At 33.9% G+C, this 1,072,543-nt stretch overlaps 38 protein-coding genes and 2 long non-coding RNA genes across 60 annotated transcripts; 21 read left to right on the top strand and 19 right to left on the bottom strand.

Moving 5' to 3' along the window:
- Positions 1-6,276: 6,276 nt before the first annotated feature.
- Positions 6,277-8,550, bottom strand: LOC129945605 (tether containing UBX domain for GLUT4). The gene is made up of 6 exons (XM_056055439.1): positions 8,371-8,550; positions 7,875-8,290; positions 7,483-7,813; positions 6,958-7,312; positions 6,701-6,893; positions 6,277-6,650 (listed from the first exon to the last, which is right to left on the bottom strand). The coding sequence occupies exons 1-6, from the start codon at positions 8,455-8,457 to the stop codon at positions 6,476-6,478; spliced, it is 1,557 nt and encodes a 518-aa protein (XP_055911414.1). The 5' UTR covers positions 8,458-8,550; the 3' UTR covers positions 6,277-6,475.
- A 1,288-nt stretch (positions 8,551-9,838) lies between these two features.
- LOC129945630 (protein-L-isoaspartate(D-aspartate) O-methyltransferase) lies at positions 9,839-11,306 on the top strand. Its single transcript, XM_056055473.1, has 5 exons — positions 9,839-10,074; positions 10,140-10,276; positions 10,339-10,579; positions 10,636-10,799; positions 10,860-11,306. Exons 1-5 carry the CDS (start codon positions 10,020-10,022, stop codon positions 10,944-10,946), a joined length of 684 nt encoding a protein of 227 aa, XP_055911448.1. The 5' UTR covers positions 9,839-10,019; the 3' UTR covers positions 10,947-11,306.
- Positions 11,307-14,836: 3,530 nt separating this feature from the next.
- LOC129944386 (serine/threonine-protein phosphatase 4 regulatory subunit 2) lies at positions 14,837-36,133 on the bottom strand. Of its 2 annotated transcripts, none has more exons than XM_056053767.1 (3): positions 35,710-36,133; positions 35,124-35,312; positions 14,837-17,350 (listed from the first exon to the last, which is right to left on the bottom strand). In XM_056053767.1, the coding sequence occupies exons 1-3, from the start codon at positions 35,924-35,926 to the stop codon at positions 15,369-15,371; spliced, it is 2,388 nt and encodes a 795-aa protein (XP_055909742.1). In that variant the 5' UTR covers positions 35,927-36,133; the 3' UTR covers positions 14,837-15,368. The 2 variants fall into 2 exon arrangements, with proteins under 2 accessions (XP_055909742.1, XP_055909743.1); XM_056053768.1 differs by having other exon boundaries at positions 14,837-17,347; positions 35,710-36,132.
- An 8,071-nt stretch (positions 36,134-44,204) lies between these two features.
- On the bottom strand, positions 44,205-44,753 carry LOC129944438 (uncharacterized). The gene is made up of 3 exons (XR_008781442.1): positions 44,548-44,753; positions 44,348-44,471; positions 44,205-44,284 (listed from the first exon to the last, which is right to left on the bottom strand). It is a non-coding gene; the product is annotated as an uncharacterized LOC129944438 (long non-coding RNA).
- Positions 44,754-62,650: 17,897 nt separating this feature from the next.
- Positions 62,651-63,406, top strand: LOC129944890 (uncharacterized). The gene has a single exon (XM_056054552.1). It carries the CDS (start codon positions 62,651-62,653, stop codon positions 63,404-63,406), a length of 756 nt encoding a protein of 251 aa, XP_055910527.1.
- Positions 63,407-63,763: 357 nt separating this feature from the next.
- Positions 63,764-67,641, bottom strand: LOC129944891 (uncharacterized). Its single transcript, XM_056054553.1, has 3 exons — positions 67,591-67,641; positions 67,237-67,502; positions 63,764-63,860 (listed from the first exon to the last, which is right to left on the bottom strand). The coding sequence occupies exons 1-3, from the start codon at positions 67,639-67,641 to the stop codon at positions 63,764-63,766; spliced, it is 414 nt and encodes a 137-aa protein (XP_055910528.1).
- An 8,228-nt stretch (positions 67,642-75,869) lies between these two features.
- Positions 75,870-76,639, top strand: LOC129944892 (odorant receptor 42a-like). The gene is made up of 2 exons (XM_056054554.1): positions 75,870-76,450; positions 76,492-76,639. The coding sequence occupies exons 1-2, from the start codon at positions 75,870-75,872 to the stop codon at positions 76,637-76,639; spliced, it is 729 nt and encodes a 242-aa protein (XP_055910529.1).
- Positions 76,640-78,441: 1,802 nt separating this feature from the next.
- Positions 78,442-80,378, top strand: LOC129947618 (odorant receptor 42a-like). The gene is made up of 3 exons (XM_056058248.1): positions 78,442-79,017; positions 79,076-79,436; positions 79,762-80,378. Exons 1-3 carry the CDS (start codon positions 78,473-78,475, stop codon positions 79,846-79,848), a joined length of 993 nt encoding a protein of 330 aa, XP_055914223.1. The 5' UTR covers positions 78,442-78,472; the 3' UTR covers positions 79,849-80,378.
- A 1,992-nt stretch (positions 80,379-82,370) lies between these two features.
- LOC129946760 (uncharacterized) lies at positions 82,371-87,635 on the top strand. 2 transcript variants are annotated; one of them, XM_056057074.1, is made up of 6 exons: positions 82,371-82,528; positions 82,602-82,835; positions 82,901-83,025; positions 83,132-83,223; positions 86,824-87,037; positions 87,117-87,635. In XM_056057074.1, exons 2-6 carry the CDS (start codon positions 82,633-82,635, stop codon positions 87,497-87,499), a joined length of 1,017 nt encoding a protein of 338 aa, XP_055913049.1. In that variant the 5' UTR covers positions 82,371-82,528; positions 82,602-82,632; the 3' UTR covers positions 87,500-87,635. The 2 variants fall into 2 exon arrangements, with proteins under 2 accessions (XP_055913049.1, XP_055913050.1); XM_056057075.1 differs by lacking the exon at positions 82,602-82,835 and having other exon boundaries at positions 82,385-82,528.
- Positions 87,636-89,404: 1,769 nt separating this feature from the next.
- LOC129947393 (integrator complex subunit 7) lies at positions 89,405-107,576 on the bottom strand. Its single transcript, XM_056057928.1, has 13 exons — positions 107,364-107,576; positions 107,176-107,305; positions 106,953-107,099; positions 106,745-106,882; positions 106,086-106,673; positions 105,812-106,020; positions 97,839-98,196; positions 97,208-97,774; positions 97,041-97,148; positions 90,199-90,286; positions 89,839-90,132; positions 89,611-89,774; positions 89,405-89,543 (listed from the first exon to the last, which is right to left on the bottom strand). Exons 1-13 carry the CDS (start codon positions 107,461-107,463, stop codon positions 89,456-89,458), a joined length of 2,979 nt encoding a protein of 992 aa, XP_055913903.1. The 5' UTR covers positions 107,464-107,576; the 3' UTR covers positions 89,405-89,455.
- A 2,985-nt stretch (positions 107,577-110,561) lies between these two features.
- On the top strand, positions 110,562-113,213 carry LOC129945345 (probable ATP-dependent RNA helicase DDX10). Its single transcript, XM_056055022.1, has 2 exons — positions 110,562-110,996; positions 111,049-113,213. Exons 1-2 carry the CDS (start codon positions 110,673-110,675, stop codon positions 113,173-113,175), a joined length of 2,451 nt encoding a protein of 816 aa, XP_055910997.1. The 5' UTR covers positions 110,562-110,672; the 3' UTR covers positions 113,176-113,213.
- Positions 113,182-123,417, bottom strand: LOC129945346 (oxygen-dependent coproporphyrinogen-III oxidase). Its single transcript, XM_056055023.1, has 5 exons — positions 123,191-123,417; positions 114,129-114,673; positions 113,792-114,058; positions 113,560-113,729; positions 113,182-113,492 (listed from the first exon to the last, which is right to left on the bottom strand). The coding sequence occupies exons 1-5, from the start codon at positions 123,274-123,276 to the stop codon at positions 113,376-113,378; spliced, it is 1,185 nt and encodes a 394-aa protein (XP_055910998.1). The 5' UTR covers positions 123,277-123,417; the 3' UTR covers positions 113,182-113,375.
- An 8,480-nt stretch (positions 123,418-131,897) lies between these two features.
- On the top strand, positions 131,898-655,039 carry LOC129944143 (syntaxin-binding protein 5). The gene is made up of 25 exons (XM_056053342.1): positions 131,898-132,053; positions 213,150-214,163; positions 529,096-529,193; positions 572,326-572,514; positions 572,827-572,961; positions 602,428-602,491; positions 602,576-602,783; positions 602,994-603,069; positions 607,682-607,836; positions 607,989-608,170; positions 608,264-608,428; positions 609,337-609,651; positions 609,727-609,869; positions 610,138-610,318; positions 616,854-617,910; positions 625,576-625,635; positions 638,454-638,570; positions 643,000-643,122; positions 643,187-643,306; positions 643,534-643,815; positions 643,879-643,987; positions 648,360-648,446; positions 649,639-649,734; positions 653,510-653,634; positions 653,798-655,039. Exons 2-25 carry the CDS (start codon positions 214,041-214,043, stop codon positions 654,052-654,054), a joined length of 4,467 nt encoding a protein of 1,488 aa, XP_055909317.1. The 5' UTR covers positions 131,898-132,053; positions 213,150-214,040; the 3' UTR covers positions 654,055-655,039.
- An 8,090-nt stretch (positions 655,040-663,129) lies between these two features.
- LOC129945660 (vacuolar protein sorting-associated protein 16B) lies at positions 663,130-664,813 on the bottom strand. Its single transcript, XM_056055504.1, has 3 exons — positions 664,700-664,813; positions 664,353-664,633; positions 663,130-664,282 (listed from the first exon to the last, which is right to left on the bottom strand). The coding sequence occupies exons 2-3, from the start codon at positions 664,623-664,625 to the stop codon at positions 663,197-663,199; spliced, it is 1,359 nt and encodes a 452-aa protein (XP_055911479.1). The 5' UTR covers positions 664,626-664,633; positions 664,700-664,813; the 3' UTR covers positions 663,130-663,196.
- Positions 664,814-667,463: 2,650 nt separating this feature from the next.
- Positions 667,464-684,412, bottom strand: LOC129944728 (adhesion G protein-coupled receptor A3). Its single transcript, XM_056054367.1, has 4 exons — positions 683,886-684,412; positions 683,593-683,808; positions 672,699-672,912; positions 667,464-672,636 (listed from the first exon to the last, which is right to left on the bottom strand). The coding sequence occupies exons 1-4, from the start codon at positions 684,086-684,088 to the stop codon at positions 667,960-667,962; spliced, it is 5,310 nt and encodes a 1,769-aa protein (XP_055910342.1). The 5' UTR covers positions 684,089-684,412; the 3' UTR covers positions 667,464-667,959.
- A 4,553-nt stretch (positions 684,413-688,965) lies between these two features.
- LOC129945872 (uncharacterized) lies at positions 688,966-689,759 on the top strand. Its single transcript, XM_056055821.1, has one exon. It carries the CDS (start codon positions 689,180-689,182, stop codon positions 689,672-689,674), a length of 495 nt encoding a protein of 164 aa, XP_055911796.1. The 5' UTR covers positions 688,966-689,179; the 3' UTR covers positions 689,675-689,759.
- An 8,837-nt stretch (positions 689,760-698,596) lies between these two features.
- LOC129944894 (uncharacterized) lies at positions 698,597-699,434 on the bottom strand. The gene is made up of 3 exons (XM_056054555.1): positions 699,203-699,434; positions 698,921-699,144; positions 698,597-698,851 (listed from the first exon to the last, which is right to left on the bottom strand). Exons 2-3 carry the CDS (start codon positions 699,077-699,079, stop codon positions 698,597-698,599), a joined length of 414 nt encoding a protein of 137 aa, XP_055910530.1. The 5' UTR covers positions 699,080-699,144; positions 699,203-699,434.
- Positions 699,435-699,732: 298 nt separating this feature from the next.
- Positions 699,733-704,369, top strand: LOC129947269 (protein SLC31A2-like). Of its 6 annotated transcripts, none has more exons than XM_056057777.1 (4): positions 699,733-699,824; positions 700,477-700,660; positions 703,265-703,631; positions 703,695-704,369. In XM_056057777.1, exons 2-4 carry the CDS (start codon positions 700,517-700,519, stop codon positions 703,880-703,882), a joined length of 699 nt encoding a protein of 232 aa, XP_055913752.1. In that variant the 5' UTR covers positions 699,733-699,824; positions 700,477-700,516; the 3' UTR covers positions 703,883-704,369. The 6 variants fall into 6 exon arrangements, with proteins under 6 accessions (XP_055913752.1, XP_055913747.1, XP_055913749.1 ...); XM_056057772.1 differs by having other exon boundaries at positions 699,765-699,979; XM_056057774.1 differs by having other exon boundaries at positions 699,765-699,938.
- A 6,082-nt stretch (positions 704,370-710,451) lies between these two features.
- Positions 710,452-727,877, top strand: LOC129945563 (delta-aminolevulinic acid dehydratase). Its single transcript, XM_056055373.1, has 5 exons — positions 710,452-710,755; positions 710,826-710,973; positions 711,046-711,495; positions 711,558-711,674; positions 727,533-727,877. Exons 1-5 carry the CDS (start codon positions 710,649-710,651, stop codon positions 727,689-727,691), a joined length of 981 nt encoding a protein of 326 aa, XP_055911348.1. The 5' UTR covers positions 710,452-710,648; the 3' UTR covers positions 727,692-727,877.
- A 17,719-nt stretch (positions 727,878-745,596) lies between these two features.
- LOC129944167 (choline transporter-like 2) lies at positions 745,597-806,788 on the top strand. Of its 5 annotated transcripts, none has more exons than XM_056053401.1 (10): positions 745,597-745,755; positions 768,688-768,738; positions 790,769-790,891; positions 791,027-791,383; positions 798,274-798,629; positions 804,497-804,662; positions 804,739-804,964; positions 805,034-805,376; positions 805,438-806,095; positions 806,436-806,788. In XM_056053401.1, exons 2-10 carry the CDS (start codon positions 768,705-768,707, stop codon positions 806,537-806,539), a joined length of 2,367 nt encoding a protein of 788 aa, XP_055909376.1. In that variant the 5' UTR covers positions 745,597-745,755; positions 768,688-768,704; the 3' UTR covers positions 806,540-806,788. The 5 variants fall into 5 exon arrangements, with proteins under 5 accessions (XP_055909376.1, XP_055909375.1, XP_055909374.1 ...); XM_056053400.1 differs by lacking the exon at positions 745,597-745,755 and adding an exon at positions 751,616-752,479; XM_056053399.1 differs by lacking the exon at positions 745,597-745,755 and adding an exon at positions 773,537-773,604 and having other exon boundaries at positions 768,721-768,738.
- Positions 773,169-773,864, bottom strand: LOC129944168 (uncharacterized). The gene is made up of 3 exons (XR_008781401.1): positions 773,698-773,864; positions 773,464-773,596; positions 773,169-773,388 (listed from the first exon to the last, which is right to left on the bottom strand). It is a non-coding gene; the product is annotated as an uncharacterized LOC129944168 (long non-coding RNA).
- Positions 806,789-812,222: 5,434 nt separating the features above from the next.
- On the top strand, positions 812,223-813,179 carry LOC129946249 (protein lethal(2)k10201). The gene is made up of 2 exons (XM_056056375.1): positions 812,223-812,473; positions 812,539-813,179. The coding sequence occupies exons 1-2, from the start codon at positions 812,322-812,324 to the stop codon at positions 813,095-813,097; spliced, it is 711 nt and encodes a 236-aa protein (XP_055912350.1). The 5' UTR covers positions 812,223-812,321; the 3' UTR covers positions 813,098-813,179.
- Positions 813,180-813,719: 540 nt separating this feature from the next.
- Positions 813,720-815,813, bottom strand: LOC129946685 (mitochondrial DNA helicase). Its single transcript, XM_056056957.1, has 4 exons — positions 815,438-815,813; positions 814,942-815,370; positions 813,902-814,884; positions 813,720-813,844 (listed from the first exon to the last, which is right to left on the bottom strand). Exons 1-4 carry the CDS (start codon positions 815,682-815,684, stop codon positions 813,734-813,736), a joined length of 1,770 nt encoding a protein of 589 aa, XP_055912932.1. The 5' UTR covers positions 815,685-815,813; the 3' UTR covers positions 813,720-813,733.
- Positions 815,814-816,150: 337 nt separating this feature from the next.
- Positions 816,151-822,659, top strand: LOC129946686 (RNA-binding protein 42). Its single transcript, XM_056056958.1, has 3 exons — positions 816,151-816,311; positions 816,374-817,104; positions 822,452-822,659. Exons 1-3 carry the CDS (start codon positions 816,271-816,273, stop codon positions 822,571-822,573), a joined length of 894 nt encoding a protein of 297 aa, XP_055912933.1. The 5' UTR covers positions 816,151-816,270; the 3' UTR covers positions 822,574-822,659.
- Positions 822,660-826,371: 3,712 nt separating this feature from the next.
- Positions 826,372-829,312, bottom strand: LOC129946586 (mediator of RNA polymerase II transcription subunit 16). Its single transcript, XM_056056833.1, has 2 exons — positions 827,587-829,312; positions 826,372-827,531 (listed from the first exon to the last, which is right to left on the bottom strand). The coding sequence occupies exons 1-2, from the start codon at positions 829,007-829,009 to the stop codon at positions 826,450-826,452; spliced, it is 2,505 nt and encodes an 834-aa protein (XP_055912808.1). The 5' UTR covers positions 829,010-829,312; the 3' UTR covers positions 826,372-826,449.
- A 1,666-nt stretch (positions 829,313-830,978) lies between these two features.
- On the top strand, positions 830,979-843,601 carry LOC129947760 (zinc finger protein 836-like). Its single transcript, XM_056058440.1, has 4 exons — positions 830,979-831,307; positions 831,376-832,510; positions 842,919-843,154; positions 843,215-843,601. Exons 1-4 carry the CDS (start codon positions 831,158-831,160, stop codon positions 843,374-843,376), a joined length of 1,683 nt encoding a protein of 560 aa, XP_055914415.1. The 5' UTR covers positions 830,979-831,157; the 3' UTR covers positions 843,377-843,601.
- A 5,311-nt stretch (positions 843,602-848,912) lies between these two features.
- LOC129948071 (dmX-like protein 2) lies at positions 848,913-877,261 on the bottom strand. Of its 3 annotated transcripts, XM_056058889.1 has the most exons (24): positions 876,980-877,261; positions 871,871-872,088; positions 871,674-871,813; positions 870,011-870,217; positions 868,324-869,951; positions 865,763-868,240; positions 864,514-864,600; positions 862,221-864,386; positions 862,012-862,144; positions 861,650-861,882; positions 860,768-861,584; positions 860,456-860,704; positions 860,243-860,359; positions 859,920-860,177; positions 859,572-859,839; positions 859,409-859,505; positions 855,961-856,044; positions 855,352-855,621; positions 855,213-855,282; positions 855,078-855,152; positions 852,342-852,475; positions 852,198-852,281; positions 851,900-852,107; positions 848,913-851,448 (listed from the first exon to the last, which is right to left on the bottom strand). In XM_056058889.1, exons 1-23 carry the CDS (start codon positions 877,064-877,066, stop codon positions 851,907-851,909), a joined length of 10,101 nt encoding a protein of 3,366 aa, XP_055914864.1. In that variant the 5' UTR covers positions 877,067-877,261; the 3' UTR covers positions 848,913-851,448; positions 851,900-851,906. The 3 variants fall into 3 exon arrangements, with proteins under 3 accessions (XP_055914864.1, XP_055914866.1, XP_055914865.1); XM_056058891.1 differs by lacking the exon at positions 864,514-864,600; XM_056058890.1 differs by lacking the exon at positions 855,961-856,044.
- A 3,156-nt stretch (positions 877,262-880,417) lies between these two features.
- Positions 880,418-888,212, bottom strand: LOC129947814 (polypeptide N-acetylgalactosaminyltransferase 35A). The gene is made up of 8 exons (XM_056058513.1): positions 887,733-888,212; positions 887,453-887,594; positions 881,820-882,325; positions 881,450-881,760; positions 881,193-881,392; positions 880,977-881,123; positions 880,758-880,896; positions 880,418-880,692 (listed from the first exon to the last, which is right to left on the bottom strand). The coding sequence occupies exons 1-8, from the start codon at positions 888,037-888,039 to the stop codon at positions 880,558-880,560; spliced, it is 1,887 nt and encodes a 628-aa protein (XP_055914488.1). The 5' UTR covers positions 888,040-888,212; the 3' UTR covers positions 880,418-880,557.
- Positions 888,213-893,928: 5,716 nt separating this feature from the next.
- LOC129947089 (cell cycle control protein 50A) lies at positions 893,929-900,335 on the top strand. The gene is made up of 7 exons (XM_056057524.1): positions 893,929-894,178; positions 894,317-894,588; positions 894,655-894,844; positions 898,490-898,689; positions 899,056-899,191; positions 899,269-899,434; positions 899,512-900,335. Exons 1-7 carry the CDS (start codon positions 894,124-894,126, stop codon positions 899,555-899,557), a joined length of 1,065 nt encoding a protein of 354 aa, XP_055913499.1. The 5' UTR covers positions 893,929-894,123; the 3' UTR covers positions 899,558-900,335.
- Positions 900,336-944,427: 44,092 nt separating this feature from the next.
- LOC129946467 (acyl-CoA:lysophosphatidylglycerol acyltransferase 1-like) lies at positions 944,428-950,585 on the bottom strand. Of its 5 annotated transcripts, none has more exons than XM_056056653.1 (7): positions 950,428-950,585; positions 948,407-948,473; positions 947,893-948,098; positions 947,585-947,799; positions 947,186-947,429; positions 945,358-945,500; positions 944,428-945,152 (listed from the first exon to the last, which is right to left on the bottom strand). In XM_056056653.1, exons 2-7 carry the CDS (start codon positions 948,421-948,423, stop codon positions 944,895-944,897), a joined length of 1,083 nt encoding a protein of 360 aa, XP_055912628.1. In that variant the 5' UTR covers positions 948,424-948,473; positions 950,428-950,585; the 3' UTR covers positions 944,428-944,894. The 5 variants fall into 5 exon arrangements, with proteins under 5 accessions (XP_055912628.1, XP_055912631.1, XP_055912632.1 ...); XM_056056656.1 differs by lacking the exon at positions 950,428-950,585 and adding an exon at positions 950,093-950,284; XM_056056657.1 differs by lacking the exon at positions 950,428-950,585 and adding an exon at positions 950,081-950,284.
- Positions 950,586-956,054: 5,469 nt separating this feature from the next.
- LOC129944224 (acid phosphatase type 7) lies at positions 956,055-980,820 on the top strand. 3 transcript variants are annotated; one of them, XM_056053522.1, is made up of 5 exons: positions 956,055-956,343; positions 966,526-966,683; positions 966,748-967,091; positions 967,161-967,719; positions 967,782-968,138. In XM_056053522.1, exons 1-5 carry the CDS (start codon positions 956,241-956,243, stop codon positions 967,926-967,928), a joined length of 1,311 nt encoding a protein of 436 aa, XP_055909497.1. In that variant the 5' UTR covers positions 956,055-956,240; the 3' UTR covers positions 967,929-968,138. The 3 variants fall into 3 exon arrangements, with proteins under 3 accessions (XP_055909497.1, XP_055909496.1, XP_055909498.1); XM_056053521.1 differs by lacking the exons at positions 966,526-966,683; positions 966,748-967,091; positions 967,161-967,719; positions 967,782-968,138 and adding exons at positions 979,304-979,473; positions 979,595-979,938; positions 980,003-980,564; positions 980,625-980,820 and having other exon boundaries at positions 956,056-956,343; XM_056053523.1 differs by lacking the exons at positions 966,526-966,683; positions 966,748-967,091; positions 967,161-967,719; positions 967,782-968,138 and adding exons at positions 972,439-972,596; positions 972,668-973,011; positions 973,090-973,648; positions 973,716-973,949 and having other exon boundaries at positions 956,057-956,343.
- A 3,563-nt stretch (positions 980,821-984,383) lies between these two features.
- Positions 984,384-990,344, bottom strand: LOC129947392 (nucleolar protein 58). The gene is made up of 6 exons (XM_056057926.1): positions 990,173-990,344; positions 990,024-990,100; positions 985,770-986,207; positions 985,361-985,530; positions 984,757-985,297; positions 984,384-984,685 (listed from the first exon to the last, which is right to left on the bottom strand). Exons 1-6 carry the CDS (start codon positions 990,215-990,217, stop codon positions 984,481-984,483), a joined length of 1,476 nt encoding a protein of 491 aa, XP_055913901.1. The 5' UTR covers positions 990,218-990,344; the 3' UTR covers positions 984,384-984,480.
- A 3,322-nt stretch (positions 990,345-993,666) lies between these two features.
- Positions 993,667-994,838, top strand: LOC129947173 (uncharacterized). Its single transcript, XM_056057621.1, has 2 exons — positions 993,667-993,847; positions 993,919-994,838. The coding sequence occupies exons 1-2, from the start codon at positions 993,772-993,774 to the stop codon at positions 994,728-994,730; spliced, it is 888 nt and encodes a 295-aa protein (XP_055913596.1). The 5' UTR covers positions 993,667-993,771; the 3' UTR covers positions 994,731-994,838.
- On the bottom strand, positions 994,780-995,693 carry LOC129947174 (PRA1 family protein 2). Its single transcript, XM_056057622.1, has 2 exons — positions 995,059-995,693; positions 994,780-994,995 (listed from the first exon to the last, which is right to left on the bottom strand). The coding sequence occupies exons 1-2, from the start codon at positions 995,495-995,497 to the stop codon at positions 994,856-994,858; spliced, it is 579 nt and encodes a 192-aa protein (XP_055913597.1). The 5' UTR covers positions 995,498-995,693; the 3' UTR covers positions 994,780-994,855.
- A 4,322-nt stretch (positions 995,694-1,000,015) lies between these two features.
- Positions 1,000,016-1,019,519, top strand: LOC129944123 (sortilin-related receptor-like). The gene is made up of 9 exons (XM_056053317.1): positions 1,000,016-1,000,383; positions 1,010,911-1,011,466; positions 1,011,530-1,011,660; positions 1,011,721-1,011,986; positions 1,012,052-1,012,327; positions 1,012,421-1,015,958; positions 1,017,716-1,018,211; positions 1,018,295-1,018,820; positions 1,018,885-1,019,519. Exons 1-9 carry the CDS (start codon positions 1,000,180-1,000,182, stop codon positions 1,019,387-1,019,389), a joined length of 6,498 nt encoding a protein of 2,165 aa, XP_055909292.1. The 5' UTR covers positions 1,000,016-1,000,179; the 3' UTR covers positions 1,019,390-1,019,519.
- Positions 1,019,520-1,025,690: 6,171 nt separating this feature from the next.
- Positions 1,025,691-1,028,763, bottom strand: LOC129947655 (protein Red). 2 transcript variants are annotated; one of them, XM_056058288.1, is made up of 3 exons: positions 1,028,728-1,028,763; positions 1,025,919-1,027,411; positions 1,025,691-1,025,855 (listed from the first exon to the last, which is right to left on the bottom strand). In XM_056058288.1, the coding sequence occupies exons 2-3, from the start codon at positions 1,027,404-1,027,406 to the stop codon at positions 1,025,787-1,025,789; spliced, it is 1,557 nt and encodes a 518-aa protein (XP_055914263.1). In that variant the 5' UTR covers positions 1,027,407-1,027,411; positions 1,028,728-1,028,763; the 3' UTR covers positions 1,025,691-1,025,786. The 2 variants fall into 2 exon arrangements, with proteins under 2 accessions (XP_055914263.1, XP_055914261.1); XM_056058286.1 differs by having other exon boundaries at positions 1,028,611-1,028,752.
- Positions 1,028,764-1,029,823: 1,060 nt separating this feature from the next.
- Positions 1,029,824-1,038,703, top strand: LOC129946325 (mitochondrial tRNA-specific 2-thiouridylase 1). Its single transcript, XM_056056462.1, has 5 exons — positions 1,029,824-1,030,000; positions 1,035,681-1,035,846; positions 1,036,493-1,036,677; positions 1,036,813-1,037,039; positions 1,038,207-1,038,703. Exons 1-5 carry the CDS (start codon positions 1,029,925-1,029,927, stop codon positions 1,038,696-1,038,698), a joined length of 1,146 nt encoding a protein of 381 aa, XP_055912437.1. The 5' UTR covers positions 1,029,824-1,029,924; the 3' UTR covers positions 1,038,699-1,038,703.
- A 21-nt stretch (positions 1,038,704-1,038,724) lies between these two features.
- On the bottom strand, positions 1,038,725-1,044,487 carry LOC129946323 (cell division control protein 45 homolog). Its single transcript, XM_056056461.1, has 3 exons — positions 1,043,826-1,044,487; positions 1,039,925-1,040,436; positions 1,038,725-1,039,865 (listed from the first exon to the last, which is right to left on the bottom strand). The coding sequence occupies exons 1-3, from the start codon at positions 1,044,165-1,044,167 to the stop codon at positions 1,039,049-1,039,051; spliced, it is 1,671 nt and encodes a 556-aa protein (XP_055912436.1). The 5' UTR covers positions 1,044,168-1,044,487; the 3' UTR covers positions 1,038,725-1,039,048.
- Positions 1,044,488-1,048,026: 3,539 nt separating this feature from the next.
- On the top strand, positions 1,048,027-1,049,584 carry LOC129945475 (actin-related protein 10). The gene is made up of 3 exons (XM_056055255.1): positions 1,048,027-1,048,229; positions 1,048,294-1,048,446; positions 1,048,501-1,049,584. Exons 1-3 carry the CDS (start codon positions 1,048,159-1,048,161, stop codon positions 1,049,402-1,049,404), a joined length of 1,128 nt encoding a protein of 375 aa, XP_055911230.1. The 5' UTR covers positions 1,048,027-1,048,158; the 3' UTR covers positions 1,049,405-1,049,584.
- Positions 1,049,585-1,051,913: 2,329 nt separating this feature from the next.
- On the top strand, positions 1,051,914-1,052,954 carry LOC129945809 (uncharacterized). Its single transcript, XM_056055738.1, has 2 exons — positions 1,051,914-1,052,047; positions 1,052,111-1,052,954. The coding sequence occupies exon 2, from the start codon at positions 1,052,113-1,052,115 to the stop codon at positions 1,052,566-1,052,568; it is 456 nt and encodes a 151-aa protein (XP_055911713.1). The 5' UTR covers positions 1,051,914-1,052,047; positions 1,052,111-1,052,112; the 3' UTR covers positions 1,052,569-1,052,954.
- Positions 1,052,955-1,072,543: the final 19,589 nt, after the last annotated feature.

Raw genomic sequence — 1,072,543 nt, forward strand, 5'->3', positions numbered from 1 at the left:
AATTAAAATTACTGTTGCCGTAATTAAAATACAAAAATATTAAGATTGAAAAACAATTGTTTCTTTTTTAAAAAGTATTTAGTTGAACAAAAGAAAAACACAAAGGACTGATTTTGTCTCCAGTGTTCGCAGGATCTGATTGAATTTCACGATGGGCACGATTTAATTTTCGAATGTTGGAAAAATTGCAAGGGACGTTTATGCACTTAGTTCAATTATAAAATTATCAAAAGTTTAATTGTGAGTAATGCTAAGGAAATAAAAAAACATACTTTTTCTCTATACGTGGAAATAGCTTTTCTAATTTTTAATAAAATTATATTATTAGTTTAGTTTAATTTATTTAATTCATTGATATGCTATACACATTAAGATACAATATCTTATTAAAAAGTGATAGCTTAAATAATCAGGCTGATTCTAAATAACTATTCCCCGGGAATTTGTTCCCATTTTCCCACTCTCTTATTAGAAACAAAAAATCCCCGGGAATTATTTAGTTCCTCTTTCCATTTCCCTTATTACAAACAATCTTCGAAAAAGGGAAAAATTCTGGGGGAAAAAAGTAGGCATTGTAAATGTCAAAAAAAGGGAAAGTTTTTACTCGTCTCCCGCCGAATTGTTCCCCAAAAATTTGTTGGAGAAATAGAAACAAAATATGTAAGTTTTTGTTTATTGCATCGGAAATAAATTAAAGTTTTAATAATTTTATAGGTTCAAAACAACTAATAAGTCGCAGCTGCGAATGTTGCTGAATTTAATGGAGGAATGTCGGGATATCGCCTGTGGATTCCAGAGCAGGCTAAAGGAAGAAGTGTTACAGTTTTGGGAGAAGACAGAGAGGGAATTAAATTCATGTGGGCTGCCGATAAAAACAATCCCAGAATGGAAAAAACCTTATTATCAAAGGTGTGGAGTGATCAAAAAGAATATGTCCGAGCAAAGGCGGCTGAAAATTTAAAATAGAAAAATGCCACTAGTGGTGGGCCTAACAAAGAATACAAATTTTCCGATTTTGAACAGGCCATATATGATTTAGTTGGCATGGAATAGTCTGTGGAAGGTGTTGCTGCAGCAATGTTTGGTTTGGGCGCCGTTCCAAAGAGGAAAGAAAATAAAGAAAATATAGGGCCACTCGAAAAAGTTTTGATTTCATCACCAGTTGAGTTTCTTGAAGGAGTGCAAGGAAGTTCTCACAAAAGTTCTGCATCCGAAGCTTTCCAAAAGGAATTGGAATTTCAAAAAGATTTATGTCACACAATGAAGGATATGAATGAAGGAGTTAGAGTGAACTTTACAGTACAAAAGGAACTTTGTGAAGCACTCAAAGCTGTATCAGAAGAAGCAAAAGAAATCCGTCGGCACACTTCGAAAATTTACCATGCACTTGATCTGGGAAATAAAAAGAACCAAGAACTTTTTAACGTAAAAAAGGAAAAATTAAAAGAAATTAAACGACGATTTGGTTTTGGTTTTTTCTAAAATATTTTTTAAACCTAAAAACCAAAAGGTTTATTAACATGCATTGTATATATATTTACTATAGTACTCCTATGGAACGAACATTTTTATTTCATCTCCACGCCGTTTATGGCGCTGCGTGTATCAAAATGCTTGGTAGGAAATCAAGAATGAGGAGAAAATTACTAAAGAAAGAATGAGAAAAGTAAATTTGTTTAGGTTCCATAAGCATTAATATGTTCGAGGGAGATAGCTAAAATACAAATTTCAAATCAAAAAGGAATAATATTTGTTTACATTTTTTTTTGCTTCACGTGTGAATGTAGAGGAGATGTGCATATGTATTCATATGCTTGTAGCTATGTATACTTTAACGTTGTAGGTATTTTGAATTTAAAAATTGTCGTTAGATTTTAAATTATCAATTTTCAATTTTTGTGAAAAATGAAATGTTGCCATATTTGGCATATACAAATACATATGTTTGTAGCTATGTATATAATAACGTTGTAGGTATTTTGCAATTAAAAATTCTCATTTCATTTTAAATTTTCAATTTTTGTTAAAAATGAAATGTTGCCATATTTGGCATATGATGCATTGAAGATTTTAAATATATTCAGTTATTTTGTTGTTGTTATTCTTGCGTATTATTTGTTATTTGTACGCATCAAGTATAAACACAATCAAAAATTAAAATTTATTCAAAACTTGCATGATTTTTGTTTTTTAACGGCTAAATAGGGTGTACTGAATTGAATTTTAAAATTTTATATAAAAACATTCAAATAAATAAATACAATATAATATAAAACTAGGTTCAAAAATTAACCTTACAGATATCAATGCCTTAATTTGAAAGATATAAGCCTAATATATATAAGATATCGTGATTTTGACAGAATGGAAGTGTTTCTTGTGTGGAGATATCATTATGATAACATTAATTGCTTCTATGGAACTCTTCGATTCATATAGTAAAGAATATTTTACTTTTTTCGGTTTTAATCTTTTAAGGGATTTTCTTGTAAAAGATACAAACATACTTGTAAGTGCATTGTATGCCGAGTTTGCACCTTGTTTCAAGAGTTTTTTTTCGGCGGGCATTTTAATTAGCATGTCTAGGAATTTAGCAACAAAAACTTCTCAAGTACTGACGAAATCAAAATTATTACCGAAAAGCTAATCAAGAAAAAAAAATCTTTTTGAAAACAAAAAAGTCCCTTTTAAAGTGAAGGGAGATTTTGTACCTGTTATCTTTTTGGCAACACTGGTTTAAACAGCTGACGCACGTTTCGTGTTTTGTTTCACTGTCAAACATCTTCAGTTTGGTCTATAATTGCACCATAAATCGTCTTACAAACGAACAACGCTTGCAATTTGTTGAATTAAAATATTGGAAATTGGACTAAGCGATTGGACCCCTTGAGGCGCGGTCAAGTTCAACATCTGCATGAAATAATATTCAAAAATTAAATTATATGGATCGTACTATCCATTCAAATAAAGATTTCATGCATTTTTCCGAATTGTATGTGTTTGTTTTTAACTTTCATGCTTTCATATGACTTTTAAAAATTCACCTTTTATAAATATAAACATATAGAATTATACATATAAAACGAACAAACTGAAGGAATTACGTGAAACTACATTTTTGGTATACAAAATATAAAATATAATTTTTTTTTGATTTAAGAGTCATATCAAAAATAAAGACAATTATCAGGAACACCCTATTGAATTGGAAAACAAATATATTATATTCACTACCTACCCCAAAAAAAATACTCTTGCAGTACTGTTTTGCGTTGTTATTGTTTCTCTTATAAATACTTTATTTCTATTTCTTGCCAAAGCATAACCGTAAAAACTTTCCTCTTCAAGTATAATATGCATACACACATATAATGTCAAAACATTGTTGCTATTATCTCCCTCGATCTCCTACTACATTTGCATATGTTCTTCTCTATTTTCTATTCTTTAATTAATGTTGAATTTTCACTCATTCTCAACTATTGAGGGGTATAAAAAAAGGGATCAAATTCAATCATCTCCACGCCTCTCAGATGTCGCTTCGATCGTTCCTCTTCATGAGAGTACTATAGAAAATATATATACAATGTAACATGTCGCCCAAAAACAAAAAAGAGCCATTGTGGCCACTCCAAAGGATTGAATGAATCCCTTAAAGATCTTCTGATAGCTCTTGGCTATCGATATCGGCTTTCTTCAACCTCCTCTTCATGTAAAATTCTGCGTGCAATGCTGAACATTTTTGTTGAGTTTTAATTTATTTGTTAAAAAAATTATAAAAGAATTTTAAGGACAAATGTTCACATTCAATAACACTTTTTTCTTTAAAATTTGTTTCATATGTCAAATATTGCAAAACAGCTGTTTCGAACATTCATAATTTTCTTTCCCGCATTCGAAGGGAAAAAAAATCTCCCGGGGAATTCATAATAAGAGAATTCTGTTCCCGGGGAACACATCTCCCGGGGAGAGTTTTTCTCGGGGAATATTTAGAATTTGTCTGAATGTACAAATTTGATAACAAAAGCTAACTTTAATTTAATACAGTAGCAAGCAAGTATATGTATGCAAAATTATTCAATAGAAATTACATTTAATGGAAAAAACTGACAAGTTTAATTTAATTGGTATCACCATTGATTTAAATTAAATTATTAAAGGTTAAACCTCACAAATAACTAAGACGAAGAAAAGTAGAGTTAAGTTTGTTTTCAAATATTTTAACAATTTCAAGTCTTCTTATATCTCTTTTGCAAGGAGTTCCAAAGGCTAATGGCGTTGACAAAGAACTGTCGCCCGGATGTAAGGCATGAATGTGTATTTGATCTATTAGAAATGGGGAATTGTAATCTATAAAAAAGGTACTGTGGTTGACGCATCTGCATAAGGTTAAAAAGAAGAAGGGTTCGGTAGTGAAGAAAATGCTTGAACTGCATATTGTATAAAAAGTTAACATAGCCAGAGATGTGGTCATATCTTTTTAGACAATATACGTATCTTATTGTGTTGTTGAACGCAACTGTAAGTTTTCTCTCAGCATCACAGTTACAATAGATTTCACAACCATGCGTGAGTATAGGGATGATCAATGTTTTTGCTAGCATCTTTCTAGTATTTATAGACGTTATGTGTTGGGAATTTTGAAGAATTCTAAGAGCTCCATATACCTTACCAACAGTAGTAATAATGTGATTTTTCCATGATAACGACTTGTTAAAAACTACTCCAAGATTCTATGCTGTCTCTACAAATTCAAAAGCGGCATTATAAAGCATTAATCGAGGTAAATAAGAGAGATCCAGAGACCGTTCAGAAATAACTAAGCACTTAGTTTTGCTGGGGTTTATGAACAGGCCATTTTGCAGGGACCATGTGTGAATGCTCTGAAGGTCCTGGTTTATGTTATGGGTGCGATTTTCAATAAGACCAAGCGAACTACTCAAATAAAGTTGCACATCATCTGCAAACATGTGTGTGAGGGAGAACTTCAAAATAGATGGCAGTTCATTTATATAAAGTGAAAAAAGAATTGGGCACAAAATCGAACCTTGCGGAACACTTTTCAAGACTGGCAAAAACGGAGGGAGCGAATTGGAAACGGATACAGTCTGCTTTCTATCATTTAGATATGAAAGTACCAGATTTGTTGCAGAAGACGAAAAATTAAATTGGTGTTTTAGCTTACGTATAAGAAGAGAGTGGTCAATTGTGTCAAAAGCTTTTGAAAAATCCAATAGAACCAAAAAATTCACCTTATCGTAATCAATAGGTTGCTTGCCTTAGGTCTTCAGTCACAGTGATTAGTGTTGTCGTACAGCTATGCTTACGACGAAAACCAGACTAAAAAGGTGTCAGTAAATTGGCTACACTAAGATGTATACTTATTTGCTTTTGCATAATCCTTTCCAAGACCTTGGAGAGAAAGGGAAGTAGAGAAATTGGACGAAACTCTTTGCTATTGGAAGTTTTGGATACAGGAACTATTTTTGCTAACTTCCAAAGCTTGGGAAAGATGCCACTTGTTAATACAGTTTAAAACACGTGTGTGACGTAAGGCCAGATCTGCGTTCTAGCCATAGTAGCTTTAACTTAGTTCATGGCAAAAAATATGAAGCACGCATCTTCCGGTATTTAGGCTTTCTTTATGGAAGAAGAGGAGCTCGGAGTGGGCTCTTTGTATATAGACAAAAATAAAATCAAGATGTTTACTTTAAGAAAAGAAGAGTAAACAATTACTATAGAATACAAATGTAAATATGATGATATGATGTTGATGTGGTTTTGATAAATTTGCAAAATAATTTACAAACAAAAGTTTACAAAAATTATTAAAGAATGTAATAGGTCAAAATTATAAATGATTATTCAAAATTTTAATTTTTTTTTGAAAAAATAAAAAAACTGAGGATAAGAAGCTGGAGGAATATTGACTTTTCTGAGAATATAGACTTTTTAGTTTACTTGAAACAGAAAAAATTGGACCGATCAAAACATTCTGCAAACGAAAAGAAACTTTTACAAAATGGTACACATTTTCGTTTTGGTTTGAGTTGCAGAGTGAACAAAGAGCGTTTATGTCTATTCTATTGTTCTATATGTCACTGTAGTAAGGCTGAGGAATTCCAGTTCGTATTTTTAATATTAAACTTATATCTGAAGCTAAAAGGTTTTCTCTGAAATAACTTTTACCATCTAATGTAATGTTAAGAAAGCTGTACCTTGTTTTTGAAACCAATTATTACCAGCTGCATTAATTTATGCATTACTTCAGTAAAATAGTTTGCATGTAGGAATCATATTTACGTATTTTTGTTTAAGTTCCTTGCTTTATTTTTGTTTGTTTTGTTTAGAACATTAAAAGCTATGTATGTACATTATGGATAAAATATAAAACAACTTAAAAAAATGATGTTAAATTGCTTTTTGTTTCGCTTTAATTTTTTTTTGTTGAAACCAATTTAAACAATTACCACCTTTAATTAGGTCTAAACCATTTGGGAATATCACTATCATTTCGACTTGGCGATGAAGACTGTCCAACATTATCATTTCTTGGTCGTTTAGGTATGGCTCCAGTTGATGGTCCTGGCGCTGTAGAGCCCATTATCTTACTGCTTTTACTATCACTTTCGTCTGCACCTCGTATTAAGCTAAAAATACATTTTTAAATCTCACCTACAAAAAATTAAAAAACGCTTACCGTGATTTGGATGCAATATAGAATGCACCTTCTGGTGAGGTTAGTTGCAATAGGAATTGTTTTTTCAAATAAGACAACATAGATGGCAGAGCATCAGTCTCGCTTACACCAAAATGAAGAACAGCAGTTGGAATGCAATTCACTTCGAGAAGAGTTTTGTCTTTAGGTAAAAGCTTTTTTGGTGGAACAGTAACTTCAAGGAAAAAAATACTAATATGAAATAAAAAATAGACAAGCTTTATAAGGCCTTTACATACACAAATGGAAATCTAAATCTTCATTTGTTATAAATTTTCGAACAAAACTTATAACATCTTCGATTTTATCAGTTGGTTTAAAGATGCCTTGGAGAACATTTCTATCAGGAAACTGGATGCGTATTATGCATTGTTTATATTGTGCTATTTTTCTTAGTAATGAACTGTTTTCCTCTATCTCACGCATCTTAGCTGTTACTAGTGGAGCATCGTCATTGCCTTCGGTGATTTTTTTTAAATCTCGCAAAACTAATTTTAAATCATTTACTGTTAAATCAAAGAAAGAATCTGGGAGGTCTTCCATTTGTTTTTGAGTGGAATCCAAAGAGTATATTACTGCATTTCGTTCACCAATCTGAAAAACCAAAATTTCTACATATTACAAAATAGAGAAGGATACACAAAAGTATCTGTTTCAAACTTAATTCGGGTTGGATTTTTAAAAGAATGTTTGTTGAAAGTTAACATCCAACGCAAAATTAACTTTAGGTTCACGCATGCCAATTGTTGAAGTCGATAGCTTACCACATTAACTTCTGGTTCAACCTCCATTTCATTTTGATCTTGTTCTTCCATTTCAGTTATTTCATTAGAGTTAATACTTCTTCCAGAACCCGTGCCCCAATCATATACAACTCCCGGCTTTTCGACTTTCCTTTCAATCTTAGGAATATCCACCGGTTCTTCTGTCTGCTTTGACTCGTCGACAGTCTCCTTTTTTTTCAATGATTGAACTAGCTCAGAAGTAATAGAAAATCCTCCCTTGCTCGGCTGCTTACTCATCACTTTGACTTCATCCGTTTTAGATTCCTTTGGTTCGTCCTTCACTTCCGGTGGGACATACACACCTGCTTGTCTGAAGACAAATACAAAATTGGATATATATGATACATAATTCTACAAATTATATGAAGTACGTTTTGATGTCGTCGGGATTTTTATTAACCAAACGCATCATAGTTCTGCCTCCAGTAATGCCTAAGGTCTTAAGTGTTGTTTGTTTCAGATCATCACCAAATATTTCCTTTCGCATGTAAATGACAACCGGACTCATGTCTGTCGTAATCTTCTCTGGACACACGTTGCTCAAAACATCCCAAAGAAAATTACCTGGACTGAATCGTCCCTGACGCCGGCTACCATCTTCTAATTGGATACAAATTTCCGCCGTAGATTCAACTCGTTTTTTTGAACATTCAAACATTTCTAGAAGACAATTGTTTGGCAATCCTGTAAAACGAAACATCTGCATGAGGTCTTGCTCTTTGTTGTGGCTTTTTAAGCCATATTCATCACAAGCAAATCCATGCTTTGCACAAGCTTCCTCCAGAATCTTTGATTAGAAGAAGAAAACCAAAGGATGACATGACAATTTGTATTATGACTTTTTTGTGTATATTTTTAAAGACTCACCTGTAGCAGCGTTGTACTGGGAGTAATTTTAATATTTTGGCGTCTTCCATTAGGAGTGAGGACGGTAACTTTTTTATTTAAATCCATTTAATTTATTTTTTAGGTATGAGATCCACAAAAAATGTATAAAACCCCAAATATACGAAAAGTAACTATTTTTTTGTATGTTTTTGACTTTGACAATTTGTTGACATTAGGATAGGACCGGTCGAATCGTATTGTTCAGTAAAAAAAGCGTGCATTCAGAGCTTGAAAGCTTTAAATGAACATTTGTCAAATAATTTTTAAAATGGTATAGCAATTCCAGTGGAAGGAATTATAATTTGTTTCTGACGGTTGAAAAATGTTGGTATTAAAGTTATTTCCAAATTATTCATGATTTCTTGTGTTCGCGGGACGTATATCTTAAATAATTTGTATACGTTTAACTTTAATTCGTTTTGAATATATCATGCGAAATATAATCTCTTAGGAGGTAAGTAGGATATTGCATAGTTTATATATTATTATTAATGATCTAACGATTTTTAGGCAAGTTTTTCGCTATTTTCCCAATTATCAATGTATGGCAAAAACCTTTCATACAACTAAAGCTGTTTGCATTAAATTTACTTGATAACTATGATATCAAAATAACAAAAGTTGTTAGTATTCAAGGACGCAACCGACATTTTAAAAAAATTTACCATAAGCAGTCACTGATATGGGCTCAACTTTCCATTACCGCAGCACAAATTTCGACTTGCGGTTTTTTTATTTGATAGATATGTGCAAATAAATAATAACTATAGCAGTTTTAGAGCAATTTCTATTTTAAATTAATTTTCAAAGTTCACTTTTTTACATACAAAACACGCAAAAATGGTTGATTTTGACATTTCTTTCATTTTTTTTTTGTTCAGTGTTGCCGTACTTGCATTTTTTGTTGTTGGAAATTTCTTTGATTTTAGTGCTCAAATGCAAAAAGTACTATGCATATACCCAAACTCACACCCACCAAAATCCTATAGTTATCCCAACTAGGGGGGTTGCAGGGAGCATGATGCCCCGTTACATTCCAAGCTCTTAGTACGCCGTCTTATCAATTAAAAAAAATATGTTTTAGGCTCAAAAAATGAAATACAAAAAAAGTCCGAAAAAGAAAATATTTTTTTCTATTACTTAAAGGTGTTTCCTAGCCTTTATATTTAAAATATGTTTTATTGAGACCCCTACCTAACTGTAAAAAAAAACAGAAGGAAATTCGTGCTGCGGTAATGGAAAGTCGCCCCAAAAAAATGTACCATAAGCAATCACTGATATGTATTATTATTTATGTATTATTTGTTTTCGACTACCCTATCTGGCCTTAATCATCAATTAGTCAGCAGTGTGGTGGTGACCTCAAAGTAAAGAATTTATTGTTCAACTATCTGAATACACTCATTTTCTCTTGTTGTAATTTTTGTAAGCGACTGTATCTAAGTGTCATCACTATTTTGCCCAAGGCTCATCTCAGCTGTTTTTTGTGCTTTCTGTTTTGTAACTGAACTGAAATTTAACTCCAAAAACCAAAAACATTTTTGTTTTATTAAATTTTCAACAATCTGAACAAGCTGAAGCTATTTAAGTCAATTGTTCACAAACATTTTACATCCATTGGTAGGACAATGGCTTGGAGATCAAATGGTGTCAGCAATGAAGATTTGATTCGTCAACTGCGAGGTACATAATTTACTTTTATTTACAGAGGAGCAGTCTGTCTCAATCGATATTGTTTTTTATTGTAGAGTTTGGAATTATCGCTTCTGACCCTGTTGCTCTTGCTATGGCAGCTACAGATCGAAAACATTATTGTCCATCAAATCCATATGTAGACAGGCCACAGAGTATCGGAGGTGGAGTTACAATCAGTGCTCCACATATGGTATACTAATCGACTGATAAACGTTTCCAATTATTAAGATATAAATCCTATTTGTTTCAAAGCACGCATTTGCCCTCGAATATCTAAGGGATCAGTTGAAACCAGGTGCTCATGTACTTGATGTGGGTTCTGGTTCTGGATATCTGACTGCGTGTTTTCTTCGATTTATTAATGGAAAGGGTGAACATGCCGACACAAAAGTTGTTGGCATCGAACACCAGTCTCAACTAGTAAACCAGAGCAAGGCAAACCTAAGAGCAGATGATCAAAATCTTTTGAATTCTGGAAAACTAGTTATTGTTGGTAGGTCAAATACTTTTGCTTGTTGAGTTGAATTGTTATTTGCTTAATTTTTTTAGAAGGAGATGGCCGTAAGGGTTGTCCAGAATATGCTCCGTATGATGCGATACATGTCGGAGCAGCCGCCCCGGAAACACCAACAGCTTTGATTCAGCAATTGAAAAAAGGTGGACGATTAATAGTACCCGTCGGGCCAGAAGGTGGAACTCAATATATGGAACAAGTTCGATAAAGACTAATATCTACAATCCAATCAAACTAACTGATGGTATTTTTGTTTCAGTACGATAAAGATGAAGCCGGAAATGTCCACAATACACGGTTAATGGGTGTCATGTATGTTCCTTTAACCGATTTGAATCGCTCCTGATTGCTGTTGGCATTAAAATTCGCTGTGGTTGTCGGTCTCGCATTGGTGCTTGTATGGCGTGTAGCCCATTTGATAAATTGGATTTAAACTAAATTCTTATTTTCAGCCTGTTCGAATAGTGTATATTTTTTGTCGATTGAATTGAATATTGTATTAAAGATAACGTTTATTGAAGTGTCTTATACCTTTAATAAAAATCAGTGATTTGAAAAAATGTGTATTTTCTAATACAAAAATCAATCGATTAATGCCTTTGCTAAAATAATATTGTGCAGTTTTTGTTTTTTTCATTTATTATTTTTAATTATTAGCAGCATACAATTTTATCTTTGAAATATATATACAAGTTATTTAAGACTACATTTTGAGTTTTCTTTTATAATATTGATATTATATCAATAAAGAATTCTTTTTGTTCTAATTATATTAACACTCTTTCCCAAGGTTTTGTTACTGCCATAATACAAGGTTATTGATGAAATCAGGTCGAATCTATACCTATATTACACCAGATTTATTAGATACTGCCTCTTTAAATTTGAACAAAAACATAAATTAGGCTTTTGTCAATTTAGGAACAATTTTTTTTGAATAGTTTTCTAATCATTAATCCCGATCTTCAATATATAGTTAAAATGTTTCATGTATCCAGCATTTTTTGTAAGTAATTAGTCTTCTTGTCTTTAAAGAAAAGCTGAAACATTTATGCTTAGTTTTTAAGTTTTTTTTCAAATAACGATCGAACTAAACAAGGATATGTCATCCCGTTTTTAAAATACGTACACATTTGCAAATATTGACATTTAGTTTCAAAGAAATATTCCGTTTCAGTTTTCCAACTTTTACCCCGCGTATTTACAGACAAATTTGCTTTTAAAGTTCGAGCATGGATTTCCGTTCATAACTTTTTATAAAATGTATCTTATTCAAAGATGGTTATTTCGATGGAAAGGGAATTATTCCTAAATAACAATGCAGGCCTCTAGGTGGTCAAGGCCAAGGAATATTCGAGTTCAAAAACTTACTCTAGAAATGATTTTTATTTTCGAAAAAACCGTGGGACAATTTTTCAAAAGGAGCATGGTTAAAAAGTAAAGTTAAAGAATTTCGAACAAGTCCATCACAAATTATCTTTGATTAGCCCAATATTTCTGAAACGAGAGCTGAAGGGCTGATATTTTGTAACTTTACTTTTTCACTAATATTTCCGAAATGAGAGCTCGCAGGACCTTTTGGTTTGGAGTAGGGGTAGAGCATAAAAATACCTTTCTTTTTATGTGTATTTCGATTCAGTGAAAATACTTTTGAAAATAATTTTTTTTTTCGGCAAGGGGTTAGCCCACGATTTTTCGAAAAACTGAAAAAAAATAATTTTTGAAATTTGTGCATAAATTGAAGTTGGGCCGTTGATCTTATTATAGTGGACACCGCAGCTTGTTTGGTTGAGGAAATAAACCAGAAGAAAGATAATTTGTGAAGGACTAGGTCGAAAATATGTAATTTTACTTTTTGACGAATTTTTCCGAAACCAGAACTCGCACAACCTTTTGGTTGGGGTTAAAGCATTAAAATACCTTTTTTTGACGTGTATGTCGATTGGATGGGAAATAGTTTTGAAAATAAAACTTTTTTTCGGCAAAAAAAACTGAAAAAAATAATTTTGGAATTTGTGCATCAATTGAAAGGTGGGTCAATGCTCTGTATTATAGTGAAAACCGCATCTTTTTTAGGGCCTTGGTTCAGGCAATAAACCAATCGAATGACTAAGTAAGTAAGTAGGTAATTCATTTATTTACAAAATTGTATAAAATTTTTTAAATTTAGATGTTATGACTATGCCGTCAGCCAAAAATTAATAATATTCAAATTTGTGTATGTTTTGAATTTAATAGAATTCTCTTAATAATAAAAATCTATACTTGTAAATATCTTTCAAAAATGTACTTAATGTTTTCCAATCATGCTCGTTAAGGATGTTTATAGTCTCTTGTAGGGTAAGAGTATTTTTCCCAAAAAAGTAGCGTCTTTGAGTTTTGAATATTTGACAGATACCAATGAAATGTACACAATCTTTTTTTGATTTTAAGTTGCACAGCGTACAGAATTGGTTAAAACTACCATTATAAGGACTTCCATTTAAGTTGAGAACTTCATATCTTGCTTTAAAGATTAGATAACTCAGTAAATCCTTAAAATAATTTCTGGCACCAAGATAATAGTTGAGCCGACTTTAGATTATTCTACTGAATGAGTCTTCTATCAGTGAATGCCTCATTATGTCCTCATTTTTCTCTATGATGCTGTACATTTGTTCTTTCACATGGTTTACATGGCTGAAATCATCATCGAATTTCACTCCACATTCATTGCCAACAGATTGCCACCTTGTAAACCACCAGTCCTGGTTTCTCAGCTCATATAAAAGAAGTTTATTCGAAGGTCTTGTGCTCTGGTTGCTGCAGACTTTGATGATGTAGTCAGCTTGAGACTTCAGGGTGCTTGTTAGAAGTTTTGGAAGTCCTGTTTCTAAATATTTTGCATAACTAGGCGTATTCAGAGGTAGGTTGAAAAGTTTCTTTATAAAATTCCTATAACAAGATAGATTTCACTATTGAATTAAATATTTTGTATTTAGTAGATAAATTAATTTGTTAGGGAAGATATTTTTCCATGTTAAATTTATCAAACTTAGTGAGCTTTGGACTTTCTCCGATAAACGAATTTTAAAATTTAATGTTGGATTCAATTCCAAGCCTTGATATCTCTTTTGCTACCTCCAATTGCGTACCATTATATTCCAACTTCTTCCATTATAAGCGCTTTTTGTCATGTTGATAGAAAGTACCCATCTGTAACAATATGCAGTTAACCGATTAATCATCAATTGCAAACCTTCGGGTGATTCTGAAAGTATAACGAGGTCATCGGCGTATAGTAACACATTCACGGTACAGCTAGCTGTTCTTATTCCCCAAGGAAGTTCATCCGCAACATCATTAATAAATAACGAGAACAAAAGAGCGCTAAGTGGGCGTCCTTGTTTGACTCCTGTGCTGGTGCTAAACCATTCTGAAAAGCTCACTCCATCCCAAACAGCAGCCTTCGTCCCCGTGTACATCTCTCTAATTACTTCCAGGAACTTTGTAGATAAACCAATTTGTGTCAACTTATAAATAAGAGTATTCTTATTAATTAAATGCGAAGACTCTTTGATACGTGCTTGAAACGCTTTGACTATAGATGATAGTGTAAAAATGTGATCGATCGTTGAAAAGTTTTTTCTGAAACCAGCCTGTAGATCAATTAATGAAGGGCTGGGTCAAAGATCTGTAATTTTACTTTTTGACGAATTTTTCCGAAACCAGAACTCGCAGAACCTTTTGGTTTGCAGTTGGGGGTTGAATATAACAATACCTTTCATTTGATGTGTATTACAATTGGGTGGGAAATAGTTTTGAAAGTACAACTTTTTTTCGGCAAGGGGTTAGCCTACAATTTTTTCGAAAAACTGAATAAAACCACTTTTGAGATTTGTGCATCAATTGAAAGGTAGGTCGATGTACCTTTTAACATAGTTGAAAAAGAAAACAACTTCGACTTATGAGAAGTAGGTCTGCCTCTACCCTCTTCTTTTCATAGGCTTCGCGCGCATCTCTCGTCCTTATATGCAGCGCAGCTTAGCGTACATCTTGTTTGGCCAATGTATTCTTGTTGGTAGGTATATGAAACACAGCACCTCAAAAGCAACCTATTGCATTCGCGATTACTATTAATATCAACTCAAATGGTGTTAAAATCTTATCACTTCACTTCAGATATTCCAGCGTCTATTTTTACTTACTTTATTTTTTACTAATCATGGCACATCACCTTTAAGAACAAAACTACAATTCTGGTGAGTTGCTGATTTGACCTTTAATTGGTCCTCAAGAGCCTTCCAAACTTCGTTCGAAGCTGAAACATTATCTTTCAATAAAATTCAAACAACTCAACTTCACATAAGGATTTACAAATACATGTACGTTTATTTTTAATTAAACTTTTTTGTTTTATATGTGTACGAAAATTTCACAGATAATGTTTCAATCGGAACGAAAAACTAAATTGAAAAGATAAAAACAGATAACATTCATCCAATTGTGTAAAAAAAATATCTACGTACTGATTAATACTAGAATAGTTTAATATATGTATGTTCGTTAATGTTTCGAATATAAGTTAATACGTTATAAATATGTATGTGAGAATTACCGCCCGAGCATCCGATTCAAAGTCAATTTGGGACATATACCGAAGAGAATGTTTTGAATTGAAAAATAAAAAAGAGAACGGAAAAGAAATAGGAAATAGTAATACCCCTGACTTAAGCTGCTTTCAAATTCGATGCCGTTCTACTTATAAGGAAATAATTTGAATGGAAGTTTATTGGTCCATTGCCTCCTGACTGGTATCATCTACTTCCATGCCAGCTGGTTCGTCCTTGACTGGTTCAGTGGCATCTGTTGCCATTTCGACACTATCACCTCCCATAACAACCTCTTCGACGGTGGCGGCAGCTTCGACAACAATTGCCGGGACAACGGGCTCAGCTTCGGCAATGGATTCGGGATTTTCTTCCATGGGCTGGTCAGCGGTGATAACTGGCTCTCCTGTAATTGCCGGTGCTTCTGCTGCTGCTACTGGTGTTGGTGCTGGTGGTGGTGCGGCCGCTGTCGTTGGTGCAGCAACCTCCGGTTTTGTATCGGAAGATGCGGTGACTGCAGGCGAGTCATCTGTAGGTGGGGTAACAGTTGGTGTGTCGACAGTGAGCGGTGATGCTTTTTCTGGCATGTCAATTGCTGATTTTTCGACAGCTTCCTTTTCAACTGCCTCCTTTTCGGATTCAGCCTTATCCACTTCTGCTTTTTCGACCTCTGGTTTCTCAACTGCCGCTTGCTCAACTAACACCTTTTCAGCTTCAACTTTTTCAACTGCCGCCTTTTCAACTGTCGCTGCCTTTTCGACAACAGAGGGTGTTGCTTCAACTGATGGTTTGTCAACTGCTTTTTCTGCTGTCGGTTCGGCGGCAACAGCTGGAGTTTCGGCTTTCGGTGCCTCCACTGCTGGCGAATCGGCTACTTTAGGCTTATCAGTCTCTTTCTCTGTAACCTCTGTGGATTTAATTGCATCTTCTTTTGCGACGGATTCGTTTTGTGGAGATTCTGTTGTTACAGTTTTAGTAGCCTGTGTAGCAGCATCAACTTCCATCACCGTTGAGCTCTCGACGGCTGATGCCTTGTTTTCTTCAACTGGTATTGATTTTTCTTCGGAAGCAGCCATAGCTTCGTCTGCGAGTTTCACATCTGCAGCTTTCACTTCTTGTGCGGCCGGTGTTGATGCAACTTCCGGCTCAACCTGTTTTTCAGCTGGAGCGATTGTGGCAGGGGCTTCAGCAGTTGCTTCATTCTCAATTTTCAAGATATCTTCAGTTTTCTTATCGCTAGCCGACTCCACGGTTTGGTCTTCCACAACCATTTCGGATTGCTTGTCGTTAGTTGATTCAGTAGTAGTGATGTTAGTTTCAGTCTTAAGTTCGCTTGGCTTTACGTCGCCGTTCTGTACTTCTTCGTTAGTAGTGTTCTCCTTTTCTGCCACATCTTTTGTCTTTTCAGCAATTTGCTCCTTGGGGCATTCTTCTTTCTTCTTATCCACCGATTCCTTGGCAGTCGTTATAATATCTGTGTCAGCACTATCAACGGTTGCGGCTAAAACAGTTGTAGGTTGTTTCGATTCTTCTGGTGCTCCTTGACCAGCTGAAGCAGGGATGGGAGTGGTTTCTTTCTCTTCGGATTTCTTTTCAGATTCCTTTACATCCGTATTGGCTTCATCCTTAGTATCGTCAATAGGAGTTGAAGAGGGTAAGTCTTCCTCCATTTTCTCTGCTTCGGCAACCTTATTGTCTTTCTTAATTGATTCTACCACATTTTCAACTGTGGCTGGTTTATCTTCAGAAGAAGGTTCTTCGTTTTGTTGTTTTTTCTCTTCAGATGAATCGGTTGTCTCTTCTGCCATAGTAACTTCAACTGATGGAATAATTGTTGTGATCTCGGATTTGCTGCTGGTAATACTTTTTGTGGCTGCTTCGGTTTCATTATCGTTATTCTCATCAAGGTCCAACTTTGCTTTTTTAGGATTTGGCAGTATGTCATCGTCAGATTTGTGGATAAGATTGGAAGAGGGTTGAGCAGGTGTTGTTTCAGATGGGGTTGCATTGTTGTGGGCATCGGCAGCGTTGAAAATAGTTTCGTTTTCCATTTCAATGTCCACATTGACATCCAACGAAACATCGCCATTAACTACCGAATCAAGAGAATCACCATTTTCGCTTTCAGTTTGCTTACGGCCGGGTTCAATGGTGCTCACTACTAAACAGGAAAAAAGGAGAAAACAAATGGATCATGGATTTAGTATTGTTTGTAATTTAAAACAAATAAAATAAATTTGTATGTCTACATTACTGAGAAAAACAAACAACAATGAATAAGGGTAGACTTTAGAGGATTTAAGTACTACGAGTAGTTTTTGTGAGGAATAATTGCTACTAAGCTTGGTTATAAGAAAACGATTATAAACCGTTTTAGACCGATAGAAACAACGCATTTCTCTTTGCGTCTGAACTAGTTAAGCTTTACAAAAAAGTGTGATGCTTTAAACCCCGATGAAGACTTTTAAACATAGTAAAAGGTTAACTTCAGAAGTTCAACATTTTTGTAAATCACGCTTTCATCACTCTTAGTTTAACTATTTTAAACTGACTATGAGCACGCATATGGTCTTTTTTTAAATGAAAAAATGGCATGACTTATACCTATATTTTAGGGTTCTGTTTAATCTTAACTTAGGATGCGATTATACCCAAGTGAGAGATCAGGTAAGTGGTAGTCACATTTACTTTCGCATGAGATGCCAAGATACAAATCAAAGCTGTCGACCAACTCAAGTGAGTATACTCCACAATGATGATGATCGTTGACCAAAAAACTATTAACTAGAGAACGACCACATGGTCACAGCAACACAACGAAATTAATTCCCTCAGATATAATCTCGGTAGACACTAACTACTGCACTCCTACTTTGAACCTTAGTAAGGGTTTTAAGGTTATTTTCCCATCGATAGAAGATTGGGAGGATGACATCGTGTCGATGGGTTTCGACACAACCAAAGATGGAGTGCGGAGTTGGTTCTGGTATCTTTTCTGAGTCCCTAAATGTAGCTAAATCCTTTAGGCTTCCTGAATTTGCTAGCGTTTTTCAGGCTGAACTGCTGGCAATAAGGTAGGCATGTAAGATACTTAAACAAAGCCCAAACCAAAACCGAAATGCGGCTATCTTTCAGGCAGCTGTCAAAGCCATTAACTCGGAAACATCCTCATCTAAATTGGTCCAACAATGTCGCGATGAGCTTGCGAGCCTGAATATTAACCTTGGTATCACCCTGATCTGGGTTCCGGGCCATAGTGGTATCGTGGGAAATGAACGGGCTAACGAGCTAGCCAGGCAAGGATCGGCCCTTCATAGCTCACTTGCGGAAATGGTTAACATTCCTGTTGGTGCTATGAAGGGTAAAATCTTTTCTATCTACCAAACTGAATCAAACCGAAGGTGGAGCAATTTACCCAACTGCATTATATCTAGGAAGATATGGCCCACCTATAATAAAACCCGTATAAACGATCTTCTATGCAAGCCAAGGCAAGACATAGCCAGGATTTTTGCGGTTTGTAAAGGACATTGGCCTATAGGAGTTCATGCGGAGAAGTTGGGTATCTCCTACAACACCTTTTGCCGTAGTTGTAATGACCAAAGAGAAAGTGAAATGATAATCCATTTCCTCTGCAAATAACCTGCTTTGGCAAACACTAGAATGAAATGCTTTGGAAAAGCATTTTTTCACGAATTTGATGAGCTATCTGAGACAAAGATTAGAGACCTAATATTTTTTCTCAATGCGACAAAATGGCTCTAACATAATCTCTTTGAAGCTTCTCTATAAATCTTTCCCTTTCTATCACAGGTCAAACGAGTTTTTGGGATCTAAACGGCGTTAATTGGATCTCTGGCTAGGTTGCCTTGAGATCGCCATTTTAACCTACCTTCCTAGAGAACGACCAACTTAAGAACGCATATTCTTCCATTATGATATTTCTTCAACATGGCTTGTTTTTATACGTCATAACAGATGCACAACAAAGATTAGAACAAATTGTATAGGTTAGGATGTGCGCAAACATTTTATTCGTTGATGTTTGGATCGAATGTGGAACGTGAATTGAGTTTGACAATTCGTAACAATTAGATTGCAATTAACGAAGAACGTTTTGTTTTCTTAAATTTCTCTTAATTTGGCAATAAAAAAGCTTATTACGCAACCTTTAGATTTACTTAAGCTGTATTTTTACCTTTTTGTTTACAAATTGCACAGAATTTATGTTTAGAAATTGGTTATCACATTTATTCATTCATTTGTTTGTTGATTGTTGGTTGCTTTCATGTGAATAGTCCTTAAAAGTACGCGATCTATGACATAATTTGCATCGATTGTTTACTATATAAAATTGTTGCTGCGTTTAAGTTCAAAACATAAACAAAAAACCTCCACAAAAATAATTCATATGACCCAAAACTAATTTTTGATAAAACCAATATTTAAGCTGGGTTTTATTATTTAAAAGAAATTATAAGTAGTGTTCGATAGGTGCTCATTTTCTTATTAAATTTGGTTTAATTCAGTTAAAAAAAAAAAACATACATAATATTTACCGTCAGAATTATGAATTGCATGTGCGAGGGGTGACTATAAAATAGAACCTACCTCAACAAAACAAAATAAAAGAAATACGATGAATACTGCCGATTATTGATAAAATGACTACAGCTGAACACTGAACACCTGCTGCCATCAAGAAATAAACAAGACAAACAATGGCTAAAGAAACATGTGTTTGTATGTACAGTGAGTGTCATTAATATTCGGTTTTTATCATGCAATTTATTTTTTCATATTTTCCACTTATAAACATTATTATAAATCTTAGTATTTGTTTATTTTATTTAAGAATGAATATATTCTTTACAATTGATCAAAAATTATCCGCCATTTACCATCTTCCGCTAAGATTATTAGATGTAAACGCTCCATTAATATTCGGTTTTTTCTTTCTCTGCTTGTTTTGACATTTTTTAAGACTAACAATTTGTTTTTTTTTTTTTTAATGTAAAATTTAACCAAACTAGTCTGTATGTTTTCTGCGTACATTTGTAAAGTAATTAGAAGTCAAACATTATAGAATTATTCAATAAATAAAACATGGGTCGTAAAGAACAAAATTCAAGTCTTGAAACAAGAAAACTTGTGATTATTCAACACGAAAAAGGTGAAACTTACAAGAAAATTTCAGAGTTACTAAATATGAAGCTAAACACTGTCGGAGATATAGTCCGGAGATAAAAAAATGAAGGAAGAATGGAGCCAAAGAAGCAGTTGGGCCAACCAAAAAAACTTACGACGAAAGAAGAACGGCTTATAGTACGAAAGATCAAAGCTAATCCTCGTTTAAGGGCCCCAAAAATAGTTGAAGAAGTCAGAATTGAATGCAAAAAGCAAATATCTGCATCAACCATTCGTCGTACCATCAAAGCATATGGCTACAATGGTCGTGTTGCCCGAAAGAAGCCCTTCATTAATATGCGCAACAGGAAAATAAGAGTCAACTTCGCGAAGGAGCATAAAAACAAGGATGCAAGAGTAAGACGACGAGAGTAAGTTTAATCTTTTTGGTTCAGACGGAAGAGTTATGGTTTGGCGGAAACCTAACGAAGAGCTCAAAAATTTAAAACCAACTGTCAAACGTGACGGCGGGCACGTTATGGTTTGGGGTTGCATATCTGCAAAAGGCATGGAGAAACTTGTTTTCATCGACGGCATTATGAATAAAGAACAATATTTGAGAATTTTGAGAGAAAATTTGAGACAAAGTGCTGAGAGAATGGGTGTTTTGCGCAGTTTCAAGTTTTACCAGGACAACGATCCGAAACATAAGGCTCTTGTTGTTAGAGAGTGGCTACTCTATAACTGTGCAAAAGTTATCCAAAAGCCTGCGCAATCCCCAGACTTAAACCCCATTGAAAATTTGTGGGATGAATTCGATCGAAGGGTTCGTGAAAACCCCGTTACTCCAATAAGTGGACTTAAAATTCGACTCCAAGAAGAATGGAACAAGATTAGTGTTGAATATCTTTCCAAAATTATAAAAAACATGCTTCAAAGACTTCAAGGAGTCCTATCAAGATTATCAGACAAAATATTAAATCATTTCTTAAAAAACGAATTTCTTAACGATGAATTTGTGTTTTTAGAAAAAACCGAATATTAATGAACTATGTTTTTTTTAAAGTTTTGTTCCTTTTCTATTTTTTTCTTTGTTTAGCTTTTAGTTAAAGTTGTGTTTTGATTTTGGAGTGAATATCAGTCGGAACCGTTGCAAGAGCTACACACAACAAGACGATGCCACATGCAACACAGCATACGCACCAATGGACTTATTGAGAGCCGAGTTCGGTGAACATTTTATTTTACGTTCGGGACCGGTTAATTGGCACCCTACATCGTGCGATTTAACGCCTTCATAAATAGATAAATTTAGCCCGTTTTGCAACCAAAGAGTGTATTTTTAATTTGTGTTTTTTTAAAAAGAAAATAATAATTTTTGAGGTAATTGAATATTTCTTTAATGATCTATATTAAAAAAATGAAAAAAAAATCAATTATTCAGGGCAAAAGGAAAATGGTGCTCAAAGGAAAAAAGAAGTCTGATCTTGAAAATGAAGTCAAAAGGCCGGACGATAGCAGACATTTCTAAATTGTTAGAATACTCCAGGAAGCTGGTTTATAATGCCCTTTGTCATTTCAAAAAGTTTGTAGTGATTGAAATAAAACTCCCGGGCCAGAAAGACAACTACAAATGAAGATAGAATTTTTCATAGGTTATCGACCAAGGATTTGTTTAAGACCTCCAGTGCCATTCGAAGCGAAGTTTCAACGAACTATGGAGTTAATGCTTCCTCAAGTACCATAAGACGCCGATTAAATGAAAACAATCTACGTGGGTGCGTTGCTCAGAGAAAACCGCTTGTATAAAAAAAATCCGAAATCTAGGTTACAGTTTGCCAAAGCTAACCTAGACAAACCAATTAGTTTTTGGAAAAACGTGTTCTGGAGCGATGGATCCAAATTCTGCCGGTTCGGATCGGATGGGAAAAAATATGTATAGCGTCCAAAAAACAGGGAATATGATCCTAGGTGTACCATTACAAGACGGTGAAACACGGTGGAGGCAACGTTCTGGTCTGGGCTGCTTTTTCATGGCACGGCGTTGGCCCATCGTAAGAATTGACACCAAAATGGACCAGAACGTGTACAGAGATATCCTGCTGGATCATATGATACCCTACGCAAAAGACAATTTACCGTTATTATGGCGCTTCATTAACTACAACGACCCTAAAACACACTTCAAAGTAAGTGAAGTGTGCCTTAGAGGTGAATAAAAGCGATGTTTTGAATTGGTTTGCACAATCACACGATCTTTACCCGATCGAGAATTTGTGGAATGATATTGAATCACATTGAGCAAAAAAAAAACAACAAATGTAACACAATTATGGCAGGAGATTCAAAATGCTTCCAAATTCCAAAGTCACGATGTGAGGCTTTGTTTGAAAGTTTGCCAAGAAGAATTGCTTCTGTACTGCAAAATAAAGGGTTCCCTACCAAATACTAAGAAAAACTTAGAATGGATAATGGTAAGTAAAATGTCATCAATAAACTGTTGAATGTGCTAAATTCGTGTCCAGGTGAAAAATTGATGATTCCACATTCCATACTTTTTTCTTCTTACAGATGTTAAAAATATTTGATGAAGTACTATGAAAACATACTGCTATGTATATGTAATGTAAATAAAATATAACTTATTTTATAATAAGAAAACAAATTGAAAATTAAATGGTTTTTATTTTCTTTAACAAGTGTGCTAAATTCTTGTCCACCACTGTATATATTCTGAATTTTGTGTTTTTTTGGTTTAAAACTTTCCTATGACTTCTAGGAAAATCACCTTTTATTATGGCCAAATGAAACAAAAAAATCAATGAAAAAAAAAAGGTTTAAGATTGTAACAGAACTTGGGGCACGACTAGATATAACTTCTTTAATGGCCCTACAATATTTAACATAAAAACAAAATGTATCATGATAACTTAACAATAAATCATGATAACTTAACAATAAAATAAACCACGTCTGGATTAAAACAACTTCTTACAAAAAATACTAATATTTTCATTTATTTACAATTTTACAAACGCAACGCTAGAGACACTATTTATAATACGATTGACTGGAATATAAAATCGCTTCTATTTACATAGATTTTTGAAATACTCATTTGATTTAGGATCTTCAATGGATTCGGCTTGTATTCTAAATTAAAGGATGGAGCCGCTCATTTTAAAGCATCAATATTTTGCAGAGTTTTAGAGCACAACGTTATGTCCTTCTTTACAAACCGATACTCATAATAAGTTGTATATGAATCTCAGCTATTAAAAATAAAACATTAATATGTAAATGTTTTAAAAAAGGTCACCAGCAGCGACAAAATCAATCAACAATGTAAAAATAAAAGACCACGATTGTGTCGAAGAAAATTGTTAGTTTTCCTTTTCAAAGTTGTTCACTGTTTTTTTTTTGATAACATTAAATTGTAGAACCTATTGAATTTACATTAGAAGACTTCGAAAAAATGTTTTTTTTTCGCAAATGTTTTTCTTAGTCTACCTTTTCTGGTATCTTCATGGTTCATCATAAATTCTACCGATTTTTAAGGCTTAGTTTTAATTTTTAAACTTTCACGTTAATAACTTTTGTAGTTGTATTATATTTTTTAGTTAATGCTATTTATAACCCTTTGGGATTATATTTATAAAATTATTTTCAATTCAAGGCTGTGTTGTAGCCTTTTTCTTTCAATTGCAAAAAAGAAACTTATGGGAAGTCTTTATCCGGCTAAATACATTTAAAATCTCTTCTACATCGTGTTGATTGTATTCCATGCCAAATCTGATCGTAAAAGCAAATATTATATTACATTTGCAAGGGGCCCTACTCTGTAATGCGTTTCGAAACCAAATACTTTCGAAAACGAATATTTTGTACTCTTTCTAATGCGGATAAGAAATCTAGTACTTACGGAATGACAAATCCGCATTTGGATGTTTCGTACCTGGCAATGCGTTTCCGAATGTCAATAGCGTTCGAAAACGAAAATTTTGTTTCTACACCAAGAGAGGTAACGAATTCGAAGGTCGTTTTTAAAGGTTGTGTGAAAAAGATAAAATATAAGTAAGAAAATAAAAATTTTATTCAAAATTTGAGCAAATAAATTCCGTTGAGCACACCAAACAAAAGAAATTTGAAATTATTGTGGAATTCGTATGACTTGAAGTAAAAAAGTATACCTTGGCAAAGGACAAATTTCAACACAAAAAAACGAAAATTCTATGAAAAAAATCAGCTTAAACTTTCTAAACTTGAGTTAAAAAGAGAGATGTGGCAATTACAAAGCAGTGAAGTGTAAAAAAAGTCATTACGATAATTCTCAAGTGATAGTAATTTAATTAAATTTTAATTTTTTATTCGTCTTCTTTGTGATTTGTTTTGATTTTTGTTTGTATTTTTGCTTTGACAGATCTCATTAGAAATACTTCGAGACACGGCAAATCTATTCCATAAATAGAAAATGTACTAGATGATTGTTTTATACTATTCGAATATTTTAGAGAGTACGAATTCATAAAGGAATCGAATATCAGAATCTGATTCAAGATTGGCTTTCGAAACGCATTACAGAGTAGGGCCCAAGGATTACTTAAGTTTCGCACACACACTCAAATTGTATTACTTAAATAAATAATAACTATTTGTGTTCTACTGGGGGGTTATTGTGAAAAACGAAACTCGTTCAAAATAACGCTTATTCGTTAAATTGCGATTAGAAAAAACGATTTGTAGTGGCACTAAATCGTCAAATTGCGATTAAGAAAAACGAGAATCGTAAAAATGACGATACTCGTATTTTTATTTACGAGTGCCTTCAGCTCTCGTTCAGCTTTCGTTTTGGGGGTAGATGTCAAATGTCATTTATTTTTTTGTTTTTGTTTGGTTGGTTTTTGTTTTGTTAAGTGCGCAAAAAAATGTAAGTAAATAATAAATAAAATAGTCAAAAACATACAAATAAGTTATTTCTAACCATCTAGGCCTACAACTAATGCTAAGCAGTCGGATTGTGTTGGATTTGCTGGTAGCTTTTATGGAAACCAATCCAAACATAGCAAAACATTACTTGCCGACGAGCCAAGCCAAAGCCAAATCCAAAATTCTTTGAAAGGCTTTGACTGATAAGCTAAATGCATGCGGTCCTCCAGAGAAACCAATGGATGGTTGGTTTAAAACAAAACTTTGCGTTTATGATTAATTCTGTTCTTCGTTAGGTATGGAAAGATTTTAGGTACAATCTTAAGCGCAAAATGCGTGGAAATTTGCTCCATCGAAGTGGCACAGGGGGTGGCAGCAGCACCAGTGTTAATGTGACTATGGAAGAAGCTGATAAAAAAATAAATAAAAATACGAGTATCGTCATTTTGGAAAAGCATGTAAGACTACAAGATGAAGTGCTCAAAATGCAGGACGAACGTCTTACATCTCTTGAAAAGACTCAAAAGGGAATTTTAAAAGAATTATAAAAATTAAACGAGTGGCATAAAGAAGCTGATAGACGGCGCAGAAAACTTTATGATCTCAAAAAAGAAACTTCCTCGACTTTATTTATATTTTGACATTTGTTAATAGGAGTGAAGTTAGTTGCTCCTTTAAAAAATTATCATTTTTCGTTTTTGCCTGGCAACTTTTTTTGCTTTCTATTTTCGTATCTTATAATCGCTCTTCACCATGACTTTCGTTTCTTCAAGTATCGTTTTTTCTCTTTATTTATTTATTTAGCTTAATACAAGCTATCATAACTTAACTTAACTTAAAACTAGCTTAACATTTTTTTTTTTTTTTTTTTTTTTTTTTTTTTTTGCAATTTTTGTTATCAGTTTTCAACATTAATTCATGTGGGCCCTAAGGCCCACATCAAAGCTCTTTAATGTACAAGAACTAACAATTTTGATTTTACTTAACTTAAAATTACAGGGGACAGGGGATTCGGACTCAAAAAGGGAAAAAGTAAAGGGTATCTTTCAGATGGGATTTGGAAATGTTGAAATCGAAAACTACCATAGCAGCGTTGCAGTGACGAAGAATTCTGGACATTGGTTCAAAGTGCCCGTAATTAGTGCGGTGATGAGGGATATAGAAAAGGGAAACAGATCGCAGATTTCGAGGGTTAGTGTTAAGATGAATATCACTCAGGAGTGCCGGGGAATCTATATTGCCCATTAACAATTGGTGAGCAAACAATATATCAGCGTTTTTGCGTCTAATATATAACGGCTGCAAGCCTATCAGTTTTAGTCGATCAGCATAAGGAGGCAAGTTGGATGTATCATCCCAGGGGAGGCCACGTAAGGCAAATCGAACGAAACGTCTTTGAACATTTTCAATTCTGAGTGAATGGTTTTCATAAAAGGGAGACCATACTTGGCATGCATATTCAAGATGAGGACGGACTAGGGAAATGTAAAGCGATTTAGTAACATAGGGGTTGGAAAATTCTTTTGACCATCTCTTAATAAAACCGAGAGATCTATTAGCTTTATTAATAATTTGGTCAAAATGGGAATGGAAATTCAGGTGTTTGTCACACATAATACCAAGATCTCTAATAGAATCGACTACGTTGACGGCGTCATTAAGGAAGTAGTATACTCTATGAGATGGAATTTGTTTGCGCGAAAAGGTCATTTGTTTACATTTACCTACATTTAACTCTAGGAAATTATGCATGCACCAAACAAAAAAGATATTAAGATCATTTTGTAAAAGTAAGGAATCAGATGGAGTAGAGATAATCTTAAAAATTTTCTTATCATCCGCAAACATTAGGATATCTGAGTTTTTTAATTTAAGACAGACATCGTTAACAGATAAGACGAAGAGAAGGGGGCCAAGGTGACTACCTTGTGGGACTCCAGAAGTTGCATGTATAGGACTGGAGACTGAGTTACGGAAAAGGACTCTATAAGTTCTATTCGCAAGATAGGAGCTTATCCAGTTTATAAATATAGATGGAAAGCCTAGAGCTCTTAGTTTGAGATAAATTATGTTATGGGATATTTTATCAAAGGCTTTGCTGTAATCAGTGTATACGACATCAACTTCTTTGCCATTCTCAAGGGCTGACAAAACTTTGGATATAAATTCAATTAAGTTAGTCGTAGTGGATCTACCTTTAAGAAAACCATGTTGAGCGGGGGAGAATAAAGGCTTGCAATGGAAATAAACGGAATCATAAACTAAGCTTTCAAAAAGTTTTGGAATGCATGAAAGTTTAGCAATAGGTCTATAATTGTTAATTTCAGTTTTATTGCCTTGTTTATGAATGGGAAATATAAATGAATCTTTCCATATATGAGGAAACACACCTTGGGAAAGAGAGAGTTCAAAGAGTGCAGTAAGAGGCTTTGACAGAGAATGCATACATTTTTTTAGAACAACTGATGGGACGCCATCAGGACCAGGGCTAAAGTTTTCTTTGAGGCTTACGATTTTGGCAAGTACCATTTCTTCAGTTATTGTAAACGATGAAAGGGAGGTTTGAGTGCAACCATCTAAATAACTAAAGTAGTGTGGATCAGGATCATGCAGATGTTCAGTATACGATTTGCTAAAGTAATTAGCAAATAGATTTGATATGGTTGTTGGATCAGAGGAGATTATGTTGGAGAAACTCATTGAAGGTGGAAACCCATCAGATTTTCGTTTGACATTTATAAACTTGAAAAATTTCCTTGCATCAGAAAGAAGGTTATTTTCCATTTGGTTAAGATATTGGTTATAAAGGGATTCCCTTAATTCAGAGAAAGAATTATAGGCGAGAAGATAGTTGTTGTGATCAGTATCAGATTTGGACTGTAAAAAGATCTTCCAAAGCTTGTTACGGGTATTTCTTAGGCTACGGAGCTCTCTGTTGTACCAAGGGGGAGCAGAGGTGAAATCTTTTCTACGAGAGAACGGTACTGATTCTTCAATACAGTACGAAAGAATCAAATAAAACCAATTTGTAAGGGACTCAACTGTTAATTGGAGGGATCTTAATTCAAAATCGGCTGAGCTAAGAAGATTGTTAAGTTTGGAGAAATCAGCCCTACGAAAATCATAACAGTAATTTTCCATTTCAAAAAAGTTGTCTTCAAATTCAATGGGGAAGGAGAGATTAAGGGGTGGATGATAGCGATCCAAGGTTGAGAGAAGATGAGGGCTCGGGGAGACAACACAGTTATCGCAATCAGATGAGAATATGAGATCGAGGTGTCTCCCCATAAAGTTTCCTACTCCATTTAGTTGAAAAAGACCACAATCAGACAGACGATCAATGAACAGCGATTCAGATTCAGAAGAGATGTTAGTTGGAAAGAAGGATGTCTGATCATCTGAGGTGGACCAATTGAGATGGGGAAGATTAAAGTCACCTAGAACGATGATTAAATCATTAGGTTGCACTAGTTCAAGCAGATAATCAATGGCATTAACAGCGGCTTGGTATGCTTTAATTTGTTGGGCTGGCCGAATGTAACAACAAAGGACAAAAAGACAAAACTTAGGGAGTGTAACCTTAGCTGATACACCTTCAAATTCGATTGAAGTGGGAATACAGAGTAATGAACTTTCAAAATTATTAGCGATAGCTAAAAGCACACCACGACCGTGTGTATTACTCGCACATTCCACGACATCCATTCGATAGATGGAAAAGTCGTTAGTGAAGAGTTCAGTACTAAGGATATCAGGTGTGAGGTTGGTTTCGGTAAGGGCAAAGATGTCATAAGGAAGGTTTTGGGAGTTGTTAAAGACGGCAGAAGTTTTAGACCTTAACCCTCTTACATTTTGATAGTAAAGGCTAAGACATTTAGGTTTAGTGGTCTTTAGGTTAGGAGCGATAGTATTTCTTCATATCTGCACGGGATTTTTGGATATGAGATAGTCGTTTTGAAGAGATAAAAGACGCAAAAGAGGTAAGGTCTTCTCTCACTTTTTGAGGAGAAATTTCAAGGCCATCATGAAATTTCAAGAAAATTTCCATAAGTGCATCACGTTTGGTAGGGAGGCCTTCTTGGGAGATTAAAACCTTAATGTTTGTATTTGTTTTACCTTCAAAGCAAACAGAATCTGGTTTGTCGTGCAGGAAAGCTAGGTAAAGACGAACATTATTGTAGATTTTGTGGTCTCTAAGACGGGACATAACATACCGATCATTAATATTGGCCTCAGATAAATGTTTAGTTAATTTAACATTTGGAGGGATCATTGGGTTAAGGAATCCTTGAGGTTCTTGGGAAACTGATGAAGAAGAAGTAGGGTTAATGGTGTGAGAATGAATGAAATTTGTATAAGCGGGTATTTTAGCAGGAGCATCAACCATCGGAGAGCAAAAACCAAGACCCGGATGAGAGGTTTTAAAAGAAACTCGTTTGGGTGGAGGCTTTACAGATGTGGGAGAAGTTTTTCGTTTAAGGGACGAAAGTTGGTTGGAGAGAGAAAAGTTTGGAAAGATTTGTGTTTTAAGGGTCCAGTGAGTTTCAATATTTTTTTTGGGATAAGGTTTGATATTAGGTTGGTGATTAGGTTGGGGATTAGGTTTAGGACTAGGTTTAAGATTAGGTTTGGGATTAGGTTTGGGATTAGGTTTGGGAATAGGTTTGGGAATAGGTTTGGAATTAGGTTTGGATTTGTTAGACTTAATTAGATTATTATTGCTACTTATACTGGAAAGCCGCATTTGTCCAATTTGTAAGTATCCTTTTTGGTGATGAAACATCCAGTTATATTTGGAGGGAATCAGGAACTTGAATCTTCTTCCAGACAATTGAAGACATTCGCAGATATTGACACAGTATTCTCTTTTGAAATAGGAGCGAACCCATGTAGCATCAGCATATCCGGGACAATTATTAAGCACGAACCATGTATTATTTGCAGATTCAAGCCTGCTTAGTCTCAAATTCCAGTCCGATAACTTCCAGGAATGGCCACATTTGTTAATTATTTCGTCCTCTGCAATAGTATTCGCTGAGGTGGTTTGTTGCAGAGAGTCAGCAGCCGGGTTTGCCGCAAGAATTTCATCACGAATGGATACGTTCGTGATATCACATGACGGTATGCCGGGTTGTTTAATGATGTCGTAGAGAAGCGATTCAATTTTTTGAGTTTTAACATTAAGGCTTTCAAGCTCGCGGTACACACTCGTATATTTCTGTTCTTGATTGCTTATATCGTAAGCAATAGATATGAGTGCCGTTGAAACCCGAGTAAGCATACAATTAATGTTTTCGAATTCGTTAACGAGTCTGAGGTTTGTCACTTCACTCATTTGATTGGAGGAGGGGGAGAGCCGTGATGACGAACTTTGCAAACAGCAATCAATATCAGATTTTAGTAGGTTTAACTGGTCAGACAAGTTATTTTTTAGATCGTTTGCCGACCAAGTTAGCACCTTTAACTTATCGTCAATGTCTACACGAAGAGAATTCAACCCACCTATGACGTCACAATATTGTTTTTCCAAAGAACGTATCATGGAAAGGCACTGCGTAGACGATTGTTGACATTGGATGTTTGAGTCCTCAACACTGTTACAAACATGATCAAATTTCTTGGAGAGATTAGAAATTTGATCTTGGCAAACCGAATGTTCGTTAGATAGGGATTCTTTTAAACATTGAATTGCAATCATAATATCCGACACAGATATTTTATTGCATTCATCGCAATAAAACGCAAAATTGCGTAGATAGTCTTTTAGGTAAACACTCGCCTTTCTGGCCAAGCCAGCACAAGAGGGGTGTAAGTATTTCCCACAAAGGCCACTGCACTTTAATAGTTCCGCGTTTGAGTCAACGATGACACACATTTTATTGGCGCACGACATAATTAATCAAAAAATAAATAATATGTTTTTTTGTTAAAGTTATTGTTTAGTTGCTTTTAATTTTTTCTATGCTTGTTAGTACACAAGAAGAAAAAAATGCTGGTGTAATGGAAAACGGCGATGGGCAGTAAAGTAGGTCGGGTAAGAATTATCACACGCGCTGCGAGTATATTGATATAAATATTTTTTTTTTTTTGATTTGTAATTGATTAATTGGGGTCGGTAAAAAGGTGGCAAAGGGCAACTGAGGAGCGAAAAGAAAATGCGACTGCACTTGACGAAGGTTAGGTAGCTATCAATGGATGTCATAAAGAACTATGCAAATGGAATTCAAAAAAAAGCTTAGAAAGTGAGAAAATTATAAAGAATTATTTTCCTTTTACACCTACCTTATGAATAAGTTTAGATAATTGAACTTATTTAGTATCAGCTAAAAATTCGTATGAATAAATAAAAAAAGCTAAACGGAATGCCTTATTTCTTTGTTTTCTTAGACCTAGAACACTACCCAGGATGCTGTACCACCCTCTGCTATTATTTGATTGATAATATTTGTGGAGACCATCAAAATAAAATGTGTGAAATAGACATTTAAAGGGTGATTTTTTTGAGGTTAGGATTTTCATGCACTAGTATTTGACAGATCACGCGGGATTTCAGACATGGTGTCAAAGAGAAAGATGCTCAGTATGCTTTGACATTTCATCATGAATAGACTTACTAACGAGCAACGCTTGCAAATCATTGAATTTTATTACCAAAAAGTTGGCAGAAAATCCGCTTTTTTATCGACAAATTTTGTTCAGCGATAAGGCTCATTTCTGGTTGAATGGCTACATAAATAAGCAAAATTGCCGCATTTGGAGTGAAGAGCAACCAGAAGCCGTTCAAGAACTGCCCATGCATCCCGAAAAATGCACTGTTTGGTGTGGTTTGTACGCTGGTGGAATCATTGGACCGTATTTTTTCAAAGATGCTGTTGGACGCAACGTTACGGTGAATGGCGATCACTATCGTTCAATGCTAACAAACTTTTTGTTGGTTTCAACAAGATGGCGCTACATGCCACACAGCTCGCGATTCTATGGCCATTTTGAGGGAAAACTTCGGAGAACAATTCATCTCAAGGAATGGACCGGTAAGTTGGCCACCAAGATCATGCGATTTGCCGCCTTTAGACTATTTTTTGTGGAGCTACGTCAAGTCTAAAGTCTACACAAATAAGCCAGCAACTATTCCAGCTTTGGAAGACAACATTTCCGAAGAAATTCGGGCTATTCCGGCCGAAATGCTCGAAAAAGTTACCCAAAATTGGACTTTCCGAATGGACCACCTAAGACGCAGCCGCGGTCAACATTTAAATGAAATTATCTTCAAAAAGTAAATGTCATGGACCAATCTAACGTTTCAAATAAAGAATCGATAAGATTTTGCAAATTTTATGCGTTTTTTTTTTTTTAAAGTTCTCAAGCTCTTAAAAAATCACCGTTTATAATAGTTGTGCGCTATTCTATTCAAATATTTAAGATTTAATTTCAAAACAAAACACATGTTAACAATGTAGACTTTTATTTAATAAAGATATTATGGAATAAGGAACTGGGTGCTCTGGAACAGAGGGTTGGAAAAATCCAACCCAAATATAGGTAGAATGCTGGGGTTAAATACGTTTAACATGGTAGTACCCTATGTTTTTATTTAGTTTTAACTAAAAAAAAAATAAATTGGCGCAACAGTCCGTTGTGAAACCAGGGCCTAGTGACTTACAACTCTCAACCATTCCTGTGTGCGAATACTGTTGTCAGGAATGGAAGGGACCTACAATTTTAGACCGAATCCGAACGGCTAATTTGAGAAATCACTTTTTCATGACAAGATTTACTCTTGAAGGATTTGTCAATTTTTCGCAAGAGGCATTACCCGCATAAATTAAGGCTGAGTTCAAAAACGCAAATAGTTGCCGAAGCCATGCCGACAAAATTCAGGCAACGTATTTATGTACAGAAAAGCTACTGCAAGAATGCGGCAGATATACAATATCAAAAACCAGTTCATAAATGCCATCAAATTAGGCGCCTCTAAAAAAGTATGACAGAAATAATTAAGTTTTCTGTTTAAGTTACGCGGATTTTGATTTTTTAGTGTCTTAACAAAATTCTTTCGAAAAGTCCAATAAAAATGTTTCATTAGGACTTATTTAAAATGTTTTGAATGGAACAAATTCATTCATTTCTATGAAGTATAAATATTATGTTTCAACTTATTAATAACAAATCATTTTATTTTTTGCCAAAAATTTTATAAATATTCAATTTATTTTATTCTGACATTTTTCTACAGAACTGCAACACAAATAAATCGTCTGCAGGTTTGATCGCATGTCAGCTGTCAGACTGTTCTTTTGAACAGAGGTGCCGACTGCAGTAATGGAGTGTATTTACATTTATGAACGCAAATCTAGCATTACTGCTGCATTATTACATTAATGAACTTACCCTAATTTTTTTTAAATTAAGGTGGCACAGGCAGGGATTGATCCCAAGACCCCTTTCATGACAGTCCAACGCACTAACCATCATGCCACGGGTACTACTATTTAGTTTTAACTAGCCCCGAGAAATATGATATCTCCTAATTATGCAATTTGTTACAAGACTCTGACAATCTATCTTATAGGACATACAAAGTATAACAATATTTGCACATTCAAGCTCTTGGCAGGACGTGGGTGGGTTGTTACATTTAGATTAGGATATTAACTAACACAAAAGTAAAACCCGACAACGTGGGCGAATTGTAACATTTGTCCGGCTAAGGATAATATCTGGCAAAAAAATAAACACATTAACCCTTCAATAAGGAACTTTGAATTGAATCGTTAGGATGAAATATCTAAATTATCCTTCTTTAAAAAAAATTCCCTTAAAACTAGAGAAACGTAATTATGTATTATGGAAAGGGTTTCAAATACAAATACATAAATTAACTCTTTAAAAAAATGGACACTTCCTTTAAAAGACTTTCCACTTTTTTCCAACATTACAACTTCGTTATTCCATTTTGGCTTCAATCCTGCGACTTATTTAAGCCGACTTTTTGTTTGGCCATTTTCGACTGCACTACCTTTAACAATTTATTTTTTATTCCACTACCACTTTCTGTGTTATACACACTTGCATTTGTTGCGAAAACCTAAGATAAGACAAGATCTACATTTCATAGTTAGTTGCTAAAACTGATAACAAAAGAAGTGGAGTGCGTTAAAGGTTTCGTGCGACAGCGACAACCACAACTTGAAGCGATTATATTTAAATAGGTCAAAGAACTTCATATAGAGATCTTCGCCATTTTCATCGTTTCCTTGTCGACTGAGATTCGTCGGCTCCTATATACATACATTAACAGAAAAAAAAAACGAAAAACATTTTCAGTCATAAAGGTGTTACAGAGCCAGAGCACACAGGAGAGACTCCAAATTCAAACTTCATGCACGTTTAGCTTTAACTGTGCGAATTGCGAATGAGAAAAGCAGTCGAAAGGGCACGACATTGGTGAAGATTAGAGATTCACTCAAAAAGAAAAATCAGCAGCAGCCAGGGAAGGCGAATAGGTATAATGAAATCAAATTAAAAAAAAAAAGAGGAATAAACTGAAAACAAAATGGTTTGCTTTTGCATCTGAAGCTGAACACCGAACCGAACACTGACACTGAAGAAATTTCGCTTCAGCTGTTCATCATCACCAGAACCTCACTACACCATTCACATGATTACATTTTGCTGTCCTCTTTTTACTCAGCACAACACTATCAGGTTATATGAGCGAAATATCACCTTAGCTCCTTTCTCATTCATTGGGGCAAGGATATAACTATGTGTACTTGCACTGTGTGCTTTTTTGCAAAATTTAATTATAGGATTTTAGGAGCAGGCAAAGGCAGAGGCAGAGGCAAAGTCAAAGGCAAAATCAGAATGGAAAGTGTACTTACCCAGAATGTTTTTCTCCAGAGCCCGCATAAACTTGTCTATGCGACTATATTGCTTGCGAGGTTCCGTCAGAAGTTCGCATAGCCTTTGAACGGTAAATGGAGCAGCATTGAAAAGCTCCAGGCGTTCCAAAAGCGACGACTTCATGCTTTCATAATTGAAAGGATCCACATTGGGGTACTGTGGAAGGTCTGAAACAAAAAAAATTACATTTTTAAAACTATACCTACAATGAAACAATTTATTAGGAAAGGATGAAAATCTGGAACGGTTTTTGTTCGTTTTTATCTCCATCATGCTTCATGCTTTTCCTCTTTGTCTGGTGGCCGTCGACGTTGTCGCTGTCGCCGTCGCCGTCGGTCGTGCAACCCCTTTTTTCGATTCGATTCGAACCAACTTCGAGTCGAGTAGTAGATATTTCATGATGAAACGAGTTTTATGTACCCACCCGTCGTCACTTCGCCGAAAATGGCCGGCCGGCTGCTGTTAATTTTTATTTAAACATGTCTGCAACGACTTCAGGGAACTGGATGGGGGAGAAATCTAAAAGAAAAAGAAAAAAGGCAAAACGAATAACGAAAAACTTACCATCTACTCGTGGTGATGTGTCGTGGAAATTCTTGATCACATTCAAGAGCTTCTCGCGGAAAAGATACTTTAAGCTGGACCACTTGAATACCGTATCACCGGTTTTTGCTACATAATGCATATAATCGTCCAGTTCTTTTGGGATTTCTTTCTGCTTTAGGCGAGTAAATCTCTCCAGGATTTGCATCACTTCTTCTGCATTTTCCATGTTAAGCATTTGTAAGGGTCTTAAGTAACACGAAACGAACAAGAAAATCCTATTTATTTCAGAGGAATAATTGGGGATTTCTTTTCTGCTTTTTTTCAGGATTCTTCTGGGTGGTAATGAAATAATTTTTTTTCGCAAAATCCCACAATTCAGCCAACTTGCAACAAACTCCAACCAAACGCAACGAAAAACTGCGAAAAAGACCGCTGCAGTCGAGACGAATTTTCTTTCGGCGGCCGGGTGAACTACACAGCTGTTTTGCAAAAAAGAAACTTGTGGCGCTTAAAGCGTTAAAGAGACCATGATTGTACATAAAGGAGTGACTACATTTGAATTACGAATTAAGCTCAGACTACATCAAACTGAATTGTACCTACACTTTATTGGACAAATCACAACTTCGCGTTCAGTCGGTAAGACGTTAATGAGGGTCTGATAGTATTTAGAATTTTGTGCGTCAAAAAGTGAAGAGACGGGTTTGAGTATTTTTCAAACAATACAGAACCACACTTTTGTTGATATAATTATTTATAAAATAACTTCAACTACTTGTTTCATATCTTACTTCTATTTCCAACTAAAGGGTGATTTTTTTTAGGTTAGGATTTTCATGCATTAGTATTTGACAGATCACGCGGGATTTCAGACATGGTGTCAAAGAGAAAGATGCTCAGTATGCTTTGACATTTCATCATGAATAGACTTACTAACGAGCAACGCTTGCAAATCATTGAATTTTATTACCAAAATCAGTGTTCGGTTCGAAATGTGTTTCGCGCTTTACGTCCGATTTATGGTCTACATAATCGACCAAGTGAGCAAACAATTAATGCGATTGTGACCAAGTTTCGCACTCAGTTTACTTTATTGGACATTAAACCAACCACACGAATGCGTACAGTGCGTACAGAAGAGAATATTGCGTCTGTTTCTGAGAGTGTTGCTGAAGACCGTGAAATGTCGATTCGTCGCCGTTCGCAGCAATTGGGTTTGTGTTATTCGACCACATGGAAGATTTTACGCAAAGATCTTGGTGTAAAACCGTATAAAATACAGCTCGTGCAAGAACTGAAGCCGAACGATCTGTCACAACGTCGAATTTTCAGTGAATGGGCCCTAGAAAAGTTGGCAGAAAATCCGCTTTTTTATCGACAAATTTTGTTCAGCGATGAGGCTCATTTCTGGTTGAATGGCTACGTAAATAAGCAAAATTGCCGCATTTGGAGTGAAGAGCAACCAGAAGCCGTTCAAGAACTGCCCATGCATCCCGAAAAATGCACTGTTTGGTGTGGTTTGTACGCTGGTGGAATCATTGGACCGTATTTTTTCAAAGATGCTGTTGGACGCAACGTTACGGTGAATGGCGATCGCTATCGTTCAATGCTAACAAACTTTTTGTTGCCAAAAATGGAAGAACTGAACTTGGTTGACATGTGGTTTCAACAAGATGGTGCTACATGCCACACAGCTTGCGATTCTATGGCCATTTTGAGGGAAAACTTCGGAGAACAATTCATCTCAAGGAATGGACCGGTAAGTTGGCCACTAAGATCATGCGATTTGACGCCTTTAGACTATTTTGTGTGGGGCTACGTCAAGTCTAAAGTCTACACAAATAAGCCAGTAACTATTCCAGCTTTGGAAGACAACATTTCCGAAGCAATTCGGGCTATTCCGGCCGAAATGCTCGAAAAAGTTACCCAAAATTGGACTTTCCGAATGGACCACCTAAGACGCAGCCGCGGTCAACATTTAAATGAAATTATCTTCTAAAAGTAAATGTCATGGACCAATCTAACGTTTCAAATAAAGAATCGATGAGATTTTTCAAATTTTATGGGTTTTTTTTTTTTTAAAAGTTCTCAAGCTCTTAAAAATACACCGTTTATTAAAACTGACAAAATGAAGTTTAAAACACATGACCGAATGAAAATAAAGTCCAATTTTGCTTTAACGATATAACGGTTTAAAGCTGTTGCAACGCATGAAGAAACATTTCAGTTTGACACATAAGAGTTCATTGTACTAGCAGTAGTGATTTATTTTTTTTCAATAATTTCAGTGTTTGGTACAAAATTCACAATAGAGCATTGGCTTTTGCCGTCAGCCGAAAATGAGTGTGTTCTTTAAATAAATATGTAAGTAAAGTTTAAATAATGTTTTTGATCATCTAGTTATATTATTAAGAATATATATAGATGTGCTTATTTAGAATGCTTTATTCATAATTTGTTGCCGGTATTTTAGTACAATTTTTAAGAAGTTATATAAAAGACTCCAGTTTTCTCAGTTGAAGATTTGCAGAATTTCGTCTAACGACAGTGTATTTTTGTCCAAGATTAAGGCCAATTTTTAAAGCGCTGGCTTTCAAATTTACTTTTAAAATTTGTAAATATTTGTTTTTATCCATTGTTGTTTCTATAAAAACTAAATTTCCCATACCATTAGACCCCATAGCTCCTCAGACCATAACATTGCCGCCTCCATGTTTCACCGTTGATTGCAAATTTTTCACATCTAATGCTGTGTTTGGTTTCTTCAACACAAATATGCGACCGTCTGACCTAAAGAAATTAAACTTGCTCTTGTCAAGGAATAACACATTCTTCCAAAAATCATCTGGTTTCGTTCAAGCGTTTTGAAACGTTTGCGACCATTATATCCCTTTGAATGCAAATAGTTCCGAACAGTTTGAGGGTTAAGCGATATTCCATAATTTGCTTGAATGTCAGCACCTATTTTAGGAGCACTTGGTATCAGCCTTTACCATTCTTTCAATTTTTTGTTCCATATGAGCGTCTAGAATTTTTTTCGACCTCTTCCTGGGGCCACTTCAAAGCTTTCATTTTTCTAAATTATTTATTAGTACATATTGAGCTGTAGACCGTGGTTTACCAATATTTGATGATATCTCAGTATAACTTTTTCCGTCGTTTCTTAGTTTAAAAATTAGTTTTCTTACTTCAAGAGTTACTTTTTTATGAGAAGGCTCCATTTTCAAAATAAACTTCGCAAAATTAAAAAAAAAAGAAAAGATCAATACACCACGGCATACAGAGCCTAGATCTCTCAATATCATTACAGTTCACAATTTACATTTCAAAAAGAACCGTTATTTGCATTTTGTTAGAGAAGAGAAAAGTGAACGAACATTTTTTTGATGTACTAGCAATTATTTGACATTCCTGGCAAAATTCTACTAATGGTAAAAAAACCATGAGGCAAAGCTCGAAAATTTTGTTGCATTTCCCATTATACATTATAATTTTATCAAATAAAGTCAATAAGCTCAGATTTGTGGTAGGAAGTTCATAGTGTAAGGGAAACCCATTTATTTTTAATTGCTGTACGTGCAATTTTTTGATGTAGTTTATTAATTTTACAAGAAATAACTAGTAACTTCAACAATTTCAAAAACGTTAATAACATAGAGACCAACGAATTAGTGTAGCATTTACTGAAACGATAGAATGTTTGGTGCATTTTTAAATTACGAGTATGAAATGAGATGCAATAGGTAGATTAATAAGGAAGGGATTTAGGATAGGATAGGAGCGCGGAGGATTCAATGACCAGTCCATAAGGGTAGGCCAGAACTAGGATGGTATAAGGGCTATGAGAGTTGGAATAAAATGTCCACTACGAAGGCGATGGCATGCTCGCGATGCTCGGCTAAGCTCGCCGGATGGGGGGGGGATCTTACTTTCGTTGATGGACCTCACCTCTTTCCAAAACTAAAATTTCATGCCATTACAAAAAAACTTAAACGATCCCAAAAAACATCACATTAACACATAACTCTTGCTTGAAAAATTGTATCTCTGGCCTCATAATATTCTTTTAACCAAACGTGTAATGGTTTTATTTCTCTTTTGTTTCCAGGTTTCTTCTCTAATTCAACATCTTTGTTTTTTCTCTAGCTAAAATTGTAATTCTTGTCTCATCAATATTGGATTTTGAATAGTCATTCTCTAAAGGTTTGTCTGGGGTGTCTGAGTCGAACGCTACTCCCCCGGATTTGTCGTGTTCCGATGGCGGTTTTCGGGATTACACCGAGGACATTTGGGAGTGATAACACCATCAAGCCCACACCTGTTACAAAATATGTTTCTTTCGTTGGAAGGACAGTCCACGAAAGAGTCACCTTGGCTCTGACAGTTCCAACACTCTCCGGCCCTGCCTTCACATTGGCCTACTGAAGTTTTCGGTCGAGCTCCCGAACGCTGAAAAGCATCTACGTGCTCACCTACTGTGAAACCACTTCTGGATCCGCAACAACTTCTAACTCATTTGCTACGAACCGGTGTGGAGCTCTGTTTGGTTTTTGACCTTCTCGGTCCTTTTTCGGAAAAGCGTACTCCGCCTCCTTACAAGCCATCCTCAGTTGGTCCATTGAGAGAATGGTTTGAGGATACACTAACGGCTCCAATTGTTCGTTCAGGTTTCTCTTAATCATTCTTACCATCTGATTTTCGGGGATATGGACTTTTAATTGAGACCGTAAACGAGTTATCGCCGCAAAATAGACGTCGCTTGACTCCCAGTTGCCTTGCTTAGGATCCCCTATTTCACCAGTTATCTCGATGTCCGATTTGGAACTCTCGAACTGACGTATTAAGGCATCACGTAGCATCGGCCAATCTGGCTGTCCATTTGAGCGAAGATACCACCAGTAATATTCACTCGCGGCCCCGAGAGTAAGAGATGAAAGTCTCTTAGAATCTCAGCCTATGATGCACACCTATACTTATCTTGCAGCATCTCGACTCTGAATACAAACTCTTCTACTCTTGGATCAGCGGGCTTCCCGTCAAATTGTCGCTTCCACTTGTCCAACCGGATGGGCGTTTTCATCACCGGTGGTGGATATACCGGAGGAGGGTTGAAGTAGAGAGGCTGAGGGTATTCGGTGTGAACCCATTTGGTTCCTGGTATGTGTTTGGATGGAACATGCCGTTTGCCTCAGACGCACTAACAGGGCCTTGGTTCAGACTCCGATCCCTTTTAGTATACGACGGCCTCGGATACTGATCGGCACTGAAATTATTAAGCTGATCGTTCGACTGACGCGTTTGCCCACCAGAATCTCCTATCAAATTCTGAACTCTTTCCCCCCTCAGTTGGTGGACCAGGTTGAGTTGGGTTTGTTTCTTCCAAAAGATCTAAAAACTGTTTTCTTATTTCATTTCTTAGCGGTTCGGTTAGTTGTCTACTAAGCGTATTGTTGTAAGACGCACACGCGTCACCTACGGCCTGATTAATAGCCGACCTAACTTCTTCAGTGATTCCGGAGTTAATGTCTACTTGAGCTCCCGCGGCATGATTGTTCGATTGACCCCCGCTATCGGATGACCTTGCCATACCATTGACCCAATTTGACGGCTCCGGTGATAATCCTTCAGGTGGAGTTAAATTACTATACGAAGGTGCCGAATCTAAAACTACTAAACCTCCCTGAATTGGGTTTGCACCTTCGGTTAGTAATAAACTCTTTGAGCGACCTTGTATTTCCTAGGGATGATGGTCTTTATTTCTGACGATATTGTCAATAGGTCCTACCCCACTAGGTTTAGCTGAAGGTACTTCTTCAATCGTTATGTTTTCGAGTAGATTTTTTTGTATGTAAAACTTAATTAAACGAATTAAAAACTAAATGTAAATCTCGTTGCGTTTTTCTTTTGTTTACTATTTGTTGTAATTGGAAACACAAGATGAGGTGCTGATTGGAATTTTCAGGGAGGTGCGGTAAGGCAGGGTGAAGGTCTTCAGCGAAGGAAACATGGACTAGTGGACTTAAACTTTAGCTTCACAGTATGAGGGGTGTTTCGGCTGAAAAGCCTTGTTATTATTTTATTTTAACTCTATATAAAATAAACTAAAAGAAATGAAAATTAAAAACACAACACGTTTATTTACTTTAACTTCACACCTTTTATTATTTCTTGAGTGAAAGAATATGACAATTCCGAATGACGTTTCTATTGACATTTTTTGATTGACATTTTATGAAAGTCTTATATGGGCTTATGTACATTTTAGTAGGCGCGTTCGATGACCGATGTTGAGTAGCTCCGTGCGTTCAACAAGGGGAGTTCGAAAGTACAGGCCAGTCGAACTCCAGGTTGGGTGGGTACGGCCATGCTGCAACAACAGCCGCAGCGTCCCCGTGGTGTGTCAGGTCAAGCGTAAATGTCGTGTTGTCTGTTGTTAGTGTGTCGGTTGTAGTGGGTCCATAGTCCTGTGTCTGGTGGTGGTGTGTAGGTTGTCCTGTGCCCAGTAGGAAATATCCAAAAATTCACTAGTGCGTTTGGTGTTCTTTACGTGTAGTGTTAGTTTGGAAGTCGTGTTTTGTTTGTAGTGTGCAAGTCTGTAAAAATTTGTTTGTTCTTTTAGAGTTATGTGTTCATGTGATGTTTTTTGGGATCGTTTAAGTTTTTTTGTAATGGCATGAAATTTTAGTTTTGGAAAGAGGTAAGGTCCATCTACGAAGGTAAGATCCCCCCCTCATCCGGCGAGCTTAGCTGAGCATCGCGAGCATGCCATCGACTTCGTAGTGGACATTCTATCTCAACTCCCATAGCCCTTATCCCATCCTAGTTCTAGCCTACCCTTATGGACTGGTCATTGAATCCTCCGCTCTCCTATCCTATCCCAAATCCCTTCCTTATTAAACCTACCTATTGCCTCTCATTTCAAGTAGTAAAATAACCTCCCAATAAAATATTTAATAACCCCGAGAAAAATTGTAGGGGAAAGGGTAGTACTTTCATATAAAATAACTCTCCATTTTCGGGGATTTAATCATACTTTTTTGGAGACTAAAACCCCAAATTAGAGAGGCCAATTTTTAGAAGTTGGTCTCTTTCATGGTAAAACGGCCAAATTGGTTTTATTTCAATTTCAACAGTTTGGTTTGGTTAGTATACATCATAAGGGCGAATTAAAAGCGAGGGGCAAGCTGTCACCCTTCGATTTATCTCATAAAAGTCAGTTAGAGAAAAGATTGGTTTAAGAAATGACGTCTCTCGAAAAAGCATTTAATTTTTAAAAAATGTTTAATTTTCTTGATCAAATTTGTTGACCTTATTTCTTTAGTGTCCAATACTAAACTTTTTTGAAATTAAATCATTTTAAGGAATAGTTTTTAATTTTTTTTTAACGGTTTTTATTTTTCTTTAATAAATTATAATAATATTAATTAGAATGTAAAAATGTTTATTAATTTAATTTAAAACTAAAAATGATAAGTTCTCCCCTCATCAATTGTATCCGTCCTGTAAACTGGATATGATGGCCGAGGTTGATTCGGAGCATCTGGATGATACTCATTGGTGCGAGTGTTAGACGAATCTAGGTTTTCTGTAAGTTGTCTCCTAAAGCGATAGATCCGTCCTTCATCGATGTTATCAGTTCGATACACAGGATACGATGGTTGGAGTTGATTTAAAGCATCCGGATGGTATTCATTTTCAGATGTTTGTCGTCTCATGCGGAACGTTCTCGGTTGATTGTTATTATTTCGCGGGCGGTAAGTTGGTTGAATGACACGTGGACGGTCACGACCTGGTCGATATTCTAGAGTCCTAGTTCTAGCTGAATCCCTGCCAGGTTTATATTCAAGTGTTCGCTGGGCCATAGTGATGCTAGAAACAGCTATGATAACAATGAAGCAAACAATAAGAAGTTTTGAATTCAAAGCCATATTATGTTAGCTGATGTGCTTAAAGTATGGAATGGCTTAAGTGACTTCGAAGAACTGATAATCTGTTTGGATTTTTCAATCCATTTTTATAATGAAGCTCGAGCATCAATTTGTGTAAAACAAAGTATACGAGAAAAAATACGTACTTCGAAATTTAAGCTGATAACGCGGGGATTCACAGATTTTAGTGTTTTTGTATTTATTTTGTTGGGGGGGATTTTATCAATTTTCATTGATTTGTTCTTCTTGTATGTTTGTAGCAAATAAACTTTAGGTATCATAAAAAAACAAAAAGCATTACAAAAATATTTCAAGATTCGGGAATTTTTTTTCTTATTTATTTAAGATCGGGTAACAATAGGTAAAAAATGTAGAAAGATTGATGTGATTCATTTTTATAAATAGGTAAATCCATTGTTATACTATTTTCTCATATGTATGTACTATGTATGCATATAAAATGATGAATGAATGATGATCAACAAATTAAAACAACACAAAGAGCTTTAGATTGTTCAATGGTACCTATAATATTTTGAGTTCGTATTTTTCGTTGTTGATTGTTCAAATCGGGCTTTGGTTATATAATTTGGGTTTCAGTATTAACTTAAGACGATTTAATCGCTGTGAATCCGTTTTGTTTTAATTTAAATTAATTAAATATCCTTTAAATAAACAACAAACAGCAGGAATGTTTAAGTTCAGGGTAGCAATAATAAGATTTTTACTTAAATTAAGACTTTGATCGAGTATAAGTTGTTCGTTTAAGTTAAGTCTTGAACCCATTTGATAAAAGAGGCTGGGATGCGACCCGCACTGATAACTTCCCATCCCGTCTGTCGATTTGTCTTGCTTAAAAGTTTGTAGTTTTTCGTGTTGGGTTAAGAAAGTTGTCAGTTGAATTATTCTTAAAAAAAATTAAAATTACCAACATTATTTTTCATCTAAAGAAATATTTTAGTTCCAAATCCAGTTTTGATAGATTTTCCTTATTTTTATAAATTGGATGAATGAAATTAATTTGAGAACCGAACATCAATTTTTACCAAATTTGCGTACTATTGTATTTTTATAAAAAAAAACTACTGAATATCGACGACAACATTTTCTGTAAAATAAAAACAAATTGAAGAAAATATTTTTAATTTTTCAAAAGCTATTTGAGTCAAAACTAAATTTTTACTAAGTTTTATTATTTTTACCAAGTTTTAGTATTGATTTTTCTCCAAATTGTTCCGACTGTTAAAAACAATATTTCTTACAAGTTAAAATTAGTTGGAAGGCATAATCTAAAAGTTTTGAAAAAATATTTGAGTGGAAAATCAATTTTTACCAACTTTTGTTAAATTTTCTTTTAATTTTTTTTTTTTGTAAAAAAAGCTGTCAATTCGATTGTTCTCAAAATTTGACTGAATGTTGACAACAATATTTGTTAAACGATAAGAGTAGTTTAAAGCCAATATCTCAAAGTTTTGAAAAGATATTTGAGTCATAAATCCATTTTTACCAACTTTTATTAATTTTTTTGTTTTGTTTATTTCGACTCTAGGGACCTTGAAACGTCAATAAATGTCAAAATTTTCAATTTGTCGAATTACCGTTGTCACGGCAAAATCATGTAGATGCAAAATTAAAAGAAGTGCAGTAAGAGATTCTTTCCACTAGTAAATTCAAGGCAGAAGCTAGGGTAAATGCTAGTAGATCCACTGTTGCTTGGAGTTGGTGTAATGGTATAGGAAACAATCACCTATTACGGGGCGGTGGAGCTGGATTTTCAAAGTTCTAAAATGAAGGAAATCAATTAAAAATCTATTCTGGAACGAGCTTTTGTGCAATGTTCTGAATTATTTGCTGAACAATGATGGACTTTCCAACAAGAGAATGCACCACTTCATACCCGCACGGGCAACAAAAGCCTGGAGACAGTGACCAAATGTGAACCTATTACTTTTTATGACCTCTTTTGAAAAAACCGTCATAAAACTTGTATTTATCAACTTAATTTCAACATTTTTGATTGGAATATGAAAGTATTTATCATTTATTCCAAACTTTGGTGAAAACTTATCATTTTATACTATTTTTAAACTTACCACTTTACATGAATACCTTTATTGACTTACTTTACTGTTATAAATGCGTCTATCTTCTATTATTACTTATTTCTGAAAAATTTAACTAAATATGAAGATTTCATTGACTACAGCATTTTTTCTTGATAACTTTTGTCAACTATAGTTTGAAGAGATATGTAAAAGATATCGATTAAAATACGTTTCTCTTACTACCTTGGTTGTTGAGGCCCTCTCCCACCTGGGTGCGCCACCTGAGTCGCAGTCTTCCTCTACTGCGCCGTCCTTCGGGATTGGATTTGAAGACCTTCCGGGCTGGAGCGTTGATGTCCATCCGCTCTACATGACCTAGCCATCTAAGCCGTTGGACTTTAATTCTGCTAACTAAGTCAGTGTCGCCCGTAAAGTTCGTCGTTATATCTTCTCCTCCATTTTCCATCTATGCGTACGGGACCAAAAATCACTCGAAGAATTTTTATCTCGAAGCAGCCTAAGACGCTCTCATCTTTCTTTGACAGGGTCCAGGCCTCAGCGCCATAGATGAGAACCGGGATGATGAAAGTCTTATTGATGGTGATTTTACATGCTCGAGAGAGGACTTTACTTCTCAATTGCCTTCTAAATCCAAAGAGGCAGCGATTTGCAAGAGTTATTCTTCGTTTGATTTCAGCGCTGGTGTCGTTGTCTGTATTAATAGTGGTGCTTAGGTAGACAAAGTCCTTAACTCCCTCAAAGTTATAGCAGTCCATGGTGGCGTTTTGTCCAAGACGTCGTCGTTCAGTGTCCTTTTTTGATGACAGCATATACTTCGTCTTGCCCTCATTGACCACTAAACCCATCTTCTTCGCTTCCGTCGCAATGCTCAAAAACGCTACACTGACATCACGCTTTGATCTTTCAATTATGTCAATATCATCTGTGTATCCGAGTAATTGGATTTAAGTTTGGAAGATTGTGCCTATAGTGTTGACGGTTGAGTTTTGCACAATTCTTTCCAGAACGATGTTGAAGAAGTCGCATGACAGTGCACCGCCTTGTCTAAAGCCTTTTTTGACATCAAAAGCATTGGTGAGATCTTTTCCGACCTTGATAGAGCAACTTGCATTCTCCATCGTCATTCTGCACAAACGGATAAGTTTGACATTGATGCCAAAACTAGACATTGCTCGGTAGAGCTCTTTCCTATAGATGCTGTCATACGCGGCTTTAAAATCGATAAAGAGGTGGTGGGTATCGATTTGAAGTTATTGGGTTTTTTCGAAGACCTGCCGTAGTGTGAATATTTGGTCTATAGTGCACTTTCCTGGTCTGAAGCCACACTGATAAGGACCAATCAGGTTGTTGACGAATGGCTTTAGACGTTCATTTGCTAATTGAGAAAGCACTTTTTCATGACAAGATTTACTCTTGGAGAATTTGTCAATTCCTCGCAAGAGGCAGTACCCGTGAAAAGACTTTAGATGGCATAGGCAGGGATCGAACCCAAGGCCTCTGGCATGACAGTCCAACGCACTAACTTAAGAGGTTATTATAGAGACTCGATCGGAAAAGGAAACGTCGAATCTTCTCACAGTACTTCCTTGTTTTGGCTTGGCTCGGGATATCTGTAGCCGTACCTTGGCTACAACGAGGTAGTGGCCCGAGTCAATGTTGGCCTCTCGGAATGTTCGGATATGTGGTCAATCTGGTTGCCGGTTGATTGACCAGGAGATTTCCAAGTCCCCTTGTGGAAATTGAGATGTGTGAACTGCGTACTAGCTACCAGAACGTCTCGCCCCGCAGCGAAATTGACCAGCCTGAATCCGTTGTCGGAGGCGATGTCTTCTCTTCCTACCTTGGCATTCAAATCTTCTAAGACAATTTTAATGGCATAGCCAGGGCACTGCTTATATGTCTTGTCCAAGAGCTCAAAGAATATGTCTTTGGTGTCTTCATCTTTCTCCTCTGTTGGGGCATGCGCGCATATTAGGCTTATGTTGGCGAATTTAGCCTTGATGCGGATTGTCGTGATGCGCTCGCTCACACTGTTGAAACTCAAGACTTTTCCAACAACAAATCCACACCCAAATAGACGCTGTCTTTGTTCTCGGTAGCAGTCGCCGTAGTACAATGCGCAGTCTTTTAGTTTGCGTTTGCCCGGTCCATCCCATCGCACTTCTTGGATGGCTGTAATATCTGCCTTGCAGCAGTTTAGGGCTTCCGCTAATTTTTCGGCTGCATATATATATATTCGAAGTTCGTTGTCCTTATTTCATTTGCGTGGGTTGTCAACATGGAATCCGTCCGTATCCGAGGCTTATTGGTGCTTCGAAACTTAAGGTATTTTTTACGTGGCGAGGAAGTCATCCCGACGGCATAATCCCCAACCTGGAGGGCCAGATCCTTACTATAACTCCAAGGAAGGGGAGCCGGATAAACCGCTCCTTACAGGCCTGGGCTCCAAATATGTCGAAGAAGCCCTATAAGGTGTTCACTAAGTAGTTCAACCTTACTGGAACTATAGACGCCACCGTTGATTCCATCTCGAGAATTCGTCCGCTGCAGCCTGGATAAGGAGAGGTGCCTTAGTGGAAACACCTCCCCCCCTATCTCGTTTGCTGCCCCCAACAACTTTCCACTGGGGTTGGAACCCAATCTCCAGTTGAGGTACTAGGCACCCCATGTTCACCGCGGGGAGGTGAGAGTAGGAGTTGATAGACAGAGGTGGGTTTTGAGAAAAACCTGTGGACGCTTGTGTCCTCTTGAATGCACATATCTACCATTTGAACATCATAGTTTCAATTAAGTGTTCAATTTAAATAAATACTTAACCTTTATCCAAAATGTGCTATACTTTCCAAAATCATTTAATAAAACAAAACAGAGAAACATTATGTTTTGAGTGTTTTATAAATAATAAAATTCAAAAATTCGTACAATATTATATACTTATAAGTATATGTCTTTTTCAATTTCAACAATAATAATTTTAACACTTATAACTTGACATAATAAATAACTATAAACTTAAATAATAAGAGGATATCGTCTACTAAAAAACACATAGGTACACCTATTAAAAATTTATTTAATCCTCTCGTTTCTAACCAATCTTAAATTTAATTCTTCTCTAATTTTTTGTCAACACAAAATCTTTACTAAATTTTGTATCTTTTACATTTTAAGAAAGTACCTATATAAATAATTTTGTTATTAAAAAATGTATCAAAAGTATTTTAATTGAATGTTTTGATGTATAAGTGTGAGTAAGTGTTTTTGGATTTTCTTGTTCAATATTTTGTCCCTAATCAACATACATTTGGTGCTGAATTGATTTAAATTTTATCGCTAGATATAAATATTATCATACTTTTTTTTTTGTAATATTTTTGTATAGTTTAAACATTTTCATGTCAACTTTATAACACTTTATATATTTTATATATGGTTTCCATTTCGTTTTTATTATTTTATAATTTTTAAGTTGAAAGAAAAAAATTATAATATATACGTTATATATAACAATTATAATGTTTTGTAAGGCATTTGGAAAGTGCATACATGGTTTCAGACATTGTTGTGTATTGACTTTAAAGATTTTTATTTTACCTATATCTAGCTTAGTTTAATAATATATTTATTTTAAATGTGTAGATAGTGTAGTTATTGTTTTGGGTTCTTAACATTTATAAATTACTAGTATATTATCTACTAGAAGAATTAAATTTCATAAACATTTGTTTTTAGAGTCTTCTGTTCATAGAAATATGAATTATTAAGTAGTTTGCTTTTTATTTAAATATTTTTTATGATAATAAAAAGTTTAAGTGTGTTTTATAGTTCGACTTGATGAATCGTAAAAAATTAAAAATTGCATTGAAGGGTTTTAATATTTTTTTAAAGATTCGTGCAAAATTCTAGTTTCAAAATGTTTCTTTTTTTTACTGTTTCAGTTATAAAACAAATGATTTATAAACTAAATATTTTTTAAACAAAAACCTAAATATAGCCTACAAAAGGACACATCTTATGTATCTACTATATTTTCCCAAAGTTTTTAATCTTTATTTTAATCATTAACACAAAATTTAAGTATCTAATTTCAAGAATTAAAATTATAGCCTTAAAAAATAAGAAAAACTTCACAAAAAGCCAGAAAACAACAATGTTCAAAGTAAATGTGTTTATTTGTAATGTCAATCGAGTTAAATAATAATAATTTAAACCATGTTTGGGCAATTATTTTATTAAAAATCCTCATTTTTAAACTTTGATTTATTTTGGTTTTCTATGGCGTATGCGTACTTTTTTTGGAAAGCGTTGAAACAAGGGTTTAAAATCAATTGTATGGTGAATATTTGATCTGGCGGTGATGGAGTTTAACCCAAATATTATTTTAAAGTAAGATAACAATTGTGTGGATATCCGAAAATTCTGAGAGGCCAACATTGACTAGGACCACTACCTCGTTGTAGCCTAGGTACGGCTACGGATATCCCGATCCAAGCCAAAACAAGGAAGTACTGTGAGAAGATTCGACGTTAGGCGGCTACAATCGCATGTCCTTTTCCGATCGAGTCTCTAATAACCTCTTAAGAAGTCCTATGCTGCCTGCATTAAGCATTGAAAACCAGTGGCAACATTGCCTTGCAGCCATCAGAGATTCCGCCTCTGAAGTGCTAGGTTTCACACGACCACCACAGCGAAACCCCTGGTTTGACGACGAATGCCGGCAAGCACACGCAGCGAAACAAGAGGCATACAAAACGGCGCTGCACAAAAGGACTAGAGCTTCTCGCGAGCTCTACGAGCAGAAGAGGAGAGAGGAACACCGGCTTCTTAGACGGAAAAAAAGAGAGCATGAGAAGCGCGCGATCGAGGAGATAGAGGGATGTCACAACAGGAATGAGGTTCGTAAATTTTACCAAAAGGTAAAAAAAACCTCCCAAGGGTACCAGCCACGAACCGATGCCTGTAAAGACGATCAGGGGAACATCGTAGTAGAACCGCAGTCGATGCTGAGAATATGGAAAGATCACTTCTCTAAATTATATAACGGCGATGACGAACCGAATTCCGCTGTAAGGGAGATAGAACCACTCAACCTCGGCGACGCAGATCAACAATTCCGCCTACCCGACCTTGACGAAGTGAAGATAGCTATATCGAAACTTGAGTCAAACAAAGCTGCTGGAGCTGATGGCATCGCTGCCGAACTATTCAAAGCAGCAGGCGATGACTTGGTAGGGCGCATGCACCAACTCATCTGCAAAATATGGTCGAAAGAAAGCATGCCCGATGAGTGGAATCTCAGCATAGTGTGCCCGATCCATTAGAAAGGAGACCCTCTAAACTGCGCCAACTACAGAGGCATCAGTCTCCTTAACATTGCATATAAGATCCTCTCTGCCGTATTATGTGAACGTCTGAAGCCATTCGTCAACAACCTGATTGGTCCTTATCAGTGTGGCTTCAGACCAGGAAAGTGCACTATAGACCAAATATTCACACTACGGCAGGTCTTCGAAAAAACCCAATAACTTCAAATCGATACCCACCACCTCTTTATCGATTTTAAAGCCGCGTATGACAGCATCTATAGGAAAGAGCTCTACCGAGCAATGTCTAGTTTTGGCATCAATGTCAAACTTATCCGTTTGTGCAGAATGACGATGGAGAATGCACGCTGCTTTATCAAGGTCGGAAAAGATCTTACCGATTCATTTGATGTCAAAAAAGGTTTTAGACAAGGCGATGCACTGTCATACGACTTCTTCAACATCGTTCTGGAAAGAATTGTGTAAAACTCAACCGTCAACACTAGAGGCACAATCTTCCAAAGGATACACAGATGAAATTGACATAATTGGAAGATCAAAGCGTGATGTCAGTGGAGCGTTTTCGAGCATTGCGACGGAAGCGAAGAAGATGGGTTTAGTGGTCAATGGGGGCAAGACCAAGTATATGCTGTCATCAAAAAAGGACACTGAACGACGACGTCTTGGACAAAACGCCACCATGGACTGCTATAACTTTGAGGTAGTTAAGGACTTTGTCTACCTAAGCACCACTATTAATACAGACAACGACACCAGCGCTGAAATCAAACGAAGAATAATTCTTGCAAATCGCTGCCTCTTTGGACTTAGAAGGCAATTGAGAAGTAAAGTCCTCTCTTGAGCATGTAAAATCACCATCAATAAGACTTTCATCATCCCGGTTCTCATCTATGGCGCTGAGGCCTGGACCCTGTCAAAGAAAGATGAGAGCGTCTTAGGATGCTTGTAGAGAAAAATTCTTCGGGTGATTTTTTGTCTCGTACGCATAGATGGAGAATGGAGGAGAAGATATAACGACGAACTGTACGGGCGACACTGACCTAGTTAGCAGAATTAAAGTCCAACGGCTTAGATGGCTAGGTCATGTAGAGCGGATGGTCTTCGAATCCAATCCCGAGAGACGGCGCAGTAGAGGAAGACCGCGACTCAGGTGGCGCACTCAGGTGGGTGAAGAACTCAACCAACTTGGCGTGCGAAACTGGAGACAGCTAGCTAGGGACCGAGCTGGCTGGAGACGCTTGTTGGTTGAGGCCCAGGTCCGCCCCGGACTGTAGCGCCACCTTAAGTAAGTAAGTAAGTAAGATAACAATTTCGACACTTGAAATTAATAAATAATTCGTTTGTTTATTTCTTTATATAAAATCTTTTCTATTACGATTAAGCAAACCGCAAGTATTTAATAGCAGCTATTTGTCCCTATGTTCGATATGAAGTAGTTGCTTTGAAAACCGGTGCTACATTTTGAAACACTTAAATTTCTCATCGGTGATTCTTGTGGCCCTTTTTTTAAATTCATGCTTGACTTTCACATCAATACGATTGTATCATGATAAAAGTCTTTCGAAAGGTATGTATCGTCCTGTGTCTTTTAGGTTCCTTTTCGCACTCATTAAGGGAATCCCTTTAAATTAATGGCTTACTTTATTTACACAGGTAATATGGCAAAGAGCATTCTGTGTAGAATCCTTTTCGTTGGATTTTTTTTGCCGCACCATTAGGACATAAAAAAAGCTATTCTTGCTGCTAAAAAAGCTATTCTTCCTGAAACGCGTATTTTTTATTTTAAGTTTTATGGTTTTTATGGACATTTTTTATTTGTTGCATATTCGTACGTGTTACGGTGTAGCTGTTTGTTTGTATTTTATACCTTCTCTAATTTTCGGTGGCCTTCGTGAGGCAATTCTGGATGGGAAATATACGTTGTAAAAGTCTCTCTTTAAAAGAAATTTTCAACAGTATTTTTTATATCATTCAACTAAGTGGATTTGTTGAAGATTGTATACAAGGTCCTTATAAGTAAAGATTATCGTAATCACTTTAAGTGATAAGTTCCTAACAAAAGTTTAATGATTTCAAACATAAGGCAGACAAAACACTTTAAAGGTGAGTTTATTTTTTGTATATTAAAGCGTAATGACTAACCTTAAAATGCCAAACAGACTTCCATTGATTTGGAGAGTGGAAAAGGATTTTAAAGAAGATATATGTACGTTGGTTTGGAATATATTAATATAGCAATATGAGTGGTCTGTTTAAGGCGTTTCACATTCGTGCAGTTTGTCTAAAAAAGTAAATTGTTAAGTCGAAACTGGACTTAATTGTAGATTGATCATCATATCCGGAAACGAGGCCTATAATATCAACTGGATGTGAATGGTGATGTTTCTCACTATATTGTTCAACAACTTTGTCAAAATATATCCACAGTATAAGGCATCTGACGAAAATCAACACAAGATGATGCATCAAAATCACTACTTAGCCCAAGCTTGCCTGCTTTGAAGACACACACAAAATTAATACTGCTTTCTACAAGATGCGGAAGAGGATAAGCAACTTCTTACAACTGTCATAAAATATAGATGCTTAGATTAAGCTATAAGAGTTTTTGTAAGGAGTATCCTTCGAATAGCCAAGAGACTAAACTTTGACGGAATCTTATCACTAACAATTCATTTTGTGAGGCCTTCGAAGTTAATTGAGAAATGCATACATTTTATTTCAAAACCTTACCTTACTACCAAAACCTACCTTACTGAGAAAATTGAAAAGGGCTATCCCAAACTCTAAAACTCAAAACTGGCAGAACATGCATACAGTTTTTGCAAACGACGTCGACGTAACCGAATTTCAATTAAAATAAATGAATTAGGTGGCGCAACAGTCCGTTGGACTAGCATACGCTGGAGACGAGACAGGTACCTAACTCTTTCAAAGAAGCTCTAGTATTTCCCATATATAAAAAAGGAGACCCAAATGATCCAACAAATTATAGAGGTATCTCGTTTACAAATGCTATAGCAAAAATATTTACAGGAGTGTTACTTTCTCGTATAACAAATTGGGTAGATGAAAACAGACATCTCAGTGTATATCAATCAGGTTTCCGCTCTGGTTTTTCGACTACTGATAATATCTTTGTGATAAATACAATTATCCAGGATTTCCAACTCCGTCAACGTAAATTATATATTTTCTTTGTAGACTTCAAGGCAGCCTTCGACACTATACATAGAAAAGCGCTATATTTTAAATTAAATCAACTGGGAATGTCGACAAAAATGCTAAGGATAATAAAGGAACTGTACAACGGATCAAAATCAGCAGTATGGGATGGAAGAAAAGCATCGGAATGGTTTGAAACCAAAACTGGTTTAAAACAAGGATGTTTACTAAGTGCCATGCTGTTTGTCCTTTTCATAGACGATGTAACATCCTGTTTACCTGCCGGAATAAACATAGCTGACAAAGTTATAAAATGTCTCCTTTACGCTGATGACCTGATTTTACTAGCTGAATCACCTGAAAGTTTACAGCTGATGATTAATAAGCTAAACGAATATTGTAATTCCTGGAACCTTATCATCAACCTTGATAAATCTAAAATTATGGTAGCAGGCTGTTCGAGAGGACGATGCTCACGAAGAGAGAAATGGTATTGCGGTAGAGAGAATATTGAAGTAGTCAAAACCTACAAGTACCTTGGAATCGATGTAACTCCAACCTTCAATATGAAACAACATCTCTCTTCAAAACTTATCACAACGAAAAATGCCATTAATATTAGTTGGAATCTCCTATTGAGAAAGAAAGAGGTACCGAATTCAGCTAAATACAAGATATATGAAGGGGTTCTACGTTCAATGATGTGCTATGGAGCTCAGGTGTGGGGCTTTCAAGAATTCGAGGAAGTCGAAAAACTACAAAGATTCTTCATCAAAAAAGTATTTCAGCTTCCTAAAAATACTCCAAATTATATGCTTCATCTCGAAACGGGACTAGCCACTCTTTATATATTCACTCTGAAACTACATGTTGACTACATCATAAAAGTTATCTCGACGTATAGTCAAGAAAGGCTGCAACACGTTCTAGGATTGTATGCTATCAGAAGGAATCATCCCTTTATACAAAAATGGAAAGAACTAGCTGAATCAGTCGACTCACCTTTGGATGTAAACATTGAAAGACCATTAGAACTCAGAAATCAAATGTATGCTATAATAAGAGAATTAGATATAAAACACAGAGAAAACTACACGAAAAAAGCACTAGAATCAGAAAACCGACTCATATACCCAACTCTAGTCCATAACCTCAACGAAAATAATTATTTCAAAGACTCGAATAGCTGCAGAAAAATATCGTTGTTGTTTAGAGCAAGAGGGGAACTCCTCAACTTGAATGGAACGTCTTTTAACAATAGCGAAACCAATTACTGCACACTATGTAATCAACATGCTAGAGAAGACACGTTTCATTTCATGGGTATTTGTCCAATATTGAGAAACTGGAGGATGCAGTATTTCCAAAAACCATCTTTAACTCTAGAGGAACTCAAGGAACTACTTAATGGACCGAATTGGGAAGCAATATATAAATACTGCAATGAAGCTCTAAATTATAGAAAACTAATTATTACGGAATTTATTTAGAATATTTAAGTTACATACAAGAACCTAGTAGATACTATAATATAGGTCCCTCCGACAGACGGCAAATTTCGCCATTGTCATTTCATTCATTTAAAAATTGTAACAAAACAAAATGTCAAAACTGTGTTAAATAAATGAATCTTAATCTAATCTAAAAAAATCAGTCCGTTGGAAAGATGTAAAGGTAGTTTTCATTCCCAAGGCGGGCAAATGCTCGCATGTTAACCCTTAAAACCTACGACCTATTAGTCTATCATCTTTCATTCTCAAAACTTTGAAACGATTGATCGATTTCCATATACGTAACAACATTGAGAAGAGACTTTCAATGTCTCAGCATGCTTACTGCAAAGGGAAATCGGTAGAAACAGCCTTGCACCCTCTGGTAAGAACTACCGAATACTCCCTAGAGCAAAAAGAATATACTATGGAGGCCTTTCTGGATATTTAGGGCGCTTTCAACAACGTTGACACATCCGCTATCACATCTGCTATGACGACCTTAAACGTCGAATACTTAATCTGTGAGTTGATTAATCTAATGCTAAAAAGCAGGATCATCAACTCTAGTTTGGGAGATTTTTGCACAAAAAGGTCTGTCAGTAGAGGCACTCCGCAAGGTGGTGTTCTGTCCCCTCTCCTGTGGAACATATCCCTTGAGAGGGAAGGCTACAGAGTGATTGTGTATGCCGATGATGTTGCTATCGCCGTCACAGGGTAACATCCTAATACACTGAGAGACCTCCTCCAAAATGCACTCAATATGCTCACTAGATGGGCTGATCACTGCGGACTTAGTATTAATCCCCAAAAAACAGACCTCGTCCTTTTCACACGGAAATACACGATCCCAGTAATTGTACCACCTTCAATAAAAGGTGTACCGCTAATTTTTACCAATGAAGCCAAATACCTTGGTCTGATATTGGACAACAAATTAAGTTGGAAAATTAATATACAGGAAAGAGTTAAAAAAGCTACAGCAGCTCTTTTCCTTTGCAAGAAAGCCATAGGAAGCAAATGGAGTTTTCAACCTCGCATTACCTACTGGCTATACACATCGGTCATCCGACCAATACTTATGTACGGGGTTGCAGTATGGTGGACTGCACTGGAGAAAGTCACATACTACGACAAAATCAGCAGAGTCCAACGCACTGCATGTCTCTGCATAAGAGGGGCATTGAGAATTACACCCTCAGCAGCGTTAGACACTCTCCTCCATCTGACACCCCTCGGCATCTTCAGTAAATAAGTGGCAGCGAGTACAGCGATAAGACTCGACGCCTCATCTCAATGGACCAACAACAATGTGGGGCACTCCATCATTTTGAACCCCTTTGCTTCTATACCAAAGTACATAGACTACACTATTCCTAAACCCCTATTTGGAAAAAAGCTTCCAGATATCCATTCCATCCAGAGATGAACGGGAAGACAAAAAGCTCCAGGATAACAAAAGTATTCATTTTTATACAGATGGATCCAAGACAAATGAGTGGTGTGTACTCAGAAAAGCTTAATCTAAGCATTTCATTCCGCCTCCCTAATCATTGTAGCGTCTTTCAAGCGGAAATTTTAGCGATCAAAGAGGTTCTCTTCTGGCTAAAAGAAAACGTGATATCAACTTCTGATATCCGCATCTTCTCTGACAGTGAGGCTGCTATCAAATCCCTTAACGGTGTCTCAACCAAATCTTTAACGGCCTTCGATTGCCGATCGTCTCTTATGGAGATGGCGCAGCAATTTATCATTCACCTATTTTGGGTGCCGGGCCACAGAGACATCACGGGAAATTGTAGAGCCGATGAACTCGCTAAAAATGGAACCGTCATGCCTATTTCACCTGAAAGGGAGGAGATAGGTATACCGATAGCTACATGTAAACTTTTGCTAAAAGAAACAGCTTTTGCGATAGCAAATTCTAGGAGGCACAACTTACCAACATGGGCAGCCACAAAACTCATATGGCCTTCACTGGACCTAAAGAGCTCTAAAGACTTGTTTCTCAAAGCAGACTTCATATTAATAATTAAATAATTTGGGTGGCGCGACAGTCCGTTGAGAACCAAGGCCTAGTGACTTACAACTCTCAACCATTCCTGTGTGCGAGTAATGTTGTCAGGAATGGAGGGGACCTACAGTTTATATGCCGACTCCGAACGCCAAATTTTGAGAAAGCACTTTTTCATGACAATAGTTACTCTTGGAGAATTTGTCAATTCCTCGCAAGAGGCATTACCCGTGAAAAGACTTTAGATGGCATAGGCAGGGATCGAACCCAAGACCTCTAGCATGACAGTCCAACGCACTTACCATCATGCCACGGGTACTACCGAATTCTAATTGTTTTCGTAGAAAAAAAACGAAATATCAAATGGGCATGTTCCGACAATATAAGGGACTTTATTTGCAGACAACTTTTTTCTTTGAACGCAAATTTTGATCACGGGAAGTAGTTAGTTTTTCAAGCGTCATGAATTTCAAATTCAGAACTTTACTTCAGAAACCGCTTCTTTGAGTTCATATTAAAAAAAAACTTCCACAAACATGAAGTTGAAGCAATAAAGTTCAGCTTTCAGTTGAATGAACAATTATAATAAGATATCATTTTGACACAAGTAGAAAAGACTTGATATTTCGGGAGATTTTTTTTGACTACTTTTCAAGTCAAAATATAAAGGCTTTCTTTTTGAATTTTTAATTATATTGTTGAAAAATAACTTATTCAGTAGAAAGATATATTTTTAATATCAAATCTCTGTGTGAACTGAGCGGTTTCAAATAATATTTTAAGAAAGAAATAAAATATCTATCTATCTATCCTTTCCAGTCAACTTTCCAATATGGTTGCTTTAATTGGAAGGCAATTTTTTGGTAGCTGGCCAAACAGATACTAGAAACTTGGTTACATTCAGGTCTCTTATGTCGTCTTAACCTGCCAAATGTGTTTTTGCATATAAGGTTAGCAGCTGTCACATTTAACAATTGAATAGAAGGTTAGCAGCTGTCACATTTGACAATTGACAAAAGACGCCATAAATAAAAATCAAACACAACTTTGTGGCGCTTTCTGTCACACACAATCCAAACACTCACAGTTTTCCAAAAATATTTCCGAACCGTGTAATTTCTCGAAGCGGTGCAAATAATTGGCCAAAGATAAGTTCTAGATCGATGCTCTTAAAAATGTATTCAATACCTTCAACATGAAATTCAAGGAGTTATTAAGGAACAGCATAAAAAAGGCCATAATTGATTTCTCTCCTTTTTTTTTTAATATCTATGGCAAACATTTTAGGACCCCCTAATTTTAAGTCTTCCATAAGATTGATGTTGATTATGTTAAAAATATTGGGCCATAACGAATCCAAAAATGTTCTGTAGTAGTATGAAACTAATCCCAAGTTAAAAAGGAAGTAATGTCACATTATTTATGTCTTGAGACCAGATACAAATAAATCAAGATTAATTAGTTTTTTTTTTTTAAATAATTTATAGGCACTCAAGGGGTAATTGGTACCCTTTATATGTTTATATTTAAACGCATTGCGAGCGTTAGGAAAATATGGAGGATTTAAAAGGAGATACCGTGCACATTGGTCTTAAAGTTCTGAACATCAAAATGGGAGGGAAACACAGAGTAGGGTAAAGCGATTTAAGAAAGAATCTCTATACTTGACAGTACGCCCGGAATTAAGCTCAAGTGTAAACTGATGAGCATTCCTAGAAGTTTTTAGGGTGGAATGCAACAGGCTAGTTTAACAGAACATTGTTTGTAAAAATATTGATAAAACAACGAAAGGTATTAACCATTGCGGCGGTGTTCTTACGATGTAAATTTTTCGATTATAGTTCTGTCGCCTATCATTTTTAAAGCCCTTTTTTTAAATTCTATCCAAGATATTTAAACTTGTTTTAGGGGCACCTGCCCAGATATGCGAATTGTATTCAAGCTTTGGACTGATGAAGGCTTTGTAAATTACAGCCAGATCAGAAGGGGTGAAAAATTTCTTGCACCGTCGCGTCGGAGAAATGCTAAGATCAGAATTCAATGAGCTTATCATACGCTGCCGTTGAAATTCCACATCCGAAGGACAAGGATGTGAATCTAGAAACCAGTATGAGAAGCTGAGGGTACTGTCGTCGGCGAAAAAGATCATTTATGAATATAAGAAAGAGCGTCGGAGACAAAACGGAGCTCTGGGGAACACCAGCATTTATTTTATGAATTTCAGACTTGTAACCATCCAATACAACTTGTATTGAACGGTTAGAAAGGTAATTTCTAATCCAACGAAGAAGAGATTCATCAATACCAAAAGCACGCATTTTCGATAAGAGAGCTTGGTGCCAAACTTTATCAAATGCTTTTGAAATATCAAGTGCAATAATCTTACTTTCTCCAAAACGATGTAAAGATTTGCTCCACTGTTCGGTGAGATGAACCATGAGATCACCAGTGGACCTATTGCTATGAAAACCATACTGTCGGTTATTAATAAGCTTCCATTCTTCGAGTTATTTCTTGAGCTGATAATTAATCAGCGTTTCCATGACCGTCGAAAGAACGTGAGTGGTATTGGACGATAGTTAGAGGGAGAGGAGGATTCGCCTTTTTTAGGGACAGGCTGGACAAATGCAGTTTTCCATCCGCTCGGAAAGGGACCTGTAGAGTAGGAAAGATGGAAAAGTTAAACTAGTGGTTTTGCCAGCGATGAAGAGCACCTTTTCAGAACAATTGGGGAGATACTATCCGATATAGCGAGGATTTCGTCCAAAAAGAACAGTAGACCACAAACAAAAAATAAAATTTTCTCATCGTCATCATCATCCCCCCTGATGAAATATGTCCTCAAGAAAACCGTCACTATGGGTCAAAGTGCCGACGCTAAAAATGGTAACCAATTGGCTGTAGATAACTTCGAAAAAACAACAAATCAATAACAACTAACGAACAATCAACCACAACAAATGTCAAAAGTCAACCCCTGTGAGCCAATTATTAATAACGAAGACAATTTTATGATGGACAAACTGAAGAATAAACTTCCAACCCGGGCTGCCACCGTGGAGGATTTCGGCCAACAGATGTGTCTGTACTTAATAACTTTCAATTCGAATCAGATCATCGGAGCTGATCTTTAACAACGATATAACATTATATCAAGGTTAAATGAACCTACTCAAATAGCATATAATAAAATGGAAAAAACTATAAAAGAATCTGCAGACAGGTATATTCTTACTGCTGTATCTCAAAAACCGTAAAAACTATCTAGTGAAACTCTAAATATGATAGCACTTAGTGATAGTATTCGAAAAAAGACCAATCTGAATGCCCAAGAAAAACAGGGTCTGAAAATATACGGAAGAACGTTGTCAAGAAGACATCCAAAAATTCAATGACAACCTCTAATCGAAGAAACGAGATCAATAAAAAAAGGCAAAGAATGCAATCCAAGATTATAAAGAGTGGATAACAGCAATGGCGGATAATGGTAAAAGAATTCGCGAAAGGAAGAATATTTACCAAATAGCTACAAACTTCTACATTGATCCATACAAAACACGCATAGTAGACACTGATGATATATTTCTAGAGCGACAAAACCAGGAGGAAGATTTTCCACCATTTCTTAAAAGTGAAATAGAGCGAGGAAACAATGGGATATTAGCTGAATACCTAAAGTTCGGCAACTTTTCACTGGACAACTGGTTGACTACTATTTTCAATCAGGTTTTGGTCACCGAGGAAGTCCCAGACCAATGGACGAAATCGGAAATAATTCTCATACATAAAAAAGGGAACAGGCACGATATCAACAATTATCGCCCGATAAGCATAATATCATCGATATATTTACAAGGTTTTTGCAAAGTGTTTATTTGAGAGAATGAAAACCACTCTTAATTTAAATCAACCTTTTGAACAAGCCGGTTTTAGTTCAGGTTTTTCGACAATAGATCATCTACAAACCGTTAATAAAATAATAGAAAAATGCAAAGGGTATAACATCACAATATACTTTGCCTTCATCGATTTTGCAAAAGCGTTTGACACAGAAGAGCAGAGATTTATTTGGAAAAAATAGTTCGATTCCTAAAGAAAATGTATGACAGGAGCACATCCCACATAAAAACGGAATGCATCGGACCAGATTTTAAAATATCGCAAATAAGGCAAGGAGATCCAATTTCACCAGCACTCTTTTCTGCAGCCTTAGAAGGAGTATTTAGAAAGCTAGACTGGGAAGACAAAGGATTGAAGATAAATGGCAAATGTCTCTCGATGACGTTATAATTATCGCAAACAGCAGAAAAAAACTTCAAACGATGCTGAACGAACCGTGCTCGGAATGCGGAAATATTGTGTTGTCAACAAATCAGCAGAAAACTAAAATTATGACAAATAGTGCTTCTGATCCAGTTAGTGTTAATAACAATATATTGGAATACGTTGAAGACTACACATACCTTGGTCAGATTATCTCATTCAAAGACAAAGAAAAAAACTATATAGAGCAGCGAATGACGAACGCTTGAAACAGTTCTGGAACGTAAAGCATCTTCTTACATTGAATATTTCGAATAAAACAAGGAAATATGTGTTTGGCTCAACAGTTCTTCCAGTCCTCACCTATGGGTGCCAAACTTAGCAAGTCACAAAAAAACACTGAAATGAAACTTCAATCATGTCAGAGAGCAATGGAGAGTGTTGAATAAAACATTGCCGAACACATCCCATGAAAAACATCAACATGAACGCACCTAGTGTGCATGTTTATTTTTAAAAAACATATCTATATCTATCTCATTCACGCGATTCAAATCTTCGTCTTCAACGAACAAGCCGCTTATATTTTTATTTATTCGCTCAATAAAATTCTTCCTACTTGGTTCTAAAATTTTTATCTTTTATTTCAACACTTTATCAGCACGAATTGTTTTGTAAATCTCTGCTGAAAAGGCTTTACTTAACCACGATGGACAAAAGTATAAATTTGCAAAAATTTAATGGAAGAGATTACTCGCTTTGGAAGTTTCAGGTTTTGGTATATCTACGTGCCCATGATTTAGATTGCGTTCTCGATGAATCCATAAAGCCAACGGAGGAGTTGGCCCTTGCTGCTTGGATTCAGAAAGGCAAAAAGGCACAACTCATAATCACTTCGTCAATGGATTTCAACCAGCTGAAGTTTTTAGTGACAAGTGACTCTGCAGCCAAGATGTGGACCAAACTTTCTTTCATATATGAGCAGAAATCAGGAGTCTCACTCAGCACACTGCAACAAAAGTTCTATGAATATCGAAAGTCGGAAGACGACAACATGGCCAGCCACATATCAGATATAGAACAAATGGCTAAACAGCTTGAGGAATTGGGTGCTCCGATGGCAGAATCGGCAATAATTACAAAAATCATCTGCAGTCTTCCATCACAATTCAAACATTTCATATCAGCATGGGATTCCGTGGCCCAGTCGGAACAAACGTTCCAAAATTTGAGCCAGCGTCTAATGAAAGAGGAGATGCTTCTATTTGAGAAACCATCAGATGATTCTGCTACAGACCATCAGGCATTGATTCATTACAACAAGAAAAAGACATCTATAGCAGATAAGAAGAAGAATTCAACGTGGGCATTGGTGGGAAGAATGTCGCACCCGACTTGCACAACAAAGAGACAACAAACAAGGTACATCATCGGCGTTAATGGCTCACTGCTGATGGTACACTGACTCTGGAGAATCGAGCCATATGTGCTTCCAAAAAGGTGCGTTCAGTAGTTTCCGAGCTGTTGATGAACGCGAATATCCAGTTTGCTTAGGAAATATGGAAAAGGTGTATGCACATGGAATCGGCAATGTGGAAATCAAATCAGATGTTTGTAGTAAGGTGCAATTCCACACGCTAATAAATTTACTCTTTGTTCCCAGCATTGGATTCAATTTATTCAGTGTCAGCTCAGCCGACAGCCAAGGTGCTGCTACGAGTTTTAAGAATGGTCGTGCGGAAGTTAAAAGAAATGGACAGACTCTTCTAGTTGGACAACTTTGTGAATCTACTCAGCTGTATAAGCTTTCTTTGAGCATTGTTCATTCAGATATTGTGAATGTTTCAGTCAGTCCTAGCATTGAAAGATGGCACAAGCGCCTTGGACATCTGAGCGTCGACACAATCAAGCAATCAGCTCTGAACAAACAATTATCTATAGGTGATCCACAAAAATTCTTTTGCAAGGGATGTGCTTTGGGAAAATCTCATCGACAGAGTTTTGTCAAAGATGAAAAATCAAGAAAGAAGGGGCCAGGTGAATTGGTCCATGCTGATCTATGCGGACCAATGCAGATTCCTTCTCTAGGAGGTTCCAAGTATTTTTTGCTAATTAAAGATGATTTTTCAAACTACACTCAAGTCTATTTCTTGCAAGAAAAATCTGATACTGCATTTAAGTTCGACGAGTTTCTGACTAAAGCACGCGCCAACTCAATCATTGTGAAAGCGGTAAGAACAGACAATGGTACTGAGTTTGTGTGCAGAGCGTTTGAAAGCATTTTGGCAAAGCATTGTGTTCATCACGAAACTTCTACACCATATGTACGTCAACAGAACGGTTTTATTGAAAGTCAAAACCGTACAGTGAAAGAGACTGCTCTTTCGATGCTTTATGATTGTGGTGCCCCACAGTTACTTTGGGCTGAAGCTGTCAATACAGCGGTGCAGATACGAAATATTTGTCCCATTCGATCAAACAATTGGAAATCGCCTTTTGAATTATGGAAAAGACTCTTTACACTTTTGGATGCAGTGCGTTCTATCATATTCAAAAAGAACATCGTAAAGGATTGGATGCTAAAAGTAAGCATGCTGCTTTTGTAGGCTACAATCATGAAACCAAAGGTTATAGACTGTACAATGGATCGAAAATTGTAATAACTCGAGACGTCCTATTTGACGAAGACAAATCATTTTTTTGAGTGTACAAATACCAGTTTAAATCAAACATCAAATCTATGTGTATTACCTTACAGCATTTTTGAATGCCAATCTGTGCAAAGCCCTCAACAAAATCAGCCAAACGAAGACCAGTGCGATGATGAAGTTACATTTCCGATGGATGATCCACAAGAAGTTACCCCTAAAGATGTTGACACCATACCACAAGAGAATGATAGCACTACAAATGAACGTTACCCATTGAGGAATAGAATGACAAGGGATATGTGTGCTATAGCTGCAGCCGAAGGAAGTCCAACTTATGATGAGGCTCTATCAGGTAATGAAAAATCTCAATGGCTAAGTGCTATGTCTGAAGAGCTAGAATCACTTCGCGAATCTGAAACATATGAAGTACTTGAAAGACAAACCTGGATGAAGCCAATTCAAAGCAAATGGATTCTCAAACGAAAGACAGATGCTGATGGTATGCCAACTCCACATGCGTCAATTTGACATACAAACTGCTTTTTTGTATGGTGAATTAGAAGACCAAATTTGCGTGACTCCGCCGCCTGATATAGAACATCACAACAAAATCTGGAAGTTGAAAAAGAGTTTGTACGGGCTTAAACAGGCTCCACGAGTGTGGAATGCAAAATTCAAAGAAACTCTCAACAAATTGTATTCTCATCGAGTATAAACATTTTGAATAATCTGATGCAACACCTAAAAATTGATTACAAAGCTTCATATTTTCTGGGACTTCATATCATATCCTCGGAATCAAAACTCATCATCAACCAGAAGCAATACTGTGAATGAGTCCTGAGGCAATTTCAATATGGATTCTTCATCACCAGTGAGTACACCTGCTGACAAAACGAAAATCACATAGACGTCAAACACGTATCTACAAAGGAGCAGAAAGCAGACATTCTCACGAAAGCGCTGCCCGCTCCAACATTTTCTAAACTTCGACTTTCTATTGGAATTAAACAACATTAGATGAGTTCACAATGAGGGAAGGTGTTGAATAAAACATTGCCGAACACATCCCATGAAAAACATCAACATGAACGCACCTAGTGTGCATGTTTATTTTTAAAAAAACATATCTATATCTATCTCATTCACGCGATTCAAATCTTCGTCTTTAACGAACAAGCCGCTTACATTTTTACTTATTCGCTCAATAAAATTCTTCCTACCTACTTGGTTCTAAACTTTTTATCTTTTATTTGAACTGAGAGAGTTATTTTGAACGTTCATATTGCCCAGCAAATTAACCATCAGAATATAAGAAGTCAAACTAATTTTGAAGACGTTAGACACAGGCTTAAGAAACTCAAATGGGAATGGGCAGGACATGTAATACCTACACCTGATAATCGATGGACAAAATTAGTAACCGAATAGATACCCTTAGAAAGCAAAAGAAGCGTAGCTGGACAACATAAACGCTGGAAGTCTATGGGAGATGGAGAAGTCTGGGGGAGGCTTATGCTCAGATAACCTAAAATTATACCTCTCTTTTCAAATAATGTATATATTTAAATTAGTTTTTAAAAATTGATTGAATTATTCGTTTCTTGTAATTTAATTAATTTTACGTACACATACTTTATTAAATGTAATTTAAATATATTCAATCAAATGGTAATTATAAAATTATCGTAAATTTTAAAGTATCAATCAGTGAATAAACCTGTGAATAATAATAATATCCGGGCCAGCGGATCTGTGTATGTCAAGGTCTTTCAGTACTCTTGCAACTGCACGAATGCGAAAGAAGATTCGTCCCATAGAATCATTTACGCTCTCAAGAACAGTATAATTTATGGCACTTTCCGGTAGCGTCAAATAAACAGCAAACTGTGCTGCAAACAAATTGGCTTTATCAATCGAGCTTACATTGTGGACGAGCGTTGAAACCGAGGATGACGTGGTGTTTCGTATGTTTTTTACAAATGACCAGAAATTTTTACTACCGTTGGGACATTGTAGCATTTTTTGCCTTAATTTCTGATCATGCAACAATTTGGTTCGACGAATATGACCATTACATGTCTTTCTAGCTTGTTTGAACTTATTATATTAGTTAATTGAAAAGCAATATGTATTGGTTAATGTATACAATAATTATATTATGTGTGTTTTGTGTATAATGCTAATAGTCTTTTATATGTTTATAAAAAATCAGTCTAGTTGTCAATCTGTATTTAAAAATAATAGCCTAAAGTATAACCACTATCTAATAATAAAAATTAAGGAAATACATTCTAAGCAAACGAAAATTTCTACATAATTTCGAATGGCTACAAAAGCAAAGCCATATACTTAGCAGAAGACTCGATAATTCATCTAAATTACAATTATATACAAAATATATCTTTATCTATAAAATTCTCCATTCTACATTACTTTTTTCTATAAACTAACTTAACTTAAAAAATACATATGCATATTCAAATATTTAAACAAAAAAAAATAAAAAAACCTTGTCAAGAAATATTTAGTTAAAAATAGAATTGACATTTTCCACACATCATACCATCGATTTGAAATAAAAAACTCATATCTTCGAGCAATTTAAAACAAACAAAAAAATCAGTTTTGTGCGGTCCTTGACTCTATACGTTTTTTTAACATTTTAAATGTCTGATGCATGGTACGCATTTGAAAGCGTATTGAAGTGGTTACATCCTTCTGAAGTTGCTGCACTTCTTGAATGTCCTTGCGTAAGTTTTGATATTCATTTTTCACTTCGGTCATTGATTCAAGGAGTTCCATAACACACACATCATCTATGTCTTCGGCACTTGTGTTATCAAGGCTTCGTTCGACTTCGCTAAGTTTTGTTGCAACCGTATAAAGCTGTGTTCCTGCGTTAGCAACCTTATATTTTTCCCATTGTCAAATTAAACAAATAATTAGATAAAAATATATCTTATCACTCTCATATCATTCATCACGTCTCACTCACCGATTTTTCAAGCCGAATCACCTCCTGGGCGCTCATGGCGTTGTACTGCATTTTGTCAATAGCACTCGCACTTTCGATGGACGTTTGTATCTCAAATTTAATTTAATTGAAATGTATACACAGAAATCAACTTCATTATTAAATCTATACAAAGGCGTGATTACGGATTTATTTAACTTCACATTATTGGGAGCTTCTTTTAGGAAACGGAATAAAAACCAAGCACAAATTTGAAACGTGAAATTATATGAAATTTTACACCGAGTAAAGTCTTATTTTTTACGATATCACGGTTTTAATGGTCAGAAAACCACATCCGTCGAGGGTTTAAATAGATTGACTTTCCTCTTATTAGTATTGCGTGCTGGCTGAGATGATCCCAGGGAAGATGAATCGATATCGAATTGTGTACTCCGCTCCGATGCTGTTGTTGGCAGGATACAATATCCTTCTTAGCGGGAGCGAAGAGACCAGTCGCCTTTGCCATTAGTCCTATTCCTATTCCCATTCCCATGTTCAACCCCATCCCCATTGCCATCGGCATTTTTCCTTTGCTCTCTGTATTGTTGTAGGTATACGTGAGTTGTGAGCAAGAACAAAGTTGGAAGGTTTACAAGAAGCAGGGTTAAGGATGCAAAGGGCAATATCAGCTGTTTCGGCGGACACTTTTTCTCAGTTATGGCTGTGCTGTACGGTTAAGAGTGTGGGAGTCAATGAGCTCTGTGGCTGTGCTGCACATCAGCTGGAGCACGTTATACCAGAAGCATACGGATTTCATCCCCATCATCCTTACCCTTGTTAATAATTTTTGCTGTGTTCGAAGTATGATTCTCAAAACCATCCAACAGCTCTCCGACTCCGGCTTTAGCTCAGGAATGCTATTCCTAAGAGTGTCTATAGGTCAGTGTTACTGCGCAGTGACATCATTGGAGTTGTTGTTCCTCTTTTTCCCAACACAGATTCCGGGTTTTTTGTTTTGTCAAAATGAAGAACAAACATCATAGCCATGTGGATGTGGAAAGGGAAGCACAACATTTATAAAGCTTATTCACAAAATAATGCTTAAGGGATGGGAAGTAAGATATTTCTGACATTTCCTTTTATTTTGCGATTGAGGAAGTTGCAGCAAGCAACAAAGTTTTCCTCTCTGGCTTTGGTGTGTGTACGTTTTGTGTGTGTTTTGGGAAATTTGTTTATTTTGTTTGAATATTTGTTTATCGGGGTTTTTCGTTTTGTTTACCTCCATTTTGTCAACACTATAAACCTACATTTGACGGTTAATCACGGGGTTAGCAGTGGGAAACAAGGCATATACGGGTACATAGCCCACGTGCGATATGTTAAGGACTTTCTCTTTTGATGTTGAATGCATATTGCATACAAGTATAGCTACCTGTCTATGCAATGCCAATAAGGAAGTCTTTAGTGAATTCTTTCAGGAAGAGAATTTCATTTCAAAGCACTCCTGGTTTTCAATGATGGTTCTTCAATATATTGGGAATGTATTTTGTGTGTGGTATTTATTTTTTTGAATACACAAATATATTTTACTTTGGGTATAATAAAGAAAAAATAGAAAAAAATCTATTGATTCTTGAGTAACTTCTTTTAAATTCTTAATTATTATTGATTGGTAAATGTTTGTTAAGGATAATCAAATTTTATCATGAAAAGGGATCTAAATAATTCCCAGATGACAGATGATTGATGTCTAAGCCGACAAGCTATAGTTTTCTGATTTAGCCTTTTTGAATTCTTCTTAGCAATTAGAAAAGTTCAATTATGAATGAAAATGAGATTAATTAATTAAAAAACAAGAAAAAAAGAGGCTGGGATGCGACTCACACTGATAACTTCCCATCCCGTCTGTCGATTTATCTTGCTTAAAAGTTTGTCTATATGTACTCGTATCAATTTTTAAAAAATTTGCGTACTATTTTATGTAGATTTAATTTTTTATGAAAAAACGTTGAATTTTTATATAAAAATTACTGAAAATCGAAAACAATATTTTCTGTGAAATGGTATTTTTATATTTGAGTCGAAAATCAATTTTTAGCAACTTTTGTTTAATGTTTTTTAGGTTTTTAATTTTTTGTACAAAAACTGTCAATGTTAACAACAATATTTTTTGAAAGATAAAAGTAATTCTAAGCCAATATCTACAATTTTTGAAAAGATATTTGAATCGAAATTCAATTTTTACTAAATTTTATACATTTTTTTTTAGGATTTTATTTTTTGTAAGAAAACTGTCAATTTTATTTTTCTCAAAATTTGTCCTAATGGTAAAAACAATATTTCTTATAAGTAAAAATTAGTCAGAAGCTATTATATACAATTTTTGAAAAGATATTTGAGTCGAAAATCATTTTTTACCAACTTTTGTTAATTTTACTGAATGTTAACAACAATATTTTTTGAAAGATAAAAGTAGTTTTAAGGGAATATCTACAATTTTTGAAAAGATATTTGAGTCGAAAATCAATTTTTACCAACTTTTGTTATTTTTTTTCCGGGTGGAATTCAGGTGGGAGTCTTTATATGGCTTTATATGTCATTAACAGCTCGCTAACCAACTCCCTGTAGCTGTCACTCTTGTGGTTACCCAACAAATTTGCAACAATATTTTTAAAAGCCTTCCATGCAGATTTTTCTAAATCGCTTAGTTTTTTAGACGATATCCTAATAGTTCTGATTGTTTTTTGGACAAATTTAGATTCCGAACTAAATCATTTAAGTCTCCTTGAGTTATTAAATGTGGCACGTTTGTGATTCCCTTAAACTGAAATTCGTCCTCGTCAATGGTCAATTTCAACAGTCGTCTATGTAGTTGCAACTAGTAATAGTTCTGGCAATTTTTTACAATTAGAGACTGGTCTTATAGCCGAAGATAAGTTAGGGTAAATAACAGTATTTTTGTTTTTGTATTTTATACCGTTTATGTCAGTGAGACAAAATAGCAATCCGAAACTTGATTGTCCATGATATGGACTGAACAGCGAGAGTTCAGTCCATATCATGGGTACTGCAAACAGCATAGGTGCGCCTTTCTTATAGTCAGTTGAATTTTTCACACACGTTATGCAACAGACATAAGGAGCCCAGGATTTGCCTTGATGGGCGACAGAAGAACCAAAACATTGGTGATACCTCTCCAACACAAGATTCGTAAAGTTTCGTCTTTGTTTTTTGAATGTCTCCGCAAACATAACATAAATAGATAGGATCATTGCTACACTTCCTCGACATGTTCACAGGGTTAACCCTGCAGTCGTCGCGCACCAAAATGTTACACCAGTCGTCGCGTGGATTACATATGTTATCCATTTTAATATTAGAATAAAACCAAAATGCTTTAATTTTTTTCAAATTTATTTTGGCTTTAAAATGTAATATTTAGTTGAATTAACTAACTGTCCTAACTATTTAACTGTAAGTACTTAAAGAGATGAAAAATCCCCAGGACTAGTTTCCTAAGAATACTCCATTTTGTATGAGTGGATTACAATAGTAATCCGCGCGACGACTGCAGGGTTAATAACAAAAAAATGCTAAAACAAAAAGGTGTTAAAATGCAACCACAAATATTTTTAAAACGGTTTACCTGGAAGTGCTTCTGTTAATTTGCTGCGTAGTACAAGTTTTGAGTTATACCGTATCAAAGTTCGTGTGACAAAACCAGTGTTGACCAGTGTAATCAGTCTACATCAAATGTGTTTGCGAGCGAAGTTTTTTTTTGACAAAGTGTAAGTAAAATGTTGAATATGAGTTGCATCTCCCACCCAATTACACCGGGAATTCGTAATTTTTGCCAAAAATAGCGTTTGTACTTTCGTTTCTCTCCCACATTCATTTCAAAATTCATCATCAGCGGGCACATGACTCTTTCGATTGAAGTCAAAACTTCGGCAAGTATTTTTGACATGGTTTGTTTTTGGTAACTCTTGTTGCCAACAAAAATTTAATGCTGCTGATTACTTAATGATAATCGGAACAGCATTTTGTCTTTTGCGAGTAGTCATGTCAGATGATAGGGTGTTAAGTAAACATAAATCCGTCTTTAGAAAGACGATAGCTCTTAACAAAACTAAAACAAAAGTATATATTTTTCATTAAGGATGCGTTAAAATATTCTATCGTATGTATATGTACATATGTACAAACCTTTTCTCACTCAACTCCATTATTTTGGAATTATCTCTTATTCTTCTGCGTTCAATTTGCTCGTACTGTTCTTCATTTCCTTGCAAATTGAACCAAATTCCAACGGTGTCCATTTTTGTAATAATTATTCTTGTCCAAAAATTTGATGTTTTAGTATTGTTTTTTTTTTTTTTTTTAAACTGTCAAACAACTCGATACTCGTTCGAAAGTAGAACATTATTTAAAAACAAGTTGGTATAATTGGCATCCGTAGTTTGATTTGAATGTAGAATCGGAAATGAGTTTCGAATAGAATCAAAAGAAGAATCGAGTTATGTACATAGTAGAGCCCCTGTTATATTTTCAAACTCGGTATTTCCTGCTGCCATTCGTTGAATTGGATGTCGAATAAAGTAAGTAAAAAAAAAAACTATTTAATAGAAAATAAAAAAAACAACGTTTAATAATATTTTAGATGAACACCAAAGAAATTATAAAATTCGCAGTCAGACATAGAACTTTGGCGGATCGAGAGGGGGGGTCGTAGGGTTCATGACCCCCCCTTGGGAGATAATTTGTTTGCTTTTTCAATTCAATTCTAAACTTATCGTATTGCGTTAATGGATATGACCTCCATTATAATTTGAATTATTTATTTTTTGTATATGAAAACAGCATTGTATTTTACTTCCTCAAACTTTGTTGCTAAAAGTACTAATTTTAACTGGGGACTATACCAAGAATATATTATAAATCGAAAATTCAGCCTATTCCAAAATCGCAGAACAAATTCATCAACTTTTGGCCAACTGACGATCCAGGGTGGGGTCATATGAGCCATAAAGTTAAGTTGTATAATTAAAAGTGGTTTGTTGTCAAAAACAACTAAAATGTTTGTTTTCACTCAATTTAGAATTTGAAAAAACTTAAGTCATGCTTCATACTATTTTCATAAAAATTTTTTCTAAGAAAAAGAGCAAATATTCAGGTTTTCTTTTAATTCCTTAAACTAGCCTTCAATTTTATTATTAAATTGTTTTGACACACATAAATAGTGAAAATTGAAGTGATTTTTACTTGCGACATATAGGAACTATATGGCAAGTTTTTTATTAGTAAACAATTTCGAAGTAGAGCTCTTAATCAAATATGACATTACGAAGGTAGGGAAGTCGAAAAAAAGTCTGTCTGTCTTTCCTGGCTTCTACAGTCCAAACAATTGTGTTGATTGAAAGTAAGGTTTTCAGCCGTTTTTTCATTTTATTAATACGAAAAATAATGCAATCCCCATACAAATTACTTGGTTAAAACATGTGATTTTTTCTAAAACTTTCTCTTAATTTTGTGTTCTTAATTTCGCTTCTTTCTACAAGAAAAACATATTTTGGTATTGCTCAAGAAGGGTACCCCTCATAAACCTTAATTTTTTTTTAATTTTCTCAAGAACTAATGGACCGATTTCAATAATCTTCTCTTTCTGTGCAAGCTCTTTTTGATGATCAAATGTTCAAATTGATGATGACTTTTTATGATCAAGAATGTTTTTTTTTTTCATTTTAAGAAAAATGATAATTTTGTTTGACGAAATTTAAATGCAAAATGTACATGTATTTATAAGCTCTTTATTTAGTGCTTACTAAAACTATTTTTAAGACAACATTTTAAATTTAAAATGATTTTCGAAAAAAATCTAATCTAATCTAAATTTTTTGAAAAATAAAATGGCATTAAAATTTTTAAGAAAAACTTATTTTGCAGGTACAGTTTTAAACCTTTAAATATAGGAACAAATTTTAAACAGACTTTTTGGAAGAAATTATCAATTTCTAGAGACCCAGGCGACCCATTTTATTTATTTCAAAATTTGTTTTCTGTTGAATACCAAAGATCTTAAAAGATTTTAAGAAATTAAATAAATCTACTTTTGAAGTAAATTTACTTTGGATGCTCTAAAACTAATATTTAAACACGAATTTCAATAAAATTCTCTAAACTATTGTGTTTTAGCTCTTAAATATGGCATATCTAGAAAACTTTTGGAATCTGGGAATGCTTTCATATGTAGGGAGTCATAAACATTAAATAGTTAGACTATACTTTGCTGGACAACAGTGTTCTAAAATAATTTGATAACTAAAGTTATCATTTTAGCAGTTAAAATGTGTATAGGTTAGGTTAATATACTCGTACACATTATGTTATTAAAATTTTGTTAGCCTCCATTACAAAACATTTTTAAGCGGAGAGTAAAAACTCATCTAAGTGTGTGACCCCCCCTGATGAAAAGTCTGGATCCGCCCTTGGTCTGAAGCCACACTGATAAGGACCAATCAGTTTGTTGACGAACGGCTTCAGTTTTTAGTTGAGTGAAAAAACGTAATCAGCTGTCATTTTGACATATGTATATTATGTACTTGACTTGATAGTTAGGGGTATTTTTCTTGACTAACTTTAAGTCCCTTATGTCGTCTGAACCTGACCAATATTAAAAAGAAGTAAAGACTTCGTATTGTTTGCTTAATTCAAATGGTAGTTTTTAGCATCACTATATGGCTCAGCGAAACACGAATAAAGACTTGGCAGAGATTCGGTCAGATGGGGTGCGACAGCTCACGTGTCATTCAACCAACTTACCGTCAACTAAATAATTACAATAAACCAAAATCATTCCGTATGAGACGAAATTCACTTGCAAATCTTGATTACTCAAGCATAATAAAAGAAAAATCTTTATTTCTTAAAATACTATTACAATAATTAATATTAATACAAGGGATAGCACTGCAACTGCACTGCTCCGCTAATGATCACCAACTGTCCACTTGGCTGTCGTACTGTTTGTTCGGAGCATGATAATGCTGATCATCACTTTTGGGTGGCAATATGGTTTGGAGATTAAGAGCAATGAAAATGCTGATGCTGCGATGGGTATTGATTTCCTTCTGTCTTAACTTCGATAAAGGACGGAGCTATTGCTTAAAGGTCAACTAACGAAAAACTTAAATTCGTTCAATGCTCGCTCCAGTTTACAGAACGGATAAAATTGATGAAGTTATATTTTAAAATTAGTTCGTATTTTTAGTTTAAAATAAATCGCCAAGGATTTTTATGGGCATTTCCACAGTATTTTTAACTTTCATGTTACCACAGTATATTGAGCCTTAGAAATGAAATTGGCACTTTCTAAGTGGATAAATTTTCGTATCATGACTTATTTCAATTATATAACCTGCTTTTGACTTGATTGGATTAATTTTTTTAATTCAAATTAATAAAAAATAGGCTTAAATATTGCAAATTTCAAGCGTACCGCAGATAAAAATGTATTAAGTTTTATAAAGAAAAAACATTTCAACGACCTTTGAAACAACTTAACATCATTAATTTATAATTATTTATAATACACACCGATAAAAAAAACTCGAAAGAAAGGTGTGCTACCATTTAACAAAATAGTACAAAGCAATTAAATTAGAGTACCTCCGTTTTTACCAATATTAAAATCTGATCTTTTTCTCTATATAACTTTCTCAACGATCGATTCTGGTAGTATTTTATAGGCTTAAATTATTCTCTATCAATCAATAAATTAACTAAAATTTAATTGGATCATGTGCCTCCATTTAAAAATAAATAATGGCATTTTAAAGTTTAAAATTGAAAACGTGATTGGTATAGAATATGTGATTTTTTTAGCGGCACACATATCGATAAGATCTTACAGAAAAATAAATAATTGTGAATGATAATTTTACGAATGATCAATAGTAAAAAAAAAACCGTTGATCGAATTTTTTAAATTTAAAAGTTTGTACGACAGTATAAAATCAAATTTTTTCATGAAATGAGGGTTTTTCATTGAATGCACACATCTCCACTGCACTGCACAAAACAGAAGATATTTATTAACGATGTTTCAAAATGAATCACGCAAGTATTTTCTTATTATTCAGATAATAAACAATCAAAAAAAAGTTTGTTTAAAGATGTGCTTAAAAATAAAAAAAAAAATTTAATTGTTGAAAATGAAAGATTCTGTGGAAATGCCTATATATGTATGCACCCAAACGAAATAATAATTTTACTATACAAAATATGCAAAATCCGAAGCATTATGTTGTAGTTTATTAAAAATGTTGTTTGACAGTTATGTCAAATCAATTCGAACAATGTCAATACCGACTCTTTTGACTTCGCTGCAAGTGGCTATAAACATTTACACTATAGCCCTGAAAGTTATTGTCGTGTATATTTACATGCCAGAACTTCGTAAGACCAGGCCGATACTAGATGAATTCGACAAAAGAATTCTTTACAAAGAAGAGCGAAATGTAGCCGCAAAAATGATAAGGTTCTGCAGAGGCTTAGTAGTAGTTTCTATGGTTTCAAACCTTACATATTCGGTAATAACATTCTTGGCTGCAATTTGGAACAGGCAACCTCCATCTGGAATTTACATTCCGTTGTGTCATTGGGAAGACTCAACAACCAAATTGACAGTTGCCATATTACTGGAGTTCTATCTTATTAACATAGCATGCATACAAAATGTCGGCCTTGATGTCTATCCGCTGACATATATATATATGGCACGAATGCATATGAAAATTCTGTGCATAAGAGTTGAAAAGTTGGGCACTGATTCCAAGACATCAATGGACGATGAAGTTGGAAACCTTGTGGATTGCATTAAGACACAAAAGAAAATTATGGAGTAAGAGGCATACATACATACATACATATATTAATTTTTAGGCTCATCGAAATTGTCCGACCTATCATAGCTAAAACTATATTTATTCAACTAGTGGTTTCAGCTTGTATCATGGTATTTCCACTAATAAACATCATGATGTTTGCTGAGAATCTTCCATCGGTATTTGGATCAATAGTGTTTCTGTAAGCGGTTATTTTGCAAACACTTCCAATGTGCTTCACTATTTATGTTCTAATAGAAGAAATTAACAATCTGCCAACTCCAATATTACGCAGCCAGTGGATGGATCAGTACAAACAATTCCGACATTTTATGGTTGTTTTCATGCAAAATTCTCAAAAATTCAATAACACAATGGCGGGAAATATTTTATCAATTGATGTTGCCACATTTTTTTCGCTGAGTACACATTATCTTATTTAATAAACTTAATGATACCACATTCATTGAAAGAGATTTCCTTAAGACATTGGTTTCTAATTCAAATTGACTCGGGTCAAGAACCTTTTCTTGAAAAACTACGAACCATTTATTATACAGAATTCTAACTTTTCCAAAATATTGTTGGAGTAAGTTTCAAGACACAAAGTTCCATGAAAAAAAATTGTCAATACACATATATGTATTTGAACTAGGAGCGGTTGCTCGTTTTGGCCTGCAAAAACTGTTGCAATATTTACTTACTAACAGAGTCTATTTTAGTCCGTCAAAGCTTTTTAAATTCGGAAAGCTTACCATACCTTCTAAGCTTCTGCTGTAAAGAAAGATAGTTCTGCAATTCTTGGATATGGGTCCGATACTTCGGTGTTTCGCAAGATTCACTCCGACCTCTTTGGCGCGTTCGAGAGAGAGGTCTTGGTTCAGAGACGCTACCTGTAAGCTAATATTTCGACAAAAATTAAACTTGCTAGGATCTGGTGGGGTAGACACCTAACTCGAATGAGTGAAGAGGAATTAGAAAATCCTTTATACTACCTTTACGCCACGGTAAGTGACAGCGCAGTGTCAGACCAATTCTTAAGCTGGAGAGATGAAGTTGACCAAAACTCCCGAAGCCTTGGGGTGCACAACCGGATAACACATGGATCGCGATCGGGATAAATGAAGAGCCGATGATGATGATTAAGTTTAACCCAACTATTTCAAAATTGATCCTCAAACTAGTTTATTCACAGTTGTCTAACTCTATTTTAATGCGGTTGCCATTAGTTCTTGTGAACTGAAGCTTATTAACTAAAGCTGAATAGTTAAATATGTCACGTTCCTCTTCTGAGAGGACGATATATCAAAAACTCATTTTTTGAAGTTATGCATTTATTATACGTAAGTCATTGTTTTTTTGTATTGTGCTTAAGCAAAAACCTCTTAAAGTAGTTTCATTAGTTTCATACCCATTGTTTCTCCTCTTCCTCATTAATTATGTAAAAGCTATAAAGGTTCTTATAAAGTAATGACAAAACAATTCAAATTAACTGTTTAAATATTTATTTATTTTCTGTGAAACTTTGTATGATTTCATTTGTATAATTTACTTTTAAAAACTAATTTTCAATATTAAAATAGTCAAAAACTAACGTTAAAATGTATATTGAGTAAGATTTAAACACTTCATAACTTCATGCCTAATGGTAATAGAAATCGTCAAGATTATAAATCTCTTTTATTATTTATAGACAGTAATTTATCGTAATAGCTTTTTTAAGGTAACCAAAATTCTTTAAATAGTCGAAAAATACTTATATTTAGTTCAGTTTCAACCAGAATCATTAAGCTTTCAGAACTTTGTCGAATTGAGTTTTGTTCCTGCAACACAAAAATTCCTTTAAAATGGTTAAGGATTTTAAGTCTTTCTCGTCACAAGAAGCTACAACATACCTCTATAGAGTATTTAGAGTTCTGGGAATGGACAACCTTAACAGGACTTGGTTGTATAATATCCATTCATTTCAATTGAATTTCGCATCTTGCTTTCTTCAGTTAATTGCATTTTCAACTAGTTACTTCAAGTCCATTCGATCAATGTCTATTCCGACCCTTTTGACGTCTCTACAAGTGGCAATTAATATTTACACGGTTGCTCTTAAGGTTATTGTAGTATTTTTGTATATGCCAAGGCTTCGTAAAACCGCTCCGATTCTGGACGAATTGGACAAAAAGATCCATGACAAAGGAGAGCAAAAAGTCGCTGAAAAAATGATAAGGTTTTGCAGAGGTTTGGTAGTGATATATATGGTTTCATATCTCAGCTATTCGGCCCTCACGTTTTTGGCTGCCATTTGGAACGGACATCCGCCATTTGGAATCTATATTCCATTTTGTCATTGGGAAGATTCGACCTTTAAGATGATTGTAGCTAGTTTACTGGAATTTTATCTTTTAAACATAGCTTGTATACAGGATGTCGGTCTAGATGTTTACCCGGTTACATTTATTTTGATGGCACGAACGCACATGAAAATTCTATGCATAAGAGTTGAAAAATTGGGCACTGATTCCAAAGTTTCAAAGGAAGATAATGTTAGAAGTCTTATTGATTGTATAAAGACACATAAGAAAATATTGGAGTAAGTTTTATTGTATATGGTCTTCAAATAGCAATCTTATTCATATATGAATTTTCAGACTTGTCGAAATTGTTAGACCAATCATAGCAAAAACGATATTTATTCAACTGGTTGTTTCGGCTGCGATTATGGGAATACCAATCATAAACATCATGATGTTTGCTGACAGTTTATCTTCTGCATTTGGATCTGCTGTTTTTCTATTGGCTGTCACTCTGGAAACACTTCCAATGTGCTTCACTATGAATGTTTTAATGGAAGAAATTAACAATCTGCCAACTGCTATATTTCATAGCCAATGGGTGGATCAGAACAAAACGTTTCGCCATTTGATGGTTGTTTTTATGCAGAACGCGCAAAAATTCAATAACATAATGGCGGGAAATATTTTGTCAATTGAAGTTGCTACTTTTATTTCGGTAAATAATGGATTAGTTTAATACACATTTATGACTTTTGAAACTGTGACATATCATATACTGTAAATATAATGATATGTCAAGGTGCTGTGTTATCTACTCTGTACATTTATGTGCTAAGAGTAGTATGTAATGTAATATAATGAAAAGTCAACATAAATGATATTTTCACAAAGTTGACATAAGCGCCACCAGTGTCAGAAAGTAAGACCAAAAGGCTCTTTAAATTTGATATCTTATATTCCAACACCATAAGCACTGGCACATCAAACAGTATTAAAAGTTATTCTATTAGTCATTATTTCTTTTAAATTTTTCGTTACAGATAGCAAAATTGGCATTTTCAATCTATGCAGTTGTGGACAAAATGGCAGAACGTAGATACGCACATGCCATTATAGAGACGCAATAAACGCTCACTCAGTTCGTCTATTACATGTTCAGCACACTAAACGATGTCATTAACTGTATAAGAGCATTTCATACGTCTTCAATTCTTGTCTAGTTCAAAACCTTGTTTAAATTTAGCTCTCACACAAAAAATATGTATTATTTATGAATTACCATTTGTTCAAAATGTCCTATGTTCTGAAATTAAAAAAAAAATATTTCATTTTCTAGATCTTAATAATTTTCACTATAACATTGCTATTAAACAGTTTGAGACGAGACTAGGCGTATTCTCAAATAACTTTTGCAGAAGCTGTATGGACGAGGAAGAGGAAGAAACGGTTCTTCATCTTCTCTTCACATGCAGTGCTCTAGCTCGAAAACGCAAGAATTACCTAGGAGAATTCTTCTTTAACGATCTAAATCATATCGGTATAATCAGCCTCTCATGTTTCGTAAGGGACTCAAGCTGGTTCCATTGAGCTTAGGAGGAAGCCTCAAGATTCATGTGGTATCACAATGGGCTATTAAACTGGCCTAAGTGTGTCCATTTCCATCTTGGACAGCCACTATAACCTAACCTAACCTATGATAGATGTTATAGCAGGCAAGCTTTAGAAAAGAGCACGATCCCGAAAACTCGAAAAAAGTTCAAAGACTTGCATGCGCTGGCATTACGGGAGCAATGAGATCCAATCCAACTACGGGACTGGAAGTTATACTTAATCTAATTCCCCTCCTTGTTGAAGAATCTGCGGCCAAAATTGCCCTGAGACTTAGTCAAACTAAAGTCTGGATAAATAGTTCCATAGGATAAGCCCAGATCCTTCATAAAGTTATGGGTAATAGCACTACAACAGACTATAAAATACCCGACCTTGATTTTCATAAACCATTCCAGGTTGCCATCCCAAGGAGAGAGGAATGGATAGATAATATACCATACTCCAGTGAGTCGTCAATAGCTGTCTATACTGATGGCTCTAAAATGGACACTGGTGTAGGGGCAGGCTTCTATTCTGAATCTCTCAAGTTGACCGCCTCGTTTAGACTTCCAAAACTACAGTATCGTCTTCCTGGCAGTGACAAGGGCTGCTAAACAGGTATCAATGATGGTGATACCACGAACTGATATCACCTTTTACATTGACACCCAAGCGGCAATACAAGCGATTACTGCAACTGCGGTAAAATCAAAGCTTGTTTCATGCTGCCGCGAAGAGCTTAAGGTTCTTGGCGCAGAGCACAATATTAAATGAGAAAGCCGATGAATTAGCACGATTAGGGTCAATGCTTGACGTAAGCCAAGCTCAGCTAGTTAGCACCCCTACCTGTTATTTAAAACAGGATGTGAAAAAAAAAATAACTATCATGGCCGATGAAAGGTGGAACCTTCTTGACACCTGGCCCTGCTTTAACAAACAAAGAACGGAAAGAATTATGCAGCAACACAAGGGATCACTTCGATCTCTAGTAAGCATAATCACCGGACATAATCTTTTAGGTTATCATATGAAAGAGATGAGAATCAGTTCAGATGATCTGTGCAGATCTCCCCCATAAAAGGAGGAACTGCTTGGCAATTATTTCTTCGGGGATTTGGAAGAACTCTCTAGTACGCCAGGTGCTAGCATTCTGAACTTCGTCAAAGCCTCTAAATGGCTTGACTAACTGAACACATAGGTTTTTCTTATTAGCTTGAGTAGCAATACTCACTGGTATATTTATTGATCTAAGTGTGATGGTAAAGACAGCAACTTTTAGCCCCTCAATCTAACCTAACCTATAGCAGGCATCAAAATTGATGTTGGCATGTCGAATACCAAAACAACAATTCATAAAAGATTTTTGACAGCTCATACAGAACACAATATCAGAATAAAAGAAATCATACATTTTTGTAAGCCACATATGTATGGTGTTTTAAAGGATTATAAATATACTTTGAACCTTTTCAAAATGTTTTTTGTTTTTATGACGACAACAATTTGAGTAGATACATACATAAGTGATTTATATTTTCGTATAATGCTCCTGCTCATAAAACTTAACAAAGATAATCCAGCAGGTAGAAATATTGCTATTTTCAATTTATGTTACAAAAATCAAAAGAAAACTTGTTTTTGGACAACATTTAAAGTAGCAAAGCTGTATAAATGTGAGAATGGTTGAATGAAGGACTTATCAGGAAGGACACAGTAGGTAAAAATCAATATACACCTGCTTATAGGCATGTTGAACCTTTATATACAAAACCGTTTCAATCGATATTCGGTATAATAATTTTGCATAATTTTTTGATTTGTAAAATGATATAACTTTCCACAAGACACCCTTATTTATAAACACCTCTCAAAAACATTTACGTGATTGGGTGATTTAAATAAGTTTTAGATGGTGCTTGATTTAATTTATGGTGCACAATGTGAACTCCCTTTATAGAAATGCAGATATGTCATACTTCGATTTTTCACATCTGGCAGTACCATTCCATATAGGCATGTGACATATGTAGTTGTCGCAATTATGAACTGTCACCAGTCAATGTCATTAAAAAAAGAAAAAAGGTAAGAACAAAACAAAAGACGAGAGGATGAAGAAAACTTCTAATAAATTTTCTTGATCAAAGTGGTTTTTCTTACAAATAGATAAGAAAATTAAATAGTGCGCATAGTAAATTCAATTCAAGTAGACTTGGGGGTGTAAGTAATCAATTTAAATAGAATTAAAATTCAAAAAAATTAATCTAAAGTTTCTTTGTGTGTGCTTCCGTAGGAGTGTAAAATAACCCTTCTCCAGCTAACAAATGTCTAAATTTCTTAGTCAAAACAGCGCAATTATCTTAAAGTTTTGTTTGACCACCACCTACAGACGTGCGCTATTAAATAATCATCGTTGTCTATCAAGCATTCTCAAGCAATCGTCAATAAATACAACAACAAAAACCCAGAACAAAAATTCTCATAATCAATTTGAAAAATTTCATTTCAGTTCAAAAAGTTTCCATAAGTAAATAACTTGCATAATTAATTGGATGAGTACAATTTATTCCACAAAATGTGTTTCTTTTTTAGATATCAATGTGAAATGGATGTACCAGAAGGAGTATTTCGAGGAAAAGCCGACAGATTTAATGGAGTAACCGTGGATTCTAGTGAGGAATATGATAAGAGTGTCAATTTTGCCGATAAACTACAAAGCAAGTGCAAAATCTAGACCACAAATAAAGAAAATGTGTTATTGTTTAGATGATATACTAACGAAAAACGTTTTTGAATTAATTATTTAAATTTTATGACCTATAGAATCCATCGACTATTGGGTTGAGAATGGACGACGAGGCATATGGTTCAAAGTACAAACGAAGCATTCACAATTAGTTCCAGAACTCACAAAGGTTAGTGCACATGTATACACAATATGATGATTATTTTTTATTTAAGACAGTGTAAGTAGGTATGTATAATTACTTGTAAAACTAAAGTGACTGAAGTAGAAATAGATACACCTTAAAAGTTTCCTTTATTTCTGATTTTATAATGTTTGTTTTCAAATGTGGAATTGACTGATTGAGTTGGTAGTTAGATTATTAAACCAAAATTGCACTTTTCTAAAAATGAAACCAAAACCACATAGGAGAGAGGCTTGAAAGCAAAAGTAAACCTTTCATAGTTTTCGTTGTTAAATAAAATTAAAAATAGCTTGCTATAAATTTTGATATGTTACAATTAGAAGAAATTCTCCCTTCATGATGTTTATCAGATCTTATAAGTTTAATGCAGTTGCCTAAGTATAAGAGCCAAGAGATTTTTTATTGCTTATACATAACGACCCCCTTTTTTGAGAGTTTTCTGTTAACGTCATACTTAAATTTCCATTCTGAAGTTATTGTAATCGTTGCGATTTGTCGAATTCAAGTTTTTGATATTTCTCGACGTTCCAAGGTCTCTAGAATCTTAATCAAAGGTTTTTGAGAAGATATTGTGTGTGCGAAATAACTTCATTTATTTAATTCAGATTAGAATTACATCACAGCTTCTTTGACCAATTTACAATACACGGTTATTAAAATAAAATGATAACACAAATGAATGTTAATGTTAGTACGTATGCTTCCTTTTGCTCTAGTAATGTATTTAACTGTTTTGAAATGAATTCACCAATTTTGTTGTTGTTTCTGGAGGTATGCTGGCCCATTCTTCAATTAAAGCAGTCTTCAGATAATTTTTGTTGAAAATGTATCGTTTTCCAAAATAGGCTAGAATTTTTCAATAACATTCAATTCAAGAGACTGGGTCGAGAATTTTTAACATAGTGACAATTAACGATAAGTTCTGAACAATTCCCAAAGTATGTGTCATATCATTGCCTTGATAAAACCGAAACGTTATGCCCAAATGTTCGCATTTTGGAGAAAATTTCCTTTGAAAATATTGACAAGAACCATTTTGTTAGTTGTACTCTCAATGAATTCTTGATTGAAATGGAAGTCCAATGCTTTACTTTGTCTCGCCATACATAAGATCGCCTGTCGGAACCGAATATGTCGAATTTTGATTCATCTGCTAATATTTTCTGGTCCGAGAAACAAGAATATTTTGTTTTGTGATCTTTTGAAAGGCATTTCCGATTCAAGTGTATTCGTTATCTTACTAGCCAGTTGACTTTACGATAACTTAGGGCTTATCTTCACTTTACGTAGAATATATTGTTTCCATTTGTTTTTGGCACGGTCCTCAAATACAGAACGGTGGATTATATAAAAGACTAGAGCTGCTCGCGAGCTCTACGAGCAGAAGAGGAGAAAGGAACGCCAAATACGTTGATTTAAAATGAGAACTCAGGTTTTTTCTTAATGAGATTGAAACATAACTTTATTCTTCAATATTTAAATCAAGACTAAAAACTATGACTAAATATAATGCTTAGTATAATAATTCAAAGTACAGTTCTTGCATATCGAGAGAAGTTGTAAAGAAAGATTATTAATCAACTGTTAGTTGCTCTACACTTATTTTGCGTTACAAAATATGAGAGAACATTAAATGTAGTATAATATATGTATTAGATATTGATAATACTATATGATAGGTATACTGTACAGTGATGATATAACTCGCCGGCTTCTTAGACGGAAAAAAAAGAGAGCATGAGGAGATAGAGGGATGTCACAACTGGAATGAGGTTCGTAAATTTTACCAAAAGGTAAAAAAAACCTCCCAAGGGTACCAGCCACGAACCGAAGCCTGTAAAGACGATCAGGGGAACATCGTAGTAGAACCGCAGTCGATGCTGAGAATATGGAAAGATCACTTCTCTAAATTATATAACGCCGATGACGAACCGAATTCCGCTGTAAGGGAGATAGAAATAGATCCACTCAACCTCGGCGACGCAGATCAACAATGCCCGATACATAAGAAAGGAGACCCTCTAAACTGCGAGGCATCAGTCTCCTTAACATTGCGTATAAGATCCTGTCTGCCGTATTATGAAACCATTCGTCAACAACCTGATTGGTCCTTATCAGTGTGGCTTCAGACCAGGAAAGTCCACTATCGACCAAATATTCACACTACGGTAGATCTTGGAAAAAACCCAGGAGCTCCAAGTCGATACCCACCATCTCTTTATCGATTTAAAAGCCGCGTATGACAGCATCTATAGGGAAGAGCTCTGCCGAGCAATGTCTAGTTTTGGCTTCCTTGTCAAACTTTTCCGTTTGTGCAGAATGACGATGGAGAATGCACGCTGCTCTACCAAGGTCGGAAAAGAAAAGGTTTTAGACAAGGCGATGCACTGTCATGCGACTGCTTTAACATCATTCTGGAAAGAATTGTGCAAAACTCAACCGTCAACACTAGAGGCACAATCTTTCAAACTTCCATCCAATTACTCGGATACGCAGATGATATTGACATAATTGGAAGATCAAAGCGTGATGTCAGTGGAGCGTTTTTGAGCATTGCGACGGAAGCGAAGAAGATGGGTTTAGTGGTCAATGAGGGCAAGACCAAGTATATGCTGTCATCAAAAAAGGACACTGAACAACGACGTCTTGGACAAAACGTCACCATGGACAGCTATAACTTTGAGGTAGTTAAGGACTTTGTCTACCTAGGCACCGCTATTAATGCAGACAACGACACCAACGCTGAAATCAAACAAAAAATAACTCTTTCAAATCGCTGCTTCTTTGGACTTAGAAGGCAATTGAGAAGTTAAGTCCTCTCTCGAGCATCTAAAATCACCATCTATAAGACACTCATCATCCCGGTTCTCATTTATGGCGCTGAGGCCTGGACCCTGTCAAAGAAAGATGACAGCGTCTTAGGATGCTTCGGGAGAAAAATTCTTCGGGTGATTTTTAGTCCCGTACGCATAGATGGAGAATGGAGGAGAAGATATAACGACGAACTGTACGGGCTGTACAGCGACACTGACCTAGTTACCAGAATTAAAATCCAACGGCTTAGATGGCTAGGTCATGTAGAGCGGATGGACATCAACGCTGCAGCCCGGAAGGTCTTCGAATCCAATCCCGAAGGACAGCGCAGTAGAGGAAGACTGCGACTGAGGCCCAGGTCCGCTCCGGACTGTAGCGGCACCTTAAGTAAGTAAGTCAGCCTCGTTTAATCTTTTATAGACGTTAGTTAGAAGATTCGATCTGAATTGAAAAAACCAAATCAAACTACTAATATAATGTTTGCAAAAAATATATATATCTCTTATACAGTTTAAAGGTATGTATGAAGTATGGTATGAAGAAATAACCAAACAAAAAGATTTGTTAAAATAGCCGATAGCCGAAATTAGAAATCATACTGAAAATTCTTTTCTATTAAATCTCTGAGCTTTTCGTTTCTTTTTTTTTTTGTAGAAAGATATCCGAAAGAAAGTTTACAAAAATAGCTTTAGGTGTCGAAGAACTTCTTTAATTTTTGTGTGTTAATTATCTTTCAGCAAATCTATATAAGTCCGATATTTTTACTTTTAGTGTGGATTTGATTTTCATCATGCTAAAAATGGTTATGTGATGCTGTTTAGATGGTTACCCACCAATGAGACCGTTAATATTCCAGTTTTTGCGCACACTTTATGTGGAGTTGGTGGATTGGTTGTCAATGATAAAAATGAGATCCTAGCTGTGAGTGACAAATATGCCTTAATACCAAATAGTTGGAAACTTCCAGGCGGTTACGTTGAACCGAGTAAGTATAAAATCATTAATTTCAATATTTTCCTCAGCAAAAGTTTATCTATTTTCCTTGTTTTTTTTTTTTCTTTTAGAGGAAGATTTCATCGATGCAGCAATCCGAGAAGTTCGAGAAGAAACTGGTGTTGAAACCAAATTCGACACCGTTATTGGCGTTCGACAATCACACGGTGGTAGTTTTGGATGTTCTGATTTATATTTTGTGATTGCCCTTAAACCAACAACTACTAAACTTACAGCTTGTCCTCGAGAAATAAGTAAAGTTCAATGGATGCCCGTGTCGGAATATTTGACCCATCCGCACGTACACGAAACCAATAGACAATTTGTTCGAACGTATTTGCATTACAAAGAATTAGGTATTAAATTTAATTGTTCTGAGGCAACACACCAAATTCTAAAACGTAAATATTGTCTTTATTTGGTCGAAAAAGAAGATAAACAAAAAAAATGTTAATTTTGTTTTTAATTTGGAAACAATATAAATTTTATGAAGAAAACGTTAACTAATTTTTATGGGTATTACGTAACAGTAATTATTATTATTTTTTAATGTTAATAAAATAATATATTTTTCTAATTATTTTTGTCAAGATGTGTTTTATCAATAAGGCGTGGTAGTTTAGGACGTTGGCATATTTCTGATGGTCTATTTTCTAGCCTGATTATAAGGAATCTTATCGATTTCACTTCACGGTGAAACCATTTGATATTTAGATAACAAATTTACTTCCTTATTTAAAAAATATATATGCATATAATACTTACTTTATTTCGTTGGGGTTATAGTTCCAAAATGATTGCAAGTGATTTAGTTTTTCGTTCCTCACGCCAAAACAAAACAATTCGTTCCAATCACATATAAAACCTTTTAACAACTTTTAAATTTCATTTTTTGTTGTACACAAATAAAATTGGTTCAGTTTTAATTCATTTAATATTAAATACAAACAAAATTATAGAAAATGAAGGCTTTACTTTTATTTAAAATTTTAAGAATAATTTAAACTTAATTCCACTTCGATTTATTCATGGTACACTTTTTTGTGATAATTGAAATTTGTACGGTGCATCGGCCAAGTATTTGTCCTTGAGTTGTTAGAATATATTAAAAAGGGTAGCTGCGCTCTTGGTCGATTTTGTCTGTACGATAGACTGGATAGGATGGTTGTGGCTGATTTGGTGAGTCCGGATGGTATTCATTTGTTCTCGTATTGGAGGAATCTAAATTATCAGTGGTTTGGCGTCTGAAACGGTAGGTTCGTTCCTGATCAATTTTGTCAGTGCGATATACTGGATAAGATGGCTGTGGTTGTCTTGGCGAGTCAGGATGGTATTCATTTGTCCTTGTATTCGATTTATCCAGATTGTCTGTAGTTTGTCGAGCTACACGAACCGGAATAACTCTTGCTCTATCCCGATCTGGACGGTATTCCAAAGTTCGGATGCGATGTGAATCCCTTCCCGGTCTGTACTCTAATGTTCGAACTTGGGCAAAGGCATATTCCAACGAAAGTGCCAAGAAACAAGCTATCAACAATTTAGATGCCATCGCAATGAATTTGTATTCAGGCTTATGAATTTGACTGATGCTGTTTGAATACAATCGTTGGCTTTTATACTTTTACATAGGTTTTTGGAAAAGATAACAGCTTGCGGGGGAGTACCTAGAATTATTAGTACTTTCCCGGCAAGGTGATTTTTATTTTGGTAGAAAGCTAGTTCCTTTTGTGTTTAAATAAATATTGATTTCAATGATTAATGAGACTTTTTTATTTTGAAATACGAGATAAGCATAAAAAATCTCTATTTATTATGAAAAAAGATCAGTCTATCAAATTTAAGTATTAATAATTTACGCTTTTCTAATAAAAAGAACATAACTGAGTTTTTGATGGGCGATGTACCTACAAGTCTGTAAATTTAAATAAAAAGTATTGCGATAAAAAATGATCGTTATGTATTTGCTTAGCGTGTAGTTGTATACGAAACATTAATTTAGTAATATTTATTGAAGGCTACAAAAACATTTTCAACAAATATGTGACACCTAGTCAAGGCTTTAAAAAAAGAAAACAATCACCTCGCTTCAAAACAAAAATTATAGGTACTCCCGATATAGTTTCAATTCATTAAGAAACTGATTACATTGATTAAGGGCGGACTTATGGATTCCAGCGAGTGCGTTGTCTGTATTGAAATCTTTCTATTAAAACTAAGGTTTTGTTTGTTTTTAAATTGTGATCGTCTTTTCTATGCATATTGAGGAAAAAAGATCATAAACATTCTCGATCAATTTCTGGCCTAAATCTAATAATTTGTATTTACAGATCTTTCATTAGAACAAAAATAAACAATAAACTCTTCTTGTCTTCTTAATTTATTGAAAATAATAAATTAAAATTCAGTAAATTTAAAATCGCCTGGCTGGAATACTACTAGTTGACGTTGATGCAGGTTGAGGTTTATTCGGGTCATCTAAGACACGAACAATCATTGAGCTAGAAAAAATCGTTATAATTAAATACATTTTATACTAAATTATTCAAAACAAGCAAAAATCTTTACCTCTTTGGACCTGTACTCCAAGTTATTCCAACTTCATCAATGACAAACGTTTCTAGTGTAACATTCCATTGGCCACCGATTGAAATAGGCAAAAGAAAACTACCAGATAAGAAATCTCTTTGTGGTTTTACTGTTTGGGTTAACGTAACTGTATCACTCGGAGGCTAAAGAAAACAAAATAAAAGATCACTTAGAAACAAGAAACAATTGTTAAAATTGATCACTTACTTTAATACACTCAGTATTCAAACGTGGTGTCATTAACTGTGATGTTAAACTAAGTTGAACCGAATCCACAGATCTAAATAAACTCGGACTTTTTCCATAGTGCTGAATTACACCTTCGACTTTGATTACCAAATTACTTCCTGACTGAACAATTATATGTTCCCCAGGTGCTCTTGGCTGTGGACTTACTGATAGTTTTATTTGTGTAGCTTGAAGGGTTTGGAAGAAGTATCTTGGCATGCATATGGGAGTTTTTACAATGAGTTCAATTTCACTTGTTATAACATCCATGTGCTGAAAGAGTAATATTATATTTATTTTTTAGTCCAAAAACGTTTTTAAAATTTATTTTTATTTTACCCTATTTGTTATGGTTTTAGCATTTTGAGGCTCTTGGGGTAGATTTTGAGCGAATATTTCCATTTTCCCACATGTATTTATAAGATATCTAAAAAAAGAATTATTCATTAGGGGATAACTTAAAAATATATATAAACATTTAAAAACGTTTTTGATGTTACAATCTCATAGACACACATAAGATCCAAAACATAATTAAAATGAGATGTAAATAAATTGAAATACTTAATTCAGATTTAGCGAAGAGTTAAGGTTGTGTAGATTGCTCAAGCGATTAAGAGCTTCATTGAGAGTTGGTTCTATGGAAGTAAACACCTACATTAATCTTTAAAAGTGAAGACACACCTCAGTTTTAGCTACGAAATACAATAATCAAATACACCTCGTATCGCATGAAAAAGAGAGAGGTTCACCGCAGTGTGCGCCGCGACAAGCGTAACAAGAAGCAGAAGATGCTGCAAACCAGTGCGACAGCAGGACCATTTACACACAGCTCAAAGCAACACCTGGTGAAAGAAGTTGACCGTACTATGATAAGTACGGTGGATGAGCAAGGTAGGAGGAAAACTTTTCCTCGGTTTTAAACCGAGTGATTGCAAACAACGTGCAGCCGATATCTTCTGAAGGGCCTGAAGAAACTAATACCCGAATCTGCACTGCACCTCCCAGTAAAGATGAGATCGTTGCCGCAAGTAAAGCACTTAAGAACAACAAAGCGGTAGGACTTGATGGAATTTTTGCAGAGCTTTAACAAGCAGCGAAAGCTTCTCACTTGAGTGGAAGAAGGGAATTATCGTCAAGCTCCCAAAAAAAGGAGATCTTACAAAGTGCGAAAACTGGAGAGGAATTCGCGTTCTACGAGCCGTTGCCAAAAAAGTAACGAAAGTTATACTGAAGCGCATCAGAGAACACTTTGAGGCCACACTCGATGCCGAACAAGCAGGATTTCGCGCTTGATCCTCCTGTATTAATCATATCGATCACCACTACATCTGCTTTTCATCGACTTCGAGAAGGCCTTTGATAGCGTTAACAGAGAGTATATCTGGTTAACGTTGCGGAGGAGAGGTACCAGAAAAACTAATTGCTATTATTGAAGCAGCATATGATGGATCCAAGTGTTACGTTCTGCACGATGGAAGGTTGTCCGATGATTTTGAAATCCGAAGCGGAGTCAGACAGGGCTGCATTCTGTCGCCCATATTGTTTTTGTTGGTGATAAGCGATGTACTGCGCTCAGCTCAGTCAGGTAGCGGAGGGATCCAATCTTTGACATCCTAATTAAAGCACTTGGATTACGCGGACGATGTTTGCTTACTCTCTCATAGGATCATGAATCAAAAATTTGGAGGAATAACTCTATCAGCTTAAGAGCAGAGCTACTACTGTTTAGCACAAATGTCGAATCTATGTGCTTCTTTATGGGTGCAGCATTCGGAAGGTTACTTCAGCCATTACAAGATAACTGCAAACCTTCGTGAATAGTTGTCTTCGTAATATCCTAAAGATTTTCTTGCCAAACTGTATATTAAATTAGGTCCTTCATAGAAGGACAGGTCAGGAATAGAATCTATAGAATCTATAATACGAAGACGTAAGTGCAGGCCAAGCAATGCAGTGGCATCCGCTCACACAAGAAGGAAGAAGAACTAGACGACCGAGTAGTACTTGTCGCAGGACAGTTGAGGCGGAATAAGCTTCACTAGGCAAGAGTTGAAAGGAGCTAGAACACATTTCCGGAAACCGTATACGATGGCGCGTAGGCGTAATAGAGACCCTATGCCCCTTAAGGGGTTCGCCTTTCGCATTTTACGAGCCAATAAGAGTATAGGATTTGGGTGAGGATATCACTTAAGCGCAAAAATGACATTACGTCTTTAATAAACATGATGAATAGGAAATGGCCAATATGGCTTCCCAGAGGAACAAGAGATTGAGCAATAAAAGGTTCTGAAAAAGGAATTTTTATAATTTTAATTGGTAAGACCTGTTTTAAAGGTAAGATTTGATCCGAGCTAAGAAAAAAGTTGGAAAACTAAGTGCTTTACGTTTGATTAAAATAATTCCGTTTCTTAGTTGGTCAAAAGTTTTAAGAAAGTTAGTGTAAACACAGTCAACTTCTTACCCTAGTCTTAAGCGTTTCAACGTTTGTTTGAAAATGTGAGCAGATTTTTAGCGGTTGATCTTTTTCTATCAAATCTGTGTCGCTTTTCGCAAATTACATTTTTATTAAGGAGATTTAGACTTTTAGATACAAAATGTAGAAAAAGTTAAGGAATGCAAGAAAGTTTTGCAATGGGCCTGTACTGTGCTATTTAAACCTTGTCACCTTTATTGAATATTGATTTTTTCAACGACCGGGAAATTAACCTGTTTTTAGGAAAAGTTTAAGTATTAACGAAAGCAGTTTAATTAAAATATTTCTACATGTAGCATAGGGATAAAAGTGTTTTGCGAAAAGGAGTTTAAGTGGTTAAGATGACAAGTTGTCAACATTTTGTATGATTATCTTTTAAAGTGGTACCCATATCAGTAATATAACTAGATTATAAACCATTTGATGAAAAACACGTCCTTTGTGTTTAAGATATTTAAAGATAATAATCTCAAATCTTTATTTTTCGTTAGAAATTAAAATATAAAAAAATTCAAGTTACATAGCAAACTGTTATAAACGAACACAACAAGTATATTTAATTTTCAATTTCAACATCCTCACTAAAATTCAATATATTAACAAAGTCCCATTAATGAATTGTTTGTTTTAATTTTAATCCAGCGAAAGGTTTTGTAAAAATTTAATTTTTATCTTAAGAAATAGTTTAAGGTTGATTATATTATTAAATGATGACGAACATCTATATGTCTAGTTCGCTGATGACAGTTTTTATTAATTGCCAGCTGAACCGCTCCATGATTATCACAAACAATATCTGTTGCTTCCATTTTTTTATTCAAAATTTCTTGTTCCAATCCTTTGATCCATAAAGCTTCTTGGACAGCTGAGCCTATCGCCATTTATTCTGCTTCGCTTCGCCTTTTTCTTTGAAATCTTCAATTTCATTATTCTTGTAAGTTTATTTTAAGTCTATTGTTCCCTTCAAGTATCTCATAATTCTTTTTGCGCTAACCAGTGTTCATGCCCATGATCGTTATTACATCTGCTCAAATTATTGACTGCATAGCATATACCTGGCCGCGTTAACTGAGCTGCAAGTAATAAATTCCCAATAAGCTCTTGTATCTTTATCTTTCGACGGACACTGTTCTTTTGACAATTTAAAATTTACATCCATTGGATTTGAAACTGGACTACAATTTGTCATTTCAAATTTATCTATCAATATTAAAATATATTGTTTCTGATTTATTGAAATTTTTTTGTCATCATCGTACTGAACATGTAATCCCAAAAATGATTTTGCTTCTTTCATTTTAAAATGTTTCTTAAGATGATTTACCAAAGAATTTCGTTTGTCCAAAAAATTAACAAATCATCTACATAAACCGTTGAAATAAGCATTTCTTTTGGATCCTTATATAAAATGTACAGTCGTGTTCATAAAAATAGCAGTGCTTTCCAAATAAGACAAAAAGGCCTTCAATATCAACGTTATAAAATATTAAACATTAAACTTCTAATAACAAACAAAAATATTTTATTCATAATAACAGAAAATAAGTACTATCGATTTTTTAGCATTAGCTTTGTCACAGTAAAAACGGTCTTTAAATATATGGCTGTTCATAAAAATAGCAGTGTATGACAAAGTACTAGATCTAATACGTCAGAAGTCAGAAAAACTGTAATAAGTTATATAAAAGTATACAAAGAATGTTAGCTCACAATTAATACTTTATTGCATAGCCATTGTTTTTTATGATGCTTCGCATCTACGGCGTATCGAGTCCACTAAAACCTAACAACTCTCGATTGGTATTGCGTTCCACGAATCACGCACTGCTTCCCACGAATTTTTCGAATTCTTCGGTTTTGCTTTATAAACTGCGTTCTTAACATCCCCCCACAAATTTTCGATGAGGTTAAGGTCGGGGGGATTGAGTGGGCCACTCCATAACGGATAACTTCTTTTGCGCAAACCATGATTTTGACTTTTTTGACGTATGCTTTCGGTCATAATCTTGTTGGTATACCCAAACCAACGGCATTTCCTCTTCAGCATAGGGTAACATTCCCTCCTCGAGATCTTTTACATACTCGGTTGCATCCCTTATACCCCGATGGAATTAATAGGGCCGACCTCGTAATATGAAAAGCAAGCCCATATCATACATTTTTCTCCACCATGTTTCATTGTTTTTATAGCGTACCGTGGATCGTATGCTGCATTTTCGGTCTTCTCACATATTCTCCACGACCCTTGGACCCAAAAAGGACGACTTTGCTTTTACCGCTCAACAGAACATTCCTCCACTTCTCTTTTGCCTAATCTCTATGCACTTTAATAAACTCCATTCTCTTTGTCACATACATTTTCGTCGAGAATGGTACCTTGCGTGGACGTCAGGCTGGTAACTTCGCTTATAAAAGACGTCTTCGTATTGTGACATTTCTTATTTTCCTAGAGCCTATGGAAGGGTTCTGTTTTGATAACTGAACAATTTTTCTTTTAGTTCTCTCAGTAGTCATCCTCGCGTTTTCTGTTTATTTTGCCATTTTAAGGCGTTACTGACCATTTTTGCTGAGCAGCCTAGGATCTCTTGAATATTTTGGTAGGTTTTTCCCTCCAAACATAGTTATCGAATTTCTTCGGTGCAGTGTCTTGACATTGTTTATTTTTGAGCTAATATTTATTAATTTTTTATATGCTAGTATGTTACAAATACTTAAAACTTTAAACTTTAGTAAAATATTTACTTACCAAAAAATAAAAATAAAATCAATTTTTAACCTTTTTAATTATCAAATCAAAAGCACTGCTATTTTTATGAACACTCTCTATCCAGAGAGTTTGAAATAATGGGTGTTCACCAGGAAAAGTAGAATATAACTTTAAGTTAAAAGTCTCTAATATGAAAACGAAAGTCGTTAGATGTAAGTAACATGTTATTTTTTTTGTAAGAATTTCTGTTATTTAAATAATAATAAAATATACATTGATTTGTTTTCAATTTAACTATAAATATATATATAGATATATTTCACATTTGTTTTTGAAGAACTTAACGGTTAACCTTTTCTTAGTTAATTCAGTTACTGATAGTAAATGCATGCAAATATCTGGCACAAGTTAAAAGTTTTGAACAACAATTTCTTCTATCGTGATATTCTTTAGAACATGAATTAGCACATCACCACTTACAATTGCTTTTAATTTTGAATTGTTTGCAACAGTTACAAACTCATCTGTTAAAAATGTTTTGAAATTAATAAAATCTTCTTTTCGTCTTGCCATATGTGCAGATGCTCCTGAATCAATTAAACTCGGCAGCAAATGTCAGTGCCATTGTCCTTTTGTTGTTCATAAAACCTGACTTAGGTTTTTCTTCGCAATATTTCGCTATGTGCCCTTCTTTCTGACATTTAAAACATATTATCTTCTTCTTTTAGTTAGCTCCACGGGAATAGTTTCCCTTATACTTCCTTATAATACACTGTTTCCAATTTCGTTTGTATCATTTTTACTGTAGTTATCATAGTCTTGCAGTAATTTAGTTTTAACAAGATCACCAGTAATTTCCTTACCACTGCTCTCTAGTGCCATTATCATAGGTTTGAATTGTTCTTGCAAACCGCTGAGTAGTAAACTTCCAATCCATTGTTCATCGACTTTCATTCCAATTTGGTTTAACTTCTGTGCCTTATCAATAATTGTATCAACATATTCTTAAATATTTGCACAATTATCCAATTGCGTCGTTGTTTATTTTCTAAGCAAACCTAACCTAAATCTGATTTCCAATACCCTTGAAGTTTTAACACATGTTCCACAGAGAATTTCCACAATTTTGTTAATCTCTCAAAAATTAGGCCGCTTTGGATAATCCTTTGCCTTTTCCTACAACAAAGTTATTGCCAAGTGAAAGCAGCTCAAACACGAAGAGCTGTAAGCCAAGTAGAGGAACACCAATTTTCTTCTAAGGAGAATCGCGAGCACATAATGATTTCAAGGACTTATAAGTTTATGAAAACCAAATCGGAGCGGAAGCCATACAATTAGATATCTGGAACTTTTCTTAGGAATTACAATGAAAAATGATTTTCTTAATACAGAATTTTTAGAAGAAGCAATCTCAGAACAAGTAGTACCCGTGGCATGATGGTTAGTGCGTTGGACTGTCATGCAAGGGGTCTTGGGTTCAAACCCTGCCTGTGCCACCTTAATTTAAAAAAAAACTAATTTTCGCGAGTACTACCTCTTGCGAGGAATTGACAAATCCTTCAAGAGTAATTCTTGTCATAAGAAAGTGCTTTCTCAAACTAGCCATTCGGAATCGGCTTAAAACTGTAGGTCCCTTCCATCCTTGATAACAGTACTCGCACACAGGAATAGTTGAGAGTTGTAAGTCACTAGGCCCTGGTTCACAACGGACTGTTGCGCCACCCCTTTGATTTTTGAATCTCAGAACAATATCCGGTCTTTTCTCTGGCAATTGTAAGCTAAGAAGTTTTCGTAACTCTTGTTCGATTCACCAATTTTATTGTTCTATATTCTACATTGTGACCAAAAAAGCCAAATGATAAGAATTATCTCATCCTGTTAGGACCCTCACAAGCTATCGAAACGATTCATACTTCGTATGCCCAAGGAATCATTTTCAATTTAAAGTTTTTCTGCAAACTTAAGACGCACAATAGAATTGTACATTTTTTGACTTACCTTGTTTCTGGATATTGTCCGTTCATCACCGATAGAGGTGGCTCTGAAGGTGTAGCATAACACACTCCCTCAATTATGTTCCCAAACAATGCGCATTGATATTCAGTTCTGAAAATAAAATAATACAAATTAAACAAAAACTTTTTTATAAAAATGATTACACTTACAATTCTAGAAATTCTAGAGTTGAAGGATCAGCATCGAATGCAGATTTATAAAGCTTCAAATATGAGTCTTCACAACCCTTTATAGACTTTACAACTTTTCTCAACTGATTGGTGACATGACCAAATTTTTGCAAATAATCTCGTGAGTTTTGTGCTAAACTCGCTGCAATAGCCGGAGGTGGAATGATTGTTTGGGCATTTTTAGCCGTGACCACACTAAATAATGTTTGCAAGAACTGAGCTCGAAGTTGAATAAATTCCAGTTGGAATGTGAGAGGACTTGTGGCAGATGAACTTGCCCGCAAGCTAGCCAACGCTTCCCAATACAAGCTTATTGCCATGTCTAGGCGTTCTATTAGAGGAATCAATTTCAGTTGATTGTTAGTGTATTTTGGATCACACAGATTGTAGTGTTCACACATTGTGTCATATTCTAGTCCGTAATTCAGAATGCATTCAGCTTTGGCCATTTGAGATACACCGATCAGGAAGAAATGGAATTTATCCATTGATGCATACTTTGCAATTCGTAAAAAGAATCGTGCAGCTAGGAAATGTTGTCCATACCTTTTTTGGAATCATAAAAAATCTGTATTTTTGGTTATTGTTGAAAGTTTCATAAAATCATTACCTAGAAGCTGATCTTCCGATGCGATATAAAGTCCAACAATTGCTTACCGAGGCAATTCGATCGAACGTATCAAGAACCCCACTTGGTACGAAACAACCAATTAGGGATTGAAGCATCACTGCTGAGAGAATTTCAATAATTCTTGACTCATCTTTGACATCGCCATCAAGGATTGAATTTAATTTTTTCAAAATCTGTGGAAGACGTTCTGCGACTGGATTCACCACCTCACTGGGCTGATGTTCTTCATCAGTGTCCATTGCGTCTGTTTTGGGAGGCGTGAACTTACGAAGTTGGAATTTCGAAGATAAGGCAGCTAATGTTTCGCATAAGAGTTCCGAATGCTTTTTCGGATATGCTGTAAAAATTAGAGTGTGTTAAACAAAATTAGGTGTCACAAGAAAAAAGTGTAAAAACATAAACATTAAAAAATCTACAAAATTCTGGTACTCAGCCTCAAGAAGCTTCTAACTAAATCTTGAGTGGACACTTTTCTTTCCATTTGTTATACACTGAAGTCATAGAAACAATTAATATGATATGGAACCATAAAAAAACATATCCAGGCTTATTGCAACATGTTCCGGTAAATGGCTTTCTTCGTTGTATATTGACAAGAGGATTAAAATAAGTTCCAGCGCAGAGATGGGAGTTAAACTCAAGTTTTGGGCTCATATTGGTTTTAAAGATTGAAGTCAGAACAGTAGGCGAGACGAATTTCTTGTATCGTCTGAGAAACCCAAAATATATTTGTGGCATTTTGGTAACATCACGAATGTGTTCGTTTCACAAGATCAAGGGTGGTGGTGCACATACCGAGAATATCAATATGTTCAGTTTCATTGATGCAAATAATACCCATGAAAAACTGGGGAGTATCTTGCCATAACGATACAAGACAGCATTGGGTTTTTGGAAGCATTAAATTCTACTTGATTTCTACTAGATCTACGGAATTTAATGAAGCTAATTTTCGATAAGAGAACCTGATTTCAAGCTTTATCAAATGCTTTTGAAATGTCATGTGCAACAATCTCTCAAGAGCGATGTAAAGATTTGCTCGACTTTTCGGTGAGATGATCCATGAGATCACCAGTGACACAATTGCTGCGAAAGCCATATTGTCGGTCATTAAGAAGCTAACGATCTTCGATATATTTGTTGAGCTGATAATTAATAAGTGTTTCCATTACCTTGGAAAAAGAGATATAGACATGTCCAAAAAGTCTCCGCATAGCTGGAATGTTTTGAAGTTTTTCTTAAAATATCGAATTTAAGCTATCAAAACTTTTTGTAAACTATCAGAAATAAAAGAAATTATATCAACAAATATTTTTTTTAAACTTAAAATAACAGAAATTCACAGAACAAAAAGAAAAAATCAGGAACAAATAAATTTCCGTAGTCGTTTTTGATTACTTTTTGTTGAAAAAAAAAACTTAATAAAAATCACTTTACTTAAGGAAAAAAATAGCTTAATTTTTAGCAGGGCTTTCTTGATAACATCCTCCAATCTGTTTCTCATCAAAAGGACAAGCTTGGGGTCGTATCTGGAAAAATGTTGTTTCATTCGTCAAGTAGGATCGTTTTGAGGTCATTCTTGTTGGCGATTGTATGCTGACGAATCTTTTTTTCTAGATGATCCACAGGTGCTCAATAGGATTGAGATCTGGAAACTAAGCGGAGTGTTTCACTTGCGTACTAACATTGGACATCAAGCGTTCCTTTACCACCTTGGCCGTATGTTTAGGATCATTGTCCTGTTGAAAAGTAAAGTTGCTGCTAAGACCAAATTTTTGGGCACTTGAATGCAAATATAAGCTGATCCCAAAACGTATTTTCTTTCTCTAGGTGTGGGACTTCATACTCCAGCCTAGCTTTTTCATTAGCCTTTCGAATGAATGGCTTTTTCCAGCACACTCTACCATTAAAACCATTTCTGATTAAAAGGTTTCTAATTGTTTGGGGTGTGGGGTGGGTGGGTTATTTCCAATGCCATCTAAAGTTCTTTTTCACGGGTACTGCCTCTTGCGAGGAATTGGCAAATTCTCCAAGAGTAATTCTTGTCATGAAAAGTGCTTTCTCAAATTAGCCGTTCGTATTCGGCTTTTAACTGTAGGTCCCGTCCATCTCCATCCCTGACAACAGTACGCGCACACAGGAATGGTTGAGAATTGTAAGTAACTAGGCCCTAGTTTTCAACGGACTTTTGCGCCACCCAATTTATTTATTTTGGGGTGAGACATCATTTTCATTACTAGTTTTTAACTTTCCTGCGAAAGTTAGGGAACTTTGCTTGGGATCCTCTGCTATACTCCTCAATAATCTTCTCTCCATAGGAGGATCAATCTTTTTTGGACGGCCTGATCTTGGTTGGTTTACGATTGTTTTCGTTTTTTATAATTGTCCAATACATTGGATTGAAGACCGTAGTCTTTTGATTTTTTTTGTTGGAAATTTCATCCAACGGCATTTGTTTATATTTAGTTGCCATTTTCAATTCTTTGAGTGAAAAGGAAGTTTTTTAACTGAAATATTATTATTATTATTTAAAAACTTACCAAAAAAAAACAAAAAAAAAGTGATCAAGAACCTTTTAACGCCAATTATAACATGATAATAAGATCTGTAAGGAAACCTTTTTGTTGTTGTTTTGCATTATAAAATTTATAACGGTATCCTTTATTCATATGAATTCTTTTAATTTTGTTTAGAGGGGTATACGATGGACGATGGTAAAGTACCCGTGGCATGATGGTTAGTGCGTTAGACTTCCCAGAGGTAACCATCTTTTTAATTTGATGAATCTTTACAGCGTTGAATATGGTGTCGACCTGCTGGCTACTGAAAAGCCATCGTATCCAAGAAGTGGCTCCTTTCTGGATCTTTTGCTGTACGACACCAGACTGACAGTTACAGACAAAGTGGGTAATCACCCTCGAAACTGCTTACAGACAGTCGAGTACGACAGTGATCACTGCGGACTGGCTGCTGTAATGCAGATTCCGAACGAACACGTGGAATTGGAAGAATACGTTGCAACGCACTCTTACAATTACAGTAAGATGCGTTGGCCTCGTTTCACCAACGCCTTAGCGAGAGAACTTCGTTCGAGTGACATAGCCCCACCAAACAACAGAAACTTGACAAATACAGAAATTGACCAACACTTACAACAGATGGACGAAATAATAAAACGAACGATGGAACGGACAATACCAAAGTACAAAGAACGGGACCAAATGGACGCATACAGAAACGCGACTATTGACGCACTGCGAAGGCACAAGAGTGGCTTACTGACAAGACTCAAAAACTTTTAAAGACGACTTACAGACCCACACGACTTGGAGGTTAGGACACTGAAGTCGTCAATAAAAAATGTCAATCTGTTGATTAAGGAGAACTACAGGTTATCAATTAAAAAGTACTGGGACCGCAAGATTCGGTCAGTTAATTCAAGTGACCCTAGTATGTTCCCTAAAATCAACAAAATATTCAGGAAAAAGAACGACAATGACCTTCCCACTCAGCGCAAATAGATCCAGAAGAAGCCATCTTTGAATATGACTTTTACATAATTGAAGATCCGAAGGAAAAAGTGGAGGCGGTTGGAGCTGCTTTCCAGCAAGTGTACAAGGTGAATGTTAGCATTCGCCCCAACCACGACGTGGAAAACAGAGCCCTACTTAATCACTTTTACCTCCGTAATGATATCACACATTGGCGATCTGAGAACCGCGGTTTCATGCGGTTCAATGACGATTCCTTGGCAAATGCCATAATCGCCGAGCAAACGGGACCAAGTCCCTTGTTAGTGACGAAGGTTGAGCTTCAGCTCATCTTCAATTCAATAAAAAACAAAAAGTCAGCAGGTGTCGATGGTATATCCAACGTTGTACTAAGACATTTACCGATTGAAGCAATTGACATTTACACCACGCTCTTCAATAATGCACTGAATAATGCATATTATCCAAGGCATTGGAAGACCGCTGTGGTTCATCCTCTCCCGAAAAAGGGAAAGGACAACTCCAACCCGTCAAATCTTCGGTCGATAAGTCTTCTTCCGAGCATCAGCAAAGTTTTCGAAAAAAATCATTAATAGGGCTCTGACTAAGTGGGCTGCGGACAACAAAATAATTCCGGATAATCAGTTCGGGTTCAAGGCGGGTCATGACACAATTCATGCTGCGTCTAAACTCGTTTCTGATATCCAATGGAATAAATCAAAACAACAATGCACAGGTGCTGTCCTGGTTGATTTGGAAAAGGCCTTTGACACCGTATGGTTAAAGGGTCTTTACCTAAAACTGAGCAGGCTTGGCATTAGCAAGCCATTGTTGTATATACTTTATGATATGCTTAACGGTAGAAAGTTTGTTGTCAAAAGTGGCAATGTAACTTCTAATACAACATTCTCAATTAAAAATGGTCTTCAACAGGGAGCGGTGAATTCGCCGATTCTCTTCAGCATTTACACCAGCGATCTGATAGGTAGTCTTACAAAGGCAATTGCTTACGCCGACGATCTAATTGCGTTCAGAACGGCCCGAAAGGTTGAAGTTATTAGAATTCTCTTGCAGCGTGATTTCGACAAGATTCAGCGATATTGCGTCGACTGGAAACTGAAAATAAATGTACAGAAGTCGGAGACAATTCTGTTCCGGACTCCGTTGGCTGGGGCCACGAGGGATACGTGCAAGAATTGGCGCAAGATGGTCGTCGTTGATCTTCACGGGCAGCCATTAGCGAGCAAAAGTGTAGTGAAGTACCTCGGTATCTGGTTAGATCAGTATTTATATTTCGACAGACATATAAATGCTGCTCTGACCAGGGCCAGAGGAGCCTTCGCTCTGACGAAACGGCTGTTTTTTAGCAGTCGGCTTGACCCCAGAGTGAAGGTAATTTGCTACATGGCCCTCATACGGCCAATGATCGTTTATGGTTGTCCTGTGTGGTTCAGCGTTGCCCCTTCCCAGATGGAGAAGTTTCGGGTGTTCGAGCGGCAGTGTTTACGACGCTGTACCGGCTTATATCGAACAGCCGAATCTTCTTATGTGCATTACTATTCCAACGAGGTCCTATACAACGGGGCTCGAATCAACAGAATTGACAATTTCGTGATAAAACTCGTTCGAAGTCACATTGCAAGAGCTATGTCTTCGACCAACAATTTAATTTTCGGGGCGTTCTATCCGAACGACGAGTATTTAGAGAGTGCACGCTTGAGCGGCTTCATTCCACCAGAGGCATTCCTCTATTTAGACAAATGTGGTCTGATACAGGATAGATTGGCAGTTCCGTTAATCTACCACGTCAGACGAAGAACCGTGGATAGGCGACTCCTGTACAATCGGGACGTCATGGCACAAGGCGGAGCAGAGCTCCTTCGGTTCAGTAGGGCTGTGTCTGAACGGGACCGAACTGATAGGGTGAAGCAGGAGAACCAGTTTTGGTGGCTTCAATCGTCACTTGATAATGGGTAGTCGGGATGGGGTTTTAAGCCTTGGCCGGCTTACATACTTATTTATAGTTTTATGGTTTACTTTTAAGTAGAATAGGCATGGTGGCACACAAAAAAAAACACAAAAAAAATTAAAATTAAAAAAAAAAAAACAAACAAAACAAAAAAAAAACAAAAAAAACGTGGAATATAAAAAAATTAAAAAAAAAATAAAAATTGAAAAAAAAAACATAAAAAAAAGACAATAAACTATAAAAACAAAAAACGTTAGATTTGCTGCTGTGGTTGTTCTAGTTTTAAGTAGTTTGTAGGTAGAATAGGTAGTTTAAGTTAGCTTTAAGTTTTATATTAAGGACCTTATTTTAAGTAGTTTTTAAGGAAAAATAAAAAAGGACCTTGATATTAGTTTTTTCTCATAATTTTCTAATAAATACAAAATAAATAAAATTTAAATTGAAGTAAAATAGATCTCAGGCCCGAAAGGCATTAGTAGTTAGTGTTATAGTTTAACTTAGAGTGTCCGTATGGGACCATTAAGTTAGTTGTAAGTTATGGATAATTAGGCTAGTGTGTATGGGCTTGTATGCGAACCGCTCGATGTTGGCGAAAATTTTCGATTTTTGTCATGTTCGTCGTATATTTCTCATATGAATGTTGTCGAGTGAACATCGCGGAAGATGGCAACGGTAAGTCACATTTGTATAGAGAAGTTTTTAGAATTGCTGCAGAATGAGGTTGCTATCTAGAATACGAAAAGCGAAAAATATAAAAATAAAATTAAGAAAAACAAAGCTTGGGAAAACCTGCTACAAAAATATAAGGATGTTGACGAAATTGCCACTTTGGACACTGTAAAAAAAATATAACGCTCTTAGATCCTCGCACAGAAGGCAGCTAAGCAAAATAAAGAAAAGTGAAAAATCGGGAGCAAGTCCCTAAGAAGTATACGTGCCAAATTTATGGTACTTCAATAACATGGATTTTTTTCAAGAAACTCAACTTCATGGTATCAACACTTACGATGAGACAGAAAAGGTAGCAGTGGCGAGGAAATAAAGTTGCAGATAACCTTTCATCAGGCGTTATGGCATCTCTCATAACAGTATCTTTTTTAATTATTAAAGGTGAAACTTTGTAAAGAAGCTCTCTATACGTTTTGGCTTTCATTCACAAAAAAATGTTTAAATCTTCGTGTGATTTTACCTCCAGTTCTCTCAATAAATTAACATGAGAACGAATACAACGTTTTTGAAGCCAGTCTTTCATCCACAACCTTTTATTGTTTTTTGTTTTATTTTTATTTTTTTTTCACATAAATAAATTGCCATAAGGGCAACTACTTGCGCTTCTTTTTGAGACATCCTTCTCTCTTGAACAATCGTCCCGAAATGAATATAAATGTTCGTCCTTGTGTTCGTCGTGTTTAAAAACAAATGTTCGATTCGATTCACCTCTTTCAGTGGGATCGGATCGAGTAATCCTATTTCGATGCGATCCAGGTCTATACGGCGCTAAATCCTGATTCAATTCGGATTCAATTCTCCTTGTAAACGCGGTATATGCCTAGCTTAACGAGAGAACCAACTTCGACGGTTGCTCTCTTTTTGCCTACAAGCTGCGATTTGCACATAAACGTATAACTCCATATACAAAATGTGGGAGAACGAATACTTATGCAATTCTTATGATTAGTTTTTTCTCTCTGGTTGTATTGCTACCTTTGAAGAACACAACGAAGCAACGAATATAAGCTTTCTCTATAGAGCTAAAAAATGGAGTGTCATTGCATTGGCAAAGAGCGAAGGAAGAACAATTCCTCATGTTTTTTTTACAAATGACAAAAATTGTTACTGCCTTTGGTGTCCTCTAACTCTAATAACATCTTTGTAGCTTGAATTAAATCGTGCGTTTTCTTTTGCTTTGATACTTTAAATCCCGTTCGGGATAAAGTTCTCAATCCTAAAAGAATCTAACTTGTGAACATATCAGCACATAATTCTGTACTTGTTAGGGTCTGGAGTAAGGCACAAGTCAAGTAAAGTTTACCGCTCGATCATTGAATTGGTATTGATATATGATATTCAATACTCGTCAGTACTAGTGTTATGCCTTAACAGTAAATTTGTTTCCAATATTCTACAGATGAACGACTTAACAATGTTAAGAAGCTCTTGTATATACATTTTGACTGCCTCTAAACCAGATCATAAGGATGCGGACTATAGAATGGTTATGGCAAAGAGATCACAAAATTACTTTGTTGAACACCAGAACCTGATGTTTTTTGAAGACCTGCATCCAATCATATTACTGGACAAGTCTCTTTTTTACACACCATCAAAATTTGTAGTTTGTGATATTATGGTCCAACTCCACATAAAGTTGTTCGAGTCAGATTGTGGCGATGAATTTATGACCTCAATTTCTATCTACTTATGTCTATTTGCCTACTGCACTAATATTCTATCTTTTATTCTTTTTCAATAGAAAGATGCTTGAAACTTACTTATTTCGTCACTCAATAAGTCACCGATCATTTCAATAAAGTCCTCTCCAAATTCGTTGTTTGCCTCTGATATTTTTACTCCACAAATAAGGTACTTCTTAAGCTCCTTGGTATGATTTTCATTGCCAACTGAAGAAAATATGAGACTTTCCAGATGTATGTTAATAAGTTCCATAATCACATCTGGGGGTGGTGTTGAATTTGCATGACTACAAAAGCAGTATTCTTTTAATTCAACTCTACAAATTTTTTAAACAAAGGTACTGTCACTTACCAATAGATTACCAATCCTTTGAGGATAGCCAGTGCCTGACTTGCTGCTGTATGATTTTCCAAATTCAAGCACGACGAACACAATTCAATTATCAAACTTTGCTCCTCGTTGAGCAGCGCATGACACGTCAATGGGCATTCGGTGAGAGTAAGAACTACAGTAAGAACCAATGCCTGTTCGGTGCCCTCAACACAAGTTTTAGCTTTGGTTATGAGATTTTTAAGTGATCCCTTGGGCCAAGAGTGTGCGCTTTTTTGAGTTGCCAAAGTTGTCAAGGACTTCAATACTTGACATCGTACTTTTTTGCGAGGATCTTGCAGATAGGTGAGGAGTAAATCTACTTGATCGGGAATTCCAATTAGAGTCTGACTCGAGAGCTTGGTTAGGGAGTCCAGAATAGCAATGACAAAACTCTCAGCAGGATATTTGGGAAGAAGATTCAAGCATAAGTCCTTTACCATGGCTGCAGTGTTGGCATCGTGATGCATGTGCCGAAGAACAGGAATCAATTGAAGTTTCATGCTGACTGGGGTTTGGAGAGATTCAATCATTGTTGCGATCTTCGAGCACATACTTATAGCAAAGGATCTAGTAATAAATTCACAATAAATTAGGTTCTTTTGTTTGCCATGAATGAAATTCGAAATGTGTGTATTTACTTCGATTGCGCAGCAAACTGTCCGCTTGCATAGATTGCAGCTTCTACTTCAACAGTATCATGGCTATCCAAAGCCCTACGAATAGAGTGATGGACCTGCTGCTTTTCGGGTATTACTCTCGATACAGCGCCCAAGGTCCTAAGGTAATAGACAGATGATAAGCGTAAAAATTAACTTTATAAAAATGGAAAGAGTGTGTATTCCTTACCGAAGCGTTAGTGCTCTTGCAACTGGATCATTTGAATGTGTAACCATGAAAATTCTCTTTACAAATCCATCAATGTTTAAGATTTTATCTAAATGATTCTCACTTTGCTGACAAACTTTTAGGACCCAAAAACGAAGAAGGTTGGATCTAAGCGAAAACACATTAAAATAGCAAAATATATATCGAGAGTGCATACATTTTAAGACTTCTTCAATCTACTTACCCACTCCAAAAGAATTCAGCCAACTTCAAGAATGATGAATTAATCAAAATGGGAAATGGATATTTTTCAAACAGTCGAGGGAATCTTACAATAGCCTCACACTGAACACCTATTTTTGTTGATCGTAAGCCTTGGAGGAAGTTGTTAAAATTAAAAAACAGAGTTTTAGTGGAAATTTGATTATTTACCTTTATCAAGTTCTGTAAGAACTGAGTTTGCATCTTGCTCGCTTTCATTGAGGAAATTTTCATTGAACATATGAACACGAATACCCGATAATGAAGACATCTTATAGTTCTTATATTTAAACTGAGTTATAAATTAATTTGAATTTGTTTATTGAAAAATAGGGAATAAAAACAAATGCAAATAATTCAAAACAAATTGCTGCTGGCGCTGGGGCCGGCTATGACAGCTACATATGTCAAACATCGAAAATTTTGAAAGGGTACGTTCAAAGAATATGTACAAATTAAATTGAATAACTTAACAGGGTGATAAATAGCATTCATTTATAGTAAAATTTACTTAGAATTTTGTGTCTCTAAAACGTTTATAACATAAGCCATATAAATGAAGAATAAAAATGTAAAAGAAATAAACATTGTGCAAAATTAATAACTCCTGTTTGGAAACTTAAGATTTACATCAAATTCCCCAGAGATCGTTTTTTTCGTTGGGTTTTGACAGCAAATTATGATAATTTGTAGACACACGTACGAATTATCTTGTTTAAATGCTTCTGTCAAAATTATTATTATTTTTAAATTGTTTGTATTGTGTCTCATTTAGGTCATCTTCAACAACTGCAACAAGTTTCGTCATATTTTCCATGGAAATCCTATATTTATTTCTGAAATCTTCGCTTAGCACTTGCACTGGATCATATTTATTTTTTTATATTTTTCTTTTTCTGTTAGTTGATGGCTGATTGTCTAATAATTTGAAGTGGTTTAAGAACTCGAAAAATCTAGCACACATTATTATAACTAAATAAATCAAATAAGCAATCTTCACTAATTTTTGTTTTATATCAGAATGAATATGACACATTTGGATCTTATTACTTCGCTAAACCACCTTCTTCCGTGGTTTAAATTAGTAAATGTCACTTAGTACGAATTTTCTTTTATTCATAACATTTTGACCTTAGTCTATGGAATAAGACCTAACCCATTGCTATTCCACGTTTATTAATTTGGCTGTAAGAGATCAAGGAACACCAACCTCAAAAAATATACTAGAAAGCAATTTATTTAAAAGAACTTATAATTTGATACATTATGGCATTATGGCAAATTTAAAGACTCCGAAAGTTCGACAGTGGATTTATACTATTCTGTACTTTCAAATAAGCACACTTATGAAGATTGAAAATATGGAAATCACATAGTTGTATAGAGATATTTAAAAAATTCAGAGATATTCATAAATAAAGATAATATATAATGTAATAATGAAGATCTAAAGACAAAAACGATCATCATTCTTTTACACATTCGGTTTTTGGCATAATCTATCCTACTCTATTTTTTCATAATTGCTGATGATAATACATGTAAATCTTCTATTGCTCCAAAGACAAACATCTTTGGGTTTTCTACATGCACTTTGGCACATCCTATAATTTGAATTTATGAAGATTTCTGAATTGCTGATCTGTCGTTATGTTATTTCAATTTTTTGCATAACTTTTTTGTGAAAAAAATGTCCACCAAAAAGGAAAATGTAAATATGAGCCTAGAGTAATGCTACGATCAAAAATCGATGATCAATGAAAATAAATGAAAGGTGGTTTAATTTTAACAAAATTTTGATTTTGAATAAAACACAATTTACTAAGGAAATTATTGTAATTTATTTTTATTATGGCAATATTGGTATGCTCCAATTATTTATGGAATAAAATGTAAGCCAAATGGCCACCGTGACCTCGCCGATGGTCAATATGGTTCTATGCCGTTAAAGGGCCGAATTATCTCAACCTTCAGCTCTTGGATTGTCATCGTATACCTTTTCTTAAAAAAAAAAAACAAAGATAAAAGTCTAACTTTGTCAAATTACATGATCACGCCACCACGTTAGATAACATGGCCATTGAATTTGTAGCGCAAAAGAACGCTTGTTTCTTCAGTTTTGTGGCAAGTGGTACCGTTCTGTAGAAACCACATATTGTCTACATCCATATCTTCCAATTTGGGCCATAAAAAGACTATTACCGTCTTACAATAGCAAACACCATTTAAAGTAACTGCTTGACCGGCCTTATTTTGGAAAAAAAATACGGCCTGATGATGCCAAATTGGTATTTTGACAATCATTCTTGGATTTATTCATTTAAAAACCCAAATTCCGCAATTCTGCTTATTGAAGAATTCATTGAAGTGAAAATGTGGCTCATTTGAAGAGGATTATCTTCGAAAATTGATAATCCACTGTTACCACAATTCTGACAGTTAATGCGCTTGCAATGTTAAAGGGGCTTAAGTTCTTAAGTGAATTGCACTCTGTTATCGAGTAAATGAAAGTTTGTATGAATAATATTATCAACAACGAGCGTGAGAGGTGGAATTGTATGGCAGGACGATGAGTTGAGGTGGACGAATCTTCAGCCACACTATCACCAACAGCAGTAATATTTTCTACAGTACGAGCTGTATGTAGTATGAGCATGCACTGGTGTTTTCACATCTTATACAGACTTGATTTGCTCAAATTTGTGCACGATTTTTCCTAATATTCGCACATTCGGATAAATTCAGAAAATTAATTTTAGAATTTAAAGTGACGTTTTATAGCAAAAATAAAATCAAACCCAATACAAAAATATTATAGCAAAAGAATTTATAATTTTCTGATGTTTCCGTAATTATTTCTTGGGGGTACTTATAAAAACCTTTGGAGAAAGATTCTAGTTTTATACTAAATGGAAATGTATTGTTTTAATACCCTTTATGAGAAATACATACGCTCAATGCAATTGAAAAACTTTTTTAAACGAAAAGATTGTACTCTGTATTCTTTTATTTTCTCATTTTTATACTTTTTACAAAAAAAATTAATTTTTTATTGAAACTTGAAAGGTAATCAAGAATTTGTTTCCCAATGAGCTTTAATTTTAAATAGTTTAGTATTTGGACAGCTATCAATTTTACATTGCAAATTTAAAATGGTAATATAAACGGCAAGTGCTTCAATAACTCATTAAAATTGTTTAAAACAATTGAAATCTTGCACGAAAAGTTTGCTGACATTGTCATTTCTCAGAAAAGTGATAAAAATAGATTAAAAACTCAATTAGTCTAACTGAATGATCGTACTTTATGAACATACATTTCTTGACGCACGTGTATAGAGATGACATTTCATCTGTCACTCATCCATATGTCACTTTTTTCTTCTTCGCCCTTCGAGTTTATTTTCAATTGAAAAATGTTTATAATTCAACACGTTTTTATAATTTTATCAATTGTTTAATATTTAATATTTTTAACATAATGCAAAATAAAAAATCAGCTAAACCTTTTCAAAAAGGTAAAAACTTCAAAAAGTATCAAAACAAATCACAAAGTGCCGCCAAACCGAAAGACGATGAAGAGATCGAACGTATTCAAGCACAAATAGATTCCATAGATCCGAGTAAAGTTAAGCATTTTAGTGATTTCCCACTCTCGTGGAAGACCCAGAAAGGTATTCGAGAATCAAACTACAAAGTACCCACAGAAATTCAACGTCAAAGCATTGGCTATGCCCTGCAAGGTAGAGATATTCTGGGTGCTGCTCAAACAGGTAGTGGCAAGACCCTGGCATTCCTGATACCGGTATGTAAGAGGAAACAAGTCTCATATGCAAAGAACTAATTAAATCTTCTAGGTAATTGAGAACTTATTTATGAAGAAATGGACTCGCTTAGATGGCATCGGAGCTATAATCATTTCCCCAACTCGAGAGTTGGCATACCAAATCTTTGAGACGCTAAAGAAGATCGGAGCGCATCATGATTTCTCCGCAGGTTTGATAATTGGTGGCAAAAATTTAAAGTTCGAAAAGAAACGAATGGACCAGTGTAACATCATCATTTGCACTCCTGGACGCTTGTTGCAGCATATGGACGAAAATCCACTCTTCGACGCTTCCACAATGCAAGTTTTAGTTCTCGATGAAGCCGATCGTTGCTTGGATATGGGATTTGAGCAGACAATGAACGGTATCATCGAAAATCTTCCCCCAGAACGACAGACACTTCTCTTTTCCGCAACACAAACTAAATCGGTCAAGGATTTGGCCAGGCTAAGTCTAGACAATGCCGTCTATGTTGCTCCAACCGAACAACAAACTGTCACCCCGGACAATCTGAAACAAAGCTATGTAGTGGTGAATCTTGAAGACAAAATCACAATGCTTTGGTCATTTATCAAGAGTCACTTAAAGCAGAAATGCATTGTGTTCCTTTCCAGCTGCAAACAGGTCAAATACATTTACGAAATGTTCTGCAAACTTCGACCGGGTACAAGTCTCCTTGCTCTGTACGGTACTCTTCATCAGGACCGCAGAGTGGCGATCTATCAAGAATTCTGCCGCAAGAGTAATGTGGTATTGTTTGCCACCGATATCGCCTCTCGGGGTCTGGACTTTCCCACCGTCAATTGGGTAATTCAATTGGATTGCCCCGAAGATGTGACCCAGTACATCCATAGGGCTGGTAGGACAGCACGTCACAAGGCGCGTGGTGAAAGTCTACTCGTGCTGCTCCCTAGCGAAGAAGAAGGAATGGTTGCTGAATTGAAAGACTCAAAAATTAACATCGACCAAATCCACATTGATCCGCGGAAGCTTTTCTCTCCCAAGGGCAAGATGGAAGGATTCCTGGCTCAAAATAAAGAACTGAAAGAGACAGCTCAGCGCGCCTTCGTATCGTACATAAAGTCCGTTTTCCTGATGAAGAATAAGAAAATCTTCAACGTCAGTAAGTTGAATACCGACGACTATGCCAAATCTCTGGGACTTGTGGTTGTTCCGAGGGTTCGATTCCTGGAGCGATTTAAGAAACGACAAGCAGCAGCCCAAAAGACAAACAAAGATGATGGCAGTAGTGAAGAGTCTTCCAGCGACGAAGATGAAGACGACCACGAAGGAACTTCCAAAGTCTCGAAAAAGGATGACGATGTCAATTTCAATCTACCCCACTCCGACGACAGTGACAATTCTGAAGCCGAAGAGGAACTGTTCAAGATCAAACGAAGGGATCATGAAATTGAAGTTGATGGTGATTCTAAAATCGATGATGCGGCGGCCAAAGCTGAACTCACTGCTGCTAGAAAGGCGAAAGTTCTAACAAAAGCAGCTCAAGCCAAACGAGTGCTCAAAAAACGAATTCAAGCCAATACAAAGGTCGAGTTCAACGAGGATGGCACCGAGGTTCTCGACACAAGAAAACAACTGCAATCCGACCTCGCTCGGGACTACATCAACCAAGACGAGGGAGGAATTGACATTGAAACAGCAAAGAAGGTTCTGCGGGAAGAGGACAAATTTGATAAGCAACGTTTCAAGGAGATCGTCAAAGCCAAACACAAAGTTCAAAAGAAGAAATCAAAATCGAAGAAAACCGACGACGTTGATGAAGATGACGAAGCCGACGACTTTGGTAGTGATGCAGATGCCGACGATCAACAAAGTATCGATTTGTCTTGGTTGCCAGATCCAAAGAAGGTCTACAATGTGGTTAATAGTGACTCTGACAGCAGTGACGATAATGAAGACCAAAACGCAGACGTTAGCGAAAGTGAGAGTTTGGTCCATCGACCACCAAAGAGATTATACGAAAAGAAGAAGAAATCTAGAAATTCAACAGAGTCAGACAATATCGCGTCTGCGTCAGATGACAATGACGATGATGGAGAAGAGGAACAACCACGAAAAAAGAAGGCGAAACAAATTGCAGATAAATTATCATTAAATGAAGCTGAAATTATTGCAATGCAATTGTTGGGCAAATAAAAGAAGTTCTATTTTTGTTTTACAAACGAAAGCCATAATTGTGCGTTTCTTTGTGTCTTTTTTCTTCTTCTCATAACTTTAACGTAGATAAATATTTACAATATATTTAAAAAACTGAAAATTAAAAAATAGGTTAAAACTGTTTGTTTCGTAACTTAAGGCAAAAAATTGTTATTGGTTTTTTTTTTAAAGTGTGATGATTACGCTGCTTGTTGGATTTTTTGTTCGAGTTTTATCCAATCACGGGGATTTTTTAGAACTTCAACGAGTTGACCTTCAGGAGATGAAGGTGATGGGTTGTGCATGTATTCCCAACGCTAAAAAAGAATGGAAAACAAATTGAATTTGAATATTATCTTTAAAATTGATATTAATAAAACTTACCGCTGTTAATGGCAGCGACATAAGTATACTCTCGTATCGAGCTCCAGGAGTGTACAGGCCGAATTTGGTACCACGATCATAGATCAAGTTGAATTCCACATACCGTCCACGACGCAACAATTGCCATTCACGTTCCCTATCTCCGTATGCATCGTTTTTATGTTTTCGTACTAAAAAAAGAACAAAAATAGTTAAGCAAGGATTGAGACTAAGATGGCTTTAAGAATAATACCAAGTGGAAGATAAGATGGAATAACAGAATGAGCACATGATGAAATAAATTTAAAAGCCTCCTCTTGACTGGGAGTGTCGATGTCATCGAAGAATATTCCACCGATTCCTCGGCATTCGTTGCGATGCGTCACTCGGAAGTAATCATCGCACCATTTTTTGAACTTGGGATAATATTCGATATTGTGTTGATCACATGAATCTTTAAGAGTCTGATGGAAGTGAACTGCATCATCTTGATCCAAGTAATATGGTGTCAAATCAGTTCCTAGGAAGAAGAATTTAGTCGAATAAATTAGTACATTAGTAAACTATTAGATCGTTCATTCATGCTTTACCTCCACCAAACCACCACTGTTTCTCTCCATCGTTGTTTTCCACTTCAAAATATCTATAGTTGAAGTGAATTGTAGGGATCATAGGATTACGTGGATGTATGACAGCACTAACACCGGCGGCAAAGAATGGCAAGTGTCCCTCGCCAAGATTCTTTCCTCGGGATCGCATTTGTTGAACAGCACCAGGTGGCAGTTGTCCAGTTACCACGGAAATATTAACTCCAGCCTTTTCGAAGATATCACCATCTTGCAGAACACAAGTTATACCACCACCACCTTCTTTACGCTGCCACCGATCGACTTTGAATTTCTGACCAAAGTTTTCTTCGTTTTCCAAAGCCTTACAGAAATCAGCTTGAATTTTTAATATTAGCAATTCTACTTTGATTCTCATGTCGTTTTCTTTTTTGAGAAGTTCATCTTTGTCTGTAATTGGATCGGCCATAAATTGAGAGGTGCTTAGTTTTCGTTTAGCTTCGGTTTGGGCAGAAGTTAAGGACATGAAAGTTGCTACCCCAGATCCAACGATAAAGGCATGAACGTGTCTTGAAAGAGAAAAAGGTACACATTTTGTTTTCATTTTATGATAATACGAATATTTTTTTGTAAAATGTTGCCCTTGGAAAATCCAGCCACGTTAACCCTAAAGACCTAAGACCTATCAGCTTATCATCATTCCTTCTCAAAACTTTTGAACGTTTGATCGATATCCACTTAAGGACAAGTATTGATAAGTCCCTCCTTTTAAAGGCTCAACACGCCTACAAAAAAGGGAAATCAGTTGAAACGGCTCTACACACCTTAGTTGCCTTCTTAGATATACAAGGTGCATTTAACAATGTCGACACATCTGCAATTGCACGTTTATTGACATCTCTGAAGGTAGATAAGTCGATCAGCGAATTGATTAATCAGATGCTGACAAGCAGGATTATCAATTCAAAACTGGGCGATTTTACTGCACAAAGGGGTGTCAGCAGAGGTACGCGACAAGGTGGTGTCCTATACCCTATCCTATGGAACTTATTAATAAATGAATTACTAATTACTCTAGAAAGAGAGGGATACAGATTGTTTGCTTATGCGGACGATGTTGATATTGCAGTAAGGGGCAAACATACCAATATACTAAAAGAACTCTTACAAAACGCTTTAAATAAGCTCATCAGATGGTCAAATCGGAGTGGATTAGGCGTTAACCCACAATAGCCCGACCTTGTCCTCTTCACAAGGAAATACAAAATCCCACTCATTGACTCTCCCCTCATAAACGGTGTACCACTAAAATTCTCTGAGCAAGCAAAATACTTGGGTCTCATTTTGGATAAGAAATTAAGTTGAAAACCTAATATTCAAGAGAGAATAAACAAGGCCACAGTAGCCATGTTCTCCTGTAAAAAGGCCATTGGTAAGAAATGGGGCCTACCGCCCGAATTACACACTGGCTATATATCTCGGTCATAAGGCCGATCCTTACCTCTAGAGTAGCGGTATGGTGGAAGGCGCTAAATATAGCGACAAATCGCGATAAACTCAGCAAAGTCCAACGAACAGCCTGCCTGTGTATGGGAAGAGCACTTAGCTCTACCCCCTCCGCCTCACTTCATGTCCTGTTCCATCTAATACGGATGGACATTTTAAGCAAGCAAACGGCTGCCATACGCCTCCTCTCTGTGGATCAATAATGGAATTGGCCACACTACTATTTTGAACTCGTTCAGAACTATAAACAGTAATATTGACTACACCATACCCCATCCTCAGTTTAATAACAATAGCTTCAAAGTGACTATACCTCCCAGGTCTTCTTGGGAGAAAACATCATTTTTGAACGATGATCCTATAAACTTTTATACAGCCGGATCAAATACGGAAGATGGGGTTGGTGGAGGCGTATACTCAGATAGACTAAACTTAAGTCTCTCCTTTCGTCTACCCGATCATTGTAGCGTGTTCCAAGCTGAAATCTTAGCTATAAAAGAAGTCCTATCATGGATTAGAGAAAACGTTATTTCAACTAATGATATACGCATCTTTTCGGATAGCCAAGCTGCATTAAAGTCCCTAGAATATGTCTCCACTAACTAACTAACAGCCCTAAATTGTCGATCATCTCTTACGGAGATGGCTACACAGTTCAACATTCACCTTCTCTGGGTGCCGGGCCATAGAGACATTCCAGGAAATTGCAAAGCTGACGAACTTGCAAAAAGCGAAACAACTTTACCTCTGCTGGCTCACAATGCTAGCATAGGTATCACCTTAGAGAAAACAAACTTCAGGTGGAATAACACCACAACCTGTTTAGCGACTAAACTAATTTGGCCTATCTTATCGCCAGGCACTCAAAACAATTAATCTCTCTGAGTAGATTGCACATTAGCTACGTTATTGGTGTCCTGACTGGGAACTGCTTGATATTAAGGCATGCTATTCGACTTGGAGCCCCTGCAAATGATTTTTGTAGGAATTACATGGACGAGGAGGAGGTGGAGACAATCTCTCATCTTCTGTGCACATGTCCTGCCTTATCACAAAGACGTAGAATCCACCTTGGAGACTACTACTTCAACGATACCAACGATCTAAAAAATTCTGACATTATTTGTCTCCTACGCTTCATCCGGAGCTCCAATTGGTTCGACGAGTTAAGCTGATCAACTGATCCATGTGGTATCACAACGGACCATACTTTGGTCTAAGTGTGTTGGACTTCCCAACCAACAGTCACTTTAACCTAACCTTACCTAACCTTGTGTATACTTTAAGTTGAATTATTTTCAATCAATCAATATTTTAAGTCATCAATATCTGATGTCAAGAGCGAGTTGGAGACCATTGCGAAAGCAAATGTTAGAATCAAGACATTGAACCCAAAACCGATGCTGTCGATAAGGACAGCTCTAGTAAGTAATTTAGTAATAAGCCTTTTTAAAGCGCAAAAACAGCCTTTTTTTTTTAAAAAAAGGAGAACTCCAGTTTCAAAAACGGATTAAAGACAGTTTTAAGCCGTTGATGAAGTATATTTTTTATTAATAGAAAGCTTCAACTTAATAGAAATAGTTTTTGGACAGTTTACTTAACAATTGTTAGGCTTCCAGAAATCTATGGCCTGATATTTCCAAAGAAAAAACAAGATACCCCTGAAAGGAAAACTGTCAATGGGTAGCCGCATGCATAGAAAAGGTATAAAGTTATCAGATTTATGTAGATGGTGTGAAGGCGAGGAGCCAAAAGATGATACTTTTAACTTCTTCTGCAAAAACCCAATACTTTTTACACAATCTATACGACTTGCCCTTTCCACTGAAAGTCATCCTGAAGTTCTCTTAAAAATCAGGATGGTACATCAAGTAGGGGACTTTAACATAAACCCTCTCCAATCCTATCCATATCTTCCACTCTAATCGAAATTTTATCATGGGGAGCACAGTGGATCAATTGAGATCCGAATGAGACTTTTTTCGGAATTAGCTGATGCCTGGAGAGAGCAAAAGATTGTTACATAAATTGATTAAAAATTTAATTCATTTTTAAGACGAGTAGAGACATAATTTTGAATTTTATTGAAATAACTGTTCCAGCTCTTTTAAAGTTTATTAACAAATCGGTAGGAACGGGAACATTTCCTTCAGTATTAAAAGAATCTGTGGTTATTCGAGTTGAAAAAATAAAAGTAAGTTCAAATGTTCTATGAGAAGGTGAAACGAGATTCACAAGTGCATAAACCTCCAACTGAAAGTTACAAAGACGAAAGTAAAAACATTAAAGTAGAACCACAAGCAATTCTGAGGATATGAAAGGACTGTATAAAGGGACGACGAGCCAAATTCCGATGTCAGGCAGGATAATCTATTGAATGTATTCGACGAAAGCCTACAATCACGACTTAGACAAAGTAGAGATTGCCAAATCTAAGCAGAAGTCTAACAAAGCTACTGGAGCAGATCCCTTAAAATCAAACCTTTTCAAAGCAGCTGGAGATAATTTTGTAAGGAGCATGCACCAACTTATCTGTAAAATATGGTCGGAAGAAAGCATGAATAAATGGAGCCTCTGCACTGTTTGCCGATTAGAGTTGGGGGTCAAACTGACTTTCATGTAGACATAGGAAAGCTATATGCTTGTCTATAGTCTGGAAGGAAGAAGCGCTTACTGGCACCTTCCCGTGGTGTCTCCTAGGAACAAGTTAGATAAATCAGTGCAGCTCGATGATGATTGATACTGTTGCAATTCATAGTTATTGAAAAAGGCACGGCTTAGAACTGCACTGAGGAAATTCTTAACTTGTTAGCGAACGCAAGAAGCACATCCTGCCTCAGGGGTTCGAGGCTGGCTTACTGATATAAATTATAAAAATATCCCCAGAAATCAGTAAATATACAAAGCGGCAATTAAGTCGGTATTCATATATGATAAAAAATCTGGAGTGGAAGTAAAAATCATTTTATAAGAATATGATGTAATTGTAGATAAAATCGGGTGACCACTTCTAGGGTTATCTTCCCTAGATGGCTCCACATCAAAGACATAAATTAACACACCATTGAAGATATGGTACAAGGGGATATGTTACAGCCCCATTGTTAATTCCATGAGCATATATGGGATGGCCTCCTTGTGAGAGTATCGTGGTGGTTGTGGTGTATTCTATATGCATAGGGTATTGGTTTTTCATTGTTTACCCTAGGAAAATCAATACTTAGGTTGACAAAACCAGTTCCAAAGGTTAACAAATTGGCAGAGTTTGTTTAGTCTTGATAGCTTAGGAAGAGGTACTCACTCGAAGAATTTTGACAAAGAAGAGAGGGTAAATCTTATGAAATACTTTTAGCGAATTTCAAAAACTAAGCGCTAAAACAATGCCAGGGGCAGCAAGTTTAAAAGCTTGCCATCAAATAGGGCTCACCGCCAGGAGTTGATGTTGTGAGCAATTATCTTAAACTGTTTGCCCGATAGAGAAAAAAAAGGAAACCGTTTAAACTGCTTCAACTATAGATGCCGTAATAAATGAATGTCTTAAGCCCATCCCCAACAACTTGATAGGTCCTTATCATTGTGGATTTACACCAAAAATGTCTACAGTATTTTTAATATTCACATTGACACCCATCATGTTTTTATCGATTTCAAGACAGCATCTATAGGGACGAACTCTATAGAGGCATCTCAAGCTGTCGTTTCAAACTCAAAATGTTGATATCTATCTCTCGACGAAAGCTCTATGTCAGAAAGTTCTAGTTTTGATATGCAAAAAGATGAGCAAACGCTCGATTGCATGAGATCGATTTCACAAATTGTTGAGGATTGGGTTTTTCTTACTCAGTTGATAAACAACTATCAAAATGGATGAGTTTCTGAAGAATGTTGATACAAATTGAACAAAAAAAGAAGATGTCCAATTGGTGAAGGTTTTTGAAAATTGTATAGATTTAGTGAAACAGGTGTGCAGTTATTGACAGATGAGTTTTTGGGCCCAACCCTTGAAACACGAGATGGTGCTTTGACTCATCAAGAAAAAATGAGGATCTTTCTGCGTTACGTAGGAGACCTTGGATTTCAAAGCGCCGTTTGTGAAGACATTAGTGTCAATCTATCAACGACATCTAGGGTGGTACAGCAAGTCGCAACAACAATCGCAAGCCGTGCAACTGATTGGATCGTGTTCCCACACATTTCTGAAGAAATAGAAGAGCACTAAGGTTATGGAGCAATAAGTATCAGTTTTCTTACACCATTGGTGCTCTGGATTGTACACATGTGCGTATAAGGAAACCACTCTATCGCCACGAGGAGTACATCAACCGCAAAGGATACTACTCAAAAAATTTACAGGCTACGTGCAACGCGGATGAAAAATGTACAAGCATCAAAATAAACAATTCAATTTCCCAGTCCTTAAGAATTATTTTTTTATTTCCATTTTTTTTATCTATTTTGCTTTTTAAGCGGGACTTCATATTTTACACTTTTTTAGTAATTTTTTTTTACTTATGTCCACGCAAAATTTGTTTTTAAATACTTCTACTTCTCCAGTAAAACTTTATTTAGTTTCACTTTCTACAAACTCACTAAGATGGTCAGCATTATTGTTTATAATTCCACTTTCATTTTCGATTTCAGAATACATTTTTTCTTCTTGACTTCACCGCACAGAAAGTACTGTTTTACCTAGTGCAGGTGCATACAAAGAGCTTTGAGATCGTTCTCATATCACTGAGTCAAAACCTAAAGAGTGAACTCGTTTTATTGCATATGAAACTGAGACCGAGTCCGAGTCTGCTCGATCGATCTCACATGCGAGTTCAAGCTCGCCAGCTCTGACTCTGAGAACTTTTTCATCTTTTAGCATATGACCCATTATCTTTTAAAAGTCTGTGCAATTACTCGCACATGCCGTTTGAGATTGACATGATTAGAAGAACTTAGCGTGATGTCAATGGGGCTGAGTATGAAGAACGAGTAGGCAAATATGGGCTTAGCAATTAATTAATGCAAAACAAAGAACATGCCGTCATCAAGAAAGGACCTTTAAAACCGAGCACACGGTCAAAACGTTACCATCAACAGACGTATTTTTGAAGTAGTTAAGGATTTTGTTTACCTAGTCACCTACAAAAAGCAACACCAGCGTTGGGATCAAACGAAGAATTCTTCTTACTAACTGCTGCTTCTTTGGAGAATTTTGTTGGAATTAGGGCCTCTAGTGCACATAGGATTGTAGCACATTAAGAAAGTAAATCAATGTTCTTTAAGTAATATAGGTACAAACACATGGTTTAGTTAATAATGTAATATTATGTAGATTGGTAGGATCCCATGATTTTAAAGTATTTGACCAACTTTCTTATAACTTATACTGCCGCTCAACTGAATAGGTTCACAAATATTTTCACCACACTTATGGCCTCCTTTCATATGTAATGCAATGACACATCTTTTTTTCGATTCGGAATGGAACTATTTTTTAATGGCTGCGATTAATGACTTTTTGTCTTTTAACTGCCTCCCTGACTCTTATACTTTACCTAAGAGAAGTCCCCACACATTCTCTATTATGTTAAGGTTAGTGGAGTATGGGGACTACACCAGCATCTCCACATTTTGGCTCTCTATCCACTGCCTTACTGTCCTCGCTGTTTGGGTAGGAGCATTATCATGTTGAAATGTCCACGATATTGGTCCAAAGAGATCAGAAATCTGTTGGAAGGCCTTTTCTAACACACCTTTATAAGAGTTTCCATTCATTCTCGATGTAACAAATTGGAGCTTTAAGGCTCCGTAGAAGAAAATAGCTCCCCACATCATAACACTGCCTTCCCAGCTATGCAGCCGACTTAAATAATGCTTTTCGAAGGTCATAAAAGTAATAATTATAGCCGTCAGGCCTTCTAAATATAACTTTTTCTCATCTGAAAAAATCACTTTTTCCACTCTGAATTGGTGACGATTTTCTTTCCTAGAATCGTTAAGTGGTGTTTTTTTTTCTTTTTTTCAAATGAGAAGCACTTTTAATAACGCGTTTTATCGTAGCTAAAGTGCAATTGACACCGGTTTTTATTTTTATTTTTAACTCGGAATCATAAGAATTAGAAGCTGTTCTGATGATAGCACGTCTATCAGCCGTTAATAAGACTGTATAAGTTCCTCCTTTCATGTTTTTTCCATTATGTTGCATATATCGCAAGTAACTGCCTACCAAATTTTGACTTCTTTTGACTTTCTTCGCTATAAGTCGTTGGCTTAGGCCTGATTCCCAAAATGGTTTTATTTTGCAAAATAGTTGAACCTATTCAGATGAGCCAAAAAAATGCTTGTTTTATGAATACATTTAGTCTAACTACCGTGGGCGATTAACCGTAAGCTTTAAGACAAATTTTTTCTCCCAAAACAAGCACATAATGATGCTCTTTCATTACATATATAAAAAAGATGTGTCATTGCAACGCATAATGAAGAGAGCCCAACAGTGAAGTGAAAATATTTGTGAACCTATTCAGATGAGCGATAGTGTATCTATTCTTGAAAATTGGAAGCCTTCTATTTGTTCTCCCAAATATTATAACCTTTTTATTATCTCTCATGTTTTAGAGATACACTTTAAACTTACGAAAATAGCTTAATTTTAACTAAACTTGCATTTTATTTATAAACTATGTACTATCTCTTTAGTTTCTCACATCTTTAATAGGAATGTTTACGATCTTGAATAGATTCATGTTCTTATATTATGTATGTTTATTTCACGTCATTGATTCATGTTTCAAAAACAAAAAAGGCGGTAGTTTAGTATCATCATAAGAGAACTATTAGCAGTCAGTCTTAAAAACACTTGTGGGGCTATCTACAGAGCTTCCTAACTTATCTACCCTTGTATTAATCGAACACGTTAGTTTGTTTGTTTTCTTTACTGAAATACGTTTACGTGTTCATTTTGTAATTGTTTGTCCAATGCTATGACTTCTAAGAACTGTAACGAATTTAAAACGCTTATCTCGAAAATACTAAAAAACAACAAACAATCAAATAAAAACAAAATCAATTATAATAATTTACCATCGTAAGCAAATCGAGTTCGAATGAAGAAAAACAATTCTACCGAAAAACAACAACAGTGATACTCTTTTCTTATCGAGCCATCCATCATCATCATCATCAGCGACTCCAAATGACGTGCAAGCTGATCCAAAACAAAAACATTGCCATTTATCGTCATCGTCATAAATGCAAGACAAAAATGTGGGCATGTTCCTACCGGACGACATAATCTTGTCTTATTTATTTATTACTTGGTAAATTTCAAGATGCCTGCTTTTTTCAAATACGGCTGATAAAAGTTATTCCTAAGATAACAAAAATATGTTGCTCAAAAGCATAGGTATCCTGAATTCTTTACTAAAAACTTACCATAATCTCAAAACAGGTTACCTATGCTTTTGGTTATAAAAAATGAGTACGCTGCAAATGGCACGCACTCCACGACCTAAGATAAGTAACTTAGTGACTTAGCAGAAAGTGAAAAGCAATTTATTAAAGTTAAGAGAAAATAAGTCAAGACTTACTGCAGTTTGGAACGTTTTCCATATTGAAAGCTACTTAAAGAAGCCAAAGTCTTTAAGCTGTATTTGATACTATTCAATATAGTCATTTTCGATTATAAGGTTATTTTATAAATAAATAAAAAGGTTTTGGTTAAGCGATGTAAACTTTTCTTTTTAATTAATTCAAATTGAAACACTCGCACTGATTAAAAGATTTTTTACAACTGCCGGTCAAATGAATGGTCAATTGGATTTTGTAGAGAAGGAAAAACAAAATTTTGTGGTTTGCCTGATGTCATTTTGACATGAATGAAATCAGCTGTGTATTCTACGTCAAACGGAACGTAATGGTTGTCAATTTATGAATACTGGTTGTGTGGAACTAGGGCATCAAGAGGCACTGCCAGGTTAATATTTTTTATTTATAAAAAAGATATAGAATATTTACAGTTTTGACCATCATCATCATTGTATATTACTTTATTATACAGGGTATGCCATAAATTAGTTAACATTTCAAAAAATCGTACAAAAAACCATTTAACAAACGATTTCTAAATATTTACGAGAAAGCTAATTAGTTGTAATTTATTTTTTTCAAAATTATATCGTCTAAATGACCAACGTTTCGGTTTTTGCACTCATCTAAGCGAGTCCTGAAGTTTTCGAAAACTCTTCTACAAAGAGACCGCGAGATCACCGACATCTCTTCGATGATTTTTTCTTTAATTTGACGGAGTGTATTCGGTTTATCAATGTAGACACGACTCTTTAAATAGCCCCATAAAAAGAAGTCTGCTGGGGATAGATCTGGACTCCTGGATGGCCATGGGATGTCACCTCGTCTGGAAATCAGCTTTTTCGGAAACATTTCTTTGACCACCGGCAAGGACTCGTTCGATGTGTGACATGTGGCTCCATCTTGTTGAAACCATGTGTTAAGATTACAGCCAACAAATTCCAGTAGCATCGGTGCTAAGAACTCCCGTAACATTTTCACATACTCGGTAGAATTAACAGTAACTGAACGGTAAGTAAGGTCCGATGATTCCTTTTGCTGAAATTGCAGCCCATACAGTTACCTTAGGAGAGTGAAGTGGCCTCTCATGTTTAGCTTTAGGATTTTCGCTGCTCCAATACCTGCAATTCTGTTTGTTTACATGTCCATTTAGGTGGAAATGGGCTTCGTCAGAGAATAAGATGTTGTCAAAATTACTGAATCGAGTTAACATTGTTTCGGCTTATGACTTACGCAAATTTAAATCATTAGGGTTTAGTTCTTGCACTACCTGGATCTTATATGGATGTAATTTCAAATCTAATTTCAAAATACTGCGTAATGATGTGCGGGATAATCCTAAGCCGAACGTTTACGTGTCGATAAAACTGGATCACGTCGAACAGAAGCAGAAACTTGCTGCACGTTCTCTTCGCTCCGAGAAGTCCGCGGGCCGCTCGGTTTGTTTCACATTTAGTGTAGATCCCGTCTCTTCGAACTTCTTCACCCATTTCTTTATTAAAGGAGCTGACTTAAGTTGTGTAAACCATATTCAACGAAATAAGCGTCTCACAGTAATGAGCGAAAAGTTTTTTAAATAAAACTGTTTCACACAGTAAGCGCGTTGCGGGACCGCGAAGCGCTCCATTGCAACTAAATTTCCAAGGAGCGAGCTAGTGCCCCCGCCCACGCCCGCACCCCGCGCGGCAATAGTTTGCGTGGTAAGTTACATTTAAATGTTAACGAATTCTTGGCCCAACCTGTATTTTAACATGCTATGAAAAAATATGCAATTACATGTATTAATTATGAAAACTTTAGTAAGATTTGAACTTTAAAAAGTAGAGAGTAGAAGTCGTTAGTTAAAAATAGACAGGAAAGTAAATCATGATGAAATGTTAAAATGTGTTTTCTGCCAAAATTGTGGTATTTTTTTAAAACCTTGATTTGTGACATTAAATTATCTTGAAGCCGATGTCGTTATATAACAGCTGTGTTCCACACATTTCTATTTTCTCGCACTAAAAGTTGGTCAAATATCACATTTGAAAAGTGGGGATGAAATGCTCTCAGAGAGAAAGCAAATTGTCAAAATGTCTGACACGGATTTCGCACCAATTTGCACGAGTTTGGACTACTTTTTTGACGTCAAACAAAAAATACACTCGAGTAGAGTTACCGAAGATCATTGATACATTTAAATCAGCTTAAGCATGAATGAGAATCTTATAAAATAAATATCAACATACATATGTAAACTTATATTTATTTCAAATAAAAATAAAATTATTCAATTTATTTTTTCAAAAAATCACGACAATTTTAAAGAAATATTGACAATTATATATAATTTGTGTGTAGTACCCATGGTAGTAGACAGAGAGGTCTTTGGTTCGAGCGCTGCCTCTCCCATCTAAAGTTTTATTCACGGGTACTGCCTCTTGCGAGGAATTGACAAATTCTCCAAAAGTAATTCTTGTCATGAAAAAGTGCTTTCTCAAACTAGCCGTTCGGATCCGACATATAAACCGTAGGTCCCCTCCATCCCTGCAATTACTCGCACACAGGAATGGTTGAGAATTGTAAGCCACTAGGCCCTGGTTCTCAACGGACTGCTGCGCCACCTAATTTATTTATTTTATTTTTTATTTTATTTTGTATATAATTTTTGTACGACAAATTTTTTCTTCAGTACTTTCATAAAAAGATTTTATGAAAATTATTTATTAATTAAAGGAAATAAATAATATTCACATTTACCAAAACTAAAATGAAAATAAAAGAATTACTTGGGCAACCCTTTGCCGTAAACGTCAAATCGAATTTGACAGCGAGAAGATATTTCTCGGGCTAAATCTAGCAAAAAAGGGGAAATGTTTTACTCTCTCCTCCTGCCACTTTTTTGTAAGAAATACCACAACTTTTGATTTTTGAAGTGTGGAACAACTTCAGAATAAAATGACTAAACCCTTCAATTTGAAACTTAGTATTGAACATACTAAATATAAGACATTTTAAGGTAATATTTAGAATTAAACTTGTTCTTAGGCCGAAAGGCAGAAGTTATAAGATAATGGATTAACTTAGAGCACCCGCATAGGGCCAGTAAGATATTTTTGAAGTTTTTGAAATGTACGCTAGTTTTTTAAGAATTTTTGTCTATCTTTAAGATAGTTTTAAGATTTTTAAAATAAAAAAAAACATTTTAAGGTAAATTATCGTCTTTCTAAAACGAAAAATTCAAATTGGAACTTAGAAATATGATGGTTATATTTTGAATTTTCAGTAAAAATCAATCACTTATTAAAGCCGTAATTCTTGGATTGCAAAGCTTACAGTTTTATGAAATAACTTTTAATGAATGGATGGATTAAGGTTTCAGGATACGAGTTTAAAAGGGAACAACCGTAAACTTTCGCTACTTATTTTTTGAAGGTTAAAAAGCATGGTCCAAACAGTAAATGGGCATGAATTACGAAATGTACTGGCTTTGTTAGATTTGTTTTTCAGCACATTTGTAATTATATTTAAAAATGTTAAACGAAAAATCACTCCCAAGAAACTAAATGAAAGACGCAGCAAACCCCTTAATTCTGTGTCATTGAATATGTGGCCCATTTTAAATTTGATTAATGGTATGGTTAGCTGTCTTTACAAAAATTTTGAATTTGTTTCTTCACAAGCACTTTTACTCGCAAAAACCTTTCAACGCAAAATTATCTATTTTTAGTGAGTTTTATTAGTTTTCAAATAATGTATTAAAATGCAAGTATCACTAAGACCATATTATTTCCTCCTTTACTTTGAAGATATAAGAGTCAAAAGTAATGTTTGGTTAATTTTGAACAGTTTTTTCAACTATGAAGTTGAGATTTTCAGAATCTTGAACCGCGAAGATGTGTCAAAATTTTCAATCCCGATAATATATCTTAAAATTAAAATAACTTAACTAAGTGTTAAATCAGAAAGTTTCGAGAACTTATCATGTTCTCGACATCGCCTAGTAAGTTTTTCTAAAAGTTCTTCTTCAACCTTAAACACGTTAATAAAGTGTTTTTTCTCACAAAAGAAGCTGTGAAAATAACTTTATTTAGTTGAACTCATCTACAAACACGCTTCGAAATTCTGACAGGCATTTTTAAGATGTTACCATTATTTAGTACTTCAAGTCCGACTGAGTACTAAAAACCAATCTAACTAAAATAATTGAGGTATTCCGATTCGACAAGATGTTGAACTTGTCAAATTTGCATTCAACCAAAAAAAGAAAAAAAAACAACTAAGGTGCTACTTAAAATAAGTTCAAAAAAGTTTTAATAGGTATTTAAATTTATTTTAATTTTTAAAATACTATTTGAATAAACATAAAGTTCGAATATTACAATATACATAACTAAGTTATCTTCCATCTCTTTCAAATAAAATTAGCAAGAAAATTTGTGTTTTTTTATTATTCGGTCCAAAGGGTTTTTTGTACCTTTAATATGCCAAAGACACAATGTGAGCATTAGGAAAAGAGGGAATTGTTGGATAGGAGGTGTGGGTGCACTTTGGTTTTAAATTTCTGAACATTGCAATGACAGGGAAAGATAGAGCGTGGCAAGGCGTTCCACATTCGCATAGTACGGCTAAAAACAGAATCTCTGTACTTCATAGTACGGCCGAAGCTGGGCTCAAGGGTAAACTGATGGGAATTCCTAGAAACGCAGATATTACGGTTAAATTGTTAAACGGGAGGAATGCAACTGAAAAATGTATTGCAACATCTCAAAAAACCTAGACATCTTGGGGCATTTTGCGCAACATCCCGTATGTGATCGCTCCACAAAATGTGGTTGCTGATGCACATTCCGAGGATGTCAAGATTTTCCGTTTCGTTGATACAAGTGCTACTCATATATAGTGGCAAAGAGGGTTTATCTCGCTTTAACGATGCAAGACAGCATTGCGTTTTCGAAGCATTAAATTCCACACGATTTTTTATTCCCCATTATACAATGCTGTGTATTTCGGAATTTAATGAGCTAATCATATTTTGCCGTTGAAGTTCCACATCCGAAGAGGAGGGTTGTGAGTCTGGAAACGAATATAAAAAGCTGAGAGTGCTATCGTTAGCGAAACAATGTATTGGATTAGAAGTAGCAGACTGGAAATCATTTATAAAAATGAGGAAGAGGGTCGGAGACAAAACGGAGCCCTGTGGCACACCAGCGTTTAATTTAAGAGTTTCAGACTTGAATCCGTCCAAAACAACCAAAACAAAAGCTTACGCAGTGGTTTTGCTAGCGTGGAAGAACACCTCTTCAGAATAATAGCGGGGATACCATCTGGGCCAGCCGATTTAAGAATGTTGAGATCTTTAAGAACTCTCGCCACAGTTAGAGTACAAAAAAGATTGGTCCCATAGAATCATTTACGCGTTCAGGAACTGGGGGAGTCATGACACTATCTGGTAAGGAGGAATTTTCGGCGAACTGCCTTGCAAATAAGTTGGCTTTATCAATAGAGCTAACTAAAGGAGTGAGACCGTCCCAGTTGGCTTTCTCGTACTGCCAAACGGATCTCTTTGGAGCTCTTTCTTTAACTGGATTTGTTTGACACGAGAAATTAGCCGATATGGCACTGTGGTCCGATGTGCCTAGAGGGGTCAATACACTGATTGTGAACTTATCAGGATCAGAAGTGAGAAAGAAGTCAAGGGTTAACGTCTGATATACGAGTAGGCTTATTGACAAGCTGCGTAAGATGGTTAAACTCAACACAAAAATCTCAGCAAACATTGTCTGGCCCGAATGGCGAAGCCACGAAGAATTGTGAATATGCTGAAAGTTGAAACTCTGTCCGGGTTTGGGCTCCGATAAAGAAAACAATAGTGAATGATGTGCTTATTCATGGAAAGTTTGACCGTATTGTGGTAAAAGTTGATATGCAACATCATTCCTAATATATACGGCGAAACCATCTTGTGAGAAGAATAATGGCACTAAGCAATACCCATGAATAAAAAATTCAGTAGAATCGAAATCTTCACCTACTTGGGTTTCACTCAATGCCAAAACAGCTGATCTGTTAGAATTAATGTGGATGTATACAGACAGAAAATTCGATCTCAGCCCATGAACATTACTATAATCTACTCTAAAATTACCAGTCATTGCAATATAAAAAAAATCTTAAAGTCAAAACAAACGAACTTCTAAGATTAAAATGAAGGCTCAGCCTTAGACAGAAAAATGTGATTTTTTAAGTCGCTAGCAAATCTCATCGAAGAGCTGGACGATGGAGAGTTTTAATCTATTTATATAGTTCGCTTCTTGGTTGAAAACCTAAACATTCAAACCCAATTACAAAACGTCAATAACAATAACAATAATAACATTTTATATTTGATTTTCAAATGTCTGAGTTATCTGATGTTTTCAATTTACAGATCCGTTTACGTTTATTTGATTAAGTATCTTTACGAACTGTCACTATTTAGACATGTTCGAATATCGGTTTTTTTTTTAAGAGAGTTAAGAAGTTACTATTTAGCATAAGGAAAAAAAACAGTTTAAAGTTTTTGATTCGCAAGTGAATTGCTGCTTTTTAAATGTTTATCCCTTAACAATAGGTTCTTTAAAATTTTGCTGCAATAATAAAATAAGTTTTATTTAAAACTTTACAACGCTATATAAATTATGCACTTCTTATAACAACTTAAAAAAAAAGTCAAGCCAAAAAGCTAACAATAAGTATGGATATATGATTATTAACTTCCCATAGGAAGTTATTGTTGTTATAAACAATAATAACAATTTGTTAATAAAAGTGAAGTGTTATAAAATGGCTTCTTTCCTTTTTTTCCTTTCTCTTATCTCTATGGCTGAGATCAGCTTGAAAAAGCTTAAAGTGAATCTCTTCTTCATCAGTAAGTCAAGCCGATCACACGCCTCTAAATAAGTATCTCATTAAACCTTCTAATTATACTTATATACATACCCATTCCTAAGCTAACTATTATATGAATAAACGAAAAAATAATTCGAAGTTTAAGTTTAATTTCATAAAAAAGTAGAACTTAACAATTGTAATGGGTTCGATTTGTCAAATTGAAAATTTTGACATTTCTTGACGTTTCAAGCTCCCTAGAGTCGAAATAAAAGATTTTTAGAAAGATGTCTGTACGTGCGTGTTTTTTTCGTCCTCCAAAAACGCTAGAGACTTGAATTAAATTTTATATAATAAACTGTAATGTGATACCAAACAAGTATATTTTTTGGAAAAATTCCATTTAACGGTTTTTTTTTTATAAATCGAAAAAACTGGAAAAAAAATGCCACCTCCAAAATTTTAAGACTAAAATATGATTTCATCTCCAAAACAATTTTGTGCAACGATGAATAATGTTTTTGACATCTGATAAAATTTTGAGAAAAATCGAATTGACAGTTTTTTTTATAAAAAATAAAAATAAAAAAAAACATTACTCAAAATTGGTAAAAATTGAATATCGATTCAAATATCTTTTTAAAAACTTGAAATTTATTTATTTATTTTATCTTATAAGAAATATTGTTTTCAACATTCTGAAAAATGTTGAGAAAAATCGAATGGACAATTTTTTTACAAAAAATAAAAACCTAAAAAAAATGAATAAAAGCTGGTAAAAATTGATTTTCGACTTAAATATCTTTTCAAAACTTTGAGATATTGGCTTTAATTTACTTTTATCTTTGAAAAAAATATTGTTGTAAACATTCAGTAACATTTTGAAAAAAATCGAATTGACAGTTTTTTTAGAAAAAATTAAAAACCGAAAAAAATTAACAAAACTTGGTAAAAAATGATTTTCGACTCAAATATCTTTTTCTTCTTCTTATTAATTTTTAATTATAAGAAATATTGTTTTCAACATTAGGACAAAGTTTGAAAAAAATCGAATTGAAAATTTTTTTTACGAGAAATAAAACTCTAAAAAAAAACAATACTAAAACTTGTTAAAAATTTACTTTTGACTCAAATAGCTTTTCAAAAATTAGAAATATTGACTTCGAACTCATTTTATTTCACAGAAAATATTTTTTTCGATATTCAGTAATTTTTATATAAAAATCCAACAGTCCGTTTTTCATAAAAAATTTAATCTACAAAAAATAATACGCAAATTTGGTAAAAATTGATACGAGTACATATAAAAACTTTTAGGCAAGACAAATCGACAGACGGGATGGGAAGTTATCAGTGTGGGTCGCATCCCTCTTTTTATTTTCTATATCATTCCATACAGCGTGTCCTATAGTAGAAGGTTATAAAACAAAGAAGAACACCACCCCCAAAACCACAGCCCACGCTCTGCAACAGATACTTCCTTTTAATGTTCACTCTTCTTGTTCACCAAATCGATCGTAATCATCAAACAGGAACCACCGTCAATTACAAGCGCTAGCCCCTGTTCCGCGGGCTTCTCACGAATTCATATGATACCAGTAATATCGCATTAAAACGTCAAACGTCTGTTGATTTCTCTTCTCTTCGGCGAAATGTCAGTTCGTTGTCAAATTCACAAAGAAAGCTGAACCGTGAAGTACATGCGCAAAAACCACCTACACACACAGGCTCTCTGATGGCGCGGTACAAAAACGAAGACGAGCGACGACGGCGACGACGTTAGCAAGGCCTAGGAGCGCGGTGTGTGGCATACGGCGGGGCGTGCAAATAGCTCTACGGATGAAGGTTTTGCACTGCGAAACCGAAAAAGCTTTCGCACATTTTCCGTGTGCGTCAAGTTTGTGGCAGTTGTGTCCGTTTGTTTTTATCTCTAAAAGAAAAATAGTTTTCCCAATATTTTTTGTGAGTGATTATAAATGCTGTTGCATCCAATGGATAACATGTCAACACTTCAAAGTAAGCCGATTTTAAGTTAGATATTATATCTTTTGTAAATTTAAATAAAGTTTCTCAATGTGTCACAACAATTATTTTTGTATTCGATTTCGATTCCTTGGAGCATAAAATCCAAATCCAATTTCGGGCGATTTTTTTTTTTCTTCTCAATGGGCTGCAACTGCAAAGTCAATGGTAAAATCGAACGTTGTATCTGGTTCAAGGATAAAATATCTTCTCGAACTCGAAGGCAAAAATATCTACAAAAACTTTAAGGTTCTCGAAATTATACTTAGTAAATTTTATGTTTCGGGGCAGTGGCGCATTGAATATTATAACATTTAAAAAAAATTGTTCGATATTGGGATTGGTGATGAATTCCCTTGATGATGATGATGATGTGGTAGGTTTTAGGTAAACGGTTTTAAGGAAAAGGATATTCGCGTGCATTTTGCTAAAATTACATCATTGTTTTTCTTTCCATATTGGTGTGTGGTGTGATGGCTCTCGTGAGTCGTGAGTCGTGAGTGTAGATACTTGCTATATTTGTGCACCTACACATGCGGATAAATTAGTTATTCCTTTTAGGAGCGAATGTCGGCGGGAGTTCTTAACTAGTAAAGGTCTTCTTTCCACATAGTTTTTCGTTCTTGTTGTTGTTGTTGTTTTTGTTGGCGGTGGTAGGTATAGCTTGAGGTTAGGTTATTCAAAATACTCTTTTGTTCAAAAAAGAGCTTTGCTCCGTGCCGTCCGTCGCTCGTCGGAGTCGTCGTCATTTTTGTTGCCGTTGCCGTTGCCGTTGCCTTTGATTTTGCCTTTCCCGTCTTCGTCGTAGTCGTAGTCGACGTCAACGTCGTCGTTAAGTTGTGTGATTTTGTTTCGAAAAAGAGAGAAAAACAAATCTTGTAAAGTTGCGACATTGATGGAATTTTGCCTCCTTTCAAGTTTATTTTACGGCAACTGCATACACCTGCTAACTACAAGTGTGTCTTATGTTTTGATGTGACATGTGAGTGTACAATAATTTTATGAAGTAATTATTGCCAAAGAAGACACGTCAAAAAAATAAAAACATAAAAGAAAAACGTGCTTTTTAAAGGGGGTTTGTGTGTGGTTGAGATATTCGAAAAGGGGGTGGTAGGTGATAGCTGGTAGCTTGAAGCTAGGTTTTTACCTACATAGTACATACTTCCGTCCTTGCATATGTTCAAACAATAATAATAGTCAAGGTGTTTTGCAGGGAAATTGTTATAGTTTTTCTTTTACTTTTGTTAGTTCCTTGGAAAAGAAAAGATAGCTACGACGCGATGACGGTACATGTTCTATATGTCAGGGTTTTCGTATTTAATCGTTATCTTGAAGGATATTTTACATTAATGGTGCGTTTAATTTATGGTAAAAAAAAATCAATTCCTCAATCAATATTTAAAGACTTTTTTTTTTGAGTTTTTAAAGTTTATTTTTAATCTAGCCGTATTTAAATTTCATTCAAGAGGGAAGGTAGTTAGGTATACTGGGTATGGCGACTGAAAAAAAAAGGATGGTGAAGTGAAAAGGAATATGTTTTTTTTTTTTAATGAATGAATGACATTTGTTTCAATATTAAAAAGAGGCTGGGATGCGACCCACACTGATAACTTCCCATCCCGTCTGTCGATTTGTCTTGCTTAAAAGTTTGTCTATATGTATCAATTTTTACCAAATTTTTTTACCAAATTCATTTCATTGAATATCAAAAATAATATTTTCTGCGAAATAAAATAAGTTTGAAGCCAATATTTTTAATTTTTGAAAAGCTATTTGAGTCGAAAGTTAATTTTTACCAAGTTTTTTTTTTGGGTGGTGCAACAGCCCGTTGTGAACCAGGCAATAGTGACTTACAACTCTCAACCATTCCTGTGTGCGAGTACTGTTGTCAGGAACGGAAGGGACCCACTATTTTAGGCCGAATCCGAACGGCTAATTTGAGAAAGCTCTTTTTCATGACAAGAATTACTCTTGAAGGATTTGTCAATTCCTCGCAAGAGGCAGTACCCGCGAAAATTAATTTTTTTAAATTAAGGTGGCACAGGCAGGGATTAAACCCAAGACCCCTTGCATGACACTCCAACGCACTTTTTTTTTATTTTTTTTTTTTAAATTCATTTTTATTAGTTCATTTTTAAACCTATCTTAAAGCTAGACAAAAATTCATAAAATTAGCCCAATTATCCATAACTTCATAACTTACAACTAACTTAATGGTCCCATACGGACACTCTAAGTTAAACTATGACACTAACTACTTATGCCTTTTGGCCCTAAGATCTATTTTACTTCAATTTAAATTTTATTTATTTTGTATTTATTAGAAAATTATGAGAAAAAACTAATATCAAGGTCCTTTTTTATTTTTGCCTAAAAACTACTTAAATAAGGTCGCTAATAACCTATTCTACTTATAAACTACTTAAAACTAGAACAACCACAGCAGCAAATTTAACTATCTAACATTTTTGTTTTTCATATTTTGTTGTCTTTTTTTTAAATTTATTTTTTTAATGTTTTTTTAATGTTTTTTTTTAAATTTTTTTTTATTTTTTTGTTTTTTTTTCGTATTTTTTTTTCGTGCCACCATGATGCCTATTCTACTTAAAACTAAACCCTAAAACTATAAAACAAGTATGTAAGCCAGCCAAGGCTTAAAACCCCATCCCGACTACTCACTATCAAGTGCCGATTGAAGCCACCAAAACTGGTTCTCCTGCTTCATCCTATCGGCTCGGTCCCGTTCGGACACCGCCCTACTGAACCGAAGGAGCTCTGCTCCGCCTTGTGCCATGACGTCCCGATTGTACAGGAGTCGCCTATCCACGGTTCTTTGTCTGACGTGGTAGATTAACGGAACTGCCAATCTATCCTGTATCAGACCGCATTTGTCTAAAAAGAGGAATAAAGCCGCTCAAGCGTGCACTTTCAAAATACTCGTCGTTCGGATAGAACGCCCCGAAAATTAAATTGTTGGTCGAAGACATACATAGCTCTTGCAATGTGACCTCGAACGAGTTTTATCATGAAATTGTCAATTCTGTTGATTCGTGCCCCGTTGTATAGTACCTCGTTGGAAAAGTAATGCACATAAGAAGATTCGGCTGTTCGATATAAGCCGGTACAGCGTCGTAAACACTGCCGCTCGAACACCCGCAACTTCTCCATCTGGGAAGGGGCAACGTTGAACCACACAGGACAACCATAAACGATCATTGGCCGTATGAGGGCCATGTAGCAAATTACCTTTACTCTGGGGTCAAGCTGAATGCTAAAAAACATCCGTTTCGTCAGAGCGAAAGCTGCTCTGGCCCTGGTCAGAGCAGCATTTATATGTCTGTCGAAATATAAATACTGATCTAACCAGATACCGAGGTACTTCACTACACTTTTGCTCGCTAATGGCTGCCCGTGAAGATATGACCATCTTGCGCCAATTCTTGCACGTATCCCTCGTGGCCCTAGTCAACGGAGTCCGGAACAGAATTGTCTCCGACTTCTGGATATTGCTGAATCTTGTCGAAATCAAGTTGCAAGAAAATTCTAATAACCTCAACCTTTTGAGAGGTTCTGTACGCAATTAGATCGTCGGCGTAACAGTCCAACGGACTAACCATCATGCCACGGGTACCAAGTTTTAGTATTGTTTTTTTTTTAGCTATTTATTATTTTTTGTAAAAAAAAACTGTCAATTCGATTTTTCTTAAAATTTTATCGAATTTTAAAAACAATATTTCTTATAAGATAAAATTAGTTTGAAGCCAGTTTTAAAAAGATATTTACGTCGAAAAATAATTTTCGCCAATTTTTGGTTAGGTTTTTAATTTTTTGTAAGAAAACTGTCAATTTGATTTTTTCAAAATTTTACTGAACGTTGAAAGCAATTTTGAAAGGTAAAAGTAGTTTAAAGCAAATTTCTCAAAGTTTTGAAAACATATTTGTGTCGAAAGTCAATTTTTACCAACTTTGAGTAATGTTTTTTTAGGTTTTTTTTTTTATAAAAAAACACTGTCACTTAGATTTTTTTAAGTCAATATCTTTTCTGGTTCTTGAGCTATGGACAACGAAAAAAACGTCGCGAACTTACGGACTTTGTAAAAATCTTTTATTTCGACTCTAGGGACCTTGAAACGTCGAGAAATGTCAAAATTTTCAATTTGACAAATCGGAACCATTACAATAACTTCCTATTGGAAGTTAAAAATATATGTATTACAAAATAATTAAACGAAATGAATTTTAAATTGTTACATCGTGATGAAGACTTCCAATTTAAGCTGTCATTCTGTGGGATTTCTATATTGGCTGCTATTTCGCAGGCTCCATTCACTCTTTGTATGAGCTTGACCTACTATGAATAAGTTTGCAGACCTGTTTTTAGGTTCTAAGATCATCGGGTATTTGAAGAACATTGCATATGCAATCGACTTGCAACTTAAGGGCTTTAATACAAAGTGGTTAAATACCAGTTTTCAACATCACTATCTAATTGGGCGCATTTGGTGGTAGTCTAAAGATCCTTTTGATAAAGTATCGTAAAAGTTTCCATTGTCTCGTTGTTATATGTAAAATGTTTTTGTCTATTAACTCTTCCAATCTCCCTTACGGAAAACCATTAGTTTTGAATTTGGTACATTTACAACTAGATTTCCCGTAGAGTGATCGTTAGTGTGTAAGGACTGTCAAGTCATATAGGTCTTGGGTTTATCCCTTCTTTTGCCATTTACATTTTTTTTCACGGGTATTGCCTCTTGCTAGAAATTGTCAAGTTCTCCAAGAGTAATTCCAGTAATTCATGAAAAGTGCTTTCCCAAATATAACTGTAGGTCTCCCTGATCTCAAGATTGCAACATTACTCGCACACATGAATGGTTAAAAGTTTAAGACCATTTATCATAAATTGCAGTGGTTCTTTGACTATGCAATCAAAAACTATGTCATCCACAAAAAGAAGAGCTAAGTGCAAGCATTAGGGAAATAGGGAAGGATTTAAGAGGAGATACCGGTGCACATTGGTCTTAAAGTTCTGAACATCAAAATGGGAGGGAAAAACAGAGTTGGCAAAAGCATTCCACATTCTCGATGTGCGGTTTAAGAAAGAATCTCTATACTTGACAGTACGCCCGAAATTGAACTCAAGGGTAAACTGATGAGCATTTCTTGAAGTGCGAGTATTACGGTAGAATCGGTTAAGGGGTGGAATGCAACTGGCTACTTCGACAGAACATTGTTTGTAAAAATATCGATAAAACAACGAAAGCATGAACCATTGCGGCGATGTAAATGTTTCGATTATAGTTCTATCGCCTATCATTTTTAAAGCCCTTTTAAGTATTATATCCACGAGATTTAAACTTGTTTTAGGGGCACATGCCCAGATATGCGAATTATATTCAAGCTTTGGACGGATTAAGGCTTTGTAAATTACAGCCAGATCAGAAGAGATGAACAATTTCTCGCACCGTCGGAGAAATCCTAAGCTCCTGGCAGCATTTTTGGCAATATGCTCGTTCCATAAAAGGTGATCTGTGATACACATACCAAGTACTGACAGTTGATTACTTTCTTGGATGAAAGTGCCACTCATAGATAGTGACATCGGGGGTGTGTTACGCTTTAACGACAGGAGACAGCATTTAGTTTTCGAAGCATTAAATTCTACACGGTTTCTGGCTCTCCATTGGACAATGCTGTCAAGATCAGAATTTAATGAGCTTATCATACGCTGCCGTTGAAATTCCACATCCGAAAGCCAAGGATGTGAATATAGAAACGAGTATGAGAAGCTAAAGGGTACTGTCGTCGGCGAAACAGGTTAATGGATTAGAAGTGGCAGACAAAAGATCGTTTATGAATATAAGAAAGAGAGTCGGAGACAAAACGGAGCCCTGGGGGACACCAGCATTTATTTTATGGATTTCAGACTTGAAACCATCCAATACAACTTGTATTGAACGGTTAGAAAGGCAATTTCTAATCCGTTCTTCGAGATATTTCTTGAGCTGATAATTAATCAGCGTTTCCATGACATTGGAAAGAAGGGACGTAAGTACTATCGGACGATAGTTAGAGGGAGAGGGGGATTCGCCTTTTTTAGGTGAATTTCTGGAGAAAAGCAAGTTTTCCATCCGCTCGGAAAGAGACCTGTAGAGTAGGAAAGATGGAAAAGTTTACGTACACCTCTTCAGAACAATTGGGGAGATACTATCCGGGCCAGCGGATTTGTGTATGTCAAGGTCTTTCAGTACTCTTGCAAATGCAAGAGTGCGAAAGAAGATTCGTCACATAAACGTGGATGTGCTGCACTGTACCGTTCCTGGCGAGTTCATCTGCCTTACAGTTACCTGAAATGTCTCTATGGCCTGTTACTTAGCAACGGTGAATAATAAACTGTTGTGCCATCTCCAGTAGAGATGATCGACAGTTATGGACTGTTGATATCACGTTTTCTTTAAGCCAGGAGAAAACTTCTTTTATCACCAATAGTTCTGCCTGGAACACGCTACAATGATTGGAAAGGCGAACTGAGAGATTTAATTTCAGTCGTTCAGAGTACACACCTCCACCTACCCCCTACATTACAAATTCTCATCGACTTCTACAGAAGTTATAGAGATTGAAGAAATTCTTGAGTTCTAAAAATTTTTCAAACCTAGTTACAAAGATTAACCGAGAATTCTAAATATAATGTATAATTGCTTTTAGAACTTTGTCAAGGCTTGAAACGTTTTGTTCATCAAAACAGAGTCTTCTGAAATTTGTTAAGGCTTTTAAATTAAGTTCTATGTTAGTTAATATTACATAATGTTATTGTTTTTTATTTTAATTTAAGAAAAAAAATATAAAATTTTTTTAAACTCGATACCTATCTTGAAATTGAAAATGTAAAACGTTTACTTATAAGCACTAAATAATTCCACACTAAAAATATTTGTTCACTAAAATTGAAAAATTATATAAACGAAATTAATTTAAAAAACGACAAGAGTATGATATAAACAGCTTTTTAGAACAGTTAAAAACAAGCATTTATTACTATGGGAAAGGGGAATATCTCCCACCGTTTAGGCTTTAGGGGTATTTTTAACAAATTATTACTTAAAATGGAAAAAATAGGTTTTTTAAAACCAACTTTTATTAGCCAGTTTTTAAATCAAGTCAAAACTGTGCAGTCTTTTTAAAATTTAATTTTTAACTAAAAAAAAATTAAAAAAAGTTAAAAAAAAAATATTTTCAATTTCAATATTTCAAAACAATAAGTTTATAAATAATTGTTTTTTATAATTTGTTGCTCTTATTGATTTTGCATACACCCACCACTCAAGCAAAAATAAATAATTAAATTAAAATAGCAGTTTTGGTTATTTTCAATTTTCTCAAGAAGACATAAAGTCATCTAGTTTTCAGTTTTTGATCAAAACAAATAAGAGCAATGAATTGTAATAAAAAACAGCAGTAGATAAGTTTTGAAAAATTACACTTGAAACTTGTTTTTTGCCTAAATTTTGAGTTCAATTTTTTTTTTCTTCAAAAATTATACATGGTTTTGATTTGATTTAAAAACAAGCTAGTAGACAAAAGTGTTGGCGTTCAATAAAATATATAAAGGCCCAACTATAATAGGCATAAGCTAGCATATGCGCGCATAAGTAAACGTGCGAATACAAAGAATCTCAATACGAGTGAACATAATGGAGTCTAGCTCCGTTTAGTTCAATTTTTCTCAGTTTCGTTAACTTAAGCAAACTTAAGCAAGAGCGATCCCAGTCGCTCGCCGCATAAGTAAAATCTGACATATAGATACGTGAGCAATTTTGCATTATGGCTATCCGCGTACTTTCACAAACTTAAGTGAATTTTCGTTGGGTTTTTGACATAAGTTATGTTTGCTTATGCCCATTATAGTTGGGCCTTAAAACTTAGTTGTAAGTATGTAAAGAACTCACTTGGGTGTAACCCTCTCCCTTATTTACTACCATTACAACCTCGGGCTACAGGCTCCCGCCGCTGATCCTGACAGCAGAAAGGAGAGGGTGTCCAGGTCAATGTAGCTTGGCATGCTTGCATACGCATGAACTAACTCGTTGGGGGGGGGGGGGGGGTTCTTGCTACCGCAGCACTGGACGGGGTTACGACTTCATGCTATTGTCCGATCGTTGGGAGGGTCGTTGATGGGGTTGACCCACTAAGGATTTACCCTTCTTGTATCCGACGGATACCACCTTGGTTACTGCAAGTATTAACATTATTTTTTAATTATTTTGTTTTCATTTAACGTACTTATTTTTTTAAATTGCCCCTATTACCTAAACGGGGGGAGATAGACCACCCACTCCTTTAGTAGTACACTCCCCAAAAAACCCTTGTAACGATTTTTAAATAAAGATTTTCAAAAACTAAGGTTTTGTGAGAAATCAATTAATGGCGCTTGTATTTTTGAAAACAAACTTTTTTGCAGGTACAATTTTTTAAACAGACTCTTTGGATACATGAGCTAATTTGCACGACCTAGTCGTGCATTTTATTAATTCCAGCAGCAGAATTTGAAAATATTAATAAAATTATACTTAAAATTAAAATAAGTAACTTTTTATAGATTTTTTAAACATAAACATGAACAACTACGTAAATCAACATATCCTAACTATTAACCGGATTTGGCATTTGATATTTTCCACCGTGTAAATAACAAATTCATAATTTACACTTTGTTTTTTAAATTGAAAACAGAATCAAATCACCCACAAACAGATTGAAAGCATTTTAAAAATCAGCGCGTGACAGATTTAATTTAATTTCCATAAAACAAAAAAATGTTAGAACGTCCGTCGCTCGCTCATTGTGACCACCTAACCATTTTTAAAAATCATTAAACTTAATCCTCAATGATTAGAAAGAGATCTATTGTGAATAAAAATATCATTGCCAACATAACGAGATTATGTCTGCATGACCAATAACCATAAATACTATGCCTAGATTAATATAGATAGTGTTGCCGTAGTCTTTTCTAAGGCTGTGTACGCACAAAAAAAGCTCAAAATAATTTTCAGATGAAATAGAAAGCAAAAATGGTTTCGTGTAAATCCATAATAACGATGATATATAAAAAAAAGTCTTTGTTTTTATTTGGTTCTTGATTTGTAAATGCGCCACCTTCCGAAAATTGTACATACAAAATATTGACGGATTCCACGTATTAAGAAAAATTAATTATGATTTTAAAAAATATATGTCGAAATATGTTTACTGAATTTCGTACTCATATTTTTCTTGTTTTTTAATAAGGGCGGGAAGATGTTGAAATGATATAAAACAAACTGTGTGTGAGGTATTAACAAAATTATTTTTAACTTCCCATAGCAAGTTATTGTAATGCGTCCGACTTGTCAAATTGAAAATTTTGACATTTCTCGACGTTTCAAGGTTCCTAGAGTCGAAATAAAAGATTTTTACAAAGATGTCTGTGCGTGCGTGTGTACGTACGTCCGTACGTTCGCGACTTTTTTTTCGTCGTCCATAGCTGAAGAACCAGAAGAGATATCGATTTCAAATAAAAGTTGTTATACAGATAATAAGGCAGAAAGTGCTCTCAAGAAAATTGTGGGTGGTTTTTTTACCATAGCAATTTGAAAAGAAGGTGAACATTTTGGTTAACCCTAAATATCATACGAACCAAAAACGCTAGAGACTTGAATTAAATTTTATATAATATATTGTAACGTGATACCAAAGAAGTGTATTTTTTGAAAAAAATCCATTTAACGTTTTTTTATAAATCAAAAAAACTGAAAAAAAAATGTGTCACCTCCAAAATTTTACGACTAAAATATGACTTCATCTCCAAAACAATTTTGGGCAACGAAGAATAATGTTTTTGACATCTGATAAAGTTTTGAGAAAAATCGAATTGACAGTTTTTTTTATAAAAAATAAAAATTTAAAAGAAACATTGCTCAAAGTTGGTAAAAATTGAATATCGATTCAAATATCTTTTCAAAAACTTGAAATTTAGGTTTCAAACTTATTTTATCTTATAAGAAATATTGTGTTCACCATTCTGAACGATGTTGACAAAAATCGAAAATTAATAAGAGTTTGTAAAAATTGATTTTCGACTCAAATATCTTTTCAAAACTTTGAGATATTGGCTTTAATTTACTTTTATATTTCAAAAAATATTGTTGTCAACATTCAGTAACATATTGAAAAAAATCGAATTGACAGTTTTTTTTACAAAAAATAAAACTCTAAAAAAAAAACAATACTAAAACTTGGTAAGAATTTACTTTCGACTCAAATAGCTTTTAAAAAATATTTAACAATATTTCATCAGTGTGGGCCGCGTCCCAGCCTCTTTCTTTATTCGAAAGGCGCATGTATGCCATCAAGTGTGGAATATGACGTCACTCAAATGCCTTTCTCAGCTTCTTACGGTGGCATCAAATCCAGTGGTCCAATGTTCAATGACTCTTCCGAATAGATCCTGCTGAATTTGAGCGATGGCCTGTGTTTTGTTCACCTTTAGGGCAACGGTCGATTTTGGTTTGTTTGGATGGACCTTAAACTTCAATAAACCCCACAGGAAAAAGTCTAAAGGGGTCAAATTGCATGACCGTGGTGCCAATTCATATCACCTCTGCGAGAGATAACCTCACCCTCAAATCTTTCGTGTAAAATGTCAATCGTGGCGTTTGCTGTGTGGCACGTAGTGCCAACCGGGTGAAACCACATGTCGTCTAGGTCCACATGGTTTAATTTAGGCCATAAGAAATTAGTTATCATCATAATGTAGTGCTAGCTGTTGACAGTAACCTCCTCAATAACGTGGTTTTCAAAAATGTACGGACTAATTACTGCACCACCGTCCAAAAATCCACACCAAATGGTAACTTTTTGAGGATGCATTATCACCTGTTGAACCTAGCGTACGTTGGTGTCGTCCCGTCGATTTTAAATGAATGCTTGTTAACACAGCAATTCATTTAAAATCGTTCCTCATCAATAAAAAAGATTTTCGGCCAAAATTGGGGTCCTCTTCCAAACGATTTGAAGCCCAGTCAGCGAACAAACGGCTGGCGTTGTCTATGGCCATGAACTTTGAGCTCCTAGGTCAGTTGGATCTTGTACAGGTGTAGGCCAAGTACTGATTCCGACGCAAAATTCGCCAAGTTGAAGGCTATGATAGGGCGAGTTCTTGTACACGGCGACGAATAGACTGCTTCGGGTTCTGCTGTACACTTTCACGGACCGCGGAGCGGTACTCGGCCGATCTTGCGTTCCTTTAACGTACGGGTGTTTACCGATTGTTTACTGAACCGGTCGTCTCAAGTTGTGAAGGGCCTCCTCTACCATAAAATGGACGCAATGCGCGCAACGTTTTATCATTTGAAGGTATGTTCAATCGTGTTACTTGCCCTGATGATTTGGCATAAGCAACTTAATAATAAACAAAAGGTTTGACAGATGTCATCAAAACAATATGTCCACCATGGGGCACCAAAGTGTACCCGCTTCAATTAAAATACCCTTAACATGCATCGTAGTCAGTAAAATATAAAAATTACAGATGTCAAGGATGAAGTTACTTTGTACAAAATTAAACTTTCAAGTCTAATAATGTCGTAAAATTTGTTGTTCTTTTTTTTGTAAACGCATAATTTGCTGATAAATAACTTTGCCTGGAATGACGCTTTTTGTAAAAACGTTGCAATATAGTCACATTCACAGCACAGTGGGAAAATATCTAAGATTTCTTAAATTTAAAAAATTCGTTTGGTTCACTGTTTTAATTTTTTAGATGTAAATTTGGGATTTCATTGAAACAAGATCATGAGAATAAAATAAATAAAAAAAAGGCCAAAAGTGAATATTGACACAGTTCCTCCTTGAAAATGGGTCTTGAAAATTTTATTTTGTGTTTGTTTTTCTTTTATTACTTCTCAGATAAAAAGCATCGTTTTGCTGATGAAATATTATGGCAACACTTTTTGTATGGAACCAACTTTTAGTTATCTTACTTTCCGATGGAAAACACAAAATTCACGCACCAGTTCCAGTTCCAACGCCTCTGCACATGAGAAAAATATGTACTTACATACTTTAAAGTTGCATGCTATAAATCTTTTTTGTTTTGTTTTATTTAACATTTTATTTATTTTGATTTTAGTCGTTGTTTTTTTGTTTTTAATTTCACTATCTCTAGCATATTCGATGAAACACTCTTCTTTACACTCTTTAATTATTGTATAGCTATTTGTTTTTGTATCTATCTGCTGCAGCACGAAAGCTTTTCCATTCTCTTTAATATACAAACAAATTAAAAAGCAACACGCTCAAGAGCCATGATTGCCAATGCAAATGAATTTGTATGAAATTATTGGGAATACCAGTCTTCTTGTTTAATATTGGGCCATCATAGTTCTACCATTGTATATTTTATATAAAATATATATGTAGTTCCCTCAAGGCGTGATGGTTAAAGTGTAAGGGTGGGTTCAATACCTGTCTGCGCCACTGCCTTTACGCCTGTAGTTGATTTGTGCAGTATTTTCTTTCATCAGGAAGAAATTGAATGAAAATAATGCAATACGATCCAGCGCCAAAAGTTCACAAATCAAATATTGACCTCATTTTTGAGTTCGGTGTATCTTAATTTATAAAAGTACCCTTCGTTTTATAGTAAAAGTTTTAGATTTTAAGTGGAATCTATTTAAACAGCTGTCATCTCAAAAAAAATTAAATAAATTTGGCATTAATGAAAGTTTAACATTGATATTGTAAAAAATCACAACAAAAATGTTGAATATTTAAAAGAAACATTTCGCATTTTTGCTATATTTTGAAGACGTTATCCCAATGGGTAACCTACAGTTCTTGTGTTAATCCCTTTAGACTTATTTTTTTGGACCACATTAGAAATAAGTTCTATGTCAATAATCCACAAGACCTTAAGGATGCAATTTATGACATTATCAATGATATATACTGTAGTTGACATTGCAGTTTGGTTTGTAGTAAGGTTAACACTGTCTAATTTGTTTACATTACAAAAAGTAATCAATCATGGGCATCTAAAAAAGTCTGTAATAATCTCGGCATCGAAGGAACTAAATTTTTGAACTCAGCAAAAGCAATGTTCTGCCGTTTCGCTTCAAGTCCCTTTAAGGCAGTGTGTAGATTTAGCGCCAGGCGTGACATTGGATCTACTTTTAGTATGTTTAATAACTAATGCAGTTGATACACAGACTACGTCATTATGGTCTCGCCATATACATTAGGAATGATGTTGCTTATCAGTTTTTGACACAATATGGTCTCTGCACCAATTCTTTTTTCAATTTTATGTGGTTCAAATTTTCCGTGAATAAGCAAATCATTCACTATTACTTCCTTTATCGATTTCAATGTAGACAATTCTTCATGACTTCAACATTCGGGCCAGAAAACACTATCAGGAGTGTGTGCTGAGATTTTCGCTGAGTTAAACCACCTAACTCAGCTGGTCAGCTAGCCCACTCGAATATCGGGCGTTGTAGGTCGAGCAGAAAACACTCTTGACTTGTTTCTTATCTCTGACCCTGGTAAGTACACTATTAGTGTTCTATCTCCTCTAGGCACATCTGGCTATTGTGTCATATCAGCAAATTTCTCGTGTAAAAACTCTTTAGTTAAAGAAAGAGCTCCTAAGAGAACAGTTTGGCAATACGAGAGAGCCAACTGTGACGATCTCAATAATTAGATTAGTATCTTTAACTGGTCACTATGCTTCCTCGATAGTGACGTTGACGCCAGCGCTGATATGAGCCCAATTTTGATTCTCCTGGGAATGAGAACTTTTATCCCGAATAGGGTTAAAACCATCAGACCTAAGGAAAACGCATGGTTTGATGCGTGCTGTAAAGAGGTTATTAGGGTTAAGAAGGTAAGTTTCCGTTATTTTAGAGCCAATCCAACTGAGGAAAACCAGAATAAGTTCAAGCAAGCTAGAAAGGCCTGCAACGTTCATATTCGACGGAACAAATTTTTACATGACCAAAAATTACGGCAAAAAATACTGCAATGTCCCAAATGCAGTAAAATATTTTGGTCATTTGTAAAAAATATGAGCATTCTTCCTCTTCCTCGGTTCCTTCGCTCGTTGTGAATGACACTCCATTTGTTAGTTCTTTAGAGAAAGCAAATCTCTTTGCTAGGCAGTTCGCCGCCAATTCAACGCTGCCAGTGAGTGTTATGACTCCGCCGGCAAATCTTTGTTCGCACTCGTACTGTAATACTACCGTAACACTCGCACTTCTAGGAATGCTCATCAATATACCCTCGAGCCCATCTTCGGTCGTACTGTCAAGTACAGAGATTCGTTCTCTAGCCGTACTATGCGAATGTGGAATGCATTGCCACACTGTCTTTCCCAGCTATTGCAATATTCAGGAATTCAAAACCAATGTGCACCGACATCTCCTTTCAACCCCTCTCTCCCTTTCCTAGTGCTCACACTGTGTCTACATAATAAGATTAATATATGCCTTTAAAAAAAAAACTCTTCGTATGTAGATGAAACGGTATGAATTGGTAATGGAACGATATGATTCTACTCAAATAACCAGTTCCAAGAACATTTCTTCTTATGTCTTTAAGAATTGGACATTTACCGAAGAAGTGAAATACATCTTCTCTCACTTGTAAATTACATAAGGTGCATAATATTCGTAAATGCTATCTATATGGAATCCTCATTAAAGAGATGCGAGTTCACCAGCTCTACCATTATCGAAATCTCCTCTACGCTGTATTCAGCCCGAAAATAGTTCTTCGCCTTCAAATTGTGATTGATTTTGTTGTCCACTTTTGTAATTAAGTGGTACAGTGACTCTTTGCAGTGATTGAAATCAAAGTTATCTATGGTTAGATCCATCTCACACTCTTTAGTAAGTTTCATCCAATCTGCATACTATCCTGACTTCCCTCAAATACTTTAAAGTGCCACTACCTTCGGTAGCCGGTAATTATCTATATTCATGATTTTGAGCAAATAATCAATCTGCATTCGAAAAATGTACGTACAAAAAAAGCTGCAGTTCCGTTTCCAACATAACTATATAGTTGGGCGTATTTAGTGGCAGTCAAAAGACTCTTTTAACATAGAAGCGTAACAATTTATCCACACCTTCATATTACTTCGCTCTACTTCATACTTAAGCTGCATACAACAAGATTGAGTCTGGTATTGAATTAAAAACAGTGTACTTAATGCTGTGCGATACTTTTGTTTGAGAAACACCTTCTCTAAGATGCGCTGCAAAATTAAAATGTTTTGTCAAGTTCACTAGAAGGTATTTGAACCCTTTGACTATCTCTATATTTTAACCATTGTAGATCCATTTTTCATTAAGGCAGTTTCTATTTCTACCTCCTCCATTCCATTTTTTAGAGTACTCAGCAATCTGGTTAATCATAAGCTGTAGTAATCTTGGAGATGACACGAGAACCATAATTTCACTCGCGAACAACAGTGTTTTAATTAATTCTCCAGAATGTTCGATACCAGCAGGTAAGAAATCGACTAAGTCTTCGATAAAGAGAGCCAATAGGCTTAGGCTCATCGTACAACGTTGTCTGACACCTGATTCCATTCTGAACCGTTCCGACCTTTCTGTACCATTCAAAACTGCTGCATTGCAGAACTCTTCAAAATTAATATTAAACAACTAAAATTGCTTTTTACGCTAATTAAAGGTATCAAAATATTCAATTAAAACAAAAATAATATTAAAAGATGCAAAAAATAAGCAACAAAAAGATAAATCGCTTATTTTAGAATTATTCGAAAAAAGAGGCTGGGATGCGACCCACACTTATAACTTCCCATATGTCTATATGTTATGTACTCGTATCAATTTTTACCAAATTTGCGTACTATTGTTTATGAATAAACGGACTGTTGGATTTTTATAGAAAAATTACTGAATATCCAAAACAATATTTTCTGTGAAATAAAATAAGTTTGAAGCCAATATTTTAACTTTTTGAAAAGCTATTTGAGTCGAAAGTAAATTTTTACCAAGTTTTAGTATTGTTTTTTTTTAGAGTTTTATTTTTTGTAAAAAAACTGTCAATTTGATTTTTTTCAGAATTTTATCGAATGTTGAAAACAATATTTCTTATGAGATCAAATTAAATTGAAGCCAATATTTAAAATTTTTGAAGAGATATTTGAGTCGAACATCAATTTTTACCAACTTTTATACATTTTTTTCGATTTTTATTTTTTATAAAAAAAACTGTCAATTCGATTTTTTACCAAATTTTACCAGATGTCAAAAACATTATTCTTCGTTGCACAAAATTGTTTTAAAGATGAAATCATATTTCAGTTGTAAAATTTTGGAGGTGACAAATTTTTTTTTTCAGTTTTATTGATTTATAAAAAAAACCGTTATATTGACATTTTTTCAAAAAATATACCTGTTTGGTATCACGTTACAATTTATTTTATAAAATTTAATTCAAGTCTCTAGCGTTTTTGGTTCGAAAGATATTTAGGGTTAACCAAAATGTTCACCTTTTTTTCAAATTTCTATGGTAAAAAAAACCACCCACGCAATTTTCTTGAGAGCCCTTTCTGCATCTTTCTGCCTTATTATCTGTATAACAAAATTTATTTGAAATCGATATCTCTTCTGGTTCTTGAGCTATGGAGGACGAAAAAAACGTCGCGAACGTACGGATATGCGGACGTACGAACGTTCGTACACACGCACGCACAGACATCTTTCTAAAAATCTTTTATTTCGACTCTAGGGACCTTGAAACGTCGAGATATGTCAAAATTTTCAATTTGACAAATCGGACCCATTACAATAACTTCCTATGGGAAGTTAAAAATCCAAGGTTTGTGTATTGTTTTTTTCAACAAGAGCAAAATTCATGGAATTAAAACACAATGCCGCTTGATTAATTTTAACTATAAAATTTTAAAATTATTATCTACCAAAATCCTAGATGAATTTTTTTCAAATTGCGTAAATTACAAAAATGTACAGTTTATTTACCAAATGGTAAAGTTATCCAGTATTTTACATCATTCCGTGAATATATTTAACTATTTTACTGAAATTTAAAACAAATTTTTGAAAAATTTAAAATTCGAAATAAATGTAAAACTAATTTTTAAGAAACTCAAAAATATTGGAGTAAGTATTTGCAAAGGTTTGTTTCAATTTCAACGTTTATCAACTACTCGTAATACTTTATGAAAATATTAATTCAAAAACATTAAGTATTAATATAGTATTTCTACCAAAGTGGTAACCATGGCCCTCAAGCCACCAAACGGTGTGGTGTAGTACACTAGTAGTAGTGATTGTATTGATCTGTCAAACGAAGCCCGCAATGCTGAGTGTTGAGTATAGTATAGGTATGTTTGAATTTTTATCTATTTTCCCCGCAAAATAACACAGTTATACATGGTGTTTTGTTCCGCGCGAGTCTGTCGTTCCTCGTATCCAAAAAAGTTATTCATTAAAAGTGCACAATTAAATAAATAAATTCAATTAAATTTAAAAACAAAATTGCCAAGAGAACGTCATCGGGTGTTTTGTGTGTCACTATTTTCTTTAAAAAAGAATTACACCAAAGAAAAGTGAAAAAATATGCTGACATACGAGTAAAAGTCCAACAAAACAAAATCAGTGAAGTAATTGATAAACGAAAGCTTTTTTTTGCTTTACATATTCGTACTACCTACAATCCTCCTATATCGACGGACGACAGACTGCAAGGCTGTCTTGAAAGTTTGGCTGGCCTAGCGTACCCCCCTTTGGCTAAACAACACACATTCCGTATCCGAATCGAAGTGGGTTTTGTTTTTTTGTCTTCATTTTCTTGTTCTTGTCTATTGTTTACGATTGTTGTAACGGTAGCAGAAGCAGAAACAGAAAAAGACCTGTCAACGCGTTGTGTGTGTCATGCAACATAGAATCGTATTTTTGTGCAAATCTCTTTTTCTCTTACAGGCGACAAGTGCTTGCAGTTTCATCGAACAAGCTGCACGGTTAACATTTTTTCTGCTCACGTAGGACGTCCGTCTCCGTCGTCGTTCGTCGTTCGTCGTCATCGTCATTGTCGTTTACATTGTTGTCTCTTGGCTCGGTCTTCTCCCTCTTCTCCGTCGTTGTTGATTGCTGTATTTATCGAAATCCGCAATCGTCGAGTTGTTTTATTTACATCGCGAAAAGGTATTTATTGCACAGTGTTTTGGATTGATGTGGAACGGTAGATTTAACAGTAAAGTAAAAAACTACAATTGCCGTTTTTTGTGTTTGGTTCGGGTGCGTTTAATAAATTGAGTTTTGTTTATTTTTCTGTGAAAGCTAATCAGCAGTAAAAAACTGGAAAGTTTAGTTGTGTGTGTTAAATCGCGAAACGTGGGCATACTATTTGACAGCGTTGCCAGATAACGAAGTTTTGCTGTTCGCTAAAAAAACCTGGTCAGTAATTTTGAGTGAGTAAGTAAATTCGATTGTTTTATAATTTTTGTATTCCATTGTAACCGGAAACTTTTGCGTATCCGTCAAAATAATATTATTTAGACTTTGCATTACCTTCTGATTTTTTTTTACCATTTGGGCAGGGGTCTAATAGAACATTTTTTAAATATCAAGGCCAGGAAACACCTTAAAGTCATAGAAACAAAATGTTTTCCTTTTCGGACTTAACCCTACTTTTTTTGTATTTCATTTTTTGAGCCTAAAACAAGTTTTTTTTTTTAATTGATAGTACCTCGGTAACCAATTTTAAGTTTCAAATTGGTGTTGCTTTGAATGACAAAGGTTTTCCAAGGTGTAAGTAGTCCTTTAAATTTGAGAAATTTTGAAAAAAGAGGTTGGAATGCGATTCACACTGATAATTTCCCATCCTGTCTGTCGATTCGTCTTGCTCTAATAATTTTTTAATAAAATATTCATAACAATATCTTTCCTTGTCCTCCTAATACTTGAGTCGAAAACTATTTCCTATCAGATTTTAGTTCTTTTTGTAGGTTTCTGTGTTTTGTTAAAAAAGCTGTCAGTTAAAATGTTCTAAAAAATTAAAAACAATATTCAGCAATCGGTGGAATAGTTTGATTTCAAAATCCAAATTTGTTAACGATTTTTGGTCGAAAACCTATTTTTACCAACTTTTAGCAATCGTGTTGTTTCAGGTTTTTATTTTTGGCAACAAAACTGTCAATTCGATTTTTCTTAAAATTTTACCAGATATCAAAAACGTTGTTCTTCGTTGCATAACATTGTTTTTGGGATAAAATAATGTTTTGTTCGTAAAATATTCGAGGTGATAATTGAAATCTTTTTTTTGAGAGTCCTTTCTGCTTTTTCTGCATTATTTTCTGTATAGTAAAATTTATTTGAATTCGATTAATCTACGAGTTCTTGAGATATTGACGACAAAAAAAAAGTAGATTTTAGGGAAGCTAGGGAAGTTAAGAAATGTGAACATTTTTAAATTGACAAATTAGACCGATTTCAATAACTTCCTTTGGGAAGTTAATAAGTCAAAATTTCAACATTTCAACATGGATTTCTTATATACATATATATGTCTAACTGTTCTATGTTTTTTTTTCAAAATATTTAAAATGTATGTCAAGGAATATGCCATAAACAGCTTAACCTTGACCAACTGCCAACGATCAGATGATATTGTGCCATCATAATCGCTTCTGTCAATGACCGCAACCACGACTTTGCCCTTCGCGACGTCACTGTAAACTAGATTGTTTCATGATGGGATTGAAGGGAGTGCTGGTGTTGTGCAACCGAGGCCGGTTTAGTGTCGGTACGGCCCCCTGCGGTTTGCTGCGGTGTCTTTTCAGCCCCCGATGATGCACCAGAGGCCTTTAAGATTTTTGCCGCTTGCCGCCTTTGTCCATTTCTGGAAGTACTCTCATTAAGTAGTGGTTGGTCCATTTTTCACAACCCTGCCACTACTGAAATTAGGTATCGCTACCTTTATATTCTCGTTGCTACCAACAGCAGAGTAGGGTCCATGATTAGCCACTACTCCCTTCTCTGTGTTGGCCGCAGGAGATACTTCAGCAGGTTTTGACGTCAAGCTGCCGCCCGGTCCTGAAGAGATACCTGTCTCATTGTTTTTTTCATTTTTGTTTTGTACATCTTGGTCCCACGAGATGCGAAGAAAAGAGGTCCATCTGCACAGAGATTCGCATGTACAGATAAGGCTCGTTAATCCGGAGGTCGCCAGGTATCCGGATACTCCGTTAGAGACTGGGCTATTTTTGAATCGGGCCCCCAGCCAGGCTGATCATCGGCACGGGTCGTTTAACACCTTAGATCCAGCCCAATAAAGATGAGCGGTGCTTGGGGAGGAAGAGAAAGGGTGAGGAGTCAGTTGATGTTAAAACATCATTGTGATATGTAAGGAAAAGATTGGGATTCGATAACAGCAATTCAGCTAGGTCACCTAGAGTGAGAAGGAGTATAGGAGATTGGACCGTTGCTAGCTTTTTCGCCATTACAACGTGGGAGGTGAGATGGGACGTAGAAATGTGGATATAGATGATGATTCTGGGAAGGTAGAGGGATAAGAACGTCCTTTAGTTTCAGGACTCATCTGGAGAAAGTTCTCGAGAATCATTGACCTTACTCAGCTTCTACAACACGACAAGTTCGACATTCACGTTCCTAAAAACGAAGCATTTTTATAACTTGTTTTTGACAGAACAACTATGTTTAATAAACAAAATGTAAAAAAAACGCCTTGGGTTAAAATTAAAATTATATTATTTTGTATCTGTATATCATTAAGCTGCGTCTTGTGGTTACAGATTTTAAAAATATAATGGCTGAAACACAAACACGCTTCAGCTTCGGCTGAACATTTGCTTTGTCTGAAAGCTCAACAGCTTTGAAAAAAGTCAACAAACAAAATACATTTGCTTTTGCTTCATAAAAAATCAAAGCAAACTTTTGAGAAAAAATAACAGCTGCTAATGACAAAAGTGCCATTTTAGAAATGTCATAACGCGACACAGCCATAAAGTATTCAACTAACTATTTTTGAAAAAAATATATTCGCACTGATCCGACATCGAACGCGGTTTAAAAATTACTTCCACAGAATCAAGTCTAACAAAAAACAACAAGATTTTTAAAAAGATAATGTTCCAAAAGTTTTGATTTCTTAACAAATAATATTCTCAAAAGAGTTCGTCCAGTACCAGCGGAGTATAATCTGTTCGGTAAATATGGAGAGCACGCTGCCTTCTTCAACCTCCCTTCCATGAAATTTGGGATATATGTACATATATTATATTATTACAGTTACATAAATGTTATGGTTTCTTTATTAAGCATTAAACGTTTTTTAATAAGTTTAATTTTTTATGATTGTTTGTTTGAAATTTTGAAAAGTTTGACCTCTGTAATAAATTGAATTATACACAAATTAATCAAGCCATGAATAACTTATTCCCAGCTGTTTATGCATATTTAGTTTTCTTATACGCTTTGACATTTCATTCACACGGTTCGCACCCGCTAATTTCTTATTAAAACGTTTATTGTGAACATAAATTAGTAAGTTTGCAGAGTGAATGCGAACTAAAATTGTGATTTGATATTTTGCCAGATTGAAATTATATTGTTCTTGTTGAAGGCACTTACAGAATTTAGCTTTAGTGAATTGGGGCATGTTAAGTAAGCGAGATATAAATTAAAGTAAGGGTTTAATGTTTAAGATAATAGTTAAATCAAATTGATATTCACATTTGTAGAAAATTGAAATAAATAAAACATTAATTTAACTATCATAAATTTTCGTTCTTATTCGTGAAATAGTTTCTTTTTAAATTTGCTTAACTTCTTTTCAAATTGTCATCAATTCATCTTCATGGTTAGCCAAGAAAAATTTAAAAAGAATGAAATGACTCTTGCTTCACCTAAAGTCATTTTTTCAGAAAATTTTCGCTTTTGACTAATTTTCCGAAGAATGACAAATTAAACTTATTATAAATACCCGTGGTTTTTTGGAAAACCTATTAATAGTATAGTAGGATTTTACACGAATAACAAAAACATCATCCGCAGTATGAATACTACCGATAAAAGCTAAAGTAGAATCTTACTACGGATAGGTTTTTGACATTTATACGAGTCTCGAATGGATCTTATGTGATTTCATTCTCAAATGTTGGTACGACTGATGTGTACTTTGAACAAGAATTTTTTATTGAAAAAAATTAAGAAAAAAAGAGAACAATTGAATGAGTTAAACCGCAAAGTTTGAAGGTTAATTTAAGTATAAGTTTATTACAAAGGTTAAAATAGAATATTCAATTATAACATATATCTTTGCGTTAACTTTAATTTGACATTGAATTCTTTTAATTTTTCGATAAGTTTAATTTTACATACAAAGGTTGGCAATACTGTTTTTAAAGTTGAATTTACTCGTACATTGCTTTTATTTAAATTTGATTGATTCTATTACTATTATTAATTTTATTATTTTCTTAAATATTTCATGTATAATCGCACAGTTGATATTGCATTCGTATCTCAATGGCTGTGTTCGTTGAGTGGTTATGCATTTGGAAACATGTGTTTTCCATTGGAGAAAAAATCAATCTGTTACTGTTGATATTATTAAGTTTTGTTAATGAAAATTGACTAGCTGGGTTTATTTTGCAAAAGAAAACTATAGAAAAGATAATTAGGTTTTGCTATGTTTCCACCAAAAGTTTATCTCAGTTTAGATTAAATAAATCTTGTTGGTGCTTCCACCGCAGAAGAAGATTTAAAAATGATTAAGTTTTACAGCACTTTCTAAGATTCAAATGGTGTTTCGATGTTTTTTTATGAAGTGGAAGTGAGATAGTTTGATTCGTGTTAAACATGAACAGTTTAGCACTATATAAAAATATGCTGCCCCCTCCATGTACAATTTTTTTTATTTAAAAAAAACTATTTTTTGTGCACAACAACATTCAAATACAGACCATAACACATTATCTGTAAAACCAACTCCTCCACACAGGTTTTTCTTCACAATTTTTGACTCGACTCCGATCCCCAAACGGAATCGAGACGAATTAAGTTCATTTCAACTCGATTCAGGTATATAAATAATTGAGGCGAGCTTGAAGCTCGCTTCAACACCACATGCTAATGTAGTAGTTTATGAACAAACCTTCTTGTTGAAGTTTTCATTTTATGTCGAAGCTGCAATTGTTAGATGAACTTTCTATATTTGTTCTATATTCTATAAAGAATATCAATTTTCAGATGTTTTCTTAAGATTTCTCCTTGAAAATTGTCCATTTTATTAGTTTTAGTTAGTTTTTTAGGCTGGAGTTAATTTTAACTTTTAATTTTCACAAAACTTGTTTATTATTATTCTGACAGGTCTTCTTTCAGTTGAACCAATTTTTAAATACAAAATGTGGCTACAGGCGATGGGTAATCTTGGGAATTTTCTATTATACTATTTATAGAATGCCAAAAAAAAAATAATAAAATCTTTGAGATTAGACGATTTAACAAATGTAAATAAATTAAGTATTTAGATACTTCGTAGTATCCGTGCAGTTATTTTTATAGCGTAAGACTATAAAACATGCCAGACGGCTTTGAGACCTACACCTATTTCACAAGTCCTACCTCTTGCAAGGAATTTACAAATTCTCCAAGAGCAATTGAAGCAATTTCTTACAAAACAATAAAGAAAACTGTAGGTCTCCTTTATTCCTTATAAACGGTGATTTCTTAAGAGCTTGAAAACTTTAAAAAAAAAAACCCATAAAATTTGCAAAATCTCATCGATTCTTTATTTGAAACGTTAGATTGGTCCATGACATTTACTTTTTGAAGATAATTTCATTTAAATGTTGACCGCGGCTGCGTCTTAGGTGGTCCATTCGGAAAGTCCAATTTTGGGTAACTTTTTTGAACATTTCGGCCGGAATAGCCCGAATTTCTTCGGAAATGTTGTCTTCCAAAGCTGGAATAGTTAAACTGGCTTATTTGTGTAGACTTTAGACTTGACGTAGCCCCACAAAAAATAGTCTAAAGGCGTCAAATCGCATGATCTTGGTGGCCAACTTACCGGTCCATTCCTTGAGATGAATTGTTCTCCGAAGTTTTCCCTCAAAATGGCCATAGAATCGCGAGCTGTGTGGCATGTAGCGCCATCTTGTTGAAACCACATGTCAACCAAGTTCAGTTCTTCCATTTTTGGCAACAAAAAGTTTGTTAGCATTGAACGATAGTGATCGCCATTCACCGTAACGTTGCGTCCAAGAGCATCTTTGAAAAAATACGGTCCAATGATTCCACCAGCGTACAAACCACACCAAAAAGTGCATTTTTCGGGATGCATGGGCAGTTCTTGAACGGCTTCTGGTTGCTCTTCACTCCAAATGCGGCAATTTTGCTTATTTACGTAGCCATTCAACCAGAAATGAGCCTCATCGCTGAACAAAATTTGTCGATAAAAAAGCGGATTTTCTGCCAACTTTTCTAGGGCCCATTCACTGAAAATTCGACGTTGTGGCAGATCGTTCGGCTTCAGTTCTTGCACGAGCTGTATTTTATACGGTTTTACACCAAGATCTTTGCGTAAAATCTTCCATGTGGTCGAATAACACAAACCCAATTGCTGCGAACGGCGACGAATCGACATTTCACGGTCTTCAGCAACACTCTCAGAAACAGACGCAATATTCTCTTCTGTACGCACTGTACGCATTCGTGTGGTTGGTTTAATGTCCAATAAAGTAAACTGAGTGCGAAACTTGGTCACAATCGCATTAATTGTTTGCCCACTTGGTCGATTATGTAGACCAGTGTTTTTCAAACTGTGGGTCGCGACCCCCTGGGGGGTCGCGAAGAGATTCTTGGGAGGTCGCGGTCGCAAGCCGGTAAGATAAATAAACAAAAGTCCTATGCTAAAAAAAAATTAAATAAAACAAAAAAAAAATTTAGTGCGACATGTGTGCCTGTTTATTTTTTAATAAACGTTGAAATCTTGGATTCATTTTGACACATTTAAGATTAAATCATTTTCCAAATTTAGTCTGTTTCTTTTTTTAGTTTTCATGTCAAACATTGAAGAGAATGTGACTTCACACAGGTATGAAGTGGTGAATGGCAGCAATAACTTCAAAGCCTCGTTTGCAAGCTCAGGATACTCTCCTCTTCTCATTATCCAGAAATTGTCAATCGTTTTCAAATTGAATTCCATTTTCAGCATTTCATCAATAAGATTTTCTTTCATCTTTACCGATGGTAGATCCGCGAGTTTGACTGACATATTCAAAAAAGGATTTAATACCCATCTTTGTCCATCTCCACTTTCAGAATCCAGTTCCGGAAAGTAACTTAATAGTTTCTTCTCTAAATTATGTAAACTCTCTTCCATGAGATGAATATGAGAGTCTAATGATATCGATTCATCTGATGAAATTTCTTCGAGCGTCTTTTGAAAGCAGGGAAAATAATCAAAACTATTTGTTTGTAAAGACTCTGACCACAAACGAAGTTTTGCGAGGAATCCTCTGATTTTATCTATTGCAGTTATAATGCTTTCTAATTCAATATGTTTAAGTGGTTGAAAAGATCAGCAAGAAATGATAATTTTAAGAGCCAGGTGGGATCAGAAAAATGATCCGAATTTCCAGATTTTGAAACTTGTAAGAACATCAATAATTCGGCTTTCAATTCCAAAACTCGTGTCAATACCTTTCCTTTTGATAGCCATCTGACCTCTGTGTGAAAAAGGAGATTTTGATGGAGTGAACCCATTTCATCACATATGATCCTAAACAGCCGACTTTGCAAGGTCTTGCCTTTAATAGAGTTCACAACTCAAATCACATCTTTGAGCACATCATTTAATCCAGAAGGTAACACCTTGGATGCCAAAACTTGTCGATGAAGAAAGCAGTGTGTCCATGAAACGTTTGGCATTATCAATTTTAATTTTGCAATGAGCCCACTTTTGTTGCCCGTCAAAGCTTTAGCACCATATCGCTACAAACAGCAAAACATTTTGTCCAATCTCTCATAGTCGCGAGAGCTTTCTAAAAACATATCGTACAAACACTGGCCAGTAGAATTAGCAGGAAGAGCTTTGAAAAATAAAATTTCTTCTTCAATGTTTTCCTCTGCTTCAAAGCGAACAAATACCACAAACTGTGCACAGTCTGAAACATCAGTAGATTCATCCAGTTGCAAGGCAAAATGTGGACTCTTCTTTAATTTTTCAATTAATTGTTCTTGAATGTCAACGGCCATGGGAGAAAATTTCATCGCGAATAAGTAAAATCTTGTGTAATAAGGCCGGGCTTGGAAGGGGTTCAGTGTATGTAACTTTTAAAATAACTGACACATTATAATGGGGGGTCGCCAAAATTTTGTTACTAGCAAAGGGGTCGCCTATTCAAAAAGTTTGAAAAACACTGATGTAGACCATAAATCGGACGTAAAGCGCGAAACACACTTCGAACCGAACACTGATTTTGGTAATAAAATTCAATGATTTGCAAGCGTTGCTCGTTAGTAAGTCTATTCATGATGAAATGTCAAAGCATACTGAGCATCTTTCTCTTTGACACTATGTCTGAAATCCCGCGCGATCTGTCAAATACTAATGCATGAAAATCCTAACCTCAAAAAAATCACCCTTTATTTCTCGCACACAGATATGGTTAGAAGTTGAAAGCCAATACGCCCTATGAGCTACGGCGTTATCCAATTTATTTATTTATTTTTTTTTAAATACTTAAATAAAATACCGGCAAATATTTTATTTTTGAAATAAAAATTGAAGTTGACAACACTGTTGCCTTTTTTACTTTCATTTACGAGTTTAAGTGTGTGTAGTAGAACTGTTTATGGGCCTAAGAGTAGGCGTATGCGCAATAGCCCGTTATTAGGATAGCTTCGAAAGCTTGAAATATTTTTGCAAATTTCTAAGTTCATTTGTTCAACGTACCTATACATTCATGTGTAGTTGTGTGTAAGTATAGGTGAGTTCTTGTCTGACACATAAACAGCACCACTTACACACAATCAGGTCTAGGTGACAACATTAAACTCTTATGCTGTTCTTGTTCTTATCGTATCTAGAAAAAGCGGAAAAGCTTGGGCATACTCAAATCTTAAATCTCAAATCCAAGTCATCTGTCTCTCTCGGTTTCTCTTAAGCAATTATCTCGAACTTAACATTGAATGTCATGTGAAGCCAAGAACCACCGCGACCGCGCAGAGCACCAGTTTGTCGACCAAGTCCAAGTGGAAGTGGTACTGGTGATGGTGATGGTGCTGGTTGGCAGTTGTAGGTTGCGGCAATCTTTTGTGGCAGCCAACATGAAGATGATGATGACATCCATACACGATACCACACCGTCATTCACCCACCATACGTCTACTTTGAATACCTTTCAGTTTTGCACTTTGCTTATGTTGGTACTTTCTTGGGGCACTAGGTACGAGTTCGAGTGGTGTCTTGATGTTGACATATATTTTCAAATTTAAGATTCTTGATTCGACTCTTGTAGAAGAAGGACGTGTTTTGAGCAGCTCTTTTAAAAGTGAACAACAAACAAGGAAAAAAAAAATAATAAAAAGTGAAATTGAAAAATCTGACCATGGAGGCGGGCAAACCTCCATATAGTGTTCCCCCTGACAAAACTTTATCAAAGTGTTTAAAAAACAAAAAAATTACGAGTTTACCCTCATCATTATTAAATAGTGAAGATAAAAAACAGATTCTAACAAATTTAGAATGGTGGTCGATGCCAATTGCTGGCGCTTCCCCATCAAGCGCATTTCCAACCTCTGAAAATGAAATGGAGACAGACGCAAGCGCGTCAGTTATTGGTGCAAGTGAGAGAGCCAGTCATTTCGATGACAAGGTTCTACTTCCTGAGAACAGCGTAGTAATCGGTAGTGCCGTTACTACAAATACTAATGCAGCGGACGGATCGTCGGCAGCAACAGATGTAGATACCGCATCTACTCTAAGAAGCATTCTTGTGAATAGTAAAGATACATTCACTAATATTTTGGCCCGAAAAAGACGCCAATACTCTTCAGAGAACAACGCAAAAAAAGTTGCCAATGAAAAAAATAATAGCAACCGCTTTATATTGCTGGATCCGGAGTATTATGAAGACGCTAACGATAACCCTTCAGCCGTACAGCAGACAGCAGACTCGTTAATCATCAATCAACCAAAAAACATCAAAGCTTCAGTACCTGTGGAGGAAAAGAACTGGTGCCCCCCAATTTTTGCTAAAGGAGTATCATCGAAGGATCTTCTCCAGTTTATAAGTAAGTCTAATTTTAATTCTGAAAATGTTAAATTTGATACTAGAGGTTTTGGCAAACTTAAAATTTTTGTAAAAGATGTAAATCTCCATAGTTATTTATTGAATGAATTTCGAAAAACTGAAATAGAAGCTTTCTCTTTCACTCCTAAGGAGCAAAAAAAATACAATTTAATTTTAAAAGGCATCTCAAGTGAGTTCTCTCCGTCAGAGATTCAGTCGGAGATTGTAAAGTTGATGCCCTCACTGAGGGTGACGGTTAAAAACTTCGAGACCAAATGGTCTAAAGAAAATGGAATCCCATTGGACATGTTTGTCTGCTCTCTAGAGGATAGGGACAGTCTCCTTCAAATAAAAACTCTCAAGTCTCTACTGAGACACAAAGTAAGGTGGGATACAATAAGAAGCTCTGGAATGAAGCAGTGCTACAGATGCCAGAGGTTTGGTCATCTCTCGGAATACTGTGCGTTTGTAACTAGATGTGTCAAATGCCTTCTCAGTCATGAAGTTGGCAAGTGTAGTCTGGGACCAAAAAATGAAACATCAGTTGCATCTTGTGTCAATTGTGGAACGGCAGGGCATCCAGCCAACTACAAAGGTTGCCCAAAAAGATCATTATACCTAAAAAAAAGAGAGGAAGTGACTTCACGTCCTGACAAAAAGAACAAGTTAGTTTTAAATAACTTAGTTAGCACCAGTGATAACAATAGGTTACCGCAAACGGGCTTTTCCTTCGCGGATATAGTCAAAAATAGTGATAAAGGGCAGAATAAACCCCTCCCTTGTTCCAGTGATGGCAATGATGTTTCAGATTTCATTAATGAGTCTCAAAAATTGTTTGGTTTGCCGATTGGGCAGCTAATTTCAAAAATAAGGTCATTCTGGCCTTCATATAAAAAAATGGATGAAAATGAGAAGCCTGGTGCTTATTTGCTTTTTGTCGCATCCCTTTCACCATGAATCTAAACTTAATTACAGCTAACGTCAATTCCCTTTTATCCTCAGAAAAACAAATTGAAATCGATGAGCTACTAAAAGATACCCTTCCAACTGCTCTCCTTTTGCAAGAAACTTGCTTTAAAAAAAATTGCTCTAAAAGTAGCTATAACAGTGACTATGATATTATTAAAAACAATTCGGTTCGAGGCACTGGAATCCTCGTTAAAAATTCCATCAATTTTTCACAGATACATTTCTCTAATCAAATCATTTCAGCAACTATTGCCTCAATCCCAATTAAGGTCGGCCAGTCAACCAAATCTCTAGCATTGGTCTCTATTTATGTCCCTTGCAGCATTGGACCTTCTTTACCCACTGCTCTGAATGACCTTCTTTCATGTTTATCCAACTATGAGTTCGTAATCATAGGGGGAGATTTCAACTCTCGCCACCCTCTCTGGGGTGATACAAAAAAAAATGTAAACGGCGAACACTTGTACAAGTGGTACTTGGATAACCGTTTTTTAGATTTTGACATAGTTGCGGCTGCAGGTCCCACCCGTCCTATCTCTGGATCTCACATTGATTTTTTTATAATTTCGGCTAATTTACGCTCACATAACCCCCCTGGGGACAATATTGCTTGCTTAACACTCGATCCTATTTCAGACCATTTTTCGGTCTTCTTGAGTATTCAACTTCGCTCTACTTCCTTATTCCCTGCTTCTCCCAGAACCTTCTCATGCTTTAAAAACACTGACTGGTCGATTCTAAACAGTTCTCTGAACTCAATTCTAAGCAACTGCAACCTGCCAACTGACAGAAATCTATCAAACGACGAAATTGACTTTCAAATTGACTGTTTTACTAACTCTGTATTAAACTGCGTAAAATCCCATAGCAAAGAAAAAGTACTTCACTCGAACCATCATAAAATTACAGATGCTACTCTTGGGTTATTTAAAATTAGAAAGATATGGAAAAAAAACCTAAAAAGAATTTTTCATCGATTGGGAGATCGTATGAATCAGGAATATAAGGATCTCTCCTCTCGCATTAGCTGTTTGAGCAAAATAATAAAGGACAGAGTTAGAATAGAAACTAATTCTCAATTTCGTTCCAAACTCAATAGTATGAAACCATCCGCAAATGTTTTTAAAGTGATTGACCAAATAACAGGTCGTAAAAGCAAACCTTCAGGCTTTGATCAGGTTCTCACGTTTGGTGATAGAGCTTTTTCATCTTCGGCGGAAAAAATTGCCGCGTTTGAATCTTACTATTCTGACCTTTTCTCTTTAAACGTTCCACAAAGCAATCTTGATAATTTATTAACAGTAGATACTACCAACAGTGCCTTTGAAGTTTGGAATGCGGACTTTAAAATAAATGATTTTGATCCATTGAACAGGTCAAATACAACTTTGAACGAGTCTTTTGCCTCGGAAAGCCTTGTCGAATCGATAATTTTCTCTCTGAATAACAAAAAATCGTGTGGACCGGACAACATATCAAACTTTATCCTCCGCAAAGCAAAACAAACTATTGCAAAGCACCTAACTCCTATAATTAACAATTGTTTAAACAATTGTTACTTTCCTAAGTCATGGAAAATAGCAAAACTGATCCCGATAAAAAAAAATAGCGATTCTAACAGCCTAGAAAATTTCCGCCCCATCTCGATGCTCTCCAACATAGGTAAAATACTTGAAAAGGTCATACTATTAAAAATTCAAAACGCTTTTGAGGACACTGAGCTTACTCAGTATCAGCAATTCGGCTTTAAACAAAAACACTCGACTGAACACGCACTTCTGTCACTTCAAGATCACATTCTTAAAAACCTGAGATTAAAAAAATGTACAGTTGCTTGCGCACTCGACTTAAATAAAGCGTTTGATTCAGTTTGGCACGAAGGCCTCATCTACAAGCTCAATCAACTCAATTTTCCAACAAAATTCATTAAAATCATCCGGTCATTCTTATCTAACCGCAGCACACAGATCTATTTTGAAAATACAAAGTCAGGTTTTATCCCAGTCCTTGCTGGAGTCCCCCAAGGTTCTATTTTAGGCCCATTCCTTTTCAATATATATTTATATGACTTTCCCATCCAAATTAATCCTTCTGAAGCAATTCTGTATGCAGATGACACATTGCTATTCAGTTCCCATGAAAGGCCCCATGAAGCTCTGAGTCATGTAAAAACCCACCTAAACGAAGTTCTTCCGTACTATAAGAAATGGGGAATTAAACCTAATTTCAAGAAGTGTGACCTTATTTGTTTTCGTAATGCTTCTGGTAGGGGGCATCATCTGGCCGTACGTGAAAGTCGATACCTAAAGTTGACTATAGAAGGAAATAACATTCCCCTCAGACAATCAATAAAATACCTAGGAGTCCGCCTCCACGAACGTCTTAAAGTAAACCCACATGCTAGAGTAGCCCTGCGCAACAGCAAAGCTGCAGCTGCAAAACTTAAATGTCTCATCAATTCAAGAGAGGTTGAAAAAAAAACTAAATTATTAATGTACAAAACACTAATTCGTCCTCTTATTTCTTATGGTTTCCTGCTGTGGTTTTATATAACCCCAAATGTCGCAATGGAATTACAAAGGTTTGAGAGAAAAGTAATAAGAAATTGTATCTCAAAAAGACGAAGGCCGTCAGGGAAGTGGCATAGCAATAAAACGTTATACGAGGAATCAGGAATTGATCCCCTCATGAATTACTTATATCTCCTTTCTAAAAGAAGAATTGCTGCACTACAGCATCATGACAACCCCATCCTCCAGAATATCTTCGCAGATAATATTAACTATTCATACTATGACAGATACTATATTTCGCCATTTAGCATTCTCAGTGAGGGTTCCAACCCGGGTTTTCAGTTCTCTGACGATGACAACTTGTTTCTTGCCCCTTTTTATAAAAAAAGATCACCAAACAATTTTAGAGGCTAGGAGATTTCATCTTGAATGTCTTTATTGCCGGTAAAAACAAAAACAAGAAAAATTTGTAATGAAAAAAAAAAAAAAATTATATTAAATAATCACAGAATATTTCAGAATTAAAGTTAGACTATAGCACTTATCTTATCATATCTTATCTTATCTTATCTTATCTTATCTTATCTTATCTTATCTTATCTTATGTTATCTTATGTTATCTTATCTTATCTTAACTTATTATTATTATTTGATACCTTTCAAAATGTGAATCATTTGCAACTTAAGTTCCTAATAATGACTTGAAATAATAATTTATAAAAAAAAATATATTTCTACATACATATATTCAAAAATGTATAAACAAATAATATATAAATCAAAAAAAAAAATACCTAAATGTACAAAACCATTAACTTAGTATACATAGCTATAAGTCTAGAACATATATACCAATTTGACTTATGAAAATGTCTAACATTAATAAGTGCCTTAACTGGGGCTGTGAACTATTATCTTAAGTTAGCTTAAACATAATATATTACTAAAATGAATTACAAACTACAAAAAGACTGACAGTACCTTATACTAGATGTAAAATTAACTTATTAAAGTATCTTTATTCATAAAACCTAAGTAACATAAACACAAACTACAAATGGATGAAAATATGATAGTATGAGTGGTGAAACAACTCACAAAAATTCTTATACCAATTAAACTTAACTTTGTATTTCAAAAATAAAAATACAGGCACTTGTACACACATACATGTTTGTGTTAGAGTAGACTCGACTTCATCGAATCTATCTCGCCTGTTCTAATTTATATTGTTATCTCCTTTTCCTCCTCCCCTACATACTTCAAAATAAGCGTGGTTCTCATTGAGTGAACACACATAAATTTTTCCCAGCAGAAGCCATTTCTTTAAATACTTAAATTAAATTGTCAAATATATTAAAAAAAAAAACAATATAAATAAAAACCTGTGTAGCCTGGCCAATTCTAAGTCGGCAATATTATAGCTAAGTGAAATAATGTAAAATTTATAAGAAAAACAAATGTGTAAAAAACAAGAAACTCAATAAAAAATTACTACTACTACTACTATTTTCAAATTTAACCTGGCTTTGGGTCTGATGACGTTTACGGTTGTGTATAGATGTGCCTACTCGTAACTCGCATAGATAAATCAGCCAAGAGCTTTTATAATTTGTTTTGAAGTTTGTGTTTTTTTGTTTGTTCGTCTTTCTTTTTCGCCTTCTTCTTCGTCTGTGAGACATTCTTCGTGTCATATCGCTAGGAAGGTGTTAATACGGTATTTTTATAAGTGTCATTTTGTGGGACTACACAATGTTATTGGATAATTGTCAAAGGTGACGTTAGTGTCAGTAATTGCCGGCTGCCTTGGCTTGGCTAGTGCTGGATGTAATGCGACCATAAAAAACATATCACGATAAGGGTTATCATTTATCATTGATATTTGTATCTTTAGTTAACAAATAAGAAATATCTAAATATGTAAGTAGATAAATCTATTTGTTTCACATTAAATTATTATTATATGTTTTGTGAAGCTTGAAGGGAATTATAAAAAATTGACAGCCAAGAATAAAGAGGCGTAGAAAAATGTCAAATCAATTTCATTGAATAGGAAAATAATATTCATGATAAGATGAGTCAGATCAAGTGATGCGCAGTATTGTTTATTATAATATTACTTCATGCCGTAGATATTTTCATTTTCATGTGAATTTATTTTGTTTCTCGAATACTCTAAAAATATACACATACATAAATAAATACCTAAGTAATTTGCATATCGCTGATGTCACTATTTTGTGCATGTTCTAGCACAAATGACAACACCATCGGGGTGTGTCATTGAACTAAGGTATACCGATAGACTTATGTAGATATGTAGGTACAATGTAATGTAAGTACGGTACGTGTAATAGTTGCATTTTCTAAAAATGTTTTTCGTTTTTTTCTCTCCATTGAAGGTTTAATAGTTATTTTTTAGTGCGGTTGATAACGTTTAAAAACAATGATATTGAGTTTCATTCAAATTTTAAAATAGTTTTAGACTTTGGAAAACTGTGGGTGGAATTGGCTAAGTTTTTAATTGACTATCACATTTTTCATAGTCAAATTGTGTTTCTAACGGTTTTCGTGGTAATCGTTTTCCCACAATGTTCGTAAATATCTGGCTCTAATTTAGAGAACGTGTCTTTCGAATTTTTTTTATAGATTTAACGACAGACCTTTCCTCTTTCATTGTTGACTTCAACCCCTCTTTTGTTATTTTCTAAGCTGTTTGCATCTTTAAACCGGTTTACAATGCTACGAACCTTTTTTTGACAATACCCCGGATCTCAAAAAATTTGTCGCGTGCAGATCTTAAATCATTTATCTTTCACTATTGGTAGTTTTCTAACCCTTTGTTGGTATTTTTTCAACAGGTTTATAAAAAAAAGCACTTAAACTTATCGATTTTTATTTTTTGCAAGAATAAGAAACTTTACTTGACAACGACTTTTATTGTTGGTTGTCTGCAGTTTCGATTTTTATTGGTGTTCAGATTTCAAGTTAACAGAACTATCAAACATTCCTTTTTGTTTAGCGCGGGTAGATTTTGGAGCCTCGTGGCGGCCATTTTGTTTTAGTGACATCTGTCAAATCTTTTTCTAATTAGTCAGTTGTTTATGACAAATCATCATGATAAATTACGCGATTGAATAACACGTTCAAATGATAAACCTCCTTTGTTATCAGAATGAGTGTTCGTTAAGGCAAACGTCCATTTTACAGCAGACGTGGTGGCCCTTCACAGTCGACTCGTCAACGTTTGGTGCCCAAATTTAAAATGACAGGTTCATCAAACAATTAGCTAACATTCGTACGTTGAAGGATTGCTGCGGTCGTGGAAGTGTACAGCAGAACCCGAGGCAGTCTATTCCTCGGAGTGCACAAGAACTAGGCATTTCACGGACTTCAACTTGACGAATGAATTATTTCCATGCTCAGTGGTAGGAAGATTCGAGCCACTCTAGGCAATACAATCGGAACACCCCAGGGTGGTGTCCTTTCGCCTCTTCTATGGCTTCTGGTAATGGATACAATTCTCGTGGTAGCCTATGCGGATGATTTGGTGCTATTGGTGCCAGGAAAGTACAACTCTGTGATTAGTGAAGCTTTGAAGAAGGTTAGCAGATGGGCCTGAACTTAACTGAGTAACTGAACTGTTACTCTTTACCATCAAAACTAAAGTACCGCCCTTCAAACTACTTCGACTCAACGGTCAAATCCTATCATTGTCTTCCAGTGCAAAATATTTTGGAGTTATACTCGACCATAAACTAAACTGGAAACTAAATAAGAAGGCTTGTGTTTCCTTCTAAGCCTGCAGCAAAACTTTCGTCAAAAAGTGGGAACTTCAGTTGAAGATGGTTTTACGGACGTACACAACCGTAGTACGTCCAATCTTAACATATGGGTCGATTGTGTGGTGGTCTGCTCTTAGCAAAGCCTATAATATTGATAAGCTAAAGAAGGTTCAGAGAATAGCTTGCGTGGGCACCACAGGGGCCAACGGACGCCTTAAACGTTATTTTGGATCTTCTACCAACCGACCTTTTTATTAAATACATAGTTTTTTCCTGCAGCGCTTTAGGTTGAAGGAATCAAACAGCTGGTTGTCAAAACCTTATGGTCACAGCAACACAACGAAATTAATTCCTTCAGATATTATCTCGGTAGACACTGACTACTGCACTCCTACTTTGAGCCTTAGTAAGGGTTTTTAGGTTATTTTCCCATCCAGAGAAGATTGGCAGGATGACATCGTGTCGATAGGTTTCGACACAACCATCTTTATACTGACGGACGGCTCAAAGATGGAGTGAGGAGTTGGTTCTGGGATCTTTTCTGAGTCCCTAAATGTAGCCAAATCCTTTAGACTTCCTGACTTTCCAGCGTTTTTCAGGCTGAACTGCTGGCAATAAGGGAGGCATGTAAGATATTGAAACAAAACCCAAACCAAAACCGAAATGCGGCTATCTTCACAGAAAGTCAGGCAACTGTCAAAGCCATTAACTCACTCCACATCCTCATCTAAATTGGTCCAGCAATGTCGCGATGAGTTTGCGAGCCTGAATATTAACCTCGGTGTCACCCTGATCTGGGTTCCGGGCCATAGTGGTATCGTGGGAAATGACCGGGCTGACGAGCTATATGGCCTATAGGAGTTCATGCGGAGAAGTTGGGTATCTCTTACAACACCTTTTTCCGTAGTTGTAGTGACCAAAGAGAAAGTGAAACGATAATCCATTTCCTCTGCAAATGTCCTGCTTTGGCAAACACTACAATGAAATACTTTGGAAAATCATTCTTTCACGAACTTGATGAGCTATCTGAGACAAAGATTAGAGACCTAATCTTTTTTCTCCATGCCACAAAATGGCTCTAACATAATCAGTTTAAAGCTTCTCTATAAATTTTTCCCTTTCTATCACAGGTCAAACGAGTTTTTGGTATCAAAACGGCGCACTTCAGCGCTAATTGGATCTCAGGCTAGGTTGTCTTGAGATCGCCATTTCTACCTACCTACCTTAGGCTTACACCCGTCCAAGATCCAACTGACCCAGGGACTTAAAGTTCATGACCATAGACAACGTCGTTTGTTCGCTGACTGGGCTTCGAATCATTTGGAAGAGGACCCCAATTTGTCCGAAAAATTATCCTTAGTGACAAGGCCCATTTTTGGATGAATGGATGTGTAAACATGCAAATTGCCCTATAATGGGAGGACACAAACCCACGCTAGGTTCACCAGGTGATAATACTTACTTACTTACTAAAGGTGGAGCCACAGTCCTGTGTGAACTAGGGCCTCACCCAACAAACTTTCCATCTAGCTCGGTCCCTAGCTAGATGTCTCCAGTTTCGCGCTCCAAGTTGGGTGAGGTCACCTTCCACTTGTGCGCGCCACCTGATCCGCGGTCTTCCTCTACTGCGCTGTCCTGTGGGTGCGGATTCGAAGACTTTCCGGGCCGGAGCATTGGTTTCCATGCGCTCTACGTGACCCAGCCATCTTAGTCGTTGGACTTTTACTCTTCTTGCTAAGTCTACGTCGCTGTACAGCCCGTACAGTTCGTCGTTCCATCTTCTCCTCCACTCCCCTTCGATGCATACGGGACCGTAGATCACACGAAGAACTTTTCTCTCGAAGCGACCCAAGGTGCTTTCATCCGCTTTTGTCATGGTCCATGCTTCTGCACCGTATAGCAGGACGGGGATGATAAGGGTCTTATATAACAACACTTTGGTCCCTCGAGAGAGGACATTACTACTCAATTGCTTTCTTAGTCCAAAGAAACAGCGGTTAGCAAGAGTTATTCTGCGTTTGATCTCAGCGCTGGTGTTGTTTTCAGCGTTTACAGCGGAGCCTAGGTAGACGAAGTCCTTGACTACCTCAAAGGTACGTCTGTCGATTGTGACGTTTTGACCAAAACGTCGGTGTTGTATGTCCTTTCTAGACGACAGCATGTACTTTGTTTTGCCCTCACTAACCGTTAAACCCATTTTTGCCGCTTCTGCCTCAATACTCACAAAAGCCCCATTGACATCACGCTGAGTTCTTCCGATTATGTCAATGTCATCAGCATATGCCAGTAATTGGACAGACTTTTGAAAGATAGTGCCTCTAGTGTTGACGTGTGAGCTCTGCACTATTCTTTCAAGCACGATGTTAAAAAAGTCGCATGACAGCGCATCACATTGTCTAAAACCTTTTTTGACATCAAAAGGTTCTGTTAAGTTGTTTCCAACCTTTATGGAGCAGCATGAATTCTCCATGGTCATCCTGCACAAACGGACGAGTTTGGCAGGGATGCCAAAACTAGACATGGCTCTATACAGCTCGTCCCTGAAGATGCTGTCATATGCGGCCTTGGAATCGATGAAAAGATGGTGGGTGTCGATTTGGTGTTCTTGAGTTTTTTCCAGGATCTGCCGTAATGTGAATATTTGATCAACTGTGGACTTTCTTGGTCTAAAACCACATTGATAAGGACCTATCAGGTTGTTGACGATGGGCTTTAGAAGTTCACATATTACGACAGAGAAGATTTTATAGGCGATGTTAAGTAGACTGATTCCTCTATAGTTGGTGCAGTTTAGAGGGTCTCCTTTTTTCAGGATCGGTCAAACAATACTCAGGTTCCATTCATTGGGCATGCTTTCTTCTTACAGATAAGTTGTTGCATGCTCCTAACTAATTTATCTCCAGCTGCTTTAAAGAAATCGGCATTAAAGCCATCCGCTCCAGTGGCTTTATTAGACTTCAGCTTAGATATGGCAATCTTTACTTCGTCTAAGTCGGGAGGACGGGATTGTTGGCTTTCGTCGTCTATCCTGCCTGACAGCGGAATTCAGTTCTTCGTCGCCGTTATACAGTCTGCAGAAGTGGTCCTTCCATATCCTCAGCATTGACTGCGGTTCCACTATGATGTTTCTACTTTCGTCTTTGCAGCCTTCGGTTCTAGCTTTATGTACCTGTGAATTTCGTTCCACCTGTTCATAAAACTTTCGATCTTCATTCCTGCTTTTAAACCTCTCAACATTTTCGACCGCACGGTTCTCATGCCCTCTCTTTTTCCTTCTGAGAAGTCGGCGTTCCTCTCGCCTCTTCTGTTCTCCTTTTATGCAGCGCCGCTTTGTGTGCCTGTTGTTTGGCTGCTGTTGCAGTGCCGCTTGGAGTGCCTGTTGTTTGGCTGCATTTGCCTGCCGACATTCCTAATCAAACCAGGGGTTCCTTGTTGGTGGCTGCTTGAAACCCAGCACATCAGAGGCAGCTTCTCTGATTGCATCTTGGCAATGTTGCCACAAGTTTTCGATACATTGTGTTGGCACTTGGCGGCAGAAAACTTCGAGAGAGGTTACTTGTAACTCGGTCGGAAAAGGATTTGGAGATCTCTGGCGATTATAGCAGCACCTCCTTGTTTTGCCTTGGGTCTTTAAATCCGAAGTGCTACCTTGGCTACAACGAGGTAGTGGTCCAAGTCGATGTTAGTTCCTCGGAAAGTACGTACATCCATAATGCTGGAAGCGTGTCTGGCGTCGATCGCAAAATAGTCAATCTGGTTGACGGTAGATTGATCTCGAGAAGTCCAAGTTCCTTTGTGGATGTTGAGGTGTGGAAAACGCGTACTGGCTACCATGACGCTTCGCCCCGCAGCAAAATCTATGAGCCTGAATCAATTGTCGGAAGTGTTGTCGTGCAGGCTGTTCTTCCCGATTATTTCCCCAAAGATGTCTTCCCTTCCTAGCTTGGCATTAAAATCGCCCAGGGAAGTTTTAATATCGTAGCTAGGACACTGCTCATATGTTTTGTCTAAGAGCTCGAAGAACATGTATTTGGTGTTGCCGTCTTTCTGTTCTGTGGGGGCGTGCGCGCATATCAGGCTAATGTTGCCGAATTTAGCCTTAATGCGCTCATTGATGCACCTATAGCTCAAGACTTTTTGCCTAAGTCTGGCTCCAATGACGAAGCCGCATCCAAATAAGCGCTGTTGGTTTTCGTTCTAGGGCCTCCGCTAATTCTTCGGCCGCACGTGGTCTGTTTAGGAACCTAATATTCCACGTGCTTATCCGAAGTTCGTTGTCCTTGATTCGTTTGCGTTGGTCGTCAACAGTTAATCCGTCCGTATCCGAGGTTTGTTGATGCTTCGCAACTTTGAAAGCTTTTACGTGGCCAGGAAGTCACCCCGACAATCATAAATATGAAAAACAGCCGCTAAGAGTATGTTAAAGCTCTATTTTCGAAAACAGTTACTGACATTTTCAATTTTCAGAAGTTCTTATTCTAGAGTCTAGACCAACTTAAATGAAAACTTAAATTTTCGGAAGCTAAACGACTTTCAATCTTTTTCAGACCTACCCAAGCTCTATGACTGAGAAAGAGAAAAAAACATTATGAAATTCTCTGTTATCTTAATGTGATAAGGATATTTACTAACAACTTTTTCTCGCACATAAAATTAATAGTTATCCCAAGACAGGAAGTATTTAAAAATGTGTTTACATAGTTAGAGCTTGTTGTATGAAAAAAAATAAATATATTTTCGTAAAACCAACCTTTTTTGGTGATTAAAGGATAACACTTTGCCTCAACACAATACCCACTTGTAAGCTGCTTCTGCTTCTGCAAAAAAATGAAAACACCAAAACGATAATTAGAATTGTTATAGAACCGTAATTATCGTCATTACTTTAAAAACAGATAGTATAGGTTAGATTAGGTAAGGAAGCTTCTGCATTACATTGAGTTAATTTTTCGATATCAATGATGAGAAAAAAGGATTTTTGAACATTCTATATCATTGTGTATGTAGGTAAAATTTCATGGCATGTTATCTTCTTCGTCAGGAGTGTTCTCATCTTGTTCATTTGGTTTCAAGTAATTCCAGTGTTAATAAAGATAATTTTAATGGAATCAGCTTGCTTTTAGATTTAATTATGTTTTCAAAATGAAGAAGTTAAATATGTTCCTATTTTTCCTATGTTTTCTTTTTTAACAGTTAATTTTATAAGAGACATTCATAAACTGAATTTGAATATTTTCCCAAGCTTGAATATTAAATTTTTTTACTTGCGACACATAGGAACTAAGTAGTATATGGCAAGTTTTGCATTCGTGCAAAATTTCAACCTCGAGATTTTAATCAAACATGATATTACGATGGTAGAGAAGCCGAAAAAAGTGGGTCCCGCGATTCCGTCCGTCTGTCCTGTCCTGTCTGTCTGTCAACGCTCCTACAACCAAAACCATTGGGTCGATTGAGTTCAAACTTGGAAGTTAAGGTTTTCAGCAGTTTCGCGTCAAGCTCTTTTTTTTAATTTTTGAACTTGGCTTCTTTAAGTAAGACTAACATTTTGTTATTGCTCCGGAAAAGTACCACTCATAGGACCGTTCTTTTGTATTTTAATTTTCTTAGCAACTAATTAACCGATTTCAATAATTGTTTTTGAACGAGCTCTTATACTGCCTTAACAATATTTGATTATCAAAAGTTAATTTTTAGTTTGTTTGGATTTTTAAAAAAATATTGAGTTTTTTTTTCAAAATGCTAAATCTCAAAAACGGTTCAACATTTTTTACTAAATGCAAATGCAGAGCGTATATTTGCAATCACTAAACAACTGCATACCAAAAATATTTTTAGAACAAAATTGTTAAATTTTATCTATACAAAATTAATTTAAAAAAAACGCTCTAACGTTTTTCGAAAAAAAAAAATGAAAATCAAGTTTTTTTTGATTTGGAAAATGGCATCTTAAAATAGTTTTTTTTGTTGTTTTATACATATTTTACTTACTTACTTAAGGTGGCTGAAATAAGAGAAATCACTCATAGATCTTATAATTCTCATGCTCAAAAGCAGGACAATGATTTCTAACATGAGAAGTTTTACTACCACCAAAGCGGTGAATCAAGGCACCCCCCAAGGTGGGGTCCTTTCGCTTCATTTATGGAACATGGTAGTAAAGGACCTACTAACATCATTGGAAGCAGAGGGTTTCAGGGTGATTGCCTATGTTGACGACGTTGCAATATCTGTATCTGGGAAACACCCCCAAGTTCTCTCGGAACTCCTACAAAATGCCTTAAATAGGCTAACAAAATGGGCTAAGCAGTGTGGCTTGAACGTCAATCCACATAAAACAGAACTAATACTCTTTTCGAGAAGGTACAAAATTCCTCAGATTAGCCCACCCAAGATTAAAGGAATACCATTAAGCTTTTCGGACCAAGCTAAATATTTAGGCCTCATTTTAGACAAAAAACTAAATTGGAAGGCAAATATTGATTAAAGAGTAAAAAAGGCTACTTGTAAAAAGGCCATAGGATCAAAATTGGACTTCTCCCCAAAAATAACCCACTGGCTATACACTTCGGTATTCAGTCCGATACTCATTTATGGAGTTGTCGTATGGTGGACCGCACTGGACAAGTTGGTAAATCCAAATAAGCTCATCAAAGTCCAGCGGTCAGCAGGTATGTGCATTACAGGAGCACTTCGCTCAACACCAACTGCAGCACTGGAAGTGCTTTTAAACCTAACACCTCTTGACATCTTCTCCAAAATGGTGGCAGCCAACTCATGTGTGAGGCTTAGAGCCACCCCTCAATGGAACACTAACAATACTGGACATACTACTATTCTAGACAGTTTCAGATCTATCCCAGATCGCTTAGACTATACCATTCCAAAAATGGTATTCGGTAAATGCTTTCATGTGTCCATCCCTTCAAGATCCTCCTGGGAAGAAGAGAGACCCCTGGAAGACGATGCCGTACACTTCTATACAGACGGTTCAAAGACCGATTACGGAGTTGGAAATGCTATCTATTCAGAACAACTTAATTTCAGTCTATCATACAGACCCAATCCTGGCTCAAAGAAAACGTTATATCATGCAAAGATATACGAATCTTCTCGGACAGCCAAGCCGCTCTTAAATCTCTCGCGTCTGTCTCCACAAACTCTCAAATAGTCCACGATTGCCGATGATGAGATGGAACAATTTGATATTCACCTCCCTAGCTAGCTGTTTCCAGTTTCTCATGCCAAGTTGGTTGAGGTTCTCTCTCACCTGGGTGCGCCACCTGAGTCGCGATCTTCCCCTACTGCGCCGTCCCTCGTGATTGGATTCAATGACCTTCCGGGCTGGAGCGTTGATGTCCATTCGCTCTACATCACCTAGCTATCTAAGCCGTTGGACTTGTTAGTGTGTACAGCCCGTACAATTCGTCGTTATATCTTCTCCTCCATTCTCCATCTATGCGTGAGGGACCAAAAATCACCCGAAGAATTTTTCTCTTGAAGCATCCGAAGACGCTCTCATCTTTCTTTGACAGATCCAGGCCTTAGGGCCATAAATGAGAACCGGGATGAAGTCCAAAGAAGTAGCAATTTGCAAAAGTTATTCTTTGTTTGATTATAGCGCTGGTGTCGTTGTCTGTGTTAATAGCGGTGCCTAGGTAGACAAGGTCCTTAACTACCTCAAAGTTATAGCTGTCCATGGTGACGTTTTGTCCAAGACGTCGTTGTTCAGTGTCCTTTTTTGATGACAGCATATACTTGGTCTTGCCCTCATTGACCACTAAACCCATCTTCTTCGCTTCCGTCGCAATGCTCAAAAAAGCTCCACTGACATTACGCTTTGATCTTCCAATTATGTCAATATCATCTGCGTATCCGAGTAATTGGATGGACCTTTGGAAGATTGTGCCTCTAGTGTTGACGGTTGAGTTTTGCACAATTCTTTCCAGAACGATGTTGAAGAAGTCGCATGACAGTGCATCGCCTTGTCTAATACCTTTTTTGACATCAAATGCATCGGTAAGATCTTTTCCGACCTTGATAGAGCAGCGTGCATTCTTCATCGTCATTCTGAAGAAACGGATAAGTTTGACAGGGATGCCAAAACTTGACATTGCTCGGTAGAGCTCTTTCCTATAGATGCTGTCATACGCGGCTTTAAAATCGATAAAGAGATGGTGGTTATCGATTTGAAGCTCCTGGGTTTTTTCCAAGATCTGCCGTATTGTAAATATTTGGTCGATAGTGGACTTTCCTGGTCTGAAGCCACACTGATAAGGACCAATCAGGTTGTTGACGAATAGCTTCAGACGTTCACATAATACGGCAGAGAGGATCTTACATGCAATGTTAAGGAGACTGATGCCTCTGTAGTCGGCGCAGTTTAGAGGGTCTCATTTCTTATGTATCGGGCACACTATGCTGAGATTCCACTCATCGGGCATGCTTTCTTCCCACCATATTTTGCAGATGAGTTGGTGCATGCTCCGTACCAAGTCATCGCCTGCTGCTTTGAATAGTTCGGCAGGGATGTCGTCAGCTCCAGCAGCTTTATTTGACTTAAGTTTAGATATAGCTATCTTCACTTCGTCAAGGTCGGGTAGGATGTTCCCCTGTCTTTCCTAGCTATCGCAATATTCAGGAATTCAAAACCAATGTGCACCAACACCTGCTTTCAGCCTCTCTCTCCTTTTCCCAGTACTCACACTGTGTCTACATAATAAGGGTAGCGTATCCCTTTGAGTGTGCGCTTATTATAAAACAAAAAAAATAAGGCAGGGATTAAAACTAAGACCCAGTCCTACACTCTATAAGCTTCGCGGGTTCTACTGTATCGATTAAAATCAAATTTATTTTCTAATGAACTTTAACGAAATTTCAGACTCAAATCATACAGAAATAATTGTTAAGGTCAGGAAGCGAATAGAGTTCATTTAATAGCTTGACTTGAATTTAGATACAGATTTCTTGGATTAATTTCTACTTATTCAGTTGATTGGTGTCCAAACTCTCCATCGAGCTTTCTTTTATGTGAAATTACTTTTACCACTTCATTTCTATATTTCGCTACAAGTCAATAATAAATCAATAAAATTGTCTTGAGAAGCAAATAGATCCCAAGTGGGTTGTTTTTTTTTTTGTCCATATACCATCAAAGTCTTAAGAGCCCTTTTTCTTTCAATGGCCCTAGATTGATTCACAAGCAAAAAAAAAAGGAAAATATCTTGTCCAAGTTCATACGCATTCATAATTTATTTGCCCTTGTGCGTATAAATGTCAGATGTAAAAATATACAAATTTCTCGAATATCTCTGTTGTTTGTTATGCACACTTATTTGCTTGAAAGTAATAAATACAAAAAAATAAATAACACTCCAAACGGATTGTTATTGCTCTGTGAAAATATGTATATGAGTCATAAGTCGTGATGACACACATTCTACGTAAGGTATACAATCATCAAGTTGGAGCTCATATTTAATATGAATTTTAATATAAATTTTATTTGTGATGAAAAATAATACAACCAAAAAATCCAACCAGTTGTATCTCTCCATTACTCGTACATATCAATTTCGAATTTCATGAAGATACATATATTCATTTGGTCATCATCAGTCTCAGTGAAGGTTTCAATATCTCTTAGTAAGCAAACAAAAAAGGGCTTGTTTTTGAATGTTAACGATATTTTTTAGTCAGTGATTTTGTTTGAGATTCGCTTAAATTAAAATTGACTTTATAAACACGTCATGTGTTAACTCTTATCTTATTTTGGTAAATATTTATAAAAACAAGAAATTGTTAAAATTGATATAAAATTATTGTTACCATAATGTGACCCCTGTTTTATTGGAAAATCTATCAATAGTAAAGTAGGATTTTACACGAATAACAAAAACAATATCCGCAGTAGGAATACTACCGATAAAAGTCAAAGTAGAATCTTACTACGGATGGGTTTTTGACATTTATACGAGTCTTGAATGTATCTTATGTGATTTCGTTCTCAAATGTTGGTACGATTGATATTGAATTCATATCTCGATGGCTGTGTTCGTTGGTAGGTAGAACCTAGCCTGAGATCCAAATAGCGCTGTAGTGCGCCGTTTTGATACCAAAAACTCGTTTGACCTGTGATAGAAAGGGAAAAGATTTATAGAGAAGCTTCATAGCGATTATGTTAGAGCCATTTTGTGGCATGGAGAAAAAAGATTAGGTCTCTAGTCTTTGTCTCAGATAGCTCATCAAGTTCGTGAAAGAATGCTTTTCCAAAGTATTTCATTCTAGTGTTTGCCAAAGCAGGACATTTGCAGAGGAAATGGATTATCGTTTCACTTTCTCTTTGGTCACTACAACTACGGAAAAAGGTGTTGTAGGAGATGCCCAACTTCTCTGCATGAACTCATATAGGCCAATGTCCGGTAGAAACCGCAACAATCATGGCTATGTCTTGCCTTGGCCTGCATAGAAGATCGTTTGTACGGGTTTTGTTATAGGTGGGCCATATTTTCCTAGATATAATGCAGTTGGGTAAATTGCCCCGACTTCGGTTTGATGCAGTTTGGTAGATAGAAAAGATTTTACCCTTCATAGCACCAAGAGGAATTTTAACCATTTCCTCAAGTGAGCTATGAAGGGCCGATCCTTGCCTGGCTAGCTCGTCAGCCCGTTCATTTCCCACGATACCACTATGGCCCGGAACCCAGATCAGGGTGACCCGAGGTTAATATTGAGGCTCGCAAGCTCATCGCGACATTGCTGGACCAATTAAGATGAGGATGTGGCCGAGTTAATGGCTTTGACAGCTGCCTGACTGCCTGTAAAGATGGCCGCATTTCGGTTTTGGTTCGGGTTATGTTTAATTAACTTACATGCCTCCCTTATTGCCAGCAGTTCAGCCTGAAAAACGCTAGCAAAGTCAGGAAGCCTAAAGGATTAAGCTACATTTAGGGACTGAGAAAAGATTCCAGAAATAACTCCGCACTCCATCTTTGAGCCGTCAGGAAAGATGGTTGTGTCGAAACCTATCGACACGATGTCATCCTCCCAATCTTCTCTGGATGGGAAAATAACCTTAAAACCCTCACTAAGGCACAAAGTAGGAATGCAGTGTAGTCAGTGTCTACCGAGATAATATCTGAGGGAATCAATTTCGTAGTGTTGCTGTGACCGTAAGGTTTTGACAACCAGTTGTTTGATTCCTTTAGCCTAATAGCGCTGTAGGAAACTATATATTTAATAAAAAGGTCGATTGGTAGAAGATCCAAAGTAACGTTTAAGTCGTCCGTTGGGCAAGTACGCATGGCCCCTGTGGTGCCCACGCTAGCTGTTCTCTGAACCTTCTTTAGCTTATCAATATTATAGGCTTTGCTAAGAGCAGGCCACAACACAAACGAACCATATGTTAAGATTGGATCATCTTCGACTGAAGTCCCCACTTTTTGCCGAAAGTGTTGCTGCAGGCGTAGAAGGCAACACAGGCCTTCTTAACCCGTACTGCAATATTTAGTTTCCAGTTTAGTTTAGGGTCGAGTATAACTCCCGAATACTTTGCACTGGAGGACAATAATAGGATATGACCGTTGAGTCGAGATAGCGTGAAGGGCGGTACTTTAGTTTTGGTGGTAAAGAGCAACAGTTCAGTTCTACTTTGATTAACTCCTAGTCCACAACTCGTGGCCCAGCTGCTAACTTTCTTCAAAGCTGACTTCGTGATTTCACTAATCACAGAGGTGTACTTTCCTGACACCAATAGCACCAAATAATCCGCATAGGCTACCGCCTTCACTCTACATCTCTCTTATTTAACGAGAATTGTATCCATGACCAGAAGCCATAGAAGAGGCGAAAGGGCACCACCCTGGGGTGTTCCCCTACTCACATGTTTTGTTGCGATTGTATTGCCTAGAGTGGCTGGAATCTTCCTACCACTGAGCATGGAAATAATCCATTCTCGAATGAAGTCTTCTACACCAAACTTAATGAGCGATTCTTTTATGGATTCGGTAAGGGCGTTGTTAAAAGCACCTTCTATGTCTAAGAAGGTGGCAAGAGTAAATTCTTTATAATGGATTGTTTTTCCTCATGGAGGGCAGTCTCCGTAGATTTGCCCTTAAGATAAGCATGCTGAGAGCTTTCGAGAAGTCGTCCAACTAGGATTTTTCTAATATGGTAATCAAGAACGCGCTCCAAGGTCTTAAGAACAAAAGACGTGACCTCGCCTATACACTTTCGGGATAAAAACTACTTTGACCTGTCTCCACGACATGGGCACATGTTTGAGAAGGAGGCATCCTTTGAAAATTTGTTCCAGCCATGGAGCTGCCACATCATGCAACTTTGAAGCATAACTGGCAGTATGCGAAATAATATGTCGAAAAAGTATTGATGGCCCACAAAATATTTTCTCTAGTTATAACGGAATTGACTTGCTCCACATGAGCTAAGTTTAGCTCTGTGGTTTCAAGCGGTCGGTGTTCGTTGAGTAGTTGTGCATTTCGAATCAAATATTTTCCATTGGAGGAAAAAATCAATCTGTTTCTCTTGATATTATTTAGTTTGATGTTTCTTTTGAAGTTCAAGTGAGATAGTTTGATTTGTGTTAAATAATGAAGAACTGAATAGTTCAGCAACATATAATAATTTGAATTTGATTAAAACAAAACTATATTTTTTGTTCAGCGGAGTTATTCTTGACCGACTTTTGAACTGGAAAACAAACTACTCAGCGAGTTCCAAGCAGGTTTCGTTAAATAATACTCTACTGTTGATCATATTTTCACCCTAACCTGCATTGCTAGATCTTATCTAGGCAAGAGAAAGAAGCTGCACGCATTTTTCGTTGATTTTAAAGCGCTTTTGATTCAATCGATAGAGACGCCTTTTTTTACAAGCTTAGCTGCCTTGGAATCTCCCATAAAATGTTGACAGTACTAGGACGGCTCTATGAAAACAATATGACAGCAATATGGAACGTTAACGAAGGATCCAATTGGTTTAAAACATCGACTGGAGTCAAGCAAGGATGCCTCCGAAGCCCACTCCTGTTTTCCCTTTTTTTATATGACATCACATCGGCTCGTCCCGGAGGAATAATGTTTGGTGATATCAACATCAAAGCGCTTATGTATGCGGACGATATTGCAATTTTAGCTGCAAATGATGATACATAAGCTTATAAAATAAATATATTGAAACCTCACAGTCAATACCGACAAATCAAAAATTTTGATATTTCGAAATGGATCTGGTAGATACGCCAGAGAAGAGAGATAGACCTGAAATAATATCGCACTGTATTTGGTTAAGGAGTCTAAGTACCTTGGAGTTATAATTACCCCAAATCTTTCATTCAAGAAGCACCTGCAGGCAAAACTAGTAGAATCGAAACAAGCCATCAACTGCAACTGGAAGGGAGTGCTGGGGAAAAAATATGTAGCACCAAGTGCAAAATATAAACTTTTCGAAGCGGTGATGAGGTCGATCTTATGCTATGCTGGTCAAGTGTGGGGATTTCTAAAGTACGAGGAGCTTGAAAAGCTTTTAAAATATTTCCTCAAAAAGGTATTCTGGCTCCCTGAGCTTACACCTACGTATATGCTGCACCTAGAGACCGGAGTCCCGCAACTATATATTTTCACGCTGAAGATGCATCTAAACTATATTACAAAAAGTTTTGGCGCTTCCAAATCCATCGACTACCTAATGTCATTGTGAGACAGCTGCTCCGAAGGAAGTCGCAGTTTTTCGTAGAATGGTCTCGTTTGGAAAGCGATTGGAGAAACTGGGACCTGACCTTCCAAATATTGTTGGAAAGAATTGATGCCAAAATTTTCGAGAACTTTACGGAAAGAGCTGAAGGCAGTGAATCTCGTAATTTGCATAAGGCCTTGCAGCACAACCTTGGTAAAAACAACTATCTCTATGACAAGTATCCGCTAAAGACTATTTTAACCATATTTAAAACCAGAGGAGCCACGGTTTAACTACCGACCGTATGGTCCTGAAGAAAACACGGAGTGTACTCTTTGCAACCATAGAACAGTGAAAGACGTACTCCACTTCATAGGGATTTGCCCTGTTTTGTCACCAATCCGTTATGAGCATTGGGGAAAGAGCGTTCTTAACCAAAATGAAACTCTCGAAGTGATTAATGGATCAGTTTTTTTTGCTGAAGTTGATTTAAACTTTTAATTTTCACAAAACTTTCTTCTATTTGTGTGTTTTTTATATTATAATTCTGACAGATCTTCTTTTAGCTGTAACAATTTTTAAATACAAAATCTGGCTACTGTCGATGGGTTTTTTTGGGAATGTTCTATTACACTATTTATAGAATGCCAAAAAAACGCGGGTATTGACTTTGAACTACAATATCAAACACATTATTATTGTTATTCTTATGATTATAATAAATTAATATGTTTATTGTTATTTATAAATAAAGTGTTGAAAACCTTGTATTCAAGAGTAGTTCTAGAAACATTAACCTGCAAAGTTTCCATTCGCTTTTGTACAGGTACCAAATCAGGGCCGGCCGTAGCCAGCTTGGCGCCGCAGGCTAGTCAAATAATCAATCATCTTTTGCTGTGGTGCTTCGAGGCCTTCCTCCTCTATGATGGCATAATACCTTTCCACTTTTGATGGTTGTACAAATTGTTGAATTTTGAATGGAATATTTCTTTGAAATTTCTTTTTGTGATGCTCCTTTTTTGAAAGCTCTTAAAATTCTGCATTTTATTTTTTATAATATTAATTTCCCGCCAGTCCCGGCTAAAACTAACTTAACAATTCAAGCTACACGTACAAACTTACCAACCTCAAAATAAATCATATTAACTGTTATCAAAATAAGACGAAAAAAAAATGGGCACTATAAAGTAGGTAAAGCAGTCTTTTCTATTAAATCCAAATCGACTGGACTTGACAACATACACCCAGACTTTTTAAAAATTCTTCTTCCTTTCATTCTTCCTCACATAAAACACATTTTCAACACCATCTTAATGACCTCCATCTATCGGACCTCCTGAAAAAAATCTAAAGAGATACCCATCCTTAAACGAGGAAAGAAAATGGAATACAGACCAATAGCTATCCTTCCTTTTTTAGCTTTTTAAACTATTGTATTGAAGATACACGTCTTCTTAACCCTCTCCAGACCGGATACCGCTGCATCTCAGGCCTTTTAAAAGTTTTTGAAGATATAAGACAAGATTTAGACTATAATTATACAACTGTGATAACCCTACTTGACTTTTCCGAAGCATTCGATTGCGTTAACTCTAGCCTTCTCTGTGATAAACTGACGACTTATTTCAATTTTTCTGAAACAACCAAAAATCTTATTTATTCTAACTTGGCTAATCGCATGCAAGCCGTATCTTGTAACGGTAAAATGTCTTCGTTTCTTCCTGTCAATATAGGTGTTCCCCAAGGATCTATCCTTGGTCCTTTACTGTCAAAACTTTGCTTTTTTTTAGCGAACTCTCGGACTAGACTGGAGAAATCAATATTTTCTGCAATTTCATTTTCAATCGACAGTGAAGCCAAGCTTGTCAGCCTTGTTTGAGACATAAGTTCTTGACCGCTAATAAGTTTTAATAAGTTTTAGTTTTGAGAAACTCCTTTCTTCACTTGCAACAGTCACTGGTATGGTTAAAATAATGCGCAGAGTAATCCAATTGCTTGCATATATTTCCTGAAAGTTGTGTTCCTTAATAAAATTCAATACTTCGATTGGTCATTGGTGTTGTTTTAGTAGCTTCGATATGATGTTGAATACTTGAAATCTCACTGCACAACAAATCTGCATCTACATATGTATATCGGTTATTGAGTTAACTTTAATTTTTTTTAAAGTAAGGCAAAATGTTGAATTATTTCATTATTATCTTAATTTATTTTGATTCCATTTTTTCCTTCGTTGATACAAAAATAGTAGCAAGAAGAACATTAAAAAATTCGACTTCAAACTTTTTTTTATTGGATCTGTAATCTGTTCATCAACAGCATCTTCTTCTGGTCTTGGTTGTGGTTTAAAAAATGGTTGCGTTTCAACTGCCGATGCTAATTCTATAGCTATAATAAGAGCTTGAACAAAGCCTGTCTGCCTATATTTTTCGAAATAAGAACAACTATTACTTAGCATTTTGGTGAACTGGAGAAAGCTTATTTTTGGTGACTGGCTTGCTTTGCTCACAATATTTAACTAAAAAAAAGTCATACCAAACTAATAAGGAATCAATAAAAGTGAAGTCTTGTATTTCTTCTGCCAAAGTGGTTGCTTCGTGTGGAGTCCCAGCATAGTTTTTGCAATACTCTGCTAACGAAACCAAAGCATCGTGTATTTGTGAGTGTTTTTTTTTTTTGTTTTTTCATCTATGTAAGTGTTTGTTATTTTATGTTTGCTTACTAACAACTAAAACTGCACTAAGTAATAAGCCGTTGCGCGTTTGAACAGAGTCTACAATGTTGGCAAACAATTGGTCGTAAGACTGTGCTTGCTATAAGCCACTTTTTGACCAATTCTTAAAGTGTAAAAAAAAGACAGCCCCAGCCGACAGCCTGAGTCACCATACCCTTAAGCCGGCACTGTGCCAAATGATCGATACGCTTGGGAAACGAAGCTTTTGGTTTGCGACATAATAAACTAAATATTCAAGGTTTATTTCTTCAATAGAAGGTTATATTTCAATCTAACATGTTAATACGAGGTTTTCCAAACTAAAATCATTTCAATATTAAAAGCTGATAACTTCTTATCTGTGCCCGTCGTCTGCTAATTTTTCTAAAACTTTAACAAAATGTTAATAACACAATTTTTTGTTGTTGTTTTTGTTGTTTTAGTTTTTTTTTTCTTTAAAAAAGTTGTCAATTAAAACTGAATATTTTAGTATGATAAAATAAGTTTGATTTCAATATCTGTTTGAGATTTTTAGTCAAAAATCAACTTTTTCCAATTTTAAGAGCATTTTCTTAAAGTTTTATTTCCTATAAATGGTGATTTTTAAGCTATTATCTTTTTGGAAACATTGGTTTAAACAGCTGACGCATGTTTCGTTATTTGTTTCACTGTCTAAGAATTTGGTTATAATTATAATTCAACCATGAACCGTCTTACAAACGAAGAACGCTTGAAAATTATTGAATTTTATTATCAAAATGCGTGCTCTGTTAAGAAAGTTATCTCGCGCTTTAGCGTGTTCAGCGACGAAGCTCATTTTTGTCTCAATGGGTACGTAAATAAGCAGAATTGTCAATTTTGGAGTGAATATTAGCAATAAACATTGCAACAGTCACCACGGCATGCAGAAAAAGTCACAGTTGGTGCGGTTTATGGGCTGGTGGCATCAAAGATGATGGGAATCGTAATGCAACTGTGAATGGTGAGCTCTACCGTGAGATGATATCCATCTTGTTTTGCCCAAAATGCAAGAACTTGACTTGCATGACATGTGGTTTCACCAAGACGATGCCACATGCCACACAGCATGCGCAACAATAGACTTATTGAGAGGCGAGTTCGGTGAACATTTTATTTCATGTTCGGGACTGATCAATTAGCCACCTAGTTCATTTAGTTCATTTCATTGTAAAAAGGAAGGTGACAATAATAATGGAAAACGATACAAGTTGTTGTTAAATCGTGTACTATTCCAATTTTAGAAATGGCAAAGTTTTTACTTTGCAAGTGTCAAAAAATGACAGCAAACCCTTTATTAAATTCCTATAGGAAGTTATTGTAATCGGTCCGATTTGTCGAGTTGAAAATGTTGACATTTATCGACGTTTCAAGGGTCCCTAGAGTCGAAATAAAAGATTTTTACAGAGATGTATGTGCGTGCGTGTATTCATACGTTTGCGAGGTTTTCTTCGTGGTCCATAGCTCAAGAACCAGTAGAGATATCGACTTCAAGTAACGTAGAAAAATGCAGAAAGGTGTTTTAAAAACATTGAGTGGGTGCTTTTTTTACCATAGCAGTTTAAAAAAAGGGGAACATTTTGTTATATTATATATTGTAACTTAATACCAAATAAATATATTTTTGGAAAAAATCCAATTGACGTTTTTTTTTTTATAAATCAAAAGAAACTGAAGAAAAATTTGTCACCTTGGACATTTTACGAAAACAAATGATTTCATCTCTTAAACAATTTTGTGCCTGTTACCTCTGACCCTGATAAAAACACTAATAGTGTTCTATCTCCTCTAGGCACATCTGATCATTGTGTTATGTCAGCAAATTTCTCGTGACAAAACTGTTCAGTTAAAGAAAGAGCTCCTAAAAGAACCGTTTGGCAATACGAGAAAGCCAACTGGGACGGTCTCAATAATTACTTCAGGATCTTTAACTGGTCACTATGCTTCCTCGATAGTGACGTAGACGCCAACGCTGATATGATCACAAGTTTAATTCTCTTGCGAATGAGAACTTTTATACCAAACAGGGTTAAAAGTATCAGACCCAAGGAACACGCTTGGTTTGATGTGAGCTGTAAAGAGGTTATTAGGGCGAAAGAGGTAAGCTTCCGTTGCTATAAAGCCAACCGTACTGAGGAAAGCCGGAAAAAGTTCAAACAAGCCGGGAAGGCCTGCAACGCCCATATTCGACGGACCAAATTTTTACATGACCAAAATTTACGGCAAAAAATACTGCAATGTCCCAAATGCAGTAAAAATTTTTAGTCATTTGTAAAAAAACATGAGGAATTCTTCCTCTTCTTTGGTTTCTACGCTCGTTGTCAATGACACTCCTTTTGTTAGCTCTTTAGAGAAAGCTAATCTCTTTGCTAGGCAGTTCGCCGCCAATTCTACGCTGCCAGTGTGTGTTATGACTCTGCCTGTACTTGAGCGAGTTAGTGATTCTATGGGACCAATCTTTTTTCGCACTCGTACTGTGGCAAGAGTCCTAAGAGGTCTTAACACACATAAATCCGCTGGTCCGGATGGTATCCTCGCTATTGTTCTGAAGAGGTGTTCTTCAACGCTGGGAAAACCAAGCGTAAGCTTTTTCATCTGTCCTACTCCTCAGGTCTCGTTCCGAGCGGATGGAAAACGGCATTTGTCCAGCCTATTCCTCACCCTCTAACTACCTACCGATTGCACTTACGTCCCTTCTTTCCAAGGTCATGGAAACGCTGATTAATTATCAGCTCAAGAAATATCTTGAAGATCGAAAGCTTCTTAATGACCGGCAATACGGCTTTCGTAGCAATAGGTCCACTGGTGATCTCATATTTCATCTCACCGAACAGTGGAACAAATCTTTACATCGTTTTGGAGAAAGAAAGATTATTGCACTTGATATTTCGAAAGCATTTGATATGTTTTGGCATCAGGCTCTCTTATCGAAAATGCGTGCTTTCGGTTTTCATGAATCCCTGCTTCATTGGATTAGTAATTACCTTTCGAACCGTTCAATACAAGTAGTATTGGATGGATTCAAGTCTGAAAACCATAAAATAAATGCTGGTGTGCCCCAGGGCTCTGTTTTATCTCCAACACTCTTTCTCATTTTTATTAATGATCTTCTGTCTGAAACATCTAATCCAATACATTGTTTCGCTGACGATAGTACTCTTAGCTTTTCATATTCGTTTTCAGACTCACATCCCTCTTCTTCGGATGTGGAACTGCAACGACAAAATATGATAAGCTCATTAAATTCCGACCTAAACAGCATTGTTCAATGGGGACTAAAAATTCGCGTGGAATTTAAAGCTTCGAAAACCCAATGCTGTCTTGTATCGTTAAAGCGAGATATACCCCCATTGCCATTATCCATGGATGGCACTTGCATCAATGAGACTGAACACCTCGATATTCTCGGTATGTGTGTCACCAACCACCTCTAGTGGAATGATCACATACGCGATGTCGCCAAAAATGCCGCAAGGTGTTTGGGTTTCCTTAGGCGATGCAAGAAATATTTCACCCCTTCTGATCTGGGTGTTATCTACAAGACTTACATACGTCCAAAGCTTGAGTATAACTCCCATCTCTGGGCTGGTGCTCCTGCAACTTACTTAAGCCTCTTGGATAGTATTGAACGTAGAGCATTTAAATTGATAGAGGATAATATCATCATAAGTTTATTTACTTCGCTTGAACATCGTCGTAAGGTCTCTTGTCTAACCCTTTTTTACCGTTATTTTAACGGCTTATGCTCTAGTGGAATAGCCAGTTGCATTCCTCCCCTTAAACAGTTCAACCTGAATACTCGCGCTTCTAGGAATGCTCATCAGTATACCCTCGAGCCCAACTTCGATCGTACTGTCAAGTACAGAGATTCGTTCTTTAGCCGTACTACGCGAATGTGGAATGCCTTACCACACTCTGTCTTTCCTAGTCATTGCAATATTCAGGAATTCAAAACCAATGTGCACCGACATCTCCTTTTAAACACTCTCTCCTCTTCCTAGTGCTCACACTTTGCCTCTGAATAATGAGGGTAGTAATATCCCCTTGAGTGTGTGTTTATCATAAAAAAAAAGAAAAATAACGTTTTCGCAACTGGTACAATTTTGAGAAAAATCGAATTGACAGTTTTTTTTACAAAAAATTAAAAACCTAAAAAAAAAAATACTAAATCAGATAAAAATTTACAGTCGACTCAAATAGCTTTTTTAAACTTAAAAATATTGGCTTAAAACTTATTTTATTTCACATTTTGTGTTTGATATTAAGTAATTTATTTATTTATATTCAGTAATCTCTCAAATTAATTTCATTCATCCAATTTGTAAAATATAAGAAATGCTACTAAAATTGGTAATAATTTGTTTTCGACTAAAAATCTGTTTAACAAAACCAGAAACTAAACTATTTCTTGATATGAAAAATATTGTTGATAGTTTTAAAATTTTTAAGAATAATTTAACTGACAAATTTTGTTTACCGAACACAAAAACCTACAAACTTTTAAGCAAGACAAATCGACAGACGGGTTTTGAAGTTATCAGTGTGGGACGCATCCCATCTAATATTTTTTTGGGAAATTGCGAAACAAATGTTCGCCCTACTTCATAAGTGGAAGAATTTGTTGTACATACGACTTTTTTCTTTTAAATAATTTATATATTTTACCTTAAGGTAGTATAAATAAACATATAAACAAATTTTACGGGGCTGACTGTTTTTATTTGGAAAACACTTAAATGAAAAAATAAACTGAGTTAAAAATAAAATAAAAAAAAACTTCCTGAATAAATAAACTATCGTCGCGAATTTGCATCTGCATATTCTTTCAGGAGTAACAAAAAAATTACTTTATAAATTCAGTTATCCAGGATATTATACAACATTAAAATATTCAAGGTCACATACATTCGGATATTTTATTTCAAAAAGTTGACTTTTTTCTTTTTTCGATTTTTCGTGTGTTTATATGAATTTGAAATGTTTGAAGTTTCTAACTAAACTTTAGCCTTATCCATGCATTTCTGTGAAGATGGTTACTTTTAAAGCGCCATAAACAATTCGAAAGTTAAGCATAAGTATTCACAATTCAACTTGAGAATGTTAACATTTTCTAACAAAAATGATAGATCAAAAAATCATAATTCATAATTACGAAATCAGTTGAACAAATGGAAGAATTCAGAAGCTTTTGTTTTTGTTTATAAATAATGCATGAAATTGCTTATCGGAATGAGTCTTTTACTCTTGTCCAACTTTTTTACTAAAAAGTTCTAATGTAAAGGGAAAAACTGGGAGAAATAAGGCCCAGAACCAACAATAAAACAAAACTCAAAACGTTTCCGTAAGGAAAAATTGCTGATTGAAAACTCATAAATTCAGGAAGAATTCGGGCACGAATAACACGTTAATTTATTCGATGGTTATAGTGTATTCATATTTTTTAGTAGTAAAAATTGTACAGTTAAATAATTGGATGAACTTGGGAAACGAAACATTTGTTTTCGATGTTTATTTCTTTTTTAGTTTTTAAGCTTTTTATGGAATATGGAATAGAAGCCAACTGTTATAAGGAACAAAGAATATTATGACTTTTTCCTTCTAAGGTTGTAATCGAATTTTAATGAGAGAGAAGTTCAATTAAAATTGTTGGTTTTAATCGGAATTTTGGGCATGTGAATATCGAGATATATATCATTTGGAATTTTATAGGTTTACTTTGCATAATTTAATGAAACTATTTAGTTTTAAAAATTTTAAACTTAAACTGAAAATATGATGTACTTATTTTTAGAGGATTTCCCAAAAGGATCGGAGCAAGAAATAAGTAATCCTTCCAGCTTACTCCATCTTTAGCTTGGCGTGTTCAGTTTCGAAAACCAAGCCAGCGTGCGTCGGTCGGCCTTAACAAAATCTCCACCGAAGCTGAGTCTTCTGGTTCCCTTGGACTTAGTGTTTAATACCCTACGGGCTGGAGCTTCAATGTTCACTTGCTCTTCCTGTCCTACCCATTTAATCTATTAAAACGTTGTTTTTTGACCAGTGGTAGGTGTCAGGTAAAGAATTTCACATTCGTGTAGTGCGGCTAAAGAAAGAATCTCTGTACTTAACAGTCCGTCCGAGATTGGGATCAAGGATAAACTGATAGCAGTAGAGGTATTACGTTTGAATTGTTTAAGGGGAGGAATGCAACTGGCTATTTCGGTAAAGCATTGTTTATAAAAATAACGTTAAAACAATGACAGACATGAGACCTTGCGGTGGTGTTCAAGAGAAGCAAATGTCTCGGAGGGAGAACGATCTCCTATCATTTTTGAAGCTCTTTTTTCAATTCCATGCTAAAGTCTCAGGTACGTTATTGGCGTTCCAGCCGAAATATGAGAGTCATACACGAGTTTAGGATGAATAAAAGCTTTTTAAATTATAGCCAAATCAGAAGGGATAAAAAACTTCTGGCATCGTTGGGGAAACCTAAACACCTAGCAGAATTCTTGGAGATGTCAAGTACATCACTCCACAACAAGTGGCTTGTGATGCACATACCTAAGACAGAAAGTTGTTCAATCTCCTCGATGCAAGTACCACCCATGGATAATGGCATTGGGGGAGGGTCACGCTTTTGTGATAGTAGACTGCATTTAGTTTTAGAAGTATTAAATTCTACACGGTTTTTGAATCCCCATTGAACAATGCTGTCATGATCGGAATTAAATGAGCTTATCATACGTTTCCGTTGGTAGTCCACTTCCGAAGAACAAGGATGAGAATCTAATAATGAATATGAAAAGCAGAGAGTACTGTCATCAGCGAACAATATAGTGGGTTAGAAGTTTCAGACAAAAGATCATTTATGAATATGAGGAATAGATTGGGAGAACAAACGGAGCCCTGTGGCACACCATCGTATATATTGTTTTTATATTTGATTTGAACCCGTCAAATACTACTTGAATTGAACGGTCCGAAAGGTAATTTCTCACCCAACAAAGAAGAGATTCTTCAATACCAAAAGCACGCATTTTCGATAAGAGAGCTTGATGTCAAACTTTATCAAATGCCTTTGAAATATCAAGCGCAATAATCTTACTTTCTTCAAGAAGATGTAAAAATTTGTTCCTCTGTTCGGTGAGATAAACTATGAGATCACCAGTGGACTTATTGCAACGATAGCCATACTGCCGGTCGTTAAGAAGCTTCCGTTCTTCAAGATATTTCTTAAGCTGAAAATTGTTCAGTGTTTCCATGACCTTGGAGGAAGGGCCTTAAGTGCATTTAGACGATGGTTAGAGGAGGAGCAGGATTCGCCTTTTTTAGGGACATGCTGGACAAATGCAGTTTTCCATCCACTCGGAAAGAGACTAGTAGAATAGTACAAGTGGAAAAGCTTACGGAGTGGTTTTCCCAGCGTTAAAGAACACCTCTTCAGAACAATAGCTGGGATACTCTCCGGGCCAGCGGATTTGTGAATGTAAAGATCTTTTAGTACTCTAGCAACTGTACGAGTGCGAAAGAAGATTCGTCCCATGGAATAGTTTAGGCTTTCAAGTACAGGAGGAGTCATGTCACTCCTGTCATTGGCAGCATCGAATTAACAGCAAATTGCTAGCTTACAAAAGGAGTGTTAATGGAAACGTGCGTAGCTACTGACGATGACGTAGTGTTGAGCACATTTTTTTTTACAAATGTCTAGACATTTATGCTACCTTTGGGACATTGCAGTACTTTTTGCCGTAATTTCTGGCCATATGTCCGTTTCAAGTCTTTCTAGCTTGTTTGAACTTATTCCCGTTTTCCTCAGTAGGGTTGGAACCTATTCGGGATAAAATTTGCCATTCCTAAAAGAAAAAGAAGTTTGTAACCATATCCGCGCTGAACTCCACGTCACTATCACTATAGTTCGGGATTGTAACTTCTCCGCCAGCTAATATCTTGTCTGTCGACACAAACTGGTCCATATATCGTACGTAGAACCTTCCTCTCGAAGATACCAAGGGATCCTGCATTCACCTGGTAAAAAGTCCATGCATCTCCATAAGAGACGATCGACAATCGACAATCGACAATCGAAAGGGTCGATAAAGACCCTTTGGTCGTGATCCTAATGTCATCTGGACAATAGGGATCTTACGGGATAGATGCGCGAGCTCTCGGCCTGCAAAGAATATCTTCCTTTGCAACGACCTCGAGATTGGCGCCTGGCCAGACTTCTCCCAGCATGCCGACAGCAAGCGTATAGAGATCGCGCGACCTCTGATCGTTACAAGCGAAGAGTTTGACATGACCTTGATGCCAAACCCAAACGTTTGTTACTGGTGGTGAACCCGGGTGCTCTCTCATGACTTTGAGAAAGCCAGCCGAGAGCCCCAGGTTCACCATCTGCCAATGGTCAGAGGTAATCGTGCCATCAATATTGCTCCTATCAATGACCGCGACTAGGCTCTTTAAGTACATCACTAAAAGGTTTAGTGAGAGGTACTCTAGCCATGTTGGGAGTGCTGGTGTTCTGCACTTTGGGCTTTTTAGGGACGGGAGTGGGCTCCTCCAAAGACCTTTGTCGTTTTGACGTGGAGTAGTACCGACTAGTTTTATCTAGAATGGATTTAGCCCACTCCTGCCTCTTGCTAAGGATGGGATTACTTCCATCTCCCAATGTTGAACCAGGCGCCGTTGTTTATAGGAGCTCCTAGGAGCATTCTAGAGAGGTTTACTTTCTTTGGTAGTGGAAAGATCATTATTCACGAACTTTCCACTACCGACCTGAGAAAGCGTTTTCGTCAGTGATACATCCTTTACCGTACCAGAAGATGGGCAGTGACTTGCAGTAACGACAGCCGACGTTGCCGCCGAACTGCCGCCCGGTGTAGCTGAAGTACCGGTACCGGTTTGACATTTTTGCTTCGGGTTTTGGTTTTGGTTTTGTTTTTGTTTAAACATTTGGATTCCCACGAGTAGGCGAAGTAAAGGGGGGGGAGTCTATCTGTTTAGAGATTCGTTTACACAGATAAGGCTAGCTAATCCGGAGGTCGCCTGATATCCGGATACTCCGTTAACGACTGAGCTATTTTTAGAAATTGGGCCCTCAACCTGGCTTATCATTGGCACAGGTCGTATAACACTTTAGATCCAGCCCAATTGGGAAGTTGAAGGGAGGGATATGTTTTGGAAAAGGAGAGACGAACAGCAACTAAGCCATAAGCGTCCCAGGAAGGAAACAGTGTATTGACAGACAGTGATACACTATACAGTCAGGGAATAAGGAGCCATCAGCCAGCATAATAGCACAAAGCCGACGTAGGAGGCGGTAAGGATTGGGAAGGTGAGGGGCGAGCGACCTTTAGTTTCAGGACTCTTCTGAAGAAATAATTCCCGAGAATCATTGACTTTACTCAGCTTCTACAAATCGACAAGTTCGACGCTCAGGTAGAAGACTGGGATGGTTAAGGTTTTGTACAGAGTCTCCTTGGTACTTCGGGATAGGGCCTTATTTGCTTACTAAGGCGAAAGAAATAGGTATTGAAAAGAGTAATTCTACGTTTGATTTCTGCGATGATGTCATTTGCAGAGCGGTACGCAGATGGAGAAATTAATTCACCACCTCAAAGTTACACCTATCAATGGCCACGTTATAACCGAGTCTATGATGGAAATCGACTGTCTCGATGACTGTAAATACTTCGTTTTGTGCTCGTTAATCACAAGAACCATTTTATTCGCTTCAGACTCGATACATAAAAAGGCGCCCGTAGTTGCTCCTTTGGTTCTTCCCATAATGTCGATCATCTGCATACTCTAGATGTTGTGTGAATTTTTGAAAGATAATCCCATTGGTATTGATATTGGTGTTTCGCACCACTTTCTCAAGAACAATATTGAAGCAGCATGGCAGCACACTGCCTTGTCGAAATCTTGTGGTGGTTTCGAAGGTTTCAGTTGATTCTCTACCAATTTTGACGCAGCAATGAGAATTCTCCAATGTCATCCTGATAAGTCGTATCAGTTAAGCAGGGAAACCAAAACTTGACATAGCACGGTGTAGTTCGTTAGGCACTGTCAAAGGTTGCTTTGAAATCGATGAAGCGAAGATGCGTAAGTCAGTGGTAGATTCTCCAGGCCTGAATCCACTCTGATAAGGGCCAGTCAGTTCTTTTGTGAATGCCTTCAGGCTGGTGGGAGATCCGTGTCCTTCTTTCCTCCCATAGTCTGTATTCCGTGCGCCGTTTTAGCTTTGTTTGCCTGAGCACATTCGGAGTCAAATCATAGCTTCTTTGGAGGCGACTGTGAGAACCCTAGCACTTCTTCCTCAGTTTTCCTGATTGGCTGTTGGAAAAGATGATCTAGGACATATCTCATCCGTTTTCGGGTTCCTTGCAAGCTCTAGGGATATTTTGTTGGCAAAGAAATTGGCGGTGTCTTCCTTCTGCAGTCTTCCAATGTTAAATCTTCTCCTGGTGTTTGATCTGAATTCCTTCTACAGATATTCTCATTCGCAGGTTTGCACCAACTAGATAGTTTTCGGATTCTATGTTGGCTGATCTGTGCATGCGAACGAAAAGTATGCCAGAGGAGTGTCTTTTTCGTCAACATTATCAGTCCATTCATACGAGGCTATTGCTTATTTTTTAATCACAATCGGGTTTTCTTTTTATGGCCGACTTGTGAAGCCTGCTCATGACTTATAGATCGTTGGAGCTCCTACTTCCTGAGAAGGTGACTTAGGTGTTACAGCTCTGGATCCAATTGATCAAAGTTTCGTCGTTATTTCACTTTTTCGGCTATTCAGCAGGCACCACCAGAAGGTGCAGCACTTACAATTTGAGCATTAAAACAAAATTCCAAAAAGTTTAGGTTTTCATCTAGTAAATCGTCCTTAACTAAATGTGGCCTTGTGATAGTAATGTTTTATCTAAATCGTTTGGATTTTACTGAAAACAATTAAGAATTTCAGTCCCAAAACCCTGATCGTCCTCAATCTATAGTGTCATAATTTTTTTTAACGTCAATGATACGAGTATCTCTATAACATTTACTAAGTCACCCGGATTCCTCATTTCATACACATGAACAAAGATTCCAAGTAGTTTCCGCTTTTTTTTTATTTAGTTGGAGAGTTGAAAATTGATTTTCTAATGACATAATTTTATACAAACTCTGGAATGAAAAAAAAAAAAAAAATGAAGACACAAAGATATTTTAATATATAATTTCAATTAACAATCTCTGACCAGAGGCTATTAAATTCTCTCTCTCAGTGTTATTTACAATTTTATAAACCACCCAATTCCCAAAGACGCCACTCTGTCGCGTTCTTTGCTCTTAAAAGCTCTTTGATGACTTCAATAACGAACGTCTTTATCGTATGTCCATAATTAATTACTCAAGAAGAGAACATCTGCAGTAAAATAGGGATTCTATCTTTTTCTATATGTATGTACATATATACGAGAATGTATGTTGTATATATGTATGTATTCAATGAGGGTATAAAAATCGCTTATCGTTATCACCTTCCCTTCTTTTTATTTTCGTTTCTAATTAAATTTATAGAATATACGTTTACTTCCTGAACTGTCAATTGCATTTCGTAAATCGAAATGTCTACCTTTTTGCCTATTGGAAGTTTTAAGGATTTATTGCTTTGTTAATTCTTATTCGAATAAAAAATCTATATTTGTATCTTTGCTTACTAAGTCCTCAAAAAGAAATCCTTACAAAAATGAAATTTTCATTATTTTTTTCATACAGAGATGTGCAGAAATACAAAATGTTTATTTCTTCACAAGCTTCAAAGTGGCAAAAATCTGTTTTAATATCGATGGTGAAGTAAATAAGAGGATTTTTATATGTTACTTAACTCCTTAAAGTTTAAAAAAATTAGAAAATATAATCAAACTTATAAAAATCTATAAAGTAAAATGAAAAACTGCAAAGGTACACTTAGGCGTATACGTTCTTTTTTTTTTAAGTTTAACTTTGAGCATGAGAATCAGGTGGAAAAGCTTTTTGCCTCGGTTTTTTACTTAACAGATTTATACATATATTGAAATAGTTTAATAAAAAAAAATAACGGGCTATACATTTCACGGTTTCAAAAGTATAGGCCTGCTATTCGACATCTGTCAAAGTAAGTTGTTAAACCAATTTGAATTGTTTTTGTTGATAGTCTGAAATGTATTTCTTAGCTATCGCACAATGCATACAAATTGTTAAAATCTAATTCAAAGAATTGGTAATTCGGCCACAGCCACATATCGTGCTCTAAGAAGAGATTATGGTTTATATAATCGTCCAACTTTGCATGCAATTGCCAAAATTGTGAATAAATTTGGTTACGAACGAAACCATGATGAAGAAGCTTTAAAATTGAGAATATCGTTGTTATAAGTGAAAGTGGGGCCGAAGACCCGAATATGTCGATTCCTCTTTGTGTGTGGTCTTTGATCCGGAGGTATGATTGGACCTTACTTCTTCGATAACGACGATGGAATAACTGTCACCGTCAATTCGGAGCGTTAAAGTCGCATGATAACCGACTTTTTTTACCTTCTATAGCAAAATACGACCTGGAGAATATGTGGTTTCAACAAGACGGTGCCACATGCCACTCAACTCAACTGGCTACCAAGATCATGCGATTTGATACCGTTGGACTTTATTTTTGTAGGGCTAGGCAAAACATCGTATTTATACAAATAAGTTTTTAACTCTGGGATACCGAAAAACCAACATTCGTCAAGTTATGCCTGAGATACCGCCAAATATGTGTCAAAAGTGGTGGAGAATTACCTCCAAAGAATCGATGCTTGCAACAATTCGCGTGGTGGTTATTTAAGTGATGTAGTGTTTCACTCATAATGTCAACATTCAAACTTTGTTACAAAAAAGAAATATCATGAAAGAAAATAGATTATTTACGTTATTGTTGAAACTGCAAAATGGAAAACCCTGTAAATTATTAACCAGTTGGTGGAATATATGATGCTTAGTTAAATAATTTATTTTGGTTTAAGGTTGTTTTTAGTTTTGTTTAACCATAAATTGAAAGATGAAGGAAATAGTCTCAGTTTATCTCACCTAACAGAGGAACAAATCTTTACATCGTCTTGGAGAAAGTAAGATTATTGCTCTTGATATTTCAAAGGCATTTGATAGAGTTTGGCAACAAGCTCTCTTATCGAAAATGCGTGCATTTGGTTTTGATGAATCCCTTCTTCATTGGGTTAAAAATTACCTTTCGGACCGTTTAATTCAAGTAGCATTGTACGGGTCCAAATATTATATCCACAATATAAACGCTGGTGTCCCACAGGGCTCCGTTTTGTCTCCGACACTCTTTCTTATTTTTATAAATGACCTTTTGTCTTCTATTCCACTAAAGTGTTTCGCTAATGACAATACCCTCAGCTTTTCTTATTAGTTTTTAGATTCCCATCCTTGTTCTTCGGATGTGGACTGCCAACGGCAGCATATGGTATTGTTCAATGGGGAATGAATTTTATGCTTCGAAAACTCATTGTTGTCTACTGTCGCAAAAGCGTAACCCTCCCCTAATGCCACTATTTATAAGTGGTACTTGCTTCGAGGAGACTGAACAGCTATCAGTCCTAGGTATGTGCATTGCAAAAATGTGTTTAGGTTTTCTCTGACGATGCAAGAAGTTTTGTTCCCCTTCTGATCCGTCCAAAACTTGAGTAAAATGTCCATAATTGGGCAGGTGCTCCTATAACCCACTTGAGTGTCTTTGATAAAATTCAAAAGCAGCTATAGAAATGATAGGTGATCGTTGTCTAACTGAAACTTTTGCATCTTTCGAGCACCGTCGCTCGTCCTAAGTTTCTATGTCTCTCCTTTTTTTATCATTACTTTTATAAACAATGCTCTAATGAAATAGCAAGTCGTATTCCTTCCCTCAACAATTCAATCGTAATACTCGTTCTTTTAGGAATTGCTATCAGTTAACCCTTGAGCCCAATTTCGGTCGTACTGTAAAGTACAGAGATTCTTTTTTTAGTCGCACTTCACGAATGTGGAATGCTTTGCCATCGATGTGCATCGGTATCTCCTTTTAAATCCTATCCTCCCTTCCTAATTACTCGCACTGTGTATAATCATTATAAGGGTATTTATACCCCTTGAGTGCGCGTACAATATAAAAAAAGGGGACGTTGTGTTGGTTTGTAAATGGTCTTTTTCATGAGCCATGACATTGGACAACCAAACTGTCGTAATCTTTAACAAATTAATCTCATTACTTAAACAACATTTGATGCATGTGTCTTTTAAAAAAATTATAAAATGTGTCAATTACGGAAGATCTAAATCAAAAATCAAATGCATATGGTTTATAAAATTTGAAAATTTTGACTAGACTTGGCATGTAATGGTAATGGCGCTATCTTAAGCTGATATCATCATGTTCATTGACAGCCAAGCAGCATTTAAATCGATTGCTGCCATAATGAACCATGAACTTACAGTACTTAGCTCACAGCATAACATTAGTCTCTACTAGGTACCAGATCACAGCACTGTATCTGGACATGAGAAAACTGATGAGTTGGGAAGGATTGGTACAACACCGAACCAATCTAGTATAGACTTAACCTTATGACACAATCTCCTGTGAATTAAATCACAGTATTGGTACTCCAAGAAACCAATAAAAAATGAAAAAGCCTTGAAACCTCTGTCATAACTCACAAGGAAACTATGCCCCAATTTTGACAAAACATAACTACGCACTTAGAAAAAAAAGTCCCTAAGACTGCTTGTGAGTATAATGACAGGTCACAACCTGATGAGTAACCATGTACAAAGAAAATCAGCTCGACGAAAAATAAGGAGACATAGTCCACTTCAAGCACTTTTCCATACTAATCTTGAAGAACTTGAAGATATTCCAAGTAGATTCCTATTAGGATTAACCGAAGCCTCTAAATAGCTCGAACAAGACAACCCATAATACCATAGGTTTAATCACTCTTTCAAGGAAGTTCAACACTTCAGGCTATCACAATGGATCTTCAATGATCTTAGTGTGGCGAATGTCATCTATCGCCAGCCCGTCAACCTAACTTAACATAATGGTCACTTAGGCGTGTACGTATTCATTTTGTCTTAAATTGTCTATTTTTTTAATAATTCTGAGACTTTTAGTGCAGATTATAACTGGAGGTATATGAACGAAAGACTAATAATTAAAAGTAATGTTGTTGTTAGTCCACTGCGATGAAGCTTTGAGGCGAACAGCAGAGCTTGCAGCTATTTGTTTGCTAAATATGTTAAGGAGTGTTAGGTAGAGCGGGGACTTTCGAAGCGATCCGCTTATACATATGCATCTCATCTCTCGGTTTATAGCTTTCTTCCGCAGTCCACCATAACGCCACACCATACATTATCATCGGTCTGATTACCGGTATAGCCAATGCGTGATTCTGGGTCGAAAGCCCCATTTATTACCAATAGTTTTTTTTTTCATTTTTTCTGTATGTTGCGTTTCCAATTTAGTTTTTTGTCTAAGACAAGACCCAGGTACTTAGCCTCGTCTGAGAATTTGAATTGGATTCCTTTAATATAGGGAGGGATGACAAATGGAATTTTGTATCTTCTCCAACATAAGACTAAACCGGTTTTGTGTGGGTTAACACCCAGTCCACACCGATCAGCCCAAATTATTAGTCTGTCTAAGGCATTTTGTAAGAGTTCTTTTGAAGTGTTAAGATGCTTTCCTGAAACTGCTATAACAACGTCGTCCGCATTGGCTATCACTCTAAAACAATTTGTTCGAGAGGAGAGGTGGTAGAACACCACCTTGCGGCGTCCCTCTACTAACGAGTCGTCTGCCAGAAAAGTTGCCCAGTTTTGAATTAATTAGTCAGCTAGTCGGCATACTCTCGAAGCGAACTCTCTACATTTAGAGATGTTAGTGCAGATGCGATTGCGGATGTGTCCACGTTGTTAAAGGCACCTTCGATGTCAAGGAAAGCAACCATAGTGAACTCTTTATGATGGAGGGAATATTCACTAAGATGTGTAACGCTGTTTCCACCGATTTACCTTAACAATAGGCATGTTGAGACGAAGATAGAAATCTTGTATCAATACTTGCCCTTAAATTGATATCAATCAATTTTTCCAAGGTCTTAAGAAGGAATGATGCTAGACTTATAGGTCCTAGATCTTCAGGATTGACTTGCGAGCATTTTTCTGCTTTGGGTATATAAACAACTTTAACTTCTCTCCATGCCGAGGGAACATGGACCAGGTAAAGACAGTTGGTAAAAATTGCCTCAAGGATTGGTGCAATTATTTCAGAAGTCTTTTGTAGCTCGGCTGGTATTATTCCATTTGGTCCTGCAGATTTAAATGGTCTGAAGCTGTTGAGAGCCTATTGAAGCTTGTCTCATGTGATCAGACCTTGTGGATATGTTGTATTGGGACTTGACCGTTCCAAGTTTCGGTAAGAGAACTACCAGGAAAATGAGTATCCAATAATACGTTCAGCGATTCATTACTTGAATTTGTCCAGGAGCCGTCTGTATTTTTCAAGCAGCTTGGCATCGCTGGATTAGTTGAAAGAATTTTCTGTTACCTAGAGGCTTCAGAAGTGTCTTCTATCGTGCCACAGAAGGATTGCCAAGAAGATCGCTTAGATTTCCTTTGTTCCTTCTTGTAAATCCTTAGGGATCCTTTGAAAGTATCCCAGTAAGAGACTAGTCTTGGGGCTTTAGCTCTTTTGAAAAGTTTCCTGCATTCTTTCCTGACCGAGTCAATCTGACAAGCAATTTCTAGTGATCTGTTCATAGCTAAGGTAAGGTCATTGACTTTGCTGTCAAGTTCATTAGCGTTAGAGGAAGGACTAGATAGTCCAGGTTCTAGTAAACTCTGTAATGAGTTCCTGTATAAAGCCCAGTCAGCTTTCCGATAGTTTCGAAAAGTCAATGGACTCGGGTTATCATCCACATTTATATTGAACTGGACATATCTATGATCAGAGAACGAGTGTTCTTTGGATACTTTCCAGTCCAAGATCATATGTATAGTATAGTATATGATAGGTGTATAGTATCTGAGACAAGAGTTATGTCTCAAGACTTCTTGTCGAGTTTTAGTTATAAAGGTTGGTTCCTTTCCAACATTACTTATTTCCCACATTAAAAGTGACTCGCCTCTGTCGTTGATATTCGTACTTCCCCATACAGTGTGATGAGCGTTAACATCGCTCCCAAAAATTAGGCGGATCCTTTGCCTTTCCGCTTCAGCGACGATTATCTCAAGGGTTTTTCCAGGAAGAGGTCCAAGGTGGTCATTGCCAAGATACGCCGACACTAGCTTGAAACTTCTTTTGGTTGTTTCCAACTTAGCTACGTGACATCCAATGCTTTAAAACCTTTTGTTTTGTCAATATAAACTGACAACGTGAACTAGGAAGAAAGTAAACAGGACGACTTTCAAAAATAAAGTTGTCAACAAATTAATATTGGCAGTAAATTGATGGTTAAGCGCTCTGTGTGATAGCTTGCGATGTTTAACTGATCACTATTGAAAACCAAAGAAATTAGTCAGAATCGCTAGTGACGGAGATTACTCCTCAATTCAAAAGAAATATGGATCCACGATGATTCTAACATGTAAACCGCTCCAAAAAAAGAAACAACTAAGGTCGATGTTATTATGATGTCAAAGTCATTTAACCAAAAACGAGCTACATCATTAAAAACTTTTGTTTAGTAAAATTGTGCCATGTGCTAGGTGCACTGATTTTTTCACAATTGGAAGCATTTTTCTGACGCAAAATGATTCATGATGAATTACCAATCCTTTCCAAAGAAAAACGTTGACAAAGTTTGACATTCTTAGCTGTTAAACTGTAGACAAAAACAACCGAAACTTCATTTCATACTTGAAATTGATTTACAGTGACGCTGACGCCTGTGCTGGTATGATCACAAGTTTAATACTCCTGGGAATGAGAACTTTTATACCGAACAGGGTTAAAAGTATCAGACCCAAGGAAAACGCATGATTCGATGCGAGCTGTAAAGAGGTTATTAGGACCAAAGAGCTAAGTTTCCGTTGCTATAAAGCCTACCGTTGGAAAAAGGTCAAACAAGCCAGGAAGGCCTGCAACGCCCATATTCGACGGACCAAATTTTTTCATGACCAAAAGTTACGGCAAAAAATACTGCAATGTCCCAAAAGCAGTACAAAGTTTTGGTCATTTGTAAAAACCATGAGGAATTCTTCCTCTTCTTTGGTTCCTACGATCGTTGTCAATGACACTTCTTTTGTTAGCCCTTTAGAGAAAGCTAATCTCTTTGCTAGGCAATTCGCCGCCAATTCTTCGCTGCCAGTGAGTGTCATGACTCCGCCTGTACTTGAGCGAGTAAGTGATTCTATGGGACCAATCTTTTTTCCCAATCGTGTTGTGGCAAGAGTCCTAAGAGATCTAAACACACATATGGTCCGGATGGTATCCCCGCTATTGTTCTGAAGAGGTGTTCTTCAACGATGGAAAAACCACTGTGTAAGCTTTTTCATCTGTCCTACTCCTCAGGCCTTGTTCCGAGCGGATGGAAAACGGCATTTGTCCAGCCTATTCCTCACCCTCTAACTACTGACCGATTGCACTTCCTTTCCCTTCTTTCCAAGGTCATGGAAACGCTGATTAATTATCAGCTCAAGTAATATCTTGAAGATCGAAAGCTTCTTAATGACCGGCAATACGACTTTCGTAGCAAAAGGTCCACTGGTGATCTCATGGTTCATCTCACCGAACGGAGGAACAAATCTTTACATCGTTTTGGAGAAAGTAAGATTATTGCACTTGATATTTCAAAAGCATTTGATAGGGTTTCGCATCAGGCTCTCTTATCGAAAATGCGTGCTTTCGGTTTTTATGAATCCCTGCTTCATTGGATTAGTAATTACCTTTCGGATCGTTCAATACAAGTGGTATTGGATGGATTCAAGTGTGAAAACCATAAAATAAATGCTGGTGAGCCCCAGGGCTCTGTTTTATCTCCAACACTCTTTCTCATTTTTATTAATGATCTTCTGTCTGCAACATCTAATCCAATACATTGTTTCGTTGACGATAGTACTCTTTTCATATTCGTGTTCAGACTCACATCCCTCTTCTTCGGATGTGGAACTGCAACGACAAAATATGATAAGCTCATTAAATTCCGACCTAAACAGCATTGTTCAATGGGGACTAAAAAACCGCGTGGAATTTAATGCTTCGAAAACCCAATGCTGTCTTGTAACGAAGGTTGTTAAAAATTCAGTTAGAGACTGCAGATACCCTTGACTAATAACCAGTGCGTAGGACTTTCATACTAGAGACCTTGGATTCAATCCTTGTCTGTACCATCTATAGTTTTTTTTCGCGGGTAATGCCTTTTTCTAGGAATTGACAAATCCTCTAAAAATGATTTTTGTCATAAAAAATGGTTTCTGAAATAAGTCGTTAAGATTCGGCTTAAAACTGTAGGTCCCATCCATCCCTGACAACGTTACTCGCACACAGGAATGGTTGAGATCACTAGGTCCTAGTCCTCAAAAGACTATTTCAATACCTAATTTATAGATACTGCTTGAGTCCGAGTTTCAAAAAGTTGACCGTTTTTTCTGAATTAATTTTTCTTCAACTTTATAAAAAAATCACCTTCTTTTCTTCTTAATTTTTGAATATCATTTATATCTTAGCCCACCACTGTAAAAGAGTTAAAGTAATAAAATCGACGAGGACGCCGCCTTAAGTCAAAAGAAAACCTAAATTTGATTTTCCTTTTTTTTATTGTCTCTTTTGTATCATTGTCAACCCAAAAATAACCTAGTTAAACAAAAAATCAATGCAAAAACTCTTCACGGACGTAATTATAAAACTTCCTCAAGTCCCCTTCATCATCAGTAACTTATTTTATGGAGGTAATCAACAAAATTATTTTCCACCCTATCAACATAAATTGCTTTATTGACTTCAACATAAACTTTAACCCCAACAAAGAAGCAAACTTAATTCCAAAGCCTTCAACTTCGAGTTTCGTTTCGGCTCTCAGTAAGGCCGACACCACTAAATAATAATGCTGTTTTGTTGTTGTTGCCTGTGAGATATATTGAGAAATTAAAAATGCACATTACCCAAGGGGGGATCCAAAAAAAAAAAAATACAAAAAAAAATACAAAAACGACGCGAGGTGACGGTTTAGTCTATTTTGGACAGGTCATGGATTTTTTTAAGACATGGATTTTAGTATATCCAAGGGACTTTTCTTGACAAAATGGTGAAGAATGTAGGGTTTAAGTAGCCGTCAAACCATAAAAATCCATGAGGCCCATTATATCCTACTGCATTGAACTTGAGGTTATTTTCGATTTCATTTTCTTTTTACTATAATTTTCTTAATCACATCTAAGTGTGTTAGAAAGGACATATTTTTCTATAGTTGATACTTATCGCCTTGAAGTATCATAATGTTGAAATGATCTACAAAGGTCTTGGTCCTTGTCATCATAAATGTGCAAAGTAGTTACCTTTTACGGCAATCCCACTACTTCTTGTCTTGCTTTTTTTTTTAAATTCTTAGTGCAATATCCTTAAGAATTCTTTTAGTATCTTTGGTTATATTTTTATTATAGGAAAGGTAAGACCTTCTCCTGCTGATTCTCTTGCGAAAGTCTTCAAAACAACTTTCATATTTCTGCATGATGTTGCAAATATTTCTCGAAAGAACTTTTTGTCTGTAAGCGTTAGTTTTATGAACTTTTCTTTCTAACACCTACTCATTCTTTTTTCCTTTAACTAACCTTTGACCTTCAAAACAGAACCTTTAACTTAATCTAGATATAACCACATTTAATTTTGATGTGTGTCATAGAGTTCTGAACTTTGATTAAATAATAATACAAGGCCAAGTTGGTTTCATTAAAACCTTATTTATTATTATAATGTAAATACATGTCGTCGGCGGCGGCGGCGGTGGCGACGACAATTTCGAAAAATGACACAATTGAGCATTAAAGACTGAATATATGAAATTTTCAAGGTTATAAGGCAAACAAAATAAAAATACCATGAAATAAAGGAAAAACTGTAAAACTAATGGTTGTAGGTGGAATAACTAAATACCCTTCCACTAAACTTAATCTGTATTTTGAATTGAAGTTCTTATTCGATTAAGGAAGGTTGATTGTCATATAACTTTTAATACAAAACAGCTGAGTATTTGAAAAACGGCGTTTTATCATCCGTTTATTGGGATTATTTACACAAGAACCGTTTTTTTACGAAAAGGCGCAGAATTCAGTAGAAATGTTTACACAAAGAGGAACTTTGGTTAACCCTAAATATCTTCTGAACCAAAAACGCTTAAGACTTGAATTAACTTTGATATAATATATTGCAACGTGATATCAAAGAAGTATATTTTTTGAAAAAAATCCATTTAACGGTAACGAACTTGACCACAAAGTCAATGACCTTACCTCAGCTATTAACAGATCGCTAGAAATTGCTTGTCCACTTATACACTTAATGGTGGGCCTCAGACTGACTCGCTCAGGAAAGAATGGAGGAAACTTTTCAAATAAGCCAAAGCCGCAAGACTAGCCTTTCACTGGGATACTTTCAAAGGATCCCTAGGGATTTACAAGAAGAAACTAAGGAAATCCAAGCGATCTTCTTGGCGATCTTTCTGTGGCACGATAGAAGACACTTATAAAGCCTCTAGGTTACAGAAAATTCTTTCAACTAATCCAGCGATGCGAAGCTGCTTGAAAAATGCAGACGGCTCCTGGACAAATGCAAGTAATGAATCGCTGAACTTACTACTGGATAGTCATTTTCCTGATAGTTCTTTTACCGAAACTTGGAACGGTTATATACGTTCAAGCTCAAATACAACATATCCACAAGGTCTGATCACATGGAACAAGCTTTAATAGGCTCTCAACAGCTTCAAACCATTTAAATCTTCAGGACCAGATGAAATAATACCAGCCGAGCTACAAAAGACTTCTGACATAATTGTACCAATCCTTGAGGCAATTTTTATCAGCTGTCTTTACCCGGTCCATGTTCCCTCGGAATAGAGAGAAGTTAAAGTCGTTTTTATACCCAAAGCAGGTAAATGCTCGCAAGTCAATCCTAAAGATCTAGGACCTATAAGTCTATCATCATTCCTTCTTAAAACCCTGGAAAGATTGATTGATATCCATTTAAGGGCAAGTATTGATACAAGATTTCTGTTTCGTCTCAAAATGCCTATTGTAAAGGTAAATCGGTGGAAACAGCGTTACACATCTTAGTGAATATTCTCTCCATCATAAAGAGTTCACTATGGTTACTTTCCTTGACATCGAAGGCGCCTTTAACAACGTTGACACATCTGCAATCACATCTGCACTGACATCTCTAAATGTAGAGAGTTCGCTTCATTTATTTAATTCATTTATTGCTTACTAGCAGACTAATTAATTCAAAACTAGGCAACTCTTCAGGCAGACGATTCGATAGTAGAGGGACACCGCAAGGTGGTGTTCTATCCCCTCTCCTCTGGAACCTAGTGGTAAATGAAATCCTAACTAGTCTGGATGCAAAGGGTTTCAGAGTGATAGCCAATGCGGACGACGTTACTATAGCAGTTTCAGGAAAGCATCTTAATATCCTAAAAGAACTCTTACAAAATGCCTTAGACAGACTAATAATTTGTGCTGATCGGTGTGGACTGGGTGCAAAAAAGCTATTGGTAATAAATGGGGCTTACAACCCAGAATCACGCATTGGCTATACACATCGGTAATCAGACTGAATTTAACGTACGGTGTGGCAGTATGGTGGACTGCTTTAGAGAAAGTTATAAACAGGGATAAGTTAAATAAAGTCCAACGTTCAGCCTGCCTATGTATAAGCGGATCGCTTCGCACGACCCCGTCTGCGGCACTGGACACCTTGCTCTACCTTACTCCTCTTGACATAATTAGCAAACAAATAGCTGCAAGCTCTGCTATTCGCCTCAAAGCTTCGTCGTAGTCGACTAACAACAACATTGGCCACTCCGTAATTGTAAGGTATTTATAATCAATTCCAAAGCACACAGACTACACCATCCCCCAACTGCAATTCGACAGAAACTTCCAGATTTCTATACATACCACATTTTTTTGGGAGGATAGGACATTCTTGGAGGATGAGTCAATCCTTTTTACACAGATGGGTCAAAAACCAAAGAAGGGGTTGGTGGAGGTGTGTACTCTGAACGACTTAAATCAAGTCTCTCATTCCGCCTTCCCAGTCATTGTAGCGTGAAAACGTGATATCAACATCTGATATCCGTATTTTTTCTGATAGCCAGGCCGCTATCAAATCTCTGGTCTCTGTCTCTACAAACTCTATAACAGTCCATAACTCTCGATCATCTTTAATGGAGATGGCGCAACAGTTTAATATTCACCTTTGCTGGGTGCCGGGCCATAGAGACATTCCAGGTAACTGTAAGGCAGATGAACTCGCCAGGAACGGTACAGTACAACCCATCCTACCACGTTTGGCAAGTACTGGTATACCAATCGCTACTTGTAAACTGCTGCTAATGCAAGACGCTGTGAGGAGGGCAGGCACCAGGTGGACCAACATCACCACTTGTCAAGCCACAAAAAACATTTGGCCAAACTGGATTTAAAACGTTCAAGGTACTGGCTCTCTCTAAGCAGATCGCATATAAGCTCGATAATAGGTGTCATAACCGGACACTGTCTAATAGCAAAGCACGCCACAAGACTAGGCGTATTCTCAAATGACTTTTGCAGAAGCTGTATGGACGATTAAGACGAAGAAACGGTTCTTCATCTTCTCTGCACATGCCCTGCTCTAGCTCGAAAACGCAAAAATTACCTAGGAGAATTCTTCTTTAACGATCTAAACGATCTAAATCATATCGGTATAATCAGCCTCTTACTTTCGTAAGGGACTCAAGCTGGTTCCATTGAGCTTAGGAGGAAGCCTCAAGATTCATGTGGTATCACAATGGGCCATTAAACTGGCCTAAGTGTGTCCGTTTCCATCTTGGACAGCTACTATAACCTAACCTAACCTAACCATTTAACGGTTTTTTTCTATAAATCAAAAAACTGAAAAAAAAAATTTGTCACCTCCAAAATTTTACGACTAAAATATGATTTCATCTCCATAACAATTTTGTGCAACGAAGAGTAATGTTTTGGACATTTGATAAAATTTTGAGAAAAATCGAATTGACAGTGTTTTTTTATAAAAAATAAAAATCTAAAAAAAAAACATTACTCAAAGTTCGTAAAAATTGAATATCGATTCAAATATCTTTTCAAAAACTTGAAATTTAGACTTCAAGCTTATTTTATCTTATAAGAAATATTGTTTTCAACATTTTGAAAAATGTTGAGAAAAATCGAATTGACGGTTTTCTTACAAAAAATAAAACTCTATAAAAAAACAATACTAAAACTTGGTAAAAATTTACTTTCGACTCAAATAGCTTTTCAAAAATTAAAAATATTGGCTTCAAACTTATTTTATTCACAGAAAATATTGTTTTCTATATTCACTAATTTTTATAAAAAAATCCAACTGTCCGTTTTTTCATAAAAAATAAAATCTACAAAAAATAGTACGCAAATTTGGTAAAAATTGATACGAGTACATATAGACAAACTTTTAAGCAAGACAAATCGACGGGATGGGAAGTTAACAGTGTGGGTCGCATCCCAGACCATTTTTTTATAAACATTTAAGGCGTTTAAATCGAGTAATAGGAGTTTAAATGTTGGCCTTCGCTCTTAACCAAGGGAAAAGCACTTATAAACGGTGATTTTTTAAGAGCTTGAGAACTTTTTTTTAAAAAAGAAACGCATAAAATTTGCAAAATCTCATCGATTCTTTATTTGAAACGTTAGATTGGTCCATGACATTTACTTTTTGAAGATAATTTCTTTTAAATGTTGACCGCGGCTGCGTCTTAGGTGGTCCATTCGGAAAGTCCAATTTTGGGTAACTTTTTCGAGCATTTCGGCCGGAATAGCCCGAATTTCTTCGGAAATGTTGTCTTCCAAAGCTGGAATAGTTGCTGGCTTATTTGTGTAGACTTAAGACTTGACGTAGCCCCACAAAAAATAGTCTAAAGGCGTCAAATCGCATGATCTTGGTGGCCAACTTACCGGTCCATTCCTTGAGATGAATTGTTCTCCGAAGTTTTCCCTCAAAATGGCCATAGAATCGCGAGCTGTGTGGCATGTAGCGCCATCTTGTTGAAACCACATGTCAACCAAGTTCAGTTCTTCCATTTTTGGCAACAAAAAGTTTGTTAGCGTTGAACGATAGCGATCGCCATTCACCGTAACGTTGCGTCCAACAGCATCTTTGAAAAAATACGGTCCAATGATTCCACCAGCGTACAAACCAAACCAAACTGTGCATTTTTCGGGATGCATGGGCAGCTCTTGAACGGCTTCTGGTTGCTCTTCACTCCAAATGCGGCAATTTTGCTTATTTACGTAGCCATTCAACCAGAAATGAGCCTCATCGCTGAACAAAATTTGTCGATAAAAAAGCGGATTTTCTGCCAACTTTTCTAGGGCCTATTCACTGAAAATTCGACGTTGTGGCAGATCGTTCGGCTTCAGTTCTTGCACGAGCTGTATTTTATACGTTTTTACACCAAGATCTTTGCGTAAAATCTTCCATGTGGTCGAATAACACAAACCCAATTGCTGCGAACGGCGACGAATCGACATTTCACGGTCTTCAGCAACACTCTCAGAAACAGACGCAATATTCTCTTCTGTACGCATTCGTGTGGTTGGTTTAATGTCCAATAAAGTAAACTGAGTGCGAAACTTGGTCACAATCGCATTAATTGTTTGCCCACTTGGTCGATTATGTAGACCATAAATCGGACGTAAAGCGCGAAACACATTACGAACCGAACACTGATTTTGGTAATAAAATTCAATGGTTGGCAAGCGTTGCTCGTTAGTAAGTCTATTCATGATGAAATGTCAAAGCATACTGAGCATCTTTCTCTTTGACACCATGTCTGAAATCCCGCGTGATCTGTCAAATACTAATGCATGAAAATCCTAACTTCAAAAAAATCACCCTCTATTTACTTTTGTAAAAGTTCACAAATTAACCAAAAGATTTATACCTAAAAATTTCTAAATCTCATACCAAATCGACCATAATATCTATACCGCCTAACCAGTTTTATCTCTTGTAAATATTTACTCAAAAATGTTCGCTTTGATCTGATTCAAGTTCATAAATGTGCCTCTTTTTTCTTCCTAAATTTTCTTCTTTATTCATTATTTGTTCTTTATGTATGTAGGTATGCCCCTTCCTAAATACAAGAAGGTTTGGGTTGTCTTTCATAAATTTTGTAGTAAACAAGTCCAATTTTGTGCCAACATCAAAAAGTCCTTACAATCCCGCGCACCGCTGCGCCCGCCGCTACCACCATCACCCATGATAGCCATTGCTTTTCCTAACGCCTTTTCAAATAAGATTTTGTTTACCCAATAAATTTTGTGAAAACTCCCAACCACGCCAACAAACTTATTGCTGCTCCTGGTTGACGATGATATGAAAGAATTAAGAAACAAAAAAACTTTCAAAGTTTACCTACCGTCGCGTAGAAAAACATCGAACAAAAATTCTTTTCAAGCTTTTATGGGTTTTTAAGGAATTTCAAAAAACCAAAATCTGTCAATCTAACTATAAAAATAATGTGTTAAAAACATAACACGGTTTACCTAAGCCATATAGATGAAGTATACCCCTACCTACATAGCTGCACATATACCTAGGTGGATAATATGCCTACCAATAACTGTATATAGCTATTTACATTTATGTTAACAACATACATGTGGTATAAATTCACTTGTTGGTTTTTATCCCTATCCACTCCCATGCGTGCTCAAAGTAAACAATAACCATCACCGCACCATATCGTACCGTAGAGGTATTTGCATTATTAGATCCTTGATGCTTTTTGCCTCATGTGCTGAATACATATACTCGTACTTTCTCCATACTCCAACCCACAACCTCGAACTCAAAAACTCCGAACCATCATCATATAGTAGAAGATAGTAAAGCCTTACCTATATTCAGCAAAAAGCTGACAACGATGATTTCATGCATAAGATACAATTTTTACTGCGCATACTCAAAAATACACAAAACTGAAAAAGGTGAAAATAAATCTAAATCTTCTTTTGAAAGATTTTTGAAAATTTCAAAAAAAAGGATTAAGCTTTCTGGTTATACCTTTAGTATGAATATTTCTCTATGTTGAGGTAAGCGTCCTTAAAATTTAATTAAAAATTATAAACTGCTAAAAATATTTGTGTCTGGGTCCTTTCTACATACGATAAAATGTGAAATGCTTTATTCGAATGCGCTTTTCATAAGAGAGCACTTTACACTACGATACACTACTAACCTACCTAGAGTTGGAGTAGGTACCTACACTAGGTCGGTCTTGAGATTTCGCATGCGCTAAGCTTTAGAAAAATCCTGCAAATTAATTTTAAAACATCCAAATTGTGTGACAGAAAAGGAGAAACGGCAGTAACAAAAAAAATAGGAACAAATAAACATCCGTTATCGATATCCTTATCAAGGATCTCCTATTATGTGAAACAGACAAAAAAAAAACCCGAATGCGATTTCAAAACAAAACCACCCTCAGGATGTTTCTCAGGATACCTATGCTAATAAAAGATGAATTGTGGCGCCAAATATGAACATTAAACGTGGGTGGAATAAAAATTCATATACATATACGTATCGTTATAGAATAAAGGATATTTTCTGATTTATTGGTATAGGTGTGTATTTTTTGTACTTCACCTATTCTATATACAAGCAAGAGAAAGAGAGCAAAAAGAAAGCTTATATTCTATCAAGTTTGTTTTGTCTTTTTGTGCCAAAAGGACATTAGTACCAACCTACCTATATTATTGTTTAGTACCACCTAGATTTGTTTTGTGTTCCACATATGGGCAGAAAGGGTATATGCAAAATGAGAGTGGGACAAGCACCTGCTTCCTGAATTTATATAGAATCAAAAATATTTTATCCTTGATTCGTTACTCTCTCTCTCTCTCAAGACACGAAACAAACCACTTTTCGGTGCGGTGTTTGAGGCAGTATTGAATTCATAAAGGACTTTAGTGTATTTGTGTGAGTGTAATATTAGAGTAGTATTACTTATTGAACCTTCAACAACACAAAAAAGGACAACAGCTCTAAGCTTTCGATGATTATGATGATAGTGATGATGTTGACGATGATGATGATTATTATTATTTTGTGGGGAAATGTGTCTCTTTTTTTCTCCGATACAGCTTTTTATACCCAACACAACACAAATAAAGCATTCACACACATACACACACACACAAATTCTCACAAAACATCCTTACTCTAGGATGTGTTAGTAGGTATTTCATTTGGTGATGTTGCTTCAAAGAGGACATTCTAGTTAACGCCGCGAAGGACAACGTATTCTATATATTTTATTTTATTTGAATTCTTGTTAAATATGCTCTTTTAAAAAGCATACATCTTGTTTTTTTATTTCAATTTAATTAAATATTTTTGGTGTTGAAACTATACAAAAAAAAAAAAAAAAAAAATTTACTCAATTTAAATAAACTTTGGTTGTCTTCTTTTATCCTGCAACGGTGTGTCCCTAATAATACAAAAAAAAACTTAAACATATTCTTTTAACTTTCCATCTGTGTTGTGTGCTTGTTTGTTTGTTCTTTTCCTTTAGTCCTGCGTGAAATGACCTAAAATAAAAAATAATAATTCTTGTACAAAAAATATAGATGGTGCCCCAAAGACTGTTTTTAAACTTTGTCTTTCTCAAAACTAAATTAAAAACAAAACACTTTTACTTGTTTTTTGTTTTTTTAGAAAACATATCTACATAAATATTGTTTTCATTCAGAAATGTGTGTGATTTCAAAATATTAATTTATTTTTTTTTCTCTCAATTTGTTTTCCAGCTGTTTGTTAATAAGATCACAAATAAAGCCTGTACCAAACTATCCGGATAATTGCACCAATCCTTCGAAATCTCAAGCCATTTAGAACTAAATTTTTCGGCTCAACTTTTCAAATAAAAATTAAACAAAATTTTAAGAAATATAAAACAAAAAAAAAAGTAACTACTAACGATAAAAAAATATAAAATAAAAGAAAAGTTTCTAACCACACTAATATTTTATGTAAGTAATAAGTGTTATCAAGTGTTTGCATAAATACATAATTATAATTAATTAAGTTAAATTATGTAAATAAAATAAAAAATAACACAAAAAATATATGCAATTAACACACACTTCAAGTAATGTGTTTGTGTTAATTATTATTGATGTGAATGTAGACGAAATTCTTCGATATATTATATATGTATGTAGTAGTATTAAATGTTTTATTTCTATATACATAAACCATTAAAAAATAATTGATTAAACAAATAACTTTACTAAAAAAAAGAAACGTAAATGATTGTAAACTCTTGTCGAACTTTCAAAAAGAAAACAAAATTTATTGTGTGTGTTGTTGTTGTTGTTAAACTAAAATAACAAAACAAAACAAAAAGAAAAAAACAACTTTTAATTATAAAAATAATAATGTTGGTGTTTTAATTGTCTATATATAAAATATAAACAAAAATATATATATTTAAAAAAAGAAAAGTGTTAGTAATACAAAAAAAAAGAAAGAAAATTAGTGAAAAATTTACCTGCATAAAATATATCAAGAAAAAAAAAATTGTTTTAAAATTAAGAAAATTAAAAAAGAAATCAATAATTAAATACATAAATATAATATATTATTACCTAAAATAACCTACGTGACAAAAAAAAAAGTGAAAATATTTTGTACGAACAATGAAGAAATTTACATTCAAAGGAGTTTTGGATGGATTCCGATCAACGGTTCAAGCACCATCTAATAAACCGGAACAGGAAATACAAGAACAGCTCAGACCTGATTATTTTACAGCAAAAAAGGTGAGTTATGTTTTAATACGTTTTTTTATTTGTATTGTGTTTTTACATTTATCCCGTAAATATCCGTGAAATTATTTATTCCTCCTTTTTTTCCGACCTAAAACAAAAAGGTGTTGGCTACCGTTTAACTTGAGTCCGGAATATTTGTAGTCCGTTGTGCAGTTTTCCTAAACACTGGATCTGAAATAATTAATTTAAACTATATTTTCCTTATGAATACGGGAATTAATAAACATAGATCGAAATTAATTAAACTTTAACAAACAAAGTGAAATAACCGAATTCTACCGTAATTAGAAAATTTTACGACTACCGAAAAAAATCACAAAATTCGTTCGCAATGGAAGGTTAGGTTAGGTTATAGTGGCTGTCCAGGATGGAAACGGACACACTTAGGCCAGTTTAATGGCCCATTGTGATACGACATGAATCTTGAGGCTTCCTCCTAAGCTCAATGGAACCAGCTTGAGTCCCTTACGAAACGTGAGAGGCTGATTATACCGATACGATTTAGGTCGTTAAAGAAGATTTTTTTCTCTCTGCTGTGCTATGGTTGGTTGTTGTTTGTTTTGCTCCTTTCAAAGAATCTTGTTTTCTTCTTGAAACAATTGTGAATTAACTTTAGATTACTTTAAAAGTGTGACAGTAAATGATCCTGAGCCTTGAGTCTGGATTTGACTTTGTGTATTTCTTTAAATTGTTATAAATCTTGAAAAACAAACATTTTGTAACATTTGGTAATTTGGCTTTTCTGTGACATTTTACTTTTTTCTACAACAAGTTTATTTCTCAGAGAAAATAATAATAATAAAATATCGTAAATATTATCACTCAAAGTTTTAAAATAATACACTACAATATATTTTACGTGTTATATTAACTATCGTTGCATACTTTGATGAGTAAAATTCAAATTCATTATCCAAACCGACAGAAAATACACGAACCATTCGCAATCCTCCAGCAACGTCATTGCTGAGCTTAGAAGCTCAATTTTCCCACTATTTTGGAAAAGTGCATTTATAACTCCGATTCATAAAAAAGGGTCTATGAATGAAATAATGAATTACCGGCCGATTGCCAAACTTTCCGTTATTCCCAAACTATTTGAGTCCATTATCTGTAAGATGTTATCCTTCAATTGGAATTCAATTGTATGTGAAAATCAACATGGTTTCGTCCAGAATAAACCAACAATTACAAACCTACTTCACTTCACTTTTTTCTGCCTTGACTCCTTCGAAGATCGTAAGCAAGTAGATTGCGTATTCACAGATTTCAGTAAAGCCTTTGACAAATTGTGTCACAAAACTTTAGTCCATAAACTTAGGGCCTTAGGGTTTAACGACAAATTCTTGACGTGGATCTCGTCTTATCTCAAGAACAGAAGTTATAGCGTTATATTCAGAAATGAATTCTCCGACCAATTTTACATCAACTCTGGTGTTCCACAGGGTAGCCATTTAGGTCCTTTATTATTTATCTTATATATAAATGACATAACGTCCGTTATAAAAAACTCCTCCGTTTTAATATACGCTGATGACATTGCTCACAGCTTCAAGAAGATCTTCATAGTTTTAGGGAATGGTACAAAACAAACCGATTTTATTGAATATTGACAAATGTAAAACTATGTGTTTTAAACGCAAAAAAAAACAATTATAGATTATAACTATTTATTAGATTCTTCCTTCCTTTGTAAGCTTTCCGTTTTCTCTGATTTAGGTGTTATTCTTGACAGTAAATTAACGTTCTGTGACCATTATAACTTTATAGTTAAAAAAGCTAACAAGATTCTAGGTTTAATTAAACTTTTTTCTCGTGACTTTCGTGACCCCTAAAGTTTATAAATTTGTTGTGGAAATAGAAACTGGTGAGGTATCATTCGACAGCTTCTTTTAGAACAAATGTTTCTGTTGATTCAAAACTTTACAATTTTTGTATATCTCAGGGCTCACGGTATTCTATATTTATAGTTTGATAGTAAAATCTAAGTACTAGATTTTTAAATACGAATTTCAATAGATTTTTTTCCAAATTACAATGGTTGAGTCAGGAACATTGTTTGATGGTTCACTTTGCTGAACCATTTTTGTTTCGTTATTCGTAAATCGTATATTTGTGTTGTTTTCTGAATAGAGTGATAAATTAACTGTTTTCAAGTAAAATTATATTAAGATTTTTTGTTTTTCAAAATAAGGAGGGACGAATTATTCCAATTATAAATCTCCACAATTGTCAATTTTTATAAGATGCACATTTAGCCAGTTTATATTTTTAACAGTGGGAAATAAGAGAGAGAGAGAGAGAGTGAGAGTGTTTTTTATTTATTTAATTAATAAAAAGTTAATATTAATTATTAAACTATATCTAGGGTTGTTTTTAAGTATAGTACCTGTTAGAACTGCTATTCCAAGAAGTCCAATTTATAAATAAGAAGTAATTTAATTCAACATAAATTAAACAAGATATTTATTGTTCAAGAAAATATGATCGAAAAATAAAAAAAAACTGAAAAATATCGAACTTCAATATTGTTCGAAATTAAAACTATAAAAATTAATATCACAAGTGTTTTTATAAAAAATATATATATAAAAATAGTGAACTATTTATAGACTAACACCCCTTCTAAATAAACACTTCTTAAGTAAAGTCTTCATCGTTCTCAGTTAGACCAGCCGGGAGTCTGAATTTTGAATGTTTTAAATTCTGTAATGGTTTCGTAAGAATTTCTGCAACCAATTCTACAATTGGACAGTAAATGAATTTAACTTCTTTAGTTTCTTTAATGTCACGAAGAAAATAGCACTTCACATCTATATGTTTAGTTCGAGGATTTATCTTCTCTGAATCCAGAAGTTTTAAACAACTTTGATTGTCTTCGAATATTGTAACATCTTCTAAATCAACTTGTAGGTCTTGAAATAATGTTCTCAGCCAAATAAGTTCTAGAGTTCTTCTTCTTCTGCTAAAGCGACAAGCTCTGCTTCAGTTGATGAAAGTGCAATCAATCTTTGCTTTTTACTTGCATAACTGATTGTAGCGTCTCCAAATTTAAATAAATATCCGCTTGTGGATTTTCGTCCTTTAACGGCTGAAGCCCAATCTACATCGGCATATCCGACAAGTTTTGAATTTTGATTGCATCCAACACAAAGCTGTAGCTGTTGAGTTCCTTTCAAGTACCTTAAAATGCGTTTAACTTTATTCCAATCACGCTGAGTATGACAGGATACTTTTCTGCTAAGAATTGAAACAGCTGCTGCTATGTCCGGCTTTGTATTTCCTGATAAGTAAAGAAGTCAGCCAATAACTTTACGATAAATTTCATTGTCGTCTAAAAGCTCACCATCCGTTGTTTGGTTTTTGAAATGGCCAGTATCCAAAGGTTTTTTGGATGTCTTCGCATCTGACATATTGAAAGTACCAAGTATTTTCTTTATGTATTTTTCTTAGTGCATATAATACTTTCCATTTCTCTTTTCAATTTGAATTCCAAGATACAACTTCAAATTTCCCATGGTTACCATTCTAGGTTATCATTCAAGAATGCAGTTTTAACATCTACATATGTGTTGTATTGTTATGTCATTCATTGATGCAATCGCTAAAAGTGTTCGAAAAGCCGTCTGCCTCACCACTGGGGCAAACACCTAATCGTAGTCCTGACCATTTTTCTGAAAGAAACCTTTCGCCACAAGTCTTGCCTTATACCTTTTTGATTCATCAGCTAATATTTTGAATATCCATTTACAGTTTATAGTTTTTCTATCTTTCGGTAACTCCACTAACTCCCAAGCATTGTTTCCGTGCATAGCCTGCAGTTCTTCCTCCATGGCACATATCCATTGCGCACTGTCAGAACTTTCCAAAACTTCCTTATAAGTTGTGGGTTCATCCGGGTAAGCAGTTTTATAGCCATATCTTTTAGGAGGTACGCCTTTTGTTGGTTGATTTTCTAACATTATCTTCAGAATCAATGCCATCTTCTTCAGAATAGTAAGTACTTCCATCTTCTGATAATTGTTCTTCAAAATCAATATTGTTTTCATCTTCAACAATTTCTTCATTTTCAATCGTATTTGTTAAGTTGTCGTTTCTTTGGTTCTTGCTGGTAAAAAGATCAATTTCAATCAATAGAAATAGAATCATCTTAATATTTTGTCAAATCAGGTAATTTTTTGAAGCCAGCATTCGTTTCTTCATTAAACTTGACATCTCTGGATTTGATTTTCTTGGCTGTTTCTGTATCCAACAGCCTGTATGCCTTTGATTCATCACAGAATCCTAAAAGTACATATTTATAAGATACATCTTCCAGCTTACATATGTCGAAGTTTCTTAATGACATGATGATATGCCACGCATCCAAATGTTCTTATATGAGTCATAACTGGTTGTCTTTGAAAATACATTTCATAAGGAGTATTCAGAGTAGCTTTCGATGGTAATCTATTTCGTAAATAATTAACATTATTTAAAGCCCAAAATTTTCTGTTCAGTCCAGATTGTGTGAGCATGCACCGTGTCATTTCATTAGACTCCGGTTCTTTCGCTCAGCTACACCATTCTGCCGTGGACTATAAGGGGCTGTTAACTGCTGCTTAATACCTTTACTTAAAAGATAATCTTTCAACTTGTGAATTCTCCACCTCTGAAAGTTCTTAGTATTTTTATTGGTCTTTCAAAATAGTTTTCAGTTTGATGTATAAACTCTACTATTTTCTCAAAAGCTTGACTCTTTTCTTTCAAAAAATAAACAGTACAGTACCTACTGTAGTCGTCAATTATTGTTAGAAAATATTTGTTCCCACTTGGGGTTATTTCTCTCATAGGTCCAAATAGATCTGCGTGAACAAGATCCAAGAACTTATCAGATCTGTTTGTGGCTTGCTTTGGAAACTCTGGTCTTATCATTTTACCTCTCAAACAGGAATCACAATGATCAATACAAGAACATTTAATAAACCTCGATGACCAAATCGGTGATGAAAAGAATGAACACATTCCTTTTCAATGTATGTTACCCTCTTTGCATACTAATCTTTATTAAGCCTATAAAGATTTTTATATAAACTAGCCGTTGCATATATTTTGTCTTGATGTGATAGTTCTCAAATCTCATCTTTAAATAGAACTTGCCAACCACTTTCGACAAGTTTTCTAACTGAAAGCAAATTTCCATCTAGCTCAGGAACATAAAGAACATTCTTGACAGGCATTGCCTTATTCTGACAATACAATATACCACTGCCAGAACCATTTGTTTAGCATTTAAACTTGAAGTTTTGAGTCTTCAATGCAGTATCTTTTAATGGTCCTTTCGATGGTTTGTCACTTTTATTCTTATATTCTTGAATCAGCTTTTCTTTAACTAATTTGAGTGTTAACTCTTCGTCTCTTCTGACTTCAAGATCAGTCACCAAAGAATTGTAGTCGTCTGGCAAACTTCCTAGGAGAAATGCAACCACAAGATGATCTGCTAATTGCTCGCCTAAGCCAATTAGACGATCCACAATGTCCAGCGTATCATAAATGTGATCTTCCATTGTTTGTCCGTTCTGAAGTTGCATGCGACACAATTTCTTTAATAGCATTACCTTATTCCAGAGTGTTGACTTCTCTTGTGCTTTCTTCAGAGCATCCCAGCATTCTTTAGCAGTTTTCAATTTCCGAATATGCATCAGTTCAGAATCTTCCACTGCGAGTCCGATTGTGGCACTAGCTTTCCCATCTGTCAAGGACTAGTTACTGCACCAGAAATAACTTCCCAAAGATCTTATTTGATTAATAACAGCTTCATCCTGTATTTCCATGTTTGATAGTTGTTGTTGTTCAGCTTCTTAAAAATCTATTTTCCTTCTTTCATCTTGACATTTTTTTTTGTATCTATTATAATTTCCTGAATTAATTCCTTAAATTATAATTGTTGGGGTTCTGGGCCCATAACTTATTCCAGGAAATCCAATTTATAATTAAGAGGTAATTTAATTCAACATAAATTAAACAAGATATTTATTGTTCAAGAAAATATGATCGAAAAATAAAAAAACTGAAAAATATCGAACTTCAATATTGTTCGATATTAAAACTATAAAAATTATATCACAAGTGTTTTTATAAAAAAATATATGTACAAATAGTGAACTATATATATACTAACATCTTGCGGCTATGCTGAGTAACAAAAAAATGTGATTGGCCGTGGCATAATCAGTATGAAATCCACCTTGAAACTCTTTCAGAAGCTTGTTTTCGTTGATCCAAAGTTGTGGCCGGTTTTGGAGAATACTTGTTAAAATTTTAGCTGATGAATTCAATAGTGAAATTTCCCTATAGATGGCTGGATCTTTGGAGTCTCCTTTTTTAAAAACCGGGTAAATTATTGCTTGCTTGAAACCAATCGGTACGATTCCAGTTTCGAATATATTATTAAATGTTTTAGTTAGTGTGTTCTTGAATTCTGTTGACCTTTATTTATAAAATTCCATGGGTATTCGGTATAATCCTGGAGCTTTTAGATAATTCGCCCTAACTAATGCTTCCTCAACTTCTGAGTTTGAGATTGGCTTATCAAAGGTTTCATTAAAATGGTTCGGTCTACTGTAGAGAAATTACGAATCCTTCATAGGTGGGCTTAAAAGGTTTTGGAAGTGACATTTAAGAGTTTCGACTGTTAACTCAATGTTTACCTTTGGTTTAATTCCTTTTATTTTATTTGCTGCTTTCCAAAAATCCGAAGGATTGTTGCAGTTTGCAAGTTTTTTAGCTTCCGATTCAAAATGTTCCTATTTTTTTTTGCTCGACATAACTTCATGTAGTGACTGTTGGCTGTATTGTAGAGTTCCTGGAAAGTTGCGGTGTTGAATTTTCTAAACGACCTAAGGTAAGCAAATGTCTTCTGTCTTGCTTTTAAACACTCATTGTCACACCATTGATTTCTGAAGTTTGTTTTTTGACTTTTATTTCCTGAAAAAGTTTGGTTTGGAATAGAGAGTTTAATTGCTTCTTTTAAGTTTGACATATTACTTGTATATCGCTCTGATAACAGGTTGTTAATATTAAGCTTATAGGTTTCAGCCATCGAATTGGCCTACACATATTTTGGCAGTAGCTTAAGCACACGCATGTTATCCAATTCGACACCTCAAATCAAATGGGGTGGCTCAACAGTCCGTTGTGAACCAGGGCCTAGTGACTTACAACTCTCAACCATTCCTGTGTGCGAGTACTGTTGTCAGGAATGGAAGGGACCTACAGTTTAATGCCGAATCCGAACTGCTAGTTTGAGAAAGCACTTTTTCATGACAAGAATTACTCTTGAAGGATTTGTCAATTCCTCGCAAGAGGCAGTACCCGCGAAAATTATTTTTTTTTTTTTTTTTTTTTAATTAAGGTGGCGCAGGCAGGGATTGAACCCAAGACCCCTTGCATGACAGTCCAACGCACTAACCATCATGCCACGGGTACTACGACACCTTCGAGTTCTATTTTTGCAATAATCAGGAGATGGTCGGAGTATGGGAAAGAACCGACTTTAAAATCTGCAATAAAGGAAGACCAGTTTCCTCCTATACAGCAATAGTCAATTCGAGTTCGATGTTTGCCTTTGACGTAGGTAAATTCTCATTTTTGGTCTGACCTTGAAGTTCCATTCACAATTCTCAAGTCCAAGGAGGCCAAGAAATTGAAATATAATCATGATTAACCATTAATTCTCACTTAGTAATTAAATTGGCTTTAAATTTCTTTTCATCTTCTTTTTTTAGTTGTGCGATAGATAATTTTTGATAATTCATTTCATTTTTGCTATCAGCTTTCTGAAAGCATAGTAAGACATTTTTGTGAGAAATTTTGTTTATATTTCCGAGAATACGGCAACCTATGAGATGTTAGAAATATAAACTGGCTACATTTCTGTTTTCAGATTTCTGACAGTGAAACATATGAGGAATATTGTTTAAAGTTCTGAGAATACGGGAATCTTTTAGATTTTAGAAAAATGCCAATTGTTTATATTTCTGAAAGCACAGAAATCTCGGAAATAGAAACTGGTTAATTATTTAACTAAGCAACTTTGAATTCCTACAACAACTCGCACACAGGAATGGTTAAGAGTTGTAAGTCATTAGGCCCTGGTTGTCTACGGACTGTTGCGTCACCTAATTTATTTCATAACTTTGAATTGAAATGTTCAATTATAAAAACTTATCAATTTGCTTGTAAATATTAATCTTTGATATTCACCAACTATCAATTTGTTGTCACTCAAAATAAAGGTGTTAAACTTAGACTTTTCAAAGCAATAGTATGACAAAAAGTTGTTAATTAACAATTGATTCTCAACCATTTAACTATTGTAGCCAACAAATACTTGCAACTGATTCGACGATATGATTAACCATCGCCATTCGTTTTGACGATTATCAACTCACATATGTGCATAGAAAAATAAGTGAACGAATTATTGTTAATTAATTTACAGAATGGCTCCACAGCAATCAGCAAATAAGGAACTTACATTATTTATAGAATAGTTTTATATTTGATAGCAAAATGAAGAAGTCCTTTAAATCAATAATGGTATTGTAGATTCACATAAAATATTCCTAAAGTTTATTTTTTCTGTAGCACAAACAAAACAATCCTTTTTTAAAAAATGAATTTCACCTCTAAATTTGTCTATCGCAACAGGTTATAAAAATATGCAATTTTGAGAATGGTAAAAACAGCAAAAAACGCAGTTTGAAGTCAAAGTCTTCACTTTCGGAGTCAAAATTCGTCTTCTTTTACTTATGTGGGCCACCTGAGCCATGATAGCTTCATAGATTTTCCTAAACTAGAGCATTTCAAACTCTTCCTTTTAACTTTTTCGACTATGTTGGCATTTTTGAAAAATTCTCTTTTACAGTTTCATCCACCTCCATTTATGTACTTAATATTCTAGATGAGCATGGGACCTATAAATCACTTGAAGAAAGTATTTTCCTGTCAAAACAACCCAAAAGTATATTCTCATCCATTCTTGGAATAGGCCGTCCATATGCCTCTCCACACTATAATAATATAATTTATTGGTTTGTTTCAATACGGGTAACAGTATTGAAGCAAACCAATAAATTATTTTTGTCGGTTTACTTGTCAATTAGATTAATTCTTGAATGAATTGTTTTTCTTATAGTTGTGGGCTAACAAATTGAAAAAAAAAATAATTGTTCATATTGCAATGGAAATAAAACCGGAAAAGAAACGATGCTAAAATCTTATATCAAGGAAATCGCTGAACTGCAAAAAAAATATTGATATTATTATTTGCATCAAATTACGGTGACTTCGACGGTAAATTTGTGTGATAGTACAATCTTAAATCAATTTTTAAATCCTAAACAAAAAAAAAAATAGTTTCCTTGCAATAAAGATCTTATGAGTCTCATGCTCAAAAGCGGGAAAATAACTTCTAGCATGAGAAGTTTTACTACCACCAGATCGGTGAATCGAGGCCGCCCCCAAGGTGGGGTTCTTTCGCCTCTTTTATGGAACATGGTAGTAAACGACCTACTGACATCATTGGAAGCAGAGGGTTTCAGGGTGATTGCCTATGCTGACGATGTTGCAATATCTGCATCTGGGAAACACCCCCAAGTTCTCTCGGAACTCCTACAAAATGCCTTAAATAGGATAACAAAATGGGCTAAGCAATGTGGCTTGGACGTCAATCCACATAAAACAGAACTAATACTCTTTTCGAGAAGGTACAAAATTCCTCAGATTAGCCCACCCAAAATTAAAGGAATACCATTAAGCTTTTCCGACGAAGCTAAATATTTAGGCCTCATTTTAGACAAAAAAACTAAATTGGAAGGCAAATATTGACGAAAGAGTAAAAAAGGCTACTGTAGCGCTTTTTACTTCTCAAAAGGCCATAGGATAAAAATGTGGCTTCTCCCCAAAAATAACCCACTGGATATACACTTCGGTAATCAGACCGATACTCATTTATGGAGCTGACGTATGGTGGACCGCACTGGACAAGATGGTAAATCTAAATAAGCTCATCAAAATCCAGCGGTCAGCAGGTATGTGCATCACAAGAGCCCTTTGCTCAACACCAACCGCAGCACTGGAAGTGCTTTTAAACCTAACACCTCTTGACATCTTCTCCAAAATGGTGCCAGCCAACTCATGTGTGAGGCTTAGAGCCACCTCTCAATGGAACAGTAACAATACTGGACATACTACTATTCTAGACAATTTCAGATATATCCCAGATCGCTTAGACTATACCACCCCAAAAATGGTATTCTGTAAAAGCTTCCATGTGTCCATCCCTTCAAGATCCTCCTGGGAAGAAGAGAGACCCCTGGAAGACGATACGTTACACTTCTATACAGACGGTTTAAAGACCGATTACGGAGTTGGAAATGGTATCTATTCGGAACAACTTAATTTCAGTCTATCATACAGACTTCCCAATCCTGGCTTAAAGAAAACGTTATATCGTGCAAGGATATACGAATCTTCTCGGACAGCCAAGCTGCTCTTCAATCTCTCGCGTCTGTCTCCACAAACTCTTAAATAGTCCACGATTGTCGATCATCTCTGAATGAGATGATAGAACAGTTTGATATTCGCCTCATTTGGGTGCCGGGCCACAGAGACATTCCGGGAAATTGCAAAGCCGATGAGCTCGCCAAAAATGGGACACTAGACAAAAACATAACATATTAACACCACTTGCTACATGCAAATATCTTCTCAAACAATATGCTCTTGAATCAACAAATTCTAGATGGTCACAGTGTACCTAGCAACCAAGCAAATATGGCTAAGCAAAGACTTAAAACGGTCAAAAGGCTTGATATCCCTGAGCAGACAAAGTATAAGCTCTACAATTGGAGTAACAACAGGACACTGCCTCATAGAAAGACATGCTCTGAGGCTAGGGGTCTATACAAATGACTTCTGTGAAGCTCTATGGACGAGGAGGAAGAGGAAACAGTCCAACACCTTCTATGTACATGTCCAGAACTCTCCATTAGAAGGAATAACTTTCTCTGTAATCCATTCTTCAAAAATACCAGTGAACTGGCAACGATTGACACAAAATATCTCTCTAACTTCATTTAAAATACAAAATGATTTGTTTAAGTTCATAACTCTCCCATGAGTAACTTCATTAGTGGTATCATAATGGACCCTTGAGGTCTAGGTGAGTCAATGACATCTGGACAGCCACTCCAACCTAACCTAACCTAACAAAATTAATCAGAAAAATAAATTAAGCAAAAAATGTCTGAAACATCCGATGAATTTAGGTCTGAAAACCAGGTATAAGAGGCTGTGTAAAAAAGTAAACGAAGAAATAAGAACAACGAAATATTCTTTTTATCAATCTAAGATCCATCCGGAAAGGTCAACATCAAAAAAGAATGGGAAGTCATTAATAGTATTTTAGGTAGGAACATATCGAATAGCAGCAATCCAATTGTACTAAAAAATGGTTTAGTTGTTTTATCGAATCCAAAAGATGTAGCGGATGAATTTAGTTCCTTTGTTGGGTCTGTTGGGCATAGTTCTTTTTCTGTAAGTGTACATACTTTATTTGACTGTTGCTATGAGATTGTTCCTCAAGAAACCAGTTCGAACAGTTTCTTTTTTGAGCCAATTACAGGACTTGAAATACTTAAAACAATAAACTCGTTAAATATTTCAACTTCTCATGGCAAAGATGAAGTCCATTCCAATTTGGATTCAGGGCTGGGCTTTCTACTGAGGAGGCTCTTCTAGAATTTTGCTGCATTTTACAAGAAGGTTTAGATGCTAAGAAAAAGTGTGCTGGACTATTCGTGGATATTACTAAAGCCTTTGACATGGTGAACCATAACATACTCTTGGATAAACTGTACAAAATTGGTTTTCGTGGATTCATCTGGAAATGGCTGGAGTCTTATCTAAAAATTAGATCACACAATGTAAAAGTTGCAGCATAAGTTCCTCTAAAAATAGTCTTGTGGGAGTCCCACAGGGATCCGTGCTGGGACCAATTTTATTTTTGGTTTATATTAATTCAGTTTTTTCACTTCGATGACCTTGGAATTGCATACTGTAGCAATAGTCCTTTGAATCTAATTTCAGATATTAACTATGATGTTCACTTGCTAAGTTTTTGGTTTTGGTAATTGTGAGCAGCAAAACAAAGTTAATGTTTTTCAGCCTAAGAGGTAGTACCTCTCCCGACATACCAATAATTTTTCATTCTCACGATTGCCTCAGTCATAAGTTACTTTATGGTGAGTGTAATGGTCATCATACTCAATCATACCATCCCAACGTTAAATGCAGTGGTTGCTGTTTTGGAATTGAAATAGTTGAAGACTTTAAGTACCTCGGCATCTATATTGATCAAAACCTTAACTGAGGCAAGCACATTTCTATTTTAAAAAACTATCTTCTCTCATCCACCCGTTGTTTTTACCACCCGAAAAAACATTGCTCTTCAAATTTGTTGAAGATGGTTTATTTAGCATTTTTCATTCCAAGTTGCAATATGGAATACCCTGTTGGGGCGGTGCATTTGTCAACAAACTACAACAACTCACCGTTATTCAAAAATCAGCTATACGTAACGTTTGTAAAACCCATCGTTTAACACCATCAATGGAACTTTTTAGGTCTTTAAAAATTCTTCCCGTTAGACATTTATATTTTTTTAAAGTTTTAAAAGTTTTTTTTTAAAAGAGCTGGATATTTGGAAGTCCGATTTCCGACACACGAAGTCTTAGAAGTAATTCCTCCTATATAGTAAATATCCCATATTTTCGTACAACAAGCTACAGGAACTCCTATTCCATTGCTTCCTGCAATCTTTTTAACAACACGCTTCCTATAGAAGTTCGTAAAATAAGAAATATTGGCGCGTTTTTAAAAGAAAAAAGAGGCTGGGATGCGACCCCCACACTGATAACTTCCCATCCCGTCTGTCGATTTGTCTTGCTTAAAAGTTTGTCTATATGTACTAGTATCAATTTTACCAAATTTGCGTACTATTTTTTGTAGATTTTATTTTTTATAAAAAAACGGACTGTTGGATTTTTATATAAAAATCATTGAATATTGAAAACAATATTTTTGTAAAATAAATAAGTTTGAAGCCAATATCTAAAATTTTTGAAAAGATATTTGAGTCGAAAATCAATTTTTACCAACTTTTATACACTTTTTTAGGTTTTTATTTTTTGTAAAAAAACTGTCAATTCGATTTATTTCAAAATTTTACCGAATGTTGAAAACAATATTTCTTATAAGATAAAATTAGTTTGAAGCCAATATTTCAAAGTTTTGAAAAGATATTTGAGTCGAAAATCAATTTTTGCCAACTTTTATTCATTTTTTTTTCGGTTTTTAATTTTTTGTAAAAAACTGTCAATTCGATTTTATTCAAAATTTTACTGAATGTTGACAACAATATTTTTTGAAAGATAAAAGTAAATTAAAGCCAATATCTCAAAGGTTTGAAATGATATTTGAGTCGATATTCAATTTTTACCAACTTTTGTTATTTTTTTTCGGTTCTTAATTTTTTGTAAAAAAACTGTCAATTCGATTTTTTTCAAAATTTCATCGAATGTTGAAAACAATATTTGTTATAAGATAAAATAAGTTTTAAGCGTAAATTTAAAGTTTTTGAAAAGATATTTGAATCGATATTCAATTTTTACCAACTTTTAGTAATGTTTTTTTAGATTTTTATTTTCTTTAAAAAAAACTGTCTATTCGATTTTTCTCAAAATTTTATCAGATTTTAAGAACATTGTTCTCCGTTGCTTAAAATTGTTTTGGAGATGAAATTATGTTTTAGTCGTTAAATTTTGGAGGTGATAAATTTTTTTTTCAGATTTTTTGATTTATAAAAAAAAACCGTTAGATAGATTTTTTTCAAAAAATATATTTCTTTGAGATCACGTTACAGTTTATTATATAAAATTTAATTCAAGTCTCTAACGTTTTTGGTTCGTAAGATATTTAGGGTTAACCAAAATTTTTACCTTTTTTTTAAACTCCTATGGTAAAAAAACCAACCACGCAATTTTCTTGAGAGCCCTTTCTGCATCTTTCTGCCTTATTATCTGTATAACAAAATTTATTTGGAGTCGATATCTCTTCTGGTTTTTGAGCTATGGACAATGAAAAAAACGTCGCGAACGTACGGACGTACGGACACACGCACGCACGTACACACGCACGCACAGACATCTTTCTAAAAATCTTTTATTTCGACTCTATTGACCTTGAAACGTCAAGAAATGTCAAAATTTTCAATTTGACAAATCGGACCCATTACAATAACTTCCTATGGGAAGTTAATAAAGTTATGGCTTCCTGCCGTTGACCACGAAGAAATAGAAATTTAGCTACGTTACACTGTCTAAAATTAAGCTTATGTAAATAACCAAATACGATTTGTTTGCTGAAACTTAACTTTTAAAAAAGATTTTTTTTAGTTTTCCAAGAGCTTTAGTACAATTTATTTATTTATTAAACTAAACGATTGCATAAAATACTTCTTAAAACCTTTCCCAATACCGAAGTATACACACAATATAAACAATTTAAGAATTATGTGAGTATATTATAAAATTAAAACCAAGAAGGTTTATGGGTTTTTGTTTGTTTTTTTTTCCAACTCGCCCTATTCTAACATCACTACATTTTTGAGAATTTAAAACAAAAGCATACTACTCACAAAGTATCTATTGCCCAATAAAATTAAACCAGATGCTTCCTAAGAAACAAAAGATACTACATGTATACGAACTTCTTAAGACAGAAACAAAAAATACAAAACAATATTAAAATTTTGAAGGAGTTTAAGCTTCTTCTCAGTAGGTAGATAGATATAAACTTGTTAAATAACATGTGTGTGTCAAAAAACCACATGATACCAGTACACTTACCTATAAAGCCAAAATGAAACCTTTGTCACTCATTTCCTATCTTTCAGATAAATTACGAGCTGATGGTACCTACCTATCTGCTCGCACCTAACGTTATTTTGAAAATAACTTCCTGTGGGAGAAATGTATTTAAACCCCCTTAAAAAAAAAAAAAAAAAACAAAACAAAACAAACTACACGAAATACAAAAAAAAGGTCCTTCTGCAGAGATAACAAGAAACCTATAAATCTTTTGTATTAAGCCTAAAACATTGTGGGCTTAGTTAAGCGAAGATACAGGAAACTTTGCACATAATGAAGGCATTTTTCCACGCTTCAGCAAACTTCAGGGTTTTTGTCAGCGCTGTGTGTGTGTGTGTTTTATTATTTTCTATTTTTCTTCTTTTTTCTTTATTTTGCTTCTTGTTGTTTTGAACTAATCGACAAAGTTAACTTTTAACGGATGTAACTTATTTTTTGTTTAATTAAAAATGTTTACCTTACCCAGTTACCCTCATAAGAGAGTGTATTATATTTGGGAATAAGTTAGTATGTCTATGTGTATTGATTATTATTATTATTATAATTTGTTTGTTAATATTTTATATAGTTTTTTTTTTTTTTGAAAGATGAAATGGTAATCTTTTTTTCATGTTCTTTACCTACTTCTACTTTAAATAAGAGGATTAAAGCTTAGAGTATATAGTTTTAATTTGGTTTTAATGGTTTTGTGCACTTAGCACTACATTTTATACACTCCCATGAAAGTTGGTCAAGTCTTACAATCTATGTTGTGTTTAAAAACTCTAAAATGTAAAGTTAAATTATTTATATTTTTTTAAAAGCTTGTTAAAATATTAGAGACAAAAACATTACTAGATGTTTGATCTTAAATGTGTCTCGTTCAGGGTTTAAAAAAAGGGAAGGGGAGTCAGTATCGCATCCTTGCAAAAAGGATACAATTTTGGAGGTGAATTTTAAAGGAAAATGTATACTGTTTTTAATATTCAAACTTAGTTTTATAGGTTAATGAATGAAATGAGGTCTTCAAGTATTGTGATGATTTTTTTGTTCTTCAAAAGCTTCAAGCTCAAAGCGTTTGAAAATCACCTTTTATTCATTGAAAACATCAATTAGTGACTTTTGAATGATTTTAAAGAGTTTTTGAATTGAATTCCAAAAAAAAAACCAATGATCAGGAATAAACTTTAATCTTTTAAAAGGTTCAAAACAAATTTGTTCCAAGTTGTGAAAGATACCTTTAACTTTAAGCAAGGTATTTTGATTTGTTTTTTAAAGGGTTGGCTCGTGGAATTATTCGTAGACAGAAAAAAAATCTCAACTGTAAATAGACGTTTGTGTATTCCCAATAATTGATACATACAAAAATGCAAGTTAGGGTAAGGGCAGGCTATTAAGAATTCCTGTTTTTCCATAAATTGTTATTATAATAGCTCGAATTTGTCATATTGAAACCTCTAAGATTTGTCAAAGTTTTAAATTCTCTAAAAATTAAATCCATAATTTTGAGTGAGTTGAAAGCTTTTTTGTTGACGACAAACCAACTTTAAATATAATTTGAGTATTAAGATAATATCAAGGTTTAGAGAAATTGGTGTCAAAATAATCCAATTAGTAATGTTAATGTAAAGTTTGGCTGACTTTAGATATCTCAAGAACTAATAATGCTATCGGGTTAATCAAATTGTTAATCAAATTGTTGTAAACTTTTAAAAATCAATTAACAGTTTGTTTAATAAAAATCTTAAATACCTATAAATAAATAAAATTAATTAAGTGGCGTAACAGTCCGTGGAGAACCTGGGCCTAGTAACTTACAACTCTCAACTATTACTGTGTGCGATAATTTCAGGGATGAAGGGGACCTACAGTTTATACGCCGAATCCAACTTGAGAAAGCACATTTTCATGACAAGAAATATTCTTGGAGAATTTGTCAATTCTTTGCAAAAGGCAGTACCCGTGAATAAAACTTTAGGTGGCACAGGCAGGGATTGAACCCAAGACCTCTCGCATGACAGTCCCACACACTACTCATCACGCTACGGGTACTACTTTTTTAAGAACAAACAAAAGCGTAACTCTCCCCCAATGCCACTATCCATTTGTGGTTCTTGTATCAAGGAGTTTGAACAACTTTCAGTCTAAGGTATGTGCATCACAAACCACTTGTTAAGGAGTGATCACATACTCGACATCCCCAAGAATGCTGCTAAGTGTTTAGGTTTTAGGATGCCAGAAGTTGCTTACCCCTTCTGATTTGTCTATAATTTACAAAGCTTTTATTCATCCTAAACTCGAGTATAACTCACATAATTGGGCTGGAGCCCCAATAACGTACCTGAGTCTTCTGGATAGAATTGAAAAAAAGAACTCTAAAAATTATGGGAGGTAATTCTCTCTCTGAGACATTTGCTTCTCTTGTACACCGCCGCAGGGTCTCATGTCTGTCATTGTTTTATCATTATTTTTATAAACAATGCTCTAGCGAAATAGCCAGTTGCATTCCTCCCCTTAAAAAAATCAACCGTAATACCCGTACTGCTAGGAATGTCCATCAGTTTACCCTTGAGCCCAATTTCGGACGTATTGTTAGGTACAGAGATTCTTTCTTTCGCCGCACTACGCGAATGTGGAATACTTTACCTGACTTGATATTTCCAGCTGATAACAATGTGCAGAAATTTAAAACCAATGTGCATCGGTTTCTCCTTTCTAATCCTATCCTTCTTTCCTAATTCCTCGTACTGTGTTTAATCATTATAAGGGTATTCATAACCCCTTTAATGAGCGCACAATATTAAAACAAAAAATCATATACATATAGATACATATATAGCTCCCAAAATAATTTTATGCAACGAAAAATATCGCGTTTTGACTTCTGGTGTACTCTTGGAAAAATTTAACTGACAATTTTACTACCAAAAATTTGTAAAATTTACCGAAAGGTTTAAAGTCCCAAATATCTAAGCAATAACCTCTAATAGCTTAAACTTGATTGAATACTTTTAAAAGTATAGTTATTTTATAGGGCACCAACCCACGGGGAGCTATTAGTACGGGTTCCATCCCAGATTCTTTTTTGATAATGAAAAAACAGAATTGTTAGTCTCCGGGCTTTACAAAAAATATATTACTTTAAAAGTTCTTTTGTGGGGTTCATATATCATTGATTTAAAAATGTGTAAAGTAAATAATTATTTCCAAAGAGCTCTTTTCTCGGAATTTAGCATAGTCCAGTGGCTTGTTTCACTAAACAGTTTTCACTTAGCAACTTTGCAAAAAAATAATATCCTGTAAAATAAATTGTAATTGTAGTTGGGGGATGGTGTAGTCTGTGTGCTTTGGAATTGATTCTAAGTACCTTAGAATTACGGAGTGGCCAATGTTGTTGTTAGTCCACTGCGACGAAGCATTGAGGCTAATAGCAGACGGGGTCGTGCGAAGCGATCCGCTTATACATAGGCAGGCTGAACGTTGGACTTTATTTAACTTATCCCTGTTTATACCTTTCTCTAAAGCAGTCCACCATACTGCTACACCGTACGTTAAAATCGGTCTGATTACCGATGTGTATAGCCAATGCGTGATTCTGGGTTGTAAACCCCATTTATTACCAATAGCTTTTTTGCAAGAAAAGAGAGCTACAGTACCTTTTTTGACTCTTTCCTGTACGTTACGTTTCCAATTTAGTTTTTATCTAAGACAAGACCCAGCTATTAAGCCTCGTCTGAGAATTTTAATCCGATTCCTTTAATATAAGGAGGGTTGACAAATGGAATTTTGTATCTCCTCGAAAATAAGATTAAATCAGTTTTATGTGGGTTAACACCCAGTCCTCTCCGATCAGCCCATATTATTAGCCTGTGTAAGGCATTTTGTAAAAGTTCTTTTAAAGTGTTAAGATGCTTTCCTGAAACTGCTATAGCAACGTCGGTCGTAAATATTGGCTATCACTATAAAACCCTTTGCATTCAGGCTAATTAGGATTTCATTCACCACTAGGTTCCAGATAAGAGGGGATAGAACACCACCTTGCGGTGTCCCTCTACTAACGAACCGTCTACTAGAAGAGTTGCCCAGTTTTGAGTTAGTTATTCCGCTAGTCAGCATACTCTCGAAGTGAACTCTCTACATTAAGAGATGTTAATGCAGATGTGTCCACGTTGTTAAGGGCACCTTCGATGTCAAGAAAAGCAACCATAGTGAACTCTTTATGATAGAGGGAATATTCGACGGGTCGTTAAAAGGTGTGTAACGCTGTTTCCACCGATTTACCTTTACAGTAGGCATATCGAGACGAAGATAGAAATCTTGTATCAATACTTGCCCTTAAATGGATATCATTCAATCTTTCCAAGGTCTTAAGTAGAATGATAATAGACTTATAGGTGCTAGATCTTTAGGTTGGACTTGCGAGCGTTTACCTGCTTTAGGTATAAAAACAACTTTAACTTCTCTCCATACCGAGGGAACATGGACCAGGTAAAGACAGTTGGTTAAAATTGCCTCAAGGATTGGTGCAATTTTATCAGAAGTCGTAGTTCGGCTGGTATTATTCCTACTGCAGCTTTAAATGGTTTGAAGCTGTTTAGAGCCCATTGTAGCTTATCCTTTGTGATCAGACCTTGTGGATATGTTGTATTGTGACTTGAACGTTGAAGTTTCGGTAAAAGAACTACCAGGAAAGTGAGTGTCCAATAGTAAGTTCAGCGATTCATTACTCGCATTTGTCCAGAAGCCGTCTGTATTTTTCAAGCAGCTTGGCATAGCTGGATTAGTTGAAAGAATTTTCCATAACCTAGATTATTCAGAAGTTTCTTCTATCATGCCACCGAAGGTTCGCCAAGAAGATCGCTTGAATTTCCTTAGTGCCTTCTTGTAGATTCTTAGGGATTTTTTGTAGGAGTCTCAATGAGAGGCTAGTCTTGCAGCTTTGGTCCGGTTGAAAAGTTTCCTGCATTCCTGAAAATGATAAGTAATAAGTAAAACAGGACACAGCTTGTAAATGTTTTTGACCATTTTCCTTTTACAGAATCGTCTGCGATTTTTAAGTTAGAATGTCAATAGGTGGGTTGAAATTAATAAGTCGAAATAAAATGGGCGAAAGTCTATTCCATTATGCAAATGACACTTGGCACGTTACATTAAAAACATCGATGTTCCCCTGAATTCTAAATCATAATTATTTAATTTATCTCTTAATTAATTTATTCTTTCAAAACCAGGCAATATCCTCATTCTTAGTTTGTACCTAAACTCTTCCCTCGGTTCTTAAATCTAAATTTAGAAAAAAAATCGGATTCTAAGAACGTAGAAGAAATTCGTTATCAAAGTAAAAACTGTATTGCAGTATTATTCCACGTGGTGCCTACCCGCAAAGCGTACCCTATCGTTTTTTCGAATGGTTCACTGTGGCGTATACGCACTTTTTTTCTTCTCTATATAACTTATATTTTCTCTTAAAAGATTAATGGGCACTAATGTTGAGTTATTACATTTATTTGATTTCTAAACCAAAACCATTTTAAATGTTGAGTTAAAAGATAGTATTTATGAGCAAGCATCTTAACAACAATTTTTAACCCATATCCAAAAGGATAGGAAATTAAATTTGGGCGCACGCTTTTCATTTCATCTGTGTACTTTCTTCAAAATATTCATGATTATACCCAATTTATAAAAAAAAGAATACCATAACCTTATAATACCCAATGTCAGTCTAATCTGATTATCCGAGGTTTTTTTTCTACTTTCAAAATCCTTGAACCGAATTTGACAGAACTTATAACAGACAGTTTGAGTACTTTGAAGTTTGAATAGAAGATTGAAGTTAGATCTACATTAAATCCCAAAAAGTATAATGGATTATTCCTTTGAATTTAAAAGAAAAAAAAAAAAAACAGTTTTCTAAAGAACTGAACAGAAACTTGTTGTTGGTTTATATTTTTAATTTCACGCAGATGATGCCGTAGGGTAGAGTACTTATACATACATAAAAATGATACAACTTTGAAACATCCAAACTTTACTGTGAACTGAATCCTAACAAAAATATATTTTAGCCACTTTGATGTTCTGTTGAAAACTTGTTTTCCAAACATACACTACACATGACCATTGAAACATAACACCCCCTCCCCTCCCCTTAAAACTTAATATTGTTTCATAGAAATAAATTAACCAACTCGACATGGAAAGTAAATTTATTCGATTTTGTATCTCGATTTTTCGTAGAATAAACCACCACAATAAGCCATTAAAACGAAGAAGGACTACTTAAATATTTTGTGACAGAAAAACATTTAAAATCAAACAAAATTTCTTCCGAAAAGTTTTTATACAATGTACATATGTACATCTATATGAAATATACCTTAGCTATAAAAATAAACAAACATATAAACTCCTTTGGAAGCATTATTTTGTCAAATTATGTAGATATTTTATTTTGTAGATACTTTCAACATATATAATTATCACTCATCCAAAACAACACCCACTCATTATCATTATTCATTACCATTACATGTTATAATGTATGCATTAGGGACTTTCATAAAGGCACAAGAAGCTATACATTTTATGAGTATGATGGGAATGTTTTTATGTATGTATACGAGTAGTATATATAGAATTGTATAGATACAAACATACATCTAGGTACTCGCATGACATCCTTAAAATTTGGTGAAGTCCTGAGATGAGTGTCATGCTGCTGCTCATGAAAAGAGCTTAAATTGAAAATCTTAATCTTCAACATTTACTTAAGTGCTTACACAAGTACCTACATAAACAATATCATACACTTATACATATCTCTTCATTGTAATTTGTCTGTCAAGTCAAAACATATAAAACAGACATATTTTCCTTATTTTTTTAAATTGAATCAATATCCTATTTCTTACCAAAATTGTGGTTAAAGAAAAAACAAAGCGGATCACTGAAGCATAATATTTAGGGAAATTTCAAATTTTCTTTTCTATAATCAGCTTTATTCCTATTCATCATGCGCCAATCGAATCATTCGATTCACTTAGTCCATTTGTTTGATTCGCTGTTAAATCCAACAAAGATGGTTTTAGAGTAAATCGAATGAATCAATTCGCCTATGAACTTAACAATTCCGTTCGCACGAATAAAAAACCCGAGGCTGTTTTTCTCTTATCCTTTCATTAAACATTACAGTGGAAGAGAAAAAGAGGTCCTTTAACCACACCAAAGTATATTTCATCATTAGACTGTGGTCTTGTAAAATAAATAAGGAATATTTTTCCTCTTTGTATCTAATATCTATAGGGTGTATCAGTATAGGAGTTAAGAAATTGAAGGGTTTAACTTTTTGATGGTCATTTTTGTCCCATTTTTACCATACCTATAGTCCTGTATATACAAACATAGTAAAGTCCTTTGTTTTCGTAATAAAAACAAATGAATTTCTAGTTATGGCTAGATGTATATAAGTATCTATCTGAAGTAGATGATGTCGTAAAAAAATTTTCTAAATGCACGTAATCTCTTGTGATCTATACCAATAATTTATGAACCGTAAGGACTCTCGACCAGAAAGTGGGGTTGTTGAGGTTCTCCTTGAGGGTATATGAAATGAAGATAGTAATGTGCCTAATAAAAATTTGTTTTTGTTTTTTTTTTTTGGCTAAATGAATGGAAAGAGACTTGTACCCAAAAAAAAGTGTCTGTTCTTTAACCAATTGCGGTTTGTTCATGTTCATGTTCAGTTTGTTAGGCTCATTTGTTATCTAGGGTAGTTATAAGGTATTTGAGGTATTTTTTTTGTTGGGAAAGATCCCTTTTGGAAGAACCTGTAATGAAAAGATATTAAATTGCAATTTCAAAGTTATCATAGTTGGATTATCTGAAATATTGTCGGTATTACAAGGGGAAACAAATTTCAACCAATATAAATTGTTGAGAAATCAGAGTACCCGTAGCATGATGGTTAGTGCGTTGGACTGTCATTCAAGAGGTCTTGGGTTCAATCCCTGCCTGTGCCACCTTAATATAAAAAAAAAAAAAATAATTTTCGCGGGTACTGCCTCTTGCGAGGAATTGACAAATCCTTCAAGAGTACTTCTTGTCATGAAAAAGTGCTTTCTCAAACTAGCCGTTCGGATTCAGCCTTAAATTGTAGGTCCCTTCCATTCCTGACAACAGTACTCGCACACAGGAATGGTTGCGAGTTGTAAGTCACTAGGCCCTGGTTCACAACGGACTGTTGCGCCACCCCATTTGATTTGATTTGAGAAATCAGAGTGGCTTTTATAGTATATGAAGAATTTTAAAAGCGGCTATTTATTGTATCTTCTATTAATCTTGAAATAATGGCGTGGAGTTGTTTGTATTAAGCAATTTACGATGTTAATTTTTAACATCGTCCTTATTTTGTTTAACATTTTACGAATGTTAAAATAGAAATTATGATTGCTTTTTCCAATATTTTACCATTATTGTCCCTTTTAGAATCCAACTCTTCCCTTGTCATCTTGACAAACACTTTCCTCCAATCATGGTCAGAAAGTAGTTAACACTATATGATACCTTAGATCGAACCTTGGTGTAATATTTTTTTTCCTTAAATCTTAAATCATCCAAGTTTTACGAATTCAATATATTTAAAAAAAACAACACAAACGAAATAATTCGTACTTTACTTACTTACTTACTTACGGTGGCGCTACAGTCCGGGGCGGACCTGGGACTCAACCAACAAGCGTCTCCAGCCAGATCGGTCCCTAGCTTGCTGTCTCTAGTTTCGCACGCCAAGTTGGTTGAGGTCCTCTCCCACCTGGGTGCGCCACCTGAGTCGCGGTCTTCCTCTACTGCTCCGTCCCTCGGGATTGGATTCGAAGACCTTCCGCACTACATGGCCTAGCCATCTAAGCCGTTGAACTTTAATTCTGCTAACTAGGTCAGTGTCGCTGTACAGCCCGTACAGTTCGTCGTTATATCTACTCCTCCATTCTCCATCTATGCGTACGGGACCAAAAATCACCCGAAGAATTTTTCTCTCGAAGCATCCTAAGACGCTCTTATTTTTCTTTAACAGGGTCCAGGATTAAGCGCCATAAATGAGAACCGGGATGATGAGTGTCTTATAGATGGTTATTTTAGATGCTCGAGAGAGGACTTTATTTTTTATTTATTTATTTATTTATTTATGAGTTGCTTACACAGTAAGATATAATATCTTATTTTTAGTGAAGCATTATAAATCATACCAAAGCTACAAAAATGTTTACAAAATGGGAAGTTTACAAATTATTTTGAAAGATACCAAATATTAAATATTAACTATTTTCTATATATTCTTAAAATGAAGTTTAAGTTTTTGTTTAAATAGTACTGTACTATCTATACTTCTAATTTCCCGTGGTAGTGTATTCCAAAGACGTGTTGCGTTGACAAAAAACTGGCGTTCAGAAGTAAGACAACTGAAACGAGGGTTCACTAAGAGGCTTGATCTAGTTGAACTGAAAAAAGTTATTTCTCTGAAGAGATCGGCAGGTTGTTGTGTTAGAAGAATATCCGATAACAAAATTAAGGTCCGAAAATTGAGCAGATTTTCAAATGACATCCCAAGAAAGTTGTGTGCGTGTTGTGAAATTCTGTCAAATCGTCGTAGTCCGTGAACATATCGTATTGCACTATTAAAAGCAACAGTGAGCTTTCGTTTACTTTCATAGTCAAGTTTGCAGAATATTTCACAACCGTAAGTGACCAAGGGTATTATAAGTGTTTTTACAAGTAATGCAAGGATTTTTAGAGGAGTGTAATACTGTGTAGACCAAAGGGTGCGGAGGACACCGTATGTTTTACCAAGAATATATGAAACGTGGTTTTTCCAAGTCAGCGTTTGGTTGAATACAACTCCTAAATTTTTCGCTGAATCCACATATTTGATAGGTGAGCCATTTAACAAAATTAATGGGAAGTAAGATACGTCTTTATTATTCCTTGACAACACTAAGCATTTAGATTTTTTAGGATTGAGCACTAAGCTATTTTGGTGTGACCAACGTTGAATTTCTAACAAATCTTCATTTATACAGGTAGCAAAGTGCTCAATTAATCCCAACGGACAACTAAGATATAACTGAGCATCATCAGCGTATAGCCGAATGGAGCAATGCTTAATAGTTAATGGAAGCTCATTAATGTAGAGGGAGAACAACAGAGGTCCAAGTATGGACCCTTGGGGGACACCGCTTTTGTTTAATAGAAAATTCGAGAGGACTTTTTTTAAATTCAACAGCTTGTGTTCTTCCAGTTAAATAAGAAAAAATCAACTCGATTGCATCAGAAGAGAAGTTATAAAATAGGGAGAGCTTTTGGCAAAGTGTTGAATGATTCACCATGTCGAATGCTTTCGAAAAGTCTAAAAGTATCAAAAAAGTAACATAATCCTTATCGATAGATTTTCTTATGTCCTCTGAAACACTTATTAAGGCAGTGATGCAGCTATTTTTCTTACGGAATCCGGATTGTTTTGATGTTAATATATTTTCGTGATCAAGAAACGTACTAATTTGTTTTTGAATAATTCTTTCGAACACCTTCGAGAGAAAAGGTAGTATTGCGATTGGTCTAAACTCGTCTCCTCTTGAGGTTTTTGGAACAGGTATTATTTTCGCCTTTTTCCATTGCGTAGGAAATTCATTTGTTGATATGATTGAATTGAATAAGTGGGTAATATACGGCAAAAGAACTGGCAAAAGAAGTTTCAAGAACGATGGATGCATTTCAGCCAACCCAATAGCGTTTGATTTAATAGACAGGACACCTTCAACCACATCCTCAGGAGATATAATGGAAAAGGAAAATGAATTATAAGTTGGGGAAATACTATTGAAAACATTGGATACAACGGGACCTGGAGTTATATTATTGGTAACAAAATTACTCGAAGATACGAAATTTTGATTCAGATCATTGACGTTAATATCTACAGTAGAGCCACTGCGAGATTTGGTTACACCTATCCTCTTAAGATTTTGCCATGTTTGTTTACAATTTAGTGTATCATTAAAACGACTGGAATATAAGGCAACCTTTGCATTGCGAATAGCTAATACAGTTCTATTTCGAAGAGCACAAAATTGTTGATGAAAACTGTCAAGGCGAAAAGTTTTCCAGCGTTTATAGGCGATATCGCGTTGTCGCATTAATGATAGAATCTCATTGGTGAACCAGGGTTTGTTTTTTGGAATACAACATTTAGTTTTTAATGGCACATATATTTCAAAGAGCCTAGATACAAAAATATTCAAGACGTTCAAGGAGTATGTAAACAACTTTTAGGTAAGTCTTTTATAATTCTTGATCTATAAATACACTCGAGAATTTAAACAAGATTGCCGGACTCAAATGTGCGTCTACTCTGTAGCTGTCATTCGACTTTACTTCTCCATTGCCTTCTAAGTCCAAAGAAGCAGCGATTTCCAATATCATATGTGTATCCGAGGTATTGGATGGAGCTTTAAGATTGTGCCTCTAGTGTTGACGGTGGAGTTTTGCACAATTCTTTCCAGAACGATGTTGAAGAAATCGCATGACAGTGCATCGCATTGTCTAAAACCTTTATTGACATCAAATGCATCGGTAAGATCTTTTCCGACCTTGATAGAGCAGCGTGCATTCTCCATCGTCATTCTGCACAAACGGATAAGTTTGACAGGGATGCCAAAACTAGACATTGCTCGGTAGAGCTCTTCCCTATAGATGCTGTCATACGCGGCTTTAAAATCGATAAAGAGATGGTGGGTATCGATTTGAAGCTCCTGGGTTTTTTCCAAGATCTGCCGTAGTGTGAATATTTGGTCGATAGTGGGCTTTCGCACTTTGGAGCAATAAATTATTGTTAAGGCTATATAAGAGCTTGGGAAAAAAATATTATTGAAATCGGTTCATTAATTCCTGAGAAATTATAAAAACAAAAAAAAACGGTTCTATAAGATGTACCCTTTTGGAGGTCCGTCAAGTTGGGAACACCACAATTGAATTTCGATGTTCTGGTGATGCAGGAATGTTGGACTCTTTTTGTGCTAATTTAGTGCTCTGATCCCGCCCGGTTTGGTTTAAAAATTTGTTAGCCTTAAAATTTGTGATGATACCAACTTGGCGTCAAGTTGAAAACACCATACCTAAAGATTCAAAATTAAAAAAAAATCATTACTCTTTTTGGATTACTAAGTTTGTGGATCTCCAGATTGGTTTCACAAGCCCTTACCCCTTAAATCAAGTTATATGGCTGACATTTTTGGAGACTTTATAAACTAAACTAAGTTTAAAAAAAAAAACAATGGTGGTGTAACTTAGGGCCATTTTTGCACTGCTTAGTTTGTGGAACTCTAGAATGGTATCTCAAGCCAATACCCCCAAACTTAAGTCGAAAAGCTGTAACTTTTGGAGATTTTCTAAACCAAACATAATTTAAAAAATTTAATGTTGGGGATTTTTAAGGTTATTTTTGGTCTTATATAATACCTGATTGGGTAAAACATACTTTTCACCTCAAAAGTAGTTTCAAAACCTCAAACATTTTTGAATGTCAATAACCTGACAGCATTTCAAACAAAATATCGAAAAAGGATTTTTGTGCTCTGATAGTGCTCTAAGTTAAGCCAATTTTAACTTTTGCTATTTATGATTTCAGCTCAATATACAACGAAATAATGATAATGGTAGTGGGAGTTAAATCTCCCTAAATCTCCGCTAGAATTGGCAGATATCAAAGCTCTAATGTTAATTTTTTACATCCGCGAACGGCTTTTAATGAGCATAGAAACTCTAAAGACGAAATTTTGAATCGTAGTGGACGGAATTTAGCAGAAATGTTTGAGTTATTTGGACTTTTCGTACTAAACGGGTCTTCTAAAAGTGATGCTTGTGGTGAATTTAGGTTTATAAGTAGACAAGGTCAATCTGTTCTTGATTTCACGGCTATTTCTGAAAACTGGTTTAATGTTATAGAGGATTTTGAAGTTGCTCTGGCCAAATTTTCGGCACATTTCCCAATAGTCGTTAAATTATATTTTCCTGATGTAATTCAACTTTCGAATCCTACTAGCTTTGATAAACTGAAATGGTCTGATCACAATGCACTTCTCTATTAAAGGCTTTTGAACCTTAATTTGCACTCGCTTCTTCAGCATCCACTCTCTATTGAAGAGACATGCGGTAGGATATCTGAAGTCATTAAACTTTCGGCCTCTTTTGCGCTCATACGTTTGTATATGCTAAAAAAAATTGGCCAATGAACTAGAACACTGCACGAACTCCAAATCCTTCTGGTAAATTGTAAACGAGTTGGGTGGGCGTAATCAGGCTATGAAGTACTCTCTAGATGCTGAGACGCTAGCAGCTCATTTTAAAATTTTGCTCTCAGCTGACGAAGACATTCATACCTTCGATTACGCGCTACATACCTCTGAAGTAAATGAGCTATATTCTGAGATCTCGCTAGTGGAATTGGAAGCTACGCTCTATACCAGTGGAATTCTGCAAAAACAGCACTTTTGAATTTAAAAATTTCCTTGTTACCTCTTTAATAGATTGTACAACGACGCTATCGCTCCAACTAGTTTCAAGAAATCCGTTATTTTTGGTATTTCGTTATTAAATACAATTCGAAAAATTCTTTCAGCCATTCTGAATGCAAGACTTATTAAATGGATTGAAAAAAGTTATCGTTTGAGTGTTTTTCAAGCTGGTTTCGGGCCAGGTTATACTACGATGGACCATGTTTTCGCTATCTCCAGTATCGCTAGACAGTTTATTGAACGTAAGAAGAAACTAACAGGCTTTAATTTATAAAATGTCCTGCATAGGTGTATCTCGCAAGTTTTTATTAATGTACGAAAATCTAATTTTCGCATCAAATGCAAGGGTATGGGATGGTTATGATTTCTCGAATAGTTTCGAAACAACAGCCGGTGTGCCGCAAGGTTGTATGTTGAGCCCTTTACTGTTTTCTATTTTCATTGATGATATTTTTGATCATCTTCCTGGTGGAGTTTATATGCCTACGATTTGTTTATGTTTGCCGATAGTACAAGTCAGCAAATTAACTGACTTTGCTTATTTTGTGAAACTTGGGGTCTGCAAATAAGGGTATAAAAAACAAAAATTATGATTAAGAAGACGCTCTGGTGAAAAGTGGTCGCTCAATAACATCGTTATCGAATTAGTCCAGGAATGCATCTCCGTTTAAAGAATGGAACCAACTCGCAATAGCAACAGAATCTTCCCTCAACCTTTTGGAAACCAATGTTGACGACTGGCAATCGCATTTCGCAGGTGTTATTGCTAAGTTTGACCAAAAGTTGTATGCAGAAAATTTTTTAATACAACTTCCTCAGCATCTAGACACGTTTATAGAAACTTAAATCATCAATTGAATTCACACATGAACTACTTCGGAAATGATTACTCAGTTGCTCAGATAAGTGTTATTTTTAAAGCCAGAGTCGAAATCTTAAACTTAAACTTTATACCACACCGAAGTGATTTGCCGCAGCTATGTGATTTGTGGAACAGAAGAGAAATCTACCACTTTCGGAAAAGTATTTTAACAATGCAAGAATTTTACGAAATTCTAAATGGAGCACTAGGTTGGCTCCATTTAGAATTTCCATTCAAATTTTGTCGACAAGCTCTTAACTACCGGAACAGTTTCACTTATTTAATTAATTTTTAGCCTATCTCATTTTATGTTGCAAATCATACAAAATTGTCTTTTTTGTGTTTCAAATCACGTAAAAATTGTCAAAAACTTTACTTTGAGTAAAGCCTACTATTCAAATTGTATTATTTTTATAAATTTTAATTTTGTGTTTGAAATCACGTAAAAATTGTTCGAATTATTCTAATATTGTTATGTCTAAGTTTTTTGTTATAAAAAATTAGTAAAGAGAAAAACAAAGATCTATCGATCTACAACGAAATAAGGAGCCTAAAAATAACCCTAAATTACATCATCATAAGTTTTTCTTTTTTAATTTAGGCGTAAGGGTTTGTGTAACCAATCCGGAGTTCCACGAACTTAAAAACCCAGAAAAAGGCCTAAATATCCTCGTCATAAGTTTTTTTTTTAACCTTTAGGTGTGGTTGGGATCACCACAAGTTACAGGGGGAAGGGATTTTTGAACCGGGATAAGAGTGCAAAATTAGCATACAAATCCCTTAATTCAGCATCATAAAAACTTCGAAATTCGATGTGGTGTTTTTAATTTTTCGGACCTATTTCAGCAAGACATTCGATAAACTTTCATGTACAATTTTGCTACGGAAAATTAGAAAGATTAGTTTTATCCTAAGCTTTATTGCGTGGCTCAAACCACATTTACTTGACATAGCCTATTCTGTAAATTTTAATGGCTACCATGCAAAAAGATTTGGTGTTAATTATGGAGTTCCACAGGGCAGCCTTTTGGGTCCAGTTCTTTTTGTATTACTTATAAAAATGATCTTCCATCAGTTTTAAAGTATTCAAACTGCCTTATCTATGCTGATGATATTAATATTTTTTAAAACCATTTCTAATGGTCTTGACTGTGGAAAGCTTCAAAGTGATTTGAATGCTTTCTACAATTGGCGTGGCACGAAATTATTTGTTAGTAAATATTAACAAGTGTAAGATTATAAATTTTACCCGAAAGTAATCTGTTTTTTTTTTTTTTCTTTTGAGAGTTTTAAAGGCGTAAATCAGCTAAATGTAAGTGAAATATTTATTCTTCTAAAAAAGCTAAATCAATATTAAGCTGGATTAAAAAAAGAATCCTTAAGTTATCGAAAAAATTGATTAACTTATTCGCCAGACAATTATTGAATAAGGTGTACTTACAGCTTCCGCAAAATAAAGATTGGACAACTTAAAAAAAAGGTTCTTAAAATGTGCCCTAAAAGAGAGATGGGCATAACCTATAAAATCTCTCATCGTATAGTTAACGTCTAATACTTATAGACCTTCATAGCTCTGGAACTAGAGTACTTACCTATGTTTTACTTTTATCGTTAATCTAATTAATGGAAATATCAATGTCTTAAACCTGACTGACTGACCCAATTTTTATTTCCTATTATCGTACCAACTACGAAAAGAATTCACCTTTAAATAAAATGTTTAATTTATGTAAGGTTAATAATAATTTATTGTTTAACTTTTCTAATGTAACAAATACTTGTCTTACACAAAAGTTTTATGATTTATAAATAAGATGAAACTATTGTCCGCTAAATATTTAGCTTAATTAAAAATAAAATAAACAAATAAATGATATTTCTACGGCGTCAAAACTTTGCGAAGAAATAAGTAAAAAATTAATTACATTTCTTAAAAGCATGATTCATACGTAAGAAGTTGGGCGTTTCTTAGATCTTTTCAAGAGTCTAAAATAATTGTTAAATAAGATGTTACATATTTTTAAAGAAAAGAAACTGAAATTTTAATTCAATTCAAATGAAATTATTTTTAATAGATTTAATTTATTTAAACAAATTTGACATCTATTAACCTTTCAAGGTCCTGACCTTACTTATCAAATTTTATTAGTCTATTTAAAAACTGAGTCTTTGTTTTTACTTGCGACGCAAATAAATTATATGGAAAGCTTTGTATTCATACAAAATTTTGATCTTGAAAGTAGAGGATTAAAAAAAGTGGGTCCCGATTCTGTTCGTCTATCTGTCTGTCCTCGTCCCTACAGCCAAAACCATTTTGTCAATTGAGTTAAAACTGGGACGTAAAGGTTCTAAGCAGATTCGCGTTAGGTGTTTTTGTTAGGACTAACAATAACAATGTTCCCCATACAAATATGTATTTAATATCTTCTTTACGGAATTCGATATCTCGAAAATGAATGCGCAAAGCTTATTACCGAAAATTGATGAGTTCCGTGATCTCATTGTTAATTCAGATGTTGATGTCGTTTGAGTCACCGAAACATGGTTGAGAAATGAAGTAAGTGACGAATTGTGCAGATTAGAGGGCTATCGTACTTTTCGGTTAAATAGACTTGATCGTGGTGTGGCAATATTTGTTAAATCTGTTATTAAATGCAAACTTAAGTTTACGTCCGACGCAGGTAGCAATCTTGAATATATATTCATTGATCTTCTGGGCAGTGACAGTAGTCTACTTTTAGGAATTATTTATAGGCCAAATAGGAACATAGACTTTTCACCTCTTTTGACAGTTATAGAAGAAGACTTCAATTGCAACTTATTGAATACCAATACTTTGACTGATAGCACGAATACCACGAATCCAACTCATTTTTTTGATAGTGGGGTAACTCTGCTTGACTTGTTTTTTGTAAGCGACATACACGATGTAGCCTTGTATGATCAACTTTCCGTACCTGCCTTTTCAAAACATGACCTAATTTTTTTAACAATCAAATTTAATCTCGAATATTCTGACAAAAAAATATCATACCGTGACTTCAAAAACATTAACTTTCAGTATCTTGAAGAGCATTCTAGACTCATCAATTGGAGAGTATATTTTCTATGCCCTCCACTAACGAACAATGGAAATTCTTAACTAAAAATATCCAAACCCTTTTCGATACGCATGTTACTTTGAAAACAAAAACTCTAAATTCTAATGATAAACCATGGTTCACGCAAAATATTAGACTGTTGATGCAACAACGAGATAATTCATATAACAACTGGAAGCGATATCGGTTGACCGAATTGCGACGCTTGTTTTGTTCACTAGGAAACAAAGTCACATCACAAAATCAACTGAGTTCTTCATTAAACGGACGTAAATTGTGGAGGAACTTGCGAAACGTTGGTATTGGTAAGGCAAGAAATATGCCTACTAACGATGTTGATGTAAACTCACTTAATAAAACTTTCATCTCAGTTCCATCAACCGGGCGACTTTCTCTGCTAATATTTCATTTAGGGAACATTTGCTGAAGATGTTGTTGAAAGTCTGCTTTCAGTGAAGTCAAGTGCTGTCGGTCTGGACAATTTTAACCCCAAATTTTTAAAAATAATCTTGCCAATTTTGTTGCCTTACTTTACATACGCATTTAATACTATTTTGATGTCTTGAGTTTTTTCGGACATTTGGAAGTCAGCAAAAGTCATACCACTTTCTAAAAATGCTAAGGGATCTAAATATAGACCTATCTCAATTCTACCCTAATTGTCTAAAGTCTTTGAAAGAATTTTACAGTGACAAATCAACGCTTACCTTACAGCAAACTCTTTGCTCACTCCAAAACAATCTGGGTTTCGGAAGCAGCACAGCTGTACAACAGCACTACTTTGCGTGACTGAAGAAATAAGACAAGCGCTGGACAAGGGTGATGTAACTTTCTTAGTCTTGCTCGACTTTTCTAAAAAACTTATGCAGTAGTTCAATTTTTCGGAAAGCTCTGCTAAGCTCGTTTATTCTTACTTGTCTGAAAGAAAACAAGCAGTTCAAATTGGTGTATGTTTGTCTATTTTTTTACCTATTTTGTACCGGTGTTCCTCAAGGGTGGATTTTGGGTCCTCTACTATTTTGTTTCTATGTAAATGAACTTCCAGGTCTAATCAAAAGCTGTTCCTGTCATCTGTACGCCGACGACTTTCAACTTTATTTCAGTTGTCCCCTAGGACTTATTGAGCATGACGCCACTGATGTCAATGAGGATCTTGATACTATTTCAAACTGGTCTCACTTAAATGGTCTTTTTTTAAACGCTGAGAAATCTAAATGCATAGTTATCTCCAAAAAAATTCTTGATCTCTCTTACTTTCCTTCGATTTTGTTAAGGAATGCCCCCATTGAATATGTTGAAACTGCCAAATATCTTGGTGTTAACTTTAATCGCTCTTTAACTTGGGAGAACCATATAAATGGAATTATAGGCAAAGTTTATGGTGCCCTACGTACTTTATGGGTAACCCAGTATTTTACACCAGTAAACACACGCATGCTGCTTGCCAAGACTTTGTTATTAATGTCACTTTTAACAATATTGTTCTCAGGATACCCAGTCATGCATAGGATAGGATTTGAACTAACTGCTTATAAATCTTATCTGAGCTTTATAGTCACAGGTAAAATTAAGAAAAAAAGTAAGAAATTTCTACGAGCAAATTAGAAATCAAACAAATTTGGTTATTTCGATAAACTAAAAATTGAACTGTTCAACGTTACCCCAAATGATTTGTACATTTTAATCTTTGGATTTAAAACTAATTATATTAAATTAAGTTGACAATAAAACGAAATAAATATACCGCAGTAATTTTGTACAAGGTTGATTGCCAAAGAAGCTCAAGAGAAAATGAACCCCGATTTTGGTTAAGTTTACAAAAGTTTTCCTCTGATTTATATAAAATTGAATTATTTCTCAGATGCTACCAAAAAATATCAATTAAAACTCAGAAAGAAAGAAAAGACTAATTAAATGACATTTTAAGTTCAAAAATTATAAAGCCACCTGATGTTCTTCATAAAGAATCTTTTGAAAAATATTCTGTCCCAGTTTCCATAAGTCGGATTAAGTGAACAGCAGCAATCACACTATCATAGCCAAAAATTATTTAAAAAAGAAAATAATTAAATACCAACCTTTTTATCACTTAAGCTTCACAGAATTGACATCTTCCATAACTTTAAAGAAAAAAATGATTAAATTGAAGAAAGGTAAGGAAAAGATAGATGGATAAAGAGTTTTTTTTCCTGCGCAGCGCTCGTCAAAAAAAATGTGTAATAAAAGTTAAATTGAAATCTTCTTTTGACACTCACCGTGGAAAAATGATTTCTTAGAAAATACAGTTATCTTTAATGAAACTTAACGCTTCAAGACTTCTTGTAAGTATTATATACAGTATTTCCACTTAAAAGTTCACTGCGATGGTGCGACTGTGACGGTTTCATGAATTTCATTCTAAAAAGTCAAGATCTTAAGTTATGTCTTTTATTTTTTTTTAAATAAAAAATGGAATCTCAATTTGATGTGTCCTTGAGCCATTTTTTGTATGTATGTATGTCCGTATTTCAATATGTGCGAATAAAATATCAAATGGTAAAAAGATTTTATAAATTTCAATTCGTTTGGTCGAAACCTTTTCATTCTAAGAATTAAGATTTCTTAACCTGAGGGTTAACATAGGATTTTGTACCTTTTCTTGAGTTGAATTGATTGATTTGTTATTGATTTTATATTCTTTTGAAATGAGATTACTTAAGATGAATGACGGGACTCTTAGTTCATAAACAAAAAAAAAGCAAACAAATACAGGTTACAAAAAGTTGTAAGGCAACCTTGGTTTATATAAATGAATTTATTATAAAACGTATCGTTTACTTGAAAGCTTTTCTTTCTATTTTTGTTTTATTCTGAACAAAATCGATTAAACATCACACATCTCGTGCTTAATCTTCATTAAATTAAAATAATAGCTTTACAAAACCATCTTCATTCACCATGAAAAAAGGAAATAATCCATGGTAGAGTCCAACCCTCTCAGAGGTGTTTTAGTAGTAATTAATGTTGAAGTCATAGCGATTAGTTTATTTTTCTGCTTATTTTTAATGTTTGTATTTTTCCACAAAGTAGAGTTGTAGGTTTTGTTCATAAAAGGTCAATATAACCATCAGAAAAAATAAAATTTTCTTTTAAATTAAAAATACAAACAAAAAGAGAGAAAAACAATTTAATGCCTGATCGCTCTTCAATGGAAATTTATTCAAATCCCAGACAAATAAAAGTTTAGGTATATAAATAATACCACAGCCGCCTTTTGAAGTAAAAGGGAGTTCTAGAAAAATCTATTATATTCTTATACAGGTTGTATTTTATCAAAAAATGTATTTTAAAGATGGAAATTATCTTTGAATTTTGCAGCTTCTTATATCCTTTAACATACTGGTGGGTTTTCAGTATAACGACACTAAAAATACATCTTTTTGTTGGTATAGACATACCCTAATTATTTATTACCACACTATAGAAAAAACTCGTACCCGTGGCATGATGGTTAGTGCGTTGGACTAAAAACCTAAAAACCTTAAACCTAAAACCTAAAGTCTTTTCACGGGTACTGCCACTTGCGAGGAATTGACAATCTCTCCAAGAGTAACTCTTGTCATGAAAAAGTGCTTTCTCAAATTAGCCGTTCGGATTCGGCATATAAACTGTAGGTCCCCTCCATTTTTGACAACATTACTCGCACACAGAAATGGTTGAGGGTTGTAAGTCACTAGGACCAAGTTCCCAACGGACTGTTACGCCACCAAATTTGTTTGATTTTTTTTATATTACTTTTAAAGATAGAAATGGTCCAATACCACTAACCATTAGAATAAAAACTACACTTTTTTTGACCCTTAACTATTTCATAAATTACTTGCTTACTTAAGTTGGAGCTACAGTCTTGTGTGAACTAAGGCCTCACCCAACAATTTTTTTTTCATCTAGCTCGGTCCCTAGGTAGATGCTTCCAATTTCGCACTTCAAATTGGATTCGGCCCTTTTTAGTTGTTCGCGCCACCTTATCCGCGATCTTCCCCTACTACACTGTTGCGGCAAATTTTACCACAACAAGTTTCACCGCCCTTGTTGCTAACCACCCTTAACGAATTCTTACTGCGGCCCCAAAATTCTGAGAGTTTAGTAGAAACCTGGAACATTAGCCAGTGACCTACTCTCCTAGCATTTTGGGAAAGAAAATTTAACAGGTCTCATCAAACTGTGCGAAAAGATTCAACACCAACGAACTGTGCGACAGTAGGCCCACGTATTGGTTGAATAAGATCATCAAGGCATGAAGACGATACCCATGCCCAACAATGTGTGCAGGAAAGTCACACCATCTGTAACTAAGTATGGCCGAGAGCCCATCATAAAGTATTAACGATGGAAAATCACCCCAAGAATATTTTAATAACTTTCACTTTAATTATAGGCTTGGCTACCGACCTTCTTCAACACGACATAAGTAGTTTTTTCTCAACCAAAATCTAGCGCGTGTAGGTACTCGGTAATGCGAGGAGTTCCACACGATTGTCCCGAAAGTCTTGGTTGGAATGGGTTCGAAAGTGAAGAGCTGAACTCACTTACAGAGCTACGCGGTGATCGCATCACCTCTTTAAAGAGTTCGCGTTAATAAACTAGATACCTGGCTTCTCGGTCGCACACCCCAATCTTATGGATGGAGAAAGTTGCGGGAACGAGACAGATTGATCACCACGCAAAACAGATTTGAGAGGATTGCCTGAGGGCAAGTAGCCGGAAGGGTCAAGCTCGCCATTATGATGGCCACTTTTTGGATTTCGTCCAAAAGCGAAGCTTAACCAAAATTGTGTGATGGAATTTTTTTTTGTACGATAGTTTTTTAAGTTTTAGTAAATTGAAGATTTTGTTCTGCTGTGGGAAAATTTTTTGAGGAAAGACTACGGTAGCTGTTGGAAAAAGTCAAAAAGAAGCTGAGGATAGTGTTTTCCTTTGTTTCTTAGAATATTGCTTTTCTTCTGGTGTCCTTCTGACCTTCGCGTCAGTCTGTTTTCTCGGTACTAAGGGAAGTTTTTGATGTTTTTTTCTGCCTTTTGTCGAACATTTTTCTTGGTTGTGTTTCTTTTTTTCGAATTTGTTTGCCTAACAATTAATAATATTCATTGATATTCTTCACACCTTTTTTTTTACCGAGATCTGACCTTCTGTCAATCTCAAATTCTCTTTTTGTAATTTCGTTGTTATAAAAGATCCTGGTTTTTAATCCCGGCGTCGGCTAAGGTTTTTCAGGCAATAAAAGATAATTTTAATCTCCCATCTGGAAAATAAAACTACTCTTATTTCATAACTCTGTTTCAAGACTAATTTTTCAGCTCCTGGTTTTGGTAAACTTCCAGTAAAAAGTTTCCTAGCGCCTACTCTAATCAATACGACTTGGAGAAATTCACCTCTTCGTATTTCGATATCATTTTGATATCAATATCATTTCAATTTTATTGATCACCTTAATTAATAAAATATTCAACTTATCGAAACCCCCTTAAGCTGAGCTACCGTGCTGGCAATACTTTTATTGCTACCTGTGGTGAATTCTTTCACCTGCTTGACATACCGACTGACGTTTCTCATAAATTGTCGGTGGAAAAATTTGACACAGCACTGTCCTGTCGATGTAGGCTCGAAGACTTTCTGGGCCAGATCATTGGTTTCCATGCGCTCTACGTGACTCAGCTATCTAAGTCGTTGGACTTTTACACTTTTGGCTAAGTCTACATCTCTGTACAGCCCGTAAAGCTCGTCGTTAGATCATCTCCTCCACTCGCCTTCTATGCTTACGGGACCGTAGATCGCACAAAAAACTTTTCTCTCGAAACGACCTAAGGTGCTTTCATCAGCTTTTGTCATGGTCCATGCTTCTGCTACGTGTAGCAATATGCTTAAAAACTAGTTTATTTATAAACTAGTCTTAAAGTTAGAATAATACCTCCGCAGACAAAAACTAGCCGATAAACGCTTGAACAAAAATATCTTCTTTTGCGGGAAAAGAAGTCGTAAGACTGGCATTTTGTGCGCACTTCACTCATTGTCCCTGTCTTAGAAAAGTAAGATAGACTCAATTCACAAACTAGCCTAAGGATCTTCATTCGGCGTGGAAGCAGTTTAAATTGGATTATTTTTTTCTGATGAATACGTACAAAAAGAATTGTCAAATTTGGGGCCAAACGAAACTATATTGACTCACTTTATTGACAAGCACCTAAAGCCAATTACATCCAAACAATCCTTGAGATTAAATTTTGCTTGAATTTATACCAGTTTAGAATCACGTCACAATGTATAATTTACATTTTTACAGAAGTCGCAAGCGACACATTTTTCACTTTTTTAAAATTGCTTTAAGAAAACCATTAACTCAACTTTCTTGGAAGTTCTTTCTGCATCTTTGGATGAGTAGTAACATAAAATTTATTTGAAATCGATATCTTTTCTTGTTCTTGAGATATGAACGATGAAATAAGATTTTCCGAAACGATTGGAAGAACGTACACACTCTTCAAGCGTTGTATTTAAATTTAATGGACTTTGAAACGAAACGACAAAATATCAAAGTTTTCAATCTAATAAAAGGGTCCCCTTTTATAGATCTACAGTTTTGGGTTAGTTAATTGTAAGCATTTTTTAAATAGCAGTCTTCTTCTAAAACTGTAGATCTATAAAAGGGGACCCTTCTGAAGAAATACAAACATTTTATTTTTTATATTGAAAAGAGCCAAGTTAAGAAAATAGTTTTGAAAGAAAATTTCATAAAAATCTGTTGAACCGTTTTTGAGAAAATGCTAAATATTTTGTACGGAGACTACTGTCAATTTTTTGTCTAAAAAAGTTATATTGTGGATGTGGTACAAACCATAACTACTAAGATTGAACTCAATCGACATAATTAAAATCGGCTTTAGGTCTTTTCGTCCAAAACCATAACGCTCAAATCCTAAAATTCCATTAAGCCCAAAATTTGCCAAAAAGCCCAAAAAGTTAACAAAAAATTTCCAAAAATCCAAAGAATAAAAAATTTATTTTTGTTTTATGACATTTATTTGGGTACGATTTTGATTACCATCGTTTCTTAAGTCATATCAACCAACGACTCGTATATTTCAAATAATAAAATGGCATAAAGCCCAAAATATCGCTTCGAAAACATCACAAAGCCCACGTCGACTAATCTCTTCTTCGTTGGATTAGAAATTTTCTTTCGAACCGTTCAATTCAAGTTGGTTTGGACTGAAACTCATAAAATAAATGCTGGTGTGCCCCAGGGCTCCGTTTTGTCTCCGACCTTCTTCCTCATTTTTATAAATTGTATCCTGTCTGCTACTTCTAATCCAATACATTGTTTCGCTGACGATAGCGCTCTTAGCTTTTCATATTCGTTTTCAGATTAACACACCTCTTCTTCGGATGTGGAACTGCAAGGGCAAAATATGATAAGCTTATTAAATTCCGACCTACACAGCATTGTACAATGGGGGCTAAAAAATCGTGTGGAATTTAATGCTTCGAAAACGCAATGCTCTCTTTTATCGTTAAAGCGAGATAACCCCTTTTCACCACTATCTATGAGTGGCACTTGCATCAACTAACGGAAAATCTCGACATTCCCGGAATGTGCAACCACCTTTTGTCTAGCGATCACATATGCGATGTTACCAAAAAAGCCGCAAGATGTCTAGGTTTTTTGAGACGTTGCAAGAAATTTTTCTCTCCGTCTGGTCTGGCTACAATCTACAAAACCTTTATACGTCCGAAACTTGAATATAACTCTCATCTCTGAGCTGATGCTCCAGTAACTTATTTAAGCCTCTTAGACAGTATTCAAAGAAGAGCTTTTAAAATGATTTGGTGACATTACCATCATTAACTCGTTTAAGTCACTCGAACATCGATGCAAGGTTTCTTGTCTCACCCATTTTTGATCCTTATTTTAACGGAGTATGCTCTAGTGAAATAGCCAGTTGCATTCCTCCCCTTACAAAATTTGACCGTAATACCTGCGCTTCTTGAAATGCCCATCAGTTTACCCTTGAGCCCAACTTCGGCCATACTCTGAAGTACAGAAATTCATTTTTTAACCGTACTACGTGAATGTGGAACGCCTTTCCAGGCTATCTTTAACTGTCGCCTTGCCACGCTATTTTTAACTGTCATTGCAATGTCCAGAAATTTAAAATCAATTAACACCTCCTCTTTTCTTAATTCTCATCACACTGTCTTTTTTGGCATATTAATGGTATACAAAACTAATTGCTAATTATGAAGAAAAAAAAATCATACCACCCAAATTCAAATTTAGAAAATTTCATAACGCTCAAAAGATTTTGGGTGGTTGGGCTTTGCGACTCCAGCTTCGGCTCACTATAGGATTTTGGGTAGCTGAGACGTTAGATGCATGAAAAGTTTCCTTGTGTTTAAAGAATCTAGACTTAAAGAAACATATTCTATATAGTGACCCCAAGATGGGGGTTTAAAGGAGCTGCATGCCCCACATACATTTTACTCTGTTAATTCGCCATAAGGGTGGGTGCTATCACTGCAAGCAAGCAAACTATTTCACTTTATTTCGTTTTATGAAAGTGCCAAAATAGTGTCAAAAATATTCGTTTCTTGACGATCCGAGTTTTTGGGTGATCTGAAATTTTTTTCGTTTAATGTTTGTCTTCGGCCGATAAAATTTCAAGCTCCAAACGCGCGCCGTAGTGCTTAATTTAAACAAAACTTTTGCCCGAACGCCCAAATGTTGAAATCTTTTGGGTGATATGTCAAAATGGTTATTTATGCGTTATGATACTTGAAAAATGATTTGGTAAATATGACATTGGTTTTGAGCTTTTTGGTATTTTCTTCTAAAAAAAATGTTTGGGCGAAAGAATTATTTTTTGGGCAAAACGATAATTTTAATACCTTTGCGGTTTTCTATTGGGCAAAAAGAATGACGAATCTTCCTTTTGTTTACAATTTCATAAAACCAAACAAAATTATAACGTCCGTATATTTGGTAATATTCTAAGATAAACAACAAAATGTTAATAAAATGGTTTGGACGTTGTGAAATTTTTAATTTGGGCGATATGGGTTTGGGCGTAAAGACCGAAGGCCATACAATTCTAGCAACTACAATGCTTCTTATTTTTGTCATTTTGAATTTTTGATATTAAACTTAAATACTTATGTATGTATTTTCTAAGGAAGAATTCAATCAATAAAAACTAAAGCCCTTTTGATTTTTGGGTTCAGTCGACAAATCCTACTGTGTCAGAAAATTTGAACCCTCTATGGGAATAGTTTCTTGTTGCTTATTTTGTTTTGTTTCTGTCATCTCGACCCTAATCTTATTGAAGTATTGCTACAACTGTTTAAAGCCCCTAATCGCAAAAAACTTGTTTTTGAAATCGCGTCCGTGAATTTAATCTTGCACAGAAATCATTTTGGTGCTGGGTCGCATCCGTCGCCATACCCCTTAGCATTTCGCCAACGCATTTGTATCTAAGTATTTAAGAAGTTGTTTGATCAAAATTCCTAAGATTATGAACATCAGTGGCGAAAAATCTTGTGTACTTTATTTCAAAAACCTACGCACCCTCAATTATTAACCACAAAATAACGACTTTTTGCAAATTTAATGTTAAATTTTTTAAAAACATTTCATTAGAAAATCCTATCATTAGACTTGCCTTGTTAATCATCTTTTTGTTTATACTTAACTTTTATAACATCAAAGTACTTATATTATCTTGTAGCCTTTCAAAGTGATAACAAATCCTTTGAATCCAATAAACGCTGTATGGGTTTTATGTATGTTCATAGGTCTGAGGAAAAGTCCACAAAAAGACTACTAACATCTTATAATGATCATAACTTTAATAAGATTAAGGCTTAAATATTATATATACTATAACGACGGTGACGGACGACATCAACGCACATAAATATTCATTAGAACAACATTACATCATCATAGAGAAATTTAAATCAAAGATAATACTAAAGCAAACACATATACCTTCCTAAACATTTATAGCCTAAAGGACTGTCTTTGATATAGAAATAACATTGAAGAAGGTATTAGGAAGGTGGGTAGTAATTATCTATCGCTTTTAAGTACCAAGTTGTAGCTGATTAATTTTCATAACCAAGAGCGTCTTTAAGCAGCCTTACCACCGGTGGCGGTACCGAACCGACACGACTGACCGTCGTCGTCGTCGTCCGTATCCTACCGACTACAGTGGACTTAATACAACAAACCCCGTTTGTATACCTAAGTTTATAAATGTAACCTAAAGTGTATTTAATGCCTTTTTTGGTATTTCGGTTGCAGAGGCCAAATACCAAAGGCGTCTCTTGTGGTCATTTTTGATATAGACTCTATTTTCTTTTATACAATTGTTGTTGTTTGTATAAAATAATAAATCAAAATAAGTGTCAACTCAACATAAAAATGTAATATAATTGCCATGATCACGTGTTCCAGGACCCTAAGTCTACGGTTTGATTTTTTTCCCCGTCCTTATTCTACTAAAAATGAAAGCCTTTTCGTCTTGATACAAATTCTCATAATAATTTCATATTAATTTGGTATTTTATTTTTTCCACATGGAATATTGCATGAATTGAATGATTTAAGCAAAGCAGAAAAGCAACGCAATAAGTTGAAGAAATAAACGTAGGTATTTTTGTAAAAATACGTGTGTTAACCTTTAAGACGGTCGTTTTGGGTCACTTCTACAGAGTTCTTATAAGTTCGGTGGTAGGTATAAGTAGTGTGTGGACGTGAGGTTGTCCTGCTCTAGTTTTTCAAATCGTATAGTATAAGTTTGTGGTTGTGCTTGATTTTGTTTATTACTATTACTTAATACCTCCTGCTCCTCGTATTTTTATTAAGGGGGTTTTGCCTTGAACTCTCTAATGGAGGTTAATATGAAAAAGTAAAAATATGTGCGGGGAGATTTAGTCTGTTTTTCCTTTTTTAGTGTTGTTGTTGTTGTTGATTTTTTGAGATATTTTGTTAAGTTCCATAAGATTCCAACTGTGTAAGGTCTGTTACTGACAGACAAGCAAATTGATGCTATTATACAGTGTAGCAAATGTGAATTGCAGAAAGAACACAATTTACATTGTATATATGTATCTTTGAAGCTCTGTACAAAAGTGTATATATTTTCATAGATACTTTCACACTGATTTATAGCTGAGTTTCTTTTCTTTGAGCAGAGGAAGAGAAAAATAAATAAGAAGAACCTTGTTTTTGTGATACAAAGAGTTGCTAACATCAGTGGTGAATGGCACTTTGTTGTTAGGCATCATCCTGGTTATCTAAGATACAAAACACATTTTATAATATTTAATTGGATATGTTCAAAAGATGTCGTAGACACGTGTTGTTATATAATTTCCTTCTAAAAATTAGAGAATCATTAATAAATGAATCACTTTTAGGCTGTGTTACTATGGTTTTGGGTTTTTTTTTGTTTCTCTTGGTGAAGTGTGGTGTAGAGCTTGTTTTGTATCTTTGTACAAAATAAGGTTTGGGGAGATAGAAGATAAATGTCTTAGAAAAGAAATTAGAGTGTTAATTGTTTTGGAAGATCAGCAAGAAATTAATAGTCGTTAACAGGTGTACTTAACGATTAAATTAAGTTTCTGGCAATCAACCATCAAAAGACTATCAAACCACTATTTTCGAAAAGAGAACAATCTGTGGGATAGAGCAAACACATTTTATAAATGAAATATTATAAAGGATTTGAATTTTGTTTAATAGTTCTTCTTGACGGTATTTTGAGCACATTGATATTCAGATTGATCTAGAATCTTATTCTCAGAAAACGTTTCTTAGTTTATAGGTTGTTTTAAAACTGAAAGAATGTCTTTATTATAACTCCGCAAAACGAAGCGAGGATTGGAAAATATTAGACAAATATATTTTAAAATTAAGTGCTGTATTTTTTAAGGACGTGTTTGGAAAAGCAGAAATCAAGCACCCACTGAGTCTGCTATACGCAAGTATTTGGAAAAAGTTCGTTTTACAACTTCGTCATCGATCTTCCCAACATTTTACTCATTCCTCTTAAGGAAAATTCTGCATAAAGATCTTAGATTATTTGCTTTCAAAGTCAAATGAACTCAGAAATTGAAGACAGTTTATTATTGCGAAATTTGGATCACCTTGAATTGGTCAAAAATGTTGAACCTAAAATATTTTGTTCTTAAAGTGGTGGCATCATTTATTTATGGGAATAAGGCCGGCAACAACGTTTCGGTCAATATTAATCATTACAGAGGCATGTTAACCGATGTTTTCAAAATAAAATTTGAGACAAAGATTTGGACCACGTCTAATTAAAGAAGTATGGCAAATATCACAATAAATAATTTGTGCACAATATTTCTCGGAGTTGCGGTTTTAATGCCTTTTGAGTTTTATTTATGGGGAACCATGTCAATCAAACACATTATGACGAAATTATTCAAGCAACTTGTGTGCCACAGTCTGAAACCAAGATTGTCTTATTCATTTTCCGTGAATAAGCAAATAACTCACTATTGCTTCCTTTATCGAAGCCCCAATCTAGAGAGAGTGTCAACTTCTGAGGAATTTGATGCTTTGTCTTATTCCATCCAAAGAATTGTTTCGTTCTATCCTCACACTGAAATCGTTGTTACGGGCGCTTTCAATGTACACATTCGGGCCAGACAACACCAGAAGGAGTGTGTGATGAGATCTTCGCTGAGTTAAACTATCCCACTCGAATATAGGACATAGGACGTGGTAGGTCAGCAGAAAACACTCTTGACTTGTTTCTTACCTCTGACCCTGGTAAGTACACTATTAGTGTTCTATCTCCTCAAGGCACATCTGACCATTGTGTCATACCAGCAAATTTCTGGTGTAAAAACTTTTCAGTTAAAGAAAGAGCTCCTAAGAGAACCGTTTGGCAATACGAGAGAGCCAACTGGGACGGTCTCAATAACTATTTTAGGATCTTTAACTGGTCAATATGCTTCCTCGATAGTGACGTTGACGCCAGCACTGATATGATCACAAGTTTGATTCTCCTGGGAATGAGAACTTTTATCCCGAATAGGGTTAAAAGCATCAGACCTAAGGAAAACGCATGCTTCGATGCGAGCTGTAAAGAGGTTATTAGGGTAAAGAAGGTAAGTTTCCGTTGTTTTAAAGCCAATCCAACTAAGGGAAACCGGAATAAGTTCAAACAAGCCAGGGAGGCCTGCAACGCCCATATTCCAAGGACCAAATTTCTACATGACCAAAAATTACGTCGAAAAATACTGCAATGTCCCAAAGGCAGCACATTTTTTTTTAATTTGTAAAAAATATGAGGAATTCTTCCTCTTCCTCGGTTCCTGCGCTCGTTGTGAATGACACTCCATTTGTTAGCTGTTTAGAGAAAGCAAATCTCTTTGCAAGGCAGTTCGCCGCAAATTTAACGCCAATATAGTTAATGATTCTATGGGGCAAATCTTTTTTCGCACTCGTACTGTAGCGAGAGACCTAAAAGATCTTAACATACATAAATCTGCTGGTCCGGATGGTATCCCCGCTATTTTTCTGAAGAGGTGTTTTTCAACGCTGGCAAAACCACTTTGTAAGCTTTTTCATCTGTCCTACTTCTCAGGTCTCGTTCCGAGCGGAGGGAAAACCGCATCTGTCCAGCCTATTTCCAAAAAAGGCGAATCTTCCTCACCATCTAATTACCGACCGATAGCACTAACGTCCCTTCTTTCCAAGGTCATGAAAACGCTGATTAATTATCAGCTCAAGAAATATCACGAATTTCGAAAGCTTCTTTATGACCGACAATACGGCTTTCATAGCAATAGGTCCACTGGTGATCTCATGGTTCATCTCACCGAACAGTGGAACAAATCTTAACATCGTTTTGGAGAAAGTAAGATTATTGCACTTGATATTTCAAATGCATTTGATGGGGTTTGGCATCAGGCTCTCTTATCGAAAATGCGTGCTTTCGGTTTTCACGAATTTCTGCTTCATTGGATTAGTAATTACCTCTTGAATCGTTCAATACAAGTTGTATATGATAGATTCAAGTCTGAAAACCATAAATACGTATTGTGTATGTATTTATGGTTTTCAGACTTGAATCTATCCAATACAACTTGTATTGAACGATTCGAGAATTTCTGGAAATTTCTGGTTTCACTCCTAAATATAAAATTCAACCAACTACTCACTATCGCAATTTAAGTCGCGAATTTGTACGTTATCAATTAATATGTAGAGGTAATGTCTTAAACTGTTTGTCAATATAAATGGTTTATCTTATGAAAATAACATTTGAACTTTCAGAAGTTGACGTTTAGCGAAAACAAACTCACGAAATGTAATATTACTGTATACATTTTCTCAGAAACACGGCCACTAAGTAGTGGTCGACAAACATTCCTCTTATAATGTTTACAAGGACTACCTTCAACCTAAATATCAACTGGTTTTCTTTCACGCCAAAGATTAGTCCTCAGTTATGGGTCTAAAACGTTTATTTCGATTCTCGACGAGAGAACAATTGAAAAAAAAGTTCAAAATTATTTCATACCAATAATGTAATATCTCTCAGTGATTGTTTTGTTCCTTGTGTTTCACGTGACGCCGCAGCCCGTCTTACTAAAAATGAATGTGGTCTCATATCCACATAAATATCTTCCAGCACGTTAAAACCTACTCGTCACAAAAAGTTGTGACAGAAAAGCTCACCTTTACATTAAATGTTATTCAAAAATGCTTTTCATTCTTTAATTAAATCCAAGCCTACATGTTTTTGGAATATTCAAACATCAATGAATTGTTCTTTCTTTTTAACTTCGAACGGATTTTATCCATCTCTAAGGGAAAATTGATAGGAAAATTCTTCTGATAAACAAAATGAAGAGTAATAGTTTAGAGGTGTTGATTCACAGGATCAAGTTATATCCAAACGTAAAATAAACTGTTCACAGAAATTGCTTCTCAATTGGCCCATTGTCTATCGTGAGTGTCGGAAGTGGGACCGTTTTGTTGAAACCACATATCATGCAAGTCAAGTTCCATTTCATCGCAACGTAGCTCTGACCATTGACAATAATATTTCGATTAGAATCAACTTTGAAGAAATAAGGCCCAATGATTCCGCCAGCCCATAATTCCCACCAAACAATCACTTTTTCTGGATGGATTGGTAGCTTTTGCAATGTTTTTGGCTGTTGTTCACTTCAAATATGACAGTTTTGTTGCTCACGTATCTATTCAACCAGAAATGAACTTCGTCGCTGAAATTCGGCCATCTTTTCTGGAACCCATTTACCAAAAATACTGCGTTGTGGTAGGTCGCTCGTTTCCATTCTTGCACCAGCTGTATTTTGAAAGGTTCTACACCTAAATCCATCCCAATCGCCTCAAACGGCAACAGCATCGATAATTAACGGTCGTCACTAACTTTGGCCGAAACAGCTTCAGTATTTTCCTCACTTCGCACTCTACTTCTACATAAGCGTGTTGGTGGTTTAATCAACAATGTAAGTTTGAAGCGAAGTTTAGGCACAATAGCCCGAATAGCCGCTTAGTAAAGTCGACGAAACGACTATAAAATGGAAGAAGCGCGTGATAAACCTTCTTAGCAGAGCTCTCCTCTTGGTATTAAATTTCAATAAACGTGATAAACTTTCTTAGCAGAGCACTCTTCTTGATATTAAATTTCAATAATTTGTAACCGTTGTTCGTTTGTAAAACGATTCATGGTTAAATTATTGATTAAACTGATGATATTTGATAATGGCACAAAATACTAAACGCAAGTGAGCTGTCAAAAAAAGTGTTCAAAAAGAGGCTTGGCCCACACTGAGTAACTTCCCAACCCGTCTGTCGATTTATCTTACTTAAAAGTTTGTAGGTTTTCGTGATTTGTTGAAAAAGTATATAATGAAATAGTTTGATTTCGAAATATCTTTTTGTTAATGAAATATTATTTTAGTAGTTTTAATTTATTATAAAAGCAAATACAAATTGGATGAATGAAATTAACTTGAAGTCAATATCTTCTATTTTTCACGAGATATCGAAAACCAAACATCAATTTTCACCAAAGTTGCGTACTATTTTTGGTAGATTTTATTTTTTTTATATAAAAAACGGAAAGTTGGTTGTGAGTTGAAATTAGTTTGAAGCCAATATTTTTCGTTTTTGAAAAGATATTTAAGTCGAAAATGAATTTTTACCAACTGTTATTATTTTTTTAGGTTTTTATTTTTTGTAAACAAAACTCCAATTCGATTTTTCCCAAAATTTTACTGAATGTTGAAAACAATATTTTTTAAAAGATGAAATGAGATTAAAGCCAATATTTTAAAATCATTGAAAAGATATTTGAGTCGAAAATCAATTTTTACCAACTTAGCGTTATTGGTTCTGGAGATATTTAGGGTTAAACAAAATTTTCACTTTTTTAAATTGCTATGGTAAAAGAAACCATCACACAATTTTTGTGGGAGTTCCTTCTGCATCTTTCTTCATTGTAATATGTATAACAAAATTTATCTGAAGTCGATATCTCTACTGGTTCTTGAGCTCGACCGACGAAAAAAACGTCGCACGCACAGGCATATCTCTAAAAATCTTTTATTTCGACTCTAGGAACCTTCAAACGTCTAGAAGTATCAACATTTTCAATTCGACAAATCCAACCGATTACAATAATTTTTTCTTGGTAGTTAAAAAGAAGTGAAAAATCTTTGTGATATCTAAAATGTTACTTCTGTATCAGTTTTTTCAGTATTGACTTAAAAACGATTTTATTTTGTGCTAAATTTTCTTAGAAAAGTGGAAACTGTATTTGTTTATATAAGAAATAAAAACTTTCAAGAAATGCTAAATTACTGGTTTTCGACTAAAAATCTCGTTAGCAAATACAGATTTTGAAATCAAACTATCTTAAATCTTTTAGAAAAATTCAAATGCCAACTTTTTTTTACAAAAACAACAGAAGACTGATAAAAATTGGTTTTCGACTCAAGTGTTTTTAAAACAAAAGACAGATATCCACTTGAAATTTGTTATTTCACAAAAAATATGGTATGAAGACTTTTTTAAAGTCTTAAGCAAGACATGGCAGACAGGCTGGAAAATTATCAGTGTGGGTCGCATCCCAGCCCCTTTTATTCTTTTATAGCAGCACACAAAGAAAAAGAAATTCCAAAATAAGGTCTCGTGAAATAAAAATTGATTTCATATTAAATTCTCTTGCTCGTCTGATTCTGACCTCATCCAATCAAAATTGGATTAGCGCCAAAGCAACAATATCTCCAAAATCCTCAAAAAATACCAAAAAGGTATCAATTTCTCTTACCTTTGCGAAAATGTTATAACGTACATACGCATCTAACTTACATAACGTAATGGATCCAAAATTACATTCCATTTACCCTGAGGAACGGAGGTTAATGGAAATCATATAAGAACAAAAATACCAAAGAAACAAACTAATATCGTATCTTTATTACTTTTTACCAAAGTTAATATGAAAAAACAACAAAAACAACAACAACATCAAGTGAAATGGTACAATTTTCGCAATCACTGAATCGAGGTGGGTTTAATTTTGGATATAAGACAACAACAACAAAAAAAAAGATATAAAAAGGGAAGAATATTGAAATGTATGGTAGACTGAATAGATTAATATTGAATGAATCTGGCTCAGTGACCAAAAATGTAATCAACATCATTCCTGGGAAAATATGTTTGACAACTTGTTTGGCTGGATATTTTCTTGTCAGTTGTTATGTCGTATGAGTGATTCTTGGACTTGCAAAAAGTTAATTATTTATTTGTTCATACATTTTAATATTTATTTGGAATGTTTACTTTCTTACTATTGACAAAAATATACAAGAAATGGAGATTCTGTACAAAGTTTATTCATTAAAACTTTCTTCAAAAACTTTAAATACCAACATAAATGTTGTATGATCAATAAAACTAAATCGATGTTTATCATGTGAGAACTTTAAAACCAACTTTATAGGGAATCATTAGACGAGCTGACTATAAAGTCGGTGTCATGAAATAAGTTCTAATCGATAAACAAAAAAAAACATCCCAAAAAAATGAAATAAATTTCAAAATGAAATTGGATTTTGTTTCACACTCAAAAGAGCAATTAAATAAAAAGCTATAACGTTCAAAAAACAATGACAGCATTATTTAGGAATAAGGATTGATATAGAGGAATGACCATTGAGCAATAACCATCAGGAGCATCATCAGCGTTATGATGATAAGTACCTATAGTAGATAAAGTGGACGTGACAAGATTAGATACACTCAATTGTATCATCGCGTGTCGTTTTCGTTTGTCGTCTTCGGTCATGTGACAAAGGTTTGATTGTAAAGTTTTTGGCTTAAAAAGTAATTCCACTAAATAATTCCTGAGGAAAATTAATGACCTTTTGATGCTTTGAGATTAAGCTTTGCTGTCTGGTTTGCAAAATGAGGACACAAAATTAACTCACATGATTTATCTCACACGTTTTAAAACAAGAAAATAAACAAACACGAATTTTCAACTCATGGAAATATAAAACTTCTGAAAGTTTTTTAAATAAAATTATTTATTTTCTTTGATAAATATTTCCTTAAGGGAAAGAATAGTTTTAATTAAAATTTTGTTAAAAATAAATAAATTAGGAAAACGAGGGAAGGTTTTAAAGAAGGGGTTGGTTTTGAATTCCTAAATATTGCAATTACTGGGAATAACAGAGTGTGATAAAATATTCTACATTCGTGAAGTACGGCTCAAGAACGAATCTCTGTACGTGGATTATCGTTAAATTGTTTGAGTAAAGGAATGCAAATGGCTATTTATCTAGAGCTTAATCCAATAAAATATGAGCATAAAAGTATGACACAAGAAACCTTACGATGGTTTTAAGCGATGTATATGATTTAACGATGATATCATAAATCAATTTAAATGTCCTGATATCAAAACTGTAAACATGACTTAAGTAAGTAGCAATTTTAAGACGATTAGGTTGAATCGGTTTTGGAACCTTTGCTTCTACAAGAGATGATTGGAGATACTCAAACCGATAATTTCGAGGTTTTCAGACTTCTTGATTCAAGTTCCACTTATGAATAGTAGCAATGGGGGTTCATTTTGTTTTACCGACAGTAGGAAACATTCTTCTCGATTTTTGATTCCCCATACATGCATTGCCGTTGAAGATCCACATCGGAAAAGCAGGGTTGCGAATCTAAAAACGAATGTTAAGAGTTCTAGTTATTATCGTTAGCGAAGCAGATGAGTATATTAAAAGTTTTAGACAGAAGACCATAAATCAAAATCAGAAAAAATATCGGAGACATATTAGAGCCCTGGGGCACACTAGCATTTTTTTTGAGGTTATCAGACTTGAATACATCAAATAATCGTATTCGTGTATTTTACAGTCAAAAAGTCAGTTCCTAATCCAAAAAAGAAATGATTCTTCAAAACTTTGGTGGCAAACTCTTTCAAATGCTTTGAAATATCAAGTGCAATAATCTTATTTCCTCCAAAATTGATGTAATAAATTGTTCTACTGTTCAGTGGAACAAACCATCAGATTACTGGTGGAACTATTGCTACGAAATCATACTGCTGGCCATTAAGAGATAATGGTTTTGAGATATTTCTTGAGCTGATAGTTCATCAGCATTTCCATAACCTTCGATAGAAAGTAAGTAAGTAAGTCTGTCGATAATTCGATCGGAAGAAGGATTAAAATCTATTTGGTACATGCTGGACGCATAGCGTTTTCCATCCACTCGGAATGAGGTCTAAAGAGAAGGATAGATGAAAAAGCTTAGGTGTTTTTTCAGGCAATTTTGACAACAAACGCAGAGACCTAGGAATAGGAAGAATTCCTCATTAACCACCTTATTTTTGAAAATTTAAACTTGCAAAGTATTTTTATTAGTTTTGGTAGCTTTTTTGAGCCAACTCCTATTTTTAAGGACAAAATACATTTTTACACTATTTATTAACTAATCATTTTCAAATGACTCATTTCTGGACACTAGATTTATCAGGTCCCATACAGTTTCGCTTGTTGTTCCTTAAAGATAGTTTAAGTGTCACGGAAATAATATCCATAGATTTGAAGAAATACCAAATTGAAAACAAGCATAAGCGAAATATGTTTAAGGCAAGAAAGGCTTAAAACCAACCTGTAAAATTTCTACTTAAAGAATTCGTACATAACACCGATACATAAAAAACATGAAATACAAAATTAACGTCCCATTACAAAACTGTCCGTCATCCCTAAGTTATTTGAGTACATTATTTGTAAAGTCATATCGTTTAATTGTAAGTTTATAATTTGGGACAGTCAACATGGTTTTGTTCAAAATAAGTCAACAGTTACTAAGGTCTTTCATTTGAGTTCTTTTTTTTTAGATTCGTTTCGTGCCTTCACAGACTTCAGTAAGGCCTTTGATAAATTGTGCCGCAAAGCATTAACTTCCAAACTTAAATTCTAAGGCTTTAACGATAAATTTGTTAGTTGGGTTTCGTCGTACTTATATAATAGATTATACAGCGAAGTTTTTGGGAATGAGCGGTCATCATATTTTTATATAAACTCTGGCGTACCACAAGGTAGCCACATAGGACCTTTACTGTTTATTTTGTACGTTAACTACTAACCTTCTTTTATAAAACACTCATGTGTTTAAATTCACGCTGATGACATTAAAATTTTCAAACGTATTGACTCACTTGACTACAGTTTACTACTCCAAGATGATCTAAATAGTTTTCCCGAATTGTGTTTAATAAATATGCTTTTACTAAACATAGACAAATGTTAATCAATCTGTTTTACAAGCAAACAAAATGTTTTGACTTTTAATTATCTATCAATTAAACTCTTCTTATATGACTGAACTCTCTACTTTTTTTTGACCTAGGTATTATACAAACAAATAAGACACTCGGATTTATAAAACGGGTTTCACATGATTTTCGCAACCCTTATGTTCTTAAACTTCTTTATATTTTATCATTTTTTAGACCAATATTGGAATATGGCTGCATAATATGGGCTCCCTTTTATTCAGTCCATATAAACAGAATAGAAGGAGTAGAAAGAAGATTCTTCCTCCGTCTTCCCATGGTCCAATAGGCTCGAACTTACACCGTACAATCATAGGCTGACGCTGATTAATCTTCCAACGCTTTCTAAACACAGAGAGTACATTAAGCTGTGCTTTATTATAAAATTAATCAATGGGTCAGTCATATCACCATCAATTTTGGAACAATTAAACTTTATTTATAGCCGTTCAAGTATTAAGAGACAAGTTCGTTTACGTCCTATATCATGCAGGTCGAACTAAGGTTAAAACAGTCAACCAATTGGTTTCAGTTTACAACAAGTATTACTTTTTGGTATATTCCGTAAGTGATGATTTTAAAAGTAAAACGTTTAAAGTAAATTTTTTCAATACTTCCGTTTAGCTTCTTTTTTTAAAGCAAGTTTTAAAAGCTTTAAGCATTGTAAATCTATAAATCTAACAATAAATGTAATATTAGTCTTAAGCTCTAAAGTTAGTTTGTTTAATGAATTCAATATATAAACAAATATCCTGAATTACTGGGAGTAGAAAAAAAAGAAAAAGAATTTGGTCATTTATCATTTGAATTATGTCAATATCATCTGCGTATCCGAGTAATTGGATAAACCTTTGGAAGATTGTGCCTATAGTGTTGACGGTTGAGTTTTGCACAATTCTTTCCATAACGATGTTGAAGAAGTCGCATGACAGTGCATCGCCTTATCTAAAACCTTTTTTGACATCAAATGGACCGGTAAGATCTTTTCCGACCTTGATAGAGCAGCGTGCATTCTCCATCGTCATTCTGCACAAACGGATAAGTTTGACAGGGATGCTAAAACTTGGCATTGCTCGGTAGAGTTCTTCCCTATAGATGCTGTCATACGCGGCTTTAAAATCGATAAAGAGATGGTGGGTATCGATTTGAAGCTCCTGGGTTTTCCCAAGATCAGCCGTAGTGTGAATATTTGGTCGATCGTGGACTTTCCTGGTCTGAAGCCACACGGATATCAGGTTGTTGACGATCGGCTTCAGACGTTCACATAATACGGCAGAGAGGATCTTATACGCAATGTTAAGTAGACTGATGCCTCTGTAGTTGGGACAATTTAGAGTATCTCCTTTCTTATGTATCAGGCGTACTATGCTGAGATTCCACTCATCGGGCATGCTTTCTTCCGACCATATTTTGCAGTCGAGTTGGTGCATGCTCCGTACCAAGTCATCGCCTGCTGCTTGGAATAGTTCGGCAGCGATGCCGTCAGCTCCAGCAGCTTTGTTTGACATAAGTTTAGATACAGCTATCTTCACTTCGTCAAATTGTTGATCTGCGTCGCCTAGGTTGACTGGTTCTATCTCCCTTACAGCGGAATTCGGTTCGTCATCGCCGTTATATAATTTGTAGAAGTTGTCTTTCCATATTCTCAGCATCGACTGTGGTTCTACTACGATGTTCCCCTGATCGTCTTTACAGGCTTCGGTTCGTAGCTGGTACCCTTGGGAGGTTTTTTTTACCTTTTGGTAAAATTTACGAACCTCATTCCTGTTAAGACATCCCTCTATCTCCTCGATCGTGCGCTTCCCATGCTCTTTTTTTTCCATCTAAGAAGCCGGTGTTCCTCTCTCCTCTTCTGCTCGTAGAGCTCGCGAGCAGTTTTTTATGCCTCTTGTTTTGCTGCGTGCGCTTGCCGGCATTCGTCGTCAAACCAGGGGTTTCGCTGTGGTGGCCGTGTGGAACCTAGCAATTCAGAGGCATCATCTCTGATGGCTGCAAGGCAATGTTGCCACTGGTTTTTAATGTTTGATGCAGGCAGCATAGGACTCCTTAAGATGTTATTAGAGACTCGATCGGAAAAGGACATGGCAGTCTCTTGCGATTGTAGCCGTCTAACGTCGAATCTTCTTACAGTACAGTTTTGGCTTGGATATCCGTAGCCGTACCTTTTCTGCAACAACGTAGTGGTCCGAGTCAATGTTGGACTCTCGGAATGTTCGGATATCCTGTATACTGGAGAAGTGTCGTGCGTCGATCGCAATGAAGTCAATCTGGTTGACGGTTGATCGATCAGGAGATTTCCATGTCCCCTTGTTTATATTGAGATGTGTGAACTGCGTACTAGCTATCAGAACGTCTTTCCACGCAGTGAAATCGACCAGCCTGAATCCGTTGTCGGAGGTAGTGTCGTGCAGGCTGTATCTCCCGATTATGCCACCAAACATGTCTTTTCTTCCTAAAATCTCCTAAGACAATTTTAATGCCATAGCCAGGGCACTGCTCATATGTCTTGTCCAAGAGCTCGAAGAATATATCTTTGGTGTCTTCATCTTTCTCCTCTGTTGGGGCATGCGCGCATATTAGGCTTATGTTGGCAAATTTAGCCTTGATGCGGATTGTCGTGATGCTTACACTGTTGAAACTCAAGACTTTTTGCCTGAGTCTAGTTCGAACAACAAATCCACACCCAAATAGACGCTGTCTTTGTTCTCGGTAGCAGTCGCCGTAGTAGATATCGCAGTCTTTTAGTTTGCGTTTACCCGGTCCATCCCATCGCACTTCTTGGATGGCTGTAATATCTACCTTGCAGCAGCTTAGGGCTTCCGCTAATTGGTCGGCTGCACGTGGTCTGTTAAGGGACCTAACATACCACGTACAAATCCGAAGAACGTTGTTCTTTTTTCGTTTGCGTGGGTTGTCAACAGTGAATCCGTCCGTATCCGAGGCTTGTTGGTGCTTCGAAACTTTAGGTATTTTTACGTGGCCAGGAAGTCACCCCGACGGCACAACCCCCAACCTGGAGGGCCAGATCCTTAGTATAACTCCAAGGAAGGGGAGTGATAAACCGTTCCTTACAGGCATGGGCTCTGAATATGTCGAAGAAAGCCCTATAAGGTGTTCACTAAGTAGTTCAACTTTTCTGAAACTGTAGACGCCACCGTTGATTCCATCTCGAGAATTCGTCCACTGCCGCCTGGATAAGGAGAGGTGCCTTAGTTGAAACACCTCTTCCAACCTCTCTCGTTTGCTGCCCCCAACAGCTTTACACTGGGGTTAGAACCCAATCTCCAGTTGAGGTACTAGGCACCCGATATTCACCGCGGGGAGGTGAGAGAAGGAATTCATAGACAGAGGTGGGTTTTAAGAAAAACCTGTGGACGCTTGTTTCCTCTTGAATGCACTAAATTATGTTCCTGTATGTTGTCAAAAATGCTGTCCAACATAAACTTTCCTTTGTGGATTCAACTTAAACCGCTTAGAAGAGCATTGAACAAATTAAAAATCTTCCTAAAGTCATATTTGTATGTATATTGAAGGATAACTAAAACCATTTAACCACTTTAAAGCTCCACCATGCTAATTGACAAACCAAATAATATGATTCTAAAAAATTTATTGCGTAATTTGTGTGATTAAAAAACTAAAAATAAATCGGTTGTTATGCTATGCCTTTCCTACCACTACCAACCTTGACCTAATTATCCTGTGTCTTTAGATATTTTCTCTTAGATTTGTCAAAAAAAGAAGAAGGATAAACAAAAATAAAGTGACATGCTTAATGAATGGCTATTTGGAACTTGATGCAATACACGCCTGGTCGAATGTCTAAATGAAAATGTCTCTAATTTGTTGTTTCCAACATACCTACATTTATACCAAGTACATGATGTAGGTATATTTATTTCAATTTAGCTCCTAGCGCCTCAAATATTGAAATTCATATATCCATTCCTTGAATATACGTCTGTAGGCCCAGGCATATACATCTGTAAATATATCTTATTGTGTGATGTGATGTATATTTTATAGAAGAAGCCCATCTGTAAATTTGTTCTCTTATTTTTAATTACGATTTCAAGGAAAAGTATAAAGGCTTTTTTTCAGAGCGAGAGCAAGAACCCACACTATAAACAAAACGGTCATTTATTTTGGCCAAAAAAGAAAATGGACTCATATCTGAAAATATATATATAAACAAAAACAACAATGCGAAACAAAAATAATAATAAACAAACAAAACTCATCCAATCAGACTTTAGTATAGTATAGGAGAGTATAAGAACGGATTAAGGAACTGTTCAACCGGCCTTTTTTGTGTTTATTTGTGTAATAACCAAGAGGTCCTGGGGCGGTGAACTGTTAGTGTTTGTTGTATATTTTTTGGTTGGTTGTTGTAAGGATTTTTTTTTTTTTGTGCTGCTGGTGTGTAATGGTTTGTGTATGGTGGTTAATGCTTTTGCGGTGTATGACCACCATTCACATGGAGAGAATAACACAGAAAGTATCTTTCTTTAACGTTTTGTTAATATGTCCCTTGGGGGTATGTAGTGTCAGGAGCAATGGTCCCTACTCAACAACGATGTTGTGTGTTTTTTGTTTCTGTTTCTATTTTCCAAAAACAAGATAGATGTATTGTAGAGTTACCAGTTTTCTGTGTGTTTATTATTGTTTTTTTTTTTTTTTCAAATGAGAAATTTTGGATAAAAATCTTCGACTTCAAAGAAATCCTTTACCCTTTTTTTTTTAAGGCTGATTTAACTTAGATATCATAGAAGGTATAGTGTGAATGTTGTGTTATAAGATGAAAGATTCAATTCGAATTGGAGGTCGTGGATTATAACACTCAATTTAAATAATATCTAGGAGAGGTTCAAAAAGGTGCGAAAGAAAACTATTCTTAACTAGGGGTATATATTTTTCTACTTAGGATAAGAGGAGGTGCGCATTCTGCAGGATGTTTATTTAATCAGGTCAGAGTTCTGCTGGCGGCTAGTAAGTATCGGTTTTATCAAAAAGGATTGTGACTTTTGTGATTGTGAATTTAAGGCATTAGTAGGTATTGGTTTGTTAATTTAAAACATAAGTTATCATCGTACTATATCGCGTTACTTTGTCTTAGACTTCATCTTAAAAATCTTGTATTTTTTAAGTTAATTTTTTCCTTAAATGCAGTGGATTCAATATGCTTTCTGAATAAAAGTTCAAATGAAATCATTCATATTTTCAGTTCGTTTTGCTTCTCTTAAGAGTGATAAGAGTGATCAATCAAAAGTTGCAGAATTCCGGTTGATATAAGAACAAGACGTTTTCAAAACATGAAATAAATAGCTAAGGGTCTTTGTAAAAAAATAAAAATTATTAAAGTAATTTTATGGAACCTTCCAGTAACAACGTGATTGTCTTACCACAACTGGATCCTTATAAATGATCCATTATTAGTTTGAATTTGCTTAGATCGTCATGAATCGAAACTCGACTAAGCTAGTTCAACGATACAACGCACATTGAAGTGCAGTAGGCCACAAAGTTTAGTTATTACAATACCTTTAAAAACCAGCAAAATAAAAAAAATAAGTAACCTCACTTAAAAAGCTCTTGAAAAATATATGAAAAAATAAATTTATGAATACAAATTGAAAATAAAACTAAAATAAGTATTTTCTTATTGGTCATTCATTTTAGCGAAACTCGTGAACTAAAAAGTCCTTGGTTTTAAGACCTATTTTCACACAGATATTTAAGTTTAACATATTGCATATTGCACGTTGTTTGAGGTATTGTTCAATGCTTCAAAGATTCTATAATTACTAACCAAAAATCATTAAAAATGTATATTGATCAATAATTACAAATTGCTTTTTAAAGATGTTTCAAAGAATTTAAATATTCATACAAAAATTATAAACTGACAGTTTCGAAAGTAGAAATTAATTACGGTGAAGAATACCAAAATCAATATTTCTCTTTATTTATTTTATTTCATTAAATACTAACGGGAACAATACTTATACTCTACAATTATTATTCCAAGCTGTTAAAGAACATAGTTTTAAATTCAATGCATTTTCGATTATCATTTATAGACTTTAAACAAAATTGAAATTTATTATAAACGGTGATTTTTTAAGAGCTTGAGAACTTTTTAAAAAAAAAAAACGCGTAAAATTTGCAAAATCTCATCAATTCTTTATTTGAAACGTTAGATTGGTCCATGACATTTACTTTTTGAAGATAATTTCATTTAAATGTTTACCGCGGCTGCGTCTTAGGTGGTCCATTCGGAAAGTCCAATTTTGGGTAACTTTTTCGAGCATTTCGGGCGGAATAGCCCGAATTTCTTCGAAAATGTTGTCTTCCAAAGCTGGAATAGTTGCAGGCTTATTTGTGTAGACTTTAGACTTGACGTAGCCCCACAAAAAATAATCTAAAGGCGTCAAATCGCATGATCTTGGTGGCCAACTTACCGGTCCATTCCTTGAGATGAATTGTTCTCCGAAGTTTTCCCTCAAAATGGCCATAGAATGTTTGGCTGTGTGGCATGTAGCGCCATCTTGTTAAAACCACATGTCAACCAAGTTCAGTTCTTCCATTTTTGGCAACAAAAAGTTTGTTAGCATTGAACGATAGCGATCGCCATTCACCGTAACGTTGCGTCCAACAGCATCTTTGAAAAAATACGGTCAAATGATTCCACCAGCGTACAAACCACACCAAACAGTGCATTTTTCGGGATGCATGGTCAGTTCTTGAACGGCTTCTGGTTGCTCTTCACTCCAAATGCGGCAATTTTGCTTATTTACGTAGCCATTCAACCAGAAATGAGCCTCATCGCTGAACAAAATTTGTCGATAAAAAAGCGGATTTTCTGCCATTGTGGCAGATCGTTCGGCTTCAGTTCTTGCACAAGCTGTATTTTATACGGTTTTACACCAAGATCTTTGCGTAAAATCTTCCATGTGGTCGAATAACACAAACCCAATTGCTGCGAACGGCGACGAATCGACATTTCACGGTCTTCGGAAACACTCTCAGAAACAGACGCAATATTCTCTTCTGTACGCACTGTACGCATTCGTGTGGTTGGTTTAATGTCCAATAAAGTGAACTGAGTGCTAAACTTGGTCACAATCGCAATTATTGTTTGCTCACTTGGTCGATTATGTAGACCATAAATCGGACGTAAAGCGCGAAACACATTTCGAACCGAACACTGATTTTGGTAATAAAATTCAATGATTTGCAAGCGTTGCTCGTTAGTAAGTCTATTCATGATGAAATGTCAAAGCATACTGAGCATCTTTCTCTTTGACACCATGTCTGAAATCCCGCGTGATCTGTCAAATACTAATGCATGAAAATCCTAACCTCAAAAAAATCACCCTTTATATTGAAATCAATTGACGGAAGAGGCTTTTTGCACCATAGTTTATTTCGCTAAATTTATGGCACAATTTTTGCCGTAGCCTTAAACTTGTACGACTAAAACTAAAATTTAACTGAATTAGAACTTACTTACTTAAGGTGGCGCTATCTTATGACTTAGAACTGATGGAGATAATATTGATGACTTTAAAACAATTGCAAATACTTTCTATGACTGGTTATCAGGTAGATACTATCTACACAGACTTTATAAAAGCATTTGATTCTATTTGTCATGAAATTATTTAAGTTAAACTTCGAGCTTTTGGCATTCACGGATTGCTTCTGAAATGGATTTCCAGCTACCTTTATAAAAGAACACAATGTGTGAAATTGGGGAAATTCTTCTCTAATATCATACAAGCTTCATCAGGAGTTCCTCAAGGTAGCCATCTGGGACCACTTCTTTTCAATATATTTGTTAATGATATCCCCTCTCTTCTTAAAAATGCATCTTGTTTGATGTATGCTGATGACATGAACATTTTTCTTTGTATCAAAAATAGAATTGATCAGCAAAATCTTCAAAATGATTTAAATGTTTTATCTGATTGGTGTGATAGGAATATCCTTCCATTAAATATCAAAACGTGTAATGTGTTTACGGCACATCGTATTTTAGTTCCCATGATTCACAACTACCATATGTTCAACCAGATTCTTGATCGCAAATCTGAGATTCGTGATCTTGGAGTCATTTTTGATCCGAAGTTGTCTTTTTCGTTACAAATAGATTATGTAATTGCAAAGGCTAATTCAATGCTTGGTTTCGTCAAGCGAAACTGCAACGAGTTTTCTAACCCTTATGCTCTAAAATCAGTGTACATGTCATTAGTTCGTCCGATCCTTGAGTATTGTTCAATTGTTTGGTGTCCTTCTACTTCCTTTGGCATACCGTATCAAATGCCCACAAATCATTTATTATTTTGAAATCTATATTCCGGAAAGAAGATTGCGTCTTCGTCATTTCTTTAACAATCCTAAACATAGATGTAATTATGGTAAATAAGGAGGGAGGATGTTTTCTGATCGAAAACAATTCATTTATAAATAAAATTAATAGAATTGGACCAAAATGGCTTCCCTGAGGGACTCCATTATGAATATGATGATAGCTGCAAGGGAGGGACTGTTTCTACTTTTTAGTTGTAGACCTCGAAAACTTTCAATGATATTGGTAAACTTTAAACACCATATTCACCAGATCAAAAAAATGTTCCGAAACATTTCAATGACTTATTGTGTTAAAAATTATGGACCTCTACAAAAATAGCGCTCGATGTTGATGTTGCACGAAAATGTGCTAGTCTAGTCAATGTAATCGTTCTCAAAGAAGTGTACAGTTATGGTGAATTAAAAAACATCATCACTAGAGTGATTTTGTTAAGCTTAAAATAATTTAATCATTTGTACATGTTAGTCAACGCTATAACTCTCCATGAACTTTTGGCCACTACTAAGACTAAAAAAATTCAATTGGAAAACTTTTAGAACCAGCAGCTCCTACAGTCTTGTTTTGCATTAGAATCATGTTTAAAGTTTAAATTCGTCTTTAATTCATTAAATTCGACCAACTTAACAATTACCCCCCCCCCCCAATGTCTTCCGTTGAATTAATTCTTTGTAAGTTAAATGTTTTTTTGTTACCCTTATTCAGGCTTAAGTTTCATTTTGAAGCTCATGTGTCAATGTCCGTTGTGTTTAGTCAACTTTAGCAACGTTTTGAATTTCACACTTTGTTTCCTGTTTGTGTTTTGTTTTGTGCAAAGAACCTTATCGCACGTAAATCATAAATAAGTTTTTTTACCATTGTTTAAAACACTTTTATTCCATATCAAATCGGTAGTACTTTAAGGCCATTAGTAACTTCATAACAAAAAAAGGTCACTTAGGCGTATACTTACTTTTTTTGGTTCATTTTGTAGGTGTTTTTGTTAAAATTTATTTTGTACAAAAAATTGCATCTGACATAAGTTTTTTAAAAGTTATACTATAACATAAATTAAACTAGTTAAATTTCTTAAAATATCTGGATGAAATATAAGCAAAAGTCATATAACACTTAACTTTTCGCTGTATGCCAACAGATAACTTACCAGCAGTCAAGACAAACGATAATAAAAAAGAAAAACCTCTACTGATGGTAACCCTTGCGTGCAAAAGCCTAAATCCTTCTTTCTAGTTCCTTGAATTGGTTAGGTTAAGTAAAAACTCGTCCATATAGCGCGAATGCCAATGGCCAAGCTAAGAATTTGAAATATGGAAGAAATACGGCCACGGAAATGTGCACAAAGTAATCGCAATAACAATAATAATCTATTTTTTTGCATACGCTATACAATCACGCTTGCCTTAAAAATACATACATACATATGTACATAAATCCATCTATACCTAAAGAACATGTGTATGTATGTATTAGTGAAAAGTATTTTTTCCTGGCTATTGTATTTGTGTGCGTGTAAGAAAAATAAAAGGAAGAGAGACCTAGAATCTAGGTCAAAGTTATTGATATACTTTTTGGGGAGGGACGCGGGGTAGGACGACGAACGATATTCGTATATTGTGTTGAGTGTTGTGTATGCGGTGCTTGGTTGGTTGGTTGGTTGTTATTTTCATGTTTCCTTTGAGAGATAGAGAGCAAGGACCAAGGACGTAGGTGGTAAGAATGTTTTGTGGTGAGTGGGTCGTGGGTGTGCTGTGGTAGAGTGATTACAACTCAGCGGTGTTTTCTCGAGAGTGATGAGCACATGGTCTATAAGTACATACATACATATATGTATATGTATAGGTACATCCTTTAGTTTGCAACATCATAAAGTAGAAAAGCAAGGAAAGAAAGTCCAATAGCCAAAAGGATACCTACAAGTACTGTTATGTCCTCTCTCTTTTGCATCCTCCTCCTGTGTGGTAAGGATGTGGTTTCCAATGGTCGATAGTGATTTGAATTGGAATCAAGTTTAAGAATTCTATGATATGCCATGTCCTTGTTAGAAATTTCGATTTTGAAATATCAAAATACTTCTGAGAATTGAGTTAGAGTGCGAACCTTGTGGATCGATTCAAGAACCCAGGGTATAAAATAGATATACATAGGTACTCCTACTATATGCGTGCTAGGAATCCTTATGTGATGTGTTTTTCATATGAGCTTGATAGTCTCTAAGTTGAGTAGGATGCATCGATGCAGAACGACATTGTACACTTTACAGATGGCTTTTGTATGCTGACAATGATCGACAGTAAAAGTTAGATTTTAGGGTGAAGTTGATTTGGAAGAGAGGTCGGTCTTAGATGAAGTATGCACATATGTATCTACTCAATACGCAACAAACAACGTACATAATAAATTAGGATCAAGTACTATAAAGTATGTTCAATTGCTCACATGGTTTATTCTTCAAAAGCCTCTTTGTTGAATAGAACTCTCTCAAGGTGGTTTGTTCAAAGTGATGAATGTATATAGTAAGACTTTTATGATACAATTGGAGTTCTTAATGATGTTTCATGTAAAATTTACAAATTGAAGGATTTTTTTAAATTCTCAAAAAGGTGTAATAAAGCAATTGAAGATTTCAGGGGCTAAGAATCCTTATTCACGCATATTCAGACAGTTTGGTTTAAAAACCAAAACGACCAAAATACAAAACTTAACTCATTTCATGTTATTTTAAAAGGTTTTAAGTATCAAAATCTGCTCTTAGGTCCAAGCTGATTTTTTAAGACACATTTTAAAAGGACGAAGTCCTTATTCACTACAAATGCAATAGTAAGAATCAATCAATTGACCGAATTGGTTTGTTGCTATTTTTTTTTTGTCAAACATGAATCCGGCCTTTCCAAGAATTTTGGCAATAGACCTTTTGGAACTTAATTAACTTTGGCAAAATGTGAAGAAAAAATCCTGTTCAATTGCTTGAATTTTTTTCTTAGCAAATTCGTTCAATTGCTTGCGTTTCTTTTTTAGAAAATTCGTTGCTCATATCAGAGTGAAGTTCGTCATAATTAAAGGGTGATTTTTTCGAAAGTACGGTCAATATAATTTAATGTTTGAAAAATATTTCATGCAAATGTTGACCTTGACTGTGCCTCAAATGGTCCATCCGCTTAGTCCAATTTTGGCATACTCTTTCCAACATTTCGGGCGGTATCTGACGAATAAATGCTTCAATGTTGTCTTCCAATGCGTCAATTGAAGCGGGCTTGTCTGTATAGACATAATTTAACATAGCTCCACAAAAAACAGTCTAAAGGCGTTAAATCGCACGATCTAGGCGACCAATTGACCGGTCCAGAACGTGAAACAAAATGTTCAACGAACATGCCTCTCAATAAGTCCATTGTTGCTCGAGCTGGGTGGCATGTGGCACCGTCTTGTTCAAACCACATGTCATGCAAGTCACGTTCTTGCATTTTGAGTAAAAAAAAGTTGGATATCATCTCACGGTAACGCTCACCATTCTCAGTTACGTTAGCATTCGCATCATCTTTGAAGAACTACGGTTCAATGATGCCACCAGCCCATAAACCGCACCAAGCTGTGACTTTTTCGATGCATTCGAAGCTTTTGCAATGCTTCTGTCTGATATTCACTCCAAAATCGATAATTCTGCTTATTTACGTACCCATTAAGACAAAAATGAGCTTCGTTGCTGAACACAATTTGCACGCGATCAACTTTTTTTTACAGAAAACGTTTGTAAGACGATTCATGGTTAAATTATAGACCTGAAGATGTTTGACAGTGAAACAAAACAAGAAACTTGTGGTGGATGATTAAACCAGTGTTGCCAACAAGATAATAGCTGAAAAATCACCCTTTATTTTAATTTTTTTATAACTACATCGATTTTAATAAAAAACTGAGTTTTGATTTCATATTTTGGAACGAAATTGTTCCATTCTTACTTCCGAACTACATTGCAAGTTTCGCAATTGTAAAAACTCCAAACTTAGGATTTCAATCAAACATGACATTACGATGGTAGAGATGTCGATAATAATGGGTCCTCTGATTCCGTCCTGTAAAATTAAGGTTTTTATCAGTTTCGCGTTAGGCGCTTTTAATTTGTTTTAATATTCAAAATAACGGTAATCTGTGTTTCAGCAAATTATTTGTATTGAATTGAATTTAATTTTTTTTTCATTACAGGGTCGAATCGGTTGTCGTCACTGCTAAGGCATAACACTAGCAGTGAAGGGTATTGATAATTATTCTGTGTTTCAATTCAGTGAATTTTATTTTTCATCTCTATCTGTATTGGTTTTAGACATTTTTTTTTTCAATGACTGGACAATTCAGAGTAGATTATTGTAATATTCGTGGGCTAACGGCAATTTTTTTGTTGGCATACTGCCATATTGTTTCATACAGGCCAGCTGTTTTGGCACTAAGTGAAACCCAAGTAGGTGAGAATTCCGATCCTGCTGAATTTTGTATTCATGGGTATAGCTTGGTGCCTTTATTCTTTTCCCACCATGGCCTCGCAATATACATTAGGAATGATGTTGCTTATCAGCTCTTACCACAATATGGTCTTTGCACCAATTCCTTTTTTAATTATATGTGGTTAAAATTCTCCGTGAATAAGCAAACCATTCCCTACTGCTTCTTTTATCGAGTATCAACTTCTCGTGAATTTGATGCTTTGTCTGATTCCATCCAAAGAATTGTATCAATCAATGTACACAATTCTTCATGGCTTCAACATTCAGGCCAGACAACACCCGATGGAGTGTGTGCAGAAATCTTCGCTGAGTTGAACCACCTAACTCAGCTTGTCAACGAGCCCACCCGAATATCGGACGTTGAAGGTCGAGCAGAAAACACTCTTGACTTGTTTCTTACCTCTGACCCTGATAAGTACACTGGTAGTGTTCTATCTCCTCTAGACACATCTGACCATTGTGTTATATCAGCAAATTTCTCGTGTCAAAACTGTTCAGTTAAAGAATGAGCTCCTCAGAGAACCGTTTGGCAATACGAGAAAGCCAACTGAGACGGCATCAATAATTACTTCAGGATCTTTAACTGGTCACTATGCTTCCTTGATAGTGACGTTGACGCCAGCGCTGATATGATCACAAGTTTAATTCTCCTGGGAATGAGAACTTTTATACCAAACAGGGTTAAAAGTATCAGATCCAAGGAAAACGCTTGGTTTGATGCGAGCTGTAAAGAGGTAATTAGGGCCAAAAAAGTTAGTTTCCGTTGCTATAAAGCCAACCGTACGGAGGAAAGCCGGAAAAAGTTCAAACAAGCCAGGAAGGCCTGCAACGCCCATATTCGACGGACCAAATTTTTACATGACCAAAATGTACGGCAAAAAAATACTGCAATGTCGCCGCCAATTCTACGCTGCCAGTGAGTGTTATGACTACGCCTATACTTGAGTGAGTTAGTGATTCTATGGAACCACTCTTTTTTCGCAGTCGTACTGTAGCGAGAGTCCTAAAAAATCTTAACGTACATAAATCTGCTGGTCTGGATGGTATCCCCGCTATTGTTCTGAAGAGGTGTTTTTCAACGCTGGCAAAACCACTGTGTAAGCTTTTTCATCTGTCCTACTCCTCAGGTCTCGTTCCAAGCGGATGGAAAACCGCATCTGTCCAGCCTATTCCCAAAAAAGGCGAATCTTCCTCACCCTATAATTACCGACCGATTGCACTTACGTCCCTTCTTTCCAAGGTCATGGAAACGCTGATTAATTATCAGCTCAAGAAATGTCTTGAAGATCGAAAGCTTCTTAATGACCGGCAATATGGCTTTCGTAGCAAAAGGTCCACTGGTGATCTCATGGTTCATCTCACCGAACAGAGGAACAAATCTTTACATCGTTTTGGAGAAAGTAAGATTATTGCACTTGATATTTCAAAAGCATTTTGCATCAGGCTCTCTTATCGAAAATGCGTGCTTTTAGTTTTCATGAATCCCTGCTTCATTGGATTAGTAATTACTTCTCGAATTGTTCAATACAAGTTGTATTGGATAGATTCAAGTCTGAAAACCACAAAATAAATGCTGGTGTGCCCCAGGGCTCTGTTTTATCTCCAACACTCTTTCTCATTTTTATTAATGATCTTCTGTCTGCAACATCTAATCCAATACATCCGGTAAAAATTGAATATCGATTGAAATACCTTTTCACAAACTTGAAATTTAGGCTTCGTACTTATTTTATCTTATAAGAAATATTGTTTTCAACATTCCGAAAAATGTTGAGAAAAATCGAATTAACTGTTTTTTAACAAAAAATAAAAACCTAAAAAAAAATGTATAAAAGTTGGAAAAAATGATTTTCGACTCAAATTTCTTTTTAAAATTTGAGATAATAGCTTCTTACTAATTTTTACTTATAAGAAAAATTGTTTTCAACATTGGATAAAATTTTGAGAAAAATCGAATCGACAGTTTTTTTTACAAAAAATAAAACTCTAAAAAAAACACAATTCTTAAACTTGGTAAAAATTTACTTTCAATTTGAATAGCTTTTCAAAAATTAAAAATATTGTCTTCAAACTAATTTTATTTCATAGAAAATATTGTTTTCGATATTCAGTCATTTTTATATAAAAATCAAACAGTCCGTTTAAGATACGAGTACATATAGACAAACTTTTAAGCAAGAAAAATCGACAGACGGGATGGGAAGTTATCAGTGTGGGTCGCATCCCAACCTCTTCTTTTATTTTGTTATTTTTCTGAGTAAGTTAGCTTCAAAGAGTCTTCTACAAACAGTTCTGGAAGTTATTAGAAGCTGTAGTTTGTTTTTTATTTCTCTTGAAGACTTCTAACGATCTTCTTTTTGAGGTGCAAATTATCTTTCAGTCTTCTCTTGGCGTTGTTTTGCTTTGTTTTCCCCTCTGTTTTTTAGCTCTTAGCGTTCAAATTGCTTTAGCAATCAATTTGAGAGTCTGATTATTCTGGCTATTTCCCTCAAAGATTTTCCCTCACTTCGCAAAAACAAATTGACAGCTTTCTCTTCTTGGGAATAATGCCATATTTTCCTTAGAATTGATTGTAATATTATTAAAATAATTTGAATTTGCTTCTTATGAACTTATTATTTTATAAAAATAAAAAAAAAATTATATTTTTGATACTAGTTAAATATTAAGGTCTGTGTTCCAATGTGTTTCTATTTTAATGTCCACCGAAAACACAGTCTTAGCTAAAGATCGGTTCATCTCTAATTAAAACTACTTCTAATGCATATTGTTGTTTTACTCTTAGCAACTGTGTCTATTTAAATGTCTATGTCTGTAAATCCGATTACTATTTGATCGCCAATAAACAATTTCACTTTAGTTTACTCAATTCGAATTCAAGAGAGACTTCTATCTATGGATATCATTGTCAGTCCAACCATATTCTTTCGATGAATCTATATTAAAAGCATAATCTTCCAAGAAAAAAGAGGACCTCAACAATTTATTTAAATTTAAATCCAAAAACAATAAAGTTTCCTCAACTTTACCTCAAGTAGTTTAATTTCTCTAAATTGACTTTATTACTATACACACTCAATCCGTTTGCATTTTGATTATGAACACAAAATCAGAGGACGAAAAGTATTGTTTAAATATACTTCATCTCATTTCTCGTTCATATATTTATCACAGTAAATTCAAGGAATCCTGACGAATCTACAAAACATAAATTCAAAATATTAGATAAGGATTATTTCCAATTAAAATATTGACCTCAGCCTGTTTGTCGGTAATATCATCATCTGCATCTGATTCATTTATATTTGCAGTCAGTCCTACCACCAGCAGCAGCAGATGCTACAGCAAATGCCGAAGCTGCATCATTTTGATTTCTGACGAATTACTCAACTGAATTGTGAAATAATTCACAAAACATCATTTCAAATAGAGAAAATATGTATGTTTCTGCTAAACAATTTATATACTCGTCTCGTACCTATACAAGATTAACAATTGAAAAACCCAGAATCAGAAATCCCCATCATTCTTGGTCTGTTATTATGTTCAGTGTACGACCCACCGACCGACCGACAGACTGACGGACTAATGACAACGAGCGATGAACGTCAAGCATTATCCTTGAACAAAATACAGTACGTAAATCTCTTTTCCAACCCTTCACAGAGTAGGAGTAGAAGTATTTCGGTAGAGGTAGGTGCCGGGTATTGTACGTGTGCATCAGATAGTTGTGTTGAAGAATGCCAATAAAGCAACTAAATTTTCAGAATTTCCACGAAATATGTACAGTACATAGGAGTACCGTACCGTTAACATCACCATCACCATTACCGAAAACTCAACTGCCCGACTGTCTCTGTTCGCATCGAAGCTAATTTGCTTGAGAACTGATGCCAGAAAATTAACATGAATATTGTTCCTGAACCGCCCACTTGTCTGTGTGTTGTAAGACCAACGCAACGCAACGTAGTTCTTATTGTATTATCTGTAAATTCAATTACACGTTATGGCTTTAGGAAGGTCCTTGTTGTTCTGAAATTTGTTACGTGCATAAACGCCAATGTCAAGCTTAAACCTGATAATGATGACGAAGACGATATATAGGGGAGACAATGGCATAATATATATTTGTTAAGAAGCAAGCTTTGTCGCAGTATAAAAGACAAACGACATATACTTGGTTAAAGTCTTTTATGGAGACGGGTTTGCTTTAGCTGGTTGTATATAATTTATAAAATACCAACGCGCCGCACCGACTTCATCCATCGGTGATGAGTTAACGCTCTCAAAATAATTTATACATGAAGACGCTAAGATAAAATGAAGAATTTAGTGATGTTATGTTTTGTGTGCGTGTTTACGCCAACAGGGCCATCACAATTGGTACTTTTTCAAGGATCTAAGATTTCAGGGGGCGATGATTTTAGCTTTGCTGTGTTGGTTACATTCTGTCTTATGACAGTTTATTTTAATACTGAAAGTTGAATTGATTTTAATTTTAAACAGTGTCTTTTGAAAAACTTATCAACTTCAATACTTGAAAAGAATACCAGAAAAAAATCCAGGCGAAATATCAGCCTTGTAAACTTTTCGACGATGATAAAATCAGTTGATTAGTGCTCTTTCCTAGCACTCGTAGCGTGACGGCTAGTGCGTTGGACTGTCATGCAAGGGGTCTTGGGTTCAATTCCTGTCTGTGCCACCTTAATTTAAACAAAATTTTGGCGGATACTGCCTCTTGCGAGGAATTGACAAATCCTTGTCATGTAATTCTTGTCATGAAAAGTGCTTTCGCAAATTACCCGTTCGGATTCGGCATATAAACTGTAGGTCCCTTCCATCTCCGACAACATTACTCGCACACAGTCACTAAGCCCTGGTTCTTCATGGAGTATTGTTCCACCTAATTTATTTATTTTTAGTGCTCTGTGGACATTTCAGAACCTTTTTGGATACTGTTTTCTTTTTTAATTCCACTTAAATTGTGGCGTCAGGTTCGAAAATTCAGTATTTTCCACAATAATGAGAACAAATGTCAATTTTAAATTTAAAATGAGCTGAAATATATCAAATTTTTAGACGAAGAATTTTGGCTGGTCAAACATTTATCTTTGATAAACGATTTAACAGTTCTGGACCTTTGTTGGATTGACAATAGAGAAATTGAAGGCACAAGTCTTATATGTTATTCAGTAATAAACCAAGAGAATTATTGCATATTCTAGATCTTAAAAATGAATGGAAAGTTGTACTGTGCTGGGATGTTGTAATTTTGTATTGCCAAGAACGTGTAAATTTGACACCACAAGGAAATTTACATTTTATGAATAAGGGTGGTTAAATTTTAAGGGCCGATGTTGTTTTTGAATAAAATAAAAATTATTTAGAAATTGTTTTTATGTCCTTTTATAATGATAATAGTGGTAATGTTCAATTTTGTATAGAACAAAATATCGCCTTTATAACCGGCCAACCCTTGACGGCACACCTCCATGCGATGGACCAGACCGATGACGCTGATGAAAAATGTATGTCCTATGCCGGTAATGTGCCGAATCATCTCATCTTTTAGCTCTGAAATTATTGCTGGCTTATCGGCGGATACCTCTTCTTTCAAATAACACCAAGGATAGAAGTCCAACAGTGTCCAATCACATGATCTTGGTGGCTAATTGACATTGCCACCCACGTGAGATAATACAGCTGTTGACTTTATCGTGCAAAAGTCATTGTTTCGTTAGCTGTATGGCATGGAAAGTCACACCCTCCTGTCAAAACTACATCTATATCTTCCAATTCAGGCCATACAAAGTTCGATATCATCTCACGACAACGAACACCATTCACTTTAATTGCCCGGCCTCATTTTGGAAAAAACTCGGCCCGATGATGCTGCCAGCCCATAAACCGTACCAAACAGTCCCTTTTTGTGGGTGCATTCGTTTTTGGACAATCACTCTTAAATTATCATTCTTTAAAATGCAGCAATTCTGGTTATTGACGAATCCATTGATGAGAAAATATGCCTCATCACTGAATATGAATTTCTTCAAAAATTGATCATCCAGTTTTTGCCACCATTCTGACCATTGACGACGCTTCAAATGGTCAAGAGGCTTTCGTTCTTCAGTCAATTGCACTTTTTTAGCGTGGAATTACAAGCCCATATGCATAATGTTCATCAAGGACGAGCCTAAGAGATGGAAGTGTAGGACACGACGACAATTTGAAGTAAACGGCTCTAGCAGCAGTATTTTCTGCTCGTATAGCTCCTGAGCATGCACTGTTTTTTTCGCATCCACTACAGTCCTAGTTTGCTCAAATTTGTTCACTATTTTTTGGATTATACGCACACGATTAAATTCAAAAAAAAAATAACGAAGTGAACAACCATTTTCATAATAAGTCTGAATTTAACGCGTTTCTCAATTGTGTATTTTTTTATTGGTTGAAATTGAATAAGTCTAAAATTAAAATCTGCCAAATAAAACGCAGACAAAAACTTGACGCTAAGGTGGAGTTCATATTCAATATCAGCCCTTAAAACTTAACCACCTTTTTAATATTGTTATACTTTCAATATACTAAAACTTCTTTTGAATCAAAAAATTATTAATGAAAAGTTCACAAAAACAAAACGACTGGAGATGGATACAATCCCCAAATTTTGCAATAAAAACAGCTTACTTACTTACTTAAGGTGGCGCTACAGTCCTGTGTGAACTAGGGCCTCACCCAACAAACTTCTCCATCTAGCTCGGTCCCTAGCTAGATGTCTCCAGTTTCCCTCGTGAAAGGACTTACCACTCAATTGCTTTCTTAGTCCAAAGAAACAGCGGTTAGCAAGAGTTATTCTGTTGGATCTCAGCGCTGGTGTTGTTTTCTGCGTTTACAGCGGAGCCTAGGTAGACGAAGTCCTTGACTACCTCAAAGGTACGTCTGTCGATTGTGACGTTTTGTCCAAAACGTCGGTGTTGTATGTCCTTTCTAGACGACAGCATGTACTTTGTTTTGCCCTCATTAACCGTTAAAACCTATTTTTGCCGCCTCTGCCTCAATACTCACAAAAGCCCCATTGACATCACGCTGAGTTCTTCCGATTATGTCAATGTCATCTCAGCATATGCTAGTAATTGGACAGACTTTTGAAAGATAGTGCCTCTAGTGTTGACGTGTGAGCTCTGCACTATTCTTTCAAGCACGATGTTAAAAAAATCACATGACAGCGCATCACCTTGTATAAAGCCTTTTTTGACATTGAAAGATTCTGTTAAGTTGTTTCCAACCTTTAAGGAGCAGCGTGAATTGTCTATGGTCATCCTTCACAAACGGACGAGTTTGGCAGGGATGCCAAAACTAGACATGGCTCTATACAGCTCGTCCCTGTAGATGCTGTCATATGCGGCCTTGAAGTCGATGAAAAGATGGTGAATGTCGATTTGGTGTTCTTGAGTTTTTTCCAGGATCTGCCGTAATGTGAATATTTGATTAAGTGTGGACTTTCCTGGTCTAAAACCACACTGATAAGGACGTATCAGTTTGTTGACGTTGGGCGTTCACATATTACGGAAAACAAGATTTTATAGGCGATGTTAAGTAGACTTATTCCTCTATAGTTGTTGCAGTTTAGAGGGTCTCCTTTTTTCAGGATCGGGCAAACAATACTGAGGTTCCATTCATCGGGCATGCTTTCTTCCGACCATATCTTACAGATAAGTTGGTGCATGCTCCTAACCAACTTATCTCCAGCTGCTTTTAAGAGCTCAGCGGCTTTATTAAACTTCAACTTAGATATGGCAATCTTTACTTCGTCTAAGTCGGGAGGACGGGATTGTTGGCTTTCGTCGTCTATGTTGAATGGATCATCCTGCCTGACAGCGGAATTCAGTTCGTCGTCGCCGTTATACAGTCTGCAGAAGTGGTCCTTCCATATCCTCAGCATTGACTGCAGTTCCACTATGATGTTTCCACTTTCGTCTTTGCAGCCTTCGGTTCTAGGTTTATGTACCTGTGATTTTCGTTTAACCTGTTCATAATACTTTCGAACTTCATTCCTGCTTTTATACTTCTCAACATCTTCGACCGCACGCTTCTCATTCCCTCTCTTTTTTCTTCTGAGGAGTCGGCGTTCCTCTCGCCTCTTCTGCTCATAGAGCTCACGAGCAGCTCTCGTCCTTTTATGCAGCGCCGCTTAAAAACAGCTAAGGCCCTGAAAAAATGAAATTTTCCAAAGTTCCGTGTCCACTGTATTATAATAATTTGATGTTTTCACTTTTATAAAAAGATCGTCTAGTAATTTTGTAATATTAACTCAAAAAATCCTTGCATATATATGTATATGTTTTCCTCCTTCCTTTGGGTTTTCGATATTTCATATTTTCCTGATTTTCGTTTTTGGAATGTTGACCGAAAACCTTAAAATACACTACGAAATTATGTGTTTATCTTGTTTATTATATTTAAAAAGGGCAATGAAAGTTTGACAGGCAGAATTCAACATTTTTTGAAATTTATCAATATCTTATAACGATGTTTTGGTTTATGATTCTTAAGTGTTTAATTTTTGAAATCAAAAACCAAGACAGATTTCATAGATTTTTTTTTCTTTTTAATTATTTCTTTACATCCTTTACTGTCAAACCCTGATGCTACGTATTATAGCGACAGACGCCCCTGAATTTATGTTTATGACTCCAGTTTTCGAGTTGAGGATAAACAAAAAACCACTTAACTGCGTGCGTTATGCACTTCATTGCTTTCAAAATTTAGTTTGTACAATGTGTACGAGTATGTAGGTGTTTTGGCGTTAAGAAAATATTCTGTTTCTATAATACGATGAAGAAAATATGAGCGGGGGCAGGGGACTGAGCCTTATGAAAAATTTACGAATTTCTATTCAAAACTACTTCACTTATATTCTCTACATTTTACGTTCCGGTTCTAAACTCTTCACCGTATCCGCCTACTGCTGCTGTTTCTGTACTGCTTCTTCTTTTGCTACCACTACTGTTTCTGGTGTCAGTGCTGGAGCTGGAACTAAAGCTGGAACTGGAGCTGCCAACCACAGCCCTACCATACGATACGTACATAAAGTCAAGTGGGTTATTTTGCAATTTTGCGAGGCAAGCAAAACAATTTATTTATTGTTATTAGAAGTTAGCGTGTGGAAAGCAAAGCACACACCGCGCCGCCGCCGCGCCGCTGTTACAAAACCCAAGCTATATTATGAGCTATAACTTTTGAAGAATTGGCATGAGTTGTTAAATATACTACGAGCACACAGACACACATATTCTTCCATACCTATCTAAGTATAAGCCAACAATGATATTAGCCAAACAAAATGAACATCAAAACAGCCTAATAAAGCAGTCCATTACTCGCTTGAATGCCTACGAACATTGTTGGAGTTAAGTTTGGTATAGTCTATCTAGTACGAGTAGGTTAGATAGGTATCTATCTATATTTCAAGACATTTGCGAATTTGTGACTCTGTGAATTTGTGAAAGGGGTGAAATCACAAACTATAAAGACACAACAATAGCACAAAAAGAGTTGGTGTGGTTTTTGCGCAATATTTTCCAAGACGATGCGACAATGAAGACTACGGAGACTACGACGACAACAACTCCACCGACGACGACGACGACAGGATAAGCAGTTTGATGAAAAGCAAAAGAAAATATTGACACGATTAGCAACAACTATAAAGTTTAACTTTGCTAAAATTATTCGGTATACATTAATTTTAAGGTAATACAAACGGGTAGGATTTTCAAAATTGTTCATTTCTACACATATTGGGTGGTTGTTGTTATTTTCTACCGCATTTGAAGAATTGCCGAGTTTAATTATTTGTTTTCAAAGCACGTACGTAGGTATTTATTTAAGAACTTTAAACTCAAATTGAGTTTTTCAAGGACTGTACACACATACCAACATATAATATAAATTTAAAGAATAGAGTTAACAATTTGCTTTTAAATATCACACAAATGATGTGCTAAAAATCCTTTAAGGTTCTTCCACTTGAAAATTAGTGAAACTAATTGATCTCTAACAAATATTAATTGGCTCAAATTAAAGCACGGGGAACACTTCCTTATGATATTGAAATACTTTCATTGATGAAATTCCATTTTTTTAAAATAAAGTTATGGTATCTCGGTAGAGTTGCCACAACAGGTTAGATTCGGTAAATAACCAGATTCATATTTCTGGTAATTCAGCTAATTGTTTGCTTAGCTTTTGTTTTTTAAGATATTTATCCAAAAAGGCAGGACACGACAAAAATGGTTCATATATACACATAGTCCAAAAAGTATCCGTACAGCACCTTTTTTTTGTTGATTCTCGGATAAAATATTTATTATTAATTTTTAAACAAGTATTTTGAAAATCACAATTTTTTTTTAAATTTGGTAAAACGGTAAAGAAGGGAATTAATGTTTTTTTTTTCAATGTTAACACTTTGGTTGTTACATTAATTCCTAGCACTTTTTTTTCAAAAAAAATTAGGCTGCTGTACGGAGACTTTTTGGACTAAGTCAAATCAAAAAAAAATCAAATGAGGTGGCGCAACAGTAAGTTGGCCTAGTGACTTACAACTCTCAACCATTCCTGTGTGCGAGTACTGTTATCAGGAATGGAAGGGACCTACAATTTTAGGCCGAATCCGAACGGCTAGTTTTGAGAAAGCTCTTTTTCATGACAAAAATTACTCTTGAAGGATTTGTCAATTCCTCGCAAGAGGCAGTACCCGCGAAAATTATTTTTTTTTTTCAAATTAAGGTGGCACAGACAGGGATTGAACCCAAGACCCCTTGCATGACAGACCAACGCACTAACCATTATGCGCTACGGGTACTACTTTTGGACTAAGTATGTATCCAAATAAGATTTGTTCCTCTTTATTTTGTTTAAAGCTCCTCGACTACGGAAGTTTTATAATTTTCTGCAAAAAGTCGATGTAAAAACTATATTGTTTTGTCCATGTTCTGAGTTTTGTGGTATATATGAGATATGTAGTTTTAGTGAGTTTTTTAGCAAAGAACAACTTGGTTTTCGTGAAGGTAGGGGTACTGACGATGCCATATTAAAGTTTTGCAGTGAGGTGAGTGAAAGTTTTAACAACAATAAGAGTGTTCTAAAGTTGTTAATTGAACTGACTAAAGCTTTTGATTTGGTCAATTAACAGATCGTTTTAGGAAAAATTTATAAAGCTGGATTTAGAGGTCCGGATTTCAATTGATTTGTTTCCTATTCATCCGCAAGACATCAAAAAGTTAGAATCTATGGAATATTTTGCGATGATCAGGAGCTTATTACCGGTGTTCCACAAGGATCTGCGCTAGGTCCCATATTGTTTTTGATATAAATAAATTCTGTCTTCAAACAATCATCAATTAGCAAAATAACATCGTTCGCTGGTTATAATTGATCGCTAAGTTACAAATAGATTTAAATGTACTAAGACAATGATTTTCTAGGCAAGATAAGCTTCATCAAAAGGTGTTGTAAGAGATAATCAACTTCTCTGCATGAACTCCTATAGGCCAATGTCCGGTACAAACCGCAACAATCCTGGCTTTGTCTTGCCTTGGCCTGCATAGAAGATCGTTTGTACGGGTTTTGTTATAGGAGGGCCATATCTTCCTAGATATAATGCAGTTGGGTAAATTGCTCCACCTTTGGTTTAATTCAGTTTGGTAGATAGAAAAGATTTTACTCTTCATAGCACCAAGAGGAATGTTAACCATTTCCGCAAGTGAGCTATGAAGGGCCGATCCTTGCCTGGCTAGCTCGTCAGCCCGTTCATTTCCCACGATACCACTATGGCCCGGAACCCAGATCAGGGTGACACCGAGGTTAATATTCAGGTTCGCAAGCTCATCGCGACATTGCTGGACCAATTTAGATGAAGATGTAGCCGAGTTAATGGATTTGACAGCTAAATGACTGTCTGTGAAGATAGCCACATTTCGCATTTGGTTTGGGCTTCGTTTGAGTATCTTACATGCCTCCCTTATTGCCAGCAGTTCAGCCTAAAAAGCGTTATCAAAGTCAGGAAGCCTAAAGGATTTAGCTACATTTAGGGACTTAGAAAAGGATCCCAGAACCAACTTCGCAGTCCATGTTTGAGCCGTCAGTAAAGATGGTTGTGTCGAAACCCATCGACACGATGTCATCCTCCCAATCTTCTGTGGATGGGAAAATAACCATAAAACCCTTACTAAGGTTTAAAGTAGGAGTGCGGTAGTCAGTGTCTACCGAGATAATATCTGAGCTAATTAATTTCGTAGTGTTGCTGTGACCGTAAGGTTTTGACAACCAGCACTGCAGGAAACTATGTATTTAATAAAAAGGTCGATTGGTAGAAAATCCAAAATAACGTTTAAGGCGTCCGTTGGGCAAGTACGCATGGCCCCTGTGGTGCCCACGCAAGCTGTTCTCTGAACCTTCTTTAGCTTATTAATGTTATAGGCTTTGCTAAGAGCAGACCACCACACAAGCGAACCATATGTTAAGATAGGGCGTACTACGGCCATCTTCGACTGAAGTCCCCACTTTTTGCCGAAAGTTTTGCTGCGGGCGTAGAAGGCAACACAGGCCTTCTTAACCCGTACTTCAATATTTAGTTTCCAGTTTAGTTTAGGGTCGAGTATAACTCCCAAATATTTTGTACTGGAAGATAATGATAGGAATTGACCGTTGAGTCGAAGTAGCGTGAAGGGCGGTACTTTAGTTTTGGTGGTAAAGAGCAACAGTTCAGTTTTACTTTAGTTAACACCTAGTCCACAACTCGTGGCCCTGCTGCTAACTTTCTTCAAAGCTGACTCCGTGATTTCACTAATCACAGAGGTGTACTTTCTTGACACCAATAGCACCAAATCATCCGCATAGGCTATCGCCTTCAATCCACATCTTTTTAGTTTAACGAGAATTGTACCCATGACCAGAAGCCATGGAAGAGGCGAAAGAACACCACCCTTGGGTGTTCCCCTACTCACGTGTTTTGTTGCGATTGTATTGCCTAGAGTAGCTTGAATCTTCCTACCACTGAGCATGGAAATAATCCATTCTCGAATGAAGTCTTCTACACCGAACTTAACATGCGATTCTTCTATGGATTCTGTAAGGACGTTGTTAAAAGCACCTTCTATGTCTATAGGAAGGTGGCAAGAGTAAATTCTTTATAATGGATTGTTTTTTCTACAGTACGCACTACTTCATGGAGGGCAGTCTCCATAGATTTGCCCTTAGAATAAGCATGCTAAGAGCTTTCGAGTGGTCGTCCAACTAGGATTTTTCTAATATGGTAATCAAGAATGCGCTCCAAGGTCTTAAGCACAAAAGATGTTAAGCTTATTGGTCTGAAATCCTTCGCGAATTCGTGACCTCGCCTACCCACTTTTGGGATAAAAACTATTTTGACCTTTCTCCACGACATGGTCACATGTTTGAGAAGGAGACATCCTTTGAAAATTTGTTCCAGCCATGGAGCTGCCACATCATGCAACTTTTGAAGCATAACTGGCAGTATGCCATCCATGCCTGGTGATTTATATGAAGAGAAAGTATTGATGGCCCACCAAATATTTTCTCTGGTTATAATGGAATTGACTTGTTCCATATGAGCTACGTTTAGCTCTGTGGTTTCAAGCGATTCGGGGTTATCACTCTCGCAACCCGAAAAGTGCGTCTTCATCAGTAGCTCAAGAGATTCGGCTGGAGGGGCTGTCCAGGTTCCATCAGGCTGCGTACTGCAGATACTTTTTTTGTTATTCATTTAAAATCGTGCTGTTCTATTGAAAGATTTTCTGACAAAACAAGGGTAATGTGTTTGCAACGCTACTGGCTTTGTGAAATATAAATACCAAATACTATGCATCGAATTTCGATAATGACATTTTTTGATCATCAAATTTTACTGAGAAAGTGAAAGAATCCAAGTTAAAAATGAAAATGTTGGTGAAAATTTAAAAAAAATCTATCGGTTTGTTTTTGAGACGATTCGAATTTCCTTTTTTTGACCAAACAATTTGTATGGGACAACTGTTATCTGTAGTCTTGAACGAAAAAAAGTCGTAACTCTAATCGTCTCAAAACCTTAATTTCCAAATTTGAAGTCAATCGACCGAGTAGTTTGGAGAAACCATTCACGTTGCAAAGCAGCATCCATAAAGAAAGCATCACTCAGCATGTTGTTTATACGATATAAGTATCAGCTTTCAATTAAATTATCTTCTACAATATTGAATCGTCTGGGTCGCCTTGCCAATAATATTGTGCAAAATTTTGGAAATTAATATTGAGGGTCTGGGACAGCTTTACACGTTAATTCTTATCGAAATGAGAAGTTTTATGTACGTTGATCTCAAACATTCAACAAATGATGTGGGTCCTCCATAAGATTAATAACACTTTTCGCAAACTTACGTTTTTTTTCAGCTGCACAAACAAAACAATACTTTTTTAAAGGATAAAGATGTCTTGAAAAGGTCTGAGTCAGAAACTGGTCAAATAGTCTCAACGAACTAAAGATGTTTATAAAAAATAAATAAATAAGATTGCACACAATAGTCCGTTAAGAACTAGAGCCTAGTAACTTATAACTCTCAACCATTCCTGTGTGCGAGTAATGTTGTCAGGGATGAAGGAGACCTATAGTTTAAAGCTGAATCCGAACAGTTTAAATGAGAAACTACTTTTTATGACAAGAATTTCTCTTAAAAGACTTGTCAATTCCTCGCTAGGAACAAATATTAATTTTTTTTATTGTGGGCGCACTAAAGGGGTTATGAATACCCTTATATTGAAACAGTGCGAGGAATTAGGAAAAAGGGATAGGATTAGAATGGAAAAACCGATGCATATTGGTTTTGAATGTCTGCACATTGTAATGAGTGGGAATGTTGAGTCAGTTAAAGCATTCCACATTCCTGTAGTGCGATTAAAGAAACAGTCTCTGAACTTAACAGTGAATTGTTTAAGGGGAGGAATGCAACTAGCTATTTCGGTAAAGCCTTGTTTATAAAAATAACGATAAAACAATGACAGACATGAGAACTTGTGGCGGTGTTTGTTTGTCTAAAGACTAAATTAATACGATATCTAGCAGTTGTTTTGGAATCAAGTTGTTAGTATTAAACGAAGTACATAAAAAAGGCCGCTACACTAAAATAAATCAGCGTTTTTCAAAGATTAGTAATAAACATTTGAAATCTACCAACACATGGAGATTTTTGTAACGTTCTATGAAATACTAACAATATTTCAACTGAATATTGAAGAAAAGGCTTCTAAATTTGGAAAATAATCACGCATCAAACCGAAAAAAGCTACATATTGAATTAAGATAGTCTCTAAAAGCCTTGCATATGTTTTTTTTTTGTTTGTTAAGGTAATATTTCAAAAACCATACGTAACTTGAATTAATGCTATCAAAAACGATTGAAAAAGTGCAATTTAATTTCGATAATAGAGAATTTCTTTAAAAAATGTTAGTGTTAAATGTTTTTATAGCCATCAGAAATAACATAATTCTCACTGGCTTCAAACAAGCTGTATTTTTTCGATTTAGTATTTGCTTCTGACGCTATTAGCACTCTTGTTCTTGAATCTAGATAAGGAATTACTAATATTGATAAATATCACCCCTCCTTGGACATTATTCTTGACTTAAGTAATCACTTTACTGAACACAGTAATTCCTTTGGTTGCTTATATAATTTTGACTTCAGAAGAGCTAATTTCCAGTTTTTGGCTGAAGATTCAACCATTTCTGGAATTGCATTTGCAAGTTTTTATAAGATCCTTAATAATTGTTTAGAAAAAAATGTACCTTTAAGAAAATACAAACTTTAGTCACCCTTGGTACACAAAAGAATTGCGTTTACTCCTTAACAAAAGAAATAAGGCATAGAAAACTTATCTCAAAGCTATGTCTCCAATGAACTTTTCTTTTTATGTTGAACTTTTGAACGAATTGAAGTCAATTTCTAATTTTGCATATGCTATTTTTGTTACTGATATGGGCACCTCTTTGAAAAAGAATCCAAACAAAATTTAGAAACTTTTAAACTTAAAGAAAAAATCAGATGGCTTTCCAGTTAACTTCACATAAAATAACCTTTCATTTGGTAGAACTGTTGATATCTGTAAGGCTTTCGCAACAAATTTCCGTGAAAGATTTGTGAATAGCCCTGAAGAAGTTGATGAAGTATATTTTCATAATCTTCACTCCTTTTCGCAAACTAGCTGCAGTCAGATCGCTGTGCTATAGAATACGGTCCTTGATCTTTTATCCGCGTTGAAGGATGACTTCTCAGCCGCTCTCGATGGTATTCCCCCGATACTTTTAAAAAAGTGTAGCGATGCTTTAGTTGAACCCCTTACGTTCTTATTCAAACTTTCTTTAAAAACAGGCACATTTCCTAGTACTCGTAAATGGAAGAAGTCATTTCTAACACCAATTTTCAAGAAAGGTAACAAGTCGGATATAAGCAACTGCAGGCCCATTGTAAAGCTTTCTTGTATTCCTAATTATTTGAACAAGTAGTTTGTGAAAGTGTAGCACTTTTAAGTAAAAATCTTACTTGTGAACAGCTGCGTGGTTTTGTGAAAAAAAGATCAACCATTACTAATCTCCTCACATTCTCAAATATATGTTCAAACGCTTTAGAACAAGGTTATGAAGTTGACTGTGTATACACTGACTTTTCTAAAGCTTTTGACCAACTTAGCCACGGAATTATTTTATTTAAATATAAGGCTCTTGGGTTTCCACCATTTTTCTTAGTTTGGATTAAATCATACCTTGAAAACAGATCCTACGAGGTAAAATTTAGAAATTGTCTTTCTGAACCTTTTGTTGCTCAATCTGGTGTTCCACAGGGAAGCCATCTTGGCCCTTTTCTATTCATCCTCCCTATTAACGATGTATGTCATGTCCACGCTTAAGTGAAGTTCTTATTTTTGCTGATGACATGAACGCTGATCGTAGTTTGACGCTTGCTATAAGCCAACTATGTACTTTATGAAAATTCTGAAGTGTAAAAAAAGGCTATAAAATGAATATTTAAATCATTGTCTAAGTTCTTATGTGATAAAAATTTATTCTAAACCAAATATTTTTCTTATTTTTCAGGTAAGCTTCAGTTTGAAATCCACAAAATATATTCACTCACGGTTGATATACAAAATTCGGTAAGTGTAACAAAAAAAATCATTTATTTCAATACGTATGAATTTTTTTGGAAAGTAATTTAAAGTTGTCAACAAACAGTTCACAAGGAAATTGTATGTCTTTCGCAATATTTTTTTTTTGCAATCCATAAAAGTTTCAAGTTGTGTAAAGTCTTAAACAAAACATGGGTGTTAACGTAACGAGTTTTTAGAGGGGTGAGAAATTGTTTGTTTTATATACATACGTTTTTACAATGTAAACAATTAGCTGTCAATATTTTATGTGACTGAAAAAACAAATGTTTTTTTAAACCACTTTTTCCAAGAAAAAAAAATTGGTTCTTATGCGTGTACATATAGAAGGTATGTATATGTGTGCTAATGCAAAAGAATGATTACGTAAATGAGTAAACTATACATTTTTAAAAGCCTGGCGTAATTGTTAGGTATTTCCAAAGGGTAAACTTCATATATAAAAATCAACCAGGCCAAGTCAATTATGTTAATTTTTAATTGGAAAAGTAAATTATATCCCACAACTTGCATCGAGGAACCTATATCCAAGTTGTTTGGCCAAAGCATCACGCTAATAAATCGACTAACTATTTACGTGATTCAATCCAATGGAACGGCATTGAAAAATCATTACTAGGCCAAAACACAACGAACTATAATATCAGACCCACTTTCATCAAAATAGTAGTCATTAAACTAAAAAGCATATTGTTGCTATTTTGTGTTTGCAGTATCAAATAAATTATGAAACGTCTGAAGAACAATATTCTAATGTTTTTACTCTACACATGTAAAATATTACACATTTATGTTTTTCCAACTTGTTGATCGTGAATAAAAAGAAAATGTATATTTACAGTATGTATGCCATTTTTTCTTAATTTGCACTTGAGTAGAAAAGGACGACAAACATTTCGAAGCAACCTCTTGAGATTTGTTCCTTTTTCTGTTCTGTTCTCAAAAAAACCATCACAACATCAGGACACATGAATCGATTGATATGGTTGATTTGTTTTATTTTTAGACTCATGGGAAATTATGTTACCGGAAACATTTTTCCCCACAATAAATAAATATATGAAAGGTAAATAGCACATCTATGTATATTTGGAAATGTACATTCTATGTAAACTTGAATTTCAAGTCAAGACAAAATCTTTGTTGGCTTGCAGCAGCAAACAAAATTATCTTTTCGAGTAATTACATATAAAAGCTGCTTTGATTTCATTTGACTGAATTAAACTGACTGCGCAAATTTTCAAATCAAAGGTAGAAGCCCGATAACAAGTTTACGGGTTTTTCAAATTATCTGTAGGACTAAGTCCTTAATTCAGAATTACTATTATAAAAATGAAACTAATTATGATCCATAAAAAAAAAAACAAAAAATATGCAGTGGGCACTGTGGCGTATGAGTTATTTTTTTAATGTTACATAATCAAAGTTATGGCTTCTATGTGTTTTTCCGAAAAGTAGTAATTTTTTTTTCGAAAACTATTTGATTTGGGGGAATTACAAGTTTGTATATTCATTACTTCTAAAGTTTCCTTGAATTTAATTCCAACCTTATAAGCCGTGTTAGGATTTTGTTGACCTGAAAAATTAAAAAAAGGCAAAACAAAACACTTAAAAAGGCAAAGAAAAGGCATTTATTAAAAAATACTAGGAAAATAAACTACTACCAAGCGTTTTTTAAAGTTCTCAGGTAGAAATCTTCTTCGGTTGTAATTTAGAAGGGCTGTAAAGGAGCTAAATGATCTCTCAACTTCAGCTGAAACGAGTTTAGCCTATTTAATACTTTTAACTTCAATGTTACCTGGAAGTTCGGAATCCACGTCGTCTTTTATTGCAGAACCAGGGCCTAGTGACTTACAACTCTCAACCATTCCTGTGTGCGAGTACTGTTGTCAGGAATGGAAGGGACCTACAATTTAAGGCCCAATCCGAACGGCTAATTTAAGAAAGCACTTTTTCATGACAAGAATTACTCTTAAAGGATTTTTGTCAATTCCTCGCAAGAGGCAGTACCCGCGAGAATTATTTTTTTTTTGAAATTAAGGTGGCACAGGCAGGGATTGAACCCAAGACCCCTTGCATGACAGTCAAACGCACTTTTTTTAAATTCATTTTTATTAATTCATTCTTAAACCTCTCTTAAAGCTAGAAGAAAATTCATAAAACTAGCCTAATTATCCATAACTTACAACTAACTTAATGGTCCCATACGGACACTCTAAGTTAAAATATGACACTAACTACTAATGCCTTTCGGCCCTAAGATCTATTTAACTTCAATTTAAATTTTATTTATTTTGTATTTATTAGAAAATTATGAGAAAAAACTAATATCAAGGTCCTTTTTTATTTTTACTTAAAAACTACTTTAAATAAGGTCCCTAATATAAAACTTAAAACTAACTTAAACTACCTATTCTACCTATAAACTACTTAAAACTAGAACAACCACAGCAGCAAATCTAACGTTTTTTGTTTTTATATTTTATTGTCTTTTTTATGTTTTTTTTATTTTTTTTATATTTTTTTTATATTCCATGTTTTTTTTTGTTTTCTTTTTTTGTTTTTTTTAAATTTTAATTTTCTTTTTTGTTTTTTTTTTTTGTGCCACCATACCTATTCTACTTAAAACTAAACCCTAGAACTATTAAACAAGTATGTAAGCCGGCCAAGGCTTAAAACCCCATCCCGACTACCCACTATCAAGTGCCGATTGAAGCCACCAAAACTGGTTCTCCTGCTTCACCCTATTAGTTCGGTCCCGTTCGGACACAGCCCTACTGAACCGAAGGAGCTCTGCTCCGCCTTGTGCCATGACGTCCCGATTGTACAGGAGTCGCCAATCCACGGTTCTTCGTCTGACGTGGTAGATTAACGGAACTGCCAATCTATCCTGTATCAGACCGCATTTGTCTAAAAAGAGGAATGCCTCTGGTGGAATGAACCCGCTCAAGCGTGCACTTTCAAAATACTCGTCGTTCGGATAGAACGCCCCGAAAATTAAATTGTTGGTCGAAGACATAGCTCTTGCAATGTGACCTCGAACGAGTTTTATCACGAAATTGTCAATTCTGTTGATTCGAGCCCCGTTGTATAGGACCTCGTTGGAATAGTAATGCACATAAGAAGATTCGGCTGTTCGATATAAGCCGGTACAGCGTCTTAAACACTGCCGCTCGAACACCCGAAACTTCTCCATCTGGGAAGGGGCAACGTTGAACCACACAGGACAACCATAAACAATCATTGGCCGTATGCCATGTAGCAAATTACCTTCACTCTGGGGTCAAGCCGACTGCTAAAAAACAGTCGTTTCGTCAGAGCGAAGGCTTCTCTGGCCGTGGTCAGAGCAGCATTTATATGTCTGTCCAAATATAAATACTGACCTAACCAGATACTGAGGTACACAGTCAAACGCACGTACTACGAGAATTTATCTGCTCAATCTTTTTGCTCCATGTCCCTCCATTTAAAACGTCAATAAACTTCTTCAAGACTTCTACTGCAGTAGTCCCTTTTGCTTTTTTTTTTTTAATTTTCTACAATGTCTTACAAATCAGGCAGCTCTTGGCCAGATGATGTTCTTTGATGAGAATATTGTAAGCTTAAATTTTAAGTAAATACAGACTCTCAAATATACCAGTTCTTTGTAGGTCTTTAAAAACATTTTTTTTTTTCGGATCGACTAAAATCCCAAAATTTACTTGAATGTACGCCAGCTGCGTTTGAAATTCTTTACATTCAATCATTTTTTTTCAAATGCAACACAGCTCGCGTCATCTTTGAGACCGTTGACGATTTTATTGATCCGAGCAAAATAGACTGCATAAAGTGCTGTTGCCTCTAACCAAGAACTCAACAGAGTTAAAACCTATGTAGTTTAAATGTAAATTTAAAAATACGACTTCAAATTCAGTTTCAAACAAACTTACAGGTTGAGGTGGCAGTGGCAATTCAGGGTTCCATATCCTTAAAAATAGCACTCCGAGATCGACTCTTCCGAAATCCTTTTTTAAAATTCAAAACGAAGGAGTCAACTTTTGAGTAGTGACTGCGTATGCTTTCACAAACTCTGTTTACACCGTGAGTGACTCAAGTTACGTGAACCATTTTTACGTACAACCGTTGCAGAGTTTTTTTTTCACTCTTCTTCATTTATACGGTGCAGCGTCTGCTACGAGCAACAAAACAATTTCTCTCTTAAGCTCATCGGGCCACAACAACCGGATAGAATCGTCAAAAAGCTGGGTTTTTAACTAAAAGTTCTCAACGGTATGCGAAAATGTTTGCATTTCTTTTAATGCTAAACCAATTATTAGATATGTCTTAACAAAATTTTATACAAAAACAATAAAGGCAGAAAAAGGGAACAATGCCGAAGAAAGGAAAAAAAGTAAATTATGGTTTAAAAAGGCGAAAAAGGGCAACATAAAATGCATATCTTCATATATTTGCAGTCACCAAGGCTTGAAATATGTTTGTCGAAAATCGATTTCATCTTCCGTTTGACCAAAAAAAGGGCAAAGCTAGTAAAATCCTATCCCTGCTTTTAAGAAAAATAACCTCTATGTGTTTAAAATTTGCAGGGATATCGATTTCAGAATACATTCCACATTTAGTTGATATTAATTATGTTTCTGGCATAAAATGTATTGTATTCGAATCGAAATAATACTTTTACCAAATACTGCTTTAGATTGAAAAATTAGCAACACATTTAGTGGCTAAACGTTTCTCTCATAAAATTAAGGATTGTAAAGTTTTAAAGTTTCACCTGACCAAATATTTTTAGAGCTAAATAACGGTAGTACCCGAGGCATGATGGTTAGTGCGTTGGACTGTCATGCAAGGGGTCTTGGGTTCAATCCCTGCCTGTGCCACCTTAATTTTAAAAAAAATTTATTTTCGCGGGTACTGCCTCTTGTGAGGAATTGACAAATCCTTCAAGAGTAATTCTTGTCATGAAAAAGTGCTTTCTCAAATAAGCCGTTCGGATTTGGCCTAAAATTGTAGGTCCCTTCCATTCCTGACAACAGTTCTCGCACACAGGAATGGTTGAGAGTTGTAAGTCACTAGGCCCTGGTTCTTCATGGACTGTTGCGCCAGCCAATTTATTTATTTATTAAATAAACTATAAGGATGCCGAATGATGTTAACATCTTTAAATTTGTCAAGCATAAAATTTGCTAGAACGGTTATCTCAATAACTTTTTTAATGTGATCAACCATTTTAAAATGAGAAAGCGTTAGGCGTTGGAGGTAATACAGAGGACCAATTCATGAAAACGGAAAGCAATCATTTTCAAAAAAAATCTTGATGCCAAACTTTATCAATAGCAGTAATCTTACTTTCTCCAAATTTAAAGATTTTCTTCACTGTTCGGTGAACTCGCCAGAAACGGTAGCCCATGCTACCACGTTTGGCAAGTACTGGCATACCAATCGCTACTTGTAAACTGCTGCTGCAAGACGCTGTGAGGAGGGCAGGCACCAGGTGGACCAACATCACCACGTGTCAAGCAACAAAAAACATCTGGCCAACACTGGATTTAAAACGTTCAAGGTGCTTGCTATCTCTAAGCAGATCGCATATAAGCTCGATAATAGGTGTCATAACCGGACACTTTCTAATAGGAAAGCACGCCACGAGACTAGGCGTATTCTCAAATGAATTTTGCAGGAGCTGTATCGACGAGGAAGAGGAAGAAACGGTTCGTCATCTTCTCTGCACATGCCCTGCTCTAGCTCGAAAACGCAAGAATTACCTAGGAGAATCCTTCTTTAACGATCTAAACCATATCAGTGTAATCAGCCTCTCACGTTTCGTAAGGGACTCTAACCGGTTCCATTGAGCTTAGGAGGAAGCCTCAAGATTCATGTGGTATCACAATGGCCCATTAAACTGACCTAAGTGTGTCCGTTTCCATCTTGGACAGCCACTATAACCTAACCTAACCAAACCTCGGTGAAAGCCATACTGTCGGTCATTAAGAAGCTTTCGATCTTCAAGTCATTAGAACAAAAACGAGGGAATATCAGCAACACTTGAATAACGCGTTGTTCGGTTGCTAAACTATCTATAGTGGTTTTCAATATGTATGCTTTGTGGCACGTATAAAACCCTCCCGCTGAAACCATATGTCGTCTAGGTCCAATAATGTAAAATTAAAATTTTGGCCATAAGAAATTAGTTATGATCGTTATGTACTGCTCGCTGTTAACGGTGCCCGTCTCACTAACTTCGTTTTCAAAACAAAAGTACGCACCAATTACACCGCTCCCTCAGATATTATTCCGGTAGACACTGACTACTGCACTCCTACTTTGAGCCTTAGTATGGGTTTTAAGGTTATTTTCCCATCGAGAGAAGATTGGGAGGATGACATCGTGCCGATAGGTTTCAACACAACCATCTTTACTGACGGCTCAAAGATAAAGTGCGTAGTTGGTTCTGGGATCTTTTCTGAGTCTCTAAATGCAGCTAAATCCTTTAGGCTTCCTGATTTTGCTAGTTTTTCAGGCTAAATTGTTGGCAATAAGAGAGGCATGTAAGATACTTAAACAAAGCCCAAACCAAAACCGAAATGCGGCTATCTTCACAGACAGTCAGGCCGCTGTCAAAGCCATTAACTCGGCCACATCCTCCTCTAAATTGGTCCAGCAATGTTGCGATGAGCTTGCGAGCCTGAATGAATGAATGAATGAAATACTTTGGAAAAACATTCTTTCACGAACTTGAAAGCCTATCTGAGACAAAGATGAGAGACCTAATCTTTTTTCTCAATGCGACAAAATGGCTCTAACATAATCGCTTTGAAACTTCTCTATCAATCTATCCCTTTCAATCAAAGGTCAAACAAGTTTTTGGTATCAAAACGTCGCACTACAGCGCTAATTGAATCTCAGGCTAGGTTGCCTTGAGATCGCCATTTCTACCTACCTACCTGGTGTTCTCCCGTATACGGAAGTTTTGCTTGTTAACACAGCCATTCATCCAAAATTGGGCCTCGTCACCTAAGACGATTTGTGTCCTCTTCTAAACAATTCGAAACCCAGTGAGCAAACAAACGGCGTTGTCTATGGTCATGAAATTTGAGCTTCAGGGTTAGTTAGATCTTGTACAGATGTAGGCCCAAGTTCCGAAGAAAAATTCTCCAAGCTGAAGTTTGCCAAAGGCCGAGTTCTTGTGCTCGGTGGCAAATAGACTGCCTTGGGTTCTGCTGTGTATTTTCTTGAACCGCGGCGATGTTCTCGGCCGATCTTGAGTTCCTTCAACGTACGAGTGTTGGCTGATTGTTTACTAAACCGGTCGTTTTAAATTTGGCCATCATACTTTGATAAGTCGACTGTGAAGGTTCACCACGTCTACCATAAAAGAGCCTCTACATATGTATCTATAGATATATAAATATATATGCATCTATGTATCTCCAATAAACTCTACACTACCTCAAAATATCCAATACTTCAGTTCACATTATTTGACGTCACGTTATTTTCTACGTACCGAAATACAATTTTTGTTTGCTCATAAGTTTATTATTTCTAAATCTATGCTCAGAAATAAAATTCAAGTTAAATTTAGCTGCTAAATCAACCATAAGAATTTTTGACTTTATAACGAAGAACTCAAACTAGCCAAATTGTTAGAAAATTTGTTAGAAACCCATACTCTATCTACCCATACGTGTAAACTTCTACGTATAAAGCTTCTGGAATCTCGAATGACGTCCTTAAGATTGTATCCATATAATAAAACCATCTCAAATAAGCTTCATGTGGAATATATGTACAAACGTAGGGTAGGTATTTGTTACCGTACCAACCCGAAAAATTCAAACCAGATCAAAACCATATTCTTTATACGATGGCTCCTCTACCATCTCCTCTTATAGATTTCAAAAATAGATTTCCAATTGAATCTATAGAAAACGAATACGTTTTTTTTTTTTTGCTGCTCCAAAGGATATATCTTGAGTACCTACATTTTGTACACTTACGACGAGCATACATTACCTTATACTCGAATCCAACGAAAGCAAAAAGTGTATTACGGACGTGTAATGAATAACCAATATATGCACTGTACACATTCGAATCCAACTTCCTACCCCATCCAAATATAAAAATAAACTCAAGTCTTCAATTTACTTTCATGATCCAACTGCTTTGAACCAATTGAATTACAACTAGAACGAGGAACCTAACCTAACCTACAAATCCTTCCATATATTCTAGATTTTCAACAAAAGCCAAAAACAAGAAGCATAAATAAAAAGAAAACAAAAATAAAAAGAAAAATAAATAAATAAAGAAAAACATACGAAAAAAAAACCGAAAAGAAGCTAAGCTCGTTTCTCTATTAGCATTTTCGCAAGCGTGTGGTTGGTTTGGTTCATGCCAAAAGCGTTGTGGTGCTGATGATGGTGGTGAAGAAAAAGAAGAAAGAAAATTCCATAACTTTGCATAAAGAGCACACTTCGTCGACAAGTGCCTACTTTCAAACTGCTCAAGACAGTTTTGAAGACTCGAAATATATCCATCCATCCATGCAAAAAGGACAAACCCACACATACACACCGAAAAGTGGTTCTCTATATGTGCTATGTTCTATCGGATCCACGACGACGCCATATCGATTTTCTAATGTGACACCAGCGCCAGCACCGTCACCATCATCGTCACAAAGTGTTTAGCCAACTTTGACAAGAGCGTTGACATATCTCTCGCATTTTGCCACCGGAAATTTAATCCTTTTGGGGGCTATCTCTGTCAGTAGAGTTGATTTTCTTTTCGAGTCTATGTGTGTATGAGTATTTATTGAGGTAAATGTATTGTTGTTTTTCTGCTTCTGCTTCTCCTGGTCCTGGCTGTTAGCTTTATAATGCCTGATGCCTAGTGCTGGTTGAGGCTGAGGGTTGACTATTGCCCGGGAAATGAGCAAGAATCGCAGCTTCAACTTTATACGAATGCGTGCAGCGTATATTATTCTTCAACAATAAAAGGGATGTCAACTGTTCTACCAGAATACTCATAGATATATGTGTAGATAGTTGTCGTTGTCAGTGGAAACTGTCATTTTAGGAAATGTCATTCAGATCAAACACAGATATACCTACCGACAGCGACAATGACAACGACAACGACAACGAGAACGACGACATCGATGACACTTTCAACTGCTGCATAAGTGTGGGGATCAAATAATTTCATCGCCAACTCGAAGCACCATTTCAAGGTGACTTGGGTGTGATTCGGATGGTGGTGTGTTTTGTGGTGGTGCGGGTTTTCGATTCGATATTCGATGCCCTCAATTCAACACCATTTTTTCATAGAAACTCCAACCCCCCTAACATTCTCATATCAATAACTATCTGATGACTTTTTAGCCAACAACACAATACTCTCTGTCTGATGCACACTTTTCGAATACGACGTAGCTGTGATTGAATAAAAATCCATTAATGAACAACAATGTCATTATGATCTGGGGCACAAAGTATCTAAAAATATAAAAACTTGTATAAAGACGCAGATAGATAGAGGTTCAGTCAGTACACGAAGGTACACCTACTATAACTTATACCTGATAGCTATCGCATCTTTACAGAAGCTTTTGCAGGTTGCTATCCGCTGCGCCGCCACCCCCTGTTGTTGTATTGTATGATATTACGTCACTATCACGTCGTCGTTGCCGCAGCCACTGAGACTGAGACTGGCGCTCGATGGTGACAAAGCACTCTCCTCTATGGCACATTGGGAAATTTAAATTAAAAATAAAATGAATTAAAAAATAACACACACACTCACAAATGTTGAAAACATAGGCACCTAGAACGTGGTGTGCAAAGAAAACGTTTTAATTCAATTTAAGACCAAGGTTAATTAAAGCATTCAACAAAGAAGCAATATTGGCTTGTGTAAAGCCCCATCATCCCCATCATCAAGCACTTGCCGCTGCTCTTAGGCCATTCAAACTTATTTCTATACCTACCATGTGTATAGATGTATATGTATAGGTCCCTAACATAGATTTGTAATCAGAGTCGGATTTAATATTATTCAAAGGCCAAATAATATGCAAAGTAAGGAAGTTGTATTGGACCACCACGAGCAGTGGGAGTAAGAATATACAAATGTATATATATTTGTATTTAATTAATACATCCTGATGATTTTTATTATCACTTTTGTGAATCTGGTTTAAGATATAAGACTTACTGTTTCGAGGCATTCGAAATGAAAACAAAGACATACATAGACGTTATAGCTTAGCTGTACTGCTCAACCGTTACGGTGTACGTTTTAAAGAAGGAATTATAAGACCATATATTTGTATGCCGAATCTAAAAATCTAAATAGCTTATTTTTAAAGATACATACAGTGATGGCCAAAACAAAATCAACTTTAACTGACTCAATCATTAAATAATTAGAACACAACTTTAGGATTTAATGGGTTTTGTAATAGTTTATTAAATATAGCACAATTAGTACAATTAGTTTAATACTAGGCTGATCAAACCAAGACAACTTTAAAAAAATACTTACTAAAGTATTGCTTATGTGTATAGGAAAAATTAGGTATATATTCATTGGTCAACACATTATCTTTTAATTTAAAGTATTGCTAGCATTTTGTAACGAACCCCTTGCTTTTAACCACTTTAGCACATCTTTGAGGCATGGACTCAATTAAATTGCTTATAATGCTATATGGGATACTTTCCCAAGCCAATTTAATTTGATCAAACAGATAATTTTTAAACGTCTAATAGGAAGGTATTGTAATCGATCCGATTTGTCGAATTGAAAATTTTGAAATTTCTCAAAGCCCTTAGAGTCGAAATACTTTCTATAAGATACTACTCAGCACATAAATGTACAAAGTAAATAGATAACACAGCACCTTGAGCGACTAGACTATGTAAGGTGATAACAACACAAGACATTAATACAAGACAGAAGGACAGAAGAGAACGAACAACAGACAGAAAGAAGACATGACAACAGCACGCGGTAGGTTTCGAGACGGTCCTTCATCTGTCTAGTAACCACGCTCACTGATGCTTGATTTTGGTGATCGCTGGGAACCGAAGCTTTATCAGTGACTATGCCGTTGCCTGAGTCGAAATAAAACGTCCGTTGAACGTACGTTCGGGAAGTCGTCAATGAATCAAGATAATATCGACTTCGAAAAAATACAGAAAGGACTCAAAAAAATTTAGTGTGTAGTTTTTTCCCCATTAAGATTTAAAAAAAGGTGAACATTTTGGTTAACCCTAAATATCTTACGAAACAATAACGCTAGAGACTTTAATTAAATTTTGTAATATACTCGTATATTGTAACGTGATACCAAGCAAAAATATTTTTTTGAAAACGAATCCGATTAAATAATTTTTTTTTAGAAATTAAAAAAAAACTGAAAAAAAATATTTGTCACCTCGAAAATTTTACGAACAAAAAATTATTTTGTTTCAAAAATAATTTTGTGCAACGAAAATAACATTTTTGACATTTGGTAAAAGTATGAGAAAAATTGAATTGACAGTTTTTTTTATAAAAATAAATTGATTTTCGACTCAAATCGTTTCCAAAAATTGAGATATTGGCTTCAAACCAATTTTAACTTATAAAAAAGTGTTGTTTTCAACATTCAGTAAAATTTTGAAAAAGATTAAACTGACAGTTTTTTTTTACAAAAAATAAGAATTTGAACAAAACATTACTATAAGTTAGTAAACAAATTTAAAAACTAAATTTTGGCACAAATATCTCTCAAAAATTTAAGATTATGGCTTCAAACTAATTTTGTTTTATAAGAAATGTTAATTTCAACAAATTTTTAAATTTTAAGAAAAAATAAACTAAAAAAAATAATACTAAAACTTGGTAAAAATTTACTTTTGACCCAAATATCTTTTCAAATTTTAAAATCATTGGCGTCAAACTATTTTTCTCTCACAGAAAATATTATTCTCGACATTCAGTAATTTTTTTTATAAAAATCCAACAGTCAGTTTAAAAAAAATTAATCTTACAAAAAATAGTACGCAAAATTTCGTATACAATTATAAGAATAATTCACCTGACCACCAAAAAAACACGAAAACCTACAAACCCTTTAAGCTAGACCAATCGACACACGGGATGGAAAGTTATCAGTGTGGGAGGTATTCCAGCCTCTTTTTAACCTCCCATAGGAAGTTATTGTAATGGGTTTGATTTGTCAAATTGAAAATTTTGACATTTCTCGACGTTTCTAGGTCCATAGAGTCGAAATAAAATATTTTTAGAAAGATGCCTGTACGTACGTGTATACCTACGTTCGTACGTCCGTACGTTCGCGACATTTTTTTCGTCGTCCATAGTTCAAGAACCAGAAGAGATATCGATTTCAAATAAATTTTGTTATACAGATAATAAGGGAGAAAAATGCAGAAAGGGCTCTCAAGAAAATTGCGTTTGTGGTTTTTTTACCATAGCAGTATGAAAAAAGGTAAAACTTTTTGTTAACCCTAAATATCTTACTAACCAAAAACGCTAGAGACTTGAATTAAATTTTATATAACGTAACGTGATATCAAAGAGGTATATTTTTTGAAAAAAATCCATTTAACGGTTTTTTTATAAATCAAAAAAACTAAAAAAAAAATGTGTCACCTACAAAATTTTACGACTTAAATATGATTTCATCTCCAAAACAATTTTGTGCATGGAAAAATAATGTTTTTGACATCTGATAAAATTTTGCTCAAAATCGAATTAACAGTTTTTTATAAAAAAATAAAAATCTTAAAAAAAAACATTACTCAAAGTTGGTAAAAATTGAATATCGATTCAAATATCTTTTCAAAAACTTTAGGCTTCAAACTTATTTTATCTTATAAAAAATATTGTTTTCAACATTCGATAAAATTGTGAAAAAAATCTAATTAACAGCTTTTGTACAAAATATTAAAAACCGAAAAAAAAAATTAACAAAAGTTAGTAAAAAATGATTTTCGACTCAAATATCTTTTCGAAAATTTGAGATAATAGCTTCTAACTAATTTTCACTAATAAAAAATATTGTTTTTAACATTCTAAAAAATGTTGAGAAAAATCGATTTGACAGTTTTTTTTTACAAATAAATAAAAACCTAAAAACAAATTAATAAAAGTTTGTAAAAATCGATTTTTGGTTCAAATATCTTGTCAAAACCTTAAGATATTGGATTTAATTTACTTTTATCTTTCAAAAAATATTTTTGTCAACTTCAGCACAATTTTGAAAAAAATTGAGTTGACAGTTTTTTTTTTTACAAAATATTAAAAACCGAAACAAAATTTACAAAAGTTGGTAAAAAATGATTTTCGACTCAAATATCTTTTCAAAAATTAAAAATATTAGCTTCAAACTTATAGAAAATATTGTTTTCGATATTCAGTAATTTTAATATAAAAATCTAACAGTCCGTTTTTTCATAAAAAATAAAATCAACAAAAAATAGTACTCAAATTTGGTAAAAATTGATACGAGTACATATAGACAAACTTTTAAGCAAGACAAATTGACGAACGAGATGGGAGGTTATCAGTGTGGGTCGCATCCCAGCCTCTTCTTATTTTTGCAATAAGTACTTACGATTCGTCGATCTACAATTTAACATACATTTTCTATGTGGTTGAGATCTGGGGACTTTGCTGGCCATTACAAGACCTCAATCCGGTTTTCTGGAAATGTCGTCTTAACAATATTCGAAGTTGCTTAAATATCCATTTTAGAAGCAACTGATCCTCAGCGTGTGGCAACATTACATTTTGCAAAATTTTACGGTACTTAAAACGAACCATTGTACTATCTATTTGATGAATCGATCCCAATTCATGCCCTGAAAAACATCCGCATATCAATACGTTACCTTCTCCGTGTTTATAGTAGCTTTGGTGTAACGTGGATTTAGTGCCTCTTTGGCTGGTCTGCGAACACGACGGAAGCCATTGCAAACCCTTGAAATTGATTTGGACTCGTCCGAGAAGAATACGTTCCTCCATTTTCTAACGGTCGAGTTGATGTGGCCATGAGTAGATTTTAATTGCATCAGCTTGTGTGTGGTTGTAAGCCCACCATCAATAGCTCGTCTCAAAATTGGCCTTACATTGCGCTTACGTTTAGGACGAATTGGGTTCTTATTTCTCTCGATGATATAAAAGGTTTTTTTTTTTAACTGCCATTATGATGAACCGCTAGGAATAACTTTTTGGATTTGTAAAACTGTTTTATTAAGCAAACCATTGAAATTGGAATGGAATAGTTTTCCGATATTTAAATTTAACTCATTCCACTTTTATATTTTTTTCTTTAATTTCGTTAAAGTAATTGTTTGCGGCATTTTAGAGGCCATTTAAGCTGAGAACACTGATTAACTTACCCTGAATAACACCTAATAAATAGATTCAACTGTACTCGTTTTTCAACACCGTCGATACGGCCAATGCAATTTGTATGTAGTTAATAGACTAAATTTCGTCTATTAATAAGAAAAAGAGAGATACCAGTAAAACGTTGTTTTTTTTTGGAGGACTTGTCATGTTCTAGAAACAAAAATTACAACAAGGAAAAATTGTTGTAATGCTGTGATTAAACTAAGAACTCTGTTGTCAGTGGGTTTTAAGCTAAGTATACACGATTGGAAGATCTTCAAATATTGGCCGATTTGTCAAAAGTCTTCTAAAAATATCTAATTAGCTGACAATTACCAATTTTTCTATCAAGTGAAGATTGTCCGTTCATAGGGTTGGTTTATTTTATTCAAATATCAGAAACTTTTGTATTAGAAAATTGGTTGACAATTCCCGAGTCAAAATTTTGGCCCTATTTTAGTCCCCAAAATTCAGGTTCACTGAGGTTCAAAGAGGATCACTTTCTCTTAAAATTTTGCTCCTCATTTGAACCTAATAGTGGCAGTTATCGGACAAAATACAATGTTTAGGATCAAATGAGGACGATAGCAAAAAGCCTCAAATGAACCCCTTTCATCTTGACCCTAGCTTTTTTCTTTGTTCATTTACTCTCTCTCTTTTTTTCTCTTTCTCTAAGACTATTTTATTAGACGATCTCTTGCTTTTTTATTTCTTTAACAAAGAAGTTTTTATTAGCATCATTGATTAAATTAAAAGTAATAATTCTTCGTCGATATCGTCTTCTTCGTCGTCGTTGTCATCCAAAATTTCGAGTTGTCGACAGTTCTTCTTAGATCTTTAGATCTTCTTTAGCTTGATGGATAGTGCATTGGACTGTCATGTCAGAGATCTTGGGTTCAATCTCTGCCTGTGTTTTTTTTCACGGGTACTGCCTCTTGCTAGAAATTGGCAAATCGTCCAAGAGTAATTCTTGTCATGAAAAGTGCTTTCTCAAATTAGCCGTTCTGAATCGGCTTAAAATTGTAGGTCCCGTCCATCTCTGATAACAGTACTCGAACACAGGAATTGTTGAGAGTTGTAAGTCTTAATGCCCTGGATTTCAACCTACTGTTGCGCCACATAATTTAATTTATTTAAGTATTTTTTTTTCATTAATTTGCCAAACGGTGTCTCATTATTTCTTTCGGTTTTAGTAGTTTTCAAATTTGTTCGAAATCGTGTAAACTTTTTTTGTTGTTTCCTCCTCAAAAACTTTCACCAATTCAAAATTGGATGATGTTCTTTGGTTCGTGAGGTATATTGGGTCAACCGATTATTTTAATTTTTAAAATTCTTCCAGTATCGTTTGTATTATTGACTGGGAAACAAAATTGATTTGAAGTCGATGTCTCTTCTCGTTCTTGAGATATTTCTCGTCAAAAAATTCAAGTTTAGATAGTTGTGTTTTGGATTTATAATGACAAAAAAATTTGGTTTGGGAAAAGAAGCAAAAAGTAGATTACTTACTTAAGGTGGCGCTACAGTCCTGTGTGAACTAGGGCCTCACCCAACAAACTTCTCCATCTAGCTCGGTCCCTAGCTAGATGTCTCCAGTTTCGCGCTCCAAGTTGGGTGAGGTCACCTTCCACTTGTGCGCGCCACCTGATCCGCGGTCTTCCTCTACTGCGCTGTCCTGTGGGTGCAGATTCGAAGACTTTCCGGGCCGGAGCATTGGTTTCCATGCGCTCTACGTTACCCAGCCATCTTAGTCGTTTTACTTTTACTCTTCTGGCTAAGTCTACGTCGCTGTACAGCCCGTACAGTTCGTCGTTCCATCTTCTCCTCCACTCCCCTTCGATGCATACGGGACCGTAGATCACACGAAGAACTTTTCTCTCGAAGCGACCCAAGGTGCTTTCATCCGCTTTTGTCATGGTCCATGCTTCTGCACCGTATAGCAGGACGGGGATGATAAGGGTCTTATATAGCAGCACTTTGGTCCCTCGAGAGAGGACTTTACCACTCAATTGCTTTCTTAGTCCAAAGAAACAGCGGTTAGCAAGAGTTATTCTGCGTTTGATCTCAGCGCTGGTGTTGTTTTCTGCGTTTACAGCGGAGCCTAGGTAGACGAAGTCCTTGACTACCTCAAAGTTACGTCTGTCGATTGTGACGTTTTGAAAAAACGTCGGTGTTGTATGTCCTTTCTAGACGACAGCATGTACTTAGTTTTGCCCTCATTAACTTAAACGCATTTTTGCCGCTTCTGCCTCAATACTCACAAAAGCCCCATTGACATCACGCTGAGTTCTTCCGATTATGTCAATGTCATCAGCATATGCCAGTAATTGGACAGACTTTTGAAAGATAGTGCCTCTAGTGTTGACGTGTGAGCTCTGCACTATTCTTTCAAGCACGATGTTAAAAAAATCACATAACAGCGCATCACCTTGTCTAAATCCTTTTTTGAAATCGGAAAGTTCTGTTAAGTTCTTTCCAACCTTTATGGAACAGGGTGAATTGTCTATGGTCATCCTGCACAAACGGACGAGTTTGGCAGGGATGCCAAAACTCGACATGGCTCTATACAGCTCGTCCCTGTAGATTCTGCAATATGCGGCCTTAAAATCGATGAAAAGATGGTGGGTGTCGATTCGGTGTTCTTGAGTTTTTTCCAGGATCTACCGTAATGTGAATATTTGATCAACTGTGGACTTTCCTGGTCTAAAACCACACTGATAAGGACCTATCAGGTTGTTGACGATGGGCTTTAGACGTTCACATATTACGGCAGAAAAGATTTTATAGGCGATGTTAAGTAGACTTATTCTTCTATAGTTGTTGCAGTTTAAAGGGTCTCCTTTTTTTAGGATCGGGCAAACAATACTGAGGTTCCATTCATCGGGCATGTTTTCTTCCGACCAAAAAAAGTAGATTAGGTAAACCAAAAACCTTGACCATCCAGAAGTTTGGTAAACCGTCCTAAAAGTATTTTTTTTTAAATTACGTTTCGAGGAGGTGTCTTACTTTATCGTTTTTATTACTTTAAATTATTGTATAAGGTTTTGAGATTCGTTTTTATGGCGAAAGGTTACATTTTTATTTAACATATAAAAACTAATAACATAGACAAATTTAACATTAAAAAATGTATGAAACTTTATTTCTGAATTATTCAAAATAAATGTAAAATAATTGTTATCGCTATGCAAAGCTGTCTTTGTCTAAAGCAAAAATGATTTGCAAAAAGGCCATTATAGAAAACTGTGGACAGTGTCTCCACACATGATTTTCTTAGATTTATAAAATCTCTATTTTATGAGTTGGTCAATTTTTTAAAAGTTGGTCTTAATTCACTTGCCTTTATTTCGTGGCATCCGAAATATATCGTCGGTTTAGGCCGCTATTGTAATAATCCCTCCCTGTCTCCAGATTGGGCGTGTCGAGAGGTCGTGAAGGCAAACACAATTAAAGTCGTTGCTTACCCTAACTTGGTGTACTTATTGTTTTGAATACACCCCTGTTTAATTGTGGTCTTAGAGCACTATTAGCAGCAGAGTAGGATAGTTTAGGGTGGGTATAAGGATGAACGAGGCAGCAAGTTATGTTTCATTTGTGTAAAGCTGTTGATTCTCTTCTTCTCATTCACCCTCCCCCCTTGGTTTGTTTCATAATTCAAAGAGGGAGTAGTATAAGGTGGTCGTAATTGTGGACTAGCATATAGTTACTATTTCTTAACGATGTATCTAGAACGCATTGATTTCTGTTTTAAGGCTCATTAGTACGCTATTCGAATGCTAAGTGATTCTGAGAGGTAAAGAGGCGAGACGGCCGCCCAATCCTAGTTGTTGTTGCTGTAACTATGAATTCCCCTCTCTATGTATATCTATCTGAATGTGTCGGTGTTTTTTTGGAGGGGTTGGGGGGTGTATGATTCAATGCTTTTTGGCACGGTATCAAATAACAAATTGGAAAATGTCATTAATTGCTTCTCGGTAGGGTTTCTTTTCGTTGTTTGCACAAAAAGGTGTAAACTGCCACACAGCCTGCCAAACCGACTTTTTGCCCAAATATTGTGTTTGTGAATGTACTTAATGTCCCTATAACTTTATTATGGGTAACTCCCCTTCTACGGAAAAGGGAATGATTTTCTGTTGCTGTTGTTCTTATTGTTTGCCAAAGTCTAGGCACAAGCACAGGATTTCTTCTTCAATTTGATGGCTTTAATGATCCAGAAATCAATTACTTTAGTTTTTTTTGCTGTAGTATATATACATATAGATTTACTTACTTATAGTTGTTGGCTTTTTAGGAGTTGTTGTTGTTTTTGTTCTATTTTTGTTTGTCTCTCTTTCAGCTCCAAATGCGTTCCATTAAGTGTAAAATTGTGTTTGTTTTGATAGCATTGAAAGACATGAGGGGATAACTTAAAGTAGATGCTAGATGCTAGGGTAAGCAAATGCTTATAGTAAAAGTCTTCTAATGGGTGTTGAAGAATATTTTTGTACACTATTCTTCTGTGTTGAATATTTCGCTTTAGCACATAAAAATGAACCAAATCGAATTCAACAGTCAGTATATACTGAAGTATACTGATCTTGGATTATCGTCGTAGTCGTCATATACATTTGAGAGCCATTTCAAACTTAAAATTTAAGTTTAAGCAATTGACAAAGATCAAAATCACATAAAATACCAAATCCTTTTTATTTTAGTTCCCTAATGTGGGTAATACTCTTATATTCTTAAGAAAATCGCTAAAGTTTTGTTTTCTTGCAATTACTGCGCTCTAGTCGTTTTGGCCCTTTTAATAAGGATGCATACGAAGAAATAGGTACTTTGAGTTTCAAAAACGTCAGCTTACTAAAAGTACATTTACAAAATTCAATATTTTGCGACCGTTATGGTTTTAAGTTGTTTGTATGATATGACTTCTGTATTATTTAGATTTACTGCCCCTTCTTGGAAAAGTGTTTGAAAGACTTGTCTTTAATAATTTATTATTTAAAACATTAGTTGTTTTTGCATCGGCGATTATCAAAATGATGGAAGAATCACACAAAAATCAGCTAAAGGTTCTCTTTTGAATAGCTTGCTATTAGGCAATTTTCAAATTAAACTGCTAGTGCTCTTAAATGTATTATTTGTAATATATTTTAATATGTTACTGATAAAAATAAATAAATAAATAAATAAATAACATTTTTGGAAGTGAAAACTAGGTAATTTTTTATCTTTAAACTTTTTCTTTATAGTCTACAAATTGAAAATCCTCCACAATTGTCAAGTTATCGAGGACCTAAACAAAACTGTACAGAAAAGATAGTTTACTGTTTTCCATTTTAAATAGCATATCTGTTTAAGATCAAATAAACATCTATTGAGTTCTCTTGAAGATCCTTATTTATTTTAAAATATCAAAATAAAACTTCCTAAAATATTATGTAGTAGTGTGTTTCAGTATTGTAATAAGCAATTTAAAAAGTATTCACTTCTTTAGTTTTCATAAAAATCATAGTAATAAAAGGTATTAAAAAGTCTGAGAAAAAGACATTTTGTATTCAAAGCCAGAAATTTTAGATTATCACCAACAATTTGAACAGTATCCTTTTGGTGCCGTGAAATAAATCCAAGTGAAATAATACACAATTTCAAAAATTGACATTATTGCACTGTTCAAAAGTGAAATAAGGCCAATTTTCAGCAGTTCCTCGCATTGAACTTTCACTTAATGAAATAAGGCCCAAATTGTTATGAGACATAAGGCCAACCTATTTTTACGGAGAGTATTAACTTTGAGTTATTTAAGGGGGTATGCTGCTACCCTCTACTTGGACACACTATAGAATTTGAAGTAGGTGCGAGGTTAAATGTATGCAAAGACAATTTGGCTTTATTTCGCATTGTTTAAGTGAAATAAGTCCATTTTTAACGTATGGGAATTTAAAATTTCAATCTGGGTACAAATAAAGGATTAATCACATCCTTTTTTAAATTTGTATTATTATAAAGAACATACAAAATTAAAGTTTTAAAAATTGTTTATTGCATAGTAAAAATAAAATAAGAAAATTTTTACAAATTATAGGGCTTTTTTTGATCAAAATAAGAAACAAAACGTATTAACTTGAACAAAACTTCTTTATTACTGATGAAAAATATTATTTTGATTACATGGAAACAGTGTAAAATAAATAAGCTTTAATTTGATTATTCTGATCAAAGTAATTATTAAGTACAGTGATATTTCATATCGTAATAGATGAAGCCTCTTACAAAATAGACTTTATATAGAAAGTATCGCATTCGTATATATTTTGAACCAATTCCATCCGTCTGCCTTTCTGTCCGTTTGTCCTCGCTCATTACATCCCGAACCATTGAGTTCAAAGTTGGAAATAAAGGTTTTAAGCAGATTCCATTAGGCGTTTTTTTCAGTAACAGAAGTTCCCATACAAATTTGTTAGTAAGAAACCGAAAATTCGAATTTTCTAAAAAACGAACCCATAGGTTTTTATAAAATGTTCTCGTTGTATCGTTCCGTAATTTTGTTTCTAAGTTTTCTAAGAAAAAAATCAAATCAATAATTTTTTTCTGCTCTGGCTTTAATACAGGGTCAGGCGAAAAAACCTCCCGTGTTTTTTTAGACGTTTATATTTAAAGCTATTTATAGATAACTGAACACCAAGTTAATGCGGATCGCTACTGTCACATGATTGAGACCTTACGCCAACCAAACTTAAATCAGTTAACTAGGAACCATATAGAAGTCTGGTTCCAAATTAAAAAAGAGGTTGGGATGCGACCCACACTGATAACTTCCCATCCCGTCTGTCGATTTGTCTTGCTTAAAAGTTTGGCTATATGTACTCGTATCAATTTTTACCAAATTTGCGTACTATTTTTTGTAGATTTTTTTAATGAAAAAACGGACTGTTGGATTTTTATATACAAATTACTGAAAATCGAAAACGATATTTTCTGTGAAATAAAATAAGTTTGAAGCCAATATTTTTAATTTTTGAAAAGATATTTGAGTCGAAAATTAATTTTAACCAACTTTTGTTAAATATTTTTTGTACAAAAACTGTGAATTCGATTTTTTCATATTTTACTGAATGTTAACAATAATAGTTTTTAAAAGATAAAAGTAGTTTTTGGCCAATATCTACAATTTTTGAAAAGATATTTGAGTCGAAAATCATTTTTTTAGGTTTTTATTTTTTGTAAAAAAACTGTCAATTCGATTTTTCTCAAAATTTGTCCTAATGTTGAAAACTCTATTTCTTATATGTAAAAATTAGTAAGAAGCTATTATCTCAAATATTTGATATTTGAGTCGAAAATCATGTTTTACTAACTTTTGTTAATTTTTTTCGGTTTTTAATTTTTTGTAAGAAAACTGTCAATTCGATTTTTTTCAAAATTTTGCTGAATGTTGAAAAAAATATTTCATACAAGATAAAATAAGTTTAAAGCCTAAATTTGAAGGTTTTGAAAAGATATTTGAATCGATATTCAATTTTTACAAACTTTGAGTAATGTTTTTTTAGATTTTTATTTTTTATAAAAAAAAAACTGTCAATTCGATTTTTCTCAAAATTTTATTAGACTTCAAAAACATTATTCTTCGTTGTACAAAATTGTTTTGAAGATGAAATCATATTTTCATCGTAAAATTTTGGAGGTGACAATTTTTTTTTCAGTTTTTTTGATTTATAAAAAAACGATTTTTTTTCAAAAAATATACTTCTTTGATATCACGTTACAATATATTATTTAATATTTAATTCAAGTCTCTAGCGTTTTTGGCTCGTAAGATAAAAAAAAAATTGTAAAAAAACCATCCACTCATTTTTTTGAGAGCCCTTTCTGAATCTTTCTGCCTTATTATCTGTATAACAAAATTTATTTGAAATCGATATCTTTTCTGGTTCTTGAGCTATTGCCTTTTAAAATATGGGATATCTTTTTCCCGGAAACTGTATTATCTAATTATTATTTCAGTAGTACCCATGGCATGATGGTTAGGTGGCTGCGGAGGTGAAATAGGCACGACGGTACCATTTTTAGCGAATTCATCGGCTCTACAATTTCCTGTGATGTCTCTGTGGCCCGGCACCCAACAGAGGTGAATGTTAAATTGCTGCGCCATCTCCATAAGAGACGATCGACAATCGAGGGCCGTTAGAGATTTGGTTGAGACCTCGTCAATGGATTTGATAGCAGTCTGACTGTCAGAGAAAATGCGGATATCAGAAGTTGATATCACGTTTTCTCTTAGCCAGGAGAGAACCTCTTCGATCGCTAAAATTTCCGCTTGAAAGACGCTACAATGATTAGGGAGGTGGAATGAGATGCTTAGATTAAGATTTTCTGAGTAAACACCACTACCAACTCCCTCATTTGTCTTGGATCCATCTGTATAAAAATGAATACTTTTGTTATCCAGGAGTTTTTTGTCTTCCCATTCATCTCTGGATCTAATGAATACCTGGAAGTTTTTTCCAAATAGGGGCTTATGAATAGTGTAGTCTATGTACTTTGGTATAAAACCAAAGAGGTTCAAAAAGATGGAGTGCCCCAAATTGTTGTTGGTCCATTGAGATGAGCCGTCGAGTCTTATAGCTGTACTCGCTGCCACTTGTTTACTGAAGATGTTAAAGGGTGTCAGATGGAGGAGAGTGTCCAACGCTGCTGAAGGTGTAGTTCTCAATGCCCCGCTTATGCAGAGACATGCAGTGCGTTGGACTCTGCTGAGTTTGTCGTAGTATGTGACTTTCTCCAGTGCAGTCCACCATACTGCAACCCCGTACATAAGTATTGGTCGGATGACCGATGTGTATAGCCAGTAGGTTATGCGAGGTTGAAAACCCCATTTGCTTCCTATAGCTTTCTTGCAGGAAAAGAGCTGCTGTGGCTTTTTAAATTCTTTCCTATATATTAGATTTCCAACTTAATTGTTTGTCCAATATCAGACCAAGATATTTGGCTTCATTTTTAAAAATTAGTGGTACACCTTTTATTGAAGGAGGTACAATTACTGGGATCGTGTATTTCCGTGTAAAAATTACGAGGTCTGTTTTTTGAGGATTAATACTAAGTCCGCAGTTATCAGCCCATCTATAGTAAGCGTATTAGGTGCATTTTGGAGGAAGTCTCTCAGTGTATTAGGATGTTCCCCTGTGACGGCGATAGCAACATCATCGGCATACACAATCACTCTGTAGCCTTCCCTCTCAAGGGATATTAGTAGTTCGTTAACCACTATGTTCCACAGGAGAGGGGACAGAACACCACCTTGCGGAGTGTCTCTACTGACAGACCTTTTTGTGCAAAAATCTCCCAAACTAGAGTTGATGATCCTGCTTTTTAGCATTAGATTTATCAACTCACAGATTGAGTATTCGACGTTTAAGGTCGTCATAGCAGACGTGATAGCGGATGTGTCAACGTTGTTGAAAGCGCCCTCAATATCCAGAAAGGCCACCATAGTATATTCCTTTTGCTCTAGGGAGTATTCGATAGTTCTTACCAGAGTGTGTAAGGCTGTGTCTACTGATTTCCCTTTGCAGTAAACATGCTGAGACATTGATAGTCTCTTCTCGGATATCGATCAATCGTTCGAGAGTTTTGAGAATGAAAGATGACAGGCTTAGGTCCTTAGAGTTGACATGCGAGCATTTGGCCGCCTTGGGAATGAAAACTACCTTTACATCTCTCCATCGCTGAGGTATATAGACCAGATTTATACAACTTTTGAAGATCATGATGGTTAGTGTGTTGGATTTTAGTGCCAGAGGTCTTGGGTTCGATCCCTGCCTGTGCCATCTTAAGCTTTTTTCACTTGTACTGCCTCTTGTGAGGAATTGACAAATTCTCCATGGGTAATTGCTGTCATGAAAATGCTTTCTCAAATTTGCCGTTGCAATGCATTGTAAAAAGCATTTCTAAAGTAAACTTGAAAACTTTTACAAATACAAAACTAATTAAAAAAAATGCTTGAATGATTAAACAAATAATAAATCTGGTTTTTTTTTGTTGATTATTCAAGTGGCAGTTGTTGAAGATAAACTTATTTTATTGATAAATTTTAAAATAATATATAAATGCAAAAAGATGAGTTCAAGCTCATTACTCACTTTTCTTAGAACTTTTTTAGAGTGGTATGCAAACAAAAATAACGGGGACCGAGATCGATCTCAAGCTGTGAGTTCGAACTCAAGATGCTAAGATCTATCTCTCGACGAAAGTTGTATGTGAAAAAGTTCTACACTTTTGATATGCACAAAGATGGGCAAATGCTGGATCGCATGAAATCAATCTCACAAATTGTTGAGGATGGTTTTTCTCTTACTCAGTTGATAAACTATCAACTATCGACTGACCGCCCCAGAAACTACTGTTTTAACAAGTTCAAGTGAATACAAGGAGCTTTGAGGTTCTTCTTATTTCACTGAGTCAGAACTGTAGAGAGTGAACTCGTTTTTTTTGCATATGAAACTGAGTCCGAGTCCGAGTCTGCTCGATAGATCTCACATGAGAGTTCAAGTTCGTCAGCTCTGACTCTGAGAACTTTCTCATCTTTAAGCGTCATTGATTGCGTATTTTACTCGCATTTAAACAAGTTTCACGACTTCGTGTCGTGGTCAACTTTATGTTTAACTTGAAAAGGTTTATTTCTTGTCAAATACAAGCTTAATATGCATAAGTTAATATGAACTTTGAACGAAGAACGTGTACGCCATCCTTTGTCATACTTTACTAAAATGAGATTAAAACTATATTATTTCAATTTGAATATGTGTACATCTAGTAGCACCTCCCCTTAATTTTAAAAGCTACCTTCAGACCATTTTGTTAAGTCAATTTTCCTGTACCTACATACATACAAAGATATGTTAATAAATCCTTTAAACGCCCCTTTATTCAAATCCTAAGACTTGAAAACCACATCGCACAAAAATGTTTTTACGAGCCAAATAATGCCCTCCATCATCAAATATAATATGCCGCACAAAATTTGTATTCATTAGGTGTTGTATATGTTACTTAAGATTTCATCATCGCCAATAATTTCTGTAAGCCCGCCTACACCGCGCCCTACCATCATTGAAAATTTACATAAATTTTCACCAAACATCAAAAATCCTGATCCGCATAAAGTAGGTCACGGCCAGGCTATACAGAACTGAAGAGAACAGGGTTTTAGTATAGTAGGTATAGAAGTTTGACTTTTTTAAAACTTTTTTGATAACACTCTTACACACCTATAAAAATGAGAAAAAATGTTAAAGTGCCGATGGCAGTACAAAATTGTTCTCAGCCAAAAATACAAACAAATACCATTTTCTCGTATCATATCGATGACGGAATGACACTTCCCCGGATCGAGTTTTCAGTTTTCACCCTTTTCAAAAAGGATTTTCATTCTCGCTCGTTGTACATAGCGCTTGCGATTGGAATATCATTTTATTTTTTGCTTACGACAAGAAGGACGACGACAACGATGACGATACCCAATAATAACCGAAAATTTAATCTCATGGCTTTCCTTCGATATCGGAAAATCGAAAAAGAAAACTAAAAAAAAGGGTTTTCGACAGTACGATTAGAGAATAGAATTTCACTTGAGAAAATTGAAATCACAACAGCACATTAGTTCTCATTAATGTAATACGCAATATGTTTGTATGTATGTATGTGCATTTATGTTGTTTGTAAGTAAGTATGTCAACGAAGAAAAGGATGATGATGACGATGATGATATGATTTCGTCCTGATGGCAAAATGGAATTGTAATCCCCAGAAAGATAACATAATATTCCATTCAGTCAATCTGATCTTCTTTCAAGTTTATTTTTTCGTCGAAAAATATTTATAAGTAATCATTTTATTTTCCATTCCAAAAAAAGGTAACATTTTGAAAAATGGAAACACGAGTTGAGTATCGGAAATAATCTTAGATAACAACATTTGAATTATTGAAAAATCACAAAAAAGTACAAACACACGCCACTTACACGTTTTCTGTAGACAGACTTAACTCAGGCTTCTAAGTTGCTTACATCCTTTTTAATATGTCCTTAAAGAAGATTGTGCACAAAAAAATATCATTTTAAAATGATAATAAGAAATATGACGAATAAAATGAAATTGTTGGGATGAGGGGGAAGGGGATAGACTGTAACAGATACATTTTCAATAAAATTTCATTGTCAGGACACTCTACACACGTGCTGAAAATTATCGAACAACCCATGTTGTTTATATACATACTCCTAGAACCTCTATAGAACCTCTTAACTTTTTACTATATTGCTGTTAAAAGTTGGTAGCAATGCTAAAGAAAAGAAAAGCTAATTTCTATTAGAAATATTGATGGTAATTGATATTGAGGGTATTAATATAATACTAGATAAGTTTACCATTTAGTGAATCAATTGTAAAATTTTGTATGGAAAAGTAATGGTTTTCAGAAAGTGGATACATTTAAGAACTTAGCTGCGGAAAATTATCAATTTAATTCGTTTATATAGTTTTTTTAAATGTCATTGTGATTTTTGGTACAGGTTATTTTCAAAAATGTTTGTACATTAATAAGATAGAATTAAAACTTGAAGTGGCGCCTATGAACGTTTGGGTTTACCCCATTTTTATTTATCGTTCTTCATTCAAAATTGATTCGAGTTCTAAAGGGTCCAATCTGTCAAATAATCTTTTTTAAATATGAAAGTCCAGAAATTTCGAAAAACGTCAATCTGGTAAAAGCGGGTCTCGTACTGTACTGGTCTCGGCTTCCTGTTTTTTTAATTGTAGTTTCGACTGGTGTAACCTTGCTCTTTGGTTTGGTTCCTTAAGGTTTTGAATTATAATTGAAATTTACTGATAACATTTAAAAATCAAGAGATTTTTTTTATAATAAACACACACTCAAGGGGATATTACTACCCTTATTATGCAGAGGCACAGTGTGAGCACTAGAAAGAGGAGAGAGGGTTTAAAAAGAGATGTCGGTGCACATTGGTTTTGAATTCCTGAATATTGCAATGCCTAAGAAAGACAGAGTGCGGTAAGGCATTCCACATTCGCGTAGTACGGCTAAAGAACGAATCTCAGTATTTGACAGTACGGCCGAAAATGGGCTCGAGGGTATGAGCATTCGTAGAAGCGCGAGTATTACGGTTAAACTGTTTAAGGGGAGGAATGCAACTGGCTATTTCACTAGAGCATAAGTCGTTAAAATAACTGTAAAAAAGGGTCAGACAAGAGACCTTACGACAATGTTCAAGCGAAGTAAATGAACTTATGATGATATTATCATCTATCAATTTAAATGCTCTACGTTCAATACTACCCAAGAGGCTTAAGTAGGTTGCAGGAGCACCAGCCCATAGATGAGAGTTATACTCAAGCTTTGGACGTATGTAAGTCCTGTAGATAACAGCCAGATCACAAGGGGTGAAATATTTCTTGCATCGCCTAAGGAAACCCAAAAACCTTGGGGCATTTTTGGCGAAATCGCCTATGTGATCATTCCACAAGAATTGGTTTGGTCACACATACCGAGAATATCGAGGTGGTAAATCTCATTGATGCAAGTGCCATCCATGGATAATGGCAATGGGGGTATATCTCGCTTTAACGATACAAGACAGCATTGGGTTTTCGAATCATTAAATTCCACGCGGTTTTTTAGTCCCCATTGAACAATGCTGTTTAGGTCGGAATTTAATGAACTTATCATATTTTGTCGTTGCAGTTCCACATCCGAAGAAGAGGGATGTGAGTCTGAAAACGAATATGAAAAGCTTAGAGTACTATCGTCAGCGAAACAATGTATTGGATTAGATGTTGCAGACAGGAGATCATTAATAAAAATGAGAAAGAGTGTTGGAGATAAAACAGAGCTCTGGGGCACACCACCATTTATTTTATGGTTTTCAGTCTTGAATCCATCCAATACTACTTGTATTGAACGATCCGAAAGGTAATTACTAATCCAGGGATTCATGAAAACCGAAAGCACGCATTTTCGATAAGAGAGCCTGATGCCAAACCCTATCAAATGCTTTTCAAATATCAGGTGCAATAATCTTAATTTTTCCAAGACGATGTAAAGATTTGCTCCACTGTTAAGTGAGATGTACCATGAGATCACCAGTGGACCTATTGCTACGAAAGCCGTATTGTCGGTCATTAAGAAGCTTTCGATCTTCGAGATATTTCTTGAGCTGATAATTAATCAGCGTTTCCATGGCCTTGGAAAGAAAGGACGTAAATGCAATCGGTCGGTAATTAGACGGTGAGGAAGATTCGCCTTTCTTGGAATCTAGTTTTTCATCCGCTCGGAACGAGACCTGAGGAGTAGGACAGATGAAAAAGCTTACGCAGTGGTTTTGCCAGCGTTGAAGAACACTTCTTTAGAACAATATCGGGAATACCATCCGGACCAGCGGATTTATGTGTGTTTAGATCTCTTAGGACTCATGCCACACTACGAGTGCGATAAAAGATTGGTCCCATAGAATCACTAACTCGCTCATGTACAGGCGGAGTCATAACAGCGTAGAATTGGTGGCGAACTGCCTAGCAAAAAGATTTGCTTTCTTTTAAGAGCTAACAAATTTAGTGTCATTCGCAACGAGCGTAGGAACCGAAGAAGAGGAAGAATTCCTCATGTTTTTACAAATGACCAAACATTTTTACTGCCTTTGGGACATTGCAGTATTTTTTGCCGTAACTTTTGGTCATGTAAAAATTTGGTCCATCGAATATGGGCGTTGCAGGCCTTCCTGGCTTGTTTGAACTTTTTTCGGCTTTCCTCTGTACGGTTGCCTTTATAGCGACGGAAACTAACCTCTTTGGCCCTAAAACCCTCTTTACAGCTCGCATCAAACCAAGCGTTTTCCTTGGGTCTGATACTTTTAACCCTGTTTGGTATAAAAATTTCTCATTCCCAGGAGAAATAAACTTGTGATCATATCAGTGCTGGCGTCAACGTCACTATCGAGGAAGCATATTGACCAGTTAAAGATCCTAATCTTATTATTGAGACCGTCCCAGTTGGCTTTCTCATATTGCCAAACGGTTCTCTTAGTATCTCTTTCTTTAACTGGAGAGATTTTAGAGGAGAAATTTGCTGATATAACACAATGGTCAGATGTGCCTAGAGGAGATAGAACACTAAAAGTGTACTTATCAGGGTCGGAGGTAAGAGTGTTTTCTGCTCGACCTTCAACGTCCGATATTCGGATGGGCTTGTTGACAAGCTGAGTTAGGTGGTTCAACTCAGCGAAAATTTCTGCACACACTCCATCGGGTGTTGTCTGGCCTGAATGTTCAACCACCAACACGCTTACGTAGAGTGCGAACTGAAGAAAATATCGCAGCTATATCGGCCAGTGTTAATGATGACCTTCAATTATCGATTTGTCGCCGTTCGCAATAATTGGGCCTCTGTTACTCAACAACGTGGACAATTTTGCAGAAAGATTTAGGTGCGATCCCTTTCAAAATACACCTGCTGAAAGATTTTAAGCCGAACGACCTCCTGCAACGTACAATTTTTGGTGAATGGGGTCTTGGAAAGTTAGCCAAAGGTCCACCTTATTAAAGAAAAATTGTGTTCATCGACGAAGCTCAGTTTTTGGGTACTAGTACCCGTGGCATGATGGTTAGTGCGTTGAACTGTCATGCGAGTGGTCTTAGGTTAAATCCCTGCCTGTGCCACTTACAGTTTTATTTTCAGGTACTGCCACTTGCGAGGAATTGTCAAACCCTCCAAGAGTAATTCTTGTCATGAAAACGTACTTTCTTAAATAAGCCGTTCGGATTCAGCTTGTACGAGTAAACTGTAGGTCCCCTCCATACCTGCAATTACTCGCACACGGGAATGGTTGAGAGTTGTAAGTAATTAGGCCCTGGTTCTCTACGGACTGTCGCTCCACCTAATTTTTAAATAAGCTGAAGTGTCGATTTTGGAGTGAATATCAGCCAGAAGCAATGCAAGAGCTACCAATACATCCAGAAAAAGTCACAGTTTGGTGCGGTTTATGGGCTGGTGGCATCATTGGACCGTAGTTCTTCAAAGATGATGCGAATCGTAACGTAACTGTGAATGGTGAGCGCTTCGTGAAAATGCAAGAGCTTGACTTGCATGACATGTGGTTTCAACAAGACTGTACTACATGCTACACAGTACGCGCAACAATGGACTTACTGAGAAGCGAGTTAGATGAGCATTTTATTTATCGTGCGCTTCAACGCCTTTAGATTATTTTTTGTGGGGCTATTCAAAAGCTCATGTCTATACAGACAAGTCCGCTTTAATTGGCGCATTGGAAGACAACATTGAAGCATATAAAGGGTGATTTTTTTGAGGTTAGGATTTTCATGCATTAGTATTTGACAGATCACGCGGGATTTCAGACATGGTGTCAAAGAGAAAGATGCTCAGTATGCTTTGACATTTTATCATGAATAGACTTACTAACGAGCAACGCTTGCAAATCATTGAATTTTATTACCAAAATCAGTGTTCGGTTCGAAATGTGTTTCGCGCTTTACGTCCGATTTATGGTCTACATAATCGACCAAGTGAGCAAACAATTAATGCGATTGTGACCAAGTTTCGCACTCAGTTTACTTTATTGGACATTAAACCAACCACACGAATGCGTACAGTGCGTACAGAAGAGAATATTGCGTCTGTTTCTGAGAGTGTTGCTGAAGACCGTGAAATGTCGATTCGTCGCCGTTCGCAGCAATTGGGTTTGTGTTATTCGACCACATTGAAGATTTTACGCAAAGATCTTAGTGTAAAACCGTATAAAATACAGCTAGTGCAAGAACTGAAGCCGAACGATCTGCCACAACGTCGAATTTTCAGTGAATGGGCCCTAGAAAAGTTGGCAGAAAATCCGCTTTTTTCTCGACAAATTTTGTTCAGCGATGAGGCTCATTTCTGGTTGAATGGCTACGTAAATAAGCAAAATTGCCGCATTTGGAGTGAAGAGCAACCAGAAGCCGTTCAAGAACTGCCCATGCATCCCGAAAAATGAACTGTTTGGTGTGGTTTGTACGCTGGTGGAATCATTGGACCGTATTTTTTCAAAGATGCTGTTGGACGCAACGTTACGGTGAATGGCGATCGCTATCGTTCAATGCTAACAAACTTTTTGTTGCCAAAAATGGAAGAACTGAACTTGGTTGACATGTGGTTTCAACAAGATGGCGCTACATGCCACACAGCTCGCGATTCTATGGCCATTTTGAGGGAAAACTTCGGAGAACAATTCATCTCAAGGAATGGACCGGTAAGTTGGTCACCAAGATCATGCGATTTGACGCCTTTAGACTATTTTTTGTGGGGCTACGTCAAGTCTAAAGTCTACACAAATAAGCCAGCAACTATTCCAGCTTTGGAAGACAACATTTCCGAAGAAATTCGGGCTATTCCGGCCGAAATGCTCGAAAAAGTTACCCAAAATTGGACTTTCCGAATGGACGACCTAAGACGCAGCCGCGGTCAACATTTAAATGAAATTATCTTCAAAAAGTAAATGTCATGGACCAATCTAACGTTTCAAATAAAGAATCGATGAGATTTTGCAAATTTTATGCGTTTTTTTTTTTTAAAGTTCTCAAGCTCTTAAAAAATCACCGTTTATATGTATTTGTGAGATACCAGACGAAATTTAGGAAAAAGTATGTCAAAATGGGACTAAGCGGATGGACCATTGAGGCGCGGTCAAGGTCAACGTTAAAATAATCGATTCGAATAGAGATTTTATTCATTTTTTTTTGAATATATGTGTTTTTTTTTGTTGAAAAACTTTCCTATAGCTTTAAAAAAATCACCCTTTACATACACATCTACAAATGTGTTATTTTTGTGAAGTAATCGAAAATTAGAACATTACACAATTATCCATGTGAAATGATGAAAACCTCAGTTATCCATTGGTCTAACATACCTACAATCTACATACATGTATACATGATTTGTGGTGGGCTTTTTATTTTTAAAAGGGTTGTCAGATGTTTCAAAAGCATTTCAAGCTCTATGACTTTGAATACTAATTGGGCAGCATTAAACTGCTATAGTTATTATGCGATTTAGTCCTTTTTGGCAAACCAAATTATGCACACAAGATAACGCTTTCTGTTTCTGCCTTTAGATATCTCTAATACCCATCGCATAATGATGGTCATTTCAATATTCTTTTGCTAATGACAGCCAATTAGCCACAAAACCCACAAAAGCCAATTCTATAATAAATCTATTATAATAGCCATGTTCACATTTGAACCACACACATACGCACCAAAATACACACAAGCTTATATATCATACTATTCATCGGTCAACTTAATAATCTTAAATTAAGGCTTAACATTAAAAGGTACTTGTGTTCAGACATCCAAAAAACACATTAATACTCTGCCACTAATTTTTCTATAGTAGATGGAAAAGCCTGGCTATCAAAAACATATGAAATTAGCTGACGTTTGAAAGGCCAGTCGATTAGAAAATCGAGTTGAGAATTAAACCAATAACACATCATTTTATATACTAGACTCGTACCTAAACAACAAATGGCCTACACACAGAATTTATTATTAAGCGTCTTTTTAGGAAGGACGAACACGAACACGCAATACAAACCATAAGCCAGGGAGGCCGGCAGCGGCGGTAGTAACGGCGACAAGGATAACAGCTCGATACAACATTCATAAAAGAATTTTCCTTCAAGCTCGACACAGCTTTATAACATATATTCTTACTTGAACTTTTAACCTTTTAGTGATTTAAGTTTAATTTTATTTATACAAATTCCGATATACACCCTGAGTCGCCAGATTGATACTCGCTTTAATTTGACGATTTTTCTGTCAGTTTCTTTTTTTTCTTATTTTATTTTTATATTGTTTCAAGGCTTTAAGGAAGATTAAAGCATTTTCTTTGTATGTTTAAGGCTTATTTAAGTGACACATAGAGTAAATGGAATTTAATATGGAAGCAACAGAAGGAAGAAAAAGAAAAGCCGGAACATGAATAATTTATGCTTGTCACGAATTTCTTCTATAAGATTCAATTAAATTCGCCTTAGGTAAAGTCATAACGTGCGTTTCCCATCAAATGTCCCCATCAGCATCAGCATCGGCATTGACTTCGGCATCAGAGCCTCGCAAAACTGTAAATCCATATATATATATAGTATAAAATCGTAACAGGTCGTTTGATTTGATTTAATTCCATCAGGTGAGGACAGAGATAGGGATTGGGATAAGGATATAGATCGGATAGGGATATAGGGACGTATACCTTCATATGTATATATGTAAGAAATTGATCAACTCCCACATCAGAGCCTGTAGGTACAGTGATGTTAGCAAGGTACATTGGTGCTTTTACCTAAAGGCCTGCCAGAGCCTTTGCCATCCATATAAATTTGCTTGCTATAAAAGCCCACAAGTCAAACACGTGGCTTATTTGTTTGTTTTTCTTTTCAATATTCAAAGGGTACATGGATTGGATACAGTTATCTATAGTAGAATAAGCTCCCTCGAGGCATTTTGTATGGGTTGTAGTGGTGAAGTCGGGTGTGGCTTGGCAGGTACATCAGGTGAGTTTGTCTTGGGTTGGTAAAAGGCTTTTGGATAGTTGTAGATATTTACATGTGAAAGTACATTGATAGCAGGTGTAAATTTGTCAGTCAAGCACAAATCCCTTCATGTTTCAATGTAATGGGAGGAGTATACTTTACCTTATAAACAACATATCGAGGCAGACGACGACGACGACAAGGAACACGACCGACGACGATAAGGACGCTGAGGACTTGGAAGACGAGCGACGCCCTTCCCTAAAGGCAAACACGAATAGGTATATGGTTGACATGTTGCTGCAATTGATTTATGCCAAAGGCTTTGGAGTAAGGATATGGCTACTTTTATTTTTTTAAGTTTTGAGTAAGCTCGAAGCTATGTTTGGTAAAAGAGTTTTTTTTTGTAACCAGTGTTTAATATGAAAATGTGTATCACATAAAATATATTTAGGGCCAATAAAAAGCTACTTTTATTTTCTATAGATCCATTTTGTGATTAAATAAATGACATTTCGTGAAGATAAATTTAAATTAAAATTGTTATATGTTATTTGTATTGATCCATAGAGAAGAGCTTTGCAAGATTTGTTTAAAATAGGAAAATACTTGAACATAAAGATTAAGGTTTCAATATAAAATTTTAAACTTTGTTCCACTAAAATCGATTGCATTCTAAGCGAATACTGAGAAGAAGTCACTTTCTAGAAATATTTAAGTAATTACAAAATGAATAAAGATTAAGTGCTTGCACTTAATTTTATTTAATTAATTAAAGTAGTACCAGTGGCGGAATGATTAGTGCACAGGACTGTCATGCCTGAGATCTTAGATTGAATCCTTGAAAGTGATGCTTAAAGTTTATTTAACGAGTACTGACAAATTGGAAAATGCTCCAAGAGTGATTCTTGTCATAAAAAGTTTTTTCTCAAATTAGCCTTTCGGATTCCTCATACAAACTGTAGGTCCCTGACACAGGAATGGTTGAAAATTGTTAGTCACTAGGCTCTGGCCGTTGTGTAACTTATTTTTTTTAATTAATTTATTTATGAACTAAATTTAAAATAAAAATGACGCAAATTTTGTGCAAGATCACAAATGTATTAACTGCAGAAGTTTTGTTCAAACTCAGGCATGTTGCAAGTAAACTAAACTTGAGTTGATTTTGTGTCGCTTTCCAGTTGTCAGTTTACAACTTTTTGTAAAATTACAAAAAAAAATCATTTTTATTATTTATTTGGTAGGTCTCCCTTCTCCTACTTTCACGCTGAATTAAATTAAATAAAGGAATTAAGACTATGCAAATGTAATTTTTTTTTATTTTATCAAAATCTTAAAATTATCTTAAAGCTGCAAATTAAAAAAAAAATAGCGTACTTTTCACAGTTAATCCATTATCTTATAACTACTGCCTTTCACCCTAAGACTAGTTTTAATACTAAATAACGAAAATTTAATCTAAAACTAATACCAAACGCCCTAGACAACTTTAAATGACATTCTCAATTTAAAGACACCAAAACTGGTTCTCCTGCCTAACCCAATCTTTTTGGTCTCTATCGAAACAGTCGTACTGAACCGAAGGCGCTTGGCTCCAGTGCGAGGACGTCTCGATTGTAAAGGAGTCGCCTATCTACAGTTTTACGGCTGACGTGGTAGATTAGCGGAACCGCCTCCCTATCTCAATTGTCTAAATATGGAAAACTTAAACTTAAACGTGCACTTTCGTAGCACTCATTGTTGTGGTAGTAAGCCCCAATAATTAAGCTCTTAGTCGACGACTTCACTCTCACAATGTGACCCCTACCAAGCTTCATCAATTTTATTCTTTTTATGTTGGCTCTGTTGTATAGAATCTGGTTGAAATAGTAATGTTTGTACTCCGACTCTGGTGTTCTGTGTAGTGCAGGGCAACGTCGCGTCGTCGCAGACAATGTCTCTCAAACACCCGAATCTTTACCATTTGAGATAGGGCAGAGTTTAACCATACTGGGCAATCATCGGCCACCTTCACCCTGCTGTCAAGACGGCTGATAAAAATAATCCATTTTGTCAGGGCAAAGTTTCCCCTAGCTTTGGCCAGAGCAGCACTCATATTTCTGCCGAAATACAAGTATTGATCCAACCAGATGCCAAAGTACTTAACTACACTTTCATTCGCCAGTGGCTGTCGATTTGGTCCAACGATCACTAGATTTTTCCAGTTCTTTCTCATATCCTTTGAGGCTCCATACAGCGGAGTTCCGAACAGAATTGTTTCGCATTTCTAAAAGTTGATTTTCAACGTCCAGTCATCGCAATATTGCTGAGTCTTATCGAAGTGACCCTGCAAAAGTTTTTTGATAACCTCAATTTTTGGTGCCGTTCTGTACGCAATTGGGTCTTCGGCGTACGATATTGCCAGAGTCAGACATGCTATCAGATCACTGGTGTAAATGCTGAATAAGATCGGCGGGTTAACCGTTCCCTGTTGAAGATCATTTTTAATATCAAAGATTTTTGATAGATGTTACATTGCCAATTTTGACAATAAACCGTCTTCCATTTAGCGTGTTATAAATCATATACAGCACTGGTTTACTTATACCAAAAGTCTGTTTAACTTTAGATACAGACCCTGTAACCATATGGTGTCGAAAACCTTCTCCAAGTCAATTCGACAAGCACCCGTACATTGCCTTTAAGATTTATTCCACTGGATATCAGAAACAAGCTTAGATGCAGCATGAAAAGTGTCATGTCCCGCCTCAAAGCGGAACTGATTATCCGAAATTATTTTGTTGTTCTCAGCGCACTTGGACAGAGCTCTATTTATAACCTTCTCGAATACCTTACTGATACTGGGGAGAACACATATCGATCGGAGATTAGCCGAACTGGAGTTGTCCTTTCCCTTTTTCGGGAGAGGATGTACCACAACTGTTTTCCAACGGACCGCATAATATGTATCATTCAGAACGTTGTGAAACAGAGTGGTATAAATGTCCACAGCTTCTGAGGTAAATGTCATAGTACTATGTTGGGTATACCATCGACACCCGCTGATTTCTTTTTCTTTAATGAATCGAAGATATGCTGGAGCTCTATCTTCGTGACTAAAAGGGTGTTAGTCCCGTTTTGCTCGGCAATAATGGGAATTGCCAAGTTTTCGTCGAATCGCCACTGCGTTATGCCGTTACGCAGGTAGAAGTGGTGCTGTAGGATTCTATTCTCCAGGTAGTGATTGGAGCGAATACTAGGATTTACCTTGTGCACTTGCTGGAAAGCAGCCCCCACGACCTCTGCTTATTCCTGCGAATCTTCAAAAGCAAAGAAGTCATCGTCCCAGACGGCGGCCGCGTCTCCTGGATCTATTTCTCCAGTCAGAAGTATGTTTATATTCTCTATCGTCCTCTGAAGCTTAAGACAAGGAAGGTGGTTCTGATAGTTTCTCCTAAAGATCTTGTTAACTTGAGGGAACATACTTGGGTCACTAGAATTAACTGCCCGAATTTTCTTGTCCCAGTACAAACTAATGTTAAATCGATAGTTTTCATTGATCAATTTGTTTACGTTTTTTATCGACGACTTTAATGTCCTAATCTTCAGATTTATTGGGTCAATAAACCTCCGGTACAAGCGTGTAAAACTTGTGAGAAGTCTACTTTTGTGTCTGTGCAATGCATCTGTAGTCGTGTTACGGTACAAGTTGGTAGTGTCACGTTCCTTGTATATCGGTATAATTATTTCCATGTTTCGTTGGATTGTCTCGTCCATTTGTTGTAAATATCAGTCAATCGCGGTATTTGTCAAGTTCCTGTCGATAGGTGGAGATATGTTTCTAGACCGGTTTTAGAATAGGTTTTTATACCATGAATCACGCGTCCTTGTCTAAGTAGATTTTTTTCAGTGGAATCTACGAAATTTTAACTAATTGGGTTACCTACAAATTTGTAGCTCACATAGTTTTTGAAAAAAAATCTTAAAAAAACGACAAAAGTTAGTTATGGTTGGCGTCCAAATTTCAAGCTTCTTAAGCCTTCCTTTTAGAACCTACAAAAGTTACTTTGTTATTAAAATATACAAAAATAATTTCGGTAACGCATAAAAACCAATTTTGTGGTTGCTTCATTGAGATATAGACTAAGCGAGTGGAAATAATTTTAAAAACGAGCTTTTAAAATGTTTAACTCTGAAAAGCAAAATTAACTGTGCAAACCCTAAATTCTTAGCTCCAACGGTTATTGGAATATTTAATATTCTCAAAAGTGGGCTTTCATAATTCAAGAAATCAAAAATGACAAAATAAGTCATAAGTCAGCAACGGCCAATATTTCCAATTTTAAAACAAATTTTCATTTCAAATTTTGTTGGTAAAAGTGTGAATTGAAAAGTGAGCTTAAAGAGCGAAAAGTCCTCGTAGCTATTGCTGTATTTAGAAACAATTGAAAATGTTATTACTTTTAGATTTGAATGAGGTTATAAAATAAAAGAACTTTCATAAAATTTGATTTATTCATGTAATACATTCAAAAACAGTGAGATTTTTACAATTCAGATGGTGGTAACCCTTAAAAATTTAACTTTGCAAAACCAAACGACGATATGGGCATTTCGAAATATCATGCCCATAGAAAAAAAAACTATTTTTATTCTCCTTTATAAAGTCATAAGAATTAATTTGTCTTTATCTAAACCCCTCCTATTATGTAAAATTTTACAAAATAGCTATAAGACTTGGTTAAAAGCTATTTGACCTTTAAAGTTTCTGAAAAAAAAAAAATCAGTACCCGTGTATGATTAAAATGGTTCAAAATATATAATATATCAATTTACATAAATATTTTATACTGAAAACGATATGTTTGTATATATTGAATAGTTATTTGACAGGGATGAATTCGGTTAACTTTCATTTCGATTTTTTTTATAAAGCACTTCGTTGTAGTGAGGATTTCACAAAATTTTTCAAGACCAATTAAGTTAAAAAAATGATAACCAAAAAATGTAAAATTTAAGTCGGAACCAAGCATCCCATAAATACATCGAAAGCTTGACCGAATTAACATATTTTTTATAAATCACGAAAGCAAAAATATTTTTTAACATACAAACTTTAAAAAAAAGAACAAAAAATACGTAGTTCTGAATTATTTAACATTAAGAAAATACACTTTTTTTTAAATAGTAAAAATAAAAGAAAAGCTTAAATCACAGTTTAAAAAAAGAGGAAAAGAAAGCCGACTCGAATATCTTAAGAAAGCTATGATAATATTTTATAAACAATTGCGGAAGAAATTCATAATAAAGTTTTTAGGCATTTACAATTTTTTTTTCTTAAAAATAAAAGATATCCAAATTTCTTTTATGTCTCGAATATCGCGAAAGAAAACAGCTTAAACTTTAGTTATGGAATGAAACCAAGACGAAAATATCACATACAAGTTCTTAGAAGTGCTGTTTTGAAGTCATCAGTGTATAAGCCACGTCGGTCGTAGTCTAATTTTATGTCCAGAATTCAACTCCCTTAAAAAGTTGTTATAGTCGGAACAAAAATTAATATTCTAAGTAGAAAAAAACTGTGTTGCTTATAATTTAAAGTTTATATTATATTTATAAAATACGCCCCTGGTAAATAACAGTTTATAACTTGTTAATAAACAAGAAATTCCTTATTCAAAATCGATTCAACCCCTAGACTTCGACCGCCTACAACACTAAAAAATTAATGGAAGGGGAAAATTGTTAAAAAGGAATTTATTTCAATTTCTGTCAAGTACAGGTACAGATAGATATAAAATACCTATAGACACATTCTTTAAAGAGGGTTCGACTTTTGAGAGATAGTAAATTTTAGCTTTAGATACTCGTACATATATTTTTTCTTTTTCATTTTCTCTTGGTTACCTTGAAAGTTTCGTTATATTAATATAAATTCCAACTGAATTCAATCTGATACCGCCTAAACCATCTGAAAAGTATTTTTGTTTTTTAAATTCTTTTTTTTTGTTGGAAATAAAAAATATATAAAAACTTTTAGTATACGATATATTTTGCCATTGGCTAAAATATATTTTTTGAAAAACCCTTCTCTATGTAGAGATTATAACCATATCGATGAAGAACTCTTCTTTATTTTTGTACATGTTTTTATATGAGTGTTTGTGTAAACCAGAGTATGTGTAGGGTTTATCTGCTAACCGAACCGATTTTGGATTAAGGAAAACTTTTTCGAGATGAGTCTCAGAGTTTTGTGCTCATGGCCCATTATATAGGACCAACAAATTAATCGACTGTCTCCATTACTGGTTTGACTTGACTTCTTAGAAGCGATCCATCGTTTTGTCAAAGACTACTAACTATAATGTCTCTGGCTGTAATGAGTCCATCCGGTTATCTAAAGCTTCATTTATGGTCGCGCAAATCCGACCCAAATTGAGCGTAACTTCTATTCCTGATTGTACTGTATGTACGAGATACCCAAAACAACCAACACAACTTCACTAACGGCTAAACGGCACCAGTATTAAAAGGACAATGACAATTTAATCATTAATTCGATTTGTCACTATACTCGTTTATTTGAACAACTTACTTAGGATCTTGATACGGGCGGATGGATATTTTGTATATCTTTGTCGGTACTTTTGCCAATGCCTGGCTTGTTGTCTGCGTCATCTTCGTCCTTGGACCGAAATACCATTGACGGCCTTAACAAGATGGTGTATTTATGCTTTTTTCGAGCTGAGATTTTCACATTTTTATTAGCAGCCAATTCAATAGGAAAGGTTAATAAATATGTGCCAAATGTATAAATCAACGAAAATGGTATACTCTATATCCTGTAACGGTTAGAAACGTTGGGCGCAGAGTGTAGGTATGACATTAGTCAATATGTCACCCTTAATATACAATCGAAAGTTGAACGAAATGGATCTCCATTTATCATTATTTATAGTTTCGATATGGCACGAAAAATAAATACTCGTATATTGAACTATTGAACTTGTTGATAAGCCATCAGCCCATTAGGACCACCGAAAATCGGAGGTCTTTTTATAGAAGTATGTTATAGAAAAGTCCAATTTAGTAAATTCGTATCCTTTTCTAAGTGAATATTTGCTTATTTGCATTGAAATTTAATCCTTTGCTGCAATGCATTTCGATTGAAATAGTCCTCGAGTAGATGCATTGATTCGATTGAATTCGATTGGGATGAGGTGGGATCGAATAGGATAAAGTGCTTACTGCTTCTATATTCCAATAGATAGATATTATATTCGTTTTTGTCGTTGAAGATGTATCTTCAAAAACATCACATCACACAAGAATCTTTACACAAAAGTTTCATATGCACCAGAATAGATATGGATATGGAATAACAATGGGTTTTTGATCTGGGATTGTACAACGAATTGATACTATGAGACATGTAAGGAATACCGACCTACATATGTGCATACATTGTTGTCTATACAAGGATTTAAGGTCAATGAAAACGTTTTTGAAGACATTGATTTTTCGTTCTAGCTGACTTTGTTCGAGATTTGATTATTATTTGTTTTGAGAGCTGCCAGATGCTTTGTTGATGTGGATGGTTTGAGATACGAGACGTTACAAAAGTTTAATTTAAAATCAAAGTTACAGTGAATGGAATTACAATAAGGACGCATGTTATGGAAGCATTTCACAAAATAAGGAATTGATCTGAAGATTTAAATCAAATATGACATTCAATTCATGTATGTACTTTTTTATATATTTTATAAGGAACAATTTGGTTTGAAAATATGTTTGTTCCCTTTGTTGAGAGTTGTAATTATTGTTTTTCTAATTTTTGTACATCAATTTTTGACTTAATTTGAAAAATTTTCAATTTCATTAACTTCACAATAAAGAAAACAAAATATTTTCCAAGCTTTGATTTTTTATATCTTGATTTTAAACAACAATTTTTGTTTTTATTACAATTGCCAAGAAATTGAAACAAGGACTTAAAAAAAAAACATTTGTGTTCTTATTTTCGGATGGTTTTACATGTATTTTTCGTTTTTGAAACTTTTTTTTCGAACTTTGTCATTATTTTTAAAAAGTTCTTTCTACCTTAAATTTTACACTTGAAGGGATTTGAAGTTGATTTAGAGTAGCTTTTTAGGCTATATAGGTTTTGAACTAACTTTTCTTTACAGTCTTCACATATAAATTTAGAGACCTTAGGGACACATGTATCCAATAAAAATTGCCCCAAACGTATTGCACGATGTTAGTTCGTCACAACTCAAAACAACCCAAGTGGCTTTCATTCGTTTTTGTCATAGTAGCAGGGCAGATATGATGGGGGTATTATAGACTTTGATTGTCCGAGAGAGGGTTTTACTTCTCAATTGCTTTCATATCCCAAAGAAACAGCGGTTAGCAAGAGTAATTATTCTTTGATGATGTTTTCAGTGTTCACAGAGAACCTCCGGTAGACAAAGTCCTTAACTACCTCAAAGTTACCCTGTGACGTTTTGGCCAAGGTCAATTATAAAAACCCTAAACTAAACTGGAAACTAAATATTGAAGTAGGGGTTAAGAAGGCCTGTGTTGCCTTCTACGCCAGCAGCAAAACTTTCGGCAAAAAATGGGGACTTCAGTCGAAGATGATTTTATGGACGTACCTACACAGCCGTAGTACGTTCAATCTTAACATATGGGTTGATTGTGTGGTGGACTGCTCTTAGCAAAGCCTGTAATATTGATAAGCTAAAGAAGGTTCAGAGAATAGCTTGCGTGGGCACCACAGGAGCCATATGTACTTGCCCAACGGACGCCTTAAACGTCATTTTGGATCTTCTACCAATCGACCTTTTTATTAAATACATAGTTTCCTGCAGCGCTATTAGGCTGAAGGAATCAAACAGCTGGTTGTCAAAACCTTATGGTCACAGCAACACAACGAAATTGATTCCCTCAGATGTTATCTCGGTAGACACTCACTACTTCACTCCTACTTTGAACCTTAGTAAGGGTTTTAAGGTTATTTTCCCATCGAGAGAAGATTGGGAGGATGACATCGTGTCGATAGGTTTCGACACAACCATCTTTACTGACGGCTCAAAGATGGAGTGCGGAGTTGGTTCTGGGATCTTTTCTGAGTCCCTAAATGTAGGCAAATCCTTTAGGCTTCCTGACTTTGCTAGCGTTTTTCAGGCTGAACTGCTTGCAATAAGGAAGGCATGTAAGATACTTAAACAAAGCTCAAACCAAAACCAAAGCCATTAACTCGGCCACATCCTCATCTAAATTGGTCCAGCAATGTCGCGATGAGCTTGCGAGCCTGAATATTAACCTCGGTGTCACCCTGATCTGGGTTCCGGGTCATAGTGGTATCGTGGGAAATGAACGGGCTGACGATCTAGCCAGGCAAGTATCGGCCCTTCATAGCTCACTTGTAGAAATGGTTAACATTCGTCTTGGTGCTATGAAGGGTAAAACTTTTCTATCTACCAAACTGAATCAAACCGAAGGTGGAGCAATTTACCCAACTGCATTATATCTAGGAAGATATGGCCCACCTATAATAAAACCCGTACAAACGATCTTCTATGCAGGCCAAGGCAAGACATAGCCATGATTATTGCGGTTTGTACCGGACATTGGCCTATGGGAGTTCATGCGGAGAAGTTGGGTATCTCCTACAACATCTTTTGTCGTATAGTTGTAGTGACCAAAGAGAAACTGAAACGATAATCCATTTCCTCTGCAAATGTCCTGCTTTGGCAAACACTATAGAAGGAAATACTTTGGAAAAGCATTCTTTCACGAACTTGATGAGCTATCTGAGACACCCTGCTACAAAATGGCTCTAAAATAATCGCAATGAAGCTCCTCTATAAATCTTTCCATTTCTATTACAGGTCAAACGAGTTTTTGGTATCAAAACGGCGCACTACAGCGCTAATTGGTTTTCAGGCTAGGTTGCCTTGAGATCGCCATTTCTACCTACCAAAAGGTCAATTCTCGATGATAGCATGTAACTTGTTTTGCTTTTAACCCATTTTTTCTCCCAGCTTGACAAAAATGATGTTAAAGAAATCTCATAACAGCGCATAACCTGTTCTAAGGCCATTTTTTGACATCAAAAGAGTTGTGGTTAAGTAGTTTTCAACTTGTATAGAGCAGCGCGAATTCTACAATGTCATATGCATGTATGGCCTTGAATTCGATGAAAGGGTTGTGGGTGTAGTTGGGATTTTCTAGGACCTGCAGTAGTGTGAATATTTGATCGTCTGTGGACTTTCTCGATCGATGACGATGGGCTTTAGAAGTTCACATATTACTGCAGAGAACGTTTTGTAGGTTTAAGGTTTAATGTTTTCCTTTCAGCTCTTGAATTATTTTTATATCTCTGACGTACACTTTGCCTTCAATATATTCCCAAAGGAACAGTTCCAGTCCTTTCAAATTAAACTTTTTTGGCAACCAATTTATATCATTATGACGCAGAATAAAAAAATCATTAAATTTCTCGAGCAAAAGTGACATTGTTTCGTTGTTTATGTGTGGCAAGTGGAACAGTTCGTTAAAACCACGCGTATCATACAACTCCATTTCCTCAATTCCTGTCCACAAAAAGTCCGTAAACATTTCACAATACAAAACACCGTCCACGCTAAATGCTTGGTTCAAAATTACGCTGTGTACATCTTGAACTCTTCAAAAAGTGAAACAATAAAATTACAAATAAATTTAGGCAAAGAAACTTGACTTTAAGGATTGACTCAAAATTGGCATTGTGTGTTATGGTTTGAAAACCTTCAAATAATGCAGAAATAGTAAATTTCATACTTAAATTATCCCGAATAGGGTTAAGGAAACGAGGAAACGATGCAGTCAACTGTTTTATGCATCAATCCTTAAATAAAAGTGCGTATACGCCATGGAGTACATATTTATAATATGTCGTATTTAAGCAATGAGCATGAAAGCATGAAATATTTCGTAGCATTTACGAAAGTCTTTAAATTCAGAAATTTCAGTAAACAACGTTATTTTACATCAATTTACAAATAGATTGATGATAATTTCGTTTAATCAATTAATTTTCTTCGTAAAATACATTCGTTACATTACGACATTTTTCATTCAAACATGAATATTTTATTCATGAATTTTTTCATAAATACGCGAAAAAACATTCATTAGCTAATGAAATTCGTTGTTATTGCTTGCATTTTTTCATAAATCGAAGAAAAAATATTCGTTAATTAATGAAATTTTTCATTAATTCATGAATTATTTTCATAAATCAACGAAAGAACATTCGTTAATTAGTGAAATATTCTGTTAATTTATAAATTATTTTCATAAATAAACGAAAAATCATTCTTAAGCTAATGAAATTTTTCATTAATTCATGAATCATTTTCATAAATGAACGAAAGAACATTCGCTAGCTAATGAAATTTTTCGTTAATGCATGAATTTTTGTCATAAATCAACGAAATGATATTCGTAAGCTTATGAGATTTTTCGTTAAATCATGAATTTTGTATTAACAAATTAACGTTAAATTAGTCATTAGTTAACGAAAATTTTCTTTCAATCATTAGTTTTTTAAAAGATCAAAGTGGCCTTAAACCATCCACAAAGTAGAAACACAAGTACAAAATATGAGAAGAATATAAGACTCGGCTTATTTTCATCATCAATTAATCATCAATTTATGTAAAATTTAAATTTCGCATTCATAAAGCAATAATTTGTTTTCATAACTTGATGAATATTTTCGTTATTTTTATTTCATAAAAAAAAAACAAGGTAGTAAATGAAAAATTTCTTCAAGCTACGAAATTTCTTCATAATATAATGAAGTTGTTTAATCAATTAATGAAAAATGTGAATTAACCAACAAATTATTTTCATTATCTTATGTAATTTTACTTAAATTTATGTAAGATTTCAATCAATAGATGAATAATTTTCATAACTTGATGAAGTTTCATTAAAGAATGAAAAATATCATGAAGTGTGTAGAATCTTAATCACTTTATGGTAAGTTTTCGTAAAATCAATTTATTTACATGATTTGAAGAAAGTTTTCGTAGATTTCACAATGGAAATTTTTCATAGAATGATGAAAACGTTAATACAATTTCTAAAACTATCTTTTAGATAGGGACATTTTTTGATGAAGCGTTTTCGTTAGATGATGAAATTTTCATATTACGAAATTATGAAATTTTTCGTTTTACCAATTGAAACTTTCGTTAAACCAACGAAAATGCATTTAACGTTCGAAATTTCATATTTCTACGAAAAATATTATTTTCAGTGTACGACGGACAGTTTTACCGTAAAATGAAAAACATGCGCACTTTCGTTTTTATTCAAACGCATTGCAAAGGATTTAAAAATACAAAAACAGTTTTAGTGGTTTTCTGATGAATTTAATAATTGTCTCTCCTGATTTTAAACATAATTAATTTCAAAAAAAACCGAACTGATTGCAAAAACTTAATTTCCATGTTATGGGATAAATTAATGAGAAAATTATAAATGTAAAGTTGCGGTTAGAAACACTTTTAATTTTCTTCCATTTATTGGTACCTTGTTCCATCATTACAAAAAAAAATTAATTAAAAATGTTTTAGCAGTTCTTGAATTAAGTTAACTTTTTCATAGTGATTCTGATAGAGGCGCCGGTTTTTCAAAGCTAAATATTCAATTTCCCGTCTTTAAATTTGCTAATATTCTAAACTAAGAAAGAATAAGGAATGTTGTTGGTGGCAGTTCGATTAATTAAAGTATCGAGTTCGATTTTTTTGCGATTCTCATATCAGCCACAACGAACCCTTACTCCAAACAGTTTTCTCTTATTATATCCTTACAATTTTGAACTCGTAAAATCCTCCCCTTATTTCTAATATCTCTTATTCCTCCATAATAAGAAGAAACACACCTGCGTTATTGTTAAAAGATAAAGAAAGAAAAAATAAATTACATAACAAATAAATAAAGAAAATTAAAATTTATAGCGATTCAAAAAGAAAAATAAGATTTTCCACCATTGTTAGGCCTTTTTAATAGGAATTTTGTTTGTACCTATGCCTCTTCAACATCAATAGAATTTATTTAATATTGGAATTAGAACTTTGGTATCTTTATTCTATTTCGAAAGACAGTGACATAGTGAAACCTGGTAACTGTCCACTTTACTTCTTCTTTTCATGTTTTTATTGTATTTTTAAGTGAGTCAAATTTATTCCGAACCGATGATAACGCAGATCTAGATTTTCACACAATCGAATCGGTCTTGCAAATTGCGGTTCCGATTCCGATTCCAATTCATTCAAATTCAATGATATATTATTGCTTTTGAAGGAGAGAAGTTGAATTCGATAGGTTACAACCTTATCTTCGTTTTATTTCAGCATAAAAAAAAAACCTGAAGCTGAGAATTTTAGCAACGAAGAAGCTCTCAACAATCCAAAAGTTAACGGCTATAGGTATAGATATTAGTTTTGCCATGATGTCTAAAATAGAAAGCCCTCGTGGCAACTTGAATATATTTTCGATTCTTCCGTTTGGTCTTCTTTTTTTGGTCTACATCAGGACTCCATCTTTAGGGAATATCTTACCTTCATTTTTTGTTTTCGTTTACGAGTGGGAATGGAAGTGTTTTAATTTAAGATGTTACAACGATTCCTTGGAAAATAATGCCCATGGGTTCAATCAGTTGAGTATATGTATATAAATACGTTTGTATTTATTTTTTGTATAACCTAGATAGGTACATGTCTACATTTCAACATTTTTATATTTTATTATTTTAAGTGTATATTTCTTGTAGAGAGAAAACGGTTTAATTAAATAAATTTCACAGCTTAGTGGTTCTTGGGCTATAGCTTTATTCTAAATACATTTTATGGGATTATTAAAATCCTTAACAAAAAATGATATCCGCTATGTAAGTGTGTATAAGTTGTACGTTTTGGCGATGTTCTTTTGGCTCTCTTTGACTGTAAAGGCAGCCTTCCCAAAAATAGCTACAAATAAGTGTAATAAATGGCCGAATATTTTATATAGAAACATGACACTAAGCTGTATCATAAATTATTTTATAACATAGATCTTAGACACGCTATACTATTATCATTCATAGCCAGGCAATTGGTCATGAAATGTCCACTCTATATATGTATGTATGAATGGGCCGTGTGTAATATATAGGCATGTATTTTTATGAGCTGAAATTTTTGTAGGTAGGTATTTATTTATATAAATTATATTATAATGTTAAGTGTTATTTTTTCTTTTAGGAAAGGTATAAATTATACAACAAAATTTTTATCAGGTATAAGAAAAGTAATAGTAACATGGTTCTTTTTATGTTTTTTTATAGTTTGTAATCAGATTACCAATAGAAGAAAAACATGAGATTTGACATGCTATTAAAAGAAAAATAGTAAACATAAAATTATTTTGTTGAATTCAAGGTCAAAGTAGTCATATAAAACAATATTGCGGAAGGTAAAGCTTGGAACGGAACTCTTTTTGATATTTATCAAATTGGCTATCAAATCCTAGAATGTTTGTACTCAACTCGGAACTCAGTGGACTTATGTACATATCATTCAGAAATATAAAAATTAGATTAAACTTAAATTGTACACCAAAGGAATTGAATTGTTACAAAATAAATTAAAAAAATGAGGTTGGTAAGCGACCCACACTGATAACTTCCCATCCCGTCTGCCGATTTGTCCTGCTTAAAAAAGGTGTCAGCTGAATTATTTAAAACAAAATTAAAAATTAACAACAATATTTTACTTATGATGAAATAGTTTGATCACAATATCTTTTTTTGGCAACGAGATTTTTAATCGAAAACCAATTTTAGAATTTTCAAAAAATATTTGACTCGAAAGTAAATTTTTACAAAATTTAAGTATTGTTTTTGTAGGTTTTTATTCTTTTTTGTAAACAAAAAGGTCTATTCAATTTTTCTTAAAATTTTACCGAATGTTGAAAACAATATTTCTTATAAAATAAAATTAGTTTGAAGCCATAATCTCTAACTTTTGAAAAGATATTTGAGTCGAAAATTACTGAAGCATCAATTTTTACCAAGTTTTAGCAGTGTTTTGTTTAGGTTCTTATTTTTTTTTTGAGAAAAGCTATGAATTAGATTTTTCTCAAAATTAAACTGAATTTTGAAAACAATATTTTTTATAGGATACAATTAGTTGAAAGCCATAATCTCTTACTTTTTGAAAGTCAATTTTTACCAATCTTTAGTAATGTTTTTTTGTTTAGGTTTTCAATTTTTTGTAAAAAAAACTTTGAATTAGATCTTCTAAAAATTTTAACCGGTGTCAAAAACGTCATGCTTCATTGCACAACATTATTTTATAGATATAAATAATTTTTTCAGTAAATAACCGTTAGTTGGATTTTTGCCAAAAATATGCTGGTTTAGTATGACGTCACAATATGGAATATAAAATTTAATTCAAGTGGCCAGCGTTATTGGTTCGTGATGTACATATTTTGGGTTAGGCAAATTGTTCATATTTGTAACTTCCCATAGGAAGTTATTGTAATGGTCCGATTTGTCAAATTGAAAATTTTGACATCTCTCGACGTTTCAAGGTCCCTAAAGATGTCTGTGCGTGCGTGTGTACGTACGTCTGTACGTCCGTACGTTCGCGACGTTTTTTCGTCGCCCATAGCTCAAGAACCAGATTTTAAATAAAATTTGTTATACAGATAATAAGGCAGAAATATGCAGAAAGATGCAGAAAGGGCTCTCAAGAAAATTGCGTGGGTGGTTTTTTAACCATGGCAGTTTGAAAAAAGGTGAAAATTTTGGTTAACCCTAAATATCTCATGAACCAATAACGCTAGAAACTTTTATATAGTATATTGTAACGTGGTATCAAAGAAGTATATTTTTGAAAAAAATCCATTCAACGGTTTTTTTATAAATCAAAAAAACTGAAAAAAAATTTGTCACCTCCAAAATTTTACGACTAAAAGATGATTTCATCTCCAAAACAATTTTGTGCAACGAAGAATAAAGTTTTTGACATTTGATAAAATTTTGAGAAAAATCGAATTGACAGTTTTTTTTACAAAAAATAAAAACCTAAACAAAAATGTATAAAAGTTGGTTAAAATTGATTTTCGACACAAATATCTTTTCAAAAATTTGAAATATTGTTTTCAACATTTGATAAAATTAAAAAATAAAGCGAATTGACAATTTTTTTTTACAAAAAATAAAACTCTAAAAAAAAAAACAATACTAAAACGTGGTAAAAATTTACTTTCGACTTAAATAGCTTTTCAAGAATTAAAAATATTGGCTTTAAACTTATTTTATTTTACAGAAAATATTGTTATCAATATTCAGTAATTTTTATATAAAAATCCAATAGTCCGTTTTTTCATAAAAAATAAAATCTAAAAAAAATAGTTATTTGGTAAATAACAAATACGAGTACATATAGACAAAATTTTAAGCAAGACAAATCGACAGACGGGATGGGAAGTTAACAGTGTGGGTCGCATCCCAGTCTCTTTTTTTTTGTAATTTGTATAGTAAAAATCCACCCACTCAATTATTTTGAGAGTCGTTTCTGTATCTTTCTTCATTATCATGCGTTTGAAAAAATTTACATGAAGTGAAATCTCTACTGGTTCTTCAGATATGCGAAAAAACTTCCCGAACGTACCTTGACACGCACGCCCGGACATCTCTTTAAAAATCTTTTATTTCGACTCCAGGGACCTTGACACTTCAAGAAGTATCAAAATTCGATAAACCGAAAAAATGAAACCGATTAAAATAACCTCCTATGCAAGGTTAAACAAATTTAGATTACTTTTGAAGCGATCTGGTTTCTAGAAAACTATTGTGCATCCTAAAAATCTATTCTATTTTTATAAATTTAATTTTAATATTCAACTATTTTTTTTATTTTACACCAAATTAGTGTTTTAGATCAATATTTTCATTTAACATTTAGATTACATTAGGTTAGGTTAGGTTAACGTGACTGCGGATTAAAAATGCACACACTTAGGCCAAGAGAAAGGCCCGTTGTGATACCACATGAATCTAGAGAATTACTTCTTACTAGTCGAACCATATTGAGCTTTTTATAAAGCGGAAAAGGTATTTGATATACTTTTTAGCTAGTTCACTGGGATTATCAAAAGAGTGGTCCCCCAGATAAAGTTTGGGTCTGAGTGAAAGAGCAGGGCAAGTGCATAGGAGATGAGAGATTGTTTCCTCTTCTTCTTCGTCCATACAGCTCCTACAGAAGTCATTTCAGGCTACGCCAAGTCGTATTGCGTGTCTGCCTGTAAGACAGTGTCCCGTAAGGACACCTATTAGGGAGCTTATATGAAGTCTGCTTTGAGATTACAGGTCTTTAGAGCGCTTTAGATCCAGTGAAGGCCATTTGAGTTTTGTGGCTGCGCATGTTGGTAAGTTGTGCCACCTAGAATTTGCTATCGCAAAAGCTGTTTCTTTTAGCATAAGTTTACATGTAGCTATCGGTATACATATGTATCTTCTCCCTTTCAGGTGAAATAGGTATGACGGCTCCATTTTTAGCGAGTTCATTGGCTCTACAATTACCTGTGATGTCTCTGTGGCCCGGCACGCAACAGAGGGGAATGTTAAATTGCTGCGCCATCTCCATAAGAGACGATCGACAATCGAGGGCCGTTAAAGATTTGGTTGAGATATCGTCAAGGGATTTGATATTTTTAAAAAGGTTTTGTGAGGTTCAATGTGGTTTTACTTCGGTATTTTTAAATTGTAGCAAATGTTAAAAAATATCAACTTACTTAATCTCTAAGACCATTGAAGCATTCAAAGTTTGTCAAAACTTTAAATAGATTCAAATGAAGGTGATGCTTCATTTTTTTGCAAAATCATCACACAAATTCTGTTGCTAAGAATTGTGTTGTGTTTTATCCTAGCCTTAACTCGTATTAGAATAACCTAACCTAATAGAAAATTTATACAAGGTGAGATTCAAGACCACATAATTCTTCAAGACAATATTGTTTGGTTTCTGTAGTAGAAGAAAAACATAATTTTGTTGTCCAATGTTATAAACTGTTGGAACGGGAAAGCGAAAACTGAGATTTTTAAACTAAAAGAGAATTTAATTTTACAGTCATTATCTAGGCATAACCACTGCTAGGCCACTTGCGGTAAGACATTGCAATTCTAAAAAAAATATATTGATGGTTCTTTCTTAGTTGAAGAGGGTGACTATTTCTTCCGGTAACTTCATGTTGCTGCCATGCAAATTTCTGCGTAATTCTTATAGAATTGTTAACTAGAAAGGCTGCAGACACATCCTCCCGATGTAGTGTTGTATTAAGCCTTATCAGTTCTCATTACCGGTGTTTTTGTGGCATTCTATAAAAAGTATAGTAGAAAATCCATCGGCAGTGGCCAGATTTTTGTATTTTAAAATTGGTACAACTGAAAGAAAACTTGTCAGAATAATAACAAATAAACACAAGTAGAAGAAAGTTTTGTGAAAATCAAAAGTTAAATTTAACTTCAGTAAAAGAAAGTAATTAAAACTGATTAAATGGACAATTTTCAAGAAGAAATGGTAAGAAAACATATGGATATTGAGATGCTATAAAAAAAAGTTGTAACCAAACAATTTGACATAAAATAAAAACTTCAAGAAACATCAAAACACCAATTTCATTTTAGATTTAATCATTTTTAAATCTTCTTGCTCGGTGGAACTACCAAACAAGATTTATTTACTCTAAGCTGAGATCTTTTCTATTGTTTTCTCTTGCAAAATAAGCTCAGTTAGTCCATTTTCATTAATAAAACTAAATAATATCAACAGAAAAAAATTGATTTTGTCTCCAATGGAAAACACATGTTTTCAAATGCACAACTACTCAACGAACACAGCCATCGAGATCCATTCGTGTAAATGTCAAAAACCCATCCGTAGTAAGATTCTACTTTAACTTTTATCGGTAGTATTCATACTGCGGATATTGATTTTTCTATTCATGTTAAATCCTACCATACTATTGATAGATTTTCCAAAAAAAAAAACACATTTCCGAAATAAGCTCTTGTTTATTCTCAGTTCGAAAGTAGTTCCGCTCACATAAATTGTGATTCATATGGTTGTACGTTCATCTGTGTACCGATTATGGACTCGACTCTAATCTAAATTTGAAATACGATTTCGGAGGTCATCATTGCACTATTTACCATTTCGATCCAATATTCAAAAGTACGTTCAGCAGTTGTAGGAATCCAATTCTTCTATCTAACTTCTAACGCCATATATTTTTTCTTCGCAATAGTTTTCAATGCTAACATTTCTGGGAGTCTCTTCTCTGACATAATATTAAAAACTTTTTTGGTTAATCAACATGAAAAAAAAACATGATGAAGAGTGGTGACAGTCCTGTCTGAATTGAGATCATGAAGTTTGGGTTAGTTTTTGGTAAACGGAAGCATCTATTGATGAAAAATCTATGAAGTTGTTTGAACCGTTTCAAACTTTTCCCATCTCTATACCTGTGTTGCATGCATTATAATCGATTCCGCCACTGCAACAAAGGCGTAATACTTAGCACGATGTGACATAGATCTAACCAGCTTTTCCTTAAGGCGTGTTTCCGTATTAAGATTAGTAGTTAAATCATTGATATTCTATAGACTTAAACAATTTCGATTGGTTCTCTGTCATAGTGTCATTTCGTTTTCCTTTTTGTTCAACTAGAATCATTCCGGAATATCATCAGCTTGGATTTTCTCAAATTCACCTTCAGATTCCATAACCGGCAGTTCACATCTAGTCGGTTAATCATCAACTGTAGTGTTTCAGGCGAGTAAGCAAACAGTATGACGGAATCTGCCAAAAGCAAGGCTTTGATGATTATTCTCGATATTTCCATTCCACCATGAAGTTAGTCAATTAGTTCCTCTATAAAGAAAACAAAGAGATTTCGACTTAGAGTGCATCCTTGTATGAGTCTTATCCATTCCATACAAGTGCCTTATTTTAATCAAAGATGCTTTCTAGCACTTGTCCAAATTTTGTCCATAATTACAAAGTTTGAAGAATGGTGACCTGCCGGCTGCTTTGAAATCGACAAAATATACAAAGAGCGTCTTTTTCTGTTCAATAGAGGATACCGCTAAAACTGGGGGGCTGGAAGATACTTTTGACATTATGATCCCTGTGTTTCTAGCATTCATAGAGATAATTCTGACTAATTTGGTGTAAGTGTCTGTAGAAATTGCATAAACTATGCTATTTTTCTTTAATTATAAATAATTCCTAAAACTACAAATTTTGTTCTAAGAGTTTTAAAGGCTGTACTCTTTTCGGATTGCTACTCTCATCTTTTGTTTTGTAACCCACATAATTATTCACCCTTAAAGTAAAACAAAAATAAAAAACCCAGCGAGGAATAAGATGGGCCCACAGGATCTTACGATTTATTGTTCTAATGAAATAGCAAGTCCAAAGCTTGTCTTTAATTTCTTCCCAATACATTTAATTTAAGTTTAAATTAGTCAAACGAAATAAAATTTAAGCAAAAAGTATTCAAATAATTGAAGTTTTGAAAAGTTTTTGTGTTTTTTTGCAATCTTAATTTACTTCCCCAAGAAATAAACTGCCCGTTTCTATATAATTAAATATTTTATCAAATTCCATCCAAGATGGAAACAACATTCTTCTAAGCTATTTCAGTCTTGATATTGCTTACTTATGATGTAAGAATAAAAGTTCCTGGAACAGTAGATAATATATGCATCGCTATTAACACCATTCTTCCGACTCTATAAGTTCAAATGTTAATTATTTTATTTTTGTTTTGTTTTGTTTATTTCTCCTGCTTTAGTTTTTGGTGTCCATTTCACGATCGATCGAATTAATGACTTTATTATTTCTTTGTCTTTTGGTCATAGATGCCTATACTTATACGTATACTAGACCTTTTCCGGATTTATTTTGTCAATTAATTATATCGTTTTCCTGTGCTAAGAATTCATTAAGGCTCAACAAACAGGACATTATTTGGAGAGTAAATAGATAGGTACAAGGGATGGAGTAGTATATATAAGACAAATTAATAGAGATTATACAAAAAATTGAACCCAACCTTTGTATCTTCAATAACGCAAATGTATAGTATTAAGGTTTAGAAATACATAGGTATAACAGGAAGGAAGGAAGTTTTTGAATTAAATTAAAGGGATGTCGCCTTTAAATCAGACCTTTTCTTCGAATTGATTATTTTGCATTAATTTGATAGTCTTGTTTTCCTTCCTCTCAAGTGCAAGAACAAAAAAAAAGGATTTTAAATCACAAAAGCAACAACAAAACAATCTGTGAAGTATATTTGGATTTTTTATTTATGTTAAACAAGAATTAGAATATGCAAAGATACTCGAAACCTCTTCAAGGAAAAAACTAATTAAGAAGGATAGATTTAAAAAAAAAATAGAATTCTGATTTACTGTATTTCCTGTACAATGATCTCAAATCATTTTATGTTAATAAACGAAAAACCGAGTGAACAAATATTTTCAATATAACTGAACAACTATTTACGAATGTGTACTGTTTTTGCTTTCAGTAAAGAAAGTTTAAGTTATACTTATGAATAATAAATAATGTCGAATTCGATGTTTTAGAGATGCAAATATGTACCAAAACGAAAAAAGATAGCCCTGAAATTCTGCCTATTTTTCTATCTAGTTGTATTGGCGATATTCTTGATAATCACTACTTAAAGATTTTTCGGTGATGAAATTTAGACTTTTTAACTCCAAAATTGTATTATAAAATTTCACAGCAAATGATACAAATTTGCTTTGAAAGGTAGTTTACCAAATAAGTTAAAACAGTTGACAATTATTTATAAGGCCTTATATTTCATGAAAACTTTTGTACATTATTTAATTTTAAGTATGTATAAAGGACAAGGTGTAAGTCCTTGATTAAAATTTGATTTGGATATTTCCAGATATTTTGAGCTCAGAGCTATTGTAAGGCAATAAAACGGAAATTAACAATTATAGACCTATTGCTAAACTTTCATGCATCCCAAAACTTTTTGGCCCCCTTCTTTTCGTCTTATCTGTTAACGATGTCTGCGTTAAATTAAATAACTCTGATAATCTAAAGTTTGGGAACGATAAGGACATTTTAAAGATTATCACAACTCCATCTGATTCATTTCTTTTGCAAATTATCTTAATATCTTTTTTGTTTGGTGAATGCATAATTTCCTAGAGTTAAATGTAGGTAAATGGAAACAATGACTTCTTTTCCCACCTCATAGAGTATATATTAGTTCCTTAATGACGCCGTCAACGTGGATAATTCTATTAGAGATATTGGTATTATGTGTAACAAACACTTGAATTTCCATTTCCGTTTTGGCCAAATCATTAATAAAGGTAAAAGATCTCTCGGCTTTATTAAGAGATGGTCAAAAGAATTTTCCAACTCCTATGTTACTAAAGCGCTTTACGTTTCCCTAGTCCGTCTTCATCTTGAATATGCATAAAAAGTATTGTCTCTCTTTTATGAAAACCATTCGCTCAGAATTGAAAATGTTCAAAGACGTTTGGTTTGATTTGCCTTACGCGGCCTTCTCTGGGATGATACATCCAACTTGGCTCTTTATGCCGATCTATTAAAACTAATAGGTTTGCAACCCTTGTATATTAGACGCAAAAAACCCTGATATATTATTTGCTCACCAATTGTTAATGGGCATTAATTGGGCAATATAGATTTCCCGGCACGTCTGAGTGATATTCATCTTAACACAAACAATCGAAATCAGCGATCTGACTTCCTTTTCTATATCCCCCATCAGCGCACTAATTACGGGTACTTTGAATGTCTAAAATTCTCCGTCACTGCAACGTTGCTATGCTAGTCTTCGACTTTAAAATATCCAAATCCCATCTGAAAGATACCCTTTACTTTTTCCCTATTTGAGTCCGAATTCCTCGTCCCTTTTAATTTTAAGTCTAATAAAATAAAAAATTGTTAGTTCTTGTACATCAAAGAGAGAGTGGGGGACTTGCGCCCACATGAATTAATGTTGAAACCTGAAAAAAAGAGGCTGGGATGCGACCCACATTGATAACTTCCCATCCCGTCTGTCGATTTGTCTTGCTTATAAGCTTGTAGGTTTTTGTGTTGGGTCAAAAAAGTTGTCAATTGAATTATTCTTAAAAATTTTAAAAATACCAACAATATTTTGTATAAAAAGAAATAGTTTAGTTTGAAAATTTAGTTTTGTTAAATAGATTTTTAGTCGACAACGAATTTTTACCAATTTTAATAGAATTTCTTAAATTTTTATGAATTGGATAATGGAAATTTATTTCAGAGATATCTAGATCCGAACATCAATTTTTAACAAATTTGCGTAATATTTTCGGTGAAATAAAAACAAGTGTGTAGAAAGTTTTTTTATATTTTTGAAAAGTAAATTTTTAACAAGTTTTAGATTTTTCTCAAAATTTTACTGAATGTTGAAAACAATAGTTTTTAAAAGATAAAAGTAGTTTAAAGCCAATATCTCAAAGTTTTGAAAAGATATTTGAGTCCAAAATCAAGTTTAACAAACTTTTGTTAAATTTTCTCTTCAGTTTTTATTTTATGTAAGAAAAATGTCAATTCGATTTTTCTCAAAATTTTACCAAATATTGAAAACAATATTTCTTATAAGATAAAATAAGTTTGAAGCCATAATCTCAACTTTTTGAAAAGATATTTGAGTCAAAACTGAATTTTTACTAACTTTGAGTAATTTTTTTTTAGGTTTTTATTTTTTATAAAAAAAATGTTAGGTTTTCTAAAAATTTGATCAGATGTTAAAAACGTTATTTTTCGTTACACAAAATTGTTTTGGAGATGAAATCTTTTGTTTTTCGTAAAATTTTCGAGGTGACACTTTTTTTCAGTTTTTTGATTAATAAAAAACCGTCAATTGAGTTTTTTTCCGAAAATATACTGATTGGTTGGTTGAAATTGAATTCATGTCTCTAGCGTTATTGGTTCGTGAGGTATTTAGGGTAACCAAAATCTTCTTGAGAGCCCTTTCTGGATCTTTCTGCATTATTGTCCGTACAACATCATTTTTTGAAGTCAATATCTCTTCTGGTTTTTTAACTATCGATGACGAAAAAAACGTCGGGAACGTACGGAAGTACGAACGTACGTACACGCACAGACATCTTCCTAAGAATCTTTTAGTTCATCTCTACTGACCTTGAAACGTCGAGAAATGTCAAAATTTTCAATTTGACAAATCGGACCCATTACAATAACTTCCTATGGGAAGTTAAAATTTGGTAAGTTAAGATAACTTAACTTATGTTAAGTTATAATTTGTATTAAGCTGAACATATAAATACATTGTAATGAACCTTGTTTCCCTAGCCAAAATGCCTTCAATGTTGCATCTTTTTGAACCTTTTCTCTTCTGCCCTTACCGTTAAAAACTACTCACTATACGTTCTTTGACTAATAGCGTCCTTACCATAATTATTTTAGCCCCATTCGAAGTTTTCTTCATATTAAAAAAAAAACTAGTCTCAAATGACAAACAAACTGATATTTTCAAGCTTCCTTGCATTTGAGATCTGTTTCTTTCGACTGCTAACTCCTGTTGTAGCTCCTTATCGGAAAACGGTGGGATCAAAATTGTACACCTTATAAAAATAATGGTATTAGTTTGTAAATAACGATAAAATACAATTGTAAACCTGAATCTGAACCTTTACATAAATCAAAAATAACTCATTATTCAACTATTTTTCATAAAAATCACCAAGAAAAATAATGGTTACCTAACTTATATCAATAAACAAACTCTTTTAATAAATGCGAACTTTAAGTCCTTCCTTCGGCAATCTTTTGGAATTTTCTTCTATATTGTCTCCAGTTGTCTTCTGAACCACAATGTTTTCATCAACCTTAACCTTCTCGTCTTATTACCCTTCTTCAACATATAAAAAAAGTGTCCAAATTCAAAGTCAGAACTTCCTTTAAAGTCTTCATTAACCTCGATCTTATCGCTTGGAACCACTTTCCTTATGCTTCTTACATTTAAAGGAAGGGTTCGCTGGATTATTCGTTCATGTCGAAAATTAATTCTACAGTTTTTATCAGTTCACTTTGTTTTCTACGTGTTTAATTGATATTCCACAAAACTTCTTCAATTAAAGCTCATCGTGTTCCTGCACCATTCTTGAAAGCATCTCAGTATTACGAAAAATATGCAGCCAGAAATTGGTGATAACTTTGTCGTCACCCTTAAGTGACTGCGTACTTTGTTTTCATTTAAATATTCTAGACTATTTCGGTAGTTTCTAGATTCTTCGATTCTTTCCATTTGATTAATGTTTACGATCCACGCTTCCTCTTTTCTCATAGTAAAATTGAGCCGCAAATGAAAATTTTGTTATAAGATCTTTTTAAGAGCAGTTACATTGTATTGTTTTGTACTTTTTCAGCAAAGACCTTACCATTTCGTGAAAGACTTGATAATATATATAAAATGCAGCCAATTGCATATTTGCAATAAGGCTCACATCCATACCGCTTTTGTAACCATTTCTTTCTGTTGCAGAAATGCGTTGAAGATTTTATATAAATTCAAAAAATTAACTGAATAAAAAACGTGCTGACTATTAAAAAAACATTTTAAATCTCTCTTATTAAATTGATAGTTAAAAGCTTCCATCAACGTCAAAATTAAAACGCTTTAAACCTATACAACTATACGGTCAACAATATTATTTCATTGCTCATCATTTAAATAAAATAACATTTAACCAACAATTTAATTTCCACCACTTTCATTTAAGGTTTGCATAATTTGTTCAATGTCATTCTTTTAAATTTAATGTTCGTGTTATGATTTAGCCAAATTATACACTTTTCTGACACAATTCAAACTCCATACGAAAAGGTATACCAAAATAATGAATATAAAATATTACTAACTCGCTCATTATGGAAAGGAAAAAATGACCTCACGTTCTAACTTATTTATATTCCCACGAAATGCAATTTCCGTCTAAAAAAGGATTAATACGCGTGAGCCAAAATGGCAATGACAACTACAACGACAACGACATGACCACAACCAACTCCAACACAAAAATATATACAAAGTACAAATCGCAAACACACACACAAAAAAAAAAGAACTTGACAGAATTTGCTGACGAGAGCAAAGCAAAAGCAAGCCAGAACCATGAACCATATAATTAGAGCCTTAAAAGCCTTTTTGCAAATGTTTTTTAATGGAAGTTCTCGTTCAACAACTCGAAAAAGGATCTACATGACAGCCTTTAAATAAAAAAGCAGGCCATCAAATTTACACACACACACACATACCCAACCCCCCACGACTATGTCATGTTCAGTATAAACTAACAGGCTTAGAGAATGTCTATGTAACGACACCGGCTCGGTTAGGCTCATAACAAAACGGCTTAAGCCTTAACTATGAAATTAAATCCTTACATAAGCCTAGGTTAGATGCTTCAAACAATTAAATGTTTCTCGCATAGTGTTTTGAATTTAACGATGAAAATCATTAGAATGCCAAAGAAAGAAAGACCGAGTGAACGAGGACCGATAAAAATAATTCCCATCTTCATGATCTCCATGGGATAGAAATAGGAAGAGCCAATAAGGTTATTTCTTGTTCTATCTACAAAAAAAAAAGGAAAGTCGTTAGAGAAAGAATTTCCATCTCCGGAAATTGAATTTCCGACCCAGGCTACAAAAATGAAAAACAAAAACTTTACAAAAGAATTTTATTAAGAAGTTTAACCATCCAGTCATCCATCAGCTATACATAGTCGTATATTTTGGGAAGCGAAGGTATCCCTACGTAACGTATAGAGCTACTCCTTTTTGCGTATCTTGTTTTCTTTCGGCGAGGCGACGACGACGTGGATCGGCATGCGGGCGGACGTTTTCAACATCGCATCGTCTCGTCCTTTGTTAATGATAATTATATTGACGAATTTGCTATGGAACGTGCTAAATTTGTATATAATTTTAGCTTTTCTTATGGAAAATTTGTTTAAGTAATTTGTATTTTGTGTGATGCTAAAGTTTGATGTTTTTGTTTTTGTTCTTTTTTAGGGTGCAAATTTGTATAGATGTTTTCTTTCAGCTTTTTGTTCTTAATGTTGTGTTCTTTTATCGGTTTCACTCCCGAAAAGCATTATCTTTTTTTACGAGTTCTTGTGGTGTGTGTCTGGCTTGAAAACTCATGACTTGATTTAATATCATTGGCAGGTTGTGTTTGTTTTTCGTCATTTGAATAGGCCTTTCTCCATATAGTACAGACATTCAGCTATTCGAGAGATAATGGCTAACGGAAATAACCAAGTTTTATGAGTGAATCACTTAAAATTAAGAGCGTTTTTTAGGACTAATTTTGATTTTAAGTACCTATTTTTTCTTCCTTTGAATAAACGATATACTTTTGGGACACATCACATTTACACAAATATAATCTGCCTTAAAAAATATTTGTTTGCATTTTATGCATACACTGAGCTCCTTTTATTAAGGCCAGACCAAAGCGATATCTAGCTACGCATATGATAGGATAATAAAATCAGTTATTACAATTTTTATGTTTGCGCTGGATCACGTATGGATTTTAATTTTTTGTAGATGGTATTTATGAAAGTTTTAAGTTGAAATATTTCAGTTTTTATGAATATAGCTGTTGCTAAGAGCATAATAATATTCTATGAATATATGATCTTATTGGGGACAGCATACACCACGTAAATAATTTGCGTGTCAATAAAATCAAAACAGTGATCTTATTGAAATTTTACTTAAATTTTTGAACTAAAAACGGTTTCACAAAAATTGGTTTTAAAAATCTGTTTCAACAGTTCTAGAACTATATTTGTTGCAACAATATTTCAATTCAACACGTTTTTCGTATCGGTCCATTTCCTGTTGTAAGATTAGTTTTCTACAAAACTGAAACATTTTCAAGAAGTCAAGTCTCTTATTATTTTTTTTCATTGATTTTAAATATTATATTATATAGCAGTTATAATCTTTTAAAGCAAAGATTTGAGGAACTATATTGAGCTACCTTAAGTGCTTTATCATGGTATAGCTTTATCCAGTTAAAAAGTCTGAAATTTAATTCTGGTCCATAAATGTTAAATAGAAATCTGCTTTTGTTTTACTCCAAAATAAACAAAAGACTAATGGAAAAGAAATTGTATTCAAACAATGACTTTCACTAAAAGTTTAAGGGGTTTAAACAACAGAAGTTGAGGTAGTAAAGGTTTGTGTACTTTCAAAAGTGTTGTTGTTGGTAAATAAAGAACAAAATTAAAACCTTTTTCATTACCATTCTTACGACAATTTATAATTTAATAATTCTTTTCTTTTTTCTAATTTCAGGTAAGCTTGATGAAATTACATTTTTGAGGATAATATTTAATTAATTGAGTAAGTACAAGAAACTTGCAGTTTTTTTTTACAAAACACTGATGTGGGAAATTTATTTCAAATACGATTTTTTAATTCAATTAAAATTCTTATATTATTTATTCATCTTCATATACATGGCAGATGTGGTAAAAGTTGGTTTTGATTTTGTTTAAGTCCGAATTTAATATGAAAATTTGACATAAAGGGTTTTTCAATAAGGGCGGGTAGATGTTAAAATTAACCAGAGGTCTTATGTTTGACCCCTGCCAATTCCATCTAAAGTTTCTTTCACGGGTACTACCTCTTGCGAGAAATTGACGAATTGTCCAAGAGTAATTTTTGTCATGAAAAGTGTGTTTGCAAATTATCATTATTTATTTATCATTAATTATTATTAAGATTGTAGTTCCCTTCCATCCCTGAAAACAGTACTCACACACAAAAATGGTTGAGAGTTGTAAGTCACAAGGCCTTAGTTCTCAACGGACTGTTCCACCACCTAATTTATTTTATTTGTATATGTTATTTGAAAGGCGCATGTATGCAATTAAGTGTGGAATATGACATCATTCAAATGCCTTCCTCAGCTTCTTACGGTGGCACACCGAGTGGTCCAATTTTCTTCCGCATGGTTTCTTTCTGGGCCTTAACCAACAAGCGTCTCCAGCCAGCTCGGTCACTAGCTAGCTGTCTCCAGTTTCGCACGCCAAGTTGGTTGAGGTCCTCTCCCACCTGCGTGCGCCACCTGAGTCGCGGTCTTCCTCTACTGCGCCGTCCCTCGGGATTGGATTCGAAGACCTTCCGGGCTGGAGCGTTGATGTCCATTCGAATTTTTCTCTCGAAGCATCCTAAGACGCTCTTATCTTTCTTTGACAGGGTCCAGGCCTTAGTGCCATAAATGTGAACCGGGATGATGAGTGTCTTATAGATGGTGGTTTTACATGCTCGAGAGAGGACTTTAATTCTCAATTGCCTTCTAAGTACAAAGAAGCAGCGATTTGCAAGAGTTATTCTTCATTTGATTTCAGCGCTGGTATCGTTGTCTGCATTAATAGCGGTGCCTAGGTAGACAAAGTCTTTAACTACCTCAAAGTTATAGCTGTCCATGGTGACGCTTTGTCCAAGACGTCGTCGTTCAGTGTCCTTTTTTGATGACAGCATATGCTTGGTCTTGCCCTCATTGACCACTAAACCCATCTTCTTCGCTTCCGTCGCAATGCTCAAAAACGCTCCACTGACATCACGCTTTGATCTTCCAATTATGTCAATATCATCTGCGTATCCGAGTAATTGGATGGACCTTTGGAAGATTGTGCGTCTAGTGTTGACGGTTGAGTTTTGCACAATTCTTTCCAGAACGATGTTGAAGAAGTCGCATGACAGTGCATCGCCTTGTCTAAAACCTTTTTTGACATCAAATGCACCGGTAAGATCTTTTCCGACCTTGATAGAGCAGCGTGCATTCTCCATCGTCATTCTGCACAAACGGATAAGTTTGACAGGGATGCCAAAACTAGACATTGCTCGGTAGAGCTCTTCCCTATAGATGCTGTCATACGCGGCTTTGAAATCGATAAAGAGATGGTGGGTATCGATTTGAAGCTCCTGGGTTTTTTCCAAGATCTGCTGTAGTGTGAGTATTTGGTCGATAGTGGACTTTCCTGGTCTGAAGCAACACTGATAAGGACCAATCAGGTTGTTGACGAATGGCTTCAGACGTTCACATAATACGGTAGAGAAGATCTAATACGCAATGTTAAGGAGACTGATGCGTCTGTAGTTGGCGCAGTTTAGAGGGTCTCCTTTCTTATGTATCGGGCACACTATGCTGAGATTCTACTCATCGGGCATGCTTTCTTCCAACCATATTTTGCAGATGAGTTGGTGCATGCTCCGTACCAAGTCATCGCCTGCTGCTTTGAATAGTTCGGCAGCGATGCCGTCAGCTCCAGCAGCTTTGTTTGACTTAAGGTTAGATATAGCTATCTTGCCTTCGTCAAGGTCGGGTAGGCGGAATTGTTGATCTGCGTCGCCGAGGTTGAGTGGTTCTATCTCCCTTACAGCGGAATTCGGTTCGTCATCGCCGTTATATAATTTGGAGAAGTGATCTTTCCATATTCTCAGCATCGACTGCGGTTCCGCATAGATCCGGATGAATTTGAGCTATGGCTTGTTTTATGTTCACCTTTAGAGCATCGGTTGATTGTGGTTTATTTGCATAGATCTGCGACTTTAAAAAACATCACAGGAAAAAGTCAAGTGGATTCAAATCGCATGACCTTGGTTGCCAATTCACAACAATCCTGTGAGAGTTAACCTTACCCTCAAAACGTTCATGAAAAATGTCAATTATGGCGTTTGCTGTGTGGCACTTATCGTTGTCCTGTTGGAACCAAATGTCATCTAGGTCCATATGATTCAATTTGGGCCATGAGAAATTAGTTATCATCGTTATGTAGCGCTCGTTGTTGACGGTGACCGCCTCACTTACGTCGTTTTCTAAAAAGTACGGACGGATTACGCCGCCGCACAGCCGGCCGGCCCAAAATCCACACCTTTGAGGACGCATTTACACCTGGTGAACCAGCGTGGGTTGGTGTTGTCCCATATACGTCAATTTTGATTGTTAACACATCCATTCATCCAAAATTACAGTTCGTCACTAAAGATAATTTTTTCGGCCAAAATTGGAGTTCTTTTCCAAACGATTCAAAGCCCAGTCAGCGAAAAAACATCGTTTTCTATGGTTATGAGCTTCGAGCTGCTGGATAAGTTTGATATTGTACGGATGTACCCCCAAGTCCCGACGCAAATTTCGCCAAGTTGAACTTTGCGAAAGGCTGACTTCTTGAATAGAATAATAGAAATAGAAAGGAATGGACTGCCTCGCGTTAGCTGTACACTTTCCGCGGCAATGTTCTCGCCCTATCTTGCGTTCTTTGAACGTACGGGTGTTGGCTAATTGTGAACCGGTCATTTCAAATTTGGCCACCAAAAGTTGAAGAGTCGACTGTAAAGGGTCAGCGCGTCTACCGTAAAATGGGCGTATTGTGCGCAACTTTTAATAATTTGAACGTGCTGTTCAATCGTGCAACTTGCCATGATGATTTGGTCTAAACAACTGAATAATAAACAAAAGATTTGACAGATGTCACCAAAACCGCCACAGAGCGCCAAAATATACCTGCGCCAATTCGAAAGCCCTTTATATACGCTGTTTATTTCTATGTGTATTACCTATTTAGGTCCTCGGACCTATTACATTCGTAGAGCTCCCCTTCTGGTTCCTGATCTTCTCTAGCATGAAGCTCTGCATTGAAGATACAGTTGATACAGAAAATCCTCAAGATGTTGCAAAGAAATCTAATAACGAAAGTTTGGAGCTTGTCTGTGACAGTTGATAATTGAAGTTAAGCTGAAAAAACTATTTTCTCCAGCCTTTACCTTTCTGATATGGCTATTTACGTCAAATTTACTTTCAATATCCGTACAAACTCTACCAACAAGATATTGGAAATCTTTTAACTACTTTATCGGTTGTCCAAAAATATTTACTTGGATTGTTAAAGAAGTTCTAAGAACCATCTTTGTAATGTTTGCTAAGTTAATCCTAAGACCAACGATTTCTGCTTCTTTCTCTAACCTTGTTGACATTTAATGGAGACGATCCTAGGTGAAAGTACGCTTTAGGCAAAATTGCAGATTTTATTGAATTACTTCTATTCCATTCGACAAAGTGAGAGTAAAGATAAGATCCAGTTCGGAATCGAGTGAGTTTTCGAAGCAGTTTCTTATTCGGATTTCTTCGACACGTCGAAATTAAAATTTCTTAAATAGTAACGCCCATATGTCGTTTAAATCAAATTTCTGAAAATCCCAGAATTTCAACCATTTCAAAATTTGTTTTGCTTCTAATTTATTTTTCAAAAACCTTAATAATGTGTTCGTGAGACTTAAGAAATACCTACGTATATCAAACCCGTTTTCAAAACAATTTCTGTGTAAAATACTGAAATTGCTATTGTATCTTTTCTTCCAAATAATTAAACAAAACTTTTTCGAGGCTAATAAGGAATACAGTAATCCAAAACCCACGAATCTCAATCATAATATTACCTGAAACCATTTCCATAAGTATTTCAAATCAGACCTGGATATTAATGAGTTCCAACAGATGCTCTTCGCCCCTCCGACAACTTTCACAAATAATTAAATCGCCAAATTGACAGAAAACCTTTTAACTGTGCCCAAAGTTATATAAACTCTTATACTTTTTTCAAATTTAATACAAGTTAATTGACAGTGAACAAAGCTATCATGATTCATCATCAAGACTAAGTGTCTTTTTGGGAAAGTTCTATTTAAGCTTTTTACACGCCCTAACCACCTTCATTACCAACATAAATATGGATACCCTAGGTAGGTTAGGTAGGTAGGTTCTCATCACCTGCCTAGTGCCGTTTTTGACTCTCTAAAAGATTAACATCACAATTCACAAAAACACAGAGGATATACCAATACATACCTGCTCGTAGTTAGTAGGAGACCATTAGGTATTCCCTCTTCAGGAGCAAATATCTCATAAAAATTTATACCATAAAGCTTTGTCCTGTCATGCCGCAAATCAATCCACTCCAAAAAAGGCCTAAATTTTCATGAATTACGTGATATTTAATCCAAGTGAGCTCATCCTCCGTGGGTCCTCACATCAGCTAGGACTAAGGGAAACGGAGAAAGATAGAGAAGAAGCCAGTGAAAGCGGATAACGAATAACGAATAGCTAAAAACAGAGAACACACAAACCCATCAAATACACACCACACAAGATTTATAAGTAAAAACAGTTGAGTAACTTTTCAAGACAATCAAAAATACGTGACCAAATCAAATTTAAAAGTTTTTGCCTTCCACGGCCCACACTAGACCCTCCTTTGAGCTTCAGGAACCTCTGTGTCAGGTAAATATGGTCGGACATATATATTCACATAGTTGTTATGGTCTATCTAGATCTGTGTACGTAGCGGATGTGTACAAAGTCGAATAAAGTATAACTGTGTTTGCCGCATAATTACGTTTATAATAGCTCTAGCGACGACAACGAACGGTCGAGCTTGGTGTTCGGTATTCGGTTTGATGGAAAACCCATTTTGATAGTCCTGCGGCAGGAAGTGCAAATGAGAATATGGCCTTTGTTCATCAACCTTTAACGACGACGACTGTTCGGCTTGAATATACCTTTGCTAGTAAAATGGTGCGGTGTGCCTGATGGTTTCTGTTGTGGGTGGTAGATATGGGTTTTAAGTTTTAGAATTTAGCATGTGGTGTTGTAACTCACGGAGATTGATAGCGTTTTGTAATCCACCTATGCACGTTATTTCTAGTTGATCAGCGGTTAAGGTTAAGAGACCTACACACATAGTTGCATATTTATTTGTAAATGTATATTCATACACATAGTTGAAAGGTAATTCACACATCCGGTGTCCATTGCTGATGATGTGATCAATTATCAACCACACTCTGACCGAATCGGTTTTTGGTTCTTGCAACTTTTGAAAGCAATTATGGATAAAAGGGTATTGGCGATATGGGATATATACAAAGTCCTTAATTGATATTGGTGGTTAAATGGTTTGGAATGGAGAAAAGAAAATGTTACTGTAAATTAAAAATTTAGAAAAACTGAAAACTGAAAATTAGTTAAATTTTTTTTCGATCAAAAAATTAGCGATCAAAATGTATCTAAAGTAATCTCAATAAATTTGAAATAGGAATTGGTGAGGAATTGGTAAATCACGTTTTGATTGATTTGTAGTATGTAGTACCCGTGGGATGATGGTTACTGCGTTGGACTGTTATGCCAGAGGTCTTGGGTTCAATCCCTACCTGTGCCACCTAAAGTTTGTTCACGGGTACTGACTCTTGCGAGGAATTGACGAATCCTCCAAGAGTGACTCTTGTCATGAAAAGTGCTTTCTCAAATTAGCCGTTGATATTCGGCATATAAACTGTGGGTCCCCTCCATCCCTGACAACAGTACTCGCACACAGGAATGGTTGAGAGTTGTAAGTTGGTAGGCTCTAGTTCTCCACGGACTGTTGCGCCAAACAATTTATTTATTTTTGATTTGCTTAAATCTAAGCTTGAATAAAAGATGCGTAAACCAGTTCTCTGTCAAACACTGTAGGCCTTATTTGATGACCTCTAGTACAACATAGTCAAACATTTACATTTAACATTTTTGATTTACCTACTAGTTTGTCAAATTCTTTAGAAAAGCAGTTTTCTCGAAAACTGTACACTTAAAAGTTATTTTTAAAATGTAACTCAACAATAAGTTTAGTTTAAAAAAATTTACTAAATTTTGTTAAAAAATGTGGACCTATTTTTAAGATACTAACCGGTTTATTAGTTCCTCAGATAATTTAAGAACAAAATAACGGTTTTATGATGCGTTTTGGAATAGTACAAAAATATAATTGTGATATTTAAAGAACCCAAGTTAAGGAACAAAATTAAAATACAATTACATACAAAACTATCATGGCATTTTTGAGCACTTTAAATTTTCCATTTTTGACCAACAAATTTGTGGGGGCTATTGTTTTTAATAATAAAAAAAAACTTTCAACATCAATCTGCTTAAAACATTTATTTCTAAGTTTGATCTCAATCGACCCAATAGCTTAAGCTGTAGGGGCGAAGACAGAGAGACAAATTAGTTAAATTCTCGAGTTCGAAATGTTTTCTTTACGTCACAAGAAAAGCAGCTTAAGGGAGGTTTGAAACATTTTTCCATCCATTAGTATTGTTCTACCAATAACCTGTAATACAACACAAGATATTGTTATTGATATGTGATCAAATTCAAAGAAAACATACTCCTAACAATTTTCTTATTACACAAAACTATTTAAAAATTTAAAAAACAATTTATGACTAAAATATTTTAAGGAGAAATGTAGATATTTCAATAACTACGAAAGACAGAGTTTGGTAAAGCATTCCACATTCGCTTAGTACGGCTAATGTACGGTTCTCTCTATTTAACAGTATGACCGAAATTCTGGGTATTGGATGATCATTAATGGAAGCGCGATTGTTACGGCTAACAACTGTCTATTTCGCTATAATTTCCAATTATGTCCAGAAAATTACAAGCTTGTGTTGCTTAACATTAGCCTCATCATGAATCCAATAATTTTAATATTTTGTTTTGCACTCTTTGAAGCCATACGTACGTTTCAGCGTTTAGGCTGGAAAACAGTTTTGAATATTAAAATTTTATTATGTACACCAAGATTTGACTCGCCGCTTATGAACGGGTATAAAATTCGTATTAAGAGATTAGTTTTGTCTATCGTTTTGGCGATATGTTTGTCGAAAGTCAGATTCTTGTCAAATGTTACACCTAGGTACTTGCAGTTTTCAGACTAAGTGATGTCAATTGAGTTTAGCTGTAGCGAGGTTTGTGGCAAAAAATCTGATTTCACTTATAAAAATAGTTTTGTAGGGTTGTAAGGGATACTCACTACTACTGACTAGACTACTGAGGGTACATTGAGGCAATAGCCTACACGAAAAAAGAGCTGTGTTGTCAGCAAACATAGCAAATTTATTGTTTGCGTCCAAAGATAGCAGTCCGAACACATAAACGTTGAAAAGTATAGGTTCCAGCACAGATTCCTGTGGAATTCCACTAACTGTATCATGAAGAATAGAGTTTACACTACCTGCGTATACAGCAAATTTTTTGTTTTGTAAAAAAACTTTTTATTAATTGAATTAGATATGTCGGAAAAGCGAACATCATAAGTTTGTAAATCAATTCGTAGTGCCAAAAAGTGTCAAAGCCTTTTTTAATGTCCAAAGAAACTAGACCAGTCAATTATTTTGAATTAAGGTTACATATGACGTGATTTTTAACTTCCCATAGGAAGTTATTGTGATGGGTCCGATTTGTCAAATTGAAAATTTTGACATTTCTCGAGGTCGAGGTTGTTTTGGAAACAAAATTTGTCACCTCCAAAATTTTACTACTAAAATATGATTTCATCTCCAAAACAATTTTGTGCAACGAAGACTAATGTTTTTGACATCTGATAAAATTTTGAAAAAAATCGAATTGACAGTTTTTTTTACAAAAAATAAAGCTCTAAAAAAACAATACTAAAACTTGGCAAAAATTTACTTTCGACTGAAATAGCTTTTTAAAAATTAAAAATATTGGCTTCAAACTTATTTTATTTCACAGAAAATATTGTTTTCGATATTCAGTAATTTTTATATAAAAATCCAACAGTCTGTTTTTTCATAAAAAAATAAAATCTACAAAAAATAGTACGCATATTTGGTAAAAATTGATACGAGTACATATAGACAAACTTTTAAGCAAGACAAATCGAGAGACGGGATGGGAAGTTATCAGTGTGGGTCGCATGCCAGCCTCTTTTTCATTCTTAAAATTTTATGGCTTGTGAAATGACTAGCTTCTAAGCCAAACTTCTCATTAGGTTATATGTTTGCATCCTTAATATGGTTATTAATCGTCGATTAGTTAGCTTTTCAAACAGTTTAATAACCCTACTTAATAAGCTTATAGGACTATAAATGTTAAGAATATTCGTCACTTTACTAAGTTTGAAGATAGCTATAACTCTTGCTTTCTTTCAATTATTCAGGAAATTCGATAGAATCGTACAGCAATTGAAAATCATTGTAAGATACTTCGTAGCTGTTAATGTTAAAGCTTTAAGTAATCTGTTGGCTTATACCATCAAGACCAGATGATTTTTTGGGTTTTAATTGTTTAATCAACTCCTTTACAGAACCTTTTTCGGTAAGAAATTGAGCTCAATAAGCTTATCTTGAATAATATATTCAGTCACAATGTCACTGAGATGATAGTAAATGATCTTGGCAAAAACAATCAGCCAACTCGGTTACCCTCTCAGATTCATTGGTCACAGCCATTGACTCGAAGTAGCGGTTTGACTGATTTTTTTATAAGGTTTGGATTCCTTTCCAAAACTGGATAAGGGGTTATTCAATTTTTTATTTTTGAAAATGTCGTTTCTCGTTCTTAATTTTTGTGTCAAAATTTTAACAATATTCTTAAAAATATCGATTCTAAAAAGAATCCATTTTGTTTTACCAAGTTACGCATGCGAATCAATCGTAAGATATATTCGGGTAAAACAATTTGATTTGAATGAAAAGATTGGGTATTACGAATAGATAATTTAGCCGCTCTGTTTACAACTTTCATAAAAGGCTCTATGATACTATCAACCTGTTCAAGAGAAGTAATGGTAATAATAATAGATATACTTTGGTTTTAAGTATAGTGTCGCACATTATACTTTGAAGTTTTTTAAAACGGCTATTTTCTGTACAGGCTTTTAAGCATTAGTAACGCTTCTATTTTCCAAGTATTTTCAAAATATTACAGCTTACTTGTGTAGACAATCAATGTTCGCTACCATAATCATTGCCTAATGCTCGCAAAGTGGCTACGTTTGAATCGCCTCTTTTGTAGGAAGTTTTACTATTTTTAAACTGTTTAGTTGTTATCGTAAATGGCTTGCCAGTAATCAAATGTCAGTGCTACCATCTTGAAACCACGAAATTAATGAACCTCTAACATTAATTCAACTTTAGGAAGCGAAAGTTCAATAATTGCCAGCAAGCTTTTCAATCCAAAGCAGCAACAATAAATCTTAGCCTCATATATTCAAATTGGTCGCAGAATATTTTTAAAACAAAAAAGCATTTTGATTTTGGTCTGATGTATAATTTTATGTCATACTCATAAACCAGTTGAGTACTTTTGGATTCAAGTTAAAAAATTGTGAAATCCAATTTATTTAAGCTTTGGTCACCCTTTGGAATCACCCTCGTTTCTAAAACGCCTATTTTCGTATACATGTTAATCTTGACGTTTTGTTATAAATGATAGAATGTCATTCAAATACAAAGTCAAATGTTGATGCTACTTCCTGTTAAAAGACATCTTTATTCAAATGGTACAAAACAATGACCAAAAATAGAATAGCATAACATAACCTCAAGGAGATCCGAAAAATGTCAACTCCTGTCACTAAATAAATAGAACCTTTGATAGTTTTTTTGTTTTGAAACACAAAAAGTGTCAGTGTGACAGAATAACCCAAGTTTCAATGCTTCCCAAAGGACATAAACATTATATACTAACTTTGAACGTTTATGCAACAAGTTTTTAAGTCTCTCTGCGAAAAAAAAAAAATTAAAACCATAATAATAATTCGAATAAGGTTTTCTGTCATATCTCTAGACCTATTGTTTGATGGATAAAGTGTCTTTTTCATAATATTAACTTTTTTTCCTTATCTCAGAACACTAAATTGATATCTAACTTTACTTTGAAGGAAAATTTTATGAAAAGATGCTATGGATTCCAAATAATACTTTTTCTCTGTTTTTTTGTTTGCTTCATGAGTGCGATGGTAAACGAGATAACCCATTAAAATGGGATAAGTCCTTATACATTGAGATTGAGAATAAAAAGAAGGAGGCAAAACATCAATCAACAAAAGCGATTTAACTCTTATAATTGTTGGAAAAAGTTTCATGTCGATGAGGGCCAAAAGTTTATCCTTTATTGAGTTAGGTGATTTGCTCTGAACACTGAATATAACACACAGCAAACACCTACACATACGTACATAATTTAGTATATTTATAAAAATCATAGGATCGAATTTATCAACAGAGTTAACTTTATTTATATTTACAAAAATAGTCCCTTTTATCACCTCCTGTACAAAAGAAGAAGAAAAAACAAACTTGAAAATAGGTTTATTTATTTATTGCTTTCATAAAATTAACGTGTTTTCAAAAAACATGCACAAAAAAATAGAGATTTCCGATAAATTATGTTCGAGTTAATTGCTAACAATATTTCTGTATCGGAAATCATAAATAAAATAAATAATTTAAAAAGCGGTATAATTAAAAAAATTGTTAGAAAATATTATAAAATAGTTAATTAAAAAGTATTTTAATATTTATGCTAATTTATTGGCTCTTTTATTGTAAAATTACAATGCGTAATACATATTGCTTGTCAGAATAAAAAAGAACTAAATATTTTTAATACTAATTAAGTTCCTTTTAAAGGCGCTTTCAGTTATTTAACTTCTATTCGATTAAGGAGGTGCTCCCAAAAATTTTAATGAAAGTACACTGTACAAATTTTTTGTGTTCTTTAATCCAGAAACCTTTCCAGAATTTCAAAACTGCTAATGGAGCGTACATAATATGAAGAAGAACTATTCCGCATGGATTGTTCTACTAAGAAAGTTCAATGGTCGTTGTACAATGTTGCATAAAACGTGTTAGATTGGAAAGGTTGCATCAAACAAGTATTATCGAAAATGTTTTATCAAACAAGTTCAATGTTCAATTTTATTATTAGTCTTGGTTAAAAACACCTCAATAAAGATATAAATCCTCGGTAGCCGTCTTGGTTTGCCTACTTACTTACTTACTTAAGGTGGCGCTACAGTCCTGTGTGAACTAGGGCCTCAACCAACAAACTTCTCCATCTAGCTTGGTCCCTAGCTAGATGTCTCCAGTTTCGCGCTCCAAGTTGGGTGAGGTCACCTTCCACTTGTGCGCGCCACCCGATCCGCGGTCTTCCTCTACTGCGCTGTCCTGTGGGTGCGGATTCGAAGACTTTCCGACCGGAGCATTGGTTTCCATGCTCTCTACGTGACCCAGCCATCTTAGTCGTTGGACTTTTACTCTTCTGGCTAAGCCTGCGTCGCTGTACAGCCCGTACAGCGCGTCGTTCCATCTTCTCCTCCACTCCCCTTCGATGCACACGGGAGCGTAGATCACACGAAGAACTTTTCTCTCGAAGCGACCCAAAGTGCTTTCATCCGCTTTTGTCATAGTCCATGCTTCTGCACCGTATAGCAGGACGGGGATGATAAGGGGACTTTACCACTCAATTGCTTTCTTAGTCCAAAGAAACAACGGTTAGCAAGAGTTATTCTGCGTTTGATCTCAGCGCTGGTGTTGTTTTCTGTGTTTACAGCGGAGCCTAGGTAGACGAAGTCCTTGACTACCTCAAAGTTACGTCTGTCGATTGTGACGTTTTGACCAAAACGTCGGTGTTCTATGTCCTTTCTAGACGACAGCATGTACTTTGTTTTGCCCTCATTAACCGTTAAACCCATTTTTGCCGCTTATGCCTCAATACTCACAAAAGCCCCATTGACATCACGCTGAGTTCTTCCGATTATGTCAATGTCATCAGCATATGCCAGTAATTGGTTAGACTTTTGAAAGATAGTGCCTCTAGTGTTGACGTGTGAGCTCTGCACTATTCTTTCAAGCACGATGTTAAAAAAATCACATATCAGCGCATCACCTTGTCTAAAGCCTTTTTTGACATTGAAAGGTTCTGTTAAGTTGTTTCCAACCTTTAAGGAGCAGCGTGAATTCTCCATGGTCATCCTGCACAAACGGACGAGTTTGGCAGGGATGCCAAAAGTAGACATGGCTCTATACAGCTCGTCCCTGTATATGCTGTCATATGCGGCCTTGAAATCGATGAAAATATGGTGGGTGTCGATTTGGTGTTCTTGAGTTTTTTCCAGGATCTGCCGTAATGTGAATATTTGATCAACTGTGGACTTTCCTGGTCTAAAACCACACTGATATGGACCTATCAGGTTATTGGCGATGGGCTTTAGACGTTCACATATTACGGCAGAGAAGATTTTATAGGCGATGTTAAGTTAACTTTACCTCTATAGTTGGTGCAGTTTAGAGGATCTCCTTTTTTCTTGGTTTGCCTACGACTCATTCATAAAGTGGTTAAATGTGTTCGTGACATTCGCTCTCAAGACTTATTAGCTCTTGACCATTTTTAGATGATTCTTGATCATTTAAATTATTAAAGTTATTTTGAATTTTTATGTTATAAGTTTTATATTGACTATTGATCAAATCTTTGTTTTAGTTACTTTGGAGAGGGGAGTTAACGAAAAAAAAGTCTATATGATTTTTTCGTTTTCAGTAATCGGCTTATCAACTATATTCATAAGGTTCTATGAGTAGGTGCTTGATGACACTAGTGCAGAGGTTCCAAAAATCGACAAGCTGTAAATGCCAAACCGAAGTTTCTCATGGTTGTTTTTTTACGCCCTTTGCTTTTCCCCTGTTAATAAATGATGTCGAAAATCACATGATAGATATTGGTGATGAAATTGTCAAAATTCTACTTTAAGCGGAAGATTTAGTTTTCTTGTTCTTTCTTTTTTTACTCTACAGCTGCAAATTATCAAGGGGCGAAAATATTGTCATCTGTACTGCAAATTAACCACTTAAAATCAGAAATTTTGGTTTTCAGATCGTGTAACTGGTCGATAGGTTAAAGTCGTAACTGTGGACCTTAGGGGATGATGCTATTGATGTAGTTGAAGAATTTAAATACCTTGGCCAGTGAAAGTGGCTTTAAACTGCATGAGGTCTTATTTTTTCAATAACTATAGCTCTATTGATCCAGCTTCTAAATTTTTAGTAGAAACCGACCTACAACAAACGTTCTTGACAAAAACCTGAAGACAAATGCAACTTACATAACCAAGGACATCTTTTATGACAAGGGTTACCTCAAAAACTGGTATGATCTAGCTATACGCACAATTTTGCAATCTCATCACGAATTGATAATCTTGAAGAATTAAAAACGTTGTTTTACAACTGCATAACCTTCATAGATGATGCATTAGTTCAGTAATGTTTAACACGATGCTCCGAATTATCATATAACAGTAATTATCGATAACTATGTAGTCGTGTCATAAATTCTGTTACAAGACTTCAAGACCATGTTGGTCAAAACATTCATTGGTGAAATTTCCTCGTTTTAAAAAACACAGAGAACCGCAATATTTTTCGGAACTTAGGTTCTTCTTCAGTTTCCTATAACTTCCAGAAAAGATGACTAGTCCAAAAAGTAATTGGCTTCGCGTTGCCCACATTTGAAAGCTTATGAAAGCAATTCGAGAACGAATGCCACTAAAACCACTTCGGAAGAGAAAGATAATGTCCACAGAATTGGATATATTCACGACGACGCGACGCTCTGCAGATCATATTTAAACACCTTGACTCCAAAAAGTTATCGAGGCAAGAGTTAAAGGGATTTTACTGCGGCTCGTAAAAAATGAGCGCGAAATAATTCTTTTTTTTTTTCAAATAAAAAGATTTTTAATGTTGACAAATTTGAATCAAAGAAAACGCTATAATTTATGCGACATCATCATTTAAAACTAAAACTATCATTCTGAGGGTCACAATTAACCATCACCACCCTTCTGTATTTATTGAAAGTCTCACTCCAAACTTTCACATAACGCAAGTTTTGTTAAAGAATGTGAAAACGGTTGACAAGTTATGCTATTAAGAATTGGTAGAGAGTTTGGTAAATTGTTTGACAAATACCCTTTTTAATGGAGATAGATGAATTCTTCTACAAGAATTTGGTGAGTAAAACAAAGCCAAAAAAACACAAAATTGTTTTATTGTCAAAATAGTAGGTTTTAAAGAAGCTTAAGATTGGATCTTGCGAAGTCCAAATTTGAATCCCCTAGTTTTTTTTGCTGTCAGAATTTTGAGAGCGTGCCTCGAAGATTTCTAACAGGAAGTTTTATACTTTTAACTAGAGTTAACAAAGGCAGTGTCAAAAATATCAACCGAAACAAAGCGTGCCACTATAGTTTGATGGCCACAATGTTTAAGGGCTTTCATTAAAGCTTAGGTCAGTCATTTCGAGTAAAACTATTTTAATTGAACTTGTATTATGACCAAATAAACAAAACAACAATAAATAGAAAACCTTATATAATTCTTATCTTATGGTATTTTATACTTGTAAAAGAACTTATGGCACGACTACGTTTCTTTTATTCTGGGGGGGGGGATTGTAACTACTTTGGAAATGAGCTCTCAGTTAGTGAAATAAGCCTTATTTTCAAAGTAAGAACAGTCTTATTCTTATAATTGAATTATAGACCTCTAAACCTGATGTTAATTGTCAACGTTTTGAATAGTATCGAAGGTTGGAAGTCTCTTATAGGATATGTGTTGTAACATAATTTTGGTTAGTAGTGTTCCAATTTATTTCACCATTGTGTACATAGCCTTAAAGTTATAGATTCGGAGTAGGTAATAACAAATGTCAAATTATTATGAATAAATCTCTCTCCTCTCTGTAAACTATCAAGAATCCAGAAGTCTTGGACCCCATCCTTTACCACTTTTAAAGCTCGCACAAGTCAATTTATAAACTTGGCATACATTTTAAAAATTTATTTCTCAATGTAAATTTGTATTTGTAATTTTCTCAAGGCAGATGCCATGTTGCCGTTTTATTGTTATATTTTTGTATAATAATTGTAATTCTGAACTCTGATTTTAAAAATAAAGAAAAATTGAATTGAAAGTAAAGTAAATGACAAACTTAAAAACATATTTGTCAAATCTACATTAGAAAGGCTCTTAGTAATGCCTTGGTATGATGGTTAGTGCGTTGGAATGTCATGCTAGAGACTAGAGGTCTTGGCTTCGATCCCTGCCTGTGCCATCTAAAGTTTTTTTCACGGGTACTACCTTTTGCGAGGAATTGACAAATTCTCCAAGAGTAATTCTTGTCATGAAAAGTGCTTTCTCAAATTAGCCATTCGGATTTGGCCTCAAACTGTAGGTCCCCTCCATTCCTGACAGCATTACTCGCACCCAGGAATGGTTTCGCCACCTAATTTATTTTGTTTAGCTTCCACAATTTTGTTCGAATGATAAATTATAACTCAATTAATAGAACCAAAAAAAATAAGAATGGAGTTCCTCAAGGGTCCATCTTTGGGTCCTTACTTTTTTATGAATTAGTAAATTAGATATCTAGGTCAGCTTCTTATTGATAAATATGTATTGAACATAATTTGTTTACATATATACCAGAAGTGATTTAGAATGATTAAAGTCAAAGTATTACAGAAAAAAGAATTACACCAAAACTTATAAGTTATCAAAGTCAAACCACCGAATTGTGTTTCATTCAATTTCAATTTTATACCTGCAACAAAGTAATCATTCATTCTTATGTAACCTTCTATAAGTCCGATGCTTTTCAATTATTTACATTTTAAATTTATACATATAAATTAAAAATGCAATTTAGATGCAAATATTTTTAAAAAAGAATATCAAGAGTGGAGCTCTTGATTCTTGATCTTTATTGTTAAGGAGTAATTTTAGAACTAAACTGGAACGTCGCAGACGACCAGTTTTGAAGTGTATCTTTATTTACATTACTGACTTCGTCAGCATTTTTGTTTCTTTGTTCTTTAAATTGATGACTGTAAGGGAATACGATATCACATTTATATTTGTTTGGAATATGAATGTGATTTCATTTCCGTTGTTCAAAAAATTCTTTTAGTTTGTTCTGTAGTTATAACTCCTCCACCTTTAGAATCTTCTAATGGTTGAAGTTCGACTTTTGGAAGATTTACATTGGTTATAGTATTTTTTGATCCTTTTTTAAAATAGAATATGAATATTATTACAACTATTGTTACAATGATAATTGTAGTTATTCCATATGTTACATGTTTTTTGGGTATTTTTACTTCTAGTACATTAAGATTCGCAATTGATTTGAATTTTAGTTCTTGTTCATATTCTTGAGAAAAGTTATAATTTAATATTGGTATTAGTTTAAAGTCATCTTGATATATTTTTCTATTATATTTTTTATTATTTATTTCAATAGTACAATCTTTTATTTCTAATATATAATTACCTTCTAATGTATATTCTAGGTTATTACAAGTTTGATTTATTCTTTGTTTCTCAAAGTTCTTTAATATAAGGTATTGGCCTTTGTTTATTACTACATTCTTTTGATAAAAAGATTGTGTTTTACAATTTAATAATTTATTTTCTTTAAATAGATTTTTGATGCATTCATCTTTTGTTTCTTTTAAATTTATTTCTTCTTTAGTTATTTCGAAAATATTTTTATTATATTCTAAAACATTCTCATTGGGTATTGTTATGATTTTATTTTTTATTGGAAATGTTTGTACATTAATTTTGTTATATAATTTCTTACTGAATTTTGGAATATTTAATATAATTAATAAGTTTTCATTATATGTGGCAAGAGTTAATTTGATTTCTTTTAATTTTTCTATATTAATATTGTATTCATAAATTTCTTGTATAGTCAGTATGTCCTGAGTTAACATTCCTGTCCTACTGGTCATGATTATGTCATTTATTTTTTCGATTATTCCTTGAACTCGTTCTAAGTTTTTGTTAAATTCTAATTCTATACGAAGTGTATTAATTTCGTTCTCTATGGATTTGTATTTGTTTAATGTCTTAATACTTTGTCTGAATATTCCTTGTATCTGTTTAAATTGTTCATTGAATTGAGTGTTTATGATTATTTGTTTGTTATTATTTTGTATTAATTCTGAATTACTTTCTTCTAGGGCTTTTAGTCTTTCTTCTATGTCTATTCTGTCATCGTCATCCATTGTGCCGTAGACTATTTTTAAACCTTTCCCTATAATATTTATCAAACCGCGTTTATGAATAATATGATGTGGTAAAATCGTTTCTATTTTAACTTCTAAGGTGTTTAATTCCTCTTTCTGAGTGCTATCTGGATTGGTTAGTAAAAGGTATTGAGATTTAAGTTGGTCAATTAGTATTTTACATTGCGTTAGATTAATTAAGTGTAAAAGAATATCGTATTCTTCTATCAAGTGTACGGATTCTTCTTGTATTACTGCGAATTCGTTATATATTTCTGTAATTCTAATGTTCTGACTGAGCACTAGTGTTATTAATAAGGGAATTGTCGTTATCACTTGGTGTATCTTCATTTTGAATTCTAGTATATTTCTTTTGTTTTCTAAACTGGTCTTTATGTAATTTTTGTTTTTTAATATTAGGTCTTATGATTAGTTTTTTATCTTTGATTTTTAATACTGTTACTTTCCTATGTTTAGTTTTTAATTTGTTAAATTTGTCAGGGTTGTTTATTTTTGTGAAATTTGGGTTTATTTCTGCATCTTTTCTATTTTTATTGATTTTTTCTAAAATTTTGTTTTTCGTGTTTTCTATTCTTTCGAATATAATTTTATCGTCTATTTTCCCTAAGTGAATGTCAATTGGTCTTTCTTTTGTTGTCAAGTGTATTGTTTTGTTGTATATGTTTAATGACTTGGTTACCAAGTCGAAGATTTTTTCTGTCCTTTCCAACAGTCTAATATGTTCATTAAGAGTACTGTGAAGACGTTCTATGTCAGAATTTCCAGTGTGCCTATATGGGGTGGAAAAGTGTATTATTATTTCCTTTTGTTTGAAATAATTTATGATTGAATAAGTTTGAAAGGATGGGTCATTATCTAATGTTATTTTACTTGGATGTTTGGTGTAACTAAATATCTTTTCAAGTGCATTTAGTACATCTTTCTGGTTTTTTGTTTTTAATTTTTCTATTGAAGCAAATTTACTAAATTTGTCTATACAAGTTAAGTATTTGTTGTCATTTGGTAGTATCCAAATGTCTATATGGTAATGGATATGAGGGCCAGAAGGGGTTTCCGTCTTTTCATAGGGTAATTTTATTGGATTGCGTTCAATTTTTAGATTACATTCTTCGCAATTATTTATAACTTGTGTCATTAATTTTTTTATGTTAGGATAATAATATTTTCTTTTTAATTCTAGGTAAAGTTTATCTATTCCTATATGATTGAATTCTAAATGGGTTTTGGAAATTATATTTTCAATTTCAGGTCGTTCGAATATATCTTCAAGTAATATTTTTGTTCTAAATAATTTTTGATTATTATGATTGTTTTTCCAGAAGTTTTGAAATTCTAAGAACATTTGTTCGTTATTGAAATATATTGCGTTTTGTCGATCTACATCAACTTCAGAGATTATCTTTTCGAAATCTTTATTATCGAATTTTGTTTTTGATATTTTAATTCTTCTCTTATGAAATGGGAATGTTATTTCAGTTTTTTCTTTTTCACTAAGTTCTATAATTATTTGTCTCATAAAAGTATTTAGTGGTTTTTCTGTAATATAAATTAAATTACTACTGTCAGAGTCGTTTGAATGTTTTGTAGATACAAGTTCTAGTATGTTAATTTCTTCGATTTTGATTCGGGATAGAGCATCGGCTGCTTTATTTTCTTTCCCTTGAATGTATTCAATTTTGAAGTCAAATTCTTCTAATTTGATTTTCCAACGTTGCAATTTGGAATTTGGTTCTTTAAGATTCTGTAGCCAAACTAGTGGTCTATGATCTGTGAGAATTTTGAACCTTCTACCGTAAAGGTAATGGCGAAATTGTTTAGTTGCCCAAACAATAGCTAACAGTTCTTTCTCAATTGTTGAATAGTTACATTCGTGTTGATTGAGGGTTCGGGATGCGAAACATAAAGGTCCGTGTGACTGGCTTAAGACGGCTCCTATGGCAAAGTTTGAAGCGTCTGTTGTTAACAGAAATTCTTTTGAAAAGTCTGGATGTCTGTTCATTAAATCGTCTGACATGACTAATTTGATTTTTTCAAAAGCTTCTTTATAGTCTTTGTCCTCAATATTTATTTTTTTATCTTTTTTCAGGAAGGTTGTCATGGGTTTTATGATTTTAGCATAATCTAAGATAAATTTACGATAATATCCAGATAAGCCTAAAAATGATTGGATTTCCTTTACTGTTTTAGGGATTGGGAATTTTTGGATAGCAATAATTTTATTTGGGTTTGGTTTGATGCCATCTTTGGTTATGATGTGACCAAGAAATTCAGATTCTCTTTTCATAAAATCACATTTGTTTAATGAAACCTTCAGATTTACTTTTTCTAATTGATTGAATATTTTCTCTAATGAGTCAACGTGTTCTTGGAGTGATGTGGAAAAAACGATTATATCGTCTAAGTAAACGTAACAAATTTTCCCAACGAGGTCTTTTAGGACTTCGTTCATCATCCTTTGAAAAGTTGCAGGAGCATTTTTTAATCCGAATGGCATACGAAGCCATTCGTAATGTCCTGATAAAGTAGAGAAAGCAGTTTTTTCTCTGTCTTTGATATCTACTTCGATTTGATGGAAGCCTTTTGTCAAGTCTAACGTACTAAAATAGTTGGCTTTTCCTAGTTTGTCAAGGATATCGTCAATAAGAGGGATAGGAAATTTATCCTCCTTAGTTATATTGTTCAGTTTCCTGTAGTCTATCACCATCCTCCATTCCTTTTTGCCGTCTTTATCTTCTTTCTTTGGAACTATCCAAATAGGGGCATTGTATGGTGAGGTACTAGGCTGTATTATTCCTTGTCTGAGTAATTCGTCAATTTGTATATTGACCTCTTTTTTATGTGTTTCAGGATATCTATAAATACGCGTAAATATAGGTTCCTCATTTATTGTTGGGATTTGATGTTTTACATGGCTAGTAAAACTTAAATTATTTCCCTTTTTATAAAAGACTTCTTTATATTTTTTAAGTAACTTTGTAAGCTCTCTTCTTTCTTCGGTATTCAAATGTTCGAGACGTTTGTCATCCAAATTTTCGATGTGTTCGATACTTTGAGGTTCCAAATTCTGTAGGGAGTTTACTTCTTTTTGGTATTCCTGTTCTTCTTTTCTCGAGAAAAACAAAGGAATTTCTTGATTGTTTATTCTTACTATTCTAGTTTTGAAGTCTATAGAAGCATTGTTAGGAAGTAGAATATTATTTCCTATCAATCCATCAAAATTTTCATTAAAATTAAATAACTGGAATACACAATCTTCCTTAACCGGTATTATAAACCGTTCTTTTGGTATTACTAGTTCTTTAGTAATGAAAATTGGGTTGCCCACCGTTTTTATTTCTAATGGCTGTTTTAATTCGCTAATTAAATCTTTTGGAGCTTTTATAGGGTTAAGTAAACTATTAGTTGCTCCGGTGTCTATTAGTAATCTTAAAATATTGTTATTTTTTTCTAATTTAACAAAGGGCAAGTTTCCTTTGTTGAATTGGATGTTTCCGAGGCTCGCTTCGGAAAAACCTGATTATTTTCTTCACTATGATTAATTTGGGTTTTCTTAAGTTGACTGGAAGTTGGGTCTACTTCCATAGGTTTGTATTGCCTATTCTGGGGTTTATAGTTTGGATTGTAATTATTTCCCTTGTAATTGGGATTAGGGTTATGGTTGAAAGGTGGTCTTATATATGTGGGGTTTTTAGGGTGGAAATTTTGATTTTGGTAATTATTTTGTTTTTGGGGAAAATTATTGTTTTGTTTGTTTTGTGGTTTGGGATTTTCATATAATTTTTTAACTGTTTCCTCAGTTCTACTTTCATTAACAAACCCGGCTTGAGTAAGCTCATGAAGGGCTTCTTGTAGGGTTGCTGGTTTTAAAGCAAATAACACGGTTCGCATGTGTACTGGCAATTTCTCTTTAAAAATGCTTAAGGCAGTTGCGTTATTGTTAGTAATTTCGTTAGGTTTTTGTTCTTGAACTGTTTTTTGGTTAAGTTCACACAGGTTTTTTTGTATATCGTTATAAAATTGAATTGCGTTTCCTTTGTATGTTGTTTGTCGTAATTTGTCGTATAATTGTAATGAAGATTCGAAACCTCCAAAATTTGTAATAAGCAGTTCTTTGATAGAACTCCATAATTCTAAGTGAGAGTGTATTTCCATACACCTTTTTGCTTTACCTATTAGTTTCGACTTTAGTATATTAATGCACATAATTTGTGATGCGGTATCATATTTATTAAGTGTCGGAATTATGCCGTCTACATTAGTTAAAAATGTGTACAGGTCTTCTCTTCGTCCGTCAAAAGGTTGTAATTTCTCAATATATTTGAGGGGGTCAAGTGTCAACGTTAGTGTCATGTTTACAGGTTTTATTGATTCTAGACAGTTATTATCAAATTTGTTAAAATGTTCACTTATATTACCAATCCTATTATAGTATTCTGGATCTGATGGGTCTTCTTCCTCGTCTGCGTATCTGGGATATGGTTTGGTGTTCTTCTTGGTGAACTTTTTCAGGATCGAGCTTTTCATTTGGTAGTTAATTTCCTTCTACAGGTTTCGTGACATTACTCTTTAAATGAGAATGAGTCACTAAATTAACTGTTTTTTGAGCACTGAATAATTTTTAATTCTGGTGTTCAATAATTTCGCACTGAATTTTTATTTATTCGAGCGTTTTTGTTTTCTTAGACTCGCGAATTGCTTAGATTTTGATGCTAAAACAAAACGACGAATTGTTTTTTTGTCGCACTGATATTTTATTTAATCGAGCACTTTTGTTTTTTCTTAAAACTCGCGAATTGCTTAGATTTTGATGCTAAAACAAAACGACGAATTGTTTTTTTGTTGCACTGATATTTTATTTAATCGAGCACTTTTGTTTTTTCTTAAAACTCACGAATTGCTTAGATTTAGATGCTAAAGCAAAACGACGAATTGTAGATTCGTATTACCGGATTGTTTTGTCTTGTATAATTTCCGTTTATACTCTGACTTACAATCCTACCGACTGCGCCAATTAAAAATGCAATTTAGATGCAAATATTTTTAAAAAAGAATATCAAGAGTGGAGCTCTTGATTCTTGATCTTTATTGTTAAGGAGTAATTTTAGAACTAAACTGGAACGTCGCAGACGACCAGTTTTGAAGTGTATCTTTATTTACATTACTGACTTCGTCAGCATTTTTGTTTCTTTGTTCTTTAAATTGATGACTGTAAGGGAATACGATATCACATTTATATTTGTTTGGAATATGAATGTGATTTCATTTCCGTTGTTCAAAAAATTCTTTTAGTTTGTTCTGTAGTTATAACTTATATCCAAAATGAATGATTCAATATTAAAAGTTCTTTTGTTGGACAGAGTTTGTTGGTCTTTTTAATCTGATTTTCTGACTCTTAAGCTTTTGACCTCGAAAATCTACAAACATTTTCTGGTCTAGTTAATCCTAATGATGATATTTATATATGTACATATTTACATTTACATTACACTAAAGGTTGATGCCTGTCATCTATAGTAATTTTAGCAGCTTTTCAATTCAAACAATTTGAAAAACGTGAACTTTGCTTCTACAAAAACTCATTTTCTTCCTTACCGTCCTTCAAGAGACTCGAATTTTTTAATATTCTTTTCATTTTTTGGTACAAATTGGAAAATATAATTCACCATCAAGTATATGAAGTCAAAAGGAATAATAAATTTTATTTTCTTGAGGCGCAGCATTTATTCTCGATAAATCATTTTCGTTGATAGAGGAGGGTAGGTGTAAGGACGGACTGAGAATGAGAATAAGAGTCCTGGTAGTGTTGAATGGTGCTTTCCTAAAAAGTCTTATATATTTATGCTTAAAAATGGTTCCAAGTCATTACCAATATTATAAGTCTGTAGGTATGTACCGTCAATGCGATGCCATAACAATAGGCTTAATAGATTCTTTTTTATTTTTTTTATTGCAGAGGTACTTTTATCGTTTAAATAATATGGAAAAAGCAAGCAAATGTATTTTTAAAAGTCATTTTAAAAAATTGAAAAATATATACCAAAAAAAAAATAAAACCGAAAATCCTTTAAGACTATTAAAAATTTTGTCACGATAGCAATAATTTTCCTCTACGGTACGGTGGTGATGAAATATTTGAAAATCGTATTCCAGGTTTTTTTTTCAGTAGATGTTGAGAGTGTTTTAAGGTGCGAGTGTAAGTTTTTTTTTTTCAAAAATATAAATCACGTGTGATTTTTGATTCACCCCAAAGCAATAATTTAATGTGGAAAGAAGGTAAAGGTGTTTGCGTACAGCATACGTACGTACACGAGACTAAGAACTTAATTAAGAAAATTGAGATTCGTAGGTCCACCCTCAAAATACACCCATCTTCCTACACCCACTATGCATGTTCCTCAAAAAACATTACTTTTATTGGATATAGTGAGTGTATACAAAGTGATTTATGGATTTTATGTTGAGGTATCTTTATTTTGTTGCTCGATAGCACGCAACGGCAACACACTCAAAGACAAATAAGTTATTAATATTAAGTGCTTATTTATGTACATCTTGGGAGGAATATAAACAACAGGATTCAAAACACCAACAAAAACATATAAGAACTCAAATCTTTCGGAGGAGGTGGTGAGTATACTGGCGTGAAACAATAAAATCCGAACTTTGATGATGAAAAAATACAAAGTTTACATCAGCCTTAACCTTTTGTTTTTTTGTTTGCTATGTGTGTATAAAGCAAATTAACTACAAATTAATTGGTTAGGAGCAAAAAGTTGAATTTGATTAATGAAGGATTCAAAAATTTCCTCTGCATGGTTGTGTTTTTTGTTTTCTCTAAAAAACGAGAAGACTCTCCATGGGTAGGGTTTTGTTTTTAAGTTTTCATTCATAACAATTTGATTAATTTTCTAGTAGAAAATTATATTCGAAAAACAAGAAGTTAAAAATCATCAAAAGTCATTTGTGTACCTTTCTTGATGAAAAATTGTTGGAGCAAATTTTATGGAAAACTGACGAAAGGTTAAAAATAAAAATTGAAATAATAACTCCTAAGATTAATGGACAATAAACCGAAATCAAATATAAAAATCTACACATAAATAATTTAAATACAAGACTTAGTCGCGAGTATCGAGTTTTCGATTCAAAATCATTTAAGGTAAAAGTAGTGTTTAGCAGTTTTCCAAGCTTAAAATATCATTAACCCTGCAATTATTCTGAGGGTAATATCACGAATGGCCACAAAAATGTTTTGAAAGAAGATTTCAAAAAATTTGAAGACACTACTTTGCAACAGTGCAATGAAATATATCCCGAGCAAAGCGAATCTCCTCCTCCTTGGATGTATTAAAATTTTAATCAGGTATAAGTTTGAAAAAGTAACTGAAAACCTAAACAATTAAGACCGAAAAAAATCGTAATTTTAGTTTTAATCGGAATTATCTATTTTGCGGTTTCAAAAGCAAACGCAAACAAAACACATACATACATAAAATATCCTTTTTCATGATATTTTTTTTGTGTGAAACACTGCAGCATTTAAATGAACTCCACGCGAATTGTTCCAAGCATCGATTATTTTGACCAGTTTTTGGCGGTATCTAAGCCATAATTTGACCAATGTTGGTTTTTAAGTGCTCAAGAGTTAAAAGAAGGTTAATCTATATAAGCACGGTCTTCCGCGTAGCCCAACAAAAAAGTTCAGCGGTGTCAAACCACATGATCTTGGTGACTAGTTGATATCACCACGACGAAAAATTACGCCGCCAGGAAATGTCTCTTCCAATAAAGCCATATTATCTCAAGTTGGGTGGCATGTGACTCCGTTTTGTTGAAACTACATACTCTTCAAGTCGTTTTCTTCAATAGCAGGCAAAAAAAGTCGGTAATCGTATGGCCATAACGCTCATTGTCCACGGCCATTCGTCAGATGGCTTCAGTTATTGTGTGAGCTGTACTCTATTAGGTTCATAGGTATAGATCCAAATGCCAAATACGCCATAATGTGCCGTAAGACAGTCCTAATTCCTGAGAACGACGAAGAGTTGATGATGCTTTGGGCTTACAATATCTTTAACCAATCTACTCTTAAAGCACGATATGTATGACTGTGGCAGAATTACCATTTTTGTAATAGGTTTTAGCAATTTGTATGCGTTTTGCGATAGTTAAGTGATCTATTTTTGTAAATGTCAGACTTTCAACTGGAAAAAAAAAAGTTTTAACAACTTAGTTTGACAGGTGTCGAATTTCAGCCCTGTACTTTTCAAACCGAAAAATTAATAATCACTACATACATATAATCGTTTTACAAAAATTTTGTTTAAGGGCTTTTATCAATTTGTCCCGCGTGTACAAAAACGGAAATTTTTGACAACTTTATGGTATAAAAAAGGCTTTAACACCTTAAAAATATTTATAAAAAAAAAGCATTAGCAAAATTTAAAATAACAGGATACCACACTGATAATAAGGTTTTTAGTAACCTTAGACGAGATGTTTAAGTATTAATTAAGTTCCTCAACAGAAATTACATTGTGAGTATTGAAAAAAAAACATACAAATCGTAAATCGTTTTGGTCTTTCATAAAGTCCAAAAGAAAGTCATCTGGGATTCCTCAAAATGTTAGTCATAAAGGAGTCAATTCGTCAAATGTTGATATTCATTTGGAACTTTTTGCTAACTTTTTTGAGTCTGTTTACTGCTCCCCAATTAACACTTTTGTTTCAAACTTGGAAGAAAAAGTTGGCATTGGTTCAATGGAATTGACTTTCAATGAGGTTTCAGTAGCGCTGCATGCCCTTAAAATAAATAATAGTTGCGGTGCCGATGGAATACCATCAAGCATTTTAAAAAATGGTAGTGATTCTCTTTGTTTGCCTCTGTTGAAATTGTTCAACAACTCATTGTCCATGGGGTTCTTTTTTCCAGAATGGAAAGAAGCATTTCTTGTTCCTATATTCAAAGTAGGTTCTAAAAATCTAGTAGAAAATTATAGAGAAATCTGCAAGCTTTCAGCCATCTCCAAACTTTTCGAAAGTTTGGTGAAAGATAAAATAGAATTTATGATAAAGGAATGCTTATCTGAGTCACAACATGTCTTCGTACCAGGTCGGTCTACTGTGACTAATTTGGCTGTTTTCTCTTCATGTGTCCTAAATGCAATGGAGAATAAATGTCAAGTAGATACTATTTACACCAACTTGTGTAAAGTTTTTGATTCGGTAGATCATATTATTTTACTGAAAAAGCTTCAATATTTTGGTTTTCATTCTGAGATGCCGCAAGGCAGTCATCTTGGACCTTTGCTTTTCATAATATATATTAATGATATAGTTGACATAATACAAAATTGTAATTATCTACTTTATGCTGATGATTTAACATTGTACTTTAAAATTAAAACTATTGATGATTGTGTAAAAGTTTAACAAGATTTGGACCATATTTCTACGTGGTGTTCTTTGAACAGTTTGAAACTTAATATTGGAAAATGTAAAGCTATATCATTTTCCAAATCTGCACTAGCTCCTAATTTTCCATATAAAATCGAATCGAATCTTTTGACTAAAGTTTACAATATCAAAGATCTAGGCGTTATTTTTGATAATACTTTTTCTCCAAAAAAGCATATAGATTTCATTGTTGCTAAAGCGAACACCCTAGTTGGTTTCATTAAAAGGAACAGTAAGGATTTTACGTATCCTTATGTTTTACTAACCTTTTATACCTCACCAGGTCAACAATCGAATATTCTGATAGAATTGAACAGGTCCAAAGGCGGTTTACTAAATTTGTGTTTCGTAAAATGCGTTGGAATTTTAGTCCAGACTATAAAGCTAGGCGCCAATTGCTCAGGATAAAATCCCTAGAATCCAGAAGAAAAATTCATGATGTAATGTTTGTGAGAGATATACTTTGCTATCATATAAAAAGTCCGCTTTTGCTTTCTCAGATTTCTATTAATGTACCGTCTACACAGTTAAGAACAAGTTGTTTCCTTTTTGAAAAACTGCATACAAAATATTATGGAAAAAATGAACCATTTCCTCGTTCAATGAAGTATGTGCTATTTTTGATTTTCATTTATCTCGAGATAAATTTAAAATTGAATTATTGTATAAATTTATATTTTAAACAAATAAGTAAAAATGTTTGTAACTGCATCTGTTAAGCAAATCGCTTGTAGATAAATAAATATATATACATATATTGGACGCCTGTTTTTTTTTTTAAATAAAAAGAAAGGTTTCAAATTTTATAGTCGCTAGTAAATTGTTAAGTAATACAAAAAATATTAGATTCCTGTATTAGAGTTAGTGTATGTGCGTATGTGTTTCTGTTGTCAACATCACGTCAACAGAAGGCTTATCTGATAACCAGAAGTTCTGCCTAAGACAAGCTACAGTAATTGGGAAGACAAATTGAAAGACATATATTTGATCTATAGGAGTACAAGTCTCCACCAACCTTTTTTTATAATTAGCGAACACTTAAAGAGTTTTGTAAACCTGTAGTATGCCAAACACACAGTGTAAGCATTAGGAAGAGAGGGAAGGGTTGGATAAGAGGTGTCGCAGTACATTGATTTTTAATTCCTGAACATTGCAATGATAGGGAAAGATAGAGAGTGACAAGGCATTCCACATTCGCGTAGTACGGCTAAAAAATTAATCTCTGTACTACATAGTACGGTTGAAGTTGGGCTCAGGGGTAAATTGATATGCATTCGTAGAAATACAGGTGTTAGGGTTAAATTTTTTAAGATGGGGGAATTCAACTGGCTATTTCACTAGAGCATATTCCCTTAAAATAAGGGTAATAAGGGTGAGGCAAGAAACCTTGCGTGATGGTGATGGTAATGTCACCAAATCATTTTTAAAGGTCTTTTTTGAATACTGTCCAAGAGGCCTTAATAAGTTACCGGAGCACCAGTCCCGAGATAAGAGTTATATTCAAGTTTCAACCTTAACAGAAGGTTGTTGAAAATTTTGTTCCTTGTTTTTTTTTTTTTTTAATTTCGCTGTCGTTAGTATTTCAACCATGGCCCATTTTGCAGCTGTAGATTCTTTAAACTAAACTTTCAACTCACACTTTGCCGGAAATGCATTCAATGTTGGTAATGAAATCTTCTAACGCCAACTTGTCAAGAAAAATTGAAAACTTAAAATGATCTTATAAAAAATGTCTTCAGGTTGAATTTTCACTTTCTGTCTTAGCGTCTTTTTGAAGCCAATGTCGCATTAATTCTTGTATCAGTAGACCAAGTTTATAATGAAAATCACACAATAAAATTTTCTTGTGGATACAATCACGTTTCTTAATGTCTTTTATTCGGTATCCATTTATTTCAAGTTAACGCTGATTAATCGTCAAATAATTAAAACTAATTGTGTATTAAACTTGTTTTTAAATGTTTTTTCTTTCTTTAAATAAACAAAATCGATTCTTACAGCGCTTGGGAAAAACAAAATGCAACATAATTGCTCTTGATGTTTTTAAACCATCGAATAAAAATCTTCATGAAAAATAGATAATTTTGATATCCAAAAAAATTCTTTTCTGTTTTTATATTTTCATTAGCTTAAAAAAAGTTTTTAAGCCTTGCTGTATAACTAGAGGCTCTATTATTTCTCACGAATTAATTTTTACGTTCAAAAAGATTGTTTTGCACTATTCTGCGAATTCAGCGATTATAGAGCTGCAATAGTGGAATTAAGAAGACCTCATTAAATTGAGATCCAAGCAGTTTTCACACATTAGTGTTAAATGTAATACCTCCAAAACCTGACCCATTGGGGTTACTATAAGTCTTTCAACTTTTCCTATGCAGAATAATCATCAGATTAAAAAATGCAAGTGCTGCTTAATGCGTTTGTCTGCTAAGACCTTTCTTTTAAATTCGCTAAAACTTATTTTTTGAAATAAAAACATAGATTCAGGGTCAAAATCGATTTCCCTTAAACTTGCGATTGTAAATTGTTAAAATATCAATTTAGTTGCATCATTCGTCGAAATGTTTTTATTTCTCCTCATTTCACTTTGTTTTTCAATAATGTCCCCAATAAAATAGTCATTGCCTTACAAAATTACACATTTTACTCCACACTTCTTTTGGAAATATACCCATCAATTGTGTATTCCCCTATACCCTTGAGCTTATCTTCGCACGTATATCACCAACTATTTATAAGGATTCCTTTTTTTTAGCATTGAAACACGAGTGTTGAATATCCCACATAACACAGTTTTTCCCATTTGTTTCCAACATCTCAATATTCAGACTTCTAAGACAAATGTTCATCGTTATCTCGTAGTAAAACGTTTTGGAAATAATTCACATTTTTTACAATATGGTTGTATTTCCTGACATAGTTTTTGTAGCCTTAAAGAAATTCAATTTCTCTAAGAAGCAAATAACTTTAGTATTTTATAAGTTTTACATAAGTTTCAAGAACATTTTTTAAACTAAAAGTTATGGCACAAACAGATAAATGTTAGATATAAAACCGGGATTCAATGTTTCGGCTTTCTCTACTGTCGTAAAAATGTTTAATATACTACATACATAAGTTCATCCTAATTTTGGTACACGTATCGCAATTCTGCAGTAGAAGAATGCAATTGCTACTGATGGACGTCCCTTTTTTTAAATTTTATTGCCTCGAAAATGGATTGGTACATTTGTGTTCAAATATTGTTTTTTACCAACTAATAGAAAAAATATAATCAAAGGCCTTTCGTCTCATTTAACATTTAATTGAAAAGAACACTTCTTTGATGCATGATTTACATATGTGAATTAAAATACAAAATCTGGTAACTCTGGGTAAAAAAAGTACGGCAACATTTTACATACATACATGTATCGTGTTTATACATACACATGTACTTATATTCAGTTCAATGATGAAGACTGAAATTGCAGATAAATAACGGTAGCTGGCAAACACAGTGCCCATAACACACAAGACCAAGAGTCCAAAAAACTATGCATAGATAGACACAAGCCTTCCGGCTAGACAACCGCAGCAGATAAAGAGGGACTAAAGTGTGCGGATGTAGCACATTCCATATTATACAGAACCGACCAACCGAGAACCTACCAAAGCATTACAAAGCAAACATTTACTTAAGCTTATATATTGTTCCAAACACACACATGTTCATACATAATACATGCTCGTACATCCATAGAAAGATATTATAGACTAGGAAAGTAAGGATAGTAAATTGTTTGCAGAGCTGGGCTTTGTGTCATGTTATTAGTTGATAATTAAAAAACAGAGCCATAGCAATACGAATTCACATTAATTAAATAAATAAAAGAAGAGGGTTATTGCCAGCGTGGCATTACGAGGCGAAAGAGGAGCCTCAGTCGGAGTTTGAGAGGTAGGTGTGTGGTGGCATAAACGTTCAGTTTGCTTATGGCAACCATAAACAACTTATACAAATTGCTTTCGAAAGTTGTGGTCTTTTTCACAGTGTAACTATCCTATACACTGTTTTAAAAATTATAGAAAATTTACGAAAAATATATATGGAACATTTTTGTGTAAATCGTACAAAAATACGAACCAATCAAAAGCCATGTTTTGTGTCAAGGTTGAAAATGGCTTAATTAAAAGAATTTTTTAACAGAACACTCGATTTCACCATCTTTTTGAGCTTTGAGTTGTATACGAGTGCGTAAAATTCCAACTCCTAACTTTTGTGTTTTATTTTGACCTAAATATTTAATTGGGGTGCTTATATTATTTATATATAGGTACCTAAAGTACGTCTTTCTCCAAAAGCTATCTTCTTTCTTATCCGTACCCTTAGAAACGATTATGGAAAACTTCAGTCAATACATTGAATGTAAGATTTTATTAGAGATGGAAGTACCTTTTAACGTTTTCTTGTATTTTATTTCTCAATAAATACCTATGTAGTCTAAGTCATGTTCTTATTGTACCTAAAAAGATTTAACATCATACAACTTCCAATCATTAAGAAAATTTATAGCTACCTTCTTGTTGACTATATCGTTATCTAACAAAATTTAGTTTTGGAATAAAGGTCGCACTCAAGTACTTGAAGTAAGTTGAAAGGAATAGCTACAGAATAGGTACTTCCAAGAATCTCGTATACTTGACTTAAAAATACCAAAAAGGGAATAATTACTTTTAAGGGTTAAGACTATTTGTACAAAGCACTAGGTAAAGTTCTGAAGAAATAAGGCTTGTTAATTCTTCTTTTTTTTTTTGTTATTCAAACCCACAAAAGAAATTCCTTTGGAGTTAATTTAAAGGATTCGTTATTATTATTATTATTATTGTAGGCAAACTTCAATTTTGTGTTTCCTTTGGGTTGAATATAGAGAAAGTACATGTCGAGACATTATTTTACTCTATTGGGTTTTTATTTCAATCGTTATTTGAAGTTATCTTCATTGGACTAAAAAAACTATTAGGCTTCAAATATTTTTAGTAAAAAAAAAATTCTTTCTTTGTTGTTTGAGAAAAAATATACATTTTTGAAACAATAATTTTTGAGTTGTTTTCTTAAAAATTCTTATTATGATTTGAACAAATGTTGGTAAAAAAATACCAAACCATTAAGCTGAATTAAAGTTTGTTAATTAAACAAAAAAAATCACAATTTCAGTTATTAGTTTTCTTTTCTTTGAAAGATAGGGGTTTCCAACAATAGCTTTAATTTTGAAGAGTCTGGTACTGAGGCAGCTATAATCTTTTGACAATAAGGAAGGCAATAGTCAAATTAAATTTTATAGCATTGAAAGTGTTAAAATTCACTACAAAACTTGTGACTGTTTGTAGTTTTTCAAGAAATTTGCGATTTGGCCATGGAAAAATTAATGAAAAGAGTATTGAACAGCAACCATAGTCGTGGTAGCCATCTGGCTAAAATATATTTTTTCGTTAGCTCATTAACCTTTTAATTACTACAAAATATGTATTGATTTTTTAAGAAACAATCGTTTTCTTTTAATATCAAAATAAATCCCCTTAGTCGCTATTTGCTATAAAGTGCTTAGTTATGAAATTTTTTGGCCAGTTTTTTTTATAACTTGGACACTTGAAGTAAAAATTATTAAAAATTTAACAGTAGACAGCAAAAGTATTAGTTTTTTGTCCTTTTCTGTTAAAAACCATTTCAGTATACAACTGTTTTTTAAGGTTTTTATAGGTAAGATAAAACACTGAAAATATATAAACTGTGAATTGAATAAATTTATAATATTATTGAAAATTGCACTTCTCCAATTTTGCAACCTCAAAAAGTCTAATATAAAGTTATTTTTCGAATTTTGTAATGTGATATCTCATAAACCCAGGGGTGGATTCGGCTAAGGTGATAGTTGACTATCATTTTCATTCCGTTTGTGTAAGATGATTCAACTCAATTCAATTCGATTGAAAAATTTCAGATTCAAATTGTCAAAATTCATTGTTGCCTTGTTAAATTTTAAATTGATTCTTATACAATATCTCAATAAAAGTATCAAATTGGCTGTGTTTTAATAAAATTCTTACTTTTCTTGCTTTTTTCGAATGTCGTGAGCTCTGTAGGTCACACGAATGTGTTTTTTTAACGAAACAAAGTGAACTAAGAAAGGTGGCTCTATTCGGAATAACATATCTGTTTGAAACTGACAATCACATTTTTTTGTGACAACTTCTTAGATATGAATTCGACTGTCACCCTACGTAGATCAAATTCGATCATTTTGATTGTCATTCACTTTATATTTACTGTTTAAGGGCTAAAGTGACATTTTTTGTTATTAAATTCTTTTAGAACACTGTTGGTCAACAAAGCTTGGTCTAACTATTTCATTTCGACTACTTTATAGGCTCTATTAAAAAGCTGGTAAAATGTTTTGAGGTGTTTTGGTAGCCATTCATGCAGATCTAGCTTTTTCCCAAAAAAAAGTATATTCTGTTCTTGTTGCAGTTTCTACAAATAGGAAAAACACTTAAAAAAATTTGTTGCAAAAACGAAAAAAACATTGAAAAGTTTGCCAAACAAATTTAATCTTTTGGAGTTTATTATTATTACCTTTCATTTTGATTCTGCTTACTCGTACATTGGTAGAAGAAAAATTCTAAAAAATTACTATTTTTGTGAACCTTTTAAAAATAAATAAAGTGGATGGCGCAACAATCCGTTGAGAACTAGAGCCTTGTGCTTACAACTCTCAACCATTCCTGTTTGCGAGTACTGTTGTCAGCTATGGAAGGGACCTACAGTTTAAAGCCGAGTACGAACGCGAAATTTGAGAAAGCACTTTTCATGTCAAGAATAATTCTTGGAGAATTTGCCGATTCCTCGCAAGAGGAAAAAACTTTAGGTGGCACAGCCACAGGCAGCGATCGAACCCAAGACCTCTGGCATGACAGTCCAACGTGCTTTTTTTTAATTCATTTTAATTAATTCATTCTTAAATTTATCTTAAAGCTAGACAAAAATTCATAAAACTAGCGTAATTATTCATAACTTACAACTAACTTAATGGTCTCATACGGACACTCTTAAACTATAACACTTAATACTAATGCCTTTTAGCCCTAAGATCTATTTAACTTCAGTTTATATTTTATTTATTTTTGTATTTATTAGAAAATTTGAAAAAAAACTAATATCGATATCCTTTTTTATTTTTACTTAAAATGAGGTCCTTAATATAAAACTTAAAGCTAAATTAAACTACTTATTCTTCCTATAAACTACTTAATACTAGAACAACCACAGCAGCAAATCAAACTATGTAACATTTTTGTTTTTCAATCTTTTTTTTAATTATTTTTTTATTCCATGTTTTTTTTAAATGGTTTTTTTATTTTTTGTATATTTTCTCCTCTGGTACTGGGCAGAGCAGCAAGTATATATCTGTCGAAATATAAATACTGATCTAATCAGATACCGAGGTACTTCACTACACTTTTGCTCGCTAATGGCTGCCCGTGAAGATCAACGATGACCATCTTGCGACAATTCTTGCACGTATCCTTCGTGGCCCTAGCCAACGGAGTCCGGAACAGAATTGTCTCCGACTTCCAGTCATCGCAATATCGCTGAATCTTGTCGAAATCACGCTGCAATAGAATTCTAATAACCTCAACCTTTCGGGCCGTTCTGTACGCAGTTAGATCGTCGGCGTACGCAATTGCCTTTGTAAGATCACCTATCAGATCGCTTGTGTAAATGCTGAAGTGAATCGGCGAATTCACCGCTCCCTGTTGAAGACCATTTTTAATTGAGAATGTTGTGGTAGAAGTTACATTGCCAATTTTGACAACAAACTTTATATATAATATCATAAAGTATATACAACAATCGCTTACTTATACCAAGCCTGCTAAGTTTTAGGTAAAGACCCTCTAACCATACGGTGTCAAAGGCCTTTTCCAAATCATCCGAAACTACACCTGTGCATTGTTGTTTTGATTTATTCCATTGGATATCAGAAACAAGTTAAGACGCAGCATGAATCGTGTCATGCCCCGCCTTGAACCCGAACTGTTTATCCGGAATTATTTTGTTGTCCGCAGCCCACAGGCAGAGCCCTATTGATGATATCTCCGAAAACTTTGCTGATACTCGGAAGAAGACTTGATATACCATCGACACCTGCTGACTTTTTATTTTTTATTGAGATGAGTTGAAGCTCAACCTTCGTCACTAACAAGGGACTTGGTCCCGTTTGCTCGGCGATTATGGCATTTGCCAAGGAATCGTCATTGAACCACATGAAACCGCGGTTCTCAGATCGCCATTGCGTCATATCATTTCGAAGGTAAAAGTGATTAAATAGGGCTTTGTTTTCCATGTCGTGGTTTGGGCGAATGCTAACATTCACCTTATGTACACTCCCACCGCCTACACTTTTTCCTTCCAACGCGCTAACCATCATGCCATCATGTTACTACAAATGTTTTTATCAAAAAGTAGTAAAAAAAATTTAAAATTGGAGAAAAAAAATGTTTGTTTCTTGAATATAAGGAAATTTTTGCATTTAGGTACAAAATTCGATAAAATACAAACATATTAACCAAAACAAATTACTTGGGAGGTATCAACAATGTGTCACTCCTAATTACAGAATTTCTCCTCGCCTTAACTCACGCGAAGCTTTTAAATTATGTACATATGTCAATTAGTGACTTGTTTAACAAAACTGTCACTATGTTGTTTTTGGTTCAATTATATTTTGAAAATTCATGATTTTTCAATTCTAGAGCATCCAAAGCAAACTCACCTCAAAAAGTTGATTTCTCCAATTTATTAAGACCTCAAAACTATTTAAATTAAATGGATAATTTTGAAAGAAAAAAAATACACTTTAGGAAAGCCTTACACTCTTAGGTCAAATAAAATGAGATGGAATTGAAGACAAGTTTCAGAAATTACATTACATTAAATTAAATTTCACACTACTCTGCACATAAAATGTACAGAGTAGAGAACACAGCACCTTTAGCGACTAGACTATGTAAGGTGATAACAACACGAGACATTAATACAAGACAGAAGGACAGAAGAGAATGAACAACAGACAGAAAGAAGACATGATAACAGCACTCGGTAGGTTTCGAGACGGTCCTTCATCTGTCTACTAACCACGCTCACTGATGCATGATTTCGGTTATCGATGGGAACCGAAGCTTTATTAGTGACTAGACCGTTGCCTAGTTTCAGAAATATCAAGGTAACTTAATATCAAAGTACTTTTATTCAATGTATTTTTTAAGAACCTCGATGTTTGCTCTTTCTCTCAGAAAACAAGAAGTTTTTCCAAATTTTCAATTTTCCTTAAATACTTTAAGATTATTAAAAATATTTTAGTAGTTTTTGACTGAAAAAAACTGTTTTTGTGAATATCGTTAAAGTACTTTACATGTTGATGAAATCTATACTTAAACAACTAAACTGTATGAGCTTTATAGTTTATATTAACCTCTCCATCTGTAGATTGTCCATTGGTTAAAAGTTAATGAATTTGAGTGGAGCGGTTGGAATATGATTAGATTTCCGATTCATATGATGTTCTTGGTCCTGTCCTCAGATAAATTTTAAAGTACTTCTTGCAACATAGTGGAAAGCATATAAAGAATTCTTACTAATCTTAAAATATATATAATTTCTCCCAGGGTGAGGAAGGGGGTATGTCAACTCCATACTGATATTTTATTAGTGAAAATAAAATGGTAGTATAATACTACAAGTTTACTTTATATAATGTTTTTCAATTCTGAAAATGAAAATGATAGATAGATACAGATTTCATTGCCAGATTGGCAACAAAACACAATGAATGATAAAACCCTCAATATAATTACTTTTCAAATTAAAAAAGGTATTATGTTTATGATAGATTACAAATAATTTAAGAAACGGTGAATAGAAACATAATCAGAAATTTTTGTTCATTATAGCACTTCTGTATCCAAGCCCAATTCGTAAAAAGATTGGCAACATTCATTTCATTCAATAAACTTATCACTTGATCTTCCGATAAAAAGTCTTTTCTGAATACATTCCTTTTGATTTCTCTGAGAATGGGGCATTTTCCCAAGAAGTGGACACCATTCTCTCTTTCTTAAAGGGTGCACATATTAAACTCTAGGGGTAAATCAGGTCTGTGTGGAATAAAATTTAAATTTATAAGTTCGCTACGTAGTCTGACCATCATAGAAATCACACGGAATCCTTAAAACAGTTGTTCTCTGCAAGGTTATGATTTAATCTGCTGTAAGTTGTTATGTACAAGGATTTAAGACGCCTCATCAACCTTTAAAATGACTTCATACAAGGTGTTTTTAGCGGTTGTTAAATCCACGATGGATTAATTAAAATTAATTTGACATTCCTGAGTAAGATCTTGCCCCTCTCGATACCAACTGTTTTTATCTTGTATGACTTTTATGACCACTTTTATCACGACCCGTGAATCATTCGTTTTAAAAACGTTAAGCATGAAGTCTGCTTGGAACTTGAATATTTGTATATACAAAGGAGATAGAACCGTTTCGGCAAATGAAATATTCTTTTTATAATGTGCCTAAGGAGTTCTTCAACCGAATTGTTCTTTTACATCCCCATACCTGCGATCCATATGAAAGTATGCTCTCAGCTACTGCTTCAAATACTTTAAACTTGCATTGTTTCCAAGTCATATTAATAGCCCTAACCAATTTTTTCTTCACGTGTTTATCCATATTTAAATTATTTTTAACAGTAATGACAATGTATTTGTATTTTCGCAAACATTCAATATTTTCGCGATTATAGCTCCATTTTTCAGTTGATGAATTACGTCCACCACAAATTTTAACAACCATAAACTTGGATTTATCTATATTTACTATTAAATTCCATAAACCCTGTTAATCATGAGCTGCAGAGTTTCCGGAGAATGCGCAAACATGGCTATATCATCTGCGAACAGCGCCCTAATTCGCATTCCTGCGAAATCCACTCCACCCTGCAGGTATTATTTAAGGTCATCAATGAATAATGCAAACAAGGAAGGGCTTTTTGTATAACCTTGTCTCACTCCCGATGAGGTTTCAAACCAGTCTGAGAGTTTTTCACCTGTCCATACAGCCGCCCTTGTTCCTCTACATAGGTGCTCAAGAACGCGACCAAATTTCAATGATATCCCAAGACGATACAGCTTATAAAATAGTGCCCCTCTATCGATTGTGTCAAAAGGTTCTTTAAAATCAATAAAAAATTACAGCTTTTTCCTTTGTTTCAAGAAATTCTCTGTCAAGCTTCTGAATATAAAAACATTTTCTATTGCTGAATATCTTAGTCTAAATCCAGCCTGGAACTCAATCAGCAAGTTTCCGACCCCAATCCAACTAACAAGACGCTTATGCATCATCGTTGCAAATATCTGGTAAGATGCATTTAAAAATGAAATCCCTCTGTAGTTAGCTGCATTGAATAACGATAATTTTTTGTGGATTGGAAATATAATAGCATCTAGAAATTTATCTCCCTTTTTATTCTCCCTCTAAAACTGTATTAAAAAGTCTTAAAAGGTGCTCTTTGATCATGGCAGACCCATATTTAAAAAAATCCATTGAATACCATTCGAACCGGCTGCTTTTCCATCTTTAAGCGTCTTCAACGTTTCTTCTAACTCGCTTAATGTAAATACGTTATCCATTCAGTTCCCTAGCCAGTTTCCAAAAATAAGCGGAGTTTTTACAATCGGGCTGCTTGCTTTTCAGCACATAACTTTTTTTTAAGTCTTACAAACCTCTTTGAACTTCTTATTAGCCTCTATATAAAAACCCTTAAATAATCCTTGGGTGGAGTTATGGATGATTCTCTTCCACTCAAATGATGTTTTACGAGCTTTTAGACATTCTTCGTCAAACCGGGATTCTTTTTTTCGTTTTTTCTTCCTTTTGGTTGAGTCCTTCTTGTGGGTATGAGCTATGAGGTTTTCACAATCCGTTCGAAAATATGAAGTGATTGCAGTTGCAAGTCTAGAGATCGTCGATACTCAATGAAAATAAAAACTGTTAAAAATCAAATTTTCGAAAATTCTTTTTGGTATCATTTTTTGCCCAATATTTCAGTCATAAACGACGAAACCGTTTTTTTTTTATTTGTAATTAAAAAAAAAAACGATAACCAAAATACGAGATTTTTAAAGTTACGATTGGCTTCAAGTCTACTAAATCTATGCTAAAAGAATCCATCTTCAAAATTGCAACCTTAAATTGTTTGATTCGTTAATGTTAGGTGTGGCATAACTTTACTAATTTTAATCTGAAAATTTCTTTTCATTTAAGATTTAAAGTACTAAAGTTGGAGGATTGAAAAAAGCAAAATAATCAAAAAGATTTCTTTATTTTATGTTCTTGAATTTTAAAATGTCATCTTGTCGTAAAAATAAGCAAAATGGAAGTTATCGTACATTTAGTAGGTACCCTCATTCATATATTATAAACTTATTGATGATGTGTTGCACGTTTGCCATTTGATCACATCATTAAATGTGACATAAACATGAGATGAAAGCGAGCAACGACATCAAGTAACAATATACTATGAATTTTTGACGTTTGTAACTTTGTAACCATCGAGAAGAGTCATTCTTATTTTAGATTATATGTGCAACAAGAACAATGTACACAAAACATATACATTCATCACCCACCCTCCGGTCCCGCCCACTTCCGTTTCCTACTCGTTGGTATATTGATTTGGATGTCATGTCAATTTACATCGACGACATTGATAAATCTTATTTCAAAATATTAAGATGGCAATGATTAAGCTTGTTAACACGAACACAAGGATTATATGCAATATTAAGACAGCCAAGACAGGTTGAACTTTTGTAATGTCTATATTCGGAGACAGCAGCAGCGGTAGAAAGGTGACGATAATCAGGTTATCAACGAACGTAAAACTCGTGGTGTGAGAAATAATGTAACACGGGTATTATTTTCCCCTGTGATGGGAGCCTGAACAGCAGCGCCAAAAATGAGGTTAAATTAATGACTCCCCGTGTTCAGTTTTGCCTCGGGTTCGGGTTTGTAATTTACATTGAAAATTAGGAGTTTCTAATTTAAATCAGATCCGAATCGCATCATCATTATTATCGTTGTCGTTTATCCAACAACGCACAACTTCTGATTCTGATTCTGACTTCGATGTGTCCTAGAGTGTATGTAAGTAGGTAGGTAGGTAAGGTACCTTATAGTCCTTGTCTCTGATTGAATTACTTAAGAAGACGCTGAAAGGTGAAGATACAAACATACATACATATATAGGAAGGTTGCAAATTGAACACGTCCTTTAGGCGGTGTTAGACTAATGTGTAATGAGCAGGCAATCGCCTGGAATTATCCAAGGTTATGTATCTAAAGAGATTATTCCCACTTGCTTTTATTAAAATAAAAAAGAAAGTGAGTGAACAAAATTACCTAAAAAAGAAAAAGAAAGAAACGTTTCCTTCTTCTCAGGTATGGTGTGCGGTACGAAGAAAGGATATTGAGGAAAATAATGATTTCAATTAAATTAATAATGATTAATTACACGACTATGAATTTCTAGATTAACACGCAAACAACTTTGATTATATAAATTGTTAATAATTGTGGGGTAATGGGACTTTGCTTTCATTAAAAAATGAGTGTTCTCTTCAATACAGTGAAGGTATTAATAAATGTATAAGAGTATACCTAGGAAGACTAAACTTTGTCAATTATATGGCGTCCGTCCGTCAGTAAAAGTAAGGTTATGGAAAAAGATATTAAACTTTAGCCGTTAGCACTGTCATTTTTAATTAACTTTTTGTGAAATCGTTATACGGTTATGAATTACATATAATTTTTTATTCAGAAGAGTGAGAAAATTATTTTATTTAATGATTGGGACTGAAATTAAAGGTTTTTACTAGGCAAAAACAGATTATTCAAAATACTTATAGAACTTGGAATAAGTTTTGGTTTTTTTTGAGTTAAAAGGGACAGTTTTTTAAAACAATTAATTGTATACTTAGTTTTTGAATTAAGGTTTATGTTGACGGTTTTTGAGTGTGTTGTTATTTTTCCTTCCACGAAAGTGTATGACGAATTTCCAACACTCAATCCAATTATCAAATTTCTTAAGTTTTTAAGTTGTGATACTATTTTGACGGGAATCTCAAAAAGTCCTTTAAATTTATTTATATGACTTATTTAAAAAATAATTTTGCGAAAATTTTCTGTCTTTTTTTGTTTAGATTTTATAAATGCTGAATTTGAGGATTGCATAATGCATATATGCAGTGTTAATTATAAACTTCACTTGAAAAGTTATTGTAATTGGTCCGATTTGTCGAATTGAATTTTGACATTTCGCGATGTTTCAAGATAGGTCAAGAACCAATAGGGAAACCGAGAATAATTCAACTGAAAACTTTTTTAACAAAACACGAAAAACTACAAACTTTTCAGCACGACAAATTAACAGACTTGATCGGAAGTTTTCAGTGTGGGTCGCATCCCAATCCCCGCTTTTAATTAATTCTGCTTTTTGATTCAATAAGTATCAAACACTTATTTTTTAAGAGCTCATTTTTGACTGAATGGGTTTCTCAATAAGCAAAATATTCATTATTGGTCCGGTAAAAATTCACATTTGCTTCTTGAATCCGGTGATGTTATTGGACCATATAATTATTTTCTTCGACGATAACGATTGAATAGCTAGAATTATTGGGCTTATTTTTACCCAAATTAAACGATATGGACATAAAAGATATATCAAAATTAACAATCGATTTTAGCATTTGTCTTCGTAGTAAGTTTACTGACATCTAAAGAAATGGGCCAGCCAATCGGTCGCCTCATTCGTGTGGACAAATCATAAAAAGTCATGTCGCTAAAAATTCAAGTTTTCCGTACGTTCTAATACGTTCGAAAAAATTCTGCACGTTTGTCATTTTTTTTTAATTAAGCGTGAGTAAATTTTGTGTAATTTAATTTTTGGCATCTGGTAAAAGAGTCAAGTCAAAAAATTAAATTTTTGATTTGGCGTAACTGCCTTTTTTTTTCTTTTTCGTTAAATACTAACAACTTGAGTCCAACTGCTAAATATCGCCAATACGATAGAAAAATTTATATTTGTTGCTGACGTAAGTCCTTTTTGCTTAACTTAAAAAATGGTGTTCTATTTGATAAATACTAAAGGGTGTCCCAAAATTAACGCAAGATTTGAATTTGCCGCCATTTGGGCAGTGAAGTGTTGGAAACCCTGAAAAAAAAGCAATTTGACAGCTAACAGTATAGGGTTATTAGAAATGGAACGTTACACGATAGTACCACAGAGAAGAGAGTTCGTTGAATGGATTATTGAACATCAACAAATGGACCCTGATTTTTCGAGCAAAATCATCCTAAGCGATGAAGCACATTTTCATCTTGATGGCTTTGTCAATCGCCAAAATTGCCGCATTTGGGGTTCGGAGAACACACATGTGATTGTCGAAAAACAAATGCATCCACAACGAGTGACTGAATGGTGTGGATTTTGGGCTGGAGGCATAATTGGGCCATATTTTTTGAAAAAGATGCTGTTCAAGACTGTTACTGGTGCTCGATATCGCGACATGATTACACAGTTCTTTCTGCCAAAATTGGATGATATTGATGTGTCGAATATGTGGTTTCAACAAGACGGTGCCACATGTCATACAGCCCGTGAAACTCTCTCGTTTCGGTGATCAAAATTGGCCTCCTAGATCGTGTGATTTAACACCATTAGACTTCTTTTTATGGGGTTATTTGAAATCACAAGTCTATGTCAACAAGCCCACAACCACCCGTGCATTAAAGGAGGAGATTCAACGCTGCATCAACGAAATTCAGCCACATTTATGCAGAATGGTCATGGAAAATTTAAACAAAAGATTGCGCATGTGCATGCAAAGCCGTGGAGGCCATTTGTCCGATGTGTTATTCCATTCCTATCCTATGTACTTTACGAGTCAATAAAAATATAACTATCAAAAGACTAAAAACGGCGTTTTCTATTTAATTCAAATCTTGCGTTAATTTTGGGACACCCTTTATTATACACTTCCAACCACTAGGATTAGGCCAGAAATTTTGCGATCGATTTTCTCTTTTTATTCTTGGTGGAAGTTTTGTACCCTTAAACATTTATTTTGTGTGAATAGGTAAGTATTTTCTTATAACAAGTTTATAAAATTAGTGGTAAATTGGAAACGGGCGTAAGACTTTTCTAAGATTAAAAAATTAACTACTCAAAAATTATATAAATGCACGAGGTCACATGCAAAATTTTAGAAATATAATATTAGAATATAACCTCTTTAAGACGGTTTTGCAATAAAATCATAGTTTTTTTTAATAATGGGAAGAAATTTGGACCATACATTTCAAAAAACATGAATTGAGATGACCTTGTCTTCAAATTGTCTGCCACCTACACAAACCTTATATGAGATACGTCATAACCAAACGTGTTCAATAATGTTTAAGTCCAGAAAATATTGATGGTTACAGCAAATGTTCGACGTCTTCTGATTGAATCCACAACTTCTAGCAACCCTGGAAGTATAGATGGGAGCATTGTCTTGTTGGAAAATCTAAGACGGAAGTCCAAAAATTATTTTAACTTTTAGAAATGACCGATCCAATAATCATTTATAATTGTTCCTATTCATTCTTCCACATAAAAGCTTAAAGTCACTTGTGCTATAATAGGCTAAATTTCACCACAACATCATTACACCTGATATACGGCTATGATGACTTGTCAAAATAAGCTCATCCTTTCTCAGATTAGGACAACTCGTTTCCATTCAATGGTCCAAGCAACATGCTCTCTTGCAAAAATCATCCGATGGTCCTTATATACTTGCCTCAGTACAAGTTTCTTTTTTAAGTTTTCTTCCATGAATAGTATCAATTTTTTGTATTATCCTTCAAACCGTTTTTATGCTAACTAATACTTTTCTGTTGTTCCATTTTTCGAGTGATGTTTCTCTTGCCGTTTGGCCTAATTTTTCCGAAATTTAGATCAGCAAGATCATTGTTTACAACTATCTTGCTTCTGTTACTCCTTGCTAAGTCTTACGTCCTGAGAGTCCTAAATCTTTGAAAGCATTCATTTGTAATCTTCCTGTAGCTTCTAAAGGCTTCCCAGAACCCATTTGTGTTTCCAATTAAATAAAAATAGTTGTCATACAAAAAACGACTCGAGAAGAAACAAGAAACAAGAAACTAATGATTACTTACTTAGAAACTGTGATGATTGCATTTTAAATTATGATAAAAGTATTGTTCCAATAGTTTTGAATTGGGCAACAATTAAAAAAAGAGAGACTTTTGCGATTTTTGTCTGTGTACCGTTCACGACCCAAGGTCTTAGATTATTATTTAAAAAAACAACTTTATTACAACTGCCGCATTTAACGCTCAGTCTGATGTGTGTGCATTAAGACTCTATTAATATTTAAATAACTAAATAAACAAGAACCTACCCATTTTTTTTCCAAAGTAATTACAATTTAATAAAGCAATAAGAACAAAAAGGCCAGCTTTAAACAACCATTAATACAACATATATGCACGTACAAGATACTCCAACCTTCAAGACTGCGTATATTTGAGTCAATTTGTTTACACAAGAAAAGTTTAATGGTCTATGAAAACCATTGAGGTGTATATTTACATACATATATTTCTGTACAAACAAAAAGCTTTACCTATACAATTTTATGCGTATTCCCAAAAGAACCGAAAAAAAATCATCGTATTGATTTTGTGTTTAAATAAGTTAATGTGTATCCAATTCAGATTTCATCTTTTACACACCGACGCGTCGCGACGCTCCTAAAACAAGAAAAAAAATATTTATTAAGTAATAAACAGGGTCGAAGGTTCTTACTGATATATTTTTGGCTGTTCTTTAAACCAAATGTTTCCAACTTTTTAAATTTAAATGTCATATGTACAAAACTCTACGTGTACTCCACTGATTTATTGGTTCGAAAGTTGTCACATCAATCAAAAGATTCTATCAATTTGAAAAATGATGGCAAATATCAATTCTATTTTGAGTTTCATCATGATTGTGACGAAAAAAGCTTTGGAAGCTATCTAATCAAACAATTTCTTAAATATCAACTTTTACATGCTTCTTAATAAAGCATTACCTGTATTTTAATCCTATGCTTCTTTAAAGGATGTGCGCTTTAGCTTTCAATCGCGACGGACGTTTTCTTTCTTTTGCCTCAATCTTTCATTATGATCTGTACCATTTGTAATAAAGCAGAGCCTATCGAATCTTTTTCGTGTGCAATCTGCAATTCATTAATGCACCTAACTTGTGCTAAAATCAAAAAATCAGATTATAATATAATTAAATCGAAAAACAACTTTTTTATAAAGTGTGATAATTGTTCCACTAATGGTTTATCTAACTATATCAAAAACATAGAAAATTTCATTGTTGGTATTACTTTGAACATTAATTGTTTAAGAAGTGAATTTCCTAATTGGTTTTCTATCAATAACAACAATATGAAAGGTGTTGTGACGCGTAGTCAAATCAAAGAAAAGGTTATTGAACCAATGGTCAATCTTCCTAAAAAGTGTTCTGTTGTGAATTCGCAGAAGAAAAAGAAGATTGATAAAAATTCTTCATCTGTGCAAAATAATTTGCCGCATAATTTAGTTTCTTTCTCTCCACCTCCACCTCCACCCAAACCTAAGCCCTCATCTAGTGCTCTCATTTCATCGATTCAGACTCTAACACTTACTTCAGTGTCTACCCCTTCTACACCTGTCTCATCCCCTTTTGTATTGTCTACGAGTATAGATAATACTGAGAGTATAAAAGGTATTAATAAACCGGTTTTGTGCACCGATGCTGCTCCCTCACATATCGCTATTGCTAACAATAACAAAATTGATGACACTTCTGCTGCATTTGGTGAAACTGGTACTGTTGATTTGGACTCTCTTCTCTCTGAAGAAGATGATGACATAATTATTGATGAGATAATAAAGATGCCATCGAATCTAACTGATGACGTCGCTGATACTGAAAATAACAATGCTGTTGCTGCTGCTGCTGCGGATTCTGCCGCTGCTGCCGTCGTCGTAGTCGTGAATAATGAAGATATAACTACTGCCGCTGATGATTTTCTTAATAGGTGCGAAGGAGAAAATTCCAATCGATTTGTTGTTAACAACTCTGCTATGCTACTTTCTGCTGCTGCTTCTACTTCTAACCAGAATAGGGAAGTAAATAAAAAAATAAATGAAATTGTAATCAAACAATCAAATCGAAGTGTACTGCATGGTCAAAAATCTAAACAAAATCAACATCGTGAACTCACTGGAACAGGCACAAGTTCTCTTAATGCTTTATTTCCTAAGAAGTGGCTTCATGTTTCTAGGTTCCATTCTAATACTCTTCCAGAAGATTTAGTTAATCATATCTCTACAAAAACTTGTATACCTGCAGATATGTTCAAGTGTTATAAACTAATTAAAAAAGATATTTCTGCATCAGACATTAGATTTGTAAACTTTAAACTGAGTGTTCCTGCAGACTGTCTTAATCAATTACTTAGTGACGCAACTATATGGCCTAGGTCTGTGAAAGTAAAACTATTTGTAAACAGGCCAAAAAACGAAGGTGGTCGTCAATCGGCAGATGTAACATAACTTCAGTTGGCTTAATCAACAACCCAGATTATAAGAATTCTTCATCATATTCAAGTGCTCCAGACAACGTTGCTGCTTCATCTTTAAAAACCTTACAATTTCCAAGTAAAATTTCTTTTTATTATCAAAATGTAGGAGGCATAAGATCTAAACTAGATTATTTATACATCATCTTTGCATCTTCTGAATATGATTTAATAATGTTAACTGAAACTTGGTTGACATCTAATCAATTTACATCTGAATTATTTGATTTAAGTAACTATACTGTATTTAGGAAAGATAGATGTAATTTATTAACAGGTATGGAAAAAGGAGGAGGTATTTTGATTGCCATACGCTCTTCATTATCATGTAAACAAGTAAATTTACTATCTAATAATAACATCAGTGAAGCAAAGATTGATATTGATCAGTTAATTGTAGCACTTTTATTTAATAATAATATTGAAGTTTTTGTTATGTTAAGCTACATTCCTCCTAGGAGTTCTCTTGATAATTTTCAACATGTTATATGTATTGGAGATTTTAATCAAGGAAATATAAATTGGATTCTAGACTTAGATGAAAAATATTTTGTTCCTTACAATGTCAATTCCGAAATTGAAGAAAGTATCATAGATTTTTACAGTCAATTTGACTTAATTCAAATCAACTCTTTTGTAAATGATAATTTAAGACTTCTTGACTTGGTTTTTGTTGATAAAGAATTTTTTATTGTTATTGAAAAGTCTGATTTGCCGCTCATACAAAATTCTATACACCATGTTGCGTTAGAAGGTACCTTTCATTTTTATGATTATATTAAAAAAAATAATGTTTATAATACATATGTTCCAAATTTCAGCAAAGCAAACTTTGATGCAATGAATGAGTATTTTCTTAACTTTCATTGGGATTCTGTTTTTTTATTTGATAGCAAAATTCAATTAGAAATCGCCAATAAAAATCTACTGACAGCCATCAAAGAAGCAATGCATCGATTTATTCCAAGTAAATACTCGAAATTGAGCTCAAACCCTGTATGGTTTTATAAGAGATTAATTAATCTTAAAAATAGAAAGAATAAAGCTTTCAAATTACATAAACAAAATTATAATAATCTTGAACTTCGATCTAAATATAAGGCTATTCAACGCGAATTTGACATATTAAACACATTTTGTTATAATTCCTACATGTTTACGATTGAATGTAATATGAGGAATAACAGTAAATGTTTCTGGAACTTTATTAATTCTAAACGTAAGACCATTGGTTATCCAAGCTGCATGAAATTCAATGATTCTACAACTAGTGATGTTCAAAAAATTTGTAACCTTTTTGCTAGATATTTCCAATCCGTTTACTCCTCGGAATTATTTTCAAACCAGGAACTACCAAGTGTTTCTAAGGTATTTGATATAGGTTCTATGATTTTGGATGTCTCCGAAGTAGAACAAGCGTTGCTTGAGCTTGATGCAAGTAAAAAGGAGGGTCCGGATGGGATTCCACCTATTATTTTTCATAAATGTGCTCGTTCACTGGCTAAACCACTTACGGACATTTTTAATGCATCTCTATCCGAGGGTAAATTTCTGGATAGTTGGAAACTATCATTTCTTACCCCAGTTTTTAAATCTGGATCTAAGCAGGATATTACCAATTACCGGCCTATTAGCAAGATTTCTGCAATGCCAAAACTATTTGAAAAAATTGTTTACAACAGGTTATCTTTTCAATTACGTAACTATATATCCGAATATCAACTCGGTTTTATTTCTGGTAAATCAACAACAACAAATCTGTCTCTAATGACTAATTACATCATAAATAAATTTGAAGATCATATACAAACAGATATTATATTTACTGACTTTGCTAAAGCATTCGATCGTGTTAACCACAGGGTGCTTCTGCATAAATTGTATTCTCTCGGTTTTCACTCTACACTTCTGAGCTGGTTAAAATCTTACCTTTCCAACAGGATTCAAATTGTTAAAATTGAAGACTATTATTCTGAAAATATTTATGTCCCATCAGGTGTTCCTCAAGGAAGTCATTTGGGCCCATTGTTATTTTTATTATTCATAAATGATATTCCGTCAATTTTTGTATCTTCTCCTTGTCTCTTATTTGCCGATGACCTTAAGTTGTATCGTGGAATTAAATGTCTATCTGATTGTCATTTACTTCTTGAAGATGTACTTAGATTAACAGAATGGTGTCAGTCTAATTTCCTCCATCTTAATGTTTCTAAATGTCAAGTTATGTCGTGTTTTAGACATACTACCCCTATTCTATTCAATTATGAACTTAATCATGTAAATCTAGAACGAGTTGAATGTAAAAAGGACCTTGGAGTCGTTTTAGACTTTAAACTTTCATTCCTGCCACACATTGACTATACGGTTAACAAGGCTAATCAAATGCTCGGGTTTTTAAAGAGAAACACAAGAGAGTTCAAAGATCCATATTCTCTTAAGTCACTTTTTAATTCTCTGGTAAGATCTGTGTTGGAGTATTCTAGTGTAGTTTGGAATCCTTTTTATAGAAACTCCTGTAATAGAATTGAAAAAGTTCAAAGAAACTTTACTCGATATTTAATCTTTAAACTACATTGGCGAATTGATATGCCAACCTACAAAACAAGGTGCTCACTATTCGATATTAAAACTCTGGAAAGTCGGCGTACTTGCTTCTCTGTTATATTCATCAGAGATATTTTAACGTATCACATAAAATGTCCTAATTTATTAAATCTTATAAAACTTCGTGTTCCTCAGAGGAATGTTCGTGAATCTAACTTTTTATATGAATATTTTCATCGCACAAATTATGGACTTAATGAGCCAATTTCTCGTTGCATCAGGGAAACTAATGCTGTATGTAATAAAATAGATATTTTTAAAAGTTGTTCAAGAGATACCTTCAAAACATATGTTTTAAATGAATTAACTATTCAATCAGCTGAACTTTAATATTTTTGTTAATTGTTATTATATTATTGTTGAGTTTTTGTTTTTCTCATTCATATAAATATTATCTATATTATTAATAAATTAAAAAAATTATGTAAATCCTAGTCTGTAAGAGTTAGCTCTCTGCTTGATGATAAATAAATAAATTAAATTAAAATTAAAGCTTACTAGCTGTGACCTCTCTACAATACCTTCTAATAATTTGTAATTGGAAGTTTGCTAATGTCGTCACTGCGCCAAATTTCTTTATGTGTTTTTTGAGAGCTTTAAAAAATGATGAATTCAATCTGCCATATTTTCTCATGCTTTTTCAACACCCTTTTGGTATTTCAAGCCTTTTCACACCAAACCCAAAACCGTTTTCAGCAAAAAGTTTTCGAAAGCCAGAAAACACACCGAACATTTACACGTTTTCATTTGAAATTTAAATAACAAATTGCTGTCAAATTTTGTATTGATGAAAAAAATTGTGAGTAAAAAGTTTGGTCGTCTCAAATTGTTTGTGAAAATAAAATGAATTCTAACCAATTCAAATTGATTTTAACGTAACACTAGCTTGTCTCGAAGAAGAGTTTCAACTGATGTACTGGGAACGGTTGGAATGGGCTCACGAAATGAACCAACAAGAACTACAATCTCGCTTGTCTGCAGCTATCCTCTTTGTTGACTTCAAGCGGTCCGAACAATTCACTAAGGAGAAGCTAATTGTCTAGAAAATATATCAAAGAATCAACAACAAACAAAACTGTTACAATAGAAAAAAGAGGATGGGATGCGACCCACACTGATAACTTCCCATCCCGTCTTCCGATTTGTCTTGCTTAAAAGTTTGTCTATATGTACTTGTATTAATTTTTACCAAATTTGCGTACTATTTTTTGTAGATTTTATTTTTTATGAAAAAACGGACTGTTGGATTTTTATATACAAATTACTGAATATCGAAAACAATATTTTTGTGAAATAAAATAAGTTTGAAGCCAATATTTTTAATTTTTGAAAAGATATTTGAGTCGAAAATCAATTTTTACCAACTTTTGTTAATTTTTTTAGGTTTTTAATTTTTTTTGTAAAAAAAACTGTCGATTCGATTTTGATCAAAATTTTATCAGATGTCAAAAACATTATTTTTCGTTGCACAAAATTTTGATTTTTATTACGTCTTATTATTCTTATTAACGTTTGAAACGTTCGGACGTACGAACGTACGTACACACTCACGCACAGACATCTTTCTAAAAATCTTTTACTTCTACTCTAGGGACCTTCAAACGCTGAGAAATGTCAAAATTTTCAATTTGACAAATCGCACCCATTACAATAATTTCCTATGGGAAGTTAATAATTTTATTTAAAACATTTTCTTCTCCTTTCACAAGAAAATTCAATCCCAAATACTGAGCTTATAACTATTGCTTCTGGTGCCCAAATGTCCATTCAGAATCGCCATATATTGTGGCCGTCCGAGCAACTTGTAGGAGGGGTTTCCTAGCCCGCTGTGACATAGCCTCCACCAGAGACTTTCTTTCATACTTATTCTCCTCCACAAATGAACTTACCGCCGTTTTCATATCTACCAAACACTTGTAATTGAACGGAGTTACCGGAAAGTCTTTCTCCAGCTAGTAAGCGAAAGCGTCGAACATATTTGTGGAGACGAGTTCGAAGACGCATCCCTTGGAAACGTTATTACGTCCTAGCGGTCGTTACGGCATTCACCATAGTAAATTCCGATCCCTCGCTTAATAAAGAGCGTTTGAAACTCTGGAGGATTATAAAAGAATGGCCAGTGCCACAAATAGTCACCGGGCTTTTATTCTCGAATTTTTGTTGCCACGCAGCTCCCCCAAAGTTTCCTTTTTTTTCTATTCCATATTCAGTTATTAAATAAAAAACAATAATTCTTATTTTTTAAGGAAATTATATAAATAATATTACTTACCACGACCAAATTTATTTCAAAAAGGAATATCTGTTCTGACAGCAGCTGTTGTTTACATTATTTTGAGCGCTGATTGTTTCGAAAGGTTTGTTTGTTTAGTTCAACTCTGAATTGCTACTAGTTTTCGGAAGGTCTTAAAGTTGTGGTTTAAAAAAAGTAGGGAAAACTTGAGTTTTCGATGTAGGTTTTCGGCCGAAAACCGGGTTTTAGAAAAGCCTATCACTTTTATGAAATCTTTAGTAAAATTTGTGATAGTTTTTGTGATCGCAAGACTCAATCTACTAGAGCCCTGTTATCTAAAGGGTTTTTCAATAGGGGCGGGTAGATGTTAAAATGAAGTAAAACAAGCTCATTGTTGTAGGTGACCGCCTCACTAACGACGTTTTTAAAAAAGTACGCACCAATTACGCCATGCAGCTGTCCAAAATCCACACCAAACCGTAACTTTTTGATGATACATTATCACTTGGTGAGTATCGTGTGGGTTGGTTTCGTCCCTAATACGGCAATTTTGCTTGTTAACACAGCATTCATCAAAAAATACGTGTCGTCACTGAAGATGATTTTTTGGCCAAAATTGGGGTATTCTTTCAAACGATTCGAAGCCCATTCAGCGAATAACTGGTGCAGTCCATTGTCATGAATTTGGAGCTCCTAGGTCAGTTGGATCCTGTACAGGTGTAGGCCCAAGTCCAGACGCTAAACTTCAAGATATATTCGCGCCAATTGAAAAACCTTTTATAATCAAGGTTTACTTCACCTTCGTCCATCTTGATAATAAATATACTTCTCTTACAGGATAGCGTATCCGCTTCGGCGTCTTTTAAATTTACATATTCGTCATTAAACTATAAGTCCCTTTTGCTCTTAATCGTACACATGTTTTGAGAATGGTCACAAAAATATAAAAACAAATTCGTTAGTCTTGAAATCATTGACAATTAATATAATCAGTGTCTATAGTTGGGGATTTGAGTTTTGGAAAAGACTTTGTAGACAAAGTTGAGTTTAAAGACTTCTGCCTGTGTAATTGATTAAAAATATGCACAGGAGCTTTCTCAAATCTCCACAGCTTAGGCCTTCCATGTTGTCTTTTCCTAAAATATTTCCTTGGCTATTTTGAACTTGATGGAATTTAGATTTTTTCTTTGCTCTATGACTTGAAATAGAAATGCAATCTATCAAGCGTCTTTAAACGTTTTAGTTCATTTTTCTAAATGCCTCACGAAGATCATTAAATATTCCAAGCAAACTTTCGTTATTTTTAAATTATTCTTCCAACTAGTAAAACACGTTCTTCTCTCGTTATGCTCAGTTTTTATGAACCCTAAAGTTACGAGTACAACTGTCAAATCGTTCTAGTTTTTAAGGTTTTTCACGTTTTACTAAACAAATAGTCTATATTTTCAAATTAAACGTTCATTTTGGAACAACCTTCGCATGAATATGTCACCTATCTTGTCTTTCTTATATTAAACTTGTAACATTACATTTCAAGCAAAAATCTGCTACGAATAAATGTTTGTCCGTATTTTCAGGACTCTGTTTTCACGGTTTGTTAAAAATTATGAGTCCTTCACTGTAGCCGGGTGAAGCAAAAGCGAATTTCTTTTATTTTGTCTTCTCTTTTTAATGTGTTTCCGACTATTAAGCGAATTGGCTGATGCATTGCGTTATTGCGTAGGTCCTTGCTTTAATAATATTTCCTTACTTTAAATGATGACTTTATTTTTATTTTTGTGCGTAGCTAAAGATTGTGTCCATTTAAGTCTTTATATAAAAACATCAAAAATTGCTTAACAGTATTCATTTGTTCAACAGAATAGGCAACCCAATGCTTTGTTATCCTGGATCCTGTACATCCTCAACCTAAACCATTTTTTTTTTTTTTTGTTATTTTGGAACCCAAATATACAAATTACCTATTATTCCCGCCTTTTGTATAACGAGAATAAGACCCTTCTCATCCTTTTATTGTTGGACGACAAGACTTTCGTTACTTTCACGTTGTTATGCGATGCGTTGTTGCTGTGCCGTGCTGCTTTCTGGTGATGTGAAATTTTATTGCTTTTATTGTAAGGACGATGACGAAAACGACGAACGACGGCATTCACGGTCCTGCGAGGTGTAATTTCTTGATGGCTGATGGTACACAGCCTTCCATGCATACGAACCCGCATATCTAGGTACGTTCAATTTGACTTTCGTGTATCATATATACTTTTGTATGTTGAATGTATGGACATGGACAGGGGGCATGGCACGGATGGGAACGCCTTGGTTTTCCTTTGGCCCCGAGCAAAGCCAACAAAGTTTCCTTTTGTTTATGTGAAACACATTTTTTCTTTTTGCTGACACTTTTCCCGCAGAAAAGCTTTTATTGTTATGTTTGTTGTTGAGAATACAGCGTTTGCAGGAGAGTGAAATAAAAATAAGTAAATAAAGGATCCTTCAGCTTTATTTTTCTCTAAAATACTTTTTTATTGTGTCAAAATGTTATTTCATTTTCCAGTCCTTGAAATCTATTCTTCTTTGCTTTTAAATGAAAGCTAAGCAAGTTTTGTTTGTATCATTTTATTTTTGTATGTTTGTATGTATGTTGATGACGGTTAGAAGGATGACATAAACGTATGGTCGTCAATGATATACCTATATACATATGTATACTTATATCAACTACCTATAGAGTGCTATTAAAAGGGCGGAGATGAGATATTCATAAAAGGATACTACACTTTTTGTATTCAAACATATCATGCAAACACATTTACAATAATAGCCTGCATATGATGAGTTAAATTGAAAAGTTTCATCTTCATTTATCGTATAAATTTCTTGCATACATATACATGTGTGGATGTATGTATATAACTATAATATGTAAAGTTTATGATTGTGAATCTTTTGTTTGTTCAAAAGAGAGTGCGATTTATCAAAAACTTTATCAATTAAATCTAAAATAATATAATTACCGCATGAGTGAATGTGTGCACCCTTTTCAAAGATGATTTAATAAATTTTCACTGTTTTGTGTTTGTTTAAAGTTTATTATTTTCTGAAAACCTTTGTGAAATTTTATTTAAAATAACACACACCTTTGTATGTTTTGAGTAATATTTACTTAAGGAAATATAAAAACAAAAAAACAAACAAGGAAGACGTTTATTTTGAACTTTAATTTTGTATTTGTTGATAAAGAATGCAATTTTAAATTAGAGGTCATAATGAGATTTTATTATTTTAATCATTAAATTAAATTTTTAACAACAGTTTTCGAGTAAATTGCGATAAATTTCACAACAAACACTGATACAAAATGTTTGCAAATTTTCAAAATTATTTTTTACTGCCTAAAAGAATTTTACGTGCTTTACTTTACTTTAGTTCGCGATACAGCGCATTGTGCTCCTGGGCCTTAAGTAATATTTTTTGCCAGCGTACTCGATCTCTAGCTTGCTGCCACAAAGTTTCGAATACCAAGTTGACGTGTGTCCTCCTACGGAGATGGGCCTGCCTTTGCTTCTTGTTCCCTCAGGCTTGGCGTTGAATACCTTACGGGCTGGAGCTTCGATGTTCATTCGCTCGACATGCCCTAGCCAGTTGGTTTTTTGATTAGGGGCAAGTCGCTGTACAGCTCGTATAACTCATGATTATATCTTCTCCGCCCGATGTTACTTTGCCTGTCGACACAAACCGGACCATAGTTCGTATGCAGAACCTTCCTATGGAGAATACCAAGAAATCCTTCATCCGCCTGAGAGAGGGTCCATGCTTCTGCACCAAACAGCAAGAATGGGATGATTAAGGTTTTGAACTTGGCGATAGGTCTTTATTCCTCAACTTCTTGCTTAGGCCAAGGAAACAGCGATTAGGAAGGGTAATTCTACGTTTGATCTCCGCGCTGATGTCAATTGTAGAATTTTACAGCAGTGCTCAGATAAAGAAATTCGTTTGCCATCTCGAAGTAATACTTGTCAATTGTCACGTTTTTACCAAGTCCACCAAGTGATGTGAATCGAGTCTATTTGACGACAGTTTATACTTCGTTTTATCATCGTTAATGTCAAAATCTTTTTCTTCGCCTGAGCCTCAATATTAGAGAAGGCACCTATAACTGCTCGTTTGGTTCTTCCCATTATGTCGATATTGTGTGGAATTTTGAAAGATGGTGCCACTTGTATTGGCGTTGGTGTTGCGCAGCACTCTTTCAAGAACAATATTGAAGTCAGATCATCGCCTTGTCTAAGTCCACTTGTGGGTTTGAAGGTTTCAGTTGAGTCTCTTCCAATTTTGACGAAGCAAAGAGAATTCTTCAACGTCATCCTAATAAGTCGTATCTGTTTGGTAGGGATACCAAAACTCAACATGAAACGGTATAGTTCGCTGCTGTCTACACTGTCATAAAATTCTTTAAAATCGATGAAAAGATGGTGTGTTTCGATGTTATGTTCTTATGTCTTTTCCAGGATTTGGTGTAGAGTAAAAATTTGGACAATGGTAGATTTTCCAGGCCTGAAACCACACTGGTAAGGGGAAATTAGTTCTTCAGTAGACGCAGAGAAGGCGGTCACCTTTTTTATGGATAGGGCAGATGGTGCTTAAATTCCATGCGTCGGGCATGGTTTCTTCCGACCAAATTTTAGAAACTAGCTGATGCATGCTCCTTACCAGATCTGCTCCAGCATATTTAGAAAGCCCCGCCTGCAGACCATCATCACCGGCCGATTTATTCGACTTCAGCCTGGTGATGGCTAGTTTGGTGTCAGTCTGGTCGGGTAAGTGGAACTCTAGATCTTGAACCAAATGGTTTTGACGTGTCCAATCGCTGGCGGAATCGTTGACTTCATCACCATTAAGCAGCTGGTTGAAATGATCTCTCCAGATTTTTAGCATTGACTGCGTCTCGGCTACGATTCTACATGCAGTGTTGGAAAAATAACAGAAGCGATCCTTACCTGTAACTTTTATTAGAATTGAATGTGTATTGAAAAGAATATAAGTAATTTTTTTTTAAAAAATTACTGTAAAACAAGGAAAGCCATGAGACATTTCGGCGGTTTTCGATAATTGTAAATGTTTCGGTAATAGTTCTATCGTCTATCATTTGCAAAACTCTTTTTTGGACCCTATCTTAAAGAGCTCCCGGAAATTACGCCAGAAGAAATTACGCCAAATTTTTTTTTGGAAAAAAAATGTTTTCTGCTTCACATTGGAAAAAGAAGCAGAATTATTTCGTGGAAAATAAGCCAGAAACATTGGAAATTGTGCCAGACAGAAATGGAAAAAAAAAACAGAAACCAAATTGGAAATTAGGCCACAAAACCAATTGATATATTCTGGCCTAATTTCCTAATATCAATTTGGAAAAAAAGCCAGAAAATGTTCTGCATTTTAAAAGTCGCTACTTGATCAATATTGTAGACATTTTATCACAACAGGAAAAAAGAGCCCCTGACATGCACCCGCGGGGGAGGGGCTCGCAACTTTAAGTTGCACTCCGAGCATATTTTCATATGTCTGCACGGCAACAACATAACGTTTGGTGGAGGGACCTGACATATAATACATAATATTACATCCGCTTCGCAACTAAACAATGATTCTTACAATAGATGACTGAGACAAAGAATGTGTATTAAAACTGTTTATTTATTACAACAATTTATACAAAATACAGTTTTCTAAACATGAAAAGGAAAAAACGCCAGAAATTTTATTTATGGCTTTTTTTGTTTGCCTTTTTTCTATTTCTGTAAACGGAAAATTTGGAATTTTTTCCTAGGAGAAAAAGCCAGAATTTTGTATGAAGAATTTTCTGGCGCTTTTTCCAAAAAAATTCTGGCGTAATTTCCGGGAGCCCCTCTTAAAGACTTAAATTTGTTTGTCAAAAACATGAGTTATATTTATTTTGGACGAATGAAGATGAAACATTTCTTGCACCGTCGAAGGAAGCTAGCAGCGTTTTTGGCGATTTCGGATATGTGATCATTCCATAAGAGGTGACCTGTAATACGCATAACGAGTACTGAAAGTTGATTAGCTTCCTGAATGCGGGCGCCATCGGGGGTGGGTTACACTTTGACGAAATGAGACAGCATTGAGTTTTTCAAACTTTAAATTCTACACGGTTCTTTATTCCCCATTGGACAATGATGTAGAGATCAGAATATAATGAGCTTATCATATGCTGCCGTTGAATTTCCACATCCGAAGGACAAGGATGTGAAATTATAAACGAATATGAAAAGCTGAGGGAAGTGTCTTCAGCATAACTGTTTAACGTATTAGAAGTATCGGACAAAATATCGTTTAGGAATATGAGTAAAACGGTTGGAGACAAAACGGAGATTTTAAACCATCCAATACAACTTGAATCGAACGGTTCAAAAGGTTGTTTCTAATACCAAAACCACGCATTTTCGAAAAAAGAGGTTGGTACTCTATCAAATGCCTTTGAAATATCAAGTGCGATAATTTTACTTTCTCCAAAACAATGTAAGGATTTGTTTCACTGTTCCACCGTTCGGTGATTTTAAGTGCACCTCACAGTTATTAAATTATTCAAAAATGTACTCTAATTAGCATTAAGTCTATTGGTAAGGATGGTTTAATTTTAAGGGTTGATGTCGAATCTGAACCACACCAGCGTGGCTGAAGATCTTTCCACCTCAACTAATTGTCGTGCCCAGCTATTGCACTTCTCACGATCTTCGTTAATAAACATTATTTATGAAGATGAATTGTTTGACTGTTAACAGTTGAATTGTTATTTCCTGAACACCGTTTAATTTACTAAATATGATTTAAAATGGTCAAGAGGGTTTAGATCTTGAGTTGATCGCACCTTGTAAGCATAAATGAAAGTCTTCATGAATAATTTAATAAATATGATTTAAAATCATGAAAAATGAATATAAAATAAACCAGCATGGTGCTCAAATATGCGTTTTGCCCCGATGTAATGGTTGGGCTCAAATGTCCCATAGCAAGGACATAAAAATAGCTACAATTTATCTTCTCTGAAGACTTGTAGCAACTATATATGTAATTCACAGTAGCTCTATGTAGCTCATATTATATGGATTCTCGATTTATTCGAGAAAATATGCGCCAAGACAAGGTGTAATTTTCATCTTCTGATGAGCCCAACCATTACATCGGGGCGAAACGCATATTTGAACACCATGCTGGTTTATTTTATAATCATTTTTCATGATTTTAAATCATATTTATTAAATTATTCATGAAGACTTTCATTTATACTTACAAGGTGCAATCAACTCAAGATCTAAACCCTCTCGACCATTTTAAGAGATATCAATGGTAAGAATTATGGTAGGAAATGGCAACAGTGGATGATCAGTTTTCGAAGAAAATTACTCGAATCTTCAGTGGGATGAGGCACTCTTACACCTCAATAGATTCCTCAATAAGCAAAATTGCCGCATTTTGAAGAATCATAATTTAAGAGCGATTGTCTGTCGAACAACAAATGAACCTACGAAAAGTGACAATTTGGTGCGGTTTATGGGCTTGCGGCATCATTACGCCGTATTTTTTGGGATTGTCCCACTTTTCACACAGCTATCGAAACAATGGCTCTTTTATACAACAAAGTCAATGGCCGTATTATCTCACGTGGTACCAATATGTCAATTGGCCGCCAAGTTCTTGTGATTTGATACCTTTGGGCTTCTTCCTTCGGAATCCAGCAACAATTCAAGAGCTAAAGTATGAGATAATTCAGCACAATAATGGCATATAACCTCAATTATGCCTCAACAACATAGAAAATTGTGTTGCAGGTGTGTTGCTGCGATCGTGGCGGCCATTTACCGAATATTTTGTTCCATACAGAATTGAAACATATCAATAGAATCATAATAAAAACAAATCAAAATAATTTGAGTTTTATTTTAAAACCAACATCGGCCCTAAAATTTTACCAACCTTTACTATGGAGATAAAGTTCTTCATCATTCCATTTCATTGGAAATGGATCATGTTAGACTATCAATTCAATCCGTGGTGTTTGTGCAGAATTCTCCTGAGGTTAATGCGTTAAGTTTTTAACTCCTGAGATCGGTGTTGTTCTTGAAGGTCAATTTTATGCTCATAATTTTTATCCTCATACTCTTGGTTAAAATAAGATCATTCTTCTTTACATAAGTGTACGAACACGAGCGTTATCCTTCATTTCGGTTGAGTTCATTTTTTCCCAATAAGTATTGTTTGGACTACACAGCACTCTCTTTGGATATACGTTTTCAAAATAGTACAAGTCTTAAAACCCAAAAAAGAAAAAAAGTCTAAAGCTTTCATTCAAGATCCAAAGCAGAAAATAAAAGAAGAAAATGAAAAAAGAAACAATGCGTTCGTTCTGAAAAACTGCTAGTGCGTAGTTCAACTCTTGATGATGACTCAACAGCACCAAATTTTCCAACTATGCAAATCAAAGGTATAACCAACAAAATGAATGAAAAAAGCTTTGTTTAAATGGCACCAATTACACCTTCCATTAAGTTAATGGATAAAAGTAAGACAAAAAAAACTGTCATCATATTCAGTCCCCGCCCGAAGGAATTTAAAAGTTGAATTTTTAATAAAGTAATTCTAAGACAGACAATCGAGTATTTTTCAACTTCAAACCAAAAATTGTACATCTTTTTTTTTAAGATTTACGAGTATATGTGTTTATGTTTTCCCTTAGCAAAATTTATAACCCAATAGAATTTTTATAAAGAACGAAATCCCTCCCTTGGGTCTTAATTCATTTTCATTTTGGGACGCAGTTCATTCCAGGGTCGTAAGACCGTTTCTTGAAATAATAAAAGTTATACTCTGTCTATTGGGAAAAAGAAAGACTGAAACCAATACGTACACATACTTCTTCCGAGGAGTATCGGGATACCTTTGAATATGTAGGTATCTCCATAATAATTTGGCCTTGGGTATGTCTGCTTTTCCTTTTCTATTTCTATTAAGATAATAATTATAACCACAAAACAAAAAAGAAGAAAAAATGTTGTGAGTTTCGTTTTAATTGCACACAAGCTTTTGTTTATTTTGTTTGACTTTAAATAAAATAAAGACAAAGTTTTTCATCAACACATGAGAAAAATCGATTTTCAACACCCGTGAATGTTGTGATACTTTTGAAATATTCACCAAACTACACAACACCACTGCACCGGTGTGTTTTGAAAAAAGTGAGTGCATTTTATTCCTTTCTAGGAATTTCGTAACTTTTAATTGTGTTTAAAGTTTACTCGTGGGAGTGTGTTTTTTTTAGTTTTTTTTTTTTTTTTTGAAACCATATTTGTTTTATTTATTTTGATGATGTTTTATTTCTTTATATATTTTTGTATACATTTTTGTATTTAAATATTTATTGAATTATCTATATTTTTTTTTAAATTATTTATTTACTTTATAACTTTGAAGGTCATGTTAATAATTTGTTTATATAGTTATACATTTGTTTGCTAATTTTTAAGTTTTTTCTTAGTGCAAATATACAATATACATATATTAATTTGTATGTTAAATTATTATGTTAGTAACGATACTATTAATCCACAAAAAAGGAAAGAAGGACCATATCGATAACTATAGTAACCTTTCGACAGTTGCAAGTTCTTCTCCAAAACGCTTAACAGGACTATAAAAGACAACAATCAATCAAGAAAATAAGCTGGATTTAGAGAAGGATTCTAAACAGCAGACCATTTACAGACAGTGCAGATAACAGAAAAATGCAATGAATTTAAACTATGATGAGAATATGAAAAGACTTTTTTTCCAATTTATATCAAACTCCAATATAAAGGAGATGTTACCATTAAACTTAGTTGACGAAGATCAACAATTCCACCTCGACGAAGTGAAGATAGTTTCCCCAGTACACAATAAAGGAGACCATCTTAATTGCGCAAACTGCAAAGGCATCAGTCTCCTCACCATTTCATATAAGATCATTTCTGCCGTTTTATGTGAGCTGTCGACAACAACCTGATAGTTCGTTATCGGTGTGTCTTCAGACTTAGACCAAATATTCACATTACGGCAGATTTTAGAAAAAACCCAGGAACTTCAAATCAATCCCCACCACCTCTGTATCGATTTTAAAGCCTCGTATGATAGCATCTGTAGGGAAGAGCTCTACAGAGCAATTTCTAGTTTCGGCAACCCTGTCAAACTTATCCGTTTTTGCAGAATGACGATAGAGAATGCATAGTGCTCTATAAAGGTCGGATAAGATCTCATCGATGCATTTGATGTCAAAAAAGGCGATGCTCTACAATGCGACTTCTTTAACATCGTTCTGAAAAGAATTGTGCAAAATTCAATCGTCAACACTAAAGGCACAATCTTCCAAAGGTTCATCCAATTACTCAGATACGCCGATGATATTGACATAATTGGAAAATCAAAGCGCGATGTCAATAGAGCGTTTTTGAGCACTGCGACGGAAGCAAAGAAGATGGGTTTAGTATGGTCAATGATGACGGCTTAGGCCTGGACCATTTTAAACAAAGATGAGAGTGCCTTAGGTTACTTCGAGGGAAAAATTCTTCGAGTGATTTTTGGTCCCGTTTGCATAGATGGAGAGTGCAGCAGAAGAAAGGGCTTTAAACCGACACTGCCCTGGTTAAAAGAATAAAAGTCAATCGACTTAAATGGCTGGGTCATGTAGAGCAAATGTACATCAACGCTCCAGCTCGAAAGGTCTTCGATTCCAGTCCCAGATTCCAGTAGAGATAGACCACGACTCAGGATCACTTTCGATCACTGTCCTGTACATTTCAGAGGCAACTGATCCTCAAAGTGTAGCGGCATTATATTTTTTAAAATGTCGTGCTACATAAAACGATCCAATGAACCATGTTTTTGGTGAATTGGTCCCAGTCCATGCCCCGAAAAAGATCCCCACATCGTTACGTTTTACAATAGCTTTGATGTAACGTGGATTTAGTTTTTCTTAACTTGGTCTGCAAACACTACTGAATCCATTTTTACAGCTTTGAAGATTTTAGTCCATTATCACAGCTCGTTTCCGTTCAATGGTTCATATTTCTCTCGATTATATAATAAGTTCTTTTTTAATTGATTTCATTACTGCAGAATCCTTTCGTTTTGTTGTTTTTTTTTTGTGTGCAACCTCGATTAAAGATTTGGAATGACTTTTTGGATTTGTAAAATTTTATTAAGCGGCAAAATAACTGAGTTCTTCGATATTTTAAATTGACTCATTCCACTTTTACATTCTTTAATATTTTTTTTTATTTGGTTAGATTATTTTTTCTGGTCATTTTACAAAAGTGAACTTAATAAACTTAAAAAATGGATTCAACTGCACTCGATGGCCAAACACCTTTAATCCACTGGTCATAGATTTTTTTTGTTAATGGACTAACTAAAGCGAAATAAAAATTAAAAGTTTCTTTTGTATTGACCAATACAAAATTGTTTTAACTGTCCTACTTTTGTCCTATTTACTGAACCGTTTTGTTAACTATTTTTTTCTTGTGGTCTATATAGAAGTACGTAGATAGTTAAATATATTTTAGACAAAAATTAAGAGGATTTGGTTAAGTTTTTAATTTTTGAAGGACATAAAGATGGAGATAGTTCTAGTTGCTAATGTTTTGGCCAAAACTGTGTGTACGTCATTGTAAATTGTGATTTTTTAGATATTATATTTTTGGTTTAAACAGCTGACGCAAGTTTCCTTGTTTTGTTTCACTGTCAAACATCTTCAGTTTGGTCTATAATTTAACCAAAAGACTTGTAATATTAAAACCACCTCTTCATCAGGACCAATCTTGAAGGATCGACTTCCGATTTTTCTTTCTTAATTTTGTACAATCACTTTGGGGGAAGTTTAAAATTTTAATACTTTCCCATGTTTTTTTAGACCATAAGCTCATGAGGCTTGGTTCTTCTTAATCTCCGAACATGGTTTCTTATATTCAAGACTAACTCCATTTCAGAATTAGTATGACTTTGCAGTCTCTGGTTGTGCGATACAGTGTATTTTTTAACAACTTCTGTAACCATTTCTATTTGTAAGTCACGATGTAGATCGGTATTTCCTATGTACCAAGGTGCATTAACTATTCCACCAAGGACTTTATCTTGAAATTTTTGGATGATTTCGGTATTTGTTTTATTTGTACAGCCCCATAATTGGATTCCATAGGTCCAAACAGGCTTTAGTACTTGATTATATCAGAGTTGTTACCAAGCAACCAGTACATTTTTCTATATTTCAAGTTTAGTTCTTCTCTTTTCTTTTTTTCAGGGTAGGACCTAGGACACTTCCTTGTGGTACACCGGCTTCTATTTTCTTCAATTCCGAGTATTCTTGATCGTACCTTACTCTAAACAATCGGTCTGAGATGTACGATTTTAATATTTCAAAGTACTGCCTGGGAAGATCCCTTTGCAGTTTGTACTCAAATCCCTCATGCCAAACCTTGTCAAAAGCTTGAGCAACATCTAAGAAAATAGCTGAACATACTTGTTTTTCTTCTAAAGCTTTTTCTATTACATCCGATATTCTATGAACTTGGTCTATCGTGGAATGTTTATTTCTAAAGCCAAATTGATAGTTTGGGATTAACCTTCTTTCTTCTATGATTTTGCTAAGTCTCTTCAGAAGCAGTTTTTCAAAAACTTTTGCCATAATTGGTATAAGCGATATTGGTCTGTAAGCCGTCACTTCTGTAGGTGGTTTACCTTACTTTGGTATGACAATTACTTCAGCAATTTTCTAATGGTGCGGGGCATACCGGTGCTTAAGGCATGCATTTATTACATATTAGAGTTTTATAAGGCTTTCAATGGCATTTCTTTCATAACCTGAGCAGTAATTAGATCGTAGCCTGGTGATTTTTTATTTGGTAGTTGATGTTAACACATAATTTATATTTCTTTAAGTCTTACAATTGGTATTTCACTTTCATCTATCTTATCAACAAACTGTAAGTTATTTTCAGCCGCGTTTGATGAGTATGGCTTAAAAACATTCGCAAGATGTTCAGCGAAAAGGTTAGCTTTTTCTTTCGGGTTACCGATCCATTTCCCATCTTGAGATTTCAAGGGCAAGTTTTGTAACTGCGGTCATTTCAGGCGCTTGGCTGCTTTCTATATCGAAAAATCAGTCGTTAAACTCTTTAGGAATGTACTGAGTGAATCATTTTTGAATTTGTAAATTTGTTTTTTAAGATTTTTGCTCATATGGTTAAGCGTTGTTTATCATCTGGAAATCTACTATTTTGTCATTTTCTTCGAGCTCTTCTTTTCTCTATTATCAACTCTCTTATCTTAAGTATATTTTATTTCATTTTGTCTTCTATTAGAAAATGTTGGAGTACTTTCTTTAGCGGCCTGTTGCACATCAGCAATAAAATGTTCCACTTCATGGTCAATTTGCTCGATTGTATCCACGGGAGATCTTAAATTTATAAAACTTAAAAGCCTTTCTCTAAAATCATTCCAGTTTGGTTTCTTATTTACAAGCTTTGGATTACTTTTTTCTAGTTCTTCCGATTCACTTAGTGATAGAATCACTGGAGTATGATCTGCAAATTATTGAATTTTACTATCAAAATGCGTGCTTTTTTAAAAAAAGTTAATTGTGCGCTTCTTCGATTTAGTGGTCAGTTTAATCGACTCACTGAAGCGGCAATTTGGGCTATTGTGACTAAATTTCTCACCAAATTTACATTGTTGGACATTAAATGACCATCACGCTTACGTAGAGTTCGAACTGAAGAAATTATCGCTGCTGTAACGACCAGTGTTAATGATGACCATCTATCATCGATTCGTCGCCGTTCGCAGCAATTCGGCCTCTGCTACTCAACAGCGTGGACAATTTTGAGGAAGGAATAAGGTGTCATGCCTTTTAAAGTACAGCTTGTACAAGAATAAAAGGCGAACGACGTATAGCAACGTAAAATTTTTGGTGAAGTTGGCCAAAGATCCAGAAAAATTGTGTTCAGCGACGAAGCTCACTTTTGGCTCAATGGGTACGCAAATAAGCAGAATTGTCGATTTTGGTTTGCTAAAATTCAAAAGCTTGATTTGCGTGAATGTGTGACGATGCCATAAGCCACACAGCACGGGCAACAATAGACTCATTGAGAGGCAAGTTTGGTGAACATTTTATTTCACGTTTGGGACCGGTCAATTGGCCACCTAGATCATGCGATTTACCGCCTTTAGACTATGTTTTGTTTAGATATGTTAAAGCTCATGATAAAGACAAGCCCGTTTCAATTGATACATTGGAAGACAACATTGAAGCATTTATTCCTGAGATATCGGCCGAAATGTTGGAAAGAGTATGCCAAAATTGGACTAAGAGGATGGACCATTTGAAACGCAGTCAAGGTCAACATTCGCATGAAATAATCTTCAAATAAACATTAAATTATAAAAACTATCTTATCGATTCAAATAAATATTTCATGCATTTTGAATTGCATGTGTTTTTTTTGTAAAAACTTTCCTATAGCTTTTAAAAAATCACCCTTTAGTGTTAAATTGTCATAATGTTTTACATCTTTTTTTTTAGACATGGAAATTAAATTGTTAATAACCTATGTAAGCAAAATACTTTAATCAATAAAAAGCTTATACAAATAAATTACTTATTTTTGTTTTTATTTAGAATTCACTTGTTTTAGAAAAATTATTTCTGTAATAATAGTTGCCAGAAATCCTTGGTCTACAAAATAAAATTTGTCCGATTAAGTCTTAACAATAAACGTTCTTTTCCTATTAAACAATAAATAGCTTACTTATGCTTTAAATTATTTGTCACAAGAATTTAAATAAAAAAACGTCCCTAGTTAATTAAATTCTTTATACATTTTTTAATAAAGAACTGTTAATATGGAAAATGTGTTTCCTTCGAAATTTGTTCAAAATTTTTGTTAGAAATAATGTCTGTTGCAATGGTTTCAATAATTTTGTAAAGAATAGTTTCTGTTGCAACCCTCTATTGAAATCTATTTTGTGTTTATGAGTGAAGTTTTCCAAAAAAATTATTAATCCAACCGTCAGTGTATCAATTATATTTCTAAAATTCTTTAAGGGAGCACAACATTCCACATCGCCACCTTCTTCCTATCATGAACATATAACAGCTCTTTTCTACTCCGGTCCACTCTAAGACTTAGAACTTTACAGTTCAGTGGAAAAAATATATTTTCCCAAAATAAGGGAAGAATTTTCTATAAAAATATACGATGGACGGATATACCCTCTACACAACAGAGTCCTTTCTTGTAAAGAAACATTTCTGTTCCACTTGTCGATTCCTGTCCGACATTTTACTAAATTTTGTTCCTTTCTGTTTTCTTGTATCATTTTCGAGTTTTTCATTTCGCATTTGTTTTTCTTTCCATTTCCTAATTGACGACCTATGGATTTATACAAAACAAAAAAAGATGAAAATAAAATCATTGGGAAGGAATTGAATCGAATTTTCTTTTAATTTACAGGGAAATACAAAATACACTCCACAAGATAAAATCCTGTTTAGATATACATATAGTATGTATTAATACAAAAATATATGTATGTATATGCGACGACGATACATTTGAAAGAAATACAAAAAATCTGCACACAAAAAAAAGTTACGTATACGCCTCGGTGTATCCTCGTAGAGTAAATGTGTCTGCTACATCATCTCGTTATGGATATATGTAGGTTAGGTACCATAACATACTTTAGATTGGTCGTAATAATTTTGTATTTTCTTTTTTAAAGGTTAGCAGTGCTTATCTTTATGTTTTTCATTTTTTTCATTTGAAGTTTAAAATAAAAACAACAACAAATCATATAACTCAGTAGGGACGACTCTTTGAAAAGAAAGTATGGATATTTTTTTAAGAAAAACAAATTTATTTAATTAAAATTTGTGATGCAGAAGAAGAATTCTTTTGATTTTACTCAATTGTTTCGTTCTTTTTTTTTTAATGCAAATATACACACATTATAGAGCTATATGTAGTTGTTATGGGAAAATGTTAAAAGTTCAGTGAAGGTGAAGGATTGACTGAATTTTGAATTAATCGTTTTTTTTTTCTTTTCAATTTATACATTTTTATAAGTAATTTAAAAAATTTTATTTATAATATTTTCTTTTCTGTCTGAGTTTTCTTTTGGTGGGTTTTTAACAAAAATATTTAGATTATGACAAAATGTCATTAAACAAGAAATAAAAATAAAATTTCAAGACATAAATTTGAGAAAAAAATAAATGAAAACTGCTTTTCTTAAGTTTAAATAAATTTATAATGCTCTTTTGAAACTGCCTTTTTAAAACTCCTGCAAATTTTTCTAAGTTTTTCCAATCCGCAATGGAATTAGATACGCCCTTTTCACCATTGCCTTATATTCATCGTTATGAAGTTACAAAGATGTAGTCAACCCATAGATATCTTGAAGTAATTCCCTCAAGTTCAAATTGTTCAGGTATCTTCCAATATTTTACAAGAACAGGTGCATTTTTAGTTTAAATTGAAAAAAATGTTAACATCTTCCAAGTTTCAATTGTTATTGAAAATGAAATATTATGTGTCATGCAATCTTGTGCGATATTCATAATGGAAGTAACATATGAGTTGAAGTTTCGCAGGAAGTAGTTGTCATTTTTTTTATTTTAGCAGGAAGTGAATGTTGAAAATATTACATCTATTTAAAAGTTGAAATAAAATAGCTTTTCAAGGTGATTTCTTTTAGGTTTAAAACTGGTGTCTCTTAAAAGTATGAAGAAAAGTTTCGTATAGATAACAAATATTTTTGTTCAATATTTCGAATAACTTTACTTATTTCATACTTTTAGTATTAAAATAATAATTAATTTCTTATAAGTTATAACTAATGTCTTTTATTTCTTTTTCTTACAGGTACGCATTTTTTGTGACAACAATTCAGGAGGGCTTATAAGACGTATCAGGTTTTATTATTAATTGACTTATATGAATTTTGTATTTTAAGTATAACAAACTTAAAGTTTGAGATCCCACACTTGTCAACTGCTTAGTCTGATTTAAAGAATTGCAATAAAGCTGAACAATGCATCTGACTTCAAAGCAACAAGACCAGCGATGCCGTCTTTCAGAACACCTAAATTAAATTACAGGGAAACTTTAACGCAGTGATTGTTGAAAGTAATGAGTTTCAAATTAACATTTATAGTTAAAAACAGAAATATTTACATTAGAATTCATTAAATTTATTGTGAATATCTAAAGCAGTTGTAGTTCTTTGTATCATATTATGATCGGCTGGGCAATGGATGTTAGATAATTTTTTTAATATCAATGTGCTTTCAAGTGAAGGATCGATTTGCTGCGATAAATTCTACAAATAAGTGATGAATTAATAGAACTTCATAGCAGGCTTTACAAATTCTGGGAGTTTGGTCGTAGAAATAGTTTTCCATTTCTGATTCGGAGTATCTATAAGTAATTTTCCTTTGTTGTCCTATTATATGGAATGCGATGCTGATGTGGATTATGTGTACGAAGAAAAGTTTTTCAGTTATTCCAATTAACTTTAGCTCCTGGAAATAGATTTTGCGCTTAAATTGATAGAAATTTGGCGAATCAATAACAAGTTCAAATTTAGTAGCTTCTCGGGATGCATCATCTTCCATTACATTGCCTTTGATACCAGAATGCCCTGATACCCAATCTAGTAATTTTTTTTCCGTCATTGTGCATCTTAATTGTTTCAGAGTAGGGCATCGGTTTGTCTTTTAATATCCCAAGGTTATCTGTCAGGATTATACTTCGTCCCAAATAAGTTTTCGCAATCGAAATAGCTCTTCGTATTGCTGCTAGTACAGCAATGTAGCTGCTTAATTCATTAAGTAGTAGTCCTTGCCAGACCGAAGAGGTTTGAGAATGCTGTTCCCACTAGACAACGGCAAACTATGAGTCGTCATATTTGTGTGAACCATCTGTATAAAAGATGTGATCATTGTTGACCTTTTCGACCATCTCTTGCTGTAGAGCTTGGAACATATCATCCGTCGTATTTTTCTTTTTAAGTACTGCTAATTTTGTATCTATTTGAAGCAGATTTCGTTTTCAAGAGGGTGGACTTTATTTGATTGAACCTGGTTTAAACAAGGAGTTTAATTGGACTCTCATCAAGCTGAATACTTTTACAAGTGCAGGTATTGAATTTTTCCGTTTCTGAATTAGTAATTGCATTGGAAATATTGTACATGGGATGCTTTAGATCGGCAAGGGCCTTGCTTGCTAAGTTATTAGTTATTTTTTTGCCAAAGTTATGAAAAGAGTGATACCCAGCTTCAAGTCTAGGAGCCTCGATCTTTGTTGATTTTAGTGCTTCTGAGGCTGAACGAAAGCAATTGTTGATCGCGGTGTCGATGTCCTTACAATTTTTTATTGTTGTCCACATGTAGTTTGTAAGTCCATGTTGTAAAGTACCTTCAACGAGTGTTGTTTCTATTTTTAAGACTATTTCAAGATGATGTTCTTTTTTCTTGGAGCAAATCATTTTTAAGAGGTTAGTATCGTTTTTTTTGAAGAATATTCCATACTAAATTAGAATTCAATGTAATACCCAAAATGTTTAATTCTTTTGAAGCCGCGACTACAGTATCGCAAATATTCAATGGCAATAGATTACAATTTCTTTTCTTGCATAGAAGCAATAAATCCACTTTTTAAGGAGGGATTATGGCGCCTTTTCTTTCGGACCATGTGTGGATAGCCCTATTTGCATTTTATAAAAAAGATTTCACCTGTATCGGGTAGGTCCGATGACATAACTAGACTATGTTTGGTTTTAGAAAGATTTTCTGAGAGTTTGTGCTCGAGCAAGTGAACAAGTGTATGTACTCCTCTGTTCTTTCTAGAAACATGTTGTCCTGAATGTGCTTTCTTATTATTTTATTTTCAAGTCGTGGAATTAAAAAAAAATCATTAGAAACCGTTTAAACACTTGTCTTTACTTTCGATTATGTTTTTAGAAATATGTGTACATTTATTACTGATTTTTAAAAGATATAGGTCTTGATCTAAAAAAAAAAACAAAGTTGTACTTAAGAATTCATTAATTTCGATAGATTTGTTTGACATAAATAAATATCTGACAGTCTTTCAATGAAAAATGTTCAATGTTTTAGTTTTAATTTTACTATTATTTTAAAGCATGCAGATATATGTTCCATTTTATTTTTACATCCACATTGGTCCTATAGTTGTTTTTTTGTTTTTACCATGTTTTTTGTGATTAATTTTTATAAAATTTCCTCAGAGTTTTTGATGTGACTGAACTTTTAATGCTACAGAGATTCCTTCTTTCACCGTACTACGTGAATATTGAATACCTTGACGCAATCTTTGTTCCTCTGTCATTGAAATATCCAAGAATTCAATATGCACCGAAAACATATGTTCAACCCTATCTTTTTGGCAAATTTTGCATTCGTAAAAAATGTCGAACTGGAGATTTTAATAAAACATGACATTACGATGGTAGGTCGAAAAAAGTGGGACCCTCAATTCCGTCCGTCTGCCTGTCGGTCAGTTATTGCCCCTACAGCCCAAAACATTGGGTCGATTGCGTTAAAACTTGGAATATAAGATTCACATTAGCCAAGATTCACAAACAGTAGTCCCGTACAAATTTTGTATTCAAAAATTGAACATTCGAACTTTCTTAAAATTGAACCGATAGATTTTTATTGAGTTTTCTTTAATTTGTATTCCCTTAACTTAGATTCTTTTATCTGAATATTTAATTTTTAAAGTATCTCAGGAACTAATGAACGGATTTCAATATTTTTTTCGGAACAGGTTCTTATAATGTTTTAATAATATTTGATGATCAAAAATGATATTGTTTCTTTTGGATTAAAAAAAATTTCTTAAACATTTTTTTCATAGTTGGATATGTCGAAAATTAAATAAAAAACCTCATACATTAATAAATTCTAAATATTTTTATACTAATAACATTTTTCACCCCAAAATTTAAAAAAATTATATTTATACAAAATTAACTTAAAAACACGCTCTTTTTCGAAAACTAGTTTTGATTAATTAAGATTTTTTCTTCCAAAATATAATTGCATTTCAATTTTTCAAGAGACATTTATTTTTTAGGTAAATTTAAAAATTTTAAAATATAGTTACTTTTACTTGTCTATGCCATCAAAAGGATACTAAAACCCTTTGAGTGTGCGATGATTATAAAAAAATGTACGTTTGTATGATCACCGCGGCTGTTGATTCCGACAGACAGACTGACGAAATAGAAGAACCCTTTTTTTTGCACTTCTCTAACATCGTGCTGCTTCGAACCATTTAAATCTGCAGCACTGATCATTGTCTCTTGGTAATATTCCCTTTGCATATAGAAAAAAGTGAAAATTGTTTTTATACCCAATGCAGGTAAATGCTCGCAAGTCAATCCCAAAGATCACCGACCTATTAGTCTATCATTATTCCTTCTTAAGACCTGAGAAAGATATGTTGATATTCAATATGTAGATGGCATTCCATATGAGTTTTATAAAAATGCGAATAATTCTTTTATTGGGGGGGGGGGTTCATACTTTGCTGAAAAGAACCTACGATAAAAAAACAATCCAACATCGTTCAAAAAATCAATTATCTTTCCGCTCTTCGAAAAAGGTGACGCTAGTCTTGTATCTAACTATCGTGGGCTTTCATTTTTAGATGCCCTCTACAAATTATTCACCTCAATTCTCCGAAACCGCCTCACTACTTGGATCGAAAACAACAATGTTATAGTATCATTGATCAGATTTTCAATCTTTCATGCCTTTTTCAGCTGCATCTAAGCCAGAAAAAGAAACTTTATGGTTGGTTCGTAGACTTAAAAGCTGCGTTCGACAATAATATCAGAGAAGCTCTTATGGGATGGAAGCAGTCCCTCTTATTTCTTTTGAACGAGCAAAGTCGTTAAACAAGGTTGTATTCTGAGTGCTCTGCATTTTGTCTTGTTCTTAAATGACCTACATTCTGAACTCTGGAAAGAATCGATATAAATGTTCTTTTGTATGCTGATGATACTGTAATTTTGACTATAAGTCTGTCAGCTTATCTTCAAACAGTTATAAACAAGTTCAGCAGCTATTGCGATAAATGGAACCTTGAAGTTAATCTTGAGAAATCTGCAATTGTTATTTTTAGGAATGGAGGCCGAAGAGCATTAAGTGAAAATGGAATTTCAAAGGTGTAGAAGTAAAAATAACAAACTAGTATAAATATCCCCATCTGCGGCACTGGAAACCCTACTCTTTATATATTTAGCTATTCACCTCAAAGCTTCGTCACAGTGGATGAACAACAACATTGGCCGCTCCGCATTTATTAAGTATTTAAAATCATCCCCCAAATGCAATTTGACAGAAACTCCCAGATTTACATACCTTCCAAATCTCTCTGGGAGGATATAGGTATACCTGGAAGCGTCTTTTCCTGGCTTAAACATAACTTAATATCACCATTTGATTGCCATATTTCTCAGATAGTCAGGTCGATATCAAATCTCTGAATTGTGTCTTTAAAACTGTATAAAAGTCCATAACTGTCGATCATCTCTATTGTAGATGACACAATAATTTAATATTCACCTTTACTAAGAGCGGGCACAGAGACATTTAAGAAAATTATGAGTTAGATGAATGGTACAGGAATGGTACAGTACAACCCATTCTACCAAGTTTGGCTAATCGCTACAAGTAAACTATTTGATAGGAAAGCGCGCCACGTAGAGAGGCGTATTCTCAAATGACTTTGTCAGAAGCTGTATGAATGAAGAAGAGGGGGAATCTGTTCTTCAACTCCTCTGTACATATCCTGCTCTGGTTCAAAAACGGGAGAATTACCTAGAAGAATTCTTCTTTGACGGTCCTAACGATCTCAATCATATTAACATAATCAGCCTCTCATGTTTCGTAAGGTACTCAAACTGGTTTCATTGAGCTTAGAAGAAAGCCTCAAGATTCATGTGGTATCACAATGAGCTATTAAACTGGCCTAAGTGTGTTCTATTTCATCAAGGACAGCCACTTTAACCTAACCTTACCTAAATATAATGTCATGTTTGATTAAAATCTCCAGTTCCAAATGTTTGATGAATGCAAAACTTACCATATTGTAAGACAAAAATTGTCCTATCTGTTGATAAAAATAATATGACATATAAAAGTAAAATTTTTGGAAAAGAAAAATATTGTTTTTTAAATTAAGCCTTTAACGACTAGAAAATGTAAGACGACTTTAGTTAATAAACAATTTTAAAAGTCAGCTATTTAATTTCCTTTCAAACAAAATGTTTTAAAAAAGAGTTGTAAAAACGGAATACAACATTTTATGTTATAATAATGTTTCTTAAATTCATCTTGTTCAAAATATGTTATGCAGTTTATTTTGCCATAAAGCCTTTCAAGTAGTAATCCACCAAAAGGCGTTAGCAAGCATAAGAAACTCCCTGTTTTTAGTTTTTCGTTGCTCCTTCGCTAAGTCGCTATTCTTGTTGTACCCTAGATTGTTATACTCAACTTATTCCAAATATGAAAACTTTGTTGGCCAAAAGTCGAACTTCAAAGGCAGGAGTAAGTGACCTCTTACAGAATTTGTTTGTTTTCTTTTTTCAAATTATTAGTAATTTGATTTCTCAATCATTATGCACATAATCAATGGTCAAAGTCAAAATATTTTAGTTAAGCTTTTCATAAATAACTTTTTATCTTCAATAAATCCATCCTCATCGAATTTTGTCCTTATACAAAATATGTATTTAGGTATTTTGAGTTCGAAAGTGTTTTTTTTTTCGTTTGTTTGTTCCCCAAAAATACGACTTGAAGAAAAGTTTCCATCTTCCACCTCACACAAACCGACTTCTATAAAGTTGTTTGAGAATTATTTGTTTTTGTATATAAAAAGGAAAAAAATGTATACGTGACCAATTTGCATTATTTAAAGTTTATTTCATTTTCTAAGAAACTTTTTGATTAGAGGCAGCAAGAGGAAAAAGCATCATGTCTATACATTTATACAAAGTTATTAGCAAAAGAAAAGATAAAACTCTGCAACCGCTTTTTTCTGCCATAAATCGTGCTGAAACTCAATGAACGGTTATGGAATTTCTAGAAATAGTGTCGATGCATAATGATGTATACCTTTTTGTAGGTATGTATATGTAATATAACGTATAATAATAATTGTTGGCTCGATTTGGCTTGGCTTACTCAACCAGTCTTAATGCAAACCAGACCATTCCACACCACGTTCACCTATAACCTTCTACTTGCCAGCCATAAAAGTATATACAGACATACAGCTTTTGCCAAAATATTAGGAACAAACCTTGATTTTGGGTTATTATGTCCTTATCACATGAGTAAGTTAAATGGTAATTTCATAAACAATATTAGTTGGCAAGATTTTGGAGTCAATTTGCTCAAGGCTTCATTAAAATTTCAAAAAACTATATATTTTCCGACAAAAAAGCCAATTAATTTTATTTTTGATAGATTTTATTTGATACTTATTGTAGTTGAAAATTAATTAAAATTATTAAATTTGTAGCCTACTAGATACTGACATTATTCCTTAGGTGCTGAGCAACATATTTCAATAAAAAGTCTCCAAAGATTGCTTTTTTAAGAAGGCTTATCAGATAGGATCTCGAAATCAAGTGAATATTTTTATATAGTTCTATCATTTTGACCGATTTTATAACTTCTAATGCTAATCTAGATCGGTCCCTAGCTAGATGTCTCCACTTTCACGCTCCAAGTTGGGGGAGTTTACTTTCCACTCCCTCTACTGCGCTGTCCTGTGGGTGTGGATTAGAAGACTTTCCGAGCCGGAGCATTGTTTTCCATGCTGTGACCCAGCCATCTTAGTCATTGCACTTTTACCCTTCTGGATAAGTCTACGTCACAGTACAGTCCGTACGGCTCGTCGTTCCATCTTCTCCTCCACTCCTCTTCTATGCAAATGGGACGTACACGAAGAACTTTTCTCTCGAAACGACCCAATGTGCTTTCATCCGCTTTTGTCATAGTCCATGCTTCTGCACTATATATCAGGACAGGGAAGATGAGGGTCTTATATAGCGGCACTTCGGTCCCTCTAGAGAGGGCTTTGCTACTCAATTGTTTTCTTAGTCCAAAGAAACAGCTGTTAGCGACAGTTGTCCTTCATTTGATCTCAGCGCTGGTGTTGTTTTCTGCGTTTACAGCGGAGCCTAGGTAGACGAAGTCCTTAACTACTTCAAAGTTACGTTTGTCTATGGTGGCGTTTTGACCAGACGTCCGTCGCTGTTGTACCTAAGTCCTTTCTTGACGACAGCATGTAATTTGTACATATTTTTGCCGCCTCTGCCTCAATACTAACATCAGCGTGTCACCACTCGGAGTTCTTCCGATTAAGTCAATGTCACCAGCATATGCTAGTAATTGGAAAGACTTTTGAAAGAAAATAGTGCCTCAGTGTTGACGTGTGTGAGCTCTGCACTATTCTTTCAGGTACGTTGTTAAAAAATCGCTTGACAGGACATCACCTTGTCTAAAACCTTTTTTGAAATCGGAAGGTTCTGTTAAGTTGTTTCCAACCTTAATGGAACAGCGTGAATTCTCCATGGTCTTCCTCCACAAACGGACGAGTTTGGCAGGGATGCCGAAACTAGGCATGGCTTTATACAGCGTGTCCCTGTAGATGCTGTCATATGCGGCTTTGAAATCGATGAAAAGATGGTGGGTGTTGATTTGTTGTTCTTGGGTTTTTCCCAGGAGCTGCCGTAAAGTGAACATTTGATGCACTTTGGACTTTCTTGGTCCAAAACCACACTGATAAGGACATATCAGTTTGTTGACGTTTGGCGTTAACATATTACGGCAGAGAACATTTCGAAAGCAATATTATGTAGACTGATGCATCTTTAGTTGGTGCTGCTTAGAGTTCTTCCTGAAAAAAAGGAGACATTTGTAACCCAGTAGGCTTATTTTATTAGACTTTCCTTATAAGAAAGATAAAGATAAAGTACAAATTATGAGATGTTCCTATTATTTTGGCGATCGCTGTATGTAGTATAGATGTGTAGAATATTAACTGATACTCGTGCATTGTATGAATGTGTAGATAATTTTGCACAGCAGACAACTAAAAAGATGATAAAGGAAAAAGAAGAAAAAGAAGTTGGCAGCCATGTGGAATAAGTAGGCCATAGATATAAACAGGACTCACCACTCTCTGTATTCAGGTTGCTCCATCGCTATATCGTTTGATTTAGTACAGCGCAGCGCCAGCACTATAGCACCAAAGCTCCCATTAGCACCCAAGCACCCCATACCCCATAATATTCTAGCCAAACAGTCACAGACCCAATCCCAGTCATAGTTATAAAGTCTATGAGAATGAGAATGAGAAATGAAGGTTTCCTTTAGCTTTTTCTGCACGTCTCCATCTATTTGGACTGGGAAAACACTACCTACTTTGCTGCAGTCGTAAAGTACACACACTTGTATAAAACATGTGCACTTTTTCTGTTCAATGCACTCGCTTGATATATTTTTAACAAACGAGCCATGTCACATACATACTTATATACCCTACCCCCACCGAATCTTGCTGCTACTCTACCCTACTTAGTGGATGCACTGAGTTGCTGAGCACATCAAGCGAGAAGGTGGGGAGGGGGGAGGGTAAACTCAAGTCTTCTGTACTTGTACTTCTCTCCACAGGAGTCATTGTATTGCCGGCATGGTATTACTTTGATGTCACATAACATAAAATCCATTTAAATGCGTAAAGGATTTGCGGTTTGTTATAAGGAAGAAAGCAAGGAACATGACGGGACGGTTCCTCATGGTGTGCCATGTAGTAGAATGGTATGTTCAGACGTACCTAACTTACATGGTGAATGTTGGCTGGCTTGAATCCTGACAACTCGCTCTGATGATGATGTTGGGTTTGGGTTATGTCTAAAATGAAGTCTCAAAATCTGATTAGCTTTTGTTTTTCTCTTTGCTGTTGTTGTTGTTACAAGTTACCCATTTGATTGACTTTCATGCGACTTAAAACGTTTGTTTGTTTTTCTCTTCTTTTACCTGTCAAAACATAAGTCTTAAAAGGTTGACACAAAAAAAGGGATATTTTATAAGGCGAAAGTCAAAAAAATTCTCTGTAATTGTAATTTGAAAAACTTGAGATTTTGTTTGTTTGAATTGAATTATTCAAATGAGAGAGAATCAAGAATTCTAGACAATTATTTTGACATTGAAAAATAAGTTCATGCGATAGAAAAGTAAAAATTTTATTCTATTTTAATTGGACAACAACTGTTTTTGGAATATTTTAGTATTGTTTTCTTAAAAACATGTTGACTAGAATTTAGTTTTTAAATAGTTTTCCTGTTTACCCATTTTTGATCTTGGTAGTATTAAACTCTTTACCGCATGAATTATTTCTAACAAAGGACAAACATTTAATAGGGTTTAAAATGCTTAATTAGATCATTATAAGACATGTTTAGTGAAAAAATTGAATTTGTTTAAACTTTTTTGAGAGAAGCCAAATTTGGTTGCGTATGAATTAAAGGTTTTACAACCTTAACATTTTCGTAAAGACATTCAAAAATTAAAAATTTATTGAGTCAAAAAAAGCTAATTCCCGTGGGTTTGAGCTCCATGAAATTTAGATAAACAATTTCTTTTTTCATTGTGCCATAAACGAGCTTTACATTTTGGGCAATAGGTAAAAGAGCCGTAGAAGCAATCGTTTTGAAAAAATTGGTCTGTTTTTTTTTGTTTAATTTGTGAGAAATGTCGAAACGAATTGAAAGTAGAGGATAGTCTTGATGCCTTTCAAGACGACTTCTCTTTGGTATTGTTCCTGCAATTGATCCGGCCCGCTTTTTAATTCGGAGGCAGATGAAGTTGGAGTTGTAGGAGACCCAAGTTGAGATACACTTTTGGGGTTGTCCATGGAGTTTTAGTGCTTCCTTTTCAGCTTTGCTTAAATGGGCGGATATTTTAAGTTTGAAATCGATCGTAAGTGCTTTATCCTTTCGTGAATAACGACGTTTCTCTTTTACTGGATTCATTCCCACTTATGGTGACATCAGAGTAACCCTTTTGTTATCGATCTAAGACACCAAACTTAGCTGAACAGTTGCCACTTTTTTGATCATGCTTCCACGTCCTTCCTTGACCAATTAATTTTTCGAGATTTTCTCGGTACACGGTCCTCAATGGCAAAATACCATTTTTAAATAAATGCACTTTTTAGTTCGGGCTGTCAAAAAATAATTAGTGGTTGACATTTTTACTGGTGACGACATTTCCACTAACTTACAAATTTGGAGCTCCATCAGGAAATGTTATACTCTGGTGTCCAGCAAACAAATCGAAATCGTAGCTAAATCCAGAAATTCCAATCAGAACTTAGTTCTTATAGCCTCATTTATGTGGTTTGGCTGGATTGTACTGCTTAAGTTCATGCCGAAATTTTGTTGTTATGATTTGTTAATTTACGCCTAGAAACTCCTGTTTTAGAATCAATAGCAATCGTTCTTGTATTTTCTACAAAACTGGATTTATCTTGAACAATTTGTCGTGTCATTCTAGCCCAAAATTAAATTATCACTGTCGTGAAAATGGATGAAGCTTTTCATTTTTGCAAATCTATTGCACGTCTTTGTTTTGTAAATGATCGATTGTCCTACATTTTCCAGTAATGTCTTGAAGATGGGAGTCGGCAAGACATAAATATTACCATTAGGATGAATTGCTTAATTTCATCTTTTTTTGTAATGCTGACCTTTACAGTACCCTGGAATGGTTTTGTATTTGATTTATCAGTTTTAAGGTTCATTATCTCATCAGTAAACAGGAAATAAACTAACTGATTCTGGTAGCTTAGACGATCCCGAAAATTTGATTTTTTCATTGACATAAGCTTGGAAACTTGGTTCTTTGATTTTGTGATGTCGTGATTGGAATGTGATTCACAAAATCGGATCTTCCGTAAAAACGACGAGTTTCTATTTCTTCAATAAATATGGTTTTCCTATTTTTCCTATTTTTTACTTATTTTTAGAAAAGACAAATATATAAGTTATTATAAATGTTCAACTTACTTTTGACAACTGGTTTTAATATTCAAAAATGTTCAAAGTTTAAAACTTCCTTTTTCAACCGCAATTGCAAGTCAACTGACTTTTAAGGTCAAATTCAACCCTAGATTATATGGTAACAGGTAGATGACTAGATGATATCATTCTCAATTAATTGCCAGATAAACTTAAAAAAGGGGTAATTAGAAATTTTACTTATTTCTCTGAAAAGCAGGGTTAAAAAAGGATTAAAATGTAAAAAGCCATAATTGGCTTCGTATGCGGTATAGGGTTTAGTAAGTGGGCATTATTCCTTCTGATCTAACATAAAATAATGTGTCATAAGTCGTCTGTTATGAAGACATCAACATTGTTTATCAAAAATGCGAATTGATCTGATTATTTCTTTGAAAGTAAAAATGTTAAATGTGACTGTTAAAACGTTTTTCCAAAAATTCAGCTGCACTTTAACCATAACACAATTTTACCAATACTTTTCGAAAGTAAGATTTGGACTACCAGTTAAATGGCAGTTTCAGTCGTTTTTTAAATCTGATATATAACAGATGTAAAAATTGTTTTAATTTTCTATAAAAGCTCAACATTTTGCGACACAGTTCGACAAATGAATGACTTTTGGGTCTTTATAAATCACCTTTTCGGTCAGCAATAGTAATACTAGTGACGAAATTTGAGCTATTGGACCACAGCCAGGTTTGTCGATTCCTTTTTGATATTTGGAATAAGACATTCAGTAGACTCGCGGTAACGTGAACAATTAAAAACCGAGCGCGTTCTCGTTATAAAAGTTGTTCATGTTGACAAAGGTGTAATTATTAAAATTTTTAAAACTAATTAAACCTTTTTTTCAACTAAAATTCATATATTTTTTTTATTTCGAATGTAAATGTACATACAAAATTAAATTGTGATTCAATTAATAAAAAAAAAAGAGACTGGGATGCGACCCACACTGACAACTTCCCATCCCGTCTGTGGATTTGTCTTGCTTAAAAGTTTGTCTATATGTACTCGTATCAATTTTTACCAAATTTGCGTACTATTTTTTTGTAGATTTTATTTTTTATGAAAAAATTACTGTTGGATTTTTATATAAAAATTACTGAATATCGAAAACAATATTTTCGGTGAAATAAAATAAGTTTGAAGCCAATATTTTTAATTTTTGAAAAGCTATTTGAGTCAAAAGTAAATTTTTACCAAGTTAAGTATTGTTTTTTTTTTTAGAGTTTTATTTTTTGTAAAAAAACTGTCAATTCTTTTTTTTTCAAAATTTTATCGAATGTTGACAACAATATTTTTTGAAAGGTAAAAGTAAATTAAAGCCAATATCTCAAAGTTTTGAAAAGATGTTTTAGTCGAAAATCAATTTGTACCTATTTTTATACATTTTTTTTAGGTTTTTATTGTTTGTAAAAAAAACTGTCAATTAGATTTTTCTCAACAATTTTCAGAATGTTAAAAACAATATTTCTTATAAGATAAAATAAGTTTGAAGCCTAAATTTCAAGTTTTTGAAAAGATATTCAATTTTTACAAACTTTGAGTAATGTTTTTTTTGATTTTTATTTTTTATAAAAAAAAAAACGGTCAATTCAATTTTTCTCAAAATTTTATCAGATGTCAAAAACATTATTCTTCGTTGCCCAAAATTCTTTTGGAGATGAAATCATATTTTAGTCGTAAAATTTTGGAGGTGACAAATTTTTTGTTTCAGTTTTTTTGATTTATAAAAAACCGTTAAATGGATTTTTTTCAAAAAATATATTTCTTTGATATCACATTACAATATATTATATAAAATTTAATTCAAGTCTCTAGCGTTTTTGGTTCGTAAGATTTTTAGGGTTAACCAAAATGTTCACCTTTTTTTCAAACTGCTATGGTAAAAAACCACTCACGCAATTGTCTTGAGAGCCCTTTCTGCCTTATTATGTGTATAACAAAATTTATTTGAAATCGATATCTCTTCTGGTTCTTGAGCTATGGACGACAAAAAAAAAGTCACGAATGTACGGACGTACGAACGTACGTACACACGCACGCAAAGACATCTTTCTAAAAATCTTTTATTTCGACTCTAGGGACCTTGAAACGTGGAGAAATGTCAAAATTTTCAATTTGACAAATCGGACCCAGTACAAAAACTTCCTATGGGAAGTTGAAAATGCGTTATCTTTTCTGAATTTTATTTTTTCTATTTGGGCGAAAACTGCCTTTTCGCGAATACTTTAAGGTACGCTGATGTCTGCTGTATTAACGTTTTCATATTCAGCCCATTCCAAAACCTTATTCAAAATGTCAATTGCTTCCTTAGGCTCTATTCTGGTGTGTGCTGTTTTCAGAATGTTGTCCTCGCTTTCGCATTCGTCACTGGTCAAAACCCCGTTCTTTTCGGTGTCGTTTGAAAGATCTTCATTCCATACATGGACATCAGAAACCGAAAAAATTATCTACTTTGAAGGGCACAAATCGAATTAAATGTTTTGCTGTGAACAAGAGAAAATGTTTAAACCTCTAGATTAATTGCGTGAAAAAGTTCTTGTGTACGTTCCTCTTGAGAGTTGATTGGTGAACAAATTCTTTCTCTCAAAACAGCTAGTGGGATTTCCTCTTCAGAGTCTTTTTCATTTCTGATTGAGCTGAAAATATTCGTCCAGCATTTTGCTATTGTTCTTTTTTCAAGACGTTGCTAACCCGAATTTAAATACCAAATAGCGTCTCTTAACGTCAATCATTAACATCAGTTTTTTCGGCCACAATTGATACCAGAAGACTATTTCTGTAGAAAAGTTTTGTAAGTCTTATAGCATTTTGGTCCATAGGCTGTATGAGCTGCATAAACATCGCAGTTATTAACCCGTCCTGAGATGTTAATTAATTAAAAGAAGAGCTTTGGTGGACAACCCTTTGTGTTTTAAAAATGTTCTGACCTACACATGAAAACATTTGAAATAAATGCAAAATTGCAATCTGTTTCCTACCTGTGATATGAAAAAATGATGAAACCAATTTTCAAAAATAGCAGCGGTCATCCATCCAAAATTCCTAAAAGCGCTAGGATTTTTTGGCTTCCCAATCACTAAAACCTTGACTTTATGTTCTCCTGTTGCATTTGTACAAGCAAGAAGAGTGACGCTGATGAAACATATGTCTTGTCAGGAAGCAGCTTCCAAAATAATCCGGATTCATCCGCATTGTCCACAAGGTCAGGTCTAGAAGATAACTTTTCACCACTTATTTTGATAAAACACACACGCTTCCTAAATCTTAACAACCATCCGTCCTTCGCATTAAAATCGCCCTGAGTTTCATTATTTTTTGAATGAACAAATTTAGCTTTTTCCTTAACCATCAATCCATTGACTGGATATTTTTTTCTCGTTTGATGAACCAATGGTAAAGAGCTTTTTTCCATTTTAGGAAGTTCAGAACGCTTCATGGTCTTCCGCATCCCAGGTTCAGAAAATATATTATTAACACATTTTTAATTGTTCTCCGATTTTTTGTTGATTTCGCAAATTATTGATTTTGTAACATTGAATTGTTTTGCTAAGCTGGTTAAGCTTGATCCTCCTTTTAATTTTTCTAAAACACTTACTTTTACATAATCAAAGTAGTCACGGTTCGGTGCAGATTTTGAACTGTCGGTTTGATTGGACCTAATTTCTTTGAAATTTTATTATTGATTGTCTTTTCAAATAGCTTAGCTAACGCTGAAAAATCTATTTAATGTCTTTGTGCACCTTAGCATTTTTTAGTTTCCTAACACGTATGTCAGATCATTGTTCAAAAACTTCCGTGTTTTAAGCCTTATTTCAACAACAATGGTTCGGGTTGTTTAATTAAATCGACAACTGCCTAGTTTTCAAACAGGTTAATAAGGATTCTCAGTTCTACGTCCAACCAATCTTTAATCTCCTGGAGTATTTTGAAGGATTATAAACATTCAATTTAATAAGATAATTAAATTACTATCATTCTTCAACAGTTATTGAAATGTTAGGTTTCATACTTTGCTTTTACTTTTAACGTGTGCCCTTAACACTACAAATAGAAGAAAGGACGAAATCACTGAAAAGTAAATTAATTAAATTTCTTAAGGAAACAACCAATTTCAATTTACGGTTTGTTGTAAAAATCGCCAAAGATGGCGAAAGGATGCTATCGGTGTGTAATTAAGTTACTGACGATGAAGACGATAACGGTATATTGACGATGCCTCTAAACTACCCAAATGAAAAGAACAAGTACCATTAAAAAATAAATCAGTATAGAAAGTAGCACTATACGCGAAACTAAATATTGTACATAAGACTACCAAGGACAACGATGAAATACTAACATTTTAATCGATTGCAACAAACCGTGACTCCACCCTTCCACCGTATACATATAGCTCTAAAAAAGCAACAAAAAAGAGGTCAGATACAAAAAACGCCTTAAACAAATTTTATACTTAGCTCCCAATCTACGAGTTCTCGACTCGTAGTATATATGTTTGTAGAAGACAAGCGCAGCACAATTCAAAGCTTATGGGATATAGAGATGCTAATTTCTTTCACTTTAAACTTTCTTTAATTTATGCATGAAAATTCTTAACTAACTTAATTGATTTTATTAAGAACTCGCGTCACACCATACAAAAAGTTTATTTTATTTAAACAATTTCTTTAAGGAGTATTTCGTTAAATGTTTTAAAACTTTGTTTATGAATTAGTATAGCAAAATGTTTTAGAGAGTGTTAAAACGTTTTAAATATAGAAATAGATTTAATTTTAAAACATTAATGTATCTAAGATATTATTGACCAGGTTAAAGAGGTAGCTTTAGTCATTTATATTAATTGATAAGATATTCCAAGAACTTCATCCCAGAAATAATAAAATGCTTAGTTTTTGTTTTTATAATATTTTAGGATTGCTTGGAATTACAGAAAAGTTAAAAGGAAATCAATAAAGTTTTGATTTGTGCCTCTTATTAAAAGTGATAATAAATTTATCAACTTCATCATCGTTTAAGTTTGGATGAAAGTTCTACCCAATTTCTATGAATTGTACAATTTATTATCAAACAATTATTTATTCGGAGAGGTCTTGGTTAAAAATTTGAAATGTGTATTCGGTGCTTGGAGAGAAGCTGGTAAAATGTAAAAGAAGTTTTTTGCGAGTTTTATGATTTTTTTTTACGATTTCCATGATATCAAATTTATAGCGAAAAGCTCTACGAAATAAAGAAATGCAATGAAAATATTTAAGTCAAAAAGCAAAATGGTTGACTAAATAAAATAAATAAGCAACAGCTGGTAGAGCTCCAAGGCGAAGTGACTTACAACTCTAAAATCCTGTGTGCTAGTCTTGTCAGGAATATAGGGGACCTGCAATTTGTATGCTAAATTCGAATGGCTAATTTGACAAAGCACTTTTCAAAAGAACTACTCTTAGATGATTTACAATTCCTCGCAGAGGCAGTACCCGTGAATAAAACTTAAGATGAACCAGAGAGGGATTGAACTCAAAATCTCTAGCATGACAGTCCTACAGACTGCTTACTTCTTACTTGGGGTGGCGGTACAGTCTGGGACGGACCTGGGCCTCAACCAACATGCCTCTCCAGCCAGCTCTAAGTCATTTTACACTAATTCTGTTAACTAGGTCAGTTTCGCTGTACAGCCCGTACAGTTCGTCGTTATATCTTCTCCTCCATTCTCCATCTATGCGTACGGGACCAAAAATCAACCGAAGAATTTTTCTGTCGAAGCATCCTAAGACGCTCTCATTTTTCTTTGACAGGGTCCAGGCCTCAGCGCCATAAATGAGAACCGGGATGATGAGTGTCTTATAGATGGTGATTTTACATGCTCGAAAGAGGACTTTACTTCTCAATTGCCTTCTAAGTCCAAAGAAGCAGCGATTTGCAAGAGTTATTCTTCGTTTGATTTCAGCGCTGGTGTCGTTGTCTGTGTTAAAAGCGGTGCCTAGGTAGACAAAGTCCTTAACTACCTCAAAGTTATAGCTGTCCATGGTGACGTTTTGTCGTTGTTCAGTGTCCTTTTTTGATGACAGCCTATACTTGGTCTTGCCCTCATTGACCACTAAACACATCTGCTTCGCTTCCGTTGCAATGCTCAAAAACGCTCCACTGACATCACGCTTTGATCTTCCAATTATGTCAATATCATCGGCGTTTCCGAGTAATTGGATGGACCTTTGTAAGATTGTGCCTCTAGTGTTGATGATTGGGTTTTGCACAATGCTTTTAGAACGATGTTTAAGAAGTCGCATGACAGTGCATCGCCTTGTCAACAACTTTTTTTGACATCAAATGCATCGGTGAGAACTTTTCCGACCTTGATAGAGCAGCGTGCATTCTCCATCGTCATTCTGCTTAAACGGAAAAGTTTGACTATACATTGCTCTCGAGGTCGGGTAGGCGGAATTGTTGATCGGTTCTGTTTGACTCAGATTGAAATAGAATCGGCAAAGAACTGATGAAAATAGAATTGTTCCATTCAGTACACCAGATATAAATCAGAACTGCAAATACCCTTTATGCCAGAAAGCGATGAGAGCTTTTTTATAATATAATTATAATGATCAGTAAACGTTATTTTTGACTCAAGTACAACACCAAGGTAAGAAAAACTGAATTCTCTTTTTAAACGTGACGTGCTTGTCTCCCATTTGTCAATATTTAAAGTCAAACTATTTTTACTGCACCATTACCAAAATTGATTTAGATCTTCCTGTAGCTCTTTACAATCCTTGATGAAGTTATTAAATTATTAAAAACAGAAGGCAAATCGTCAATAAACAAAATAAACAGAAATGGACTAAGGTGACAACCTTAAGGTACACTACAATTGACTATAAATTTTTTCAACATAAATCATGGTATTCTACCAGGATCAGGACTTGCAAGGATTTACTTGCTTTGGGTATAAAAACAACTTTAATTTTTCTCCATGCCGAGGGAACATGGACCAGGTAAAGACAGCTGGTAAAAATTTGCCTCAAGGATTGGTGCAATTATGTTAGAAGTCTTTTGTAGCTCGGCTGGTATTATTCCATCTGGTCCTGCAGATTTAAAAGGTTTGAAGCTGTTGAGAGCCGATTGTAGCTGACCTTGTGGATATGTTGTATTGGGTTTTTAACGTATATTACCATTCCAAGTTTCGGTAAGAGAACTACCAGGAAAATGAGTACCAGTAGTAGGATCAGCGATTTATTTCTTGAATATCTCCAGGAGCCGTCTGTATTTTTCAAGCAGCTTGGCATCGCTAGATTAGTTGAAAGAATTTTCCGTAACCTAGAGGCTTCAGAAGTTTCTTCTATCGTGCCAAAGAAGGATCGCCAAGAAGATCGCTTGGATTTCCTTAGTGACTTCTTGTAAATTCTTAGAGATTCTTTGTACAAATCCCAGTGAGAGGCTAGTCTTGCGGCTTTGATTCGTTTGAAAAGTTGTATTGCAGTGTCTAAGTGTCTTATTACTCCTCGAAAGATTGAACTTCAACTAAGCCTTATTTCTTTTATTTTTAAAGTTTTTAAACTTGAATCAAACCATGTTGGTCTTCCATTTAAAGCTTTTAATACACGCAGTGGAGTAGTATCTAAAAAACAGTCGAATAAGATTCGTAAAATTATTTCTTCTAAACACAAATTTAAAAATAATGCCCTTCATGAAATTTCTATTAATAAGTCAAATAGCTGAGAAATGAAAATGAAATAAATTTAATGAAATACAAAATATTATTACATTAAAAGTTGGTAGTTATATCTCGTTCGCTGCGTTTAAAAAGTAAATAAGGTCTTAGATTATAGTTTTCTCAACTGGCCAAGATAGCAATGCCTTTGGAGAAAAAGTAAAACACAATTTCCTTTTCCTATTGCTCCCAACAACTAAAAGCAATGGGAATAAATAAAACGAAATGTCCATTTTTGCTGCATGTTCCCCTATAGGCCATTATACAGTATACATTAAAGAGAGCAGTATACAGTATACATTGAATATATCCTCATTAAAGATCTCATGATAACAGACGTAGTTGGATTCTGTAATACAAATCGAGAAGATTTTAGAATTCATTCAAAAATTTAAACTTGTCACTGAGTTAGCCCATACTCATTTCCCTTAAAGCCATTTTAATCTGGAACCCAAATAAGAATCACTTGTACGTTGAGCCGTAAAAGCCTTGTAAATAGGTCTGTGAAACTATCTGTGGTTTGAGTCCGATTTGACTACATTGCATGTTCCTCTAATTGTCCAATGCACTTGGCAAAATTAATGACCTAACTCCTCATTCGTTCCTTGACTCATCTGTAAAGATGTCCTTGCGTTTCAATCGCTCGTAATACCACCATCCTCCTAATACATATTGGTTAGAAGAATTACTTTGAAATCCTTATTGAGGCTCAAGGTATGCAGGATTGCAGTAATCCGTGCTTTTTCATGCAATTGAATTAGGTTTGTCATAACAGCAGCAGTAAGTTTTGGATTCCTAAAATGAAGTTCAAATTAAAATTATTATTCACTTAACATGGATCAAGTCGGTAACATTGATGGAAAAGTTCAAACTATATCCTTCGGTGGTTGCATTACATTTTGGATGCAACATTGTTCTAGTGTGCATTATTAACTTTGATAACTATCACAACTCCAGTTTCAGGTACAGCTTCTGAATTAAGTTCACAAAGTTGGCCAACACCACACCGTTTTGCCGTTTTGTATCGAATATCTGCCTGTTCCAGATTTTCCAGTTAAAAAACTAAAATCAGGGCTAAAAAAAATTAAATTGTTTGAATTAAAAACAAATATAAATAAAAATGGTCAACTTCGCTGAAAATATAAATTTATAGAAAAAAAAAACAAAATTAATCAAAGTATGTAGGCAAATTGTAAATAAATCACTGCGTCAAATGAAAGGTAAACAGCAGGGCTTCCTTTGACATTAATATTTCGTAACATTTCTAAATAAAATAATAAAACCAAAAAAAAAAATACATTGTTAACCCCGGAGGTAGACGTAGGTTGTTGTTTAGTTGTTGTGTTGTCTTTTGTCTCAATGCACAAACCTATATCTATTTAAAAAAAAAAAGAGGGTAGAAGAACAACATCCAAAAAAAAATATTTGTAGTAATCCCTCTGGGTTTTCTAATGTCCTTTCAGTCTAAAATTATTTATCCCCACAACTTATGCTAATATTTCCTTTGTACTTATTATATTTTTTGTAAACCGGGTGACATCTAATTCTTCTCGTGTAGCTACAAAGATTGTTAGATTAATTTAATAAAAACAAAGCTTTTGCTTTTTTGTTCTTTGTTTTTGCTTCGTTATGCGAATGTGCCATCCTTCTAACTCCCAAGGAAATCAAAAATTTAAAGAGGAAACATAAATCTCGCTAGGGACGTTATTTTTTCGTTCTGGCCAAAAATATTGGTGTAGGGTGGTTTTTGTAGGTACGTATCCTGGAACCTACCATAGGATCAAATTAAATTATTCAAATGTATAAATCAACAGGACCAGGAATGAGCCCCTCTATGTTTGTATTGAGGATGGTACGGTGCAGTGGTTGTGTTGTTAGATCTAACTTCCGATTGTTATTATTTTTTTTTTTAATTCAAATTTTATTCATACATTGCATAGATATGAGGGTAGGTATGTGCCTACTGAATGCCACACGTTAACGGTTTTTGGTTTGTGGTTGTTTATTTTCTATAGCTGGAGAATCGCCAAAAATCTCACTCAAAAGTTAAAGTGTGGTACCGGTGAACCCCAATGTTTATATACGTAGGAATGAGGTCTGTCAGTTTTTAAATACTTATGCAGGGTACAAATCATAGCACATTGATTGTATTTTTGTTTGTAAATCAGTAAACAATGTGAAAAATATTTATAATATGAATTGATGATTTGAGGTTAATTTATATTTAATAGATTTTAGAATAGATAACCAAAACATGAATTATTGAAGTGATTATTTAATTTATAAATGATTGGAAATTAGATTACATCTGCATATTTGTAAACGGACAATTTTAAATATTTCAATATACATATGTAGTAGAAATTTGGTGTACTTACATATGTATGCATGGAATTTGTTTATTTGAAATAAATTAAATAAACTATAGAAAGCATATGTTTGATTGTAAAAAAGTATTACAAAACAACTTTAAAAACCATGATTACAATGTTCAACAAAACGGAATTCACAGTTTAATACATTTTTTCACAGGCAAATATATTAAATTTTATATTATTTTTCTTCTTCCAAAGCTCATAATTTTTATGACCAGACGCTGCCTTTTATAGCAGCATATGATTATAGATTGCCATCTTCTAAAGTCCTTAGAATCGTATCATCACAGTTAAAGCAACAATATTTCAATCTTTCTGTTTGTAGCAAGTTTATCCAGTCGAAGAAACTTTTATTGGTATGTGCGAACATCTATCTTCGATCTAGAATTGCCACTATGAAGTGTGAAATTATTCATTTCCTTAACACATCTCCTCCAATAAGTAGTAAAAGAAGCGATGAAATTTGAAAATCATACAATTTAGTCAAATGAATTTGAGGTATTGGGTTTTTATCTGTTTTGAGAGTAAGAGATAAGTTTAACAAATTATAAAAATGCTAAAATGTACAATGACTAGCAAAAGTGATCAAATGTTTACAATAATTTAAAAATGTGTCTAAAATGTGGGATTATACGTTTGATATAAAATTTATAAAAAATAAACTTACTTATTCAAAAATGTGGCCCCCGAGCGTGATGGTTAGTGCGTTAGACTGCTGGCTACAGAAAAGCCATCGTATCCAAGAAGCGGCTCCTTTCTAGATTTTTTGCTGTACGACACAAGACAGCAGACAAAGTGGGTAATCACCCTCAAAACTGCTTACAGACAGTCGAGTACGACAGTGATCACTGCGGACTGGCTGCTGTTTCGAACGAACGCGTAGAGTTGGAGGAATACGTTGCAACAATCACAGTAAGATCCGCTGGCCGCGTTTCACCAACGCCCTAGCGAGAGAACTTCGTTGGAGTGACATAGCCCCACCAAACAACAGAAACCTGACAAATACAGAAATTGACTAACATTAACAACAGATGGACGAAACAACAAAACGATGGAACGGACAGTACCAAAGTACAAAAAACGGGACCAAATGGACGCTTACAGAAACGCGACTATTGACGCACTACGTAGGCACAAGAGTGGCTTACTGACAAGACTCAAAAACTTGTACAAACGACTTACAGACCCAAACGACTTGGAGGTCAATAAAAAATGTCAATCTGTTGATTAAGGTGAACTACTGGTTATCAATTAACAAGTACTGGGACCGCAAAATCTGGTCAGTTAATTCGAGTGACCCTAGTATGTTCCCTAAAATCAACAAAATATTGAGGAAAAAGAACGACAATGACCTTCCGAGTCTGAAACTCCAAAGAACCGAAGAGAACAGAGGCGTACTCAGGACAGCGCAAATAAATCCAGAAGAAGCCATCTTTGACAATGACTTTTATATAATTGAAGATCCGAAGGAAAAAGTGGAGGCGGTGGGAGCTGCTTTCCAGCAAGTGTACAAGGTGAATGTTAGCATTCGCCCCAACACGACCTGGAAAACAGAGCCCTACTTAATCACTTTTACTTTCGAAATGATATGACGCAATGGCGATCTGAGAACCGCGGTTTCAAGCGGTTCGATGACGATTCCTTGCCAAATGCCATAATCACCGAGCAAACGGGACCAAGTGCCTTGAAAGTGACGAAGGTTGAGCTTCAACTCATCTTCAACTCAATAAAAAACAAAAAGTCAGCAGGTGTCGATGGTATATCCAACGTTGTACTAAGATATTTACCGACGGAAGCAATTGACATTTACACCACACTCTTCAATAATGCACTGAATAATTCATATTATCCAGTGCATTGGAAGACCGCTGTTATTCATCCTCTCCCGAAAAAGGGATAGGACAACTCCAACCCGTCAAATCTTCGGTAGATAAGTCTTCTTCCGAGCATCAGCAAAGTTTTTGAAAAGATCATCAATAGGGCTCTGACTAAGTGAGCTGCGGACGATAAAATAATTCCGGTTAACAGTTCGGGTTCAAGGCGGGCCATGACACAATTCATGCTGCGTCTAAACTCGTTTCTGATATCCAATGGAATAAAACAAAACAACAATGCACAGGTGCTGTTCTGGTTGATTTGGAAAATGCCTTTGACACCGTATGGTTAGAGGGTCTTTACCTAAAACTGAGCAGGCTTGGCATAAGCAAGCCTTTGCTGTGTATAATTTATGATATGCTTAACGGTAGAAAGTTTGTTGTCAAAAATGGCAATGTAACTTCTACCCCAACATTCTCAATTAAAAATGGTCTTCAACAGGGAGCGGTGAATTCGCCGATTCTCTTCAGCATCTGATAGGTAGTTTCACAAAGGCAATTGCGTACGCCGACGATCTAATTGCGTACAGAACTGCCCGAAAGGTTTAAGTTATTAGAATTCTCTTGCAGCGTGATTTCGACAAGATTCAGCGATATTGCGACGACTGGAGACTGAAAATAAATGTCCAGAAGTCGGAGACAATTCTGTTCCGGACTACGTTTGCTACGGCAAAAACATTTTTTTTCTACATTCACGTTAAAAAGTGTTTTGTATTTTCGTATTTATTTAACGATTTAAAAATGTGTAAAAAGGAGAACTTCTGTTCCTTTTCAAAAACACAACCTTTTCTGAATCTAATATTAAAGTTCTGGGTTATTTTTTTGTGTTGTTTAAATTTTTTGAACTTTGGCAATTTTAGATAATGTAGGTTTTATTTTTCGTATTAAAAAATTGAGTTATCATTTATGAAAATTCGACAGACATTTTGGAAGCCATATGAATATCTTAAAGTTCATCATTAGGAAATGTACACTGAACCAATTACAAAAAAATACTATTCTTCTGTAGACTATGTGAAAATTATAAAATACTGGGAAAATAATGTTGTTGTAAATTTTTCCACCGACCCAATTTGTTGTAAATTTTTCCACCGACCCAATTGATTGAATATATAAATATGTACTTTAAACACTATTGGATTTTCGAATCCAATATTCACTACTGATCAATAAAATTGATATCAAAATGATATCGAAATACGACGACGTGAATTTCTCCAAGTCGTATTGATTAAAGTGGGCGCCAGGAAACTTATATGATGAATATCAAGTATGAAAATTATTAATTGTTAAACAAATTGGGAAAAAAACAAAACCAAGAAAAATTACTCCAAGAATAAGACAAAGAAATCAAACGGTTAAACACTTCCCGTAGTACCGGGAAAACAGACTTTTTGACGCGAAGGTCAGAAGGACGAATTCGAGATAACTTCTAATCCAATACATTGTTTCGCTGACGATAGTACTCTTAGCTTTTCATATTCGTTTTCAGATTCACACCCCTCTTCTTCGGATGTGGAACTGCAACGACAAAATATGATAAGGTCATTAAATTCCGACCTAAACAGCATTTTACAATGGGGAATATGAAACCGTGTGGAATTTAATGCTTCGAAAACGCAATGCTGTCTTGTATCGTTAAAGAGAAATATACCCCCCTTATTTTATCCATAAATGGCACTTGCATCGAGGAAACTAAACATTTCGATATTCTCGGTATGTGTATCACCAACCACATTTTGTGGAACGATCACATACGCGATGTCGCCAAAAATGCCGCAATATGTTTGGGTTTTCTAAGGCGATGCAAGACGTTTTTCTGGCTGCTATTTACAAGACTTATATACGTTTAAAGCTTGGGTGTAACTCCCATATGTAGGCTGGTGCCCCTGCAACTTTCTTAAGCCTCTTAGATAGTATTAAATGTAGAGCATTTAGATTGATTTGTGATATTACCATCATAAGATCATTTACATCACTTGAACATCGTCGAAATGTTTCTTGTCTCACCCTCTTTTACCATTATTTTAATGGTTTATGCTCTAGAGAAATAGCCAGCTGCAGTTCTCCCCTTAAACAGTTCAACCGTAATACTCGAGCTTCTAGGAATGGTCATCAATATACCCTCGAAGCCCAACTTCGATCGTACTGTACAGAGTACAGAGATTCGTTCTTTAGCCGTACTATGACAATGTGGAATGCCTTGCCACACTCTGTCTTTCCCAGCTATTGCAATATTCAGGAATTCAAAGCCAATGTGCACCGTCATCTCCTTTCAAACCCTCTCTCCCTTTCCTAGTGCTCACACTGTGTCTTCATAATAAGGGTAAAATATCCCTTTGAGTGTGCGCTTATTTAAAAAAAATAACTTCCTTACAGCAGAACAAAATCTTCAATTCACTAAAAATTAAGAAACTATCGTACAAAAATTACGTCTCTTTCAAAAAAAAATTCCTTCACACAATTTTCGTTAATCGCTTTGGGCACAATCCAAAAAGTGGCCATCATCATGGCGAGCTGGACCCTTCCGGCTACTTGCTCTCAGGCAATCCTCCCGGATCTTTTGCGTGATGATCGATGTGTCTCGGTCCTGCAACTTCCTCCATCCATAAGATTGGGTTATGTCTTTCATTATGAGCTATCTTAGAATGATCTTAGCCAGTGAATGAACCGAAGCTCATGAAAAACTCATTCCTGAAACAAAAACTCATCTCAAGAAAAATGTAACAGTGGTAATAGGAAATAATCTGTTTGTATCTTTCCCATCCACGTTTCGCCAACGTTTATGAAGGTTAAGCCAGGATCAAAACAAGGCTTTTGATGAAAAGAAATAATTATTTCTATGCTCAGACTTATGTAGATTGGTAGGTATATTAAAAAAATAAAGATAAAGACGAAGATATCAAAAGGGTTTGAATACTGCAACAATAACTTGATTGTGCTACCATTAGGCTGAAATTCTACCGTCATTGGGATTTAAACCGTGACTAAGTAGTTTTTGGAGCCGATGCACTACTCATTAATATTACCTGAAAAAAACTCCTAACAGTTGACACATAAAATAAGTACTAATAAGAAGCTGTTTGATGCATTTCCCTCACGAATGTCCTAGAATTAGTTTTATTGGTAAAAAATAAAGTTTTTGAAAATCATTGTTATTTTTTGTCTGTACGGAGTCCTAATTCTGTGAGGTTCAAAATTGTTTAAATCCAATGTCTCCTACACAAAATATTACTGTTTTATACCATCACTTAAAAAAACACCAATGTTTTTGATAAAATAGTGAAATGAATAGTTTTTAAATTTAAAAATATGGTGCAACCAGGCGTATGCGTAATTTTTGATTAAAAAAAAGGTTTGTTTTATATGCTTTAGACTTTATTTCATGTATGAAGACTTAAAACCATCTTGTTAATTACTTAGTAACGATAACATTTTGTTGGAGGTAGATTGCATTTGTGATTGTTGCTTCCACGAGATAGGCTGTCTTCATATGTAAAATAATGTGAAATAATATTAAAAATGTATTTTATATTAAATTTGGATAAAGTTACAAGAATTGTCTGCAAATTCTAAACCATCGACTTTTTCACTGACTACAGTACCTCTTTAGCATTCCGTACTTATTCGACGTCATCAAAAAAATTAAAGATCTTTAAATCATTTAGTTTCAAAAATTCGAAAGTTTTCAAAAAACTTACAATAATCCACATTCTGCTCTGCCAATTCCCTTAAGTTCCCTTATTAAACTACTTCTTATATCGTAAGGTATCCATTCCCAAAAACTCACTGTGAGGAACTTTAATGAGGTAAGAATTTGTTGCATGAAAAGGGCCAACAAAAAAAAACATGCATGTTGGTTCAGCTGCATTTTTCTGCTTTGGTAAATCTATAATGATGTTTCTGACTCACAGTCAATTATAAAATATAATACATCCCTGTTTTGTGTATTTTTGTCTAAATCTTCTAATCATTTTGCAATTAATTCATATACAGATACCATAGGAACAAAATGAACGTCTATTAGATTACATCGTGCATGTTCTTCACATCTAGTCATTATCTTGTTTTTACAGAAAAAAGGAAACATCTTTTATTTCCATAATATCCTTTGGTGCTCCTAGCCAAGGATATTTTCTGAGAAAAAAAACTTCCGAACATTTACACGCTTATCCTAGATACATGATATGTGTAGAGTATGCTTCAAAGTCTTTAAAGTCTAAAGCTATAACTAAACTGAAAATAACTAGCATACACTTACTTCCATATAGTATGCTATGCATACTGCACCAGAACCATAATTTTAAATATTCCTTACACTTCCTTTTACTATGGTTAACATAATCCCTGAACTAGGTAAACAAATTAAATTAAGTCCAAAACTTTCAGTATCACGTCTCCATCGTCATCGTCGTCGTCTTCTTTTTCCTATAGTCATAGTCATAGTCTTCGTAGTCGTCGGTATAGTTAACTTGTGCTAAGTTGGAAGTAAAGTAAAAACATGTGAGTGAAAACCACCCAAGTGGATGAATGAACATTTGGCCAGCTTGTTCATTCTCAGTCCTCAGCAAGTAAGTAGGAGCTCGTTCCAAACAATTCCAACCCAGTTTTTAAATTTGGTTGTTCTTCTAAACTAAAGAATACTCCTTTATAGGAGCTATACACTCATAGAGTCATTTATATTTCTTCTGGGCAACGTCCTATTTTCTTTTTCTATTTTCTTTTTATTTTGAGAGTGCCAAGAAATTTTCTTATCGATTTGAAATGGGCGAAAAGGGTCAACCTCAGACAATAGCAAAACCTTCATTCTTCAACTTAACGTAGTTTCTGGTGGTTTTTTAGGAAACGTAAAATGTTCAATATCTATCTTCGTTCCTGGGGCTTGGGTTAGTTTTTATCTCTGCTTGTAATTCATTGACATTTATTCCTTTCCGTTTTTTTCTTCTCTTCTCGTTGCCTTTTTTTATGTCTCTGATGGTCACATATATACTTTCTTGGACTTGACAGATGACTTTGGGTCTTTCTAAGATGTTGTGTGAAAAATGAACCCCACTTTTTATCGTCCTTTTATTTGTTTTTTTTTTTTCGTTTTGAAAATAATATTTTTTGTTCTTGTTGATTTAAAAAACATAACGTCATGAACACCATATAAGCTGACGACACGCGATGACGGCAATAGCAACAACGACAACGGCGAAGATGAAGATGATGATGAAGAAGACGAAGACGAAGGCAAAGACGTCGGCAACATCATAAATACAAAGTAAGCACAAAAGCAAAGTGGAACTTAAGAGTATTAAAAATGTCAACACTCATTGTTCCATGTTCCATAAGTTTTGTGCGAACAGCATTTTTTAAGCTCAAGTTAAATCACAAGAAAAGGACAAGCACTATTGTTTGCTGCTAATTGGTTTTGAAAAGGGTGTTTTTTTTTCAATTGTTGTTGTTTTTGTGTGCATGTAAAAAGTATTTCCTGTGAATTTACTGTTTAAAAAAGTCTTTCAGAATTAGTCATTATTCAGACAGGACAATCTAAGGTCAAGGAGAGAGAGAGAAAAGCTAAAGGATTAAAAACATAATTTCAAGCACTTTTGTTTGTAATTTACTATAGTTACAGAAACACTGCAGAGGTTTGATCAAGAACAAAGATACTGTTGGAAAATAAGAAATAAAGAAAAATAAAAGATGCGCGATTATGTCCTGAACCATAAATATCCTTTTTTCCTTCTTCCGAATCATTGTCTGGTCAATTTAACCCATTTTGAACGCATGCAGTTAAGTAATCAAAAAAAGGTTTTTTAGATTTGGTTGGGTCATTTCACGTTTTGATTGTATTTTTGAGAACTGATGTGCTTATATTCCAAGTCATTAAACGTTACTTTGTGTAACACAGGGTACAAATTTTGCATAGATTTCTATTGATTTTCCAAGATTTTTCCTTAGCAATTCTGTAGTTCTAATGGACTTTTGAATTGGTTTGTTAAGGCATCCTTCCTTTGGCTTCATAAAGTTAACAAGGAGTTTCAGTGTGGCTATTTATTGGAATCCGGTGATTGATGCATTTTGACAGCATTTCCGGTGAATCGTTTTCCTGTGGGAAGAAGGTATTCTAAGGGATTGGTAGGTATGAATTCTATTAGCTTGTCCTTGTAACAGCTTCACATCAGAAACTTTATCCTTATCCGCTTCATCCACGTAGGGTTTGTCCTCTTTCTTTGTCCATATGTATGTAACGATGAGATATCAAAAATGTTTGACTGTTGCTTGATGATCGATACATCCGGAAAAAAGAACAAAAGATATCCCTTGTGTAAAAAGATGCATTCGAACGATGAGGAACAATGGTATTTTATATTATGCTTGATTGAGGTTCATTGACATCGCAACTTAAAAAATTAGGAAATTATTTGGAAAGGAAAGCCATTTTTTTCATTTATCTTTCATTATAACAGCTTTTAAAAAATTGAATATATTTTATTTTGAACATTTACAAAAACTCCTAAACCACGAAAGGAACAAACTCTCAAATTGCAGCACTTTTTTGGTGTAGTAAAACAAAAAAAAACGGAAATTGACATACATACTTTTTTTTGGTGAAAAAGTGGTCATTAAAGTAATTCCAATGTCCTGACCGATAAAAAAATTCTTTGTCTGGTAATCGCTTCAACCAGAACAATTAAAACGTCTTTAGATTTCATAAAGGACTTGAAGATATCGTTCTCCCAATGTTTTACAAATAACACTGCCGACTATGATATTTTACACGAGACAAGTTATGATCACAATTGCAGTGAATTTAACTGTTGTTGTTGAATTTACTCCATACTTCAAGGAAAGTTAAAGTCGGTGCCACCATTTCTTCGATCATTAAGCCAATCAATGCTCCTTAAATACTTGGACAGAAGCAATTTTCCTCTTCCTCTGATCTAATTGTTACTTATTTAAGTTAAATACTTTCAAGGCTTAACAAAAAAGTCTAACTTCTGAGCTGGTGTTCAAGTAACTAACAGAAGTCTATTGAACAGTATTCAATGAAGAGTGTTCCATTCCTAATGATTGGTGACAATACCGTTTTTTTGAATTCTATAAATATTATAGTAGAAAATTCCAATCGGCAGTAGCCATATTTTTGAATTTAAAAATTGGTACAGCTAAAAGAAAACCTGTCAGAAAAATAATACAAAAATAACACAAAAAGAAGATAGTTTTTAGAAAATCAAAAGTTAAAACTAATTTCAGAAAAATAAACTAACTTAAACTAATAAAGTGAATAATTTTTAAGAAGAAATGCTAAGAAAAAATCTGGGAATTGAGATTCTATAAAAAAAAAAAACGTTCAATTAACAATTGCAGCTTTGACATAAAATAAAAACTTCAAGAAGAGGGTTTGTTCGTAGACTACTATATAAACATGTGGTGTTGAACACCTCAATTCTTTATATACCTGAATCGAGTTGAAATGAGCTTGATTCGACTCGATTCCGGCCGGGGATCGGAGTCGAGTAAAAATTTGTGAAGAAAAACCTGTGTTGAGGAGTTGATTTTACAGATAATGCGTTATGGTCTGTTTATTTGCATGTTTGTGTACAAAATCAAATTTTGGTTTAATCACATTAAAAAAAATGCACTTGAAGTAGGTTGCATATTCTTATATGATGCTGAACTATACAGTTGTTCATTGTTTAACACGAATCAAACTTTCTCACTTAAACTTCATAAGAAACATCGGTACACCATTTGCATTTTAGAAAGTGCTGTCAAACTCAATCATTTTAAAGTCTTCTTGTGCGGTGCTAACACCAAAAAGATTTATTTAATCGTAACTGAGGTAAACCTTTGGTGGAAAACTTAATTATCTTTTCTATTGCTCTTGCAAAATAAGCCTAGTTAGTCCTTTTGCATTAACAAAACTAAATAATATCAACAGTACCAGATTGATTTGTTTCCCCAAAGGAAAATACATAATTCCAAATGCACAGCTACTCAACGAACACAGCCATCGAAATACAAATGCAATATCAATCGTACCAACATTTGAGAACGAAATCACATAAAATCCATTCGAGACTCGTATAAATGTCAAAAACCCATCCGTAGTAAGATTGTTCTTTAACTTTTATCGGTAATATTCATAATGCGGATATTTTGTTTGTTATTCGTGTAAAATTTTACTATACTATTGATAGATTTTCCAACAAAACACTGGTAATAACGTTTTGTATTTATTTATTTTGTTTAAATATTATGAATGATTACTAATTATTATAAAGGGTGTCCCAAAATTAACGCAAGACTTGAATTAAATAGAAACCGCCGTTTTTAGTCTTTTGATAGTTATATTTTTATTGACTCGTAAAGTACATAGAATAGGGTTATGTATGGAATAACACATCGGACAAATGGCCTCCACAGCTTTTCATGCACATGCGCACTCTTTTGTTGAAATTTTCCATGACCATTCTGTATAAATGTGGCTGAATTTCGTTGATGCAGCGTTGAATCTCCTCTTTTAATGCACGGGTGGTTGTGGGCTTTTTGACATAGACTGTGATTTCAAATAACCCCATAAAAAGAAGTCTAATGGTGTTAAATCACACGATCTAGGAGGCCAATTTTGATCACCGAAACGAGAGAGTACACGACCTGGAAATGTCTCATGCAGTAATTGATTTGTTTCACGGGCTGTATTACATGTGGCACCGTCTTGTTGAAACCACATATTGGACATATCAATATCATCCAATTTTGGCAGAAAGAACTGTGTAATCATGTCGCGATATCGAGCACCAGTAACAGTCACTGCTTGACCAGCATCATTTTCAAAAAAATGGCCCAATTATGCCTCCATCCCAAAATCCACACCATACAGTCACGCGTTGTGGATGCATTTGTTTTTCGACAGTCACATGTGGGTTCTCCGAACCCCAAATGCGGCAATTTTGGCGATTGACAAAGCCATCAAGATGAAAATGTGCTTCATCGCTTAGGCTGATTTTGGTCGAAAAATCAGGGTCCATTTGTTGATGTTCAATAATCCATTCAACGAACTCTCTTCTCTGTCCATGGTCATTAGGCTTCAATTGTTGTGTTAATTGAATTTTTTAAGCATGAAGACACAGATCTTTGGTGAGTATACGCTGTAGAGAGGTTCTTGAAATTTACAATTCTTGTCCACTACGTCGAATTGAGGTTCCTGAATTGTCAAGAACACTCTCACCCACTGTTTCGACATTCACATTTGAACGGCTTGTTTTTGGACGACCAATGTATTTGGCGTCTCCAACGGATCCAGTCTCCATGAATTTTTCAATTAATCTCTTCACAGTTGACGAAGTTAAAACACTATTCCGACCATATTTTGTATGAAATTTTCGAACTGCAGCCGCCAAGCTTTCACTATTTTTGAAATATTCTTTAATAATGAAGACACGTTGTTCTATCATGTAACGCTCCATTTTTAATAACCCTATACTGTTAGCTATCAAATTGCTTTTTTTCAGGGTAGCCAACACTTCACTGCACAAATGGCGGCAAATTCAAATCTTGAGTTAATTTTGAGACACCCTTTTCCATTTAACTTAAGTTCGGTCTACTGTTAAGAATAAAGATACGTTCTTTAGTCGTACAACAATAATGTCGAATGCCATACTCTATATTTCACTGCTATTGTAACACTTTCTCCTTTTCAACCTTCACTTTCTTCGCACAGCGTTTTAGCATAAAAACAGTACCAAAAACCCCCTGGATGCAGAAAATATAATACTAAACCAAAAATGTATCTATTTTTATCCATTTTAATTTATTTAAACTGTATCTATGTTGGGATGAAGAACAATTAATCTTAAAAATATGTTTATGAAAACAAAAAATTCTGCATTGGGATTCGAACTTAAACCTTCCGTTTTAATCTATAAATTTAATACCTGTGTTTCGAAGTTTCATAATCAATCAGAATTCCCTTTGGCATCATAATGTTTTGTCATTAAATAATAAATAAATCTAGCATCATCTAAGTTGTGTTTTCTAAGGTAGCTAAATATTGATTAAAAGTCATTTCTTGTCTAAGGAGAGGTAATGTTTTAGTCATATGCTTGCCACAAACAAAAATAAAGACAAGAATAAAGGGGAAGATGATTTGGAAAATGGAACTTTAGAATTAGCTCTCATAATCTTCAAAGATTGAAATTAGAAAAACAACATTTTAAACGTGTATTCATTGGTATAAAATTCAATTTTAATTTTATTTTTATTTTTGACTTCAATGAAAATCATCGTTATTCGGAAATATGAAAAAATATTTTTAAACTTCTATAAATACAAGTCACGAAAAATTGTAGTATCTAGACAATTTTTTCTCGCAGGATGTTCTCGATATTTCATTTTTTTTTCTTTCTCGGAAACAGATCCTAGACAAGATGAAAGTGTAAGAAAAAAAAATATTCTTTATTACCATTTAAGACTAAATTATAGCCTGACTTTAAATTGCTCACATAAAAATGTCATATTTTTGAATTTGTTGTTTCTTACAAATACTTCTACCCTCCCTAGTTGAAGTCCAAAGTAAAATAAATTTCTTTCTTCTTAAAATGTAGGTACTCTTAGGTTCTATCTTCTATAATATACAAAAGTATCTCACATTTCAGGTTATAACGTATTATGTAATTTCCTTGCCTATAATATGAAAGGATGACGAATAAAAAAGACACCGATAAGAGATTATTTAATTTCCTTTTACCTGTTAAATGGAATAAGATGCAAATAGAAATTAAATAATAGAAAAAAGCGAAGATTTTATACTTTATTTTCTGATTCACCCACTCACACAAAAACACAAACACACCAACAGCCCCACACCCACACAGCAACAACATATCAACGTACTTTAAAAAATAAAAGAGAGAAAGTATAGTCCTGGTTGTGTAATGCGAACTTCTTCATTAAATTTTATCGAGTTCCTGTTGGTGCACTTAACTTAAGAGAAGTAATCCTTTTACAAAGATGACAAGGTTGTTTTTTTTTGTTGTATATGTTATTTACAATGTTGGTACATATCATCCACTTCTATGGGATTGTCAGGTACCACCAAACAACCCCCTCCCACCCTTCACCTCCCTTAACACTATTCCCCTAGTGGAAAGTTTTTGTTTATGATATTTCATTCTCTCATTAATTTTTTTCTGCAACGAAAGCGGCAAAGAAGAGAAATGTGTAGGTACATTTAAGGAAGAGTCCTTCATCTTTTCAATAACATTTAAGAATGACTTTTACATGTATATGTGAGTGGAGATGAATATAAGTTTCAATAACGTTTACACTGGCAGAAAAAAATAAGTTAAAAGAACTCCAAACTAATGCTCCAGCCCTTAAGAGTATATCATCTTTTTAAAACCCAAAGTAAGGTTTTATGATTTTTCAATAAAACCTTAAAATGTCACTGTGGATGCATCCTTAAATCAATGACCCAGCTTTCAGTGGAAAAACATTAATTTAAAACAATTTTTAAATTTTACAATTTCACAAATCCTTTTATGAGTTTGGTTTGTCAATTTCCTTAAAAATTAAGTTTAATTCAAACTTGTAGGAGAAATACAGTAACAAAGTTAAACTATTTTGACATCATGATTAACGAAGACTACGAAGAACAAACAAATCAAATTTTTTGTCAAGAGCAGAATCAGGAAGAAGCTTATAAGAACTCCGTTTTCAGTTTAAAAGAAACGATTTGAAAAAACTGTTTGTCAACACAAATCTCAAAATATTTTCCTTTCTACAATAGCCTAAAATCCTATCTACATAATTCCCAGAAGAAAATCATAGAATTTTATCAGTTAATCTTTTATCATTTCCTTTCTGATAAGGAAAAAGTAAATATGCATGTTTCTTATCAAGAAATTAAAACCGACTTAAAAATGTTTAACATTTTGCCATAAGAGTTTAGTACTGAAATATGTGCTTTAAAATTTTCCAATTATTTTCAATAGTTATTAAAAAACAGAAAAGATGATTCACTGAAACTAGTCATAATTTCAAATTGAAGTTGGAGTGCAATTTGCATTTGTTTCAGCCATAAACCAATTAAACTTTTATGAATTCATTAGCCTAAAATAATCAACTTTTTTAGTGTCAGAAGTTTTCAAAAACTAATAAAGTTTTTTGAATTATGAAAATACCAGAAAATATCTTATCTAACACTTTTATGTACTTTGGAAAATCGCATAAAAGCAAATTGTTCGTCGTTGAAAGCAAACAAAGTTTATGTTGCACGCTTCCGCGAAACAACAAAGAAATGTTAAAATTAAATGCACGTGTGCCCTTAACTTACTTTTTTATATTTATTACATTCATTTTAATTTTAAGGACTTTTTTAACTTTGGTTTTTTGGGTTTTGAAGTGAAATAAAAACTTACTTCGAAATTAAAGAGTTAACAACGAATGTGCAGTGTATACCTTTGAAAATCAACTTTACTTTCAATATTCTTGAAAAAAAAAGTTTCACATAATTTTCTTGAAATTTTAAAGTTTTATTGAAATTTATTTTTATAATTTAGTAAACTTTTAAAAAATCATTCTTCTTGTTAGAATTTTATACTTTATACCTGTTTTGATGACTAGAGTATCCGTGGAGTGACGATAAGTGCGATGGATCACGACCTCATGCTAGAGGTCTTGGGTTCAAGTGCTGCCAGGGCCTAGTTCTTTTCACGGCTACTGCGAGGAAATGACAAATCTCCCAAGAATAATTCTTGTCATGAAAATTTCTTTCTCAAATTAAATGTTTGGATTCGGCATGGAGCTGTAGGTACACTCTATTCCTGACATGAATCGCACACAGGAATGGTTGAGAGCTTTAAGTCGCTAAGTCCTAGATCTCCACCTACCACCACCCCACAAATCAAATATAATATTATAAAATACTATGTGTACAACTACAGGGGCATCAGTCTCCTTTACATTGCATATTAGATCCTTTCTGCCGTATTATGGGAACGTCTGAAGCTGTTCGTCAACAACCTGATAGGTCCTTATCAGACTTTTCAGGCTTCAGACTAGGAAAGTCTACTATCGACCAAATATTCACACTTCGGCAGATCTTGGAAAAAAAAACAGAAGCTTCAAATCGATACCCACCATCTCTTTATCGATTTTAAAGCCTCGTACGACACCATCCATAAAAAGAGCTCTACAGAGCAATGTCTAGTTTTGGCATCCCTGTCAAACTTATCCGTTTGTGCAGAATGACGATGGAGAATGCACGCTGCTCTTTCAAGGTCGGAAAAGATCTCACCGATGATCGACAGGCTATGCACTGTCATGCGACTTCTTCAACATCGTTCTGAAAAGAATTGTGCAAAACTCAACCGTCAACACTAGAGGCACAATCTTCTAAAGGTCCATCCAATAACTCGGTTACGCAGATGATATTGACATAATTGGAAGATCAAAGCGGGATGTCAGTGGAGGTTTTTGAGCATTGCGACGGAAGCGAAGAAGATGGGTTTAGTGGTCAATGAGGGCAAGACCAAGTATATGCTGTCATCAAAAAGAACATTGAACAACGACGTCTTGGACAAAACGTCCCCATGGACAGCTATAACTTCGAGGTTTTTAAAGACTTTGTCTATCTTAGCACCGCTATAAACACAGACAACGACACCAGCGCTGAAATCAAACGAAGAATAACTCTTGCAAATCAGTGCTTCTTTGGACTTAGAAGGCAATTTGAAGTAAAGCCTTCTTTCGAGCATCTAAAATCACCATCTATATGTATGTCCCCTCCATTCCTGACAGTTCTTACGGGAATGGTTGACATTTTTCACAAGTTCCTTGTTTCTTAGGAAGTGTAGTACCAGTAAATTCATTTTACATCGGGTTTTGTAAAACTTTGAATTAATTTTTTAAAGGCATCCTTTCACGAATCTGAAAGAACTGTCACTGTCAATTTATTAAGTAAACTCAACTTTTTTATCATGACAACGAACACAAATGAGCAACGAATTAATATTCTAACTCAGTTTTTGAATTTTTAAAAAAGAATATTTTTATTTTTGAGTATAATAAAGCTTGAGAACTATATGTTCTTGCTTTTAGTGCCGTATTATAACTGAACTTAAAATATATCTTTCATGACCGATCTGATGGATACAGTCATGATTTCTTATTAATATAATGTGATCGATAGCCAATCACATTCAATGTCACTTTCGAGATGACGATATATTGCTTACCATGCAGTTCCCATGGATTTATAATAAAAAGATTTAAAGTTCTTCCGATAGGATGTTTATGTCTATCGGGAACTGAACTGAAATAGTAATTTGATACTTTGAATTGTATCGTTTATGCTTAAGGCTTACTGTGATGATTAATCATCAAATGAGGATCTTAACTCCCCCCTTACTTTGACAGTGATCGTCCCGATCGCTCTTCAATTTTAATGTTGGTTTCTTGTAAACATTTTTTCATTATCATCTCGAAAGCTATTTTGTTTTTATTTTGTTTGTTTATCTTATAGATTTTTAATAGTTTCAATACTATCATAATGCTTATGAATAATGAAATATTTATTGTGATACCCCATAACATTGGGTGTTTTTTAATATCTTCAATATATGGTTTGACAAGATCTATATTAGAGAACTTTAGTTGTTCGTTATTTGATTCTAAGTATTTTATGATATTAATTTCTATTGGTACATTTTGTTTTATATGCTTTACAATCTTTGTTTTTTTATTTTCATATTGTATAGAATTTATGGTGACATTGTTTTTAAAATTAATGAGATATGTACCCTTGTATACTTTTTTATTTATTGTGGTTTCTCCACTTACAAAAATTATGCCATCTTTAATTATTTTTACATCCGGGTTATTCTCTTTTATTTTGTGGCAGTTTGCTTTATTATTATTTAATAATTCCGTTAAACAGTTTGTTTCATTATTAACTCTACAATATATGTTATTTAATTCTATCTTACAATTTGCCATTTTATACTTCTTATCGCATAACACAACTTGATTTGGTAATTGTAGTTTTCCATCGCCTACATTAATGCTTTCCACAATAAACTTTTTATTTATTTCTTTAACTAAAGGATATTCTATGTAAATCAATATTATTTCTCTCTGTTGTAAAATTTTAAAATCTGATGCATCTAAAACATCTGTTATTGAGATTGGCATTGTTTCTGTTCGTAAAATTCTATCGAGATCTTCTATATTCAAAATTACTGTATTTAAAATGTCATTTTTACTTAGATTAATTGTATTAATAATTTCCCTTAAATCTTCAATTATTAATCTTAAAATGAGTGCATCCTCTTTGTCAATACTGTTGTCCTCACTAGATAGTTTTTGTATTGCGTTAAATATTTGTGAGTTTGTTTGGTATTGTTTGTTGTTTGAATCTATGAGCTCTTGTAATTTTGTTTCAATTCTTATTTTATCGTCATGGTCTGGACTTCCTGATATCCATTTCCATAATGTTCCGAGTTCATTTATTCCACGTCTAACTCTATCTCTGATTATTAGTTGGTTAAGCAATTTATTTGCTGTCTCAAAATTTGTTAAGGATTCTTTTGTTAGTCTTATGCCCTTTCCTTTAATTTCTTCTAATATTCCCTTGTAGTATGTTAAATTTATAACGTGATAAATTTCACCTCTGTTGTCGTATAATGCAGCAGGTCCGTCCTCTATAAGTATGTATTCCTCTAAACTATAATTTACGATCTGCACTTGAGCAGACGTTGTGGCTAGTAATGCCAATAGTGCCATGATAATATTCATAGTTATATCTGAAATTTTCAAATATATTATACATATATATGTGTTCATGAATATTTTTTTTTTTACTTCTTTATATTATCTTTGTGTATAATTCTGTCTTTATTATCAACCACAATTCTTCCCCTATCTTCCTTTACAATTCTCTTTTTATAAAGAGGCTTGACTTTACCTTGTCTACGTGTAGACTTTTCATGGATCTTTTGTCCAGGCCTAAACTCTATTTCTGTTCTATTTTTGTTAAAATAGGAAAGAGTTTTCTCTTGTTTATCTTTAAGTACGTCAGTTAGGGAAATATATTTTTCAAAATTATGAAAAACATCTATGGGTTGTAGGTTTGTCACAGTATGAATTGATTCATTGTATTTTTTTACTACGAATGGCATTATTTCTTTAGTTTCTGCTTGCATTTCTGATTTTGTAATGCGTATGAGTTCTGTAATTGTACTATGAACTCTTTCTATCATACCATTCGTTTTGCTGTGATTTGGGGCAACTTTTTCGTGTTTTATTCCTAATCTTTCTAATTCTAATTGTGCTGATGGAGTACAAAATGTTTTTTCATTATCTGTCACCAATACCTCGACTCTTCCAAATGTTGGTAAAGTTTCGATCAGTTTAATTTTTGCATCAATTTTACTATCTATATGTCTCACTATAAGAAATTTTGAAAACGAGTCTATCATAGTTAAGAATTGATCATTATCTGCATAATAAATGTCAGCATGTATTCGCTCCCCCCCTTTCTTCGGAATTGGAGCCTCTCCAATCTTATACTTAATTGGATGTCTATCATACTTATTTTCTTTACATACTGTGCAATTTTTTGCATAATCTATTAATTGTTTATAACATTCTGGCCAGTAAAATTTGCTTGAAATTTGCTTAAAATTTTCCCTAGAATCACGGTGTGCTCTATCGTGTTCTTGTTTAATGATTGAAATTTGGATATCTTTATCTGTAATGTCTTCTACTAAATTGGCAATGTAAGAAAATTGTGCTGTTGGGTATTCATATAGTAATTTGTCTTTTATTTTAAACAATAATTCTTCCGTTGAATGTATTGCATTAAATCCATTCTTAATTACTTCTTTTAATTTATTAAAAATACCGTCATCTTTATAAATAACAGCGTGTCGCCAATAACCTGTATGTACTTGTTTACTTATAATATTATTACTATTACCTGTTTGAAATATTAGCTGATTTTTAAATCTGTTGACGTTACCCCCTAGTCTTTTTATATCTTCAACTGGACTACTTTGAGTACTATGTACTGTATTTAAATCCGGCTCCATCATGTTTAATTCCTGTCTGCTTAAGGCATCAGCTACCACATTTTCCTTTCCCGGCTTGTATATTATTTCTGGAGCGTATTCCTCTATGAATGCTCTCCATCTTTTTAATTTCGCATTCGGATTCTTATCAGAAACCGCGAAACTTAATGGTTGATGGTCCGTATATATGCGGATACCCGTCTGACCATAGAGATAATTTCTTAAATTTTTCAGACTCCATACTATTGCTAACAACTCCTTCTCGTTTGTAGCATATCCTTCTTCAGTTTGACTTAATGTTCTACTTATAAAAGTTATGGGCTTATTTTCCTGACTAAGCACTGCGCCTATGGCTGAGTTACTTGCGTCTGTCGTCAACTCAAATGTTTTGCTGAAATCTGGTTGATTCAACACTATTTCTTCCATTAATTTATTTTTTAATAATTGAAAGGCCTTTTTACCTTCGTTATCTAATTGAATGTTTATTCGTTTACTGTTTATTTTTTCATTACCTCTTAAATATTTAGTCAATCCTTTACTTATCATTGCATAGTTGCGAATAAATTTTCTATAATAACCAGAAAGTCCTAAAAAACTTCTCAACTGGCGTAAAGTTTTTGGTTCGGGGTATTCTTTTATTGTTTTTACTTTTTCGGGGTTTGTCTTTATATGGTTATATGATACAACGTATCCTAGAAAATCTACTTCTTCCATAAAATATTTACTTTTTTCACAACTAATTCTCATATTAGCTTCTGATAAAGCTTTAATTATTAATTCTATGTGGTTTAGATGTTCTTCGGATGTTTCCGAGAATATGATCACGTCATCTAGGTAGACATGACAAAACTTTCCAATATATTTCCTCAATATATCATCCATCGCTCTCTGAAATATTGCCGGAGCGTTCTTCAGTCCGAATGGCATCCGGTTGAACTCGTATTTCCCGTTGTTAACTGAAAATGCAGTTTTCTGTCTATCTTGTTCTCGTAGAAGGATTTGATGAAATCCCGATTGTAAATCTAAAGTAGTGAAATACTTTGATTTACCTAAATTGGATAAAATAACTGATGTTTCTGCCATGGGGTATTTGTCCGTTTTCGTAAACGCATTAAGTTTCTTGAAATCTATTACCATCCGTAATTTCTTTGAACCATCGTCGTTGAATCCTTTTTTGTCAACAACCCAAACTGGACTATTGTAAGCACTTCTACTGGGTCTTATTACATCATTCAATAGTAATGTTTGCACTTCCTTATTAACGAACACTGCAGCGGATTGAGGATAAGGGTAGGCCCTTTGCCAAATCGGTTCCTCACGTGTCGTTTCTATGCAACACTTAACATGCGTGTTGTTTGGTAAATAATTGGGTTTTTCTGTGAAAATCCCTTGATACCGTTTTAATATTTTTTTTAGATCATCGATATATGTTTCATCTGTACTCATGCAGATTTGTAAACTATTCACTAACTCATCATTGAATACTAAAGGTACTATGCCTTTTTCGTATTCTAATGTACCATCTACTATATTTATTTTCCCTTTTATTCTCCTTAGAGTCCTCATTCCTATAATAATATCATAATCCTTTAACTCATTTATTTCGTAGAAAACATCTTTTATTCCTAAAATATTTATTTCTTGATATTTATTTATCAAACTTGTCCCATGCACGCTTTTTACTCTTGTAGTTATTTCTAAGTCTTTATTTTTAAATATACCTGGTTTAACATAGCTATGTGTCGCACCAGTGTCTATTAATATTTTAAAACAACGACCTGTCCTTGGATCCGTTCTTCTAATAAAGGGCAAGTCGTTCCTTACTCTAAAAAATTATCCTGTTCTTCTAAATTATTAATTCGTGGATTCTTATTTAATGGTTGTTGGCTACTATTCGGCCTATCCCTTTTAAAAGGATTATTGTTATTACGGATCTCGTTATTGAATCGTTGATCCCTATATTGATTACTACTAAAATTTCTATGTTGATTATTATTATTGTAATTATTGCCACTGTTATTATTGTTATTGTTATTACTTGTTTGGGGTCTTTGGTGGTAATTTCCACTTCCCAAGTCCATCCGTCGTGTAGGTGGAGTTATTTGGTAATTTTGCCGCTGAGGCCTATTTTGAAGAGAATTGTTGTTAATTAATCGTGGGTTTGAGTTAAGCATCGGTTGATGCATTTGTTTATGGGGAAAAGCCCGTGAAAAATCTATTTTATCCCTAAGTCTCTGAGATTGGTTAACCTCAATTTCTTGAGCTCGTGCCAGCGCGTTAGGCAAATCACCTGGGTTTAATGAGAACACTAAATTGCTCATTGGCTGGTTCAGACCAGTAATGAAAGTTCTCAATGCGTTTTCCCTAGCAACCTCGATGAGAACATTCGTTTCGGCTGTTCTTGGCCCATAACTCATTATAGTTTTATTTGTGATGAGTGTGAGCAGTTTGCTCACCTGATCATAAAATTGTTGCAGCGTTTGGTTACCCTGTCTTGCGTTGGTCAGTTCCGTTTGTAAAAGATAAACTGGTCTCTTGTCATTGTATGTCAAGTCCAATCTTCCTATTATAGCATCTACATGTAAGGGTGTGCCATGTGATGTCAGAACATCATTGGCCTTCCCCGTTATTTTGTTTCTTAAAATGTTAACAGCTGTAAAGTAGCTCGTGCTACCCTTACAGTGCTCATAGGCCTTCATGCAGTGTATCACTGATGTGCGCCAGCTTACATAATTCTCTCCGTCAAATTGTTGTAAACTTTTAACTAACTCTAAGCTTTCCCTAGACGTATTGTCTGGGTCAATTTCAACGTCACTATGGGGAATAATATTGTCTGTTGTGGTAAGACGTTCTAATATGGTGGTCAAGTCATTTACCCTAGTTCGTAATTCTTGCGTGGTTTCAGCAATTGATCTTGCGACCAATTCTTGAACTTGTTCGTGTGTTAGGTTTGCCATTTTTTTTCACAAAATATCTCTTTTTTTTTTTAATATTATCTAAAAATATACTATATAAATTTTCTTAAATATTCACTTATTCTGATGGTATCGTTAATTAAAATATTTATAATTTATATTATATTCCACAAACGAAAAGATATAATTTTTTTTATTATTTTTTTTTTAAATATATTTTTTCTTACGTAAATATATCTGCTTTCCGCTTCCTGCTACCTGTAACGATGTGATGATATGATGTATGTTGGTTCTGCTTTCTTTCTTCCTTCTGCTTCTTGCTTCAAAGTTTTTTGTCAAATAATTCTTTAATTATTTTTCTTCACTGTTCTTTCTTTCGTTCTAGTTTTTTCACTTTTGGATTTCAGTATGTACATACATATGTATATATAAAATTTTGAAAAATTATATTTTATTTTTTTTTTTTTTTTTACGGATTTATTTATTTAAATTTTTTGTTTAAATATATTTTTTTTTTTTTTAATTTACTTGTTTTTCATTTCACTTCGCTTTCTTTAACTTTTCATTCAAATATTTTTTTCCTCTCACTAATATTTTTATAAAAATATTTTATTTGGATTTCCTTTCTATAAAGCTATTCTGTTTGATTCACTTATATTTTCCGTTTTTTTTTTTTAAATAAGATTTCCCTTTTTTTCACTTGAAGTTCACTTTAGATTTTCGGCTTTACTTTGGTTGACTTTGGATCACTTTGGTTCACTTTGGTTCACGTTGGATTTTTCGCTGCTTATGCGCGTACTTCTCTTTATCTTGCTGGGTTATTTTCCCGTTTTGCCTCTTGGTTCTTTAAGCCAAGTAGGTCTACTGAACAATTTTTTTGTTAGTTCACGGTGTTGCACTATGAAAATTTTTTTTAAACGATTGGGTTTAATTTTACCCGTTTCAATTAATTTAATCGTAATATTTTTTCACTTTCGGTACAAACGTTCGAAAAACCGTGTCCCTGCTCTTCGGGCGCCAATTAATATTCTAACTCAGTTTTTGAATTTTTAAAAAAGAATATTTTTATTTTTGAGTATAATAAAGCTTGAGAACTATATGTTCTTGCTTTTAGTGCCGTATTATAACTGAACTTAAAATATATCTTTCATGACCGATCTGATGGATACAGTCATGATTTCTTATTAATATAATGTGATCGATAGCCAATCACATTCAATGTCACTTTCGAGATGACGATATATTGCTTACCATGCAGTTCCCATGGATTTATAATAAAAAGATTTAAAGTTCTTCCGATAGGATGTTTATGTCTATCGGGAACTGAACTGAAATAGTAATTTGATACTTTGAATTGTATCGTTTATGCTTAAGGCTTACTGTGATGATTAATCATCAAATGAGGATCTTAACTCAACGTCTGCAAACTATTAAATAATTCTACAGAAATTTAGATTCAGTAACCGTAACTTTAAAGGCGTTAACTCCAATTTTTAGTCGTAATTCTAGCTTTATAGACATTCAATAACAAGTTTAATCGAACAATTTTGGTCGAAATGTCCAAAATATCGCTGCCGTTTAGACTTTCTTGCCAAACGATCCAAATCAGTCAATTCTGTGGTGGTGTTGTCAAGAATTATGACATATTTTGCATAGAGATCTTAGATTATACCCGTACAAAATCAAGCTGACTCAAGAATTGAAGCCGATGGACCATTTGTAGGTGGTTCTCCGATTGGGTAAGTTGTCAAATCATCATTGGATAACATTTGACGAATAATTTAATCTCTTTTTTTTATAATAAGCGTACACTCAAAGGGATAATACTACCCTTATTATGTTGACACAGTGTCAGCACTAGAAAATGGAGAGTGGGGTTAAAAGGAGATGTCAGTGCACATTGGTTTTGAATTCCTGAATATTGAAATGGCTGGAAAGACAGAGTGTGGCAAGGCATTCCACATTCGCGTAGTAGGGCTAAAGAACGAATTCCTGTACTTAACAGTACGACCGAAGTTGGGCTCGAGGGTATATTGATGAGCATTCATAGAAGCGCGAGTATTATGGTTGAACTTTTTAAGGGGAGGAATGCAACTAGCTATTTCTATAGAGCATAAACCATTAAAATAACGGTAAAAAAGGGTGAGACAAAAAACATTTCGACGATGTTCAAGTGACGTAAATGATCTTATGATGGTAATATCACCAATCAATCTTGCGGTATTTTTGGCGACATCGCGTATGTGATCGTTCCACAAAAGGGGGTTGGTGATACACATACCAAGAATATCGAGATGTTCAGTCTCCTCGATGCAAGTGGCATTTATGGATAGTGGCAAGGGGGGTATATCTCGCTTTAACGATACAAGACAGCATTGCGTTTTCGAAGTATTAAAATTCACGCGGTTTCTTATTCCCCATTGTACAATACTGTTTCGGTTAGAATTTAATGAGCTTATCATATTTTATCGTTGCAGTTACACGTCCGAAGAAGAGAGATGTGAATCTGAAAACGAATATGAAAATCTAAGAGTAATATCGTCAGCGAAACAATGTATTGGATTAGAAGTTGCAGACAGAAGATCATTAATAGAAATGAGAAAAAGTGTTGGAGATAAAACATAGCCCTGTGGCACACCAGCATTTATTTTGTGGTTTTTAGCTTATTTTGTGGTGATTACTCGAACGATAATTACTAATCCAATGAAGGAGGGATTCATGAAAACAGAAAGCACGCATTTTCTATAAGAGAGCCTGATGCCAAATCCTAGCAAATGTTTTTGAAATACCAAGTGCAATAATCTTACTCTCTCCAAAACTATGTAAAGATTTGTTCCACTGTTCGGTGAGATGAACCATGAGATCACCAGTGGACATATTGCTAGCTAGATAGCCGTACTGTCAGTCATTAAGAAGCTTTAGCACTTCGAGATATTTCTTGAGCTGATAATTAATCAACGTTTCCATGGCGTTGGAAAGAAGGGACGTAAATGCAATCGGTTGGTAACTAGACACTGAGGAAGATTCGTCTTTTTTGGGAATAGGCTGGAATCATTAACTCTCGAATTAAATCTCGACTTTAATCGTTTACAATTTCAAAACTTCGTCATCAATTATCTCGAGTTATTTACATATATATCGTTTACAACTTTAAAACTTATTCTTATTATTCTTATATTTATGTGCCTTGTTTACCAGTGACGATCAAAATTTTCCTTGACACTATTAGAGCTCATGATCATATCCATGACCAAGTTCCTCTAATATTGTTGTGGTGTAGTGTATTAGGATAATTAATTTTAGTTTTATAGAAACATATCAGTGAGAGAATATTTACCAAAATTCTAACTTTTTCTAATTGTTGTTTTTCTAAAACGTATGTTTTACTAACATAATTACGAAAATAACTCTTTATGCAAATACACCATCAAATTTCTAACAAATAATATTCATACAAATATTTATATCTCCTCGTTTTTGAGGATATGTTTTTGTTTGGTTAATAAAACCAAAACACAGTGGGTTGTGTTTATGCTCTGTGTTTTTCTCTAAGTGTATATAGGGAAATATTATTGAAGGATTCTCAATTCTGAAATCTATACCCATTCTTACTTACTTCCCCATTCAAAAGAACACACACACGTACATTCATCCATAAAACTATGGTATTTTACATTGAAAATTTATTAAAATTACAATCTACCTCCGTCACACAATATACACTCTTCTTTATACAGATATTTGGCTCTTGATGTAATACTTCCTATTGCAACATTATCATACGCTTGACTTATGTTTCACTGCATTGCCGATGATGGCATTAATATCCGCTCTATAGATAGTGTAGTGCATTGTTTGCTATTTTCATTAATTAATTAAAATATTTGGTTAATTAAAATTGTGATATAGTGAGTGAGTCTAGGCTTTTGGTTGATGGGCTACATGCATCCCATTCAACTGCATGAAGCACGTATTATATGAACCAATTATAAGTGCGTTGGAAAATGAAATTCGTATAGAGACTCCTATCAGTTACCCCCTATAATATGTAGTTTTGCGTATCCTTGTTGCATGGATGGTATTTGTGAAATTTTATTGACAGAAGTTATTCAAAATATTCATCAAGAATTGTTTTCACAATCAGCAAAGGTATTCCTGGGAGAAGTATAGAGAGGTAGAAATATTTCTGCCACTATGATAATACGTAACCCAACAATGCGGGTAAGAGATATTATGAAGAAAGGTTCATCCGCCATACCAGCATAATATTGCGCAAAAAATAAACCTTTTTCAGTTTACCTTTGTAAAATGAAGCACGTTTTCTGTCTTTTTTTAACCTGTTAAGCAAAAATGTATATTTGTATTTATAAGTATCGAGATTGCCTATAGAAATATTTGAATTTTCAATAAAAAAAATAAGGTCGACACTGACAAAGGCATCCATATCTTCGTTACAATCCTTTCCATAAAGGTTATAAGACCTTTTGACCAATTTTTCATCACGAATTTTTTAAATTCAATAACTTGAATGAAGATTTTACATTTTGTACAACACACGACTTGACTGGCTCATCACAACCATCATCATCATTATCATCGTGTGAAATTCTACAGGCAAACAAAATAATGTAAATCGGAAGAGTTAAGCTTTTATACAAATGAATTGAAAATATTCGAAATCAACAGAATATTATGTGTATTTAATGTGGCAAGAGCGATAAAACGTTTTCATTTATGCAAATGATTTGTGTTATGTGAATTGGAAATATACAAAACAAAAATACGAATGATTTAATTTCTTGCATGTGTGGAAACGTTATAATGTGAATGAAATTTCCATTTTATTTTACAAATATGTACTTATATGTAGGAAGGCATCTTTTATTATATGGGAAAGTTATTGAGTGTGGTGCAATTTATCGAACCGATAATCTTTGGCAAATCTTTTCGTTTTATGGTAATTTTATTAATCTTAGCTTAGTCGTATCTTCTTCAATCCTTTCATATCGTCAAATTAAATTTACATTTCTTCCTACGAAGGTCGTGAAAACAGAGCTCAATCATCATCTGAAGAAATATGTGAAAGAACGAAAGCTTCTAATGTCCTGACTTTAATTTATGAAGCCTTCACTTATCGAAAACTTGAGGGTAATTCACACATTTTGGATATAATACAAACAAATCTTTGAAAACTGTAATAAATATATATATAAAACTATAATTATATGTAGGATCTTGACAACGTTTATATGTTTTTTGCAGTTTTAGAAATATTCTTGTAAGAAAAATTCTATCAAAAAAAACAGTAATACTAAAACGTCTATTAATGCCAACCAGTTTACTTTTGAGCTTAATTTTGAACATACTATAGTATGTATAGCATAGTCTATATAGCAAGTATAGATATTCATTCTTAACCGCACGGCAAGAATGTGAAACGCTTTAAACAAATTTAGTTTTTTATTTCAACATATTTTAAAATTCAAACTTTCAGAACATTGTGTACCCATATCTCTTTTTAAGTCCTTCCCTATTTTGTAATAACAATTCCTTAAGTTAAGTGCAAATTATTAATAACTCACAAACATCACTAATGCCAAAAAGAACAAAAGGTATGCCATTTCATCAAAAATATCTTACTTAAAAGCAGACTTGCAAGATATGCAATCTTTTGGGAATGCAATCTTCATTGAATTCAATATAGAGATTGCATTCATAGATTGGGACTTCAATTGATTGCAATCATTTGAGAATTCAAGCATTCTTTGAATTCACTTGAAGTATTTTCAATCTTTTGCATTTTTAAGTGGGATTTCACTTAACACTTTTAAATTATTATTTTAATTTCTTGGTGTACGACATCAAAAATCAGAGTCTGACATCGAAAATTTGGTGTGAGTGGTGAATATAGACCACTTTAGATTATTTGTTTGGTAAAATTTTACTCAAGATTCCAACAAAATGCAAAGACTTGAGTGAATGCAGTGAAACAAAAGAAATGATTGTAGTTTTTTAAAGTCAAATGATTGATATTTTTTAAAATATGAAGCCCCAATAATTAAGCAAAATCAATGAATGCAATTTGTAAGTTAGATTCGATTAATAATTTATAATCATTACATCCTCAAAAGATTGCATTCTTTTTTACAAACCTGCTTAAAAGTTGACATTTAGCTAAACTAATACTTCTTTCTTGTATGCCTAAACATGAGTTTATTGGCATAAAGTTTGAGAGGTATAGAAATACAGTTACAAAATAAGACCTTTTAGTGAAATTCAACATTATTCAACATTTTTAAAAATAAAAAGCAACACTTATTTTTAAACATACATATTTATATTTTCTAATTGAAAACCATTTAAAAATTAATTTAGGTCCAACCTTTCTAAATAGAATTATTTTAATTGCATAATTTCAATTAAAAACCAACTAAAAAAATACAACAAATGACAAAAATAAATATTCAACTAATAGACTTTCATTTTCCATCAAAATAATGATTGATTGTAGACACTTTCTTTACAAACTTTTCGCTAATGACTTTCAATTAGAGTTTTACAAGTGGCCTCTTAGAGAAGGTGTGTCACCAGAAAATTCGTCAAACTAAGTGTTTTCTCCTTGAATGTCCTCCATCTTGAGTAATTAAATATAGTCAATTAACTGAGTTTAATTAACAGTTTAAACAAAATGTGGCAAATTTTATTTGGGTAAAATATTTACAAGATAAACTAATAATTATGTCTCCTCTCTTTTACTTAAAAAAACTAAAGTTACGAGTCAAAACCTTTTAATTTACTTATTTAAATATAATTTAATACTTTTACCTATAGATTTCATAACAAACTATTTTTTTTCTTTTCAGGTAATTTTTTTAAAAGAGAGTTGAAGAAATCATTAAACTGTGAAAAAAGAAGATGAAGAAATCTTCTAGCACTAAAAATCGTAAGCTTTTCTTTGAGAATTTAATTTTATAATACAAAATATTCAAGTATTCTAAACATACATTTATGAAAAAACATCTTTTATACAAGTTTATATAAAGCTAAGCAAAAATAAAAACAAATCATTGGGTACGTATAGACAAGAAACATCATAGTCGAAAAATGGGACTCATATAAATTCACTTATTTTAAGAGACATTGTTCTCAAGGAACTATAACTAAAAAGATTGTTCGCTGGTGGAAAAGGTTTTGTAATTGGAAAATCCGAAGGGTTTTAATTTTCTTATTTCGAATGCGACTTTGAAATAGCTCTATAACATTAGGTCTTTAAGATTCCTTACAAGTCAACCAAAAATCCTTACAAGACTCTCTAGTGCTAAATATAACTTCATAAATTCATTATTCTTAATAAAATGATTTTTCGAAATTTTAATAACTATATTCAATATTCAGTATTTCAATATTTTATGTAGTTAACTAAATTTTTCGAACGAGCCAACATAAACCTTTTAAAAACGCTGCACTAATAATGCTAAACCGGTTTTTAACAGAAAGATGCCAAAGGGTTTAAAAGTTTTATTTTTGTTCTTATAACGAATCCGTCATCTAAATACAAGGCTATCTTTGAAATATAATATTAAATTAAAAAAATTATTATAAGAAAACGGGTTTTGTTTAATTCGAGGCAGATACCCAATATTGAATATTACCACTAAACATATTATTTTATAAGCCATGAAAGGATAAGATTAAATGTTGTTCAACTCAGCATAAAGAATGCATCCCTTCTTCGTTGAGTTAGAAATTACCTTTTGGAACGTTCAACTCAGGTAGTAGTGGACGGGTTCAAATCAGATGTTCACAAAATAAACTGTGGTGTGCCACAAGGCTCCGTTTTGTCTCCGATACTTTTCCTTATTTTTATAAATGATCCTTTGTCTGAATCTTCTAACCCACTTCATTATTTCGCTGATTACAGTACCCTCAGCTTCTCATATTAGTTTTAAGATTCTCATCCTTGTGCTTCGGATGTGGATTACCAACGGCAGATTATGATAAGCTCATTAAATTCTGATTTTGACAGCATTGTCCAATAGGGACACGGAAAAACCGTGTTGAATTTAATGCTTCGAAAACTCAATGCTGTCTATTGGCACAAAAGCGTAACCTTCGCCAAATGCCCCTGTCCAAGAGTGGTACTTGCATCGAGGAGTCTGAACAGCTTTCAGTCCTAGGTTTGTGCATAAAAAAACCACTTGTTGTGGAGTGAAATACATATTTGACATCGGCAAAATTGCTGCTAGGTGTTTAGGTTTTCTCATTCTGATCTGGCTGCAATCTATAAAGCTTATATTCATTCGAAACTCAAGTAAAATTCCCATATCTGGGCAGTTGCTCCAATAACACACTTGGGTCTTTTGGACAGAATTAAAAAAAATCCTTTAAAATTGACAGGTGACCGTGTTTGAACTGAAATCTCTTGAGCAGCCCTGTAAAGTTTCATGTCTATCACTATTTGATCGCTATTTTCATAATCAATGTTCCAGTGAAATCGCTATTTTCATAATCAATGTTCCAGTGAAATACTCAGTTGCATTCCTCCCCTCAAACAATTGAACCGTAATACCCGTTCTTTTAGGAATGCCCATCAGTTTACCCTTGAGCCCAATTTCAGACGTGCAGTAAAGTACCGATATTCCTTTTTTAGACGCACTACACGAATGTGGAACGCTTTACCAGAATCAATATTTCTCACTCATTACAATGTGCAGGGCGCAGGCATTCAAAACCAATGCTCATTGGTATCTCCTTTCCAATCCTTTCCTCCCTTCCTAATTGCTCGCACTGTGTATTATCATTATAAGGGTACTCATATCCCCTTGAGTACACGCTCAGTATAAAAAAAGCTTAATATTTTGTTTCTCTCCGATAAACATCTTCAAAAGACTATCGGTAAGATTTGGTTCCACACTTAAAATACCAGTTTTTTCAGGACTTATCTATAAAAGATCCACAAATGATTCTTCTTTCTTAGTTTAAAATTCACTTCCCCTAATTTTATTGTTGTTGTGATACTTCCCATAGCTTTTAAACCATTAGTTCATGAGGGTTGATTCTCTTAATTTTCGAACAATGTCTCGTTCATTTAAGACAGTCTTCATTGTGAAAATTATATGACTTTAGATTCGGTGATTTTTTGATAATCTGTGTTTTTAACCACTTCTGTAACTGTTTCTTTATACCAAGTGGCATTTATTATTCGCTCGGAAAACCCTTGTATATTGAATATAAAAGAATGGTCCTAGAACACTTTCTTGAGGCACACCGACTTCTTTTTATTTTAATTCCGATTAATTAGTTGTAACGTAGGTACTTTTAAGATTAGAGTTTAAATATCAGTGTTTCGTAGTATTGCATGTACTTAAGTCGCAATTGAATTATCAAAGGCTTGAGCAACATTTGAGAATATATCCTTGTTTTTCTTTAAGTACCTATTCCACCAAATCCGTAATTAGATTTACGTGGTTACCATAGAATTTGCATTTCTAAATACAAACTAATGTTTAGAATTAGTCTTCCTCCTTCTATTATTTTGCTGAGCCTTTTTCACTAGTAGTCTTTCGAAAAAACGTTTGCCTTGATTGGTATAAACGATATTGGTTTTGAAGATGTTTTTCTGCTGGTAGCTTGCCTTGGTTAGGTATAACAATGACTTCTTCAATTTTCCAATGATGTGGTACATATCCTCAGCTCAATGCATGTTTTAGAGGTTATCGAAAGTATATTTTTTTTTTTAGGCAGATACCTATGGTTGTTCTTACTTCTTTAAAAGTCACAAAAGAAATTCAGCATTCGTCGATACTATCTACAAACTGTAAGGAATCTGTAAACATATATGCTTGGGTTTTAAAAATTTTAACGAGTTGTTCAACAAAAAGTTCGGCTTTTTATTCATTGTTTTCGATCCATTTGCCATCTGAGATTTTATTGGCATGTCTTGGGACTTTTTTGAAGCTTTGCTGATTTACATAAAGAGTTTTCGGCGCATGCAACTATCGTCAGATTTTTAAGAAAACTAAACCAGTTTATTTCGTAATAATAGTTGGACATTTTTAAAACCAGAGTATTTTGTCGCTTAACATTTTCCAATTAGGTAGACTAATTTGTTTAAAACTTACAAAAAAAAATACAGAATAAATATGAAATTTCCAATTTGTAATTCATAAAGCAAAATTGTTAAAGATAACAATGTTTTTTGATTGCATTTAGTAAGTGGCATGTCCCCTTAAGAAAGGTTCTAACTAAGTTCTTAAAGATCGATACAGCTGTTTTCAATAGAAATAAACTCTTTTATAAAGTTGCAAATGGCAGCTGTTTCGTTATCTTTAAAACTAAAAAATAAACTTCAATATCTATATTTTACTTGAAATGTGTCAGAATTGACCTATTTAAATACTTAAACCAAAATATGATGTGTGTGTGGGTGGCTTGTAACCATTTCTACACAAACTATAATAAATCATCTTCTGTTTTTTTTTTTGTATTTTAAGCACTTTCAATCCTACATACATAAATTGGCTTCGGCCCGCCCTAAAGGTAATACTTCATACCTCTATAAACAACATAACACCACAGCCCCATCTTATCTTGCGAATATACATACATTCATACCCTTAACGACCTTTTCTCTGTCGGTATATAACAATAAGCAATATAAATAAATATAACATAGTTATGTATGTAAATATGTGCCTTTATTTGAATATATTATGTGTGAAGCCTAAAATGCTACCCAAAAAAAATAAAATAAAAGACCAGTAAAGGTATGCGTAAATTGACTGAACCCAATTTACTCCTTCACACATATGTATGTATGTCCTTTAGATATATAAATATATTTACATATGTGTATTTTATATTTTTATATATAAAATCATCAATAATTATTATTTATGAAATCATGGGAAAAAGGTATTCAAAATTTTATGATGGAAAAGGATTGGAAATCGGGTGCGGTATTACAAATATCCGCATTCTATAGCCCCCTGCTATCTAAGAATTCAAAATGGTGATAACTCAATTCTCTTTGAAATATCACGGAATTTACGACACGATAAATCATCAATTGACGAAAAAATAACCTAAAAGTATCCCTAACTTGATTTCAAAATCAAAATCAGTTGGGAAATGAAAACATTGTACGAAGAATGTGGCAAAAATGTACGAAGAAGAAAAAACAGGTTAAAACAATCTTAAATTGTTGTTCGTTGGTGGTTTCCGTCTTGGATCTGCTTTACCCAGTTCCATCGTTTGGAAACATGTGCTGCTGTGCACCACACCCCCTTCCGTGCTGTTCTGTTCTGTGCCGTACTGTTTATGCCTTATGGCTTGGTTCGGTTAGGTTTGGTTTTATGTCTTTGTATATGCATCTCATGCTTGACTTGGCTCACTGAACTGGAAGAAGAAATTTTAACAATTTTCTTGAGAATAAAACTCTTGAAAATGTGTCAGAAGAAAAGTTTTTCCTGCATTTTCCAATAATATGCGCTAGGTATGTGCCTGTGCCCTGTGCATTGTGCCCTGTGTGTGCCATTGCCTTTGCCTGCCTGTTTGCTATACAAGTTCACATAGAATGATTAAAATTTGCGCCTTCTTACTTTCTGCAGGAAAGGAGCTATTTTTTCCGTACTCTGTTCAAACTTTTTCGAAGTAGTGCAATAAGTTTACAAGTTACTACTAGTTGTATCAGAAGTGGTAGGTATACCTACGAGTATATGTAATTTGAGGTCTGCCAGAAAATTAAGATTTTGTTTCCGTTTTTTTTTCTGGAATTTATATTTTTTGAGTTACTCGAGCGTTTTGGCCGATAAAGTTTTTATAGTGTTTTGCCTTTTTTACTTTTCTTCATTATATTCTACGACCAGGACAGTGTTCAAGATGTCCGAATTGAATTAAAGTCATTTTGTAATTGGCTTTGCTGTTCTGTCACAAGCGAAGATATACGAGAACGTTGGCTTTCTGTGACAGTTTTATGTAGTTCGACACCTTCCTTTTTCTTTTTTTTATTTGTATTTGTTTTGCCGTTTTGTTTGAGGTATTTATACAAAAAAAAGTGTCAACTTTCTAGTCCGGAGGTAGAAAAATTTCCTTTGACTTGTTTTGTCTCTCTGGTTCACCTTCTCTTATTTGATTAATTAAAATCAAATTACAAGGACTTCGAAAGGTGTCTTTTAATTAAGTTATTTTTTCTTTTGTTTAATGTTTTTAGTTGGAAAATGCGTCGTTGGTGTTTCATTAGAGAGATGAAACATGAAAGTTAACTAAGAAAATATTTTTTGTGGTAAGGATGGATTCTTTACTTTAAGTTGATCAAAAATAAACAATTTTTCAATTATTTCAACCAAAAGAAAATAAATTACATTTTTTTCGAAACGAAAATTATTGAAATTATGTTTTTGTATAATTTAAGATTCTTAAGTTAACCAACTTATTGATAGTTATTAAAGAAAGAAAACATTACATTTGTTTGTTAAGCTTCAAAAATATGAAAGTTCATAAATAGAATCAAAAGTTTTAAGCAGGTTGTAAACATTCAACTCAAATAAACTAAATTAAGTCGATAAGTTTTGTTTGAAAGACTAAGTTTTCGAATAATTTTCTTTGAAACTATTGTGTTTCCAAGAAACATCTGTATTACGTCTTCTTTTTCTTATTTTCTTTCCAATTTTAAATATAAGTTTGTTGTCCTTTAGTTGGTTTGGTTTTATTTTAATTCTCAAAACAGAAGCCATTTGATTTCTTACAAAAAACAACACTGAATCAATAGAAAGAAAATTTCAAAAATTAGGTTGTGTTTTTGTTTAAAATATTATTTTGGAATTGGAATACATATATGTATGTATGAATCCTTTGTTCAGAAAGATGTCAATTGCATTTCGCACAAATGGAATTTTATTTCATCATAAAATCCCAAGGAATTAAGGAATTTCATGGTTTCGCAGCAAAACCAACAGGAAACTAACAATTTTTCAGTACTCGGTATGAATATTACAGATCACCTATTATGGAATTACCATAAATTAGATCCATTATTCATTAAGGTGGCGCTACAGTCCGGGGCGAACCTGGGCCTCAACCAACAAGCGTCTCCAGCCAGCTCGGTCCCTAGCTAGCTGTCTCCAGTTTCGCACGCCAAGTTGGTTGAGGTCCTCTCCCACCTGCGTGCGCCACCTGAGTCGCGGTCTTCCTCTACTGCACCGTCCCTCGGGATTGGATTCGAAGACCTTCCGGGCTGGAGCGTTGATGTCCATCCTCTCTACATGACCTAGCCATCTTAGCCGTTGGACTTTAATTCTGCTAACTAGGTCAGTGTCGCTGTACAGCCCGTACAGTTCGTCGTTATATCTTCTCCTCCATTCTCCATCTATGCGTACAATACCAAAAATCACCCGAAGAATTTTTCTCTCGAAGCATTCTAAGACGTTCTCATCTTTCTTTGACAAAGTCCAGGCCTCAGCGCCATAAATGAGAACCGAGATGATGAGTGTCTTATAGATGGTGATTTTACATGCTCGAGAGAGGACTTTACTTCTCAATTGCCTTCTAAGTCCAAAGAAGCAGCGATTTGCAAGAGTTATTCTTCGTTTGATTTCAGCGCTGGTGTCGTTGTCTGCATTAATAGCAGTGCCTAGGTAGATAAAGTCCTTAACTACCTCAAAGTTATAGCTGTCCATGGTGACGTTTTGTCCAAGACGTCGTCGTTCAGTGTCCTTTTTTGATGACAGCATATACTTGGTCTTGCCCTCATTGATTACTAAACCCATCTTCTTCGCTTTCGTCGCAATGTTCAAAAACGCTCCACTGACATCACACTTTGATCTTCCAATTATGTCAATATCATCTGCGTATCCGAGTAATTGGATGGATTTTTGGAAGATTGTGCCTATAGTGTTGACGGTTGAGTTTTGCACAATTCTTTCCAGAACGATGTTGAAGAAGTCGCATGACAGTGCATCGCCTTGCCTAAAACCTTTTTTGACATCAAATGCATCGTTAAGATCTTTTCCGACCATGATAGAGCAGCGTGCATTCTCCATCGTCATTCTGCACAAACAGATAAGTTTGACAGGGATGCCAAAACTAGACATTGCTCGTTAGAGCTCTTCCCTATAGATGCTGTCATACGCGGATTTAAAATCGATAAAGAGATGGTGGGTATCGATTTGAAGCTCTTGGTTTTTTTCCAAGATCTGCCGTAGCGTAAATATTTGGTCGATAGTGGACTTTCCTGGTCTGCTCTGAAGCCACACTGATAAGGACCAATCAGGTTGTTGACGAATGGCTTCAGACGTTCACATAATACGGCAGAGAGGATCTTATACGCAATATGGCAATTTTGCCATAAATTAGATATTGGCAAAAATTCTGCAAGCTCTTTAGTATTTTTCCGACGGTGCAAGAAAATTGTCACACCTTCTGATCTGGCTGTAATTTCAAGGCCTTCATTTGTCTAAAAACATATTTGGGCAAGTTTAAGTCTTTAGGATAGGATAAAAAAAAAAGCTTTGAAAATAATGGTGGACCAAAACTATTACATCTTTCGAACACCGCCGTAAATTTTACAAAACAATGTTCTGTCGAATTAGTCAGTTGCATTCCCCCTCTTAAACAATTCAGCCGTAATACTCAGGAATACTCATCAGTTTACCCTTGATCACATTTTCAGAAGTCCTCCCAAATACAGTGATTCTTTTTTAACCAAACGTCGAGAATGTGGAATACTTGAGCGAACTCTATTTTGTCCTTCCATTTCAATGTTTAAAACTTTAAGACCAATGTACATAGGTATTTCTTCTTAAATCCTTCCCTTTTTTCCTAACGCTCGAACTGTGTTTAAAATTAATTATGTTAAGTATTATCCCTTAACATATTTACCTTCACCTTAAGTGCTTGTACATTTGACAAAAAAAAGAGCAAAGATTAAAACAAATCTTCTCTGCCAAAACCACCTTCTTCTAGAGAACCACCATAGAGTTTTCCATATTGATATAATAAAAACGAGTATTTTTGAAAATAAATCAGTGGTTTGATTGTGGAGCATTTGCAAGGACCTAATCTTTCCAATAAATTATTTTGGTGTAATATAACAAAATTTTGTTGGCAAGAAATTCAGAAACCTATAAACTTAAATCTTTATGAAAAAAATACGATGTCGTGTTCAAAAAGTTGACAACCGTAGGTTTTCATCAACACTACAATTTTCAAGTGGTCTTGGGATTGCTGACGGTTTTAATTCTTTTAAGTACTAACTTGACACAAGAGCTCAAATTTGCCACCCGAGAAGATGCTTTTCGAATCAAACGTACCTACATTTGTTTGGGGTTGTTTTTGCATGTAATATTTAAAAACATGATAGTTTTAAAGTGAAAACTGTGACGTCACATCTTATCAAAAAACCCTTTATTTGTGAAACTGCCGTGAAATAAGGCCAAGTGAAATAAAAACCATTTCCAAAAATTGGCCTTATTGCACCATACACAATTGTAATAGGTCCAAATTATTTAACGAAATAAAACCGACTTATTTTTAAGGCGAGGTATATGTAATCCCTCTGCTAGGACGCACAATAGGATTTTGGGAAGGTTCTAGGCGTATGCAAAGTTCCTTTGAAAGTGAAGTGAAACCATAATTTTGCTTATTTCACTTTGTTTAAGTGTAATGAGACTAACTGTTGAAAATAAGACCAACTGTATTATTACAATGAAATAAAGCCAATTCTTGAAATTTGGCCCTATTTCACTAACCTTTAGAAAAGCTTATTTTTTTGTAAAAAGAAAGAAAAAATGATTGCTCACATTTCCACAATCTGCGCACACAAGTTGTACGCTTTTAAGGAATTGTAATTTAAGGCTTAAAAACATAAAATCGTTAGATATTATGTGATTTTTTGGGTAAGTTATGGAGACGACAGTTTACCTTAAAAAAACAAAGATTCTTTGATGTCACAATGTTCATGGAACTTGATTTTTTATTTAACTATTAAAAATCTTGAATCTTGAAAGTTAAGAGATATAAAGGCATTCATAGAAATTGGACCTCCAAAAGAATTGAATACTACAAAAAAATTAAATGTATTCAAATTGTTTTTGATCTTGATATTCTATTTTTGTAGTGAAGACTTTTAATATTTTAACACTTAACCACCATATGGATGTTCTAATTTTCGTTAGTGTCCGTGTAACTTTTCGTTTTCGGTGTGGCATCTGGATGGCTTAAAATATGTAAATTGCTCATATATTTACGAGGCCATTATGATCCTTAGCAACTGGAAACTGCCACTCGTTTCTTCACTTTTTTATTTATTTTTGTATTTTATAAAACAAAATAAAAACACCTAACTATCCCACTTGCGCAAAAATAAAATATACATTAACGAAAAGCATCACCAAAATGTAGTTACCGCATCTGTACGGGTGGTGGTGGATAGGATATACGCTGTTCCTATAGCTACCTATGATGTGAATTCCATATTTTCCTGATGGCACACAACACCTGTTTTTGACACGAGACTCCTCCGCACACGAGGCCCATTATACGCTTCACAGAATCAAAAAAAATAAAAACACAAAACAAACCCATTTCATTATGCATACATCAAAAAGCACAGCAGGATACGTATCCAGGATACATCATGAAGTTATTTTCCAAAACCTCTTTTCCGTCCACTGTATATACCATATATGTGTGTGTGGTGTGTATGAAGCAGTCGTCAACTTCCAGCACTTCCTTGTTCTGTTGCCACTACTTTTGATGTTTAAATTCTTTTACCAAAAGAAATCCGTGAAACGGATGCAAAGTTGTGTGCTATGTGGGTTTGCGTGGATCTATAGATGTACTGAGTCCTTGTCGTAGTTCGTGCACGGTCCCCGGTGCTCGCATTCCATCGGGCAAACTTTGCCCACACAGGAAACGTTCGGATGCTTCCTAGATGTGATTAGTTTTTTCCATTTTTATTTATTTCTTCTTTTTTTCTGTGAAAATCTCACTCACAATCGAGCCTTCCAAATTCGTTCCATTTTTATTTTGCGTTGCGTTTTTGTTGTTTTCAGACTTGTTTCGACTTTATTTGTTTCCTTTTATTTCAAATTCATTCCTCTGTTGTAGTTGCTCTCATCTTGAATCCTTAGAATTCCGTTGACAATGCAACCAAATCGGTAAAATCAACCAGGAGGAAATAGTTTGTTTCTTTGTTTTTTATTTTTAAATTCCAAATTTAGATCATAGTTTTCTCCAGTTGTTGATTGTTAAAGGCGGACTGTCTTGAGTTGATGAAGTTAACATGAGAATAAAAGTATGTTCGGTCTAATGATCAACTCTTTTATTGTACGTAGGGTTTAAGTTTATTATGTTTTTGTTTGTTCAAAACTTTGTTTGCATTTTTATTGTTTTGTGTTCCTCAAATCGTTGACAAAAATACGTATACTTTTTACATTTCGTTAAAATCGTAAAAAAATCGTGGAAATGTAGAAAAGCAATAGTTAGAAAACAATCAAGTCTTTTAATTTATTATGTGAGGGTATTAGCCAAAGAATTGAATTTGGAAAATGCAAGGACGCTGAATCATCGGAAATGTGAAAAATTCTTAAAAGTGTAAAAAAAATACAAAAATTATAAATCATTAAAAGCAAACAATAAATATTTTTAGGAATAACAATAGATCCTGATAGTTTTCAAGAACCCTAAAATTATCTACATAAGTCATAGCTGCAACTTCCATTCGACGACTTCAAAAGTAATAATTCACTGCAAAGTGTACTAAGCGCATTGGAGTATTATTGAATATTATTGTTTATTTGCATAGAAGAATCTTAGAATCTAAGAAAGTTGTTTAAAATATTATTCAAGACAACTCCAAAAGTTAAGAAGTAAACATTTTAAAAAATGTCTCAAAAAACGATAGCATACAAAAATTAGCATTGCTTATACGCCCAGGTGTACCCCTTAAGTAAACTTCGATGTGGAATCCGCTATTTAAGAAATAATTTTACAATGTATATATATGAAAGGGCCTAGAAGGACCTTCATAATAATCAAAAGGGCTGTTTGTCTAGGTCGTATTTTAGTAACATCGACTCGATTCTAGAAAAGCTTCGCTGATAATGCCCCGATTCTCATAGCTTCACTTTTCACTAGACGAAAATTATTTATTGTTTCTGTTTCGTTTCCAAACAATCCTTAATGACGTTTTCAAAGCTTATCGATCGATCTCCTAATAACAAATTTACAAAGTTTAAATTTGTAAATATCTTTATCTATCATATACTTTATATAATCTTAATCTATTTATTGTACATTCTTATTTTTTGACAACAAATTCGACATAATTGCGATTCAGAAAAATAGAAAAAATTAATAATGTGTTTCTTAAATTTGTTTGCTTTGGGTTGGAAAAAAACTTGAAATCGTTTTAACTAATTATCTTTAAAATGCTAACATTTTGGGTGTCCAAAAAAGATGTTAACTTTCCATAGAGAATTATTGTAACCAGTCCAGTCTACGTTCGCACATCCGTACGTTCGGAACACAAAATATTTCTCAGCTGGAATATTTTCCGAAAAAAAAATAATATTTATTCCAGGATACTTTGAAAAGTAACGTTTTAGACATTTGGTATGAGTTTGAGAAAAATCGAAGTGAAAATAAAAACCCACAATAAAAAAACAATACTTAAAGTTGGTAAAAATGGAATTTTGATTTGAATATCGCCTTCGACCTAGTTTTGTCTTATAGAAAAGATCGGAACACATTTCGAACATCTGAAACCTATAGTCTAAATCATTTTTAAATTCGAAGTCGACTATAGAAATGTGTTTTAGAATGAGGTTTGACTCTAAATAAGAAGTTGAAGTTGAACTTGTTAATCAACAAACACCAGATCTGTCTTGGCTTGAATTTATGGTGTATGCACCAAGTAACTATTACCACGAGAAAACAACATAACTTGACCCCCTCCCCCCAAATAGACTACTACGCCAAACAATATACAATATTCAAGTACAATAATTTTCGCCTCACAAAATCGCTTGGCATTTAAGCTAGCAATATGAATTGGCTAAAGGAAAACAAAAAAAAGAGGCTGGGTGCGACCCACACTGATAACTTCCCATCCCGTCTGTCGATTTGTCTTGCTTAAAAATGTTGAAATTATCATCAATATTTTTCATATAAAGAAATAGTTTAGTTTGAAAATCTAGTTTCGTTGAGTACATTTTTAATAGAAAACATATTTTTACCAATTTTAATAACATTTCTTAATATTTCACAAATTAGAGGAATGAAATTAATTTGAGAGTTATCAAGAACCGGACATCAATTTGTATCAAATTTGAGTCCTATTTTTTGTAGATTTTATTTTTTATGAAAAAAGGAACTGTTAGATTTTTATAAAAAAAAAACTACTGAATATCGAAAACAATATTTTCTGTGAAATAAAAAAGATTAAAGATAATATTTTTAATATTTAAAAACTATTTGAGTCGAAAGTAAATTTTGACCAAGTTTTAGTATTGTTTTTATGTCAGGTTTTCATTTTTTGTATAAAACTGTTAATTAGATCTTCCTCAAAATTTTACTGAGTATTGACAACAATATTTTTTAAAAGATAAAAGTTGTTTTAGCCAATATCTCAAAGTTTTGAAAAGATATTTGGTTTAAAAATCAGTTTTTACGAAATTTTATTAATTTTTTGTTTAGGTTTTTATTTTTTGTCAAAAAACTGTCAATACGATTTTCTAAAAAATTTGTCCGAATGTTGACAACAAATATTCTTATAAAATAAAATTAGTTGGAAACCATTATCTGAAGTTTTTGAAAAGATATTTGAGTAAAATTCAATTTTTACCAACTTTGAGTAATTTTTTTTTAAGTATTTTTTTTCTTTTATAACAAAAAATGTCAGTTCGATTTTAATCAAACTTTTTTTGAATGTTGAAAACAATATTTCTTGTAAGTTAAAATTAACTGCAAGGTATAATCTTAAAATTTTGAACAGATATTTGAGTCGAAATTTAATTTTTACCAACTTTTGTTAAATTTTCTTTTAAGTTTATATTTTTTGTAAAAAAACTGTCTATTTGATTTTTCTCAAAATTTTAACAAATGTTGACAGCAATATTTTTTTAAAAGAAAAAAGTAGTTTGGAGCCAAATTCTCAAAGTTTTGAAAAGATATTTGAGGCGAAAATCAATTTTTACCAACTTTTGTTAATTATTTTAAATTAAAAACTGTCGAGGTGACACATTTTTTTTTTCAGTTTTTTTGATTAATAAAAAAACCGTTTATTGCATTTTTTCCAAAAATATACTTCTTTGGTATCGCGTTACAATACATAATATAAAATTTAATTTAATTCTCTAGCGTTATGGGTTCATGAGATATTTAGGGTTAACCAAACTGCTATGGTAAAAAAAAACCATTCACACAATTTTCTTGAGAGCCCTTCCTGTATCTTTCAGCATTATTATCTAAATGCCAACATTTATTTTAAGTCGATATGTATTCTGGTTCTTGAGCTATGGAAAGCGAAAAAAACGTCGCGAATGTACGTATGTACGAACGTACGGATGTACGAACGTACGGATGTACGAACGTACGGATGTACGAACGTACGGATGTACGAACGTACGGATGTACGAACGTACGTGCACACGCACGCTCAGACATCTTTCTAAAAATCTTTTATTTCGACTCTAGGGACCTTAAAAAGTCGAGAAATTTAAAAAATTTCAATTGGACTAATCGGACCCATTACAATTACTTCCTATGGGAAGTTAACAAGGACAAAAGCCTACAAAAAGCCGGGTACCTGTCTATGTGCAGTGGAATACTCTACCACAATGCCCATACAAAAAAAAACATAAAAATCACGTTAAAAACCTTCATTCGTTAGAAGAGTTGTTTAAAGTATTTTAAATTAAGAAGAAGACTTTTTAAATAGAGAACTGCTTTATAAACCTGAGTACCATATAATTTCTTTATGAAAAGAATCAACAATTTCTTTTAAAAGTCAAATTGAAAATATGCACTTCCGTAATTGTAAATATTTTGTTCCAGTTTTTTCACATTGGGACATCTTAAGCCCATATTATTTGTATATTTTTTTAATTTTCTAACCAAATATTGTGTAAAGCATATCATTCTATTTTAAATAATAACCGCCATTGTACCAAAACTTCTAAAATGTATGTTAAAAAAGACTTAATTCAAAGTGAACAAACTGTCCCTTATAGAAAAGCATTAAAGTCAAATCAAATTTGAAAGCCCTTAAGCTCACATTGTTCGCCTTACACACTAACTCTGCAAATCATTCATCTGACTTGTAAGTTCTTTTAATATTGTTTTTATTTACACAAAAACTATACACACGTACACATCTTATTTCCTAGAGGTAAGTAAAAATTGTAATATTTGTATTATAGCAAATATTTATATCGAAAGTATATTCAGGACGAAAAAAAGAGTAAAAATCTGCACCAGTAAAAGAATCATTCGATAATCATTAATCACTTCCTGTTCATGTCATAGACTTTATCTTATTCCAATATATCTATATAAATGTAGATAACCAATATTTTTCCAAAACAAAAAAAAGAATACACTTGGAGTGAAAATGTATTTGGACCATTGCTACGTACCGTACATAGTCGTATGTATGTTTGAAACTACACATTATGGGTGCATGAGTTGAGTATATAAATGAATGTATAAGCTTTTGGCTTATCACAATAAAATCCAATTAAATCCAATCTGGGTCATCAATCCAACAAGCACATTTATCAAGGATAATACCCTGGCAATACTCCTGTTTATACAAATGTGTACCAACCACTACGACATTGCCATCAACATCACCATCACCATAGCCATCAGGATCGAAGGAAAGAACGAACGAACTAAAGACTGCCGCTCTACAAATCAAAGAACCAAACAATCAATCACAAGGAAAGTGTCATAGCCAGCGTCTGTCTTATTTGGTAGTTAATCATTGAATCTATCATAAGACACACGCGGCTATAGCATTTTTTTTAAATCATCGCTGGAGTGTCATCTGTGTTTTTCTTCTCTATAATATTTTTTCTTTTATATTTTTTTCCTCCCACACGCCGCATACCACCACACACCACATAACATAGACCATACAAAAGAACAAAAGCGCACGCCACCATCACAGTTAACCTCATATAATTACCCAAGTGTCCTTTATTAGTGATTTTATTCCACAAGAATACCCTCCACCAGTCCTCAATGTAAAAGTAATTAAGATTTCAAGATTCTTTCTGGCAAACAATTTCCTGCTCTCGGCTGGCACAAGGGCTTCTAGCTTCATTCATCCGTCAACATCATTTATATACTAAAGGCAGTACTCTACTCTGTGTAGTGTAGTGGGTTAGATAGGTTACCTAGGTACCTTACTACAGACCTACCTATCTACATGCAGTCAGTTACTATACCTATAGAATGGGAAAAACGAAGTAGAAGGAACGGTACATCATCGTCGTCGTAGAATGGTAGGTACTAGTACATGCCCTTGGCAGCGGCATGCACGCAGTGCACACTCTGAATACCCACTAATTAGGTTGTGTACAGGTGGGTGTAGATTAATTTATCGCTTGCTCCATCACCGACATTTCTAGAGGGATCCCCTTCCTTAATGGAGGAATAATTTTCACTCTAACGATGCGCAAAGGATATCGTTGAATTTACAAAAGAATAGCTTAGTTCTTTTTTTTTGTAAGCTTGCTTTTTTTGTTTGCATGAAACGAGAACATCATCCACCGATAGGATTATTTGATGCTGAAAGTTCGTAGACTGCAAAGAGCTACGTTAGAGACCTACCTACGTTATCTAAGAAACAATAGAACGGTCCTCTTGTCGATCTTCTCGCCTGAAACAGAAAGTTCAGAGAAAAGCGATTTTAATTTAGCTCCTCGGTTCGTCCGATGATATCTTTCTTGGTTTAGCTCTGGTCGTTTGTTGTCGTATATGTATAATCCTTGGGCTTCTCCACATCGCATAGTTGTTATAGGAATACATTACATGCATATATCCTTTGGTATACAAATATTTATGTTTGCTAGTTGCTGGCATGCAGGCTGAATCTTTTAATCGATGCTATTCACATACTCTACAACGATGAAGATGACTACAACTACGGCTACGACGACGACGACGTGGCCACCTCCTCCGCTACCGCACAATATAATGGTGCTTTAAACCTACCTATGCTTTATTATGCAATGTCCTGGTTTTTGTTCTGACTAAGGCCCGTTGTCGTCATAATTTGAAGTAGAATTTCACCCTTCCAAAAAAGATGCAGCCCTATCATTTTAGCTGTCAGAGTGAAACGAAAAGTTTTGCTAAGAGTAAGGTTCTTATTTTTGGCTTAGAGATTTTAAAGAATTGTAAAAGATTTTTAAAGATTTTAACTCAAACTATTTTTTTAATATTAGAACACATGTACTTTGTTTCTAACAACAAAGAACATAACCCATACACAAATTTTTAAAAACAGAACAGCCAAGATATATGAAAACCAAAATTAAATATTTAAACAAAATTTTAACCCAAATAGAATTCTTTTCATTAATAAGTAAGTAAGAATATGACATTTTTTAGTTAAACATTGAAAATAAGTTAAGATGTCAAAGTAAATTACTCCGTCCACTAGCAGATTACAATGGCACAACAAGGCGTATACGTAATTTTTTATTTCATCAATTTTTCTTTCTATATTTGTGAATTAATTATAATGTCTTATTTATTTTACGTTACCAACATCTCAGGGTTAGTTAGAATCACAAATACAATCATATAGTCTGAGATAAAAAGGGGAAAAGGTCCAAATAGCTAATTCATGAAACTTTATGATTGGAATCAACCCGATAGCAAATTAGCTTTTTTGGAAAATTACATTTTAAGGAGTGTTTGAGGGAATGCAATTGAACTTTTCCAATGGTTTTTAATAGCCTTAACTCAAACCCAACTTCAAATTAATGTTATATTTCAATACAATACTTTTTAAAACTCGTACGTGTAAAAGACTTTTCGGGGATATCTAAATTTATGAAGTAGGATTTTTTTAATGAAATTTGTAATGATTTCGAAATCTAAAAAGCTTCATTCAAATATTGTTTGTTTATATAATTATATATAATATTCAAAAAAAAAAAAACATCATAAGTTATTAGATTTCACCTGTCTTACAAAAATCTGAAAGGATTATGTTAAAACAGAAAAAGGCAAAACCTTTTAAAAAGTTAACTTTCTTCTTGTAACGAATCTCCTGTCTAAACAATTCTTGTATAGCAAGATTTAGATGCAAGAAAACATACATACATATAATGCTAAAAACGCGTATTTTCAAAACTTGATCAAATTGTTCAAATTAAAGTTAAAATCAATACAAACAAAATTAACTCCAAATCGTACTTCATAAAAACATTAAATTCAAGGTTTCGTCAAAACTTCATACTGAGTTAAATAAAGACTCATAACAAATGAGAGTTTCCAAAAACTAAACTGAATACAAAAATCATAAAAATTGAAAGTTTTTTACTTAACAAAATCATCATAGCCTTAAAAATTGCGTTTTTAAAATTGTTTTTAGCATTTTTAAAGAAACATAATTTTAAAAACCTAAATTTAACTCCTTATTCTGATACAGAAATCCTAAAACTAATTTTGTTTTATCAATCTCAAAATCAAAAAAATTCAAATGGGGTGGAGCAACAGTCCGTTGTGAACCAGGGCCTAGTGACTTACAACTCTCAACCATTCCTGTGTGCGAGTACTGTTGTCAGGAATGGAAGGAACCTACAATTTAAGGCCGAATCCGAACGGCTAGTTTGAGAAAGCACTTTTTCATGACAAGAATTACTCTTGAAGGATTTGTCAATTCCTCGCAAGAGGTAGTACCCGCGAAAATGAATTTTTTTAAATTAAGGTGACACAGGCAGGGATTAAACCCAAAACCCCTTGCATGACAGTCCAACGCACTAACCATCATGCCACGGGTACTACTTACCAATCTCAGTCTCATTATTAAACCACAATTGTCACGTGTGAATTAGTTTCAGTTTTGTTGTGATACGGTATAATTCAAATCTTGTACTACAAAGCAAGTAAACCGTTTTAAAAAATATTTGTGGTTTCATTTTAACACTTTTTTGTTTTAGCATTTTTTTGTTATTACCCCTGTGAACATGTAGAGAAAGTGTATTTGTTATGTTTTCGGAGAACTGACATTCAAAAAACAAAGACGAAACTTTACGAATCTTGTGTTGGAGTTTAATCACCAATGTTTTCGTTTTTCTGTCGCCTATCAAGACGAATCCTGGGCTCCTCATGTCTGTTGCATAACGTGTGTAAAACATTAACCGACAGGAAGAAAGGCGCACGACCTATGCCCTTTAGCATTACCCATGATATGAACTGCACAGCGAGATCACGTTTCGGATTGCTATTTTTGCCTCACTGACATAAACGGTATAAATTACAAACAAAAAATAAAGTTATTTACCGTAACTTATCTTCAGCTATAAGACCAGTCTCTGATTGTAAGAAATTGCCAAAACTATTACCAGTTGCAACTACGAGTACGTCTGTGACCATTCACAACCGTCCACTTCAGGCTGACAAGTACGATGACTTTCAGTTTGAAGGAATTGCAAACATTCCATAACTCATTCCATAATGATTTAGGTCGGTATCTTAAATTGTCCAAAAAACAATCAGAACTATTAGGATCTCGTTTAAAAGAATAGAATTTGCTACACAGTAACACAAAAGTTATCTACTTTTGAAACCGTGATTAGCACTTCAGAACAGGAAGTTGGTTAGTAAGCTGTTATATAAAGGTGACATATAAAGCTTTGGGTTGCAACATGTCACTTAAGATCCACTTTTTAGACTCGCACCTGGATTTTTTCCTGACAATTTAGGAACTGTCAGCGACAAGCACGGTGAGAGGTTCCATCAAGACATTTTGAATATGAAAAAGCGGTGCCAGGGCAAATATAACCCAAATATGTAACCGGATTACTGTTGGACAGTTAAAAGGGACCAACTACAAGCGAAACATGCAAGAAAATCTTAGATTTATTAAGTCATTTATAAAAAAATACAGTTTTGATTAACCAGATGTGTGTTATTTCACAATATTTTAAATTACTCAATACAATACAATCTTTGGCCAACAAATTTTTTTTAACTATTTATTTTTTCTTATGATCACCAACTAAAGCAAAAAATATCAAAAAAGTCCGTGCGGCTCAAAAAAGTTAAAATTTTGTTGACCAGTGTATCACTATAATTCATATTTTACAATTTTAGGAGTAAAGTCATTTTACTCAAAAGCAAAAAGCTCAAATTATACAAATTTCATAAAGCCCAAAATTGTTCACAAAGTCCAAAAATTAAAAAAATCACCAAAGCGAATGCTGTAACGTCAAAATAAATTTTTAATAAAAAATTTCCAAATTCTAAAATGTAAATTATTTCGCTTTGAGAAATTGAATAAAGACAAACATATTTGTAACGCTTTTTCGACGTTTCCAGACAGCTGATATTTTTTTTTTGTTTAAAAAAATAAATTAGGCCGCGCAACAGTTCGATGAGAACTATTGTCTAGTGACTTAAGACTCTTAACTACTCCTGTGTACTGGTACTGTTGTCAGGAATAAAGGGGACCTACAGTTTTAAGCCGAATCCGAACGGTTAATTTAAGAAAGCACTTCTCAAGAATTAATCTTGAAGGATTTTACCGATTCCTCGCAACAGGCAATACCCGTGAAAAAAAAAACTTTAGACGGCACAGGCAAGGATTGAACCCAAGATGTCTGCCATGACCGTCCAACTCACGGGTAGTAATTTTTATATCTAGGCGATAAAATTTAAAACTAAAAATGTCGTAATACCCAAAATAATTGTCGGAATGCCCAAATGTTTAAGCACATGACATCTTTTTGGCAATATGTCAATTAGTAATTTGGGTTTTATGATACGTTAACATTGATTTAGGCAAAATAAAATTGAATTTGAGCTTTGAAAAAGTTTTTGGGCGATAGAGCCAAGTTTGAGCGATATAAGATTTAAATTATATTGGCGTTAATTTACTGCGCAATAAGACTAAACACTTTTTTACTTGGATTTCCATAAGAACCAACAATTTGTTAACTCCCAAAGGTTCGCTAATTTTGAACAAATTGTTCAACAGCAAAATTTCAATAAATTTGGTTTTAGTCGCTATGACATTTCTAATTTGGGTGAAAGGTGCTTACACCCAATTTTAAATGATGAGCTCAACAAATAAAGAAAAGAAGTTTTAAAAAAGAAACTTCTAAATTTTTGTCACCTCTTTCAATAAAAAAATGTTTGTGTTGTAATTTTTAATATTTGATTAAAAAAAGACAATTTACAAGAAATGTGCAAACAATTTTATTTTAGTATCAAAAACTTTGCTTCGAAAGGCAAAAAGTCTCATGTTCTTTTGCTACACTGTTTTGCAATGACTTTTTTTGTTGTATCGGTTTTTTGGTAATATCAAGTACATACAATTTAAAGTATTGCCCTTCAGGGACAGTGGTTTTTCAGACAAATTAAAGATGCATAAATTTACCCCGATGTTTTATTAATTTTTCCTTTTACACTGACTTGAAACATGTGTTTTTATTTGTCCGGGACTGTTTTTATTATTTTTATGTAAACATACATATTTTAATTGATTTCTTTGAAAACCGAAATCAATTAATAGAATAAAGTAAAAAATGCTTTAAACTTTAAATCTTTAAACGTTCTAACATTTTTTCTCGAAAAATTTTGAACTATGTTCTAAAATTTAAAAGTTTTATTTAAACTTAGAATAAGTTTGTACAAATTCTCCTGTCGTGAAGTGTCCTTTACTGCAGCACCAGATTATATATGCGTTGTGAAGGAGACCACCTTTTTAAGTTGAAATAATTCCATTTAGCATCATAAAACTTCATGGAGGCGAAAATCACAAAAGGTACCTAGCCTAGCTACGCTAACCCTTTGGAAGCTCTTCTTCTTGTTTTTTTTTGTACGGTGGAAACGAGAAGAGTTGAATTTGAATTGATGCTGCGATACTTACAAAGAAAACCTTTTAGCAAGCTTTTATTCACCAAATGAAAATGACCCCGAGCTAGTGTTGTTGAAATGACTCAAAATAATTGCTTATTCGCTAACATTTTCCTTTTGCTTGTTTGTGTTTGCGTATCCAAACCAAAAGGATGGACCATTTGATGAATAGATTTTGCTTCCAGAGCGGTATTTTAATTCCGTTTCAACCCAAAGTTTATAAATGTTACTAGGTATTGATACATCAGTCTAGAAAGCTAAAGCTTGCACCTGAGTATTCGACAAACAAAAAAGAAATTCGATAGTTTAATAGCTAATTTTGTTGAAAGTGTATTTTCAAAATTTTACGTTTTAAGATTGTCGTAAATGTAAAAGTAGCTTTGTGCCTGGAAGGATGTAAACGGGAAGTATGAGTTTAACATATTTAAACACTAAAAATGAATACAAAAATTATGCACTCAACTCTCATTTACATATACAAACATTTTCATTTCTATCTAGATGGCTGTTTTTATTAAAAAAAAATGCCAACAACATTGATTGCAATCTAAAGTGACCTGCTTTGCTTTTTTTAGCTGGAATCTAATTAAGTAAATGTTAAAATAATTCAAATTTTATATTTCCCTTAAATTTGCTGCTAAAATAAAAACATAATCCTTTACTTTTTCTAACCCAAAAGAAGAAGCCTTGAGCATTAAAAACAATTAATTTTAAAAAACACAGCTGTGCATTTCATTTCTCTAAAGTATATGCATATAATATCTAGTATATATGTATGTACATACTTTACTTGGAAAGGATAATATAGTTTGCCTTGCAGAAGTTTATGCACGTTAATATTCTCCCTATCCTATCCTATTTTTATTTTATGGATTGCATTATCTCAGTGTCCTCTTTTCTGTTCTGCTGATGTAACTCAAATGAAATTTGTCTTAACCCCTCCCTAAATTTATAGAGGAATTTTACTGTTTTCTGTTGTTAATGTTATACATACAATACATATACTTATGTATGCATGGCTTAAGGATAATATTAGAACATTATACGGATCGTTGGCGCACCAGTTTTCAACTATCACCGATTGTCAGTTTGTTAACGAGCCATTAAATTTAATGGTTTGTAAGGAATTACAAAATAAAGAAAGGAGATAAAAATTACACTATCGACGCTAAGTAATTTCTTTCCTTTTTTAAATAATGTTTGGAAAATGTTAAAATAATCTTGTTTAAACTTCTGTTGAATAAAATTACTTTAAAAGTTTTGTTTGCCATTGACACGAACTTATTTATGCCTTAACTTAATATATTACCGATTTCACAGACTGAAAATATTGACAAACCTTCAAGTTCTTAAAGGTCCCTAGAATCTAATTTTATTGTTTTTAGAGGGACGTCTTTTGTGTGTACAGTACATTGGATATTTTTTTCAAATATATTTCAAGAAAGGATTGAAGTATCGATTTGTAATAAATTATGGATTAAATAGAATCATTAACTTCTTCGTTAGAGAAGCAGGGCTTATTGATTTACATTTCTCAACCATTCCTGCGAGTCTTATTTGAGAAAGTTTTTTTCGTGATAAGAATTACTCTCGAAAGATTTGTCAATATCTCGCAAAAGACTGTATCCGTGAAAAAATAAGCTTTTTAGGCGACATAGGTTGGGATTGAACCTTTGATTTCTAACATCATAGTATTTTGCACTAATCATAACGCCACGGGTACTAACAATCACACTTTGTTATTAAGTATAAAAACTAAGAACCATTTTGAGAACATTCACAGCATTTTATATTTAAAAAAATGAACATGTTGCCTAACCCAAAATAAGAACTTTTAAAAAAATGTTACTTAATTTGTTAAAAATTGTTTTCGATTAAAAATCTCGGAACCAAAAACAGATATTGAAATGGAACAAATTTTGTCACATGTAAAATATTGTTGCTAACCTTTAGTTAAATTTGTAGAAAAATTTACAACTTTTTTTTTTACAAAACAAGAAAACCTACAAAAACAACATAAGAAATGGTTTTTTAACTTAAGTATTACAAGAACAAAGAAAGATATTGACTTTAAAAGTTTGTTATCTCACAAAAAATATTTTGTTATTGATATTTTGTTAAATTTTTAGACCGGTCTACAAACCGGTAAGAATGGAAAGTTATCAGTGAAGGTCGGCTCCCTGAAATTACACCATAGGAAACTACGCCAGAAAAATAATATGGACAAAATGCCAAAAATTCTCCATACAATTGGTTGGCTTTTTTTCCTAGGAAAAAGAACTCAAAGAGTCTGTTGTTAATTCCGGATTGGCTATTTTTTCCGAAAATTTCTTGGCGTATTTTCCTTTTAGAATAATAAAAAAAACAAACAATTTTTCTAGCCGAAAAGGTGATTGGAGAGTCAGAAAACGTCGTTCTATGTGTAGTTTGCCAAACAACACAGCCAAACATAGTTATGTTGCCATGCAACCATATGAAGGTGTCTGAAGGAAAAGACCATTATAAATGTCCGTGTTGTCGGGAAAATGTGGCAAATGTCCTTCAGATTTACATTTAATACTTATAAAAAAATTGACAAATTGAAATAAACAAAGTTATAAGAATATGTGTTGTTTCAAATGTGTTGTACAAAACAAATGCACAAGTACCTATAATATAATTAACAGCGGGGGGGCGGACGCGTCGCGTTCGTACGCGCTACCGTTCGCTGTTGCGGCGCGCTGCGCAGGTTGCACCACGTTAAGTCGTACGTTCAGATTCGTTTATACACTTTTTGGGCTTTAATTCCAAATTAATTTTGGAATTTAAGCCAGAAAAAACTCTGTTTATTCTTTTAAGGCTTAATTTCCAAATAAGTCCTTATTTTTTTGAGGCTTTTCCATTTTAGTATTTTGGCTTTTTTCCAAAAGTTTGGCGTAATTTCCACACTTTTTGGCGTATATTCTTTTTTGTTTTTAGGTGCTTTTTCCTATTTTTGTACGCCAACACTTGTTGGGCTTATTTTCCAAAACAGTTTTTGGCGTAATTTCAGGGAGCCGTGTAGGTCGCATTGCAGCCTCTTTTCTTAAATTTGGTACAACTAAACTTCAACGACTTAATGTCTGGAAAACTATAAATCTTTTTTTATTAAATTGTCTCTAAGTTTGTTTCCCCTAGTTCTTCAGGAATATTATTCGGTCTCGCGTAACTGATGTATTTTTAATCCAGTGTTTTTCTGGTTAATATATAATTTGTAGTTTCATCTCGTAAAGTTCAGTTTAGTCTAGTCTTGGAAGTTAAGGTAAAATTGTATAATTTGAAAATTGAAATATGTTTTGAATTTTCGAAAAATATACAGTGATGGAAAAAAAATAGAAAAAAACTTCGGGTTCATTAAAAAATAATACACATTTATTAAATGGGACATTTTATTTTTTTAATACAATAATGGGAAATAATGATAAAAGTAGACTTGTCATTATTATGTTGTTTTGTCCTGAAAAAAATAGTGAAAATATAAGAATGGTACTTTTTTTGTAGAAAGTAATTTAATGGTAAAAGTATTTCAAATTTTTTGAGTACTTTGTAGTGGCATATTTATTACTAATAACTGCCTCCAATAAGAACGGTTTAAGTGTTCGTTTGCAAAGGGAAGTCTTTATATAATGTTTTTCTTGGTTAAAAAATGGCACTTTTTGTGGATTTCTATCAGGCAGACTTGCTTCTATAAGTTGTTTTGTATTGTTCTAGCTCTCAGTGATCCGTTTAATTAATTCTTGAGTTCGCTTAAAGAAAGGAATAGGTTTTTCTTACATATTCTTACCAATAGTGTATAAGATTGGAAAAATGCAAAGAAGTTTATCTCTTGTTTCTTTTTTAACGTAAATGTAAAGTTTCAAACACTTTTTTCTTTGAACAGTTTAAGATTTTTGCAATTTCAACCTTCGTTTTTAAAGCTTTTAGTTTTTTTATCACTTCGCGTTCAAATGAGTGTAATTAAATGCACGGCCCACATTTATTAAAATTATAGATGACTTTTAAACACTTTGTTAAGTATCGAATATAAAACAACAACTCAAGACGGCTATTTGCGTACAAAAAAAATGTATTCCTACGTTAGAATAACAGTTAAAGAAGCTTGTGCCTATTTCTTTGAACGATCAGCAGCTTTCCAATCAGCTTTGGTATTTCAGAATCAAACTACTTATTTCTTACAAAGTTCTTTATTTCACCAAGAAAAATGTTATGCAAAGAAAGAATTTTAAAAATCTTGTTTCTACAGAAAATAATCTAATTTACAAACATTATTTTCAGTATTTAAAATAAAATAAATAAGCATTTTTTTAAATAATTTAAAATAATATTTGTGGTGAAATATAAAATCCAAAGAGCCTCTGCAAATTTCGATCCAAAATCATATCTCGTGAAACCTAGGACATTACTTAATAATTTCTCCTGCAAAAACTCCTTTAACTTTTAATAACTATCTATCGTATTGGTTTTTGATTCTCATTCTCATGCACAATTAAACATGTTAACTAGCTTTATAAATATTCCTAATTTAACTACCACTCAAATAAACACCCTTTCATTTTGGTTTAGTAAAATAAATTCTGATTTTTATAAAATTTCATCGCATGTTTTATTTACCACACAAATCTTTCTTTTTTTTTTAACTTCCAATAGTTAATGGATCCGATTCTTCGAATTGAAAATTTGACATTTCTCGACATTTCAAGGTCCCTAGAATCGAAATAAAAGATTTTTAGAAAGATGTCTCTGCGTGCGTGTGTTTTTGTGTTCGCGACGTTTTTTTCGTCGTACATAGCACAAGAACAGATAATATTGCAGAAAGGGCTCTCAAGAAATTGCGTAGGTGTTTTTTTACCATATAGCAGTTTAAAAAAAGGTGAAGATTTTGGCTAGCCCTAAACATCTCAAGAACCAATAAACGTAGAAACTTGAATTAAATTGTATACTGTTACGTTATTCCAAATAAATATATAGTAACCGAAAACAAAGTGATTTTATCTCTAAAATAATTTTGTGCAACGAAAAATAACGTTTATTATAACTCTTGTACAATTTTAAGCCAAATCGAATTGACAGTTTTTTTTTATAAAAATAAAAACCTAAAAGAAAATTCACAAAAGATGGTAAAAATTAATTTTCGACTCAAATAACTATTCAAAACTTTGAGACATTGGCTTTAAACTAAAGTTGTTTTTTTTTTTAATTTTTGCAACCATTCTATTGTATCAATTATATAAAAATTGAATTGACAGTTTTTTAACAAAAAATAAATATCTATTAAAAACATTACTAAAACTTGGTAAAAATTTACTTTCGACCCAAATATCTTGTTAAAAATTCTAAATCTATCTTATTTCACAGAAAATATTGTTCTCAAAATTCAGTAGTATTTTTATAAAATCTAGCAGTCTGTTTTTTCATACAAAATTAAAATCTACAAAAAAATAGCAAAAAATAGTAAAAATTGATGTTCGCTTCTTGATATCTCGTGAATAATAGAAAACATTGACTTCAAATTAATTTCATTCATCCAATTTGTATATGTTTATATTAGAAATGAAAACTTTTAAGAAATGTTACTAAATTTGTAAAAATTGGTTAACGGCTAAAAATCTCGTTAACAAAAATAGATTTTGAAATCATCATATGCAAAATATTCTTAGTTATTTTTAATTTTTTAAGAATAATTTAACAGAGAACTTTTTTAACAAAACATGAAAACCTACAAACCTTTTAGGCAAGGCAAATCGACAGACGGGATGGAAAGTTTTTAGTGTGGGTCACACTCAGCCTCTTTTTTTCTGAAATAAGTCGTTATTAAAATCATGATTGGAATCTCAAATGCTTAATATTTATAGACACTTTTCAAAGTTAATAATTATAGGCTTGTCTCAAAGTTAATATCTTTTTTCCAAATTTTTAACTCCAAATATGATAATTTTGTCACTAAATTCTATCAAAAAGAGAATGTGGATTGAAAATAAAATAAATGTTACTTATTTTTTGAACCAATCTAATAAAACTTTGAAATATAACACATTTTTTTTTAAGTTTTACAAAACATAGCTTTTACCGTTCAACTCCATCTTTGTTTCAAATTCTTAAAAAGACCATTTAAAATGCTTGATAAATCATGTGAAATGAAAATTTAATGGTGATCATTATCAAGACCGCAGCCACAATTCAGTTGACATAAACCGGAAGAGAAAGAAAAAATAACCTTATAAATAATAAGTCACATGAAATTGTCGTCAGAGCATTTCAACTAAAATAAAAACACAATAATCTACGCCAAAAAATAACATAAAAGCATACATTGTTTCCATATACGAGTACATAAATTTGGACCTAACCTATAAACAAAAGAAAATGATGTCATTAATCAATACTCAACTTTCCGCATTAAAACAATGACAGAAACAAAATGCATCATTAGTATCCCCGACTTGATCCGGATTCAGATTCGAGAATCGGATTCCGTCCACCGGATGCAGGAAGTTTTTTGTTTTCTTATTTTTGTTTTCGTTTATATAATTTTGATTTTTGTTTTATAGTTAAATGTCTTCGATACATCAACCCAAATAATAAGGATCAAACTTGCACTTGTTTGCATCAATAGTTTTGTTTTTCCCCATTTATAACTTTTGCTTCGCTTCAAACTCTGAGAAATAAATAGCTGGTGATTTATTTTGCTCCTTTCTTCCCAGGATATTTGTGTATGACTTTTGCCCTACTTGTGGTTAGACACTTTAAAAAGTGCTGGCAATAACAGGAGTAATGATACGTTAGATACGATATACCACACATATCACAGATACATATGTACATATTCATACATATGTATGTAGATGAATGGCTTATGGAGAAAAGTTTATGATGCTTTTTTCCTGGAGAGATAGCCTGCTTTGCCAAGTCAAGTCAAGCCAAGCCAAGCCCGCCAACTTGTGTAAAGGTGTGATACTATCAATTTTGTTCATCAGGAAAGTTTTGCAAACTCATGCATCCTTGAGTGTGTGATAATACTTGTAAATCGGACAAAAACTGAACTCAATTTAGGTCACTTTTATATTCTTTGTCGATTTGACTTGTAAAGTTTATGGGAAATGGAAGTGAAAAGGTGCAAATGTGAAATGGTTAAAGAAAAATCAAATAGAAAGGGCAAAGTTAGCTATTTAGATTTTTTTGTTAAGCTTTTTTGAACAGCTAATTCATTCTTACTAAATTAAATTTGAAAAACAGATCGATTTTAAAGAGGTTTTCAACAATCAACTAATTTTTTTTTTATAGTAGATGACCAAGATTACTACCTTGTGGAATTATTCCTGACATTTATATTTTGGAACCTGCCGAAGCAGCTGAATGGAAACAATTTTAGTATAGGTTCTGATCAGCAGGCAGATCACTTTCAGAATTTGTTGAATCCAATAGAAACTAAACTTGTTTTTCAATACGCTACTCCGGGTTTAAAAATGAAACTTTTGATGCTGCAATAAGACACCAAGAAGTGGTTTCAGCTGTAATGGAACTTAAAAATGGGAAAGCATGCGAACCGAATGGCATACCAACAGAATTTTATTAGTATGGCACAGAAGATCTAATCAACTGACTGACAACTATATATAACAATGTCATGGAAATTGGAATGATACCACTAGAATTCAAGGAGTCCATCATTTTCATAAGAAAGGGAGGAATATACTTTCTAAATGCTTCATATAAAATATTCACGTTTCAATAAATGAATAGAAGACAACAAGTTGTTAAAAGAGTTTCAAGCTGGCTTAAGGACAGGTTATTCGACGGTTGGCCACATTTTTACCCCTAAAAGAATCGCAGAAACATTCCTGAATAAAGACAAGAAGCTATGTACGTTTTTCGTTGACTTGAAATCTTCATTTAATATGATCAATAGACATGCGCTTATCTACAATCTGTATAGTAACGAAATGTCATGGAAGTTTGGAAGAATTATTCAGAATCTACATATATGGAGATACAATTGCTATGGTATGGAATGGAGAAGAGTTATCAAGAGGGTTTAAAACACAATCGGGAGTCATAAAGGGCTGTACATTGAGTTCGAGTCTGTTCGCCTTATTTATTGAAGATCTTACAGACCTCTAACCAGATGGCATAGACTTCGCCGGACACATAATAAAAGCATTGCTGTTTGCGGACGACATTGTTCTTTTGGCAGCATCACCTGAATCTTTGCAGTTAATGTTAAACCGCTTGTATTTATATTGTCAGCTTTGGAGTTTGATGGTTATTCTTAAAAATTCCAAAATTTTGATTTTTAAAGGAGTAGAAGGAGTAATTCGGCAAAAGAAAATGGTTCTATAATCAAATACCTTGGAGTTCACTTAACGAAAAATTTAAGCATGGGAATTCACCTAAGAGAAACTAGTTAAGGCTTAAGGTGCAACTTGGAAAAGACGTTTTTTCTAACAAAAATATATCACATAGCAGTAAGTTCAACATATTTGAAGCCGTATTTGAGTCTGTCATGTTATACGCGGCACAAACTTGGGGAACGAAACAATACGACACAGTTGAGAAACTTCTCCGATACTTTATTAAGCGAATTATTAGACTACCATCAAATAAACCCAACTACATACATATGTTATTATGTTGCAATCAGGATTATCACCTACATTCATCCGACCTGTAAAAATGCAAGTCAATTACATCTTGAGAGTTATGAAGATAAGCAATTATAAGCTTCCGAAGATAGCAGCACTTCAAGTAATACGAATTAAATCAAGTTGGTGTGCTGATTGGACAAATTTGGCAATGAAATGTGGAAAGGAACTTAACCTTTTTGTAATATTCAGAATGCTTTAAAATTTTCTTTTTCCGCAGTAGACATAAAACAACTAGAGAAATACTTGAATGACGCCACAGGATCTACATATATACAGGCAGCTCTACTATCAACTAAATCACAACTTGAAAGAGACGATAATAGCACCATTTCAATGATAGTTAAATTATGCAGCTGAATTTTATACCTCATTGAGATGACTTACCAATTATATGATCATTGTGCAATTTAAGGCAACGGGGTGATGTTTTACACTTTGTTGGAAGAGGTCCAGTTCTTAAAGAAATAAGAAGGAATACTTTTGGTAGCGAAATACTGACGCAAAACCAAGTTATACTCTTGCTTAACAATATGGAAGCTAAAAAATTAAATCAGTTATGCAGTCTAGCTCTTCTCTATAGAAATAGAATTATAAATGAAAGTTTTTTTAATATATTATTGAGCTTTGTTATTTTTTGTATGATTTGTTAACTAGGCAAACGGCAGTCAAGCCATGCTTTTTGTTTTTTGTTTGTATACTTTATAAAAAAAAAAAAACTTTTAATCAACGTTATCAAACTAAAAACATATCTTATCTAAAATCTTTTTTGGAATGAATTGATGAAATTTAGATTGTATTCGAAATAGACAAACAAATTTTCAACACTTCGGAATGTTTTCGGACGATGGTTTTCTCACACGATTACCAAAAATTTTCAAAAAATATTAGTGTTTATTTTACGAAATGGCATCGTTATATAAAAATAAATTGTATTGCCTGATGGACTTATTTTAAACTCTGAATTGTTAATTTAAGTTATGTTTTATACAATGATTTCTCTAAAGCCTTTGATAGGGTTGATAATCCATTATTAATTGCCAAAATTCATTAATTAGGTGTTCATTTGAAGTTATAAAATTGGTTACTGTTTGTGGTAACTTCAGGGGTTCCACAAGAGAGTCATTTAGGACCCCTTCTATTTCTCTTTTTATCAATGATATTCCAAGTGATTTGAACAATAGTCATTATATAAATCTAATAGTATGATGTTTTACCATGGAAGGTCTCCGATATTATATTCTTACTATTAACATGGATCTTCTTTATACAAAGTTACTGAAAAAAAGATTTGAGTGCGATGTTTGAATTAAGATTCTGTTTTTCTAACACCTTAACTCCATTTTTCTCAGATTAGCTCAATGTTTGGATTTATTTTAACAAATGCGAAAGTCTTGTCTGATCATTTTACCTTAAGATCTTTATATTTTTGTGATCAAAGGTCAATTTTAGAATACTCTTCCTTGGTTTGGAATCCTTGCTTTCGCTGATTGGATTTCACGTTTCAAGTCGCTATCGATTATTGTATGTAACTTTTCATAGAGTTAATTGGAGAAGCAATGAGCCCATAACTCTTTGTTTAAGAAAAGCACATTTTTTTGTAGTATTATTGATTTAATTTTAATTAAAAACTGTCTTAAGAAAATATTGTTTTTAAGTCAATTTTTATGTAGTCTATTAGAGATGTGTCTTTGCTTGATAAATAAGTAACTAAATACATTTTCTTCTTATCAAAATTATTCTAGGTTGCCGTAGAGAAAATATATTCAAGAAGAAAATGAAAAAAGTTATTTACCTACTCGTAGTTAAGGACTATTTTTTTAAAAGGGAAAGCTGTACGTTCATTAGTATATTAAAACCATTGCTTATTTAGAACCCAACGAACTGTTACAATTCAAAATAGTTCAACATTTCTCTTCTTGAAAAGCTAGAAAAACAAATATTTTCCCATACTAAAAATTTATCATAAAAACGAGGTGTATAATTCATAGAATCGTTAAAAATTAGTGCCAACAGTGCTGATGGAAAACCTCATATTTATCGATTGATATTAAACATTTTATTTCCAAAATAAATAAATCCTATGCATAATCAGGTATAAGAGATGTATAAGGAATCTCTAATATAATTCAATAATAATAATTAAATGTTTATAGTTAAATATAAAACAGCAGCGTGCCAATGTTATAAAGAAGGAAATCTTTATGATAATTTTAAACCTTAATATATCCATTTATATACATATGCTTATTTGTATGTACCCATGTACATAGATATATGTATATACATATATACCTACATGTATAATAAGGATGCGTTTTATATCTTTCCATTTTATTTTTATTTTCAATGACGAATTGTTTTTCTTTTTTTTGTCGGAAAACGTGTATCATGCCAAGATATGCAGAGTATGTACTTACTTGATGGAGCATTTGTGTTTCACCAAAATACAATATCCTTACAGAGTATCTATAGGTACTAACAAAAGGGCACTTTGTTTTTATTGTGCTACCTATACACGGAAAGGGACACGCACTGAAATCAACGAAGAATTTAACCTAAACGAAACAAAAAACATATCAAGCTTAAAGAACATTACTGCTGAAAAATTTAATATGTCAGCAGATATTGTCTTACTTTTTAAGTAAAATATTTGTATCAATATTTAAATCATATGCCTGTTAAAATGAGGGGTATTGTTGGTAGTTTTAATAAAAAACATAACACTTGTGCAGTAAAGATAAAAACGAAATAAACATATTATTAATTAGATATACAAATTCCGAGACACGAAAAATGAAGTCGAATCATTAAGGGGGAGCCAAGCAGCTGATTTAAATTTATTTTCCTTCAAGAATAAACATTTAAAATGATTAATTATTTGATTTTAGTGATATTAGGATACAAATGCACTTCCTTGAGACTTATTTAGAAAGTTTGCCTAGTGAACCAGAAAAAAATTACTTATAAATAATTTACTAGAGGCATTTTTAAAGCTTTATAAATAATTATGTACTTTAAAACACTTTATTGTACAATCGATACGTTTTTTTACGAAATCGAGAAAACCAAAATTTGTTCTCCAAAGCCTAATATACGATTAACAGAATTGTAGAAAGTAAAATAGTCAAATGCTTATAATTAAGACTATGAACATCCCAAAAAACATTCAATATTGAGACAATACTAATGGTTTTCACGTTTTATTTGTCCCGCTGAGGAGGTTTTTATGATGAAAACTCACTTTTTATATAAAAAGTCTAGAGTGCTGGAGAAAATGTTAACTACTTTCGTGACCTAGTTTATCTTATTTTCACTTTCCTATACAGGAAATTTGTATAGAATATTTAAAATGTTGTTTTCTCCTTTTTAGATTTTTGAATTTCTAGATAAAGACATGATCTGCTTTCTTAATTATAATATTCTTTAGACTCCCTAAAAAAATAGTAAACTTAAGACGAAACATACACGTTATTTCAGTTTGGACATATGGATCTTCATTAATTAATACTCTTTTAATGACGGTTTTTAAATATTTCTGAGTTTTTATGTGGTCCAGGAATTTTGAGATGTACGTGATTCTTAAAATTTTTCTCCTTACAATACTTCGTCCATAAAGTTCAAGAAGTTAAGTACTTAATTGATAATTTGCTTGGTTCTTTTTTCCATTGATCATTGTTTTATCTCTGCTGCCTAGAGCCAACCGAATTAGGTTTGAGCATGATGACTTAGTTGCCTAATAGTCACTGACTTTTTGGTGTAATTTGTTTTAAATATGCAATACAAAACATTTTTTGATATTAAACGTTACCCAAAAATGTATCAGAAAGCACGTGAGGCCTACATCCTTAGATCCAAGTATGAACTTCTTCGCAATGTGGAAAACCCTAATTTTTCGAAAACCGACGAATTGAAACAAGTGGATCTTTCCACCATGTCTTCAGTATAAATAGACTTTGCTTCAACATAAACACTTTTGAAAGAAAAACTATTTACATTTTTTACGAATATTAGGGGAAACGCTTTCAGTGCACACATGCGGTTTTTCTCACAGGAGAAAGTTCGAAGTTCGTTCCTTAAAAGAAACAGGGTATTAGGTATACCCTTCTGTCGAAAAGCGGCTAACAAAAGAAAAGTTATAAATAGAGATAAGAGAAAAACCTGACAAGTTTCTTAGCTATTTACGGAATGATCTTTTATTAAGTTAGCAGTTTAAGTCTTACCAAAAATTTGACCATTGATCCATACTTTTTAATTTCATTTATAAATAATTTTATACCTATATCGAAAGCTTACATCTTACGTATTTTCTCTAAATTCAATTCGCGGCAAAATGCCGCAGGTTTGCCTTGTTAGCAAATAGCAAACATTGTATTGAAGGACATAATCACGTTTGCGGTGAAGCATCGGTCTCGCAGAAATTTGTGGGTGTTTTTTTTTCCGCAAGAAAGACGAGAGTGCATCACTTACTTACGAGTTAATTGGAACCATCACGAAAGCTTTTATCACTCGTTCTAATCGGAATTAAATTGATACCATTCTTTATCCAGCTTATTAAAACCTTAAAAATGCTTATCTCATATAGCTTCCCGTTTTTTTTAAGTTTCACTTATTTTAGATAGATTGTTTTTCTTGTAACTATTTAAATTGTTGAGTGACTTGCGTTTACGGTGACTTTTTGTTTCATTTCCCACATTCCAAAGTTGCTCGTCTTTAAGCTGCTGTTGTTGCAATTTGCTTATTTCTTATCATGGTCTTCCGTACTAATCTTTATTTTTTTAAGTAAGATTAAAAGTCAATTTGGCTTCGTCCAATTTTATCACCAATTGTATACGTCCAGTTATTTTATGTTTTGAAACACTGCAGGCATGTAGGCCTACCCATTTTTCTTAAACTTTAGATCAGGAGCTGAATTTAACTGAAAACGCACACAACAATAAATTGGAAAAAATTTACTTAGTATTTTTTTAAATGTTGGGCGTATAGCGATAAACACCTTTTAGAGGATATACTGAACTTCTCAACATGGTCAATCAAAGGCCGTAGGAGCTAACCTGGAAATAAAATATTTATTTTAGCACGAAAAGAAAAATCAGAAATTTCAAACTCTTGGTCAATTCCCTAGTTTAAAGTGAATATATAGAAATTAATTCATAATATTGTCACATCTTTAAATTGCTTTTAAATGGATTTTCTTTGTTTGTTTTGTTTGCTTTTTTTCAGTCATATTACAATGTAATAAAACAAAACAAATTCCATCTTTTATTGTCAGGAAAAATAAAAAAATCTTCGATTTCGTGAATTGAATACAAGTTGTTAAAATGTTATTTGAAAAAAGTAAACAAAACAAATTCTTTGTCCTCTCGTTTATATTTCAACGAGATGACCTACGACGAACCCTAAAAATTGTGCATGCCTCACTGAATGTGTCGAATGTTCTTCTTCGCCACAGATGCCAATCTTTATGTTCAGTTCATACACATTCAATAATTCATAAATGTTTCTGATGTTTCGATCATCATCATCTTCATCCGAACCAAAAACCCTCAAACCCAACTAAAGTAACTTCTTGCAACAATGGAAGCCCTGCACAGGGCCACAGAGTGTATCGCTTCGCTGGTTCCATGTTAAAGTCAAACATAAATCCTTAAACAATATCCTTGAAAACTTATCTTTATTTTCTGTTTTTATTTCGTGTTGGATGGGGATACAAACCAAACCACAATTTAAACGCGATTGTGGTGGCATCTACAATTTGGCGTTTGTCAAAGTGGCCATATGGCTGACATTAGTCAAGACGCGTGGACAGGATATGTATATCCTTACATTTTTTTTTCTGAAGTCGCCTGTTTGTCTGTAAAGCTGAAAATATATTCAATTTTATTTTTATCCATCACATAGATGAACATTTTTCAGTATCATCAAGAGGGGATGGGGGTAAAAGACGTGGGAGTGGAGTCTAGAAAACAGAAAAACGGTCGTTAGGTGTGTATACAGCTATGTATGTGTCAGGCTGACATAGAACCTTGTGCTTACCCATCATTCATGGGTGTCATACCTGCTCTTGAGTGATTGCAGCCACGGTTTCATTTGCATGTTGGAGGTTATGATACTTTGCAACAGGAATTCCGCCGCATCTCACATGTGTTCCTGTGTGACGGTCCGTATATGCCTTACAAATGTCATGGTATAAATTTTACTTATAAGACATGAATATACGTTTAGGTATCATAGAATAGCGTGTAAGGAATATCGCAAAGGGAAATTGCATTCCAAAAAATTAGACGAGATACATCTTCAATCATAATGATTTACTCACCTGTTCGTTGGTTCTTTGTTTTGAAAAATCATAGGAAAATAATATTATGAATTCAATGGGTGAAACATTTAAAAAATTTTATTCTTAAATTTAAATTTAAGAACTTATAGTAAACAAGTTCTGCAAAAGATCTATTCTGCTACAAAGCATGCTGCACCATCCGTCATGAACCATATTTTTTTAAAAGCAATGTCTTCTATATGGGTTTTTTAAGAAGGACGGGTAGATCTTTTGTGTAGATATCGTGGCGTTTATTTTGTGGCACGTAGCGCCGTCCTGCTGGAACCACATGTCGTCTAGGTCCATATGGTTCAATTTGAGCCTTAAAAATTAGTTATCATCGTTATGTAGCGCTCGTTGTTGACGGTGATCGCCTCAATAAGGTCTTTTTTGAAAAGATACGGAGCAATTATGCCGCCATCCCAAAATCCGCATCAAACGGTTACTTTTTGAGGATGCATTATCACCTGATTAACCTTGCGTGAGTTGGTGTCGTCCCATAACGGCAATCTTGGTTGCTATCACAGCCATTCATCAAAATTGCGGCTCGTCACTCAAGATGATTTTCCAAACAAAATTAGGCCCTCTTCCAAACAATTCAAAACCCAGTTAGGGAAAAAACAGCGTTGCATATTGTCATGATCTTTGAACTGCCCTGGGTTCTGCTGTACATTCGACATCGTCTACCGAAACGTAGTTCCTAACATCATTTTCAAGGGAAATTGGTCCAATGCTTACTATTTGCACAAAACTGTCAATCCCTATGGCTACATTGCTTACGTTTGTTGACAATATCTTCCAGGTTTCTTCAATATTAGATGCTGTAATTTTGTTTAATGTGGTACCCGTGGCATGATGGTTAGTGCGTTGGACTGTCATGCTAGAGGTCTTGGGTTCGATCCCTGCCTATGCCATCTAAAGTCTTTTCACGGGTACTGCCTCTTGCGAGGAATTGACAAATTCTCCAAGAGTAACTATTGTCATGAAAAAGTGCTTTCTCAAAATTAGCCGTTCGGAGGCGGCATATAAACTGTAGGTCCCCTCCATTCCTGACAACATTACTCACACACAGGAATGGTTGAGAGTTGTAAGTCACTAGGCCTTGGTTCTCAACGGACTGTCGCGCCACCCAATTTTGTTTAATAACGCTTCCTCAGAAAATGTGATGTTTCGCGCAAAATCGTTATTCAAGGCCAAATTGTAAAGTTTTAACGAAGCAGATACTGATGCACCTTCAGTTTATGAATGAATTTGACTTGCAAAGGCAACAGTCCAAAATCTTTGTGCAGAATTTTCCTCAGGCTTCTGTGTAAAATTTTGACCTACTGAAATCGATGGCAAGTTGAAGTTCATGAATTCAGTCTCCAATTCTCATCTACCAAAACCTTCTTAAAAAAAACACTGTTTGGGCTACACAAAACTCTCTTTGTAGATAAGTTTTCAATATTTTCCAAAGTAAGGCTTAGTTATGTGGAGGTATGATACTTAAATGATTTTGACCGGAAAACATTTGTTATTGTCAAAATAACCTATGATTTAAAAAGAAACCACTAGACGGCCCACTCTCTACCCAGGTTCTGTCATTTTAAATATGTATATACATTTTGACCTTCTTAGCACAAATACAAAAATAAGCTAGGCTAGACGTGTTACGTCAAAAGTAATTTATATTTTCCTGTGATGACATTAAATATGCCAAACGTAGAAAGTTCTCAACCTTAAGTTCTAAGTGTTTCTTCTAGATGTTTGAGTTTCGGGAAACCTTTTGCATTCAACCAACGCGTTAAAGGAAACAATTGTTTAGGTAAGATTATGTAGATGTCATGTTTATTTCTTCACCATCATACATAACAAATATATGAGCATAATAAAACAAAATTTCAAGAAATTTCTAAAAAAAACATGCAATCTAAATGAAAAACGAAAAAAAACTTAAAATAATCCCAAGAGAAATGCCACGTACCCTTAATGGGAATTATTAAAGTACTCTTACAACATAACAATGTGCATATAAATATATGTTTGTATGTGAATATATGTATGTATTTATGTAATATACTTTAAATATGAGCTCGTATAAAATTCTTAAAATTATATTCACATTTATGGATGCGTGGTTTTTCTTTGATTTTAATTTTCGCAAATTCAGATTTTTTGCAAAGGTAAAATGTGTGGTAAGGAAATAAGAACCCTTAATGCATTTGTTCCTTGTGCGTGGTTTAGAAAACCAGAACCGTATTAAAATAATGACTTCTGTTCTTTTATTAGAATTTAAGAGAACAAACAAATTATTTGAATTTTATATATGTACGTATACTTATATTATCAGTGTATTAAAGTGTTGTGTTACTTATAAATTGGTTAAACTACATAAATTAACTTTTTAGAGGTACCTGCTTGGGTGGAAATTGAAATATTAATATACAAAAAATAATTTTACTTAAAATTAAATATGCTCAATACTAAAATGGCAACCGTATTCAGTTGCATATTATGCTATGAAAACTTTGTTGATTCATTAGTTCAGAATTCAGCTAAAACATAAACATAATACGGGTACTTAAATTACAAATTTGACTTCAAAACAACATAATTTATTTTTAAATGGGTACACATAATTAAAAAAAAAAAACATAATATTTTTGTGTTAGAAGATAGAGGTATTAAAAAGATTCTGGATATTTTCTAAAAAGTCACGTTTTATATCGAAAAGTATCTGGAGATACCGATGCACATTGGCTTTGAACGTCTGCTCATTGTAGTGATTGGGAAAAATTGAGTCTGGTGAAACATTCCACATTCGTGTTGTGCGACAGAAGAAAAAAAAATCTCTACTTTACAATTGCCTCCGAAATTGGGGTAAAGGGTAAACTAATGCGCATTCCTGGAAAAATCGCAATTTCTGTTGAATTGTTTGAGGGGAGGAATTTAACTGGCTTTTTCACTAAGGCATTGTTAAGGACATGAAACATTACTACCACGGTTCTCAAGAGATGTAACATTTTCAATTAGACAACAATCACATATCTCTCTTTTTATTTCTCTTCATTTTAAATTTTTGTTTTAAGAGACTCCAGTGGGTTATTGGAGCAACTGTCCAAATATGTGAATTGTTCTCGAGTTTCGGACGAATATAGGCTTCATAAATTTAAGCCAGATCTGGAAGGGTTAAAAACTGCTTGCATTGGTGGAAAAACCCTAATCACTTAACAACGTTTTTGGCGACTTCGATTAGTGTCCTCGATGGGAGTACCACTCATAAATAGTAGAGTTACGCTCTTAAGAAAGTCGACAGCATTGAGCTTTCGAAGCATTCAATTCCGTCTTTTGATTCCCCATTATAAGCCGCTGATGGTAGTCCACATTCAAAGGACAAGGATGAGAATCAAAAAACAAATATGCAAAGCTGAGGGTACTGTCATCAGTGAAACAATTAAATGGTTAGAATTTTCAGACAAAAGATCATTTACAAAAACGGAGCTCAGGGGCACACCAGCGTTTATTATGGGGATATAAAATTTTAACCCGTCCAATACTACTTGAATTGAATGTTCTGAAAGGTAACTTTCGAACCCAACAATGAAGAGTTTTAGCAATACCAAATGCACACATTTTTGATAAGAGAACTTGATACCAAACACCCTCAAATACCTTCAAAATATCAAGTGCAGAAATTGTTTCGTTTACTCCAAAACGATTTAAGATTGTGTTCCCTTCTTCGTTACCTATTGATACGAAAGCCATACATTTTACAATAACTTCTATTATTTTTGAATTTCGATATTTTAACATAAAAAAGCTATTATTTTGAACTTGATCCAAATGGTCTTAAGCTATGCATTTGATCAACTCTCAGGTAACTGCTTTGAACTTTTGAACAGAAATCTAATTTCTGTCTAAAACATTTTCAAAAATGATAGTACGAAATTTATCAGTGAGTTTAAATTATTATGAATTTTATTCTGTGTTTGTGTGTATACAAAGAGTTTCTGGTAATTTCACAGGCACAATATCATTTAATATTCAACTGTACAAAAAATGTTCTCAATTATTAAAAGAATCGAAAATAAAGGTTTAACTATGTTTCCTTATTAAAAAATGTTTCCCCCCAAAATATTTATTGAACTTTTCTTATGGATTGTTGAAAGATACCTGTATTTCTAAACTTTGAGAATGATGATAAGTGTTAACACTTTTTACTTAGTTTTTGCGATACATATTTAAAAAAACAAAGTCTTGAAAGAAAAATGTTTGAGTTGCAAAGTTTCGGAAGCAAAAAAGTTTGAAAAACCTATTTCAAAACTAGTGAAGAAACAATTATGTATGTTAAGAATTGACTTTTGCTAGAAACTGACACAACCATTGTTTTCTTGAATATTTTAGAAATTTTGAATTGAGATACCTGTTTCATGTCACCAAGAATTCAAGACTTAAAGCCGCATACAATGAAATAGTAGTGATTTTTCAAGTATGTATATTCGATTTGGAATAAAATGTGTTGTGTTTAATTTATTTTTATTGTTTGTATTTTCATTTCGCAAACATTTGTTAAAAGTGTTAAAATGCGTATAACATAGAAATAATGAGAAATGGTAAAACATTACCTTAATTAACATTGGTTTCGCAGAAAAAATATTAAAAAGAAGAAATAAATAAAAAATTAAAGTAAGTAAATTAGAAATATTTTGTTGTGAATCTATTAGTGTTATGATGGCAGCACAGCAGCGTTGTATACAGTCGTCAAGTCGTCGGCTTTGTTCTCAAGGCATTTTATTCCAGTATTTTTCGCTCATTGATATTTTCGGTTTTGCCTTTTAAATCTACTCTATTAGATTCAGGTCGAGAGACTGAGTAGGCCGCTTCATTAAGTTCTAATCTCAAAACAATTTGTTTTGTTTTCTAAATCCATATTTTATCGAAATACGCATATTTGAGTGGCATCTCATCGCCTGCGTATCGAAGAAAATTTTTACATTTGGTTGCTGACCCATTACATTTTAGAGCCAAGGTGTAAAGGCAACTCCATAGTAAGAAAACAGCTCCATATCGATTGCATCCGTTAAATTTTAAGGTCTTAGTTGTGCAACGAGAGTTAAGGTTTGTCTTTGAGAGGCATCAAAGTTATTAATGAGAGCAGAGCCCCTTTTTTGAATTAAAATAAAGAAAATTTCTATAAAATTAAATTGAAAACAATTCAAATAAATTTAAAGCAACACATTTTATTCAAAATTGAATAAACTTGAAAAATCCCAACTATTTCGTTGCACGTAGCTGTATATTATATACACTGCTTTTTATCTTGTATAATTTGTAACATAGATTTATGTATTGCTCTATTATCTAACTTTCTTTCTTAACTTTTGCTTTTGCCAATAACGTGCAGCTTAATAGTCCCACAATTAAATCAAAGTTTCACTTATTTTAATCAACTTTAACCCTAGAAAGATAACCTTATTTCATATCCCATAAGTGATACACATGATTTTTACGTCTATTCGACGTAGGTTATCTTTCTAGGGTTAAAACATACAAATATAGCATTGCTATAAGAAATTCAAACTAATTATTTCTTATATCCTAGAAATGTCATACACTTTCAAAAACATTCTATCAGCATACTGTCATTTCCATTTTGTAATTATTTTTGTACATACGAATTAAAGTAAACAAGTTTATCAAAACAATTTTCCATTTCACACTCATACATGAGCTTTATAAGGTAGACACTTTCCTGAGAATATTAAATTTCATCAACACCCAAATGTAATTAAAAATTGTTTGTATACAAAGTAAGTCTTTTTGAATTGAACCAAACTAAAAGCAGCCATATAACCTAAATCAATTTGTTTTCTTTTATTTCATTTGTTTGGTCACTCTTATGGCACGATTACTAACTACATAGCAAATGCTATAGAACATCACGGTATGTGTACTTGAACGACAAAAGTTTAATTAGAAAAATGTCTTTAACTTCCAAAACAAACAAAAATACAGAAAACGAAAAACTAAGTTAAGATTTACGAAGTAAACTTGAAGTTTAATTGAGAAATTTCATAAAAACTTGAATTGAAACGTATAGAATATTTAGAATACGTTTTTTTGTCAAGTTTTTAAAACTACTATTATGAACTTTGAACTTGTTTTTGTCTCTGACTAATTTCTGGAAATAAATGAGAAGAAATAAGTTTGTAACTTATACATATTTATATTAATTTAATTTATTTTATTGAGCCTAATGAAATAGTTTAAAAGTAATTCAGTTTCACATTCAATAAGAAGTTTGACAAAAGTTCTAATTCATCGGTAGAACTTTTTATACTTTAGAATACCAAGTTCACGAAAATTGTAATTTATAAAAAAGAAAGAATTAATTCCTGCAAGTTCAGTTCCTTCATATAATTTTAACAATGAAGTAACAAACAAAAACTACTATTTATTATTGTAAATGATTCTTTTCTTCTCTAGTCCGAATTAAAAACCTTCAGATAGTTCAAAATTAGTAGAGAATTATATGATAAACAATGTTTATAAATTTGTTTTCAGCTTCAAAAAATGGAGTCTGGGTTGCAACTTATCTTCCAATTCGTGCCCATTTGTCGATATTTCTAAAATGTTTACAAAATATTAATAACAAAATTTTGTGCAAGAAAAGTTTGAAGTCTATATCTCTCTGGGTTCTCAGAATATTTTATTCCAAAAACCATTTCAATTTGTTTTTTTTTTGTTAAAAAAGTTGCCAATTTTATTTTTCTAAAAAAATTTCGTCCAATATCCATACTGCCTTTTCTTTCTAAGATTTTTGAAAGAACTATGCAAAGGTAAATAAACACTTTTCTTAGCAGGTCAAATATAATTACATCTGTTTAATCTGGTATTCGTTCACAACATGGCTGTATTACAGCCCTTATAAATGTGATTGAAGATATAAGACAAACAGTTGATGACGATTATTTTCTTAGTGTTGCTGGATTTTTCAAAAGCCTATAGGTACAACAATTAACTCGTAAATTCTCTATTTCTGCAGCACATCTGAAACGATTATATTTTAGTGAACGAAAGCAGGCTTTATCTTTTGCCAATGAACTTTCGTCTTCTTTGCTAGTTTTTAAAGGGTGTTCCTCAGGGATGGATTTTGGGTCCAATTCTATTCTCTCTGTAGATTAATGAATTGCCATCAATGCTTAACTACAGAAAATGTAAGCTGGTGGTATCCAATTGTTTTTAAGAAGCCCACTTGGTCTTATTGAAAACTACGTCCATACTTTTGATCATGATATTCGAAGCTTATATAAAGGATTTTTAAATAAGGGCGTGTAGATGTTAAAATGGAATAAAACAAGCTGTGTGCGAGGTATAAACAAAATTATTTTTTATTTGAAATGCCCTCCTCGGCTTTTTACGGATCAGAGTAATTTTTCCACATAGATACGGCTTAATTTGAGCAATGGCCTGTGTTATGTTCGATTGTGGTTCATTTGCATAGAACTTCCACTTTAGAAATTCCCCAGGAAAAAGTCTAGCGGAGCCAAATCGCATGCTCTTGGTGGGCTATTCAAATCACCCCTGCGAGAGATAAACTTACCCTGAAATCGTGGCGTTCCCTGTGTGGCACGTAGCGCCGTCTTACGAAATACGAAATTAGTTATCATCATTATGTAGTGCTCGCTGTTGACGGTGACCACCTCTCACTAACGATGTTTTCAAAAAAGTACGGACCAATTACGCCGCCGCCCTTAAAATCCACACAAAACGATGTGAGGATGCATTATCACCTGGTGAAACTCTCGTGGGTTGATGTCGTCCCATATACGACAATTTTTCTCGTTAACACAGCCATTCAGACAAAATTGGAGTCCTCTTCCAAACGATTCAAAGCCCAGTCAGCGAACAAATGACGTTGTCTATGTTCATGAACTTTGAGATCCTAGGTCAGTTGGATCTTGTACGGGTAAATGCCCAAGTCCTGACGCAAAACTCGCCAAGTTAAAGTTTGCGAAAGGCCGATTTCTTCGAGGAATAGACTGCCTCCATTTCTGCTGTAAACTTGGATGGATCACGACGATGTTCTCTTCCGATCTTGCGTTAAACGCAAAACGCTCAACGTTTGAGTTAACGAACACTCATTTTGATAATAAAGTTTTATCATTTGAACGTGCTGTTCAATCGTGTAACTTGCCATGATTATAATAAACAAAAGGTTTAACAGAGGTCACCAAAACAAAAAAGCCGCCACAGGGTGCCAAAATCTACACGCTCCAATTGAAAAACCCCTTTATTATTGTTGGCGTTAAAGTTAAAGGAAACTAGTTAATATCAATGTTTTAGGTAGTCTTAGTGAAGGTGATAACTGAAACGTTCGCCTGGCAACACGTAGTGGCCCCTTTTCTGAGAAAAAGTACATCAAATGTAAAACTTTTCCGAAAATTGAAATAGATAGGGAAAACACTACAAATGAATTGCATCTTGACGCCCACGACTCTTACTTACTTACTTAAGGTGGCGCTACAGTCCTGTGTGAACTAGGGCCTCATGACTCGCTGATCTCAAATATGTTTTTGACAGACGTGTAGGTGACCGCATTTGTCCTGCAAAGGTCGCCGAAAACGTTTGATGTTTTTATATTTTTGGGAAACCACTTGAAATTGGTATCATCCAAATTTGTCGGGGAATTTGTGACAATTTTTAAAAAAATCCCTGACAATTCATTGTCATGACAATTTTTTTATGATCCGAAATCTTGACAACTTTGTAAAATTGTCAGGGAATTTTACAAAGTTGTCAATTTTTTTATTGGACCGAATTTATACAATTGTCAGGTTTGTCATTTACAAATTGTCACCTGTCGCACCTGTCAATATTTATGAAATAGGGCCCTGATTGTAAATATGTACCTGACACATACATATCTAGTTAGCCGGATTCTCCAAACACAAGCGATCAAAAAACGAGGGTTTTTAAAACAAATTTTTGAATAGCAGACGTAGCCCAGTAAACTATATCGCAATCGAAGGCTCTTCAATTCCAAAGTATATAGTATATTTATTAAAAAAAAAGTTTGCAACGAACTGGAGTGCGCGATAAAAATCGTTAATTTTTTTCAATTTATTGTTTAGTGATGGGATTTTGAAGGAAACCATTTTTTTATATGTTAACAGAAAAATATTAGTTTCAATAAAATTTTTAGAAAATAGCAGAAGAAGTTGAAGTGATACTAAAGTCTCGAGAACCACGATTTAACTAACTAGTGTTTTTAGTGTTTAATCAAATGAATTTAAGTGAAAACCCATTGTATTGAAACTTGACTAACAGAACCTTATAGCGATATTCTGTTGTTTGGACTTATAGTTAAAAAAAACTTCGAGACAACACATGAATCCAAGTTTAAACGATTCAAATTTATAGAACAATAACATTTAGTTCTTCTGGATGCTTAGTTTTATGTTTGTACGAACAAATTTTCCAATGATACACTCGAAGTATTACGTTAATAATTTTATCCACGAAAATACAGGAGGCTAAGATAGAAGGTAACACATATATTTTCATTTTGAGACGAATTTCATTGAAAGTTAAAGGTTTAAATTTTTCAAAAGCAAGTTCTTCTTTCGAATGTGTCTCCAAATATTCTTTTTATTTTCAACAACAATTTTAACGGTCTCTTCATTAAAGCTGACACCGTGAAATGGAAACGTTTCATAAATAAATGCAAACTCACATTTTTTGTAGACCCATACATTGTACATGTGAAAAAAATATCTTTCCATACATTTTAAGTCTGCTTATACAAATTGGATTTAATAAGGATGAAAACATATATTTACTTTAGAATTGAGCTTTATACGAAGCACGTTAATGATATGCATAAAATGTGGGTTGAATATTTAAATTGGTTAAACCTCTCTTATGCTTTAAATTTTGAAATTCCACGAAATTACTGTCGAGATTGCCAGAGCCGCTTTAAGTGGGTAAATATGTATTTTAAAATACGAAAATACTAAAAATTCCTTCACTGCTACTTAAAGTTCTTGCATTAAAATTTTCTTCTCGATTATACATATGTACGTATATAGTTTATATACTTTCTGGGTATTACGTAGCTTATCTATTCTAATTTTATTTGTTTCTATATAATTATCTAAGCTAAACTATTAGGTACTATTCTTTTAAATGATTTTAATGCTTTGAATCCGAATTCAAAGGTTTGTTCTACTTTACCAAATAATCTGTTTTTAAATAGAAGTAGAAGAAGTGTGATAGTTCCAAAGACTTTATTTAATCAGGGTTATAGCTTTTATTGTCCTCTTTTGCATTCAGTTGATAATCTTGTGCTAATTTAAAATACAGGAAGATTCTAGTACGATATCTATATTTTAAGCATTCGGCCATAGCCAAAATATAGGAACTGATTATCTCCCTTTTTTATTAATAACATTTTTAATGTTTATCTTTTTAACTTCCAATTAGAAGTTTTTGTAATCGAAGTTCCAAAGTTCCTAAAAACACCACAAATAATGCTATAGGCTTCAGTTGAATTTATTTTTGCTCATTATCACGTCAGTTTCTTGTTAAAGTTATAGATAAATATGCGAATAATGCCTTGAAAAAATAATAGGAAACAGCGTTTTCTTGTAATTGTGGAGTAATATTCGTTTTTTTTAATAACATACTTGTTCTTTCTTTTTTTAAGAAAATATAAATAATCTTCTTGATTTTCAAATGCCACTTAATACAAAACTTATAAAAAGATGGAGAACTAATATAGTTTAGGTCTTAAAGTGGTAAAAGAAGAAATTGTACAGGTCCTTCATTTAACGTCCAAGGCCAAAAAGAGAAGTAGAACAAAAATTCCACCGTGCAAATTGGTCACACGTTCAAACGTCCCTGAGTTCGTATACACATGTCCGGGATACCACTTTTTGTAGTCCAAATCCGAATAACCTGTAAAGACATAGGCTTCAGATAAATTTCGATCTATGCAGAAAGGACTTTCAAACAAATTTAGTTGGTGGTTTTTAACAGCAATTTAAAAAAAAGGGAACATTTTGGTTGTTCAAATTAACGTGACGTGATACCAAGTTGGTACAATTTTGAGAAAAAATCAATTGAAGGTTCTTTTTCATAAATTAAAAAATAAAACTTAACAAAAAATTATATTGCCTCCAGAATAACTATATGTAACAAAAATAAAGTTTTTGACACTTTTAAATTTTGCGGAAAAATCAAATGGAAAGTTTTTTGTAAACTTTTTGTAAATTTAAAATAATACGACCAAAAATAATTTTGGGCTCGAATATCTTGAAAAAAAAATGAAAACATTGGTTTAAAACATCTTTTTATGTATAAAAACCATTGTTGCTAATATTTAACAATATTGTAAAACATCAACCGGTTTTTTATCAAAAATAAAAAAACTACTAAATATTTGTAAAATTAGTTTTCGATTCAAACTTTTTGTATTATTATTAACACTTTGTCAAACAAACTTACAGCAAGATTGACAGACTGGCACGAATGCATAGTAGCGAGGCTGAACGCATTGGTTAACTCTAAGCTTTTTGGAAACTTTTTGCTCTGAAACGCTTATTTAATTTGAAAGTACGAACTAACTCTGCAAATGGAAGGTTCCAACTATGTCATTGGTTTTCATCCGCTGGCAAAACCATTGCGTAAACTTTTACATCTTTCCTACTCTACAGGCTTCTTTGCGAGTGGATGACAAATAGCATTTGTCCAGCCTGTCCCTAAAAAAGGCGAATCCTCCTCTCTCTCCAACTATCGTCCAATAGCACTCACGTCCCTTTTTTCGAAGGTCATGGAAACGCTGATTAATTATAAGCTAAAGAAATATCTCGAAGATCAAAACCTTCTGAATGACGACAGTGTGGCTTTCGTAGAAAAAGCTCCTCTGGTGATCTCAAGGTTTATCTCAACGAACAGTGGAACAAATCATTAAATCGTTTCGGAGAAAGTAAGATTATCGCACTTGATTTTTCAAAAGCATTTGATAGAGTTTGGCACCAAGCTCTCTTATCGAAAATGCATGCTTATGGTATGGATGAATCTCTTCCTCGTTGGATTATAAATTACCTTTCTAACCCTTCAATACAAGTTGTATAAATGGTTTCAAGTCTGAAATTCATAAAATAAATTCTGGTGTCCCCCAGGGCTCCGTTTTGTCTCCGACTCTCTTCCTTATATTCATAAATGATCTTATGTCTGCCACTTCTAATCCAATACATTACTCCAGCTTTTCATACACGTTTCTAGATTCACATCCTTGACCTTCGGATGTGGAACTTATACGGCAGCGTATGATAAGCTGATTAAATTCTGATCTCGACAGCATTGTACAATAGGGAATCAAAAATCGTGTAGAATTTAATGCGAGGAAAACTCAATGCTGTCTCCTGTCGTTAAAGCGTAACACACCCCCGGTGCCACTATTTATGAGTGGCACTTGCATCCAAGAAACTAATCAACTATTAATACTTGGTATGTGTATCACAGATGACCTTTTATGGAACGATCATATAATTGATACTGCCAAAAATGCTGCTAGGTTCTTAGGATTTCTCCGACGGTGCAAGAAATTTGTCACCCCTTCTGATCTAGCTGTAACTTAAAAAGCCTTCATCCGTCTAAAGCTTGAATATAATTCGCATATCGGGGCAGGTGCCCTTTAAACAAGTTTAAATCTCTTGGATAGAATACAAAAAAGGGCTTTAAAAATGATAGGCGATAGAATAATAATAATCGAAACATTTACATCGCTAGGAAACCGCCGCAATGTTTCATTCCTTTCGTTGTTTGATCGAATTAGCCAGTTGCATTCCACCCCTTAAACGATTCAACCGTAATACTCGCACTTCCAGGAATGATCATCAGTTTTACTTTGAGCTCAACTTCGGACATACTGTTAAGTATAGAGATTCTTTCACATCGCACATCGAGAATGTGGAATGCTTTGTCCAACTCTGTTTTTCCCTCTTATATTAATGTTCAGAACTTTAAGACCAATGTGCATTGGTATTTCCTCTTAAATCCTTCCCTATTTTCCTAATGCTCGCACTGTGCTTAAATATAAACATATAAAGGGTACTAATGTCCGCTTGAGTGCCTGTAAATTATAATAAAAGAATTGAAATTTAAGTTTCGATATTTAAAAGCCAAAAAGGGATATAAATTTGTAACGTTTGGCGTCAAAATGAAGCTGATCAGCTGTTGATTTTTCTACAAGAAAAATACATTGTTTAACTTAGAACTTTTGTTTTAGATAACTACTTTAAATTTTTCAGTGATGAAATTGATTTCAATTAACAGCTCATTGTTGATTTCACATTTTGAAACATAATCGTTCAACTGAGAGCATTCCATTTTCGTAGTATTCCCACCCGTCAGTTTTACTTTTACGATCAATGAAAATGTTGTTTCATTGACAATATCAATGATAGCTATAACAGACCTGTCAATAATTGGTTTCAATGATAGCTACAACGTTCCTAATTTTCAGTCAAATAAACTTCTAGTACGAGTAAATCAATTAAACTACCAAAGTCAATTATGTATTATTTTGAAAATAAAAAAATTAGCTTTGTACATATTTACTTTGATGAAACATTATCTGTTAAATCCTTTTTTCCGTCCTTAATATGTGGGTTTAAATTTGTGGTTAAACTTAATTTGAAAATATCTAAATTAAACGCATACGTTAAATGAAGAACCAACCCACATAACTAATTGAGTAGTTTAAAGAAAAATGTATTTTCTTTAACCCTTTTTAACCACAAATTCGTGTATCTCATTAAGTGTGGTGGTTAACTTTTTTCACATAAATTTAAGTACCTAAATAGTATTACGTATTTTTAGGTCTATAGTTATTGTAAGTCATTCATCGACCGCAATTAAATATGAAGTATATATACTTTTGTTTGTGTACTTACGATAGAGTTTCAACAGCAAACTATTAATATTTATTTAAAAAAAATATATTTATTTATAAAATGTGTATCAAGTTTCTAATTCATTTTTGTTTAATTTCTTCTTTCAGACATTTCGTCATGGGTTTCCACATTCGCCGACGGCCCTAGCATTTGATCCAGTACAAAGATTGCTGGTGATCGGTGACAAATCCGGCTCACTAAGGATGTATCCTTTTTTAAAAAACAAATTAAATAATTTTTTTCTTAAATTTAATATTTTTGTGAAGACATTGACTACATTTTATGTTCGTTCAAAAAAGAATTTTACTCTTGATAGGGAGGTGGATAACATCGTTAAGGTAGTTTTTCGTTAATACGTTAAAAAAAATTGAGTACATAAAGTTTTTAATATACTGTAGTAAAGTTAGTATACTGAAAAGGTCGACGTAAATTTTGTGCCCAAAAAAGTCCTGTCTTTCTATTAATGTAACTTAACCAGAAAAAGGTATTCAACATTTTATCAAATACACTTTAGGTAGTTAAAACTCTGGTTTTATGTTAATTTGATTCGAGTTTATTCGAGTAAACCTTAAAACTGCTATACCACCACAAATAATATACATTTGTATACATGCATATACAAGCTATAATCTATTGATGCTTTAGAAGTCAGTTGTTAGATGTAAAGTGTGTTTTGTTTGAAAGTATACAATTTTGAAAGGGAATAAAACAAAGATGATTATTTAAATTGACATGAAATTCACTTTATTTAAAAGATAATCTTTTAAAAATATAATTTAAATATGATTTCTGACATATAATCGCCAAGGCTTGTACCGGAAATAATGCAGACAATCTTGCTCCCAAAGTCTTCAATCGTATTGAGCTTACCGTTGTAGGCATCCACTTCACATATCTCCACATAAAATAGTCAAGTATCTTCAAATCGTTAAACTTTTAAGGCGAATACACTGGTTTGTAAAGTGTAACTATCCAGTTACTAAACGTTTCTTTCAATAAATCAATTGTGACACGAGTTGTTTGACATGTTGCACACTCTGGTTTTCCATTTAATTTGATTCGAGTTTAATTGAGTTAACTTTAAAACTGCTACTCTGCCATACCACCACAAATATATACATATGTATGTTTGTAAGCATATACAAGCTTTAATCTATTGATGCTTTAGAAGTCAGTTGTTAGATTTAAAATATATTTTGTTTAAAAGTATACAATTTTGAAATGGAATAAAACAAAGATGATTATTTAAATTGACATGAAATTCACTTTATTTAAAAGATAATCTTTTAAAAATATAATTTAAATATGATTTCTGACATATAATCGCCAAGGCTTGTTCAGACTTAGTCTGATCTAGAGGACCATTTTTCGATGATTTGTTAACTGACCAACATTTGTGGTCGGATACAAGAAATAATGCAGACAATCTTGCTCCCAAAGTCTTCAATCGTATTGAGCTTACCGTTGTAGGCATTCACTTCACATATCTCCACATAAAATAGTCAAGTATCTTCAAATCGTTAAACTTTTAAGGCGAATACACTGGTTTGTAAAGTGTTACTATCCAGTTACTAAACGTTTCTTTCAATAAATCAATTGTGACACGAGTTGTTTGACATGTTGCACTATGTTGTTAAAAATAAAACTTCGGCAAATCATGGTTGTTCTGCCCCATTTGCCGAATCTACACCCTGCTGATTAGTCCTGTAACTTCAATTCTTGAAATGCCAAACCAAACTAAATATAAATCGCTTAACAGCTGACAAAATGGCTGCCAGTTCATAGAGTGTTTCCAGCTTCAAGTTCTATACCTCTAAAAAAATACATCCGTCATCTACTTCGTTCATTTCATATTTTTTTTAAAGAAGTTCTTATTATTAAGAAAAATAATGGAAAATTCTTTCTTCCATTTTCTTGTCTGTTGTTAGTAAAGTTTTTTGATTCCTAAAAAAAAAATTAACTAAAGCACTTCTTTTGAAATCGATGTTGATTTAACATAATGAAAATTCAAACTTTTAGAAAAAACGAAGAAATTGCTTGAATTCAAAACTTAAATAACTGGCCAAGTGTATAGGTATTTAAAATAAATTTAAATAGTTCTTTTACACCTTGATATATATTTAAAAAATCACAATCTACATATATATTTTCATATTAATGCATATTTTCAATTTCCTTTTCTCTGCTCGAACTATTTTGTTATTAGTTTTTTGATAAATTCAGCCATAGCCATTCAAAGGTTTAACAATCAGAAATCAAATAAATAACAGAGAAGGTATAGTAAAAGTTCTAGGGTGGTATTTGTGTAAGTTTTGTAAAAAAAAATAAAATATGGTGGTTGTTCTTTTATCTCTTTTCTTAGAAAAACAAAATGAACGACAAAATTTAATATTTTTACATTGCTTCCAACATTTTTGTCATTTTACTCATTAACCAATCTACCTTATTAATTAAGGGCCATCAAAAGTTTTGTTTTGTTTGCCAACAAATAGCAAATGGCTCTATAAGTAGTTTTTTTGTCTATATATATATTCAAACGTATTTTAACCCTTCCGCCATGACCTACATTTTGCTTTTGTAAAAGTAAAATTTTCTTTTCAATTAACTATCAGAAATTGAAATTTAAGTTTTTCATTTATTTTTTAGCATTTTCTAAAGTTTATTTTAAAATCTAATGAGAAGGGGTGTTCTTTAATAATCATCGTCATTTCGTAAACACAAAAACTTACCAAACAGAACTTAATCTTGGAAACAGACCAATTTCATCGAAATGTTTCGAAACTCCAAAGCAAATTATTAAAAGTTAATTAGCAGCCATTTTGTAATTGTGACTTTAAATAAAAAGTAACTTATTCCGTTTTATTAAAAACAGTGCATCTGAACACATCTAGACAGTTACAGTTGGTAAACACGAAAACTAACCAAACAGACCTAAAATCTCGGAAACCAATTAATTCGTAATGTCAGCAAATTATTAAAAGTTAATTAACAGCCATTTTGTGATTGTGACTTTAAATGATTTTAATATATTTAAAATTAAGAAATTAAATTTTAACGTACCGGGACTCTATTTAAATTTCCTATAAAAGTTGAAATTGTATACTCGAAAGTACAATTATTATTAACGTTAACGCAAATACTTACATTTTAAATCTAAATAATTTTTGTCTGATAAGAATTCATTTTTCTTTCGAATAAGGAAATTGCTTTTTTGTCGCAACACCATGCTGGTGTTGGCTTAGTCTCAAAAAATATCATATCTTCCTCATAGTTCCACCACATCTCACCTTCCTTATGTCTTATACCTAACCTAATGTTATACAGTTTGTTCATTTTTCTTCCACTTTCCGGTCGTCATCTTCCTCACATTACATTCAGCCATCTTTGTAGCGAAATAAAATACAATTTTTCGCTAACAATTCTATGAAAAATTTCAGCTGTTAGCAAATGTGTGCGGTATTATGAAAGATTAAACATATTTGGATTAATGATAAACTTGTTCCTATACCTTTTCTGCAACTTATGGTTGAAGTAGAAAAAATGTTTATATCAAAGGTCGTGAACATATTTTGAAAAATGATAACACTTTATCGCTAGTAGAAAATAAAACTTACCAGGGAAGGTATCTTTGCCTACATATAACACAGATACTTACGTGAAAACTTGGTTTTCATTTGATGAAAGTAAAAGCACTCGTACGACGTACAAAAGATTGTGCGCCCTTAGAAGAAGCATCAGTTAACAGTGATAGAACTACATTAATCTTAGTGTTTTGTGATTTTCAAAAAGAACATAACAACGAGTCTATAGGGACAAAAGAGGTTAAGAGGATAGGAGTATGTATTAGATGCTAGGTTAAATAATCATCAGAAATCCTCTTCAGATTTATGGAGAGAATTTTTTCTATTGATAACGTTAAATCAAAATTAATCTCAAGAAACTTTTCTATTCCTTTAACTAGAAAATCGAGACCGAAATTCACTCAAGGAAAGCAGTAGGGAGTCGATTTGAGCTCTATAAATGTCTCACATTTGCTTTCAAGCATTTCTGTCATGGTGATTGTGATTAGTGTGATTGTGGTTTAGTGAATGAAACTTTTAGATGAACTGCACTCGTATAATCGAAAATCGAATCACCTTACAGTAACGTTCTTGTTTTTTTTTGCTGAAGAAATAGATATTCAGGCAAAGGAATAAACGTATTCAAGTTCCTTATTGTTTATTTGAATTATTTGTCTATGTTTGGGCTATTTCATTTAGTATGCAGACCCAAAAGAAATATGTGAAAGGATTCCTATTAATGACAATCTGTCAAAACTAAAAATGTGGTCTTATTTCTCACTGTAGGGCTCATAGTTACAACTAGGCAACACAGTTGCAAATTATTATCTTTAATCAAAATAAACAAATAAGGCTAGATATTTTATCTACGTTCCTTAGACAATTAAAGGAATAAGTGAGAATCATAACTTTCATTTTATTTGAAATAATATTGACATTTTTTATAAAAATTGATAACAATTATAAAAAACTTTAAATTTAGCATTCAAAAATAAATAAAATGCGCAACTGGGTAGCACAAACTTGCACATGTATCAAAAGAGTCTGTTTTAAAATATTTCCTGTATTTTTAGGTTTAAAAATGTACGTACGTTTTTGAGATATCAAATTTCAAAACAATACTTTTTTAAAAATAAAAAAAAGGAAGGACAACTCTGATCATCAATTATTATAAAGAAAGTAAAACAGCGTGTGCCAAAAATAAAGGCTCTACTTAAAGAGGCCAAGTTAAGAAAAAAAAACTAGCTTCACATCCCGTCTGTCGATTTCGCTTGAACAAAATATTCATACCAATATTTTTTGTAATTAATTTAAATAATTTGATGTCAATAAATTTTTTCGTTCTCCTAATTCTTAAGTGGAAAACCAATTCTTATCAGTTTTTTGTTGTTTTTTTTTGGATTTTCGTGTTTTGTTTAATAGTAATTTGAATTTTGCTAAACAATTCACTTAATATTATGAACAATATTTTGTGTATGATGAAATAGTTTGATTTCAAAATCTATAGAGATCTTTGGTCAACAATTTTTACCAATTTTAGAAGCATTTCTTGGACATTTTTATTTCTTATATAAACAAATACATATAAGAAAGAAAATTTAGTACAGTATGAAATCATTTTGAAGTCAATACCTCAATTTATCGAACATACATTTTACCAAATTTGAGTACTATTTTTTATGGATTTAAATTTTTTATGAAAAAAAAACAGTTTTGCTGAATTTTAAAAATAATAATTTCTATAAGATAAAATTAGTTAGAAGCTTATATCTTTAATTTTTAAAAAGATAAGTCGAAAATCAATTCTAACCAACTTTTAGTAATTTTTTAGTTTTTACTTTAAAAAAGAACTGTCAGTTCGATTTTACTCAAAATTTTACAAGACAAAAACGTTACTCCTCGTTGCATACAATTATTTTGGAGGTGAAATCAGTTTTTGTTCGTAAAATTTTCGAGGAGACAATTTTTTTTCTTTTAGTTTTTTGATTTAAAAAAAATCAATATTTAAATTTATTTTTCATTTTATTTGTTCGTTAAAGCTTATCTTACAAATTAGTGAGAATCTGATATTACTCAATGATAGAGCAAGCGAAATATTATTAAGAAAAAAGACTAATAACAATTGTACTTGTATTTAAAAAATAATCTATTAGAGCCTTTTTAATTCTTGCTGTATATCCTTAATAGCGCGTACTTACTAGAGAGTGCCACGGTCGGACTGAGTTTATAAAAAATAGACGTTCAAACGTTAAACATGTAAAATGATAATGAATCAATTGACGAGATCTTCTAGGAAAAGTAATTTTGTCAAAACAGTATTTTGGTTGGTGTTAAGGTAATTATCAAAGGACTTGTCTAGCAGGAGGGTAGTGAAATTGGATACACTGTCATATCTTCGTAAGCCGAAAACATAGCGAACAATATTATCAAGAGCAACATTAAGTTTACGTATACTATCATAGCTACAGTTGCAGTTGAATTCATAACCAAATATTAAGATAGGTATTAACAAAATCTTATCAAACAACGTACATGTGTTTAGTTGGGTAAAATACTGGGTTACTCCATAAATTACCTAGGGCACCATAAACTTTGCCTAAAATTCCATTGTCCCATTTAAGAGAGTGCTTAAAGTTAACGCCGAGATTTTAAGCAGTTTCTACATATTCAGTGAGGGTATTACTTAACAAAATCGAGGAACCAAGAATCTTTTTACATATCAAGGTGCAAGAAAAGACCATTTAAGTTAGATCACTTTGAAATTTTGTCTAGTACCTGCTCAATCAGTCTAAGCGGACAAATAAAGTAAAGTTGACATGGATACAGAGAGGACACAATATCGAACCTTGATTAACATCGGACGAAGTAGGTACAAAACTGGACATCAGTTTGAACTGCTTGTTTCCTATTAGTCAAATAAGAACATACAAGCTTAGCGGAACTTGCAGACAAATTCAACTGCTGCTCAAGTTAAGTTTAACAGATTAACATAGTAGACAGTGTTAAAAGCCTTAGAAAAATCAAGAAAGCCTTAAAAAGTTACATCGTCCTTATCTAGCGCGAGTCTTATTAACTTCCCATGGGAAGTCATTGTAATGGGTTCGATTTGTCAAATTGAAAATTTTGACATTTCTCGACGTTTCAAGGTCCCTAGAGTCGAAATAAAAGATTTTTAGAAAGATGTCTATGAGTGCTTGTGTAGGCACGTTCGTACGTCCGTATGTTCTCGACGTTTTTTTTCGTCTTCCATAGCTCAAGAACCAGAAGAAATATTGCCTTCAAATAAATTTTGCTATACAGATAATAAGACAGAGCGATGCAGAAAGGACTCTCAAGAAAATTGCGTGGGTCGTTTTTTAACCATAGTAGTTTAAAAAAAAAGGTGAGCATTTTGGTTAACCCCAAATATCTTACGAACCAAAAACGCTTAAGACTTGAATTGAATGTTATATAATATATTGTAACGTAATACCAAACAAGTATATTTAAAAAAAATCCAACTAACTGCTTTTTTTATAAATCAAAAAAAACTAAAAAAAAATGTGTCATCTCGAAAATTTTTCGAATCCAAAATGATTTTATTACCAAAACAATTTTGTACAGCAAAAAATAACGTTTTTAACATCTGGTAAAATTTTGAAAACAAAAATCGAATTGACAGTTTTTTTTACAAAAAAACAAAAACATCACTCAAATTTGGCAAAAATTGATTTTCGACTTAAATATCTTAAAACTTTTTATCTTTCAAAAAATATTGTTGTCAACATTCAGTACCTACAATTTTCAGAAAAATCTAATTGACAGGTTTTTTACAAAAAATAAAAACCTAAGAAAAAAACAGTTCTAAAAGTTAGTAAAAATTTACTTACGACTCAAATAGCTTTTCAAAAATTAAAAATATTGTCTCTTTTTTTTGTGTCACATAAAATATTGTATTCGAAGTTCAGTAGTTATGTTTCTAAAAATCCAAAAGTCCGTTTTTTCAAAAAAAAAATTAATAAATAAAATCTACAAAAAATAGTACGCAAATTAAGTAAAAATTGATGTTCGGTTCTTGATATCTCTCAATCTAATGTCATTCATCCAATTTGTACAAATTTAAAAAAATGCTACTTAAATTGGTACAAATTTGTTTTCGACTAAAAACCTTTTTAACAAAACTAGATTTTCAAACTAAACTATTTCTTTATATGAAAAATATCGACAGACGGGATGGGATGGAACGGGAAGTTATCTGTGTGGGTCGCATCACAGCCGTGTACAGCTTTGCTTTTTCCGGAAGCCTGATTGTTTTTGAGTAAGCAAAGAGGAGATAACCGTTAATTTATATCTGCAAAATTTTCTTCAAAATTATATTTTTTTGGTATCATGTCACAATATATAATATAAACTTTAATGCAAGTCGCTAGCGTTATTGGTTCGTGAGATAGTTCGGGTTAGCCAAAATTTTTTTTGACAACGTTCAAAATAAATGGCATTTCTCATTGAAATTAAAAAAATGCACTTTTTTAACTTTGAACGATGAAGGATATAGAAAATATGTTTGTTTTCAATTATTTTGATTTTCTTAATTTTGTCGTCCACAATTAATTATTTGAGTTATAATTTATAAAGCCCGGAAAGTGATTCTAAGATTTTTGATGATGTCAATTTTACAACTTTTTTAATTTATACTTTAGGACGACGGCGAAGGATATCTTTTAAAACAAAGTATAAATATAAAACTATGAAACATCAGATGCTTATACAAATTTTATATTGGGAAAAATATAATCTATAAACCATCAAAAAGCCATGAACAAAATAAAAGCTTCCACAATATTTTGTATTGCTTCAATAAATAATAATTAAATTGATTCAATAATGCAATTTTTGTTTTCAATCCTAAAAATTAAAATACAGAAATTCTTCCTCTCAAATCGAGTCATGTATAAGTTAAAAAAAAAATAATTATTTTAATAAGTTTTTGAAAAGATTTGTATTTCTACTAATGTTTTAAAATGAAATACAAAGTCATAGTTACAACCTTTCGAAGGTCACTTCAAAAGTAATTACATTTTTTACTTTTGTAGCTGAGTGTGATAAAAGTTTTTTTTTTAATTTAGCAAAAATGTAAATAAGAAACAAAATCTAATGAATTAAAATTCAAACATAATATTCAAAACAAAAAAACTAAGAATTCATAAAAAATAAAAAGCAAAAATTAATATCTCAAAAGCATAGACACTTGGTCTGTCATTTATCCTTAAATTGGATTGCATTTCCTTTCAAAACTAAATCTCCAAATCGATTTCATCCATAAAATCCACAGGCGTCGAAATTACTGTGGTAAAAAGTCGGGAGTTAAAAGCCATTCATCACGACCATCAAGCTTGGTGACGTTTTTTTTGTTGTTTTCTTCATTCAAAGGAGTTATTGTCAACGCCCATATTAATCACTACAACACAGATTTTTTTAAGTTTTTTTGCATCCTGTAATGAATACTACAACTCTGAATTCTGCAATTGAATGGGATGTGAATGTTAGCATTTCAAAAAATGAAAACAAAATTTACACAATTGATGTGCTCTTTTCCATAAAATCTTTTCAGAGATTTATCTGCATTTGGTTGTAACGAATGAAACCAAACCGTTTTCTGGTTGATTTCCTTTTCAACACATTTTTCAATTCAATTTAATAAACATTTTGTGTATTTAATCTCATTTTGAAAAAGATTACTGTTTGAATTCATTGAATTTTTAACTAAATGTGAAAAAGATTTTATTTCATATTTTAAATTGGTTTCGATGTTCACATTCCCAATAAAAAAATAATTGCAATCAGAACAAAAAACGGCGATATGGTCTCTTTGTCAGGGCAAGATTATCAGTGGTGATTTAGCTCTGATCTTAGCTTAATTTTGTGTTAATCATGCAAACAAATTTAAGTCAATTCATCGTTTTTAAAAATCCCCCTTTCTGTGTTTAAATCCAGACCCTTTTTAGTTTTCGACAGATTTTTGCAGAAAGATGTTTGCCACCAAATTCGCCGAGAGATAACTAAGATTTTACTCGGCTCCGAGCTTAACTGAAAACATTCATGAGTGTCAAACTTGGATTAATTAGGATTATTTCGATCTGTAAAACTGGATTCAAAAATATAAATAATTGATGTTCTTAGATTTGAAAAGAAAACTTAAAATATCATTAATCTAAAAGTATAAAACTAAATCCGAAATCATAAAAAAAGTTAAAAATAAAACTCCACTTTGCCATAAGCCTGTCTAGTATCTGAATATTTTTTTAATCAGACAAAACACAAAAAAAGAAAATGTTTGAACTTTGCCTGCATTTGAATTGATTTTTGTGTTGAATGTTAACAGATGAATAAATAAATCTTTTGCATTAAAAATCCATACACACAGCTAATTGCAAACAATTAAATGATTTCGAATTAACATTAACTTACCTTTTTGATAACTTTTATACAACTTTGATTGCTAAATGGAATAAATTTAATCCTTTATATCGATTTGGTCAATTCGTTCAGTTCATGGGTAATTGAATGGAGAAAAAATAAAATTTAAATGAATAACTATTATTAAACTCTCAGATAATGGTCTTTAAATGAATGCAAACCAAATTATATTGTATTAATTTGATGAGGTATAGAACATATTATGTAGATTTTGATTTTAAGCTTTAGCTTAGCCTAAAATTTAATTGAGTTCTCTAATGTATTTCTGAATTGTTGTAGAATTTTTTAAATGTTTTTAAATGTGTTAAATATTCAATATTTGTTTGTCTTGCAATACTTCATTTTGATTGTCAAACTATTAAAGGAAATTTACAGATTCAAACTTCTCTTCCAAGATTTGTATGTTTGTTTTTTTTTTTTAATTCTCCAAGACTAAGAATACCTGTTAATTTTAACAGGTGTTCTTAGTCATTTTTCACTAATTTTCATTTTATCGATTTGGCTTCGTTATGTTTAAAACATTATCAAAAATCAATGCCCAAAAAATAAAGTTTTGATGTTTTTATTTTTTTCAACGACTTTGCGTTTTCATGATGAACATTGATTCGAAGGCTTTTGTTAGTTTACCGCATTTAACCAAAAACTTGAGGCAAAAAAACATCCTTACATAGCATTCGAAATTGACAATGAACATTCTAGGTTCCTCAAGTGTTGTTGTGATGACATGCCCGGTTATAACAAGGATATTGTTGATTATTTTGTTCTAAACATTTCGAGCAAGAACAATTTTTGTTGTTTGGCTTTGATACATATTAAAACACTTTTACAATTGACCGCTATTTATTTTCAGACTGATAGGCATAACGATGTTGTACATTGCTTTGAGCTTCTACCTTTGACTTTCTTGAGAATTCCCTTTCACCAAATGAGCTTTTTGTTTTTGGGCGAGTATTAGAATAAAGAATGTTTTTTTTTTCTGACGTTCCTTTTCTGACTTGGTTTTTTATGTTGCAGCCAAAAATTTAGCTTCATTATAAAAATTTTTGGACAAATGGACAGCTGCAGCAGGTTCGAAAAAAAATCCAGAAAATATGCTCACTTTTTGACTATTTAATGCAGCAATTCAGGCAGTATGTCACCAATATCGAGCCGAATATTTACTTTCAAGGTGGCAATCGTCTCGGGCTTAAATGCGTAAATAGTAACTTCATTAAACCCCACAAAAAATAGTCCATCGGTGTTAAATCAAACGATCTTGGAGACAACGAGAGTCATGAAATATAAAGACCAGCCACTGTAGATATTTAATGGATTTAATCTTTTTCCAGCGTATATTTTCATTTAACTTGGTTTTTTTTAACTTTTTGTAATGCAATAACAATTTAATTGCCACTTACAAAAGCCTTTTTAAGTCGTTCGTCGCCCCAAAAATGTTGTTTTACCACGGACACTCTTGTTACAGATATCATATGACAACTCATAGTGATAAAATTTCTTTGTTTAATATCCATCCCAGCCATCGAAATCTTTGGCTCCAAATTATGTGAAAATATTGATATCGTTTTGATGGAAAGCTTTTAAAATTGGTAGGTAGTTTTAGACTTACTCAAAAATTAAATAACAAAACAAATTTTTCGAAGTACTATGCACGCAAACCTTTATCAATTCATATGCAACGTTATGTTATTATAACTTAATTTTTTTACTTTTAAAAAATTCGAACTACAAATTTTAATCAAACATGACATTACGAAAATAGAGAAGTAGAAAAAAATTGAGTCTACAGTCGTTCATGTCTGTATGTTTGCTCTCGAACCTAAAATATTGAGACGATTGTGTTAAAAGTTAGATATTAAGCTATTAACGACCAAAACATTGATAGTTTCCAAAAAATATTTTTGGTCAAAATCAAGTTTTTTTCAAAAAAGGCCATTAGATTTAAAAAAACTCAAAATACAGAATATACACTCCATGCCACATGGATAGAAACAAGCTTTTTTCGTTTTTTATTTGCCGATATTTTTTTAACCCTTAGGATTTTTTCGGAAACCTAAATGCGGAATGAATAAGGTCTGCATTAATTTTATATTGCACACAATATATTTGGATTAAGTTGATAAATATAAGTTTTATTACTGTTGTTCTAAATTTAGATCTTGTCCCTATCGATGGGACAAAAAAAAACAGGTACTTTTTATGACCTTCTTTGGAAAAATCGCCATAAGACTTGTATTTATCAACTTAATTTAAAAATGTTTGCTTGCAATTTCGCATTTGGATTTTTCCAAAAAACATAAGCGTTTAAGAAATATAGGCAAACACGAAGCGTATTTTTGAATTGTTCCAGGGTGCGGCTATATTCTTTTTTATGTTCTCATAAACAAATTAACCGATTTTAAAATTTGTTTTTATAAACAAAACCTTATATTATCTTAATAATATTTGATCATCAAGAATGTCAAACTTTTTTAGGATATTTGTATGTAAATTTTTTATATTATTTAATTCAACACAATTTTTTAATGAAATTTCAATTTAAACTTCAAAACCCCAAACAATAACTATTTCTAAAAAAAATTGAGACATTTTGTTCATACAAATTAATTTAAAATAAATGAAATTAAAATTTTTTTGAAAATAAACTTTTTGGATAAAGGATCAAATTTGTTTTTTGTATCTTTCTATTGGAAGTTATTACCATTGATTCAATTTGTCAAATTGGACATTTCTCGACGGTCCCTTTAACCTTAAAAAGAGGTTTTTAGAGATATGGCTGTGTGTTCGTGTTAACTTGCCTTCGAACTGTCAATGATATCGACTTAAAATGCAGAAAGGAATTTCAGAAAAATTGAATGCAGTGGTGGACATGAATTTAGCACACTTGTAAAAAGAAAATAAAAACATTACATATACATTATACATAGCACTATGTTTTCATAGTACTTCATCTTTATCAAATATGTTTAACATCTGTAAGAAGAACAAAGTATGGAATGTAGAAACATCAATTTTTCGCCTGGACACGAATTTAGCACATTCAACAGTTTCTTGATAAAATTGTACTTACTGTTAAAAATTCTAAGTTTTTCTTAGTATTTGGTAGGGAACCCTTTATTTTGGAGTACAGAAGCAATTCTTCTTGTCAAACGTTCAACCAAAGCCTCACATCGTGACTTTGGAATTGTATACCAAGCATTTTGAATCTCCTGCCACAATTGTGTTAAATTAGTTATTTTTTTTTGCTCAATGTGATGTTTAACATCATTCCACAAATTATCGATCGGGTGATTGTGCTGGCCACTTCAAAACGTCGTTTTTGTTTACCTCTAAGGCGCACTTCACTAACTTTGAAGTGAGTTTAGGATCGTTGTCGTGCATGAAGCGCCATTATAACGTCAAATTGTCTTCTGCGTAGGGTATCATATGATCCAATAGGATATCTCTGTACACGTTCTGGTCCATTTTGATGTCAACTTTTACGATGGAAATGAAAAAGCAACCCAGACCATAACATTGCCTCCACCGTGTTTCACCGTCTTAATGGGGTACCTTGGATTATGTTCCCTGTTTTTTGGGCGCCATACATATTTTTTCCCATCCGATCCGAACCGGCAGAATATGAATTCATAGCTCCAAAAAACGTTTTTCCAAAAACTAATGTGTTTGCCTAAAAGCTAATGAGTTTAATAAAAGCGGTTTTCTCTAAGCAACGCACCCACGTAGATTGTTCTCATTTAATCGGCGGTCCTTGAGGAAACATTTGCTCCATAGTTCGTTGAAAGTTGGCTTCGAATGGCACTGGAGTTCTTAAACGGATCCTTTGTCGATATCCTATAAATAATTCTATCTTTATTTGTAGTTGTCTTTCTGGCCAGGGGGTTTTGTTTAACGTTTTCAATCAGTCCAAACTTTTTGAAATGACGAAGGGCTTTATAAACCAGCTTCCTGGAGCATTCTAACATGTCTGTTATCGTCCGCCCTTTTGACTTCATTTTCAAGATCAGACTTCTTTTTTCCTTTAAGCACCAATTTCCTTTTGCCATGCCTATTAAATCTTTTTTTTATTATAGATCACTTAAAGGAATATTTAATTACCTTAAAAATTATTATTTTCTTTCTAAAAAACACAAACATTAAAAATACACTTTTTGATTGCAAAACGGACTAAATTTATGTTGAGCTAAAAATAACGCAAATCACAAAAAAATATCTTCATTTTTCTAAAAGATATTTTGTTAGACTCTTTTGGTGTTTTTGTTTTTGGAATGCAAATATAAGACTTATTTCAATCTACATTCAATATTTTGTATTAAATCACATTAATTTTATTAACTTTACTCCTATTACTGGATCCTTCCAACGACGGCCTTGACACAAAATTGAAAATAAATTAACAAAAAGAATATGAAATAAATAATAAACATAAACAAGAAAAACTATCAAACTAAACAGAATTGACACTTATACTACAGAATGTTCGCAGGTACTTTTTTGATTGATTCTTCGCAAAACGGTATTTTACTTTTCAAGCATTTACACATTTTTATTACAATATAAAGTCATAGTAACAACATAAAATTGAACCGTTACTTGCAAGTAATAAAGAATTGAAAGTAGAAAAATACTTGTGTTCTTTTCAATGTGCTAAATTCGTGTCCACCACTGTATATGCTTTTTTTAATTTAGTTGACCCCTAAAATCTTTCTTCTGAAGCGAAAAGGACAGCGTCTTCAATTAAATTTCAAAAAAGTGGAAATTTGTGCAAAAAATTAACGAACGGTTTTTTAAAGTCAAAGAAATTGTCACCCAAAACATTTGCAAACAAAAACATATATTATCTCCAAAACAATTTTAATTTAATTTTAGATAATTTGTTTACAGAAAAATCCATCGGTTTTCTATAAAAAATAAAAACTTTCATAAAATGGTATTAAAATTGTTAAAAAATGTTTTTTGGACTTAAAATCTCGGGAGGAACAAAAATATACTATGTATATTGAAATGAAACTTATTTTACCATATGCAAAATGTTTTTTCTTACTTTTTTCACAAAACACGAAAACTTACAAAAAACTGTTTGAAAAATAGTTTTTCATTCAAGTATTAAAAGAACCAAGAAATATATTAATTTAAATTTTCTTATCTTACATAAAATGTTGCTATTACTATTTTTTAATATTTTCGAAAATCGTAAGAGTGGCGGACGGGAATTTAGAATTCAGTGTGGGTCGCATTCTAGCTTCATTTCGATCTTAATTCTACCTCGTCCTAGAACAATTTCTACTCCAAAGTCTCTCTTCGTTCCCTACCATTTTATGTTTTCACACATAAAAAGACAGGCTATGAGTTATAATCAATTCCACTGCCATAAAAAAATATGCCCAAAACTATATTTTATGTCTTGAGGACATAATAGGAAGTACCTTTATTCATTTTCCAGTTTCATACATGGACTGCAGAATTTCATTACTCGTACTCGTATTCGTTCATTCAGTTATTTTTACAGGTGCTGTTCACATCAAACTAAAAAATATGTTTATTTTTCTTTTCAATAAATGTAAAAAATTAAAAACTGAAACAAAAATAAAATCTACCCTCTTGAATTTGTGATCATATGAAAATAAAGGATATTTATTGACATAAAATGTACAACCATGTGTATGGTCCTGTACCAGTATCCTACCTGCATATTCGTAACGGTATATCCACTGCAAACATCCATTTAATTATCATGCTTTGCGATAGCAATTTGTTGGACCACATTAAACATCACACTTCACTCGATCTCGAATACATTGTATCTCTGATGCTGATATGACATTTGAGATATATTTCTCGCTTCGCCTCGCCTCCAAAAAATACACAATCATTTGTTTGATAGTTGATGATGTATATGTATTTATGTATGTATGTGTATATTTATAAATGTGTGTATGTAAAATCCGGTATAAAAATGTATTCTTCCGGTGATGGTGTGTGCAGAAAAATTTGAGTTTTTACGCAAATTGCAAAATCGAAATCCAATTTAACGATGTTTTTGTTTTTTTATTTTTATTTTGTCTTTGGTTCGAAATGCAATTTAATTAAATTGCAATGCAAAACTGTCGATGGTACATATGAAATACTATAGGCACGTACGAGTATATATGTATTTGTGAGTATTGAACAAGGGTCGAAGTGGTGCTAAAGGCGGTAGTGATGGGCGGTGGGTGTGGTATTTTGTATAATGTATATTTGCATCCCGAGAGTAGTGGGCTTACGCAGCAATGTTCGTTAATGAATTTAAAATATTTGATTCCTATCAAGCACAAGAGATATTGGAATCAAATTGTGTATTTTGTTTCAGTTTTATTTTATTTTTTTGGTATGATTATATTGCAAGCATTTTAAGCATGATTGAACGTCAAAGGATATAATCATGTTTAAAATACTAATTTTGACTGATTATATTTATTATGTATTTAAGTAAGCAATTTATATATGTATATCATAACATGTACAAAACATACATACATAGATAGAAGTAGCTCGTTATGTAATTACGTTTGATGAAATTAATTTTGACACTTTTATTATGTTTATTCAAAAACATTTTGAATGACAGCAGCTGTTTCCTTTTGTTTGGCTTTATGTTAATATGTATGTATGTATATGGTTTTGTTGTTTTTGTACAAACAAACATCAATCAATCAGGAAAATTAGTTTATCACTTTATTAACAAAAAACATAATCATTAAATTAATATTTTGGTACAGTAATAATTTTCAATCAATAAAAATAGTGAAATTATTGATTGTACAAAAATGTATAAGAATGGTTAAAGGGTTAACTCGTCGCCTCAATGCAAGAACATACGCCTTTTTTATTTCAATCCAATTGCTTTATGGCTATTTGGACGATATTATAGAAATCGCATCAAACTACTACTGGAAATCGATCCAACCCGACGCCACTACGTACGGGTTCTAAAAGTACAAGAAAAACTAGTCTTCTTGCCGTTTTCGAAGTAAATCCAAGATGGGAAATCTAGCGGATTCTTTTTAAATCATAGATAATATTGACCGTAGAAGATTGAGAATGTTGTGCGTTTTTCGAAGAACCCACGAAAGTGTGTTCAAAAAGTTCTTGCCACTATTATGCTTGTGGAGAAAACTCGTGATCATGTGACCAACATAAAATTACAATCGATCGAATCTATCAGGAAAAAAAGACCTAGAATTATTTAATTACAAGGTTTAATTGGCCTCGTGACCATGCGCTCCGTTTATGTCTCTCAGTTTAGGTCTCAGAGCAACTTAAATTGGAGCTAATTTTCATCACGGTGCGGCCAATGGTTACTTTTTCAACAAACAAAAATTCTGCATCTGAGGCTTCGAAAACCCGCACTTTATTGCAGAGAAGATAATACCTCCCCAGCAAGTTACAGTTTGCTCCGATTAGGTACATTTTTAATTTCCAACAGTGTTTCGGTCAACGGTAGACGTTACAGAGCCATGTGAACAGATTTTGTTTTAATCTGAAAACATAGATTTCGACAACCTTGGATTCATGCACATACAAACTTTAAACTTTAAACGACTTAAAGTTGGTAAAAATTGATTTTTGACTTTTTAAAAATTAAAGATATATAGGCTTGAAACTAATTTCATCTTATAAAAAATAAAATTTTACAACATTCAGCAACATTTTGGGAAAGATCGAATTGACAGTTTTCTGATAAAAAATAAAAAAAAAAAAACATAAAAAACATTACTAAAACAATTGATTTACAACTCAAATGTCTTTTCAAAAATTAAAAATATTGACTTTAAACTAATTTTCTCTTAAAGAAACTATAGTTTTCAACATTTAGGAAATATTTTATAAAAACCTAACAGCCAGTTTTTTTTTTATACAAATTAAAATCTACAAAAAATTGCATACAAAATTGGTAAACCTTGATGTTCGGTTCACGATATCCCGTGAATAAATCAAGGTATTGACTTCAAAATGATTTTCGTCCTGTGATAATTTTTTTTAAAGAAAAACCCGATCTGTATATGTTTATAAAAGAAATAAAAACTTTTATGAAATGCAACCAAAATTGATTTTCGATTAAAAATCTCGTTAGCAAAAATAAATTTTGAAATTAAACTATTTCATCATAAATGCAAAATATTGTTGATAATTTTTACGTATTTTTTTTATAATAATTCGACTGACAATTTTTTAACAAAACACGAAAACCTACAAATAAGTTATTAGCGTGGATAGCATCCTACCCTTTTTTTAAGACGAAAAATAACAATAGTCCTCATACACATATATGGGCCAATAATTGATATTTCGAAGGCATTATTATTTTTTATTTAAAAAAAATAAATTGTTTTCAATTCAAAATCATAATTTTTTGACCGAATCCAAATGTAAAATGCATATTTTAACCACTTTATGACTGCATACCAAAAATATTTCAAAAAAACATTTTACTCAACATTTTATTCACACTTTTTACTTCATCGATCGAGTTAACTCTTAGGTACAGATTGTTTTTAACTACATACTAATTAATTAATTTATCATTTAAATATTGCTTAATAACATTCCTTTTAGGCTTATATCTAAATATAATTCAAACTCATTAAATTATTTCATGCATCTTGAAATTGGTTAATTTGAACAACAATTAAATCTATGATATGGTATACAAAACAATTATATGATATTATTGATATTACATGTCTGTAAATCGGAACATTTTATGTGGAAAGACAATATATCATGAGCAAACATTACGCAATTAACAATTCGCCGATTTTCTAAAGAGTTCAGACCAATTAAAGCTCATCTTTTAGAATAACAAGGCATTGAATCTAAATTCCATTTAAGTTTTTGAACTACAAATTTTGTAAAAGACTTTTGAACTTTCTCAATACGATTTTTTGAAATTGTATAATGAGAATCCCATACCACTGAAGCATATTCCAAATGAGGACGTACAAGACAAATATAGACGGATTTTATTGCATTAGGATTCGAAAATTCGGCACAATTTCTTTTAAGAAAGCCCAACATTAAATTTGCTTTAGCAATAACATAATCCATATGCCCAGAGAAATTTAATTTGTCATTGAATATTACACCGAGGTCCTTAATCTCCGAAAATCTACATAAGACAACGACGTTTGAAATATTATAATTATAATTAATAATAGTAAAAGACTTAATAGAAAAGACTTACTTTTACACCAATCATTTATAGTAAAGGGTGTCCCAAAATTAACGCAAGATTTGAATTTGCCGCCATTTGTGCAGTGAAGTGTTGGCTACCCTGAAAAAAAAGCTATTTGACAGCTAACAGTATAAGGTTATTAAAAATGGAGCGTTACACGATACAACAACGTGTTTTCATTATTAAAGAATATTTCAAAAATAGTGAAAGCTTGGCGGCTGCAGTTCGAAAATTTCATACAAAATATGGTCGGAATAGTGTTTTAACTTCGTCAACTGTGAAGAGATTAATTGAAAAATTCATGGAGACTGGATCCGTTGGAGACGCCAAACACACTGGTCATCCAAAAACAAGCCGTTCAAATGTGTGTGTCGAAGCAGTGCGTAAGAGTGTTGCTGACAATCCAGGAACCTCAATTCGACGTCGTGGACAAGAATTGCAAATTTCAAGAACCTCTCTACAGCGTATACTCACCAAAGATCTGTGTCTTCATGCTTACAAAATTCAATTAACACAACAATTGAAGCCTAATGACCATGGACAGAGAAGAGAGTTCGTTGAATGGATTATTGAACATCAACAAATGCACCCTGATTTTTCGAGCAAAATCATCCTAAGCGATGAAGCACATTTTCATCTTGATGGCTTTGTCAATCGCCAAAATTGCCGCATTTGGGGTTGTCCGATGTGGTATTGCATACATAACCCTATCCTATGTACTTTACGCATCAATAAAAATATAACTATCAAAAGGCTAAAAACGGCGTTTTCTATTTAATTTAAATCTTGCGTTAATTTTGGGACACCCTTTATTAATATCATTCTGTATTAATACACAATCAATGATACTTTTAACAATTGCAAATATTTTAAAATCGTCCGCAAATAATAGACCATATGTAAAATTCAAGTATAATGGTAATTCATTTGTGAAAATCAGAAACAACAATGGACCAAGATGGCTCCCTTGTGGAATACCAGATAATTCATATATTGTTTTTGTTGACAGCGAGTTCAAAATGTTCACAAATTGTTTTCTATTAACCAAATAGCTTGAAATCCACTTGAGAAAAGTTGAATGAAAACCGAACCTATTAAGTTTTTGAACAAGAAGTGATATACAAATACTATCAAACGCTTTCTGAGAATCACTATAAATTACATCAACTTGAAAACCAGATTCCAAGGCATTTGAGAAATGTTGAGTAAAAAGCTACAAATTAGTTGTAGTAGATCTACCATGAAAATAAATTTTGTTTTTTAACAATCAACTCAAAAAGCTTCAGTATAGCAAAAAGTTTGGTGATTGCACGATAATTCTCAATTTTGACCTGATTTAAAAATGGGATTTATAAACGAAAACTTCCACTCATCTAAAAAAAACTCCCTTTGAAAGAGACAAATTGTAAATAAAAAACTTTTTTTAATTAAACAATTCAGCCGTAATACTCGCGCTTCTAGAAATGCTCATCAGTTTACCCTTGAGCTCAATTTCGGGCGTACTGTCAAGTACAGAGATTCTTTCTTAAATCGCACATCGAGAATGCGGAATGCTTTGGCAAACTCTGTTTTTCCCTCCCATTTTGAAGTTCAGAACTTTAAGACCAATGTGCACCGGTATCTCCTTTTAAATCCTTCCCTATTTTCCTAACGCTCGCACTGTGTTTAAATATAAACATATAAAGGGTACTAATAACCCCTTGAGTGCTTGTGAATATTTAAAAAAAAAAATTAAATTAAATAGGATGGAATACCTGGAGTACGACTTGAAATAATATTTAATATCCCTTTCTTAACATCTTCTTATGACAAAAAAAAAAGGTGCCCTTAATTCATTTTGAAAACAGAAAAAGGATAATTTAAACGGTCTAGAATAATTTCAGGTGAATGATCCACATAAACATTCTCAAAAAATGACGCGAATAAATCACATGTTGTATTAAATCTGAAGAATATTGGTTATTATACTCCATATTATTAAAAATAACCGAGTTCTGCTTCTTAGAATTTATGAAAGCCCAAAATGATTTTGGGCCTCTTGATATCTTTGACTGAGTTTCCAGGATATATTGTCTTAATTCAAAATTATTTAAGAAATCGTACTCTCGCCGCATCTGACAGTGTCGATCTCTATCAATATCAGACTTGGTATTCTTAAACTTTTTATATTTTTAACATTATGAAGTTTTTTGTTATCTCAAGTCAATTTTAAATTACACCTATTTTTGTTTTTTGGAATTAATCGACATTCTAAAAATTTTGTATAAATAGCATTAAAATTTGTTTCAAAAAGATATGATGACCAAACTATTGATAAAAAGTAATCATTCAAGTTTTCATATTCTCCTTTTGAAAAATTGAAAACATTACCATGTTCTTTTTTGTGGGGATTGTGAAGGACCGATTTTTTGCCAACAATGCGAAAACGATTCAAGCACCTAAGTATTTTATTTGAACAATACCGAAGCAATCATCAATATTTTATAAAATTAGAACGACAGAATACGCTGAGTCACCTACTTTTAGGACTGACGTAGTGTTCGATAATAAATGCGCATGTGTTCTCTTGCTACGATAAATGTTCATATGTCGGTCATTCAATTGCATATTTTAAAAGAAATTTGGATTTGGAAAAACGCTTTACACAAAATTCAAGGCATTGGTTATATTATTTATGACATTTAATAAAACTGACGTGAAATGACAAATATAACTCAAGCAAACTATTAAAGTGACATTTTCGGAGACATGCAATTTTTTCTCACACATTTTTTCCGATTTTTCCAACATCTAATAAAACTTCAAACAAATTCTTTTATTTTATTTTGCAATTATTTTTGGAAAGCCATCACCTCTAGGGAATCGAATGTGATCTGAGCGACATTTCTTTTATTAAATCGTCCGTTTATTAAGCTCAACTTTGCATAAACCGAATCATTTAGTCGACCAACCATCAAAGTCTTCAAAGAAATTCAGTTTCTGTCTTGAAAGAAACACTTTAAATTCCTTTTTAAAATAAATATTTTCAATCAAAAGAGTTAAGGTCCTTAAAGATGTATGTTTTGACTTGTCAGAGCTCAGAGAATATTTAAGACGAATAAGTTCCATTTTGAAAACATATATTTTAAAACTTTGATCAATATTTTCACTTATACCAAATTTCTTTTAAGTTATGCATTAGATACGAAATTAATGAAATGTCTGTTGAAACTAAGACAAGCAAAAAAAACATTCTTGTTCCTAAAAAAAAACAAAAAAATATCAAAACCATTTTGTTAAACCTTTTTCGTTCTTTTTTATTTGTATATATACGTAACATCTAGGTAGCTACTATGCCAACCAAAGTAATTTTCATCATTCATCCGAATTTGGGCTTCATTTTAATAAAAATAAAACTGCGTCAAAAAAAAGCTCCTATGGGTCATATCGCTCCTAAAAATTTGATTAAACTTGCTGAAGCGGCAAAATATGAACGAAATTTCTTCCAACTACCTAACCTTCATACAGTACACATCACGTCTTATATGTATATACATAATATTCATAAAATCAAGTCCTGAGACGGCTCACTCAAAATCATCATGACTTCATGTCTCACTATACCTAGATACATAAATATATACAGACTTATCAATATTTGCTCATGCATGTTCTATAAACTTACAGGATTTATAAGCAATGGCTTATTTACCTTACTGAACTTCTAAGCCTGCAAAACTGGAAAATGGTTTCGAACTCAGCTCGGATCTACAATTTGATTAGCCCTTGTTTCGCAAGTGAAGTGAGTCTATTCTCTTCTTAATCTTCCTCTGATGATGTTTGGTTCATTGGAGGATATTTTGGAAGAGAGAAATCTTTATCCGTTTTGGTTGCTCGTTTTAGATGAACCATAAATAAGTTCGCATTGAGTTAATCTGTGATGTTGGTTGAGTATAGAAAGTAGACGTTTCCATGGCAAGGAAAATTATTTGAAATAAAATTCCAATCTCGACAAAAAAAAAAACAGGTATTGGTAGGCATCAAAGCACCTACCTCCCAATACTAAGAGCTGGCTGATACGAATACGTTCATATAGATACTTACGTATTTCAAGTACACTCATTTTACGTAAATGGATTTGAATATTGCTCACTTGTAATACACTCCTATTACCTTTTCTTATTGATTTAAATAAGAGCTTTGTTCTTCAAAATTAAGTATCTATAGCATTTTACATGAGCACACTTTTAATTGTCGTATTCAGAGAAATTCTTACAAATTGTAAATATACAAAATGTTCAAGATCAATTTCATTGTCAAAGCTGCAGATATAAAGAGCAAAGGATGTCTATTTTAATTTTTCAATTGTAAAGATAAAAACATATCAAAATAATATGAAGGCTTACAAATTCCTAAAACTGGCAGAAGTTGTCTGCACTTTAGCCTTTTAGGCTTGTTCTAGATTTAAGTTGTAAAATATATTAAAACCGCGTAGGTACCTTTTATGAGAATCAACTTTGTAAGGACTCTTTATGTAAAACACATTTTATAAGTAACTCTTAGCTAACTCCCTCACTTGATTGCCTTTTATTTTCTGTAGAATAAAATCTATGTATCTTTTTTAAGGGGGTTTCAATGAGACATTTGATTTTAATTAGCGTGCAACTATAAATAAATACAAAAACTACGTGGCGCAACATTTCAGAGAGAACAAGATTCTAGTGAGGTACAACTTTCACTATTCCTGTGTGGGAGTCATGAAGGAAAGGAGTGGACCTCCTGTTTTAAGCCGAATCCGAACGAATAATTTGAGAATGCACTTTACATGACAAGAATTACTCCAAAAGAGTTTTGTCAATTGCACTATCTCTAATCTACTTAAAACTAAAACCTTTCAACTATAAAACAGGTATGTAAGCCGGACAAGGCTTAAAACCCCATTCGACTACCCACTATCAAGTGTCGATTAAAGGCACCAAAACTGGTTCTCCTGCTTTACCCTATCAGTTCGGTCCCGTTCGGACACAACCCTACTGAACCAAAGGACCTCTCCTCTGCCTTGTGCCATGACGTCCCGATTGTACAGGAGTCCCCTATTCACGGTTCTTGACGAGGTAGATTAACGGAACTGCCAATCTTTTTTCCTGTATCATTTATCGCATCTATTTAAAAAAAACCGTGCACTTTTAAAATACTCGTCACTCGGATAGAACGCCCCGAAAATTAAACTTTTGGTAGCTCTCGCAATGTGAACTCGAAATTGTTTTATCACGAAATTTTTAATTCTGTTTATTCGAGTCCCTTTGTAGAAAACCTTATTGGGATAGCAATTAGCGTAAAAAGATTCGGCTGTTCGATGTTTGCCGGTACAGCGTCGTAAACACTGCCCCTCAAATACCCGAAAATTCGCTATCTGCGAAGGGGCAACGTTGAACTTCATACGACAAAACGATCATCGTCTGTACGAAGGCTAGTAGCAAATTACCTTCACTCTGAGGTCAAGCCATTATATGTATGTCTAGCGAAATATAAATAGCTCGGTAATAGCCGCCGCCCTTAAAGATCACCGATAACTTTCTTGCGCCAATTCTTGCACGTACCGCCCTCGTTGCCATAACCAACGGAGTCTGGAACAGAATTGTTTTCGACTTCTGAACGTTCATTTTCATTGGATATAAGAATCAAGCTTAGACGAAGCATGAATTAGGTCAAGACCTGCGTTAGACCCGAACTGTTTATCCAAAATTATTTTGCTGTCCGCAGCCTACCGATGATCTTTTCGAAAACTTTGCTGATTCTTGGAAGAAGACTTATTAACCGAAGATCTGAATTTCATTATTAAAGAGTATGGTAGAAATATCAATTACCTCCATCGGTATATGTTTTATCGACCCTTGCTGACTTTTAATTTTGTATGTGTTAAATATGAGCAAGTCCCGTTTGCTCGGTGACTTTGGCATTTGCCAAGAAATCTTTATTGAACAGCATGAAACAGCATTTCTCAGATCACCATTGTGTCATTTAATTTAGAAGAGGTACAAGTGATGAAATAAATATCTGTTTTCCAGGTTGTGGTTGAGGCGAATGCTAACATAGAAGCTCCCACTGCCTTCAGCTTTTCCTTCGGATCTTCAATTAGGTAAAAGTCATTGCCAAAGATTGCTTCTTCTGGATCTATTTAAGTTGTCATAAGTACGTCTATGTTTTCTTCAGTTTTCAGACACGGAAGGTCATTTTATTTTCCCTCCTGAATTTGTTGATTTTAGGCAACATACTCGAATCATTGGAATTAGCCGACTGAATCTTTAGGTTTCAGTACTTGTTAATTGACAACACGTCGCTATCACTAATTAACACATTAATATTTTTATTATTATGACTCAGGTCTTAACACTTTTAAAATCCTTGAAATTCATCAAAATTTTCCTCGAAAAAATATCTTCAGACTACTTTTACTTCAGAGTTTACGTTGATAATTAGAATTGTGGCAGCTCTTTGGTGCAACTTCGCGGCTGGCATTGAAATTGGATCTAACTTTTTCGAAAATGAGAATGGTGAAGCTATTACGGCTAATGAATTCCGCTACCGAGTTAAAATCAATTAATTTTTAGCCCCGAACTTCGAAGAATTTGTTGTAGACGAACACAAGATTGTGCAACGTGCCACTCAAGCAGCGAAACAATCGCTATCTTGCCAGAAAAGAACATTCGCAACTATCAAGGCTCTTTGATATTTATCAACAAATTATAATCAGCACTCACAATAGCGATTAATAACTTATAACACACATCGCATTGAACACAATTAATGAGCTTATTATTATTAAATACTTTAAAGTCAATAATCACAAAACGGTTTCAATAAACATAAATTAAAAATATGCATCATTTCGTGTCGCACAGCAATCTCAAATTAGAAACCACCTTATATGTAAATCACTGCAAAACGATTCAAAATGCAAATCAACAATTAAATACCTTATTGTTGGCAAGTTCATAGACTACAACCTTATGCGATTTCACCTTAACTTTGATGCTGTTCAAGCATCACCTAAAAGCACATAAACATGGACTATATTTATGTCTATAGACAGAGAGAATCATCATTACCATGTACTTGTTCTAGTAGCCTAGTTATACATCAGGCAAAAAATATAGGTATTTACAGTCTATCATCCCTACCAAACATCAGACCAACATACACACAAGACCAATTTTCTAGTTTTGGCTTAAATGTTGGCATTGTGTCAGCCAGCAACATTTTGATACTATCAAAAGCAACGACAACTACAACATATTCTCAACTACAATGCCTTGTTTTGTCTGTCCAACCAACCAACCAACCAACAACGCAATGATGTGTAAACCCTGATATGTATAACCAAACATTCTCACTCACGTCTTTATAGCAAACTTTGTCATGGATAAAGGATATACATCAGGCCATCAGTATACCTAAGCTAGGCATACTCTATAATGGGATTTTGGTATTCTTGATGGTATAAATCACATCGTGCGTCATCGTCATCGTCACATTATTTGGCACTGCCTTTGAGCTTAAGTCTAAATTATCCTTTGGGAATGATTTAAACGGATTGGAAATCTATTGTCAAATGGCCTAGCAAAAATACTACCTTCTATACTTTCATTATAGTGGCTGAGTTCCTTTTGGGGTTTTCCAATAAAAAATCATTGTTAGTGTATTATATCCATTAGAGGGTTCCTTCGCCTTGACTAATAAAGTGTACATACATTTCGAATCGAAGCTTTTTTTATTACTTTTTGGTCATTTAACGAAGATCTATAACCCAAATTTAAGACGATTTTTTCTGCAAGATAGACGTTTTACGCGTAATGGCTGTTTTCGGAGTTTGCTCCAATCATCGTAAAGGGAGTAGGTAGAAGTAAAGCAATAACACGAGCTTTAAAACTCCATGAATCGTGTTTTACTAAAAGTATTTTTTTTCTGACTTCCTCAAGAGACGGCACTATTTTTCAAGTTCAAAAAAAAAAATAAAGTATTGTTGTTAAAACATCCGGCTTACAAAAATATGGGACTAAAGGCTATCGTGAATAAAATTTCTGTCTCAAAGCAAAGGCCTTTGTCAGAAGCACTTGTAAATGATAAAAAAGAAAGAGGTTATCCTTATAAGCTTATTACAAAAAGTAGCGACTAAAGGCTATCGTGAATAAAATGTCTGTCTCAAAGCAAAGGCCTTTGTCAGAAGCACTTGTAAATGATAAAAAAGAAAGAGCTTAGCCCTATAAGCTTATTTATGAATAACAGAATAGTGCAAATTGTGTCCTCATACTTGTTGAGCTACCGAACGAAAAATTGGTGTAAATATACTCGTACATAGCAGACTTTAGAAACTTTTAACTTTAAAGTGAAAGTCTAATGTATAAAATTCTTTCAAGCCCCTAGGTTGAAACAACTCAAGCTCGTGACATACAACACAATAGCTTCGTCTTAGCGCTATATTTATTTAAAATGTCTTTTGGCTTTAATGGCAGTATTTTGATGAGTCTTTTTTGATCATTCGGTCGAACTAGGTGTTATTTCCGATGTTTCCATGTAGCCTTGTTCAAAGTGGTTTCCTTGTTGCAGTTAACTGAAGATCATAAATAGCAGCAACCAAATGGTGACCGATCACCAAGAATCAAGGAATAGCCCAGAGTCGAAAAATGTCTCTTTCACAGCTTTGATCATTTTTTCATCACCTCATGATCAATTGTCAAAGTTTACTAAATATTCAAGCGCCAAGATTGATTCATGCACTTTTACAGCTACTGAAACATTCTAAGCTTAACGAATTCAAAGGTGTATTTTTTTAAACAAAATATTTGTTGTTCCGAATCAAAAAAGACTTAATTTAAAAACTAGTCAGAAAGGCTCAATGAACTTAGGACGCTAATATCAAAATAAATATGAATTGTTCCGTCTTATTTTTTAAAGACTTAATTAATACAATATTTAACAGCTCCTCTAAATTCAAGTTTTTAGTATTAAAAGAACTAGCCAAAAAAAGACTGTCAAACCAAATCAAAAACTTAAGATGCAATTATTTGGCTGAAAACCTTTATCCCTAACGCCAAAGATTTATGATGGTATAAACATTCACGATTTGACGTTAAAAACACAACCATTTCAAAGACAATAAAACAGACTTTTTTTCGAAAACCGTATATGAAAATGTGAAAAGACCTTTTTTCAGTTTCAGCTGTAATAGTAGTTTCTTAACGTTTTTTACTATCAGGGTTGTAAAGCCCCCAAATAAATTAAACTTTTAAAAAAAATATTAAAAAAGTTATTTTTAACGAAATGTCTTCAAGTCACTTGACTCAAAGGCAATTTATGTATGTATCTACAGTCGCTTCTTTATTTGAAATTCATTTAGTCAGTTCAGAATGTATTTAAATGAATTACTACTTTTAAAACTGAGTTCTAAATTAATTCGGAGGCTTTATAAATGCAGACAAATCGAATTCTTTGAAAATGACTTTTAACTTGTATTTTAAAAGTTTAAGTCAAATAATAAGTCTTATTTTTTTGTTAAAACTTTCAATCAATAGACTTTACTGACTGCAGTCACTAAGGAATTTAATCTGAATTAATCTGCCACCTATCTCAGTTTTCAAAAAAAAAATCATTGAGTAATTTTCTTCCAAGAAACATCTGAAAATTTTGAATACCCTTATGAGAATGCTCGAAATTTGTCAAAGATAGTCTTGAAACTTGCAAAGTTGGCTAAAAGTAAAGAAAGCTTGATAGTTAGTTGTGCTTGTACCTTACAATATATCATCTTACAAGACTACACGGGTGGAAAACATTGTAAGCAAGTTTTTCACTAACAATATTATAGTATCCACAAATCCTGTACACTTAGCTTAAGGTTTTGTTAAGCTACTTGTAATTTATACAATTCAGAGTACGAATACTCAAACTAACAAGATCAAGAAGTATATTTCATTATAAGTTGGTAAAGTTACTGTAATGCAACAAAATACTTGAGCGAGATTTAAATGACCTTATCGCTGTTTTACTTAACGAAGACTTTAGGACGCCACTGAATTCCTGACACATAGAAATGATAACAAAATCAGAGCCTTCACTAGTACTCGTTACTTGCCACTTCTTCGTCGTCACCTGTCGCTGTCATTTCGAATGTCAAAGCGAAATTCAACACCGTGTGCAGAAATTATCGCAGATTCACACATAGACATAAAATATTATATACTTCATCGCACCTTGCATAGAATCCACTTGATAAAGAAATTAAGTTTTGTCCAACTTTGGGGCAACATTTAAAAATTAGCCGAAAACTACTTCTGCAACTTTTTCTTATTAGTAGTTAGTTTTTTTTTTCATTTCCAAACGGCACCATCTGACAAATCATATAAAAGTTCCTTTCATCAACCTATCTATAAGTTCTTCAAACACAAATTCCAGCACAGCGGCGGGCGTAGTCGTGGCATGTGGAAGAATAATAAGAATGTATCTGAAAATTAAGCCTATTATATCCTCTGTTGCTCTTCCTTACCTAGCCAACTATAACAGCTGTCCATTATTATTGTATCGTTGTTGTCTGTGTAGTCATTCTTGCCACTGATTCTAGAAGTTAATAAAATATTAAGGCTAAGTATAGTTTTTGGTTCTTTTATACTCGTACTCGTATACAAAAAAGCAACATAAAGATGTGGTAAGGATGTGCGGCTAGGAAGTGAAGTTTCACTGCTGAAAATCACGATCTCAGTCCATGGAATATCTCTAATGTTATCCTTATACAGTAGACAATATATTTATTAATTTATAAGTACTTTAGTTTATTATGCAAACATCCCTTAGGATGCTTTTAGTAATTTTTTTTCGACTTTTGTTTTCGTTCATGAGCATTATATTTGAGGGATTTTTAAACATTGGAATTCGAAGAAAATAGAAACATATAAATACACTTAGAATAACTTCTTCAATTGTACGACTTGAGCCACGCGTTAATGTATCTTATAATGGAAGTCGCTAAATATATTAATTTTTTGGAAATCCTAACAAAAATATGAAACAAATCATTAACGTATAAGAAAAATAAAAAATAATTGTTTTGAGGGATTTAACGACCATAACGCACAGCTCATGTGTTCAAAATCAAACCCTCACTCAAAACATTAACAAAAAGCTGCGATACAGAGTTTTTTAATCACGAAGTAGTTCATGATGATTAAAACTAATAAATTGTAGTTTATGTTGGATTGAAGAAATCTATAAAATAATAGAAAATTCGAAGTTGCTTTATCGGAAAATATTAAATAATCTTGCTTCCATTCCAATGATACATTAAAGATAAGACATAAAATTTATTGAACAGTTATTACTTCATTAGAAAAGCTCTTGAATTTTTACGATTTTTTTACGTAAAAAGCACTTAAAATACTATTTTTCATCGTTACTTAAAAGCAAACAAATATGACAAGTTATGCTCAATAAAACATAAGAGTATTTTTTCCCTCCAATTCTTTCTATCATAAAACTATGAGCTTTCTTCGATAACGATTTAATGTCCTATAAACACTTCTATCCTTTTCCTAAGATTTAAAAAATGGTGGCCACTGTAACACGGTTTTAGCCTTTTAAGAACTTAGCAACTTTCTTACGGCCAGTGCATTAAACATTACTAATTAATTAAATTTGAATTTTAAACACTAAAAGAGGTTTAATAAACATTTGGGGCAAACTTTGGTAACATTTGAAACATTTGTAAAAAACGTACGAAACACCACGTCATCCTCGGTTGCAACGCTCGTCCACAATGACACTCCCTATGTAAACTCGATTGATAAAGCCAATTTGCTTGCAGCACAGTTAGCTGTTAATTCGACGCTACCGGAAAGTGTCATGAGTCCTCCTGTTCGAGAGAGAGTAAATGATTCAATGGGACGAATCTTCTTTCGCGCTCGTGCAGTTGCAAGAGTACTGAAAGACCTTGACATACACAAATCCGCTTGCCCGGATAGTATCTCCCCAATTGTTCTGAAGAGGTATTCTTCATCGCTGGCAAAACCACTGCGTATAAACATTTCCATATTTCCTACTCTACAGGTCTCTTTCCGAGCGGATGGAAAATAGCATTTGTCCAGCCTCTCCCTAAAAAAGGCGAATCCTCTCTCCCTCTAACTATCGTCCAATAGCACTCATGTCCCTTCTTTCCAAGGTCATGGAAACGCTGATTAATTATCAGCTCAAGAAATATCTCGAAGAACGGAAGCTTCTTAATGACCGACAGTATGGTTTTCGTAGCAATAGGTCCACTGGTGATCTCATGGTTCATCTCACCGAACGGTGGAACAAATCTTTACATCCATTTAGAAAAAGTAAGATTATTGCACTTGATATTTCAAAAGCATTTGATAGTTTGGCACCAAGCTCTCTTATCGAAAATGCGTGCTTTTGGTATTGATGAATCTCTTTTTCGTTGGATTAGAAATTACCTTTCTAACCGTTCAATACAAGTTGTTTTAGATGGTTCCAAGTCTGAAATTCATAAAATGAATGCTGGTGTGCCCCAGGGCTCTGTTTTGTCTCCGAATCTCTTTATTATATTCAAAAATGATCTTATGCCTGCCAATTCTAATCCATTAACCTGTTTCGCTAAAGCGTAACACACCCCCGATGCCACTATCTATGAGTGGCACTTGCATCCAGGAAACTAATCAACTGTTAGTACTTGGTATGTGTATCACAGATGAGCTTTTATAGAATGATCATATATTTGATATTGCCAAAAATGCTACCAGGTGCTTAGGAGTTCCCCGACGGTGCAAGAAATTTTTCACCCCTTCTGATCCGGCTGTAAGTTACAAAGCCTTCATCCGTCCAAAGCTTGAATATAATTCGCATATCTGGACAGTTGCCCCCAAAACAAGTTTAAATCTCTTGGATAGAATCCAAAATAGGGCTTTAAAAATGATAGGCGATAGAACTATAAGCGAAACATTTACATGGCTAGAACACCGATGCAATGTTTCATGCCTTTCGTTGTTTTATCGCTATTTTTACAAAAAATGTTCTGTTGAACTAGCCAGTTGCAATTCACCCCTTAAACGATTCAGCCGTAATACTCGTACTTCCAAGAATGCCCATCAGTTTACCCTTGAGCTCAATTTCGGGCGTACTGTCAAGTATAGAGATTCTTTCTTAAATCGCACATCGAGAACGTTGAATGCTTTAGCCAACTGTGTTTTTCCCTCCCATTTTGATGTTCAGAACTTTAAGACCAATGTGCACCGGTATCTCCTTTTTAATCCTTCCCTATTTTCCTAATGCTCGCACTGTGTTTAAATATAAACATATAAAGGGTACTAATAACCCCTTGTGTGCCTGCAAATTATAAAAAAAAAAATTGTAAACTAGTCGCTTTTCTGGTAAAACGTTTAATGATCAAACTAAAAACTAATAGCTATCAAATTAATTTGTCTTCTTAGGTCCGAAACATTTTATTCTTATTCAATAAAGGTTCCTAGTTAATGGAGGGTTAAATAATAATCTACATATCCATAGGAAGAAGGCGTTTTCTATAGTTTAAATCGCCGTCCACTTAGCAATGTACAATTTTGCGTAAGAAAGCCTGAGAACTACTTTATTGAATAAATTAGTAGAATTGACGAAAAATTGTTAAAATAAAACTCACACTTGATGACATTTTTAAACTTCCAATTCAAAAAATCATATTCTTAACAACCCAAATATTAATATTCATTGTTCCTTATGAATAAAATAAATATTAATAATTACTAATTAAAATCCAGCAAGATTTCAAATAAAATAGTTAAGTGCAATATTGCTAGAATTTATTATTTCACATACAGAACTTCACATTTTTATGTGTCTAACCTATACCTATAGAGTTACTTACATACATACCTAAGACTTTGGTTCCAAAGTGATTTTCCCTTTTTAAATAATTTATTTAAACCGCCCAAAGGTGCGAGTCAACAAGAATTCAGATAATCTTTCTTTCTTTTAATTAGTTTGAATTTCCGTAAGGCACCATCACCGCACCGGACCCCCCACATCTACCCTAAGGAAGGAGGATCTGATGGTTGATAGGAGGACGAAAAAGTAGAAAAAGAAGAAGAAGGAACGCAGTACAAATAATTTTAAACATTTTCTTCCAAGTCAACAAAGAAAATAATTGCATTTTTGCTTGATGTTCTTTTCATTGCTTTATATATATTTTTCAATTTCTTAACTCGCCTCACTCTCTCTCTAGCTCTCATTTTCTTTCTGTGTTTTCCCAATTAAGGTGAACATAAAACGGATGCTAACTTATATCATCCGGTATAACTTTGTTCAAAGCATAAATACAAAGTCTACATCTATAAAGACTAAATTTGTTGCTTAAGAAAAAATATAAATAAATAGACAGCAAGTAAACCAAAAACAAGTATAAAATAAAATGCTTAAAGCTATTAATATATATTTTCTTTGTAAAATTCAGTTGTTAAAAATTAACTGGGAATCATTTTCCTAGCTTTGAGAAAATAATAGATACTTTCTTTTTTGTTTAAAGAAATGTTATATAGCTTGAGGGTTTTTATAGATTTACGAGTATAAAGATACATTGAAATATTATCTACTCGGAGAAAAGCTTGTTTTCTGAATTTCTATTGACAGAAGAGACAACGACTTGAATTTATCCCTAGATATAAATTGGGCATAACTAACCTAGGTCTTTATTTATGTATTTACCCATACACGGAACAGAAACACGTTATAATATGAATGTAAAATAAACAGTGATTAGATTATTTTTGGAAATAAAGACAACAAAATAATTCCTGAAAACTAGATTTTTTTTCGAAAAACTTGCCATAAATTCTTTAATTATAACTCTGTCATTTTATCCTAGAAACTAAACCCAAGTTTTCAATTCTTAATATTGTAGCATTTTTGTATTTAAATTGTACGATCTAAAAATTGGAAAAAAAAACACAGGCCAACATTGATGTTTGAAAAAAAGCCATACATTCAATTTTTGGCATTCCGTTAGTCCAATTTTGGCATACTCTTTCCAACAATGCGGCCGGTATCTCACGAATAAATGCTTCAATGTTGTCTTCCAATGTGTCAATTGAAGCAGGCTTGTCTTTATAGACTTTAACATAACCCCACAAAAAATAGTCTAAAGGCGTTAAATCGCACGATCTAGGCGGCCAAGTGACCGGTCCCGAACGTGGAATAAAATGTTAATCGAACTCGCCTCTCAATAAGTCCATTGTTGCGCGTGCTGTGTGGCATGTAGCACAGTCTTGATGAAACCACATGTCATGCAAGTCAAGCTCTTGCGTTTTGGGCAAAAAAAGTTGGATATAATGTCACGGTAGCACTCACCATTGACAGTAACGGTAGGATTCACATCATCTTTGAAGATGATGCCACCACACCAAAATGTTTCTTATTCTGGATGAATTGGTAGCTCTTGCAATTCTTCTGGCTGATATTCACTCCAAAATCGACAATTATGCTTATTTACGAACCCATTGTGCTAAAAATAAGCTTCGTCGCTGAACCCAATTTTTCGGTAAAAGAGTGGATCTCCGGCCAACTTCCAAGAGCCTATGCACCAAAAATGTTACGTTGCGGTAGGTCGTTTGGCTGCAATTCATGCACCAGCTGTATTTTGAAAGGCATCACATCTAAATCCTTCCACAACATTTTCTACGTTGTTAAGTAACAGAGGCCCAATTGCTGCGAACAGCGACGAATCAATAATTGATGGTCATCATAAGCACTGACCGATACAGCTGCGATATTTTCTTCAGTTCACACTCTACGTTAGCGTGATGGAGGTTTAATGTCTAACAATGTAAATTTTGTGGAAAATTTAGTCACAATAGCCCGAATAGCCGCTTCAGGGGGTCGATTAAACTGACCATAAAATGAAAGGAGCGCGAAGACGATTCATGGTTAAATTAAACTGACGATGTTTAACAAAACACGAAACATGAGTCAGCTGTAATTACAAACAATATGCAAAAGAAGTATCACAGATTTTGATGGTTAAAGGATGGTTTCTGTAGGAAAACGTATTTATCTTAACTTGGATTCCATTCGATCAAACATTAAAAATGATTTCGAAATAAATTAAAAGTTGATTGAAGGGGCCAAAAACTTGTAATCTTCCATTTAAGGCAAATATGACTTGAATTCCAGTACTGATCATGCTTGGATCACTCTTAACTAATATCCTGTCAAATTGCATCTGAATAAAAAGCCAATTGGGGGATTTCGGGCATACAAGGTTAATCTCTGCCTCGATTCTAATCAATACAATAATTCATAAATTAGTTATTTGCAACTTGCGATAACTCCTGAACTATTTTTAATTAATAGCTACAAACAAGAATGTTTAACATATATTAACCGATAAATAGAGTCTTTCTCTTATGGTTCTAATAGCAATTTTAATCAAAACATGGAAGAAATCAAACTCACCTGTATTTTAAAATTAATTAATAAAACAATCTGTCAACTTATTTTCCGTATTGCACTTTGCTTTGGGATTACATTAAAAATATGCGTTCACTAGGTACAACATTCTGCCATGTTTCGATGACCGACGACGACGGTCCTTATCATATCCCAATAGCATTGACTCACACATTACACAGTCACATAAAATAGCCAACCCGTTAACTTAAAAATGGATATCAATATAAGCCTCAATGAGGTCGTCAATTCGTTGACAGCATTTTTCGCTGACGATTACACTACGTAATACCTTCGAGAAAAATTAACGTCATTTTTACGTCAAAGAGTCAACGCATTTACGGTTTACGTTGCCCTTCTAATAGTAGCTTCCCAAATGAAAATGATATTTTGTATTTTTTATCGAAATAGTTATTTCGATTTTTCTTTCATATATTTTCGAAAACGTGCTCATATTTTTTAATTAAAATTAGAAAACTAATATGTTGCACTAAATCTAGAAGAAATCCTCAAACGCAATTAAAAATATTTCGAAGCAATGATGCAAAATTGCTTGCACATCATTTCGAAAAATACAAATATTCCAACTCATCTTCTAGAAGAGATTTGCTCTTAAAATAACATTATTGAAAAATATAACTTTTTTCTAGTCTCATCTAGGATTTGTGACTACAATTAAAAGAGCGTTTTACTTAAATGATATTTCTTGAAGGAGCTTATATGACCGAATTCTTTTCGAAATTTTAGCAGAATTGAGCAGAACACTTCTTAATTTTTGGTCTTTTGTTAAAAGTGTTAAAAATATTTGTAGGAAATAAATCTAAACACCTTTTAAAATCCCATACAAACCTAATGTGGATAGGTTTCCCATGAGAACATCGTATCGTAAACTAAACCCATTCTTAAAACATTTAATTTCCATTTTTTCTACTTCATTGTCGAAATAAAACTATTTTTTGATTAAACATTGTTAGAAAACCAATTATTTACCACTCCATTTGATGAAATATGATATATCTTTGTTTAATTGCAATTTTAAATCCATTCAAGTTGGTTGACCCGTTGAGTAGTAGTGTATGACAATGGGTGACAAGAGTGTCATGCATTATTAATTAAACATCTTTTTTTTTGAATATGAACAAAGTTACTTGTGAGCAACTCTATCACGCTATATTTTTGTTTAAATATATTAGCCTATAATTATTAACACCTTTTAAAACGTTATCGAGTGAGTTACGTGTACGAAGAATGTGAAATAACTCGCTATCAGATGCAAATTACATGTTAACGAAAAAAAAATTAATTTTCTAGATTCAATTGTTTGATTTTATTTATCATTGAAGAAGGAGATGCAGTTATACAATATTTGTTTTTCAGGCTCCTGGAAATAACCATCAACAAGTGTTTTACTTTAATTTGGAAATGAACCACAATTTTTCTTAAAAAATAATCCAGAAATGTTACAAACTATGTCAAACCGGAACGGAAAAGAAGCCCAAAAGCAAAATAAATATTAAGTCAGAAAATCAAATAATATGTATATACTTTAACCTCATTTTCAAACCCCCAGTTTCAGTTTCACAAAAGATTAAAAATTGACTGAATTAAAAAACATTTGATTAATAAAATAGTTGCTTTCATCTCTATAGAGACTACATTTAAATCAAGTAATAATAAGAATTTATAACATACTAGTATGAGTTCAATATAATTAACTTAAAATAATACAGTTTATAATAAATTTAATAAATTTCTCTTAGCATCTAACCTATGCTATTATTAAAATCAATTAAAAAATCAAATTCATTGAAAGCAATACAGGAATCGGTAATTACGAACCCATTGTGCTAAAAATAAGCTTCGTCGCTGAACCCAATTTTTCGGTAAAAGAGTGGATCTCCGGCCAACTTCCAAGAGCCTATGCACCAAAAATGTTACGTTGCGGTAGGTCGTTTGGCTGCAATTCATGCACCAGCTGTATTTTGAAAGGCATCACATCTAAATCCTTCCACAACATTTTCTACGTTGTTAAGTAACAGAGGCCCAATTGCTGCGAACAGCGACGAATCAATAATTGATGGTCATCATAAGCACTGACCGATACAGCTGCGATATTTTCTTCAGTTCACACTCTACGTTAGCGTGATGGAGGTTTAATGTCTAACAATGTAAATTTTGTGGAAAATTTAGTCACAATAGCCCGAATAGCCGCTTCAGGGGGTCGATTAAACTGACCATAAAATGAAAGGAGCGCGAAGACGATTCATGGTTAAATTAAACTGACGATGTTTAACAAAACACGAAACATGAGTCAGCTGTAATTACAAACAATATGCAAAAGAAGTATCACAGATTTTGATGGTTAAAGGATGGTTTCTGTAGGAAAACGTATTTATCTTAACTTGGATTCCATTCGATCAAACATTAAAAATGATTTCGAAATAAATTAAAAGTTGATTGAAGGGGCCAAAAACTTGTAATCTTCCATTTAAGGCAAATATGACTTGAATTCCAGTACTGATCATGCTTGGATCACTCTTAACTAATATCCTGTCAAATTGCATCTGAATAAAAAGCCAATTGGGGGATTTCGGGCATACAAGGTTAATCTCTGCCTCGATTCTAATCAATACAATAATTCATAAATTAGTTATTTGCAACTTGCGATAACTCCTGAACTATTTTTAATTAATAGCTACAAACAAGAATGTTTAACATATATTAACCGATAAATAGAGTCTTTCTCTTATGGTTCTAATAGCAATTTTAATCAAAACATGGAAGAAATCAAACTCACCTGTATTTTAAAATTAATTAATAAAACAATCTGTCAACTTATTTTCCGTATTGCACTTTGCTTTGGGATTACATTAAAAATATGCGTTCACTAGGTACAACATTCTGCCATGTTTCGATGACCGACGACGACGGTCCTTATCATATCCCAATAGCATTGACTCACACATTACACAGTCACATAAAATAGCCAACCCGTTAACTTAAAAATGGATATCAATATAAGCCTCAATGAGGTCGTCAATTCGTTGACAGCATTTTTCGCTGACGATTACACTACGTAATACCTTCGAGAAAAATTAACGTCATTTTTACGTCAAAGAGTCAACGCATTTACGGTTTACGTTGCCCTTCTAATAGTAGCTTCCCAAATGAAAATGATATTTTGTATTTTTTATCGAAATAGTTATTTCGATTTTTCTTTCATATATTTTCGAAAACGTGCTCATATTTTTTAATTAAAATTAGAAAACTAATATGTTGCACTAAATCTAGAAGAAATCCTCAAACGCAATTAAAAATATTTCGAAGCAATGATGCAAAATTGCTTGCACATCATTTCGAAAAATACAAATATTCCAACTCATCTTCTAGAAGAGATTTGCTCTTAAAATAACATTATTGAAAAATATAACTTTTTTCTAGTCTCATCTAGGATTTGTGACTACAATTAAAAGAGCGTTTTACTTAAATGATATTTCTTGAAGGAGCTTATATGACCGAATTCTTTTCGAAATTTTAGCAGAATTGAGCAGAACACTTCTTAATTTTTGGTCTTTTGTTAAAAGTGTTAAAAATATTTGTAGGAAATAAATCTAAACACCTTTTAAAATCCCATACAAACCTTATGTGGATAGGTTTCCCATGAGAACATCGTATCGTAAACTAAACCCATTCTTAAAAAATTTAATTTCCATTTTTTCTACTTCATTGTCGAAATAAAACTATTTTTTGATTAAACATTGTTAGAAAACCAATTATTTACCACTCCATTTGATGAAATATGATATATCTTTGTTTAATTGCAATTTTAAATCCATTCAAGTTGGTTGACCCGTTGAGTAGTAGTGTATGACAATGGGTGACAAGAGTGTCATGCATTATTAATTAAACATCTTTTTTTTTGAATATGAACAAAGTTACTTGTGAGCAACTCTATCACGCTATATTTTTGTTTAAATATATTAGCCTATAATTATTAACACCTTTTAAAACGTTATCGAGTGAGTTACGTGTACGAAGAATGTGAAATAACTCGCTATCAGATGCAAATTACATGTTAACGAAAAAAAAATTAATTTTCTAGATTCAATTGTTTGATTTTATTTATCATTGAAGAAGGAGATGCAGTTATACAATATTTGTTTTTCAGGCTCCTGGAAATAACCATCAACAAGTGTTTTACTTTAATTTGGAAATGAACCACAATTTTTCTTAAAAAATAATCCAGAAATGTTACAAACTATGTCAAACCGGAACGGAAAAGAAGCCCAAAAGCAAAATAAATATTAAGTCAGAAAATCAAATAATATGTATATACTTTAACCTCATTTTCAAACCCCCAGTTTCAGTTTCACAAAAGATTAAAAATTGACTGAATTAAAAAACATTTGATTAATAAAATAGTTGCTTTCATCTCTATAGAGACTACATTTAAATCAAGTAATAATAAGAATTTATAACATACTAGTATGAGTTCAATATAATTAACTTAAAATAATACAGTTTATAATAAATTTAATAAATTTCTCTTAGCATCTAACCTATGCTATTATTAAAATCAATTAAAAAATCAAATTCATTGAAAGCAATACAGGAATCGGTAATTGGGTTGTGTTTGGCATAATTTGTACTATGAAAAGGAACATGTAAAAAAATTCCATCTCTAGGTCCCAAACTACGAAAAGGTATGTAAATATTAAACATTAATAGCAAAGTAGAACAATCTATGTTAGAATTCAAAACATCGAAAGCAAAGAGTATCGAATGTAGCTTTCTTCTCTGCACTAAAGGTTTTAAATTTATTAATTTACACCTGGTCTCAAAAGATGGAATATCAGAGTTTCGAAAAACCTTACCTTAGAACTTCTAGATATGAAACCCAACATCGCGTTAGCTCTGGAAATAACGTGGTCAATATAAAGCGAAAAACTCATTTCATAGTCAAGGATAACTCCAAGATCTTTTTGTCTTGTTAACCTTTGTAATGGATGATTATCAATTTTGTAATTGAAACTTAATGGATCTAGTATTTTAAAAAATGTAACAACACTGTATTTTTTAATATTGAAATATAAACCATTCATAGCACACCAAGTAATAATGCAGTTAATATCAGTTTAAATTTTACTGGCATCTAATGGAGATATTACACAGCTAAAAATTTTGAAATCATCGGCATATAAGAGACATTTATATTAGAATTGGAATTATTAAAATCTTCAACATAATTTATTCCCAAGTCAGCAAAATTTGATTGGAAATATAAGGCAAACTTATTACGAATATCACTTAAGTTCTTTGAAAAGACCCCATTGTAAGATACACTAGATGGAATCCAAATTGATTTTCTTTTAGTATATTAACAACAAAACTTTCGAATAACTATTTATTTTCGACTCCAGAGACCAAATATCTTGTTTATAAGTACATTTATTTAAAAATTCATACTCTTTCCTAGTTCTATTGAATTGTTCGCGAATAGAGAAAGAAATTTTACTTTTTTTATTAAGTTTAATCATAACATTTTTAAGCCTTGAGAAACTTTTACTAAACCAAATCGGTCTTTTTGAATTTTTAAATTTCTTTATAGGAACAAAATTAAAAACAGCCTTATCCAATATATTCCGAAAGATAGTAAAAGCTTACTCTAAGCTATTACAATTTAAAATTATTTCCCAATTAACAGATTCAAAATATCTATTCATAGAAACAAAATCAGCATTTTTAAAATCATGTTTAATAACTACATTAGAATGAAATTGGGATTCAATTAAAACTGAAAAATTAAATTTAATCTCAAGTGCTTTATGATGTATACTGTCATCTGCTAACTTAAAACTAGCTGCATCTAGATCTAAAATATGTTCAATAGAATTACAAATTATACTAATTTGATGCAAATTCAAAGCGGTTAAACTATCTATTCAATTATACTTGAAATCTTTAGACAAGTTAGAATTTAAGAACAAACAAATTTTTTTTCAATTCCAATTGATTTCTGAAAAAAACTTTAATGTTTCAACAATTTTATTGGAAATCGTTAGAGCAGTTTTTTTAAATTAGATAACAAATATTTTTGGTATGCAGTTATTTAAAACTTATTGATATACACTTTAAATTGCAATTTCGTAAAAAAAAATGATTGAATTTCGAATAAAAGAATTTTAATATTTTTTTAAAAATCAAAAATAAAAACAATGACATTTTTGATCATCAAATATTATTGAGACAGTATATAAAAGCTTAAGCAGACAAAAATTATGAAAAATGAATGAAAAAAACGCCTAACGCGAATCGGATAAAAACCTTAATTTCCAAATTTGAAAACAACCGACCCAATGCTTTGGGTTATAAGGGATAGGGCAAATAGACGGACCGAATCGGGGGACCCACTTTTTTCGACTTCTACAACATCAAAATGTCATGTTTGAATAAAATCTTGAGTTCGAAATTTTTTACGAATATAAAACTTGCCATATACTTTCTATATGGCGCAAGTAACAACGGACAGCAATTTTTCATAATTTTACTAAAAACAATACTTCTTCTGGGAATCCAACTTTTGTAAAAAAAAGCATCACTTCCATTTTTAAAAGAAAAATTACTAGTTTTCAAAAACTTTATTATTATTATTTTGGAGGCAACATTATTTTTGTTCGCAAAATATTCGAGGTGAACAATATTTTATTTCCGTTAGTTAAATTTGTTTGAATTTATGCTCGTTTCACTTCATAATTTATAAAATACAGTTAAACCCAAGTCACTAGTGCTATAGCCTTGCAAGATTTGTTTAAAAAATCTAAAATCTACTTCTCAAAAGTCAATTTATCGAAGAATTTTTAACAGATTTTTTAAAGATGAAAACGCTAGATATGTAGATCTGAATAGAAACTTAACAACCCTAAAATGTTCCCAGTTTTAATTCTGAAGTCGAACTATGTTTACTAGTCGTGGTATCTATATATGTATGTTTGTTGTCTCTTTTTTTCAACCTCAACAAGTACACCTCAGTATCCAATATGAAATAACACTGAATTTTTTTAAACAAATAAGTTCAAAACAATATTGTTTTTCCAATTAATTTGATACTTGATACGATTTTCACTCCGTTCTTTTGTTGTGCTTTATTCAACAAAACAATCAGTTAAAATGAAACCAAAATAAGTTGTATGTATTTTTATTTTTGCACTTCCGCCAAAAACAAAGAAATTTTCTTTTTCCTTTTTTTAATACCTTCTACACTTTTCCTTTGTATATACTTTTGTAGGTACGCTTTCAAAGAAGTTTGATAGTAAAGAGAAACATTATCGTTTTCAATTATTTTAAATACAATACCGAATCCCGAATACAGAAGATTCTTTTTTCCCAGAACGAACATAATGAAAATGTGTCACTGATTTTGAATAATAATAATAATCATAATTTCCACAGAACACAAAAACACAATTTGTCCATAAGTCCTGAAACATTTTGCTTGTACAAAATTATAATAAATAAATGAAATATACCGAATACCTTCATGAGAATACGAAATACGAACAAAATAAGGAAGAATCTAATATTAACCACCCACTGCGAGAAAAGAACTGTAATTTTCCTTAATTCTAGATATTTTCATTAATTTGTAACAGACTGGGACGTCCTGGGGTGGATACACATGTGCGACATGAAGGTGATTCGGCTTGTGCTGTCATCGGCATTGAATTTCTTGTTAACGAGGGTGCTATAATAACTGCCACAGCAGACGATACACTACATTTATGGAATATACGCCAAAAGAGTCCACAAGTAGTACAAAGTTTAAAATTTCAAAGAGAAAGGTATGTATACTCAACCTAACTTAACTTAACTTAAATCAAATCATATAAGTTCTAAAATGATGTTGATGACGAATATAAGCTCTGTAGCCGTAGGTAACCATTTGCCTACTCTTAATTTCAGAGAACTTCAAATAATTAAATATTTTAATTTATTTTGATGTTGATGGGTAAACCCAGAAAACTAGAAATTACACGTGTGTCGTGGTGAATTTGATATTTAATTTTGTTAATTTGTTTTTGCATGAAATGAAATTATATCCTAATTGAATTTTTATTTGTGAGATGACTGATTTTGTGATTTTTCTTTTTCAGGATAACATGTATTCATTTGCCAGTCGGAAGCAAATGGCTGTATGTTGGCACAGAAAAGGGCAATATTCATGTTGTACACATTGAGACGTTCGCTCTAAGTGGATATATTATTAACTGGAATAAAGCGATTGAAGTGTAAGTTGACAATATTTGTAACATTTTAGATTTTAAGATAGAAATAAGAGTGAAATTTGTGTGCTAGGAACCACACCACGCCCCATTACCAACATTTCAAATTGAATTTGATTTACATGTTTTGTACTACCTAAGAGGCTTTACTTTCTTTTTTACATTCGTTATAAAATCGAGATGTTAAGACCAGACCCGTACGATAATTAATTATTACATATTAATACTCTAGTAAAATTTCTTTGTACTTGTTCTACAAACATTCTAAGTCTGTTTGTGACTTGACTTTGGCTTGTGGCATTTTGTTCGTCCTTTATTCTTTTTGTAACTAAAATCTTTTCAATTTAAGTAAAAAATTAATTTATAACAATTTGAAAGAAATTAAAGTTCACATTAATTTAATAATGCACAAGAAATAAAAATTGAATTGTAATTGAAATTGAAATTGAAGTAAAATTGAAATTAAAAATGAATTGTAAGGTGTTACAAAAAGAGTCTCTGTACTTGTATAGGTTGATTTTTTTAAAACTGTAGGAAAATTAAATACTCCATACTCTTTCCAACATTTCGGCCGGTGTCTCACGAATAAATGCTTCAATGTTGTCTTCCAATGCGTCAAAAATGAGCTACGTCGCTAAACACAAATTCGGTTAAAAAGTGGTTCTTCGACCAACTTTCCAAAAGCCCATTCCCAAATATTTAACGTTGCAGTACGTCGTTTGGCTTAAATTCTTGCACCAGCTTGTTGAGTAACAGAGGCCCAATTGCTGCGAACGGCGACGAATCGATAATTGATGGTCATCATAAACACTGCAGCCGATTCAGCTGCGATATTTTTTCAGTTCGTACTCTATGCAAGCGTGTTGGTGGTAAAATGTCCAACAATGTAAATTTTTGGTGGGAAATTTAGTCACAATAGCCCAAATAGCCGCTTCAGTGGGTCGGTTAAACTGACAATAAAATGGAAGAAGCGAGTACGCATTTTGATAATAAAATTCAATAATTTGCAAGCGATGTTTGTTTGTAAGACGATTCCTGGTTGAATTATAGACCAAACTGAAAATGTTTGATAGTAAACCAAAACACGAAGCGTGCGTCAGCTGTTTAAACCAGTGTTGCCAAAAAAGATAATAGCTAAAAAATCAGCCTTTAATTACAAATTTCAAACTTATGTTTGATGGAATTCTACTAAATTCGTCTAAAATCTAAAAGCAATCGCATGAAATTGGCGGATAGATATGAAAGACAAAGTTTTTTTTTTAATAGAAGAATGATTCTATTCAAACTATTGAAGTTAACGATTTCATTTTCGGAAATTTAAAAGTTGAGTCGATTCATAAATCAAGGATATTCGAAAATGTAACGGTGCAATTAATTTTAGCTAAAATAAGTTGAGGAAGTACAGGGTCCAGCAACGAGGTATGGAAGATTTGAAAAAATTTGTACACTCTCATTTTTTCACCAAAATTCAAATTTAATGTATAAATGTGTGTTCTAGATGTTGCCATTACAAAACCAGTCAAACAAATGACGGTAAAAAATATTAATTACGTACGAAAAATCACATCATTCAAGTGCTGTGCATTTTTCTCAAAACACTCCTGCAGACATTGTGAGAAGTTCTGAATACTCCTCTAAAGCATTTAAAGTGGAAATGCTCGAATTTCGTGGGTTATTGTCTCACTTATGTAAGTCTTCGAGTGTAGTTGGTAGCCCTATAAAAAGTAATCACGTGGTGACAAATCCTGTGACCGAGGGAGCCATTGAACATCTCCCAGCAACGAAATGAGACATCCAGGCTCAGGGAATTTTTCTTTTAAGAAACCTATTGGGGCAGTCGCCCCATCTTGTTGAAACCACACAACATTTAAGTTGATACGATCTTCTCAGTTCCGGTAAAACAAAAATCACACTTCATCTGGAAGTAACGATATGTGTTGCCAGTGATAGTCGGACAATTTTCACGAAAAAGTACGAAACAATAATGAAGTTTCGACTAATGTCACAGTTACCTTGAGACTGTAAAAAGTTCGTTTTTGGAGCTCTTGTGGGATTTCAGAGGCCCAAAAACGAAAGGAAGCTATTCACCCACTTCTAAATCCTATCAAACTATGGAACATGACTGTGCGTCTGTATATCAATGACCGAATGTTTCTTTTCAATGAACGGGTTTTAAAAAAACATACCTATGCTGAATGGTTACTAAAATGAAATCTCACAACATGTCGATTTGATACTAAACAGTTTTCCTCAACTCGCTTTTTACTCCCTGTTCAAGTCTTCCTTAGCTCGCTGCAGGACCCTATACAAAAATTCATGCTTTGATGAACTTCTTCATGCAGGTACAGTGTAAATAGTTTTTTTTTCGTTTAGTTTCTTGAAAGCATCCAGTAAAAGTATAAATTGATACCTTGCTATTATAGAAATAGGGTTGTTTGTGTCAACAAATCTAGGCTTTGAACTGATAAATTCCACGTAACCTGTTGTTTAAAGATGTTTGTTTCGTTATTTATGGAGGAGGGGATTTTTCTTTAAATAAGTCTCCTTGTCAAACACCTTACCTTATGATGAACATGAAACATAAAACATAAATGTAACATAAATTACAATATTCTTATTACTGTCTTAAAAGTATCTGGCTTTTTTTCATGGTTTTCATTCAATTTTAATAAAAGATAATGATACATTAGCTGAGCGTGTTGTTAGTTATTTGTTTATACATACTCGTATGTGATCTTGCAAAAAGTCTAAATATTGTTCATACAAGATCACCACAAGATGAGATAATGCAGAATTCCATGGAATTTCCGCTTGTGCCTCTTTTATCTTCCATTTCTATCACCTAAAAACGGATCAGTTTATTAAAACACTATTCCTTGTTTTTTACGAGCTATTATTTGTTTACGAAGCTGAAGTCTTTTATTTGTATTTCATTTAAAGTAACTTTTTAAATATTGAAGAACTCCTTTTATAATTAACGCGGGGCCTCTTAGTTTTGGTAAAATAACTTCTGCTGCTTTTGTCTATGCTCTGCTGTGACTTCCGTTCTGTGTTCTTTGACACATTTGTTTAGTCAGTCTGGGGTGGAATCGGCTAAGGTGATTGTTGATAAATGACATTCAAAATTATCGAATTTGATCTACGTAAGGTGATAGTCAATTGATACCTAAAAAGCTGTCACAACAAAAATGTAATGGTCATTTTCAAACAAATATGTTTATTCTGAATAGAGATACCAGACGCTTACAAAACGTTTGAAAAATTTTCTTATTTCGCTTTGTTTCGTTAAAACAAACACATTCCAGTGATGACAAAGCTTATTCGACATTCGAAAAAAAGAAAGAAAAGTAAGAATTTTATTCAAATACAGCCAATTTGATACTTTTATTTAAATATTTTATAAGAATCAATCTAAAATTTCACCAGTTCAACAATGAATTTTGACAATTTAAATCTTAAATTGTTCAATCGAATTGAATTGAGTTGAATCATCTTACAAAGACGGAATTAAAATGATAGTCAATTTTACTATACAAAAAAAAATGATAGTCAACTATCACCTTAGCCGATTTCATCCCTGGTTTTCAGCTCCTATTAATATTTGTGTAGGGTGGTTATCAACCAATTTAGATTTAATTCCTGAAGGCAGTAGTTGTCCGACGAAATTGAAATTTTATTTAATAATTTTAAAATTTTATAATAATGACGTTTTTATTTGACTAAATTTCAAGACTATATTCATATATGTATGTTATTCGTACACAGCCTTCTCTGATCTCACATTACTTAACCATTCTTATCTTCTGATAATATAATACTACCTTAAAAACATTATAACAATTAATCAATCAATTAATTCTTACATATCTTTTAATACACTTTTGGCTCAAAAATTAAAATGTATTAATGTAACACGAGTTCTAGAGCTGACAAACATCATCTTGACATTAAAAGAATCGAAAAGATTGTAGAAGTTATTACTTGCCCTCCAGGAGGCTTTTACTAAAATTAATGCAATTATGATAGACGAATGAAAGTTATAGAATTATTTTTGTCGTTTTATCTATATTTTTCAATCACACCCTTTTCAACCTTAAGTTTATATAGGTATAGGAGTTGATATCAAACAACTATCTTGTTAAACAAGTTTATTATTAAGTCACTGTTGTGTACTTTGACATTGAAATGATGACAGCAAAATGATATTGCCTTCCCCAGTTAATGAAAAACCCCATCATCGACACAAATTGCAAATACATATTTTTATAAACTCACTCTCTATTTTGTAAATTCAATAAACTATCATTTTTAAATAAAAATATCAACCTTCATACAAAATTTACCACAATTTTCAATTATTAAAATAAAATAACATATTTGACAAGGAAAACAGAATTAATTAAAATTGTATACCTACATATATATTATATGTATAGGTGCATATACATGAACTTCATAAGGCACTCAAAAGGAACAAAAAACATACAAAACTGGTCAAACATGTTGTTGTCCTTTATAATATCTGTTCAATTCAAGGGTCACTTGGGACCTACAAACCCATTAAATGGTACTTCGTTTTTGCTACCTTTGCCAAAACAACCACTGGACTTTTGTATTTGTATTTACATTTCATATGGCTGAACAAAAAACAAAACCAAATTGATTTCGAGAGCAACACAACAGCTGTCAAAGCCTTCGACAACGACAAAAGCCTTTCTCAACTGACTGACCTGTAAAAGTCTATACACAAACCTAGACATGTACATAAATACATTCACAATGTAAGGGTATGAAATGCCACTCATTTTGAATACTTCAAATAAGAGAACGTGTTTGGGCAACAATCTGGGCAGGGAAAGCCTAACACTCTAAAGTTAAAAACCCTTTTTTTAGGTGCTATAAAAAAACATTCATGTATGAATGTTTATTTTCCTATATTCAAACTTAATGGCATTCGGAACTTTTTAAAAGTTCAATAGGTTTAGGTTGGCATATGGCTACTTTACACTGAAAATAAGTTTTTATAATATGGATTTTCAAAATTCGAAGTCAAAAGCAGAAAGTTTTGCCACCTTCCAATTAGAGTTGGGAAAAATAATTACAAAGTAATTTAACTACAAGTACTTGGAACATAAATTTCTATGCACTTTATCAATTACTTTTTAATTGAATTTAAGAAATTAAATTACTTAATACATGTTAATGAAAAAATGTAGTTTAAAACAATGGTAATGATCAACCAATCTGTAATGATTACATTTTTCTGAGTGATCATCGCACAAAAATGTAATTAAATATTATTTTTGCCAATTACATTTTACGTGATATTACAAAATATGGTTCTTAAATTTCAAGTTCTTTTATGTTTTTGCTGTGAATTAATAAATAAATATGGAATGTAATTACCTTAACTGAAATTTAAAAGTGTTTTTCCTCAAGAAATTGAATAATTCCATTACAATTTTCAATTACATGTAATTAGTAAGTGTAATTGTAATTTTCAATTACAATTAAAAGTAACTAATTGTTAAATTACGAAAAGTAATCATTATTTCTCAACTCTACTTCCAACTAAATAAACTGAGTTTTAACATAATATTAGTTAAGTAGGCGGGAAGCAAGGCTAAAGCATCAAGAGAACTGAACGAAATTACCAATGTTGCCAGATCGAAATTGGGAATCTAGTTAGATCTGACTTGGATTTAAATTATTAAAATCCAGTAAAAAAAAACAGTTAAACATAATTAAAAACAAAAAAACAGTCAAAAATCCAGTCAAATAATAAAAACATTTTAACAAACAAATAAAATATTTTATTCTTTATAACAAAAACAATAATAGAAAAATAACTTATTTTCTATAATTCACAGCTAAATTTATGATAATGAGAATAATTCTTTTCTGGCAATTAAAATATACAAATACACTTATTCCGAACTGGAACTCGAGGTATTGTTTTCCGTATCAATATTTTGATAAATTACAATTGTTCCAATTTTTTTGTAACTTCCATTGGAATGATGAAATTATGACAACATTTTACGCCTCGCAAATCGTTTCTTATAATTGAAATAACATTTTCTTACTTGGTTTTGACCAAATTTAATTGGTTACAAATTCGTTCTACCACAGCGTTTGTTATTGGCAATACCAATATCGAAATAGCAAACTTTTCCAATTCTTTAAGACGATTTTCTCCACTTGCATCTTTATAAGATGAAACTTCACACCAAAAAGGTACTGTTTCTTCTTTGTAGGTCATATTAGTTTTTTAATAAAATATTTACACTTTTGTCTAAATACATCGATATCTTCCAAATTGAATCCTAATTCATATAGTTTTTCTTCTCATTCGACTCCAAAGTAAGGCTTTTATTTGTAGCCTTAAGCAACTTATGTCTAATTCAGGACTTAAATCATTATCACAGTTGGTCAATGGTCATAACAATTTTTTTGATAAGCATTAATATGAGAAGTTCCAAATCACTCAAAACTTTAACAAAATCCTTTTTTTCACTTTCAAATATTTAGTTAATCCTTCGCAGTTCTTCTAAAATTGGTTTGACTAAAACATAAATAGGCATAATTTATTTCCCTACTGTATATATCACTTAGACTAGATATCTTAGATTTTTTAGTCTGTTCGGTCATTGAAAAATATGTCTTAAGCTCAAGATATTGCTTGTGAATTCTTGAAACAGCAGATTCTATTGACAGCCATCTAGCTGGACACGATTGGGTGATTTTTAAAGGCTTGTGTCCTTCATTTATAATAACTCGCTTACACTTCGTTCACTATGAGCAAATAAATAATTAAAAAAAGTGTTTGACTTGATTTCATTCAAAAATAAATGTTGACTGGACCTGTATTTTATTTCCAGATAACTAAGAAAAAGAACAGTCAAATCTGACTTGAAACAAGTCAAAATGGCAACAGTGGAAATAACTATCGAACATTTTAAGAATGTTTGCTGCCGGGTGCTGATAACTGTAGCAAAAGAATAAATTTACATATGGTTCGCAAATAGTTTTACTTTTCATAACGCTTTAAGAGGTCTACGTTTGTGGTTATAAATAAAGATGACGAATTTCATTTGTATTTTCTACAGGAGCCAATAATTTCTGTATCATAAATTTAAAACCGTCACAACATAAATGCGGAGTTCCATAAAACATTTATAGTTTGATTTCAACAAAACAAAACAAACTAAGATTATTAAACCCAATCTGTTCCATAATCAATTCAGTTATTAAATTTCTGAATAATAGATTCTCGAGTGTTTGCCAATCATGTTTTCCCTTTTTCTTGAATGAAACCTTTCAACCCATTAAGAGAAAACCATAAGTTTTACGTTTTTCTCTTCTAGTTGGGTCTTTAAAAAATTCAATAAAATTGCGTGTACGCCAAAGTGAACCATTTTATTTATGTTCCGTTCACAATAAAACAACGACATTTGTTTTATTTCAGTGTACCTAAACCTAAACAAGATGGTTGGTTGACACTAAAAACGTATTTAAAAAAAAAAACATAGAAATCGAATAGGAATTTTGAAAACTCTTTTGAAGTACTTAAGTCCAGGTCGTTTTGCATACACTCAACCTTTTAGAAATACTGAATACCATAATAGCTAAGTCCCATTCTATTTTATTGAGAGGTTTGAATATCATTTTTGTATTTTATTGTCGTCATTCAACCTTTTTTATTATTTAAATTTTATTATTAGAGTTTTATATTTAAGTTTGATCTTTCTGTTTCAGATTGTTTAGATTCATTTTAATTGTTATTGGTACTTTACTAAGGAGTGCTTCTTAAATGTTCATATTCTTTTTTTCGTTCTGAGAGGGTATTGTTATGTGATAAAAATATAACACTGCATATACAACGAGCAGATATTTTTGTATGTGCAATGAGAATGGTAGGTATTTAACTCTGAAGTATCATAGTAGAGTACTTTTTATGGGGAAACGTATATCCTTGACAGTTGATTGTTGATTCTCTGAAGTGTACCATTGATGGTTCTTATAACGTACAAATTACATATACCTTTAAAAAAAAGTTTGATGTTTAAGTAAGTGTTTTTTTTTCTTAAATTTAAATTTTTAATAGTTCGGGTATTACACAGTAAAAATATGGTAAAAACACTATTTGGGCAGTTAAGACTGTCCTTCTTCCTTATTTCTAAGAAAATAATGTTGAATGATTCCTCTATGGTGTAAAACGCACAAAATAATCAATACTCGTCAAACACTTGAACTTTTCTACCATTAAAAAACTCATGAGGTTATGTATAGTTGCTCTCGGTAAGCGAGTGTGTTCTCTGTACAGTGAAGATTTTAATCAACGCAACGTATAAGCACACACAAGACAACCGACTTAGAAGTCATCACACCCAGACCCTGAACACAGGACGCATTATTATCTCCTCTACTATTAAAATTTAAAATCTATCGACTTTTTGCTAAGGACATTGTTTTAATAGCTCAAAGGATGTTTGAAAAATAGGTTTTGCTGGCATTATTCAAAGAAGACTGTTTATAACCAGAAAATGGTGTATTTCAGGAAGATTAAACTTGAATCCCTCAAAAACAACAGTTGTACTTTTTACTTGAAAAAAAACTTCTGTCACGTAGAAAACCAATTCGGTTTGGCGATGAGGCTAAAAATCTAGGTATCACACTATATCTATAAAACTTATAGAAATTTATAGAAATTATTGTCTGGAAAGTCACATATGAACTAATTATATGCAAGATAATTGCTCAAAAAACATTGGGATGGAAGAGAAACATACCAGTGGCGAGGCGTGACTTATTTATAAAGTTAAGTCGGAGAAAAATGAGGGACTAGAAAAAATATCAGAAATGTACTTGCTGAAAAAGATCTCAGAACTGAAGTAACACTATTCGGAAGTGTTAAAAGCAATCTACTCAAATTAAAAATTTGAGGAAATGTGTCGCGTAACATGTCTAACATGGGTGCTTAATCTTCAAGGTGACGAAGAGATGGAGTTGTGAGCAAAAACTTTAAGTTCATTCAATCGAATATTCCATGAAAAATATTTATTAAAGAAAATATTTTTTTATACGGCATTTTTGCTACAAAAGAATCCTATTTCGATTTATTAAGAATGTTAATCTAAGAATACTAAATTAGTAAAAGATTTATATCTTGCATTAAGTTGACCTATAATATTATCTTTAATTTGTGTACAAAAAAGCGTTTATAGCGCGTTTTTGAATCTGTTTCAAGCAATATCCTTTTCAATGGCGGTTCTCCGCAACCGTTAGCGTTTAGACTTTTGAAATTGATTCAAATTTCTCTATGAAATCAGAGCCAAGCCAAGACTCAAAACATTCTATTTCTCTCTTTGCGATTTCAACATCCGTTTGTTTATTTGGAATCAAATTGAAAAGAACACCAGAAATATTTGCTTTCTAATTTAATGGATAAGCTCAAAGGAGGGGTAGAGTGTCCTATTTCTACCACTTTTTTTTTCTTTAAGAAATGAAGTTTCTCAAAGTCATTATTTTCATCTAACAGAAAATCTCTCAAACAGCAATCTATTCCTATAAGAGCCGTTGTGACTTTTAAGTTACTAAAATTTAAACAAAATGCAACCATCTTTCACAAATCACTTCCAATTCAAATTTTGTTCACACTTTTATTTATACACCTTGCACTGCAAATCTGCCTTATTAATGTTGGCTACTTGTGCCACTTAATTAAAATTACAGTAACTTTCTGCCAAAAATAATTCCACTACGCAATTTTGCTTAAGTGGCAACCCCTACTTCTTAAACTTCATCCGCCGAGAATGAAGGAAAATATCGAATAAGTCGATAGAAGACGGGTTACGTTTGGCTTGTTTTCTATACAGAATGGATGAATTTTTGTTTGCTCTATGAATAACAAGTGTAGTGCCTCAACGCACTGCTTTGCTTAGGCTCAACCTGACATGCGCATGCGCAATGCGTATTTCTCCATTTCCAACAATCTTGTTTGTTTTTGCACAAGCAAGTGAATTTTCAGATACATAGAAATTCATCGAAGGAAAGGCGGTGAACATCGGGTTATTTCTATGCTTAAGAAAGCGTTGGTTGAATAAAGAAGCACGCGCCTAGCGAGAAGTAAAAGAGGAAACGGGATAGAAAACAAATTTTGCTCTATTCAGCGTAAAAAATAATAACCCGGCATACCTTTGAAGAAGAAAATACATGTTGATTAAATTATTGTAAGTAATGTCGATGTCACAAGGGTTGCTGTTGTATGATTTGTTTATATACATGATGCATGAAGTTTTTCTTGTTAATATTGAGATTTACAAAAGATAAGTCGATAGGAATCGACTTATATGGTGCCTTCGCCACTGAAACATACTGATATGGATGTTTAACATGAGGCTTAAACCCATTCTTAAGAGGCGGTTGCATTGCAAAACAGTTAAGAACTATTAACTACTAGAAAATACAACGAGCTAAAAAAAGTGCTCTGAGAATATTCTATGACAAAATGGAATGTACCCATGGCTTGGTGTTAGGTGCATAGGACTGTCTTGCCAGAGATCTTGGGTTTGATCCCTACCTGTGCCATTTTAAGGAAAAAGCTTTGAACTCATGGTAGATACCCAATTGGGCTCTAATCATGCTGATAACATACTTGCAACTTAACCATTCAAATCCCCAGGTCCAGACGGAATTGTTTCTATGATCTACAAAAGAGTGCCGATCTAGTAATCCAACACCTTTGCCTTTGATGAGGATATGTTCATAAGTTGTTTCTCGAAGTCAGAGTAGTTTTCATACCTAAAGCTAGTAAATCCAGTCACATTAATGCCAAAGACTACAGACCAATTACATCGTTTACTCCAAAAACTTTAGAGAGACTTCTAAATATTCATATCAAATGTAACCTCGGGACAGAAGTTTTATCTCCTTCACAACACGCTTATTCTAAAGGCAAAAGTGTAGGAACAGCACTCTATGATAATAAGCAAATACCAGCCGCGGTTTAAGACATCGAAAGCGCCTTCAACAACGTACAAAACAGTACAGTCCATTAAGCTAAAACATAAATAGATCAATATTCCATTACATTACACACTACTCAGCACATAAATGTACAGAGTACAGAAGACAGCACCTTGAGCGACTAGACTATATAAGGTGATAACAACACAAGACATTAATACAAGACAGAAGGACAGAAGAGAAAGAACAACAGACAAAAAGAACACATGACAACAGCACGCGGTAGGTTTCAAGGCGGTCCCCCCATTTTCTAACCACATTTACTGATGCTTGATTTCGGTAATCGATGGGAAATGAAGCTTTATCAGTGACTAAGCCGTTTCCAGATAGATCAATAGTGAACTAGTTAGCACAGAGATCAAAGTGTCCTCATCCAGAAGAACACCTTAAGGAGGTGTACTCTCACTACTTCTTTGTATTCTGGCCAAGAACGAAATTCTTACCAAACTTTCTTAAGAAATAGTTCTAATGATGACAGTTAAATTTGTAACCACTATAAGTAAACAACTAAACCAAGACTTATCCAAAACTTATACATGGACAAAAAACTTTGGCTTGATGGTTAACCTTCTCAAAGCAGATTAAGTACTCCTTACAAATAAGAGGAAAATACCACATTATATAACCCTTATTATAAGCGGAACCCCATGAGGAACACTTCCACTACAGAAATGGACGCAATACTCAATCTTTTAAACCTCGAACTTTATGTAAAGGAAACTGATGCAAGCATCGTATTCCGGCTAAGCCAGAATAATTCCTGGAAAACCAGCCCCATCGGGTACGCACATGACTCTATGTCTGAATTTCAATAAACCCTTTAGTGCTATCTTCCCAGAATAAAATGAATGATTAAAAAATGTCGCACACATAATTGAGTCGACAATATTCACATATTTGTACTAACAGCTGAAAACCAATACGGGAGTATGTGCTGTGCAGGTTTCTTTTCTGAAACGTTCAATCCTGCCTACTCTTTTAGACTCCCCAATGAAAGCAGTGTCTTCCTAGCCACGGTATTGGTAGTGACAAACGCTGCAAACAGTTCTCAATGATGACTTTATCCTGAGCTAAACCAGCATATTAACCGATTTCTGCAACAGTAATCAAATAGAAGCTTGTAAATTACTTAGCTCACAGTATAAAATTAGTCAGCAACTTAGCTTAAAGAGAAAATCATAATGGTACACTGTTGAATCGCGGCTTACTTTTTGGTCATCCCAATTCATCTTCAATATCTTTGAAAAATAGTACAATGAAAGCTTAAACTTATAGTTGAACTATATCACCCCCAAAAATTGCCTTCATTTATTTCATTGACTTAGATCTCGAGTATTGCAATCACCACTTATTTGTCAACTCATAAAATGAATTATTGTTAGTAATTATTCGAGACTTCAAATACCTAATCTAATCGTTTAGATTTGATTTCAAAAATTGAGTATAAAACTTTCAGTTTTAACTTAAGTCTAGTGATAACATTTCAAAATTGGGAAATAATAGAATACGAATATGATAAAAAATGGACAGATTTAATATTATTTCGGTCCAACCTCTCGTGGCCAGCTCATATTATAGGACTTCTAAAATTTTGTATTATATTTATTATTTGTAAAAATCAATGCAATTAATTAAGTTTTACACAAACAACTAAAGCCCTGAAACGCTGAAATACGAACGGCTATTAGCTAAGCGCTAACATCAAACTAAATATCCAAACTCTCAAACAATACTTCCGAACTTCTTGCATTAAATCAGAAATGTATAGAAAGCTATCAAATAAGTCTCCAAAACTCAACGCCATAGCTTATTTAAACCTTAAAACTTTAAAAACCTTAACATTAACTTATAGGTACTAAAGTTATCGAAATAGTAGAATCTAACCTATTCAGTTAATGACAATATAATTACTAGACTTTTTAATACCATCGTCATCAACTCAAAGTAGTTGTAGAGTTTGAATTTTAGCAAAAACAAAAAGAGTTCTTCACAACTGAGGTCTCTTTATAAAAATCACTTTTTTTGATTCTAAATTCCTTTTGCTGCACCTTTTTTCATTTTACGGATCGTATATTAAGTTTTTAATGATAAACTCTCACATTAAGTTCTCTTTAAACTCGTAAAAGAATTTGCATTTAACTTCATTAATTTGCTTTTAAGCACTTTAAGCTTTTTGGTCTATTTGAATAAGAGAAATCCCCTTTACAGAAGACCGGATCCTTTTAAAATAAAGGTCCCCGACTTCACTAAAAAGAAGACCCCACCTACATACATATATTAGGCAAACAAACAGAAGGATACACATATAAAAAAACAACCAGAATCTATTCCTTTTTCACTAACTTAAATTCATAGCCAAAATTTTAAAATAAAATATGCATACAGCTTGAAAGCTATAAAAGAGTGTGATGAGGGTTTAATCCCTTCCTTTCCTTTCCCATCACATACATATATTTATTAAGACAAAAAAAAGTGTTGAGTCAGCTATTAAAAAGTATCACACGAAAAAATACCAACTTCCTCCTAGAAGTTAGTCAATCTATCGTTCAAATGGTTAAAAGAGAAATAACAACTGTGCTATCCGTCCCATCGTCCCGTCCCAGTAGAAGAACCTTTTTTATGTTTTTTTTTTTTCTTGCATCAGTGAAGTGAAATCGTTCTGCAAAGGTCGAGTGGAATTGATTTTTGTATTTCAGGGTTAATACTTTAGCAAATAATGTCGACCTATTTTTTACGGCCCCCATGCCTCATTGCCAAAGATAATTCTACCTACCCTTATGCCCCATGCACCGTTATACTCATACTCGTAGCTCTTGTGCAAGTCATTGTGCCCCATGCACTGTTCTGCTGTTATAGCTCATGCAAGTCATTGTGCTATCTATGTGTAGTGGATGATAGGGTTGCCATATCCTGAAGTAGCTCAGTAGCTTAACTTCAAAATCCTAGCTGAAAATTTAGCCCTACCAATATCCCAATTTCAATAAAAAATCTTGTAGCTTCAATTAGAGTTTATTTTACGAATTACATCAGTAAATTGTTTGGCTGAAAAATCATTTCAAATAAGTGTGACAATTTTTGTATGGGCCCAATTTGATTACCATAAAAAAGGTTAAGATATGATAGAGATATGAAGTGGCGGACTTTTTTTTAGAACTATTAAAAGGGAACAATTTTGTCGTACATCATTTATGCAAACCTCTAACCATTTCTTCAGCACACGCAGTGGAGGCTATCAAAAGGGAAAACATTAATTAGTGGTGTTTGGTTAGTGTTATTTTAAGCGTGATGATATACAGCCAGTAGAGTTTCTCAATAAATGGGCTATCTAATAGCGCAGTTTGGCAATCCTGTTAGGTGATGCCATTTTAAAGGATATACTCGTACATAGGATAGGAAAGGTACGAGCTCGAGTGGATGGATGTACATATACTACATAGAATTCTGTTTAAAGCTCGCTCTAAATAGCAGGCATTGGGTTGACTTATTTATCTTTTCCCTACTCATCCACTCATTTAATCCAATGTTCTACATGCGTTCTCTCTTTCTTTCATTTGTTTTTTTGTATGCAAAATATTGAGTAAAGGTAAAAGGGCAGGAGACGTTGGGGAGGGGCATAATGGAGCATTGTTATGTTTTACAAAAAGATTTTAATTGCCAAGCTTTTAACTCGATTTATTGTTGCGTTAAATAAGTGCAAATCATGGTGGCGATGGCCCTGCGCTGCACTTTACTAGGTGGGCGGTTGCAGTCGCTGCTGAGGAGACTTGAGGCGTCATTAAACCATATACTAACTACGAGAATAATTGTATTCACAATTATTTGCTCATATGTATTGATTTAAGTCGAACTTTTGAATGTTTGATTGTTTACTTTTGAGAGAGCAATAAAAGTTCATGCTTGATGCGAATTTTATTGTATACTTTCAAGATTCCAATCAATGAAAGAGGAGGGTGCCTATAAAATGTTTCAACGAATTTGATTTTGATGAATAACATCTGAAAGTATGAATTGTTTTAAAGTCGAAGATTTTTCAGAAAACTTGGCATTAATAAAAACATAAAATAGAGTATTATGCCTTAATAAGTAAATGCTAACAATCTTTTCGATCATGGAAGACAACGTCGTCGTCGTTCAACTGCTGACTCGACTGTCCTCGCAGTAGCGTATTCTTACACTTCAATTTTCTAAGACCTTCTTGTTGGTTTTGGGCTGTAGTTCATAGATAGCTTAAATGCAGTTAACTTGTAATGCTTGAATCGTTGCGGATTGTTGCCATAACAACAGTTCTTTGCGGTTCACAAAAAAAAATAAGTTCGAAAAGGGTCACATTGTAGTTTCGAAATATTCAGTTGACATTTCCACTAGGGCGGATATAACGATTTGTGAATTTACTGTGCAATAGATTGTAACATAATGGTTAGTGCGTAAGATTGTCATGCCATAGGGCTTCAATCTCTGCCTGTGCCATCTAGTGTTATTTTTCACGGGTGCTGCCTCTTGCGTGGTTATTGACAAATGCTCCAAGAGTAATTTTTTCATGAAAAGTGCTTTCTCAAATTAGTCGTTCGGAATCAGGTTAAAAACGGTGGGTTCCCTTCATTCCTGACAACAGCACTCACACAAAGAAATGGTTGAGAGTCCTACTTACTTACTTAAGGTGGCGCTTCAGTCCGGGGCGGACCTGGGCCTCAACCAACATGCTTCTCCAGCCAGCTTGGTCCGTAGCTAGCTGTCTCCAGTTTTGCACGCCAAGTTGGTTGAGGTCTTCACCCACCTGAGTGCGCCACATGAGTCGCGGTCTTCCACTACAACGCCGTCCCTCGGAATTGGATTTGAAGACCTTCCGGGCTGGAGCGTTGATGTTCATTCGCTCTACATGACCCAGCCATAGAAAGATTGTGCCTCTAGTGCTGATGGTTGAGGTTTGCATAATTTTTTTCAGAGCGATATTGTAGAAGTCGCATGACAGTGCATCGCCTTGTCTAAAACCTTTTTTGAGATCAAATGCATCGATGATATCTTTTCTGACCTTGATAGAGCAGCGTGCATTCTCCATCGACATTCTGCACAAACGGATAAGTCTGACAGGGATGCCAAAACTAGACATTGCTTTGTAGAGCTCTTCCCTATGGATGCTGTCATACGCGCCTTTAAAATCGATAAAGAGATGGTGGGTATCGATTTGAAGCTCCTGGGTTTTTTAAAAGATCTGTCGTAGTGTGAATATTTGGTCGATAGTGGACTTTCCTGGTCTGAAGACTGATAAGTCTGATAAGGATCTATCAGGTTGTTGACGAACGGCTTCAGACGTTATACGGCCGAAACTATCTTATATGCAATGCTAAGAAGACTAAGAACTCTGTAGTTAGTTTAATTTAGAGCGTCTCCTTTTTTATGTAAGTCACTAGCTTCTAGTTCTCAACGGACTGTTGCGCCACCTACATTTTTTTGTGAGACAATACTTTAAAGCATGGCGATGGGCCCTCCAAAGGTCGTCTTAATCCATTTCTTCAATTTCAGTTTAAAAAAATTGTTAGCTGACACCGTAGCTTATGAACTAGTAGTTGTAGGCATAGACTCAGCGACTTTCTGTGCCAATTCTGTTAAATTTAACCGAAAACTGGTATTAATTACTTTTTGAAATAGTTTTTACTCCCAGATGTTATCTTCTTCTCTTAAAGTAATACTCAGAAATTAGAACAATGAGCTCCAGAACTTGGCGAAAAATGTAACAGCTGTATAAAACATGTAATGCACACACAAATTAGTTTAATTAATTAATTATTCAATGAATCCATTTCACTATATCCTTAATCTCAGAAGCAACTTTTAGAAAGTTCGAAATTCCACAAATTAATTTCTTTGTGATATATGAGGTAATCAAAAAGACCATCGATCTTATTTTATTGCAGAAAATAAAAAAAATCAGTAAAGGTAGGAAATAAAAAGCAAATTATGTCAATTTGTATATTTTTTCGTTTGTCACTTTCCTTTTATATTTCTCTGTATATGTCAAGGCCTTTATGTAGAATATATACATACGTATATTTTCCTATAACGTAACGATACCAATTTTCTCCTTTCACTCTTTAAAAAAAAATATCTAACAACTATGATGAATTGGTAAGGACCAGAGTTATGGACAACGAGAGCTATTCCTTGTATGCATAAAACCTTCCATCTTTGCTATATGGGTCCCAGAGTTAATGAAAGGAAAATCCGATTGGATATCACGTCCATCGGAGAGCCATCAATTTTCTGTTCACAAAGACGCCTTAATCAACTCCATAACAACATATAGACCGTATGCATATAGCATAGGCTGTGATGTTGGAAGATAGATAGATTGAAAGCCAAAACCAAATAAGTATCAATGAAATCCAAGGGTTTTTATCACCGTTCGTGCGTCGTCGGCGTCGTCGTCGCCGTCGCCATGGTCGCTGGGGTTGTTATATATGAATGTACCCATTTACGGTCAATATTACAACTGAATTTCCCCAAAACCAAACCAACACGACAAGAGAAGATTATAAATTCACTTTGTTCTCCTTTTGAAATTCAATTTGAGTTTTCAACGACAACGGATATACATATACATTCAAATATACGGATACGGAAAAAGATTAAAACCTTTTCCTTTGATGGATCAAAGTCGTAAAACATTTTTCGGTTATAGATAGATACAAATTTAATTCGAAGCCGTAAAGCTTGGTTAAAATTTTCAATTTTTCTTTATAAAGTTAAATACTACTCCGACTACGAGTATACAAAACCACTGGCGATAAAATGTTGGTTTTTGTGTTAAAGTTTTTAACTATATATTCGTAAGCGAAAGGTTTTTCATGGATTTTAATAAAATCAACAAAAAAAACACAAAATTCAACTTTTTCACTGATATTTTGAAATTTCGTATAGAATAAGGTACTTTTTATGGGTTATTTATTCATAAGGTATTAAAGTATAATTTTGGCAAATGCTTTTATTCAAATCCATTGTTTTATATATTCTTTTATTAAGTTGACTATATTTTTACCTTTCGAGTTTTTTTTTTGTTTTTATGGCTTTTTTCGTTACCTTTAGATTTACCTTCACATAGACATAGAATTTTTAAGTATAAATACAAATAAAAATACCTGCAATCGGTTTTTATGAAAATTAAAAAAAAATTAACAAATTTGAGGTTAGTTAATGAAAATTAAACATATTATTGTGCAGTATTATAAGATTAAACATTTTAAGAGGATTTTAAAAATGTTCCATGCAATTATTTAATATTTATAATTCAAAAGAAGATTTGGTATTTTAAACTAGATAAATGCAATGTTTTAATATTTTAACATTATATTCTAATTATTCATTAAATTTTAATTAACAATAAGCCCATAAATACTAAAATGTACTATAAACTTCTCAGAAGGTTCAACTCTGACCTATTTCGACTTATATTATGCCCATCGTCATTTGTCATAAATAAACGGTGATTTTTTAAGAGCTTGAAAACTTTAAAAAAAAAAACGCATACAATTTGCAAAATCTCATCGATTCTTTATTTGAAACGTTAGATTGGTCCATGACATTTACTTTTTGAAGATAATTTCATTTAAATGTTGACCGCGGCTGCGTCTTAGGTGGTCCATTCGGAAAGTCCAATTTTGGGTAACTTTTTCGAGCATTTCGGCCGGAATAGCCCGAATTTCTTCGGAAATGTTGTCTTCCAAAGCTGGAATAGTTGCTGGCTTATTTCTGTAGACTTAAGACTTGACGTAGCCCCACAAAAAATAGTCTAAAGGCGTCAAATCGCATGATCTTGGTGGCCAACTTACCGGTCCATTTCTTGAGATGAATTGTTCTCCGAAGTTTTCCCTCAAAATGGCCATAGAATCGCGAGCTGTGTGGCATGTAGCGCCATCTTGTTGAAACCACATGTCAACCAAGTTAAGTTCTTCCATTTTTGGGAACAAAAAGTTCGTTAGCATTGAACGATAGCGATCGCCATTCACCGTAACGTTGCGTCCAACAGCATCTTTGAAAAAATACGGTCCAATGATTCCACCAGCGCACAAACCACACCAAACAGTGCATTTTTCGGGATGCATGGGCAGTTCTTGAACGGCTTCTGGTTGCTGTTCACTCCAAATGCGGCAATTTTGCTTATTTACGTAGCCATTCAACCAGAAATGAGCCTCATCGCTGAACAAAATTTGTCGATAAAAAAGCGGATTTTCTGCCAACTTTTCTAGGGCCCATTCACTGAAAATTCGACGTTGTGGCAGATCGTTCGGCTTCAGTTCTTGCACGAGCTATATTTTATACGGTTTTACACCAAGGTCTTTGCGTAAAATCTTCCATGTGGTCGAATAACACAAACCCAATTGCTGCGAACGGCGACGAATCGACATTTCACGGTCTTCAGCAACATTCTCAGAAACAGACGCAATATTCTCTTCTGTACGCACTGTACGCATTCGTGTGGTTGGTTTAATGTCCAATAAAGTAAACTGAGTGCGAAACTTGGTCACAATGCATTAATTGTTTGCTCACTTGGTCGATTATGTAGACCATAAATCGGACGTAAAGCGCGAAACACATTTCGAACCGAACACTGATTTTGGTACTAAAATTCAATGGTTTGCAAGCGTTGCTCGTTAGTAAGTCTATTCATGATGAAATGTCAAAGCATACTGAGCATCTTTCTCTTTGACACCATGTCTGAAATCCCGCGTGATCTGTCAAATACTAATGCATGAAAATCCTAACCTAAAAAAAATCACCCTGTAATTGGAATGCCTCAAAATTGTACAAGATTTAAATGTGTTTGTTTATTGTTGAAAATTAAAGCTGTCCAAAGATGCAGAAAATAATAAAAGTTAAATACTTTTCCGTGCATTAATTTGGAACATCTTTTATTTAGCCTTAACAAATTTAATACAATTAAAAAAATCAGTGATGTATTAAATTTTTGCATTTATCCATCTTTTTGACAATAAGATTATGTTTGAGGTGAAATTTTCTTTTTTTGAAAAAATCTTGCTTTATAGTCGGTCCTATAGAAATTATGCATTTAAGAAACGTTACCTCCTATAAATCAATTGTCACACGACCTGTGTGACATTATGCGCCTTCTCACAGTGAGATGACTAGTGGACAAAAATTAAAAAAAAAATGCAATTTTTTTTTCATTTATACACATTTCTTTGTTGTTTTTATTTTTTTATAAGAACATTAGTAGTTTTGTTTAGAGCATATAAAAAAATTTTGGTCAAGGTTGCATTGTAAATAGTGGTTTACATGTAGCCCCATTTGGTTCAGCTGGTGAAATACGAGTAAAAGTTATTGATTACAATTTTTTGTTGCAATTATTATAAATAATAAAATCGTTAAGAACAGGTATGACTAGTTAAATTTAATCTTTGAAGTAATTTGTGGTTTTAGGGAAATAATTTCAAGAACACCTACTTTAAATGAATTTTTTCACTTAAGTTAGGCTTTTGAAAAAAGTTTTACAAAGTTTTAAAGAACTTTAAAAATAGATATTTAACTTTAAGGAATAGCAAAGTTTTCATGCTACTTTTGGTCTTTAAAAAATTCAAAAATTGATTTCTTTCGACAAATATCGAGAATTGAAAATATTTTAACTTCAATTTTGACTGACTTTAGGGTAAGTAACTGTCCCGTTACAATACAAAATAATTTAAGGTCCAACATTAAAAATTGAGAGGGAAACTTTGAACGGAAATGGAGCTATGTTCAAGGAATCATGCTCTTTTCAAGAAGTGACAAGAGGCTTGGCTTAGTAATAATTTTAAACTTCCTGTCAGCATGACCACAAACTCCATTTTTAGATAATAATGAAATAAAGAAGAATTGCGAATCTTTTAGTTTCCAATTCATCTGAAGAGCTAAGCTTCGCTGCGGAAGTTTCCGAACGTTCCTCTGGCATTGAAGTTGATTCTTGTACGAAGGAAAAAAACATTACCACTTAAAGATACGTTATCTTTACTTAGATCTTGATCTTTCTGAAAAAAATATAATATATTCAGATCTGTAGTTAACAATTTTCATAAGGATTTATTTCCTAGTTTATAAGAGTTGAGAAATTTAAAAAAGCAAATGCTTTCGAAATAAAGAGAAATTTCGAAAACCATTTCCTCTGTTGACCTTTAGAAAATTCTCGAAAAAACTGTTGGAAGTATTGCCGATTTTTCTGAAGTAAAGAGCGACACAAATGCCATTCTCACATGCATGTAAATGGGGCTTTGACGGAGGTTCCGGCCAAGCCAATATAAACAAGTTTTTTTCCGATACAAAAAACACGGATGAGTATCTTTTTTGGTAGTATTATCACCTTTAAAATTGGTCGAAGAAAGTACCGGTGTTGAGTTATGGAAAAATCTTCGATGTTCTTCTACAATGTTTTGCCGTCCGATTAAGTTCATGTTCAATAAGGAATATCCAGAACTTGTCAGAAATGAGGAAACCAAAATGAAATCTCAGATCGGTAAATTTGTTTATGATCAGTTTTTCAGTAGAAAAAATTATTTATTTTTGTCCTTTTTATAGAACAACTCACTTCCAAGACCATAACCAAAAACGGATATGGTTTAAACATTTCAATTAAGTTGATATTAACAATGGTTGATGGGAGCATATGTAACATTTTATCAAACACCAATTGTGCATCAAAATGGTTTCTTTGTAGAGCAACTCCTAGAAAATGAATTTGGTGCAAGTGCATGAAAAACCACTAAATGAAGAAAACTTTCGATTTGGTCTATCCAATCTTCATTCAGGGATAAAATGTTTCGGATTCTTGTTGCATATAGCGTACAGACTTCCATTTTAATCATGGCAGGTTGGAAAAGACTCCGAAAACAAGAAAGTGTTTGATGAAAGAAAGAAACAAACTCACAGTTAACGATGGAAATTACAGGAATTTATGAACGGTTTATATACAAATTTTCAATAGTCTTGAGAGTTTCGGCTTCAGGACTAACTATTGATACAAGTCAATTCTCTGTATTACTCGCTGAATGACATTCAGAGCTTTACAGTTGGTACTACATGCCAATAAGAGTGCATAAACTTTTAATCCATTAGCCAGGCATTATATCGTCTTTGGAAATCTCAATTGATTTACTGTCCGAAGAAGCTCTCGAAGCAACACATAAGAAATTTCGAAAAAATGGGCTTGGCCACGCAAGAAAGTCATCCCATGTTAACACTAACCAAGAAAATTTGACGACCTTGCTTCTCAGGTCCGATCCTTTAATTTCTAGTCTTAGAAAAAAGAGCTGAGATTTTGTAAGGAAGATCAAGAAGAAATTGCTCAATTTCTTCAAACAAGCGAATGCATTAATACCTCTTTGCCTTCTTTTACTTCTAGTTTTGAAGATATTGAACAATCTGACTCGAATTCTTAAGTATTTGTTATTTAAATAAATACACACATATATGTTTGAAATATTTATTTTTTGTTTTTATTTTTCTCGTCTTTAATAAATAATGCATGTTGTAACAGAATCTTTAAAAGTGGGAGTGTCACTGGGTGGACATGGCTTTTTTTGTGCATCTAAACTTAGCTAAAAAATTAGATCGCTAATTTCCAATCTAATTGTTCAAGTCGATCTTGAGATATAATCGATATTCAGAAGTTGGCGTGGCAGGGGGAATAAATATGACGCGAACTTACCATTTAAAACAATTTTGCTACTAAAAATGAACCTAACTACGAAAAAATAGAATTTTGTCCACTTTCTCCATACCATCGACGCACTGTACATCGAAAACATCGTTGCAAACAAAATTCCTGTATGAAAATTCCGATCAACTGCAATCTTTTTTAGGCCCATTCACTGAATCTAGGCCTTTATAGGTAATCTTGTGCCTTTAATTCTTGAAATGTCAAACCAAACCAATGGTGTTTTTCAATAAAACAAATATAAAATATAAGTGACTTTTTTATTTGCATTGTATTGGTGCACGTGACAGCTAAAGATATTTTCGGTTCTTGTCGATAAGCAGTTTCCAAATATCGGTTGGAAAAGACTGGTTTCTTAGTTCATCAAATTGTTTTAAAAGTTTTTCAAAGACCGTTGCTATACTCAAAATGTTATAGAAATGACATTTGGTGTGTTAAAAGAAACCTTTTAAACACTTTGTCATTATTCTAAAACACAAAGTAGAAGCTACAACTTCCCACGATTTAAGTCCATACAAAAGTTAATGCTTATTTCCCTCAAATAAAACTACTAATAATTTTTAACAATTTCCTCTCGTCAAGTTCAAATCACACCAAGTTGATTGGGTCTAATTCAAATCACTTGTAAATCGAAAAAATCAGAATCTGGAACACTTAAGTCTTGAATTTTAGAACTTAAATATATATTTTGAACCGATTTCAATCCCATTTCCGGTGAAAGTGAAATATTGAACCTAGCCTAGCAGCACACCTTTAAAAAAAAAAAAAAACTTTAAAAAAAATAAATCGCTTAATGTTGTCCAATGGAATGCCATAAGTTGTTGGTTTCGAAACAAGAAACGCGAATTGTCAATTCAAAACTGAAATGCAGTAAATACCTGCGACACAATCTTTTTCTATTGGTCCTCTTCCCTCCTCAGCCGGGATTTGATATGGAGATTTGCCAAGCAGAAAACATTAATTATATTCATTCCCTTAAAATGACCCAAGTTCGTTTTGTTAATCTCCTCCTTCATTCTATTTCCATGCAGAAAGGACGATAAATCACTAGAAGAATTTTGCTTTCAAAATAGCCCAAAGCGTTCTCGTATTCACTCTTGGGAAAATCCATACTTCTGCACCATAAAATTAGGGGACTGCGAGGATTAGTGTCTTATAAAGATCTAATTTCGGTTCAGAAAGATAGCATTGTTACACGATTGGTATCTACAAAATATTACCGGAGATATTCATCGTTTGATTTCAAAGCGTATATTATTACTTGAAATAATACCTAAACTGACTAAGGCTTTAACTTTAAAAGTTATCTGTAACATAAAACTTAATAATTATATGCAATACCTTACAAATTTTAATAAAAAAAAAACGTATAACACAACTTTAAGTTGAACACAATTAAGTTGCTCAAGGAAATCAACTTTAAAGGAGGATTTTCAAGTCTATTAACGTATCTCTGACAGAAAATTGAGTTTAAAAAGCTTTAAATCGCTGCTAGAGGAAATTTGGAGACACGTATTATGTAATTCGTTTTCTATTTCTCGAGATCATATTTTAGAAAACAAAAAGATCATATAGGACATAGAGATAAATCTGTCAAATTTATTATCCTCGAAACAAGATACCAGACATTTTTATTAAAAGTAAGAGAAGTGAAACTGGGCCCAATGTTTTTGAAAAAAGTATTATTGTAGGCACGTAAAAATGGCAGCTATTGTTCTAAAGCTCCAAATCCAGTTGCTGGTATTGTGTTCTGACATTTAAGAAAAGTCAGATTAAGGTATAAATTATAATGTCAGATTTGATTTATTACGACAACGATTTTTTCCCGAAATCCTGTATTGAATCTTTTTCCTTATCACAGGTGCAAATACACATCTACAATACAGATTTTAGGCTTTCAAGCACATAATGCACATAATTATATTCGATTTATCTTCAAAAATGAAAATAAGAAAAGAACCAACGACTTTTTTGTTGTCAATCTTTTGAATGTTGTCTTTTAGTGACAAAAACGTTTCTCATTTCTTAAGAACCTCAGGGAAGCAGTTAATTTTTGAATAAAATATTTTTCTTTTTTTTTGTATCGTATCTGTACACTTTCTTTTTATTTTTTAAATATTTATTGCTGGTAGCTTATCTGCGCTAAGGGAATTTATTATACCCCAAGTGAATTTGGCACATTTCTCGGTTATCAATTTAAGAGATATTGAGGCAGGAAAAAAGGAAACTGAATTGGTGGCATTCAGATTTTTATAAATACGACGATGATTCTTGAAGTGAATACAAATTTGCATTTGAATTCGTAATACGTAAGGAATTTCCCATTTGCATATTAATGGCAGTTTCCCTAAGGAGTATATGGGCTTCTGTCACTATACCATGCTACAGAAAGCTTCAGTCTTTTTTACCCATCCCGTTTGTTGTGACACAATGAATGCATTGAATTGTCCCACCATTGTTATTTTGCCACCATCATGTGAGAAAGAAGATATGTATAGAAGATGACGACGACAACGACTAGGACGACTAAGAAGAAGAAGAAGACTGACTTCAACAAGGAACGACAGTCACGTGGACGATATATAAAAGTCTATAAAAGAGATTCCACGCTCCTTGGTTGCTTATTCATGATGAAACCTCAAAAGCGCTCCACTGAAGTTCCACAATTGCCTTCAATTATATGTGCTTCATATGTACAAGGATGGGGGCCTGATGATAGTAGGTAGATGATGTATTCTCAGAACTGAGAGAGTTATGGGAATATCCTACAAAGGGCGTTTTTCATACTTAAGTTTGGTTGAGGAAAACAAATTTGCTCATATTACATTATTTTCATTTAAAAAGATACCTTTCTTCTATCTTCAAGCTAACATAAGGACAGGAGATGTTAAACATATTCAAAGATAGACAGTGAAGACATCCTAAAGAAACGATGTCTCCTTTAAATAAAATCATGATGGAGAGAGATTGTGTGTGTTCTCTATGCTTTAAGGAAATACAGAAAATATTTTAATTTTCTTTTCTTTTAAAAAAGAAGACTTTTCTTTCTTTAACCAGACTACGGTGGGACTGTGAGTGAAATTCTGTATTTATGCTGATGACCTTAAAAATCTAGATAAGGGGAGTAGGTCATAAAGGTCACAAACTATATGTAAATTTAAGACACCCCAGACCTGAGTTGTTGCAGTTAAGAGCAATTTTGTATGTTCTTTTCACAGATGTCAATTTTTTTCTAAGAGTGTAGTTTATCAGGAGCTAGTCATTCAGAGGTTTATTGTAATAAAAGTACTTGTTTTTTAACTTAGAAAGAGTGTGAAAAAAATGCAAATGATATCTTTTGTAAAGTGTCACTTAAGGAACTTCAAGAAGTATGCAACCAAAAACGTTATTCTTTGTTGCATAAATTACTCTGGAAGTAATACAAATTGATATTAAGAAATTATTTGATACATGTGTGTTGAGGTTTTTTTGTTTTATAAAAAATGATAAGTTGAATTTTTGTTAAGTAACGAATAAAACTTAGCATTGTACCCCAATCACACATTATACCTATAACTCCCTAAGTCCATTTTTTTTGCAAAAGTGACAAAATTTATATTTTCTCAAAACTCCCTAAGCTCTACGATGCACCATTTTTTTAATTATAAATTAAAACTCCCAAAATCTATTAATTTGCATATTGATTTCAAACTTTAAATGCAAATATCTCAAACACTCAAAAAATGGACTAAGAGAGTTTTAATAGAACGGCGACGATACGGTCACAAAATAGGTTTAACGCGTTGACTCAAAAATGTGAGTCAACGTGAGCGTCATTGTGCTCGTCAACGCGTTGACAGTATTTTTCGTTGACGACGGAAATCTGCTAAATACAATTTTTAAATTTATAAGTTTAACTCAAATCGTTCTTCAAAGTTTTTTTTTTCGAAAGAAAGTTAGGAACGTTGGCTTGAGAAAAGATGTCTAAGTTTGTTATGACGATATTGAATTTAAGGATATAAATCGCAAATTCTTTGCTTCGCAAACCCCTTGTTGTATGTCCTCAAGAATTCCAGAGAACGATAGTATAGACACATTCTCGGTTAATATGGTAGATAAGTATCAATTAAGAAAAGCATTCTTTTCTATTAAATCGAAATGCGCTTTATTTGACCAAATTGATCATGACTTTATTAAAATTCTCCGACATCTACTAATTCCTCACATAACTCACATCTTCAACACAATTATAATAATCCCTAAATATCCACTTCTTGGAAGATGTCAAAATTATCCCCTTTTCAAAACAAGGAAAGAAAAAGGAGCACAGACCGTTATCTATCCTTCCTCTTTTATCAAAGACTTTGAAAACTCTTTAAAACAAAATATTAAAGACAAACAACTCTTGACACATCTGCACTCAGGTTTTCAGTCTAAACACAATTGCGTTTCATCTTTCCTTAATGGTTCCGATAATATAACCAGGCTTTAGACACAAATTTACTACTTGCGTGAATTCTAATCTTGCTTGTGATAAACTAACTACTTCTCTGACTCAACTAAAACCTTTTTTATTCATATTTTACCAAACGTATGCAAACCGTATCTTGTAAGGCTAAACTATCGTTGTTCCTCCTTTTCAAACTGGTGTAGTGTTCCGCAAGGATAAATCATTTGGCCTTTACTGTTTTCTCAGTTCAGTAATGATCTGCCTTCTGTTTTGCCCTTTTGTCAGTACCATATCTATGCTGACGAAGTTAGTTTTCCTAAGAGACATTGAACGACGACATCTTGGACAAAACGTCACCATGAACAGCTATAACTTTGAGGTAGTTGGGGATTTTGTCTACCCAGACAACGCTATAAACTCAGACAACGACTACAAATCGCAACTTCTCTGGATTAAGATGGCAATTGGGTAGTAAAATCCTCTCTCGAGAATCGTAAAGCACCATCTATAAGACACTCATCATCCCGGTTCTCATTTTTAGCGCTGAGGATTGGACTTTGTCAAAGAAAGATGAGAATGCCTTAGGATGCTTCGAGTGAAAAATTCTTCATGTGATTTTTGGTCCTGTCTGTATAGATGGAGAGTGTAGGAGAAGATACAGCGACACTGTACTAGTTAACAGAATTAAAGTTCAACAACTTAGATGGCTGGGTCATGTAAAGCGAATGGACATCAACGCTTCAGCCCGGAAGGTCTTCGAATCGATTCCCGAGGGATGACGCAGTAGAGGAAGACCGCGACTCAGGTGGCTCACGCAGGTGGGGGAAGACCTCAACCAACTTGGCGTGCGAGATTGTAAGAGATCATGATTAAAGATGCAATAGCTAAAATAATCTGCAGTTAATATATTATGATTAATCGATCTGCAATGGGGTTAAACTTAATTCTGAAAAAACTAAATATCTTCCAATATCGAAAAACAAATTCAAACCGGAAAAATTCCTTGCTGTTATATTAAATAATTTCATAACTGATTATGTTACACAAGTCAAAAACTTAGGATTGATCTTTAACAATATACCAACTTGGGAGACCCAGGTCGATACTGTTGTTAAAAGATGTATGCTCGTCTCAGAGGACTAAGTGTTATTAGATCAATTCTACCCACTCATACCTAAATAAAATTGGTTAAGTCACTCCTTCGGCCTGTAATTACGTGAGCTGTTTGTAGACCTTGACTCTTACTCGTCTCAGAAGTTAAAGGTAGCATTTAATTTCACTGCTCGATTTGTTTTTAGCCTGTATAGATGGTTTCAGGCTCGTCAACTTTTTAGCTGTAACCTGAAAACTTTTTCAAGCATCGATGTTGTAACTTACTTTTCAATTTTATTTTTAAAAAGATTCCAAGTTATTCATCTAAATTTTTTCTCAAGTCGTTTTATCTCATTGCGCCCGTCCGCCAGTACGTGTTTGACATCGCACTGGCAATTTTTCGCTCATGCTGTCAGACTGTGGAATAATCATATACGGTCTAGAATCGAAAACAGAAAGTTTCAGGACATTTGTTTTAAAGATTTCTCGAACTTAAACTGGAATACACTTTTAATGTACCTACTCATTTTCAATTCTTTTTGCGATAATTTTAATTCATTTTTCAACCGTCTAATGTTAGCTTTACAGTTTGAAAAAAAGACTTTAAACTTCTTCTAACTTTCTCATCACAAGCTTATTTGGATATTTTAATAACTTTATGCTCAAGTACTTTTGTTTTTCTACTAAAATGCTCCATTTTTCATTAAAAATCATTTTTCTAGGACGTGGAATCGATTTTCAATCCCCAAAAATGTATGAATTTTAGGTAAAATTATAATTCAAACCATTTTGATAGACTTTTCCAAGAATTTCAAAGACTTGCATTTCAAAAGGATTTTGTTTAATTAACCCAGAAAAAAAGTACAATGTTTTCCCAAGGCTACGTTTTTGTATTGTTCCTTTTTTAAAAACAAAACACAGAGATTAGATAGAGCTGAATTGCCAATAAAAACGAAACACCCAATAAAAACTTGAGTATTCCCAAAAAAACAAAAAAAAAAGCCTTTGCTCCTTAATGTAACTCGCAGCCGTTTGACTTCTTAACACTTCGTTTGATTTTTTTTGTTGGTTCAAAAGCCTAGACTTTATTGTGTAGTCAAAAAACCAATTTAAATCCTTCGTTCTTATAAATACACACATTTGTACATATCTATCGTTAATCGTTTCGTGCACAACATAAAATAATAATTAAAATTTATTTCTATATTTTCTTTTCTTTTTTCAGTATACGAACAACTCACCCTGGGGCTGTGATAGGATTATCTGATAATCCATTGGATGCCAATAAAGTAAAATGAGCAGACAACAAAAAGCAAGTAATTTACGTTGAGCTTTTTTTTAAAAAAGGATTTTCCCTTTCTCTTTTTTAACAGCTCCTAATTGCTTTCGAAAGTGGACTTATTGTACAGTGGGACTTGAGAAATAAATGTGCTGAAATCCGATGGCAATCTCCCGAACCAGTCAGATCGATTGCATGGCACCATGAGGGAAAACATTTTGTATCATCTCACACCGATGGTTCACTATGTACGTGGCCGCTCAGGCCTTGTCCCAAACCGCAGATACACTCGTTTCCGCATGGTAATAATATGCGCCTTTCGGCTTTTCCTTTTTTTTGAATCCACCCAACTTCCGCTTTCAAAGAATTCGGCTTAGCCACACTTTGGGTACATGTAAACGCTTACGTACATTTATGTGGCAGTTTGGGTGATTAATTAACTTTTAAATAATCTGATTTTGTTTTTTTTTGTGTAATTTGTTTTATGTTTTGCGGCTTTCACCAACTCACAGCAAAAACAAACAAGGATGGTAAACCTGAGGCTTGCAAACCAATACATAAAGTCGATTTAAAAACAACGCGATTGGGGTGAGTAAAAAAAGATTACTCTTTTATTTTTAAATACAGGAAAATAATTTATTTTGTGTTGAATAGTAATGTAAAATTATCACACTTATCAAGTGAAGTACTTATGCATTGAAACAAAACTATAGTTTTTTTTACAAAAGTTACGGAAATTTAAGCTTTTTTAGTGAAGCTTGCAGCCACTGAATAATTTATTTATTTGCCCTCATGCACTAGGTTATCTGGCAGTATGTTTTCTTTAAGTGTATAAATTAAACTGAAAGTGCAAACTTTGACTTGACATTTAAAAGTCTTTTATTTGACAGGGAGGACAAACAACAAATATTTGCTCTAAGTCGTCGGCAACGAAGTTTCGTGAGCAACTCCGAGCAATTCCTTATTATCGCGCTTCTGAAAAGCTTTCCATTTTAAAATTAATAAAACAGGTTTTATATAAAATATCAAAACGGTTTTCAACCTTATTTTGCAGTACTTATCAGTATTCTGCTAATCATAGAAAGTGATTCTATATTAAAGTCGGTAACGTCGGAAATACTGGGTGGTATTCCATTATTTGCGTAAACGCATTAATTCTATGTAATTCAAATTTGCATTTTAAATGTTTTTGCATTTGTTTTTAAAAGGTCGTTTGGCAGTTAAGTTATTAGTAAACTGTAAGCAAAAACTACTTTATTATTTTTAATTTAGATTAGTTGTTAACATTTTTAGGGAAAGAACGGCCAATAAAGATAAAATCTCATTTTTAAACAAAGTTAAATGCAGGTATTTGCAAAAATAATGGAAAAAGACAACCAGAGAACCTTAGAGGATAATGGACACACAAAACTATACAATGAATGCAGTTTTGTAATTTATACGTGCTGCCCGATGCTGTAACTTGCCATGGTGATTTGTATTTAGCGACTGATTAAAAGAAGATATTTTTACAGAAAAATAAATAAATTGTTTCGCGCAATAGTCCGTTGAGAAATAGGTCCTAGTGACTTACAACTCTCAACCATTCCTGTGTGCAAGTACTGTCCAACGCACTTTTTTGTTTGATTCATTTTTATTCATTATTTCTTAAAACTATCCTAAAGCTAGACAAAAGTTCATAAAACTAGCCTTATTATCCATAACTTACAACTAACTTACTGGTTTAACTCTAAGTTAAACAATAATACTAAATGCTAATGCCTTTCAGCCCTAAGATCTGGTTCCCCTGCTTCACCCTATTAGTTCGGTCCCGTTCGGACACAGCCCTACTGAACCGAAGGAGCTCTGCTCCGCCTTGTGCCATGACGTCCCGATTGTACAGGAGTCGCCTATCCACGGTTCGTCGTCTGACGTGGTAAATTAACGGAACTGCCAATCAATCCTGTGTCAGACCGCATCAGTCTAAAAAGAGGAATGCCTTTAGTGGAATTAATACGCTCAAGCGTGCACTCTAAAAAAAATATTCGTCGTTCGGATAGAACGCCCCGAAATTTAAATTGTTGGTCGAAGACATAGCTCTTGCAATGTGATCTCGAACGAGTTTTATCACAAAATTGTCAATTCTGTTGGTTCGAGCTCCGTTTTATAGGACCTCGTTGGAATAGTAGTGCACGTAATAAGATTCGGCTGTTCGATTTAAGCCGGTACAGCGTCGTAAACACTGCCGTTTGAACACCTGAAACTTTTCCACCTGGGAAGAGGCAACGTTGAACCACACAGGACAAACATAAACAATCATCGGCCGTATGAGGGCCCTGTACCTTAACTCTGGGGTCAAACCGACTGCTGTAAAACAGCCGTTTCGTCAGAGCGAAGGCTCTTCTGGCCCTGGTCAAAGCAGAATTTATAAATGTGGCTGAATTTCGTTGATGCAGCGTTGAATCTCCTCCTTTAATGCACGGGTGGTTGTGGGCTTGTTGACATAGACTTGTGATTTCAAATAACCCCATAGAAAGAAGTCTAATGGTGTTAAATCACACGATCTAGGAGGCCAATTTTTATCACCGAAACGAGAGAGTACACAACCTGGAAATGTCTCATGCAGTAATTAAATTGTTTCACGGGCTGTATGACATGTGTGCTTCATCGCTTAGGGTGATTTTGCTCGAAAAATCAGGGTCCATTTGCTGATGTTCAATAATCCATTCAACGAACTCTCTTCTCTGTCCATGGAAATTAGGCTTCAATTGTTGTGTTAATTGAATTTTGTAAGCATGAAGACACAGATCTTTGGTGAGTATACGCTGTAGAGAGGTTCTTGAAATTTGCAATTCTTGTCCACGACGTCGAATTGAGGTTCCTGGATTGTCAGCAACACTCTCACGCACTGCTTCGACATTCACATTTGAACGGCTTGTTTTTGGACGACCAGTGTGTTTGGCGTCTCCAACGGATCCAGTCTCCATGAATTTTTCAACGTTGTTCTATCGTGTAACGCTCCATTTTTAATAAACCAATACTGTTAGCTGTCAAATTGCTTTTTTTCAGAATTGCCAACACGTCACTGCACAAACGGCGGCAAATTCAAATCTTGCGTTAATTTTGGGACACCCTTTATGTCTGTCGAAATATAAATACTGATCTAACACTTTTGCTCGCTAATCGCTGCCCGTGAAGATCAACGATGACCATCTTGCGCCAATTTTTGCACGTATCCCTCGTGGCCCTAGCCAACGGAGTCCGGAACAGAATTGTCTCCGACTTCTGGTCATTTTTTAGTTTCCAGTCGCCGCAATATCGCTGAATCTTGTCGAAATCATGCTGCAAGAGAATTCTAATAACCTCAACCTTTCGAGTAGTTCTGTACGCAATTAGGTCCTGTCGGCGTACGCAATTGCCTTTGTAAGACTAACTATCAGATCGCTGGTGTAAATGCTGAAGAGAATCGGCGAATTCACCGCTCCCTGTTGTAGACCATTTTTAATAGAGAATGTTGTGGTAGAAGTTACATTGCCACTTTTGACAACAAACTTTCTATCGTTAAGCATATCATAAAGTATATACAAAAATGGCTTACTTAAGCCAAGCCTGCTCAGTTTTAGGTAAAGACCCTCAAACCATACGGTGTCAAAGGCCTTTTCCAAATCAACAAGAGCAGCCCTATGAATTGTTGTTTTGATTTATTCCATTGGATATCAGAAACGAGTTTGGACGCAGCATGAATTGTGTCATGACCCGCCTTGAACCCGAAAAGTGTATTTTGTTGTCCGCAAGCCACTTTGCTGATGCTCGGGAGAAGCCTTATCGACCGAAAATTTGACAGGTTGTAGTTGTCGTTTCCATTGCTTCCATCGGTAAATGTCTTAGTACAACGTTGGATATACCATCGACACCTGCTGACTTTTTGTTTTTTATTGAGTTAAAAATGAGATGAGTAAAAAATATTGCCACCACGAGTTGTCAAAATCAAACTTTTCTATTGGAAAACTCGTTACTACGCTTAAAGGTTAATGTTTTTAAATTAAGATCAACTAAAATCGGGTTTTTAAAACAAAAACTTTTATTTTAATTAGCCCTTTACTTGCACAGCTATTAAATCTATCTATTAACTAAAAATACGCCATTAATACAAATGAAACGATACACGATTTAACAACGTACTAAAATTGATAAAATTTCCAACAAAAAATGTTGAAATTTTGCAAGTAATAGCGCGCAGTTCTGCAAGAAAAGTTTCCTTACCTTGCTGTTTGTCGAAGAGGTGATCACAACTGGCCACTTATATCTTTTAATTTAATGTTTTTAGACTTCTTTCTTTAATGTCATGTGAAATGGTAGGTCCATGCCAATATTTCAAATACTTCCCAACAACTTAGAAATGTATTTCGTGAAGTTTTCAAGGATATGGCAATTCGAATACCCACAAATGTTCGAATTGGTCATGGAAAATTTCAAGAAAATTATATGGTGCTAAAACCGTTACTATGGCAGCCATTGAGAAACCCCCCTATAAAAGTTGATTGAGTGAGCAATTTAAAGTAACTTAGTGGGTGCCTAACCAATATAAGGGAGTGTGTGTTCTGTTAAAAGGCAAACAAATTGTTCGGTAATATTTTTTGCTTACAACAATAACCAAATTGCCTGGTGTGATTTGGGCTCAGCTGAGTTACTAGAGCTTTGATGATATAAACTCGAAAGTTTATATTTCATTATTCGGTCCCACCATAACACAATTTCAGCCCAAGTCGCATGAGCTATTTACTTAAAAAGTGGACATCTGTGCACCGACACCTCCTTTCAAACACCATCAATTCTTTTCTTAATGCTCACGCTGTGTCTTGGCATAGAAAGGGTACCATAAACCCCTTAAGTCCGTGCTCATTCAAACAAAAAAACTTGCCCTTCGAGTGATTTCTTGGAAGGAAAAATGGATTGTTTTATTTTTTCAATAAACTAACGGTACCTGGTCATATATATATTAAAAATAAGAAACTCACATTACCGTCACTTCAATCATCATCGCTTCCGTTTCCATGTCATAGCATATGTGGACCATAGCCACCCATCTTTAGGCATCAACCATACCACCGAAATCCCTATGTATAGCTTTCCTTTAAAGTAGGTCACAAGACTTATGTACAAATATATATTCTTATATTGATTTTAAATTATATACCTACGTATATATATTTCATTTCAGTGAAACATACACGATATTTTCGGGCGGATTGTCAATGGAGAAGGGTGGCAAATCGCCCTGCATTACCGTAATGCAAGGCAAATCGACTACAGTCTTAGAAATGGAGCATCCTGTTGTAGATTTTATTACCCTTTGTGAGAGTCCTTGGTCTAGTGGTAAGATTTCAAATTTATATCCATGTTAACTACATATATATACACGAGTATACTTTATGTTGATTCATGGATAAACTGATTGAAAAAAAAAATCATCATCGTTTTTTTAAAATGCAACCTAATCATAAATGTTTTTTGCTGACCATTTTCAGATATGCAGGAACCATATGCCATAGCAGTACTGCTGCAACACGATTTAGTTTTAATAGATTTACTTACACCCGGTTTTCCATGTTTCGAATCGCCTTATCCTATGGACTTACATGAATCACCTGTTACATGTTGCACTTATTTAGCTGACTGTCCATCAGACTTAGTTCCGGCTTTTTATTCCGTAGGTGTTTCTTTTTTTTGGATTTTATTTACAAATTTAAATTGAAAAAAATATTTGTTTTTACTTTTTACAAAATTTAATAATTTTTTTTAGGTTGGTCGAAGTACTGCGAGTCGGAGAACGGGGTTCTCAGATCGTGAATGGCCTGTATCAGGAGGAGAGTGGTCACCTGTATCTTGCAGTTACTCGGAAATCGTGATAACTGGCCACCAAGATGGCACTATTAAATTTTGGGATGCCGGAGCAGGTTCACTACAGGTGTGTTATTTCAAAACCAACTTCAATCAAAAGACAAGATCTTAAAATTTTATGAAGGTTGGACTAACTTCAGTTTGTATTATTTTATAGTATTCAACGTCCGCACAATTTAAATTTCGGGAGGTTTAGGTGCCAGTTATAGCTATCATTGGTTTCGTTCATTGAAAATTTTATTATGAGTCTTAAAAGTATTTAAGAAATTCAAGTTTGTTATATTTGATAACAAGAAGAAGTTAATTTGATAACAATCTAATACTTTTCATCTAGTTAATGTTTAATTTTTCAATGATAAAATTGTTTCCATTGAGAACCTTTAGTTAACTTTTCACTTCCACAAATCAATTTTCTTTTCAATGATCAATTTATACCTCAAACGCTTGATTCGTTTCCAATGACAAAAATGTTCAATGAAAGCTTTAACCAACCTGTCAACAAAATTCCAATGATTGCTTTCAACGATGAAACCAAAGATAGCTAAACTGGACCCTTACATCACTATATTGTAAGTGTTGACAAAATTAACGACAATGAAGAGAGGTGTTTTTTCTAAAGCGAGACATTTCTGAAAATTGAAAAATTCAGCTTATCTCATCTAAAAAAATATTAGTTAGTAGTTCTTTTGGGGAAAACATTTCTTGACAATTGACTATAAATCTACCACTTCCTGACAAATATTTGTAGCACGCTTTTGGATTTTCTTTTTGCTTCAATTTTAATTTTTAACACTGTGCATTAAAATTAACTAAAAGGTGGAATACATTTTTAAAAAATTCATAAAAACGACAATCACTGATACTAATTTGACGTTTTTGAAGTACGAAAATCATATCAGTTGGAATTGAAATGAATTGAATTTACTTGATTTTTATATTAATCTTGTTTGTTTTTTAATTTTTATATTGTTACAGATTTTATACAAATTGAAAACTGGAAAGATTTTTGAACGACCGAGAGCTCGGTCTATAGATAATGCGGACGATGATCCGCTTGGTATACAAATAATAACACTTTGTGCTGAATCAAGAAGGTTGTGCATCGCCGGTTCTAGTGGTCACGTGATACTATTTAAGTTTAGAAAATTAGAAAGTACCTCAGAAATATTGGTCCTAGAAATACCAATAAAATATGAAAGTTTCGATGATGGTGATGGTGGTAGTCCTGAATGTGAATTTGTTCCTCGCCAAGCCCCGAAGACTGCAGATGCCCTCGATAATGATAAAAAGGTATTTAAAAAATTCAACAATTTAAATCTCCTTTAGATACTTTTTAACAATCAAGATTAAAAAATAATTGCTTAGACCGATGGCATGCTGAGGGTAAGACCAGGAGCGCAAAGAAAACCCCCTGGTTTTCAGGCGCAGCTCATTTGTTTAACACCCTGGACGCAGGGTAGTCATCCTGGACAAATAACATCGCTTTGTTTAAATTCCAGCTATGGCCTGTAAGTACAAAGTTAAACATTTTTCATAACCAAAAGACAAAAAAAAAAAATCGTTCATGTTATGAGGTCCATAGATTGTTTGCATATCGAATATCTAGAATCTCCTGCTCCCCAATGTAGAAACCAAAAAAGAGTAGAAACTTATTAATATTGTAAACAAAATATTATTATTATTTGTTTAATTTAAAAAAAAACAAACAAAATACGAAAAAAATGGGATAAAATTTGCTTTCACAGCTTGATATTGGAAAAATTAATGTATTTCTAGAATGGCTTATGGCAATGAATACGGTTTAGCTGTTGTCGATACCGTTCAAAAAGTCTGTCTCCTTAGTGTTGCTAGTCCCGATTTATATGGAGCGCAGGATCCATATTCTCGGGTGCCAAAGAGTCCAAAACGTGGTGATAATAATAAAGATGAACACACCCGTTCACCTAGTATAGACCAGGTAAGTGCGTGCGGCGTTTTAGACGTAAGCTCCTCTTTTTATACACATAACATTATGATCAAGAATATTATAGTTTCTTAAAATATAATTTATAATTCCTTTGATTGTTTTTTTGAATTTTTGATTTCCTTGAATATTATTTTTAATGTATGTATGTATATTTATTTAATTAAATATATATTTCGTTTTTTTTTTATTATTAATTCCTTCGAAATTGGTTTTTATTATATACCGGCGTAGCTTTGAGTGAATATTTTTGTTCCTTTAATTTCGTTAACTTTTTATTTGTCTTACTGAAAAGTTTGAAAAAGAAAAATAACTCAGAAAATAAAATTATACGAATTATTGCCCAAATTGAGTTACAAACTTCTTGCAGTTATTATTACTTTTTAAGTGGATAAATTTAAAAAAAAAAAGAAAAAAACAGCAAAAGTCATAGCATAACCAGAAGATTGATACCAAATTGTATGTTAGCAATAGTTTAAATAAAATACCAACAAAAAAAATATTTAGTATATAATACAACACTTTATTTCCCAAAAGCAATGTGGCCTTATAAATATCCAAATTGGCTTATTCCATTGTGTAGTAATTTGAATAATTTCAGAAACAACAACAATTATCAAAAATCAAATATAATAAATAAATAAATAAACAATTTGAGAGCTAAATTTTAACATACACTTGAAGTTATTCTTAGTTATGTTTGCCAGTAGAGTTTTGTGCAGAATATGCTTTTATAATTTTATTATATGTTAGCTCATGAAAATGCTTTTGTACAAAATGGAAATCGCTTGTTAGGCTAAATTTATTGTGTGTTAATTTGTTTGTACTGAAAATAGTTTGGTATATTGATGGACAAATTATTAAGTATTTTGATTTAATAATCTAATTGGTGTTTATAAAACTAATTTATTAAATTATTTTGAACTTTTCACCATCCACCTTATCTGAATTAGTGAGATATTTTCTATAAAATAAAAATAAATTAGTGACAGGGCCTAGTGACTTACAACTGTCAACCATTCCAGTGTGCGAGTAATTGCAGGGATGGAAGGTTTTTATATGCCGAATCTGAACGGCTAATTTGAGAAAGCACATTTTCATGACAAGAATTACTCTTGGAGAATTTGTCAATTCCTCACAAGAGGCAGTACCCGTGAAAACAAAAATAGAACTTTTTAAAAAGAACACAATTTCTTTTAACTATTTCTATCCGATTTCAGAAATCATATAATGATCATAACCATAGCCTCTTAATATAACTTCACGGAATATCAACTACAAAATGTGCATCAAATTTTCAATATTCTCAGAACCCTTCGAATTTTGTTCGTCAAAACTATTGACCTAGAAATTACTGTGGGTGAACCTTTCCAAGGCTTTTATAGTTTAATACTATTAGGATAATTCTTTTAAAAATCAGTATTTTTCTTGAAATCTTTTTATTATACAGCTGATAAAAATTAGTTCTTTGTTTTTCAACATAATGCTGGCATACTAATCTCTACGTGTATGCTTCTGCTCAAAACTTCATATAGAAACTAATATCAGGTGGAATCACGATCTGTTGAGCCAAGACCTAATCTACCCTAGATATATGTAAAGCGTTAAAGGTGCTTGAAATTTTTAATAACATTGCAAATAAGCTTGGTAAGCGACTATATATTCCTTCTTAAAAACTTGGAAAGAATGGTTGATATCAATTTAAGGGCAAGTTTTGGCACAAGACTTCTGTCTTCGTCTCAACATTCCTACTTTAAAGATAAATCGGTGGAGACAGCGTTAGAAATCTTAGTACGCACCGTCGAATATTCCCTCCATCATAAAGAGTTCGCTATGGCTGCTTTCCTTGACATCGAAGGTACGTGAAAACATCTGCACTAACATCTCTAAATGTAGAGACTTCTGCTTACTAGCAGAATAATTAATTCAAAACTGGACAACTCTTCTGGCAGACGATTCGTTAGTAGAGAGACACCGCAAGGTGGTGTTCTATCCCCTCTCCTCTGGAACCTAGTGGTAAATGAAATCCTAACTAGTCTGGATGCGGAGGGTTTCAGAGCGATAGCCTGTACGGACGACGTTACTATAGCAGTTTCAGGAAAGCATCTTAACACGTTAAAAGAACTCTTGCAAAATGCCTTGGACAGACTAATACTTTGGGCTGATCGGTGTGGACTGGGCGTTAACTCATAAAGCAATGATCTAGTTTTATTTTCGAGGAGATACAAAATTCCATTTGTCAACCCTGGGTCTTGTCTTAGATAAAAAACTAAATTGGAAACGCGACATACAGAAAATAGTCAAAAAAGCTACTGTAGCTCTCTCTTCTTGCAAAAAAGCTATCGGTAATAAATGGGGCAATGGGGCTTACAACCCAGAATCAAGCATTGGCTGTACACATCAGTAATCAGGCCGATTTTAATGTCCGGTGAGGCTTTGCTATTCGCCTCAAAGCTTCGTCGCAGTGGACTAACAATAACATTAGCCACTCCGTAATTCTTAGGTATTAAGAATCAATTTCAAAGCACACCGACTACACCATCCCCAACTGCAATTCGACAGAAATTTCCAAAAGCACGCCACTTTTGCAAAAGCTGTATGGACGATGAAGAAGATGAAACTTCTCTTCATTTTCTCTGTACATGCCCTGCTTCGGCTCGAAAACGCAAGAATTACCTAGGAGAATTCTTCTTTGACGATCTAAACGATCTAAATCATATCAGCATCTCACGTTTCGTAAGGGACTCAAACTGGTTCCATTGACCTTAGGAGGAAGCCTAAAGATTCATGTGGTATCACAACGGGCCATTAAACTAGTCTTAGTGTGTCCGTTTCCATCTTTGACAGCCACTATAACCTAACTTAACCTTGGTAAGCGACTAGGCATATTCTCAAATGACTTTTGCCGAAACGTCAGAAGACGAAGAACAGTTTTCTCTTTTATACATGCTCTGCTTTAGCTTAAAAATGTAAGACATACCTGGGACGGGACACTGACATAGTTAATCTTCAAGTTTCGTAAGGAACTCAATTGGTTTCATTGAATTCAGAAGAAGACCTCAAGGTTCGTGTGGTATCACAATGGGTCAACAACTGGTTTAAGTGTGAACTACTCCATCAGTATATGAGGCAGCCACTTCAAACTAACCTAATCTTGAAACTTCTGAAAATGTTACTAACTGCTAGTTTAAGTTGTTAGAAGTTCTGGTTCAACGATGGTTTACCAATTGTTATCGAATTGATAGCTTGATACATTAATAACGCTTCAATCTATGGTTTGGAAGCGCATTTCAGAATAATCAAAGATGAAAGATGAACCTTTTGAAACAAACTAGAGTAGCCCTAGTCCTTACTATGGAAGCAGTTTCAAAACTTTCAACTTCTTTTTCTGAAGTGTTTCAATCGAAAATTTTTAAAGTCAGCGACTAAAATAATAACAAAAAGAATTTGACAATTGCAAAACAAATCCTTTGACTCATCAATTAATTTAAAGAATAACATGTTCAAGACAAAGGCGTACAAGTCAAATGGGCTTAAAAACATTATTGCAATCAGACTAAATCCATATATGACGATAAGTTACCTGCTTTAAGAAATCAACTCTCGTTTAACAATCAAACGTTCTTTAACTTTTTAACGTTTTCGAAAACACCTTACAATTTTCAATTACACAGCTAGCTACATTAACTTCAATTGAAATGATAAAGAATGTGTAAAATAAGCTGTCACTTAAATCGGAAATGTCAAAATCTGGCAGAGAACTCATGGTCTTTTCTTTCTCGTTTTAAGTAGACAAAATACGAGAGAATTGGTGGATGGTCTTATGTACATTTTTTACATCAAAATTAAGCATTTCCACATATAGTTAAAAAGCTATTTTCATGTGTAATTCAGCATGATAATTTTACATGCATATTAGGTTATTTTACATATTTTGAAAAACAAACATTTAAAAACTTTAACGAATTTACATTAAAAAAAAAAAAACTTTACTCTCGCTTCATTTAAAACAATCAAAAGAATATAGTATTTGAAATTATATTTGAAAACGCATTTGATTTAGTATGAACTTAATTTATTTGCAAGCAATTTTTTTTTTAAAATAATAAATTGAATTAATTACTTAAATTAAATTAAAAATAATCAGTTAAATTGTTTCATATATATGTACTTGTACTGTTGTTTTGAAAACAGTTGCTCTTATTCAATTATTTTATTCAGTTTGATTTGCCTCATTATAGTTTTGGTTTTATATTTATTTTTTGTATTGTTATCAAATATTTTTAATTTTGTTAAAAGACAGAAAATGGGAGCTTAAAAATAAAAATTGAGTATAATTTTGCACTAAGGTATTTAAACATACATTTATTAATTTGTATAATTTAAATTTTAAATAAATTAGCAGAGTTAATAAGATGTAAATAAATGCATTAAAATAGAAAACAAAATAAAAGGCATCGTAAATTAACATAAATAAATAGATTACAGTATGCTGCTAGTGGCTTTATCGATTGGTATAAAATTATTGCTTGGTAAAAATTATTCAGGGCTTCTCAAAATTTAATGAGAAATTGTTGTAGATTATTTGATAATTGAAAATAAATTTTTGGATAGAAGCTTGCACTAAAAACATAAAAAGATAGTTGAGACTGAGATATTGTTTAAATTTATATAAATTAAACATCTGTTAGAATGTAAATATTTGTTATATTAGTGTTGTTACAATAATTTTTTAATTTGTATAGAAAATTACAGCAAAAATTAAAGTAAGCAGCAAATAATAAACTTTCACAAACAAAATTATGGAAGAAAAACGTTTTTTTTTTTTTTAATTTGATTATTTAAAATAATGTATAAATCTTGAAATTTATTCTAAAATTATTTGAAAATAGGATTTTAGTTTTTATTAGTATATAACTTACATACACAATAAACCTTAATGTATAAAAAGAAGTGTTTTCAAAAATGTGTACTTCTTTTTATATAATTAGAACAACTTTTATAAAAATTAACTTTTAAATCTAATTGTTTACTTAATTGTACCCGTGGTACCCGTGGCATGATGGTTAGTGCGTTGGACTGTCATGCTAGAGGTCTTGGGTTCGATCCCTGCCTATGCCATCTAAAGTCTTTTCACGGGTACTGCCTCTTGCGAGGAATTGACAAATTCTCCAAGAGTAACTATTGTCATGAAAAAGTGCTTTCTCAAAAATTAGCCGTTCGGAGTCGGCATATAAACTGTAGGTCCCCTCCATTCCTGACAACATTACTCGCACACAGGAATTGTTTGAGAGATGTAAGTCACTAGGCCTTGGTTCTCAACGGACTGTCGCGCCACCCAATTTATTTTTTATTACTTAATTGTAAGTATGAAGGTATATCATTAAAAATAGAAAATAATTCAACTCGATAAGTTAGAATTAACCTTGTTGTTGTTAAATTAAAAGATCTCGCTGATCAATTGTGTTCAGTAATCTCTTGTTGAAAAATGAAAGAGTCATGACATTTTTTTTGCAAAACTGCGAACTGAACTACAAAATTTTCAACGCTCTTGTAATAAATTTTAACAATTTTTAGAGCGTGTATAATTTAATTCTTAGTAATGCGGCGGTCTTAACTTGTCAAATGTCAAAGATGACAGCTTCAAAAGTGACAGCTGCCCAAAAAGGTAGCTAATCAGAGTTAAATCTTTTATTGGAAAACCCATTTAAAAAAGAATCAGCAATATTATAATATATTGTCTGTGAAAAAAATTAAAAAACTGTCAAAGAGTTTACTTATTTAACATAACAATTGTATACCTGTTAAAAAAAATACAAGTAACATTTGTATTTGACGTTCAAAAGAGTTGACCCTAGTCAAATGATACGTCATTATCAGGAAATTTGAAATGGATGTGTTCGTTGATTGTGTTGTATAACAATGAATTAAAACTTGGTTCACACTGAAGTTTGTAGATTGAATTCACCAAAAATAGCTCCTCTGAATTTATATTTAATTTTTAGCTTACAGTGGTTAAATTCCATTAAATTTGATTGAAAATAAGACTTAACTTCATGTTGGGTTTCCTAAATGCATTCAAACAATTATGCCAAGTTCTTATTCCAATTGATCTTATGTTTATACAACAATTTAAATATAACCTTATTGTAGTTGAAGTGTTAGTAGATGGATGTAAAAACCATGTACTTACTACAGTTTAAAATTTGTTGATCTAATTTTTATTTCTTAAAGTCATAAGTTTAAAATTTGCTGCTTATATCAAATCATATTCTTTGTAGAATAAAATGCAAGTAGTAAAATACAAAAAAAAACCTTAATATCTCTTAAATAAGCCTTGTTTAAATTTGTTATTATTTTGAGAAGCTCTAAAATAGCAAATGCGTTGTCAAGTAGAATAAAACTAACTAACAACATATAAATTAAACAAACCCCCAACAAATAACAATCAAAAATTAAACAAAAAAAAAAAACAAATAAAATTTTAAAAAAAAAATCAAAACACACAAAAATAAAACACTTGCTTTAGTTAAACGACGTGTCAAGTAGCCCATCACAAAAAGTGACCCATCAGATGCCGTCCTCCTTACCTCATGAGACAATCACAGCTACTTTAGTCACCCAAACAGCACAATCATCTCCATCATCAGTCGCTAGAGAGCAATCAACCTCACCCTCCCGTCCAATATCGCCCGCTTGCGAAGCACTCGAAACTCCCCAAAGTAGCAGCACTAACAATAACAGTCCTACCTCAGAGGATCAACCTACACTCCAGTCTAATGAAGCTCATCAACAAGGTCGTCGTAAGTCAATTCCATGGAAAGCTTTCAATTTAAAACGTCAATTATCCAAAGTCAACATGAAGATTTCAAAAACCGATCCAAATACCCCCTCGGGTTCTAAAAGTTCGTCTGTTTTTTATTGTGCCCCAACTGAAGGTACACCTCTCTCACCTGTCGAAACATCACCAGATTCGGTGTCCGAATCAACACCCACAGACGATACCGAACAAGATAAGTCCGATTATATGGAACAAATCGAAAAGGATATTGTATCGAGTTTAAACGAGATCGAAAACAAAGAAATAGCCCCCGAGGCTAGTCTCGAAAGCACCTTAGATCGTTTGTGTGGCAGCAATTCAGATTTGTCAGAACCAACCAGCTTGTCAGCTTCCCAATCAAATTCGACTCAAAATATTGCTCAAAGCGTTCCCAAGATCAATATACACGATCGTATTGTCATTGTCCGGAGCAACAAAAAGGAGCGCACCATGTCACAGCCACAAGCGGTGCCAATATCATCGGTTTCAAAACGTGTGGACTTCAGTGACGAACCGGCTTTTACAAAATCTCTGATTACAACAATGGAGGGAGCTCATGTCTCACGTCCTGTGGATCTTCCTTTGTTCGACACTGATGTCGACCAACAACATCCCGTTGCTCCGCCTCGTTATAAGAAAAAAGACAAACGAGATCAACGGCTGCTTTCCGTGCCAAATATTAAGTACCAAGTTCGTGATCTTAGGTCACGCAATGGCAGGGGTGATCCGTCGCCTTCTTTTGCTGGGAATCTTATGCGTAGGTTCAGTAAGTATCAACTTTGAGATAAAAATTCACAAAAAAAAAACAAAAGATCCAAAAGGTAGGAGCATAAAAATCCAAAGCTAATACTAAAACTGAAAAAAAGGTTGTAAGTCATATGCAATTTATATAATAACATAATACCTAAGTATATAGCAAAACGAATAGCTTTTGTGAACGAAAAAAAAATTCAAAAACCATCCAGAAACGTCAAAAACATCAGCTGTACCTAATATTTGTTTTATTATTTTTGGCTTTAAATTTCCACTTTGGTTTTATTTCATTTTGTTTCATACTCATCGAACGTTCGAAAAACAAAAAATCCCTTCAATTTTTAATTTCCTTTTTTTCAATAATTCTTTAAATTTGTTTTTTTCTTTAATTTTTCAATGCAGACGGCTTTTTAAAATGTTCTTATTTTGTATTTTGAATAATATTTTTTGCAAACTAGTTGAATAAATTGATTCCCCCGCCCCTAAGTAGGTTGAGTTTTTTCTAGAATTTTTTCAAACTAGAATTTTCTTAATTATTCAATTAAGTAATTTTTTTAATATCAGATGCGTTTTTTTATTAAAGTAGTGCAATTTAATGGAAGTTTTAAAGTAAAAAATATATGAAGTTATAAAAAGTTCCATTTTAAATTGATTTGACGTAGAAGTAAAAGTTTTTGCAATGTTAGATCAATAAACTAAAACGATTGTTACTTTTTGTTTACTTTTTTACTCTAAATCTATATAAAAACTTAAATTTAAATTAAAATATTATATATTTCTTATTAAGCACATTTAATTTTTTTTATTTAAAACATATTTTAAAAAGCTGAAATAAAATTTAAAAAAAAAATTAAAAACAAATTGAAATGGTGAGATTTTGTGAAAATAAGGAAACAAGTATTATTTACCTTTATTTTTAACATTTTCAATATAAAAAACAAAAATATACTATAAACAACAACAACCACAACTATGAAAGTCTAGGTAAGTAAATTAAATACATCCGACGCAATTGCATCATGTTGCACTTGCACTTATTAAACATTATTACATAGAATTACAATTAATTAAAAAAAAGTACGATTTATGTTTGACAACCTTCGCAGCTTGTTGAAAACCTAAATTAACAAAAACAAAAAATAAAACATTTGAATTTCTCAAGCCTACAACACATGAAAGTTTAATAAAAGAAATACATTAACTTCTGGTCATGGTTTGACTTGTTATACGAATTTTTAGTTATTATTTAAGTCGAGATGTATTTAAATTTATGCTTATTTTTATTTTTTAGTTTTGAATGCATTTTATTTAAATTTCTGTTTTTTTTATATGTTTTTCTTAATATATTTCTTATGTTATTATTAAAATTTATTTTTTAATTTAGTAACATTAAAGTTTGTGTGAGTCCCTACATACGTATTATAAAATATTATTTTATATAGAAGGAATGTCTAGAGATTATGTACTGAGAAAAATCACGAAGATTTTTGAAACTACCAATTTGTGTTGTTTTGTCAAGGCAATTTAATATTTTTTTTTATTTTTTTGTGGTTTTAGTTTAAATTGACTTGTCCCCTTTATTATACATATATTTATGAATAAATTATGAGAACAAAAAATACATTTATTAAATGTCCTTTGCAAAAATCCACCAGAAATTGTCATATTATATGCAAAATATACAATTTTGTACATCGACTAAAAATAGTAATTTTCATCGGAGATTATATTTTATTTGTTTTTAATAAAAGCTTAACATTAACATAGTATTGCAAAAAGTCATAACCATACGAAAAATAGGTTTTGTTCATTTATCATTAAAATTGTTAAAAAAATATTCGCTACTTATTATGTTTACATTATAATATACATTTTTTTTCTTTTTTAAATATTCATAAATAAAACATATAACTTCATCTTCAATGTCAAAAAATCATTAATAACTTAAACAACGATATTAAACAATTTGGTATCTTGACACAAAAAGCGGTTCGTACACCTACTACTGTTAAAATACTTTTCAAAACCAATATAACATGAAAAATACTAACCCTGAAGCCAGAAATATTTAAAATCCATTTTGGACATGGGAATTTAAAAATTAAAGCATTTATGATGTCAAAAAATCATCAATTTGAGATCGGAAAGAAAACTTCTTAAGAAAAATCAAAGCTGTTTATTTCAATGTAAAGCAAAATGAACGCCACTGAAATGGTAGCAGCACCACGTCATTGTCATGAAATTTTCTATGAACTATTTGTATGGCCTTGAATTGATTGTGGAGCATTGTATTTCGCATGATTCCAAAAAAGTCTAAACTGTTTAATCGTTCAATAAAATCCATGTCGCTAATTGCAATTTCCTTAAAACACAGGAAACAACATTTATACCATTTGTGAAGTGAATTCTTACAACTGCAATGCTTTGTCCGTTCCATTTTTAATAATGGCGTACTTCTTTCTTGTAAAATCTCAAATTTAACAGTTGCCCAAATAAACTCTATTCAAAATTGTCTTTATTAAAAATAAAAAACACTTAAGCTAGTTTTCGTTTCTTATTCCAAATGAAATTTCCATTATTTTTCTATTATATAGGAACTAAGTTTTTGACGAAGGGCTACTGTTAATTTTGTTTAACGTTTTACTTTTGAAACTGCAATTGGAGATGCAGCCACACTAACTGCCAAAATTAGATTGTCCAACTTCTAACTTATCACCTAAAAAATCTGATTCCCGAATGTAGCCTTGTAACGAATCGTTGGCATTGTTAACCGAAATGTTTTCTTTTGTACTGAGTAGAATATTAACTGGCATTTGTTCAGTTCTCTTGCATTAACCCCCAAGCAAAGAATATTTTGAATTAGTGAATATTCGAAAATCATCCTAATTAATATGTATTCTTATGAATTTCAGAATAATTTAGTGGAAGATGGTGTATTTTTTGCTTTTGTTTTGTTACCAAACTTATTTGGCACCTGCCGTTTCTACTTAAAAACAATAAAACATCAATTCCAGGATCGAATCATTACTGTATTCGTAAATTCTACTGGAATGAATATGTTGTCCGGCAACAAGTACAGCAGCGCTTTAACTCCTCCTAGAGCTTAGGGCAGCAACAAGATCCTTCCACCTATCCCGATTCACAGCAACTGAGCTCAGCTGTTTCCACGATTAAATAGCTTGAGACCGAGCTTACTTCACAACTGATGACCTCCGAGTATTTGGTCTTCCAAAGCGTCTATTACCCTAGGGATTCCATTGGTCAAATAGTTTTCCTATATTGTCGTCAGCTTTCCTATCCAACGCCATATCCGTTGCATGAAGCCTGCGTCCAATTTTTTCTGTCTGGTCCTACTGCACAGCTCGAAATGGTTTGCAGGCACCGAATCTTCAGAATTGAGCGCAGACAACGGTTAGCGAAAGCTTGTAGTCTGCTAGAGATTTTGGCATCAGAGTATTTCCATGTTTCAGAAGCATATAACAGCACTAATTTGACGTTGGATTCGAAGAGTTTCAACTTGGTGCGTAGCGGTATTTTGCTAGAGTTCCACACAGGAGAACGGAATCCAAATGCCCTACAGGCCATCGAGAGGCATAAAACTTCCCAGATAATTAAACAGCTCGACCTCCTCTATGGTATCCTGCCTTAGAATAACTTGTGTGATTTGGCCCGTGGTCATTACTTTGGTCTTATTTGTGTTAATCCTTAAGCCAGCCACCTCTCCATTTAGTTGAAGCGAATGACACATCTGACTTAAGCCTGCCATTTTGTTTGCCATGAGACATATATCGTCAGCATAATCTATGTGGCTAAGCTTGTCCAACAGACTCCATTGGATACCGTGTCTTTCATTTGTACCCAACGTGGCAGTCATCACATCGTCAATCGCCAAGCAAAAATAGAATTGGTTACAAGACATCTCCTTGTCTCACTCCTTGACGCACATTAAAGGAGTCGGAAAGCTTTCCATTGTGCAACACAGAACACCTTGCGTTGTTGTACGATTCTTTAATAATGGCTACAATTTTCTCAGGGATTCCTCAAGCAATAAGCGATCAAAATCTGCAAACATTTGGTAAAGAGGTGATTGCTACTCAGATGGTTGTTCGAGTATGATTCCCAAGGTGTTGATGTGGTCGACGCGCGATAGGCCACTGCGAAACCCCGCTTGGTGCCTATTGAAGGTAGACTCGATCCTGAAATTAATCCTCTCGAGAATAATAGTTGCCATTAACTTAGGAAAAACGGACAGAACTGTGATACCACGCCAGTTATTACAGTTTTTCAGGGTTCCTTTCTTTGGTAACTTTACAATAACTCCATTCTTCCAGTCCCTTGGGGAAGTTTCACTCTCCCAGACAGTCTACACGAGTTTAAGCAAAATACGGAAATTTGCCTCATTCTGCTTTTATGAATTTTGTGGGAATACCATCAAGTCAAGCTGCTTTGATTTTCTTTAGAAGATGTATCACATTACATATCTCTGCACTTGTTGGGGGACTGGTATCAATACCCCTAGAAGATCTGCGCATGATGTTCAATTGTGGATTCAATTCTGCATTGTGGTCATCATTTAGCAGCACCTAAAAAGTGCAATTGGAATGAAACGTTGTGATAACTTCTCCCTTAACTCAAAGATGAATGAAAGATTGATTGGAAGGCAATTTTTTAACAGCTGAGCAATCAAATGCACACGTAACTTTCATGTCTTTCAAACAACTTTTCTAGGCTGAACGTACTTAATTCAATTCAAGAACAAATACATTTTCCCTAATATCTTGTTACGTCTATTTTTGGAATTAAGACCAATTAAAATTTTAACCTTACCAGCAAAACGTTTTAAGAATGATAATTGTCTAAATTAATTTGTCACATTGAAAGAGCAATAGGATTAACTATAAAAACGATTCGCTATTCATAATCACCTAGCAATCAAACTAGCTTTGAGAATTAGAAAATTCTAAGAACATAAATTCTATTCTCTGATTTCTGACAACAAAAGTAAGAAATGTTGTTTATATTTCTGACAATAAAGAAATCTTTGAAGTCTTAGAAATATGTATATAGGACTATCACGAATTGCATCTTAATCGAAAACTTTAACAAATTATGCGAACGTATTTGGCAACCATTTTTTCAGGATTTGTAAAAGTTTCCGTTTACTATGGAATTCGTGATAATGCTGACAAAAAGGACGAAAAGATATGTAAAGATATTTTGATTGCTTGAATGAATAATGAATTCTGCTTATATTTCATTCTAGTATTTTTTAAACCCGGCTGAGAAATTTTGCAGAAATCTTGAATATATAAACTAGCCAAATAATTCAGCTTTTCTCTCCTTTCGATGTATTACATAATCAAACAATAGTTTTGATCAATTCAAAGACATCCAAATTTACAATTATCACTAAATATTAGTAGATTAAAAATATGTATTTCGATATTTCGTAAATTTATAATACATTTGTGAACTTCTTAGTTTAGAGGCCAATATTATATTCAACGAATAAGACTTGAATGCAACCCCTCCGACGCATTTGAAGCAGTTTCCACTTTAATAATAATTATTAGAGATATGGTTACACTTTGTTTAGGGATTGATTTGCATATTTAACGAAGAAATATGAAAATAATGGTAACTTTATTATGTTTTTAATCTGAAGAGGATATTATGTAGCTATAATTTTTTTACAGTGCACTGTGCTCCCAACCTCAGCACTAAAAAGATATAACTAATAACAGCAGCACATTTCCACATCTTCCAAATTTCGTATCGTAGCGAAAAAGTTGTCAGAAATGCACCAAATAGTAAATTTTGTCTAAGATCACAGTTTGTTAGATTTTTAGGTTTGTTTGGCGGCCGCAGTTAATGATGTTGGTTAAATTTATTTTTGGAACGGTAAGCTGAGGAGCAGGTGCACCGTTCTTTTAAAAAATGTAGTCCATTTGCTATTAGATTGCTACACGCTTGTTTACTTATTCAGAGAAGTTTTCAATTTCAAAAAAGTGTTTTATTCCATTTTGATTCCAACAGTACTATTAACAAAAAAAAAAACTATTACGGAACCGAATTCCCTACAGTTACATTAAAAATTCAAATTTAAAACTATATCTACGAGTACACAAATCAACTCCATCAAATCATAAGAAACTTTCTTAAACATTAAAACAAAAACGCATTAAGTTAGTTTCATTAGGTTTTGTAAACCATGCTGCATGCTTATGCAAATTTTGTCTAAACTAGTATTTTATTCTAGTATTAATTTCTTCATAATATTTTTATTTTAAAAATTGTTTTAAGGTAACTTTATTTTAGAATTTCAAAAGAAGAAAAAAAACTAGCATTGGAATCCATCGCGTTGCATATGCCACACCCTTATACCCTAAGCATCCAAAATATCAAAGTAGAATCATTCGAATTGAACTTGTCTTCTACGGTTGCAAGTTTAAATTGAGGAAATCCTTTTTCTTTTGGAAAATAAGGCACAGTTTAAATAATAATTGTTGCACTTTACCCCTTCAAAAAGTGCATCTACTATTTTCGTTTCTATTTTTTTTCTTTTTATTATAATTGGCAAAAAATTGGTTAACTAAAATAGTGTTTTTTTTTTGAACTGATGAAATATGTATATGTAAAAAAATGCATCATATAAATCGCATCAATATCGCTAAATTAACTTAAATGAAAAATAGTTATTTAAAAAAAGGCCACATTTGCGCTAATAAATTTCAAAGAAAAATTGTTAATTCGTATCTTTTTCTATTTACTTTTTTCTATACACATTCAAATCAAAAATATGAATCTAAAGGATTCGTCCGAATCAGATGAAGAAAACCATAGCTGCCTTAAATTAATTTTTGGAGATTTATTTGGTAAATGCAACAAAAGATATGTATATAATTATTAATTTACATTTTATTCATTCAAAAGCATTTCTGCATTTATTTAAATAAAAACAAAAAATTTAAATAATCGTATATGGTTAGAATTTTTCTTTTTTATTTAATTTAATATACATAAATATGCATATAGAATAATTTGCGACTGGTATAAAAGTAGTTGTATACATTTAAATTTAGAATTTTATATATTGAAATGCAGTATTTGGTAATTATGTATTTTTTTTGTAATTGTTAAATTTTGCAAAATGTAGAAGCAATTTAATTAAAAGCCGCCTCAAGTGCAAACCTATTTTAGTATAACCAATTTTAATTTCCAAATATTATGGTTTTATACATTAATTAGAACCTCTTATTTTTGGCCTTAAACCCGATTGGAAATTAATAATGTTGTTTATATAATACATAAGTTCTTTTAGTTTTGATGCCATTTTAGTTATAGTTAGTATTATTATTATTATTAATATTTAGTTGCCCCTGCCGCATTCATTCATATATTTTTGTTGTATCCCTGAAGAAGAGTCGATGTGCAAATTGTATTCAAAAACAAAAAGTTGAAAGTGTTTTTGTAAGCGCGTATACAAATTCATCTCACAAAACCATTTTAAATCGAAAAAAAAGAAATTTTATAATTTTGGTCAAATATTATATCGAAAAACATAAAGTAGATGGTGCTTATTGGTGTGGGTTTGATTGGTTCTCTTGAGCGCGGTGCGCAAACGAAAAAATTAGAGAAATCCTTTGTTTTTAAAAAAACTTAAAATTAACTATTTCAGAACAAATGGTTATAGATCGAAAGCAACACAAAACTTCTTCTCTCATGGATAATATGAAAAGTAAGTAATCTAAAAAAAAAACAAGTAATCTTCATATCACAAAGAAGGTCTATTAACTATGGCTTTTTAAAATACAAATCGCAAAAACTCATTTGGCAATTATTTTATTGTTAAAAGGAAACTATTCGTATAGTTCCATTATTTTAAACACTACTTGTGAATAATATCTTATCCTCCATTAAGTTATGAGGGGAGGAGTATAGTAATAGCTTATTTTTGAGCGAGTTTATATTAAATTAAGACTATTTTTCCAAAAATTGTTTGCTTTTAAAAAATCATCAATGTCTCGGATTTATATTTTCGTATTTAAAGAAAAAAAAACTATACTTACTCAGCTATGATTTCCTGCAACGTATATCCTCGTATTTACAAATGCTAACTGACCAAATATTCTATTGATTAAAAAAAAAGGTTTTTCTTTACTTTGACTTTATATTGGAGAAAGTCATAAATATTCAGCCTTTCACGAATTTCATCGTAATCGGTAATTTTTAAGAATCCTGAAAAAAAACTATTACCAAATAACGTTTGTTGAACAGATTTCGTGATGCTGTTTTTTGGAATTCGAAAAAGTTTATGATTACGATGAAGTTCGTGATAGAGCTGAATATTTATGATTTTCATCAAGATAAAGATAAAAAAAACACCTTTTTTAATCTATTGAAATTAAAGGCTCCCTAATGTAAAATGTTGTGGTTTGTGGACGTTGACACTTTCATAAAGTGTAAAAGTTGCATTGTATGCATTCAAACTTATTAAACCACTTACTTACTTACTACTAAAAGAAAACATAAGACCTTTTTAAAAAATTCCCATGAAAAACATTTATCAATACTGTTGCATTTTTAATCTCTACAGTAATCTTTTTTCTAAATCTGCTAAACACAGAAGTTCTTGAAAGTTTTCAATATAATAGTTTCTATAAAGCAAAGGATTGCAAGACTTTAATATCAGAATGAATGGTTCGAGTTCTCAAGAATCAGTAAAAAAAAAAATGAAATTTTTATTTAAGGATGTTCAGTGCAACATGAATAATTTCCCATATCTACATTTAAAAAAGAATATTTATTCATATACCACCAATCTTAAGCGAATAAATAAATAAATTATGTGGCGCAACAGATTGTAAAGAACCAGGTCCTAGTGACTTACAACTCTCAACCATGTCTAATTTGAGAAGGTTTTTTTCATGACAACAATTACTCTTGGAGAATTTGTCAATTCACAAAAATAACAACAAAAAAAACACGTTATAATTTTTTTCATTCAATCGAAATCTAAAATTCCTACAACTCAAAAATGCTTTTAAACTGAATTCTATAAAAGTAATTAGAATTAAAGAAACGCTCGAATTCTAAATATTTGTAAAACAAATTTTCAAAGAGTTATTAGATCGAGTTTGCTTGATTTTAGAACTTTTTCAAGAAAAAATGGCCGTAACCGCTATATTGTTAAATTCCTTTGATTTGTAAGCTTTTCGCAAACTTGATTATTTTTTCAATATTAAACAAATTCTATTAAAACTGCAGCTTTAATGTCATCTATACAGTTTTCAAATAAAGTGGATAAACAGAAATATCGAAAATAATACAAATATAAACTTTGAGTTATTTTGGTTTATGAATTTTTATAAATTTAACAAAATAATAACAACCACATATCTCAGATTTTCTTAAGATATGTGAGTTAAAAACCAATTGTTTACTAATTTCAGTGGTCGACAAAATTACGACTTTTGTCTGTCCCATACACAAAACATTTCTTTTCTTGAATGATTAAGAAGCCTAAAATTCGAAAATCATCTTTAAATTTGTCTATCACATCAGGTTTTTAAAAATGTACAAATCTTCTGATCTCGAATCCAAACTTAAATTTTAACTATTCGCTCAAGCTTTAAAAATACCCGTTTTTAATATTATTTTCATTTTGTTTATTTATTTATTTATTTACATGTATTTCATCAAGTAGAGTACACAGCTCTTATAGACTACTTGTTTCAAAATTACAAATAATAATAATAAACTATAAAAATACAAATTATTAAGCTCTATAGCTAAAAAAAAAATATTAAATGTGACTTAAAAATATCTCTACTTGAACATTGGAAAAAACCTGCATTTTCATTTTTACGCGCTGAGTTTGCCTGTCTTAAACAACGGGAAAACATGTAAGCCATAATTTATTCTGTGTTGAGGAACACGGAAGGTTTCAAACACTCTTAAAGTATACCCGGACAATTAAAACAAACTTTGCTTAGCAAAAATGGACAATCAATTTATAATTTACCAAGTCTCTAATAAAAATTGCATCAAAATATTTTCGTCAAATTTCAAAACGTTGTAGTCCAAAAAGCAATCATCGGGCATCATATGAAGGTCGAGGAATATTCCAACGTAATAGATAAAACATGTAATTAGAAAGGCATTTTTGAATTCTTTCATACCATACAACCATATTCAAAAATAGACCTCACGTATGAGAAATACAGGCTCTTAAGAGTGAAGGGATCCTTAAATTCCTTCGAATTTCTTCTAATAAATCCTAACATAGAACTTGATTTGGCTACTAGATAGTCTATGTGACTATTAAAATTGACCTAGATCCCCTTTTTTTCTTTTATTTTATCAAGAGTCGTATTTCCTAAAGAATATGAAAAACATATAGGTGATGAACGACGACAGAATGTAAGACATCTGACACCAATCAAATAAATTGAATAAGTCTGTTTGCATCTTTAAACAATCTGATACATTTTTTAAGATGCAGTACATTTTCAAATCAACTTTTCGAAAAGTTGAATTTATTGAATTATTATGAAAAGATGTTGTGTCTTGATTTGGAACCACATATACGGATTGAAAATATTTGGCAAACAAATTGCGTACGGTTGAAAGATCAGATGATGTAACGTCTAGATACAGCATTGTAATAGGAATACCCATAGACTTTTTCTTATAATTGTAGTTTATAAGATTTATTTCAAAAACTGAAATAATAAAATTGTTTAGACAACAGATTCGTTACAAGAATAAAACTTACTTCCAAACCGTTTTTCATTCTTCTGTTGAAAACCATAGTTTAGCGTCTCTTTCAGATTTTTGTAAGACAGGTAAAACCTATCATGAAGATTATTAAGATTTTTCGAATGTTTTATGAAACAATATAAATATTTGAAAAAAGGAATCAGAATTGTAAAAAAATTACGGAATTTATTGAAAAAAAGCTAATTTATAAATTAAGATAGCCACACAAAGCTTTATATACGTATTTTTTATAATTTTTAACAAATATTATGCCAAAAGCCTGACGTGATACATCAATTTTAAAGTCGGATTTACATTAAGCCCATAAAAACCCATTGAAACAGTGTAATTTTATTGCCAGGAAGAACACCTTGCTAACCATGATGACACCATAATGTGTACCATTAAAATCTATTGAAGTCATCAATATTATTGCTTCGTGAAAGGTAACTTTTTTAAAAGTTTCATAATAACTGTTATTAAAAAATGTGAAAATCTACTTATGGAATTTCTTGCTTAGTCCTTAGTCCCGAACATACAGACGTTCAAACACACCAACTTTTGTCCGTACACTCGACTCTTTAAAAACAATAGGTTTAATTCTAATGACCTTTTTAAGCTCGGGAAAATTTCAAAACGTTTGCAATTATTTTATTAAAAAAAATTAACTAGTTAATTATTCGATAATAAAAGCTAGAATTTTAATGTTAAATTAGTTTCGTTTTTAAATACATTTGTTTTAAATTACTTTTTAAAAACCTCCCAGTTTTTTTAACTTTCGTGCGTAAGATGTATTGTTATTCAATTTAAGCAAAATATGCATCGATTTGAATTATCTAACAATACCGCATAAATATTTAACCTCAATTAAAAACAAAAATACGAAGAAACTTTATAAAGTGAACTTTAAGTCTGCTTTTTTAGTTTCGGAAAATGAAAATTCTACCAAAGTTAATAAATTGTCGAAAAGTATCACTTATTTTTGATTCTGCTGAAAGTTTTCCGCTTCTGAAATCAAGGAGTACTTTTTTTAAATTTGTATTAATTTGTGTCTTTATTTTAACAGGCTGTTTTTATAATTTTATTGCCAGGAAAAAAAACCTTGCCAACCATAATGACGCTATCAGCAATATTATTGCTTCGTAACTTTTTTAAAAGTTTTATAATAACAGTTATAAAAAAAGTGATAATCTACTTATGGAATTTCTTGTTTAGTCCTTTCTGCAATTGTTTAAGTCATTATCTATAAAACATAATTTATTTAGGTTTGTTATCTCTCTTGGTTTTTGTGATGTAGAAGACGAAAAATCTTCCCCAAATATACAGACGTTCAGACACACAAACTTTTGTCCGAACACACGATTCTTTAAAATCATAGGTTTCATTATAATGACATATTTTAAGCTCGGGTAAATTTCAAAACTTTCTATTCGACAGATCGAACCGATTGCAATTACTTTCATTAGAAATTAAACTAGTTAATTTATTTCAAAATAAACGCCGGATGATTAATTTTAATGTTGAGTTAGTTTCATTTTTAAATACATATTTTTTAAATTACTTCTAAAAAAATACCCAGATTTTTAATTTTTGTACGTAAGATGTATTGTTACATCGATTTGAATTACCTAACAATACCGCATAAATATTTTTAAATATTTAACCTAAATTAAAAACAAAAAATACAAAGAAACTTTATAAAGTTAACCTTAAGTCTGCTCTTTTAGTTTCGGAAACTGAAAATTCTGCCAAAGTTAATAAATTGCCAAAAAGTATCACTTGTTTTTGATTCTGCTGAAAGTTTTCCGTTTTTGTTCGAAGAATGTTTTGAATTTTTTGTCTTTATTTTAACAGGCTGTTTTTGTAACGAATATCGACATTTTGAGATAATTTGTTGAATCTCCTACATATTTAAATAAATTCACACATCTGTACATCTAATTTATTTAGAATTCTGATTAAATTCAGTCTGAAACTTAAAAGAACATAGAATCTTCAGTTTATAATCTTTAAACGGGATAACTTATTTATATTCATTAAAAAAAAAAAACTTTTTTATTGTCTGCCTATTTCAAAATAACACAAATTAAATATCAAAAAAATATGTAGTGAAAATAAAATAAAACACGAATTGTATTAAGCTGCCAAACTTTTCTTGTGAGTATTTTCTTTTAAATACTTATTCTATTTTTTTTTAAGTTCCATAATATTGATTTGGTTGATTATTGTTTTAATTATTATTGTGATTCATTTTTTATATGATTTTGATATGATTTGTTTCCTGCCAAGGATTACGCATTTCTGATAAATAAAAATTAATATAATTCGTGGATCAGTTTCAGACAAAATATAAATAAAAACATTATGTTGTTAAAAATCTTATCCCAGATGAATGGTGTTTGCGGAGGAACAACCTCTGGATCCGGCGGTGTTTATAGTGGCAGTAATACAGCAATCGGTACGGGTGGTAGCTCCATCAATAACCGTCGTATGGTTATGACGGGTTGTGGAACTGGCGTTGGTGTGGGTTCAATTAGTGGTAGTAGTGGTGGTAATATTGGTGGTAACATTATGGCTAGTGGTGGTAATGTTAGTAGTGGTGCTTGTATTAGCGGCAATACTAGCGGAATCGGGCCAAGCACCTCACTAATTGGACTGCAAAATACGCCAAATTTGCCAGCACCCATCATTTCTTCCGGCCTGGTCGGTGGTGGTGGCGGTGGTGTTGGTGGTGGCTCGGCTTGTGGTAGCAATCAAAATATCAATATTCAATGTAATTTTGGTTCTGCTAGTGCAGCTTCCACACATCAGTCGCAATTTTTATTAACACAACAACAACAACAAATTCATCATCAACAACAACAACAACAACCACACCAGTTAGCTCAGCAACAAACACTAGCGCCCGACTTTGTTCGACGATCAAGATCACAAGGTGGGAAAAAATTGCAAAAATGTTTATCCACAGCATCGTATGGGGAGGAGTTGTCAATTAGTCGACCGCAGATGGCAGCCATGCCACACAATCTACTTATGACCCGACAATATTGCAGTTTTGGTAGTACCACATCTAATATACTATATTTGAAAACAATAAGCAATATTTTGTTTATTTAAAAAAAAAATCTTCAAACAAAAATCAATCTGTTTTCCTTTTATACACATTTTCATGTGTTTCAATTCAAACTATACTTTTGAGTTTTTCTTTGAGTTTCCGGTTAAGTTTTTTTTTCCAAAATTATGCCTTCCAGTTTCTTCTGTCTAGTTCCCTATCTATCTCTCTCTCTCTCTCTTTCTTCAACTATCTTTCATCTTCTTTTCGCTCACTTTGTCTCTAAGTTTCGACTCTCGGCCCGGCACCTGTTAAACTCTTTTTTTCTTATTAACCTCATATTATGTTTTATTTCTTTTTTTGGTTCGTTCATTTCATGAAATCATTTTTAATCATTATTTTCAAAAGCATCACATCTAATGATATTCACAAATTTTTTATTTTTATTATTTATTTTATTGTATCATCATAATAAAGTGCAGTCATTTAACTGGTTTCCTGTTGACGTTTAAATTTTTGACAAAATTCACCACTTATCTGAGGCAAAACTCAACTATCGTAGTGAATTTTGTTGTGTTTGTATGCATTCAAACTTTTTGAACTTTTGACACTTTCAGCTGTCAATAAAGTCTACTTGACTTTTAAGCTCCAAAAATTTCAACAGGTTAACCACGTTTTAAAAAAATGATTTTAATTACTAGCTGCATTTTATATTAATATAAAATTAAAAACTTTTTTGTATGCCTAATGTAACAATTAATCAAATTGGAATATAATATCAAATTATAACATCTTTAGACCGTGCTCAATTGATAGGTAAAAATGTAGATTAATTTAAATAAATTTACATATATGCATACTCGTAACTCCTCACGTAGATACATTATATATTATAGTTATAATAGTTACATTATACTAATATTACTGTTGATGTAAAAATTATACTACCTATAAGTACAATTTTGTCCTGATTAATTCGTATGATTTTCTTTCACTTTCACTTGCTACATCTATTAATATATTATAAGGTCTGACACTTGTGTCTTTTATACCATTAACTATTTTGATTTTCAATGAAATTCCATGTTAAAACTATATCTCTCTGAATGTAGCTGGAAACTCTTTATAAAAATTGAATGTTTTAACATTTAAACAAAAATACTTTTTCGCTTATTATGTAGGTTCTATGAATTTGAATTTTCTACTCATATTACTTCTTGTGAACGCAAATAACTGATCTCATTTTCTAAATTATGATTTCTTCATTTTTGCACCATATCTCTCTCTTCATGTTGCACTTAATTAAATAATTTTTCATGCACTCTTCGCCAGTTCCTATTATTGATCGATGATGCGGTTAAAAACTTTTCTACTCTTATGCAAGTTTTTTAAAGATATTTTTAAAAAAATTAAAATCATAAATAAGCATGAATGATATTTTTATGTTTAGTTTTTTAAGAAGAATTGGGTTGAGCGCAGTAAGTGTGTATGTGTGTGCCTGAATGCGAAGCAAAATGATTATTTTGTTCTGAGAAAATAGAAGACAATTTTCGGCTTATTTTATTATTTTTGTTTCTTGCTATAATAATAGTGTAATCCAAAACCAAAGTAAAAGCGGTTGTTTCTAATGTTTTAGATATCCTATTAGAACATGGCATTGATTCCTATTCGAACCAAAACCTAGTCTTGTACATTTCCATAATATCAAACCATTTTCGGTTGTTTCCAATGTTTTAGGTATCCTATTAGAACATGAAATTGATTCCGATTCGAACCAAAACCTAGTCTTGTACATTTCCATAATATCAAACCATTTTTTCCAACAAAGTGAAAGTAGTAAAGAATAGACTCTAATATCCTTTTGGTTCAACAAAACTTCATAAGTTCCTGGTTATCTTTTAGTAGAAACTATTTCAAATTTGTAAGTTTCTATCAAGTTTAATTCACAGTTCCAGTTAGGAAGTTTGCAATAGACACATTAAAATATGTTCGAAATTTTATGAATTCGCCCCAACAAAGCAATGACTATTTGAATAACAAAACTTATTGTAGTTTCATACAGATAACAAAATATATTTCATAAATTATCCTAATTTTGGAATGGAATACTTTTCTTTGCTTTCAAAAATAGTCTTACATATTTTCTTTTTAACATATGTATATAAAAACAGAGTGAGAATAAAACAGTTTACAAAACCAATTTGTACTTTTGAGTATTATTTTATTTCATGAATCTTAACTACAACAAAAGTCCGCAATTATTTATCTCTTTTGCCTTATCTCTTAGCATCCTTAGTTTTCATTTCACTTTACGTAGAAATATAACCCTTTATTTACCTATTTTTGTGTTTATGAAGCGATAATTAAATAATTTTCCACCAGAAACAAGACATAAGTCAACATTCTTAATATTCTTAAGAAATTGGGTACATCGGTTGTATGTTAACTTACTTCTAGGTGTATCGGTCTCAGCTTGAATTAATTAAAATGTAGAGCTATAATTAAATTCTTAACATTAATTAAAATTCAATATAAAGTTGAACAAAATTTAAGCAAGGTAAACACATTGAAATTTAGCATTAACTTATTTTCATTCGTTCTTTTTAATTCTCATGAAATGATGTATGTGGGTATAAATATTTGTAAGCAAATATTTGTAACCATCCGCTACTGATCATCATTAAACACTAATTAAACTTATAATGTTAGCCTCAGATATAATATTTAAAAAATATATACTTTAAAACTTAACTAAATACCTAAGCAAAGCCTCTTCTTCTCCAAATTGTACAAAATAAACATAAATGTCTTTGAGCTTATAATAAATGCCACTAGATGTTAGCAATTACTTGATGATAAAGATAGAGTTATGTATTAATTAAATTATTTGAATTAAAAATAATTTGAATAAAAATTAAAATTAAGCTATAATTCCCACCCATTCACATCGGTTTGTCTTAAACACTTATTTTAAAGTAAACAAAATTTCCATTCAATACAAATTGGCCAAATAATATTTTGTTAGAATTGGATTGTTTTCAATTTATTTAATATAACTCGTATAGGTTCAAACTAAGTATTGAAAATTATTGTGGATTGTAATTTTCAAATATTAAAAAAAATTAAGATGCATATGTAGATTGTGCATCTTTTCTCAAACGTAAGCACGTCCAGCCAATTAAGAAACTATGACAGCTCTTTATTGATATTTAAATGCCGCTCTTACGTAGATCTAGTATTGCAAATAATTTATTTATTTAAAATAAAAAAATTGTTATGGTTTCAGCTTTAAATTTTCTTATAAAATGTTCTTTTCCATCCGATTTGCAAATAAAACTACACAATTCAATGAGAAAATATAAACTACCGAAAGTTAGTGGTGGTTTAGGTAAACACCTATGTTCCTCTTTTTCGCAAAATTATCTTCGATTGAAATTAAAATATACACAAAAAGCTTACATGAATAGTGATCTGACTGCACGTTTTGTACAAACAAAATTCAATCTTTAAATATCGAATATTTAAAAAAAATATAGGTAGAACCCCCACTCTTCTCATCTTCACTTCTTTGCTTTTAAAAATTCAAAATGGTTTGATTTTCTTAATTTTTTTTTTAAATAAACCTTACGTATTTTTAGGGATAGTATTTTTTTGGGAAGATAAAGACGCATTGTTTTAATTCCTACGCGTCAATCCATTTTTTTGTTTATTTTGGTTTCTAGTTATTATATTTGTTTTCTAATTTGAGTAATTTGGTTGTTTTTTAAATGTACTTTTAAGCGTTTCTTTAACTCTCTAAAAAACCTAGAATATCATCCCTGTATTTTGAAATAAAACTACAACCACAAGTTGTTTTTTTCGAAAAATAATTCCAAATCGTTTTGACCTTTCCTAACAAGTTCATAGTTGGGTAATAACGTCTTTATCTGAACATTCTAGAGAGTTAGAAGTAACAAATTGTGCTTCAGTGCAATAGTTTTGATATGAACAACGGTTTTCTATATGTACTTAAGAAAAAGTGGGTGGGTCTATAAACAAATACAAAAAAAAAACAAAGCATGTACCTCGAAACATGCTGATAGTTTGATAGAATAATAAGTAACATATTAATTAATTGAATTGTTTCGAGTTCCATTCTAAGAAATCATCGACAGGAGCTTGTTGGATAGTTTAAGTGAATATTAAATAAAAACAGCAATAAATTATATTTTTTGTGCAAACTAAAATTTAAATATTTTAAAAATAAACTAATTTTTGCATGAGCGTGTCCAATTTCCTTAAAATATAAAAAAACCTTTAAATGTGTTTCTTTCTGGTCATATTTAAAGTAGATACGTAAATTTATGTATATAAAATCAAAAACCACTTTTTTCTACTTCTTACGAGCTCCTGTCCCGTTTTATACTCTATAATCTTTCACACATTCTCTTTTAGAATAATGTAAATTTCGTTTTTATTATTTTTCTATGTCATTATCTCTCTTAATTGTATAAACAAATATGTCTACTTATATCGTTTAAAATGTCATTTTTGTTAGTTAGTTTTCGCATAAATCACTCATAAAATAACATAACATTAAAACATTATCGTATATGCACATTTCATCATATCCCCTCAAAAAAAATAAAAAAAATCAAGTAATTATTCCCTCTAGAACCAGATATTTAAGGAACCCACCCCCAACACCCTAAAAATGTGTCGTGATGTGGTACTATCCAAACAAAAGTGTTGTTTTGGTTTTAATCTGTGCTATGTATCTGTGATATTTTTTCTATCAACTATCTGTCCTATATTTACAAAACAAACAAAAATATATAAACAAAAAGAAAAAAACAAAATATTATATTGTTAATGTCTTATAGAGAAACACGCGCAAGTAAGCATCTAAATACAATATGATTATTATTTTAAAATAATTCAAAAATAAAACTATACAACACTAATTGGTTTATATAACTATTTTATATATATTTATTTGCAAATACTATATAGTACTATATAAAACTGTGTTGTTGAACTCCTTGATCGATTCCTCTCCGGCAATTTTAAAATCTCTCTCTCTCTCTCTCTCTCTTCAATATATACTCTTCTTTTATTTAAATTATAATATTTATCTTAAGCAAACAACACTTTCCTTTTTTGCAATGACAATTAAGCGCAACTATGTTAATAATCTTTTTTTTAAATAAATTTTTAGTATTATTTATAATAATTCTGCGTTACTATACATTTTTCCTTTTTCAAACAAACTAGATACGAATTCAAACATAAATAATTTCAGCTCACTGAAACATATAAATATCATAGTATATTTTAATGTAACCAAAAAAAAACTATAAAACGGATCATAATCATAATTTATAATATGGCATGTGCACAAACGACTTAATTTTAGCCACCAATAGCTTAATAAACAACAAATGAGTTAATAAATATAAATGTAAATATATAATAACAAAAAAAATTGAAGAAAATAATAACTTTAAAAAAAATGAAATTGTATAAGGTTTGAGAAACTATTACGTGAACCACCACTACACCAACTGATGCCTACATCTAAGACGTATTTTCCGAGATGTTTATTTTATAATTTGATGTTCCTTTATTCTTCATAAATATGTGTTTAAGACTCTTGTATTATTTGAAAAATTTGTTTTATTTTGTTCCTTTTTCTTATTTTAGTTTCAATAAAAATCTGCACGTTAACAATACTGCTTTTTCTGTTACCAAAAACAAAATGTATTTCAAATGTTTAATTTTTGAATATGGTTTAGAGTAGATTTTCAAAGCGCATCGCATGTTAAATCAGTGTCTTTATAGGCCTTAGAGCTGCTGAATGGCATTGTCTTATAAATGTCTTCCTAAAAGATGTATAGACTCTAGGAACGGATGAACTCCATTTTCTTAAAAAAAAAATAAATAAAATAAAACTCTAAGTATCAAACATTTATACCAGCCAAAGTGGAAATATTAAAAAATCTTCATAGAACAACCATATTATGTATATTTTTTGTTGTTGTTGTTGTAATGTTTTGGTATTTTTAATTTGCATTTTGTGCATGAAATCTGTCTTAATATTTAATCTACAAGCTACATAAATATAGCAGCACATTTTGGATCTAAAGTTGTAGAACTTATGCAAAAAAAAGTATATGGATTGAATTTACCTTTTCTCTTTTTATTTTAACTTTTTTCTTTTTTATTTATTTCTTGACTGAATATCACAAAAAGCTCTTCTTTCTGCTGAATAAAAAAAAAATATTTACCATATCGTTATCCAAGAAAAAAAAACTTCAAAAGAAAACCTACTTTAAGCCAGCTTTTGGCTTTTTTCTTATTAATTGGCTACTTTTTGTATATATACTTTCAAATGACAAGCTATATTTGTTAATATGTTTGAAATGATACACACCTTTTTTTAAATAAAAACATATATATTTCTATATATACTCGTATAAATTAATTAAATGTAAATTTATTTAAATATATATATATAAATATATGTCTATGTTTATTTATAAATATCGGCTATGCCTTTTGTTCTCTACTTATTTCTATTTTATATTTAAAAAAAAAAAAACATTTTATACTAATTTTATTAATTTATGAATTTGTTTTTTCTTCAATCTTTTATTTTTTCATTTATTGTTTTGTTGTAATTTTCAAAACCAAACAAAACAATACGAAAAAAAAACAAACAATTTCGTCATTAAATTTGGATTAAAAAACTACGGGTCGAGTAGATAAGTTGGATAGCTCGTTCTCTAGATCACGATCATCGTCGATGTCAAGCCTTGAGAATATAACATCAGAATCCATAACGTGTTTAGCTTTCACGGATAGTTATACAAAAAAAAGTGGTAAGTTTTATACTATTTCAATATATATTTTATTACATATTCTGTATCAAAATTAAAATAAAGAAGAAATATTTATACATTATTTTATAAGTACAATTTTTGTTTTAGGATTGAATATATTAATTTTTAAACGTAGTTTTTACTTTGGTGTGAACAAATTTCAAAAATCAGCTCAGTAAATAACCTAGTAGATCAAACTGCAGTGAAATCGGCTCAATAAATTCTACAGTAAATATTTCTCAATGTATTCGTTGATATTTTATAGTCGGTTCCTTGTTTTCGCTAAATGTGAACATCAAAACTCCTTCATTGGATTGGTAATTACTTTTCCAACCGTTCAATACAAGTTGTATTGGATGGATTCAAGTCTGAAAACTGCAAAATAAATGCTGGTGTGTCCCAGGGCTCTGTTCTATCTCCAACACTTTCTCATTTTTATTAATGATCTCCTGTCTACAACTTCAAATCCAATACATTGTTTCGCTGACGAGAGTACTCTTAGCTTTTCATATTCGATTTCAGATTAAACACTTAAACCGTAATACTGCGCTTCTAGGAATTCTCATCAATATACCCTATAGCCCAACTTCGGTCCTACTATTAAGTACAGAGATTCGTTCTTTAGCCGTACTACTCGAATGTGAAATGCCTTGCCACACTCTGTCTTTCCCAGCCATACGACTGGTTCAATTATGTCAGAAGTCTTTTGTTACTCGGATGGTATTATCCCATCTAGTCCTGCAGATTTAAATGGTTTGAATCTGTTGAGAGCAAACTGTAGCTTGTCCCTTGTGATTATTGCAATATTCCGGAATTCAAAACCAATGTGCACCGACACCTCCTTTCAACCCCTCTCTCCTTTCCCTAGTGATCACACTGTGTCTACATAATAAGGGTAGTATTATCCCTTTGAGTGTGCGTTTATTATAAAAGAAAAAAAGATAAAATGTTTAGATTCATAGCTCAGGATACATGTTAACAGTTTTCAAAAAGAATTTTTCTTAGCTTAAAAATCTTAAAAGTAGTTAATTGATATGAAATTTTCAAAGACACACATGAAAAATAAGTAAAAAAGACACGGCTATACCAATATTTGAGTCATCATTCCAATAAGAGATTTTATTTTGATTGAAAATAGAAACAAAATTTTTCTAAAAGCAAAGAAGATAATGCCAATTACAATGCTGATATCAATTTCATCCTGATTGGAGACCAAGATTATGGGATAGATTTATCATTTCCATGACAAGTTTATAAGTTTGAGGTTGTTTTTCATTGCATCAATTGTGGACCTCTTTGGTTAATTGTGATCACCTCTTTTAGAAATAACCCATTTAGGTAATATTTTATTGTAGAATTTCCACTGTTTCGTTGTGTTTTTGGCAAGTTTTGTTAAAAAATAAACATCATTCGCTTTAAAACATTCCAATTCCGGCTACAAAACGTATTAAATCATTACTTGGTGAGTAGCAGCTGCACGAAAGTAATTTTAAAATAACCAAGGCCCAATCACACTTTTATAGTCAGCCCAACCAAACGGTGACGTTGAGGATGGGTAGACTTTTCAACATCCTCCGACATGAAGCTGGGCCGAGCTGAGCCTTATCGCTGAAGATAATGTAATCCTCGATTAACTGATCTTTTAAAACCGTAAGACCTTAAGTCTTCATTGCAAAATGTGTAATGTCGTTCGTGGAAGTTAGAAAGATCGATGAGAAATCGACAAACCCGAGGGCTTGAAGAATAAAACTGTTAGTTTTCCAAACTCTATCGGCATGGCAAAACTTATTAATTGATCCCAGCGTATATATTTGTGACAGACATCGACTACTGCACCCCTGCCTTGAAAAATGAACAAAAAGTTTCCTATCAGCGTAATTTGGACGATTTCTTTTCTAAAAACGAGTTGATTGCAGAACAAATGGAAACACTTTCAAATCAGATCACAGAATATATTCGAAGTTCAGAGTCAAACAAAACTATAAGTCAGAACACTTCTTATAAACAAAATTGGTTCGATAAGGACGCACAAAATCTTTTGCTCTACTGTGAACCATGCGAACTTCTAACAATCATCGACTAAAAATTTAGAACATCGAAGCTAACACATATTACAAAAACCTTTGTCTTCAAAAGAAAATTGAGTTTTTAAAATCTACAACAAATAGCATTGGGTCAAACAGGAACTCAAAGGATCTCTGGAAAATCGCGAGGGAGATCAATGAGATGAAATATAAAATAGGCGTAGGCGTATCTGCTGAAGATCTTTCAGCTCACTTCAGGCTCCTTCTTTCCAACAATTCTAATTTAATGTTCTCCTACGCTGAACCATTAACTGTTGATGACACATTAGACACTGATATATGAAGCTGTGATCCTAAATGCGAAGAATGGGAAAGCTCTAAGTGAAGACGGGATTCCACATGAGTTTTTTACAAATGCTACAACTACATTCTTTAACAATCTCCAAATTCTGTAAAACAAAGTTTTCTTCACAGCTGAAATTCACTCTTCTCTTAAAAAGTCTTAAATATTTCCTATTCACAAACCTTTTAACGTTGTCGAAAATTACAGAGGAATATCTTTTATGAATGTAATAGGGAAAATATTCTGTGGCGTTCTTGTAGAGAGATTTGAAAAGTATTCTATCTGATCTTCAAGCTGGCTTTAGAAAAAATTATTCAACCATTGATCAAATATTTACTCTGTCATCCATTGTCAATGATTACGAGTAAATTAAGAAATTCCATAGAAATTTCATAAAAAAGCTCTTCAATCTAACCCAAAATACGCCTTGTTACGCTATATACTTGGAAAGCGGACTACCAAAACTCTTGACAAATACACTCAAGTCACAGGCTGACCTCATAATAAAAGTATGCTGTCATTATGAGGAATCAAGGCTTTCAAAAAAACTACTTTTGTATGAGTTGCGGAATAAGGACTAGTGGTATGAAAGGTGGCAATCTAATGTCAACGCTTGTGGGGAAACCTTAGATATTGATGTGAACAACCAACGTAATTTGAAAGACCAACTCTAAGCAATTTCTTAAAAACAGTTTACAAGTATATAATGTTTAATATCAGAATACGTTTGATACTTTAGTTCTTTTTTTATTGATCATTGAAAATTTAATTAAATTTTTAAATAAACATTTATACACTTGCGAACCAGGCTGACAGCTTAGCCATAAGTCTTAAATTCATAATTTGTATTCTATTTTGTATATTGTATATATATTAACTTACTTACTTGAACCAAAATAGAAACACGGATTTCTGTATTGACGGCCAGGCGGCTGTTATGGCTATCAATTCGGTCACAACATCCTCTATACTGGTCCTCTTATTTTGGTTCAGCTCATAGTGGTTTTGATGTAAATGAACTGGCTAGAGAGTTGGCCTAGCAAGGATCGGCGCTTCATTGCTCTTGGAGCTATTCTCTCATTTTCCTGATAAAATCCAACCTCAGGTGGAACAGTTGCAAAGGACTGTAGTATATCCAGCAAAATATGGCCTACCCATAGAAAAATCTGCTTTATCGAACTTTTATGCACACCCAGGCATGATATAGCCAGGATCACTACAATGTGTACCGAACATTGGCCAATAAGAGAGCATGCCGAAAGTTGTTGACCTTTCTGAGATGAAAATCAAAAAATAGATGAAGACTTGATTTCCTTTCAGAACTCAATGACAAATGACTCTATAGTGTCAATATAAATCAGTCATTTTTTTCAAACGAGATAAAACGGCGTTTCTCAGCGCTAATTAAGTCGCTCAGCAAGAGGTGCTTGTGACTGTCATCTCTACCTACCTACCTAAAGAGGTCTTAAGTAAAAAAATTGCATTTTAGCATTCTGATTTGTTGTAACGGCCTTTTTACTGTCTCTTTAAATTTAAACTTTAAGTAAGTGGTAAATATCGTATTAATTTTGTCTTTAGACAATAAGACAAAAAAATCACATTTGTTTTGATATTAACATCTTAATTTCAATGAGTCTGTGTGACCAGTCCTTTTTGCCTAACGTTAAAGATTTATTAAAGGTCAGAAGATGACAACTTTTAAAGTTAAAACTGTCCACAAATAAAGGTCTATTCAAAATAAAAACTCTTATTGAAAAATCTTTCAGCTATATTAAGTTTAATGCATTACTCTTTTTAAAAAATCTTCATAATTTTAGTACAAAAATTATACTTTTTCATAGTTTAGGATACATGAAAACAGGTTTCAAGAAGAATTTTCCTTAGCCTAAACATCCTAAAAGTTGTTAAGTGAGATGAAATTTTCAAAGACATATATGAAAAATAAGCAAAAATCATTCGAATAAGAGATTTTATTGTAATTGTAAATAAAAACCAAATTTTTTCCAAAAAACAAAAATTAAACTTTTTCTACATAATTAAATTTGTATTTTAATTTCAACAGATCCATCAGTATTATTGCCCACTTTATGGGTTGGAACTAGTTTAGGTTCCGTTCTGACAGTATCAATAACATTACCTGAAACAGATACAAGAAAAACACAACCTGTTTTAGTGTCAATATTAGGTAATTTTTTTTCTTTATAATATTAAATTTATACATTTTATACTGTATTTAAATTATTTTATAGGAGGACCGATTTTTCGGTTGAAGGGGTCAATTTTATCAATGTCATTTTTGGATTGTAATGGTGCACTCATACCTTATTCATTTGAGCCTTGGAGAGATGAAAATAGAGAAAAGCGGGACCGTAAGTTAATTAAAAATATATACATTTATTTATAAACTTATATAATATATAAAAAACAAATAAATTTGATTTCAATTATTTATTTATTTGTTTTTAATTTAATGATCTATTGATTCTTATTCAAACTATTTATATATGTAAATACTGTCAACATAGTTAATGTAAAATTTGTTCCTATTTTTTTTAGACTCAAAAATAATTGGTTATTTTATTGAATTTTATTTTAGGAACGCCTACAAAAAGCACGAATCGAATGAGTCCCACATTAAGTGGAGCGACAGCCACATCTACAACAAGTGGTGTTGGTGGTAGCACTAGCGTCAGCACTAGCAGCAGCATGACAGTTGCAGCAAACCCTCCCAATGACAGTTGTTCAGATAGGCAATTTATTGTGATTGCCAGTGAGAAACAGGCTCGAGTTGTAGCGCTTCCCAGTCAATATTGTGTCTATCGGCATCAAATTACAGAAACAGATTTTGTTGTAAAGGCTGAGATTGTTAGCATGCGAGGTATCAATTTTATTTGAATAAATTTAATTTATTTTTATTCAACGTTGATATGTATCCTTACAGAAAGTGTATGCCTCGTAACGTACGTGTCAAATGGCCATTTAATGGCATACAGTCTTCCTAGTCTAAGGCCCTTATTGGATGTAGATTTTCTTCCCCTTATCGATCTGAGGTAATTATTGCACAAATTAACAAAAATTAAACAAAACAAATATAAATACAGTACCTTATTGAATGCTTTGCAACCACCATTTCAATTCAGAAATGGCTCCACAAATTAAAAAAAAATTAAAAATAATAACATACAAAACAAAAGCACGTATACTCGTACCTACTGCAAAATTAAACAATAAACAAAATAAAACAACCAAATGCTTTATATTGAAACCATATTAAAATACTAGAAACCTCTATAAGAAGAAGTACTCTATATTTCTATATATAGTAAATGTTTTCACGCACAACAAAAACTATTTGATGTAGTAAATCACAACAAAATAACTAAATCTATAACAAACATTCAAAGCAATGAACTGAATATGATTAATTATTTTTTTTCTTGTCATACTATAAAAACAACTTTTAAAAAACAAATCTGCAAAAAGCGTATACTCTCCTTTCCAACTTGTGTATCTTATGAATTGAAATATATACTTTAAACAATATCCAATAATAATTTTTTTATGATAATTTATGTGGACTTTAAACCTTAACTTTAACTTTAACTTAAATTTTCAAATTACTAAATTCTCAAATATTTAGTTGAAATTTTTTCCAATCGGTGGTTTCATTGTTTCTTTTTTTATTTCTTTTTTCTGTTTTTGTTTTTCTTTTGAAATCCTTTTTCCTTTCAATGTTAGTTTGCACTTTTATATTGTTACAACAATCTATATACTTTGCCCTTTTATTATTAATTGTTTGACTAATGGATATAATAATATATTGTTATAAGACTATTTTTATTGGAACGGTGCTCATGGTGATACATATATATATATTATATAATAACATAGTTGCATTTGAACAAAAAAATAAATAATCTTTATATATTTCATTATATATTCGCATTTCGTATATGCTATGAGAAATTTTTTATCAGCTTAGTTATATAATTGATTAGAAGTAACATATTTTTAAAGCATTTTTAACATATCAAAACATGTCATCATAATTATTATAACTACTTAACTTATTTATAAACTTATGACAGTAGAATAATTAACTATTTAAATTGTTAATAAATTTTGTATAGAATACACCGTTTAATCATTAAAAATGATTCATATCTTCTAAATACACGAATTTAACATGAAAATTTAATCAATCGATGTAGTTAGATATCATGAGTGTAGTTAAATTTATCAACATGGTGAGGGTGTTCAAAGGTAACCATTCATTTCCTGTCACAATCAATTCAATTAAGGAAAATATACATTCATATTAACAAATTGTATATGATTAGATTATGGACTGTAATTAATTGAGAAGTGAAATTTCATGTAATACGAGAAACATTTAATATACGAGTATATTTAGAATAGAAATGATTTTACATATGAGGCCAACGTTTTTGTTTTGAATTACAAATGTGTATGAAATTAGTTGAGTGGATTTTAAGAAATTCGTTCTTTTTACAAAACACGTAAAATTAAACTCTGATCTTATGATTAACCTTAAGTATCAACTTTAAAGCACAAATCGCTTTGGCAGTGGTTACCAATTTGGTTAGAAGACAGACAAATATATAATATATTGCAAATCTCAATTTGTTTGCGTTCTTCATAATCTAACTTTGATTTTGACTTCGATTTCGAATAAATTTTGTTTGGTAAAGTATATAATCAGTTATGACTACTTAGTGCATTTGTGCGTAACTTATAAGAATCTTTTTTGGAAATGTCATTTTTTCCAAGATAAACAATTTAAAAAATTATAAAATGTTAAAAAAAAAATCTTAACTTTTTCCCAGTCGAATCTTTTTTGGGAAATTTAATTTTTCTATTAACATTTTTTAAAAATTATAAAATGTTAAAATTTTCTCAACTTTTTTCAGTCCTGAAGAGTGGTTAAATTTTGAGGGCCAATGTTGAATTTGAATACAATATTGGTATAAATCAATTGTGTGTAGAACAAAATATAGGCCAATTGGCCACCACGACCTCGACGGCACACCTTCATCCGATGGTCCAAATTGTCTAGGACGCTGAGGTATAATTGAGGTTCTATGCCGTTAGTTTGCCCAATCATCTCATCTCTTAGCTCTTGAATAATTACTGGGTTTTTGACGTATCATAATAATTTCCAAATAACTCCAAAGAAATAAGTCCAATGTTGTCAAATCACATGATCTTGACATCGCCACCATTTGACATAACACGGCCATTGAATTTTTTGCTCTGTGTGACAAGTATCATCATCTTGGAGAATCCACATATCGTCCACATACATATCATCTCACGATAGCGAACACCATTCACAGTAGCTAGCAGTAGTAGTAGCAGTAAGCGTGAAAATAGAAGACTAAATTGCCAGACAAAAACTATGCACTTTGGTTTGAACACACATTTTCATAATAAGCCTAAATAACTTTACCGCGTTGCTCGATTGTGTATCTTTCCATTGTTTTAATTAGATTTATCTGTAATTGATAACAAATTAAATGCGGAAAAAAACATCACGCTTCGGTTTGGTTCACATTCAACAATCAGCCCTTAAAATTTAACCACACTTTAATACAAAGAGAAACAAGGTTGTGTGTATTATTTTGCGGTAAAACTTAGCAAAACTAAAGCACTTTTGTGGCATTCTTAAAACATAGCACAGTTAGCAATAGTGCTGGAAAAATATTAGCTGTTGAAACAAATTAGTGAATCGAATAATACAAGTGGTGTGGCTATAGCGCAAGAACAACTGAACATATTTTGGTGTTTACAAAAACACAGGTTTGTCAGTTGTCAACCTTTGAAATTAAGCATTCCATAAACGACATCACAGAGTCCTTCGGGTTTTAAAAGTTCACTTTAAACAAGAATTTATACCGATCGCCCACCAGAAACGTTGCTAGTTAAGTCCTTATAATTTATTTAAATGAAACGGTTTTTAATTTAAAAATCATCTTTAATAACAAAATTAATTTTGAACTCGAAAGTAGAATTGAGCTCCAGACATACATCGCCGATGACAGTACCCTCAGCTTCTCATATTCGTATTTAGATTCTCATCCTTGTTCTTCGGATGTGGACTACCAACGGCAGCGTATGATAAGCTCATTAAATTCTGATCTTGACAGCATTGTTCAATTGTGATACAAAAACCGTGTAGAATTTACTGTAAAGTGCAGAGATTCTTTCTTTAGTCGCACAACACGAATGTGGAATGCTTTACCAGACTCAATGTTTCCCTCTCATTACAATGTGCATACTTTCAAAACCAATGTGCACCGGTATCTCCTTTTTAATCCTATCCTTCCTTCCTAATTGCTCGCACTGTGATTAATCATGATAAGGGTATTTATATCCCCTTGATTGTGAGTATAATAATACAAAAATATCGATGAAAAGCCCTTCCATTATAGAAGCTATTGTTTGGTGTGATATTTGGGCTGGCTTTGTTATTTCATGAAAAGGTGTACATTTTTGGTTCACGTTTAAAAAAATTTAAAACTCGTCAAAGGTCAACAAAGGATATAACTATGCAAACATGAAAAAAGTGTATGCAAAAGTCCTTAAATACATAGAAAATCCGACTTATGCATATTTTTTTGGAAATTAGACTTAATTTATAACATGAATCAAGTTTAGAAACTCTGCATTTGAAGAATGTTCAATTAATATAGTCTCTTTATGATAATAGCTACTTGAAAGTAAATGCCGATATACTGTTTAAATAAATGTCATGTCAAAACATCTATAAATCGAAAGTTATATGAATTATATTATATTCCACCTTAGTTCCAGATCAGTCAAGCAACATTAATCATTTCATTCATTTGCTTTATTTAAAATCTATATTTAAATACTTCGAAACAAAACAAAAATGCTGATCACCATTGCTATATCAACAATATAATTCTTATGGATATAATTATGTTCTTGTAAAATGCACATTCTTTTTAGTTTTATGTTGCCAAAAGCATAATTTCACTTTTTTTGCGCTTGAACACATCTTAAAAAAAAAAAACATCTGAATTGATGAACATAACACGTAAGGTGAACGACTTTAGCAAAACATTCTAAAGATTCAGCTTTTATTTGGAGTCGTGACAAAATAGAAAATAGAAAAAAAAACATTTATTTATTAAAAATAACCAAATAATTAACCTAGGTTTTGTAGCAAACTCCAGTATGTAACCCAAAATGCAAGCCTATCAATAAATAAATTGACAACGTTATTCTAATAATAATTATACCTATAGAACCTATTAAAAACATTGGCAATCAAATAAAATCAATACAAAAAAATTCATTAAATCAAATCCGGTTTTATTTGAACGTATGATCATGATTGTTTTTTATAAAAATTATTTTATGTAATCATACCATTAGCTTTCAGACAAAATGTAAGCAAGGAATTGTAGATCCAATGCTTTCAATTTGGGGCCAACAACTAATTGTTCACGAGGATACTAACCAGTAAGTTTGTGTTAATTCATAATTTAATAAACAAAAAACAAATCAAAAAAACAACAACGCATTATACATACATTACTTACACATTAAATATTTATATAATACATATTTTATGTAGTAAAACAAAAACATAATATTGATCTTATATTAGTTTTGTTGATTTATTTCATAACTACTTACTAACTTACTCAATTCATAACAACAACAATTACAAATTAACAATAATATAAACCAACAAAAATCGTTCGCCTTGATTCATTTCGACTCAAATAAAATTGATGTCATTATTCATAATTGTAAATAATATTCATTCGAATTCATTTCTAATCATGTGAACAGGGTGAACACATTACATTTTTTCAAGTAGTTAATTTGTATATTAATAAAATTATTTAAACGATAAAAGGAAACAACAATTTATTTTGTAAATATTATAAAACAAAAAAGTGTAAATATGAGAAGTATGTACGCGTCGGTACGACTTGGTTGATGGTGAGGGGGGCTTGGGAATTGTACATTTTACTATATAGGCATTCAATAGTAGAGTAGTATTATTTCTTTTTCTACAAACTGAACTTTTTATTAAAACAGTACTAATAATAAATTATTATCTATACACAAACAAAACATTTCATATTTCTTATAAGCCAATTTTTTTAAACACTTACTGAAAACTAAGAAAAAAAAGAACATTTTGCTTTTCTTTATTTTTTTAAAAATATTTTAAATATTTTTATCAATTTGGCTTGCACCATTTTTTTCAAGATTCAAAATTCTATTTGTTCAATAATAAAATTTTTCTTTTTTTTAAATATAAATGTTCTGCATGTTTGCCAATGGTCTGCATGTCAATTTTAAACAATTTTTATCGTGGATGATTATTGAATTATTCTCTATGCAAGTAACGTGGGAAAATAAGTGTGTAATTATTAAAAAAAAAAAAAAAAAAAAAAAAACAAGTTAAAAAAATAAACAGGAATTGTAATTACATATATATGTACATGTTTGGAAATCGATAAAATAAGTACAAATAGTGTGAATCGATGTACCTTAATCTTAACTATCTATATTGAAAACTGTACACATTTTATAATATCTATACCTACCTATCTGTATTATTTTAACTGTATAAGATCTTTCATTTATTGTTTAAAACAAATGTTAATAATGTTCTGATTAAATTTAAATTCAACAGGATCTCGAAAGCATTCTGTTTCAGCAACAAAGGACATGGACTTTATTTGGCTTCACCCACCGAGCTTCAAAAATTCTCACTCTGCTCAGATTTTTGGTAAGAATTTTTATTGGTTTGTCTTATTATTCTGAAATTTGGTTTTTAGAATTCTGTTAAACAGAATTGATAAATATCAGTTGATTAGAGTATTGGTGATCGAGAATGTTCCAGAATGTTATGAACAACAAGAAAGTGTATATTTGTCAAAGAAAGGGGTTTTTAAGTTTATTTTATTGTAAATTTACATAATATAGTAAGTTTAAAAAGGCTACACTTCAAAACTTATTACCTTTCAATTGATAGTTAGCACTCGAAATAGATGTGTATATGTTTAAGTAAATTTTATTCTCTGTACTTTAAAATGATATCACACCAAAAACATAAATGTTTTCAAAAAGTGAAGGCAAGTACTACTTTATGCACAAAACCTGAGTTTGAATACAATAAGATCTATTAATAAGGAAAAGTGACATAACTTATCAATTTGTCGCACTCTGATATTAATACTGTATTTTTAAGTGACTTTTACTTACCACACATTACTAGATTTGATCTTAAGATGGACCCTGCCTTGAAGCCACTCTGTCTCATCTTCACAACTAAAACTATCTTTTCTCGATAAAATCCTTCTTACTAACTCACAGCAAACACGCACTCTAAGAATCAAATTCTCGACTTAGTATTTTCTTTTGACGAAAGTGGTACCCTTCTTTTAGGATCTAGATCAGGAATCACTGTTATTGATTTATGTAATCACCTTACTGAACACAGTCATTCCATTGATAGCTGATATAATTTTGATTTCAGAAGGGCTAACTTCCAGTTGTTGGCTGAAGATCTAAGCATTTCTGGAATTGTTGATGCACTAATATTATCTAATATTGATGAAGCAGTTTCAAATTTTTCTAAAATCGTTTGGAAAAAAATCTATGCATGTCTAAGGAATTCACGATATACAAACTTTAGCAACTCTTGGTACACGAAAGAACTGCGTTGAGTTGATTGCGAAACAAAGAAATAAGACATGGAAAACTTACCTCAAAACTCTCTTTGCATCTTGAAAACTTGTAAACTTAAAGAAAAATTAGATGGCTTTCCAGTTAACTTCTCTTACAAGAATATTTCATTAGATAAAACTGTTTATATCTGTAAAGCTTTCGGAAATTATTTCCGTGAGTTTTTAATAATAACCCTGAAATAGTTGATGAAGTATATTTTCATTATCCTCACTCCTTTTCGCAAACTAACTAGTCATATAGATAAAGAGTACGTTCCTTCATTTTATGTCCGCGTTTAATGATGTCTGATTAGGCGTTCCCGATGGTATTAAAATAGTGTAGAAATGCTTTAGATGAACCCTTTACGTTCATATTCAAACTTTTTCTAATAACTTACCCAGTATATGGAAGAAGTCATTTCTTACACCAATGTTTAGGAAATTCAAAAAGGTGGACATAACAAACTACAAACCCATTGCAAAACTTTCTTACATTCCAAAACTTTTTGAAAAAGTTGTTTTTGAGAGTGTAACAATTTTTAGTATAACATAGATTCTAGAAAAAAAATCATTTCTAAGAATTATTTGTAAATTTCATTACTTTTCATGGCAGACTTAAAACCTAACGTATTTTTTGTGATTTCGCTGCTTTTTACAAACGAAATCACACATCATGTACATATTGAAAATCTTAAGTTTTAGATGTTTTTTTTTTCTGTTTATACTCAAATCCCTACGGTTGAACTGGACGATTTGTTCCTATTTCTTTGAAATATTTGAAAGCTCTGAAAACAATCAAAAGTTTTCCATATACATTATAAAAAACACATCAAAAGTGGGTGGATACCACACTCCCTAAAATGAAAAACACTGTTTCACGATGTGTTTCTTTTTGTGCCTACCTTTGCGTGAAATTTAAAGATTCTTTGACGTTCACAATTTTGGTGTTCGGTCAGTTTAGGTTTTTACTATTTTTGCCTAGTTCCCTACATAAGTTTAGTTGTTTTTATAGTCTGATTGGTTCTAAAGTTAAAGAAGGGTCAAAAATCAGCTTAATTTCTTCATGTTAAAAGGGCATCCAAGAACTGCCCCTTTCATAAATAAAAACCTTCATGATCTTTTCCATACCTTCAGAAAGTTATCAACTACTGATGTCGGAATTGTATATAGAACAATGTCCGTGCAGCTGGCATTGAATCGGTTAAGGTGATATTAGTTAAATGTGCTTATTAGATTTCAATTTAGAGTGATTCGAATCAATTTATTCCAACAGAAACTGTTCCAACTTACGAGTAGAATAATTATGTTCTCCAACTAGAAATTTTAGTGTTTCTTTTAAATACACTAGATACACAAAAAAATGTTTAATATAAAGGTTTTGTATATTCCTTGTAACCTTATTCCTATTTTGACAAAAACGTTAAATTTGTTCGTAACTAAAGTGCTAGGTGTGTTGTGGGTTGTAGAGCTCCATAAAAATGTTTAATGTTTGGTCTTGGCCTGATGTTTATGTTCATGTTTTATATGTTGTCCATCACTTTGCACAATAAAAATACAAATGAAAAAACTGTCCAGTTTGACATCTTTATGATTGCAAATCATAAAGAAAATAAATCCTTTCATATGCAGAACTGTAGTTTTTCCCAACCAAGTAGTTTCAAAAACTACGGAAGACTTCCGGATTGACAAAATATAAATAACTTTATAAAAATCAGCTATTGTAATGATTTTGGTTTAGTTGGACATTTAAATAGCCTTACAAATATTTTGAACTCTATCATTTCTTCACATTTAATCATATTTGTAGAACTCGGTTTAAAATTATTTTTGAGCTCTAGAAAATTTAGATCTCAGTTCTAATGCGTTTCTAGTACCCTGTAGCTAGTTCCTACTGACATTTTACGAACAAATTAAAAACATCTGTCAGCTTCTGTTGGAGCGAACATACTCGTACATTTAAGGATTTAGTTTTTATAGTCTCAATTTTTTTATTTACTCCTTTTTGTTAAATGTACCCATATTGGTGCCGCACTGAGCATCTTTAATTTTGTAATAAAGATCAAGACAAATTTGTTTCGATTTCATTGTTTCTTACAAACTAAAAATATTAAAGTCCTGCAATCTCTAGAATATCATACGATGCAAGCAATTTAAGTGATATGAACTATTACATTGACAAAATTCCCGAAATTGTGTGTTTAGTAGATTCGGATTATTGTCGAGACGAAAAATGCAAACATATTTATAAAAGATTAGTATTTTTAAATATTTCTTCACATGCAAATAATGTCAAAACGGGTGTCTTCTATAAACATCACCGTATCAAAGTTTATGATTTTTTAGCGTTTACGTATTTTTTAAAAATATTATTTTATTGCATTTGGAAGAAGTAAAACATTGTTAAAACGGATTCTAATTTGCTAAGCCCCCAAATTTAAGGGACTATTAAATTGAAGTTCTATCTCAGACTGGGGTTTTAATCAAAGTTCTAAAGCTTGAAAACTTGATAAGTAAATAAAGTAGAGCTCAATTGAGTTCGAATTATAAACCAATTCTAAGAGACTAGAACTTTGTCAAGATATTGGATGTTAAAAATTTAAATTAGGTGTTAAAAATTTAAATTATTGTATTTACCAAAAAAAATCCTTAATTCCGTTGTTGAATTAGTGGCCCAATAAACAAAAGAAATCAGTACCAACGAGCAAAGAGAGTATTATCATCGTATAATAGTTATTAATCTTCCGAATTCTTCTTTTTAAGTAACTCTTCTTTGAAACATTTGCTTTAAAACATTTTAAAAAGTTCCTTTTAATAATAACTTTTTATTTATTGTAGTCAATATACAACCGAAATGATGGGAGAACTCTTTGTACCCCACGAAATGCCTGAACAACCAAAAGAAAGCTTCTTTAAGGGGCTCTTTGGCGTTGGAAATCGAAGTTTGGATAGAGAAGAACTCTGTATGTTAAATTATTACAAAAAGAAAAAGAATTCTTTACCCTTGTTTATTTCCCAAATTTGTAAATTCATAATTTTAAATATTCTATAGTTTTGAGAAATAAACAATCTTATTCTAATGTTTTAACGAATTGTATATAATACATTGTATGTTTTTTTATTTAGTCGGTGAACAAAGTGGTAAGGCCAACCGTTCAGTTGCAAAACACATACCCGGTCCAAGTTTGGAACAACTTGGTCAAAGAACTTCAACAGCAGCGTCTGAAATAAGTCGAGCCCATCAATTAGCAATGGAACGTGGTGAAAAACTTAATATGCTTGAAGAGCGCGCCGAACGTATGGCAAATGAAGCCCAAAATTTCACTGGTACAGCGCATCAATTAATGCTTAAATATAAAGATAAGAAATGGTATCAATTGTAAAAATATTTAATAAATTAAAAACCACAAATAATTAGATTTACAGAAAAAAATTAAAATTATAAAAACTAAAGAAAAAAACAAAACAAAAAAATATTTATTTACTACAAACAAACAAAATAATCTCATCAAATTTCAATAATTGCCTAAATTATAAATTTAAAGCGTAAATGCGTATTTTTCTTCTTTTTTTTTAATTTAAAGTCATAATAATTTCTATGGTTAAGTCATATTTGTATCCTAATTGTTATTGCGTTTGAGTTTTTCGTTTTTGAATAACAACAAAAGAAAAAATAAACTTTTATTTTATTGTTAACTATTTTAATGAAATGTTTTATGAGCTTTTGTATTGCAATAATCCCCCTAACAAATGAGAATATATTAAAAAAAAAACACGCACAGAAAATTACTACGCTGTATTATTTTTTATCAGAGATAAATAGATAATAACAAAATAAAGTTGTAGAGCCCTAGAAATGGCGCTGCAATCAATGAGTCGATTCTTTGTATTAAACAAACTTTTTAGTACCTATAGTATAAATATTGACTAAACAACAAAATAAAGCCAAGAAATTAAATTTAAAACAAAATATAAAGAAAAATCTAAACAAAGTTATGGTTGCTTGTAATGTGAACATATTTTACATATATACAAACATTGCTATATTTTATTTGTTTTTTTTCTCATAATACATAAACAAAATAAATGACAAAATTATTGTAAGATTTTATTTTTCCAATAATAATATGTCTAACCTTTGTTGAAACTTGTTAAAGAAATATAATTTTATACTTAAATTCCTTAAAACAAAAACAAATCAATACAAAAACAAAAACAAAAAACAAATTGCAATACTGTCTTCAAAAATTGTTGTACAAGTAATAGCCTTAGGTACTGCTATTCAAGAATAATTAAGTGAATGTGTATATAAACAAAAATTATATAGGATTTAAAAGTTGGATAATAATAAATTGACATGGTACTGGAGCTTTGGTTTTGTTTTAATTTTGTATCAATTTCAAAAATTCAATATTGCGATCACATGAAAAGATAATATATTAAAATTGTTAATAAATTACACACACACTCAAGACATGATACATTTTATGCAAAGAATAAAAAAAACATACATTTTTGTATCATAAAAATGCATATAAATTTTGACGATAAAACATTAATAAAAAGGTGTGCTAATAATTTTAATACAAAACCAACTTATTAATTGATTAATTAATGTATTTAAAAATATGTATGTATAAAATACATATACATACATAAAAAAGATGAATATTTTTGAAAGGAACAAAAAAAAACTAAATCAAAAATACATAATTTCAACAAAAAATTAATAAATAAAAGAAATGGTCGTATCATATATAAAAAAAAAAACAATTTCTATATCATTGGTAAATAGTTTTAAACAAATAACAAAAAAGAAACATTACATCTTCTCCTAAGACATACGCATAAAACCTAAAAATGACATGATAAACCTATATAATAAAATAGTTTATAATTTAAGAGAATTTAAGAAAGATTCAACTATACAATAAATTAATATACACATAGATAGAAACGTATTCTTATGATTTCTTATACCAGTCATTATTTAACAGTCAAGAGTATATAAAAACAAAAATATCCAATAGCATTATTTCAATAAGATTAACTAAAGAACTATAGACGAGGTAATGTACATTATAAAGGAGCGCACATTTGAATTTTCCTTTTCTTTTTATTGATTCTGTAACTCATCTATCCAATCAAAATCAAAATCAGCATTTATTAAGCGCCTATTGAAGATCTTACTTGTACTGCATTAGCACAATATAATATCAATTGTAAACAGTCCGTAACCGTCTACAGATTTTTGAAGAAATTTTGAACAGAAATAATAATAGCTTTTTAAATTGCGTATGAGTACTTATTTCTTTTTCCTAATTTGTTTGTGCTTATGAACTCTGATTCTTAGTTAGTTTATATTGTACAACCCTATTCTTTTTATTTGAAATTGATGTATCTATTGAATTGACTGTTGTCCTGTAGCCTAATAGATATTTACTTTCTTATTTTAAGATATTCGGGTTTTTCCTTTAACAGGAAGAATATTACGAGTGAGTTTTGATTCTTTTCCTATTCTTAAATATAATTCAAAGCTCAAATTAAAACGCTAAAGAAATAACCAAAAGATTGCGTCGATGACAAAACAAGTTTGTGACTATTCAATCTTTTCATTTTTATCAGATAGGCTCCCAAGATGGATTGAAAGTAAATCGAGATCTAAATTGGAAATCGCGTGAAACTTTAAATACTTTTGAAATTACTTTTAGTGAAATTGAAACACCTGACACATTAACATATGTATATCAAATTAGTGTAGTATCCGTGGAATGGTGGTTAGTGCGTTGGACTGTCATGCCGGAGGTCTTGGGTTCGATCCCTCCCTATGCTATCTAAAGTTTTTTCACGGGTACTGCCTCTTGCGATGAATTGACAAATTCTTCAAGAGCAATTCTTGTCATGAAAAGTTCTTTTCTCAAATTAGCCGTTCGGATCCGGCGTAAAACTGTAGGTCCCCTCCATCCCTGACAACAGAACTTGCACACAGGGGCCTGATTATGGGATTAGCGGCGAATCGTTTTACTAGCGCGTTTGCCATTTTTCAATTATTGCTTTCGCTATCGGATTTGACCAATTAACGAATTCGAAGGCGAAATTGAAATGTCATAATGTTTGTTGCCGAGATGAAATCCGACAGCTTTTTTTAGCGGATTCCCAGACGAAAGTGTTTATTATTTTGCACTGTTTCGATTCCGTGAATTCTTTCTTGGTTGTAATTATACAAAAATGCGAGTTAACTTTATTTGAATTTTCTTATAATTTATCTACAATCCACAATAAAATTAAACTTAATATTGTCTATTGAAAAAATCACCGCAAATTTCACAAATTCAATTAAAACAAAACAAAATGTGTGCTAAATCATTGGAATATAGGAAGAAGAAGTGTCAAATCACTGGAATATAGGAAGAACTGTTTTCGCTCCGCCTCGAATTCGTTAATAAGGAAATACTACGCGAGTCGAATTGAAAACGATCCGCCGCGAACCTCATGATCAGGCCCCAGGAATGGTTGAGAGTTGTAAGTCACGTGGCCCTAGTTCTCAACAGACTGTTGTGCCACCAAATTTATTTATGTTTATATCAAATAAGTGGATAAACAACTTTGCTAATTGTCATAATTTCTATACATTTTTTTTCCTTTTTGTTATGTATGTGCTTATCAATAAAATAAATATAAAATATTAGTGTTCTTTTTTTTGTATTGTGTTGATCTGTGTTTTTATGGAACGTTGTTTTCTTCGCAATGTTATAAGAACAACATTGTTCTATTAAAAAAAAATATTTTAAATGCTTTGTCTGTTTACTTACTCTAATATGAAGTATGGTAGAGTTTCCAACTTTCCACGAATCCAACATTTTTCAAAAACTAGTAAAGCTTCATTTTATTTAATTAAAATTACTCTTATTTTAAAACAGTTTCCTGTCAGTCGGATTGAAATCACTTAAAAATCCAAAAAATCTTATTCTAAAACACAGAAATTTACTTCCTTTTAACTTCGCAATACAAAATTAAAGTTAATTTCTAACTCCAATTTTCAATTTTATTTCGAATCTTGAAGAATCTAGATGTGTTATTCGTTAAAATGTTTGTCAGTCAAAATTTATTTTGTAATAATTCTAAATGGTTTGTTACTACTTCTAACATGTTTACAAAAAGTGTTAGTATTAGGAAATTGAGGAAGAGTTTGAAAAATAGATACCGGTGCATATTTCTCTTAAAGTTTTGAATATCAAAATGAGAGGTAAAAATAGAGTTGTGTAAAGCATTTCACATTCTTGATGTACTGCTGAAAATGTGGTTGCAGTTGGTTGGCTAAAACCTATATTCATAACTCTGTTATAGTTCCCTATGAAACACAAAAACAGAACTTGGATATACTTTTATTTTTAAGAAAACAACAGAACCAAGTTTCGAAAGCAAATAAATCTAAAAAACAAAATCTTTTTAAGAATCTTTCATAAGCTTTAAAAAGGGCAACCAATGATTTGAAGAAATCACACTTTATTGGTGAATAAAATAACATTTGGGTTTTTTAGTAACAGCATGAGTCGAGTTTAAGGTTTCTTTAAAAAAATATGTTGCATAAAAATAACTAGAGCTTAAAATGTATTGATATTCAATAGTTAGAATTTATCAATGATTTTATTTTTATTTTAACAAATCATTATTGAAATAGTTTAGGACCACATTAACTTTCATTTATAAATGTAAGCTGTTCTTAAATAATTCTCATAAGTTAAACGCAGTGGTTGAAGAAATGCTTACGTTGTTTAATTGAATTTTTAAGACTTTGGCATGTATGGTATGTACATACAGTATAATTTGTCCACATTTAACGCCCCCGCAGTTTTTACTCCAACAATTTTTAATTGTGTTAAACTGTAAATACTTGTTACAACATATCAATGCATTATTTTGTATTTCTCTTCACTATTGTATTGTATTTTCATCAAACATAACTCTATCAAAAAACTGAGCACAAAAATTCATAAAACAAAACAAAATTTTACAATTTCTTAAAAGAGAACATATCCTTACCTACTTATAAACTGTATAATTATGAAAAACCAAACAATTTTTTATTTCAAACCACCCAATTATTTCATTTATTGTTTTCTTCAACAGTTATACAAAATTAAAATTATAATCGACATACCAAAAACAAACACCTATTTAAAAATAGTTGGTACCCCATATATGGTCTTATATTATGTACCTACTTAGTGCTATGTTTAAATTTCAAATGCAAACAGCTTTAAATTTATATTTAATAAAGAAACAAACAAAAAAAACAATATTTATATTAATAAACCGGCTGGCCGTGTTTCAATAATTGCAAAATACAAAATACAAATTTATTTATCATATACTATGTTTAAGTATGTATTAATTAATGAGTTATATATTTTAGTGCTTTTTATATTTTAAAATAAGCATATTGATTAGTTTAACCATAAACAAAAAACAAAATTAAGTAAACAAATAAAAAAAAAATTAAAAACGTTGTTATAATTCTATAATTGTCAATAACTATGTCTATATAAATAACTACAGAAAAAATATGTATGTATATTTGTTTTGTTTCAATGTAAATACATAAAAAAGGATGATACAAAAATTAAACAATTACATAATGTATTTTTAATATTATATAGGTACATGTCTTCCTGGTTTATAAAATTACATATAATTACGACTACCTATACATAATTGTTGTTTACGTAATTTTAAGTTAAAATTAATTTATTTTTTTGCTTTCTTTTCTTTATTTAAGTTTAATTGATTTAAATTTGTTTTCTTGTAAAAACTGTATGACAATAATTATAGATATTTCAGATTATGATTTTTTTTATTTTCGTTAAAATAGTAAATATAAAGCTTCACACTAAAGTTAATTTTGAAATTGCAGCTGATTAATATAATAATATTTTATTGTAAGGAATTAGGTTCAAAATCTTGGCTGTCTTAATCATCAGTTCTCTTAAAACAACTTGCTACGATATGTCAACCACAAAGCTTCACAATTATTGCAATGTCTTATGTTAGAATATCTTATCTAGTTATAGCCTTATCCCATCTCGATAATTACCGATTCTTATTCTAAGTCTTATTTCCTTTGATTCTGATTAAGAAATTATTACTTCTTTTCGTTATCACTAAAACACGTTGGTTGTTGGTGTAATTAGTAGATGTATCAAAAAAATTCGATACATAAACTTGGCTTAACTCAAAAAAGAACTTATAAAATGTTTTTAATAGATTTAATTCAAAAATAAATTGATTAATTTGTTTTAGAAAAATTTTAATTTTAAATAACTCGTTAGTCTGCTTCAGCTTGGAGCTTGATTTACCAATTTTAGACTGTTGTTTTCTGCTTTGAAATCCGAGTAGAATGGGATGAAAAGAAGTGGCAGTTTGTTATCTCTAAGTTTAAAAACACTTTTAAAATATCTTGCAAGACGTTGTTCTGTCTTTTAAAGTAGATTGCGGGTTAACTAAAATATCCCCATAAAATTACATGTTTTCATACACAAATCTGATAGACAGGTAGTGTTTATACGCCAAACCAAACTTTTAAGAACATCGAGTCAAGACCAAATGAATATTTACAAAATAAATTCTTTGTTTTAGATTTGTACTACTTTTTCTTGCAAGTGGTAATGTAATTGAAACTCTAATGAAACAGCCAAAATGTGTAAGGACATTTTTTCATATTCTATACTATCAAAATATCACAAACAATTTACGGCTTTTATACTTGTGTCTTTTAAACATTAAAAAGTGACCGAATGATTTGAAATGGTTGAGACCAATTGATATGATAGTTATTGCTATTTTTTGTTTTATGTATTTAATATTCAATAAATAAGAGATCATTAAAATCGGTTAAACCGTTCCTGAGTTATAAATGGTATAACAAATCAAAATTTATTAAATTTATTTACATATATGATCAAAATATCAGCTAGGAGTACTGTTGTCGTACACCTAAATAAACTATTATTCATAGGTTCTTATAAGCTTGAGGAAACACTAATTTTTAAAGTTAAAGGAGCTTTAATAGTACACGAAATATAAACGTAAAATAATTGTTTTAACTCATCTACGAGTAGAACAGAACAGCTCTTTTTGAAAGATACATTTTTATTTTTTCTAAAACATTTTTCTATTTATCAGTTAAGCAGTCAATTTGAATTCTCTATTGGCCAAAATTTCGTGCAATCCACTAATGTATCTTATTTAACACTTAATATCGCAATATAAGAAATAATTTTATTTAATAATGGGACAGTTAAAAAATCAATTTAAAAAAAAAATTAAGTAAAATAATTAGCAAACACTTGAACCTAGACGTAAATTCTAAATCAATGGCAGTTGTTTGATTTCTTTTTTCATACACCCTAATTTCTTTGTTCATATCTTAACAATATTTGTTAATGTTTATATAATACTACTTTATTTTATTTTTAATTTCTTACTAATATACAAAAACAAATGTTTTAAGGAACCTATATTTTCTAAATGGACAAGAAACAAACACAAATATTTTATGTGTGGTCATTTTAAATGTTCAGACGCAAACTTTATATAAATATTATTATTATTATTATTATACCCACTACAACTGTATAGACATAAAACAAAATAATTTGTTTACATTGTAAATCATAAAAATTACAAACATTGTATTGGTTTAAAAGAAATAATTGTGTAAAAAATTAAATATTGAGAGAACCAAAACAGGATTAAAAAAACAAAAACAAAACAAAAATATTCATTACAATATTATAATACATAAAACTACTATTAATATGTATGATAAGAAATCATGTTTTAACTGTGTCATAGACAATTATTTAAAATAATCAGTTAAAAATAGTATAAAAATGAAAGAAATAATAAAAATTGAAAAAAAAACTAAAGATTGTTTTATATTATTGTTTGATGTCGTTAAAAGGTAAGTTTTAGAGTGTTGATTCGTCTGATTAAAAATTTCAAGACTGTTTTCTCGAAATTTAAAACTAAAAACCGTCATTTTCAACTTGTCCGTTTCAGTTTTGAATTGATTTATTTAAAACAAAAATTCTTTATTGAGGTTTTGTTTCAATACTTTAGGAGCCTTGTTTTTATACTGGGTACATAACATTCGTTAACGAAAACAAAAATTTAAATGCTTTCAAAAAAATAAATAAAAAAATGTTTTTCCTTACAAAATCCAGTACGTTTTACATAAATACAAACGTTTGAATTATTTTAAGGCGAAAGAAAACGGACTAAACTAATAATGAAAACAAAATTATACTCAAAAACTTATTCTTTCTGAATAAAACAATATATAAACTCAAAATAAAAAGTTTAAAATTAATACAATTTGTCATTTAAATGTAAATTTCGAAGAAACCGTTACCTGCATAGAAAAAATTGTGTGCCAAACTTAAAGAATAACACATTTTTCATTAAGATAAAAAGCAAGTTGAAAATCGGTGCCAATTTGATCAAGTTATAGTCATTTAATGATGAATCGTTAAAAAATCATATAAACCGTTATAACTCGAAAAGGAAACGGAAACGAGAAAATTGCTTCTTAAGTTTTTCGACTTAAAATGGCTTCAGGAACCCATAGTATCTTCTGTGGCGAGATCTATGGGACACCCCATACTTGTATCTTGAAATTATTTTAACAGGTAAATGCAAGGAAAATTTGAAAATGATCGTTTGATCGAAATTAAATCGGCTATAATTTGAAAAGTACTTAACCGATTTTAATAAATGATATGTCATTTAGAAGATAAATTTGTCACAAAAAATACTAATTAATTTGTTTCTATTAATTATCTAAATTAAATTAATTAGACGCTTTAATCTGAAAAAAGTTAATTTTTTTAGAAAATTGCGCGTATGTTTTCCATTTTCCAACCAATTTTCAAAACACCAATTTTATCATATTCTTGACAAATTTACAATTATTTTGGTGTATAAAACATTTTGATACGTTATCTACAAACTTCAATAAAGCGTTTTAAACATGTCCCGAAATAAAATCGAACAAATTTCTAGACACTTAGTCGTTTAAATTTTTGTGTAGAAAATTTCTGACAAAATTATAAAAAATTGCTCACAACTTTGTCAGTTCTTATCCGATTTCGACAAACAATGCATCAAATGATAGCTAATAAAAAATAGAATTTTTCAAACTAAAACAAACACCAAGTTTTCCACATTTTATTATATTAAATGGGGATAAACTGTGTTGTAGATAATACTATTCTATTCCTGAACCCCATTTCCATAGGAAATCAAGAGGTAACTTTACAATTCAATAAGAAAAAGTCCTTCAGATGTTTCGAAACCTATAATTTAAATTAAGTTGAAAAGAATGGAAATACCCAAAACATCTTCTGATATTCTCAAATAAGGCATTAAAACATTTGTTCTTAAATTTTGTACAAAATATTTATTTATGTAAAAGTTTTATTATTACTTTCAAGAGATATTTGTATAAAAATAAATAAAAAAAACTTATCGAATAATCTTTAGACCTTCAGTAGACCATTTTTTGTTCATATTTGTCAAGGCCTGTTCACAATAGAATCTTTCTTCACTTCCATTGATTAAAGTGTCTCTGAAATTTTCCAGAACTTGAACATCCTTAAGTGCCACCAGTGCATCAATTATTCCCTTTGTGCATTTAACTTTTTTCGAGAGAGTCAGTTTTTGATGAGGATTGCTAAGTTTTGAAAGAAAGAAATGTAACACCGGTAAGGGTGCATTCAGATCGGCTAACCGCTGTATTGCCGTTTCCAATGAGAAACTTATATGAAACTGTTTCTGCTTTGTTATTAAATTCCAAGTAGATTTTTCAAATATACCCCCAAGATCGAGATACGATTGGGATTTAGCTCTCTCATTAAGTGCGGTCCATTCAAATTGTGCTGGTGATATTTGATAATCCGTTGCTATTTTCAAGGGACTCAGAGAACTTGTAGCTTCCGAGTCTTTCCATTTGTGCCTGGCGCAACACGAATACAACACTTCCAAAGCCGACGAATCAACGGTTATTTCGTCATTTAAACTGCTTTTATTCTTTTCTATGAATTCTATGAGATTCAAGGAGTTCGTAAAGATCTGATAGTATATCGAAATAATTCCAGGATCTAAACAATATGCATCTATGAACTGTTTAAGCTTCTGCTTCTTAATTGAAATGTCCGAGTTTCGGTTAATTGCAGCCTTGAACTGAACAATAGAAGATTCATGATGTCGCCCGAGCATAGTAAGTATTTCGATGGCTTCTTTGTTCTTCGTTTGGATTAAATAGTTGATGTAATGATCACATGCCTTTGAACGAATACGTAGGATTCGATAAAATTGTTTTTTGTTCAATGTTCGTTGAAGGAACAGGATTACTCCAATAACGGCGTTTCCATCGCCATTACGCAGTACTTCGTCTAGAAGTTCCTCTTTATCATTCAGTGATTTATAGACTTCCAATGGACATACTTTTCCGTGTAGTAATTTAGTAGCAGTTATTTTTAGTGATGGTGCATGCACCATGTACTGAAGCTTACGGCGCAATAATTTGAGTTCTTCGTCAGGTGAAATACCCTTAAAGGAAAATAATAACAAATTAAGTAATTTCGGTTTTAGCTAATATGCTAAGGAAGCCGCCTTTTACCTTGGGAATGATGTCACTGTCATGGGATTGCTCGTTTAAAATTTGTTCCAAATCGGCCTCGCATAAAACTGATCGAATTGTTAGATTTAATACATTCGCGGTACTATCGAAGCTTGCTTCTGAAATGTTATCATCAGCTAAGATGCTATAGTCCGCTTTGGAGCTATTTAGACTTGCATTGTCCGCCTCCACATCATCGTCTTCATCATCAAAACTGAAAGCCTTGCTGGCAGACCTATTCCAATAGCTTTCCGAATCTTGATTGGCATCCATTAGCTTATCTGGAATTAAGAAATTAAAATATCTGATATAAGAACATGTTTTTTAAATAAAATTTATGAACTTACATTGACTTTATTTTGCATAATATTACAAAAACAAAGTTAAACGAAACTCGAAATTTTGTCCTTGTTTATTTATAAACATGCAAAAAAAGAAACTCAAACAAAAAACATACGATACCTGTCAGAGCTGTCAACAAAAGCTGTCACCTCGGTTCAGGCGAGAAAACATAAGGTCGTAGTTACACCAATTTAAAACAGCGATAAATAAAAACGCTTGCTAACTTTTACTTTATATAAAGGGTCTTCCAAAAGTGGCTTTAGTTCTATAGTAAAAGTAAAAAAACGCACTCAAAATGGAATAAAATGCTTGTTGAATTGTTGAAATTCACCACAAAAATGTTTGACAATTTGCCTGGCCGGAAATAATTAAAAAATTGATTTACGTTTTCTTCACAGTCGAATAGGGAAACTATTTCTTCTGCGTATATCACATAAAATTGGACACTTTCCTATGAAATGGATAACATCGTCCCTCACTTTTAAGTTACAAAGGCTGCAGTAGATAGACAGATCTTTCGAATTTGGTTTATAATTAAGACTTATCATTTCTCCTCTCATTTTGAAAATTGCCGATATGAGCTTCTGCTTGTTCTCGTTTCGAAAGTAGTTACATTCGTATAAATTGCTATTAAGATGGTTGTACGAAAATCTATGCACCGAGGATGTAACTTCATTAATAGCGTCGACTCTCAGTTTTTCATCTTAATTTGCAATAAGATTCCGGAGGTCGTCATCGCAGTATTTACCATTTTCATCAACTATTGGAAAGCCCGTTCTACAGTATGCAACGTGGTCTTCTAGCTTCTTATACCACAGATTTTTAATTGTTTTCAATGCCAGAAAATTCGGGAGCCTTTCAACTGGCATATTAAAAAGTTTTTTGATATAATCAACATGACATTTAATAGTTTTGAGTGGTGACAGTCCTGTCTCAATTGAGATCATATAGCTTGGGGTGTTTTTCGGTAAACGAAAGCATCTTTTAATGAAGAACCTCTGAAGTTTTTCTACCGTTCCAAACTTCTCCCCCCCCCCCATATCTGAGCTGCATGCATTATAATTGATTCCGCCACTGCAACAAAGACCTTATTTTTAACACTATGTGATATTGACTGGTTTGAGAAGCATTTCTTCCATGTTGCGGATATTGGTCTTTTAGATTTAATCAGCTTTTCTTTAAGGTGTCCTCGATATTTCAATTTCACAAGGAAGAAAATCAATCAGGTCCTCTATGAACAAACCAAAAAGATTTGGGCTTAAATTGCATCCTTGCAATCGACTTTTCGGCACCATTCCTGCCTTATTTTCGTCATTGGTGCTTTATAGTACCTGCCCAAATTTTTCTGACATCCCATAATTATAAAGCTTGAAGAATAGTTATCGGTGTTCAACGGTATCAAAAACTACCTTGAAATCGACAAAAAATACGTAGAGCTTCTTTTTTTGTTCAATATTAGAGGTTGTCGCTATGATTTGCAGTACAAAAATATTTTCAATAGTCGAGTAGCCACTTCTAAAACCTGCCTGAAATTCCCCAAGCAACTTATTATCATGAGTCCAACGGGTGAATCGGTTATTTAATAATGTTGCGAATATTTTGTAGGTGGCGTTGAGAAAGGATACCCCACGGTAGTTGGATGGATCATCAATGTTGCCTTTCTTATGTATGGAAAAAATTAAAGACAGAACTATAATAGACTTAACCGAAAGTAAGCTAATGTCAAAACCGAACGAAAAGTTATCGTCAAAACAAAAAGTAACCATAATGGAAGTAACTCAAGCAAATGTCATACGAAATTCGTTTTAAATTTGACATTTGCTTAAGCTCGAGCAATTTAAATGGCTCTTGCGTAATTGCGCGTTAAGGCCCAACTATAATATGCATAAGCTAGCATATGCGCGCATAAGGAAACGTGCGAATGCAAAGAATCTCAATACGAGTGAACATAATGGAGTCTAGCTCCGTTTCGTTCAATTTTTCTCAGTTTCGTTAACTTAAGCAAGAGCGATCCCAGTCGCTCGCCGCATAAGTAAAATCTGACATGTAGATACGTGAACAAAATTGCATTATGGCTATGCAGTAATTTCGCAAACTTAAGTGAATTTTCGTTGGGTTTTTGACATAAGCTTATGTTTGCTTATAGTTGGGCCTTTAGTTAGCGAAATTTAACGAAACTGAGCAGAACGTCTATTATGGTTAGTGACATATAAGGCCGCGTATTGGTTCGTTCCCTTAAGCTCGGTTAAGTCTATTATAATTGAGGCTTTAGGAATTTTTTAACTGTTCTGGTATTTAAAATTGTATTGAAAGCCAGTGTTAAATTTAAAGTTAGCCTTTCTGTTCCTTATTTAAGGAATTCCAGTAGTCCTGAAGCTTTTCCGTCCTTAAATTTCACTAATACGGTTTAAACTTCGTCGTGAGTTATGACACTATCCAAAATATCATTCGAGTACGAAGGTTTATCGTATTGGATAGGAAGCGTAAGACTCTCTGGGTTCAAAAGTAACTCGAAGTGATTATATAAAATACATCGATATTTAGGTTCAAACTGATTTTTGGGTTTGCTCCATTTAATTGGTTAATGTCCTCTTGAATTCCTTGGAATCCTTGTAGTTTGTAAGTTTAAGAGCCTCGGTTTCATTAAACTTTGTTCTTTTTCCTTGCATATTTCCTTGAATTCTACGTTTGCTACTATGTACATTTTTTTGAAGGAAAAGCTTTTAACCATTCGAATGATTTTTTGCGCGCTAATACTAAAAAACTTGATGAAAATTTCAAACTCTGGCTTTATTTAAACAAATTTTTACAATAATTTATGAATAGAAAAAAAAACTTATACATACATCTTAATACAATTTCTTCTGATTCTATTCTTTAACAACTAAGACGATCAGGCAAGAACTATTATCTATTTTTTGTTTTGTTTTTTATTTTATTTAAAATGGATCTCGTTGTTGTTTATAAAAATTCTCTTTAAAATTATTATGTTCAGTCTATGTTAGGAGAAACGACAAAAAAGCTTACATCGTAAAATTAAAATAATGTGTTTGTTATGATATAAAAATGTACGTTATACCTGCAAAACGAATAAATATAGCGATTAGAGTAGAGTAATGCGGTAAACAAATGTTGATAAAAACAAACAAAATCTGCTGAGATATTTAAAATACGATAAATAAATACTCTTGCTTATTTACTAAAATTGTACATATATATATAAATGCATTTTTATTTGTAAACAATAAAAATAAACGAACGAGTATTACTTTTGCTGCGAAATCAGTGAGCTAGCAGCCGCCCCTCGTCCATTTGGATCGATGTACGAAATAATGCTGTCTTGGCTACTATCGTCTTCTACTGTCTCGGCAGTAGTATCTTTCTGGCTGTTGGTTGCTGTTTGATTGCTTTTAGTTTCGACTTCACTTAAATCGCAAGGCTTGCTTATAACAGAACAACCTTCGGCGTTTCTCTCCAAATCTGAGGTATGCGAAGTTGATCTCCGGGTAATTTGCTCGTACAATTCATCTAAGGAGGTATGACTCCTACGATGGTCTTGTTCGGCGTTTTCCGATGGCAAAAGGCAATCATTAGAGCAGCTGTTGAAGTCATCGTAATCATTTTCTTCATCGAAGTCGTTATCGGCTTCATCGGCTTCGCTCACTTCTGAAGATTGGTAGGGATAATAAACATCGCCGGTAAGGGTCAAGTTTAGATCGTTATCCGGTTGAGGAGCGTACAGTCCATGACTTCGAATGCTGAGCTCTGAGTTTTGGTAATTAAGATCACTTTCACATGCAGGACTTGAGGCAAATGTCCGTCGAATACTGAGGGCAAACATATTAAGCGAATCCGAGTTGACATTGCTGCCTTGACTGTAGGCAGCAGCCTCACTTAGAGCATCATCTAGTGAAATAGACTCATCATCGGCGGGAGCGACAAGAGGTTTTCGGCGGTCTTGTGGCGAAGGCAAATCATTGATTTCGCAAAGGCTGGGTGAAAATAATATGGGGCTACTGAGACCCGGCCGGTTTTCGGCAATTGTCCGAATCGGAACTGGATTAGCAATTGTACTATCGAGAAACTCGTCTTGCTTCTGGGACATGTTACTCAAAGAAATTGACCGCACATGGTTCTTACTATAATTGACAAAGCGTTTTCTCCCACTTCCACCTCCTCTGATGAATTCTAGTTCGGCGTTGAGGCTTAGCATAGATTTTGATCTTCTCTGCAGGGTTATCCTGATGGGAGCATCTTCTCCTGTGTAATAGGCTCTATCGGCAATCTGTATCGACTCTGAAACATACGTTTCGTTCTTGTCCAAATTCAGGCTAATCTCTTCGCTACTGGTATTCAGAGTGTTGACGCTGCCTTCTACTAAAGCAGGACCAACTTCTACTATGGGTAATCCGATTGTATTCATTGCATCTATGGGAGTAAGGTTAGCTGGTTCTGTAATTATTGCTTCCAACATCGTATTGCTCGGACTGCAGCTGGTGTTCACACTGCTAACGCCACTCGATTCAGCCGCGGCGGAGGCATTTCGATTTGTTATAATATTCCTTATGTTTCCATTGACATAGAGCGGAGTTATGTTACGATCACTTTGGGAATTTAGATCGTTGTGCTCCATATCGATTTCATCTTGTTCGAGGAACTTTTCAACGTTCAGTGATTTCCTGAACTTGTCATCGGCACGCATCGTTACAATTTCATGCTGTGGCTGTGCGGTTTCCGGGACATTGGTATAAATATTCGCAACCATTTCGTTGTTGTTCATTTTACTGCGATTTGAAAGCGCCCGAATGCCTTCAGCGCCCAGAACCAAGCGTTCAGCATCAACTATCATGTCGCTCTCGTTGCAGCTGTCCGAGAGGATGTTTGGATTCAAGCTCTGTTGTCGTGCTTCTTTGGAAAAATTACATACGTCACCTCTGACGTGGATGTTGGTGTTGTTCACCTTACTCCCTGTGCTAAAAATCGACATGTTCCTCTGTCGATTTGAATGATTTGAGTGGTACGGCCCTATGCCCACTGTTGAAGAAATATCGCTCATACCATCGCCGTAATCGCATCGGTCCATTTGTCTCTGCAATTCAAAGTTATTCCGCTTGGCAAGTCGTTTCTGTTTCTTGAAGAACTTTCGCGCAACGTTGATTTGGTTGGGATTGTAGAATATGTCGGCATTGGGGATTTCTTGAGTGAGAATCACCGGATTATGCATATATTGCTGTCGATTTAACTGCACAATGCTCGCAGATCCCGATGGTGTTAGCAGTTTGCTAGGACTGTCAATTCGGTTCATTTCTCCTTTTAGGTGGTTGCTACGAGAACTGGGCGGTCGGTTTTTTGAACATTGGCTATTGGAGCGAGAAGCTGAGTGCACTGTTTCGCAGGTCTGGTGGTAGGTCACTGTGGTGTTCACTTCCTTAGTGTTGTCGCTTATGTTCCGTGTGCGACAGCAGCAAAAGTTCCGACAACTCAACTGGCTCCACTGAAAACGAACATCACTGCGCGAAATAGAGTAGAAGACCAACAGAAATATGCCCAAGATGGAGCATGTGATGGCAAAAATTATGCTGAACGCCTCCTCCTCGTAGTCAAGTGTGTCCTTAAAAGGCGTAGCAACGCTGGAAGCAGCACTAATCCAAGACACAATATAAAGAAATAGGAAGACAAAGTGTGCCCTTAGTTGGGCCAAGTTGGTATGTTCCACGTCCTCGAGCATGCTGGTGGAAGGATTACTCAGCGAAAGGCTTCGATATCTCTCTGAGGGGTTGTAATGATGTGGCACATTATGGATAGACTCAAGCAGTTCAAGGTCTACATTTTCTGTCCCCTGAGTAATCTCAGAAAAATGCCCGTTGTGATCCACTGAAGTCCGAATATGACACCGAACACATATGAACAAAATGGCCAAGAAAAGTAGTAAGATAACAGATGGAACAAAAATCGCACTCAACGACGGTCCATTGTCCAGGAAGCAGTGTGAATACGATGCGTATTCGCGCATATTCACAGCACCACTTATCCCACATATAATCATACCAATACCCCATCCCACGAGGTATATTCCTAAAATTGGCTTGCTTCCGATGTTCTCCTTGGGCAAGTCTTCCATGGGGAGACGATTCCGCTTTGAAAGACGTTTATACATGTTGCTCACGCTCACGCAAACCCATAAAATTACGCACAGACTCAAGTAGTGGATACTTATTCCGATAATTTGGCAAACCTTGTAGTCCTCGGTTTGGTAGATTCCAAGAGCGAATATGAAACTCAGCGCGGAAATCGCCAGCCAGGTGTTCACGAGCGAATGTCGATGGCGTCGAGCCATTTGAATGGATCGCCCGAACGTGACATACGTAACGATATTTATCCAAACGCAAACGAAAAGAATCGAGCAGCCAATATAGAAGCCCAGAGGCGAGTACCTGAAGCGAGCACCAGCGTTTTCATCAATGAAATCATTCAAGTGTTTCCGATTTTGCAAAAGACCGTAGTAACCCAATTTGTTGCAGGTAAAGACCAACAGGCCCCGATAGTAGTACGAGTTTTGACACACTTCGATTGACCACGAATTCGTTTCGGAATCCCACCACGCCGGGACAGGGGCACTCAATTTATTGTGATGCGCTCGTACTCGAAGCATCAGGGTTATCGGCTCGCTGACATTGCGGATGTTTTCCGAATCGGAGATTATTTTGGCACCAATGACAACCGATGTTATAAGCAAATTGGATTCGTTATTCTGGTGTGGCAGGAAGTTTCCATTTTCATAGACGGCTACCATGAGTTTCTGAGACATGTATTGATGGGCGAAATTCGGATGCAGGAAGTTCGGTGGGATTTGGATAGATGCGTCAATGTGCTGTCCGAATATGTCAAGGGTCTGGTTCATGTAGTTGCACTGGAAGACTCTCTTTTTATCATCGACTTCAGATCGGATCCAGGTACAAGACATTCCCGTAAACAAATCCGAGCGTATGGTGAAAAAGTCTATGGATAGATGTGGTTTGTTAGCTGTCTGATGGATATCGGTGTTTTGCACCAGGGCGGAGTGTTGGATATATGGTATAAACTGGGCGGCTATTTCTACAGCATTTATTAGTTTCACTCCACATCCTTCGATTGTTTGAGCTTCGTGTAAAATCCGCTCGGGAAGGATGAGCAGTTGTGAGACAATATCCAGCAGCATTGAACCCAAATCCTTTTCCTGGCGCACAAATGCCAGATAATTTCTTAGAGTTCGTGTTATAAACACAATGTCCATGGGGTCGCGAAATTTCCGCAAGTTTTCTTCAAACTGCGTATAATTGCGAAGCCGTTTAGCACTTTCTAAGACGCTTCCTTTGGCTAAGGAAAGATTAACCTCGGCAAATCGCTCCAGAATTCTCGTGTTCTCACTAATAAACGGGCAAAGTGATGTATTTAGATCCATCCATTCGCCGTTATCGTTGCAAAAATACGTTGCATGAGACTCCGTAAGGGCCTCTCCTAAACAAGGTTGCCGTACAAGTTGTCCTCGAATTGTACGTGGCCAGAAATACTTTCCCTTATTGTTGTACACCTCCAGAGAAGGGCAATACTTTGTTTTCTCTGATATCACCATAACTGCTATGGTCCTCGATAAATTGGCTTGCTGCGATCGCAAACGACAATCCCACAAACCCGTGTGATTACGCGTGACAGAGGGAATTCTTAGAATAGAATCCAAGAGGCCACTGTCAGAGAGATGTTTGGCATCGATCTGAATCGAGGGAAAATATTTGGTAGGATCTTTATACACGATGTCATCGGTAGAATTGGGTGCGACAATTTTCTCAGACCATCCCCAAAAAACGTGTGCTTTAGCTGGAAGGTCTTCGGAATCCTTTGGTGCACCAACAGCTACTCTTGGCGCTCGACATCTTAGAACAATTTCATCTCCCTCAAAAACAAGCTTAAAAATTTACAAGATTATATTGGTTATTCGGTTATTTGGAGACTTTAAAGTAACTTTACCTGATCTGCATCTGGTTTTAGTTCTAGCAGAGGTTGTAAATGTGAATCACAGTGCAAATCCGATCCCACCCTCAGCTTCTTAAGTGGTACACCCTTGAAATCTATCGGAGTTTCACACTTTGGCGTTTGATATAGTTTGACGGGTAATGCATTAGACCAGGCAACTAGCCATATCAGATCACAATCGCAAGCTAGTGGGTTGTTGGTAATATCGCTGGAAAAATGTCGAAAATATTGAATGAATAAAACTTAGATATGATAAGAAATTAGACATTTTTTTAAGAGAAAGACCTCAAACAATGGCTTGATTTTGTGCGTAAAAAAAGGTAGGGGACAAATATTTAAGATGATTTCGTATAGCTCCCGGTTAATTAAGGATAAAAGGAAAATCGAGTCTTTTTATTTTATAATTAAAAGTTTTAAGATTTGAAGGCTTTCAAGATCAAATCGATGTCGTTCGTTAAAAAAAATGTATTTTACTTTTTTTTAAATATTGTAATACAAAGTTTAAGGGTCCCTTGCTACAAGAAGCTTCCCACTAAACTAGCTCTCTTCTTTTTCCAGCTCTCTAATACTCGTAACTCAGCAGCATTGTTTTTAGGTATATATCAAGTCTAAAGTAAATTTCATTTATGGGAAAATTGCGAAAGTATAAAATATATGTTTTCGGTTTTTCAAAAGCTTGTATCAGAGATTCAACCAGGCTTTTAAAAAAAAAAGTAAAAAAGTAAGATGGCTTGGTAAAATTTTAGAATCAAGAACAACTGAAGAACATCAAGAGGGTTTAAACAGAAATGGTTTCCTTTGTTGTGAAATTTTGTAGTGGATGAATTGCACGAAACTCTAACCTCTCAAGAAATAATATGCATGCACCTTTACGAATGATATCCTCATCATGTCCTTAGGAAAGTAACAGACGGCCGGGCCTGAACACCCCGAGGATATATTAATTGTTCATTGATTTTTTTATCTCACAACGAAAATTTTTTAGTTTATTCTTTTATTTCTAAGAACACACAATGTTAGGTCCCCTAAGTGCCAACAAAATATTTTATCATTTAATATTTATTTATAAGTTTAATTTAAGACAATTGTAATATATGAAAAGTTCAATAAAGATAAATGTATCCTTAGAAAAGTTTGAAGGCACTCTTTTGCAGCGATAAAGGTTTATACTTCTTTTGTACGAGTTATTAATATTGCAAATAAGCGATTTCTCAACGGAGGAAATGCAACTCGAAAGTTTATAATAATAAAGAAAAATTCTCTCAAAAAGTCCAACAATGCCCAGTGCTTTAAAGACAGAAGCAGGCACGTGGACTATCACAGATGAAGAATCTCTTAATCTGTTATTAGACATCTACTTTCTAGGTAGCTCTAACATACTCCAGAACCAGACGGAATCATTCCGGCCGAACTACAAAAAAGCTCAGACATGATCATTCCACCATTGGAAATCATTCTGTGTAAGGTTGAGATATATTCCCAAAGCCTGGAGAATGGCAAAAGTAGTCTTCATTCCTAAAGCAGGGAAACCCTCACATGTTGACCCTAAAGATCTACGACCAATAAGCCTATCATTCTTCCTTCTTAAAACCTTGGAAAGATTGATTGAAATTTACATCAGACATAACTTAAAACCATGTCTCATTTCCACAGCTCAACATGCTTACTCTAAGGGAAATTCAGTAGAATCAGCACTTCACTCGCTGGTACGTATTATTGAACATTCCCTCGAATACAAAGAATATAACTTAGTAGCGTTCCTAGATATTGAAGGAGCTTTCAATAACGTCAGTTACCAGGCGATCACAACAGCAATGGATAAGCTGAAATTAGAGAAATCACTCATAGATCTTATAAGTCTCATGCTCAAAAGCAAGACAATAACTTCTAACATGAGAAGTTTTACTACCACCAGATCGGTGAATCGAGGCACTCCCCAAGGTGGAGTCCTTTCGCCTCTTTTATGAACCATGGTAGTAAACGACCTACTTACATCATTGGAAGCAGAGGGTTTCAAGGTGATTGCTTATGCTGACGACGTTGCAATATCCGTATCTGGGAAGCACCCCCAAGTTCTCTCGAAACTCCTACAAAATGCCCTAAACAGGCTAACTAAATGGGCTAAGCAATATGGATTGGACGTCAACCCACACAAAAACAGAATTAATACTCTTTTCGAGAAGATATAAAATTCTTCAGATTAGCCCACTCAAGATTGGAGGAATACCATTAGGCTTTTCCGACCAAGCTAAATATTTGGGCCTCATTTTAGACAAAAAACTAAATTGGAAGGCAAATATTGATGAAAGAGTAAAAAAGGCTACTGTAGCGCTTTTTACTTGTAAAAAGGCCATAGAATCAAAATGGGGCTTCTCCCCAAAAATAACCCACATCGGTAATCAGACCGATACTCATTTATGGAGCTGTCGTATGGTGGACCGCACTGGACAAGATGGTAAATCTAAATAAGCTCATCAAAGTCCAGCGGGCAGCAGGTAAGACTGTTTCAGATCTATCCCAGATCACTTAGACTATACCATCCCAAAAATGGTATTCAGTAAAAGCTTCCATGTGTCCATCCCTTCAAGATCCTCCTGGGTAGAAGAGAGACCCCTGGAAGACGATTCGGTACACTTCTATACTGACGGTTCAAAGACCGATCACTGAGTTGGAAGTGGTATCTTTTCAGAACAACTGAATCTCCGTCTATCCTATAGACTTCCCAATCAATGTAGTGTATTCCAGGCAGAAGTAATGGCGATTAAAGAAGCACTATCCTGGCTCAAAGAAAACGTTATATCTTGTAAGGATATACGAATCTTCTCGGACAGCCAAGCCGCTCTTAAATCTCTCGCGTCTGTCTCCACAAACTCTGGAACAGTCCACGATTGTCAATCATCTCTGAAGGAGATGACGGAACAATTTAACATTCACCTCATTTGGGTGCCGGGCCACAGAGACATTCCGGGAAATTGCAAAGCCGATGAGCTCGCCAAAAACGGAACACTTCTGCCTCATGTTAGACAAAAACATAACATAGGAACACCACTTGCTACATTCAAATATCTTCTCAAACAATATTGACTTAAAACGGTCAAAAGGCTTGATATCACTGAGCAGACAAAGTATAAACTCTACAATTGGAGTAATAACGAGACTCATAGGAAGACATGCTCTGAGGCTAGGGGTCTACACAAATGACTTCTGTAGAAGCTGCATGGACGAAGAGGAAGAGGAAACGCTCCAACACCTTCTATGTACATGTCCAGCACTCTCCATTAGAAGGAATAACTTTCTCGGTAAACCCTTCTTCTATAACACCAGTGAACTTGAAACGATTGACACAAAACGTCTCTCTAACTTTATTAAAAGTACGAAATGGTTTGTTTAAGTTCATTACTCTTCCATGAGTAACCTCATTAGTGGTATCACAATGGACCCTTGAGGTCTACGTGCGTCAATGACATCTGGACAGCCACTCCAACCTAACCTAACCTAGGTTTTCGGGCACATTTCATGAGAAAGGTTCAGAAGGCCTAAATAAACTGTTGCACAAATCCTTTGGCCTTGAAGTAACATTTCAAAACGGAAGGGAACTAAATGCGTTATTATCGTAACAAAATCAAAGTAATCATATCCGACTTGCAACTGCAGACAAAGCGAACTTGTTACGGAAATTACGTTCACATTTCATTGGGTAGGTGGCCATGGCGACGTTCAGGAAAATAAAGAACCCCTTCTTTTCAATTCAATTCCACTCGCAGGACTCGAACCCTACTGTGGAATAAGGAGAAAATGTGATCAAAAATAACATGATGCTAAGGATTAAAAATAAAGCAGGCATTACATTACCTGGGAATTATAACTAAAAACGTCTCTAAGACTTCTACATTAAGTAGGATAACTAAGCTGTAAGCTTTATATGCACCTAAACATCTTTGGTTTTACAAAAAGTATCAGTTGTAAGTTTTAAAGCTTGCGTGGGAGAAGGAGAAATTTATCGCACTGTGTATATGTTTGAGCGTGTGTAAAATCTTTTGAATCTTATATCACTTGGCAGACAGATTTCTATAAAACGAATAGCAATTTCCCCACCGCGTAGTTTCCGCAGTCGAAGAAGTATCACTAAAATCAATTCGATCATTAAAAGCTGAATGGAATATAGCTAGGCAGAAAACCTGACTTATTTTGTCTTATAAAGATCGAATTTTCTTTGATAAGATGACATCGATATAAAAGTTTTTAATACTAACAAACGACGCGGGTATGATATTCCAAGGGAGATAACGCTTCGAAATTGAAAAGGAGAAATTGATTTCATAACATTCGACTATTTTCCCTTGAATTAAGACAAGTCTCTTGTCCATGTTAATCAACCCTGTCATGAATTCCATCGTAATCGGATATTTTTACGAATCCTGAAAAACTGTATCATGAAATCCGTTCGTAATGGAAAATATCATACAATTTTGCATTACGAACAATTTTTCGGCATTCGTAAAATTTTCCGATTACGATGGATTTCATGATAGGGCTGAATGACTCAACAATTTTTATACATACATTTGAAATGCTTTATCTGAAAAGGCCAGAACATTTTGAAGCCAATCATCATAAACTTTACCAACCGCTTGAACTATTACCAAAGATTCTGAGGCGGAAAAGATTTTAATAATACGATATCCCATATGGTTAGGTTAGGTTAAAGTGGCTGTTGGTTGGGAAGTCCAACATACTTAGACCAAAGTATGGTCCGTTGTGATACCACATGGATCAGTTGATCAGCTTAACTCGCCGAACCAATTGGAGCTCCGAATGAAGCGTAGGAGACAAAAATGTCAGCATTTTTTAGATCGCTGGTATCGTTGAAGTAGTAGTCTCCAAGGTGGTCTTTAAGTCTTTGTGATAAGGCAGGACATGTGCACAGAAGATGAGAGATTGTCTCCTCCTCCTCCTCGTCCATGCAACTCCTACAAGAATCATTTGCTTCAAGTCGAATAGCATGCCTTCCTATCAAGCAGTGCCCAGTCAGGACACCAATAACGTAACTAATGTGCAATCTACTCAGATAGATTAATTGTTTTGAGCGCCTGGCGCTAAGATTAGGCCAAATTAGTTTAGTCGCTAAACAGCTGGTTTTGTTTTCTCTGTGGTATCTTGCTTTAGCATGACGTTACATGTAGCTAAGGGGATAACTATGCTAGCATTGTGAGCCAGCAGAGGTAAAGTTGTTCCGCTTTTTGCAAGTTCGTCAGCTTTGCAATTTCCTGGAATGTCTCTATGGCTCGGCACCCAGAAAAGGTTAATGTTGAACTGTATAGCCATCTCCGTAAGAGATGATCGACAATTAAGGGTTGTTAGTGAGTAAGTGGAGACAGTGTCTAGGGACTTTAACGCAGCTTGGTTATCCGAGAAGATGCGTATATCATTAGTTGATATAACGTTTTCTCTAAGCCATGATAGGACTTCTTTTATAGCCAGGATTTCAGCTTGGAAAACGCTTCAATGATCGGGTAGACGAAAGGAGAGACTTAAGTTTAGTCTATCTGAGTATACGCCTCCACCAACCCTATCCTCCGTTTTTGATCCGTCTGTATAAAAGTTTATAGGATCATCGTTCAAAAATGATGTATTCTCCCAAGAAGACCTGGGAGGTATAGTCACTTTGAAGCTATAGTTATTAAACTGAGGATGGGGTATGGTGTAGTTAATATTACTGTTTATAGTTCTGAACGAGTTCAAAATAGTGGTGTGGCCAGTTCCATTATTGATCCACAGAGAGGAGGCTTGAAGCCGTATGGCTGTATTAGAGGCCGTTTGCTTGCTGAAAATGTCCAGCGGTATTAGATGGAACAGAACATCAAGTGAGGCGGAGGGGGTAGAGCGAAGTGCTCTTCCCATACACAGGCAGGCTGTTCGTTGGACGCCGTCGACCATACTGCTACTCCATAAGTAAGGATCGGCCTTATGACCGAGATATGTAGCTAGTGTGTAATGCGGGGCTGTAGGCCCCATTTATTACCAATGGCCTTTTTACCGGAGAACAGGGCTACTGTGACCTTGTTTATTCTCTCTTGAATATTAGGTTTCCAACTTAATTTCTTATCCAATATGAGGCCCAAGTATTTTGCTTGTTCAGGGAATTTAAGTGGTACACCGTGTATGAGGGGAGGGTCGATGAGTGGGACTTTGTATTTCCTTGTGAAGAGGACAAGGTCGGGTTTTTGTGGGTTAACGCCTAGTACACACCGATTTGCCCATCTGGTGAGCTTATTTAAAGCGTTTTGTAACAGTTTTTTTTAGTATATTGGGATGTTTACCAGTTACTGCAATAGCAACATCGTTCGCATAAGCAAACACTCTGTATCCCTCTCTTTCTAGAGTAGAGTAGAGAGGGGATAGGACACAACCTTGTGGTGTACCTCCTCTAACACCCCTTAGTGCAGTAAAATCTCCCAGTTTTGAATTGATAATCCTGCTTATCAGCATCTGATTAATCAATTCGCTGATCGACTTATCTACCTTCAGAGATGTCAATAAACGTGCAATTGCAGATGTGTCAACATTGTTAAGTGCACCTTCTATATCTAAGAAGGCAACTAAGATGTACTCTTTATGATGGAGTGAATATTCAATTGTACGTACTATACTGTGTAGAACCGTTTCAACTGATTTCCCTTTGTTGAAGGCGTGTTGAGCCTTTGAAAGGAGGGACTTATCAATACTTGCCCTTAAGTGGATATCGATCAAACGTTCAAAAGTTTTGAGAAGCAATGATAATAAGCTGATAGGTCTTAGGTGTTTAGGGTTAACATGGCTGGATTTTTCAGCTTTTGGAATAAAAACGACTTTAACTTGTCATCGGGATGTATGCCAATTTAAGGCATCCCTTGAAGATGTTTTCTAGGATGGGTATTAGAAAACTTGCATTTTCTTGCAGTTCAGCTGGAATTATACCATCCGGACCTGCAGATTTATATGACAAAACCCTTATACGTCCGAAACTTGAATATAACTCTCATCTCTGCGCCGGTGTTGCAGTAACTTATTTAAGTCTCTTGGACAGTATCTAAAGAAGAGCTTTTAAAATGATCATCAACTCGATTACATCACTCGAACATCGACGCAAGGTTTCTTGTCTCAATCTTTTTTTACCGTTATTTTAACGGACTATTCTCTAGTGAAATAGCCAGTTGCATTCCTTCCCTTAAACAATTTAACCACAATACCAGCCCTTCTAGAAATGCCCATCAGTTTACCCTTAAGCCAAACTTCGGCCGTACTATGAAGTACAGAGATTCATTTTTTTAGCCGTACTACACGGATGTGGAATGACTTGCCATGCTCTATCTTTCCCTATGATTGCATTCAGGAATTCAAAAATCAATGTACATCGACACCTCCCATCCAACCCTTCCCTCTTTTCCCAATGCTCACACTGAGTCTTTGGCATATTAAAGGTTTACAAAACCATTTTTTGTTCGTTCCGGTAGTTCGAAAGAGATCGTCTTTTAAATCTTCCTGGTTCAATAAAGGCCTTAAGAATTTAGAAAATGTAAAAAACAAGGCTTTAAAGAGATGTAAGGTAACAGACAAATCTGAAGATAGAATTCATTTTATGCAACTGCGACGGGAATTTGATTTTTTGAGTAGATTTCTATATTCACAATATATAAGTTCAAATGCAACTCGAAATCTTTCTGGTTTTTTTTAAATTCAAAACGCAAAAGTTCTGCGTTTCCTAGCTCTATAGAGCTTGATGGAGAGACCTCCCATAGTACTGCAGCTACATGCAATCTTTCTGCTAAGTTTTTTTAAGCGAATTACAATATAGACATTATACCTAATAGTGTAAACCTGTGCAATGACATTAGTTCTCAAGTTGATTTTAATGTGTTTTCTCTATCTGATCAAGAGGTATTTGACGGCTTAGCTTCTCTTGATGTTAATATAAAAGCTAGAGTAGATTTGATTCCTCCTCTTTTGATGAGGGAATGTGCTGTTTCGCTTTGTAAAGTACTAAAAATTATTTTCAATATAACGCTTCATTCTGGGGTTTTTCTAGAAAAGTGGAAAATATCATCCATCAGCCTTATTTATAATATAAGTCTCAAGCACTTCATTAAGAACTATAGACCAGTCTCAAAACTTTCAGCGATTCCAAAACTTTTTGAAAAGTTGGTGTTCAATAGACTTAGTTTCACGGTGAAAGACATAATATCTTCGAGACACCATGGATTTTGTAGTGGTCGCTCGTTTACAAGTTTTTGTTTATCTGCTTTGCAAACAAGAATGCAGGTCGATGTTTAGTACACGGATTTTGCGAAAGCGTTCCATAGAGTCCATCATAGACTTCTATTAAGAAAGTTGGAGAGGATGGGATTCAGATTTGGTTTTCTTAAATGGTTAGAATCTTATTTGTCAAATCGAAAACAGATTGTTAAAATCGAAAGCAATCAAACCTTTTTTATTGAAATCTTATCGAGACTGCCTCAGGGAAGCCATTTGTGACCCCTCCTTTTCAATCTTTTCGTCAATGACATTCCGAACTGCCTGCAATTTTCTAATTGTTTGATGTTCGCAGATGACTTGAAACTATATTCCCAAATTTCTTCAGTTGAAAATTGTGTTAACTTTCAAAAAGATATGGATGCGTTTTTCAATTGGTGTAAATATAATCATCTCGAGCTAAATATCTCTTAATGTAAAATATTTAGAGCTTCTCGTACAACACCTAAAGTGCTGTTCAATTACAGTCTCGGCAATGAAAGCCTTTCAACCGTGAGTGAAATAAAGGACCTTGGTGTTATTTTTGACACTAAGTTTTCTTTTTCTGAACACATACATTTTATTATTTTACAATCGAATTCGTTGCTAGGTTTTTTAAAACGGAACACGGAGGTATTTAGAGATAGTTATACTCTGAAAACGATTTACATATCTTTAATATTACCCATACTGGAATACCGTTGTGTTATTTGGTCTCCTTTTTATCAAAATTCCTTAGACAGAATCGAAAACATTCAAAGAAGATTCACGCGCTTTGCTTTAAGGAATTTCAGGTGGTCAGATGGTTTGCCCAATTATGGTTCTAGGTGCGCACTGATAGATTTAAAATCTTTAAAAAGCCGTAGAGAAACCCTTGAAATCTCCGGACTTCCTAGCTCTTATGTCTTTTTATGTTCCTGAGAGATATCTAAGAAATAGGGACGTTCTCTTTTTGATTCCTAGTCACAGGACGAACTATGGACTTAATGAACTCATAACTCGTAATTTATCTCTTTTTAATTTAATTCATAGTGAAGTCGACCTTCAAATGAATAGGGACATGTTTAAGAGTATTGCTTTAAACTTTTTTAATGTAGTCAACAGATTATGTATCCATTGATGAATAAAGAAATAAATATAATTATAACAAAAAAAAATTGCCTTATGGAGTATCTTTGAAATAACATAAGAGCAAATGAACCGGCTCATGTCTAGTTTTTGTATCGTTCATATTGATTGAAAAACTTTTCTAGTGTCATTGAAAATCGAACCTTGACCAAATAGGCTGAGTGAGGTAATGTCAATGCAAGCTTTATGTTTATCAAAATCAATGATAGGTAGGTAGAAATGGCGATCTGAAGGCAACCTAGCCTGAGATGTAATTAGCGCTGTAGTGTGCCGTGTTGATACCAAAAACTCGTTTGACCTGTGTTTGAAAGGGACAGATTTATAGAGAAGCTTCTTAGCGATTATGTTAGAGCAATTTTCATTGAGAAAAAAGACTAGGTCTTTGTCTCAGATAGCTCATCAAGTTCGTGAAAGAATGTTTTTCCAAAGCATTTCATTCTAGTGTTTGCCAAAGCAGGACATTTGCGGAGGAAATGGATTATCGTTTCACTTTCTCTTTGGTCACTACAACTACGGCAAAAGGTGTTGTAGGAGATACCAAACTTTTCCGCATGAAATCCTATAGGCCAATATCCGGTACAAACCGCAACAATCCTGGCTATGTCTTGCCTTGGCCTGCACATAAGATCGTTTGTACGGGTTTTATTATAGGTGGGCCATATCTTCCTAGATATAATGCAGTTGGGTAAATTGCTCCACCTTCGGTTTGATTCAGTTTGGTAGATAGAAAAGATTTTACCCTTCATAGCGCCAAGAGGAATGTTAATCATTTCTGCAAGTGAGCTATGAAGTGCCGATCCTTGCCTGGCTAGCTCGTCAGGCCGTTCATTTCCCACGATACCACTATGGCCCGGAACCCAGATCAGGGTGACACCGAGGTTAATATTCAGGCTCGCAAGCTCATCGCGACATTGCTGGACCAATTTAGATGAGGATGTGGCTTTGACAGCTGCCTGACTGTCTGTAAAGATAGCTGCATTTCGGTTTTGGTTTGGGGAGTCTATCAATGATAGACTAGTATTTAGTTTTTATTGCTCTAAATTCTTTCCTTTTTCACCTTTTAAAAACTCGATGTAATTCAATATTCATTTATTATTAAAGCCAATATTTGTATTTAAATATTGAGTATTATTCAAGAAAAAGTTACTCTATCGCAACTCAATTAACTAAATCAGCGATGAGGTTAATACCCCTCATAATCTCAATCATTAAACTTAAACTACTAAATATTGATTTTGATCAGTTAGAACCGGAAGTTTTTTAAGCAGTTTATTGCCGTAAACAAAAAATAAACCAACAAAACTCGCTGCAGAACAACGTTACTGATAAAAATGGCCTCAAATGTTTATCTTTATAACATTTATTGACTTAATTCTACGAAGGCAGTTTCATTTGTTTAACGCGATGGGGGGCTTTCCTCATTATCATCGATAATCCTCTTAACATAATAAAAGAATAAAGAAAAATTAAACTATATTTTGTATGTACTTACAGAACTTTGAGCGCTTTTAAACGCTCAAATGATCCTTGGTAAATGTGCACAATAAGATTTGCTGACAATTTCAATCTTTCCAGATTTGGAAGCTCTCCGAACATTGTATCGTCGACATATCGCAGTGAATTGTTAGCCAAATGCAGCTTCTTCAAGTTTGTAAAATTTGCAAAGTCGTCCTTAAAAATATGCGAAATTTGATTTTCATCCAAGTCCCTATTTTTTTTTTGTTTTTTGTAAATAGAATCAAATTTAAATGAAACCAAAAAAGAAGTTAAAACAAAATATCATACAATTGAATGATGTTTTCGGTGTCCTCTCCAAAGTCTAGTTCTTTCATGCTGGTAATCTTTGTTGCAGCACCTCCCCCACATTTTACCTTCAGAGAGTTCTTAATTTTGTCACAGACACATATTTCAGGGCACACGGCTTGAACTTGTGCCGAGAAATTTACTAAACACATTAATCTCAATAATAGCACTAATAGAGCCTTCATTTCATTATTAATACATAAAATTATGCTATATTATATTTTCTTTCTCATGAATGGATGAATGGTTAGAAAATGTAATGAATAAAAAAGAAAAACTTCTTTCATGTTAATTGTACGCAGTTGTACTTATTTTTTTTATGACACTTTTTGAAATACATTTTTTGAGGCATTTTTTAAGTGGATAAGTTATGGATTTATTTATATATATTTGGCACTAGCATTGCGGAATCTTTTGAGGGTAACATATTTATAAATTTTGGCTTAGATTTATCAAAAAATGTGTAAAAAATATGTTGAGAAGTTAAAAAGCACTCCCTACGATAACAAATAAAAATGGCAGTTGTTAAAATTCAAGTCCCAAAAATATAGTGATGCCAATAAGTATTTATTTTTTCTGACAGCACAAGAAATTTGGGACAAACACCTTAAAACGGGTTCATGAATGACTCGTTTGGTAGCCTGAAAGTTCATAGAAGTATGTTCAAATTTGAACATGTTAAGAATGGTGGGATTCACAATTCATACGGCAGGAATCTTTTGAAGCGTCTTTGTCAGTATTTACCATGTGGTGATTATGTGCCTCTTAGATTTATTAAGTGGAATAAAATGTAAAATGCAATTTTATTAAATCTTTCATTAAATAAGAAGCTGACAAAGAGGATTCCGTTACTATGTGCTGCTAACTATATGCCTTGTGTTATTTGTTAATAATTTTTAAAACAGGCTTTATCAAATTTTAAAATTGTTCAACCAAAATGCACATAATTTGGAGTACCAACATTTTTGAAATCCGTTTTAACTGGCTGCTAAGTATACGTCACGGTATTGCATTGAATGTATAAATATAACTCTTAAGCCAGCCATACATGACCCGAGCCATGAAAAGGATCTATAAACTTACTTACTTAAGGTGGTGCTACAGTCCGGGGCGGACCTGGGCCTCAGCCAACATGCGTCTCCAGCCAGCTCGGTGCCTAGCTAGCTGTCTCCAGTTTCGCACGCCAAGTTGGTTAAGGGTCCTCTCCCATCTGCTTGCGCCACCTGAGTCGCGGTCTTCCTCTACTACGCCGTCCCTCAGGATTGGTTTCGAAGACCTTCCGGGCTGGAGCAATGATGTCCATCCGCTCTTCATGACCTAGCCATCTAAACCGTTGGACTTTAATTCTGCTAACTAGGTCAGTGTCGCTGTACAGCCCGTACAGTTCATCGTTATATCTTCTCCTCCATTCTCCATCTATGCGTACGGGACCAAAAATCACCCGAAGAATTTTTCCCTCGAAGCATCCTAAGACGCTCTCATCTTCTTTGACAGGGTCCAGGCCTCAGCACCATAAGCGAAAACCGGGATGATGAGTGTCTTATAGATGGTGATTTTACATGCTCGAGAGAGGACTCAATTGCCTTCTAAGTCCAAAGAAGCAGCGATTTGCAAGAGTTATTCTTCGATTGATTTCAGCGCTGGTGTCGTTGTCTGTATTAATAGCGGTGCCTAGGTAGACAAAGTCCTTAACTACCTGAAAGTTGTAGCTGTTTATGGTGACGTTTTGTCCAAGACGTCGTCGTTCAGTGTCCTTTTTGATGACAGCATATACTTGGCCTTGCCCTCATTGACCACTAAACCCATCTTCTTCGCTTCCGTCGCAATGCTCAAAAACGCTCCACTGACATCACGCTTTGATCTTCCAATAATGTCAATATCATCTGCGTATCCGAGTAATTGGATGGACCTTTGGAAGATTGTGCCTTTAGTGTTGACGGTTGAGTTTTGCACAATTCTTTCCAGAACGATGTTGCATCGGTGAGATCTTTTCCGACCTTGATAGAGCGGCATGCATTCTCCATCGTCATTTTGCACAAACGAATAAGTTTGACAGGGATGCCAACACTAGGTATTGCTCTGTAGAGCTCTTCCCTATAGATGCTGTCATACGCGGCTTTAAAATCGATAAAGAGATGGTGGGTATTGATTTGAAGCTCCTGGATTTTTTTCAAGATCTGCTGTAGTGTGAATATTTGGTCGATTGTGGAATTTCCTGGTCTGAAGTCTGATAAGTCTGATAAGGACCAATCAGGTTGTTGACGAACGGCTTTACACGTTCACATAATACGGCAGAGAGGATCTTATATGCAATGTTAAGGAGACTGATGCGTCTGTATTTGGGGCAATTTAGAGAGTTTCTTATGTATCGAGCACAGTATGCTGAAATTCCACTCATCGGGTATGGTTTCTTCCGACTATATTTTGCAGATGAGTTGGTGCATGCTCCCTACCAAGGTTCTATAAAACTAATTCAAATATCCATTTATTTAATCAGAAAAATATGTTGAAATTACAAAATTTGTAAGTAGAAAAACTTGGAAAACAGTTAAAAAATGAAACAGACATTAAAGATTTATTTTCTTAATTATTGTATGAGTAAGACTGCGGGTAGTTGGACAGTTTTGAAATGGCAGGCTAAGATTGTGTAAACAGACAGAACGACTTGGCTTGTTGACTACCCATATACGGCAGAACAGAGCCTTAGTTCGTTAGCTCGGACTCATCGATTTTTTATTTACTGAAAATTCTAAAGGATCGACCTAGCTAAATCGAGCCATCTCACTTACCCCACACACAGTCGATTTTGGATCGGCTCCGGACCATTTGGCTCTGTCTGGTATGTTTGATTAAACGTAATGCATACTATGTTAAACGATTTATTATTGGTAAGACCCAATGAATAGAAGCTTACTAATTAGATGTGTTTTTTTATAAATACAGATGATGTCTAATTTTATATACTACTTAGTTATGACTCTGTCATGAATACTTTCTTTTATTTGCCCAAATTGGAAGTTTAGGCTCAGTTAACATTATTTGAAATTGAATTTTATTAAAAATTGGATTCAAAATCCATTCAAAAAACTCCAATTCAATCTGACCCTTAGTTATTTACAAATTTTTTAAGACTAGTTTCACTAGTTTGTTTACATTTCGTTATCTGAATAAAATAATTTTTCTTTGACGGATTTAACAAAAGCTTAATATTGAAACCCTAATTACCCATGGCATCATAGTTAAATCGTTGGACTGTCATGCCAGAGGTCTTGGGTTCAGTCAATGTCTTTGCCACCTAAAGTTTTTTTTCCGAAGCAGGACAGTTCACCTCCGCCGGTTTACCTCTGCCAGTTTACCACCGCCGGTTTACCTCTGCCAGTTTACCACCGCCGGTTTACCTCTGCCAGTTTACCTCTGGACAGTTTACCACCGCCGGTTTACCTCTGGACGGTTTACCTCCAGAGCAGGTAAGGTAGTTTATTATTTATTATTATTATTATTTATTATACCTTCTAATAGAAAACTTTGGACATTTAGTTTCGTGTTGTTTTTAATTTTCTTTCATTCTTTATGAAATGAATTATGACACTTCCACAGTGCAATTTTTCAAATCAAAATATGATATTTAAGCAAGTTTTTGTATTTTTTTTGTTTTGTTTGAATATTTAACAGAATTCAATCATTTTCAGGACAAAAATGTTTTTAGGAAATGCAGCGTATCTTCTAAAAAAAGTTAGTTCCCAGCTTTAAATTTTACAAAATAAAACAATTCGTTTGGGATTTTAAGAGTAAGTTTTTTGTAAATTGTTTCGATATTTAATATAATTTGATATTTTTTAGAACAAAACCTTTATAATGAAGTAATTCAAGTCCATTTTAAGGAATCCTTCCTTCAAGGAATCCGGGATGCTAACCTTTACTCAAAATAAGGCCGCGAGGACCACCTTACATCTCAGTTTCACTAGTTTTCTCTTTCATACATTGATTGCGAAAATGTATTAGTTGTTTAAACCCATAAAAAACGTCCCTACTATGATACACGTAACTGCACCCACATTCAAGTAAATAGTTTCTTTGGTATATGCACGTATTAGTGCATTTCAGTCGAATGATTCTTTAAAGTGTGACGGGGTTAGTAGAATACTTCCAGACGCTCAGAATAATATATCATATGTTTGTCTTGAACAGTATATCTACTCTTTTCTTTCATAAGACAAAGAATAGGACACATTTATAGTTACACAGTAATATATTTTCTTCATTGATGCATCTAGTCTCAATAGCATTTCTTCTCTGGGTTACCAATCAAAAAAACCATTCAAAACTTGAACGACTTAATCAAACAAAGCTCAAATGTCTCTTTCTTCAATAGAAAAAACGAGAAATTGGCCATAAAAACATTCATGAGTAAGAGTATTTAAAAATAAATAATATCACGGCTGAATGACACTATAAAATAAAACACGAAAAAGCAGAAATATCGGCCTTTGCATTAATTAAGAAGCACCCTGTGAGCAAAATAAGCCACATTTCAAACTACCTTACCTGCTCTGGAGGTAAACCGTCCAGAGGTAAACCGGCGGTGGTAAACTGTCCAGAGGTAAACTGGCAGAGGTAAACTGGCGGAGGTAAACTGGCAGAGGTAAACTGGCGGTGGTAAACTGGCAGAGGTAAACCGGCGGAGGTAAACAGTCATGTACCGTTTTTTTTCATGTGTACTGCCTCTTGCGATGAATTGACAAATTTCACAAGAGTGGTTCTTGTAATGAAAAGTGCTTTCTCAAATAAGCCGTTCGGATTCGACTTAAATCGCTTTATCAAAATAACTGACATTACTCGCACACATGTTTGGTTAAGAGATGTAAGTAAATAGGCACTAGTTTTACACCGTCTGTGAAATGTATTTTTCAGTTTAACTTCAAAACACTATTTTCTATCACATTTTCACCATGCTAAACGAACCTACACCGCCAGAGGCCAGAGATTGTTTTCGTTTTTTAATTGAACAGATCGACAAAAAGCCTTCAAATAAAATAAACAAACATATCCATAACTTGAAAGTGACGTTTTGTGAATCCTCACACGACCACCACCGCTCGCCTCATCAATAAGTTGAGTGCAAAAACCTACAAATCTTTATTTTTATTTTCTGTTGCTTTTGCTTTGCTTTACTAAGGCGACAAAAACAATTTAAACTAACCTCAACTTAAGTTTGTATATACGCAAAATTGAAGGTTTTCTTATTATAGAATGTTGTGATATCACTTTAAGTAAACATGAATACTCTTCGTCAAATATTTGGTGCTCGGACTCTAGCTGCCCTGAGGCAAAACAGCCTCTTCAACAATATTCCCTTGGACTCCAATACGACTCCTGCCAGTCATGTTAGCACCGCAGCTACAGCCACTGTCAACAATAGTTTTCTTCCCAAGGAACTACTCGGCACTTCCCTTCTGAAAAAAACTCAATTTGGAATTGGCAGTGAATCTTCTTTTCTGAAGAATGTCAAACAACTAGACCGAAAATTGGAGATTGCTTATCGTTGTAAGATCTGCAATACAAGAAACTTGAAAATAGTTTCCGAAGCTGCATACAACAATGGGGTTGTGATTCTCCAATGTGATGGTTGCTCCACAACTCACTTGATAGTGGATAACCTGGGATGGTTTGCCAATTGCAAGGGGAAGAGTGTTAATCAAGTTATTGCCGAAAAAGGCGAATACATTCGCAAAATTGTAGTCAACGAGAAGGGCGAGTTACTTAAAAACTAAACGTTAAATAAAGCATCATTATTTGAACTTTGTGCATATAAACGATTTTAATTTTAATAAAAATTAAAATTGAATGATTACATAATGAATATTTTTTTTACTATTTTGGACTAAAGAAATAAGAATGTAAGTAGTGCCTTGTTTATGATTCTTGGATCTTCCTATACGTACCTAACGAGAATTTTAAAAGCAATTACTCAATCTAAAACTATCAATTGATAACAGTTTGAAATCATAAAAATGTTAAGCGTGAGGCGATGCTATCTGCAGATTAATAAAGTTAAGTTATATTGAATGTTAGCTAAAAAGGTTGTCTTTAGTATTCCATGACGTTATACAAAGTATCCTCCTATATTGTAAAAATATAATAACCATATACCTACAACAAATTTCATTCGAGTAAGATTCTTAGGATTAAAGTATTTTTATATTGTACCTATGTATAACATAGTATGGAAGAGTTATTTAAATGCTGGTGACATGTTTTTTTTTATTAATTAGTTGTTGCTAATATTGTCCGCAATTCAGTTCTTTTGATAAGTTTTTACTTATAATTTTCTCGATATAAGGAAAGAAATAATCATTTTATTATACATTTTTTTCAGTACTACAAGACTATATTACCTATTGCTGTTTTTCGCTAGCAAAAAACCAACTCAAGAACCAAGTCGATAGCAAAACTGAATTATTTATCGAGTTTGTAATATTAGACGAAAGTTTTGCTATAAATGATTGGATTAAAATTTTATTCAGCTAATTTTTTCCTGATTTATGGAGGTACATATTTTTAGGATGAAAAGTTTTGTTAAGAGATTTAAAAATCTCTAAAGTTATAAATTGATATTCGTGCATATAGGGATTGATTATTTTTATAATAAGCGCACACTCTACCTTTATTATGTAGACATAGTGTCACCACTAGAAAAGGGAGAAAGGGGTTGAAAGGAGGCATCGGTGCACATTGGTTTTGAATTCCTTAATATTGCAATGATTGGGAAAGACAGTGTGGCAAGGCATTCCACATTCTCGTAGTACGGCTAAATAACGAATCTCGGTACTTGACAGTACGACCGCAGTTGGGCTCGAGGGTATAGTGATGAGCAATAATAGAAGCGCGAGTATTACGGTTGAAATGTTTAAGGGGAGGAATACAACTGGCTATTTTTCTATTGCATACACCGTTAAAATAACGATAAAAGGAGGTGAGACAAGAGGTTTTTTACACTAAACCCAAAACCGATTATAGGGTAATCGGGTTTTGGCCGAAACCAACATACATCGAAAACTTAAGTTTTCCAATAAGTTATTCGTAAGTCACAAGTAAACAATAAATTTTATATAAAATATGTCGAAAACTAATAGCAATTCAAAGATGACCTAAACAAACAAACCTTTCAGTTTGGGCAGATTCAGGCAACATAGGGGACTTTAAAGTGAAGTGTGTTTTTAGTATCTGATTGGCCAGCTGCAAAAATTTGCCTCTCAATGAAGGCAACTTTATTGAAAAGTTGTCTGGAAAGTTAGTCAAGAAAAATCTTCCTAACTATCAAGTCAACTCCACTTATGTCAAAATGATGGCTAATTATGATTGTTCAATAAACTAAAAGTTGAACTTCACAACTCTGTAATTTATTTTATTTTGTGCACAATTCTAGATAAACTTCTAGCTTTTCTAAGAAGTTTTTTGCATACAATTACGTTTTAAGAAGTTCTTGCACGATCAACTGAAAACAGAGGTTAGTTCCGCATCTAAAGTTTATGACACATTACCAACTAAGTAGTTGACTTGGTCAAAATTTACGTTCAAAGAAAGCAGTTGACTGAAAATAAAGTCCCTTATGTCGTCTGAACCTGCCCATTCACTGCTCTGCTATCAAAAGAAATATTTTAATGTGATATTTTAAATTCTTTTCCACAACTCCAGAGGTTTTAATTTAAATAAAGTCTTATCCTTCAGATAAAGTTTTAAATAAACAAATAAAAAAATCACAATGTGCCTACATGCTACAATATCATATCTATTTGAAATTTCAATGTTATGGTGACTCAAGCAGGTACTCTTCAACCCAATACCAAGATGATGGTCATACTCCGTAAATGGAGCTTGTAATGCATTTCCAGATATTTACTTCTTTCCAAAGTAGGTATATCAAAAGTTCTGGGGCTCATACTAATATATTGTTTAAAATACTCATCACTTTTTGCCAACATTTTACGTTCCGGAAAAGTGATCTTACGAACCTGCAGAAAATATTTAGTATTTTTCTTTTAATTGAATTGTTATAACAAGCTTTCCTTGTTCCACATATTGTCGATTTTGATTTTCAATTGTATAAATTAAAGCATTTTTTTTTGTTTTGAAGTTCCAGGATTTGCAAAAAAAAACAACGTTGAAGCTTGAGTTAATGAAAAAAAAGTTTAACAAAATCAAACATTGAATTGTCAAACGAAAACGTGTAAATGTTCAGTGTGAAGGAATTTCCAGTTTTCGAAAACTTTTCTCTGAAAACTCTCAGTCTTATTTAAAAACGCTGTATAGAGCCTACATAAAGTTATGTAATCTCTATAATGCCTCTAAACGCAAAAATGCTATTTATGCAACTTTGCATAATCCCATAATAAACTAAACGCGTTTTGAGGTTGAATAGAGCCTCCTAAATAAGGAAATTATTGTTGTTATTATTTCGTAAATGTCATTTTGATTTCTCTCCAATATTTAAATTTAAAAGAAAACAATAATGCCTTTCCAATTTAGCTCATTTATTAACGATTTTAATAATTAAAATCGCGTGTTCGGACCAGATAAGAACTATGAACAAGTTCTCTCAAATACCGGAGTTTCCAAAGGTGGTTGGGGCAATTGACTGTACCCATATAAGGATCCCAAAAGTAGGTGGCCCATCATGCAGTACTATATTAACAGAAAAGGGTACTACTCGCTGAATACGCAAGTAGTGTGCGGCGCATCCCTTAAAATTAATGACATTGTTTGGCGCTGGAGAGGCAGCACTCATGACTCACGAATTATTAGGGAAAGCAGAATCAAAAACCGATTGGATGATGCTGAGTTCAATGGTCGTCTGCTTGGGGATGGTGGGTACCCTTGTACTACTAACATCCTCTTTACCCCCGTTTTGAATCCTCGAACGGATCCTGAACTACTCGTAACACGGTGGAAAGATGCTTTGGCGTCTGGAAGCAAAGATTCCACATTTTGTTATCAGGTAAGAGGTGCTCCTTAGAAAATTCCAAAACAACTATTATAGTCTTAGCAGTTCTTCATAACTTGGCAATTGATTTGCAGGATGTTCTTCCACCCACAGGTATATTAAATAAAATTAAAAACCTTAATAATATTTTTTGTTTAAATAGGTGATGATGTGAACGATGACAATCAAGCAGATTCAACTGAAAATCCAGAAAGATCGCAACAGGAAGAAAGCAACCAAAATCTCACACGGCGTGTATTTATTGAACAATACTTTTATACTCGCAATTATTAATTTTCTTATGTGTCTTTCAAATATATGTTGGGCGCGACACATGGGTCGGTCAACCCTGACAGTAGATGAAGAAGCTGATAGCCAGTTAATCCCTTTCTTAATCCACATCGTATGACTTAACATTGATTCTTAACAACAAAAACTTTGCTTCTGACTAACTGAAGTCGATTGAGTCAGTCGCTGTCGTCACCTTCTTAATTTAACATCACTTTTATTTTTTGTTCTTATTATCTAAAATTACTTAACATACTTTTTTATATTAAAATATACTCTGAATTAAAGCTCATTATTATAAGTAATACAAATTCTGGGTTTTATTTCCAACATAATTGGGGGCTCAACCAATTGCTTTATTAATTAAATTTGAAGGTGGCGATACAAACCGAGCAATTAAATTAATCAGAATATTCCTTTATATATTATTAAAGAGTCAGAGCTGTTGTTGCCGTTTACTGGAGTTGCTGTTGTTGCGGGTTGTCACATATTATACATACGTTGAGAGATCTGAGTGCATTGATTGCTGCAGAATACAACGTTGGATATGGAAGCTGCAGATAAAGTTATGAGCAAGGCGGACAAGCTTTCACTTGAAGATCTTCGCGCTCTGCTAGAGACCTATAAAATATGTTCAAAAGGAATACGACCAGTTTTATTGAATAAGCTGAGGAAGCATTTGCTTGGTGGAATGGAAAACATCGACGAAGATGATAGCTCAGATGTTCTTACTCAGAACAAAGAAGCAGATGGAAACGATGGTGCTGTTGGCGGAGAGCTTGATGGGAAACAAGTGGCTAACAAATCAGAAGAACATGGTTACCGAGAGAACATTCAGAAGACGAATGTTGAGGAATCATTTCCATCCATACCAAAAGCACATGGGAGTCATTTTTCCTTTCAAGACATCGAGCAGACTGTACAGGCATTTTCAGGCGATGATAATCTTAAAATTTCCAGGTGGTGCAATGAATTCGAGGAGATGGCCGGCATTTTAGAGTGGAGCAAGCTACAAATGTTGGTGTATGCCAAAAGGTTGTTAAAGGGCTCCGCAAGAGCTTTCGCCAGCTCGTTACATGGCATACGTTCCTGGACGATATTAAAAATTCGCTTGATGGAGGAGTTTGAGGAGAAAAAATCTGCTGCTGAGATCCACGCTGCGATGCAGAAAAGAAAAAAACTTCCTACGGAGAGCTACAGGCAGTATCTATATACTATGCAGGAGATGGGTAGCAATATTGAGATGGATCAGGGATCAGTAATCCATTACGTGATCAATGGAATAGCGGGTGATGAATTACACAAAATGGTTTTATATGGGGCATCCAATTTTAAGGAATTCAAGATTAAATTGGACTGCTTTGAAAAAATGAAATCGAATCGCAGTGGTACTAGTGGAGCAAGCGGTAAGAAATTTGATCGTGGTGGTGGTTTATTTAATGGCAGCCATTCATCAGACACGAAGGACAAAAAAGCAGATGAGGGGAAGGATGGACGACCACGAGGTAGGTGCTGGAAATGTGGGGTTAGAGGCCATTTTGCTTCAAAATGTGTTGCTAATACTGAAGACACTACATCGGGAAACAAGCAGGTAATTGCAAAAGAGCAACAAAGTTATTCAAGTGCTGTTCGTGATGGGGACAATTTTCACAAAATGGTGTCTATAAATGATAAAAACTTTGAGGCTTTGATTGACACTGGTAGCTCTTTAAATATTCTAACCAATGAAGTTTATCTCATTTTAGAAAAGCCACAACTCAATCCGACCTGTAAAACTCTTATTGGTCTTGGTGGGAAGGAAATAGTTCCACTCGGTTTTATAGAGATACAAATTAAAATTGATTCTCACACATTTTTTTCCAAGTTTTATGTTATTCCAGATGGAGCGTCTCAAGTTAAAACTATCGTCGGACGAGAACTTCTTGAAAACGCAGTCTTACAAGTAAGCCCCGAGGGAATAATAATTTCAAAATGGGTTCCGAAAAATGAAGATGGCATAGACAAGGCGGTGCATGAAATAATGAACATAACCTATGTCGACGAAATGGAACTAAATGGAGAACTAAATATATCTGAAAGAGCTGAAATTAGTAATCTTATTAGGAACTACAAACCGAGAAAAAACGTCCAGACACCAATAGAAACCAAAATTATACTTACCGATGAAATTCCAGTCTATTCAAGACCACGAAGATTGGCACCGAAGGAGTCGGCCGAGTTGGAGAAACAGGTAAATGAATGGCTTGCTAATGGTATTATTGTTCCTAGTACTTCCGAATATGCGAGCCCAGTAGTGATGGTAAAAAAAAAAGACGGAAGCATGCGCGTCTGTATTGACTACAGGAGACTCAACAAAAAAATCGTTAAGGATCGTTTCCCTATGGATTTGATTGAAGAGCAGCTAGATCAATGTGCAGATTCATCGGTATTTTCAACTCTGGACCTTCGCAATGGATTTTTCCATGTTCCCGTTGCAAAGGAGTCGCGAAAATATACAGCTTTTGCTACCGGAAATGATTTATACGAGTTTGTACGAACACCATTTGGTTTGTGCATCTCGCCTGCAACTTTCAAGCGATTCATTAAAAACGTTTTCAAGGAACTGTTGGCAATAAAAATTGTGGTAATCTTTGTCGATGATTTTGTGATTAAAGGTAAGGATAGAGCAGAGGGTATGCGGAACTTGAAATTGGTTTTGCAGACGGCAGAAGAAAACGGCCTACAAATAAACTGGAAAAAGTGTAGTTTTTTGGAAAGCCGCATTGAATTTCTGGGCCATGTTATAGAGGATGGTAAGATCCAACCATCCCCCACTAAGGTTGTAGCTGTTCAAAATTTCCCAGAACCAACTAATCTCAAGCAGATTCAAAGCTTTTTGGGACTTAGTGGATTCTTTAGAAAATTTATACAAAAATATTCATTAATTGCTAAACCACTTACAGATATGCTCCGGAGAAAGTCGCCTTTCTATTTTGGGAATGAACAACGGCAAGCAATGAACCAACTGAAAGGACTTCTCTCTTCCAATCCCATACTACGAATCTTTGATCACAATTCATTGACTGAGCTCCACACAGACGCATGTATTGACGGTTTTGGAGCTATTTTGTTGCAGAGAAAGCCACATGAGGAATCTTTGCATCCTGTTCACTTCATGAGTAAGAAAACATCACCTACCGAGAGAAACTATTGCAGTTTCGAGCTTGAGATTTTGGCTGTTATATATGCGGTGACAAAATTCAGAGTTTATTTGCTGGGCACAAAGTTTAAGTTGGTGACAGACTGTGAGGCGTTCACTAAAACTTTGCAGAAAAAAGAACTGTCCCCGAAAATTGCTAGGTGGGCAATGTTTCTCGAGGATTTCGACTACACTGTGGAGCATCGGAGCGGAGTTAGAATGAAGCATGTCGATGCACTTTCTAGAAATCCGGTAATGTATGCTGAGACGACATTGACAAAAGTTATTCAAGAGTCCCAGAATTCAGATGAAACAATAAAGGCGATAAAAACTGTTCTTCAGTCGCAGCCAGATTACGATGGGTATGTTCTAAAAAATCAAGTTTTGTATAAGCAGGTCAGAGGAGAGGTTTTGTTGGTCATCCCTGAAAGTTTACAATCGGAAATTATTCGAAACGTTCATGAGAATGGACACATCGGCTCAAAAAAAGTAGAAGATATTCTCAATAGAGAATTTTATATAAAAAATGTACATGACAAAATTTTACGTTGCGTTAATTCTTGTGTGCCTTGTATTCTTTCAGAGCGCAAGCGAGGTAAAAAAGAGGGGTTATTGAACCCAGTCGAGAAAGGAGATGCACCTCTGTCAGTTTACCATGTTGACCATTTGGGGCCAATGACAGCAACAAGTAAACAATACAAATACATATTTGCAGTAATCGATGGGTTTTCGAAATTTGTTTGGCTGTATCCTACAAAAACAACAAACGCAGCGGAAGTGCTAAGCAAATTAAAAACTCAGCAGATGGTTTTCGGGAATCCTGCTACAATTGTGACGGATCGAGGAGCAGCGTTCACCTCACAAGCTTTTAAAGAATTTTGTGATTCTGAAGGCATTAAACACCACCTAATAACCACTGGCGTACCACGTTCGAATGGACAGGTGGAAAGAATTCATCAAATTGTCATCCCAATGTTGAAGAAACTTTCCGAGAAGAAGGCTGACCACTGGTATAAGCACATAGAGAAGGTGCAACGAGTTCTGAATTCAACTATTCAAAGATCCATAAACATGTCCCCGTTTGAAGTACTGGTTGGAGTTAAAATGCGACAAAAAGAAGATATAACTTTACTAGAGACTCTTCACCAGGAGCTAGTTACGGAGTTCGAGAAAAGCAGGCAGGAAGTAAGAGCTGCAGCCAAAGCTCAAATAGGTAAAGTTCAAGATGAAATGAAAAAAACATACAACTTGAGGAGAAAGAAGGCAAATCTATTTGTGGCTAATGATATTGTCGCTATAAAACGAACCCAATTTGGGCCCGGTAACAAATTAAAATCATTATTTCTAGGTCCATACAAAATCATTAGCTCTGATGGCAGAGACCGTTATTCTGTGGAGCGCATAGGAGATGGTGAAGGACCAAAACATACAACAACTGTAGCTGAATTCATAAAGCCTTGGAACTTATCATCAAGCCGAGACGGTTGAAAGAGGATGGCCGAATGTTGGGCGCGACACATGGGTCGGTCAACCCTGACAGTAGATGAAGAAGCTGATAGCCAGTTAATCCCTTTCTTAATCCACATCGTATGACTTAACATTGATTCTTAACAACAAAAACTTTGCTTCTGACTAACTGAAGTCGATTGAGTCAGTCGCTGTCGTCACCTTCTTAATTTAACATCACTTTTATTTTTTGTTCTTATTATCTAAAATTACTTAACATACTCTTTTATATTAAAATATACTCTGAATTAAAGCTCATTATTATAAGTAATACAAATTCTGGGTTTTATTTCCAACATATATTTTTATTGGGAAACATAAAAGAAACTTGAAACTATTCAAAAAATTAACGTCACTTACAAAACTAAAGAAAAACATGAAACAAAAAGAACACTTATAAAAAACAAATTCATCATAATCAGAGTGAATGAAAATGGACGGAATTAATGGTATGAATATTAACTAATAGCTAAAAATCTCAAAGGAATACAAAAACATCACTACAGAGAAAAGTGCTCTTCCAAGTTTCTCATTTCGATCTGGTGTATTTCTTCTTTATGCCTCCTTTCCATCTCAAGCATTTTCTCCCTTTCCTAATGTTCCATATTTAATGTTTTTCCATTATTAATTATTATGCTTTTCATTTTTACTTAGTGCCATAGCGAACTCAAACAATTCTTTTTTGAGGAGTCCGCCATCTTTGCAGTTAATCTGATAAAGAAAAAAAATAATATTATTCAATTACGAAGAGGAATGCATGTAATGTGCTACTTTCCGTTTAAATGATGCTGAGTTCTTTTCAGAAAAAGTATCCAAAGGTGGAGGTGAAGGTGATTGCGGTTTTGGTGATGGTATTGGTGGTGATGGAGCATGTATTTTTGGTGAAGAAAAAGTTGATGATACATATTTCCTTGGCGATTCATCCTCTACAAAAAAAACTTCATATTCATCGTCTACAACCAGTGTCTTAAAAGAAGTTACGTTTTCTTTTATCATCTACTCCGATAGAAAAAAATGATTTGTTACAATTATATAAAGCATAAGCACGTATCGTGTGTTACAAACCCCAGTATCGCAATCAAAATCATTTGTATCCACCTCAAATTCATGGGGGATAAGTGCCATCAATTTGATGTGCTCAAGCTCAGGTGACTTGGGAGGTGGTCCACCACCTGTTGCTCTCAGGTTTCTTTGGAAGGCCGACATCTCTGCTTTGGCCTTCATTTTAGTTCCTCGCCATTGAGCCTGAATTTGAGATGTTTCTCATCGTTGCGCTTAAACTGTTGAAACTGAAAATTATTGCAAACAAATTGGTAAAAAACAAAGATTATCTATATTTGTACATACCTATCGGTTATTTCACGCCAGGCGTCTCCTTTTCATGAGGGATGTGTTGGTGTCAACATTTTTATTTTCTATAATTTTAATTTTGTCTTCTATAAGCTATCGAAAAGAAAAGAATCTAAAAGAAAAGTAAGAAGTTTTGTTGAATTCATTCAAAGGTTCTTACCGCTGATATTACTTACTGGATCGGACGAATCCCAATTCGGGGTACGAGACCTTTTTGTTCTCGATTCCATTTTTGCACAACAAAAGCACAACACAAATTTCTATATTTTGTTTGTTACATAGAGTCTACATAAATCCTTATGCACTGTATAACTATTCATCTGTTTAGCAAATCCTATTAAATAAGACTGTCTGTGTTTTGGATTTGGTATGAAATGGCTATAAAAGCCTCTAATTGTAATTTAGCTTTTTACTAGTAAATTTGATAAGAATCCAAATAACATCCCTGACTTATTATCCAAACAAACAAAGCTATTCCATTTTTGCTCTTATCAGATTCTTGTATTTTTCTCTCTTTCTAGCATCAGCTGTGATTGGCGTATCTTCTTCGGTCGGTCTCGGTCAAGCAAGATTTGTCTATCGGGATATCGGACGGAATCGACATTTGGATTGGATTCGAGTAATAAACATTCTTCACATAAATTTGCTCTTTTTCGAACTGAATTCAATTTGTGTTCCCTTTTTTATTTAATAAATAACCCTATGGAAAATGTTTACGGATAAAGAACAAAGTGTAATGATGTGAATTCATTTTGATAAGCTGAAGTTAATTTGGTTAGGAATAAATTGAATTATAGATTACACAATACACCTCCCTCTAGCATAATTGCCTGCCTCCTCACCAACTCTCGGGGTCTTGATTTAATGTTATTTCAATTTGTTTGTTGTAATAAAACACATAATCTAAGCTTAAAGCTCAGTCAACTTAATAAAACCTGTTAACCTGTACCTGACGGGCCAAATAGATTTTACTTTTCAAATTGTAGATACTTTCAATTTAAACAAAACAAGGGGGATTTACACAGCATTCCGCGCGGTGTCACGAAAATGGTAAACTTACCTGTTTTGTGAGACATCCGATGCATTTACTTGGAATTTATTTTTATTATGATTTTGTTAAGCTCGATGCTATTACATAATTTAAGTAAAAGTTAAATCGCTTAAGGTATTATTGTATTAAACTCAAAACTTGGATCATTTTAATCTTATGAAGTTGGCGTTGCGTCGACATTTAAGGAAAAGAAATATAAACAAATTTGTTTGTCTTCTAGCACTGTATACAAAATTGAGATAAAGTTCATCTGAAACGCAATGGATCATCACTTGATGGCGTTTCACTGGGACACAGATGTTGGATTGTTCCTCTTTCCGGGACTTGATATTACTGGAGTTCCTGCTTTGATATTACTTTGTGGAATTTTAATTCTTATATCAATTGTCTATGAAGCTGTTAAGGTAGGTAATTTAATTAATAACAAATTAAACCTTCGAACACTATTTGATAAGCTATGACTATCCATAATCTTTATTAGCTGAAAATTATCTTACCGCACATTAAAGGAATAGCTATTTGAATTGATAATGATAACAAAAAGTATATCAATTGTTATTCTTCAGACTTCTCCCTTTAAAATTCAACTATCGCTGTAGCGCCCTTCGGTTTTTCCGTCGTTTTGTTAAAACGACAAATATATCTAGGATTAACCTTACTTCGAATGTATCTTACAATTTAGGATAGACTATGGCCTTAAACAACATGCCTATACTGTCAGCTCTATCCCTATAAAGCCGCCTCTAGTTATAAGGAGGAATTTGTTGGCGTCACCTGTTGCGTTGCTTTCACTATCATAGCTTTATTACGATCCTTTATGGGATGGACCGATGAACCTTTTGAATCCGAAGATAAAACAATTAGCCTGTTTCCTGCAATGACAAAAGGTTACCGCAGCTAGCTTTGTTCTGCTAATCATGTCTATTGTGACTTTAGATAGATTGTACCAGCGCTATTAAATTTAACAACTGTATTAAAGGTAGAAGTCACCATGAAACGATACTGATGCTAGTCACAGCTAAGTTTGATGTCAATCCGTCGCATACAAAAAGTTTTATAATAACTCTTCTACTTTCACATTCACAAGTGCACAATTTCTAACAGAAGACCGCTAAGGCTAAAGTGAAAACATCATGGAAAGACCACTTCTGCCAGATACTGAAAAAACTATAGAGAAATCAGTCTCCTTAAACCGCATACAAATTCAACTCTGCCGAATTAATATGTATGCCAACGTCTTAAGCCCACTGCGAACAATATGATTGGTCCTTAACAGTTTCGCTTTAGACCAGGAAAGTCCACAGTCGATCCTGTAAAATATAAAAAAAAATGTATAGTGGAAAACTGTATTCATGTCAATTTTTGGCATTTCTGCCAAGCTCGTCAGTTTGTGCAGGTTGACCGTTTAGAATTCCCCCTGCTTCATAAACGTTGAACACAACTTTACTTTAGACACGGTTATGCACTGTCATGTTGGCGACACCTCGACATCTTGCTGTAAGTCTGTGATTTCGATATCATCTGCACTGAAACTTGTCAATTTAAGGCCAAATTCTGTGCCCGCTGGATCGACACAGGAGTCGAAGTGCATTTATGCACTAATCGCTTCCTCTGCGTCTGTGAGTCGGTGAAGTTTGTCAGACCCTCCACCAGTCGCCACAATTTCAATTTTATTTTGAGTTTTTTTTTTTTTGGTTTTGCATTTAAGGTCAGCCCATACCTGCGTTAAGAAACATTTTTAATAAATTTATTTATATCCAACACAATACTAACCCTCTGCCACTTGGTTGAGTCTCGTTCTGGTGGGCCTAAGCTGTTTAGTTCCACCGCAATCTCTGCCCACTTCTTACTCATGAGTGGCTTTGAATAAACACCCTTAGCGAAGTCTGGTTTCTCTTCCATCCGTTCTACCAATCTGGCGAGATGATTTTTGTTGCTTACAATTTTACTCCTACGTAAAGAAAACACTTAAAATTGAATAACACTATTAATTTATTGCAAACTACTTACATTTTAAATCCAAATCAACCAAAATTCGTCACACGAAACAAAAGCCAGTCCTAGTCCGTTAAAAAATTGTAAATGAAATTGAAATGTCAAAAGTAAATAGGCACTATTCACAATAGATTTTTGATCTTTGTTCACAATGGATCAAAAAAATGATCAACTCGCGTCCATAATACCAATTTATCAATTAATTGACAAAATGTTTCAATTGTCAATTAATTGATCTTTGACAACCGTAATAAGGCTAATAGTCCTTGAAAGAATATTGCAGGGCTCCCACGTCAACCTGGAGGCACTATATTTAAAAAGCCTGTCCAATTACAAGTATACGTCGACGACATTGACATAATCGGAAGAAACCAGCATCATGTCAATGGTTCTTTTGTGAGCATTGATACAGAGCTAACGGTTAATGAGGGCAAAACAAAACAAAAAGTGCTATAAACCCTAAGCATGGACTATGACAAAAGCGGATAAAAGCACCTTGGGGCGTTTCGCAAGAAAAGGTCTACGTCGATCATAGTAGGGGAGGGGAGAAGAAGGTGGAAAATTGAGCTGTAAGGGCTGTACAACGACGTAGATTTGGCCAGCTCGGGTCCACTTCAACTGCGCTGTTTACTTCGGATGTAATTGCTTGTTTTAACTACAAATAAAATGTACATCGATTTACTTAGTCTTGTTTCCTATTTTATCATTCAGAAATAAGACCTTTATGTATGTTTTTCTAACCATTTTGATTAACCCAATGGTTAAAAAAAATGTCAACGTTTTTAAACTATAAAAAAGACATTTTAAAGCCCTTCAGATCAGCTTGGGTAAAAACTGAGTATTGCATTAGATAGAGAAAATCAAAACGAAGCTAATAATAAATCATGTAGGTTTACTGTTTAAAAGAAACAACTAGTAATAAAGAAATAACAGTTTCATTTTCGTTTGTCTTTAAATAAATTCATGTTTTTCATCGAAATATTATTTTTTAATTTACTTTTTTGTTTTTCTAGGTCTTCCAGACAAACTCAAAGTCGAAGATTGCTCGTGAACGATTCAGATCGGTCTCATCAGCTACTGAAACGACAAATTTACTTCTATTAGAAAGAAGACGATCACGATCAAATCCGTCTGAAAACTGCAATTCAAAAAAACTGCTTAGTATATTCGCTCAGGCACTGGTATTCCTATTTCAAAATGTTACCAGCTATTTGCTTATGTTGGCAGTTATGGTGTACAATATTTATGTGTTCATAGCTATAGTCTTCGGTATGGGTTTGGGCTATTTTCTTTTTGGTCACATATCGATGAAGATCAATATGGAAAACATTCGTGCCAGGACAACAAATGCATTGTGTGAGGAAAGGAATCGTGCTGATGGTAGATAAAAATCTTATTTCCTTTTTTGTAGAATTTCAAATAAACAGTGTCTTTTTTAATCAGCTGGAGTTGCCAACACGATATCCAGAAATGTTGAGGATCAAGGATCCAGAACACCAGTTGACAATCATAATTTCCGAAACCATAGTGCCAATAATTATGAAACTGTTTCAAATGTTCCATCAGATGTAGAAATTCATCCATGCACTAGCGCACAGGATACTGACAATCACCACACGTGTCGACTGTGATTTTAACATGCAAAAATATGACAATACCTTTGTGCATATTTATATTGCTTGTATTTTCATGATATATTATGAACTATTTTTATGTAATATTAATCTAACTTTAAATGTTGTATAACAAAGAAAACGAACAAAGAAAAAAAAACATTCCAAATAAGAATATTTCAGGATGTGTGTAAAAAAGAACAAATAATATAAAGATATATAAATATTTCTTAAGAAATTCGTATTACCATTTACAAGTTGTTGCAGGCAACAAGTAACCACATACCCGCGCAAAAATGTTTTTTTTTTGTTTTAATTTAAAGCCAAATTTATTATTGTGTTTTGCCTTAATTGTTTTTCGCTCAAAAGAAACGCCCTCTATGGATTTTATATATACATACAATTTACATATTATATAATGTTATTTTTTTATATACAAAAATATATTCATATTCTGTTTACAAAACTATATTAAAATAAATGCATACTAGCCCTAATAGTTTTATTGGGTTGTTTTATTGAGAATTCAGAGCAATAAAGTAACAGAATCCTTAGCAAAATTAGAAGCAATTTAAAGGTCCCATGGATGTATTTCGAAATATGAGAAAATGGGCAGGTTCAGGCGACATAAGGGACTTGAAAGTAAGGCAAGTTTCTAGTATCTGATTGGCCAAAAAATTGACTTCCAATTAAGGCAACTGGAATGGAAAGTTATGTGGTTTTCCATTGAACCAAAATATTGATGTGCCGTCGACGGGTCGGCAATATTTGTTTCTTAAACATTTTCCAATCGGAAAAGTATTGATGTTTTTCCCCGACGAATTGATTCGTTTTGAATTCGTCTTTTGAGACGAATCTACACAGATTTTCATACTCATTTTAACACATACTAAAAACTTGACAGTTTTGCAAACGTCAAATGAAATTATTGTTTGTGGAAAAAATAATTGAAGAGAATTCAGCTTTTTCTGTGAAAACAATACAAAATTTGATTAATTTCTTGGCAATATTATTGTTGTGCTTTTAGGATCAGGTAGTTATAAATGTATATTGAATACTTGAGATGGTTGAAGAATAATTATTTCATTTTCAGGACATGGACTACAGAATGCTGGATTTGCTCCTATCCTGACAATTTTCAATTGGACGACTTCGACGATTGTTCAAGCTAATGCATTTTTATCCAGGAATGAAAGAAATTCCATTAAAAATTTTGAAAACGTTGTAGAAAGATGTACGGACGAAGAGGTGAATAATATTTTGTTTTCTTTAGAATAATCACAGTATACATACCTATACTCACTTATTACTTTTGGTTTCAGTTTCGGCAACATCTCAGGCTCAGCCGTAAGACAGCTGCTCTGCTAACAGCAAAGTATGCCACTTCAAGGTTTTTCAAAAAACGAAGCATTTGGTCAGGACGGAAGTGCGTAAGTGCTGAGGTTCAATGCTTATCGTTTTTATGGTATGTTAAAAAGACTGCGCAAAAGTTTAAACGATTTAGTAAAATGTTAAAGCCATAACAAGTAACTACGTTAAAAAGATGACTTTTGCTAATTTAAACGATTTTAACAACTTGCAAGGCCAGACGGTGTGGAACATGATGTCCTAGAAGCTTTTTTACTTGCCGATGGTGAAAGAAAAAGAAATGCTATCGCCGCTGCTATACCTACGCTGAAATCAACACGAAATTCGACGAAAACAACTTACTACTAACTTGTTTATATATACATATATATAAGATATTAATACGTTTTTTCCTTTTATTGAAACCAAAAAATATTGATTTTTAGTAGCGACGGGCCGTCTATTTCATGTGGTTCAATGGAAATCGACATTAGTCAAGAAAAATCTCCCTAACTATCAAGTCACGTCTACTTCTGTCAAAATTACATTTGATCATGTTTTTTCATTCAACTGAAAGCTGAACTTTATAACTCTATGATGTATTTATTTTCTGCACAGCTCCATTTGATAATTTTTGTAAAAGGATTCCTTGCCAAATTAACAAAGAAATAAGTAATATTTGTTTAAAATACAAATCGTTGCTTGCTTGAGGTGTGTTTTGTAGACAATAATGTTTTTGGTAGTTTTAATGCTTTGAAAAGAAGATATTTGTGAAGTAAAGTTCTGGGGCTTAGGTGATTGTTGATAAATGACAATCAAAATGATCGAATTTGATCTACATAAGGTGATAGTCAAAAGCTATCACAAAAAAATGTGATAGTCGTTTTCAAACAAATTTGTTTATTCCGAATAGAGCTACCAGACGCTTACACAAACGACTGGAAAATTTTCTTAGTTCACTTTGTTTCTTTTAAAAAACACATTCCTGTGACCGACAAAGCTAACGACATTCGAAAAAAGAAAGAAAATTAAGAATTTTATTCAAAATCAGCCAATTTGAAACTTTTATTTATATATTTTATAAGCATCAATTCAAAATTTCACCAAGGCAACAACGAATTTTGACAATTTGAATCTGAAATTGTTCAATCGAATTGAATTGAGTTGAATCATCTTACACAGACGGAATGAAAATGATAGTAAATTTGACTATAAAAAAATTGATAGTCAACAATCACCTTAGCCGATTCCATCCCTGAATTTAAAATTCATGACACTTGGAAAACTAACTTGTTGCCTTAGTCAAAATTTAAGTTCAAGGAATGAAGTTGACTGCAAATAAAGTCCCTTATGTTGCCTGAACCTTCCCAATGTGACCATAAACAAGATCAGATCCGGACATAAAATCAAATATTTCGAATTAACTTCTCAAGTCAAGATAGACTAAAATACACTTGAAAAATTGGGTTGCAATTTACAACTCTATTTGACCAAATTTTAACAATTGTGAACTTAGATTGAGAACAATTTTTGTATATAATGAAATATTCATAACTATAAAGAAATGAAACATGCCAATTAACCTAATATTTATAAATAGTTTGTTTTGTTGCAACGCACTGGGAAACAAAAAAACGAAAAAAAGAGGCTGGGATGAGTCCACACTGATAACTTACCATACTGTCTGTCAATTTATTTTGCTTAAAAGGTTTGTACGTTTACGTGTTTTGTTAAAAAATTGGTCAGTTAAATTAGTCTAAAAAGTTAAAAAATTACCAACAATATTTTGCATATGATACTTACTTACTTACAGTTCGGGGCGGAACTGGGCCTCAACCAACATGCGTCTCCAGCCAGCTCGGTCTATAGTTAGCTGTCTCCAGTTCCTCTCCCACCTACAGTTGTGTTCATAAAAATAGCAGTGCTCTCAAAATAACACAAAAAGGCCTTCAATATCAACGTTATAATATATTTCATTAAACTTCCAATAACAAACTAAAATATTTTATTCATAATAACAGAAAATAAGTTTTATCGATATTTAACCGTTAGCTTTGTCATAGTAAAAACAGTTTTTTTAAATAAATATATGGCTGTTCATAAAAATAGCAGTGCATGACAAAGTACTAGATCTATTACGTAAGAAGTAAGAAAAATTTTAATAAGTTATATGAAAGTGTACAAATAATGATAGCTTACAATTAGTTCTTTGTTGCATAACCATTGTTTTTTATAATGCTGGCATCGAGTCCACTAAAACCTGATACCTTTCGACTGGTATTGCGTTTCACGAATCACGCAATGCTTCCCACAATTATTTTAAATTCTAGGGTTTTTGCTTTATAAACTGCGTTCTTAACACCCCCCACAAATTTGCGATGGCGTTAAGCTCGGGGGATTGAGCGGGTCACTCCATAACGGATAACTTCTTCTGCGCGAACCATGGTTTTGCCTTCTTTGACGTATGTTTTGGGTCATAGTCTTATTGGTATACCCAAACCAACGGCATTTCCTCCTCAGCATAGGGTAACATAACCTAGTCGAGAATGTGCACATACGCGATTGCATCTCTTATACCCCCTATGAGGTAAATATGCCCGACCCCGTAATATGAAAAGCAAGCTCATATCATAATTTTTCCTCCACCATGCTTCACTGTTTTTATAGTGTACTGTGGATAGTATGCTGCATTTTAGGGTCTTCTCACATATTCTCGACGACCCAAAAAGGACGACTTTGCTTTCATCGCTTCACAGAACATTAATCCATTTCTCTTTTGCCCAATCTTTATGTGATTTAACAAGCTCCATTGTCTTTGCGACTTGCCTTTTCGTCAAGAATGGTACCTTGCGTGGACTTCGGGCCGGTAGCTTCGCTCTTAAATGACGTCTTCGTATTGTGACAGCGCTAACAGACAGTTGAAGTCCATTTCTTATTTTCCTAGAGCCTATGAAAGGGTTCTGTTTTGCTTACTTAACAATTTTTCTGTCAGTTCTTTCAGTATTCATCCTTTTCGGGCCTCGCGTTTTCGGTTCATTTTGCCATTTAAAGGCGTTAGTGACCATTTTTGCTGAGCAGCCTAGGATGTGTTAAATATTTTTGTAGGTTTTTCCCTCGAAAGGCAGTTTTGGAATAAGTTTTCTCAGTTCTTCGGTGCAGTGCCTTGACCGTCCGATTGGTTATTTTTGAGCTAATATTTATTATAATTAAATTATAATTTTGTATATGCTAGTATGGTACAAAACTTTAATACTTTATATAGTATAATATTTACTTACTGAAAAATAAAAAAAGTGAATTTTTAACACTGAAATTTTAACACTTTTTAATTATAAAATCAAAAGCATTGCTATTTTTATGAACACTCTATATCCAGAGAGTTTGAAATAATGGGTGTTCACCGGGAAAAGTAGAGTATAACTCCAAGCTAAAAGTCTCTAATATGAAAACGAAAGACCGTTAGAAGCAAGCAACATGTCAATTTTTTTGTAAGAATTTCCGTTCTTAAAATAATTGACAATCTAATAAAATGTGACCAGCACTGCTATTTTTATGAACACAACAACTGTAGGTGCGCCACCTGAGTCACGGTCTTCCTCTACTGCGCCGTTCCTCGGGATTGGATTCGAAGACCTTCCGGGCTAAAGCGTTGATGTTCGTCGTTATATCTTCTCTTCCATCTAAGCGTACGGGACCAAAAAACACCCGAAGAATTTTTTTCTCAAAGCATCCTAAGACGTTCTCGCCATAACTGAGAACCGTGATGGTGAGTGTCTTATAAGTAGATGGTGATTTTGGATGCTCGAAAGAGGGCTTTTCTTCTAATTGCCATTAAAAGATAATGTATTGACCAATGAATATATACTTATGTGTATAGGAAAAATTAAGTTTTCCTTCGGCTTTTTTGGTCACTTTGATCGTGGCAATGAAACAAGGTTGTTACATTAACTTTTCCCGACGTTTCGGCAGGGGTTGCTGCCTTCCTCAGAGGAACTTTATTAAACATGAAATATAAAAAACATAGTACAATATTGTGGACAACAAGAATAAGAAAAAACTTACAATTTAACAATTAAATTTAAAAACAGTGTAAAAAAAAACACTTCTAATTAAGAAGTTCAGTCTATAACTACAAAAAAAAAAAACAAAGAGAAAACTCTTATGAGGAAACAAGTGAGCAATATACAGATGATATACTCTGTGTGTCTTGCTTGCGATTCATATTGTTTTTGTTGTTCAGGATATGGAGCGTTTCGAGTGTATATCGCTTAGAAGTATGTTTTTCCGTTTGAAGAACTTTCACACCATCGAAATTGCCTTCTAAGTCCAAAGTGACGTTTTGTCCATTTTGCACAAGATGAAATATTCTAATTTTAAGAACGAGTTTTTTAGTCGAAAACCAGTTTTTACCAATTTTAGTAGCATTTCTTAAAAGATTTCATTTCTTATATAAACAAATACAACATTGGATGAATGAAATTTATTTGAAGTTAATATCTTCTATTGTTCACGATATTTTTAGAACTGAACATCAATTTTTACCAAATATTCGTTTTTTTTGTAGTCTGACTGTTGGATTTTTGGATGTTGGAAAATTTACTGAATGTCGAAAACAATATTTTCTGTGAGATATAATTAGTTTGTAACCAATATTTTTAATTTTTGAAAAGATATTTGAGTCGAAAATCAATTTTTACCAACTTTTAGTAATATTTTTTAAAGTTTTTTTTGTTGTAAAAGAAACTGTCAATTCAATTTTTCTCAAAATTTTAAAAGATGTCAAAAAATTGCGATGGTCCTTTCTGTATTATTATCTATATAACAAAATGTATTTAAAGTCGATATCTCTACTGGTTCTTGAGCTATGAATCACAAAAAAAAACTTCCCAAACGTATCGACGTACGAACATATGTACGTACCCACGCACGCACAGACGTTTCTCTAAAAATATTTTATTTAGATTATAGGGACCTTCGAACTTCGAGAAATGACAACATTTTCAATTCGTATAATTTGAAAAAAACTGTTCCCTAAATCTTGATAACTCCTAAATATTCATTTTATTACACTATTAAAAATATATTTTTAATTTCTTTTAGCTGAAATGAAGCACCCATTGTACAAAAGTTCAATTTGAGTTTTCGATCCGGCATATAAACGAGATTTATGACTTTTTGCTGTCAGCTTCAACAAAGTAATGATTGTCACAACGGTCTATTCCTGTCAGTGTTGTAAGTGCCCCTCTACCTGTAACCAGAACTGTCAGTCACTCATCACCGGTTCTTACTCCATTACCGAAAAACCATTTAATTTAAGATTTTAACAACTTCTTTTAGTTATCAGTTTATTGTTGTGTTTTCTTTTCTTCCTTTAAGAATTCCAAATCTAGCTTTCAAATATCACAATCATTTAAAAGACTAATTAACATTAACAACAATGGATAAGAAATTACACTCCGGAATGTTTCACCCAACCCTGAGACTTCTTCAGGAACCGAACTGTGAAATAAATGCACATAATTTGATGTATCCGATTTTTATTATGTAAGTTTAATAGAAGATATGATGAAATCCCTTTTGAAGCTTGCACTAAGCTATTTATATTTAATTGCAGACCACAGGATGATACAGTGGAAGATATTCCAAGTATGCCTGGTGTTGCTCGTATGGGAATCAACAAGCTTAGAGAACATCTTGCTCCTTTAGTTGCAAAAGGACTTAAATCAATTCTTTTATTTGGTGTTGTTAGCTCTGATTTGAAGGTATGTAAATGTAAGTGAAACTAAAGTACCAAAAAAGTGGTGTTTTAATTTGTGATTCTAATTTTTTCTCAGGACAGCTTAGGGTCTTACGCTGACCATAAAGAGAATCCGGTTATCCTTGCAGTTCCTAAGTTACGCCAATGGTTCCCAGAATTACTCATTGCATGCGACGTCTGTTTGTGTCCCTACACCGACCACGGTCATTGTGGTATACTAAATGAAAGTTCTATCAATAATGAAGAAAGTACAAAACGTCTAGCTAGTATTTCGCTAGCATATGCCAGAGCAGGAGCTCATATAATTGCGCCATCAGACATGATGGACAATCGAATAAAAGCCATCAAAAATTCTCTTATTTCAAATGGGTTGGAAAATTCTGTATCCCTGCTATCCTACTCTGCCAAATTCGCTTCGAATTTCTATGGTCCATTTAGGGATGCAGCTAAAAGTGCTCCTGCATTCGGTGATCGACGGTGTTATCAGTTGCCAACTGGGTCCAAGGGATTAGCTATGAGAGCTATTGTATGTAAAATATTATTTAAAGTTATCTTTAAGCTAATTACATTTTTTTTAAATAAATTAAGGAAAGAGATGTTGAAGAAGGTGCAGATATGCTCATGGTGAAACCAGGAATGCCTTATTTGGATATTCTTAAAGCAACGAAAGATGCATATCCCAATTTGCCTTTATATGTTTATCAAGTAAGTCATAAATCATAACTATCAAAGTTCATCCAATTTAAACCACATCCTGAATAGCTAAGCATTTTCCCTAATGTTTGATCTTGATAGTAAAGAATGCAGAAAATAATTTCCATGCAGGATACCTGTTATTTTTTAATTTTAGCTCATCAATTTTATCAACTGTAGTTTAAAGTTCAACTATGTGATAATAGTCTCGAAAAACTGCACATGATTGTTCTAAGACTATTTGGCGATACATAAGGACAAACATTAATACAAGACAGATAAACAAATAATAGAAATACAAATAACAACAGCCCAAGGTAGATTTTAAGATGGTCATTTACCTTTCTACTAATCGCGGCCACTGCTTTATCAGTAACTAGGTCGTCCTTTTCACCCTTGATGATGATGATAAATAAAAAATAAGTCAATAATTATTTTTAAATACAAATAAAAATGTATTTAAAATATAAATATGAATGATTGTGAGTAATTGTGAAAAGCCATTTCTGTGTTGACAGTTTCTGATATTTTACTATTAAATTGGAACTTTTTTGGATTGAAAAATTGCTTCGAAAACATTTTTGTCTCCCGAATGAAGAATTAAAATAAATTCCACTCCATTTATAATTGTGCCTTGTTAAAATCCGCAAAATATTGAACTGAATTGAACATTTATATCTTCACTAGAAACCGGTGCGTTGTGCTCCTTTAATAAGTCCTAGTTTGAGATTTTGCACACCAAGTCTATGAGCTTGTTATTTTAGTTCAACTCCCCAGCGCATCGTCAAGCTGTCTTGTAGAATAGAATTTGGCAGCTAATTCCTCCTTCAGTTTTATTCTTTTCTTTTACACTTCAGAATTTCAAAAAGTAGTTAGCTTATAGCAAGCTTCAAACCACGATCAGAGGCTTACACATAAGTGCATGTGTTAGTTGGAAGTAAGATAATAATACAATTAAAGCCTAACACACGCACAAAATACAACAAATAATTAACATTAACATGAATTAATACAGAACAACAAAAGATAAAATAAAGACGTTTACGGTAGTGGAGCACTGGTTGATTTTAATCCCACCTTATTTAAATTTAAATGTATCGATGAACAGTTTAAATTATATAAGATGCTCTTTCGACTTAAAGCTGGAAGTCCATATGTATAAAATCAAAAGAACGTAGGTGATGAGTTCCGCCTCGGTAATTCAAATTTACACAAGATAGCAAATAAGGTGCATCAATTTCACTGTTAATGAGTTGATGAAGAAATATTAAATCATTATTAACACGCCTTTGATGAAGAGATTGCATTTGAAGAAATAGAATACGATGTTCATAGGGAGGCAGATCATAAGGATCATCCCAAGGAAGACCCTTTAGGGCATAGTGAATGAAATTATATTGAATTGATTCAATACGTTTTCTATGAATTTCGTAATAAGGAGTCCATACTTGCGATGCATATTCAAGATGAGGACGAACGTGGCAATTGTACAAAGAAAGAGTAACATAGGGATCATTGTCCAGCGTTTTATAAAACCAAGCATAGAACTTGCCTTATTAACAATAAAATTAATGTGATGTGTAAACTATAAGTTGGAACAGAAATAAACACCTACATCTTTAAATGTGGAGACGCGACAGAGTTTTTTCTGTGATATACAATAATCAAATACACCAACGATTCGTTTTTTAGTAAAAGTTATCGTCTGTCGTCTGGAATTTTTAAGGGTTGAGGGCAAGGCTATTTTTTCCACACCAAAATGTGAAACTATCAATGTCGGCTTGTGAAAGGATAAGATCATGGGTGGAGTTTATTATTTTGAAAATCTTCATATCGTCAGTAAAAATGTGAAGTTCACTTGAACGTAGACATGACGATACGTCGTTAATAGACAGGATGAACAGAAAAGGGCCAAGATGGCTTCCCTGGGGAACACCAGATTGAGCAACAAAAGGTTCAAAATGACAATTTCTAAATTTTACCTCGTAGGATCTGTTTTCAAGGTATGACTTAATCCAAGCTAAGAAAAATGGTGGAAAACCAAGAGCCTTAAGTTTAAATAAAATAATTCCGTGGCTAAGTTGGTCAAAAGCTTTAGAAAAGTCAGTGTATACACAGTCAACTTCATAACCTTGTTTTAAAGCGTTTAAACATATGTTTAAGAATGTGAGGAGATTAGTAAGGGTTGATCTTTTTTTTCACAAAACCATGTTGCTGTTCGCAGATGAGATTATTACTAAAAAATGCGACACTTTCACAAACAACTTGTTCAAACAATTTAGGAATGCAAGAAAGCTTTGCAATGGGCCTGTACTTTGTTATATCCGCCTTGTTAACTTTCTTAAAAATTGGTGTTAGAAATGACTTCTTCCATATACTGGGAAATTTGCCTGTTTTTAGAGAAAGTTTGAATAAGAACGTAAGGGGTTCAATTAAAGCATTACTACACTTTTTTAGTACTATCGGGGGAATACCATCGGGACCGGTTGAGAAGTCATCATTTAACGCAGATAAAAGATCAAGGACCGTACTCTGTAGCACAGGGATGTGACTACAGCTAGCTTGCGAAAAAGAGTGAAGATTATGAAAATATAGTTCATCAACTTCTTGAGGGCTATTAACAAATCTTTCACGGAAATTTGTTGCGAAAGCGTTAAAGATATCAACAGTTTTATCTAACGTAAGGAGAAACTTGCATCATCTAAGTCAGTTATAAGCTTATCGTGGAAAAATTGTATAGACGATACAAATATTTCCATGCGAACCAAGCTGCAAATATTCCAGGCGGTTTCTAAACACGGAAAATATAAGCCAATTGAAAGAAGAGTTCCACAATTTGCTCTCTGCAGTAGATGAAAAAATGCTCGGTTACAGCATTCAGCATGCCAAGGGTATATGATTTCTACAGTTTTTAAAGCCAGATGAACTTGAACTTTTGTAGTACCCGTAGCATGATGGTTAGTGTGTTGGTCGTTCTTTGACTTTCAAAGAGAAAACAAGTTATAAGTGGATAGTAGAAAATTTTTAAATAAAAGTGCATTTGTAAGGTTTTCGATTTAAGAAGGCAGTAAGCCACAATTTGAAATAACTAATCGGTAGCCTAGTGGAGCTGGCGTCCGAACTCAGTCGTTATTTGACCTCCAACGAGTATAGAAGTGTTTCATTTAAAGTTATTTTCAAGTTAAATAGTGCAAACAAGAGTAAAAATAAAGTTGGCAGTTTGCCAAAAGAAAAATTAACAAATCGATAGCTTAGTGGAGCTGGCGGCCGAACACAACTCCAAGGGTCGTGGGTTCGAATCCCGGGCGGAGCGCACAAAAATTATTGAAGCTTTTTTTCACAATCGTGAAATCGTAGATTTTATAGATTGGGAAAAAAAGCAAATGGAGAAGGAGAGGAAAGCAGGGGTATCGAAAGATACCTCTGCCAATACATCAGGTGATGTTACCGTGGTGCAAGCAGCGGTACAAAAAATCACCGAAACAACATCAGACCAGTCAACGGACCAGTGGGCCATTGTAAAGAGAAAGAGGCAATCTCCAAATCTGGTAAAGCGTACAAATCCAGCCAAGCGGAACGCTAATAAAAAAAAAATGGAAGAAAAGACGAAAGGTGTGACGTCAGAGCACGAAACATCAGAGAGTGACGACTCTGGGAGCCCAGATTACGTCTCAGAGGGTGGAGAAGGGCAGTTTAGGTCTCCGAAATATAGGAACAAGATCCTATCGGAGCCAGAACCGCCAACAAATAAATCGTTGGAGGGGGAGGTGGACCAAATCCTCCAAGAAGAGAATCAACTGATGGAAGCACTGCAAACTAAACAGGCCGCCATCAGTAAATTTGAAGAAAGCCTGAAAAAACTAAAGGAGGAAATAGAGCCACTCCTCAGTCAACTTAAGCTTAAGCAGGAAGCGCGCCGGCAGCAAGTGGCAGCGCAACGCCAACTGCAACAAAAACAACAACCACAGCAGCAAAAACAACCACCACCCAAGCCCGCTCCCAAAAACACAGGAGCGGAGCAAAATAAAAAGAAGCCAGCAGCAGCGACAGGCCCAATTGCTGAGGGCCCATCGACGTCGGCTAAGGCCAAACAGCAGCAACAACAACAGCTAAAACAACAGCAGCAGAAACAGCAGCAGAAACAGCAGCAGCAGCAACCGAAACAGCAGCAGCAGCAACCGAAACAGCAGCAGCCGAAACAGCAGCAGCAACACCAGAAACAACCACAGCCCAAGGAGAAGGTGCCACCAATTAGAACCTATCAGGTTGACCTGCAGGACTTGAAACAGGTATGTAAGTCGGCCACTAAGGGGAATTTTTTACTAAATATTTTGAACGAAAAAGAAAAGCGGTATTCGGTGCAGTGCTTCTCACTGGCCGAATACAAGCTAGTTAAAGAGTTGCTAAAAGAGGCCACAGCTGAGTTCTTCAGCTTCACGCCCAAATGTGAGAAATTTAAGACGGTCCTTCTGAAGGGCATAAGTTCCTGCACGGAACCGGAGGAGCTCTTAGCTGAGCTCCGCCAAAAAGCCAGTGACGATCTCGATTTTATCGGGGTCAAGCCTTTCACTACGGTGAAGTCCAGACGAGGGGGTTATAGACTGCCAATGTTCCTCGTAACATTATCGCCCCAAAGCAGTGTTAATAGTGTCAAGGGAATCAAAGCTCTCGACAATCAAACTGTACGCTGGGAGACATTAAAAAGGCAGGACGACATTCTACAATGTACGAACTGCCAGAGGTTTGGCCATGCCAATGCCAACTGCAATATGCAGTTGCGTTGCGTAAGGTGCGGAGAAACCCACAAAGAAGGAGAGTGCAAGCTGGGGAAGGAGCGGGTTGAGGATTTGACCCTGCTCAAGTGTGTCCTTTGTGGAAACCAAGGGCACCCGGCTAGTTATAGGGGTTGCCCTAAGGCCCAAGAAATTAAACAAAAACAGGCCAGTCAAAAAGCCGAAAGAAGTCGAACAGTTCGACAGGCTCCAACACAAAAATTCGTGGATCCCAAATTCTCTTACGCCCAAATGGTGTCAGGGAGTGGAAACACGAGACAGGCTCCACCAACGGTTGCCCCAAAGGCCCCTGTGCCTAAGGCACCAGAGGTGCAGCCTGACATTGTAGCCTTGTTGTTGAGCATTCAAGGTCAACTAACAGGACTGCAAAGTCAGATAAAGGAGCAAGGCAAAAGGGTAGATCATCTCTACTCTTTGTTGCCTGGCCTGGCGCAATTTAGATCATAATGGGCGCGCTGCCGGAGACGCGCCTTAAAGTCCTAGCTGTGAATGTAAATTCACTGATTAGGATTGAACGAAGAGCCAATATGTTCCAATTGTTGACAGACTACAGTCCCGATGTGTTTATGGCTAGCGAAACTAAGCTAAACCACAAACACAAATTGACTCATAAAAATTACAATATCGTAAGAAGAGACCGGCCCGACTCCACTCAAGGGGGCGGTGTCGCTCTCTTTATACGAAAAGGCATTAATTATAAAGTCATATACAACAATGAATTGCGAAAGCTCAAGACGCTAGAAGTTTGCGTTGTGTGCATCTCTCTCACTCAAGGGAAGCGGATGTATATGATTGCGGCTTATGCGGCTGGAGCTCCGCAGGTCACTTACTTTGCATCAGAACTCGAGGTTGTTTTTAGAGAACTTAAACTGAGCTTGGAAGAAAACTATTTCATCTTGGCCGGTGATTTGAACGCAAAACATGAAGATTGGGGAAATCAACATAGTAATCCCAGAGGTAATCATCTTTTTAATTTGATGAATCTTTACAGCGTTGAATATGGCGTCGACCTGCTGGCTACTGAAAGGCCATCGTATCCAAGAAGCGGCTCCTTTCTGGATCTTTTGCTGTACGACACCAGACTGACAGTAACAGACAAAGTGGGTAATCACCCTCGAAACTGCTTACAGACAATCGAGTACGACAGTGATCACTGCGGACTGGCTGCTGTAATGCAGATTCCGAACGAACGCGTGGAATTGGAGGAATACGTTGCAACGCACTCTTACAATTACAGTAAGATGCGTTGGCCTCGTTTCACCAACGCCTTAGCGAGAGAACTTCGTTCGAGTGACATAGCCCCACCAAACAACAGAAACCTGACAAATACAGAAATTGACCAACACTTACAACAGATGGACGAAACAATAAAACGAACGATGGAACGGACAATCCCAAAGTACAGAGAACGGGACCAAATGGACGCTTACAGAAACGCGACAATTGACGCACTGCGAAAGCACAAGAGTGGCTTACTGACAAGACTCAAAAACTTGTACAGACGACTTACAGACCCACACGACTTGGAGGTTAGGACAATGAAGTCGTCAATAAAAAATGTCAATCTGTTGATTAAGGAGAACTACAGGCTATCAATTAACAAGTACTGGGACCGCAAGATCCGGTCAGTTAATTCGAGTGACCCTAGTATGTTCCCCAAAATCAACAAGATATTCAGGAAGAAAAACGATAATGACCTTCCGTGTCTTAAACTCCAAAGAACTGAAGAGAACAGAGACGTACTCATGACTGCGCAAATAGATCCAGAGGAAGCCATCTTTGACGATGACTTTTACATAATTGAAGATCCGAAGGAAAAAGTGGAGGCGGTGGGAGCTGCTTTTCAGCAAGTGTACAAGGTGAATGTTAGCATTCGCCCCAACCACGACCTGGAAAACAGAGCCCTACTTAATCACTTTTACCTCCGTAATGATATCACACATTGGCGATCTGAGAACCGCGGTTTCATGCGGTTCAATGACGATTCCTTGGCAAATGCCATAATCGCCGAGCAAACGGGACCAAGTCCTTTGTTAGTGACTAAGGTTGAGCTTCAGCTCATCTTTAATTCAATAAAAAACAAAAAGTCAGCAGGTGTCGATGGTATATCCAACGTTGTACTAAGACATTTACCGATGGAAGCAATTGACATTTACACCACACTCTTCAACAATGCACTGAATAATGCATATTATCCAGTGCATTGGAAGACTGCTGTGGTTCATCCTCTCCCGAAAAAGGGAAAGGACAACTCCAACCCGTCAAATCTTCGGTCGATAAGTCTTCTTCCGAGTATCAGCAAAGTTTTCGAAAAAATCATTAATAGGGCTCTGACTAAGTGGGCTGCGGACAACAAAATTATTCCGGATAAACAGTTCGGGTTCAAGGCGGGTCATGACACAATTCATGCTGCGTCTAAACTCGTTTCTGATATCCAATGGAATAAATCAAAACAACAATGCACAGGTGCTGTCCTGGTTGATTTGGAAAAGGCCTTTGACACCGTATGGTTAGAGGGTCTTTACCTAAAACTGAGCAGGTTTGGCATTAGCAAGCCATTGTTGTATATACTTTATGATATGCTTAACGGTAGAAAGTTTGTTGTCAAAAGTGGCAATGTAACTTCTACCACAACATTCTCAATTAAAAATGGTCTTCAACAGGGAGCGGTGAATTCGCCGATTCTCTTCAGCATTTACACCAGCGATCTGATAGGTAGTCTTACAAAGGCAATTGCGTACGCCGACGATCTAATTGCGTACAGAACGGCCCGAAAGGTTGAGGTTATTAGAATTCTGTTGCAGCGTGATTTCGACAAGATTCAGCGATATTGCGACGACTGGAAACTGAAAATAAATGTCCAGAAGTCGGAGACAATTCTGTTCCGGACTCCGTTGGCTGGGGCCACGAGGGATACGTGTAAGAATTGGCGCAAGATGGTCATCGTTGATCTTCACGGGCAGCCATTGGCGAGCAAAAGTGTAGTGAAGTACCTCGGTATCTGGTTAGATCAGTATTTATATTTCGACAGACATATAAATGCTGCTCTGACCAGGGCCAGAGGAGCCTTCGCTCTGACGAAACGGCTGTTTTTTAGCAGTCGGCTTGACCCCAGAGTGAAGGTAATTTGCTACATGGCCCTCATACGGCCAATGATCGTGTATGGTTGTCCTGTGTGGTTCAACGTTGCCCCTTCCCAGATGGAGAAATTTCGGGTGTTCGAGCGGCAGTGTTTACGACGCTGTACCGGCTTATATCGAACAGCCGAATCTTCTTATGTGCATTACTATTCCAACGAGGTCCTATACAACGGGGCTCGAATCAACAGAATTGACAATTTCGTGATAAAACTCGTTCGAGGTCACATTGCAAGAGCTATGTCTTCGACAAACAATTTAATTTTCGGGGCGTTCTATCCGAACGACGAGTATTTTGAGAGTGCACGCTTGAGCGGCTTCATTCCCCCAGAGGCATTCCTCTTTTTAGATAGATGCGGTCTGATACAGGATAGATTGGCAGTTCCGTTAATCTACCACGTCAGACGAAGAACCGTGGACAGGCGACTCCTGTACAATCGGGACGTCATGGCACAAGGCGGAGCAGAGCTCCTTCGGTTCAGTAGGGCTGTGTCCGAACGGGACCGAACTGATAGGGTGAAGCAGGAGAACCAGTTTTGGTGGCTTCAATCGGCACTTGATATTGGGTAGTCGGGATGGGGTTGTAAGCCTTGGCCGGCTTACATACTTGTTTTATAGTTTTAGGGTTTAGTTTTAAGTAGAATAGGCATGGTGGCACAAAAAGAAATAGAAAAAAAAACAATAAAAAAAAATACAAAAAATACAAAAAAAAAAAAAAAAAAAACAAAAAAAAAAAACATTAAAATAAAAAAAAGAAAACATGGAATAAAAAAAAAAAAAAAATAAAAAAAGACAACAAAATATGAAAAAAAAAATGTTAGATAGTTAGATTTGCTGCTGTGGTTGTTCTAGTTTTAAGTAGTTTATAGGTAGAATAGGTAGTTTAAGTTAGTTTTAAGTTTTATTTAAGGACCTAACTTTAAGTAGTTTGTAAGTAAAAATAAATAAAAAAAAGGTTATTGATATTAGTTTTTTCAAAATTTTCTAATAAAAACAAAACAAAAAAGATTTAAGTTGAAGTAAAATAGATCATAAGGCCGAAAGGCATTAGTAATTAGTGTTATAGTTTAGCTTAGAGTGTCCGTATGGGACCATTAAGTTAGTTGTAAGTTATGGATAATTAGGCTAGTTTTATGAATTTTTGTCTAGCTTTAAGATAGGTTTAAGAATGAAGTAATAAAAATGAATTATAAAAAAAAAAAAAAAAAAACTGGCGTCCGAACACAACACCAAGGGTCGTGGGTTCGAATCCCGTGCGGAGCGCACCAAAAATATAGAAGCTTTTTTTCACAATCGTGAAATCGTCGATTTTATAGATTGGGAAAAAAAGCAAATGGAGAAGGAGAGGAAAGCAGGGGTATCGAAAGATACCTCTGCCAATACATCAGGTGATGTAAGTGTTGTGCAAGCAGCGGTACAAAACATCACCGAAACACAATCAGACCATACATCGGACCACTGGGCAATAGTGAAGAGAAAGAGGCAATCTCCCAATTTGGTGAAGCGGACCAATCCTGCTAAGCGGAACGCCAATAAAATAAAAATGCAGGCAAAAACGAAAGGTGTGACGTCAGATCACGAAACCTCAGAAAGTGACGACGCTGGGAGCGTAGACTACATCTCAGAGGGTGGAGAAGGGCAGTATAGGTCTCCGAAATATAGGAACAAGATCCTATCGGAGCCAGAACCGCCAACAAATAAATCGTTGGAGGGGGAGGTGAACCAAATCCTCCAAGAAGAAAATTCACTGATGGCGGCCCTGCAAACTAAACAGGCAGCCATCAGTAAGTTCGAAGACAGCTTGAGGAAACTAAAGGAGGAAATGGAGCCACTCCTCAGCCAACTTAAGCTGAAGCAGGAAGCGCGCCGACAACAAGAGGCAGCGCAACGGCAACTGCAACAAAAACAACAGCAGCAAAAACAAAAGCAGCAAAAACAACCACAGCAGCAAAAACAATCACAACCCAAGCCCGCTAATAAAAACACAGGAGCGGAGCAAAAGAAAAAACCGCCATCAGCAGTGACAGGCCCGGATGTTGAGGGCCCATCGACATCGAGCAAAGCAATGCAGCAGCAACAACAGCAGCAGCAACAACAGCAGCAGCAACAACAGCAGCAGAAACAACAGCAGCAGCAGAAACAGCAGCAGCAGAAACAGCAGCAGCAACAACAGAAACAGCAGCAACACCAGAAACAACCACAGCCCAAGAAGGAGAAGGTGCCACCTATTAGGACCTACCGGGTTGACATACAGGACATAAAACAGGTATGTAAGTCGGCCACTAAGGGCAAATTTCTTATAAAAATTTTGAATGAAAAAGAAAAGAGCTATTCGGTCCAGTGCTTCTCACTGGCCGAATACAAGCTAGTAAAAGAGTTGCTTAAAGAGGCCACAGCTGAGTTCTTCAGCTACACACCCAAAAGTGAAAAGTTTAAGACGGTCCTTCTGAAGGGCATAAGTTCCTGCACGGAACCGGAGGAGCTCTTAGCTGAGCTCCGCCAAAAAGCCAGTGACGATCTCGATTTTATCGGGGTCAAGCCTTTCACTACGGTGAAGTCCAGGCGAGGGGGTTATAGGCTTCCAATGTTCCTCGTAACATTATCGCCCCAAAGCAGTTTTAGTAGTGTCGAGAGAATCGAATCTCTCGACAATCAAGCTGTACGCTGGGAGACATTAAAAAGGCACGACGACATTCTACAATGTACGAAGTGCCAGAGGTTTGGCCATGCCAATGCTAACTGCAATATGCAGTTGCGTTGTGTGAGGTGCGGAGAAACCCACAAAGAAGGAGAGTGCAAGCTGGGGAATGAGCGGGTTGAGGATTTGACCCTGCTCAAGTGTGTCCTTTGCGGAAACCAAGGGCACCCGGCTAGTTATAGGGGTTGCCCTAAGGTCCAAGAAATTAAACAAAAACAGGCCAGTCAAAAAGCCGAAAGAAGTCGAACAGTTCGACAGGCTCCAACACAAAAATTCGTGAATCCCAAATTCTCTTACGCCCAAATGGTGTCAGGGAGTGGAAACACGAGACAGGCTCCACCAACGGTTGCCCCAAAGGCCCCTGTGCCTAAGGCACCAGAGGTGCAGCCTGACATTGTAGCCTTGTTGTTGAGCATTCAAGGTCAACTAACAGGACTGCAAAGTCAGATAAAGGAGCAAGGCAAAAGGGTAGATCATCTCTACTCTTTGTTGCCTGGCCTGGCGCAATTTAGACCATAATGGGCGCGCTGCCGGAGACGCGCCTAAAAGTCCTAGCTGTGAATGTAAATTCACTGATTAGGATTGAACGAAGAGCCAATATGTTCCAATTGTTGAAAGACTACAGTCCCGATGTGTTTATGGCTAGCGAAACTAAGCTAAACCACAAACACAAATTGACTCATAAAAATTACAATATCGTAAGAAGAGACCGGCCCGACTCCACTCAAGGGGGCGGTGTCGCTCTCTTTATACGAAAAGGCATTAATTATAAAGTCATATACAACAATGAATTGCGAAAGCTCAAGACGCTAGAAGTTTGCGTTGTATGCATCTCTCTCTCTCAAGGAAAGCGGATGTATATGATTGCGGCTTATGCGGCTGGAGCTCCGCAGGTCACTTACTTTGCATCAGAACTTGAGATTGTTTTTAGGGAACTTAAACTGAGCTTGGAAGAAAACTATTTCATCTTGGCCGGTGATTTGAACGCAAAACATGAAGATTGGGGAAATCAACATAGTAATCCCAGAGGTAATCATCTTTTTAATTTGATGAATCTTTACAGCGTTGAATATGGCGTCGACCTGCTGGCTACTGAAAGGCCATCGTATCCAAGAAGCGGCTCCTTTCTGGACCTTTTGCTGTACGACACCAGACTGACAGTTACAGACAAAGTGGGTAATCACCCGCGAAACTGCTTACAGACAGTCGAGTACGACAGTGATCACTGCGGACTGGCTGCTGTAATGCAGATTCCGAACGAACGCGTGGAGTTGGAGGAATACGTTGCAACGCACTCTTACAATTACAGTAAGATGCGTTGGCCTCGTTTCACCAACGCCTTAGCGAGAGAACTTCGTTCGAGTGACATAGCCCCACCAAACAACAGAAACCTGACAAATACAGAAATTGACCAACATTTACAACAGATGGACGAAACAATAAAACGAACAATGGAAAGGACAATTCCAAAGTACAAAGAACGGGACCAAATGGACGCTTACAGAAACGCGACAATTGACGCACTACGTAGGCACAAGAGTGGCTTACTGACAAGACTCAAAAACTTGTACAGACGACTTACAGACCCACGCAACTTGGAGGTTAGGACACTGAAATCGTCAATAAAAAATGTCAATCTGTTGATTAAGGAGAACTACAGGTTATCAATTAACAAGTACTGGGACCGCAAGATCCGGTCAGTTAATTCGAGTGACCCTGGTATGTTCCCCAAAATCAATAAGATATTCAGAAAAAAAAACGACAATGACCTTCCGTGTCTTAAACTCCAAAGAACCGAAGAGAACAGAGACGTACTCAGGACAGCGCAAATAGATCCAGAGGAAGCCATCTTTGACGATGACTTTTACATAATTGAAGATCCGAAGGAAAAAGTGGAGGCGGTGGGAGCTGCTTTCCAGCAAGTGTACAAGGTGAATGTTAGCATTCGCCCCAACCACGACCTGGAAAACAGAGCCCTACTTAATCACTTTTACCTTCGAAATGATATGACACAATGGCGATCTGAGAACCGCGGTTTCATGCGGTTCAATGACGATTCCTTGGCAAATGCCATAATCGCCGAGCAAACGGGACCAAGTCCCTTGTTAGTGACGAAGGTTGAGCTTCAGCTCATCTTTAATTCAATAAAAAACAAAAAGTCAGCAGGTGTCGATGGTATATCCAACGTTGTACTTAGACATTTACCGATGGAAGCAATTGACATTTACACCACGCTCTTCAATAATGCACTGAATAATGCATATTATCCAGTGCATTGGAAGACCGCTGTGGTTCATCCTCTCCCGAAAAAGGGAAAGGACAACTCCAACCCGTCAAATCTTCGGTCGATAAGTCTTCTTCCGAGTATCAGCAAAGTTTTCGAAAAGATCATTAATAGGGCTCTGACTAAGTGGGCTGCGGACAACAAAATAATTCCGGATAAACAGTTCGGGTTCAAGGCGGGTCATGACACAATTCATGCTGCGTCTAAACTCGTTTCTGATATCCAATGGAATAAATCAAAACAACAATGCACAGGTGCTGTTCTGGTTGATTTGGAAAAGGCCTTTGACACCGTATGGTTAGAGGGCCTTTACCTAAAACTGAGCAGGCTTGGCATAAGCAAGCCATTGTTGTATATACTTTATGATATGCTTAACGGTAGAAAGTTTGTTGTCAAAAGTGGCAATGTAACTTCTACCACAACATTCTCAATTAAAAATGGTCTTCAACAGGGAGCGGTGAATTCGCCGATTCTCTTCAGCATTTACACCAGCGATCTGATAGGTAGTCTTACAAAGGCAATTGCGTACGCCGATGATCTAATTGCGTACAGAACGGCCCAAAAGGTTGAGGTTATTAGAATTCTCTTGCAGCGTGATTTCGACAAGATTCAGCGATACTGCGACGACTGGAAACTGAAAATAAATGTCCAGAAGTCAGAGACAATTCTGTTCCGGACTCCGTTGGCTAGGGCCACGAGGGATACGTGTAAGAATTGGCGCAAGATGGTCATCGTTGATCTTCACGGGCAGCCATTGGCGAGCAAAAGTGTAGTGAAGTACCGTGGTATCTGGTTAGATCAGTATTTATATTTCGACAGACATATAAATGCTGCTCTGACCAGGGCCAGAGGAGCCTTCGCTCTGACGAAACGACTGTTTTTTAGCAGTCGGCTTGACCCCAGAGTGAAGGTAATTTGCTACATGGCCCTCATACGGCCAATGATCGTTTATGGTTGTCCTGTGTGGTTCAACGTTGCCCCTTCCCAGATGGAGAAGTTTCGGGTGTTCGAGCGGCAGTGTTTACGACGCTGTACAGGCTTATATCGAACAGCCGAATCTTCTTATGTGCATTACTATTCCAACGAGGTCCTATACAACGGGGCTCGAATCAACAGAATTGACAATTTCGTGATAAAACTCGTTCGAGGTCACATTGCAAGAGCTATGTCTTCGACCAACAATTTAATTTTCGGGGCGTTCTATCCGAACGACGAGTATTTTGAGAGTGCACGCTTGAGCGGCTTCATTCCACCAGAGGCATTCCTCTTTTTAGACAAATGCGGTCTGATACAGGATAGATTGGCAGTTCCGTTAATCTACCACGTCAGACGAAGAACCGTGGACAGGCGACTCCTGTACAATCGGGACGTCATGGCACAAGGCGGAGCAGAGCTCCTTCGGTTCAGTAGGGCTGTGTCCGAACGGGACCGAACTGATAGGGTGAAGCAGGAGAACCAGTTTTGGTGGCTTCAATCGGCACTTGATATTGGGTAGTCGGGATGGGGTTTTAAGCCTTGGCCGGCTTACATACTTGTTTTATAGTTTTAGGGCTTAGTTTTAAGTAGAATAGGCATGGTGGCACAAAAAGAAATAGAAAAAAAAAAAAAAAAAAAAAACAATAAAAAAAAAATACAAAAAATACAAAAAAAAAAACAAAAAAAAAAAAACATTAAAATAAAAAAAAGAAAACATGGAATAAAAAAAAAAAAATAAAAATAAAAAAAGACAACAAAATATGAAAAAAAAATGTTTGATAGTTAGATTTGCTGCTGTGGTTGTTCTAGTTTTAAGTAGTTTATAGGTAGAATAGGTAGTTTTAGTTAGTTTTAAGTTTTATTTAAGGACCTTATTTTAAGTAGTTTGTAAGTAAAAATAAATAAAAAAAAAGGATATTGATATTAGTTTTTTGTTCAAATTTTCTAATAAATACAAAAATAAATGAAATAAAATTTAAATGAAGTAAAATAGATCTTAAGGCCGAAAGGCATTAGTAATTAGTGTTATAGTTTAGCTTAGAGTGTCCGTATGGGACCATTAAGTTAGTTGTAAGTTATGGATAATTAGGCTAGTTTTATGAATTTTTGTCTAGCTTTAAGATAGGTTTAAGAATGAATTAATAAAAATGAATTTAAAAAAAAAAAAAAAAAAAAAAAAAGTGTGTTGGACTGTCATGCAAGGGGTCTTGGGTTCAATCCCTGCCTGTGCCACCTTAATTAAGAAAAATAATTTTCGCGGGTACTGCCTCTTACGAGGAATTGACAAATCCTTCAAGAGTAATTCTTTTCATGAAAAAGTGCTTTCTCAAACTAGCCGTTCGGATTCGGCCTAAAATTGTAGGTCGCTTCCATTCCTGACAACAGTACTCGCACACAGGAATGGTTGAGAGTTGTAAGTGACTAGGCCCTGGTTCACAACGGACTGTTGCGCCACCCCATTTGATTTGAAGGTTCTTGTAAGTGAAGTTAACTGGAAAGCCATCTGATTTTTTCTTTAAGTTTACAAGTTTCCAAAATTTTGTAGGATTCTCTTTCAAAGAGGTGCCCATATCAGTAACATAACAAACGTTTACAAAATTAGAAAGAGTCTTAAATTCATTAAAGAATTCAACATAAACAGATAAGTTGATTGGAGACATAGTTTTGAGATAAGTTTTCCATGCCTTACTTCATTTGTTTCGAAGTAAACGCAATTCTTTCGTGTACCAAGGGTGGTTAAAGTTAGTATTTCTTGATTTCTTAAAAGGTAGATTTTTGTCTAAACAATTATTAAAACACTTGGAGAAAGTAAAGCCTTAAATTCAACTAATTAATTTTGTATTTCAACATTGAAATTTAATTTAATAACAAATTCACTATCGAAATTTATCATTTTACATGTTATTTACCATATTTTTCAGGCACATTTCTATCATTTAATTCTAAGTCATTAAAAATTAAACATATTTTACTTTTAAACAGGTTTCGGGTGAATACGCAATGCTCTATCACGCAGCTAAAAGTGGTGCCTTTAACTTAGAAACAGTCCTCATGGAATCAATGACATGTTTTAGACGAGCTGGTGCTGATTGCATTATAACTTACTTCACTCCACTTCTACTAGATCTTATAAAAAAATAAGCACGTTGTACTATAAAACATTTTTTGTACGAGTTTTACTATTCCTTTTTGTATGGGTTATGAAAGTTTTTGGTTAAGTTAAGTAAAAAATAATAATGTAATTATGGCAATACAAGAAATTGGTGCAAATATATTTATATAAATAAAATTTGTTGGTGAATTTAAAAGGCCAAGAACAAAAGCAAACATCTAGTGACTTTAAGATTCGACATGAGACCATAACGAACTAACGTAATGTATCAATCAAATTTTATTTAAAGATGCTAAACTAAATCACACATTTATCCATCTAGATTTACAGAAGACTATCACTTAAAAATTATAGAAGAATAAGTTTAACGCATCTCTAGTACAGTTACTCCCTAAATTGAGCGTACACTCATATGAAAATAAGTAATTTGTTACTTTTGATATTTAAAAAGCGATGATTTTTAATAAATTCTTTTTACTTAATTTTTGTATTCAAATAAACTTTTTTGGGTCGGACGGGATGAAAATTATAAAGAGAAAGCCCTTTGATCAGTTCAAGAAAAATGTGCGCACTACTTTTTAGCCTGGAGATAATAAGCAGCCCTATCACGAATTCCATCATATTCACTAAGTCTAATAAACTTAACATGGAGAAAGATTTTCTCGAACAACCTTGTATATTTGGTACCAAATTTTTAATTCACTTGTGAAGTCCACTTTATGTTATGCAGCTCAAGTTTGGGGAATGGAGGAGTATGAGGAAATTGAAAAATTTCATTTAAAATATCTTTAACCTACTAACCAACACGCCGAACTATGCGATCTACTTAGAAACTGGCTTACCAAAGTTATTTACAAGCAACCAAAGTTATTTACAAGCACTTTAAAACTACAAGCAGATTATATTATTAAAGTCTTAGGTTTTTCAGATGAGCGACTGAGCAAAATGATGCTGCTTTACAAAATAAAAAACAAAAACTGGTAGTTTGACAAATGGCATCGAATTGGCACTTCATTTGATGAAGATATGCAACTTAATACAAGTAACATTTTGATGACGAAAAAATGTATAAAATTATCCAGCTTAATGAAGACTCGGTTCGGAACCAATTTATAAAAACAGCAATTGAATCAGAAAGTCGAATATTATATAGCCAGTTACAGTTTAATCTAAGTAACAATAACTATTTCAATAAATCTTTAAGCTACACAGATATTTCTTTAATTTTCAAGGCTATATGCGTAGTATTATGTCTCAAAGGAAGACAACACAATGGGAGTTTCAACCAGTTCTGTACACTCTGCAATAATAAATCCAAAGAAGACTGCTTCCATTTTATAAGCGTATGTCCAGTTTTCAGATACAAGAGATTCTCATAATTAAAAAGAAAACTTTTTTTATTCAATTCAATTCAATTCAATTCTAATATTGAATGGACCAGATTGGAAAAATCTTGTTAACTATCTGAAGGAAATTTGCAGATTTAGAAAATTGATTATGAGTGAATATGATTAAACTAGTAGATGTACACTGCGGGTCATAAGGTTAGAAGCAGGCATTTTTGAGAAGTAAAATTTCTCCCGTTACATGGTGGATTAGAAGAAAACAACTATATATAACGAAAGACTACTTTGTTAACAACAAAATGTAAAATTTGGGAATATTAGAGAATTAGCTAACAGATCTTTTATGACAAATTGTCGATTGAGTCGATTAGAAGCAGTGAACATATAAACGTTGTCTTGTGAAGTGAATTCATTTTATCTTCGGTATAAACGTTGCATTTCATAAATTAATTGTTGTTTATTGAGTTGTAATAAAAATGGGCAAGAAAAAATGTTTGACAGTGGAGGAAATGGAAAGAATAGATGTTTATTACTCTGAAGGTCTTTCATGCCGTGCTATACCCTTCCTCTGCTTTAACACTTCGCGAAACGCGAAATATACTTAAAATAGCGTCAAATTCATCTCTATCGGCAGCTAAAATTAGGGATAAAGCTAATGTTAAGGCCAGCTTATCGACTATCAAACGCACGATCCACAATGCTAAACACATAAAGCGCCTGAAGCTTAAAAAAAAACACCACTTAATGACGCAAGGAAGAAGCAACTCTTGTCTTTTGCGAAAGATCACATGAGCTGGGATGTGCAGAATTCAATGACTATGAAGGACGCGTTATAGTCTGGGGCTCAATTTCGTTTTATGGCGCTATAGACTTGGTAGTCCAAGATAGTAAAATGACTGGAAAAACCTACAAAGCCTTGCTGGAATCAGGGGTGGAATCGGGTAAGGTGATTTGTGATAGGTGACAGTCACAATCAACAAATTCGGTCTGTGTAAGGTGTAAGGTGATAGTCACCGGTGACAATCACGATTTGATGACTTTTTCTGGTGACAGCACTTTAGTTGTCACTTTCATTGGAAATTGAATTTTATTTTAAGTTGCTGAAATTTCAAGACAATATGAATGTGTTTGTGCTTTTGATTTTACATTCTGAAAATGAAAATATTAATCATAATAGAAATGTCCGACTCTTGAGGATTAACCTCCGCAATAAAATAAACATTCTTGATCCTCCAAGTCCAAAGTAAGTACGCATATGTGCTATATATGCGGTCAACACACATTCCCCCCATTCTTCCATTAGCCGTGACTTTAAATTTTCTTGGAGGTGGTGGCTACCAAAGGCAATTTGGCGCTGACTGGTCAGCTCCAATGGGCCAAAGTACTGTTTGTAAGGTTATTTATTTGACCTTAAAACAAATGGAGAGGAAATTGTGCCCACTTACAATCAAATTTAATCAATGGGTTTCAGAAGCAGCAAAAAAGTTCTTCTACGAAAAATATCAAATTCCTGGAGGTAGGATTTTGTTTCTTAGTAAAAATAAACTAATTTTATTACTTGTTTTTTATTTTATTATGATTCTCCGCCTTTCGGAAAATGAGCATATGTATTTCAATAGAAAGGAAGACATAGTGTAAACGCTATGATCGTAAGTCAATTTTTTGATTCATTAATGTTTGTTGCCTAGGTCTGCAACGAGAACAGAACAAATCTGGCAATAAATGCAAAATATGGCGGGAGTGCTCACGACAGCTTTGCATAGAGACAGAGTGCTCAACGAGAAAATTTAAATGCTGACTATTGTGCAGGCAGAACATCATCGTGGCTACTTGGTACATCAAAACTTATAATTACATAATAATCCGGATAGCTTCAGATCGGTTTTTGAATACAACCACTGAAATCGTAACAAACGTCAGTGGATTTCTTTTAAAGTGATACCAAATTCTAAACAAAATTTGGTGATCACCTTACATAGACGCAAAAATTAGTTTGATCACTTTTATGATCACAAAGGTGACAATCAAAAATCACCTTAGCCGATTCCACCCCAGTATTCCCCAAAATTACCGAGCTTTTTGGACAAATTTCATGGATTTTTCAGCAGGACAACGCTCCGATACACACAGCCCGAGAGGTAAAATCCTTCATTGCAAACCAAAACATCTACTTGCTGCCTTGGCCACCTTATTCCCCGGACCTTAACATAATGGAAAATGGGTGGGGCTGGCTTACACGTAAGGTGTATGAGGGAGGGAAGCAATACGATGACCAGGAAGCGCTTATTCATGGTATCAAATTGGCCTGGAGTGATATTTCACTGGACTACTTGGAGTCTCTTTATAAACCCCTAAAAGATAGGATTTTTGAAGTTATTTTAAAGGCTGGTAGTCGAGCTGACGGCAAAGCCAAAGCTTTTAAATTCAAAAACAAATGTTTATGTATTTATTTTAAAAACTGTTAATAAATGAATTACTTACTTAGTTCTAGAAACTAGTTGAGGATCCCACCTGACTCTTAAGTATTTGTGAGAAGAAAATGAAAGCGAAGTCCCCCGACATTTGAGAGGTATGGCGGCTATTACAGTAAATGTATGTGATAACGGCTAAGGGTGGCCCTAAAAAATATTATTCTTGAATTTTAAAACACTTTAAAATTTCTTATTACTTTGATCTCAATGTTTATTTTCAACAATCTTACGAATTTCAAGTTCAATAGAAACTTTAATTGATAACTATTAAGGTAATAATAAATAAGTTCTGATGATTAAGAATTAAAAAAAAAGTATACATTACTTGGTTTTTCACATTACGAATATAACCAGCAAAATCTGGAAAACATGTTGATAAGCTCGCAATTGTACAAAACTTTGACATTAATTCAACGTGGGTGCAGTTGGTTACAACTAGTGAGTCAATGTCAATGTCTGAATAAAACCGCAGATATTGTTATTTAAATGTTTATGTATTCAAAGGATGATATCGACAAAATAAAAGTATTTGCCGGTAAATTTATACGTGATCGGTCACTCTCACTTGTGAACATCATAAATTGTGGAACTCCAGGTATCGGATACAAAAAACTGAATAATGAGTAGGTAGTGTCACAGTTTTGCATTATATATCATAATGACTCAGTTCATTAAATCTAATGTAGAAACAAAAAAAGGGACTTGAAAGTAAGGCAAGCTTTTAGTATCTGAAAGCCTTCCAACTAATTCAACTTTATGGGAAAGGTGACTGGAAAGTTAGTCAAGTAAAATATCCCTAATATCAAGTCAGGTCTACTTATGTCAAAATGACATTTGATTATGTTTTTTTCATTTAATTGAAAAGAAGAGCTCGAAAAAATAGCAAAATACTAGATTTCCAGATGATAAAACAAAAAAATAGCAAAATACTAGATTTCCAGATGATAAAACAAAAAAATAGCAAAATACTAGATTTCCAGATGATAAAACAACGTTCAACCGGATAAGCAACAATCTTAAAAAACAAATTCATAAATTCAAAAATGATTCACTCAGTACATTCCTAAGGAATTTAACGACTGATGCTTCAATCGATCCAAAGCAGCCAAGCCCCTGAAAAGACCGCTGTTACAAAACTCGCCCTTGAAATCTCAAGATGGGAAATGGATCGTTAACCCGAAAGAAAAAGCTAACCTTTTCGCTGAACTTCTTGCGAATGTTTTTAAGCCATATTCATCAAACGCGGCTGAAAATAACTTACAGTTTGTTGATAAGATAGATGAAAGTGAAATACCAATTGTAAGACCTAAAGAAATAAAAAGTATGTGTTTACATCAACTATCAAATAAAAAATCACCAGGTTACGATCTAATTACTGCTCAGGTTATGAAAGGAATTCCATTGAAAGCCTTCATAAAACTCCAATATATAATAAATGCATGCCTTAAGCACCGGCATGTCCCGCACCATTGGAAAATTGCTGAAGTAATTGTCATACCAAAGCAAGATAAACCACCTACAGAAGTGACGGCTTACAGACCAATATCGCTTATACCAATTATGGCAAAAGTTTTTAAAAAACTGCTTCTGAAGAGACTTAGCAAAATCATAGAAGAAAGAAGGTTAATCCCAAACCATCAGTTTGGCTTTAGAAATAAACATTTCACGATAGACTAAGTTCATAGGATATCAGATGGAATAGAAAAAGCATTAGAAGTAAAACAAATATGTTCAGCTGTTTTCTTAGATGTTGCTCAAGCTTTTGACAAGGTTTGGCATGAGGGACTTGAGTACAAACTCCAAAGGGATCTTCCCAGGCAGTACTTTGAAATATTAAAATCGTACATCTCAGACCGATTGTTTAGAGTAAGGTACGATCAAGAATACTCGGAATTGAAGAAAATAGAAGCCGGTGTACCACAAGGAAGTGTCCTAGGTCCTACCCTGTATTTACTATACACAAGGGTATTACAGTTGGTAATCACACCATAATGGCTACTTTTTTTTTACTTTGCAGATGATACCGCAATATTTGTACCCGACGAATGTGTTTCTAAGGCAGCAGTAAAACTATAAAATGCCGTCGACACAATGAGAGCTTGGACCGAAAAATGGCGTAACAAACTCAATGAAACAAAATCTTCACAAATAAAGAGATAAACAATATTCCAATATTCATTAATAATCAAGCTGTACCTTACGCCAATACGGCCAAATACCTTGGAATAACTTTGGATGCAAAGCTAAAGTGGAAAGAGCACATCAAAAAGAAAAGAGAAGAACTAAACTTGAAATATTAAAAAATGTACTGGTTGCTTGGTAACAACTCTGATTTATCAATCCAAAACAAAATAATGCTGTATAATCAAGTACTAAAGCCTGTTTGGACCTATGGAATAAAATTATGGGGCTGTGCAAAGAAAACAAATGCCGAAATCATCCAAAAATTCCAAAACAAAGTCCTTCGTGGAATTGTTAATGCACCTTGGTACATAACAAATACCGATCTACATCGTGACTAACAAATATAAATGGTTACAGAAGCTGTTAAAAATACGCTGTATCGCACAAATAGAGACTGCAAAGTCATACTAATTCTGAAATGGAGTCCGTCTTGAATATAAGAAACCATATTCGGAGATTAAGAAGAACCAAGCCTCATGAGCTTATGGTCTAAAAAAACATGGGAAAGAATAAAAAGTTTAAACTTCCCCCAAAGTGATTGTACAAAGTTAAGAAAGAAAAATCTGAAGTCAATCCTTCAAGATTGGTCCAGATGAAGAGGTGGTTTAAGTGGTTAAGAGTCACATACTACTTGGTGTCGAATACTGCCGAGTGTCTTTTGAAGATTTCTTCCTGTCAACAAAAAAAAAATTCAATTAAAAGCTGAACTTTATTTCTCTATTATTTATTTTCTGCACAATTCCATTTAATAATTTGCATAAAAGGATTTCTTCCTAAATTGGAAGATAAATATGTAAGTAAAATTATTTTACAATACAAAACACAAATCGTTGGGGACTTTAAGTTTGCCTGAAGTATGTTTTGTAGACAATAATGGACAAGTTCAGACGACATAAGGGACTTGAAAGTTAGGCAAGTTTCTAGTATCTAGTTGGCCAGGTGTCAAAAAATTACCTTACAATTAAGGCAATTTTATAGAAAAGTAGATTGAAAAGTTAGTCAAGAAAAATCTCCCCAACTTTTAATCAAGTCTACTTCTATCAAAATGACAGTTGATCATGTTTTTTCATTTAACTGAAAGCTGAACTTTAGTACACTATGATTTATTTATTTTCTGCAAAGCTTCATTTAATGTTTTGTGTGAAAGGTTTCCTTGACAATTTGGAAAAGAAATAAGAAATATTTCTTTACAGTACAAAATACAAATCGTGATGGACTTGTAGCTTGCCTGAGGATGTTGTGTGAACAGTAATTTTGTTGGTACTTTTTGTAATATGAACTTAAAGAAAAGGTTTGCGAAGTAAAGTTCTGAATTTGAAGTTCATGACACTTGAAAACCTAATTAGTTACCTTGGTCAAAATGTACGTTCAAAGAATAAAGTTGACTGCAAATGAAGTCCCTTATGTTACTTGAACCTGCCCATTGCCATCGAATTCGAAGCCAGAAAAACAACCTTTTATACTTCCCTCATAATTTCGTGAGAATATAGGTGAGTTAGGTAGGTATTTGTATTATGCCAGTTGTATTAAGAATCTACTCCGACGAGCTGATGTTTACCAATGAAAGAATCACATTTTATATGAAATATTTTCGATTGGAAAGCGGAATTAAATTGACTATCAGTACGTCAAAAGAAGTCTATAACAAGGAAAATCAAATACAAGGAAAAACCTGGTTATAAAAAATAATCAGGGTTAAAATCCTAGCTTAAAAAGTACCCCTGGTTATAAAATACCCTTGGTCATAAAATATCCGGGGGGCTAAGCTGGGTGAAAATTAACCTGGCTGTTAAAATAACGAGGTTTGAAAAAAAATTTGTCTGCAAAATAATCTTAGTTTCAAAATAACATGGATTATAAATAACCTGTGTTTCAAAATAACTTGGATTATAAAAAAACAGGGCTTACAAAATAACCAGGGTGACAAAAATTATCGAGCTTAAAAAATAGCCTCAGTTATAAAACTACATCGGATTTAAAAATTAACCTAGGTTATAAAATATACTAGGTTCCAAAATATTCTGGGTTGCAAATTAATCCGTCTTATAAAATAATCTGGCCTTAAAATAACCTGGGTTTTAAAACAGCCAGCGTTACAAAATAACCTAGGTTATAAAACAGCCAAGATTATGAAATAACAAGGGCTTTTAAATAAAGTTCATAACGTAGTAACTCCTTACAAAACCTAATATTTTCCATACAAAGTTAGAATACATGCTAGAAATCCTTACTTCAAGGTTTATTCATCAATGTTAGGTTTTCTTTTTTTTTTAGTTATTGTTCGAAAGTATTACATGATGAAAAACCTCCTGACAATTGAGAAATGAAATTAGTCCTAGTTATAAGTTGTTTCAATCTTCTTTAAGTTACATTTACATAGACAAAATTGTTTATTTTTCTTACCAACAATTAAAAACGGATCTAATAACTATAAGAAAGCCAAGAAAAACTTTGACAGACTACATAAAGTTTGAGATATGTATATAAAAAAAAATTAGATTTGAAGCAAAACTTTTTTTTGTGGGAGGTCTGGCACAGGAACGCTAGTTGAGTATTAAAGCAGTATATATATATTTTTTTTTTTTTAGTAGTACCCGTGGCATGATGGTTAGTGCGTTGGACTGGCTAAACCACAAACACAAATTGACTCATAAAAATTACAATATCATAAGAAGAGACCGGCCCGACTCCACTCAAGGGGGTGGTGTCGCTCTCTTTATACGAAAAGGCATTAATTATAAAGTCATATACAACAATGAATTGCGAAAGCTCAAGACGCTAGAAGTTTGCGTTGTATGCATCCCTCTCACTCAAGGGAAGCGGATGTATATGATTGCGGCTTATGCGGCTGGAGCTCCGCAGGTTACTTACTTTGCTTCAGAACTCGAGATTCTTTTTAGGGAACTGAAACTGAGCTTGGAAGAAAACTATTTCATCTTGGCCGGTGATTTGAACGCAAAACATGAAGATTGGGGAAATCAACATAGTAATCCCAGAGGTTATCATCTTTTTAATTTGATGAATCTTTACAGCGTTGAATATGGCGTCAACCTGCTGGCTACCGAAAAGCCATCGTATCCAAGAAGCGGCTCCTTTCTGGATCTTTTGCTGTACGACACTAGAATGACAGTAACAGACAAAGTGGGTAATCACCCTCGAAACTGCTTACAGACAGTCGAGTACGACAGTGATCACTGCGGACTGGCTGCTGTAATGCAGATTCCGAACGAACGCGTGGAGTTGGAGGAATACGTTGCAACGCACTCTTACAATTACAGTAAGATGCGTTGGCCTCGTTTCACCAACGCCTTAGCGAGAGAACTTTGTTCGAGTGACATACAAGGGCGGATCCAGACTTTTCATCAGGGGGGGGGGGGTCACACACTTAGATGAGTTTTTACTCACCGCTTAAAAATGTTCTTCAATGTTTTGTAAAGGATCATAACAAAATTTAATAATTGCTATAATGCCCACTTTAGTTATCAAATTATTTAGAACACTGGTGTCCAGCAAGGTATTGTCTTACTATTTAATTTGGATGACTCATATGAAAGCATTCCAAGATTCCAACAGTTTTCTAAATATGCCATATTTAAGAGCTAATAGGAAATTGTTTTGAAACGTTGCTTTTTCCAAAAACAAAACGAACTTTTCTTGTTTTCATTTCTATTAATGCAAAACGCTGCAAAAATTTAAAAATTCAGAAAATGAGAGAGGATCTGATTACTCTCGTTATCAATCTGCTTACTCGTATTTTGATCTTATAAAGGCGTCAAAAAAAATTAAAAATTGTAGAGACAAACAGGTTTGATTCTTGAATTCAAGAAAATAGTTGCATTTTAGTACATAAATTCTCTAAAAAAATTAGATTTAAAAAAAGTAAGGTAAGTAAACAAATAAGTTGGGAAGAAAATTTTTGTAGCAGGTACTCACAAACTACACTTTTCAATGCTTTTATATCAATAGATATGAAACTTTTATTATGTTTTTCACTTAGCCATTATTTTAACAAAAGTGTCACTTAATTTTTTTGGGACATTTATATTATTGAAATTCTGGTTTGAATCTTAGTTCTAGAGCATCCAAAGAAAAATTCACTTCAAAAGCAGATTTAATTAACTTTTAAAAATCTTTTATATTCAACAGAAACCTAATTTTGAAAGAAACGGACGAACTTGATAATTTCTTCCAAAAAGTTAAATGTTTCCTATATTTTAAGATTTAAAAATGTACCTGCAAAATAAGTTTTTCTCAAAAATTTAAATACCATTTTATTTGTCAAAAAATCTAGATTAACCTATTTTTTTTCGAAAGTCATTTTAAATTTTGCCTTAAGAAATTTTTTGGTATAAGCACTAAATAAAGCGCTTATAAATGTATGAACATTTTACATTAAAATTTCTTCTTAAAATGTTGTCCCTGAAATATCAAGTTTTTAGTTTAGTATTTTATTAAAAATCAATTTCATAAAAAATCATCATTAATGCGATCATTGACAAGAGCTTGCACAGGAAGAGAAGAATTTTGAAATCGTTCCATTAGTTCTTGAGAAAACTTAAAAACAAAATTAAGATTTTTTGAATGGTCACCTTCTGGAGCAATACGAAAATATGTTTTTCTTGTAGAATGAGGCCAAACAAAGAACACAAAATTTAGAGAAAGTTTTAGAAAAATCGCATGTTATTGTTATTTTTCGTATTAATAAAATGAAAACTAAAAACGCCTTAAACTAATCGGCTGAAAATCTTAATTTCAATCAACGCAATTAATTGGACTGTATGGGTCAGGAAAGACAGGCAGACGAAAGCAATCGGGGTACCCACTTTTTTCGGCTTCTTTACCGTTGTAATGTCATATTTGATTAAAAACTCTAGTCTGAAATTGTTTACTTATGTAAGACTTGCTATATAGTTCTTATATGTAATCACTTCAATAATCACTATTAATGTTTGTCAAAAAAATTTAATAATAAAATTGAAGGCTAGTTTAAGGAATTCAAAGGCAACTTAATATAAAATTCATGATCACTTATTCAAGATCTTCTTAAGAATCGGAATATAAAATAATTTAAAGCATGACTAATGTTTTTTTAAATTCTAAATTAAGCGAAAATTAAAATTTGAGTTGTTTTCGACCACAAACCACTCTTTGGTGCATTTTATTAAATTACTAATAAATCTATAGATGAAATCCTTACTTATACAACTTAACTGTATAAGCTTTTTGGCTCATGTGACCCCCCCCCCTGGATCGTCAATTGGTCAAAAGTTGATGAATTTGTGCTGTGTTTTTGGAATAAGGCTGAATATCCGATTCATTTTATGTTCTTGGTCCAATTTTCAGTCAAAAGTAGTACTTTTAGCAACAAAATTTAAGGAAGTAAAATATAAATGTTGTTTTCATATACACAAAATAAATGATTCAAAATATAATGGGGGTCATATCCATTAACGCAATACGATTAGTTTTAAATTGAAGGGAATTCCTACGAAAAAGTAAACAAATGATCTCCCAGGGGGGGGTCATGACCCCTACGACCCCCCCTTGGATCCGCCATTGGTGACATAGCCCCACCAAACAACAGAAACCTGACAAATACAGAAATTGACCAACATTTACAACAGATGGACGAAACAATAAAACGAACGATGGAACGGACAATCCCAAAGTACAGACAACGGGACCAAATGGACGCTTACAGAAACGTGACAATCGACGCACTGCGAAAGCACAAGAGTGGTTTACTGACAAGACTCAAAAACTTGTACAGACGACTTACAGACCCACACGACTTGGAGGTTAGGACACTGAAGTCGTCAATAAAAAATGTCAATCTGTTGATTAAGGAGAACTACAGGGTATCAATTAACAAGTACTGGGACCGCAAGATCCGGTCAGTTAATTCGAGTGACCCTAGTATGTTCCCCAAAATCAACAAGATATTCAGAAAAAAAAACGATAATGACCTTCCGTGTCTTAAACTCCAAAGAACTGAAGAGAACAGAGACGTACTCAGGACAGCGCAAATAGATCCAGAAGAAGCCATCTTTGACGATGACTTTTACGTAATTGAAGATCCGAAGGAAAAAGTGGAGGCGGTGGGAGCTGCTTTCCAGCAAGTGTACAAGGTGAATGTTAGCATTCGCCCCAACCACGACCTGGAAAACAGAGCCCTACTTAATCACTTTTACCTCCGTAATGATATCACACATTGGCGATCTGAGAACCGCGGTTTCATGCGGTTCAATGACGATTCCTTGGCAAATGTCATAATCGCCGAGCAAACGGGACCAAGTCCCTTGTTAGTGACGAAGGTTGAGCTTCAGCTCATCTTTAAATCAATAAAAAACAAAAAGTCAGCAGGTGTCGATGGTATATCCAACGTTGTACTAAGACATTTACCGATGGAAGCAATTGACATATACACCACACTCTTCAACAATGCACTGAATAATGCATATTATCCAGTGCATTGGAAGACCGCTGTGGTTCATCCTCTCCCGAAAAAGGGAAAGGACAACTCCAACCCGTCAAATCTTCGGTCGATAAGTCTTCTTCCGAGCATCAGCAAAGTTTTCGAAAAGATCATCAATAGGGCTCTGACTAAGTGGGCTGCGGACAACAAAATAATTCCGGATAAACAGTTCGGGTTCAAGGCGGGTCATGACACAATTCATGCTGCGTCTAAACTCGTTTCTGATATCCAATGGAATAAATCAAAACAACAATGCACAGGTGCTGTTCTGGTTGATTTGGAAAAGGCCTTTGACACCGTATGGTTAGAGGGTCTTTACCTAAAACTGAGCAGGCTTGGCATAAGCAAGCCATTGTTGTATATACTTTATGATATGCTTAACGGTAGAAAGTTTGTTGTCAAAAGTGGCAATTTAACTTCTACCACAACATTCTCAATTAAAAATGGTCTTCAACAGGGAGCGGTGAATTCGCCGATTCTCTTCAGCATTTACACCAGCGATCTGATAGGTAGTCTTACAAAGGCAATTGCGTACGCCGACGATCTAATTGCGTACAGAACGGCCCGAAAGGTTGAGGTTATTTGAATTCTCTTGCAGCGTGATTTCGACAAGATTCAGCGATATTGCGACGACTGGAAACTGAAAATAAATGTCCAGAAGTCAGAGACAATTCTGTTCCGGACTCCGTTGGCTAGGGCCACGAGGGATACGTGCAAGAATTGGCGCAAGATGGTCATCGTTGATCTTCATGGGCAGCCATTAGCGAGCAAAAGTGTAGTGAAGTACCTCGGTATCTGGTTAGATCAGTATTTATATTTCGACAGGCATATAAATGCTGCTCTGACCAGGGCCAGAGGAGCCTTTGCTCTGACGAAACGGCTGTTTTTTAGCAGTCGGCTTGACCCCAGAGTGAAGGTAATTTGCTACATGGCCCTCATACGGCCAATGATCGTTTATGGTTGTCCTGTGTGGTTCAGCGTTGCCCCTTCCCAGATGGAGAAGTTTCGGGTGTTCGAGCGGCAGTGTTTACGACGCTGTACCGGCTTATATCGAACAGCCGAATCTTCTTATGTGCATTACTATTCCAACGAGGTCCTATACAACGGGGCTCGAATCAACAGAATTGACAATTTCGTGATAAAACTCGTTCGAGGTCACATTGCAAGAGCTATGTCTTCGACCAACAATTTAATTTTCGGGGCGGTCTATCCGAACGACGAGTATTTTGAAAGTGCACGCTTGAGCGGGTTCATTCCACCAGAGGCATTCCTCTTTTTAGACAAATGCAGTCTGATACAGGATAGATTGGCAGTTCCGTTAATCTACCACGTCAGACGAAGAACCGTGGATAGGCGACTCCTGTACAATCGGGACGTCATGGCACAAGGTGGAGCAGAGCTCCTTCGGTTCAGTAGGGCTGTGTCCGAACGGGACCGAACTGATAGGGTGAAGCAGAAGAACCAGTTTTGGTGGCTTCAATCGGCACTTGATAGTGGGTAGTCGGGATGGGGTTTTAAGCCTTGGCCGGCTTACATACTTGTTTAATAGTATTAGGGTTTAGTTTTAAGTAGAATAGGCATGGTGGCACGAAAAGAAATAGAAAAAAAATACAAAAAATACAAAAAATACAAAAAAAAATAAAAAAAAAGAACATTAAAATAAAAAAAAGCATGGATTAAAAAAATAAAAAAATAGACAACAAAATATGAAAAACAAAAAGGTTAGATAGTTAGATTTGCTGCTGTGGTTGTTCTAGTTTTAAGTAGTTTATAGGTAGAATAGGTAGTTTTAGTTAGTTTTAAGTTTTATTTAAGGACCTTATTTTAAGTAGTTTGTAAGCAAAAGTAAAAAAGGATATTGATATTAGTTTTTTTTTTCTCAAACTTTTCTAATAAATACAAAAATAAATAAAATTTAAATTGAAGTAAAATAGATCTAAGGGCCGAAAGGCATTGGTATTAAGTGTTATAGTTTAGCTTAGAGTGTCCGTATGGGACCATTAAGTTAGTTGTAAGTTATGGATAATTAGGCTAGTTTTATGAATTTTTGTCTAGCTTTAAGATAGGTTTAAGAATGAATTAATAAAAATGAATTTAAAAAAAAAAAAAAAAATAAAAAAAAAAAAAAAAGTGCGTTGGACTGTCATGCAAGGGGTCTTGGGTTCGATCCCTGCCTGTGTGCCACCTTAATTTAAAAAATAAATTTTCGCGGGTACTGCCTCTTGCGAGGAATTGACAAATCCTTCAAGAGTAATTCTTGTCATGAAAAAGTGCTTTCTCAAAGTTCGGATTCGGCATATAAATTGTAGGTCCCTTCCATTCCTGACAACAGTACTCGCACAGAGGAATGGTTGAGAGTTGTAAGTCACTAGGCCCTGGTTCACAACGGACTGTTGCGCCACTCTATTTGATTTTGATATTTTTATTTTTAAACCAGTACAGGAATATAATTTTCAAAGGATGTCTCCTTCTCAAACATGTGCCCATGTCGTGGAGACAGGTCAAAGTAGTTTTTATCCCGAAAGTGGGTAGGCGAGGTCACGAATCCGCGAAGGATTTCAGACCAATAAGCTTAACATCTTTTGTGCTTAAAACCTTGGAGCGCATTCTTGATTACCATTAGAGAAATCCTAGTTGGACGACCTCTCGAAAGCTCTCAGCATGCTTATTTAAGAGCAAATCTACGGAGACTGCCCTCCATGAAGTAGTGCGTAATGTAGAACAAACAATCCATTATAAAGAATTTACTCTTGCCACCTTCCTAGACATAGAAGGTGCTTTTAACAACGTCCTTACCTAATCTATAGAAGAATAGCTCGTTAAGTTCGGTGTAGAAGACTTCATTCGAGAATGGATTATTTCCATGCTCAGTGGTAGGAAGATTCTAGCCACTCTAGGCAATACAATCGCAACAAAATACGTGAGTAGGGGAACACCCCAGGGCGATGTCCTTTCGCCTCTTCTATGGTTTCTGGTCATGGATACAATTCTCGTTAAATTAGAGAGATGCGGAGTGAAGGCAGGCCTATGCGGATGATTTGGTGCTATTGGTGTCAGGAAAGTACACCTCTGTGATTAGTGAAATCACGGAGGCAGCTTTGAAGAAAGTTAGCAACTGGGCCACGAGTTGTGGACTAGGAGTTGACCAACGTAAAACTGAACTGTTGCTCTTTACCACCAAAACTAAAGTACCGCCCTTCACGCTACCTCGACTCAACGGTCAAATCCTATCATTGTCATCCAGTGCAAAAGATTTGGGAGTTATACTCGACCCTAAACTAAACTGGAAACTAAATATTGAAGTACGTGTTAAGAAGGCCTGTGTTGCTTCTACGCCTGCAGCAAAACTTTCGGCAAAAAGTGGGGACTTCAGTCGAAGATGATTTTATGGACGTACACAGCCGTAGTACGTCCAATCTTTACATATGGTTCGATTGTGTGGTGGCCTGCTCTTAGCAAAGACTATAATATTGATAAGCTAAAGAAGGTTCAGAGAACAGCTTGCGTTGGCACCACAGGGGCCATGCGTACTTGCCCAACGGATGCCTTAAACGTTATTTTGGATCTTCTACCAATCGACCTTTTTATTAAATACATAGTTCCCTGCAGCGCTATTAGGCTGAAGGAATCAAACAGCTGGTTGTCAAAACCTCGGTAGACACTGACCACTACAGTCCTACTTTGAGCCTTAGTAATGGTTTTAAGGTTATTTTCCCATCGAGAGAAAATTGTGAGGATGACATCGTGTCGATAGGTTTCGACACAACCAACTTTACTGACGGCTCAAAGATGGAGTGCGGAGTTGGTTCTGGGATCTTTTCTGAGTCCCTAAATGTAGGCAAATCCTTTAGGCTTCCTGACTTTGCTAGCGTTTTTCAGGCTGAACTGCTGGCAATTAGGGAGGCATGTAAGATACTTAAACAAAACCCAAACCAAAACCGAAATGTGGCTATCTTTACAGACAGTCAGGCAGCTGTCAAAGCCATTAACTCGGCCATATCCTCATCTAAATTGGTCCAGCAATGTCGCGATGAGCTTGCGAACCTGAATATTAACCTCGGTGTCAATCTGATCTGGGTTCCGGGCCATAGTGATATCGTGGGAAATGAACGGGCTGACGAGCTAGCCAGTCAAGGATTGGCCCTTCATAGCTCACTTGCGGAAATGGTTAACATTCCTCTTGGTGCTATGAAGGGTAAAATCTTTTCTATCTACCAAACTGAATCAAACGTAAGGTGGAGCAATTTACCCAACTGCATTATATCTAGGAAGATATGGCCCACCTATAATAAAACTCGTTCAAACGATCTTCTGTGCAGGCCAATGCAAGACATAGCCAGGCTTGTTGCGGTTTGTACCGGACATTGGCCTATAGGAGTTCTTGCGGAGAAGTTGGGTATCTCCTACAACACCTTTTGCCGTATTTGTAGTGACCAAAGAGAAATTGAAACGATAATCCATTTCCTCTGCAAATGTCCTGCTTTGGCCACACTAGAATGAAATACTTTGGTAAAGCATTCTTTCACGAACTTGATGAGCTATCTGAGACAAAGATTAGAGACCTAATCTTTTTTCTCAATGCGACAAAATGGCTCTAACATAATTGCTATGAAGCTTCTCTATCAATCTATCCCTTTCAATCAAAGGTCAAACGAGTTTTTGGTATCAAATCGGCCCACTACAGCGCTAGTTGGATCTCAGGCTAGGTTGCCTTGAGATCGCCGTTTCTACCTACCGACCTACCTACAGGAATATAATGAAAATTCGTTATGAATAGAGTTGCCTTTTCCCAACAAATTTTATTTGAAAATAAAGATGAGGAAATTGAGTAGTACTAAAACATTTTAGTGCATGGATTAGAATAGCCTCTAAAGTTTAATTGTCTTCTTTGATTGAACCGTCTTTTAAAAATATTGATTTTTTAACAGTATTTTAAGACAGCAAATACGTTTACCACTTCAGTTAAGTCAATATAAGAAAAATACTTTACTGCATTTGGTTTACTTTGGCAATCTATCAAAGAAGAAAAAGTAATTACAAAAATATCAAGATAACATTTCTCAAAATAATTACCTTTTACACTTCGAATTCAATTTAAATGAGATTGACTCATAATCATACCAAGTATTGCGGTACATGCATAATTATTTTAATTGTATCCACTTACGCCCGGGCTATACGACAGCTACAGCACCCGAAAATGCTTTGGCTCATTGTGGGATGTGGGCTATCAAGATTTGTTTTTGTCAATTCCGCCAAAGTGGAAGTTGTCGGTTGCATGCAAATCTGACGCATGACGTTTGGCGGCCTTAGTATACTCATAGCTACCTACACATTAAAATTTCTTGCACATTCAGATTCAGGTGCGGGCGGCACTCCGACTCCCTGACTCGTTGTGTTCTTCTTATTTTCTTTGGTTTACAGTTTACATAATAATTGTTGTTTTCTTTTCTGTATCAAAATGATGCAAATAGAATTGCTCTTATTTTGGTGTAAAATTATAAATAAAAATAACACGTGCACGGGAAATAGATACACAACTTTATTCTGATTTGGACTTGGTTCTTGATTTATTTGATAATTGATAAATTTTTAAATAATATTAAGGAATACAATTGTAAGTAAATTTATATTTTATCTCTCTTTGGTGTTTTTCTTTCGGTTGTTGTGTTCTTTGTTTTGCTCCAATGTTTTGTCAATGCTCCTACCCCGGCGTTACCATGTTGATGCGACGCAGGCTACCCCACTTGTTTTTAATTTTTTATTTTGAAGTTAGCTCCCATTCCCGACTCATTGAAAAATAAAAATAAATAAAGAATAAAAAAAGAATCAAATCTGTGCACAACTCAAAGAACAAGGGATTCTTAAAATTTCATTTGAACGATAACAAAGAACAAACATCATTGTGAAATTTATATTAGGTATGTATGTAGTCGACAAGATACAGAATAGGTACATACAGTCTGTTGCAATCGATTATGACAATAATCAAGTGTCTTATGCTTTGAATTAAAAAAAAGTGGTGTTAAGCGAGTCTATGAATTCTGAAACGGTGCATTTACACTTTTATGTGATTTTCCATGGGTAAGTTCAGATTTCTTTCAAAAATTGGAGTTGTGATTTTTTGTTATTGTATTAGAGTAACTTCGTGTACGTGTTAACAAGTGCGGTAGAGCTGTCAAATACCAATCTTCACCTTATTTAAAACCTATATGAGTGTTAGTAAAGAGAGGCAAATCTGTCGAAAAAGCGAGATCTGTAGATTTGATCTTAAATACAAAAAGAGGCTGGGATATGACCCACACTGATAACCTCCCATCTTGTATGTCGATTTGTCTTGCTTAAAAGTTTGTAGGATTTCGTGTTAGGTTAAAAAAGTTTTCAGTTGAATTATTCTTAAAAATTTTAAATTACCAACAATATTTTCCATATAAAGAAATAGTTTAATTTGAAAATATAGTTATGTTAAATAGATTTTTAGTCGAAAACAAATTTTTAACAATTTTAGTAGCATTTCTTAAATTTTTACAAATTGGATGAATGAAATCAATTTGAGAGATATCAAGAACCGTACATTAATGTTTACCAAATTTTTTATGAAAAAACAGACTATTAGATTTTTATAAAAAAAAACTACTGAATATCGAAAACAATATTTTCTGTGAAATAAAAAAGTTTAACGACAATATTTTTAATTTTTGGAAATATATTTGAGTGAAAAATCAATTTCTACTAATTTTTTTTAGGTTTTTATTTTTTATAAAAAAAAACTGTCAATTCCATTTTACTCAAAAGTGTTCCGAATATGGAAAATAATATTTCTCATTAGATAAAATGAGTTTTAAGCCTTAATTTCAAATTTTTGAAAAAATATTTGAGTGGAAAATCAATTTTTACCAACTTTTATTAATGTTTTTATTTTTAGTAAAAAAACTGTCAATTTGATTTTTCTCAAAATTGTATCGAATGTTGAAAACAATATTATTTCAATATTACAATATAAGTTAAAATTAGTTACAATCATAATCTCAAATTTTTGAAAAGATATTTGAGTCGAAATTCTATTTTTACCAACTTTGAGTAATGATTTGTTTAGGTTTTTATTTTTTATAAAAAAAACTGTCAATTCGATTTTTCTCAAAATTTAACTAGATGTTAAAAACTTTATTTTTCGTTACACAAAACTGTTTTGGAGATGAAATTATTTTGTATTCGTAAAATTTTTGAATTTTTTCAAAAAATATACCTGTTAAGTATCACGTTACAATTTATTTTATAAAATTTAATTTAAGTCTCTAGAGTTTGTAGTTCATGAGATATTTAGGGTTTACCAAAATTTCATCTTTTTTTCAAAATCACCCACGCAATTTTCTTGAGCGACGTTTCTGCATCTTTCTGCCTTTTTATCTGTATAGCAAAATGTATTTGAATTCGATATCTCTTCTGGTTCTTGATCTATGGACAACGAAAAAACGCCGCGAACGTACGGACGTACAAACGTTCGTTTACACGCACACACAGACATCTTTCTAAAAATCTAGGGACCTTGAAACATCGAGAAATGTCAAAATTTTCAATTTGCCAAATCGGACCCATTACAATAACTTTCTATGGGAAGTTAAAAAATCAATTTATTTAGCCCCATTTAATGCAATAACACGGAACATTTTTGTTTTGAAAGATCTAGATTAAAAATTAATTCATTTATTTCACTCGTGGAAATCCCCATTACGCAGGTAATTGGAAATCAAAAAGAAACAAATTTTATTTTACCAGCGAGGGAAGGAAAATCTTTCAAGAGCTGAACAATTACAGTCACAGTTTTTCTTTTTTCAGATTTCTTCCATTGGGAAAGACCTAAAGGTACGGCCTTCATATTTTTAATTAATATTTTTGAAAATCAGCGTATATTTTTAAAAGAAAAACAAATATATCTTGAAAATTTTACATACAAGTATGGCCCCTAAAGATTTTAAAAGTTTTATGTTCAACAAATTTTGGAACAAAATTCTGGGGTATTTTAAAATAAGAAAATCACGAAGCTAGGGTGAAATCAGCTAAGGTGATTATTGATAAATGACAATCAAAATGATCGAATTTTTTTATTCGATCTACGTAAGGTGATAGTCAAATTGATACCTAAAAAGCTGTCACAAAAAAATGTGATAGTCAATTTCAAAAAAAATATGTTTATTCCGAATAGAGCTATCAGACGCTTACACAAACGACTGGAAAAATTTTCTTAGTTCACTTTGTTTCGTTCAAAAAACACATTCATGTGACTGAAAAGGCTTTCGAAAGAAATAAGAAAAAGGAATATTATTCAAACACAACCAATTTGATACTTTTATTTAGATGTTTTATAGGAATCATTTTAAAATTTCACCATGGCAAAAATTAATTTTAACCATTTCAATCTGAAACTGTTCAATCGAATTGAATTGAGTTGAATCATTTTACACAGACGGAGTAAAAATGATAGTCACTTTGACTATCAAAAATATCAATTATCACCTTAGCCGATTCCACCCCTCAGGTGTATTTAAATAACCTATGCTTATATTTCTATCTTTTGTTTAATTATGAGAGTGAAATCCATATCCATATGTTATTATTATTATTTCATTTCGATTGCAGAGGTTACACCTGGGATTATCATTTTAGTGAGGTTTGTAATTCAGATTTAGCATCTCAGTTCTTGCTTAAAACAAAGTACCTATTTGATTTGCAGAAAGATTACTATTAAAATAATTGTTTACAAACAAAGTGTGATTGAGCTGCTTATAGACCAATCTGCTTGGAGAGGTTCGAGCCCTATTCAAAAACTTGAGATACAATAAATCATCAACCAACGCAATACATTCATAAAACCTACCTTTCCAATTATCAAGAGAAGTTGTAGCAAGGTTTAGATTAAATCCGTGCGCATTTGCTATTTCATACTATTCTTTAAATGGCGATAAATTCCTTCAGAATGCGAAATCCATCATTTGCTTATGAAGATTTTCATTTGACCTTTGCGTTACTTTTATTATCGGAGGGATCCCTGATTCCACATGTATAGCGTAAGTTGGTGTAAAATTTGGAATTTTAAATATTAGTTTAAAAAAGAAGCGTTGCACTATTTCAAATTCATCAAGATCTTGGTAACCAAAAACTTGACTGGCATAGCATAAGCATTAGTTTATAGTAGCTTCAAAAACTCTAAATTTAGCTGAGATGTCTATGTACTTATTGCAGAAGATTTTGTTCCATATAAGGTTTATTGCAGTTTTTGCCTATAAGCAATTTTCCTTAACATGGGGCCTGAAATCTAGATTGCTACAAAATAGAACACCTTAATACTTAAATTGGTTAACCAACTCTATAGGTTCACGATTCAATGACCATGCTTCTAGCGGGTTTCTCCTTCTACGGGTGCTTTCAAAAATCATAATTTTTGATTTTGAGGTGTTTATATTCAGGTCCCATTTATCACAACAGTTTTTAAGTCTATTAATTTGTAACTGTAATGTGGTGGGGTTGTCCGCAAAACAACAAGGTCGTCCGCATAAAGTAGTACCTTAATAAGTATATTTTCAAACCGAACACCCCCCGGAAAATCACGGGAGTCATCGTCAATGAAAAGGGCGAACATAATCGGGCTTAAGGGGCAACCTTGAGGCACACCGCAATCAGTGTTAAAGAAGCTGGATTTGACACAGTAGCGCAAGTATTTGTGAGGAGAAGTTTATAGAGTCTTAAAAATTTCGTCGATATACCAAAATTTGATAATAAAGGGTGATTTTTTTGAGGTTAGGATTTTCATAAATTAGTATTTGACAGATCACGCGGGATTTCAGACATGGTGTCAAAGATAAAGATGCTCAGTATGCTTTGACATTTCATCATGAATAGACTTACTAACGAGCAACGCTTGCAAATCATTGAATTTTAGTACCAAAATCAGTGTTCGGTTCGAAATGTGTTTCGCGCTTTACGTCCGATTTATGGTCTACATAATCGACCAAGTGAGCAAACAATTAATGCGATTGTGACCAAGTTTCGCACTCAGTTTACTTTATTGGACATTAAACCAACCACACGAATGCGTACGTGAAATGTCGATTCGTCGCCGTTCGCAGAAATTGGGTTTGTGTTATTCGACCACATGGAAGATTTTAGGCAAAGATCTTGGTGTAAAACCGTATAAAATACAGCTCGTGCAAGAACTGAAGCCGAACGATCTGCCACAACGTCGGATTTTTTAGTGAATGGGCCCTAGAAAAGTTGGCAGAAAATCCGCTTTTTTATCGACAAATTTTGTTCAGCGATGAGGCTTATTTCTGGTTGAATGGCTACGTAAATAAGCAAAATTGCCGCATTTGGGGTGAAGAGCAACCAGAAGCCGTTCAAGAACTGCCCATGCATCCCGAAAAATTCATTGTTTGGTGTGGTTTGTACGCTGGTGGAATCATTGGACCGTATTTTTTCAAAGATGATGTTGGACGCAACGTTATGGTGAATGGCGATCGCTATCGTTCAATGCTAACAAACTTTTTGTTGCCAAAAATGGAAGAACTGAACTTGGTTGACATGTGGTTTCAACAAGATGGCGCTACATGCCACACAAGTCGCGATTCTATGGCCATTTTGAGGGAAAACTTCGGAGAACAATTCATCTCAAGGAATGGACCGGTAAGTAACGCCTTTAGACTATTTTTTGTGGGGCTACGTCAAGTCTAAAGTCTACACAAATAAGCCAGCAACTATTCCAGCTTTGGAAGACAACATTTCCGAAGAAATTCGGGCTATTCCGGCCGAAATGTTCGAAAAGCCGCGGTCAACATTTAAATGAAATTATCTTCAAAAAGTAAATGTCATGGACCAATCTAACGTTTCAAATAAAGAATCGATGAGATTTTGCAAATTTTATGCGTTATTTTTTTTAAAAAAGTTCTCAAGCTCTTAAAAAATCACCGTTTAATTTATAAATTAGTGAATTCCTTATGAGAGTGAACTCCATATACGTACCTTGAGGAGTTAAATGTGTTTGTAATTAAATAAATTACAGCAGTCAGTAGAGAACTAAGGTCTAGTGTCTTACAACTTTCAACCATTCCTGTGTGCGAGTCACTTCGGAAATAGAAGGGATCATAATTTGTATGCTGAATCCGATTGCCTATTTGAGAAAGCACTGTTTATAACAACAACTGGAGTTCCTGGCAAGAGGCATGTACCCTTAAGAAAACTTTAGATTGCACATCAATTGAATTGGACCTCTTGCATGACACTCCTTCACACTTACTATCACGTCATGGGTTGAATGGGTTTACCTTAATTAAAAACAATACAAATCTATTTTAAAAAAAAAAAAAACAATCTACTTCCAAAATGTGTATCGGTATAATCAAATGATCAGCAGTGTACGACAACTTTTCCTTTTTCTCAGTGTCTATCTTATTTTGGTTTGAAAAAGTAAGTTGAAATCAGTATCTAAAGTCGATTCATTCATAGCGAACCTCGTAAAACCGGGCTTGAATTGCGATTAATTACACTTTATATCGACCTACGTACAAAACGTACACAAAATTTATTCACAGGCAATCCCTAACTCTACAAAAAAAATTAAAAAAGAAAACTAAGGAGGGGGACATTCATAAACTACCTAACAGGTAACCCAACAATAATACAGGTTTTGTTTGTAAACGAAGTCGAAGTATGTAGACGCAAAATTCCCCGAGTGCAACTGCTACAATAATACGCTGCGGATACTTTTGCCATAATTGTTTCCACTGGCTTTTTTGTTAAGTGTTTTTCTTTTTGTTTGTGATTCTGGAAAAGTGAAACTTGTCAAGTGGAAATTCATTACATAAGATGAATTAAATACATAAAACAGATTTTCATCTTGTTGATTTCTATTTGTTTGTTGTTGATAAAAAGTGCAAATTGTTTGTTTAGTGCAGAGAGTACAGAAAGCTTCTTGGAATTGGATATCTTGGTCTCGGCTCTTTGTGATAAGAAATATAAGAAAGAACCCCAAGTGTAGTGTATCCAAAAGGTCATTAGTACCTCCCGATGTATGTATGTACTTTGTGATGATGCGTGCAACAACGTTTGTAAGGTGGTTGTAAACAAAGAACAACAGTAGTGGCAAACAACATCGCCACCGCAGCCACAGACCGACACACCGTCTAGTCTCCGTCGTCATCGGTCGTCGGGACAAGTATAGTGCAGTCGTTATTATTTCTTGGTTCTTCCAGAGAATAGAAGTGTAATAAAATCAAGTGAATATAACGGTTTAGATTTTATTTCTGATCTGCATAAATAATTGAACAACTTTTGCACATACAATCGGCGCGGTAAGTAAATAAAATAAGTTCGTATTATTTACTCTTCGAGTTGGTTTAAGATTTATTCTGTGTTCAATTCTTCGACGAGTTTATGATTAATTTCTGAATTGGTGAGAATTTTTTGAATGGTCGCTGACCAAATTATGAAAAGGAAGTCATGGCGTATCAGTGTGACTAATATATGTATATACATACGTACATAATTATGTGCATCCCAGAGAGTGATTTTTTAAAAATTGGAATGTAAAAAAATTATAACTTTTTCATTTGGGGTAAAAATAAAAGAAAGAGACTTGGATTTTATGAGTTTTAATTTTGTCACTGATATGCTTCAGTTATTTTATTCCTATATTTTATGCACCTTACCTGTGTAGGTGTATAAATTTAAGTTTAAGTGAATTGGAACAGACTACAATGGAATTTACAGAAGCTTAAATTAATTTACATTTTATGTTTACAAAATTGGTGATTAATGAATATAATTTACCGTTAAAGCAAAATCATTGTTTTCAATATATGTAAGTAGCTAGGTATAATAATTTTTCTTCGATACTTAACCTTCCGACAACAACAGGGGTGCTATAACACCCCAGGCATTTTTATTCGAACTGTAATTTTGATTTTGCTTCATTTTCCTTTCTACAGTTTTTTTGTAAAAATATTTATTTTTTTATGAATTAAGTTTTGTATGTTTTTAATAAAGTATATGAATTGTTGTGTTAGAATAAAAATTAGATGTTGTCCTTTAAAGTTTTTTTTTTTCATTTATTCCTGGTTGGGGTGTTATGCCACCCCTGTTGTGGTGTATGTTTTTGTTTATTTTAAATGTGATGTGGTCAGAAGGTTAAAGTGAATTAAAACAAAAGTTTACAAATCAGAACTTAGCATCATCTAAACCTTGACTTCTGCAGTAGAATTTTTGTATCTATGTTATGTACATATTGTATATCCAAACCTTTGTTTTCAATCAATCATTTACAAATATTCAGGGTGTTTTAACTTCCCATAGGAAGTTATTGTAATAGGTCCGATTTGTCAAATTGAAAATTTTGACATTTCTCGACGTTTCAAGGTCCCTAGAGTCGAAATAAAAGATTTTTAGAAAGATGTCTGTGCGTGCGTGTGTACGTTCGTCCGTACGTTCGCGAAGTTTTTTTCGTCCTCTATATCTCAAGAACCAGAAGAGATATCGACTTCAAATAAATTTTGTTATACAGATAATAAGGCAGACAAATGCAGAAAGGGCCCTCAAGAAAATTGCTTGGGTGGTTTTTTTACCATATCAGTTTGAAAAAAAGGTGAATATTTTGGTTAACCCTAAATATCTTACGAACCAAAAACGCTAGAGACTTGAATTAAATTGTATATAACATATTGTAACGTGATACCAAACAGGTATATTTTTCGAAAAAAATAAATATAAAGGTTTTTTTTATAAATCAATAAAACTGAAAAAAAAATGTGTCACCTCCAAAATTTTACGATTGAAATATGATTTCATCTCCAAACCAATTTTGTGCAACGAAGAATAATGTTTTTGACATCTGATAAAATTTTGAGAAAAATCTAATTGACAGCTTTTTTTATAAAAAATAAACATCTAAAAAAAACATTACTCAAAGTTAGTAAAAATTGAATATCGACTCAAATATCTTTTCAAAAACTTGAAATTTAGGCTTCAAACATATTTTAACTTATAAGAAATATTGTTTTTAACATTTTGAAAAATCTTGAGAAAAATCGCATTGACAGTTTTTCTTACAAAAAATAAAAACCTAAAACAAAAATGAATAATAGTTGGTAAAAATTGATTTTCGACTCAAATATCTTTTCAAAGCTTTGAGATATTGGCTTTAATTTACTTTTATCTTTCAAAAACTATTGTTGTCAACATTCAGTAACATTTTGAAAAAAATCGAATTGACAATTTTTTACAAAAAATTGAAAACCGAAAAAAATAACGAAAGTGTGTAAAAAATGATTTTCGAGTCAAATATCTTTTCAAAAATTTTATATAATAGCTCCTGACTAATTTTTACTTATAAGAAATATTGTTTTCAACATTAGGACAAATTTGAGAAAAATCGAATTAACAGTTTTTTTACAAAAAATAAAAACCTAAAAAAAATGTATAAAAGTTGGTAAAAATTGATTTTCGACTCAAATATCTTTTCAAAAATTGTAGATATTGGCTTTAAACTACTTTCATCTTTCAAAAAATATTGTTGTTAACATTCAGTAAAATTTAAAATAAAATTTAATTGACAGTTTTTTTGTAAAAAAAAATTAAAAACCTAAAAAACATTAAACAAGTGGGTAAAAATTGATTTTCGACTCAAATATCTTTTCAAAAATTTGAAATATTGGCTTCAAACTTATTTTATTTCACAGAAATATTGTTTTCGATATTCAGTAATTTTTATATAAAAATCCAACAGTCCGTTTTTTCATAAAAAATAAAATCTGCAAAAAATAGTACGCAAATTTGGTAAAAATTGATACGAGTACATATAGACAAACTTTTAAGCAAGACAAATCGACAGACGGGATGGGAAGTTATCAGTGTGGGTCCAGAGCCGGATTAACCATGTCATGGGCCCCTAGGCAGAGTAATTCTTGGGCCCTTTTCTGATGGTTTTTCGATATTATAAGCTCTTTTTGAGCTAGGTTAGAAGGTGTAGGTAACCTCCTGAGGAATAATCAGCTATAATCTGTCATTTTATAAATCTTAACTAAAACATTTGAAACATCTCAGACAACAGTCTGCAGTTGATATATAAATTAATAACTGTAGTAAATATATGCAGTGATATCTCAACAAAGCATATATGTATAACAACTTCATGGTTCTCAGACAATTTCGATTAACTACAAGTTATTAGAAATTATCTTGCATTCATAAGGTATAAGTATACTTACGGTTTCATTATAAAACTGGAGAGTTAAATCATACGCAAAAGTTTCAATTTTGATTTTATTATTATGTAATAAAAGAAAGAAAAATGTTTTTTCCAAGTTAAGTTTTAATATTGACTTTTCTAATTTTTTTTGAAACAAAATCGCTTATTATGTCTTGAAAATTGACCTCATCCAGAACATCGTTTTCTATCGCCATTATTGCTTACGAATTCAATCGCTTTTGGGACATTGATGAACGCAGACAATTTTTTATAAGTTTTAGTCTTGAAAAATGACGTTCAACAGTCGCGTTAGAAATCATCAAACTTCTATATATTTTTAAGGCTATCATAACATGTGGGAACGTTGATTGGACCATTTTATCTGAAATTATTTTGAGTAACTTCTCGGCATCCACAATTTTAGATTTTTCTGGTGCATCCTCTGATTGCAACATAAAAAATTTGAATTGCACCATCTCTATAAAATAAATAACTACAGTAGTTGGTTTATCTATTTGAACACAATAGAAGAGTTAAAAAAAATTGCTTAATCTAACAGCCCTATTCTGGCAAACCTCACAAGTTATGACGACCTCACAAGGTGAGCTGAATTTGAGTTTGTGAGGTTTTGGCGTCACAAAAACTTTCGAATTTGTGATCTGCTCTGAAGGAGGTCACAACTCACAAGTTTTATTTTTCTTAGTAAGAAGTTTGTGAGAAATAAATCCTCACAAAATCAAGTTATGATCACCTTGTGAGGTTTTTGTGACTTGTGAGGTTTACCAGAATAGGGGTGTAAATTATGTACACAATATCCATTCTTATTTTCATTTCATTTTGGTTCGTCTCCCAAAATGTATTATCCAACTGCACTTCGACCCTGTGCTAATGCGTTTGTATTTGTAACATTTGAACATATTGTTTTTTTCTGGGGACTGGGGCCCTGCTATGTTACTTTGTGCTACTTTCGAATCTGTTCGAAAGTTAATTTTAGTTGTACTTCCTACTAACTTTTATTAGATATTAAAACGTGAAAAAAATTTGAGCTGACTGTCGAAAATCCGAAAAAAAGGTAAAAATCTCTCATTCTGGCATCGCTGGGTTGGGCCCATTAGGATGGAATGGGTCATGGGAGTCATAATTCATTATAAACACGTACATATACACTGTTTCTTTTTTTGTTGTTCTTTTTTCTTATATTTATGGCAAGTATAAAAAATGTAATGCTGTTTTTTATTGAAGGTGCATCTCCAACAAAATTTTTTGTTCGTAGTCAGAGCTAGGGGCCCCTAGCTCAAGCGGGGCCCCTAGGCAGCTGCCTAGTTTGCCTTGAGGCTAATCCGGCACTGTGTGGGTCGCATCCCAGCCTCTTTTTTTGTTCTTCAAAATCTAAACACCTAGCATGCAACACTTATCTTAATTAAATAGAACACACAAAAGATAAAGTACAACTGCAATTACCTATTTTGAATGAAAAATAAACATTTTTACAATCATGACACTTGATTATTTGCTTTTTCAGTTTAAACAACAAATCAAAAGAAGCCTTTGTCAGCATCTTTTTTTTTGGATAAAGAGGTCAGAACCGAAAACAAATATAAGTACCTGATACCTATCCTTATTTCTCATTTATTAAAACTATAATTGCTAAATATCACTCCAAGCTTCCTTCTATAATCTTGTTTTTTTTTTGTATTTGACATATTTACATAATGTATCTAAGGTGTGAAAATACTTTTGTAAGACATCAAAACTGTACCGTCAATCGATTTTAATGGACTTTAGTTACCATACATAATAACAGTTTTTCAAATTGTCTTGACGTACATATACATAAGTGAAATCAAAAAGTGTGAACTTGGTATTCAGTGTTCCAAGATTTTATAGATATTGAAATTTGAAAATTTTCGAGGAATTATCCCAAGTGAATGATTTTCAATCCCATTAAACTTTGATTATTTTTAACTTCCCATAGGAAGTTATTGTAATGGGTCCGATTTGTCAAATTGAAAATTTTGACATTTCTCGAAATTTGAAGATTTTTACAACAATGTCTGTACGTACGTTTGTACCTCCGTATGTCCGTATGTCCGTATGTTCGTATGTTCGTATGTCCGTATGTCCGTACGTTCGCGAAGTTTTTTACGTGGTCCATAGCTCAAGAACCGGAAGAGATATCGACTTCAAATAAATTTTGTTATACAGATAATAATGCAAAAAAGGCACTCAAGAAAATTGGGTGGGTGGGTTTTTTACCATAAAAATAAATAAATTGGGTGACGCAACAGTCCGTTGAGAACTAGGGCCTAGTGACTTACAACTCTCAACCATTCCTGTGTGCGAGTAATGTTGTCAGGAATGGAGTGGACCTACAGTTTATATGCCGAATCCGAACGGCTAATTTGAGAAAGCACTTTTTCATGACAAGAGTTACTCTTGGAGAATTTGTCAATTCCTCGCAAGAGGCAGTACCCGTGAAAAGACTTTAAATGGCACAGGCAGGGATCAAACCCACTAACCATCATGCCACGGGTACTACCTGTTCCATTTAATACCGCTGGATATTTTCTGCAAGCAAACGGCTGCTAATACAGCCATACGGCTTCAAGTCTCCTCTATGTGGATCAATAATGGCATTGGCCACAACACTATTTTCAACTCGTTCAGAATTATAAACAGTAATATTGACTACACCATACCCCATCCTCAGTTTAATAACTGTTGCTTCAAAGTGACTATACCTCCCAGGTCTTCTTGGGAGAATACATCATTTTCGAACGATGATCATATAAACTTTTTCACAGACGGATCAAAAACGGAGGATGGGGTTGGTGGAGGCGTATACTCAGATAGACTAAACTTAAGCCTCTCCTTTCGTCTACCCGATCATTGTAGCGTGTTCCAAGCTGAAATCCTAGCTATAAAAGAAGTCCTATCATGGCTTAGAGAAAACGTTATATCAACTAATGATATACGCATCTTCTCGGATAGCCAAGCTGCGTTAAAGTCCCTAGACTCTGACTTCACTAACTCACTAACAGCCCTAAATTGTCGATCATCTCTTACGGAGATGGCTACACAGTTCAACATTCACCTTCTCTGGGTGCCATGCCATAGAGACATTTCATCAATTGCAAAGCTGACGAACTTGCAAAAAGCGGAACAACTTTACCTCTGCTGGCTCACAATGCTAGCATAGGTATCCCCTTCCAATCCAATGGGGTGGCGCAACAGTCCGTTGTGAACCAGGGCCTAGTGACTTACAACTTTCAACCATTTCTGTGTGCGAGTACTGTTGTCAGGAATGGAAGGGACCTACAATTTGAGAAAGCACTTTTTCATGAGAAGAATTACTCTTGAAGGATTTGTCAATTCCTCGCAAGAGGCAGTACCCGCGAAAATTATTTTTTTTAAATTAAGGTGGCACAGGCAGGGATTGAACCCAAGACTCTTTGCATGGTATCCCCTTAGCTACATGTTAAGTCATGCTAAAGCAAGATACCATAGAGAAAACAAACTTCAGGTGGAATAACACCACTACCTGTTTAGCGACTAAACTAATTTAGCCCAATCTTAGCGCCAGGCGCTCAAACCAATTAATCTCTCTGAGTAGATTGCACAATAGCTATGTTATAAGTGTCCTGAATAGGAAGGCATGCTAATCGACTTGGAGCCCCTGCAAATGATTTTTGTAGGAGTTGCATGGACGAGGAGGAGACAATCTCTCATCTTCTGTGCACATGTCCTGGCTTATCACAAAGACGTAGAATCCACCTTGGAGACTACTACTTCAACGATACCAGCGATCTAAAAAATTCTGACATTATTTGTCTCCTACGCTTCATTCGGAGCTCCAATTGGTTCGACGAGTTAAGCTGATCAACTGATCCATGTGGTATCACAACGGACCATACTTTGGCCTAAGTGTGTTGGACTTCCCAACCAATAGCCACTTTAACCTAACCTAACCTAGGCTTCAAACTTATTTTATCTTATAACAAAATGTTGTTTTCAACATTCTCAAAAATGTTGAGAAAAATCGAATTGACAGTTTTTTTTTAAATAAAAACTTAACAAAAAAATAAATAAAAGTTGTTAAAAATTTATTTTCAACCCAAATATCTTATCAAAACTTTGATATATTGACTTAAAACTACCTTTATTCGAAAATATTGTTGTCAACATTCAGTAAAACTTTAAAAAACATCTAATTGACAGTTTTTGTACGAAAAATGTAAAACCTAAAAAAAAATTAACAAAAGTTGGTAAAAATTGTTTTTTTGAGGTAAATATCTTTTCAAAAATTTGAGATTATGGCTTCCAGATAATTTAATCTTTTGAGAAAAATCGAATTGACAGTTTTTTTTACAAAAAATAAGAAACCTAAAAAAAAAAATAATAAAAGTTTTTAAAAATCGATTTACGACTCAAATATCTTTTTAAAAATTACAAATATTGGCTTCAAATTGTTTTAATCTCACAGAAAATATTGTTTTCGACATTCAGTTTCTTATTATTTCTTATTAAAATCCAACAGTCATTTTTTTTCAAACAAAATTTAAATCTGCAAAAAATAGTAAGTTTGGAAAAATCGGTTTTCGACTAATTATCTCGTTAGCTAAAATAGATTTTAAAATCAAACTATTTCATCATAAATGCAAAATATTGTTAATAATGTTTAAATTTTTTAAAATGATTCAACAAACAACTTTTTTTTGACAAAACACGAAAACCTACAAACTTTTAAGCAATACAAATCGACAGACGGAATGGGAAGTTATCAGTGTGGGTCGCATCCCAGCCCCTTTTTTGACATAAAATCATTTTGAAGCCCATGTCTTTAATTTTGAAATTTTTCAAAAATCAATTTTTACCAACTTTTAGTAATTTTTTTTAGGCTTTTATTTTTATTTTTTGTAAAAAAAACTATGAATTCTATATTTCTCAAAATCTAACCAGATGTCAAAACGTTGTTCTACATTGCATAAAATAATTTGGAGATAAAATCATTTTTTTTTCGTAGAATATTCGAGATAAAAGTTTTTTTTGTTTTAAGTTTTACTGGTTCTTGAGATATGGACGACAAAAAATCTTCCCGAACGTACGGATGTACCGACACGTACAATAGGGTGGAGCGTCAAATTTTGTTTTCGATTTTCAAATTCAAGCTTTTAAAGATTCCATAATTACGTTAACTATACGTAAAAAATAAGAAAACAAATATTTTCCACTTTTCTTAGCCCTCTACCCCAGCTCAAAGTTTTGAAAAATAGGCGAAATGGTCACTTTTTTTTTGTCGGCTCTGTAACACTTAAATTATAAATCATACAAAAAAGTATTCTTGACAAAAAAGAAAGACAATTTAATTTTCTATGGAAATAACACTAAAAACTTGAAATTGCGATGAGCCGTTCTCAAGGTATTTGTTAAAAAGCATCCTAAGAATACTACCTGAAGCCATATTTTTTTGAATACCACCAAGTCATAGAGTAAAATTTGAATATTTCGAAATCGTTTCTTTTTTTAAGCGAGTATACCGGAAGAAAAAAGGGTTCACACATGGTTTTGTTATTGCAATTTACTGTCGGTCCTTAATGCAGCAAGTAGGGTAGGTACTTTTTCGATGAGAAATGTTTTCTCGCGCCAATCTACGAGTAATGTACCGAATTTCATAGTGCGGTTCCGATTTGGTTGATGAAAAATGGATTTCGCCGGCCATTCTATAGTTTAAATCTGTCTTTACTTGCAATAATTATTTAAGCTCAGTCGTTCATTGAACTGGTAAGAAGCAACACGATTTCGTTTCTCTATCAAATAGGTATTTACAATTCAAAATGTTGAGGCGAATGTCGAAAACGTCATAGATAGAAGTAAAGTTCGTAGGGCCAGAAAACGACAAAGATAAGTTCTCCAAACCAAAGACTGTCTTTCTAACATTGAATGCATTTATTTCGATGGAAGAAAAGACAGGACATTGGTTTGTGAATAACGAGGCCATCGATTTTACAGAGTTACAAAGTAATGGAACATATTTCACTAATAACAGAGCCGGGTTCAAACTACCAGGCAAAACCATAGCGGATTCTATTAACTCCTTTCTTGTGGACAGAGAACTGGATTTAAGTAAACTGTCTGTTTTTGGATGCGATGGTACTGCTACAAATACTGGTCGGAAAAGTGGGAGTTGAAGCTGAAGAGACCATTGCAATGGTTCATATGCCAACTACATGCTAACGACTTGCCTCTGCGTCATTTATTTATTAAATTGGATGGTGCTACATTAGGACCTCAAATCTATTCAGGACACAGTGGAAAGGCGCTTGAAAATTGTTTTAACCTTCCTGTTATTGAGTTTTTACCAATCCCAAGGAACCTACCTGCTTTGTCAAAAGAAATCCAAGATACATAAGAATTAGTAAATTTGTCAAGATGCTTCAATTCAAGCGTAAGAGACATAATTGACCCTGTTATTCAACGCAATTCTTATTTTGCGCATCCGGAGAACATATTAATGACAATGCTTTGTGATGAAAGACCTAACATCGGTAACTGGGGTTAAGAAGAATTATCCAATGTAGAAAAAAACATAGGTTTTCAGTAAGAGTCTTTAAACTACTAAAATTAAACTTCAATTCCAAACAATATATTGACTTAATTATCTGGACCGAGTCACAAGTCACCTCCATTATTGGAGAAAATGAGTGATCAGGAGACATTCTACAAAAAAAAATCAACCGACCGAAGCTTCAAGTACAGTAGCTGGTAAACATTAACATCATACAGTAAAAATGAAGGTATATTAAGGCTAGTTTTTGAATTATTTATGAATTTTTAAGTTTTTATTAATAAGTTTTTTTGTCAATATAAAGCTAATAATATCATAATTTTTGTGTATTTTATTTCATAAATGAATAAGTATGAAGTTATTTCACACTTGTGGATGAATATTAATCAAACAAAAAAAAACACTATGAGTCGTAACTTTGAGCTCAGGTAGAGGGCCAAAGACTTCATCCGAATTTTGTTTTTTAATGTAGAATTATTAAAATTACCAACTTGCAACAAAATGGAGGTATTCGAATTTAATACAGCAACTTTTTTATTTCTCCATACAGACCCTCCAACCTAACGTACAACTTTACGCACACACGCAAAGACATTTCTCTAAAAATCATTTATTAAGGCACTAGAGACCTTGAAACGTCGAGAAATGTCAAAATTTTCAATTCGATTATCAAATCAAAACGGACGGTTACAATATCTAATAGGAAGTTAAAAATCTTCCATAAAGGTTTTTTAGCATAAAAAAGAGATGATAATTTTTGTATTTTAATTCTTTTTTTTACAAAATATTCATTAAAAAACTAATTATCAATTTAAAATGTTTTTATTTTTCATTTCTCCTCAAGTTAAAAGCACTAAAAATTTTAAAAACATAATCTTTTCAAAAACATTAAGACAACTTATCTAACAAAGAAAAAAGTTCTTAAGTTCACTTAGGCGTATACTTATTTTTTTCCCTTCACATTTTATATAGAGACAAAGAGTGGTTCTTAAGATTAAAAATAGAGATTTAAGAATACTTGTTTGATGAATTCACGTACATATGTACGTATGTACACACCAGATGTATAACCCTTTTTAATTTATAACTAAAAATTCTTTATTTTTCTGTAATCTCTAAGTGCTTATTGAGCATTTGACTAGACCTTGACGATTCCATTAAGAGATTTCATTTTCATTTGCAACTAAAAAAAACATTTTTTTCCCTGCAAAATCTATAATTGGACTTTTTCCAATATTTTTTTTTTCTTCGAAAGATTTCCAAGTTTAAATAATTTTAAGAGTTTGTAGTCATCACATTTTACACATTTATATTTTATATGAATTTTAGGTAAGCTGGGAAACGATTTAAAATGCAGTAGTTATTAAGTTTAAAATACAGTCAAGTTATGTGGTGTCAACTTGTTTTAATTGAATTTTTCGGAAATTTTTAAACTATACAATGAATGTATCAAAAAATACACATCAAACTCGGGTATCGAACAAAATAAAAACAATGTGCTTCTGGATTTAAAATCAAAATCGAAATTAGAAGCTCTCATACAAATATAAACTTACATAAATGTTTAACTCAATGAGCCCAATTTAGAGTAGACTTTAAAATTTACGAAAAACTACCATAATTTTGTAAGGATCACAACTATGTAAATGGTTTACTGTTTAGAGTCGACTTTAATGTTTAGGTTATACCATGTATCGTTTATTATTAAGAGCTCATAGCACCGTTTGGTAATCTGAGAAACCCAACTGGGACGGTCTCAATGAATTCTTCAGGATCTTTAACAGGTTACTATGCTTCTTCTTCGATTGTGACGTAGATTACACAACAATCAAATTTAATTCTTTTGTGGAATGAGAAATTTTATCCCAAATATGGTAAAATCTATCAAACCAAAAGATAACTCATGGTTTGATTCGAGCTGTAAAGAGGTCAATAGGTTCAGAGATGTAAGTTTCCGTTGTTATAAAGCCAACCCCACTGAGGAAAACCGGAATAAGTTCAAACAAGATAGAAAGACCTGTAATGGTCATATTCGACGAACTAAATTTTTGCATGATCAGAAATTAAGGCAAAAAATAGTACAATGTCCCAAAGGTAGTACAAATTTCTGATAATTTGAAACGTACGAAACACCACGTCATCCTCGGTTCCAACGCTCATCCGCAATGACACTTCCTATGTAAGCTTGATTGATAAAGCCAATTTGCTTGCAGCACCCTCCTGTTCTTGAGAGCGTAAATGAAGAGTGCAAACTGCGGAATCAAATTGAGACAGCTATATTGCTGCATTAAGGTCTGTTTATTTTATGGATGAAGTAAAGGCCGTTCTTCCACAGAGACGATATTCTTTCCCACTCGTGCAGTTCCAAGAGTACTGAAAGACCTTGACATACACAAATCCGCTGGCCCGAATAGTATCTCCCTAATTTTTCTGAAGAGGTGTTCTCCAACGCTAGTAGTAACCGTGGCATGATAGTTAGTGCGTTGGACTGTCATGCAAGGGGTCTTGGGTTCAATCCCTGCCAGTGCCACCTTAATTTAAAAAAAATAATTTGCGCGGGTACTGCCTCTTGCGAGGAATTGACAAATCCTTCAAGAGTAATTCTTGTCATGAAAAAATGCTTTCTCAAATTAGCCGTTCGGATTTGGCCTAAAATTGTAGGTCCCTTCCATTCCTGACAACAGCACTCGCAAACAGGAATGGTTGAGAGTTGTAAGTCACTAGGCCCTGGTTCACAACGGACTGTTGCGCCACCCCATTTGATTTGTTTTTCAACGCTTGCAAAACCACTGCGAAAGCTTTTCCATCTTTCCTACTCTACAGGTCTCTTTACGAGCGGATGGAAAACAGCATTTATACAGCCTGTCCCTAAAAAAGGTGAGCCGTCCAAAGCTTGAATATAATTCGCATATCTGGGCAGATGCCCCTAAAACAATTTTAAATCTCTTGGATAGAATAAAAAAAAGGGCTTTAAAAATGATAGGCGATAGAATTATAATAATCGAAACATTTACACCGCTAGAACACCGCCGCAATTTTTCATGCCTTTCGTTGTTTTATCGATATTTTTACAAAAAATGTTATGTCGAATTAGCCAGTTGCATTTCACCCCTTAACAATTCAGCCGTAATACTCGCACTTGCAGGAGTGCAGTTCACCCTTGAGCTCAACTTCGGGCGTACTGTCAAGTATAGAGATTCTTTCTTAAATCGCACATCGAGAATGTGGAATGCTTTAGCCAACTCTGTTTTTCCCTCCCATTTTGATGTTCAGAACTTTAAGACCAATTTACACCGGTATCTCCTTTTAAATCTTTCCCTATTTTCCTAATGCTTGCAATGCGTTTAAATATAAACATATAAAGGGTACTAATAACCCCTTGAGTGCCTGTAAGTTATTTAAAAAAAATGTAAGTCAATTTCACACAAATTTTAACCTCAACATTAAATTTGATTATATATTAGTAAGGCGTAATGAGTTTAAAGAAAATTAATTTGACTTTGAGATAGTTAAACTTAAAAACATACAAAGTTTCACAATAACACCAAACTTCGGAATGGTCAGAATTTATAAAGAGTTCACTAGACAGAGATTCAGAATGAGTCACTTAAAAAGAGTCCAACATTAAAACTGTCATGTATTGATGTTTATTTTTTTTAATTTGATATCACATTAGGTACAACGCACTCTCAAGTCCCAAAGTATGTTGTCGGCTTTTAGTTAATTTATCAATTTCGCTTATCGAAAAGCATATGAACGGAAATTGGAACTGAATTTTTCGTTTGACTTTCTGTTGAGTCATGAAATACAATAGAATAGTATATTTCAAGAAGTCTAAATTTGTTGCCTATATTGGTGATAATATCATCATTAGTTCATTTACTTCGATTGAACATTGTCGTAGGGTTTCTTGTCCTACCCTTTCTAGCCATTATTTTAAGGGTTTAAGCTCCTTTCTTTCCTAGAAATGCTAATTAGTATACCCTCGAGCCCAACTCCGGGAGTACTGTCAAACACATACAGCTAGGTTCCAGAATTCGAGTGAAATGAAAGTGAAATCAAAATTGCAAATCGAGTGAATTCATTTTCAGTGTTCTACATTTCGAACGATTTGGTACCTTTGAATTTTTTTCGAAATCACTTTTCGTGAAATTAAAATCAGCTGATATCTGTCATTTGGGAAGTTGTTGAATTTTTTTTAATTTTTGCAAATTGTTTTTCTGTAAATAATTTTAATTTTTCACGCGTTTAAAAATAAAAGTACTAACTAGCCACTACAGATTATATAACGGATCGTATAATGAGTGCTGCGTTAATCGTTTTGGTCTTACAGACTGAAAGGAATAAATATGCACTGGAAAAAATAAAAAAACGAAGGCTGCGAGATGTATCTAATCCCTTGGAAATTGCTGAAAATAAAAGTTAAATCCTGTCAATTATTAGTTTTTTGTACATGTAGATTCATTTCATACTACCGATAAAAGTGCTTTCTTAATGGTGCTGGAAATTGTTGAGCCACATCTTAAACAATCTTCAATTCCTGCTAGCCGCAGTTTTGCGTTTTCTTGCCGAGGGAAATTTCCAAAGGTCAATTGGGAAGGATGCTGATATCGCTTTGGGGTCGAAGGAATTCCCTCAACGACGATGTAAATACCGCAAATTTTAGCAATTGCATCTTCCGTAGGCGATACCACAAATTTGTTAAAGGGGCCTCCTTCAGTTGATAAATCTTTGGCCTTGTTATGGGATAGCTTCTTCCTTATTGAACTCTTCCAGTCCGTCCAAACCTTCAATAAAAAAGTGTAAACCAATATTTTTTTGAAGTTGATAGTTGTTTATTATTATTTACTTTTTTCCAACCACTCGCGTACTTCTGCGGTAGACCATTGCTGTTGAGCTAGGATTTTAAATTGTCCCACAAAGCTTCCGCGACAACTCGGTCCCCTTTCATAAATCCCCTAGCGAGATCCTTGTGCTGCTCCATAAAATTTATAAATATTGCCTCTTGCGCATTATTTTTGTGTTTTCCCCTCTTTCAAATATGTTTAAAGTGCAATAAACTTAGGAAGTTTCATTAAAAAAATCATTTTTCTACTTACATTTTTAATCGCGTCTTTTTTGTTCCACTATTTCACATCAAATGAATAAGATCGATTTGAAATCGCTCGGAAACCGATAAAATCGAATTGTGGAACACAACAATTTCACTTCGTTTCGATTTCGATAAATTCGAAATTGAAATCGATACAATCGAATTGTAGAACACCGAATTATATTTTCGATCGATTTCATTTCGAGTGAAAGTGAAATGTAGAACCTTGCTGATAGATTCGTTCTTTAGCCGTACTTTGCGAACGTCTTACAACATCTTTATTTAACAGTCATTGCAGCATTCAGGAAGTCAAACCTAAACCTAGTTGTTACACTGTATTTCTGCATAATCCCCTTGAGTGTGCCTTATTATACAAAAAAAGTATCTTCTTCAAAAACCAAATCTCAAGTCAGTCATACTGAGCTCGGGCGAAATTAAATTATCTTTTAAACTCGTTCATTTTAATTTCACATCAATTACATCATCGCCTTTATCAATTTCACTTATATAAGTTTTAAGACATTATTGGTATCAAATTTGAAATTGTCTTTTTTGTAAAGCCTTATATGTACAAAAATACTTTGTTAAGTACTTAGCTGCACTCTCGATAATTTTCTCATCATAAAAAAGTATTTCACGCTCATTTTCAAAACTTATGCCATTGACATCAAAAATAAAATTAGGAGCTTACCAGTTTCAAATACGGTTACATTCGGTATTGAGGCGAAGGTTTTCAACTTCCATATCTATAACAAAAGTAACATACATATATGTATGTGTTTAATTACAATGGAAATTGTTACAATTCGCACGCACAAAATGAATATACATGTGTACATATAAGTATATAGATGTTGCTTTATATTTTATTTTTTAAGTATTTATGTTGGAATTCAGAAAGCAACAAACTCCTATACTGTGCTTTGCTATGACAGCTTGACTTGAGATCAAGTTAGTTAACCGATGACGACGACGACACGTCTTTAAACACAAGCAGTTTCTTCACCTATACAAAGGTTAACATAACTTAGCTTGGTCAAGAACATTCAATCAATTGCAAATATCGTCTTATACACTTCGAAAACTTGAATAACTTTTGTGTTTACCTTCATATTTCATGACTATTGACCTAGAACCTAAAATATAACCAACCTTGACATACATAAATGCTATAAAAGGATATCTTGTGTTGAATTGTTAAATTAATTTTTCAAGCCACGCAATTAGGTGTGTATGTTTACTGATATAGATGAAGATTACAAAAGGGTTTACCTTTAATTGAAATTACAAACAAATTTATGAAATAAAAACAATTTACATTAATGTACAAAGGTAGGTTAGTTATGTAGAGTTTGTATACAATTTACTGTAGTTGCCTTGAAATCTTTCTAGAGTACAAATTACTTAATCTTGCTTCGAAAAATTTGTATTTTTTTACACAGTTGATAATAAAATTTCCATATTTAATATATTTTTGTATGAGAGTTATAGATGTCTGTTAAGCATTGTTTAATACTTGATTAACTGCTAAGTCTATATTTTGTTTGTCAAAAAGTGCTTCTTAATTTAATTTTCAATAATTTTTTTTTTAAATTTCGGTATCAATGAATTTTAAAAGCAATTATGTATAAAAGCTGTAAATATCTATTTTTTATTCCAGGTTCTCCACTATGTAAAATGGTTAGACACGATGACACTGAAAGTATTTACGGTAAGTTCTCCTTCTTTTCTATCTAGAAAAACTCAATAAAATTCCTTTGCTTGAGGTTAAAAATCTGTCAAGTGTACATCTATCCAATTTTATTCAAAATTCCTGTACTAAATTCTGCAATGGGATTTTTCTTTCAGAAATTTTATTGTTTAATGTGAAAAGTTGAAAAGTCTTTCTGATGAAAACAAAAACCATCAAGACCTTTCTCATATTTCAATCGAAATCCATCGATATACGTTCCAAAAAGTGTAAAATAACAGCCCTACTACGGTTCTTAATTATCAATACGCTAGTTGACATTTTTTCAATGATATTGATAAATTGGTATTATCGTTGTCAGCAATCAAAATTTTTGATAAACTGTGAACGCTCTTCAGAAATTAGATCTATTGTGAATGATTCAAATTGACAGTCTTGGTATTATGGTTGTCAAAATATTTGTTGATTATCAAATTTTTAGTCAATCACAAATTCCTTGTTGATAAAATAGTTTTAAGAATCGCGAAAGCCAAAAGTATGTCTACTGTTGAACTATTTTTCGGTGAAAATGAAATTGAAGAAGAAAATTTGGCTGAACATATGTATGTATGTAGATAAAAGATCTTTTTTAGTTACATTAAAAAATCTAGTTTGGTTCGCTTTTAGATTCATTCAAAACGATAGCTTTCCCTAATGTATTTAGATATCAACGACAAGTTAAAACCAATGAAACAGACAACAATCCATCCCAAACATACTAAAATTTGCAGCTTTCTTAAGATTCCTTGGGCAAGGAAGCTACCAGATGAGTGTTGGGAACGATTTTAACATTGGTATGGCGCAACCAACGGTTTCAGTTGTTTTGAAAGAAGTTTTAAATGTCTTAAAAACACATATTTGTCCTAAATGGATAAAATTTAACTATTCACAAGAAGAAGAACGCCAGGCCAAGATATACTTTTTTGAAAAGAGCAGTATTCCAAATGTTATTGGTGCTATCGACGGGAATCATATTAAAAGAAAGAAGAATTTTTAATAAATTTATTTATATCCGCAGCACAATACTAACCCTCTGCCACTTGGTTGAGTTTCGTTCTGTTGGGACTAAGCTGTTTAATTCCACCGCAATCTCTGCCCACTTCTTACTCATGAGTGGCTTTGAATAAACACTCTTAGCGAAGTCTAGGTTCTCTTCCATCCGTTCTACCAATCTGGCGAGCTGATTTATGTTACCCACAATTTTACTCCTACGTAAGGAAAACACTAAAATTGAATAGCAACATTAATTTATTGCAAACTACTTAAATTTTTAATCCAAATCAACCAAAATAAAATTCGTCAAACGAAACAAAAGCAGTCCATTGAAAAATTCTAAATGAAATTGAAACGTCAAAAGTAAATAGGCACTATTCACAATATATTTTTGATCTTTGTTCACAATGGATCAAAAAATGATCAACTCGCGTTCATAATACTAATGTATCAATTAATTAAATGTTTCAATTTTCAATTAATTGATCTTTGACAACCGTAATAAGGCTGTTACATCTACTGAGTTCATGGAAAATGATAAATAAAAGCTTCAAAAGTAACAACGGGCTCTTCAAATTTAACCAGTTTATATTTCTAAATCGGTTCCTACGAGTACCTGATTCCCTTTTTTTTTAATCTTTTTCGATAATTTATGTGCAAAGTATTGAATTTCTGTATTACTTACTGTTTATTAGCCTCCGGATATCTTGAGCTGAATTTTGAAAGTATTTTTTTATATTGCTCACTTAGTATATTATGATGGCTACTTTCTTTGGTCTTTTGGCTTTGCCTGACGTTTACGAGTTCAGCCAAAGAAATTCAATGCATGCTATCACAATGAAGCTTCGACCTCACGTTTCATTTAACAATCGTAAGGAAATAACGTAATGTTACGTAATGTGACTCCAAACGGAATCTCTAGTTCAAATTTGCTGAACATTTGCTTCGTCTGACAGCTCAACAGCTGTAAAAAAGTCGACAGACAAAATACATTTGTTTTGGAGGGATACACATTGGTTATTATAGGCTTTGTAAGCTACTTCCGCGATAAATTAAATTTTTTCGATTTAAAAACTCATATTTTTTTATTTTGAGAAAAACAACAGCTGCTAATGACAGAAGTGACATTTTAGAAATGTCATATTGCAAGTGTCATTCAAAGCAACCTCGAAGTAGGCCCAACGTAACGCAGTTGAAGCCGAAGCTGAAGCATGTTTAGAATTTTAAACATAAATTCTAAAATTTCTGACAGCAAAATGAGAAATTCGAATGATAGAATTTCTCACAATTTGATTGCTATATGTGATTACGCGTAGTGGATTGTGTTTATATTTTATTTTAATGTTTTTTGAAGGGCTAATGAATTTTTAAAGTTTGGTTATTTTATAAAAAAAGATAAAGCAGAAAAAATAATATTCAGTTTTTAATTCTCTTTTATTTATAAAATATTTTATTAGGAAGAAATATTTTACTGATTAAAGGAGTTATAGCGACGGATTTTTAATACTTCTTTTTGAGGATAGCTTTTGTTCTAGATAATTTCTATGATGTTTCTTTAATAAGTTAAAAAAATATAAAAGGAGTGATTTGAGTGAGTGAGTGAGTCTTACTTGCTTACTTAAGGTGGCGCTACATTCCTGTGTGAACTAGGGCCTCACCCAACAAACTTCTCCATCTAGCTCGGTTCCTAGCTAGATGTCTCCAGTTTCGCGCTCCAAGTTGGGTGAGGTCACTTTCCACTTATGAGCGCCACCTGATCCGCGGTCTTCCTCTACTGCGCTGTCCTGTGGGTGTGGATTCGAAAACTTTCTGGGCCGGATCATTGGTTTCCATGCGCTCTACGTGACCCAGCCATCTTAGTCGTTGGGCTTTTACTCTTCTGAGGGCCGATTCGGGAAAGCGCGGCGCTTTTAATGGCGGATTTGTGTTTTTATATTCTCAACAGCGATTCGATTTCCATTTGGAAAGTGAAAGTTCTTTCCAACAAAATGTCATTCTTCTATTGGGTTTTGAAAGCGACAGGCGTGATAGTGGCGGGTTGCAACAAAATGTAAACAAAAATAGGTTTTATTTGTGTTTTTTTTAATATATTAAATTAAAGATATCAATTACTTATTTTTGTTGAATATTTAACAAAATAATTTGAAAACTAGTTTAGTTTACTTGAAGCGAACAATAATATTAAAATATAACTACAAACATTAAGATACTTTTTTCAGAGGAAAACAATTAGTTTAAGTGGAAGGAAATATCATATTTTTGGAAACAGCTGACAAATAAATTCAAAATTGGAAAATATCATGGAAATGGATTGGAAATATTTGATATTTAAGCTGGAAAAATGGAAGGATCGCTTTCTTCCATGTGCGCTTTTGAAATTAACTCAAAGCGAAGACGGTCGAAATTGAATTGTCGCTTTCTGAAATCGGCCCTCTGGCTTCTTCTCCTCCCCTTAGATGCATACAGGACCGTAGATCACACGAAGAACTTTTCTCTCGAACCGACCCAAGGTGCTTTCATCCGCTTTTGTCATGGTCCATGCTTCTGCACCGTATAGCAGGACGGGGATGATAAGGGTCTTATATAGCAATACTTTGGTCCCTCGAGAGAGGATTTTACCACTCAATTGCTTTCTTAGTTAAAAGAAACAGCGGTTAGCAAAAGTTATTCTGCATTTGATCTCAGCACTGGTATTGTTTTCTGCGTTTACAGCGGAGCCTAGCAAAACGAAGTCCTTATTGAAAGATAATAACCAAAAATTAGAATGTGAGAACCATTTTGAGGTATTTCGAGGACACAGAATTTTTAAAATTAAGTTAATTAGGTTATGTTCAATAACTAAAAGAACAATTTTTGTTTGTGTTTGCTCAAAGAATTTGTTTACTAAAGAGGTGCTTATTCCTTCAAAATTTAAAGATATTCAAGGAATGATAGCAACACGATACATTGGGACGTATACGCACTTTTTAAAAATATGCCTACAAAGTTGTTGATACATTTTAAAAACGAACATCACAATGTACTTTGTTGTGGATGTATATACATCTGCTTTAATGAAAACTACATTAAAAATGTTGTTTTCTTGTTCATAACCTAGTTTTCCGCTAAAAGCTTCTTTAAAATTAATGGAATCCAATTTATTTTGCATTTAATGTTACTCCGAAATGAAGAAAGTATGAACAAATTATTTTCACGAACACAACAACTATCTATGACTCCTAGTGACAAATACATAACAATCGCATGTAAAAATAATTTAAATTTACTAGAATCATGACGTTGTAACTGTAACTAAGAGCCTCCATGATGTTCATTGATAAAACAGTTTTTGTTACCAGGAAAAAGAAATATTATACCTTTAACTTAAATTAAGCAAAATTCCGTGCTTAGAAAATTTTTTTGTGCAAATAAACAAAACAAAAAAAAACTTTTATTTAATTTGAAAAGTAAAATAATACATTATACACAATTTAAATGCATATTAAATTATCCAGCAGAACAGTAGTTCCTATGTGACATGCAAAATTGAAAGATAGTCCTTATGGTAAAATAAAAGAGCGAAAGTGTATGTTCAACAGTACCTTCATGTGTGTAGCTTAGTGGGTCAACATATTCCTTCCGTGATGGTAATGGCTTATCCTGGAATATATATATATGTATATATTGTTTTAAGTTTTTAATATCTCTAAAGGCTAGTAGCCTTATTCGACCTACTATCCACAGGGAGAGTAGGTATAGTTTTCTATCGATTAGTGTCATTAATTGCACTTTTGTTGAATTCTTTCAGTGCAATGTTGTGCCTCTTAGTGAATTGGTGTTGTCAATGGAATAAGGTTCATCCTAAACTCTGTTCAGGTAATAAATTTAATTTTGTGAAATAAACCGGGTTAATAAATTCAACAGCCATTTAGTATAAATAAAGTCTAAAAATAATAAATTTGTACATACATAATTATGAACTGGAAAAAGCCGACAACAGATGATAAACCCACTTCATTGCAATTTCCTATTGAGTATAAGACTTTTAGTGCCTACGATTTGAACACCTAAGAAACCATAACAATTCCTTCTAGCATGAGATTGTTCTCCTAGAAGATTTGTCAGTTATTTTATAAAAATCTTATGAATAGATTATGAGATTTCATAGTGTAAAATATTAATGCGTTTTGAACGATATAGAGTTTCGAGTAAGAAAAGTATAAGCATTCAACAAACTAAAGCCGGTCAATTTCATCCAAGTTTTACGGAAAATTAAGAGTTGTTTGGATTCTTTAAAAACAATGATGTTTCAATACTGAAAATATATTTTTAACTTCCCGTAGGAAGTTATTGTAATGGGTCCGATTTGTCAAATTAAAAATTTTGACATTTCTCGACGTTTCAAGGTCCCTATAGAGTCGGAATAAAAGATTTTTAAAAAGATGTACGTGCGTACGTTCGCACGTCTGTATGTCCGTACGTTCGCTACGTTTTTTTCGTCGTCCATAGCTTAAGAACCAGAAGAGATATCGACTTCAAATAAATGTTTGTTATACAGATAACAATGCAGAAAGGGCACTGAAGAAAATTGCGTTTGGGTTTTTTTTTACCAAAAAAGGTGAACATATTGGTTATTATGTATTGTAACATGATACCAAACCAGCATATTTAAAAAAAAGTATCCAATTAACGGCTTTTTATAAATCGAAAAAAGTGAAGAAAAAAATTGGTCACCTCGAAAATTTTAAGAATAAAAATGATTTCATCTATAAAACAATTTTGGGCAAAGAAAAATAACGTTTTTAACATTTGATAAAATTTTGCGAAAAATCAAATTAACAGTTTTTTTTATAAAAAATAAAAACCTAAAAAAACATTATTCATAGTTGGTAAAAAATGAATTTCGACTCAAATATCTTTTCAAAAACTGGAGATTCTGGCTTCAAACTTATTTTATCTTATAAATAATATTGTTTTCAACATTTGGTAACATTTTTTTTATAAAAAATAAAAACTGAATAAAAACTTTAACATAAGTTGGTAAAAATTGACTTTCGACACAAATGTTTTTTTAAACCTTTGAGATAATTGCTTCTAACAGATTTTCACTTATAAGAAGTATTGTTTGCAACATTCTTAAAAATTTTGAGATAAATTGAATTGACAGTTTTTTTTTACAAAAAATAAAAATCTAAACACAAAAATTAATAAAAGTTGGTAAAAATTGATTTTCGACTCAAATATCTCTAAAAATTTGAAATTATGGCTTCCAACTAATTAGAAATGTTATTTTAAACATTGGACACAAATTTTGATAAAAATCAAATTGACAATTTTTTTTACAAAAAATAAAATCTTAAAAGAAAATTTAACAAAAGTTCGTTAAAATTGATTTTCGACACACATATGTTTTCGAAAATTTTAAGTTATTGCTTCGAACTAATTTTTACTTGTAAGAAATATTGTTTTCATCATTCGGACAAACTTTTACAGAAATCGAATTGATAGTTTTTTTTTAAATAAAAACCTAAAAAAAAAACAATACTAAAACTTGGTAAAAATTGAATTTCGACTCAAATAGCTTTTCAAAAATTTAAAATATTGTCTTTAAACTTTTTTATATCACAGAAAATATTGTTTTTGATATTGAGTAGTCTTTTTATAAAAATCCAACAGTCCGTTTTTTCATAAAAAAAATTATATCTAGAAAAATAATACGCAAAATTTGGTAAAAATTGTATTCATCCAATTAGTAAAAAATTAAAAAATGCTACTAAAATTGGTGAAAATTTGTTTTCGAATAAAAATCTATTTAACAAAACTTGGTTTTCAAACTAAACTATTTCTTTATATGAAAAATATTCTTGATAATTTAAATTTTTTTAAGAATAATTCAACTGACAACTCTTTTAACCCAACACGAAAACCTCAAACTTTAAAGCAAGACAAATCGACATCCGGGATGGAAAGTTATCAGGTATGGTCGCATCCTAGCCTCTTTTTCTAAATGTATGCGAATATATTCTGCCAAGCATTTTAAAAAGTTGTCTGTTTAATGTGATCTTCAAAATGTGATAATACATACTTTTGATTTGAATACTAACTAATGACATTCCTTTTCATTCCGTCTACCGGTACAAAATATTAATATTACGGCCTCAAATTTAGAGGAAATCGTTAATTTGATATTTTCAACAAAGTGCACAGGAAAAATTAAAAATGTGCCCAAAAAAGTACCTTAGTATGGATTCAAATACATTTAACACAAACAATTAGGCCCAGCTGTCATCTTTTGACATTTCACAACTAAACACGAAGCCGTTATTAAAAATAGAACAATGAGCAAAAGGAACTTAAAGGTAAGGCAAGTTTCTAGTATCTGAAAAATTTTCCAAAAAATTGCTTTCCAATTAATTCAACTTTTTTTTTGGAAAGTTGGTTGAAAAGTTAGTCTCTTGCAATCAAGTTAATTCGACTTCCTTGTCATACTGGAAAATGAATTAAGAATTTCAATACAAATCATAACTTATGTCTGACTTGTAATCTGTGTAAGAGTATTTTTTAGATTATAATATTGTAAACATTTTCTGCAAATAAAAGACAAAGTTCTATGTTTAAATGAATGACATCTAAGAAATTAACTAGTTGCCTTGGTCCCTAATGTTTTCTGAACCTACCTTAACAATGCATTAGAATTCACTCACTACAAAAGTGTGCACATTTTTTCTGATAGTGTTATTTCTCAAAAAGGAGATCATTTTTGGCCACCAAAGTCTTGTGTTGTGACATCTTAAGGCTTTTTTCTCCGTGTCCATCACATATGTAATAAGGTGGTAATACGCCAACTCTTTACAATGGATTCAAGACCTCAAAGATGGAATTGATTCAAATCTGCGAATTGATCATGGAAAATGGTCCTGCAGCAGTGGTCATCTGGCTGATATAGTTTTCCGTTATTAATGCCTTCATATTTACAATAAAATAAAACAAACAAAAAATCTGGTTAGATCAGTACTTATATTTCGACATACATATACATAAATGCTGCTCTGACCAGGGACAGTGGAGCCTTAGCTCTGATGAAACGGCTGTATTACAGCAGTTGACTCGACCCTAGGTCGATGATCGTTTATGGTTGTCCTGTCTGGTTCAACGTTGCAGCTTCACAGATGGAGAAGTTTTGGGTGTTCGAGGGTGTTTACGACGCCGGCCGTATCGGATTATATCGAACAGCCGAATCTTATTACGTGCAGTACTATTCCAACGACGTCCTATAAAACGGGGCTCGAATCAACAGAATTGACAATTTCGTGATGAAACTCGTTCGAGGTCACATTGCAAGAGCTATGTCTTCGACCGACAATTTAATTTTCGGGCCGTATATTTTGGCATATTTTGGTTTCACCAAGCGTTTTTAAACTAAACAAGCTTTTGTACACCTTTTAAAACTAAATGCACATTTTTGGCTCATTAAATTTTAAAAGTGTCATTAAACAATGAATATGACAGATAAACAGCTGATGTTTTGCTTTGTAAAATTTGTATTCTCAATATTTGGAGATACAGAATGAATAGGTTAACAATTTCAACATTCCATGATATTTATAATATCATTTTTATGATTTTAATTTTTAATTAGAATATTAGATTGAAGAAGAACATCACGATTACTTAAACGGTTGTTTTTGATTTTGAAGAAGTTTAGTTTACTCTGTTGTATTTTGCGATTCTTATCATCTATTTCAAAATAGAATGCTTTCTCATTTTTTCGCACACAATTCGCTTAGTAGAGAGAAAAAAGGGGTTTTATTTTTACAGGGTTTTAAGGAGAACTCTATTCTATTTCGTGCTTGGTGAAACTGAAAAAATATCAAGGCCTGATAAAATTTAAAAATCTTTTAGATAAAAGTGGCTTTAGTGTTTTTTTTATGAAATCGGACATAAATCAAAGCAATTCAGTTTTAAACATTAAATGTGTGCCCAAGTTTGACAAAGTCTATAAAGTATTTAAAAATATTCTTCAATTATCGATTTTCTATATTTTGAAGCTTTTTGACAGTATATGATGTAAAATATTGTTTTCACTAAGATTGTGACCTAAACTTGCCCATATTTCTTTGTGTACCGAACCATTGACATACTGCAGAGAGCAAATTTTGGAACTCTTCTTTCAATTGGCTTATGTTTTCCGTGTTTATTGTTAAGTTGTATTCACAGAACTCTGCTAAGGATTTTCATTCCTCATAAAACAATATTTTCATCTCAATAATTTGATTTGCTATTCGTTTGATCAACCTTTCACCGTATAAAGATAAGCATCTCAAAATATAATTAAAAAAAGAGGCTGGGATACGACCCACACTGACAACTTCCCATCCTGTCTGTCGATTTGTCTTGCTTAAAAGGTTTGTAGGTTTTCGTGTTTTGTTAAAGAAGTTGTCGATTGAATTATTCTAAGAAAATTTAAAATTAGTAACAATATTTTGCTATGATGAAATAGTTTAATTACAAAACCTATTTTTGTTAACGAGATGTTTTAGTCGTTAACAATTTTAGTAGCATTTCTTAGAAAAATGTGTTTCTTATATAAACAAATACAAATTGGATGAATGAAATTAATTTGAAACCAATGCCAATGACATTCACTGAATGTCGAAAAAAATATTTTTTATTTCAATTCGAATTTTCTAAAAAAGTAATCGAATGTTCAAAACAATATTTCTCTTAAGATAAAATAAATTTAAGCCAAAATCTCAAGTTTTTAAAAGATATTTAAGTCGAAAATCAATTTTTACTACGTTTTATTAATTTTGTTTGTGTACAAAAAACTGTCAATTCGATTTTTCTCAAAATGGTACTCAATTTCGACAAAAATATTTAAAAAAAAAAATAAAATTAGTTTAAGGCCAACGTCTCAAAGTTTTGAAAACTTATTTGATTCGAAAATCAATTTTTACTAGTTTGTATTAATATTTTTTTTAGATTTTTATTTTTTGTAAAAAACTGTCAATTCGATTTTTTTCAAAATTTTACTAATGTTGAAAACAATATATCTTATAAGATAAAATAAGTTGGAAGCCATAATCTGAAATTATTAAAAAGATATTTGAGTCGAAATTCAATTTTTACCAACTTTGAGTAATTATTTTATTAGGTTTTAATTATTTACAAAAATAAAATGCACGACTGGTTCGCACGAACGTGCTCCTGTATTCAAAAGTCTGTTTAAAGTGCCTAAATAAGATTTAAAAATATACCTGTCAAATAAGTTTGTCTTCAAAGATATAAATGCCATTTTACTTGTCAACTAAACTGCGCGATTCATCCCAAGACACAACTCATCCTAGGACAGCTCATCCTGGAAATGAAAAATACTTGTAAGCATACTTAACGAAAACAATTGTTTGTGTATTCAACTAGTTCGTCCAAAGCTTTTTCCTTTGGATAGCTTTATTTTTGTTTAATATATAAAAACCAGGATAGAAAGTAAATAATCTGAAGATAAGAAAGAGGAAGAACATGCATGTTTAAATTGTAAAGCGATCGCCTATTGGTTGTGTAAGGTTGTACAAGAAATTGCTATTCATGTGTTCTTTACAGTCAGGCTCATATGCGTTTTGGATTTTAGTTATGACGTGATACGTAAGCAATCGTTGGTATTTACAATAATAATTGTTATAAAAATACATAAATATGTAACAAATGCATTAATTTGGATAAAAGATAGGAATGTAATTACAATTTTGTCAAAATAATGCGCACTTTCGGGCTCATGCACGGTTAAAATGATGAAAAAAAAACTATTTTAAGATTCAAAATTTTACCTAAAAAATAAGTTTGTCTTCAAATATTTAAATGCCATTTTATAAATCGAAAAATTCTTGATTTTTCTATTTTTTTTTTTTTTTTTTGAAAATCGTTAGAGCGGTTTTTTTTAAATTAATTTTTTATATATAAATTTTTATAATTTTGTTCCAAAAATATTTTTGGTATGCAGTTGTTTAGTGATTGAATTTCGTAAAAAAATGTTGATCCGTTTTTGAGATATAGAATTTAAAAAAATAAAAATTCAATATTTTTTTAAAAATCAAAAAAAATACAAAATTGTACTTTTAATAATCAAATATTGTTAAGGCAATATAAGAGCTTATTCAAAAAAAATTATTGAAATCAGTTAATAAGTGGCTGAGAAAATTAAAAAAAAAAAAAAAAAAATAACAGTTTTACAATTTTAAAGAAATCTAACGGTTTGTTTTTGAGAAAATTTGAAATATCGTTTTTTGACCAAAAAATTGTATGGCCTAACGCCTAACGCGAATCTGCTCAAAAGCTTAACTTACAAGTTTGAACTCAATCGACCCAATGGTTTAGGCTGTAGCGGTGTGGGCAGACAGACAAAACAGACCGGACGGAATAGCGGGACCCACTTTTTTCTACTTGTCTACCATCGTAATATCATGTTTGATTAAAATCACGATTTCGAAATTTTGCGCGAATGCAAAACTTATGCCATATATGTATGTATGTAGTTCCTATATGTCGCAAGTAAAAACTGTCAATTCGATTTTTATCAAAATTTTACCAGATGTTTGAAACGTTATTTTTCATTGCACAAAATTGTTTATAAAAATATATTTGTTTGGTATCACGTTACAATATATAATATAAAATTTAATTCAAGTTTCCAGCGTTTTTAGTTCGTGAGATATTTAGGCTTAACCAAAACGGACATCTTACTAAAAATCTTTAATTTCGACTCTAGGGACCTTGAAACGTCGAGAAATGTAAAATTTTCAATTTGACAAATCGGTGCCATAGCAATAACTTCCAATGGGAAGTTAAAAATGAAGCGTCAATGCATCCATAAATAGTGGGGGGAAACCAGATTTAACCATCAACATGTTATTTGGTGTACACTGTGTGGAAGCATGAAAATCCTTTTTAAAAAGAAGCAAAGTAATTTTTCTACCGTAAAAACCGCATTGACTTAGAAACCGCCTGGAATATTTGCAGTTTGATGAGCATGGATATATTTTTATCTTCCATACAATTTTTCCACGATAAGCTCATAGCTGACTAACATGATGCAAGCTTCTCTTTTAGGTTCAGATCCATGCTCATGTTACTACATACTCGTATATGTATACCAAAATATTTATACGATTCGACTGTTTCGATTTGTTCCCCATCAAAATACCATTTTTCGTTTCTTGAATATGTTCCTCCTCCTTTTCTGAAAACCATTACTTTTGATTTCGCTATATGTTGACTTTTAACATCCAGTCCTTGCAGTATTTTTGAAGTTGATTTATCATTCTTTGTAATCTTTCTGGCGAGTCTGCAAGAAACACCAAGTCATCTGCGTACTTAAGAACCTCAATAAGAGTACTACCAAACCTGAACCCACCGCAAAGATATTCTGAGATATCGTCGATGAACACCACAAATGCTAATGGGCTAAAGTTGCAGCCATGTTTAACACCTGTAAAAGTTTCAAACAAGTTTGAAAGTTGCTTTCCGTCCCAAACTGCTGATGATGTCGTCTCGTACAGCTTTTTAATCAGTCTTCCAAATTTCCGTGATACATCAATATTGTAAAGTTTATGGAGAAGTGCGCTTCTGTGCACTGTATCAAAGGCGGCTTTAAGGTCAACGTAGAACGCGTATATTTTTGTCTTAGTCCTGATAAAGTTCTGTGCAACGGTGGTAAGGATAAAGATTTGATCTATTGTTGAGTAGTTCTCCCGAAACCCAGCCTAAAATTCACTAAGTATGTTATTTTGAGAAATCCACACTTGAAAACGCTGCGCCAAAACAACCATTAGTATATTCAATGCAGAATTTAAAAATGATATTCCTCTATAATTTTTTTCTTGGTTGGAACCGCCTTTCTTGATTGAAATTGGTTGATTAGTTCTTGAGAAAACTTAAATACAAAATAACGGTTCTATTTTCTTTTGAGCAACATAAAAATATTGTTTTATTTTGAAAGAAGCCAAATTAAGAAAAACAATTTCAGCGAAAATTAAAAAAATATCTGTTGATTTGTTTTTGATAAAATTCGAATTTACGATTTTTGTCAAAAAAAATGATTGTCTTTAAAAAATGAGAAAAAACAACGTTCGTGAATTGGTTCAAAACCTTAAATTTCCTCATTTCCAAATTTGAAGTCAATCGACCCAATTGTTTGGACTATAGGGCCAAGACAGACAGACAGACAGACGGAATCGGCGGACCCACATTTTTTCAATTCTCAACTATCGTAATGTCATGTTTGATTAAAATCTCCAATATAACTTGCCGTCGCGGTCGCAGGTAAAAAGCGACTTAGATATCTTCACTTTCACTCTCAATTCTGCTGTTCTATTATCGTAAGCAAAATAAATCTGATAAGAAGCTTTTTCAGATATCAATACAAGCAAATAATAATAAATAAATATGTTTTAAGACGAGCAACACAGGTACATACATACATACATACTTTAATTTGTATGCAAGCATTTTTGCAAAATTAAGTTTTTGTGTGGTAAAAGGTTTTGGAAGGGTAGCTACAGTTTTATCGCTGAGCATATTTTAGTTCTTATTCTTAACGAACTAAAGACATTTAAAGGAATAATAAAATTTTCCCAAGGCACTTAAAATAGGTATGTACATATATTTGTTTTAAAGTTTTTGTCCGAACCATTGTGTTTGAACTTCAAAATACATCGATAGACAGCTACAATTAACATCTTTCATTAGCGCAATTCACATTAAGCGACAAAGCTATCTGACGGTATATTTATCGTGCAACCCGAAGACTCACAGGCAAAAACAATAATTATTGTATGTATGCGAAGAAGAATTAATACGTCCCACTTCTACCATTTGTTTGAATCATAATATCTTATCTTTGATGTTAAAAAAGATATAAACAACACAAATAAAATAAAATGAAACAAAAACAATGCAATGCTATAGCTCCAGGTAGCAGCCTTAAACATTTTTGAGTAAGATAGGTAATGTGAAATGCTTTTATCTAAATTGTTTTAATTTTGGGTTTTTCAACCTTTCACATACATAAATATGAATATTGAAAATAAATATGTGCATCAGCTTCTATAATAACTAAGATTTCGAGATATCAATTAAATTTTAAAATTTATTTATCGTGTATACGGTCGAAAATGAACACATTTTTAGCAGTTGAGTTTTTAATTTTTAATCAGGCATTCATAATTCAGAAAGTCGACTCTTATGCCATCTGTGAAAACGGGTCTAGTTGATATTGCAGCATTTTAAAATTGATGAACACGCAATTTACTAAAGCCAAAAAGCTTATCTATAGAGATCTCTGGTAACTGTAACGTGGTACCGATTACACTGGTCGGCAAAGTTTTCTTCCAAGCAAAAATTGCACTTTTCCAATCGTTTTTGAGATATTTATTTTAAGATTTCGAAAAAAACGTATATAATACTGCTTTTTGAGCCTATCTTTATTTATCGGGTAGTTTTTTTTACCGGGTCGAAATGCTGTGTTTTAAAATACTGTAAGGTCAAAATTCTGTATGATACTGTACAACCGTATGGTTAATATTCTGTAATTCAAAATACTGTACATTTAAAACACTCAAAATGCTGTATTGTCAAAATACTGTATCTCATAATACTGTATAATACTGGAAGTTTTGACAAATCAATTAATTTGGTGCAATTGTTGATTATGATAGGGACAATTCATGTACAAATGTGAGAGAGATGCAAATAACTAAGAACAATAAAATTAGAAAGAGAAAATAAAAATAAGATACCATTTATATTATTTTTGTTTTTATTATTTCACAGACTTATGAATTATCATAGGTACATATGTTATTGTTTAATAGAAAATTATGCGAATGAAAAATTATTATGACGTTTTCTTAAAAAAAGTATTCTGTTTTCAAAATGCTGTAAATAAAGCTAAAAAAATAAAAATAGTTTTGATAAAGTAAAAAAGTGCCACCTTACTCAGCTAGTCAACGAGCCCACCCGAATATCGGACGTTGAAGGTCGAGCAGAAAACACTCTTGACTTGTTTCTTACCTCTGACCTTATAAGTACACTGTTAGTGTTCTATCTCCTCTAGGCACATCTGAACATTGTGTTGCATCAGAAAATTTCTCGTGTCAAAACTGTACAGTTAAAGAAAGAGCTCCTAAGAGAACCGTTTGGCAATACGAGAAAGTCAACTAGGATGGTCTCAATAATTACTTCAGGATCTTTAACTGGTCACTATGCTTCCGTGATAGTGACGTTGACGCCAGCGCTGACATGATCACAAGTTTAATTCTCCTGTTAATGAGAACTTTTAAGGAAAACGCATGGTTTGATGCGAGCTGTAAAGATGTTATCAGGCCCAAAGAGGTAAGTTTCCGTTGCTATAAAGCCAACCGTACTGAGGAAAGCCGGAAAATGTTCAAACAAGCCAGGAAGGCCTGCAACGCCCGTATTCGACGGACCAAATTTTTACATGACCAAAAGTTACGGCAAAAAATACTGCAATGTCCCTAAGGCAGTAAAAATTGATGGTCATTTGTAAAAAACATGAAAAATTATTCATCTTCTTCGGTTCCTACGCTCGTTGTCAATGACACTCCTTTTGTTAGTTCTTTAGAGAAAGCTAATCTCTATGTTAGGCAGTTCGCCGCCAATTCTACGCTGCCAGTGAGTGTTATGACTCCGCCTGTACTCGAGCGAGTTAGTATTTCTATGGGACCAATCTTTTTTCGCACTCGTACTGTGGCAAGAGACCTAAGAGATCTAAACACACATAAATCCTTTGGTCCGGATGGTATTCCCGCTATTGTTCTGAAGAGGTGTTCTTCAACGCTGGAAAAACCACTGCGTTAGCTTTTTCATCTGTCCTACTCCTCAGGTCTCGTTCCGAGCGGATGGAAAACTGGATTTGTCCAGCCTATTCCCAAGAAAGGCGAATCTTCCTCACCCTCTAATAATCGACCGATTGCACTTACGTCCCTCTCTCTTATCGAAAATGCGTGCTTTCGGTTTTCATGAATCCCTGCTTCATTGGATTAGTAATTACCTTTCGGATCGTTCAATACAAGTAGTATTGGATGGATTCAAGTCTGAAAACCATAAAATAAATACTGGTGTGCCCCAGGGCTCTGTTTTATCTCCAACACTCTTTCTCATTTTTATTAATGTTCTCCTGTCTGCAACATCTAATCCAATACATTGTCTACCAGACTTACATACGTCCAAAGCTTGAGTATAACTCCCATCTCTGGGCTGGTGCTCCTGCAACTTACATAAGCCTCTTGGACAGTATTGAACGTAGAGCATTTAAATTGATAGATGATAATATCATTATAAGTTCATTTACTTCGCTTAAACATCGTCATAAGGTCTCTTGTCTGAACCTTTTTTACCGTTATTATGCTCTAGTGTAATAGCCAGTTGCATTTCTCCCCTTAAACAGTTCAACCGTAATACTCGCGCTTCTAGGAATGCTCATCAGTATACCCTCGAGCCTAACTTCGGCCGTACTGTTAAATACAGGGATTCGTTCTTTAGCCGTACTACGCGAATGTGGAATGCCTTACCACACTCTGTCTTTCCTAGTCATTGCAATATTCAGGAATTCAAAACCAATGTGCACCGACATCTCCTTTTAAACCCTCTCTCCTCTTCCTAGTGCTCACACTGTGCCTCTGCATAATAAGGTGTGTTTATTATTAAAAAAAAATGGTTTTCAACAGAAAAAGAAAGGCAAAGTAAAGTATGTCTTGCTCTTGAAACGAATCTGTTGTCTATACCTGCGGTTCCCAGTCTTTTTTAGTCGCGGAGCACTTTTTACGTGAGAAATTTCACGCGGAGCACTTCGTTGCGCATATGCAATTTTTCGCAGTTACGTGTAGCAAATTAAATAACTGTTTTTCCAAATTTCGTTTATTGTATTGAATTCAGGAAACTGTTTCTACAACGAAAAACTCAAGAACAATTTTAACTTAACTTAGTAAGAAATTACATAATTATATAATATATGCATTATAATTATATGGAGTTTCTTTTTAGTGGGAATAATCTGCCTGCTTATTTTTACATATCTGGCTGAATTTGGAACAACTGCAACCGTATATCAGGTTCTTCATCGAATTCGCTTGTATGTAGATTCAATCCAAAACTGGATTTTATGCTTAAATGCTTGTATTTTGTCACTAGCATCGAAAACAGATATTGCTTTTGCCTGCAGTGATACACCAAAATCATTTTTTTTTAAATATTTCTGACAGATATGCCAATTTCAATAACCAACGTTCATTACACAACAGTAAGTTCTAACTTCAGCTCTTATTTCGAAAAGCCACGTCGGTGTTTTTCCGCGAGAAAGCCACCTTACTTCTGCGTGAAGAAGTAAAGACGTATGTAGACTAACTATGTCATCACACAATACTTTAAAAAGGCTTGTATCTTTTAGACGTGTTTTAACAAAGTTAATTTTTTTCACGCTTTCGCCTAACACCTCTTTAAGGGTGACCGGAATTTTTGTCCACTGCGAGGGAATGGCGGAACGGTGTCAACTAATTTGTTGGCCTTGTCACCCAATAAACATTCATCAATGTCTTAAACACATGGCTTTATTAAGTTTCCAGTAATGGTATGGGCTTCACAAGTTCGTGTTAGCCGGAAACTTACCAAATAGGACGCCATCAACGCATTTTCGTTCATTGTCTTTGAGTGATAAGTAATAATGGTTAGAGATTTAGTTCAATACACATATTTTCTTTTGAAGAAATCAGTCGGTTTGCTTTTGCAATCTGAATGAATCCCTTCAAAGTGACGTTTTATTTTTGCTGGAAACATTGCACTGTTCGGCAACACTTTGGCGCAAATTACGCAAACCATCAAGCTTAAAACCTTCAGAACTAAAATAAGTTTATGGAAAACCGAAATTGAACAAACAAAATAAATGCTTAGAGAGCAGAAGTTATTAACCGGGGATTATACTATTTTACGTAAATTATGATTTTAGTTGGACATACCCGTCAGTTGGTGATTCTTCGGCAGCTTCGAATGCTTTTTCCGAGCATTCACTTGATTTTTTCCAATATCCAGACTTAAGCCAGCGATCCAGTCGAAAATTGTATGTATAAAACAAAATAAAGTAAAACTCACCCACTTAAAGCGGGCCTACTATGGCTGCCGTTACCCGCTGGTTTTTTAAAAATATGAATTTCAAATTCGACTGCTGCGATCAAAATTACATGAAGCCCAACATTAACTAGTTACTAGTCCGTCTTGATTTTTTTTTTCCAAATATTTTCGCGGAACACTTTGGGAAACCCAGGTCTCGACAATTCTGTTATATTGAGTTTTTGAATTATATTAGGAAATATAAAAATAATGTTGAAAACGGGTATTTTTAAAAACTGAGCAAATAGGTAATATTAAAGTTTATTTTCGAAACAAGTATTAAAAATTGACTGCAAAACGTATCTTCCAAAATTAGAAAAACATTAAATTCAAGGTTTGCTGAAAACTTCATATAGAGTTAAATAAAGACTCATGATATGAAGTCTATGGATTCTGTGTTGTTTCATGTGAAGGTTTTCAGGTAAGCGCTTTTTATTTGTTGAAGAAATTTTAAATTAAAAATGATGCTGGGATTTGTCTCACTTAAAAGCTTGTCTATATGTACTTGTATCAATTTTTACCAAATTTGCGTACTATTTTTTGTAGATTTTATTTTTTATGAAAAAACGGACTGTTGGATTTTTATATAAAAATTACTGAATATCGAAAACAATATTTTCTGTGAGATAAAATAAGTTTGAAGCCAATATTTTTAATTTTTGAAAAGCTATTTGAGTCGAAAGTAAATTTTTACCAAGTTTTAGTATTGTTTTTTTTTAGAGTTTTAGTTTTTGTAAAAAAACTTTCAATTCGATTTTTTTCAAAATATTCTTTAAAAGATAAAACTAGCTCTAAGCTATAATCTCAATTTTTTGAAAAGATATTGGAGTGGAAAATCAATTTTTACCAATTTTTATTAATTTTTTTGTTTAGGTTTTTATTTTTTGTAAAAAAAAACTGTCGATTTGTTGACAGCAATATTTTTTAAAAGATAAAAGTAGTTTAAAGCCAATATTTCAAATTTTTGAAAAGGTATTTGAGTCGAAAATCAATTTTTACCAACTTTTGTTAAGTTTTGTTTACTAGGTTTTTATTTTTTTGTACAAAAATAGTCAATTCGATTTTTTTCAAAATTTTACTGAATGTTAACAACAATATTTTTTGAAAGATAAAAGTAGTTTAAAGCCAATATCTACAATTTTTGAAAAGATATTTGAATCGAAAATCAATTTATCAATTACATATTTTTTTAGGTTTTTATTTTTTTGTTAAAAAAATGTCAATTTGATTTTTCTCAAAATTTGTTCTAATGTTGAAAACAATATTTCTTATAAGTAAAAATTAGTAAGAAGGTATTATCTCAAATTTTTGAAAAGATATTTGAGTAAAAAATCATTTTTTACCAACTTTTGTTAATTTTTTTTCGGTTTTTAATATTTTGTAAAAAAACTGTCTATTCGTTTTTTTTTTCAAAATTTTACTGAATGTTGACAACAATAACTTTTGAAAAATAAAAGTAAATTAAAGCCAATATCTCAAAGTTTTGAAAAGATATTTGAGTCGAAAATCAATGTTTACCAACTTTTTTTTAGGTTTTTATTTTTTGTAAAAAAACCGTCAATTCGATTTTTCTGAACATTTTTCGAAATGTTGAAAACAATATTTCTAGTAAGATAAAATAAGTTTGAAGCCTAAATTTCAAGTTTTGAAAAGATATTTGAGTCGAAAATCAATTTTTACCAACTTTTATACATATTTTTTAAGGTTTTTATTTTTTTGTTAAAAAACTGTCAATTTGATTTTTCTCAAAATTTGTTCTAATGTTGAAAACAATATTTCTTATAAGTAAACATTAGTAAGAAGGTATTATCTCAAATTTTTGAAAAGATATTTGAGTAAAAATCATTTTTTACCAACTTTTGTTAATTTTTTTTCGGTTTTTAATTGTTTGTAAAAAAACTGTCTATTCGATTTTTTCAAAATTTTACTGAATGTTGACAACAATAACTTTTGAAAAATAAAAGTAAATTAAAGCCAATATCTCAAAGTTTTGAAAAGATATTTGAGTCGAAAATAAATTTTTACCAACTTTTATTAACTTTTTTTTAGGTTTTTTATTTTTTTGTTAAAAAACTGTCAATTCGATTTTTCTCAAAATTTATTCTAATGTTGAAAACAATATTTCTTATAAGATAAGATAAGTTTGAATTTCAAGTTTTTGAAAAGATATTTAAATCGATATTCAATTTTTACGAACTTTGAGTAATGTTTTTTTTAGATTTTTATTTTTTATTTAAAAAAACTGTCAATACGATTTTTCTCAAAATTTTATCAGATGTCAAAAACATTATTCTTCGTTGCACAAAATTGTTTTGGAGATAAAATCACACTTTAGTCGTAAAATTTTGGAGGTGACCAATTTTTTTTCAGTTTGTTTGATTTATAAGAAAACCGTTAAATGGATTTTTTTTTTAAATATATTTCATTGATATCACGTTACAACAAATTATATAAAATTTAATTCAAGTCTCTAGCGTTTTTGGTTCGTAAGATATTTAGGGTTAACCAAAATTGTCACCTTTTTTTTCAAACTGCTATGGTAAAAAAACCACCCACGCAATTTTCTTGAGAGACCTTTCTTCATCTTTCTGCCTTATTATCAGTATCACAAAATTTATTTGATAATCGATATCTCTTCTGGTTCTTGAGCTACGGACGTACGGACGTACGAACGTACGTCCACACGCACGCACAGACATCTGTCTAAAAATCTTTTATTTCGACTCTAGGGACCTTGAAACGTCAAGAAATGTCAAAATTTTCAATTTGACAAATCGGACCCATTACAATACCTTCCTATGGGAAGTTAAAAAGGCTTCAAAATTAAGAAGAAATTGATATTAAAGTGGTCACGCTTTTATTCTTATTTTAAAATTAAATTGTATAAACATATTTTGAATTGCTCTGCGTTCGAAACTATATACATTATTCCAATTAAAATATTGTTTCTGATGAATGTTGACTATGACTATTTAGCCATTGGCTTTAGACTGCTACACTACTATACTTTTCTTTTATTAGACCAAAGTTTTGAGTTTAATTGACAAAAGATATGATCACCTATTGTTAGTCCGATCGCATGACATGATCGCACAATTTAGAAACCCAAGTTACACGCAAACATTATATAAATAATTTGTCAATAAAAATACAGTTTTAAAGGTATTATTGCACTCAAATAATGTTCCTATTTGACTATAAATCATTTATCACGAACGATAAAAATGACAATTCTAAAAACCAAGACTGTGCATTTTATAGTGTGCGTAGTGTTCTTTTCTGTTTCCACAATAAACAAAAACAAGAATCACTCACTTTCTGAGTAAACTACACACAAACATATAACTTATAACTTATCAAAAAAACGCTGTCTTCCACTGCTAAGGCATAAGGCAAGAAAGCTTGAGCTAAACATTCTTAATTAGATTAGAATCTTATGTCAGCCGTAGCCCGTAGTGTGCGCACGTCATCTACGTACATATGTTTAACAATAAAAATAATTTTCTATGCTAAGCAACAATAATTCAGACTCAGCTACTTTAATTTTTATTCACTCTTCATTCACTGGAGTAAGCTTCGCTCTTCGCCCTTCAATTTCGGAGTTTGTTTTCATAAAAAATGAATTGCAATTATTAGAAAAATTATTAACAAAAATAGCACAATGCCTGGTTGTTGTTGTAGTGAATCCGACGACGAAAGTAGGGCTGTAGAAAATAGTGAATACTCTGAACAAATAACATTATTAAAATACGGTAATGCAATAAAAAAAAACTAAACAAATAAAACTAAATTTCTTGTGAAACTGTTGCTGAGTCATAAATGGAAGTTTAATTGTTTTTTTTTTTAATTATTTATTTTTATAAAGGTGAACGTTTGCAATATGATCGGAAATTTAAGGGACCGCTCTCGAAACGATCGTGCACTGATGTGTTCTGTTTACTAATTTTTGTCATCTTCCTGGCAGCTTGGGGCTACATTGGTCATTACGGTGAGTATTAGCATTTAATTGAAATTTCCACATTAAGGCCTAATAGACTATTGGAGAAGCCGAATATCAAATTGATTAACAGTCTCTAACTTCACTCAAATTTGTATTCATAATAAATTAATTTTAATGTTCTAGCTGTTCGAAATGGTGATTTGAATAAATTACTCGTTCCGACGGATTCGTTTAATAGAAAATGCGGGGTTGATGCTGCTGTAAAAGACAAAAAATATTTGTTTTTCTTCAACTTGGAGAAATGTATCGATCCATTAGTGCCAATTACTGGTTGTCCAACACCTCAAGTCTGTGTGTCGCAATGTCCCACGGAGACTTTTGTTTGGGATAATGTTAAAAATAAACTGAGTGTGGATGATCTCAAGCAAAAGCTTATATGCCAGACGGACGCCTATAAGAGTAGTATTAACTCAATAGATGATGCCGAAAAAGCTATATTGTCAAACCGGTGTGCCCGTTGGTATGTCAAAAGCAAGCCATGTAAGTTTTATTATTCTTTTTCTTAAAACTTTGTTGTTGGATGGGATTTTGTTATGTTTTTGTTTTTTACCGCATGATCAGTGTTGTTGTGTTGAATTGTTTTTTTTTTTTTGATTTTTTCATTGGTTTAGGTTAAGATTTTTGGTATAAATAAGTCGACAGTTTATTAAAAAAAATATAATTGAAATAAAATGTATAAATATTGTCCACACATGAACATAGGTATTGTAAATTATATTTATCTCCAAATTTATCCTATCTGTTGCGAAAAACTATTATTTGGTGAACTAGGTTATACAAGGTCCCGTAAGTAAAGGTTCAAACTGTGAATGATGAAGGGTCATCCTTAAGGTTTTCGAGTAACGGTTGATTAAATCTTTAGTCGGTTTAATACTCACCATGTATTTTAAAACAAGAACCAGTGTTGTGTGATTTGGAGTGTATTCATAAACGTCAGCCTAACTAAGAACTGCGTTATCTACATTCATAAAGTCAGATTTTCGATCGAACTACCTAGTCGAACTGCAGTACCTACCGTTCATAAATTTAAGACTGTCGTCAGCGTCGGACAGATTGTGCAGCTGAATTTGTTTGGCTGCAGAAATAGCGGGAATTGTTAAAATTACAACAACATGAAAGACGAAGCGGCACTGACTCGTAAAGAATGAAAGTAATGGCAAATATTTTGTTAATTTTTTGATAAAAATAGTTTAAATTTTTGTTTTTAAAGGAATGATGAAAGTACTGTGTGGACAACTAACCACATTAAACTTTAAATTACAAAGCCATAGTTGCAAGATATTTGTGCTAATTATAATTTTCTTTTCCGGTAAGCAAATCAAAAATCAAGTTCAACAAGATTTGTTTGGCAACCCTTTTTTTGACGTTTATGAACTCTGTTTACATACAAATTGGACTAAGTCAGACCTTTTTGTTTACTACAGACATTCTGGATTGGGAGTGCGTTCACAAATGCATCAGAAAAGAAATGCGATTGTACTAGTGAAGATTTTCTTCGTTTATGAATACACCCTTGATATTTAATAAGGCTTTTTTAAAGTCAGTGGGAATTGCCAATAATAAATCGCTAGACACACGTTTAGGTATCGTTGAGTTAAACTTTAACAGCGAGTTAATGTTCGTGTATATTAACCAAAATAAACACGTCTTTTACTAATAAGACTTCTATTACAATATTTACTTCATTCTGTGTCAAGAAGACAGCATTAAACTGACATAAGAAAAATTTACAAACATAAACAAAAATATTTGATTTAAATTAAGTTTTGAAATAAATTCGGACGATTCAATAATAAAAGATTTAAATATCTTGGAAGATATGGCCAAAGCAAGGAGGTAAAAATTATACAAAAACGAAATTGAACCATTCTCAAAATATGAGGATACAGAGTTTTATCGGCACTATAGGTAAATATTTTTTTTTCCGGCATAAACTTGAAAAATTAAAATAAAAAAAACTGCCAGATTCATTATTAATCTTTTGTGGAAGACATTGCCTCGGCTACCAACAGAGGTGGTGCAATTTCAAGTGAGCTAATTGTATTGACAGGCCTGAGATATCTTGCCGTAAGATCTTACGCATTGCAATCTGCGGTATCTTCGACAAAATCCAGAGCGAAAATTTTAGCAATTTCATAATCGATCTCAGAAGGAAGAAGGACTTAAATTGGTCCGCGCCTCCTGGTTGTAGCGGCTCTCTCGGCCCCTTACTTATTTCGGCGTCAATTCAATGCCACTTGCCTGAAACGTTGGAGCAATATTTTGCCAGGCTATAGCTTTGGCTTTTAATGACTTGCCATCATTAAGCTTTAAATCTATAACATCGGCAAGTGGTCTAGATACCAATTTGACGATCTGCTCCGTTTTAAATTTTGTTTTTCAGCCATTTCTTAAATGATGAATATTTATTAGAACATAACAATTATATATTAAAAAAAGTATTATTCGACTTGCTTTTTATAAAATATTGCCTCGAACAATCAGCAGACAACAATCACAACAAATCTCAACTCTTGTGACCCTAAAAGTATTTGTTGCGTATGCTGTCAAAATGACAGTGCAAACCATGGATTTTAATTTAATTGTCCGTTTATAGTTGTGTTTCCCAACAACAAAATTAAACTGGGCGTTAGCCCTTAACCTAACTATTAAAATATTTATTGGTATGGCAAAATATTTAAAACCCAATTAAATATTTAAGTGAGTTTTAATTTTGATTATTGGTAAGGCCCAGTGTAAAAAATTAAATTTGACCAAAAGACAATTTGTGCTATTTATTTTTTTGCAAAATATTGTCAAAAATTGAATTTTTTAAAATGTAAAACACCTACAATTGTATAGCTGGCAATAAATTTACACTTTTTTTAAGGTTTTCGATGGCTTTATTTCGAATCTTGGTTCAAAATCAATCGATAAAGTGTAGTTTTTGAGATATTTTTTTTATAATTCAAATAAAACTTTATATTTAACTTATTAAAGTAGTTTTTTTTTCAATAAAATTTGTGATCATTTTTCAAATCTACAATCCCTTATTTTAATATCCCGTTCAAATCCGTTTTCAGTATCTTATTGATTTTTTAAAAATGGTTGTAAACCTGCCCTACATAATCCTTAAATAAACGGGTGAAGTATTTATGCTGAAACAGTTCTTTACAGAAAAACTCTAAATGGAAATAATCGTACAAAGCTCCAACGAAATGTTGGAAATTAAAAATAAATGTTATGACATTGATGAAGATTTTAATGTAGGCTTCAGTCAGTTTCAGTTTCGTTTTATTTTGTAGCACAATTTTTACATTATTTTAAATTTAACAAATAATTTAAGAGATTTAGAAAAACAAAATTTGTTTACAACTTTATTTAAGGGAAAACACTACAAGAAAAAAACCCTCGGTCAGTATAGTTTAGCAAAATGTTACAGGGATACTGGACGTACAACAAGCCTAATTAGTTTATTTATGGCAATATTTGCATTTATATGCAGTAAATTTTTTGTCGTTTTGGTCCTAAAAATGGTAATAACCTATTATTGACAAACAAATATTCTACTTTAAGCATAATAAATAAGTTTTAACTTACATTTTACTAACGATCATCCGTACAAACGACCCATTACGAGAAATATTCGAAACACTTCACACTCAGGGAAGAATTGTATAAAATGAATGCGTTCACGTGAATAACAAAATACCGCGTGGTATTACCGACTTTTACGTAGATTCACTTCGAAAAGTTGAAATATTGTTAATTGAAAGTTCTAGAAAAATTTCCTCCAATGAATAGCAAAATAAGGTTGAGAGCTTAAATTGGAGTTCGGATTTGGAATCACCACTTAAATCAACTCCAGAACGAATTATTTAAAAACATAAAGGAATTACATGCAAGATTTTTCAAAACTTCATCAAATGAGGACCCATAAGAGCCCGTTCACACGATCCCGAATCGGCGGTTTTGCCGTATCGTCGATTTTACCATATAAGCAAGTGTCAATATAATTTAAATGAGTATATTCAGACAATACGGCATTTAAATGTATACTGTAAAATTACCGATTAGGTCGATTTTGTCATTCGGTTTTGTCTCTGCAAATCGTTTTCGGTCGCACAGTAAACAAACCGATTCGCAATAATGTATTTATAGACAGTGCGTTTAGACGATTCGATATGTTGACCGATACTGCGTCATTTTTCGTCTGGGCTACTGTCAAATAAGTGGATGGTCGGTGTAGGGTTGAGTACGATGTACGGTAAAATTACCGTACCGTCTGAACATTCCAACCGAAAGGCACCGAATCGAGAAAATATCCGATACGGTGAAAATATCGAATCGTGTGAACGGTCTCTAATTCATCTCAAAACTAATTAGAAAATACGAAAACTATAAGTAAGATATTAAATTTTAAACTAGAAGACAAAAGTATGTACTTTGTAAAATTATCGTACAACGTTTTTTTGAGAATTTTTATTTGTATGATAATTGTTTATTTGGGGTCGGTAAAAAGGTGGCAAAGGGCAACTGCGGAAGGATTGTTTAAACCACAGTACAGAAAACAATTTGATTTTGTTGACTAATATAAGTTTTAGCTGTAAGTTTATTTTGACATTGTTAAGTATTAATATATATGGAAAGAAAAAATCTTTCATTGGATCAGGGCCATGTTTGTGTTTTAACATCTCGACAACCGAACCCATCATATATAATTTAAAATCCTGAAATTTTTTAATGTCTTCAGTTTTCTAAAATACACTCTTGTTGCTCAGTTCATGCATACTTATACTCATGTAATAATTTATTCATTTAATTTGAAAATTGAATTGAATTTCTATTGGAAAATTCTAAAACTTTTTAATACAATATTTTATATTCAAAAATTGTGATAGCATTTTTATAACAACAGTAGATTTCAAGTCAAAAGCTTAAAAATTAACGTTATAATTTAACCACGTCAGAGAAAATAATTCTCGGTTGATTTTTCAAAAACCTTGTGACAGTTGTTTTTTTAATAGAAAAAATGCAAACATTATAGATTTTAACTCAAAAACATTGACTGTATCATAGAATTTTAGTATGGGGCCGGTTATAGCTATCAGTAAAATTTGAAACAGGAGGAATATGAAATGTTTTACTGATGAGCGCTTATGCAATCACTAAATGTACGTCATTAAATGTTGTTTTCTTCCGATCATAACATTGAGCTTAGCGCCTCAGACAATTTGTTTACTGTTGCTTTCATCAGTAAAATTTTTAATGATGTGATCGGAACAGTAAAACGAAATAAAATGTCGGGTGTATTCATAAACGCAGAAAATCTGCGTAAGTACAATCGCATTTGTTTTCTGATGCATTTGTGAACGCACTCCCAATGCAGAATGTCTGCAGTAAACAAAAAGTTCTGACTTAGTCCTATTTGTATGTAAACAGAGTTCATAAACGTCACAGAAAAATGGCTGCCAAACAAATTTTGTTGAACCTTTAAAAACAATAATTTAAATTATTTTTACCAAGAAATTAACAAACTATTCGCCATTACTTACATTAGTTACAAGTCAGTGCCGCTTCGTCCTTCTTGTGGTTGTAAAAATTATTTTAAAAATCCCGTTCTTTCTGCAGCCAAACAAATTCAGCTGCACAATCTTCCCGACGCTGGCTGATGACAGTCTGACGTTTATGAACGGTAGGTACTGCAGTTCTACTAGGTTAGTTCGATGAAAAATCTGACTTTATGAATGCGGATAACGCAGTTCTTAGTTAGGATGATGTTTATGAATACACCCTTCATCATTAAAAAAAAATTAAAATGGATTTATAAATTAAAGAAATCTTTAAATGCATTGTTTCTTTTTGGAAAAAATACTTGAATATAGGATTCATTTTATTGCATCAATCTTTTGCTAGAAATAAATCTGTAACATGTACTAAAACTAAAAACACAAATTTTACTGATGGATTTTACTGACAGCTATAACCGGCCCCTATCAGTATCAACAGTAATAGCATTTTTATAACAACAGTAGAGTTCAAATCAAAAGCTTAAAAATTAAAGTTACTTATAAACCACGTCAGAAAAATAAGGGCATTTCCGGTTAATTGTTCAGAAACCTTGTGACAGTTGTTTTTTTGAATAGACAAAATGAAAACCTTATAAATTTGAGCTTAAAAACATTGACTGTATCACACAATTTAAGTATTACAGCCCTATTATGGCTATCAACTATCAATTATTTGATAACTGATAACTTGTATCAATTTATTGATAATTTGGTATTATGAGTATCAAATGATGATTTTTTATCCATTGTGAATACTAATCAATATACGATTGCGAATAGGTTTTGTTTGGTGTTTGAGCTTTGTCATTTGTGTTAAGTTCTTGTGTTTTGGTCTATAAATAATATCGGCGGAATGATGTAAGTTGTTTTCATTAAATAAATGTCTCTTTTTTCTTAATATTTTGTTTATTTAGGAGTAGAATAGTTAGCAACAGAAAACAAATAGAAAGGCTTGTGGAAGTAATGGAGGAAAATCCTGAGGATTTGACAGCCGTAATACCTACCAAGTTTAATTTGCTTATTTTAATTCATGAAATTATAATTTGTCCAGTGGGTTTGAAGCATCTCGTAATAATGTTTTTTTAGCTTGCACGATAAACCTTCGTTCCTCAGTTTATGCCTTCAAACAACAATTCTGGTGAATGCATTTCGTTCTTCAATTTGTATATTCAATAAAAACTATAAAAAAAAACTTATAAATCGCATTTAAATTACAATTCTTTACTATTTACGAATATTTGATACATTTGTCAACGAAGATTTTGTAGCTGATAGAATATTTGATGAGTATCAATATGTTTGATAGCCGTAATACCGAGTTTATCAATAAATCTATTCACAATAGATCTTTTAATTCACTATTTATCAAAAATATTGATAATTGATCACTATAATACCGATTCATTAATTTTGTTGATAATTATCAACTTTTATCAAATATCGTGTTGATATTTGATAACCATAATAGGGCAGTTAGTATCAATAGTAATATTGTGAAATTGAACAGAATGTATCTAATTAAAAAAACGATCATTTGACAAATTTAAATTACTTTTATCGAAAAAACTTTGTATTTGTGGTTAGTTATTTCCTTAATTATTTTTACAATATTTATAATTAACTTTGTTTTATGACTAATTTTGTGTTTAAAAAACTAATGGAATTACAATTACTGTCGACTTATTTATACTTAAAAACTTAATAGGGTGTTGTCATAATACTATCGTAGATTAATTACTAATTTTTATAACTTAACTTTTTCTATCCAATCAAATTACATACTAAAATATTTGAAACAATAAAAAAAAACAACATAAATAGTTGGGAATAGATGCATATGGGATTTCGCAGCTGATACCTGCGAAAACATCCCACTTTATCTAAGAGATGCATCATTACAAAGTCTTAAAATGACACCGAAGTCGTCGAGCTTCGTAGCATTTCCCACGACAGAGAATTCAAAAAGAAATGGCGGTGATATTTTAGTTAAGAAATTCAATAATCTCGAACGAACAAATCATCAATTAAGAGAGCCTGTCGAAGAAATTGTCGATTGCGGAACACGCTACCAGCTTGGAGAAGTAATAAAACAAAAAGTACAAAAGTCTAATTCCTATGTGACACGTCTAACTGGGAATTTAATTCAACATTTCTACAAAGGAGAAAATGCTCAACAGGTAATTGTTTTATTTAAAAGCTAAATATTTTATCTAGATACCCTTAATCTTAACAAGTCTAAGTTGAAAAACATATATCTGTGTGGTGTTTCATAAAAATTTGATGTCTTCATTAATTTATTCATACGGTGTGTCCCTTGTCCTTTGCTAAACAGCTTAATCCTAATTATTGTTTAACAATCTAAGATCTGAAGTGCATTGTGCATAATAATTTTGATTACCTCTGTTATCATGAAATATTGTTTTTGAAATTCATTAGTGTCGAAACGATGTGTACCATCGGATGTAGAAGGTATAAATCGATTGGTTCAAGACATAAAACTTTCACCAGAATTAACGAAACTCACAGAAAGAATGCTGAATGCTGATCTTAATGGGGTAAGAATAAAATTTAAGAAATGGTTGAGCCTATAGAATGGGGTTAACATAGGTACCTAAGAATCTACACAATACACAACAACACGACTACTTACCTGATAAATGAACGTATAAAGAAAAGAAAAATACATTTTTATAGTGACAGAAATTGAATGTCCTTAAATGCAATATGGAAATGAGGATAGAATTTAGTAAAACTTCTTACAAAAAGAAATCAATGACGCTGCGTTGCAAAGCTGATTTTTAAAATAATCTCATAATACGTTTTGATGGATTTTTTTTTATAATAAACGGACACTCAAGTGGTTATTAATATCCTTAACATGTTTAAAGTTTAAACACAGTGCGAGCTTTAGGAAAATAGGGAAGGATTAAAGAGAAGATAGCGATGCACATTGACCTTAAAGTTTTGAATATCAAAATTATGGGAAAGAACAGAGCTGGGTAAAGCATTCCACATTCTCGATGTGCGGTTAAAAAAGAATCTTTATACTTGAAATTGAGCTCAAAGTATTACGGCTGAATTGTTCGAGGTGGGGAATGCAATTGGCTAATTCGACAGAATACTGTTTATAATAATATCGGCAGAACAACGAAAGGCATGAAACATTGCGACGATGTTCAAGTGGCGCAATTGTTTCGGTTATAGTTCTATTGATTATCATTTTCAAAGCTCTTTTTTGAATCCTGTACAAAATAATTAAACTTGTTTTAGGGGCAACTGCCCAAATATGCGAGTTATATTCAAGTTTTGGACGAATTAAAGCTTTGTAAATTACAGCCAGATCAGAAGGGGTGAAAATTTTCTTGCACAATGTGTAGTACCTGGATTTATCCCCTTTAGTTCAAACTTATTCCATTCTGACTAATTTTTGGGTCAGGGTCAGGGGTATAGTGAAATACTTATGTTAATTGAAATATCTCATTAAAATCAATTGAACTAAAAAATCGAAAAAAATCAGCTCTCCGTAAATATTTGTACTTTTTTTATGCACTTAGTTCTGAAATATTTCATAGTTTATAAATAGTTAAGTTTGCTTGATTGTGTACGAGACTTAAAATAAAATCTCTAATTACTAATTAAATAGAGCAATGCAATGAGCGCGTCCAAAAAATATATAAACGTCAGAGTCAGTTCATTAGAATTCATCGGCATAACAGAGTAATAGATTATTAAGTAGGCAATTTTAGAAAACGCATATTCAACTTAATCACTACATTAAAAACAAAAATAGTTAGACTGAAGTAAATACATTAATAATGATTAATTCAAAACCAATCCATTTATTGAAATCACATGTTTAAGTATCGTCTACGTGACTTAGTGTATCGATCTATTAATGGAATTATCGATTATGTATGGAAGACTTTTTATTTTTACATTTAAAGATTTGTTTGTGGGTCATGTATATTTTTCCAAGGTCAGGTGCCGATCTAAAGAAGTGGCACTTGCCTTAAATGTCAGTCAATCTTTAAATTTTGGATTTTTTGACACATTAATCCCCTTTTTTACCAACATCATTTTACGTTAGGAGTAGTGGCAACTGTCACTTTTAAACGAACATTGGGCAGGTTCCCATTGGCTGCGTTCTAATCTCAGACAGATAGGGTATCCGGATACCTTTTTGTTAGTGTCTAAGGTGTAAAATAACAGCTGATCAAAAACAGCTGAGATGTCAAAAAAGGAATTCAAAGATATCCAAGAATTTCTGTGGTACGTATGTAGGCATTCGACCAAACAGCTGAAACTTAAAAATTGATTTCAGCTTTTTGTATTTGTTGGTAAACAAAAAGATACAAAATATTAGTTGAAGTTGTATTTGCGGATTTTTTGTACATATTAGAAGATTAAGAAGTTATTTGCCTCCGATCTATTTTTTTAAACTTCAAAATTGACTTATTTTGTTCTCGTTTTGTAGATAAGCAATTTGCTAGGTTGTTTTTATTATTTGACAGCTATCGCAATACAACTATCCAACTCGTTCAACAAGGTATCTAAAAATCCATCTATCAATCCTATGCAACACGAGATTGAACGGACCCATCATAAGAAACTTGGTTTGAAATCAACTGCATTCTTTCAACGCAAAGTTAGACGAAGGTGGCTCGTTTTCAGATGTCCTTAATTTCAAACTTGAAACTTCATTTGACTACCATCTGCAGTTTATCGTGCAGAAAGTAAAAAACAACATTAGTATATGTACAAACAAAATCGCTGAAACAAGTTACAAACCTGTAATAAGTTGTTGTTTGTATTGTAACCAAAAATCGTTTTCCATTCGTTTCTATTACTAATAATCCTTTTGCAATGAACTTTAAATAGAATTGTGCAAGAGTGAAATAAAACACAAAGTTATGAAGTGCAGCTTTCAATAAAATGTAAAAACATGATTAGCTGATATTTTGACATACAAGTAAACTTGACTTGATAATAAAGCTAAAGATGGAAGATCTTCTAATATTTTCAGATTTTTCACCAAAAAATTCAGGCGACATAAGGACTTGCAGTTAAGGCAAGTTTCTAGTCTTTGATTGACCACCTGCCAAAAAAATGCCTTCCAATCAAAGCAACTTTATTGGAAAGTTAACTGGAAAGTTTGTCAAGAAAAATCTTCCTTACTATCAAGTCCAAGTTTACTTATGTCAAAATGACAGTTAATGTGTTATTTAATGTGTTCTGTAAAAATGTTCCTTGTCAAATTGGAAAAGGAATAAGTAAAATTTATTTAAAATACAAAATACAAGTCCAGATCGACTTGTAGTTTGCCTGCGAAGTTTTTGTAGACAGTTGTGTTGATAGTAGTTTTTGCACGATCAATTGAAAGTAAAGGTTAATAAAATAACGTTCCGAGTTTGATGTTTATGACACTTGACTAAATAACTAGTTGCCTTGGGTAAAATTTTCTTTCATAGAATGCAGTTGACTGGAAATGAAGTCTTTTATGTTGTGTGAACCTATCCATTTTACTCAATTTTCCATCAACCATGTAAACAACAAATATTATTTGTCAAAAGTGAAAGAAAAAAAATGGCATTCAATCGTCGGAAAATTTTCTATTACAAAATTGGTTGACTTCTTGCAATCGTCGTCTAAACACCCAATTTTTTCTATTTGAAAATATTGTTGACAATAGTTGTCCACGTTATATTGGATACACACAGAAAAAAAATTAAATGGGCATGCAAGAAAATTTGACAATAGAGGAACAGTCGGAATTTAAAACACAAAAAATTATTATTAATTTAAGCGTTTGAATTGGAGTCCAACTAGCCATTGCCTTAAAATCATTGTTCTGTTTTTCTACCGAATTAGAAAAAAAAAAAGAAATTGAAACAGCACTAGAAAAACAAAAGGAATTTTGTTGTATACATTCTACTTCGCCGGCAGATATAATATAGATGTCTGACAATAGAAGAACGTTTTGAGAAAGAAACTTGATTTTCAATGCAAAACTCATATCTGAAAATAAGGAAAAAGACGAATTTTGGCATCCCTTTCCTTTTTTCTAAAAATTATCCATTCTCTTTCGTGAATTCTTTCCAAACAACATGGGCGGAAAGTTTTTTATCAGGAAAAAAGAACAAAAGCTTACAAGATTGTGAAAGAATTTGAAAATTACGAAAATCGAAAGAAATAAAAAGTCACCGTTTAGTAATATAACCAAAAAGAAGTTTTATAGAAAAAAAAATAGATTGGAATACACTGGAAGCATGAACAATTTTTTTTTTTTTATATATTTAACATTTTTTTTAATGTTGTTACCACTTCCATAATAAATTTTTATGTTCTCTGTCATCTGCCGAGAAAATTGTATTCCAATATGTATACTAAATTGTTTGTTTTCTAATGTTTTCCAACCGTGTAAATAGATAATTATAAATTGGAAATTAATACAAAATTGTCAGCCGATATTCTACCGAAAAATTGTCTTTTATTTGAATAAAATCCATTAACCGTGTAAACGGACAATTTACTTGATAGATTGTCACGAAATTTAATGCTATTGTAAGACTTTTGAAAGTTCGGCAAATATTGTAAGATCTTTCAATCGTGTATACTTAGCTTTAGTTTCAGTTTCAGTTATGTCCTTTGAACCTGTCCATTGCTATGAGGTTTGAATCTATTATGGCTGAATCCAAAACTCACTTAGCGTTAGCTTCATTTTCACTTGAGCTGTCAGACAAAGCAAATGTTCAGATAATGGCTGAAACACAAACACGCTTCAGCTTCGACTTCGCCTGACGTTTATGAGTTCAGCCAAAGGAATTCAATGCATGCTATCACAATGGAGCTTCGACCTCACGTTTCGTTTGACAATCGTAAGGAAAAGAACGTAATGTGACTCCAAACGGAAGCTCTAGTTCAATTATCTGAACATTTGCTTTGTCTGACAACTCATCAGCTGTAAAAAAATGTCAACAAACAAAATATTTGCTCTTTGGAGGGATGAAATAATAGAAATGTCATTCAAAGCAACCTCGAAGCAGGCCCACCGTAACGCAGACGAAGCCGAAGCTGAAGCGTGTTTGTGATTTAGCCATGAACTAGAGCTTCCGTTTGGAGTCACATTACGTTACATTACGTTCTTTTCCTTACGATTGTCAAACGAACCTTAAGGTCGAAGCTCCATTGTGATAGCATGCATTGAATTCCTATAGCTAAACTCGTAAACGTAAGGTGAAACCGAAGCTGAAGCTTGTTTGTGATTCAGCCATTATTACCTTAAAACAGTACAGAAGAAATATATCTTTTATATCAAGGTTAGCCTGTTCAAACAGAAACAATTTTCATACCATGTGCTGTTGTACATACAAGTACATTATGTATATAATATATGTATTTGATGTTTAAAACATTAAGTTGCTAAATGACTTGAGCTATTAGAGCAATTAACTTTCAATTCTTTCGTACATTTTATAATATTTAACTAAACCGATATGTTAACATTAATAATGCCTTACATACTTAATGGTAAATTACATATGCGATTCCACCGCAAGAAGAAATCAGCAATACATTAAAAAAAAACACACACACATTTATAATTAGTCCAATCAGTTGGCTTTAACTCTTTAAACATTGTTCCTATTATTTATTTATAATATCTTAAGTGTTAAAAATATTATTATTTCTTCCACAACCACCCCCTCTGTCACAGAATCAGTTCAACGCAATAAAATTGAAAATTGTATTCATACACATTTTTGAACGTTTTTAAAATTTTTGGAATACTTTTTGTCCTCCCATTAAAAACTGTTTTTGAAAGTGTCACTTACACTGATAAAAACAATAAAATGTATCACAAAAACACGCTCTTTTAAAAATGTTAAACGCCAACTGATTCTTTTTTAAGATTTTAGCCTAGGATGCGTTTCAAAAAAAAAGCCATAAGTCATACAGGAAATTTTTCAAACTTATGATTTTGTAAAAATCTATGTACCAGTCTTTATTATAGTATTAAAAATGAAATCTTAACGTTTTTTTTAAGGTTGGCGAGAAAGTTGTTGAAGATATTATAAGCTCATGGCCTACAATTTTCTTGGTTCTGGTTGTAACAATGGCAGCATCACTCATATTCATTGCTCTAATGAGATGGGTTGCGACACCGTTAGTTTGGCTGTCTATATTGGGAGTACTAGTCGGACTCGGATTTGGTAAGGATGTTGAAAAATAAATTCTTTGTTTTTTTTTCAAGAAATTATATATAAACCCAAACTTCTATTTTTATAGGTGTATATTTTAGTATTGGCCAATACAAATACTGGAAGAATACCACGGCAGTTCCAAATCATTCTCTTAACCTATCGTCAACTGTTAAAAATATTTTCCAGGACGCAAAACTCTGGCTCTATGCATCAATAATTCTTGGCATAGTATTCGTTGTGATATTTCTTTTAGTCATTGTTCTAAGAAGTAGAATTCGAATAGCAGTAGCTTTGGTCAAGGAAGGCAGCAAGTAAGTATACCTTGCAGAATAAAGTAAATAATTATTAAATGTCGTAACTCTTGTCTATTTTATCAACAGGGCAGTTTCATGTGTAGTTGCAACTGTTTTCTTCCCTATTTTTCCATGGTTTTTGTTCATGTGCACAATATCAATATCGGTTGTGATTGGTCTATTCTTGGCTTCAGTTGGAGATCCATCGTTCATAGTAACACGATCAGCTGAATCGACTGAGGACTGTAGATGTGAAGGCATTGCAACAAATTACACTCGAGGAGCTGCTTGTGATCCGGTGATTTTTCAAAACCACTGCTTCCTTAAACCAAGTAGTTTTGCATTGTTCTCAGGGCAAAATAATCCATGCATTGAAACTGGGTGCTTTTTTGAAGGCATTGGAAATCCAAAGATTGTTTCGTATTTTCAAGTAAGTGTAATCAACACCTATAAAACGAATTTATGTTCATTATTCCTTTTTTTGTTTATAGATTTACAATTTTATTGGATTTTTGTGGTTATCATTCTTCATATCGGCATTAGGTGAGATGGTATTGGCAGCTACCTTTGCAACTTGGTATTGGACATTCCACAAATCTGATGTTCCATATTTTGTTCTGAGTCAAGCATTCGGTAGAACAGTGCGCTATCATCTTGGAACTGTGGCACTCGGAGCATTTATATTAACCATCTGTCGATTTATTCGTGTTGTTCTAGAATACATCGATCAGAAATTAAAGAAATTCGACAATAGTGTGACAAGAGGTATCCTTTGTTGCATGAAATGCTTCTTTTGGTGTTTGGAGAACTTTTTACGTTTCATTAATAAGAACGCATACATAATGTGTGCAATCCATGGAAAAAATTTCTGCGCAAGTGCTAAGGACTCTTTTAATCTGCTAATGAGAAATTTTCTACGTGTGATAGCTGTGGACAAAGTGACTGATTTCTTGTTCTTCCTCTCGAAATTGCTTCTAACTGGTGCTGCTGGCGTCGGCACGTATTATTACTTCGAAAATACACCAACTGAACCTGCTTTAAATTATATTGCCGTTCCAATTACTATAGTTGTAATTGCAACTTTTTTGATTACAAGTGTATTTTTCGGAGTATACTCGATGGCAGTTGATACGTTGTTTTTATGTTTCTGTAAGTCGAACTTAATTTATGTGTTTTTACTTTTGGTATGGCTTATTTTTGGGCTTCTAACGCCTTATTTTGAGTAAACTTAACCTGCCTTATGGCATGTTCAGGAAAATAAGATCTTAACTATCCGAATTTTGGAAACATACTAAAATCCTGCGAGAAAAATTGTCCAGCTTTTGATATCACGCTGAAATTAAGTATTGTTTTTGCTTGCTCACTTTTTAGCCGGTATTAATGTGTACAATCTTATTTGCCTGAATATGTTGTAATTAATTATAGTTATTAATATTATTTGCCGTAGTTAGAGAAACAAATTAAATTAATTGTTTTTATTTATTAATAGTGGAAGACTGTGAACGTAATGATGGTTCTGAAGAAAAACCATATTTTATGTCGAAGCAGCTGATGAAAATTTTACGCAAACGAAACAAAATGCCAACGCCATAAATAAATAATATTTAATTTATTTTTGTTTATAAAGATAAAGAGTGAAATGAAATGAAATGGTTCTCATGTATGTTATGTACCTATGGTTTGATAATGATGCGCAAAGTTTGCTCAAATTGTTGTGAGCGGAATAGATTACCAAAAAAGAAACAAAATATATTTTGTATTAATATAATTATAATAATGTTACAATAAAAAAACAATTTTTAATATTTATAAATAAAGTGAAGATTTATCTATCTATACAAATTTTGTTTTTTAATTTAGAAATCAGATTATACGTAAAATAGTTTGCCTCACATTAGAGGCAAACATTTGTATGTGTTTTAAAATCCAATAAGTCTACATAAGGGAACTAACAGTGTTCGTACACTTGGGCGTATACGCAATGTTTTTTATGAACATTTCGGCAAATTGTCGTTACATTTATTATTTTTGACGCGTTTATTAGCTTAACTTAAAAATTAAAAAATGAAAATGATGTAAGTAATTTTAATAAAAAACTTTAATCTGTACATTTTTAAGTGCCTCTATTTAGACCTTTACAATTATTTATTGATTATCAGATCAGATCAACTTAAGAGAACATATTGGTTTCGTAAAAGTTATATTGAACCTTTCGATGTCAAAAAATGTTTTAGACAAGGTGATGAGCTGTCATGTGAGTTTTTTAACATCGCGCTTGAAAGGATAGTGCAGACCTCACACGTTAACACTAGAGGCACTATCTTTCAAAAGTCTGTTCAATTACTAGCTTACGCTGATGACATTGACATAATCGGAAGAACTCAGCGTGATGTCAATGGGGCTTTTGTGAGTATTGAGGCAGAGGCGGCAAAAATGGGTTTAACGGTTAATGAGGGCAAAACAAAGTACATGCTGTCGTCAAGAAAGGACATACAACACCGACGCACGTCTTGGTCAAAACTTCACCATTGACAAACGTAACTTTGAGGTAATCAAGGACTTCGTCTACCTAGACTCCGCTGTAAACGCAGAAAACAACAATAGCGCTGAGATCAAACGCAGAATAACTCTTGCTAACCGCTGTTTCTTTGGACTAAGAAAGCTATTGAGTGGTAAAGTCCTCTTTCAAGGGACCAAAGTGTCGCTATATAAGACCCTTATCATCCCCGTCCTGCTGTACGGTGCAGAAGCATGGACTATGACAAAAGCGGATGAAAGCATCTTGGGTTGCTTCGAGAGAAAAGTTCTTCGTGTGATCTACCTTCCCGTATGCATCGAAGGGGAGTGGAGGAGAAGATGGAACGACGAACTGTACGGGCTGTACAGCGACGTAGACTTAGCCAGAAGGGTGAAAGTCCAACGACTAAGATGGCTGGGTCACGTAGAGCGCATGGAAACCAATGCTCCGGCCCTTAAAGTCTTCGAATCCACACCTACAGGACAGCGCAGTACAGGAAGACCACGGGTCAGGTGGCACTCACAAGTGGAAGGTGATCTCACCCAACTTGGAGCGCGAAACTGGAGACATCCAGCTAGGGACCGAGCTAGATGGAAAAGTTTGTTGGGTGAGGGCCTAGTTCACACAGGACTGTAGCGCCACCTTAAGTAAGTAAGTAAAAGTTATATTGACTATTACCGGAGCACGTTAAGTTGATAGTTCTTTTTTTTTATTGAATCCCTGCTTTTATGTTCATAATATTCTTATTCTATCGGAGAATAGTAGTGGTTCATACTCTAATTTTACAACTACAACATGTATCAATTTGATTTTGAAAGTTGAACTTTTTGATCTATATGTATATGTTGTTTTAAGTTTGTTTTAACTTTTTAGAATTGTCCAAGATAAATTTTTAATAAAATAGTTGTAGTAAATGTCATGTCGAGAATGGATTATTTCCATGCTCATTGGTAGGAAGATTCGAGCCACTCTAAGCAATACAATCGCAACAAAACACGTGAGTATGGGAACACCCCAGGGTGGTATCTTATCGCCTCTTCTATGGCTTCTGGTCATGGATACAACTCTCATTAAATTAGAGAGATATACACCTTTGTCATTAGTGAAATCACGGAGTCAGCTTTGAAGAAAGTTAGCAGTTGGCCACGAGTTGTGGACTAGGAGTTACCCAAAGTAAAACTGAACTGTTGCTCTTTACCACCAAAACTAAAGTAGCCCCCTTCACGCTACCTCGACTCAACGGTCAAATCCTATCATTGTCTTCCAGTGCAAAATATTTGGGACTCGACCCTAAACTGGAAACTAAATATTGAAGTACGGGTTAAGAAGGCCTGTGTTGCCTTCTACGCCTGCAGCAAAACTTTCGGCAAAAAGTGGCGACTTCAGTCGAAGATGATTTTATTGACGTACACAGACGTAATACGTCCAATCTTTACATATGGTTCGATTGTGTGGTGGCCTGCTCTTAGCAAAGACTATAATATTGATAAGCTAAAGAAGGTTCAGAGAACAGCTTGCGTTGGCACCACAGGGGCCATGCGTACTTGCCCACGGACGCCTTAAACGTTAAATCTTCTAAATCTAATTGATTCCCTCTCGGTAGACACTGACTATTGCACTCCAACTTTGAGCCTTAGTAAGGGTTTTAAGGTTATTTTCCCATCCAGAGAAGATTGGGAGGATGACATCGTGTCGATAGGTTTCGACACACCCATCTTTACTGACGGCTCAAAGATGGAGTGCGGAGTTAATTCTGCGATCTTTTCTGAGTCCTTAAATGTAGCTTAATCCTTTAGGCTTCCTGACTTTGCTAGCGTTTTTCAAGCTGAACTGCAGGCAATAAGGGAGGCATGTAAGATACTTAAAAAAAGCCCAAACCAAAACCGAAATGAGGCTATCTTTACAGACAGTCTAGCCATTAACTCGGCCACATCCTCATCTAAATTGGTCCGGCAATGTCGCGTAGTACCCGTGGCATGATGGTTAGTGCGTTGGACTGTCATGCAAGGGGTCTAGGGTTCAATCCCTGCCTGTGCCACCTTAATTTAAAAAAAAATTAATTTTCGCGGGTACTGCCTCTTGCGAGGAATTGACAAATTCTCCAAGAGTAATTCTTGTCATAAAAAAGTGCTTTCTCAAACTAGCCGTTCGGATTCGGCCTTAAATTGTAGGTCACTTCCATTCCTGACAACAGTACTCGCACACAGGAATGGTTGAGAGTTGTAAGTCACTAGGCCCTGGTTCACAACGGACTAAGCTTTAGTGTACACGATTGCCAGATCATTGTCAGATCTGCAAACGTCTGACAATGTGTGACAATGAGATGACAATGAGCTGAAAATTTTAATTTGTGTGTACACGGTTTGCATATATCTACAAACATCTGCAAATCTGTTGCCAAATATTTGTCTGACAATCTCGACAAACTAATTTGGCCAAATAGCTAGCAATAGATTTGCAAACATTTGTAGATTTTCTGCCAACCGTGTACACACCAAATCAAATTTTTGATCTGCAAATTTATTTTCAGCTCATTGTCACTAGGGATGCAAACGATACATCGATGTTTTGAAAACATCGGTTTTCAGGCGACGGTGACCGTGTAAATGCCTCAACCGTAATAGGCTGTACATGTTCAGCACTCTCATTTTCAATATAAGCATCCATATCTGAAAATAAATGTTAACGTTTTTATACATTTTCTTTGAAATGAAAAAAAAAACAACTTAAAATTTACCTTGTAGTTTTCTCCAAATTTGTCTGCTAATGAATAAATTTGCAAATGTTCCTCAAACGGCATCTGCAAATTTATTCATTGTCAGACGTTTGCAGAAACGTCAGAAAATGAAAAAAATTTGGTGATCTCCCAATGAATTTTGTGTACACACTATTGCCACATCTGCAAATTCATTTGTCTTCAAAATGATTGATGAACAAATTTTTCTGCAAATCAATTTGGTGTGTACAGTACACGGTTGTCAGCTTGCGTGTACACGATTGCCAAAAATCTACAAATTAAATGGCAGATATTTGTCTGCAAATAAGGAGCCAAACCATTTGTCTGCAAATTAATTTGGTGTGTACACGATTGTCAGCCATTCGAGACAAATTTTTCAGTGGCAGATCTATCAATATTTACAGATCTGGCAATCGTGTACACTAAGCTTAACAAGTTGGCTGCACCTGTCCATTGTCATTAATAAATGTTAAGATTATTATGTCGTATATGATGTCATCATAACTTTCGAAAACTCATTGCTGAAGTGTCAAATAGTTACGATTTGTAACAATCTACAACTTAGCTCGGGAGATTAGTTAAAAGTGTTAGACTATTTAAGTGAATGATTTGTTTTGGCTTCGAAGCAAACTATGATCCAATTTAAAGCTAACTCCTTACCTAAATCAAACCACAAACGTTTATTATACAGTAAACCAATGTTTTGAAATATTTCATCTATTTATCAATCTTTCGCTATTCATTTAGTGACATAAAGTTGTAAAACAACTTTTTTAATTTTTCATATTGAAACTTTGACAGATAAACAATTTCTAGCAATAATCGTTCGTAACTGACAAAATTTAGAAATCAGGGGAAAAAAGCCTTTTCCTTTCATTGCGCAGGTTCAGTCGACATAAGGGACTTGGGAGTAAGGCAAGTTTCTAGTATTTGATTGGGCAGGTTCAGGCAACATAAGGGACTTGGAAGTAAGACAAGTTTCTAGTATCCGATTGGCCAGCTGCCAAAAAATGCCTTCCAATTAAGGGAACTTTATCGGAAAGTGGTCTGGAAAGTTAGTCACAAAAAATATCCCTTAATATCAAGTCAACTTATTTCAAAATGACAACTGATCATGTTTTTTCATTCAAGTGAAAACTGAGCTTTACTACTCTATAATTTATTTATTTTCAGCACAATTCGATTTAAAGGTTACTGTAAAAGGGTTCCTTGTCAATTTATAAAAGAAATAAGTAATATTTATTTATAACACAAAAGACAAATCGTAAACGACTTGTAGCTTGTCTGAGGAGTGTTTTTTTTAGACAATAATGTGTTTGGTAGTTCTTGTACTATGAACTTAAAGTCAAAATTTGTGAAATAAAGTTCTGAATTTTGAAATTCATGACACTTGGAAAACTAACTAGTTGCCTTGCTCAAAATTTAAGTTCAAGGAATGAATTTGACTGCAAATGAAGTCCCTTTTGTTACCTAAACCTGCCCATTGCCAGCTGCCAAAAAATTGCATTCCAATTAAAGCAACTTTATTGGTAACTTGACTGGAAAGTTAGTCAAGAAAAAATTCCATAACTGTCAAGTCATCTTATTTCGGAATTTAAATTGATCATGTTTTTTTTTCAATTAACTGAAAGCTCTATTTCTCTATGATTTATTTATTTTCCGCACAATTCCATTTAGTATTTTGTGTTAAGGGGTTCCTCGTCAAATTAGAAAAGAAATAAGCTATATTTCCTTACAATACGAAATGCAAATCGAGATGAACTTATAGTTTGCCTAAGGACTGTGTTGTAGATAATAATGTTTTCTGTATTTTTTGTACGATGAACTGAAGGTAGAACACTTGAAAAAATAACTAGTTGCCTTGGTCAAAATGTACGTTCAAGGAATGCAGTTGACTCCAAATAATTCCCTTGTGCTTTCTGAACCTGCCTTTTGTCAAAGCTTATTTAACTGCGCCCCTGGTATAAATATTTAAAATTTTGACAGATTATAATAAAACGTCAAATCTTGATAATCATCGAAATAAATAAGCAAACAAAACAAAATAATCTTTAAACTGTTTATTTTAAAAGACTTATAATTTAATAAAAATATTTTAATTATCTCATAGATACTGCAAAATGAAAACAGAAGATTTAATCAATCATTTAGCCCTAATAGACGGTGGATTCAAAGGACCTTCCGACCCTTTCTTTGAAAGCAAAGTTTATTTTCCAAAATATATGAAAAAAGGAGTCTTAACAGTCGAAGATGAGGACAACTATGACACAAAGTAACGGACTGAAATTCTCTGCACGCGTGCAAAATAATTCACACATAATATTCTCCTTTTTCCAGAAACCAACAGGAAATTTATTGCAATGTAGCCGGTTGTGGAAATTCTTTTCAATCTGTCGCTGCCTATCAGAGTCACTACAACAGCCTACACAGGTACATTTGCAGTCAATGTAAGAAAAACCTTCCAACACCCCATTTATTGGATTTGCATCTTTCCGAAAACCATGATTCATATTTTTCTGTCCTATCGAAATCCAAAGCAATGTATCAATGTTTCATTGAAGAGTGCGTGCATAAGAGCTTCACAGCTGAAGAAAGAAAAGATCATTGCATCAGTGCGCATAAGTTTCCTCAGAATTTCCGATTTGAGAATCTTTGTATGATTGGTGGTAGTCATATGACGGCTAAAAAAAATATTACCATTGTCGATGAGCCGATGAATGGGATAAAGAGTCAGTCCTCTAAAAACCCAAAGAACTTTTCATTTGGTCATCCAAGTGGGAAAACTTTCAATAAGAAAAGTTATAGCAAGCTTTTGAGTAAAAAGGAAAGTGAATATCGGAATACTTTAGAAGATTCCAATACTGTCAACGATCTGTTAAACAGTTTACCCGAATAAAACACTATTAAGCTGTTATATTATTTTTGTATCTTCTCCTATATTTATTAAATAAATATAAATTTTATGAATTATAAACCTATATGTACTTTTTATTTCGAGCTTGTTTTCTACTTTAAAGTATGTGTTTTGATGTTACGAGAATGCAGTAAAAGATTGCTTTATAATATGGATGCAAATATGATTGCATTTCATCTAAAACCTAATTGGAACTATGTCTTTGGAGCACGCCAGCCTGTAAGAATTTCTAGGGTTGACGGGAGTTCTGTTTTTACCAGACGGCAGCTATCGTGAAGCCTGACGACCTTAATAAAATAGTGCACTAGCACTTCATTCATTATCATCATCCTCAAGTTAGACGTTTACTCTAGAGTTTTAGCTTCTATGGATAGTTCAATTGATATTCAAGTAAGGAGTTTCCATTTCAATTCAATAATTCCCATTTCCATTTAAACAACAGTGAACAAATCTAGAATATCCCATCTACGATATAAGACAAATGGATGCGATTCTTCTTAAACTCTTGTATTCGGGAAGAAAGGAGTCATTGCTTGTATGTATATTTGACGTTAATCAAAGTTTTTTTTGAATTCTTAAAAAAGCTTTAGAACACAATCACGTCATTTTTTAATTTCTTTAAGATTTTATTTCTTCTTTTTTCTTTTTTTTCTTAACATAACTTAATCCATCTTTGTCGAATTCTAAAGGCATAATTCCCAGGTCTCCAGTGTATCTATTTTTGGCAACCTACGCAAAAAATTATCATTAATAATATGTTGATATTTAAATAAGGACATAACATACTTGCAAAAACTTCTTCCCTCCAACTGATGTAAGCCTTCTGTCTTGAATGATCAAAACATTATCGGCCTCTTGTGTAGCTTTAGCACTGCCAAATATTGAACTAGTGGTCAACTCGTCTGAATCACGTTCTTTTCGTGGATGCATTACTAAAGTGACATGCACATTCTTACGCGTTGCATACGACCTAAAAGCACTGATAACTGCGTCCTGTTCGTAGAATTTATCGACCTTATTGAATCCCGACATTCCCATCATAAATTGAATATTATCAATGATAACATGTTTGATGTCATACACATACTGAGCGTGTTCTATGGCGTCCATGACAACTTTAATGCTCTGCTGGCCGTGAAAGGTCATAAAATACATGGGATACTTCTCAAATTCGCTTGTCCAATATTCAAACTCGTTGAGTTTGTCATCGAGGGGATAGCCGACATACTGCCGCAGTAATGTCAACGCCAGTCGTGTATTTCGAATTTCAAATGAACCCCATAACGTGGATACGCCTTGGAGTGCCAGGTCTAGGGAGTACTCGGACATAAATGTCGTCTTCCCCGAACCGGTGGGTCCAGTCAAGATGGTAAGTTCACCCTTTCGATGACCTTTAAGCAGCTTATTTAGAACAGGAAACCGCTTCCATTTGACTCCGTTTACTTTTTCGATGTTTTGCAACTCACTAAGAATGTCCATCTTCAGTTCGCTGAAGGTAGTGATCGACTTGTGACGAATGGGAGTAGCTCTTTGTATTATGTGTCGCAGGTTCAAGTGTTTCTTCATAGCCTTAAAAGGTGTAGGTTGAACATCGGTGGGACGAATGAAAAGGCACCGTCTTTCTTCTAACTTAATAGAAAAGTTGTGAGCCACATCCCAACCGGCCGAATCGAAGTCAAACCAAAATATTAGTTCTTTATACGTCTCCAAGGCAGGGAGACACTCTTGTGGCAGTGCTTTGAGCGAGTACGGCAAGCAAATTATACTATCTTAAGAAAGAAGATTAATATTGAAAGAAACTCAACAAAAACTCAAACACCACTCACATCCTTCAACCTTCTGTCCACAAAGTGAGAGGTAATCCATAATATTTGAAACCAAAACTGCTTTGGATGCATCCGTTGGGCCATGACATAGGATACCCGAACAATTATCTTTGGGTAAAGTTTCCTCTGCTAGAGTGGCCAGGTTTAGAATTTTATCACCAACGTGTTGGCCAGTTGCATCCTTCAATGGAAAGTACAGATTTTCAGTATCACTGTCATATTTCACACCAAATTTTCGCAACTGAGTACTAATTGATGGTATTTTCAGGCTATCACAGATTTCCTTGGGCACTTCTTCAACCGTATTTATCGAGGGAATGTACACATCTTTCTTCAAATTGACCTCATTGATTTGAACATTTTCCTCGTAGCTTTTTTTAACATCCTTAAAGGGAAATTTAACTTGGCATGATGGGCACATGAAGAGACCTTAAAAAATTGGTCAAATAAAGGAAACTGTAAAGGACTTCCTCTTCTAGACTTACTCTTTACAAACCTGTCGTTTTATTTAAAAACGCCGTCGATCTGGTAGGATTATTGCATAATCTGCATTCTATTTGTAAACATGTAAATCCATCCCTTACCGGCACCTCTAGCTTTTTGAGCAATTTTTTAAATTCACTCAACGCTTTTTGGTCCACTAAGCTGTTGGGTTCAGCTAATATTTCGGACTTAAAGGTACTGTTTCTTTGGAAGCACTTTAGAAAGCTGCTTTTGTACAGAATTCTCGATTTGGTAAACATAACAAGCTTTGTAATTTATTAAGTTTTATAAAAAATATATTACTTCCATTGTGAAATAGAATAAAATATTCTACCGGCCAAGGTACGGATTACAGAAGGACCAGCACATGGAAAATGAAAATATAAAATATACGAATTGGGCGAGTTCCAATCTTGAGATTCTCTTGATCTCCATGAATTTTCGGCTGTCAAAAATAATGACAACAGGAGAATCTAGCCGCGTTCGGTTACTGTGACTGGACATTTCCAGAAATCGCAAAAGAGTGTTCGTCTATCGTTTTCATATTTATGTTATCAGGATACTTAATTGTACAAAACAAAATATTAAAGACTTACATAAATGAAGATTATAATACCTATTTGTTGGGTCTTAAAGAAAGCAGATATTCTCTGTAGTAAATTTACTCACAGATCTTATGAGCACCATAAATATAAACTGAGCTAATTTTAAACGTCAAAACAGGCTGTCAACTGTCAAGTCGTTTGTTGTGGCGAACGGTGGAGCAGCAGAGCATCTTTTTTCAATCATCAAGACATCGAGATCAACTATTTTCCTGAACAAATTTTGTAAACGTTTATAAAAAATATGGGAGAAAAGCGAAAAGCCATGGAAGACGAGATGTCTCGGTAAGTTATTAAAACCTCCAAAATCTAGCATTCTATTTTAACACACCAAAAAATAATTTCAGCTTCGAGGCGGAAATCTCAAAGCCAGCTGTAGTCTCTAATCGTAACATATTTGTACCAAACCAAGTTCGCCCCATCATTGGCTCAAATACTTACAGTCAAGTACAACAGAAGTTAAATCAGGCTCCAGTTACTCGGACACCAGCTCCACCACCCCTGCCGATTCCTCCATCGTTTCTTTCCACTTTTGTGCCAACAACTGCTGATAGCCAATCCAAAGCAAATCCCACACCCGTTGTTCTAAGTAGTGCACCGAAATTTTACCAAAGTCGACAGTCTGTAAATATCTCGCAAGTTGCTGCTGCTCCGCACATCGACATCAATGCCATTCAATTCGATGTAACACAAAAATTAAAGAAACTCAAAGCTGAGAAATCCGGACCAAATCCAATTGCCGAAGAAGCCATCAAAGCTGCTCGCGCTTCATCTGCTCTGCAATCGTTTCAAACTGAGAAAAATAAGAAGAAGGATAGAAAAACGGTTAGAGTGGCAGGTGGACAGATTTGGGAGGATTCTTCACTTGCCGACTGGCCAGACAACGATTTTAGAATATTTTGTGGAGATCTGGGAAACGATGTAAACGATGAAATTCTCACAAGGATATTTAATAAATTTCCATCGTTCCAAAAAGCTCGAGTCATTCGCGATAAACGAACTGGAAAGAGTAAAGGCTTCGGATTTGTAAGCTTTAGGGAACCTGCTGATTTCATTCGAGCAATGAAAGAAATGGATGGTAAGTTTATACCTATAATTAATCAATCATTTGTTAACAGAACTTTGTTCGTCCGAATATCGTGTACGATTAGCATATCAGGGGAGAGACTTGTGTCTCTTAAAAATAATTCAAAAGAAAGACCTTAATATAAGATAGATGACCGTTGAATAATTGAAACATTAGTATCTCTTGAACTCGGTCGCAATGTTTCACATCTATCATTATTTTAGGTAGATAGGTAGAAATGGCGATCTCAAGGCAACCTAACCTGAGATCCAATTAGCGCTGTAGTGCGCCGTTTTGATACCAAAAACTCGTTTGACCTTTGATTGAAAGGGATAGATTGATAGAGAAGCTTCATAGCGATTGTGTTAGAGCCATTTTGTCGCATTGAGAAAAAAGATTAGGTCTCTAATCTTTGCCTCAGATAGCTCATCAAGTTTGTGAAAGGATGCTTTTCCAAAGTATTTCATTCTGGTATTTGCCAAAGCAGGACATTTGCAGAGGAAATGAATTATGGTTTCACTTTCTCTTTGGTCACTACAGCTACGGCAAAAGGTGTTGTAAGAGATACCCAACTTCTCTGCATGAACTCCTATAGGCCAATGTCCGGTACAAACCGCAACAATCCTGGCTATGTCTTGCCCTGCCTGCACAGAAGATTGTTTGTACGGGTTTTATTATATGTGGGCCTTATTTTCCTAGATATAATGCAGTTGGGAAAATTGCTCCACCTTCGGTTTGATTCAGTTTGGTAGATAGAAAAGATTGTACCCTTCATAGCCCCAAGAAGAATGTTAACCATTTCCCCAAGTGAGCTATGAAGGGCCGATCCTTGCCTGGCTAGCTCGTCAGCCCGTTCATTTCCCACGATACATCTATGACCCGGAACCCAGATCAGGGTGACACCGAGGTTAATATTCAGACTCGCAAGCTCATCGCGACATTGCTGGACCAATTTAGATGAGGATGTGGCCGAGTTAATGGCTTTGACAGCTGCATGCATCTGTAAAGATAGCCGCATTTCGGTTTTGGTTTGGGCTTTGTTTAGGTATCTTACATGCCTCTCTTATTGCCAGCAGTTCAGCCTGAAAAACGCTAGCAAAGTCAGGAAGCCTAAAGGATTTGCCTACATTTAGGGACTCAGAAAAGATCCCAGAACCAACTCCGCACTCCATCTTTGAGCCGTCAGTAAAGATGGTTGTGTCGAAGCCTATCGACACGATGTCATCCTCCCAATCTTCTCTCGATGTGAAAATAACCTTAAAACCCTTACTAAGGCTCAAAGTAGGAGTGCAGTAGTCAGTTTCTACCGGGCAATATCTGAGGGAATCAATTTCGTAGTGTTGCTGTAGCCATAAGGTTTTGACAACCAGCTATTTGATTCCTTCAGCCTAATAGCGCTGCAGGAAAGTATGTATTTAATAAAAAGGTCGATTGGTAAAAGATCCAAAATAACGTTTAAGGCGTCCGTTGGGCAAGTACGCATGGCCCCTGTGGTGCCCACGCAAGCTGTTCTCTGAACCTTCTTTAGCTTATCAATATTATAGGCTTGGCTAAGAGCTGGCCACCACACAATCGAACCATATGTTAAGATTGGACGTACTACGGCTTTGTACGTCCATAAAATCATCTTCGACTGAAGTCCCCACTTTTTGCCGAAAGTTTTGCTGCAGGCGTAGAAGGCAACACAGGCCTTCTTAACCCGTACTTCAATATTTAGTTTCCAGTTTAGTTTAGGGTCGAGTATAACTCCCAAATATTTTGCACTGGAAGACAATGATAGGATTTGACCGTTGAGTCGAGGTAGCGTGAAGGGCGGTACTTTAGTTTTGGTGGTAAAGAGCAACAGTTCAGTTTTACTTTGGTTAACTCCTAGTCCACAACTCGTGGCCCAGTTGCTAACTTTCTTCAAAGCTGACTCCGTGATTTCACTAATCACAGAGGTGTACTTTCCTGACAGCAATAGCACCAAATCATCCGCATAGGCTACTGCCTTCACTCCACATCTCTCTAATTTAACGAGAATTGTATCCATGGACAGAAGCCATAGAAGAGGCGAAAGGACACCACCATGGGGTGTTCACCTACTCACGATTGTATTGCCTAGAGAGGCTTGAATCTTCCTACCACTGAGCATGCAAATAATCCATTCTCGAATGAAGTCTTCTACACCGAACTTAACGAGCGATTCTTCTATGGATTCTGTAAGGACGTTGTTAAAAGCACCTTCTATGTCTAGGAAGATGGCAAGAGTAAATTCCTTATAATGGATTGTTTGTTCTACAGTACGCACTACCTCATGAAGGACAGTCTCCGTAGATTTGCCCTTAAGATAAGCATTCTGAGAGCTTTTGAGAGTTCGTCCAACTAGGATTTCTCTAATATGGTAATCAAGAATGCGCTCCAAGGTTTTATGCACAAAAGATGTTAAGCTTATTGGTCTGAAATCCTTCGCGGATTCGTGACCTCGCCTACCCACTCGCGGGATAAAAACTACTTTGACCTGTCTCCACGACATGGGCACATGTTTGAGAAGGAGACATCCTTTGAAAATTTGTTCCAGCCATGGAGCTGCCACAGAAGCATAACTGGCAGTATGCCATCCATACCTGGGGATTTATACGGAGAAAAAGTATTGATGGCCCAAAAAATATTTTCTCAGGTTACAACGGAATTGACTTGCTCCACATGAACTACGTTTAGCTCTGTGGTTTCAAGCGATTCGGGGTTATTACTCTCGCAACCCGGAATTATTTTACATTATTTTACCGCCATTTTCATAAGCAATAATCTAGTGAAATATGCAATTACATGCCTTCCCTCAAACAGTTCAACTGTGTTACCCGTACTTTTAATATACCCTTGAGCCAATAACTGAGGTGCGGTCAAGTACAGACATTCATTTTTTAGCCGAATTGCACTAAGTCCATTGGAGTAATAACAGAAATTTTCAAGTGTTCAAGTCAAGTCAAGATGGAAACGGACACACTTAGGCCAGTTTAATGGCCCATTGTGATACCACATGAATCTTGAGGCTTCCTCCTAAGCTCAATGGAACCAGTTTGAGTCCCTTACGGAACGTGAGAGGGTTATTATACCGATATGATTTAGATCGTTAAAGAAGAATTCTCCTACGTAATTCTTGAGTTTTCAAGCTAGAGCAGGGCATGTGCAGAGAAGATGAAGAACCGTTTCTTCCTCTTCCTCGTCCATACAGCTTCTGCAAAAGTCATTTGAGAATACGCCTAGTCTCGTGGCGTGCTTTCCTATTAGACAGTGTCCGGTTATGACACCTATTATCGAGCTTATATGCAATCTGCTTAGAGAGAGCAAGCACCTTTAACGTTTTAAATACAGTGTTGACCAGATGTTTTTTGTGGCTTGACACGTGGTGATGTTGTTCCACCTGGTGCCTGCCCTCCTCACAGCGTCTTGCATTAGCAGCAGTTTACAAGTAGCGATTGGTATGCCAGTACTTGCCAAACGTGGTAGAATGGGCTGTACTGTACCGTTCCTGGCGAGTTCATCTGCCTTACAGTTACCTGGAATGTCTCCCAGCAAAGGTGAATATTAAACTGTTGCGCCATCTCCATTAGAGATGATCGACAGTTATGGACTGTTATAGAGTTTGTAGAGACAGAGTCCAGAGATTTGATAGCGGCCTGGCTGTCAGAGAAAATACGGATATCAGATGTTGATATCACGTTGATCCGCAGGCTGAACGTTGGACTTTATTTAACTTATCCCTGTTTATACCTTTCTCTAAAGCAGTCCACCATACTGCCACACTGTACGTTAAAATCGGTCTGATAACCGATGTGTATAGCCAATGCGTGAATCGGGTTGTAAACCCCATTTATTACCAATAGCTTATTTGCAAGAAAAGAGAGCTACAGTAGCTTTTTTGACTCTTTCCTGTACGTTGTATAGGAGTATAGGAGATAGGACCGTTGCTAGCTTTTTCGCCATTGCAAACGTGGGAGGTGGGATGGGAGTTGGTGACATAAACGTAGGCTGGTATACCTTGTTTATGTGGGAATGGATGATGATATTGGGAAGGTAGAGGAATAAGAACGTCCTTTAGTTTCAGGATTCATCTGGAGAAAATTCTCGAGAATCATTGACCTCACTCATCTTCTACAATTCGACAAGTTCGACGTTCAGAGTAGAAGAGTAAGGAGAGTACTATATCAACTCCTGCAGCAAGCGAGTTCCATTCTCTGAAGGGAGAAGCATTTGTACTGAGCAGTGTTATCAAGATCGTCTTATGATGCAAATTTTCTCTTTTCATAACCTTAGCTAAATAGTTGGAGTGCCGTTTCAGATTCTGAATATATATCGGTGCTACCCCGATTCGACATGTATGGCGTACGTGTAAAGTCTCAAATCCCTCTATTTGAGCGTATACAAAGGCTTGGACAGCGTAACATAAGCAAGTATTTATTGTTGCATTGAAGACTCTGTACTTTGAAGAGAGGTCAATAAGTTGGTTGCTAAAAAAATTGGGCCACATCAGGTTTAGGGCTAGTTTGGCCTCCCTGGTTTTCTCTTTCGCATGATTGGTCCAGTTTAGGTTATAGGTCAACACCTAGATGTTTAAACTATCTGACAAATTCAATACGCTCGTTGTTGATGTTCCATCATCATCCTAGATTCAAATATCATAACCTTGGTTTTTCTAGTATTGATCCGTAAGCCCCAAGTTTTGCAATATTCTTTAAGTCTGTTGATTTGCAGTTGTAAAGAAAATGGGTTATCCGCCAAAAGTACCAGATCGTCTGCATACAGTAAAACTTTAATCAAAGATTCCCCAAATATTATACCTCCCGGTAGGATTTCACAAACCGCATCAATGTAAAGTGCAAACAAAATGGGACTTCGAATACATCCTTGGGGAACTCCCGCCGCTGTCTCAAAACTTTCGGATAAATTGTTGCCCTCCCATACTGAGGCTTACGTTGAAATTAGAAAGTTAGAATAAATAAGTAAACATTTTTTCGAAAGGCCAAGAGAAGATAGTTTGTAAAAGTTTGTATAGTGATTAAGGTTCCCCGTTTTGGCATGCCAAATTCTCGTATTGCTTTTTCCAACACCAAGTTAACTAGAAAGCATGTTAGACCATGTCTCGTCGGATTTAGCAATGCGTGTATTTTTACTTAGTTTGACATAAGTTTGTCTTGATTAATTAGCCAAACTTAATACATATTCATTTAAGGGTGATGCTCTGCAGATTTGTAATTTTATTTAAGGGAATAATACAATTGAGTTAGAACTTACAAATATAAAATTTCATAAAACTCCTTAAATTAATACTACAAAAATGTTTTTGAAAAAATCTTAACCAATTAAATTCATTTTTCAGGACGCTACGTTGGAAGCAGACCAATTAAATTAAGGAAAAGCACATGGCGCCAAAGAAGTTTGGATGTTGTTAAAAAGAAGGAAAAAGAAAAACAAACCTTATTGCAATCATTTCAAAAGTAATAGTTGTACATTCATTTATTAAAAAAACAAATCTAATAAACAAAATTATTAAAAAAAAAATAAATTCTAAATTAGAAGTGCGTGGATTATAATAAAATAAATTGATTATTTCTGAAAACATGATAAATATCATGTTAAAACCTGGAAAATGTATTGTTTTTATTGAGCTTAAATTAAATGAAAAAAGAATATTGATATAAAGAGAAAAGCAAGGGATATTAAATTATTAACTAAAAAAGTAAAACATTTTAAGGGATTAAGTTACAACGGTAAGAACCTTTGTATATTTATTATGTTTTATAAATATTCGTTATTGCTCTCAGAGTGTTTTATTTTAACACATAAGACGAATCTATACGATTTCTTCACTAATGTTTAGTACTAAAGTCCATCATCATCACATCACATCATCACTAAAGACACAATTCGCAAAAGTACATTACATGACTATAAAATGTATTTTAACGCCACCATTTGGACCTTGTCTATCTAAGTAATGCCCACAATGATATGGTTTTTGATACCAACAATTACTTCACATTTACTTACTTTCAGAAGCACACATGAATTTTGAGAGTCTATGTTCTACAAGCAAGTGAAACGAAATTCACCAGTAGACAAAACACCAAATCGAAGGCTGCAAACACGAAATTGGAAACATCAGACTTTATGCACTTTTCAACCTGTTATGTATTGTTAACTGGAATCATTTGTTTAAGAACTGTGACATTTATGCTATGTGCTATAAATTCGACTGTGTTCTCTTTAACTGTTTTTATGAGACCACACCATTGCGAAAGCCGCGCAATATTTCTAAATCTCCTCCATGGTTTAACTCTTGCTTAAAAAACTTAAAACATAAATGAAACCAGGCCTGGATTAAATTCAATAAAACAAAAGCTGATAATAACTTGGTAATATACAATGAGCTTAGAAATATGTTTATTGACAATTCAGATATTCTTTATAATGACTTTATTTTAAATACTGAAACCGACATAAAAAAAAAACCAAAACACTTTTGTTAATAGTAAGAGAAATACTGACGGGTATCCAAACTGCATGTTTTGCAACAACGAAGTAGCTTTCGAAGTAGCGAACTTATGTCAAACTCCTGAGTCATTGGCCCTTTCACAAAATTTCCCTCATTTGAATTCAATTAGTCTTTGGATCTCTTAAGATGAAATCGTTCGCAAAGCTTCAGAACTTGACGTTTGTTATAGCCCTGGTCCAGATGGTGTACCTTCTTATATTTTGAAAAAATTCACATCCTATTTGTCCTATCCTCTTCATATTCTTTTTAATGAATCGCTTAAATCTTCAATTTTTCCTGAAATTTTGAAAACTTCGTTCAAAACACCGATACATTACACTGATACATAAAAAGGGTAGTAAAAATGAAATACAAAATTACAGTCCCGTTGAAAAACGGACGGTTTAGTTATTTGAGTCCATTATTTCAAGTCAACAGTTACTAACCTCTTTCATTTAGTTAATTTTGTTTAGAATCGTTTGAAAAACGGAAACAAGTCGACTGTGTCTTTACAGACTTCAGTAAGGCCTTTGATAAATTGTGCCATAAAACGTTAACTGCCAAACTTAAATCCCAAGGCTTTAACGAAAAATTTGTTTGTTTGATTTCGTCGTACTTATATAATAGATCATACAGCGTAGTTTTTAGGAATGAGCAATCATCATATTTTTATACCAACTCTGGCGTACCACAAGGTAGCCACTTAGGACCTTTACTGTTTATTTTTCACGTTAACAACTTGCCTTCTATTATAAAACACTCATCTGTTTTAATTTGCGCTGACGACATTAAAATTTTCAAACGTATCGACTCACTTGAAGACTGTTTACTCTTACAAGATGATCTAAATAGTTTTCGCGAATGGTGTTTTATAAATAAGCTTTTACTAAACATAGACAAATGTAAATTAATGTGTTTTACACGCAAACAAAATTTTTTGACTTTCAATTATCAATTAGACTCTTCTTATTTGACTAAACTCTCTACTTTCTCTGACCTAGGAATTATTCTTGACTCAAAATAAACTTTTACAAATCACTATAATGGATTTATAAAACGGTTTTCACATGATTTTCGCGACCCAAATATTCTTAAACTTATTTAAATATCATTTGTTAGACCTTCCTTTTATTCAGTCCATATAAACAGAATAAAAGGAGTACAGTGCTTCTGCCTCCGTTTCTTCCAATGGTCCAATAGGCTCGAACTTCCACCCTACAATCATAGGCTAACGCTCATAAATCTTCCATCGCTTTCTAAACACAGAGAGTACATTCAGCTATGCTTTATTATAAAATTAATCAATGACCCCTTGAGTCATATCACCATCAATCTTGGAACAATTAAACTTTACGCATATCCGTTCACGTATTAGAAGACAAGTTCCTTTACGTCCTATATCAAGCAGATCCAACTATGGTAAAAACAGTCCCCTCAACCTCAACTAAAAATAAATGTAACATTAGTATTAAGTGTTTCTAACGTTAGTTTGTTTAACGAATTCAATAAATAAATAAATCATAGTAGAACCCTAGTAAGTAATATGAAAGGACCACTTCTGCAGACTATGTAACGGCGACGATGAATCGAGTTCTGCTGTCAGACAGGATGATCCGTTCAATATAAATGACGAAAGCCAACAATCCCACCTTCCCGACTAAGACAAAGTAAAGATTGCTATAAGCTGAAGTCTAACAAAGAAGTATGATTGCCCGATAAGTGACCGTAAGCAATCCGATAGGTCCTTTTCAGTGTGGCTTAAGATCACGATATTCTACATTCGATCAAATGTTCACATTACTACAGATCCTGAATCCAAAAACCCAAGAACATAAAATCGACACCCACCATCTTTTCATCGATTTTAAGACCGAATATGACGGCATCTAAAATGAGGAACTATATTAAGGTATCCCAAAATCGTCCGTCTGTGCAAGATAACCAACCTATCTAAAACTTTTGAAGTCAACAAAGGCTGTAGTCATGCGCTGTCATATGATTTCTTTAACGTCGTCCTTGATTACTCGCATGTGTTGATTCCATTGACATAATCGGAAGAACTGAGCATTATGTCAATGGGGCTTTTGTAAGTATCGAGACAGAAGCGGCAAAAATGGTTTCATCAGTTAATTTGGGCAAATTCAAGTACATCAAGAAAAGACCTATATCATGGACGTCGTCTCGGTCAAAATGTCATCATCGCCGGACGTATGTAACTTTGAGGTAGTTAAGGACTATGTCTACCTGGTGGAGTGTTGGAGAAGATGAAACGATGAGCTGTAACGGCTTTACACCGTAATAGATTTTGCCAGGAAAATAAAAGCCCAAAGCCTGAGTCACGTAGAACGGATGGAAAGCAATGCTTGGGCCCAGAAGGTATTTTAATCCACGCCCAAAGTTTAATTCAGTAGAGCAAGGCCGCAAATCAGGGAGCCCGCATAAGTGGGAAATGGCCTCAACCAATTTCGAGTGCGTAACTAGAGATATCTAGCTAGGTACCGAGCTCGATGCAAAAGTTTGTTGGGTGAGGCCCTAGTTGATACAGGACTGTAGCACCAACTTAAGTAAGTATTAAATAATCCAACTATCAATAAATTCCTTCTTTGAGTTGAACTAAAAATGTTTGTGAAACTTTCTGACTAGCGAAGATTGTTATTTGATGACCTAGCGTCACTATAAGTAAGCATTTGTCCCATTTTAAGCATTCAGCTTACAGTGACGGGCTGAAAAGAATGTCCGTGGAGAATCAGCTTAAAAAATTACAATCTTTCATAGAAAATGTATTTATATTATTTTAAATTATTTGTTTGTGAATTTTGTATGATCTTAACATAAATATGGATTCAAAACCTCGGTGTTTCAGTTCTCTGTTTACAAGCATAGGGCATCGTAAGCTTCCAATAGCCTCCACATCTACATCGATTCCATCGTTGTTCCCATGCTTTCATTGCTGCAGTCTTGGCTACACTCGTAAAACTATTGAAAGCTCCACATCTTAAGCACTGTCGCACTGCTACAGGTTTCTTACCCAACTGAATATTTCTCACACTATCTAACACCCCGTCGTTGCACAGAAAACCCTCAATTTGCGGTTGTTCGTTGAAAACTTTTATAAAATCCAATTCGACGTTATAGGTGAAGAAGAGCGGTGGTGGCTTGTAAAATATCAACGGTGAATTTAGAGAGACATTTGATGTTGTGGTCTGTAGCTGAGGAATCAGCACTTGGGTGGGCAGAACGCAACACTCATCGAGAAGAACTTCATCTGGCTCTGAGGGATTCAATGCCAGGCGGGTGAGCAGACGAAATAAGGTCGCCAAAATGTCGAGGTTTTCAATAGACTTGAGGAACATGGGCAAACAGTGTGTATTGAGCAAGCCCCATATTCGAATCATTACGAGAAGTTCTCTTATACTATTCAATGCGACAATATCTTTGCTAATGTCGTAGCCATTATTTTTGTTGTGTTGGACAATATTTTGTGGGAGTTTGGCCAAAATATTGAGCGCCAAGTCGGCTACCCATTGAATCAATTGCTGCAGACTTTGAAGCGTCGGTGGTTCGACTGTGAAGTCCTTAGCATCTAGATTGAATAAAACCTTATCCACGTCAGGTACTGATTCCGACAGAACCATTGCAAGATTTTCCGCTGGACCTTTGTCATGGCTGGTCAAGTCGGACGGTCGCAGCAGACTTTTGAAAGCAATGAGAACCGAATGCAACATTAGCAAACTATTAAGGTCGTTTGCCCGCGATTGTCCGGACACTTGCATCCGACATAGATTCGTTTTCAAAGTGAGGAAGCTAACATAGTTAAACTGTTGAACGTACGATGGTTGACGTGTAAAGTTCTCAGATAGCTTCTCAATCACAGCATCAAGGATGTTAGATCGGAACAACATGAACATGTCGGTAGCATCGAAGCCTACAAATGACATGTGTGAAAATAATTGTATCAAATAGAATATATTCAAGATTACCTGTCATTATGCTGTACTCCAGGAGAGAAACCTTATGTGCCACCAGGGCCATTTGGTTGGTGCATTGTTCATGGTACGCCTGGGGGACCTTGAGGACATACATCTGACCACAATTGTCGAAACACACCAGCAAATGCCCCATAAATGTTACATCCAGAGCAGCCAGCTTCATTTCGGTCCTTGGTTGCCTGCAAGAAATATCTGTCTCGACGAGTTTGTTTACAGGCAGTGATGATGTGAATTTTTTGAATCCTCGGCCTAAAACTTGGATGGAATTGTCGCTCATCATCAGGAATACAAACGGATTATCGAAGACGACCTTCGACACACAAATGTCTACTACTAAATTAGGATACTGCATGCTAGCCACATTCTCCCAGGAAGTGTTCTGGAACACCTCGGTTTTGTTTATTTGAAGAAATTTATGGATTGGGGTGATTTTTTGCACTAGCGTCCATTGTTCCACGAAGCTGCTTTCGTAGTTGTTTGCCACCACGATGACCGATTCCGCCTCATCCTCGGTCTCCCAGCGCAGCTGAGAAATCTTTAGGTTGGCAATGTCCCGTCCAGCGCCTTCGTAGAGGAAAAAACTTGGCAAAGACTGACTGCTTATGATGGGCTTGCCATCTGTCAGTTGGATCATTATGCGAAAGCATTGAATCATCATTCGGTTCTGCTCACCGCTGGCGATGGCGATTCTAAAGTGGCCGCTCGAGTGGTTACTAGTTTTTCCATGCGCCACCGTTACGGTGGTAACAAAGTTCCGTGTCAATCCGAGGCTGTGTGTCACCGAACTCAGTTCAATGGTTGGTGGAACAGATGGTGGGCCTTCTCCGTTAATGTTGGAATTTTTTAGCTGCGGTATTAGGAAGGCTCCCAGCAATCCCGAAGACGTTACAACCAGACAACCTTCTGCTCCGACACCGCCAAACTGACGCACCGATGGCGGATACTTAATTCGGACAAACTTGTCCAAGTACATAGCGGCATCTCGCTTTTCCGAAGGGAACACCAGCTTACGACCATTGTGAAAGAACTTGCAATTAATCACTTCTTCACCATCGAAATGGACAGAGTAAACCGGTATCCAGTCGTTGATGAGCTGTGCCTTCTGTGTCCACAACTTAACAAAACCTCCAGTGTCGCCGGTGAGCAAATAATCACCGCTAATACTCCATTCCAAAACGGTGATGGGATATTTATTGGAACAAACTTTGAAAACATGCCATGGGGCTATAATATCACAGACATAAACATGGGAACCCCAAGAATCGACAGTATTAGTGAGAGTTTCCATGATTTGGTTGGCTGTGGCGAAAGCCACAATATTTTGGCTTGAAACTTTGCATGTTGTAGGAATGTTGGGCACTGACCAGTTGCTAATAGTAACCTTTTTCTTTTTAACACTGTATAATAACTCCATTACAAATCTACACAAAAGATAATTAAACAAATCGAAAAACAAAATTTATTTTACAAACAAATTAAACTCTATATTTTACGTATGCTTAAATGTCAAAAATCCAATGAGCCGCTAAACGTCAAACAAAATTTAGCTGCAAAATTTTGAAGTTTTTCGCGTTCAGGGTAGGAGTTTTTTTGAGTAGTGGATTTAAATAGAAGGAACTACTGTATCGACATTGTTGCTTTTTACACGACCAAGAAACCTTTCGGTCACCCTTGGACATAAAACCAATAGTAATAATGCCGGGACAATCTACAAATGAGGTTTTTAGTGACTATGTGATAATAATTGTTGTTGTTAGTTGCTCCAAGATAATACTAAAGGTTTTATGTACACAGCCATCACTATGATTTGCCCAAGTAGTCCATAGAATTCAAAATGGGTATAAGCTGTGTTTGGCTTGTAAAGTCGTTTGAAAAGATGAAGTAAAAGGCCTATGCATTACGTAATGTATACTCAGTATGTATTGCAACTAGGACTTGTAGCAAAGTTGAATCTCCTTTGTTGAAGTGCACTTTGACAGAAGATACAAACACATCAAACAATAAAAATATCTTTATAAAGCCTAGTACATACTTCCTCGTGAAGTGAACGTTCGCCAGTGGAGAAAGTGAACTTTTGACATTGCTCACTGGTACACACTTGTGAGTACACGTTGTGAACATGAACAAACCAAATGTCAAAGCTTCATCAACAGTTCCCGTACATTTTGCACGTGAATTGCCCGTGAACGAAAACTCTCCACTTTGTTCTCCACTCAGCTTCACAAGCAAGTTCACGAGTGAACCAAAAACTGAAATTTGTATGGGTTCACGAGATGGTTCACAAGTATGTACTAGGCTTAAAAGCTTAACAACTTTCAAAAAGAATGTGCAAAAAGTGAAAAATACACAAATACATTATAAAGCCTAGTACATACTTCCTCGTGAAGTGAACGTTCGCCAGTGGAGAAAGTGAACTTTTGACATTGCTCACTGGTACACACTTGTGAGTACACGTTGTGAACATTTGACTTCAGCTTCACCAACAGTTCCCGTACATTTTGCACGTGAATTGCCCGTGAACGAAAACTCTCCACTTTGTTCTCCACTCAGCTTCACGAGCAAGTTCACGGGTGAACCAAAAACTGAAATTTGTATGGGTTCACGAGATGGTTCACAAGTATGTACTAGGCTTAAAAGCGTAAAGAAGACTTGTTTGCCAACAATATAAGATCTAAGAGACATCTACTACTCAATTATTTAAAATCTTGTTTTTTTTTTAGGAAATAAGAGATATAAATTACCAGTGTATTCGAAAATACAAAAGATTTTTGCACTTATGAAGTTGAATGTGACTAAACCCTAACTACGGACAAAAATTCAAGAAAAACTACTCTTTATATTGTCTAATAATGGTAAATAGGTGTGCATGGTAAATAGGTTCAGTATTCTCTATTAAAAAAATAATGTTGTAGTTTAACGTCATATTTAAGTGTTAAAATAACTCTTCATGTCAGAAGACTTCACGTGTAAATCCATTTGAAACACCATCGCTTAGAAAAATCAAACAAACCTTAGCAATTGACAGCGCTAAATGGAGGACAGCTGTCATAAGTTCAACAAATATTATTATAAAATCTTTTTTTGTGTTTCATCTTTCACACTTGTCAAAAAGTAGTTTTTCAAGAATTTCCTTTAATTTATTTTAGAATTCTCTTCTCATAAGCTTAACAATAAATAAATTCAGTATTCTATATAATTACATTATGTTGAAGTTCCATGTCATATGTCAAGCCCTACAACAATTTTTCTTACAAAAAAAAACTCCATGTGTAAACCCGCTTCAAATACCCATTCTTAAAAAAAAAATCAAACAAACCTTCAAAGCTGACAGCGCAAAATGGCGATGTGGAACGCTTTCAAAAATCATCCATTCAGCAAATGAAGACCCTCATTCTTCACCAGCCAAAGCCATTCCATATTTCGTTCGTTTAGCCCTGTGTGATTTGCTTTGGTTAAAAGACTTGGACGCGTGTTTTTAATTTTTCGAGCGTTGAACATATTCTAGCTTGGACCTAGGAATTTAACTTTTTAGCACCATTTTATTTGTAAACAAAAACAAACTATGGATTGCAGTTTGGAACTGGATCCCGCGAATGTTTGCCGCGTCTGCCTAGAGCCCCAAGAGAACCCCCTTTCTATTTTTACAAAGCACATAATCGAAGGAAGCATCAGAACACTTCCTGAAATTATTTTATCATGTTTCGATGTTGACGTGAGTTTTTAATTTGAAAACAAAAACAAATATCTAGAAGTCGTTTTATTCTTTGTTTTTGAAAACAGGTATCATCAAATCCTAATCTCCCAAAGCATATCTGCGAAACGTGCAAAAGTTCCATTATTCAGTTTTTCAAATTCAAGGAGAATGTGGTCCGAACCGAGAAGCTACTTACCGATATTTTTAAAACCGATGATGAAGTTGTATTGAAAGAAGAGTACTTTGATGTCGAGGATCGTTTAAGCGACGCTCCTGTTGACAATGTGCCTCTCGGAGTCAATAACGAAACCGAAGCCGACGCCGATGAATATGAAGATCAATATGTAGAAGAAATCCAACTGAGCGTTGTTGATGAACCCGAATATAAGATTCAAGAAATCGACGAACAGGAATTCAAAATCCAAGAGGATGAAGAAGAAGTTTACGAATTGGAGCATATAAATGCGGATAAGCACGAAGACGAAGAAAACGAGATTGCTAATTTGGAGTTCATAGACGATACAACTGGGGCCTACGGAGAATTCAACGATGAGACCTACTTGGAAGAAACGGAACATTCTAATGATGAGACGATTATGGTCATTGAAAAGGATCTCGAAGCCGAAGAGGAACAAATGCCAAAGAAAAGACGTTACCGCAAGGCTAATAAAGATGGTGAACACAGATCTGCCCTCACTCTCATGTGCAAGATCTGCAACAAGCGTATACAAACAGAAGATGAAAACCATGACCAATTGCATGATTACTATGCGATGATTATTGCCTCCGAAGCCGTTCTGCAATGTTTCCGATGCTCGCATGTTTTTATTTGTCCCGATGAGCTAAGGTCACATTTGCAACAGATTCACTATGAGAATAACCAAGAGGATGAGGAAATGTTCAATGATCTGCAGCTCTTGGATGAGGATACGAAGAAAGAATTTTGGGTTTGCGGTACCTGCAATACGGACTTTGTGAGCATAAGTGATTTGAAGATGCATATGGTTACGCATATGTCCAAATTGGGTTGTCCAGTTGATGAATGCGGCTTTGAGTACGCAAACTTTCATTACTTCTATCAACACATAAGGAGGAATCACTTGTCAACGAAGCTGCTTTCTTGCAAATATTGCGGCAAGGAGGATATTCCAGACTTTAGGAGCTTACAAAATCACTACCGATTGGAGTGCTCGGCAAAGATGTATAAGTGTGAATTTTGCAGTAAGTATTTTAAAATGATACATTTTTCTATAGGTATATATTTTTGTACAGTACACTCTCTCATAGCCGGTCACTCATGTTACTTAAATGTTTTTTGGTTATGGCTAAGTTTTGAGAGGTTATGGTTGGATTTTGTATACAGGTTCTAAAATGTAACCGGTTATGAGAGATGTGTATTAGTAGAAAGAACACTATACTCGTATATAGAACAAGAAAGAAATTTTAAATTGCTAAGTTTTGGAGTAGTTCGGAAACAAATATAGGAAAATATAGGCTCTTTAATTAAAAACCAAATTTCTTATTAACAAAATATTTATGAGGTTTTTATTTTGAATCATTTATTTCGAATGAATTTTTTAAATAATTTTATTCGTCAAAACAAAAATAATTAAAAACTAGATTTTAATATTATGATAAGTTTAAAGTACTCCTACAAAACAAAATGCTATTAAATATCTAGACTTTTTTTCTTTAAACTAAAACAGTCCGTACTGCTTTATTTATGTAAGCTTTTTCTAACACAAGATGATATAAAGAAAACTTATATCAGGTGTAGTAACGTCACAACCTGTCAGTCAACAGAAAATATGTGTTCTACTATAAGTTCAGTTCATATTTATTTGCAGTTTAAGGCTTAGACTATTTTATAATGAATCAAATTATTTAAGAGATACAGAAGCTTGTTCTTTACATCTACAATACAATAAATTTACGACAATATTTTAATTTTACTATGGTTATAATAAATTATTAAGGGAAAACACTACAAGAAAAAAACCCTTACATAATACTTAAAAACTAAAATTGCACAAAACCCCAAATTTTACCCAGGCAGTATAAGTTAAAGATTAAGTATGAGTTCATTATCTGAGTAAGAACACCTTTCAAAAAAGTTTTCTTGTAGTTTGTATAGGACAAATTTAATTGGGTTGACATTTGCTCTTTTGTGTAGACGAGTAGTTGAATAAAACCATGGCAAATTTAGCATAAGTTTCAGGATTTTATTTTGGCTTATTTGAAGCTTTTTTATGTGCGTCTCAGCACAGTCAAACCATACTGGAGCACCATACGTTAGGACCGGTTGGAAAACGGTTTTAAAAATTAATATTTTATTATGTATGCTAAGTCTAGACTTTCTATTTATAAATGGATATAATATTTTAATTAAAAGATTGACTTTGTGGATTGTGATTGATATGTGTTTTTCAAAAGTCAGTTTTTTATCGAGTGTGACTCCTAAATATTTACAATGTTCAGACCATTGAATATCAGTAGAGTTTATTTTAAGCATAGTTTGAGGAAGGAAACTTTGTTTTCTGAGTCTAGTGAACCACATAGCTTGACATTTTTCAGCATTAACTTTTATTTTCCACTTAGTGAAGAAGTTAAGAAGAGTGTCTAGTGAATTCTGTAAACTAGAAAGAGCTTCTTGAGGGAGAAGACTTGACGCAAAAAGCGCAGTATCATCTGCAAACATGGCTACTTCAGTATTGTTTCCAAAATGTGGTAAGTCTGACATAAAAATGTTAAAAAGGATGGGCCCAAGTACAGATCCTTGTGGAACTCCAAAGGAAATATCATACATGGTAGACTAAGCAATTCCAGTGGATACAAAAAATTTTCTATTTTTGACAAAGTTCGTTATAATTTTAATGAGGTAATCAGGGAAATTAAATATTATAAGTTTATAGATAAGTCCTTCATGCCATACTGTGTCGAAGGCTTTTTCAATATCTAGTAGTACTAGACCAGTGGAATGTTTTAAGTTAAGGCTGTTTTTAACATACTGTTTTATTCGTAATATTTGATGATTAGTAGAGTGCCCAGCTCGGAAGCCGAATTGCTCTATAGGATATATATTAGCTTCCTCCACATGTATTAAAAGGCGATCCTTTAAAACTTTTTCAAACATTTTACTTAGTGTGCTTAGTAGGCTTATAGGCCTATAACTAGTCGGGTTTTCTTTTGGTTTGCCAGGCTTGCCAATAGGAACCACTTTTGCTATTTTCCACTTTTCGGGGAAATAATAGAGTTTAATACAAGCGTTAAACATAAATGTTATGTATGTTATACCTTTTTTAGGTAACTCTTTTAATAAACGGTTACTAATACCATCAAGACCAGGTGATTTTTTTATTTTCAATTCTTTTACTAAGTTTTTTACTAAGCGGTTGTTGTTGATAAGTGTACTAGTTTGGTTAACAGAAGCACTCTCCATTTCCCTAAGTTTATCCCTTACGAGAACTTCGGTTTGAACGTCGCTCAAGTGAGCTGATATATTATGATTTTGGCTAAATGTTTCAGCCAAAATGTTTGCTTTCTGTTCAGGAGTTACAAAAACCTCATTTTGAACTCGAAGGGGGGGAATATTTGAACCTTTTTTTTTAATTATTTTTGTGACTTTCCAAAACGGCTTGGACCCTTTATCAAAACCAGATAACAAGTTGTTCCAGTTTTGATTACGGAACATTAAGATCTCGTCTTTAATTCGGAAATTTAGGATTTTAAGATTAGTTTTAAATGTGTCCAACCTATACCGAATCCACTTTCTTCTCTCAGAATTTCGCAAACGAATCAAATGTAAAATATTATCCGGCAGGGGTGGGGAATTTGAGTTAAAATTGGCACATTGAATCCTAGGAATAGATACCTCAGCAGCTCGCAGTATTACTTTTTCGAATGTATCCGTCACCGTGTCTATCTGTTCAAACGACTGAACATTGTTTAACGATAGACTTCCTTCGTATAAGTTATCACAAATGTAGGACCGATATCTTTCCCAATTTGCAGAGGAATAATTAAAATGGCCACTAGGATTATTAAAAGAGCAATAAGTTTGTAGTTCTGTACAAACCGGCAAATGATTTGAACTCAATGCATTGATAGTTAAAGGTTGAGAGAAGTGTACTGCATTATTTGTTAAAAACATATCAAGAGTCGAAGGTTGTCCCGAGGAGGTACTAGGAAAGTAAGTAGGTTCAAGAGGATACAATACTGAGACAGACCTATTCACGGCGACAATATCGTGTAGAATATTGCCCCAACAGTTTGCTCTCAGACATCCCCAAAGTTGGTGTCTTGAATTAAAGTCACCACCTATCAAATAATTTGAATTTGACCTAATCAATTTTAATAGGTCCCTTTTAAATTTAGTCTTTTTCTCATTATTACTATTTCCACCTGGGAAATAAAAAGAGAAAATACTTAATTTGGATGTATTCTGTAAGTCTATCTCAACACCAATAGATTCAGCTACCTCGAGACTAACAGCTGGGATCACCGAATGTCTGATAGCCTTATTAATTACAATAGCAACCCCTCCTCCCTTTGCGTGATGCCTATCTAGCCTATAGCATACATAATTTCCATTAGAAAATTTATTTTTATTTGTAAGCCACGTCTCTGTCAAAAGAGCAATATCAATTTTGTTTTTAATTATAAAATCAAAAAATTCTGTTTGTTTGTTTTGAATGCTTGTTGCATTCCAAGTAATAATTTTTGGGTTTTTGTTCATCATATTGAATAAATATACTTTACTGCAAGAGTGGTAATAACATTAAATTGCTCAGCTTTAGTACGACATGAGCTTAGTTTAGACATAACATCATTAAGAAGACTTGAGATTTCTCTAAAGAGAATAAAGAGTTATTGTTGTTTTGATCAAATATATTCGAATTGTTTGCTTTTGGACTCTCTGAGCGTGTGTTGTTTTTGTAAGATGGACATGGACCAGTACTTGACGTAGACGCTTGTTGATGGTGAGTTCGATTTTTGTTAGAAACTTGCGGGAGTTGGGGAAATTCTTCCATGGTGAATTTGACATGATTGGTCTTGGCTCTCGGTTGATTTATTGAAACCGATTTTGAGAGATAATTGTTGTTATTGTTTCGCGTTCGGGAGGATATTTTTTGCCGAATTTCGATATAGTGCTTTCGACTTATGCAAGATGGGTCGGTTGATTTGTGTGCACCATTGCAATTAGCACATTTAGTTGCCGATGGTGATTCAGTGCACTCAGAGGTTTTGTGAGGACCGGAACATGAAGAACAAAAGCTTTTGACATGACAATGCATAGCACCGTGGCCATACATCTGGCAATTGTAGCATTGTGTAATTTTGTTAGGCTGGTGTTTTTTATAATCCCACCTCACTAGAGTTTTAAGAACAGATTTATAGTTCGATCGAAGTTCGTTCATTTTTATAGAACCACGTTCAATTATAATAATGTATTTGTAATGCACGTAATGCGAATTAGATGAATTTATTGTGATGGGTTTAACTTCAAGACATTTAATTCCGAGTGTAACAAGTTCATTCTTTAATAGTGTATGATCGTAGAGGTCTAAACCCGAGAGTACCACCTTAAATGGTCTACTTGCTTTTTTTTCATGGGAATAAAACTCACGTGACTCATCTTTTAATGTTTTTACAATAATATTATAAGATTCAATGCTTGAACACATAACTTTTAGCCCCATAGAAATATTTTTTAAGAGGTAATCAGTAATATGAAGTTTATCAATTAAATTTCTGAGGTCTTCACTTTTCGTTTTTAAAACAATGATTGGTGGAACAGATACTTTAGGTTTCACAATTTCACCTTGCTCACTAATTCCACTATCCATGCGGTCATCGCATAATGTTTGGAGTGGTTGATAAGAATTTTCGTTATTAATGGATTTTTCCATTTTGGAACGTTTTACAGATTTGTATGGAACTTGAGTTTTTGGGAGGATGAAATCATCATCCTCCATTTTACTACTTGATCGTTTTAAGCTAATTTTTGCTTGTCACTTAAAAACTCTACTTAAGAGCTCTATCGACAAATGCCAATGCACTGTGTTCTACTATAAATTTAAGGCGCTTAAGGTACTTAATATCTCTAAGCAGATTGCATATATGCTCTATAATTGGTGTCATGAACGAGGAACCGCTTATTCACCTTCTCTGTACCTGCTTTCTTCTACCTCAAAAAGGGAAGAACTACCTACCTAGGAGAATACGGCTCAGAAGAAGGACTCATGATTCATGTGGTATGGCAATGGGTCAACAACTGGCCTAAGTGGATAGCCTCTTCAACCTAACTTAACCTATCCTTGGATCTCCTTAAAAAGTTCTTCGGGCTCCAAAATCATTAATTTCGCAGTCATTGATTATCAAAAACTAGAGGACTTTTATGGTTTTGATCGGCCTTATCTCTGGAGTCTGAAAATCACGAGACTTACCTTAAAGAGAATTACATTTCCTAGAATAGCCTTAAAATCAAATGCTGAAAAAACAACATTTTTGTTTAAATGTATCCGATAATTTTCTTCCAACGGCAACGGCTGTGCTTTTAATCTTTCTTTGAATGTGAGCAATCTGAGCTTGAATTTGACTGACGGATTACCACAAGTGTCAAGATAAGTTGTAAACTTAAACCCTTATCTGCACTAACGCGACAACAAGAAGTGTCAACGCCGTTTAAGCCAAAGAAAAGGGCTCGGCCACCGTTAACTACAGAAGAAGCTTCAGGCCCTTCAATTTTGCCATCAGCCGGTGGCTGTAATGGATTTGGTTAATAGTTTAAAAAAAAAAACATTATTCCAAAATAAATAACTCATTTTGGCATCATAATTATATCGTTTAGATTTAGTAAATATCAGAAAGGATTCATCGTAATTCAAAGACATTTTGTGACGAATATGCATGCAGCTGCATGTGAATGAAGTTGCGTTTAGAGGGAAAACTGATTTGCCAAAAAAAAATCAAATGGGGTGGCGCAACAGTCCGTTGTGAACCAGGGCCTAGTGACTTACAACTCTCAACCATTCCTGTGTGCGAGTACTGTTGTCAGGAATGGAAGGGACCTACAATTTAAGGCCGAATCCGAACGGCTAGTTTGAGAAAGCACTTTTTCATGACAAGAATTACTCTTGAAGGAATTGTCAATTCCTCGCAAGAGGCAGTACCCGCGAAAATTATTTTTTTAAATTATGGTGGCACAGGCAGGGATTGAACCCAAGACCTCTTGCATGACAGTCCAACGCACTAACCATCATGCTACGGGTACTACCTGATTTGCCACCTGAAATAAAAAAAACTTTAAACTCCTTTTGAGTGTTTCTCATATTTCTTCACCAACCATCTTATCGATATGATATCCCTCGAAACAAATCGGGCTGCCATCATAGAAAATGTCAACACCCAATTCAAGATTGACAAACATGGACTTCAAAGGTATATGGGAGTTCTGATTTGTATGTCGATTTTTCGTTACCCAAACATCGAAGCTCACTGGAGCGAATACGGATTTCGAAACATATGTACCTGATTGTATGTCAACAAACAAATTTGAGCAAATTAAAAAATATTTATCGTTCAACGACGAGACTAAACGAGTAAAGAAAAGTGATGTTGGGCACGATCCCATTTTTCATATCAGAAAAGTTGCGACTTATTTAATGGGTGATTTAAACATCGATTGGTTTGTTAATGGGACTTACAGAAAAAGAATTTTCGAAAGTATATCGGACATCTCATTTAAACAAATAGTGACTGAACCAACAAGAATAACGCAAAACTCGACTACTTTAATAGATTATGTAATAACAAATATTGAAAACACAAAGGCAAATGTGAAAAAAGAATTTAAAATCAGGGACCACGAATCTTTAGAAATCCTTATCGAAACAAGTTCTATAAATAAAATATCTACTAAAAAAATTATTCGGACATTGGCATTTAAAGAAAACGTTTTCCGTAGTGAGCTTATTGATAATGAGATAACAAATATAAGTTAAAAATCAAATCAAATGGGGTGGCGCAACAGTCCGTTGTGAACCAGGGCCTAGTGACTTACAACTCTCAACCATTCCTGTGTGCGAGTACTGTTGTCAGGAATGGAAGGGACCTACAATTTTAGGCCGAATCCGAACGGCTAGTTTGAGAAAGCACTTTTTCATGACAAGAATTACTCTTGAAGGATTTGTCAATTCCTCGCAAGAGGCAGTACCCGCGAAAATTAATTTTTTTTTTAAATTAAGGTGGCACAGGCAGGGATTGAACCCAAGACCCGTTGCATGACAGTCCAACGCACTAACCATCATGCCACGGGTACTACACAACAAATATAAGTTGGAATAATTTAAATGATACAGCTAAATCTTTCAGTATGAAATTAAAACATAGTTTGGAAAAAATGATAATTTCAAGATCAATTAATGGGAGGAATGGAAATTTTGATTGGTTTAATCAACATTTGTCTAACATGAAGCAAATGAAAATCCAACTGCATCAAAGAGCTGTTTGGACAAATAACACCGGTGACTGGAGTATGTATAGACTCTATAGAAACAGGTACGCGACTGAACTTCAAATGGCAAAAAATAATTTCGTTGCTAGAAAGATTGATCAATCAACGGATCAAAAAACCATTTGGAGAACAATAAAAAATCTAGTCCTTAATCAAGAGAATAGTGAAATAGAACAAATAATCTGTGATAGTGAAGTGATTAAGAATAAGTCTGACATAGCTAATAAGCTGAATACATTTTTTGTTAAGAGTGTATTGGAATTAAATGACAAAATACCATTTGAACATTATAAAAATTTAATAAATATAAACCCAGAAATAAGTTTTAAATTTAAGCGAATTAATATGAGTGATTTAACACAAATAATGAAAAACATGAACAATAAAAGGGACTTCAATGGTAGTGCCAATAGAAAAAGTTAAGGGGACTGTTAATCCGGCCGGTCAACATGCTTATGACGGAGAGTAAAATTCTTGAAAAAAGTTGTACATAATCAGCTGCAGAATTATATGGAAGCCAATCATTTCTTAACGGATTATCAGTCTGGATTTAGGCAAAATCACAGTTGTGAAGCATTACTTAATCTGGTAATTACGCAATGGAAAACCGATATTCACGACAAGAAAGTTATTGTTGCGGTTTTTCTGGATCTACAAAGGGCATTTGAGACAATTGATCGAGATACAATGCTGAAAAAACTGAATCGATATGGTATTAAAGGAGTGGAACTACAATGGTTCAAAAGCTATTTATCAAACAGAACTCAGAGAACCAAAGTGTCAAGTAATTTATCAGAAGTTTTGGATGTAACGCTGGGTGTACCTCAAGGAGCGGTGTTGGGAACACTTCTTTTTATAATTTACATAAACGATGTGGAAAATGTATTAAGACATGCGAAGGCTAGGCTGTTTGCGGATGATACATTGTTATATGTGTCTGGAAGATCTGCAGAGGAGTGTATCGATCAACTGAATACGGATTTAAAAAACATTGAATCTTATTTTAAAATGAATAAATTAAAGCTTAACACTTCAAAGACAAAAGCTATTATAATTAATGGAGAGTCTGTACAAAATATTATTATTAATGAAGTGGCAATTGAAAAGGTTGAAGAAATTAAGTATTTAGGAGTTATTATTGATAAAACATTAAGTTTCGAAAATCACATTAACAATATATGTAATAAAATTGCTAAGAAAATAGGATTTTTCCAAAGAATAAGAGGTAAAGTATCTATGAATTGTGCAATTAAAATTTATAATGTAATGATCAAACCACATTTTGAATATTGTTCAACAATACTGTTTTTGGGTTCTAGACAAATGTCAGAAAGGTTGCAAAAATTACAAAACAGGGGAATGCGCTGTATTCTCATGTGTAATAGGTTAACACCGATACAACTTATGTTAGATACTCTAAAATGACTAAACATCAACCAAAGAACATTAATGAATGTACTAATGTTTATCTTCAAAATGAAAAATAATATGTTACCTAATTATCTTTATAATGAAATAGTCTATGTATCTAATGTGCAAACACATAATTTAAGAAATGGTGGTGATTTCAGGCTACCATTTTGTACAACAAGTAGATCGCAGAATATATTGTATCATAAAGGTTTTAAATTATTTAATAACTTGCCTTTTGACTTAAAGTCAGAAAATAATTTTATTGTTTTTAAAAGAAAAATGATATTATATGTAAAAATGAATTATATTTAATTAAAAATATTAGTTTTTATTCCTTAAATTAGTTTTAAGTTAAAGATTGTAAAAAATAGCAGAAGCTAAATAAATAATCAAATCAAATCAATTTGATTGAGCAGTTTGATTCCATTCCAAAGAATGCTCGTTTGTATGTTGACGAACAAATGTGCTCGACTAAAATGGCTCATCATTTGAATCAGTATTTGCCAGACAAACCGCATCCATGGGGTGTTAAATTCTTTGTCTAATGCGACAGCAACGGCTACTCGTACAGATTCGACATTTATACGGGAGCAAAAAATAACGACATAATTTTGCCTGGCACTCTAGACATCGGGACAACAGGGAATGTTGTAATCAAATTGTCACAAAGTATTACAAATTTTGCTAATCATATTATTTATTTGGACAATTTTTATACGTCTTTGCCTCTGTTAGTGTATCTAAGAACTCGTGGCATATATAGCTTAGGTATAGTTAGAGCAAATCGAGTACCGAAATGCCAACTTCCGACTGATAAAAGTGAAGAGCTGAAAAAAGCAGCCAGAGGTTTATCGACAGAATACATCGGAACCGCTTACTGTGTCGATATTACCACAGTTCTTTGGAAGGACACGAAAAATGTGAACTATAATAGGAAAGAGAAATCGTATCATGAAATCGACTGTCCACAAATTATACGTGACTATAACGCCCACATGGGTGGTATCGATATTATGGATGCCTACATGGGTCGAAATGAACTTCAAATAAAAACACAGGACATGGCGACAATAATTTTATATCACCTTTTTGATATGACTACAGCTAATTCGTTTATTTTATATAAACGACGGATCGCTGAAAAAAATCGTATTGAAAAAAAACAAATGAAAGATATAACGATGTGTGAATTTTGGTTGAGCATTGCCAAAGAACTCTGTGCTGCTGCTGAAAAAAGATGTGTTGGTCGTCCATCATCTGCTGCACAGGCAACTTCCAGCAAACAGGTTGGGAAAAAAAGCTGTACATCCGGTGGCAAGTGAGAAATTTGATGGAACCAATCATTTTCCAGAATGGGGAACAAACAAATCTTGCAAATTGTGTAAAAAATCAGATACACACACATTTTTTACGCAATATTCATTTATGTTTTTTCAAAAGTAAAAAACTGCTTCAAAACTTATCACACAGAACAATAATATGAATAAAAAATGTATTTTGGATTTGAATCATATATGTATTATTTGAAATGCTTTTTTTTCCTCCAAAATTCTTTTAAGAAAATATCTAATATTTTGATGTCAGTGGTTTAAGGGTTAGTTACCATCTGATATCCATTCTTATCCATATTCCTAGGATAACTTAAAACAAATGCACATTCAGCAATAAACGCTTGTCTTATAAAAATCTTTTTTATTTTAGGTCGAACATTTTTCACTGACAAATCATGGAAAACGCATGTTGAAATTCGGCACATCGAAAAGAAATTCGTGTGCGAACTATGCGGCAAATCATTTGCACAAATAACTGAATTGAAAATTCACACCCGAATGCATACCGGCGAACGTCCATTCGAATGTACGATTTGCAAAAAAGCCTACAAAACAGCCAGCGGTCGTGCAGCTCATATGGATTCACATTCAAACAATGTATTTCCGGTAAGCATTTAAACATAAATTTTGTTTTAATTGTTTATTAAATTTATTTATTTTTATTAGTGTGATATTTGTGGAAAACAAATGAACTCAAGACGAAACCTCGTTACTCACATTCGCAGACATACCGAAGAGAAAAGACTTAAATGCGAAGTTTGTGGCAAGAAATTCTTTACAAAATATCATTTGAACTTACACGCCTCGAAATTACATAATAAAAGCTAAGCTCTATAATACATCTATACTTATTGTTTTGTATTATTTTTTTTATATCAATATTCATAAAAGAATGTGTAACCAAACTTTGTTTTTAATAAGCCAGTACTTTAAATAATGAAATAAAAATAACACTAAATTATAAAATATATAAAGAGCATATAAAATTACTGTCAATATCTTGTCTCATGAACAATTAAGTATAATATTTAATGTAAGTACTTTAATGAAAATAAAAGAGTAAATATATTTTACCATTAATAATGAAAAAAAAACAATATAAATTGAAGATTCTTTAATAATTGGATAAGTATTAGAAGTGAAATTAAATCTAATTATTTTTCGACTTCTCAATCCATGTATGTATACAACCAACCCAAGATATAAAGTGCATGACCTAAGACCGAGGCGAGATGCATAAATATAAGAACAAATTTTATAATAAAAAAAAGAGCTATATTGATTCATTTAGTTTTCAAAATCAGTTTATTGCCCCTACTTACTTTTAAAGGCATGCAACGCACGAGTTTGATATTTTCAATATCATCAAAATATTTTTTGGAGATCCAAATGGTTAAGATGATACATAAATTGTACATTTCAGACAATTCGGAGAAAGTTCCTCAGAACTGTTACCTCAATAAGGGTGAGTTTCAAAATGTTTAATTTTCTCTAAACATATTTAGGACAATCTTCCATGTTTCACCTTCTGAATGTATTCACCACCTACTGGGAAAATAAAAAATTGGATAATTGATCTTCCTTCAATCCAAAAGCAGAGACGTGTATATTTCCAACGTTAACGACAGTCAGGATGAACAAATTTGTTCTCCGTATTCGCCTCGGCCACACACAAGCTACACGTTATATGTGGTATGCTTTATAGTAAATGATTTATGTAAATCACTGTTTAAACAAAAAATAAACCGACCTTCCGTCGACGATTCAATTGAAAACACACAAAATATTTATATAATTTTGACTATACTTAAAATAGAATCTAACATTTAATTATACTAGGATATACCATACATATTGGGCCGTTGGTGGTTGGGATTTCTTCGACGTTCTGATAGTCATAGGATCCCGAGGGCTCTATTAGTTTTTTCATTTTCCAAATTATTTTTAAAACTTCCAGCTATTAGACTTGTACTGTAATTGACTTGCATATGTAATTATAATATAAACTTATTTATATAGCAATAAATAATTATAATCAGCCCAATTCTAAATATTCCCCGGGAGATGTGTTCTCCCGGGAACAGAATTCTCTTATTTTTCCCTTCGAAAGCGGGAAAGGAAATTATGAATGTTCGAAACAGCTGTTTTGCAATATTTGACACACATATGAACCAAATTTTAAAGAAAAAAAAAAGTTTTATTGGATGTGAACAGTTGTCCTTAAGTAGTATTCACATGAGCGCGACCAACGAACGACGAATGAATTACAAAATGTGAGTTTATATACGTTTTAAGACATATTTCCACACAAATTCTTAACAAAACGATAGCAATATAGTTTCTATTTGATTTATGATGCATACTTTTACTTTTCAATATCGTATATTAATAAATTTAAGAAAACAAATTTATTCGTCGCGAAAAAAATTATAGTTGATACGAACTGTCAAACTTTATTCGCGTTCCACATTATCCACACTTGCAACGAATAAAATAATCGCTCGTACTTAACCTAAAATAATCATTCTTCTAGTATGTACTAGGCTATACTTGTGAACCATCTCGTGAACCCATACAAATTTCAGTTTTTGGTTCACCCGTGAACTTGCTCGTGAAGCTGAGTGGAGAACAAAGTGGAGAGTTTTCGTTCACGGGCAATTCACGTGCAAAATGTACGGGAACTGTTGGTGAAGCTTTGACATTTGGTTTCCGCATGTTCACAACGTGTACTCACAAGTGTGTACCAGTGAGCAATGTCAAAAGTTCACTTTCTCCACTGGCGAACGTTCACTTCACGAGGAAGTATGTACTAGGCTTAAGGGAAATGGGAAGAGGAACAAAATTCCTGGTGATTTTTTGTTTGTAATAAGAGAATGGGAAAAGGGGAACAAATTCCCGGGGAATAGTTATTTAGAATCAGCCTGAATAATCGGCCATACCGAGGTAAAGCCTAGTACATACTTGTGAACCATCTCGTGAACCCATACAAATTTCAGTTTTTGGTTCACCCGTGAACTTGCTCGTGAAGCTGAGTGGAGAACAAAGTGGAGAGTTTTCGTTCACGGGCAATTCACGTGCAAAATGTACGGGAACTGTTGGTGAAGCTTTGACATTTGGTTTGTTCATGTTCACAACGTGTACTCACAAGTGTGTACCAGTGAGCAATGTCAAAAGTTCACTTTCTCCACTGGCGAACGTTCACTTCGCGAGGAAGTATGTACTAGGCTTAACCGTCGCGTCGGAGCAGAATTCTCTCCGATTTCCTCCGAGACATTTTCCTTCAAGATAGTTGTCTGATCAGCTGATCGGACATTCTCTCCGACAAAATTCAACGCATGCAATTTGCATGCGATGCTTTGCGATTGTTTGGTTTTATTCTTGACAGATACAAACACAATTTTCCGAAGCCCTCCGACAAGTTCTTGTTGCGGAAAGTGTTTTTTTTTAAATAGTTATGTACATAAGTAAAAAATCTTTTATTTATACCATGTTGGTAGTTTCCCTCGGCAAAAAATCTGATGCAAGCTGCTAATCTATGTTCCGGAGTGACACAATCAGACTTGTTTTGTATTTGTGTTGAATCTGCTCCAAAACTAAATCAAACTCATTTTTATTCAGATTAGAGGATAAGTTTACTTACGCCGCGTCAGATAGTTCAACGTATATTGCTTTCATTTCGCAATGTTCTTCTATTTTCTTTATTTTGCGTTCTTAGCTCATTGGATTCAGCGTCCAAAAATAAACCAACACTATCCATTTCTTACTATTATTGCTTGTGTAAAGTCAAATAAATAAATGAAACTTATGTTTCAACAGTTTTTTTTTCAATTTATTCTTTTCCTTTGACACTTCAAATGGAAACAAAAACATAGGTTTGAAATAGGGAGGGGATTTTATTCGATAGTTTTGACTTAAAAATCGTTGCATCTAATTACATATCTTAAAAATGCTAGCGCATTATAATTGAAAAAATTACTTTTTATAAGCAATAAATTACGTTGTGCCACAACGTTTTCGTGGTTTGAAACTAAGCGTCTTTATTTTATAAAATATTTTCGAAAATATATCGCATTTTTGATATATCGGTTAATTTGCACATCAAATTTATATCCATCGGATTGCGTCGTCTCGTGTCTGTCAAATTTCTTCCGATAACAGCTACGTCAAACCGGAATTCAATCTCCGAAAAGGGATGCGTTGCGGAGAAAGTTAGGCTCCGACGGTTACCTCGATAGGGCTGAATATCAACATTTAATTTTCATTGGAAAAAAATTGAACTCGATTTTAAACCCATAACAAAGTGAATTTCTGTGATCCACATTTCGATTTTTGGAATTTTCAAGTGATATGAATTCGATGAGATTAATTTAATGTACATAAATTGAATTCAACAAGAGGACATTGTTTTAAAACAGTAACAGTTCCATTTAAAGTTATAAAACCTTAGCTTTTTTATGTAATACACTCTTCTCTAAATGTCTTTACAATTACAAGAATTTCAAAAACATTAAATACACATTCAAAAACTATCGAATAAAAAAAAACAATGTTTTATATTTAATTTATTGGAAAGCGCAGAACAAAAAAAAACATAGCAAATAATAAAAAATATGACAGTCAACCGAATTATTTATTGACGGATTTTTCAGCTCCTTTAATTTCACTTAAAGTAATTTCGAAAAATATTCGAAGTTATGAAATCGATCGAATGATAGAAAAAAACTATTTCACTTGATTTTCAATTTAGATTTCGATTTCATTTCATTCCATTTGGGAACCTAGCTGAATACCGATTAAAATTTATTAACAGTAATAGAAACATTTGTAGAAATGGCATTGCAATTCAACCCAGTTCTCTAGGATGAAAACAGAATTCCGCTCTCCAACATCTCCTGTATTCAAGTCATAACTTTCGACGGTCTTTGACTGAGAAACACTTTACCTTCATGTTATTTGGTCAAACTACTCACATTCAATTCACAACTTTCGACGGTCTTTGACTGAGAAACACTTCACCTTCATGTTACTCTGTCAAACAACTCGCAACATCTCCGAATTTGATATTTCTTAAACTATTTGATAATTTTGTAAACAACAGATTTAATCAAAGCACAATATAAGGGGTTTGGTGCAAAACGCCACAAGGATCGGGAAATATAAAAATTTAATAAGGTCGGAAAATATAAAAACATTTGACCCAAATGCTACTTTTATTTTGTAGACCGGTCTATCGTTCTTTCTGCATTGGGTAGGTAGGTAGAAATGGCGATCTCAAAGCAACCTAGCCTGAGATCCAATTTGCGCTATAGTGCGCCGTTTTGATACCAAAAACTCGTGATCTGTGATAGAAAGGAAAAGATTTATAGAGAAGGTTTAAAGCGATTATGTTAGAGCCATTTTGTCGCATTGAAAAAAAGATAAGGTCTCTAATCTTTGTCTCAGATAGCTCATCAAGTTCGTGAAAGAATGCTTTTCCAAAGTATTTCATTCTAGTGTTTGCCAAAGCAGGACATTTGCAGAGGAAATGGATTATCGTTTAACTTTCTCTTTGGTCACTACAACTACGGCAAAAGGTGATGTAGGAGATATCCAACTTCTCCGCATGAACTACTTTAGGCCAATGTCCGGTACAAACCGCAACAATCCTGGCTATGTCTTGCCTTGGCCTGCATAGAAGATCGTTTGTACGGGTTTTATTATAGGTGGGCCATATCTTCCTGGATATAATGCAGTTGGGTAAAATGCTCCACCTTCGGTTTGATTCAGTTTGGTAGATAGAAAAGATTTTACCCTTCATAGCACCAAGAGGAATGTTAACCATTTCCGCAAGTGAGCTATGAAGGGCCGATCCTTGCCTGGCTAGCTCGTCAGCCCGTTCATTTTATACCACTATGGCCCGGAACCCAGATCAAGGTGACACCGAGGTTAGTATTCAGGCTCGCAAGCTCATCGCGACATTGCTGGACCAATTTAGATGAGGATGTGGCCGAGTTAATGGCTTGAGGGAATCAATTTCGTTGTGTTGCTGTGACCATTAGGTTTTAACAACCAGCTGTTTGATTTCTTAAGCATAATAGCGCTACAGGAAACTATGAATTTAATAAAAAGGTCAATTGGTAGGAGATCCAAAATAAAGTTTAAGGCGTCCGTTGGGCAAGTACCCATGGCTCCTGTGGTGCCCACGCAAGCTGTTCTCTGAACCTTCATACCAGATTTAATTTCCTGTGCTGGCATACTATACACGGTACTGCTACTGATGTGAATTTTCCATACAAAATTTGTCAATGCTTAAAACTCTTATATACTTGAATCATTTTGCATCACTTGGTCGTGTGGTTTATTTATAAATTAAACACTTTTACCATTGAGTTTAAATAAATTTTTATTAACAATCATAATAACAGCTTAATATAATTAATGAAATATGTTCTTCTCTTTACAAACACAAATTATTGAAAAAAAAAGAAAACATAAAACAATTTATTCGTAAAACTAACAAAGCATTATTGCGAAAAAAATTAGGTATATAAAATTCAATTTCGTATATTAAATTTTATATACATAAAAATAATACGTTATTGTGTTGATATATCTTGTGTTCAAAAATAAAAAACAAAGTCAATTTAAAAAATTATTGCTTTTACGGGGAGATTAAATTTACCACATTTCTTTTCATTTTGTATTTACTTGTAAAAGACATGCCACCATATACTGACTGTGCTTTTCTGACTCTAGTCGCAAGCAAACAACATTAAATAAGGTATTGGACTTTGAATTGCTGTTATACATATGCTATTCATAAATCAATACAATACATAATTATATATAAACAAAAAAAAACATAATAATAATATTCTATGCATAGTTTATTTATTTTTGTTTTATATAGAGTACAATTACTATTGAACATATAACAGATAAAAAAATTACACACCAAAATATTTTAAATTACTTCAACAAACATAAAACTTTAAATCAAAATATGATTAAAAATAATAAAACACAAAATAATTGTTATATAATACAAATCCATAAAAATAATATATATATATTTTATATATATATATATATAATATAATACTTTATCATTTGACTTTACTGGTTATATATTGTTATTTAAATATATATATATATATATTTAACTGTAGTGTGTCTTGACTGTTGGTCCCCTATGAAACGTTGAATATATGTTGGTCCAAATAAGAATCATTTTTTGTGAGGTTTTTATTTGCATAACTGCAAAATATTAATAACAAAATCTTTTTACTAAGAACCTTAAAAACTCCGACTCCGTAGATAATTGCATTAAAAGTGAAAAAAGATTAAGTAAACCCATTTGCAAAGAGCTAAGTTTCGCAATTAAATCCTTTCTTGGATATTCTATTAAAGTTAACCTTCAATGTTTCTAAGGAAGCTACATAGTTTTCTATTATTTGCTTGCCTTTAAGGTCTAATATCATTTAAATGCAATCTACTTTGGGTGGCAGATAGAAGAATATTTAACGATCTTTGTTGATAGCAGCAGTTTCAGAAGTTTCATAAGTAGGAGCACAATCCTGAATGCAGAATGCTATTTTAAAATTCAAGTTGTAAAGTCTCGTTTGATTTGAAAAAAAAAAGAAACTTAACATAATTGACTTTCGAACTGTTAAGTAAATCAATTTTTAATTGACAGATTTGTTTTTCTTTTATTGTCTCTTGTTTAAATATCTATTTATCTAACTAACTAAACAACATCTGATCTTGTATGACGAAGTCTTTATTATAAAACAATTTTCAAAACTCAAAGCCCGAGGTTAAAATGAATAGTTAACTGATGTGGTTAGTTGGTGTTTAAATAATTTTTGTTGTCATTGAAGGCGTCTTAGAACACAAAATTAAAACCGCTTTGTTTTCTAAAAAAGAGGACAAGATCGTTTGTACCAAAACAAATATCTAAGCAAACAGTCAAGACACTCTACACACTTCTCTAGTCTCCATTCATATTTGTTTTATATTTTTAATTATTTAAACAATTCGCTTTTACACGATAATTATCTATTTTTTGTTTTGTATCTCTTTCATTTTGCAATTTAACTTAGTTCGAGGCAATAATGTAAATAGTAGTTAATGTATACATAAGTATTTTATTTATTTGTTTCCATTTTCTATCATTCTTTTGATAAATACAACAACTCTTTATGATTTATTTGGTTATACTGTGCCTCCTCAAAATAATTGTCTTTCCTTCACGGTTCAGTTGGTTTGCTTTAGTTTTTTTAATTTTTTTTTTTCAAAATTTGATTGCACTTCAACAGTAAATTTGTTCGCCATTAATTTAGATAAATTATTATTTAATATATGCTAGTAATAAGTTGTATTATATAATGCAATAATTATTATTATTTTATTTATTATTTTACCTAAGCTTGAATACTTCATAAGAATTGATTCATATTTTATTTAATTTTTTTTTTATTTTATTTTGTTTTGTTTTCTGTTTTAATTTGGGAAACATGAATAAATGTAGGAGGAGAATAGGTAATAAAACTTGGTAAGGTTAAAATGACTGATTTCGAAAAGGGTGAATAATTATAATTTTTGTTGTTTTTTATTTTATGAAAATTGTGTATATTTTTAGTAACAAATTCAAACAGGACAAACGTTTTTTCTTTCTTTAGGAAACATATGTACGAAATACAAGTAAAATTCACACGTAAATACATTTATATATATATTTATATTAATGCAGACAAAATTAACAACTTTTCTTTTCTTTTTTATATATTTTTTTTTTAATTATTAGTAAATAACTTTGGTATTCGTTTTCAGTGTTTTCCCTTTAAGAGAGTGGTAGTTTGGGATACTGGGCGATAAACAGTTTTTAAGAGACGAGACTTATAGTTGCAGTTATAGTAGGACTGAAATAAATGAAAATAGATGTTGTTTTCATATTTAAAATAATAATAAAGATAAACAGAATGAAACCAAGTTAAATAAATAAATGTATAACTATGTAAGGTAATATTTCAGTAGGATGTTAAGAAGATAAGTTTACCTCCTTGAAGGTTGTAATAGAATTGAAATTATTTAATGAGAGTTCATATTTTTGAACGATCATGGAGGTCCTATGATTGATTTGTATTTTTACTATTATTGTCGTTATGCATTTAAATTGTTTTTTGATAAGAAAAAAAAAGTTCTACTTTGTCAAATTAGAATTAAAGTTACTGGGATATCTTGAAAGCAATTTCAACTTCAGCCGGATTCAAAATTTTATTCACTATTTTTGCTCACTATACTTTAATCTTTAATTGAAGAAGTCTCTAAAAATAGACTTTTGCATTTTGTGCAGCATTCAAAATTTCTTACCCTGTTGTTAGTATAATGACTGCACAATATTATCCCTGTCAGAAAGTTGTCTCACTTTCATAGAACCATCTGAGCCGCACGAAAATAAACGACCCTGCGAGTCTAACTGCAGTTGACTAACACCTTGGCCAATGTGTTTGAAGAAACTACTTTTAGCATGTTCCCCAGTAAAAGCATATAGCAGCGCATGATGAGTTAAACTCCAAATCTATAAATTAATTTAAAAAAAAATATTAAACAACACATAAGTATTTAAATATGTACATATATGTAAACAAAATAATAATATTCTCTGTACCTTAATATCACCTTCCGCTGATCCGGTTACAAAAAGTTCTTCGTGAGGATCCATTGCCATACATTTGATTGCACTCTCATGGGCCTAAAAGTTATTGATTTTATTTAAATAGAACTTTTTTTTTGGCAACCATAAAAAACTAACCTGGAATCTGTGTCTCAATGTTCTTTGACGAACATCAAATATACAAACGTCTCCCTTTTTGCCAGAGGAAATGAGTACTTGATGCTGAGGTGCATAGATTAAACTAGATGCTCCTTGATCGTGGCAAGTAAACGCTAAAAGAAAACCATGTTTTTTTTAATATTTATATAATGGAATGTTGGATGCACTTAATTTAATTAACAAAACAAAACATCTATATCGTGTCCTTTTTTAATTTTACTTTATATGCAAGCTTGGACCCAAAAGTCCATCTACAGATCTTAAACTATTTTTTTTATAATTAACTGGCACCCAAGGGGTTATTAATATTTAACGCTTAAACACAGTGCGAGCTTTAGGAAAATGGGGAAAGGATAAAAGAGGAAACACCGATGCACATTGGTCTTTAAGTTTTGAATATCTATATGAAGGGAAAAACAGAGTTGGATAAAGCATTTTCGATGTGCGGTTAAACAAAGAATTTGGGAGTTTAAAGCGATTTTGTAGACAGTGTTTTTTAGAGAGGAATGCTGATATGAAAATCAGAAGTTTTTTGTGCGTTGTTAGCTATACGCAGCAATCTTTAAAAACGTCATTTGTATGGACTAGTGGCTATCTGACTTATTGAAATCTTTCCTACAACAAATGGTAAATACAGGGTCCGGCAAAAGATCTATAATATTTTAAAAGGCAATGACAAAATTGTATTGATTTTTTTAAAGCTAGATCAAGTAAGGCATGTCTGAGAAATTCCGACATTTATAAAGAGTTTTCTTCATAAGATTAGATTTTCAGACCAAGGAAGACTACTCAATACAAATTCGGATAAATCTGCATTACTGAGCTTCGCTTCCTTAAGAATGAGAGTTCTGATGGGAAGATCAGATTTAGCTGGCATATTCAAGTAGGGGTCTAACGAATTTGGTGTATAGGGATTTAGTGACATAGAAGTTTGAGAATTTTTAAGGCCAATGTACAACTGACATATTGAATGGCAACATCGTAGAGATGATAAGTTCGTGAGAGAAGATGTAACCGCTTTCGAAAGAAATTAAAATTTGGCAAAATGACGTTTTAACATATTTTTGTTGCACTAAGTCTGAAATGAGTCAAGATCTTGTTGGAGTAAGATAGAATCAGAGAGAAGTGGAAATAACCATTGTAATTTTCATGTTATTATTGTAAATAGTTTAATGGGTCAAAAATAAAAGAAGGGGTTGGTGGAGGTGTGTACTATGAACGACTGAAATTAAGTCTCTCATTCCGCCTTCCCAATCATTGTAGCGTGTTCCAGGCGGAACTTTTGGCGATAAAAGAAGTCTTGTCTTGGCTCAAAGAAAACGTGATATCAACATCTGATATCCGTATTTTCCCTGATAGCCAGGTCGCTATCAAATCTCTGGACTCTGTATCTACAAACTCTATAACAGTTCATAACTGTCGATCATCTCTAATGGAGATGGCGCAACAGTTTAATATTCACTTTTGCTGGGTGCTGGGCCATAGAGACATTCCAGGTAACCGTAAGGCAGATGAACTCGCCAGGAACGGTACAGTACAGCCCATCCTACCACGTTTGGCAAGTACTGGCATACCAATCGCTACTTGTAAACTGCTGCTAATGCAAGACGCGGTGAGGAGAGCAGGCACCAGGTGGAAGAACATCACCACGTGTCAAGTCACAAAAAACATCTGGCCAACACTGGATTTAAAACGTTCAAGGTGCTTGCTCTCTCTAAGCAGATCGCATATAAGCTCGATAATAGTTGTCATAACCGGACACTGTCTCATAGGAAAGCACGCCACGAGACTAGGCGTATTCTCTAATGACTTTTGCAGAAGCTGTATGGACGAGGAAGAGGAAGAAACGGTTCTTCATCTTCTCTGCACATGCCCTGCTCTAGCTCGAAAACCCAAGAATTACCTAGGAGAATTCTTCTTTAACGATCTAAATCATATTGGTATAATCAGTTTCTCAAGTTTCGCTGGTTCCATTGAGCTTAGGAGGAAGCCTCAAGATTCATGTGGTATAACAATGGGCCATTAAACTGGCCTAAGTGTGTCCGTTTCCATCTTGGACAGCCACTATAACCTAACCTAACCTAACCTAACCATTGTAAATACTGACCAAGGGCCAAGAAGGCTAACTTGGGGAACTTTCGAGTTTAAAAAACTGGGTGTTTAAAGATTGAGAAAATAGAGAACTCCATATTGGCAGTTCTCTAGGTATGATATGGGATGGGAAATAAAAATGTTGAAAATCAAGGGCTTTAACTTTAAGATAAATAATTTGGTGAATGATGTCTTCCATTTTCCTTTGCCCGTGGCGTGAAGGTTAGTGCGTAGGACTGTCATGCCAGAGGTGTTGGGTTCAATCCCTTTTTTTTTCATGGGTACTGTCTCTTACGAGAAATTGACGAATCTTTCAAGAGTAATTCTTGACCACGGGAATAGTTGAGAGTTGAAAACCACTAGGCCGTAGTTCTCAATGGACCGTTGCGCCACCTAATTTTATAGTTCTTTTAGAGATCTTGACAAATTGAAATTGAATACAAATTGTATTATTCTAAAACTTGGAAGAACTTTTATGCATCAATTTTGTTCACCATAATTTTTAAAAAGCGAAAACATTTTATACTACCTTGTCGAATTGTATTTTTGTTACAAAGATTAGCAACTAATATTTTTAACTATTGAATTTCAAGACAAATGGATTTATTAATAGGTGATACTTACATGACACCAGTGACTTTTTCTGTGGAAGCAATGTATCCCATATACCAACATTTTTGTTCTCCGAACTATGACCGGCTATAAGAAAAATTATTTATTAAATGCATCTTATGTACAGTATTTTTTTTTTAATTTAACCTGAAGCCACTAAACTACAAGACCCCAAGAAAACAAAATCAGCAAGAAGCTTGCTATGGCATTGTTGGGTCTGAAATTAAAATTATTATTATTTTTAATTGAAAAATAACAAACAAAAAGTTTAACACAAAATACTTACGAAAAATGAACGATTACTCTGCGCGGCAATACCAGCTTGCCACAAACTAAGGTTTCCATCACCATCACCAATACCGAATTTATTACCCTGTTGTGAAAATCTACATCGTGTAACCTTGGCAAATGTACCAGGTGGTCTGGGTGTGCAAACAACTTGTTGATGACTCCACTCCCACAACTGAACCGATCCGTCTTGCCCTCCAGTAAGATACAATGGCATCAAAGGATGCGAACTCATTCGCTTAACGTTATCTACTTTATGTTTCATAACCTGTGGATAGTTTAAAAATTGAATTTAGAATTGTTTTTATTGCAACTCAACACCCATGACATGCATGGACAACAAACTTTGTGCATAAGTCCAGCACAATAATGCAACATTTTTGATTTTCATTACAAAAAAACCTAAGTATTTTATAATATACATTTATAAAGAACTCCACATAATCAACGAAAAACTAAAGCAAATTTTAATCTTTCTACTACAATATAATATTTATAAAAAATATTTTTTTTTATAAAAAACAGCACACAAATATTTATAAAAAGGATAAAGAGGAACAAAAAAAATTAAAACGTTCATTGTTGATTTATTGAAAGGAAACTGTACCGGTTTTAGCAAGTGTTTAGAATGTTCTAAAACCATTTTGCAATACCATGGATCGTGACAACCTGGAAAATTGGCTCCTTTTATCTGCAGCGTACAACAAAAGACAGGAAAAACAAAAGCATATTTTGAAAACATTTTAAGTGTGTGTTAGATAAAAATGATGTAAGTTTAGTGCATGATGGCAGTTGATATAGATTGATTTTTTATTTTATTGTAATATTTGTTTCACAAAAAATATATATATATTAAAGAGGCTTAAGAACATTTAAATGGAAACCAATAAATTTTAAATTTATATATACTACACGCTTTGGTACTTGTTGGCAATACTTTTTATTGAACCAAAATCCTTAAAGGACCTTATTATCGTAGATTTGTTAAACAAAGAAATCGTTAATATTTTAATATCTTTTAAAACCATGATCAAATTATTTGAAAACTGCTACATTCAGAATTTTTAAATGAAAAATCTTAGCCCTGTAAAATTTTATTTGGTTTTCAAGTCAAGCATAACATTACACCAATGAAAAGTTTCGTTGTTTTTAAGAAATAAATTATGAGTTAAAATATGATTTGAACGAAAACCTGTTTAAACGCAATAAAATTCAAAGCAAGTGAATAATTATAATTTATTGGTTGAGGGTCTTCACACAACTGGACCAATATAGGAGTTTTTGGCAAGTACAACAAAATAATCAAAAAGGGAGACGTTTTTTAATTGAATGAATCGGAGTAACAAAGTTTAAAAATTAAACACACAACAGTTGTTTGTTCGACAGAAATATTTAGTAACACAAAGGAGAATGTTGCCCAATATTAAGAAAAACTTATATCGTTGGAAAGCTTAGCCCTGATTTCTCATCTGTTGTATAGACACAAATCTGGAAACCATAGGACTTAGGTAGAATATGTAACCAAGTATTGTAATAAGAACTACAATTAATTGAATACTCAAGAGACCTTAAAATAAATTAAATTTTATACCAATGGCCAATGGAATGGAGAATAGCATTAACGTTGTAGAATAATTCGCTTAAATTCAAGAAAATGTAACTCTATTCAATTAGATTTAGTGAATGAAATGAATAATTGTGATTATTTGTCCAGTGTGCACTCGTTGCGAGATGTTTTTTCAGTAACCATGTAGCGGTGGTCAATTGAACACCGTGTGTTTGTTTACAACACGTTCATTGAAACAGGACGTTCGGTCATTGAAACACAGACAGCTGATTCCGGAATCATTTTAATATTGGCCGCCACAGTCGTGTCTCAAAATTTGATACAATTATGAAGTGTGTGAATAGATTTCTTGAGACCTGAAACTATGCGACAAGGTGATCGAACGGTAAGGACTCCAGAAAATAATGAAAGAGTACGTCATTTAGTTGAAGCCAGTCCTTGTCGATCCGTTTGGTGAATTTTGCTCTTTGATTTAAATTTTTATCTATACAAGATGATGATTGTCCAAGGTTTGCGGAAGCAATGTTGTAAATCTTAAAGGATGATACTTTTTTGATAATGAGCGACGAAGCCCACTTTCATTTATCAGGAGTGGTTAATAAACACAACTTTTAAAATTGACCCTGTGAAAACCCACAAGAGATTTATGAACGAACTCTCTACAATCTCAAGGTCACTGTTTGATGCGGCAGTAGTCGAAATTTCATTATTGGTCCGTACTTTTTTCGTGAAATGGCCCCCTTGGTCACCGGATACTTTTTATGGGGCTACCTCAAAGCATGATTATACATACAAAATATCACGTACACTCGAAGCCCTAATTGAGACAATAACCCAAGACATTCAAGCAGTTCCACGTCAAATGTTTTAGAGGAAAAGTGCAGAACTTTTCAAAACATACTGGACAGTACTTGACTGATGTGATTTTTCGTAGACCTAGTCCTAAATATTTGGTGCCTATTCTTCTTTTATTTGCTCAAATATCCATCAAAAGTAATCTTGAATATTTCAACTCCAGTCGGTAGGTGAAATAGCAATAAGCAGCGTGTGCCAAATTTAATAATAAAATAAGTAGTAAGTACGTTATATAATTTTTCTTATAAATTGACCAATGAGAAAATTGAAAACTTAAATCTTTCGTACAAGTTAGTTGTAGCGGTGATTTTGCGATAATATTGAAAATAAGCTTCTAATGTGAATAAATAATGTAAACAAAAATTGATGGTAAAATTGTTGCTTGCTTTTTTCTACAGCACTTCAAAAATTACCTAAAATTCATGTCTCTAGACCAGAATACCCCCTTAAATGTCACTATTAAAGGGAATGAATAAAAAATTCTTCGACAAATGCTTACGATTATATAAACCGTACGGTATCTTTAAATTTAGGGTTATGAGCTTATTATTAGTATTTGATCAGAAAAATATACAAAAATGGATTAATTAAGCTTGAGTGTATGGCATGGGTCTTGCACAATGCAATAAATTGCAGTTGTAGTTTGGCAAAATCAATTGAATAAAAAACTATAGATGGTATACGTTTTAATAGTTTGAGAACTCTACGAGATGAAGAAACTCTGAGATTCGAATTTAAGTCTTTAATAACTTGCAGACAAATTTTACTTGATACTTTTTTAGTACGATATTAAAATAATAAAAATCGTACTCCGAACTGAACGAACTTATAAATGTATGTTTATTTTGCAATCCGGTGGTCTCTTTACAATATTTATGTTTTGATTCTGAAAGGACACAAAACCATTAAGCATGGCATTGCAACCCTCATCCGAAAATATTGAATTTGTTTTGCATTACTTAAAAGATATCAAATTTGTCGTCAGGTTGCAAATAAGATACTGTTAATAATATCCAATGCTGACTTTAGATATAAATAGTTTCAAGGATCCGTAGTAAATTTTTATTTTTCGTTTCTGAAATATATTTTTTTCACGGTTACAATATGATATTTATATATTTTATCGATGTGTCGAATAAATGTTAAATCAGCACAAGCAAAATTCAGTTCAGAAATGAAATGCAATTTATATTATACAAACTAAAATTTAGAATTTTCTAATTAATTCATTGTTTGCGAGTACGTAGAAACATTTAAGAAAAGTTTTACTATTTAAAAATCCTAACATTCCTTGATTTCTTTAATCCTTAAAGTTTGGATAATACAATTTCATTCCCCTACTTTATTGCTTTTTATTGCCTTATTGGTTCTATTATATGATTTGTAAAAATAAAAACACATTTTTCATTTACATTATATACAAAATGGAAATACATATTAAGTGTATAGATATTGCTTGAAAGTGTTTTCACAATAAATTATTATTAACAGCTTGTTGATTTAAAAAAAAATGTATGTTACACCAAATCGCACTTGAGAATATGTGGAAACTGATTTGCATGGAGTTTACATACAATTTAAGTATACTCAATAGCAATAGGAGATATTTTACATAATTAATAAATTTACTTACCACCGATGTTCCACGGCCTGATTGGCTGCCAATTGTCGGTTGATAGCTTGACGAAGATCCATAGTTTTGAATATTCGGAGTTGCATTTACCGCATTTCTTTTAAAAAAAAGAACAAAGATATTTTAAAGAAATTTATGAAAAAAATAGTTTTCGTTTTCATACTTGTCCGCTGCGGCTTGAATAACCAAAAATCCTGTTGCTGGAAGTGAGTCAACGTCCTTGGACAAATTTAGTAAATCATATTCACATTCATCCTCACACCAGTTGGGTGATTCAAGAAGCAAGGAAATATCCATTTCTTGTACTTCACGAGGCGTGGCTATAGCCATAAGACCCGGTGAAGCATTGTTAATGCAAAACGCCGAAATTGATTCCTGGTCTTTGTGTATGATTCTAATGGGTTCATGTTGTAAACCTAAATGTTCGCTATCTTTAGAGGAAACAAAAAAAAAACATAGACATGAATGTATGTAAGTAAAGTGAAACATTTGCATAATTTTCAATACTTACTCGAGTCTACATCATGTCCGCCATTTGAATCATGCCTTGAACAAGTGTTCGAAGTTCCCTCCCAATCCTTTGATCGTTTTTTGCCAAATACTGCTCTTATAAATATATCTTGTACATGTTCCTGACGTACAAGATAGTTCCACAGGCGTCTAGCTGGTCCTGCTGAAGAACTGGACAGGAATGGTGTATTGTGTTTTTCAAGTAACGATCTGTACTTGTGGATAGCAGGACCCTTTGCTTCATTTTCAACAAAGCAACCTTGAAATAGTAAATAATAATAAAATGTTATAATCAGTGAGAATGTGTTTTTGAACAGATCATACCAGGAATAAAATCCGCAGGTGCAGGTCCTTTAGCCAACAGTTCTTCTGTTACAATTTCTTGCCAATGATTAAGGTTACGTAATACTTCATGGGAAAGTGGACTTGCTACAGGTAGTTCTAAAGAGTATACAAAATATTTTATAATTATATTCAGTTTGAAATAATGTTTGGTATAACATTATTTTTTTTAATTAAAAAACTATGTTTAGCCACCTTGGTTTTCGATTCCAGCAATATTAATCAGTTCTTGCAGTTTCAATGACGTCAGCTTAATTATAGCTAATCGCATAATATTCCACGAGTATGACATCGGATTTGAATGCTCCGTATTATCTTTTCTAGGTTTACTCAATGTGGTTGGATTTGTACTTAGTGCATCGCCGAATACTTCCTCATCGTCTGGGTCTTCCTCCTCATCTGATGCGTACGAATCGTCAGTATCATATTCCTCTTCATTCGATTCTTTTAATAAAAAGTGTTAAATTAATACACGTTGTTTTGAACTTTCAAAAAAAAATTACTTACCCAAATGGGATGGTTTTATTAAGAAATACGACACCATTGACATTTCTGGGGAAACAAATTGTTCCCTATAAGTTGGCTTATCCTCTTTCATAACCGAACTGTTAATAGGATTACTGAACGTGCCAAGAAGTTTCATATTAAGTTTAACCCGCTGCTTGGTAATAGATGTTACGGTATTCCAAACACTACTATCATCTGGTATATCTTGAGAGCTTTGTGATTGGAAACTTTGAGTGAGATGACTTTGTGACGTTGCCTTGCGTAGAAGTTTCTTTATGCCTCCACCGAAAAGTGACGACCATGTAGAATTGGTAAATTTCTGACCAATCAATCGGTATAGAATGTGACAATCACATGATGCTAAAGCATACACCATAAGAGACATATAAGTGGCAACAAAAGCCTCAAGCAGAAGTACAGTCAGTCTTGGTATGTCTTCATCTTTTTCTCGAGCCAAAAGTGCTCTTAAATTGGTAACACCAGGCCATTTAGATGGTAACGTACATACGGGAGCTGGTTCGTCAGTTGAATATTTTCGCTTGCGTTGGTAAATATTTGCATTGACCATTAAATGAGAGCACTGGCAGGATGCGTTAAGCTTGGCAATATTCTCAATACCTGGACTTTGATACCCATTTGAAACTAAAGATTGGCTCACTACAAAACTTTCTGAATCACAAAGTGATTGGTATATACACGATGACAGAGCAATGGCCAAATCACGGAGTACAAATATCTCAGAGTAGGTGTTTTCCTTGACGCCAATAAATGGAGAACGAACATCTACGACGGTCTGAAGCATATCCTGAGTGTGGGACTATTAAACAATTTTTTTTAAATTAGTATTTTTGTACTTAAGAGATTTTGGTTTATAATTCTTACTTGCAAGTATTTAATTGGATCGGCTATAACAGTCTTATTACCAGCAACACATGCACTCAAAAGAGGAAGGGTTGTTGGGAAAGGTAGGGGACTCAACAGCTGCTGTTGTGTTTTCTCCTGTTGTAATTCCTGAAGTAGTAGCACCAATTCCATTCGAACTGAAGCCAAACCACCACCACTGGCTCCATGAAGAGAACAGTAACTCAATAGAGTACGAAGGAGAGTTTCATTAGCTATAGAAAAAACGTTAAATTCCAATTAATACTTTATAAATAAATATTTGTTTGAAATAAATATTGGTTTAAGAAATTGGATATATTGAATTAATCAAATAATAGAATAAAAAATGTTCATCCACAAACCTTTGAGCCATCTCTTGCGCCTTGCTGCTCTCTTTACTTTAGCTTCAAAGTCTTGTTTTTCTTGCATTAAAATTTCATGTAAAGTTGGTTTATCAGTTGATTTTTGTGAGGTGATATTATTGTCTTTATCTGTCTGTAAATCGAACATAAAAAAATAATTCATAGATAAGGAATTGATTGTGAATATATAATAAATATTATTCACTCACCTGAGTCATTTCGATTGTTTGATTATTTTCTAAGGCATCATTTTCCGCATTGCAATAATTACAAAGCTGTTTCAATGCATCCACTTCTCGTTCTAACCAAATATACAATTGGTATCGGAGTTGGCCACCATCTACTTCAAAGCCCGTTGCTAGCGTTGATAGTTCCTCCATGAGAATTTTCAAGCATGCAACAAATTTAAGCTGCTGTGCCATTATGTCCAATTTTTCGTGCGGCTTTTCTTCTTGATTACTTTGCTTGTCCGTTGATTCATTGTTTTTAATTGGGGGTGTTGGTGTTTTTCGGTTTTCTTCGTCTTCATCGTCATCAACATTCGTTTCTTCATCACCCCAGTCGATTTTAAATCCTTCATCTTCGGCAACTGGCACTGGAGCTCCCCAATCGAAATCTGCAGATGAACCGCCAAAAATGTCTGAAGCAGCTGGCGCTTGTTGAGCTGCAGGTTTACCCCAGTCTATAATTCCAGTGTTGATCAAGTGGTCTTCTGCATTTTCGGCCGGAGTAGCAACTTCACTATTAGCTGCAGTGTCTATTACTTTCGTTGGTAGCTTATTTAAAACCTCAAGAGCCAGGGCAGGGCAACCAGCCTTAAAGTGAGCATGAGCAGTAGTAAAATATAGCTGCCGTTCTAAGGGGGTGATACTGTCCTCTAGCTGCAACTGTTTATCACTCACTCCTGCACTTCCCATATCTCCAGTATAGCTGAATCCGGAAAGAATAACTTGAGTTAGCTTCTTTTCCTGTGCTGTTGACGCGATGTGCTGTCGGATGAGAAGTGGATGAGTTCGGAGGTAAATGTAAAAGTTAAACACATTAGGATTGGTGGACTGTGAGTTTTCATTTTTCAGACTATCATCATCTTTATAAGCAGGATGGTTTTGTCCAACGTTATTCAGGAGGAGAGTACTAAGACTTGCAGAATAGTTCTTGAGAATCCAAAATCCGATTGAACGTAAAAATGGATCTGGATGAGCTTTGCTTACATCTTGGCCGCTGCTGCCATCGGCTTCGATACCCAAAAGATGCTCGTTGATCAATTTTTTGTACGTAGATGGAGTATTAGCATCCAGTTCACCTTCGTAGAGGCGGGTTAAAACAAGTGCCAACTGGAAATCTTCCAATTTATTCAAGCAAACTTCAATTGCATCATGCAATGAATTTGCCAACAAGAAAAACGCTACTGCATGTTCAAAACGCTGCTTGCCTAGCAACACAAATGCGTTTTTGAGAGCAGCTTTGCGCCAACGATCATCACTGAAATTGTTTTGGAAGAATGATGTCATTTTTTCATCTCGTTGCGACCGAAACAGACCCCAGACTATTGACTTTTTCTTCATGGCCAAGTAGTATAAAGCTGCATCCAAGGGATCATGTTTTGATTGATATGCCGATTTGGCCAGCTTTTCAATACACTGTTTTAGAACGGTAACGTTTTTCAACCAATATCCAACACCCAATTCCTTAAGAGTTGACCATTTGAGTTCTCCTTTTGTGTACGATGGAATCAAGTTGAGTAATTCCTCTTCGCCCTCTGAGTGGAAAGCCCACACAATATTTGAAGTACCTACACCTTGTTTTTGGAAATGTGAGCGCTGATTCAATGGAAGGCATCTCATTAAGTAGGAAAAGTGCTTCATGGCGAGCAAAAATCGGAGAGCACAATCATCGAGAGACTCTGTCGATATGTTATGTCCGGTTTCGTCGACATTGTGGGAATTCTCCTTGGCAATAGCAGTCTTTGCTGCGTCGATAGCGAATTTTTCGGAGAAGTCTGTGTTACATGTGGCAACGGTATCGGCCAATGCAAGCAAATGCATCTGATCCAGCGACGACAGACCAGGGAGATGTGTGTGTGTAAGCAATCTAGACAAGAGTTGTCCTTGACGAGGTCCGAAGTGAGCAACACCTGTTTTTTCCGGTATGGAAGGTCTGCGATCGTTGCGACGTGGCTCAGATTCATCGTCAAGTAGATCATCAAGATTGTCTTCTTCTGCGTCCATATCGAAGAGTTCATCGTAGTCTTTTACCTCTTCCTTTTGTTGTTTGCCCTGACCAGAGCCTTCTTTGTCTGCAGACAACAGAACCCAAAGTGGGAGCGGCGGAATAGAAGTAATTTCAGCATAGTCTAACATCAGTTCTTCAGGAATCTTAGAAAATATACAATATTGTTTATGAGTTTAATTATGTTAGGTAATTATTACATTGTTAACACTTTACAAGACAACATAAAGTTAGAAGCTCTAGCTGCCTGTCTGATCTGATCACGATATTTACCTGTGTTGTAGAACCTCGAGGTTCATTTGGACTTGTGGCTGCACCAACAAAACTTATTGAAAGAGTTCTCGATCTTGACCAGGCACGCTGCAAGGAAAAATGAATTTATTGGCCCATGTTTTTTGTCTGAGATCTTTCAAACTTTCTTCCGTCACTTAAACGGAGCGGCCGAAAAAAACTAACAGAATTTTGTATTCCTTAAAATTATTGTGGTAGAGCAATACCATACTTTGCACTTGAAATTTGTTGCTGAAGTGTGTAAATGATGTGTAAATCTTTAGGATTATCTAAAGCAAACCACAAGAGTTGGAAAAATAAAAGAGTTTTCTTAGTGTTTCTCCCAGCATCGAAAAATACCTTTTCATGACTATGAGAAGAACGTCATTGGAGACAGCGTAGTAGAATTTTTCAAGATCTCTTTTAAAATTATTCTTCTTTAAATTTGTTTACACTAAGTACACGACGTGACATAACAATTTTAAACAACATCGAAAAGCACCAGACTTACGAGCTTTACTAGATTGAGATAAAAATTAGAACGGATCATGAAATTATTCCTCTTTTATTTTATGAAGAGTTTTTGAGCATTTCATAATTTTGTGATCATTTTGATGTGCTTTAGATAAGTTTGCATTTAATTACATATTGAATTCAAATCAAATGGGGTGGCGCAACAGTCCGTTGTGAACCAGGGCCTAGTGACTTACAACTCTCAACCATTCCTGTGTGCGAGTAATGTTGTCAGGAATGGAGGGGACCTACAATTTTATGCCGAATCCGAACGGCTAGTTTGAGAAAGCACTTTTTCATGACAAGAATTACTCTTGAAGGATTTGTCAATTCCTCGCAAGAGGCAGTACCCGCGAAAATTATTTTTTTTTTAAATTAAGGTGGCACAGGCAGGGATTGAACCCAAGACCCCTTGCATGACAGTCCAACGCACTAACCATCATGCCACGGGTACTACATATTATATATATAATACATATAATACATATAATTACATGTTGAACTTATTTTATATTTAAAACAAAGTACCTAGAGGCCAAAGTTTAATTTTGTTTACTAATACGTATCATGTTTTAGAGACATTAAGCAAGTCTTAATACGAAAATGTACGGCTTTGATAATAATATTAATAGAAAGGTTAGGTATTTATTAGTTAAAGATATAAAATTCTAGCTCTAAAAATCAATAGCAAGCAAATATTATATTATTATTTACAACATGACATAAAGCATTGACTCACCTGCCTCTGCACACTTTCATCATCACCAGCTGCAGCACCCCCATGCAAATATGGCCCACTCATGCAACGCACCAAATGTGCCAAAATAGCCTTTACCCATCGAATCTTTCCAGAATTCAAAAGTTCCATTAACTGTTTTGGATGATATTGTGGCAAAACTGGACAGGCTATTCTTGAAGCCTGAAACAGACCATAGTCTGTCATGTAATCGTGGAATTGTTGTGCATCTGAACCGGGCTGAATATTTGCCGTACTAAGATTGCCAAACTTTTTCTTCTTGTCTACCGAAAGCAATTGCAAATTAGCCGTGCTTGCTTTGCTCATCAATGGCATCGACTGTACATTGTTCAGTCTTCGTTGGGAAGTTTCATTGGCAAGAGAACGTAAGTCTTCATCTCGCAAATTTCGGGTGTCCATTAGATCTTCGACGCTTACTGCTTGTGCAAAGCGCGGTTTCCACTGCGAGTAAACATGCATCTCCGAATCCATACCAACGACGAGAATACCATCACGCACCCAAGAAATTTGCATAGGAAGCGGCGGCAGCCCATCGGCTGTTTGTAAATCAATTTGACGTAATTTCATCCAACGAATTTCATCGTTGAAATGTGGCTGTGCTAAGGAACTAGATTTTCTGAGTATAGGTCGATTTGCGGAACGCGATTCTTTCATAGCTTTCATGTTGGCTTGTGCTAAGTCACTAGACACTGGGGTGTATAGTAGAATTTTACTACCTACGGCGACAGTAAGAATATGCGAGCCATCTTCTTTGGATACCCAATCCAATTGAACCAAATGCTTTTGCGTCAATGGACACGTGTTTCCATTTTCTGTGATACTCTTTCTCAGTGATTGAAGTGTACTAAAGCTCGGTACTGCTAGGAGTCCAGAAGCTGGCTTAACTCCCAATTCAGGAGTTATTTCTCCACTTCGAGGCGACCTGTTATCTTCATGGGTAAATGTCTGAATCACTTGATTGAGACGTTGCTTCTTTTGTAAATATCTGCTATCGTGCAGGTAACTCAGATCGAGACTGTGATCAATATTAATGCGTGGTAAATGGACGTTTCTCAAATGAATGGTGTCTTCTAAAACCCATTCACTTCCTCCAGTACTTTCGCACTCGTATATTGCCACACACAAATTGATATATCTCGAATCCGGGTCACCTTTGTGGGGCCTTGTAAAGGATTTGCCATATTTGTAGGCGCACGCAACACGACCTGAATAGGCTGCACTTATGTTCAATGGCTGACCCGAAATTTCAATGGCTGAATCTTGCTGCCGACTAAACATTTTCCATTCTGACCATTCATATTTTGTCGTCTCCAGGTCGCCAACACCTCCTTCACCAGTTACCACATCGCATTTCCAAAAACGTGATATTGAGTCGGAACATGCTGTGACAATAATGTATGGTGCAAAACATGCTGGGTAAATCGAGGAAGAGCTTAGATGACCGGCAGAAGGTGAAGCGTGTATAACATCCACCCCATCCGGCATTGGAAGTTCTTGGGTGCACACTTTTTTCGTCACTATAGAAATGTGTGGTGCCTCGGGTTGAGTTCCAGCCTCTCCGCCAGCTATTCCATTGTCCATAGACATTCTGCGTGTAACCTCTGGATCGTCTAAATCTTGAGTAAGATTACAATCGGGTACATACATTGCCGATTCCGACAGAAACGAGGTTTGCGGTTTAGATGAAATAACTATTCGCCACATATGGATGGTGCTTCCCTTTAAGGTCTTTTCGATAATAACAATGTAGAATGGTTCCTCGAACTCTGAATTTCTCTGCAAATCTACCATCGCACTCAGTTGGGATTCCATAAAACCAGGTTGATTAGTTGCCTCGTCGTCGCTCTTTTGTTTGTCTGTTCTCTCGCCAGTTATTAGTTGTTCTTGGAAAACATGCAAGAACTGCGTATTCTGCCAATCGTGCTTAGCATCTGAGAGTGCATCTAGTTGAATGATACAACCTGGACGCGCAGTTGATTGTTGAGAAACAATTTTTATTTTATCATGCAATGAAGCCCTGTGATAAAAATTTTCCGATGAAACCTCAGAGTATAGAGATGTTAAGGAACCCTCTTTTTTGCTTATGCTCTCCGATGAAGATATTTCGGCCAGTAATGTCCGAGCATCGATTACAGCTTGGTAGACGCGTAAGTTTTCACCATCACTCGCAACGAAACAAGCCGATGGCGAATTACTGTAAGATCCTAGTGTTGTGCTTGGAAGAAGTGTTGGAATCCAGGCAACATTACTAAACGCCGATATTTCGGGTGAATTTATTCGAGCCAACTCGCTGACTCCTCCTGAATGGCATAGTGGACCAACTGCGTCTACACGCCAAAGAATCAATTCAGAACAAAAACCAGCTGGAGCAAATATGTCTTTGTTGAAGTTATGATGCTTTTCAGATGGACTTATAACACTGCTGTTGGCGTCAGGAATGTTATGATGAGAAGTAGATACCTAAAATAAAAAAAACAAGGTCATAATATTGAAAGTCTTTGAATAACAGAGCAGCATATAATATACTCAGTGATGATACTTACCAATAAAGGCAAAACAGGATGACAGGTAATGTCATTTACTCGGAATCTGTGACCAGAAGCACGGCACACATGACCAATGCTCAGAACTTGAGTAAACTTTGTCTTATAGGAGAAAGTCAACTGCCATAAGTTTAGAGTTCCATTTGAATGTTTGGTAACCATCGAAACTGTCGGTGACGGCGTGGTATTAACCATATCGTCTGAATTACTGCCTTTCGATTGGTCTTCTCCTGTGTCCTCCTTTTTCTCATTATCTGCCCCTTCATTGTTTTCTTCGTCTTCGTCGACTTCTTGTTCCTCAGACACAATTGACAAACTTTGTGGGTCTTTTCCGTTTTCATCAGGAATATTTTCATTTTTCTTAACAGATTTAACCATTTCCCGGAAATTCAATGGACTCGCTCCAGTGTTGTATAGACTAACCATTGTAGACATAGACATGGCATCGCCCAATGGGAAGGCTCCTGGAATCCTTGTCGAGAACGAAACTTGGGCCTGACGAAAAGATCCTGGATAGTAGTCGTCTAACCACTCAATCACCCATATTAAGTAGCTTCCATCGATGGGATGGATTGAGTACAATAAATCAGGACTGTGATGCCAATCTCTCAGCAAACAATCGATTTTCATATCCAAGGAGTCGATTATATGCCCTCCTGCTGGGTTATTGTCGGGCGCCAAGGAATTCAATGAAGTCGTGTTCGAAATTGAATTTAAATGGGATGCGCCACCATGAGGACCATGTTGACCGGAATGTTTACTGCTGGAATGCTCATCACTGTTGCTCTCATCAATAGAAAACGACTTATGAACGGACTTGGCGAATTTTTTCTTTGCATCTTCACGGCGTTCGGCTTCTATTGTTGGGTCTTCCATATGCATGTTGTGACTGTCAGGGCCGTTTAAATTTGTCGTAGTTTTGTTATTATTGTCTTCTCTATCAATTATTTTGCGTGTTAGTTCCTGCAGAATGCCCTCAGCTTGAAGCGAAAAATGCATTTCCTTGTTGTTTAACCAATGCAGGATAAAATTGTTTTGATTTGAGGGATCAGAAGTTTGCATCGAAGGAACCAGGGGGATGTCTGTTTCTGCATTAATCGACGCGGCTAGATGGAAATGCATGCCAGGACTTACACCGGTGCCATGGAACCCGTATGAGTGGAAATCATGCACACTATACGATGATGGTAGCGATGGTATGGGACCTTGTCGAAACGGCGAGTCTCCGGCTGCGTTAGCTAAATTCCCTATGATTGCACCGTTTTTGGCATGTCTGCGTATGTGGAAACATGTTTTCATGTGTTTCAAACGTTGCATGAATCTGTGTTTGTGTCGGTGTGTTCTGAATTTAGGATTCTGTGAAGCCAAAGGATCAAACTGAGTCATATTGACCAAACCATCATCGGGAAGAACTGTCTCTATCCATATGCGGCATATATTGTCCAGGCATGATGTAACAAGCATATTCGAAACAGATCCTTTGGGCATATATTTACTGGTCTTTCGCCAGGAAATATTCGTTACGGCTCGCGGATGAGCAATATATACGTAGGTGTAATTTAAATCCGAATCATCGAAAGTACCTGATCGAAATTGTGATGCATCAAAACTTTTCGTTGGGAAAAGAACTGAAAAAAAAAATAATTCATTAGTGGATGTAAACACAAATAACACTTCATAGTCTTACCATGCTTATTCTCGTACCAAATCTTCACTAGACGATCGTTGCGACCTGATGTGGCAAAAAGTGTTCCATCTGGACTAAATGCCATGTGATAGACAGGTATAGCGGTTTGACAGCTCCAAATGGATTCCCAGGCGGTTTCATTGCTATTAGACTCATTGGTTGGAGTTTTTACATCCCTATCACCACCACCAATTTCAAATTTCACTCCTGCAAGATAAAATAACATTATAAGAAAAGCGTATGAAATATAATTATGAGTCCAGATCCTTAGTTTGATCCTGATCTGAATAATTAACATGCAAATATGAAAGCTATACAAGAATTTGTTATTGAAGTGAACAGCGAAAACGTTGAAATACTAAAATTCATATAATAACAGTGATTTGGGTTAAATGCGATCCTTGCATGTTTAGAGACGAGAAATGGGCTTAGCCTACAAATAATATTGGTCATCATTTATAATTAAAAAAGGGTAAATGAATAGATGATTCCAAACATTAACTTGTCGACTGGTGAAGTCCCATTTGGAACGAAATATAAATCCTGAATCAAAAACACGAGTTTTTATATGCATATCAGAAAATAACCCTTTTAGAGTTGCCAAAAGATACATTTTCAATTCAATCTTGTTTGAAGATCAATTTTTAAAAATTTTAAATATTAAAATTTCCAATACTCGTTATACAAGTTGTTAGAGGTCCACATTCAAAATAAAGATATTATTGCGCGATTTCCAATTTACAAATAAAACAAAATTAATTATCTCTACTGAGATCGTCAGATTTTAATTAATAAATATTGAGTTCTACACATGTATAAGCCTGAAATAGATGCTGGCTGCTTTGCTTTCACTTTTAAGATAGTATGACGATAAGATAAGATAAAATTAAACTATTAATACCTGAGTAAAATTAATTTAATATAATCCATGAATAAACTCAAGTGGCAAAGACTTCTTAACATTTTTTTTCTAAAAGCTTCGTGCTTTCATGTAATGTTTTTGAATTACCAAATAACTTATGTTAATAAAGAATAAAATATGAATAGCGCATTTTTGGTTGTGAATATTCATTAAAGTCTTAAAAATTCAAGCTAAAAAATATGGGATTTTCATTTCATTTTGAGTAATTTTCGGTTAGGTAATTCATTTACTTTTAGCATAAGGACCACTTAAAGGTTTTTAGGTGATAAGCGTTGAAAGTGTGATCGCGACGGCTGCTATAGATCTACCTTAACATTTAAGTTTTTTTCTTTAAATCATTGCATACAATTCTTTTGTTATGTTAAAATAAGCAAAGCTAGAGTAACACAATTGTCGTTAATTATTATATCACACAAAATTGCATTATTAAATGTGTAGTTTTTGTTTTAAATTTTAATTGTTTGTTATTTTTATATTATTCCAAAACTATTTCAAGAAAAGAAAAGTAAGAAAAAAATGTTCTCGCTCATAAGACCAATTGGGTGCAATACCTGTATCAGAAATTACAGTGTAAATTTTTATTTCAGGCAATGCGATAATGTACGATTTCAAATCTAAAAAAGGAACAGGTATATTTATTTTCATTTTTAATGTAAATATTCCTAAGGTTTACAGATGAAAAATAAGCTTAATGCCATGGAAGCCCGATATAAGCAAACAAAATTATATAACATAACCAACCTGTTGACTCATTATCTTCGGAAACTTTTTCTCTCCACATCTGCAACGATCCACCGCCAGTTAGTAGACGTGTGCCTTCTAAATTCCATGATAGAGTTGTTACATTCGAGTTGTTTGAAAAAGATCCAGTTTGTACCCATCTAAAATATATTTGATTTTAAAATTAAATCTACCATTAGATGATTAAAAAAAATTACCTATAATCAAGGTTATGGGTTGATGGTCTTTCATTTTGAATAACAGGAGTAGGCTCAAATATGCAGATTTTATCTTCATAAGCCGCAGCAATTTTTCCTGTATCCGTGCTGCAATCCAGAGCAGATATTTTGATATAGCCATGAGTAGCTCCGGGGATAATTTGCACACGTTCAAATGTGCTGGCCAAGATTACAATATTACACCCTGCTGCATATGCCTGTAATTAATTTTTTTTAAATATAAGATTTTATTAAGCTTAAAAACAAGTATAAATAGTTTTTTTTTTTAATTTGGTGTACGTATTGATGAGTTTCTATTAACACCCTTAAATACGCATTGTGAACAAATTTACAGTAACTTCAATCAGCGAATGAAATGGCTGAGAAATTGACTGTTTTTGAATCCATCTCAGGACAGTAAAGGCAAACCGCTCCACATTAGAACAGGAACTTAATCAATCTGTACTTTAAACTATCTACTATTATTATTGGAAGGAAATTCAAGAATAACTTCGTTATTCTGAAGAACTGCCTTCGAGTTTAAATTAATTTAATCAAAAGTTATTCCTTTAAAATCTTGGTTTTTCCGATTCAAATACAATTTAATTCATCTAAAGAAAACAGCAGATATGTTTAATTAAATAAAAATAATAAAAGTATCAACTATCCGTTTTTAAAGTTAAGATTGATTTTGGTGATGGTGTAACAGAGTTACATTCGTATCACAATACAGTTTTGAAAAGGTATTTTTTAAACAAGAAATAAAAGAATTGAAAAGAACCAAGTTAAGAATTCACACATATAATGTAAATGTGCTAAATATAATTATAATTGCTTTTGTCAGAAATGTTGCAATAACTTTAAGGGCTAAGACTAAGGCTGTAGGACTAAGTTCAAAGGATAGCTATTTTTTTTGTAAGCTTTTTTAATATTTAGCAATATATACAGTAATATTACTTTTAAAAACTGCCATAAATTTGACGAATAAATCGATTTTTTTAGTCTTATTTTTGAAATAGTCAATAGCATGTTAATGATCTCTACAGGTACAGAGAAAGATCACGATTTCACGTGGAATTTTTTATTTAAAATATATGACTTTATTTTTATAAAGCTCCATTTTTTTCTCTAGACAAAATAAATTGGTTAATTAAAATTATCATATAATCAGACTTACTGTCTTAAATACTAATATGTTCTGTGATTTGTTCACACTTTGGAAATTGTTTTTCAGATATACTTTTTCAATGAAAAACCCTTTTGACTTTTCCAATTATGAGTTTTTTAGTTTATAAAAAAAATAACATCATATATTGAGAAGAACTCAACAGGTTATGCCCTGACAGTCTATGGATTGGATTCTAGTCTTAGAAATAATACTTTCGGATAAAAACTATGCACCAAATATACAGAAATCTGATGGAGGTGATTGTAATTAAAATACTTTTGTATATCTTTTACACAAGTTGTTGTTCTTCAATAAAAATTCTTCAATGCTCTAAAATAAATTAGTTAATACGTGTAAGCCAGTCGGGAGTTGCACCATTTTCATGTATCAACATTTATTACTATTTTGTATTTAGGTTAAAAGTATAAAAACAATGCCAATGATTCGACTTTTTTCAATTTACTTTTGTTTTTTCCTAAAAACTTACACTAAAAAGATTATGTAGTAAATACCCGTGGCATGATGGTTAGTGCGTTGGACTGTCAGAGGTCTTGGGTTCGATCCCTGCCTATGCCATCTTAAGTATTTTCACGGGTACTACCTCTTGCGAGGAATTGACAAATTTTCCAAGAGTAACTCTTGTCATAAAAAAGTGCTTTCTCAAATTAGCCGTTCGGATTCGGCATATACTGTAGGACACCTCCATTCCTGACAACATTACTCGCAAACAAGAATGGTTGAAAGTTGTAATTCACAAGGCCCTAGTTCTCAACGGACTGTTGCGCCACCCAATATATTTATTATTAGAAAGATTATTAGAAATTAAATTATTAAAAAGAAAATGAGTTAGTTTAGCCAACCCATTAACGGTACCACTTATAATTTTGACTTACTTTTGACATAGAATTGCTCCAAAAATCGGAATATGTAATTGCCAAAACAACTAAGAAGGTTTTTATTTTTATTTTGTCTTCCCTCGGTTTAATCACCCCTGTGCTTGTATTTGTAATTATACTTAAAATAATTTGTTTTTTATATGTATACTTTAAATAAATACAGGTTTTATAAAATAAATAAGCACATGAGTATTAATACAATAAAAGTATAAACATTATATACTGCACATTTATATTTAAATTTAAATATACAATTTAATAAGTTTTTGGTCCTTTTTCTAAACTAAGTAAATAAGTCTTAGATTGTCACTAAAGTTTAATTTTGTGAAAACTGGAGCATAAATGAACGCAGTCCAAAATTTAAAACATATAAATTATAAATTAGATGGTTTGAAAAAGCATTTTTCATGCAAAAATTACTCTTGCAGTATTTGTCAGTTCTTACCAAGAAGCAGAGCATATGCGAACTGGCACTGGCAGGGATTGGACCCAAAACTTCTGGCATGACAGTTCTACACACTTACAATCATGCCACGGGGCTATATATACGGGTATAAATACGCCTTATATAACTTACTTTTTTTTACAAGGGAGTTATATCCTTTCACATTAAGACTTACTTTTTAAGCATATTTAAATTTGAAATAAAATGCAATTTAGCAAAAAACATTTTAAATAGCTGCTGCAAAGACTACAAGAACATTAAATGATACAATAAAATCACCATTCATTTTGTTTTTAAATCTCGAAAAAAGTTTCCAACATGTTAATGAAGATTGAGTAAAATTTTAAAATGCATTTTGCAGATACCTATCCTTCAAATGAAATTAAGTCAGTTGGCTACTTTGTATGCAAATATAAAAATTAATTGTTGTCATTTCAATTCGGATAGTTCTGAAAATATAATATATAGTTCCAAAGGACGACAAAAATATGATTTCGATGATATACAATTATAAAAACAATTTATATTTAACTCTTCCACTCAAGTGGCCAACTCTTAGACCAATTAAAAATCATAAATTAGATAGAATACAGGAAAGAAGTCAAAGAATAAATAAACACTAGTAATTTACATCTTTAAAGAATATTTGATGAGATTTTTCTTCCCGAACGAAGTCGAGCGACTCAGCTAGTTTTTTTAAATATAAATATTGAATAACTTTCTGTCTAAAAACAAGCTTAGCTTTTTTCATACAAATTCTATCCAAACTTTAAGGTAACGTAATTTAATTCCTTAGAATTCTTCTGTTATCAGACAAAATTATTATGCATGCATTAAAGGCATGTATCTTAAATCAAGTATCAATTTTATAAAAAAAAAAAAAAAACAAGTACCGAAAATAATAAGCTCGTTAAGATCTTTCAAACGTAATTAAAATAACTACACAATTATTTAAATAGTATTCAAGCTTGTTTTTTTATAAAGATTGTTGTGTTTGGCAACAATTAATAAACTTCTTGTACTCGAAAATTGTTTAATTGGAATTAAGGTGCATGCATGAATCAACGACACATTATTTGTAGAATATTATTATTGGAGGCTAACCACATGTTGATCGGCTGATAGTATTCTATGAATAGTATATTTTCAAGAAGAACTGTCTCAGATAAAATACATTTGCACCAAAAGTACCACAATAATCGAACTCAATTAATCGTATTCGTTTTAGTTTATTCGTTTTTTTTTTGTTTCATTTAAATGACTTTGAAACCATTAAAAGCTAAAAAGTATGTATTTGAAAAGTAGTTATTAGAATGTTTACATATTGTATATTTTTTTTTATTAAGAATGGCACTACATATTTGGAATTTTAATGCAATATACCTTCAAGCAAAATGCAATTTTAGAGACAAAAACAAAAGTTAAGGTATATTTAACAGCTGTTAACTGATTAAAATAAAATAAACGAAAATCTTAATTTTCCAGACTCAAGGTCACTTGACTCTCTCTCACTAATAAAAGCTATTGATTGTTTTCAAGGTACTTATAATTTTTGCAAAGATATTAATTCTCTAGTTTAAAATTAAAGCGATTTAAAGTTTCTTCTTTCACAATGAATTTTTATTTTGTTTTTCTTCTTTATAAAATTTGTTCTATTATTGTTTATCAACACAAATAAGGTTTGCTTTGATGACTTCACTTGTGCTAAGCAAAGAATAACAGTTTGGGTCACATGCTAGTTAGGTCTAAAGTAAACAAGTTTTCACCCAACCTGACAACGAATATACACATAGGTACTACATAATTGAAATAAGAGCAAAAATTGTCAGAATAATATTCTACTTTTTCCAAATCCTGCGGCCATTGGGCTGCAGATACATTATGCAGTTGATTTAACTGAATCAATGATTAGTTTGGATATAAAGTAGAGTGTCAATAGAATTGTAAAAATATTAATTTAAAAAAAAAGTTGCGTCATCATCTAACGACGACGACACACTCTAGGGAATCATTCTAATCAACTTGAAATCAAGAGACAGAGTAAAAAAGAAATAAAATATGACATTTTTGGGTACTTATTATTTTTCTTGTCGCGTTTTGCCTTTTCAACAAAGAAATCAACCTCATGCGCTCGTCATCCACTCCCCCCGAATTTTTGCTTCTCGAATTGAGAAGCAAAAATTAGAAATTAAGGTGAACAATATTTTTGACGATAATAAAAAAAGACAATTAACTGCGGTACAATATGAATACATTTGAACTTGACAATAAATATTTATTTTGGTAGGTACATAATGTGTTGTAATAAAAATAATAGGCAGTTGGTTTGATAATATGTAAAACTGACTTCATCTGTCTGGCTATAGGTACAACCTCCCATGGCCCACCATGGACGAAACGAGAACGACCTACTAATTGATTAAAATGATAATTTTCATCTTTGGAAAAATAAAAACTGGTTAATTAATTGTGACAATTGTCCAAAGCCACCAAACGCAGACGGCCCCAAAATTTGGCCAAGAAGATATTTTTTTTACATATAGGTTTTTAACAATAAATACATATATGTACATATAGCTTTTTGTTGTTTTTATTCTCACCGTGAAGGGGATTCCTTCGACAGATCCAACTGCATAACACCGATCTCCAGCATTACAGGCACCACTTAAGACTTGATGACGATTCATTTTAATTAAATCACTTTGTTCTTGATCTTATATGTAATTTTGGTTTCTATTGAAACATTTTTCAAATGTATACACTAGCGAAGAAAAATCAGGATTATATTTATTCGCGATACATTGCACTAATTTACTAAAAAATTCATTCTAAAAACTTTTTCTCCTTCGTAGTAAAATTTTTTCTTTCTCCTCTGACATATCTTTTCGTGAAATTTTCTGCTGTCAAAAAATCAATACGTGCAATAATTTGTAATAGATTTTTTGTTGTTCGTGCAAAAAATATGTAATAGATCAAATGGATACGTTCAGCGGTTGATTGTTTGTTGTTTTGATTTTTCATCGACGGAAAGCATCGAGCAAAATAAATTATATCTCTTTACATTATTGTTCCAAAAATTATGGTTGGACTTAAATTAGTACTCCTTTTGCAAATGAAGGATAAGGAAATGCAGGAATATGAATTTTAAAAATTTCAATTAATATGACTGAATACAATTGACTTTTAGAACATAATCGTACCTGAAACTACTGTTAAACCTTAGTTAATTCAGTCTTATTTATTTGTTGTGTTTCTTAGCTATCCAACTTCAAATACGAATCTTGACTAATTTTACTCGAACAAAGCACTATTAAGAAAAACTAAGACATGCTGCCAAATAAAACGAATATCTAATAAAATGAGATTGTTGGTTTAAACGAGTTTATCAATTCTTTTCTATGACTATTCCACTTCATATATCCTCAAATACTTGTAAGCCAAAATCTGTGTAAAGGAATTGTGAACAAAATTTGACTTAAACCATTCGAGGTTTTGGTTTAATGGGCTAATCAACCAATTTAGCTGATTACGTTAATCCGCAATAAACATCTCAAAATAACGACTCCTTCCATTTTAGATTATACGAAATGAAATATCCATGGATAAAAGATGGACCACTGTTAAAAAAATCTAACCACCAAACTAAGACCTCTCGTTGTATTTAGGAAAAGCAAATACATATGTAATAGCTTCAAATAATAAAACATAATATATATGATTCAACAACTGCATAATCACTGCGTAAGCTTATTCATCAGCCCTAATCCTTAGATCACGTTCCGAGTAGATGGAAAAAAGGATTCTTTAAGCTTATCCACAAAAAAGGAGATTGGACGAATCCTCCTCAACTTCTTACAATCGACCGATTGCCTTTTCGTCCCTTCTTTGTATTGGAAGCGCTGATTTATCAGCAAAAGAAATATTCGAAGATCAACAATTTCTTAAAAACCGACAGCTTTCGGAGCAATATATTTTATGGTTCATCTCGTCAAACAGTGGAGGATATCATTACATCGTTTTGGAGAGAGTAAGATTATTGCACTTGATATTTCAGAAGCATTTTACAGTGGTTGACCTCAGGCTTCTTTATCGAAAATGCATGACTGCGGTTCTCATGAATCCTTCATTCATTGGATTAGTAATTACCTTTCGGACCATTCAATACAAGTGGAATTAAATGGGTTCAAGTTTGTTCTATCTTCAATACTCTATCTCATTTTGTTTAATGATCACCTTTCTGCAATTTGTAATCCAATACATTGTTTCGCTGACAATAGTACTCTTCAATTGAACCTAAACAGCATTGTACACAATTTAACGCTACCAAAACGTCCAACGCTTGAGTACACAAAACTTCCATTTCTGGGCTGGTGCTCCTGCAACTTAGTTTTGACTATTTTGACAGTATTGAACGAAAGCATTTAAATTGATTTGTGATAATATTGTCATTGATTGATCTACGTCACTTGAATATCGTCATAAAGTTTCTTGTCTTACCCTTTTTTAATGTTGTTTTAATGGTTTATGCTCTAGAGAAATAGCCCGTTGCATTCCTTTTGAACAGTACAATCGGAATACTCGCACTTCTAGGAATGCTAATGAATATACCCTCTAGTCCAACCTCTGTCGCACATTCAAGTACAGAGATTCGTTCTTTAGCCGTAACCTTACCGCAGTCTGTATTTTCCAGTCATTGCTACTAATGTGCACCGTTACCTGCTTCCAAACCCCTTATCCTTTTCCTAATGCTCACACTATGTCTCTGCATGATAAGGGTACTAGTTTTCCCTTGATTGTGCGCGTATTATTCAAAAATGTGATTATAAACAACTAACCCCATAAAGGACAGAATTTAAAAAATGAAGAAACTGCATTGGTCGCATTCACAAAGCAACTAGCTTTGTGTATGCAAAACTACACTACAAAGCTAGTCAATCTGGAACTGTCATATTATTGACAAATGCAAATAATATATAAAATACAAACATTTTTGATTTGATAACCTTAACTTATCTTTCGTGTTTTTAAATTTAATAAAATCAAATTTAAGACACAATTTTAATGATTTATATTAGTATTTAAATACTTAACGATTAATTTCATTTTGAATTCGTGTGGTTTACCGAGCAGCTGATTGTGAAAGGTCAAAATCATTCTCCACTTACTTTGTAGACAAATTTTTTATACTACGTCGGAGGGGAAATTTCAACTACTTTTGTAGTTGGATTAAGCCAATCAGAATCCTTTGACTACGTAGCCAGTGGGCGCATTCACAAAGCTAGTGGCTACGTAGTCAAAATTCAACTAGCTTTGTGAATGCAAAACTACACTACAAAGCTCTGGAACTGTCATATTATTGACAGATGCAAATACATAAAATAAGAAACATTTTTTATTTGATAACTTTAACTTATCTTTTCTGTTTTAACTCCAATAAAATCACATTTAAGACACAATTTGAATGATTTATATTTGTATTTAAATATTAAACAATTTATTTCATTTTGAATTCGTGTTACTTAACCGAGCAGCTGATTGTGAAACGTCAAAATCATTCTCCACTAACTTTGTAGCCGAACTTTTAACACTACGTCGAAGGAGAAATTTCAACTACTTTTGTAGTTAGATTTAGCCAATCAGAATCCCTTGACTACGTAGCCACTAGCTTTGTGAATGCGACCATTTTTAGTCAAATTATTTAAATGTTTTAAAACTAGTTTTACGAAAAAAACTAGTTACAAAAAAGTTTCAAGTTTTTCATAAATTTCTCATTGAATTTCTTGTTTTCGTCATGTTGAGGTAGTTGCTCCCATACAAATCCATAGAAAAAATGAGGATTCGCAAAACAAACAACTGTTCTGGTTTCTGGTTAAAAGAGAGTGACACATTGGTCGCAGTACTACCAATCAGTTGTACTTTTGTCATACAAGCTCAAAACTTGGGGTTATAAAAATAATACTCATAAAATAGCTATATACTTTTGATTAACCTGTTGTTTCTCTGCTTAACAAATATATGTATGTAGTACAAAAAATTCATTTCTAACAAATTTGTAAATATTTTCTATTTAACAAAAGTTTATAGTACAAGTCTTACAAAATTAATCTATACATAGAGAGAATTTTAACTTACTAAAAATAATTATGTATATTAATTATATAATAATTAATAACAATTCTTATTCCATTGAGATTATGTCCCAAGCATTTGGGACATTTTTCGTGCACAAATCCAGTTTAAGCGTAGCTCCTTCACTAACTTCTGATGCTTTTATACAAGTTCCAGTTGCCATATTGTATACAGGACTACTTTCCTAAAAAGTTAAAAGTTTATTTAAAATGATTTAATTTATCTATTTTGTGGTAAATTAATCCTTACAGAGCTTGTGTGCCTCCATTGTTGATCACCTAGCATCTCGTGACATTTTCCAAGTACTGGATATGCATAATTTGAGCTTAACGATGCTTCCAAACACAACAACTTATCCAAAATAATTTCTGATTTTTCTGTTTCATACCTTAAAAAATCAAAAAAAAAAAAAAATACATTAGATAATATTATGTTCGTCATCATCAATCTTTTATATTTTCCATTTACCATATTTGATTCTTTGCTTTCATACAAGTCTGTAAAGTGATCATGCTTCCTTTTTTGTAGAAACCATTTACTTTAGGTCCAACCACTGAAGCACATAAGTTTGTGCCCGAAAGTCGCATTAGAAAACTACTTGTGTACTTTCGTTTCCTTAAAAACAAATACATATATCGATATTTAATATTAGTATATCTTAAGAAAATAAATTCGAACGCTTACCTGGAATGCCAAGGTTGAAATATTGATTTTGAGTTTTTACTTGATTTTTTATGTTCACCGGGTAAATCTAGCTCTGGATAAACATTATGCATGTACCAAGTAAAATTTGAGCATTTTAATTTCTCTCTCAGTTCAAGGCGTTCCTTAATGTCACCGAAATCAAAAAATCGAGCGATATTTTCATGCTTAATGTAGTAATCCTTCAGAAACAAAAAATATATGAAAAAGAAATATTTTATTTTGTTTTATAAATTTACCTTAAATTCATCCATCCAAACATAGGCTAGACGGAGTGAATTTTTAAGCATTGTATTGACACCTTCTGGGGAGCTATATGGTCGTCGCTTTCGAAATATATGACCCACTCGAGAACATGGCATTATCTTAATAGCGCCTCCACACTGCCACACTCGAAATGATATTTCAAGGTTTTCCCCACCCCAGATATCCATACCCATATCATATTCGCCAATATGGTGAAAATATAGCCTGTCAACAGCAAAGAGTCCTCCAGCCATTGTGGGCGACTTAAATGGTCCCGAAAAGGAATTCTCGTCCTTCAAAGTGCCTAAACAAAAAACATTATGACTACAGATAAGTTTGAAAAAAAAATTATATATTATTTACCATCTGGAAGATTTTCCCACTTAAAATGTAATCCCCAATTAAATCCACCTCTTACTAGAGGACTTGATGTATACTGAAAAGTATCGGCATTGATAATATCTATTACGGGAACTGCAAGCGTTGAGTTTTCATGTTTAACTATGTGCAAAAGAGGTTCTATCCAATCTTTATTCACTTCAATGTGACTGTCTAGGAAAACAAGAATATCGCCTGTGGAATTTCTAGCACCAATGACACGCGCTCGTATCAGACCTTCTCTTTGTGTATTTCTTAATAATCTGACTTTATGATCATGATCAAATTTACGTATTTCTTCAATGAGTCCAGTTAATAGGTCTGGGACATCACTAAAGTCATCGACTAGAATAATTTCTTTAAGATATTTTATAGGCGTTCTATCCAATATGGACTTAATGGAACGCAATAAAGTCATTTTGTGTTCATTGTAATAGCACATTATTATTGTAGCGCTTGGAAGTTCTTCATCATAAATTTGCTTTTGGCATCTGAAAAGATAAGTTTTAATGATTATAGTTATATTTTTTTGTATGACGAGAAGTTGTTGTTTAGCTATCAGCAATAATTCTTTTTCGTATAAGAACAATAAGGTTATGGAAATGAATTTTTCCAGTTAATCGTTGTTCATTATCGATGGCTGAAGTTTTACTTATGAAAGAGTTGAACTTATTGCTTAGGGATTGAATATGAAATAGATTGACATGTGAGTATCGTAATACTACACAAAATGTAAAATATGCGTTTCAATAAAAACAAAATATCTACCTTTGTACAAGTTGGTGAAAACAATTGATATAAAATTAAATTCAATAGATACATCGCAAGATCTTTTTAAGTGGGAAAGATGGAGACGGACAAATTTGCATTTATAAAATGTTAGCGTCATGAAAGACGAAGAATCAAATAAAACCAAAACAATTCATTTTTTTGAAGTAAGAAATTGTTTTTGAACAAAATAACTCTAGATACAATTTGACGTATAAATGTTTAACATTATCTCAAAACATTCTAACTGAAAGGTTTCAATGTACAACACTTAAGTCAAACTCGATATACTTTTTGATACGTGTTGCACAGTTTTTACTTATAATGATACTAAGATCAAAATATTGGCTTGAAATGAGAGGCAATAGGTAGGTTTAATAAGGAAGGGATGTACGATAGGTTAGGAGTGCGGAGGATTCAATGACCAGCACATAAGGGAAGGCTAGAACTAGGATGGGATAAGGGGTATGGGAGTTGGAATAGAATGTCTACAACGAAGGCGATGGCATGCTCGCGATGCTCGGCTAAGCTCGCCGGATGAGGGGGGGATCTTTCCTTCGTAGATGGACCTCACCTCTTTCCAAAACTAGAATTTCATGCCATTATAAAAAACTTAAACGATCCCAAAAACATTACATTAACACAACAAACAAATTTGTACCGACTTGCACACTACAACCAAAACCAGACTTCCAAACTAGCACTACACGTAAAGAACACCAAACACAGGACAACCTACACACCGCCACCAGACACAGAACTATCGACACACTACGACTGACTCACCATCACCAGACACACCATCACCAAACAATACTACATTCATGCTCGACCTGACACACTATCACCGGATAACACGACATTCACGCCGGACCTGACACGCCTCGGGAACGCTGGGGCTGTTGTTGCAACATGGCCGAATTTAAATTAAATTATCGATATGCAAACAAAAAAAGCACTTCCGACACATAAACTCAAGGACTTACAATAAAATATAAATACTAAAAATATAATCAAGAACGAAATTATAAGAGAAATTAAAAAGAATCTGTATTAAAGTTATTTGGATGAATTTTAGATATAAATTATATGTATATACAAATAGACATATATGTACATATATATCTGCATAGGCATACGGTGCCTTATACAGTATTCTCCTGCGGTTTTGGGTAGGTATACTATATTTGTTGGGAGGTTTAAACGATATTGTATCTTGAGTAATTTAAATAAATGAGGTGAGATTGATTTTTTTTTTTATCTTGCTCGTATATAAAATTACTTGGCGATCCGGGAACGTCGACGGACCATCCTTCTATCGAGTATTTCCAGCCTCGCGACACCTTTTGATATCGAGTGGGTCTTCGTTACGTATGTATGAGTTGCTCATACGCCTGCAGCTGCGGCGGCCGCAAAAAAATCAATCTCACCTTATTTCGTTTATTTAAGATTTTTTTCTTTGTATCCTAGTTTTTTTCCTTTGTCTTCCTTTTTTTTCCTCCTCTTTTGTCGATTCCCACTTTTTTTTATATGTCCTATAACCAACTTCCAAGATGCTTTCTTCGCGGTTGCCGAACTAACAATCTTGACTCGACTAGTGGTCTTTTAGCAGTTCAGCTATAACCTAACCGCTTATTTTCATTGCCTACAGTAAGGTTTAACGAACTACTTCTTTTCGTATATTTTTATACCTGAACCCTTGCTTTTAAGCTCAATCATATCCCTATATAGTCCTATAAGCTTCTTTTCCCACCAGCCTATCTCTGAACCCTTTTTCCATTACTAGCTTCCCTTGTCATTCCCATTTCGCCGAAACTATAATTTAAATAAAGTCTTTTTCTCTATGTTGTCGCCCTTGTCAAAATCCAAGAAAATATATCGGTCGCGCTGCTTAACCTCGTCATCCTTTTCTACATTATCTATTATTCTTTTCCTTATTTGAGATCCCTTTCTCTTTCTAATTTACTCTCTAATTCAGTCGGTAGTCTGTTTAGTCATTTCATTTCATCGAAGCTTAAGTTGAAAGTCGTGGGCGCATGGAAATAAAAAAACAATTTAAAAAGGGACATAAAAACAACAACAGATAAAAACAAAATTGTATTTAGGATTACAAAAACTATGTTGGAATGCCTAAGGTAAGTCTTTACGAGTACTTTTTCATATTCTGAACAGGGCAATAGACTGGAGTTTTACTCCGTCCATTTTCTTGGTCAGCCTTGTAAATATTTTTTTTTTTTTTCAATTGTCTAATGTTATTCAATTTTCCTTGCAGGAATGGTGACTCCACCTAGGACAAATCTGGCCCATCGGTGGCCACAACAGGCTAAATCAGCCTAAATATTTATCACTCAGAAAATGGCTTTCAAAGGACTTTGTTTATTTTGCTAACATCACTTTATGGACTCTAGATTTTAGCTTTTAATAGTCATAGTTTTTCAAACATTTTCAAATCGTTTTAAAAGACACATATAAAATATAAGACTTGCTGGTTTAAACCCCTAAGCCACCTTGAATTTGCTATAAAGCATATTTGGCGAAAACTAATCTCTTTTTTAGGGTCTGAAGAGAAATTTAAAGCATGGAGTAATAATAGTACTTACAATTTTCGAGAATAGAAAATGAGAACTATACAATGCTTCAATTTGAAGTTAAAATAAGATACTCTTTTGGTATCTTCAATAAATCATGGGTCAACCTCGAGTAAAAATCAAATATAACCAAAAAAAGAAGATATCCCGCTTTAAAAATAAAAAAAAATTAAAAATAGATAGATTTTTGGTATATTAAGATATCCGAAAAACAGTTGATTCAAAATACTGTCAAATTTTAACGAACCTGAAAATTGATTACAAATTTGTATGTGTTTTCGTAAAAATTCAGTGAGTTATTAAAATTATCCATTAAATATTGCATTTAAAAATAATTTTGGACATCTGTCTAATTTTCAATTTTCGTTAAAAGCCAAAAAATATATTTATTGTTTGTCTTCTATCTCAATTTAATTAATAAGATATCTAAAAATTAACCATATAAACCAACTAACACTCCTCGTCAACTGAATACGCACAAACATTTTTGAATATATTTTATTCATTTTTTCGAAACAGTGATGGTTTTTATGCCATCTGTTGATGGTAAAAATTTTGGTTACATATAAATAACAGAATTTCAAAGATTTATCCAAAAACAACCGTCAGTATTTTCTTCAACCACTTCCAAAGTGTAACTTATGCAAAGTAGAAGTTTGTTTTTCTTCTACTTTCACCTTTATTTTTAATTACTTCGTAAATTCGATTCGGTAGTACCCGTAGCGTGATGGTTAGTGCGTTGGACTGTGATGCAAGGGGTCTAGGGTTCAATCTCTGCCTGTGCCACCTAAATTTTTTCACGGGTACTGCCTCTTGCGAGGAATAAACAAATTCTCCAAGAGTAATTCTTGTCATGAAAAAGTGCTTTCTCAAATTAATTGTTCGGATTCAGCATATTAACTGTAGGTCCCTTCCATCTCGGGCAACATTACTCGCACAAAAGAATGTTTGAGAGTTGTAAGTCACTAGGCCCTAGACCACCTAATTTATTAGTTAACTTCGATCCGGCATGGAATCGTATATTAAGGTCAGATGAGTACGGCGGTCATTGAAGCAACTGCACTTGTTGCCCATCTATCCATATTTTTTTATTATGCGCGCTGAATGAATAGGCGCATTATCATGTTGGTAGGTCCAGTTTATGGGTCCAAAGATGTTAGAAAATTTAGGAAAATTTCTTTCCAAAATTACTTTATACCCAGCTGCTGTCATTTTTGATGTTACAACCTCGAGCTCATAATAATTGACTGCTCCCCATATCTTGACATATCCTTCACGACTATGATGGCGCTTTAAAAATCTTTTTTTCTTTTCTTAAGTCGTGAAAATAGAAGATGAACATATTAGGGCCATCGAAATTAAACTTTTTTTCATCTGAAAAAAACGCGTGATACCATTCTTTTTTCCAACTCATGTGAAGTCTTGAAAAATCTAATCGCAACATTTTCCGTCTCTCGTCAAGTGGTGGTTTTCTCTTAAGTTTCATTTGTTAAAGATGGCTTGAGTTGTTGATTACTCTTAAAACTGTTGAAAAACCTGCGTTTACGCCGACTTTTTGTTTTATTTTTGCCACAGAATCAGAATTTGATGCACATCTTAAAATTCTTAGTCTTCATATTTTTGCCGTATGCATCTTTATTTTTCAAGTAAGAATAAACAACATTAAAACTTCGGCCAACTTTATCAGCTATTGCACGTTCAGTTAGGCCTTGGTCTCTAAGTAAATCGATTTTAGCCTTTTCAATACTGTTAAGACACGTAGATCTTTCTTTTTCATAAAATTTGAAATCAAGAATTAAATTATACTGAAAACTCTAAAATCGGTAATTTAAACTGTCAAGCACTCAAAAAAAACTTATTAACAACGAAGAAAATGGCGTTGTACCTATTCAGTTGACTAAAAAAAAAATGGATCAAATATATTAAAAAATGTTTGTGCGTATTCAGTTGACGAGGAGTGTATAGCTAATATAAACAAGTAATCGTATATGTACAATTATTTTTGAACTTCCCTGTCTTTAATTTAGAAGTAAGAATTAGTTGAAGTGAGAGCAAATTGTACATAATATTCTTTAGCTGTGGGCATTTACTTCAATCAACGACAACGACTCATCACTTCATCAGAACTAATTCAAATCAATTTATTCATAAAGACTGGATCCTCAGCACCAATACAAGATTAAGATAATGCAGAATTGTAGAAGCAGAAGCAAATCACATAGATATACCTACAAAACTTAGGAAATAACCATTCTTACTTACATTTTATGCCGAGTATCTGGAATGTCACGACTTAATCCAATATTATTGCTGACTAATGCGTTAAATGCATGATTTTTGTAACCTAAATCTCTAATATGTTGGTCATCTAGATTTTTTATTACTCCATATCTGTTGACATTACCTGCAAGCAAAAATACATACATTAGTAATTCAGCTTTTAAAGAAAACTGGTTCAAGATTGCCCATAGCCTGTAGCAACAACCAGTATAACCAAAAAAACAAAACATATTGAAACATACCTTAGTATGTATTTACTTACCTAATCTTTGTATAAATGCATGTTTGGACACTAATGGATTGACGGAATGCTTCGTGGGAATCTGATCCGAAGTAAATCTTTCTTCGTGGTTCTTTTGCTGATTGTTGACAATTGGAATGTATGTGGAACTAAATCCTTCAAATGCTTGTGCCCTAGGGTAATTGTTTGGCACAAAACCCCGAAAGGTCTCTTTTGTAAGATGAAAGTACAATAAAATTGTAATTATCCACGTAAACGAGGCCACCATAATCCCCCAGCAAAACGATTTACCCAAAAGTCCTTTCACGAACATTACAAGTCTATTCATTTCATCTTACTTTCCTTGTTTGAATTGAAAGTGTGATTTTGTTGGATTTTGTAGAACTTACACTATAAACAAAAGTTTAATTGCAAATACATTGGTCACTTATCTGATAAAAAAAGTAATTATTTTGAGCACTTTGCTCTTGATATATATATCTACTCTAGTTTTGCATACCTCTCTGCTCTGCTTTTTTGAAGTTTCCATCGAATGACATCACTTGACGTTTAGGGTACAGTGTGTACATTTCTATTTTGTACTTTTTTATTCAATACAATTATTTTATTGAATCAGGGATGTGATCTTCGGTAATTGGCAATTCGTCCCAAAACTTCATACAGAAACAACAATGAAATCATAAATTTCGTTAAGCTTTCCGTGCTTTTCAAGTTTGGGCACATAAATTTCATTTGATTGATTTATTTTTATGTACTTTCATTATATCTTTGTGCATAAAATCTATAGTATTATAATGGAGCTGTTTTTATTTTAAAACTACCTTCCCATTGAATACTCTTGACATTTAGTTTCGTTTTATATTTTATTTTCAATTTACAGAGAAAAAATATTCGGGGCGACTTTCCATTACCGCAGCACGAATTTCTTTCTGAATTTTTTTGAGAGTTAGGTAGGGGTCTCAATAGAACACGTTTAAATCTTTAAGTCATAGAAAAAAATATTTTCTTTTTCGGGCTTAACCCTACTTTTTTTGTATTTCATTTTTTGAGCCTAAGGGACATGCTGGCCCCCTGCAACCACCCTGCTTAGGATGAATATAGGATTTGGGGTGTGTGCGACTTTGGGTATATGCAAAGTGCTCCTTGCATTTGAGCACTAAAATCAAAAAAATGGAAGAAATGTCAAAATCAACCATTATTGCGTAGTGTGTATGTAAAAAAGTGAATTTTGATAATTATTTTAAAATATAAATAAATTTTTCCTCGCTCTAAAATTGCTATATAGTTATTATTTATTTGCACATACATATCTATCAAATAAAAAAAAACCACTAGTCAAAATTCGTGCTGCGGTAATGGAAAGTTGAGCCAAACTGCCTCCCCATTGGATACTTTTGACAAATAGTTTCGTTTTCTATTTTATTTTCAATTTTACAGAGAAAAATATTCTATATGAGATTTTTTAAGTAACTTTTTGTAAATTGCTTTATTGTATTTGAATATTTATCATAATTCAATCTTTTTTTATTTAAGGTAGCCTTTCATGTTTACATACAAAACAAATTTAAAGCTCTAACAAACCTGCACTTCAAATAATACAGGAACATTTTAAGCCAAATAAAAATAAAATACCTAGCCGCGAAAATATAAGAAACTAAACGTATATATACCCACATATATATGTCTAAGAATGATGGCTTCTTGCAAGTTTGTCAAACCGCTTTTTTGCAAATTCTGGGCATATCAAAATTCAGAGTTCAAGATATATGCAAAAATCATCTCTCAGCTGGAGCTGGACGACAAGACAAACGAGGGGGTGACACTAGATCCAGAAAATATCAACAAAAAAAGGGGATTAAAGTCTCTTATTAAGTGTTCACCAGGGAAAGAAAAAGTGTTGACAATTGGAAAGTATGCAATGCATAAAGAGAAAGCTAAGCCTTTTCATGAATAGCTCCAAAAATCCTCTGAAGAAATCTTTAAGTTTTCATTTAATTGTCGAAAAATCTAGTTTTACCAAAAGTTGTTGATCAGCTGCAAATTATTCAAGGCAGCTCTATCAGTATAATTTCACAATCTGTGAAGGGACATCAAAAAACAAACAAGCATCTGACAATGTTAAAATTTATTCTTGGTCTGAAGATCAACGGTTGAAAGGTTCCAACGAAATCGCATCAATTTTATTCTCCTACCTAAAAGGCCTGAATATCAAAAGCTGTTCTAAAATTCAGATGTTTTGGGATGGCTGCCCTGGCCAAAACAAAAATATAACTGTTATTGGGATGCTGGCAAAATGGCTTCTTGAGCTTTGGCCTCCGAATATAAAATCCATCGAATTGGTTTTTGCAATAGTTGGCCATTCGTACTTACCATCTGACAGGATTTTCGGTCGCATTGAAAAGGAGCTAAAGAAAATAGACACAATTATTCAGCCAGAAGAATTCAAAAAAATATTTGAAAATATGGACAGGTTAAGACCGTTGGAGAAGAAGTACCCATCTTCTACTTTAAATCTTCGGTTGCCAAAAATTTTAAACCACCTGGTCAACTGCATTTCCCTTTTGCATCCTCAAAACGCATCATGCTTATAAAGCAAAATAAAAATATCGTGTTCAAAGGAGAAGTAAATTATAAAGTGGCTTCGGGAAGTTTTAAATCCAGAGTTACTTGATAATAAGGTCCCAGTAAAAAAAGAAAATTGACAAATTACTGGTCAAACATTTTGGAAGTAAATGGAAGGATAATATTTTTTATTACAAAAATGTAATTATTGCTCCTGAGCAACTATTTGAAGAAATTCAAAATGATGACGAGGAAATTCCACCAGAGGAACAAGAAGTGTTCACAAGAAAAGTTGGATTGATATAAAAACAAAATAAAATTTCATTAAATAAAAGTTCTGTATACGAAAAAGCATATAAAATAATAGAATCAAAAAGTCTACAAGAAATTTTTTGTCATTTTGGCTGGTAAGTTAATTACCTCCCTTATAGGCTTTTCACACCAAGTTCAAAAACCGGTTTTCGTGAAATTATCGGCTTTCGACGAAAACCTACACCGAAAAATCAAGTTTTCCAATAGATTTTTGGTAAACCACAAATTTGCGTAAGCCACAAGTTTTATATAAAACCTCTCAAAAACTAGTAACAATTCAAAGTTGAATTAACCAAATAAACCTTTCGAAACATTCAGCGCTCAAATTAATGCAAACAAAACAGCTGATGGCTGCTGTGAAAACAAATATTTCATTTTGAAATAAATTTGTTCGTGGTAATTAATATTATTTAAACAATTTCCTTACAAAATAAGATTTATTGCTTTTTGCTTTTTATTTACAGAATATGGAAGAAAAAAAAAACAAAAAAAAAGAACTTTGGAAAATTTGCCAACGTCGAGAATAAAAGCCCCAGTGACTATTTGCAGCACTAGCGGTTCTTTAATGATCTTCCAGAGTTTCTAACACTCTTTGTTAAGCGAAGAACTGGAATTCAATATGGCAACTGACGTGATGATCCCAAGGACGAGGAAGACTTGCTCGTAGTTCGTAATGACGTTTCCAAGGGATGCGCCTTCGAACTCGTCGCCACAAATATAATCGACGCTTTCGCTAACTAACTAGGTTTAATCGCAAGGATTTGGGAGAGGAGAATAAGTATGAAAGAAAATTTAACTTAATGAACAGCCTGAAAACATCAAGAAGATCCTCAGTGCATTGGACAAATCATGCGAGTCCTCAAAGGAAGAAGCCAAACAGATAGTCATGGAAAAATTGCAGGAGCATAACAGCTTCAGTGATCGCTCTGGTTGAGTGTGATTTTGGTAGGAATCTGGACCTACACGAAATCGTTCAGAATCTTCTCAACTCCGACTATAAGTTGCTCGGACGGCCACAACATATGGTGATTTTGAAGGCACATTTGGCCAACAGAAGAAATAGTCATAAGCTCAATATTTTGGGTTGAATTTGTTGTGAAAGAAGAAGAAAATATTTTAAATAAAATTGATTATTATTGCAACAGCTTTGTTTGTTGTTGATTCTTTGGTATATTTTCTACACAATTAAAGGATAGCTGCAACCAAGCGAGCTTGTACTTCTTGTTGGTTCATGTCGTGAGCATATTCGACTCGTCACAACTTCAGTTGAAACTCTTTTTCTAGACGAGCTAGTGTTACGTTAAAATCAATTTGAATTGTTTAAAATTCATTTTATTTTCACAAATAATTTGACAGACGGTGTTTTTTTCTAGTTCCCTTCAATCTCTCTACTTTGTGACATCAACGCCAATAATGTGGAATGTGATCACTCTAAAAGTTCATGAGAGTACTATGGTTTTCGCATAAAAAGATATTAATCATACAGTTTAGGTCATTGACATACTATATATGGACTGCTAGTAGCCAACTTCACGATGGTTCCACTTTTAACGGACAAAACACTAGCGCAAAGAGGGCTATGCGAAAAAATTGTGTAACATTTAATACTCACATCCACTGCTGTCGTTTTTGCTACTATAGTAGTATTTTACTATTTTCATAGTCAAATGCTACTCTACCCACGGACGAAAACTTATCTCCAAAATAAAACGGAAAAGAAATTTGTATTTGGTTTACAATAAAAACCAAAATTTAAAATATAATCCCCCAATAATAGTGCAACAGCAGAAACAAAATTTTCAGATATAAGCCTTATAAAAGATAAAAAAAGAAATTCACACAAGGTAGAAACGGTAAATGCCCTACCAACTGCTAAAAAACTCCTTAAAAACAATTTCATAGAAAAATGGGAGCCATCAAAAACTTTAATCGAGAATAACAAATCATTGTATAAGGCGCCAGTTATAGCTATCATTGGTTTTCATCATTGAAAACAAACATTCGAATTTTTTTTTGACAGGTCGTTTATAGCTATCCTTAAACATTTCTGTCATTGAAAAAATTTCCCGATTGAAATCCACCGACAAAATTTTACTGACAGAAATCTATCAGTGTGAAATTGGAACACAAATTAGTGGAACGATTCGTTTCACTTTTGAACATAAAGTATCAGATGTTCAGGAAAATGAATTTCTGACCGTTGTAGAGAAAAATACATGCGCAATTGAACTTTTTTTCCCAAAAAAAAAACATTCTTTGTGTGATTTCCGATGGATGATTATTTAATTTTCATTTCTAATCACCGTCAACATTTTTTTCTTGATCGATTTCAATGGTAGCTATAATTGACCCCTTAATGTTTTTAACTGAAAATATGAAACATCGAATTTGCAATAAAGAATTTAATTTATTCATGAACATTCAAACATGTATGTTGATTTAAAATATAATTTCAACTGTCAATTTCTTATTAATTAAACAAAAAGTGATGAATTTAAATTATTTATTTCAACTATATTATTTTAAAATGTTGGCCTTTGAGTAGTGAAAGCAAAAAGTTGGTACGACATTACATCCTTCTATTTGTCTGTTTTCGGAACATTAACCTTCACAATAGGCCAATTAACTTCGAATTTGGACATTATTATTTTCAGTTTTAAATTTTGTTCATGAGCTAAGCATGTCTTTGTTGTTTTATTGTTTTACTCCTCAATTTAAGAAAATATTCCCCAAAATTTTAGAAAAATACTACTCTTGAAATTTTTAAAACGACAGCACTGCTCACAGCAAAAAAACATGTCATCGTTTGTCTTCAACAAATTATACTAGGTGTCAATACTTTCTATGTCAGAAAAAGCTTATCTCAACTAAATACAAACAGATGTCGCTAAATATTTCATACCTTTTTTTGCTAATTTAAAGTGGAACCATTTTTCTTCAAATTTTGTATGGAAAATTCACACCACTAGCAGTCCATGTATAGTATGTCAATGGTTCAGGTATATTGAAACACTCGCGAGAAGGTACAAAGTATTTAAAAATAAAAAAGCTTTTATTATACTATAAGCTTCACTTCTGCATTTTACGATTTTCCTTTTAATGAAAAAATTAATATCTTGTGTAATTTGGTCTTTTCTCACTATCTCACAAACATTAATTTAAAACGTAGAAATCAAATGCAGATACATGTAATTCAAATTTCCAAAAATAAATCTAATCGCGTAAAATATTATTTGGTTTAAGAACGCGGACAATGTTAGTTATTGTGAACAATATTTTTGTGATAAGAGTAATTAGAGTGAGAAGGTTATATAACAATGATTTTGTTTACTTTTCTTTGTCGAGCTGTCAAAAATTTAGCTAGTTGTCTTGTTGCTCTTCACTTCAGTGGTTTCTTTTATTTACGAAACAATTATAGCATTAGAAATAAAATTATTACTCTTGTACCTGTAATTGTTATTAACATACACCGTGTAACAATTAAATTATTATTTAGTTTTAGGCAGAAGGCAACAAGTTTGCCTAAATCATATTTCCAATGCCTATACAAGCAGAACCCCAGGAAACTAATGTACGATCAAAGCGACCTTCAGGTGAGTCATAAAATAACTATCAACTTTTTATAATTTGTTAATCGATTTTTTCCATAAATTCGTTATCAATTCATTAATAAAATTCAACCAAATGATATGCTATGAACTATTCTTCTTTTTTTGCTTGTATGTATGTAGACTCAGCGTTTAAGCAACAACGCCTTCCTGCTTGGCAACCTGTTCTTACGGCTGGCACTGTTTTGCCCACCTTCTTCATAATTGGAATAGCTTTCATTCCCATTGGTATCGCGCTTACATACTTTTCCGATAAGGTATGTGAACAAATAATCGACTATACGTATTGTGTAAAGAACGGCGAAACCAACTTAACATGTGCCGATTACTTGACTTCAAATCCAAGTGGTTCTTGTGAATGTTCAATCGATTTCACACTTGATAAAGATTTTCAGGTATGACATTTAAGTAAAAAAATGAATTAGATGAACAACTAATAGCTTGAATTCTTTTGTCAAAAGGGTAATGTGTACATGTACTATGGGCTTACGAACTACTATCAAAATCACAGGAGATATGTAAAATCCCGCGATGACGATCAGCTTCTGGGCCGCCTCTCACAAAAACCATCAACAGATTGTGCACCATTTGACTATAATCTAAGTAGACCGATTGCTCCATGTGGAGCTATCGCAAATTCATTATTCAATGGTAAGTCTTTAAAATACATAAACTTGTAACTTTCATTAAAAATACAAAAATCAAAGATTTTTCTTGATAAAGCCTGTTAGAACGGGTATTCCAAGAAGTCCATTTTATAAGTGTTTTTATGAAAAAGTATATATATACAGTGAACTATATATATCCTAACACCCCTTCTTAATAAACACTTCTTAAGTAATGTCTTCATCGTTCTCAGTTAGACCAGCCAGGAGTCTGAATTTTGATTTTTTTAATATTCTCTAATGGTTTCGTTAGAATGTCTGCAACCATTTCTTCAGTTGGACAGTAAATGAATTAACTTCTTTAGGCTCTTTAATGTTACGAAGAAAATAGTTCTTCACATCTATATGTTTTGTTCGAGGATTTATCTTCTCTGAATCCAGAAGTTTTAAACAACTTTGATTGTCTTCGAATATTGTAACATCTTCTAAATCAACTTGTAGGTCTTGAAATAATGTTCTCAGCCAAATAAGTTCTTGAGTTGCCTCTGTTAAAGCGACAAGCTCTGCTTCAGTTGAAGAAAGAGCAATCAATCCTTGCTTTTTACTTGCAAAACTGATTGTAGCTTTTCCAAATCTAAATAAATATCCGCTTGTGGATTTTCGTCCTTTAACGTCTGAAGCCCAATCTGTATCGGCATATCCAATAAGTTTTGAATTTTTGTTGCATCCAACACAAAGCTGTAGCTGTTGAGTTCCTTTCAAGTACCTTAAAATGCGTTTAACTTTTATCCAATCACGCTGAGTAGGACAGGATACTTTTCTGCTAAGAATTGAAACAGCTGCTGCTATGTCCGGCCTTGTATTTCCTGATAAGTAAAGAAGTGAGCCAATAGCTTTTCGATAAATTTCATTGTCGTCTAAAAGCTCATCATCCGTCATTTGGTTTTTGAAATTGGGTTTTCTTCGTTCTTGCATCTTATTTGGGCAGTTCTTTTTTAAATGTCCGGTTCTTCCACAAGAATAGCATTTAAACTTGAAGTTTTAAGTCTTCAGTGAGGCATCTTCTAATGGTCCTCTCGATGATTTGTCACTTTTATTCTTATATTCTTGAATCAGCTTTTCTTTAACTAATTCGAGTGTTAACTCTTCGTCTCTTCTGACTTCAAGTGCAGTCACCAAAGAATTGTAGTCGTCTGGCAAATTTCTTAGGAGAAATGCAACCACAAGATGATTTGCTAATTGCTCGCCTAAGCCAATTATACGATCCACAATGTCCAGCCGTTCTGAAGTTGCATACGACACAATTTCTTTAATAGCGTTACCTTATTCGAGAGTGTTGACTTCTCGTTTGCTTTCTTTAGAGCATCCCAGCATTCTTTAGCAGTTTTCAATTTCCGAATATGCATCAGTTGAGAATCTTCCACTGCGAGTCCGATTGTGGCACGAACAGGATTAGGTGAACAGGATTAGGTGCTGCGTCAGCAATAATTTCCCAAAGATCTTCTTTGATTAAAAACAGCTCCATCCTGTATTTCCATGTTTGATAGTTGTTGTTGTTCAGCTTCTTGAAAATCGATCTTCCTTTTTCCATCTTGAATTTTTTTTTATCTATATATATAAAAATCAATGCCACTTTTCGTTGTAATGTTATAACTCAACAATGCCTTTACCGATTTGGCTAATTTTGGTCTTGAATTATTCGTGGAAGTCCAGAGAAGGTTTGTACCTTCTTCTTGAAAAGGTGTAAAATCAACATCTTTTTATACTCCCATATACAAACAATTTATACTAATACTTAAAGAAATCTCGATTTTTTTTTACCTTGGAAATGTACAACGAAGCTGTATTAATAATTGAAGATATGTGTCTAACGATTGTTAATAAAGTATTAGCAAAATTGAGTATGACCGCACCAAATCGTGAGATACATGATTTCTTTGATCGTGAATTGCAAGAGTTCAATTTTAATGATTTACAAACGTTTATTTGTACAATGGAATATAATGATAACTTTCGTTGTATCATTGATTTTAGCGACTATTCGATCGGAACAGAAAATTGCATTGGCACTTGGATCTTCGGGAATTGCTGCTACATTATTAGAAGGTGGTCGGACCGCACACTCTGCATTAAAATTGCCATTGAATCTACGGGTGATCGAAACTCTAACTTGCTTCTTCGAGAAATTCTGCTGTGGCAAAAGTTCAGCGATTAACGTCAAATATTTTATGGGATAAGTGCGAATAAAAAATTAATAGAAGCATTTAATCGAACAAAGCAAGATTTACGCGGTAATCAACAGGTGTTTTGGTGGTGCTCTGATATTGCTGTCAGGGGACTTTTGTCAAACATTGCCTGTCATTCCTCGATCAATTTCTAATGATGAAATAAACGCCTGTTTGAAGTCATCAGTTCTTTGGAGATAGATAACGAAAATTCACACTGAACATTAATATGCGTATTCACCTACATAATGATGCTACTACCCATGAGTTATAAAAACAATTGTTAGAAATTGGTGATGGCAAAATACCAATTAACACTACCAACGGATTGATCACTTTACCGAACGATTTTTGAACAATTGTGCAATCTATAAATGAGTTGATTGAATATGTTTTTTCGAATATTCTTCAGAATAACAGAAATCATCACCATTTTAGCACCGAAACACATTCATATCAATGTCATTAAATTTTAAATTCAAGCGAAAAAGTTATTGCCAAATTGATACAGAGTATCCCTATGATTCCAGCTGATATGCCATTTAAATTCAAAAGATTACAATATCCCGTGCATTTATCATTTGCGATGTTCATAAATAAGGCCCAAGGTCAAACACTTGGCGTTTGTGGTGTCAATTCGGAGGAATCATGTTTTTCACATGCCCAACTTTATATTGCCTGTTCCAGAGTCAGTACCCCCAACTGTTTATTTTTTCATGCTCAAAATAGAAAAACTAAAAATATTGTTTTTCCAACTGTTTTAGGCTAACCCACTATTTTTTATGTTTTAGTTTTTACTCTTTACTGATAAACGTAATATAAACAATATATCATTTGGGTCATTTGGACTTTTAAATAGTTAGCAATTAATAATATTTTTTTTTATTACTCATACGTAGCGAAGCACGTACCGAGCCGCTAGTTTGTTATAATTTCTTGAATTAATTCCTTAAATTAATTGGGGTTCTGGGCCCATAACCTGTTAGAACGGGTATTCCAGGAAGTCCAATTTATAAATAAATATTAATTTAACAAGCGTTTTTAAAAAAGGTTTATATGTATATACAAATAGTGAACTATATACACTCTAACAAAGCCAACAAAAATTAATAACGGTGTTAAACTATGTTAAACGATAACATTTAACCAATCCTCTGAACTTAACTAGCAGTAATAGAAAAATTAATTATTTGCAAGCTATTTTTTGCCTTAAGCTTTTTTTTCCAAAATTATGTACTAACTTTGAAAAATTAGAATAGATGAATAAACCTATTTTAATCTACTTTGAAGAGTATTGCGCATATTTTGAAATTGACACAAAGGTGTTTTTAAATCCATCTAAAATATTTTAAATACTGATTTTAAAGTTGATTCAAACGCAAATACTAATAACCATCCAAGAATAATGTAGGTACATACAAACAACTTTATCATTTAAACATTTTATTTTGTTTTCTATTTTACAGATACTCTGGAGCTTAAGTTCGGTACGGATCAAGTAACACTTCTTAATACTGGCATTGCTTGGCCATCAGATAAACAGATCAAATTCCGAAATCCTGAAGGAAATCTCAAAGATGCGTTGGAAGGATTTTCAAAACCACTCGCTTGGCAGAAAGAGCTTTGGCAATTAGATCCAAACAATGCAGACAATAATGGATTCCAGGTATACTGATAAAAATGAAATTTAAATTGAAAGAATAATCAAATAAAAATAATAACAAGGCAACGACATAGTCACTGATAAAGTTTCGGTTCCCATAAATCACTGAAATCAAGCATCAGTGAGCGTAGTTAGTAGACAAATGGGGGACCGTCTCGAAACCTGCCGCGTGCTGTTGTCATGTGTTCTTTCTGTCTGTTGTTCTTCCTCTTCTGTCCTTCTGTCTTGTATTAATGTCTTGTGTTGTTATCACCTTACATAGTCTAGTCGCTCAAGGTGCTGTGTTCTCTACTCTGTACATTTATTACAAAAGACAGTTTCTTCAATTTGTTTTATTCGATACTTTAATAACTCGTTTGTTTTTTACAGAACGAAGATTTTATCGTATGGATGCGAACTGCCGCTCTACCTAGCTTTAGAAAATTATATCGACGCGTCGACCATACCAAGCCATACTTCATGAATGGTCTTAAGCGTGGAAATTACACTCTCAAAGTTACTTATCGTAAGTGTCCATAAATTCTACAAAATATTTGTACCCGTAAGAATATTTATGTAAATACTTGTTTATTTTTATTATAGAATATCCTGTAACGGCTTTTAGTGGTACAAAGAAAATGATATTATCAACAACATCACTTATGGGAGGGAAAAATCCCTTCTTAGGAGTCACATACATTGTAGTTGGTTCCATATGTCTGATTGCTGGAGTTATTCTTCTCTTCGTTCATATCAAATGTAGCAAAAGGTTCGTTATCAATTCCTTGAAACAAAAACAAAAAAACCTGCAAATTTTACACATGTTTTTTTTATCTTTTATTTCAGTACCACGGAAATGATAAACGTCAACCCTAGAACACCATATTCTTAAGATCCACGACGACGCGACGACGACCGACGACGTTGAGATTTTATAAGAAAAAAAAAGTCCAAAGAACAGTAGCTAGCATTTCGTTAACATCCACAGTTGTATTATGTATTATTTATCTTTGTATTTCGTTCACTCATTTAATTTATGTAAATGTTTATCTTATTATTTTTGTTTTTTTGTTTTATCAAAAAAAGAAAACATACTCTTATTTTTGTTTCATATGGAGCTTATGTGATGCCATTTTAGTTATGAACAGTGAGGTTCGTCTAATTGAACGCACTTTAATTTTTGTTTTCTTTTAATACATTGTTAGATTAATAAATGGTATTGGGATAATCACAATATTTAAAGGAAGGTTATAAAATTAGTTAAAATAAAAGTAAGACCAGTGAAAGATGGAATTTTTAATCAACTTAATAATCGTTATGTAATCATAGAAAATTAATTATGAGGATATTGTTGGAAGAAGTTGTTTTCATAAAAAAATTTGGTCTTCTATGAATTGTTTGATATTTAAAATGTAATTTTCTTTGTAGTGTTTTTATTATTTTTTTCTCAAGAAATTCCTATAAGAGATTTATAATCCATCATAAATCAAGGTCTTAGCTCTAAGAACGTAAACTTTTGTACATTTGTATTGGATTAAAGATTTTAGGGCGTCTTACCTAATGCAATGTAGGATCATTTAACTGCACATACACCTCCAATAAAAGTTTAAAAATTTAACTGTAAATCATAATTCAGTATTTCATTAAAACACATTTAATTGAGAAAAAAACAGTGTTTTTTTTTTATTTTTCTAACATTGAACACGAACTGATGGGTCAGTTAAGACTGTTGGAGTAAATGGCTTAATTGAAGGTCGTATTTTTTCTTGTATGTGTTTCAGTATTGAGTATTCCAAACATCAACCCACAACGAATATGTACAACAATGTCGGATTCTTAATTTTGGTGATATTAAACCACACCCACTTAATGATTGTATTTTAATTATTATAGTAATAAAATATAAATGACTCATGAACTTAATAATATTTAGTTATAAAAAAAGTTCATAAGCCATTTAAAATATAAGAACTTAGTGACAAAACTGAAATTTGTACACGATTTTGTAGTTTTGGGCAATCATCGATTTTCAGAAATTAAATTAGATTGAAACTGTAATCAAAATTTTTGATAACGCAACTTAAAAAAAGAAAAAAACAATGAAAACCTCTCCTTTTTAAAGCAATTACATTTAGGCGAACTAAGGAATCGAAGCAGAGTCTAGCCCTCCGCAGCCTATTCAAAAACTCGTTCATCCAAACGAATTTAAAGAGGCTGAGATTGCAGAGAGATGTAAGTTGTTTTGAAAAAAATATTTATCTAGGCAAAATATAATCATATGATTTTTGATAATTTGTAATCCTACGTAAAATGTAAAAAACCCTGGGAAAAATTAAAAGCAATGTTTTTTTCTAAAAAATATAAGTATTTACAATAAAGCAAAATTAGTTCCTTATGTCATTCAATCAAACAAGAAATTCACATGAAGATCAAATCGATCGAGATTGAAAACATTGATTTTGTGGCTATAAATAGCCCCTTAAAATAATAATAATTCAAGTTAAAGCTTTAAGACGATTTGTAACGGAACATATTTTTTTTAAAATAGGAGTGAGTTCTTCTGAAATTACGGGTCTTAGTGTTAAGAAAGATTGAGTTATGAAGAATGGGCTAGTTAATAGGGCCAGAAAGCAATGGGTAAACGAGATGTCCGAAAACTTTCTACGTTCTTCCAGAGTCTTGAGATTTATTACTTGAAGGCGGTCCTGATATGGATTAAAGATCAAGAGATCATACCAAGGTAGGCCTCAAAGGCCAAACAGAATGAATTTTTTGAATGCTTTAAATACTCAAAATATGCATGCCGTAGTAAGGTGACTATTCTTGAGAGGCGTATTGAAGGTGATGTAGAGATATCAGGTAACATAGTGATGGGATAATTTCTTTGGGTAAAGTTTACAATTCAATGTTAAGTTTTTAAATTGTTTTTTGATAGTTTCTAGATTTCGTGAGTTAATATTTGTTGGCATATTGCAAACGTTCTGATTAGTGTTAGATAAAAGACGGTTTACGTGGGCTAGAAGGTTTGTAATGTGTATTGTTTCATTGCAAGTGGGCAGATCGGAGGATTTTCCCTTTTCAGAAGATGTTGATAAATCACAGAAGTGTGAACTTAACGCAGACGCACAAAATTGGTAATTGTTTCATTCTGTCTAACAATTAGGCATATAGTTTCGGTTTTGTTCAAGTTGATACCAGAGCAGTGGTATGTCAATCATCTCTGCCTCCAAAGTAAGCTTTATCAGCGTATTTATTACTCATAATGCCTATGTGAGCAGGAACCCACATAATTTTAGTTTTGTGTGCTATCTTGATAACAATGGGCAGGTTCAGGCAACATAAGGGACTTCATTTGCAGTCAATACTTCATTCTTTGAATGTAAATTTTGACCAAGGCAACTAGTTAGTTTTCCAAGTGTCATGAATTTCAAATTCAAAACTTTACTTCACATATTTTTAGTTTAAGTTCATAGTACAAGAACTACCAAACACAAAAACACTTCTCAGACAAGCTACAAGTCGATTACGATTTGTCTTTTGTATTGTGAAGAAATAATACCTACATATTTCTTTTTCAAATTGAGAAGGAACTTAAGGAATGTTGCATATCAACTTTTATCACAATACGGTCATTGTACCAACTCTCTTTTTAATTTCATTTGGTTAAAACTTTTCACATCATTCACTATTGTTTTCTTTATCGGAGCCCAAACCTAAACAGAGTTTCAACTTCTCAGGAATTTTATGCTCTGTCTGACTCCATACAAAGAATTGTCTCCCTCTATTCACACACTTCGTTATTACGGGCGATTTCAATGTTCACAATTCTTCCTGGCTTCGCCATTCGGGCCTGACAACGCCGGAAGGAATGTGTGCTGATTTTAACCATCTTACTCAGCTTGTCAATGAGCCTACTCGTATATCAGACGTTAACGGCCGAGCAGAAAATACCCTTGACTTGTTTCTCACTTCTGATCCTGATAAGTACACAATCAGTGTATTGACGCCTCTAGGCTCAACGTTTCTCGTGTCAAACAAATCCAGTTAAAGAAAGAACTCCAAAGAGAACCGTTTGCAGTACGAGAAAGCCAACTGGGACGGTCTCAATAATTTCATCAGGATCTTCAACTGGTCGCTATGCTTCCTCGGTAGCGACGGAGACTCCAGTGCAGATATGATGAATGGAAACGTTTATCCCGAATAGGGTTAAAAGTATTAAACCCAAGGTTAAATCATGGTTTTATTCGAGCTGCAAAGATGTTATCAAGGAGAAAAAGGTGACTCCTCCAGTTCTTGAACGCGAAAATGATTCTATGGGACCAATTTTTTTTTCGTACTCGAACTGTGGCGAGAGTTCTTAAAGATCTCAACATTCATAAATCCGCTGGCACAGATGGTATCCCCGCTATTATTCTGAAGAGATGTTCTACCACGCTAGCAAAACCACTGCGTAAGCTTTTCCATCTATCCTATTCTTCTGGGCTCGTTCCGAGTAGTTGGAAAAGTGCATTTGTTCAGCCAATCCCAAAAAAAGGCGAATCTTCTGCTCCCACAAATTACCGACCGATAGCACTAACGTCCCTTCTTTTGTTAGGTCATGGAAACGCTGATTAATTATCAGCTTAAGAAATATCTTGAGGAACGGAAGCTTCTTAATGACCGGCAATACGGCTTTCGTAGCAATAGGTCCACTGCTGAACTCATGGTTCATCTCACCGAACAGTGGAACAGATCTTTACCACCGATTCAAGTCTGAAACTCATAAAATAAACGCTGGTGTGCCCCAGGGCTCCGTTTTGTCTCCGACCCTCTTCCTCATTTTTATATATAATTTCCTGTCTGCTACTTCTAATCCAATACATTGTTTCGCTGACGATAGCTCTCTTAGCTTTTCATATTCGTTTCCAGTCTCACAACCCTCCTCTTCGGATGTGGAACTGCAATGGCAAAATATGATTAGCTCATTATATGTCGCAAGATGTCTAGGTTTTTTGAAACGTTGCAAGTAATTTTTCTCTCCGTCTGATCTGGCTACAATCTACAAAACCTATATACGTTCGAAACTTGAATATAACTCTCATCTCTGGGCTGGTGCTCCAGTACCTTATTTAAGCCTCTTGGACAGTATTCAAAAAAGAGCTTTTAAAATGATTGGTGACATTAACATCATCAACTCGTTTACATCACTCGAACATCGACGCAAGGTTTCTTGCCTCACCCTTTTTTACCGTTATTTTATGCTCTAGTGAAATAGTCAGTTGCATTCCTCTCCTTAAACAATTTAACTGTAATACCCGCGCTTCTAGGAATGCCCATCAGTTTACCCTTGAGCCCAACTTCGGCCGTACTATGAAGTACAGAGATTCTTTTTTTAGCCGTACTACGCGAAATTGAAACGCCTTGCCACGCTCTATCTTTCCCTGTCATTGCAATGTTCAGAAATTTAAAACCAATGTACACCGACACCTCCTATCCAACTCTTCCCTCTTTTCCTAATGTGTCTTTGGCATATTTAAGGTATAAAAAACCCTTTTAATGTTTGCTAATTATAAAAAAAAAAAAAACATCCAAGGAGGGTTTGAAGACGTTTGCATTACATTAATTTTAGTATACAAGTTGAAATTTAGTATATGGTGGTTAGGTAGGAAACCTATGATAAATTACATTTCTTTATATTTAGATCTTGCTGTTTTTATTTACACCCGACTGAGAAACTTTCGAGGTCTAGTTAAACAAGATAAGAATTATGCACCGACGAAGTAATTGACTTCCAAAATGTCCATTGTGATACCAATAATGAGGTTACTCATGGGAGAATAATGAACTTAAACAAACCATTTCGCACTTTTAATAAAGTTAGAGAGACGTTTTGTGTCAATCGTTGCCAGTTCACTGGTATTATCGAAGAATTGATGACCGAGAAAGTTACTCCTTCTAATGGAGAGTGCTGGACATGTACATAGAAGGTGTTGGACTGTTTCCTCTTCCTCCTCGTCCATGCAGCTTCTACAGAAGTCATTTGTGTAGACCCGTAACCTCAACAGCCTTACTCCAATTGTATAGAGCTTATACTTTGTCTGCTCAGTGATATCAAGCCTTTTGACCGTTTTAAGTCAGTACTTGGCCATATTTGCTTGGTTGCTTGGCAGGTGGTACTCTGCGACCATCTAGCATTTGTTGTTTCTAGAGCATATTGCTTGAGAAGATATTTGCATGTAGCAAGTGGTGTTCCTATGTTATGTTTTTGTTTAACATGAGGCAGTAGTGTTCCGTTTTTGGTGAGCTCATCGGCTTTGCAATTTCCCGAAATGTCTCTGTGGCCCGGCACCCAAATGAGGTGAATCTCATTCAGAGATGATCGACAATCGTGGAATGTTTGAGAGTTTGTGGAGACAGACGCGAGAGATTTAAGAGTGGCTTGGCTGTCTGAGAAGATTCGTATATCCTTACAAGATATAAAGTTTTCTTTGAGCCAGAATAGTGCTTCTTTAATCGCAATTACTTCGGCCTGGAATACACTGCATTGATTGGGAAGTCTATAGGATAGACTGAGATTCAGTTGTTCCGAAAAGATACCACTTCCAACTCCGTGATCGGTCTTTGAACCGTCTGTATAGAAGTGTACCGCATCGTCTTCCAGGGGTCTCTCTTCTTCCCAGGAGGATCTTGAAAGGATGGACACATGGAAGCTTTTACCGAATACCATTTTTGGGGTGGTATAGTCTAAGCGATCTGGGATAGATCTGAAACTGTCTAGAATAGTAGTATGTCCAGTATTGTTACTGGTCCATTGAGAGGTGGCTCTAAGCCTTACACATGAGTTGGCTGCCACCTTTTTGGAGAAGATGTCAAGTGGTGTTAGGTTTAAAAGCACTTCCAGTGCTGCGGTTGGTGTTAAGCGAAGTGCTCCTGTGATGCACATACCTGCTAACCGCTGGACTTTGAAGAGCTTATTTAGATTTACCATCTTGTCCAGTGCGGTCCACCATACTACAGCTCCATAAATGACTATCGGTCTGATTACCAAAATGTATAGCCAGTCGGAGAGAACTTGGGGGTGCTTCCCAGATACGGATATTGCAACGTCGTCAGCATAGGCAATCACCTTGAAACCCTCTGCTTCCAATGATGTAAGTAGGTCCTTTACTACCATGTTCCATAAAAGAGGCGAAAGGACTCCACCTTGGGGAGTGCCTCGATTCACCGATCTGGTGGTAGTAAAACTTCTCATGTTAGAAATTATTGTCCTGCTTTTGAGCTTGAGACTTATAAGATCTACTCGTATGAGTGATCTCTAATTTCAGCTTATCGATTGGTGTTGTGATCGCCTGGTAACTGACGTTGTTGAAAGCTCCTTCAATATCTAGGAACGCTACTAAGTTATATTCTTTGTATTCGAGAGAATGTTCAATAATACGTACCAGCGAGTAAAGTGCTGATTCTACTGATTTTCCCTTAGAGTAAGCATGTTGAGCTGTGGAAATGAGGCATGGTTTTAAATTATGTCTGATATAAATTTCAATCAATCTTTCCAAGATTTTAAGAAGGAAGTATGATAGGCTGATTGGTCGTAGATCTTTAGGGTTAACGTGTGATCGTTTCCCTGCTTTAGGAATTAAGACTACTTTTGCCATTCTCCAGGCTTTGGGAATATATCTCAACCTTACACAGCTTGTCAGAATGATTTCCAATGGTGGAATGATCATGTCTGAGCTTTTTTGTAGTTCGGCCGGAAAGATTCCGTCTGGTCATGGAGATTTATATGGATCAAAGCTGTCTATGGCCCATTGCAGTTTTTCCCGCGTTATTAGATCAACTAAATCGCTTGTAGAAGCTAGAGACTCTGATGTTAAGTCGTTGAGTATGTTAGAGCTACCTGAAAAGTGGGTGTCTAATAACAGATTAAGAGATTCTTCATCTGTGTAAGTCCACGTGCCTGCTTCTGTCTTTAAAGCACTGGGTATTGTTGGACTTTTTGAGAGAATTTTCCTGAGTCTTGAGGCTTCTGAAGTATTTTCTATTTTACCACAAAAGTTTCTCCAAGAAGACCTCTTACTCTTCCTTGATTCGTTTTTATATTGCTTTAGAGTGTATTTAGATCTGTTGAAGAGTTTGCGACAGCTCTTTCTGAATGGTTCTAGTTCTTTACGCCACCAATGAGGTTTCTTTTTACCCTTTAAAATGGTTACAGTGCATGAAGATCTCATTGATTCATTTAAGGCTTCAGTGAGATGATTTACAGAAAGGTCTAGTTCATCTTTACTGGAGGAGCTTTTAAGAAGGTTGTGATCAAGCAGTTGTGCTAGTACCTCCCTATATCGCTCCCAGTTTGTATTCCGGTGATTTCAAAAACCCGTAGATGTATTTGCCACATCTTTGAGCTCAAACTGAATGTATGTATTTATTTGTGGTCAGAGAAGGAATTCTCTTTTGAGACATGCCAGTTTGAAATCATATTGTGGATCGAGTCAGAGGTAAGTGTAATATCATCATATCGATATCAAATCGAACTTCTTAACAAAAGTAAAAATACCTATGCCTACTGTGCATAGGTGAATCCTTACTGAATTCACCTACCAATAGTCCGGCTCTGATAGGGATATGCGCACTATTTCTTACGAGTCGATGTCCTCGTGCGCTGCAATTACTACGAGCTCGTGGTGTTTATTCTCTATTATTATTATTATTATTATTATTATTATTATTTTGGTCGTAGCAGTACAGCGGCTTTTCGGCACCTATCCGTATTCCGTATAAAATATCAAAACAAAAAAATACACATAGTGTGATTGAGTAATAATTTATTGATTGCACAATAATATTGACAATAAGCATAAATGTGTACTATCATCAGGATGAAAACATCTCTTCAAGATGTTTGAAAGTTCTTTATTTGGTTTGTTTAAATTGTTACATAAAGTCTATAAATTGTGTTTAACTAAGATTCGTATTGTTTTTTTTATTGTGTCATGGTAAAATCTTTAGAAAACCTAATTCGGGTTTAAATTTTGTTTTATTTCTGAACTGAAATAAGACCTTTTATCAAAAGTGTGTTTTACTCCAGGTTTGGGTGTCGCCTGTTCTATTATGTACATATTTACGTTTTGAGCGAAGAAAAAATCGGTCAATTTTGTTTGTATTTTTGTTGTTATTTATGAAAAGGACTATAGTACCTAACTATACACATGAGTCCATACAAAATGTGTCCTTAGAACATTATGCACGTGCGAACGTAAAAAAGTGTGAGTGTGTGTTATTTAATAAGATACGCAAAAAGGCTATAAGGTGTTTTTACTCCAAGCAATTATTCTAAGGACTAGAAAAAATTAATGAATTAATTAAACCTTCCATAGGTGTTTTATTAGTTTTAATTTTCATTGCATATTGAGCTCAATATTCGTTTTAAGTTACAACGCATTTTATGTTGTCCCTTTATGAAAAGTTCTAAGGCACATAATTCCAAGTATTGTATAGGGAAATGAATCGCAATATTCTACTCTTAAATTGTATGTACTTAAAATACGAAAATATTAAATTTCGTAGACTAAATATTTAATTAATGAGAAATGCAAATATTATTCTTTCTTTTAATGCTTTTTTTTAACTACAGTTTGTGTGTACAGCTGTGTTAAAAAAAGGGAATAAATCCAAAACGAATTGTTCAAAATAATAGGAGTAAACAAAATAAAGTATAAAAACTAAAAAAAAATATTCAATATTAAGATTTTTTTGTCAGCATTTTGTGGAAAATTTGTTGTCTTTTTTTATAATTGCTGCACATCTGCGTGGCATAGAGTTCACTAGGGCCTGACAACGCTCAACTGGAATTTGGTTCCATGTTTCCTCGACTGCGTCCCACAACTGCCTCGAATTCAAGGGTCTTCGTCGAGAAACACCCTTTTTCCCATCTGCCCATAAATTTTCTATGCGATTGAGGTCAGGCGACTGAGCTGGCCAGTCCATGACCTCAACCCCATTGACCCGAAACCATTCCTTGGCAGACTTACTGGTGTGTTTCAGGTCGTTGTCTTGTTGAAAAACCCATTTAACCGGCATATTCCAACTCGCATAAGGCAGCATCACACTGGACATTATATCCAAATAAACGCGCTGGTCCATCATATGCCAATGATCTGATGTATGGGGCCAACACCAGCATATGAGAAACTGCCCCATGCCATCACTTTAGCACCTCCATGCTTTACCGTTTTAATGGTGTACCGAGGCTTAAACTCGGAATTTTCTGGACGTCGGACGTATTGCCTAGAGCCAGTTCCACCGAATAAAACAATTTTGGTCTCGTCAGTGCACAAAATGTTTCGCCATTTGGCTTCTTGCAAATTTCAAACGAGCGGCTACATGTTTTTTCGTAAGCATCGGCACTTTTCGTGGACTGCGAGCGGAAAGATTGTGTTCCAACAATCGCCTGCTTATTGTTACGCTGCTAACTGCTAGTCCTAGATCTTCCTGGATCATCTTAGAGGACGCAAAAGGATCCTTTCGGCTGTAGCGAACAATACGACGATCGTCATTTTCACTCTTTTCTCGTTTCCATCCTCGGATTTCGAGATTTTCGGATTTTCATATTTTACAGCATTGGCGATCAGAGCACCCCAACATCATCTTTATATCCTTTTACGTTTTTCCTTCATTTCACAACTTTTTTTTATGATTTCCCGTTTTTCGTCGGTGCAGTGCTTTCCTCGGCCCACTAAATAACCAAACTTGTTTAGATATTCGATATTCCAACTATTTAATATTCCTATTTTAATTTAGTTACTTACTGTTTATTTTTTTTAAGTGTTTGATGTTTTTGGTTTTTTACGTATATATAACTCACACTCCTATTATTTTGAATAGACTGATTGAGAGTAAAGATCATTTGATCTCTGGTTACAAATGTAAACGGTTATGAATTGTAAACCAGTTCATTGTTTTATCATCTTTAATGTCCCGTTATACTTACCGGTAGAGAAATGGGCTGATTACCAGTATACACATGGTAAAAAAACACTTGAGCAAATTTTGTTAAAGCACTCCTATTATTTTGAACACAGCTGTATGCACATGTGTTTTTTATTTACTAAGATTATTTGCCAGATCACTTCTAAAGACTATTGAAAAACGTTTATACATACAGTGGCTCACAGCTTATTTGACCCATCGGCATCGTGTATTAACAAGTTTATGAGAGAATAGTTCTTAAGCGAAGAAAGGTATCAGAAAAATAAAAACGCAGAAAGGTCCAATATGTTTATAACGTAAACAATATTTCTTCATTTATTTTACTAAAATTAAAATTGTATAACAAGATAACAAAAACAAATTTAAATCAATTATTCAGCGTCGCAGCTTATTTGATATATTATCTTCCATCACTGGTTCGTTCATTTTCATAAGAGCAACTGCTATGTAGGTCTTGAAGCCTAAAATAATTGTATATTTTCCAGGAATTTACAGTAACACTGTCGATCAAAATCACAAAGGGTGGCCACCACCACTTTTTTCCTTTTAAATTGATTCTATAGTTACATATTCCATTGTCATGCAAATCAACTCCTCCACTCACGAGAGGTTCAATTGTACAGTTATTAGTAGCAACGCGTCGCCCGAGAATTGGTTTGTTGTATACGCCATTTTTAGGAATTTGGGAAATCGCATTTAAAGGTTTGCGGTCATATAAAAAAAAAATAAACCGATAGAATTTTTTCTATTTTTTATATAGTATTGTGTGGAATATATTCTTTTGATTACTGTATTCAAAACTGCCCCACCTCTTTTTGTTTTGGAATTATAAAGGTTTTTAGCCAAAATGAGTTTGTCGTATACGCCACCAAATTCAACTTTTTTCTCCATCCCATACACGTACGACAAAGTGAACGCACGTACGACATTCCAATATTCAAGCATAAAGTATAATCACATACGAATCGGTATGAAAACCATCTAAAAAAAGTCAACTTTCAATTTTTAACAGTCTTTTTATTTATTTAATGAATAACGTTAACATGAAAAACTGTCTTTTGTTTTTAAGGCAGTTTATTAAATCATAATAAAATTAATTATTGTTCTGTTAAGAACAAATTGTAACAGCTAAAAAGTAATTTGGTACAATAACATAATAATAAAAAAATAATTTTTGAAATGTTTCGCCTACGCAACGTTGGGGACAAATGGGTACCCTTAACATGTTTGAAGTTTAAACAAAGGAAGAGCAGAAACATTTGTCTTGAAGTTTTAAATATCAAAATTACAGAAACAGAGTTGGGTAAAGCATATTCCACACTCTTGACATAGAGAAAATATATTATAATATATAATATAATATATAATATATTTCCTCTATGACTCTTGATGTGCTATTAAAAAAACTGTCTTCTGCGTTTATTTGGGATCGGATTAAAAGTTACTTGATCGTCTAAAATGGTTTTTTCCATCATATTTGGACAAATTTATGTTTGTTTTTCTTTACGGACGATCGAAGAACTCCAAATTCGATCTTAAATACACACAGGAGAAAGTTAAGGATTTTGGTGGAAACACTGTTACCTAAGACTAGTTCTTTTTGGCACTATGATAAGACTTCATGCCGGAGGTCTTGAGTTCAAACAGTACCTATGCCATTTAAAGTTTTTTTTTCACGGGTACTGCTGCTTAAGAGGAATTGACAAATCGTCGAGGAGTAATTCTTGTCATGAAAAGTGCTTTCTCAAATTAGCCGTTTGGATTCGGCTTAAAACTGTAGGACCCCTTCATCCCTGGCAAAAGTACTCGCAGTTACTAGACCCGAGTTCTCAACGAACTGTTGTGCCACCTAATTTATTTTTAAATTTAGATGATATTTTTTTAAGTATAGAGTGCTCCTATTTTCTTCCAACATTGTCATATAAATCATATTGACTAATTTCGTTATAAATCTGGATTCTTGCCCATGGATTATGTACATATACAAGATATTTTTAAAAGCAAACATAAAATACTTATACAAAAAAAATCTAAAATTAAAAATTAAAACAAAAAATCGAACACAAATTTTGTTTTGCAATAACTTACCGTTTTAAAAAACACTCTGAAGAAATTAACGAATCCAAAATCTCCATATTGAAATCGCCAGCAGCTAAATATCCAAAACACTTACTTCGCTGAAACCCTAAAGTATACAAATGCACAAGCATGAGCAACAGTGTTTTGACAGCAATAATCAACATGGCTGATCTAAAAAGAGAAAAACCGAATAAAAAGTGGTCAATTGCCGAAATTATGTATAAGAATAATTGCCTTACCTTCATCAATAATTGTAGCAGCAGCTTCTTCTATAAGCGAATCAATAATTTGTTTTTTTTTCAGTTTTCCTCGGCATATTAAAACCAAAATAAACTTTTGGATTTCACATAAAAATAACAATAATCAGCTGTTCTCACAACTGTCAAAAATCGTTGCAAGAACACCTTGCTTTTTTATTTGCTTTTCGGGCGTTCACTATGTTGTGCATATATTTACACTCAATTGCAATTCCCAGACTAAATGCACTAGATCGTGAATTCCCCTATTGTAATTTTGGTGTATAAATATGCTTTCATGTGGGTCTTAACATAATATACAGTCCCTGGCCATATTATTAGACGTACTTAAGATTTTCATAACTTCCAGTTATTTTAATCAGGTGTTCGAATATTGTAATGCATTTAAGTTATTTTGTATGCAGAATATAAACTCCTTCCTAGAAATAAAGCAACAGATTTAAATAGATTAAACAGCCTCAGTTCTGCGCGGCATAACGTCAAAGCATGATTTGACTGTTTCCTGAATTTGTGGGTGGTGATTCCATACGTGAATTACTCTTTCAATAAGTGAAATAAAATATTTGCGCTAAAACAGAAAAAGTCCATGTCTTCCTTCTTCCATCTTAAAGTGAATTTTGGACCGCTATAACTTAAGAACTAAATAGGGTCATTAGTACATCACCAAAGGGTCGTTTCCTTTTTTTTCTGAGAAAATGTTGAAACAAAATATTTATATCAAGAATTGTATCACTCTGAAACTTGATTTGCCAATAAAAAAACATTTTTCCAAACGTAAAACAATTAAATAAAATTTTCCACACAAAAACATGATTTTTAAAACATTTTTCAACTTTATCGAAAGTTTTTCGAAGTAAGGCTATTTTTATATCTAATTTACCTGGACTACAAATCAAGTTTAGATTATTTTCTGTGGAGATTCTGTTAAATGGAGATTTTTTTTGGGAAACTTTACAAGACCCCTTTATAGACCTTTGGTTTTTATGAAGGGCACCTAGATTAACCCTCTTCCACAATTAAAACAAATAAACAATTGTTCCCTCCAACACGTTTTCTACGTTGTGTTGATCAGAAATGATCTCCATATTTGGAAATCTTGATCATTGATCTTAAGGGAATATGTTTTTATTTCTAGATTTTCAAAAAGAAATGGACTGACAATATAATTAAAGGGTGATTTTTTTGAGGTTAGGATTTTCATGCATTAGTATTTGACAGATCACGCGGGATTTCAGACATGGTGTCAAAGAGAAAGATGCTCAGTATGCTTTGACATTTCATCATGAATAGACTTACTAACGAGCAACGCTTGCAAATCATTGAATTTTATTACCAAAATCAGTGTTCGGTTCGAAATGTGTTTCGCGCCTTACGTCCGATTTATGGTCTACATAATCGACCAAGTGAGCAAACAATTAATGCGATTGTGACCAAGTTTCGCACTCAGTTTACTTTATTGGACATTAAACCAACCACACGAATGCGTACAGTGCGTACAGAAGAGAATATTGCGTCTGTTTCTGAGAGTGTTGCTGAAGACCGTGAAATGTCGATTCGTCGCCGTTCTCAGCAATTGGGTTTGTGTTATTCGACCACATGGAAGATTTTACGCAAAGATCTTGGTGTAAAACCGTATAAAATAGAGCTCGTGCAAGAACTGAAGCCGAACGATCTGCCACAACGTCGAATTTTCAGTGAATGGGCCCTAGAAAAGTTGGCAGAAAATCCGCTTTCTTATCGACAAATTTTGTTCAGCGATGAGGCTCATTTGGTTGAATGGCTACGTAAATAAGCAAAATTGCCGCATTTGGAGTGAAGAGCAACCAGAAGCCGTTCAAGAACTGCCCATGCATCCCGAAAAATGCACTGTTTGGTGTGGTTTGTACGCTGGTGGAATCATTGGACCGTATTTTTTCAAAGATGCTGTTGGACGCAACGTTACGGTGAATGGCGATCGCTATCGTTCAATGCTAACAAACTTTTTGTTGCCAAAAATGGAAGAACTGAACTTGGTTGACATGTGGTTTCAACAAGATGGCGGCACACAGCTCGCGATTCTATGGCCATTTTGAGGGAAAACTTCGGAGAACAATTCATCTCAAGGAATGGACCGGTAAGTTGGCCACCAAGATCATGCGATTTGGCGCCTTTAGACTATTTTTTGTGGGGCTACGTCAAGTCTAAAGTCTACACAAATAAGCCAGCAACTATTCCAGCTTTGGAAGACAACATTTCCGAAGAAATTCGGGCTATTCCGGCCGAAATGCTCGAAAAAGTTACCCAAAATTGGACTTTCCGAATGGACCACCTAAGACGCAGCCGCGGTCAACATTTAAATGAAATTATCTTCAAAAAGTAAATGTCATGGACCATTCTAACGTTTCAAATAAAGAATAGATGAGATTTTATGCGTTTTTTTTTTTTAAAAGTTCTCAAGCTCTTAAAAAATCACCGTTTATATGAGAATATTTTTGTTATGTTAGTAAGAAAACTGCGAAATATGAAAACACAAAAAATGTAGACAGTAATTATTATGTACAAAACTTTGAGTAGGCTTAAATATTTTTCAAATTTAATGTATTTTTTTAAACTATTATATTGGGCTGGCATACACATTTTTATGTATGAAATTACTCTTTCTGAAGACCAACATATGTAAATGGGCAGGTTCAGGCGAAATAAGGGACTTAAAAGTAAGGCAAGTTTCTAGTATCTGATTGGTTAGCTGCCAAAAATGTGCCTTCCAATTAAGGCAACTTCATTGGAGAGTTCACTGGAAAGTTAATCAAGACAAATCTCCCTTAAGCCTAGTACATACTTCCTCGTGAAGTGAACGTTCGCCAGTGGAGAAAGTGAACTTTTGACATTGCTCACTGGTACACACTTGTGAGTACACGTTGTGAACATTTGACTTCAGCTTCACCAACAGTTCCCGTACATTTTGCACGTGAATTGCCCGTGAACGAAAACTCTCCACTTTGTTCTCCACTCAGCTTCACGAGCAAGTTCACGGGTGAACCCAAAAATTGAAATTTGTATGGGTTCACGAGATGGTTCACAAGTATGTACTAGGCTTTACTATTAAGTCAAGTCTACTTCTGTCAAAAAGACAGTTTATTATGTCTTTTACTTCAACTGAAAGCTGAACTTTGTTGGGCTATGATTTAATTATTTTCTACAATACTTTATTTAATGTTTTGTTTAAAAAGGTTCCTTGTCAATTTGGAAAAGAAATAAGTAATATTTCTTTACAATACAAAATACAAATTGTAATGGACTTGTAGCTTGCCTTATGAATGTTTTTGTAAGTATTTGTACAATGAACTTAAAGTAGAAGTCTGTGAAGTAAAGTTCTGAATTTGAAACTCATGACATTTGGAAAAGTAAATAGTTGCCTTGGTCAAAACTCACGTTCAAAGGATGAAGTTGACTGCAAATGAAGTCCCTTGTGTTGTCTGAACTTGCCCAATGTAAATCTCTCTGTTGTATGTATTAACATATTAAGATTTCTATATGTTTTCGTTGATTTGAAATATTTCATTTAAGTTTGAATTGCTTGTTTTATGAATTTCTCATAGGGTTTTCCATGGGTAGATTCAGATTTCAGTCAAAAATTGGGTTTTATTTCTTAGCGTATGGAACAAGATTAGAAATATTTTTTTTTGTTTGTCATTTTGTGAGTGTAACTTAGTGTACGTGTTGCCGAGTACGGTTTAGCTGTCAGATTACCATGCATATGATTTTATATGATTGTATTAGTGATTGTGAGAAAACAATCTGATTAACAGATCTGATCTTAGATTAAAAATAATTCAATTTATTTTGCCTTATAGAATGCAAAAACAGGATAAATTTGTGTTTTGACAGATCTGGATCAAAATTAAATTGATTTATTTTATCCATGGAAAATACTACTCGCATTTTTACATGAAACTTATTTTTTGTTTGCTTTAAGTAAATCTATAACACAGGTTTTTGTAAAATTGAATTGATATCCTTTAAAGAAAATTTTTGGAAAAATCTTGGATAAGTTTTTTTTAAACGAAAATCTGTAGAAACTACAAGCCCAATACAAACATGACATTGGGAGAAGGATAAATCATAACATGTAGCGTCATCACTATAACGTTTCATGAAAATATAATTTTACTTATCGCAACTATGATATGGATAAATAAAATAACTTTATACATATGAGCCGTTTTTTTTTTTCAAAAATAGAAAATTCAAACCGATAACAAAAGAATGGAACCCCACCACAATGAACAGAAAATATGTACACGATAAAGAATTTATGTTTCTTCGAAGAATATAATTACATGCATACATTATGTACATATGGATACAAAATAAATAAATTATATACATTCTTATATACTATATATGCGTTTCTTATCATACAAATAAATAACAACATATTTTTTACTTTAAATAATTTTGCAACTATTAAAGGACTTGTTAAAATATGAATTTTAATCAGTTATAAAATGTCAGCCGTTGAGCGCACTTAAACTTGTGAATTTTGAAAAAAGAAAAAAAGTGAATTCTATAAAAAAGTGAATAATTATTCTTATTATTTAAACAGCCTACGAGCCGGTCCATCATTTGGCAATCTAACTGAATTCGAAAATGTTAGCTGCCTAGTGAAGGGCTTCCTTGTATGTGTTAAACTGCAATTATCTTCTTTTAAATGCCTTTGAACCGTTGTAATATTCAAAAATATTTTAGTAAAATCATGATTTCTTAAATAATTAAAAAAAAATAGTTTTTGTTTAAATATTTCTTAGTGGTGAAGCCTTAAAAGTATTTGAATTTATTTTTCTTAAAATTGTACTGCTCCAAGGATTATTTTCGATATCTCTTAATATGACGTCAACTTCCTGAAGGATGGTTTATGTACAAAATATTGGATATGGTCCATTTTTCAAAGTATCAACATCACAATTCACTAAACATGGATCTTTAACAGAGAACTTGTATCCGTCATTTAAATTTGTTCAACAATAAAGTTTAGTTTTTGTGGTTGAAGTTTCATAACTACATTCTATAATAACTATGTCTGGAGAGTTTGTGATTTGTGTTTTCTGAAAACAATATACAAAATTCTGAAATCAGAAATTTATATTAGAATTAAAATCCCAACCTTTCTTCTTAAAATTTTCATATTACATTTTTCAAGCACGAGATTATCAAAGGAGCCATTTTGTTTTAAAAAAAAACATTCGTACATATATTTACTTACTTACTTACTTAACGTGGCGCTACAGTTCTGTGTGAAATAGGGCCACACCCAACAAACTTCTCCATCTAGGTCGGTCCCTAGCTAGATGTCTCCAGTTTCGAGCTCCAAGTTGGGTGAGGTCACCTTCCACTTGTGCGCGCCACCTGATCCGCGGTCTTCCTCTACTGCGCTGTCCATTTTTGCCGCCTCTGCCTCAATACTCACAAAAGCCCCATTGACATCACGCTGAGTTCTTCCGATTATGTCAATGTCATCAGCATATGCCAGTAATTGGACAGACTTTTGAAAGATAGTGCCTCTAGTGTTGACGTGTGAGCTCTGCACTATTCTTTCAAGCACGATGTTAAAAAAATCGCATGACAGCGCATCACCTTGTCTAAAACAAGGACATCGAAAGGTTCTGTTAAGTTGTTTCCAACCTTTATGGAGCAGCGTGAATTCTCCATGGTCATCCTGCACAAACGGACGAGTTTGGCAGGGATGCCAAAACTAGACATGGATCTATACAACTCGTCCCTGTAGATGCTGTCATATGCGGCCTTGAAATCGATGAAAAGATGGTGGGTGTCGATTTGGTGCTCTTGAGTTTTTTCCAGGATCTGCCGTAATGTGAATATTTGATCAACTGTGGACTTTCCTGGTCTAAAACCACACTTATAAGGACCTATCAGGTTTTTGACGATGGGCTTTAGACGTTCACATATTACGGCAGAGAAGATTTTATAGGCGATGTTAAGTAGACTTATTCCTCTATAGTTGGTGCAGTTTAGAGGGTCTCCTTTTTTCAGGATCGGGCAAACAATACTGAGGTTCTATTCATCGGGCATGCTTTCTTCCGACCATATCTTACAGATAAGTTGGTGCATGCTCATAACCAACTTATCTCTAGCTGCTTTAAAGAGCTCGGCATTCAAGCCATCCGCTCCAGCGGCTTTTCTAGACTTCAACTTAGATATGGCAATCTTTACTTCATCTAAGTCGGGAGGACGGGATTGTTGGCTTTCGTCGTCTATATTGAATCGGAATTCAGTTCTTCGTCGCCGTTATACAGTCTGCAGAAGTGGTCCTTCCATATCCTCAGCATTGACTGCGGTTCCACTATGATGTTTCCACTTTCGTCTTTGCAGCCTTCGGTTCTAGGTTTATGTACCTGTGAATTTCGTTTCACCTGTTCATAAAACTTTCGAACCTCATTCCTGCTTTTATACCTCTCAACATCTTCGACCGCACGCTTCTCATGCCCTCTCTTTTTCCTTCTGAGAAGTCGGCGTTCTTCTCGCCTCTTTTGCTCATAGAGCTCACGAGCAGCTCTCGTCCTTTTATGCAGCGCCGCTTTGCATGCCTGTTGTTTGGCTGCATTTGCCTGCCGACATTCCTCATCAAACCAGGGGTTCCTTGTTGGTGGCTGTTTGAAACCCAGCACATCAGAGGCGGGTTCTCTGAGAACTTTATTATCATGATCTTAAATGATAATTCAAAAATGCAGGGTGGGATTGGTATAAGGTATTAAAAGGCTAGTAAAATGTATTAAAATGAACATACATATGTCTCAATAAAAAAAAACTGAATTAAAATTTATTTGTTTTTTATTATTTTCTAAAATGCTGTATACCTAAACAGATACATATTATGTAGTATGTACATTCAGTCATACGCACACACTTTGCGATGTTTGAATTAGTAAATCTGTTGAGCTTTTGGAAACCGTTGATTAGTTGATTAAATGGATTAAAAACTATAAAGCTAAAAAACGACATCCAAAAGTCTAAGTTTTAATCTTAAAGCGGACATTTCTTGATAATTATTCTTTCCTGAAACTAACTCCTCTAAAAATTAAAGACATTTTGTTGTCTTCAAAGATTTTAAAAGCCCTATTATAGCTATCTACTAGATACTTGATACATAACAATATTTTTGATGCATTGGTATTATATTATGGCTATCAACAGACTATCAACTTTGTTGATGAACTGTGAATTTTGTCATTATTGTGAATGATTTGTTGACATACTTGGCAGTACGAATATCAAAAAAATTGATAAACATCAATATCATATCAACCACAAATTCTTGGTTGATACGTCTCAAATAGTTTTTGATTTAGAAAAAAATTATAAAAGGTAGAGTAAGTTCGGGTAATGTGTAGTGGTCGGATAATGTGGAGCACCACTGTATTCGCTCTCCTGAGCAAGAACGAGTTGGTGTTTGTTTGTCATCCATTAGCTTACTAACACAAAGACATTTATCAGTTACTGCCACGTGCGCAGACGTAAAAGGTTTTGCGCAGTTTGACCTTATTTGTTTTGGAGTGCAGTCGTTGTTAGTTTTCGTTCCGAGAAAAAAGTTTCTGAGCGTAAGAACAATTTTCATTTTTATAACACTTTTTTTTGTCTGTTTTATGAAATGGTGATCTATCGAAATATTAAGTGAGTTAGTGTTTCGTCTTGCATTTAATAATTCTTTTTTATAATTTTATTCGTTTTGTGCCTTTCGGCTTATGTGGAGTACCTTGAAGAGGGTAATGTGGAGTAGTACTCCACATTACCAGATTTTTTTATGAAATTAAATTTTCCTCAAACATTTACAGATTTTTTTAAAAATGCCAAAAAAAGGAGTTCCAGTGAGAAAATATGATCCAAATAATATGAAAAAAGCATTGGAGGCAATCCAAAAAGGAGAAATGGGTGTGTTGTTGGCCTCTAAAATATTTGATGTTCCAAAGTCAACCTTACAACGGATGGCACGGAGTGGTAAGACAATAAGTGAACTTTTATCTACACCCTTGGGGCGGAAACCTGTTTTTACTAAGAAAATGGAAGAAGAACTGGTTCAATATTTGCATGAAATGGAAAATCGCTTTTGGGGTCTTACTAGATATGATTTACGGAGCCTAGCATTTCAAATCGCTGAAAAAAACAACATCCCAAATAAATTTTCATTACTACATAAGACCGCAGGAAAAGATTGGCTATACGGCTTTCTCAAACGCCATAAACATGAAATATGCTTGCGACATCCCACAGGAACTTCAATTGACAGAGCCAAAGGCGTTGCACCAGAAAATGTGAATAAATTTTTCAATATTTTAGAGGGATTATATGAAAAATATAACTTTCCCGGATCCAGAATATGGAACGTTGATGAGACCGGATTAAGTATTGTTCATTTAAAACAGCCGTATGTTTTGGCAAAAAAGGAAAACGCCAAATAGGAGCTTTAACTTCAGCAGAAAGTAGCGCTCTGGTCACAGTTGTCACTTGCATGAGCGCTGGGGGGAATTTTATACCACCCTACTTTATATTTCCGAGAAAAAGAAATAATCCACTGTTTATGAACAATGCGCCCGTAGATTCCAAGGCCAGTTTTCACAGCTCTGGCTGGATTCAAGTTTTCATATTTCCAGAATGGTTTCATCACTTTCTGGAATTTGCAAAGCCATCAGAAGAACACCCCGTACTTTTAATTTTAGATGGCCACTACAGCCACACAAGAAACGTCGAGGTTATCGAACTTGCTCCTCAGAATTTTGTAGTGATTGTGTCTCTACCTCCACATTGCACCCATAAGATGCAGCCTTTAGATAGGTCCTTTAAAAAAATGCTACAACGAAGAAATCAGGCTATTTATGAGAGAAAAATCACGAAAAGTCGGGTTGGGTGACGTTGCCCAGTTATATAAAAAAGCTTACCTGAAAGTTCAAACAGGCCAAGTCGCAGTTAATGGCTTCAAATGTTGTGGAATATTTCCATTTAACAGGCATATTTTCTCGGAGGCTGATTTCTTAGCAGGTGAAACTGAATCTGAGCAGTCACATGTGGTAGAACCTCAAGGCCTTGACAATCAGATAAATAATGAAGAACTCGTAAAAGCTCAAAGCCTTGACAATCAGATAAACTATGAAGAACACGTTACTCCATGGGAAATCTCTCCTCCCCCAAAATTAAAGAGGATGCCCAAAACTAACAGAGGAAGAAAATGTGAATCACAGGTTTTGACATCTTCCCCTTATAAGAACCAGCTGCAGGAACAAATTGAGAAAGCTGAAAAATCCACCGAAACAAAAATAGTGAAAAAAGCTACAAAGAAGCTTAAATTGGCCCAATCAGACAAACCATCTACATCAAAACGCCGCCGTTCTTCATCATCGGATGATAATAGCCATCATCATATACCGTTTGAAGATTCTGAAGATGAAATTGTCGAGTTTCCGTATTCAAGAGATACCCAATGCAATTTTTGTAATGTGTCTTGGGGTGATGACGAAAGCGGTGAAAAATAGCTTCCATGCCTTCAATGTGATTTGGTTTGGGCTCATCAAAAATGCACACCAAATAGAAGCGCGATCTTCGTTTGTACATCGTGTGACAAAACTTTTTCTTAATTTTGTACTAATTTACATTCAACATTTTACATCGTTGCAATACAAAAATAATTTTATTCAATGGATTACAGTGTAATATCTTTATTAAAATTAATTTATTTATGAATTATTTTCTTATTTATTAAGGAATTTATTTATGTTTTTTTACGTTGTTTTTATTACTTTTGTACCTCAATCTATATATATAAAAGAAAGTCGTGTTAGTTACACCACTTATAACTCAAGAACGGCAAAACAGATTTGGCTGAAAATTGGTAGAGAGGTAGCTTAGAGCCAGGAGACGGACATAGGATACTTTTTATCCCGTTCGACAGCGTTCCCGTGTGACTTGACATGAAACGTCAGTCACTATAAAACGTGGTATAACAAAAAAGAATCAGACTTGGAATAACAAAACGCAAATGACAGCTATGTAATTGACGTAAAATGACAGCTATGTAATGACGTATGGATGACAATTTGATATTTGTAAGAAATCAATATTAAAACTATTTCTATTAAATAAATAATTAAGAAGTGGATTGAAGTGAAGTGAAGTTTAAATAAAAGTGAAGTGAAGTTTAATTAATAATGCCGCGACCAGCCTGAAGCTCTGGATCGTACACTTAGAAATTTTAGAACTGAGTAAAGTCCGATGAGAGGTGTTGTTATACTGTTTGCAGGTGTGCCAAGAGTAGCGTTGCCATCCGTCCGGGTTTTCCCGGACATGTACTCTTTTTAACCTATGCGGGGAACGTCCGGGATAGTTTTTGCTGATTGTCCGGAATTTCTCTTTTTCTATCACTAAAAAAAAGTTTTTTTTAATATTCTTTGTTTCCTATTCTAAAACTCAATCGCGGCTAATAAGATTAAAGAAATAAACAGAACCAATCATTTAGAAAGAGAAATTCCAAACAAACAGAATTTGATTGAACAGAATTTACACAAACAGAACTTTTTTGCTGCCAAACTTCAATGTCATCTTTTTCAGTTGGTGAAATACTTAACAAAATTAGATGCAATGAAAAATACAATTAGAATAGATCATTCTCAAAAATCTTTTGAGTTAATTAACTATTTAGGTATGTATTTATAAAATATTCAACCTACGGGCTACCTTAAACTTTTTTTTTTAATTTTTATATATAAAAATGTATATAATGTGCTAAATGATATTAACTAAACGTATACTAAATATGAAATGTTGATATGAAATTTGATGACAAATGTTTATTATTTAAAAATAACTGGAGTACCTAAATAAAATATTTCAAAAAAAAGTAAAAAAGTAAGTAGCCTGTGTGTCCTCGTTTTGTACTCTTTTTTGGACTCTAATTTGTCCGGAAAAGTCCGGGATTGCAAATCTCGCTGCATAGTTTCATCAAAATTCTTCTGGCAACCCTAGCCAAGAGGTATAAAATCGTCGTTTCTGTGGACTTCTGTCAAACTTTTAAGATTGACCACAAATATGCGCGTACATTTGGGTGGTGATAGTAATGCAGCACAATTTTCAAGAACTCTTTTGGATATAGGAAATGGAAATATTTTAAATAATGATGGTGAAGTACTAATAGAACCAACATTTGCTACTAGCGTATCTAGACAAGATGAATTAAAAGCTAATGTTTACCCGTCGCCCAAATTTCAGAAAAAACGGATGACTGGTAACGCGAACGAGTGATTTTAGAACCTCAAAACGATTCTGTTCCAAGCATAAATCATAAAATTCTTTCAATGTTTGAAGCCCATCAACAAACTTATCTTTCTATTGATAATCTGACTGATCAAGATGATGCTATTGATATTCCAATCGAATTTTTGAATTCTTTGAATACATTAGAACTTCCTTGGCATAAACTAGACTTGAAAATTGCGGCTCCAATAATACTTATGAGGAATTAAATGCACCGAAATTATGCAATGGTACTAGACTACGGATAGTAACTATGCAGGGGAAAGCGATTGAAGCTAAAATTCTTTCCGGTTCAGCCCAAGGCCAAAGCGTTTTCATTCCCAGGATACTGATGATTACTAACGAATGCCCTATAAAGCTTTGTTTTGCTATGTCTATCAATAAGGCACGGACACTGAGGGTTGCAGGCATTTATATCACAAATCGCTGTTTTACCCACGGACAATTTTATGTTGCTTGCTTCCGTGTCAGCTCGGCAAAAAATCTGTATGCTTACAAAAAAGTATTTTAACCATAATAGAAATATGTATAGGTAGAGATACTTTATAAAAATTATTATATAAAAACGGTACAATATAAGAAAATAGTAGTTTTTCATCCTAATTTTTTTATATAAAATAGTTGAATACCTCCCGGGTGAAGTCGGGTAAACCAGCTTGTTATTTATATAACTTAATATCATAAAAAATGTATGTTCCTTTAAAATTATTCAAAGAATTTATTATTTTGTTTGTTTTTAATAAATTTCAATAAATATAACTTGGATATGTGTTCTTCATTGAATTCTTACTTTATTTTTTTCATTTCGGGTAAATTGGAGCACTACTCCACAATACCCGAACCCATGGACACTTTTCAGAAGGGCCAATTTTACAACTTTTCCAAACTTTTGTAAATATTTTATAAAACAATTAAAAATCAAGTACACTAGTGGGTAAATTTGCTGGCCAACTTTCCAGACAAACATAAAACCTCGAAATCTGAACAGAAAACTTTTTGATTTCAAAGATATGACTGATAATATTAAGGGTACTCCACATTATCCGAACTTACTCTACGGTTTTTTCATTCTCTTCATAGAATAAAATATAAATTTAAAGAAACAGCGATTTGCACGCATTTTATTTTTAAAATTACTTTTTATTGACGATGTTTAATTCGGTTTCTATAAGTATATTTTCGCATGCAACCAAAAAACTTATATTTCAGGTTTTTCAAAGGCAGAACAAAAAATTGAAGCAATTATGACTTCGGCGGAATTGTTTTTTGAAGCGAGTTATGAAGAAGTTAACCCAAGTCAGCAACTCAAAATACGCAGAGCATTACGTGATTCTTTCAACCAAATGGATTTGGACGAACACATGTATGTTTGTAATAAGATACTTTTCTTTAATTCTTCCATTGGCTCCCCCTTGCCACTTCAGGATTTTGCTCCATTAATTCCACCATTCTTTCCAATTGCTTTCTGTGAAAATATTAAAACTTTTTTAATGGAACAACTTACATATTCGCAAAAGAATTTAAACTTCAGACACATAACAAAATTTTAAAACAATAATTGAAAATGTCAAACGAGAAAAACACCTCATTCACAATAAACTATTCACAATCGGTTCAAAAATTAAAAGTTGATGTTCATAATACCGATTCATCATTGATAGATATTATCAACTATCAAACTGATACTCATAATAGGGCTGTAAGTAAATTTTTTTCAAAATAGTTGACATATGTAAATATATAATGAAAGAACCATTCTATGTTCAAAATGTTTGCTTTAGACAACTTCCTACTGACCTAAACTTTAAGACACCAAATTCAAATTTTAGGTATCTTACAGAATGCAGTTTTTTTAATAAGGTGAATCTAACGTGGGTTCTTTAAACTGCAAATAAGAATTTTTACTACCCTTAAGGGCCCTAAGAACATATCAAAAATACAGAACAAATTACTTCACGTTCTTGGGATTTTTATTTATTCATTGACTGCGATAGCTCAGAAAAATCTTATTTTGCTGTCTTTGTCGTATATTTCTATGAAAAATTATAACAATCTGGGGCCCTACTATTGAACTCGATTCTACAATGAAATTGCTTGAATTCGAAAAATTGGTACTATGTATCTATTTGACTACTTTCGAACGAAGGATAATCGACACTATAATCTTATAAACTTGCGAATAAATGAGGAACTACGTAACTCGAAAGTAGAATTCAAAACTAAGCAAAATCGAAAATAATCACTCTACAACAAATGTGTTTGCGAGCGAAGTTTTTTTTGTCAAGGTGTAAGTAAAATGTTAAATATAAGTTCCATCTACCACCACAATTACACCTGGAATTCGTGATTTTTCCAAAAATAGTGTTTGAACTTTCGTTTCTCTCCTCATTGATTTCAAAATTCATCATCAGCGGGCACATGACTCTTTCGATTGAGGCGAAAACTTCGGCAAGTATTTTTGTCATGGTTTGCAATTTCAGCGTTCTTGTCACCATCGATTTGGTTTTGGTAACATCCTCTTTAGAAAAACGATAATTCTTAACAAAACCAAAACAAAAGTATATATGTACAGTGGCTCACAATGAAAACGGCCCACCCTAACTTCTATTGTTTTTTTTAGACAATTCATGGGAAATACAATAAAATGTTAAGCTAAACTAATGTTTTTTTATAGATTAGTATTCGGTGTTTCAGCATAAGCTAAACATACATAGGTTCACTTACAAAAAGAGGAAACGCATAACAAATAACAGAGAAGAGAAAGAATTTCACCTCACAGTGAAAATGGCCCACATAGAAAACGCTCTCATATAACAGTTTTCTTAAATATTTAATTTCCGTTATTTGTTGTGTCTCTTATCTTACATTATTAATTCATAAGAATGCATTTGCGTTAGGTTTTGGCACGCGTGTTATTCATTCCTAAAGTTTAATTTTGCAAAATGGGTCCTCACACTTCAATAGAGATCCGAAAGTTAATTATTGAACACTATAAAAGTGGAAAAAGTCAAAGAGAAATAGCAAGAATTGTTAAAAAAACCTCGTGAAACAGTAAGAAATATTATAAAAAGGTTTCGGAAGGAGAAAAGAATTATAAACAAGCCAAAACGAAGTCACAAGAAGATCTTTTCTGAACGTGATGAACGATGGATAGTAAAGAAAACCAAACAAAATCCTAGGCTGAGTGCTCCAAAACTTAGAGACATGGTGGAAAAACATCTTAAGATTCAATGTAATGCAGAAACAGTTCGTAGAGTTTTACGCAGAGCAGGATTAAATGGTAGGATTGCAAGGAAAAGCCATTCATTAGCCAAACAAATAAAAAGGTTCGATTGGAGTTTTCCCACAACTACGCAATGAAAGATTTTTCGTTCTGGAAAAACGTTCTATTTACGGATGAAAGTAAATACAACATTTTTGGATCAGATGGTAGGGTCAACGTATGGAGAAAGCCGAATGAAGAGATGCATCCAAAGCATTTGCGTCCTACAATTAAACATGGTGGTGGTCATGTAATGGTTTGGGGTGCGTGCTCGGCTTCTGGGGTCGGTACCTTACATTTTATTGAAGGGAATATGGATAAATATCAGTATTTGAATATTTTGAAAAACAATTAAAAAAAAGTGCTGAAAAACTTGGGATTGAAAATACTTTCCACTTTTACCAAGATAATGATCCGAAGCACACGGCTGGAATTGTTAAAGAATGGTTATTGTACCATTGTCCAAGGGTGATAAAAACCCCAACGCAATCACCAGACTTGAATATAATTGAAAATTTATGGCAAAAATTGGAAATTGAAATTCGTAAACAAGACATTTCGAACAAAAGTGATCTTAAAAGGGTTTTATTGGAGGAGTGGAATAAAATAAGCCCTAGCTACACCAAAAAACTTGTAGAATCTATTTCAAATCGTCTTAAATCTGTTATAAGGCAAAAAGGATACCCGACCAAATACTAAAAAAAACTTCAACACGCTCTTACCATTCTTCTTGCTACTAAAGTTTTGTTGGGCCATTTTCACTGTTTGATGATATTAATTTTTTTGTCGTTATTTTATTTTATTTTGTTATTTTTTAAATCGAAATGTTGAAATATTTTATGTTTTTAAATAAAGAATACATTATCCTATTGAAATGAACAATTTCTCTTTTTATATTATTGGGTTTGAGTGACATTTTCTTAGAAAAAAAATTCAGCTCGGTGTGGGCCATTTTCATTGTGAGCCACTGTATGTACATATTTCTCATTAAGAATAAGTGCAAACATTCTACCATATAGCTATATACATATGTACAAACCTTTTCTCTCTCAGCTCCATTATTTTGGAATTATTTTCCAACGGTTTCCATTTTTGTAAAACACCTCGATACTCGATCGAAAGTGTAAAATTTTTTGAAAACAAGTTGGTATAACCGGAGTTCGATTCTACTTTCATACGTAGTACGATTCGACAGGAAATGGCATTGAGAACCACACCCTCAGCATCGTTAGACACTCTCCTCCATCTGACACCCCTCGACATCTTGAGTAAACAAGTGGCAGCGAGTACAGCGATAAGACTCGACGCCTCATTCCAATGGACCAACAACAATGTGGGGCACTCCATCGTTTTGAACCTCTTTGGTTCTATACCAAAGTACATAGACTACACTATTCCTAAACCCCTATTTGGAAAAAACTTCCAGATTTCCATTCCATCCAGAGACGAATGAGAAGACAAAAAACTCCTGGATAACAAAAGTATTAATTTTTATACAGATGGATCCAAGACAAATGAGGGAGTTGGTAGTGGTGTGTACTCAGAAAAGCTTAATCTAAGGATCTTATTCCGCCTCCATAATCATTGTAACGTCTTTCAAGCGGAAATTTTAGCGATCAAAGAGATTCTCTCCTGGCTAAGAGAAAACGTGATATCAACTTCTGATATCCGCATCTTCTCTGACAGTCAGGCAGCTTTCTAATCCCTTGAAGGTGTCTCAACCAAATCTATAACGGCCCTCGATTGTCGATCGTCTCTTATGGAGATGGCGCAGCAATTTAACATTCACCACTGTTGGGTATCGGGCCACAGAGACATCACAGGAAATTGTAGAGCCGATGAACTCGCTAAAAATGGAACCGTCATATTTATTTCACCTGAAAGGAAGAAGATAAGTATGCCGATAGCTACATGTAAACTTATGCTAAAAGAAACAGCTTTTGCGATAGCAAATTCTAGGTGGCACAACTTACCAACATGCGCAGCCACAAAACTCATATGGATTTCACTGGACCTAAAGCGCTCTAAAGACTTGTTATCCCAAAACAGACTTCATATTAGCTCCCTAATACGTGTCCTTTCTGGGGGTCTACTCCTTTGATAATCCCAGTGAACTAGCTAAAAAGGATATCAAATATCTTCTTCGCTTTATAAAAAGCTCAAAATGGTTCGACTAGTAAGAAGTAATTCTCTAGATTCATGTGGTATCACAATGGGCCTTTCTCTTGGCCTAAGTGTGTGGATTTTAATCCGCAGCTACGTTAACCTAACTTAACCTAACGATTCGAAAGTAGAATCGGAAATGAGTTTCGAATAGAATCAAAAGTAGAATCGAGATACATAGTAGGGCCCCTGAGCTGATTATATGTGAATTTATTTGGACAATCATTTTTTGCCCGCTTCACTCTTGAGAAGCTTTGGATTGGGTACGAATTTTTTTCTTGCATTTCTTTTCAGTCACGTTTTCTTGAAGAAAAAAAAGAATAAAGTAGATACAATTCTGGGTGAATATAATAAAATAATGTTTTGAGTAGAAGGCCAGCGCTACTCTTCTTTTTTCTGCGGTCGTTTGGCATACTTTTATCCATTCTGGACATAGTTGCTCCTCCAAAAGACTTCGGCGAGCACTTTGCTAAAACTAGGTTGGGCCAGTCCAACATTGTAGTCTTTTCCCACCCCCGTTTGGTATCCTCCTTCAGCGAAGAAACGCAAATAAGCACTCAATTTTGTTATTGGTGGAATCGCAAAACTTTTTTTAGCTGGATCACAGGACCTAAAGAGAATATCCAGCAATTACTTGAAGACAACCTTGTTAACTCTATAATACTTTTAAAACCTAAGAATCAAGTTGTTTAATGAAACTAGAAAAAGAAATTTAGAATAAATCTTTGTGAATTTACAAGTACTTACAACCATTGAGGCAACTCCAGAGGGTTCGAACTGCCCCTCAAGGATCTTCTAACAACCCTTGGGCTTTGATGTTCTTCTAACTCCTCTTCAAACAAGATTCCTGATTAAGAATTGGGCTGCATATTTTATATCAAACATGTACTACCTCGGCTTTTTATGTATTGAATTTGCCTCTTGGATTCATAATGGACATAAAAAAGATCAAAATGTGCCCTTTATTGAGATTGATAATGTAAAGTACTCTAACTCTAGAATTTAATCAAACATGATATTACGATGGTAGAGAAATCGAAAAAAAGTGGGTCCCGCGATTCCGTCCGGTCTGTTTTGTCTGTCTGTCCACACCCCTACAGCCTAAACCATTGGGTCGATTGAGTTCAAACTTGGAAGTTAAGGTTTTGAGCAGATTCGCGTTACGCGTTTTTTTCATTTTTTTTTTAAGATCAAAACTAACAGTGGCCCCTATACAATTTTTTTGGTCAAAAAACGAAAATTCGAATTTTCTCAAAAACAAACCGATAGATTTTTTTTTAATTTTCTCTAAAATTTATTTTTAACTTAGCTTCTTTAAATAAGAAAAACATTTTTTTGTATTGCTCAGGAAAGGTACCGCTCAAAGAACCGTTATTTTGTTTTTTTTTTATTTTCTCAGCAACTTATGAACTGATTTCAATCATTTATTCTCTGAATATGTTGCTTTAACAATATTTGATTATCGAAAATGCAATTTTGTTTGGATTTTTAAAAAAATATTGAATTTTTATTTTCCAAAATTCTGGATCTCAAAAACGGGTCAACATTTTTTTACGAAATTCAAATGTAAGGCGTATATTTACAATCACTAAACAACTGCATACCAAAGATATTTTTAGAACAAAATTAAGAAATTTAATATATAAAAAATTTATTTAAAAAAAAAAACGCTCTAACGATTTTCAAATACAAATTTTGAAAAATCAAAGGTTTTTTATTTATGAAATGGCATTTAAATTTTTGAAGAAAAACTTATTTTTCGAGTAAAATTTTGAATCTTAAAAATATTTTTTTTTTAAATTATTTTAACTGTGCACATTATTTTAACTGTATATATGATTTTATATTATTCTTTCCGAATAAGATTGTTTCACGCATATTTAACTTGCCTTCACCTATATAGAAGAATAAATAGTTTAGTTTAGTTTATTCATCAAACAAAGTTACAATAGGTACTTTAGTGATTACTAGATAATATAATACATACAATTTAAAATTTTAAACATTACCACCAGCAAAGTTATTTAGAATTAACAATAAATTTGATTAAAATAAATATCTACTAACATGTTGCAAACAGTATTTGTTTCTCTTAAACACCTGGAAATTGGTTCATTGGAAGCATACACAACTATGTCACGAATGAACATAACCTCTGTATACTTTCTACGAATGTTAAGAATCAAAATATCGAGTAGTTTACACCTCGTTTCATAGTTAGGAAAATCTATGTCACATTGAAGTCTTTTCACTACAACTCTCGTAAATCTTTTTTGGATCTTTTCGCTTCTAAATGAATGAAGAAAATATGAAGGATTCCAGATTCCACTGCAGTATTCAAGATTAGACCTTACAAACGCAAAATATAAACACTTTAAGGTGTGTGGATCGGAAAACTCCTTTGAGTTCCGCAATATGAAACCTAACATTGAACTGCCTTTAGCAACTAAAAAATCTATATGCTTTACAAAGTCAAGTTTTTTATCAAAAATCACACCAAGATCTTTTTTAAAGGTTATAACGGACAATGGCATATGATTGATTTTATAGATAAAATTAATTGGACGATGGTTTCGAGAAAACGTTAGGCTTTGGCATTTGGAAATGTTCAAATGTAAACAGTTAGTTAAACACCAGTCCGATAAAACATCAAGATCTTGTTGCAGAAGAAAACAATCATGTTCAGATTTTATACAACGAAATACCTTAAGATCATCTGCGTACATCAAGCACTTTGAATTTAAAAACGTATCAGGAATGACGTTTATAAACAACAAAAAAAGAAGAGGACCAAGATGGCTTCCTTGCGGGACACCCGACGTAGCATATACCGGTGCTGAAATAATGTTATTTATGCGAACGTACTGAATACGATCCCTTAAGTATGAATTTAGCCATTTTAAAAAGTTTGAGTGAAAACCTACTTTATTTATCTTCATAAGTAAAGCATCATGATTGACTCTGTCAAAAGCTTTAGAAAAGTCAGTATAGACAACATCATACTGATAATCTTTCTCAAGTGCATTCAACACTAAATTACTAAAAATAGTGAGGTTAGTTGCAGTGGATCTACCAGCTACAAAACCATGTTGGTATGGTGAAATCATTGCTTTAAGAGAAGGAGTTAATTTGTCATAGACTAACTTTTCAAAAAATTTGGGAATCGTTACAATTTTACAAATTGGACGATAGTTTCAAACATCTTGCCTACCACCTGATTTGTAAATAGGTGTGATTGTTGAACGTTTCCAAGCATTTAGAAACTCGCCATTTGCAAGTGAACGATTAAAAATAATTTTTAAAGGAACAGCCAGTGCATTCGCACACATTCGTAAAATGATTGGTGAAATTCCGTCAATATCACCCTTAAGCTTAGACAACGCTAACTCAATCTCAGAAGTGGAAAAACTTAAACTGCCTATATTAATAGGAGTATTTGAAGAGTTTATGCTTGCAGCATTAGGTAAATTAGGACAACTGTCTAAATAAACCAAAAACTTTTGCTATTTGTTTTTAAATCACACTCAACACAAAACAGATATTGACTGTAAGGAAATTTATTTAAAGTATCGAATTCTTTTTGTAAAATTCGATATTGTTTATATAATTCACGATCATTATTAGACTTTCGAAATTGCTTGTAAACCTTATTTTTTAAGTTATTAAGATTTATGATTCTTTTATTGAACCACACAGGTTTTTTGTTATTGATTTTCTAAATTTTGGGTATATATATGTAGGATGTGCCTACTGTCAATACTCCTAGTCCGTATGCCGGAAAACGATGTGCCAATACCATATCATCCCATTATCTTCTGTAAATACTTGGCACCGTTGCTAAATCATACGACAGTCAAATAAACCACCATTTATAAAATATTCAACCTACGGGCTACCTTAAACTTTTTTTTTTAATTTTTATATATAAAAATGTATATAATGTGCTAAATGATATTAACTAAACGTATACTAAATATGAAATGTTGATATGAAATTTGATGACAAATGTTTATTATTTAAAAATAACTGGAGTACCTAAATAAAATATTTCAAAAAAAAGTAAAAAAGTAAGTAGCCTGTGTGTCCTCGTTTTGTACTCTTTTTTGGACTCTAATTTGTCCGGAAAAGTCCGGGATTGCAAATCTCGCTGCATAGTTTCATCAAAATTCTTCTGGCAACCCTAGCCAAGAGGTATAAAATCGTCGTTTCTGTGGACTTCTGTCAAACTTTTAAGATTGACCACAAATATGCGCGTACATTTGGGTGGTGATAGTAATGCAGCACAATTTTCAAGAACTCTTTTGGATATAGGAAATGGAAATATTTTAAATAATGATGGTGAAGTACTAATAGAACCAACATTTGCTACTAGCGTATCTAGACAAGATGAATTAAAAGCTAATGTTTACCCGTCGCCCAAATTTCAGAAAAAACGGATGACTGGTAACGCGAACGAGTGATTTTAGAACCTCAAAACGATTCTGTTCCAAGCATAAATCATAAAATTCTTTCAATGTTTGAAGCCCATCAACAAACTTATCTTTCTATTGATAATCTGACTGATCAAGATGATGCTATTGATATTCCAATCGAATTTTTGAATTCTTTGAATACATTAGAACTTCCTTGGCATAAACTAGACTTGAAAATTGCGGCTCCAATAATACTTATGAGGAATTAAATGCACCGAAATTATGCAATGGTACTAGACTACGGATAGTAACTATGCAGGGGAAAGCGATTGAAGCTAAAATTCTTTCCGGTTCAGCCCAAGGCCAAAGCGTTTTCATTCCCAGGATACTGATGATTACTAACGAATGCCCTATAAAGCTTTGTTTTGCTATGTCTATCAATAAGGCACGGACACTGAGGGTTGCAGGCATTTATATCACAAATCGCTGTTTTACCCACGGACAATTTTATGTTGCTTGCTTCCGTGTCAGCTCGGCAAAAAATCTGTATGCTTTCAAAAAAGTATTTTAACCATAATAGAAATATGTATAGGTAGAGATACTTTATAAAAATTATTATATAAAAACGGTACAATATAAGAAAATAGTAGTTTTTCATCCTAATTTTTTTATATAAAATAGTTGAATACCTCCCGGGTGAAGTCGGGTAAACCAGCTTGTTATTTATATAACTTAATATCATAAAAAATGTATGTTCCTTTAAAATTATTCAAAGAATTTATTATTTTGTTTGTTTTTAATAAATTTCAATAAATATAACTTGGATATGTGTTCTTCATTGAATTCTTACTTTATTTTTTTCATTTCGGGTAAATTGGAGCACTACTCCACAATACCCGAACCCATGGGTCCACATTACCCGACACTTTTCAGAAGGGCCAATTTTACAACTTTTCCAAACTTTTGTAAATATTTTATAAAACAATTAAAAATCAAGTACACTAGTGGGTAAATTTGCTGGCCAACTTTCCAGACAAACATAAAACCTCGAAATCTGAACAGAAAACTTTTTGATTTCAAAGATATGACTGATAATATTAAGGGTACTCCACATTATCCGAACTTACTCTACGGTTTTTTCATTCTCTTCATAGAATAAAATATAAATTTAAAGAAACAGCGATTTGCACGCATTTTATTTTTAAAATTACTTTTTATTGACGATGTTTAATTCGGTTTCTATAAGTATATTTTCGCATGCAACCAAAAAACTTATATTTCAGGTTTTTCAAAGGCAGAACAAAAAATTGAAGCAATTATGACTTCGGCGGAATTGTTTTTTGAAGCGAGTTATGAAGAAGTTAACCCAAGTCAGCAACTCAAAATACGCAGAGCATTACGTGATTCTTTCAACCAAATGGATTTGGACGAACACATGTATGTTTGTAATAAGATACTTTTCTTTAATTCTTCCATTGGCTCCCCCTTGCCACTTCAGGATTTTGCTCCATTAATTCCACCATTCTTTCCAATTGCTTTCTGTGAAAATATTAAAACTTTTTTAATGGAACAACTTACATATTCGCAAAAGAATTTAAACTTCAGACACATAACAAAATTTTAAAACAATAATTGAAAATGTCAAACGAGAAAAACACCTCATTCACAATAAACTATTCACAATCGGTTCAAAAATTAAAAGTTGATGTTCATAATACCGATTCATCATTGATAGATATTATCAACTATCAAACTGATACTCATAATAGGGCTGTAAGTAAATTTTTTTCAAAATAGTTGACATATGTAAATATATAATGAAAGAACCATTCTATGTTCAAAATGTTTGCTTTAGACAACTTCCTACTGACCTAAACTTTAAGACACCAAATTCAAATTTTAGGTATCTTACAGAATGCAGTTTTTTTAATAAGGTGAATCTAACGTGGGTTCTTTAAACTGCAAATAAGAATTTTTACTACCCTTAAGGGCCCTAAGAACATATCAAAAATACAGAACAAATTACTTCACGTTCTTGGGATTTTTATTTATTCATTGACTGCGATAGCTCAGAAAAATCTTATTTTGCTGTCTTTGTCGTATATTTCTATGAAAAATTATAACAATCTGGGGCCCTACTATTGAACTCGATTCTACAATGAAATTGCTTGAATTCGAAAAATTGGTACTATGTATCTATTTGACTACTTTCGAACGAAGGATAATCGACACTATAATCTTATAAACTTGCGAATAAATGAGGAACTACGTAACTCGAAAGTAGAATTCAAAACTAAGCAAAATCGAAAATAATCACTCTACAACAAATGTGTTTGCGAGCGAAGTTTTTTTTGTCAAGGTGTAAGTAAAATGTTAAATATAAGTTCCATCTACCACCACAATTACACCTGGAATTCGTGATTTTTCCAAAAATAGTGTTTGAACTTTCGTTTCTCTCCTCATTGATTTCAAAATTCATCATCAGCGGGCACATGACTCTTTCGATTGAGGCGAAAACTTCGGCAAGTATTTTTGTCATGGTTTGCAATTTCAGCGTTCTTGTCACCATCGATTTGGTTTTGGTAACATCCTCTTTAGAAAAACGATAATTCTTAACAAAACCAAAACAAAAGTATATATGTACAGTGGCTCACAATGAAAACGGCCCACCCTAACTTCTATTGTTTTTTTTAGACAATTCATGGGAAATACAATAAAATGTTAAGCTAAACTAATGTTTTTTTATAGATTAGTATTCGGTGTTTCAGCATAAGCTAAACATACATAGGTTCACTTACAAAAAGAGGAAACGCATAACAAATAACAGAGAAGAGAAAGAATTTCACCTCACAGTGAAAATGGCCCACATAGAAAACGCTCTCATATAACAGTTTTCTTAAATATTTAATTTCCGTTATTTGTTGTGTCTCTTATCTTACATTATTAATTCATAAGAATGCATTTGCGTTAGGTTTTGGCACGCGTGTTATTCATTCCTAAAGTTTAATTTTGCAAAATGGGTCCTCACACTTCAATAGAGATCCGAAAGTTAATTATTGAACACTATAAAAGTGGAAAAAGTCAAAGAGAAATAGCAAGAATTGTTAAAAAAACCTCGTGAAACAGTAAGAAATATTATAAAAAGGTTTCGGAAGGAGAAAAGAATTATAAACAAGCCAAAACGAAGTCACAAGAAGATCTTTTCTGAACGTGATGAACGATGGATAGTAAAGAAAACCAAACAAAATCCTAGGCTGAGTGCTCCAAAACTTAGAGACATGGTGGAAAAACATCTTAAGATTCAATGTAATGCAGAAACAGTTCGTAGAGTTTTACGCAGAGCAGGATTAAATGGTAGGATTGCAAGGAAAAGCCATTCATTAGCCAAACAAATAAAAAGGTTCGATTGGAGTTTTCCCACAACTACGCAATGAAAGATTTTTCGTTCTGGAAAAACGTTCTATTTACGGATGAAAGTAAATACAACATTTTTGGATCAGATGGTAGGGTCAACGTATGGAGAAAGCCGAATGAAGAGATGCATCCAAAGCATTTGCGTCCTACAATTAAACATGGTGGTGGTCATGTAATGGTTTGGGGTGCGTGCTCGGCTTCTGGGGTCGGTACCTTACATTTTATTGAAGGGAATATGGATAAATATCAGTATTTGAATATTTTGAAAAACAATTAAAAAAAAGTGCTGAAAAACTTGGGATTGAAAATACTTTCCACTTTTACCAAGATAATGATCCGAAGCACACGGCTGGAATTGTTAAAGAATGGTTATTGTACCATTGTCCAAGGGTGATAAAAACCCCAACGCAATCACCAGACTTGAATATAATTGAAAATTTATGGCAAAAATTGGAAATTGAAATTCGTAAACAAGACATTTCGAACAAAAGTGATCTTAAAAGGGTTTTATTGGAGGAGTGGAATAAAATAAGCCCTAGCTACACCAAAAAACTTGTAGAATCTATTTCAAATCGTCTTAAATCTGTTATAAGGCAAAAAGGATACCCGACCAAATACTAAAAAAAACTTCAACACGCTCTTACCATTCTTCTTGCTACTAAAGTTTTGTTGGGCCATTTTCACTGTTTGATGATATTAATTTTTTTGTCGTTATTTTATTTTATTTTGTTATTTTTTAAATCGAAATGTTGAAATATTTTATGTTTTTAAATAAAGAATACATTATCCTATTGAAATGAACAATTTCTCTTTTTATATTATTGGGTTTGAGTGACATTTTCTTAGAAAAAAAATTCAGCTCGGTGTGGGCCATTTTCATTGTGAGCCACTGTATGTACATATTTCTCATTAAGAATAAGTGCAAACATTCTACCATATAGCTATATACATATGTACAAACCTTTTCTCTCTCAGCTCCATTATTTTGGAATTATTTTCCAACGGTTTCCATTTTTGTAAAACACCTCGATACTCGATCGAAAGTGTAAAATTTTTTGAAAACAAGTTGGTATAACCGGAGTTCGATTCTACTTTCATACGTAGTACGATTCGACAGGAAATGGCATTGAGAACCACACCCTCAGCATCGTTAGACACTCTCCTCCATCTGACACCCCTCGACATCTTGAGTAAACAAGTGGCAGCGAGTACAGCGATAAGACTCGACGCCTCATTCCAATGGACCAACAACAATGTGGGGCACTCCATCGTTTTGAACCTCTTTGGTTCTATACCAAAGTACATAGACTACACTATTCCTAAACCCCTATTTGGAAAAAACTTCCAGATTTCCATTCCATCCAGAGACGAATGAGAAGACAAAAAACTCCTGGATAACAAAAGTATTAATTTTTATACAGATGGATCCAAGACAAATGAGGGAGTTGGTAGTGGTGTGTACTCAGAAAAGCTTAATCTAAGGATCTTATTCCGCCTCCATAATCATTGTAACGTCTTTCAAGCGGAAATTTTAGCGATCAAAGAGATTCTCTCCTGGCTAAGAGAAAACGTGATATCAACTTCTGATATCCGCATCTTCTCTGACAGTCAGGCAGCTTTCTAATCCCTTGAAGGTGTCTCAACCAAATCTATAACGGCCCTCGATTGTCGATCGTCTCTTATGGAGATGGCGCAGCAATTTAACATTCACCACTGTTGGGTATCGGGCCACAGAGACATCACAGGAAATTGTAGAGCCGATGAACTCGCTAAAAATGGAACCGTCATATTTATTTCACCTGAAAGGAAGAAGATAAGTATGCCGATAGCTACATGTAAACTTATGCTAAAAGAAACAGCTTTTGCGATAGCAAATTCTAGGTGGCACAACTTACCAACATGCGCAGCCACAAAACTCATATGGATTTCACTGGACCTAAAGCGCTCTAAAGACTTGTTATCCCAAAACAGACTTCATATTAGCTCCCTAATACGTGTCCTTTCTGGGGGTCTACTCCTTTGATAATCCCAGTGAACTAGCTAAAAAGGATATCAAATATCTTCTTCGCTTTATAAAAAGCTCAAAATGGTTCGACTAGTAAGAAGTAATTCTCTAGATTCATGTGGTATCACAATGGGCCTTTCTCTTGGCCTAAGTGTGTGGATTTTAATCCGCAGCTACGTTAACCTAACTTAACCTAACGATTCGAAAGTAGAATCGGAAATGAGTTTCGAATAGAATCAAAAGTAGAATCGAGATACATAGTAGGGCCCCTGAGCTGATTATATGTGAATTTATTTGGACAATCATTTTTTGCCCGCTTCACTCTTGAGAAGCTTTGGATTGGGTACGAATTTTTTTCTTGCATTTCTTTTCAGTCACGTTTTCTTGAAGAAAAAAAAGAATAAAGTAGATACAATTCTGGGTGAATATAATAAAATAATGTTTTGAGTAGAAGGCCAGCGCTACTCTTCTTTTTTCTGCGGTCGTTTGGCATACTTTTATCCATTCTGGACATAGTTGCTCCTCCAAAAGACTTCGGCGAGCACTTTGCTAAAACTAGGTTGGGCCAGTCCAACATTGTAGTCTTTTCCCACCCCCGTTTGGTATCCTCCTTCAGCGAAGAAACGCAAATAAGCACTCAATTTTGTTATTGGTGGAATCGCAAAACTTTTTTTAGCTGGATCACAGGACCTAAAGAGAATATCCAGCAATTACTTGAAGACAACCTTGTTAACTCTATAATACTTTTAAAACCTAAGAATCAAGTTGTTTAATGAAACTAGAAAAAGAAATTTAGAATAAATCTTTGTGAATTTACAAGTACTTACAACCATTGAGGCAACTCCAGAGGGTTCGAACTGCCCCTCAAGGATCTTCTAACAACCCTTGGGCTTTGATGTTCTTCTAACTCCTCTTCAAACAAGATTCCTGATTAAGAATTGGGCTGCATATTTTATATCAAACATGTACTACCTCGGCTTTTTATGTATTGAATTTGCCTCTTGGATTCATAATGGACATAAAAAAGATCAAAATGTGCCCTTTATTGAGATTGATAATGTAAAGTACTCTAACTCTAGAATTTAATCAAACATGATATTACGATGGTAGAGAAATCGAAAAAAAGTGGGTCCCGCGATTCCGTCCGGTCTGTTTTGTCTGTCTGTCCACACCCCTACAGCCTAAACCATTGGGTCGATTGAGTTCAAACTTGGAAGTTAAGGTTTTGAGCAGATTCGCGTTACGCGTTTTTTTCATTTTTTTTTTAAGATCAAAACTAACAGTGGCCCCTATACAATTTTTTTGGTCAAAAAACGAAAATTCGAATTTTCTCAAAAACAAACCGATAGATTTTTTTTTAATTTTCTCTAAAATTTATTTTTAACTTAGCTTCTTTAAATAAGAAAAACATTTTTTTGTATTGCTCAGGAAAGGTACCGCTCAAAGAACCGTTATTTTGTTTTTTTTTTTATTTTCTCAGCAACTTATGAACTGATTTCAATCATTTATTCTCTGAATATGTTGCTTTAACAATATTTGATTATCGAAAATGCAATTTTGTTTGGATTTTTAAAAAAATATTGAATTTTTATTTTCCAAAATTCTGGATCTCAAAAACGGGTCAACATTTTTTTACGAAATTCAAATGTAAGGCGTATATTTACAATCACTAAACAACTGCATACCAAAGATATTTTTAGAACAAAATTAAGAAATTTAATATATAAAAAATTTATTTAAAAAAAAAAACGCTCTAACGATTTTCAAATACAAATTTTGAAAAATCAAAGGTTTTTTATTTATGAAATGGCATTTAAATTTTTGAAGAAAAACTTATTTTTCGAGTAAAATTTTGAATCTTAAAAATATTTTTTTTTTAAATTATTTTAACTGTGCACATTATTTTAACTGTATATATGATTTTATATTATTCTTTCCGAATAAGATTGTTTCACGCATATTTAACTTGCCTTCACCTATATAGAAGAATAAATAGTTTAGTTTAGTTTATTCATCAAACAAAGTTACAATAGGTACTTTAGTGATTACTAGATAATATAATACATACAATTTAAAATTTTAAACATTACCACCAGCAAAGTTATTTAGAATTAACAATAAATTTGATTAAAATAAATATCTACTAACATGTTGCAAACAGTATTTGTTTCTCTTAAACACCTGGAAATTGGTTCATTGGAAGCATACACAACTATGTCACGAATGAACATAACCTCTGTATACTTTCTACGAATGTTAAGAATCAAAATATCGAGTAGTTTACACCTCGTTTCATAGTTAGGAAAATCTATGTCACATTGAAGTCTTTTCACTACAACTCTCGTAAATCTTTTTTGGATCTTTTCGCTTCTAAATGAATGAAGAAAATATGAAGGATTCCAGATTCCACTGCAGTATTCAAGATTAGACCTTACAAACGCAAAATATAAACACTTTAAGGTGTGTGGATCGGAAAACTCCTTTGAGTTCCGCAATATGAAACCTAACATTGAACTGCCTTTAGCAACTAAAAAATCTATATGCTTTACAAAGTCAAGTTTTTTATCAAAAATCACACCAAGATCTTTTTTAAAGGTTATAACGGACAATGGCATATGATTGATTTTATAGATAAAATTAATTGGACGATGGTTTCGAGAAAACGTTAGGCTTTGGCATTTGGAAATGTTCAAATGTAAACAGTTAGTTAAACACCAGTCCGATAAAACATCAAGATCTTGTTGCAGAAGAAAACAATCATGTTCAGATTTTATACAACGAAATACCTTAAGATCATCTGCGTACATCAAGCACTTTGAATTTAAAAACGTATCAGGAATGACGTTTATAAACAACAAAAAAAGAAGAGGACCAAGATGGCTTCCTTGCGGGACACCCGACGTAGCATATACCGGTGCTGAAATAATGTTATTTATGCGAACGTACTGAATACGATCCCTTAAGTATGAATTTAGCCATTTTAAAAAGTTTGAGTGAAAACCTACTTTATTTATCTTCATAAGTAAAGCATCATGATTGACTCTGTCAAAAGCTTTAGAAAAGTCAGTATAGACAACATCATACTGATAATCTTTCTCAAGTGCATTCAACACTAAATTACTAAAAATAGTGAGGTTAGTTGCAGTGGATCTACCAGCTACAAAACCATGTTGGTATGGTGAAATCATTGCTTTAAGAGAAGGAGTTAATTTGTCATAGACTAACTTTTCAAAAAATTTGGGAATCGTTACAATTTTACAAATTGGACGATAGTTTCAAACATCTTGCCTACCACCTGATTTGTAAATAGGTGTGATTGTTGAACGTTTCCAAGCATTTAGAAACTCGCCATTTGCAAGTGAACGATTAAAAATAATTTTTAAAGGAACAGCCAGTGCATTCGCACACATTCGTAAAATGATTGGTGAAATTCCGTCAATATCACCCTTAAGCTTAGACAACGCTAACTCAATCTCAGAAGTGGAAAAACTTAAACTGCCTATATTAATAGGAGTATTTGAAGAGTTTATGCTTGCAGCATTAGGTAAATTAGGACAACTGTCTAAATAAACCAAAAACTTTTGCTATTTGTTTTTAAATCACACTCAACACAAAACAGATATTGACTGTAAGGAAATTTATTTAAAGTATCGAATTCTTTTTGTAAAATTCGATATTGTTTATATAATTCACGATCATTATTAGACTTTCGAAATTGCTTGTAAACCTTATTTTTTAAGTTATTAAGATTTATGATTCTTTTATTGAACCACACAGGTTTTTTGTTATTGATTTTCTAAATTTTGGGTATATATATGTAGGATGTGCCTACTGTCAATACTCCTAGTCCGTATGCCGGAAAACGATGTGCCAATACCATATCATCCCATTATCTTCTGTAAATACTTGGCACCGTTGCTAAATCATACGACAGTCAAATAAACCACCAGCTAGACAAAAACAAGAAACGACCAGAGAAGAAGAACAATTACGAACACGCTACGGTTACGACATCATCGCGACGCATCGACCTTTTTTTATTATTTGCTAATTGTACTTAAAGTTTTACTTTAGTGTAATATTTTTCACAACTTAATTTTAATTTGAATTTGTACTTATATTTTAGTATTTAAAATAAAACTTTTAAATCAGTTTTACTGAACAAAACTGTCTTTTGTCGGCGCACCCCTCCCACATATAAGTCCATCGCAATATTAAGAACATTAATGAATAAATTATAGCACTCATTTAAATCTATATTGGTAAACAATGTTTTTCAATTTGAACCATCCAAAAAATCATATATTGCATTCAAATTAGCTTCAGCAAAATTCTAATTAAAATTTAAGTCTAAAGTCTCAGGTGAGAAAAAATTATAAAATTCTAAATGTAAGCTGAGTGCAACATGATGTATCGTATTGTTGAAAAGGGAAACAATAGAATCGTTTGTGCCTACGCACAATTCAGCATCAACGAAAACCAATCCTAAAATTATTATTTTTCGATTAACTTTACGATTTTTTAATATTAAACGACAATTTTCTACATGAGCTTTGTATAATTCAAGAGAGCTACTTGGTGGAATGTAAGAGATAATAAGAAGCATTTCATTAATACAGTCAAATTTAATATTCAGCACTAGTTGGTCGACATCGAGAGTATCATATTGACAGGGCAATTCAACTTTAGTGCAATGAAGAGAGGTATGCACAGCTACTAGCACACTACCTCCTCTTTTACAACCAAGTAATTCATAATTACGATCTTTGCGAAGCATACTGATCATCATTAAACATCTCGGCATCGTGGTGTTTATCATTCAGCCAAGTCTCCGTGAGAGCAATTATGTCATACTGAATTGATGTTGAAAAGAGAAGAACTTAGTGAAGTTTGGTACGAAGTCCACCGGTGTTTTGATAGTACATCAGAAAGTCATTTAAAGAAGAGCGAGCTGAAGAGAGATTTTGTGGTTGATTTAAGTTATTATGTTGTTGTTTTGAGAGTCTTGGTTTTTTGGATTTGAGACAAAGAATTTAATCTGTACAAAGCAAGGCCACACTGAAGGGTTCATAACGCTGTCAACTTAGTACAAGTTTAAGAAACGGACCAGAAAGAGTGGGTATATGTATTTTCTATTAGATTCACTTTTTCAACGTATACATACAACCTCTACAACTATTGCTTAACTGTCACTTCATAACTAAAATCCAAAACGCATAAGAGCCTGACTAAACAATTCATGAATAGCAATTTCTTGTACTTGTTCCTTTTAAAATTAAACGAAAGAAATAAACTGATCGTAATAACTCCATGAAAACTTGCAGGAAAGAAGGAATGTGATTGGATTGTAGTAAGCAACTTCTACCTACCAATAACATTCCTTCATTCATTTATGTCATGTCATTACCTATCCATCTACATAAAGCTGAGCAAGCTAATAAATATACTTTATTCGTTTTAGACATCTACCTAACTACAAAACCAATAAACGATAGCTTTACAATTTAAACATACATGTTCTGCCCTTTTCTTATCTTCAGCTAATTTGTTTTCCGTCTTGGTTCTTCTAATATGAAATTTAAATAAAGCTATCCAAAGGAAAAAGCTTTGAAAGAACTAGAACAATTGTTTTCGATAAGTATGCTTTCAAGTATTTTTCTTTTCCTAAATAAGTTATCCTAGGATGAGTTATGTCTTGGGATGAATCACAGGTATTTTGACCAATCAAATGTCATTTATATCTTTGAAGTTAAACTTATTTTACAGGTATATTTTTAAATCTTATATAGGTACTTTTTTAAACAGACTCTTTGCATACAGGAGCAAGTTCGTGCGACCCAGTCGTGCATTTCATTTTTTTTTTAAATGAATTTTTGAGAATAAGATGTATCAATGAATAAAATACTTAGATCATTTTTCATTCAAAACCATACTTTATTACATGCTAGATTCTGTTTTTAAGATATAAAACAAATTTGCATATTTTTATTTCTTATTTTGTCGACATACCTATGTCTTTGTCCAATACATAAGACTCCATTTTCCAATGTAACACATTTTCCATCAAATAATTATTACTACCTCATTAATATTAATTCGTTTAAAATATAACGACACTATTTATTTTAAGTATCACATTGTTTGATTAATAAATTTCTTTATTTACTTTTATGTTTTTTTTTTTCCTACTTACTTATAAATTTAACAAAATAGACAATTGATTTTATTTATATTGTGCATTCACTTTATTAGATCCGGATTTAGGCACATGCATTTAACATAATTTAACAGTCCCGGTTGCCCAACACACGTGTATGTTTGTGTAATGTGAGAAATCTCTTTGCATCGTAGTATAAAATTTGATTAGTAGTTAAAATTTAGGAAACTTGAATATAAACTCGGCTTATAAAGAAATATTGCATTAAAAGGATGCGAAATATTTGATAATGTATGTATGACGATGTAATAAAAAAAGCATTTATAAGGACAAGTCTCAGAATGTCTTGGCGTATTAATTGCGAAGTTAATTTAACAGCATCTGATAATCCTGTTTCGTAAAAGTTCTTTAAAATGCTCTCCTTCTCGTAAAATAGTTGATATAGCCATTCTGTGAGTGATTCTTCTTCACTAGGTACCTAAAGACAAAATTTGTATTAACATTAGTAAAACAAATAAAAATATACTTTGAAGGTTTTTTTTTACATATTTATGGTTTCATTAAGACCTGAAAATTAATTTTGTTTTATATTGAAAACTGTTTTTTTATTTTGAAACAAATTATCAACTTCTCGACTATTTCGTACGTCATAGATTATTAATTAAAACTAAGACCATCTTTACCTCTGTAATTTTGTACAATCTGTAATGCATGTAAGTTTGACAAGATCCTTTAAATCCATTTAAAATATCAAGCAGACCTAACGGAACTCCTTCCGGATATGCAATTGTTATGTCTAGAATATAATCAAGAAAGTTGAGTTCATCTGAAAAAAGTAAAAAAACAGAACAAAATAATAATAAAAATTTTCTTAAGAAGGAGGTATGTGTATATACAGTGGTGTGAAAAAAAATAGGTGTGCTGAAAAATCTTCAAAAACGCATATAAAAATTGTAAATGGAAACACAGACGTGTGAAATTAACATAATTTATTTATTTGAATCCACTTTGAAATTATATAAAAAAAATATAACAAAAACAATTCCGTTTGATCCACAGATGAATTTTTACAATTTTGTGATGTGCAAAAAAATAGGTGTAAGAACTTGAACCTCAAAGTAATCTGAAAATATAAGAAAATCTATGAAATTTTCAAGGATTTTCTTAATGTATAATGTACTTCATACTTAATATTTTGTTCCAAATCCATTATTATTTAGAACACTTTCGACACCTTTTTGGCATTGAGTCCACTAACTTTTGACACCTGTCAACAGGAAAAGACTCCCAAGCTTTTTTACTGATTGCCATAATTCTTCTTTTGAGGCATGTTTTTTTTGTTCTCTATTGGATTTAGATCCGGAGACTGGGCCGGCCACTCCATAACATCGATCTTATTCGTCATAAACCACGTCTTTTCTGCCTTCGACTTATGCTTAGGGTCATTATCTTGTTGGAATGACCACCTAAGGGGCATTTCTTTCTCAGCATACGGCAACATTACATTTTCCAGAATATTTATGTACCCTGCTGATTTTAAAATGTGCCTTAATCCAGAATATTGGACCAACACCTAACCAGGAAAAGCATCCCCATACCATCACACTTCCGCCGCCATGTTTGACTGTCTTAACTGTATAATTTGATGCAAATTCTTTTAGTTTTGGTCTTCTTACAAACTTATTACCACCATCTGCACCAAATAAATTAATTTTTGACTCGTCAGACCATAAGATGTTCCGCCATTTTTCTTTGCTCCATAGAAGATGCTGCTGCGCAAAGTGTCTATGTCGAATAGTTAGCAATGGGCATTTCCTCGGCCTTCTAGAGGGTAGTTTGTTTTCCAGCAACCTTCTCCTAATTGTTGAGGTGTTCAAATCCAGGTTAAGGTCCTTTTTTATTTGGGTTGAACTAATAAACGGGTTGGTCTTAAGAGCCCTTGTAGTTAGTAGGTAGTTTTTCTTGGTCTTCCTCGGGTTTTTTGGTCTATTTTAAGGCATTTGCGACCATATTTTCAGAACAACCAACCAGTTTCTCGATTGTTTTATAGGTATTTCCTTCACCTCGAAGCTTTTTGATAACTTCTCTAATCTGATGAGAACAATGTCATTTACGGCCCATTTTTACTTGTTCTAAATCAATTTAAAAATATTAAAAATAATTAATATCTATAAACAAGTGATAAACAAACTAACAAGTTACTGCTCTTCACTTAAAACGACGAATGAGAGTGACTTCATTTTAATGCACTTATTTTCTTACGCAGCGAATTTCAAAAACGGTTGATATAAACGGGTTAATAAATCAAAAGCAACGACTGGATGCACGTAAAACAGCAATAACGCGATACAAGAGCATGTGACATATTTTATGTATCATTTAAGTAGTACTTGTTTCACTCTTTCTTAAGGAAATTAAAACCTTTTCAACCTATGCAATATTGCACCTATTATTTTTCACACCACTGTATGTGGTATGTGTACATACAAACAATAAAATCTAATGAAATACCTTTTTGATTGTGGTCATTATGCAAAACATCTATGACAGCTTTCATTGCTCCGATTCGGGGTAAAGTAACGTGCTCCAAATGAGGGAGACCACGTTGCTGGGCGTATTTTTGACTGATATGTTTACGTTTCCTTAGAAATCCACCTTCAGGAAATAATATAATCCATTTTCGATCGTTTTTCTTGTAGGAATGCTCGAGATGATCCCTTAGGTCTTGTATCGATGCCTCCCGATTTTCTTTACCCTGAAATGTAAAAATGTTGACCTTTATTTATATCTCAATAACTCTTAGGGTTATAGCCTTGATGAATAGACCAAATAACCATCTATTAAGTTAGAAGTAGAGATGTGAGGAACATCTTCTAAATTAATTAAAAAGAACATTTTTTTTTTACTTACCGATGAAATAAAAAAATCTTCGTGTATAACGCTGACTATTCCAAAATTTGTAAATTTAAACAGACGATCCATTATCCACATAACGTTTGGTAAAATTTTTGGCTTAGAGTTGAAATTTGCCATCAAAAACGGAACATCTGCCGTACTTTGATGATTAGCTAATACTAAAGTGTGTTTATCCAAACAAGGAGTTATATCATCTCCTACTTCTACAACTAGAATATTGAAAATAATAATTGAAATTCGAATTAATTCATATTCTTTAAAATATACCAGGTTTTCAGAATAAATTAATCTAATTCACTTACTGTCATATCCAGCTGAATAAGACCACATTGCCACAACTGCTAGAAGCCATGAGAACAAAATTCCTTCAACTTTGCTGTAAAATCCTGGATAAACGATTTTAAATGGCCACAAACAAGTCATCCATATTACATAAGTTGGAATGCAATAAATATTATTGATAATTATAATTGCAGATCGTATTAAGGCAACAGGATATTTAACAAATCTGAAAGAAGTAAATTATTTGTTTATTGTTGAATTAGCTCATTGAAATGGGGCAGGAACAATTAATGAACAAAAAAAAAAAAAAAAAAAAACAGAAAACCAGACTGAAGTCTAAAGGAAGAAGCTTTTACAACACAAAACAATTTATTGACACATGGGGATCGTTTCTAGGCGATAATCTCATCTCTCCCAAAGGAATATCCCACGTTCAATCTAAATTGCTTAATACTGTTACTCTTAGTGAATAAATTAAGTAATTTTTATTATTTTAGATGTTGGTAAATAAAATTAAAAATAAAATAATTTTACCTTTTAACGCAACTCATATTCTTATGTGTCCTAAAAATGTCTATACAAGTAATCCCATTTTCTTTTGCTGAAAATAAATTTAAGACATCATTGGTATCGTATTTGTTTATTAAAATAAAAGCATATATTTCTAGAGATTATTTTTTTAAGCTTATATTATGTTTCATTGATTCAATAATAAAAACTTCCTATTGTTTTTTTTTTAAAGAAATTCAGGCTTTGAGTTAGAAGATCCCAAAGAAGCAGGTTCTTATAAACACATGTAAAATTTGATTCTGGAGAAAATGTCTCCAATATTATACTTAGAATCTTTATACAGGCTCCGTTTGATTTCTTCTTGTGACTACGTAAATCAGACCAGTCATGTTTGATACAATAATTTCAGCTTAATATAACCGATTCAAAAGACTTAAATAGCTTATTGAGAATAAATCAATGCTGTCGAAGAAAGTCATAATTTATTTGTAAAATAAAACAAAAATATACTACATATTTCCATAGGTGTAGCAAAAGCGAAATCCTCATATTTGTTTCTAAAATCATATTAATTAATTGAGGATAAACAAAATAAACTGGCTACTAAAGTTGCAATCTACTTAAAAAGATATACCGCTGTACCTACTTGGATCCATGTAGACTTATGTCCATGCAAAAATTGCATTTATTGAGACCTTTGATAAGCGAAAGAGGTTTAAGGTGTTACACCACCTATTATCTTCTATAACAAGTTTATTTATTGTTGTAAGAACTTGACATTTATATTTTCATCAATAAACTTTAACTTAAATATTCATACACACAAATTTCTTGTAAAACAGTATTGGAAGTATCGATAAGCTTATAAATAACATATAAAGACTCAAATGTCTTTCGATTTAAATCTCTGTTACGAAAAAACCAAAGCTAACTTTGAAGCCAAACCGCGACAAGTGTAGTTACCTACTATCATGTCAGTGTAAAATTCTTTTACAGAAAAACAAGATCAGGCCATGCTGACTAATTCTTGATCACTTGGAGTCTATTTGAATGTTTTATTATTCTATTAACTGCTATGACGTCATGTACTATAATGCAATAGGTTAAGATTTGCGTGTGATGTAGGCATAGGCAGGTAAATACAATCGTTTATAGATACGTTCTTATCATGACATGAACTTCAGCATTTTTGCTAAGTTTTATGTTCCCACTATACCTACAAGACATATTAGCTTAACACGTAAGGCATACTCCAGCGGACTTTGTATTTCACAAAAGTACAATAAAAATTATAATACCTACCTATTAGATTAACATTATTTCAAAAATTCCCAATGACAACCGAACCAACGTTCATCATACTTGACTAAATATAGATTCTATTCGAAGACACACTCATTTATTTTTGTAAAATACAAATTTTCCATTTAAAAACAAACCGATTTTAAGATTTATGTTTTAAGAATAAACACACCCACGACAATAAATTATTCAAAACAGTTTTTGTACTAAATTAAATAAAAAATCAATTTGATTTTATTGAAAGAAAAAAAAAATTAAACATTCTTCTTCCTATTATCAAATAATCAATGACCCCTATTGAAAAGATTATCAAATTGTCTTGATTACATCGATTTGAAGATTTCGTCTTTCTCGATGATCGGAGTTAATTGAATTTGTATTTTTAAAAATATTTACACAGACACCTACTCCTAGTAGGTCAATGCAGAAAATGCTAAATTAAATTCCCAATCTCAACTAGGAAAAAAATGACACTACGACGAATAAACACTGCTGCTCGAGTTGCATTTTTGTGAAGTGAAGTGAACTGAAGATTGTCGTCGATGTCGATGTCGATTTAAAGAAAAAATAAACACCGTTCTTGCTTCTTGACATGCGGTGCAATGTTTAAACAACGAACAACCACTTTTTATTATAACATTTAGCTCAAGACACTAATTGATGTGAAAATCAAATATTTTCTAGCACTATTCTATGCCTTAACTTACATTCTAATTTAAGCAAAAATAAATATTGTTGCTTACCAATTACACTTAATTTCAATTAAATTAATAACCTACAATAGTTATTTTTTAGGTATTTTCTATTCACAACAATCACAGACCACAGGGTATCACACCATTTATTTTTGTATTACAATTTCAAGAATCAGTCGTCAAATTCGATGTTATATTGGGTCTGTTTGGAGAGTAGACTTTTTGCGCAAATGTTCTGAATAAGTTGTCAAAATTCCAAATGGGAAGGGGCCGCTATTTGTTGAATATAGAACGTGTTTCTAAGGCCAGTTTGGTAGCTTACAAATTTTGCAAAAAAAAAATCTTGAAGTTTTGCTTATGTTGATTAAAAAAAAAATAAACTAGAATGTATGTAAGAGTGTTTTATCTGTTTTTTTAAAAGAAAAGTTTATCTAGCTTGTGTATGAACTTTTCACTTTTTGTAAGAAGTGTTAATTTTTAAGTTCAGTCTTGAAGTAGTAGAATTATAGCTTTTTCCAACAAAATAGTCCGCTATTTGGGCAGTGTTATTCTTGAAGATGTCATCTTTTGCGACCTGCTAAGTACATCCTTCGATTTTACTTAAAATGAAACGATGCACTCTTAAGCACTATTTACATGAGCACGACCAACGTCCAACGAATGAACGAATATTCGTCGATTTTGACGTTTCTTTTACATGAAAGTTTTTTAATTCGTCGCGAATAAAGCCACAGCCGAATACCATTCACCACCGAAACCAAAACAAGAACGATTTTTGAGGTTAAGTACGCTCGAATTTTTTATTCGTTGCGGGTGTGGATGATGTGGAACGCGAATAAAGTTTGACAGTTCGTATCAACTATAATTTTTTTCGCGACGAATAAATTTGTTTTCTTAAATTTATTAATATATTATATTATATTATACATACTTTTAGTATGTATCGTAAATCAAATAGAAACTATATTGCCATCGTTTTGTTAAGAATTTGTGTGGAAATATGTCTTCAATCGTATATAAACTCACATTTTGTAATTCATTCGTCGTTCGTTAGTCGCGCTCATGTGAATACTACTTTAGGCAATGATCAATTGATCAGAATTGAACCACAGAGACCTTGAAATTTAACAACATTATACTTTTTCTTTGCAGCCACATCAGAGATTAGTAAAATGCTCTACAATCGATTCACGACCGTAAAGATGGAACTCCTGAGGTTATTGAAAATAAATAGTCACAATTCTGTGAGAGTTGTTGATTGTAGTGTTTCGTTTTGTTTAATTTCAAACTGGGAATTGGAAAAAGTGAAATCTTATTCATTTTACTTGAGTGCTGGTGGTGTTTACAATTTAATTGAACCTATGATTTGATTAAAATGTATTATATGTCCTAATATCTTCAAGTCTCATATTTTTTGTCAGTCCAGTGCGTCTATCAAATTCCAGTCTCACTTTTTTTTTCTAATTTTAAACTATCTTTGATACAGACAATTAATGTTTCAACTACTTAGGCTAAGCGCTAAGTTTGTGTCACGAGGAAACTGCTTGGGCATTCAACTAAATCGTTGAATAATTTTCTGTAAGTGCAAGAGAGAGACAAATTTAGTCAAGGTGAACAAATGTTTCCTGTGTATTAGTTTATTTCGTTGATTACTTGCGGAGTTGCTTATGTGCACGATGTTTGTGCAACTAACGATCGAACTATTTGGTTTCGAAAAAGTTGCATGTGCAATACACAGGAAACATTTATTTACTTTTTCTATCTCATGTACACGAAACGAAATTGTTTCAAATCTGTCCTAATCTTTTGCTTATGAAAGAAAGGAGTAGATATATTGTTGGAAAACAAAATTATGTAAAATATATTTTTTGTTTTTTAATATCATAAGTCGATACAAATTTCTGGAAATGGATTTTTACAAATTGGCACTGAATAAACCTGTAATTAAGCGAATATCGAAACAAAATGCCACTAAAAAATTGTGGCTACGAGACGACTGCGATTTTCTTTTTTGGTTTCCTTTCGGTTGCCAAAACGCTTTTTATGATGTTAACTTTTTTGAATGAAAATAAAACATCTTTCAATTTTACTTTACTTATTTATTTTTAGTGATAGAAATATAATAGATCCTCAGTAACTAACTTAATGCTTATACCTTCTCACACCTCAAATAAATGACATTGTTATTAAACGAATCATAAAATAATTCATGATTCTTTTCCAAGTAGTTTTACGACTTCAGGTTCAGACATGGTGTTTCTGTTGCAGTGAACTCGAATGTCCAACCGTAGTCCTTGATTATGAGATAGTTGAGGGTTACCTCTGCTCCAGGGACACTGCAAATCGGTAGATTCCAGCAATCTCGAGCTCTCCGATAGATATAGCGTGAATAGAAGCTCTCGAAGGCATCGTAAAGCGTAACATAACCCTGAAAACAAATCTAGTTTCAGACTCAGTCAGTCAGTTCGTGGATTTCAAATCGATTCAAATCGTCATCTTACCTCTCGGTTATTTTCTTTAGCTACTTTTGGGTCACACATCAATTGTTTGATGTAGCCCAATATCATGAGTAGGTAAAAACCAAGATATGTTAGGCAGGCTGTGTGTAGAGGAACCTCTTCGAATGAAGATTTACTCCGATAAGGATCATCATAGAATCCTCCTCTTCCTGATACTGCTGCTCCTGTGGCTGCTTTTCCGTTGCAATGTTGTTTATGTTACTCTTTATTGTATAAATTTCCATTTGCAGTCTGGTTAATATCATTCGACGGTGACTGCGTTGTTTAAGAGGCAAAATTGCATTTGAAATAATTGTGCCGTTTGATGAGGGCTTAGGCTTTATTCCATTTTTTAAACGATGACGCACTTCGATATGATTAAAGTACATAATAATCCAAAATAAAAAAATTCCAAAATATGTTTTGTTTTTAGATACAAATTATATTTACCACAGCTTTTCAGTACATAAATACATTTGACATTTAAAAAGTAGCAAATTGAATTATGAAAACAAACTTACGAGAAAGATTTATTATTATGCGCTTTTGGAAGTATCCTACTAACCTCGTCAAACTTTAAAGAATCATTTGACTGAAACGCACTAATAAATGCATACGAAAGAAACTATTCAGTTGAAGTGCGCGCAGTTACGTGTATCATAGAAGGATACATACATTTTTTATGGGTTTAAACAACTAATAAATTTTCGCAATCAATGTATGAAAGAGAAAACTATTGAAATTGCTATGTAAGGTTGTTCTCTTCTCTCAGATTTTTTTGTGAAAGGAAAACATTGACTAATTTTTTTCTCTCTTGCACTTAAAGAAAATTGTTCAACGATTTAGTTGAATCTCCGCGCAGTTACCTTTAATTCCTTGTGACACAAACTAAGGAATGGAATTGGTTTGAGGTGATCGTTTAGTTTGTGTTTTGACAAGGTGCTCGAATGGGCGACAGAATGGTTTCGGCATGTGCGCGGACTCTCGTATACATTGACATACTATACATGAACTGCTAGTGGTGTGAATTTTCCATACAAAATTTGAATAAAAATGGTTCCACTTCAAATTAGCTACACTAGCCCTTTGAGGCACAGTGGCAAAAAAAGTTATGAAATATTTAGCGATATCTGTTGGTATTTAGTTGAGATAAGCTTTTTCTGACATAGAAAGTACTGACATCTAGTATAATTTGTTGAAGACAAACGATGCCATGTTTTTTTTGCTGTGAGCACTGCTGTCGTTTTGAAAATTTCAAGAGTAGTATTTTTCTATCATTTTGGGGAGCATTTTCTTAAATTGAGGAGTAAAACAAAAAAACAACAAATACATGCTTGGCCCATGAACAAAATTAAAAACTGAAAATAAAAATGTCCAAATTCGAAGTTAATTGGCCTATTGCGAAGGTTAATGTTCTGAAAACAGACAAATAGAAGGATATAATGTCGTACCAAATTTTTGTTTTCACGGCTTAAAGGCCAACATTTTAAAATAATACAGTTGAAATAAATAATTTAAATTCATAACTTTTTTTATTAAATAAGAAATTGACAATTGAAATTATATTTTACATCAACATACATGTTTGAATATTTAAGAATAAATTAAAGTCATTATTGTAAATTCGATGTTTCATATTTTCAGTTACAATCATTAAGGGGTCAATTATAGCTACCATTGAAATCGATCAAGACGGTGTTTCCCTTTGATTAGAAATGAAAATTATATAATCATCCATCGGAAATCACACAAAGAATTTGTTTTTTGAGAAAAAAGTGTAATTGCGCATTTATTTTTCTCTACAACGGACGGAAATTCAATTTCCTGAACAGCTGATACTTTATGTTCAAAGATGAAACGAATCGTTCCGCTGATTTGTGTTCCAATTTCACACAATTCTAATGATAGATTTCTGTCAGTAAAATTTTGTCGGTGGATTTCAATCGGGAAATTTTGTCAATGACAGAAATGTTTAAGGATAGCTATAAACGACCTGTCAAAAAAATTCTAATGTTTGTTTTCAATGATGAAAACCAATGATAGCTATAACTGGCGCCTTATACAATGATTTGTAATTCTCGATTAAAGTTTTCGATGGCTCCCATTTTTCTGTGAAATTGTTTTTAAGGAGTTCCTTAGTAGTTAGTAGGGCATTTACCGTTTCTACCTTGAGTGAATTTCTTTTTTTATCTTTTATAAGGCTTATATCTGAAAATTTTGTTTCTGCTGTTGCACTATTATTGGGGCATTATATTTTAAATTTTGGTTTTTATTGTAAACCAAATACAAATTTCTTTTCCGTTTTATTTTGGGGAGTAGTTTTCGTCCGTGGGTAGAGTAGCAGTTGACTTTGAAAATAGTAAAATAGTACTATAGTAGCAAAAACGACAGCAGTGGATGTGAGTATTAAATGATAAACAATTTTTCCGCATAGCTCTCTTTGCGCTAGTGTTTTGTCCGTTAAAAGTGGAACCATCGTGAAGTTGGCTACTAGCAGTCCATGTATAGTATGTCAATGCTCGTATAAGTCTATAGTGCTCAGTTAAGAAACCAAACAGTTTCGAAACTAAAAATTGCATGCGCAATTAGATTTCCTTTTAATTGTGAGGTTGATAATTGCAATAATATGTCTTACATTAATGAGATACCTTTCTGAATATTTGTATGTTTTTAATGTATACATGATTAAAAGTACCTTTTTTTTACCGTTTTAAGCTAATGAAAAAATACTGTGCACCTAATTATTCCATTTAAAGCAATATTTTTTTGTTGTCCGAAAATATTTTCATATTCTTGACTATTTTTCAGCTTATATGTAGGTTTTTTAATATAATTCATTGAACATTAGTGAAGGCTTGTGCCAAACACTTTACTTTCAAAAACTTATAATATTTTACATTAAGTACAAAAAAGTACCTTTGGTGTATTCTTTTACTCTTTAGGGTTTCGACATAAAGTTCTCTTCCTCTACTTTTGTGCATTAAAATGGATATCTGCACCTGCAACCCCATTTTTGCAGATCCCAAATGCCAGGTCAACATCAAACATATATAATGAATAATATAATTGGATCCCGAACGCGGGCATTGTGTATCAGTCCTAATGTTAAATTTTCGATATTTGGTTTTCGAAAAAGCAACGTGCAGCTGTTTTTTTTAAAGCTTTTATTGTTTGCTTGACAGTAAAAAATTAGAAGAGTTGTTATTTTATAGTTTTTATTTGTGATCTCGGATTCGGGTTGTGGTTGATTCTAGCTTGAAATTTATTAGAAGTCTGATCTTTCTTTATTGACGGTGTAACATACAAAATATTTTATTCTTTATATAAGGCTCAAAAAATTCCGTGAAATAGAAAGATTTCACGATGAAGTCAATTCTAATATTTCTCTCTCTGTCCATACTCGTCAGTGGTGAAATAGATAAAGTCTTTCATTATCAACCGGAACAAGTACACTTGTCTTTTGGAGGTAATTGAAATTTAATAATTCCTTTGTCAATTGAAAATACAGTAACTTCATCAATACTTAAAACTATCTTAGTCATGTATGAATGTAAATTTATTCGTTATTATTGTATTAATTTCAAATTATTGTGTACCTATTTCTTTTGTTACAATAGTTTTTGCAACAGAAGTTTTTTTGCATTTAAATAATACATATAAATATGTGTTAATAACTAAACAATTATTAGAAGTTTATTATTTGTTATCAATTACGCCTTTGTTTATTTTTTATCAATTCAAACTTGTCAACAAGTCTAAAATAGAAAATAGCTTCAAAACAATTTGTAAAGTAGGGACACCACATTCAGAAGTTATAGGAATAGAGAAGTTTCAGATTATACATAATATCAATATTTCTTGTTTACTGTAGATTCACATAAACATTTCTTTATCGAAGAGAAATATATATTATATTGGTTTGAGTATCTTAAATCATCGAGCTGGGTTAAGAAAATAAAGGGATCTAAAAAATTGCATGGGAACCTGTCTTAATACGGAGGAGAAATAAGAAGTAGTAAATAAGTTCACGAAAGTAGTAGTAGTCGCATTTTAAAAATAATAATAGATTCGTCTTAAGTATTAAAAGGACTAATTCGTCTAGTTCAGATACCTTATACCTAACCTTGTTTCGAATGCATAGTAAATTATCTTGGCAAGAGTGCGATAACTCAGGCGACAAGATATTGTAACGGATTTGTATAGAACAGTTAAAAACAAGCATTTTTTAATATGATTCAATCTCCCCCCGTTTAGGCGGGAGGGCAATTTAAAAAAAAAAAAATATTTAAAATGGAAGAAAATAGTAAAAAAAAAAAGTTAATACATACTTACAATTAAGTATAATACATTTTTTTAAAGCCAACGTTCTTTTCTATTAGCCAGTTTTCAAATTAAGTTAAAACTATGTGTAGTTTTTGAAAAAAATAATTTGAAACTCAAAATTTGACTAAAAAAAAAGTTAAAAAAAGGTTTAAAGTGTAATTTTTCAATAATTCATGATTATCTACCTACTATTGTTTTTATTTAAGAATTTATTACTCTTATTTGTTTTTGATCAAAAACTGAACTTTAGATGATAGTAGTAGTTGTAGATTAGATTTTAATTGGTTCATATTTTTTTCTTTTTAGAGATTGAATACAATATTTAGGATACATAAAATCGTTTGAGCATGGCATTTGCCGTCTGCCAGATTGACAATACAATATAAACTCTATATATATGTGTTTGATAAAATTACATTTTTAATTTAATAGTTCAGTCTTTATTTTAATTAAGGATTAAGATTCCGTTTGCATATTTTTTTTTTTTAACTGTAGGTAAGTTCTAATTTCAAAAATCACCGTTTTTAATTCTGTTCCTATATCTAAGATCAGTTTTTAGGAAATCATACAATAAATCAACATTCATTTGATTTAATAAGAAAATACAATATTCTTCGGTTAAGGTATCATTTTCAAATAAGTTTCTTCTTATTTCACGCAAAACTGGACACCTTCCCAAGAAATGAATGATGTCTTCACGTTCTCGCCGGTTGCATAAATCGCATAAAATCGGTAATTGAGTTGCAGCAATTCGCCTCGTAATCGGAACATCATTGAAATTGTGCTTGTATTATTTTCATCTTTGAAGTAGTTGTTTTCGTTGAAAGTGTAATCCAGGCGATTATATATAGTTCGGTGAAGAGATCCTGCTGCTTCTTTCTCTTGTTTTTCCCTATATCTAAGGTCTACTTTTTTTATAAGGTCGTACAATAAGGGTCTCGCAGTACTTGGATCATCTATATTTATATCAAGTACAAATCCACACTCTTCGGCTAAACATTCCCATTCTTTAAAAAATCCTCTTTTGCTTTGCACCACTTGAATGGCGACCATCTTAGGGAGCCGGTGATCAGGCAATTGCATGACACGGAGAACAGTCAACTTGTAGTTTGAGTGTTTTAATTAGTAACGGTGGCAATCCAGTCTCAATCATAAGCATATAGTTCGGTGCGTTGGGGGGAAGTTGAAATGCTCGTTTCAGGTAGTACCTTAAAAGTTTCTCAACCGATTCATATTCTGAACCTCCCCATACCTGTGCAGCATAAAAGATGATTGATTCTGCTACAGTTTCAAAGACCCGATATTTACTACTGTGCCTTATGAATTTGTTATTGAAGCAATTTTTCCAGGCAGCGTTTATTGCAGTTTTCGCCTTAGATAATTTATCTTTTAAATGTTTATCCATTTTCATATTTTGTGTGAATAGTACACCAAGATATTTGTATTCTTTTACAACCTCAACAGCATTCCCTTCGTAATACCATTTCTCGTTTGCGCTAGTTCTGCCTGCTCCCTTTCGAATTACCATAACTTTGGACTTATCCAGATTAACCATAAGATTCCACAACTTACAGAATTCTTGGAGCTTATTTAACATTAACTGTAGAGTTTCAGGTGAGTTTGCCATAATCACTACATCATCTGCAAAAAGAAGGGCTTTAATTTGCAGTCCCGCAAGTCCAAGACCAAGTCTTTTATAAAAAGTGCAAATAGATCGGGGCTTAGAGGACAGCCTTGTCTGACTCCTGTTTTGGTTACAAACCACTCTGATCTATTAGCACCATTCCATACTGACGATTTCGTATCTCGATAGATATTTTGAATGAGTTGACCAAATTTTAAGGACATTCCAAGCCCGTACAGCTTGTACATTAGGGCATCCCGGTCGACCGTGTCGAACGCTGCTCTAAAATCCACGAAGATGACATACAACTTTTTACTTCTTGCGAGATATGAGTCAGCAATACTTTTGAACACGAAAATGTGATCAATAGTAGAGTAGCCCGATCTAAAGCCCGCCTGAAATTCACTTAAGAGATTTTTTGATGAAATCCACATTTTGAGCCGATTCTGAAGTACTGAAGTGAAAATTTTATAGGAGGCATTTAGAAAGGAAATACCTCTGTAGTTCGCAGGATTCATTGCACAACCTTTCTTGTAAATGGGAAACACTAAAGCTTCCTTAAACTGTTCAGGTATTACACCATTTTCCATGACGCTGTTAATTAGGCCGGTTAGCGTCTGAATGAGATTATTCGATCCGTACTTGTAAAATTCTACAGGTATCCTATCCGATCCAGCTGCTTTGCCATCCTTGAGTCCATTGACAATAGAAGAAACTTCTTGTATAGTGATAGGTGAATCTAAAATAGGCTCTTGAAAGTTAGGTGGGGAGTAATGGTACTTGGATATCTCGTTTGATGTTGGGTTTAAAAGTTGCTGGAAATGGTTCTGCAAAACTTGCGGGCTTAAGCTGTTGTCAATAATATATTTAGTACCATTTAAATTGCGAGCTAGGGTCTAAAATTCTGAAGAGTTCATAGCGAGAGTGAGTTTAAGCGCCTCAGATTCGAAAAACTGTTTCTTTTTTTTCTTTACATAGGTTTTTTAAATCTCTGATTAGCTTTTAAATACGATTCCTTGGCAAACCTGGTACTGGCTTTACGGAATAGTTTTAGCCAGGCATAGGACACATCCCTTGCTTTTTTACAGCTTTCATCAAACCAGCGTTCCTTGAATGCTATGCGTTTTTTCTTCAATCTGCTGGAAGGATTTGCTTGCTTAATTATTTCCTCTAGATGATAGTATGTCTTCTAGTTCTTGATAAGATTGAAAATTCACAACAAAAATATTGTAATTCAATTATTTTTAATTTTTGCTTGAGTGGTCTTATTTCAATAGTTATAATGGTAGGTGCAAGTTTGGGTGTATGCAACAGTAGGACTATGCATAGTTTTGACTAGTAAATTGCCCCTACCGACTAAACGGAGATAGACCCCCACGCCTCCCATAGTAAAAAATGATTGTTTTTAACTGTTCTATACAAATCCGTCATTAAACTTTGTCGCTTGAGTTATCGTACTGTCCCCATTATCTTTAAATCTGAGGCTTATTAGAACAATAACTAAAAACTCATATTAAGTTAAAAAAAAAGGTTATTTTTGTCCTTTTTTAAAACAATTTGTTTGTACCTTCATAAAAATGATTTTTTACTTTCCAAATGAATTCTGAATGTTCGCTCAACTACAGCCCAGCTCACTTCTACAGTTTAGCTTAACTAAGAGCTCAGCTCAAATATGAGCTAGTTCGTAACGTGATTTTGCTCACATTTGTATATATATTTGACATATACACAATAAGAGCCGGATTTAGGGGAGGGCAACCGTTGCGAAAGCCCCGGGGCCTAGACAAACAAGGGTCTCCCACAATAGATGCTTGGAAAATTCAAATTCCAACTAATAAGCACTAGGAAACATCATTTCATTTGATATATTTTTTTTGCTCTTTTACCTCTACCAACAGCCTACAGTACTTTGTACATGTACATACATGACTATTTAATTATATTAATCTTAAATAACAGAAATCTTTGATCTACATTTACTCACGCCAATCAGGCAATCAGTCAAATATCAAAATCTCAAATGGAAGCACTTTCAATTCACTACCCATCTTGAGGGAGTACCCCAATCGCTTAATGGCTGAGTGGGGTGGAGCTTGGATATTCGATTCTGTGTCTCGACAATTTTTTTTCTTATATACAGACCCCTCTTTACCACTGGGCGTAAGCCCAGGGCCCCGTAATCAGCTGGTGCCCCAAATTGATCAGCATTCCTACTTTCCTTGCTTAACAATTAAGATCACATTCCCTGCGAAATTATATTCAAATTAAAAGAGAAATATGAATAGCTAACTTTATTTTATTTAACCCTTCATCTATGCTCTCCAAGTGGATGTAGCGATTGGAAACACATCAATCAAATAACAATTTCACATGTAAAAAGTTCTGCCTATAGACAATCTATGATGACCTACATAGCACGAACAAAAGTGACAGGTAGAGTAGATACTGTATTAATATCACAACATCAAAATAAAGTAAGTTACTGGAGAAAAGTGTTGAAGAGGATTGTATCAGTTGTAAGGTTTTTAGCTTCGAGAGAGCTTTTAAATTTCGTGGTGACAATGAGATCCTCGGATCTTCCAATAAGGGGAATTATTTGGGATGCATTGAGTTGCTTAGCGAGTTTGAACCGTTTCTCGTAGATCATTTCAACAAATTACGAAATCCAGGTGGTCATGCTATCTTTCAGCAAATATCTGTAATGAATTTATTCATATCGTGGAAAAACAGGTTTTGAAAACTATTGTAAAAGAAGTCAAAATGGCAAAATATTTATCAAGTAGCGCTGATAGTACAACCGATCTGTCTCATGTTGATCAACTAACATTTATTATTCGTTACGTAAAAGATCACGAGTCTGTTGAAACGTTTTTGGACTTTATTCCAATTAGCTGATTATTTAGCGGAAACCATACTGCAGTTTTTGGAGGATCATGACATTTCGATAACAGATTGCAGAGGTCAAAGCTACGACAACGCGCGAAGTATGTGATGAAAGTCTTATGGTCTCCAGGCAAGAATAAAAGAAAAATGTAAATTTGCCACTTTTATACCTTGTGCAGGGCACTCATTAAACTTGCATGCCACTGGATGTGTCTTAAAAGCAACCAAATTCTTTGATATTATTAAAATTTGTATAACTTTTTTACGGTATCTTCTCATCGATGGAGTGTGTTGACTGCTCATTAAGGTCCAAAAAAAGTTTTAAAAAGTCTTTCTCGCCATATATATAGGATATCAAAAAATTAAAAAAGCTTTGATGTCTATCGCGAACGATTTAGGACAGGCACAAGAGGGCAGACATGAGCCATTAGGTTTTTGCAAAAAAATGTCCACGCTTGAATTTACCATACTTACAGAATGTTGGAAATCTGCAAAGAATTTATAAAAGAAGTACCTTACTTCAAAAACAAAATATTACCCTGGATGTTGCATAAATTTGCTAACTGCAATAGGTAATTGGGCTCAGGGACAATTTTGATAACTTTGATTAATCAGCCAGATAAAAAAAACCGGATTCCTAATAAAAGGACCTTTCTGAAAGGATGCAAGGTGAAAAAGCTCACTCCAGAATTTATTTGACCGCTCTAACCCTCAGAATTTATGACTGGGAAAGAAAGATTTAAAATTGAAAACACACTAAGCGTTCATTTGAAACAGCATACGAAGATTGGCAAATGTTTTGACTTTTTTTTCGATGAAGAATTCTGAATTCCGAAGACTTAAAAGAGAACTGCAAATCTTTTGCTAAATTTTACACATCAAAGGTTCCTTGAAAATTAGTCAACATTCTATTATTTTTTAAAAACTAATAAAATTGAAGATGAATTTCCAAATGTTGAACTTACACTAAGAATTTTCTTAAGTATGACGGTGACCAATTGCAGATAGGAACGTTCCTTCTCTTAGTTTAAAAGAATCAAAAAAGAACTCAGGTATACAATGATTCAAGAAAGATTGATCTGTTTGTCGCTGATGTCATTCGAAAGCGACATCCTCAGAAGCCTCGATTTTATTACACAACATAACATTTTTATATAATCATGCAGGGGCCTCATTTTCGAAAAGTGCCCAGGTCCCCAAAAGGGTAGAGACGGCCCTGCTTATATATATATGTATATATTTATATATGCACATACAATTCCTGTATATGTTGAATACATAATAATATTGACTAATTGGTAGTTTGTCCATCGGCTGTTCAATTCTTTGATTTCGTGCCGAATATGTACACGTTTTTCACAGCCAATACAGAGCGACATCGAATTCTGATTGAGAAATTATTGGAGAAAAAAAGCTGAGCGACACTCGTTATTCTTGTCGAGCTGAAGCTACGCAAGCCTAAGTCAACGGCTATTCGGAAATCGAAGAAGCTCTAACCAACATATCTTCCAATAAAGAGCAAAAAGACACCGTGAGGAATGAAGCAACGCACCGTACAGAAGATGAGTGGTCTCGAAACCGCTTTGTTTGCAACATTTTAGAACGATATCTTGAAGCGATTCAACGCTACAAACAAGATGTTGCAAGACCCGAAAATGATTCTTGAATCAAGCACTAGAATCATTGAAATCATTCGTGCAACCCAAACGAAATGATTTTGATAAATACAAGGAAGCGGCCAAAAAAAATATCCTATACTGATGAATATGTACAATCGCGCTAACCGCAAATCTGTCACTGAAGGAAAAATACAAAGTATCCGCTTTCATCCCAGTGATTGACCACCTATCCCTTTCTCTTACTGAAATATTGCATGCATATGAAGCTGTACGTTTCAGAATTGGATTTGGTGTAAGTGCATCCGAATGATTTAGAGCCTAGTCTTGGTAATGAGTTGGTTTAATTTGTATCTTTGATTGCCTCATACAAAAAGAAAAAGGACTATGGAACATATCAATCGCCGCAACTATTTTACTACCAAATTCTCCAAAATTTCAGAGGTACATTCCCAAACTGTGAAATTGCATTGAGAATGTATTTGGTTTTGTTGGTAACAAATTGCAATAAGTAGAGCTCATTTTCAAAAATGAAAATTATAAAAATAGGCTTCGAACCAAAATGGGACAAAACCGTCTATCGAAGCTTTCTTTCCTAAGCATTGAAAGCGATTTATCCCGAGAATTGGATTTAAACGCAATCCTCAATTATTTTTCGGCGAAAAAAGCTCGAAAGGTTCCGTTCGTTAACCCCTAAAATTTAATTTAAGATAATTCTTTTTTTCCGTTTGTATTTAGGTATATGTATGTGTTTGTTCAATACTAAAGGAATCTACTTGGTTTCACTATAAATTATTGATTGAAAAACTCGAGTGAAAAAAAAATGGTTTACTTTATTTTGAAAATAATTTGGGGCGAGGGGGCCTCCCCTTCTTTATTGCATCGAGGCTTCTGGACCTCTAAATCCGGCCCTGTACACAATAGACATCCTTAGTGCGTTATAAGTTTGATAAAATGAGCACTTATTAAATTGATAAGTTGCATTTTATTAAGAAACTAAATAACAATAAAATACAACTATGGGAACTTTTCAAATGATTTAGGTCTTTAATCTAACAACTTAATTTGTTCATTGATTATATTTTTTTTTATATTGAGCACTTACTCCAGGGGATGTGATTGCCCTTAAAAAGATTAAACCCTGTGCGAGCAATTAAGAAGAGAGGATAGGATTAGAAAAGAGATACCAAAGAAAAGTGGCAAATATTGATTTTGGAAAAGCATTCCACATTCGTGTAGTGCGACTAAAAATAGAATCTCTGTACGGGCTCAAGGGTAAATTGCATTCTAAGAAAAACGGGTATTACGGTAAAATTGAATGAGGGGAAAAATGCAACTGGCTATTTCATTAGAGCATTGTTTATGAAAGTAGCGATAATGACAGAAAGAAACCTTAGGAACGGTGCTCAAGAAATACAAAAATTTCAGTTTGACAACGGTAACCTATCATTTTTAGAGCACTCTTTTTAATTCTGTCCAAGGTTATTAGAGCACCTGCCCAAATATGTTAACTAATCAGGAACAGATAACATTCTTAAAAATATTACATTGTGTAGTCAACCAAACTCTTACATTACTTTGAGACTAACCACTCCAAATGTCCTAGCGAAACTTACTTACTTACTTAAGGTGGCGCTACAGTCCGGGGCGGACCTGGGCCTCAACCAACAAGCGTCTCCAGCCAGCTTGGTTCCTAGCTAGCTGTCTCCAGTTTCGCACGCCAAGTTGGTTGAGGTCCTCTCCCACCTAGTTGCTCCACCTGAGTCGTGGTCTTCCTCTACTGCGCCGTCCCTCGGGATTGTTTTCGAAGACCTTATGGGCTGGAGCGTTGATGTTCATCCGCTCTGCATAACCTATCCATCTAAGCCGTTGGACTTTAATTCTGCTAACTACGTCAGTGTCGCTGTACAGCCCGTACAGTTCGTCGTTATATCTTCTCCTCCATTCTCCATCTATGCGTACGAGACCAAAAATCACCCGAAGAATTTTTCTCTCGAAGCATCCTAAGACGCTCTCATCTTTCTTTGACAGGGTCCAGGCCTCAGCGCCCTAAATGAGAACCGGGATGATGAGTGTCTTATAGATGGTGATTTTACATGCTCGAGAGAGGACTTTACTTCTCAATTGCCTTCTAAGTCCAAAGAAGCAGCGATTTGCAAGAGTTATTCTTCGTTTGATTTCAGCGCTGCTGTCGTCGTCGTTCAGTTTCCTTTTTTGATGACAGCATATACTTGGTCTTGTCCTCATTGACCACTAAACCCATCTTCTTCGCTTCCGTCGCAATGCTCAAAAACGCTCCACTGATATCACGCTTTGATCTTCTGATTATGTCAATATCATCTGCGTATCCGAGTAATTGGATGGACCTTTGGAAGATCATGCCTCTAGTGCTGACGGTTGAGTGTTGCACAATTCTTTCCAAAACGATATTGAAGAAGCCGCATGACAGTGCATCGCCTTGTCTAAGACCGTTTTTGACATCAAATGCATCGGTGATATCTTTTCTGACCTTGATAGAGCAGCGTGCATTCTCCATCGACATTCTGCACAAACGGATAAGTCTGACAGGGATGCCAAAACTAGACATTGCTCTGTAGAGCTCTTCCCTATGGATGCTGTCATACGCGGCTTTAAAATCGATAAAGAGATGGTAGGTATCGATTTGAAGCTCCTGGTTATTTTTCCAAGAAACTGATATTATTATAAATACTATCAAATACTCTATTAGAGAGATTGTTTTATTTCAACTTAGACCGAAGTAATGCTACACAATTGTAGAAAATTAAATTCTCTCAATATAATATAAAATAACCAAATTTCTTTATGCAAGCTCTGAAAATATAAGGCAAAATTTTAGAGTTTTGGAAATTTTTCTATGATCTTAGAGTACAGAATACACCGAATAGTAAAATCGCAATTTAACCCAGGCACATTTTTCTTTGCTTGTTTTACTTATGTATGTATGTTTTCAGTAGTTATTCAAAAACTGAAACGATAGAATGTTGATATTTATTTCGTAACATTTTTCTTTAACGTATCTATTATGAACCCTATTTATTTGTTTGGTATACATTTTTTTACTGCCATACAATGGTTAGTTAAATTATTCTTAAGAATTCTATGAAGTTATGCCCCTACAGATATTATCCTCAGCCCATTGTTTTCCTGAAAACATTTCAATTCGGGTTCTCTTATTTTCTAGATAATACTGATGAAATTGTAGTCACTTGGTCCACACGTGATGATGCTGGCACATCCATTGTTGAATATGGTATTCGAGGTTTAGCCCTAACGGCTGAAGGAACATCACAACTATTCACTGATGGCGGTGATAAGCATAGATCTCAATTTATACATAGGGTAAATTAAAATATTAAGTTTAAATCTTTATAATGCAATTAATTCAATAGTAATGTTATCTTAGGTTAAGCTAAAGAATTTACAACCAAACACAACTTATCTATATCATTGTGGAGGCCAGCTCGGTTGGTCGTCTCAATTTTCATTTCGTACCGTTCCATCTGGTGCCGATTATTCTCCTACCGTTGCAATTTATGGCGATATGGGTAACGAAAATGCCCAATCGTTAGGTAGACTTCAAGAGGAAACACAACGTGGTGTCTATGATGCCATCGTACACGTTGGTGATTTTGCATATGATATGAACAGTGAAAATGCTAGAATTGGGGATGAATTTATGAAGCAAATAGAACCAGTTGCAGCATACCTTCCATACATGGTCTGCCCTGGGAATCACGAAGAAAAGTTGTAAGTTTAAAAATGTTCAGTAGTATTTTTTTTTTCAAAATTATATCTACTGTAATTTTTTTCTTCAAGCAATTTCTCGAACTATCGGGCACGATTTAGTATGCCTGGAAATACCGACAACATAATGTACAGTTTCAATTTGGGCCCTGTACACTTTATAGGCTTTTCAACCGAAGTCTACTATTTTCTTAATTATGGGCTAAAACCTCTCGTTTTTCAATACGAGTGGCTAGAAAGAGACCTAAAAGAAGCCAATAAGCCTGAAAATCGAGCTGTGCGACCCTGGATTATAACGTTTGGTCATCGACCAATGTATTGTAGCAATGAGAATGACAACGATTGTACACATTCTGAAACATTGGTTCGTGTGGGTTGGCCTTTCGTTCATTTGTTTGGCTTAGAAGATCTATTCTATAAGTATGGCGTAGATGTTGAGCTGTGGGCCCACGAACATTCATATGAACGTTTGTGGCCTATTTATGACTACAAAGTTTATAATGGATCTAAAACGGAACCTTACAAAAATCCTGGTGCTCCTGTTCATATTGTAACAGGCTCTGCAGGTTGCAAAGAAGGTCGTGAACCGTTTGTATCCAAAATTCCCGATTGGAGTGCTTTTCATAGTCAGGTAGGAAATTATAAATTAATAATTAATATAATTTTTGTTATGAATGTTTTAATGCATTTTAGGATTATGGATACACGCGTATGAAGGCGCACAATCTAACGCATTTATATTTTGAACAAGTTTCTGATGACAAAGATGGACAAATTATTGATTCATTTTGGATTATCAAAGATAAACATGGAAGTTATGAGCACAACAAATCAGTATAAGATTAGCTTTATTGTTCTTTCGTAGGGGCATTTACATTAATCACAATTGAATCTCACATTCCTCAAGTTCTCTGTACAAATAAGTAATATTTATGAAATAGCACAGTAGTAGATCAAAACACAATTTAAAGCAACAGTTTTTATTTGAATACACAAAAATAAACAAACGAAAAAACAAAATTGTATGATAAATTAATGTTTAAAAATTAAGTGTTGTTGGTTTTTTATCATTCTAATCTCGAATATAATATAATTCTAGATTAAGGAAAAAATAAGGTTCATATTATTTATTTTGTTCAGGCTTACAGAGGCAAAATGCCTTCAAAACAAATTTAAAAGAGCAAGTTACAATGGCTTACAATGAAATTTACCTAAACCGTAAAATTCGAACAATATTATAGTATTGTAAGAATTTTTTGTTTGTAAAATACATACAGTGTCTGTCATTAATATTCGGTTTTTGCTAATTTTTTTTTTACTTCGACTTGGTCTTTAATAATAAAATATATACAACTATTTCTTGCTTGGGAAAAAAGAATTTATTATTTCTTATTAAATGGTATAATTTTTGGTTACCAAAAGCTAAACTAAGAAAAAAAATAGAAAAGGAACATGCACTCCCATATCAACAGGACATTTTCTTAGACCGATCTATACTGCTCGAAGAGGTTACAAGTGTCATACACCGATGTGGATTGAACAAAGCCCCTGGTGAAGATCGCATATCGTATGAGTTCTTCAAGAACGCTTCAACAGATTTTTAGTAAAACTAACATCGACATTCAATTTTATTTGGTCCACGGGATAAGTCCCTGACAGTTTTAAGAAAAGTGTAATACTACCGATTTTAAAAAATGAAGATCCAAAAAATCCCAGTAACTACAGAGGTATATCGTTTTAAACACTGTCATGAAAATCTTCACAGGCATCTTACTTCAACGTTTAACAGACTGGATAAACGAAAATGACCTGTTAAGCGAATTTCAAGCCGGCTTCCGCAAGGGGTACTCAACAGTAGATAATATCTTCTCTCTAATAAGTATTGCTCGTATGTATGTGGAAAAAGGAAAAAAAATGTATGCGTTCTTCGTAGACTTCAGGGCAGCTTTCGATTGCATAGACAGAAGATCTCTATTTCTCAAACTAAGCAACCTTGGAGTTTCAACAAAAATGTTAAGAATCTTTCAAAAGCTCTACGAAGAAAATAAGTCGGCTGTTTGGGATGGAAATAGTCTTTCAAATTGGTTCGAACCAACAACTGGTGTAAAGCAGGGATGTGTCTTGAGTCAACTCCTCTTCTCAATTTATTTAGACGATCTAGTTACGGTTCTTCCGGGTGGAGTTCTTTTTGATGGAATGTCCTTAAAAATATTGCTCTACGCTGATGACATTGTAGTTCTCTCTGAATCTCCCAACATGCTCCAGATCATGATAAATAAACTGTATTGTTACTGCAAACTGTGGAACCTAAAAATAAATACAGCTAAATCAAAAGTAATGGTGTTTCGAAACGTCTTGCAAGGAATGAAAGTTGGACTTGGGGAAATGAAAAACTGGAAACTGTTAAGGAATATAAATACCTCGGTGTTTGGATTACTCAAACGCTATCATTCAAAAAGCATTTACAAGAAAGACTTAAAGAATCCAAACGCGCGATAAACTGTAATTGGAAAACAGTATTCTGCAATCGAAATATAGCTCCAAGTGCAAAATACAGAATTTTTGAGGCAGTAGTCAGATCAATTATGTGTTATGCGGCAAAAGTTTGGGGTATTCTCGAGTTTGAAGAAGTAGAAAAATTCTTACGTTTTTTCTTAAAAAGAATATTCAGACTTCCAGAAAATTCACCAACGTACATGTTGCACCTCGAAACTGGTCTACCTCCACTGTATTTGTACACTCTTGATTTACACTTTTCATATATAATAAAGACCTTGAAACACCCTAACCATCGCCTCACAAATAAAATCGCTTTGCATCTCAAAAACAGAAATGAACAATTTTTTTCGGAATGGAGAAGACTGAGCCTAGAGCATGATGTAACACTCCAACTAGAAAATGAAGATTATTTAAACCTGCAAACCCTTTTAAGTAAAATTAAAGACTCAGCTAGAAATGCTTTCATCGAACATTGTCATCAAAGTCAAACAAGAAGCTCGTATAAACCTTTAAACCACTTCCTGGGAGAAAATAATTACTTTAATGACCAGAATAGTCTAGATGTTATAAGTACTATCTTTAAAGCGAGAGGCGAACTCCTCAGACTAAATTACGTACCCTACATAAGCGAGCAAAATACGGAATGCACCTTGTGCAATATGAGAACTAGAGAAGACATATGTCATTTCATTGGCATATGTCCTATTTTAAACTCAATCAGAAGATCAATCTGGTGAAAAAATACTCTTAATGAAGATGAAATTCAGGGTATTCTTAATGGAGAAAATTGGACACTTCTTTACTGCTACATAAAAACTGCCTATAAATATCGAAATCAAATCATAAACGAATCTTTTTGATTCTGCTTTTAAATTTTATAATCAAAAAATTCATTTTTATATTTATTGTATTAGTTTATCTATTTGTTATTAATGTAAACTTTGCGTTAAATTAACTCATACTTTGTATTAAGAAATATTATTGCTCTCTTTTCGGCTGACGGCACATGCCAATGCTCTTTTGTGATAACTACCAAACTATGTAATTACTTCTTATAAATGTAAATAAAAATCACACTTTCTACTACTACTACTACTACTAGAAAAGGGACAAAACTTTAAAAAAACATAGTTCATTAATATTCGGTTTTATCTAAAAACACAAATGTATAGTTAAGAAATTCATTTTTTAAGAAATGATTTAATATTTTGTCGGATAACCTTGATTGGATATGACTCCTTGAAGTCTTTGAGGCATGTTTTTTATAATTTTGGAAAGATATTCGACACTAATCTTGTTCAATTCTTCTTGGAGCCGAATTGAAAATTTGTGGGATGAATTGGATCGAAGAGTTCGTGAAAACCCCGTTACTTAAACACTTATTGAAGTAATGGGGTTTTCACGAACTCTTCGATCCAATTCATCCCACAAATTTTCAATGGGGTTTAAGTCTGGGGATTGCGCAGGCGTTTGGATAACTTTTGGACAGTTATAGAGTAGCCACTCTCTAACAACATGAGCCTTATGTTTCGGATCGTTGTCCTGGTAAAACTTGAAACTGCTCAAAATACCCATTCTCTCAGCACTTTGTCTCAAACTTTCTCTCAAAATTCTCAAATATTGTTCTTTATTCATAATGCCGTCGATGAAAACAAGATTCCCCATGCCTTTTGCAGATATGCAACCCCAAATCATGACGTGCTCGCCGCCATGTTTGACAGTTGGTTTTAAATTTTTGCCCTTTAGCTCTTCGTTAGGTTTCCGCCAAACCATAACCCTTCCGTCTGAACCAAAGAGATTAAACTTACTCTCGTCGGCAAAAATAACGTCGTCCCACCAGCTTGCATCGTTGTTTTTATGCTGCTTCGCGAAGTTGACTCGAATTTTCCTTTTGCGCATATTAATGAAGGGCTTCTTTCGGGCAACACGACCATTGTAGCCATATGCTTTGATGGTACGACGAATGGTTGATGCAGATATTTGCTTTTTGCATTCAATTCTGACTTCTTCAACTATTTTTGGGGCACTTAAACAAGGATTAGCTTTGATCTTTCGTACTATAAGCCGTTCTTCTTTCGCCGTAAGTCTTATTGGTTGGCCCAACTGCTTCTTTGGCTTGATTCTTCCTTCATTTTTGTATCTCCGGGCTATATCCCCGAATGTGTTTGGCTTCATATTTAATAACTCTGCAATTTTCTTGTAAGTTTCACCTTTTTCGTGTTGAATAATCACAAGATTTCTTGTTTCAAGACTCGAATTTTGTCCTTTACGACCCATGTTTTATTTATTGAATAATTCTATAATGTTAGACTTTTAATTACTTTACAAATGTACGCAGAAAACCTACAGACTAGTTTGGTTTAATTTTACATTAAAAAAAACAAACCGTTAGTCTTAAGAAATGTCAAAACAAGCAGAGGGAGAAAAAACCGAATATTAATGGAGCGTTTACATTCAGCCTTTATGCGTTTACATCTAATAATCTTAGCGGAGGATGGTAAATGGATAATTTTCGATCAATTGTAAAGAATACATTCATTCATAAATAAAATAAACAAATACTAAGATTTATAATAATGTTTATAAGTGGAAAATATGAAAAAAGAAATTGCATGATAAAAACCGAATATTAATGACACTCACAGTATATATTATTTTCAAGTGTTTTAAAACCCTTTTACTTTGCTTTGAAAATGAAATTAAACCAAAATTTGAAAAGAAAAAAGCTATGTTGAAAATAATTGATTTCCGAAACGATTTTCTTGATATTTTTGGGTTATTTACTTGAAAGTGTATGTATATGTTAAATATTCTTCAGTTATTTTTGCTACACATTTAAAAACGTTCACAGATTTACCAAATGAAATTGTTGTAACATGGTCAACTCAGGATGATCCAAAAGAGTCCATTGTTGAATTTGGTGAGGAATCTTTGGAACAAATATCAAAATCAAAACCAATTAAATTTGTTGATGGTGGAAACGAAAAAAGCACTCAATACATTCACAAAGTAAGCTCAAAACATCACAACAAAATCAACTGTTTTGCTTTTATTGTAAAATAAAACCTAACATTTATCAGGTGACGTTAAGCAATTTAAAACCTTCTACACGTTATATCTATCATTGCGGAAGCTCTCTTGGCTGGTCGGCTGAATTTTGGTTTGTAACCCAACCAAAGGGTACAGAATGGTCACCCCGTTTAGCAATTTTTGGGGATATGGGCAATGAAAACCCACAGTCACTAGCCAGACTACAACAAGACACCCAACGTGGATTGTATGATGCTATAATTCATGTCGGAGACTTTGCCTACGACATGGATTCTGAAAACGCTAGAGTTGGTGATGAATTTATGAGACAAATTGAATCAGTTGCTGCATACTTGCCATACATGGTGTGCGCTGGCAATCATGAAGAGAAGTAGTAAGTATTTCAATGCTCAAATGCTCTCTATCCATCCAAACGAACGTTTTTACTGATGTTATTTTGTTTTTCAAATAGCAACTTTTCCAACTACCGATCGCGTTTTAGCATGCCAGGCGGGACAGAGAACTTAATGTATAGCTTTAACATGGGCCCAGTGCATTTCATTGGGTTTTCCACAGAATTGTACTATTATCTGAATTATGGCATCAAACCGCTAGTAAACCAATATTATTGGCTTGAAAAGGATCTTGAAATTGCAAATCAGCCTAAAAACCGAGCTCTTAGACCTTGGATTATTACTTTCGGACATCGCCCAATGTACTGCAGTAACGATAATGGAGATGATTGCTCAAAGCACAATACAGTTGTTAGGAAAGGTCTACCTTTATTGGGATCCTTTGGTCTAGAGGATCTGTTTTACAAATATGGTGTTGATGTTATGCTGTGGGCGCATGAACATTCGTATGAGCGTTTATGGCCAATATATGATTATAAAATGTTCAATGGCACAATTGAGGACCCATACAAAAATCCTGGAGCACCTATTCATTTAGTAACTGGTTCAGCCGGCTGCAAAGAGGGTAGAGAACCTTTTGATAAAATTATTCCAGAATGGAGTGCTTTTCATAGCCGGGTAGGAATTTTCATTAATATAAGAATGTTTTCAATTTTTCTGATCCATATTTACCCACTTAATATAGGATTATGGTTATACAAGAATGACGGCCTACAATACAACTCATTTATACTTTGAGCAAGTTTCTGACGACAAAAATGGTTCTATTATTGATTCTTTTTGGATTAACAAACAGAAGCATGGTTCTTACTTGTGATAAAATACATACAAACAAAAATAAAGTGTTTTCATAAATAGTAAACAATATTCTTATGCGTACATATATTATATTAAAAACTAAATAATTTGCAATAATTTACCAATTTCTTTTTATTTTGGAATATGGTTAACAATATGGACACATCGATTTTGGTTGCTTATCTACTGCTTTATGGTTTCGCAATATGAATTTGAATCAGCAACGGATGCAATAAAAAAACGCTTTGAAATTGATATCTGAAGAAACCGCTTCAGAAAGCCTCAATCAAAAAACATCCAATATGAAAAGAGAAGTATTTTTTGTGTGTGCTTACAGCACAAATGATAGATTCAAAAATTTTAACTCAGTGCACAGTGGTTTCGGTTGTATGGAGAGAGCGTCAAAATTCAATAAAATCGGAACCACTCAACCGATCTTGATGAAACTTTCAGATATTATCAAAGATTTCATAACTTAAGGAAAATTAATATAATCCCTTAAATTGATACAGGGTTGTTTTAAGATATTTTTGTTTAAGATGAGGCTTTTTTGCATCAATATGAAAGTTTTTTCACGCCTACTTTTTATAGTAGGGGAGCCCATGATGCTAAATCGGGATTTACTCGAGCGTCAAAGAGACCTAGTGGATTGCGAAGCTTAGATGATAAGAACAAAAAAATGTTATATCATATATACACTTTTATCGGTGGGGGGAGCCGGCTGTAAGTTTTCAAAAATGTAAAAAAAAAACAGTTGCATGGACATACTCGAGCGCGTCAGATATTAATAGCATCCATGTTCTACGTATTTTTGAAAATATATGTATGTTAATCTGACCGTTTCCATGATGGGGGTGGTCGTACGTAAGGGTTGAAAACGGTAAAAAAAAATTTAACCGAGCGCGTCAGATTTTCAAAGGAGATGTTAAGTGAACCTAAAAGAACGCTCTTATGTAATAATCTGACGATTTGCATGTGGCCCAAACTCGCGGCCATTATTAGAACTTGCAAAAAAAAATCGCCGTTTTGAAATACTCGAGCGCGTCAGATTTTGACATATATGGTTCATGTATATACCCTAAACGTGTTGCCTCTTATTATCGGGAAGGATTCGCCTAATCTGACAATGGAACGATTTTATTTTTTTTTTATTATTATTATTCTTATTTTTTTCTTTCTTAAGCATTTGAGATATATTCATTTTTCTTAAATCCAGCTTATTTAAATGCAAAAGAAACTTTGCATGCATCCCATCTTGCATCCATCGCGCCTTTCACCCTCCCCACCTTGCACATACTGCACCTTGGACCCACTCCAAATCCAATAGTGTGTCCAAGTAGGGGGGTTGCAGGGGCAGCATGCCCCCATATACACCTCGGTGTGGCGTACACCCAAACTCGCACACACCCCACTGTTGCATACACCCACATTCAGACCTACTATTATTACTATCAAAATAAGACCACTCAAGCAACAAAAGAAGAATTAAATTAAAATAGTAGTTGTGGTTATTTTCAACTTTTTCAAAAACTAAAAGACAAAAAATCGTCTAGCAATAAATTTTGAAATAAAAACAATTGTAGATAATCTTGAAGTATTGAAAAATTACACTTTAAACCTTTTTTTTAACTTTTTTTACTCAAATTTTGAGTTTAAAATTAAATTTTTCAAAAACTACGCATAGTTCTGACTTGAATTTAAAACTGGCTAATAAAACAGAATGTTGGCTTTAAAAAAATGTATAATTCTTAATTGTAAGTATCACCGTTATTTTTTAATTATTTTTTTCCATTTTAAATTGCCCCTCCCCTCACTTCGGCTAACGGAAATCGTCAGATTATGTAATATTTGTGAACGTTGAATTATTACCTTCAAAATAAAAAAAATTAACCACGCTCGAGAAAGTCAAGATGACGTTTTTTTTTACAAGTTTGTAACCCGCCTACTTATCGTCAATCGAAAATTGTCAGATTAGTGGAATATACACTTTTTAGCATATAACTAACTTACCCTACCTTAATCTTACGCGCTCGAGAATTTCAGATGATCAATTTTTTTTTACTAATCTGATCCTTTATCCTTGACGCGCTGCCACATATATGGGGCTAATACTTGGTGGAGGTATTCAATGGGGTACTAGGTACCTCCCTGTATATTAATCTGCCGCGCTGTAGTAAATCCCTTCTTGGGCTCACCTACTATTAGGGGGATTTTCCCATTTATGTACTCTTTACTTTTAAAAATAATAGGCCCAAAAAAAAGTTTCGTTATTGAAATAAAAACCTACCATTTTTCTAGAAAAATAAAATAAATATTTAATTTCACAAATATGGTTACAAAAATTAAATTAAAAAATTGTATAAACAAACGAGTATGTTTTCACAACTGTGTGGATTAACTTAAAAAAAAAATAACAATATAAAAATCCAATTAAAATAAGATTTTTTTTCGGACAAATTCCCATTTTTTGTAACCCAAGTCATACATTTTTTTTCTTAAACACCGAGCAAAAATACATTGAAGTGTGAAATCAAAAGAAAAACTTAAATTTTACTGTTTGTGGGTGATTGAAGGTGGTTAGACTATATTTTTCAAAAAGCTGTGAGTTTTTTCAACACTTGGGTCAATTTAAGCTACATTCAAGACCTAAACTTTAAAGTAAAATAAAAAAAAAAACAACTTTAACCACAGCGGAGTTTTACCATCATAACTTTTAAAATACAAATATTACTTAAGAATTTTTAAAATATTCTGCACACCATTTTTTTAACTCCATTAAAACCAAAACTTCCAAAAAATTCCTTTGATAAAAAAAATTCACTTTAAAAATAGTTCACTTTAGTCACAAATATGGACCTATGTTCAGACTAGGGATGTTGAGAATATTCGCATCCGCAATTGCGGATTATTCGCAATAATTCCAACATCTGCATTCGCATCCGCATGAACTGATGCGGAGTTTGTTGCGGATGCGGATGTTTTTTAACGCTTTCTTTTCAAATTCGAAAAATAGCAACAGCACGGCATACTATACCATGATTAATAAAATCGACCCTTTCACCCTTAGTAATAATTTTAAATTACAAAATCTCGGTCCCAAGTAGGCAACGACAAAAGCAACAACAATTCATATGCAATGGTCACAGATTTGAGGATATAAAAGCTCTTGCTAAGTGGCCAGAGGACACAGTTTATTTTTATGTATTAAGTGAAAAAGTGATACAAATACAGAACATAAATGACGCCACCAACAAAAAGCAGCATCTGGATCTATTTTAATTTAAATAAAAATGATCCTGACAAGTCCGAATCCAAAATATGTCTTAAAACATACTAATGAAAAGGACATACGACTTCTTCGTTGAAAAACCACTTGAAGTCAAAGCACCCAGAAGAGTTTGTTTTATTTGAGAGCACCAACAATGAAAATCTTTAAAAAAAAAAGAAAGAAGATGCAGGTATGATATTTTTTTATAAACCTAAAACAAAGGATTGCTTCAGAAGGGATATGGAAATGATGCTAGATTCATCAACTGAAGACGAAGGTGAAGGAGAATCTGATAACGCTAGTCATGAAGCACTTCACTTAATGGAGTTAGCATGTAGATAACTGAAATAAAAAAAAGACTAGAATTGGATAGTAATCCACTTGATTGGTGGAAAGTCCATCAAACAGACTTTAAAAGGCACTCCAAAGTTGCACTGAGGTATTTATCACTTCCAAAAGCCAGTGTTCCCAGCGAACAACTATTTAGCGGAGCTGGATTAATATACGATCCACTAAGAAACAGATAACAGTCTGAGAAGGCTGCAATCTTGCTTTTTATTAAATATAACTCAACCATTTTTAAATTTAATTATTAAACGCAAAGATAATCAATACAATTTTCCTTTATTTACGGACTTAAAATTGTGTTTATGTAATAAATTCTAAAATCCGCATCCGCATACGCATCTGCGGATGTGAGTCTCAAAAAATCCGCATCCGCTTCCGCGGATGTCAAAATTTGTACATCCGCAACAACCCTGGTTCAGACCGTGCAATTAGCTCACTTTGAATGAGAAAACGAAAGAGATAACACGTGACACCTATGACGAAATGTTTGTAACAGTAAAAATAGGTCAATTATCTATTATAAAAAGTCAAGAAACAAACAAAACAAGCAAACTGCACTATAGTTTTATTAATGGTATTATAGTTCCATGATGAGTACTGACACGAGCTTTTAGCCGAAAACAAAGAAGTTATCGCACTTGATTAGGACCATTGGATAGACCCTAAATATATATGTACAAGAAAAAAAGAAGAAGAACCAAAAACCGTTGGCAAATTGTTTCTCATTGGGGCATTTTTAAATGGATAAAATGCAATGCTTCGAAAACTCAATGCTGTCTCCTGTTGTTAAAGTTCAAGTGGAACCCACCTCCAATGATGCTATCCAAGAGTCGCACCTGCATACATTAACATTGTAAACTTTTTTTCTCCTACTTAGTATTTCACCCCTTTTGAGCTGGCTGTAATTTACAAGGCCTTTATTTGCCAAAACTTTAATATAACTGTCATATTTGGAAAGGTGCCCCAAAAACAGGTTTAAGTCTTTGGACTGAATACGAAAAAATCGCTGAAAGTTGGTTGTAATTTCCTAAGCCTTTATTTGTCCAAAACTTCAATACAACTGTCATATTTGGAAAGGTGCCACAAAATCAAGTTTAAGTCTCTTGGATAGAATCCAAAAAAACGGCTTTGAAAGTGATAGGTGACAGAACTAAAAACGAAATTCAATCACCGATATTTTTATAAATAAATTCCTGTAGAAATAACCAGCTGCATACCCCCCCTCTCCCTTTTAAACAATTTTCCCGTAAAACTCGCGCTTTCAGGAATGCCCATCACTTTACCCTTGATCACAATTTCGGACGTGTTGTCTTTTTTCACAGCACATACCTACCTATCTTCTTTTTCCATTGTGATACTCAAAACCCTTAGACCGATGGACATTGTATCTCGTCTTAAATCCTTCCATATTTTCCTAAAGCTCTGGCTTCAAAAATTATAGAATTGAATATTATCCTTTTTTATCATCATTACAATTACAAAAACATTATCAGCATTATTTCAAAAATCGATTGAAAGCGAATTTGAAAAACGAGTACATTTGTTTTAAGTGTTACACATTTCTATTGGTTTTAAAAGCTTCTTTAAAATGTGGGAAACTAACTCAAATATTAAATTAAAAACCGTTCTCAATAAGTTAAGATGGACACTACCACAGAAATCTATGTGCTTTGATCTTCACAAATATTTTTACGCTTTTAAAGTGGATGACTTTTAAAAAGCTTTAAGCTAATTGATTGCTGAATATTTAAAAATCCATGACCATTTTCAGTTTAAAAAAAGAATGAAAACCTAAAACCTTATATTATCACTTACTTTGTATATTTATTAAAAATATATATTCAAACTTATGATTACAGACAAAGTTGGAGAAATTGTCGTGACATGGTCAACGCGTGATGATACTCAAAATTCATTAGTAAGATTGAAGAAATGGGAATCGAATCCAGATGAATTTGTTCAATTTGCTGGAGAATCAAAAATTTTCATTGATGGTGGGCACAAACAAAAATCTCAATACATTCATAAGGTATGTATGCAATAAAATTGATAGCAACCCTTTAATCATTCCTTGGAGCATTTTAACAAATGATAAATTTTTAAATATCATAAAACTCAATGTTTTGAAACAACTTAAAACGTATGTTTAGGTTACACTCTCCGGATTAGACACAAAAACAAAGTATGCATATACTTGTGGATCGATGCTTGGTTGGAGCGCAATGTTCTGGTTCACTCTACCATCTGAAAAAGCTGATTGGGCCCCTAGTTTGGCTATTTTCGGTGACTTGGGTAATGAAAACGCGCAATCACTTAGCCGTTTACAATCCGACACAGAACAAGGAATGTATGATGCAGTAATCCATGTAGGCGACTTTGCTTACGATATGGACTCTCAAAATGCCAATGTTGGCGATGAATTCATGCGCCAAATAGAATCTGTAGCTGCATATTTGCCTTACATGGTTTGTCCAGGAAACCACGAAGAGAAATAGTTCGTTAAATTATTGATGTACAAATTTTCTTACTTTCTTTAAAATGTATTTTTTTATTCTTAGTAATTTTTCGAATTACAAATCACGCTTCAATATGCCAGGTGACTCGGATAGCATGTGGTACAGTTTTGATCTTGGTCCAGTTCACTTTATTTCATACTCAACCGAAGTATATTACTTTCTGAATTATGGCATAAAAAGTTTGGTCAAACAATTCGAATGGTTAGAAAACGATTTGAAAGAAGCGACCAAACCAAAGAATCGAGCTATAAGACCATGGATTATAACTTACGGACATCGGCCTATGTACTGCAGTGATAATAAGGAATATGATTGCAATGAGAATCTAGAAACTTATATTCGAAAAGGACTTCCCGGGGTACAATGGTTTGGTTTGGAAGATCTTTTTTACAAATATGGTGTAGACGTAGAGATTATGGCTCATGAACATTTCTATACACGTCTTTGGCCAATTTATGATTTCAAAGTGTACAATGGTTCAATCGATGCGCCCTATACAAATCCAAATGCACCGGTTCAAATCATAACTGGTTCAGCTGGTTGTAAGGAGAAGCGAGAGCCTTTTTCAAAAGATCTACCAGAATGGAATGCTTTTCACAGTAATGTACGTATTGAAAATTTAGTCTTCAACAACTTTATACTTATTTGTCTTTTTGTCTCTTAGGACTATGGTTACACAAGAATGAAAGCATACAATGGAACTCATTTATATTTCGAACAAGTATCAGATGATAAGGATGGTGAAATTATTGATTCAATATGGATAGTAAAACACAAACATAGCAAATACAATTTAAAATAATGTAGTTTCATCAACAAATTTCAAATAAATTGTCTTCTTTCTTAACATTCTATAAATACTTTTGCAAACTACTTTTATTATCATATTATTATCTTTTGTACTTCAAAAACTTATTTTGTCTTAACGTACATCAAATTTTAATAATTCTTATAAACGGGCGAACAGACTTTGGCAAGGTAAAAAAAAATTTAAAGTCTAAAATGTATACTTTCTGGTAAATAAAAAGCTTATTTTGGGTCGAAAACACAGCTCAATAAAATCTTTTATCATCGCTTTACTATTTGGAGCACGTTAGAGAATTTAAAATCACTAAGCTCCCACGTCAAAAGTCTGACCAATAACTACGGAAGAACTCAGCGTCATGTCAATGGGGCTTTTGGGAGCATTCAGGCGGCAAAAATGGGTTTAATGGTTAATGAAAGCAAAACAAAGTACATGCTGTCATCAAGAAGGCCCTACAACACTGACGTCTCGGTCATAACGTCACCATAGATCGAGCGACCAAATTGTCCTGCTATATGGTGCAAAAGCATGAACTTTAACAAAAACGAATGAAAGAACCTTGGATCGTTTCGAGAGAAAAGTTCTTCGTGTGATCTACAGTCCCGTATGTATAGAAGGGGAGTGGAGGAGTGGATGGGACGACGACTTGTACCGGCTGTACAGTGACGTAGACTTAGCCAGAAGAGTAAAAGTCCAACGACTCAGATGGCTGGGTCACGTGGAGCGCATGGAAACCAATGATCCAGCCCGGGAAGTCTTCGAATCTACGCCCACAGGACGCCTCAGTACAGCAAGACAGCGGATTAGGTGGAAAGTGAAAACACATGGAAAGTGACCTCACCCAACTTGGAGTAAGCAACAAGAGACATCTAACTAGGGACCAAGGTAGATGGATTCCCTAGTTTATACAGGACTGTAGCGCCATCTTAAGTAAGTAAGTAAAGGGCTCCTGTAATTATTGCTAGTTGTATAACACGCCCTGTCATAATTAACAACCCAGAAAAGAGTATCACTGCTCCGATCATCGTACAATAGAAATCGCTTTGAAATTAGTTCTTGAATAGCGCCTTCACTAGCCCCGAATGAACTTGAAGTTTGGTAGTTTTGTAATAGTTGTTTTGATCGGTGTTCAACTTACAACGAACTAACAATACATTTGGATAACGAAGATAAGGTGCATACAAATTAAAAAAAGAATATGAATGCAGGCCTTCAAATTGCGAAGCATGAACTGCTGCATTCTTTAAGCAACTTGCAAGAAGGTGTTATAAGAGTTACTGACCTTCAAACTTTTCCCAGAGGAACTAGACTCAATGATTTGAAGTAGCAAATTTTTCGGAGTATTTGGAATCCAATAAACATTCTGATGGTGAACAGCACGAAAATGTTTCGACGTCATCAGACTTCGCTTTTGGCGTCTTCCAATCACTTCGTCAATCATATTATCCCTCCAATAATGATGCAACAATAATTCTATCTGATAAACAATATTTAATTTTAATTAAACTTGTTTCAGCCCGATATGAAGGACCAACTAGTGATCCCGTTGCAATGTACTTATTTTTCTTCGTAAACTCGTCGAGAGCCAAAAACTGATGTCGATTGGTTTGCTTGTTTTTATCGTTCCTTGAATGAATTTTAAAATTTTATATTTTATTGTGGATAAATTATAAGAAAATTAAAATAAAGCTAACTCACATTTTTAAATTAAAATAAAGAAATAATCCACGAAATCGAACACTGAATAATAATAAACACTCTTTCGCCTGTGAATCCGCCAATAAAAAGCTATCGGATTCAACTCGCCAACAAACATTATGACATTTCAAACTCGCCTTCGAATTCGTTAATTGGCCGAATTCAAAACGAAGAAGGCGAAAGCGAAAGCAATAATGGAAAAATGGTAAATTCGCTAGCAAAACGATTCGCCGCGAACCTCATAATCAGGCCCCTGCATTTTGGGGTCTTCTCACATATTTTCGACGACCCTTGGATCCAAAAAGAACGACTTTGTTGTCATAGCTCCACAGAACATTCCTCCATTTCTCTTTTGCCTATTCAGTATGCGCTTTGGAAAACTCCATTCTCTTTGCCACGTGCCTTTTGGTCAAGAATGGTACCTTGCAGGGACTTCGGGCTGGTAACTTCGCTTCTAAAAGACGTCTTCGTATTGTGAAAGCGCCAACAAACAGTTGAAGTCTATTTCTTATTTTCCTAGAGCATATGAAAGGGTTCTGTTTTGATAACTGAACAATTTTTCTGTCACTTCTTTCAGTAGTCATTTTTTTTGGGCCTCGCTTTTACGGTTTATTTTGGCATTTTAAGACGCAGTTTTCTGATAAGTTTTCAAATTTCTTCGGTGCAGTGTCTTAACTGTCCCATTGTTTATTTTTGAGTTAATATTTATTAATTATTTTTATGCTAGTATGTTACAAATACTTATAACTTTAAATAGTAAAATGTTTATTTACCGAAAAATAACAAACAAAATAATTTCCAACACTTTTTAATTATAAAATCAAAGACACTGCTATTTTTATGAACATTCTATATTCAGAGAGTTTGAAATAATGTGTGTTCACCAGGAAAAGTAGAGTATAACTTCAAGCTAAAATTCTCGACTATGAAAACGAAAGACCGTAGATGCAAGTAACATGTCAATTTTTTTGTAAGAATGTTTGTTATTTAAATAATTGACAATCTAATAAACAGCCCTATTACGGTTGTCAATTATCAATACGCTAGTTGACATTTTTCAATGAAATTGATGAATTGGTATTATCGTTGTCAGCAATCAAAATTGTTGATAAACTGTGAACGCTCTTCAGAAATTTGATCTATTGTGAATGATTCAAATTGAGAGTCTTGGTATTATGGTTGTCAAAATATTTGTTAATTATCAAATTTTCAGTCAATCACAAATTCCTTGTTGATAAAATATTTTACGGATCGCGAAAGCCAAAAGCATGTCTACTATTGAACTATTTTTCGGTGAAAATGAAATTGAAGAAGAAAAAACTTTGGAGCAAGCAAAGATTCGAAGAAAACTCCTCGATGCTTCAAATCCGATGGATTTGGCTGAACATATGTATGTAGTGTAGATAAAAGATCTTTTTTAGTTACATTTACATTACAAAATCTAATTTGGCTTACTTTTAGATGCATTCATAACTTTAGACTTTCGAAAGAAGCCTTCCTTAATGTATTTTTAGATATCAAGTACCAATACCAACGAAAAGACAACAATCCATCCCAAACATACTAAAATAGGCACTATTCACAATAGATTTTTGATCTTTGTTCACAATAATTGACAAAATGTTTCAATTGTCAATTAATTGATCTTTGACAACCGTAATAAGGCTGTTTCAGCAGTACTATTTTTTATGAACACAACTGTATATTCCGTAGGTTCAGTTTAATGTTGCAGTCATAATTTGTATGAAACTTCTCTATACAATTCAAGATCTAGTAAATCAACAACTCGTCTATAAAAATCCAAACTCAATACGAATTAACATTCATTGACAAAATTTAAAGTTTTAAATCACAGAAATGATAATGAAGTTCAACCATTTCTTTTGAATACAAAAAAAGTAAACGTTTCAAAAAACAGTCTTAAGATTTATTAAATGTATTTACTTAAAAAATAAAGTAGGTACAATTAAAGGACAAAACGCCAGTTAATAATAACATTTTGATTAAAGTTAACTCTTCAGTTATTTTCGCTTTCGCTTTTTTGCTTCTTCTTTTTCTTCTTTTTGGGTTTGGATGCACTTGGTTCTTCTTCTGCTCCTTCTTCCATTGGTTCTTCTTTTTTAACTGAAACATTATTCTCAGGTTCAGCCTCAACTTCTGAACGTTTCCTTTTTTTCGCACTCAAAGTACTATCAGCTTCTGTCTGGTAAGTGAGAACCTCACTATAAAAATCGCAAAAGAAAATGTTCAATTAGTTTTTTATTCTCAGAAGTCATAAATGTGATTGAATTACCTTTTAACTTGATACTTTTCAAACTTAGCTTTAGCTTTACCAGTTCCTGATAATTTGCGTAAGTTTCCTTCTTCCAAAAGCCTCAAACGAGCTTCAAGTTTAACTTTGTGTGCAACACCAGTTTCAAATGTTGCCTCCTCACCGAAAGCATCGACTCTGGTTGCCAAAGAAGCCTTCGCTGCCAAAGATCTCGACATTTTACCCTTGTTCTTCAAACTGGCTTGGCCAACTAACTGAGCATGGAAAATAAGACCGTATTTGGGAGTATCTTTCTTAGTTTTAAGAGCTCTGAAAAGAGCCTTTTCAGCTCCCAATATTTGCAATGTTGATGAGGGATGCTTGGCTAAGTTGATTAACGAACCAGCATGTGCAATAAGCCGCGCTCCAACAGTTTCACCAACAAGAACTGTCAAATTGGGTGCCATTGCCATCATGCGCGTCTTTAGGTAATCATACAAGTGCGTTCTGTAGGATGTTATTGAAATAATTTCATCGCAAAGAGCTTGTATATTCATGATATCTTCTTCAGAAATTTCGGTTCCTGTAAGTTTAAGTTTTGTTTAGTTTTTGTTTTGCAATTTTAAATCCTAATTTCTTTCCTTACCCATTGAAATTTCTGCAGCTTCTTTTACACTTTCTTCAATGTCCTCAGGAAGAATATCAGATAAATCTGTTTTGGACATGTTCTCCCTAGTTCCTACTAGTTTAATTGTTTTCACAAAAGACACATTATCGGTGATAATCTTTCCAAGTTCAGGGAAATGCCAACCATACCTGCATGACAAATTTTAAACTACTCATCAAAAATTAAGAAAACCCACATTCAATTATTAAAATGTAATCTTTCATCAGACAGCCAAGGTTTTAATCAAAACTCTCAATAGAGTTCATTTTTATGCGAAACCTTTTACATATCATCATTTGAAAGATTATTTGTTTCTTTTTTTTGTATCTTCTATATACGTGTTAAACTTGCGACCTACAATTGTCTCAAAGTAGTTAAAATATCTTACCATTCTCTGGCTCTCATAACATAATTATTCAGCTCTTTGTCCAAATCATCCAGAAGGCATTGAGCTTGTACAATCATAGTATCTATCTTATCCGGGGAGAATTTAAGCTTATATCTTGAGAGGGAATGAGCCAAACCCAAGGCCATAGCAGTCATTTCTTTTTTTGGCAACCCACTTAGCAGACTATCAGATTGATTTCTGATGCAACGCATGAGCTCCTGAACACCGGTATTGTACACACATTGCACAGCAAACTTTTCTTTAATAGCATTGCCAAGTTTTGCATCAGCAACCATAAGAGATTGTTGAACATCTTCACCAAACAATTTTTTAAGTGTTTTCTTAAGGGGCTTGGCAATTTTTCCTTCCACAGCAGCTGTTGCTGCAGCCAAAGCTTCGGTGGTGTCATTAAATTTTTCAAAATGTTTAAGTTTTAACCTATAAATAAAGAAAAATTAAAATTTATCAATTTTTTTTTTTTAATTTGATGCGCATAAATTAACAAATGAAATTGTTTACATCAGACAGCCAAGGTTTTTAATCAAAACTTTTTAAAAGTTCAGTTTAATGCGAAACCTTTAAAATATCATCATGTTAAACAATATACAAAATAACAGTCCTACCTAATTCTTCAATAAAGCGACGAGTTACTTAGTATTATTTTAACAAACATACAGTTGTGTTCATAAAAATAGCAGTGGTGGTAACATTTTATTAGATTGTCAATTGTTAAAAGAACGAAAATGCTTACAAAAAAAATTAACTTGTTACTTGCATCTAACGGTCTTCCGTTTTCAAATTAGAGGCTTTTAGCTTGAAGGTATACTCTACTTTTCCCGGTGAACACCCATTATTTCAAACTCTCTGGATAAAGAGTGTTCATAAAAATAGCAGTGTTTTTGATTTTATAATTAAAAAGTGTTAAAAATTCATTTTTTTTATTCTTCGGTAAATAAATATTTTACTATATAAATTTTTAAGTATTTGTAACATACTATCAAAAATAAACAATCAGACGGTCAAGACACTGCACTGGAGAAATTCGAAAACTGCTTTTAGAGAGAAAAACCTTCCAAGACATCCTAAGCTGCTCAGCAAATATGGTCAGTAACCCCTTAAAATGGCAAAATAAACCGAAAACGCGAGGACCAAAAAGGGTGACTGCTGCAAGAAAAATTGTTCAGTTAGCAAAAGAGAGCCCTTTTACAGGCTCTTGGAAAATAAAAAATGGGCTTCAACTGTCTGTTAGCGTTGTCACAATACGAAGACGTCTTTTATAAGCGAAGTTACGAGCCCGAAGTCCCTGCAAGGTACCATTCTTGACGAAAAGGCATGTGGCAAAGAGAATGGAGTTTTCCAAAGTGCATAGGAAATGGGCAAAAGGGAAATGGAGGAATATTCTGTGAAGCGATGAAAGCAAAGTCGTCCTTTTTGGGTCCAAGGGTCGTCGAGAATATGTGAGAAGACCCTTAAATGCAGCATTACTATCCACGGTAATAACAGTGAAGCATGGTGGAAGAAAAATGATGATATAAGCTAGCTTTTCATATTACGGGGGGTCGGGCCTATTCATCGAATGGGGGTATAAGAAAATTTGCGAGGTTATGTTACCCTATGCTGAAGAGGAAATGCCGTTAGTTTGGGTATACCAACAAGACTTTGACTCAAAGCCGTTAGTTTGGGTATACCAACAAGACTTTGACTCAAAGCATACGTCAAAAAAAGGCAAAACCATGGTTTGCGCAGAAAAAGTTAACTGTTATGAAGTGGCCCACTCAATCCCCCAAATTATTAGTTTTTCTTACTTCTTATATAATAGATCTAGTACTTTGTCATGCACTGCTATTTTTACGAAGAGCCATATATTTAAAAAACGGTTTTACTGTGACAAAGCTTTTGTTTTATTTAAAGAGCACTGCTATTTTTATGAACACAACTGTACGTGCATGTGACTACTAGTTGAAAGTGCTACTAAAAGCAAGAACGCCAAACACCGAGAAGCAAGACGATGTTATCTGCGAACAACTCCGTGATCCGTACAGGTGGAGCTTTAAGGTAAAGCAGTGAAAAGGAGTTCTGGTTTCAGTCGAGGTCATTACAGACGACGGTAAAATAGAAATGGTGTTCACAAATGTTCAATCTTGCACACGAAGCGTTTTCTTATATACGAATATTGCTATTCAATTTCATAGGAATAGCATCACATGTAGATAGAATATACCTCGCAGTCTAAACATTTCCAGGCTACGAACACACAATAATTGTCACACCCCATACAAAAATTGACCCAAATTACTTCGACTCGTAGATGGCTTTTGAAATGTTCAGATGTCGTTTCTTTCACAATTAGCAGCGCCTCATGTTTTCCAATTCTTTTCATGAAAATGGGCGCTCAAATCAAAATTCATTTCGTGTACTCGGGTCAGCGAAGTAATTACAGTTCGCTATACCAAAATAATAACGAAAAATTGAGGAAACGGAGCTGATCAATATGTGGTTTAGAAATACAGTGCCAGCGAGAAATTCAACGTCTTGGCAATTTCCCCACGATCGTGTGATTTCTTTGGGAATAATTGAATTAATAAAATATCAGGGGCGACTTTCCATTACCGCAGCACGAATTTCCTTCTGATTTTTTTTTACAGTTAGGTAGGGGTCTTAATAGAACATGTTTTAAATATTAGGGCGAGGAAACAATATTAAGTCATAAAAAAAATATTTTCTTTTTCGGACTTAACCCTTCTTTTTTTGTATTGCATTTTTTAAACTTAAAACAAGTTTTTTTTAATTGATAGCACGGCGCACTAACAGCTAGGTATGTAGGGGGGGCATGCTGCCCCCTGCAACCCCCTGCTAGGGGTCACTATAGGATTTTGGGTGGGTGCGAGTTTGGGTATACCTATGCAAAGTAGTTTTTCATTTGAGCACAGGGAAGAAATGTCAAAATCAACCATTTTTGTGTGTTATGTATGTAAAAAGGTGAACTTTAAAAATTAATTAAAAATAGAAATAAATATTTCCTCGCTCTAAAATTGATATAGTTATTATTGATTTGCACATATCCATCGAATAAAAAAAAACCGCAAGTCGAAAATCGCGCTGCGGTAATGGAAAGTTGAACGAAATATCATTACAAATATGGACCATCAAATAGAGGAATGGTACCAAAGCCATGGCACGTTTTTACTGATATTTTAATTCGCACATCAGATGAGAGATCAAGATTATCTGAAATCTTTTTGTTTTATTTAAAATAAACGTGGTACGTTACAATAAATCGAAAAATTAAATAAATACAATTTAAAGGCCTTTAGATCAGACAATTTTTCATTGAAAGGTCTATCAAATTTATTGTAAAAAACCAGTTGTAAAAATAACAAGACACCAAAAAGCAGATAAATTAATTATGCTTCTTCTACTGTGCACTGAACTCAATAAAACGTGCATAATATGTAAACAAAAAAATAAATCAAAAAGAGTTATAAAATGTAGAAAATTCAAAATCGTTTACATAATACTTTATATGCAAACGAGTGAAGTATTCACTGGAATTATTATACGAAATTCTAAAAATGTAAAAATCAGTCTAAAGATCTTTACATAGAACAATTTCGATGAAAATAACTACGCAAACTCATGCTTCATAATACAACGCTTTGAAATATTTTCTACAAGAACTTACATTAGATTAAGCTTAGTGTACATAAATTACATATTATCTACAAATTTAAGAGATCTGCAACAAAACACAACAAATATTGTGTCGCATCTAATAACTATGAATGTATAAAGTAAAGTATATAAATAAGTAGATTTAAGTAATGTTGGTGCCACATGTATGACTTCATCAACGACATGTTAAATCATAAGCTGGCACAATAAGGTTAAGATAGGTCAATTTTTGTAACCAAATAGGTGTCTACATAGATAACACAATTAAATCTTAGATAAAAAGTTCTGGGCTTGGATATTTTGTATGTTATGTGACGTAGGTATTTGTAATTTTTCAAGGACTTGGCTTGGAAGCTTTAAAATTGAATGCAACCAAATTTTTGTAGTGCTTGGATAGGTATGTAAATATTTTCTTAGCATTTAACTATACCAGAATATAGCTAACCATAAAATTAAACAATAAATAGGGCGGGCGGGAAAATGGACTTGGTTGCGACAAAATTCATGAGTTACCACGTGGTTAGTAATTGCTTTTGGGAAGTTGGTACATTAAACCAAAGTAATACGAAATTTTGTACTCACAATTTATTTGCTTTTTCAGGTGTTTGAAATTCTAGATATAAATTATCGACTTCAGTAATTTTCTTTTCATCCAGAATCTGTAAAAATATATAAAGTTGGGTAAAATATAGATTTAAAAATTAAGTTGCTTATGAAAAGAATGTACCCACCTTGAATATGGCATAACCTGCCGGTGTTTCGTATAAAACGAACATTTTTAGGCAGGATTATATTTATTTTAATTTTATAAATTCTTAATTTAATTAAAAAATAATATATTTCTCAACTTTTAAAATTCCATCCGACTCGCGTGGTGTTCATCGGTAAAAAGAAAAATGTCAGATTTCATTTTGAGAGGAGATGGATTGCACGTGTTTTTTAGGAACCGCTTGTAACGCCCCTGAATTTCAAGTTAAGAAACTTTGAACTTAAGGCAATAACACAATGGCCGTTAACATTCATACATGTTTGAGCAATGTTAACGCTGCTAATTTTTAAATTTTTTTTATATTAAGAAATTTTCAATAAAATAAGAGCATGATATCATAGATTAGGGCTGCTCAAAATAGTCTTAATTGACAGAAGATTAGGAACCAAATTAGAAATAATAGGGCATGTGACGCAGTTCTTGCAAGTTAACGGTGACATCCAGCAACTTGTTCTAAAGCAAGATTTTGGATTTTTTTATTTTAAATTGATTTTTCAATCATTAATTTTTTTATAATTATTGCTTCTTCAAATTAGTCGTTCGGATAAATAATGTAAACTAGAGGTCAACTCCATTCAGTGTTACCGCTGGGATTTTTGAAAAGGTCACAAAAAGGGTTCAAATGAAAAAAAGTCACGTTTAGATTATTTTTTAATACATCCCTAAATCAAACGAAGTCTGTATAAATTGCAAAAAATAGTTGTTTTTTAGTTATTAGTAAATTGTTATACTAGTATTCAAAACATTTGATTTATATCACACACGTTCCTTTTTAATAAACGTTAAAGTGTATATGTATATAACATTAAACAACAATAACAGTCAATTCAGTCGATTGAAGTTATAATAACTCAAGTTTTAAAGTTAAACTAAAAATAAATAAATTCATATTCTATTTAGTTCTTTTGAAATACAAAAATTAAGGTACATTTTAGAAATTTATGTTATTTATAAATATTTGACTTCTATATTTACATTATTTTTAAAATAGGGTTCATTATTTTTGTGTGATTAATTACAGTAGCTTTGTATAAGCTCCTCTGAAGGTTCTAAATGCACTGCTGTGAGGAATTGTGAAAATATTTTTTACGAAGGAGTATAAGTTGGAATAAACATATTCTCCTTTCATAATACTTTCATAACTCTTTTCATGAATTTTGAATTCTTAAAGCTTGTATTCTTCAATTACTTTTTAATGTTGAATTATAAGGTGTTGATAATCTAATACGAGATCATTATAATTAAACTCTTCGCCTAGTTTGATTACTTGAGGATCCAAGTTCCACAAAACCGAAGACTTCCTATCATTAATATCAAACCTTGAAATAATTTGCCTGCAAATTATTCTGTAATAAATAAGAATTTTACTTTTTATATTTTCAATATCCGAACTGGAAACACTTTTTTGTTTTATATATGTTTCCGCTTCATTCCCTATATAAATATCACTTACAATTTTTATATTTGTTGGGTCTATAAAATTAATCTATTCAATTTTAGTGCGTAGTATACAAACTTAAAATTGTCAACTATTAACTACATTTATATTCAGAGTCGAAAGGTTTAAATTAATTTTTATGCTAGAATAGCAAGATTTCGATTCTGAGCGAACGTGATCGAGTCGACGCAAACAATTTCAACTTGATTCCAATTTATATGTGTGATAGTGTTAGTTATGTTCTTATTTCAATGGAAATAATTGTATGAATTAAGAAAAAAATGTATCTTTTCAATGCATTTTATAGAGAGTTGGGATCAAAAAAGTCGCATAGTTTTTTAAAAAGGGTCAATATAGACAATTTTTTAAAAAGTCGTATCGTGACTCCATTCCTGACATTACTAGCACACAGAAATGATTGAGAGTTGTAAGTCGCTAGGCCAAGAATTAAATAGTAGGTGAGGTAAGCAAACAGCTGATCAATATCACTGGCAGATATTGTTCTGCGCGCAACTCCGACCATCTGCTAAAAACTTTAAAATTATAGTTGCCTTCTAGGCACCTTAACATATTTTATCAAACTACTATGATTTTTCTCCAGTGTGTTTTATAAATTAATTGGAGATCTTTTATCAAATTGTGCTTTGAGTGTTCTCGACTCGGCTTTTTTTATAATTGAAATTTACATCTTCTCGTTTCGTGTTTATATAGTTGACATTTATCAGATTTTGTATATTATAAATATAGTATTATCATGGCGCTGTTTTGCGTCAATCCTGTGTTGGATAAGGTATTTTGAACGAGTAAAGGGCCTTGCACATGAGAATGGACAAACAAACGTGATTTTACACATTTCTAAAAGTAAATTTCAAACAAAAACACCTTTAAATTATAAGAAACCAATTGACACTTATGTTAGGGTAATACAATATGCATTTTGTTCTCTAAATCAAGACAATTTTGTAAAAACAAATTTGGTAGTAACGAATTGCAGTGTGGTTGCTACGAACTGTCAAACTGGATTTGCGTTCCGCATACCATCCACACTGCATCGAATAAATTGTTTGCGCTCAATTTAATCTCAAAATTATGCCACTCTTGTTTTATTTTGTTGAAAAGGGTAATTATCAATTGATAATTCATCGCTATCTGCGAATAGAAATAAAGCTCATGTGAAAGAAATATGCTAACATCCACAGTTCGCAGTTCGTAGCTCATGTGCAAGATGCTTAAGCACATGAGCACGACCAACGAATGAACGAATATTCGTCGATTTTGACATTTCTTTCACATGAGAGTTTTTAATTCGTCGCGAATGATTTTTGACAAGGAGTCACAGCCAAACACCATTCTCCACCGAAAACAAAAATGATTTTTTAAAGTTAAGTACGCGCAATTATTTTATTCGTTGCGAGTGTGGATAATGTGGAACGCGAATAAAGTTTGACAGTTTATATTAACTACAATTTTTTTCGCAACGAATGAATTTGTTTTCTTAAATTTATTAATATATGATATTGAAAAGTAAAAGTATGCATCATAAAGTTAAGAATTTGTGTGGAAATGCGTCTTCAAACGTATATAAACCCACATTTTGTAATTCATACGTCGTTCGTTGGTCCCACTCATGTGAATACTACTTTAAGATACCTAAATTGAGATAGCTTGCAAAAAAACAAAAACAAAAAGCTGTCAATTTTTACCAAAAAACGTATAATTTTGTAATCAGTTTTCAGACTCTTTCAAATTCAACCATACATTAAATAGGCTGTTCTGATATATACCAGAAATTCTCGGATACCTTTGGATCTTTTTTTGACATCTCGTAAAACACTAACAAAAAGCTATCTCGAAACCCTATCTGCCTGAGATTGAACGCAGAATTATGTCAATTTCTAAAACCGTACCAATACAAATTAAAACTGTTTCAAACCTTTCACCTCAAACTTTCGACCTGTCATATATAGGCTTAACGTTTACATCCCGACTTTGTAAACTGCTGTCATCTTTACAAAAAAAAAGTATTGCAATGAGAATGAAAACAAAATAGCAAATGCAAATATATTAAATTATTAAGTGTTTTTCCTAAAAAATAAACAATTTTAATATAATTTTTACACAGAATGTCCCTACCACCAGCTTTACTCAAGCGTTTGGCTTCCCGAGGTCTCGTTAAGGGATCAATTTCCGATGATTCAGGTTTGTTTGTATGCTTTTCCACTTAAAACTAAATCTTACAAACTAAAAAATATTTATAATAAATTATGCAGCTCTGAATGAAACAAAAGCAGATGAAGTTCTCGAAAATGAAGAAATCATTGCAGAAGACTACGATGAAATAGACATTGAGTACCCCTCACAATTTGATTCATACGAACCCGAGAGGAGAATCGAAGAGAATTTCTGGATCGAGCGAATGAAACTACGCATAGGCGATGGAAATCTCTCGGGCTACAAAGGCTGTCCAAACAAATACAATATTTATCACAAATGTAATCTCTATTGTGTTACCCGCTGGGGAACCGGAGTTTTAGAACCTGAAAAAGAGTACTTGAAGCGAAAAGCTCGACTGAGTAGAAAATACCCACTTCCTAAGGGTTGGAAAGAAATCTACGATCCTGGATGTGGATGTTTTTATTACTGGAATACTGCAAACAATAATGTTTCTTGGCTACCACCGACTCATCCAAAGGCCTGTGTAACCAAAAGCGCGGCTATGTTCAGGCGACAACTCGAAGAACTAGTTCCGCTCGAAAGCGATGAAGCTGCGGACGATAAAAGCGACAGCGAAAACGGCTCCCGATCAGCAGACCAAAATGAAACTAATGTCTCGCCATCATCGCAGCCACCGTTTTCATCTAAAGTTCCACTAGGTGAACGCTCCAAAAGTGAATTAAGAACTCATCTAATGGGTCCGAAAAAGCACCGTAACCGTGATCTGGATAAGATGATTCGGCAAAAAGAGATTAAACGCTATCGCGACAAAATGTTAAGAAAAGATAGCGCCCGTGAGTCACAACATAAAGTAGAATTGTCAAAGCAACTCAGAGATTATGTCGATAAAGGAAACGCAAGCCAATAAATAATATAAAAACACCTTGAAAAACTAATCACTAGGAATTAAAAGAACATTTCTTAATTTCAGAACAAGTTTAATAAAATATATATATTATATAGGCGTTTTAATTAATTTCAAAATGTTTGTATTTAACTTAAAATAGTTTCTCCTGTAATATTCATCGTGTTGAGGAAGACTCCCATTGGAGTAGCCGGTCCGAAGTTCTCAATTGTGTTGGCTACTTTATTGCGTAGATTCCTCAATCTCAAAGATGCATGCACAAATGATACTAAATTATTTAATGGGAATATAGATTATGGTCTTGGGAATAATATATTGATAATCTACTTACGTGAAAATGGCAATAGCAATGTAAATAATGACCAAAGGACAGCATTCAAACAATAAAGGAGAATATAACCCAATACGAGGGTTCCTGCCAGGTAATACCACCGTTCGAGACTTTCAGGAGCTGGTTTCTTCTTTTTGTTTGGGAGTTCTCCAAAGTAATAAACAGCAACTGCAATCAATAATGCTTGAACCACAAGTCCACAAATTATCTTAACAGGGTTTAATATGGCCATTAAAGTGTAGATTGCAATAAACAATAGAAAGTAGTTAGTTTGGTAATAGAGAAGATTTTTGTAAACACGATTGCCCCATTTGTCCATGTCCTGAAGATTGGGGAGCTGGAATCGAGCAGAACCCAAAACAAAATCATCGAGAGACCGTAGAGGTGGTAATTGCAAATTTTCTGCACTAATATGTGCACCCGAACTTCTACTAGTCATCTTGATGGCTTATTTTAAGTTATAACTTATTTATATTTTGGAGTTTCTGTGCGTTCCAGTACAAAGCCACGAATTAAATGTCTATTCTCTGTTGTCTAGGCCTTGGGCTAGGTAAGCACAATCACGATGGTAATTCTGAAGAAAATGACGTAATTATGTACGTGCATTCATTTTGGTGATTTGGATTTCGTATATTCTATACACATAACACATATGTAGATACTTTTATCTAAATGAACTGAGTTCTGTTTTTGTACCACGTGAGCATAAAAGTATAATGGTGAGCTGAAATGTCATTTTCATTATTTGAATTCTATTTATGTAGGTCGAGTTAATAAAAAAAATGGTAGTTCTGTATCTAAAGAAAAGCGGAATGGTAGATAGCAACAGAATACAAAATAATAATTGAATGGAATGAAAAAGATCCCAAAATATAAATGTTTTAGATAGGGAAATTCTGGAATCTATCGACGTCGAAAATGACACCCGTCATTTTGAGGTAATTAAAATAAAAAAATAAGATGCGATTAGTTGCTTTAATGCAGTTTAAAATTATTTTATAAAAATAATATATATCAAGTTAAAAGAATCTGCCTAAAGTGGCTATAATTTAGAAAAAAAAAGACATCGACCATCTCATGAAGTTTCCGTAAGCCTTCTGTCCGAACGCCTCAAATTGACAGTTTAAAATTGAATATTGTACCTCTAAACTCCTAATCAAACTGACATGTTCAGAAAGGTAAAAGTGAGACACCCTATAACTTTTATATCCAAAACAATTGTCACATTTTCGTAAGCTGTGGAAATGTTCACTATTTCATAAAACAGTACTACGTGTAAAGTACTATTCACATGAGCACGACCAACGACCAACGAATGAACGAATATTCGTCGATTTTGACGTTTCTTTCACATGAGAGTTTTTAATTCGTCACGAATGAAGCCACAGCCGAACACCATTCACCATGGAAACTAAAATAAGAATGATTTTTAGGTTAAGTACGCGCGATTATTTTATTCGTTGCGAGTGTGGATAATGTGGAACGCGAATAAAGTTTGACAGTTCGTATCAACTATAATATTTTTCGCGACGAATAAATTTTTTTTCTTAAATTTATTAATATATTATATTGAAAAGTAAAAGTTTGTATCATAAATCAAATAGAAACTATATTGCTATCGTTTTGTTAAGAATTTGTGTGGAAATATGTCTTCAAACGTATATAAACTCACATTTTGTAATTCATTCGTTGTTCGTTGGTCGCGCTCATGTGAATACTACTTAAGATTTGATTTCTACATCTGTCAAAACACAAATTTCTCCTGTTTTTACATTCCATGGAGCGAAGTAAAATAATTTATTTTTGGTTTAAGATAAAATCTGAAAATGAGAATTTCTCCTCCTATTTACACGAATACCAATACAATACAAATGTTTAGATAGAAATTTGGCAGCTAGACACGTACATAAAGTAACGCTAATAAAATAACACAAAAACAAAACAATTCCAATCGTGTTCCATGCGCTACGAATAAAATAATTTTTTGACGGAGATCTGACTTTATCCATGGAAAACTCCAAAAGAATTGCGAATTCTACACATACAATTTAGGGATTCCATAAGAGTGAAGTAAACATTTTTGACAGTAAAAGTGTATGCTTGTGTATTTATATACTTTGAGGGTGAATACGAAACTTACATGGAAAATTATTCAAGCTTGTGGAATTATACTTCTGCTGGCCTGATGTGCCAAGTGGACTGCTCCTTTCTATTGTATTCGTTGCTTCATTCCTATATTAGAAAGCACTAAAGATAATAGAATCTTTTTTAAGAAAAATACGTTTTGTTTAGATTAAGGTCCTAGGGCCATGAGCTGAACTACACTCAATAATTTTTACAGCACGTTAAAAATTTAACAATTTAAAAATTAGCTTGAAGCTAAAATAATAAAAGAATAGAATAGTTTACAGCTAATTGAGAATAATGGCTGAATCACAAACACGCTTCAGCTTCGTCTACGTTACGGTGGGCCTGCTTCGAGTTTGACATTTTTGTTATTACATTCAAATATTTTGTTTTTTTGACATTTTTTTACAGCAGTTGAGCTGAACTAAACTAAACGTCAGGCGAAGCCGAAACTGAAGCGTGTATGTGTTTCAGCCATCAGGGTCTGTGTAAGGAAGCATAATGTCAGTTTTTCCCGAGTCAAGCTGACTTGTTTTTTTTTGTATGACACTATTGTAATTGTATATACAATCTATAGTATTATCATGGTTCTGTTTCTTACGTTTTTCGAGGCTAGTTGAAGTTTAATATAGAAATAAAGGTAAAAAAATGCAATAGCTAAAGTAGCTGTAGTCACTAGGTGTTGTCCCAGTAAAACACACAGAAAGCACTAAAGATTTTATATGCAAGATGACAAGAGTTAATCTTGAAGAATTTTTGGGGCGACTTTCTATTACCGCAGCACGAATTTCCATCTGATTTTTTTACAGTTAGGTAGAAGTCTCAAAAGAACATGTTTTAAATATTAAGGCGAGGAAACACACCTTTAAGTCATACTTTTTTTGTATTTCATTTTTTGAGCCTAAAACAACATTTTTTTTTTAAATTAATAGCACGGAGTACTAACAGCTAGGTATGTAACCACCCTGCTTGGTATCCTTATAGGAACTTAGGTTGGGGCGAGTTTGGGTATATGCAAAGTACTTTGTGCCTTTCAGCACTTAAATCAATGAAATCCCCAACAAAAAAAGCAAGAATAACAACACTGAACAAAGAACAGGAAAAAATTGTCAATCATTTCTATGTAAAAAAGTGAACTTTTAAAATTAATTTAAAATAGAATTAAATGTTTCCTCGCTCTAAAATTTATTTAGTTGCTATTTATTTGCACATATCTATCAAATAAAACAAAACGAGAGTCGAAATTCATGCTGCGGTAATGGAGCCGAAGTTTTGATTCCTTGGCCTATGTTTCAAACTTTAAAAAAATATGGTTTAAGGTTATAGCTTAAAATATCGTGCTTTTTGATATTTAGCTTTTAGATTATCAATCGCACTTTCGTAAAATATACATGCCGATTGCAGAATACGGTGAATGATTAAGCGTTTTTCTTTTTTAGCTCAGAGCAGAGAACTGAGCAGTCAAAAAATATCTCTGTTTTTTTTCCCCAGAGATGTCAGAGCGATTGGTTTGTGTTTTTTGTCAGTCAAAGTAATTTCGGAGCAAGCTCTATGCACTCTGAATACAATGACCGAGCTAAAGGAGTAAGAAATTGAGCGTGGCTGACTTCACCTTTAATTCGTGATGTATGAAAGAGACAGATGGAAAATTCTTAAACTATTGACAGCTCCTCCTGTATGCTTCATAAATTAGTAGGAGAGCTTTGGACAAACTCTGCCCAGAACGTACACGATGTGCTCAGGCTCTGTTCTGAGCTTTAAAATAAAAAGACCTTAATGCCATTGAAATCGCAATATAATGAATAGGCGTGTACCATCAACTGAGCGCTCCGAGCGCTCAACTATTTTTTAAGTGAGACAAAAAATCTCAGCTGAGCACTGAGATTTTTTGCGGAGATTTATGAGACAAATTCATGGATTCATTTCTCAATTTGCTTGCTCACCCAAATCAGCTGTTCAGTTGTCATTTCTCTGGTGTGGTGCGTAATTTAAATAATTTGAAAAGAAAAGAAATACAATTTAAACATTTTTATAAATTAATTTACATGAGTGAAGACGTTCAGCAAATTTTTGAGGTCGACGGGGTGCAATATCTTTTGATCGATACAGCCGAAAATATAGATGTATTGAAAACTGGTAAGCATAACTAGAACTACCGAAAAGCAAATGTTTTTTTTTTAACTAACTATCTATCTAATACTTTTTTCTTTCTATTTAAGACCCCGTAATAGGCTTTTCACACTAAACCCAAATTATCGGTTTTCGCCGAAAACCTACATTGAAAACTCAAGTTTTCCCATACATTTTTGTAAACGACAAGGTTTCGTAAACAACATGACTTGTTAGTTTTTTAATTTTTTTTTCCAAAATAGTTTTTTTTCCAAAAGTAACAAAGAATTATAAATAGAAAAAAATAATAAATTCACATCAAAAACTACAATTGACAACATATCTTTTTGACATCTTATGTTTGTACGGAGATTCCTGTCCCACAAAACGATTCTGCCTCCGTCAATCTAACACCGAGCGCTCACTGAGCACTTAGTTGATGGCACACTCCTAATATCAAGTGGACGTTTCTGCCATTTTAAAAATGTTAACAAAAATCATTTCGAATCCATCCGCAACTCGTTTGTCGAATTTTCTAATCAGTAAATAGAAATCCGAAACTTTCATAAAATTTAAAATTACCTATGGTGGTGAATATTATATTCACCACTGCAAATTTCCTATAAAATTTATTGGAAAGGGAAATATACAATTATTGGAAAAGAGATACCTCGACTGTATATATACGACAAAAATAGTATTATTCGTTTCGCAGTCCATTGTCCATCTCCATACCATAGCTCCTATTTCATAGCATAGTGCAATTACAACTTAAATATCGATCCCTGCTATACTATTGTTTTTAAGTACATACAAATTGAAAGAAAATAATAATTTCTATTACAAATGATTAAGTAAAATTAAACTTTACTACTCAAAACCAAAATGGAACTAGTCACATTATTTTTTAAAGTATTCATTATTTCGTATTTGTTCTTGAATGTTGAAACAAAGATTAATTCTTTTGTTGTAAACAAATACAACAGTGAACCAAAACATAATTTTTTTCAAATTGAAAATGAATATATTGAACATAGAATTAAACGTTCCTTGGTTAATAATAATTCAACCGATAACGTTTATGCAAAAGTAAGTAACTATATTTTATAGTTCTTAAAAAAAGACACTGAATATAATATATGTAAAAGAAATTTACATTACAATCAAGGTTCCAACACCTGTGTAAGGTACAAAATATTTATTCTATGATAATGGCTATTTCTTTTTTTTTATCAGTATCAGTTGAATAAATATCTTTTTGTTTTATAAATATCTGTTATGACCCTCTTTATAGCCTTTTCTGAAGTTGTTCAATTGTTTCAATACATTATACTTATTTTCTAGTAAATTATTATTATTGTCTGAAAAATTCCTTATAATGTTCAGCAAACGTTAGCGATTATTTAAAAATATAAACAGTCACCTTTTTAGTAATTTTCCAATGGCGACTTCTAAGAGTTATTTAAGCAATAGATTAAAGATGCATATTGTTCTTATTATTCATATGGATTTTATACGTACTAAAAACTCGGAGTCCAGGAAATGCAGGCTAACCTAGGGAACAATCGTCAATTAGTTTTAATAAGGAAATTATATTAAGAGAAAGAACCCGGTCTTTTTGTTCATAAAAATAATAGGATATATCATAAAGACAAACACATAGGGGTCCATATGGTAAAAACACTTCTTGTAGTTGAGTGCATTTTATTTAATCATAAAATTTATCTTATCGTTAAGTTATCTTTACTGCGCTCAACTTAAACAGAAATCCACATTACTCTTACCTTTAGAATGTTGTGCAATATTTTGAATTTATCGTTTTAATCTTTAAACGAAGTGGGTAGTCACCGACTAGCTCTCAAACCGATAACATCGTTCCACAAGCTGTCGTGATTTTGTCGTACCGCCAAGTGCGTAAACCGGTTTCTCTCTTCAAACCGTACATCACTATTAAACTTCTCTTTCTCCCACTTCTCTCTTCGCATACACACCTCACACCAACACATAGATCTTACTTCACTAAGCCCATGGCCGGCAGGCCTAAAAATATCGGAGGTCGCTTCGGGACCCTTGATCCTGATTGTGACCTCGACATCCAACCAAAAAAAAGATACAAAGTCAACAACACATCCCTAAATGCATTCCCCGAACTCCCATCCATCTCCAGTGCCAAAAACCCCCGATTCGTTGTTATAACTTCAACAAACAGTGAAAAACCCATTACCTCATTGAGCCCTTTTCTTTTAAAAAAAGCAATCGATGGTATAAGCAAAGACTACGATAGTGTAAGCCAACTTCGTGACGGCAGTTTATTAATATTTGTAAAATCGCAAAAAATAGCCGACAACTTCCTTCGTACTAAAAATCTTGCCGGTTTCTGCCCCATTACGGTTAAATTACATGAACAACTCAATCAATCAAAAGGTATCTGCTATGCTCCCTGTCTCATCAATGTCGACGAATCAGAAATTGTAAGCGAAATGAAATCCCAAGGTGTCAAAGACGTTTATAAATTTTTAAAGAAAGGGGAAGACGGAAAGCAAAAGCCAACAGGTCTTATGCTCTTTACGTTTGACCTTTATCAAATTCCTAGTGAAGTCGCTATTGGTTTCTACACTGCCAAATTGACAGAATATATCCCAAACCCTATGCGATGTCGCAATTGCCAACTGCTTGGACACACTCTGAAACGCTGCAACGGTAGTACGAAATGCGACTCTTGCTCCCTTCCCCCCCACACGCCTGACCCATGCACCCGCACAATGTGCGCTAATTGCTCGCTATCCCACTCTTCATCATCAAAAACCTGTCCAGCCTACAAACAAGCAAAAGAAATTCTCACCATAAAAACGTTGAATAAATGCACGATGAAGGAAGCTAAACGTATGTATAACCAACAAAATGTAAATCAAACGCCCCCCCTCCACGATACATTCGCTGAAACAGCAAAAAAAACATCACACTTACCTACTACTTCTAACGATTCACATACCAACCCAAGCTTCACTACTAGACTTATCACAGGCCATCACACCACCATCAACCCACTCTAATTCTACATCATCAAATTCAAAAACAACAACAAACCACACTAACGCTTCAAATCACAACACATCCAAGACATTAAGTACTAACACACGGACGCAACCAAAATCTCCCACTCCTACTCGATCACAAATAATTAAACCCCAACATGAAAATACCACTCCATCAAACACTTCTTATACCTACTCCACACCAAACTCATCATCCAATTCTAACACTTCCTCACAACCAGCTCAAAGTATTTTAAATAACTCACAAATCCCCTCAAATTCAACTGCCAACATCAACACACAATCCTCTCATAACACACATACCTACAACCACTCAAATTCATCTCTCACTCAATCACCTTTATCAACAGTTACTCAAAAACTTATTCATAGTAATGATTATTTTGTAAACAATATTGATAGCGATGATGCTGAAATGCAATAATAAAAATTCCAACGCAACCACTGACTCTGCGGCTCGGGAACTTAATCGGGCAGGCTCCAATCAGAGCCTGCATGATTCAGCATCCGGTCCGCGGAGTCAGAACCCCGAACAACATAATTTTACCAACCCTCATAATTTCCAACAAAAAACTTCCAACACAAACAAAAAACCTTTTCGTAACATAAACCAGTCTTCTTTTACCAAAGGTAAAACAAGTTCTTGGAACTTACAAAACTTTAACAAAGCTCTCACCATTCTTCAATGGAACATGAATGGATTTACAAATAATTTCGATGAGCTTAATGTTATAATAAAGAAACACAACCCGTCCATAATCGCCCTTCAAGAAACTCATTGCCCCTTTGCTAAAAATCTGACCCCTCCTAAAGCGTATAACGCTTACTTCCACAACTTACCCATTAATAATAGTGCCAAACAAGGCATCGCCCTACTTATTAAAAAAAATATTTCACATAAAACCTTATCTTTAAATTCAAATTTGCAAGCACTAGCCGTCGAAATACAACACAAAATTAAATTCACATACATAAACTTATACCTAGCTCCTAAAGAATCATTCACCAGTAACGAGCTGCTCAACATTATTAGTCAAATAAAAACGCCATTTATCCTCGGCGGTGACTTTAACGCCTGGAATACTCTTTGGGGATCCCCAAAAACAAACAAAAAGGGCGAACTAATCGAAAATGTTTTCACTGACAGTAATTGTTGTATATTAAACGATGGATCCCCCACTCATCTTTCAACCCACAACACATTTACGCACGTTGATGTAACTTGTTGCTCAGCAGAACTTCTTCCAAAAACAAATTGGGAAACCTTAGACGACTTACATAACAGCGACCATTTCCCTATCCTTACGACTCTTAATATAGGACGAACGACAATACCAACCGCAAAAAGCACACAGTTTAAAACCGACCAAGCCAACTGGCCACTTTTCAAGAAAAAAACTTCTGAACTATTATCCAACATAAATATGTCCTACAACAACAACAAGGAAGCTGCTATATTGCTGAAAGGTATTAGAACCGCCGCCAACCTCTCCATCCCTCAGACTATTCCAAATACGAAGCGCAAAGAGGTAGTAGCATGGTGGAACCCCGAATTGTCAATATTGCGCAAAGAAAAAATGATAGCATTAAAAAATTTTCAAAAAAACCTATCAACTCAAAACTTGATAGTCTACAAAAAGTCTAATGCAAAATTTAGACGGCTACTAAAAATAAGCAAAGCCAACAGTTTTATAGAAATGACATCCAAAATCAACCCAAACACCCCCACTGCAAAAATATGGCAAAATATCCGTGTCCTCACCGGTGACTTTACCCCACTTTCTATAAATAATATAGACAGCAACAACAATACTATCATAGATCCAGTAAGCATTGCAAACCTTTTTGCCCAAAATTGGTCAAACGCCTCAGAAAATATGAACTTTTCTGACCAATTCTTAGTAGAAAAAACAAACGCCTTACATTTCTCTCAAACACTACAACCAGCTAACACAACTGCCCAGAAAATTGAAGAACCTATAACTTTCATTGAATTTGAAAGCTGCCTCAATAAAGTAAAGGGAAAGACTCCAAACAGAGACAGGATCTCCTACCCAATGCTAAAAAACCTACCCATCGAAATCAAACACAGAATCATAGCCCTCTACAACAGAATCCTCAGCAACCATGAAATCCCTCAATCCTGGAAATCTGCAACAGTCATTCCTATTCCAAAACCCAAAAAAGATAAAAATAAAATTGAAGGTTACCGCCCCATCTCGCTTATCCCATGTCTGTCCAAAATAATGGAAAAGATAATTTCAAAACGTTTGTTGTGGTTCGCTGAAACGAACAATCTTATTAGCCTCAATCAAGTTGCGTTTAAGGCTCAAAGAGGTTGCATTGACGCCTTGCTTCACATCGACCATGCCATTTCAAAAGCTCTTTCAACCAAAAAACATATTTCCATACTCTCTCTTGACTTCGAAAAAGCTTTCGATCGTATAGGTCCTCATATTATATTAAATAAGCTCATAAAGTGGGGTGTTGGAAGCAGAATATACGGATACATAAAATCATTTTTAACAAATAGAAAATTTGTGGTAAAAACCAATAACGTCTACTCTTCCAGCTACCCACTTCATAACGGTATTCCCCAGGGATCACCTCTCTCGGTAATACTGTTTATTATTGCATTCGATGATATTAACGCAATACTAATTAAGTACCAATTTTTGGATCATTGCAGCTATGCAGATGATATTTATATTTTATGCAAAATTAATGACCTAAATAAATGTAAATCTTTATTTCAAATCGCATTAGAAGATATAATTGAATGGTCAACAAAATCAGGTGCAAAACTTTCAATTGAAAAATGTAAACTGCTTCATGTATGTCGCAAACAAAATTGTCAACAACCCAATCTTAACATAAACAGCACTATGATAAATAATGTTAGTAACTTAAGTATTTTAGGATTAATATTTAACTGTAAATATTCTTGGAAAGAACATTGTTTAGAGCTTAAGAAATCCCTAGCTGCACGAACTAACATAATAAGATATTTAGCAACATATAAAAGCAATGTACATATTAACACCCTTTCATACATTACTAAAACTTTAGTTCTAAGTAAAATTGATTATGGGCTGGTTATATATGGTCACTGCCCAAAGTATGTTTTAAACATCATCAAACCCATCTACCACACAGCAGCTAGAAGAAGCATAAACGCCTTTCCAACAACTCCAATAAAAAATATCCTAACTGAAGCAGGCCTCCCCAGCATCGAAGTACGAAGAGATACACTAACTTTAAGAATGCTCGCAAAACTAGTATTCTCCAAGAACTCCATCATCGACAGCGACATCAAAAAAACATTGAATCAAAAACTAACTAAACGTATTCCATCCGCCATCGGTACAATTCTTAAAGTATCAAGGCGTAACAACCTGCCAACCAAAAGAGAACGACTCACATCCCCACGCTACCCGCCATGGTTCATCAATCCTGAATCGCTGATATTGGATCTAACCAAATATAAAAAACTAAAAACAGCAAACAGCACTTATCGCCAACTTTTTTCATGTATCGCCTCTGACTTTAGATCTGACGGATGGAGATTTATCTTCACCGATGGCTCTAAAACTCCGGACACCACATCTTATGCGGTGACTGATGAAAACGGATCAACCATAAGCATTGGTATTCTCCCAGATTTTGCCTCCGTCTTTACAGCTGAAGCATTTGCGATACTTCAAGCTACTAAAGCTGCAGCCAATCTCTCTGAAAAATGCATTATATGCTCCGACAGCATCTCAGTAATCAATGCAATTCACAACGCAAACAACAACACCGAAATCATATCAGTAATCAGATATCAACTCATAAAATTGAAAAACATTAAACTAATGTGGACTCCAGGCCATGTTGGAATACTTGGAAACGAATATGCCGACAGTGCAGCGAACTCAGCCAAAAACGCACCTGTACTCACCTTCAACATTTTCACCAAATCCGATCTCCTCAAGCATACCGGAAAGATATCTTCTGCAAAAAGTAGTCACGACTGGAGCCTATATCATCATCACTACAAGGATATAAACCCTTTAAAATCTACGCCGATTTACCCTACAAACTGTTCGAAACAAAAAATAACCAACTTCACTAGACTTCGACTTGGACACACTACTGCTTCCCACCAACACCTCCTCAACAAAAACGACCCTCCAACCTGCTCCACTTGCAACACCCACCTTGATCTAAAACATATTTTGGTGTATTGTCTGTTGACGCAGCCCATAATTAAAAAATATTCCCGTATATGAAATCCTCAAAAATCCCAGCTTAACAAATATAAATAATATTACTGAGTTTCTCAAAAAAGCAAAAATTGTAACTTGAACTTTCAAGCAAATAAGCCAATAGTCTCTGCAGCTAGGCTTGTTAAATTTTATATTAGCTTGTAATTTTAATTACTTGTTAATAAATATTAATAATAATAAAAATATAAATATGTTTAGTACTGTTGTCTTCGTTGCCCTAGTATGCGGGACAGTGCAACACTTAGACACTTCATCTATACGCTAAGATTCTATTAGATAGCTTCCGAGTCCCATGATCCCAAAATTTTGTATTTCATTAGCAAAATTACCAATCCTAGTTTAATCCTTCACACTAAATACAGACATTATTATCAACGTTCAAAAAGAAACTATCTTATACAAAATAAGATCCCATTGCAATCAGTTAAAAAATCAAACAAATAAAAACAAAATTTGAAAGCAAAACAAAATGCAATGAAATCCCGCAACTCTACTTTCATTCCCTCTCCCTTTGTATCTCTACTCAAGAGGAAAATAACTTAGCTTGCATGTTAATGTAATTTTTAGAGCGGATAAGACTATTGTCTTTTGTGAGTTCAAAAATGTTATCACTTAATATTAGTTCTTCGGAATTTTATTTAAATTTAAGCCTCAGATAATTAATATTAATAACAGAAAAAAACACTCAAGTGTAGGCACTTGAATTTATGATACAATAGAAATACACTCGGTTCATTCGATTTAGTTTGAAGTTGGGTCTTTCTAGTTTGCTTTTTGCTCATGTAGGCAAATATTTATGTATAATTCAAGTTCATTGAATTTTCGGAAGACCGCTTCACTTTATGCATAGGGATTTTGACTTGTGTATAGTTATACTCACTTTGAATTGTGTGGATGTAAATTAAATTTATGTGTAAATTAGGGCTGTTTAAAACTCTTATAAAAAACAAAAACAAAATATTGTTTAAATTATCATGGGTTCAACTTAGAATAGGGTCAGTTAGTTATGGTTCAGCAATCTCAGCAAACTTCTGTTAACTCACCTAATTTGGTGCAATTAGTTTTCAGGCATGTATTAAATATACATTTATTTATATGAATTAATAATTTTTGGAATATATATTTTTTTAACAGAAAAATTCTGCTAATAAAATTCTTGGAAAAAAGCATTTCGTTTATTAAATAGAGTTTGACAAAATAAGAAAAATAAAATAATAATTCGTCAGACGCCTCTAAGCTAAGATTTAAACTTTAAACCATTTTGGAATACTTTGAATTTGAATGAAGTAATTGAAATAAATTTTTGGTGTGTTTTCACATAATGCAATAAAGCGTTACATCATTGTTTTCTGTTCCTTTTTCCTCTTTACGAGCTCCCGTAGGATTCAAGCCTCGATAGTTTTTCTTAACATCTCAATACGTCTACATTATTCTCCTCCAAAATTAAGTTACTCTTTTGTCCTTGCGACAAAGTACAGACCCATGCACTAACACATAGCCATCGTTTGAAAAACAATCTGCAATTTGTTTCTACATTTTCGTTCTTAAGACCTACACTACCGGTCAAAAGTTTGAGACTACATCTGAAATTTGAGAAATATCGAGTTTTAACCCCTAAACTGAAGTTTTAGAAAAAAATTTAATACGTGAAAAAGTGAAGAGCATGTCTAGTTGTAAATGATAGGAAAATATAAACTCGTTTTGTACTAAACATAAATTATTTATTTAAAAAACCAATAAAAGCTCTAAATTGAGTTTTCATCAAAAAACTCTCCTTTAAATTCAATAATTTTTTTTACAATTCTGGGCAATCTTCTTACAAGATTTTGTATTTTTTCTTGTGAATTATTATTCCAGCAATTTTGTAGAGTTTCCCAAAGAGCAGATTCCAATGTTATGTGGTGATTCCGGACATTTCTGTCAAGCCCTTCCCATAAGAGCTCAATGGGGTTTATATCTGGAGACTGCGGTGGCCATACCATTACTTTTAGAATTTCCTCATCTTCTTTTTGTTTCAGGTATCCGCGGAAAAGTTTTGAAGTGTGTTTCGGGTCATTGTTTTGCTGAAATACAAAACCTTTACCGATTAGTCGGAGTCCAGATACCAAAACGTGGTCTTCCAATATCGTTTTACATTCTTCCGATTACTCGTGTTAGATCCCCTACTGCATCGAAGGAAAAACATCCCCACACCATTACTGAACCACCTCCATGTCTGGTAGCATCTTCTGTTCAGCACTGCGCCTGACGTACACTCTGCGATTTGAGCCAAATATCTCAAACTTGAACTCATCGCTCGATAAGACTCTGTTGAAGTCTTCATCCGTTCAATCCTTATGGGTATTGGCCCATTCCAACCGTTTGATCTTGTTTTGGGGTCGTAGAAGTGGTTTCCGCACTGCAGAGGGCCCAAAAAGTCCAGATAATGGTTCTTCCCGGATTTCAATAATCTCGGCGCGTATTTCTGGTGCTGTTTTCTTCCTAGAACGCTTGTTTATTGTGATGATATGCAGATCTTCGGTTTTCGTCGTAACTCTAGGTCGTCCTGACCTCGGTTTATCCTTAAAACCGCCGGAACTAGAGTAACGCTGTATGGTCCTGTGAACTGCTCCTTTGGATATCTTCAGTTTTGTGGCGATTTCTCTTTGCGAATAGCCTTCTTCAATAAGGGTCATAATATCAGATCGAGTTTCAATAGTTAATTCCTTAACTTTTCCCATGATGCACACTTTGTTGACTGGAGAAGATCACAGTCTCAAATAAATTTAAATTGGATCAAACCGAGCGTTATATACAAAATCCTGAATATTCAGGTATTCAAATTTTACATTTTTTACCCTTTAATATTACCCCAGTCATAAAAAAAATCCAAATTGAATGTAAAAAGTCATACAAAATAAAAACTATGGGAAATCCAAATAGATGCCAAAAACCCAATACTGTTTTTTTTACCTTTTTTCACAAAATTTCTCATAATTTACAGAAAAGGATTAATATCTGGGTTTTTTTCACTTACACCTTTTATAGATGATCTAAGTTAACAATGCAGGTTAAAAAATTCTATATTCATTCATAAACCCAAGAGCGAGGTACAAATAAAGCAACCCTTTGAAGGTGGTCTCATTTCTTAAATGAGACCATGAGAAATTTCTTAATTTCTTAGTCTTTTGTGTTAAACTGTTTATTTCTTAATTTCAACGGATAACGTTCATTCGCTTCTGCACCAAAATACAATAAATCAATATTTTTATATACATATGTAGTTTTAGTAACTTTAATGGAAGGACTTTTCGAAAAGACTAAGTGGACTGCGGACAACAACATAATTCCGGATAAACAGTTCGGGTTCAAGGCATGACATGACACAATAAATGCTTCGTCTAAACTCGTTTCTGATATCCAATGGAATAAATCAAAACAACAATGCACAGGTGCTGTTCTGGATGATTTGGAAAAAGCCTTTGACACAGTATGGTTAGAGGGTCCTTGCCTAAAACTGAGCAGGCTTGGCATAAGCAAGCCATTGTTGTATATACTTTATGATTTGCTTAACGGTGGAAAGTTTGTTTTCAAATGTATCAATGTAACTTCTACCACAACATTCTTAATTAAAAATGGTCTTCAACAAGGAGCGGTAAGTTCGCCAATTCTCTTCATTTAGACCAGCGATCTGATAGGTAGTCTTACAAAGCCAATTGCGTACGCCGACGATCTTATTGCGTACAGAACGGTCCGAAAGGTTGAGCTTATTCGAATTCTCTTGCAGCATGATTTCGACAAGATTCAGCGATATTGCGGTGACTGGAAACTGAAAATAAATGTCCAGAAGTCGGAGACAATTCTGTTCCGGACTCCGTTGGCTAGGGCCACGAGGAATACGTGCAAGAATTGGCGCAAGATGGTCATCGTTGATCTTCACGGGCAGCCATTAGCGACCAAAAGTGTTGTGAAGTCCCTCGGTGTCTGGTTAGATCAGAATTTATATTTCGACAGACATATAAATGCTTCTCTGAATTGAAGCTAAATAGATCTTAGGGCCGAAAGGGATAAGAATTAAATATTATTTTTAACTTAAAGTGTCCGTATGGGACCATTAAGTTAGTTGTAAGTTATGGATAATCAGGCTAGTTTTATGAATTCTCGCCTAGCTTTAAGATAGTTTTAAGAAAGAATGAATTAAAAACAAAATCCACGGCGGTGCTATTATCATATTCCGGTATTGAATCTAATTTCTTTTAAAGAATCCAAAAAATACAAGACAAATTGATCCTAATATTATACATTTGTTCCAGGCAAATGGGCTGAATGATACTCATGGACAGCTAATGGTGCATTGGTTGGGAGAAGGAACGGATGTTATGATTTGTCTTGCCCGTGATCAACCCGCTGAACAAGGTGATGAATCAAAAGAACCCGACAGAAATCCACCAAAAGTATTTATCTCGTTCGATTATGGAGAAACCTTTGAAGATAAAACATCTTTATTCAAAGTTGTTTTCAATCAAACAGAAGAAAAGCCTGCTAGCTTAGATCAGTTTCTTACTCATCCCAAATTTGACACAATTATTTTTACGGATACAAGAAATAAAGCAATCTTTAACTTTTCTCCAAAAAATGGAGACGTTAAACGCACTAATTTAGATTTTACACCATCAGATATTTCGTTTTATGAAAACGACCCAAATATTTTTTTAATATTAGACAAAAAGAACGTAGAGAGAAATTTATATTTTACAACAGATGGCGGAAAGAGTTTTGATATCTTACAAGAACATGTTAAATCATTTGCATGGTCAAGTGGACCAGATCTTCCTATGCTATTGTATGTGGAACGAGGAGAACCATCAGGTAAAGATGAATTTAATTATGTAATATAAAAATGCACTTAAATGCAAACTTTTTGTATGTTAGGTTCATCGTCAATTATTAATATGGACCCTCAGAATTTTACAAAATCCGATGAGCGTTTTAAATTTAATGTTTTGATTGAAAACGTTAACGAATTTATTATAAAGAAAGACTTTATGTTTGCAACTCGAAAGGTAATAATATTTTAATTTGTTTTTAATAAAATTAATATATTCAGATCTTAATTTTCAAAGGATCAAAATACATTGGAACTATTGATTTCATATCAAAGAAGAAGTTTTGTAAAAGCAAATTTCCAAACTGAGCTAGATATCAATGGATTACACATTTGCGATGTAGAGGACAAATACATCATGGTTTCTGCTGCTCATACACATACTTTGGCTCATCTTTATGTGGCTGAATACAACGAAGAACTCAATATGGTTACATTTACCAAGAGTTTAGAAAACATATTAACATTCATACCCAATATCATATGGAAAACTGGATGGATAACGTAAATGGAATATTATACATATGTTTTTTAAATTCCTTTATTTAATTTTGGTTTTGTTTTTGCAGGCAAACGACCGATGAAGCTTTTACAGATTTGTACAAAGTCGAAGGAATGAAGTCGATATATATTGCTTCTAAAATTCATCGATTAACTTCTTTACCAAGCTCTGAGACGTCTGTTGGACCTGAGCATCTTGTGTCGGTGATTTCTTTCGATCATGGACACAATTGGCAACCAATTGCAGCCCCATCTGTTGACGATGAGGGACAGCCAATCAATTGTACACAAGATTGTAGTTTACATTTGTCTCAAAAATTCAGCCAGCTTTATCCTGTTACCAGGTAAAAAATTTTAAAATTGTTACACATTGTTTTTCTTATAATAATTTAAGAACATATTAATTAGTAATAAATATTTCTTTTTATTTCGATTAGATCAATTACAATTATGAGCTCAAAATTGGCGCCTGGCATAATCATGGCATCAGGTGTTATCGGAAAATCCCTCAAAGGTCATCCTGGTGTATTTTTGTCTCGTGATGGTGGCCTTACCTGGAAGCTAGTCCTAAAAGGCTACTACTTCTTCAACTACGGAGACCACGGTGGAATTCTGGTGGCAGTTAAATATTTCAAATCGAAAGGAGAAACCAGAAAAATCCTTTATTCAACCGATGAAGGTGAAACTTGGCAATCGCACACTTTCCATAGCAAAGATCTGAAAGTTTATGGCCTAATGACTGAACCCAATTCAAATTCAACAATTTTCACTCTCTTCGGATCGGAGAAACAAGAGCATCGTTGGTTAATAGTTAAAGTAGACTTCCAAAAAGCTTTTGCACGTAATTGCAGTGCGGCAGATTACAAATTCTGGACACCCAAATTCACATCACCTAATGGTGAGCAATGGTGCACACTAGGTAAACAGCTTTCTTTGCAAAAAAGAGTTGCCCATGCCAACTGTTTGAATGGCATAAAATATCAACGCATCATCAAAACTGAAGTTTGTCCGTGTTCGAAGCGAGATTTTGAGTGTGACTTCGGTTTCATGAGACATTCTTCAATCAACGCATGCATCTTAGATAAGAAGATGACAACAGCCATCGATCCCTATGAAATTCCCTCAAAATGTGTTTCGGGACAATTTTATAATCGAAGCAGAGGGTACAGAAAAATAGAAGACGATCAATGCATTGGTGGTATTGAAAATCGTTATTTGCCACAAAAGCTGCCGTGTCCCTTCGAGGAGCCAAACTACTTCCTGCTGGTTGCGCAACGTGAGCAAATATCCCGCGTTGATTTGAACAGTCAGCGGGTGGAAAAATTGCCCATAAACGATTTGAAGAATGTCATCTCCATTGATTTTGATATGAAACACAATTGCGTATTCTATGCTGACATATTTTCGGATAAAATAGTTCGGCAATGTTTAAACGGGGTTACTGATGAGGAGGTAATTTTAGAGAAAAATTTAGCATCAGTTGAAGGAATGTCGTACGATTGGGTATCGGAGGTACTATTTTTCGTTGATGGAACGCGTGCTAAAATTGAAGCTGTGAAAGTGTCTAATGATTCACTACTCGGAACTCGTACAACAATTCTTGCTGAACCGACCCTAGTTAAGCCCCGCGGCATTGTTGTTCACCCGCTTGAGGGATACGTCTTTTGGACCGATTGGGGAAGTCTTGATCCTTCTCTCTCGAGGAGTAACCTTGACGGGTCGGATGTTAAACAGTTGTTCACCAAACCTACTGTAGTTTGGCCAAATGGCGTGACTGTCGATTACTTTGCTCAGCGTATATATTGGGTTGACGCAAGTAAGGACTACATTGGTAGTTCCGACTTAGATGGGAAACATTTCTCGAAGGTATTACATCATGATCTAAGAGTTGCACATCCATTTGCCATAGCTGTGTTTAAAGATCAAATGTTTTGGGATGACTGGAAGATGAAATCAATATTTTCAGCTGATAAAGACCATGGAATCATGATAAAAACAATAACAACCGAAATGCAACATTTAATGGATCTTAAAATTTTTGCCCATTCACTTCAATATGGAACCAATCAGTGTTCCAGTCATAATTGCTCTCATATCTGTGTCGGATTGCCAAATAACAAACATGCTTGTCTCTGCCCAGATGGCTTAGTTCATTCGAATAAAACCTCCGAGTGTGTTTGTCCGGATGGCAAAGATAATTCAACGTGTCAAGTTAAGCCAAATGGCTGTGCCAATGGGTACTTCCAATGCAACACTACACGAGTATGCATACCAGCCTTTTACACTTGCGATGGTGAAGATGACTGCGGTGATCAATCAGATGAGCGCAACTGTTCGAGAAGAGATTTTATGAATCCCAAAACCTGCCCCCCAAATATGTTTGCATGTGAATCTGATGGAAAGTGTATCCCAGAATACAAAGTCTGCGACTACGAAACTGACTGTGATGACGGCTATGATGAGAAAAATTGCCCGATTCAAGATTGTGAGTCGAACGATTTCCAATGCAAGAACGGCCAGTGTATAGATAACCGGCTGAAGTGCGATGGCGACAATGACTGTTTGGATGGTTCGGATGAAATAAATTGCAATTTCTTGACAAATTCTACAGAGACATGTGGAGAGGACGATTTCCAGTGCAAATCAGATGGAGAGTGCATTCCAATTCACTTTAAATGCGACAGAGATTTCGATTGTCCTGATAAGTCCGATGAATATGGATGCACAATCAAGGAATGCGAAGAATGGCAATTCAAGTGCAACAATAAAAAATGTATTCCTAAGAAATGGATTTGCGACGATGATAGAGACTGCGACACAGGCGAAGACGAATTAAATTGCACAAAAATCGAGGAACCAAACTTGGGAACAAATAATTTCCCCTCAATCAATTGCCACGATTGGATGTTCCAATGCTCAAACACAAAATGTATTCCCATGTGGTGGAAGTGTGATAATGTAAATGACTGTGGAGATAACAGTGATGAACTTGGATGCAACAATTCGAAAACTAATGTTACCCCCAATGAATCAATTAACTCCAAAGGAATACAAGATACCAAAAAATGTTCATCCTCCGAGTTCGAATGCGACTCTGGGAGCTGTATTTCAAAAGCTTACGTGTGCGATGGAACAAGAGATTGCATCAATGGCGAGGATGAAATCCATTGCGCTGATATTAAGAGTGAAACATGTCGCAAAGATCAATTCAAGTGTAGTGCGGACAAAACCTGCTTGCCAATTGTAAACTACTGTGATAAAGTGGTCCAGTGCTCGGACGGAAGCGACGAAAAGGGCTGCGATAATCATTACACTACTCCACCCCCGCAAAATATTGTTTGTGGACCAGCATTTTTCAAATGCGATGAAACATGTGAACCTTTATTCAAAAAGTGCGATAATAAACGGGATTGCTATGATGATAGCGATGAAGATAATTGCAAAAACTTTACTCGCATCTACCAAGTGAACGAATACAAAATACCCTCCACCAAAATAACAGAGACATCTATAATGCTTATTTGGTCACTATCATCAGCCATTGGAAGTGCAGCTAATATAAAATACTTGCCATCCAAAACCGAAACAAAGTCAAATAGCTGGTCCAATGCAACTTCTTGGACTGAAAAGTCTCATTATGTGTTTACAGATCTGAAACCAAATACTAATTACAATTTTACTGTATACACAAAAACAAATGACGGCCCAGCTCAGCCACCGTATTTGTATGTAAATGCAAACACTTTTGAGGGTAAACCTAGCGAACCAACAAGCCTTTCAGTTGGTTCATTCAATTCGTCACATCTTCAATTGAAATGGAAAGAGCCCAATCAACTTAACGGTGCACTTAATGGATATAATATATATTACAAATTAAAAGAGAGCTCAAATGCTGAAGTGTATGATAAGAAGACAGAAAACTCCAGCACACTGATTGACATTCGGAATTGGAAAAATGGAACTTATGAATTCTGGGTAAGTTTTTTTATGATTTTGGCTTCAAAACAGGTTGGTTTATTTGTTGGATATTTTATATAGTTTTTGGTTTTGGTTGAGGGAAGGTTTATTTTTAATATTTAAACTATCCAATCCAATGTTCGTCCAGCACCTATAATTAGATTTGAATAAGCAAATGATTATATCTTACTTCTTTACGATGACACTTACAATCAAAGATAGACTTTGGCCATAACCAATATGCTCATCCAGTCAACTCTGTTTCTAGCTAGCCATAGTTTTTCGAGTTACACACAGGTTGGATTCAAAGATTCTTGGGGCTTCAGAGCAGCTGTATTTTCAGTTTCTAGATAGGCTACCGCCGCTTTATAGCTCGTAAAGCTCTTCACACCCTTCGTTACACACAAGAGAAAAAATCACCAAAGAATTTTTCTCAAGCTTATTTTCATCTGGATCTTTCAGAGCACATTTATACATGCTTCAAAATTTAAAAAACAATTCTTTTTTCCTATGTTATAAGGTTATAAGTTCTTCCCATAAGAGCTCAATAGGGCTAATATCTGGAGACTGCGTTGGCCATACCATTAGTTTTAGAATTTCCTCATCTTCTTTTTGTTTCAGGTATCCCTGGCAAAGTTTTGAAGTGTGTTTCGGGTTATTGTTTTGCTGAAATACAAAACCTTCACCGATTAGTCGGAGTCCAGATACCAAAACGTGGTCTTCCAATATCGTTTTATAGACTTCTTTATCCATTCTTCCGATCACTCGTGTTAGATCTCCTACTCCATCGAAGGAAAAACATTCCCACACCATTACTGAATTGCCTCCATGCTTTACAGTTGGGACCAAACAGTCTGGTAGCATCTTGTGTTCAGTACTGCGCCTGACGTAGTACACTCTGCGATTTGAGCTAAATACCTCAAACTTGGACTCATCGCTCCATGTCTTCATCTGTCCAATCCTTATGGGTTTTGGCCCATTCCAACCGTTTGATCTTGTTTTGGGGTCGTAGAAGTGGTTTCTGCACTGCAACGGGCCCAAAAAGTCCAGATAATGGTTCTTCCCGGATTTCAATGATCTCGGCGCGTATTTCTGGTGCTGTTTTCTTCCTAGAACGCTTGCTTATAGTGATGATATGCAGATCTTTGATTTCCGTCGTAACTCTAGGTCGTCCTGACCTCGGTGTATCATTAAAACCGCCAGTACAAGAGTAACGCTGTATAGTCCTGTGAACTGCTCCTTTGGATATCTTCAGTTTTGTTGCGATTTCTCTTTGCGAATAGCCTACTCAATAAGGGTCATAATAGCAGAACGAGTTGCAATAGTTAATTCCTTAACTTTTCTTATGATGCGCACTTTGTTTACTGGAGATCACAGTCTCAAATAAATTTAAATTGGATCAAACCGAGCATTACATATATACAAAATCCTGAATATGCAGGTATTCAAATTCTACATTTTTTTACCCTGTAATATTATCCCAGTCATAAAATAATTCTAAATTGAATGTAAAAGTCAAAAAAATAAAAAGTATGGGAAATCCAAATGGAAGCCAAAAACCCAATACTGTTTTTTTTACAAAATATCTGGTGTTTTTTTACTTCCACCTTTTACGAATGGTCTAAGTTAACAATGCAGGTGAAAAAATCATATATTCATTCATAAACCCAAGCGCCAGGTACAAATAAGGCAACCCTTTGAAGGTGGTCTCAAACTTTTGACCGGTAGTGTAACTAAATAATTCTCTCCTTATTTTATTTACGTTCCATTAACAGGTTACAGCCTCAAACAAAAGATACGAATCATCATCTTCAAATATCGTGAAAATAGATCTGCAGCCACTGCACACAACTGCCGACATCAAAAACCTTACCTACAAAATAACCGATGACAACACTACTATAACACTTAAATGGGAGTCCGAATCACCTAGTCAAGCATATCATGTGAGACCATTTTTACCCGAGCCATATCCTCATTTGTTGGGTAAAAAAACAAATTCGACTAGTGTCACTTTTAACAAGTTGGCTCGTGGAGTTTTGTACACGTTCAAGGTTTCACCTTTAAACGGAAAAGAAAGTGCAGTTCGTGGAATTCCACAATTCATACAAGTAAAGCTCGAGGGAGACCAATTGCCAGAAATAAAAAATACCCGAACAGTCAACAATAATGATAATTCTATAAATATAAAATGGGAGAAAGCAATATTGTCAACAACAAACGTAACTTATGGTATCTATTATGGAACAACACTTCTTGAATACCAAGAGAGTAAGTTTTGTTTTTTTTTTCTGTTTAAATTGTCCATTCAAATGTTACGCTATTATTAACAAATACTTTATAAATCCTTTTAGAACCTCGCCTAATTACAACAAACACAAATACTCTTCTCAAAGACTTAAAACCATGCCTATCGTATTTGATAGGAGTGAATGTGTATGGTCCATACGGCCCGGGACCGCTACCCAAAAAACCCATAAGCCTCAGGACCGAGGACGATTATAAAAATCCTCCAAAGAACTTGACTGCTAAAATCAATGAGCAAAAGCGTGTTCTATTTATCGAATGGGAACATAGCTGTCCGTTTACAAAGCAGTATCCACCCTATTTAATAACCATTACCGAAGAAACGCATAATAAAACCTTCTATATTGAGTTGAAAAAGTTCTCACAGAGAACCGTATCACATTACATCGTAGATATTCCGTATGGCGCGAGCTATAATATATCGGTGAAGAGGAACGCAGAGCAAGCAGCACACGCTTCTGTTGCTATCAAATCCACTCAACTGGAAACCCCAAAGCAGTTGAGGGTTTTGCAGCAGAAAGATGGTTCGTTTTCTGTTTACTGGAAAGAAATACAAACTTCTTACGATTTTGGGTATTTATATCTTTGGGTATTGTTCAGGAGGAAGAAATTAATCCGTTTTTTTATCTGATTACAGATTCAAATATGAACTCGTGATATTTGACGGCTTATTATCCAACTTCTCAAGTTCATCGCCATCGAGAATATTGAAAACAATAACAGCTTCTTCACCTCCAATTATCGTCAACCAATCGGATTTGTTGAAGGACGATTTATCGGGAAAAGTTTTAACATTCGGTGTACGAACTGTCTCCAACGAGGGATACAATTCAGAAATATTTGAAACGGAACACGTTGAATTTATACCAAGCTCAAAGTGGTATAAGCAAGTTTCAACATCCTCGTACATTTGGCTTTTGCCAGTGTTGTTAATTTTAACAACGATATTCTTTATAACGGGATTATACTTTACCAGACGAAACAAACGAGTGCGAACGTCATTTACTAGATTTGCTAATTCGCACTACGATCCAAAGACCGGTGCTACCCGAATTGATGATGGTGGCATGAACGACGTGAATACCTCCAACAATTATGATCATAATAGATTCTCCGACGATGATCCGCTTGTGCAAACTTAAGAGCAGCAGCTAATATTTGTCCTCTTATCGTATTTGTGTATATATATATAATTAATTATTATTATTATTTGTATTTTTATTGTGTTGTAACTTGTGTTTAAATTAAGAAATTATAAAGGCTGAAACTTAATATTTAATCTATTTTATTCATATTATATTTCCGAATTTTAAAAGAAAAATATTAAGTGATATAATTGAGAGTGGGATTTAAGAATTAAGGATAAGGATATGGATAGCTATAGAGAACTGGAACGTATAGTGTTAGATAAGTAATCTTTGATAGTTTGATTTATAACTTAAGCCATAAACAGAGGAACATTCAAACTTACGATCCATTCATAAACGTTAAAGCCGCATACGACAGCCAGTGTTCATCTATACACAGCCATTTGAGAATTACGCATCCCAAACAAATTGCAGGGTTTATATCCAGATTACACAAGAATTTTAGTGATTCTAACAAGCGGATAGGCTGACATACCTTCCCTCTGGCAAGTCATCACATCCCAGTAGATACAGGCTTACGAAAAAGACGTTGACATGTTTGGTAAAACCAAACAAGCTTTTCACCAAGCAAGGATTGTAAATTAGTAAATGAGAGACAGACAACAAGATGGAAGAGGAGCACGAATTCGAAGTACTGCAATTTTTCAAAAATCTTGATATAATCCTATCAGACCAAAAAAGAAGAATGAGTCTGGGTCTAGAAATCTAACAACTTACTTTTAAACCGCTGCTGTATTTGTCAATGGTTTTACATTTACTCACGTCAGAGCCCAAAATAATTCCAGATGTATATTCTTTTTTTGTCCCTGGAGAACAAAATCAATAACTGTGCGATTATTCCAACCGATTTGGATTCACAATGCTAGGATGTTAGGTAACAAAATGGGATAGATTTGAAGAAGTCAAAAAATCAATGAATTTTGAGCGTTCTGTGTGGAAGATTAGTAGACACAATATTTTTAACAAGTCAGGAACAAAAAAAATGCCGAAGATCCTGATATTATGAAGGAACTGATATTATTTTTATATTTCGACATAACTAATGTATTTTTGATCCTTTGACAAAAAAATGAACTATTGTAAAGTACAACATTCAATTACCATTTTCATCTTTTTCTTTGCAATTCAATCCAATGTTACTTAAAATACCAACAGCCGTCATTTTCATTTGATTTGATTGGACAACATCCAACCCTGCGTTGGATCCCCCTGTATTGATCATATCAACCCCCTGCGGATCATTATTGAACAGTGTGATCACCACTACACCTGCTGCTTATCGACTTTGAGAGGGCCTTTGATAGCGTTAACATGGAGTATATCTGGTTAGCTTTACGGAGGAGAGGCATCCCAGAAAAACTAATTACTATTATTAAAGCAAAATATGATCGATCCAAGTGTCACGTTCTGCACGATGGTAGGTTATCAGATGATTTTTAAATCCGAAGCGGAGTCAGACAGTGCTGTGTTCTGTCGCCAATATTGTTTTTGTTGGTGATAAGCGATGTACTGCGCTCAGATCTGTCAGGTAGCGGAGGGATCCAATGGACTTTGACATCCTATTTAAAGCACTTGGATCACGCGGATGAAGGTTGCTTACTCTCTCATAGGATCTCCATCAAACGACAGCAGAAAATTAATTATTTATCATTATCAAAAGGAAATGGGAAATTATAAGCGAAAACACAAGGTTGAGCCAAAGCAAATTTCTCGAATTGTTTAATTTTTGCATAAAGGACAATAACTACTTACAGTTTAAAGACAATTTTTACAAACAAATACATGGTATGCCAATGGGAATCCCTCTTTCCCCGACGATTGCTGACTTGGTTTTAGACTATTTGCTTGAAGAATGTTTTAAACTAAACTACAGACCTAAGTTTATAGCATAGTACGTTGATGATATTTTCGCGATTGTTAGAGAAGAAATTGATAATATGCTACGATGCCTCAATCAATTCAACGAAAAGATCCAATTTACCGTAGAGAAGGAATAAAGTGAGTCAATATAGCAGTCAATAGCATTCTTAGACGTTGAGAAAAAAGTCACACAAATACTCATTGACAATAGCTTTCCGATAAAAATCATAAGAAACTTGATACTTCGTCAAAAACATCAAGTTTCTTCCGGAAATAAGTTGGAAGAGAAGAAAGGTGTTTATAAAAGTGTTGTGTATGTTCCCAAACTCTCGGAAAATTTCAAAGAAGTTGTCGCCATAGACAACCCTGACGTGAACTTAGCATATAAGTCAAACCAGACAGTTGCATATTTATTTACATGCCTTAAGACGAAAACGGACAAGGATCGCCGCTCCGACGTAGTTTACAAAATAAACTGCAAAGGAAAAGCGGACGAAACATGCAATCTCTGTTACATTGGCACAACTAAACAACTCCTTCGACAAAGAATGGCTTACCATAAATCAGACATTCGCCAAAAAAAACCGGAAAAGACAGCACTAGAATGCATCACCATTGAAACAGGACATCAACCAGATTTTGAAGGAGTTTAAATTCTTGCAACTGAGAAATATACATCCAAACGCTATACATTAGAAACACTTCACATAATAAATAACAAAAATAATATGACCCGCAAACAAGACACTCAAAACATTTCCGCCGTTTACTGTTCCTTAGTTTCAGACACAAACAATTCAACAGTTTACATATAACAGTTGTAAAGTCTTCAAAATCGGAAGCGCTTTAAATTTTATTTGTTTTAATTGTTTTTTTTTTAATGTTTTTTTAATATTCAAATCAATGTAAGTCATACTTGTACGCTTTACATAATATTCGTATGTATTAAATAAACATTTTTATTATTTTTATGAATAAATACATCCCCTGAAGAAGATGGCAATCACCGTCGAAACGTTGGGAAAAATTAGATAAAAACTGTTTTCATTTAATCATCAAAAAGATCAACAAAGCCGATGAGAATCACCACTTTAATTGTTCTCCAATCAAACATCAACATCAACTTGGTCAAAGTCATAAATCATTGAAAATTAATTCCGACAAAACAAATATGATTAGCCTCGGAACACGACCATCCAAATAAATATTTTCTCCCGAACGGTTGAAAAAGTGGAGAGCTTTCAATACCTTGGAAGCATCGTTTCCATCGAAGGCGGAACCGAGCAAGACGTCATCTGCCGCATCGGCAAAGCAAAAGCGGCGTTCAGTATGCTGTCAAAAATTTGGAGGAATAACTCTATTAGCAAGAACAAAGCTATGGCTGTTTCGCACAAATGTCGAATCTGTGCTTCTTTATGGGTGCAGCACTTGGGAGAATAATTCAGCCATGACAAGAAAGTTGCAAACATTCGTGAATAGATGTCTTCGTAACATCCTAAGGATTTTCTGACCAAACCGCATATCAAATGAGGTCCTTCATAGAGGGACAGGTCAGGAACCTATAGAATCTATATTACGAAGACGTAAGTGGCAATGGATTGGACACACGCTTCGAAAAGATAACGACTGCATTGCAGGCCAAGCAATGCAGTGGAATCCGGTCACACAAGAGGGAAAAAGAGCTGGACGACCGAGAAGCACATGGCACAGGACAGTCGTGGCGAAATCAGCGTCACTAGGCAAGAGTTGGAGGGAGCTGAAACACATCTCCGGAAACCGTACACGATGGCGCGTAGGCGTAGTAGAGGCCCTATGCCCCTTAAGAGGTTCCCAACGGACCTAACAGGTCTGAGGACCTAAGTAAGTAACATCCAACCAACTTATAATTCCCATATTTATAATTCCCTTACCTACAAAGTTCCATTCGAATATAAAAGTCGTCAACCCATTCACTTTCCCAATCCATTAAGCTTCTCCCATTTCATTGAGCGTTTCATTAAAACAAAATCTAAAATTCCCAGAGCTTCTTTTTGCTATATCCAACAATCAATACAGGGTACCAGCCACGAACCGAAGCCTGTAAAGACGATCAAGGGAACATCGTAGTAGAACCACAGTCGATGCTGAGAATATGGAAAGATCACTTCTCCAAATTATATAACGGCGATGACGAACCGAACTCCGCTGTAAGGGAGATAGAACCACTCAACCTCGGCGACGCAGTTCAACAATTCCGCCTACCCGACCTTGACGAAGTGAAGATAGCTATATCTAAACTTAAGTCAAACAAAGCTGCTGGAGCTGACGGCATCACCGCCGAACTATTCAAAGCAGCAGGCGATGACTTGGTAGGGAGCATGCACCAACTCATCTGCAAAATTTGGTCGGAAGAAAGCATGCCCGATGAGTGGAATCTCAGCATAGTGTGCCCGATACACAAGAAAGGAGACCCTCTAAACTGCGCCAACTACAGAGGCATCAGTCTCCTTAACATTGCGTATAAGATCCTCTCTGCCGTATTATGTGAACGTCTGAAGCCATTCGTCAACAACCTGATTGGTCCTTATCAGTGTGGCTTCAGACCAGGAAAGTCCACTATCGACCAAATATTCACACTACGGCAGATCTTGGAAAAAACCCAGGAGCTTCAAATCGATACCCACCATCTCTTTATTGATTTTAAAGCCGCGTATGACAGCATCTATAGGGAAGAGCTCTACCGAGCAATGTCTAGTTTTGGCATCCCTGTCAAACTTATCCGTTTGTGCAGAATGACGATGGAGAATGCACGCTGCTCTATCAAGGTCGGAAAAGATCTTACCGATGCATTTGATGTCAAAAAAGGTTTTAGACAAGGCGATGCACTGTCATGCGACTTCTTCAACATCGTTCTGGAAAGAATTGTGCAAAACTCAACCGTCAACACTAGAGGCACAATCTTCCAAAGATCCATCCAATTACTCGGATACGCAGATGATATTGACATAATTGGAAGATCAAAGCGTGATGTCAGTGGAGCGTTTTTGAGCATTGCGACGGAAGCGAAGAAGATGGGTTTAGTGGTCAATGAGGGCAAGACCAAGTATATGCTGTCATCAAAAAAGGACACTGAACGACGACGTCTTGGACAAAACGTCACCATGGACAGCTATAACTTTGAGGTAGTTAAGGACTTTGTCTACCTAGGCACCGCTATTAATGCAGACAACGACACCAGCGCTGAAATCAAACGAAGAATAACTCTTGCAAATCGCTGCTTCTTTGGACTTAGAAGGCAATTGAGAAGTAAAGTCCTCTCTCGAGCATGTAAAATCACCATCTATAAGGCACTCATCATCCCGGTTCTCATTTATGGCGCTGAGGCCTGGACCCTGTCAAAGAAAGATGAGAGCGTCTTAGGATGCTTCGAGAGAAAAATTCTTCGGGCGATTTTTGGTCCCGTACGCATAGATGGAGAATGGAGGAGAAGATATAACGACGAGCTGTACGGGCTGTACAGCGACACTGACCTAGTTAGCAGAATCAAAGTCCAACGGCTTAGAAGGCTAGGTCATGTAGAGCGGATGGACATCAACGCTCCAGCCCGGAAGGTCTTCGAATCCAATCCCGAGGGACGGCGCAGTAGAGGAAGACCGCGACTCAGGTGGCGCACCCAGGTGGGAGAGGACCTCAACCAACTTGGCGTGCGAAACTGGAGACAGCTAGCTAGGTTGAGGCCCAGGTCCGCCCCGGACTGTAGCGCCACCTTAAGTAAGTAAGTAAGCAATACACCCCCTTTTCAACCTATTTAACGTGCATTGAACTCTAAAACCATATCGCAACTTCACAAAGGCACACTTATGCTGATGTTGCATATTTTTCTTCTTTGTCGTGTTAAATGACGAGCCGTCGCTCGGTGCGACACCCTATTTCTCTATATCGGATCGGTTGGTCACTTTCTTTAAAAAACTCTTTCAAATCTTTTTTATTTTTAAAACTCTTATGGCAGTTTATAATAAGAGTTAATACATATTAAAACAAACTGTTTGTTAATAAATATATACGAACGCAACTTATTAAAGACAAATAAAAAGTTAAGACCTTTATTTGAGAATCGTGCTCAAAACTAAAAAGAGCGCAAATGTACCAAAAAATATTAGTTAATTTGATTCCCTTCAAAATACTACCTGTAAAGTTGTTCACTCATTGCTTGAACTTGAACTTTAATAAATTTTTGGAAATGACAGTTTTTTCTGCGATTGAAGGTCTTCTCTCTACAGCGCCTTTTAATACAAGATAATCCATTTTTCTATGTAGAATCCCAGAACGGTATTATAAATCATTTTGATAGATTTTTGCGGTCGAAGTCGTTTGTAGGTTATCTTATGATGACTCTTATCTAAGCAATCACTACGTTTTTATTTACCTGCTGCTGTTAAAACTCATTCTTGAAATAAAATGTTTGCCATTTGCCAGACAATAAGATTTATTGTTAGTATTTAGTTTTATTTGTAGATATTCAAGTATAAAGTTACTTATTACAAAGGTCATTTTAAAATTTACTGATTTTGTACTCCGGCTCATCTCCCGATTTTTTTGTTTTTCGCTTCTGTATAATTGTCTGTACAATAAAAGGATAAAGGTTAGGAACTGCTAAAACTTAAAATTAAAAAAATAAACTTACTTGAATTTTTTGCCATTCTCTATCCAATTCGGCCCGTTCATTTTTATCAGTTTTATTTTTCCTAGTTTTCCTTCCATCTTGCATTTTGACACCATACTGAAATGCAGCTTTTGGTAGAGCTTCCTTTGTGCTCATGTAATCAGAGTATTCTTCTTGAGTATCAAAATCCCATCTGCCGATCGGACCTTTTTTGTTACCCAAGTCCATTTTTGTGTAATCAACCTCATCATCTGAATCATCAATGGCATCGTTCATTTCCTCTAAACCAGGATAACACTCTGCATAGCCCTGAGGTTCGTTGGAAAATTTCGAAACCATTGATTTTGAAATTCTCTGCGGTATGAAGATATTCTTTGGTGGTGACGGTTCGTGTGGCACATCTTCATCTTGAAAGTAATTTTTGCCTTCTCGCCCATTGCCACCACCAAGAAAAGACTTTTCTGCATTTTGTTCTTCGTTTAGTGGCGATCTTGAACCTGGCAATGCTCTACTGTCGTCCTTAACTTGAGGATTGTAATCTCCTATATCATCGTAAATGTTATCGTTCGGAAAGCTCTTCAGATTATCGTTAGTTTCATTGAACAAAGGTTTGTCTTTGTCACGTTTGCGGTTCTTTTTATTACGTCCCCCTGATCGTAAATAAGATAAAATTTGTGACAGCTTGTTTATTACAATGTCGTTAGTTGTTAGTGTATTTGTATCTTCATGATTCACCGGGACGTCGTACTTAGATCGAACCAAAGTCGTGGGAATATCGCTTTCTGCGTTATCATCATCCAAATCAATTATGTAAGCCATTCGACCTGGCATGAAGTGTTCATGTCTAACTACTTCTTTGGATTTAGCCGCAAGTATGGTATTGTAGATGTTTTTGCCAAGTACTGTATTGAATGTTGGTTCATTTGAAAATTCTTGTTCTTCCAAACTGAGGGTTATTTCCTTTTCTTCAAAAACCTTTTCCATTTCTTTTTCTTGTTCGTCTTCTTTGTGCTGCAGTTCTGAGCGCACTTTTTGCAAAAGGGCATAATCCAGACCCTTGACCAAATGGGTATGTTCCATATCACCACCCAAGAATTTGGATTCTTGAATGATTCGACGTCTCCTTTCGGCTGCATCGATTCCCGATTTGACGTCAGGTGCGACAGCTCTGTATGCATTGTTTCCATGTCCTGGCGTCTCGGCATTTTGATAATCAGGATTGGCACCATCTCGTCGCTCTCGCGCTCGATCACGATATTTTTCCGAGAGTTCAGCTAGCTTGTTGTCTTCTTGTTTTTTCAGAGCAGCATAGAAGTGCTTTTTCTTTCGTCTGGCTTCAATACGATCAGAGCTGATTGGTGTTGTAGTTTTTTTAACGGGCTTTAAACCGGCTTCTCTGACCGAGCCAACGGGTAAATTTGCTGGAGCACCTGGCCGTGGAGTAGCCAAGAGCTTACGAAAATCATCATTTGTTAATTTTTGTGAAGGAGTTTCCGGAGGTTGTGCCATTACGTCTATTAAGAAAGTAGATAATTTTAGTGATAAGATTGTCTTTATAAGGTAATTCTCGTAACAAGGAGACGAGGAACGGTATCTATCTTTAGAATTAAACTTTCATGTGTAGACCTGAATTACTCTTTATAATATGGTCATTGAGATATAGTTAAAACTTAATAAAAATGTGCAAAACAGTTTGAGTACAGTTACAAGTTAGCAGATTTTGTGGTGTTTTTAAATAAATGTAATGTGGTTGAGTAGTGCCCGTGGACTCTTATGCTAGAGGTCTTGGGTTCGATCCCTGTCTGTACCATCTAAAGTTTTTTTTGTATGGTTACTGCCTCTTGCGAGGAATTGACAAACTCTCCAAGTGTAATTCTTGTCATGAAAAGTGCTTTCTCAAATTAGCCGTTCGGATTCGGCTTAAAACTGTAGGTCCTTCCATTTTTGGCAACTTTACTCGTAACATTACTATTAGAATTGGTCCCAACATTCCTTTACCTTAGGTCTGCTTAAATCCAACAGAACTTGACCAAGACTATAAATCTAAAAATCTCACCATAAATTCCAAACTTCTTCTGTATAAGACTATGATTTTATTAGTACTCACTTATAGATATGTGACTTTTATTTATAATTTATTCTATTTAGGTATAAAAATGCGTTATACAAAATATTCTGAGAAGCTACATAGAACGCATGAGCGAAGAAGAACCCGCTAGGGGAATCTTCTGTGGTAAAATTTATTGTAGAAGACAACGGGGAAGACCGTGTATCCGCTCAACGGATAGCGTAGACCAGGACGCCCAGAGCCTTAGGTGGGCAACTGGATGGAGGTGGCCTAAAACGAGGAAAGTTGGAGAAGCATGTCGAACGCGGCCCGGAGAGTATCACGACCGATGAAGAATGTATGTTTGAAAATTTTAGTAAAGATGTTAACACCACTGGAGTTATAGAAAAGTAGATAAACTCGAAAAATCGGTTTTGTAACTTAAGACGCAGGCACTTGATTAGAAGAGACTTTGTACACAATGCTTGGAACACCAGAAGGAAGGTATAAACACATTACTAGCTTACTATCTCTCGTTCGGACGTTAAACCCTCTTAGGTCTTTTACTTAAACGTAAAAATTGTATTGTAAAAAAGTACACAACAAAACAAAAATAAGGGATCAGTCGAGAAATGAAAACCTTTTAGGAATATGGAAAATACATACATATTTTAAGATAACAATAGGGAAGATCACCATTCAATTGCAATTAAATAGAATTATTTAAGGTAAATAAATATCAATAAAACTATAAGAAATACTGTCTATAATTAGGCCACATACTTTTGAACAAAACGATGTATGTATCGTGGATTTTGTTGTGACTGTCAAATCACTTGAAAAGCATAGCATCGATAACAAACTTTCCAAAATAGATTCCAGGAAGTGGGATATTTTCCAATCGTTTATTCTCTATTATAGGAAAATATTCACACCATTTATCTTTTCTTTTTTTAAATATTCTTCACAATTTCAGATGAAGATATTATTTACAAATAAATCCACCATTCTTCACACAAATTTCAGAATCGGATTAATCTGTAGGGTAGGGTACGTTAAAATATATAACGTTCGTAAGCGAGCCATAAAATCACTACCATCAGATTTCGTGAACGTCAAGACTTTGTTTTAGAAGACGTTCAACATGAGTACTATCCTATAAATAAACTTTGCTTTCATAAAAACTGAACGAAAATTTTTACAATTCTAAGGAGGTTTTTTGTATGAAATTTTATACTCACAGTTTAAGGCAGCTGCTTGCCGAATTTACAATTGAATATTTAGAATGAAACAACAACAACTTGTGTGTGCTACCACCAAGTTCATAGGCTGGAGTTATAGCTATTTCACGGGGACCAACCCGATCATCAGACTCCTTTAGTGGTGCTTAATCGCTTTATGTTCAATTTAATTTTTAAAGAACTTTTGCCCGAGCTGGGCTTGAACAAGCGATCTAGCGTGTGAGGAGCTAGTGCACTACCCACTACGCCACCGCACCCACATGAAAGTTGTAAGCCAATTACAGTTTTTTTCGTTCTATGGAACTATACTTTTATTCGTTTATGATGGCTTATAACTGGTCCCTTAAGCCCCAAATGTTGAGTTAATCATATTAAACTGGATCCACAAATATGCAAAATAAAGATGGCTCTTCTAGCAATAGGTAAAAAGGTTTTCCAGAAAACACTGATAGCTGTTGCTGAAAACGAAGACAAAATTGCCAACTTGTATTCACCTCTTTAGTGTCAAAATACAAATTTGGGACCAAACTAAAATAATCATACAATTTATGGGAACGATTGTCACTACCTGGAAAGTATCCTAGTTTATATGATTCTTCAAATCCATATATGATATGACATTATTATGACAGTTGTATATTTTTGTTTATTTCCTACTATTTCATAATTTTATGTAGAAACATGTTATAATTTTAAATGAACACATTTTATAAATATAATCCAGTGTTGAAAACCAAAAATGTTTCGAAAAATAATAGTTGGAATATCTGGTGGAGTTGACAGTGCGGTATGTGCACATTTACTTAAAGAAAAAGGTAAGGACGAATATTAGGTCTTAAATTCAGCTTAACCTTGATATTGGTACTAAAAGTTGAAGGTATTTCGTGGGTACATTGAAACTATTATGGTTATAATAATTAACAATAAGCAATGAATTAATTATTTTCTAAAAGTGTAATTAAATAGATTAAAGTGTAATCAAATAGATTAAAGATTTTCAAAAGAAATAGTTAAACAAATAACTATTATAACCTAGCTGTTGTCTTGTATTTCGCCAGTAAAATTAGGGAAATGACAAGAACTAAGGTCTATTTTTGTGTTGAAAACCATAACACAAACATCATAACCTTCCCAATTTAACAAATGACGGGGAAATTAAGACCTCTAAAATTGGCGGATCTGAAAATTAAATTCTTTTATTTGGTTAGTCTCCAAAACCTTAAGGTTTCTTACTTTATTTTCAGGAGATTCAAATTTATTTTTTTTGTTTGGAAAAATTTGGGACTAAATATCCTTATCATTAGTATTTCAAAAAATTTAAACTTAAAATTGTTTAAAACTATCTGAAATAAATAACCACGCTTTTGTTTTTAAACAATGTAAGCCTTTTTGAATGCGTTCTCAATGGTTGTTAGGGCACCAGTGTCTCATTTTTGGTTTCTTAACATATCCAACAATATGGAAATGTGCTTCATCCCTAAATACAAATTTGTAACAAGTTGCTTCTTTTTCTGTAAAGGCCACAATTTTCATTATCGATTTACGTGGATTTTGAATAATTTCATTTCGAACTTGAGACCCGTTGTTGCTAACGTTGATGGTCTAGGAATATGTCTACTGTCCATTGTGCCTTTTTGCCTGAACCTTTGTACATACAACCAAATAAGTTGTATGCCCGGCTCATCACTTAGTCCTCGAATATTTAAATGAATACAAATAGCACGAATTGCACATTTGTATGGTGACCTTCGTCACTATAGTACATCAACCTCAAAAAATAATTAAATCATTTCATAATCCTCGTTTAATACGAGTATGAATAATTATTGTCAAATTGGAAAATAATAAAATAACATATTGTAAAATAATACTTATAGTAGATTGTTTGATCAGCATACAAAAATGAATGCAAAATATATCTGATTGAACAACTTTAAAATATTAATTTAGAAGAATAGTCGAGAATATACCTCCAGAATAAAAACTAATAAAATAAATTGCTTGGACTCTCTTTCTCACGTACCAATAATTCACCGTGCTTCAAATATTGCACCACAGGAAACACTGCGCTTCTTACCAGTCTTCAAACCCTGCTCTTTGAATAAATAATCTTAAAAGCTTACATCAACTAGTCTTTGATAATCGCAATTTAAAGCTGAACACCCTTTATCAACCTGCAGCATAAAGTATCTTATATTTAAACAAGCGTATGTATAACCCACATCCAAGAAATAGAAAGTAGTTCTTTTGTCCATCTCCTCTTCTAAGTCTATATACGCACCTACATACATACATATGTATTTACACAGCTAGTCAAAAAAATAGGTGTGATGATTAATTTTGTATTCCTATTTTATGTTAAACATTAATTTTACGTAGATATTTTTAAAGCTCATATCAATTAAATAAAAACACTTTAAGGCTTTAAAATACATTACAATTATAGATAATTTAGCCCCAAAACTACTGATGGAGGTTTTTTCACTTGGATAAAAAATAGGTGCGTCTTCATAAATTAGTAATATTATCGTTTTTACCAATAATTTCTGTATCTTACCACAATTTTTGTTTTACTTACTTTAATAACCTGAGTATCCTCCATTACTATCCAAAACTTTTTAAAGTCGTCACGGCACGACTCTACTCACTTTCGGCATGTTTACTGTTCTCTTTAAACCGCTTCCCACAATTGGTGTCCATTTGTGAAATAACGTTTAAGCTCATTCGACAAGTTCTCAATAGGATTAAGTTCAGGTGATTAACTTGGCCATGGGACAACGGATACTTGTTTCTCTCGAAATCAATCTTTCACAAGACCTGCGGTATGTTTAGGATTGTTGTCTTGGTGAAAGTGCCATCGCAGGGGCAATTTTTCCTCAGAAAATAGTAACATGACATCTTCCTAAATATCACTATATCCGTATTTTGTTAAGATGTTATTCAAACGAAATATAGGAAATACACCGTACCAGGAAAAACAGCCCCGCACCATTATACTCTGGTTCTTTCCAATTAGTACGGTTTAAGGCAAATAATTTTCTGGACCTTATATTGCTAGCCCTAAGGAATGGAATATTCCCGGCGATTCTTCCTGGGATATTCGAGTTCTGAAGCCTTTTTCAGATCGAGCGTGCACTGACTGTATTATCAATTTGAGCCCCTTGACGAAATAATAGATTTAGCTAGAAATAGTATGAGGCGGCCAGTGGACGCTGATGTTTTTTTCGGTCGGCCTCTATTTTCGCGTATTCCTCTGAGCATGAGAGCATTTGTTATTAAATTTTGAGATCTGCCTAGGACCTCCGCAATAAATTTGTAGGTCTTGCCCTCATCTCTAAGTCGACGAACTAATTTCCTTTCCTCTGCCAAGCAGTGGACTTTACAACCCATATTCAAACAGTAATGAACAATGATTGGATTAAACTCATAAATAAGTTTGAGGTTCCATACAAGGCATTTCTCTGATCATATGCCAATCACCGTCGAATGGAAAACAAAACCTGGCTCAAATCAAACAAACCTAAAGCTATTACCCCGACTTAAATGGAGAGAAGACGAAGCGGGAACTTTTCGACACAAACTGGACATCTGTCTCTCAAGAATCCCAACTGACATCGAGCCTTCAGATACTCTATCAATTAAACTTATAAATTGCAAATGCCGGGAGCAAATCAAGCGACAATGTAAGGAAAGCGTTCAAACAAAAATGGTTTGATAACGAGTGTATGAAAGCAAGAGAAAAATCATTTCCTCTTTTAAAAGCATTTAAGAGATTCGACAATGAAGAATTACGTAAATGGTACATGCAGTTGAATTCTCAGTATAAACATCTATGCTATGAAAAGAAACTTGGTTTTGAAAATGAACAAGCACAATCACTTGGCAAAATAAAGAATACAAAGGAATTTTGGAAACTTGCAAAAAATATTAATGGTACTCAACATATAATTGGCACAGGTGTATCCGCCGCTAATCTTTCTTCTCATTTCTCGAACCTTCTTCAAACAAACTCTAACTTAATGTTTACTTAGGCTGAACCTGGCATCACCAATGATATATTAGACACCGATATATCTTTGATTGAAATAGAAACAGTTTTACGAAAAGCTAAAAATAATAAAGCACCAGGTGAAGATGGTGTACCGTACGAATTTTTTAAGAATTATCGCAAAGTTTTAAGCTGCAACTTGTTGTGGTTTTTAGCAAAATTCTTACGAAAGCGGAAGTTCCTTCCTCGTACAAAAAATCGGTTATCTTCCCAATACATAAAAAAGGTTCCTTAAATGACGTCTCAAACTACAGAGGTTTATCTTTAATGAATATTATAGCTAAGGTATTTTGCGTAGTTCTTGTCGCTCGTTTGGAAAAGTGGGTAGAAGAGAAAAAGATATTATCTGACTTCCAGGCTGGATTTAGGATAATTACTCCACTGTTCACCAAATCTTTACTCTGTCATCGATAGTGAAAGCATTTGAGGCAAGAAATAAAAAGGTTTACTCGATGTTTGTTGACTTCAAAGCAGCGTTTGATTTGGTAAATCGCAATGCTTTAATATATAAACTTTCGCAGATCGGTGTTTCAACCAGATTTGATTCTGGTGTCAAACAAAGATGTCCGCTTAGTGCACTTTTATTTTCACTATTCATTAATGACATAGCTAACGACTTACCTGGAGGAATTAGAATGGCCGGAATCCGGATAAATGTTTTACTTTATGCTGACGACATGGTCATACTATCGGAATCGAAAGAAAATCTTCAATTGATGATAAACCGACTGTCTGCATACTGCGATAAATGGGGATTAGAAATCAATACAGAAAAATCAAAAATAATGATCTTTTCGGGATCCAATCGGACTGAAGTTGGAAGTAATTGGAAGTACAAAGGAAGAAGTTTGGAGGTGACAAACGAATATAGATATCTTGGAGTGAACCTCAACCTACGGCTGAATTTTAGTAAGCACCTTGACATTAAAGCCAAAACATCACGAAGTCTAATAAACTTAACATGGAGAAAGATCTTCTAAAACAACCTTGTATATTTGTCTACCAAATACCAAATGTTTAATTCAGTTGTGAAGTCCACTTTATGTTATGAAGCTCAAGTTTGGGGAATGGAAGAGTGTGAGGAAATTGAGAAATTTCAGAGGAGTTTCATCAAACAAATTTTCAACCTACCAATTAACAAGCTGAACTATGCGATCTACTTGGAAACTGGCTTACCAAAATTATTTACAAGCACATTGAAACTACAAGCGGATTATATTATTAAAGTGTTAGGTTTCCCAGATGAGCGACTGAGCAAAATAATGCTGCTTTACGAAATAAGGAACAAAGACTGGTGGTATGACAAATGACAACGAATTGCCTCTTCATTTGGTGAAGATATGCAAATTAATACAAGTAACATTCTTGATGTTAACGAAAAAATGTATAAAATTATCCAGCTTAATGAAGACTCGGTTCGGAACCAATTTATAAAAACAGCTATTGAATCAGAAAGTCGAATATTATATAGCCAGTTACAATTTAATCTAAATAACAATAACTATTTTAATGAATCTTTAAGCTACAAAGATATTTCTTTGATTTTCAAAGCTAGATGCGAAGTCTTATGTCTCAACGGTAGACCATACAATGAGAGTTTCAACCAGTTCTGTACACTCTGCAATCATAAATCCAAAGAAGACTGCTTCCATTTTATAAGCGTATGTCCAATTTTCAGATACAAGAGATTCTCATATTTTCAAAAATTCTCTCTCACTCTACAAGAGACAATTCTAATATTGAATGGACCAGATTGGAAAAATCCTGTCAACTATCTGAAGGAAATTTGCAGTTTTAGAAAATTGATTATGAGTGAATATGATTAAACTAGTAGATGTATATATTATAATAATATGTATAATTTAAAACAAAGTTTACCAATGTTATAAAAATTTAAGTTGCTAGTCGAGCTGACGGAAAAACCAAAGCTTTTAAATTCAAAAACAAATGTTTATGTATTTATTATATATTTATATTTATGTATTATAATAAATGAATTACTTACTTACTTACAGTAATGAATGAAAAACTATTGCTTGAAGCTAATAAAATAATTTTAAACGATCCATCTCAAGAGTTTATACCATAAAATAAAGAATATTATAAGAAGCTTAGCATTACATTACTTAAATGCAAAAAGTTTAGCATCCTCATAGAGATAATAACTGTTCTTTCTTTTAAAAAAAAATGTTGGTTGCATTGCTTGCATTCAAAACAACAGCTTTTTTTTGTTAATCGACAACAAGTCAAGAGTGGATATCAAAAAATTTCTCACACCTATTTTTTTGACCAGCTGTGTATATAAATCAAATAAAAATCAAACTCGTAATCAATGCTGAAACAATGTTAAGTAGAAATCTAATTCTAACAAGGCACGAACTCAGGCATTTTATTAAAATAATAAATAATTTAATATCAATAAATGTATGTTAATTTATTTATTTAAGGATTTTCTGTGTTGGGAGTATTTATGCGTAATTGGGATGAATTAGACGAGACTGGACGTTGTTCTGGAGAAAAGGATCTAGCCGATGCAAACTATGTTTGCAATAAGATTGGTATCGACCTAATTGAAGTCAATTTTGTAAAGGAGTACTGGAACAACGTATTCACGTAAGTTTCATATAATTTAATAGTACTCAAGAAAATAAGAAAACACAATTAAATAGTACAGAAAATATAGAAAGTTAATTGGTAGCACCTCCAATGCAATATTGACGTAAAGTATTTAACGATTTTTTTATCTACAATTCATATTTTTATATTGTATCCCTTACAAAAGGCGCTCTCTTTTAGACGCCAATAAAGCTTAACTAAGTTTTGAAAAATATTACCCTTACTCAATATTGCACGGGTGTCATTGTATTTACATAAACAATAGTTTCTTTGTCCTGCATCCATACGAGGTAGTAACTTGAAGCTTTTAAACAACCCATCTTATTCGAAGATTACAAAATCGAAAAAGATAGTAATTAAATAGAAAGTATTCAAAGAAAACTTGCTTCTCTAGAACACAACCAAATGTTTGGCTTCAGGTTAAGAAAATAAACGCACATTTCATGTTTGTTTAGTATTAATAGTTAGAGACGAATTCATTTATATCAGCATTGTCATGTCCTTGAAAGGCTAAGACTTTCAGCTGGTGGTTCTGCATTCCGCTCGAAGTGCATTTTTGGACACAAAGCTGTTATAAATTGTCATGTCTTCACTCTCCGCAATCTATATTTTTTTATTTTAAAAAATCCATAAACATAATTAGGAATTTTCTTGAAGATTATCAAAATGGCCTGACCCCTAATCCAGACATATTGTGCAACAGGCATATCAAATTTGATCACTTCTATAAATATGCATTGGAAAAACTAGAATTCGATGCTATTGCAATGGGTCATTATGCTAGAACATCTTTTGGTCCATACTTGGAAAATTATAAACCAAATAAAGGTAAGTTCTAAGATACCTCGCTCTAGAATTCAATGATATCTTTTCTGATTCTGATTCTCATGCGTTTTGAAAAGAAAACGAAAATAATCATAGAAATATTATAATATTTAAAATGCTAACTTTTTACTTTTGCAGATGTTCATCTTCTTCAAGCCAAAGATTCATTTAAAGATCAAACATTTTTCTTATCGAACATAAGACAAAAAGCCCTTCGAAAAACAATGTTTCCAATAGGAGAATATACGAAAGGTGAAATAAAAAGTATTGCGAAAAACATTGGACTTCATAGAGTTGCTTTAAAGAAAGAAAGCACCGGGATTTGTTTTATTGGCAATAGGAATTTTAAGGATTTTATAAAAGAGGTAATTTTAATTCCATCGTTTTAACAGGGATTTTGTTGTCATGGTGAGAAGTCAGAGTTGATTTTATACCCAATTAAGGGGAAGGATAAAAACGGTATATAGACAAGCAAAAAAAGGAAATCTCATTTTGGATAAGAAATTAAGCTGGAAACCTTACTTTAAAGAAAGCCACTGTGAGGTGGCTGGATAGGGACTCTTGTAAAAAAGCTTTTAGTAATAAATGGGGCCTACAAACACAAATAACACATTTATATACATCTCTGTTATTAGACCAATCATTACAAATGGAGTCGTGGTATGGTGAGCTGCGTTGGGCAAAGCAACAAGCTCCAGCAAAGTTAGAGCGCTCAGCTCTATTCCCTCCTCTGCACTTGATGTTCTGTTGCATCGTATACCGCTTAATATATTCAGCAAACAATCAGACGCAAGCAGCCATTAAGCTTATTGTCTCAAGCACTTCATAGCTAATACCAATTGGTTTTATCTAGTAAGGTATATCTTTAGATCCATGTGGTATCACAACGATTGGTCTAGGTAGGTAGAAATGGCGATCTCAAGGCAACCTAGCCTGAGATCCAATTAGCGCTGTAGTGCGCCGTTTTGATACCAAAAACTCGTTTGACCTTTGATTGAAAGGGATAGATTTATAGAGAAGCTTCATAGCGATTATGTTAGAGCCATTTTTTCGCATTGAGAAAAAAGATTAGGTATCTAATCTTTGTCTCAGATAGCTCATCGAGTTCCTGAAAGAATGCTTTTCCAAAGTACTTCATTCTAGTGTTTGCCAAAGCAGGACATTTGCAGAGGAAATGGATTATCGTTTCACTTTCTCTTTGGTCACTACAACTACGGCAAAAGGTGTTGTAAGAGATATCCAACTTCTCTGCATGGTCTGCATGGTGTGTTGGCTTTTACTGTCAAGCAGCTACCTTAACCCTAACCTGTTGCAAGCTACCAGTGACACCAACCTTCTATTTTTACCAACAGAGATCTTGCACACAACTTACGAGAAAATATAAAAACGAATAATTTAATATTTTATATTTGAAATCAGCCACAACTTTTGAATACACTAAACATTGACGTTACATTTGAATTTTATAGCACCATTCAAAAACATTATAATTTTCCTTCTTGAAAGAATATAAGATTTTTTTTACGTTACAGTACATTCATTCTAAACCTGGTGACTTCATCGACATAGACACAGGCAAAGTAGTTGGACATCATGAGGGTTTTCACCAGTGGACAGTTGGACAGCGCTGTCGATTGCATTCTTATCTCAAACCGTATTTTGTTGCCGCCAAAGATGAATTAACAAATTCCATTCTAGTTGCATATGGCACCGATCATCCCGCCCTCTATTCAAATTTAGTTTACACACAGAATCCTTCATGGATTTCCTCAGACCCTTTAAAGGATCGCAACCAGTTCAGATGTCAATTCCGATTTCAACATACTAAACCTTTAGTAGATTGTACAGTGGAAAAGCTAAACGATGGTGGTCTGCAAGTCAGCTTAGATAAACCGCTACGCGCTTTAACACCAGGTCAATATGGTGTCCTGTATTTAGGAACCGAATGCTTAGGCTGTGCCAGAATTATGACATCGGAACAGATGAAAAATAATTTCAAACAGTTTGCATCGATGCAAATATAAAGAAAGAAACAAATAAAACAAAGATATTATCTAAAAAAAGGTACATTATTTCTTATTATATTTAAATTTTTGTTTGTCCATTTTAAGAAATATTAACGATGCTTATAGTCATTTTTGTTTGTTAACAATTATTCAAAGATAAATACAATTTCACCCTGATACATATAAAATGTTTTTTTTTTTTTTGTAAATGTTTGTACTAAATGCAGGGGAAAACATAATTTTGTTTTGTTTTGTTTACACCTAAAGATACAGTCGCTAATTTTATTTGATTCTATTATGATCTTGTATGCTTTAAAAATAAAATAAATACTACTTAATAACTATAATTTATTTTGTTAACATTGATTTTAGCTCAATAAAATAGTCAACGTATCCAAAAATCGAGTTAAATCACTCTGTCGAATTTGTATTAATGAAGGCTCAAAGAAATCCTGTCTTATAACTGAATTACTTTTTTGAGCAGCTTGTTCGAAAGCTTTGCCAAAGAAGCTTTTCGGTGAGTTCTCACGGACGGGCGGTATTCCAACTAAAAGGCAAAGTCCACGCTCTGCGTCAACGGGACAACTAACGATGATTGGTAGTTCTGGTGCTCGACGACTTCTAGAAGTCGACACATATCCGTTTAGGACAAATTTCGCTAGCATTGTTAGACCATATGGATATGAAAAGAAATTGTTCTCTTCATTTAAAACATAGTAAAAGAATGGACCAGCTGAATGCACTTGATGGGCTTCTAAACAACTCTGCACTTGACGGAATATAGCAGAGAGTAATAGTTTGGCATTTTCAATACCAGCATTAAGGATGGATTTGTGACTTTTGGATAGACCATCGAGAGCTTCGAGAAAACAATCCTCTGGAGTTTTGTCATGTTTGACGGACTCTAAAATGGCTAATGAGGCATAGACATAATCAGCTGCCGAGTAGCGATTCCGATAGCCATAGTTGAGTGTAAATGAGCCATACACAATGTCAGGTATACCATATTTTTCGGCGAGTTTTTCGATCATTTGATGAAATTCCTGACGCAAAGTGAGATCCATTGAGTTGAACATTTGTTTGGCATGCGTTAAGGGTAGACCCATTTCTACAAGAAGTTCGTGAAGCTTTTTTTCACCTCGCAAAGTCCAGAGTTTAAGTTTACATGCACAATACATAGAATATCTAAAAATAGAAAATATTTGTTATATTTGTAAGGGGCAGAATCTTGTTTGAGGTCTTACTTCATAGATTCAACTACCGACCAGTGTCGATACAGTGCTAAATGCAAATCATTTTCAAATGTTATTTTAGATGCACTGTGAGCCTGTGTTTGATCGCTGGCCTTAGAAGTGAGTCTTGAAACATGACTTTGAATGTTATCGATCTCAAGTGTATAAGTTGAACTTTCTATCTTGCCCAATATCAATTGTTCAGTTGTGCCGACAATAGCCCACCATAAAAGATCCACAGAGTCTTTGGTTAGTTTCCATGCTAATTCGAAAAATATAACTGCAGAACTTCTTCCATAATAACTGTATTGAGAGTAATCGAACATTATGCGATCCCTTTCGTTTTCCCATGTTCGACGTTCACGTTGTTTTAGAATTCGATTTTCATGCTTTTGGACGCGTGTTGTTTCCTCTTCATTGTTATCGTCATCATCGGCACTGTCCTCTTCGTCATCTGATTCACGAAAAATAGCATCAAACGACGGTATGGATTCCTCAGCAGCTGGATCGCCAAGTATGCAAACCTGTAGGAAAAGATTGATCATTGAAATTATTGTTTATCAAATCAAAGTTATAAAATGGAATATGCAGAGGATAGGATTAGAAAGCAGAAACCGATGCACATTGGTTTTGAATGTCTGCTCATTGTAATGAGTGGGAAATATTGAGTCAGGTAAAGAATTCTACATTTTTGTAGTGCGGCTCTGTACTTAACAGTACGTCCGAAATTGGGCTCGAGGGTAAATTGATGGGCATTCCTAGAAGTACGGGTATTCCGGTTGAATTGTTTAAGGGAAGGAATGCAACTGGCTATTTTGCTAGAGCATTCTTTATAAAAATAACGATAAAACAATTGTAAGATCAGAAGGAGTAGAAAACGTCTTGCATCGTCGGAGAAAACCTAAATACTTAGCAGCATTTTTGGCGATGTCAAATATGTGATCACTCCACAACAAGTGGTCTGTGATGCACATACATAGGATCGATAGTTGTTTAATCTCTTCGATGCAAGTACCACCCAGGAATAGTGGCATTGGGGGAGGGTTACGTTTTTGTGACAGTAGACAGCATTGAGTTTTCGAAGCATTAAATTCTAATCGGTTCTTGATTCCCCATTGCACAATGCTGTCAACATCAGAATTGAATGAGCTTATCATACGCTGCCGTTGGTAGTCCACACCCGAAAAACAAGTATGAGAATCTAAAAACAAATATGAAAAGCAGAGGTTACTGTTGTCAGCGAAACAATGTAGTGGGTTAGAAGTTTCAGACAAAAGATCATTTATGAATATAAGGAAGAGAGTCGGAGACAATACAGAGCCCTGTGGCACACCAGCGTTTATTTTGTGAATATCAGATTGGAACCCGTCCAATACTACTTGAATTGAACGGTCCGAAAGGTAATTTCTTACCCAACAAAAAAGAAATTCATCAATACAAAAGGACTCATTTTCGATAAGAAAGCTTGATGCCAAACTCTATCGAATGCCTTTGGAATATCTTACTTTCTCCAAAACGATGTAAAGATTTGTTCCACTGTTTGGTGAGATAGACCATAAGATCACCAGTGGACCTATTGCAACGAAAGCCATACTGCCGGTCATTAAGAAGCTTCTGTTCTTCAAGATATTTCTTTAGCTGAAGATTGATCAGCGTTTTCATGACCTTGAAAAGAAGGGACGTAAATGCAATTGGGGAGGAGGATTCGCGTTTTTTAGGGACAGGCTGGACAAATGCAGTTTTCCATCCAATCAGAAAGAGGCCAGTAGAATGGGACAGATGAAAAAGCTTACGCAATGGTTTTGCCAGTGCTGAAGAACACCTCTTCAGAAGAATAGCGGGGATACTATCCAGGCCAGCGGATTTGTGAATGTCAAGATCTTTTAGTACTCTAGCAACTATACGAGTGCGCAAGAAGATTCGTCCCATGGAATAGTTTACCCTTTCAAGTACAGGAGGAGTCATTTCACTCATTGGAAGCATCGAATTAACAGCAAACTTTGCTGCAAGCAAATTGGCTTTATCAATCGAGCTAACATAATTAGTGTCATTGGAAACGAGTGTAGAAACTGACGATGACGTAGTGTTGCGCACATTTTTTACAAATGACCAGAAATTTTTACAACCTTTGGGACTTTGTAGTATTTTTTGCCGTAATTTCTGGTGCAAGAGAAACTTAATTTACATGGAAAGGCATAAATATTTCTTACTAAATGGATTCTTCAACCAAAATGGAAGAGGTTGATCTTGATATTAAAAAGGTTAATAACAACCAAGTCAACGGTTCTTATGAACTTCCAGTGGAACTCTTCAATAAAGTACGGGTCGCTAAAGTGTGCGGTACTTCAGATCCATAAGCCTCACCTTTAACAGGCGATGCTACGTGCTGTAAAAATTATCAAAGCAAATCATCGGCAGCTTCTTAATTGTATTTCAAGAGTCCTTTACGGCGATTGAAGAAAACACCTGCTATCAACAAACAAACATACATCTATCAACCGACTTGGACGTTACTATTGATAGCAATATAAAAATAAGTTATTTATCGCGGAGTAAGCATTGCTTCCAAGAGTGACACCATAGTAAAGATTCGGCCAAGAATTGTGTATGATATTTGGTTTTGTGTACAAAGGAAGAGAAGATATAACCGCGAACCAATGATCTGTACAAAAATATGGATGTAAGTAGTTCAAAAAAATAAAGCGCATTAGCTCATTAAATTCAATTGAATGGATAACAACGATCCTGCTGAGAGAATCTTCGAATCCCAGCTTCCAGGTTTAAGACTACATGGAATGAAAAAACTCTGGCCCTTGGGATCTTAGAACTAGGAAGACTTTCTTGTCCCAGTTATAGACCTTTCATGAATCTAAAGCATGACAAAGTAAAATTTCTGTATATATCTCTGCTATGCAAGCATACTTACTGTAGAAAAGTGTAATTTAATAATGTTTTCAGTACATACGAAGTTAAGCTTTTTGGGAGACATTTTTTTTTGGTTTCTTGGGCTTTGATGATCAATCAGTTTGATGCGATTAATAATAATATAAAACTAATCCATCTTGGTTTTACCCTACGTTTTTAGGTTTGGCTGCATTTAATAAGAATTGCATGCTCTTGAGACCAGCATCTCAAAAATAATTTGTACATACAAGACTATGAAGAATTATCTAAGCGGTAAACATGTCCTTCAACTTGAAAAATAAATAAATTGGGTGGCGCAACAGTCCGTTGTGAACCAGGGCCTAGTGACTTACAACTCTCAACCATGCGAGTGCTAGTACTATTGTCAGGAATGGAAGATGGCACAGGCAGGGATTGAACCCAAGACCCCTTGCATGACAGTCCAATGTACTAACCATCATGCCACGGGTACTACACTTAATCGTATTAAATTAGTTAAATAAAATGTCGAATAAATGCTTCTTAGGGAGCCATTGGTATTTGTGTAAAAATAAGTCCTAAAAAACATTCAAGCGGACGGCGACTTAAACTACTTAATAATAACTATATCACGGTTTAAATCCTGAGCAAAAATTCCCTTAATAGATAAATCTTTGTAGACGATTACTAACGTGTTTTTTTTTAAATAAAATTCAAAAAAGACGACGACAACAGACAAAAAAATATCGAATGAAATTCCAACTCAAAAATATTTAAACTTCGACTGGAGCTTTTAATCAAAGAAAGTTTACTATAAATAATAAACCTCCTTAATGTTCAAAACGAAGCAGATACTATTGGGCTATAAATGTACACCATTTCCAGATACATGGTATAGATAAATTGATAGTTTTTAAAACGAATTAAAAAAAAAAATTGGAAGATCACCTGCAACCAACATTTAATAGACGGATAATCGAGGGCAATTTGATTATCTTATCTCACTTTAAATTGTTGCAGTTAAACTCACCTGTTTATCACTATAAATATTGCAAACATCTAGCGGCCTATGGGAGTCACAAACAAAGAAAACCACTTCTTCATCGGGTTGCAAAAGATCTACAATATCAACACAACCGCCACAATTAATTAATATCACGTACTTTACGTCATCTCGGTTTTCAGTGTAGGCTCTTTGCATCCCAGCCATGCCCATTATTGGCACAACCGAATACAGCATATGATCATACTTAAATAAGGATTGTAGGATTTTGCTAGCACAAATACCATCGATGTCGTAGTTGACAATGATTAAAATTCTTTTACCCACAAGGACATTGTAAAACTCAAGTTTTAAGTCTTGCACAAACATTTTGATAGTTTATTTTTTTAGAAATTATTCTGTTAAGTTTTTTTCTTTTTTAGAAAACTCTTAAGTCCTTGAGGTTAGCAGCAATAATAATTGTTGCATTGGCCTGTCCGACCCGCGGTGGGATTCATATTTTAAAGAGTTACAAATAAAAAATAATCTAGTGCTTATTGGTATTCAATGGGTTTGATGGTCAGTGCGGTTATTGGACTAACTAAGAACATAAAAACGAAAGTAGTTTATTAAAATTAAACTAATATATTTTAACAAAAAACGTAAATTATAAAAGATGTTTAAAAATGCGACCTGCGGGAAACTTTCAAAATGTCAAAAACATGGCGCGACAATTTTCTGCCATGATCACAATTATAAATTCACAATAGATAAAGATGAAGTGTGTGTTAATATGGATTCCCTCTTATATTTGAAATCGAATAAAATGTTAAAACGTTGTTTTCCTTTCACCAAAAAGTACTTTCCCATGGGATACTTGCTTTCTTTTATTAAATTATAAATAATTTAATTAAATTATGAATAATTTAAAATAAAATTCATGTAGCGAGATAAATTGATATGCCGAAAAATAGATCTTTTCGAAAGACGGTAAAAATTGTTGTTTGTTTTTAAATTAACCTTTTGTATTTATTTTCATTGGGCCTTACCAATAATCAAAATTAAAGCTCACTTAAATATTTAACTGGGTTTTAAATATTTTGGTATATCAATAAACATTTTAATAGTTAGGTTAAGGGATAACGTCCAGTTAAATTTTATTGTTGGGAAACTCAACTATAAACGGACACTTAAATTAAACTCCATGGTTTGCACTGTCATTTTGACAGCGATACCTAAACGTATGCTTAGTGATTTATTATTGGTAAGGCCCATGGATATACAAATTTTTTGTATCGTGAACACAAATTTGCAAATTGCAATAAGCTTACCGTTGCAACATATCTATGGCCATGTTCAGGCGACATGATGAAGAGACTTGAAGGTAAGGCAAGTATCTAATTGGACAGCTGACAAAAAATTGTCTCCACTTAAGGTATGGCGTTTTTCTTTTTAAGTTTAGAGCTGAGCACTGAGCAGAGTCTGAGCGATAAGAGTAGAGTAGAGCAGAGTTCACAGAGCGCGCTCTGAACATGATCAGAACTAAAAAAGAAAAACGAATTTGAAGCTCTGAACGATCAGAGCTAAAAAAGAAACACAATTATTTTTTTGACAGTTCGAGCTCTGCTCTAAACTAAAAAAGAATAACGCTATTTATCGGAAAGTTAATTGGAGTCAAGAAAAATCTCCTTTACTATAAAGTCAAGCCTTTTTATGTCAAAATGTCAGCTGATCATGTTTTCTTCATTCAACTGAAAGCTGAACTTCATAACTTTGTTATTTATTTAATTATTCCAAAATATTATTTGAAGTTTTGTGTAAAAGAGTTTCTGTTGTAGTATTATTAAAATTAAGTCCCTTATGTTGTCTAAACCTGCTCTATGTTGAGATCTCCATTGACTGTAACACTTACCAATAACTTTTCTTCTAGATAAAACTGTCATGTAGTTACTTTTTTGTAGACAAAGTGATGTTCACTAAAACTCAGATTCTGACTTGACACAAAATTAAAGTTCAAAAACCGTTAAATGTCTTCTGTGTTTCCTTAATATGTGCCGATTCAGACTAAGCTGTTTTTTCCAAGATCAATTTTGTATTTCATATTTTCGTATAGGTTTTCCCAACAAAAAGCTTCAGTATTTTTAAATAGAAATCAATGGATGGCTATTTTATTATGATGAGAAAGAGGTACTTCCAGACTTCTTTCAGCTATATCGCGGTGTTTTTGCACCGTACATCGTCAAATTGTTGTTAATTGTGTAGTTTTACTTATAAAAAGATAAAAGCTGTGTTTTTTTGTATCGAAATCAAATAAAAATAAAATAAATCGATGTAAATCCAAGACGCTGTTTAAGGCTTTCATACAGCTAACTTATTGTTTCTTATGTTTGTTTACTTTTCAAACATTTTCTATCCTTTCCTTTGAACTACATTTCACACAATTTAACCATTTTAAAACTGTCATAATGAAAACTATATTTTAGGTTTTTAAAATTGACCTGAATACAAACCAGGATTACAAATTGTTGTTGTATTACCAGACAATCCATATGGATCAATTTTAATAATATTAAGCAGCTCTGAGCTGTTCATAAAGTAGATACAAAAGTCCAGTAATTTGTTCAGAAAAATTACAAATTACTAAAGTTGTAAGCAGAAAATCACTTAAGATAGTAACTACATATAATAAATATTAACAACTGACCTAGATAAAAATAAACAGAGGAAATAGAAGGATTCGTATCCTTAAACGTTTGTATGATTTAGCCTGGTCCTAATGATTTGTAACTTTCAATCATTCTTGTAGCTGTCAGGGTATCAACAATTTATTTGAGAAAGCACTTTTCATACCAACTAATAATTTGACTTGTATAAGGATTTATATAAGCATATTTCCAACTTATATAGAAACACGTTAAGGCCTTATGCAAATTAATTTGGTGTAAGTTATGGAAGCTATTTAGATCCTTTAGGACTAGTCTTAAAAAATATTATGTTTTCAAATAGATTTTTTTCTATATCGTCATTATCAAAACGAAAATAAAAATATATGAATATAAGCTAAGTTTTCCTGATTTTTAAATATCATTCTCTGAGTTTAAAGTTTCGTGAGAACTTTGTTCAAAAAATTACAAATGATAAAAAAGCCGTACTTGTGGAATTATACAATGGGCCTAACTAATAATCAAGTTTAATGTTGAGGTTAAAATTTGTGTGAAATTAAAATATATGCAATGGACTCTTATTTTAAAGTCTTAAAAGTAAACCATTTATGGTTTGAGATCAAAAAAATTGAACTAGACATTTATCTTTTATTATTTGAGATCCTTGCAATATATGGCAATATTTCGAACATTTTAAAGTCCACTCTAAATTTGACTATTAAAATAAATAAATTGGGTGGTGCAACAGTCCGTTGAGAACTACTCTCAACCATTCCTGTGTGCGAGTAATGTTGTCAGGAATGGAGGGGACCTACAGTTTATATGCCGAATCCGAACGGCTAATTTGAGAAAGAACTTTTTCATGACAAGAGTCTTGGAGAATTTGCAAGAGGCAGTACCCGTGAAAAGACTTTAGATAGCATAGACAGGGATCGAACCCAAGACGTCTCGCATGACAGTCCAACGCACTAACCATCATGCCACGGGTATCACAAACAATTTGACTATTGGTAAGACCCAATGTGTTTGCTAATAACCGTAATAGGCAAGCCATAAAGAAATTGTTTGTAAATAACCCTCAGTTGCAGGTTCTATAGATGGTAAAAGAATCACTATTTATTGTTTAACATTCTTGGCAAGCCTTAAACAGGCCTTTGCATACTAAAAGATACGGGCTCTGTATATATCCAGTCAATTTCATATTAACAGGTTTCATACAAGCTATAATTTTAAAAATATTCGGAAAATTAGCTGACGTGCACATCAAAGTCTTATATTTATACTATACAAACAATTGCTTTCCCATTTTGAAGAATTTAACCTAATAGAAGCTGAATTGTTTGTTTGGATGGCAACAATTGCTCTTGGGGATTTGTTAATTCCTCGCAACCTTACGCACTAATTATCATGCCATGGAAACTCAAAAGAGTAATAAACAAACATCAATATACTACAAATTCATGTACTATAGATTTCGAACAATTTTTATTGTAAAAACATGCCTACGTCAAGCCGCATCTCTTGTGGAAACACATTAATTCTATTGTGAATGTGCCATGGAAACTTCAACTGTTCATTTGACAATTCGCCGATTTTTGTACCTCATCAACTTTTGTGCAAAGTAGCTCCTTGTCGAGTGGAACTTGAATAAAAATTTTTAAATTTAATAAATTTCAGAGTTTATAAAGTTTACTCATTTATTTTTTATAGCCATAAAGATGGGTATTTACGACACGGTAATGCAAGAAAAACCCCCCGTAGTTCTTGATATAGGAACAGCATACACAAAGTAAGAACAATTTCAAAACAAAAATGATGTCATGTTATTATTTTCCGTCTTAAATACATTCCAGAATTGGATTTGCAGGAGAAGCCCATCCCAGATTCATAATCCCATCCGAGAGTTACTTATCCTCGACTGGTGATATCGAAAAGCTTTTCAACTATTCATCTAAAACTGAACTATATGATCATATGGTTGACTTTCTACAGACCATATTCTTTAAGTAGGTTTTTATTTGTATTGTTAACAACATCTCTAACTATCGATATTGTTATAGACACGTCTTGGTAAGTCCCAAGGATAGGAAAGTTGTAATGGTGGAAAATATTTTTGGTGAAACTATCATCCGCGAGACCATTGCCGAGGTACTGTTCAAACATTTTGAAGTTTCATCTATTCTTTTTGTGCCTACACACTTGATTGCCCTGTCGACATTGGCAGTACCGTCAGGAGTAGTGGTGGACATGGGCTACAACGAGGCAACTGTTGTTCCGATCTTTAGTAGTGTTCAGATACTAAAAGCATTCCAAGACCAAGCGTTCGGAGCTAAATCTATACATGACGAAATTAAGCGTCAATTAGTGGAAGCCGGCATCAATGCTTCTCATTTAACTGAATCAATTTTGGAAGATATCAAGGTTCGTACGTGTTTTGTGACGACAGCAGAAAGAGCAAAGCAATACAGAGAAAACCAGCCCATTACCCCTCCACCAGATCTTGAGTATTCGATTAAGGAAAAGGAAATTATAACAATTCCGGGTTCTGTGCGAGAAACTGCCTACGAAATAATGTTTTCGGAAGATAATGAGCAATCGAGTCTGCCTTATTTGATATTGGACGCGATTCTTAAGTGCCCCGTGGATGCGAGGACAGTTCTGGGAGAAAACATTTTCCTTATCGGTGGAACCTCGATAATAATGGGCCTACTATCACGTTTGAAAACCGAGTTAAATACGTTGCTGAGCAATAATAATCGTTATAAGGATAAACTCTTTTTCAAGAGTGTTAAATTTCACACGGCCATCGGAAGGGCAAATTTTGCTGCTTGGCTCGGAGCTTCTATTTGTGGAGCAACTGAAATTGTTGGTACTAAATCTCTTACAAAGGAAACCTATGCAAAATGCGGCCATGTTCCTGATTGGGTTAATTTAGATGATAACAGATTACAAGAATCGGTTTAGAATAACAAAAGAGTAAAATACAATATATTCTGATAATTTATTTATTTTAATTCAAAACGAATTGCTTTTATTAATCTTTTCATTTATAGTTAAAGCGTACAATTTAATCTTATATTTTTAGTATATGCTTAAAAGAAAATTGAAATAAAGTTGATACTCATAATTATGATCATTTCTTTATAGGATGGGATATTCGTTTTAAAAATTGTATACAAAACAAAAATATTACAAGCTATATTCTTATATTAAATCTGCATTTCTAGTAAAAGAAATCAAAAAGGGTACATTTGGAAATTGCGAAAAAAGTAAATTTCTTAGATCCAGAGACAGACACATTTTTGTAAGATTTTGTTGTGTTCAAAATATTCTTGTTCTGCAATTATAGGTTTTAAAGTGTCATATATATATTTGAATGTGTCATTTAAGGAGACTTTTGAATACATTCGAAATCGAAAATTCATTAATTTTTCAGAGATATCTTGTATATTTAATAGGCAGGTTCAGACGACATACGGGACTTGAAGGTAATTTAAGTTTCTATCACCGGATTGGCCAACTGCCAAAAATTTACAAAAAGTTGACAGAAGTAAGTCGATACAAATCTCCTTAACTATCAAGTCAAGGCAACTTCTGTCAAAATGACTGTCATATCTTTCATTCTTCTGAAAGCTAAACTTTGTTAATCTATGATTTATTCATCTTCTGCATAATTCCATTTAATGTTTTGTAAAAAGGGATTCCTTGTCAAATTGGAAAAGAAATAAGTAATACAATTAAAAATGACTGTCATGCGAGAGGTCTTGAGCTCGATCCCTGCCTATGCCACTTAAAGCTTTTTCATGGGTACTGCCTCTTGCGAGGAATTGACAAATTCTCCAAGAGTCATTCTTGTCATAAAAAGTGCTTTCTCAAATTTGCCGTTCGGATTCGGCTTCAAACTGTAGGTCCCTTCCATCTCTGACAACAGTACTCGCACACAGGAATGGTTGAAAGTTGTCAGTCACTAGGCCCTAGTTCTCAAACGGACTGTTGCGCTACCCAATTTAGTTTTATTTATAATTAAAAAACAATATACAAATCGTAATGGACTTGTAGTTTTCTTAGAGAATATTTCGTTGAAGATAATTTGTTGGTGAAGTTTAGTGAAGAAAAGTTCCGAGTTTGTATGTATGACACTTCAAAAAATATGCAGTTGACTGCAAATGAAGTCCTCATGTTTCCTGAACCTGTCTAATGAAGTCACTTTGTTGTAAAAATTCAACTAGTTACATGAATGCAAAATTGCACTACGAAACTAGTTAAATTATAAATGTTAATATAGCTGCAGCTGATTGGTAAACGTCAAAATCAGTTCGCAAAAACTTTTATGCCCAAATTTGTACATTTTCGCCAGAGAGGATATTTCAGTTCATTTTGTAGTTTCATATATCCAATGTATGAGGTATGACTTGACTACGTAGTCACTAGCTTAGTGATTTCGCCCAATTTACCAATTTTAAAAAGCATTTGGTCAACAAATTCGGTGTCACATAGTGTGTAAAAATGGTTCAAAAGTGGAATGTTGGTTTTTTCCTTAGTTTTCATTTTCAATTCCTATTAGGCTAGGAGAGCACATGCAACTTTTAGTTTCAAAACTGTTTGGTTTATAAACTGAGCACTATAGACTTATATGAGAGGCCGCGCACATGCAGAAATCATTCTGTCACCCATTCGAGCAACTTTTAAGTTTGTGTTTTGATACAAACTAAACGATCACCTCGAACCAATTCCTTAGTTTGTGCCACAAGGAATTATATGTAACTGCGCGGACATTCAACTAAATCGTTGAATAATTTTCTATAAATGCAAAGAAGATAGAACTTTAATCAAGGTGAATAAATGCTTCCTGTGTATTGGTTTATTTCGTTGATCACATTTGGAGTTGCTTATGTGCGCGATGTTTGGGCAACTCACGATCAAACTATTTGGTTTCGAAAACGTTGCATGTGTGCGCCTAGCCTTAAGGAAGAAATTTCAATCAATCGCATATGGCGTGCATTATGAACTGCACTTTGTCCCCCCTGCCTTTTCATTTAGAATAACTCAAAACTATCTTAAATCTACTTGAAATCTATTCGATTTTCTATAAGATAATGAAATGTTCTAAGAACTTTTGTGCTGAACGCACTTTTATCAATGGTGACTTCTTTCTGATGAAGCCATTAAACATTTTGTTTTATTAATTTATTTGAACCAAGTACATTTTGATTTGATAGAAAAAGCCAATATATATATATTCAAGCAATAATTATGTGTCAGACCAATCTTTATTTTAATATAAAAACATAATTAAATAAACTGAAATCGTCCTGAAAGTTTAAATTAAATCTGAATTAACTGCAGGTGGAAGCATAACATTACTAGAAGTTGTAAACTTTGAATGCAGCCATTCCATATGCTTTGAATTCCAATTCCGTGCCCATCTATTTCTCCTATAAAAATATCCCTTCTTTATAAATGTCAAATATGTCTCCCTTCTGTCATCCAATTTTATTGCGTTTTGCATACACTTTCTCTCTTTTTACTTGATAAGTTGAGCATTGTTTATTGTTTTCGTAAATAAACCCATTTCTACAATTTATTCTAATAAATAAATAAACGACAGTGAGTTTTAAAACTTTATAGTTTTTAAATAACTTCATATTTTTAACTTTTGCTATCGTATAGACATGGATATTATGGATATACAAGCTGTCGAATCTAAACTGAGCGACGTAACCGTGACACCAATTCCCCGTTCACAAGTACAAAATTTTTACAATTACCAACAGCAGCGAGAACAACGCGATCAGACGCCACAAATCCAAATTTCAGCGATTCACCATGTTCCACAAATTCCACCACCTCCGAAACCATTGTCACCAGCTATAATAACAACCCAAACCTCAGCAAACATAACAACTCCCATGACTTCGGCCGCAAATATTCCATCAAATTTAACAAACTTGCACGGCTTGACAAAATATGCGCAGCTATTGGCTGTCATTGAAGAAATGGGTCGAGATATTCGACCAACTTACACAGGATCTCGAAGCTCGACCGAGCGACTAAAGCGTGGAATTGTCCATGCTAGAATATTGGTCCGTGAGTGCTTAATGGAAACCGAACGTTCGGCGAGGCAATGAATTCCATTCATACCCAGACTCATTGCGATCCATATTTCGTTAGGAATACTTTTTAATAAAACAAACAAAATTAATACTTCTTCTATTTGATTTTGCATTCAACAATAATATAGAATAAAACAAAAATGTACCTATTTTAAAGCCTGTTAAACTACATAACATTTGTATACCAAAAACAAACAAAAATGCCACACAAAGGAGGAGCAGAAGCAAGAAAAATAAATTAAAAAAAAAAAAAAAACAAATTAGCTCAGGTTTTTTTTATAGCAAAAATAAAAAACTAGTATTTTAATAAAAAATATAATAACTTTATAAGACACTTACATGCGTACATAGATACTAGATATTAATGTAAACGATAAACAATAAAAAATAAATAAACAATATTTGTAATTGAATTAAAAGATTGGTAGCAGGCGCTTAAGTACTTACTTAAGGTGGGGCTACAGTCCGAGCGGACCTGGTCCTCAACCAACATGCTTCTCCAGCAGCTCAGTCCCTAGCTAGATGTCTCCAGTTTCGCACGCCAAGTTGGTTGAGGTCCTATCCCACATGGGTGCGCCACCTGAGTCGCGGTCCTCTACATGACCTAGCCATCTAAGCCGTTGGACTTTAATTCTGCTAACTAGGTCAGTGTCGCCGTACAGCCCGTACAATTCGTCGTTATATCTTCTCCTCCATTTTCTATCTATGCGTACGGGACCAAAAATCATCCGAAGAATTTTTCTCTCGAAGCATCCTAAGACACTCTCATCTTTATTTGACAGGGTCCAGGCCTCAATGTTCAAATGGTAGCCATGTGCATTCAAGAGAACACAAGCGTCCACAGGTTTTTCTCAAAACCCACCTCTGTCTATCAACTCCTACTCTCACCTCCCCGCTGTGAACATCGGGTGCCAAGTACATCAACTGGAGATTGGGTTCTAACCCTAGTGGAAAGTTTTTTGGGGCATCAAACGAGAGAGAGGGGGGGGGCAGGTTCTTCTACTAATGAATTCCCGGGATGGAATCAACGGTGGCGTCTACAGTTCCAGTAATGTTGAACTACTTAGTGAACACCTTATAGGGCTTCTACGACTTATTCGGAGTCCAGGCCCATAAGGAGTTATACTAAGGAGTTATAACCCTTTAGGGTAGGGGTTGTGCCGTCGGGGTGACTTCCTGGCCACGTAAAAATATCAAAGTTGCGAAGCACCATCAAGCCTCGGATACGAACGAATTTACTGTTGACAACCTACGCAAAAGAATTAAGGACAACGATCTTCAGATATGCACGTGGAATGTTAGGTCCTTAACAAACCACGTTCGGCCGCAGAATTAGCGGAAGCTCTAAACTGCTGCAAGGCAGATATTACCGCCATCCAAGAAGTGCGATGGGACGGACCGGGCAAACTCAAACTAAACGACTGCGATATACACTACGGCGACTGCTACCGAGAACAAAGACAGCATCTATTTGGATTTGTTGTTGGAACTAGACTCAGGCAAAAAGTCTTGAGTTAGAACAGTGTGAGCGAGCGCATCACGACAATCAGCATCAAGGCTAAATTCGCCAACATAAGCCTAATATGCGCGCATGCTCCAACAGAGGAGAACGATGAAGACACCAAAGTCATATTCTTCGAGCCCTTGGACAAGACATATGTATGAGCAGTGCCCCCCTGGCTATGACATTAAAATTGTTTTAGGAGATTTTAATGCCAAGCTAGGAAGAGAAGACATCTTTGGTGGCATAATCGGGAGATACAGCCTGCACGACACCACCTCCGACAACGGATCAGGCAGATCGATTTGGCTGCGGGGCGAGACGTTCTGGTAGCTAGTACGCAGTTCACACATCTCAATATCCACAAGGGGACATAGAAATCTCCTGATCAATCAACCGTCAACCAGATTGACCACATTGCGATCGACGCACGACACTTCTCCAGTATCCAGGATATCCAAACATTCCGAGAGGCCAACATTGACTCGGACCACTACCTCGTTGTAGCCAGGGTACGGCTACGGATATTCCGATCCAAGCCAAAACAAGGGAGTACTGTGAGAAGATTCGACGTTAGAAGGCTACAATCGCAATAGACAGCCATGTCCTTTTCCGATCAAGTCTCTAATAACCTCTTAAGGAGTCCTATGCTGCTTGCAATAAGCATTGAAAACCATTGGCAACATTGCCTTGCAGCCATCAGAGATACCGCCTCTGAAATTCTAGCTTTCAAACGGCCACGACAGCGAAACCCCTGGTTTGACGACGAATGCCGACAAGCGCACGCAGCGAAACAAGAGGCATACAAAACGGCGCTGCACAAAAGGACTATAGCTGTTGGAGTGGTCTACGAGCAAAAGAGGAGAGAGGAACACCGGCTTCTTAGATGGAAAAAAAGAGAGCATAAGAAGCACGCGATCAAGGAGATAGAGGGATGTACAACAGAAATGAGGGTACCAGCCACGAACCGAAGCCTGTAAAGACGATCAGGGGAGTATCGTAGTACAACCGCAGTCGATGCGGAGAAAATGGAAAGACCACGGCGATGACGAACCGAATTCCGCTGTAAGGGAGATAGAACCACTCAACCTCGGCGACGCAGATCAACAATTTCGCCTACCCGACCTTAACGAAGTGAAGATAGCTATATCTAAACTTAAGTCAAACAAAGCTGCTGGAGCTGACGGCATCACCGCCGAACTATTCAAAGCAGCAGGCGATGACTTGGTAGGGAGCATGCACCAACTCATCTGCAAAATATGGTCGGAAGAAAGCATGCCCGATGAGTGGAATCTCAGCATAGTATGCCCGATACATAAGAAAGGAGACCCTCTAAACTGCGCCAACTACAGAGGCATCAGTCTCCTTAACATTGCGTATAAGATCCTCTCTGCCGTATTATGTGAATGTCTGAAGCCATTCGTCAACAACCTGATTGGTCCTTATCAGTGTGGCTTCAGACCAGGAAAGTCTACTATCGACCAAATATTTACACTACGGCAGATCTTGGAAAAAAGGAGCTTCAAATCGATACCCACCATCTCTTTATCGATTTTAAAGCCGCGTATGACAGCATCTATAGGGAAGAGCTCTACCAAGCAATGACTAGTTTTGGCATCCCTGTCAAACTTATCCGTTTGTGCAGAATGACGATGGAGAATGCACGCTGCTCAATCAAGGTCGGAAAAGATCTTACCGATGCATTTGATGCCAAAAAAGGTTTTAGACAAGGCGATGCACTGTCATGCGACTTCTTCAACATCGTTCTGGAAAGAATTTTGAAAAACTCAACCGTCAACACATTTGATCTTAAAAAATCCTTGAATGAAAATGACGTATTAGTTATAAATTGTAAAAATATATGGAAAAGAGTGAGTGTTTTGTCCATAATAAGTAAAAAGACGCGTCTTGTGTAGAATTGGGTAATATCAGAATATTTCAAACAGCTCACTTAACACTGCACTTCATTACTTACATACATTGTAAACACTATTTAACCATAACTTTTTTTTTTAAATGTTTAATCTAAATAGCTTGAAGTGATACAAAATGTTTAAGGTTGAGTTTAGATTTGAAATCAGAGCGTCAAACGACGTCGAATAAATACACTTTGATAACTGTTAAAAAGCTTGAAAAATGTACTTAACTTAACTTAAAAACGGGTTAATTTAGGAAAAGTAGCAAGACAACTATCATTGGTCTTAGTTCTAATTTTCTTTAACTTATATATGACTCCCACAAATTTAAAATATAGCTAAAAAATGATCTCTTAAGTCATCTACAATTCATTCATCGGTTTCTGCAACCAGCATGAATGTTAATGAAATTTTTGCGAAAAATCCTGGTAGCTATCACTTTATTTAGTTTTTAATTATTTAAAATGTAATTTATTTATATTTCAATAAAGTTATAATAATAATAATAATAAATAATAACTAATTTATTAAAGTGAATACACTCCTAGTGGGACTGCCTCGTGTGGAACTGACAAAAAAGTGTCCATATTTGAATTAGGTTTTAAGACTGTAGGTGCCCTCTTACAATATTTGCACTCATTAATAGCTTAGAGTTGTAATTCACTAGGCCCTTATTCTCTACGAGTTTTAAACCACCAAAGGAGATGTGGAACTTCGGGACCATGAGCGTGTATGATCTATAGTTATAACTTAAAAAAGGTAATGGTTTATTAATTAAAATTAAGAAGTTTTAGGAAAATAGTAAGTAGGAATTTTAAGATGATTAAACTTGAAGTTGCCATAAGAAATATCAAAGAAATCACATTTTTCTTAACAAAAATCTAAAAGATGACAAAAGCAGTTTTTAACCCTTTTAGATTTGAAATCAGAGCGTCAAACGACGTCGAATAAATACACTTTGATAACTGTTAAAAAGCTTGAAAAATGTACTTAACTTAACTTAAAAACGGGTTAATTTAGGAAAAGTAGCAAGACAACTATCATTGGTCTTAGTTCTAATTTTCTTTAACTTATATATGACTCCCACAAATTTAAAATATAGCTAAAAAATGATCTCTTAAGTCATCTACAATTCATTCATCGGTTTCTGCAACCAGCATGAATGTTAATGAAATTTTTGCGAAAAATCCTGGTAGCTATCACTTTATTTAGTTTTTAATTATTTAAAATGTAATTTATTTATATTTCAATAAAGTTATAATAATAATAATAATAAATAATAACTAATTTATTAAAGTGAATACACTCCTAGTGGGACTGCCTCGTGTGGAACTGACAAAAAAGTGTCCATATTTGAATTAGGTTTTAAGACTGTAGGTGCCCTCTTACAATATTTGCACTCATTAATAGCTTAGAGTTGTAATTCACTAGGCCCTTATTCTCTACGAGTTTTAAACCACCAAAGGAGATGTGGAACTTCGGGACCATGAGCGTGTATGATCTATAGTTATAACTTAAAAAAGGTAATGGTTTATTAATTAAAATTAAGAAGTTTTAGGAAAATAGTAAGTAGGAATTTTAAGATGATTAAACTTGAAGTTGCCATAAGAAATATCAAAGAAATCACATTTTTCTTAACAAAAATCTAAAAGATGACAAAAGCAGTTTTTAACCCTAAAAATCAAATTTGGTGATTATCAGTTGAAATATTGTTTATTTATAAAAAAATTAGTCAACCGCGAAAAAGTGGGGGAAAGGAGGAAGCTCTAAGTAAATGCTCTGTTAAATGTTCCAAGATATTTGGTCGAAAAATACACTTTTTAGAAAATATTAAACAATTTGTAAGACCAATATAATTTCAATGTGGAGAAATAATACAAAATTTAAAAAATATTTTCCAGAAAAAAATCCCCCTCCAAAAATAGGATTTTATTATATTTTTGACAAAATAGAATACACCAATATATTTTGCGACCGTTTTTCTCCAAATCTTGGCCCTCATGACTACAAACGATCTCTTGTTAACAATTATTTTGCTGATGAATGGAAGCAAGACATTTTTCTATCTCTTCTGATATAATATACATAAGTATAAAAGTCTTCATTAGCCCAAAACTTTAGTAAAAGTCTCTTGGACAGAATCCAAAAGCGTGTTTCATCCTTCGGCAGGAATGTGCACCAATTTTGGACGTACTTTCAAATATACTCGTAGATATTATTCTTTTCAGGTAAACAACAGGAATGTTGAGCTAAAGAGGAAAGACAATGGGCAGGTTCGAACAACATTAGGGACTTCAATTGCAGTCAACTGCATTCCTTGACGTTCATTTTGACCAATTCAACTAGTTAGTTTTTCAAGTGTCATAAACTTAAAATTCAGAACTACCAAAAACATTATTGTCTACAAAACAGTCCTCAGGCACGTTTTAAGTCCATCACGATTTGTATTTTGTATTGTAAATAAGTATTACTTATTTCTTTTCCAATTTGACGAGAAACCCTTTTACACAAAATATTAAATTAAGTTGTGCGAAAAATAAATAAATCGTAGAGAGTTCAACCTTCAGTTAATTAAAAAACATGATGGATTGTTATTCTGACATAAGTTGACTTGACTTGATAGTAAGAGAGATTTTTCTTGACTAACTTTCCAGTCAAGTTTCTAATAAGATTGCCTTAATTGGAAGGCAATTTTTTGGCAGCTGGCCAATCAGATGCTAGAAACTTGCCTTACTTTCAAGTCCGTTCTGTCGCCTGATTAATAGTATTTTTCGTCCGTCTCAGAAGAAGTATAGGAGAAATATAATAATAATGCTACCAAAGGGCGTTTTTAAAATTTTAACTGAAGCTCGAAATTCAGCTTCGAAAGTACGAATTACAAAAAATCTTAACAACTCTGCTGTTTCGTGTTTTTACCCAATAAAAATTCTGATGACTTTTAAAAATATTTTTTAAAGAGGTATATTAACTTCAAGTTTGTTTTAAAAAAAGTAGATTAGATATTCCTTTTTAGTTAACTTTAAAGCGGCGCACAGTGGTTCACCTAGTAGGTCAAAAGTCAAAAATTAAATTTCAAGGTTTTTATTTTTTTTGAAAATGTTATCTATAATAACGGAACATTTTAATCCCAAACCAGTTTTTTATTTAAATTGTTTTCTTTATAGTGAGATCAATTGTGCAAGTTGGGTGATTTTTCAATTTCGGCAAAGTTTAATTTTTCGGTTTTTGGTGATTTAAAAATAGTCATATATTAATAGCCGGGTTTTATTATCACCATGATCTGATCCGGATCAGATCCTGATAATAAAACAGCATTGGATCATCATATTTTTTATTATATTTAAAGTTTGGTAGCAGTGTCAAATTCGTTCTTTCAAAAGTGACATTTCAAAATAAAAACAATCAAAACCCGAAAATGGAAGCTACTGTGGTTGATGTAAGTATTTATTTTTATTTTTTTGTCTTTTTATAATAAACTTTCATATTTGTAGTTCTTATTTGAAAGCGATGATAGCGATGAATCACTCTCGTCTCTCTTTTTACTCGTATCACTACTAGATGATACGAGTAGTCCCAATTCCTCAACAGACGAAAATACGCCTCCAAATCATCAAAATAAAATAACAAATTTTTTGGAAATTGTGCATACGTTTTGCGACGCAGATTTTAAGAACCACTTTCGGCTTCATAGGTCAACTGTCCACATTTTGATAGGTTTACACAAAATTTGTATTATTTTATATTAACGTTTACATGTAAATATTAAAATTTATTCTAGATCGGTATAAATTATTGCCACGATTTATTACCACACCAAGAAGAGGGCTGCCGAAAACATCTGCTGAAAAAGAAATACATACATTTCTGTGGTATATGGCGAACACAAAATAAAAACGTACCCCTTACCATCCGATCCGTGAAGATTAAATTTACTTTCATCAGAAAATATTACGGTGTTCCAAAAAAATTCGTCCATATTAAGATGCTCACGAGCAAATTTGATTCTTTCTATTTTGTTTTTACTGCTGATGAAGGGCTTTTTTCGGGCACTCCTTCCATTAAATTGGCATCTCTTAATATCCGGCGTATTGTCTCAGCAGAAATATTTTATCTGCTTCTTGGGCTAATTTTGGTGCACTTAAGGTAGGATCTTCCTTCACTTTTCTTACAATCCATCGGCAATCACTATAGGCAAATAATTTATTTGGATCTTCTTTTGCCTTACTGACTACTCAATTTTCACGGACATAACGTTCAATTATATGGTGCTCTGTTGAAGAACTAATTTTTACCATTTCTGCAATTTTTCGTTGGCTTTTTCCATCTTTAAATTGTTTAATTATTAGTTCGCGGGTTTCAATACTTTCGAAAACACAAATTCAAAATATTTAATTATGCGATTGAAACACGAATGAAATTGAAAAGAAGCTGCTACTTCAATTTCGTTATGCAACAAAGTCAATACAGTATAAATTTTACCGTTAAAACTGAGTAACGGTAAATAATAATAATAATAATAATAATAATAATAATAATAATAATAATAATAATAATAATAATAATAAAATAATTATTATGACTGGTTAAGCTATTAAAAATTTATAAATTTTTCATTTTTCGTTAAAACCATCATTGGAATAAACTTAACAAATAATATAACGTATGGTTTTCTTTTAATTTTTAAGCGATTCCCTTGTTATTTAAGTTTTTCATCAAAGAAATTGAGTGCATCATTTTGGCTGGGAGCCACTGTAAGTGCAGTTCTGCAAAATTCGTAAAGTTTGACAACATTGATTTCATTTAACAAACTTATCACTTGATCTTCCGATAAAAAGTCCTTTCTGAATACATTCTATCTGATTTCTCTGAGAATGGGGCATTTTCCTTTTCCCAAGAAGTGGACAGTATCTTCTCTTTCTGATAGGTTGCACATATTACACTCTAGGGGTAAATCATCATAGAAATCACACGGACATTATTTGAATCCTTAAAACAGTTATTATTTGCAAGGTTTATGATTTAATCTGATGTAAGTTGTTCTGTACAAGGAATTAGTGGCTTCAGCAATATATTCAGCTCTACATTTCTCATCAACCTTTGAAATGGTTTTATAGAAGATGTTTTTAGCGGTTGTTAAATCCTCGATGGGAAAATTCAAATTAATTTGACATTCCTGAGCAAGATCTTGCCACTCTCGATCTTGTATCGCTTTTATGGTCACTCTTTTCACGACCAGTGAATCATTCATTTTAAAAACGTTAAGCAAGAAGTCCGCTTGTAACTTCAGTGTTTTGATAAATAAAGGAGAGAGACCCGTTTTCAGCATTATAACGAAGTTTGGCGTATTTTTCGGTAAATGAAATATTCTATTTATAAAATGCGTTAGGAGTATTTCAACCAAATTTTACTTTTTACATCCCCATACCTGCGCTCTATATAAAAGTATGCTCTCAGCTACTGCTTCAAATAATTTAAGCTTGCTACTATGTGGTCATATTAATAGCAGTTTTCGCCTTAACCAATTTCTGCTTCAAGTGTGATTCCATATTTAACATATTTGTAACTATAATGCCAAGATATTTGTAGTCTCGGACACATTCAATATTTTCTCAATTAAAGCTCCATTTTTCCGCATCTCTACTAACTACGTTTTGGAGGTAAACAAAATAGAAACACATTAGTAACGCTTCTGGTGAAATCTTAGACGTGAACTGAACAACCTTAGTAATTTGAAAAATCAAAATTATCACATCATCCAAACAACTTCTGAGATGCATTAATAGCTAAAGCGATAGAGTCAGAAAGCAGGACATTGTATAGTCAACTAAAAGAAACTATTTTCATGACTCGCTCTATTAAGATGAAATATCTTTGATATTCAGCAGTACCCGTGGCGTAACTATTCTCATGAGAAGTGTTTTCTCAAATAAGCCATTCGGATTCGGCTTTAAACTGTAGGTCCCGTTTATCGCCTACAACATTACTCCCACACAGGAAAAGATGAGAGTAACTCACTAGGGCCTATTTTCCAAAAGGACTTTTGTACCACAATTTTTCTTATTTATCTTTTATAATCAGTGCCAGATGTTACATTTTATCTTTACAACGAAACTATGATTAAACGTTTGACCAATTCTGCACATTTTGCTTAAAAAAAACAGTTTTCATATAATCAGCATATGGCCAACATTTAGACCACAGAGGATTATTCCTTGGAATCGGGAGATTAACATTGGTCGAAACCATAATGTTACTAAACGAATGTTAATAAAAAATTCTTAGTAGGTTTTTTTTTAAACAATCTGCCTAGAATACCTAGAATTCTATTGATTTCAGAATACGCATAAACATTGCACAACATATCTTACTTTGAAAAGTACCATTATTTTTTAAATACATACATTTATAAAACTGCTAACCAGGCTGACCCCTAAGCCTTAGCTTTTAATTTGATACTTTGTAACCATGTTTTTACTTGCGGGACATACGATGTACATAAGCAAGTATAATATACTATTACAAAATTTGGAGCTCGAGATTATTAAACATAACATAAAGACGGTTGAAAATTCGAAAAAAGTGGGTCCCCCGGTTAAGTCTATCCGTCTGTCTGTCTATCTTTCTGTATGTCCTCCCCCCTACAGCCTAAACCATTAGGTCGATTGAGTTCAAACTTGGAATTTAAGGTTTTAGGCATATTTGTTTTTTTTTTTAATTTCTTAAAACTTAAAATAATAGCAGTTCCCATACAAATTTGTTGCTCCAAAAATTAAAGATTCCAATTTAGTCAAAAACAAACCAATATATTTTTATAAAATTTTTCTCTTAACCTGACTTCTTTCAACTAAAACAAACTTTTTTAATAATATTTTTGGTTTAAATTTTTTTTTTTCAAAATTAAATATTAAAACTTAAGGGTGATTACTGAATATACTTCTGAGGATATTTTGTTAACGATATTTATTAAATCAAACTTCTACAAATTCGGGTGTATAAGATGGCTAATCTAATTAATATTATGTTCCAAATCGGGAGAGTCACTTTTTTGAGTACATATTAAGATATTTAAAAAAATCAGTATTTGCCAGGGGATGGACGAGGTAACATAGAACTGATAAAATACACAGTTTTGAAAGTATTATAATACACTGCCAATCACTAGGATGAGGCCACATATTTTTCAACCGATTTTCGGTCCGATAGATGTTGGAATTTGTTTAACCCGGAAAATTTTACTACATGAGAGTAGGTATATATTTTCTTAAAACAAATAGGGTTATAGGGTTAATTAGAAAAGTCCGTTGGAATTTCCCTACATTAATGAATGAGCTACCTAAAAAGGATATAAAAATTTAGTCACTAGGATGAGGCCATTGCGAATATTTCGTTGTAGAAGTTCAGATCAGCAATTTTTTTCAAAATTTGGGTTACAATATTTAAGAACGTTTTACAAATAACTATTTTTATTAAATTTCAACTACAAATGGGTTCCGGAAAGACGTTGACAGTAGCAGAAAGAGGACAAATCGATGCTTTCAAGGAAATGGGACTCTCAAGACGAGAAATAGCAAGGAAGCTGAACAGAAGTAAGACAGTTGGAAACAACTATCTTGCTGATCCTCAAAACTATGGAAAAAATCAAAAAGGACGCACAGCCCAAGCAACAACATCCCGAGAAAAGCGGTTAATTTTACGTATTGCTTCAAATTCTACTCAATCAGCTACTAAAATAAGGTCCAAAAGCGGAGTATCAGCCAGTATTTCGACAGTCCGAAGGATAATAAGAAAAGATGGTACTATCCAGAGAAGAAAACTCAAAAAGACACCTGTTCTAAAGCAAGTACACAAGGAGCTGCGAATGAACTTTGCAACAGAACATGTATCTTGGAGCAGTCAATGGAAACGCGTCGTCTTTTCGGATGAAAAAAAGTTTAGCCTTGACGGGCCGGATGGTTACAACTTTTATTTCCATGATTTAAGAAAAGAGGAACTAATTTTGGGAAGACATCACAGCCGTACATCAGGTGTTATGGTGTGGGGAGCTATCACCTACTATGGCAAAATCGAATTGGAGTTTCTTTCTCTTACAATGAACGGAAACAGCTACAAATACTTGTTGGAACGCTCATATCCGAAGATGAAAAATATTTTTGGACCTCTGCCTTGGATTTTCCAACAAGACAATGCCCCCATCCACACTTCCAGGGTTGTCAAAAGCTGGATTTTATCAGAAAACGTAGAGCTTTTGCCATGGTCACCCTATTCACCGGACTTGAACATAATCGAAAACGTATGGGCATGGCTATCTCGAAAAGTTTATGAAGGCGGTAGACAATTTGAAGACAAGGACTCCTTAATTGAAGCTATCCGTGATGCCTGGGACGAGATTTCACTTGACTATTTAAAAAAAACTTTATGATTCCATTCCAAACCGTCTAATAGAGGTCATATCGAAAAATGGGGGGAGAAAAACTTAATAAATAAATGTTTGAAAACCAAAAACTGTAAACATTTCTTTCATTTTTTTGATATTTTATAAGATTTTTCATGTGGCCTCATCCAAGTGACGCACTTTTTCATACTGTTTTTAAGTTGCTCTTTAATTAATGTAGGGAAATTACAACTGTTTTTTCTATTCAACCCCTTAATTGTATTACTTTTTTTAAAGAAAATATCTACATACTCAAATGTAGTAAATTTTTATTGGTACGAAATTTCCAGCAGGTATAAAGAACAAAAATCGGTTGAAAAATATGTGGCCTCTTCCTAGTGATTGGCAGTGTATATGTGAATAAGTAAAAATCTCTTAGGATTTATTAAGTGCACATGTTTTTTGAAAGTACTAAAATCACTTATTAACAATTAAAAATAATTATTTAATACTAGGAGAAAATACGTCAGTGTTCAGAACAGACTTTTGACTATTAACGTAACGTTATTCACTTATCTTTTACCACTTTCACATAGTTTTATTAAATATTTCTAAGTAATCAACAGACAATATAAAAAAATCTAACAATATTCATCTTAAAAGTACTGATGGCAATGAAATGAAGAACAATACCAATATACATGACACAGGACTGACGAAAAAGAAGACAATTGAGGTTTTAATCTGGTCTAATGTTTTTTGTGTAATTTCGAATACCAACAAACTACATTTTAACAAATCAAAGTCTGATACAGGGTGGGGCGTGGTTATTCCTTATTTCAAAAAGTCATAACACAAAAAGTATTGGCAATATTGATTTAATTATTTTTTTCGTGTATGGAAGTATATTTTATCTGGTTTTAAAATCGACATCTCGAAGGTGGCCACCGTTCTCATCAATGCACTGAGAATTTGAAATTGTTTTCCACTTTTTCCAGCATATCTGTGCTTATGTCGGCGATAGCAGCACGAATATTATTTTTAAGATGACGAAGGGTCTTTGGACGATTAGTGTATACCAAAGATTAAAGGTAGGCCCACAGGAAAACATCACATGGAACTAAATCTGGCGATCGTGCTGGCCACTGAAGATCGCCTCTAAGAGAGATGAGCCTTTCGAGGAAGTGTTCACGCAAAATACTCATTGACCTTCTTGCCGTGTGAGCTGTGGCGCCATCCTGTTGAAATCACACTTCCCCTACATTCATTTCTTCATGTTTGGGCAGAAAAAAATCAACAATCATGCAGACATAACGTTTAGAATTGTCCGTAACTAATCTTTCGTTCTATTCAAAGAACCATCTCGGGTTAGTGGGGCTCCAATATCGCATGTTTTGTTTGTTTAAACATCCTGAAATATGAAAATGTGCCTCATCGCTAAAGAAAACAAGGGCGTCCTAAGGCAGGTTTTTTAGAGAAAGGCTTCACATGCATTTTTTCGTTCAACATAATCGCGTGGATTATGTTGTTGCACCACTGTCAATTTGTATGGGTGAAAATTAAGTTCCTCATGAAGAATTGGTCTCATTGTGCAACTAGGAATCCCTAAAGCAGCCGAATGATTGTGTGCAGATCGCCTAGGGGATTTCAAAATCGCCGCTCTTACCCTTTCGATGTTTTTTGGCGTCCTGACTGTTTTGGAAGATCCATTATGCTATTTCTTCACACTACCTTCTAAACGTGTCCTGCAGGCGCAATATTGAAATGGTTTCTAAAAGCTGAATTGTGATGATCGAACGGCTGCAAGAAAAGTAGGACTCTACAGCGAACGCGCGCTCTTGCTTTGTCCACTGCATTGTTAACACTGAACTTGTCATAACATAAACCTTAGATAACGTGCCTTAAAACAAGACATAAAGCAATGCTCTACTATTAATAGCTGCTCAGTTCAAATTGTGCGACCCGCAACTAACTTTATTACCTACATTAAAATCCAAAGTGGGATTTGACGTTGAGTCGGCGATATTTCGCACGAATTTTAAATTTAAAAAAGAGGCTGGGATGCGACCCACACTGATAACTTTCCAACCCGTCTGTCGATTTGTCTTACTTAAAAGTTTGTCTATATGTACTCGTACCAATTTTTACCAAATTTGCGTACTATTTTTTGTAGATTTTATTTTTTATGAAAAAACGGAAAATTACTGAATATGAAAAAAATATTTTCCGTGAAATAAAATAAGTTTGAAGCCAATATTTTTAATTTTTGAAAAGCTATTTGAGTGGAAAGTAAATTTTTACCAAGTTTTAGTACTGTTCTTTTTTAGAATTTTATTTTTTGTAAAAAAAACTGTCGATTCGATTTTTTCAAAATTTTATCGAATGTTGAAAACATTATTTCTATAAGATAAAATAAGTTTAAAGCCTAAATTTCAAGTTTTTGAAAAGATATTTGAGTCGAAAATCAATTTTTGCCAACTTTTATACATTTTTTTTTAGGTTTTTATTTTTTGTAAAAAAACTGTCAATTCGATTCTTCTCAACATTTCTCAGAATATTGAAAACAATATTTCTTATAAGATAAAATAAGTTTGAAGCCTAAATTTCAAGTTCTTGAAAAGATATTTGAATCGATATTCAATTTATACCAACTTTGAGTAATGTTTTTTTTTAGATTTTTATTTTTTATAAAAAAAACTGTCAATTCGATTTTTCTCAAAATTTTATCAGATTTCAAAAACATTATTCTCCGTTGCACAAAATTGTTTTGGAGATGAAATCATATTTTAGTCGTTACATTTTGGAGGTGGTAAATTTTTTTCAGTTTTTTTGATTTATAAAAAAACCGTTAAATGGATTTTTTTTAAAAAATATATTTCTTTGATATCACGTTACAATATATTATATGAAATTAATTTCAATTCTCTAGCGTTTTCGGTTCGTAAGATATTTAGAGTTAACCAAAATTGTCACCTTTTATCAAACTGCTATGGTAAAAAAAACACCCACGCAATTGGGTGACAAAATAAAGATCTTCCCATTGTTTTAAAATAAATTGTAATCTCAATAAAATATAATAAGACTTTGTATATATTGGTTGATGACATCGAGTTACCCAACTTTTGTATAATTACACTTAAGCACTTTTATTTAAAACAGTGTATTTGCGTACAGGAGGAAGTGCGACTCAGTCGTGTACTTATTAAACTTTGTAAAAAAAAGTGCTTCGAAAACCCGAGCTGAGGAAGAACTGTAACTATTTCAAAAAACAAAATACTTTGGAAAAATATATATGTATATCGTTTGGCTTGAGCATAAGGAAAATAAACTTAAATTTACTCACCAGTGCAATCTATCTTCTACCTAAAACTTCACAATAACATTTTCTAGATATTTCCTCATTTGCGAGCTTAAAATAGATGCTGGTTTCTTAGAAAAAATTGTTCCCACAAACACAATGTCTTAATTAGATGTGTCCGAAACATTTGCCATTCTCAAATAACCTGCTTTTAAAGAAAAATCGACGTTATTTGCTCTGAGCTCAGCACCATGCCATTGAGGACAGGAGAGAGTATATAACCGTCATTTGTCAGTTAAGTAACGTGATAATTAGTTAGGAACTTGAGCATTAGCTAGTGGCTTCCTTTCAGGACGAACAAATCACTCCATCTGCAGTAATTTGTAAATGTTGAGAGTTGGTGTATAATAGAAAAAGTTTGGGTCAGTTGTTTTTCGATGGATGGCGAAGGAAATGGCCATTGCGGGCGGTTGGTGGAGTTTCGGTTTACTAAGGAGAAACACAATCAATTTAACCAAATGTATACTAAGTAGCTAATTATAATGAAAATAGATAAATTCCTTTCACCTTTGTACCTATTTCTTTTTATAAACAGATTCATACAAGGTATCAGGTAGGAATATATATACGAGATAAGATAGGTACCTTACCTATACCTATGCCATTCTTATGCGAACCTTGGTGGCAAGTCGTAGAAAATTATTTCCCAATTCCGACAGGAAAAACAGAAAAATAAAAGAATAACAATTTAAAAGCAACGAAACAATGAATATCTACACTGCTGTATCTGTATCTTTGTATCCTATCTACCTACATTTATTTTTGTTTCCCCCCGTTCTAAGGATTTCCACTTAAGTTTACATACGATTCAGCAAATATTACACAAGGGAACATCGATGTCGGTGCGATGTGCGAAGGCATTCTCATATTTGCAGTGAATTTGTAAGATGCAATGGCTTTGGGGTCATTAAAATGAATAAAACATAATATCAAATTTATTCTTCAATTGTCGAAAGTTTATTCCTAAGTTATAATTCTTGAGCTTTGTTTTTTTTTGTGTGTTTTGTTCTGTTCTGGTTAAAAGTCGCTGGAACACAAGTTAGGTATTGGAGTTGGTACTTTGAACACTTAAGGGTGCTTCAGTTTTTGTTGAGAATTTCTATTATGTTCTTCTGTCATCAATAAATTTACAACACTGGTTCATGATTATTTTTTAAGAGGAGAAGTTGTTTTGCTTCCAAAAATTGTAATATGTAATGAGTTTTTATCTTTCTATACATATACTCGTATGTATACATTGTACATATGTATATATGTAGGTGTAGAGAATAAGTGAGTTTAAAAGTAAGATTTCAAAAGTCATGCCTGAAGGTGCTTTTAGTATTTATTTTTTTAAATAAAACTGTTTGATTAGTTTTCATGTTTTGAAACTATCTTGCTTGATATTAATACTTTTCATGGGAATTTGTACATCGGTTCATTATGTTTGCAAAATATGTATGTTTTTCAAAATACTAACAAAATGTTTTTTACGAGAATGAATAATTATGGCAAAGAAAGGACTTGGCTTTCTTTCAAGTGTGTTTTTTGGCTTACACTTTGAACTTTTCAACTTCCCATAGAAAGTAATCGGTCCGATTTGTCGAACTAAAAGTTTTGACATTTCCCGAAGTTTCAAGGTCCTTAGAGTTTAAGAAAGATGTTTGTGCGTGCGTGAGTTATATATTTTAAAGTAGAATAAAAAAGACCGTATTGTTTCCAGTTCCAAACTCAACTCAATTCTTTATTGCCAAATGAAATTAATGAAAAGTATTTTATTTGCATATGTATCTAAAATTAATGCTTACTATGTACAATTAAAATTATGAATTATAAACTTATTTATGAAGAGTAATATTGATTTGACGTTGGGGTAAGGCAACGGAAGTGAGGGGTTTATTTATCTTAACATGAAAGTGGTTTTATTTTTTATTAATGATGTCTTGATTAAAAGACTCATCCCTTTTGTTGGTAGGGTCAATATACGTTACTCGTGTGTACGTACGTTCGTATCTCCGTACTTCCGTACTTTCGGGATTTTTTTTCGTCGTCATAGCTCAACAACTAGTAGAGCTATCGACAAATAAATTTACTTATACAGATAATGATGCAGAAAGATGCAGAAGGGTCTTCCAAAAAAATTGAGTGGGTGTTTTTTACCATAGCAATTTAAAAAAGGTACACATTTTGGTTAACCCAAAATATCTCCCAAACCAATAATGCAAGCGAATTGAAATAAATTTTGTAATATATTGGAACCTGATAAGAAACAAATATATTTTTGGAAAAAAGTCCAATTAACGTTTTTTTTTTTATAAATCGAAAATTTTACGAACAAAAAGTGACTTTATCTCCAAAATAATTTTGTGCAACGAAGAATAACGTTTTCTGGCAAAACGTTGCAAGAAACCGAGTTGACAGGTTTTTTTTTTAATAAAAAAGGAAAACAAAAAAAAAACATTACTCAAAGTTAGTAAAAACTGACTTTGGAATCAAATATCTTTTTGAACATTTTAGATTATAGCTTCCAACTAATTTTATCTACTAATTATAGGAAATATTGTTTTCAAAATTCAGTAAAATTTTAAGAAAAATTGAATAGACAGTTTTTTTACAAAAAAACCTAAAAAAAAAACAATACTAAAACTTGGTAAAAACTTGCATTCGATTTAAATATCTTTTCAAAATTTAAAAATATTGGCTTCAAACTATTTTTATCTCACAGAAAACATTGTTTTCGACATTCAGTAATTGTGTTTTTTAGTAAAAATCCAAAAGTCAGTTTTTTCATACCAAACTAAAATCTACAAAAAATTTACGCAAATGGTACTAAAATTGGTAAAAATTGTTTTTCGACTAAAAATCTCGTTAACAAAAGTAGATATTAAAATCTAACTATTTCACCATATGCAAAATTTTTAATTTTTTTAGAAAAGTTCAACTGACAACTTATTTAACAAAACACGTAAACATACAAATGTTTTAAGTAAGACAAATCGACAGACGGGATTTGAAGTTATCAGGTTGGTCGCATCCCAGCCTCTTTTTAACTTCCCATAGAAAGTTTTTGTAATGGGTCCGATTTGACAAATTAAAAATTTTGACATTTCTCGACGTTTCAAGGTCTCTAGGGTCGAAATAAAAGATTTTTAGAAAAACTACGTACGTACGTTCGTTCGTACGTTCGTACGTCTGTACGTTCGCGACGTTTTTTCGTTGTACATAGCTCAAGAACCAGAAGAGATATCGACTTCAAATAAGTTTTGTTATACAGATAATAAGGCAGAAAGATGCAGAAAGGGCTCTCAAGAAAATTAAGTGGGCGGTTTTTTTTTGTTACCTCGAAAATTTTACGAATACAAAATGATTTTGTCTCAAAAAAACATTTTTGGCAAGGCGTTCCACATTCGCGTAGTATACGACTAAAAAAAGAATCTCTGTACTTCATAGTACGTCCGAAGTTGGGCTCAAGGGTAAACTGATGGGCATTCCTAGAAGCGCGGGTATTACGGTTAAATTGTTTAAGGGGAGGAATGCAACTGGCTATTTCACTAGAGCATAGTCCGTTAAAATAACCGTAAAAAAGGGTGAGGCAAGAAACCTTGCGTCGATGTTCGAGTGATGTAAACGAGTTGATGATGTTAATGTCACCAATCATTTTAAAATCTCTTTTTTAAATACTGTCCAAGAGGCTTAAATTAGTTACTGGAGCACCAGCCCAGAGATGAGAGTTATATTCAAGTTTTGGACGTATATAGGTTTTGTAGATTGTAGCCAGAGCAGATGGCATCTTGCGGCATTTTTGGCAACATCGCGTATGTGATCGCTCCACAAAAGGTGGTTGCTGATGCACATTCCTAGGATGTCAAGATTTTCTGTTTCGTTGATGCAAGTGCCACTCATAGATAGTGGCAAAGACGGTATATCTCGCTTTAACGATGCAAGACAGCATTGCGTTTTCGAAGCATTAAATTCCACACGATTTTTTATTCCCCATTGTACAATGCTGTGTAGGTCGAAATTTAATAAGCTAATCATATTTTGCCGTTGCAGTTCCACATCCGAAGAGGAGGGTTGTGAGTCTGGAAACGATTTTCTTTAAGTTTAAGAGTGGTGTACGCCATAATGCCGCGGCCTTTTTGAGTATTGTAAGACGCAAAGGCGTTGCCGCTACGTCCGTCACCGCGAATCATAAAGTCACTTCCTTGTGTATGATCGCCAATAAATTGAAGACCCCAAGTGTTTGGATGGCCTTTTAAGCCGATATGAAGAACACTCTGTGGCTACTGTGCACAGTTTTAGCAATTCGTTAGACTTGTACGGGGTCCGGCAAAAAGATCTCCCATATTTTAAAAGGCAATGACAAATAAATAAACAATTTAACAGACAAATTCGATTGAATTGTTTAAATTAAATACTATGCAATTTTACATTAAATAAAATAATCTTAGTTTTAAACATTACCATTTTATCTATAAATAGCTTTAAATATAAACGTCTAAAAATACGGAAGGTTTTTTTGCCGGACCCTGTATTTCAGTGTATAACACTCATGGTTCCCGTTTCGTGTGCTTTAATTTCACGAACATCACCCTGACATCGATCTCAACTGTTCAAAATTCCACGCACTATAGCCAGAGAAGAATTCTGCACAAAGATTTCGGATTATTCACTTAAAGGGTTAAAGTCTTCATTTTGGGTCTTAAGGTTTTAGAAATTGGACAACCATTTTGGCGAAAATTCATCTAAGCGTCTCCGTTAATAAACAAAGTTGCTAGATCTAGGAGCTTTGCAGAAACTTGACGATTTGATGCGGATTCTCGGCTATTATAACAAGAGGAACATTTTTCTTCTAAAATAAGGTC

This window comes from Eupeodes corollae, chromosome 2, assembly GCF_945859685.1.
Source record: "Eupeodes corollae chromosome 2, idEupCoro1.1, whole genome shotgun sequence".
Classification (NCBI taxonomy): Eukaryota; Metazoa; Arthropoda; class Insecta; order Diptera; family Syrphidae; genus Eupeodes; species Eupeodes corollae.

Coding starts and splice junctions, on each gene's coding strand:
- LOC129945605 (XM_056055439.1), bottom strand. CDS start 8,457: ATGGATTTAAATAAAAAAGTTACCGTCCTCACTCCTAATGGAAGACGC. Junction 8,291..8,370: donor CCAGTACAACGCTGCTACAG/GTGAGTCTTTAA, acceptor TTCTAATCAAAG/ATTCTGGAGGAAGCTTGTGC. Junction 7,313..7,482: donor TTGAACCAGAAGTTAATGTG/GTAAGCTATCGA, acceptor TTGGTTTTTCAG/ATTGGTGAACGAAATGCAGT.
- LOC129945630 (XM_056055473.1), top strand. CDS start 10,020: ATGGCTTGGAGATCAAATGGTGTCAGCAATGAAGATTTGATTCGTCAA. Junction 10,580..10,635: donor TGGAAAACTAGTTATTGTTG/GTAGGTCAAATA, acceptor TAATTTTTTTAG/AAGGAGATGGCCGTAAGGGT. Junction 10,800..10,859: donor GAACTCAATATATGGAACAA/GTTCGATAAAGA, acceptor TTTTTGTTTCAG/TACGATAAAGATGAAGCCGG.
- LOC129944386 (XM_056053767.1), bottom strand. CDS start 35,926: ATGCTTAACATGGAAAATGCAGAAGAAGTGATGCAAATCCTGGAGAGA. Junction 35,313..35,709: donor CACATCACCACGAGTAGATG/GTAAGTTTTTCG, acceptor TTTTTGTTTCAG/ACCTTCCACAGTACCCCAAT. Junction 17,351..35,123: donor TCTGGAGAAAAACATTCTGG/GTAAGTACACTT, acceptor TTTCCTGTTTAG/TAGTGAGCACCATTGAACCC.
- LOC129944890 (XM_056054552.1), top strand. CDS start 62,651: ATGGACAAAAGTATAAATTTGCAAAAATTTAATGGAAGAGATTACTCG.
- LOC129944891 (XM_056054553.1), bottom strand. CDS start 67,641: ATGCAGTACAACGCCATGAGCGCCCAGGAGGTGATTCGGCTTGAAAAA. Junction 67,503..67,590: donor TGATTCGGCTTGAAAAATCG/GTGAGTGAGACG, acceptor GAAAAATATAAG/GTTGCTAACGCAGGAACACA. Junction 63,861..67,236: donor ATGTTAAAAAAACGTATAGA/GTCAAGGACCGC, acceptor TTGTTTGTTCAG/AGCTGATTGCTTGATTGTGT.
- LOC129944892 (XM_056054554.1), top strand. CDS start 75,870: ATGTTGTTTGACAGTTATGTCAAATCAATTCGAACAATGTCAATACCG. Junction 76,451..76,491: donor ACACAAAAGAAAATTATGGA/GTAAGAGGCATA, acceptor ATTAATTTTTAG/GCTCATCGAAATTGTCCGAC.
- LOC129947618 (XM_056058248.1), top strand. CDS start 78,473: ATGTCTATTCCGACCCTTTTGACGTCTCTACAAGTGGCAATTAATATT. Junction 79,018..79,075: donor ACACATAAGAAAATATTGGA/GTAAGTTTTATT, acceptor ATGAATTTTCAG/ACTTGTCGAAATTGTTAGAC. Junction 79,437..79,761: donor AAGTTGCTACTTTTATTTCG/GTAAATAATGGA, acceptor TTTTCGTTACAG/ATAGCAAAATTGGCATTTTC.
- LOC129946760 (XM_056057074.1), top strand. CDS start 82,633: ATGTCTAAATTTCTTAGTCAAAACAGCGCAATTATCTTAAAGTTTTGT. Junction 82,836..82,900: donor AGTTCAAAAAGTTTCCATAA/GTAAATAACTTG, acceptor TTTCTTTTTTAG/ATATCAATGTGAAATGGATG. Junction 87,038..87,116: donor AGGCGGTTACGTTGAACCGA/GTAAGTATAAAA, acceptor TTTTTCTTTTAG/AGGAAGATTTCATCGATGCA.
- LOC129947393 (XM_056057928.1), bottom strand. CDS start 107,463: ATGTCTTCATTATCGGGTATTCGTGTTCATATGTTCAATGAAAATTTC. Junction 97,149..97,207: donor ACTCTAGAATTTCTAGAATT/GTAAGTGTAATC, acceptor TTTTATTTTCAG/AACTGAATATCAATGCGCAT. Junction 90,287..97,040: donor GGACAATATCCAGAAACAAG/GTAAGTCAAAAA, acceptor TTCTTTTTTTAG/ATATCTTATAAATACATGTG.
- LOC129945345 (XM_056055022.1), top strand. CDS start 110,673: ATGCAAAATAAAAAATCAGCTAAACCTTTTCAAAAAGGTAAAAACTTC. Junction 110,997..111,048: donor CCCTGGCATTCCTGATACCG/GTATGTAAGAGG, acceptor TAAATCTTCTAG/GTAATTGAGAACTTATTTAT.
- LOC129945346 (XM_056055023.1), bottom strand. CDS start 123,276: ATGACTATATTGAATAGTATCAAATACAGCTTAAAGACTTTGGCTTCT. Junction 114,059..114,128: donor ACAGTGGTGGTTTGGTGGAG/GTAAAGCATGAA, acceptor TCTTCTTCCTAG/GAACTGATTTGACACCATAT. Junction 113,730..113,791: donor TCCATCTTATCTTCCACTTG/GTATTATTCTTA, acceptor TTCTTTTTTTAG/TACGAAAACATAAAAACGAT.
- LOC129944143 (XM_056053342.1), top strand. CDS start 214,041: ATGAAGAAATTTACATTCAAAGGAGTTTTGGATGGATTCCGATCAACG. Junction 608,429..609,336: donor CCGGAGCAGGTTCACTACAG/GTGTGTTATTTC, acceptor ATATTGTTACAG/ATTTTATACAAATTGAAAAC. Junction 643,307..643,533: donor AAATAGAGAAAAGCGGGACC/GTAAGTTAATTA, acceptor ATTTTATTTTAG/GAACGCCTACAAAAAGCACG.
- LOC129945660 (XM_056055504.1), bottom strand. CDS start 664,625: ATGGATGCCAATCAAGATTCGGAAAGCTATTGGAATAGGTCTGCCAGC. Junction 664,283..664,352: donor ACAGTGACATCATTCCCAAG/GTAAAAGGCGGC, acceptor TTTTCCTTTAAG/GGTATTTCACCTGACGAAGA.
- LOC129944728 (XM_056054367.1), bottom strand. CDS start 684,088: ATGAAGGCTCTATTAGTGCTATTATTGAGATTAATGTGTTTAGTAAAT. Junction 672,913..683,592: donor TTAAAAGCGCTCAAAGTTCT/GTAAGTACATAC, acceptor ACATTTTTCCAG/CGATATTACCAACAACCCAC. Junction 672,637..672,698: donor TAAAACCAGATGCAGATCAG/GTAAAGTTACTT, acceptor TAAATTTTTAAG/CTTGTTTTTGAGGGAGATGA.
- LOC129945872 (XM_056055821.1), top strand. CDS start 689,180: ATGAATACTCTTCGTCAAATATTTGGTGCTCGGACTCTAGCTGCCCTG.
- LOC129944894 (XM_056054555.1), bottom strand. CDS start 699,079: ATGAAGGCCAAAGCAGAGATGTCGGCCTTCCAAAGAAACCTGAGAGCA. Junction 698,852..698,920: donor ATTTTGATTGCGATACTGGG/GTTTGTAACACA, acceptor CTATCGGAGTAG/ATGATAAAAGAAAACGTAAC.
- LOC129947269 (XM_056057777.1), top strand. CDS start 700,517: ATGGATCATCACTTGATGGCGTTTCACTGGGACACAGATGTTGGATTG. Junction 700,661..703,264: donor TTGTCTATGAAGCTGTTAAG/GTAGGTAATTTA, acceptor TTGTTTTTCTAG/GTCTTCCAGACAAACTCAAA. Junction 703,632..703,694: donor GGAAAGGAATCGTGCTGATG/GTAGATAAAAAT, acceptor TTTTTTAATCAG/CTGGAGTTGCCAACACGATA.
- LOC129945563 (XM_056055373.1), top strand. CDS start 710,649: ATGGATAAGAAATTACACTCCGGAATGTTTCACCCAACCCTGAGACTT. Junction 710,756..710,825: donor ATGTATCCGATTTTTATTAT/GTAAGTTTAATA, acceptor ATTTAATTGCAG/ACCACAGGATGATACAGTGG. Junction 710,974..711,045: donor TTGTTAGCTCTGATTTGAAG/GTATGTAAATGT, acceptor ATTTTTTCTCAG/GACAGCTTAGGGTCTTACGC.
- LOC129944167 (XM_056053398.1), top strand. CDS start 790,565: ATGCCTGGTTGTTGTTGTAGTGAATCCGACGACGAAAGTAGGGCTGTA. Junction 798,630..804,496: donor AAGGAGAAAATGCTCAACAG/GTAATTGTTTTA, acceptor GTTTTTTTTAAG/GTTGGCGAGAAAGTTGTTGA. Junction 805,377..805,437: donor AGATTGTTTCGTATTTTCAA/GTAAGTGTAATC, acceptor TTTTGTTTATAG/ATTTACAATTTTATTGGATT.
- LOC129946249 (XM_056056375.1), top strand. CDS start 812,322: ATGAAAACAGAAGATTTAATCAATCATTTAGCCCTAATAGACGGTGGA. Junction 812,474..812,538: donor GAGGACAACTATGACACAAA/GTAACGGACTGA, acceptor TCCTTTTTCCAG/AAACCAACAGGAAATTTATT.
- LOC129946685 (XM_056056957.1), bottom strand. CDS start 815,684: ATGTTTACCAAATCGAGAATTCTGTACAAAAGCAGCTTTCTAAAGTGC. Junction 815,371..815,437: donor GTTTTTAAATAAAACGACAG/GTTTGTAAAGAG, acceptor CAATTTTTTAAG/GTCTCTTCATGTGCCCATCA. Junction 813,845..813,901: donor GAGGGAAGAAGTTTTTGCAA/GTATGTTATGTC, acceptor TTTTTTGCGTAG/GTTGCCAAAAATAGATACAC.
- LOC129946686 (XM_056056958.1), top strand. CDS start 816,271: ATGGGAGAAAAGCGAAAAGCCATGGAAGACGAGATGTCTCG. Junction 816,312..816,373: donor ATGGAAGACGAGATGTCTCG/GTAAGTTATTAA, acceptor AAATAATTTCAG/CTTCGAGGCGGAAATCTCAA. Junction 817,105..822,451: donor AGCAATGAAAGAAATGGATG/GTAAGTTTATAC, acceptor TTCATTTTTCAG/GACGCTACGTTGGAAGCAGA.
- LOC129946586 (XM_056056833.1), bottom strand. CDS start 829,009: ATGGAGTTATTATACAGTGTTAAAAAGAAAAAGGTTACTATTAGCAAC. Junction 827,532..827,586: donor GGAGTACAGCATAATGACAG/GTAATCTTGAAT, acceptor TGTCATTTGTAG/GCTTCGATGCTACCGACATG.
- LOC129947760 (XM_056058440.1), top strand. CDS start 831,158: ATGGATTGCAGTTTGGAACTGGATCCCGCGAATGTTTGCCGCGTCTGC. Junction 832,511..842,918: donor GTATAAGTGTGAATTTTGCA/GTAAGTATTTTA, acceptor TTTTTATTTTAG/GTCGAACATTTTTCACTGAC. Junction 843,155..843,214: donor ATTCAAACAATGTATTTCCG/GTAAGCATTTAA, acceptor TATTTTTATTAG/TGTGATATTTGTGGAAAACA.
- LOC129948071 (XM_056058889.1), bottom strand. CDS start 877,066: ATGAATCGTCATCAAGTCTTAAGTGGTGCCTGTAATGCTGGAGATCGG. Junction 864,601..865,762: donor ATGAAAGTGTGCAGAGGCAG/GTGAGTCAATGC, acceptor TTTTCCTTGCAG/CGTGCCTGGTCAAGATCGAG. Junction 864,387..864,513: donor CTCGAGGTTCTACAACACAG/GTAAATATCGTG, acceptor ATATTTTCTAAG/ATTCCTGAAGAACTGATGTT.
- LOC129947814 (XM_056058513.1), bottom strand. CDS start 888,039: ATGAATAGACTTGTAATGTTCGTGAAAGGACTTTTGGGTAAATCGTTT. Junction 882,326..887,452: donor CCAGATACTCGGCATAAAAT/GTAAGTAAGAAT, acceptor TTATCTTTTCAG/ATGCCAAAAGCAAATTTATG. Junction 881,761..881,819: donor GTGGGAAAATCTTCCAGATG/GTAAATAATATA, acceptor TTTTTTGTTTAG/GCACTTTGAAGGACGAGAAT.
- LOC129947089 (XM_056057524.1), top strand. CDS start 894,124: ATGCCTATACAAGCAGAACCCCAGGAAACTAATGTACGATCAAAGCGA. Junction 894,845..898,489: donor CGCAAATTCATTATTCAATG/GTAAGTCTTTAA, acceptor TCTATTTTACAG/ATACTCTGGAGCTTAAGTTC. Junction 898,690..899,055: donor CAGACAATAATGGATTCCAG/GTATACTGATAA, acceptor TGTTTTTTACAG/AACGAAGATTTTATCGTATG.
- LOC129946467 (XM_056056653.1), bottom strand. Junction 947,430..947,584: donor AAGATTTTTTTATTTCATCG/GTAAGTAAAAAA, acceptor TTTACATTTCAG/GGTAAAGAAAATCGGGAGGC. Junction 945,153..945,357: donor GATTGTACAAAATTACAGAG/GTAAAGATGGTC, acceptor TTTTGTCTTTAG/GTACCTAGTGAAGAAGAATC.
- LOC129944224 (XM_056053521.1), top strand. CDS start 956,241: ATGAAGTCAATTCTAATATTTCTCTCTCTGTCCATACTCGTCAGTGGT. Junction 956,344..979,303: donor AGTACACTTGTCTTTTGGAG/GTAATTGAAATT, acceptor TTATGATTACAG/ACAAAGTTGGAGAAATTGTC. Junction 980,565..980,624: donor GGAATGCTTTTCACAGTAAT/GTACGTATTGAA, acceptor TTTGTCTCTTAG/GACTATGGTTACACAAGAAT.
- LOC129947392 (XM_056057926.1), bottom strand. CDS start 990,217: ATGTTCGTTTTATACGAAACACCGGCAGGTTATGCCATATTCAAG. Junction 985,531..985,769: donor GTTATGAGAGCCAGAGAATG/GTAAGATATTTT, acceptor TTTGTCATGCAG/GTATGGTTGGCATTTCCCTG. Junction 985,298..985,360: donor AGCTGCAGAAATTTCAATGG/GTAAGGAAAGAA, acceptor TTAAACTTACAG/GAACCGAAATTTCTGAAGAA.
- LOC129947173 (XM_056057621.1), top strand. CDS start 993,772: ATGTCCCTACCACCAGCTTTACTCAAGCGTTTGGCTTCCCGAGGTCTC. Junction 993,848..993,918: donor ATCAATTTCCGATGATTCAG/GTTTGTTTGTAT, acceptor TAAATTATGCAG/CTCTGAATGAAACAAAAGCA.
- LOC129947174 (XM_056057622.1), bottom strand. CDS start 995,497: ATGACTAGTAGAAGTTCGGGTGCACATATTAGTGCAGAAAATTTGCAA. Junction 994,996..995,058: donor ATTGCTATTGCCATTTTCAC/GTAAGTAGATTA, acceptor TAAATAATTTAG/TATCATTTGTGCATGCATCT.
- LOC129944123 (XM_056053317.1), top strand. CDS start 1,000,180: ATGGAACTAGTCACATTATTTTTTAAAGTATTCATTATTTCGTATTTG. Junction 1,011,987..1,012,051: donor TGGAAAACTGGATGGATAAC/GTAAATGGAATA, acceptor TTGTTTTTGCAG/GCAAACGACCGATGAAGCTT. Junction 1,018,821..1,018,884: donor CAAACTTCTTACGATTTTGG/GTATTTATATCT, acceptor ATCTGATTACAG/ATTCAAATATGAACTCGTGA.
- LOC129947655 (XM_056058288.1), bottom strand. CDS start 1,027,406: ATGGCACAACCTCCGGAAACTCCTTCACAAAAATTAACAAATGATGAT. Junction 1,025,856..1,025,918: donor GAGAATGGCAAAAAATTCAA/GTAAGTTTATTT, acceptor TTTATTGTACAG/ACAATTATACAGAAGCGAAA.
- LOC129946325 (XM_056056462.1), top strand. CDS start 1,029,925: ATGTTTCGAAAAATAATAGTTGGAATATCTGGTGGAGTTGACAGTGCG. Junction 1,030,001..1,035,680: donor ACATTTACTTAAAGAAAAAG/GTAAGGACGAAT, acceptor TATTTATTTAAG/GATTTTCTGTGTTGGGAGTA. Junction 1,037,040..1,038,206: donor TTAAGGATTTTATAAAAGAG/GTAATTTTAATT, acceptor TTTACGTTACAG/TACATTCATTCTAAACCTGG.
- LOC129946323 (XM_056056461.1), bottom strand. CDS start 1,044,167: ATGTTTGTGCAAGACTTAAAACTTGAGTTTTACAATGTCCTTGTGGGT. Junction 1,040,437..1,043,825: donor ATATTTATAGTGATAAACAG/GTGAGTTTAACT, acceptor CTTTTCCTACAG/GTTTGCATACTTGGCGATCC. Junction 1,039,866..1,039,924: donor TCGGTAGTTGAATCTATGAA/GTAAGACCTCAA, acceptor TTCTATTTTTAG/ATATTCTATGTATTGTGCAT.
- LOC129945475 (XM_056055255.1), top strand. CDS start 1,048,159: ATGGGTATTTACGACACGGTAATGCAAGAAAAACCCCCCGTAGTTCTT. Junction 1,048,230..1,048,293: donor ATAGGAACAGCATACACAAA/GTAAGAACAATT, acceptor AATACATTCCAG/AATTGGATTTGCAGGAGAAG. Junction 1,048,447..1,048,500: donor CTACAGACCATATTCTTTAA/GTAGGTTTTTAT, acceptor ATATTGTTATAG/ACACGTCTTGGTAAGTCCCA.
- LOC129945809 (XM_056055738.1), top strand. CDS start 1,052,113: ATGGATATTATGGATATACAAGCTGTCGAATCTAAACTGAGCGACGTA.